This window comes from Homo sapiens, chromosome 6 (genome assembly GCF_000001405.40).
Source record: "Homo sapiens chromosome 6, GRCh38.p14 Primary Assembly".
NCBI classification, from domain to species: domain Eukaryota; kingdom Metazoa; phylum Chordata; class Mammalia; order Primates; family Hominidae; genus Homo; species Homo sapiens.
Genome location: NC_000006.12, coordinates 115,701,656 through 116,855,088, shown reverse-complemented (window position 1 = coordinate 116,855,088; position 1,153,433 = coordinate 115,701,656). Strand labels below are relative to the sequence as shown.

Here is a 1,153,433-nt window from a genome sequence, read left to right as displayed (position 1 = left end):
TTTTCTCCACAACCTCACTAGCATCTGTTGTTTTTTTGACTTTTTAATAACAGCCATTCAGCTGGTGTGAGATAATATCTTATTATAGTTTTGATTTGCATTTCTCTAATGAGCAGTGTTGAGCTTTTTTTCATATGTTCAATGGCCACATATGTCCTCTTTTAAGAAATGTCTGTTCATGTCCTTTGCCCACTTTTTAATGTGGTTGTTTGTGTTTTTCTTGTAAATTTGTTTAAGTACCTTGTGGATGCTAGATGTTAGACCTTTGTCTGATGGATATATTGTAAAAACTTTCTCCCATTCTGTAGGTTGTCTGTTCACTCTGATTGTAGTTTCTTTTGCTGTGCAGAAGCGCTTTAGTTCAATTAGGTCCCATTTGTCAATTTTGGCTTTTGTTGCTATTGCTTTTGGAGTTTTCATCATGAAATCTTTGCCCACGACTGTGTCCTGAATAGTATCACCTAGATTTTCCTCTAGGGTTTTTATAGTTTGGGGATTTACATTTAAGTCTGTAATCCATCTTGAGTTAATTTTTGTATAGTGTGTAAGGAAAGGGTCCAGTTTCAGTTTTCTCTATGTGGCTAGCCAGTTCTCCCAGCACCATTTATTAAATAGGGAATCCTTTCCCCATTTTTTGTTTTTGTCAAGTGTTGAAAATAAGATGGTTGTAGATGTGCAGTATTACTTCTGAGTTCTCTATTCTGTTCTATTGGTCTATGTGTCTGTTTTTTGTACCTGTACCATGCTGTTTTAATTACTGTGGCTTTGTAGTATAGTTTGAAGTTGAGGAGTGTGATGCCTCCAGCTTTTTTTTTTCTTTTGGCTTAGGTTTGTCTTGGTTATTCAGGCTCTTTTTTGGTTCCATATGAAATTCGAAATAGTTTCTTCTAATTCTGTGAAGAATGTCAATGGTAGTTTAATGGGAATAGCATTGACTCTATAAATTACTTTGGGCAGCATGGCCATTTTCACAATATTGATTCTTTCTATCCATGAGCATGGAATATTTTTCCCTTTGTTTGTGTCCACTCTGATTTCCTTGATTAGTGGTTTGGAGTTTTCCTTGAAGAGGTCCTTCACTTCTCTTGTTAGCTGCATTCCTAGGTATTTTATTCTCTTTTTAGCAATTGTGAATGGGAGTTCATTTATAATTTGGCTCTTTGTTTGTCTGTTGTTTGTGTGTAGGAATTCTAGTGATTTTTGCACATTGATTTTGTATCCTGAGAATTTGCTGAAGTGTTTATCAGCTTTAGAGGCCTTTGGGCTGAGACAATGGGGTTTTCCAGATATAGGATCATGTCATCTGCAAAAAACGGTAGTCTGACTTCCTGTCTTCCTATCTGAATATCCTTTATTTTGTTCTCTTGCCTGATTGCCCTGGCCAGAACTTGCAATACTATGTGGAATAGGAGTGGTGAGAGAGGGAATCCTTGTCTTGTGCCTGTATTCAAGGGGAATGTTTTCAGCTTTTATTGGCTGTGGGTTTGTCATATATGGCTCTTATTATTTTGAGGTATGTTCCTTCAATACCTAGTTTATTGAGAGTTTTTAACATAAGGGATGTTGATTTTTATTGAAGAACTTTTCTGCATCTATTGAAATAATCACGTGGTTTTTGTCTTTAGTTCTGTTTATGGGGTGAATCACATTTATTGATTTCGATATGTTGAACCAACCTTGCATCCTAAGGGGATAAAGCTTACTTGATCATGGTGGATAAGATTTTTGATGTGCTGCTGGATTCGGTTTGCTAGTATTTTATTGAGGATTTTTTTTTGAGATGGAGTCTCTGTCACCCAAGCTGGAGTGCAGTGGCATGATCTCAGCTCACTGCAACCTCTGCCTCCGAGGTTCAAGTGATTCTTCTGCCTCAGCCTCCTGAGTAGCTGGGATAATAGGTACTCACCACCATGCCTGGCTAATTTTTTTGTATTTTTGGTAGAAATGGGGTTTCACCATTTTGGCCAAGCTGGTCTTGAACTCCTGACCTCAAGAAATCCACATGCTTTGGTCTCCCAAAGTGCTTGGATTACAGATATGAGCCACTACACCCATCCTTTTTTGAGGATTTTTGCATCAATGTCCATCAGCGATGCTGGCCTGAAGTTTTATTTTATTGTTGTATTTCTGCCAGGTTTTGGTATCAGGATGATGCTTGCCTCACAGAATGAGTTATGGAGAAATTCCTCCTTTTCAGTTTTTTGGAATTGTTTCAGTAGAAATGATACCAGCTTTTCTTTGTACCTCTGGTAGAATTCAACTGTAAATCCATTTGGTCCTGTGCATTTTTTTCTTGGTAGGCTATTTATTACTGCCTCAATTTCAGAACTCATTATTCATCTATTCAGGGATTCAATTTATTCCTGGTTCAGTCTTGCAAGGGTGTGTGTGTCTAGGAATTTATCCATTTTTTTCTAGATTTTTTTTTTAGTTCATGTGCATCCCAGAGATTCTGGTATGTTATATCTTTGTTCTCATTAGTTTCAAATAACTTCTTGATTTATTCCTTAATTTTATTATTTACCCAAGTCATTCAGGAGCAGGTTGTTCAATTTTCATGTAGTTCTGTGGTTTTTAGTAAGCTTCTTAATCTTGAGTTCTAATTTGATTGCACTGTGGTCTGAGAGACTGTTGTGATTTCAGTTCTTTCAAATTTCTACAACACTCCTCAGCAGGAATGTTGTACTTCTGATTATGTGGTCAATTTTAGAGTAAGTGCCATGTGGCAATGAGAAGAATCTATGTTTTGTTGTTTTGGGATGGAGAATTCTGTAGATGTCTATCAGGTCCACTTGATCCAGAGCTGAATTCAGGTCCTGAATATCTTTGTTAATTTTCTGTCTCAGTGGTCTGTCTAATATTATCAGTGGGGTGTTAGAGTCTCCCACTATTATTGCATGTGAGTCTAAGTCTTTTTAAAGGTCTCTACAAACTTGCTTTATGAATCTGGGTGCTCCAGTATTGGGTGCATATTTATTTAGGATAGTTAGCTCTTCTTGTTGAATTGAACCCTTTGTCATTATGTAATGCCCTTCTTTGTCTTTTTTGATATTTGCTGATTTAACGTCTGTTTTGTCAGAAACTAGGCTTGCAACCCCTGCTTTTTGCTGTTTTCCATTTGCTTGGTAAATTTTCCTCCATCTCTTTATTTTGACCCTATGTGTGTCTTTGCATATGAGATGGATCTCTTGAAGACAACATACCAATGAGTCTTGGTTCTTTATCCAGTTTGCCATTTGGTGCCTTTTAATTGGGGCATTTTGCCCATTTACATTTAAGGTTAGTATTGTTATGTGTGGATTTATTCCTGTCATAATGATACTAACTTGTTATTTCAGCAATCATGTCTTACCACAGTGGAGCAGGAAAGAGAGAGCAAGTGGGGAACTGCCACATACTTTTAAACCATCATATCTCATGAGATCTCATTCACTATCACAAAAACAGCATAGGGGAAACTGCCCCATGATCCAATCAGCTCCCACCAGGTCCCTCTCCTAATGCATGGGGATTACAATTTGACATGAGAATTGGGTTGGGACACAGAGCAAACCATGTCATTCAGCCCCTGGCCCCTTTCAAATCTCATGTCCTTCTCACATTCCAAAATAATTTATGCCTTTGCAACAATCTCTCAAAGTCTTAGCTCATTCCAGCATTAACTCAAAAGTCCAAGTCCAAAGTCTCATAATAGACAAGGGAAGTCCCTTCTACCTATGAGCCTGTAAAATAAAAAACAAATTAGTTACTTCCAAGATACAATGAGGGTACAGGCATTGGATAAATTCTCTAAATCTTCTTTTCCAAACGGGAGAAATTGGCCAAAACAAAGGGGCTACAGGCCCCATGCAAGTCCAAAATCCAGCAGGGCAATCATTAAGTCTCAAAGCTCTGAAATAATATCCTTTAACTGCATGTCTCACATCCAGGGCATGTTGATGCAAGGGTTGGGCTTCCAATGCCTTGGGCAGCTCCACCCCTGTGGCTCTGCAGGGTACAGCCCTCACAGCTGCTTTCATGGGATGGCATTGAGTGCCTGCAGCTTTTCTAGGCACATGGTGCAAGCTGCTGGTGGATCTACCATTCTGGGATCTGGAGGATGGTGGCCCTTTTCTCACAGGTACACGAGGCAGTGTCCCAGTGGGGACTCTGTGTAGGGGCTCCAACCCCACATTTCTTCTCCTTATTGCCTTAGTAGAGGTTCTCCATGAGGGTTCTGTCTCTGCAGCAGACTTCCACCTGGACATCCAGGCATTTCCCTACATCTTCTAAAATCTAGGTGGAGGCTCCCAAACTCTTGCTTTTTCTGCACTTGCAGGCCCAACACCATATAGAAGTCACCAAGGCTTGGAGCTTGCACTTTCTGAAGCAACAGCCTGAGCTGTTCCTTGGCCCCTCATAGCCACAGCTGGAGCTGGAGCAGCTGGGACACAGAGCACCATGTGCCAAGGCTGCACAGAGCAGTAGGGCCATGGGCCTGGCCCACAAAACCAGTTTTTCCTCCTAAGGCCTCCAGGCCTGTGAGGGGAGGGGGTACCATGAAGATCTCTGAAGTGTTCTGAAGACATTTTCCCCCTTGTCTTGGTGATTAACTTTTGGCTCTTCTTTACTTATGCAAATTTCTGCAGCCAGCAGCTTTAATTTCTTTCCAGAAAATGGGTTTTCATATTCTACTACATGGTCAGGCTGCAAATTTTCCAAACTTTTATGCTTTCCTTTAAAACATAAGTTCCAATTTCAGTCCATCATTTTGTGAACCCATATAACTGTATGCTGTTAAAAATAGCCAGGTCACGCTTGAATGCTTTGCTGTTTAGTGTTTTCTTCCATCAGTATATTAGTCAGGGTTCTCCAGACGGAGAGAACTAATAGGATATATGTATATACGAACTAGAGTTTATTAAGGAGAATTGACTCACATGATCACATGGTGAAGTCCCACAATAGGCTGTCTGCAAGCTGAGGAGCAAGGAAGCCAGTAGTGGCTCAGTCCGAGTCCCAAAGCCTCAAAAGGAGGGAAGCCAACAGTGCAGCCTTCAGCCACAGACTGAGAGCCCCTGGCAAACCACTGGTGTCAGCCCAAGACTCCAAAGGCCAAAGAACCTGGAATCTGATGTTCAAAGGCAGGAGACATCCAGCATAAGAGAAAGATGAAAACTGGAAGACTCAGTAAGCCAGCTTATTCCACCTTCTTCCACCTGCTTTTTCTAGCCAAGCAGGCAGCCAGTTGGATAGTGCCCACCCACACTGAGAGTGGAGTCTTCCTCTCCCAGTCCACTGACTCAAATGTTAATTTCCTCTGGCAACACCCTCACAGACACACTCAGAAATAATACTTTGCATCCTTCAAACCCATCAAGTTGACACTTAATATTAACCATCACAGCCGGATACCCTAAATCATCCCTCTCAAGTTCAAAGTTCCACAGATCTAGTATAGGGGCAAAATGCCACCAGTCTCTTTGCTAAAGCATAGCAAGAGTGACCTTTATTCCAGTTCCCAATAAGTTCCTCATCTCCATCTGAGGCCACCTAAGCCTGGACTTCATTGTCCATATCACTATCAGCATTTTGGTCAAAGCCATTCAACAAGTCTCTAGAAATTTCTGAATTTTCCCATACTTTCCTGTCTTCTTTTGAGCCTTCCAAACTATTCCAACCTGTACCATTACCCAGCTCCAAAGCTGTTCCACATTTTCAGTTGCCTTTGTAGCAGTGCCCCACTCCCAGTACCAATTTTATGTATTAGTTCATTATCACACTGCTATAAAGAACTACCTGAGTCTAGGTAATTCATGAAGAAAAGAGGTTTAATTGACTCACAGTTCTGCAGGTTTAACAGGACGCATGACTGGGAGAAATTTCTAAGCCTCAGGAAACTTACAATCATGGCAAAGGGGAAGCAAGGCACATCTTGCCATGGCATAGAAGGAGAGAGAGAGCAAGGAGGGAACTACCACACACTTTTAAACCATCAGATCTTGTAAGAACTCTCGTTCTTGTAAGATCCAATCACCTCCTACCAGGTCTCTCCCATGACACGTGGGGATTACAATTTGACACAAGATTTGGGTGGGGACACAGAACCAAACCATATCACTTTCCAACTCATTTTATGACATCAGCATAACCCACCTGTCAAAAACTGACAAAGACATTACAAGAAAAGCAAATTACAGAATATCACTTATAAGCATAGATGCAAAATATCTCAACAAAATAGATTCAACAATATATTAAAAAGATAATACATTATGCAAAGGGGGTTATTCCAGGAAAGCAAGAATACCATAATTTTCTAAAATTAATCAATATAATGTATTACATTAATACAATAAAGAAAAATCAGCACCTCAATAAACATAGAAAAGGCATTTGACATAATTCACCAACCACTCATGTAAAAGCACTCAGCAGACTAGAAAAAGAAGGAAACTTAATTGGGCTCTGTGTCAGGCTGTTCTTGCACTGCTATAAAGACATACCAGAGACAGGGTAATTTATAAAGAAATTAGGTTTAATTGGCTCAAGGTTCTGCAGGCTTCACAGGAAGCATGGTGCTGGCATCTGCTCAGCTTCTAAAGAGGACTCAGGAAGCTTATAATCATGGTGGAAGACAAAGGGGGAGCAGGAATGTCACATGGCAAAAGCAGAAGCAAGAAGAGAGAGTGGAGCAGGGGGAGGTGCCACACTCTTTTAAATGACCAGGTCTTGCAAGAACTCACTATCACAAAGACAGCACCAAGACATGAGAGATCCATCCCAATGATCCAAACATCTCCCACCAGACCCCACATCCAGCATTGGGGATTACAATTAAGCATGAGATTTGGGTGGGGACAAATATTTAAACTATATCAGGCTCAAAAAGGAGAACTGTTACAAAATTAATGAATGAAAATAAGCTGAAACAATGCTTTGTCTATTGTCTCACTCCAAAAATTGGACTGGTGAAATTTATTCTTGCCTTTCAATTTGGGTTTACAAGCAGTCACAAAGATGATGATGTTGATGACAATGACAATAATGACAATGATGGTGACTGTATTTTGTTTAGAAAATTCTTTTGTTCTCAGGATTCAATGACTTGATTAGAATGTCTGGTCCAAATGAATACAGCAAAGAAGAAATTTCACATTTATAGAATTCAGGTGAGCTAAGGTTGAACATATTTTTCTCTAAAACTGAAGTAAACTTACTTCTCGAGGCCCCATATCTGCTCAGGAGTGATAATGCAACCTTATTAGTTCAAGGTAAATGCAGTTATTCAAATATTCAACAAATATTGCTGAGCACTTAGTATGTGTCAGGCACTTGGGATTCATTGAACAAAACAGAAAAAAATCTGGCCTTTGGGGAGCTGATATTTTAGCCAAGACAATTAGATAATATTATGAATGAATAAATTATACAACAGGTTAAAAGGACATGAATATGGAATAAAGTCAAAATTATACAGGATAAGTGGGATCAAGAGTGCTTGGGGGTGGGAATACCAGGAGGCCAGGATAATAGTGTTAATGAAGGTCATCAGTGTAGGCCTCGTTGAGAAGGTGATGTTTGAGCAAATACTGAAGGGAGGTGAAGGGGTTCACCAAGTGGCTATGTAGAAGCACAGAGTGCTAGAAAATGGAATATATTATTTCAAGTTACCAGTAGGTGGGGATGTTGAATAATATTTTTCTAGATTTTCACAAGCCTTGTTCCTAACAACAAGGAAAAAAATGTGGGCATGTGAGCAAACATCTGTCCTATTATATAATCTCTTTTTTAATAGAAAATTTTTTCAAATATAATAAATAACTTTTTAAATGTTTCAAAATAACTGTAAAAATGATTGGATTCAGCCTAGAATGTGAAATCTAGAACTTTTGGAGGGAGGTCCTCTCACCACACAGGGTCAACACTTCAGCGTTTTGCTTCTGAGCTGCTTAGGGGGCTTTAAATCTCATCTAAACTTTGGACTCAATGCTTTCAAAGTGAACTACAGATTACAAATGATGGATAAGTGCCTCACCCGCACACTTCAAGTATGAGGGAGAGGCTGATTCTACTTATTCTCCTACTATTAATAAAGTTATTAAGCAGCTACTGACGGATATCTGGTGCTAAAACAGGTGTTTTCCATACTAGGCCTCATTTAATCTTCATAGCAGCTCTAGGAGGTCAGCATTATCAACTATATTTTACAGATAAGGGAACTGACAAATTAAGTTACTTGACTGCGTTCATTTGACTAGTAAGTGATAAAGACAGAATTTGAGCCTAGCCTTGGCTAACTCATGTTTTGATGCTCATCTGCCTAATATCAAAATTCATTTTCTAAGTTTTAAAGGAAGAACTAACTTAAAAACGTGCATTGCTGGTTTAGCACTTTCTACTAAAGCTAAACATACCTCAATTTAAGGTATCCAATTGATGGCCAGCGTACATTTTGTCCTAGGAGTCAATTCTAACTCAGGAGCCTAGGGATCAAGTGAAACTAGCAAATATCTCCCTCAGTGCCAAAACTATAGCATTTGCTCACCCCTCTTGAAATGCAGCTTCAGTCTCATTGTGAAGTTTTGCTAGCATTTATGGAAGTTGCCAGTTTAGCAACAAAAGAACTATGTTTTCCTAACTTATCTGTGAAGTTATGTTCTTGGACAAGTCATTCTCACCTAAAGGTACACTGTTTTTCCCTGATGCTTTAGGGAATAACAATGGAAAGGAATCTGAAAAAACAAGATACAGAGTGCTAGAAAATATTTTTAATACATGTGTCTAATGAAGAACTTGCATCCAAAATTATAAAAGTCTCCTTTAAGTTGATGAGAAAAAGAGACAAACTCTGTTTTTAAGGTAAAAACACTTAGAAAAGGCACTTCATGAAAAATATTTCCAAATGGCTAATCAGCATTTAGAAAGTTGTTCAATACTTTGTTCACCAGTAAAATGCACATTAAGCTTATGAGACATCCACTAAAATGGCTAAAATGAAAAAGATGATGATACCAAGTATAAAAAGGAAAAGAAACAATTGGGACTCTCATACATTACTACAGAGACTGAAAATTTATACAACTATGTTGAAAACCAATTAGCACTTTCTACTGAAGCTAAACATACATTTACCTTTTGACCCATCAATTAAATTTTATCCCTTGAAAATATGTTGTAAAAATACACGTATATTTACCAAAATATATTACAAGAATATTCATAGGATGATTTTTTTAGTATCCCAATCTAGGAACAATCCAAATATCAGCCAATAGTAGAATGGATAAATTAATGTGATATATTTTTACAATGGAATTCTATACAGCACTGAAAAAAATTAATTACAGTTTATATGACAAAATGGATAAACCTCATAAGCATATTGCTAAGCAAAAGAAACCAAATGCTGTATGAGTCTATTTATATGTAATTTAAATCCAGATAAAACTCTATGTGATAAAAGTCAGAAGAGTAGCTATCCTTACTGGAAGGTAATGACTGGCAGTAGGCTTAGGGAGTCTTCTAGAGTGATGGCAATATTCTGTATCTTGATGTCAGTGTAGGTATACATATGCTTAATTTGTAAAAATTAATCAAGATGTTGTGCTGTTACCTGTACATATATCACACCACAATAAAAATAGTTAAATACATCCCCAGTTCAGCATAACATAGTAAAAATGGAAAATAAGATGAATGGAAAATATGAAGTGTAACCTGAGAGAAACACTGTTTAGCTACAAAGAAACCAGAAAGACTAATGATAAACTTATCTTCAATATGCAATTGATAGCTTTCACACCAACGAGTAAAAGTGAAAAAATAAAGAAAACTTTATCATTTCAGTATGAGGCAGTAAAGGAGGGTGGCAAGCAAAGGAAAAGAAGAGATGGAAGTAACTTCAAATGTAGTAGGAATCACACTACAGGTAAATGGATTAATTTACCTATTAAAATCAGAGAATTTTGAAATCAGGTAGATTTTTTTTAAAAAACTCTTAACTGTATGTGCTTACAAGACAATCCTAAAACAAAATGGAACACAAAAGTCAAAAAATTATGGAGTAATATATACCAGGTAAGTGCTAGCCAGAAGAAAGCTGGCAGTATAATTTTAGTATCAGACAAAATAGGATTTAAGACAAAACATGATACTAGGGATAAAATGAAAAACCCACGAAGAGAATGTAACTATCATAAACATGTATATGTACACCTAGTAATGTAGCTTGAAATATATACAGCAAAACTGGCCAAATTTCAAAATGACATTAACAAATCCCCATTAGTGGATAGCTTTATTTTAACATAGTTTTTATACATATGATATACCTGCATAAATGTAAAGAAACTGTAAGTGCACAGTTCAATTAATTTTCATTTATCAAATTCTGTACCTGGCACCCAGACTGAGAAACAGATCATCAGCATTCCAGAATCCCCTTGTTCCGTTTCCAGTTACTTGAACTCAAGGGTAAACATTATCTCAAATTCTAACACTATAGGATGATTTTGATTGCTTTTTAACTCTATATAAGTGGAATAATATACTAAGCATTCTTTTGTGTTTAGCTTCTTTTTTTCAGCATTATGTTTGGGAGCTGTATCCAATTGTTGCATCTAGATATAGTTAGTATGGGTGAATATACCAAAATTTGTGTTTACATTCTACTGTTGATGGACATTGCAGTTGTTTCTAGTTTTGCATCTCACAAATTGAGCTACTATAAAGATTATTATAAGTGCCTTTTGGTGAAGTTACATGTATATTTCTGTTGGGAGGCTTTCCTAGGAGTGAAATTTCTGGGTAATAGGTGTATGCATGTGTTTAACGTTAGTACATACTGGCAAACAGCTTTGTAATGTTGTAGTAATTTATATTTCCCCCAGGAGTGAATGATAAATCTGGCTGCTTTGAATCCTTACCAACAGTTTTTCTTTCTTTCTTTCTTTTCTTTTTCTTCCTTATTTTATTTTATTATTTTTTATTTTTTTGAGACAGAGTCTCCCTCTGTTGCCCCGGCTGGAGCGCAGTGGCACGATCTTGGTTCACTGCAACCTCCACCTCCTGGGTTCAAGCAATTCTCCCACCTCAGCCTCCTGAGTAACTGGGATTACAGGAGCCCGCCACCACATCTGGCTAATTTTTGTGTTTTTAGTAGAGACAGGGTTTCACCATGTTGGCCAGGCTTGTCTTGAACTCCTGACCTCAGGTGATCCACCCGCCTCAACCTCCCAAAGTGCTGGGATTACAGGTGTGAGCCACCATGCCTGGCCCCAGTACGTTTTCATTTTAACCATTCTGAATCAAGCACTGGTATTTGTTGTTTTAACTTTTATTTCAGTAAATGAAGTTGCACCTCTTTTCATACGTCTATTGGTTCTTTGAATATCCTTTTATGTGAAGTTTCTTTAAAGTCTTTTGTCTATTTTCCTACTGGGTTGAATGCTTTTTCCTTATGGATTTATAAGAGTTTTTTTAATGTTTATTCTAGATAGGAATACTTTGTAGGATATATCTAACCATGGGAGATTGATAGCTCAAGCAAAAGAGCAAAAACAGTAAGAATAAATAATATTTAGGAGCGTCATGATATGTATTTTTAAGACTGACAAATAGAGAATTTGCATCCTTTTTAAGCATACATAGGCTGTTTATAAAAATTGACCATGTCACAAAGAAAGTCTTAATAACAGCTTAAAAAAATCAGTATTATACAGTACTGATTTATACTTGTTATCAGTATATAATGAGATCAGATCATATTTTCTAGCTATTAAAATATAAATCAACAATAAAACACCAGTTTTTTTAAAATGCTCCCTTAGTGCCCTGTAATAAATGACTGGACTTGAAGCTACTTTGGAAATTAGGACTATAAAAGGTTTACCCATCATGATTATGGCTCTGTGAGAGGAAGCATGTGGGAAGACCAAAAGTAACTAGTGGAAAATCAGTGGCAGCACATCCATTTTCCAGGTTTAGGAAATGCTGCAGGCTATGTCTCTCTAGGCTAAATAAAGGCTGAGATGTGAGAGCGCTAGAGAAAATAAATAAATAAATAATCTGACCACTGTTCTTAATTCAACCCAGTGTTTCACATTTTATTCATACATAAAAATTCTTTTATCAAAGGACAACTATTAACATCTTAAGGAACAGTTTGGAAAAACTAACCTAGAGATTTTAATTCTTTGTCTCTTCCTCTTGTAGCTCACATAAAACGCTTTATTTGATTTTCCTGGTACCCAAACTAGGAAGTCATCAGAAGACTTTTGCTAGCATTCTGTCATTCTTTGACTCTGTAACTCATTAATGTTTTGTTTTTCTTATATCTCCTGGAGGATTTTTAAAGTGGAGTTAGGGGTTTTTTTTGCTTACTTTATGATCACGAGAAAATGCTTTCATCATCTTTTGTTTACTAAAGCAAAGTATAATGGTTATAAACTAACTATGAAAGTTAAATGTAAAAATACACTAAAAGATAGTAACAAAGTTCAAAAGTTGGAAAATGTTAATTATTACTCTTTTCCTGTTTTTTTCTTTACTGTCTTTGAAGACAAATGGGGGAAGCCTTTGATCATCTGTGTTTTCCAAAATACATATTTTCTGTTACTATTAGATAAACACAAAAACTGAACTATGAAGTTCAAACCAAATGTTTCAACCACATCTCATTAAAAGCAATGTTTACATACTTAGTAGGAGAAAAGAAAAACAATTTGCATTTTATCTTTTATCCTATTTTATCTTAGTATTCTAGGATAAATATATTAATAGTATAAAATATTGAGAAATAGTACACAGTTTTCTTGAAATTATGTCTACTTCAAATTTCAGTATATATAGCCAATTAATTTGACTTCCTGAATCTGCTCCAGAATCTTTAGTATATCTGTAGATGGAAATTAAGAAAGGAAAAAATATCTATAAATGTTAGAGCTGACAATTTTTCTAGTAATTTTGGCAGGATAGACACTTGATCTGAATAAAAGCAGAACTAAAGATTCATCCTTACCTTTTGTAAAGTGTAAATTTTATTTATCTCATAGAAAGGTACATCTTAGTAGAAAAGTGATTTATAAATCATAAGTGCTCATTTCTAGGGAGTTAACAATTTGAAATTCCTTGGACAGAATAAGTATTAAATATTGCTTTAAGTATCAGATATTATTTTTTCAAGATCAATTTGTTCTGCAAGTCTTTGTGGCACACCTACTAATGGCCAAACAGGGTGTTTGGCACTTGGAATTGTACTTGAATAAAAACTTCAAGGTATTCAAATTTAGTGGAAAACATAGATGGATGGCAAATTGATACAACAATATGCAACAGTTATTAACACATAACTGACTTCCACTTTTGGGAAGAAAGTGGCATAATATTTTTCAAGTGCTGAAAGAAAAGAACTGTCAAGTCAGAATCATCTACCAGTGAAAACATTTTTCAAGAATGAAAGGAAATTCAAGACATTCAGAATTGAAGGAAAACAGAATTTATCATAGCAGGCCTATCCTAACAAAATGACTGGAAGGAAATTCTCCAAATAGAAAGGAATGATTTAAAAAAGTGTTTTAAAGGAACCCAGGATTTGTTTTAATCAGATATGGTAAGACACACAGATACAGAAATGACTGTCATGAAGGAAGAAGTTTTTCATACTAACAGATTCCTAGAAACAGGAGGCTTGGCATGCTATGCAGGGCCGCAATGGGAAGTAATGCAGTCCATCAGTATGCAGAGGGAGATCGACTAGGGGTGAGCAGAACATGAGCTAGGAGCCTTTATTCTGGTTTCCAAGAGAAGGAACAGGAGATGATGGGTAAGCAGGTGTAGAATTGGCTAGTTTGCATAATTTCGGTGGGCTCTAGAAATTGGAACTATTGCTAGCTATCTGTTACCTGGCACTGGAATGATTAGGGCAGCCGGATAATGGCCCAGAGTGTGAGAGGCTGACAAAGTGCGTTGTTGGGGACATGGGCTCTGGTTTGGTTGGTTTGGATGTAAATGGTAAGTTTTTTACTATCGTTAGGAATTACCTAGCCCTGGGAGGGGCAGTCTCTCCAGGGTCAACAAGGCCCCAAGATACCAATGTACAAAAATCAGGATAAAAAATATATAATTAACACAAGAAGAAATCCTGAAACACCAGAAAAGAAGAGAGGACAATGGAGAGTAAAAATGTGGGTAAATAAAACACATCATCATTTTTCTCTTGAGTTCCCTAAATTACAATTGACAAATGAAGCAAAAATTATAACACAGGCTGCTGTAAAGTATACAAGCCCTGTGCATGTTTTGTTACATTTACACTAAGTACAGTCATGTATCATTTAACAACAGGAATATATTCTGAGAAATGCATCATTAGGTGATTGTATTGTGGTGTGAACATCATAGAGTATATTCAGACAAACCTAGATGGTATAGCCGACTATACACCTAGGCTATATTGTATAGCCTATTGCTCCTGAGCTACAATGCTGCAAACAATTGTAAGGCAATTGGAAGTATTTGTGTATCTAAAGATATCTAAAGATAGAAAAGGTACAGTGAAAATAATTTATTATAATATTAGGAGACTGCCACTGTCATATATGTAGTCCATTGTTGACAGAAGCATTATCTGTGCATGACTATACTTCATTTCTTGAACATGCAAAATAAGTAGTTAAGTCAGGGGACAATGTGTAAAAAGGCACAGCGAGTATGAAGCACCTTCAATGTGGCTTCAGAATAGGGAGGCAAGGGGAGATCATCAGGGGATAAGCTGGAGGAGGACTGGGGTCTAGGTTGTGAAGAGTCATGCATGAGTCACTGAGGAACTGAAAGTTAGGAGTTTTGTGGCTGAAGATGTCCAAGCAGTGGGTAATGAATCATGCAGAAGAAATACGTGCTGAAATTTGTATTTTAGGTTTATTTTGATGGGATGATACTAATAGCTTTATATGTGGTAACAATAACAATATAAACATTATTACTATACATTATGTTTTTAGGATCTAAATTTAATAAATTTCAGAAATATTTCAAATATTACAATATTAACCTGATAAATCCACAGTGACTCAGGCATCAGTCTGGAGGTGGCCATTTATATGACTAACAAATATTTAATTTATCCCCCACTACTTCACCAAAACTATTCTTGTCAAGGTTATCAATGCCCTGAACATTGCTAAATCCAGTGCTCAGTTTTTAGTCCTCATCTTATTTCACCTAAGCAGCATTGACAATATAGATCAATCCTCGAAACTCTTCTTTATCTCCTGAGCCTTCTCCTACCTCACCGGTCGCTTCTGCTCATTCTTCTGCCTTTTCTATCCTCTGACAATGGAGTGTTTCAGGAGTCAGACTTTGGAACTCATCTCTTTAACATCTTCACTAATAGTTGATGCGAAGATCTCTTCTAGTTCCATGGCCTTAACACCATATACATGATGATGATTTTTCATATTATATTTCTCACCCGAGCATCACTTCTGATCATTGCACTCATATATTCTATGGCCTTGACACCTTCATTTAAATATGAATTATAGATATTTCAAACTGAAAGATCCAACGTTGAAATTCCGGTATTTCTCACTCTAAATCTGCTACTCCTGCATTCTTATTCTTCCGAAGTAATTGCAACTTGGTGCTTCCAGTTGCTCAGAATGAAAATTTGTAGTCAACCTTGACTCCTCATTTTTTTCTTATGTCCCATGTGCATTATGTCAGCAAATCCCATTGGCTCCATTTTTTAAAATATATTCAGATTTTGCCTACTTCTCACTTCCTTTACTACTACCAGCCTTATCAGAGCCAACATCATCTTGCCTGAATTATTGCAAGAGTTACCAAGTAGCCTGCAATCTATTCTCAACAGAGACAAAGTAATCTTTAAAAATCTAAATCAGAATATATCATTCTACTAGTCAAAATCTTCCAGTGACTTCCAATTTCAGAGTAAAAACCAAAGTCCTGAAAAAGCCCTTATGATATGGCTGTCAGCTCTCTAATATTTCTCATACTATGCTCCCCTTGCTCCCTTTACTCCAAATCACCCATCCCTGTGCTATCCTGCTGGGATCCCTCTTCAGGCCGTTGCACTCATCTCTGCCTGGATCACTTTTACTTCCCACATCCACATGCTTCCTTCCCTCACCTTCTCTAAGTCTTTGCTTGCATATCTTCTTCTTCTTCTTTTTTTAAAAATATTTTTATTATACTTTAAGTTCCAGGGTACATGTGCACAACGTGCAGGTTTGTTACATATGTATACATGTGCCATGTTGGTGTGCCGCACCCATTAACACATCATTTACATTAGATATATCTCCTAATGCTATCCCTCCCCCCTCCTCCACCCCAGAACAGGCCCCAGTGTGTGATGTTCCCCTTCCTGTGTCCAAGTGTTCTCATTGTTCAATTCCCACCTATGAGTGAGAACATGAGGTGTTTGGTTTTTTGTCCTTGTGATAGTTTGCTGAGAATGATGGTTTTCAGCTTCATCCATGTCCCTACAAAGGACATGAACTCATCATTTTTTATGGCTGCATAGTATTCCATGGTGTATGTGTGCCACATTTTCTTAATCCAGTCTATCATTGTTGGACATTTGGCTTGGTTCCAAGTCTTTGCTATTGTGAATAATGCTGCAATAAACATACGTGTGCATGTGTCTTTATAGCAGCATGATTTATAATCCTTTGGGTATTTCTAGTTCTAGATCCCTGAGGAATCGCCACACTGTCTTCCACGATGGTTGAACTAGTTTACAGTCCCACCAACAGTGTAAAAGTGTTCCTATTTCTCCACATCCTCTCCAGCATCTGTTGTTTCCTGATTTTTTAATCATTGCCATTCTAACTGGTGTGAGATGGTATCTCTTTGTGGTTTTGATTTGCATTTCTTTGATGGCCAGTGATGATGAGCATTTTTTCATGTGCCTGTTGGCTGCATAAATGTCTTCTTTTGAGAAGTGTCTGTTCATATCCTTCGCGCACTTGTTGATGGGGTTTTTTTTTTCTTATAAATTTGTTTGAGTTCTTAACAAGGCCTTTACTGACCAACTTGCCTGACTAAAATTTCAACCCTACTCTAGAACTTCCTATGCCTTTCACTGCTTTATTATTTTTCAAAATCTTCTTAATACCTTCTAAGATATTACAAAACGTATATTTTTGTCATTGCCTGCCTTCTCTGTTATAATGTAAACTTTATGAGTTTTTTTCTACCCTATTTCGTTCACTTCTGTTTCTTCAGCACTAAGAACAATGCCTAACACATAGTAGACATTTAGTAAGTATTTGATGAATAAACGAAGTATCATAGGCGTGGTTTAATATGCCTCTTCAACAAGAAAAGAAAGCAACTATAGGCAAATGAAAAGTAACTTTGATCAACTGCCAGGTAATTATCTGAGGCTAATTTAGATAAAGTAAGCAATTCTCACTATAGAATTGCTGATATAAATGATCCAAGTTCTCTCTATACTTTCCTAAAGCATTGAATTACTACATAATCAGTTTACCTCTGACTGTACAAGAAATTTGATAATAGCACAAGAATATCCATGATTCAACCTCATTTCTTGTTTCCAACTTGCATTTTCTACTTTAACAATTTAAAGGATTATACACATTTATTTCTACAGTATTTGAGGACAAATCAATGGATTCAGTTAAACAAAACTACTGTTGATTGAAGAATCTAATCAACCAGAATTCTATACAGCAGTCCTAGGTAAATTTGTTATCTTTTTAAATTGGTTATCTGTACACTGTCTTTTCTAATCATAATAGAGAGGGTTTTCTATCTGTTTTTTTTTTTAAGAGTTCTATTATCTCTTCCTACAAGTAAGTTTTCGAAGGAAACTCTCGATGATTGTTGGTCAACTGAAGCAGCTACAGTATCATCAATAATTCACCAAGCTGGTCAAACCATAGTTGTCTGCGTTTGCTTAAGGGATTAAATCTGTTGATTGCCTAAAATCTCAGGGAAGAAGACCTGACATTGTTTCTCACACAATGTCCTATTGCCCACTCAAAATTGCCAACCTCTTATTTTTCCTTACATTAAGTAGACATCTATAATGGCATGTACTCCTTTTCCTGAACAATCTCTTACAATCTTTTCACTGATAGCCTATTCCTTATGAAAGAATTTCTGAATCTGTTGTCTAATTACTTTTCATTTGAGTTGGCCTGTTTCTTGCTACTGAACAGAATCTAAAGTGGCATGTGTAGCATGTATAAAAGGTTATTTATCCTTAAAACATAAACATGCCACACTCACAACATGAACTGTGAACCTGATGGATGATGGGATATGCCTGTTGAAAACAAATAACAAGTAAGTAGTGGGAAGTCTTTCGGGCTTACAATCAGGCAGGTGCTGACTATATTGTCTCATTAGCAGAGGAGAGCAAAGAATGGATAAATAGGAAAGCAGGTGTTACCGATTCTCCCAAACAAATCCTCATTCTGACATCACAAACTGAAGAAAACCAATGTGAACTTGGAGTTTCTGCTTTTAGCTTCTGAGTGTTCCTCACCAACATTCAGCTTTCAGTGCTGTTCCAGGTATTGCAGGTTTCCTAAAGCTACATCCACCCGGCTAAGAAAAGCAGTCTAAGCTGTAATCACTCATGTCTGTGCTATTTCAATGTACTCGTTCGTTCATCTAACAACTAGTTATTGAATGTCTACCATTCATAGGTTCTGTTTAAGATGCTGGATATATTTTAGTAAATATGTGCATATAATCTCTGTCCTTATAGAGCTTTAAAATAATGGAGGAGGTAGACAATACATAAAAAACTAACAATGATGGATATTGATAAATGCTGTGAAGAAAATGAGCACGTTTTCTGAGGAAAGTCACATTGAAGCCAAAATCAAACACAAGAAGGCTAAAAATACTCTGGTATTAAGATTTGCAGGATTAAAAAAAATATTTATGTGTCCTCAACTTTGAGTCCAACACGGTAATCTGGGTTTCTTGCCAATTTAAGCATTTGTTGTGTGTGGAATGTTCTATCACAGATTGTGGGGATCTAGGGGCACAGTTTGTGATTCCTGAAGAAAGTTTATTTTATATATCCTATATTATTTATTTACTACATAGAAAAGACAGCTAAGTTAGTTGTTGACTTGGACTATGTGTATATACATCAGAAAACTGATTAAAAAGTGAGAAATTCAATCAGCTAATTTTTGTATCAACGGCACTAAAGTAGTGATTTGGTGGATTTATTTTTCATTGAATTTATACTTTAGCTTGATATCAAAATGACTTTTAAGCTATGCAACTTGCTACAAAAAAGACTGAAACCTTTTGGTATTTTTTAATGACTACTGAAAATGCAGTTGCAATATGAGAGATTCAGTCAATACCCAAAAAGAAGATAAGGCAATGATTAAACACTAAGCTGAGTAACTGGTAGATACTTTGGGATTTGGGGGGTGAGAGGGTTGCTTGTTTTACAATTAGTGCTGAGTTGGATGAAAGAAGTAATTTTTATGACTAGTACTCAATATCGGGGCTAAGAGAGAGGATGACGGAATACCATGTTGCCATTCTATATGAGACAATGAAAGGCAGAGCTGGATAGTATCCTAAAAGATTAGAGCTCTTCCCTGAAGTGGGGGGCACATGTATGTGTATATATGTGTATATTAAATACATACAGTTGACCCTTGGACAATGCAGGGGTTAGAGGTGCTGCGCCTTCCCTGTACAAAGTACCCCAGAACTTAACTACTAATAGCCTGTTGTTGACTGGAAGCCTTACCAATAACCTAAGTAATCGATTAACACATATTTCATATGTTATATGTATTATGTGCTGTATTCTTACAATAAAATAAATAAACAAAATGGTATTAAGAAAATCATAAGGAAGAAAAAATATATTTCTGTTCATCAAGTGGAAATGAATCATCATAAAGGCCTTCATTCTTGTCGCCTTCACTCTGAGTAGGCTGAGAAGAAGGAGGAAAAGGAGGGGTTGGTCTTACTGTCTCAGGGGTAGCAGAGGCAGAAGAAAATTCATGTACCCATGTAGTTCAAACCCATGTTGTCCAAGGGTGAATTGTGTATATATATATATTTATATTTATATATGTATATATATTTATATTTATATATGTATATATATTTATATTTATATATGTATATATATCTTCAATTTACAACAAAGTATTTTAATAACAATTCATTTTTTGTATGATTGTTAGAAAATAATTTTTTGTTGCAGCACTATTCACAATAGCAAAGACATGGAATCAACCAAATGCCCATCAATGATAGACTGCATAAAGAAAATGTGGTACATATGGAATACTATGCAGCTGTAAAAAGGAACAAGGTAATGTTATTTGCAGAGGCATGGATGGAGCTGGAAGCCATTATCCTCAGCAAGCTAACACAGGAACAGGAAACCAAACACTGCATGTTCTCACTTATAAGTGGGAGCTAAACAATGAGAACACATGGGCACAGAGACGGGAACTACACACACTAGGGCCTATAGGGCATATCGGGGGAGGGGAGAGCATCAGGATAAATAGTTAATGCATGCTGGGCTTAATACCTAGGTGATGGGTTGATAGGTGCAGCAAACCACCATGGCACATGTTTACCTATGTAACAAACCTGCATGTCCTGCACACGTATCCTGGAATTTAAAATTAAATTAAATTTTTAAAAATAGAAAATAGCTTTGAAAAGTGAACACTTGGCCTCTTCTGTACTATTAAAACCTTATAGATTATTACTACTGCTTAACTTCACCAGAAAATTGCCATCTTCACTATTTTGTGGTAAGGTAAGCAGATCTGGCCTTAGGGTAGTGATCTAGCTGAGTTCTACAATTGGATGGATGACAAGTGATTTGTGGGCAATAATACATTGTTAACAATCTTTTCACTGATGGTATTAAATGGTGATGTGTATCAGGCACATGAAGTTGTTGGTGGGAGATTAATGAGGATTATCTGGGTTACAAACAGGTAACAACAAAGGCAGGATCATTATTTCAGAAAACATTCCTGTGTTTCCTGGGAAGCAGAGCTCAAATCTGTTCTAATAGATTTAACAGTGTTCTCATAAAACAGACAGTGATTCTTCACATTTCTGGGACTAAATGACCCTTTGATAATCTGATGAATAACTGAATGTTCTCCCCAGAAAAATCTATATACGCATGTTCACTCAAAACTTTTATACAATTTCAAAAGATTCACAGACTCTCATGAAGTCCATCCATAGACCTCCTAGGGTACCCTAAGTAAGATAAAATGCTGTATGTTGCCCATTAAAGAAAATTAATTACTTAATGTTAAAACTACATATTAAGTAAGAAATGCTAGGGGGGATTTCAATTACAGACCAGGGTACAGCAGGAGAAGAAAATGGAGCAGGATGAAGTAGAGTGTTGCAGAGATCAATGATAGTTCAATATTAAATAGTACAGTGATGGAATAATAAGCCAGCTGGGCAAGTACGGGGAAACAGGGAACCTGGTGAGGGAAAGGATACAAGAGGACCAAAATCTGACTTGGTTATTTTATGACCTTGTTAAGGACCAATCTTTCTCTTTTTTGCATATTTGAAATTCAGCTAAATGAAATAGCTTTCTTAGCTATGCATCCAGCGGTCCCCGTGGGGATTTAGGCTTTTGCTTGTAATTTTACCTCTAGAAGAGGTTTTATTGAACTCTTTATTTAAGGTGCAGTGATATCCCTCTAGCATTCAATACTTATTAAGCAATATGAATTGATATTTTTATTTTCTTGGGTAAATGATAATAGCAACAGACTGTAAAAGCTGCTGATCATATCTAGTGAGAACTATAGCTTGGATTCATTTTTCTGGGGCTCATCTATCTACTATGAGCTCATTGGTGATTTGTTAAGATGAACAAACTGAGCAATATATTTGTAATGTAATTAAATGCATACATATACAAGTAAATAATAACATTATAATAAGTAACATGTAATTGCAGACATTTAAAGAGTCTTCAAACTCATATATGTTTGTTAAACTTTCTGGACAACTGAAGTTGTCCTCATAAAAAAGCCTGCCATTTGAACTGTGAGATACACAAAGAAGTGTAAAACATGTATCTGAATCTTTAAAAAGCTTCAATCTAGTTGAAGAGGTAATAGTAAGCACGTGAAAAATTAGAAAATAATGGAAGGATTAAATAAGCTGGTAAGCTAGCAGCACAAGAGATGCCAGTTGAACGTGCCTAATCGTGGGATTCACGGCTCAGTGCTTATGGTTGTTTTTAAGGGTAAAATCTCTCCTGTTGTGACTTCTTGATAAGGAATTATTGAGAAAGAGAGGCACACCACAAGCAGAAAAAAAAATTCATTCAAATTTAATGTTGATGAAATAAAACGGAATTGGATAATTGTGTTTTGAATACCTGCTTGTTTTAGCTAAATATATTTTTGTTCATGCTGCCCTGAAAAACAAAAGGAAACTGAAGTAGTTTGACAATATGGAATGATGGGTCAGAAGTGATTCTTAAGTTCTGTTTATTTCCCCCCTAGGCTGTAGATATTGGCATCTACCCTTATAACATTGGTATTGGCTTCTTTCCTTCCAGAGGACACTCTCTGACCTGTTCCATCAGGCTGACTCCATGTGCAACGGCATAGTCAGGTGCCTGCCTAGTGTGGACCAAGGATCCTCCATGAGCCCCTGCCACACTCTACCTCCCTTGACCCCTCTTGCAGACAACTGAAATTCCATTGTTTTATATTTATTCCTTTAATCTTGAAGACATTTCTCTTTTAAATATCTTATTGCAGATGCAAATAGCACTGAAAATAATTTTGTAGTGTCATTGTTAAGATGAAACTCAATGAAGTATGAAAGATGGGTGTGCAATTGAGGAGGGTGAGTGGGAAGCTGGAATAACAGGAGGGAAAAATAAAATGTTAAAATAAAATAAGACATGTGTCAAACCTCACTCTCTTGAGGGCTTTCTTGAGTGCGAATGTGGTATTCCCTGCCCCTGCTCCCGGAGTATCATTTCCAGCCTGATCCCATCTTCACTGCAGCCTTTCATCACTGGGGAAGCCATCCCATCTTCAGTGCTACAAACTCACCATTTTAGAATAAAGTATCTTTAATCATTGATTGTATTTTCCTACTATGCTTGTCTAACCAGGATAATGGTATCTTTATGAGAATTACTTGGGGAGTGATACTTTCTTACTTCCCTCTAAGTTATTTTAACCAGATGCCCCTCCACGTAAGGCTAGTTAAAAAAAAAAAATAGAATCTTGAGATCAAAAGGAGCAATAAACTAGTACTGTCAGTAATTCATATCTCAAAAATTTTTAAGAGGTTTTACCCTTCAGAAATAGTTACTTAAGATAAAAATCATAATCTTTTGGAATAGAAGTAGTTATTGTTGTCATTTATAAGGATTTTTTAAATAGAAAAAAATGTAGCAACTGTACATTCTAAATTATGGCTAAAAGTTCTATCCCTAATAATAGAAACTACAAGAGTGACAATAATGTTTCCAGTGGAATTCTAAAGTAATTAACGTATTCTATATCTTCCTTCAAGTTTAACTTAACGACGGATTTGCATTCCAACATGACAACAACCAGCTAGTAGTACTATTATAAAAGTCATTTCTACCATGCATTTAATGCTTGAGAAAAATCTTTGAACAATGATTTAGCCAGCTGTAGAAAGCACTACAAATTTGGCTGGGTGCGATGGCTCATGCCTGTAATCCCAGCACTCTGGGAGGCCGAGGTGGGTGGATCACCTGAGGTCAGGAGTTTGAGACCAGCCTGGTCAACATGGTGAAACCCTGTCTCTACTAAAAATACAAAAAATTATCCGGGAGTGATGGCACACACTTGTAATCCCAGCTACTTGGGAAGGTGAGGCAGGAAAATAGCTTGAACCTAGGAGGTGGAGTTGCAGTGAAATGAGATCATGCCATTGCACTCCAGCCTGGGCAACAAGAGTGAAACTCCATCTCAAAAAAAAAGAAAAAAGAAAAAAAAGAAAGAAACCACTACAAATTTAGGAAATGATAACTTTCAGTTTAGTTTTGGGAAGGGAAAGAAGGGAAAGGAACTAATTATTCAGTGCGTACCAGAATACAGAAGCTTTGCAAATCAAACCAGCTTATCTCACAACATATTCATTAGATAGAGTATCTTAACTCTTTTATAGATGAGAAAATTATTTTTCAGAGAAGTTAAGTAACTCATTCAGTGTCACATAGCTAAGTAGTGGGCAGAGCAACCCAGGTCTATCCGATTCCAAAGTTTGGGCCCTTTCTGCCACATGATACTTCATTTTACAGCACAAAAGTCTTTTTAGATGTTTTGTTTTCCTACCTTCAGAGGCTCCTTTAAAGACATAGTTCTTCAAACTTAGATTATATTTATTAAAATTTAAAAAGTGCCTTATGTTTACATTTCATCAGATTACAAAGACCCTAAATATTGTTAAAATTGCAACCTAAAAGACATTATTGGCATACCTTTTGTCATTGATTTTTCAAATAAATGTCATCTGAACAATGTATCTTCAGAATCACTCTGAGTTGCTTAATACTTACTATAATTTTGCTGGGAATTATCTGGATTTCCCATTTTTTAGTTTAGTTTTCCCAAAATCATTTTTGAACTTGTAATTACATAAGACCTTTGAGGTTATCTGAGCAAAATAACTAAATTCATGAAAATATAAATCCATCCGATACCATACACACACATATATACCAATAAATAATAAGATTAAGATGAGTAAAATGTAATTGCTAAACATCTCAAGAGTCTTCAGACTCATGTATGTTTGTTAAACTTTCTGGGCAACTGAAGTTAACCGGTTTTCATTCTAATAGAAAATTCTGCCATTAGTAAAAATGGTAAGACTTAATAAAACATTTGAAGCTGCATGATGAGCTGTGACTTCTCCACTCCTCAGTTGTCATAACCCCATAGGACTATGGAATCTAATGCTAATTTGGATAATGAAAAAATGCCACAGTGGCCATTGTACTCTTTTATTTTTTGAAATTTCTTTAAATGTATCTGCCACTGCACTCCAGCCTGGGCAACAGAATGAGACTCTATCTCAAAAAAAAAAAAAAATGTATCTGCTACCCATCAAACAAACTGTATGTATTGGATTTGAAACTGCTTGCCCATGAGATATTCATTTTTAATAAAACATTTTTAAAAGACTGATTTTATTAAATACATTTTAAAACTTTAAACTTTTTCTTAATGGTGACTACATTATTGAGGTTTCTCTATCCTCTGTTAAATTCCAAAAGACACCCAACAAATTATGTTAGTTCAGAGAATCCTAAGTACTTAAGAATATGTAGCCTGAAATCAGTCCCAAATTTATTAAAATATAGCACCCACAATAGTGGAAATGTCAATGATCTATGAACAGACCTTTCTTGTTCAAAGCAAAATACTGTATCGGACAAGTTTCATCTTGTTTTTAGTTTTACCCATCTTCACAAAAGCTACATATTTCTAACACAGGGAAAGTGGAAGTGACAAATACCTAAATTTAACTGAATTTCATTTTTTAAACAGAACTTTTCAGGAAAAATAAAAGCAGGATGGTTTTTTCTAAATACCTGATAAACTATATTGAATTATTTGTGCCTTGAATGTGATACCTTTTTAAAATGCAGAACTGTCTATTTCTAAAGTGGAAAAACTTTTCCAAACTGCTTCTTCTTGAAAGTTCTACATTCTGCTTCAAAAGAAATGCCAACGTGACTCAGGGCCCTTGACATATCACTAGAGTAAAAAAGTACCATTACAGTGAAACTTGTGTTTATAATTCTATCAGCTTTTACATCACATGACTGCTATCACATTATCTCTAACACTGGAGTGTTAAAAAGCCTGTGTTCTTATTGGTGAAATAACTGTTTTGACTATCATCAAGTATCTGAATACTGAGTGTTTCTGGCCTTTGACACTGTCCTATACCTTATAAGGTGTTTACAGGTGAAATAGGAATCTTGCTGGCACTCCGTGCACTTAATGATTCCTAAGAACTCACATGAACTGAGCAAATGAGATAGAAACATGGCATTCTTAATTATACTAATTACCTGCTTTGTGATTATTCTTGCTACTTCACAGCCTTGCCAGACCCCTGATGACTTTGTGGCTGCCACTTCTCCGGGACATATCATAATTGGAGGTTTGTTTGCTATTCATGAAAAAATGTTGTCCTCAGAAGACTCTCCCAGACGACCACAAATCCAGGAGTGTGTTGGGTGAGTAAGTCTCAAAAAACACGTTTAGATTTCAAGATTGTCATGAGACTAGGACATATAAACTGTTAACTTGTATTAATATCTAAATCATTTAAAAAAATAAACTCATATGTATTTTTAAGTTGCATATGGTTAATCTTGCAATCCTTCTTTAAAAGAGAGCTATAACAGCCCTCTATGTATAATGAAACAACCTCCAAGTGCAGAGGATATGCATGCTTTTCATTAATATATTAATTTAGATTTTGCCTTTAAAAAACAATGCCTGAAGTCACTTGAAAAGACATTGTGGCCTATTTTTCACTACAAGCATACATAACCCACATGTATTTCTATCACACACATGTATTTTGTTTTAAACACAGATCTATTATTTAATGCTTTGTTTAAAATAGACTATAGTTGAATTTTTTCTTACTAACATTTTTTTTCAACACTGCATTCATTTCATTCCAGAAATAGTCTAACTCTTTCCTGATAAATTAAGACCCTCCTCAACTCAAAGTGCTCCTTCCTGCTGGATGAACACTTTGTGTCGTGAGAGCTTACCTATGAGAAAGACATTTCACTGGCACAGTATAATGTGGAAAAGTAAAGCTGGGTGGAAGGTGTTGCAAATGGATTTTCCTTAAGGAGAACAGGATATTCTAATTCTCATTTCAGTTTTGGGACAAGCTAATTTTGTAAACTTAGGTAGATCACTTAAACTCTGAGTTCCAATTTCACTGTTGTGTATATTTTCTCATCTGTAAAACAAAGGCCTGGATAACCTCTAAGGACACAGGCAGCATCAGCTGCTGTTGCTATGGAATGTGCTCTTCATGCTTCCTTCCAACTCTAAAATTCTCATTCTATTTTTATGTTTCTATGTCTAAGTTTAATCTTGTTTTTTCTCTTACCTTTCTTTCTTTATCAACGAAGTATTTCCCAAGGCCTCTAAGAATACTTTTAGATAAAATGTGATTCCCTGTCACACTAAGATTTCTTGGCATTCTCCCTAAAAGTTGGGCACTTTTAGCTATTGTCATCATAATCATTGATTAACAGGAATACCAGAGAATGGTAAAAAAAAAAGTTAATAATTAATGAAGATTTTCAGAGCACTATGTTGGCACACAAAGAATGACTGCAGAGTTGAGGCCCACAATTGCAGGCCAACAATTAAGGATGGAAAACACTAAATAGTTATTTGACCAAATAAGGAAATTTCCTATTTTAAAAAATCACTCCGTTGAAAATCTCTTACCTTTTTGTCACTCATCAAGAGAAATGGTACTCACTCAACATTGCACAACTACTTATTAATTGCCTACCTTACCTGTACCCTATTATAGGCACTGGCACACCAACATGAATACACCAAGGAGGTTCCAACTCTAATGGAGCTTACATGTGCTGGACTCCGAAAATATTATACAATTTAATGTCAGACAACCTATTCGTTTACCTTTTTCTCTTCTATGTTTCTCTTTTTTTAATTGATACGTATTAGTTTACATATTTATGAGGTACATGTGGTATTTTGTTATATGCTTAGAATGTGTAATGATCAAGTCAGGCTTTTTGAGGTGTCCACCACTTTGATTATTGTCACTTCTATATATTGGGAACAATTCAAGTCCTCTCTTCTAGCTACATTGAAATATCCAATACATTGTTGCTAACTAGAGTAACTGTGCTGTCAAACGATTGAACTTCTATCTTTTATCTAACTATATGTTTATACCCACTAACCTACCTCTCTTTATTCCCTCTCCTACCCACCCACCTTCCCATCCTCTAGTACTTTTATAATGTCAGCTCTCTACCTTTATGATATCAATGATTTTAGCTCCCACATATGAGTGAGAACATATGATATTCGTCTTTCTGTGCCTGAGTTGTTTCACTTAACATAATGGCCTCCAGTTTCATCCATGTTGCTGCAAATGATATGATTTTATTCTTTTTTTATGGCTGAGTACTATTCTGTTGTGTATATATATCACATTTTCTTTATCTATTCTTCTATTGATGGACACAAGTTGATTCTATATCTTTCCTATTGCAAATAGTGTTATGGTAAGCATGTGAGTGCAGGTATCCCTTTAGTATACTGATTTCCTTTTCTTTGAATAGATACCCAATAGTAGGATTACTGGACTACATTTATCATTTTTAGATTTTTGAGAAATATCCATACTCTTTCCCATAGGGGTTGTACTAATTTACATTTTCTCCAATAGTGTAGATGAGTTCCCTCTTCTGCATCTCCTTGCCAGCATCTGTTTTTGTTTTTGTTTTTGTTTTGTTTTTGTCTTTTTAGTAATAGCTATTCTAACTGGGGTAAGATAATATCTCATTGTGGTTTCAATTTGCATTTCTTTGATGATTAGTGATGCTGAGCATTTTTTATATACCAGTTGGCTATTTATATCTTCTTTTGAGAATCATCTGTTCATGTTCTTTGACCACTTGTTAATGAGATTTTGCTTTTTTATTGTTGAGTTGTTCAATTTCATGCATATTCTGGATATTAGTCTGTTGTTGGATGAATAGTCTGCAAATATCTTCTCCCAGTAAGTGGTTGTCTCTTCATTCTTGATGGTTTCCTTTCCTATATAGAGATTTTTATTTTAATATACTACCATTTGTCTATTTTTCTTTTAGTTGTCTGTGCTTTTGAGGTCTTACCCGCAAAATCTTTGCCTAGACTGATGTCCTTAAGTGTTTTCCCTATGTTTTCCTCTAATAGTTTTGTAATTTGGGATCTTATGTTTAAGTTCTTATCCACCTAGAGTTGATTTTTGTATACAGTGAGGGAAAGGAGTCCAGTTTTATTCTTCTGCATATGGATATCCAATTTTCCCTGTACGATTTATTGAAGTCCTTTCCCCTGAATAGGTTCTTGGCTCCTTTGTCAAAAATCTGTTGGCAATAAATATGTGGATTTACTTTTTAGTTGTCTATTCTGTTTCCCATGATCTATGTATCTATTTTTATACCATGCTGTTTTGGTTACTATAACCTTGTGATATAATTTTGTCAGGTAGTTTGATGCCTCCAGTTTGCTCAGGAGTGCTGTGGCTATTCTGGCTTTTTTGTTGTTGCTCCATATGAATTTTAGGATTTTTTTAAATATCTGTGAAAAATGATGTTGACATTTAATAGGGATTGCATTGACTCCATATGTTGGTTTGGGTATTATGGTCATTTTAACACTATTATTTTTTCTGATCCTTGAGCATGAGATGTCTCTCCATTTATTTGTGTTCTCTTCAATTACTTTCATCAGTGTTCCATAGTTTTGCTTGTAGAGATCTTTCACCTCCTTGGTTAAATTTATTCCTATGTATTTTTTGTAGCTATTGTAAATGGGATTGCTTTCTTGATTTCTTTTTCACCTGTTTCACTACCGGTGTACAAAAATCCTATTGATATTGTATCCTGCAACTTTACTGAATTTGTTTATAAGCTCTAAGAGGATTTTTGTGGAGTCTTTTGGTATTTCTAAATATAAGATAATATCAACTGCAAAGAGGGACAATTTGACTTCCTCTATTTCAATGTGTATGCCATTTGTTTCTTTCTCTTGCCTGATTGCTTTGGCCAGGACTTCCAATACTATGTTGAATAAGAGTGGTGAAAGTGGGCATCCTTGTCTTGCTCCACTTCTTAGAGAAAAGGCTTTCCACTTTCCCCAGTTGGTATGATGTTAACTATGGGTTTGTCATATATGGCCTTTATTAATTTGAAGTATGTTCCATCTGTGCCTAGTTTGTTGAGAGTTTTTATCATGAAAGGTGTTGTATTTTATCAAATACTTTTTCTACATCTATTGAGATGATCACATAGTTTTTGTCCTTCATCCTGTTGATGTGATGTATTACATTTATTGATTTGTATATGTTAAACTATCCTTGCATGGTTGATATTACACTTAATCATGGTGTATTATCTTTGTGACGCACTGTTGAATTCTGTTCACTAGTATTTTTTGAGGATTTTTGCATGTATGTTCATCAGAGATATTGGTCTATGGTTTTCTTTTTTCATTGTGTCCTTATCTGGTTTTGGCATTAGGGTAATGCTGGCCTCATAGAATGAGTTAGAGAGAATTCCATCCTCTTGAATTTTTTGGAGTAGTTTGAGGAAGATTACTATTATTTCTTCTTTATATATTTGGTAGAATTCAGCAGCAATCCATCTGGTCCTGAGCTATTATTTATTGGGGGCTTTTTATTACTGATTTAATCTTGCTATTTGTTATTGGTCTGCTCAGGTTTTCTATTTCTTCCTTATTTAATCTTGGTAGACTGTATGTTTCCAGGAATTTTCACATTTCCTCTAGGTTTTTCCATTTATTAGCATATAATTGTTCCTAATAGTCTCTGATAATCTTTTGTATTTCTGTGGTATCAGTTGTAATGTCTCCTTTTTCATCTCTGATTTTGTTTATTTGGGTCTTCTCTCTTCTTTTTTCAGTTAATCTAGCTAATGATTTATAAATTTTTTTTATCTTTTTGAAGAATCAACTTTTCATTTTATTGATCCTTTGTTTTTTTTAGTCTCTATTTCATTTAGCTCTGCTAGAACTTTATTATTTCTTTCCTTCTACTAATTTTGGGTTTTATGTTTTTTTGCTTTTCTAGTTCCTTAAGATACATTCTTAGGTTATTTGAAATCTTTCTTCTTTTTCGTTGTAGATGTTCATTGCTATATACTTCCTTCTTAGTACTGCTTTTGCTGTATCCCACTGGCTTTGGTATGTTATTGATATGGTTTGGATCTGTGTCTTTGCCCAAATCTCATATCAAATTATAATCCCTAATGTTGGAGATGGAGCCTGGTAGGAGGTGATTGGATCATGGGAGCAGTTTCTTATGAATGGCTTAGCACCATCCCCCTAGTGCTGTTCTTATGATACAGTTCTCATAAGATCTGGTTGTTTAAAAGTGTGTAGCATATCCCCTCCCTCTTTCTTCCTCCTAATCTGGCCATGTAAGGTGCCAGCTCCCTCTTTGCCTTCTGCCATAATTATAAGTTTCCTGAGGCCTCCCAAGTTGCTAAGCAGATGTTAGCATCATGCTTCCTGTACAGCCAAGAGATCCATGAGCCAATTAAACCTCTTTTCTTTATAAATTACTAAGTCTCAGGTATTTTTTATTCAATGCAAGAATGGGCTAATACAGAAACTTGGTACCAGAGAGGTGGGGCATTGCTATAAAGATATCTGAAAATGTGGAAGCAGCTCTGGAACTGGGTAATGGCCAGTGGTTGCAACAGTTTGGAGGGCTCCAAAGAAGACAGGAAGATGAAGGAAACTTTGGAACTTCCTAGAGACTTGTTAAATTGTTGTGACCAAAATGATGATGGTGATATATATGGACAATGGAGTTCAGGCTGAAGAGGTCTCAAATGGAGATGAGGAACTTATTAGGAACTGGAGTAAAGGTTATCTTTGCTATGCATTAGCAAAGAACTTGGTGGCATTGTGCCCCTGCCCAGGGATCTGTGGAACTTTGAACTTGAGAGTGATGATTTAGGGTATCTGGCAGAAGAAATTTCTAAGCAGCAAAGCAGTCAAGAATTTGCCTGGCTGCTTTTAATAGCCTAGCTCATATGTGTGAGCAAGGAAATGATGTAAAACTGGAACTTATATTTAAAACAGAAGGAGAGTGTAAAAGTTTGGAAAATTTGCAGCCCAGCCATGTGTTAGAAAAAACAAAACAAAAAACAAACAAACAAACAAAAATTTCTGGGGGAGGAATTGAAGCTGGCTGCAAAAATTTGCATTAAATAAAGAGAAGTTGAATGTTAATAGCCAAGACAATGAGAAGACTTCAAAGGAATTTCAGAGACCTCCATGGCAGCCCCTCCCATCACAGGCCCAGAGGTCTAGGAGGGAAGAATGATTTCTTTCTTTCTTTCTTTTTTTTTTTTTTTTTTAGAGACTAGTAATTGTTTCTTTTTTTTTATTATTATACTTTAAGTTTTAGGGTACATGTGCACATTGTACAGGTTAGTTACATTTGTATACCTGTGCCATGCTGGTGCGCTGCACCCACTAACTCGTCATCTAGCATTAGGTATATCTCCCAATGCTATCCCTCCCCCCTCCCCCAACCCACAACAGTTCCCAGAGTGTGATATTCCCCTTCCTGTGTCCATGTGATCTCATTGTTCAATTCCCACCTATAAGTGAGAATATGCGGTGTTTGGTTTTTTGTTCTTGCGATAGTTTACTGAGAATGATGATTTCCAATTTCATCCATGTCCCTACAAAGGACATGAACTCATCATTTTTTATGGCTGCATAGTATTCCATGGTGTATATGTGCCACATTTTCTTAATCCAGTCTATCATTGTTGGACATTTGGCTTGGTTCCAAGTCTTTGCTATTGTGAATAATGCCGCAATAAACATACGTGTGCATGTGTCTTTATAGCAGCATGATTTATAATCCTTTGGGTATATACCCAGTAATGGGATGGCTGGGTCAAATGGTATTTCTAGTTCTAGATCCCTGAGGAATCGCCACACTGACTTCCACAATGGTTGAACTAGTTTACAGTCCCACCAACAGTGTAAAAGTGTTCCTATTTCTCCACATCCTCTCCAGCACCTGTTGTTTCCTGACTTTTTAATGATTGCCATTCTAACTGGTGTGAGATGGTATCTCATTGTGGTTTTGATTTGCATTTCTCTGATGGCCAGTGATGATGAGCATTTTTTCATGTGTGTTTTGGCTGCATAAATGTCTTCTTTTGAGAAGTGTCTGTTCATGTCCTTCACCCACTTTTTGATGGGGTTGTTCGTTTTTTTCTTGTAAATTTGTTTGAGTTCATTGTAGATTCTGGATATTAGACCTTTGTCAGATGAGTAGGTTGTGAAAATTTTCTCCCATTTTGTAGGTTGCCTGTTCACTCTGATGGTAGTTTCTTTTGCTGTGCAGAAGCTCTTTACTTTAATTAGATCCCATTTGTCAATTTTGGCTTTTGTTGCCATTGCTTTTGGTGTTTTAGACATGAAGTCCTTGCCCATGCCTATGTCCTGAATGGTAATGCCTAGGTTTTCTTCTAGGGTTTTTATGGTTTTAGGTCTAACGTTTAAGTCTTTAATCCATGTTGAATTGATTTTTGTCTAAGGTGTAAGGAAGGGATCCAGTTTCAGCTTTCTACATATGGCTAGCCAGTTTTCCCAGCACCATTTATTAAATAGGGAATCCTTTCCCCATTGCTTGTTTTTCTCAGGTTTGTCAAAGATCAGATAGTTGTAGATATGTGACGTTATTTCTGAGGGCTCTGTTCTGTTCCATTGATCTATATCTCTGTTTTGGTACCGGTACCATGCTGTTTTGGTTACTGTCGCCTTGTAGTATAGTTTGAAGTCAGGTAGCGTGATGCCTCCAGCTTTGTTCTTTTGGCTTAGGATTGACTTGGCGATGCGGGCTCTTTTTTGGTTCCATATGAACTTTAAAGTAGTTTTTTGCAATTCTGTGAAGAAAGGCATTGGTAGCTTGATGGGGATGGCATTGAATCTGTAAATTACCTTGGGCAGTATGGCCATTTTCACAATATTGATTCTTCTTACCCATGAGCATGGAATGTTCTTCCATTTGTTTGTATCCTCTTTTATTTCCTTGAGCAGTGGTTTGTAGTTCTCCTTGAAGAGGTCCTTCACATCCCTTGGAAGTTGGATTCCTAGGTATTTTATTCTCTTTGAAGCAATTGTGAATGGGAGTTCACTCATGATTTGGCTCTCTGTTTGTCTGTTGTTGGTGTATAAGAATGCTTGTGATTTTTGTACATTGATTTTGTATCCTGAGACTTTGCTGAAGTTGCTTATCAGCTTAAGGAGATTTTGGGCTTAGACAATGGGGTTTTCTAGATATACAATCATGTCATCTGCAAACAGGGACAATTTGATTTCCTCTTTTCCTAATTGAATACCCTTTATTTCCTTCTCCTGCCTAATTGCCCTGGCCAGAACTTCCAACACTACGTTGAATAGGAGTGGTGAGAGAGGGCATCCCTGTCTTGTGCCAGTTTTCAAAGGGAATGCTTCCAGTTTTTGCCCATTCAGTATGATATTGGCTGTGGGTTTGTCATAGATAGCTCTTATTATTTTGAAATATGTCACATCAATACCTAATTTATTGAGAGTTTTTAGCATGAAGGGTTGTTGAATTTTGTCAAAGGCTTTTTCTGCATCTATTGAGATAATCATGTGGTTTTTGTCTTTGGCTCTGTTTATATGCTGGATTACATTTATTGATTTGCATATATTGAACCAGCCTTGCATCCCAGGGATGAAGCCCACTTGATCATGGTGGATAAGCTTTTTGATGTGCTGCTGGATTCGTTTTGCCAGTATTTTATTGAGGATTTTTGCATCCATGTTCATCAAGGATATTGGTCTAAAATTCTCTTTTTTGGTTGTGTCTCTGCCCAGCTTTGGTATCAGAATGATGCTGGCCTCATAAAATGAGTTAGGGAGGATTCCCTCTTTTTCTATTGATCGGAATAGTTTCAGAAGGAATGGTACCAGTTCCTCCTTTTACCTCTGCTAGAATTCAGCTGTGAATCCATCTGGTCCTGGACTCTTTTTGGTTGGTAAACTATTGATTATTGCCACAATTTCAGATCCTGTTATTGGTCTATTCAGAGATTCAACTTCTTCCTGGTTTAGTCTTGGGAGAGTGTATGTGTCAAGGAATTTATCCATTTCTTCTAGATTTTCTAGTTTATTTGCATGAGGTGTTTGTAGTATTCTCTGATGGTAGTTTGTATTTCTGTGGGATCGGTGGTGATATCCCTTTTATCATTTTTTATTGCATCTATTTGATTCTTCTCTCTTTTTTTCTTTATTAGTCTTGCTAGCGGTCTATCAATTTTGTTGATCCTTTCAAAAAACCAGCTCCTGGATTCATTAATTTTTTGAAGGGTTTTTTGTGTCTCTATTTCCTTCAGTTCTGCTCTGATTTTAGTTATTTCTTGCCTTCTGCTAGCTATTGAATGTGTTTGCTCTTGCTTTTCTAGTTCTTTTAATTGTGATGTTAGGGTGTCAATTTTGGATCTTTCCTGCTTTCTCTTGTGGGCATTTAGTGCTATAAATTTCCCTCTACACACTGCTTTGAATGTGTCCCAGAGACTCTGGTATGTTGTGTCTTTGTTCTTGTTGGTTTCAAAGAACATCTTTATTTCTGCCTTCATTTCATTATGTACCCAGTAGTCATTCAGGAGCAGGTTGTTCAGTTTCCATGTATTTGAGCGGTTTTGAGTGAGATTCTTAATCCTGAGTTCTAGTTTGATTGCACTGTGGTCTGAGAGATAGTTTGTTATAATCTCTCTTCTTTTACATTTGCTGAGGAGAGCTTTACTTCCAAGTATGTGGTCAATTTTGGAATAGGTGTGGTGTGGTGCTGAAAAAAATGTATATTCTGTTGATTTGGGGTGGAGAGTTCTGTAGATGTCTATTAGGTCCACTTGGTGCAGAGCTGAGTTCAATTCCTGGGTATCCTTGTTGACTTTCTGTCTCGTTGATCTGTCTAATGTTGACAGTGGGGTGTTAAAGTCTCCCATTATTAATGTGTGGGAGTCTAAGTCTCTTTGTAGGTCACTCAGGACTTGCTTTATGAATCTGGGTGCTCCTGTGTTGGGTGCATATATATTTAGGATAGTTAGCTCTTCTTGTTGAATGGATCCCTTTACCATTATGTAATGGCCTTCTTTGTCTCTTTTGATCTTTGTTGGTTTAGAGTCTGTTTTATCAGAGACTAGGATTGCAACCCCTGCCTTTTTTTGTTTTCCATTTGCTTGGTAGATCTTCGTCCATCCTTTTATTTTGAGCCTATGTGTGTCTCTGCACGTGAGATGGGTTTCCTGAATACAGCACACTGATGAGTCTTGACTCTTTATCCAATCTGCCAGTCTGTGTCTTTTAATTGGAGCATTTAGTCCATTTACATTTAAAGTTAATATTGTTATGTGTGAATTTGATCCTGTCATTATAATGATAGCTGGTTATTTTGTTCGTTAGTTGATGCAGTTTCTTCCTAGTCTCGATGGTCTTTACATTTTGGCATGATTTTGCAGCGGCTGGTACCCATTGTTCCCTTCCATGTTTAGCGCTTCCTTCAGGAGCTCTTTTAGGGCAGGCCTGGTGGTGACAAAATCTCTCAGCATTTGCTTGTCTGTAAAGTATTTTATTTCTCCTTTGCTTATGAAGCTTAGTTTGGCTGGATATGAAATTCTGGGTTGAAAATTCTTTTTTTTTTTTTTTTTTTTTTTTTTTTTTTTTTTTTTAGACGGAGTCTCGCTCTGTCGCCCAGGCTGGAGTGCAGTGGCGGGATCTCGGCTCACTGCAAGCTCCGCCTCCCGGGTTCACGCCATTCTCCTGCCTCAGCCTCCCAAGTAGCTGGGACTACAGGCGCCCGCCACTACGCCCGGCTAATTTTTTGTATTTTTAGTAGAGACAGGGTTTCACCGTGTTAGCCGGGATGGTCTCGATCTCCTGACCTCGTGATCCGCCCGCCTCGGCCTCCCAAAGTGCTGGGATTACAGGCGTGAGCCACCGCGCCCGGCCGAAAATTCTTTTCTTTAAGAATGTTGAATATTGGCCCCCACTCTCTTCTGGCTTGTAGGGTTTCTGCTGAGAGATCCGCTGTTAGTCTGATGGGCTTCCCTTTGAGGGTAACCCAACCTTTCTCTCTGGCTGCCCTTAACATTTTCTCCTTCATTTCAACTTTGGTGAATCTGACAATTACATGTCTTGGAGTTGCTCTTCTCGAGGAGTATCTTTGTGGCGTTCTCTGTATTTCCTGAATCTGAACATTGGCCTGCCTTGCTAGATTGGGGAAGTTCTCCTGGATAATATCCTGCAGAGTGTTTTCCAACTTGGTTCCATTCTCCCCATCACTTTCAGGTACACCAATCAGACGTAGATTTGGTCTTTTCACATAGTCCCATATTTCTTGGAGGCTTTGCTCATTTCTTTTTATTCTTTTTTCTCTAACCTTCCCTTCTCGCTTCATTTCATTCCTTTCATCTTCCATTGCTGATACCCTTTCTTCCAGTTGATCGCATCGGCTCCTGAGGCTTCTGCATTCTTCACGTAGTTCTCGAGCCTTGGCTTTCAGCTCCATCAGCTCCTTTAAGCACTTCTCTGTATTGGTTATTCTAGCTATACATTTGTCTAAATTTTTTTCAAAGTTTTCAACTTCTTTGCCTTTGGTTTGAATGTCCTCCCATAGCTCAGAGTAATTTGATCATCTGAAGCCTTCTTCTCTCAGCTCGTCATTCTCCATCCAGCTTTGTTCTGTTGCTGGTGAGGAACTGCGTTCCTTTGGAGGAGGAGAGGTGCTCTGCTTTTTAGAGTTTCCAGTTTTTCTGTTCTGTTTTTTCCCCATCTTTGTGGTTTTATCTACTTTTGGTCTTTGATGATGGTGATGTACAGATGGGTTTTTGGTGTGGATGTCCTTTCTGTTTGTTAGTTTTCCTTCTAACAGACAGGACCCTCAGCTGCAGGTCTGTTGGAATACGCTGCCGTGTGAGATGTCAGTGTGCCCCTGCTGGGGGGTGCCTCCCAGTTAGGCTGCTCGGGGGTCAGGGGTCAGGGACCCACTTGAGGAGGCAGTCTGCCCATTCTCAGATCTCCAGCTGCGTGCTGGGAGAACCACTGCTCTCTTCAAAGCTGTCAGACAGGGACATTTAAGTCTGCAGAGGTTACTGCTGTCTTTTTGTTTGTCTGTGCCCTGCCCCCAGAGGTGGAGCCTACAGAGGCAGGCAGGCCTCCTTGAGCTGTGGTGGGCTCCACCCAGTTCAAGCTTCCCGGCTGCTTTGTTTACCTAAGCGAGCCTGGGCAATGGCGGGCGCCCCTCCCCCAGCCTCGCTGCCACCTTGCAGTTTGATCTCAGACTGCTGTGCTAGCAATCAGTGAGATTCCGTGGGCGTAGGACCCTCTGAGCCAGGTGCGGGATATAATCTCGTAGTGCGCCGTTTTTTAAGCCTGTCAGAAAAGCGCAGTATTCGGGTGGGAGTGACCCGATTTTCCAGGTGCGTCCGTCTCCCCTTTCTTTGACTCGGAAAGGGAACTCCCTGACCCCTTGCGCTTCCCAAGTGAGGCAATGCCTCGCCCTGCTTCGGTTCGCGCACGGTGCGTGCACCCACTGACCTGCGCCCACTGTCTGGCACTCCCTAGTGAGATGAACCCGGTACCTCAGATGGAAATGCAGAAATCACCCGTCTTCTGCGTCGCTCATGCTGGGAGCTGTAGACCGGAGCTGTTCCTATTCGGCCATCTTGGCTCCTCCCTCAGAAGAATGATTTATTGAGCTGAGACCAGGGCCCTGCTGCTGCTTGTGTCCCAGCCACTTCAGCTTCAGCTTGTACCAGCATCCCCTGGGTGTCAGACATGGAGTTAAAAGAGATTATTTTGGAGCTTTAAGATGTAATGATTGCGCTGCTGGGTTTGGGATTTACATGGGCCTGTAGGCCCTTTCCTTTGGCCAATTTCTCCCTTTTCAAATAGGAGTATTTACCAAATGCCTGTACTCCCATTGTGTCTTAGAAGTAATTAACTTATTTTTTATTTTGCAGGCTCATAGGCAGAAGGGACTACTCAGATGAGACTTTGGACTTCGGACTTTTGAGTTAATGCTAGAATTAGTTAAGACACTGGGAGACTGGTGAGAAGGAATGATTGTATTCTGCAATGTGAGAAGGACATGAGATTTGGGAGGGAGCCAGGGATGGAATATAAAAGTGTGTTACATCTTCCCTCTCTCTTTCTTCCTTTTGCTCTGGCTATGTGAGGTGCTAACGCCCCCCTTTGCCTTCCACCTTGATTGTGTATGTCCTGAGACCTCCCAAGAAACTGAGCAGATGCCAGCATTATGCTTCCAGTACAGCCTGCAGGACCATGAGCCAATTAAACCTCTTTTCTTTACAAATTACCCAATCTCAGCTATTTTCTTATAGCAATGTGAGAAGGGACTAATACATTCATGTTTCCATTTTCATTTCTTTTAATAAGATTTTTTATTTCCATCTTAATTTCTTCATTAATCCAATGGTTATTCAGAAGCATGTGGTTTAATTTCTGCTGATTTGTATAGTTTCCAAAGTTCCTCTTGTTGTTATTTCTAATTTTAGTTCATTGCAGCCTGAGAATATATTTGATATAATTTTTATTTTTGTAAATTTGTTAAGACTTGTTTTATGGCCTAATATATGGCCTGATCTGGAGAATGTTCCATGCACTGAGAAGAATGTGTATTCTACAGTTGTTGGACAAAATGTTCTGTAAATGTCTGTTGGGTCCACTTGGTCTAAAGTTCAATTTAAGTCCTTTTCTTGAGATGAAGTCACACTCTGTTGCCCAGGCTGGAGTGCAGTGGTGCAATCTTGGCTCACTGCAACCTCCACTTCCTGGGTTCAAGCGATCCTTCCACCTCAGCCTCCTAAGTAGCTGGGATCACAGGTGTGTACCACCATGCCTAGCTAATTTTTGTATTTTTAGTAGAGTTGGGGTTTCATCATGTTGGCCAGGCTGCTCTTAAAGTCCTGACCTCAAGTGATCCACCTGCCTCAGCCTCCCAAAGTGCTGGGATTACAGGGGTGAGCTACCATGCCTGGTCGTAAGTTTGTTATATTTTTGCCAATTTTCTGTCTAGATGATCCACCTAATGCTCATTAGGGTGTCAAAGTTTTCCACTATTATTGTATTGCAGTCTCTTTCTTTTTAGATCTGGTAATTTTTGCTTTATGAATCTGGGTGCTTCAGTGTTGGTTGCATATAAATTTTAAATTATTTCCTCTTCCTGGAAAGATTCCTTATCATTATATAATGACCTTCTTTTACTTTTTCTACTATGTTTGGCTTACAGTGTGTTTTATCTGGTATAAATATAGCTACTTCTGCTCACTTTTGGTTTTTGTTTGCATGAGATATCTTTTTCTATCCCTTTACTTTCAGTCTATATGTGCTTTTATATGTAAAGTGCATTTCTTGTAAGTTGCATATAATTGGATCATGCTTTTTTTATTTATACAGCCAGTCTATATCTCTTTTTTTTCTTTTTTTAAATTATACTTTAATTTCTAGGGTACATGTGCACAACTTGCAGGTTTGATACTTAGGTATACATGAGCCATGTTGGTTTGCTGCACCCACGAACTCATCATTTACATTAAGTATTTCTCCTAATGCTATCCCTCCCCCATCCCCCCACCACATGACAAGCCCCAGTGTGTGATGTTCCCTGCCCTGTGTCCAAGTGATCTCATTGCTCAATTCCCACCTATGAGTGAGAACATGTGGTGTCTGGTTTTCTGTCCTTGTGACAGTTTGCTGAGAAGGATGGTTTCCAGCTTCATCCATGTCCCTACAAAGGACATGAACTCATCCTTTTTATGGCTGCATAGTACTCCATGGTGTATATGTGCCACATTTTTTTAATCCAGTCTATTATTGATGGACATTTGGGTTGGTTGCAAGTCTTTGCTATTGTGAATAGTGCCACAATAAACATATGTGTGCATGTGTCTTTATAGTAGCATGATTTATAATCCTTTGGGTATATACCCAGTAATGAGATTGCTAGGTCAAATGATAATTCCAGTTCTAGATCCTTGAGGAATCGCCACACTGTCTTCCACAATGGTTGAACCAATTTACACTCCCACCAGCAGTATAAAAGCATTCCTATTTCTCCACATCCTCTCCAGCATCTGTTGTTTCCTGACTTTTTAATGATCTCCATTCTAGCTGGTGTGAGATGGTATCTCACTGTGGTTTTGATTTGCTTTTCTCTGATGACCAGGAATGATGAGCATTTTTTCATGTGTCTGTTGGCTGCATACATGTCTTCTTTTGAGAAGTGTCTGTTCATATCCTTCACCCACTTTTTGAAGGGGTTGTTTTTTCTTGTAAATTTGTTTGAGTTCTTTGTAGATTCTAGATATTAGCCCTTTCTCAGGTGGGTAGATTGCAATAATTTTCTCCCATTCTGTAAGTTGCCTGTTCACTCTAATGGTAGTTTCTTTTGCCATGCAGAAGCTCGTTAGTTTAATTAGATCCCATTTGTCTATTTTGGCTTTTGTTGCCATTGCTTTTGGTGTTTTAGTCATGAAGTCCTTGCCCATGCCTATGTCCTGAATGGTACTGCCTAGGTTTTCTTCTAGGGTTTTTATGGTTTTAGGTATAACATTTAAGTCTTTAATCCATCTTGAATTAACTTTTGTATAAGGTGTAAGGAAGGGATCCGGTTTCAGCTTTCTGCATATGGCTAGCCAGCTTTCCCAGCACCATTTATTAAACAGGGAATCCCTTCCCTGTTTCTTATTTTTATCAGATTTATCAAAGATCAGATGATTGTAGATGTGTAGTATTATTCCTGAGGCCGCTGTTCTGTTCCATTGGTCTATATCTCCTTTTTGGTACCAGTACCATGCTGTTTTGGTTACTGTAGCCTTGTAGTATAGTTTGAAGTCAGGTAGCACAATGCCTCCAGCTTTGTTCTTTTTGCTTAGGATTATCTTGGCAATGTGGGCTCTTTTTTGGTTCCATATGAACTTTAAAGTAAGTTTTTCCAATTCTGTGAAGAAAGTCATTGGTAGCTTGATGGGGATGGCATTGAATCTATAAATTACCTTGGGTAGTATGGCCATTTTCATGATATTGATGCTTCTATCCATGAGCATGGAATATTCTTCCATTTGTTTGTGTCTTCTTTTATTTCATTGAGCAGTGGTTTGTAGTTCTCCTTGAAGAGGTCCTTCACATCCCTTGTAAGTTGGATTCCTAGGTATTTTATTATCTTTGAAGCAATTGTGAATGGGAGTTCACTCATGATTTGTCTCTCTGTTTGTCTGTTATTGGTGTATAGGAATGCTTGTGATTTTTGCACATTGATTTTGTATTCTGAGACTTTGCTGAAGTTGCTTATCAGCTTAAGGAGATTTTTGGCTGAGATGATGGGGTTTTCTAAACATACAGTCATGTCATCTGCCAACAGGGACAATTTAACTTCCTCATTTCCTAATTGAATACCGTTTATTTCTTTATCTTGCCTGATTGCCCTGGCCAGAACTTCCAACACTATGTTGAATAGGAGTGGTGAGAGAGGGCATCCTTGTCTTGTGCCAGTTTTCAAAGGGAATGCTTCCAGTTTTTGCCCATTTAGTATAATATTGACAGCCAGTCTATGTCTCTTAAGAGGGGAATTTAATCCTTTTAAATCCAAGGTTAATGTTGACATATGAGGCTTTGTTCCTGTCATGTTCTTGCTTACCGTTTGTTTTATATATTCTATGTTGTTTTCTTTTTCTCATTTTTTGTCATTGTGGTTTGGTAGATGAATATCTACAGTAGTATCATTTGAGTCCTTCCTCTTTTTTACCATTGTTTTACACTTTCTTGTGTTTTCACCATGATAAGCATCATCATTTCACTTCCAAGTATAGAACTCCCTTGAGCATTTTAGGGCCAGTCTAGTGGTGCTGAATTCCCTCCGCTTTTGCTTCTCTAGGAACAACTTTATTTCTCCTCTATTTATGAAGGATAAGTTTTCTGGATATAGTATCCTTGGCTGGCAGGGTTTTTTCCTCAACACTTTAAATATATCATCTCATTCTCTTCTGGCCTATAAGGTTTCTGCTGAGATATCCTCTGTTAGTATAATGGGATTTCCTTTAGAGGTGACTAAATTCTTTTCTCACTGTTTTTAGAATTCTCTCTTTGTCATTGACTTTAGACATTTTGACTATAATGTGCTGTGGAGAATTTGTGCATTGTATCTGTTTAGGGATTGCTGGGCCTCCTGTATCTGGATGTCTAAACCTCTTGCTGGATGTGGAAAGTTTTTATCTATTATTTTGTTATATATGTTTAACTATTTCAATATCTCTTTACCTTCTGGGATATCAATAATTTGTATATTTGGTCACTTCATGGTGTTCCATATACCATGAAGGCTTTGTTTAGCTTTTTTTAATTCTTTTTTTTTCCTTTATATTTTCATGGCTGGGTTATTTCAAAAGTTGAACCTGAACTGTCTTCAGGTTCAGAGGTTCTTTTGTCTGCTTGAACTAATCTATTGTTGAAGCTTTCAAATGTGTTATGTTGTTCATTCAATGAATTGTTCAGTTGCAGAATTTCTGTTTGATTCTTTTATGACATCTATGTCTTTGGTAAACTTCTCATTCATATCCTGAATTGTTTTTCAGATTTCTTTGTATTGTTTTTCAGAATTATCTTGTATCTCACTATCCTTCTTTAGAATCTAATTTGGATTCTTTTTCTGGAATTTCATTAATTGCTTTTTGATTGAGATCTGTTTCTGGAGAATTATTGTGTTCCTTTTTTAAAAAATTTATTTACATTTTTTTTCTTAAAGACCAGTATGATAGTATATCTTCCTTTAAAAGTGTCATTTTCCTGGCTTTTTCATGTTTCCTGTGTTCTTATGTTAATATATATACATCTGATGTTTCAGTTGCTTCTTCCAATTTTTAAAAATTTGTTTTTGTAGGGGGAGAATGTTTCCTAAGGATGAATAGATAGTGTTGGTTGGGCAGGGTCCTTTGGCTTTTATTCTGGTTGCAGTAGTAGTGTAGTTTCTTTGATTTTTTTGGCCATGACTGGCATAAGTGCCATCTGACATTTCCTCAGTGGCCTAGGTACAGTTATTAATGGGAGCTATGATGCAGTTTTGCTGGTGACTGGGATGCCAAGTAAGCCAGTCTCTGAGCCCAAGTGGTGTTAGCAATGGGCTAAGTATGCCCATCATTGTGTCCCAGGGCAGTATACACTGGCACCAGTGTTAGGTCAAACCAGGCCAATTCTTGGGCCTCCAGGTGCCTTACTCAAATACTGATAGTGGAAGCCATGGAACCAGCAGGTTGGTGATTTCTTGGGTTCTTGGGACACTTGTGTGGCATGCATGATGGCAACGGCAGTGACAGGATGACCCTCTAAGTCCTGAGTGGTGCTGGCTAATGTTGGTTGTGCCAATGATGAGCTGGGCTTACTTCTCTTTTTTAATTGAAATTGTAATGTTAAAATTAAAATTTTAATTAAATTAAAATTTCTTAATTAAATTTAAAATTTTAATAAAGAGGGATATTATTGTTCAGGGTTTTGATATACTTTCTTTTTAGTTCATTATGTTTTGATAAATTAAGCTATTTGAATATTACTATTTGTCATTGCAAGCCATGGTTCACAATGACAAATAGTAATCTTCAAATAGTTTAACTTACTAATATATTTTTATTATTATTTACTTTATTCTTTTAGGGAGGGGAGAAGAGTATCTGGCCAAGAAGCAACAAGTGCAAAATTGGAATGTCCAAAGAATAGCAAAAAATTTAATCTGGCTATATCAGTGAAGCAGAAGGAAACATAGTAAGAGATGCATTTGTAGAGATAGAACCATCTAAACATGGTTCACAATGACAAATAGTAATATTCAAATAGCTTAATTATCAAAACTTAATGAACTAAAAAGAAACTAGAATATCAAACCCTGAACAATAATATCCCCCTTTATTCATTTTAAAAATGTGTATTGAACCCTTATTATATATTAGGCACTATTTGTAATAACTTGTATATAGTGGTGGATGAAATAAACTTAACAGTAAATCTGTAATCAGACAACTCAGTGCTCTGGAATAATCACAAATCAAGATGTATAAAAAATGTACTCTGAATGTGGAAATAGCTATGTCTCAGAACTAAAATAAGACACTTTATCTAGGAGCAGGCTGTTAAGCTTTAACCAAAGCTGTTTAAATGTAATTCTTAAGAGTCTTATTTATCTGGTTTCCAATCACACAGACTAGAATCAGAAAACTAAAAGACAGGCTTATGAGTCTAAAAAGCAAGCATTTTGACAGCAATAAAATGCTGATCTCTAACTACAAAAAGGAACAAAAATCAAACACATCTTCATATTGCAGTGTTCAAAATGATCAAAAAATTCACCAAGAAAAGGTTAAATCCTGTAGCATAGACTCCTTTTAAGAAACTGTGGGTTCTTATATTACCCTTCATAAATATTATCATGAAAAATTGTTTTTAAATAAAATTTAGATCATTTAAGAGATAAGCTTCACTCATCCAGAAATTGCTATGAGGAGATGTAGGCAAAATGAGATACAGCCATGTCCATAGAAGAGTTATGTTCTGATTTCAAAAAATACTTGTTTCCCAACAGCTTTGAAATATCAGTTTTTCTTCAAACTCTTGCCATGATACACAGCATTGAGATGATCAACAATTCAACACTCTTACCTGGAGTCAAACTGGGGTATGAAATCTATGACACTTGTACAGAAGTCACAGTGGCAATGGCAGCCACTCTGAGGTTTCTTTCTAAATTCAACTGCTCCAGAGAAACTGTGGAGTTTAAGTGTGACTATTCCAGCTACATGCCAAGAGTTAAGGCTGTCATAGGTTCTGGGTACTCAGAAATAACTATGGCTGTCTCCAGGATGTTGAATTTACAGCTCATGCCACAGGTAGGTTTTGTGCTACCTCCAAACATTGCTTTTGATCACATTTGTTATTATGAAAGGATCAGGGAAACCTGAGGAAACTAGTTAGGGAGTCACTTTTACTTTAACTTTTCTTTCTCTTTAGTTAAAGAAAGGATGCACACCATTACAGAGAGTATAGTGAAAAAGTACTAAGGGAGTAATTACCCCTCAGTCTATCAGGTCTAGTATCTGAGAAAGCAGCAAGTGCAGAGTTGGAATGCCCAAAGAATAGCAAAAAGGCCAATCTGGCTAGATCAGCTGAAGCAAAAGGAAACATAGTAAGAGATGCTTTTGTAGAGACAGGCAAAGCCTGGGTCATGTAGCATCTTGTAAGCCCTGGGACGGTTTGCATGTTGTTCTGAATATGATGGGAAGGCTTTGAGCAAAGACTGTAGAACTATTTATTTCCCTGGAATGCAAGCCAATAACCAGAAAATAAGCAAAAAGATCTCTGAAAAAAAAAATCAGATATCACAGCACTGTGTACTAAGTTATTGAACATTACTCAGAGTCAATTAAGTCTCTTTGGCTTTCATTTTGAAATCACACTACTTTGTAACTCTCTACGTCACTGATTTCTAATCTTAAGGAAGAAGAGAAGCCAAAAGTTAGAAAAGAAAAAGGCTTATATTCAGATGATAAAGAAATGACCATCTGATAGAAGTGAGCAGACAGAAAATATATATAACATAATGAATGTGTATAAGAATTCAAAATATATAACATTTTGGAGGTAGAGTAAATAAATACATATACAAATAAAGACTATTAGCATTCCATTATATTATAGCCTAGTGACATCGGTAATAAAAAATTTAATCCAAAACGATTAAACAAAAAGAACTATTTATCAAATACATCAAAGATAAGGCTTTGGCTTAAAATTTCTAGACTATGTATGATACTAGTTAGGTGATACGTAAGGAAAGCAGACTTTTTTAACAACAACTGGCTAATGCAAAAATGCAATTTCTGTAATAGACGGCAGAAAAGGTAAGGGGACATTCTATGGGTAACACTAATTTTAAGAAAGCTCAGCTCTTAACAATGTGGCTGAGCATAGCAACATCAGGTACTTGGAAGGGAACTTAGGTTTACTGAAAGTCCACCATGTGCTCGCATCTATTTAAATTTTCTCCTTTAATCTTAGCAAGAATCTTATAACTTTACAGTAAAGAAACATTAAATAACGTTCCCAAATTTATTGGAGTTGGGATTCTAACAGTTTATCTGGTTCCCAAGCCTATTGTCTTTCCATCACACCACATGGCAGCTGTAAGTAGTTAAAAAAAAAAAAGAAGGAACGAAAGAAAAGAAAAAGAAAAAGAAATACTGAGCAAGTGACATGTTACTATTGCATCTATAGAAGGTAATAATTCACCAAAGCTATGAATCAGGCAAAACTTTGTGTACATTAAGTAGGTCTTCCAAAAATGCTGATATTTATTTGACTTCATCAGGAGTCAGAAAATCACAGCCTGCGGACCAAATGTGGTTCTCATGCTCTTGAGCTTTCAGGCTAAAAATAGTTTTTACATTTCTAAAAGGTTGTAACAAAAAAATAGATATGACAGAGACTATATATGACCAAAAAGCTTAAAATATTTTATATCTCGTTCTTTACAGGAAAATTTTGTTGACCCCTGGACAAGATGATTATTTGACTGATTAACTTTACCTAGAATAAAATTACCCAAATTATGAATTAGACAAGATTTTGCACACACTGATGTTCCAAACTGCATTTTGCTTATATGATGGACCGCATTTACCTCTAAGTATTTAAATAATATCCACCCTTGGCCCCTGGCCAAAGATATAAGATAAATATAGAAGAATATAGACGTGTAAATGGAAAATGAGATACAGCCTGAATTCTCAGAGGGCCTATACTAAACAAAATATGAAATAATTAGAAAGCCATGATTCTAAACCATCATCAGGGGCTAAGTAAGGAGAAGGATGAAAAAGACTAGAGAATTTAAGGAAAGTCATGAAAATTTACAGCAATCAAAGAAAGGAACACCTACTGTGAACAGTTACCTGGAGTTCATCAACACCATAACTAAAATATTCTGTCTATTTCCAGGTGGGTTATGAATCAACTGCAGAAATCCTGAGTGACAAAATTCGCTTTCCTTCATTTTTACGGACTGTGCCCAGTGACTTCCATCAAATTAAAGCAATGGCTCACCTGATTCAGAAATCTGGTTGGAACTGGATTGGCATCATAACCACAGATGATGACTATGGACGATTGGCTCTTAACACTTTTATAATTCAGGCTGAAGCAAATAACGTGTGCATAGCCTTCAAAGAGGTTCTTCCAGCCTTTCTTTCAGATAATACCATTGAAGTCAGAATCAATCGGACACTGAAGAAAATCATTTTAGAAGCCCAGGTTAATGTCATTGTGGTATTTCTGAGGCAATTCCATGTTTTTGATCTCTTCAATAAAGCCATTGAAATGAATATAAATAAGATGTGGATTGCTAGTGATAATTGGTCAACTGCCACCAAGATTACCACCATTCCTAATGTTAAAAAGATTGGCAAAGTTGTAGGGTTTGCCTTTAGAAGAGGGAATATATCCTCTTTCCATTCCTTTCTTCAAAATCTGCACTTGCTTCCCAGTGACAGTCACAAACTCTTACATGAATATGCCATGCATTTATCTGCCTGCGCATATGTCAAGGACACTGATTTGAGTCAATGCATATTCAATCATTCTCAAAGGACTTTGGCCTACAAGGCTAACAAGGCTATAGAAAGGAACTTCGTCATGAGAAATGACTTCCTCTGGGACTATGCTGAGCCAGGACTCATTCATAGTATTCAGCTTGCAGTGTTTGCCCTTGGTTATGCCATTCGGGATCTGTGTCAAGCTCGTGACTGTCAGAACCCCAACGCCTTTCAACCATGGGAGGTACTAACTCACACATCCAAGAAAAACTCTTCTACCATCATTTTCCCCATTTCCTCCCTTGTTTTAATTTGCAAAGATTTATATTAATTGCTCTTAATCCTATTCCTTTTATAAATAGACACTTTCAGTGTTTAAATAACCAGCATTTCTATCATAGTGCCTTACTCTTCAAGATAACAGAGTTGTGTTTTATCTTCACTTCCTACTCTGACCTACCAAAGTTGTATTCTTTTATTTCTCATGAAAATTCTTTTGATGTTGCTATTTTCCTTGAGTCATATAAATTATCGCTTTTAAATGCTCTTAAAAAACACAAGAGTTAGAGCAGACACGTTTAATAATCCTTTTGTTTTTTACTAAATATGATGGATGAGGAAACTAAAGCTGGGGAGTACCAGAAATACAACTGCAGTCTGGGTCTTCTGACTCCACCTTCCTTGCTTTTCACTGTCTTTGGTGGTTTATAATCCCAACACCTATAGTTAAGACTCTCAGTTAGGATGGAGGTAGAGTAAATAAATACATATACACATAAAGACTCTAATGGTCTTTATGTGTATATGTATACACGTAAAGGACTTGGACTCCAGTTTTCTTCAAAGGAATGTTGTTAGGTCAATTATGATATTCCAGGTTTAAAGAAACCAGCAATTGTGTGTAAAAGAGCTTTTTCCCTTTCTTCTCTTTGATTAGTTTGGGGAAACTTAAAATTTAATATGGCTTTAATTTAGTGAGAATTTTCCATTGTGCTTTCTCAAATGCCCTTGAACAAGGCATTGAAAAGTAAATTGCTTCTTTTAATAATGATGTTTTACTTATTAGAAATAAATGTCTCAATAATATGTATTCAAAGGCAAACTTGTATGTCCTGAGGCAGAATCATGTTACAAAATATATAAGTTTTAAATTTGTAAGAGAAAAGAAGGTAAAAGAAATGAGACAATTCTTCTGATCATACAAGTGGGTATCTAGAACAAGTTTTTTCTACTTTTGTCATTTTTTTTTTTACTTTAAACACCCAAAACTACCATATTCGAGGTCTGATATGACCAGTTAACATTTGGGAGGATCATGCAATGGTGGGAGGGTATTTTAAATTGCTCACTTTTAAACTACTTTTCACCTTATGAATACAAAGCCAAAAATCTAATAAGGAGGTAAAACTAGAGATTAGGACCTTTTCTCAATTGCAAACACTCTTTTAATATATATATAGTTATGTCTGATGACTTTAAGACACCTATATGAAAGCATTCTCTTTGTAGTATAAAACTTTAATGATGGTGGTAAAAACCATAAATTATCTTTTTTAGATCATCATTATTCACTATATTCCAAGTTCAGTACAATGTTTTCTAATATATTTCAAGGCTTTTGGCCTGGTGCACTGCAGAAAAACTGTTTTAATTTTTAAAATTAGACTACAGTAATAATACCACCACATAGAATTTTAGAAATAAGAGATTGAGAAAGAGAAATAGAGAACAGTTGTGGAGACAGATGACATAAAGTGGAGCGGGGGATGGTTATATAAAGAACCTCATAAGGACAAAGAAATGCAAATAGCAAGAGTTATTCACCCCCTGAAGATCTGGGGAAAAATAGAGAAAGTATTTTAAATTAGGAATAAGTCTCAAACACTTCAAGGATAAGATTTGAGAAGAAATTATCTAAGCAGAGTCTCCTAAAATGTTTTATTTAAACACTAGGAGCCTGGAGTCATTCTTTTTGCCCTCAGAGCCTGTTAATCTAGAAACAAACAGAAACAGATTAGAAAGGAAGAACAGGGGGATGACTTGCTCCTTTGATCAAGACGTGAGTGAGCCACATCAAGTCAGTGCTAGAGTCAGTAAGACAAACAATACAAAGAGTTATCCTTTTATAAAGAAATCTCTGTAGACTTAAACTTTAAAGATCAGCAACATTTAGGGTCCCTAGTCAATGATACATTCTTAAGGATTACTTTGTACCCTAGCAAAATTCACTAATATTTAAATAGCACTTTCTAAATGATTTTAGATGCAAATAATTTTAAAGGGGTTAATTTTTCCCAGTGTTTGAGGATAGCACTTATTTTGGCCCTATATGTGGTCATATTTGTGAGCCATACTCAGGGACACCACAGTCGTGCTTGTTTTACTTCAGCAGATTTTTAATGTTCCTCAGATGTGTGTGGAGGATACCACCTCCTTGCTGTGACTAGAGATTTCGGTTTTTTTGTTTGTTTGTTTTCCTTTACTTCTGATGATATATAAGGTAGTAAGTGATGTATGAGAAAAGAAAGAATGCCTAATAGTTGAACTTCTATTCATATATTTATTTAGCAAATGTTTGGTGTCTCAATGTTTCAGGCAGTGTGTTGAGTGGTGAAGATATTACGGAGAACAGGACAGAATTCCTTCCCTAAAGGAATTATCTGTCCATTGATATATACAATCAAACAAGTAAGGGGCTGATTACAATGAAGGATGGTACACTACAGTGTTTCACATAAACACAAGATGGCAGAGAAGTACATAAGTGAGACAGCTAATCCAGTATTAACAATTCAGAGAACATTCTCCAAAAAACATGACCTCTATGTGAATGCAAGGAAGGGTAGCAGTTAGCCAGAACAGAAATATTCCAGCAAAGTCCCAGAAAAGGGAGAAAAGAAAGCACAGCATCTTTAGGAAGCAGGAAATCATGGCATATGACTGGAGTCTTGCATGAGAGCTGTAATGGACTAACTGAATGAGTGAGTGAAAGACATATTATTAGAGCCTTGTCCATCAGGGCATCTCAAACTTTGATGTGCAGTTGACTTTCCTGGGAATCTTATTATCATGTTAATTCAGTGGTTCCACAGTGGGATTGAAAAGTCTACATTTTTAACAATGTCCCAGATGATGCTGATACTGCTAGTATAGAGACTCCCCCTTAAATGGAAATGTTGCAAACTATGTTCAAAGGTTTGAACTTGACAGAGGATAGGGCAGCTAATTAAAGACATTTTCAGGCAGAAGAGTGATATGATATTTTTTCCATCCAAGGTGAATTGATTAGAGGGACACAAGACTGAAGGAAGAAACACCAATTTGGTAAATCAGACATAAGATAAGAATGCCTACAGGTATGAAAATAAGGATGAAAAGATGTATATATGGATATTTAAGAGGGAGGATGAAGAATATTTGGAGATCAATTGGATGTAAATGATGACAGAGAGCATCAAAAATGTTGCAGATGATTCCAATATTGGACAACTGGTGTCATTTGTCAAGCTGGAAACATAGAGAAAAGTGGAGGTCTGGTGGGAGTAAGAAATATTTAGCATTCCATTTTGGAGATGTTGAATTTGATGAATTTATGAGACATGTATTGTAAGTGTAGCAAGGTAGTTGCATATTAGTCCAGAAGTCAAGAGAGACATGAGAGTAATTTTGGCATGGTAAGATAATAGTAACTAATAATTTTTAAAACATATGGTTCTAGGTACTGATATACACCACCTCTAATCTTTATAAAATATGGTAGGCCGACAGGACTCATCTTCCTTAAATTCCATCTTGAAGAAGTAGTAAGAAGAAGTGTTTCTAGTGACCAAGACTTGTCAGAGTTTAGAGATGGAGGGAACCTTAACAGTAAAGACCTGTCCCGTGGTGATTCACACAGTTAGCAATGAAACTGCTGCCCCAGCCTTAGATCAATGTGTTTTCTGCTTCACAAAAGAAGGTATCGTCTGGGCATCAGGACACAGAGGCAAGGATGTTTCCTCTGCTCTTCTCTAACTTAGCCATGAAGATACCTCTTTCCACAGTAACCTTACTTAATGAGGTAGAGCAAGCATCAGCACAGTTAGGACAATGAAAAACAATATCAACCATATCACTTTAATTGGTGTGATTCCTGGCCATGTGTGCTTAAAAACTAGGCATTATCATACACAGGTGAATAAGATAATAATTGAAATGCAAATCCCATTCTCTAAATTTTGTAGTGTCAATTGATAGTGAATTTCAGAGTCTCCATGAAAATTTTTTTAAATGATATGAAAAAGCAGTTAACAGCTTAATAACTGGAGTGGTAATGTTTAAGATTAACCTTACTTCAAAGCAAATGTTTTATTATATTTAATGAGTAATGAAAATACTGTTGTATTTGCTTCCACCCTGTTTCCTGTAAGAGCAAGCATAAAATTGTGGAAGTTTATTTACATTATACAATTTTATGATTATTTACAGAACAAATACATGTGAGAACTTTAGCCTATAAAGCCTAATTAAGCACAGGAAAAAAGAGGTAGAAATTATAGTTCAAACACTTGTGTGGAAGAGGATGTGCTCCCTAAAGAACTGAGTTACTGGGGTTTACATGTGTATATTGCTTAAGGAAAGAACAGAAGAAACAAACCAGTCAACAGATAGAAGTGAGAACATTGGAGGTAGGCCCTTGCATATTCTTTTATTTTTGTTCTCTCCTCTTTTTTTTCTTCCAGGCAATTGCTAGAATAAAATTTTGTTAGTGAATTCCACCATGTTAGATCTGATATCCTGCTTCTTTAAAGTAACACTAATTAATTGATATTCATTAAAAGAGCTAAGACATCTGTGGGGACATAAATACACACACGTAGACATTCTGCTAAAGTAACATTTCTCATTGATGTTACCATCATAGCTAATCTATTTACTTGAAAATATAACTTATTTTTTATATTCTATTGACAAAAAATTGAAACACTCATAAAAAGTTAACTCAAAAGAAATAGAATAGAATAATTGTCTTCAAATAGAATAATTTCTGCCTTATTCTATAGATTTTATACCCAACAAAAGCCACACAGAACCATAGATTTAGATAATAAATGGGCCATTATGAAAGCATTCAGAGAGGATATTTACTTGACATACTTATATATTAAGTTAATGGTGAAGCCAGAACAGCAGCCTGTTTCCCTACATTCCAGCCTATTGTTCTTCCACTACAGCACAACCTCAGTATGGCTATCCCATTTGTAAACAAAATATTTTTTGTCCTAACTCTATAGTATACAAGCTCTCACTGTGCAAATTAGGTAGCAAGACAGGTAATTTATCCTTATATTTCTTTCTTCTCAAGTTAAAAAATAAATCATTTTGTGAATTAGCTTAGAAATATAATTTAGAGATCACTTTACTACATACTCAATCATTGAAACAAACTTAAGAACCATTGGAGATAATCAGATAGAAAGTAATTGTACTTGCATTGATGAGAGATGGAACCAGAGTTAGATCCCAGGTGTCTATACCAGGGGACCCATTCTAAAATTCTGTAGGATAAACGAAGATACTTAGAAACAACCATCTATAGAAATTAACTTGCTTTCCCAAATTTATATAGCAAAAGTTAGGCAGAAATGAGGCTAGGACCCAAGTGAAATTCATTCTCAAATTGTTGCCAGATAGTTAAGAATTCTCCAACCAGTGATTTATAATCTTTTTTCCCTCATTTTTAAGTGATATGCTTTATAAGGCAGTGTTATCATTAGAATAATGGATACATTTGCAACATTTATATTAAGTGCTTATCTCTGTTTTTATTTTTTATAGTTACTTGGTGTGCTAAAAAATGTGACATTCACTGATGGATGGAATTCATTTCATTTTGATGCTCACGGGGATTTAAATACTGGATATGATGTTGTGCTCTGGAAGGAGATCAATGGACACATGACTGTCACTAAGATGGCAGAATATGACCTACAGAATGATGTCTTCATCATCCCAGATCAGGAAACAAAAAATGAGTTCAGGAATCTTAAGGTAACCTTGTTGTAGGCCGTTTTGTAGCACTCAAAGCAATTGGTACCTCAACTGCAAAAGTCCTTGGCCCCCACTCTTCATCATACTCATCTGGCCAAACACAATCCCTGTTAATCAAGTTTCTGCCTAATCAGTGTAGCTCCTATTTAGCTGAAGTTGGCAAAAGAGGAAAGAAAAAGAAAGAAAGAAAGAGAGAGAGAGAGGGAGGGAGGGAGGGAGAGAGAGAAAGAAAGAAGGAAAGAAGGAAGGAAGGAAGGAAAAAAGAAAGAAAGAAAGGGAGAGAGAGAAAGAGAGGAAGGAAGGGAGGGAGGGAGGGAGGAAGGAAGGAAGAGAGAGAGAAAGAAGGAAAGAGAGAAAGAAAGAAAGAAAAGAAAAGAGAGAGAGGGAGGGAGGGGAGGGGAGGGGAGACTGCTGACTAGTCTCATTTTAAATTCATGATCTCTAGCCTCCAGTGGGCTCTTAATGCTGCAGGGCAATCAGATTATTGCCCTAGTTCATGAACTCACCTTCCTAGATGGCTATTTTATGCCTTCTCTTCTCTCCTCTGAGATCAGTACATCTTTCCTGTTCTCATTTCAGTTAACTCTATTTTCTGTTCTAACAAAACTGAAACATCAGAAGAGAATTCCAGTGGCCACTGTCACATCTGTGCCAGTACCCCTGCCTTCCATCTGGCACTATAGACAGACTGTCTGTGCCCCTAGTCAAGGTCAGCTCCTCCACTTCACCTCTGGGTCCCAACCTCTTTCACTTATTCAAAGACATTACTTGGTAATTTTATACCCTCTCTCCTTTATTCTCAATCATTCTTTCTTCTACATTATACACATAATGAGATAAATAGGTCATTATTTCTCTCATCTTAAAACAAAGAACCTTTGTTGTTCCCCCAAGTCTTTCTTTGTATACTCTATTTCTCTTTACAGTAAAACTCCCTGAAACAGTTGAATACATTTAATGACCCCAATTTCTCTCCTCCTATACTCTTTTGAATCCTCTTCAATCCATCGAAATTGTTTCTGTCTAGCTCACCAAAGTTAATAAAGCCAAATATTAACATATATCACTTACCAGCTAATTATTCTCCCCTCAATGAAATATTTTATTTGTTTGCTTCCATGACACTACATTTCCTTGATTTTCTTCCTGTGTATCTTGCCACTAATTCTCTGTCTCCTTTGCTAGTTCCTCATCATTCACACTACCTCTAATCATTCAGGTGCCCAGGACTCAGAACTGCTCCTCTTTTTATCTACACCTTTCCTTAGTGATCTTATCCAGGTTTGGGGCTTTAAATGATATCATTATATGGGAGTCTGATGACTATTAGATTTTTATCTTCTGACTTCTAACCCAAATAAATATACAACTGCCTAGTTGACATCTCTACCTGGATGCGTAGCAGTCAACTTAAATCTCCAAAACAGAACTGATATTCTCTCCCAACCTACTCACCTCTCAATAAACAGCAACCCCCTTCTCCTAGTTGCTCATGAGAAAACCTGCTGGGATTCTTGTCACCTCTCTTTCGGTCACACTCCATAACCAATGAGTTTTACTTTCAAAATGTGTCCAGAAGCTGACCACTTTTTACTACCTACTCCACTGCTGTTACAATCACTTCTCACCCAGATTATTGTAGAAGGTTTTCTGCCTCCCCTCTTATTCCTTTGGTCTGTTTCTTTTTTTTTTTTTTTTTCCAAGATGGATTCTTGCTCTCTCATCCAGGCTAGTATGCAGTGGCGTGATCTCGGCTCACTGCAACTTCCGCCTCCCAGGTTCAAGCATTTTGCTGGTCTCAGCCTCCCGAGTAGCTGGGATTACAGGTGTGTACCACCATGCCCGGCTAATTTTTGTATTTTTAGTAGAGACGAGGTTTAACCATGTTGACCAGGCTAGTCTTGAACTCCTGACCCTGTGATCCACCTGCCTCGGCCTCCTAAAGTGCTGGAATTAGAGGCATAACCCACCGCGCCAGCCCCCTTCAGTCTGTTTTCAAAACAGAGACACAAGTGGTCCTGTAAAACATAGTGCTCTGCTCAGAATCCTTTGATGACATCCTATTTCTCTGAGAGTAAAAGCCATATCTTTAAAAATTCTACACAACCTACCCCCAGTACGAACCTGACCTTATCTCCCACCCTCCCCTTACTCTACAGCCCTCCTGCGATCCCACAGGCTTTTCAGTCTTCCATGCATGCTTCCCTTCTCATAGCCCAAGGACTTTGCCCCTGCTATTTCCTTTGCCTATAATAATTTTCTCTGATGTTCATGTGGTTAATTTTCTTATTCCTTTCTGTCTTTTCTAAAATGTCACCACCTCAGTGAGAGCTTCCCTGGACACTTATTTAAAAATTGCAACATCAACCTAGTAGTTCTTATTCACTGTCCTATCCTTATTTTTCTCCTTAACACTTATAACTTTCTGTCATTCTGTACATTTTGCTTATTTTAACTCTGTCAGTCTTGTCAACTAGAACTTAAGTTCGACGAGCTAAATATTTGTGTTTCATTCCCCACTGTGGCTTCAACAATTAGAACAGTGCCTAACATATAGATAGGCACTCAACAAATATTTGGTGAATGAAAGAATGAACACAGTAATGCTGTAAACCATTTTCCTTAATTTGATTTCCCCTGGCTGTAAAAGTTTTAGTAAAGCAAGATACTTCTTCCTTGAAAGACAGAAACGTAGCCATTCTTCTGTGTTCTCAAACTTTCACTGTCATCATCTTCATTTTCCTTACCATTATCCTCACAACTACATTACGAACCCAGCACTCTGCTAAACACTGTAACTCATACTGAAACTTTTAAAACATGCTCTGATTCATTTCCTTTTTGAATGCAGAGATGGTTATTATTTTTGCAAGAAACACTGTTGTTATCAATACTTATCTCCAGACTCTGTAGGGAATTCACTTAATGAAGAGAAGGTGACAGAATGACAGGTAATTATGTGAGGCTCTTAGTGACTAAATGGAAGAGGCTGACCACTACAAACAGAGAGACAAGTCTTCCTTTCTGATGGAGACACCTATAATTATTTCAAGGATACAGTAAAAACCAACAATATCTGAAATCATTTAGGTCAGATTTCCGGATTTGTCAATTTGCAGGCTAGTTAGGGTATTGACATTTCTGGTAAGTCACCAGAACTCATAGTCCAAAACATCAGATAATCCTAAATCAATTGAAATCTAAAGTAATTAGTACAAGATTTTAGACTGTCTTTGCTCTTGATCAGAGGGAGAGAGGGGACCCTAACAATGTCTGGCTTTATCTCGGAAATGTCCAACAATGATAGACTGGATTAAGAAAATGTGGCACATATACACAATGGAATACTATGCAGCCATAAAAAATGATGAGTTCATGTCCTTTGTAGGGACATGGATGAAATTGGAAATCATCATTCTCAGTAAACTATCGCAAGAACAAAAAACCAAACACCTCATATTCTCACTCATAGGTGGGAATTGAACAATGAGAACACATGGACACAGGAAGGGGAACATCACACTCTGGGGACTGTTGTGGGGTAGGGGGAGGCGGGAGGGATAGCACTGGGAGATATACCTAATGCTAGATGACGAGTTAGTGGGTGCAGCGCACCAGCATGGCACATATATACATATGTAACTAACCTGCACATCGTGCACATGTACCCTAAAACTTAAAGTATAATAATAATAAATAAATAAATAAAATCCTTTTGTGTCCTCTGAGCACCCTCCAGGAGAGTAGATACGTTAAAAGTTTGCCCTGGGGAATTCCCAAGGCATATATACTGCCTGCTGAAAACCCAGGTCAGCAATAACTGGAGAGAAGAAGAAAACCAGTGCTTGCAGACCCAGGGCCTACTGAATCTTTTCATTTCTCTCTCAGACAGATCATTTGCATCTTCCAGAGAAAGACTGGATAGCTTAGTACTTCAGTTGTGTTCCAGAGTAGGAAATTATGGATAAGAGAATCTTGAGAAAGACTCATTTAACCATTCTGCTCTGCTCCAAGGGTAAAAGTGACATGACAAAGCAGATTTCTCTCACAAGATATGCTGTGAGAAAGGGACTATGAATGGAGAATAACATAGCTGAAATGCAAAGAATTACCAGCTACGGTTCCATAAAAGTAGAACGCTGCAGTGATTCAAATTGTGACATGCAAATTATAACTTGAATTCTCAAGATTATTTAAATAGTATATATTTAGGCCTGTCTTTTAAATCTAATATTCTAATATTAAATTAGAGTATTAAATTTTAAATTTTATTTTAAACTCAAAATGTTTCTTTTTTTTTTATTTTTTGGAGTTAGACAGGACATGCTCCTTGACAGCATGATAAAAACTTTCTTTCAAAGATTATAAAAATCTAGCCATTTGCTATTTTCTTATCTAGTGGAACCCTTCATTCAACATGGGATTGAAACTTTCCAAACCGTCATTATTTTCTTTAGTTCTAGTACTACACATTTCTCCCTCTACTAGGGACTTTCTGAAAGGGCTAATTTCCATAATTTGCTTACAGAAGTTATTAATGCAACAAAAACTGTGTTCTTCGTAAAGCAGCTTCTCCATCTTAAAATCCTGTTTACATTTCCCACGATGGCAAAAAGATTCTATAATCCTATGAAAAAAGACCAAAATAGTATTTAGTAAATATATCTTTAAGTTAAGCCGAGGATAATCGATTAGGATAATTTTTTTTACAAATTTACTTGTGATTTTTTTTTTCACTTTTAATATAGCAAATTCAATCTAAATGCTCCAAGGAATGCAGTCCTGGGCAAATGAAGAAAACTACAAGAAGTCAACACATCTGTTGCTATGAATGTCAGAACTGTCCTGAAAATCATTACACTAATCAGACAGGTAATCACAGTCACTCCACATACACCTGAATCATTCCTCTTAGGCTTTTTTTTTCTTTGCATGAATTTTATTTTGGTTTGTTTTTCATTTGAAAAAATTTAAAAAGCTTCCCATGCTCCTGTGAAATTAAATTCCAGTGAAATTTCATTTTATCTTGGAATTTGCTCTATTATGTCAACAGGTGCACAGCAAATAAATAATAGAGATGTAAAAGTTACTTTACTTCCAAGGGAAAATGTTATCGCTTCGCTCATATTTTTTAAAGTATGCAACTCTTAAAGTGATGCAAGTTCTCTGTCAATTTTGTCCATGTATCCCTATACAGATGTGCTTGGCTTGTAACTGAGGTACAAAAAAAATACAAATAAGTAAATGTTGAATTAACTAAACATAATAGAAACCCAGAGGCACCCGGAGTTAAGAAACAGGTGTGCACATCCTGGCACTTTTATTATTTCTACCAGGAAACAAAAGTTAAACCTAAAAGAAACTTCTGTGAGACAAGGGACCAACTATCAACAGGGATGAGATGCTAGTAAATGACTGTTTGCCAACCCTATCTTTAAAAATTTCACAAAATGAAAGCAAAATACACAAATTAAAGTACAAGAGTGAGGTCAGCAGCCTTAGGAGCCTAAAAAGAAACTATGAGCACTTTCCCTGGAGTTAAGCCTAATTTAAAAGCATCAGATGTTGTTGTTTATTAGAGCATTCCCATTCATCTTGTAGAAAAGCTGAGAACTCCGGAACTGGAATAGTCCCCAAATGCCTATTCTTTTTGCTTACTGGCTTCAAGAAGAGAAGTATACCAATGAAAATATTCCAAGATTCATGTTCTGTTATGTGTCACACAAAAAATGCCATTTATTCCAACCTGAGAGTATCAAAACTTTATATGTATCTGCATTTTATTATCTCACATTTAAAATTTTCCCGTTCCTTGGTATGTTTAATAATGTTTATATTAGTGGAATTGAGCATTTAAATTATCAATAAATAAAAATGCTATACCACTGCCTAAAAAATTAGATAATTAGCGAGGGAGTTTTTCAGGCAACATGGTAACTAGCAACTACCTTCCAAGTGAGAGAAATAAAAACACCAAGGAGTATGTAACATTTATTTTCCATAAAGACGTACGGGACCCTTTAAAGGCTGTATCTGGGTTTTCTTTTGGTAACAGGGTAAGTCGCTTCCAAGAACAAATGGAGAAATGTAGAAGACTGAAGACAACTTGGAGGATAAGCTAGGAGTTAGGAAAGCCTAAAAGGATACCATCTGCTGTTCCTCTCTATCTCTCTAACACACAGCTCCCATACCTAGATGAGGCCATTAAATGTCCACTGGACGAATGAAATGACAGACACTAGCAACTGTGGTTACAGGGCAAACAGAAAAGAACAGATTTTTTAGGGGAATAGAGTTCGGAAAGAGGAGGAGGCTGGAAGGGTCATGAAGTTTATAAACAGAAATACAACCTTACTTTGAGGTTAATAAAGAAGAGAACACAAAATTTTAAAGAGTTGTACAGGCTGTGGGGTGTCATCAGATGAATGCCCTGACAGAGGCCCTTTGATTGCAGCTGAGACTCACCAACTTTGGGTGGCTGGAATGGGGAGCAAATGTAATATCACTTCTAGAGACAAAACTCTAAAATCAAGTATTTGTGCTGCCCTGCAGCCAGAATAAGCATAAATACTTTTCAAAGTTAACACTTACAGTGTGAGAGGCTCTGATTTACCCACTACTTGGAGAAAAAATAAACTTTAATTCTTCATCAATTGCCATCGATTACAATTTTGCATTATCTCACTTTTAGAAAGAGACTTCAAGCTTTCAGAGTGACCTAGCCATATTGCCTCTGCTTTTGAAAGACCTGCACCCTTATTCACGATAGCAACTCCCATACATTGAGGGTCTACTATGTGTAATGGTCTGTGTGAAGCATTTTACATTTATTATCTCATTAAGTACGGCATCACAATACGGCAGAGTCTTTTCATTTTATTATTTTTTGAGATATGGGAGATTCTGAAATAGGCTCAGAAAGTTCAGTTAGTTTGTTCAAGTTTACAGGAATTATAAGTGGAAGAGATAAGAAAAGCTACGTCTGATTCCAAAACCTTATTCTTAAGAGTGCTGGAACCATCATCTATAATAGCAAATGCATAAGAAGCTAGCATCTATTCTGAGTATATTCATTTCCTAAACATTCACAATCCAGCTGGCTTTTTTTCTTTCTCTATTTTCTCTTTCTTTTCCTTTTTCCTCACTTTTACCCTTTCTCTCTCACTTTCTTTGAGTTTTAGCATGTTTTATTTTAATAAGTAACCAATGTAACAATCATCTATATCTATTCTCTAGTCAGAACTATTAAAGAAGACGAATCTCATTTGTAGTATTGTGGACTATCACCTAGTTTAAATGTTGACAATGTAACTGCGTCTCCTCTGTCTTTTAGATATGCCTCACTGCCTTTTATGCAACAACAAAACTCACTGGGCCCCTGTTAGGAGCACTATGTGCTTTGAAAAGGAAGTGGAATATCTCAACTGGAATGACTCCTTGGCCATCCTACTCCTGATTCTCTCCCTACTGGGAATCATATTTGTTCTGGTTGTTGGCATAATATTTACAAGAAACCTGAACACACCTGTTGTGAAATCATCCGGGGGATTAAGAGTCTGCTATGTGATCCTTCTCTGTCATTTCCTCAATTTTGCCAGCACGAGCTTTTTCATTGGAGAACCACAAGACTTCACATGTAAAACCAGGCAGACAATGTTTGGAGTGAGCTTTACTCTTTGCATCTCCTGCATTTTGACGAAGTCTCTGAAAATTTTGCTAGCCTTCAGCTTTGATCCCAAATTACAGAAATTTCTGAAGTGCCTCTATAGACCGATCCTTATTATCTTCACTTGCACGGGCATCCAGGTTGTCATTTGCACACTCTGGCTAATCTTTGCAGCACCTACTGTAGAGGTGAATGTCTCCTTGCCCAGAGTCATCATCCTGGAGTGTGAGGAGGGATCCATACTTGCATTTGGCACCATGCTGGGCTACATTGCCATCCTGGCCTTCATTTGCTTCATATTTGCTTTCAAAGGCAAATATGAGAATTACAATGAAGCCAAATTCATTACATTTGGCATGCTCATTTACTTCATAGCTTGGATCACATTCATCCCTATCTATGCTACCACATTTGGCAAATATGTACCAGCTGTGGAGATTATTGTCATATTAATATCTAACTATGGAATCCTGTATTGCACATTCATCCCCAAATGCTATGTTATTATTTGTAAGCAAGAGATTAACACAAAGTCTGCCTTTCTCAAGATGATCTACAGTTATTCTTCCCATAGTGTGAGCAGCATTGCCCTGAGTCCTGCTTCACTGGACTCCATGAGCGGCAATGTCACAATGACCAATCCCAGCTCTAGTGGCAAGTCTGCAACCTGGCAGAAAAGCAAAGATCTTCAGGCACAAGCATTTGCACACATATGCAGGGAAAATGCCACAAGTGTATCTAAAACTTTGCCTCGAAAAAGAATGTCAAGTATATGAATAAGCCTTAGGAGATGCCACATTCCAGAATAAAATGTTTCCAGGGTCTTTGCATCTAAGATATAAATTTACTTTCCCAGCAAATATGTCATATATATTTCCTTGCCACCATCTTTACCAAGTTTTAGTTGAACAGTCACTCTGTTCAATCACCTATTTAACAAATAGAATTGAGCCTTCAGCCTGAAGCTCCCTTCATTTCCTACCTTTTTCATTGGTCTCCATCTTTACCTGCTTCCTCTTAGGCACATCGTTAAAGACTTCTCTTCTAATCAAAGTTGTCCCGTAATGTGTCATCCTTACTCCATTCCCGACACCCTCTTCTCAAATCTCTTTGGATTCTCCTCTCTTGAGCATTTTTACTTTTCTTCCACTGTTCAGTGTAGTTGAACAAGCACTTGAGCAATTACTATGAACCAGTTGATATGCTAAATAACAAGGTACAAAAGCAGCAAGGTGTCTTTGATGATCTCAAGGAGCTCAAAATCCAAGGAGAAACAGGCACATATCAACATCTTCAATCAGTGTGAGGAAGTCTATGATTATAATGTATATAGAGCATTACAGTGGTATAAAGAAATGGCACTCAACCACACTGGGAGAGGATGGGAAGGCTTAAGAGAAGACTTTAAATAAAGAGTATGATGTTTAGGTGAAACCCTGAAAGATGAGTAGGAGTTAGCTAATTAGAGAAAGCACAGAAAGGTATTCTAGATAAAGGAGGAAAGTGGGAGCAACAACAGAAAGTGCGACAAGAAGGTGCATTCAGGGAATTATCATTTTGGTATTACTGGAGAGGAGCCCTCTTCGGTATGTAGAGGTTAGGTCATGAGAGAATGCCACCCATTGGAGTTTCTTGCTAAGGAACATGGGTCTTTGTCCTGTGGGCAGTGGGTAGCCATTAAAGTGTCTGGCACAGAAGGGACAAGTAGCTCAAAGTCCCCAGAATGATCACTCTGATACGAGGTGGAGAATGGAGTCTAGTTAAGAGATGATTAGGATCTGTACCAGGGAATAGAAAGGGGGATATGTATGTGAATTCAAGCCATATAGAAGGTGGTAATTTATTTGAAGTGGTTGTTGAAGGATGAGTTACAGGCTTCTAGTCTGGTTTATTGAAAGGTGGTATGGAATATAGGAGGAGGAAGTGGCTTAGAATAGAAGATGGAATGTTGAATTTGAGATGCCTGGAAGAATTTTAAGATGTATCAAATATCCACATAAACATAAGACCGTGAGCTCAGGGGATGGTGGTCAGGGCTAGTGATAAGGATTTGGATGCCATGTTCACATTGCTCCCATCTGTATAAAACATAAATATACAAAATAACACTGTGCCAAATCTTTACTTTTTCCTTAGCTGTCACCCTCTTTCTTCCTCCATCTCACAATAGACTGCTTAGAGGAAGATTGTCATTTTTGACTTGTGACCTATTAGTTCTCAGTTCATTTAAAATCTGGCTTCTAGTTCACCTCTGATGAAATAGTTCACGGAAAGTTTACCTGTTACTCTTTATCTCTCAAATTTGATAATTATTTTTAAGTGTTTATCTCCCTTGAATCTTAATTACATTTCTGATCTAACTCTTCCTCATCAAAATTCCCCTTCCTGGTTCCCTCTATAATTTATAAAGCCTTCAATGAGTCAAACTCTTAAGTCTGATGCAAAGGCTTTTCTGGTTCTACTCTGATACCCTGGCCATTGCATTTTAACTCTTTGGCAGATTTGTCTTCCTCCACTTGACTATTAAATGTGAGTACTTCCCAGAGTTTCATCCTCAACCTACATCTGTTTTCCTGTAACACACTGTCTTGCTACAATATTACCCAGCTCTGTGTCTTAACTTTGACCCAAACGACTCCCCAAACCATATCTCTGGCCCAGGTCACTCTCCAACCAATCCGGCTGCTTGTTCCCTCTCACACTGCAAAGTCAATATGCATAAAATTTAACCCATATTTTCCTTCTCCTTCTCCTCCTCCTGTTTTTTATTTCTCAGTATGTAATAGTACCACTTTTGGGCTAGTTAGGCCCCTGGGATGCATCCTTGACTCTGCTGCCTGCTTCACTGTCCTACACCTTTAATTCATCACCTGTATTTATTTTCTAACACCTACATTTTCTCAAAACCTTGACATAATCTGTATCCCTGTCATCACTTCCTTAATCCTGGTCTTCATCACCTCTTTCATAGATTGTTGCAATAGCCTTCTCATTTGACTATGGCCTCAAATGTTTTACTCTAAATATAGAGAAGGTATGGATAAACCTTCTATTCACTTCCACTAGATCTCTTTCTATAGTAAAAATCCCTTCATGTTACTAAATTATTTAAAAATCTATAATAAGTCAAAATTCCTTATCTTGATACCCAGGCTCTTCAAGTCCAGCACCAACTTCTACTCCTTCCTGCCTAGTGAAGCATGCTTCAGAATTGGCAAACTGCTGTGATTGTTGGTGATTGTTCATCTCCATACTATGCTGTTTCAGGCCTCGGAGCCTGGGCTCTTCCCTCTGCCTTGATGTCCTCTCCACTTCTTGTGTTTCTGAAACACTCTAGCTAAATCCACTAGACACAACTCTAGTATCTCCTCTTCTATTAAGTGTTTTTTTCTGCTCCTGTTATAGCACATATTACATTTTATTGCATTTACCTGCTTTTATCTTAATTTGTTTTAACACTTATTGAGTCCCAATACATACCAGGCATAATTCTATGCACAGGGATTATCAAAAAGTTTTTTTTTTAAAAAAAGGCAAGTTCTCTGCCCTCAAAGAGTTTACATTCCAGTGTTTTCACCATTTTGCAGTGAGGAGTCAATTCTTTAGTAATAATTCTCTCAACTGCTCTTTCCTCTCTAGGACTACTACTGTCACCACAACTAATATCACCCCAATTCAGGCTCTTACAACTTCACATCTCTGCTGTTGAAATATCCCAAACTAGTTACCTACCTTACGATTTGCTGTCTAATACATAGAATACATCATTACAGAATCAATCTTTCTCAAATTCATTCCAATACTATCAAGCTCCTCTTTAGAAAAATTTAATAACTTCCCATTGTCCTTAGAATTAAGTTGAATTTTCCTGCCTTGCTAAGCAAGACTTCCTGCAGCCTTGCTTCAACACAAATTGAATGTTTTTTTAAAAAAAGATATTAATTTTAGTTTTTTGTTTATCCTAGATTTATTCATATACGATACAGTGATAATGTCTTGTAAAAATTGTTAAGGAGAGAAAATATTCTGATGTACATGAAAATGTTAAGAAATGATTATTCTGTTTGTGAATTCATTGACTCACTGGTCTGTTGATATCAAAACAATTTCTCCTATTGACATGAGAGCAAAGTTGCAGGATAGTTTTCATATTCTTAAGTGTAATCTCCCAAAACAAAAATCACAGCACTGCTGTGCCAATAGAACAATAAAGGAAATATTGTTTCATAAGAGTTGTCAGTTTTACTACAATTACATAACTTTCAACAATTATTCTGGAGGAAAAAAATCTTATTTAATCTAAGAAATTAAGTTTTAAATTCCTTGAAGCCAAAACTACATCCTTGTCATCATTTGAATAACACAAGTAAGAGAATGACTATTTTACTTTTTCTCTTTTTTTTTTTTTTTTTGAGACAAAGTCTTGCTTTTGTCACCCAGGCTGGAGCGCAATGGTGCAATCTTGGCTCACTGCAACCTCTGCCTCCCAAGTTCAAGCGATTCTCCTGCCTCAGCCTCCCAAGTAGCTGGGATTACAGGCACCTACCACCAAGCCTGGCTAATTTTTGTGTTTTTAGTAGAGACGGGGTTTCACCATGTTGGCCAGGCTGGTCTCGAACTTCTGACCTCAGATGATCCGCCCACCTCACCCTCCCAAAGTGCTGGGATTACAAGCATGAGCCACTGTGCCAAGCCTTTCTTTTAACTTTTGAGGCCCTTAAATTCAATTGGGTGAAAATTGAATAATTTCTAACTCTTTTTGGAATAAAGGGTTTCCTCCCCTTTTACTATAAAGGCTATACTTAAATATTATTTCTAAAATAAGAAAATAAAAATAAGTGAAAAAACTACATATCATTCCAACTAATCAGCAATCCTTCATTATATAAGTATTCAACCCTTTAAAATTTGTCTTGATAACTCCAAATTGTTATTTAGATAGAAACTTTTCCATTAGTCAAGACAAACTAATTTGGGGCAGGGTGGGGGGTAAAGTATTTAGAATGCAGTGTCAGACTGACTCATATAGTTATCCCCTTACCCTACAGGGTAAGGGACACACATAGTAAAACACTTTATTGCTAAAATGGAGAATGCACCATAGCCTTCATTGACAGGATGAAATGAGAAGCAGGTCAACTCGGATTGTGACGATCTCAAGAGCAAGATTCACCTATAATTGTTATGGTGTATCTGGATTTTGTACAAGGCCACACCAAAACTGGTACTCAATAAATATTGAATGAGTAACTTTTAACATTCTCATGAATATTCTTGAAATCTTGTTTAACACAGTAACTCAATGACTTTTCCCGACCTTCCGTCTGATATTAGAATCTCCACATCTCTTAAACTGTCTTTAATCTAAACCCTCAAATAGGCCCCTACTGCCATTGCCAGCAAAATAAGACTTACAGGAAGTTAGAGTGGAAAACAATTAATGCATAATCCTCAAAACGTGGGTGAAAGGAAGATGGAGCATAAGCTTATAGACAATTAAACACAGGAGTGAAAATAGAACTTCCTTTGTGACATAGAAAGGAAAGGAGTATCTCCACTCCATACTTTTTTTCACCTTCTTGCCAGTCTCTATGCAAAAGTAGAGCAGCCATCTTGGACCATGAGATGAAATCTGCAAGGTGAAAAGGACAGAGCAACAAGATGGAAGAGGACTTGATCCCCAACACTCTGGAGCTGCTTTTTCAGCCCTGCACCCCTTATGCTTAGAGCATATGGAACAAGAACAGCCTGATAAATTCACGTGTGGGCTTCCTGTCTATTTTAATGAGTGACCAAGCACAAAAACAATATGAAGAGTGGGAGAATCAACATATTAAGTAGATGCACTCACATTCAAGAGTCTCTTGTAGGAAAATCTCAAGTGATTGAAATTTCTTATATTTATAACTTCTCTTAATTTTTCTAGTAACCTGGAAGTACATTTGCAGACAAAATTAGATTATCAGAAAATGAAATGTTCAGACCTAAAAACAAATGAATCAAATTCACATTTTTACATATAGCCATTGTTTCACATCTGTAAATATGTGGACTTGATCTGTGTTTTAGCTTGCTAGACATAGAAGGGCATGACTAAAAAGTATAGAAGCCTAAATAAAGTATAATATCCAGTCTGTAAATATTTTCAACTTTATTTTTAACTGACAAAACTTATATATATTTATGGGATACAATGTGATATTTTGATGTATGTTTACAATGTGGAATGATTAAGTCAGGCTAATTAACAAACGTACATACTTATTATTGTGGTGAAAACCTTCAAAATCTATGCTTCAAGTAATTTCAAAATATACGATGTATTATTATTTATTATAGTCACCATTCTGTGCAATAAATTATTAAAGCTTATCTTCCTGTCTAACGGAAACTTTCTACCCTTTGATCAATATCTCCTCTTCCCCATCTACTCTTCCCCTCCCCAGCCTCTGAGAACTACCATTCTACTGTCTACTTCTATAAGGTCACCTTTTTTAGATACCACATGTAAATGACATCATGCAGTATTCCTGTGCCTGTTTATTTCACTTAGCAGTGAAATAAAATGAAACCAGATTCATCCATGTTGTCACAAACAACATGGTTTCCCCATTTGTAAGGCTGAATAGAATTCCTCTGTTCCCCAATTAACCACTAAGTCTGTGGTAGTATATTTCTCCTCTAAAGGGCTATCCATTGTAAATACCCCGACAGAAAACATGAGAGCAAAATTCTGGGAGTTACCAGTGTAAAACCAATGAAATTAGAAGAATTGCTATGTCCTTTCCTAAGACTAAATAGAAATGAGAGCAGCTAGTGAGACCCCTATGATGGTAAACAGAAAAGAAAAAGTGAAGTGTTGATAGTGTTAATTTGCTACATTTGCAGCCACCTATTTCCAAAATAGATTGAAATTAATTTTATAATAAGAAAACATATTTAATAAGGTTCTTAAAGATATTTACAATTAAATATATAATAGAACAAGGCCAATAATAATCATTGAAATCTAGGCCGGGTATAGTGGTTGCTCTCGTACAAAATTTGGCAGTGGACATCACAGAAGACAATAGAAGTGGACACCATAGCCCTCAACAGGTACAGCCTGAAATGATATTGGAAATTTTAGTCTAGGAGGCTTGTTTTCTGGTCTCGGCTCCTTCCATATCTGCTATGTAATTCTATAAGTTCCCTGCCCTCTTCACAATTCTTTTAGGAATCTCCCCACTCCATGTGTGACTGGAAAGGCTGTCAAATCAGAGTGGTAGAAAAGTGGCTCCGACTGAGCCATAAGAGTCTTTGTGGGTCCTTTCTGGCCTTGGAGGGAAGCAGAAAAACTCCTTCTGATTTAGGTTTGTGAATGATAGTGTTTCTGACAATCATCTTTCCTGCAAATGAAGGAAACCTGTTTGAGGCAGGAGATAATGAGGTAAAAGGAAAAGTGAAGCCGAGTAAAGTGATAGAGAGAAAAAGAGAGAGAGAGAATTACATGACCACCCTGATTTAGCTGTGCCTAAAGCTGAACTATCCTTAGACTTTTTAGCTATGAGAGCCAATACATGTTCCCTTTTATATTCAGCTTATTTTACTTGGATTTCTATGATTTGAAACTAAAGCATCATAACTATAAAACCCTTGTGCTTCACATCAATGGTTAACCTTTTCCCACCTGTAAAATGAAAAGCATGAACCAAATTATCTCAGATTTCCTTCTGAGTCTAAAATTTTACAGCTCTAGATTAATTGCGCATTGCTCTAGGACAGGGCTATTATCTTACCTGTTTTGATAGCCAGAATTTCTGGCAGTTAGTAGGGTCTGAATAACTATCTCTTGTATTAAATTTTTTTAAATGGTCTGTCCACTCTTTAAACCTAGCCTTTTGTAAAGCAATTACCTCTGCTATTTTTGCTTTCTTATTTCCCCTCTGTATCTCTAATAAAACACAGTGTCAAGCACATGTTCATGGGTTTCCCTTCCAGGCAAAGGGAGCTAAATAATGTTGGTGAGGCTGCACGCGGTGGCTCACGCCCATAATCTCAGCACTTTGGGAGGCCAAAGTGGTTGATTGCTTGAGCTCAGAAGTTGAAGACCAGCCTAGGCAGCATAAGGAAACTCTGTCTCTTCAAAAAAAAAATATTAGCCTGGCGTGGTTGCGCACGCCTGTCATCCCAGCTACTCAGGAGGCTGAGGTGAGAGGATCACCTGAGCCCAGGAGGTCGAGGCTGACATGAGCCGTGATCGTGCCACTGTGCCCCAGCTTGGGTGACAGAGTGAGACCCTGTCTCAAAATAGTAATAATAATAATAACAATAATAATAATGTTGGTAAAATGAGAAATACACATTGTACTATTGATCTGATACCGTGGTAAATATAATAATTCAAAAGAGTTATTTATTATTGATATAATCCAAGCTAGAGAGAAAAATTATTAATCATTCCATTTATAATTAACTTTAAGATTTGATATTTCTTGCTCTGTGGAAACAGGGAAAAAGTAAAAGGATTTATTGAATCAGTAGCTAAAAGAAGCATAAGCCAAGTTTTAGAAATTTAGTTCATACTTCTGCTAATGTTTATGTTTGGACCTCCTTTACTTTCAGGAGTAAAAGAGGTCCTCCTTTACTTTACCCTTTATATATACATACACACACACACAGAATATACATATATATACACACACACAATTATACATACACATAATATATATATAAATGAGTGTGCACATGCACACACACACACGCCATTTGCCCCTCCAGGACGGGGGAGAAAATAAGAAGTGCCTCACTAAGACACATGAGAAAGGATTCTTTTCCTTTCTCTAAGACACAACGTGTACTGTGCTTTGGTTGTTACCCTAATAACCTAGTGTATGACTCACCCAGAGTAGATTTTTCAAGATCCCAAGTGAGTGCTTGGAATGAAGTTCTAGCATAAGCTGAAAAGACAGAAGGTGGAAGTTAGATACATAACGAAGGTTCCAGTGGTGACATAGGGAAGAAAACTTGAGTATCCCATTGTCAGTGGGCATGGGCGAGATGAATTGCTATATAAAAGTAATGATTGTTCAAGAAGTCTCAGTATTTATATAGTATATATACTTACAAATCATACACACACACACACAAACTTCTATTATTTTCTGTTAACTTCCCTATAACCATATACAAGGAGTTTTGATGGGAAAAGTGAGGGAGAAAGGTTGGTCACAGAACTGTCTTTTCCTCTTAGTAAATAACCTCAGGCATGTTGGAAGGAGAAACGCCATACACACAGCCTTCTCTGAAGCTCCTTGCCAGGAAAACATCTGTATTTCCTTGTTCTTGGTATTACAGTTGTGCGATACTTTTAACTTCCCTAAGAAACTTTTCTTGCTATTACCGAAACTTAATAGAGTCTTAGTTTTTTACATGAAAAATGATAAAAATATCTATCCAGTCTAGCATATGAGGTTATTATAAAGATCAGAAGAGATGATGCACAATAAAGTACTTCAAAAGCTATAAATCACTGTTCAAAATATTATTACTATCCTCACCACTGTTAGTATTTGTTTTCACAACATCTTGTGAGGTGGGTAACTATTACTAAGGAGGAAATTAAGGAACAATAAGATTAATTGTCTTGCTTAAAGTTGTATCTCTATTTAGTGTCCAAGTTGAAGTGAATTCAGACACCCTGACTTGGCTCTAGGACACCATGTCATATACAATGAAAATCAAAAAAAGAAAAGATTTCCAGAATTTTATATGAACACTTTTCTTTCATACCTTTGACCTATGTTAAGAGAGAAACAGAGGGAAACAGAGAGAGATTACATAATTTTACAGGCATCCAAGTCAACCGATCAGGTTAGAATCATAAACCTCTTTTTCCATGAATCAATCAAAACAAGATATGGAACACGAGGAAAGGATAGGTTTTGCAGAGTGCCCAACAGTAAAGATACAGATATTCTTAGACCTTCAAAGTATGTTAAATTTACTAGTTTGGAAATAGGAATTGTTATGTACTATCAATGAAAAGATAATTCAGAACAATTTTTGGAAACCAATTTGTCTCCAGATATCTAGATTTGCTAATATCTATCACAATTAAAGAAAAATATAGGCTGAGCTCATGCCTGTAATCCCAGTGCCTTGGGAGGCTGAGGTGGGAGGATCACTCGAATCTAGGAGCTTGAGACCAGCCTAGGAAACATAGCAAGACCTTATCTCTACAAATGAATTAAAAAATTAGTCTAGTGCATGCCATGTAGTCCTAGTAACTCAGGAGGCTGAGGCAAGAGGATGGCTGGAGCCAGGCGTAGGAGACTGCAGTGAACCATGATCACGTCACCGTACTCCAGCCTGGACAACAGAGCAAGACCTTGTACATAAATAAATAAATAAATAAATAAATAAATAAAATAAAAAATAGTAAAAAACATAGTCTCTGACTTAGCAAATCCACTCTTAGAAATTTAGACCTCAGAAACAAATTCTCAACTACACAAAGATATATTTATTTACAGGAGATTTTTTGCAATAATTCTTAATATAAGATTTCAAAAATTTCAAACAACTTAAATATCTATAAAGAATCAATTATATAAGCTATGATACATTTTATTGAAAGACTGCTCAGCCATTTTAAAAAGTGAGGTAAGCTTATATGAATAGATATTAAAAGACCCCACCATGGATTGTGAATGAAGGAAATCAGTCGCAGAATAGCCAAGTTTTCACATGTATGATATATGTAAAGAGTGGAAAGACATGTATCTAACTGATAATACTGGTTTCCCTTAAAGAGTGAATGATTGGCCGGGTGTGGTGGCTCAGGCCTGTAATCCCAGCACTTTGGGAAGCCAAGATGGGTGGATTACCTGAGGTCAGGAGTTTGAGACCAGCCTGCCCAACATGGTGAGACCCCCATCTCTACTAAAAATACAAACAAAATTAGCCGGGCATGGTGGCATGTGCCTGTAATCCCAGCTACTCGGGAGGCTGAGGCAGGATAATCGCTTGAACCAGGGAGGCAGAGGTTGCAGTGAGCCGAGATTGCGCCATTGCACTCCAGCCTGGGGGACAAGAGAGAGACTTCATCTCAAAAAAAAAAGAAAGAGTGAAAGATTGAGTAGACTTTCTCTTTCTATATTTCATTTTTATTTCAATTTTCATTACAATGAACATGTTTTATTTCAGAATAAAAATGTAAATAAAATGTCATTTCTTAACCTGTCCATTTACTGATTTAGTGTGATCACAATTAAAATCATTTTTAAAAAATGCTTTATATAATGAAAATAGAAAAATACATGCTAAGGAATATTCTAAAAAATAATAAAGGTGGAAGAAATGTCAGGAAGCACAAGTCCCTCCAGATAAAGTAACAATAATTAGATGATGCATATTGATACAAAAATAAATATAAATAAAATGGGATTTTTAAAACCCAAATAAATTCATTTATGTTTTATATCTAAATGTCTGACAAAATAAGAATCACATGATTTCAGGAAATGAACATTACTTAATAAATAGAAAGGGGCATTTATACTACAATATGGAACAAATTGATTTAGATCTAAAATTTATACACCAAATCAACACCATGTGAATTATTTGGAAATAGAAATCCTAAAAGAACACTGGGTGTGGTGGCTTACGCCTATAAACCCAACACTTTGGGAGGCTGATGTGGGTGGATCAGCTGAGGTCAGGAGTTCGAGACCAGCCTAGCCTCTACCAAAAAGCACAAAAAAATTAGCGAGGTGTGATGGCACACAACTGTGGTCCAACTACTCTGGAGTCTGAGGTGGGAGGATCACTTAAGCCAGGAGGCGAAGGTTGCAGTGAGCCAAGATCACGCCACTGCACTCCAGTTTGGGTGACAGAAGGAAACCCTATTTAAAAAAAAAAAGAAGAAGAAGAAGAAAAAAGAAATGCCGAAAGAAAAAAAAAAAAGGAAAGCATTAGTTACACAAAATAAACAGATGCTGATATTCCCAGAATTTAAAGTATAAAGAAACATTATATTACTCAGATTTTTTCTTTTGAACTATTTCCTTAAGTCAATATCCTAGAGTAAAATTGTTGGCATTCACACACACACACACACACACACAGACATTTACATAGTTCTTTGCAGGTGTTGGGAATCCAAATCAAATTCAGGACACATGCTTTGACAAATATTAGAGTATTTATAGTCAGAATTAAACAAAATATCTGAACTCAAACCCACCCAGAACATCATCCATACTGTAATTAATTGCAACACATAAAATAAAAAACAACCTAAGTGTCCACCAAAGAAATAAAATAAACTTTATAACTCAATATTAAGATGCCATATACAAAGATAAAGATTATGCTGCAAAATTGAAATGTTTATGAAATAATAAGTGAAAATTTTAAAATGCTATGGGTGTTCTAGAACTCTCTATTAGGAATGATTATATGTGGGATAAAGAGGGAAAACAGAACTCTGTATAAATGTGGATAAAGATTCTAAAGAAGCATAGAGAAATAGAAAACAGTTTGTGTTCAGAATGTGGGAATATGAGATAATTTTATATTACCTATAATGTTATTTAACAATATATATTTTCAAACCCAATGGGGTCTATTGAAATGCACATAAGACAAGAATAAGATGTTCCTGGTCAACTTACAGCTGTATTGCCACTAATTACACTAGAAACGTAATAAATGTGAACTGGATGTCCTAAAAGCACAATCACTTTCTAATAAATGAAATGCCAGTTGCCATTGTCTGGAGGCTGAGAAAAATCATGAAAAAACACATGCCTGAAACCATGTATATTTTTAGTGAAAAGACTATCGTAGAATGTTATTAGATTAACTTTTGTGTGAGTGACTTTAAACTCTTAATTGGATTCCAGGCATGTCAGACATAGGCAAAATGGCTCTAATTGCCTCACTTTTCCTTCTGACGCTTGAGAATAGCCCATATTTAGGCTTTTTAACAACCAAAAGATAAAGAAAAAGGACAGAAAGAAAAATATATATATTTGAGCTACAGAATACAGACTGTGAGATAGTTGAGGGCAGTGGGAGGACGACTCTAGGAACTTAGAAAATTCCCCATTCTTCGGTTATTTGTAGAACAGTTTGAAGATACTGCTGCCACCTTGTGGCAATTACATTTTTACTTTTTATTTATAGACAGAATAGTGTAACTGGAACTAAGACCCTCATGGAATATTTGTAGAACAATTTCGTGATAAACACTAATATCGATGTTTCCGTTTATCATAACAGTGAGGAATACAGGCGACAAAACTAAAAAATATATTTTACGGCCGGGCGCGGCACTTTGGGAATCGCAGCACTTTGGGAATCGCAGCACTTTGGGAGGCCGAGGGGGGTGGATCACCAGAGGTCAGAAGTTCGAGACCAGCCTGCCCAAAGTGGCGAAACCCCATCTCTACTAAAATTACAAAAATTAGCCGGGCGCGGTGGCGGGTCTCTGTAGTACTAGCTACTCTGTAGGCTGAGGCAGGAGAATCGCTTGAACCCGGGAGGCAGAGGTTGCAGTGAGCCGAGATCACGCCATTGCACTCCAGCTTGGGAAACAAGAACGCAACTCCGTCTCAAACAAAAAAAAAAATAGTGGGCATAAGTAATTAAGACATGGTTTAGAAGAGAAGAATTTGGCTTTAAATTGATTATCAGAAAAAAAATACAACTTTTAATTGGCAGGTCAATAATCCCTCATTCCGAGCTTTCATACATATTGCTTCCTTAGGGAAAAGTGGTTATTTAAAAAAAAAAATTGTCCTTTAACCAGCCTGGCCAACATGCTGAAACCCCGTCTCTACTAAAAATACAAAAATTAGCGCTCCTGTATTCCCAGCTACTCGGTAGGCTGAGGCAGGATAATCCCTTGAGCCTGAGAGGCGGAGGTTGCAGTGAGCTGAAATTGCACCACTGCACTCCAGCCTGGAAGACAGAACAAGACCCTGTCTCAAAAAAAAAAAATTGTCCTTTCTTCCAAATATTCTAATTATAATGCATAAGAATAAAATCATCATTGCCGGGCGCGGTGGCTCGCGCCTGTAATCCCAACACTTTGGGAGGCCGAGGCGGGCAGATCACGAGGTCAGGAGATAGAGATCATCCTGGCTAAAGCCGTGAAAACCCGTCTCTACTAAAAATACAAAAAAAAAAAAAAATAGCCAGGCGTGGTGGCAGACGCCTGTAGTCCCAGCTACTCTGGAGGTTGAGGCAGGAGAATGGCATGAACCCAGGAGGCAGAGCTTGCAGTGAGCGGAGATTGCACCACTGCACTCCAGCCTGGGCGACAGAGCAAGACTCCATCTCAAAAAAAAAAAAATCATCATTAAATATTTTTTAACTTTTTCACTATTTATTCATTCATTAAACATTTTCCAGTGTTACAATATTCAACCCTTGGTACAAGCAACAAGAAAAATTATTTCAGCATTTCAAATATCTTTCATAATGTGCGTGTGTCCTGGCTCACTGGTGGTTACAATAAACACTAAATAAAAACATCATCTGATTTTCCCAGCTTAACTCTTTGTACTCAGCACTAAATTCAACTGTTTCTTTGCTGCTAAAGATATACTTGCATTTTCAACATATAAATGAAATAAAAATTACAATTTCAAAGTCTTTAAAACTCTTCATTAGAAATGTATGCATCATATAAAGTTAGTTTCCTGGAGCAAAGCCTCAGGTGCTCCATGCTGATCATAGCTGTGGCCTTCATGGAAGGAAATTATGTGAAACGCTAGAGCTTCAGAGCTAAATCAAACCCTGGTGTCTGACTTGTCTAACAAATCAAGCAGAAAAAAAAATCTCAACAAAAAGTGGGCAAAGGACTTGAATAGACAAGTCTCAAAAGAAGACATACAAATGGCCAACAAATATATGAAAAAATGCTCAATATCACTAGTTGTCAGGGAAATGCAAATTAAAACCACAATGAGATACCACCTTACTCCTGCAAGAATGGCCATAATTTAAAAAATCAAAAAATAATAAATGTTGGCATGGATATGGTGAAAAGTGAACACTTTACACTACTGGTGAGATTGTAAACTAGTACAACCACAATGGAAAACAGTATGGAGATTCCTTAAAGAACTAAAAGTAGAACTACCATTTGATCCAGCAATCCCACTACTGGGTATCTACCCAGAGGAAAAGAAGTCATTATATGGAAAAGATACTTGCACATACATGTTTATAGCAGAACAATTGGCAACTGCAAAAATATGGAACCGGCCTAAACGCCCATCAACAAACAATTGAATAAAGAAAATGTCATATATATATATATATATATATGGACACAAAGACATGAGAACGATATAATGGACTTTGGAAACTCAGGGGGAAGATTGGGAGGAGGTGATGGATAAAAGACTACACATTTGGTACAGCGTACACTGCTTGGGTGATGGGTGCACCAAAAATCTCAGAAATCACGACTAAAAAACTTTTCCATGTAACCAAAAAACCACCTGTTTCCCAAAAACTATTGAAATAAATTTTTTATCCAGGACCAGATGGATTCATAGCTGAATTCTACCAGAGGTACAAGGAGGAGCTGGTACCATTTCTTCTGAAAGTATTCCAATCAATAGAAAAAGAGGGAATCCTCCCTAACTCATTTTATGAGGCCAGCATCATCCTGATACCAAAGCCTGGCAGAGACACAACCAAAAAAGAGAATTTTAGACCAATATCCCTGATGAACATCGATGCAAAAATCCTCAATAAAATACTGGCAAACCAAATCCAGCAGCACATCAAAAAGCTTATCCACCATGATCAAGTGGGCTTCATCCCTGGGATGCAAGGCTGGTTCAACATACACAAATCAATAAAAGTAATCCAGCATATAAACAGAACCAAAGACAAAAACCACATGATTATCTCAATAAATGCAGAAAAAGCTTTTGACAAAATTCAACAACCTTCAGGCTAAAAACTCTCAATAAATTAGGTATTGATGGGACGTAGCTCAAAATAATAAGAGCTATCTATGACAAACCCACAGCCAATATCATACTGAATGGGAAAAAACTGGAAGCATTCCCTTTGAAAACTGGCACAAGACAGGGATGCCCTCTCTCACCACTCCTATTCAACATAGTGTTGGAAGTTCTGGCCAGGGCAATCAGGCAGAAGAAGGAAATAAAGGGTATTCAATTAGGAAAAGAGGAAGTCAAATTGTCCCTGTTTGCAGATGACATGATTGTATATCAAGAAAACCCCACTGTCTCAGCCCAAAATCACCTTAAGCTGATAGGTAACTTCAGCAAACTCTCAGGATACAAAATCAATGTGCAAAAATCACAAGCACTCTTATACAACAATAACAGACTAACAGAGAGCCAAATCATGAGTGAGCTCCCATTCACAATTGCTTCAAAGAGAATAAAATACTTAGGAATCCAACTTACAAGGGATGTGAAGGACCTCTTCAAGGAGAACTACAAACCACTGCTCAGTGAAATAAAAGAGGATACAAACAAATGGAAGAACATTCCATGCTCATGGGTAGGAAGAATCAATATCGTGAAAATGGCCATACTGCCCAATTTTTAGATTCAATTCCATCTCCATCAAGCTACCAATGACTTTCTTCACAGAATTGGAAAAAACTACTTTAAAGTTCATATGGAACCAAAAAAGAGCCTGCATTGCCAAGTCAATCCTAAGCCAAAAGAACAAAGCTGGAGGCATCATGCTACCTGACTTCAAACTATACTACAAGGCTACAGTAACCAAAACAGCATGGTACTGCTACCAAAACAGAGATATAGACCAATGGAACAGAGCAGAGCCATCAGAAATAATGCCACATATCTACAACTGTCTGATCTTTGACAAACCTGACAAAAACGAGAAATGGGGAAAGGATTCCCTATTTAATAAATGGTGCTGGGAAAACTGGCTAGCCCTATGTAGAAAGCTGAAACTGGATCCCTTCCTTACACCTTATACAAATATTAATTCAAGATGGATTAAAGACTTACATGTTAGACCTAAAACCATAAAAACCCTAGAAGAAAACCTAGGCAATACCATTCAGGACATAGGCATGGGCAAGGACTTCATGTCTAAAACACCAAAAGCAATGGCAACAAAAGCCAAAATTGACAAATAGGATCTAATTAAACTGAAGAGCTTCTGCACAGCAAAAGAAACTACCATCAGAGTGAACAGGCAACCTACAGAATGGGAGAAAATTTTTGCAATCTACTCATCTGACAAAGGGCTAGTATCCAGAATCTACAATGAATTCAAACAAATTTACAAGAAAAAAACAAACAACCCCATCACAAAGTGGGCGGAGGATGTGAACAGACACTTCTCAAAAGAAGACGTTTATGCAGCCAAAAGACACATGAAAAAATGCTCATCATCACTGGCCATCAGAGAAATGCAAATCAAAACCACAATGAGATACCATCTCACAACAATTAGAATGGCGATCATTAAAAAGTCAGGCAACAACAGGTGCTGGAGAGGATGTGGAAAAATAGGAACACTTTTACACTGTTGGTGGGACTGTAAACTAGTTCAAGCATTGTGGAAGACAGTGTGGCAATTCCTTAGGGATCTAGAACTAGAAATACCATTTGACCCAGCCATCCCATTACTGGGTATATACCCAAAGGAATATAAATCATGCTGCTATAAAGACATATGCACACGTATGTTTATTGTGGCACTATTCACAATAGCAAAGACTTGGAACCAACACAAATGCCCATCAGTGATAGACTGGATTAAGAAAATGTGGCACATATACACCATGGATGAAGCTGGAAACCATCATTCTCTGCAAATTATCGCAAGGACAAAAAACCAAACACTGCATGTTCTCACTCATAGGTGGGAATTGAACAATGAGAACACATGGACACAGGAAGGGGAACATGACACACTGGGGCCTGTTATGGGGTGGGGGGAGTGGGGAGGGATAGCATTAGGAGATATACCTAATGTTAAATGAAGAGTGAATGGGTGCAGCACACCAACATGGCACATGTATACATACGCAACAAACCTGCACTTTGTGCACATGTACCCTAAAACTTAAAGTATGATAAAAATAAAAAAGTAAATTAAAAAATTTTTTTAAAAATAAATTTTTAGAAAGGTAAAAAGAATAAATAAATATTTTAATTTAAATAAATAAGCTTCATAATATCTAGTATTGCACTGTTTTAGACATTTAATTTCTAAAAATGGAGATTATTCTTTTTTCCCCATTTGTGTGTAGGCAGGGTTAATGAAGATTGTTCCTATCATTAAAAATGACTAATGGATTCTAAAAGTACTAAAATGTTTAAAACCTGCAAAATATTTCATCCAAGCGGCAGAGAACAAATAGTCCACAGGATGGACTTTAAGGAATAACATGAGGATTAGTTGCAGGGGAGTTAAGAGAATAAAGTTACTTTATTATTGTGCTCTATCAAGTTCCACTTTTCATCTATAATGAATGCAATATTTTTATTCACTTCCATTCAGAAATTCCACTTCTAGGTAAATACCCCAAAACAAACTATTGCACATGTACCCAATGAGATTTGTCAAGAACACTCATTGAAACATCTTTTACAATAGTAAAAAATTGGAAAACAGAATAGGCAAGCAATATATTAAAATATAGGAGACTACAGAGCATGTAAAATGAACGTATTAGTGCAACAGTAGTAATATAGATACATATCATAGACATTGTTGAATAATGAAAACATTTGTTAGAAACATTTGTTGAGTAATGAAAACAATGTTAGAACATTGTGATCTCACCCCAGGGAAGCCTCCTAGTGATTGCTGAGGTTGAGGGAAGAAAACAAAACTGAACCTACTTGGCCCAGCCCCTTCTATGAATCTTGCTGCCTGCAAAGAGGAAGGACACATTCTGGTCTATTCCTTATGCCATTCATTTCATAAAGTAGACTCTGGCATGGTTGGGGGTCTGCCAGGTCCAGGTAGTCTAGGACTTGATGAGTCAGTCAATTTCATTCTAGGGCTCAGTACTAGGAAGGAAGTACTTGCCTGCAGATGCCATATCTTCCAATCAACTTTATGAATAATAAAGGTAAACTTTGCTTTCCTATTAGCAGACTATTCTTTCATATCTCAACTGCTTTAAAATTGGCAGGAAACAGAGGTGTCATTTATTGAGCCTCCTCACACAGCCTGATATTCTATAATTATTATAATAGCCATAGTATGTATTTAGTGACTAATACTGACTTTAACATTTTTAATGTATTTTATTATGTAATTTACATTTTAGTCTTTCCCTAAAATTTTATGTTTTTCTCCTTTGTGTACTCTTTGTACATTTTTGTGCATTTATACATTGTGATAGAGATTCATCTTGTACTTAATGCAACCAATTACTATATGAGGCAGGACATTTTTCACTTACATGTAGCTAAATTTATTTTATAAAAGCAATTATGATAGCATATATAAAAGTGACCTTACAATTCAATTTTTAAATAAAGCACTTACACAACTAGCAAGTGCTTCAAGCACTTATTTAAAGAGTCTCTTAGAGCAGTCCAGCTTTTTAGGAACTAGCTTTGAAGATTTTAGATGACTATTAGAAAAAAGTTGGAAACACTTCAAACTCAGAACATAATGGTAGTAATAGAAATAAAGATGCTGAAGTACATGAGTTTCCATCACCATCAAAATTTTTTGCATGATTTTAACAGAGCTTTATCATTGAATTAATACATCTCACTCTGTAGGTGCCATAAATTATTTCTCTTTAGAGTTATTATTTAGTCAAAGTAGACACTGACATTCCAAAAACAATTAAGTATATACTCAAGCAGGCAGCTGTTTTGATTTTTAAGGTTTGATTTTTGGATAGCATAGTATAGATAGATTTTGGTTAGATATGTACAGTGCTAGACCTCTGAGAGTAAATGTTTGACATTTTGCAGTTGAATGAAAGAAGAAAAGGAATGAGCAAAATATAATCACTGATTTTTAATTCCTAAAGCATTCTGTACCTTAGGTTATCCAGTTTCAATTTTGAAAAACTTCCCTAAATTTTGGTACTTTAACCCAACACAGAGGTCTTGTTAGAGAGCACTGATAATTAAATGATTTTTGGTAACAGTTCCTTGCCAATTATTTTTAACAAATTTTATGGTAAATTTTAGTTATCATGATGATAAATTATTGTTAGTATTTGTAGATGGTGGTATAGTAAGAAATATGCAAAAAAAAGCTTACACTGCAAATTGGAAATCAGTAAGAGTAGTCTCAAGTAAAAAGTTTGGAACAGGAAAAAAAATTATTTTGATGAGTTGATTTTTATCCCTGAATAGGCAGAATGTTCAAATATGTTGGTTTCCAATTTCGAAGAGAACATGGCCATATAATCCAAGAGAGAGACAAGTGGCTTAGAGCAGTTAAAGAGGAATTGTACCAATGCATGTAGGACAAGAGGTAGTTGTCTTAAGGTAATCTGAGGTGGCATCATTCGTGGTGATTATGAGAACAACCTTCTTTTACTGTAACTACTTAGGTAGGAAATTACATTGTATATCTATTACGAGTGTGATTAATTTTGCAAGACCATTTACATGTATGTTTATGAGGGGGTAGTATAGGATGAGGAGCTGGAGAAGCACTAGCAAGTCATCAGAAAATTCTATGCAGGCTGGGTGCGGTGGCTCACGCCTGTAATCCCAGCACTTTGGGAGGCTAAGGCGGGCAGATCACCTGAGGTCGGGAGTTCAAGACCAGCCTGATCAACATGGAGAAACCCCGTCTCTACTAAAAAAAAAAAAAAAAAAAAAACAAATTAGCCAGGTGTGGTGGCACATGCCTGTAATCCCAGCTACTTGGGAGGCTGAAGCAGGAGAATCGCTTGAACCTGGGAGGTGGAGGTTGCAGTGAGCCGAGATCGTGCCACTGCACTCCAGCCTGGGCAACAAGAGCAAGACTCCATCTCAAAAAAAAAAGAAAAAGAAAAAGAAAATTCTATCCAAGCATGCAGATTTGAACCATGTAGTCATTATTGTGGATTAAGGATGGAAAGCCTGTAGCAGATTCAATTTCTTGGAATGATAAAATGCTAACTTTGTCATGCAAAATTGTTACTCAGAGCTTAAGAGTTTGAAATTAATCATGGGGGCCAGAGGCTGCTTCACCATAAAGTGATTAGGCAATTGCACACAATCTAACATATATAAGACAGTCTTGATAGCTACTGAACTAGACTACATAACTAGACAAACATAAGCTTTCCACTAAAGAATGTGAGTGACATAGCCCTTGCAAATGGACACATGATTTTTGCTGTCCTGGAGGGGCAGTGAATAAACCGTTCGAATGTGCATGCATTTCAGATTTGCAACTTCTAAAGCAAAAGCTTTGTATTATTGAAAATATGAAAGGCTTTGAATAGTTCTTATCTGCAGGAGTAGTTAATCAAACCTCCTTTCTCCTGAATGTATTTCTCAGACTAAAACAATGGGACAAAAAGCAACTCGACCAACTCAGTCATCCCTAATGAGCACTGGTCACACATACAATTTTTACCCCAACCCTCCAAGCCAGAACTAAATCGTTATGTTAGTTGATAGCTGCTGTACATCACTATTAGTACCACAGAGTAATTAAATGTCACCTACCTTCCTGTGGTTAGTGACATTTTGTGTCTAGGGATATAACAAGGACAGAGAATTTGAATCAGACCATGCAAAGTATCAAAACAGAAGACTTTGGAAGAATCCTCCCAAAATCATTGTGATTTTTTTCAGGGCTGTTTTTTCTGTTTTGTATTGTTTTGTTTTGTTTTGTTTTGTTTTGTTTTGTTGAGACAGGGTCTCACTCTGTCACCCAGGCTAGAGCGGAGTGGTGCGATCTTGGCTCACTGCAACCTCTGCCTCCCAGGCCCAAGCAATCCTCCCACCTCAGCCTCCTGAGTAGCTGGGACTACAGGCATGCACCACCATGCCCGGCTTATTTTTTAATTTTGTGTAGAGACGAGGTCTCATTATATTGCCTAGGCTGGTCTGGAACTCCTGGGCTCAAGCAGTCCTCCTGCCTCAGCCTCTCAAAGTGTTGGGATTACAGGTGTGAGCCCCTATGCCTGGCCTCAGGGCTGCTTTTGTATTCTGTGGATAGAGATTTGAGAGCTAGGGTTAGAAAAAGAATATGGAAGAGCTTGGCACCATGAAAGTTTTGCATGATTACAACCATGTTTTAGAAAGCTCTCTGCAGGCTATGCAAAGGAAGGATTGGAGAAAGAATTAACCAGAACTGGGGAAAATACTTTGGAGGTCATTATAATAGGATGGTTGAGAGGTAATAAAAGACTGAACTACAAAAATAAAACTGGGAATCAAGAGGAGTAACATGAAAACCTGTAAGTAGAGCTCATTGATCTTCCTTGATATCTCATTTTGAGCAGAACTATAGGGTAAAGAGCCAGACCACCAAGGGCTGAGGTATAAACAGGAAAAGACAAAAACAGACACAGTTAAAAATATGCTTCTTTTTTGAGAGCTTTGTTGGAATGAGATCAGGCAATATCTGTCATCCATCCATTCCTTTATCCAATACATATTTGAGAATCTGCAAATGTGCTAGGTACTGTGCTATATCCTGACCATCATATAGTGATGCCCCAAGACCATCAGGGTTTCCCTGGTCATGGAGACTGCATTCCGAGACAGAGCATGTATGCAAACACACAGAGAATGGCAATTGCCAAGGAGAAAACAAGGTAATGAAATAGAGGGTGGGAGGAGGGGTGGGGCAACTTTTGCTAGGTTGGACAGGAAAGGCCTCTAGGAGGTGGTGACAGCTATACTGAGACCTAAAAAATGAGGAAGATGGCCGGGCGTGGTGGCTCACACCTGTAATCCCAGCACTTTGGGAGGCCGAGGCAGGCGGATCACGAGATCAAGAGATTTAGACCATCCTGGCCAACATAGTGAAACTCCATCTCTACTAAAAATACAAAACTTAGCTGGGCATGGTGGCACGCATCTGTAGCCCCAGCTGCTCAGAACGCTGACGCAGGAGAATTGCTTGAACCCAGGAGGCAGAGGTTGCAGTGAGCCGAGACTGCGCCACTGCACTCCAGTCTGGGCGACAAAGAGAGACTCTGTCTCAAAAAATAAAAAATAAAAATAAGTGAGGAAGAGGTGAGCATGTGAGCTGAAAGGCAATGCAAAGACCCTGACATGAGAGCAAGCTTTCCCTATTTGAGAAAGTCAAAGGAGATGCATGTGACTGGACCATATAGAAAAGAGACAGTGGCTGGAGTTGAGCTTGGAGAGGTAGGCAGGTCCAGATCATACAGGGCCCTGTAGACCCTGGTAAAGAGTTTCCATTTTATTCTAAGCACAATGTGCTTGGAACCACTGGAATGTTTTGCCAGGATAAACAGATGATTTGATTTATGGTTTGTTTTTTTTAAAAAAAAGATTACAACCAGAACAAGTTTTGATGTTATCATCAGCTCTGACCCTAAGAACCCAGGCCAAATTAAGACCTTTGGCATCCTCAGTGCTGAAAATGTTATGGCCTTCATCAACCCCTATGTAAATACATATTTAGAAAACAAGTGTGAGGACATTTTACAAATTTCTGGTGCTCCCGTGAGGATTTTGTTTGTTTGTTTTTTGTTTTTTTGTTGTTGTTGTTGTTTTAATTCCAAATTTCAGAATAATTTCAAAACGCTCCCTCATGTTTTCAGTGCCCTTCCTGTTGCTGGTGTCCTAAGCGTATGCTTAGTGCCTAATGAATAATCGGGCCCTCATTTGGACCACCCACTTAATAAGGTTACCCCAAGCACTGGAAACCCCTGTGAGCTGAGTCTAAACTGTCACTTTAGCACTTTCCTTACAGAAAGACTAGCAGGGGATTGAAAAACAAGTTAGTTAAGGTCCCGCTCAGGCCTTCCTTTGGGAGCGGGTCATTTCCTGATGAGGGAACCTCATCCCAGCCAGACTGAGAGCTCCTGGGGGCAGCTCTGCAGCTCTATCTTTGCATCCTCTGCTTTAGTCCAGCAAGAAGCACACAGCTTCCAACTAAGAAAAAAAAATTACCTACACTCTGCAGTGTTTATGGAATTACTTTATTTAAAATCTAGTCCTAGTTATAACAGTGTATCTTAAGTAACTACATTAGCTATAGAAAAGGAAAATGTGAGCCATTCTAATCAAAAACAAGGCTTGAAGGAAAAATACTGACAATCATATGTTCAAACAAACTGCAAATTACATGAATCTTTGAAATGAAAAATAACATAGAACACAGTGAGTAAACGAAAACTGCATGGATTAATAAGCTCTGTAATGAACAGAGATTTTTGTTTGGTTACCTGCTATAATCTCAGAAATAAAACAGTATCCAGCACATAGGAAGCACTCAGTCAATATTTGTTCAGTGAATAAATGTGCTGGCTAGGCGTGGTGGCTCACGCCTGTAACCCCAGCACTTTGGGAGGCATAGGCGGGCAGATCGCCTGAGGTCAGGAGTTCCAGACCGGCCTGGCCAACATGGTGAAACCCCGTCTCTACTAAAAAACTACAAAAATTAGCTGGGTGTGGTGGCAGGCACCTGTAATCCCATTACTTGGTAGGCTTAGGCAGGAGAATCGCTTGAACCCAGGAGGCAGAGGTTGCAGTGAGCCGAGATCGCACCACTGCACTCCAGCCTGGGCAACAGAGGGAAACTCCATCTCAAAAAATTAAATAAATAAAATAAAAATGTGCTGTCCTCATTAGAAAAAGAAATAAAGGAATATAATTACTGTATTATTATATTAAAAGTTTATTCAAATTTTTTTTTACTTGTTCTAATTATAGAACTGAAAAAAATCTCTAATGCAGCTGTAAGTAATTTATTTATGTAGACTACTGCCAAATAGTGATATTTTAATCCCATCAGGAATAGAGAACAGCAAATTGTTCTTTCTCTCATGACTTGAGCTTATTCTGTTGACCTGTAGTTCTGCAATACTGGAGAAGCTCGAAATAGAAAATCCTGTGTATATTTATGACATTTGATTCCCTCCAGGGAAATAAACTTATTTCCCTTGTTTAATATTTCTTAGTGAATTATTAACGATTGGTTGTTTCTCAGTGATGGCTTTCTCTAGCTCTATGGATACTCCCTCTCAGTGATGTGAAGACAAATAAAATACTAATAGAAAAAACCACATTTAAATAATGCAAGAATCTTCAAGTACCATAATGCTGGAGCAATATTAGCTATGGCAACATACTTTCTCAGGCAGGAATTCATTCAGTTGAGTTTTATAAACACTTATTTGGAGACCGCTATGTGGTAAGCAACATGATAGACACTGAAAGTATGAAGTTTAAAAGGACATAGAATGTCCTCAAGCATCTCAGTCTTTTCGTAAACTAGCCTAGGTGCAGACTATTCTGTTTTCGAAGACTTGTATTCATCTATTCATTTATTTAACAAATACTTATTAAATATCTACTAAGTGCCAATTTTTCAGCTATATCTTGGGAATATAATCACAACTCCTGAAGGTCAGGGAGCTCCTAGTTCCCCACAGGAGATTTCATAAATTAAAATGCCCTTGTGTTTTGGGACTAAAGAATGTGACGGGGAAAGAAATCATTATCTTCTGAAGTATTATTACACACCAGGCACATTTAGAAGGACATTGCTAACCATGGTTTCTAAATATCTTCTCACTCTACTCCTGCTTATTCTTTTTCACCTTGTTTTATTTTTCTTCATCTTCACCTGATGTCATCACTGCTCCATCCCCAGCTCTGAGAGGTAGCTGGCACGTAGCTGGTTACTGGTAGTCATTGCATGAATAAACCTAAAAGATAGGAATTCTGGTTTTACAAAAGAGACCAAGACTTATAACTTAAATGATTTACTGCTCATGATTGTGCAACTTTTAAGTCACAAATCCGGGATTTAAACCTAGGTGTGAAGGCAAAGCCCATGTTCCTTCTGCAAGCGCTCCTCTAAATGTATGTCTTCACAGAGCTATTAACCCCTCTTTTTTTGTTTAACACGGTTATGTAAAAAGAAAAAAAAACTGAGCTGGCAGTTACAGAAAAGTTATAGCTTTCAAGAGCCTGACAGTCTAGTTAGGAAGCAAAATATCTAGAAATCCAACAAGTGCAAAGCAGTGTCTAGATAAGGAGGGAAACTCACAGGCAGTAATAGCAGAGGAGGGTGAGCTCGGCCTGGTGCTGGGCTGATGAGCACTTTGACTTGGCAGGAGGTCTGTTGTCTGTGGAACAAGATAAGTAAATTGCTTGTACAACCCTTCTCTCCAATCATTGAATCTGAATCCCTGTTACCATTTAATGCCTGAAAATAGTAGATTCTTTTACCTTTTAGCATAGAGGAGATGGTGGAAGGTGACAGAAGAAAGGCACATTTTGAAGGGAGTGTGGAGAGTTTGTGGGCTAAGAGATGAAGAGGTAGGAAGCTGGCATGGCGGCTCATACGTGTAATCCCAGTGCTTTGGGAGGCAGAGCCCAGCTGATAGCTTGAGGCCAGGAGTTGGAGACCAGTCTGGACAACATAGTGAGATCCCATCTCTTAAAAAAAAAAAAAATAGCGGAGCGTGCTGGCGCACGACCAAAGCCCTAGCTACTCTGGAGGCTAAGGTGGGAGGACTACTTGAGTCCAGGAGTTCGACGTTACAATGAGCTATCAGCATGCCACTGCACTTTAGCCTGAGTGACAGAGCCAGAGACTGTCTCTGAAAAGAAGAAGAAAAGATAGAGAAAGGCACTTGGAGGAATTGAGATTGTTTTCCGTAGGAAAGAGAAAAGGTATGGGGGTGGGAGACGATGAGGTGAGGAGCTAACTTCAAGAAATCTCATCCAGAAGTTAGTGGAGTGCCCTTAACACTTAATTGGGAAATGTCTTCAGTTTCCTGCACTTGAAGGATTGTTGTCTCTTCCTGGAAGAGAGGATTTAGATTTATTCTCCTGGGGAACAAACGATGGAATCAAAGGCTAAAAGCCTGGCGGGAATACATTTCTACTCAATACAAAGAATTTAAAAGGAGCTACACGCACTGCCTCAGGCGGTGGTGAGCCTGTTTCAAACAGAGGCAGGCTGCTTCCTGAGGAACCAGCCCCTCGGGGCTTGACGCCCTGATCCCGGGTCGCTGGCCGGGGGCGGAGACGGGGATAGCGAGCTGAGTGTGCGAGCGCCAGGGGTTCCAGCTGCACGTCCCAGGCTCTCCAGCGCGCGGCAGGCCGGGGCGGGACGAGGAGAGCTGCGGGGACAACGCCTGTGGCTGGGTCCGGAGGTGCGGGTGCGGCGCGGGACAAGCGGGCAGCATGCTCAGGGCGGTCGGGAGCCTACTGCGCCTTGGCCGCGGGCTAACAGTCCGCTGCGGCCCCGGGGCGCCTCTCGAGGCCACGCGACGGCCCGCACCGGCTCTTCCGCCCCGGGGTCTCCCCTGCTACTCCAGCGGCGGGGCCCCCAGCAATTCTGGGCCCCAAGGTCACGGTGAGCCAGGGCTCCGACGGGGAGGTCCTGGGAGGGAGGAGGTTGCGGGAGGGCAGCGAGGGGCCGGCCCGGGAGTCGGCTTGAGGGCGCGCTGATCCTCTGTGCCGGTGCGTCAGTTCCCGCGTCCATCTGGGTTGCTTTCGCTGCAGGGGAGATTCACCGAGTCCCCACGCAGCGCAGGCCTTCGCAGTTCGACAAGAAAATCCTGCTGTGGACAGGGCGTTTCAAATCGATGGAGGAGATCCCGCCTCGGATCCCGTAAGTGTGGCGACCGCCGCGCGAAGGAGAGTCGGTCCCCGGCCGCAAGGGTGCGGGGTGACCCACCTTCCGACCGCGGCCACCTAGGAGCGAAAGCGGCCGCAGTGCCAACACTTCGCAATATCACCCACCACACACGGAGTTTACCCACACACACACCCCGCCTCCAGTGCGGTGTGTCAAGAGTCAATTAAGCTTACAGGGAGATTGCAGAAGGTGGGTGAAAACTGAGAGGTTCAGGGGACACTTCCAGCACCGCCCAGATTGCCGGTCCCCAGCAAGCTCCGAACTGGGAGGCAGTGGGGCTCTTGTGCCAAACAGGCCACGGTCCTCGCGAGCATCCGGATGGCTGCCGGGACGCCAGACCGCAATCCAGGCTTTGGCCGGGGGCGTCCCCCTACCCCACCCAAGGAAGGGGTTCTCTGATCTTGGCTTGCGGGGCGGCTGTGGCGGGGGGGTCTCTGGAAAAAAGACGCATCCATGCGGCCTCCTCTTCTGGGGCAGGAGACGCCTGGCGGACGTGTTTCTGCAGCCCTCTAGGCTCCGGGTTTACTCAGGGTGGGACGCGCGGGAGTGTCAGCACTGTGGGCCTCTTCAGCATGCTAAACCCACCAAGACAGATGATAAAACTCAAACTAATAACTCCCCCTCTAAGGTAATGTAACCTGTAAAATAAATGCTAATAATAAGTAAATGTAACCTGTAAAAAAATCTTTCCAAAGTTTCTGTTTCTGCCAAGCCCAAAAACCTTCGCAGCATTTTTACAAGGGATTGGGTAAAAAAGAGAGGGACGGAAACTAAAAATAAAATCAATCTACTACTTTTTAAGTTTATCTTTTAAAAATAAAAGACTAAAACCATAACGTGAAAGAAGGATTTTAGATATTCTGTATATTTGTACAATGTAATGAATGCCTATTAGAATGGATAATGGAAACTGGGCCTATATTTCTGTTTTTCACATGGTGCCTGCCATGTTATTGTTTATAAACAATTGCAGTTTATCAGTTACCAAAGCATCTCAGATAGCTAGGGGGTGGGGTGGGAGAACATGGCAGGAAATGTACACTCAGTAATGAATTCTGAAGCATTTTCGTTCTTTTATTGGAGCAAGTCACCAAATGAGAAATGGACATGGAATTTGAAATAACACTGCATTTGAATCCGTTTTCAGTATTTATTCAACTACAGAGGCACTTTCTAAGATTATTTTTCCTCGAGATCTATAGACTCCAAACTACAGACTTAGCTGAAAGCAAAAGTTAGCCTCAGAAAAGTCTTTATCATCATAAGCTCTGGTTATCAAATTTTAATTGATGCCTGAAAATTTAATACTATAAATGCCAAAGAAGTAAAAAAAAAAAAAAAAATTAAAATAAGTAAGCCACCACCCTCAATTGGTTTGAATTTTTATTTCTAGTGGCCTAACCAAGTAATCAAGAGTGTAAAGAACCAACATTATTGCATATTGTTTGTCAAGAAAACCTATGCCCAGTATTGCATTTAACATAGCTGTATTTGTGAACAGACTCATTTTACAGAAATAATGTAATTTCCCCAAGATCATAGTCAAAAGATGTATTATAAACAGGAGCATTTCACTAAGAACAGGATGCCTATAAAAAGCATTGCAGTTTTGCATTGGAAACATAAAAGTATTTGAGTATTTTTCATTTTATTATTTTTCTATAACTTTTTAAGCATTACTATTTAAGAGAGATATTCCTGTTAAGCTAAGTGTCACACTTACAATGTAAACAGCTTTTACCTTTTAATGGACATATAATGAACAAGTGACCTATAATTTTTGTATCATACACTAATTGTGTTTAATAATAACTGTACTTTGTCTTGTTTTTCTCAGTGCTAAACTAATTTGTTATAATAGATTAAAGCCAAATGGCTGGGTAAAAAAGATCAGAGCTTCTAGGTTCCATCTGGAACAAAAGTTAGCAGCAAATATAATCTAATAATTTCTCCATACTCACTAATTGGACCTGTTTGCAACTAACATCTTAAAACTTACATCACTCTGCCTAAAATCTAAAGAAAATAGGCTAGATAGGAGTTTTCTGTAGTCTTTTAACCAGTGGAAAATTTAAAAAGTTTTCTGTTTTTAAGAGAAAATGCAACTTTGTCTTTCTGGATTTTTTTTTTCAATGTAACTACACTCTATTTAAACTGCACATAGAGAGGAAAGAATACCAATGAATATATTATAATGAATGAAATTCTTTAAATATGCATATTTATAATCTGCCACTTCATATCATTGAAAATTGTTAAAGTTTATTTCAACGTAAAAGTCCCACAGGCATGATGCCTTTTGTATTACTACTTTGTAAGTAGTATTATTAAAATCTTGGACAACATGCATAAAACTATGAATGAATATTTAGAATTTAAGTATATCAAATTTCAGTATAATAATAACATTAAAATGAAGGTCTCTTTTATCTTTTTCCTCGGCAAATTATTGTGATTTTGATCACGTTTAACAAAAAATTATTGCAAAAGCCATGAAGGAAACATTTTTCTAACAGACATTCTCACAAGCTGGATAATAGTGTGTCTTTTGGGGGTAGCATGTGAAGGGACAAGAGATTGGGAGGCGAGTGAAAAAAACAAAATGATAAAAATGAGTTTTAAAAAAAAAACTGTTCAAATGGAAAACAAAGCCTACTTTACAAAGAGGCTAAATAATTGCAAGTCATCAACATACATATGCTTTAACTCTTCCTTTACCCCACTTAGTGAATAAAAACAATGGAGAGTCAAGTTAGCATCTCTAGTAGTTATATTTTGAGGAATTAGAAACTAATATTCTATACAGTGGTTTCATAATGGCTAACATTAATTTAAGATCTGAATAAATACTTGTTAATTTGAAATTGGTAAAAATAACTAGCTAGCATTTCAAAGTCTTTCACATGAAAATGTCACCAAATGCAGTTTGCATTCAGGGAATTTTTTGGAATGTTTACATGGCAAATTATCTATCATGCCTGTCAGAAAACCATATTACTTTTACATATTTAACAAAATACACATCTTTGTTTAGGCCAGAAATGATAGACACCGCAAGAAACAAAGCTCGAGTGAAAGCTTGTTACATAATGATTGGACTCACAATTATCGCCTGCTTTGCTGTGATAGTGTCAGCCAAAAGGGTGAGTATCTCCTTAAAAGGGCAAGTCAGTTAAAAGGGTAAGTACCTCTTTTTAAGTACCTCCCTAAAAGAGTATCTCACCAAAAGGGTGAGTACCTCCTTAGTCAGCCCAAAGGGTGAATTTTAAGAAATGTCATGGACATTGTTCTCGATTCAGGATTACTGCTGTTTTTTAATATAAGAACAATTTTGTCTTTGAGACTTGAAGTCATATATATATATATGTGTGTGTGTGTGTGTGTGTATATATAAGTATATATACAAGTATATATATAAGTATTTATATATGTATATATGTATATATAAGTATATATATAAGTATATATATAAGTGTATATATATGTATATATATGTGTATATATATATATAAAAAATACTGGAGATAAATTTGTTCATGGAAATTTGAGTCAACAAATTAACACTATATGGCCAGGAGGGACAAATGCTTGTTTTAACTTATAAACAAAACAATTTACACCGTGGTTAAAATCTGCAGAAGACGGAGAACTTTGTTGTTGAAAGTTATCCAGACTAGATCATTCATTAAATCAGGAACTCAATTAGCTATTGCACAGAAGTATGAACTAGTTAGAAATGCAGAGCTTGGAAGTGATTGCCAAGGTATTCTAGTTTGTCTGGATCCTTTATGTCAGCCCTTTCCTTGCCTTTCTCAATGTATGGTTTCTGTTTAATACCTCTAGTGAGAAATTAAGAGCTGACTACCCTCTAATTTTGTTTTCTGCCTCCCAAAATCCTTCCATCTACTGGTCACTTTTTACCACAAAGAGCAGCCCCACAAGTATTTTGACATTTCTAACACATACCTATGAGTATTTGCTTCTTCAGTTTTAACCACTCTAACAACTTCCTTCTACCTTTGAGCTGTCCTCTCAATACACTCCAGTTTTAACAGTGCCCCTCCTCATCGTGGCACCTGCAACTGAAGCCATTAGAGCTGGATTATAACATTTTTGGTTGTGAACACTGGGTTTCAATAGTGCATACGTATCATTCAGAATAGTTTGCTTGGCTCCATACATCCTCACTCTCTGGGCGTATTTAGCTAATTACCATTCTGCCCAATTCTGTGATTCTGTCCTTTACTCCTCAGGTGCCCAAGTGTGTCTGAGCCCACTAACTTCACACAGGGATTAGGACTTACAAGCCTACTGATATTATATAAATGTCCTTTCATTCCTATTAGCATGGAAAAAATCTATGCTTTGAAATTGTTCTCACCAAATGAGAAATTTTGAAATGTTTACTGGACTGAACACTCAAGCATGTAAATAAATAACTTTGATAATATTTTGTTTTTAACCTAACGTTAAATGACTGCCTGCCAAATTGATGATTCTCTAGTTTCTAGGAATATTTTGATGATTAGTGTATTGCCTCATCTACATCAAAAAGATAAACATTAATTAGACAATTTGTTTACTTAGAATCACCCTCTAATAATTTATTTATAATGGCACTTTAATGTTTTTAAATCATAATCACAAGTTTCCAAATGAGACATTAAGACCAATTAAACTTAATATATATTTTATCAGCAAGTTGGCATATTAGAGATCTACTGATGTCATCATTTTATTTTCAACACATATGATTTGAAGGAAAGGTTTTTTCATTTCCTGTTAAAATTCCATATTTCAAATATAATTCTATTATAAATCAATAGCCAGGGATTTTCTCTGTGTGAATCTGACACAAAAAGTAGCAACTGAGAATTGAGTTTTATGTGTAGCACCAGTTATTGCTCTGTTTCCTCTTCTCCAAAAGTGTGATAGCAAACACTGATTTTAAATCATTAATACACTAAATACTTTTGAGCACCTGAGACATGCCAGGCACTCTGCATGTAGTTATTAGAATATCATGGAATTAAAAGACAGGTATTTTGTAGTAGGGAAAATGGAGAGTGATCAAGTAAACACATAAACTAAAAAGATCTGAGGAATTCTTAGTGCAATGAAGGAAAGGAACAGGATGATAAAATAGTAACACCCCAGGAGAGGCCATTTTTGATGGAGTGGTCAGGGACGTCCTCTCTGAGGAGGATGAGAATAAGCTAGCCATGAGAAGACCGGGGGAAGGAAAGAACAGCATGTGCAAAGCTTAGAGGTGAGAAAGGGTCTGGTGTGTTAAGAAACAAAAAGGAGCTAGTGTGGATGGAGTATAATGAGCAAAGAGAAGATGGTATGAGACAGGGAGAGTCCAGATAGTGTCAGGCCTATGGATCACTGCAAATAGTTCAGGTTTTTAAAAATACATTGGGGATCCAGTGTAGAGTTTTAAGCAAGATAGTGACAAGATTTAAAAATTTTCACTCTCCTCTTTATTCAAAACCCAGTGAAAATAAAGATCAGGCCGGGCGCGGTGGCTCACGCCTGTAATCCCAGCACTTTGGGAGGCCGAGGCGGGCGGATCACAAGGTCAGGAAATCGAGATCATCCTGGCTAACACGGTGAAGCTCCGTCACTACTAAAAAAAAAAATACAAAAAAATTAGCCAGGCGTGGTGGCGGGCGCCTGCAGTCCCAGCTACTCGGGAGGCTACGCAGGAGAATGGCGTGAACCCAGGAGGTGGAGCTTGCAGTGATCCGAGATTGTGCCACTGCACTCCAGCCTGGGCGACAGAGACTCTGTCTCAAAAAATAAAAAAAAAAAAAAAAAGAAAGAAAGATTAGAAATAAGGATCCTACTTAAAATAGCAACAAACAAAAAAGGTAAGGCACGTAAGAATGAAATTAAAAATCATGCAATATCTATATAAAGGCAACTTTTAAACACTACCAGTGGCCACAAGAGAAGGTATAACCTAAGAAATTTTTATTTGGAATAGGAAGACTTGACATTTTAAAGAGAGCGAACTTCTCTAAGTCTATAAAGTTGACATGATTGCAATAAAAATAGCAATAGGATTTGTTTTGGAAGTAGACAAACTAAGTCTAAAATTTATATAGAAAAATAAGCAAAATACACAAGAAAATACTAAAAATAATAGTTCTAAGGGAGGACTAGCTCTAAAATATATTAAAACAAAACAACAACAATAATTAAAACTGCAGTACTGACATACAAATAGACAGGCAACTTAATAGAACTGAATTCAAATCACATAAATAACCCACTACATAGGGATTTAATATATGAAATAGTGACTCTGTATATGAGTGGAGAAAGATAAATTAGTCAAGAAATGATATTGGGACATTCCAACTATACTTTCTACATAAAATAAATTGCAGTTGGATATAAGATTTTCACATTAAATGTGAAGCCTTAAAATCACCAAAAGAATATATGAGGGAATTCTTTATAGTGGTTAGGTAGACATTTCTAAATATAGAACAAAACTGAGAAGCTATACAACAGAAAAGATAGATAAATTTAATCATATAAAGTTTAAAATTCTGCTTGGTAAAAAGTGCCATAAATAAAGTAAAAACACAAATGACAAACTAGGAAAAATACAAAATAGATCACAAACTAAGAGCTAATTTTCTTAAATTATAAGGAGCTCCACTAAATAAAACAGCAACAACCTTTTATTTTAAAAAATGGGTGAAAGATACAAAAAGGCAGAATTTGCAGAAAATAAAATGCACATGCCTCTTAAACACAGGAAAAGAAGTCTAGCCATCCAACTATTTCATGCTGTCTTTTCAGACCTTACACCTCCACAGTCCTCCCCATTGATGACCTTTCCTTCCACCTCACTGAGAGAATTGTAGCAGCCCAAGGAGCAGTTTCCAGTCTTATGACACATAATCCTGTATATTTTGCTTTTCTGCCTATTGTAAATGATTCTTGCTCCAATCTAGAAGCTCTTATTAATTGCGTGGATCCCATTCCATTTTGCCTTTTCAAGGTTTTCATTCCAGGAATTCTCAGGTTTATTTGCTCGTCATTAGTTGTTTTTCTTCTCTACTGTATCATTTTTTATCAAAATATAGAAATGTTTCTACTTCCCTCTTCAAAACCAAAAACAAAACTTCTTTTGGTATAGCTGCATTTCTCTATGGCAAACCTTTTCAGTAGACCTGTCTATATACACTGTCTCTGATTTCCTGTCTCATTCCGTCTGATCAGGCTCGTGCCTCAAACGCTCCATCAAACTGCTGTTATCAAGGTCACCAATGATACACTCATCTTCATTGACCTATCAGCATTTGACACAGTTGGTCTCCCCACCCCACCCCTTTTTTTTTTTTTTTTGGTGGAGGAGGACAGGGTCTCACTCTCACCCAGGCTGGAGTGCAGTGGCATGATCTTGGCTCCCTGCATCCTCTGCCTGCCAGGCTCAAGGGATTCTGCAGGCTCAGCCTCCTAAGTATCTGGGACCACAGGTGTCAATGACCATGCCGGGCTAATTTTTTTGTATTTTTTGTAGAAATGAGTTTTTGCCATGCCACCCAGGCTGGCCTCAAACTCCTAAACTCAAAGCGATCCTCCTGCCTTGGCCTCCCAAAGTGCTGGGATTACAGGCACGAGCCACTGCATGCATCCAATAAATTGTACTTTGTTTGTGAATGACACAAAAACATTTTCCCTAAAATTTTATTAACATGTATGACATATACCGTATTATATATTTAACATATTTTCATATAGTAACAATACAACTGAAATGCTTTATTATTATCTACAATTTTGCGATTTTATATTCATTATAATATTGTAACTGAAAATAAGACACTTATTGATACATAGATCCAGTAAAAGAAATACCTCTTTAGCTGTGATTACTAAATGGTGGTGCTAATACTTAATTTTATCCACCAACTATGCCAAAGCTTTTGTTGAAATATGCCCAGTAATTTCTTACCCTCCCTGATGTTCTTCAGCTATTTTATTCTTGCAAAATAATTGGAAGATATAGTAGTTTTGAATTTTGTGCCAAATGGATTCAAAACCCCATAAATTGTTTAGAGACTTTATTTAAGCTTACAAAATTATCCATATAAGTATTTAAAGACGCCATGTAATTTTCTGGCCAAAAAAGAAACCATTCTTATTTATTAATATCTATTCTAATGGTATTGAAATGAATGAAAACAGGCATACCTCAGAGATATTGTATGTTCAGTTCACAATAAAGTGAATATTAGAATAAACTGAGACACGCAAATTTTTTGGTTTCCCAATGCATATAAAAGTTATGTTTATAGTACACAATGAGTTGTAATCTTTTTGCTGGTGGAAGGTCTTGCTTTGATGTTGATGGCTGCTGACAGATCAGGATGGTGGTTGCTGAAGGTTGGGGTGGCTGTGGCAATTTCTTAAAATAAGATGACAATGAAGTTTGCCATATCAGTTGACTCTTTCTTTCATGAAAGATTTCCATGTAGCAGGCAATGCTGTTTGACAGCATTTTCCTCACAGTAGAACTTCTTTCAAAATTGGAGTCAGTTCTCTCAAACCCTACCACTACTTTATTAACTAAGTTTATGTAATATTCTAAATACTTTGTTCTAATTTCACCAATGTTCACAACATCTTCACCAGCAGTAGTTTCCATCTCAAGAAACCACTTTTTGCTATTTGTAAGAAGCAACTCATCTTGTGAAAGTTTTATCATGAGATTATAGCAATTCAATTTTGTTTTCAGGCTCCACTATGAATTCCAGTTCTGTTGCTATTCCACCACATCTGCAGTTACTTCCTCATACTTCCTCCACTGAAGGCTTGAACCCCTCAAAGTTATCTATGAGGATTGGAATCAGCTTCGTCCGAACTCCTATTAATATTGACCTCTTCCTATGATTCACAAATATTCTTAATGGCATCTAGAATGGTGACTCCTTTCCAGAAGGTTTTCAATTTACTTTGCTCAGATCCATCAGAGGAATCACTATCTATGGTAGCTATAGCCTTACAAAATGTGTTTCTTAAATAACAAGACTTGAAAGTTGAAATGACACCTTTTTCCATGGGCTGAAGAATGGATGTTGTGTTAGCAGTCATGAAAATATTAATCTCCTTGTAAATATCCATAAGAACTTTTGAGTGACCAGGTGCATTGTCACTGAGAAGTAATATTTTGAAAGGAATCTTTTTTTTTCTGAGAAGTAAGTCTCAACAGTGAGCTTAAAGTATTCAGAAAGCCATGTAAGCAGATATGCTGTCACCCAGGCTTCATTATTCCATTCGTGGCACAGGCAGAGTAGATTTACCATAATTCTTAAGAGCCCTAGGATTTTCAGAATGCTAATGAGTATTGGCTTCCACTTAAAGTCATCAGCTGCCAATAGCTCCTAACAAGAGAGTCAGCCTGTCTTTGAAGCTTTAAAACCAGGCATTGACTTCTCTCTATCTCTGAAAGTTCTAGATGGCATTTTCTTCCAAAATGAGGCTATTTTGTCTTCATTGAAAAACTGTATTTTAGCATAGACTTCATCAACAAAATTAGCTATAATAGATCTTCTAGATGACTTGCTGTAGCTTCTCTATTAGCACTTGCTGCTTCACCTTGCACTTTTGTTATGGAGACAGCTTCTTTCCTTCAGCCTCATGAACCAACCTCTGCTAGCTTCCAACTTGTCTTCTACTGCTTTCCCACCTCTCTCAGCCTTCACAGAACTGAAGACAGTTAGGGCCTTGCTCCATATTAGGCTTTGGCTTAAAGGAATGCTGTGGCTGGTTTGATCTTCTTTCCAGACCACTAAAACGTTTTTTATATCAGTAATAAGGCTGTTTCACTTTATTTAGGTGTTCACTGGAGTAGTACTTTTAATTTTCTTCAATAACTTTTCCTTTGCATTCACAACGTGGCACAAGAGGCCAAGCTTTTGACCTATCTTGGTTTTCAACATGCCTTTTTTCACTAAGCTTAATCATTTCTAGTTTTTTAAAGTGAGAGATGTACAACCCTTCCTTTTACTTGAACATGTAGAGGCCATTATAGGGTTATTAATTGGCCTAATTTCAATATTGTTGCATCTCAAGGAATAGGGAGGCCCAAAGAGAGGGAGAGAAATGGGAGACTGGCCAGTGGATGGAGTGGAGAATACATACAATGTTTATCAATTAAGTTAGCTGTCTTATATGGGCATACTTATGGCACCCTAAAATAAGTACAATAGTAACAACAGCAATCACTGATTACAGATTACCATAACAGATGTTATGAAAATGAAAAAGTTTGAAATATTGCAAAAATTAGCAAAATGTGACAGAGACACGAAGTGAGCACATGCTGTTGGAAAAATGGAGCCTATAGACTTGTTCCATGCAAGGTTGCCACAAACCTTCAATTTGAAAAAAACAAAAAAAGAAGAAGAAGAAAGAAAGAAAGTCACAATAAAGCAAAGCACAATAAAATGAGATGTGCCTTTATATTCTTCTGTATTATAGAACTGTCACAGGTTCCTCAAGATATCTCCAACTCCTGACATAGAGGAGGATTCTCTATTCCTCAACTCTTCTATTAAATGTTAGCAATTTTTCTTTTTAAAAAAAGATGAAATGTGTTCCTATTGCTTTCTTGACCTCAGTGGACATCGTAGTTCTTATCCTACTTTGAAGACTGTTTATTTAGACTCAGTTTGACACAACGTTTCAATGCTTGGGTGCTGATAAATCTCATTACATTTTGGGGAAGCAGTTGACAATTCTGCTTGATTAGCAAATATTTTCTTCTGCCGAATCAGTGCTGAATCAGTATCTTCCCTCCCTCAGATTCTGCTCAATCTGAGTTCAATCTACTGGAGCTGCTAAAACTATGTCTAGGTTGAGAATATCTGGATTATAAAGGAATTTGGTCTCCCTGCACTTCAAAGCCACTCCTCTACAGAAATTCTGGCACATAGTAGCCAGTCTCTCCATTCTTCAACCAAGAAAAGAATATTTTTGGCACATAGGGAAATAGTTAGTTATAAATGGATATATGAAAAACACTGGAATAGGCCAATGTGACATTTTTCACTTACCCTTTGTTGGAGAATGCAAACTAGCCATTGTCCTTCCATAAAAATCCTCAGAAGCTCTGAAGTGAGAGCATTGGGAATGAAAATCGTTTATCTTTTATGAAACGGTTTCTTCGCTTGGTTTCCGTGGTACCACACTCACGTAGGTTGTCTGTTGGCCACGTCTTCCAAGTTTACTCTGCCAGTTTCTCCTATTCTCCTGGACCTCATAACAGTGGAATCTCCCCATGGATCAGTCTTTAGTCTTTCCGTTCTCTAGCTACACTCACTCCCTTGGGGATCTTACCAAGTCTTCTGGATTTAAACACCTTCTATATTCCAAGGACTCTCAAATTTATATTTCAGCTAATGTCTTCCTTCTGCACTTCAAATTCATATAGTCAGTTGCTTACTTAACATTTCCCTTTGGATGTCTAATGGAATCTCAAACTTAACGTGTCAAAAGTTGAACTCTAGATCTTCCCCCAGACAACCCTGAGCCACCCTTTTCTGTACTGTTTTCCTCCTCTCAGTTGATGTCAACTCTATCTTTCTAGCTGCTCGTGGATAAGTCATCAGCAACCCCATTGGCTCCACTTTCAAAATACAGCCAAATTGGAGCACTCCTCAGTATCTCTCCTGAGATACCAATATACATCTATTGCCTGGTTCATTGCAATATCTTCTAAATGGTCCCACCACTGTCCCTCTTGCCTGTCTCCAATTCATTTTTCATTTTTAATAACAATGCATGTACCTTAAAGAAATTGTGGCAGATGGAGATGCAGAAAAGGTTAGCAAGTTCAGGTAAATTTGGGGAAGTAAAAAGGATAGAACTTTGTGGTGAATTCATTGTGGAAGCAGAAAAGAAAATGGAATAAAGAAGTGAAAAGGCCTGGGTTTTTTTGACTTTAGCAAGTAGGTGGGTGATGCTGCCATTTATTGAGATGTGTATGGCTAGGGAAAGACTGGTAGGCAGGGGGAACAAAATATGTCAACTCTCTATTTTGGCTATATTAAATGTGAGATGCACACTAGGTATCCTTCAATATATATTAAATGCTTATTTATTTTACTAAGGACTTTGTATGTCTCTCAGTTTGAGGACTTATAGCTTTCCTCACTTCTGAAAAAGTCTATGCTGTCATAACTTCAAATATGGCCTCTTTACCCATTCAGTCTGTTCTCTCTTCCCATTATTAACATATGTTAGAACTTCTAATTCTATTCCCTCCTGTGTATTTCTATCTCAAATACAAATTTTTCCAGTTTCCAGAGAGTCACAGTGAGATATATATACATATATGTATATATATATATATACGTGTATCTATATATATATATATATATATATTTCTTCCCCCCCACAGGCTGTAGAACGACATGAATCCTTAACAAGTTGGAACTTGGCAAAGAAAGCTAAGTGGCGTGAAGAAGCTGCATTGGCTGCACAGGCTAAAGCTAAATGATATTCTAAGTGACAAAGTGTTCACCTGAATACCATCCCTGTCATCAGCAACAGTAGAAGATGGGAAAAATAGAATATTTACCAAAATATCTGCCATGGTTTTATTTTGGTAACAAGAAGCACAATGTCTTTTTTATTTTTATTTTTTAGTAAACTTTTACTGAAGTATACCATGCATTCAAAAAGTGGACAAAACTGTATACAGTCTGATAGATATTTATGTCGTGAACACCTGTGTAACCACTGCCAAAGTGAAGATGTAGAATATTGGCAACACTTCACAGCCTCATTCCTGCCTTTTCTCAGCCATTACCTCCCAAACATAGCAGTTTTTCTGAGTTTCATCACCTTTGATTCATTTTGCCTGTTTTTGAACTTTATATAAATGGATTTATACATTATGCACTTGTGTGTGTGGATTATTTACCTGACAGTTATAAGGTTAATCCACAAATTGTGTGTACCATTAGTTCATCCATTGTCATTGCTGTATTCTGTTGTATAAACATACCACAATTTATTTTGATATTTGGCACAGTTTCTGGCCACTACATATAATGCTAAAATGAGCACATTGTATATGTCATTAAAATGAGGTTGAACTAATCATTAAGGGCTCATTAAAATCAAAACTAATTTTCAACCAAAATTTCACTGTATTTAGCAGCTGGGTAGTACCTCTGATTATTCTTTTTATAGTTTGTAACTAGGTGAAATAGGTTGAATTATTAATTCTAAAACCTATTCCTAAAATGGTAAAGTACTAAAACAGTAATTGTAACAGCAATTTTGAAAATGACAAAAATGTTAGAGAAAAAAAATGGTATACATTAATGATCGTCAAACTTGCTTAAGCCCTAAAATAACTTTTTAAAATTACATATCTCATCCCTGCACATTTTTAACTTCACATTTGTTATTTTTTAACCATAAATGTAAGTATTATAAAAGATATAACTTCTGGCATATTGTATAGTTCATGTGCTTTAAGTGTATTTTCCATCATAACCTTGAAGCCACATAATTAGCTCAATCAGTTTGTGGAGGATGTCTGCCTGTCCATTTTGAGGTACAAAGCCAGTTCTTATTGTCAAACTAATGAGCCAAATCAAACTTATACAGTCACAGATCATTTAATGATGGGGATACATTCTGAGAAATGCATTGTTAGGTGATTTTATCATTGTACAAACATGACAGAGTATACTTACATAAACCTAGATAGTATATATATTTTTATTTATATGTATTTTTCATATGGAAAACCAAACGTCCCAGCACCATTACTGAATTATCAGTCATGTCCCCTACTTGATCTGCAGTGCCAATACCAAGTGCCATATATCAGACTTCTATGTATGCTCCCTATGACCTTGGGGACCACTGTTGTATATGTGGTTCATTCATCTTACACCAAAATGTCATTATGTGGCACGTAACTATACTTTTTGTTAGAAAAAGGCTTACTTTGATTTGAAAATGAAAATGTTAATATATATTCCTGTGACAATAATCTCATTTTTGAATCCTAACTCTTAGATAGAGAAGGCATGAAGCATTGTTATGAGTCTGTGTCTTGGATGAACCAAGGCACTGCTGCTTTATTTTTTTTTTAATTTGTAAATTTATACACAATAGATGTACATAAATTCAGGGTACATGAGATAATTTGATATATTCTTATAAGGTGTAAAGATAAAATCAGTGTACTTATCTGTCACCTTAAATATTTGTCTTTATGCTAGAACCATTTGAATGATTCTCTTCTAGCTATTTTGAAATATACAATAGATCACTGTAAACTATAGTCACCCTACTGATCTATCTAACACTAGATCTTACTTCTTCTACCAAACCATATGTTTGTACCTGTTAATCAACTTATCTTCATTGCCCTCTCTCCACCACTCTCTCTGGCCTCTGGTAACCACCTGTCTATGCTCTGTCTTCGTGAGACCCACTGTGGCACTGGCTGCTTTCACATTTTGCACAGTGACTCCCTTTGTTTTGCTCTCATGGAACTCCCTCTCTGGAGCTATTAATTCTAAAATTATTCTTTGTCATCCAGAAGGTTTTTGTATCACAAAGCACAGCATGAGTAAGGTTCAGAATGAGAGTGAAGTGCTCTCTTTTTGCACAATAGTGTAAGGTTGGTTATGAGGAGAGGTGAGAAAGGAGAACCGTCAGACCACATTCTTGGGCATATACATTGTAGGAGGGAGTATATATGGGGTTAAAATAACTGGAAATCAATTATCTTAAAATTATACTACTCTTTAAAAGTCTTTTTATACCTTGAGGATTCCTGGAATATTCTAAATATTGAGATACTCAGAGAGAATATCTATAAGAATGAATATGATGATTTCCATTTCTGGTTACATAGAAGATGAGATGTCCAGAGAAAGTCTTCTAGTATTGGACTAAATAATCTGGACAAAATATTTTTTTAAACATCTTTTAAAATACTTGGTTAAACTGTTGGGAAAAGAAGGAAGATCCTTGTCATAGATAGTCATAGATAACAAAGTAAAAATCTAGAGTGTTAATAAGCATATCTGATGCTGCTATTTGCCATGGGCATATCCAGTTATCCTAAGTGGTTATATGCTGGAGAGAATAGTCAAAAACATGAGACCTGTAAAGGCTGAGAGAACATCAACACAAAGGCAGAATCCCAGAAAGGTTACACTATCCATATGGTTGAACTGGAGTTTGGTAGTGATGGGGTGCACATATCAGAGTTCTACCAGACAAATGGAACAATAGGAGATATAATGTCCTATTTCTCTGGTAGAATATATATCATATTCATCCTTATAAATATTCTCTTTGAGCTGTTCAATAATATTTAGAAATTTCAGGAATCTTGAAGGTGTAAAAAGACTTTTAAGGAGTAGCATATTTTTAAGATAATTGAAAGTGTGTGTATACTTACATGTACATATGTATGTATATGTAAAAGATAGAAAGATGATAGATAGATAGATAGATAGATAGATAGATAGACAGACAGACAGATAGATTATAGGAATTAGCTTACCTGATTGCAGGGGCTGGCAAATCAGAAACCTGTAGGGCAGGCCAGCAGGCTGAGAATTCTCTGGCAGAAGCTGAAGCTACAGTCCAAAGGCAACTTTTTTTCTTCCTCAGGGAAACCTCAGTTTTATTATTAAGGCCTTTCAACTGATTGGATGACACCTACCCAGATTATCAAAGATACCTCCTTTAATTAGACTTATCTGACTATAGATGCTTACCCAACTACAGAATACTTTCACAGCAACATTTAGATTCATGTTTAATTGGAAACTGGGTACGATAGCCTAGCCAAATTTACACATAAAACCAGTCATCACAGTGCTCCAGAGAGAGAGAGACAAAGAGAGGAGAAATTTACTTATCATCTTGAGATCTAAATGAACAGTAAGAGAGACAGAGTAAAAAAGAGAGAGAAACCTATCATGTTAATATCTTAAAAAAAGAAAAAATAGAGGAAAAAAATCTTTAAGAACACTTAACCATGTTTGTTATTACATGTTTTTTGAGACCAGATTTTATGCCATCTGTGTTAACCCCCCCACATAAGTCTACATCAAGTATTTGGTTAAAAGTGCTCACAGCAGAATTTACTGAGGATTTAATGGAAGTGTTCTAAAACTGGATTGTTGTAATGCACAACTGCACAAGTGGGTAAATTTACAAAGAAAAATGTACACATAAAATGGGTGAACTTTATGGTATATAAAAATTACAGTGGTATATAGAAATTATATGAAAATAAAACTGCTTTAAAAAGTGACCTGAACAACATACTATGTTTCCAAGGCTGGGATGTGGTAGGTATTCTTATATGTTGCTGTTCTGAATAGAAGATAGTATGACCCTTGCGGATGGAAATTGGACAGTTTCTAGCAAAACTGCATGTTTATGGACCTAACAGTTTACAGTGATTTTCACTGTCATACTATTTGCAGTAGCAAAGACTGAAAACAATTTAATTGTCCATCAGTAGAGGATTGATTGAATAAATAATGCTAGGTTCACACAATGGAGTACTGTGCAGATGTGGTAAGAAATGAAGAGCTCTGCATCCTGCTATGGAATGAGCTACAGAATAGAGTTAAGTGAGAAAAGTGCATTGGAGGAAAGCATATGTAGTATTCAGTAAACGGAGGGGAGCTGTAAATGTATTTATTATTATGTTAAAAAAACAATGGTAGTATAAACCAAGAAAAAGTTTTTAATGTTATATATAGAAGAAAGGAAGAAATAGGTGGAGGAGAGGCAGTGATAAAAGTGAAACTTTTCTGCATATAACTTGTTTTATCCTCTTGAACAATGTAAAGGTCATATATTAAATAAAATTGTTAAAAAAAGTGGTCAACTTTTTTAAAAACTCAAAACCAAAATCGAACAGATAAACCCGTGTATTAAATTGGTAGGATGGCCAGATGGAGAGTGAATATTTCAAGTGATTTAAAAATATTTCTAGTGGTATATACTCGATGTTTAAAAAAGATATCCCCTCCCCATCTCCCAGAAAACATTTTCAGTAAGCAAATTGTGATGATTAATTTTAGGTGTCTACTTGACTAGATTAAGGAATATGCAGATAGCTGTTATAACATTATTTCTGGGTGTATCTGTGAGGGTGTTTCTGGAAGAGATTGACATTTGAATTAGTGGGCTTTTAAAGAAAATGCACCCTCTGTGTAGACAGGAACCATCCAACCAGCTGAGGACTTAAAACAAAAAGGTAGAGGAAAGATGAATTCATTCTCTCTTCTGGAGCTGGCATATCCATCTTCTGTCATTCATTGGTCATCAGACCTCCAGGTTCTCTAGCTTTGGACTCTAAGACTTGCAGAAGCCCCGTGGATTCTAGGGCTTTCACCCTTACACTGAGAGTTATACCATCAGCTTTCCTGGTTCTGAGGCTTTCAGACTTGGACCAGGCCAGACTACCCACCTTCCTAGTTCTCCAGCTTGGAGATGGCCTATTGTGAGACTTCTCAGCTTCTATAATTGCATAAGCCAATTCCCCTAATAAATCCCTTCTCATGTGTCTATCTATTGTTATTAGTTCTCTCTGGAGAATCCTAATACACATACTATTAGTGATAATATTGGTATTGTTAATATGACAACCATACAAATATATATTACATATATAAAATGATACAGCAAGTGAGTTAAAAGGAAAAAACACACACACATTTTTTGGGCCAGGCGCAGTGACTCACACCTGTAATCCCAGCACTTTGAGGGGCCAAGGCAGGCGGATCACCTGAGGTCAGGAGTTCGAGACCAGCCTGGCCAACATCGTGAAACCCTGTCTCTACTAAAAATACAAAATATTAGCCGGGCATTGTGGCACATGCCTGTAATCCCAGCTACTCAGGAGGCTGAGGCAGGAGAATCGCTTGAACCGGGGAGGCGGAGGATGCAGTGAGCTGAGATTGTGCCATTGTACTCCAGCCTGGGCAACAAGAGGGATACTCTTGTCTCCAAAAAAAAAAAAAAAAAAAAAAATGCCAGGCGTGATGGCTCACACCTGTAATCCCAGCATTTTGGGAGGCCAAGGCGAGCAGATTACCTGAGGTTGGGAATTTGAGACCAGCCTGACCAATACAGAGAAACCCCTTCTCTACTAAAACTACAAAATTAGCCGGGCATGGTGGTGCATGCCTGTAATCCCAGCTACTCGGGAAGGTGAGGCAGGAGAATCGCTGGAACCCGGGAGGTGGAGGTTGTGGTGAGCCAAGATTGGTCCATTGCACTCCAGCCTGGGCAACAAAAGCGAAACTCCATCTCAAAAAAAAAACACAACAACACATTTTTCTTAGTTCTGTCCATTGATAGCAATGGACAACACAGTAGTAATATGCAGTCCTAGCGCCCAGATCTTGGTTTCTAACTACTATTTCATATTAAAAGAAACCCAGGGCTCCCTCCTGAGTTGGCTTATTCCAGGTCTGGTACATGAAATACACAGGATGGTCCTGGAACATCTGGCCATACAGAAAATAAGGAAGCTAATACAGCTTTGAGGCTATGTCCAAAGACCTCTAGAACCAACCTGACAACAGTGCCACCAGCCAAAAATAGGAACATCAGCAAGAATAGTAACTGGAAAAGGTTGAACCTCTTCAAACAGATTTAAATCTGTGAGTTCAAAATAATAAAACAAAAACAAGAAATCAGGTCACTGTTAGAGAAGGCCAGGGAATCACATTATTTTGAAAATAGTTAAAGGAAAGGAAGAACTGAAATTGTCTCTGTTGCTGATGATGTGATGTTATACATAGAAAGCCCTAAAGCCTCTTCCAAAAAAGCTGTTAAAACTGATAAAGGAATTCAGTAAAGTTGCAGGATACAAAACCAGCAGCATTTCTATAAACTAACTACAAATTATTCAAGGGAGAAATTAAGAAACAACTCCATGTACAATAGCACCAAAAAATACTGAAAGATAAATCAACCAGAGAGGTAAAAGATCTACATGCCAAAAACTATAAATAAAACATTGAGAAATGAAATTGAAGAAGACATAAATAAATGGAAAGATATCCTGTGTTCATGGATTGGAAGAATATTGTTAAAATGTCCATAACTATCCAAAACAATCTACAGATTCAATGCAATCCCTATCAAAAGTCTAATGACATTTTCCACAGAAATAGAAAAAGAAATTCTAAAATTGGTATGGAACCACAGAAGACTCCAGATAGCCAAAGCAATATTGTTTAAAAAGAATAATGCTGGAGGAATCACAATATCTGATTTCAAAATATATTACTAAGCTATAGTAATCAAAATAGCATGGTACTGGCATCAAAACAGACACAACAAGCAGTGGAAAAGAATAGAGAGCCCAGAAATAAACCCACATATCTATATGGTCAATTGATTTTTGACAAAGGTGTCAAGAACACCCAATGGAGAGAGTCTTTCAGTAAATGGTGTTGGAAAAACTGGACATCCACATGCAAAAGAATGAAATAAGACCTTCATCTCACACTATGTAGAAAAATCAACTTGAAATGGATTAAAAACTTAAACATAAGACCTGAGACTGTAAAACTAGTAGAATAAAACAGAGAAAAGCTCTATGACATTGGTATGGGCAATGATTTTTTGGATAAGAACTCCGAAGCACAAGCAACAAAAGAAAAAAGACAAATGTGATTACTTATGAGAGAGGAGATAAAAAGAGACTAGCTAGGCAGATAGTTAAGGCAAAAAGTTCTTGGCAGAACTTCCCTTCTAACAAAAAGCAGCCAAAGAAATCACTTTTTTACTAACAAAGAGCAGCCTGGAAGATCGGGCTGCAAACAGTGATAAGGAAGCTGGAAGCTTGCATGCGGGGAATGTCTGCAACTGCACCGGTAGAAAGGGGTACCTGGGGCCACGCATGTCCACCATGGGGGCTCCACCTCCCCCTTTTTTTTAGCACGTGCACAGTAGGAAAGCAATGTGGAGTCACTCAGGCAAAGGACCCCCAGCATAATAAAAGGTTGGGGTGGGGGATGCCAGAGATTCACATTCTATGCAGATAGCATACCTGGTCCTAACCAGTTTTTTGTGCCCTATGAGATAAGATACTGCCTCCCCACTAACTCACTTATAAAACCCTTGCATTTCACTGCTGAATGGCAACCCTTTTGTGACCGCTCTCTGCAACAAACAGTTGTTCTCTTTTGTCTATTAAACGTCTGCTTCTGCTCTGACCTCACCCTTGGCGTGTGTGCGTCCTTGATTTACTCGGCCATGAGACCAAGAACTTCAGATGCCACCCCAGGTAATGAGGCCATTTCACTTCAAACTAAAAAAAAAACTATCATAGCAAAGAAAACAATCAATAGAGTGAAGAGAAAGCCCATGGATTAGGAGAAAATATGTGCAAATTATATATGTGATACAGAGTTTCTATCCAAAATATATTAGAAACTCAACTCAATAGCAGGAAAAATAAATTACCCAATTAAAAAATGGACAAAGGACCTGATAGACACTTATCCAAAGAAGACATACAAATGGCCAATAGATATATGAAAAAAATGCTTAAAATCATTGATCATAGGGAAATACAAATTAAAATTATAATGATACATTACCTCACATCTGTCAGAATGGCTATTATCAAAAAGATGAAAGATAAGTATTGGTGAGGATGTGGAGAAAAGGCACCTTTTGTACACTGTTGGTAGAATGGAAATATAGCTATTATAGAAAAAAGTACAGACATTCGTCAAAAAATTTCAAATAGAATTACCATATAATCCAGCAATCCCACTTCTGGATATATATCCTAAGGACTTGAAATCAGTATGTCAAAGTGATATCTGCACTTGCATGTTCATTGCAGCATTATTCACAATGGCCATGATATGAAAGCAACCTAATTGCCCATCAAGGAGGAATGAATAAAGAAAATGTGGTAAAATGGAATACTATTCATCCAACAAAAAGAGGAAATTCTGCCATTTACAACATGACTGAATCTGGAGGACATTATGCTGGGTGAAATAAGCCAGGAACAAAAAGACAAAAACTGTGTGATCTCACTTATATGTAGAATCTAAACAACTCAAACTCATAGAAGTAGAGAGTAGAATGAAGGTTACCAGATTGGGGGATATGGAGGGGATGAGGAATGGGGAGACAGTCAAAGGGTACAAAGTTGTCAGTAACATATGGAATAGGTTTTAAAGATCCATTGCACAGCATGCTGACTATAGTTAGTAACCATGTATTGTGTATTTCAAAATTGCTAAAAGAGATTTTAGCCAGGCACGGTGGCTCACGCCTGTAATCCCAACACTTTGGGAGACTGAGGTGGGGTGGGCGGATTGCTTGAGGCCAGGAGTTCTAGACCAGCCTGGGCAATATGGCGAAACCCCATCTCTACTAAAAATACAAAAAACTAGCCGGGCATGGTGGTGCACGCCTGTCATCCCAGCTACTTGGGAGGCTGAGGCATGAGAATTGCTTGAACCTGGGTGATGGAGGTTGCAGTGAGCCAAGATCATGCCACTGCACTCCAGCCTGGGTGACGGAGTGAGACTCTATCTTGAGGAGGGAAAAAAAAAGAGTAGATTTTAAATGTTCTCATCATAAAAAAGGGTAAGTAAGGTGACAGATATGTTAATTAGCTTGATTTTTATCATGTCATGATGCAAATATATTTAAAAAACACAATATACCCCATAAATATATACCATTATTTCTCAATTTAAAATAAAAAATACATTCATGAAAGAAAAAAAGTCTAAACAAATGGAAAAGCAAAAAAAAATTTAAAACAATTACCATGTTAAACTAGTATTTCTGAATCTATAGTCACTGAGCTAACTACAATATCATCGTGATTAAATAAGATTAAAATCTTTTTAGTTTTTGAAATGTTGCTTATTATACTTTAAAAACGCATTTGTACAGCTGATTATTTAAAACTGGAATTAAATATCAATTAGTGGAGTTTGACATCTTTCAAAACATAGACTCTAGAGAGAACAATAAAAAGGGGTGCTTGTTCATTTAAAAAAAAAAAAAGGATTTTCCCCCTTTTAAAGTATAATTTCTATCCCAACAAAAAACTTAGTGGCAAATCCCCAACACTAGGACAGATTTGTCAGTTTTACGGGTACAACTGGAATACCCCTTCCTTACATAACAGAATATTATTCATATAAGTTGTCTTCAACTTTCACACAGAAAGTGTGATAGCTTTAAAAGAAATTTACCTTAATGTACGTGCTTCAAAATACAATATTGAAGGATTATCCTTTGAAAAATTTTAAATCCCACTCTAAGATGCAAGCAGGAATAGATGTATAGATGTTCACTTGAATACAGTAAGCTGTGACAATTACTGAGCTAGAAAGCCAATATTTTAAATTTTTATACCAATAGGATTTTCCTATTTGTTGAACTTTTTAAATTGGCGTCTTCTCTTCATGGTGTCTTAGGGCACAGTCAGAAATAAAATAAAGTAGGTAGGTTCAAGTAGTGCTTTCAAAGATGTGAGAGTTTTAAAACACACCAATATTTAACTCTTATTTTTGTGTGTCTTATTCTGTTAGGAGTATATAAAAAATAGGCTGTGGTTAGTACAACAGAAATCAGTATCAAATGAAGGAGAATTGTGTTATCTAATAGAGGGATTTCCAAAAATGACTTCTACTTTGGGTTAAATATGTTTATGTAAAAAAGAACTCTCTCTCCATAGTCAAGACTTTTAGATGTCTATTATCGGTAGAAACTTGTGGTTCTTTATACTCCTGTTTACATTTCATGAGGTAGTTCATACATGTATTTTCAAGTGTAATGGGTAATGGCCAGTGTATTTGTTAAAAACTATACATATCACATGTTTATGTAGGTACGAATGTATATTCTATATACACATGTGTATTCTAATATATTTCTGAGGCGATGTTAATGAATTACCACATGCACAGGAAAAATAATAACTGTCATCTGACCCATAAATCTGCATTTGTGTTTTAGTATGTGTATATAAAAAGTTATTTACCCAGTAATGTTATTTGACATCAAATTGCAACAAATAAAATTTCTTGGTGCTAGTGGTTTGCATGATAAACACAAGTTTTTTGTGTATTTATGACCAGCACTTGGATTGGGTGAAAAGATAGTTACCCCTGTGGTTCAAGAAGGGGGAAAATAAAAGACCTGATTGTTTCATAAAAAGCATAAAACATTAATACACAAAGTAGATTCTTTTATTCTGGAATTGTGACTGAAGGACAGTCATGGGGATTAAGAACAATGCTTTAAAAAAATCTTGCTTCCCTTCAGTTAAATCATTTCCTTAACTGTTTCCTGTCACCGCTTTTTTGTTGTTTTTTGTTTGTTTTTTAACAGTAAATCCCAGAACAAAGGTTTAATAATCTTCTTTTCCATCAGCTGACTGCTTTTTTGGATGGTAGGCATTCTCTGGTGCATTGGTACAGAAGACTTCACCATGGAAGCTCATGCTTGATCTTTCAATATGATCATGATATTTTTCCTCTTGGCATAATATGGCTGCTGTGTCCTCATCATTCAATGAAAAAGTCTGTCATTTCTACCACAAAGACCAAAGGGAAAATATTTTCAAATAAGTTTCAACTATTTTGTTAAAATTCACTTAACAAGTACTCTGAAAATGTCAACTATTGTTCTGTACTTTTAGCACATAAATGTACAAATTCTCATCTGAACCTTAAAAAAAAAGATGTAATTCTAAATTTCTATGCACAAAATAATGTAAAAAACATATAAAACACAAAAAAATCGTCAGAACTATATGGAAAATTCAAAATCCACCAATCATCTTGGGAGATTTTAACACACCTCTCTTAGAAACTGGCGAGTTAGAAACTGATGAATTAAGCAGACTAGTATGTAAAAGACATGAATCAATTAACAAAACACATTCTTTTCTTACACACATGGGCCATTTCACTAAAACCAACACATATCAGATCATAAAGCAAGTATCAACGAATTTCAAACTCATGTAATCACATCACAACTTAGAAGTTAGTGGCATATTTTTAAGGTCTGAAATTTAAAAGTACATTTCTTTTTTTTTTATTATACTTTAAGTTTCAGGGTACATGTGCACAATGTGCAGGTTAGTTACATATGTATACATGTGCCATGTTGGTGTGCTGCACCCATTAACTCGTCATTTAGCATTAGGTATATCTCCTAAAGCTATCCCTCCCCCCTCCCCCAACCCCACAACAGTCCCCAGAGTGTGATGTTCCCCTTCCTGTGTCCATGTGTTCTCATTGTTCAATTCCCACCTATGAGTGAGAAGATGCGGCATTTGGTTTTTTGTTCTTGCGATAGCTTACTGAGAAGGATGATTTCCAATTTCATCCATGTCCCTACAAAGGACATGAACTCATCATTTTTTATGGCTGCATAGTATTCCATGGTGTATATGTGCCACATTTTCTTAATCCAGTCTATCATTGTTGGACATTTGGGTTGATTCCAAGTCTTTGCTATCGTGAATAGTGCTGCAATAAACATATGTGTGCATGTGTCTTTATAGCAGCATGATTTATATTCCTTTGGGTATATACCCAGTAATGGGATGGCTGGGTCAAATGGTATTTCTAGTTCTAGATCACTGAGGAATCGCCAAACTGACTTCCACAATGCTTGAACTAGTTTACAGTCCCACCAACAGTGTAAAAGTGTTCCTATTTCTCCACATCCTCTCCAGCACCTGTTGTTTCCTGACTTTTTAATGATTGCCATTCTGACTGGTGTGAGATGGTATCTCATTGTGGTTTTGATTTGCATTTGTCTGATGGCCAGTGATGGTGAGCATTTTTTCATGTGTTTTTTGGCTGCATAAATGTCTTCTTTTGAGAAGTGTCTGTTCATGTCCTTCACCCACTTTTTGATGGGGTTGTTTTTTTCTTGTAAATTTGTTTGAGTTCATTGTAGATTCTGGATATTAGCCCTTTGTCAGATGAGTAGGTTGTGAAAATTTTCTCCCATTTTGTAGGTTGCCTGTTCACTCTGATGGTAGTTTCTTTTGCTGTGCAGAAGCTCTTTAGTTCAATTACATCCCATTTGTCAATTTTGGCTTTTGTTGCCATTGCTTTTGGTGTTTTAGACATGAAGTCCTTGCCCATCCCTATGTCCTGAATGGTAATGCCTAGGTTTTCTTCTAGGGTTTTTATGGTTTTTGGTCTAATGTTTAAGTCTTTAATCCATCTTGAATTAATTTTTGTATAAGGTGTAAGGAAGGGATACAGTTTCAGCTTTCTACATATGGCTAGCCAGTTTTCCCAGCACCATTTATTAAATAGGGAATCCTTTCCCCATTGCTTGTTTTTCTCAGGTTTGTCAAAGATCAGATAGTTGTAGATATGCGGCATTATTTCTGATGGCTCTGTTCTGTTCCATTGATCTATATCTGTTTTGGTACTGGTACCATGCTGTTTTGGTTACTGTCGCCTTATAGTATAGTTTGAAGTCAGGTAGCGTGATGCTTCCAGCTGTGTTCTTTTGGCTTAGGATTGACTTGGCGATGCGGGCTCTTTTTTGGTTCCATATGAACTTTAAAGTAGTTTTTTGCAATTCTGTGAAGAAAGGCATTGGTAGCTTGATGGGGATGGCATTGAATCTATAAATTACCTTGGGCAGTATGGCCATTTTCACGATATTGATTCTTCCTACCCATGAGCATGGAATGTTCTTCCATTTCTTTGTATCCTCTTTTATTTCATTGAGCAGTGGTTTGTAGTTCTCCTTGAAGAGGTCCTTCACGTCCCTTGTAAGTTGGATTCCTAAGTATTTTATTCTCTTTGAAGCAATTGTGAATGGGAGTTCACTCATGATTTGGCTGTTTGTCTGTTATTGGTGTATAAGAATTCTTGTGATTTTTGTACATTGATTTTGTATCCTGAGACTTTGCTGAAGTTGCTTATCAGCTTAAGGAGATTTTGGGCTTAGACAATGGGGTTTTCTAGATATACAATCATGTCATCTGCAAACAGGGACAATTTGATTTCCTCTTTTCCTAATTGAATACCCTTTATTTCCTTCTCCTGCCTAATTGCCCTGGCCAGAACTTCCAACACTATGTTGAATAGGAGTGGTGAGAGAGGGCATCCCTGTCTTGTGCCAGTTTTCAAAGGGAATGCTTCCAGTTTTTGCCCATTCAGTATGATATTGGCTGTGGGTTTGTCATAGATAGCTCTTATTATTTGGAGATACGTCCCATCAATACCTAATTTATTGAGAGTTTTTTAGCATGAAGCGTTGTTGAATTTTGTCGAAGGCCTTTTCTGCATTTGTTGAGATAATCATGTGTTTTTTGTCTTTGGTTCTGTTTATATGCTGGATTACATTTATTGATTTGCGTATATTGAACCAGCCTTGCATCCCAGGGATGAAGCCCACTTGATCATGGTGGATAAGCTTTTTGATGTGCTGCTGGATTCGGTTTGCCAGTATTTTATTGAGGATTTTTGCATCAATGTTCACCAAGGATATTGGTCTAAAATTCTCTTTTTTGGTTGTGTCTCTGCCCAGCTTTGGTATCAGGATGATGCTGGCCTCAGAAAATGAGTTAGGGAGGATTCCCTCTTTTTCTATTGATTGGAATAGTTTCAGAAGGAATGGTACCAGTTCCTCCTTGTACCTCTGGTAGAATTCAGCTGTGAATCCATCTGGTCCTGGACTCTTTTTGTTGGTAAGCTATTGATTATTGCCACAATTTCAGATCCTGTTATTGGTCTATTCAGAGATTCAACTTCTTCCTGGTTTAGTCTTGGGAGGGTTTATGTGTCGAGGAATTTATCCATTTCTTCTAGATTTTCTAGTATATTTGCGTAGAGGTGTTTATAGTATTCTCTGATGGTAGTTTGTATTTCTGTGGGATCGGTGGTGATATCCCCTTTATCATTTTTTATTGCGTCTATTTGATTCTTCTCTCTTTTCTTCTTTATTAGTCTTGCTAACGGTCTGTCAATTTTCATAGGTCACGAATAAATCATAATATAAACTTTAAAATACTTAGAGCTGAATAACTTGTGGAATGCAGCTGAAATGGTACTTCAAGGTAAATTTTTAGCCTTCCCAAATTAAACATTTAACAACCTTAAATGTTTAGGGAAATTAGGGAAAGACTTAAGAATAAATCCAAAGAGAATAAAAGATTGGAAATTCTAAAATTATGAGCAAAAACTAAGGAAATAAGTAAAAAGACTATAATCACTATAACTGAATTCAGCGAAAGTGATTGAGACAAAAAGGCACCAAGAAAACAATATGAAAAATGATCAAAGCCCACATTAAACAGAGATTTTAAAAAGAACATAGATTGGTATGCTAACTTCTGCTTTAAGCCAAACTAGAGTAATAGGGACCAGGACAAAAACATGAAACAACAGTTTCCAGACATTAGACATCAGATAATGAGGAACCGTGATCTATGAAACAGAGGAAACAAACTAGTTGAGCCCTATGACTGCTCTGTCTCTTACTGCCTAGAGTTTCACGATTGCAGGGCAAGGAAGGGAAATTCAGGTATAGCCACAAAGTCTCTGAGATGGGGAGAAAGAGTTAGGAAGCCAGGGAGGACAAAACTAGAGTTCACAAGGTAGAGTACCAAATGTGACAAAACTACACAGATTGCTCCAGATTATCTGCAGAGGATTCCCCTTTGAGTCTTCAGCCAAGTACTATTGACCACATGTGACTACTACCCAAGGCCTTCTAAAGAATCACCTGAAAGCACAAGGGGAAACAATTTTTGGAGCCCACAATGATCAGGAACAGTTTAAGTTCCACTAGCCAAAGTGAAAATCCCTTGTAATTCATAGGGTAATAGAGTACTCGGAATGGTACTGACTCAGCAGTAAAATAAACGTTGTTCTGTGCCTGCCTTACAAAGTTTAAAAGCAAGCCTTTAAAGGATCACATTTTTTCCCCTAGTAACTTGTGTTAAGAAGAACAAATATGGGAAATTCAATATCCAAACATGTAAACGCATGCAAATGAAAAATACAACTCATAATAAAAAAATCAATAAACAGAAACAGAGCAAGAAATGACAGAATTAGTAGCAAGGCCATTCAAACAGCTATTATACTTGCTGTGTTCAAGCCAGCAGAGGAAAGCTTGAGTATGATAAAAAAAATGGAAGATATAAAACAGATCCAAATTGAATTTTTAAAGATAAAATACACAATGTCTGACATAAAAAATACACTAATGGAATTAAGAGATTAGACACAGCAGAAGACAAGATTAGTGAACTTGAAGACGAAACAATGAAAACTATACAAAATGAAAAATAACCAAAAATGAGCAAAGCATTAATAAGCTGTGTGAGTATTTCAGGCAGACTAATATAAGCGGAATTGGAAATGAAAAAATGTTTAAATAATTGCTGTGTTTTCAAATTTGATGAAAACTATAAATCCATGGATCCTAGGAAGCTCAGCTAACTCCAAGAACAAGAATTGGTTGCTTTGGGGTGTAAAATATGCATTTAAAACTTTGTGTTACTCTCACGTGATTTAAAAAACATACTGTAGCCCTGCACTCCCTACTGAGCACTTGAAATATGGCTAGTGCCAGTAAAAAAGTGAACTTTTGCTTATGGTGATGGCAGCACATCTCTGAATTTATTAGAAAATCCTATTTTTATTGCTCAAAGAAGAAACTTTGTACCCAGTCACCTCCCATTTCCAACTTTCCCCAGTCCTAGATACTAATTTATTTCTGTTTCTATAGATTTGTCTATTCCGAACACTTCATATAAATGGAATCTGGTTTCTTTCACTTAGCCTAATGTTTTCAATGTTCATCCATGTTGTACCATATATCCATATTTCATTTTATTACTGAGTAATATCCCATTTTATGAATATAACATTTTATTTATCCATTGGCTGATGAACATTTGTTTCTACATTTTGACTATCATGAATTGATCCCTTTATCAAATGACCCTCTTTATCTCCAGCAATAAATATTCCTTGCTCTGAAATGCACCTTGATATGCATTATATGGCCACCCCAACTTACTTTTGATTTGTGATAGCATGGTATATCTTTTTTCCACCCTTTTCACCAATTTGCTTCTTGAAAACATTTTCTTAGAGGCAAAATACGGCCTTACTTTTTTATTAAAACTGATAACCTCTGCACTTTAATTGGCATGTTTAAATCATTAGTAATTACTGTGACTACTGATATAACTGAGTTTGATCTTTCTTGCTATTTGTTCCATCTTCATTTGTTTTTTCTCTTTTTCTGTCTAGTTTTGGATTAGCTATTTTTTATAATTCTATTTTTTCTCCTTTGTTAGTTTTAGAAAGTAAATGGATTTTTAACCAATAATAGCATCTGTCTTTGTTCTGTTAGGAAACAACAATCTTAAGAAAAAATGAAATGGACACATTTATATAAATGCAATTTTAAAATATTTTATTATTTTTAATATAGTGTTGTAACATTTCATAATATTGCATACTACTCAAAAGTTGGTTTATTTAGTAGGGTAAGAATATCTTCTCTTCTTACTCCCCAGTCAGAATTTAAAGATATACTATCCTTTTAGAGCTCTATTATATTGGCTCCTAAAATGTCACATTTCATAAAACAGTAATGCTATAAACTAAACTGAATAAAGGTTAAGAACAATTTGATTTCACAGTTTCGCAAGCAGCCAGTAGATTGCTGAATTGAGAACCATAACAAAAATTCACTAAGACTTTATATTTATTTTTCCATAATGCTCCTTCTTAAAAGAAGAAAAAATATAAAGGCAAAGGTAATATATGCTTCTTTTAGTCCCTTATCCAATAAATCAACCTTTAACTGCAAATAGGTTTTACAGTTACCAAATGATATGTTAGTTCTGTGCCAGCAGAATTTATTACTTTTTTGCTTTCTTGTTCTGGTGTTACCAGTAAGTTGACCAAATGACACTAAAATTTAAGGACACTATCACTTAAAACAACGTTTTGAAATAAAACACAGTAAAAAGACCACACCCAGTGAGTCAAGTGCTTATAAATATAAAACAAGCATAATTGCATAGATTAAATAGGAGAAATTCAGATTCAGACAAAATAAAACACCAAATTTAATTAAATAAATGAAAAGGACTCTTTCAAGTATTTTCTTGATATTTGCATTAATGCTACATGCATTCCTCTTTATAACACTTTTTTTCGGCATAGTTTCTCTTGGATTTAAATATAACAAATCTTAGAAAAGCAAGTTAAAAAAGTATTTTTCCTCCCACAAGGGCCAGTGAAGACTACTGAAAACACTTTTTGGAGCATTTTATTTATTTTTTTCTTTTCTTTCTTTCTTTTTTTTTTTTTTTCCTGGTCAGGGCTCTGCCTGATGAAATATTTTAAATGGTATACTTGAAAAGAGTAGCTATATTTTTGAAGAATTTTCATCACAAAGTTATTTGTTAGTCTTGATCCAATAAACTCTTAACAATAAGCCAAGCCAAGCCAAGCCAAGAGCTGGTCCCAACTGCTATACAGTGCTCTTTGCAATCAAATCTAAAATTAATTACCCAAGTAATATATTTAAGGAAATAAATAAAACTGTATTTAAATGCTTATGAAGTATAATCACAGTCTGTAGAGATATGTTTGTTTTACCGGCAAAATTTAAGTTTCCTTTCACAGGTCATTCTGTGTGCATGCATCAACACACACATATTTATTATTTCTCCTTCTATAAGAACTATCTTGTTTGAAAAATTTGGCTTAGAAATTTATTATAGTGACTACAGGGTCCTCAAAATAAAAGGAGGCACAGCTGGTTAGTTTATGAATCATGCTGCATTATCAATTTTAATTGACTAGAAAGAGTAGAATACCCTGTCACCTGATACTTAGAACCATCTGCACCACAAAAAGGTTAATCTGATAAATTCACCATCAATTTGGTAAGCTTTAATATAACTACCCTGTTTTTTGAATACAGATAATGCAAAAGAAAACCATTTTATACTCGGCTATATACCTTCCACTACGAAAAAAGGGGCACAGATACAATCTTCTACTTAATAATAAAAAAGGGCTGGCAGATGCACTCAGCATTACGAACACCATTTAAACCTGTATTTTACAGCTGTAGGTTTTAAGTATCTTGTCAAAAGCTTAGTTTCATGATATGTAATTTACAAAGTGACATATTCTTTAAAAGTACTCCTATATACATTTTCCTCTTGGAACGTGCCTCTGATTTCCAGCAGAAACATTACAAATACTATCATAAATGAAATCTTTTTTTAAAGAATAGACCATGAATCATATCAAAATTGCCTTAGTTCTCATCTTAAAAAGAGTTGTAAACTAAGTTTTAAGTAAGTATTCTAGGTATACAATTGGACACATAAATAGCCTACGTATAACTATAAATTAAAAGATTGAGTTCAACAGTAGTTGAACTGTGAGAGTAACACACACACATATATATGTATAAATATATATATAATTTTTCTATTGAAACCTTTCTTTCAAATTTTCCGTTTGAAGAGGTTTTTGCTGTTAAATCATAAAACATACATATTGATCAATCTGACATGAATGTAATCTATGATTCATAACAAGCAGCAGAATGACCCTCTGAGTATTACTAAAAGAAAAAAGTCTTATAGATTTGAACCATATTAAAGAACCTTTAGCAATTTTCATTATCATTTAGCATCCAAATGTTAAATGCATTTAATACAATTTAACACATAATAAGGTTATTTCTTCAGGGTAATTTTGTCATTCGAGTACCTAAACTTGTACTTGTACTTAAACTTAAACTAGTACTATTATACAGAAAATGAAACTTTTCAATTACTGCTCTGAAAAATCAGAGAAATAATTAGTTATTATTTTAGATATGCAGCACTACTTTAGATTCATGATGACATCTCTGTCATGATGCTCTTTAAAACAATGAGTGAAAAACAATAAAACACTATTTCAAAAATGGTAGCATATTTGGTTGAAATACAAAATATACTAATATACATAGCACTTATATGTTAAAAACAGAAATATTTAAACATTTTATAAAGTAATCTTTTTAATGTGTTCAACATGAAAAACAGCTTCTCCCTTCACAATTGCCACATTTTAATGGATTATCAGTATAATATTTCTTCTGTTTTATAAATAAATTTTATAGGTTTTCTGTTGCAATTTTTTGCAAAGTATAACCTACAGCACAGTGATATGTATAATTTAAGGTAATAAATATTTTCACATTCTAATTTAGCATTTGCATTATTTCATGCTTCTGAAGCTTTTTTGTTTTTATTTCTGCTTCAAGATAGAGGTAGATTTAGTAGAGATTAGATGTGTAAGACTTACTGCCAAAATGCAATTATCAATAGGTTTACTGCTAATGTGCAGTTTCCAAGAATGCTTGAAAAAATTCAGAATTACTAAGTAATGCTTCACCAAAATTCTCCTTTTCAAGCTTAAATTACTAAATAATTGCATATTCAATTATTCACAAATAGATACAAAAATCCAAACAATAGAAGATATAAATACAGGCACAACAACAAAACTAAAACAACAACAAACTACAATGAAAGGTTGCATCTGAATGGAAATTTTTGTTTCATTTTGCTTTCTAAAAGTGCATCAAATTCTCTTTACTGTTCTATGTAAAAAAACAAACATTCTTACATTGGCAACAAAGAGGAGTTACCTGAAGCTACCCTTTTTAGCCATAAATTTTTTTTCCTCCAGTAAGTTAAAGTTGAAATCCATCCATTGGTGCTTCCTGCTGCTGAAATATAAACTGTTGTTGGTTTTCATCCACCTGAGGTACAATGCTGGGGTCATCTTCTTCTACACCAAAGTAATGTTCAATCAGATCAAATGCCTTCTGGTAAATTTCCTGATTTTCATGGCTTTGCAAAAACTCAATTTTATCCAGACCTGTTATACAAAGTATATATATATATATATATATATATATATATATATATATATATATATAAACAAACTGTTACTACAATTTCAGTATATGTTTAAATCAAAATAATAAGTGAACATCATCTATCACCTCACTGGCAACGGGACTATTTTAATCTAACTGTTGCACATACCGATAGCCATCACTTACGATTTATACTTCAAGAATGAGAGTATGTAGCAGTGTCATACGAAGAAGGACCATAGGCCTGGGAGTAAGATCACAGACACCACCCTGCTAGGTGTGTGATCTTGGCCAGGTAAGTTTAGTTCTTCTGTTTCTCAACTGTAAAATGGCAGTTTTAGATTAACTCCACAGGTCCTTTCTAGAGTAATTAACAAAGCCCAAAAAGGGAAAGCAACAAAACAAATTAAATGAAGAAAATAAAACACGCTGAGCCAGAGAGTATCACTATGAAATAAATGTGTAAAATTTCCAAACCCATACAATAAAAAACATATGGCTGTTGTGCGGTTTAAAAGAATTACAATCTACAATTGAAACTGAAAGGCCTCATTTTGAAAAGATGAGAAGAATCTATAGCAATCGATTTTACTGCTTATCAGAAAAAGCTCTACACGTAAGTCTGGGTAGTGCTGAAAATACATTTCATTTAATTACAGATAAACGACTTCAATCAGATTATCACAGAAAAAAAAGCAGCAAAGCAGTCCTATCTATACACAATCACAGAATAGCTCAAACCCTAGTCTGACTCGGGGTCAAAATAATGACTGTAGTAAGACAATATTCTTAAATCAGTGACTAATATCTTGTATTCATGTAATGTCTTATCCAGTGATGTTATATAATTTGAAAGAAAGACAAAGTGATATCATGGGCTTTAAGAATCAAAAATAAAAGTCTGAATCACCCATACAATGTAAGAGGACTTAATACAGAAAAGTGAATATTTAATGCAAATAAAAGAAAATCAATTTAGATTCATGCCTTATCTAAAATAAATTCCATATGATTAAATGTTTTAAGAACCTAATTTTTAAAACTTGGCAAATAAAAAAATTAATTTTCATCAAATCTCTGTGGAGGCAATGACTTTGTAAACTTTGAAAGAATAGAAAATTAGACTGAGTTATTTAAACATAAATGAACATGGTATGTTTTATTAAAATAAAAGAATGTGTTCAATGGATGATCTGAAAAAAAATAGACCGAGGAAAAAGTCATATCAAAATAAACTACTATAAAATAAAATTCAAATTTTTACCAAAAAAAAAAGTCAAATAGATAACCAGACAAAGTACAATAAATATGCAATTTGGATAAGGACACAGACTAACTCATGAAAAATACATACTACTATCTATAGGAAATAAACCAAAAAATGTACATAAAAGCAACTTGGTGTACTATTTTACATCTGCTGAGTCCACAAAATAAACAAAACAAGTATGAGGTTGTAGAATAGATTCATACAATGCCAGTGACACTGTCAGCAACAGGCCTTTGGAAAGCAAAATGAGAAGACATCAAAAGCTTAAAAAGAAGTCAGTGCCCTAAGACTCAGCAACTGTATTCCTGAAAATTTATCCCCAGATATTAATTCCATAAAAGAAATAAACATATACACAGAAAGATGCTTATTTTGGTATACATAAAGTGATAAACTGGGAACAAACTAATGGTCAACAACAGGTTATGGTTAAACTTCCATTCAAATGGCTAAAACTTGACTCAATATGTAGCATTATGGCCAGACATGGTGGCTCATATCTGTAATTCCAGCACTTTGGGAGGTTGAGGTGGCTGGATCACTTGAGGCCAGGAGCTCGAGACCAGTCTAGCCAACATGGAGAGACCCCGTCTCTACTAAAAATACAAAAATCAGCCGGGCATGGTGGCATGCACCTGTAATCCCAGCTACTCAGGAAGCTGAGGCACATGAATTGCTTGAACATGGGAGGTGGAGGTTTCAGTGAGCCAAGACCACACCACCGCACTCCAGCCTGGGAGACGGAGTAAAACTGTGTCTCAAAAAAAAAAAAAAAAAAAATTACATATTTTTATATATATATAGTATATACATAACATTATGTGGCCATTATAATAAAAATTATGTAGAAATGTAAAATTTCTCCAAAATGTTAAAAAGTAGAACATAAAACTATACATACAATACAATTAAGTCAATGTAAAGTATTTGTGCATACAGACAATGTTAAAAAAAGGTAAATAATAAAAATAAATTGTTAGGGTAATAAAATTACGGGTGACATTTTAAAACTTAAAAAAATACATACTGCTTTTACAACAAAAAAATTGTAGGGAACTGGAAGGGGAAAGTATGACAGATATAAGAACTGACTATAATTGCAAATTTTTAACTGATTGCTTACCATATGCTTCTTCAATGAGAGCACAGTATGGATTAATGCCTATTCCATTCTGCTTAGATTCTTGTTCTCCAAGACGTAAAATATTTTCAAGTCCATTTAAAGCCACTTGGACTATTTTGGAGTCCATAACAGTCAAAAGATCACAAAGTGGTTTAATGCAGCCTAAAGCTACCAAATACCTTCAGATTAATATAAAAGAGAAGAAACAGGGAAAAAAAGATTTAAAAAGACTTAAGTACTGTTTGTAACAATGACACAAAAATATTTTTCATAGTGAAATGTTACATAAGCAATTAAGAAAAAGTATTCCTATACAAATGCAAACATTACACACATTTAAATTCTCACATAGGAAACTTAAAATTTTCTTTACTCACCTATTCTCTAATTTAACATAATTAGCAATAAATGGTCTTGCAAAGACTATAAAATACAGACACAAACTGGTACTTCGGCCTGTTTTTCATGGTGCTCATCTGAGCATTAAACGTAGGTTCGAAAGGTTGTTTTTTTTTTTTTTTAAAGGCAAGCCTACACACAGACACACACACACACACACACACACACACACACACACACACACGGAGGTCATATGGGGGTAGACAGAAATGGAAAGAAAGAAGAGACATCTAAATTAAACTTGAGAAAATTTCCCATAAAAACAATCACAGCTAATGTTCTGAAACATATACTGTGTTTCAGAAGGATAGAAGGCCTGTAGGAACAAAACAGGCTCTCTTGTGAATAATGTTCATAAATAATATTCACAAAAAAATTCTTTAATTTCTGAATGCATGTCCTTTTCTAGTTATTGGCTGGTTTTCTGTACTCTATAATGTAAATGAAGTAACTGATTTGTTCACTTGGCAAAAAGTCCATATTAAGTACAAAGGTTAAAAACATACTATGAAGCCAGGCTGTGTGCCTTCAAGTCCCAATTCCACCCCTTATTAGTTGTGTGACCTTGAGCAATTACTCTGTGTCTCAGTTTCCCCATCTTAAAAATGGGAATAATAATAGTACCAACTTCAGAGAGTAGTTGTAAGAACACAATAGACATTTAATAAAAGTTTCTGTCCCTCTTAAAAAAAAAAGATGTATATACCTTCACCAGAGCACTCATTTGCCCTATACTGTACTGTAATTGGTCAAAAATATCTGTTGAATGAATAACTGCCTCATAGTTAAGAGATTACAGGAGATAAAATACATGAAAGTACCAGACACATTGCTGGTGCTCAATAACTGAAATGACTTACTTAGCACAATAACTGGCAATAGTAGGCACTCAACTAGTGGTATGGATGCATAACTTAATCTGAGATCAAGAGGTCTTTTCCCAAATATGCAAACTTAATGAAATGATAAAAGTGGTTAGAAAAATAATTATCTCAGTTTGGATACTTAATCCATACTAATAAATTAAAGCAATAATATACAGAATAGATATAACCACAAAAATTAATTGAAAAAATACAACTATTTGCAGGTGAACAAACTTGCAGCCCAAATAAAATAAAAGTAACATCAACATTAAAAAAATACAAAATAGAACAAAGGAAGGGTCTTCATTTATTACTGCTTGTATCCATGACACAAAGTGGAAATACTGATGAAAGCAAAGAGATAGAATAGAAAATAAAAGGCAGAGACAGATGCTAGCAATATACAGCTATACAAATTTGAGAGAGCAAGATAATACTACAAATGAAGGCAATAAAAGACGACAATTTCACAATAGGTAGATTTCAAAATTATGTGATTTATAAAATAGCACTGTAGTTTGACTTGTTTTATAAATTGAAAAATAAATCAAATATGCATTAGAAAATATTTTCTAAGAAGTCTAGTTTCATGGAGGGATCCTCCGAACAAGACGATTCTGTAGAAGCTTTTAGTAGAGGTGTAAGTGAAACTTTGCTATGGGAGATAAAAAAGAGTGAAAGTACATGATAAAAGATTCAGGAATCAATACTGATAATAAAAATTATGATGATTACAAATAATAACAGTAGCTATTCTTAATTATCTATTAGTTATTAATAATATGTTTAGGCACTGTGCTGACACTTCAAAGACATAAATTTCACTTAACTATCAAGATACAGTCCCTCGGTTTCATCGGAGATTGGTTCCAAGACACCCTTCCTCTCAATACCAAAATCCACAGATGCTCAATTCCTTTATATAAAATGGCATAGTATTTGCATACAACCTATGCATATCTTTCCAAGTATTTGAAATTATCTTTAGATTACTTATAATACCTAAAACAATGTAATTGCTATGATGTTACTAATTGTTGTATTGTGTTTTTAAATTTGCATTATTTTGTAGTGTTGTACTGGCATTTTTTACTGTCTTTTTCTTTTTTAATATTTTTGACCTGCAGGTGGTTGAATCCACAGATGCAAAACCCAAGGATATGGAAGGCTGACTTACACTGCCATAACTATTCATTACTGGAACTCATTTTTTAAAATGAAGAAACTAGATTAGAGGGGTTAAATGACTTTGTCAAGACCACACAACTTTTACTGAAGGAGCAGGATTTGAAATCAGGCTGACTTAAAAGCCCATGCACCTATTATTTACATTGTCAGCAGAATAAATAAATTTAAAAAGCCTAGACTCAAAAAGCTAATATAAAAAAAAGGTAACTAGTATAGAAAAATAAAAGATACTATCCATAGGCAAGGCTAACAATCAATGAGGACCAGAACATCACCATATAAACAATGTCTATTTCAATTTTATTTAAAGTAAGTGGATATTCAAATTTATTAGCCATTTCTATATAATAAAGCTATATTTTTGTGATTAAAAAATATTTAATGCCCATGACAGTGTACTCTGCAAATTAACATAGACCGTTCCCGTTTGGATTTTTTAATCTCTGATTTTTCTTAAGCAGCCTATCAAGGAGAATGATGTTAATTACACGTTAAATGGGGAAAAAAAAATTGTGAATGAGTAACTGATATAATACATGCTGTCATTTCATATTATCAAACTGACTTAGAAATAATATTTTAGTTCCATCAGTAAATTAAAATATGTTTTATTTCAACTTTTGTCTCATTTACATGTAAAAAACAATTAAGAAGTTTATATCATACCTTATTTGCTCTGGAGTACCTCCTGATGTTGCATTAGTTATAGCCCAAGCTGCTTCTTTTCTGGTACGAAACTCTGCTTTCTGAAGAATCTCAATCAAAACAGGAAAAATATTTGCATCTATAACAGCCTGAGAGGGGGAAAAATATATAATCAGTACAAATACTGTTTCTAAAATATTACCAGTAAAAAAAATCTTGAAACTCAATGGCTTCAAAATGTCAAGGTTTTTGGAACCTTGACATTAAAATAAATTTTTAATTTCTATTCTGTCAGCAAACTTTTCAAATATTTTTCTTTTTACATAGGAAATTAGCTTTTTAAAGACTGGAGAATAGCAAAATATAAATTTTAGAGATGATAAAGCACAAGCCATGTGACTGATCAAAATGGATAAGTAATCACTGACACAAGAAGCTTGATAGAACCCTAATAAATCATTAAAAGCTTTGAGAGGAAGATTATTGCATAACTTATTTAAAACTAATGCAAAAAAATATCTTTCTAAAGACAAACCATTATGTGTCAGGCACTGTGCTAGACACACACACACACACACACACTTGATGTTCTTCACTAGAATACTACAAGTAAATGTTATTATTTTAGAGGAGGAAAGCCCATGTTCTTTAAAATACTTTTTCGGTATCTTTTTAAAAAGGAATCTTTTTTAGTAAAAGTGTTAACTTTTGTCCAAACTGGCTTCTTAGACCTTGCTGTTCTACTCTCAGATCTGAAGGGTAGTTACCTGAATCTGAGCTCTATTTCCAGCAGTGATGTTAGAAACAGTCCAGCAGGCTTCTTTTCTAATTGACTCCTTTGGGCTACTCAATAAATGTAAGAGACAGGGTAATGCAGAACAATTCAAAATTACCTAAAACAAGTTAGAAATGGAAACAAAAAGTTTTATAGTAAATAACCTATATGAAAATCTACTAATGAATTATTTAGATGTACAAAACCCATTCTAGAAAGTGAAATTAAGAAAGGAGAAATTCCTCCCAAAGTAAAACTTGCTGTCTTCTACACGTCTGCTATTGATAAACCTAGTCTCCTGCCACTATAAGGAACTGCCCTGTTCTCAACCCAATAAAATGAAAATCAGAGGTGTATCCTTCATATTTACAAATGTTCTCAGAGTTCAACTGATAAAACTGAAAAAAGATTTGGTGACCGAGGTCAGGATCCAACCTCTAGTTTTGCCAAATGAATTGGTGAAAAAAATACATATATCATACAGTCTGAGAAAATCCAATTCTACAACCATTAAAAACAGCATGTAGAATCAATTGGCTTCATAAAAATTTTTACTATCTTACTCTTCTTCTGTAAACAAGTATATTCTGCATTGTCCCTTTACATTCTTTATTCCATTGCAAGATTAATTATGTTCCTATATTCAAAATACTCCAATGATTTACATTAAATTCATCTGGTGAAGAAGTGTGGAGCAGTGCACTGGAAATCCAACTGAAAATTACAGTATATGTCTAGAATGGCATTTTCATTTCAAGAGCTATATTAAATGAATAACTGTCAATTACTAAAGAGCAACTATTTAATAACTATGATTAGTATCCAAATAGGCCTTTAAAAGGATAAAACTGAAAGAAAATATGTAGGTTAGAATAAAAAATACACTGTAAGGCGGTAAACAAAGGAGAATCTAACGTGTTAAATAATTTAAGTTTCTATCTTCAAGAAAGATTGTGCTGGACATACTGGCTCATGCCTGTAAGTCTAACGCTTTGAGAGGCCAAAGCAGGAGGATCACTTGAGCTCAGGAATTTGAGACCAACTTGGGCAACATAGCAAGACCCTGTCCCTAAAAAATAAATAAATAAATAAATTAGCCAGGTGTGGTGGTGCACACCTGCAGTCCCAACTACTTGGAAGGCTGAGGCGGGAGGACTGCTTGAGCCAGGAGGACTGCTTAAGCCAGGGAGGTAAAGGCTGCAGTGAGCCATGATCACACCACTGCACCCCAGCCTAGGAGAAAGAGCAATATCCTGTCTCTAACTAAACTAACTTACTAAATAAATAAAAAGATTGTAACCCAAATCTGGCTGGAGTCAATCTTGACAGCACATCTTCTTTGACATCTCACCATCCTCCAAGACACAGATACAGACACACACACAATTATGGTGATGCTAAAATCTTGATTAATATGTAATCAAGTTGTATGAAACATAAATTTTTTAAAGTCCTTTATGTTAACAATTTATGATACTCAAGTTTGAACTCACCTGTGTTTGAATATCATCACCAGTCACAATATTACCAACTGCCCTTAATGCAGGTGATACAACTTTATAATCATTGTGCCTAAAAATAATAAAAACATGAACCTAAATACTAGTAAGAATTTAAAATTTACACAGAAGTTACAAAAATACTACAAACTCCTGCGGGGTGTTCAGCCAAAGATCCCATTGAAGTTTTACTAATTATTCTGATAATCTTTATAACAAAGGATCTAATCCAGGATCGTTCATTACAGCCAGTTTTCATGTCTCTCCAGAATGATTTCTCAGTCTTCCCTTAATTTTCATGATTTTGCCATTTTTGAAGATCATAAGCCCATTATTTGGGTTTATCCAATGTTTTTCATGATTAAGACCCAGGTTATATACTTTGGCTGGGGGATATCGTAAGTGCTATAACCTTTTCATTATATCCCAATCTGTTTTTTCCCATTATATTGGTACTGAATTCTGGTCACTAATTATGATGATGTCTGCCAGACTTTTCCATTTTACCATTATTGTTTTCCCATTTATAATTAATATAATTAATATTTTGCAACAAAATACTTTGAGATAATGCAAAATCCCACTCCTTAACCTACTTTACCACTAGATTTTAGCATCTCTTGATGCTTATTATCTGAAGTATTGGTAATTATTAGTATTATTACCAGTGATGTATTTCTAATACTATCATTCTAACTACATGCTTTAGTGTGGACTTATGGGTTTCATATTTTATTCAATAAAATATACATTAATGCAATTTATTTCAAAGCACAAACTGTCCCAGGTTTGGATAGTGAGAACCCCTTCAAATAGGCTTCTGTGTTCTTTTGACATCTGTCCATTACTTGAGCACTCATTACTTCCTGCATTCATCTTACATTTTTCTCAGTCCCAGTCCTGAAACCAGTCATTTCTCCAACAATCTTGGTTCCTTTCAATGGAGAGTAGTGTTTAGAAACTTCGATTTGAACTTCAGTTTCCTCAGCTTATTAATGTAGAAGTGTTACTGTTCCCATGCCCTTCAAGAGGATGCACACACACATACCTACACACATGTATATATTTATTTCCATACCTAGCTATGTTAAGAGCCATGAGTTCACACTGATATTTCTAGTTCTAATCTAAAATAATTAAATTATTCAGGCTTTCTCCTCTTCTATATTTTTATCTCTATTCTCCGATAACAGGAAATAGCTTCTATTTTCCTAACCTCCCTATATCAGCCAATCTTTTACCTCAGCCAGACTGGTACCCCATGATGTGCTGGCTCCAAGTCCTGCTCCAGCCTGCTTATCTGCTCACCCCAGTGGGTGTCATTATCAAGTTGGGGCCCTGATCCCCCATGCTGAACCTGCATGCCCACCCTCCACTGATGCTATCCTCATGCTGGGACCCCCAACTCCTTATCAGACCTATCTTTGTGCCATCTACCTTGTTTGGGCCTACAATGGCTTCTCGACAAAAGAAGAAAGGAAGGAAGATAATACATTTTTTAAAGAGGGTAAGTAGATGAAGTTATGAAGTTACAACATCTTTTTAAAACAAGTTTTCTTCAACGTTTTTAACTTCTTTGTATAGAAAAGCTGTTCTTTTTAAGGAAAATAGCTATAACAGCCCAGCAAAGAGAAACATGTTATCTTTAATAGAGGTGAAATACTAAATGATTTTCACTACATGGACTTTTACTCAAATTAATTATTATAATGAATAATAAACTAGATTATTTGTTCTGTGAGAGGAGAAACTGTGTTCTATACTTCATTAATGTCTCACACAACACCTTAGCAGATAACAGGCATTCCATAAATACTTATTAAGTTTATCTAATTCATAAAGAGATCACATTAAACTAAGGAAATTCATTTACAAAATAATTAGTTCCAACTATAGGACATAAGTTCCAAATTTTAGGGTCAACTTTCTAGGATTATGGCTATTCTGTTAAGTGTTGGGTCAGTAGCTTTTTAATTTTCCCTGAAGACAGTGACTCTTGAGATATTTACAAAGCTATTACTTGAATTGCTAATTTTAATCTCAATCATACAATTATTAAGCATAAATTATTTATAGTTACATCAAAAGTTCCACCAATCTTCGACAGACTCCAGAATCAATGACTGCTTGAATTTTATCATTGGGTCCATCGGAGAGATAAGAAAGGGCCCAACACACGTCTGCTAACACATCTGGGTCACTGCTAAACAACAGTCGTGACAGGACATTTAAGCAAGGTGAAACCTGTAAGGGAAGAAAGAGCATATTTAAATTTTTTCTCTATTTAAAACCAAGTTTCCTTAGAAAAATATAGAAATTCATTTTAAAACAAAAATTTAATGTTATAAAAATACCAGAAAATTTATATTGTTTTAAAATTATAATCAGATGTATGAATATGAAGCTGATTATGACTACTATTATGTTATATTGAATAAGATATGTAGTTAAATTTGTTTTAAAAAATAGTAAAATATTTGAGATCTCTTGTCTGTGTCTAAATCACACACACCCCCACAAAAAAAGCATACCAAAACTGAGAAGTTCAAATGTTCCAGTTAAGTGTTTGATATGATGATCACAGAATATAATCTAACTTTAATGAGCCTCACTGTACTCATTACATGTACTTAACTGGAAATAAATCTAATAATCATTTGAGGAACTAAGGTACAGAAAGTACAAAAATAAATATATTTGTGAAGGGTACTCAAGTGGAAGTCATTAATAAACTATTACACTGATAAGAAGGCATGTAGCACCTAAGAACAGTGCCTGACATAGAGTAGGCACTCAAATGTTGGCTTTTTTTAAATTCCCATGATCACTATTGATGCTATGTTCCTTAAAGCTGTTTTTTTAAAATAAGCAACCTAACATATCCCTTAGTCTTTCTCCTCAGTTAAGAAGTATGTTAAGCTGGGCACGGTGGCTCATGCCTGTAATCTCAGCACTTTGGGAGGCCGAGGCGGGTAGATAACTTGAGGTCAGGAGTTCGAGACCAGCCTGACCAACATGGAGAAACCCGATCTCTACTAAAAAACAAAAAAAAAGAACTATGTTATATGTTATGTATCTCACAAATAAAAAGTGATGACATTTTTCTTAAATGTTCTAATATTTTAGATGACTTTTCTCTTTACCCCTATTTTAAAGAATATCAGTATATAAACGATCCTCTTCTGAAAGCAGTTACCATCTCTGCTGGGCCTGTCCTCTAAAGATGATTTTCAAGATTATCAGCATATAAACTATCCTCTTCTGAAAGCAGTTACCATCTCTGCTGGGCCTGTCCTCTAAAGATGATTTTCAAGATTATCAGAATATATACCACATTTTCTGGAAGTAGTTACCATCTAAAGATGACCCTAGGACTCATGTACACAAATCAGTTAGCTTACATAATAGGTATGTCTATCTGTTAGTGGGCAAATAAAATCAGCACAACTGGATCCTTCTCCAGCAATCAAGCTTCCACCCTTGCCAACCACCTCTTCCTTGAACAGAGAAATCAGGGTTTGTTTTTCGTTTTTTGTTTTGTTTTGTTTTTGAGACAGGGTCTCACTCTGTTGCCCAGGCTGGAGTGCAACCTCTGCTTCCTGGGCTCAAGCAATCCTCCAGCCTCAGCCTCCTGAGTAGCTGGGATCATAGGTGTGAGCCACCATGCCCAGCTAATTTTTGTACAGACAGGGTTTCACCATGTTGCCTAGGCTGGTCTAGAACTCCTGTGCTCAAAACAATCCACCCACCTCAACCTCCCAAAATGCTGGAATAACAGGCATGAGCCGCCACACCCAGCCAAATATCGGGTTTTTGAAGCAAATATAAAGTATGTTTAAAAAAATTAATATAGCTGACATATACCTTTTCGCTGAGTTAAAAAACAATGAACTAATACCTATTTCCAGTATTAAGTGAGCAAAGTAAAAACATTTCTGCCCCAGTATCTTCTCAGGAAAAAAAAAAAGAAACAGAAATACAAATTCCAACTTTGAAAAGGCCAGTAGACATTAATAATCCTGCCCACAATATATAAAGACAAAAGTGAATAAAGAAACAGTAACCGACTTAGAAGAGGGGAGAAAAGTGGAAGCTTAATGCCAGGAGAGGGAACTACCAATAAGAGGAAAGCTAATTTATCTCCCCACCATCAACTCCAAATGCTTAGAAATCAGAGGAACCAGGTATCACAGACAGCAGGGGAAACGGTGCTAAAGTAGAGGAAGAGGTTAAAAATCTGATAAGAAGCAGGATAGACTTTGGGTCCCTACTACAAAGGTAGGTGACTAGCATTCTCAATGCTACCAAAGACTGGAAGTTTATTTGAAGGAGAAACTGGACAACAAAATGTGAATCACAGAAACAGAACTTTGGGATATAAAGCACAGTGGAGGTTGAAATGAAGCACTAGACTAGAAAGTAGGAGATAAGTGTAAGTCTGCATACTGACTAGTGAAAACCTCTAGCTCTTTCCCAATACTCAGTTCCCAGATGTTTATTATTTGTATTTTTTATTTTTGAGACAGGGTCTTGCTCTGTTGCCCAAGCTCAAGGTGCAGTGGCATGATCACAGCTCACTGCTGTCTCAACCTCCCAGGATCAAGCAATCCTCCCCATCTCAGCCTCCTGAGTAGCTGGGAGTACAGGCATGTGCTACCACAGTCAGCTAATTTTTTAAATTTTTTTGTAGAGACAGGCTCTTACAATGTTGCCCAGGCTGGCCTCGAACCCCTGGGCTCAAACCATCCTCTCACCTCAGCCTCCCAAAGTGCTAGGATTACAGCATGAGACACAGTGCCCAGCTGCAGGATATGTAGTAGCCAGGTATGTTACCTACTCTATACCTCAACCCAATCTACCCATCTTCCAGCAAAAGAATGCAAAATCTGTCTCTAAAAAAACTGAATGGTCTCACAAAAGAGACTGAAATTTAGTGTTCCTCTAAGAAAATATGGTTTTGCTGCCCAATTATCCTACAATGAAGTCCATTTATACACTCATTTCCAATCAGTTTTTAGTTTCTTCCGAAATTTGTTCAAAAATCACCAGATAAATGAAGACAGCCTCCAACATTAAAGTGATTAAGACAAACCACAAACAAAACAAAAAAAGCACAAAGAAACAAAGATGCCAAAAAACAAACAAACAAATAACACTATAAATCCTTAGATATGACAATTTGCTGGGTCCATAAAAGAACAGAATTCTACATAAAGATGAGCAACCAGAGAGCAAGACAACTACTTATTGAAAAGATAAAATAGGATTGTAGAAATGAAAATTTCCGGCTTGGTGTGGTGGCTCATGCCTGTAATCCCAGCACTTTGGGAGGCTGAGATGGACAGATCATCACCTGAGGTCGGGAGCTTGAGCTGGCCAACCTGGCACCAGCCTGGCCAACATGGTGAAACTCCGTCTCTAATAAAATATAAAAATTAGCCAGGCATGGTGGCAGGTGTCTGTAATCCCAGCTACTTGGGGGGCTGAGGCAGGAGAATTGCTTGAACCCGGGAGGCAGAGGTTGCAGTGAGCTGAGATCGTACCACTGCACTCCAGCCTGGGCGACAGAGTGAAACTCCATCTCAAAAAAAGAAGAAAAAAAAAAGAAAATTTCAAAAAAAGTGAATGATTAAAAAACAAATCTCTCATATAAAATTACAGAAAATGTACTTAACAAACAAGTCTTAAGCCCCAAAATGTGATATTATTTCATAAGTTTGGAACACATAAGTAAACAACAGACAAAGTTTCCCTCAGGAGTTCACATTTTAGTGGAAGATTTTTAAAAATTAAAATACATAAATAAGGGCCAGGCATGGTGGCTCACACCTGTAATGCCAGCACTTTGGGAGGCCGAGGCAGGTAGCTTGCCTGAGGTCAGGAGTTCGAGACCAGCCTGACCAACATGGTGAAACCCTGTCTCTACTAAAAATACAAAAATTAGCTGGGCGAGGTAGCATGCGCCTGTAATCCCAGCTACTCAAGAGGCTGGGGCAGGAGAATAGCTTGAACCCGGGAGGCGGAGGTTGCAGTGAGCTGAGATCGTGCCACTGCACTCCAGCCTGGGTGACAGAGCGAGACTCCATCTCAAAAAAAAAAAAAAGAAAAAAAAAATTAAAAGACATAGAAAAACACATATATTATGTTAAAAGGTGATTTGAAAGAAACAGAGTAAAAATGAAGAAGGTCAGGTATACTCATGGGGTGAGGGCAGTTGTTACAGTAGGTAGACACGCTTAAGCAGGGCATGAGAGGGCTGCTCCCCCACCCACTAGGAATGTCAGGTGATGGTTTGGCAATTATCACATTACATCTTTAAAAGTGATAAATTGGCAGCCGGTGCCAGGAAGAGGCCATTTCCTGATGATCCTCACCTGCTGCACTAAAGTGTTAACTGAATGCAGGCACCAAGGAGATGCAACTTCTCAGGCATGTCCATTAAGAGACAAAATGACGGAGTATAACTTTCTGGCGGTGGGGGGGGCACACTATTGGAAAAGGGAAGAAAGCCTCAGATGGGCATGTATACAACTTCCTAAACACACTGCTCATGCTCACCTCCCAAGTGTAAGGAGGGCACTGGACATGGAGGCAGCGCACCCTTAAGGGAAGAATCATGGGAAAGGGGCCAGTCTATAAAGTCCTAGGATCAAGGTTAATTTAAACACGGCACTTCACCTCAGTGCCTGCTTGGGTCCCTTCCAAGCGTACTTTCCTTTCTTTCCTGTTCTAAAGCCTTTTAAATAAACTTCCACTCCTGCTCTGAAACTTGCCTTGGTCTCTTTTTCTACCTAATGCTCTCAGTTGAATTCTTTCTTCTGAGGATGCAAGAAATGAGGTTGCTGCAGACCCATATGGATTTGCCACCAGTAACTTGGATACCTTCCACCGGTACCACAGTGACAGATTACATTATTAAAAATAGTGGTAACAGTAGAGCTCATAAAAAAATGTGACTTCTAAGCAAACAAAGATGAGGGAATCAGTCAAGTAGCTACCTACAAGGAGACTGTTGTAAGACAGTGGTTGTCAAAGTGTGATCCATGGACCCCTGGGGGATTCCTAAAACCCTTTTGGGGGTATATGTGATGTCAAAACTATTTTCATAATAATACTAAGACATCATTCGTCTTTCTCATTTTGTTGACATTTGCACTAAAGGTACAAAAACACTGGCAGGTAAAACTGTTGGCATGTTAGCACAAATCACGGCAGTAGTATCAAAATGTACTACCTATCTTTGTATTCTTCACCTCGGTTAAAAGGGCAGTGGGTGGGGAAGAGCCAGTTTTATTTAAGAGTTAACGTGAATAGGCAGTAAAAATTACTACTTTTATTAAATCTCAACTCTTGAGTTTGTGTCTTTTGAATATCTTATGAAATGAAATGAAAAGTAAAAATGAGAAGGCATACTAGTTCATGCATTACCTTTGTGAATTAGAAATGTATTATTTTTTATCCCCAGAAACTTTATCACTAGATCTTTACCAAAGTTTAAACTTCTCTTAGTGCTAGAGTCATTGTGCCATTTTAGATACTAAATTCAAAAGAAGTACAATGGTATTCTAAAAATTTACCCCCTTTCTACCTTCCTAACAGCATCTTAAACAATACAACTAAACTGGGAATTAATTAATCATCTGTATTTCTAGAGGCAAAATATCAGTAGATAGGGAAACAGATATCCTAAGAGATAAAAGTTACAATGAAAAAGTACAAATGGTGAACATAAAGGAATTATTTAATCTTTTGGGGGACTTATTTTCCTATAAATGAGAGAGCTAGACTAGAAGATTTCTGAAATCAATTCCTTGATACATGTGGTTGCAGTGACTGCCTCTGGGCACAGGAATTTAAGGTGTGTGAGGAAAAGTACAAGGGACACTTCCTTTATATTGTAAAGCTTTTGAATACTGTATATGTGCAAACATTGGTCAATAAAGAAAATAATTACTAAACAAAAAGTGGAGTTCCTTAAACATCAAAAAGCTATTATATAGAAACTTAGGTTTATGGAAACAAATATTTTAATTTGTGTATTTTACTCATACCTTACTAAAGTTTGGAGGAGGGTTTTTGCCTCTACATAAATTTGAGAGGGCCCACACGGCATTTCTTGTTGTTGTGAGTCTGTTTGAATTTGTTAATAACCTGCCAAGAAAAAGAAAAAAAAGAATTATCACCTTACATTCATTTTTCCTCTTTAGCTATCATAATACAAAATTTCTCTCCAATATATTTTATAAGATATTCAAACTAGCAAAATAGGAAAAAAGAATCTAAAATTCATTATGTTTTCACAAGCTAAATAAGCATATTACAGTTCTATTTTCTAAAGTGAATCTACAATCTGAATTCTTAAAAGAATTCTTAAGAGAATGCCGTGGGAAATTTACTTATTTCTATATATATTAAAAAGAATACTAGATTAATTTTTCTTTTTCTTTTTTTTTTTGAGTCAGAGTCTCACTCTGTCACCCATGCTGGAGTGCAGTGGCACGATCTTGGCTCACTGCAACCTCTGCCCCCTGGGTCAAGCGATTCTCCTGCCGCAGCCTCCCAAGTAGCTGGGATTACAGGCGCCTGCCACCACGCCTGGATAATTTTTGTATTTTTAGTAGAGATAAGGTTTCACCATCTTGGCCAGGCTGGTCTTCAACTCCCGACCTCGTGATCCACCTGCCTCAGGCTCCCAAAGTGCTAGGATTACAGGCGTGAACCACCACTCCCGGCCAGATTAATTTCTTTAATCATGAAAATAATATATGAATTCAGAAAGCAAGGAATACAGTTTTAAATTATATAAAGATTACCTATTGACAAGAGAAGTTCTTTTGTTGTGTTTTTAACAGAGTATGTCTTAGTATTTTTTTACCTAGTTTGCAATGAACCTTGGTATCTACTGAGTACCTAAAATGAGAATTTTTCTTCTCAGCTCCTAAGGAGTTACTACTTATAGGTATTTTTTTCAAAGCATAACTTTATGTTTTAGTTATTTAAATAGGAGAGCCCCTAAAATAGTAGTAATTGAAACTTTTAGAGTTGTGGACCCCCTTGAGACCATAATGGATCCTTACCTTAGAAAAAAAGCACATACATCAAAATTTGGCATGCAATTTCAGGAGTTTGTTAACCTCCTAAGGACCTCCACAAACCTGCTAGAAGTACAAAGAACCTAGGTTAAAAAAATCCCTGTTTTAGAGTGACATATGCAAAAATGGTGCAGAATGGAACTCCAGGTGCTTGTCCCTCCCAGGAACACCAAGAAACTTGCAAACACTGTCAGAATCAAGTTTATTAGAACTCTGAAGATAGTCAAAAGTTTATGGCAACTAAGATAACTTTTAACCAGGAAAGGGCTGAAATGTAGTAGGAAAGCTTTGCGGCATTTTAACCTACTCTTACGCAACCCCCTCCCCAGCCTGGCAGCAACCTTTAAGACAGCAGCCTGAGTTCTCACTGTGGGTTCCTGGTTCTGGAAGGAGTAGAGCAGAACTTGTTTCCAAGAAATTGTGTTTGTCTGTTTTGACCTGTTTGGAGGTTCCCTGAAAAACTGATGCAAAGGGCTTGCCTTTGTTTTGCATAACTGGGAATTCTCTCAGGGTGGAAAAGTAGCTTTGTAAATAAAGAATGGTCCTCAAAAACATTAAAAGGCAAATGAATGAGATGTTGAAACCTCAACAAAAGATACAGTTGAGGCAAACAAGACACATGTTGAAAACCTGGCTGGAAAGGTGGGGAGTAAGATACTTGGGCTATGAGGGATGTGAAAAGCTCCCACATGTATCAGACAGTCTGAAGGCCCATGCACATGTCCAGGGCAGAGTCCACAATCAGAAAAAACATGAAGAGACCTACGCTTTTACTTCTAGTTTTCCTTTAGGCTTAGCACAAGCAGGGAGTAAAGTAGTGCTAAGTCATAGCTGTAATCAGCCTGACTAAGAATTGAAGAGGTGGCTCAATGCAGGGCCAATCTGTAAAAACCTGGAGACTTTTCTTTTTGTTTATTTTTGGCTCCAGATATTTAAAGCACTCTCTGCTGTCAAACCACTAGCTACCCACTGAGTTAAGGGAAAAGAGATTTCAGAGACCACGCATGACAAGGAATAGAGGCTTTATAAAATTAATTTTAAAAGTCCCCAAATAAATAACTACAACAAGCAGCAACATGAAAACCTGGAAGGAGAGGAGAATCTGATTTCCATAGTTAACCATAGTTACAATAATCAGTCCAGTTTTTCAACAAGAAATTATGAGGCATGCAAAGAAATTTTAAAAGTGTGGTCCATTAACAGTGAAATATATAAATTAAAAGAAATTTTCCCTGAGAAATCACAGACATTGGATTTACTATGCAAAGATTTTAAATTCATTGTCTAACATGTTCAAAAGAGCTAAAGGACCTATGCACAAAAAAACTAAAGAAAACTAGAAAAACAATGTCTCAACAAATAGAGAATCATCACTATGGAAACAGACATTATAAAAAGGAACTAAATAGGAATTATGAAGCTGTAAGTATAAAACTGAAATTAAAATTTCACTATAGGGGTTTGACAGCAGATTGAGCAGGGAGAAGAAAGAATCCACAACCCTAAGATAGGTTAATTGAAATTATTCAAACTGAGAAGCAGAAAGAAAAAGAATGACAAGAAATGAACACAGTCTAAGAAAGCTGTAAAATACCATCAAGCATACCAATATATGCATAATGGAAATCCAAGAAGAAAAGGAGCAAAAAGAATATCTGAAGAAATAATTACTGAAAACTTTTCAAACTTTATAAAAGAAATGAATCTACACATCCAAGAAGCTGAATAAACTCTAAGGATAAACTCAAAAAGACACATACCAAGACACAAGTAATCAAAAGACAAAGACAGAATCTTGAAAGCAAAAAGAGAGAAGTGACCCGTAGTGTAAAAAGATTCCTCATAAAGATCAATAGCCGATTTCTCATCAAAAATCATGAAGGACAGAGGCAATGGGATGACATATTTAAAGTGCTGCTCTCAACCAAGACTTCAATATCCAGCAAAACAATCCTTCCAAACAGAAGGAGAAAGTGAGATTCCCACATGAGCAAAAGCTGAGGAAAGGCATCACTAGCAGATTGGCTTTACAAGAATAGCTAAAGGGAATCCTTTATGCTGAAATGAAAGGGCCATAAACAATACCTCAAAACCATACAAAGAAATAAAGAATACTGCTAAAGATAGCTACATAGGTAACTCTAAGAGCTAGTATTATGGATTTTTTGGTTTGTAATTCCTCTTTTTTTCCCTACATGACTTAAAAGTAAAATGCAAAAAAAAAATCATTATAAATCTAGGGTAATGGGCACACAATGTATAATAATGCAATTTGTGGCAATAACAACTTAAGAAGGGTGAGACAGATATGTATAGGAGTAGTGTTTTTGTATAATTTTGAAGGTAAACTGCGAGTAATTCAATCAAGGTGGTTACAAGTTTAAAGTGTTAATTATACTCCTTAGGGTACATTAAAAAAAAACTTTTTAAAAAAATAGGAAAGGAAACAAGAAAGGAATCAATAGTATAAATTATTTTAAAAAAAAAGTGACATGTGGAAAACAAATAACAATGGCCAGGTGCTATGGCTCACACCTATAATCCCAGTGCCTTGGGAGGCCAATGCAGGAGAATCGCTTGAGGCCAGGAGTTTAAGACCAGCCTAGGCAACATAACGAGACTCTGTCTCTACAAAAGCTTAACTAATAGTAAAACGGCAAAAGTAAGTCCCCATTTATCAGTAGTTATATTAAATGTAAATGAATTAAACTCTCAAATTAAAAGTAGTAACTGGCAGAATATATTAAACAAAACAAAACAAAACCCATAAGTCTACGATGCTGTCTACAAATGACTCATTTTAGAATCAAAGACATAAATAGGTTGAAAGTGAAATAGAAAAAGATTTTCCATGCAAATAATACACTTGATCTTAGCCAAAAGGCCGAGAAGCGATTTTCCATGCAAATAATAACAGAGATCCGAATAGTTACACTAATGAGACAAACTAGACTGTAAGTCAAAAATTGTTTTCAGAGACAAAGAAGAACATCATATATTGATAAAAAGTCAATCTATCAGGAAGAAGTAACACATGGGTCAGATGTGGTGGCTCATGCTTGTAATCCCAGCACTTTGGGAGGCTAAGGTGGGTAGATCGCCTGAGGCCAAAAGTTCGAGACCAGTCTGACCAACATGGTGAGACCCATCTCTACTAAAGATACAAAAATTAGCTAGGCATGGTGGCACGTGTCTGTGGTCCCTGCTATTCAGGAGGCTGAGGCAGGAGAATCACTTAAACCTGGGGGCGGAGGTTCAATGAGCCGAGGCTGCACCACTGCACTCCAGCCTGGGCAACAGAGCAAGATTCTGTCTCAAAAAGAAAAAGAAGTATCACTTAAAAACTTACATGGTCTAGGCCTAGCGCAGTGGCTCACGCCTGTAATCCCAACACTTCGGGAGACCAAGGCAGGTGGCTCACGTGAGGCAGGGATTTGAGACCAGCCGGGCCAACGTGGCAAAACCTCATTTCTACTAAAAATACAAAAATTAGCTGGGCTTGGTGGCACATGCCGGTAATCCCAGCTACTCAGGAGGCTTTGGGAGACCAAGGCAGGCAGATCACTTGAGCTCTGATAAATTTTTGAAAAGTGAAATCATAAAAAGTATCTTCTCTGACAACAATGGAATGAAACTAAAAATACAGACAGAAAACTAGAAAATTCAGAACTATGAGTAGAGTAACATACTCTTAAATAACTAGTGAGTTAAAACACACACACACACACACACACACACATATGCAGAAAATACTTTGAGATAAATAAAAAAAAAAACACACCAAAACTTAAGGGATGTAGTGAAATTAATACTCAGAAAAAAATTTATAGTTGTTAACACCCCATATGAAAAAAAGATAACCTTCCACCTTCAGAAATTACAAAAATTAGAGTAAACAAAACTCATAGCTAGCAGGAGGAAGAAAATAAAGTTAAGACCAGAGATAAAATACAGAATAGAAAAACACTACAGAAAATCAACTAAACAAAAAGGCAGTTCTTTGACCCAAAAAAAAAAAAAAATCAACAAAAACAAGCCTTTATCTAGATGGACAAAAGGAAAAAGATTCATATTACTACAATTTGGCTGGGCGCGGTGGCTCACACCTGTAATCCCAGCACTTCAGGAGGCTGAGGCAAGCGGATCACCTGAGGTCAGGAGTTCAAGACCAGCCTGGCCAACATGGTGAAACCATGTCTCTACAAAAATGCAAAAATTAGCCAGGCATGGTGGCATGCACCTGTAATCCCAGCTACTTGGGAGGCGGAGGTGAAAGAATCGCTTGAACCCGGGAGGCAGAGTGTGCCGTGAGTCGAGATCATGCCATTACACTCCAGCCTGTGCAACAGAGCAAGACTCCAACTCAAAAAAAAAAAAAAAAAAATATATATATATATATATATAAAATAATATTACTACAATTAAGAATGAAAGTAGAGACATTACTATCAGCACTTCAACAAAAAAAAATTATATGAGAATATTATCATCAAAAGCCAAGAAAGATAAGCTGGAAGAAATGAAAAACCACTTAGAAACACAGAAACTACCAAACTGACTTAAGAATAGAAAATCTAAATAGAACTATAACAAGATATAGAATTCTAATCAAACACTTCCCAAAAAGGAAAAGTCCAGCACCAGATGGCTTCACTGGTGAATTCTACCAAACATTAATGAATAATTCTCAAACCCTTTCAAAAAATAAGAGAACACTTAAAATAATGGAAAGAATGTAACTGGATTATTTGTAACTCAAAGGATAAAAGCTTGAAGGCATAGATACTCCATTATGTGCTTATTTCACATTGAATGCCTGTATCAAAACACCGCGTGTACCCCATAAATAAACATATCTACTATGTAGCCGCAAAATTTTTTTTTTAAAAAAAGAGAACACTTCCTCATCAATTCTATGAGGATAGCATTACCCTGATACCAAAGACAAAGACATCAAAACAAAAGTTACAAAAGAAAAAATATTTCTTCGGAATATACATACAAAAATCCTCAACAAAATCCTAGGAAACTGAATCTAGCAGCTTATACTATGACCACATGGCATTTAACCAAGCAATGCAAGGAAGCTTCAAGATACAAATATCAATCAAAATAATAAACCATATTAATATAATGAATTTAAAAAAACAAGTTATCTCATTGGATGCAAAAAGTATTTAAAAGAGCTCAACATCCTTTTATGATAAAAACACTAAACAGGTCAGGCACAGTGACTCATGCCTGTAATCCCAGCACCTTGGGAGGTCGAGGCGGGCGGATCACGAGGTTAGGAGATGGAGACCATCCTGGCCAACATGGTGAAACCCTGTCTCTACTAAAAATACAAAAATTAGCTGGGCGTGGTAGTGCACGCTTGTAGTCCCAGCTACCTGGGAGGCTGAGGCAGGAGAATTGAACCCAGGAGGCAGAGGCTGCAGTGAGCCAAGATCATGCCACTGTACTCAAGCCTGGCGACAGAGCATGACTCCGTCTCGAAAAAAAAAAAAGAAATAGAAGGAAACTACCTCAACAGGATAAAGGGCATTTATCAAAAACCATAGCTAACATCAAACTGAATGGTGAAAGAGTTAGTTTTTACTCTGAGATAAGAAAGAAGACAAAGACACTCATTTTTGCCACTTCTAAATAACATTGTAATGGAAGCTCTATCCAAAGCAACTGTGCAACAAAAAGAATTCACACAGCCAACTTGGAAAGCAAGAAATGAAACTATCTTTTTTTAAAAAAAATTTAGAGATGGAGTCTTACCATGTTGCACAGGCTAGAGTGCAATGACTATTCACAAGCATTATTATAGTGCACTACAGCCTCAAATGATCTTGACCTCAAATTCGACTTCAAGACCAGCCTGGCCAATGTGATGAAACTCCATTTCTACCAAAAATACAAAAATCAGCCAGGCATGGTGGTGCACGCCTGTATTCCCAGCTACTTGGGAGAGTTGAGGCATGAGAACCGCTTGAACCCAGGAGGCTCCTGACCTCAAACGACCCTCCCTACTCAGCCTCCCAAGTATCTGAGACTACAGGCATGTGCCATTATGCTCAGCAATGAAACTAACATTATTGACAGATGACATGATCTAATATATGGAAATCCACAACAATCTACAAAAAAACTATTAGTGTTAATAAATTCAACAAAGTTGCAGGATGCAAGATCAACATACAGGCCAGGTGTGGTGGCTCACACTTGTAATCCCAGAGTTTTGGGAGGTCAAGGGGGGATGTATCACTTGAGGCCAGGAGTTCAAGACCAGCCTGGCCAACATGGTGAAACTCCGTCTCTACTAAAAATACAAAAATTAGCCAGGTATGGTTGTACACGACTGTAATCCCAGCTACTTGGGAGGCTGAGGCACGAGCATCGCTTGAACCTGGGAGGCACAGACTGCAGTAAGCCAAGATTATGCCACTGCACTCCAGCCTAGGTGACAGAGCAAGACCCTGTCTCAAATTAAATAAAAAAATAAATAATCAACACACAAAAATCAGTTAGTTGTATTTCTATACACTACCAAGGAACAAGTCAAAAAAGAAATTAAGAAAACAATTTCATTTACATTTGAATAAAAAAGAATAAAATACTTTGGAATACATTTAACCAAAGAGGTATACGACCTGTTTACTAAAATCTACAAAATGTTGTTAAAATTAAAGACCTTAATTAATTAAAAGATTTCCCAGGTTCATGAATTGGAAGCCTTAATATTATTAAGATGGCAATACTGCTCAAAGTGATCTACAGAGTAAATGAAACCCCTATCAAAATGACAATGACTTTTTTATAGAAATGAAAAAGTCAACTTACACCCACTAAGATGATCTAAATCAGAATAACAGATAATATGTGTTGGTGATGATATAGAGAAATTAGAACACTCATACATTGCTAGGACAATGTAAAATGGTACAGCTGCTGTGAAAAAGTTTGGTAGTCTCTAAAAAATTAAAGATAGAATTACCATATTACCAAATTCCACTCCTACGTATTTACATACCCACAAGAATTAAAAACCAGTACTGAGACAAAACCTTGTACATGAATGTTCATAGGAGCACTATTTACAGTAGTCAAAAGGTGGACACACCGAAGTGTCCATCTATTAATGAATGAACAAAATGTGGCACATGCATAAAATGGAATATAATTCAGCCATAAAAAGAACGAAATCCTGATACATTCACTATAATATGGATGAACCTTGAAAACAGTAAGCTAAAAGAAGCCAGACACAAAGGTAATATATTGTATGATTCCACTTATGTGATATATACAGTATACATAGAGAGAGAAAACAGATTTGTAGTTTCCAAGGCACAAGGTGATGGCAAAACGGGATGTGACTGCTTAATGGGTACTGGGTTTCTGTTTAAGGTGGTAAAAAAATTCTGGAACTAGATAGCAGTGATAGTTGTACAATGTTGTAAATCTACTTACTGCCACTAAATTGTATACTTTAAAATGGTTAAACTGGTTACATGTATTCTATTACACTAAAAAAAGTTTCTGTTCTAAAGGCTTTCCTAAAAATAGATGTTAGATTTCCCCAAAATACAACAGATTTAGAAATAAAATAGTTATACTGCTTTTGTATGCTAAGAGTTGACAATTTTTTCAGTAAATATTTTAGGGTTTGCAGGCCCTCCTTCTCGTTTTTATTACTCACCTATGCTGATGTAGCATGAAAGCAACCAAAGACATTAAGTAAATGAATAGGTGTGACTGTGTTCCGATAAAACTTAATTTACAAAAACGTGAAGCAAGCCAGATTTGACCTGAGAGATAAAGCTGGCCAACCCCTGTTGTATACTATTGTTCTTTTTTTGTATTAATGGGGTTATTATGAGAAAGTACAAATATGCTACATTATAAATTAAAGTTGAGTTAAATTACAGCAAAATTGTATCAGGATAGTTTATAGTAGTAAAAGATTTACATTTACTGAGAATCAAATGAATACTAATAAAATAAATTAAAATATCACTCAAACAGATAAAATGATACATTAATAAGTTTTACATTTACTTAAGCATTACTAAATGTGAATTACAATGTGAACAACAAATAATGCATAATCATTTTTTTTTTTTGAGACAGTCTCTCGCTCTGTCACCCAAGTTGGAGTGCAGTGGCGTGATCTTGGCTCACTGCAAGCTCCACCTCCTGGGTACAAGCCATCCTCCTGCCTCAGCCTCCCGAGTAGCTGGGACTACAGGCGCCTGCCACCACGCCTGGCTAATTTTTTGTATTTTTAGTAGAGATCGGGTTTCACCGTGTTAGCCAGGATGGTCTCGATCTCCTGACCTCATGACCCACCCAACTCGGCCTCCCCAAAGTGCTGGGATTACAGGCGTGAGCCACTGCGCCCGGCCTGCATAATCATTTTTTAAGCTGAAAATTTTTCCTTTTGCCCAACTCCAGAGAGAGTATCTAACTTAACTTCCTTTTAATTACTTTTCTTATTTTTTTAAATACTTTGAAACTTTCTAAGACGAAGTTTTATAATGAAACTCTGAAACTTTCCAACTTTTTAATACCCTTTTTGGAAATTATTATTATTATCTGAAATGGAGTTTCGCTCTTGTTGCCCAGGCTGGAGTGCAATGGCATGATCTCAGGTCACCACAACCTCCACCTCCTGGGTACAAGCGATTCTGCTGCCTCAGCCTCTTGAGTAGCTGGGATTACAAGCATGCACCACCACACTCAGCTAATTTTGTATTTTCAGTAGAGACGGGGTTTCTCCATGTTGGTCAGGCTGGTCTCGAACTCCTGACCTCAGGGGATCCACCCGCCTTGGCCTCCCAGGGTGCTGGGATTACAGGCGTGAGCCACCACGCCCAGCCTGAAATTGTTTTTATAACTATTACTACATAGCTGGGTACTGGTTATTCTTCCTTTGTTTTATTTTTTAGTTTGGTTTCAGCCATGGTTAAAAGACTCCTTAGGACATTTAAAGAGATTAGACCTAAGAAATGTTTACTACTTCATAAACCACTACCTACTTGAGATATTAACAAATAATAAAATGACATAGAGACAGAACAACAAAAACAAAAAGTGCTCAGTTAATTTATATACCACATAAATCAGGTGAGACAAGTCTCAAATTGAAACTTTAAGAGATGTTTTTAATAGTACAGACTTCAAAATGATTCATACTGAACTCTAAATCAGTACTTTCTTTTATAGCTCAGCTAAATTCTCAATTACTATGGACCATTAACTTTAAGCCCATAATAAATGAAATTATAGTGAGTAGTTCAGTGGTTTGTACACAGATCTTCGATTAATATTGGTTAAGTGAAACCATGCCAAGAAATAACTTCTGTCCACAGAAAGCTAGAGTAAAATGTTTTTTGAAAACTAGTGTCTAGAAATGTATTCTTCCTATTCAATTCCTCAGCTGGAGAGCATGGAAAACGCACCTCCATGCAGAAATGAAGAGTAAAATATTTACTTCTAGCCATCTCCTCGATTAGTATTTTTCTTCACTACCTGCCATTAGCATTTATCCTACATAAAGATCCTCTTAATCATAAACAATATGTATAAACCTGTATTTCAAAAAATTTTATGTCATTTCTATAAAGGACCTTACATTATAGGGTAATTTCTTTTTTAAAAAAATACGTAAAGTAGTAGAAGAAACTACTAGATAAATCACTTGAAGTAAAACTCTAATCCTGAAAGAAAAATCTCTATCTTAAAATCTTGGTTCTTTTAATAAAATTTAAAACATACTGACATCCTAAATATACTGTCTGTTCAAGTATTAAGGATTCCCTACTATAGCAATATGTAAATTTTATTGTATTATAAACTACTATATATCCTTGTTTTTGCAGAATAATTATTTTAGATCAGTAAGCATCAAGTAAGCAATGACCACTGTTACGTGTGGTTTAAGGGAACATAAAAGACAGAGATAACAATTTGAAAATTTCTCTTGGTTCTACCTGCTGTCAAGCTACTGCAGGCTTGATAACCATAAGACAAATTTACAAGTATGACTGAAGAACTTAATTATGTATGTAGAATATCATGGAGTATATAGTTTTTGATATATACTTAATTGTGATAAAGTACTTACTCTAAAAGAGGTGGAAGTATTTCACAATTCAAAACAAAATCTCTGCATTCTGCATTGTCACCAGCAATATTACCAAGTGCCCAAACAGCCTTAGGAAAAAAAAAAATTATCTTAAGACAATATTTTAAATTAGAGGCTTTCCTTTAGGAATGAGATTTTAGTACACAATGAACAAAGCAACAGTTTCTGATATGTTAAAAAAAAACAGTAGAAAAGAAAAACTTTTAAAATTCAATTTAATATTTTTATTCAAATTGAAAGATAGGACATTTAAAAAGTTTTCCAGCTGAACAAGGTGGCTCACGCGTGTAATCCCAGCACTTTGGCAAGCTGAGGTGGACAGATCGCTTGAGTCTAGGAGTTCAAAACCAGCCTGGGCAACATGGTAAAACTCTGTCTCTACTGAAAAATGACAAAAATTAGCTGGGTGTGGTGGCACGCACCTGTCATCTCAGCTACTTAGGAGGCTAAGGTGGCAGGATCACTTGAGCCCAGGAGGCAGAGGTTGCAAGGAGCCTTGCTCCACCTTGGGCAACAGAGCGAAACCCTGTCTCCAAAAAAAAAAAGTTTTCCTTGCATATTAGTGAAATATCTATACTGTTCAACAAAGAGCATAGTTTACTATGAATTTACATGGAGAGACAAAATACATCTATTTAGCAAATTTTCCAATTATAATCATGCACTGCATAACATTTTAGTCGATGACAGACTGCACATAAGATGGTAGTCTCATAATATTATAACACCATTATCTTTACTGTACCTTTTGCATGTGTAGATACACAAATACTTACCACTGTATATACAATTGTCTATAGTAGGTCGGGTGCAGTGGCTCATGCCTGTAATTCCAGCACTTTGGGAGGTGAGGTGGGCAGATCACTTGAGGTCAGGAGTTTGCGACCAGCCTGGCCAACATGGTGAAACCCCATCTCTACTAAAAATACAAAAACTAGCTGGGTGTGATTGCAGGTGCCTGTAATCCCAGCTATTCAGGAGGCTGAAGCATAAGAACTGCTTGAAACCCAGGAGGTGGTGGTTGCAGTGAGCTGAGATCATGTCACTGCACTGCAGCCTGAGTGACACAGCAAGACTCTGTCTCAAAAAAAAAAAAAATTGCCTACAGCATTTAGTACAGTAACATGCTGTATAGGTTTGTAGACTGGATGCAAAAGGCCATACTATAAACCATCCAGGTTTGTGTAAATAGACTCCATGGAATTTGCACAATGATGAAAATGTATTTCTCAGAACACATATTCATTTATTAAATTTCAATTAGGTAAGAAATTATGCAAATGCAAATTATCATTTTATTTTATTCTCACCATAAACTTTTCATGTTAGTACAAAAGTAGACATGTTACTTTTCAATTGGGAAAGTTTTATTTTAATGTTTAAAACATAAGTTAGTATTTTTAACATCTACTCTAGACCTAAGATTTTTTTGTTTGTTTTTAAGAAAAACCTTTAAACTAAAGATATTTTCTACCTTGTGGAATATAATATTCTGTTGGTGGAGATCTTAATTGGTATAATATTCTTGGAGTCTGACTTTGAAATACATAGTAAGAGCTTTAAAAATTTTATCTTTTGGCCGGGCGCGGTGGCTCACACCTGTAATCCCAGCACTTTGGGAGGCCTAGGTGGGCAGATCACCTGAAGTCAGGAGTTCGAAACCAGCCTGGCCAACATGGTGAAACACCATCTCTATTAGAAATATAAAAACTAGCCGGGCGTGGTGGCAGGCGCCTGTAATCCCAGCTACTCGGAAGGCTGAGGCAGGAGAATCGCTTGAACCTGGAAGGTGGAAGTTGCAGTGAGCCGAGATCGCGCCATTGCATTCCAGCGTGGGGGACGAGAGCAAGACTTCATCTCAAAAAAAAAAAAAAAATTTATCTTTTGACAGGGTACTCATTTTTCCTAGTAAAATAATCAAAAGGTACATAAAGAGTGATGACATATAATGATATTCATCACAATATTATTAACACCACCAATAAGCTAGAAATAATCCAAATGTACAACAATTGAACAGATGGCAAATTATGGTACATATCTGAGCAGATATTGAGTAATCAGTAAAATTTCCATGGAAGAATAATTACTGCCATAAAAAAAGGCTCCCAATATTAGTGTTAACTGAAAAAATATATATAAAATGAAATGATGAATAAAATGGGAGACAGAACAACAGATTTATGTACATAAAAATGATGCAAAAAAATGTTAAATGACTTGATTTTATTTAGATGGTACAATTATATGTAATTAAATTTTACCTCTTACAACAAAACTTTATTCATTAAGTTTATTAAAAAATGGTTCTATTCAAAGTAATGTGATATTCTTAAAACAAACAACAAAATAATCTACATATATGCAGAGAACAAGAAGTCAAACCAGTTCAGCTTTAAAACCCGGCTCTGCCATTCGTTGTGACTTTAGGTAAGTTACTAACTTTTGAGTCTCAGTATACACTTTTTTTTTGAAACAAATCTCGCTCTGTCGCCCAGGCTGGAGTGCAGTGGCATGATCTCGGCTCTCTGCAACCTCTGCCTCCCAGGCTCAAGGAATTCTTGTGCCTCAGCTTCTTGAGGAGCTGTGGCACCACGCCTGGCTAATTTTTGTATTTTTAGCAGAGCTGGGATTTTGCCATGTTGGCCAGGCTGGTCTCAAACTCCTGGCCTCAAGTGATCTGCTTGCCTCAGCTTTCCCAAGTGCTGAGAATACAGGCATGAGCCACCATGCCCAGCCTCAGTATGCACTTTTATAAACAGGAATAGTAATTCCTATGCTAGCTGTGATCACACTCACAGAGAACCCAGGATTATGTCTGGAACTGTTCATTCTTCCTCCCTTCTAACTTAACACCAAAACACTACTACAATTTAATGCAATATACAGCAATTAGAAACAAAAATGAATTACACATCGTAATTACAAATGGTACTTTCAAGAGAAAACTGAATTCTAGTACATACAACAATACAAATTAGAGACGTACCTGTTCCTGAACATCTTCATGTTCAGAATTAAGAAGTTTGATAAAAATCGGAACAGCCCCAGTTTCAATCACTACCTTGGTATGCAGAAAAGTTCCAGATGCTATATTTGTTAATGCCCATGCAGCTTCAAACTAAGAAGAAAAAAAAGGTAAAATAAATGAAAGAACCAAAGAATTGTCAGAAAGGCAAAGAAGGAAAGAGAGGGAGTAAAGACCTGCCAGGACAAGTGTGAAAGACTGACTTATATTAAGATTCATTGTGAAGTCAGATTTAAGGATAAAAACTCATAGAAAAAAAAGTAATTGTCATCAAAGATCACTGATTACAGAAAAGTATTCTTTAATATGGAAAAATAAGAACTGAGAAAAATATAATGAAAATATACAAAATCAACAATATATAAACACCTTTGAATTTATAATGCATAAAACTCCTGTTTATTATTACAGAGGCAAGCATTCTAAAGCAAGCAGTTTAAAAATAAATAAGAGACACTACTTATAACAACAGTATATTTAGGACACTTAGAATCATAAGAGGTACTTATTTCTCTACAGATCATGTAACCTCAACCTACTATTTAAGAAACAAAAAAATTAGAAGTTGAGAGATTAGGTATTTGTTCAACATCAAGCTTTCATTATTAACAGAGCCAGTGCTGGGACTTCTGATATTTTTTTTAAGCTGCAGAGTCTCTGAGAAGTTATCGTATCAACTCAATTAAAATCTGAATATACATATACATTATGGATTTAAAATAAAAGCAACTGAGAAAATTCAACCATGGCTCCAAAACAATGAACTAGTGAATTACTGAAAACAACCTACAAATCCACAGGCAAACTAAGCAGTGAATATAGTTTAAAAAATATTTCACATATTTGACATATAAAATTAACCATGAAAAAAATTTTTTTAATATTTCACATAAATAACTTTTCACGTAAACGTACACGTCATTATAAGTAACAAAAAATGTACCCAAAAGCATTACTGAAATATTAAAAAGTACAGTTACTTTTACGTGTAGGACTAAGAAAAATTTTAAAGGGAATTTATATTTAAAAATAATGGAGACCATAGTTCTAACCAATTGTAGATAATGAAATAAGCTAGTGGACAACTGAAAGGTTACTCTACAAACTTGTCACTAGTATCCCTAGAAGAAAGCCTTAGTGAAGACTGGTAAAGTCAGAAGCCTGCCAGCAACCAATTAAACATAAAACGAGTGATAAGCAAGTGACAACTGTGAAAACCTAGAGTGTGTGGCTACAATTTTAAAAAAAAGGTAAACTTTCCAGTTGAAAAAAGAAAATAGAGACAGAATGCCTATTCAACCTCCTTTCATTTTTAACTATCTGACAACAGTGCCAACACCTCTGATTTGTTAAAAGGAGCCAAAAACCTGGATATTCATTTGAAATCCCCCAATTTTTTAACATGTAATATCTAATTCACGCTTTAAAACATGTTCAGGCCAACAAAACTTGTTTGTAGGCCCCCAATTTAAGGCCTGTTAGATGGACCAATCATATTAACTAACATATTTCACAAGCACTTGGGTAACATGGCACAACATGTAGCTGTCCCAAGACCATACTGTTGAATTTCTATAGTTTTTAATTACAGTGATTAATAAATGCTCAACTTCTCAGTGTGTGTGTGTTTGTTTGTTTGTTTGTTTATTTATTTAGAGACAGGGCCCAGGCTGGAGTGCAGTGGTGTGATCACAGCTCACTATAACTTCAAACGTCTGGGCTCAAGTTATACTCTCACTTCAGCCTCCCAAGTAGATGAGACTACAGGTGCATGCCACCACACTCAGCTAATTTTTATTTTTTTGTAGAGATGAGGTCTCACTATTTTCCCAGGCTGGTCTCAAACGCCTGGGTTCAAGAGGTCCTCCCTCTTCAGCTTCCCAAAGTGCTGGGATTACAGGTGTGAGTCACCACGCCCAGCAAATCTTCCCACACTGTGCTGTCTACACACGCTATCCTCTAAACCTAGCATTAATTTTCCTCTTTTCAGTCTGCCAAACGCTCCTTCATCCTCAAGACTAGTCCTGCAACACTACCTTTGTGAAGTCTTAAACTTAAACTTCCCCTAAACAGAGTAAGTTGCTATGTTCTGTGTCCCCAGAGTACTTTGTTTATAGCTCTGTTAGAGCACTAAGGATATGATGTTACCACAGATCTTTTTTATGTCTGTCTTTCCCAGGAGAAAGTGAGGAATTTCTCTAGACAGGACAACATCTGAATTTTGGAACTACAATATCTTACATGATGCTTTGCTCAAACTAGCTCTCAATAATTTTATTTATTCACATTCAATCATTTCTTCTTTCATTCAATTGGAATTAAAAAGCCAAATAATAGGTATCAAGAGGTCTGGGTTTTAGTCTGGACTTAGGGCTTATATAAAGGAATGGAACCAGATTTCATGATCTCTAGTTCAAAATAATTGACAATAAAACTGTAACATGACTAAAGTAGCCTCTTAGAGACCCTTATTGTAAACATTCTCAACAATTTTTCACATTCACACATGCAATACATTCCTTTACTTACACCTAAAACGTGAGGATCTTTCTCAAATTATTCAGCTAAGTAGACCACTACTCTTAAGTTATAAATTCAACACGTAACAAGTAACAGTCCTCCATTATTGACAATAGCATTTATAAGTTAGGTGTATGTCTTGTGCAATTCCTGATACATAGATAAAATTCCAACCTGTACTCTGACTTAAGAATATGCATAGCAATGAATGTAGGGAAAACCAATCTTTTTTTAACATTAAAATATTCACAAACTTCAGTAAATTTCCATTAGTAGCAAATTATTTGGAAGACATCTTAAAATTGTAACTATATCATGGTTGAGAACCAATGTTCTTTATGACAAACTTACCTCTGGTCACATTTCTACTAGATAATACTAAATAATAATTTATTCTGTTTTGAAAAAAAGAACTAATCAGTCAGCTAACAGTGTTTTAAAAGGTAAAAGTTAGAACCCTGGCTAGCTAAGAATCAAAATAAATTTAACAATATTTTAGTCTGAAGTTTTCTAAAACAAAAAAGTTACTAAAGGTTAACAACTATAAATTGTTTATTAACATTAGTAATGATTTTATATACTTTTTCCAAAATTGCTTAATAAAATAACAATTCCTAGAAAAAAACTAGCACTGAAACCGTGTCCAAGACAAGATAGGCAGCACTACCTTTTCCTTTAATTACCAAGTATTCACTTAATGCTTACAATAGTCAATACTGCAGAAGTTGCTTTCACTAGAAACTTTAACATGTCATTTCTAGAGAAAAATTAAGAAAGAAAACTTTAGACTCACTTGTAAAGTGCAATTTTCATTTCTTTCAAGAAATTTCACAAATCTCTGTACAACTCCTGGTTTCTGTATAACTTGATCTATTGGTGGATTAGGTTCTAAAAATTTAAAAAGACTTCAGTTATTACAAAGACACAAAAAGAAAACAATCTAGTCCCTGTGTCCATTAACAGGGCACATAAAATAACTCTTTCCTAGGTTTCCCTGACCCAAGATTAAAACCCTTAGCTAGATGTAATTGAAGTCAAATTTTCTCCAGATTACAATGTTTTTTGTACATTTTGCAAATTCCGCTTTCTCATTCACTGCAAGAAATTTTAAAAATATTTCCTACATAAACATTTAAATTTCATAAATTGAAGGCTATTGAGCACACCTTTAAAACATTGATTATTTCTGTCTAAAACTCAAAATACCAACTGAGGAATTAAGTTTCCACTAATTCTTTATAGTACTACCCTCAATTTCTAAGCATATCTCCTTCATTATCAACCACAATTTACCTAATGTCTGTCAAACAAGATTCTTTTTTGTCCGTGAATTATTTTTTACAGAAATGTTAACGGACTGTCTACAATTACTGATAAATTTTCATGAAATGCAGACAGCTTTTGAGAATCATAAAATATCTAGGAAGCTTATATAAAATCCAGACAAAGACATTTCAGGTACTGGTCATCTAAGTATAAAGAACTCTTTCCTCTACCTTGGCTTCAGCAAAACGTACCCTCTACGGTTCTTCAGTAACTTCCCTATTGGTGTTCTTTTGGGATAGTCTTATTCCTGTTTATTCTCATCTTAGAAAATGTACCTATTTTTGTTAATGCAAGTACCAGATATTATTACTATTTGTGATAATTCACAGACCTTACAACCTTAACCGAATTCTCCTTTCCTAGATTTCAGACCATATTCCTAAGTGACTATAAGATGCATTTTTATTTTAACACCTTTTAAAATGTATTTTCACACTTCTTTCAAAATGCAGCATACCCAAAATCAAACTCATTATATCATCATGGTTATTCCTTCCCTTGCCCTGCATCCACCACCTAAATTGTATATTACTATGTTATCTATTCATGTAGTCATGAAAAAGAGCATACTCATTTCCACTTCTGATTCTTCCTTTTCTTCTTACTTCCTCTATTTGACTGTGTTACTGATCATAAAGAACTCATATATTAATGTTAACATACTGTGTTTGATGAGTAGGATGAATAAGCAAATGGTGGACATAAAACACCTGTACAAATCATTCTTTTTGATATAGAAAAATGTTTTCATTAAGTTTTAAGTCAGCTCAAATCCTAGAAACCTTGTTCTCAATTGTTAAGAAAGATTTACTTAGAAACAGACTTCCTTCTTCCTTTTCATTTTTCTACAAATTTGCTATTCTTCTAACTTGGACAAAATTTAGAAAATTTCTGCAGTTAGTAAAGTTATACCCATCAAGTTTTGTTTGGGTGTTCTAAATGAAAAGCCCCAATTCTTCAAGATGGAAAACTGAATTCCAGACCCTAACTTATACTGTTATAAAACATCAACAGGATAAAACAGTAAGTATTCTTAATCATTTTACCTTCCATCTTAAAAAAATCAAAACAAAATTATAGGGTTGCAATTATCACCTGCACTTTCTTGTTTTTCCTTTATTTCCAAAGCAAATCATAAATATATTATCCTATTTTGTTTTAAATTTAATGTACAGAAATTTTGTCTTGCTCTTTATGAAAGAGATGAGAGAGAAGGAAGAAAATATAGGGTTTTGTGGTTGGTAGGTAGGGCGAGGTGGTCATTGAGAATGTCAGCTATATATATTAAATATAGATATGATATGATATATACCCCCCCACACACACACATAAGAACCCAAATATAGTTTCTTCCCGGTGAATTAAAAGCAACACATTTATATTTATCTTCATCTAAAAGAAAGCAATTAAAGTGCACTTGGATTGTCAGCTTATCTAACAGGTATCATGAACTACTATTAGTATTATATTGACAGGATGATAGTCTACATAATCTTATAATGGTGATAAACTGCTACCGAGAAGACTTTTAGTCATTATGGCAATAAGTAGTATAGGGGGAATATCTCCTTCAGCACTGAAAACTAAGCAAGAGTCAGGCAAAAGAAAAAAGCTTTGGAGAACTTTCTACAAAACTGGGATTGAAGAAAAGGATGGTTTGTGATTTACATCCACAAGAGTGGCCACGAAAAGGAAATAAATAGAAGATGTAACAAAAGGTCACCGTCGCAGACTTAAGTCAGAGGAGTAAAAGCTGGAGCTAAGATAGGCTGTGCAGTACCCAGGGCATATTCATATCTTCCTAGTGTCTACAGTAAGAACACTAATTACAATAAAGAAATGCCTGCAAAAGAGGCAAAGTTTCCTGTTGTTTCTGCTTCCAGTTCTGGCCTCTAGATGCTTGCTTTCCCATATTTCCTACTTTGACAGATCAAATAAAAATACAGTAAATCTATTATTTTTCTAGGCCTGATAGATGTGGCAGGAACTCACATCAATCAGTGAAAGAAAACATCTATTAACTCCTTGCTGTATGTCCAACTGGGCAAGCATAATTCCATTACAAAGAAGAAACAGAGAACACAATTGTCTCTGTGAAAGATAGTACAGTTTAACGGAAACAGAATACCTTGAGGAATTAGAGTAAATGAGGACAAAGTCTTCTGATCAAAGAATTCGATACCCAGACAACTTGCTCAAAGATATCAGAAATATAGTATTTAGACATATAAAGGCTTAAAAAAATTGTACCAATGCAATTTTCCTAGAATGGGGGTAAGAAAGGGGTAGAAAATTCTTCAAGCAATGCTCTAATAAAAAATGAATCAAGATAAAGAATTCAATAATGAGGAAATGGTACAAAAACACTGGTGGCAAACTCTAAAACTCTTAAATCTAAAGAAATTCTGTTATCAGTATGACATGTATGTCAAAATAAAATCTTTAAGGAATATACTTAAAAAACAATTTAAAAATATTAATCTGACTCAGAAAATAATCCCAATTATAAAAACCAAAACTGTGAAGTATTGTGAGGAAGAAAGAAGCCATTCTTGATTGCAAAAAGGTTTCTTGACATTGCTAAGGTATGTGAGGAACAGAAAATGAAAGTTAAATTTATTTATGAATATAAATTACAGTAAGAAAGCAAAAGTGAAAGCCTTGTAATCTATGCTGACCTGATCACAAGATTACTTTCATTCTTCATGTGTCACTAAACTCTGTCTCCCTTAGGACAATAAGGCAGTTGAGCTAAGGGCGTTTTCAAAACCTTACCCATTCATATATACAATCCCATAAAATTAGAATTACGAGTTCAATAAATTCCATATATGAAACACAAGACAAAGATTTAAATTTTTATTTAAATGAATTCTTATTAACTCAATATAAAATTGGTCAAATAACACAAATAGGCAATTATGTACTATAAAGAACCAATAAATAAGGCAAAATATTCAACCTAATTACAAAAAAAAAGCCAAATAATGAATTACTATTATATAAGCATTTATTTTTTTCTTAAAGATAACTGCGAGGCCAAGCATGGTGGCTCACACCTGTAATCACAGAACTTTGGCAGGCAAACGTGGGAGGAGAGTTTGAGACCAGCCTGGGCAATATGACAAAACCCTGACTCTACTAAAAATTAGCTGGGCGTGGTGATGCATGCCTGTCGTCCTAGCTACTCAGGAAGCTGAAGTAGGAGAATCACCTGAGCCTGGAAAGCAGAGGCTATAGTGAGCTGTGATTCTGCTATTGCACTCCAGTCTGGGTGACGGGAGTGAGATGTTGTCTCAAAAAAAAAGAAAAAGAGAATTGTGAATGTTCATAAAAATAGTAAAATGAATGCTTGTACAAACTGAAGATGGGAGCATAAATTAATACAGTGTATTCCCTTTGACCCCCTACTTCACTTTTATGAATATATATTAAGGAAATTTATATTGCTTAACAATTATTGTAGCATTTTTATGGTAATCTAAAATTGAGAAAAATTTAAATGCCTGATTACATTATTTTGTGATTTTAAATGCCTGATTACATTATTTTATGCTCACACTCTATGATATGATACCATTTAAAAAATCATGTCTGATTGTATATCTAGAAAACCCCATCGTCTCAGCCCAAAATCTCCTTAAGCTGATAAGCAAATTCAGCAAACTCTCAGGATACAAAATCAATGTGCAAAAATCACAAGCATTCTTATACACCAATAACAGACAAACAGAGAGCCAAATCATGAGTGAACTCCCATTCACAATTGCTTCAAAGAGAATAAAATACCTAGGAATCCAACTTACAAGGGATGTGAAGGACCTCTTCAAGGAGAACTACAAACCACTGCTCAATGAAATAAAAGAGGATACAAACAAATGGAAGAACATTCCATGCTTATGGGTAGGAAGAATCAATATCATGAAAATGGCTATACTGCCCAAGATAATTTTTAGATTCAATGCCATCCCCATCAAGCTATTAATGACTTTCTTCACAGAATTGGAAAAAACTACTTTAAAGTTCATATGGAACCAAAAAAGAGCCCGCATTGCCAAGATAATCCTAAGCAAAAAGAACAAAACTGGAGGCATCATGCTACCTGATTTCAAACTATAACACAAGGTTACAGTAACTAAAACAGCATGGTACTGGTACCAAAACAGAGATATAGACCAATGGAACAGAACAGAGCCCTCAGAAATAATGCCACGTATCTACAACTATCTGATCTTTGACAAACCTGACAAAAACAAGAAATGGGGAAAGGATTCCCTATTTAATAAATGGTGCTGGGAAAACTGGCTAGCCATATGTAGAAAGCTGAAACTGGATCCCTTCCTTACACCTTATACAAAAATTAATTCAAGATGGATTAAAGACTTACATGTTAGACCTAAAACCATAAAAACCCTAGAAGAAAACCTAGGCAATACCATTCAGGACATAGGCATGGGCAAGGACTTCATGTCTAAAACACCAAAAGCAATGGCAACAAAAGCCAAAATTGACAAATGGGATCTAATTAAACTAAAGAGCTTCTGCACAGCAAAAGAAACGACCATCAGAGTGAACAGGCAACCTACAAAATGGGAGAAAATTTTTGCAATCTACTCATCTGACAAAGGACTAATATCCAGAATCTACAAAGAACTCAAACAAATTTACAAGAAAAAAACAAACAACCCCATCAACAAGTGGGCGAAGGATATGAACAGACACTTCCCAAAAGAAGACATTCATGCAGCCAAAAGACACATAAAAAAATGCTCATCATCACTGACCATCAGAGAAATGCAAATCAAAACCACAATGAGATACCATCTCACGCCAGTTAGAATGGCGATCATTAAAAAGTTAGGAAACAACAGGTGCTGGAGAGGATGTGGAGAAATAGGAACACTTTTACACTGTTGGTGGGACTGTAAACTAGTTCAACCATGGTGGAAGTCAGTGTGGTGATTCCTCAGGGATCTAGAACTAGAAATACCATTTGACCCAGCCATCCTATTACTGGGTATATACCCAAAGGATTATAAATCATGCTGCTGTAAAGACACATGCACACGTATGTTCATTGCGGCACTATTCACAATAGCAAAGACTTGGAGCCAACCCAAATGTCCAACAATGATAGACTGGATTAAGAAAATGTGGCACATATACACCATGGAACACTATGCAGCCATAAAAAAGGATGAGTTCATGTCCTTTGTAGGGACATGGATGAAGCTGGAAACCATCATTCTCAGAAAATTATTGCAAGGACAAAAAACCAAACACCGCATGTTCTCACTCATAGGTGGGAATTGAACAATGAGAACACATGGACACAGGAAGGGGAACATGACACACCGGGGCCTGTTGTGGGGTGGGAGGAGGGAGGAGGGATAGCATTAGGAGATATAACTAATGTTAAATGACGAGTTAATGGGTGCAGCACACCAACATGGCACACGTATACATATGTAATAAACCTGCACGTTGTGCACATGTACCCTAAAACTTAAAGTATAACAAAAAAATAAAAAATAAATAAATACAAATAAAAATAAAAAATCATGTCTGAAAAATATTTCTACAAGAATTAAAAAATATATATCTCTAACCTTATTTCTTGGCAGCAGGATTAATCTTTTTATATTTGCCTCTTTAACTGCTTTTATATTTTTACGATTTTTCTACAGTCAACATATGTTACTTTGGTAACATCATGTTCAAAAACGGATGTTACTTTACAATATATTTTGCAGAGAATATAACACCTGTGTCTAGCAAAGAAAGGTATTTTAAAATTTAAAAAAAAACAATAAAATAAACCTCTACTAAAAAATCGTGTAATATCAAATAAGCATACTGAAAATAATTCTTGCCTTTAGAAAGCAGCTTTCTAAATTTCTGTGTTGCTGTTAGCTGTTGATCAGCATTATTAGAAAAAATCATCTGAACCATATCTGTAGTAACAACTTCTTCCTAAAACACACACACAAAAATATAATTAACATTTACATATTTTACATGAATAATTTTGCATGCATAAATATTTGTTATACATACTATTGCTAAAATTATTGAGGTATAATTTGAAACATATTTTGGTAAAGTATACCTCTGGAATGGGTACAGTGGAACTAATATCTGGATCCTGTATAGGACTTTCAAGCATAGATTCATCATTTCTGGGCAAATAGACATTTCTGCGTTTGAACAACTGTAATAAAGAGAAATCAGTTTACACATTGAGCTTTCCATAAAACATTAAGTTGCCATAGAATTCCATGTTTTCATTTGAGTGGACAAAAGAAACCTATCAATTTTATAACTTAAAATTCTGAATATTTGAGTATTTCCCAATCATTATACTAGGAAGATCTAAGGTATTTATGAGAAGTCAAATTTCTGGGCTAGCTTTTGGCTGCACAGACTACTTCACGTCACTTTCAATCTCAGATCTTTTACCAACAGTAAGCGTGTAAGTGGAATACACATGGTCATTTTATAGCACTTAAAAAAGCACATATTTACACACTGGATTATGAGGTATCTAAGAATTTTTGCAAGAAAACTTAAAAAGCACATCTGTTGCATATGAAAGATAACATCTGATACATTAACAGATTTAGTATATCTGATTAACAAGGAATAGAAAACAAATCTTAGGAATGACAGTACTATGCTTATTAATTCAGGAGCAGATAAAAATGAAGCAGAAAAAAAGAAGAAAGAAACATGGTGAGTTCACTAAAGGAGATTTATAGGTACAGTTGGCCCTCCATATCTGTGAGTTCCACATTCCCAGATTCAACCAACCTCAGATCAAAAATAATAATAACAATAAAAAATAAGAAGCCAAGCATGGCAGCACGTGCCTCTGGTCTCAGCTACTTGAGAAGCTGAGGTGGGAGGGCTGCACAAGCCCAGGAATTGGAGGGCAACCTGGGCAACACAGCAAGACCCCATCTCTTAAAAATAAACAACAACAACAAAATACGAAAATAAAAAATAATACATATTTTATTTCACTTTATTTTATTTTTTGAGACGGAGTCTCGCTCTGTCTCCAGGACAGAGTGCAGTGGCACAATCTCGGCTCACTGCAACCTCCACCTCCTGGGTTCAAGCGATCCTCCTGCCTAAACCTCCTGAGTAGCTGGGATTATAGGCGTGCGCCACCATGCTCGGCTAATTTTTTTATTTTTAGTAGAGACGGGGTTTCACCATGTTGGTCAGGCTGGTCTCAAACTCCTGACCTCAGGTGACCCGCCCACCTAGGCCTCCCAAAGTGCTGGGATTATAGGCATAAGCCACTGAGCCCGACAATAATACATATTTTAAAACAACACAGTATAACAACTCAACTACACAGCATTTACACTGTATTAGATATTATAAGTAATCTGGAGATGACTCAAAATATACAAGAGGATGTGTGCAGGTAATATGCAAATACCATGCCATTTTACATAAAGGACCTGAGCATCAGTGAATTTTGATATCTGCAGAGGATCCTGGAACCAAGGGATAACTCTACATTTCCTAAATCAAAATTTGAGGAAAACAAAATCTGCTTATATTCTTTTTGACATCTAAATAAATATCGTTCTTCTTTTTTTTTTTTTTTTTGAGATGGAGTCTTACTCTGTCGCCCAGGCTGGAGTGCAGTGGCATCAACTCGGCTCACTGCAAACTCTGCCTCCCGAATTCACGCCATTCTCCTGCCTCAGCCTCCTGAGTAGCTGGGACAACAGGCGCCAGCCACCACGCATGTCTAATTTTTTTGAGATGGGGTTTCACCTTGTTAGCCAGGATGGTCTCAATCTCCTGACCTCGTGATCCGCCCGCCTCAGCCTCCCAAAGTGCTGGGATTAAAGGGGTGAGCCAGGGCTCCCAGCCTGTTCTTCTTTAATATGTAAACAATCTTCCTTCTAATCATTTATTCAACACAATTTTTTTAGTACCTACTATAATGTATGAAGGATTGTGTTAGACGCTGTAGATAGGGAGATGAGAAATCATTATCATATTTCTGAAATAGGCCTTGCCTATTACATGCCTGTAATCCTAGCACTTTGAGAGACAGAGGCAGGAATATTGCTTGAGGCGAGGAGTTCAATACCAGCCTGGGCAACATAGCAGGACCCCATCTCTACTTACAGAATACAATAGAATAGAATACAATAGAAGAGAATAGGCCTTTTCTACTTTCTTCACTGCTAGTCCTTTTCATACATCAGTTTTAATTCACATGTGTGAGAACCACATTATTTTACTTACTTACAAATACTTCTACATTTAAGTACATCTTGGAATAAAAAATGTTGAGATGTACTCTCTTAAACAATTTTATATTCTTTATGTCACATATGAAAAGTATAAACAGAGATCCAGCTAATAAGACAATGGGGGAACAGTATGAATAGCATGGGAAGATGACAATAATTTACTTACGGGCAAGAATTATGAAAACTACAAAGCAGCAAATAATATATAATTAATGTTTCTTTAAGGGGCAAATTTTACAATGACAAATGGAAGTGATCTAAATAGATGCAAGAGGAAAAATTTCCTAGCAGTAGGGTAAAAATATAATTAACACAACAGGTTTATCAATAAAACAGAAAATCCATTTCTCCCAGTGACTAAAGTAGCACAGAGTTCTGTTTCACAAATTTGCAATTATGATGCCTGGAGTCTAATAAATAATAGATTTAGCTATATTCAATTTCTTAAAACATTTCCATTTAAAATTATCCAATAATTAGCAAATAATTAAAATTTTAAAAAACAAAATTAAATAGCTAAAAACACCTACCTGTTCTTCTCTTTTTTGTTTTCTAAGCTGTATTCCTTCTTCTTCTCTTCGTCTACGCATCTCTTGAGGATTTAGGGCTTTATTCTTATAACTTTTCATTCTATAGTTATCTTTCCCTGGACTAGCCATGGCATCTTAAAGGAAGGAGAAAAGAAAACAGACACTGATAACTCACTCTCTCAAAACAACATGAGACACTTAATCTAGCAACTAAATTCAGGCTCACTGATTAACAGGTCAACAAAACCCATTCTGAAAATTATGTACAAAGAATACATTCCCTTAATTCCACATCAAGATTAGAGCAAAATGACCACATATTTTAGAAATAATATCTTAAACAAATAATTTTGGTCTAAACAAAGACAAAGTTTACCCTATCTTATTGATTCTAAGATGCAACAACCTTTCCTGTCTCCCTAGCCCCCACAGTGTTTTAACCTTTCTGAAACATAATTACTGTCAGGAAATAATCATGAATTATTTGGGTTAAAAAAAAAGTCTTCTAAATTACAGTTTCTGGCTAGATCAAGAAATAACCAGCTTTGAAGTATCTTATTTTTAATGAAATATGATATTAGGCTCCAGTAAGCACATCTCAAATATTTATTGGGGTCTGGCTTCTTTCACTTACTGAAGGCATTGCCTTAAGAGCTATGGCCACAAGGGTCAGGACTTGAATTATGACTACAATATCAGTTTTTAGTACTCCAGTATAATTAGTTCTTTTGAAATACTAAAATACATGTATACTTTATTTTTAAGTAGTTTTATTGCAAATGTATTTTAAAACATTAACATTTATATACCTATTTTATAAATACATAAAATATATGCAAATATATTTCATATTTGAATATATGTGCTAGTTTTACTTTTAGAAAGTGAATTATAAACTTTAACAATGTAACAGTATTGATATCTTGATATTATCTTATAGGAATATTAAAATACTGATATTATAACCTATTCTGGACTTACACATCACACACACACAAAATCTGCCTAAAGCAGGGTGCCAACTTCAGTTTAACAGTAGATAGTGAGTACCCAGTATGTTATTCTGTTAAATTCAGAGGACATATCCATGTCCAACCAGAGACAATGTTGTGACCAATTAGCTTATGAAGTAAACACAAGAGAAGGAGAGGCTGGCATCTGTCTGCCATCCCTGATATTGAAGAGACAGACTAATGAATTGGCAAATTTTATTGTAAGGAGTACACTAAAATACATGCTTTAAATCTTGAGAGAGCAGTGAAGATATGGCAACTAATTGTGCCTTAGGGACTTCTGAAAGCTTCATGGGTATCCTATTTTAAAGGAAAAACAGGAAAGAGAAATGGGGAGAATCAAGCATTTCAAGCAGAAGGAATATATGCAAAGGCAAAGTTTTTGAAGAAGCCTTGCATAACCAAGAACAGTAAGAGACTAAGTGTGTCCAAAATGAGGATGCATGGCAGAACATAAAGCTATAAAGGTAGGTTAGAGGACATATGGTTCCTATAATGCAGCTGTGAAATTTGGACTTGATCCTAAGGAATAGAATTAAACAAATTAAGGAAAAGGTTGTTTTTACATAGTTCAGAGAGAGAGATAGGAAAGATGCTGAAGGCGTGAACTAAACAAGTTACTACAATGAAAACATAGAAGACAAGTTGGATTCTAGAAATATTTCTGAAATTGATTCAGTAAAAATTAGAGGCCAAATGAATGTAACAGATATCTGGTGAGGAAGAAAAGGGAGTTGAGGATGACTCCATGGTTTTTAACTGAGCCATCTGAGTAGTATGGCAAGATAACATAAGACAGAGAATACGGATGGAGGATCAGAGTAGTGGTTGTTGTGTTTACATATCGGCTTGTTTCTGAGACAAGAATAATGAATTCCGTTATTTTAGGTTTATTTTTAAATTTATATTTAGTAAAAATCACTCTTTTCGTATACATTTCTATGAATTTAACAAATATACATGCATGTAACTATCACAATCAAGACACAGAACAGTTGTCACCCCCTAAAACTCCCTCAAGCTGCTCCTATTAGCCCTCCCTGACCCTTAACATCTGGTAAAAAGTTAATTCTCCATCCCTATAGTTCTGCCTTTTCCTGAATTTCAGAAAAGTGGATTCATACAGCATGTAGTCTTTTAAATCTGACTTCCCAGAAAAAGTATAAAATACCTCAAAATATAGCCAGCCAAGGAGGTGAAAGACCTCTAGAGTGAGAATTACAAAACGCTGCTAAAAGAAATCAGAGATGACACAAACGAATGGAAAAACATTCCATGCTTGTGGATAGGAAGAATCAATATCGTGAAAATGGACATACTGGCCAAAGCAATTTACAGATTCAACACTATTCCTATCAAATTGCCAATGACATTCTTCACAGAACTAGAAAAAACTATTTTCAAATTCATATGGAACCAAAAAAGAGACTGAATAGCCAAGGCAAACCTAAGCAAAAAGAACAAAGTTGGAGGCATCATATTACCTGACTTCAATCTGTACTACAGGGCTACAGTAACCAAAACAGCAGGGTACTGGTACAAAAACAGACACATAGACCAATGAAACAAAATAGCCCATAAATAAGGCCACACACCTACAACCATCTGATCTTTGACAAAACTGACAAAAGGAAGCAATTGGGAAAGGACTCCCTATTCAATAAATGGTGCTGGGATAACAGGCTAGCTACATGCAGAAGATTGAAACTGGACCCCTTCCATATACAAAATAACTCGAGATGGATTAAAGACTTAAATGTAAAACCCAAAACTATAAAAACTCTGGAAGACAACCTAGGCAATATCATTCTGGCCACAGGAATAGTCAGAGATTTCATCACGAAGGGGCTATTGCAACAAAAGCAAAAATTGACAAATGGGATCTAATTAAACTTAAGAGCTCCTGCACAGCAAAAGAATCTGTCAACAGAGTAAAAGACAACCTACAGAATGGGAGAAAATTGTTGCAAACTATGCATCTGATAAAGGTCTAATATCCAGCATCTATAAGAAACTTAAACAAATTTACAAGAAAAATACAAACAACCCCATTAAAAAGTGAGCAAAGGACATGAACAGACACTTTTCAAAGGACATACATGCAGCCAAGAAGCATATGAAAAAAAGGTTAACATCACTGATCATTAGAGAAATGCAAATCAAAACCAGAATAAAATACCATCTCACACCAGTCAGAATGGCTATTATTAAAAGGTCAAAATGAGCCAGGTATGGTGGCTCACACCTGTAATCCCAGCACTTCGGGAGGCAGAGGCGGGAGGCAGAGCCAGGAGGATTGCTTGAGCTCAGGAGTTCAAGACCAGCCTGGGCCACACAATGAGACCCTGTCTCAACAAAATATCAAAACATTACCCAGGCATGGTGGCACGTGACTATAGTCTCAGCTACTCAGAAGGCTGAGGTGGAAGAATCACTTAAGCCCAAAGGTCAAGGCTACATTGGCCATGACCACACCACTGCACTCCAGCCCGGGCAACAGTGAGACCATGTCTCAAAAAGGAAAAGAAAAAAAGTCAAAAAACAAATGTAAATTAGTTCAATCACTGTGGAAAGCAGTGTGGCAATTCCTCAAAGAGCTAAAAATAGAACTACCATTTGGCCCAGCAATTCCATTACTGGGTGTATATCCAGAGGGATATAAATCATTCTACCATAAAAACATGTGCACACAAATGTTCAGTGCAGCAGTTTTTACAATAGGAAAGACATGGAATCAACCTAAATGCCCATCAGTAACAGACTGGATAAAGAAAATGTGGTACATAAACACCATGAAATACTATGCAGCCACAAAAAAGAATGTGATCATGTCTTCTGTGGGAACATGAATGGAGCTAGAGGACATTATCCTTAGCAAACTAATGCAGGAAAAGAAAAACAAATACCACATGTTCTTACTTATAAGTGGGAGCTAAATGAGGAGAACACATGGACACAAAGAAGGGAACAACAGACACTGGGGGCCTACCGGAGGGTGGAGGGTAGGAGGAGGGAGAGATGCAGAAAAAATAACTATTGGGTACTAGGCTTAGTACCTGGGTGACAAAATAATCTGTACAACACCCATGACACGAGTTTACCTATACAACAAGCTTGCACATGTGCCCCTGAGCCTAAAGGTAAAATAAACAACAACAACAAAACCAACAAAATAAATCCGGCTTCTTTCATTTAGCACGGTATTTGAGTCGTCCACATTGTTGGCATCTATCAACTCTCCTTTCTTATTGCTGTTATTCCACTGTAGGGACAGATCACGGTTTATCAGTTTTCCAGTTAAAGAACATCTGGGTGGTTTCTAGTTTTTGGAGGTTATGAATAAATGTGCTACAGACATTTATGTAAAGGTGTTTGTGTAAACATAAGTTTTCATTTCACTCAGTAAATATCTAGGAGTAGAACTGACGGATAATACGGCAAGTTTATGTTTCACTTTATAAGAAACTGCCAAACTTCTTTCCAAAGTGAGTATTCCATCTTGCATTCCCATCAGTAATGTATGAGAGTTCCAGTTGCTTTGCATCCTGTCTCCATTTGATGATTTAAGGGGTTTTGTCGTTGCTGTTGCTAGTCATAGCCATTCTAATAAGTGTATAGTGACTCTGGTTTTAAACATGGTAAATGTGTAGTACTTGGTGCACATGTAGGAGGCTTTGATCTGTAGATGGTTGAAAATACGGATCAGAACTCAGGACAGGGATCTGGAGTGATCATTTGCTATCATGTAGAGCTACAGAAGAAGGATGACCAAAGGAGAAATCTTGGGGACCATCATATTTTAGCAGAAAAAGGCAAGAGCAAAAGAAACCAAAAAGAAGTAGGTCAGAGAAGTAGAAGAATAAGGAAGAAATTAAGAGTCCTGCAAAGGAAAGGAGTTCAAAAGATAAAGGAATATTTAAGTTGTAGTACCACTGAAAACAGGCCACTCGGTTTATTCATTCATTGATTCATCCAGAAAATAAAAGTGCCTGTAATAATCCAAGTACCATATCAGGCATCAGATTTGGTAATTATGTCACTGGTAAAGATAGTGAGACAAATCTCACTACTGGTGGAGCTCAAGGTAGAAGGGAAGGGGCTGAGGACTTGAGAATGATTGAAAAGAAATGCATGATTAATTTACCAAAATTCCTCCTTTAAAATATTTAATAGATTCAGCAATACTATGTGCACCTACAAATAGATATCATTAGAAACTGCTCAATATGGCCGGGCGGGGTAGCTCACACCTGTAAACCTAGCACTTTAGAAGGCCAAGGAGAGTCGATCGCTTGAGGTCAGGAGTTCAAGACCGGCCTGGCCAATATAGTGAAACCCTGTCTCTACTGAAAATACAAAAATCAGCTGGGCATGCTGGTAGAAGCCTGTAATCCCAGCTACTCTGGAGGCTGAGGCAGGAGAATTGCTTGAACTCGGGAGGCAGAGGTTGCAGTGAGCCAAGATCGCTCCAGCCTGGACTCCAGCCTGGGAGACAGAGCAAGACTCTGTCAAAAAAAAAAAAAAAAAAAAAAAAAAAAAAAAAAGGCCGGGCACGGTGGCTCACGCCTGTAATCCCAGCACTTTGGGAGGCCGAGGCAGGTGGATCACAAGGTCAGGAGATCGAGACCATTTTGGCTAACACAGTGAAACCCCATCTCTATTAAAAATACAAAAAATTAGCCGGGCGTGGTGGTGGGCACCTGTAGTCCCAGCTACTCAGGAGGCTGAGGCAGGAGACCCCGGGAGGGAGACTCCTGGCATGAACCCCGGGAGGCGGAACTTGCAGTGAGCCAAGATCATGCCACTGCACTCCAGCCTGGGCCACAGAGTGAGACTCCATCTCAAAAAAAAATAATAAATAAAAGAGGGAAACCGCTCAACATAACTTTACTAATAACAATGTTTGGTATTATTCTCTATTTTATATCTATAAAAAGCTAGACTCTTGAAAGGAAAAAATTAGAGATCAGAGTTCATTACAGTGCAAACTGACCACAGTATTAGTTGTTGAATTACGCTCAATATATATAAAATATTTAAGTAAAATAAAATGCTCATGGAAATAAAACTCTTAAAGTATTTATCACCTATATATGTAGCATATTCTAGGCCACTGGCTCTAAACGTTTTCAATCACACATCCTACATTCGTAAAATACATTTGTGCATTCATCCTCAATATATTTATTTCTATACATGCATTACTATTCTAATATACTACTCTAGCATAAAATTCACAAAAAACAGAAATTTTTAAGAATGAAAGTTTTAAAAGGTAAACAAATAGAAGTTCTAATATTTTCTTACCACATCTGACTGGATCACCTTGTGCCCCACCACGCACACATACAAAGGCGCTACTTATGAGACCATTAATCCAAGCAACCACATTGTAACTGTTCAGCATAAATTTTAGCCAAATAAAATACAGCACCAACAACTCAGATATCACTTGTTCCTTTTTCTTCAATAGTACTGACTTCCGGCTTCAGATTTAACACTGCATCCATCCTCACTGCAGTTGCTTTAAAGGGGACAATAAACCAAGGGAAATTATCTCTAAAGGGGCCCCATCCAATGGGATTGTTTCGTTCACTGAAAAATAAATTTAAAGGCTGCACTTCAAAGGCTGAGGTCTCATAAAAATTAAATATTTTTATTTAGAAATGTTATTCCAGCACTTTAAAGTTACAGAATAGAGGAATTTTTTTCATTCATAAGCTTTCAACGGCTCTTAGAAAAACCATGTTTAAGTTGGGCAAATAACTGGAATCTGAACTTATGATTTTCTTTAATATCAATCGACATTATTTCTTATGCCAGTAAAGCCTTCATTTCCATGGGGCTGGGCGCCTCATTAGTGAAAGTAAAAGACTGCACAAAGCGGGGGAAGTGCCAACTAGAGAGCCCTCACAACCAAACAAGCAGTACTTAGGTCGGAGGGAGAGAGTTGCTCCTGACCTACCAAGAAAACCACTTTTGTACAGAATATGAGTCATCATTATTGGGTGTTGTAATTGAGAGATAAATCATTAGTGTTTTTGTCTTTTTTAAAAAACATGTCTAAAAAGCTCAAAAGTAAATGCCAGTGTCATATTCTTTTGTTTGTTTTTTGAGACAGAGTCTCGCTCTGTCGCCCGGGCTGGAGTGCAATGGCGCTCTCGGCTCACTGCAAGCTCCGCCGCCCGGGTTCACACCGTTCTCCTGCTTCAGCCTCCCGAGTCGCTGGGACTACAGGCGCCCACCACCATGCCAGGCTAATTTTTCCTTTTTTTGTATTTTTGGTATTTTTTTTGTATTTATTATTTTGTATTTTATTTTGTATTTTTTGTATTTTTGGTAGAGACGAGGTTTCACCGTGTTAGCCAGGATGGTCTCGATCTCCTGACCTCGTGATCCGCCCGCCTCCGCCTCCCAAAGTGCTGGGATTACAGGCGTGAGCCACCGCGCCCGCCGCCAATGTCATATTCTTTAGACATATCACTGTCATTTCACAGCTTTCAAATACTTCCATCTCCTATGTATTATCGATGAAAACCTAAGTTTTCATCTTAGAACGGAGCTGCCCGACTATTAGAAGCGTGGAACCCAGGCTTGCCTTGTCGTCGGGAATGAGCACTAGAGGCACCTGCACGCAGGTGGAGGAGGGAGGCTGGCGGATGGAGAGGGCGAGGCTAGGAGGCCCTCGGGATGGAACCTGTCTCTTCTTTGGACACTGTGGAATTTCCATAAGCTGCTGGACACAGCTGATGGGTACCAGGTATGAGTGGCAACGTTTGGCAATTCCATTAACTGAAAAGAACTACCGAGAAACGGTGAGGCGGGGCGGCGAAGATGAGACCAGCTGCCCATCACTCCAGAGGACCTGCTGAAAGAATCTGAACTCACCACGCCTTCGCGTCCGCAAGGGAAAGGTCCGGCTGCCACGCCCCCGCGACCGCTGTCGCCCTGGGGAAAACACGAGAAACACCCGGCACCGCCAGGTTCCAGAGACCTTCGCAAAGTAAGGGGTAAATAAAAACCGTGGCCCCAGGAACTAGTAGTTCCCAAAGGGACCAAAACCGAGGCTCCCCCAACCTAGCCCGTGTTCACTCCAACTTACCCATTAATGTGGCACTCTCCGATGCCCTGATTTCCCAGTCCCCAGCGGCGACGTGTGTGGCGGGTAACAGAAGGGCCGCCACTCCGCCCCTGGCGTGAAGCGTAGCGACCCAGTTCGCAATCCAAGATGGCGGCCACCTGCGCCCCTTCTCCGAGACCCCGAGGCTCGGCTCCCAGAAGCCCTTGCACTCGACGCGGCGGCGGCGGCGGCGGCGGCGGCGGCGGCGGAGGAGGAGTGGTGGCCGCACATCCTAGCAGTGGGGCGTAGAGAAAGTGCGCGCCGCCGTCCCACCCACCGAAGGAGGAGCCTGTGCCTGCGACAAGCCCTGGATTTTAGTTGCGCTTGCGGTGGCCATGCTGTAGGTACTCTGCGGCCCGTAGACCTCCGTGTGTGCAAAGGGACGACCCCTCATTCATTCATTCTTCACGCGTGCGTGCATGCATACATTCTTAAGGATATAAACTGTGTCAAGTACCATTTTAGATACATTATTGGGGCTACAACAGTGCAAAAAAGTTGGTAAAAATCGCAGCCTTGTTAAGTGTACGGAGAAGCTCACGTTTTCTTCAGCTTCATTAACTTTTATATGCTCTGCTCGTTTTATTTCAAGCTTTTTGTCATTTATAATTTTATATTCTATAACATCTGCGGTTTTTTGTTTTTGTTTTTCTGTTTTTGGGGGGTTTTTTTTGAGACGGAGTCTGGCGCTGTCACCAGGCTGGAGTGCAGTGATGCGATCTCGGCTCACTGCAACCTCCGCCTCCCAGGTTCAAGCGATTCTCCTGCCTCAGCCTCCCAAGTAGCTGGGACTACAGGCATGCGCCACCACGCCCAGCTAATTTTTGTATTTTTAGTAGAGACCAGGTTTCACCGTGTTGGCCAGGATGGTCTTGATCTCTTGACCTCCTGATCCGCCCGCCTCAGCCTCCCAAAGTGTTGGGATTACAGGCATGAGCCACCACACCCAGCCACATGAGTGTATTTTTGACAGCAATGTAGTCACCAATAAACGAGTAACTTCAGTTAAAGTACTGTAGATTATAATACACAGCCCTGTAATCTACCCTGGAGTTCAACAAACGGTATTGAAAACAGACTGTGTTCCAGATGCAATAGGAAGAGAATAAATAAGATAAACAATACATAAATCCTGCCCAGAAGACGTTTGCAATTTTTTAAGAGGAAAAACATGAAGACAAATTGTTTTAAGATGTTTGCTATTTTCAATAGTTGAAAAATAAACAGGAGAGAAGGGATTATTTAACTGTGGGTATGTAGGGCTGAGAAAGGCACGCTTGACAAAGGAAACCTGGGCAGTGTTACCAGAAAGCGTTGCCAATCATGAGTCCATATAGTGAAGTGAAAGCAAGTTTATTAAAGAAGTAAAGAAACAAAAGAATGGCTACTCCATAGGCAGAGCAGTGGCTTGGGCTGCTGGACTGAGTATATAGTTTTTTTGTGTGTTGTTTGTTTGTTTTGACACGGAGTCTTGCTCTGTCGCCCAGGCTGGAGTGCAGTGGCGCCATCTCGGCTCACTGCAAGCTCCGCCTCCCGGGTTCACGCCATTCTCCTGCCTCAGCCTCCCGAGTAGCTGGAAATTTATTGTATTTTTAGTAGAGACAGGGTTTCACCGTGTTAGCCAGGATGGTCTCAATCTACTGACCTGGTGATCCTCCTGGCTCGGCCTCCCAAAGTGCTGGGATTACAGGCGTGAGCCACCGCGCCCAGCCAGTTATTTCTTAATTATATGTTAAACAAGGGGTGGATTATTCATGAGTTTTCAAGGAAGGGGGCAGGCAATTTTTGGAACTTAGGGTTCTACCCTCTTTTAGACTGTATGACTTCTGGATGTTGCCATGGCATTTGTAAACTGTCATGGTGCTGGTGGGAGTGTCTTTTAGCATGCTAATGCATTATAATTCACGTATAATGAGAAGTGAGGATGACCAGAGGTCACTTTTGTCTTCATCTTGGTTTTGGTGGGTTTGGCCTGTCTTCTTTACGACATCCTGTTTATCAGCAGGGTCTTTGTGACCTGTATCTTGCGTGGACCTCCAATCTTCTGTGACTAAGAATGCCTAACCTCCTGGGAATGCAGCTCAGTAGGTCTCAGCCTCGTTTTACCCAGCACCTGTTCAAGTTGGAGTCACTCTGGTTCAAACGCCTCTGACAACAGGACTATTGGAGTACTGATAGGAGTTTATTTGCCTTAATCACCTGGCCACCCTATCCCTTTCTTATTTCCTCCCTACTCCTCCGTCCTGGGAGACTGAATTCAAATAGACAATGGCCAGAGAATATATACAAATAGAACACTAACCTACAACCTTCAACAACCAGTCCAGGAAGGCAACCTACTATGTCCAGTAACCAGTCCAAGAAATCAGATTACTATATTTAGCAACCAGTCCAGGAAGCCAAGCAATAACCCTTGTAGCAATCTACCCCAAATGGCCAGGACGTGATTAATAACTTACAGCTTCTGTAAGTTTTGTCAGGGCTTCCAACTCAAGGCCAGCTAGAGAGAGCCAAATATCTACCCACCCCTAAATAATTACATAGGATGCCCTGCTTTTAGTTAGCCCACCTGCAGCTTCTCCATGCCAACAGCCTTGAATTGGCATACCTGAAGCTTTCCCTTTTTTCCACTCTAAAGCTTTCTCACTCCTCTGCCTGCCGTTGAGTCTCTGACAAATGCAAGTGATGATGGCTGACTCCCTTGCTATTGTAAGCTCCAAATAAATTTGGCTTTGCTTGTTCTCATTTAGATGGTCTGCACTTGTTTCTATACTCCTGAAGAAGATTCCTGCTATCTGGACATGCCTTCCCTCTGGATAGATATGGCAGAAGAGATGATAATGGTGTCTTTTAGACCTCTGCTCAGCAGGGTCTAGGTCCCGGCTTTTCATATCCAGGAAAGAACTGGAGGAATAGGATTGGTATCAAGATGCTGACTTCATTAGTTGTATGCAATGCCAACCACAGCAACTTCCTACCAAGACCTGACCTTCTATGGCATCTTTCCCAATCTGCCTGTCAAAATAAAATCCACTTCTCAGTGGTCCTTTTATCCCAAAAGCTGCTGCCTCAACAGTAGAGAGCGTATTGCCCTATTAGCTTACCTCCTCCACAAGCCATGATGGAAAAGAAAGGGTTCTAACCCATTGGCTCACCAATTTCTTTTTACTTAAGCAGATGCTATGGTCTGAATATGTTTGTCCCTCTCAAATTCATGTGTTGAAACCTAACCCTCAAAGTGATGGTACTAAGAAGTGGGGCCTTTGAGAGGTGATTACATCATGGGGATGGAGTTCTAATGATGGGATTAGTGCTCTTGTAAAACAAGGTCAAAGGAAATGCCTTGCCTATCCACTATGTGAGTGTAGAGGTACTGTCTATGAGGAAGCCGGCTATCATCAGACACTAAATTTGTCTGAGCCTTGATCTTGGACTTCTGGCCTCCAAAACTGTGAGGAATACAGATGATCCTCAACTTACAATGGGGTTATTTCCCAACAAACCCATCAGTAAGTTGAAAAATATTGTAAGTCAAAAATGCATTTAATACACCTAACCTATTGAGCCTTATAGCTTATCCTAGACTACTGTAAACATAGTCATAACACTTAGGCTACAATTGGGCAAAGTCATGTAACACAAAGCCTATGTCAGAATAAAGTTATAAAGAATTTTTGAATCAAAATTCAAAATTTGAAGTATGGTTTATTATTAATGTGTATCACTTTTGCACCATTGTAAAGTTGGAATGTCATAGGTCAAACCATCATAAGTCGGGGACTGTCTGTAAATGTTTACTGTTTATAAGTCAACCCATTTTTGGTATTTTTGTTATGGCAGCCCAAATGGAATAAGGAAGCAGGTAAGTTATCAAAGTAAGAACATACTTCTTCTGAGATCCTGTTGATCACTGCAAAATTAAAATTTGATATACTTAACTTTACAATGACAACATGAGATAGGGGACACTGAGGCACAGATGAATGTGTAAGTAAACTTTCCACTGTCACAGGGCTAGTAAGAAGTAGCTGTGATTCGTACCTAAGTAGTTTATCTTAATGAGAACTAGATTAAGACTCAAAGTTATCAGTAGCAGGATCATATAATTTGTGTTAACCAGGACATTTTTGATAGTGGAATGGGGTACTAATAGTAACTTTTTTGGGATGACTGTCCTGGGCAAACTGGGACACATGACCATCCTAATTGTTGAAGTTGTAAATTATTGTTAAATTTCCCTCACTTCTGTAGCACAAGTCATTCCACACAACAGCATGTATCCTTGCTGCTATCGATAGGTCTGATCCAGGATGTGGGGACAGAGTGACTTTATTTGAAATGCTAATCTGCCATTAGCATTTCTGACTAACCCCAAGTCCAGGAATGCTCCCAAAATGTCTAGTTGATGTATTACTCTTTAAGTAGGAACACCTATTCACCGTAAGTTTCCTCCAAAACAATCCTTGATGCTGCTACAGAAATCACAGGCTGTGACACCTGTAGCCACCTAAACATTCCTTCCAGAGTACGTATATTTTCCCTAAGATATAAGCCCTGGGTTTAGAGAGTTAGCCCTGGGTTTAGTGGTATGGAGATCTACCTGTCTTGCGGCCACCCAAGACCACGCTTCTGTCTGTAAGTTCCCCTAATAAATCACCCAAGACCAATTAACTTGATTTTTCTGCCTTTTTGGGTTCTTGGCTCCTTCAACATTTGGCAGTTGCTTTGCATATACAGCCCTTTCACGGAACACAGGGAAACAGACTGAGATTCAAGATTTGCCACCTGATATTTATTGCAGAGTGCTCTTTGGGAATAATAACAGGAGTGAGGAAGCAGGATTCTACAGAGAGATAAATTATGTTGCATTATTAGCAACAGAGACTTCAGACAATCTTATAGGAAGTGCAGAAGCTGGGATGGCCCTTCAGAATTGTCACTGTTGAGGCTAGAGGCTCATGTTTCTATCACTGAATCAAGAAGTCTTTGGATATCACTGAATCAAATCCAGAGAGGAGGGTTAATCTTGGGTGAGGCAGCAGCTCCCTTTGACCAGAGTGCAGTTTCTGAAGTGGAACTTGGCCTAGAGCCCTCATCATTGGGGGAAGAAAATCCTTTAGTCCTGAACCAGAACTTGGGCAGTGTACCAAAGGTTCTACCACACATACTTTTTCAGTTTTCCAAAGATAAAGAAATGAATGGCCTTCTTTCAGCTTCATGCCTCTTCTTTCTCATCCTCCTTATTTAGTCTTCCTCCTTTAAGCAACCTATAAATGTTGGCGCCAGGCCTCTTACTTTGCTGCATTGCCTCTCTAGGTGATACAACATACTCCTGTATTTTTAAAAGCCATCTACCTATAAACCACTTTCTCCCAAATTCAAATTTCCATCCCTGACCTCTTCCTGGAGGTCTAAACTCATATATCAAACCTCCATTTGGATGTCTGATGGGCATCTCAAATTTAATAAGCCAAAACAGATTTTTTTATTCTATCCCATTCCACTTTATTTCTTTCTCAGGCCTCTTTATCTCTGTAATGATACAACTACGCAGCCAGAAACTCCAGTTAAAAAACTTATGAATCATTCTTTACCTTGCCCTTACCAGTGCCTCCTGTCTTTCGCTTCTAGCTCCAAAATAGTCCACATCTACACCTAGTCCATCTCTACTGACACTTCTTCTAGCATTCCATCATTTATTTCATAAACTGCAGTAGTATCCTAATTAAGCAATCTGTATCTACCTTGACTCCTTTATAATCTATTCCCTGTCCAGAAGGTGTAGTAATTTACAATTAAATTTTTATTTATTGTAATCAAATAATACAAATATATCATTTAAAGGGTCCAATAATAAGTTTATCGTGAAAATTAACACTTCCCACCTGACCATCCCCAGATGCCGCTCCCCAGAAGCTACTATTTTCAACTTGTTTAGGTATTCTTATTGGTATCTCTTTTCTAATTAAATATTTTAAAATCATACACTGCTATTTCTTAATTTGTAAAGTCATAGACATTTTCTATTGTTATAGATGTAAAATGAGAATTTATTACTCATAACTGCACTAACCTCCCAACATACACATTTACACATACTTCCTGATCGCACATCCTCCAATATAGTTCTATCAAAATTATTTTGGTTAAATCAATATTTAAATTTTTATGTAAAAATTACATTCCTTGTATAGTTTTTTATTGTTCTAAAATTAATTGCCTGTTTTCTGTCATTATCATTTGCTTAATTTTCTAACTACTCATCACTAACTCATCTTCAAACACACTGCTGGAGATCTGTATTAGTTTCCTGTTGCTGCTCTAACCAATTACCACAAACTTGCTGACTTAAAATAACATAAATGTATTATCTTACACTTTTAGAGGTCAGAAGTCCAAAATGGGTCTCACTGGGCTAAAATCAAGGTGTCAGCAAAGTTGTGTTTCTTCTGGAGCCTATAGGGGAGAATCCATTTCCTTGCCTTTTCCAGTTCCTTGAAGCTACCTACATTCCTTGGCTTCTGGACCCCTTTCAGCAATTACATCTCTCTGACCTCTGTTTCTGTTATCGCATCTCCTTTTCTAAGACTGACCTTCCTATCTGTCTCCCTCTCATGAGGACCCTTGTGATTACATTGTGCCTACCTAGATAAACCCCTCTTGTCAAGATCCTTAATCACATCTACAAATTCCTTTTGCCATGAAAAGTAAGATATTCACAGGTTCTGTTAATAAGGAAATAGAATCTTTTAAAAAAATTTAATATTAGAGACGGGGGGGGCGGGTCTCACTATGTTGGCCAGGCTAGTCACCAACTCCTAGCCTTAAACAATCCTCCCACCTTGGCCTTTCAAAGTGCTGGGATTACACGTGTGAGCCACCATGCCTGGCCAGGACATAAACATCTTTGAGGGACACTATTCTGCTTAACAGAATATATTTCTCTCAGTATGGTCATAAACATGAAGTGATCTGTCAGTTGCCTCTTTCCTCCCTCCCTCCCTTTCTTTTTCTTCCTTTCTGCCTTCATTCCTGTCTGTTCTCTCTCATCTTGGTAGAGTTTTTTATGGAATTCCATACGTTCTACTTTCTTTTTTTCTTTTCTTTTCTTTTCTTTTCTTTTTTTTTTTTTTTTTTTTTTGAGATGGGGTCTCAATCTGTCACCCAGGCTAGAGTGCAGTGGTGTGATCTCGGATCACTGCAACCTCTGCCTTCTGGGCTCAAATGATCCTCCAACCTCAGCCTCCTCAGTAACTAGGACCACAGGCACACGTCACCACGTCCGGATAATTTTTTGTATTTTTGGTAGTGACGGGGTTTCACCATATTGCCCAGGCTGGTCTCAAACTCCTAAGCTCAAGCAATCCGCCTGCCTCGGCCTCCCAAAGTGCTAGGATTACAGGTGTGAGCCACCATGCCCGGCCCCATACCTTCCACTTTCTTTGCTTCTTCCCTCATTTTGGTGGGAGCTTCCTGGGAAATAATAAGAAATAATGTTTCAGGAGAAATTATTATTAAGTCATGAATTATCATGTCATTTCATTGATAACTAATTTTCCATTGTTTTTGTTGTTATTCCTCTCTGTATCTCTTATTAGTTGGATGTAGAATCCAATTTCTCATTTGATTATTTTCCTTTCCTGTTTTTCTATCCCTTGTTCTTTTTGTTCTGTTTTCTGAGAAATTTCTTGGGCTTTATCTTCCAGGCCTCTATTAATATGTGTATTTTAAAGTATGAAATATTTTTAATCCCAACAGCTATTTCCTATTTTGGATTTAGAGATTCAATACATTTTCTTATCTATCTGAGGATATTAATTGTGGTTTCCATTGAAATTTTTTTCTCTTTCTTTTTTTCTTCAGAGCTTACTTTTTAAACTATGATTATTGTTTAGCTCTCCATCTTACTTGCCATAGGCTGTACTCAAATGCCTGGAACCCTTGAGTATCTATTCATATTTAAGAATAAGACATTAAAGAAACCTTCTATACACTGTGCGTCAGTGGGGCTTGTTTATTCACCAATTGGCAGCCTTCCCACAGAGTGGTAAAATAGGGACCTGGCTGTATCATTGGATAACTTCCTAAAAGTTGACATCTGTTAGGTCTTTCTCTTGGGACAATTGATTTCTCTGGGGAGGAATTTTCCAACCTCCTGCCTTGGAGGCAGAAATCACATATCAAGATGTGATGGGGGAAAAGGAGCAAGAGGTTCATAATTTAGTATTTAGCCTTCCCTATTTCCCATTTTCAGTCCAGTGCCTTTACCCTAAGGATAGGGTCAAGCCTTTGAACCCCCAGGATAGGGTTCATAGCTGGTTTTTTTGGTTCGTTTTCTTCATGAACTAAATCTGTAGTCTTCTATCTGGAAGGGAAAGAGGAGTCTCATGGCAACCTAGCTGTATTAGAGTTCTTCAGAGAGACATAACCAATACTATATACGAGAGGCAATTTATTAGGGAATTGACACATGATCACAGAGGTGGAAGTCCCACAATAGGCCATCTTGCAAGCTAGAGCACCAGAGAAACTGGTAATGTGGCTCAGTCCCAGCAGCCTCAGAACCAGGGAAGCAGAGGGTTTGGCCCCCACTCTGAGGCTAAAAGCCCAAGAGTTCCTGGGAAGCCACTCGTGCGAATCCCAGTGTCTAAAAGATGAATATGGTGCAATCTGATGTCCAAAAGCAGGAAGGAAAAAGGTGTCTTGTTCCAGAAGGGAGAGAGCAAAGAGAGAGAATTCCCTCTCTTTCCTGTTTGCCCCAGCCTAGCCCTCAGCTGACTGTATGGTGCTTGCCACACTGAGGGTAGGTCTTCCTCTCTCAGTCCACTGACTCACAGGTCAATCTCCTCTGGAAACACCCTCACAGATACAGCTAGAAACAATGCTTCACCAGCCATCTAGGCATCCCTCAATTCAGTCAAGTTGGTAGTGACGGGGTTTCACCATATTGCCCAGGCTGGTCTCAAACTCCTGAGCTCAAGCAATCTGTCTGCCTCGGCTTCCCAAAGTGTAGGATTACAGGTGTGAGCCACCATGCCTGGCCCCATACCTTCCACTTTCTTTGCTTCTTCCCTCATTTGGCGGGAGCTTCCTGGGAAATAATAAGAAATAATGTTTCAGGAGAAATTAACCATCACACTGGTGATGGAGAAAATCTAGAGTTGGAGTTCTAACTGTTCCTTATTCAGACTTTCAGTAAAATGATCCTTTATTTAGTTCCAAATGTCACCATCATTTTTAGAAGTATCTTGTGTTTAATTTCTGGAATTTTCAGATTTCTGGGAAGGAGGAGTGTATTAAGATGGAGTAGGGACCCTACTTAGGGGCCCGTGGGCAACCCCCAAGCATGGAAATAAAGGAAAATATTGAGTTCCTTCAAGGAAAATTCCAGGAACCTAGCTAGCGCTGAGAAATAAATGAGCAATTTGATAAACAAAAAGGTAATAGTAGCTTAAAACATTGGCCCAAAAAAGTCAGGAGATGTTTTATTCCCTATAGAAACTTAAGATAACATTTTAACATATGTCCCTGGGTTGTTTTCCAGAAACCCAGATCCCCCACCAAACAGATCTACTGTCCAACATGATTTGACCCCTGATAATGGGAAACTGAAGACTAAATCCTGATCGCTGTTCTTTGTTCTGAATTTCTTCCTGAGGGGCCTGGAGGAGATCACACCCCTGAGCGAGAGCTAATATTCTTTTCTGCTGATCCCAAATTTTTAGACAAAGCTTTGCCTCCTTAGCAAATCAAACGTCAGAAAATCTTTGAATCCACCTGTAACCTGTGCCCCGAACCACTTCAAGATGTCCAGCCTTTTAAAATCAAACCAACGTATAGCTTCCGTGTATTGATTTATGACGTCGCCTGTAACCTCTGCCTCCTCACCTTTAAAAACTCTTACCTGTAAGCAATGTGGGAGTTCAGGTCTTAAGCATGAGCTACTCAATTCTCCTTCCTTGGTGCCCTACAATAAATGCCTCAACTTTCTCTTGCTGCTATCCCAGTGTCAGTGTTTGGCTGTGCTGTGCTGGGCAAGCAGACCCCAGCTGCTGTGCTGGGCAAGCAGAAACCCATACAAGTCAAGACAGTATGACTTGACTTGGTTTTTGTTGACATCGGTTCTGAGTTAAGTTCGTTATTAATCATTCATCTTTTTTTAGCTTTCAAAGTTTTGTAAAATCTCATTAGCTGTTAGTAGTATTATTTTTATTTTCCTGCTATCATTTTAATAGATTTTGAGAGGCAGAGAAATATAAATTTACATGTTTAATCTTCCATGTTTGTCCACAAATTTCCAGAACGATTTTTTTTTTTGAGACAGGTTCTCATTCTGTCGCCCAGATTGGAGTGCAATGGTGCCATTATGGCTCACTGCAGCCTCAACCTCCTGGGGCTCAGGTGATCCTCCCACCTCAGTCTCCCGAGTAGCTAGAATTACAGGCCACATCACCACGCCCAGCTAATTTTTGTATTTTTTTGGTTGAGACGGGTTTCTCCATGTTGCCCAGGCTGGTCTGGAATTCCTGGGCTCATGCGATCTGCCCGCCTCTGCCTCCCAAAGTGTTGGGATTACAGGCGTGAGCCACCGCGCCTAGCCAATTTTTAAAAACATACTATTTATCATCAGATAACATCACCCTCCTATTTAAATACCTCACTAGTTTTCTACCAGGTCCTACATGATTTGGCCCCTGTCTACAACCCTAACCTCATCTTGTAATCATTTTTCTCCTTACCACATTATGCTCTGGTCAAAAAGTGTTCTTTTTGCTCCAGCCTTAGGCCTTCGTTCTTGTTATTTTATCTGTCTGAAATGCTATTTCCCCTGTTGGTGTAAGGTTTGTTCATCAGCACACTCAACCCTTCATCAAGACCTTTTCTAAACATTCGTATCTCTATAATCCAGTTTTCTTTTCTTTCTTTCTTTCTTTTTTTTTTTTTTTTTTTGAGACTCAGTCTCAAAAATCTATTGCTCTGTCACTCAGGCTGGAGTGTAGTGGCACGATCTCAGCTCGCTGCAACCTACGCCTCCCGGGTTCAAGCAATTCTCCTGCCTCAGCCTCCCGAGTAGCTGGGATTACAGGCACCTGCCACCACGCCCAGCTAATTTTTGTATTTCTAGTAGAGACGGGCTTTCACCATGTTGGCCAGGCTGGTCTTGAACTCCTGACCTCAAATGATCTGCCCGCCTCGGCCTCCCAAAGTGCTGGGATTACATATGTGAGCCACTGAGCCTGGCCAATCCAGTTTTATTTTCTTCATAGCACTTATCATGATCAGTTAATTTACTTTTTATTTCCTCTACCTCACCAGCATGTAAGCCTCAAAAATCCTGAATTTTGTGTATTTTGATTACTGCTGCAGCTCCTGTTGCAAGCAAAACGCCTTTCTAATAGACACTCTTTAAATATTTGTTGAATGAAATAAAGCCTGAATGACAAGATATTTGTGATTTTGGGCTAACATGGTGGCTCACACTTTGGGAGGCCGAGATGGGAGGATCATTTGAGGCCAGGAGTTCGAGGCTGCGGTGAGCTATTTTAGCCACTGTGCTCTGGCCTGGGTGACAGAAAGAGTCCTCCTCTCTAAAAATACATACATACGGCCGGGCACGGTGGCTCACGCTTGTAATCCCAGCACTTTGGGAGGCCGAGGGGGGCGGATCACGAGGTCAGGAGATCGAGACCATCCGGGATAACACGGTGAAACCCCATCTCTACTAAAAATACAAAAAATTAGTCAGACGTGGTGGCGGGCGCCTGTAGTCCCAGCTACTTGGGAGGCTGAGGCAGGAGAATGGCGTGAACCCGGGAGGCGGAGCTTGCAGTGAGCAGAGATGGCACCACTGCACTCCAGCCTGGGCGACAGAGCAAGACTCCGTCTCAAAAAATATATATATATACATACATACATACATACAAACCAAGATATTTGTTATCTTGTAACCTTGAGGAAAGAACCTGGTATCCTTTACCTTCGGTGCATAGCTGGGAGCTTGATACCTAGCAGCATTATAAACCCTTTATTGATACTAAAATAGAGTGCTACTCAGCAGGCCCTAGTGTAGACTGCTATTTGCCCCAGGACCTGCCCTGTGAACTCATTCAGATTAAGTATGAATGACCTCAGAGCCCGGTTTTCTCTCCTAGCAATTGAGTGGCAGGAAACTCGATGGGAGAAGGAAAAACTCGGAAATGGGAGGAATGCAAAAATGACTACATCTCTCAGGAGATCGAGACCATCCTGGCTAACACGGTGAAACCCCGTCTCTACTAAAAATACAAAAAATTAGCCAGGCATGGTGGCGGGCGCCTGTAGTCCCAGCTACTCGGGAGGCTGAGGCAGGAGAATGGCGTGAACCCGGGAGGCGGAGCTTGCAGTGAGCCGAGATCGCGCACTGCCCTCCAGCCTGGGCAGCAGAGCGAGACTCCGTCTCAAAAAAAAAAAAAAAAAAAAAAGACTACATCTCCCAGAATGCACTGCATAGAGACCGGCGTGGAGCGGCGCATTCTGGGATTACTTCTTTTCCGTGGGAGTAAGGAAGTGCTTTTGAATGAGGTACTGAGGGCCAAGGTGTTGGAAGTTCCTAATTCTTTCCTCGGTTAACTGTGAAACTCTGCGTATTGGGAAGGCCTGGCCTCAGTCATCAGGCCAGGAGAGGTACTGGACGCCGCGCACGCACTCGTCTGCCAGCGAGGCCCAAAGGGGAAGCCTAGCGGAGCTCAGTGTGGCAGCTGCTGGCCTCTGGGCCGGTAAGAATTGATGGTCCCCTCCCTTATTCCCCAGGCCCAAAGCTTTGACCCAGTTAGTGCCTGCTAGTTTCGTGTGCCTGGCTTGTGCCTTTGGCGCGGAACGTTTGGGAGACTCGGCCTTGCGGTCTTCTGACCTCACCCACCACGTACCTAGCTTGGCACTGGGTCCTTCATGCCTCTCACTCGCTTCCTCTGAGGCACCTGGGTACTCTCTTGTCTCTTACCCGCTTAATCTGAGTCCATGTCCAAGTTCATCATTCTGTGTCTGACCGTGTCCCAGCCACCGGAAGAGAAGAAACTCCGGGTGTGACATTAATCCCACTGGGGGCTCGGGAGAACTGCCTTCTAAAATCAGAGACTGTATCCATTTGTCTGGAGAGAAATGAAAAAAATAAGGACAATGTAGGGAGGTATTTTAAAGGTAAATTTATTTAAATGAAGTGATAGTGTCATTACTTTTCCTGTTTGATTTTAAATAGTCTTTAGCTGAACGATGACCTGTAGTAGGAAGGTGGTGGCGAAGTGATTGCTTTTTTTAAAATTATTTTTTTAACACTTTTATGTCAGTAGTCAGTACTTTATTTGTCCATAAAATCCAAAAATAACTACCTTTGGATTTTACAGTAGTCTTTGACTGAACCTCAGAGAGATGAGATTCCTTACCCAAAATGATGAATCTGAAATTATTACCCAGTTCTCTTGACTCTGGAATAAGTGCTTTTTTCTACTATACCACTTCTGCTTTTATTCTTGGGGCTGAGAGTACAGGCTGTGGAGCACGACGGGGTTGGCATTTTGGCTTCCACCTTTTTCTGCTTGTGGTGACCTGTCTGAGCCAGAATTTCTTTATGTGTAGAGCGATAATAATAGTACTTAAATTACAATAATAGCACTTAAATAGCACTTGATACATGTAAGACTCTAAGTTTACAGTGTTAAACTCTACTTGTAAGATGTGTTTATTTACCTCCTCAATATAATCAGCTTCAGTATTCAGTATTTAGATATATCAGTTGATAAATAGGTTTCTTCTCTTCATTTTTTTCTTACCTGATTTATCTTACCTGGACAATTTTTTAAACGTTATTTTTTCTCCACCTTGGGCCAGAGACATTTTTTGAAATATTTTATTTTTAAAATTACTTGTATTCATTATTATTGCCTTTTTTTAAAAAAAAATAAATGAAATTTTGGTTGATATTTATAAATAAGTTTTTGTATTTGAGGAACAGTAAGTACATTGAAAACTTCTTCATCAAAATAATCCAGCGTTAAAGACCAAGTAATTGTCTCAAATCATTTTATGAAACACATTTTTTCTTCAAATCTTTGAAACCTAATGTTATGTTCTTTTCTAGCTACTTGTCAATACCATGCTTTCCTGTAATATTTGTGGTGAAACAGTAACCTCAGAACCAGACATGAAAGCTCACCTAATTGTTCACATGGAAAGTGAAATTATATGTCCATTTTGCAAGTTGTCAGGTGTGAATTATGATGAAATGTGTTTTCATATCGAAACAGCTCATTTTGAGCAGAATACACTTGAAAGAAACTTTGAGAGGATAAATACAGTACAATATGGAACTTCAGATAACAAGAAAGACAACACCCTACAGTGTGGAATGGAAGTTAATTCAAGTATTCTTTCAGGTTGTGCATCTAATCATCCAAAAAATTCAGCTCAAAACCTGACTAAAGATAGTACTTTAAAACATGAAGGCTTCTATTCAGAGAACTTAACTGAATCTAGAAAATTCCTGAAAAGTAGGGAAAAACAGTCCAGCCTGACCGAAATAAAAGGATCTGTTTATGAAACAACATACAGTCCTCCTGAATGTCCATTCTGTGGAAAAATAGAGGAGCACAGTGAAGATATGGAAACTCATGTGAAAACAAAGCATGCCAATCTTTTAGACATTCCATTGGAAGGTAAAGTTTTCATTTCATTATAAATTATAAGTTTACAGCCTCAATTTAATATGTGGTATTTTAAAAGTTGGTTTGTAAGTCAGCTTACTACAGATGTGTTTTGAAATCCATTTTATGTCTATAACATTTTTCATTTGCTGTTACTGAAATATAAAAGTACATTATGGAAAAGAATTTTAATGCAGATATAAAATGTTTCAGCTACATTGAGAGTAGTTTTGGAACTTTCTGTCTAGTTTCCAGAGGGTATTCTTTTTATTGTCACTAACCCAGTAGCATCTGGACTGTCCTGGACTCTCTGACTTTGCATTGAGTTCTATTTTGACTCCATTATTCTGTTATGATTGGAGAACAAACTCTCTGTGATATCAGTTCTTTTAAATTTGTTGAGGCCTGTTTTATGGCTCAAGACACGAGCTATCTTGGTCATGTTCTGTGGATACTTGGGAAAAAAAAGTGTATTCTGCTTTGTTGGGTGGAATGTTATATGTATGTCACTAGATCCTGTTGTTTATGTTCAGATTATTTATATCCTTGCTTGTTTTCTATAGTAGTACTGTCTAGTAGTTCTATCAATTTTTGAGAAGGGGTTGTTGAAATCCCTGATTATAATTGTAAATTTATCTATTTTTCCTTTCAGCTCTGTCAGGTTTTGTTTCATGTATTTTGAGACTCTATTGTTGGTGTGTACACATTTAGGATCTTATGTCTTTTTCTTATTGTTGAACTTTAAGAATTTGTGGAGCCAGGTGTTGTGGCTCATGCCTGTAATCCCAGCAAGTTGAGAGTCCGAGGTGGGCAGATCCCTTGAGTCCAGGAGTTCGAGACGATCCTGGGCAATGTGGCAAAAGCTCGTCTCTTCAAAAAAAAAAAAAAAAACCAAAAAACTAGCCAGGCCTAGTGGCTTGCGTCTGTAGCCCCAGCTATTTGGGAGGCTGAAATAGGAGGATCACCTGAGCCTGGGAAGTGGACGCTGCAGTGAGCCATGATCACACTACTGCACTCCGCACTCCACTCTGGGTGACTGAATAAGACCCTGTCTCCAAAAAAAAAAAAAAAAAAAAGAAAAATTTTTCTGTATTTTGGATACAAGTTCTTTTTTGGATGTGTATTTTGCAGATATTTTCTCTTAGTCTGTGGCTTGTCTTTTTATTCTTTTAACAGTGTCTTTCATGAAGTAGAAGTTTTTAATTTTAATGAAGTGCAACTTGACAATTTCTTCTTTCATGGATCATGCTTTTGGTGTGTCTAAAAACTCTTTGCCAACTTCTAGAAGTTTGATAGTTTTGTATTTTACATTTAGATCTGTGATACATTTGAATTACTCTATGTAAAAGGTATGAAGTCAGTGTCTACATTCTTTTTTAATGCATTTCTCTGATTATGAAATCAATCTTTTTTTGTATAGTTATTTTAATTTCCTCTATTATGAACTGCATATTACATTTTTTGTACACTTGAGTTACATGCATTTTTCAACTGTATATTGTCAAATATTTTTTGAGTTTTTTTCAGTTGCTTTTAAAATATATTTTCAATACTAATCCTTCAGCTGTATTCCATAAGATGTTGCTTATCCTTGAATTTTGTGCAGTATTTGAATTTTATTTTTGTTTTCTATGTATTGTCTAAAAAAGTATTCTTTACTCTGAATTCAAAAAGCTATTCTCATATATTCTAAAAACTTTAATGTTTTATATTTTCACTTTTTAAAATTTTTTCTGGATTGTGTGTGTGTGTGTGTGTGTGTGTGTCTGTACTTGTGTACATGTGTATATTTTGTGAACTTGGGATCTAATTTTTAGTTTTTCCCTGTACAGAAACCAGATATATCTCTGATTTATAATATGGTTTCTGTTTTTTATTACATTTTCATATCTGTGTGGGCCAGTTTCTGGTCTCTTACTTCTGCTGTATTTATCTATGTGACTTTTGTTCCCTTATTACACCACCACTTTAATAGCTATTTTGTAAAATGTCATCAACATCAGATAGGACAGTTTTTCCCTCGTTCTTCATTTTCATCATCAACTTAGACCTTCTCATTCTTTCTTTTCTTTGAGTTTTAAAGCCATATTATCAAGTTTCATAAAAACTCTGTTGTCATTTTGTTTTAAATTAGATCAAAGTACATCTCCCCATTAATTCAGGTCATCTTTTGTATCCTTTAATACAATTTTGTGTGTGTGTGTTTTTTTTTTTTTTGATGGACTTTTGCCCTGTCACCCAGGCTGGAGTGTAATGGCACGATCTCTGCTCACTGCAACCTCTGCCTCCCAGGTTCAAGCAATTCTCCTGTCTCAGCCTCCCAAGTAGCTGGGATTACCACTGCCCACCACCAGGCCCAGTTAATTTTTGTACTTTTAGTAGAGACAGGGTTTCGCCATGTTGGCCAGGCTGGTCTGGAACTCCTAACCTCAGATGATCCACCTACCTCAGCCCCCCAAAATGCTGGGATTACAGGCGTAAGCCACCGCGCCCAGGCTTGTGTTGTTTTTTCATTGCACATTTGTGTTAGCTTTATTTCTGTATAGTTTATATTTTCTGTTGCTTTTGTAAATTAGATTTTTTTCCCTCTCATCTAAGAAACTTTTGCAGTTTTATAGAAACACTATCAATTTTTATAGATAGTTGAGGTATCTAGTCTTATTCAACTATTACTAATATTATTTTATTTTATATTTTTTGAGACAAGGTCTTACTATGTCACCCAGGCTGGAGTTCAGTGGCATGATCATGGCTCACTGCAGCCTTGATCTCCTGGGCTCAAGTGGTTCTCCTGCCTCAGCCTCCCAAGGGGCTGGGACTACAGGCCTGCACCACCACGCCCAGCTAATTTTTTTTTTTTAATATTTAATAGAAATGAGGTCCTGCTATGTTACTCAGGCTGGTCTTGAACTCCTGTGCTCAAGCAGTCTTCCTTCCTCAGCCTCCCAAAGCATTAGGATTGCAGGTGGGAGCCACTGCGTCTGGCCTGTTAACGAATTTTAATAATTCTACATTAATTCCCTTGAGTATTCTAAGTAGATCATTTTATTATCTGCTAATAATGAAAATTTATGGACTGCTGCAAGGAAAAAAAACAAGTGTATTGAAAAATGCCTGACAATCCTTTGCTGACACAACATTTCCTGTAAGTTTCTCAGGACCAGTAAACTGGTGAATTTTGGTAGTCTTAGGAGTCTGAATGTTTAGTTGCGGTTAAAAAAGACCTGTTGTCATTAGAAGTACAGAAGTGAAATAGGTAAATAGCTAGATTTAACCAATGTTCAGTTATAGTAAATGGAACAGGTGGATTTGCAGGTGTTTTTAAGGGAATGATTATCATATAGAGAAGATATGTGGAATCTGGGCTGGAAAGTAAAGAAAAACATGAGGGGGGTAATGAATGACAGAAAAATAGGGTTTGTATATTCTATATAGGAGGTTTTAGTTAGGTCAAACACTTTTTAGAGTGGTAGAATTAAAAGAAGTGAGGTAGAAGGATAGGTGTTTGGGAGTGATATTTGAAATTGAGATTTCAGAGATTCACTTAGTGATAAATTAAGGGTATAATTTTTGTCATTCGGTTGGTAAATTAGGGTAAAGGAAAAGATTGTTGGAAATGAAGGCATAGAACTATTTCTATGGATATTGAAGTTGCTAAGAATGATCATAGTATAGGGGCTAGGAAAAGAAGGTTTTGATCCAGGTGTTAACATTTTTAGTAAATGAAAGGAGTGTCTAAGACTTCAGAAAATATTAGGCACTAAGAAAGGTAGATGATGCCATATTATGGTGACATGAGTTATTACAAAAATGGGGCTTAAAACAGGTTTGACAGTGGTGAAAGGGAGCAAAGGGGATGCCTCTTCTACTTCTAGGGCCCTGAATTGTGAAAGAAAAGTTGCCTGTGTGTTAGGGGGCTGTAGAGAAAATGGGGTGTCATGAACCAACCAGATTTTAGTTAAGTCAAGAAGGTGAAGTGAATATCCAGAGAAAGATTTTGTGTATAGAGAAGCTGACTGATGACCGATGGTATTTCTGAGGGCATTGTGGTAGGTATTGGGAGAATAGGAGGGGTAATAGCTTGGGTCAGATTAGCAGATGTCCTTCAGGTATTTAAAGATTGTTAAGACACTGCCACTGAACAATTAGATTGGATTCATTGACACAACAGTGTTGGTGGTTACATCAGCCCTAGATGACTCCATTGGATGATGATGGCTAACCTCTGAGGCTTAGTTTAGATTCTGGTGGTAAAAAATGTATACTGGGATATGAGGTGTAGTGTGGTCTAATGTTGAGGAAGGTTGGTTATCACTTAAAACTAGAAGGGGTGGAGGGATTGGCTTGCAGTAGTGTGATGATCAAAGCGATAAGCAAAGGCCTCCTTGGCATTGGCTCTGGCTCTAAGGCATTTTATGGTAGAGAACTGGCTGAAAGACTTCTCTTACATCCGCCAGCATTACTTATGGAAGCTGTATACCATTATTTCTTACTGCTGCTTTTGGAAATATTTTCTGAGTACTTAATACTTCATTTTCTCTTGAGCTTTGCCATTGAATTTTTTATTCCAATGATTACATCTTAATATTTTCATTTTCTTCATCTTTCTATTTTTTCTTAGTAACTTTCTGTCCTGGTTTCAAAGATTCAGTTCCCTCCTTTATTTCAGTGAGCATTTTGAACATACTTATTTTACAGTTTATTATGGATTACTGTAGCTCCATTTCTTCACAGGTAACTTTTTCAGTTTGTAGATTTCTTAGCTGTTTTTCTTGGCATTGCAGCCCCCAGTGAGTTTAGCAATTCAAATTTTAGTGTTCATCTGTTATGGGAGTTTTATATGATCCCTTCCCTGTGAAGCAGTTTCATGGTTCCTTCACACTGGCTGTTCACAGTCTCTGCTTTCAGACCAGGCCTTACATATACAGATTGCTCTATGCTTTCACTCTGTGTATATGCACAATTCTGGGTCCCTCTTCTATGTCCCTTATCTGCTAGGTCTTGGTCTTATAGAGGAACAATTTCTGTTTTTGGCAAGCTAGACCTGTCTGCCTGCAGTGCTATGTGATGGATGCAGCTCTTTAATCTCCTGCTCCTGTGTAGACAGTATTACCCCAATTCCCAGCTTTATGCTGGATGTTTAAGTTCAGCACCTTACCACTCTGTTGGGTGCTGAGAATTTAGTCCTAAAAACCCATATCCAGACTGGGCCCTACTTACCACTTTGGTTTTCCTTTCTGCTTCTCTTGTTTTGACTACAGATCTGAATATTTATTATTAATATTTCCTTTTTTTTTGGAGTGGTATGAGAGGTTTGTGCTATGCTCAGCCTTCTATCTCGACCCTAGAAGTAGAAAAATAGCTTTTAAATCCACTACAAAGAGCTTTTACTTATATAAGGTTAATAGGTGGTAGACAGTCTTTGACATGGGGTGAAAAAATCTAAAAGTTATAAAAATAAAACCAACTTGGCTGGGCATGGTGGCTCATGCCTGTAATCCCAGCACTTTGGGATGCTGAGGCAGAAGGATCACTTGAGTCCAGGAGTTTGAGACCAGCCTGGACGACATAGTGAGATCTCATCTCTAAAAAAAAAAAAATTAGCTGGGCGTGGTGGCGCATGCCTTTAGCCCCATCTACTTGGGAGGCTGAGATGGGAGGATTGCTGCAGTGAGCCGTGATGGTGCCACTGCACGCCAGCCTGGGCAACAGAGTGAGACCCTGTCTCAAAAAAAAAAAAAGCAAAGAAAAAAATTAAAATAAAAAAATAAAAACAACTTAATTATATCTCTGATACAGACTGTGATCAACCACTCTATGATTGTCCTATGTGTGGGCTCATATGTACAAATTACCATATTCTTCAGGAACATGTTGACTTGCATTTGGAAGAAAACAGCTTTCAGCAAGGTATGTTTATATGTTTGAAGATAAAAATATCATTTAATTTCTACTTTCTAGGACACATATCTAATTTTTAGATTTGTGATATGGAAAAAATATTTTAAAATACATCTTTTCCTTTAAAAGTGTTTTATTTACAAGTTGAGGCCATTTCTTTAGCAGCTAGAAGTATCTGAATATTGTATTTGGTCAGCGAAAATTGTTGAACTAGAAAACTGCCATATGGCACATAAAATTTTACAAATGAATGTGAACTATATAACCAAAACATCTTTCAGTGCATCTTGAGCTGCTTGAATAGCTTCTAAATGACTTACTGGTTTTATTGTGATTCTATAAAAGTTTTCCTTTCTCCCCTATGTTTTTTAATAGTGGCATTGTTTAAATAATCATTATGGTGGCTTAGAAGTGGAAAAATCCTATATGAATGTTAGAAGCCCACTGAACGAAAATAAAAAGTAGATCCCAAGAGAAACCAATTGTGTTTTACCCTATTTCAGTTTTTTAAGGTACGTAGATAGCTTCTGTTAAGGCAGAGGTCTTTAGTGTCCAGTATCAATGATCCTAGTACCAGTATCGGTGTTCATGGACAATGTTACTGCTCACTCACCCTAAGCCAAATATGAGATTATTGGGGCAAAGATGGAAAAGTTCCCTGCTCTGGTGGTTTCTGAATGTCTGCTAATTCTTACTCTTATTTATGATAGGCTTTGTATGAGCACGTATATTACAGTGTAAACCTATAGTGGGTAATAAGAAAAAGATATGGTCTAAGTAAATCACTGTAGATAACCTCAGGGGACACTAAACATTGAGTGTGACTTGTATATCCCCAAGAATGGAAGGGTGACCAAATAGGAAGATGTAGCAGCAGCTGAGAACTTTGAAAGGAAAGGAAGAATAGTCAGTGATATAATTAAACCATCAGGTCATGGGGTTAAGGAGACAAGATAGTGGCCAGAAGCCACTGACAAATGGATCTGGGGGACACCGAGTAGAGAAGATGCAGGATGAGATGTTGCAAAGTTTTACCATTTTTGGGGGCCAAACTGTAATTAAATTATTATCTAACACCTGCACTTTGTAAATGTGTATTTTTATGCTCTTTATTTTTTTTTTTTTCTCCCCTAGTATTTCTTTGAAAAATCAATCTGCCTTAGTTATGTTAAGGAGTATCAATGCAGGATGTTACTTAACGTTTTAAAATTCTGGTTTCCTCAGTAAATAATAATAACTACTTCATAAGATTGTTACAAAGATCAAATGATATAATTAATGAAAAGTGCTTGTCACAGCTTTAAACACTTAGTGAGGCTGGGCATGGTAGCTCACGCCTGTAATCTCAGCACTTTGGGAGGCCGAGGCTGGTGGATCACCTGAGGTTAGGAGTTTGAGACCAGCCTGACCAACATGGCGAAACTCCATCTCTACTAAAAATACAAAAATTAGCTGGGCATGGTGGCAGGCACCTGTAATCCCAGCTACTCAGGAGGCTGCAGCAGGAGAATCACTTGAACCTGGCAGGCAGAGGTTGCAGTGAGCTGAGATCGCACCATTGTACTCCAGCCTGGGCAATAAGAGCGAAACTCCGTCTCAAAAAACAAAAAACAGTGACTGTTAGTTGTCATTTAGATGGAGGTTATTCCTTACCAAAGCAGTTCTAAGTTTTGCTAAATTTGTACTCAGTTCCATATCATCACAGTCATGAATAAATGGCAAATAACAGCATTTACTCTATTTTAAAAACATATATTAAATAATAAATAATCTTTGATTGCAACAGTTATTTTATTCTGAACATTAACAATACCTAACAGGCATGGATAGAGTCCAGTGTTCTGGTGATCTACAATTGGCTCACCAGCTTCAGCAAGAAGAAGACAGAAAGAGGAGATCTGAAGAATCAAGACAAGAAATAGAAGAATTTCAGAAGCTGCAGGTACAAAGATTAATAACAATTATAATATTTTGATTTGGTAAAGTTATTTTTCAAATATGCTTTCCAGTGTATTATTTTTGTCCTTGTTATTATTCAAAAAAAATTTATACATGTTTGTAACAGACACCATTTATAAATATTCATTCTAGTGAGGCACAGGGGTAATCACTTCACATACAATATCTCAAAATCTTTGCAACATATTCATGAAGAAGTTACTTTAGGCCCTCCCACGCCCCCTTTTTTTTCAGATGAAGAAATGGAGACAGAGAATGGTTAAGTAATTTGCTCAGTGTCAGGCAGCTAATTAGTGATAAAGCTTGCATTCAAACCTGTGTAAGTTGATGGGACAAATTAGGAAACCAAGACTCAGAATTTAAGTGTTTGTATAGATGCTTGGAAGCGAAATTTATACTTAGAATTAATGTCTCCTGAGTCTTAAATTATTTTACAGATTGCAATTTCAAACATTTACAACTATTTTATGGGAAAATGCTTTTTTTAAATGATATTTGAGGCTTCATTTATCTTAGGTGGGTGGTTTTACCTGTTGGACTAAACTGGTAGCATCTGTTATATTTTTAATGCATTTAAAATTTTAATGTCTGTTTTTCCTTTTTTCAGTCCTAATTTGTAGACTGTAGTGTTATCTGTGCTAATAATGCTCATAGATTCATAGATTTTGTTGTTGTTGTTTGTTTGTTTGTTTGAGACGGAGTTTCACTCTTGTCGCCCAGGCTGGAATGCAATGGTGCAATCTTGGTTCACTGCAACCTCCGCCTTCTAGGGTCAAGTGATTCTCCTGCCTCAGCCTCCCAAGTAGCTGGGATTACAGGTGTGCACCACCATGCCTGGCTCATTTTTTTGTATTATTAGTAGAGACAGGGTTTCACCGTGTTGGCCAAACTGGTCTTGAACTCCTAAACTCAGGTGATCCACCTGCCTTGGCCTCCCAAAGTGCTGGGATTATAGGCATGAGCCACCGTGCCTGGCCTATTGCTTATAGTTTTTAAATGTTCTTTTTTTAGTGATGATAGGATAGTGCATACATAAAAAGGGTTTACAGTTGAATAGGTTTGAAAGTGTTCAGTTAAACAGGTTTGTATACTTTGGGACTTCTCAAAGCCTTTAATATACTAATGTGCATGTACATATCACAATTTCCCCAGACTTGTTTGACCTCTCTTTTTTTCTCAGACATCTCACATGAGTATTGTTGCTTAGAATGTGCTTTGGAAGACCTAATGTAGGATTTTTTTCTCACTGGTGACTCACAATACTTGCAAAATAGGAAAGAAAATTGGCTTTTCTTAAGACTTTTATGCCTTATGTAATTTAAAACATGATCAATACAAAAAGTTTCCAATATTTAAGGAGGTTATGTAATTTTGCAAGTTAGTTGTTTAGATCTCAGAAAATTTTTCTGTAGAAAAGTTTCCGTGAAAACTTTTCCATAGACAATTTTTCCATAGTTTTATACATACTATTTGAGATTTCTGTCCAGTGTACAAAACATAGTTCATTTACTGTGTAACATGACTGACTAAATGAATTATGGATTAAGTAGGCCTTTATGGACTAGACTGGGAACCAAATAACAAGGACTGACAAGTTTCCTTGAAAAAATCAGCAATGCATTCAGAACTCTTCTGCATCTCCCAATACCTGAGGTAGAAAGACAGGATCCTCTGCTTTCCCTACTACAGGAAAAGCAAGTCTCTTGCCCTGGAGATTGATTATAAAGAAGTGGTTGCTTATTAAGTCAATAATTTTTTTTTGTGTGTGTGTGTGTGTGTGTTATTAGTTTTTGTAAAAATCTTTAAGTTAACTTGTATAAAGTCTATAAACCAGAATGTTTCAACATGTTTCCAAATAAAATTTTAATAAGTTTCCATCCTCATAGAGTTACAGGGATGTAAAAATTAAGTCATTTATTTTTATGTTCAATAGAGACAATATGGTTTAGATAATTCTGGAGGATACAAACAACAACAACTACGAAATATGGAGATAGAAGTAAATAGGGGAAGAATGCCTCCATCTGAATTTCATAGGAGAAAAGCTGATATGATGGAATCATTAGCTCTTGGTTTTGACGATGGAAAAACAAAAACTTCCGGTGAGTATTTAAACATCAGAGTCATTGTTTTAATATTGCTTATACCACTGAAGTAATAATCAGAATCATTTTAATTTTGCTTAATTTTCATAATCTGTGCACAAATATTTTTTTAAAAATGTATTGTTTTAAAACTTCTGAATTATTTTTATGATAAATAATTCACTTAAAAATTTACTTTTATATTATGTTACTTGACATTTAAAAAGCTATGCTCTAGAGAGTGCTAAGAGAAATATAATGTGAGCCACATATATAATTTTAAATTTCCTGGCTCCACATTAACAAAAGTGAAAAGGAGGCTGGGCGCGGTGGCTCATGCCTGTAATCCCAGCACTTTGGGAGGCTGAGACAGGCGGATCACCTGAGGTCGGGAGTTCGAGACTAGCCTAACCAACATGGAGAAATCCCATCTCTACTAAAAAAAAATTACAAAATTAGCTGGGCGTGGTGGCACATGCCTGTAATCCCAGCTACTAGGGAGGCTGAGGCAGGAGAATCGCTTGAACCCGGGAGGCGGAGGTTGCGGTGAGCCGAGATTGCGCCATTGCACTCCAGCCTGGGCAACAAGAGCGAAACTCCATCTCAAAAAAAACAAAAAAAAAACAAAAAAAAGTGAAAAGGAACAGGGGAAGTTAATTTAAATAGTTTAAACCAGTGTATCCATGATATTATTATTTCAACATGTAATCAACATTAAAACTATTACTGAGACATTTTACATTGTTTATACATTCTTCAAAATCCATTGTGTATTTTCTACTTCACAGCACAACTCAATTGGGCAGCCACATTTCAAATTCTCGATAGCCACAAATGGCTATTGGCTATTTTATTGTTTGTACATTTTTAGACACTAACAACTCTATATACATTGTATCATTTAACTCAAAACATCCTCTCCTGTACTGTTATATATTCCAAATGAGGTCACTGTTGCTTAGAGAAGTTACAGTGACTTTGCCAAAGCAAGGTTACACAGCTGGTTATTCCTAATCAAATCTTCCTTGCCCCATAATATGGCTTTTTTCTGATGAGTATTAAAATTTTTTTCTTTGTATATATTAGTATATTAACAGACTTTTTATGGAAACAACTTTGTTACTGTCACCCAGATTTTTTGAATCTTAATGTTTTGCCATATTTACTTAAAAGTTTTTAAAGCTTCAACACCTTTGATAGGTATTCAAAGCCCTTTATGTACACTTTTTCTAATTCTAATTTGCCCTCCCCACAAGGGAACTATTATCCCAAGTTTGATATTTATCAGTCTCATACATGCTTTAGTACTCTTACCATGTATGTACATTTCCATAAAATATTTTGCAGGTGTTTATATATAAATGGGATACAACATGTATGCTATAAATTGTTTTGCTCAAATATATTGGTTCTTACAGTTCTACTTCATTCATTTTAGCTGCTGTGTAGTATTTCCTTGTATGAATTGTAGCTAACTTATCTTGTTTTCATATTGATAAACATTTAGATTGTTTCCAGTTTTCTACTCTTATAATTTATGAACATGTCTACTTCAGGAGTTTCTCTAGTATTACATCCAGAACTGGATGTAGCTAATTATAGCTAACTTATCTTGTTTTCATATTGATAAACATTTAGATTGCTTCCAGTTTTCTACTCTTATAATTTATGAACATGTCTACTTCAGGCGTTTCTCTAGTATTACATCCAGAACTGGAATGCTAAGTTAAAGGGCGTGCAAATCTTCAACGTTGTTAAGGTTATTATAGAATTGTTTTCCAAAGTGCTTGTAATCTACATTCACACCAGTGTATTTCACACATAGTATGGTGACACTTTTAAATTTTTGCTATTTAACAGGTTATGAGATGATACATGTTTTAATTTGCATTTTCTGGATTACTCCTGAGTTAGTTTCCTCTTGAACGAATTACCTGTTCTCTTCCTTTCTCTATTCTCTATTGAGTTGTTTGTTCTTACTGATTTATAGGAGACTGTTAAGTATTCAGAACACTATTCTTTCATTAGTTATATGAAATCCAAATATCTTTTTCAGGCCTGTGGTTTGTGTTTAAATGTTATATATAGTGCCTTTAATTAGACAGAAGTTTTGAATTTGAATGTAATCAAAGTTCTCAATCTTTCTATTTATTATTTGTGTCTTAAGTAACTCCCCCATCTTTAAGATCACAAATATATACCTTTATGTTTTCTTCAAATATTTATATTTTGCATTTCATATTTTGATTTTAAATCCACCCAGAATTTATTTGCATGTGTATGTTGGAGGGAGGAGGGAGAAGATAGGAATCTGATTATTTTCTCCTTGTTTATAACAGTCCTTATAGCAAGTACATATTATGCTTATTTATTTCACTACCATTTATTGAATCTGCATTTTCTCCACCTATTTGTGATACTATATATTATAGATTTTCATATATCCATGATTCTGTTTCTAAAGGCTGCCTTTATATTTCTTCAGGGGTCTCCATGTAAAAAAGTTCTCACTATAGCATAGAGCATCCTCCAGATGTGTGATATGATTCATTAGGATACAGGAAGAAAATATTAAATATGTCTGTAAAAAAGCACACTGTCCTGTAATATAGAAGTGATTTAGTGGCAGAGATTTTTATTTTTCGTTAATTATGCAAGTGTTAATTTAAGCAGCTATCATTTAAAGAGTCTTCACTTATATACTGCAATCTTGTTATAATTTTAACAACAGAATATAATTTAACTGAAGATAAATTTACTGTGGAAAATATCTAAAGACATTTAGGTGCTAAGGAATAAAAAGTATAAGGAAATTTCCCCCTAAAGCAGTTGCATGATGTTGCTAAGACAGTGTTGCTCTCCATCTGATATGTAACATATATACTAAAATGTACTAGAATGTTTATTACTTTCCTTTCTATTTTTTCTGTCCCCTACTCCACCTCATTCTTAAAGGGCTGCCTCAAATCTTGATCTCTTCATCAAAGTCTATGATATTAAAATCTACATTTAGCTTTCTTTCTCTGAATTCCTAGGGTACCCATTCATTCCATGCTACAACATTTAGTACTCAGTTATATACTATTTTAATTGTTGTTTTTCTTGAATTCAAGTCTTTCTAAGTTCTTTGGAAGTGGTTACAGTGATCAGTATTTCACCTTTTCATGGTGCAAGGCACAGCTACAACTATTGGTTCATTTAACTGTTTTTATTTATTGATCTTTTATTGTCTTTATTAAAGACAAAAACCCATTTTCTTCTAGGAAACCCTTCATTCAAGCAAAAAGAATTTAGTTATTGTCTTTGGTGCCACATGCTATGAGAAAGTTATGGGGCATATAATAAGATCTCCCTACCCATAGGCTTCACAGAGTCTGTAGAGTATGTAAATATACACAAAGAATTATAGTATTCTGTGACTGAATGTTGCTGGTACCTTGGGGACACAAAAATAGGGTAGAATCAGAAAAAGGGTCTATGAAGACAGTAGCATGTGAAGGATCTATAATTTTGAAACATAAGGAGAATATACTAAAAGCAGGAAAGGGGCCGAGTCAGATGTCCCTTGTCCTAACACCTTGTTTTTCCATATTATAGCACTTGTTATAGTTGGGGTCGATGACATTTTAAAGGATATTATCATATTTATCTTTTTGTACTTAGCATTTAGATAGTGCCAGGTGTATTAAAAAGTACTTAGCAAATACTGAATTTGAAAATTTAATAAAACTCTATGGGCCAAATTATGTTTAATGTGTTCAGTTAGGCCACAGCCAAAATTACAGCAAGAAGAGTAGTGTGAAATAAAGATAAGACAGTGGATAGCTTTCTGTAGACTTCATATAACATAGATTAGAACTATTCTAATTAGGTTTATAAGGCTATTAATAAGATTCCTAAACCTATTGTTCTGCCTTAAGAAAAGTTGTCTTCTGTTGTCTCAAACAAATTAATTAATCTCCCCAAATAGCAAAATGGAATATGTTACTAAAGGGTTGAAATTTAGCGTATTGGAGTATGAGATATGTTTATTATTCATGAAGTCAAGAGTTTTTAAATGAAAACATTTGTGTATTCTCATGCTTCGAAAATTGCAAAATCTGCAAAATAAAATCTTAAATTACAAAAAAATTAAAACTATTGGTAATAGGGAGCTATTAATATTTTTTGATTGGGAGCAAATTGATTAAGACTGAGTGATCTCCAGTAGTCTATACAATAAAATGGAGACACAAGAAGAACATTCATTCAACAGTTGTACTTTATGTGCTGGGCCCTGCAGATGCAGAAAATTTCAATGAACTGTAATAAATAATATGCTAGTGTTAGGAAACTTGGACTGTAGTAACAAGCAAGGACACAAACTAAGGTTATAGCAAGAAGAAGGTGAAGAAGATGGAATTAACAGGATTTAGGTATGGTGCGTGAAGGAGAGGTTGATATTAAAAATGTATGAGATAGCAATATAAAGGTGATAATGACTGCTTCTGAATCTCTTTTCTACTTTAGGAATTATTGAAGCACTTCATAGGTATTATCAGAATGCTGCCACAGATGTGAGACGGGTGTGGCTTTCTTCAGTGGTGGATCACTTTCATTCATCTTTAGGCGACAAAGGTTGGGGTTGTGGTTACAGAAATTTCCAAATGCTACTTTCATCATTATTACAAAATGATGCTTACAACGATTGCTTAAAAGGTATGTGAAATCTAGTACTCTGAACTTGTCATCTGATAAAATACATATGATATAGAATGATATAGCATACACAATTAATAGCTTTAACAGTTAGTGGATATTTATATAAGAAACCTGAATTCTGGTTAGAGGAAGAGAAAATGATAGAAGATGTCAGGAATAACTGTCTTAAAAACCGTAAAGTTCCCCGAGTACATAATACACTGCTAAATATTATTCAGTACTTTATTAACAGTCATGTAACATGTTTGCTTGTGTAATTTTAGGTATGTTGATTCCTTGCATTCCAAAAATTCAATCTATGATTGAAGATGCATGGAAGGAAGGTTTTGATCCTCAGGGGGCCTCTCAACTTAATAACAGGTTACAGGGAACAAAGGCCTGGATTGGAGCATGTGAAGTATATATACTCCTGACCTCCCTAAGGGTAAAGTATGTACCTTAAAACCTAAATAAATGTTATTTCCTTATCGGGGAGCTTTGTTTTGTAAAATTTTATTTTTTAGCAAAGAGATAGTTTAAAAATAAAATTAAGTAGCACTAAATTAAGTAGCAATGAAAATCAGCAGCCTATTCACTATCTTGTGCTCTTCTCTACCCTCAAGTTCTGTCTCTCAGAGGCAACTGTCACTTCCATTGTTTTTAAATGGTATGCTTTCATAGCTGTTTCTTGGTTTATGAGTTTCAGATAGTCTGTTTTAATATCTTATACCTGTTTACCTTCAATCCTTCTGATATGATTAAATCTTGGTTTTTATTAAAATCAGAGTTTACATCATTTTATAAAGTCAGATTTTATTATACAATTGTGTAAATATTGCTTGTTGCTGATTTTTTCTAAAATCATTTATAATTTTTCTTGAGTTAATAATTGTGTTTCCTTTTCTCTTTTACTATAATATGTGACGACATCATGGCCTCAAGTTTTTGCACTCTACCTGTCATGTAATCTGAGGCTCTCCTTATTCTCGGACACATCCTTCTTGAGCATTCTGTCCTCTTTGCTCCAATCTGGACTTTTTGCCTTCTAGATCTACAGCTATTGTCATGTAGCATTTTTTCACTGTTTTGTGTGTGTGTGTGTGTGTGTAGTCTCATTTTTAAAATGTATAACCTATTTATTTTCTGTGGAAGTTATTCCAACCTTCTCTTAGCCCATCATAATTTCACGATATTATGAAATTTCACCATGGGGTGTGGGGCTTTGATTCATTGTGTTGGGCATTTGTTTTTCTCTTTGAATCTGGAATTGTGAGTTGTCTAAGATCTTAGTTCCATCTAGGATAGTAGGTAAGAGCTTGAACTTTGGAGCGAGACTGCCTAACCTTGATTCATAGCTTTCCTACTTAATAGCTGAATGAATGAACTTGTCTGTACTTAGGTCTACTATTGATAAAAGAAGGTATTAATAGTAGTTAGACAATTAAATGGGATAATAAAGTACTTAGAACTGTGACTGGCATACAGCATGACTTCAGAGGTTAACTATTGTTGTTTGATAATTATAATGTCTCTGTTTTCTTTGTGGAACTATTGATAGTTGGCCACTGAACTAATCTTTTTTTTTTTTTTTTTTTTTTTGAGACGGAGTTTTTGCTGTGTTGCCCAGGCTGGAGTGCAGTGGCGTGATCTTGGCTCACTGCAAGCTCCGCCTCCTGGGTTCAAGCGATTCCCCTGCCTCAGCCTCCCTAGTAGCTGGGATTACAGGCTTCCGCTACCACGCCTGGCTAATTTTTGTATTTTTAGTGGAGACGAGGTTTCACCATGTTGGCCAGGCTGGTCTCAACTCTTGACCACAGGTGATCCACCCGCCTCGGCTTCCCGAAGTGCTAGGATTACAGGCTTGAGCCACGGCGCCCGGCCTGCTTCTTTACCTTCTAAGTTTATCATGTCTCTTTTTTAAAAATCTTTGCTTTTTCTCTATTTTCTAGATTTACTCAACTTTATCCCCCAATTACTGTATTGAAATTTTTATTTTACCCATTATGTTAAGGGGTAATTTCATAGCATCATTTTCTTTATGGTTGCAAAATTTCTTCCAATGTTTTCTTTCTATTGCCTGCATTTTGTTTGTTCGATATTAGTATTTTTTCATATCTGTTTGTTTTAGTCTTTTCTATTTTGAAGGCTTTCTTTTAATTTTGGAAATCCTTAGTTGTCCATTCAGAGAGTGAAGAATGAAACATTAAAAAGCTGATTAGAGTGCTGTAGGACTGCACAGAGCTTGCAGATTAGCAGACTTATTTAAAAGTCTTAGGTGGAAGGCGGAAGGTTACTATTTGGTTGGGGAACTCTCAAATATCGTTATATAGAGAGATCTTTTCCCAGAAGTTATCCAGAGAAGAGTTTTTCACTCTCTTACCTAGAGTTCCTACATTAGTGGAGGGGAGAGTTAAGGTGTGATTTGCCTTCTAAGCAAACTTTTAATTAATCTCATATTTTTAGCCTCACTGTTCTCAAACCTTATGCTTCTAAGCTTTCAGCCTCTCTCTGATTTTGAAACATACGGTCTCCATTTTCTTTTATTTACTTTTATATGTTCTCTGTGGTGCTTTCCATTTTCTGAAGATGTGAGCTCTTTTCCTGTCTATTCCCATTCTCTTTGTCCTTGGGTGTTTAAATCATTTTTTCCTTCAGTATTATGTCATTGGGTTTTTAAGAGGAAATAGAGATAGATGTCTGTGATCGTGTTTAATGGAATGTTTGCGTTAAGCTTTATGGCTTTATATTTTCTTTTATGTTTGTTTCTAAGTTATTTAACCAGTGTATCACATTCTTTTTACCACATTGATTGATTAGATTCAGAAATAAAAATATTTCTTTCATTAACATAGAAAAACTAATGTTGTGTGTATGTATAATAACTTTCTTGAATTATTTAAAGAACTATTTTAATGCCCTCTAAATTTATTCCTGCTTTTCTCCTTTTTCTTTTTGCCAATGTGTTCACACTTTGAGATTATTTATACTCTATCATGTTTTGAGTTTTAAAGTAATTTTTTTCTTTTTCTTTTTCTTTTTTTTTTTTTGAGACAGAGTCTGTCTCCAGTCTGTCACCCAGACCAGAGTGCAGTGGCGCGATCTTGGCTCACTGCAACCCCTGCCTCCCAGGCTTAAGTGATTCTTGTGCCTTTGCCTCCTGAGTAGCTGGGATTACAGGCATGTGCCACCATGCCTGGCTAATTTTTTTTTTTCTGCATTTTTAGTAGAGATGGGGTTTCGCCATGTTGTCCAGGCTGGTCTTGAACTCCTAGGCTCAAGCGATCCACCCGCCTTGGCCTCTCAAAGTACTGGGATCACAGGCGTGAGCCACTGCACCCAGCCGTAATTTTTGTCCAGCTTCTTTCTTGGTACCTTAAATAATTTAGAAAGCTTTTTTATTAATATATCCTGAGTGTGTTTAGTAGTTATTTACATGTCTTTCTGTTGCTCTCTCTATGAGTTATATCCTGTAGGGTACTGTTTAATTAGTATTCTAAATGTAAATATGCAAACTGCTAACCCCAAAACATTCTTTTTAAACGGTTTATCCAGAAGTTTATTTGAGCACTTAAAACCCAGTAACCAACTGTAAGTTACCAGCATTAAATTTGCTGAGGCTGAGGTTAGCAATTCGGATGTTTTAGAGATTTTATTGCCAAGAGAAACAAGAACAGGATATCTGTGCTGTAGTTTAAAGTGATGATAAAGCTATCAAATGCTTTTAGTTATACCCGACCTTTTAAAAACAGTTGTTGAGTAGTATAAACAGTGTTTCTGGTTAAAAAAATGTTTATTCAAGGGTGACTTCCTCTTGAAGGAAGAATACCACGGTGGTCCGGTGGCAAATAGGAGATAGATGTATAGATTGAGTACACACACATTTTTCTATGATTTACAAGTATTTTCTGTTATAGAGATTTGAGAGACCGACAGGAAAAGTATTTAGGATCTATTTTATATATACCAATGGCTACTGAGGAATTAAAATCAGAAATCAGCTTCTGATCATCAGGGTTAGAAACTAGAATAAAAGCTGTGAAAAAATTATGTGTAGATGACTTTTTAAAAATCAAGTATGGTCATTATTTACTATTCATGGAGATTTTATATATCAGAGAATGTTTGTAACCTTTAGGTTAGTCAGCAGACTTATTATGAAGTTATTTAAATAGTTAGCTAGTTAGAGGAATAGTTAAATAGTTAAATAGGGAGAATTGTTAAATAGTTATCCCCCACAAAAAGGAGTTTTTTAGATAAGTAATAAAAATTTATATTTACTTTTCTTCTTTTATAGGAAAGTAATGGCTAGAAACAGTTAGTTCTAAACTAAGAATTTGTTGTATTTGATAACTCCATCGATGAAAATATTTTAAAATGCCCTTTAAATGTGCATTTTGTCAATTTTTAATAGGTGTCATATTGTTGATTTTCACAAATCAACTGGTCCTTTGGGTACACACCCTCGCTTATTTGAATGGATATTGAACTATTATTCTTCAGAGGGAGAAGGGAGTCCAAAGGTAGTGTGTACATCTAAACCTCCTATCTATCTTCAGCATCAAGGTTAGTATTAATATAACTCATATTTGACAATGTTGTTTATAAGATAACAAATTGTTGCTTTCAGACAGGTTAAGGTTTTTTGTTTGTTTGTTTGTTTTTTTAGACAGAATCTCACTCTGTTGCTCAGGCTGGAGTGCAGTGGTGCAATCTTGGCTCGCTGCAACCTCCACCTTCCAGGTTCAAGTGATTCTCCTGCCTCAGCCTCCTGAGTAGCTGGGATTACAGGCGCCTGCCACCATACCTGGCTAATTTTTGTATTTTTAGTAGAAACGGGGTTTCACCATGTTGGCCAGGCTGGTCTGATAATAGCAGGGAGTATTATGACATTAATCTGTTTAATTTTTCAGAGCTCCTTTGACAGTACAATACTTTCTTAGGTAATTAAGATTGATATTTCTACAATACTTCATTGGGTAATTAAGACTGATATTCCTGACATCTTCAGGACCTTTTGCACTTCTTGTTTTCTGTGTTTAGTTCACTTGTCCTTCATTGTTCATCCCTTACCTTCTTGGGTCTTTACCCACATGTCACTTGAGTGAGGCCTTCCCTGACCTTACCTTACCTTAAAAGTAGAACTCAAGGCCAGGCATGGTAACTCATGCCTGTAATCCTAGCACTTTCAGAGGCCAAAGCAGGAGGATTGCTTGAGCCCAGCAGTTTGAGACCAGCCTGAGTGACATAGTGAGACCCTGTCTCTACAAAAACATAAGAAAATTAGCCAGGTGTGGTGGCACATGCCTGTAGTCCTAGCTACTCAGGAGGCTGAGGTGGGAGGGTCACTTGAGCCTTGGAGTTGGGGGCTATAGTGAGCCATGATTCTGCCACTGCACTCCAGCCTGGGCGGCGGAGTGAGGCTGTGTCAAAAACACGTACAACTCATCCCAGCATCCCACCGCTGGCATTTTCTTCACTTATTTACCTCATTTATAGAGTATCTCTTCCTATTAGAATATAAGTTCCAAGAACACAGGCACGTTTGTCTGTTTTGTTTGCTGTTATATACCTTCGTGCTTGGAGTAGTACCCGGCACATAGATACTTGGTAAATTATGAATGATGGTTTGGATTGACAGGAATAAACAGAAGTAAATGTTAGGAATTTCATTGTTTAGGAATATAAACTATAAGAGATTAAGCTCCCTCCACTGATATTCTAGCATTTATGGGTTTACTTTTGTTTACCTTTTGGAATCATGAGAGTTTTGTTCTAGAACAGTTTTTGTTCTTTCATTTGAGATAATTTGAATAAGAAGGATCAAAGGATTGGGAAAGGAAAAGTAAAATATTTGGCAGAATAAAAATGTTTTTTTTGGTAATGAAGCCTTTAGAAAACTAAAGTTAAATGAAAAAACTGAAGTAGAACTAAACTCTTACGTCTTAGGAGAACTTAGATACATATGTGTCAGAGTCTGACTGTATTTATATTCTAAACACACATATGATCACACAACATACATACAGAGACTATTTGTATAACTGTAAATAGATGTGACGTATGTATAACTTAAAAATCTTTTGATAGGTCACAGTCGAACTGTTATTGGAATTGAAGAGAAAAAAAACCGAACATTATGCTTACTAATACTTGATCCTGGATGTCCTTCTCGAGAAATGCAGAAATTATTAAAGCAAGACATAGAGGCTAGCAGTCTCAAGCAACTTCGGAAATCTATGGGAAATTTAAAACATAAGCAATACCAGATATTGGCAGTAGAGGGTGCTCTTTCTCTAGAGGAGAAACTTGTAAGTATCTAAATATTTATATGTGAAGTTTGAATGAGATGAACTTAAAAGTTTAAAACTTTTAGTTTAAAATCAGTGTTATCACTTTTTTCTTTTTTTTCTATTCTTTTTCTTTTTTTTTTTTTTTTTTGGAGACAGGGTCTCACTCTGTTGACCAGGCCTGAGTGCAGTGGCATGCAATCATGACTCACTACAGCCTTGACCTCCCAGGCTCAAGCGATCCTCCTGCCTCAGCCTCCCAAGTAGCTGGGACTACAGGCACATGCCACCACACCTGGCTAATTTTTGTATTTTTTGTAGAGACGGGGTTTCACCATGGTGCCCAGGCTGGTCTCAAACTCCTAGGCTCAAGCGATCTGCCCACCTCAGCCTCCCAAAGTGTTGGGATTACAGGCGTGAGCCACCGTGCCTAGCCCACTTTGTATTCCTTAGCACCTTATTCTGTTTCATTAACTTGGAAAAGCCATTTGGTTTTATATGTTTTTAATTTCTGGAATGAACATATTTATATTTGAAATGGTACTTTAATGACTTTTTATACTTAGAGCTTCATAAAAGTGTTTAATTTAATTTAATTTAATTTAATTTTTTTGCATTTTAAATATGTGCAGTTTACTGTATGTTAATTAAAACTTAATAAAGCTTTCAAAAGTACTTTTGTACAAATAATTATGATAGGCTACATCTTAAATGATGTTTTCATCAACCTTACAATTTAGCCTTGTAGGAGTGTCTGAATCCCTTGCAAAACAGTAGTCATTAAATGCCCGTTTCCTGTCTTGATATCATTCATGAGCTGATTTTTTCTTTTCACCTCCTCCTCCTCTTTCTTCTTCTTCTTCTTCTTTTTTTATTATTTATTATTATTATTATTATCATACTTTAAGTTTTAGGGTACATGTGCACAATGTGCAGGTTAGTTACATATGTATACATGTGCCATGATGGTGTGCTACACCCATTAAATCGTCATTTAGCATTAGGTATATTTCCTAATGCTATCCCTCCCCACTCCCCCCACCCCACAACAGTCCCCAGAGTGTGATGTTCCCCTTCCTGTGTCCATGTGTTCTCATTGTTCAATTCCCATCTATGAGTGAGAACATGCGGTGTTTGGTGTTTTGTTCTTGCGATAGTTTACTGAGAATGATGATTTCCAATTTCATCCATGTCCCTACAAAGGACATGAACTCATCATTTTTTATGGCTGCATAGTATTCCATGGTATATATGTGCCACATTTTCTTAATCCAGTCTATCACTGTTGGACATTTGGGTTGGTTCCAAGTCTTTGCTATTGTGAATAGTGCAGCAATAAACATACGTGTGCATGTGTCTTTATAGCAGCATGATTTATAGTCCTTTGGGTATATACCCAGTAATAGGATGGCTGGGTCAAATGGTATTTCTAGTTCTAGATCCCTGAGGAATCACCACACTGACTTCCACAATGGTTGAACTAGTTTATAGTCCCACCAATAGTGTAAAAGTGTTCCTATTTCTCCACATCCTCTCCAGCACCTGTTGTTTCCTGACTTTTTAATGATTGACATTCTAACTGGTGTGAGATGGTATCTCATTGTGGTTTTGATTTGCATTTCTCTGATGGCCAGTGATGATGAGCATTTTTTCATGAGTCTTTTGGCTGCATAAATGTCTTCTTTTGAGAAGTGTCTGTTCATATCGTTTGCCCACTTTTTCATGGGGTTGTTTGTTTTTTTCTTGTAAATTTGTTTGAGTTCATTGTAGATTCTGGATATTAGCCCTTTGTCAGATGAGTAGGTTGTGAAAATTTTCTCCTATTTTGTAGGTTGCCTGTTCACTCTGATGGTAGTTTCTCTTGCTGTGCAGAAGCTCTGTAGTTTAATTAGATCCCATTTGTCAATTTTGGCTTTTGTTGCCAATGCTTTTGGTGTTTTAGACATGAAGTCCTTGCCCATGCCTATGTGCTGAATGGTAATGCCTAGGTTTTCTTCTAGGGTTTTTATGGTTTTATGTCTAACATGTAAGTCTTTAATCCATCATGAATTAATTTTTGTATAAGGTGTAAGGAAGGGATCGAGTTTCAGCTTTCTACATATGGCCAGCCAGTTTTCCCAGCACCATTTATTAAATAGGAAATCCTTTCCCCATTGCTTGTTTTTCTCAGGTTTGTCAAAGATCAGATAGTTGTAGATATGCGGCATTATTTCTGAGGGCTCTGATCTGTTCCATTGATCTATATCTCTGTTTTGGTATCAGTACCATGCTGTTTTGGTTACTGTAACCTTGTAGTATAGTTTGAAGTCAGGTAGCGTGATGCCTCCAGATTTGTTCTTTTGGCTTAGGATTGACTTGGCGATGCGGGCTCTTTTTTGGTTCCATATGAACTTTAAAGTAGTTTTTTCCAATTCTGTGAAGAAAGTCATTGGTAGCTTGATGGGGATGGCATTGAATCTATAAATTACCTTGGGCAGTATGGCCATTTTCACGATATTGATTCTTCCTACCCATGAGCATAGAATGTTCTTCCATTTGTTTGTATCCTCTTTTATTTCATTGAGCGGTGGTTTGTAGTTCTCCTTGAAGAGGTCCTTCACGTCCCTTGTAAGTTGGATTCCTAAGTATTTTATTCTCTTTGAAGCAATTGTGAATGGGAGTTCACTCATGATTTGGCTCTCTGTTTGTCTGTTATTGGTGTATAAGAATGCTTGTGATTTTTGTACGTTGATTTTGTATCCTGAGACTTTGCTGAAGTTGCTTATCAACTTAAGGAGATTTTGGGCTGAGACAGTGGGGTTTTCTAGATGTACAATCATGTCATCTGCAAACAGGGACAATTTGACTTCCTCTTTTCCTAATTGAATACCCTTTATTTCCTTCTCCTGCCTAATTGCCCTGGCCAGAACTTCCAACATTATGTTGAATAGGAGTGGTGAGAGAGGGCATCCCTGTCTTGTGCCAGTTTTCAAAGGGAATGCTTCCAGTTTTTGCCCATTCAGTATGATATTGGCTGTGGGTTTGTCATAGATAGCTCTTATTATTTTGAGATACGTCCCATGAATACCTAATTTATTGAGAGTTTTTAGCATGAAGTGTTGTTGAATTTTGGCAAAGGCCTTTTCTGCATCTATTGAGATAATCATGTGGTTTTTGTCTTTGGTTCTGTTTATATTCTGGATTACATTTATTGATTTGCGTATATTGAACCAGCCTTGCATCCCAGGGATGAAGCTCACTTGATCATGGTGGATAAGGTTTTTGATGTGCTGCTGGATTCAGTTTGCCAGTATTTTATTGAGGATTTTTGCATCAATGTTCATCAAGGATATTGGTCTAAAATTCTCTTTTTTGGTTGTGTCTCTGCAAGGCTTTGGTATCAGGATGATGCTGGCCTCATAAAATGAGTTAGGGAGGATTCCCTCTTTTTCTATTGATCGGAATAGTTTCAGAAGGAATGTTACCAGTTCCTCCTTGTACCTCTGGTAGAATTCGGCTGTGAATCCATCTGGTCCTGGACTCTTTTTGGTTGGTAAGCTATTGATTATTGCCACAATTTCAGATCCTGTTATTGGTCTATTCAGAGATTCAACTTCTTCCTGATTTAGTCTTGGGAGAATGTATGTTTCGAGGAATTTATCCATTTCTTCTAGATTTTCTAGTTTATTTGCGTAGAGGTGTTTGTAGTATTCTCTGATGGTAGTTTGTATTTCTGTGGGATCGGTGGTGATATCCCCTTTATCATTTTTTATTGCGTCTGTTTGATTCTTCTTTTTTTCTTTATTAGTCTTGCTAGCGGTCTATCAATTTTGTTGATCCTTTCAAAAAACCGGCTCCTGAATTCATTAATTTTTTGAAGGGTTTTTTGTGTCTCTATTTCCTTCAGTTCTGCTCTGATTTTAGTTATTTCTTGCCTCCTGCTAGCTTTTGAATGTGTTTGCTCTTGCTTTTCTAGTTCTTTTAATTGTGATGTTAGGGTGTCAATTTTGGATCTTTTCTGCTTTCTCTTGTGGGCATTTAGTGCTATAAATTTCCCTCTACACACTGCTTTGAATGTGTCCCAGAGATTGTGTTATGTTGTGTCTTTGTTCTCGTTGGTTTCAAAGAGCATCTTTATTTCTGCCTTCATTTCGTTATGTACCCAGTAGTCATTCAGGAGCAGGTTGTTCAGTTTCCATGTAGTTGAGTGGTTTTGAGTGAGTTTCTTAATCCTGAGTTCTAGTTTGCTTGCACTGTGGTCTGAGAGACAGTTTGTTATAATTTCTGTTCTTTTACATTTGCTGAGGAGAGCTTTACTTCCAAGTATGTGGTCAATTTTGGAATAGGTGTGGTGTGGTGCTGAAAAAAAAGTATATTCTGCTGATTTGGGGTGGAGAGTTCTGTAGATGTCTATTAGGTCCGCTTGGTGCAGAGCTTAGTTCAATTCCTGGGTATTCTTGTTAACTTCCTGTCTCGTTGATCTGTCTAATGTTGACAGTGGGGTGTTAAAGTCTCCCATTATTATTGTGTGGGAGTCTAAGTCTCTTTGTAGGTCACTCAGGACTTGCTTTATGAATCTGGGTGCTCCTGTATTGGGTGCATATATATTTAGGATAGTTAGCTCTTCTTGTTGAATTGATCCCTTTACCATTATGTAATGGCCTCCTTTGTCTCTTTTGATCTTTGTTGATTTAAAGTCTGTTTTATCAGAGACTAGGATTGCAACCCCTGCCTTTTTTTCTTTTCCATTTGCTTGGTAGATCTTCCTCCATCCTTTTATTTTGAGCCTATGTGTGTCTCTGCACGTGAGATGGGTTTCCTGAATACAGCACACTGATGGGTCTTGACTCTTTATCCAATTTGCCAGTCTGTGTCTTTTAATTGGAGCATTTAGTCCATTTACATTTAAAGTTAATATTGTTGTGTGTGAATTTGATCCTGTCATTATGATGTTAGCTGGTTATTTTGCTTGTTAGTTGATGCAGTTTCTTCCTAGTCTCGATGGTCTTTACATTTTGGCATGATTTTGCAGTGGCTGGTACCGGTTGTGCCTTTCCATGTTTAGTGCTTCCTTCAGGATCTCTTTTAGGGCAGGCCTGGTGGTGACAAAATCTCTCAGCATTTGCTTGTCTGTAAAGTATTTTATTTCTCCTTCACTTGTGAAGCTTAGTTTGGCTGGATATGAAATTCTGGGTTGAAAATTCTTTTCTTTAAGAATGTTGAATATTGGCCCCCACTCTCTTCTGGCTTGTAGAGTTTCTGCTGAGAGATCCGCTGTTAGTCTGATGGGCTTCCCTTTGTGGGTAACCCGACCTTTCTTTCTGGCTGCCCTTAACATTTTTTCCTTCATTTCAGCTTTGGTAAATCTGACAATTATGTGTCTTGGAGTTGCTCTTCTCGAGGAGTATCTTTGTGGCATTCTCTGTATTTCCTGAATCTGACTGTTGGCCTCCCTTGCTAGATTGGGGAAGTTCTCCTGGATAATATCCTGCAGAGTGTTTTCCAACTTGGTTCCATTCTCCCCGTCACTTTCAGGTACACCAATCAGACGTAGATTTGGTCTTTTCACATAGTCCCATATTTCTTGGAGGCTTTGTTCATTTCTTTCTATTCTTTTTTCTCTAAACTTCCCTTCTCGCTTCATTTCATTCATTTCATCTTCCATCGCTGATACCCTTTCTTCCAGCTGATCACATTGGCTCCTGAGGCTTCTGCATTCTTCACGTAGTTCTCGAGCCTTGGCTTTCAGCTCCATCAGCTCCTTTAAGCACTTCTCTGTATTGGTTATTCTAGTTATACATTCGTCTAAATTTTTTTCAAAGTTTTTAACTTCTTTGCCTGTGGTTTGAATTTCATCCTGTAGCTCGGAGTAGTTTGATCGTCTGAAGCCTTCTTCTCTCAACTTGTCAAAGTCATTCTCCGTCCAGCTTTGTTCCGTTGCTGGTGAGGAACTGCGTTCCTTTGGAGGAGGAGAGGCACTCTGCTTTTTAGAGTTTCCAGTTTTTCTGCTCTGTTTTTTCCCCATCTTTGTGGTTTTATCTCCTGTTGGTCTTTGATGATGGTGATGTACAGATGGGTTTTTGGTGTGGATGTCCTTTCTGTTTGTTAGTTTTCCTTCTAACAGACAGGACCCTCAGCTGCAGGTCTGTTGGAGTTTGCTAGAGGTCCACTCCAGACCGTTTGCCTGGGTATCAGTAGCAGTGGCTGCAGAACAGCGGATTTTCGTGAACCGCGAATGCTGCTGTCTGATCGTTCCTCTGGAAGTTTTGTCTCAGAGGAGTACCCGGCCGTGTGAGGTGTCAGTCTGCCCCTACTGGGGGATGCCTCCCCGTTAGGCTGCTCAGGGGTCAGGGGTCAGGGACCCACTTGAGGAGGCAGTCTGCCCATTCTCAGATCTCCAGCTGTGTGCTGGGGGAACCACTGCTCTCCTCAAAGCTGTCAGACAGGGACATTTAAGTCTGCAGAGGTTACTGCTGTCTTTTTGTTTGTCTGTGCCCTGCCCCCAGAGGTGGAGCCTACAGAGGCAGGCAGGCCTCCTTGAGCTGTGGTGGGCTCCACCCAGTTCGAGCTTCCCGGCTGCTTTGTTTACCTAAGCGAGCCTGGGCAATGGCGGGCACCCCTCCCGCAGCCTTGCTGCCGCCTTGCAGTTTGATCTCAGACTGCTGTGCTAGCAATCAGGGAGACTCCGTGGGCGTAGGACCCTCCGAGCCAGGTGCAGGATATAATCTCCTGGTGCGCCGTTTCCTAAGCCTGTCGGAAAAGCGCAGTATTCGGGTGGGAGTGGCCCGATGTTCCAGGTGCCGCCTGTCACCCCTTTCCTTGACCAGGAAAGGGGACTCCCTGACCCCTTGCGCTTCCCGAGTGAGGCAATGCCTCGCCCTGCTTCATCTGGCGCATGGTGCGCTGCACCCACTGTCCTGCGCCCACTGTCTGGCACTCCCTAGTGAGATGAACCCGGTACCTCAGATGGAAATGCAGAAATCACCCGTCTTCTGCGTCACTCATGCTGGGAGCTGTAGACCGGAGCTGTTCCTATTCGGCCATCTTGGCTCCTCCTCCTCCAAAAGTGTTTAATTTTATAATATTTAATTTTTAATGTCAGGTGAGCGATGAATAATGTAAACATATAGTAAGAAAACCTAACTTAATCCAAGGAGACCTAACTCATATTGGCCTTATAATTGTGGTTTATTAAAATATGATTCTTGTGACTCCTAAGGCTCTATTTTATGCACTTGGGCTTATTGGATATTCACATTTCTAGAATTTAACTTCATTAGAATTTCCTCTTGTCTTTATTCCTTGCAGTTAAGTGATGAGCACAATATTCCAGAAAAATTCCTAGGAATTGAATCCTAGCTACTACACCATCAGGGGGGAACGTAATATTATAGAAAAATTCCTAGGAATTGAAAAATTTCCACTTGGTGTGAACTGAAGCTATATGATAGCACATCAAGTGTAGAAAATGCGTAAGCCCTAAATTAAGAAAAAAAAGCTCCAAAATACTTCACATTGATTTATTTCCCTCTAAAGAGAAAAGTGACTGAAGACTAGAGACAAACAGTTATGGAGAATAATGGGATCATGGGGGAAAGGACTGTAAGTTTTTGAAATAATAGAGCTAGAATAATCTTTTCAGTCTCATAACATGGGATACAAAGGCAAGGTTTTTTTTTTTTTTTTTTTGGAGACCGACTCTCACTCTGTCACCCAAGCTGGAGTGCAGTGGCTTGACCCCAGCCCACTGCAACCTCTGCCTCCCTCCCCAGTTCAAGTGATTCTCCTGCCTCAGTCTCCCAAGTAGTTGGGATTACAGGCGTGTGCCACCACGCCCAGCTAATTTTGTATATTTAGTAGAGATGGGGTTTCACCATGTTAGCCAGGCTGATGTTGAACTCCCAACTTCTGGTGATCCACCCGCCTTGGCCTACCAAAGTGCTGGGATTACAGGCGTGAGCCACCGTGCCCAGCCACATTAATTTTTTTAACCCTATCATTAATTTGTCTAGATAAAGTTAGGTTTGTTTCAATTATTGTAAAATACCAAGACACTTGCTCACCAGTGTACACATTCGAGAGCATAGGTGTGGTTAAGTATTACTGTGGAGTCTTGCTGAACATTTTAGTTGGCTGTTGTCTTTCTGGTTTTGGAAATGGAGTTGTTTGTGGGATTAGAATACTAAAAATGTGCTTTCTGCACTGTGCATTTGATGTTCTGGTTTTCTAAGTCATGGACAGTAGCTGTGCTTTAACTGTAAGAATCGTAACTTGGCTAACAATGTATAACACTGCCAGGTAGAAAAGGAATAATAATAATAAATATAATAAGATTTAATTATAATAGATTGAAATAACACTTGTCTAATGCTTATTCTGTACTATGGGCTATCTTATCCTAAGCACATTACATATGTTAACTAATTTAATCCACACAACAGCCCTATAAAGTAGACACCATTATTAATCTCCATTTTATAAAAGAGGATGCTGAGGCAGAGAGAAATTGTATTCCTAAGGTAGCACAACTGCTAAATAGAGAGTCAGGATTCCAATTTAGGCAGTTTGCATCTGGAGCCCTATATTGCCTCTTCTGTAAGGATACAAAACCTCATAGTCATGTTTGCTGAGCTTTTGTATGAACAATTTCACATTTCTTTTTGAAAAGATATTACATTTTGAAAAATGAAAAAAATTTAATCTTACTAATTTAATATAACTTTTTTTAGCATCTGTTTCTTATAGTTATTCTGTCCTTTTTAACAGTACTTTATACTGTAGGAATTCAGCCAATATTAATGTGCCAAGTGTTTTGCAGATCATCAGGTAAAAGTCTGCAGCTTTATTTAAAGGACAAAATAGTGATTTCACTTTTATTTCATATTAGCTTTTATAACTCATTTTTTAAAAGTATTTCTTCAAAGCAATAACTACAATTTTTTAAATTGTAGGATTAAAAACAAATATGATAGTTTATGGTATCCCAAAATATACATATTTATAACTGCATTTTATGTTTTGTTCTTCATATTTGTACTTATGATTAGTTCTGATCTTTTAATAATCATGCAACTATTATAGAAAGAGAGTGATTGGTTTTCAAAAATTTTTTTTAATCTTGGCCACTAGAGTCTTATAATTACCATAAGACATTTCTGCCATAGATATGTTTTGAGTGTCTACTAATTTCAGACTCTGTTCTAGATGTTGGAGCAATTGTTTAGGTGAAAGGATTTATTTTAGACAATATCACCTAATGCAGTTCAGTTAAATAGTAAATACAGATTTATGCAATAGCCATGTTCCTTAATTCTTTTTCACATTATGATATGCAGTTTTAAAGTTACCCCACTATATTCGTAAATTTTCCATCGTGTCATCCTTGTATTCTCAGCTTGATTTAACTTAATTTAGCTTGGTTTGATATGTCTTGATTTGGAACTCAGGTTGTGAAAATAGCACAAACATTGAAAATTTTTTTGAAGTGACGTTTTTAAGACTATAATGAGGGATATGCATAATGTTTATAAAGTTTCTCTGTGCACAGCCCTGTCTTCCTCTAGCCTCCTCTCTGTTTTTATTCATCTCTCTCTGACTTTGAGGCAGCATTTTACTTTTGACTCATTATTCCACAAAAAAGTGACATTTTCTATTTCATACTGTTTTGTCTTTATCTGGACTTTTCTTTGTTTATGCCTTGGCTGGAAAAATGTTTATTCCTAATTTCAGAAGTTTGAGATTGCAATTTTTCTTTAGGAATTTTCATTATTATCTTGAAAAAAAATTCCAGATTTTATTTTTTACATTAGAATGACAACACATATTCTAATTAATTGACTTATAGCTTAAAATTGTTTTTTAAAATTTCTTTTCAAGGCCAGGAGACAAGCTTCTCAAGTCTTTACAGCCGAGAAGATTCCTTGAAGAATCAAGCATTTAAGCATTTCAGTGATTGAGAACAATACTTTGTTTTCTAAATGTAGATATTGAACTCCTTAATACAATTATGAATCTGTGAATTCTCTTAAGTCTTAACATATAATTTAATTTCTAAAATGCCTGTGTTAATTGAATTATACCTATCATACTTCATTGTTTGGTAAATTATTTCAATAAAATGTCTTGTTTTTGCATTGTGGATTTTGTTTTTCTTATCTATGTTTCGGAAACCAGTTTTATTTTATAGCTGTAAGCTAATATGCATTGGGTCCTTACTTTTGTTAGGTACTCTTAGTATGTTACATATATTACTTAGTTTAATCTTCAGAATAGTTCTGTGAGACAAGTACTATTATTAGGCCCATGAAGAAGCAAGCTAAAGCCCTGAGAGGTTAGTAATTTGCCCAAGAAAAATCTTGATCCAGGGTATGAACCTAGGCTATCTCACTTCCAACCAAACTCTTACCATTAAACTATTTGGCTGTCTTCCGTTAGAGAACATATATAGTAAAATTTCTTCCTCACTGCTTAGAAATAATATTTAACAGGCATAGTTCTATAAAGAAGGATTTGCATTGATTAAGTGTTTATACTAACTATACAACTGTGATTTAGAGTCTTGTGTTTAATGTGTTCTGTAGAAAAGAAACTTTCCACTTCTTGTTGGACATGCCACATGTGGTTGCAACCAAGAATCCTGGCCAATGTAATTCATCAAAAAACTACCAGAAGCTCACAGTCCATGGGTAGAACTTAGCTGGAACCAAGCCAACTGTGGAAACTAGAATATGGTCTAATTTGTAGAAGGAACAATCTGGTTAGGAGCCCATAATTTAGATCCCAGAGAGGCTACATCTGATTGGCATGAGACTATTTAATGGGACAGAGGCAGTTCCTCAAAAGGAAATCAGGGTAGGTAATGAAATGGATATTAAGCAACACTAAAGAACATGTCTACTATGTCATGAAAAAATGAATAACAACCAACATGAATGAAGTTTTGTGAATTTTAGGTATGCCAACAAAGAATGAAAGTTGCACTTCAAGAATGAAATAGTATTGCCAATTTAATTCTGGAAACCATCTTTCCTAATGTTCTGTCCTTCAGACTGGTAACCAGTTTTCTTTTTTTTTTTTTTTGAAACATGGTCTTGCTCTGTCACGCAGGCTGGAGTGCAGTGGCACGATCATAGCTCACTTGACCTCCTGGGCTCAAGCGATCCTCCCACCTCAGCCACCAGGTGCAGTTTTCTACTTTATATCCCCTTGCAGTTATCCTGGGTTTTTTGTTTTTTTGTTTATTTGTTTTTGTTTTTGAGACGGAGTCTCATTTTGTTGCCCAGGCTGGAGTGCCAATGGCGCAATCTTGGCTCACTGCAGCCTCTACCTCCCAGGTTCAAGCAGTCCTCCTGCATCAGCCTCACGAGTAGCTGGGATTACAGGCATGCGCCATGACACTCGACTAATGTTTGTATTTTTAGTAGAGACGAGGTTTCGCCACGTTGGCCAGGCTAGTCTCGAACTCCTGACCTCAGGTGATCCACCCGCCTTGGCCTCCCAAAGTGCTGGGATTACAGGTGTGAGCCACTGTGTTACCTAGATAATGTGATAACCTCCTAACTGGTCTCCTTGTCTCAAATCTGGATTCTCTCTCATCCATCTACACTGTAGCCAAAATGTTCTCAAATACAAATATTTGTGTGACTTTCTAGTGTAATCCTCTTCACTGTTCATGGGTAAAATCCAGACTTCCACACACTCTAGCCCCTCTTTGCCTCTGCAGGCTCATCTCTCACCACTTCTTGCGGTTGAAATTTCATTCCTTTCAGCCAAAAGTCCTTTGCCAGGATGCAGCTGATGCCACCAAGAACCTTCTCCCATAGCACTCCACCTGGTGGCTCTTAGAAGTGCTTCCTGACTTGCTGAAATCTGAATTCAGTGCACCTTGTGTTTGACAACAGTGTTACTCCGGGTGCAGATCTGTGATCTGCAAACTGAAGGTCTGTGGCAAGGTAAGTACAGACATTGAGAACTGCTGTGTCATTTTATTTTTAAAAAACAACAGTAATGGATTGGAATTATTTTTTAACTTAGCAAAATTCCTTTACTGTAGAATTTGAGAAGCACTGTTCTGTGTTACCTGTAATATTTGTATCACAATACTTGCTAAATTGCGATTGATTTTACATTTCTATTTACCTTTTTATAGTTCTCTCTTCAATGAAAGCTCTATGATTTCAAGAGTAGTGCCTAGTTTTTAGTCATAGCCACAGGTATATCTGGTACATACAGGACTTAAAAATGCTTTTTTAGTGAGGGAAGATAATGTTTTAGAGAAGTAGTGCTAGAAAATATAAGTCAAGTCTCTGGCTATCTCCAGCTAACCATATCTGTGCAAAGCAAATCATTTTTCCCTAATCAGTTCAAATCAATTTCTGTAGGATGAAAGAGGAGTCTGAGAAGACTTTTTGAGAAGTAACAAAAGAGTTAAAAATTTACCAGCCTGGCTAACATAGTGAAACCCCGTCTCTACTAAAAATACAAAAAAAGCCAGGTGTAGTGGCGTGCACCTGTAGTCCCAGCTACTCAGGAGGCTGAGGCAGGAGAAACACTTGAACCCGGGAGGCAGAGGTGGCAGTGAGCCGAGATCACACTACTGCACTCTAGCCTGGTGACAGAGACTCCGTCTCAAAAAAAAAAAAAAAGAAAAAAAAAAATTGAGTGTTCCTACAGTTTTAAGCAGGTGACAGAATTATGATACTATCTCAAGCAGGAAAAATGAATATATATGCTATAAAGTGTTTGCACACAATATCACAGTCCACACCATAGGTAATTACAAAGGTTTAAGAATACATGCTGAGATCAGTTCTTACAAAGGTTAAGAATACATTACTCTAGTGACTATCAATATTTTTTGTCTTCATACCCCTTGACACTCTTTAAAAAGTATTGATGTTTCCAAGAATTTCCTGTGGGTTATATCTTCCAGTGTTTGTCGTATTACAAATTAAACCTGAGACCATTTATTTATTTATTTTAATTGTTTTACCTCACCTGGACCATGTGAAACCTGAGCCCTTTTAAAAACAGGAATGTACAAACACATATTCCATTATCCATAACCCTCAGAACAATTATGCAATTGCATGTTATTTAGCCTCTGGAAAATCCTGTGAGTATCTTTCAATAAAAATGCTAATATTTCTACCTATGAAATTTCAAGCTTGATTTTCAAGATTGAGATTTTGCAGTTGAATAATTTCTTACATGTGTATGTATATACACACATAACACAGAAAAGTGTAAAATTAGTCCCATATAAGGGGTGTGTGTGTATCAGTGTCACATAAAACCAGGCTAATTTTATGTTTATTAGTCATAATCATCTTCCTCATCTTCATCTTCCTCAGATTCTTCATTCTCAGCTGCGAGTAGAACTGCTTCTTGTGCAGCCCTGAAAGCCTGCTCCTCCTCCACACTAGGATCATCCATTTCTGTAATTTCTGGTCCACTGGGGTATTCTTGATAAACTGGTGGTGGAACTGGGGGTGTATAATTGTCTGGACTATACTTATGACCCCAGCCTATGTAGAAATTTTCAAACTTTCTATAAGTAAGAAAAAGAAGAAGAAAAAAAGATCATTATATAATTTCTCAGAAAAACTGACCCTTCTGTAATATTAAAGTGCTTAGAATATCATGGTCCTATAATTTAAAAAAGCAATACATGTAAAATGCTAGAAGTGAAATATTCCTCAATGATTCTTCTACCACAGGGAATTGTTTTCATCCAAACTGCCTAAGCTGGTTAAAAAAAAAAACCATGGGGCCAGATACTGTTAAAATGTACCCTACACCTAGACCACAAGCAAAAGCCTTTCTTCCTTCAATTATTTTCAGGGGAGGAAAAAAAAAAGTTACTACCTTCCACAAAGTTAGAAAGATATAAAAATAGCTAACTGTGCAAACTCCTGGTTGGGCAAGGAGTTGGGCTTGTGGTTAGAAACCTATGTGTTACTTTTTTTTAGGCATGACCATAGGCAATCACAAAGAGTTTACCTGGCACATCAGACTTGGAGTACAATGCACTGCTGTCTTTACGGGAAGTTGCAGTCAAGGACGCTGGCCCCTTTGGCTCGTCATGCTCTTCAATGTTTGCATTCCTAGACCAGGTGCTTCCGTTCCTAGGTCTCTTTATCTGAGGCCTTCAGCAGAGGCCTTTCCAGCCCCTCCTTTCTCTGCTCTCTGTGCTCAGCACTTTTTCACTTCTAGCCCTCTCATCCTCCTCTTGGTCTCCAGGTCTGTAAAACTGCAGGAGCCGTTTGAGGATTCCCTTGTCAATGAGATGACCCCAGCACCTCCACATCTATGATAGCCATATCTGTGCTGATCCACCTGACTCTCCAATAGAGGGCCATTCCATGGGGGAAAATGGAACAGGGGGATGTCAAAGCTTTCTCTTGTTTATACTATCACAGTAAATGATTAAAGGCTTAACTCTCATTTTTAGCTTGTTGCTTTAATGGCTACTCTAACACCTGGCCGCTCAGCTTTCTCTCCAGAAATGATCTGAGATTTAAACTAAACATTGCTTAGAAATACCTCCATTAATCTACTAAGTGAATAAGTCATTACCCAAATAATCAATGATGAAAAACCATATTTTATTTCAACAAATTGGATAATTAAGATGAAAGGGTAAAAGTCCAAATTACTACTTAATGTCCTGAATTTGATGTTTTATTGTGTATCACAGATGTTATTTTAATAAATTTTATGCCACACACACATAATATGCCAAAGATGAGTTAAAACGATAGTAGCAGCTGGGCATGGTGGCTCAAACATGTAATCCCAGCACTTTGGGATGCTGAGGCGGGGCGGATCATGAGATTAGGAGTTCAAGACCAGCCTGGCCAACATGGTGAAACCTTGTCTCTACTAAAAAAAAAAAAAAAAAAAAAAATACAAAAATTAGCTGGGCATAGTGGTGCATGCCTGTAATCCCAGCTACTGGGAAGGCTGAGGCAGGAGAATGGCTTGAACCCAGGAGGCGGAGGTTGCAGTGAGCCGAGATCATGCCACTGCACTCCAGCCTGGGTGACAGAGCAAGACTCTGTCTCAAAAAAAAAAAAAAAAAAAAAAACACGAAAAAAAAAACCAAAGAAACAACGATAGTAGCTTAACATTCTAGTGGTTATTTATAATTTCCAGAGCTTAACTAATCACAGAAATGGCTTTGTAAGTGGTCAGATACTTACTTGCCATTGGAGAAGGCATATGCTCCAGGCCAAAGGTTGGATTGAAGGACTGCAATAGCATATTGTGGAATGAGATTTGAGGATAACCGTGTTGTCCAGGGGGGTATATTCTGAATCTCTGGAACCCAAAGAGAAATGCAAAAGCTTAATTCCTAACTAGACAAGAATCTACTGTGTAAGCTATTTTTATAAATACACACACACACACATGCATGCACACACACAGATACACACATACTTGATACAGAAAGAAAAAACAGCAGCAACTTAACAAAATCAGGAGGGTACTTCATGAATGTTTTGGAACAATGGAATTTGAAATATACATCTCCATTTTTGCAAACAAGACAAGAAGTTTTATTAAGGGAAAGGAGGCTTATGTGGTAGAGTGAGTAATATTTGATGGCCCAATGAAAGGTACATCATTAATATGAATAAGATCAAGGGTTGCAAGCACAAATACTCCAAAACTGAAGGGAAAGAGACAAGAATATAGGAATGAGAGTAGAGTTTTTAAAAACCAGGACGAAGAATATTTATGCCATTTGTTTATGGTCTGCAGAATGCAAGACAAGAATAATAAAGGAGACAATTGTCAGCATTTCCAGAAAGCGCTACAGCCAACTTATGTTTCCTGTCTGCATGACTCCTTCAACCTCTGTCAGAGAACATTGATGTGGCCAGCTACATTCTTCACTCCCTATCATCCCAGAACATGAATGGGAAGAGGATGAGACCTTGGCTCCTGTCCAGTTTTTAGAGCTTTCCGACTCTCATATTTACTATATAATGCACACAGTATATTATATTGTTTGTGTGTCTGTGTGTGATAATAGTTACGTAAAATAACCTAAATCTTCAGAGATTGGTGTCAAAAGAGGAAGCCCCACTTCCTGTTCTATGTAGTCAGAATCGTCTTTTTCTTCATCTTCTTCCTCTTCTTCTTCCTCATTTTTTTGTATGGAGTTGAACCAATTACAGCGACCCTGGGAATGAATGTTGCAAGATTTAGTAGTCTAATGGGGACCTTAAAATTTCAGATTATTCATTTGAATTGATCAGGATGAAGTGTAACTCTGTGGGAATTTAATCAATTATTCATTCATTCATTCTACATACATTTTCCAAGTGCTATTTTGATCTAGGTTGTTTCAAGGAAAGGACCGTGCTATTTATTTTAAGAATTTGCCAAATTCTTGAAGTCACAGAATGTGTATTTTTAAATTATCACTTATATTTTAAAATTAGCAGAACCTTAGTGAAAAAGGTAAGAGTGTATTTTACTGGTTTGTGGTAAATAATTTATGTGAGAGAGCTAAAGCTATTATGATGATTATTATTAACAATAACATTTAAATGTGGTAAGATTATTTATGGAGGTTTAGGGTTTATAATGTCTCAGTTAGCTCTTATGTAGAGAAAGCTAAGAGTATCTCTTATCTAGATCAAAGTATAACGAAGATTTTCTACCTGCAGATGAGGTAATATAGCACAGGGGTTAAGTGGATGCACTGGGTCCACTCTGTGCAGCCTCACATCTGATTCTGTTCCTTATTAGTTATGTTCCTTTTGTCACATTTCCTAAACTCTCTTTCAATTTCCTCATCTGAAAATTAAGGATAATAATACTATGTCATGGGGTTGCTGTGAAGATTAAATCTTGTACACACGCACAAACACACACCCCAACACACACACACCTGGCACAATAGGTATTATATAACTGCTATACAGCACTGTTTCCTTGCTTTTTGTTTTTGTTACAATCCCTTATTGTTCTTGGCACAAAAGCTACATGTATTATAGAGATAAAATTAAAGAACTATTTTCAAAATTAATGTACCCATCTATATTAAACATATAAAAATTGAGTAATTTCAGAACACACAAATCTAAATCTGTACATCATCTGTCAAACGCTCCATAGAAGAATGTGTTTTATTTTCAAATAGAAAATAAAGTCTGTTTGGAGATCCCTGGGACCTTCAGTTATATAGACAATTATATAGACACTGGCAATTGTATATTACTCTGCATTTTTGGCTGTGTTTTTAATTATCTCTTTTCCTGCCTATTAAATAGAGTCCAAAGGCCTTTATTTTGTATGTCTTTGTGCATTATAGTGACCATTTAATGAATATTTGCCTAATTACCTGATAGATTGAGAAGTGCAAAGCTCCTACCTGAGAGAGAATATGCTGTACATGATGAACCCAATTGGATAGGGATTCTACTAGATCAATCACTTGGATGCCTTCAAAATCAGGGTTTTCCTCAAAGCTATTTCGCCCACCTTCTGCCTCTTCCTCCTCCTCTCCTTCCTCTTCACCAAACTGATAAAATCCTAGAGGACTGACGTGGGTTCCTGCTGAAATTCGGGCAATTTGTGCTCGTAAATAATTACTCTCATTTCCTGGGAAAGGTGGGTAGCTTATGATGGGAGCATCCAATCGCCCAGTGAAAAATTTCTTGATTTTTCTTGCAATAACAATTTGTGCAGGTATAACTGGTGGTAACTTCACCCATGGTCTTCCTGGTTCATTGCAAACAAAATAGACATATTTGTTGGCACCTGTTCTACTTTCTTCTTTTGGTATAGCCTGTGGGGCCTTGTAAAAGGACTTTGGTAATTCATCTTCCTCATCTTCATGAGCTTCACTTTCTCCATTGTCCCTCTCTTCAGCTACATCTTCCTCTTCCACTTCCTCTTCATCTTCCCCCTCACGAAATTCCACTTCAGCTACAATATAATTCATTTCCAGACCCAAGATCTTTCCCCAGAAGCGGCATCTTTGGATTGGGTGGGTATCAGTAAGCTGCTTGAGGGCAAGAAATATGCGGTATGTCTCATCTGTGCCCAAACCAACTCCAGCTTGTTCAAAATAAAAAGCTGACTCCATTACATTTGGAAGAGCGTTTTCTGCCTGGGGAAACAAATGCTGTGGTTAAAATTTATCAATAAGACAAATGCTTGCTTCCCTTGTCTTTTTCATGTATCTCGATATTCTACTTTCTCCACCACTTCTTTGACATTTCTCTCAAGATTTAGATCAAATTGGCTGGGTGCAGTGGTTCACGCCTGTAATCCAAGCACTTTGGGAGGCTAAGGCTGGTGGATCACCTGAGATCAGGAGTTCAAGACTGGCCAACATGGTGAGACCCCCGTCTCTACTACAAATACAAAAGTTAGCTGGACATGGTGGTGCGTGCCTGTAGTCCCAGCTACTTGGGAGGCTGAGCCAGGAGGATCACTTGAACCCGGGAGGCGGAAGTTGCAGTGAGCTATCACACCACTGCATTCCAGCCTAGGGAAAAGAGCAAGACTCCATCTCCAAAAAACAAACAAAAAGATTTAGGTCAAAGTATGATAATTCCTGAATTTCTGTTCTTCTCTCATTATTTATAAATGTAGCTTCTCTTGTATCTTATACTCATTAATGTATAATAGCTACCTTGTTTATGTGTATATTTTAGGTAGAGAAAGTTTAATAATTACTATGAATAATAAAAATTCAACATTCCTGTTTTATAAAAAATAAGTGACTCCCTTACTATCCTAAAAGAAGATGTAGAATAACTATGTACACATATATTTAGAACAAAATATGGTTTTCCATATGTCTATATTACTATATATCTTTAAAAATAATAAACATTTATTAAGTGCATGGTTTTATAGGATCACTAAAAATATAGTATCCTGTATAATGTAATGTATGGAATAAATAAAATGAACATGTAATAAAGTGCTCATGTCTATACTTGAAGACATAATGTAGTCAGATGCTCCTTCTACTTATAATAAATTATTTTGAATTTAAAATAATGAGAAAAATTAAAAAATTCCACAAAAGAAATACAGAGAAATGAATAAGCAGAGTCTTAAATGGACCATAGAAACACATTTGTGAAGGCTGGGCGTGGTGGCTCACGCCTGTAATCCCAGCACTTTGGGAGGCCGAGCCAGGTGGATCACAAGGTCAGTAGATCGAGACCATCCTGGCTAACATGGTGAAACCCCATCTCTACTAAAAATACAAAAAGTCAGCCGGGTGTGGTGGGGAGCACCTGTAGTCCCAGCTACTCGGGAGGCTGAGGCAGGAGAATGGCGTGATCCCAGGAGGTGGAGCTTGTAGTGAGCCGAGATCGCGCCACTGCACTACAGCCTGGGTGACGGTCTCAAAAAAAAGAAAAAGAAAAAGAAAAAAAGAAACACATTTGTGAAAAAGTAGGAAAGAACTTCAACTACAGGTCAAGATAACTTGCAAGAGAAACCTTGACCCTCAAGATGAAAAACTTGAGAGCTCTGCTGTTCTTACAAATGATATGCTCTTATAATTGTAGTGTCAAAATAAGTATAACGACTTTTGAAAATCCTCATCGCCTTGATGTAGGATTGCAAAAGTCTTTCCTTGACATTTGCTGTACCACTCACTCTTGATCCCACTTGGCCCTCTAGAACTATTTCATCTTAAGTCTCTTTAATTGCTCCCTTATTTCTTGAGCTCCAAATGTTGATGTTGTCAAAATATCCTTTTCACTTATCGCATCTCTCAACTCTTTATGCTTGGAAGAGTTCTCCACACCACTTCAAGTGATAAGTGGCTGTTTAAAGTTTCTCTAACTCTGACTTTTCTCCCATATTCTACACATATTTCTAGCCACTTCTGAGAAATTTCACTTGAGTATTCTAAAGATACCTCAGTTTAATATTTAATTCACATCTCAAAGTTTTCTCTTTTTTCTATGTACTCTTTCTTCGCCAGTGACATCTCAGTTTCTCACACCAGAAAGTTCGGTCATCCTTGCTTCCTCTGACTCCCTTGATCTTCAATATTTAAGTAGTTAGATTCCTATTGATTCTAGCACATAAAAATTTGTTGGCATTATTTCCTCCTCTTGTATTCAGTTATACTGTATTAGTCACCATCCTCACTACTTGTGCTATAGCAGAAGGCTTCTAACGTTCTCCTCTGGCCCCATTCTACCTTTCTTTTTTCATTATCTTTCATATTATGATCAGAGTTATCTTTCTAAACCAAAAGTCAGACCATGCTATTCTCTATTTAAAAACTTCTTACTGTTTACAAGAAAGAAGTTACTTATCAATGCACAAAGAACAGTCTGGCTTTAAGCACTCTGTTTGCTTCATTTCCATCACTCTCTCAAACCCACAATCGACTTTTCCAAACATTAAATAATCTTTCCTAATTATTTTATTGTTCCTTTTTCTAAGAATTTAATTTCTAAGAGTCTTCACCTGGTGAACTCCTGCTTATCCTTCATGGCCCAAATGAAATATTACCTCCACTAAAAAGCCTTGCCCAATGACCAATAGCAGAGTTAGTTGTTCCATTCTGTCATTTATCGTGTTGTCAAAAGAATATAATAACAATTGCTATTATTAAGTTCCTATTATAAGCCAAATCCTTTATATATACTACCTCTATCCCTCAGGGTTTAGCCACTTGATTATCCTTAAGCCACTTGATTATCCTTAAGGCTTGGAAAGTTTAGCCTCTTGCTCAAAATCACACAACTAGCAAGCTAGTTGAACTAGGATTCTAGCTCAGATCTGGCTACCTCCAAAGCCCATGTTTACTCCATCATATGAGGCTGTCTCTTTATTGCACTAATCAAATGGCTTTCCAGTCTTTTTTGCCTTTCTGTAAATTTTAAGCAACTTAAAGTCAGAAAAGCCTTTTTCCCATGTATATCTCAGTACTTGGTATGCAGTAGTCACATAGTGTATGAATAAATGGGTGAATGAATAAATGAATGCTGAAGACTAAGCAAACGAATTCTGGTGTGGTCAAAGGCAGGAATAAAAACGTGAACACTCTAAACATATAAGTCAGGGACAGGTTGGTCATATAGCTCATATTTCAATGCATCAGAGAGACCTGTCTCTCTATCTGTTCCTGCCTCTTTCTACTTTCTGAGGTGGAGCTTTTAATCTTCACCTGATGACTCAGCTGTTCCAGGCTTTAAAGTCAATCTTATCCCTTATTAGGAAGATGTATGGAATCTAGTTAAAGGGCCCAGGTCCCATGATCAAAACAGCTTATTTGTATTCTCACCCCATATCCTAGTTTTAGGATGCAAAGCCCTACCTTGTAATTCTGTGCCTATAAAGGGCACCCATTCTTACCCTGGAGTCTGAACTTTCTTTGATTAACTCCTGTATGAGAATGCCTGCCTATCTGCCTCATCTCCATATGCTGTTTGCTCCCAGACTCATCATCACTGGATATGGCTACATAACCAACTGCCACCTTGTTGAAACTGTCTAATGTCAACTCCTTGACACCTATCACCTGTTCCTTCTGTATGAGTACTACAGGTCTTACTGCATCAGTTAGGTCTCTCCTCATAGGCTGCTTAGCCTGGAGAAAGCATCTACTGTCTCCCTTATCTTTTCCCTGACAGAGTGCTGTTTTGAAAATACCTTATTCCAAACATCAAATTTGAAAGCATATAGACACATCTTAAATAATCTAGTGGTACTGAATATACGTTCAGCAGATGTGAACAAATTACAAGTATATGAGTATTTAGGAAACAGAATAGCCAATACTATTTTGAAACATTTGAAGTTAAAATTTCTGTGATGTATAAGATTTTATTCTCTAATTATAGCTTTTTTCAATCTCTGTCACCAACTTTTTCTCCAAATATTTTCAAAATTTTGTCTATGAAGATTTTAAAAAGTATTTTACTCCTCTCCTCTTGTATTACATCCCATTGATGTAATATACATAATATCAAGTCATAATATAAGGAGCTTGTCTTAGAAGAAAATACAAATGATATTAGAAGTGCTTCTAAATTTTCTAATAAACATGCAACTTGTTTTAAAACCTGATTTTAATTATCTAACATTTATTCATTATTCAACAAATCTTTAGCAAAAATAGCTATACATCCAGATCTGTACCAGGCACCTTGGAGAATATAAAATGTGAAGAAATCCTTTACTCTAATGTCAAGGAGCTTAGCATACAAACATATAACAATCTGTTATAGCTTGCAAAATACTAAAACACAGTATGAAAAAAACAAGAAATCCCTAATCAAGGAAATGAGTAGTGTGAAAAGAGTTTGACTAAAGAGGACTTGAAGAATTTTTAAAAAATAAGATGTAAATACTATGTAAGAAGCTATAAGGGCCAGGTGCAGTAGCTCACGCCTGTAATCCCAACATTCTGGGAGGCCAAGGTAGGCAGATCACTTGAGGTCAGGAGTTTGAGACCAGCTTGGCCAATACGGCGAAACCCCATCTCTACTAAAAATACAAAAATTAGCTGGGCATGGTGGCACGTGCCTGAAGTCCCAGCTACTCAGGAGAATTGCTTGACCCTGAGAGGCAGAGGCTGCAGTGAGCCAAGATCACGCCATTGTACTCCAAGCCTGGGAGCCTGTCTAAACAAAACAAAACAAAACAAAACAAAACAAGCTATAAAATACAGTTGGTATGAATTTAAAGCCACAGCCATTCGTCCCAAATAAAATCCTAAGGTTTATTATTAAAATTTGTAGTAGTGACTTACTATTTCATCTTCCAATTCTTGGTCAACTCCTTCCAAATGTCCCTGGAGAAAAAGAGCCTTTTGCTTTTCTGCTATTTCATATGTTGGAAGCAACTCATTCTCATTTTGTAGTGCATCAAATTTTTTACTAAAATGTGCCATCTTCACATCTTGGCTAATATTTTCAAAGATGTCAACAGCATTTTCAGGACGCTCATTTAATATCTTGGTCAACATATTAGAAAGATGATCATATCTATCCAAACAGAGAAAATTCCAGATAATATACATGTCAAGAGCATTTGAAGAAGCATTTTTCTTTGACATTTCTGGGGTCATTAGATAAATATAGACGTTAAATGAAAAAGAAAAAAACAAAATATATAGCTTAGGTCAATTAATAGGAAGTAGGCAATTATTGAACAACTATTTGCAGACTCAGTTTGTTTTTAAGGAACTTCAATAACTTGAAGTCTTCAGAGATTTTCAGAGGATAAACACTTAAGATAATTTCTACTATGCCAGAAATAACTTATCCTAGAGTTTTCCTTAGGAAATGATTCCAATATCATAAGGATGTTTAACTTATTAAAGAAAAACATTTTAGAGCACGATACGTATTCCACATCAGGTACATTTTCACATTTTATTTCTGAAATTACAATCTTTTGGTTATATATTTAAAAGTGATTAACATTATTTTTCACTTTTTATCATAACTTCTTTTCCATTCCCCTTCCCCTCCGCTCACCAAATCCAATTTGATTTCTAATCTTGTTGACTCTGTCTTTAAGATCTGTTCTCTTCCTTTCCATTTTATTTTTAAAGCCAATTTTCTACTTCAGTGCTTCTCAGACCATCTTGCATTTCATATTGTAACATCCACTTACACACAACAAAAAAAGCCATTAAATATTACTTACCTTTATTGAAATGTGATACACTCTAATATTTTGTTCTATTCCATTCGAAACACTGCCCTAGATTTTTATTTCACAACTGAATTAGTGAAATTGCCTCTATCCTCTCAGTAATTCATTACATTTTATATATAACTGCTAGTGTTTGCTTTTTCAAATACCAGAATTACAAAGTGAATTTTAAGAGGCCAAAATGTCTGTCAAAGTATCCTTGTGTCCTGTTAAAGTGCTCTTTTCTTGAGAAAAAAATCCTCTGTTCAATGTGGAAATTTGTATAAATTGCTTCTCTGGTGGATACGCATCGTATCTCTCCAACTTTGTTTCTAATTATTAGTTCAATTAGACGTTCTAATAAAAATTACTTTCATACATTTGCTAAGTTCTACCTGGGAGCTTTTGCTTGCTGTGAACCATATATATAATTTCTCTCAAAAAATAATTTAAAACTCCTTTCATTCTTAGGGACTTAGCACTTAAGTCATTCCCCAAAATCATCCTTCCCCAGTTCAGAGGAGTTCTTTCTGAGAACAATGATATGCTGCTCTGAAATTTTATACATATATATTTCCTATTCAGCAACTGCAGTACGTTCTTCACAGCCAAGCTTAGGATTTTATATAACTCCTCTCTTATTATAGTGAAACAAAATAAACAGTTGTTCAATAATTGTCTACTTTCTATTAATTGACCTAAGCTATATTTTTCGTTTTTTCTTTTTCATTTAACGTCTCTATTTATCTAATGACCTCAGAAATGTCAAAGAAAAATATGTATATTATATGGGAGATCAATGTAAAGGGCAGTTAAAATATTATACAGTATTTGAAGAATATAAAATTCCTTCCTCAAATAATTCTTGTAAATGAACAGAAATGTTTTGACTAGGAGTTTCTTTAAAACTTCATCAAGCTTCCTTAATATTCATGCACTGTTGGAATTCATGGAGAAGGCCGGGAGCAGTGGCTGCCTGTAATCCCGGCACTCTGGGAGCCTGAGGTGGGCGGACCACCTGAGGTCAGGAGTTTGAGACCAGCCTGGCCAACATGGTGAAACCCCGTCTCTATTAAAAAAACAAAAATTAGTCAGGTGTGGTGGCAGGCACCTGTAATTCTAGCTACTCGGGAGGCTGAGTCAGGAGAATCACTTGAACCCAGGAGGTGGAGGTTGCAGTAAGCCAAGATTGTGCCACTGCACTCCAGCATGGGTGACAACGTGAGACTCTGTCTCAAAAAGAAAAGAAAAAGAAAACTCATGGAGAAGACTCCAGACTAAAAACACTGTTGGTTATCGGGCAATAGCTGGATTAATAATGAAAGGGTTTGATTTGCTTCAGTAGCAGCTGTGGATGGCATCACATCAGGGACTCTCTGTCCAAATTTTCATTTTATTTTTCAGGTTTCAATATAATATATATATGTGCTTTATTCAAGTCCACACCTGAAAATGCCTTTGTGTCAAATTATGAAATATATGTATTAGGTTTTAATTTACAATTATAGTTTTTTCTATTAGAGAGGAGTAATAATTTATTTTTAAAAAAATGGAAGAAAAGGAGGAAGCAATTCTTTCCTATAGCCTGTTAGTTCAATGATGAAAAACCATTTTCAGATTCCATATTTCAGTCAAAGATTGTTTAAATTGCCATGAAAAATAGCTTTTATGGCTGTCAAATTAGATCTGCATATAAGAGATGGAGTTAAAGTAATCTTTTACTAAACAATTTTAAACTGTAGGCACTAAAGTACTTAGAGGATAACAGTGAATATTATGGAAGATATTCACTTATTACCTCAGAGACAGCATTTGGAAATAAAATTAAATTTAGATATGTAAGTAATATCAATTATAAAATAATTCAATAAAGAAAATTTTATGTTTTCACATTGTTTTAAATTGTTAGTGAACTCACAAGTATTTATAATGTGTTCCTTTGCAATTTTAGCAGTTTGTAAATTCAGGCTTGCTATCTAACATAGGGCATTATGACAAGAAGTTCATATCAGAAATTCAAGTAGAGTCCACTATGGAGTAGCAAATTACATTCTTGCAGCTTAAGTAAATTGTAGTTTAAAATATTAACTAATAGGCTGGGTGTGGTGGCTCACGCCTGTAATCCCAACACTTTGGGAGGCCGAGGCAGGCAGATCACGAAGTCAGGAGATCAAGACCATCCTGGCTAACACAGTGAAACCGTGTCTCTACCAAAAATACAAAAAAATTAGCCATGTGTGGTGGCAGGCGCCTGTAGTCCCAGCTACTTGGGAGGCTGAGGCAAGAGAATGGCGTGAACCTGGGAGGCAGAGCTTGTAGTGAGCCGAGATCGTGCTACTGAACTCCAGCCTGGGCGACAGAGTGAGATTCCATCTCAAAAGAAAAAAAAATTAACTAATAAATAATATTTCAAACTGATCTCACATTTCATGAGATTTCTCACATCATACATTAATTTTTTTATTCCTTAGACTTTAAAATTATATCTCATATATCTTAAAGCCTAGTAATAGCTGCAAATATTTGCCACATTGTAGATTCAGTAGGCATTTAATTAATATTTACTGATTAATCAGGAAGCACCCCAATAGATCATGGTGAGAACTTAGGAATTATGATTTATATACATTGGTTTTCATCCATAGTTTCTGACTCATAAGTCTCATACCGCTTCTCATTTATCCCCAAGATAGGCCTTAGAAACTAAAAGTATACTCTGTTTCTCCATGTCTGGCCATAATAAAATTCTCTAACCTACTTTGTCTGATTGATGGTCATAAGACCCCCATTTCAAAAGAGGTCCTGCCCCATATCAAGGAGGAAAGAATGCTCCACAGAGAGGCCAAGAAGAATCTGGTTAGGCCTTGCTGGGCTTCCCCACTCAGTCTATTAGCATTAGATTATACCCCTTTTCTACACAGTCACCAATCATACCTATCCAATAACATATCCATAAAAGGCCCAAGAGAACAGGTTTAGGGGAGCATCTGATAGCTGAACACATGGAGGTTGCTGGAGGGTGGCCTTCCCAGAAAGGGCAAGGAAACTTTGCACTCCTTCCCCAATACTTCTTCATATGCATCCTTTGTAATATCCTTTATAATAAACCAGTAATCATTAGTGTTTCCCTGAGTTCTGTGAGCCACTCTAGCAAATTAGTCAAACCAAAAGAGGGAGTTGTTGGATCCCTGGTTTATAGCTGGTTGGTCAGAAGCACAGGTTAATCAGCCTGGGGCTTGTAATTGGCATTGGAAGTGTGGGGCAGTCTTGTGGGATTGAGCCCTCAACCTGTGGGATCTGATGCTATCTCCAGGTGGATATGTCAGAATTGAATTGGAGGACACCTAGTTGGTGCCCACTGCAGAAGTGATTGCTTGCTTGTGGATAGGGAAACAGAACCCCAAACATTTTGTCACGGAAGTCTTCTGTGTTGAGGCTGGGCGCAGTGGCTTACGCCTGTAATCCCAGTTACTTGGGAGGCTGAGGTAGGAGAATCGCTTGAACCCAGGAGGCAGAGGCTGCAGTGAGCTGAGATGGCACCACTACACTCCAGCCTGGGCGACAGAGCTGGCTCCGTCTCAAAACAAAGACAAAACCAACAGCAACAACAAGAAGTCTTCTATGTTGGTTGTTGTAGAGTGAGAGAATAGAAAAAGCATTCATTTCTTCTTAATAGTTGCTAGCATTGTGCTACCACTAAGTATATAGTGGTATACAAAATTCAGAGTCCTTGCTCTCTGGGGGCCTCCAATCTAGTGGGAGAGTCAGATATTAAAATATAAGTCTGTCTCTCTGTATAAAAAATTATAAATGACATTAAATGCTATGAAGGAAAAGAATAAGCTTTTTAGTAGTGTTCCATGGAAGCTGAGTTCTGAAGAATGAGGAGCCAGCCAGCCAAAGACTTAGAAAAGAAGCCTTCTGGGCAGAGGGAACAGCCATGGGGCTAGAGCTTAGTGATGGAGGGAGAGGTAAGAGTCGGTAAGTGTTGTTAGCCACTGGAATCTTGAGCAAATTAGGTTCTCCATGACTTGGTCTCCTCATTTACAAAAACAAATGAGTTGTATTAGATGTTTTCCAAAAGCCCTTCTAGCCCTAAAATTCTACTGACCCTATCATTATGTAACTCTGGAAGCAAAAATCTATAGAAATCTATACATGTCATAAGTTCTAAAATTAAAGCTATAATGGGATGGGCAGAACATATGTAGACTATTGATCATCACATTTTAAGAGACTTGGATAAAATGGCATGTGTTCCAGGTAGCTTGTATAGTGACCAATTCTCCGAGTTTGCGAGGACTAAGGGGTTTCTTAGGATAAAGAACTTTCAGCGCTCAGCCAAACTGAGATGGTGGTCACCCTAGCACTGCCTGGGTTGGGAACTCAAAAGCCATGCAAGCAATAGCATCTACAGATGAGAGACGTGATTGCTTTCACTGGTAGACAATTATTTTTCACAAGCATCCTGGAGAGATGCTTGGACTTTATGGTCTTTATGGTCTTTTTCAAGCCCGAGATTCCATAATTCCTAAGTTTTATTTTGTTGTGTGCCTAGGGTCTTTAAAGAAGCTGGAGGAAAAGGACAAAAAAAAAAAAAGGTTAAGAAAAAGAAGGTACAAGAATCTCCATTAATGACCTGTTTTGAGTCATGTGATCCAGAGTTATGTCATTAACTCTCTTTTACTAACACAATCTTTCAAATATATTTTGATTCACCCACAGAAACACACTCTCACACAGAGATACTCACACACCCTCTTGCTTTGCCAAACATTTATCTTTTTTCCCTCTGAGACTTACAGATTAAAGCCCGAATTGCTGCTAGTCTTCAGCAGGTAAGCCTTAGCATTCTGAATGGTGATCTCAAGCATGCTGGGGGCCACTTCAGAGCCCCCAGGCGCCGGCTGCTGTAAATCATAGTCACTGTTTGAGTCTTCCTCCTGAAAAACGTCAAATCTCAGCTCTTTCTGTTTAGCGTTGTTATAGCTCACGTCCCTTCGTCCACACAGGTGGGGTTTGGGTTGCTGAGACTGTTGAAAGGTGTTTCCTTCTGACTGGCTTGTGTGATGAGGAGTTGATTCTCTTTTATCAGATGATTGTTCCAAAGGATCAGGATAAGGTGTCCCAGCTTCAGGAATCACACTCGTGGTCCTGTCCGACTGAGGTGGTGCCGCGAGGTCTTGTCTGGCCGGAGCCAGGGGAGAAGGAGAGGAAGAGGGCTCCCGCGGAGAGACAGGAGCAGGTGATGATGTTTCTGGTCCCGCGGGGCCACCCAGAGGCGTCTTGGCTCTAGACTGCGGGCTCCAAGGACGGCTGCTTCGGGACTGGCGTCCAGTTTCTGGCCCCTGCTTCGCCTCCAAGGGCTCAGACGACTCAGGCTCAGAATATTGGGGAGAAGCTGCTGTCTTTCCTTCCCATGGCCGCCTTGTTTCCCCTAGTTCTTCTTGGTTTTCTTTTTCTTGCTTCGGGGAGGTTGAGTCCTCCATGGAAGCAGTTCAAGAAAAAAAATGTTCTGGATGAAAGGGGCGTGAAAATATGGAAGAAGGCAACTCAGTTAAGTTACTTTGCCGCGGTCTCTTAAGCGATTTCTGGGTCCTGGTTGCTCTGTGAGTTGCTGCGTCCTATCTCCATAGCAACCCCAGGCCGGGTTCCTCTCAGAAAAACTCACCGCGCCTGTTGCCAGGATTCGAGGGCGGAGACTAAGAGAGAACGAGAGAGAGAGATGAAAATCCTAGCTTTGTGATTCGGTACAACCCCTGCCCCTCGTTCTATCGCAGCCAATCCGACCTAGACTCGACCAGTCTTGCTTGGAAACCGAGAACTCCAGATCCTGCGCCTTGAGCACAAAGTAGGAAGAATGGCGACCCCATGCGAGAGACCTTTAGGGGTCTGAGACTGATCCAAGTTGTGCTGTGAGGAGCGAGTCGTGCGTTAGTGGAGGGACAGTGTATTCATGAAGCGTGTGTGTGGAGGGTGTGTGTGTGTGAGAGAGAGAGAGAAGGAAGGAAGGAAAGAACGGAGGAAGGAAGGGAGGGAGGGAGAGAGGAGAGTGAGGGGTAGAGAGGGAGGAAGAGACTGACCTTGGTAATCTCGGAGGTGCAGGTAACAATGGGACCCCAGTGTGCTGACCAGGAGACCCCAAGCCTCACATTTAGCGTGCATCAGCTACAACCAACCAACTCTAAAGACTCGGAGAATAGACAAAGCAGTCCTGAGTTTTGTTCTTCCTGCTTATAAGGAATCTCCTGGTGATTAGGCAGAATATTATACTTGAGAAGGCAATGCAGAAAACCTATAAATAGGCAATTCATGGGTTACCCGTTTTCTAATAATTGAAATTCAAATTAACACTAAACTATATTGGCATAATATAATTTTTATTTGATAATGTAAATGTAAATGCATAATTTTGCAATGATTTAAGTTCAAGATTATGACTATTCATTTATAGTATACAGTCTCCAATATGAAGAAGGTATAGAAGATTGGACCATATCTGGACTTAACTATAAACCATATATTAATTAAAGTCTTTAATGTTAATTGTTTTGTATTTCTTTCTCTTTCTAAATATACCAACAAATACTTGGCATTTGACAGTTTACATTGATATAGCTTCTATTTAGCAAGATGTTGCTCTAAATTCTAACTTCATGGAAGAACATAATACTCCTCCATTCAGTGTGGTGAGGGAATCACAGACTAAAATAATTTGATAAAAACTGTGTGCACACACACAAAATGTTGAATATAACTTCTGCTGGTACAGAGACTCTTTAAAGTCAAATGTCTGGGATTTAGAATGCTTGGATTTCTAAAAACAGAACATTAAGATAAACTAGAACAATAAATTCTGGGGTTTTTTGGTAATTGGTGCAAGAGTTGAGGAAGTTAGCATTTTTTCCCCCTTAATTTCTCCCTTGCAGCTGGCAAGCTGTAATGGAGGCTTTTTTTTTCTTTGAAAGACAAGCCAGAGGGCCAGGTGTGGTAGCTCACACCTGTAATCCAAGCAGTTTGTCTTTTTTTCACCAGGTAATCCCAGCACTTTTGTGTTTTTTCTTTGAAAGACAAGCCAGAGGGCCAGGCAAGATGGCTCATGCCTGTAATCCCAGCACTTTGAGAGGCCACGGCAGGTGGATCAGTTGAGGTCAGGAATTTGAGACCAGCCTGGCCAACATGGTGAAACTGCATCTCTACAAAAATACAAAAATTAGCTGGGCATTATGGCGAGTGCCTGTAATCCCAGCTACTCCGGAGGCTGAGGCAGGAGAATTGCTTGAACCCAGGAGGCGGAGGTTGCAGTGAGCCAAGATCGTGCCACTGCACTCCAGCCTGGACGACAGCCTGTTATCCAGGCTGGAGTCAGAAAAGCCTGTGTCAAAAAAAAAAAAAAAAGAAAGAAAGAAAAAGAAAAGAAAAGAAAAAGAAAAAAGAAAAGAAAAGGAAAAAAGAAAAGAAAAGAAAAAAAGACAAGCCAGAGAAGGGTAGTAGGGCCAGGAGAAAGAACGCATGAAGGAACAGACATAGCTTGCTTATCTCTCCAGTTTAGGAGTGAAGAGCACCTGAAAGGAACAATGTAAGTGTCCGTTATTATTCCTGCTTCATTTTCAGTCCAGAGCTTTATCTTGACTTTGACTCTAGTAATCCTAAATTTGCTTCTTACTGTTCTTAAGATAAAGACTAAAGCTCTTAGCCTACTTATGTTCCCAGTTTTGTATTATGTGTCATATAATGCTGGCCTTATAAAATGGGTTGAGAAGTGTTTCCTCCTTTTCTGTTTTCTGGAATAGATTATATAGAACTGGTGTCATTTCTTTAAATGTTTAGTAAAATTTACAGTGAAACTGTATGAGTTTGGAAACTTCTATTTCAAGCGGTTTTTAAACTGCAAATTCAAACTTTTAAGTTGTTATAGGACTGTTCAGATGATCTCTTTCATCTTGGATGCATATTGGTAGTTTGCAATTTTAAAGGATTTTATGCATTTCATCCAAGTTGTTGAACTTATGTTTGCAGAGTTCTTTGCAGCATCCCCTTCTCATCCTTTTAATGTTTGTGGGGTCTGTAGTGATATCTCCTCTTCCATTCTTGATTTTGATAATTTGCCCTCTCTTTTTTTCTTTGTCTTATTGGAAGTCCATCAATCTTACTGGACACTGTTAAAATTAGCTTTGGGTTTTATTTATTTTCTCTATTATTTTTGTTTTCAATCTCATTGATTTCTCTTCTTATTTGTTTGCTCCTCTTTACTTTGTATTTATTTTGCTCTTCTTTTGCTAGTGTCTTGAAGTGGAAACTTGGATTATTTATTTGAGATTTCTTTTTTTTTTTTCTGATGTAAGTGTCTAGTGTTTGGTTGTTTTTGCTTTTGTTTGTTTGTTTTGTTTTGTTTTTGAGACACAGTCTCACTCTGTTGCCCAGGCTGGAGTGCGGTGGCACAATCCTGGTTCACCGCAACCTGCGCCTCCTGGGTTCAAGCAATTCTCCTGCCTCAGCCTCCTGAGTAGCTGGGATTACAGGCACCCACCATCACACCCAGCTAATTTCTGTATTTTCAGTAGAGATGAGGTTTCACCATGTTGGCCAAGCTGGTCTCGAACTTCTGACTTCCAGTGATCCACCCACCTCGGCCTCTCGAAGTTCTGGGAATTACAGGTGTGAGCCACCGTGCCTGGCCGTGTCTAGTGTTTTATATATTCCCTTTAAACATTCTTTTTTACATTTTTATTTTTATTTTAAGTTCTGGGGTACATGTGCAGGATGTGCAGGTTTGTTACATAGGTAAACATGTGCCATGGTGTTTTGCTGCACCTATCAACCCATTACCTAGGTATTAACCCCAGCATGCATTAGCTATTTTTCTTAATGCATGTGTTCTTATTGTTCAGTTCCCACTTATAGGTGAGAGCATGTGGTGTTTGGTTTTCTGTTACTGCATTAGTTTGCTGAGGGTAATTGCTTTCAGTTCCATCTATGTCCCTGCAAAGAACATGATCTCATTCCTTTTTATGGCTGCTTAGTATTCCATGATGTATATATGCCACATTTTCTTTATCCAGTCTATCACTGATGGGCATTTATGTTGATTCCATGTCTTTGCTATTGTGAATAGTGCTATAATGAACGTACACATATATCTTTGTAATAGAATGATTTATATTCCTTTGGGTATATACCCAGTAATGAGATTGCTGGGTCAAATGGTATTTCTGTTTCTAGATTTTTGAGGAATTGCCACACTGTCTTCCACAGTGGTTGAGCTAATTTATATTCCCACGTATAGTGTAAAAGCATTCCTATTTCTCTGCAACCTCACCAGCATCTGTTATTTCTTGACTTTTTAACAATCGCCATTCTGACTGGCATGAGATGGTATCTCATTGTGTTTTCGATTTGCATTTCTCTAAGGATCGGTGATGTTAAGCTTTTTTTCATATATTTGTTGGCCGCATTAATGTCTTCTTTTGAGAAGTGTCTGCCCTTTAAACATTCTTTCAGCTGTATCCAACAGATTTTGATATGTCATTTCCTTTTAATTCAGTCCAATATACACTATTTAAAATTTCCCTTAGACTTGCTCATCGAGCTGTGAATTATTTTTAAGTGTGTTATTTAATTTTCCAGAGTTTGGAGATTTTCTTTTTTTTTTGTGATTAATTTATACGTAATTCCATCATTGTCAGAGAATATACTTTGTATGATGTTATATTAAAGTTAAATTTCTGATTTTGGATTTATTTTCTGTGGCATTCACACAGCTTCTTAAATCTGTATATGTTTTTCACCAAATTTTAAAATGTTTCAGCCACTATTTTTTTAAAAAATGTGTTTCTATTCCACACTCATTCTTTTGTTTTTTGCCCCAGTGACATAAATGTTAGATCTTTTGTTGCCTTTCCACAGATCCCTGAGTTTCTGATCATTTTTTCATCTATTTTCCTTATGATGCTAAATTATATAACTTCTATTGACCTATCTTCAAGATCATTGGTTATTTCTTCTGTTTTCTGCTTTTGAGCCCATCTAGTGAGTTTTTAAAAATTTGTTACATTTTTCCATTGTGAAATTTTTAAAATTATTATTTATATCTTTAATTTCTTTGCTGAGGCTATTTTTCCATTTGTTTTAAAGGTGTTTATAATTGCTTCTTGGAGTATTTTTATGATGACTGCTTTAAAATCTTTGTTAGAGAATTCCAACATTTGTGCCATCCTGGTGTTAGCATTTGTTGTCATTTTTCACTCAAGTTGAGGATTCCTGGGTTTTTGGTATGACAAATACTTTTGGATTTTATCCTAGATATTTATATTTTTTGAGACTCTGGTTCCTACATAAATCTTCTGGGCAAAGTAAAGAGTACACAGAGGAGTCTAAATATGGTTGGAGGCAGTCAACCATATTTAGGAAAGTTAGGAAAGTTGTTTCCTAAACTTGTAACACATGTCCAATCCAATTTTGTGAGCTATAGTTTGAAAGTCAATTTAGTTTTCAAAACCTAAGAAATAAAATTCTGGTCTGCCTCTCTATGTGCTACTTAGAGGTCAATTTAAAATATGAGCCGTATTCACTCTGTAATTCAGTTCTCACAGCTTTTGTTGTGTTGATTCTTTTTGATTTTATGCATGAGTCACTTAGGATTTGCTTAGTAATTTATACACAGATTTAAAAAATTCACCCTCCAACCCCATTTAGACTCCTCTGTGTACTCTTTACCTCATTCTGTAATGGGGAGGGGATGGTGTGTGCAACCTCTTTGCAACTGTTCACTTAATGCAGAATGGGAAAGAGAGAAACAGGCGCTGCCTCTGCTCCTGTTAATGCAGGGTGGGGACGACTGACAGGACTCTACCTCACAGTCTTAAAAGGGCTCAGTGTGTGTGGTGGGGGATGGGATGCCACCTCTGTGCTCATGTAGCGTAGGGATGGTTAAACAGGCTGAAACACGTTGGCTCTGCAGTACCCAGTGTGCAGGAGGCAGAATGTGGCTTCTTCTTTGGGTTTGACTGTAGTAGAGTGGGTAGAGTACAAATAGATTTGGTTCTGTAGGGCCTTTGTATTCCTAGTCTTTGTCTAGGGAGAAAAGACCCTTCTTAAGGCTTTTCAAAGTCTGGGCATGTTGGAATTTTCAAGTGTAGATTTCTCTAGTGCCAGATTTGGATATATAAGATGGGAGGAAAAAACCCCAGAGAACTCACCACTGGGTTATTCCTAAAATTCTGTGATCTCTGGCCAGTCTTCCTTCTTTTCTTTACCTTTCGGAATCCTCTGATAGTTTATTTTACTTAGGGTTTTTAGTTGTAATTAATGGGAGTAATAGAATGGTATGTGCTTACTTTATCCTTTCATAATCAAGAGGCTAAAATCTTTTGAGAAATGAGAGGATTGACCTAGGAGTTGGTCATTAATTACAGTAAGAATAGATAATGAAGGCTGGGTGCTATGGCTTATGCTTATAATTTCTGTGCTTTGTGGGGCTGAGGTGGGAGGATCGCTTGAGCCTAGGAGTTTGAGACCAGCCTGGGCAACAGAAGGGGCCCCTGTCTGTACATAGTAAAAAAATTAGCCAAGCATGGTGGCACATGCCTGTAGTTCCAGCTACTCAGGAGGCTAGGGTGGGAGGATTGCTTGAGCCTAGGAGTTTGAGACCAGCCTGTGCAACAAAAGGGGACACTGTCTGTACAAAATTTAAAAATTAGCCAAGCCTGGTGGCATGTGCCTGTAGTTCCAGCTACTCAGGAGGCTAGAGTGGGAGGATCGCCTGAGCCTAGGAGTTCGAGCCTGCAGTGAGCTGTGAGAGTGCCACTGCACGTAAGCCTGGGCAACAGAATGACAGAGTGAGACCTTGTCTCAGGAAAAAGAGGAATAATAATAATAATAATAAAAATAAATAGATAATGGGCGATAGGGATAGATGACATGAAACTCAAAACTGAGTGTTTTTATGGAGGAGAGTGGGCTAATAATCTGAAAGGAGCAATAAGAAAAAAGGAAGGCGAAACCCCACTAGCGAGAAAGAAAATGGCCACGACTTGAAAGAGTTACAAGGGAAGCATTATCTTAGAAATGTTCATAGTAGCCTCTGAGGATCATTTGTATTTCTGTGGAATCTGTTGTAAAGCCATCTTTGTCATTTCTGATTGTGTTTTTTTGGATCTTTTTTTCTTTGTTAATCTAGCTAGCCATCTATTGATTATTTTTATTCTTTCAAAGAACCAACCTTTTCAGCTGGGCATGGTGGCGCACACCTGTAATCCCAGCACTTTGTGAGGCTGAGGCAGACGGATGGCTTGAGCTCAGGATTTTGAGACCAGCCTGGGCAACATGGTGAAACCCCATCTCCACCAAAAATAGAAAAAATTGCCAGGCATGGTGGCTCAGGCCTGTGGTCCCAGCTACTTGGGAGGCTGAGGGGGGAGGATTGCTTGAGCCTGAGAGGCAGAGGTTGCTGTGAGCTGTGATCACACCACTGTACTCCAGCCTGGGTGACAGAGCAATATCCTGTCTGAAAAAAAAATAAAAATAAAAATAAAAAAAAGAACCAACCTTTTGTTTAGTTGGGTTTTATTTAATTTTTTTTTTTAGGTCTCAATTTCATTTAGTTTTGCTCTGATTTTAATTATTTATTTTCATATGCTAGATTTGGGCTTACTTTGTTTTTGTTTTTCAAATTCATTTAGGTGTGATGTTAGGTTGTTGAGATCTTTCTATCATCTTGATGTAGGTGTTCAGCACTATACATTTTGCTCTCAACACTGCTTTTTCTGCATTCCAGAAATTTTGGTACTTTGTGTCACTATGTTCATTTGTTTTGAAGAATTTTTAAATTTCCACCTTTCATTGTTTACCCAAAAGTAATTCAGGAGCAAATTGTTTACCTTCTATCCTTGGAAAGTATTTGCATGGTTCTGAGAGTTCTTCTTGGTATTGATTTCTATTCCTATTCTACTGTGGTGCAAGAGGATACTTGATATGATTTCAATTTTTTTTTAATTTCTTGAGATTTGCTTTATGACTGAGCATGTGGTCAATTTTATAATATGTTCCATGTCTAGATGAGAAGAATGTATATTCTGTGGTTGTTGGGTGGAGTATTTTGTAGATATCAAATATTGACTTTAAGTCCAGAATTTCTTCATTAGTTTTCTGCCTCCATGATCTGTCTAATGCTGCAATGGGGTGTTCAAGTCCCTCCACTATTATTGTGTGGAGGGACTTCAAAAAAGGCTATCTAAGTCTTTTTTTGGATCTAGTAGTAATTGCTTTATACATCTGAGTGCTCTAATGATGGTTGTGTATATATTTAAAATTTTTTATTGCATTAAATCCTTCATCATTATGTATTTTCCTTTTGTCCTTTTATACTGTTTCTGGTTTAAAGTTTGTTTTATCTGATATAAGAATAGGGATCCTGGCCGGGTGCGGTGGCTCATGCCTGTAATCCTAGCACTTTGGGAGACTGAGGCAGGCAGATCACAAGGTCAGGAGTTTAAGACTAGCCTGGCCAGCATGGTGAAACCCTGTCTCTACTAAAAATACAAAAAATTAGCCGGGCATGGTGATGCACGCCTGTAGTCCCAGCTACTCGGGAGGCTAAGGCAGGAGAACTGCTTGAACCCCGGAGGCGGAGGTTGCAGTGAGCCGAGATGGTGCCACTGCACTCCAGCCTGGGCAACAGAGTGAGACTCTGTCTCAAAAAAAAAAAATAAATAAATAAAAAATAAAGAAAAGGGATCCTGCTTTTTTTTTTTTTTTGGTTTTCATTTGTGTGCTAGTTTCTTCATCCCTTTACCTTGAGCCTGTGAGTGTCATTCCATGTGAGATGGGTCTTGTGAAGACAGCAGAAGTTTGGATCTTGTTTTTCTTTTTTTGAGATGGAGTCTTGCTGTGTTGCCCAGGCTGGAGTGCAGTGGTGCGATCTCGGCTCACTGCAACCTCCGCCTCCCCCTGGGTTCAAGCAGTTCTCCTGCCTCAGACTCCCAAATAGCTGGGACTACAGGCACCCGCCATCACACTTGGCTAATTTGTTTGCATTTTTAGTAGAGATGGGGTTTCACTATATTGGCCGGGCTGGTCTCCAACTCCTGACCTCATGATCCGCCCAACTCCGCCTCCCAAAGTGCTGGGATAATAGGTGTGAACCACTGCGCCTGACCTGGATATTGTTTTCTAAATACAATTTGCTAGTCTGTGTCTTTTAAGTGGAGTGTTTTGAGTGTTTACATTGAAGGTTAGTACTTTTATGTGAGGTTATGGTGTTGTTAGCTGTTGCTTTGTAATCTCCATTGTGTGGTTGCTTTGTTGCATCTGTGGGCGTTGTACTTATATATGTTTTGGTGGTAGCAGATATTGTTCCTTCATTTCTGTGTTTAGAACTCTCAGCATCTCTTATATGGCTGGTCTGGTAGTAACAGATTCCGCTAGTGATTGCTTACCTGGGAAAGACTTTATTTTTGCTTCATTTATGAAGCTTAGTTTGGTGGAATATGAAATTTTTAGTTGGACTTTATTTTCTTTAAGATTGCTACAAACAGGCCCACAATCTCTTCCGACTTGTACAATTTCTGTTGTGAAGTCTGCTGTTAGACTGATGGACATCCCTTTATAGGTGATATGGCTCTTTTCTTTAGCTGCCTTTAAGTTTGTTTCTTTCATGTTCACTTTAGAAAATCTGATGACTATATGCTTTCAGGTTTGTCATCTTGTGTAATATCTCACAGGAGTTCTCTGAATTTTTTGTGTATTATTGAATTCTCTAGCAAGCTTGGGGAAATTTCATAGACTATATCCTTAAATATGTTTTCCAAGTTGCTTACATTGTCTTCTCTCTCATGAATGCCAGTGAATCACAAGATTGATTGTTTTACATAATTCCGTATTTCTTAAAGGCTTTGTTGATTTTTTTAAATATTTTTTCTTTATTTTTGTCTGACTGGGTTGACTTGAAGGAATGGTCTTTGAACTGAGAAATTCTTTTTTCTGCATGGTCTGGTCTGTTGTTAAGGCTTCCAACTGTAATTTGAAATTTCTGTCATAAATTTTTCAATTCCAGAAATTCTGCTTAGTTCTTTCTTAATAAACGTATGTCATCTTTCAAAACTTGGATCATTTTTCTAGGTTATTTTTGTTGGATTTAATTTTTCTCTTGAATCTGGTTGAGTTTTTTTGGCCATCCATATTCTGAATTCTATGTCTGTCATTTCTGACATTTCCTTTTTTAGGATCCATTGCTTGGGAGCTAGTGGGGTTCTTTGGAGGTGATAAAATGCTCTGGCTTTTTTATGTCCAGAGTTCTTGCACTAGTTTTTTCTCATCTGAAATAGCTGATTCTTCTCTCTTTTTTAATTTGCTATCATTTGGATGGATTTTCTTTATTTTTAAATCTTTGTCCCCTTAGGGATACAACAGTGGTGTATATGATGTCTGATCAATTGGCTTGATTTCTAGATGCTTTTAGGGTGCCAAGGCTCTGTATAGGTTCCTTGTTTGCAGTTAGGTTCATGCAGTGGCTTTCTAAGATGTTGCTTGTTGTAGCAATGTAATTTTGTTTCGTGATACAATTCAGGCTGCCTTCCAGTTGGTAGCACTTAATAGTGAGAGCCAGCAGATAGGCTCTTACTCACCGTAAGATAGGCTCTTACTCACCGTATTTGCCCGTTTTTACTTTAGTGCATCTGAAGCAGTGTTCTGGTGAGGAGTGGTGGAAGACAAGACATGACTCTCTCTCCAAATCCATTCCTTGGCCTTGCTGGTGTCCCTTTCAGCTACTGGCACTTAGACTCATGTTTCCTTTGTCCTAAAGGGGGCTTTGGCAAGCTGTGCTTTCTGTATTCCCTTAGGGGCAGTCAGCACCAAAGGGTAGTCACCAGGCAATCCATTACTACCTGGACCCACCAGTTCTCTGTGCTTGCCGAAGTCAGAGGGAACTATGGGGTTTTTCTGTGTGTGATCTGGTGATGCAGTTGTCAGAGGCTTTCAAACCAGAGTGACTCCATCTTGAATAGCGGCTGGGTAGAATAAGGCTGAGACCTACTGGGCTGTATTCCTAGGAGGCTAGACATTCTTAGTCACAGGATGAGATGGGAAGTCAGTACAAGGTACAGGTCACAAAGACTTTGCTGATAAAACAGGATGTGGTATAGCAACCGGTCAAAACCCACCAAAACCAAGATGGCGATGCAAGTGATCTCTGGTTGTCCTCATCGCTCCTTATACGCTAATTATAATGCATTATGCTAAAAGACACTATCACCAGCACCATAACAGTTTACAAAAACCATGACAATGTCTGGAAGTTACCTTATATAGTCTAAAGAGAGGAGGAGCTCTCAGTTCTGGAAAATCTCTGCTCCTTTCCCAGAAAACTCATAAATAATCCACCCCTTGTTTAGCATATAATCAAGAAATAACTAGAAGTATATTCAGTCGAGCAGCCCATGCCACCGCTCTGCCTATGAAGTACCCATTCTTTTATTCTCTTATTTTCTTAATTAACTATCTTTCACTTTGCTTTATGGACTCACACTGAATTCTTTCTTGTGAAAGTTTCAAGAACCTTCTCTTGGCGTCTGGCTTGGGACTGCTTTCCAGTAACAAAGTGGCTCAAGCATGGGGGATCCCCAGAAAGGGCAGTGGTATCACGGGTGTGGAACTTCTATGGCACCTGCAGTCTGTAGTTTTTCAGCCCAGTAGATGGCTGTTAAATATGCTCTTTACTGTTTATCCCAATTTTTTTTAAATTTATTTTCATAGGCTTTTGGGGCACAGGTGGTAATTGGTTAAGTTCTTTAGTGGTGATTTGTGAGATTTTGGAGCACTACCACCCAAGCAGTATACACTGGACCCAATTTGTAGACTTTTATCCCTCACCCCCTTCCCACCCTTTCCCCTGAGTCCCCAGAGTCTATTTTATCCTTCTTATGCCTTTGCATCATCAGAACTTAGCTCCCACTTATGAGTGAGATCATATGTTTGGTTTTCTGTTCCTGAGTTACATCACTTAGAATAATAGTCTCCAATTACGTCCAGGTTGCTGCGAATGCCATTAATTCATTCCTTTTTATGGCTGAGTAGTATTCCATTGTGTGTGTTTCTTTATCCACTTGTTGATTGATGGGCATTTGGGCTGGTTCCACATTTTGCAATTGCAAATTGTGCTGCTATAAACGTGAGTGTGCAAGTATCTTTTTTGTATGACTTCTTTTCCTCTGAGTAGATACCCAGTAGTGGGATTGCTGGATCAAATGGTATTTCTACTTTTAGTTATTTAAGGAATCTCCACATTGTTTTCCATGGTGGTTATACTAGTTTACATTCCCACCAGCAGTGTAGAAGTGTTCATTTTTTCAATACATCCATGCCAACATCTATTATTTTTTGATTTTTTGATTATGGCCATTCTTGTGGGAGTAAGATGGTATCTCATTGTGGTTTTCATTTGCATTTCCCTGATAATTAGTGATATTGAGGATTTTTTCATATGATTGTTGGCCATTTGTATATGGAGTCAAAGGAGATCATTTTGGGGCTTTAAGATTTGACTGCCCTACTGGATTTTGAACCTGTGTGGGGCCTATAGCCCCTTTGTTTTGGCCAATGTCTCCCATTTGGAATGGCTATATTTACCCAATTCCTATACCTCCACTATATGTAGGAAGTAACTAACTTCCTTTTGATTTTACAGGCTCATGGGTGGAAAGGACTTGCCTTGTCTCAGATGAGACTTTGGATTATAGACTTTTAAGTTAATGTTGAAATGAGTTAAGACTTTGGAGGACTGTTAGGAAGGGATGATTGGGTTTGAAATGTGAGGGCATGAGATTTGGGAGGGGCCAGGGGCAGAATGATATGGTTTGGCTGTGTCCCCACCCAAACCTCATCTTGAATTGTAACTCCCACAATTCCTACATGTTGTGGGAGGAAACTGGTTGGGGGTAATTGAATCATGGGGGCGGGACTTTCCCATGCTGTTCTCATGATAGTAAATATGTCTAACGAGATCTCTTTGCCTGCTGCCATCCATGTAAGACATGATTTGCTCCTCCTTGACTTCCACCATGATTGTGAGGCTTCCCCAGCCACGTGAAACTGTTTAAGTCCATTAAACCTCTTTCTTTTGTAAATCTCCCCTTCTTGGGTATGTCTTTACCAGCATCATGAGAATAGACTAATACACCTGGTCTTGATGAATCTTCCTATTTATTTTGATCCTCTAAATTCTCTCACTAATGTTTTACATTTTGTTGTGTAAAGATCTTGCATTTCTTTTGTTAAGTTTATTCTTACATGTTTTATTTTTTGGTGCTAAGTGCAAATTGCATTTTGTCTTAATTTGTTTTTATCATTATATAGAAATATAATATTCTTGTACCTCATGATCTTACTAAGATTTCTAGAATTGTTTTTGTAAACATCTTGAGAATACAATATTAAGTTTTTGAGAATAAAGAGAGTTTTATTCCTTCCTTTCTAAACTGGCTGCCTTTATTTTCTATTTATTTTATTTATTGCACTGGGTAAAACCTAATGTTAAATAAAAATGATAGGAATGATCCTTACCTTGTTCCCTACTTTGAGAGGAAAGCATTTAGTCTTTCTCTATTATGTGTGATGTTATCTGTAGGTTTTTTGTAGATCTTCTTTATCAGGTTTACAAAGTACCTTTCTATCTTAATTTGCTGAGAATTTTATATCAAAATTGAGTTTTGATTTGGTCAAGTAACTTTTCTTTGCCTAATATGATGCTATTATATTTTCTTCATTGTATTGTGTATTTCATAAAAGTAATTTTTGGATGTTTAGACCAACTTTGTATTCATGTGATTCATTGCACTTAATCATCCTGAATAATCCTTTAAATAGCTAGATTCCATTTGCTAATATTTTGTTAGCTATTTCATGAGGTATATTAGTGACATAGTTTGGCTGTGTCCCCATCCAAATCTCATCTTGAATTGTAGCTCCCATAATTCCCTTGTGTTGTGGGAGGGACCCAGGGAGAGATAATTGAATCGTGGGGGCAGTTTTCCCCAAACTGTTCTTGTGCTAGCAAATAAATCTCAAGAGATCTGTTGGTTTTATAAGGGGAAACCCCATTTGCTTGGCTCTCATTCTCTTCTCTTGTCTGCTGCCATGTGAGACGTGCCTTTCACCTTCCATCATGATTATGAGGCCTCGCCAGCCACGTGGAACTGTGAGTCCATTAAACCTATTTTTCTTTATAAATTACCCAGTCTCAGTAATGTCTTTATCAGCAGTGTGACAATGGACTAACACAGTAAATTGGTGCTGGTAGAGTGAGGTGCTGCTGTATAGGTATGTGCTCCCACACATTTCCAAGGCCCACCTAGAATCACTTTCTCTAGCAAGAGTTGGGGTCTATGGGCACTAGCCAAAGGCACTAGCTCAAGACTCATCCTTCCAAACTGTGCCCTTAGCTAGTTCTGATCTACTGCTCTGCTGCCACTGAGTCACCTTGGTGATTTAAATAATTTTATAAGATGTTTTAGTTTTGGCTCCCCCAGGAAATAGTCTAAGATTTACATGAAGATCAAGTACTCTTAGGAACAGTCTGTGAGGAAATCAAAGAAGCATGATTGGGCAGAGTGAAAAGTTGAACTACAATGTAGTTGCAACAGAGACAACAGGTAAATTTGAATAGGGAGCTAAGGAGCTGGGATACCCTTCAGAATTGTTCTAAATTGAGAACGTTTTGTTGCCACAGATGTGAATGCATGACAGCATTTATGCAGTTGTAGCTGAGGGAGGTACAGTCTGCATATCAAAATATTCTTTTATTTCTTTTCTTGAATTTATATATATATATATTTTTAAATAATGGCAAAAAGAAGGATTATACTTCTTCACTGTAAGTTAATTGTGTAGGGTAAGTGGAATAGGTGAAATGTGAAAGATAAGGGATTTATAGACAAAATCTCTTGAAAAACTTCCTTCCCTGGTAAGTGACCAATTTGGAACATGTTGATCAATTTTTCTAAGTTATTTATGTTAAGGAAGTATTATTATCCTAATTTTACAGATGAGGAAATTGAGAATCAGGGGTTCAAGAATTTTTTTCAAGCTTCCACAGTTAAAGAGCCTATTATTCCAATTCTCACCATTTTTTCACAAGTCCGATCAACGTATTATATATCTTCATACTAAGCAATGTGTCAAATATCAGTGATGAACTAAAATATTAAGATTTAAATATTAAATCTTCACTATCTTTTTTTCTCTTGTGCTCAAGCTCCCTGGGGCTGGCTCAAAGTGTGGAGGTTCATTATCAGTTGAGTGTCAATGTCAGAAAGAGAAAACCCCAACCCTCCTATATAAAAAGTACACATGCACAGAGATACTTCCTATCTCAAATAGAATCCCATAAAATTAGCTGATAGTAGCAAGGAAAGGAACAACACATTAAATGCATACCTTTGAAGATCTGCCTAACTCTCTCCTTTGACATTATTTTCATGGCTTTACCTTTTAAAAGGAAAATAATTATCTTGTAAACAACTTTAGTAACAGATCCTAGCTTCTTACAAGGAACTTTAGAGATTAATCCATCTGACATCTTAAAAACAAAATTTAAACATCAGAAAATGTATCCCAAATAATATCAAGAGTGATCAAGAAGGTTTCCAAAAAACTTTATCCCAAAAGTATAGGTGAAACATGTTCTAGATCTGTATTTTCAAAACAGCCTAAGTTCCATCATATAAACAAAACCACCATATATGGAGTATAATTCAATTTAATTTCATGATTCTACCACATTTAGATATGTTTTGACTGGATGTGACCAAAATCAATAACCTATTTTTCAATGTCTTGGGCATGTAGCAACAGCCCACATTCCAGTGATTTCCAGGTCCTTTTATCATACAGATAGTTCATTTAACCATGTTTGGGGCCAGCAATAACATGGCTTCATTTTATTCATCCATTGAGCACTATCATTTCAGCAATGAAGCCTCCCTTGCCTGAAACCCCATGTGGTTCAATTTACAGGCCTTTCTGCCTAATGGTCTTGGAGATGGAGGTCAGGGAACCTGAAAGCCTTCTTGATCTGCTGAGGACTATGGTGAGATGAGTGAGGCATTGGTCTCAGGTGCAAACTTTAAGGAGGCACTAAAACTCACTAATCAAAAGAAATAATATTTTAACACAATATTTATAAAAATCAAAATTAATGTAAAATCTGTGATGTACAAAATGAACATCAAAATGTTAAATAACACAAATTTTTCCTTTGCTTCAGGCTCCAATATGGCTCTGCACTGCACTGTTATTTAAATATGTGATTTAATAACCCTACCCACCTTTGCAATAATCTTGAACCTTGAATTTTCACTGGCATTTTTCCACCTTTTAATACTGGAGGGGATTAGGTGCATTCCCAACCCAACTCACTTCCTTTCTTCCGCACTGCAGATGCAGTGGCTTGAACTCCACATTCTGACCACACACACACACACACACACACACACACACACACTCACACACACATTTTTATCCCAGATTTCTACCCTTAGAGAGTCCCAAGGCCACTTCTTTGCTTCAGTATTGAAAGATCTTCTATGCAAAATTGTGTTTGAAGTAGAAAAGCCAGTTATCTTAATGTTTAGATGAATTAATTCAGGATCATTTTAATCCAGTATATTTAAGAAGTCTAGATGTTTTTATTTCTAGGGACATATTTAGCATAAGCATTCACACTAAGACCACTACCTGGGCTAGGTCACCTGCACACACAATTCATCTTGCCACCTGCACATGCAATTCATCTTTCCAATAAAAGTGTAGAAAATTTTTTTTTATCTTTTTTGTACAGTTTTAGCCGCAATAGTCTTGTGTCTTGAAAAACCTAAGTTTTGTTGGGATTTTATTTTTCTTTTCTTTTTGTTTTTTTCTCTTTAAATATTAATGCCATTTGGGAAGCATCTAATCAAAATAAACCATTTCTGAGTCTTTGAGCTCAGTATTCTATATTTTAAATCTGGTGCAAATTACAGGAATATAAGATTATGACTGTCTTTTTACCTTTTGAGTTAAGACCAACTAACATATCTGAGTTACCATATCTTTGGCAGTTTCAATGTCCTCTATATAACCTGTCCTCAACATTCTAACCTCATAACTTATTAATATCATTAAATAACTATTATTTTTGCCCCACTTCAGCCATCTCCTACCTCAAAGAACCACTCTTGAATTGTCATTATCTGAAAGAACTTCTCAGAAACCTAAGTCTCCCAGAATTCAAATTTTCTCTTTTCCTTATTTTCCATTAGGAATAATCTTTGATTTTAAAGAGATATGTAGCTTCCATTTCTCCCCACATAAATGCTTCCTTTGACTTATTTTTTCATCCAGCTTAAATCCCAAGATACAACAGTTTAAATATGTTCCCATGCATCTTCAACTTGATTTCATTTATTCATCCAATAAATTACTACATGAATAATTATTTCAGATTTCAATGATTATTTCATCCAATAATTATTTAGTATAGATTATCTACAAAGCAGTAAATATAAAGTCAAATAAAACACAGCTCCTGCCCTCCAACTGGTCATTTCAAGCACTTCTTTTGAGAAGACTCATTGGGCCATCCCAATCCCAGGTTAACTTAGATGTCCCTCCTTTGTGACCCTGGAGCATCCTGTAAGTTTTCATTCAATACTGTATTTATGTGCCCGGAAATATGAGAATACCTCAAGAAGACAGACTACATCTCTTGTCTCTTATCATCCCACTGGCTAGCATGTGCGCATAAGGTTTGGCTGAAAACAATTTGACTAAATGCAATTTGACCAAATGCATAAAGCAATCTGGCTAATAGGTAAATTTTAGGCAGAATGGTATTGTAAATAAATATTTGTTACTGGTTTTAAAATCTGTAAAATACTGGTATACTGGGGATAGAGTGTGTGTATGGCAATTTCCCAAAGCTTCGTGTATCTTTAAGTATTTTTATGCATATTTATATTTCTAAATTGGCAGAGGGACGCTCCTTTTGTCACATTTTCGTTTATCCCAACCTATATATCTGACAAATTGTCTATTTTAAAAATTACAGCGGCCAGGTGTGGTGGCTTATGCCTGTAATCCCTAGCACTTTGGGAGGCTGAGGCATGTGGATTGCTTGAGCTCAGGAGTTCAAGACCACCCTGAGCAATATGGCGAAACCTCACCTCTACAAAAAATACAAACAAGAATAATAATAATAATAATTAGCCAGGTGTGGTGGCGCATGCCTGTAGTCCCAGCTAATTTGGGGGCTAAGGTGGGAGGATGGCTTGAGCACAGGAGGTCAAGGCTGCAGTGAGCTGAGATCACGCTACTGCATTCCAGCCTGGGTGACAAAATGAGACCCTATCTCAAAAAAATAAAATAAAAGTTACAGTACGTTACAAAACAGTAGTACAAAAGGACTTATTCATGTATACACTCAACAAGTATTTACAGACTGCCTGCTCTCTGCTAGGCATTATTCTCATAGTAACAATAAACTGGGGAACAGACAGACAAGGTCCATCATCACGTGTACATTCTGGTGGATCCCACTTTTGAACAGAAATGACTAGAAAAGCCTCTGACTAGAAACTTATGCAACCAGATACCAATATCATACATCTTTAAGTTGAAGGATTTATACGTTTTCTAATGTACTTTTCCATTTTGATTTTCCTACATAAATGGGCACTGTCAAACAATAAGAAATAGGAAATAAATAGGAAACTGGCCATACTCAAACAACAAAAATGCTATTAAAAATCTGAGATTTAGGATTGTTGAAAGGTTTCTCTTTTAAATAAACCCAAATCAATTTTCAGTTCCATCCTTCTACTCAAAGGTGTATTTGAAGAACTGATATATTATCTTATAATAATAAAAGCAGGAATATCAGTGATCTGGCAATTTTATTGGTGTTTTTAAGGTATAGTTATAATAAGAAAAATTTTAATTTATAAATGACATTGATAAAATAGCAGGTGAATAATTTTTCAATAATATATGTGCTAGGAAGGGGTTAGTTTCCATAGAATATAAGCTTGATATATAATTGAAATGACCTTTGCTCCCATCCGACTTCCTTGGACTTCCACAATATGGCTCCAACATGACTTTCTAGTCCTATTTTCTGGTAGGCACCTAACAACTATTGTTCTCCAGGAAATCTGACTGAAAGAATTATAAATATAATTTAAATATATGTATATTATATATATATAATATAATATAAACAAATAAAACTAATTTGTCGAAAGCAATTTGGAAATTGGCCTAAAGCTACTGAGAGAACGGTGGCAAATATGACTTTGATTGAAATGCCAAGTTCATCAAAACTGTAATTTCCCAATCACTAATTTTGTTGTTGTGAAGTTTATTTTAGTATTGGTATAAGAGTGTATCATGAGGTAGCTTTGCAACCCTTAGTCTTTGGCAAATATTTTATTTTTACCTGTTTTTTTAAAAAAATTTAAACTTAAAACACCTTTTATGTTTCCAATTTATTTGCAGCCAATAATCCCATGATGCATTGTTCATTATGTAAAAATTGAAAACAATCTAAATATTCAACAGTAAAGGATTTTCAGAGCTAAATACCCTTCATCTTTATGCAGGGAGATGAAGAAGTCAAGAAAACTAATGGAGACTACTCTTTAAAGGAGAACAGCTGCAAAGGCAGAGATAGGCAATAGCTATAAGAGGAAGGTCTAGGAAGTATTTTTTATGATAAGTAAATATGTAGTAGAAATAGCCAAAAGGTGGAAGAACAAAACTAAATATAACAATTATTTAAAAATTCATCATGTTAATTATGTAAGGAAATTAAAAAGCTTTGGTGGACTGAGTAGAACCTCTTCTCTCTCTCTTTCTCTCTCTTTTTTACTTCAATTACTTAAAAACATCACCACTAGTCTCTCTTTTTCTCACTTGCTATCTCTCCCCTCCCCTCACCTCCTTTGCAGCAACCCACTGCTATCTTTCTCCTCACTTGGTTCAGTATTCCTGGAATATTTAGCTGCATGACAGGATGAAGATCCACAACTAAATACCATTTAGCATTGATGGTTCAGTACCGTGGACAGCAGCACTCATGTTGGGAATGGGCCTTACTGAAATCGCAGAGTGACTTTGTAAGTTTGGTATATCACAGAATAAATTTGTTGGCGTGGCTACAAATGGATAAGGTGCTGGCCAGAATATTAAAATTCATGGCCGAATTAATTTTTTTTTCTTCCCTTCATGGAGGGGAGGAAAAAAAAAATTAACATTATCACAAAGAAAGGCTGGCGCATAGTAGCACTCAAATACCTTAATTGAATGAACTTTTCACCTTAATGATAAAGAGTGGCTCAATATGTAGGCGTATTTGATGGCTCTTTTAAAGTGATCATTCCAAATCAATAACTGCAAAAGAAATTTGTGTATTTTTTTACTGTGCTGTCCATGGTGTCAATGAATATAAGGTTGTCAAAAGTTGAACTAAAAAATGAGGACTGAGTTGAGATTCAGTCACTAACACAGGATAATGCAAATTAGTTTTAGATGTAAAATTAAAAACATCATTGGCTATTTTTATGACAAAATTTTAAAAGTCCTTTCATGGCTTTGTCCAACAATTTAAATGACCCCATCATCCATCCTCTGACACAAGTAACTTAAGTGAAAGGTTACTTGAAACTTCACCAATGGAGGCCTGAAAATTTAACAATATACTTTTCTGGCAGCATTCTTTCATCTTTGTCACCCTGATACAGTTCCTAAACAGAAAACAAACTAATGCTACTCAAATTTACATGTTTACATAAACTCACATTTCATGTGTCATCTGTTCTGAAGAGTCTTTTTCTAAAATTAGTTCCTACAGTTCTTGAAGTGTGTGACTCTCATTTTGACACACAATCATACAATGGCTCCAACTTTTGCTGCCTGACTCGTATGTCCTCTGAAAGACAAACATTAAGAGCTATGTGAAGTAGTTCACTTACTTTTCTGTTACACTTCATTACACCTAAAAGGGCTGCCACACAAATACTGAACACTTACAAATCATCTTCTTTCTGGAATACAAGAGTGCATCTCTTTGCTTCTTGGCACATGTATCTCTGGAGTATGACAGTACGATCAGTGAACTTGTCCTTTAAATTGATGAGATGTTATTATCACTCCTCTTAGTTTTACCCCAACTGGGAAATGTTCACATAACCATTTAGACGTGTTGCCTTAGATCAGCATTTATCCAACTTTTTCCCTAAGGCATCCACCTCTGCTGGCAAAAGTGCATGAAGTAAAGCAGGATCAAGGAACATTATTCCAAGTTGTAGATGGCAAATACAACATTTCTTTGAACTCTCATGCTTTACTTTAAAATACATTAGAATTAATTTTGCACTCTATTCTATAATTCATTCATTCAACAAATATTAGGGACCTACTGCATGCCAGGCATTATTACAGGGATACAGTAATGAATAAACATATCTGTGTTTGTTTTTAACCTAGTGACATTTTAATACAACTGGCACGAGTAGAAAAACAAAAACTTTACCAAATCAAAGAGCAAAACCGATAATCCAAGATGGAACAATTATTGCTTCAAATACCACTCGTCATGCTATTGCAACCTGAGAGTATATTTGCACCCATTTGAGCAGCATAGTCTTGGGCTAATTCCCAGAATACAAAGCCAACAGTAAATATTTACTCTAGATGAAAATATTTGAGAATGTTATTAGAACTAACTAGGTTATTAGAAGACAACTAGGTTGTCTTCATTTTACCATTAGATTCTGCCTTTAGGTTCTGAAATGGCAAAGGTGGACATCCACTTTAATACCTGGAGAAATATATAAAATTTATTCTTAAAAATCACATGAAGTGGATGGGAGGTTATCATTCTTGACACTTCAAAGTTAAGTCTTGATTTCAGCACCACATTGCTAACAATTGCTTTTTATTTTTTTTAACCTTAATTGAGCAGCTTCTTCCAGGTTCTTATGTATCTGCTGATCAGCTTCAAAAAGATGGGAAAAGCAAAATCTCACATAGGACAAACTTTTGGATTTCTCTCTGCAAAGAAATGCTGAACATTCCTGTTGTTATTCCATTCTATTGGTCTGGGATCAAGGCTGACGTGAAGATTCCTTGAAAAGTATTAAACTCCTCAATGGTAATTTTATCTTAAATAATTTGCTTTTTGATTATAAGGTCTAACTCCAACAATAAATGAAGGCTTAATATTGCTGTTTGTGGGTATGTGGCATATGTATTTTTTACTGGAGGCAGCTCTTTATAATAGCTTTATGAATTTAAAATAGCACAACTGATTTCCTATTGGGGTTAAGAGTCAGTCCTCCAAAACTGTAGTGACTGAATAACTTGCATGAAGACTGGCTCTCCTACCTGGAGCCACCAAGTCAATCATCCCAAATTATTACAAAGGACTCTATGTGCACGGATGTTAATGTGTTTCTCTTGCAGACAATGTACGATCCCCAAAATTCAAACTCCTTCAGACTGGTTAATTAGAGAAGAGGTAAAGAAAATACCAAAATATATAGACTTCACGACTACAGGACAGTGGTTCTTAACCCAGATTGTGCATCAGAATAATCTGTAGAACCAGTATGAGATTTTGCTGTTTTAAAATTCAGACTGGGGATCAGTGTTCATAAATCTAACTTGAGAGGGGCCTAGGAATGCATACCTTTTAGAAACTCCACAAATGATTCTAATTTAAATACTGTAATTTAAATTTTAATTTAAATTCTAATTTAAATACTTTAAGACTGCTATGGTTTGGATATTTGTCCTCTCCAAATCCCACATTGAAATTTAATCCCCAGTGTGGTGGTGTTGGGAGATGGGGGCTGGTGGGGTGTTTGGGTTATAGCAGGTAGATCCCTCATAAATAGATTAATGCCTTCCTGTGGGGAGCAGGGGTGAGGGAGTTCCCACCAAAGCTAGTTTAAAAAAAAAAAAAAAGCCTGGCACTTCCACCCTCACTCTCTGGCCATGTGATCTCTACACACATAGTGCCTCTTCCCCTTCTACCATGAGTGGAAGCAGCGTGAGGCTCTCACCAGATGCAGATACCCAATCTTCAACTTTCTGGTCATCCAGAATTATGAGCCAAATAAACCTTTTTTTTTTTTTTGAGACGGAGTCTTGCTCTGTTGCCCAGGCTGGAGTGCAGTGGCGTGATCTCGGCTCACTGCAAGCTCCACCTCCCGGGTTCACGCCATTGTCCTGCCTCAGCCTCCCGAGTAGTTGGGACTACAGGTGCTCGCCACCACACCTGGCTAATTTTTTGTATTTTTAATAGAGACGGGGTTTCACCGTGTTAGCCAGGATGGTCTCAATCTCCTGACCTCGTGATCCACCTGCCTCAGCCTCCCAAAGTGCTGGGATTACAGGCGTGAGCCACCGCACCCGGCAAACCTTTTATAAATTACCCAGCCTCAGATATTCCTTTACGGCAATACAAAATGGACTAAAAGGAAGGCTAAACTTCATCTTACTTATGATCATAATATGGCCTCCTGGTTTTATCAAGACTTAAATTTAGTGTGCCTGGAGGCTAGAATCTGGATGGTTTAATGTGCTAGTCACCTCAGTTTTCTCACACTTCATACAATGCTTGAAATCCAGAAGTAGCCAAAGTCTCCAGCATAGAAATTCCAAGTTATTCCAATTTCCTGTGTATAAACTCATGTGCACAGCAGCAGCCTACCTTCGAGTCTTGGTGCTATAGGCAGGATCTCTCTCAAATACTAGGTGATTTTAAATACGTAACCTTGTGCTCAACAGTAAGAAGCCTTGAACATTTTATATTTGAAATTTTAAGGTCAGTTTATTAAGTTCAATGATGAAAGCTATCAGAAGAATATTCTCCTGAAAATAATTTTTTCTTAGAAAAAAAGAAAGGAAAATCATAACCCTCTGAGCATAGCCACAGATGCTGTGGCAGTCAAGCCTCTCTGCAGATGGGGACAGTCCATTAGTCAGCTGAGTCACTCTCTGGGTCAGCAGGATTATAGTCTGGATCATCTTCATCATCCTCCAGCTCCAAGTCATCCATTTCTTGGAACAAAGACTCATCTACCTCCACGTTGTTTCCAGCTGCAAAAGGCAACCAAAAAAAAAAAAAAATCTCCTTTAGTCTTATACTCAGAAATAGAAGATAAAACTCATTGGCACTACCAAACAGAAATCTCCAAATCTGCATATGAGGTAGGAGTGATGAAATCCCAAACTACAGTTATCAACAGTGATTTGCATTGGTCAGTAGAGACTCTGAAATTTTAAGAGCAACTTCATGTTCCTAGTTCATAGTCTAAAAATCCAGTTATTAAAAAAAGCTTACTAGAATTTATAATGTAGCATTTATATGTTGAAGACAAGGATAATATGTTCTCCTGGTTATAGAAAATTGATTATCACTGATCATGGGACCTGTATGAGGAGTTATCTCTTCCAGTAGTGGTAGATAAGCACATCGTTAAAGCTCAGCCATACTTGTTAATTAATTGATTTGATTTGATCTTCATTCTCACCCAGTTCCCCTTTTAGCCAATGGTATGCCTTCAGTTACAATGTCTAAAGCCTACAGGAAACAATACCCAGGCTCTGCATTAAACATCTTCACTCTTCAGTGTGTCTGAAGTAGGTAATACAATTAAGTCCTGGCCAAAGAATAACTGGCTCTGTCTAGGAGACATAGCAAAGGCATCATGGAGCAAATGAAGTCTGAAATATCTTCATGATAAATTTGAATCCACCAAGAAGAAAAGGAGCCAGGATGAAGCAATTTTAGGTAGAAGTATACACAAAGGCAGAGAGAAAATATAAGACCTTGAATAATTCTAACTGGAAGATGAAATTCCTGAGAAAAAATACCTGAAAGTAACGTAGATGAGGGCCAGATTTGAGAAAGATTGTGTAGGTCATTCTCTCCCTATAAGCAGTGGAAACCATCAAAGGATTTTAAGGAGAGAAATTGTATGATTAAATATGGGTTTTAGGAATACCATCTCATAGGGAGTGACTATAGAATAGGTAATGGCACTAGGAGGAGGAAGAGGTTTAGGGAAATAATTTAAGAAACTACCACAAAAATCCAGGTGAAAATGACAAAACATTGAAATCAGAAAAGGAAAAGGTATCAAAAACTTTAAAATGTTGCCTATCAGTAAAGGCCTAGCTTAGATTAGAAAGCATTTAGCAGTAAGCTATATCAATACTGCTTCTTAACCTTCTTCAGCAGGTAATCCAGAACAAGGCTGAAAGGCCAGAAGCTAAAGGATTCCCAACTGGCAAGACAGATACAACAAAAGGTTAATGAAGTACGGAACTCTAGAGTGCTATCAAAGGTGTGACTGAGTATGGAGCCCAGTTTAAGAAAACACATGTAGGCCATAAGCTCCCGAGGGGAGAGAACTGGCCCATACTGTACTCTTCTGTATCCTCAGTGGCCAGGACAGTGCAATCAATATTTCTGAATGAATCGATGATGGATAGATGGAAGAGTATAGGTGGTAGAAGAAAAGCACAAGGGACTAGATGCTCCAAATACAGCAAGAGTCATATGAAAGTCTGGTGAGAGGGGATGCTAGGAGTTAAACATGAGGTTTTTACAAGCTCCATGACAGTCCATAGAATAGTTTTCACAGATTTATGATACTAGAAATTTGAAGAAAACAGGTCACCTGAGTCACAATAACCTGGTTTACTAGTTGTGAGAGGCTGGTGTGATCATCATTGTCTACTTCTATCTTTGATATTGCTTAAGTTACCAAAAAATTTAAAATATATGTTGCTATAGAATTACAACATTAATTTCAAATGTATAAATTAGTCAACCACTAGAATTTATTCTCCAAAATGTATTTTTTAACAGCCTTGGGAGGAAAAATGTACAATAAATAAAGTTCAGTTTGATTTTCATGGTTCAAAATTAAAGAGACTACATTATATACATGTGGAATTCTTTTTTTTTTTTTTAATAGAGTCAGGGTCTCACTATGTTGCCCAGTCTGGTCTCAAACTCCTGGGCTCAAGCAATCCTCCTGCCTTGGCTTTCCAAAATGCTGGGATTACAGGTTTGAGCTACTGTGCCTGTCCCACATGTGGAATTCTACTATTATCTTACCATCCTCCAAGAACTGGATATCAGATGTGTCAAGATTATGATCTGTTTCAAATAGTTGTTTCCCTAAAAAAAAAAAAAAAGTATGTTTAATTCAAATGGCATAGTTTTTCTCCATTTTCACTACAATACTTAGAAAGCAAATTTGAAAACCTCTTTTTCTGTGAATTTCAATAAATTTCTGAATTTATTCAGTAGCTAAGTGGCATATGAAATGTATCTGCATTAAAATGGAACAAGTGAAAACCCAGTCTGCCTTGGGGTACTAGAAAAACAAATGGGTTTGACTCTACTACTTCTAAGACATGATCCTGAATGTCCTTCTATCACAGGATCTAGTAATTATAATACTTATATCAAAGATAAGCCATAAAAATTAATTACAAATTATGAGTGGAGAAACATCATCTGGTAGATATGTTTTCTCTTTTTGTCCTAGATGCCTATGTATATTATTTTCTTACAGAAATCTGACCAAATGATCCTCTTGCTATATAAAAAATGATACAGGAGGGTTTAGGAAGAACAGGAATGGCAGGGGAATCATACCACTTAATTTATTTTTTCCTGCTTGTTCTTCTTCTTTCATCCTTTTCTTTTTAATTTCCAAGAGTTCTGCATCAAACTTGGCTTTCCAATTTAAGAAATTCTCAATTGTAACTGGAGTACCATGGAATAATTGCTTAGGAAATAAAAAAAAAAAGTCACCAGATTAATGAAACAGCAGTTTAATAAATCCTAACAGTATCTTTTAAACATATCAATATAACCCCTTATAAGAAAAACAGAAAAATTAATGTTTGAATTTTTGAAATATTTAAACTGATTTCTGCCTGCACTGGCTACTCTCACTGGTTTTGGCAACATACTTTGGAGTAGTCCATTTTTTATTCTTATTACAAGAAACAAAGATAATATGCATTGTATTCACTGTATTTACCACCATAGCTATTCATTGTTAAGAAGAAAGTTGTTGCTGTCTGATATGGTTTGGCTGTGTCCCCACCCAAATCTCAACTTGAATTGTATCTCCCAGAATTCCCATGTGCTGTAGGAGGGACCCAGGGGGAGGTAACTGAATCATGGTGGCCTGTCTTTCCCATGCTATTCTCATGATAGTGAATAAATCTCACAAGATCTGATGGGTTTATCAGGGGTTTCTGCTTTTGCTTCTTCCTCATTTTTCTCTTGCCGCTGCCATGTAAGAAGTGCCTTTCACCTCCCACCATGATTCTGAGGCCTTCCCAGCTATGTGGAACTCTAAGTCCAATTAAACCCCTTTTTGTTCCCAGTTTTGGGTATGTCTTTATCAACAGCATGAAAACGAACTAATACACTGTCAAAACTGATATGTTTTGAATACACATCAATTTCTAATACTAAATCATTGCTTTATCACTTCATTTCAAAATATGAGGTTTTCTTTACATGTAGTAACTATTTAATTCACTGTAGTATAGGGGATTTATAATTCTAAACTCTATATCAAGCTTGTCCAACCCATAGCCTGAGAGCCACATGCAGCCCAGGACAGCTTTGAATGTGGCCCAACACAAATTCGTAAACTGTCTTAAAACATGTTTTTTTGCTGCAAATTTTTTTTAGCTCATCAGCTATTGTTAGTGTATTTTATGTATGGCCCAAGACAATTCTTCTTCTTCCAATGTGGCTCAGGGAAGCCAAAAAATTGGACACCCCTGGCTCTATATCATAGGTGAAATCTTTATACTTCTTGGTCTTATCTGCATGAGTTTTACTAACTTTTTACTGATTATCATTCATTACTCATGCTATGCCACCAACCAAATGAGGGACTTCTACAATTTTAGTGAAACTTTACTAAAATTTACTTTTATTTATTTTTGTGATTTCCAAAAAAAATACTGCTATTGATTAAAAAAAAACCCAACCAAGCAACTGAAAACTGATTTAAGAAATAATAAAAGAAAACAAGGCTTTTAAATATACCTTTTCAGCTTCTTCTGCTTCTTTTTCTTTTTGTTTCTTTTCTTCTTCTCTTCTAGTTTTTATCTGATCTACTATTTCATTTAATTTTTCTTGCACAGCTGTCACTAGAGTAAAAATCATCACCATACCAAGATTTTCTTCAGCCTGTGTAACACAAAAAGGTGATGAGGAATAACTCTCAGAAAAATAAAAGTCCATACATTTATAATAATTACTAATTTGGTTATATTCTATGTTCATACAGTTCAATAAAAGATCATTTAAGTAAGCATATATATAAATAATAATATCTTATTTAAAAAGTCGTGTAAATGTGCCATATCCAACCTGAAACAGATACTGTGTTTCAGCAAATTCTGTTTAATAATCATATAGGTAAAAATTCAGAAAACTGTTTCCTATAGTAACTAGTAACATCCTTTCTCCAGCATGTTTTCAGTATTTTAGTTCTTTCTATTTTAAGAGCTGTGACAATGAACTGCATTGAGGCCAGAGTGATTTCTAAAATAATATAATAATAAAGAATGTAAGAAATACTGTAGTTTATCTATATCAACCTTTTTTTCTTTAGATTTGAAATGGTTTAAAACCAAATATAAAAAAATCTCGAACTCATGAAAAGGATATAACTCAAAAGGCTATTAGGAAGTTGGTCATTTGAAGGCAGAAAAAAATAACAAGATAGGGTTCCAATGAAGAAGACAAAAATAATTTCAAAATATACTAGCCAGAATCTCAGTGCTAGAAGCAGAGATTACTAGGCATTTCTTTGACAGGGCTGGCCTCAGCAGCATCTGAGTAGGTATTGCATCTCCTGGGACCTCTATGAGTACTAGGCTTCAAGCTAGCTCCTACAATCAAATTCACTAGGGCTTCTCTGTGGTGTTTCTATGCTAACCATCCTAAATCTATGACTAAACAAACTTCTCTCCTGAGTGACAAACCCATATTAAAACTGACTATTTTGGGCAGTGACTTGATGTCCCACAGTCATCTCAACACACAACCATCATCTTCTCCTCAAAACCTATTCCTGGATTATGAATCTCCACAAATCACACCACCACCCACCCAGCCTGAACATCCCCATCCCATCATAAGCTCCATCACTGCTACTTACCTATTCCTAAACGTCATTTAAGTCTGTCCATCAACACTGTTATAAGCCTAGCCTGGAGTACCAACATTTTCAGCTTGGAATACAAGAAACTCCTAACTGGTCTTCTTAAAAGCTATGATCTTAAAACCTAACATCAACCTCCCCTGACCACTCAATATATACATACATACATAAACACACACACACACACACATACACACAGAGAGAGTCACAGAGAGAACTAATCAATTTATAAACTGAAGCACCACAAAACTGATCTAGTCAATGTCTTGCTTAAAACCCCTTCATAGCTTCGCAAACCAATCAGGACCAAATACATATTTTGTGAACATTTAGGAGACCCTTCAAAGAAGAAAGTAGCCCTTTAGTTACACCACTTATCACCACCAACTTCAAATCCTAAGTTCAATAAATGTTGTGTGACTAGAAGTTCTAGGAGAAACAATCAATCACTTGCTCTCTCTCACCTCAATATCCTTTAACAAGTTGGTTCCTCTACCCTGAAATTCTTCAACTCTATTTCCTGGCCAACTCTTCCTACAGCTCTCAGCTACTCCTGGAAGCTTCTACAGAACTTTGTCTATGTCAACCCATATAATCTTATATTTCATAAGATTCTGTCATAGTATTTTTCATACAGAATAATGATTTCCAATTTGCTAATCCACACTTCTCACCAGAGAAAAAAATCTGTGAGACCAGGGATGGTGTCTTTCTTGTTCACTCAACCTAATGCTTGACACATTTCAATAACAAAACTTTCATATCCAATAAAAGTAGGATATCTTTTAGAAAAGTTAAGTATTCCGATAGAAAAGCAAAAAAATAATCATTCACATGGAAACTGGATAACTCGGAAGTCATACTAGTTCCACATCACTAGTATTTTTAAAATGCAACTTATAATTACATTCCATTTTCACCTTGTCATCATTTTATGTCCAAGTGTAAATATCTGGTATTAGCAAATGTGAGAAAACAGATACCACAATGACTACAGTGAGATCATAAATTGGCACAACCTTTTTGAAGGCCAAATTAGCAATATGTATGAAATTATTAAGTATGCATTCCCTTTAATCCAGCAATCATACTTCCAGGAAACACTGAACTACCATACTTATCAGCAATTCATTCTTTTCATTTATTCAACAAACATTTGAGTGTCTATTATGTGCAAGGCACTAGGAGTACAAAAGAGAACCTGCTCTAAGGACTTACAAGTAGTGATATATAAGAATGTTGAAAGAATTATATACTAATTCTTGATTATTTGTTAATTATATATCAGGCAAAAATGAAAGACAACTGTAAACTGTTTTACAAAAAGATGAGTAATTATATATACATACAATGAAATTCTATATGATTACCAAACATAATGACTCATATATGTGTAACTGAAATGAAAAGATGCTCACATATATTATGTGCAAAAGAGAATATTATAAAACATTATGCATAAAATGATCAAACTTGGGTGGGAGGGGGGACTATGTATATAACCATAAGGAAAAAAAGTCTCACACTAGATCACATCAAAATGTTAATAGACAATTAATTATACATAGTTGGTACAATTAAAAATCATCTTTATTTTCTTCTTCTTCATGATTTTTTGTATCTTCTGAGTTTCTGCAATATGAATTTATTATTTTGATACTGGAAAATTATAACGATTATTTTTTGGAAAACAAAGGACAAATACTCCCTGATCACACCTGAGGGTCAGGCAGGTGTCAAATAAATCAAAACAGCCTTTTTGAAAAGAGACAGTTTGAGTACAAACAAAATACTAAAAACATGGAAAAATTCACTTAGACTGAATAATTTACATTAAGGTACGACTGACTGAATATAGCATAACCATCCCAGGTTCTCTGCAATGTTTTAAAAGATGTTCGAAGAGCTGGGCAAGGTAGTTCATGCCTGTAATCCCAGCACTCTGGGAGGCTGAGGCAGAAGGATCACTTGAGCCCAGGAGTTCAAGGCTGCATGAGCCATGATCATGTCACTGCCCTCCAGCCTGGGTGACAGAGCAAGACTCTGTCTCAAAAAAAATAAAAATATATAAAAAAAGATGTTAGAATTAGCATAACTTCATGCAAGGTAACAAGGTGAATAGGGCCCAACATCAGCAAAAATTCCTATCTGATATATCTTCTTTCACTCCTCATTGTACAACAGCTCCAGATATTTCTATAACATCAACATTATGGTGACCACTGATCTTTAGAATATGTAAGTCACATATAAGGTGGAGATATGTTTTCTGTCAATTCTTCTTAGAGTAAACAAATAAAGGTAGGACTTCTGACTTTAAGATGGTGGAGTAAGAATTTTACCCCCCTCCCTACTCTCTACTCTGAAGAACCCCATGAAAACTGTCTACCCAAGCATGAGTATATTTTAAATACCTGCCAAGCCCAGATTACAGGTAGCCTATCCCACAATAAAATTAATCCAGTAAAAACTTTTTTTAATATCCATTTTTATTTCCACACAAGCCTCCCCTCATAGAGGGGTCATAAGCCATTATTGTTGTCTGTAAGCTTTGGGAGGATGAGAGATGGGAGAAAAAAAATCAATTACCAGTCCTTTTCCCAGACTGCAGGCAACTAGCATGTAAAAGTCAGAGAGGGAAGAAGTTTTAATTTTTTTAAAAAGTTGAAAATTGTAGCTACATATGGGACTAGGCATTCTAAAAACCAAATCAAAACACTGTTTACAACTTAAAGTACCCGTTGGACTTTTTATCACTAATGACATGAGGGAAAAAGCCATGAGGCTGACTGAGTTTCAAGCAGGGGCACTGGGACAAATTCTATTACTCAAATTTTAAAGGGACAGTAGGAAACAAAAATAAAGATGCTCTGTGATTATGTAACATGAATTCCACTTGGTCAATGTTCTGTTTACACAATAGCATTTTCTAACTCTTGAAATTAATATGTAATATTTAAGGCCAATAAATGCTGCTACAAAACATAAAATTATTATTTCCTTACCTGTAATGCTAGTAATTTTAAAATGTCTGAGACATCATTATCTTCTAGATTTTCCTGGGAGAATATTTCATAAAGGGGAGCTTCATCTGGGTATTTTTCACTGTATGTAAACTTGAGGGTAGTCTGGACAGCTAAGACACAAGATAAGAGTTTGATGTGAATACCTTAAAAGTAAAGAGGTAGATATCTTTGCTGAATCAGTAGAAAGTAGCACAATAGATTTTCCTACAAAGAAAAAGGTTATTAAGAGACCAGATGGATAATCACTAATGTAAACAACACATATCACAAAGAGATACATGAAACAAATCATGGGAATACCAAAAATCACACTTACACGTGAAGCACATTTACCACTTATTGGTATTTTACCAGACTGCATGTCTGAGAAAGAGGGTGGATAAACGTCACTTTTTAAAAACCTTTCCTAAGATAAACAAAGGCACTGAATACAACATATTTTTAAAAAGACTACCGTATGCTCATTTTCAGCCTCTACCAGAGCCAGTTCCTACCTGCAGAAGATCTGGCTATAGCCCTCGAATCTATATTTGAATCCACACAATGTCAGCAGGGCTAATTAGTGGCTGGATGGCACCGTTTAGACCTCGAGAGTATAAAAGGTTATATGGGAAACTTTTAACCTAATTCATCTATATATTCTCACTCACTCTTTTAGTCTGTGTCAATTTACGGATCTCACACTTGTACGGAAGTAAAACTCTTATGGGCGTGTCAGTGCAAGGTGCCTCTCTGCAGCACAGGCCATTGAGTTCTCAATTCCACCAGGCAGTCTGCAACTAAGCAGTAGTGCTAAACATTTTCTGTTAAGACTTTTTATTACTCACAATGACCTTTTTCCCAGAGTGCCATCTTTTGTGTAACTCACATTTTATATTATTAAAATCTGATTTTGATGAAGCAATACAAATTTATACTGCTCTTCATGGACGGGGAAAAAAAGCACTTTAAAATTTGCAGGTTTGATATTTTATTTTTCATGTTATGATATTAACAAGGAATTTTATGAACCAAAAATTGCAAAAGATTAAGTGTTAGAGGTCAGTAAGAAACAGTATCTTCTGGCATTTTCCTTTCTTCTTTTATTAGCACATTTTTAGTTTTATTGGTGGAACAAGATTTTTTTTTCCATTTTATTTCTTCCCCCCAGCTTTCTTAAGGTATACTTGACAAATAAAAATTGTATATATTTAAGGTGTACAATGTGATGTTTTGATATACATATATATTGTGAAATGATTATCAGAACCAAGCTAATTAACATCACCTCATATCATTATGATTTGTGTGTGTGTGTGTGTGTATGTGGTGAGAACACTTAAGATCACCTCTTTCAGTAAATTTCAAGTATACAATACAGTATTATCTATAATTAATTATAGTCACTATGTTGTGCATTAGATCCCCAAACTTATTTCATCTTGTATAACTGAACCTTTGTACCCTTTGGCCAGCATCTCACCATTCCTACTACCTCCCAGACTTTAAACAATCAATGCATTAAAGAAGAAACTTAAAGGGAACTTTAAAAATATCTTGAGACAAAGGAAAATGGAACATGGCCAGGCGCTGGGGTTTATGCCTGTAATCTCAGTACTTTGGACAGCCAAGGTAGAAGGATCATTTGAAGTCAGAAGTTCAAGACCAGCCTGGGCAAGAGTGAGACCCCATCTCTACAAAAAGTTGAAAAATTGAGCTGGGAGTGGTAGCATGTGCCTGTAGTCCTTGCTATCTGGGAGGCTGAGGTGGGAGAACTGCTTGAGCCCAGGAGTTGGAGGCTGCAGTGAGCTAAGATAGCACCATGGAACTCTAGCCTGGGCAACAGAGTAAGATCCTTGTCTCTAAAAAATATTTAAAATTTTAAAAATTAAAAAAAAAAAAAAAGAAAATGGAAACACATCATACCAAAACTTATGGGTTGAAGCAAAAGCTGTTCTAAGAGGAAAGTTAATAGCAATAAATGCCTACAATCAAATAAAAATAAAGATCTGAAGAAACAATTTAACATGCCCCTCAAGGAACTAGAAAAAGAAAAAACTGGGTGTAAAATCAGCACAAGGAAGAAAATAATAAAGATCAGAGCAGAAATAAATGAAATACATCAGAAAAACAATAGAAAAGGTCTAACGAAACAGCTAGACTAGAAAAAAGGGAGAAGACGAAAATGAATAAAATCATACATGAAAGAAGATATTTTATAACTGATATCAGGGATGGGGAGATATCAGTTACAGGATAAAAGGTTTAAGACAGGATGAATAACTTCAGATCTATTGTAGTGCATTATTACTACAGCTAAGAATAATGTACTGTATACTTAAAAACTGCCAAGAGATTAGATATTAAATGTTCTTACCAAAAAAATTAAAAAGTAAATTAAAAAAATAAAGTTTATCATTGTGGCAAATTAGTTTCTTCCTCTTTTCTATGAATAGAGCTTTATACTGGATTTGCTTCATGTGCATTATATCCTGAGAATATTCTTTAACACTTAGTGTAAATAATTGCAAATTGATTTTCACCATGCAGGTATATTAAAATGCATTTAACCATTTAAATAACTAAGTTTAAAAAAAAAAAAAACTGATTCTACTATAAGTAAAAGGCATTCAGTAGAGAAAATTTAGGAATAAAATAATGGAAAAATAAAATAACAAATAATCCCATTATCAGGAAGAGATCGCTATTTCCATTTTGGTATATTTTAAGTATCTTAAAAATATTTCATAAAACTACATTATTTTTATCTGCATATATTTACATTTTAAACAAAATTTTATGTATAGATGGATAAAATTTTGCTTAAAATGTACATATTCATATATAAATATAAAATCTCAAAAATAACATGAGAATACTTCCAAGTCTTTATTCAATACAACCATACTTCCACTTTATAAGTATGTCACTGTTTATTAGTTAAGATAGAAACAATGACATTATAAACATCCTTGCATGTATTATTTTGTATTATGATACTGTGCTTAGAATAGATACCCATAAATACAGTAGTCATTGTATCAAAGAATATGAACATTTTCAAAGTCTCCTGCTTCATGATTCCAATAGTTCTCCTGAACATGTGTTTCGATTCATATTCCAAACAGCATAATGCTATCTTCCAATACTAATAATTTGCTGGATATATTATTTTAGCTTGCATTTTTAATTACCTGTGAGATCGTTCTTTTAATACTACCTTTAGAAATTGTATATCAATGCCCTTTGCCCACTTTTCTACTAGTTTGTTCACTAAAAAGGAGTTTTTGGGGAAAAAAAAGTACAATGCAGGATTTAGTTTCAAAGAAATAATTTTGAAAGTATGGTGGATAATGCACTGAGTACACCTATTTCATAGAGCTATTACTAGCTCCTAATAAAGCTATTATTCAGAATATGGGAGCTCTCACAAGAAATTTTTATATTTTATTTTTCATTTCAGCGTAATCTTAAAGAAAATTTTATTTGGATTATTTATCAATGAGCATCACCACACCATTTTGGAACCCATAATGGCATCATATGAAGCCCAAATCATGCCACTGGCTTATTTACAAAGGAAAATTTTAAATGGTTTGAAGAACAGTCAGTATAGTATTTATTTCATGCTTTAAAGCATTACAGAAAAATTTTTAGATACCAATCTGCAAAAGTATATTGGTTATCAATTTGGTAGTAAATAAATGTATTCAATATCCTTTTAAGTCAGATTTCAATAATGTGTGAATGCAAACCTCATTTTCAAGTATACTAGACAGATTTGGAGTTATCAAGTAATACCATAAAAGTTGGCTATTAATGACTGCTCCTGGCAGAATTTAGGTTTACTAGCTTCAAAGGGGGTAAAAAAATGTGTAGGGTTGTTAGTTCCAATTTACATAACCTTTTTATCAAATTACCATATCAACTAACGTGACTAAAAGTAGAAATAAACTTCAGATACCATTCCCCCAAACATCTCCAAATTTAATTTATTTAACTTTAATTTATTGGTTTTTATAGTTACGTTATTTCAAAAGAAAGAGACAGAAACATGCAGACAGACATATATCCAGCCCCATTTATAACACCAAATGTCCAGTGAACAATCTAAATGTTCAAAGAGAAAAACAGCCATGAAAAAATAATAGTCACTCAAAGGAACCACACAACCACTGAAATATGTTTGCACGTGAAGTATTGCTTTGAACAAAACAAAAGTTTCCTACCTTTTTTCATCTGCTGTATTATTAATATTACTATTTCACTTTTAAAAACTAAGCTTATTGTGCCAGACTATATTTCATTAATTTCCTCTCTATTTCCCTAGAAGTCATGTTCACACAGTAAATTCTGACTAGAAATATACAACATTCATAGCAGATTCGTAACAGCCCCTTAGCACCTCCACATGACAATATCCAGCATAATGCCTACAGAATGAGTGAAATTCCTGAGAAATTTAGAAAAACCACAAGTATTTTTTATAAGACTTACTTTCATCATTTTCTCCAGCCTCAGACGTCACAGTAATGGTGAAGCTGGGTGGATTTTCTGATAATACTGCAAGAAAATACACACAGAAGTTATTGAAATGCTTTCTAAGGCAGATGCTTTTCCTTATTAGCAAATTATCAGTACCCAGTCCTAGAAACTGGTCCCTAGGCTATATTTCCATTTCCACAAATACAGACTGAACAGAACACTGAAATGATAAAATTACCATCAACTTTCTATTTAAATGGAGGGTTGTCTTTAATCTGGAAAGAAATAACTATGGTAGATAACCCTCTTGGAGTTTTACCAAGTCAACTGAAAAAATGAGGTAGTTTACCGTTTATTTTAAAATCTCCACCTATACATGGAAAATTACATTCTTAAAAAATCCCAAAAATAATGGCAAAGAGTTTCATGTTTCTCACCTGAAACTACCCACTGATACTCATGTTTCACTGATTTTTATACTTATATATTGTGAGATATAACTCAGAATCTCCATGACAAACAGTAAATACCGATTTGTTAAAGTTTATGTCTTCTTGCTGTCATTCTCTACCACATCATCTCTAAAACCAAACTTTCTTTCACATATGCTTACTAAGCCTCTACCATCTTTCATAGAATTATAAAATGAATTAGCTATGAATGTAAACATCAGATTGCATGTAATTTACTAAGCAAGACAAGACACATAAATCAACATTTATATAAATAACAAAGCTTTGTATGTCATTTTATAGCCTATGTCTATCTAATACTCATCTCTGTTTATCATCTATTCCTCAACAAGAATGCTATAACAACTCTATGAGAGCTCCTAGATCAGTATCTGGCAGTATCTAGAAACTCAATTAATATTGCCCCAATAAAACAAGAACTAAATGAATAGAATGAAAGGAGGAAAAACAGTAACAAAGAAAACTTGTACTCAGAACCATTTGAAAAGTAAACAAGGAAACTTCAAGCTACCAGGGATGGCTGCTAAGCCTATGAGAAAAGCCTATGCCTCACTCCCTGTCCAGGAAGCACTGGTACTTGTCAAGGTTGGCAGCAGCTCTGCAGACTTTTTCAGAATGAAAGAGCAATGGATTACTGAAGAAGTAATCATGGGAACTATTCAACTTTTCCTACCTGGGAACTTTCTAAAGCCATCATAAATATATATTATCAACAGTATTTTCTGGCCGGGCACAGTGGCTCATGCCTGTAGTCCCAGCACTTTGGGAGGCCAAGGCGGGCGGATCACTTGAAGCCAGGAGTTCGAGACCAGCCTGGCCAACATGGTGAAACCTCATCACTACTAAAAACACAAAAAATAGCCAGGCGTGGTGGCGCATGCCTGTAATCCCAGCTACTCCAGAGGCTGAGGCACAAGAATCACTTGAACCTGGGAGGCAGAGGTTGCAGTGAGCCAAGATTGCGCCACTGCACTCCAGCCTGGACGACAGAGCAGGACTCTGTCTCAAAAAAAAGAAAACCCCAAAAACCAATTATTTTCAAGATAGATGTCTTCATTTTAATTGAATTTAAGGTACTTTAAGAAATGATGAACACCTGTGATTACTAGAAAAGTGTTAGATAAAAGACTCAGTAGATTCATATTTTAATAGGTTTTGGGTAGTCCAGCCCATGCTGAAAAAAGTTTCAGCCCACCAAAAGGTTATTATAATAGAGCCATAATATGGTTGGGCTTGTCTATATTTTACAAATATATGTAAAATATAGTTGATGTATTTCATTCTTATTTCCTTTCATGACCAACTTTAACATTTACAAGTCATGAAATGTAAACACTGCAACTATAGAAATAAGGGATCAGCCCAATGACATTCCAACTTATTACCACTTTCTATGACTCCCTGAGGCTATAGGTCAGGGGTAACCAATACTCAATTACAACAGGTAACATTTACTGAGCATCACTTTGTGCTTGTGCTATGCTATGCATTAACATGAAAATCCTGTACTTCTGGCACAAGACCATGATTTATACTATAATTCACTAAATTTTCAATGCCATCAAGTATGAGATATGCTTTACATACCACTAAGAAAGAAAAATAAGCTGCCAACTAAACCGACATGTAACTGATTATAAGAAAAGTTCATAAGAATTCAGAGATGTTAAGTGTAAAATATGTCTTAAAAACTATTAAATATACTATCACCCCAATTTTACAGATGTGGAAACTGAGATAGAGAGCTTTTAAATAATTTGTCCAAGGTTATCAGGTAGTAACTGAACAAACAGAATAAACTATATAGAGCATCATTTAAAAAGAAAACATATTTCCAGCTGAGAAATTCCAAGAAAGTCATTTGAGCTAGGCTGTCAATCATGGGTGGCACATTGGCAAGCAGACATGGAGAAGGGAAATGCACTTGAGGCACCATGGAAGCAAGGGCATAATGGTGGCAAAGCTAAAGATATATATAGGGAATAAGAAATTATTCCATTTGCTGAACTTATATGTGAGCGAAGAAAACTAGGTGAAAATACAGTTGAAAGTTTAGTTGCGCACAATCTTTTTTTTAGCAATAATATGATCAGAATTGTTCTCAAAACATAGGAAGACAAATCTAACAACAGCACATAAAATGAAAGGAGGGAGACGACTACAGGCAGTATGAAACTAGGTCACTATTGCAATCATCCAGGCAAAGGTAATAAGGTCCTGAACTAGGTCGGCAGCAATGGGAATAGCAGGAAATGGTGATGATGATATTTTAAGTTGGCAGGCTGCAGGCTGAGAATGTGATGCCACTAACAAAAATGAGTAGTAACAAAAAAATCAGACATGATATATTTTAAGGACACTTTAGGACTTTCAGTTAGAAGTGTTGAACATGCAATCAGAAATGGGCGAATGGTGGCAAAGAGAGCTGGGCTTTAATTCAATTTGGGATCATCTAGACAGAGGTGATAGCTAAAGCCATTAGACTAAATGAGATCATCAGAAATGTAACACAGAGAATAAAAGCCAACATAAGCTTTTTAAGGAATTCTCAATTTGGAAAACAAAGTAAGAGGAATAATAACAAACTCAAGAGATAACAGTGTTATGAAAATCAAGGGAAGTGAGTTTCAAGAGCATATGAAGAATTATTCTCCTCATTCTACCCCATCCTGCCCACTGTCTCTTGTCAGTTTCCTAGCAAGCAGATTTTATCACATTGTTACCTGCTTACAGCAGCAGTTCCCTATCCATATAAAGTGTGTTGGAATGAGTTCTGAGAAAGGGGTAGAATCACAAATAACACACTAAAAAATATGTGTAACTCAAAGTCTATTTTATTTGTGAAGCCACCCTACCTATTAGAATCTGAGTCTGATGTGGCAGTGTCTACAATATGCACTATATTGTCTGTGTGGGAATAAAGTGGGCAATGAACTATTGCCCTGTCAGATCACATCTAAGTCCCTGACAAGGCCCTCTGTGATGTGGTCCCTGCTTACTGGTCAAGTCTCATTTTCCATGACTCTCACTTCTCACTTCATGTTCTAGCAATACCCAAATCACTTGTCCTTTGAACATATTCTGATCCCTCAGAGTCCTGTTTCTGCATATGTGGGTCCCAGGCTGGAATACCCTTTCCCTAGTCTCATTTACTTGTTAACTTGTCATTACTCCTAAATTTTCTGAAACAACTCAGACCATCCCCTCTCCCTAAATTTATCTGATGTCTGTTTCCCCAAGCTGAGATCCTAAAAAAATGCATATAGTAACTATTTGGTAAATGAGGAAACCAAAAGATATGGGAATGTCAGCAAGAATATCAGTGAACTACCGGACCTGGGGAGCCAGATAGAACAGGGAGGAAAATGGACCAGAAAGAAACTGATGAACTATCAATCCATGAGAAATCATGAGACGCATGTTCAATACAAGCATGGGAACAAAAGAACTACAGGGTACAAAGGTTATGGGAAGGAGTAATTTTCAGAGGCCAAAATGTTAGAGATGGCATTTTCAAGGTGTGGCAACGCCCATGTGCAGCTAAAAAAAAGTGGAAATCAAAATCATTAGTTGAAAGAGACAAGAAATTATGAAGCCATATTAGTGGAAAAATCAACAACTAAGATGGTATTTCTAGTAAAGAGTATCATATGTTTGTTTTACAATTATAAGGTATAAGGTATTTTCACTTACATTATTTCTCATTAAACAGATACAGAGACTAATGCTTGGAGAGGCTAAGTGATTTGTCCAAGGACACTACATAAAGTTGCCACTATAGAGAAAAAAACGTGAAGCAAGTACGGCAAAGAAAAAAGATTTTGGGAAGTACTGCTAAAAGTCTCCCAATATCCACTCTTAAAGTTATGCCATTTTTAACTGAGCATACTGACTACCAGAATAAAGATTACATTTCCCAGTTTCATTTCCAGCTAGCTCTCACCAAATGACTAAGTTCCCACTAAAAAGATGGAAGTAGATATGCCCTCTGACAGTTTCCAGGAAATTTCCTTAAGAAACTGCCATCTCTTACTTCTCTGTTCTTCTTCCTTCCTTTATTCATCCTGCTTCCTGGAAATGGAATGTCACCATCTTGGCCACGAGTGTAAGACTACATCTTAGGGATGACAGAGAGCTACATTAGAAGATGTGTCCCTGAGGAATTCTTGAAATAGAGCTGCCACAACTCTCTTATATGTGCAAGAGCAAAATAAGTTTTTACCTTTTTAAAAACCAATGTTATTGGGGGTTTTCTGTCACAGATGAACCTAATCCTATTAAAATAAGTATTTTTTAAAAACAGAAAAAGGGATATTTCAAAGTTGGGCAGTAACTAAAATAGGGATGGGAAAGTTACTTAATTGGATTCACAAAAATAGATAATTCCTAAGTTCTGATAAAGGACTAATCCCATTACCATGCATTACTGTGAGTTAGGGTAAGTAGAAGAAAGATTAGTCTTCACTAAGGATGCCAGACTTCCACCACTGTAAGTAATTCAAAATACTTTTGAGGGCCAGGCATGGTGACTCACGCTTATAATCCTAGCACTTTGGGAGGCCGAAGTGGGTGGATCACTTGAGGCCAGGAGTTCAAGACCAGCCTGGGAACATAGTGAGACCCCAGTCTCTACCAAAAATACAAAAATTAGCCAGGCATGGTGGCACACCCTGTAATCCCAACTACTTGGGAAGGTGAGGCAGGAGAATTGCTTGAACCTGGGAGGTGGTGGTTGCAGTGACCCAAGATGGTGCCACTGTACTTTAGCCTGGGCAACAAAGGGAGACTCTCTCTCAAAAAAAAATTTTTTTGAGAAAAAGAGTAAAGCTGGGCCAGGTGCAATGGCTCACGCCTATAACCCCAGCACTTTGGGAGTTGGAGGCAGGAGACTCGCTTGAGGCCAAGAGTTTGAGACTAACCTGGGCAACAAAGCAAGACCTCTGCTGTTATAAAAAATGAAAAAATTAGCCAGGCATGGTACTGCGAGCCTGTAATCCCAGCTACTCTGGAGGCTGAGGTGGGAAGATCACTTGAGTAAAGAGGTCCATGGTTCCAGTGAGCTGATTGGGGCACTGCACTCCAGCCTGGGTGACAGAGTGAGACCTTGTCTCAAAAAAGGGAAGGGGAGGGGAGGGGAGGGAAGGGGAGGGGAGGTGGAAGGAAGGAAGGAAGGAGAGAGAAAGAAAAAAAGAAAGAAAGAAAAGGAAGGAAGGAAGGAAGAGAGAGAGAGAGAAAGAAAGAAAGAAAGAAAGTAAGTTGTTGGCCACAGAGGAAGGGCAGGAGAGATGTTAGGGGACAGATGGTGGTGAAAGTGACAGAATTAAAGATTTGTCAAAAACAGGGATAATAGAGGTAGCAGCTAAAAGGTACATTAAGAGATACACAAATTACCTTTAGTTTCCACAAAATACGAGAGAGCCCATATTAAAATAAGTACCTCTGGTTGTTAGGGAGTGTCTGACCTTTCAAAAAGTATGACTTAGAACAAACTGCTTTTACAGGACGACTTCTTACCTATCTCAAGATACAATTATAACTGTCAAATGTGAATGGCTGCTGCTTAGAGGTACTGACAAAGAAATACAGGATTATGTACTCCTCTTTGTAAGGCAAACAGAATTAAGGAAACTTGGCTTTTGGTTAACCTGATGCCAACAAATGCGTTTCAATAAAACTCCCCACAGCCAGAGATTTCAATACATAAATTGAAATAACCAAATTCTACTACCTTAGCAGGACCTTGTCAAGTGAAGCACTACTGAAGGAGAATGTGGTATCAGGAGAGTCCATTTATATTTTGGAAGACTAGTTGTTAGGAGGGTTGGATCAATGTGCAATCAAGCTACAGAATAGGCAAAAAGAAGAAATTGTATTATGATTTGTTATAATCACAACAAATGCAACACTGGACCAAAACTTCTTTGCAAATAGTCAAAGCAATTAATTCTGAGGTTAGGCTAAATCTATGTGCCTAGGTCTATAGGCTGGACTGTGTCTCTTCAGCATCCACATGGGGTCACGTGTACTTAACAAATGCTTCTTTGTCAAGCACTCAGTCATCCATTAAAAAAAAAAAGTATATCTATTTCCTTCATTAATAGTATTGAGCATTAACCAAATTCAATAATTAAATGTGATTCAAAATGAAGTTACAAAACTCCCATTTAGTGTTCCTTGGCCAACCGACACAAGCAAGATCTCTTTCTTAAACCTGGCATGAGAATACAAAAGTATGGAATCATAAATACAAAAGAAGGCTATAAAACAGAAAATCTTGCAAATCTCCAAGATTTTAAAAGATCAAACATGGAAACATTTTATTTCAAAGTCCTCTGCCTTTTCCCCAAGAGTTTTCATAAAGAACATGATCACTAGGAAGGCAAAGTTCCCTAAGAACTATAAATAAAGACACCTCATTTTAATTTATTTATTGCAAAGCTTGTAGAAATGTTGACAGGAGTTAGAGACAGATGGCTCATCTGATAATGCAGAATACCTGAATGCATCAAAAGATTCATAAATTGTCTTTTATTACCCTGGCTCAGAATCCTCAAGCACTTGGGCATCTGATAAGAATTTCACATAGCGAACTATACCAGAGCTGTCAGGGCCTAGTACAATTTGAAATACCCACAAGATTATTTCAGGGTTAAAAACAAAAAAAGATATCAGTTTTATAAATGCTTATATGCATAGGATTTAGCGAGGGATAGCTTATGTCCAAAGAAATGAAAAGAATAGCACATCCTGCTGTCTTGACTCTGCCTACAGTGTTCATACCTAGTATGTTTCCAAAGTACTGGAAATGACCAAACATGATTAAGAATATATCCAACAACTGACCCTATATTCTATTTTAGACATACACATATAAGCAAGGATAGAGAAGGGAGCCAGACTCCATACACACTCACCCAGTTAATGACACTCTCAAACCCCTCTTCACTCATCCCCTTAACATCCTCACAGCACAGATGTACTGCTGGTGAGAGAGAACATGAACAGGACTGGAGCTATACAGGGATAGCTGAGAGACATCTGCCTGTTGGCAAAGCAGAACAAAATTTGCTACCATTGCAAGCAGTGGTCAAAAGGTGAAGCCAAGAAAACTAAGCTAAACAATGAAAGGGAGAGGGGTTGGAATTTATAAGTTAAAGTAATATACCTTACACTATAAATTCTGACTATCAACGATAGGCAACACTCAAAGGAAAGGATGGGGAATGTAAATGCACACACCTAGGTTCTACTCACTCATATTGGCTTTATTTGACCGCTTCTCAAATCTCAGAGGAGCCATATTGATATAGTTATGTAGCATTTTTATAATCATCCGAAGCATGGCTTAATAGAGAAATCTCGTCCTCTAAATTATACCTAATGAACTTCTCATTATAATATTTTACATTAGCCCAACCTACCAAGTAATCTTCTGCTCTCTCAATCTCAGCTGGAGCTGAATCCCAAGTCCCATATGTCTGGAAAGTGAAAGAACAGGCAAGCGTTCTGGACGTATAACTCAGTACCAGCCCTGCCGCTAACTCGCTGGCGGACAGTACAGAGCAAGCCACTTAGCTTTCCTGAACCCCCATGACCTTGGCTTGGAGCAGGAGCCCCAGGATAGATGATGTTTAATCTCCCTTCCAATCTAACAACCTATGAATTTATAGCAGAACGGAAATTTGGGCCACATTATCCATTAGGCATTCTGCTGAATGCCAGATTTTTTTTTTTTTCATAAGAAAAGAAACCCGACAGACTTCAGGGACTATGCTACTCTCAAAACCGATTTGAGTAACTGAAAACAGCACTCTGAATCCTATAAACTAAAACAGCATCGTATGAAAAACAGTTTCTACCTTAATAAAGCTAAAAATGTGAAAACTAACATTCTTGCGGCTGTGGAAAAACGAATCGCACTTGGAGTATTTTTTCTCTTAATGTATTATAAATCTCAGGTTGCTGTAGGTTACACAGAAACCAAAGTAATCCCGACTCAATTTTCAGGCCTGACACCCTCCAACATCACCCGGACTTTTAGATTTCCGGGAACAAGCAGAGAAGGAGAAAAAGTCACTGGGTTGCTGGTAAGTGACTGAAGAACTTGAGGAGTGGAGGGCAAGGTGGCCGCGCGGCCTCAAGGTCCCCTTCTCCACCCCAACCTATGAGGCCCAGAGCTGCGGCAGCTCCTGCCCGTCCTACTCCACCTCGGGGCGGCTACAGGCTTGCGGCCGCGGGAGTCACCTGTGAAGGAGTCAGGGTAGATGGACTCCAGGGCCTCCAGCTCGTTGCGCTGCTCCTCGCCGTAATCTGTCATCGTGGCCCTTGCTCTTGCCCATAGATCGCCCAGACACCTAGGCGGCGCGCAGCAGCCCAGACAGCTGCCGCGCCGGGAGAGCGGGCGGCGGCCAGGCGGGCGCAGGCGCAGAGTCCCCGGCTGGAAGGCCCAGGGCCCAAAGCCAGACCCGGCTTGCTTAACTGCAGCTCCGCGCCGGCCTCCGCCTGCTCCCTACTTCCACGTTCGACTCGTTCTGCCTGGCCAGGGGGCACTGATTTGCTGCCTGTCCCACACTCGCTCGGGACTTGCTGGGACGGTGCGCGCGGTCTGGCATTCGCCAAGGACACCTACAGCCGGCTCCTGGGCTTTGCAGGGCCTGAGCCTTAGAAGCCTCTCAGCGCTGCATCCTCGCTCGATGAGTCTGGGCTGAAAGGCCGGCATCGCGCGTCAGTGAAGGATAGTGTCGCTGGTGGCCGGGCTGGGGCGAGGGGCGTCCGATGCCTTCACCTTTTCTGGTTTCCGGTTTGACGCCGTGGCGTAGGTGCTGCGGGCTTGCAACCTAGTGTGGACTGGTGGGGCTCAGGAGATTTCTGAGCTTCTCGAACTCCGTATTGCTTGGCGTCCTACGGGAGTTGGACGAGAGGCTGGGACCAGTGTAGATTCCACTGGGCAGGGGAGCAAAAGCTCTGCACTGCCTTGAATGAGTATGGAAGGGTCGGTCTAACTGCTTAATAAGTCGGGGTGGATCCAGGAGGGAGAAATAGACCGGAGGTCCGGCTTCTCGGTTCAGATCTTTAGGCTTAACTTCTGATTTTGTGAAATGAACGCAGCTGGACGTATGATAGATCTCAAGATGTCTGTGATTGTGTATTTGTGAATTGATGAAAGGAATGTAGATCTCAGTAATAACAATTATCATATGCAATGTAAAAATTGCAGTACCCCGAGAAATGTTGAGAACCTTTAATTTGGTAATACGACTTCCAAGAATAAACTTGAGCAAGTAGCATGCATCTGTGATCTCCAAAATCATTGCAGCAATTACAAAGAAAATTTTCAAAGAACCATGATGGCAAAAGCTAAGAAAATGGCTAAATAAACATGGTTAGCTTTATGAAAATGATATTAAAAACTATGGTAACAATAATAAAGGATCCCATGTTCCTTTATTATATTATTGCGCTAAGTCGAAAAATGGAAAATTTTAAGAAAATACTCAAAAGCTGTTGCCCACTTTTCTGTATTTTTCTTTGTTTTGATTTCTCTGTATTAAAGCTGGTTTCACTGGTATAGTGGGAGGAACACTTTTTAAATGAAAGATTCCTAATGATGAAGCCCCTGAAGCACCAGAAGGCACCTTGATCTTTTATTGAGGAGTGCTGCTTACCTATAGCAGAGGAACACTTTGATACTGATTCCGTGTTTACGGTATTAAGGGTTGATTTCAGGCGTTCTTTTAAACTTTAATGAAAAAGTGGAGTCTCCTAACTATGATGACAATCAAATAAAATACATAAAGTAACTTTGCAAGTATAAGTTGCTCATTTTTTTTGGATCGCCTCAGTTCAGAGGAATTATACTGATTTATTATGAGGAAAGAGCTGCCAGAGGAAACAGCTAGTGCATTAAGTCCTAAGTGGGGAGTCAAGGATGATTTTTGGCTGGAAGAACTGGAAAGACGAAGTTCTGTTGACCAAAATAAGTGAGGAAGACAGAATCAAATTTGGCAAGGAAGGTGGCATTACATCTTTAAATGACTCCTAGATGAAAGAAAATCAAGCAAAATTAAGTTTTTTTCTCCTAACAGAATAATAAAAACAACCTACCAAAAGAAATGAGATGCAGCAAAGCAACAAACATACAAGGTTTACGTTAGAAAAAGGTTACTTTTGGTTGCCAGTTGCAATCCAGTAAATGTACCTCTTTATTTTCATTCCTATTTCATTAACAAAATTTTTGGTAAAGCATCCTTTTCAAACCTTATGTATCACTGTAAATAAACCCTACATGCTTCAGAATGCTCAAGAGTGTTACTTTGATACTGGAGATGGCTCTTGTAATCAAGAAAACACTTCCGCAAATCTTTGTCACACCTACATAAGCATTATTAAGCATTTTTTAGTGGATCTCTAATTTCATTTTGACCATAACACATGCTTAACACAGCACAGCAAGTCCCTTAACTGAAATTGTGGAAAATTCTCATGAGGCAAATTGACTTTCTTTTAGTGTTTCATTTTTAATCGGTAGGTAGAGATGTTACAGACCAAGTGTTTTAAGCTCTGCAGGTAGGCAAATGGTGTGAGTCACTGATATGGTTTGGCTGTGTCCCCACCCAAATGTCATCTTGAATTGTAGTTCCCATAATCCCCACGTGTCCTGGGAGGGACCAGGTGGAGATAATTGAATCACAGGGCCGATTTTTCCCATCCTGTCCTTGTGATAGTTAGTTCTTATGAGATCTGATGGTTTTATAAGGGTCTTCCTTCTTCGCTGGGCACTCATTCTTCTTCCTGCAGCCATGTGAAAAAAAGGATGTGTTTGCTTCCTCTTCTGCCATGATTGTACGTTTCCTGAGGCCTTCTCATTCATGCAGAACTATGAGTCAATTAAAACTCTTTCCTTTATAAATTATCCAGTCTCAGTTATTCCTTCATAGCAGGGTGAGAACTGACTATTACAGCCATCATAGGATCTGGAACCAGAAGTGAGAAGCCCAGGCTTAGTCATTTGCAAGATACATAAGCTTATAATTCAGATGACATGAAATAATGTGTAAGCATGTTGTGTAAACTCCATATAAATATTATTTACTGGTAATTAAATTCATATACCATCTTGTAAAGCATTGCTATTCTCTGTTCATCTTTATTGCTAATGAAATTGTCCCTAAGAGATTCATCTTATTTGTATTCTTCTTAGTTTCTTCTGCAGGTAGTGCATATTAGCAGTTGCTGTTTACTAATGCTATCAGCCTTTAAAAATTATTTTGATGTTTATTTTTACTTTTCTGTGCCTGTGAGTTTTCTAGGCAATCACACTACTCTCAGAAGCTCAGTGTTGAGAATTCCCTATTTCATGCTTAATTTTAATTATCGAACAGTTCATGTGGCTAATGTTTCATTTACTCAGGTATCTCAAAGACTTTACCAGTCACAAGCACAAAGAGCCATATAAAATTTTAATTTTGTGTACTCTGAACAGAAATATCTTCAAGGGTAGTGAATCTCAGTAATACTTTCCAGCCTAACTCACTTCCCTGGCCTGCAGTCTACTGTGAGTCAACACAGAAGCCAGAGTGGTTCTGTTACAATGTAAACCAGTCCATATCACTCCTTTGCTCATAACTGCCCCATCCTCATCTCAGATTAAAACCATGTGTTTATAGTATAGGTCCTAGAGAATCTGGCTTCTTGATCCTCACCCTCACAGCTCTTCTTTCTCTGCCTTAGTCTGTTTTCTGGACTAAGCTTATAACAGAATACCTGAAACTGGGTAATTTTATTTCCTACAGTTCTGGAGTATTGGAATTCCAAGGTCATGGGGGACATTTGGTGAGACCTTCTTGCATGTGGGGACTCTGCAGAGTACTGAGGTAGCACAGGCCATCACATGGCGAGGGGGCTGAGTGTGCTCACTCAGGTCTCTCTTCTTATTCTACTCCACTACTCCAGCCATACTAGCCTCTTTGCTGTTCCTCAAGCATGCAAGGCAGGATTTCCTCGTAAGGTCTTTGCACTTGCTGTTCCCTCTGGAATGCCGTTCCTCCCATACCCATATGTGTCACCTCCTCCCTTCCTTCAAGTCTTTCCTCAAAGGTCACTTTCTAAATGGGGTTACCCCAACTCGACCACCCTACTTAAAATTACAACCACTCCTAGCACTACCTATCCCCTTTAACTCATTTTTCCCATGCTTCTTTAAAATTACACTATTTATTTATTATGTTTATACTCTTTCTCCCTGTAGTAGAATGTAAGTTCCATGAGGGTAGAAATTTTGTTTACTGTTGTATTTTGGCACATAAGGCAGTACCTAAACAGACTAGGCACTCAGAAAATATTAACTCTCTGAGTGAATGAATGAATCCAAAAGACTGGTAACATGGTACAATTCTAAAAACACTGGACCAGGGGATTATAAGGCTAGGTTATAGGTCTTTACAATGACTTTGTCATATTAATTTGGGTAAGAAACAATCTCTCTGGATCTAAGCTTCCCCATCTATAAAATGAAAGAGTTGGGTAAAACGATCTCTGAGATTCTCTGCAAATGTAAGAGCCTATGATTCCTCAAGATCATATTTATATTGGAGTCAATTTTGTATAGATTTCAAAGTTAGCAGTTAACTTCTCTGCCCCAAGGTGGCATGGCTAAAGGAGTAGTGATATGGTTTGGCTCTGAGTCCCCACCCAAATCTCATCTTGAATTGTAATCCCCATGTGCCAGGGGAAGGGTCTGGTGGGAGATGATTGAATCATGGGGGTGAAAATCCCCTTGCTGTTCTCATGATAGTTCTAACAACATCTGATGGATTAAAAGTGTGGCACTTCCTCCACCCCTCACCACTGTCTCTCTTGCCACCATGTAATACGTGCCTTGCTTCCCCTTTGTCTCCTGCCATGATTGTAAGTTTCCTGAAGCCTCCCAAGCCATGCAGAACTGTGAGTCAATTAAACCTATTTATGAATTACCCAGTCTCAGGTAGTTTTTTTATAGCAGTGTGAAAACGAACTCATACAAGTAGTATTTATGCATGGAGTTGTTTTTCTTCTAACAGCCTTGATGCTAATGTTCTTGAACCATATAACAGATAGGGGCCTCAATTCTGGGCAACAACAAAGCAGAGACAACGCTAGGTCTAAGTGAGCTACACTTCCAGCATTGCCTTGCATGTAAGAACAAAGTATAAGGTGGGAAGACAAGAAATAAAGTTTGTACATGTTCCTTTCCTCTTACCCTAGTAATAACCATTTTGATGTTCTTTGACTTTCCTCCTCTTCCTCCCTCTTTTCCTCTCCCTCTTCACCACTCTCCACAAACCCCTACCTTTGCTTTGGATGTGAAAAGGATTGAGGCATGGGGAGAAGAAAACAAAGGAGCAAAAGAGGTATAGAAGATAGGGTTAGTGAAATGCAATAGAAATGACTTTAAATGTATAGAAAGAAAACAGTTAAAATGAAAAATTTAAATGTAAGTCATCAATTCTCTGGCTTCCTTCAAGGAAATACAGTGAAGGGTTGAGTTGGGGTTACCCCTAAGGTAAGTAGTGTCTTGGTGGCAAAATTTTATTGTGCAGTCCCTGTCTCTATAAACAATCTTATTTAATTGTATTTACAAATGTATTTTTAAAACTCATGGGCCCTTGTAAGATATAATGACTTATTGATGAAGATTTGGAATAAATAATAGAAAATTACTGATGGCAGCTGGAGGTAGATAGGTTCCTAGGTGGGAAGGGGCAAGTCCCCAGTGAAACTCCATCTTCAAGCCAAGGACAGCCTGAAGCCTAGGGGCTGGGCTACCAGTTCCAGGTGAAGTCCCTAACCTGGAGTGAGATTTTCCTTGATACCTTTGGACCAATTAAGTGGCTCACCCATGGGCCAATCAGCATGCATTTCCTCCTGTCCATGGACCGATCAGCATGGTCTTCCTGCATTCTGAGCCCATAAAAGCCGCTGGACTGAGGCCGGCTTAGACACTCATGGCAACTACCTGCCTGCAGTTGGTAGCTGCACACTTTGGGTGTCCTCTTCGCTGGGCGCAGTTCGGTCACCCAATAAAGCTCTTCTCTGCCTTGCTTACCTTCCAGTTTTCTGCATAACCTCATTCTTTCTGGACGAAGGACAAGAACTCAGGACCTGCCGAACAGCGGGAGCAAAAGGAGCTGTAACACTTTTCTGGCCGGTTTGCTGAACTGCAGGCGGGAGCTAAAGGGGCTGTGACATGTTCCTGGCCTGCTTGCTGAGCTGTGGGCGGTGATATGCTCCCAGACTGCAGGAAGGAAGAGTGGCAACCCTTCTGGGGACCTAGATCTTGGGAGTCCCCAAGCCAGAGCTTTAACACTATAGTCCTCCCACCCTCTGCTAGTGCAGGGCGGCTGCCCCATATGACCGAAAGCAGCCGCAGGGCCAGGCCAGAGCGGGGTGTTGAGACTGAAAGACCTATACCACCAAGGGGCTGAAATACACTCCCTCAAACATGGCCCCCATCCCCGCTGCCCACACTGCAGATGACAAGAGGGAGAGAAGAGCTGTGGCCATTCTGGAAGCACAGACCTCGGGGCTCCCTGAGCCAGGGCTGTGACACATTGTAACACCCTCTTTGGAGCTCTGTGGTTCCTGGAATCTCTGAGTTTTTGGGTGCCACCGCGTTCCCCTCGTCCAGACACTCGTGTCTACAGTGGAAGCTGCTTGCGGTATGCCTGGTCCCGCCGCAGTCTCGCTCGGTGACGGTGCCAGGAGCTACCCGCCCCGCTGCGGCAGCTACCCACCCCGCTGCAGCAGCCGGCATGCTTGCTGTGTACAGTGGCCGGACCCCGTACTTGCTCGCTCACACACGCCTTGCCGCTCCGCGCCTGGTTCACTCTCCGCAGGCATAGGATCTGGGCCGGTAGCACAAGCGAGCACGGCCTGCTGGGCCAAGTGGGCTGAACGAGTCCAGCAGGAACAAGCAAAACTCAAGTAGAGGTACCACTGGCCACAGAGGTTTCCAGCTGGTAAAGCAGCACCTGAAGGAGCCTGTGACAATACATATACATTTCTTTTTGTTTAATCAGTTTGTCTGAAGATTCTCTATAGTGTCCAGGCACCATCTCTTTCTATTCAGGAAGAAGAGCCATCTCTTCATGTTCTTTATTGTCAAATGCACTACTGTCTAATTTCATATCTCTCACCATGATTTAGAAGAACAAAAAAAAAAAAAAAAAAAAAGCAGTGCTTCTACACACAATCCCGTGGCTCACTGTCATTTCTAGCAAAACAAAATCGTTCTTCTTGCCTCTGCAGTATCCCAATACCTTTTTTTGTAATGCTGGTCACATCATTACTCGTTAAGCTGCGTCATTCATCCTGCTGCTCCTGAATACTGGCTTCCAAAGTCTTTCTCAAAGAATGTTCTTTATTGATGACCACAAATGGAAATTTTACCCAAAGTATGCAGGAAAATGGGAATGGTTATTTTCCAGTCAGTTAAATTTACTACACATCTTCCAACTATGTCTTTTCTTGAATGCCTTAGGCCATAATCACTGCATTCCTAAAACGATGTCTCTTTTAATGTCGCTGCACCGCACCTTCTACACTTGGCCACCAAGTGGGAAGAAGGGAGAAGGTCCTAAGGGTGGTGCCAGATAAGCAGTTCCATTCCAGTGCAGGGAATGTCCTTGACCAGCCCAAGAGAGCACAGATTCACAACACTGATCTGAAGCCAGAAAGGGACAGCAATCTGTAAGGCCCCTCAAAAGCCATCAGAGAACTGGTAGTAGACACACCACCCCAGAGGACAGCCTGATCCGCGGCACACAGTGGAGACCACCCTGGGCCCAGTGCAGCGGCACACCAAGGAAAGGACCTGCTGCTGCCACCACCTCGCCGGCTCCAGGGCTGCAGGTGGGAGCTGGCACTTCCAGCTAGAACACCCCGGCATGCCATGCTGTGGGAAGAGGGTCGAAGAGTGTAGGGATGTGGGGAAGGGAAGAAACGGGTCCCCGCAGTCTGGTCTGGCTCAGGGCACCCCATGCCAATGAGCCCCAGACAATTTCCTAGAAGGAGCTCAAAACATCAGGCTCCCTGATGGCGCGCAGTACTGAATCGCATATTAAATTATTATTCTAGCTCTGCCAGTAATAACTTGGATGAATTTTGCTTTTTGCATTATCTTCCCCATGAAATATAAACCTGTCTCACAGGACAGCATAGGATCTATTAAATCATCATTGGACTAAAGATGCTTATTTTGTAGGCAGCTTTTCCAAATTCAAGTTATTTCAACATGAAAGAATGACGGCAGGCATAAACTTATCAATAATAGGTCACCTATTATCGACTTATGAAATTTGTGCAATCAATAAAACACCATGTAGATCCAGAGATTGATTGATTGTGCTTTCACATTTGCTTTCTCACATTTGAAATGCTAGCATATGTCTACATTATGAAATAATTTATAGTAAATAGTTCTGTTGATGCCACTAACTGACAACTACAGAAGAAAAATATATTTAAATGTTTATTTGCAGCTTAAGGTAAAACATCCACAAATGCCTATGAAGTTTATATTCAGCTCTTTCTGCACTTTAGCACACTGTAAAATATTAGAGCACATTGTATTTTATTCATAAAATATTATATTATAGATATATTTGTTTTCCAGGAGCAACAGTTTTGCCCAAGGCAGAGTGTCAGCACATATAGAATCAGGATGCTTGTGTTAGAAATGACCTAGAGGTCTTAATCCAGGGAGTCTCATTCAACAGGCTTGTGGGCTCATAAGCTCCTGAAGTGTATTGGCTTGTATATTAGCTTCCTATTGCCACTGTAACAAATTACCACAAATTTAGTGTTTAAAACACTGCAAATGTATTATTTTATAGTTCTGTAACTAAAAGAACAGTATGTAGTTACTACTTTTCTGGCACAGGTCAGACACAGCTCTGAGCAGGCTAAAAGCAAAGTGTCAGCAGAGCTGTGTTCCTTCTGGAGGCTCTTGGAGAGAGTCCATTTCCTGGCTTTTTCCAGTTTCTAGGGACTGCCCACATTCTTTAGCTCATGACCCCCTTATCTTCAAAGCCAGCAATGGCTGATAGAGTCTTTCTCAAGCTGCGTAACTCCGACATTTTTTGACACTCCTTTTCTGTTGTCACTTTGCCTTCTCTCTGACTCGGATTCCTCCTACAGTCCTTTTATAAGCACCCTTGTGATTACATTGGGCCCACCTAGAAAATCCAGGATTATATCTTCACATCTCAAAATCCTTACCTTGATCTATCTGCAAAGTCTCTTTTGCCATATTGAGTCACATTCACAGGTTCCAGGGATAAGCATATGGACATCCTCAGGGAGCCATTATTTAGCCTACCACGGTATTGAGAACTCTGAGGTATGTGAGCTGGTGTCTATGTGTATGTACTGGATATGTCCTCAGAACAGCTTCCCCAGAATGGCTCGTCAAAGGGGTCTGTGATTCAAAATGGTTTAATCAACCACCTTTGCAATTTAACCACCCTCTCCTTTCTCGTGGAGGGGAAAATTGAAGTCCCAGAGAGGCTGGCTTGTGCAAGACAACATAAATGATAGGAGATGGTGTTTTCCTGATCCCTGTTTTGACACTTCATAACTATGGCCTACTGAAAATAAATGGACAGATTACAGTAGTGCCATGCCCATGCCATGCATGAGAAAGAGAATACCTGATACTCCAGAGCAGGTTTGTTGTTAGTCTGCGGCTAATAGAATCAGTGCCACTGGCTGTTGGGGAGATCAGGTCCAATGTTATGCCCCAGTGAGAGTGGACAGGTCACTTTGCTAAGAAGCATAGTGCCTTGAAAGTGGGCCCTGATGTATGCAGGTATGATTTAGGTGGAAAGAGAGCGACTTACGTGATATGGCAACACACGGTCAGAGCCCAGGATGTTTCAGTTATTCATCGACAGAAGTATTAGGGATATCCTCCTAACACCTACAAGGCCTTGGAAGATTGATAACGTACCTCATTGCTGTATTCCAGCACAGTGCTGCAGAGTGCAGGGTCCAGGGGTGGATTCTGGCTTCAACCCTTACGTGACCCTTGGCACATTGCTTGATTTCTCTGTATCTCAATTACTTCTCTGTATCTCAGTTACTCAATGAATTAATAAAGAATTAATGTTATTTAATATCATTTCAGCAAGTTACTTTCTAATGGGTGACTATTTGTCACGTGTCCAAAGGTGTAACTAGGATAATTTGTTAAAAGTTACTGGCATACAGAGAGCACTACTTGTTTTTGCTACTACTACTGTCACCACAGATGGGTGCAGACACCTGTTTTGACCACTGGGTGGCAGCAGAGGAAACCATACTTGAAATCCATGCGTTTTGTTTTGTTCCTGAAGTTCTGGTATACTGAAATTACAGAAGCTTAATCATACTTGGTTGTTACTGCAGAAAAATAATCAGGTCAGGAATACTACAGTTTGCCTCTCTGGAAATACCATTTATTGCTCTTCGGTCCAGACGTCACATTTATGGATTTACGCCCCCCAGCTCAAGAAGCCAGTTGCGTAGCAGTCTACGCTCTTCAGCCTGCCAGTATCTGTTCTTTATTGACTGGTACTAAATTTCTGTAGACTCTATTTAGAAGTTAAAGTTGTATCTCCACACCTTATGTTTTCAAGATAGCAAATATCTACCTAGTCTTGCATTCAGAAGGCCTTTGGTTGGCCATGATACTTCAAACTTTTATAGGATTAATGTGATGTCCCTTTGTGATACAAACCAAATGCAAGAAAACAACTAGCAAAATCTCACTGTTGTTTATTACAATCATGCATTAGAATTTCTACAAAAAATGAATGGAAGACTGAGAACAGAGAAAAGAGACACAGAGAAGGACAGAGTATAAATGCGGTTCTACAATTCAGCTTTGGAAAACATAAAGAAAGCTGAGTAAAACACATTTACACATTGGTTTGTATTTGTCTCCTGGGAAGGTGGCAACTTAGGTCATGATGGGACCGTGGAGGAGCTAATGAAATTAAGAAAGGAGCAGGTTTATATATGTCAAGCTCCAGGGTTTGATGTGGTAGCCAAAAGCATTTGGTAGCAAAATATAAAGTAGTATTAGCACATAATTGACTTTAATTATATGTTTTATAATTACATAAATCCATTAAGCATAAAGGGGAGGGAGTACCATGTTCTTAATGAAAAAGTTTCATTTAACTAGCTGTGGAGCAAAAAAATGCTATAGACCATAGCCCCCCCCCCCCCCAAAATACTAAAAATTCCATTTATTTGATCTGAGATAGATAATGTACTGTAAGATGAAATCCCAGGGGTGTGTACTACCTTTTAAATGTTCACATAGATGCTATAAATCATTCTGAAGCCATGTAGAAGAGCCAACGAATACTTAGAATCCTTTGCCAGAAAGTTATAGGGGAAGATCATGATTAACTGGCTCAAAATATAAAATTTTTACATCATACACTAAAAGAGTTTGATGTAGAAGGGCTTCAGAAGCTAGTGGAAATAGTTTCCTGGTATTAGGGTATAAACAACTATTAATCTTCTTTCTGATGATGTAATGCTATAACTTCAAATATTCTTTGATTTTGTTGTTAACCGAAAATCTTATTGAAGAGTCTTTACTGTGGTATAGTTCCTGACAACTAATAAACTAATTCTGAGCATGGTTGAAAGTGTTCATTTAACTAGTATGTTCCAATACAGAAGAATATAAAAAATTATCAGTTATATAGGAACAGAATTTTAGAACTGGAGCAGACCTTAGGGAACAAAATGGATGTGACATTCCATATTTACACAGTTCATTTGTATCAGTGTGGAACTAGAACCCTAGTTGCCTTCCACAACATACTTCTATTTGTATTTTTAACATCCTTCATGTAATGTCATATCAGTACTGAGTGTAGAGTTAGTAGACAAACTGGAATGGCTTTCCTTGATGACTTGAAAAAGATCAGTACATTAACATTCTTTTAAAAGTGGAATGCCAGTAAATGTTTTCAGAGAAAGCTCAGATTCAGAGTTGGGGACATTTTCCTTCCAAGAGAAGCAACGTGGGTCTACTACCATTTCAGAAAGATGTATGCATATTGACCTGTATATATATATAAACATAAACATAAAAATCGTACTTGATGTAAAAGAGACCTTAAGCAGTTATTTAGTTCAGTTATTTTCTTCCAAGAGGTAAAATATTATCATCCCTTTTATTGTATAGATGAAAAAAATCCAGGGTCCAGAGAGATGGACTGATTTGTCCAAGGTCAAATGACAGATGAGTAATGGTGAGGGCAGGACAGTTCTCCTGTCCCAGCAAAGAGCTACAATATGCAGTCTCTTATTGAAGGACAAAACAAAACCTGAAAACATTTTGATTTCTTAAAAATTCATTTTCTGCTTCTTCCTATTAAGTTCAAGGACCCAGAACTTTATAGAAAATAAAACCTTCCATAATTGTGTAAAAGTAGATTACCAAGTAATTGATTGCATTTTAGATAGTATAGTCAAGTTCCTTGGTCTCCTTGAAAGTGAATCTTGAAAATTGGATTGACTATTGGCAGTTGGTCCACTGTCCAGTAAGCATTGTTTTGACTGAAGAAATAAATAGACAGAATGCCCTCAGACAACTTATTTTTGCTAATGAGCAAGTTGCTTCAGTGAACGTAGCAAAAATCAGGCACGAGTCACTATATATCACAGAAATAATCTAGATAAATTAGAAAATTGTCCAGATACTGTAGGCTGCATTTAGTAAAGCCAGGCAGAGCAACACCAAGCAGGAATTATCCTCTTTTGTAGTTACAGATAATGGATATACAAGTACAGACTGCAGTTTTGGTTTCACAAATGGATTTTGAGTGCAAAGGTGCAATTTGGTAATGAAAAGGTACAAATGGTATCTCTGGAGTAGAGCACAGTGGAGAAGCTTTCTAGAAGAAACTTTATATGTAGTGGCCATAAAAATGCTCCTAGTATGGAGGTGCTACAAATAACATGATACTAATAATGATAAATAATATATCATTGTCCCCAGGTTATAGTACAGTAACTCAAGAGCTTCCTGCATGGGCTTCTCCCTCACATGTTACTGGATTAGAAAGAGGTTTCTGTCCTGCTTCCCAAAAGGTCAGATATTTAGGTCTGAAGAAAGAGGGGGAGGCTGTGAAAAGTTCTGGACATTATATAAAGGTAGAAACTGATAAAACCAGAAAATAGAGGCAGGGAAAATGGTGAATAGAAGACATGGAATGCAAAAGAGAAAGAGAGAAAGTAACATTCATTAGCATCTATTTTTATGAAAGACACTGTGCTAAACACTTTGTATTATCATGTTTAATTCTCATAATAGCTCTAGGAGGTAGCTACAATGTGCAGATGACAAAATGGCACTCAGAAATATTAATTTTCACACAGCTACTAAGTAACAGAACTAAGATGCAAATTTCCATGTGACTTCACATTCCACTCTAGGCATTACCAGACCATTGGCAAAATTTCAAAATGAGAGATTGGCACAATTATCTAATAGATTGATTTTAGAAATAATATTTGAGATGGACTTACGTAAACAAATATCAGAGAGAAAGAAAAAGATGAAGAGATTACATTGAAATGGCCTGATCATAAAAGCCATAAAAGCCAAGTATCTGCTAAGCAACCTGACTCATGAAAGGTGCTGTAATCAAGGTTTTAATTCAATACCTCTTGATCTGTCTTCCTCATTATCCTCATCCACCCTATTTCCAAGGAAGCTATAGTGACCTTGCAAGTCATCACCCATGCATAAAAGAGTGGGTACTGAAATATCTTTCCAGTCCTGACAAGAAGGAATGCGGATGTGTTTGACGTCTTCACTCCCGGGAATGAAGCCAAATAGCTTCTTTATGCGATGCATCATGAGGAGCCGAGAGTGCTGCTCTGCTGCTTGTTCAAAGAGTTCTCTCTCATTCTGGAGGTGGCTGGTCCAGTAGCAATGTTGCAGAGAGGTGAGGGGAGAGCAGCACTTTGCCACACAGCAGGAGACTAAGGCAGCAATGGTTGCCAAGGTGATCAAAATCCAACCCAGCATCTTCACATCATTATTAAAAAGAAAAACAGGAAGTATCAATGCATCAAATATTCAAGCAACAGCCATGGGAGGGGGGATTCCTACAAACCTAAGAACTAAAATATGGACATAAAATTTGCTTTTCCCATCTTTAGTATATCAACAACGTGCTAATGATATGATTTGGAAATAGGTCTGATGGAGGGCATAGGCCCAGCCATTTCAACTTCGTTTTTGAGTTACAAAGAAATTTGACCAGTTAACTTGGAATGGATTCTAAGTACTGTCCTTGAAGTGACAGATGCTATAACCCACCAATTAACCTTACATATGATACATACCTTTCTTTGCTTTTAGTTCAACCTTACTTCTCAACTATCAGTTATAGGCCTATGCATTCTTTGGGTGTTTAATAAGTATTTGATAATGATGGTGATGAAAATGATATGATACATAATAATAGTAACCTTCTAAGGCATTTTCAATGATGTACCAACAGGTGTTCACTGATATTTTTTCCTGAATTGCACTTTCCTCTTATCTTTTGCAGCTAAAAAGCAAGTCAGTGAAGAGACTCATGTTTCTAAATGTATTATAAATAGCATAGTTGGCTGGGTGTGGTGGCTCATACTTGTAATCTCAGTACTTTGGGAGGTCAGGCAGGCGGATCACTTGAGGCCAGGAGTTTGAGAATAGCCTGGCCAACATGGTGAAACCCTATTTCTACTAAAAATACAAAAATTAGTCGGGCATGGTGGCACATGCCTGTAATTCTAGCTACTCGGGAGGCTGAGGCACGAGAACTTCTTGAACCCAGAAGGCAGAAGTTGCGCTGAACCCAGATCATGCCATAATAATGCTCAGGTGACAGAGAGAGACTCCATCTCAAAAAAAAAAAAAAAAAAAGATTAAAAATAAATGAATAGCATAGTCACTGTGCCATGTAGTAACATATTGTTTTCCTTTTCATTTCCCTTGTCCTCAAATAATCATTTGCTGACCAGTCTCATTATGTGTCTTTGAAACATACTTTAAAAGGAAAATGAACTAGTTTTTGAGACTATTTAGTGTCGGCTTTTAAAGATTGAATCAAATGGCTGTTTTCTATTCTTAGAATCCTTTTTTTCTTTTCATTTTACTGTTTTCAATATTTTGCACTTCTTATGTAAAGTGAGAGAGGTAAGTTCCACATATTTAGGGACGCTAGCAGTATGCAGCCACAGCTTGGGTAGTGAAGGCCTCTTCTGCATCTTGTGATTTACCAACAGGCCTGAAGTTTCCAGTGTGTGCACAGTGGGATAGTTGTACTCTACGGAGGCTAAAACCTACAAAGTGGTATTTATTACCATTTAACTAAACAGAGGCCAGCATGGCGGAGGAAAAGCCATCTCAGATGCCCATTAACCTATAAACAATCATTTACTGAGCTCCAGGTTGACCTTCCCCCATGTGTAATACATGTGCTTGGTTATGGGGAACTCAGATGTGAATAATTAAAGATGCATTCATTTTCTCTATAATTTTTAAGCCTAAAAAAGGAGACAAATGAGCAATCCAAGAAATATGGTACAATGGGATAGTTTTTGATATGAGTAATCAGAGCACCCGAGGAAGCACAATGGAATGAACTCACTTAAGGGAAAGGATTATCAGGGAATACTTCCCAGAGGAGATAATGCAAAAGCCTAAATTATTAAAAAGAAGTTCATCAAATGCAAGAAGGTAAAGAGAGTTCTAAGAAGGTAAAGGAAAATAGCATGAATAGTTGGCAGAACCTCAACACATTTGGACTCACATGCTCATAGGAGTCATGTAAAAGTGGTCAAGGGCCAGATGTTGAAGCCTTGCATGTTATGCCAAGAAAGTGGGTTTGTTCTTAGGCTAGTAGAAAATCACTGAAGGGCTTTATATGCAGTAGGGAAGGGATCTCATCATTCAATTTGCACTTAGAAAGATATTTTTGGCATATATCTAGAAGGCAGATTGACATGGAGTGAAGTTAATGTGAGGAAGATATTTTAGAATAGGGCATGGGCAAAGAAAAGATTTGAATTCAAGGTGATTTTGTGGTCAATTCACAAAAATCTAACTGAAAAATAATGTATATTCTTGAAATGTGACTGAGACAGTCACAGAAGATGGCCTAGTGAAATGGAAATAGCATGATCTTGGGATATCTTGATCCAGTTTATTAGCCCTGAATTATACAAGTTACATAAACTTTTTGAGCTTTGATTTACTTATCTGTAAAATGGGGTAGTAATATCAGTCTCTCAATATTATCAGGACTAAATTAAGATATGAAATATTTATACAGTATGTGATAAGTACATCAATAAATGTAAGCTTTGTTGTCACAAAACCAAACAATCTACTGGCAATGGTACTCAGAACTGTAAAACTGTCTTTTCACAGAAATCTGTGTATGCGTTTAATAACACATTTTGTTTTGACTTTAAGAAAATCTTACCAATGTGTGTTACATTTTAGCTTTTCTTAAGCAAGAAAATTATTTTAAGTTATAATTTTTCTATTGATTTTTTGAATTTTCACATATTTTTACATAGCTCCTCTGAGCATTAGGGCTAGTATTAAAAAAGTTAAGACAGAGCATATCTAATGGTATTTCTAACTTTTTAAAAACTGGGCCATATTGCAATAACTTGATATTCTGTGTCTTGATAGTAGCTTTTCCCAACGAAATAACTTTAGCATTTCTGAAATGTAATAACTCTAAGGTTACCAGTCAAAAAATATGCACGCCTTTGCAATAAGTAGTTTTAAAAAGCCATGTTTTTACTATATGATGATGATTTCAAAATGTGTTTTTTCCTCAGATCCCTTGGAGAAATTGATGACAGCAGTGTCACTCTTTCTACTGACAAAATGCACAATAGCACTTTTAAAATTCAACCTATAAATGTAGTAGGGTTCAGGCTTTCTTCCCACCCCACCTCACTTTCTGACATAAACCTATCCATAGACACCAAATTTAGAATCATAACTGGAGTTATTTTTCATCATAATTAAGCTTCTTATAATTTTAGATGAGATAGTAATATATAAGAATGCATATTTAAGAATATATATATACAGAAAATGGGATTTACTAATATAGCAATAATAATATTCATAACATCTAAAATCTATTGTTCTTAATATAGATTCTAGAAATCATATTAAACACTCCAGATATATTGGTAATGTATTCCCCACAGCAGCCCCATGTGGTAGGTGCCATGAATATCCCCATTTTACTCAAGGTTTTGCAGGTTAATAAGTGGCAAAGCAAGACTAAAACTCAGTTCTGCTGACTCCAAAGCCCAACATCCTAACTATATATATTTGCTCAGTAGAACTCACTTTGATGAACAGCATCTAGTATTGTGTTCTATAATCAGAGAATATAAGAAGCAGTAGGAATCTGAAATGTTTCCATTGACTGTAGTTCTATAGGATAACATAGCAGAGGGAAAAAAATTCTAAAAACTTACCTGTGACTGGTATCTGTGCAGAAGAGCTATTTCATCTCTTACTAGGATCACGTCAGAAGGAGCTGATCTGCAACATGGAAACCCAGCCAGGATCTCTTCTCGTTTGCTGGCACTGACATTATCAAACATTGGGTAATGGTCCACAGATGCAAATTCACTTGCTGCACATTCATAATACGTGCCTGTCAGCAGGGTCACCGCCAGCCAAGTTAAAGGAGCAATAACTGCCCTCCCAGTGATGCTGAAGAACCTAAGGCAAGCCAGCTTGCACTCTAGGGGGCTGATTCTCCTGTATGGAGGGGCACAGCTGCAGCAGTATTCACCGGTAATTGTCCACATTTGGCTTCTCAGAGCAAAGCCAGCAACGAGAAGGATCAAGGCAGGAATGACAAGAAAAGCAGAACCATAATAGAAATTTTTTCCAACCTGACAAGGACAGCTGAATGTAGAAGAGGAGAAGAGTTGTTGCCCACCAATAGTCAAGGCTGCAATTAAAGAATTGATAAATATTCCATTTCTCTGCAGAGAAGACACAATATTGTTGAGAGTTGGGCACATCTTGGGAAGCTGTTACACAAATCAGCTTGTGGCCCTTTCTGATCATTAGACTCCACCAGCTATAACCATTTTATGGGATCTTACTGGTTTAACTGGTTGTGTCAAGTGATCCAACATCCTTACATGTTTAAAGGATTCTAGCATCTTTCCTTGTGTACTTTGAAAACCCTGAGCTCAGATTGATTACAGCTGAAAGAAATTGAGGGAGAGCTCCTTTAGGTATGAGTGAAGGGGGGAGTTTCTTTTTTTTAACTATAATAAAAGGAGGGTGGCTTGCTTAGAAAGCAGACTGCCTCCATCTTTCTATGTGCTGCTTTGTATGACACAAAATGCTGAGCACCAGCAAATAGAGCATTGAAAGCAAAACAGAGACATTCTTAACCTTGTACTAGACTAGAATCTCGTCACCATAAAATTATAATAAAATGAATAATGGAAATTATTAAATACTAGAGCAATCCAAAATTTAGGGCTGGCTGGAATGTTCCTAAGGGTTCTGCTAGAAGAGCTCAAAAGATTTCCCCAAGGAAAGAACAAGGCTAGATGCCCCTAAAGCCAAATCACAACAAAATATTCTAACTTTGCATAAAAATTTTAAATCTGCTTGCATTGACAGAATATTGCTATATGCTGCTTAAAAATTTAAGTTGCAGATTTGTTTATATGTATCTTTTTGTTATATGAAAATGTGATATTTGTTTTGTTGTTGTTGTTGTTTTTGAGACGGAGTCTCGCTCTGTCGCCCAGGCTGGAGTGCAGTGGCGCGATCTCGGCTCACTGCAAGCTCCGCCTCCCGGGTTCACGCCATTCTCCTGCCTCAGCCTCGTGAGTAGCTGGGACTACAGGCGCCCGCCACCACGCCTGGCTAATTTTTTGTATTTTTAGTAGAGACAGGGTTTCACCGTGTAAGCCAAGATGGTCTCGATCTCCTGACCTTGTGATCCGCCCGCCTCGGCCTCCCAAAATGCTGGGATTACAGGTGTGAGACACCTCGCCCGGCCGATATTTGGTTTTTAATAAAGTTATATATCTATAAACAAAAAGTAAGATGTTTTCTGTGTGTATTTAACCAGTAAATATTTATTATAGAATTTCTATATAAAGGGCACTGAACTAGGCTTGACTGGGTTTATAAAAAGTGAATATGATATACATTTTCTCTTCTCAAATAAACTTTTAACTGGACATGGTTAAATACATAATTAGTGAAAGGAAATGTAGTACTGAGAAATTCACCCAAAATGCAGTACAGACAAAGAAATAAAATAATTATTTTTGAAAACAGTTAAGCAACTACACAATCTGTCTAGTAGGAGTTCTGGAAGAAAAAAGGAAGGAATAGACAGGCAATATTTGAAGAAGAAATAACTGAGAACTTTGCAGAATCAAAGAAAAGTTCTTATATCTGAAGAATGTTGGTAATTCTGAGCAATATAAAGAAAAATAAACGCACAACTAAACACAGAATAAAACTGCAGAATGTGAAAAAATAGATATTCTTTAAAACTACCAGAAAGAAAAAAACAGATAATCTACAAAAGAACGGCAATGACTGACAGCAGACTTCTCATCAATAACAATAAAGACCAGAAGATATTATCTTCAGAGTGCTTAGTACCAGCCAAACTATCATTCAAGATAGAGCAAAATAAAGACACATCAAGGCTAAGGGAATTTACCATCCACAGAACCTCATTAGGAGGATTACTAAAGGATATATTACAGCAAAAAGGAAAATGAGCCCCAAGGAAAGACACAGGAGCAAAAAATAATGATGGGCACAAGTATAATCTTTTAAAAGTCCATTCAATTCAGAAATAACTAATTTTTATTTCAAAATATACAACTAAAGCTATATATTATTATAATAAGATGTCACTACATATCTACTAAAATGTCTAAAATAAAGACTAGCCATACCAAATGTTGGCAAGGAGGCAGAGCAACTGAAATTCTCATACACTGATGGTGGGAATGTGAAATGGAGTAACCACTTTGGAAAATTGTTATTTTATTTAAAAGGTAGCCATACATCTGCCATATAACATAAGCGTGTGTCTCCTAGTTACCTACACAAGAGAAATGAAAGCACATGTCCACATGAAAACTTGCACATGAATGTCCATAGCAACCCTATTTAGAATAGCCAAAAGCTGGAAACAACCCAAATGTTCATCAACAAAGGAATGAATCAACAAAGTATTATACATTCATACAATGGAATACTACTCAGCAAAAAAAAAAGGATAAAACAATTGAAGTAATGGCAAAAACCACAATTACATTTGCACCAACCTGATATATATTAATACAATAACTTGAATGAATTCAGAAATAATTTTCCGGATGAAATAATTCAGGAAAAGGAGTACATAATGTATGATTCTTTTAATGTAAAATTCTAGGAAATGTAAATTAATCTATACCGACAGAAAATAGACCAGTGCTTGCCTAGGAAGTCTGGAAGTAGGGATAAGAAGAGAGGGATTACAAAGGAATATGAGAAATATCCCTTTGTAATTCTGGGGTTATATCAACTTGTGCCACGGAATTTTAATTTAGAGAGCTGACTGAGTGACAACACAAAGAGGCCAATGCCATTTAAATAATTTATTGCCACATAAGGTCACGGGGGTGCATCAGGTTTGGTCAGGGGACAGAAGGAAGCAGGGAAAGCCTAACTAGAGCCTTTATTGGGCACTCTGTGGAAAAGGCAAGGCAGGGCAGGGAAAACACTTAGGGTTGGCTAGCTTAAACAATTCTGATTGGCCTTGGGGCACAGAGGTTAGCCCTACGTGCCCGCGACCTGGCCATAGTTTATTTAGGGGAGGGTAAACATTGGCTTGGTGTATGAGAATTAGATAAGGAAGTGGTTCAGAGTATGGTCTCTGATCACAGGGCAGATGTAAGCAACTTGGCCATTATTTGACCTAGTAATTAATGGATGCCACATAGACAAATACAGAATCTGAGAAAATACAACTAGGACAGGGATGATGGAAATGTTAATTATATTGATTTATTTGGTGGCTTCAGGCGTATAAGTGTAATCACTAAAAGAATAGAAATCCAACGCATAGATAATTCAAAAAAGAGGAAATACAAAGAGAATATTGACAGGAAAGGAGAGAGTAAACAAGGGAAAGAGGATGGTAAAGAGAAAACAGAAAATAATGGTAGAAATGGGACTAAATACATCAATAATCACAACAAAAAATTTTTTTCAACAGCTAACAGTTACTGATACTAGGCACTGCTCTAAGAACTTTATGTTATTTAATTCCTACAATAACCCTATGATGAGATACTAATATTATCCTCAATGTTTTTATAGATGAGAGGACTAAGGTGTGGAGAGATTACCCAGGAAAATTACCCTGGCACTTCTGCCCATCACACACAGATGAGCGGAAGTGCCAGGACTGGGACTCAGGTGGTCTAACACATGCTTTTAACCACTGTTCCAGAACTAGATTAAACTTTACCTACAAAGTCACTGAAAAATAGAGTCATGCTGCTTACGAGTGACACTCTCAAAACTATACCACACACAATGCTTGAAAATAAAGGTACTGAAATATATATCAATGGGAACAATAATATTAATAGAAGGCAAAACTTAACTAAAAAGTGTCACAAGGAATAATTTTGGCAATTGTCAACTTGTAGTCTGTGATTGTATAACTTTGAAATATATAAAGCAATAACTGATCAAATTATAAAGAAAAATTTTTATAATTATGGATGTGTGTGTGTGTGTGTGTGTGTATATATATATATATATATATATATATATATATATATATATATATAATTTAAGATGGAGTTTTGCTCTTGTCGTCCAGTCTGGAGTGCAATGGCATGATCTCGGCTCACTGCAACCTCTGCCTGCCGGGTTGAAGCGATTCTCCTGCCTCAGCCTACCGAGTAGTTGGGATTACAGGCATGCACCACCATGCCCAGCTAAATTTTGTATTTTTAGTAGATACAGGGTTTCACCATGTTAGCCATGCTGGTCTCAAACTTCTGACCTCAGGTGATCCACCTACCTCGGCCTCCCAAAGTGCTGGGATTACAGGCGTGAGCCACCACGTCTGGCTGGAGAGATATTTTTAATATACTTTTATCAGAAATGAATCCATCAAATAAATATCAGAAAATATATAAAATATACAAAGAACAAACTTAGCAAGTTTTGTCTGAGAGTTTTATATATATAAATAATATATAATGTATTTACATTTCAAAACAGCTAGAAAAGAGGTCTTGAAATGTTCTCAACACATACAAATGATAAATACTCAAGATGATGGATACGCTAAATGCCCTAACTTGATCACTGTATATTCTATCCATGTACCTCATAATATCATGTATCAACACAAAAATTTAAAAAAGCAAAGCCTGAAGTGTATATAGTGACATGTTCAGTAAAGCTCAATAGTAAATGCCACATCTTTCCTTAGGCTTATACTTTTATTTTTATTTTTTACATATATGTACATTTTGAGACGGAGTCTCACTCTGTCACCCAGGATGGAGTGCAGTGGCACCATCTCAGCTACTGCAACCTCCACCTCCCAGGTTCAAGCGATTCTCTTGCCTCAGCCTCCCAAGCAGCTAGGATTACAGGTGCCCTCCACCACACCTGGCTAATTTTTTTGTATTTTTAGTAGAGATGGGGTTTTGCCATGTTGGCCAGGGTGGTCTCGAACTCCTGACCTCAGGTGATCCACCGACCTCGGTCTCCCAAAGTGTTGGGATTACAGACGTGAACCACCATGCCTGGCCTTCTTATGTTTAAAATTTTATATTTAAAAATGAACTTAATTAAAGTACAGATGGTCCCCACCTTACAATTGTGTGAAGGCAATACACATTCAGGAGAAACCCTACATCAAACATGCACACAACCATTCTGTTTTTTATTGTCAGTGCAGTATTCAATAAATTACATGAGATATTCAATACTTTATTATGAAATAGGCTTTCTGTTAGATGATTTTGCTCAACTGTAGGCTAATGTAAGTGTTCTGAGCATGTTAAGGTAGGCTAGCTTAAGCTATGCTGCTCGGTACATGAGGTATATTAAATGCACTCTGACTTCTGAATGGTTTGTCGGGATATAACCCTATCACAAGTTGAGGAGCATCTGTATAAGGGGAGTGAGGAAGTGGGGAAGGAAATTGTAGACCATTCTTTCAGGGAAGTATGTAGTAAAGGATGGAGCATAGATTGATTAGAAAACATTATTGGATTGTAAAATTCTTGCTGTAAAGGAGTTTGTAGATGATAAATTCCCAAGTTTTACTATTGCTTACTGTTGAAAGAACTAATCACTTCATCTGCAGTGCCAATGTGTAACTTGCTAATGACTGTGAATGATTACATTTATGAGTAATCAATTTTCTTAGTTCTTTTGTGATGCTATAATACTTCAGACTAGTATAAACACCAGAAATTTATTTTTTACAGTTCTGGAGGTTGGGAAGTACAAGATCAAGGTGCTGGCATTGTTTTTTGGCAAGGGCTCTTCTCTGCTTCCAAGATGGCACCTTGTTGCTATATCCTCACATAGCAGAAGAGCAACAAAAGTCTAAGCTATTTCCTTCCAGCCCTTTTATAAGGTGCTAATTCATTCATAAGGGCAGAGCCTTCATGACCTAATCGCTTCCCCAAAGGCCCCAACTCTTAAAACTACCACAATGGGCATTAAGTTTAAACACATAAATTTTAGGGACATTCAGACCTTTGCCTTCTCTGATAGTTTGCGGGTGATCATACAACCGACAGATCAGCGGATGTCATCCTCTATTAGCACCTTCCCAAGTGTCTACTCTGCTGCCCATGTATTCCCAAAGGACCAGCATAGGGGCATAGCTCAATTCACCATTTACTTGGGTTGGTTGACTGCAGTGCAGTTTTACCAGACTGAAGAATGTGTCTTTCTCCTAACCCCAGTTCCAGATTTAGTCCTAACAAGACTAAAGAACTCTTAGTAAAACAGGAAAAACTTTGCTTATGCATTATCTTGGAATAATTCTTTCCTAGTTGGCTGCCAGGGCAGACATTATAGATCATGTACCCGCTTGAAACATCATCTCTGTGCTTTCTTCTATTTAAGGGAGGAGTACATTTACATTAAAAAAGGAGTCTGGGGAACACAGGGCTCACTTGCATCCTAAGAGCTGCTGAAGACTAGCAGGTTTCATAGACTGAAAACCAGCAAACCAGTGTCCCCTGTGATGATGAGTACAGCTGTGGTCGTGAAGGTTGTGCTTTGTACAGTAGCACCTGGCAGGGGCTCTGCTCCTTCCTTAAGCTCGTGTCTTGACTGGAAGGTCAATGGAGCAGAGGGGAGCCATGTCAGTCTGAAGTAAAAGCCGGCTTTTTCTAATACATCCAATGACATCCCGAATTCTCCCGATGGCCATAATGTGACCATACCACAGCCATTAGAGTTTGGTGAAATTGATTCCAGTACCGCCATCACCTCGCAGCAAGCACACAGGCCCTTTGTAGGTTATTCTCTGGGGTATCTTACTCAGAACTAGGATTGCCCACAAATTGACCCAGCAACATGCTGTCCCTGCACCTTAGTAAGCTTTTTGAGTCTGCCTCTAAAATAGTTTGCTCTAACATAATTAGAGTGTGTGCGGTACAAAATAAATTTGACTTGGAATCATCAAAATTAGCCCAAATCCCTTCTTGTTGCCAACATCCAGATAACCTTGAATACATTTCTCAACCTCTCTACTTTTAGATTCTTATCCTGTAAAATGGCCATGATTACAGTACTATTTCACAGATTGTATCTGAATTAAAATGAGATGAAGAGAACGAAAACCATGTTGTAAACTGTAAATTTGATATACATATAAGTCGTTATTATTTGCTACTGAAAAACTCTCCACCCCATACCCCACAACTAAGTGAAATTAATTTTCCTGAGATCATAGTGTCATAGAACATATGCAGTGATGGAAATGCCTTAGGTATTGTAGAATTCCATTCAATTTATCCAACCACAAGAATAACCTATAGTAACTAGTTATTATATGGTGCATTTTAATGTGTTTTACGGTACGCCTCGTCTCTTTGGTTCTCACAATTATTCTGTGAGGTGAGTGATATTGTTGCCATTTTGCAAATGTGGAAACTGAGTCATAGAGCAATAAAATGGCTTGCCCAATGCCACACAGCCAGTAAATGGTAGGGCTGCAACAGCCTGAGCCTTCCAAATCCTCCTAGGTTCTTTCAACTACACCACACTTTTCGTCAAAGTATTCTTGAGTTTGTCACTTTATAGCAAGAATTTTCCAGAACAAATAGGACTAATGGACTCAAACTATAAGTAGAAGAAAATTACTTTCCTAAACTGAGTTTTCCGCTTCCATTTCTGGAAAGATTTTGATCCTACTCTGCACCCTGCAGTTGTCAAGGTGAAAGGATTTTTTTATTTGAACTTTAAGTATTTCTGCGTAAATAAAGAGAGCCTTCAATAGCTTACGTCTCAGGAGCTCTCAAAAGAAAGCTAAGGGCTTACTTTCTCTATCAGAATCATTATACATTATGATACTGTAGAGCGCCCATTTTGAACAACAGTTTTGTAAGAAAATATTGCCCATTCTATCACTCCTTAATGTTGTTGATTGCTGCTAATGAAAAGCAAAAAAGTTACCAGATATATTTGAATACTGTAATCACACAAGATAGGGATCTATGGTTTTGGGGACAGTGTGATAACCATTGGTGTAGTTGAGGGATCACGTTTTAACTCAGGATTTATTACCTACAGATTGCTGATCTTGTCTCTCTAATTCTTACAACAATCAATCCAAGACTGAATAATGCTAACATTTAGATCTATCTTGGATTGCGAAGGTTTCTGTTTCTGATTTTAAAACAATGTCTTGGCCTGAGAACAAAACACCACTCTTGAACTCCCTCGGGCTAAAGAATTTTTTGAGTTGCAGTGCTTCAGGTCTGACTTCACATTATCAGCTTTTATGGCTCTAGATTACAATTCATCCTTACAAATGAAGCAGTTATTTGATCCATGGCAAGTTACGTGGCTATAAGACAATCCTGTTGTTCATGGTTTTTTTCCCTCTTCAGCTCAGCAAAGAGCAAAAGCAGCAGAGTGCAGAAGCAGCACTCCTGTCTCAAAGCGAGGAAGAGCTTACAAAAACAAAACAAAAAGACATGGACTGATACACCTCTAAGAAACAGGCAAAAGAAGAGAAATTGAAGATCATATTCTTCATCTATCAAGCACTATGTCTCGCCCTGCACACCGAAGACCAGAATACCATAAAATAGTAAGATCTTTCTACAAAGAGATTTTTTCTACTTCAGAGAAAATGTTTTCTTGAGTGATTTCTGATTGATTTTAAAAACTGATGCTATAAGAATTTTTAGTGGAGGAAAGACAGTGTTCAGCGAAGTGAATCATAAATGACACATCTAGGAATAATTATGATTATCTCCTACATAAAGAATAATCAATTCTTTATACACACTTTAAGGTCTTCTTTTCTGACTAATTATATCAATATGAGTGTCAATTTTTTCACCTCTGACAGAAAATATGAAAATATTAGCAATTTTTTCTATTTCATACTTCAGGAAATGGGAACTTACATATATATGTATATGTATATATATGTATGTATGTATATATATATGTGTGTATATATATAGTTGATTATGTGTAAAACTGAATCGAAATAGGTCATCAAAAAAGGATTGCCTTTAAAAATGTTTCCTAGTCTTATTGTAGCTTGGTATGTAATATCATCCTTTCTATATATTCCAGGTTAAGAGTTATTTATAAACCTTATTTTTTTGCAGATTAGTTTTAAATAATATTCTTTAATACTCTCTTATAGTTTTAGTCACTCAGATACTACAGATACAAAAACTCACTGTTAACTTTAAAATTCTGTTAATTATGTCAGGAGACTGATGGGCATTTGATATAATTAAGTAATTTCAGACTTGGTGTTTAGAATTGTAGTGACTAACTAGCATACTTCAGTTTGAAATGCCTGCAGATACCTCCTCTGGCCTTCTGGGATCTTGATTTATTTTCCTGTGGGACTCTCAAGTGCTAAAAATATATGGTACATAGTTCATATTATACCGAAATCACTTGATTTTATAAAGCAGTTAAAATGTATTTTTATCCTGATACATTCATAACCTACTGAAATAGTTAATGATGTTCTTTCAGATATTCATATGATTATTTTTATTGTTTTAAAAACGATAAAGATAAACTTATGTTGACCTTTCCTGGCATCTGTGGTATGGATTTGAGACCCAATTGAACAGATAGTTCAAGGTACAGTCCTTGGCCATGAAGCAGAATAGAGAAAGCTGGCCTTTATGGGTACTGAACCAGAAACTCAGCTGGAAATAAAATAGATTTCAATATATAATAGTGCCCACCCATCAGGGACAGAGAAGAAATTCCACTATTTCAGTTTGGCCTTAATTATAAAGGGACACAATGTTGGGGCCATGGCATGTAGGTAGGGTATGATTTTTTCTACTTTTCTCTTTTTCAAATTCTTTTGTTTTACTGCTAGTCACAACAATCTCATCATTCTCTCTCTCTCTCTCTCTCTCTCTCTCTCTTCTTCACCTTTGCTTATCTTTATGCTGTAGCATTAGTACATGGCAGCACTTTGTCTTCTGCTGTGGCTCTTATATGTTGAGCAGACTTTTCATTGATAATTTACCAGCATTTCTTGTGATTTATTATTAGGTTCTTGGAAAAACCCTAAGCCAAACCTAAATTGTCTTAAGTTTTAGTTTTCATTTATAATTTACTCTAAAAATGGGACATATTTTGGAGAACTATAAGGAAATATCACATTCCCCTTTTTTCTCTAAGTAAAAAGAAAAGAAACTCACAAATTTGCTGCTACATTTGGGTTTATCCTGAAGGTCTCCTTGGCAGATCTGGGGGCCATTAGGGATTGTGCAGACGCCTGAGAAGTCTTATCCAATTCTTGCTTCCAACTGAAAACATGGATGGCATATATTTTAGAAAAACAGAAATTTATGTTAGAAATTAGTATTTTTAAAAAACTGTCCTCCATGAAAATACATTGCAAGTTATCATGTAAGCAAATGCATAGAAAGATGTTATCATGTTACGAAATTCATTTTATTTAACAGCTCTCTCTCCCCCACCTCACATCAATGTATCCAAATGTGAATATAATTTGTTTTCAAAAGTGCAAATTGTTGCAATAATAGGAGGAAGGAAAAAATGTACAGGTGACTTCTAAGGCTACTTCAAACCAGATTTTATAAACAAAAGAAATACAGTAGTATACTGTCATAACTTGCCTATAACCAGAAACTACCCCTTTTTCTCCAGAATAAAGATCTCTTTGTCCTTACCTATGGAGCTCTGGTTGCCCAGCTGTGTAAGGATTATGAGAAGGATGAAGATGTGAACCAATATTTAGATAAAATGTAAGTGGAAGTCCTTCATTCTTATTGAATGGCTGTTGTTTCTTACATCACCTGCATTCTTTCTGCCTCTAATGACTTCCTTTGCTTCATTTCACCAGCTGTTCTTCTGTCTCAATTAATCACATCTGAAAGCTGAACATAATTTCTTACAAGTGCCATTTGGGTTGATAGAATAAGATAATAGGAAGGATTTTTTTCCTACAAATATCAAGTGTGGGATGTTTTCTCTTTAGTTAGAAATCATTTCTTAAGTGACTTAAGAGTCGCTTATAAGCAAAAGATGTGGTAAAATTGAAATTATTCTATTAACAACATGAGGGAACATCAAATTTTATTCTTTTCAGAAGTCTTTTGTTCTAACACAACTGCTTCCAATATAAATATATGCTTACACAACCACAGACCATCTATTGAAAGATATACAAGAAACTCACAATGGTAGTTTCCTAAGGGGAAGATGGAGAAAATAGGAATTGTGAATTAAAGGGAGAGTTTATTTTAAGATAGCATTTTTATTGTTTGAATGTTTTTTAATCATTACTATGCTTTTCTTAAAAAACATATTAGGTAGAAAAACTCACTTCTTCCTTTTTAAATGAGACCCATTCTCTTTGTCTTTATTGTTGGAGATTCCTCCTGCACAAATTCCACCTTTTGATTTTCTCTGAGTAACTATGTGATCATCAGATGATTGCCAAACAATAAAACATCTGTCAATGGTTTTTGAGCTTTTTAATTATAAACTCTGAAGAGGACTCTAACAGAGGAAAGACTGGAAAATGTGTACTGGTTAGAAGATTTATCTAGGCAGATTGAAGGGGAAATTTAGCCTAACATTTTAGAGCTTTTTAAAAGGGTTCATTGTATTTTCAGTTGAAATACAGAAAAAGACAACATAAAGATTGAAAGTCTTTTTAAAAAACTCTCATTTTTCTTCTTTCTGTATGCATATTTTTTTCTTTTAAAAAAATTATAATTTATTTTTGTACACATGACTTTTTTTTGGAATTTCTACTTAATTAGTCAAGGGCATTCGCAAAGAAGAGAACTGCCCAACTGTCTACCTATAGATTTTTCAGTCACTTTGTTAGCTGAACTGTCTGTCTATAGCTGTGAGGAATGTTAAGGTTATTTTACGCTAGCTCACACTTAAACATCTGACATAGCATTTCCAGAAATTACTTCATTTTATTTGACTTATGTTAAACTTGCATTGTTTTGTGAAAAAGCTGTGAATAATAAAAAAGCTCACTTATTTGACTACAAAAATACCTTTGGTTAGCTAATTGAGTACACATTTAACAAATATGAAAGAAATATTAAAGAATAAATTTTTGAGAAGCTGCAGAAAGATCTTTCCTTAAGAAAAAAATTCACATTTAGATTTCCTTAATAGCTTCTGCTGAGAGCCTCTTACATTTTTAATTTATAAAATATCTACTTTGCAGAAACATACCCTTTGACCAAAGCAATATGTGTAGATATAGCACAGCTCATAACGTTTTGGCTTCTGACCACTGTTCCCAGTTGCTGAGCTGTGGATATGCAAAGTGAGAATTAGAAAACACTGGAAATATTTTTTAATCCTGATACAACTATTTCTGTAAAGTAGACATTTTGATTGTTAAAAGTCTTTGCAGTGAGAGCTTCTTGGCTGAAATTATAAACCATTTTTCTCCAAAGTCAAGGAAGCTAAACTGAATATTTCTATCCACTCAGAAATATAAATAGGATATCTCACAAGATTCATTGAATTCATAAGCACTCTCACATCAAATCCGTCTCCCTCCAACCACCTAGTCACCAAAGATTTCATCTCTTTTTAGAGCCTCTGGAGTAATCATTGCCTCTGAACACTGTGGTGTCTTGTTGGGCATTTTGTGGCTCCACTGGAAATCGTTTCACTTGTCTATGTAGATGTGGCTGTGAAATTAAAAGACCAATTTTGATAGAGGTTTGGCAAAAATAGTGTTCCGTTTGATTTCCACCTTGAAGGTCACATTTTCTCAGCTAGATTGCAAGTTCTTATAAGATAGAGATTCTGACCTTTCTTTGTATCCTTCTGGGAAATCTAGTCGTTTTTCAGTTTATCTTGTTGAAAGTGTGTGCTCAGCCAACTTAGCTACATATTCAGTGTGTGTATAATCACATCTCAATCGAAGGTTTTCAAGATTGTACTTCAGGCACTACTAGAGCTATTTTCTCGGGGTGGAGATAATACAATACCTTCCCCCAATCCCATAGTTTGTTTCCCTGGAATGAAAAATGAGTTTTCTGAACTTGGCTGTTTTTCACTTAGTAAACTTCAGAGTCTGAAGATGCCGAAACTCTCACTGGCAACAAAAATTTTTTCTGCTCTCTTCTTCCCCTCCTTCCAGAGCCCATCCTGGAAATGCCTGCCCTTCTACCCTGATAACAATGCTAAGAGAAGAGCGAGCATCCGGGTATCACACATGTAGCAGACGCTTTAGCTAGGATCTCATTTGATTTCCATCAATAGCTAATGATGAGAAAATTAGCTGCCACTGAGAAACATTAGGCTACAGAAACCAGCCTTCCTTAATTTTAATTTATATTGTCAACTTTGGGCAAGTCTTGATTCTAGGCAGACTCTTCTGCTTGCAGGAGACCAGTTAATATTTCCTCAGTGTGTTGCTCTCTGCTTTGTGGTCTGTGGGGCGAATAAGAAGCCCACAGCCAAAAGCCATTTGACTCGTCATATTTGGTTTGATTTGTGATTCACTTGCACAAGTGCTAAACACACAAATCGCTTCTTAAAAACTGACAGACTTCACTAATTTCTTAGAATTTTCAGACCACACTCTTTCCGTCATCCACAGGGGTTACGGCATTGGAACGCGGCTTGTGGAAGACTTTTTGGCTCGATCCTGCGTGGGAAGATGCCATAGTTATTCAGAAATTATAGACATAATTGCCCAGGTAACTATGTTTTTATCTCTGTCAATATGTTTTGAAAAATCTCTGATTCTTTTTGAGTATGGTGGTTTTCTGTTCAGATTGGACAGGTTCCATCTGCATTCATTGTTAGGTGCTGAGAAAGGAGATTCTGATTGAAAAGCATTTTATTTCAGCACAGAGATAAAGCTACTGTGAACTGAAAGATGCATTTAAGCAACTATAGATTTTCCTGACTACAGGAGTGTGTAGAGTATATGTCTCACAGTGGAAAAAGCATTTTCAGAAGGTAAACAGAAGGGGAGTGTAATAGGGCAACCTTAAAACATGCATGCCCCAAACCAGTTTCTTTACGATAATTTTCAGCACATGGAGGGAGATGGTTTTTGGTAGTATCAAAGAATATTGTTTAGTCATTCCCAGAGTATTGTTTTCCCAAGAGAAAAACAGAACTTCCTGTAAATATATTTGTTCTAAGAACTTTCATAGCCCTGATATGTAGGAGACAACTTGGAATCATCCAGGATTAGCTCACTTTTATTAGAAATTAAACCGGAAAATGCATCTTTAGCCAGCCTTTAAAAATCTTGGCCTATGGTTATTAATGTAGTGTTGTTAATTTGTGGGAGACTCAGAAGATACGCGTGTCTCCAGGTTTACAAAACTGATCAATTAAGTCAGTCTCATTTTTTTTTCTCTCCTAGTCCTTAATATTGTTATACATGACCAAACTGACTCTGTGCATGAATGGCTGTCATTCTATACCATCATGCTTTCTGAGCCTAAATGCAGTTTTACATACTCTTTGTCTTTCACTGTCACAGTAACCCTCTGAAATAGGCAGAATTGGAGTTACTATCCCCATTTTCCAGATAAGAAAATTAAGTTCCAGAAATAATATGATGAACAGTAAATAATAGTATATGTGGGGAAAAATTCTACATTAAAAATACAATCCAAATGAAAGATTTTTCCATTTACTCATATTATTACTGGTATTATTTCATGGCTAGTGAATAATGTGGTTGAAACTGTTATTCGAGTATCTTCCAACCTTAGCACAATGAGTTTATCATACCACTAACCAGGCTGGGGAAAAAAGTCCCTTTTTATATTGTCAGAATATAAGTAAGATCCCAAAACAGTAGTTTGAAAAATAAAATAAAACATTTTTTAATGAAACTAATTCTATAGGCAATACTACAAGAATACCAGCTGTTTTAATGGAAAGTAAATACTTGTAATATATAAATGTAGATGGTTGTGTTTTGTTGCATTTCTAGTTGGTAGCCCCCTAGGCTTTTTGATTAGTAAGACACAGTCTCTCTATAATGAGGATAGATTGGTTTGAGAATGACTCCCTCTTGATCTTTGCCAAAATTCATCCCATTAGCTTAGTGTGGGCAAATCACTTGAGCTCAGGAGATGGAGAGATCGAGACCAGCCTGGCCAACATGGTGAAATCCCACCTCTACAAAAAAATACAAAAATTAGCCGGGCGTGGTGGCACAGCTGTAGTCCCAACAACTCAGAAAGCTGAGAGGGGTGGATGGCTTGAGGCTGGGAGGTGAAGGTTACAGTGAGTCAAGATCATGCAACTGCACTCCAGCCTGGGTGACAGAGCAAGACCCTGTTTCAAAAAAAAAAAAAAAGAAAGAAAGATTTAAGACTTTGTCTTGCAAATTAATAAGGCGGTAGAGCATTGACCAATAATCTGAAAACTTATATAATGTGGAAAATAAAACCTGACTCCTGTATTTAAGGTTGTTTATTAGGCTTTGAACATTTGAAGAATAATTTCAAGGGCAATTTGGAGACTTCATTCTAAAGATATGTTAGCATAACTAGCAAAAAATTTCATTCCTCTGGATATGTTTGTATATGTATCTTTTGCCATTTATTAATGTATTCACTTATTTTTTTAAGAAGATGATTAACAGAACAAAAAATATCTGTTGAAAAAAGAGCAGTAACCAACTGGAAGTAGAGGCATATACAACCTCATTGCTGAGAAGCTGGAATTACATTCTGTCACACGATGTAGGGTCAGAGATTATCTGAAATATGCTCAATACCGTAAATGCCCTTGGCCCAGAGAATATTGGCTCATCCAGTTAGAATAGTGCAGTGACATGGGAGGATTCTCCAGTTTTTTCTTACTGTCTATTATTAGCGCTGAGGGCAACATCCAAATCACTGAAAAGCTTCTGAAGAGACTCAGAAGAGATAATTCCACATATTCATTTTAATCAGAAGAACATAAGGGAACAAAGCTTCTCTAGTAGAAAATAAAAATGGTAACTTTTAAAAATTATTATGATTAACTTCAAAATAGCTGCTAACAAATATCCCATATGAATCCTTCCCAGAGGTGGCTAAGAAGTCTCATGTAAAACTTTCTTGTTACCTGTGGTCCTCGACCAGGATATTCTCCATTCTCTATTAGCCACAGGAAAATTACAGAGCTGAAAGCCAAATTAAATATGCCAATAGGAAGTACATATTTATGTGGGGCCTAATGTAGGACTTCTTACTGGGTATTTACTCAATAAAAATTAGTTGAAAGAAAAGAAAAGAGGAAGGGAAGAGGGGAGGAAGGAGAAAGAAGGAATCAAAGCAGACTTTTGTTCAGGCCCCTTAGGAAGTTGCTTTTCTTCTGCAGGAGGTAGCCTGCGAATGCTCCTCACCTTGCCCAATGCATTTAAGGGCTCCTCGAGTCCCTTCCATGAGGAACTACTCGCTTTACCTTACAATGAAGTCTTCAATATGTGGAAATAGAACAAGAGTTCTTTCAATGCTCCAGATTAAAAAAGAAAAGGTTGAAGAGGAATCGAGTAAGAAATGTTCTATGGAGAGCATAGGAAAGAAAATGAATTCATATCTCAGCAGGAAAAGACCCATGAAAAAAACCCAGAATGTTCCCCATTTAGAAATTATATTCAGAAACCATATTCTGTCTTTAAAAGAGTAAAGAAGATTCTAACGAAATTTGACCTCCTAATGGTACACAATTTTCACCAAGTTAGAAACAAGTCTGCTTGATTCTCCCCTATTAGAAAAATGTACAACATCTGCTTTCCAAATATCCCTTCTCTAAGATTTTCATGTCTTATCAACCATTCTGATGAATTCCTTCCTGTGTCTTCTGTCCTCAGTGAACAGGAAAAAGATCCACTTCCACTCCTATGCAAGATTCTTTCTTGTCAATGAGGAGAATATTCATCACCTTCACCCTTCTCTAGTGTAAGACAACTGTCCCTGCTCTTTGCACCTTCCTTCAAAGGCCTGATTTCCTTCCTCTTGATCATTTTTACTTCTCCAACAAAATGTTCCTTTACTTGTAGCACTAATGTCACCCATTTCAGGAGCACTTTGACAAAGATGAAAGGTCAGACTTTAGTTATGGACCTGCCCACTGAAGCTTTGTTAAAAATTAGCAGCTTTCATCCAAACGTCGGGCCTGTGGCAGCATTATCTTATTAATCCTTGTAAACTCTCCTCAGAGGAGGCAGATGTCAAATGATACAGTCAGTTTTACAGAGAACTAGGCCAAGTTCAGAAGAAGTTTACTGTAGTCACATGCTGCTCCCAGAGCATGGCAGAGTCAAGAATAGAACCTAATGGCTGTAAAATTTGTTTGGCTCCCCTCTCAGACCACACACTTCTACCGAACACCATCATCATCCGTCTCAAGTACTGAGCACCTAGAGACCATGGCACCCATAAAACTCATGATCTCTGTCCTGTCTCCAGGGAAGGAAAGAGAGAGAAGGAATGCATTTGAAGAGAATTGACTAGATGAAGAAACCTATGCCCAGACAGGAGAAGTGATCCCTCCCTCTGAGTTAGTAAAAAGACTACATGTAGGAACAGGTTTCCTGAACTTACACTGCACTCAGCACGCCTCTGCCTTTGCGAGAGAAGGACTGTGTAACTTCAGGTATTCATAACATTCCCCTCTCTTGTTTCCCTCACTAGTTTTTTTCTTCAAAGAGGAGGTCGGTCTGTCATTAGGCCTCTGACAATGTCTTTTAACAAGTAGTAGACTTAAGTTGCGCCATCTAGTGGTCTGAAAAGAAATCCCATGATAATGGCCAAATCATTGAAGGCAAAAATCTTTAGTTGACCTTGCATTTTATATAAAAAAAAGATGCCAAGTTAATTATAAAGTCTCATTCCTACAACATTAAAATTCATCCATTTTTAAAACAGAATTTTATAATATACAACTTAACTTTTTGTAGTAGTTACTTCAAAGTACAACTACAAATATTAAATAAGACATACTAATTTATTTTGAACATTTGTAAGTCAACAGCATTATAACATGGTATTGAAAAACTTTAATAGCATTGATATTTTCTTTATAAAAGTTCAAAGTAACTCCTACCTATTACCTGTATTTCCCTTATAAGAACCTTGTGAAATAAAAAGAACATCTATCATCTATCATTAGCCCCATTTTACTGATAGAATAATTGAGACTTATCTGCTATCACCATGGACACATAGTAAGAAAAGCCAGCTTAGAATTTAATTCTTTTGACCTTATTCTAGTGTTTTTTCCACAAACTAATTGTTTAAAATATATCTTTAAAGATATTTTTCTACTATGGTAACTGTTCTGAGAAAAATTTTGCAGTTGGTCTAAATGAAAATGTGTAATATTCAGTAGAATTACCATAGCTGATTTTAGTTGTAATAATGAAATATTAGATAATTCAACTGTTACTTACAGACCTATATGTCTTTCTGTTTATTATAAGGGAAAGTAGAAAGTGCAATTGCACCTGTCTCTGGTCAAAGAGCCAAAAAACCTCCTTAGTTATACAAAATATATTTTAGGGTTTCCAAACACATTTATGATAAAATAGTTTCGTTATTAGGAGAAGCTAATTAGAGATAAACTTGATCATTTAAATCAAGATGATTATAAAGGCTAGGCTTGACAATAATTATAATAATGTTGCCTTTTGAAAGTAGTTTGGACACAAGGAGCTGTGATCCTCACCAGTAGATGAGCACTGGCCTAACCATGTCCAATGTAGTGGAGATTAAAAAGGAAGAGTCCACATCCTGCTGATCCACATTCCCACTGTGTGACTCCAAGCAAGTTGCTTAAGCTGTCCAAACTTTGGTTTCCATATTTGTCAGAAGAGACCTCTTTCAGCTGTCATTCTTCTGAATTTCAGGTGTTATTTTCACTAGCTATCATCTGCACATTGAATTATAATCATAAATAGCTGAGTGTGGTGAATGTAGCTTCCAAAGCCTCCTGCAGAGCATCCATCCATACCTTCTAGTTACTGACAATGTTTATAACTGCTCGGCCTTGCACAAATTATGTTTGTCAAAGTTGAGAAGCTTTTTGCTCTCAGGTCCATGTCAATATGATGATTACTCTGAGGGACGTGGGGGAATTTATCATTTTTCAGTGTAAATATCACATTACTTTGTTGTCACAGTAAGAAGGGATTTTTAAATACAGCATAAAAAGACTTAAAAAACTTGAAACCCCGATTTTTAGGTTTAAAAAATCAGCATCTAATATACTGTACTTGTTGGAAATTCTGGAAAGCAAAAGAAGAGAACTTTTCTTTTATAGTATAAATTGAAATTTTACCTTAATTAAATAATGTGAGCAATGATTTTGGGGGATGAGTAATAAAAAATCAAGGAAATGATCATAGGAAGCAATATGAATGAGGGTGCCTAAAGCAGGGAAGTAAATCTAAGTGGTGAATTTTGTAAGCATAAACTCTAGGACAAAAGATTTAGGCACATAATCCAGAGAGAAAACAGAATAGCAGGGGGAATTTTTTTCCCAGTGGGTGAATCATTTTTATTTCAATAAAATGTTCCATTTGAGATTAGAGTTGAGTGTACACAGAAAAATTTCAGCAAATCATACTAGTCATATTTTTTTTTCTTCTGCTTCTGATCTGAATGCACAAGACTGCTATGACTGAATCTATAGGACGAATGAAAATATTTCAAGCCAAAACTCCTGAGCTGCTTTAGAATGGAGACAGCATGAGGGCTATAGATTTCCAATCTCCAATACAGATTTGAAGCACTGATTTGACACTTCAACAAGGATGTCCAAATCTGATTTTATTAGACATTTTCAGAGGGGAGTCCCACAGCTTGGAAGGCGAGCCAGAGAGGTTTCAGTCAGGAGACAGGAATCACACAATCATTTCAAAATGAAAGGTTGAATATAAAACATTATTAGCTATTTATAGGGGATTAGCTACTGAGAAAGGGGAAAAAAAAAACGCACTACAGAATTTATGGGTGAGAGTTGAGTACCCAAAGGAGGAATCCTTTTTAGACAGAGTTCCACTTCTTAAGGCTGGGATTCAAATCTTGTTGGGGAAGGTATGATTACAGACTATGGATAGTGGAGAAGGCTGCTGTGTTGCTAGACTCAGACTGCCGGCAGGGAACAATGGGCTAAACCTTGCAATCAGGAAACTCACATTAGGGTGTAAGTGGGCTGATGGGGACAGTAAGAAAACTATAAGCTGGAAGTAGCAAGTTAGGAAGGAAAGGCCACTGGGTATTCTATGCCCTGCCAGTCACAATTCACAGCAGGAGCAAGCCAACAAAAGGCACGCTAGAGACAGAAGAAAAGCCCCTTCTTCCTGCAGTGTCCCTGCAGCACCTTCTTCTGGCCAAGGAGAAATGTCTGCATGATGGAGCTCTAGCGTTACAAGTAGGGCATTGAACAGCAGGTTTTAAGCTGAGAGGCAATAATCTGACAACCAGTACAGAAGGCATGAGCCGAGCCAACCTGATTGTTACTTACATTTCTATTGCCGTTTTAAATTTTGGTGGCCTCACGTTTGACCCTATCCTACCTGCTCTCTCACGCTGGAATTATTCTGGCCACTCAGTGCAACTCTAGCTGTCTGGTGGAAGGAAGAGGTGGCAAATGAAGCCACGTGTTTTTCTTGCTAGAGTGGTGTCAACTTCTTGCCACTGAAGACACAAAATAGGCTGAAGAGCACAATTTTCAGTGTGCAAACTTTTCTTCTGAAATAAAGACTTTTTGTTAAATACTGTGAAATTTGTTAAATACAACCACTACCTCTTTTTTCCTACAAATTTCTTCAACTTCTGCAACCAAATCTATGTTCGCTTTCTCAATCCCTCCAATGACTATAAATCTACTGTCTCTATTTGACTGCTGTTAGAAGTGCTGTTAAATGACACTGTGGCCAAGAACTCCAGAATATCACCCGCCAATAATTTATACTTTCTTCCGTGGAAGCCCAAGGTGGTGATATGCAAGGATAAATGGCAGACTGGCCCTTAAGCTACCACCCAGTGAAAGATGTAGCTGGGGGCTTAGACTTAAAGCCTGCCAGTGGGTCTCATAGGCTTTAAATTAACCAAGTTGACGTTCTGAAATGTTCATTAGATCTTTCTGTGCCAAAGGGAGATAATTAGTTTGCATTATGTGAAGCAAGAGTTGTAATGTTAAGATAAGTAAGCAAAAATGACAAAGCAACTTTGTAAAGGTAAGGGAACCCATGATTAACCTTACTTAACCTACCTTTATTATGAAAGCAGAGCAATGTAAGTCTGCATTTTAGTTTAATGTTTTAATCAGTTTGTGAGATTCAATTTTATCGTGTTTTGTGCCTGTTGATCTTCCAACGATTTGCTGTTGACCAGCTTATTTTGTACATAGTTCCAGTCTACATCTAAAGAAAGCAAAAATGTTTCACAAAAGTGGAAGTAATACAGTTTCCCAAAGTTATGATAATACTAGTAAATTTTGTTTAATTTGATTCTTTATTGTATTAGCCAGTGAAGTTGCCTTTCATTTACAATTTCATTTCCCCATCAGATCTGTAAGTTTTTCCAAAGGAGGGATCATTTATAGCATTCTTGGGATTTGGTTCACCAGGTAAATCCACACCTGTTGACATTTATTAAATACTGTTAAAGTGAACTTAGAAAATACTAGAAAAACCGGCCGGGCGCGGTGGCTCACGCCTGTAATTCCCTCTCTCAGGGAGGCAAGACGCGGAAGGATAGCTTGAGCCCAGGAGTTCGAGACCTGCCTGGGCAATATAGCGAGACCCCGTTCTCCAGAAAAAGGAAAAAAAAGACAAAAAAGAGAGAAAATACTAGAAGAACTTTTCACATCTACACCCTGTTGCTCCTCCTAGTCTGTCCAGAAGAGGGCAGTGCTCCACATTTGTCTTTAAATGAAAGACTCCTACCCTGTCTGCTCAATACTAACACTACATGCAGAAGCAGCCCTCTTATTTCAAGCAATTTTCATTACACTGAAAATCAGTGCTCTAAAAGTACCTGGTTGTTCACAATAACAAATCCACAGCAACAAGATTTAAACTGCGGTAGGATCCTGAACAGGACAATAACTGATTCTTATTAAATAATGACAGCGAACTCAACTTGGTAATTTTATTGAAACATTTGTTTTTTCCATTATTGTTTATTATATTATATTTTAAAATTAAATATAAATTAAATATAAATAAATTTTAATTATATTAAATTGTATATTTATTATTGTTTTTTCCATTATTTATTATATGAGTGTAGAAGGTTTCAGAAGAGGGATATTCATTCTGCTACTCTGAGGTCAACTGTGATTTAAAATGCAAATATTAAGTAGGTAACCAAATCATTACATAGTGCATTTCATATTATTATGGAAAATGCTTGAAAATTATCCTAAAATTCATCATGGAGCCAAATTGTGTTAGGTAGACTCCTTTAGGTTACCAGCATTTGGTTTATGTCAGACCTTTAGGGTTTATTGTAGAGATATTCTGGGACACGATAATCAGACCCCATGAAAGAACCAAAATGGGAAAATCCTTACAGTTTTAGTCTATCTTGAACCCTCAGCAGCAAGTCTTTGTGGTTCTCTACTTCAGTCCTGTGCCATTTTCATGACTCAACCCTTCTCTGCTTGTTCTGCTCTTATAATTACCTACTAATATCTTTCCATTTTTCTTTTCCTTCTCTCCACCTCACTGCTTCTGGTGTTTCACAGTTTTTGTTGCCTCATGGCTTCTGCTTACTCTCTTTTCTCTGGGTGTCATTTGCATTCTGCCCAATCACCCAAACTGTGACTTTCTCTATGTGTTTCATATTTAAAGTCCCAAAAAGAGAGTCTTTAACCTGTCCAGCCAATCACTAGCCCTGTGTTAAGTAGAGTTTCATGCTAGGTCACTTCCAGGGCTCTAGCCAAGCTATGAACTGACTGTCCAGGCTCACAATGCCCACCCTAATCCATTAACTGTGGCCAGAATGGCAGGATAATTAGATAGAACATGGTGATCATAGGGAGCCCCTCAGGAAGGGAATCTGGGTATGAAAAACATTCCAAGATTTTCCAAAACAGGGCAAAGTAATTGACAAATATCTTGTTCTTCTTGTCTAGGAAATTAGTAACATATATATATATATATATATATATATATATATATATATATATGAGTCTCACTTTATCTATGAACCTTCTGCTCACATTATTTATGTTACTGATGCTGGTGTTTGTTTTTCTTTGTTTCAGAGCTAGAATTTGGGGCACGTAACTAGTGTTGCAGACTCCATTTAGTATGCTAACTGTAAGGTATTGAAGTAGACAAAACTGTCTTTGTTATACATTTGCAGATAATAATAAAGAAAGCAAACACTTCAAAATAAAATGACTCTGCACTTGGAAGCAGTCAAGTGAAACCACATTGTTAATGCAAAGTAAATATTTTAGACCATTAGCAAGAGTGGGGCAGACATTATTCAGAACAGTGAGCTCAGAGGAACGCTTTGGTAGAAGGGAGATAACTAAATTCTCCAAAGAAAAATGATGTTGTGCTACAATAGGTAGTATTAGGTTTCCCTTTGAACTTCTTATAAAGGAACCAATTACAAAAGTTTGCTCTGGTCATCTAATCCTGTGGGGCTTTTTCTTTTGTTACTCTTTTTTCTAAGTCTTTTTCAGTCCTTTCTCTTGACATTCTGTGTGTTTTCTTTTTTCAAAGAATGTTAGCAGAGACAATCTGATTTTTAATGTGAATAGGAAAAGTGCCCAGATGAAATGAACTTAAACCAGGGCATTCAAGTCAGAGACAGTAACATATCTTAGGCTGTTTTTTCCTTTTTCTTAAAAAGGAGGGGGGGTGGTTTGTTCCTTATGCTTCTGTATTTTACTTACTTTGCTTTTTTTTTCTAATTATATTTGGCTTCCTTCATTTTCTAAATAACATGCATCTTAAAAACAAATACTTCTCTAAAAGTCACCATATTTCACAATTCTGGGTCTAAGTCTAGATGTAATGCACCCAGTATGATGCACAACACTTGAATTTTGCTGCCATCATAATGCTGTGCATAAAATGGGGAGGCATTTTTTTTCCTGTCCTCTGAATGTTCTTTCTTTTACTAGGATGAATATGTAAAACTCAGTTTTAGAGTTGCTTTCCATTCCTCAACCCTCTTCCGCACACACTCCTCTTACACACAACTTACTTTATGGTATAGGCTCAGAAATGCAGCCTGGGGGCCATAAAATAAAAGACCTGGAACCTGTTTATTTTCATTCAATCTCTGCCCTTCACTTGGTTAAAATCTCTCACTGATATTGTGGAGACTGATTTTTGCTGATGGTCCTCTCAAAAAGTGACTCATTCATGCTGCATTCACCTCATGAGGGTGGAAGGCACATCATTGCAACTGCCTACCTGTCAACCTCACCAGATGACATGTAACTTCTGCCTTGCAGGACATGGAGAGGGGGTTCTGTGCTCTCCACATAGACACTGAAGGCAGATACGAATGGTGGACAACTTCCACTCAGCTCCAATCTACTTTACCTCGAGCAGCACAGTGCTCTGTCTACCAAAAGCAGCCTGACAGGAAATCCCTAACTGTAGGGTGGGAAGCAGGAGGGTGCATGGAGGCTACCCCATATTTCCCTTCCATTAGACAGCCAACAGTTGTGACTCTGTTAGTTACAAAGATTCTAAAATTTTTTAATATCTCGCCACTGTCTTATCTTAGAATAACATGTAAATAGATATTTGAGAAATTAGCTGTTATTGTACATGCCTCCCACCCCAGCCAAAAGATTGAAGTAGGAAACCCAGGTATTGGAACGGAACAGAGTCCCCAGGGTCTAGTGAGATTTGCAACCCAGGCATTCCTTACCACGCACAGAGCTGAAGGGTTGCAGCAAAGCCAAGTGAAAGGCTCAGTTATTCACCTGAAGAGTCAGGACAAATGTGGAGAACACAGGTTCACAACAAACCAGGTAGAAACAGGAGACCCGGTCAGAGAGAGCAGTTCTCAGCACAGTGTAGGCAGGGGAGGACCCAAGGGTAAAACACCGTATATGCCTCATTCTCAACATTTTTCTAAGATTACTAATCCCTGTAATCCCTCAACAACTACAACAACAAAGGAAACTTATCAGATAAGCCTAAAAATAAAATCTTTCTTTGCTCGTCCTGTTTTTCAAAGGCTAACTCAAAACCTAATTGTAAGAGCCTATTGAATTGCTTTTCTTTTTTCCACTCTTTTCAACATACTATATTAAAATAAAATAAGTGGGAGCCCTTGGTAAACAGGAATTGAATTCCATGGAAGTCACAGCCCAACACAACACAACATTCCAGAGAAGGCTGGCATCACAGTTAGCTGAATGTCAGACCATTTTCCTATTTAGTAGCAGTTTTGAGTAGAGAAGGGAGCGGAAATCAATTAAAAGGAAAGAAAAATTCTTTGTGGTAATAAAATTCTCAATATTTAAAAAATGATGAATATTCACAGCAAAAACAATTTATAAATTATTTTAAGACATCTTACAATTTGGGCCAGAAATATGGCAGATAGATTATTAAAAACATGAAACTTGTTTAAACAAGCATAACCACTTAGGCTTGTTTCTCCCCACTGAATAGGCAAGAACTGCCTTATGTAATCACTCACCCATTTGGTCTATTCCGCTTTGTACCTCTGGGAGGGGTGAAAAAGGAAAAATGTAGGAAATTTTCTTTTGTGGAAAAGCATATGTGTACAGCCACAAGCTTTGTGGATTTTGAGACTGATTGGATCAAACCCAGAAGGCCACATCCACTGTTTATGGCAGAGTTCCAACATGAAGGCAAAGCACCTGCAGAGGAATTACCCTTAAACTTTTATTATGACTGCATTTGCATAATATTATTTTTTCTTTCATCACAGAGAAGAATCTCTTAGGGGTTGATTCTTAGTAAATTCTGCAAGTCACTAAATAACTTAGCACTGCCTCTCACCTTCCTTATGAATGTCCATCTTCCATTTTTGTTCATAATCAGGACTTACAAGAAATCTGGCTGCATGTAGATGTCATTTTTGCTCTATTACTAAAAATACTCTAAGGGAGAAGTTTTTTTAAATTTTACTTTATGTTCTGGGATACATGTGCTGAACGCGCAGGCTTCTTACATAGGTATACATGTGTCATGGTGGTTTGCTGCTCCTATCAACCTGTCATCTAGGTTTTAAGCCCTGCATGCATTAGGCATTGGTCCAAATGCTCTCCCTCCTAGGGGAGAAGTTTTGAATCTTCCGGGTATCCCAGCACATGAATATCTAGGCTGCTCTGCCTTTGCATTGAAGATTATTGGTTTTATTTCTGCTGTTTAAGTTATTTGGATGAAACTCATGTGAAACTGACTTATGAAACTGTAGGGAAGGCAAAACTTCACCTCTATCCTCTTAGGATTTTTTTTTAAAGTTGTCCTGAGAATTAAATTGACATGAGACAGATCAACAGAAAAAAAGCATACACATTTACTTAACACATAGCATGGGAATCTTTTTTTTTTTTTTTTTTTTGTTTTGAGACGGAGTCTCGCTCTGTCGCCCAGACTTGAGTGCAGTGGCTCGATGTCGGCTCACTGCAAGCTCCGCCTCCCCGGTTCACGCCATTCTCCTGCCTCAGCCTCCCGAGTAGCTGGGACCAGGCGCCCGCCACCAAGCCTGGCTAATTTTTTGTATTTTTAGTAGAGACGGGGTTTCAGCGTGTTAGCCAGGATGGTCTCGATCTCCTGACCTCGTGATTCGTCCGTCTCGGCCCCCCAAAGTGCTGGGATTACAGGCGTGAGCCACCGCGCCGGGCCGGGAATCTTTAATAAAGAAATGGAGACCCAAGGAGTTGAACACTTACCTACTGAATTGGACAAAGAATAGTAATTTGTGAAAAGGCAACTAAATTATTTGGGGAGGCAAGAAGACAAGAATTATTTTAATAAAATCTGTACAGAATCCTCTCAGCCTCAATTGTCCCTCCTTGATGTTAAGAGTGTTGCTTTCTTTCTAGTACAGGGAGGATATCCTTCACATGGGAATTTCTTCTCCTGCCTTTAAGAAACAGCAGGAAGGTCAGAGCAATCTTGTGACTGCTGCTTTTCAAGTGCCTATAACTCAAAATAATGAATATGTATGTCAAAGTGGCAATATTTTGGAGTGGCACATTCTTAAGTCCTTTAAAACAAACCTAAGTGGACTGAAAATAGCAATAGCTTTGCTATTTATTAATGTAACTATTTACAATAAAATTCTTTATTAAGAAAAAAAACCATGGAGTAAATACCCTGGGAAACAAAACTCTAAAGCAAGATCTGTCTGGGTCTAAGGATTCAGAGACACATCAGGAACACCAAATCCCAGGCCATCCCTGCCTGGTGTAATGTTTAGTTTGTGTCAGAAGTAAGATTTTGTTCAGACTTGCCGTGACCTCTCAGTGGTACTCCCGGGCAAGGGTTATCAATTCTAGCTCCTGCATAGACTCACCTGGAGCTTTCCAAAAAATCCTGACTTTCAGAACTTACTTTTGACCCAATAAATTGTGGTCTCTGGGAATAAGGCACAGGCATTAGAACTTTTTAAATGCTCTCCAAGTGATCCTAATTGGCCTCCACTGTTTAGAACAAGAGTTTCCTAACTTTGTTCTGTGGAACTCTAGGGTGATTCCTATAGAAGTGAGGCTGCAGGTTAAGGCTGCCACGCCTCCAGACCCTCCATCCAAATTCTTCTCCTAGTTACCTCTCTTTTTATGTCTTTTACATGCTTCAAATAAAATAAAAATCCATTTGGAAAAAAAGTGGAAAACACTAGAGAGATATGATCAAAGTGGAACAGTTTTGATTGAAACAAAGTCCATCTCACCTTTAGTTGGGACAACAAACTTGTCTATAGGGAAAGAGGTAGGGAAGGAGGCTGTGTTTTTGAGGACATTTCTCAAAATAAGGTGGAAATGGATCAGTTTGTAAGCATATATTTCTTTAATTGCTTGACTTCATGCATAGGGTCGGTGAAACCCACTCATAGTTAGCCAACTGTTTAAGGAAGTAACCCTTTTAAAAACACTGATTACTATCCCTCATGTTTCCTCCGTGACACAAATACCAACAAAACCCCTGGGAGAAATAATTGTGTTCTGTTGAAACCATCAGCAATTATTATGATTGCAGAAGCACATCTCTTTATGATAAAATATAGGCACAGAATGTTTTTACAATGCAACTAGTCACCATTTTATAGGTTATAAACTGCCGAATAATGCATATATCTTAAGGTACTGTTCTTAAGCAAAGTTACTTAATATCATGAGTTCTTACTTTGCTGACTTAATCCTATTTCTTGAAATGGCCCAGTGAATGTGATTAGGTGAAGTAATTAATTCATTTTCCCATTTTAATCTCAAGTTTTCATTGCAATTTAAAACTTGTGAAGATTTCTCTCTGGCATTGTTGTGGCTGTAGGTACAGGAAACCCAAAATTATAAAAAGATAGCTGGCCAGACAGAAAGGTGGACTCTAAAATATATAAAAATTAAAGTTTGGGGACTATTTGAAATCTTTTATAAACTTTCCACTGCTAAAAATTCCTTCTATATCAATTGTCATTTTTATCTAAGGAAATTTTTAAAAAAATAAAATGGAAAGTTTACTTCATTGATACAGTAGGAGCATAGTTTGAGCATAACTATCCTAAATATTTAGAAACCCAAGGTGAAAAGCTGTTCAGGATGGGAAAGAATCCAGGGGCCCAGACAGAGGCCAGGAAACTTGGAGATAGACCTCTATTCCCAAGAGGATATTAAGAATACAACTGGCTGGGAATTCACACACCACTGGCTGTAAGATTTAGGACAACAGAGTTGAGACTTTGAGATGTACTAATTCAACATCCTCATTTTACAAATGAGGGAACATACTTTGAAAAGTTATATGAACACTCAAGAATATACTAAAATGAGGCAGAATTTGTGTGATGGAAATTAGGATTAGACACATGTAGGTCCAAATTGATGTTCAATAACTTAACAGTGGCATAACCACCTTAGCCTTTTTGGACTCTAGCATTATTTATAAACATAGAAAAGGTAATACCTGCCTCCCAGTATGCTTGTGAAACTTAGATGAAACAAGAGCCAAGACTTCAAGTTAACTTAGTTTTTTAAATTAAATTAATGAAATTCCAATAGGAATATAGGAGTGGTTTAGTTTTAAATTCAAAACAATATAGTTTCTTGAAAATGATATAGCACAGAAAGGAAAATAAGTTGAAAATTTTCCAACTTTTTTATTGAAATATAAGAAAATGATTCTCCACAATGAAAGAGTAAACTTGTAGCAGGAAAAATCGTTCCAAAAAGACCTACCTGAAGGCCTATTTAACATTTTTGGACATGAAAGATAAAGAAACCAATGAGAATATAGGATAAAACATCTTGTTAGTAATAAAGAAAGAAATAGAGATGGCATCAGAAATCAGGCTGTGGCCACCTCAGCAATATTCAATGACAAAAGACAATGAAGTAATGCTTACAATACACTCATGTAGAGAAAGTATGAACCAGACAAGCTGTCCTTCAATTCGAGAACAGGCCAACAGGCTGAATATGTAAGAATTCAGAGAATAGCATTCCTGTGAGCCTTTGCTGAGAATGATACTAGAAGGTAAACTCCAGCTAAGCAGGGGGTGATTGACAAAACTTCAGCAAAATAACTGAGGTGACCATGTCATTTATTTTGTTGTGTACCTTATGAAATTTTTCAAACATATACAAATGTAAAGAGAATAATGTAATGAATTCCGTGTACCTACCATCCAGCTTCAATAGTTTCCATATTTTGCCAATCTTATTTCATCTTTCAGCTTTCTCCCTAAACTCTTTTTTCTAGAGTATTTTAAAGAAACTTCTAGACATCATGGCAGTTCACACATAAATATTTAAATATACATCTCTAACTGAAGAACTTTTTAAAAAACATAAATCGGCACACCATTACCACACATAGCAAAATTAATAATTCTCTAAAAATCATCTAATATTCATTCATATTTTCCTAAATATCTCAAAGATATCTTGTTACAGTTGGTTGTTGGAAACAGGATACAAATAAGGTCTATATAGCATATCTGGTTATTAAGTCACTTATATCTCCTTTATTCTCCTTTCTTAATACTGTTAATCTGTGGGGAGACTGAGTCATCTGTAAAATGGAATGTTCTGTTAGATCTAGATGTACCTGGTTGTTTTTTTGTGGTGCTAATTGCCTTGTTTTTTGTTGCTTATGTTTCCTATAAACTAGCAGTAATGTCTAAATACTTGATTAGGTTTAGCTTCTTAGGAAACAATATTTCACATGTGATACTATGTACTTATTCTTGCCTTGCATCATAAGGCACGTAGCATCTGCTTTGATTTTTAGTGATGCTAATATAGATGAGTGGCTTCAAATTGCATAGGTCTGACCCCATTCTGCTTTCACCTAATAGTTTAGAATTCATTATTTATTGTCTAGATCCATTTTGTCATCAAAGGTTGCAAAATGTTTACTTTCAAATTCTGAAAAGCCCTACAAACAATAAAAGAATTAGTAGAGAGATAAAATTAATAAGCATAAGACAATAGCTTTTCACGTACTCAGACAACAATCACTTAGAAAGATATAGTGGAAAAAAGAAACCATTTACAACAGGAACAAAGAAAACACCTACAAATAGAGTTTACAAGAAACATGTAAAACTTATGTGAAGTAAACTTTAAAATATTCCTAAAGGACAAAATATATCCTTGAATGAATAGAAAGGTATCCTTGAATGAATGGAAAGGCACCCCAAAATCTTGGACGGGCTGATGACCGATTCAGTAGATCTGGAGTGCAGGCCAGGATTCTGAGTTTCTTACAGCCTGCCTTCCCCAGAATAGCCTGCTCTGTGCTGTAGAGCAGTTATTTTCAAGATGTAGTCCCTAGACCAGCAGCATCAGTATCACCTGAGAACCTGTTAGAAATGCAGATTATCTTGCCTCACCCCAGACCTACTGAATCAGACACCCTGGGGGTGGAGTTCAGCAATCCACATTTTAATAAGCCCTCCAGATGATTTTTATATGGACTAAAGTTTGAGAACCACTGCCTTAGTGTTATCAAATTTAGCTTGAACTGGAATCAGCTAGGATCACGTTAAACTGCAGGCTTGACTCAACAGGTTTTAGATACTGTCTGATTCTGCATTTCTAACAAGCTTCATCGTGATACTGATGTTGACAGTCTGAAGATAACATTTTGAGAGACGACTAGAAGAACAATCTCTTTCCAGCTTACTGAAGGCCAGCCTAGTCTGAAACCCTCACTTGCTATTTTTTCGTAGATATTAATGACAAATAATAGTTTAATGTGTTACTCCTCCCAATAATATGTTTGTATTCCTTTCAAACAAAAATTAACCAAAAATAATTGAAAGTGAATCTCCAGCTTTGGTGGAGAGATTTTAGAGACCTACTTATCAGCATCTATCAAATCATGCTGTAGATGCTATACTGCTAACTGGAACCTAAAGAAAAAGAAAACATGATTGAAGAAAATGCTCTCTATGCATAGGGAGAATGTATAAATGTATAAATACAATTTGCCTGTAATTTTTGTCTTTTTATAAATTCTGATTTTCATGTTAGTGTTCAGGTTCTGTCGCTTCATATTGCCCCAAAATTCAGTGGCTTAAAGCCACAAACATTTATTTAAGCTCATGATTTTTGGGGTCATGGAGTTGGATAGGACATGGCAAGGACTTCTCTACAAAGCCTGCAGCCTCCACTGGAGTGGGTCAAATGTTTGGAGATGGCTGCAATGATTTGATTAGGGCCATAGATCTGGGGCCTTTTATTCTCACTGTTGGTTGGACTTCCTGGTTCTTCTCCATGTCGTGTACACTGGGGCCTGAATGTTTAAAATGGCTCCTTCATTCACATGCCTGACCCCTAAGCTAGAATATCTGAGACAATTGGAGCCATTGGGATCTCTCTCTCTCTCTCTTTTTATCTCTCTCTCTCTCCTCCCACTGGCTAGCTTGGGCCTCTTCAGAGCTTGGTAGTCCCTGAGTAATTGCAGTTCTTACATAGTGGCTTTTACCAGACTGTTGAGCATTGCAACATTGTAAGAGACCAAGGCATAAACTGTGATACTGCTTAACAATCTACCTCATGTCTGCCATATTTTATTGGTTCATAAGGTCAGATTCAAAGTGAGGATAACACGACTACATCTGCCAGAAGGAGCCATTGAACCATATTTAATTTATCACATGTGCTGGTTAATTTTAGATGTCAACTTGATTGGATTAAGGGGTAGCCAGATAGTTATTAAAGCATTATTTCTGGGTATGTATGTAGGGGTGTTTCCAAAAAAGATTGGCATTTGAATCAGTGGACTGAGTAAGGAAAATCTGCCCTCACCTAACCTGGGCAGGCACCATACAATCCATTGAGGGCCTGGGTAGGACAAAAAGGGAGAGGATGGGCAAATTTGCTCTCTGTCTCTCTCTCTCTCCCTCTCTCTCCACTCGAGTTGGGTCACCAATCTTTTCTCTGTCTCCTGGAGTTGGGTCACCAATATTCTCCTTATCTATTGGCCCTTGGAAATAAAAACTTCAGGTTCCTTTGCCTTTGGCTCTGGGATTTGTACCATCAACTCCCCTGGTTCTCAGGCCCTCAGACTGGGACTTGAGCCACCCTACACATTTCCCTGATTCTCCAGCTTACAGGTGGCACGTCATGGGCCTTCTCAGCCTTCATAATCACATGAGCCAATTTCCACAATAAATCCTCTTTCATATATATATACACACACAATATATATAGCACATATATTTTGTTATATATTTGTCATGTTTTGTTATATATAATATATATTCCCACAAGAAATCCCCTTTCATATATGTAGCATATATATATATACACGCATACACACACACACATGCACACACATATATATGTATGTATGTATATATACTGTTGTACTGTTGGTTCTGTTTCTCTGGAGAACCCTGACTAACATACCACTGTTATGTTTATTAAAATGAGAGACCCAGGTACATCAAAGATACTCCAAAATTGCTTAGCTAGAACCAATTTAAATTCATAAAAAAAAAAATGCTCACTGTAAAACTTCTGAAAGTTCATCCCAGCCCAAGAAAACCCATGGTATATTGGCAAATACATCATATTAGGATGTCTCTTTTTTCCTGGAGAGCCAGTTTTTAAATTTTTATCATACTCTACTGTTTGAAATCCAGATAACATTTCCAATATTTCAACCTCACAGCCCCTCACCACCTTCACTGACTCCCCATATAAAATCAGTAGTTCTTCACCATGACTGCACATTATAATCACTTAGAAAGCTTTTAAAAGAAATCTCAATGTTCAGGCCCTAACCCAGAAAAGTTACATCAGGTTCTCAGGAAATGGGTCCAGACATTGTGATTGTCAAAGGCCCCCAGGTGATTCCAATTTGCAGCCAACATCGAGAGCTACTGACAAACACAGATAGATGCTTTCCATCCAACCTCTCATGCCAACCTCTTAGCTTTTTCTTAATGATTTTGGGATCTAAAATCAGAGAAGTCCAAGCACTACCCACAAAGGAAATTAATATCCTCTGGCTTGTACAACAGGGGATATTTAAAATAAGAGAGAAAAATGAGAGGGAAATATTAGAAAATTAAGATAATTACCTTAGAGAATTCGGAACCACCAAAGTCTAAATAGAATAATATAGTTAATAGTTGAAGTACTTGAAATATATCATGTGAGAAGCGGTAGCAGTTTTCTGCTACCCAGTGACTTCTGGATTGCTTTAACCAGTTTTTAGAGTAAATCAGTGGATCATCAGGCTTTGAAACAACTAATTTGAATCAATAATGTCATCGTTTTCTCATTAAATGTATACATTTTTAGTGATGCTTTAAAGGTCTCAAGTAGAAAACCATACAAAAATTTTAAAAGTTGCTTTGGACACATATATTTTACAATACATTACTTTAAGGTATAATGCATAGAATTATGTAGTGATTTGTCTGCCATGCCTTATTTTTGTAATCTTTGTTACATACCTTTTTTTCTCCCACTTTATATTTGATATGAATAAGCTGAATGTATCCTAAAGCTGAATTAAGTGGTTGAGCCTGAAAAAAGGAAGGAACTGCACAGGAAAAACAAAAGAATCATATATATATGTGTACACAATTTATTCATGGGATAAATTGGACAGAATCAGCATTTTGTGCCATGAAATTTTTCCTTGAGTATATTCCTTGTATGGGAAAGCATCACATTCTTTTCAAGAGCATTCTCCAATCCTTTTCTCTTATGTAATAGGGTAGTGGTGGTAGGGAGAAGACCAGATCTTCAGGGAAAATTAGAAGTATTAAAAGGGAGTCAGCCTGGGCTTGGGTTGGCTCTAGCCCAAGGACCCTTCCATATGCTTCAAGTCTAGACCTAGAAGAGACTGTTATGGCAAACATTAGTATGACCATTGGGTGCCCTCTCTAGATATTCAAATCCAGGGTGCCAATGTCCCAGTTCGGCAGTGTAACCTCCTCTGGAGGATCACCCTTGGGCCACTGGAGACTCCTCACCTGGAGTTTTCTGGGGAATGCTCTCTCTTGGCTGCAATGGAAGCCCCAGAGCACACTTGGGATCAGGAGAAATCTGACATTCCAGAGCCCCCCCATAGGTCAAGCTGAGGCTGAAGTCCCAGAATTTCCTCTGGGATTGATTGAGACTCCACTTGTAACTGCATTCTTTCTTGTGTTTATCCTGCTAATATGTTTCTCCTAAGAGGATTTCCTTTTAATAAATCATGTATACACAGCTCCCTGTGTCAGGCGCAGCCTCTAGGGAGCACATCCAAAGACAACTAATGGTCCACACATTTTAAAGTCTCTGCTATCAAAGCCAGTTCATCCTGCTGCCTCTAGATACCCATTCCCTCAAGATACTCAAGAGCAGACACCAATTTGCTCTCCCTATCTTACTCCACTGCCTCCAGGACTATTTGTGGGACAGATAAGTTTTCTTGGACTTGTTTTATTCCTGAGTAAAGGACTGTTAAGGAATTTAGGAGTCAGGATGAGAACCTGTTAAGTGGCTTCTTCCAGAGGAGGAGGATGAGCTCTTCTGCTACTTACTAAGCTGCAGCAACAAGTACCCAGGCTGCTGGCTTCTTGCCAGTCAGCTTGGGTTTTCTTGAATGAGGCAGTCATTGTCATGAGCGTAAGTTTTTTGAGTGCAGAAAGTCCCTGGACTTGAGGGTGGCAGGAATATCCCCCAGATATGACTCCTCAATCCTCAGCTCCTTACAGCTAACCTACTTCTGTAGAACTTCTGTTTCAGCCTCTCACACACTGCAAAAGAGGCATCGGCATCGGCCAGTTCCTATATGTCTTTTTCCAGCTCAGAAGACACTTAAGGGCAGACAAACTTTAAGTCAAGAAAGATTAAGAAGGAGAACTCTTTGCTGAATTTTCTCTCCCTTTATTCTGAAAACTCTACCCCCTCACATCCCTAATCCCTGTTCTGTCCCTGCCACATACACACACAGACGTCTGACCCTGCACCTCCAAGTTCCCAAAGATATTGTACGTAGAAAAAACAAACCTTTTTTTATTGACATTCACACTCAACACTGAACACTCCTTGCCACCAACTGTGTGGGTTTTCTCCCACACTGGCCAATTCTCCAATACCAACTGGATATCATACAATTCAATTCTGGCATTAATCGGCATTAAGTGCAGATCCCCAGCAGGTTAAGAGCTCAGTCCCATAAGATCTCCCCCAACTTCAGACACCAGTCACAAGCAGTAGGTTCCAAAGTTACTCACATCTTCTATCTGACGTGGCTACAAAGCAGAGGTTCCCATGATTTCCTTCTCAGATTTCACCATTTGCTAGAGTAGCTCACAGAACTCAGGAAAGGGCTTTATTTACTATCATCAGTCTATTATAAAATAATATAACTCAGAAACAGCCAGATGGAGGCACAGGAACAGGTTTGGGGGAAGGGGCACGGAGCTTCCACGGCCCCTTTGGGCTCACCACTCCTCATGTATTGAGCAATGCAGAAGCTCTCTGAACCTTGTCCTTTAGATTTTTATGGGAAGCTTTATTCTTAGGCATGATTGATTAAATCATTATCCATTTGTGATCGACTCAACCTTCAGCCCCTCTTCCTTCCCCAAGGTCTGGGAGTGGGGCTGAAAGTTCCAACCCTCTAAACACATGGTTGGTTCCCGTGGCAACCAGACCCTATTCTGAGGCCATTCAGAAGCCCCTAACTATCAGTCATCTCATTCGCGTACTACCAGACACATCACTTGGGAGGTCCCAAAGGTTTTAGGAGCTCTGCACCAGGAATAGGAAGAAAGACCAAATACATATTTCTTCTTGTAAATGACAATAACATAGATATGTTCTGGGTCCTATACTTGTAGGATTCAGTTTGCCATCATGTTTCATGTTAATAAGAAGTTAATATTCAGCTTTCTCAAACTAAGAGACATAGACTACCACTGTAAGGTATGAGCCACAGCACAAAACATAGTTCTTTTTTAAAGCACAATTCTTCTCAGAGATTTAAGGAGAATTTATGTACATATATACATACACATATATATGTACATACTAACATGGATATAGTACATTGTAGAATGCAAGATTTGCATTATTTCTGATAAATGTAAGACTGCAATGCAGTTTTATGCCAGTACTGCTTTGGACAGTGTCCCCAGACCTTTAGCCAAGGTCAATTTACCCTACTATAGTCTGAATGTTTGTGTCTCCCCCAATTTCATATGTTGAAATCTTAACCCCCAAGCTGATAGTACTAAGAAGCAGAGCCTTGAGAAGTAATTGGGTCATGAAGGTGGAGCCTCCAGGAATGGGATTAGTGCCTTATAAAAATGCTCAAGGGAGCTTATTTGCACTTTCCACCATGGAAGGACACTGAGAAGTCAGCAAGCAGTTTGCAACCTGGAAAATTGCTCTCACCAGAACCTGAGCATGCTGGCAGCCTGACCTCGGACTTCCCAGCCTCCAGAACTGTGAGAAATAAATTTCTATTTTGTATAAGCCACCTATCTATGATATTTTGTTATAGTAGCCCAAACGCACTAAGACATACCCACGGCCTAGTAAGCACTGTGCCTAAGGACCATAATACTTGTAAGGGCCCACTAAAATGTTTTTAATTTCTTTTAAAATCAGAAGAAAATACATAAACTTTTAGGTTGAAGAAAATGCTAATATATTCACCTTTTATCAATGCAGTTATAAATATATATTTCTGTGTGTGTGTATATATATATATATATATATATATATATATATATATATATATATATATTTGTTACTACTATTTTGAATGTAGGAAATGGTTCGCAAAGGCAAAAGTACATAAAGCCCACAAAAATTATGATGCAGCCCTGCTTCCAGGGGAGTATTTTCAGTATACAGTGAAAACATGTGAAAAACTTTCAATTTTAGGTATCATATTCTTGCAACTTGTGATTTTTGAGAACTGAGATCTTCAGATCCTGAGGGAATGAATTCCACAATTTCATACATCCTTAAAAGTGTAGATTTGTAGGACAGAGACTCCTGCTGATCACACTGCAGGAGCCACTGTGTAGGGCAACCTATGTTAAGAGTAACTTGCTCACTCACAAGCCATTGCTTCTGCCCCTAAATTCTGCAACCAATATTTACAGAGACTGATGAGCCCTCTCACATGAGTCTGTCTGTTGAATGATAAAATCTTAGATCTTGGAGCAACATTTAGGCCTACTGAGCCCCTCTCCACCAATGCAAGAGCACCTTTGTCACCCCTCAGCATCAATTTGAGCACATCCTGATGTTCCACTTGAGAGCTTCAAAGCAGTTTCCTTTGTGTTATTGTCTTGTAAACATACTCCAAATGTAAGAAAATACAGAGACACACAGGTTGCTGGTGATACGTTAGGAGGATCACAGAATGAGCATGCCACTCAACACCATGAGTCATTGATGGTGGATGAGCTACATATTGTGGGCAGTACCCACAAGGACCATTGTCGTCTCATCATCCTCAGGGCTAAGTTGCAGACCATTGTCCACCACTCTGTGGAGGGTGCTATAGTGTTGCTGGCTTTGGTGGAAAGAATGCAGCTCTGAAGCAGCCTCCCAGGCAGCAAACGTAGGCATGGGAAAAGGATCTGGCCTCTTGTTTTCAAAAAAACATTTCAGGTTCCTCTCGCTCAGCTTGTTGGCATAGTCCAGAAATGTATTTTCCAACTGCTCCTTCTCCTTTTGTGCATATGTCTTCCAAAAACTCAGCTGAAGGTAGCTAACTTTAGATCGGCAGCGAGCATAACATGTGGTGAGCAGAGAGAAGAAAGACGCTGAACAAATCAGGCACCATCCTAGAATCTTAAGAAGAAAGAAATATTGAGTACACACGTGAAAGCAAAGCCATTTAGGGAGCTGGGGTATTATTGAGAAGTGTATAGCTAAATTATTACCACAGTCTTTGACATACCTCATTTGAAATCATTCATCTTAATTTTTAAACACTTTAAACTCACTTTTTGAATTTATTAGGTAAACTCAAAATAAAGTTAGGGTTTACCTAATCTCTATTCTCCTCCCCAACATTGCTGGTGCAAAGAAATAACCAGAAGGCAGGCAGATAGAAAAGAGTACAAAGTATAGATTACATAAGACTTACAGAAATCAAGCTCAAATAGTATTAGCTCTGATAGGAAAATATTCTGTGCATAAGTAAATGTGGTCATTTGAGTAAATGACCAGCTCTTCAGCCAGGCATTTTTAGGCATTGATAAATGTATATACATGGCTAGAGACTAATTTTTTTCTGTCATTACTTACTGTCCATGGAAAAGGGAGACAGACGATACAATCAGGAAGCTGAAGCTATAAGAATTTAAAGGCTGAGAAAAAATTAGGATCATTAAAACCTTGAAAATGATTTGTCTTGATTTTTGGTAATTAGAAAAAACAAACTCTTTCCTGAATATGAAATGGTTCAGCTTTTCTCCCCTGGATCTTAAAAGCAGAAGTTTAAATAGCTTAAATTATCTTCTAACTTTTTTGGCTCTAACTCTGTTTTCACAATTGAAATTAATTTTATGTTTGGAAAACTAACATCTTTTTCAAAGTGTCTCTTGACATTTAGTTTAAATGATCCTTAATATTCTTTAGCAGATGAGCCTATTTGAAAATAGAAATAATAATCTACAAATGAACCCATTCAGACCATAACAAAACCACAAATAAGCTTTAAATCAGTGGTTCCCAACCTTTGACTCAGATATAGAGTGTTTGTGAAGGGTCTCAACCTCTGCACCAATGCCAACTCTGGACTGGCACTACTCAGGTTTAAATCTAAACTTTCCCCTTACTATGCGTATTCTTTTTATCTCAGTTTCTTCACTTGTGAAACGAGGGTTACTCACCTTGAAGGGTAATTTGATGGACCTAATGAAATGATACTGGACACATGTATTCATTAAGTTTTAGCTAATATTATATGCTGCTATTCTTCAAATATATATACACTTATGTAAATGTGTTACTGAACTCATAATATCTTTCTGTACTTATAATTAATGAGTGAGGCACAACTACCATCAAGTGAAAGTCCCTGAATGGATTGTGGTTGGCTACCTTATATGTTCCTCCTTCCTTCATCGTCTGTCTTCCTCTTTTTCCACAGCTGAGGCTTCTGTACGCCATCTCATCTCAGTACCTGAGCCAGTTCCAGCTGAATTATAAACTATTCCATCAGCTTCAGGTCCCCTTCCCCCTTTCACATGACGTTTGCATTGACCGATGCTTTCCCTCAATTCACAGTACCCAGAGTCAAACTAGAGCTTGGTGGATGCTTCCATACCAGCCCTCAAAAGTGTCTTATTTTGCATATGTCCTCCCCCAAACCATGGCAGTTTTCCTCATTGACTTGGAACAAATACTGTGTACCAGAAGCTTTATGCCCATTTGTATCTATCATCTCTAAATCTTCCGACAACTCTCCAAAGTAAGTGATATTACCACTAACTATGAGAAAACTGGGACTCAAAGAGGTCGAACCACTAGTTCTAGGTCACATAGCTGGTGATTGGTAGCATCAGCATACAAACCCAACGCCAGACAATTCCAAGACTGAGCTCTTTCCACTACTCCATTCTATCTTCCTTAAGAATAGAGAGTCATCCAGCTAGATTTTTTATCTGCCCCACCCATGGATGAATGTTCTTTTCCGCCTCCAGGCACATGTACACCTATTGTTGGTCTGGACTATATGCTGCCTCCTGCCTATCTGAACCTCTGTAGTCAGCACCTGCTATTGATACAAGTTCTCTTGCCCACATTCCTTATGCATCTTCCCACAGGAATCAGCCCCAGGTCCTTCTCATTCTGATGAAGAATCAGCAGGTCAGTGTGCTCAGCCTAAGCTATGACATGATGTGCAAGATTTCCTTGTACCTGTGTTTAGAGAGGAGAAGCTCACACAATGATAAGTGTTTGGGCCTGCCACTGACTGAATGGAGCCTGGTGACTGAGGACATACACCATAAATCAATCATTCTGTCATAAGAGTTGTAAGTTATACCCTTCTTCAATAAAAGACACAAGACATTTGGGAGCCTGATATGTTTTATCTAAGATGTGCTTTATGCATTAAAGAAAAGATTTTGTTTTGGAGTATTTTTTGACTTATCAATTTATGAAGAGTATGACTTTACTGCCAACCAGCTTTGGAGTGTATGATTTTAAAAACAGATTTTGCCTTGATTTGTTGTTACCAAGGCAAATCCTTGTCGAAAAAGTAAAATAATGCTATTTCTGTGCCTTTATTCTGAAACAGATAGCATTCCTGACAATTTGTGGATCTGCTTATCAACTCTTACCACTTGTTTTGCTTTTGGGAATGCAATTCTTACTACCTATAAATGGGAAGTTAGTCCTTCCTAAGGCTGTACATCTGGATTTGTGTTCATGTGCCTGGAGGAATGACAGGCTACTTCCCTGCATCAATTAGGTAAAGATATGATTTCCTTCTGTTAAATAAAACAATGCCCAAATCTTGAGCTTCTGAAGTAATTAAGAACCCCTTTAGCTGTACAGCACAAAGAGTATAAAACATAATCTCCCTAGAGAGTACAGTCACTTTTTCACAGAAGGCTATTTAAAAACTGCTGATTCCTACCATACAAGGAAAATTCTTCTCAATCTTGACAATATTTATACACAGAGATAGCAGTTGCCAGAAATCATTCAAGAGAATCTCCACACTAATTATATTACATGCAACTTTGAAAAGTAATAACTCATTTCATTCAGCTACATTTTAATAGATGAATAATACATGTGTGTGTTTGAGAAAACAACTTGAATGTAAATAATTGATAGAAGGCAGTAATTTCTAATTACAGCTCTGCCATTAACACTCAATTTATGATTTAGTGTTAGGCATTATTTATTTACAGACCCAGAGAGACTGTTTTAAAGTACTTAAGTATTTATATGTGGACAATCCAGTGGATATTTTCTTTTCAGAACCGGAAAAGAGATAATCCAGTCAGCAACTTTATTGAGCCACCCAGCCTTTCAAAAGCTTTTCCTGAGATAGTCTCAATGCTGCATCATGTTTCAGTTTCCATTTAGTTTCAAAATATTCTGACAGGACACAGACAGCCCTGGCTGAAAGGAGCACAGAGAGAATACTTCGAGCTCATGCTGAGAGAAAAAGGCGAGTTTGTCTTTTCTTACCTGAGACTGGGCCTGAAGGGAGAGTTTCAGTTCTTCATTGACGGTAGGTAGCATGCTAGTTTTGCCACAAGATACTTTGTGAAGTTCTTCCCAGCACTCTTTGGGCTTACCCTTGCAAATCAGTTCCAGGAGTCCTGAACTTCTCGTCCCGCTCATGGCACATTCATAGAAAGTTCCATTGAGCAGAGCCACAGAAAGCCACATCACTGGAGCCACCAATGAGCTCAGAGTGATCTGGCCGAGGACGTAGAAGAAACGGCAGCTGTGGCCTCTGGGAAAGATTTTCCTGGGATTCACACAGCAGCCTGTGAAGAGTCTCCACGACCTATTGTTCAGAAAGAATCCCAGGATCAGTAACACCCAGGCAGGAGCAAAGAGGAAAACCAGCCCATAGGTCATATTCTCAGTGCTGCAGGGGCACTTAAAAGCCACAACAGAAAAGAGACGCTCACTTCCCACGGTCAGCAGAGCCATGAAGCTGTAGCCAATAACAGTTTTCTGATTAAGGAAGAATTTTAAAATGCCCTGAAAAGCATCCATGTTGGAGATGCACAGAGGGAAAATGCTGTGCCTTTGTTATTGGCAGAGCAGCTGTGGCAGTGGCCGAGGGTGGAGCTCTTTCTTCATCAGAAACAACAGTCCTTCTCAGACTGAATTGAGCCAGATAAGGAAACAATGTCATTCCTTAGGAATGAATATTTCTCAACATGTTTAGATAATGCCTCCTACTGGTGGAAATTGGGCTGTGATACTGCAGCCTAAATGCTGAGAATAAATTCAAAGTGCACGGGCTCCATTTTAACCTTCTTTCCATGTGGTTTGGATTGAAAATCAGAAAAGAAATTCTCACTCATACAAATAATAGTCTAGGAATTTTCCAGTGTAAGGAATCAACATTAACAGAAAGAGGTTTCAGCCGACAAATCAAATCTCCAAACCTAGAATTTTATGAATGTTTTTCTCTTCCTATGACTTGAGATTTGGAAGACAGGGATTTGCTGTCTTTTTTCATATATATAAAAACATATGAAAATTATATATATATATATATATCAATAGCTTTTGGAGCACAAGTGGGTTTTGGTTACATGGATGAAATATACATATAAATATACATATATATATATATACATATATATATGAGATTTTAGTGCACCCATCACCGGATATGTATGTGTACCCAATATGTATTTTTTTATCCCTCACCCCCTTCCCACTCTCCCTCTTTCTGAGTCTCCAAAGTCCATTATACCACTCCATATGCCTTTACGTACCCATAGCTTAATTTCCACTTATAAGTGAGAACTACAGTTTTTGGTTTTCTATTTCCGAGTTACTTCGCTTGGAATAACGCCTCTAGCTCCATCAAGTTGCTGCAAAAGACATTATTTCATTCTTTTTTATGACTGAGTAGTATTCCATGGTATATATACACCACAGTTTCTTTATCTATTCATCAGTTGATGGGTACTTAGATTGGTTTCATATCTTTGCAATTGTGAATTGTGTTGCAATAAATATACATGTGCAGGTGTTTTTTTTTAATATATAATGACTTCTTTTTCTTTGGATAGATACCCAGTAGTGGGATTGCTGGACTGAATAGTAGATCTACTTTTAGTACTTAAAGTTCTTTCTTTAAGAATGAAAGAAAGGTGCCGTGGTTCATGTCTGTAATCCTAGCATTTTGGGAGGTCGAGGCAGGTGGATTGCTTGAGCCAAGGAGTACGAGACCAGCCTAGGCAACATGGTGAATCTCCCTCTCTACAAAAAAATACCAAAAAAAAATTAGCCAGGCTCGGTGGCATGCACCTGTAGTCCCAGCTACTCAGGAGGCAGAGATGGGAGGATCGCTTGAGCCCAGGAGGCTGAGGTTGTGGTGAGCCAAATCATGCCACTGCATTCCAGTCTGGGTGACAGAGCAAGACCCTGTCTCATAAATAAATACATAGAAGGAAAGAAAGAAATCTCCATACTGTTTTTTATAGAGGTTGTACTAATTTACATTCCTACCAGCATTCTACAAGCATTCTGTTTTCACAAAATTCATACCAATATCTATTGTTATTGCCTTTTTAGTAATAGCCATTATTACTGGAATAAGGTGGTATCTCATTGTGGTTTTAGTTTACATTTCCCTAATGATTAGTATGTTGAGCATTTTTTCATATGTTTGTTGTCCATTTGTATATCTTCTTTTGAGAAATGTCTATTGATGTCATTTGCTCACTTTTTGATGGGATTATTTGTTTTCTTCTTGCTGATTTGTTTGAGTTCCTTATAGATACTGGATATTAGTCCTTTGTCAGATGCATAGTTTACAAATATCTTCTCCCATTTTGTGGGTTGCCTGTTTACTCTGATGTTTATTTCTTTTGCTGTGCAGAAGCTTTTTAGTTTAATTAGGTCCCATTTATTTATTTTTGGTTTTGTTGCATTTGCTTTTTGGGTCTTAGTCATAAATTCCTTGCCTAGGCCAATGTCCAGAAGAGTTTTTATTACGTTTTCTTCTAGAAATTTTATGGTTTCACATCTTAGATATAAGCGTTTGATCCATCTTGAGTTTATTTTTGTATATGGTGAGTGACAGGGATCCAGTTTCATTCCTGTACATGTTGCTATCCTGTTTTCCAAGCACCTTTTAATGGATACAGTGTCCTTTCCCCAGTTTATGTTTTTGTATGCTTTGTCAAAGATCAATTGGTTCTGAGTTCTCTATTCTGTTCCATTGGTCTATGTATCTACTTTTGTACCAGTGCTATGCTGTTTTGATAACTATACCTTTGTAGTATAATTTGAAGTCAGGTAATGTGATGCCTCCAGATTTATTCTTTTTACTTAGTATTGCTTTGGCTGTTGGGGCTCTTTTTTTGGTTCCATATAAATTTTAGGATTGTTTTTTCTAATTCTGTGAAAAATTATGTTGGTATTTTGATAGGAATTGCACTGAATCTGTAGATTGCTTTGGGAAGTATGGTTATTTTCACAATATTGATTCTTCCAATCCAGGAGCATGGCATATATTTCCCTGTGTTTGTGTCATCTATGACTTCTTTCAGCTGCATTTTATAGTTCTCCTTATAGAGATCTTCCACCTCTTCGATTAAGTATATTCATCGGTGGGTTTTTTTTTTTTTTTTTTTTTACAACTCTTATAAAAGGGATTGAGTTCTTGATTTGGCTCTCAGCTTGGTTGTTGTTGGTGTATAGCAGGGCTACTGATTTGGGTACATTAGTTTTGTAAACTAAGACTTTACTAAATTCATTTATCAAATCTAGTAGTCTTTTGGAGGAGTCTTTAGGTTTTTCTAGATATATGATTATCCTGACAAATGGAGATAGTTTGACTTCCTCTTTTCTAATTTGGATGCCCTTTATTTCTTTCTCTTGCCTGATTGCTATGGATGGGATTTCTATTAATAGCACTGTGTTGAATAGAAGTGGTGAAAGTAGGCATCCCTGTCTTGTTCCACTTCTTAGGGGAAATGCCTTCAACTTTCCCCCTTTCATTTTTTATCTTCCTAAACTGGCTAGTGTTAGAGATCAAATTTTAGGATTTGGGATATGTGCATTTTACATGGGAAAGTTTAGGGAGAGTTTGAGTTTTGAAGGAAAGTCAAAATGAGAAGAGTCCTCATCATTTCTTTCCTAGGCTTACTATAATAGTAACCTTTTGATTAGTATCTCAGCCCTTGACCTCATGCTCACTCCCATCCATAACCCTAAATCCATTCTCTATGCTGACAAGAAAAGGATCCTTCTAAAACTGAAATTGAATTCTGCATTAGCCAGTTCACACCTTTGGGGCTCACAACTGCTCACAAGTTGATAGATGTAGAGATTCCCTGAACCCCATCATGGTATTTTATGCTCATGACATGTTCCCACTACCTAGAATGTCTTTGTCACTTACCTCCAGACCCCTAGTCTTGTCTACCTGGCAAACATTCAGTCAATAGATGCCCATTCTATAATTTGTCTTGCAAATGGCTATTGAACTCCCACTGTGTGCCAGGTACTGTGCCAGACTGGCAGTGCTCAAGAAATTTCTGTTGAATAAATGAAGAATGAATAAGGAATCTCCTAGTCCTTCTGATTATAAGTAATTTAAGAAAATTGCTTCCATTTCTCTCCTACACAGCTCTTAATTTTAAAAATTAATTAATTTCTGCACTTGAAAGATGGCAACATATCAAGCTGACAAAATTTCATTAATAAACTTCAAAGTCCAGGCCTGTGTATTTTGTGAAAAGAAATTGCCTTGGACTAGGAGCCAAGGAATTAAGTTATAGCATGGTCTTGGCAGTGTCATTTGACTTCTCTGAACACCAGTTTACTTATTTTTGAAACTAAGGCCTTAAAAGACACAGTCTGCAAGATTTCTTCCATTTCCACATTGTAAAATTCTTCAAGCACTGTAAAACAGCAGATGTTTTTGCGAAGTTACTTTATAATTCATTTATGCGCCTCCCACCACTACCACTTGTTCCTTAGAGACTTGTCTTTGATAGTAGTGTAGTCCCCTGTTACCCACAGGGGATACCTGCAACCAAGACCCACAGGGGATACCTGCAACCAAGACCCCCAAACTGCAGACAGTACCAAACCCGTATATATTATGTTTTTTTTAAATCTGCCAACTGAGGCAGTTAACAAGTGACCCATGGGCAGGTCATAGCATAAACAGTGTGTAATACACTGAACAAAGGGATGATTCACGTTCTGGGCAGTATGGAGTACGGACAGTGAGAGGTTTCATCACACTGCTCAGAAGCACAATTTTAAACTTATGAATTATATACTTCTAGAATTTTCTATCTAACATTTTCAAATTATCTTGACCACAGGTAACTGAGACCACAGATAATGGCCAGCTACTCCAAAATTTTTCCCTTCACTTCCCAAAATGTATTCTTGGGTCTAATCTGCCCCTAGCATCCTCTGCTTTGACTGTCACCACACTGTTGTGGCAAATGTGTCCTGGGTCCCTTCTAGTCCAGGGTTTTATACTTTGCTAGTATCAGTGTGACAAATATCAGCTGATATGTTGATGATTAATAATATTTTAATTTCTTACTCCCCTAAAGGATATATATCTTTTAAAAAGATTTTGAAAATAATGATTTAATTTTTTACAAACCATATTATCTCCACAGAAAATTATCCTCTTACAATATTCTATACATTAAAAATAGTATTTATTTTTATTTACTTATTTATTTATTTTTATACTTTAAGTTCTAGGGTACATGTGCACAACGTGCAGGTTTGTTACATAGGTATACATGTGCCATGATGGTTTGGTGCACCAATCACCTCGACATTTACATTAGGTATTTCTCCTAAAGCTATCCCTCCCCCAGCCCCCCAGCCTGACAGGTCCCGGTGTGTGATGCTCCCCTACCTGTGTCCATGTGTTCTCATTGTTCAACTCCCACTTAGGAGTGAGAACGTACAGTGTTTGGTTCTCTGTCCTTATGATATCTTGTTGAGAATGACGGTTTCCAGCTTCATCCATGTCCCTGCAAATGACATGAACTCTTCCTTTTTTATGGCTGCATGGTATTCCCTGGTGTATATGTGCCACATTTTCTTTATCCAGTCTATCATTGATGGACGTTTGGGTTGGTTCCAAGTCTTTGCTATTGTGAATAGTGCCATAATAAACATACATGTGCATGTGTCTTTATAGTAGCATGATTTATAATCCTTTGCATATATACCCAGTAATGGGATCGCTGGGTCAAATGGTATTTCTAGTTCTAGATCATTGAGGAATTGCCACACTGTCTTCCAAAATTGTTGAACTAATTTACACTCCCACCAACAGTGTAAAAGTGTTCCTACTTCTCCACATCCTCTCCAGCATCTGTTGTTTCCTGACTTTTTGATGATCGCCATTCTAACTGGCAAGAGATGGTATTTCATTGTGGTTTTGATTTGCATTTCTCTGATGAACAGTGATGATGGGCATTTTTTCATGTCTGTTGGCTGCATAAATGTCTTTTTTTGACAAGTGTCTGTTCATATCCTTTGCCCACTTTTTGATGGGGTTGTTTTTTCCTTGTACATTTGTTTAAGTTCTTTGTAGACTCTGGATATTAACCCTTTGCCAGATGGGTAGATTGCAAAAATTTTCTCCCATTCTGTAGGTTGCCTGCTCAGTCTGATGATAGTTGCTTTTGCTGTGTTAGAAGCTCTTTAGTTTAATTAGATCCCGTTTGTTTATTTTGGCTTTTGTTGCCGTTGCTTTTGGTGTTTTAGTCATGAAGTCTTTGCCCATGCCTATGTCCTGAATGGTATTGCCTAGGTTTTCTTCTAGGATTTTCATGGTTTTAGGTTTTACATTTAAGTCTTTAATCCATCTTGAGTTAGTTTTTGTATAAGGTGTAAGGAAGGGATCCAGTTTCAGCTTTCTACATATGGCTAGCCAGTTTTCCCAACACATTTATTAAACAGGGAATCCTTTCCCTATTTCTTGTTTTTGTCAGGTTTGTCAAAGATCAGATGGTTGTAGAGGTGTGGTGTTATTTCTGAGGCCTCTGTTCTGTTCCATTGGTCTATATATCTGTTTTGGTACCAGTACCATGCTGTTTTGGTTACTGTAACCTTGTAGTATAGTTTGAAGTCAGGTAGCGTGATGCCTCCAGCTTTGTTCTTTTTGCTTAGGATTGTCTTGGCAATGCGGGCTCTTTTTTGGTTCCATATGAACTTTAGAGGAGTTTTTTCCAATTCTGTGAAGAAAGTCATTGGTAGCTTGATGGGGATGGCGTTGAATCTATAAATTACCTTGGGCAGTATGGCCATTTTCACGATATTGATTCTTTCTATCCATGAGCATGGAATGTTTTTCCTTTTGTTTGTGTCCTCTCTTATTTACTTGAGAAGTGGTTTGTAATTCTCCTTGAAGAGGTCCTTCACATCCCTTGTAAGATGGATTCCTAGGTATTTTATTCACTTTGTAGGATTTGTGAATGGGAGTTCACTCATGATTTGGCTCTCTGTTTGTCTGTTATTGGTGTGTAAGAATGCTTGTGATTTTTGCACATTGATTTTGTATGCTGAGACTTTGTTGAAGTTGCTTATCAGCTTAAGGAGATTTTGGGCTGAGACAATGGGGTTTTCTAAATATACAATCATGTCATCTGCAAACAGAGACAATTTGACTTCCTCTTTTCCTAATTGAATACTCTTTATTTCTTTCTCTTGCCTGATTGCCCTGGCCAGAACTTCCAATACTATGTTGAATAGGAGTGGTGAGAGAGGGCATCCTTGTCTTGTGCCGGTTTTCAAAGGGAATGCTTCCAGTTTTTGCCCATTCAATATGATATTGGCTGTGGGTTTGTCCTAAATAGCTCTTATTATTTTGAGATACATTCCATCAATACCTAGTTTATAGAGAGTTTTTAGCATGAAGGGCTGTTGAATTTTGTTGAAGGCCTTTTCTGCATCTATTGAGATAATCATGTGGCTTTTGTCTTTGGTTCTGTTTATGTGATGGATTGCATATGTTTAACCAGCCTTGCATCCCAGGGATGAAGCTGACTTGATGGTGGTGGATAAGCTTTTTGATGTGCTGCTGGGTTCGGTTTGCCAGTATCTTACTGAGGATTTTTGCATTAATGTTCATCAGGGATATTGGCCTAAAATTCTCTTTTTTGTTGTGTCTCTGCCAGGCTTTGGTATCAGGATGAGGCTGGCTTCATAAAATGAGTTAGGGAGGATTCCCTCTTTTTCTGTTGATTGGAATAGTTTCAGAAGGAATAATACCAGCTTCTTTTTGTACCTCTTGGTAGAATTTGGCTGTGAATCCGTCTGGTCCTGGACTTTTTTCGGTTGGTAGGCTATTAATTATTGCCTCAATTTCAGAACCTGTTATTAGTCTATTCAGAGATTCAACTGCTTCCTGGCTTAGTCTTGGGAGGGTGTATGTGTCCAGGAATTTATCCATTTCTTCTAGAGTTTCTAGTTTATTTGCGTAGAGGTGTTTATAGTATTCTCTGATGTTAGTTTGTATTTCTGTGGGATTGGTGGTGATATCCCCCTTTATCATTTTTTATTGTGTCTACTTGATGATTCTGTCTTTTCTTCTTTATTAGTCGTGCTAGCGGTAGATCTATTTTGTTGATCTTTTCAAAAAAACAGCTCCTGGATTCATTGATTTTTTGAAGGGTTTTTTTGTGTGTGTGTCTCTATCTCCTTCAGTTCCGCTCTGATCTTAGTTACTTCTTGTCTTCTACTAGCTTTCGAGTTTCTTTGCTCTTGCTTCTCTAGTTCTTTGAATTGTGATGTTAGGGTGTTAATTTTAGATCTTTCCTGCTTTGTCTTGCGGGCATTTAGTGCTATAAATTTCCCTCTACACACTGCTTTAAATGTGTCCCGGAGGTTCTCGTACATTGTGCCTTTTTTCTCATTGGTTTCTAAGAACATCTTTATTTCTGCCTTCATTTCGTTATTTACACAGTAGTCATTGGAGCAGATTTTTCAGCTTCCATGTAGTTGTGCGGTTTTGAGTGAGTTTTTTACTCCTGAGTTCTAATTTGATTGCACTGTGGTCTGAGAGACAGTTTGTTATAATTTCTGTTCTTTTACATTTGCTGAAGAGGGTTTTACTTCCAATTATGTGGTCAATGTTAGAATAAGTGCGATGTGGTGCTGAGAAGAATGTATTTCTGTTGATTTGAGGTGGAGAGTTCTATAGATGTCTATTAGGTCTACTTGGTCCAAAGCTGAGTTCAAGTCCTTGATATCCTTGTTAATTTTCTGTCTCGTTGATCTGTCTAATATTGACAGTGAGGTGTCAAAGTCTTCCATTATTATTGTGTGGGAGTCTAAGTCTCTTTGTAGGTCTCTAAGAACTTGCTTTATGAATCTGGATGCTCCTGTATTGGGTGCACATATATTTAGGATAGTTAGCTCTTCTTGTTGAATTGATCCCTTTACCATTATGTAATGGCCTTCTTTGTCTCTTTTGATCTTTGTTGGTTTAAAGTCTGTTTTATCAGAGATCAGGATGGCAACCCCTACTTTTTTTTTTCTTTCCATTTGCTTGGTAGATCTTCCTCCATCTCTTTATTTTGAGCCTCTGTGTGTCTTTGCACATGAGATGGGTCTCCTGAATACAGCACACTGATGGGTCTTGACTCTTCATCCAATTTGCCAGTCTGTGTCTTTTAATTGGGGCATTTAGCCCACTATATTTAAGGTTAATATTGTTATGTGTGAATTTGATCCTGTCATTATGATGCTAGCTGGTTATTTTGCCCAGTAGTTGATGCAGTTTCTTCATAGTGTCAATGGTCTTTAAATTTGGCATGTTTTTGCAGTGGCTGGTATCGGTTGTTCCTTTCCATGTTTAGTGCTTCCTTCAGGAGCTCTTGTAAGGCAGGCCTGGTGGTAACAAAATCTCTCAGCATTTGCTTGTCTGAAAAGGATTTTATTTCTCCTTCACTTATGAAGCTTCATTTGGCTGGATATGCAATTCTGTGTTGAAAATACTTTTCTTTAGGAATGTTGAATATTGGCCCCCACTCTCTTCTGGCTTGTAGTGTTTCTGCCAAGAAATCTGCTGTTAGTCTGATGGGCTTCCCTTTATGGGTAACCCAACCTTTCTCTCTGGCTGCTCTTAACATTTTTTCCTTCATTTCAACCTTGGTGAATCTGACAATTATGTGTCTTGGGGTTGATCTTCTTGAGGAGTATCTTTGTGGTGTTCTCTGTATTTCCTGAATTTGAATGCTGACCTGCCTTGCTAGGTTGGGGAAGTTCTCCTGGATAATATCCTGAAGAGTGTTTTCTAACTTGGTTCCATTCTCCCCGTCACTTTCAGGTACACTGATCAAATGTAGATTTGGTCTTTTCACATAGTCCCATATTTCTTGGAGGCTTTGTTCATTTCTTTTCACCCTTTTTTCTCTAATCTTGCCTTCTCACTTTATTTCATCAATTTGATCTTCAGTCACTGATATCCTTTTTTCCACTTGATCGAATCAGCTATTGAAGCTTGTGTATGCTTCATGAAGTTCTTGTACTGTGGTTTTCAGCTCCATCAGGTCATTTAAGCTCTTCTCTACACTGGTTATTCTAGTTAGCCATTCGTCTAACCTTTTTTCAAGGTTTTTACCTTCCTTGCAATGGATTAGAATGTGCTTCTTTAGCTCGGAGAAGTTTGTTATTACTGACCTCTGAAGCCTACTTCTGTCAACTTGTCAAATTCATTCTCTATCCAGTTTTGTTCCCTTGCTGGCAAAGAGTTGTGTTCTTTTGGAGGAGAAGAGGTGTTCTGGTTTTTGGAATTTTCAGCTTTTCTGCTCTGGTTTCTCCCCATGTTTGTGGTTTTATCTACCTTTGGTCTTTGATGTTGGTGACCTATGGATGGGGTTTGGTGTGGATGTCCTTTTTGTTGATGTTGATGCTATTCCTTTCTGTTCGTTAGTTTTCCTTCTAACAGACAGGCACCTCAGCTGCAGGTCTGTTGGAGTTTTCTGGAGGTCCACTCCAGACTCTGTTTGCCTGGGTATCACCAGCGGAGGCTGCAGAACAGCAGATAATTGCTGCCTGATCCTTCCTCTGGAAGCTTTGTCCCAGAGGGGCACCTGCCTGTATGAGGTGTCTGTCAGCTCCCACGGGGAGATGTCTCCCAGTCAGGCTACATGGGGGTCATGGACCCACTTGAGGAAGCAGTCTGTCTGTTATCGGAGCTCAAACACCATGCTGGAAGAACCACTGCTCTCTTCAGAGCTGTCAGGCAGGAACGTTTAAGTGTGCAGAAGTTTTCTGCTGACTTTTGTTCAGATATGCCCTGCCCCCAGAGGTGGAATCTAAGGAGGCAGTAGGCCTTGCTGTGCTGCGGTGGGCTCCACCCAGTTCAATCTTCCCTGCCTTTTTGTTTACACTGTGAGCATAGAACCGCCTACTCAAACCTCAGCAATGGCAGACACCCCTCCCCCCGCCAAGCTTCAGCATCTCAGGTCGATCTCAGGCTTCTGTGCTAGCAGTGAGCAAGGCTCCATGGGCGTGGGACCTGCTGAGCCAGTCACAGGCTCGGGAGGGAATCTCCTGTTCCTGCAGATGCGAAGACTGTGAGAAAAGCTCAGTATTTGGGCAGAAGTGTACAGTTCCTCCAAGTACAGTTACTCATGGCTTCCCTTGGCTAGGAAAGGGAAATTCCCTGATCCCTTGCACTTCCCACATGAGGCGATGCCCTGCCCTGCTTCGGCTCACTCTCCATGGGCCACACCCACTGTCCAACCAGTCCCAGTGAGATGAACCAGGTACCTCAGTTGGAAATGCAGAAATTACCCATCTTCTCCATTGATCTCACTGGGAGCTATAGACTAGAGCTGTTCCTATTTGACAATCTTGGAAGTGACTCACAAGTAAAAATATTTAAAAATTTCACATCATAGGATCAATAAATTGCAAAGCTAAGGGTGAAGCCGGACTTCCTGACTATAGACTCCATGTGCTTAACCATTGTGCTGCAATGCCTAGAACTGGGTATTTGTTTAGTCTGCTCATAGTTATTTGTTCTAGACCAAGTTTTAGTAATTTTGTTTTTTTCTTATCAGGTTGCTTTCAAGATGTACCTGGGAATTACACCAAGTGTGACCTGTAACAATTCAAGCAAAAATGAATTTTCCCTGATTCTAGAGAAGAATCCCCTGGTGGAGTTTGTGGAAGAGCTCCCTGCTGGGCGATCTTCTCTGTGCTACTGCAACTTGCTCTGTGGGATTATCAGAGGTGCCTTGGAAATGGTAAAGTTGAATAAGTGAAGAATGAATGAAGAATCTCTTAGTCCTTCTAAGGCTAAAATAAGATAACCAATATACATAATTCATTTTGCTGGGTATATTGGTTATCTAATGGTGTGTTACAAATTACCCCCAAAATGTAGCAGCTTAAAAAAACAAACGTTTATTATCTCACACAGTTTCTGAGGATCAGAAATCTGGGAGCAGCTTAGCTAAGTGGTTGTCATTCAGAGTCTTTCATGGCTTAATACACATGCAGTCAAGCTGCTGGCCAGGGCTGCAACCTCTGGCGACTTGACTGAGGCTGGAGAATCTACTTCCAAGCTCACTCACACAGCCCCAGTGCCTTGCTGGCAGTTGGCAGGAAGCTTCATGAAGTTCCTGGCCACATGGACCTCTTTGTAGATCTAATCACAACATGGCCACTTATGCTGCCAACCCTGGTGCCATGTAGGAGGGTGCTACCTGAGGGTGTGAATAACAGGAGGCAGGGATCATTGACCATTGTGGAGGCTGGATTTTACACCTGAATTATTCATTGGTTTAACTGAAACAGTTATTAGTATCTGCTAAGTGTCAGGCACTGAGTATACACAGATGAACAAGACATAGTTGCTGTCTTTAAAGAATCTTCTGTCTAATGGAAAAGTCAGATGTACAAAGAAGTATAATTAAGGCTATGAGAGGACGTGTGGCAGGAAAAACTTGTAGACTTCCTAAGGAAACTCTAAACTGGCTTTTGAAGGAAAAATAGGAGTTAGATAAAAGCCTTGGGTAAGAGGAGCAGGAGAAAAATAATCTAACAGGTAGAAGAATCAGCATGTCCAAAGGTACAAAAAGAGTGTTTCACTCAAGGAACAAAGAACTTGAATTAGTTCAGTATGACTGACATATAAATTGGGAGACAGATTGTCATGAGAAAGGAGGCTTAAATTCTTTACAGAAGCCTGATTTTAAGAAAAGGGATTCATATGACAAGCTTGGAAATTCAGATTTTTATATTGAAAGCAACAGAAATCAATATAGGTTTATAAACAGTAGAATAATATTTTGAAATTTGTGTTTTAGGAATTTCATTTCTTTATCAACCAAATGAAAGTATATCAGAGGGAACAATGCTGAAGGAAAGGATTAGGGCACTTTGGAAGTTATGATGGTAACCTCAGGTAAAACGAGAACAAAACCCTGACTGCAGGAATGGGGAGAGGAAGACCATTTGAACAACATCAAAAAGATGGAACAGGTTATGGACTAGGTTATGAACTGGCTGAAAGGAATGAAATTGAGAAAAAGATTCAAGAATGATTTGTAAGTTTCTGAGAAACCTGTAGAGATGGTTGTACTATTAAACCAAGAGGAACAAAACCAAGAGGAGTACATCTGGGCTTGGTAGAGACAAAGTGAGGAGTTCGATTTTGAGCCTGCTGGAGTTGAGGTGTTTAACACATGCAAGTGAGGCTATCCAGCAAGCAGTTGTTTATCCCTGTCTGGAGATCACAGAGAGACATGGATTGAAGAAGCATTAGAATAGGAAAAGAATGCCTAGGCAGAGTCTGTAGAGCAAGAATAAAAGGGAGTAACAGAACCATAGGAAGCAATAAAATATAATAAGTAGGTTAAACAGAGGGCACAAAGGCTGAAAAGGATACCAAGAAAAAGAAATCAGAGGTAGGAAAAGAAGGAGTCATAGAAACAAGAGAGGAGATCATTTCAAGAGGACAGACTGATTAATAAGAACAAGTACAGCAAAGAGTCTAAGTTAAACCGGACCTGAAAAATATTCACAACATTTAGGAACCAAAAGACCCAGAAGGGCCTTGGTAAAAGCTCCTTTGGGAAAGTGGAGGAAAAGAAGACAATCTGTCATAGATTGGTGAGCCAACAACAGCTTAAGAAGAGGTAACAGTCAACAAAGTCTCATTTTCCCAGAAGCTTAGCTATTAAGAATGGTGGAACCAGATAGCAACCAAAGTCTTGCCATGTATTGAGCTACCTAATAATGAGGCATGCATGTAATTTTAAATTATTTGTGATAATTAGGGGAAAATAGAATAACAAGTAATCCAAAAGCATAAAACAATAGAAATAATGTATTGTTCACACAGATTCTCCATGCGTCTACCCTAGCATCTTTTTAGACTTGTCCTGTAGTCGGTGGCCATGAGATCAAGGAAGAGGTGGGAAAGCATTATAAGTGTTTATGGGCAAAGGGAAAAACCATAAAACCAAGCCAATAATAGGATAAGAATGTCTTCCACTCTCATAAATAGCAGTTGATTATATTTGCTGAATGACAGCTGGTATCAGACCTCATGTGTCCCCAAATATCCAAATAGCTTCAACATTGTCTCCCTGTTAATTTAATTTATGTTCTGTTAAATTTTGACAAAGACTTAAAAAGTCTTATGGAAGAAAAAGTTGAGGATGAATGTTGCTTCTGTATTTCCAAGTGCAATCTACATCCTCTGTTAAATGGTAGGCATTGCAAGGCCGGGCCCAGTATGAGCCAGATAATTTGGTACACTAATGGTTTAACAAATTGAGGCTGGCTAGCTAAGGAATTCTTAGTGAGAGAGGGGACTGAGTTAGGTAAGATTCAATAAACATCAATTAATTGCCTGCTACATGTGGGCATTTTTCACATATTATTTGCTTTTACTAGGTGCTTTTACTTATTTATCTTATTTTTCCCAATAAATCAAAATAACTCTGAACAAATACACTATTGGGGGTAGGTCAGCAATATCATGCTGCTCTTATGTGGACACATTTTAATGAATAAAGAAGTAAGCCCTGCTTACTTCAGTGCCTGGGAAATGGGAAATACCTTACAGAGAAAAAGAAGGCCTGAGTATCAAATATTCATGTCTGTAAATTCAATCTTTAATTTTATATCTATAATTCATTTAATTGATATTATTCTCAAAGCTCTCAAAGCCATAAGTGACTGCTAAATGTTGTTAGGATAAGTGATTATGTTATTCAGCTAATGACAGAATGATTTATGGCAAATCTGTTTGAGAGCAATCATTTAAGAATCCATTTATTCTTGGAAATTCTGCTGGCTAAGCACAGTGGGTCAAGGCTATCCCCGAGCTGGGAATTTGTGTTCTTCTGAAGATGGATCCAGAGTTCAGCCTTGCACATTGAGCTAAGCTTGGCAGAGGCTGGGTGTCCCAGTCATCCTAGTTGGCCTGGACCACCCTCCTCTTTGCAGATTCACACCACAGAGCTGACACACAGCTGGACCATCTCCGGAGGACACTCAGTAAAGGGCCCTTTATCCACGAACAAGCTTTTTTAAAAATCATTTCTTAAGGAAAGTAAAGAAAGCTGAAAAAAGACTGAGAAAATTTAGTTTTTTGTTTTTTAATTGAATGACACAGGCCTGTTTTTTTCTTCTTTCCTAGGTTCATTTGGCGGCTGATGTTACATTCTTGCAAGACAGACTAAAAGGTGACAGTGTGACAGAAATAGGAATAACATTTCTAAAAAAGCGAGACGAGAAAAAATATAGAGGGAAAAAATGAAGACTAGCACGGAAAATGCCACGGGGCGGCTAGCTGAGTTAATGTTAGCTAAACATGTATAGACATAGAAATTTTGAATTGCTTCATAGCATGAGCTTTGAAAGGTTTATAAATCAGCCAGAAATTTGAAATGCAGGGCATGAAGGCTTAAAGGTTTTTTTTTCCTTTTGCTTATAAATCACGCATTTTCAATCTCATGTCCACAAAATTTCATATGCAAATAGCTCCTTACAAGATAGCAGGCAGGAATTCCACATCTTACACTATCCATCCTCAGAGAAGCTGTTCATTCCATTCACGTATGGTAATGGGAAAAAAAAGCAGCACAAATACAAACAGTTGTGTATTTGTCTCTTTGCTGAAAAAAAAAGAATGAAATGATATAGCATAGAGTTTCCTATATATAGACAGTAGTTTCTAGATACTGTATATTGCATTCCTTAAATAAATAATTCCATATTTCTAAAAAAATATGATTTGATTTTTCTCATGTATTAGCTTGGCTTATAGCTTTAGCCTTCTGACGCTACCCTTGATTTGTAATCACCAAGTCAAGCTATTTATTCAATGATAATTTTGAAACATTTATAAATAACATTTAATTTTAATTTATTTAGTTTTAATATAGCTGGCATCAACCAAATTCCTTCCTTTTCTCATGAAATATTGCTTGATGGTCAGGCCAGGAAACTTCTAAAATAAAGGATAAATAATATTCTTTGAAATTACTTTCTTACCCCAAAGCTTATTAATTCAGAATTTCTACTATCATTTTCATCCTCTAAAAAATCTTCCAAAGGATGTTTTCTTTGTGACCAGAACACATTTAAAATTCAAGTGTACCGAATTAAATACACAGTAATCTTCACCAGACCACTGGCACACAAGGGCGGCCTACAAGGCAGCCCAGAATCTACTGGGCTCTGCAGAGAGCCCAAATTGCAAGTACAAGTTATAATTAGTGTGATACCACCCTACGGAATTGGAGAAAATATTTGTAAACTATGTATCTGACACCCTTGTGCTATTAATAACCAGAATATATAAGGAGTTCAACCAACTCCATAGGAAAAAATTAAAATTAATAATCCAATTAAAGATGGGCAAAAGATCTGAATAGACATTTCTCAAAAGAAGACATACACATACAAATGGCAAACAGGTATATGAAAAGGTGCTCAACATCATTGGTCATCAGAGAAATGCAAATCAAAACTATAATGAGATATTATCTCACCCTAGTTAAAAATGGCTTTTATCCAAAACAGGCAATAGTGAATGCTTGCAAAGATGTGGAGAAGAGGGAACTCTGGTACACTGTTGGTGGGAATGTAAATTAGTATAACCACTATGGAGAACGGTTTGGAGGTTCCTCAAAAAACAAAAAATAGAATGATCATATGATCCAGCAATCCCACTGCTGGATATATACCCAAAATAAAGGAAATCAGTATATCAAAGAGATATCTGCACTCCCATGTTTACTGCAGAACTACTGACGATAGCTAAGATTTGGAAGAAATCTAAGTGTCCTTCAATAGATTAATGAAATAAAGAAAATATGGTACATATACACAATGGAGTACTATTCAGCCATAAAGAAGAATGAGATCCTGTCATTTGCAAAACATGGATGGAACTAGAGGTCATTATGTTCAATGAAATATGTCAGGACAGAAAGACAGACTTTGCATGTTCTCATTTATTTGTAGGAGCTAAAAATTAAAACAGTGGACTCATGGAGATATGGAGTAAAATGATGGATATCAGAGGCTGGGAAGGGTAGTTTCAAGAGGAGTGGAGATGGTTAATGGGTACAAAAATATAGTTAGATAGAATGAATAAGATCTGGGTCGGGCATGGTGGCACAAGCCTGTAATCTCTGCACTTTGGGATGCCAAAGTGGGAGGATTGCTTGAGCTCAGGAGTTTGAGACCAGCTTGGGTAACATAGACCCCTGTCTCTACAAAAAAAAAAAAAAAAAAAAAAAAATATATATATATATATATATGTATGTATAGTGCATACCTGTGGTCCCAGCTACTCAGGAGGCTGAAGTGGGAGGATTGATTAAGGCCAGGAGGTTGAGGCTGCAGTGAGCCATGATTGTGCCACTGCCCTCCAATCCGGGCAACAGAGTGAGACCCTGTCTTAAAAAAAAAATGTACAAGAATGAATAAGATCAAGTATTTGACAGTGCAACAGGGTAAGTACAGTTGATAATAATTTTTTGTACATTTAATAGTAATTAAGATAAAAATGGATTGTTTGTGACAGAAAAGATAAATGCTTGAGGTAATGGATACCCCATTTACCCGATGTGATTGTTATGTATTGTATGCCTGTATGAAAATATCTCATGTACCCCATAAATAAATATAGCTACTATGTACCCACAAAAAAATAAAAATTAAAAAATAATCAAAATAAATAAAACTGGTATAAGTGATATGTTCGTGATAGACGTCAATTAGGATTCAGGAGCCTGTTCTGAGTCCCTGTCCAGTTCTGTTTCTAGGGGCTTCAGCTGATCCTGAGTAGTGACTGATCCTGGGCAAGGCACATAATCTCTCTCTCTCTCTCTGTCTCTCTCTCTCTCTCTCTTTCCCCACCCCTTTAAAATCAGGATGCAATAAATGTCTAAAACTGTACCAATGGGTACAGTTTAAACGATATAAATGACCACTGAAATTCTACATTTTTGGACTTTAGAACACTGCAGGGAAATTGTTTGTTCTCCACTTAGTCAACTGTCTCTTAAAAAGGACATTGCAATAGGCATAAAGGAAATAGGGTCATTGGCACACAGCTGAGGCATCGATGGAAGAACCTTCAAACCTGCTCCACAGAAGACCAGGAATAGAATCTGGAAGAAGATATCTGACATTAGAAGGAGTATCACAATGTCATGTATTTTAAACTGATGCCTCCATAAGAATTCTTGCCTACACTCTATCCTAAAGCTTCTTTTTAGGATTTTTTCCATCTTCTGCTCAGTTGCCTCTTTCTCATTTATAATATATGCATTCCTCCCAGGAACCCAAGATATTCATGCCTAAGGCCCTCCCTCTTAAATTAGCACCCAACTAGCTATCCTGAAAATATTCCAGGCCTTGGGGTATTCTCCTACCTGTCTACACCTTCCTCTTCTTTCTCTCCTAACCCAACCATCAAAAGTCCCTTGGCCCAAAGTCTTTGTTCCCCACCCTGCTGAAGACAGCTTAATCTGGTATGCTCAGTGATGCTGGGTATAGGAACTGATGATGGCTTCAGGATGAGGCTTGTTCCCCATCCCTTGTTTTTCTCACCGTGGAAGGAGGGGAGCCTCTTGGCATTGAATATATTAGAATTATGAGAACCACCTATAGAATTTTATATTTTCTTATAGCCATATTAAATAATAAAAAGAAATAGGTGACATTAGTTTTAATAATATATCATTTATTTTAATTATCCAAAAATTTTTATTTCAACATAGTAATATAATAAATGTTATTATTATCTATCATAATAAATATAATTATTACTATTTTTGGTAGAGATGGAGGTCTTGCTTTGTTGCTCAGGCTGGTCTTAAATCCTGGCCTCAAGTGATCCTCCCACCTTGGCCTCCCAAAGTATTGGGATTATAGGAATGAGGTACCCATACCCAGCCAATATAAAAATTATTAACGAGACATTTTATATATTTTTTATACTAACTATTTGAACTCCCATGTGTATTTGACATTCTTAGCACATCTCAACTCATGGTAAATTTTCAAAGGCTGGAGTGAAATGTAGTTCTACCAAAATAACAAAGTTGTGTTTAGTGGTGTTTAATAGCCTCAATTTTTAAATCTAAATTAATTAAAATTAAACTGAATTTAAAATTCAGTCACACTAGTCACATTTTACATGTTTGATAGCTATGTGTGTCTAGTGGCTACTCTAATGGACGGCACTGGTCTAGAATTCCCAGTCAAAGTTTTGTTTTGTCTCCTTGACCTTTGACACAAAGAATGAATGGAGAGGATCCAGTACCATGGAGAGAAAGAGAGGAGATGGGTAGAAAAGAAAAAAATCAAAGAAAACCAGGGCAATAAGACTGTCAGAGACCCATGAAATGGTCTCTCTCCACCAACTGAGCGGTGACGCATAGAAACAATAGAGATTACACATCCTCCCCTGGGCTCCAAGTGTGTTTTCATCACCATTGTGTAAAGCTGGGTTTCTCTGATAAAGGGCTTGAGGAAGTTACACAGCATAACTACACAGCATAACTACAGGGTTATATAATATTTTTATTTTATATTATTTTATATTTTTATTTTATAAAAGCCTTTACTCTGAACCCAAAACCTTGATTAAAGCAGAGGTTTTTTTGTCACCTCAGCAAAGCAAAAGGGGAGGAAATGTTTGGGGCAGAGACGTAGCGCAATGCTCTTAAGTGACTACACCAGATATTGCCCAAGCTATTAACTGAGGAGGTCTCCTTTGGTTATCTATTCACTGTTTGCAGTTGCTAGGAATCAGAAATACCTCCCTCAGCGTCCTGCAGACTTACTTATTGTCTTCTCAAACCTCTCAGTTTCATTTATTAGCTGTTAGGAGCCTGGATCTGTTTAGCAGTTGGAATGAATGATGGTGAATAAGTGGAAAGTTTCCTCTTCTCCCTGTTTATGAGAGACAAAAGGAGAAATTTGGAAAATCAAATGCTTGAAGTAAGAGGACGATATTAAAACTTTTGTAACCAGAGACTACTTTAAGAAAAATCTGCTACTACTTTAACAAAGATCTGCTAAATGTTAACTAACACAGTAAATGCTAAGTGTCATTGTTAAGTGTCTCCCACTGGGCTGTAGACTCTGGGTGGTTGTAACACTTCAGTTTACTTCACCAGCTTTGGAAGTTAATATCTCTTCAGTAACACTGGAAGAGTCTGTGATGGATGCATCCTCCCAGCTCTGGAAACTTCATGTGACAAAAGACTCTGTATGCTTCTTATTAAGAGAGAAAGCCAAATTTTATTTACTCCACTTAGTTGCATATTCCTTGAAAAATCTGACCAGTGTCTGCATTTCTTCATCCTAATAAACCTTCCAGAACTTTAGCTGGACATAACCAGTGGTTGACCAGTAGGGTCTATGACAAACCACCAACAGACAGGAAGGGATATAGCAGGTATAATGTACCAGTGTGTGATCTCAGAAGGAAATGGTCAATTCTTATTCAGTTAGCAAGTGTCACCCTAACATTGAAAACAAGGCACAGCCACAATAATCATTAGCAAAATTTTATTTTCATTAGAAAGGAAGAGCTAAACAAAACAAATCAAAAGTTGGAGCCCCTTCACAAAAAAAAAAAAAGTCAAGAAATAGACCTTCTGGGGGTAATTCTTGTTCTCCCTTGAACCCAGGCTCTGTCTTTCCCAATTAAATCTTTATTTGTGTCCCAGGGATGAAGCCAACTTGATTGTGGTGGATAAGCATTTTGATGTGTTGCTGGATTTAGTTTGCCAGTATTTTATTGAGGATTTTTCTATCGATGTCTATCAGGGATATTGGCCTGGAATTTTCTTTTTTGTTGCATCTCTGCCAGGTTTTGGTATCAGGATGATGCTGGCCTTACAAAATAAGTTAGGGAGGATTCTCTCTTTTTCTATTGTTTGGAATAGTTTCAGAAGGAATGGTACCGGCTCCTCTTTTCATCTCAGGTAGAATTTGGCTGTGAATCCATCTGGTCCTGGACTTTTTTTGGTTGGTAGGCTATTAATTACTGCCTCAATTTCAAAACTTGTTATTGGTCTATTCAGGAATTCAACTTCTTCCTGTTTAGTCTTGGGAGGGTGTATATGTCCAGGAATTTATCCATTTCTTCTAGATTTTCCAGTTTATTTGTTGAAATCTTTTTCCAGTTGATTTGGGCTGGAGAGTTCTGTAGATGTCTATTAGGTCCACTTGGTCCAGAGCTGAGTTCAAGTCATGAATATCCTTGTAAATTTTCTTTCTTATTGATCTAATAGAGGTGTTTATAGTATTCTCTGATCATAGTTTGTATTTCTATGGGATCAGTGGTGATATCCCCCTTATCATTTTTTATTGTGTCTATTTGATTCTTCTCTCTTTTCTTTTTTATTAGTTTAACTAGTGATCTATCTATTTTGTTAATCTTTTCAAAAACCAGCTCCTGGATTCACTGATTTTTTTGAAGAGTCTTTCATGTCTCTGTCTCTGTCAGTTCTTCTCTGATCTTAGTTATTTCTTGTCTTCTGCTATCTTTTGAATTTATTTGCTCTTGCTTCTCTAATTATTTTAATTGTGATGTTTGGGTGTCAATTTCAGATCTTTCCTGCTTTCTGATGTGGGCATTTAGTTCTATAAATTTCCCTCGTGACACTGCTTTAGCTGTATCCCAGAGATTCTGGTATGTTGTCTCTTTGTTCTCATTGGTTTCAAATAACTTATTTATTTCTGCCTTAATTTCGTTATTTACCCAGTAGTCATTGAGGAGCAGGTTGTTCAATTTCCATGTAGTTGTCTGGTTTTGAGTGAGTTTCTTATTCCTGAGTTTTAATTTGATTGCACTGTGGTCTGAGAGACAGTTTGTTATGATTTCTGTTCTTTTGCATTTGCTGAGGAGGGTTTTACTTCCAATTATGTGGTCAATTTTAGAATAAGTGTGATGTGGTCCTGAGAAGAATGTATATTCTGTTGATTTGGGGTGGAGAGTTCTGTAGATGTCTATTAGGTCCGCTTGGTCCAGAGCTGAGGTCAAGTCCTGGATATCCTTGTTAATTTTCCTTTTGATCTGTCTAATATTGACAGTGGTGTATTAAAGTCTCCCATTATTATTGTGTGGGAGTCTAAGTCTCTTTGTAGGTCTCTAAGAACTTCTTTTATGAATCTGGGTGTTCCTGTACTGGGTGCATATATATTTAGGATAGTTAGCTCTTGTTGTTGCATTGGTCCCTTTACCATTATGTATTGCTCTTTTTTGTCTTTTTCTATCTTTGTTGGCTTAAAGTCTGTTTTATCAGAGACTAGGATTGCAACCCCTGCTTTTTTTTTTGCTTTCCATTTGCTTGGTAAATCTCCTTCCATCCCTTTATTTTGATCCTATGTATGTCTTCACACATGAGATAGGTCTCCTGAATACAACACACTGATGGGTCTTGACTCTTTATCCAATTTGCCTGTCTGTGTCTTTTACTTGGGGCATTTAGCCCATTTACATTTAAGGTCAATTAAATGTATGTGTTATGTGTGAATTTGATCCTGTCACCATGATGCTAGCTAGTTATTTTGCACATTAGTTGATGCGGTTTCTTCATAGTATCATTGGTCTTTATATTTTGGTGTGTTTTTCCAGTGGCTGGTACCGGTTTTTCCTTTCCATATTTAGTGCTTCCTTCAGGAGCTCTTGTAAGGCAGGCCTGGTGGTGACAAAATCCCTCAGCATTTGCTTCTCTGGAAAGGATTTTATTTCTCCTTCACAAGGCTGGTTCAACATATGCAAATCAATAAAGTAATCCATTACATAAATAGAACTAGTGACAAAAACCACATGATTATCTCAATAGATGCAGAAAAGGCCTTCGATATAATTCAACATCCCTTCATGCTAAAAACAATCAATAAACTGGGTATTGATGGAACACATCTCAAAATAATAAGAGCTATTTATGAGAAACCCATAGCCAATATCATACTGAATGGGCAAAAGCTGGAAGCATTCCCTTTGAAAACTGGCACAAGACAAGGATGCCCTCTCTCACCACTCCTATTCAACATAGTATTGGAAGTTCTGGCAAGAGCAATCAGGCAAGAGAAAGAAATTAAGGCTATTCAAATAGGAAGACATGAAGTCAAATTGTTTCTGTTTACAGATGACATGAATGTATATTTAGAAAATCCCATTGTCTCAGCCCGAAAACTCCTTAAGCTAATAAGCAACTACAGCAAAGTCTCAGGATACAAAATCAATGTGCAAAAATCACAAGCATTCCTATACACTAATAATAAATAAGCAGAGAGCCGAGTCATGAGTGAACTCTCATCCATAATTGCTACAAAGAGAATAAAATACCTAGGAATACAACTTACAAGGGACATGTATGACCTCTTCAAGGAGAACTACAAACCACTGCTCAAGGAAATAATAGACGACACACACAAAAAATGGAAAAAAATTCCATGCTCATGGAGAGGAAGAATCAATATTGTGAATGGCCATATTGCCCAAAATAATTTATATATTCAATACTATTCCCATCAAACTACTATTGACTTTCTTTGCAGAATTAGAAAAAACTACTTTAAATTTCATATGGAACCAAAAAAGAGCCCATATAGCCAAGACAATCCTAAGCAAAAAGAACAAAGCTGGAGGCATCATGCTACCTGACTTCAAACTATACTACAAGATTACAGTAACCAAAACAGCATGGTACTGGTACCAAAACAGATATATAGACCAATGGAACAGAACAGAGGCCTCAGAAATAACACCACACCTCTACAACCATCTGATCTTTGACAAACCTGACAAAAACAAGCAATAGGGAAAGGATTCCCTATTTAATAAATGGTGCTGGGAAAACTGGCTAGCCATATGCAGAAAACTGAAACTCGACCCCTTCCTTAAACCTTATACAAAAATTAACTCAAGATGGATGAAATACATAAATGTAAGACCTAAAACCATAAAAACCCTAGAAGAAAACCTAGGCAGTACCATTCAGGACATAGGCATGGGCAAAGACTTCATAACTAAAACACCAAAAGCAATTGCAACAAAAGTCAAAATTGACAAGTGGTATCTAATCAAACTAAAGAGTTTCTGCACAGCAAAAGAAACTATCATCAGAGTGAACAGGCAACCTACAGAATGGGAGAAAATTTTTGCAAACTATGCATTTGACAAATGGCTAATATCCAGAATCTACAAAGAACTTAAATTTACATGAAAAAAACCAATCTCATCAAAAAGTGGGCAAATGATATGTGCAGACACTTCTCAAAAGAAGACAATTATGTGGCCAACAAACATATGAAAAAAAGCTCATCATCATTGGTCATTAGAGAAATCCAAATCAAAACCACAGTAAGATACCATCTCACACCAGTTAGAACGGCGATCATTAAAAAGTCAGGAAACAACAGATGCTGGAGAGGATGTGGAGAAATAGGAACGCTTTTACACTGTCAGACGGATTTTAAATTAGTTCAACCATTGTGGAAGACAGTGTGTCAGTTCCTCAAGAATCTAGAACCAGAAATACCATTTGACCCAGCAATCCCATTACTGGGTATGTATCCAAAGGATTGTAAATCATTCTACTATAAAGACACATGCACACGTATGTTTATTGCAGCACTGTTTACTATAGCAAAGACTTGGAACCAACCCAAATGCCCACCAATGATTGACTGGATAAAAAAAAGTGGCACATATATACCATGGAATGTTATGCAGCCATAAAAAGAATGAGTTCATGTCCTTTGCAGGGACACTAACACAAGAACGGAAAACTAGACACTGCATGTTATCACTCATAAGTGGGAGTTGAACAGTGTGAACACATGGATACAGGGAGGGGAACATCACACTCCAGGGCCTGTTGCGGGGGTTGGAGGCAAGGGGAGGGAGAGCATTAGGACAAATACCTAAGGCATGTGGGGCTTAAAACCTAGATGACAGATTGATAGGTGCAGCAAACCCCCATAGCACATGTATAACTATGTAACAAACCTGCACATTCTGCACATGTATCCCAGAACTTAAAGTAAAATCTTAAAAAATCTTTATTTTTCTTCCTTCTGTTTCTTTTGTCATCCATTTTTTAGCAGCCCTGTGGCCACTACTGAATCTTCTTTTTTCTTCCATGGAATCTTCCTGGAATTCCTTACTTTCTCTTTTATTTCCTCTTCCATTTTCTTTTAATTATGCTTCATGTAATAGACATTTGTTAGCTTCCTATGTCTTCCCCTCTCCTAATTCAATGACATTTCTCCATAGGAGCCACCATTTAATTAAACAGCACATCTACTTCAGGTGGCTCATTCTCAGTTTAAAACCGCTTCCTTGCCATCCAGATCTAAGCCAGTCCACACATAGTATTGCCCAGACAACAATCAATAGTTCTGGCATGGTCCAATTACCGCAATTTTTACTCTATGGTTATGGAAAGAGGATCTCTCTCTCTCTGTCTCTCTCTCTCTGTCTCTCTCTCCACCCCACTGCCCCGCCACCCCGCTCCTCTCTTATTCTGTCTATCTGTGGAAATAGTTGGCTCTGGTTCCTGCTGACATAGGGAGGATGAGGAGGATGAATGAATTGAAGAGAAGAAAAGCCTGCCCTGCCTCTGGAATTTCAGTTACTCGCATCAGTAAATTTACTGTGTTATTAAGAGAATAGAGTCAGGTTTCTGTTACCTGCAATTAACAGGATCCAAACTAATTAATTTTCTGATTCTCTCATCTCTATTAATAGCAATGCAACAAAGTTCATTGTATGACAAATATGTGATAGGTCAGATAATCTGTAATGTATTTGAGAATACCAAAAAAAATTAATTACTTATTATTACATTTTCACATGGTTGAATGTTCAATGAAATAAAACTTGTATTTACATGGTTCTCCTCTTCACAAAAAGGAAATGTTCACAGGAGTAAGAGAATAGAAGGTTGTATTATGTTGTGCAGCTACTCAGCCCACAAGACCTAGAAAAGGGAGATTCCACAGGGAGAAGACACAGTTTTGAATTGGTGGTACCTCTCAAAATAAAACAGTCAAAAAATTTATACATTTCAGGCCCTCGCTACACCTATTTCCACTGGAATCCTAAATCACATCAGGAGTCACTAAGGATTCTAAATTCAGAACAATCCTCTCATTTCTGGAACCATTCAGTGATACAAATCTTTAAAGCCAGAAGACTGTATTTAGTGACTTGCTGTTCCTGTGTGTAGCGTGTGAATCACATAGATTTTGATGACGTGGAAAAGGAAATGTTAATTCCCAATGGATACCAAGCAATTCAAACACCTGGAAATGCTGATTTTTAAGATTTGCATTCAATTAACGTTTTTATCAGATGCCAGGCATATGTGGTACATCATTTAATTTTCAACAATCTGTGAGGCATTAAGTTTGTAGTGGGGGTAGCTGTGAAATTACAAAGAAAACAAACTTGCCAGTGCTTTAAGTGCATTAAGATGTGCAGCTGGTGAGTACAGGGAGTTGGCAACGGCTCCTGAGGATCTTGCTTAGGGGGCTGAGTGAGTGGAGGAACCACAGGAGAAGAAGTCAGCTAAAAAGAAGAAGCTAATAAGCTTGGAATACTTTGAGTTTGAGGTGCCTTTGAAACATCCAAACAATACCAGGAGCTCAGAAGAGAGGTCTGAACTGAAGATAGACTTCAGAGTCATCAGTGTATAAACAATAGTAACAGCAGTGGAGGTGGATGGTAAGATCTGAACAGAATATGGACCTGAGAAAATACAAGGGGCAAAGATAGAATCTTGAGAAATACTACCATTCAAGGGGCAATAAGAAAAGAAAAGTACAAGTCAGGCTGAACTTTCAGCCAGAGATGTAGAGGGGAGAAACTGGTGACACCAAAGCCAAATTTCAAGGAAAATAAAGGGGTCAGAGGTGTTAGATGGCCCAGAAAAGCAATCAAGTTAGGCCAGAAAAGGGATGTTGGAACTGGTGTAGAGGAGGTCTTTGCCTCTTAGCAATTTCAGGGCAGTGGCAGAGGCAGAGGCCTCGTTGAAGATAGAGGAGTCAATGGGTGGTGAGACCCTATGTGTAGATAATTCTGTTAAGGTACTTGACTGTAAATGGACACTGAGTGCAAGGTTGGGCTGTTTGCTCTTTTAATTTTAGTTTTTTTTTTTGTTGTTGTTGTTTTCCTTAAGAATTCAGACATTTGAAACATGAAAGAGAGGGAATAACTTGTGAGGAAGTGGGAGAAGGCAGGATAAAGATGACAGTAGAAAGATTTGACTCTGAACTGCATAAAGATTACCCTTTCTCCTGAGAAAGGCATGATGAAGTTGAAAGTGGGCAGATAAGGGAATTGGATTAGAGATGTTTGGGGAAGACGCTGATCAAGCTCATGACCGTTGGCCTTAATCTTCCCTATGAAACATGATTCAAGGTCTTTGTAGAGATGGAGGCGGACAGAGGCTGGACGAGGACACTTTGTGCTGTCCATACTCTCAGCACTTAACCCTTCAGAGTAAAAAATAACCCAGCCTTCAGAGTGCATGATCATGCAAATGCCTGGGAAGAAAATACACACGACCTTTACTTCCCTGTGCTCTAATGAATGATTCTTCACAATGGCACTAACATGGGGATAATAGCCTGCCCAGACATACTTACCTGAGATTCCACATAGATCATAAGTACAATTTCTTGTGTTCCAAGGAGATGGGTGATTTGATTGTAGGCCATCTTAGGGAACTTTTCCAAACAAGGAGCAGATTTGTGGCTACAAAATTTCCCCAAGTGCTCCCGTATCTAGAATGTGGAAATGTATACTGTTTTGAGCATTCTAAAAATGCTCATAATACATACAAATGACCACTGAAGAAAGCCATAGAAAGCCACATATTAGGACTACCAAGACTTGTATAATGATTGTCCCAAAGATGTCAAAGAAATGTGAAAAGCTGACAAATGCCACTATTGAAAAAAAATACCCCCAGATAAAGCATCACAAGAGTTGGAGCCAATAAGTAAATAGACCAGAGATGATTTTTACTGCTTTAGGGGTGCTTAAAAAATGAGATAAAGAAGAAAATTTCTACTCCCACTGGCAGTATTCTCCGACTGTCAGTGTTCCCCCCAGACAACCTGTGATTGTCTTGTGGCTGCCTAAAATGTTTAGACAGTCTGGAAGAACTTCATGTCAAAACAGTACATTTTTTCACACCCTAGACAGGAGAAAAAATGCCATTTTAAACCTTTCTGAACACCTGCTGGGTGGAGTCCCCCATGAAGATGTCAAATCAAAATGAATGAATGGAAGAAAAAGTCCCAATACTGGTTGCCCAAGTTTAGACAGCTCAAAGGACAATTCTTTATCAAGAATATCATGTTTCCAGACCTGGCAATTGATTATGACGGTACTTCTATGCATGAATTCAGCCAGGAGTCTTTTGGCAAAGATTTGCTCTCTATTATCTAAAGTTAAACATAATTAAGCTAAGTGTTGATAATATTCCTAGTAGCTACCTTTTATAGGCAGGAATATTTGTGGCAAATTTAGGTTGGAGACCGAAACAGAAACCATGTAATCTTGGTCAGTTCTTTCTAGTTCTGGGATGGCAGACTTTATAGGAAAAGCTATAAAGATAAAATTTTATGACCAAAGATGGTTCGAGATGATATAGAGTATTTAATATTTTTCAATTAATAAAATTATGAGGCCTGAAAGGTTGATTTGATGTCATGAGGAAAATCTTAGGGAAGAGCAAATTGAATAATTACTAGTATATGGAATTGCTTATTCTTAGAGAGACATGAGTGCTCTAGTTCCTGCTAGGTCTTCAGTGACCTTCATCATCTATCTCTCTTCCCTTTCCACTGGCTCCTTCTCATATGCCTGAAAGCATGCTCAAGTTTCTACCATTCTAGAAAGAATATTCCCTTGACAATTCTTTCCTAACAGTTCACCAGTGTCTCCCTCATCCTTTCACTGGCAAACTTTAAGAAAACATATTGTGGAAGAAGCATTACCAGTTTGGAAACTGGACAATCCTATGTTAAAATGCTTACCTTGCCACTGACTAGCCCAGTGGCCTTAAGCAAGTCTCCTTCCCTCAAGTAAAATGGCACAATACTATAATACTTCTTTGAAAGATTAGGTATTTAATGACTGGTACCCATTGTTCTCAGGCTTGTTGATTCTTCATTTGCTGACACATCCCAGTTGACTGCAATCTGGTTTCTAATCCCATATTCTACTGAAACTTGACTTACTGTCACTAATTACAGTAAAGTCAGCATTTTGTTCCTAGTCTGTTTTTATCTTTTTACAGTGCCTGACACTCCTGACTTCTCCTTCGTTGGTTCTTTCTTCTTGATAGGCTTCAGAGAAATGTCTCCACCTTGATTTTTCTCCTGTATTTCTGCTGGCTACTAATTCTAAATCTCTTTCAGTCTCCTATAATTCTTTAACCTTCCACAAATGGTGGTATGCACGTGGCTCTATGGCTGGCATTTTCTCAAGGTAGATGTTTTCCCTGGATAGACTTTACACAGAAAACTTCTCTTCTCTACCTTCTTCACCCATCTGCTGCTATTCCCTAATAGTCACTGCAACTACATGTCCCATAAGCATGTATTTGGTGTGCTCTAAACTAAACTCATTATTTCCTTTTCTCCCTGCTAAATCTCTGTTTTCTCCAAAATTTCATTTCCTAGTTAACGACCCCATTGTCAAAACTAAAACATTCTATTTATTTCTGACCCCTTTCTCTCTTACTATTTACATCCAATCTGTCACCAAATTCTTTTAATCCTACATCCTAAATTCATCTTGATTTTCCTTCGCCCCTTAGTTGAGGGCCTCATCTGTATTCTTGAAGTTACTTCTAAGTGGCTAGAAACCACTGGCGGTAATGGAAGTAACTGCCAGTTACTCCCACCTCCATTTCACTCTCCACACTAAAATCAAGTGATTTCCATAAAACACCAGTGAGATAGTGGTACATCCACACCAGAAACCTCTCAGAAGTGTTCCTGTCCATTTCCAGTTCATGCTATGCTCCTTATCCATCGCATGAAGTCCAACTGATCAACCTCCTGCATATGTCACCTACTCAATGAAAACTGTCCTTACTGGCTCATTTCCCCACCCCACTTCTGGACTGAGTGAGTTTCCCTCTAATCCCCAACTCCCTTAGTAACTCTCACATATCTCTACCCTATATGCTGAGTATTTTCCTGCAAGTCTTTATCCCCAGTTAGTCTGTGAGTTCTTTGGCAAAGAGCATATATTATTTGTCTTTGTACTCCCAGCACCTGGCACAATCCCTGACACTCAGTCAAATACTCTATGGTATTTTTATTATGCTACAAAATTGCAGAATGATTGAATAAATGAGATGATAATCTACATGTGTAGTTGCACTATTGTGGAAGATTATTCTCCATTTCATATTATACATTAGGTTTTCCACTGTTAATGTCAAACTTTTCATAAAAGGTTCTCTAACTTACCAATATAAAATGTATGAAATACACCTTTGAAATTACAGACTCATTTGGTCATGAGGACATCTAGAATATCTTGACTGGTCATGGACAAAACCACATGCCTTGTTTTGCTCAAGAAAGTGGGGATTAGGCTGAAGACCATAATTTTACTGCATATTTCCTGAGTTATGTGCTGTCCCCTTTATTTTCTGGTATGACTAGTGTCTTTGTGACAAATGGGGTAAATGTTCTTTATTCTACCTATCTTTTTGTTCCCTCAAGGATTCATTTTCCTCAAGAATCATGCTTTAAGATTAAAAGCCATATGGACTATAATAGAATGGAAGTGTGTACATAATCAAAGGAGTTTTTTTTACCCTCATAGTAGGTAAACTGAAGTCATCTTAAAATAACCACAATAAAAATGCTTATTATATCACAAAGGCTTGCTGAATAACTCCCCCTGACACCCCACCCCTAAATGTCCATTGAGTAAATTTCCTATTGTCAATATACACTGCCACTGCTTTAGTTTTGGTTTTTCTCACCACAGTAGTGGCTCTCTCTTCTTGCTCTTTCTGAAAACCAACTGCCACTTTGTTAATTATGTTAGGTATGATAATGGTAGTATGATTAGTTAGCATATTATTTTTAGAGATATACATTAAGTTGGAAAAAATACCATGTCTGTATTTTTCTTTAAAATAATTAACAGAAAAGATTAATCAAATGTGACAAAATGTGGTAGATGTATTTGTATTAACTAAACTAAAAATGAAAACAACCAAACATCTATCAATAGAAGACTGATTGAATGAACTATAATATATCCACACAGAATAGAGTGCTATATTGCTATTTTAAAAAGTAATGAGTAGCCAGGCATGGTAGTGCATGCCTGCAATCCCAGCACATTAGGAGGCTGAGGCAGGAGGATGACTTGAGCTCAGGAGTTCAAGACTACTTTCGGAAACAGGGAGACCCCCATCTCTACAAAACTGAAAAATTAGCTGGGCATGGTGGCACACACCTATGGTCACAGCTAATTGGGAGTCTGAGATGGGGGAATTGCTTGTGGCCAGGAGGTTGAGCCTACAGTGAGCTGTGATCACACCACTGCACTTCAGTCTGGGTGGCAGAATGAGACCCTGTCTCAAAAAAAAAAAAAATTAATGAGCAAAATCTTATTTGCTGCATGGCATGATGACCACTAGAATATATTAAGTTAAAAAAGGAGGTAGATAAAAATGTACATCATAAACTAACATTTATCTAAGAAGGAGGGATTTTATATATATTTTAAATGGAAGGCTAACTCAAAACATTTTTTAAAAGGTGCCATTTAAGGGAGAAAACAGGGTGGATGCAAATGCAATAAGGATAAAGGCCAGACTTCTCAAAATACACCTTGTTTATTGTGTAAAGTGATTTGCACACTTATTTGGATGTATATTGTGGTACAGAGAAAAGTAGTTATTACGTTGATGCTATTAGGACCTGGGATTTTGGCATGAGAAAAGGATTAAAAAGGTGAGTTTGTGTTCTGTACCACTGTGGGATGACTATAGCTAACAATAATGTATAGTTTCAAATAGCTAGAAGGAGGAATATTGAACATTCCCAATATAAAGAAATGATAAATGTTTGAGATGATGGAAATGCTAATTACCCTAATCTGATCACTATACATAATATGTATCAAAACTTCACTATGTACCCCATGACTATGTACAATTATTATTTGTTAATAAAAAATGAAATTTTAAAAAGTTTGCTGAAGTTAAGCTAAAAAGAAAAAACTTGTAGTGCAGAATTTGAATTCGAAACTGTCAGTATGAACTCTTAACAGTTTTATCCTTTAAAAATTCTACGTATGACAGGCCAGGTGCGGTGGCTCACGCCTGTAATCCCAGCACTTTGGGAGGCCGAGGCAGGCGGATCACGAGGTCAGGAGATTGAGACCATCCTGGCTAACACGGTGAAACCCAGTCTTTACTAAAAATACAAAAAATTAGTTGGGCATGGTGGCGGGCGCCTGTAGTCCCAGCTGCTCAGGAGGATGAGGCAGGAGAATGGCATGAACCCGGGAGGCGGATCTTGCAGTGAGCCGACATCGAGCCACTGCACTCCAGTCTGGGGGGGCGACAGAGTGAGAAGACTCCGTCTCAAAAAAAAAAAAAAAAATTCTACGTATGACAACCAAAGCACAGACAACAAATAAAAAAATAGATAAATTGAACTATATTAGGATTTAAAACTTCTGTGCATCAAAGGGCACAACCAACAAAATAAAATACAATCCACAGAATGGGAGAAAATATTTGCAAATCATATATCTGACAAGGAGTTTACATCCAAAATATTAAGGAACTGAGACAACTCAACATCAAAAACCAAAATGATTAAAAAATAGGCAATGGACTTGAACAGACATTTTTCCAACGATCTACAAATGGCCAATAAGCACATGAAAAGATGCTCAACATCACTAATGATTAGGGGAATGCACATCAAAACCACAATGAGAAAACAATTTACACACATTAGGGTGGCTACTATCAAAACACCAAAAAATAACAAGTGTTAGTGAGGATGTGGAGAAATTAAATTCTTGAGACTGTTGGTGGAAATAGAAAGTGGTTCAGCTGCAATGAAAAACATTATACTGGTTCCTCAAAAACTTAAAAAGAATCTCCATAAGATCCTGAAATTTTGCTCTGCTAACATGTCTCACAAAATTGAAAGCAGAGTCTCAAAGAGATATTTGTATACCCACGTTCATAGCGGCATTGTTTACAATCATCAAAATGTGGAAGCAACACAAGTGTCCTTCAATGGACGAATGGATAAACAAGATGTACACATACAATGAAATATTACTGTGCCTTAAAAAGGAAACTGACATGTGCTACAACATGGATGAATCTTGAGGATATTATGCTACGTAACACAAGGCAGTCACAAAAAGACAAATACTGTATGATTCTACTTAAATGCAGTACCTAGAAGTAGTCAAATCTACAGAGACAGAAAGAATGGCACTTTCCAGAGGTTGAGTAGAGTGTGGAGTGGGGAGCTATAATTTAATGAGTACACAATTTCAGTTTGCAAGATGAAAAGAGTTCTGGAGATAGACGTTGGTGACGGTTCCACAATAATGTGAATGTACTTAATACTACTGAAATGTACACTTAAAAATGGTTAAGATGATACGTTTCATGTTATGTGTATTTTACCACAATTAAAATTTTTTAATGAATCAAATGTCTACAAATAAAGGATTGATTAAACAAACAAAAAAGACATTTAAGGAGCATTTCAATTGTGCAATATATAAACTTTATTTAAATCCCAATTCAAACAAATACCTTTATGAGGTAAGCGGAACTTAAATTCTGGCAGGATATTTGATGTTGTTAAGTAACTCAGGAATGGAAAACCAAACATTGTATGTTCTCACTCATAAATGGAGGCTGGCTGGGCGCGGTGGCTCACACCTGTAATCCCAGCACTTTGGGAGGCCAAGGCGGGAAGATCACCTGAGGTCAGGAGTTTGAGACCAGCCTGACCAACATGGTGAAACCCCATCTCTACTAAAAATACAAAAATTAACCAGGCGTGGTGGCGGGCGCCTGTAATCCCAGCTATTCAGGAGGCTGAGGCAGGAGAATCGCTTGAACCCAGGAGGCAGAGGTTGTGGTGAGCCAAGATGGTGCCATTGCACTCCAGGCTGGGCAACAAAAGCGTGATTTCATCTAAAAAAAAAAAAAAAAAGTGAGAGCTAAGCTATGAGGACGCAAAGGCATAAGAATGATACAATGGACTTTGGGCTCTCGGGGGAAAAGGTAGGAGAGGGGTGAGGGATAAAAGACTACACGTTCGGTACAGTGTACACTGCTTGGGTGATGGGTGCACCAAAATCTCAGAAATCACCACTAAAGAACTTATTCATATAACCAAAGAGCATCTGTTCCCCAAAAACCTATTGAAATAATAAAAAAAAAGTCACTTTCCTAAAAAAAAGAAAAGAAAAAAAAGAAATCCTTGTTATTTCTTAGATATGATGGTGATATTGCAGTTTTTATATGGGTCCTTTCTTTAGAGATATATATTTGTATGTGTACAGATGAAATGATGTATTTGGAATGTGCCTCAAAAATCCGGTAATGGAGGGAAGTGTGGGAACATAGATAAAATTGGCAATGGGTTGATAATTGTTGAAACTGGTTCATGGGTACATAGAGCTTTATTGTCTTATTTTCTCACTTTTGTTTATTCTTGAAATTTTCCTCAATAAATACTATTTTTAAAATGTTAGTAATTGTCAAATCTTTGTTTATGGTGGTTCATTATACTACTCTATTTTTCTCTGTGTTTATATAGTAGTCATTATATAAAGTAAAAAAAAGTCCTTCATCGGAATGATCCATCTGTACCTGATGGTATCACCAGTTTCTTTACTGCCTCTCCATGGTCTCTCCAGCTAATTATCCTATGATGACAGATAAAGCCTTCTGTCACCTGCCCTCTGCCTTTCACTCCATCTCTTGCATCTGGTACTGGGTCAATGTTGAACTAGTTTGGTTCCTAAATACACAATACTGTTCATGCCTCTGTCCCTTTTCATATGCTGTTCCTTCTTCCTGAAATGCTCTTCCCCTTCTTTACGCCTGGTAAACAACCCATCTTGCAAAAACCTCTTCAGCGTTCAAGTTCTCTAAAACCTTCCCATATCACCCTTCTACTCCTTAACTAACTTGTTAATGTGTATCTTGCTTCATTCCATACATATCTGAGGCAGCTTCCAGGCAAATTACCACTCTACTATTTCTCTGACATGTACATTATATTAATCTTTGCACAAATCTCAAAGCGTTATAATTATTTCATTACAGGCTTTTCCTGCCCCCACTAAACTATAATTATGTAGTCAATATTTGATAAATATTTATTCAATCAAATTGGCTCCTGCTTTAAAATGTTTTAAGTGGCATTGTGAATAGAAGCAACGGTTAAAACAAAGAAAATCTTAATAACTAGAATTTTTTTCATACTATCAATCAGTAGAAGAAAAATAATCACCACCACAGCTGCTTAAAGTGGTCACTAGAGGTTTAGTTTCACCTCAAACACTAACAGATTCTTGTCGAAGATCATATTATTATGACTCCAGTCATAGGATTATTTTGAATCAGTTAAGAAAACATTGGAAGATCTTAAATGGAGATTAATGTCATGTAGATATGTGTCTTTCTGTGTATGCAATGACCATATTTGGGGGACCCCTTGAAGAGAATTAGGCACTGCAAAAGATGTAAAACCAGTAACACTGGTAACATTTACCGATTCTTTCCATACATTTTGGTGACTATTTAAGCAATTATCTTGCTTCTCTTTTCTTTTTTAACTTACTTTTAAAAATGTATTCATGCAAACAGTTTAAAGATCCAGAAAAGAGTTAATCATTTGCCTATACCTCTGCTCCCCTCCCTGACCTCCACCACTTCCACATCTGCTGCCACTTCCTGTTTCATAACAGCAACTCTTTCTACACTTGTAACCAATTCTTTTGGTATTTATTGCATTGTTGTACATAGCATGCTTATAGCCCTCTCTTGATTTTTCAGTTTGAGTCATTAGTTTTTTTTTGTTTTTTGAGATGGAGTCTCGCTCTGTCACCCAGGCTAGAGTGCAGTGGCACGATCTTGGCTCCCTGCAACCTCTGACTCCCTGGTTCAAGCGATTCTCCTGCCTCAGCCTCCTGAGTAGCTGGGATTACAGGCACGCGCCACCATGCCCAGCTAATTTTTGTATTTTTAGTAGAGATGGGGTTTCACCGTGTTGGCCAGGATGGTCTCAATCTCCTGACCTTGTGATCCGCCCGCCTCGGCCTCCCAAAGTGATGGGATTAAAGGCGTGAGCCACTGCGCCTGGCTGAGCCATTAGTTTTTATAATACTTCCGCATAAGAAAGATGAGGCTTTCTCACACACAACCTCCACCTCAACCACACACATACGGAAATTTCCTGATTATCAATCCTGCTACTATAGCAGGCTCTGAAAACATATCTCATCACTTTCAGTTTTTTCTATTCATTACGAATTACTCAGTCCAGCACACATCAAGGGAGGGAATTAATCTCTATCTTTATAGGAAGGAGTTTCACAGAATTTGTGGGCATGTTTAAAAATGACCACATTCTATCTAAAAGACGTCTCAGTGATTTTTCCAGTAAAACATTAAGGACTCATAGTTTTATTAAAATTTTAATTTTTTCCTCTCTAACTCTTGAGATATAGGGCTAATTGTATTACAGAGGAGCTGATTTTGCCATCAGGTAGTGTGCTTTCCTTTCACCATCAGCTTAAGGATTTCCTTTTCCTGTATCTTGCACGGGGCCCCTTGTTTCCTTGATCCCATTACTTCCCCTTCTTGGTGTACTCACTTTTCTGAAAGAGTGCATACTTTACTAACTTCCTGATAAAGAGTGAATAGGAAATAAAGTTTGTAAGCATATGATCATTCAGCTTCCAACTGTTTTTCAGAATTTCCATGCCATTTGATTCTTTATCCTTGCTCTGTTCTTTCTCTCTGGAAAACTTTAGGATTTTCTCCATATCCTCAGTGTTCCAAAATTGCACCATGATGCATCTCAATGTGCCTGTATGCTTCCTCTGTACTGATTAACTAATGGAATTCTTCAATCTAGAAATCCATGCTCCTCCATTTGAATTATTTCTTTGATAATTTCTTATCCTATTCTCTCCATTTTCCCTGCTTTCTCCTGGAATCTTACTAGTAGAATGTTAGATCTCCTAGACTGGGCTTCTAATTTTCTTTACTTTTGTTTCTTTTCTATCTGTTCATCTTAATCCTTTGCTTCCTGAGAGATTTCCTCAATTATATCTTCCAGACCTTCTATTACATTTGTAATTTCTATCATGTTGTTAATTTCCAAGAATTACTGCATTTTCTAAGCGTTTTAAAATAACATTCTATTCTTACTTTTTACATATAATGTCTGTTCTTATAACTCTAAAATCACTAATGGTAGTTTAAAAAATTTTTTCTTTAAAATGCATAGTTTCTGTTTCCTCCAAGTAATTGTCTTTCTGTTTGTTTTGGTCTCTGCCTTTCACACTTTTCTGAAATCTCTGGAGCTCCTTGGCTATCCACTTATATTGCATAAAATGTAAACTTTGATGGAGCTTGTAGATTATGGGCTTCCACATAGGATAAATTGGGCAATTTAAATGTGAATTTCAAAATGTGTCATTTTTTTGAAGTCACTTTTTTGGGGGCAGTCAAATTTCTGATGAAGACTCATCAGAAATGAGTCTTCTGATCCCTTTCCTGGAGAATATAGGCTTAATTTCAGCATTCTGCAAGCCAGGTGGGAAAGAGAATTGGGGAAATAAAATTTCAATATGTACATTTTAACTTAATTTCCTTTTGTTCAATATAGTGTCCCTGCCTTCAGTTATACCTATTATCTCTCAGTCCAGAAATATTTTTGAAAAACTATATCTAGAGCTTAAAGCTCCCATCTTCTGCTAGGGTAGGGAGAAGCAGTTGCTTGGCTGCATGGAACGGGACAGATATCTGAGGGACAATTTTCCTTAAAAAGGTTTTCAACCAATTCTGCTTTTAACTCCACCTCCAGCCCCATATCTAGAGGTGAATGGTGCTGCTAATTCCTGAGAATTTTACAGATTCCATGGTGTAAATCATATTGCTTATTTTTTTCCACTTCTGGCTTAGGTTTCAGATTTTTTTTCCTCGGGTCTATTAGACCAATTATCAGGTACCATCTATGTTTTTTGTTTGCTTGTTTTTTGTTTTTGTTTTTGTTTTTGTTTTGAGACAGGTCTCACTCCCGTCGCCCAGGCTGGAGTGCAGTGGGGAGATCACAACCTACCGCAGTCTCAACTTCTCAGGCTCAGGTGATTCTCCCAACCTGGACCCCCCCCCCGTAGCTGGGACTAGAGGTGTGCCCCATCATGCCTGGCTAATTTTTGTAGTTTTAGTAAGGCAGGGTTTCACCATGTTGGCTGGGCTAATCTCGAACTTCTGGGTTCAAGCGATCCACCCACCTTGGCTTCCCAAAGTGCTGGGATTTGTCTGAGCCACGGGGCCCGGCCACCATCTACTTTCTAGCTCTCCAAAATTGTGTTTGTTTTTGTTCCCCTTCTTGTTCTCTGCTTGCTTTATGCCACTGAAAAAGATCCCTTTACTTTTTTTTTTATTGTGGTAAAATGTATACTTTCAAATCAACAATTTTGAACAGAAGTACCTTTTCCAAATATTAGTCATTGCCAATGATAATATTTACCAAGCGCTATTTTTAATAAGTCTAAATTGTTAAATCTCAAATCGGAGGGGAAATATAGAGGATATGGAATAAAGGTGTAGATTTTTTCCCTTTTTTTTTTTTTTTTTTTTTTTTTTTGGAGACATAGTCTCGCTCTGTCACCCAGGCTGGAGTGCAGTGGCCTGATCTTGGCTCACTGCAACCTCTGCCTCCCGGGTTCAAGCGATTCTCCTACCTCAGCCTCCCATGTAGCTGGGACTATAGGGGCCTGCCACCATGCCCGGCTGATTTTTGTATTTTTAGTAGAGACAGGTTTTCACCATGTTGGCCAGGCTGGTCTTGAACTCCTGACCTTGTGATCCACCCACCTTGGCCTCCCAAAGTGCTGGGATCGCAGGTGTGAATCACGGCACCCGGCCTGGTGTAGATTTTAAGAAAATAAAACTGACAATTTTAAAGAGTGAGCTTTACCATACATCTGCAGGGAAAGTTAGGCAGCTTCTAGCTGGGATAAATGTGCTTGGCAGCCTGGAAAGACTGTGGAATTCTGTTGGTATGAACAGTGGCAAGCAGACTTAAAAGTTAAAGAATGTGGACTTGTTAAAGTTAGTCCTCTTAGATTATATATGAATTGAATAGGAACAGTTATTTCATCAAGAAATATTGAGCAGAGCTGGAAGTAGAGAAAGAAGTTAGGACTTTGATTTTTAAGTAGGAAATTGATTTTTAAGAGGAAAAACATCTGTTTTTGATTTTGTGCACTGCCCTCTCTTCAAGTGCTTTTAAGTATCTTTAAAGACGCCTAGATGCAAGAAGATCTAGTCTCCATGAAATAAACCATGTCTTAAGGAATCCCCTATGCATCCATCTACTTGCTTGGCCATTGAAATAAGTTGCCCTACAACTTGACCATATCTCAGATACGAGTTTATTTAAGTTGCCTTTTTTGAATTAGACTATGTGATTTAAGAATATCGTGAAGTAAATTAAACAACTGTTGGTGGCCATCTGCCTCTGATTATCTGAGGTACAATTTTCCAAACTGTGTGTTCTGGGAAACATCAATAACCCTTAAGTTGGTGAATACTATATGGAAAAAAACCCTGTTTTTGTTTTTTAAATTTTCTTGCTTTACTATATATAAGAAAAATATGAAATATATTTATATAATTTTATAGTGCTATATATAATCTGCCTTTATGAAATGGAATGCCATACAAAAAAGACCAAAAAATAACATTAGCAATCACCTGATTTATGAACACATGGATTTATGAACACTCTAACATGGTTTTGAGGTCTAGGAATGATAATGTATTTACCAAAATGCCACGTCTGGTTTCAGATTTATTGTCTATGGTTATATATCGTGTGTCTCAAAATTTCAAGAAATATTTGCAATACTTAAAAATGTTTTTCTTCTTAAAATAAAAACATATTTAATTTTCTCACATGTTTTTATCAGTTTTGTCGCTATTTTGTGGGAGTTACAAACAGATTTTAAAAAATCTTCAGAAGTTATAAAATCATGCTGGAAAGAGGAAACATACAGTTTTATCATAATACAAGGTTTATGGTCAAGTGTTATAGTAAGTTTGAGAGGTGAAGTCACAGGATTCAGAGGAGAAAGTTACTGTGGACTGATACAGTTGGGGCGCACACTGATGAGGAAGTATGATTTGAAATAGGACTTGGAAAATAGTGACAGCTGGAAGATTGTCCTTCTCAGTCTCTCACACTCTCACATGTCTTGCCATATGCCAAGACTGCAAAACTCTGACTGCTTTTTACCTAGGCCATGTCTTAGAGTTCTGTTTGCAGCAAGCAACTTAAAGAGATGAAGTAAAGTCTCCTTTTTGGAAAAAGAGCAGGTTTGATTATTAGTTCCTATAAAATGGCAGTTCCCCAAGCTCACTGTTCTCTCCAGTAATGCAACCTGCTGTGTGTGCAAATATCCATCTTAGCCATCTCTGTTGCCCCTGTAGGGCTTAGGGACAAGGGGAATCAATGCAAACATGATACTCATGCTGTTTGTGCTGTTGTGATTAATACAATTTTTGTCACTGGGCTAGACATTTCATCTCTTCTGCCAATTTTCATGATACAGTAATAGACTATTAGCTTGTAAATAGGGTAAAATAAAATCCCAGACCTGACACTGGGGTAATGAGAGATTAGTATGTTTTAGAAAGCACTGTTCAGTAGGAATGTAATGGAAGGGACCTTCACTGGGGGCTCTGGGTAGCCAGCAAGTTTATGAGGTTAGACTTTCAGTAGATTTGACTTTTCAGCCCAGATTATTGGAATCTAACTCATTCTCAAGCCTTAGCTAAAATATTTCCTCTTTAATGAAATTTATGTGAATATTCCTAGGCAGATCTGTATTCTGAAAACACTTTGCTTATTCTTTTATTATAGTTTAGTTTTTTATTCCAATTATGGCTAATTGTTTACGTATTTGCCTACTGATTCTTTGAGAGTAGAAGTAACATCTTATTTCTCTCCTTTTCTCTGATCCCTTTAGCCTACTGCCTTATAATAATAATAAATTTTGTTTATTGAGCATTTTCTAGGCATTATCTCATTTAATCCTCACAAAATCATCTGGGTAAATAATATGATTATTCCACATTTTACAAAAGCTGAAACTGAGATTTGGAGAGGCATTTGAAGTCACATCCTTAGTAGAGGCCAAGCCATAAACCCAGTGTTAACTGCCTCTAGTGTCTGAGCTCTGAATGATGGGATTATAAAGATTCCCACAAACAGTATCCTCTCTCAATACAATCAGCTCTCCATATCCATGGATTCAACCAACTAACTATAGGTCAAAAGTATTTGGAAAAAAATTTCGATAGTTGCAACTGTACTGAACATGTACAAACTTTTTTCTTGTCATTATTCCCTAAACAATAGAGTATAACAACTATTACATAGCATTTTCACTGTAGTAGGTATTAAGAATAATCTAAAGATGATTTAAAATACATAGGAGGATGTGCATAGGTTATATAAAAATGCTACACTATTTTATAGAAGGGACTTGAGTATCCATGGATTTGGTATCCATAGAGGGTCCAGGAACAAATCCCCCACAGATACTGAGGGATATTTCTTGAATGGTTGAAAGTAAATATATTAAGGAGTAGATGGTGACCCTGAGGGCATTAGTTAAATAGGGCCCAAAACTTGACAAGGAGGGTCACTGAAAAGTGAGTTGCAGAGTTTTAAAAGCAAACTGTGACTACTGAATATACAAGTTCATTTCTCACTGTTATCAATAATTTTATCAAACCAAGTTTCTCACGTACTATTCTCCTAGCAAAACAAACTATAAAAAAAAGTACTTAAAGTACCATAAGGAAACTCATGCACAACACGCATGCATGCCCATACACTTACCATCTGACTTTAATTCCACAGTAACACATGCTATTTGGTCTTAGGTATCTTTCCTTAGCTCAAGGGTTATGGTTACCTACATTCTAAAAGGGAGCATCACTTCTTGTCTTTTAAGTCAGTATGTTCTTATCTTCTGTTGATTATCCCAGAAAGTCCAATGGTCAGCTTCAGTCATCAGATCATTTAGGTGTTGTAGGGCAGGGGTCCCTAACCCCTGGGCCATGGGCTGGTATCGGTCCATGGCCTGTTAGGAACTGGGCCACACAGCAGGAGGTGAGTGACAAGCGAGCAAGTGAAGCTTCATCTGTATTTACAGCTGCTGCCCATTACTTGGATTACCGCCTGAGCTCCACCTCCTGTTAGATCGGCAGCATCTAGTGAGGGATCTAAGTTGCATGCTCCTTATGCGAATCTAATGCCTGATGATCTGTCATTGTCTCCCCTTACCCCCAGATGGGACTATCTAGTTGCAGGAAAACAAGCTCAGGGTTCCCACTGATTCTACATTATGGTGAGTTGTATAATTATTTCATTATTACAATGTAATAATAATAGAAATAAAGTGCACAAAAAATGTAATGCACTTGAATCGTCCTGAAACCACCCACCCCCACCCCTGTCTGTGGAAAAATCGTCTTCCAAGAAACCAGTCTCTAGTGCCAAAAAGGTTGGGGACTGCTGTTGTAGGGAATGTGTGAGGTAGTTGTTCAGCTCATTCAGAATAAAAGCCAGAGTGCTTACAGTGGTCCAAAGGCTTACATAATCTGTCCCCAACCCCTTTATCTCTCTGACTTCATGGCCTATTTCTGTCCCCTAATTCGCCATTCTCAGACCACCTTGATTAACCCTTCATCCCTTCAATCTTTGCTCAAAGGTCGTTTCTCATGAGGGCAACAGCTCTCCAATCTCCAGCCTTTCTAATGCTTCTTGGGGTGCTCTCCGTTTTCTTTTTTTCATAGTATTAATCTTCTCCTTACATACCCAATTATTTATTTTTTATTATTATTATTATTTATTGTGGCTGCTCTTTTTTCCTCCGCTTCCCCCTAGAATGTAAGCTCCATGAGGACAGAGCTTTGGTTTTGCTTCATTGACACATGCTAGAACATGCCCAGAATGTATCAGACACTCAATAAATATTTGTTGGTTTAAGTGAATGAAATAATAATGAAATCCTATGAATCAATAAGGAAAAGACAGACAAACTAAATATAGAAAATGGGCAAAAGGTTTGAATAGGCATTTCATAAAAAAGGATATCCAAATGGCTAGAAAAGAGATGTATAGATGCCTAAAGTCTGCAATGATTAGGGAAATGTCAGTTGAAACCACAATGAGAGATACCATTACATATTCCCCTGACAAAAAGTAAATAACTAGAAATACCAAATATTGCAGAAGTGAGAAGCAATGAGAATTCTTATAGTAGTATAAATGGATACAATCCTTTATATTTGACATGATATAACAAACTGGAATATGTGCATACTCTCATGCTACCACTTATTCCCAGAAATGCACTCTGAAGAAACACTTGCTCGTGTTTATCAGAGTACAAGTGCATGAATGTTCATACCAGCAGTGCTGATAAGAGCCAGAACTGGGAACAACCCAAATGTCCATCAGCAGTTCAATGGACTACATTATAGTATATTTGAACAATAAAATACCACACAGCAATCAAAATAAATAAATTGTCCTAGACATAATGTGGATTAATCTCTTAAAAACAAAAAGAATATCACAAAACAATTATTACAGCACGATTGTATTCATTTAAAGTTCAAAAACCAGCAAAACTAAGCATGGATAGTTTAGGAATGCACACTTAAGTGGTAAAACAGCAAAAAGAAAGAAATGATCACTTCTCACTTCTAGGTGGAAAGAGTTGGAAGTGTGAAAGGATGTATGAGGCAGGGGTTTCTGGGGTGCTGGAAATGTACATTTCCTTCCACTCTTCGGTGGTTACATAGATGTTTGCTTTGTAATAATTATTAAATTGTACATAAATGTTTCATATACTCTTCTCTGTGATTTATTTCTCATAATTTTTAAAATGGCAATAAATTGCCGGATCTTGTAGGATATTCCTTTCATTTGGAACTTCTTAATGTTCTAGTCCTTGTGGCAAATCATCTTGAAAGAATATACCCTTTTTTGATTTGGATCTTTTAAAAAATCATTTTATGTATGTATGTATTTATTTATTTAGAGACATGTCTTGCTCTACCACCCAGGCTGGAGTACAGTGGCACAATAATAGCTCACTGCTACCTCAAACTCCTGGGCTCAAGTGATCCACCCACCACAGCCTCCAGGGTAGCTGGTACTACAGGTGCACAGCACCACACCCAGATAATTTTTTTTTTTTTTTTTTTGGTAGAGATAAGATCTTGCTATGTTTCTCAGGCTGGTCTCAGAACTTCTGGTCTCAAGCAATTCTCCTGCCTTAGCTTCCCAGAGTGCTGGGATTACAGGCATGAGCCACTGTGCCAGCCCTGATTTCAGTCTTTTTCACTGGATAAGAATATAATATGATCAATTCCACAGTCCTTACATTGCAATTTACAAGAGATATTTCATAAGTATGTAATGAAGAGGAAGGGACAAAATTAAGTCAACTAAAGGCTTTGCTTTTGGGGTAGGCTTAGTGTGAGGTGTGCTAAACACTCAGTGGGAGTGCGCTGCTGTCAAAATAGGCCCTGGCTGCTGCTGCTGGGGCTGACTCAGAGAGGGAGGGTTTCTCCATCTTTTATCTTGGGGAGAATAATTTATTGTAGGCCACCTGGTAGATAAGATGCAGGATGTTGTGAAATTTAGAGTTCCAAGATGTTTTTCAGCCAGAGACATTTGAGTATTTGGCTAATTCTATTTTCAGATACTCCCCTTAGGACTTGCTTCTTTAGTCAGTTCATTGAGCATTGATATTTCTAGCCATGGCTTTGGATAAAGCAAGGAGACCATTCTTAATCTTATGCCTTGTTATTATCTTGCCAGTACTCGATACAACGTAGAATCATCTCTTATAACAATGTGGTTGTTTTTCAGCAAATATTAATAGCAGATTCTGCATCTGAATCTCTTTAAAGGTTAGGTGTTCAGGATAGCATAAAGCTGGGGGTGATGATGAAGAATCATTTGGTAAACCAGCAAATAAATACATACTGAGTGTAGAAATGCTTCTTCAGCCAATGATGCAGCCTGTTTGGGCCAGGCCCAGAGGAGTGGTGACTTCTGCCAAATAGCAGTGACCTTGTTCCCACCAAGAAATAACTTACTGTGTCTCAGTCTCACCATGTTTATTCAAAGTGGTCTTTCCTGTTAGTAGTTGCTGAGTTTCAAGATAAAACGTCAAATATTGAGGGTCACTAAGGAGATCTGTATCTCTTCTGCCCACAAAGTCACATGGGCTAGGAAGGGAAAAATCTGACCCAGTAATAAAAACAGCCAGTGGCCACATTAAACTACATCATCTAGGGAGGATCCGTACCCTACCTTTGGTTTTGCCTTTATTGACATGTAACTTTGGATTAATGATGTAACCTCTTTAACTTTCGATTCCCATTTGTAAATGTGAGTGAGGTGTTTCACGGGTAACCTGGAAACTTGTTAAAATGAAATGAAATAAAAGATGCAAAACTGCTTTTTTGACTGTAAAACTCTACACCAGGGTAAGGTTACTTTTTAAAAATTTCCAATTATACATTTAATATTTATTATTCATTACAACAACTCCAAAGATCAAAAGTGCATGAAATTAAAAAAAATTCCTGCACCAATCTTAGTCCTCAGAAGGGACCACATTTGATAATTTAGTGCTTACCTTTCTACACTTTATGAATGTGTGTGCATGTGTGTGGGGGCTGGTCGGTGGGGTTAACAAAAAAGGGATAATATCCTACTAACCAGTAAAATACTAAGTAGCAATTTTTTAAATGAGGTAAATTGTCAGATACTGACATGGAATAATTGTACTTTATGTGTAAAAGTTACAGAACAACACTTATGATAGAGTTTATGCAGACACAGAGTTTATACATGGCTACTTCTGAGAAGAATATATTGCAAAGGAATGAGGTAATTTTATTTTACTTCTCACCATTCTCTACCATTACAATTATTTTCTTAAGCATATATATTTTCACAATAATTATTAAGGACTGTGCAAGAGGAGGTGGAGCATAAATCAAAACAATGGAGACAATATGATACTACTGAAGATGCAAGTATAAGTGATAGAACATAAAAAAAGTTTTGAAAGGAAAGAATATACAAAAAGATATTGGAGGCTGGGCGCAGTGGCTCACATCTGTAATCCCAGCACTTTGAGGCTGAGGCAAGCAGATTGCTTGAGCCCAGGAGTTCGAGACCAGCCTGGGCAACATGGTGAAACCCCATTTCTACAAAAAGTACAAAAATTAGCTGGGCATGGTGGCACATGCCTGTGGTCCCAGTTACTCAGGAGGCTGGGGTGGGAGGATCACTTGAGTCAGGGAGGCAGAGTTTGCGGTGAGCCAAGATCTTGCCACTACACTCCAGCCTGGGTGACAGAGTGAGATCCTGTCTCAGACGAAAAAGGAAGCAGCAATTGGAAAATGAAATAAAGGAAGTAAAAATGAAACTAGGTATGATATGATTTTCAAAAGCATTCTTTTAGGGAATGAAAAAAAGCTGATCACGCTGTTTCTGCTGCCAACTTTCTTGTTACGCATGACTCTCAACAACAGGATATTCTGCCCTGTAGGTTAGTTCTTTTTAACGGCCTTATGCAGAAAAAGGTAAACAGAAATCAGCATAAGCTTCTGCCAAAAGAGGAAGAAGGGCTAAATATGACCAGTGCTCAATTATTTTATAGTTTAAAGTTTTTTTATCTCATATTTTAAAATTCAGAAAACAGCCACAAATTTGGGGAATGGGCAGGAATGACAAGCTAATGGAAGGCAAGGATCGCTGAAAAGTCCCGGCATTATAAAGTTACAGAATTTTATCCGTAGATATAATTGCTCTCACCGTCTTTAGAGACTTTCTATCAACAAATCCTGCCACATCTATGTACAAAGTCTACCTTGAATCTATCTACTTTTTCCATTTTGGTCCCCATCCACTCAGTTCAAGTTCACTCCCACCTATTTCCACTGTAGTGGCCTCCTGATTAGTCTCTCTCCTTCTACCCTGGCTCTCCTGCTTCCCATGTCATTCCTTTTCTCTCAAGGAAAGCAAACCATCTTCCTAAAATGCTCATATGATGAAAACCAAAATCCTTCTCATGGTTTCCAGGCACTGCACACTCAGTCCCTTGCTCATTTTTTTCAGTCGCCTTTCAGGTTTCCAACTCTGCTAACATCTTTTTCTCCCTAGTCTTTGCACATACTGTTCCTTCAGTAGGACTGAAATGCTCCTTCTTGCTACCCTACAGGATTCAGTTTTCAAAAAGTTTCCTCAAATCCCTTCTCCCCTAATCTAAATCAGGTCACAATTTGCATTTCTTTGTATGGTATTGGTTTTATCTGTATGACTGAAATGCTCCTTCTTGCTACCCTACAGGATTCAGTTTTTAAAAAGCTTCCCCAAATCCCTTCTCCCCTAATCTAAATCAGGTCACAATTTGCATTTATTTGTTTGGTATTGGTTTTATCTGACTTCCCAACTCTGTTGAAGCTGTGTAACAACTACTTGGAGGCTCATAAAACTATCCTCTCTACTTTTGTGTTTAGTTTATATTTACCATAACATATAAGCTTTAACACTTTTCCTCTGATCCTATAAACTAAAAACAACACTTGTTGCCTGCAATTCTCTTAACTACTTTTTCAAATTTCGTATTTTACAAAGTTTATTTTCCTTTTCATGATTAATTTATTATTGTAACCCTATTAGAGTCATAAAATGCTCTAATTTTTGAATGACCACAGCAGGCTCGACTAGAAGCCCAATGTGCCATCAATTGTGCTATAGAACCAGCTAGAATGCCGTAATTTTAAAGTTCCTAACAAGATGTTGTGGGCAAGAAAATGAACTTGAAATTAACATCAGATAACCTAACAGAAATGTCTGAAGTTCAATTGTTCTGCCACTGTTTTTGCTCCAAAAGTCTTTTATTTGAAAAGGACTCTAGAACAAGGATATAAGACTTCTTTTAGTTCTAGCTTTTACTTTGGATGAATCACTTTCTTTTTTTGTTTGTTTTAAATAATATTATAAAGAGGTTAAGCTCTATATTTTAATTTCAGATATAAAATTCCACAATTTGGAAGAAAAAAAGCACTCAAAAAATACCAATGTTTATTTTTTAATAAAGCAATAATTCAAAACAATTTTTTTTTCTACTCATTCAAAAGGTCATAACTCAGGAGTGCTGTTTATACCAGATGAATCTACAAAGCCAAGAACAGGAATCACCGTATCTCCTTCAGTAGACCTGATACTGTGAGTCTTCTCTTTTCTGTTGACATATTTGTGCAACATGCTGTAGTACTGGCCCTTCGGATTGAAAGTATACAGTGATGAAATTTGCTGCCACTCTTTCATGCTTGGAGTGTTATATTCTTTTGGATGCGAGCCCTCAAAGAAACATTTAATATTCTCTTTTGCCAATTCAGTTGCATGCTCTGTGGCTTTACTTTTAAGGATCTGCTGCTCCTGTTCCAAATAGATTTTCCAGAATTTCAGCTGCAGAAAACTAACTGGAGATAGGCATCGGGTGACAGATGTAAAAATCAGAAGAATGATGATAACAACTGCTATCAAGATCCAGCCCAACACCTTAAGAAAACACAACAAAATAGTAATTTAGTTACTTGGTTTTTTACAAGAAATTTAAAAATCCTCAGATAAAGTTTCAACTACTCGCCAGTTATGATGATGAACAAGCAACAGTTTTAGGTCTTAATTCCTTAAGAGTAAGGTGTCGCAGTAACCTCCCTAGCCCCCCAGTACAACTTCTCGTTTGGAAAGTCAACTGTAGTCCAAGTTATGCACTATGATTCTGCCCAGGGAGGAGCCCATACCATTCCCTTAGAACTCAAAATGTGGAATTTCTGCAAATCCTGGGAAAGAAGTGTTCATTTTAAAGAACCTCTGAGCTTTCTAAGTCCAGTGGTGGCTTTAGAGCCAGACAAACCCATTTTATTCTATAGACCCCTTTAATTCTAACAATTCTGCTTTCTATTGGCTGGGCAAACAACTTTACTTAGACTCAGTGAAGTCACTATATAGGGGAGATACGAAACTATTACTTGTAATGGCAAAACCGCAATTTTGCACCCAACAGAGCTGTTGTGAGACGTAAAAATAATGCAGGAGGTCAAGGGCCTAGCGCAGTATCTGGCACTGAGTAGGCGTGCCCACTCTCACTCCCACTTTCCACGATTCATGTACAGTGCCAGATACTACGGGAATGCGTTTTTCTCCTTTTCATTCGTTTTATTCAGATATTCTCTTGACGGCAAATTAGATGCAAGGAGCCATTCTAGATTTTCTTAGGGTACTGTATATCTGGAGAAAAGTCACCGATTTTTCCCTCACCCCAGCGGCCCTGAGAAAGCTCGGCCTCTCGGCTCCTCCCAAACGCCCCCAGCGCCAGCGGCAGACCTGCGACTGAGCCTTCAGATCCTTCAGGAGGTCCTGCACGTCCGACGCCTTGGCCTGGTTGCACGGCACCAGCGGCAGCTCCGCGGCGCAGCTGCGGTTGCGGCCGAGGCACAGGCGCTGCGCGAAGGCCGCGCTCCCGGTGGCCGCGCACTCGTAAAAGGCGCCCCCGAGCAGCGCCACGGCCACCCAGGTGAGGGGCGCGAGCGCGGCGGCCGCGCTGATTTGCGTGCACACCAGGGAGCCGCGCAGCGCCGATCCGCAACTCGCGCGGGCGCTGGAGCAGCATCCGGTGAGCAGGCGCCACGTGCGTGCGCTCAGCACGTAGCCCAGGAGGAAGAGCGCGAGCGCCGGCACCAGCAAGAAGACCAGGCCGTAGGGCAGGTTCCAGGCGGCGCTGCACGGGCACTGGAATGCCACGGCGGAGAAGATGCGCTCCCCGCCCGCCGTCAGCAGGGTCACCAGGCCGTAGCCCAAGGCGCTGTGGTGCTTGACGTGCAGGTCCAGCACCGCCCGAAACTTCTCCATGAGCCTCGTCCCCCGGGGCGTCGCGCACAGGCCCAGATCCTTCTGCCTCTTCGTTGTCCTGCTTGTCAAATGGTTTTGGTGGGATGGGGACCGGGGCTTTCCACTCTGCGAGAAGCAGCCTTTTTTTTTTTTTTTTTAAAGGGAAGAGGGCTTCTCAGACCTTCCTAAAGTTTCACTTTCTCATTTCAGCCACACCACCTCTGGTTAACAGAACCAGGCAAGCAAACACCCCCAGGACCTTGACTTCTCTGGCACCCACCCCATTCCAAAGGCAGAGGCACCAGTTATCTTCCTCCCCCAATTCAGGAACTCTGACAGAAGGTTGACCTTGTTCCTTTATTACCACCAATCTGACAACGAACCAGGAAACTAACCTTCTTGACCCACGGCCGCCAGTTGGAAAAACTGGGAAATACCAGATTTTCCTCTATTGCAGCCACCCTAGTTACTAAGCCAGATCACAGTAAAACCAAATAATTATCAAAAAACTGATTACTTACGGGAAACATTATTCAAGGACAAATTTCTGGTTCCTCTTCCATAAGCTAAATCAGCAAAGTCCAGCTCAAGTTCTGGTACTTCTATGATGGGCGGCACCCTTTCCATCTCCCTACCGGACAGAGCCACCAGCCTAGTTCACACTGACTCTTCTCTCCTCTGCCTGATCTCCTTCAGGACATTAGACCAAATATACTGTATTGATTTACTCGTCAATACAATGTTCTTTTCTTTCAGATATGTCATAACACTGTCAATGCCTGGAGGAGAGTAAAATTCTGACTCTGACCACCAAGCTGATCTGCACAGAAGGGGATACATGATTATTCAAAGAATGCTAGTTGAACCCAAAATTTCAAACTGCAGCTACATCTATCTAATGTTGTTTCCTCCACCTTCAGTTTTCTCAAGCAGCGTTGTTCTGACACAAACACTGTAACCACTTTTGTGATATTGAGCCTTACTCTGTGTGACTCCAGACTGAGCTGAGGTGTGCTTGAAAGAACATGGGCTTTGAAGTCAAGTGCATCTTGTCTGTGGTGTGTTTAACAAGTATGCCCCTCTGAGACACAGCATCCTTATTTGTAAAAGAAGGATAATAGTGCCCACTTTTCAAGATTACTGACATGAGTAGATTGAGTAGCATATGTAAAGTGCCTTTACATATAGGATATGTCTGTTAAATGAATGATCAGTGTGAGAGTTTTCCCCTTAAAATGCAATTTGGGGAATAGACAACAAATAATTACATTGTACATAACCTAAGAATCTTGATGAATACTGAATTTTGAATTTTAAACGAGGATCAATTCAGTGGATAGTATTAAGTGACTCAATGACTCTGCTACCTTAAGAGAATTGGTGTACACCTTAGCTGTCTGCTTCACCACAAGGAGAGTATCTGGATATGGAGCTTGGGTGGGCAGTTCACAATGAAATGGTTCTTATTGGTGCCCATCCACCAGGCTTGCCTTATTTTATCTGGAAAGAATAGGTAGCCCATGGAACCAAGTGAATTTTTAGAGAATGGACAAGAAATGTATTATTCTTTTCTTAGTCCAACTTGCCTTCTTAACTACTCCCTCTCCAACACCACCAGCAGGGTGCCTAGCGTAGTGCCAAAAGCTGTCATTCCATAGTGATGTGGTAAATAGACATCTTTTTTCTATGTGTTTAGGGGCCAGCCCCAGATGAGGGTCTTCATGGTCATGCAGGAAAGTTGGGGCCCTCTTCTCTGAGATTAGACCAGATACTGCTAGGCTTCCTGTCAACTTGCAGCAAAGTTGCGTGTTTGAAGCGAATCACTTCTGCTCTGACTGTTATCTTTGTAATTTGTCATCTCCCAAGATAAATTTCTTCCCCTGTGCCTTGAGTAACTCTCCTCTTACTGCTGGACTCTTCTTCACCTCTACCATAATACTCTAAGATGTGTCCTCTCTCGTCCACCCTTTCCCATATTCCATCATGCAGAAACATCACTATATCCACAACCTTTGTGCAGATGGCTTTATCCAAATCTCCCCTAACCGAAACCTAATAAAAATGCATCCTTCTGTCTTCTTGAGTGAGATTAATTTATTCTCCCACATCTCTCAAACCAAGAGGGATGGCTGGCATTTTCCTGGTTACCTGCTGATAGCCATACCAGGGTTTTACCACTGTGCTATAATAGTTTATCATCCACTGAGGCTCAATCTAATCAGCACCATCTCCTCCTTCACCTCATTCCTATGGTCTGTTTTCATTCCCTTCATTTTTTAAGACTCTAATGAAGTCCATCACCTTCTCTTCCCTGGCTTCTGTTATTTAGTCAAGGATTTGTTTGAAATATGTTTACTTACAGAAACTTTTATCTATCAGCCCCCTTCCCCAACTAGATTAATTCATTTGTTAACCAGTTATTAATTAGTTCATTTGTTCATTCAGTCATTCATTTAAATGTTTAATAAGTACTCAGAATATGTCAAGTACCTATCAAAAGTGCCTGGTATTGCTGGATACAACAAGGAAGAAGACACAGGTATCCTGCCGTCTTTGAACTTACAGTAGAGATGATATAGGAAATGGAGAGGAGGGGTCCTAAAGATTACGCACAGGATAAATTGGAGTTAGAGAGTGTCCTGAAAGAGCCTCTGTGAGAAACTGACATTTAATCTGAATGAGTCTGGAGTACAAAGGAGCTTGGTTAGAAAGAAGGCTAGAGTGATGGGAGCATTGAGAATGACAGGCAAGTTGGCACATCATGAGGCCAAAGCTGCAAGTGGAAGGTCAGGTTTAGGTGCTTCACAGACCAGAATATGTAGTCTGCAATTCTGCCTCTGAAACTTTCACAGACTGAGCTGCATCCTGACATATTGTCTTGTCAGCTTGTGTCTCTAAACACCACCTCCTGGGTTTGCTACTTCTGTGCTCTCCCAAACCCAACTCTCCCAGATGCAATGATCATTCAGAACTTAGTACAGGTTTCTATAATTGAGAGTCCAGGTTTTGCCTGCCAGCCTGAATGTTTCCCCAGCACTTGGTCTTGAGTCTAGTACCCTGCCATCCACTCCCACCACCACTGGATTGACTGGTTCTAGCTCTGGGTCTATTGAAGATTCCCAGCCCTCCATACCCAGGTCTGTTCTGAGAGGATATTGCTCAGAAGTTCAGCCCTTAGTGGAAATTGACTAACACCCTAATGGTGTGGAGAGGTAGACTAAATAATATTTTAAATGTCTTTACACTTTTGAAAGCCTGTGATTTGCTTCAGCTGTTAAGAAATGAGTAGTAGAATGTCATCGGTAAAGCCTGAGTCCTGTCCTCTTGCTCTCCTCCCTGGACAGTATGAGCTTCACCACTTGCTCCACCTTCTCCACCAACTACCATTCCCTGGGCTCTGTCCAGACACCCAGCTTCATCGCCCAGCTGGTCAGCAGTGCAGCCAGTGTCTATGCAGGCACCCAGGACTCTGGTTCCCGGATCTCTGTGTCCCGCTCCACCAGCTTCTGGGGCGGCATGGGATCCGGGGGCCTGGCTGCAGGGATGGCCAGGGGTCTGGCAGGGATAGCAGGCATCCAGAATGAGAAGGAGACCATGCAAAGCCTGAACGACTGTCTGGCCTCCTACCTGGACAGAGTGAGGAGCCTGGAGACCGAGAACTGGAAGCTGGAGAGCAAAATCCGGGAGCACCTGGGGAAGAAGGGACCCCAGGCCAGAGACTGGAGCCATTACTTCATGACCATCAGGACCTGAGGGCTCAGATCTTCACAAATACTGTGGACAATGCCCGCATCGTTCTGCAAATCAATGCCTGTTTTGCTGCTGATGACTTCAGTGTCAAGTATGAGACAGAGCTGCCCATGTGCCAGTCTGTGGAGAGCGACATCCATGGGGTCCACAAGGTCATTGATGACACCAATGTCACTCGGCTGCAGCTGGAGACAGAGATCGAGGCTCTCAAAAAGCAGCTGCTCTTCATGAAGAACCATGAAGAGGAAGTAAAGGCCTACAAGCCCAGACTGCCAGCTCTGGGCTGACCGTGGAGGTAGATGCCCCCAAATCTCAGGACCTTGCCAAGATCATGGAAGACATCTGGGCCCAATATGACGAGCTGGCTCGGAAGAACTAAGAGGAGCTGGACAAGTACTGGTCTCAGCAGATTGAGGTGAGCACCACAGTGGCCACCACTCAGTCCACCGAGGTTGGAGCTGCTGAGATGACGCTCACAGAGCTGAGATGTACAATCCATTCCTTGGAGATCGACCTGGACTCCATGAGAAATCTGAAGGCCGCTTGGAAAGCAGCCTGAGGGAGGTGGAGGCCTGCTATGCCCTGCAGATGGAACAGCTCAATGGGATCCTGCTGCACCTGGAGTCAGAGCTGGCACAGACCCAGGCAGAGGGACAGCACTAGGCCCAGCAGTACGAGGCCCTGCTGGACATCAAAGTCAAGCTGGAGACTCAGATTGCCACCTACCAATGCCTGCTGGAAGATGGCGAGGACTTCAATCTTGGTGATGCCCTGGACAACAGCAACTCCATGCAAACCATCCAAAAGACACCACCCGCCCAATAGTGGATGGCGAAGTGGTGTCTGAGACCAATGACACCAAAGTTCTGAGACATTAAGCCAGCAGAAGTAGGGGACCCTTCGAGGAGCAGGAGGCCAATAAAAAGTTCAGAGGTCAAAAATAAAAAATAAAAAGAAATGAGTAGTAGAGTCTCACATTAAGCACAGTGTAAAGCCAATGGTTATGGGTTCCCTTTGGTTTCCTTTAACTGTAGTACTTTTTCAGCACTATCATTTTCAATGTCAGGAATGGGTTTCAGAAACCACAGAACATTTCTTGGAAAAGGAACTTCTTGAAAGGAAATGCACATACACACTGTGAATCTGAAAGTGTCTTGCAATTGTCTTCATGTGTGCTAGTTCTCAAACATTGTTCTCTGCGGCTCTCATAAGAATACAGACTAATGGCATGACCCTGCTTGGAATATGACTGCTGGATTCTTATACAACATTAATCTTGGCCCCAAGACCCTCCAAAAAGAGTAAAATCAAATTAATATTCAAATATCTTAGGTAACATATGCAAGAAGAAATGCCAGATGCCAAATTAAAAAGTTAGTTTACAAAATCTGACACTCCTAGTCTTAAAGGGAATATCTTTCTGAATGTTAAAATTTGTGGATATATTGCTCATGTTAGATAACATATTTGAAAATCTGGAACATGCTGTTGTCTTCAGATATTTTAAACGTTTATAAAAGTTTTTTCCAATGGAAGTGTAAAGCAGAAGGAGGGAAAGATCAGACCCTTTCCTTGGCACAGAGATGTCATTTGTTAAATGGCAATCCCATGACATTTCAAAAAAGCCTTTTAAAGATTTTTATTCCTCTCTTAGTGTGAATTTCCTAAGCCTATCACAAAAGTTTAAGTACTTATTGATTAACACACTAATTTTTGTTCTTGCAGCAGATAGTTATTTTAACTCTGTTAAAAGAAAAAACATAGCCAAATTAAATCTAACAGAGTTTAATTGAGCAAAGAATGATTCATGAATCTGGTAGCCTCTTGAGCCAGAGTAGGCTCAGAGAGAATCCCGTGGAAGATTTATAGACAGAAAAAGGAAAGTGACGTACAGAAAATGGAAGTGAGGTATAGAAACAGCCTGATTGGTTACAGCTTGGCATTTACCTTCTTTGAACACAGTTTGAACAGTTGACCCCCTTTGATTGGCCAAAACTTGTTGACTGGCACAACAGTAGGTTACAGTCTGCTTACATTACAGAGAAACCTTTAGGCTGAACTTAAGATACGTAAGGAGGCTGCTTTAGGATAAATTTGATTTAACAACTTAGAGAAACTAGATATGGCCAAGTCTTTGTTGACATCATCGTTGCTACCATTGTTGTTGTCACCGCCATCATCAATATCATCTGATACACTGAGGCTATTAAAGGTCCTAGTTAGTTTTCCTTCTGTGCTTTTTACGACCTATGTCTATTAGCAGTTTTGGTGAAACAATGTTTTCTCATTGTCTTAGTCTTTCAGTCTGCTATAACAAAATACCTTAGACTAGGTAATTTATAAACAAAAAATTATTTCTCACAGTACTGAAGGCTGAGAAGTCCAAGATCAAGATGCTAGCAGATTTGGTGTCTGCTAAGAGCCTATTCCTCATAGATGGCAACTTTCCTGTGTCTTCACATGGTGGAAGAGACAAGGCACCTCCCTTCAACCTCTTTTATAAGGGCACTAATCCCATTCACAAGAGTGAAGCCCTCATGATTTAATCACCTCTCAACAGGCCTCACCTCTTAATACTATTGTATTGAATACTAAGTTCCAACATAGGATTTTTGTGGGGACACCAACATTAGACCATAGCACCCATCAAATCAAATTGTTATTTCAGAGGTGAGAGAGAGAGTTGGAGAGAGAGACAGAGAGACAGACATAGAAAGAGAGAGAGAGCCACAATATGTAGCTACAAATTTATATATCCACAATATACATCCGGAATATATCCACAAATTTTAACATTCAGAAATATACTCCCTTTGGGATTAGGAGTGTCAGATTTTGTAAATTAACTTGTTAATTTTGGCATCCAGCATTGCATCTTGCACGTGATACCTAAGATATTTGAATCTTAACTTGATTTTACTCTCTTTGGAGGGTCTTGGGGCCAAGATTAATGCTGTATTAGAATCTAGCAGTCACATTCCAAGCAGGGTCATGTCATTAGTCTGCATTCTTATGAGAGCTGCAGAGCACAATGTGTGATAATGTGTGATGGAGCTTTGTTGTCAATGGGCACTTATCGTCACAATCCCAGTTCTCCTGAACTCAAATTTCCTTTACTAATTTATGATATATGATCAAAGATATGAATTTCCAAAGAAAACAATAATAAATAACAAGATTAAAGAATAAGAATGAAGAAAATAAAAATAACAATAAAACAAAATTTTGAGTTCTTCAAATTATAGATGACACTATTATAAAATCTCAGAAATTTAAATGAACTCTGTGGAGAGCATAAACTGTCATGGAAGATCTTCCCAAAAAGAATGCATCACTTGAAACTTGCTACAGTGTCAAGTTGTAGAGTACTATTTAAATAAGTTATGTAGTATTGGTGCATAGAATACAAAGTAGATCCATACCATTGAGGTAGATCTGTATGTGCTGGTATGGATGAAAAGACATGGAAGACATACTAATTGGAAAATAAGCAAGAACATTTCATGCAATCCATTTGTATACAACAGAAAATTTACTTTTCAAGAAAGCAGAAGAATGGAATCATGTATTGAAAAGAACTGTGGCTATTGACAAATATAGCTCAGAACTGTGGCTATTGACAAATACAGCTTGCTGGAATCAAAGAGATAAGAAGCTTACTAAAATTTGGGAGAGATTTACAGTCAAAGGAATCACAAGCCCAAGTAGACCTATGGTCTTCTGACATTACATAAGAAGGACACGCACTAAGAGAATTACACAGTCCCCAAGACGAATATATGCCCATTAGTACATGGCAAAGGAAGATAACAGAAGACCCTCCAGAGAGTGGAATCCTGAAAATCAAGGAACATTTCTGTATACTCAAGGTAGGAACTTTTATGGCTTTTGCCAAGTGGTAATTTAGTAAGCTTCTTATTTCTTTGATTCCAGTAAACAGTATTTGCCAATATCCACCATTCTTTCCAAGACATGGTTCTCAGATATACTCTATCATTTTGCTTTCTTGCCCCATCCTCCGTGTCTCTCTCTCTCTCCCTCTCTGTCTCTCTGTCCCTCTTTCCCTGGTCCTCCTATCTATCCTACCTTCCTCTGTCTCTTCCTCCCTCTCTATCTAGCTCTTCATGTCTCTCTATCTTTATCTCTCTCTTGCCATTACTGGTATCCTGCATATACATGAGTCTATGATTTTCTGTGGAAAAGCCACAACTTTAATTTGATCTTTGCCGTGTGTATTTATCCAATTGAATACCTTAATTTTATCTGCCCTGAAATTCCTTAATCTATTGAAAGGCATTATCATAGGTAGAGACAACATACTTTTAATTTTACCTATCCACAGGTTATTTTAATGGGCTTCATCTTTCAAGGCTTTCTCAATTTCTGACTTAGTATTTGGAGTTTAAAACCTGTTAGAATTTGCAATTTTGCAAGGCCCCAATTTTCTGAAATAGTTCCATTCCTTCTCATATTTGTTAACAAAGCAACCAATTCTTTTCTTGAGTTAAAAAAGCCTTGTCAAAAAAAAAAAAATAGCTAGTAGTGGTAGGCGCGCAGGGCCAGAGATGCTGCAGACCTGCGACCCGGAGCAGTTCGGAGGCGGTGAATAATATCTCATCAAGTCTGCTATAAAAAATGGCCTCCAATAAAACTACATTGTGAAAAATGGGGAAAAAAAACAGAATGGGAAAAGTAAAAAGTTGAAGAGGCAGAGCCTGAAGAATTTGTGGTGGAAAAAGTACTAGATTGACGTGTAGTGAATGGGAAAGTGGAATATTTCCTGAAGTGGAAGGGATTTACAGATGCTGACAATACTTGGGAACCTGAAGAAAATTTAGATTGTCCAGAATTGATTGAAGCATTTCTTAGCTCTCAGAAAGCTGGCAAACAAAAAGATGGTAAAAAAGAAAATCTTTATCTGACAGTGAATCTGATGACAGCAAATCAAAGAAGAAAACAGATGCTGCTGACAAACCAAGAGGATTTGCCAGAGGTCTTGATCCTGAAAGAATAATTGGTGCCACAGACAGCAGTGGAGAATTGATGTTTCTCATGAAATGGAAAGATTCAGATGAGGCAGACTTGGTGCTGGCAAAAGAAGCAAGTATGAAGTGTCCTCAAATTGTAATTGCTTTTTATGAAGAGAGACTAACTTGGCATTCTTGTCCAGAAGATGAAGCTCAATAATTGTTCACATTGTTTTTTTATATATATTTATAATATATATAAAATTTGGGTCTTGGATTTTGATTTACTAGTGTGATGAAATAACTACATCCTAATGAAAATCAAGTTTGATATGTTCATTTTGAAAGTAGCGTTGGAAGAGTTGCTGGGGGGTTTTTTGAATCCATAGCACTGGTTACTTTGAACAAACAAAAGCTTTCTATAGTTGCTTCCTCTATCAGAAAAGAACATTTGATACCATGGTATATTATTTCCTCTTCATTAAAGAACAGCTTCTCTAAATGTTGGGGGAAATGTCCGTAGTCATTACTCAATCAAAACTTGTGTTCTCATAAGCCTAAGGACCATTCTAGATTTTTTACATGTTTTTTTTTTGTGTGTGTATCCATAAAATGCATATGTGAATTTTTTGTTTGTTTGTTTTTGAGCATTCACACAAACAAAAAAATCACAGGTAAGCCCATGTTTCTGAGATGCCATTATTCCGAGCAAAATAAGAGATAATCACTTCAAGTTAAATTGAAAATTTTCCTGAAGCCATGCATTTCAAGTGAAATAAGTAATTCTAAATAGGACAATTTAAATTGGATAATTTTAAATCATCTATAATTGCAGTGGTTTATTTGCAAAATTCCTAAAAGGAAAAATTTTATCACTGCCATCACAGCAGTTTTCCTCATCCAGATGAGGAAACTAGACAAATGCTAGTGTGTTTTAACTAGCTAAACAAAACTAAATTAAATGAACATTAAAAAATTTCCCTAGTGTGCCATTCCCTAACAAAATGTTGAAATCCCTGTTACTACATTGACTAAAAGGTAATGATGAATGGAATATGTAAGACTTGGCTCATAGAAACCTGATCAGATGGTTAGAGATGTTGGCAGTTTAGGACCTGCTGCTACAAATGTGTGAACAACCTTTTGTAATCTAACCTATTGACCTGCATGTTTTTTCTTTACCCCAACTCATTCCTTACATGTAGGCTCAATCTTCACTTTGCTTTACTGGTTCAGCAAAAGCCAGGAAGAACAACTTTGTAGTAATCAGAATGTTATTCAACTGTATATTGTTTACTTTATTGTAAATACTGGTGAACAGTGGTTAATAAATAATTTTATATTCCTTTAAAAAAATAGTAGTTGCTAACACACAGTAGACACATTATTTTCCAATCCTTTCCCTTAGAGTCTTATTTTCTTTAGCTACATAATCTTCCTCCAAGTTAATACAGAAGTTGGCTTTACCAACCACCACATAACAAGAATTGTCATCTATCTAGCCTCCATTATCAATTTCTATGCTGTCCACCACTGAACTGCGAAGCCCATGCCACATATTTTAGGGTTTTTAAATTAATAAAGCACCCTGCTTCAAATACCAATATCTGTTCAGAACTAGCCACAAGGTTTCACCGAACTGCAATGGAAAGAGGAAGTATGGTTCTTTCCCATGCCTTAAAGGCAGAGAACCTGACATGGACGAGTACAGGAAGTCTCCACCACATCTTCTATGACCAGTCTTTCTAAACAGTTCCCCATCCACCCCTTCACCTTTCTTAGCTGCATTTTTTCCTTATTACATGTAGGAGTTTTATCTTTCATTTGTTGCTTGTTAATTTTTGTTCGTCTCCTCCACTAGATTATACATTCCAAGAGGGCATGGATAACACCTGACTTAATCCTCTTTCAGTTACACAGGTCTTGGCATAGTGCCTAGGACTTTGTAGGTGTTCAGTACATATTTGTGGGAACAGTGAGTGAATCGATGAATGAATGAATGAGAAGCAGGCTTAGATTTTCTCTTCTCCTACTGCAGAGCCAGCACCATTCCTATTTTATTCAGCTTAGAATGTGAGCCCTTCTGCACAGGCCATGCCGGTCTGAGCACATCACACAGCTCAGAATAACGTAAGGAATCTTGAATTGCCAACCCTGTGGAAAACAGTAGGTAGCTTATCCACGGAGGAACAAGGCAACACCAGCAACAAACAAGGTCATGGGTTAGGTTCCAGGTGCAGCTGAAGGGCCACCTGGACACCTACTCCCATCCACTTTAATCAGAGTCACCAAGCCACAGCGGGGGATGGTGGAGGTGCAGGCCTGGGCAGAACAGGGACTGTCCCAGACTTCTTCCTGTTCTCCTTCCCACTCAGCTCAACTGCTTTTGTCTTGTTTACTCAGCACAGTTCTCTTCCCCACTAGCCCCACTCCCCATTGTCCACTATCTTTCCATACCCACACATAACTGAATTATTTATGGGAGGGATTTTTCTTTTTACTTTAACTGAGAAAGCAACCCAAGGGCAAGAATTTTTTTTTTATATTTTACTTTTAGATTTATTTTAAAAGTTAAAAAAAAAAAAGTTCACCTCCTATCTTGGAAGCAATGAACCAATCTTGAATAAGTTTCATTCACAGGTAGATTCAGAGCTTGACGATCTGTGACTCTACTTTGGCATGATACCTGACCTCCTCTGGTAGTGCCAGGCACCTGCAGTACTTACCTGATTAAGGTAATTTAAGTTTGGCTGCTAATAACACTCTCTGGCTCTCCTCCAGACTCCCTGACTATTCATCCAAGCCTCCTTCATAGGCTCTCCCTCCTCCTCCCAACCATTAATATTGGTACTCACTAAAATTGGGTACTTTCCACATACACACCCTGAATAATCTCCTCTTGGCACCACCACAGACTAGACATGTGACCTTAAGCAAGGTAGTAGATCTCTCTGTGCCTCAGTTATCTGTAATATGAAAATAATATTATCTGCCTCATTGGGTTGTTGTGAAAATTAAGAGTTGAAACATACAACATTCTTCTAATAGTGCCTGGCACATAGCAAATGCTCAAAAGTGTTGGTAATGATATTATTCTCTTTTCCTAGGGCTTCAACAACCAACTCTGTGTTAACATTTCCAAATATTCATCTCCCTTTCCTAAGTTCTACATGGGCATTTTTAACTGCCTAGAAGATATCTTCACTTATTTGTTTAGCAATCATTTCAAACATAATATAGAACTCAGCTTATGTTACAACTTATTTTTCCTGAATTTTGATGTCAGATAAGGATATTAATCTTTCAAGCTAGAAAACTCAGGGTCACTGGTGATGCCACTCCATTTCTTGTGCAGCTTAAGTCTGCTTCAGGTCCACCCCTCAGTGTGGACCTCTCCTCTCCAACCTCACTGAATGTGGTCCACATTCTCATTACATCACCTCACTGCAGTTTATGCCACTCAGTCCTGTCAGAGTTAACTTCCTGAAAAATGAATATGTCATTTGTTGTTGGTGGGGATGAAAAATGGTGCAGCCACTTTGGAAGGCAGTTTGGCAGTTTCTTACAATACTAAAATACTCTTACGATATGATCCAGCAATCATGCTCTTTGGTATCTATCCAATTGATACCAATTGATATTTCAATTGAGTTGAAAACTTATGCCCACACGAAAACTTGCAAATGGATGTTTATAGCAGCTTTACTTGTAATTGCCAAAAGTTAGAAGCAACCAAGATGTCCATCAGTAGGTGAATGGATAAATGGTAAATAAACTATCGCACATCCAGACAATGGAGTATTGTTCAATGCTAAAGAGAAATGAGCTATCAAGCCATGAAGAGACATGAAAGAAACAAATGCATATTACTAAGTGAAAGAAGCCAATCTGAAAAGGCTACATACTGTATAATTACAACTATTCTGGAAAAGGCAAAACTCTAAAGACAGTAAAATAATCAGTGTTTGCCTGAAGTTGTGGGGCAAGAGGAATCAACAAGCAGAACCTAGAGGATTTTCAGGGCAGTGAAACTAATCTGGATACTATAATGGTGGACAAATGTCATTACACATCTGTCCAAACATGTAGAATGTACATAAGAGTGAACCCTAATATAAACTGTGGACTTTGGGTGATTATCATGTGTCAATGTAGGTTTATCAGTTGCAACAAACATATCACTCTGGTGGGATGTGTTGATAATGGGGGAGGATATGAATGTGTGGGAGCAGGAGGTATGTGGGAAATCGCTATACCCTTCTCTGAATTTTGCTATGAACCTAAAACTGCACATAGGAAAATAAAATCTTTTAAAAAGTGAATTTGAGTATACCCTAGAGACTGTTATGCACCATGTGAATGGGATACAGAGTACAAAAGCTCATATTGTTCATAATTGCTATTTTTAAAAAGCTGGTATAAAAGAACTGGTAATAAACATAAAAACTGATCAAATAAACATAAGAATGATTTTAAAAACCAAAGAAAAATATACAACAGACAAGATAAACTGTGAAATAGTCAAACAAGAAAATACTATATAGCAAAGTAAATAAATAAATATCAACAAGGATGAATCTTTAAAACAAAACATTGAGCAATAAAACTTAAACACAAAGAATATGTTCAGTATTATTCCATTTATAAAAAGTTCAGAACTAGTCTAAATAGACTGTCTTTTCTGAGTATGTATACATAAGTGAAAAAACTAAGGAACAACAAAGAAGTGATTAAGAATCAGGACAGTGGTTATCATTTTTGGGGCTTCCATGACATATGACTGGGGAGGAGATGAAGGGTTTTCACAATGTTATATGTTACAGAGGTGTTTACAATTATGCTTTATACACTATATCTGTTTTAATGTTTTAGTATTTTTTCCTCATTAAGGATTATATTTCTTAATTTTTATGGCAAGAGAAAGACAGCAATCCAATTACATTATTTTCCAACTGAAAACCTCCAATACTTCCAGTTTTCCAGAGGACAACTTCCATATCCCTACATTGGCACAGAAGCTTGTCCCAGACTTGCTCCACACATCTCCACCCCACTTCATCCCATGCACCCCGGTTTCCAGCACCACTGACCCCCTTACTTTTCCTGTGCATACACATCACAGTCTTCCTCAATACCATGCCTTCTCACTTGTTTTTCTTTCTTCCTTAAATGACATTTCTGTTTTTCACCTGGCAAACTACTCTCTTCCTTTAATACTCAGTCTGATGTAACTTCTTCATTCAAGTCATCTTCAAAACCCCCAGAGTTAGCATTTCTATTTTTTTTGCTCTCACACCATTTAAAAAGAAATAACTGTGCAATAGTTCTTGACATGCCTATTGCAACATTCCTTTCCAGGGATCTGTCTCTCCTACTATGGTGGGAGCTCCCAGGGATCCAGGGCCTCTTCTCATTCATCATTGCTTCCCTCAGTAGAGTCAGCTGCTCTCTGACCACAACTCTCTTTCCACACACGAAGTAGACCTCACTACATTGTATATTATCTTTATCTACTTACAGAGCTGTCTCAAGCTATGTTGTGCAATTTTATGAGAATTAAAAATGAGATAGTATGAAAAACCCAGCACAGTGTTTAGAATATTTTAGTTTCAGTTACATTTTTTAAAAGGTTTTTTTAAAAAGTAGTGACTCAGAAATGTGCTAGAGGGTGCTGATTCACTGTTTTGTTATAGACGATGGTACTCAGGTTGTTAACATTTGACTTGCTCATCTAACCAGGAGCCAAAGAAATAATCAGATTTTTAGTAAGCAAAATATCAGCCATTTTTATTTAATAAATAAATTAATACATTTCAAGTGTTTGTGTCTATAGTTGACTTGAAATTATTTTGGGGAAGAATAAGACAACAACCAGATTGATGGCTGACGGCATGATGTTGCTTGTTTTAGTCCCTGTTTGTATATATCCCCCAATCCCCCAACCTAAGGTTTGTCCGACAAGCAGTGAAAACTCAAAGCAGGCAGTGTTGATTTTGGCAGTGCCCCAACTTTCCTTAAAGTAAAGAAATGCCAAACAAAGTGTTTCCTCAACTGTCAAATGGGAAGGCTGAACTAGATCATCTTTGGGGTCCCTTTCAATTCTAACATGCTATAATACATACTTCTAGTTCGTTAAAAAAAAGAAACAGGCATGACCTCTTTAAAAACCACACACATACATACATTCGACCAAGAACTGACAAAATTCAATGAAAAGTAAACCAAAAAAAATTTTAAATCTGCCTTAACAGAAAAAAAAAAAAAGAAGAAAAACCAAACTGGAGTTCCATTTATTCCTTCCATGTAAAGCTGGGTTTAAAAAAGCAATATGAGTGACAAATGATTGACTGCTTGAAAGATGTATTGATTGTGAGATATTTTCTAGTTTCTTCTGTATCTCCACATCTTCTGTTAATAATTATTCTAGCTAAATCTTCTCTTCTTTAGGAGAGGATGATAAAGTAGGTTTATGTTATATAAAGCATTGGTCAGCTGATTGAAAGCGTTTTACAATGACTCCATTCACTTCAACCACCTGAAAAACCACAAACATTTATGACAGTCTTAAAAGTCCAGGAAACAATACTAAATTAAGAGATGGAGACTGCAGATAAATATATTAGTAAATAATTTGCTTTTATGTTTATGAAGCTCAATCAAAGTGACTCACAGTTTGGGTGCAAGATGAGAGTAGACACAAAAAGCAGAAGTCTGGTTTTGCAACTGATTATTTTATGATGTCTGTAGGCTGTGCTGCAGGATCCTAAACTATGACAAATAGTTATAGTAATTTCTAAAATGTGAGGATGTTCAGTAGTCTTTTTTTTTTTTTTTTTTTTTGAGATAGGACCTGACTCTGTGCCCAGGCTGGAGTGCAGAGGCCTGATCTTGGCTCACTGCAACCTCTGCCTCCTGGGACTCAAGCAATCTTCCCACCTCAGCCTCCACAGCAGCTGGCACTACAGGCGTGCACCACCACACCCAGCTAATTTTTGTATTTTTAGAAGAGACAGGGTTTCACCATGTTGCCCAGGCTGGTCTTGAATTCCTGGGCTTAAGCTATCCGCCACCTCAGCCCCACAAAGTATGGGATTACAGGTGTGAGGTACATCACCTGGCCCAGTAGTCTATCTTTAACAAAGATAATCTACTTTGACAATTTTTTTGCTTGTTCACTTAAGTTTCATGAGATTAAAGGCAAACAATTATGGTGAAAGTTTAATAGTTTTGATGTAACTATGCTTATAACTCAGTATTTTTAATGATTATAATGTAGCATTTTGAGCACTCTAAATAATTAAAATTCAAGTTTAGACATTGTTTTATTTTGAGTTTTATGCTCTAATCCATAATTACTGTTGGCTGTATGTCTCTGGTCACAGTTCTTAGCCTCTCTGAACCTAGCTTCCTAATTTATAAGATGGGGCTGTAGCTATTATTTTCCTTACAGTATGCAGATGCGTACAAATTTCTTCAAACTTTGCTAGGCTTCAGTAAGACTGCTATTATCATTGCTATCTAGTAAGCTTTAGCATAATAATGGCGTAAACTTGGACTAGGCAATGTTTTTATGAATTTTAGCACATTTTATAAAATAAGCCTGCATGTGGGCTCATTGCATACCATTTAAGAAACAAAACTTCTTTTACAGAATTATATTCTTTCATTCCCTACTTCTTCCTCTGACATCCAAATAATTTTTTTAATTAAAAATGACCTATCTTCAGTAGTGAATTCACGAAGGTCCTCTCATCATCCATAAGACTCTTAAAACATGCACTAGGCAACAGGTGCCATGGTTGACTCTCCACGTGTGCAGGTGTCGCAGAAAAGCCAGCTGAATAACCAACCCTCCCAACCACACTGCTTGCCCACACCCTTGACACCCACACCACATTGTCCTATGTTCTCTAGGAAGTCTGCTTTGCTGGCATGGCTATGCTTTCTCGATTGCACAGTGTCATGAACTCACAAGGCATTCTTATGGGCAATGGCTGAAGTTTAGCAACAGTCTGCTGATTACTGGTGGTTTACAACATCTCACACAAATGGTGTGTTATTTTAAGTTGTGCTTTGGAATCTGGGCTCTCGATCCCACTTGGGACCACCCTGTGTTTAGCAATCATATAAGCAGCTGCTTGCTTACCTTGTTAACATCTGTCTTTCACATGTACCCTGTCCTGGAGATTGAATTTTAGGCCTCCACATAGCTCAGAGGTGACAGTGTTGAAACAGCTCTAGGATCTAGCTGGAGCATCTCTCAGGGCCACAGTTCACAGCTAACTGAGAGGTTAGTGATGTTAGCTCATTATAAGAACTATGTTCTATCTTATCTCATTCAGGCTGCTATAACAAAAACACCATAGACTAGGTGGCTTACAAACAACAGAAATTTATTTACCACAGTTCTGGGGACAGGGAAATCCAAGATCAAAGCACAACAGATGTGGTATCTGGTGAGGACTCACTTCCTGGTTTACAGATGGCCATCTTTTCACTGTAGCCTCACATGTTGGAAGGGACAAGGGACCTCTCTGGGGTATCTTTTATAAGGATACTACTCCCATTCACGAGGGCTCCACCTTCATAACCTAATCACTTTCCAAAGGCCCCACATCCTAATACTATCACATTAAGGATTAGGTTTCAACATATTAATTTTGAGAGGAGGCAAACATTCAGTCTGCAGCAAGCTCAATGTTAAGGTCTTCTGGGACCACAGTCTTCTGTACTCCATTCAGTCATTAATCCACCAATTTATTTATTCATTCAGGCAGTCAGTCAATTCATCAAGCATTTTTTGAATACCAAATTTTTCTGAATGCATTTTTTGAATGCCAGGCACTGTGTAAGAACCATGTATATACAACGAGCAAGAGACACAATCCCTGCCCTAAAGGATTGTAGTCCAGTGACTTTGTGTCTTCTAAGAGTGAGCCACCTAAGGGCAGTGTTCAGTAATAGCAATCAGTTTTCAGTTGTTATTGCAATTGATATTTCAACTGTGATAAAAAATTCTGTGAATTAATCTTTCAAAAGAATCACGTCTCCCTTTCATCAGTCCTTTTTGTATCAAAAAATACGGAGGTTTGAATATATAGAGTGCTCTAAGAATTCTCTTCAGAACTCTACTAAATGACCTGGATCCATTCTTTTGTCAGTAAAACAAATACCTTCAAGAGAGGAGTAAAGGAGTTTAGAAATCAAGATTATCAAGGAGACAATAAACAGAAATTCCTTTTATTTTACTGGAGGTCTCTGATCCTGGACAAAAATGGTAAACAGCAGAGACTGAAAAGTACAAAGTAAGGAAAACTGACAAGATGTTTGCTTTACACAGAAAGGTACTTCTAGTGTCCTGTTATTACCATTTCTTTGGAAGAAAAAGGAAGTGCCTAGACCATTGAAAACGTTTTTTTGTTCAGAAAAGAATTCCTAAATAAATACTAAACACACTTCTCATTATTTAATTTGGAATGTGCTGGGCTGACTGAATGTTTTTAGAAGCTCTTTTCTTAAGAAATTCTACTGAAATCATAGGGACATTCTTTGATAAAGACTTCCCCATAACAAATTTCTAGAGATATGCAGAAGGAGCAGCACTTTTACTTTTCTGATTTAGAAAGTACTCCAACTGCCTGCATTAATCACAATGCTTATATAATTGAAACTATTTCTTTTTTAAATTAAATGGAGTGAGGAAAAGAGACCCTCCTGCCCTGGAGCCTGGTCTACTTTTCCAGTCTAATTTTCTATCACCCGCCACTACATACACACCCTGTACTCCAGTTATACCATTCTATGTGAAGTCCCTGAACAAGGCAAGCTGAAAACACAAATGGCAGAAATATTTGAACAATTTCCTGGGCTTATTAAGGGATAGCCAGGGTGACGGCAGCAGAGCCATGGCAGGCAACCATGCTCTTCTTATATTAAATAAGACTCAGACATATATACCATTAGGGATCCTTGACTCATTATCTTTCTGATCAATACTTCCACAAAATATTCATTCCTTTGGCCACACATTTTGCCTGTGGGCTAGGAGTTAAACATTCCCTCTCCAGACTTATTCAAGGAGCTAATTGTCTTCTACCCAGACTATGGAAATGGTCTCCTAACCTCTTCCCCATTGGGTCCACTCTCTACACTGAAGCTAAAATTGCCTTTCTAAAATGCAAATCTGATTATTTAAAAAGAAAATTCTTTAATGGCTTGCCATTGCTTGCAGCGATTTCTAAGCAGAGGGTACCCCCTCCCTGCCCCACCTCACCCCAGGGAGTAAACATATGGAATATGGGGGGCATATCAGAGCCATCTCAGGGATTTTTCAAAGTTTCACATACACACAGGTATATGTGGCATCATCAACACCCCTCACCCATGTCCCTTTTGCTCCCATACACATTTCCTATCCCATGAAAATCGCTGCCATGCTTGTTGAGTGATGGGTGTTATGTTGTAGCCCTCAGTTATGCTGAGGCATAAAAATGGTTGAGCAGCCTCATGGCAGAATAAAGTCCAGATTCCTTAGCATGTCCTACAAAGTCCTGCACAATAGCCTCCCTGCTTGCCTTTTCAGTTTCATCTTCACCCATTCTCCATCACACACCCTGTGGGCCAACACCACCAGTCTGGAGAATTCCTGAACCAGGTTTGCTTTTTCGTACTTTTTTCTTTATTCTATTCCATTTACCCAGAATGCACTTCTCCTCTCACACAGCTAGTAAATTTCTGTTTAACCTTTAAGAAGGCACCAACAATTACATCTTCAGCCACAGCCTGCCCCTGGATTCCAGGCTGGTACATCTCCACTTGGATTTTTAGAAAGTATCTTAAACTTAACATGGCTAAAACAACCTCCTGGACCCGCTTCCTACTACTTATTCCTCCTGCAGTCAGCCACATCTCAGTTCATTGCAACTGACTCCCCAACTCATAATCCAAGTCTTTGCTGCAGTCTGTGAGAGCATGTATGATCTGATCCTATTCCTATCACCCTCCCCTCCCCCACTCTGCTCTAGCCACACTGGCCTCCTAGTCCTAAATACACCAAACACATACTGAGCTCAGGGCCTTCGAACTGCTGTTCTATCTGGAATGCTCCTCTCTCTTAGATGTCCCTGTGATTCATTCCCTTATTTCTTTCAAGTGTCTGATCATAAGTAATCACATCAGAAACCACTGTTTATGGGACAGTACCAATTCACCATCACCTTACATCCCCTCCCCTTGCTTTATTCTCCACAGTACTTACCACTACTTGACATCCTGCACTATTACTGTTATTATTTGCTCCCACTAGAACATAAACTATACAAGGGCCAGCTTTTATTATTCCTATTCTCTACCATATCTTCAGTTCCTAAAACAATACTTGGCATATAGTAGATGCTCTGTAAACATGTTATTGTCATTCGTTATTTGTTAACTCAACTGAAAAGTGCTGTGGGACTTCCATTTAAACATACTGCACTCAATATATAAATTTCCTTCAGTTCCTTCCTAAAACCCCATTAAATTAACAGCAAATAGATTTTCAAAATGACACAGAGAATGGAAGTGGAGACATCAATAAAGCCTAACCTGATCACCACATTTAAAATTATGGCCTCCTCTTCCCAGTCTCCTTACCCTGACTTTTCCTTCCATAGCACCTATTATCTTCCAATAAGTATAAAGAATGGGTAAGAGAGCTAAAGCTTCATTAGTAGGCAGTTTTAGACCTTATTGTAAACAAGTACACAATATATGTAACAGCCAAAAGAATTAGAAATTGGTTACTTCTGGGAAGTACAAACTAAGAATGAGAGGGGAAGGGACAGATAATTTATTGTTTTGTTTTTTAAATAAGGCTTCTAGTACTATACTTTTTCAATCATGTATGTTCATAATTTATGCCAAATAAAACTTCAATTAAAAAAATCCCAAAACCAAGAGGGAAACTGTATATGCAAGAAGAAAAGTCATAATGCAACTTTGTCTATTTTTATTCTTCACATAGTGACTATGTCTTGTTTAACAGAATTTGAACATATTAAAATAGATGACCAAATACTAAATATTTAGACTATGTAGTGGAACACATGATTTATATCAGTCATTTCTTGAAAACTTATGAGTACTTCATTGACATTACATGCATAAAGCAAATATCTAGCTGAAACATTGCTGAAAAAAAAATACGTCATTTTGCCAGTAAATTAAATAAACTGCAGAAAGAAACTACTTCTCAACATGAAAGTAAAGAGAAGAGAATCAAGGCAATGGGCTTTGCCACAGACAGGGAATACACAGCGAACAGGGAAAGGATCAGGCCCCCCTTGCTTGAGGCTTGCTTTCCTCATCTGTAGATTTAGGGGTCTCAATCAGGTCATCTCAAGTTCCCTAAACTTGCTTAAAAAGCATCAAACTTTGAGTTAGACCTTCAGACTTCCCTAACTCCTTTTTTCCTGAATTAAGCTATGACAAAGATGACCATATGTCCCAGTTCACCTAGTATAATCTCGATTTATATCTGTTGTCCTGGAATAACAATTAATTGCTCCTCCTTTAACTCTCAAAGGTATCTCCAGTCGGAAGATAAATTACATGCCCCTCATACCTATGACTATATTCATTTTAATCTTGGTTTAGATTTTTAAGAAAACACACTAATTTACTTTTAAGCCTACAAATATAGCATTTCATAGCTTGCTTTCTCTTAACACTTGGAGAAATTTCAGATTCTTTTGTGAGTGGTTTGTGAACTATCAAAAATTTTTTTAACTTGGCCGGGCATGATGACCTATGCCTCTAATCCCAGTACTTTGGAAGGCTGAGGCAGAAGAATCGCTTAAGATGGGAAGTTTGCGGCTGCAGTGAGCTACGATCACGCCACTACACTTCAGCCTGGGTGATGCAGAAAGGACCGTGTCTCTAGAAATAAAAATAATTTTTTAAAAACTGAGTAAGTCAAATGTAAATTTTCCTTTTCAAAAACAAATTATTCAGTATGCAAAACATTCTGTTAAGACATATTTTCTGATAACCTTAGAATACGTGGTACTTAAAAACTATGACTAAAATATTTGTGGAAGAATTCATTATCTTAGGTGATACATTTTAACAATTAAAATAGTTCCAGAACACGGTCTTCCACCTGACTTTGACGATTAAAACAATGTTGTCAAAAGAATGTTCTCTCTGAAAATTCTGGGTCTCATCCACCACCATAGGTCTCATCTACCATCAACTGAAATAAGCTAATCAGTTATAAACAAGGGAATATACTTAAAAAAAAAAAAAAGAGAGAAACACGGTCTCACTCTGTCTCCAAGGCTGGAGTGCAGTGGCACAGTCATAGCTCACTGCAGCACAGAACTCCTAAGCTCAGGCAATACTCCCACCTCAGCTTCCCAGGAATATACCACTTTTACTGCACTGACAAGCTCTGTATGCTAGTGATTCTCAAATTTTCTTTAAGGCTAGGACCAAGAGTCCTGCCAATCCCCTGAACAACAGCTCACATATTATCAAATGAACTTGAAACATTCCTGTCATAGTGAGCAGCATTGAAACAGATTCCATAACTGATTACTCAGTTTCAAGGGAGATTTAACATTGCTTTGTTTTCAAGTTACAAAAAGTTCCCTAGTTTTACTCAAATATGCACTATCCCTGATTAAAAAAAACATGTTTCATTATGAAGAGGGGTGATTTGTTTCAGCATTTTTTTTTTTCACTTAACCACTTAAGTCACTGCCTGAGGAAGTTTCTTTTTAAGGAAATAAATACCAGGTTCATTAGAAGAAAAAAAAAAAACACATAATTTTAATTCATTTTGTTTTAAAGATGCGTATTTTAAAAAGACTACTTTAAAATGAACTAATATGTTACACTGGATCATGCTGTGGCGACTAACGTATTGTCAAGCCTTAACCTAATGAAAACAAAAGAAAAGCGAGTTTGGCACTCACTTGCACTTTTCATCTCTGTTAGAAAGTATGTCTCAGTTTGGATCTGAGATCAGGTTTGCTTGGTAACCTCAAAGAATAATTTTCCTTTTTTTTTTCTTTCAAAATTTCCTTTTGATCATTTCAGACAGTTCATCCTTTTGAGTGAGAAAGAGTAAAAGAGAGGAATGTTGAGTGAGGTTAAGTAAATGGAGAATCTGTCACATAAAGCAAGTTTAAATCCTAGTAAGAGCATCCATGCAGGACAAACGGAAGCATTATTCTTTTGAAAACATTATTCTTTTAAACAGTGTGTAATGACATCCTCCCTAGAGACTTTCCATGAGAGGGGAAAAAAATTACTTCCTCAGAAGTCGTTTTCTAGATTCCAAGCATAATAAGTGAAGCACAGTTAAAAGTCAAACTTGTGTTTTCTTTATGCAAGAAGGTTCAAATTAGAACTGCAGAAAGGTACTTAAAAGTTTCTCTAGCTTGTCTTTTGGTTACATACTGGTATTGCTGTGAACTAAAAGAGCAAGTAAGAGGAAAGGTTACTGTTGTTACTTTACACCTATAAATCAGTGAGTGTGTCCTTACTGTAAAATTTGAGCTGAACATATTTTGTTTCAAAGGAGAAATATATGACTCAAATATGCTGAATGTATGATAATTTATTAAGTTCCTTTTAAGTATATCATTTTCTTATGCTCAAGTAGAAACTATGGATTATTTTTCTAGTATTCTATGCTGCTGTTACCTTCTGAGGAGTTGATTGAAAATTTTATGCTTTTAAAAGTTGGGTGCTACTTAAATATCAGAATTGGCTATTGTTTTAAATATTTAAAATATGCTTAAACAACAATTAAGGTTAATAAGCAGAGAAAATACTTCTTTTGATTCAAACACTACTTTATATATTTAATGAATACACGTCCAAATAAAGATCTCTCTTCAAAAATTTTGGAAAATGTTAATGCATTTTGAATATAATGGAACAAAGAAGAAGAATACTAGAGAAAATTCACAATTATGATGTTTATTTAGGAAAATAAACTTGAAGAAGGTTTTCTATTAAAAAAACATAAGAATCATATCCAAATTTTAGACTCTCCATCTTCTTTGGTATGAAAATCAACATTCATAATAGAAAATATTTTCTTTTGAAAGGTTTAGTTGTTATTGGGTCTATAACGGTTTTCCATATAAGGAAAATACAGTATTATCTGTAATCATCTCACTTATTGAACAACCAATGAATGCATGCAAGTAACCAAGCATATGTGTGCAGAGACCAGCATCAAGGAAATATTCATTCATAGATAAATGTTTTCTAATAAAATATATTTTAAGTTTTTAATGATCTTCTGCTATCATTTTTTGCCATGTTATCTGAATAGCCATCCAGATCTGTAGTAAAACATCCTGTTAGTTACATAACTCAAGAAGTACTTCCCCAAGGAAGCTCACACCATCATACCAGGACTTAGCAACATTTATCTTTCAACATGAGTATACCATTAAAATTTTTTTATATTTCTCAGAATTGTATTCTTCAGTCTTTTCCACAATATAGTATATGGAAATTGCTAATAGCATTAAATTAATATTAATAAAACCCAATTCTATCTAAACCTTTTTCTCATAAGAAAAAACATTACTTTAAAAAATAGACTTTTTGTTTCTTCTAAAAGTAGTACTATATGGACTGCTCAATTAGCAATGCCAAATACTTCCAAAAACACCATAGGACCACCAAGCTATTTCTATTGCTTTGATAATTTCTTTTCCTGCTCCAATTTCTCCACGTTCCTGCTTTCTTGTGTCAAAATATCTTCCCTTAATTTGTTAAAATGAATCTGAGGGAAAAAAATCTGATAATCTGGGGTAAAGAAATTTTTTTTTTTGCATAGACTCTTGTGATCACAAAATGACCAGGTAATTTATAGCTTCAGTGCTAACACTGTGATTGGGAACAAGAAGAGTACAACCATAATAAAATACAGCTATCTATGAGAAGAACTGCATAAAGACATCTTTGGCCATGTAGGCTCTGGGCCCTCTGGAAATAAGTCAGTTGCATTGCCAACATGACAAAGAAAATAGCAATGTTCAGAATCAGGAACAACCTGGTATAGGAAGCAGACAGTGATGGGGCCCTGCTGTGTGTAGTTGTCACCATCCGTGCCTGTCCAAACCGGCCTTTAATCAAGCCCCCATTTTTATGTTTCTCGTATGTTACATCTGCAAAATCTAAAAGGTCTTTCATTTCTTCATCTTCATCTATGGGTAGTTCTTTCTGTGCCAAAATCTGAGCTTTCTGTCTAATCTTTTTCTCATTGACTTCAATCTGTGCAAAAATATCAGGGACAGCATCCACAAATTTATAGCGTTTGCCTGCCCTTCGGTTTTTCTTTGACTTGCTTTGCTGCTGCTGTTGCTGTGATATGGCAAAAATCCTGTCAATGGCCTCCTCAGTCTGTCTCTTATCTGAAAATCTCAGCAGGCGTTCAGCAGTCTTCCTAAAGCTAGCTGTGTTCCGGACTCGGGACAGTATCTGCTTCTCCAGCAGCTGAAACACTGGTTTAAAATGCTGCAAGTTCTGTTCCACAATAGCAGCATAGTCCTTCACCTCAGGGACAATGCTGCTCTTGATGGCTGAATTCCGGTCAAACAGAATTTTGTGACGATCAGCAATGACCTGTGCAAAGGCAGACTGTCCTGTGGCCTCACCTGTCCACAGGTATGTGGCGTAGGCATGTTTGCTGGTGGCTATGAACACATCCAGTTGCTGAGAGTCTCCGTGGACAGTGAAGCTCTGAACATCTATAGATGGCCCTATGAAGAGGTAAGCTGCCCTGGTGATGGGACTTCGGAGGTGCATGGTGACATTCACATAGTTTGTCCCATTGTAGGGATAGCCCCGAGGATATGTCACTGAGGCAAAGGTTGCTTTCTCGCTGTAGCCAGTATCGTCCATCCAGTACATTTTATAGAGACCATCTCTCTGCCTGATGAAAGCCCCATGGACACCATCTACCACAGTCTCCTCAAAAGGAACATCCACATTATGGAAGAAGCTCGCTGCTGTCTCCAAGGGACTCTCCTCTCCCAGGTGTATTTGGTCTACAAGGAGAAGCAGCTGTGGATGTAGGAGGATGAGATTCCTCTGAACATTCTTCAGGTTGAGCTGGGGGTTATAAGCTCCCACACCTTCTCCTCGGATGAAAACCACCCCATTTTTCTCCTCTGCTGCAACCACCCTCCCCTGACAACTAGCTGCCAGGTCATGCTTGTATTTAGACCATTTTGATGAGCAGTCTTCTGTGACCTGACCCACCCAGGGAGAAAAGCAGCTCTTTGACACAGCTGGGGAAAACATCAAAACATTGTTGAAGAAGGTGTACTTTGGCCCGTACAGAGCCTCAGTAATGAAAGGCACACCATTGGGAGCAAAAGTAAATGAGTTTTGATCAGGATGTTCATGCCCTGCATTAAAATTTCTCCATCCTTTGATCCAATCTTTGTATTTGTTTCTGTGGACAATGTCATATATTGCACGTCCCCCCAGTTTTCCAGACTTGAAGGAAAGGAAAGATCTATTGATTTCTGCAGGTAGTGCACTTCCATAAGTCACGACACCCCAGTCTTCAAAATAATGCAGTGTAGGGGTGCCAAAGTCTGGAGGAGGAACCGATTTCAAGCTGCCATCATACCTGAAATTAATTTTGAAAAATTAAATGGTTTTCTGATGGCAGTGAAAATAACACATAACATGGTAATGTGGAAGATGCGACACACAAATGCTACCCAGAGCACTGGCAGTGCAGAGTATATTAGGGACAATTCTAAAAATATCCAAGGACAACCAGTATGCACAAAGGGAAACCCTTGGTGACTGGAAGAGGAATATTTCTTTATCATTTGTGATCCTTGGGTTTGGGCCCGAAATGATTTCTGCTCTAATCTCTACATGGACTATCTTCACTTGATGATGTCAGAGTGACCATTCAAACTACTGGGCCTCATGGATTTAAGCACTTCATCCAAATTTCTGGTTGAGGGGCTCCTCTTCTAGAAATGCCATGTTAGAATCTGGACTCTAACAAGCCTTGAGTTGTAATAAAGTATAGTTCTGCAGTAACTGATATTATTGAATGTTTGGTATTGAAAAGAGTTCTCCCTCAAGATTTTTTTCCTTGAAAAAATAAACTGAAATAGAGGAGAACTTCACATATTAGATAAAATGTATCACCAACACCACATCTCAGAATATAAATGGATGAAGTTTCAGCAAACTGTCTTATATTGAGGGATTTATAATTGTGCCTACTACTGACCAGCCAGGTCCAAAGGTTTGGTTTTGTTTTAATCTGCAGATGATGCCATGCTTCTTGGACAATAAATGACTTCTTATTTTCATTTATGATAAATGTTTATTATTAGCACTATGTACTTTTCCCTAAAGTAAATCAATCACCTAGAGTTAATCTTATTGGTGTTTGATATTGACTGTTTCATCTGTTGTTCTAGAGTCTCAGTTTCAAGACATCAGAAATTATATCTCTACTTAGGTCTAGTATAATGTTGGCTTAATTAATGTGATTTAAAAAGTGTAGATGTAAGCTGAATTGGCCATCTTACTCTCAGTTTTTGGTCAGTTTGCATATTGCTATAAAGGCAGATTTTTAAGTTAGACTTAGCATTAATCTGACCTATTAATCCTGTAGTTAGCTTTATAGAACTCTCTTCATTGAATATTTATGAGTAACTTATTTATGGGTTACACTATTAAGTAATTATGTCATACTCCTGAGAGAACTCAAGGATGGTTGCATCTTAATATGTTTAGTTTATCTATGAAAATAATCTTAAATTGTTGGTTAAACTATAGACACCATTTTACTAATATTTTTTCCTCCTTAATTTTTTTGTATTTTGAAAAAAAAGGATAAAGAGAAGCAAACCACAAGAAAGCTTGTTTTGGAGTTGAATGCAAATTTCAACAGCTTGAAAAGACATCAGGGATTAATGATTAATCAGTTCCCTGTAATTTTGATTTTAACTTATTGGATGCCAACAACATATTTGGCAATACTTTAAAAAGGAGACCCAAGCTTCTCTTTCTGGGCTTAAAAGATTAAGGCAAAAAAATTTATACGGTCCTTTTATTATCAAAGTGAAGCTGTCAAATACTGTCAAACACTTTTAAACACTTTTGAAAATTTAGTAACAGCTTTGCTATTAGAAGATTATAATGCTCCATTTACCAAAACAAAATATTTTACTACCTTTTTTTTGGTGTGATTATCAGAATAACCTAGTCTAAATTTTGTGTTTTGTTTTATATGCTTTCAAAAAATGATGTAAAATCAAAACATGCTTATTTATGAAATAGTGCAAGTGTAGGACAGCTCTAATATGAGAACCAAAAACTGAAAACAGTAATTAGATGTTAAACATAAAGAAATGTTTCTAACACTACCTATTAGGTACTATGCTCACTACCTGGGTATACTGCACATGTACCCCTGTATCTAAAAGTTGAAATTTTTTTTTAAAAAAGAAAAGTTTCTAAGAGTTTCAAAAACAGTGATATGAGTTGAATTGAAACTTCATATACTCAGGTGGCATGGAGAAAAGATTTAAAAAGTGTTTTAGTTTTTCTTTTTAAATGCAAAAAAACAAGTGCATAGCATGAATAGTACCCTTGGGTACCATTTCTCTTTAAAGCTAGCCCAATGTGTCATACCAGAGAAATTCTGTGTGCAGAGTGCACCAGCGCTGCCCTTTGGATGGTGTTCCTGGACCTTCCACCACACGGTTCCTTCTGATTTGGTCAGCTAGCCAGTTACCACTGCCATTACGCATGACAAATTTATCAAGGAACACTAATTGGCTTTCTGGACCATAAAACCAGTTGTAATTTGAGTCCGCAATAGCCACAGTCCTTTGAAACCCTAGGGAAATAAGTTGGAAAGAATTAAGATACTTTGAAAACTTCACACTCCTATATAGGTCTAAACAATGACTTTTCAAATCTAGTTGCAAATTAGAATTGTGTAATGGAAGGGATAAAATAAAAGAAAAATCACAATCCTCACATTTTATTCCAGACCAGTTAGTCAGAATCCCTCAAAAGGTCTTCCACATATGTTGTGTGCAAGCTTGTATTTATTATGTGGTAACCTGTCCTTGGTAACATTAGTGCTACACCTATTCCCTGCCTTCCTCATTTTCCAATGTTCATGCTATACGTGATTATATTTGCATATATACATGGGACATCCTCTTGTGCAGTTTGGGTTTCTGAACCTGGAATGAACACTAGCTCTCCCACAACTCAACATGCATTCTAGGCCAAGATAATAAAATAACATGCTTCAGTTTGGCTTCAATAAAGTGTAAGTTATACTATATACGAAGTTCAGGGGAGAGACTGAGTTTCTACAGGAAGAAAATTTAATTCCCGGAGTAGCTCCTGCCAGTATGTACTGCTGGAAGTTAAACGACAGAAAATGCAAGGATCATAAAGCCATATATCATTTTTGGAATAGGGAAGAAAAATAAAAGCAGGTAAGACTGGATATGCTCCACGTGTTCATGAAAAAAGAAGCAGCAAGATAGAAAACTCAGCCAGACAAAAAAATTGCTACTAGAGTATCAACTGTAGAAAAAAAAAAAAAGAGAGAAATGAAGTTGAAAACAGATTGCTTTAACATAGAACCTCTTCTAAAATGTTACCACAATTATATTTATGTAATTTACAGCTAATGTTTTTGTTCCTAATAATTTAGTAAATGATCTTGTAAGTATACCTTATTTTAAAATGATATTTTCTGAATCTTCTACTAGTCTGTGAATTCCTTGAAAGCAGGAGATGTGTTTTATTCCTCTTTGAATCCTCTGCCTACTACAGTGCCTGGCACACAGATGTTCAATAAAAGTTTGTTTAATTAACACAAACATATAAATGCTGCTCTTAGACATGTTCATACTGTCTTTTCCACTTTAGGAAGTAGCCACAGACACAGCTCACAGCAAACACAATTCCTGATGTAGTTAGCCTTTAGATCTCAGCTTAAATTACAAAGCACTGAAACCTCTTAAAGGTCCCTTGCTTCAGGTAGCCTTTGTTTACTAGGATGAATTGCAAAACAGGCCTCTCCTGCATGTCTAAGAAAAAGCAACAAAGCAGTATTTTTTTGAATGTAAGTCTAAACTAAATCTTAAAATGGTTCTTATGCTCTGCAATATTTTTGAATTAGTCCAATAATGGAGATTCTATTAATCTGTATGTATACTACCAGAGCCAAAAGATTTAAATACTATATTATTTGTTGTAGGTCTAGAATCACCATCTAAAAATTGCATTTCCTTGGGGAAGGGGGGGAATCTATCCTGATAAAATTTTCCTTTATAACTTGTTCTAACATCTTAGTCCTGTTTTAGAAATAAAAAAAGGTTACAAAGTTCTCTGGAAATGAATACATTATTAAATCATGTATATATTTTTTTTAGAGCTAGTTCTCTTAGAAGGCTAAATGACACAGCAATAAAGAAATTACAAGTTTTACAGCACTTTTTTTGTTTACTTTTCTATACTATTTACTTCAATAAAATATTACAATACTAAAGCTCCAACTTAAATGTGTAGGTGTAATCTTTCATTTTGAATCATGTCTGTATAGTTTGAAAGAAAAAACTGAAAACCAAAAATTAAAATAGGATTGATCAGGGATCACATATAAAGGAAAACTGACAGGTAATCACAAATGTTTATATTTTGCTTGCAATGATGAAGATGAGTTCGTATATTACTCAAGTTTGGATATATAAAAAAAAAGTATTGAGGGGCCTAGAAATTGTATTTAATCCATAACCCTCCAAACTTTATAATACCTAAATCATAAATACTCACATTAGCCTCCAAAATGTTCTGGCTATATGCAACTCTTGAATTCAATTTTTCTTTGATTAAAAAAATCTATTTAATTTCAATATGACAAACTCTAAGGACCTAATTTCTCTGCCTAGTCTAGCTCATTTTCATAATCAGAAAAAATTACAATAGTTTAATGTTTTCACACTTCTGACTCCTCACTATACCTGGCAGGATGGTTCTATACATAAATGCAAAGTGTTGTTTAAGCCACGGATGGCCAAAGTGGTTGATGTTGAAGTGCCTCTGGACGAGAAACATGTATTGGAAGAGTGATCTAGTGGTGTAGCTGCCATACGCAACTCCTTCATAGAGGGAGCCATCCGTCACCTCCCTGAGCAAGACCAGAGATTTCTCCATGATGGTCAGAACTTGTTTGGTCCATAAGTAGGCTTCTTGAAGATATCCTGAAGGATGAAAACACATGGAAGCAATGACTAAAGCCTGTGACAAAGCATAAACAAAAATATGGCCAATAAAACCCTCTGAGTTATCTAACTAGTTTATATTACAAATCGCGTTTTGTAAAACTCCAACTTGTCAGTGTATAAATAACATCTTGTAATCCAGGTTGTGACAGTCCATGATGTAAGTTAGGAAGTTCTTCCTGGCTAATATGGTGAAACACTGTCTCCACTAAAATTACAAAAAATTAGCCGGGTGTGGTGGCAGATGCCTGTAGTCCCAGCTACTTGGGGGGCTGAGGAAGGAGAATGGTGTGAACCCGGGAGGTGGAGCTTGCAGTGAGCGGAGATCGCGCCACTGCACTCCAGCCAGGGCGACAAAGCGAGACTCCGTCTCAAAAAAAAAAAAAGTTATTGACTCTATAAATGAAGAGAAACCCTTAAATGAGTATCAGTCACTTTCCAGTCTTTAATAAACTGTATCACATGTAAGATCACAAATGCATATAACTTTATGTTGGCAAGAGAGGATTTGTATATTAAGATTTTTATTCAGTGTTCCTAAAAATATAATACTTGAAAATATTTTTAAAAGTTTATCTCTTTGTGAAACTTGCATCATTATTTTATAGAATTTGTAATAGGCTGCACATATTATAAACGCTAAACGGACAGTCTTCAATTTGTATTGTCATTAGAAGGTAACCTCTTATCCTTTATGTGCTTTTCCACAGGATCTGAAAAGGCAGCACAGTGGGGCTGAGAAACCACTGGAAAGGCAAACTAATAATGAAAAATCAACTAGGAATCCTGAATCTGCCAAAAAATGAGCTACATGATTTTGTCCAAGCAATTCTTCCATCTGTCACATTTTAATCTCCCCACTGAAAATTAAGTCTATAACAAGTTATAAAACCTTTTAACTCAGAAATGCTAGCTTTCTAGAACTGTTGCACTTAGTTGACAATAACAACTCCTCATATTTCTTTTTTTTTTTTTTTTTTTGAGACGGAGTCTCGCTCTGTGGCCCAGACGGGAGTGCAGTGGCGCAATCTCGGCTCACTGCAAGCTCCGCCTCCCGGGTTCACGCCATTCTCCTGCCTCAGCCTCCCGAGTAGCTGGGACTGCAGGCGCCCGCCATCACGCCCGGCTAATTTTTTTTTTGTATTTTTAGTAGAGACGGGGTTTCACCGTGTTAGCCAGGATGGTCTCGATCTCCTGACCTCGTGATCCGCCCGCCTCGGCCTCCCAAAGTGCTGGGATTACAAGCGTGAGCCACCGCGCCCGGCCAACTCCTCATATTTCTATAACATTTATAACTTACACAGCACTGAACAGAATCTTAGTTAATCCTTTTAACAACCCAATTATGTATCATTGCCCCAAAACAGAAACGCTGACTTGTTCAAGACCTCTGGCACATGACTAAAAATGAACACAACTTTAATCTCAACCTAGGTCTTTAGATTTAAGGTTTTCCTTTAAAACACGCAACCCTTGAGAATAAAATTAAGCCCAATGCCTCCTGGTGTGGGTGTAGCCACATTGCTTTACTTCCACAAACATGTTGACCACGCTACCATGGCCTACTATGTGGCAGGTGTGGGGCTTCCAGAGGCCCAGATCTAACCAGCTCTGGGCCTAAATATAGGTCCCAGGCTAAGACTTGGCTCCTGACTAATGGGGGCAATGCAGCTGTCAGGCTTGGGTATGCAGAGGTGACTGATCATCATACCCTGGCCTCTTCTGCCACCCAGCATCATACCTGATATGTCAATATTCTGGATAGTTTTCAATTTCCATTCTCTACCATTCTGGTTTAAAATTCTAATTATCTTCATCCTTTTCCTGTGTGTCTTCCATCTCCCACCAGATACCAATGTGACTGATGCCTAAAATCAGATCACTGTTCCCAGGATACCACATTACCTAAATTTCCTTATTTGTTCCTTACAACAACCCTCTTCAGAAGACATGAGGCAATGTCTACCAAAATACTTTGTAAACTGCAACTCTCTGTGAATACAAGGTACTGATACTGTTAATTGAAGCTATACCCTGTATTTTTTTTCTGCCACCCGAATACCTTGCCTGGAATGTTTTTTAATTTCCCCTTAAGTTCTCCTATCCATCTTCAAAGTTACATGAAGAAAATTACTGAAAGAACACTGCTTTCTTGAATTCCAAGTTAATATACTCATTTTATATTTAACCATAACGCTTTTCATGGTATCTTTTATTTCACTCTCTGGGGTTACTGTAACTATGGTGTAATCATTTAAACATTTCACACCTGTCTTCTTTCCAACTGATTTCTACCTCCTTCTGTCTAGTCTTGTCATAAATGTGTGTACTTATGTGGGGGCTCTGGAAGAGTGTCTGCCAGGGCCACCATAACTTTAATCAGAAAATAAATGCATAGGAAAATTCCTGCCAGGGCAAAATGACATATTTTGATTCAATCCAAACCAGTATTTTGGGTCACTGCTTATTATTTGGAATAATGTTATTTACAAAGACTGAAGAAATAAACTCTACTCCTTCCCTTAAATAAATAAAAATTTATTTAAGGAAATAAAACTATAGTAGCTTAAATTTAAGACCTGAAGCAGAAATTTGGCTCACCTAAGGGATCCTTTCACCATTTCATGATGGTGTCTTTTCACAGGCCTGGGGCTTTATAAATGGTTTGTTAGTGGATTCTCACATTGTTTGCATTTTGATGTTTTAATTTTCTTTTCCTTTCTATTTTATTTATTTATTTCTTTAAGGCTGAGTCTCACTCTGTTGCCAAGGCTGGAGTGCAGTGGTGGGATCTTGGCTCACTGCAACCTCCGCCTCCCAGGTTCAAGTGATTCTCCTGCCTCAGCCTCCTGAGTAGCTGGGATTACAGGCACACGCCACAACGCCCAGCTAATTTTTGTATTTTTAGTAGAGACGGGATTTCCCCATGTTGGCCAGGCTGGCCTCGAACTCCTGTCCTCAAGTGATCCGCCCGCTTTGGCCTTCCAAAGTGCTGGGATTACAGGTGTGAGCCACCACGCCTGACCTGATGTTTTAATTTTCTTTAGGTTTTTGTGAGAGTAGGGGACAAGGGGAGCTAGCATGAAAATTCACTCTCATAATTAAATTTTGCTTAAGTTATTATAAATGGAATTCCCCTTCTGACAGAGATAACAAAATACAGCAGAAAGAGATTGAACTTTATGGATGGCCAGAAGTGGGTCCAAATCCCAGCTGCCTTATATGGTTGATGTGAGAATTGAATAAAATATGGAAAAAGACTTGCACATGTCATATACTCAGTTAATGTTAGTTTCTTTTCCTCTAAGACCTAATTAAAAGTGACGGTTGGTTGATGTGACAAGGGAGAAAGCTAGGTTTGGGTAAAATCCGATGCTGGATAATCAACAAAATGCTTAATAATTCTTATGGGGAGTATAATCGAGTTAAATTCTGTTAGATTTCCAATCTCCAATTATATATTTAATATTCTGATAATTCCCTGTGATCTCAGAGCTGCTTTTCTTAAACACAATCTTAATCAGTCATTTATAGATTTCTACAGAAGTTGTAATTTAGAGTTAAAAGAACAAAGAAAATGTATTATTGGCAATTATGCAATATGTTAAAGCAAAGTAGCTACACAATCCACAAAAATTGCTTCCAATTTGGATGTAAATAATCCAGTTTGGTTGTTTTAAATATTAAGAGGAAAAAATAGTAGTGGTGTTATGATTCACATCTGTGTGCTGGAAATCTTCATTTCAAATAACCAACCATGTGTTTAGCTTTTTAAAATTTCACTTATTCCAGGATGGCTGTCTTCACTGTCAAAATTCTCTGGAAAAAATGAATATTTATCACTGACCCTGAGCTGTGAGGATTTGTTCTGGGATCATCATAAGCCATAATTAGATAACATGCCGGCTAATATACTAGCAGAAAATAAGGAGGAGATGTCCCTCAATTAACTAAGTGATACTGTAGGGACTACTTCATTTCATGGGTTTAGTTAGGATCCAAGTATGAACATGTACTAAGAATGGTTATAAAAATGCTTTGCTCACAACATGGCAACTATGACTTCCGTCAGCTCAGGCATCACCTTGGCTGTGTCCACACCCACCTTGATTCATCAGGACTAGGCTTCCCGTGAGCAAAGCCATACAGTTGGTGGGCTGATGATTGTGCAGGTATTGAAATCCCCATCCTCTCCTGTATGAAGTTTCATACATATACCCTGAGGCATTGGCAATCACTTCAAGAAACTTCTCCTGTTGTGTCTTGCTCAGGTAGTTGTACAAGAAGTCATAAGCAGTGGCAAAACCAACCAGGGAGTGAGCAAGCGGGACCTCATCCCAAGGAGCATCTTTCACCAACCTGTAAAGGAAAATAAATCATGGAAATGAGTTCATCAGACTCACAGCTTTCACCACACTTCTAAAGTGTCTATTTCTCAGAACTAAAGGGCACACTTGAAGATATAATCCAAGGGCTTAATGACACACAACTGACTTCCCTCCACATTAGAAACAAGCGTAAAGTTTGTCTAAAATGTAAAAATTATATAGTAAACAGTTTTCTCTCTCAGGATTCTGGCAACATCGAGATGTTGAGAATTTTTACTTTTTTTACTCATGACAAGAAGTAGTAGAATATATTCAAAGAGATCTGAAGCATAGAACATGTGTTGGCAGGGCAAAATTCTCTGGAATACCCATTTAACCAGTGCTCACCCTACTCCTCCTTTTCACTTGAATAAGATGCTCTCAGTTCTATTCTTACGGCCACCTTGCTAAGACAGTTGAACATATGTATTGCCTCTTATTTCCCATAGCTGGTCAATGCGAAGGTACTGTGGTCCATAATCCATGATCTCTCAATCTGCACAGACCCACTTGGTCATCACCATGGTGGGAAGCGTGGCAAACGTGAGTGGGAGCTGATTCTAACTCAGAATTTTTACATCCCTCTTTCCCATAAACTGAACTGCACTGCCTTAAAGGTCCTTCAAATATCTTTCTAAGAAGTCTAAAAGTTGATCTTCTGTTAAGAATTACATTGTCCACTTTGGGAGGCCGAGACGGGCGGATCACGAGGTCAGGAGATCGAGACCATCTTGGCTAACACGGTGAAACCCCGTTTCTACTAAAAATACAAAAAATTAGCCGGGCGTGTTGGCGGGCGCCTGTAGTCCCAGCTACTTGGGAGGCTGAGGCAGGAGAATGGCATGAACCTGGGAGGCGGAGCTTGCAGTGAGCCGAGATCGCGCCACTGCACTCCAACCTGGGAGACACAGCGAGACTCCGTCTCAAAAAAAAAAATAAAATAAAATAAAAATAAATAAAATAAAATAAAAAAAAGAATTACATTGTCATTTTCCAGGAAGCCAAATTTCTGTTTGACTAGCTATATTATTCTGCAAATTAGTGTGTGGCTTGCATTAAGCAGGAAGCAAACAAAGGATCTTTCACAATCAGAATTCTAAGGAATTAACCAGAAAACCCTTCCCATCTGTTCAGGATGTATTTGAGTAATCTCCAAGTGAGGGAAACAAATCAAAAGTGTGCTGTACCTGTGGGAGGTAGAAGAAAGCAATTAGGGATGAAGCTAAAGCTTAACATTTCTATGCCATGAACCTCTTTTGGCAATCTAGTGAAGCCTTGACCTCTTTCTCAAAATGTTTTAAAATTCGTAAGACATAATATGTAAGGATACATGGAAATCTATTATTTTGAAATATAATTATCAATACACATATTTAAAAAATAATAATACAGGCTTTTTTAAATTAAGGCATGAAATACCAACATTTAATAGCAGGGATAATAACTACTATAATTTGTAAGTGGTAATAAGCATAATTTTTGAGATGTCTATAACAACTGTAATGTGGTAATGAAAATATCTGTGATACCTACCTGTAACTTTGTTACAGATCCTCCCAATACCATCAAGATTGGTTATCTCTACTCATGATTGGAAGAAATGTTGGATTTCAGTTAAAGTTAGTAAAAGTTAAGATGTATTAGTTCTCTCAAACAAACCTCATAGACCTCAGTTTACAAATACTTTAAAATGTTCTGAGAGACTACCTCTTCCAGATTATGTTTTTCCTTTAGAAGTTTATGCTAAAGAAATGGCCTAGGTGAGGCCTTCCCTGGTCACCCTATCAGAATTTCATCATCCTCCCAAAATAATATTTAATTCCCCTTTTCTTTTTTCCCTTTAGTAAATATATGTATGAATATGTCTATGTATATGTTTCCCCTCCTAGAATTTAAGTTCTACAAGGGCAGGACTTTTTTCTTCACTATTGTATTCGCAATTGGATCCCCAATCATAGAACAGTGTGGCACACAGCAGATGCTCAATAAATATTTTCAGAAAGAAGGAAAAAGTGAAGGAACAAACCTGTAACTCACTGTCAGCCACACTGCTGGCAGTGATTATGTGATCATTATGGAATCAGGAATTTGGAGAGATCCCTTTATATTTAGTAATAATTTCAGCATTTGGTTACCATTCGGTGTTTGGTGCTAAAAAGACTAGTGCTAAAAAGATTGATGAGTTTCTTAGCAATTTAGTAACAGACAAAGCTCCCTTGCTCTAGCCAGTCAGCTTGCCAGTGTGTGTACTGTTTGTAAACAGACTATGAGAGTGTGAATGAATTCTCTACTTCTAGGAGAAAAACAATTCATACTGCACACTCATTGCCAGGGAGTTGGGAATATCATCTTCACTGACTCATGGTGACTGGTGGGCCAGGCAGGGAAGCCAGGTCATTTGTTTCCCAACTTGTGTCATTGTACCATGTCATGATGCATCTATAAATGGCACTATATACACCGACCCATGATAAAGCTGATGTCAATGAATTGCTACCAGCCAGTAAACCCTCACATGTGTGATTAACCAATAAGCTTATTTTTATAGATAACCAGAACATTTGATATAATTCTCATCCTTCATGAAATGTTATGCAAATTTCTGTGAAAATGTCCAAGCCCCAACCTGCAGTTTGTTTATTTCAAACAGTTTCCAATTCAATGTAACACTGGCGCCCCAAAAGAAAAAAGTTTATGGCACCTTCAGGTCTGTCCCTATATCATTAGAAAAGCTGACCTGTAATAGCTGTATTTCTAAAAAGTTATCTAAATCTTTCACCAACACGATCTTACCCAGCCTTAGATACAAAGTGAAATAATGGAAGAGACTATATTTTACAGTCATAAAAACCAATGGAAATTTGCTCTTAGTTCATGGATGGCAGCTGAGAAACTATCTTATTCAATGTGATCCTGACCAGTAATAAATCAGTTCACTGTGAATGGTGGTGAAGTGGGAAATTATTTTTTAAAAAAACAGACAGACATTAATTTATGAATTGTGCTTCAACTTAAAATATATCCATGTGTACACAGATTCACCAATCTTTTGAAGGTGAGCCAAAACCTATTCTCTGAATATGGGTCTACAGATGGAGTTTCATTGTTCTTTCCTGCAAAGAACACACATAACACATCACCACAATTTCCAGCTTTGTTTTCTTTATTATATAGGAAGAAATTAAAGATACCTGTGAGGGAACGCAGAAGCCTTCTAGATTTTTATGAGTTTTTCCCTAATCTTCTACAAATCTCAATCACACTATATCATGACAGCAATTTTTTACAGTAAGTTATTCCAAAGCTTTTAGGTTGGTTCTAGAAATATTAGCTTTTTCTTTTTGAACTCACACTTTATCTATTGGTATTATTAAAACTGTCTCATTACAGGTATTAGGGAAACTGTATTACCTGGTTTGAGAACAAATACAGCTGACACTTGCTCAGCCGGTAACTCTACTGGGGGGAAAAGAAATAAATGTAAAGTAAAGGGCAACCTACAAGTCCTGACATTCAGCTACTGTGTTACACAAGGAATGGAAGCTGGGTTCACTGGCAAGTTAGTTAAGAGGAGGTTAACTGAGGAAATATTTACACTATTCCTCTTTTGTAAACTACAGTTTCACCCCTTAGAGCAGCTGTTCTCAAAGTAAGGCCCAGGGAGGGGCTTCCGAGACTATTACATTTTAGAGAATTCACAAATAAGAATCATTTTCATAATAACGTAAAGATGTTATATGTTGATATTTGCACTGATGGTACAAAAGCAGTATTAAGTAAAACTGCTGTAACCTTAGCAAGAATCCAAGCAGGGGCACTAAACTGCCCTAGTAGTCCTTGTATGATTTTGCACTGCCATGCACTCAGGTTTTTGTTGTTGTTGTTGTTTAATTTTTAAAGCCAATTTTATTTAAAAATGTCCTTGATGAAGTGGTAAAAGTGATTAATCTTTATAAAATCTCAACTCTTTGAGTATACATCTTTCTAATATCCTATGTGATTAAACGGAGTACCAAAGTACAAGAACGTTACAAACAAAAGAAGTCATGCACTGAGTTGAGAGCTGAGCTAGCTCGGTTTTTTCATGAAACATTTTTACATGACAGAATGATCAACTGACAAATTATAGTTATCTCAATTTGGGTGTTAGCACAGAAATATTCTTGAAAATAAACAAGGAAGGCCTGCCAGTTCAAGGAAAGCTGAAAGCCTTTGTTGCCAATGACAAACTTGGAGCTTTCAACTGGAAATAAGAATTTTGGAAAATTTGCATCCACTACCAAGAGCTTAAGAGCTTACCAATACTTAAAGATTTTTCTGATGAAATCAGTAAGAACATCAACAAACATGATTTTTATATTGTATAATTAAATGTGTCAACATTCGGTAGACTGAAATAACTCAGTGAACACACATGCAAAATAACAAAGGCATGATGTTATAAAACCATGCACCGATAAGACAGCCACTCCTAAGTGTAAAATATGCCAATGGATTTTAATGTAAAAGAGTATGAAGAGTTCATTAACATGGCTTCAGATTCTATACTGAAATTAATTTTTATGGAACCACTATCAGTCAAGTTTTAGTGTAGCGTCAAAGAAGAATATTCACAATTATTTGAAAAGATTATTAAAATACTCCTCCCTTGTCAATCACATATTCCTGTGAGGCTGGATTTTCTTCACATACTTCAACCAAAAAAACACATAGCAACAAATCAAGTGCAGAAGCAGACACATAAGATTTGCAAAGATGTAAAACAACACCTTCCTTCTATTTTTTGTTTTAAAAAAATATAGTTTGGCTGGGTACAGTGGCTTATGCCTGTAATCCTAGTGCTTTAGGAGGCCAAGGTAGGAGGATTGCCTGAGCCCAGGAGTTCCACATAGCAAAACTGTCTGTACACAAAATAATTTTTTAAAAATTAGCTGGGCCTGGTGGCATGCACCTGAAGTCCCAGCTTAGGAGGCTGAGGCAGCAAGATTGCTGGAGCCCAGAAGTTCAAAGCTGCAGTGAGCTATGACTGCACCACTGCACTCCAGGCTGGGTGACACAGTGAGACCCTGTACCTAAAAAAAAAAAAAAAAAAAAAAAAAAAATATATATATATATATATATATGTATATATAGTTATTTTTTCCTAAAATATGTTTATGTTAATATGAAATGAGCTTTGACAATATATAAATATGAGTAAATGAACAAATAAATGTTTCAAACTTCTCAGTTTTAATTTCTAATATGGTAAACTTTGATAGATACAGCCCAAATAAACAAAGCTGTTTGATGTCCTCATTAATTTTTAAGAGTACAAAGTGCTTCCAAGTCCAAAAAGTTTAAAAACTGATACTTTGAATATTTTCAAAGGTGAATTTATATGAAATAAATTAATCTGAACACAGGAAAGAGCTATTGATTTTCTGAGTGTAAGGGTGGAATGTTGGTGGGGAAAGGCATAGAGTTTGGTCATGATGTGCTGTGTCTATGAATTAAGTTGTGATTCTGAAAGGAAGAATGAGCCATAACTATTTTTCCAAAGTTGAGCAGTCTCATTAATCCAAATTTTTGTACCAATTTTAAAGGGATAGACTGCTTCTATTATCATAAATGCTTTTTAAAATATTATGTATGGAGTATAATAGTTGGCAATCGAAGAAGTCTGTATCACTAAAAAGGTGACAGTTTATTTGATTAAATAACCATTAAAAGGAACCCTAAAAACAATGTTGCTATCTATTTTTATTGGTATAGATTTGAACTGCAAGTGATTAAATGCTTCTATTTTTAAAATTTTCATATAGTTTTGATATAGACAGTCTATAGAAAATAACTGCCTGTGAAAAGATTAAAATTTAACATTGCAAGGTTCACAGAATATTATTTAAATTTGTATACTGTTGTCTTAGCCCAGGCTGCCATAACAAAATGCCATAGACTGGGTAGCTTAAACAACAGAAATTTATTTTTTACAAGTTCTGGAAGCTGAAGGTCTGACATCAGGGTGCCCGCATGGTCAGGTTTTGGTGAGAGCTCTGTTCCTGGCTTTTAGAAGGCCGCCGCCATCTTACTGTGTGCTCACCTGGCCTGTCCTAGATGTATGGTGTGGGGATAAGGCAAGCGTGAGAGAGAGTGCACAAGAGTACAAGCTCTCTGGCACCGCTTCTTATCAGGGCACTTATCCTATCATGAGAGCCCCACCTTTAGGACCTCCATCTAAATCTAATTCTCTCCTATAGGCCCTTTTCTCTAAATACTTCCACATAAGGGGTTAGGGCTTCAATATAAATTTTGAGGAGGGTCCCATTCAGTTCATAGCAACTGTCTATTTAATTTACACAAATACTGCTAAAATAAACACTTACAATAAAAAGAAATTAGGTCTTTGAAAACAAAGATGTGCCAAGAGATCACTCATACTTATTTAAATTAATCAACAGTATACAAGAAACAAATACTAGAAACAATAGAACTCATAATTCCCTTTATAATTAATCCTATTTCCTAGTACTTTTCAGAACCTAACAACTTTATAGCAGGCTTTTCCATATGTAGCTATGCTCCAAAGATCACAATTTGATCCACAGTATAGGCAAATCTACATATTTTTTAAAGTGTATTTAAATGAGACTTTATGATTTGTCAGACCTTTCCAACAAAGGAGGATAACTCCAATAAAATGATCCATCTTCTTTTTCTCATTTTCAGAATAACTATAGTTTTACCAACCTATAAAATATTTACTTCGTAAATTCATAAAGTAGAAGATTTGCGTTTAAAATCTGATTTTATACAGTAGATAGTTATGGAACTACAAATTTAAGTTAAAATGAAACAAGCTTTACAAAAATTATAAATTTACATTCAGAACACAACAGTGAACTCCTTAGAAATTGCAAACTCTAAAAGTACCAGGGTAGTGCACCACCAGCTTCCCATTTGCCAGCTTTGCTGCAGCTGTGTCTACTGTACATATGCCACACCTCTGTCCACGTGCACTTGGGCACACCATTAAAATAGGCCAGAATTAGGTCAACTCTATTTTAAAAATGTAAATTATTCTATTCATTCTAAAAGTCTCCTGAACACAGTAACTTGATAGAAAACCATTTAACTTTCAACCAAACACCTTTGTGTGTTTGGAAACAAACTCCAATAAGTTAAGACAGTCATGTATTACCACTCCTTTTAAAAACATGACTAATGCAGTAGTGATTCATCTTTTTTCCCTCCATTTTAAATGTGAAAACTAACCATGAATGTTAAATGTTAGTAATATGTTAAATTTGGTATGGAATTCCTATAAATGTAGCTAAAGGGAAGTGGATTTCTCACCTCTGAGGCCTCATCTGTAAAGCACATTGGGTCTTGGCAGACATCTGCCAAGAGGACCAGATTAAGCCTGAAAGATAGAGACTTGATCTAGGAGGCTCTGAGTGGGTAGTCAGCAGTCCAAGGGGAATGTTCAGCTAATCTCTGGCCTGGCTTGGCGTCCATATTCCAAGTGTTTGATCAGGTGGCTAAAGGTTAGCACTGGCATTGTGAAGCAAAATGCACAGGGAGGGAAAGGAGAGGGGAGTGTACTTCATATTAATTAAGCACATGTTATGTGCCCAAGCCTCTAAGTACATTGTGTCATTTCATCTTCTCAACTCAACATTAGGTATTCCGTCCCCATTTTATAGGTTGTGAAAAAGCAATTTGGATAGGAGATTACTTGTTCAGAGCCACACAGTTAAACAGTGAAGCTGAGAATGGAATCCAGAATTATCTGAATTATCTGAATCTAGAATGGTTTTGCCTTCTTAGTGAGGGGAAGAACGGCGCTTTCAAAGAATGTCACCAAGTTTGCAATAAGAACTGAGCCAGAACATGCCAGAGTCAGTGGCTCTACCAAAAGCTAGGCAGAAGGGTCCAAGGGTTCTAAGCCTTGCCATTTTCATGACAGCAAGACAGAGCAAGGCATGAGATCTGAGAAAAGGGGCACACATTAGAAGAAGAGATACTGCCATTCTGTGCTCATGTGGTTGCTCAGGGCCCACCCAAGGAACATGAGACACCAATCATGTAGATTTCCTGAACAACTCTTTCCCTCCCTGATGAGCCTGCACACCTAATGTACTACTCTAAGGTAGAGTTGGTCCAGGGGATGGTGGTTCTGGTTTGCATCTTCAGAACCTTGGGCCCCTTAAGGTAGTAACAAACACTCTCTTCGTGATCAAACCCTAGCCAGGCTCCTCTGTGCCTTCTTGGCTAGGCCTCAACCTCATTCCATGAAGAGTAAACACTAACAAGTTTCCAATACCTCAAGGTCATATCCCTGAGATGACCCTCTCCCTGTTGAAAGTGTCTGCCTAAGAAACTCAAGGCTTCCAGAAAAATTTTGTTTGTTCCTGTCAACATTTGAGGATAGGGTCTCTGTCTTTCAGTCTCTGTGGGAGGATAGAATTCTACCCTCGATAATTGCCACTTAGCAGATGTGTGATTAGCTGGCCTAATCACATGTACATTGACTACCCTTTGTAATTTTTCTCTTTCCTGGCTCTACTAAGCCCCTGCTTGCCCTCCTCCCTTTAAAATGCCTATTCACCTCTGTACAAATTGACGTTCAGTTCAGTTTATGCTGAACTCTTTTCCTACTGAAATACTTACTACTGATTAAAACTTATCCTTGCCACTTTAGTGTCCGGTATTGTTTACCTTTGACACTGGCCAGGGCTAGAGTACACAGAAATGGACAATGAGCTTTCCTTTTTCAATATCTACTTTGGGAACAAAACTACTTGCCCTTTCTGGAAACAATTGCTAGAAGGATGAACGGTATGACAGAATGGGAACTCATTGTATATTAAGACTTTTTCAGGGAAAATAACTTATTAGCTCTGAAATGTAAAAAACTATTTCCTCTTACAATCTATATTTCTATATTAATTAAATCACTGGATTTAATATAGCAGTACATTACCACTTAATTTCATTTTAATGCTGTGAATTCAATATCCCAAATATTAAATTCTAAAATATATAAAATTTAAGTCAACTTGGCCCCACTCAAGCAGAATACTGAGGAGTCAATTATGCCAAAGCAGACATTAAAAGAAACACATTTTACTCAAATGAAAAGTATTCTAGATGATTTGTAAATAAAAAGAATCGAAGTGTCGGAATATACCAAGTTAATTAAAATAAAATGTAGAGTAGTACTGTTAAATGGGAAAAGGCATTTCCATGTCATTATCTCAATGTTTACTTCCATGACATGAAGTGTTATTACCCAAATATCCAAGCATGCCACCCAAACATAATCTATTTAAATGGAATCAAACAACATTTATAATTGTAATCCCTTTTAACTGAGTAAGTATACTTTGCCCTAATATTCAACCTACAAAAGGTGAGAGGAAGAAACATGATAAGTAAAAATTATTCAAATTTAGGAACAAGACCTCTATTTTGGTAGAATGGCATAGCTTAAAGACTACGGTTAAAAATACACTTACATATCAAATTCTAATGACAAATTCTTAAAGAATCTATTATAATGGAGAAATTTTAAAACCTGGAAAGGCAATAGGAGGGAATAACCAGGTCTGCCTATATTGTTCATGAAAATTATAATTTAATGATATTTACCCATTTTAAAAAGGAGCTTGATATTTTAAATGCCTAACATGTTTTACAACTGTATGTGTAAAATATGTTTCAAAAAGTTCAGCTGGACAACTTTTTGATGTTATCACTCAGTCAATGTCTATGCAAGCATCCAGTGATCATGTGAGAAGCCATACAGACAACTGCCAGTTAGCAATTGTCAGTAGTCAGTATGATTTTAAGAAAAAAAAAAATAAACATGCAAGAATAGCCAGGATGATGGACAGTGGCCAGTCCTGTCAGAGAAGAAAATATAATATATAAATGTTGGCTTGGGCAAGAACTGAGCAGTTATAATAACTGTATGTAGTTGACACATTTATTTATCTTATAAAAATTTAATATAAATTTTATAACACACAACATCAAAAATATACCATCTATTTTAAATATAACATGACTCCGGAGGACAAGAAGTCTATAATGAAGAATAAAAATCTAAAGATTCTGAACACCAAGTATTTCCCAATGAAAAAGATTTAATCAAACTATCAACCTTATAGTGCAGTCAAAAAGCTACACACACACACACACACACACACACACACACACACACACACACACAGTGGCAATTAGCTGTTTAGAACCTGTGACAGGCAAAATAACAGTCCCCCAAGAAACTGTGCATACATTACCTTCCACTGGGGCAAAGGGACTTTGTAGATATGATTTAAAACCTTGTGATGGGAGATTATTCTAGATTACCCAGGTGGTCCCAATCTAGTCACACGGGTCCTTAAAAGCAAAGAACCTTTCTTGGCTGTAGTCGGAGAGAGATGTGACCATGGAGGAAGAATCAAAGAGATGCAAGGTTGCTAGCTTTGAAGGTGGAGGCAGGGAGCTACAAGCAAAGGAATATATGTGAACTCCAAAAGCTAGAAAAAGGCAAAGAAAAGTATTCTGCCCTAGAGCTTCCAGAATAAAATGTAGCCCTGCTAACACCTTGATTTTAGCCCTGTGTTACACTTCTACAAAACTGTAAGATCACTCTGTGCTGTTTTAGGCCACTGAGTATGTGGTAATTTGTTACAGCATTTGTATGCATTTTTAGGCAGTCAAGGACTACCAGAGATTTGTGGAAATCCCATAATAGGACAAAAGAGACCCAAATGAACAAACTCATTAATGCAGCTTGGGAGAAATTAAACCATGCAGGCAGAAAGAAATTTCAAGACAAAAGAAGCTCTTGAAATGGAAAACAAAATAGCAGGAAGGTAAGTGCAATAAAAGGGCTGGGGAGAAAAGTTGAAGAAACCTTGAAAATGCAAAAAAAGTAAGAAAATAAAATAGAAAACAGCAGAGGAAAAAAAAAAAAGAGGACTGGCCCAAGAGGTTAAACATGTGAAAAAGAAGAGAGGAAAAAAAAAAGAAAGAAAAAAGAAAAAAGGGGGAAGAAAAGGAGATCCAAATATATCAAGGAAAATTGCTAGAACTAAAGGGGATAAGTTTCCATATTGAAAGAATCCATGAAGTGCACAGTACACAGACTCATCTCAAAACAAGATACATCATCCCGTAATTTCAAAACACTAGTAACATAAAAAAGATCCTATATGCTTCAGAGTGGAATATCAGGTTTCATTCAAAGCATCAGGAATAGTGGGGTCAGACATCTCAACAGCAACACTAGACACTAGTATACAATAAAACAATGACTCCAAAACTCAGAGAGACAATTTCCAGACTATAATTTCATATCCAGCCAAGCTACCCTTTAAACTTGAGGGAAGAAAAAACATATACAGACATCCAAGGTCTCAAAATTTACCTCTCATAAATGCTTTCTCTGGAAGCCAGTGGAAAATATCTCCACCTAAATTAGGATGTATATCAAAAAGAAGACATGGCACAAGGAATCCAATTCAAGAGAAAAAGGAACAAAGATGGCTGTACAGCAGACCTGGCTGCAAGCAATCCACATCCTAGCATGTCAAAAAGATGCAGCATTACTTCTTCAAAAAGATGAATTATTTTTAAAAAATGTCTTATTAAGAATGTCTTGTTTGAATAGATAGAAAACTTACACAAGAGTGAGAGTCTGGCTGGTCACTAGAGATAACCATATAAAAAACTTACCAAATAAAACAAAAAGCTATTATGAATCCAAGAGAAAACAAAGAGTTGTACACACATTGAAAAGTCATTACAGTATACAATATAGTTCAGTTGTCAATAACTTTTGCCTTGTTAAAATATGCAAACAGGCTGGGCGTGGTGGCTCACACCTGTAATCCCAGCACTTTGGGAGGCCGAGGCAGGCGGATCACCTGAGGTCGGGAGTTCGAGACCAGCCTGACCAACATGCAGAAACCCCATCTCTACTAAAAATACAACATTAGCTGGGCGTGGTGGCACATGCCTGTAATCCCAGCTACTAGGGAGGCTGAGGCAGGAGAATCGCTTGAACCCAGGAGGTGGAGGTTGCGGTGAGCTGAGATCGGGCCATTGCACTCCATCCTGGGCAACAAGAGCGAAACTCCACCTAAAAAAAAAAATGAGCAAACACTTGATATTCCACTCATTAAAATTATGGCATATTTATAAAATAAAACAGATCTATATTGTAATGAAATAACTTATCTGTGTCAGAGTGAGAGAGAGATGATGCATTTGCAAGCCAAGAACACCAAAGATTGCCTACAACCACCAGAAGCTAGGAGAGCAGCTTAGGATGGTCTCTCCTTCAGAGAGCCTCCAGAAGGAATGAAGCCTATTGATATCTTGATTTCAGACTTCTAGCTTCCAGAACTGAGAGAGAATAAATTTCTGTTGGTTTAAGCCACCTAGTCTATGGTATTTTGTTACAGCAGCCCTAGCAACAAATACACCGACACTAAAAAACCTGACCGGCCATTGCTGCCACCTCGTACACTCCCCATCATCTTCCTGTCGCTGCCTGAACACTCAGTTACTCCCATTTACTTGAAAGAGCACTTGCCTAATATTCTGAGAACACGGCAGGCAAAAGGGCAAAGAATTACTTGAGGAATGAAGTTTCAAAATAATGAGGGACACTTTTTCACAATGGGAAAAACCGTAGTCAAATCACCAATTTTTGCTGCCCTCATGGTGGGAAAACATCAAATCCAAAGTGAGGTAGGCCTGGAGGAGCTAGCATACGTGAAATGATATTTTGCTGTCTCTTAGAGTACGGTTAATATATTTACCCACTATTTCTGCTTTTAATGTTTTATGAATAATTTTCTTTGATAATTTGATTTTTAAAGGTTTTGCTGAAATTATGCAGAGCTTCATAAAATCCAGAGGCCTTTTTAAAACAGTGAATGAACTGTGGCTGATTTTACTCTGGGTGCAGTAGGAAATAATGCTCTGCACAGTTTATTCCATTCAGCCCCGGAAACCTGACATATAATCATTAATCACAGGCCTGTACTGTTTCTTAATGAAATAAAGATGCTTCCCAATACATTTTGAGAATAAGCATTCTAAACACTAGAATTATAGAATAAAGAGGGCATCTTAAAGAGTGGAATGGTCTCCACAGTGGAGATGTCCAAGAAAGGATATTGGGTAGGGATTCTCTGGAAAAAATTTTGTATTTATCAGAATGCTAGGCAGGGCTTTCAAACTATAAATATACTGTGAAATGAATATAATGGGTTGCAATCAGCATATTTTTAACGGAATGAAATAGAAAATGAGGACAAGGCATAATTTAAATGCAAGGGCTATCTCATGAAACATTTATTTATATATTTATATATGTAAAGTTGAAGTTATGTGTGCATCAGCTTGTGCGTCCACTGCACTACTATTTACAACAGCAAAAACACAGAATCAACCTAGGTGCCCATCAATGGTGGATAAAGAAAATGTGGTACATATACATTATGGAATACTAGGCAGGCATAGAAAAGAATGAAATCACATCCGTCGCAGCAACATGGAGCTAGAGGCCATTATCCTAAGCAAAGTAATGCAGACACAGAAAACCAAATACCACAATACCGCATGTTCTCACTAGTAAGTGGGAGCTAAACATTGGGTACACATGGACATACAGGAACAAAAGACAGTGGGGACTACTAGATGGGGGAGGGAGGGAGGGAAACAAGGGTTGAGAAACTTCCTATTGAGTATTATGCTTACTACCTGGGTGTCAGGATAAATTGAATCCCAAATTGCAGCATCACACAATATACATACTATGGAACTGCACATGTACCCCCTAAATCTAAAAGTTGAAATAAAAATAAACAGTGTAATAAAATTAGAAACAAAAATAAAATTAAAAACTAGAAACAAATAAAAAAAGTTATGTCTGTACTGGGTTGTTTGTTACTGTAGGTCACAGTGAAAAAGTTTCAAAGCCACTGTCTTAGAGGGTAAATGTGATCCAAAATAAGCCACCCATCAGAGGCATGCTGCTGGCATGGAGGGCTGCTTCAGTGGGAGGAGCTGTGTTGAAATCCAGGCTGCCCAGGCACTTCCCAGCAGAGGGTCTGGAGCCAGGACTAAGACAAAATTCTCACTGTGAGATCATCAGGAGGAACCCAGGAGATCAGAGAAGTTCAGAATGTTCAAAGTAGAGGGCAGATGGTGTTGTATGAAGGGGGCAGGCATGAAGACACTAAATGGGCTCAGTCAATTCAGGAAGGAAAGCATAATTTGTCATGGTGTGGAAAAAAAAAAACAAGAAAAACATCCCTTGACCTCCAAAACAATTTTGTTTGTCTTTGAAGCCACTTACATTCAAGAGAAATAATGAAATAATGCCTGTGACAACACCCTGAACCCATAATATTTATTTTTTGTCCTGGGAATACAGTTTCAAAGAATATGTCTTTAAAAAGTAATTTGGCAGTACAGTGGATAAAAGTTAATTTAGAACTTTTCTTTGTGAATCATAAAAAATGTTGTGGGGTATAGTTATCTCCTATGTTGCCAAAAAAACAGAATAAATAAATTAAAATTATGAGCCAAACTTGTGAGCTAACTTCAATATGCCCCAGGCATTAAACACATTCCCCAGTTTTAGATCTAGAGTTACTGCTATACTGAAAATAAAAGTTGACCCCAAATGCTGAATGTAATCATATTGTCCCAACTTCTCTGACCAAGTTACAGGTTATAGTAGAAAAGCAGAAGGCAAAAGATTCAAACTGGTTTCAGTAATACTTTAAAATATTTCTCATATCAACAGGCTCTTGGAAAAAGGTAAAATAGTAAACTTCATGTGGTTTCTAGAAATTATGATTTAGAATGGGAAGATGCTGAAGTTAATATAAAATATTAGCAATACATACAGATTTTATTTATTCTTATCTCTTCATTTCCCAATTTTTTTCTTGTAATACTGAACTCACTGTAAATGAATCACAGATATGAACTAAAAATTGCTCACTAAGTTGTTACAAGCCCTAATAGCTATCTACACTTCATCAGGAACCTTTTTTCTTTTTCAACTTGAGAAGCAGCAGCACGACTCACTCAAGCTGATGCCCTCCTCCCAGAGTGCAGCCTGCACAATGTTTCTTTGGCTTCAGCTCCAGAAAGTGATTTGAGGACACCCACGTGGCTGCAGTGCTGTATCAGCACCTCGATTTCTCATTCTTCCAGCTATTCTTCATTTATTTATTGTAGCAGGATAATTTGAACTAAATACGATCTCCTTTGGACTTTCTGCATTTTTCTATCATCAACAGAAAGGATATATATTGTACCTGAAAGCATATTTCATATTGGATATATTTTTTTATGACTGAGACACACACACGCACAACACACACACACATACACACACCCATTCTTAAGTTACAGTGTACCACTGGCAAACAGGAAGCAGCTAAAAATAAAGCTTGAGAGATATAAATTGGATATCTCCTCTTGGGCCCACAGGCACTTCAATTCTGTATATCCAAATCCAAACCTTTATTATTTATAGCATTCCTCAATAGCTCCAAGTATTAGAAGCCCACTGAGAGATCCCACCATCCCATAAAGAAAATTCTTTGTCTCCTTTGGCCCTCAAATACAACTGTCAAGTCTTATGAATGCTAATTATTTATTACTGGAACTTGTCAATTATTTCCTATTCTAGGTTTTCATTTAGATAAACACCAAAGGCCTACTTGACTTCCTGGTTTGACATTGGCAATCTACTCCCACAACAAGATTCTTCTTCTTCTTTTTTTTTTTTTTTTTTTTTTTTTTTTTTTTTGAGACAGAGTCTCGCTCTGTCGCCCAGGCTGGAGTGCAGTGGAGCGATCTTGGCTCACTGTAAGCTCTGCCTCCTGGGTTCACGCCATTCTCCTGCCTCAGCCTCCCCAGTAGCTGGGACTACAGGCGTGTGTCACCACACCCAGCTAATTTTTTTGTATTTTTAGTAGAGACAGGGTTTCACCGTGTTAGCCATGATGGTCTCGATCTCCTGACCTTGTGATCCGCCTGCCTCTGCCTACCAAAGTGCTGAGATTACAGGCGTGAGCCACCACGCTCGGCCTGTAGATTTTTTTTGAAGCCTTAAAAGACATTTAAAAAATGAGCAAGATTAAATGATAATGCCTAGAGATGCACATTTGGATGAACTATAAGGGAACACAAGGACATGACGCCTGTAGGCACTGGGGCATCAGGGTAGTCTTTGTGGGAAGGGAGGGAACTGGGACTGGGATGTGGCCCATGAAGGGGCTTCAGGGAGTGACTGGCAAAGTCCTATTTCTTGACCTGTGTTGTACTTACCAGGGTGTTTGCGTCAAAATACTTTATCAGCTACACATTTATTCATATAATATTCTACTTTTATTTTTCAATGAAAAGGTTAACGTACATACATAAATCTGATCATGTCACTGCCCTGTTACACCTTTCAGTGGCTTCACAGTACTTGTAAAAAAAAGTCCAAGCTCCTTTATATAGTAGACAAGGCCTGGCAGCATCTGGCTCTCTACCCAAAGCCTCAACACTTGCTAGTTTCCTCCCTACACTAAATTTTCAGTTCCTCAAAAGCACTCTGCTTTCTTTTATCTCCAGGCCTTTGTACAGCAGCTACTTGTGCTTGAACAGTCAAGCACGGCTCCTTTTTCCCCTTCACGTGGCTGGTTCCTATCTGTCCTTCAGGACTCAGCAGGAAAGCCTTCCCTGACACTCCAATGTTGGGCAAAGTATTCCTAGATCTTCCCATTACACACTGTAGTTTCCCAGTCACAGCACTTATCCCACTACTAGTATTAATATGCTAATAGTATTAGTATTTATATCTTCCATAGACCAACAACTCCAGGCAAAAGAGATACATAACACGTCTTGAAATTTTTGTATCTCCAATGCCTAATAAAATACCCAGAACAGAGCAAGTATACAATAAACTTATATTGGCCGGGCGTGTTGGCTCACGCCTGTAATCCCAGCACTTTGGGAGGCCAAGGTGGGCGGATCATGAGGTCAGGAGATCGAGACCATCCTGGCTAACATGGTGAAACCCCGTCTCTACTAAAAAAATACAAAAAATTAGCCAGGCGTGGTGGTGGGCACCTGTAGTCCGAGCCTACTCGGGAGGCTGAGGCAGGAGAATGGCATGAACCCAGGAGGCGGAGCTTGCAGTGAGCCAAGATCACACCACTGCACTCCAGCCTGGGCGACAGAGCGAGACTCTGTCTCCAAAAAACAAAAAAACAAAAAAACAAATACAGTAAACTTATATAAAGTGAATATGTGCATACATTTATCGATAAATGAAAATTGCCTTTGGCATCAATTTATAAGAACACAAAATATAAGTGAAGTAATAAAGATAACAATAATAGTTAACACATTATGCTATGTACTGTTTCATTAACTAATCCTTCATAGTATGAAGTATATATCATATATATCCCCAAATTACAAATGAGGAAACTGAGCCACAGAGAAGTCAAGTAACATTCTCAAGGTCACACAGCTCATAAATGTAATTGGAACACTGGCAGACTGGCTCCACAGTCCTTGCTCTTAATTCCAACAAACTATCGCCTCCCCTTGCTTAACAGCACCGCCATTCATTTCAAAGACTGAAGCAGGTGGCTTTAAAGTGAATAAAAACAAAACTCTGTTGTAGTTACCTGATAAGGAGCACACATGGACATTACATGCATGTAAGAAGATGAACACCAAAATTCAAGGGATCAGGGAGGAGAGAAGGCCAGGTGCAGGAGGAATACTTCAAAGACCAGGTAATCTGAGATTCTCTGCTGAGCTATGCACCAAGATGTCAAATCCTGACATTCTTCCTACTGGCCTCCAAGTACGTCAAAGGTACAGTGTCTCTGTGATTACAGGCTGACAGACAAACGGCTGATGACAGGCACGTCTTCAGAGTGAAAGTGAGACCAGATAAGTAGGAGCAGCCACAGTACGCAGGGCACCAAATCAGTTTCAAAGTTGTATACAGATCCAGGACTTCTGCTCTCAGTAAGCTTAGACTCTCAATAAAAATAAGACAGATTATTCATTCATTCATCCATCCATTCATTCAATATAATTAATTAGTGTCTTTGTGGCAGGTATACCATATGTGGCTCTTGGAACCCCGAAAAATGCTGGGGCTACCCTCAATAAGCTTATGTGCCAGTAGAGGAGACAAATAAACCAAGAATTGCAGTGCAGGCAAAACAACCTATAACAGTTTTGCATGGGTTCCTTGGAACATATGAATCACACTGGAGGGTGGGTATAGAAGATGGAATCTGGAAATTTTCTAGAAAGAAGTTTCTTTGGAGCCGAATCTAGAAGATGTACACTCCTGGTCAGAAAACCAGGCAACCCAGTTATGACTGCAAACCAATGAATTAAATAAAAAGTAACTATAGGAATTGGGTTGGATGAGGGGCTAGAGAACATGTAATGGTGGAAGAAGTTAAGGTGGATCATACAGTCTGGATAGGGTTGGAGAGAAAGGTGGAAGACAAGGTATAAATCAGTCTGTAGGCAGAAAGGCCAGCTCAGGGCTGATCTGCAAACTCATTACTGCCCAAACTGAAGGCAGAGTTGAAAATACCAGTGCCACATGGTCCAACTGGACCACTGGGAAGACCACACATAAATACCTATCAGTGAAAAGCTTTAAAACAATAAAAATCACAAAATTCTAGAAAAAAATGTAAAAAATCTCTAAGCTCTGGATGGGTGAAAATAGATTGATCTTTTTTATTTATCAAAGGTACTTTTTCCTGAAGAGCTCACTTACATTCAAAAATGACAGAATCACCAATAGCAAAATGCATTCGTAGAGTGGCAAGAGTGAAGAACAGAGCAAGGGGAGGGAAGAGAAAAATGACTATGGGTAAATAATGAGCATAGTAGCAGCAGTGAAGCCACAGAACAAGAAGAAGTGGAAGACAGTGAATTTGTAAGAATGAGCAGATATGGCCAAGAGGTCCTAAAAGTTATAGTAATAACTATACACCAAGATACCTGCTAAGGTTATCTATGAGCCCTTGCAGTGTAATAGGGACAGAGAACTTTGAAAGTCATCTGTCCATACAGTTGGCAGTATCAACAAAGTGAGACAAATAAAGTAGATAGAAGAAATAGAGTGACACAAAAAGACATGTAAAAAAGTGAACCATCTTTTCTCTCCCACAAACCACTCTCTCCTCCCCATATTCTCCATCTCATTTGAGTATCAATATGCAACCAGTCACCCAGGGCCATCATTTATGCCTCCCTCTCCCTTACAATTTAAGTTTTAGTACATCTAAGAATCATATAGAGGACTTGTTAAAAATGCAGGTTCTGTGGCCTACTCCAAGAAGATATGATTCAGTGAGTCTGGGCGAAACCCAGGAATCTGTCTTTTTAAGGATACCCAATATGGTGAAAGACTCACACTTTAAGAAAGAGTGTCCTATATCTGATCAATCTCTGTGTAGATTTTCAGTCTTATATGTCTCTTAAATTTATACTTTCTTCTCCCCACCCTCACTGTTTTAACTGTGGTCTTCATTTCCCTCCTACACTAATATTATAAGCTTCTAACCGTTTCTTTTTTCCTGAGTCATTCCTTCCAAGCCATCCTAAACAGAAAGCTTTCTAAACCACAGGCTTATGTGGGATAAGCAATGATCTGGCCCCCGACTATGGTATCTCCTCCTGTGCTGTCCAGAACTCGCATGTTGACACTGGAAAGGAAAAGGAAAGATGGATGAGAGAGACTGTGGTAAGCATGACTGAAATGTGTTCCCTTAATGGACATGGCAGAAGGAGACAAAGAAGTAAAAAAGCCATTCTTAAGATACCTAAGGTAAAAGGAACTACCCAGCTTTATAAAGGACTCCATGAACATACTCATGTCATTATTACTCTCAAGTTATCATTAGCATGAACTTAATGTCAGCAAGACCCTACATCTTAAGTGGTGTTAGGCGTGAATATTTCATCCAAAAAATAAAGCCAACTTTTAAAAAGTGATTATGAAGTATCAATGAAAGAGAATACAGACATACATGCGGCACTTGCCAACTAACATTTTCCCTTATGATAATGAGGCAAGACATCCACAAAATTCAAACATCATGCTTGCCAGATTTTTATGTTAGAAAAATTTAAGACCCAGATTGTAAAGACTACATGAAACTTAATATATTCATGTTGCCTTTGTTCATATGGGGTGAGGGGCACTGATTTATACCCCAATTAAAGAGGGACGAGAACTCCTCTGGCCTTGAGCACAGTTCCCTCTGACAACTCTGAAAGCCCGCCCATGTTGCATTTAAAAAGGTATCAAATGACACTGAAAGGGCGGGAGGTAGGCGAGCAAGTGAGTCACCCATCGCAGAGATGACTTGAGGGTCATACCAATACTGAATCTTAGAGTCAATAAACATATCTTACAAAGAAAATTAACTTCGGATTTCCTTTCAATCATGTATGATTTATAACTGTCATAACATTTTTAAAGTTATTGTTAGAAAGAAGCATTATTAGAGTAACTTTATCTTCACCTGCATTTGAAATAGATGGGGAAGAGTTTAAATTAGTTGAGTCCTAACAATTTAGGTGAGCAGAACATCCTATTTAGGGTGTGACTGTGCACCACACAACTGTCCAATGGCACTGTAACTGGGCTGCTCAACTAATCTGTACACCTGCCTATGCCTCTCCCTCGGGTCCTCTTCATCTGCTTCCTCCCACCACAGGGCACCTGACCTTGATTCCTGCCCAAGAATCCATTTGTAACACTGATGGCAACAACCTGCTTAATAAACGGCATTCAAGAAGTGAATTCCCAATGGCTGTGTGTTTCTGTAAATTTTAAATAATTTGATCGTTGTAAAAAGCCTCATAAGTTATTTTACCCTTCTATAGTATTTTTAAGTCTCTGCAGCAGCATAAAAGGGAATAGCTTCCCTTAGGTCACAGAATGAAAAGAACAGAGAAAAAGAGAGGCAGAAAGAGTGAGGGGGAAGGGTAAGAGAAAGGGAAAAACATGAATGAGAAAAAGCCAGGGGAATTAGAGGCTGGGTTTTCTGACAGCCCAGCATTTGTCTCCACGAGTCCACTTTAATGGATTCCAGGTGCATTCTGGGCTAAGCCGCCCAGCCTTCCTCACTGTAAGGTCATGAGAAGAAAACCTGATCTTTTTACTCACAGGGCTGTGGCTCCACATGTTTGAGGCCCAGCTACATTCTCCCGGCTTTTGATTTTCAGTTTTAACTTGCAATTTTGAGAAGTGAAAAACCCGAGAAACAGCTGCAGAGAACTGCATTTGAAGCCCAGCAGGCAATGCTGAGCAAGGCAGGCACACTCCTCATTTTCATACGTACAGCAATGAAACTGGTTCATTTCAATATGCTAGAGACCTTTTTTCTCTCTTTATATTTTATAATTATATTTTATTTTTGCAAATACACCCTCGGATGACACCATCCAGAAGTTTGCAATCACAGGCAAGAATTTAATACTCAGTCTGTTGCAAAAAAAAAAAAAAAACACAATTACTTCTCTGTCCAAAAGTTCAACTTTCTTTGTTTCCCTCACCAGTTCTCCTGATTTCCTGTAGCTAACTGGCTCCAATGCAAGAGTGAAGTAATTTCTTTCCTCTGTGATTTATTTTCTGTCTGATGATAAGTAAGGAAAAATACTATAAAGAGAGAACTAAAGAGTCACAACAAATACTTTTCAAAAACACAACTCCAGAGTGACAACATAGCTAAAATGGAGTACTGTGTACCAAGAAACCTAGCGAGAATAAAGTTATATATTCGTAACTATTCCTGTGTAATAATAACAAACTTTTTAGTAAAACTATGTGCCAGGCACATAATGCTAAGAGCTTTATATGCATTACTTCATTCAATCCTTGGGATGACCTTGTGTGGGAGGAATAACCCATATTTTACAGATGAAGAACCAAGTTTACAGAGTGTAAGGAACCTGTCAAAGGACATGTGGCTAACACAATGGCAGAGCCAAGATGCAAGGACAGATCCAAAGACCACTGGGCCAGACCTGTTCCTCAGGGTTTACAAATTAAGACAAGGAGCCATGAAAAGCCTGCTGCTTGGAAATGGATGCTGTATAATTCTATGTTATCAACCAGGGCTTGAACAATAAGTGATCTCAGTTACAATCCTATCCTAAACCTCTTTTAAATGCATTCATCTTCCCATATTATTAAGTGAAATATGGTAAACTTAACTGCACCTTTCTTAAGTGATTCAGGATCTGTAATGTTTTCCAATAATTATTTGAGTACATTTTGTTTGTTTGTTTTTAGCTCCGGAAAATCACTAAGAATTTGCTGAGGAGTGTAATGTTAAGCTCATAGCAACCCATCTACCAAGAGCTTGGCTAAGATTCATAAGGTATAGGGAGGCTGCCTGGTGGACAGGCAGTCATTTCATTTTTCTACACATGCAAAATTCTACCAAAGGATTAAGCTAGATTAGGAAAAAAGTAGCCTGGGCTACCCCATATATCCATCCTTTTCACCACCCCCACTCCCTCCCTGATCAAGGTTTTAGTAAACTTTGCTTTGGAGATCCTCCATCGAGGGATACACATATGAGCAAAACAGGCATGGTCCCGCTCTCAGGTCAGTCTGGTGTAAAGAAATAACACTGTGCAATTCATCATACGTACACTGCAAGGATGAGAAGGCTGCGAGGGTTCTTCATAAAAGCCCTATGGGAAACTTCCTTCTGATCCTTGGGCCAAGAGAGTAGTCAGTTCTACAGAGTAACTGATCCCATAGTCACTGTAAACTTCAATATTGACTAAGCCTACTTTCTTTGCTACGAAAACCAACCAACCAACCAACCAAACCCCTCAGTGTCCACCTGTGGCCCACTCATGGTGCGTTTTAGATGCCTTTTAGCAACTGTCACATTCCTTGTCCAGTCAATGTCTCCAGTCTTTCCCCCCTCTTTTCTTTCTCAGCTACTTCTAATTTGAAGCACAATATTTTATGCTTCCTTAATCTTCTAGGGGAAAAGTTACAGTAGAACTTTATTGCTGATATTTTTTATTAAATTAAAATTATTAAATTTTATTAATTTAATAAAATTTATTAAATTAAAATTATTATTGCTGATATCTTTGCCATTGTAATTTTTAATAAAGAATATTTTGCCATTATATATTGGATTAAAATAATACCTTTTTAATTTTACTTTTAAAACTAAGTTCAGCACAAGCTCAAATTACTCTGTTACTTTTACTGTAATGAAGAATGTGTGTTCCTTAGCAAAAGGGAGAGAAACGGGGGAGAGCTTCTGAGATAGGATGCGAGCACCTCTGAAAAAGTAGATAAAGCATATAGATTAGTCTCATCATTCTGCGGTGCCCAGTCGTCTGGATACTCAGAGACACACACAATAAAAATGCATGCTGTTATTTTTCAATCACCATTATAATTATAAATCTATGAGATTCCCGTTCTACTTTGTAGGCTATTAGATGGACAGAGTACAATTGAATATTTTCCCTTTAACGTTTCTGCTTCAGAATTCTTAAGTGAATCTATAGAGGTGAACTTTAACCTCTTTATTTACTATTCAAATGAAATGAACCCCATTAATAAATTTGTATGCATGTATATCTCATAGGCACTTCTTTTTAATACCAGACAAATGACACATCATTGTTACTTTCCACTAAACCTTCTTCATTGGTGTTAACATTAGATTCTTGTATACATTTTAAAAAGGGCCCAGGGGAGCATCAATGAACGTTTTAATGGAAAAAGCCAAGGGGAAAATTTTATGAGTTAAACAGATGTTCTAGTTTTGAGAGCAATTAAGATTAGTAAAATCCTAAATGGATACTATTTCCTTGGAGCCTACATATACCAAATTATAAACCAAACAGGGTCTAATTACTAGGTAGGTAAAAGAACAGCATCAATAATTACCATTATTGTCATTATTCTCATTTACTGAGGGCTTACTATGAGACAAGAACTGTGCTAAGTACTTTACATTGATTATTGCACTTAATCTTCCTAGCAACCCTATAAGGTAGATAGGGTTGTTACTGCCACATTATACATCAGGACACTAATGCTCACGCAAATTAAGAAAATTAATCTGGAAAGTTAATTAAGAAAATTAACATAGCTGAAGAGTGAGGGAGCTGGGATTCAAAGGCAGTGTGACTCCAGAGTTGGTGCTTTTCTACCACACTAGGGTGCAGCATGATACAAATGTTTAAGTCATGAATGAAAACTAAGGAAACTCCTTATGAAATGATCCACACACTCAATTCTGAGCAGAGAAAATATCCTTAGCTTAGGCTTTAAGAACCCAATGTTTGTACCCTTTGCCATAGGTAAAAATTATAAAATTACTGGGCTATTTCTTCAACTTTGAATCCCCAGCACCCTAGCACAGTGCATGATACACAGTAGATGCTCAATAAACGTTTGTTGATCAAATGAATCAGTGAATGAACATAACTTAGTAACTGGCTTTCAAAAGAGTAAAAATGCTCTTCAAAGAAAATGGAAAATGCATTCAGCCTGATGAAGCTATTGTAGAAAGTTTTTTTTTTTTTACTTTCATAATATCAATTATTGATCTCTTTTGTAAGTAACAGCTAGTTTTTTGTTTTTGTTTTTTCTGAAATCAAATATAGGTGAATTATATCCTAAGTCAATGACAATACTCATTGTGTACTTCTTGGTACATAGTGAGAATATGATTTAATGGAGCAATTGAAACAGAGGTAGTTGAACTGTAAAATCACTGAACATTGTTTTAAATTATTACAGCACATAATTGTGTTGTAATTGTGTTCAACCACAAATCTAAATGAAAGTTTAAAAGTCTAAGGGTTGGGTGTGGTAGTTTTTAAGAAGTTAAAATTTCTGTGAAGTTATTAAACAACACAACTTAATAATAGTACCTGCCAAAACAAAATGTTCAAGTAGCTCAACTTTCTAAGCCAAGTTCACTTTTGCAACTAGAAACCAGATGTAAAGGTAAATTCTCAAGATTTTACCTTGAAGGTCAAGAGAAAGAAGTCAACTGTTCAGCTCTATTAAGTCAAAAATTGGCTTTTAGTTTACTAGATAATGGCCTAGAGTTATACCTATTTCTATCAATATTGCCATGAATAAAGTACTAGACCCCTAGTAAGTTTCTATACACCTCCAGTGATCAATAAATCTGGACTTGTGGAAACTATGTAAAAATTATAATATTTCTTTCAAGTTATTTATTTCTCTTTTCATAGAAGGAGTCTCATCCTAATGGCAGCATTCATTCATTGGTATTTATATACCCAAATATTTTACATTATAATGAGAAAACTGTACTAGTCTTGTACAATTCTCATGTTACTGTATTGTGCTAAACAATCTCCATCAAAAATGGTATTTCACAGTCCATTACTTTCTTGTGAGATTAAATACACGGTTCTCTACAGGCTCTATCTCTGGAACATTTACATCAATTTCTTAATTTGCCAAAATCTACTTATCTAAAACAAAAAGGACTTTAAAGTACCCTTCTAGATGACAAAGGTTTCTTTCTAAATAATGTAAATATGGTTGCTATTTTAAACTAATTGAACAAATCAATCAGTGAGTTACTGTAGCATTTGATAATGTAATCTGGTAATTCAAATATCAGATAAGTTTTCATACATCTTTTCTTTCTTGGTGTCAAGAATAGAATAAGATCAGTTAATGTCAGTCAAAGTCAGAAACAACTACATACATGGCTAAGCTTTGAAATAAATCAAATAAAAAATTCTTTTCAACCTACAATATTATAAACTTCAAAATGACTACATGTACTTAGCAACAGGCCTAAAATATCAGCTCTGATATGGATTTAATGCCAACTCTTGCATAATACTTTTCATTACAAAATTCCAGAAATTTATCGGAAAGCTTGCAAACCACCATCCTTCACCCCTGTGATATGTTAAGATGTAATTCATCATAGCATTAGGTGCATTCACTGATTTTTTTCTAAGCATTTAAAATGAGCTCTCTCTAGCCCTATGACAAGAGGCAGCTTATGTAATTTTTTAAAAAAATTTCATCAATCTGTAAATTCTTTTATTGCAATTGAACCATAAATGTGTATTTAAAAATTGCATGAGTAAAAACATCTGTAGAATCCCTTGTTTAATCAACTCATCCCATATCTGTTTGGAAGCATATGAAGCATTAATTATAAATTAATCAAATAAATTTAAGCTAATCGAAAAGACAGGAATTTGTTCTCAAATCTTAAACTTCGAAACTAAATTATTATGTAGTTAGAATTCCTCACACAATTACACAATAATGTTGGTTTTCCTACAGGTCTCAGAAATCTGCTGGTTATTGGAGGGGATGTGTTTATAAATTGCCAGTCAGTCCCATCCCATTCACATTTAGTTCCTTACGATCATAAAATGCAAGTAAGTCTTAATTACTTGAAATGTCTTGCTGCAAAATGTTTTAACTACTTGGGATCAATCAAACCTAACACCAGATGATAGTAATATATACATGCTGAATATGGAAGAAAGAATTCTCAGCAATCACGATGATACTCTTTACTCAATTCAGCAAATTATTTTTTCTTTAGATTAGGCTGCATCTAAATATTTTCCTTCTAACTTTAAACATGGAAGTTACTACATCTTTTGAAACTAAGGGCCATTCATAAGACTGGCAACACAAATAACAAATAACACCTCCCCCCACACACATACACAAAGAGGTACATGAAGATCTGGCCACTGAGATGTCATATGGATTTGTTTCTTTCTAATGCAGAGTTACCACAGTAAGAAGAACAAGACAAAAATCTACCAACTAGGCTGCGCTGCCATCCTCTCCATGTAGTCTTTGGCCATGTCTCGGGCTTCAATGTTCTCAGGATACAGCACACAGAACATTGCCAAGGCACCCAAGTTGTTTCCAAAAATTTCATTCCAGCGGGCACTGTAGTCCTTGGGATCCCAGGGAGGGAGGTATTCCAAGGGGCTGGACAGCATCGTGTGCACAGCCTCCGTGAGGCGGGCTGCAATGTGCTCGTGCGAGCTGGCAGCCCTGAGCTGCAGCTCCGCCACTTCTGCCCTGGAGAAGTACAGCATGGGATGGCTGTCGTAGTTGGCATTGGTGAAGGGAATCATAACTTCTGGGTTCTCGTCGGTGATGTAGGCTGACACAAAGCAAAGCAAATATATGAAAAACACACTGGGAGCCCCCCGTGTGTGAGTCCTCATCGTGGCATCAGATCTCCAAATCTCCAAGGCAGCCAAACCATCTTCGAAAGATCCTACGTGAGATAAAAAGGAAAAAAAGTGTCTGTCAGCCAAGGGAACATGGCACAGGTGTGGAAACATATAAGAGGTAGAAACCATATGTGAAAATAAAGCTTATGAATTTAGATTTTTAAAAATACAACAAAAAAATTTAATTAGGAAGAAAATTACTAAAGTTCTGATTTTATAGAGTTAAACATACTACATCAGAATTGTATTCATTATGGAAAACAGAATTTTGGACTAAGGGAAAATGTATAATATTTGTTCAAGTAAGGAAAAAATTATTCTTGGTATTCTTCTCACATAGTATCATGCAAAAAACATCACATGGTATATTTTTTTAGACATTAATACATAAACCACAATAACCAAAAGCTGGTAATGAACAATCATCTGGGAATCTGAGTAGACATTACAAAAAACCAGAAAATCCTGTATTTCTTACTACAGCCTCTTTCACTGTAACTTATCTCCTTTTCCTAACATTTCTGAACCAGGGATTAGGATCAATACATCTGTAAGCAGACAAAATATTATGAATAAGGTTAAATATCCTCTTTATGTGAGCAGAAGGTGGAAAGAGAGAAGACAAAGGCCATGTAAACATCTGCCAAGCCCGTGTATTTCCTGGGCTGACATCAGCAAGCATGTAGTGAAGACCAAACACAGTGCCACTGGGACCAGAAACTGACATGCCTTCATTCAGAGAATAAAATCCCAGAATTAAAAGGCTGAAATAACACGGGTGCATTTTCCCCTTATTATCTGAAACTACTGTCTACTTTTTCATTTGGCATATGGGATTTTGGTGTCATTCAGTAAGTGAGAAATGTAAACAAAGTTCACATATTTTCTTAACTACTTGATTTTTCTTCAAAGCCCCTTTTTTCAGTGGCAGATTTGTGCACTGGTTAAAAGAACATCTTTCAAATGTAGAAACACTAAAAAAAATAAAATAAAATCCCCAAAACCTCAGCCTAGTCAATGTCCCACATCTGGGATAAAGCAGGCAGAAAATCCCTCAGAGGAAAGTCAGGGAATTCTTAAAATTCTTAAGAGGGGAAAGGTTATAGAAAGCAGACCAGAAAAAGACAGTTTTATGTAAATAACGAACAGTGGTTTTCAATTATTAAAGGGAGAAACTGATGGTGGAAAATCAACCTCCCAAGCTGAACACAAACTGTTTTTCCAAGGAAAAACTGCCTCATCATATTTAGAAGAAGAAAAACTAATAATTTAACAGATATGGCAGATCAATCCACATTTTCAACTTGCTGTGTGTGTTTCCAAGAAAAAGGCAATGAGACATCATTTGAGGGTGCTACCTTATTCTGGAGTTTTTTATATTTCTACCTATATATGAAACTCGATGGCAGTGGTTTTGGTTTTGTAAAACATTTTACATTTATTTCAACAGCAGAACTTCTGATGAATAAAAAATTAATATAGCCATACTAAATAAAACATATGAAATAGAAATAACTCTTGGACTCTGCCAGTATTATGTCTAGCACCCAAAGTCTCAAGGCAGCTGGCAGGCTGGATCCTTCAAGGTCAGAGACCCAGCCAAAAGAAATAGTCTTCTGTGGTTATGCCTGAGGAGGGGTGTGGTCTCTGGCAGCACACAGAAATGGCTGGGTCTGAGGTAATGCTCAGTCCCCCCAGGGGCTTATTCCTTGCTCCATTTAGAGAACAATATACCGGCCAGGCACGGTGGCTCATGCCTGTAATCCCAGGACTTTGGGAGGCGGAGGCGGGCGGGCCCCTTGAGGTCAGGAGTTGAAGACCATCCTGGCCAAAATGGCGAAACCCCATCTCTACTAAAAATACAAAAATTAGCCAGGTGTGGTGGGGGGTGCCTGTATTCCCATCTACTCGGGAGGTTGAGGCAGGAATCGCTTGAACCTGGGAGGCGGAGGTTGCAGTGAGCCAAGATCCACCACTGCACTCCAGGCTGGGTGACAGAGAGAAACTCTATCTCAAAAAAAAAAAAAAAAAAAAGAAAGAAAGAGAATAATATACCGCTAACGATTAAAAAAAAATCCTGTATATATTAAGTCCCTAAAAGTCTAAGTCTGAATGCTCTCATCAATGCAATCAGCATTGTGGGGGTTTTAGACACTTTCTCCTTTAACTGAACCCCCATACACACACCCAACGTACATGCAGTGAAAGATCCCTCAACTACCAGCTTTTGAATGTGTGGGAGCTCAGGTGGATAGGGGAGTGGCTCCAGCTATGAGCATATGGGTAAGAAGGCATTAATACATGGAAACTAGAATTTTTCCATCTCACATTCTGTACAAACTTCCCCAAACGTGGGTAAGGTTAATTCATCATGTTCTTTGTCCTCCCCTATGCAACCACACTCCCACCCAGGCACAGAATCACTGTATATTCAGGACTGCTCCGAAGAGTCCCTCACACTGTGGGGCCTACATGCCTAACTCAGCAAAACTCACAATGTGACCCCTGCCACTTCTGCCACATTGCTTCCAGTTACGTAGGATATGTCTGAATATATTTAAACCAGAAAAGCTGATCCTGAAGCATAGAACCTCATTAAGATGTTGTTTTGGGAAGGATGCCATCTCAACATGCCAACTGTTATTGAAGGTTCTCTAGCTATTACTTTGAATTCGTGCAAGGGAGTCAGAGCAGCAAGGTTGTGCATTACTGTACATTTAAAATATTAATTTCCGTCAGAACACCACGTTAGCCAATGCAGAACCCATAGAGATTCTGCAGAACAATCATCTATGAAGACTGAGGAGAAAGAACCGTGGCATTCTCAATACCACAAATGGTGTACTACCTTCCCCATGCCCCACTCAGTGTGCTCAGCCCCCAGTGCTCTCCCAGCTATTAAGGCTTTTGTTGATTCACCCAAAGAGTTGATCTCTCTTGTATCTGGCACATACCTATATCACACCGGACTGTTTCGGTTGTTTACATGCAATGCCTCACAGAAGGTGAGAACCTTCTTCCTCTATGTATCATGGAGCTTAGCACTGAATCTGGCTTTTAAAAGGCAGCATGCTGGCTGTGCTGAACCAAATCCCTGGGCTTAGCTGTTGGTAGAGCAGACCTCATCAATAAAATAAGCATGGAGAAACTTTGTTCCCCCTTATTTGAAGCCAAGGAAAGTGTGGAACTTTCCAGAAAAAAAGTCCCTCTAGGAAACTAATGGGAGAAAACACGTATGAAGCCTAGAAACTTATGTAGCCTAAAAACTATCCACTAGTTTAAAAAGAAAAGAAATTAAATCTAACTAAAATCTAAACCAAACTTGTTTTAGGCTGATAACCTAAAAGAGGAAGTAATACCCACCCATCATTTTAAATCTGTCTAGAAAATTTCACTGAAAAATCTCTATTTCCAGTCATTGAGTTTTCTCTTTGACCTTCCACTCTAGACATTGTGTGTGCTCATTGTACAAAGAGAAGAGCCAAAATTAAATGAAAAGAGTGTTTCAAGATAATTTTAGGTGGACCAAAAATGGACAGGCTTTACGTTAATTTTACGTACTTATTTTAATGTGCATTATGAAAAACTATACCACATCAAACCTGAGATTTCTACAGATATGCAAAACTCCTGTTTAAAATATATTTAAATTTAAAAGTAAAAAAAAAGTAAATGGATATGGCAAAAATTGTTGAAGGTGGTACCTGAATAACTATAGTTTGAGAGATGCCAAAAATGCTTACCGAAACAAAGGGCATTAAAAGCTAATGAGTTTATGGGAATGGTCAGCCCCAACCCTCCCACTTTCTTTATTTTTTAGACGGAGTCTCGCTCTGTCGCCCAGGCTGGAGTGCAGTGGCCCGATCTCGGCTCACTGCAAGCTCTGCCTCCTGGGTTCACGCCATTCTCCTGCCTCAGCCTCCCCAGTAGCTGGGACTACAGGCACCCACCACCATGCCCAGCTAATATTTTGTATTTTTAGTAGAGATGGGGTTTCACCCTGTTAGCCAGGATGGTCTCGCTCTCTTGACCTCGTGATCCACCCGCCTCGGCCTCCCAAAGTGCTGGGATTACAGGCGTGCGCCACCGCGCCCAGCCAACCCTCCCACTTTCAACACTATGAAACAAACACAAACACACACACTATCTCAAAATGTGCCTTCTGTCCTGGAGAAATAAGTCTGAACTTCAAGATGTTTGTGCATGATCTCTCAAGCTATTCACCCCCTACTTCATTGTGTTTCAAAAACAGCAGAGCACTCCCAGGCCCTTTAAATCTTTAAGTTGCACTTCGCCCAGTTCAAGAGCATAGCATTTTCAACATGGCAAAATTACCAGCGACTCTCAGCAGCTGATGCTACTAATAAGTACTTTATCTACAACTCAATTCTCAGGCTGTTTCTGAATGATTCCATTGAGCATCATGTCCCCTGAAATTCTCTTTTTCCTCTTTTAACTCTACAACTTTCATGATCCACTTTTTCTTCCCATTCATTTGTCTTATGTCACACAACTTGGATAGTAAAACATTCTTAAATCTATGAGGTAGGAGGATCAGTTGAGGTCAGGAGTTTGAGACCAGCCTGGTCAACATAGTGAGACTCCATATCCACAAAAATAAAATAAAATAATAAAAAAATTAGCCAGATGTGGTGGCATGTGCCTGTAGTTCCAGCTACTCGGGAGGCTGAGGCAGGAGGATTGCTTGAGCTCAGGAGTTCGACGCTGCAGTGAGCTATAATTGTGCCACTGCACTCTAGCCTGGGTGACACAGTGAGACCTTGTCTTTAAAAAAAAAAAAAATCACGCTGTTACTGCTATAATTCAGATAGCAATTTGATCATCTCTCTGCCTGTATATATTCAGCAGTCCAAGTTTAGCATTACGTGTAGGCCAAGCCACGTGAATTATGAATTACAATTACCTTAAGCAGATCTTTATAAAGCAAAGATAGGCCCCAAATTATTTTGCTGTAATTCTGGTTCCAACAATCCACTGCAGCTATTATGATTCAGCAGTCACACAGAAAAACTTCGTTTCTGTGATCCTAAATGCTTTTCACATATTTGATCTTTTACTCTTCAATAACTTAATATAGCAAAATAGTATTATTTGTTCCACAATAAATTTCAGAGAAAGAACTAGAACTTGCACCTCCTAAATCCTAAGCCAAGATTCTTTCCTTTAACCAAACTAATTTGTGAGAATGTTCAATAACATTAAAAGTTCCATTTTTTTGCCATCCTTACACAAAGAAAGCACAGAAGAATATGCTGAGAAGAAAAAACTGAACACTAAACTAGTACATCAAGTTTCAAAAAAGATTTGGGTTTCAAATGATCTGGGACTGTTTATAGAATGAAACAAATGGTAGTACAAAAGTTCTTTCAATTCCACAGGCTTCAGAAAACAGAGAAAGTATAAGGATGGGAGAAAGAAATCACCCTGTAGAGAGTAAAACATGCCCCAAACTAAGATGGATTAAAAAACCCTCTTATAATATGTGCCAAATTTGAGGAACACAACATAATGATTAACAGTATGGGGCATGGAGTTGGGCAGACAAGAGCATAAATCTCAGCTCTGCTGCCTCCTAGCTTTGATCAACTGACGTCCACTCTCAAAACCTCCCTTCTGTCATCCACAAAATGAAATATGCTTCATGGGGTGATTAGACATGTGTGATGCACTTAGCATAGAACATGACATGAAGAGCTCAATAATATTTATAAAAAGGAAGATGTTTCAGACCTGCAAGATTATACTAACCTATTGATAAAATATTTTATTTGAAAGAAACTAAATCTTCATACTTTACAGGTAAAAATATAAGAACTATAGATGTTAACTGACTAGGGCCAGATCATACTGCTTATTAGAGACTTAGTTGAAATTGGAACACAATGCTTCTCACTCTTCAACACATCACTCATAGTAAGCTCATCACTCACTGGAAAGGAAAGTATACGACCCTTTAAATTTTTCAAGTGTTTGTTAGAGGTTTTGCCCCAAAGAAAAGAATAATAGATTAAATGAGCTATTAACTAAATTTTCTTCCTAGGGTCAGTAATTTAATTCTTCATATACAAAAGGCGACCACTTCTTTTTTCTCCTTTATTCTGTCAGGAGAAAGGCCTGCCGATCTAACAGCGACTGGGAAACACAGTCCCTGGCTGGAAAGCTGTTTCTTAGTAACACATTTATATTACGGAAGGAGTACATTAAAATTTAGGGGACACCTGCTGCCACTGCAAGGCGGATAGGTTAACCTCAGTACAGGGTCTGGTCCTGGCTCCATCACTGCCATCAGTATCTCAGCTGATCATCCTGGAGATGAGATGCTACTTAATGTTAGGCTTCCCTACCTCTCACATATGAAAAACCAGAATGTCAGCATATTCGTTTACCGTCAAGCAGATTGGGAAATATTTTCTGACTTCACAGGAAACCAACACAGGAAGTGAATTATTAGATAACTGTCTGGTGAACAAGTAAAGAATCAGAACAAAGGCAATGGGAAAGGCCCTGAACTTGGGGCAACTTGACCAGTTAAGATCGCTACCATAACTTCATTTGAAGGAGGCTGCTGAAATTGCCAGCAGCTGTCACAGATGTCCTTGGGGGTATCATTAAAGACAAAATTTTAAAAACTGAGTTGTAATCATATTTAGAAAACAAGAGTGAAATGTACATCCCCTATAGCTCCTGCCACCACACCCGCCAAGCTCAGCCTAAGAGCAGCTGCTCCAGTTTGCTCAACTTAATGGATGGGCCCCATAGTTAGTTACATGATTAGGAATAATCCCCCACACTAGAACCAGTGTGCCCATATCCATGGCAAGATTGAACAGGCAGACCCGACAAATGAATGTTCCTGACGTTGCACCCTCTCCCGTGGAAAACAGACAGATGTTGCCGAGGTTAGGCACTGTGACTCGCTTGCTCATGCTTCCATTTAAGTCCAAGTTCCCTCCTCCTTCAGGCCTCCATTGAAGTTTTAGGAAAACCCTGATTGCCTGAGAGCATTAGGATATACTAGACAGGGCTGCATTGCCTTCTCTGATCCATTTTAGGATTTAACTCTCAGAGAAACCTTCCAAGTGCTTTGGGGAACACCTTGCTGTGGTCTCACATACTATTTCACTGTTGCTACATATTTTAACTATAGTAATAAAATGCATATATTTTAAAAGGTCTCCTCACTTTTCTATTTCAGTTTTATTAAATGCATAATTAAAATAATTTTTTGAAGAATGTTTCCTCAATACCAAAGTAAAACCTTACATGTCCTTGGTAAATTTTTGTAGTGAAATAAATCTAACCTTATTCTTAAATATGTCAAATCCTAAGAAAACCTATGGCTTTGGTACTGCAGAATCGTTCCCTAAAATTATACTCCCTGATGTGTAAAGCCCGTGGACTCAGACAAAAAGGAAAATCTTAAAACTGAGAGCTCCTTTTTTTTTTTTTTTTTTTTAAGACGGAGTCTCGCTCTGTTGCCCAGGCTGGAGTGCAGTGGAGCAATCTTGGCTCACTGCAAGCTCCACCTCCTAGGTTCATGCCATTCTCCTGCCTCAGCCTCCCAAGCAGTGGGACTACAGGCACCCGCCACCACGCCCAGCTAATTTTTTGTATTTTTAGTAGAGACGGGGTTTCACCATGTTAGCCAGGATGGTCTCGATCTCCTGACCTCGTGATCCGCCCGCCTCAGCCTCCCTAAGTGCTGGGATTACAGGCGTGAGCCACAGTGCCTGGCCAAAACCGAGAGCTCTTAATCAAAATCAAGAATACTTTTGCTCCCTAAAAGGTAATTTCCAAACAAAAATCCACAATATGAAATGATAGTATATGGAACCTCCAAGAATTTGCACACGCTGCTGAAGGAGTAATTAGAAACCTGAGGCCACACAGCAAAACCACACCATGTATAATAACGGTGTTCACCACCTTAAAATACAACATTAAAAAAAAACTTTAGGTCAGGCTTTTATTAACTGCAGCTCTGTACAGTCAAAGAACATTTCTATCATTGTCCCCTGAAAGGTTTTCATGAAGACAGCACACTTTTTCATTATATAATGTGAAGCCCACTTTCTTTGTTATACCAGTGATGATAATTGTATAACTTCCTTATATTAGAATAATTCATGTAAAATATGTTTAAAGTGCTCACAAACATTTTCTGATGTCAAGTCTGAAGGGTTCCTCCCCCATCCACCAGAGACCACCTGAGTGAGAAATGTAGTGGCTATCTAACTAAATTCATAATTTAGTGGTAGAGGTTAGCCTGGTGCATGTTACTACTAAACTACAAACCATTAGTATCCAGCTTTTCAGAGATTGGTTATCATTTCATATGTAGAAAAAAAGTAAAATCTGTATTATTTTCATGGAGGCAAAGGGAAACGAGGGTAGAGATACGAGTGTACAAACGTCACTTATGAGAGTACTGGGGCATCTAATTTTGCTTACAGAAGGCCAAAAGAGAAAATGAAACGGTTACACTTTCTAAGATAAGCTATAAATAAATTCTAGCTTATCTAGCAGTCTAACAATTGAAGATCTTCTGATTAGTATTTCTTTATTACAATTTTAGTTGATTTTCTTAATGATGGTTTTAGAATACACTATTCTAAATTATTTTCAGAATTTTTTATTTTAATATTATTTTCAGAAGTTAATATTGAGCATAATTAAGTGTATTTTTTATGCTGAATCACTTAAAAAGTAGTAATTTTTGCCTGTTATGCTTTGCAGTGCATTGTGATCCAGTACTGGAATATCAATTCCTTACCCAAGTTGGGGATAAGAATTTCTTATAAATACCAATAAATTCTACTATGTATTGAAAAAGTATTAAATCCAGGAATTATGGGCCAGGCACAGTGGCTCATGCCTGTTATCCCAGCAGTTGGGAGGCTGAGGCAGTTGCAGCACTTGAGCCCAGGAGTTGGAGACCAGCCTGGGCAACATGGTGAAACCCTGTCTCTACAAAAAAATACAAAAATTATTTGGGTGTTGTGGCATGTACCTGGGGTCCCAGCTACTTGGGAGGCTGAGGTGGGAGGATCGCTTGAAGCTGGGTGGCAGAAGTTGCAGTGAGCCAAGATCACCCCACTGCACTCCAGTCTGGGTGACAGTCTCAAAAAAAAAATAATAAAATAAAATAAAATCCTGGAACTATGTTAGGCATTGAAAATACAAAGTGGGCAAGAAAATCTATACCTTCCCTAAATAACTATAAACAAAAATATAAGAAAATGATGTCTCTGAGGTTTTTTTTTTTAAAAAACTGTAGTACTGTATTACTCTGCCTGAAAATAAAGATGAATAGTCAGTCTCCCTTAGTCCAAAACAATTTATTTAACCTATTGAACTTGGCCACTAAAGAAAATTTGCAATATATTTTTAAAAACTTTCTCTAAAGAGTAAAAGATTTTCTGTAATGGTCTGAAGGACAAGCTATGGCTCTCTCAGCAATAGCTTTAACCATGAAAACACTTTTGTAGCATTACTGACTAAAAAATAAAGTATAGAAAAGAGGATGAATAAAAATAATGAAGCCAACAGCTAAATCTCAACCCTATACAGTTTCAAATAACAGTTAAACTAAACCACAAAATGCTCCTGAAAACCAAAGTAAAATTTTTCTTCCTGCAATACATTCCTGAAGGCAGACTGGTGAGATGGTTAAGAGGGCTGGCATGGGGTCACAGTTGTTTGTCACTGTATGACTTTGGACAAGCTATCTAAACCTATTTCTTCATTTAAAATAAAATGCTATTTGTCTCACTGACTGGTTGGGAGATTAAATGAGGTAGCACCTTTAAAGCCCTCACTTCATAGTAAGTGTTTAAAAAAAAAAAAGCTAGTTATCATTCACCTCAAAACACTATCAGTGTTTGAGGGTGCAAGCTGGAGCCACACTTCCTGGGTTTGAATCCTAGCATCATCACATCCTTACCTACGTTCCTGTTTCCTCCTCTGTAAAATGGATCAAATAATAGTACCTCCCTCATAGGGTTTCTGTGAAGCTTAAATTAGCTGATATACTTAAAGCATTAAAATGGTGCCTAGGATTTAGAAAGTGCTCAATAAATACTAGCAGCCATCATCATCTTCTCAATGAGAACATCGAGGTCAGTCCAACTGAGGGGAAGTGCACCATGACCCCAGGAGGAAACGCTCACAAAACTATCACTCAGAGAATGCTATTTTTAAAATATGTACAATGCATTGTTTATTCTCAACCTTGCAGTCTCTTCAGGAGACTAAAAATATCAAATATTTTGAGAAATATAGAATATTTGATGCCAAAAGTTTTCTTCTTCTTCCTGCTCAACTGCACATTTATAACTTTCAGCTAAATATTCCAAGTAACCAAACAGATCTGAGGAAAAAAGCAATTACCAATCTACTTCTTCATCAACCAAAGTCTATATACAGATAAAGCTAACTGATTCACCATACTAATAAAAACATGCTTACACAGTCACAAAAAATCCTAAATGCAGAAATATAAGTCCTGATGAAATGCAACAGATGAAAAAAATTACTTATAAACTTAAATATAATTTTTTAAAATTTTGATGTTTAATCAAAATACATTTTCCACTTTCCACAAATGCCAATGTATATTATCTTTCAACTGGCAATGTAACTCCTTGAATCTGTAAATTAAATATCTTTAATTCTGTATCACCAATTCTCCCCCTTTGATGTTTACATATGTGACTTCTTTTCTTACCAGTTGTGATAGTTTTGTGTCAACTTGACAGAATCACAGGGTACACAAGTATTTGGTCAAACATCATTTCTGGATGTGTCTATGAGGGTGTTTCCAGAAGAGACTAAACTGAGTAAAGCAGACTGTCCTCCCAATGTGGGTGGGCCCAAACAGAACAAAAAGAGAGGGAAGATTTTCTCTCGGCCTAACTGCTTGGGCTGGAACATTGGTCTTCTCCTGTCCTTTGCCTGGGATTTACACCAACAGTGGTCCTAGTTCTCAGGCCTTTATATTCAGGCTGGACCTATTCCACCTGTTTTCCTGGGTCTCCAGAGTGCAAATGGCAGATTGTGGGACCTCTCAGCCTCCAAATTACAAAAGCCCATTCCCATAATGGCCAATTCCCATAATCTAGCCAATTCTAGATATAGATAGATAAACAGATGTAGGTGTAGACATGGATCTACTGGTTCTGTTTCTCTGGAGAACCCTAATATACTAATTAAAGCTGCTCAGGCCAAGCCCTTTTTCAAATTCCCATTAGAAAAACCCAGTATCCCTTTCCTAGTACTCACTCTCCAGAATCTCCCCACCTAGGATAATACACCACACTCTTCCTCTTCCCTGACACTTTGGGAAATTAGTTTCTGGGATACCGTATTCTCCTGCTTCTCTTAATACCTCTGTGGAAAATCCTTCTTATGCTTTTTTCCCAGAAAATTTTTACTGCTTTTACTGTGCAAAGAACGTGTATTTCATTATCATATTTAATCCCCAAAATTATTTTATGGGTAATTTTGTTGGAAATAGATGAGGAAAGTGAGATTTAGAATGGTGAAATAACCTACCCAGCATTATTCAGTGAGTGGTCAGGTTTATTTTTGACTTCAGGTGTGTCTGAGTCACAGTCAAGATTTTAGCCATTATGCCTCACTTCCTTTCTCCCTGCAAGCTGCCTGCAGTGTCTCAATCCTGGGACTTCCCACAAGAATATGGCTGCATGGCTGCACGTGGTCATTTGCTCACTCCCACCTCCTTCCTCATAACCTGCCGTCTAAGGTGCTCATTTATACACCTAAAACTAAATTCTTCCAATCAGAACTTTCTTAACTTCTTCACTACATTTTCTCAAACCAATTATTTGGAAATCATCTTCATTTCTTCCCTATCCTTTTTCTTTCATTCCAATTTTCTCACCAAAGTCATGCTTTTTTTTCCTAAGTACTGTTTCATTACTCTGCAGTTTTTCAACAGATTCCTGAGACTATTCCAGAATTCAACATCAACCTCCAGGGTAACTTTCCTCCTTTTGACCTTTTTCCTGAACCCAATAAATATCACATATACTTGTGGGTTAGTTTCTCTGTTCCTCTAGCCCTTTGTCTGCAAACTCCTATGGGTGAGTCATGACACTGATTACAGATTTTCAGGGGAAGCGCCCCACAAAAAAAGTACTACTAACCTCACTTATGCAATCTAATCTGGTTCACTCATTTATGAATTTAGCTAAACCGTTCTTGACATTATGTGTATTTTTGGTATGTCCTTATATCATATCTTCTAGGATAAGATACTATAAGTTTACTCTCTAATAGTAATAATGCCTCTAAGAAGCACTAATACAATGTTCAAGGATCTACTATGTTAAATGGGAAAGGGTTATATTAGCAGACCTGAATTGCTCAAACCATACACATTCCCAAGAGAAGTCTTCAGGACTGGCCCTTTACCAGCTCATGAGAGACGAGCCCTTGGAATATTCTGCCTGATAAAGAGGTTTTTATACACTCGAGGCCTTGGGTTACATGGCAGTAACACTTTAGTTAACTAGATGACTCATGATAAACTCCTATCTTTGCTCTGGAGAGGCTGGAGTCTGAGTAGCTGAAGTCAGTCACATCTAACTACAATAAAAGCCCAGGACACCAAGGCTCAGGTGAGCTTCCCTGGCTAGCAACGCTTTGCATGTATTGGCACACATTGTTGTTTTGAGTACAACTTCAGTAGGAGTGGACACCTAGAAGCTTATGCCTGTTTTCTCCTGGGCTTTGCCCCATGTGCCTTTGCCCTTTGCTAAGTTTAATCTGTATCCTTTGGCTGTGTTAAATAAAGCATAACCAGATGATAACAAATGTTGTAAGTCCTTCTAGTGAATTGCCAAGGCTGATGGTGGTCTTGGGGACTGCTTCCCCATCCATATGCCCTTTATCTTCTTTTTAGTTAAATCATCTAAGTTCCTGTTAGAATTATGAGTAGCTTGCCATAATACTTTGTCCCATTATAAAAGAAAATGTGATACTTTCACCACATCTTTCTCTTTAGTCAACTTTTGCTATTTTTCTCTGACTTACACCCAGAAAAATGACTAAGAATGTTGCTGTTGAAGCAAAGGACAAAGCAGAATACACTGGACTGACACATTTTTTAAAAGGCTTTGGGAATATTCCAAAAATGAAACATACAGATGGTAAGCAAAGGGCTAAAAGGAAGTTCATTGGAAAGTAATTTATGGGCATTAAACCTGTAACTGCAGTACATCTGATTGAAATAAAAATTGTATATATTGGATGAGTATATATGGAGTGGTGCTTTTATTACTACACATGAAGTTCTTTTACATTCTTTACTTATATACAAGCATTCCTCATTTTTCCAGACTTCAAGTACTCATCAGTGATAAAATTTACTTTTTTTTTTTTTTTGCTGTCTTTAACATTTCCAAACATTTTTATATGTACTTATTTTGATTCTCACTTTTATCACACAGATGAAAACCTTTGAGTTCTTTGGCATTAAAATCCCAGCATACTTTTCAAATGTCCTCCTGTGAATCATAATCAACTCAGAATACCACAGACTTGGTTTGTAAAACAATGATACATAGATGTAGTTAACCCAAAGACGTAGGCACTGCCTTCTTAGACTTCCCCAACTCAGTTACTGGCAACTAATCCTGCCAGTAATTGGACTCAACCCCACCCCCTCCTTTTCTCCCTTCCCTATTTCACTCTCCATATCCAAACTATCAGCATATTCTGTTGGCTCTACTCCAAATCCGTCCAGAATCCAGCCACTTTTACCACCACCATACAGCCATACCATGTCTTGCCTGCGACAGCCTCCAAATTTGTCTACCTGCCTTCACTCTTACCTCCCTAAGATCATTCTCCACATAGAAGCCAGAGTGATCCTGTTCAATCCTAATTCAGAGTATGTCACCACTCTATTTAAAACACTCTAATGGCTTCCCACCTCATTCAGATAAGCATCAAACTCCTAAGCATTGCTCTCAAGGGGCTAAGCAGCCTGGCCATACTGCCTCTCTGCCTTCATGTCCGACTGTCCAGTCTCTCTCTGCTCCAGCCATGTTGGCCTCTATTATTCCTGTATACATGAGGTGAGCTCCCTCCTCAGCGCCTGCACATTTGTTCCCTCTGCCCCAAATGCCTACCCTAGGATATCCATGTGGCTTGCTCCCTCATCCCCTTTAAATTTTTGCTCAAATGTCACTCTCTCAGTGAGGTCTGCAATGACTACCTTATTTAAATGACATCATTACCAAGTCCAACCATTACCATTCTCTAATTCCCTCCTGGGTTTTATTTCTCTTCATGGCACTTATGACCTTCTAATCTACTATATAATTTACTTATTTATTTTGTGTGCTTGGCTCTCCCATCTAGAATGTAAGCTTCAGGAGGGCACTTTGCTTTCTGCTATATCTCCAGCACATAAAAGTGTACCTAGCACTTAGTAAACACTTAAAAAATATATATTAGTTGGATAAATTTAACTGCGTCAAGAGGTAAACTTTTAAATCCTCAGAGATAACTAAACATATAGTTATACAGCTACATAAATATAATTACATTAAAAGAAACAATAAAAATTTGTGTAGGAAGACAAATCATATGGAGATAAAATGTACTACAATGTTTGAACTCTAAAGGTTACTCTGAGTGATTATCACAGAGTTTACTGAGAGCCGTGATCACGGCCAGTGCCTTCCCAGCCTCCCCCAAGGCACAAAGCTCCCACTAAGTCCACCTCAGGCTGCTAGGTCTAGGTGACTTGCTTTACCCCCAACTTTCGCCATCCCATTATTAGCATGCCTAACTAACATGCCTCTAATCGCAGACCACTGCCTGAATGTCTCTCATTATTTCCTGACATTCCAAGGATAGATTTCATGAGTCCTCTATGGGTCTTTTTCTAAATGCCATCTCAAAATTTTCGGCCCATCTTGCATGGGATTAGGCACCTCACACTCTCCCTAGTCTATCCATGTCCAGACCAGCCAAGCCTTCCTTTCTGCTGAATGACTGTTTCTGTGCTGACTTTTATTTAGGTTGCTCTGTTTTGAAATTTAAAGTGATTCCCTCATGTCCCCATGTCTAATCACATGCCCAAGGATTGTAATTATTATTTAATGGTTTGGTATAAGGACTTGATTAGTGTTACTATTTGTAAATTTAAACAATCTTTCTGTACTATTAACTTTTATCTAGAGAATTCAAAAGAATACTCTGTAATTATTATTTCTTCTACATCTACACAATTGCTAGTATTTCCTGCTAAAAAAAACTTAATATGGTGTATATTTAAGTCTATGAAATGTTACCAGTCAGGAAATAATTTTTGAGGAAAAGTAAAGCTCTAGTAGACTGCTGGAGACTACATATATTATGTAGAACAAGAGAATAATTTCTGAATTGCTGGCCATGGATACACAGGACAAATAACATGCTGCTGCAGAAATATTCCAACTCAGTTCCACATCTGTAAATTGGGGATAGAAATATCTATCTCCCAGGACTGTAAGGAAGATGAATGATAATATGAGAAAGGTGCCCAGAGCAATGACTGGCATATGAAAGGTGCTTAATAGGTATGATTATTTAAAAAAATTAAAAACTCCGAGGGCCTGAAATATGGCCAGATATTTAATGCCCATGTCTGTGTGCATGCACAAGTTCATGAATGTTTAATGCGGAGTCTATATCCTTATCTAGGTGAGTAAGTTGTCCTTATTTCATTCTGTCTTAGCAAACTGCTCTCATAGTGTTAGCCCCATTCTTGGCATCTCCTAATCTAGGCATATACTTCTCTCTCGCTTGTATACTTCTCCACCCAAACTTTCATACCCACCCTACCCATTTTTACCCCATGTCTATTCACAGCCTGAGTCCCCCTAGCTACTTCTCTTTTGATCAAACCTAATGGAATTCCTGTTTGTCTATGCTGGAAAAAAAACTCCCTTTTGTAGTAAACTTATTTTTCAAACTCTCTTCTTATGTCTAGCCCTAAATGAATGCAGAAACTAGATGATCACCTGTCAGGTGATTCAGAATTTAAATAAGGTGGGGTTGGGGAACACCTAAGATCCTTCCAAATTACAGATTTTATGAAACAACTGAGTCTTTCAATAACAACTTGTCTCCAGTTGTGCTCTCCCATGCAGGCCAAATCTCACATCCTACCAATTCACAAGCAACATGGAGGCAGCCTCTTCAATTCCTGAGACAGCCTAGTTCTCTAAATGACTCTAGGTGTGACTCTCCTGGCACTTTTATCATTTGAAATCACCATTTGTCCATATACTCTTTTAAACCTTCACTGGTAATTTCTATCACTCTGGGGATATTTCTAACTTTCTCAGTGACTTAAGGAAACTTGATCCTATTTGTTCACTTACCTCAATTCCCACCATAAGCCTGGGGGTAGGGCGGGGAAAAATTTCTCTCTTGCCACACAGCTGCATACCTACTCACTTATCATCTCCAACTGACTCCTCAGTAAAATCCTTACCATTGACACTTCAAGAGTTTTTGCCCCTTTCCACAAGCATTCATTTCTTCCTTTGTCACCTATACATTTGGACAGTGACATATCACCCAAATTTAGAGAAGACAGAAACTATGTGGTATAAGCATAATGTCTCATTTATCTTAATATCCTTATCTCTAATCCTAGACAGAAATAAGTCACAGGGAATGTCATGCTGGAAAGAAGGAAGAAAACAAAATATCTTTTCAGGAAACAGGGGGCACAGCAAAATCCCAAAGCCCTTTATGGCAATGTCCATTAATGTGGCTACGTAGGGGAATGGTGTAGGCCCAGGCAGAAAGGAGACAGAAGAGACAACAAGTTCATTAACTGATTATCATATAAACCTACAGATTCCTCCTCTTTTCTACAATCCTTTTGGCATATCATGGCCATGTTATGGTAGGCTCGAAATATCTGACTTACAGTCTGTTAAAGGTTAAATTTTGTTCCACAAAAATTCATATGTTGAAGTCCTAACCCCCAAACCTCTAAATGGGACCTTATTTGGAAAGAGGGTCATGCAGATTTAATTAGTTAAGATGAGGTCATATTGGAATAGGGCAGACCCCTACTCCAATATGACCAGTGTCTTTATAAAGAGTGGAAATTTGGAGACACACACACACACACACACACACACACACACACAGAATGCCATGTGAAGATGAAAATAGAGATTGGAGTGAAGCATCTACAAGATGAGCATGCCAAAGATTGGTAGAAGCCACCAGAAACTTGGTAAAAGGCTTGGTACAGGTTCTCCTTCATAGCCTCAAAAGGAAACAGTCTGCTGACAGATTTTTAGATTTTAGACTTCTAGCCTCCACCACTGTAAGACAATAAACTATTGTTTAAGCCACCTTGTCTGCAGTACTTTGTTACAGCAGATAACTAATAGAGTCCTAGCTCTAGAATTTTCTCATTTCTAAAGTAAACATTGTAATTCTTACAGTATCTACACCAATGAACAATAAAGTGCCTTTATTGTGCTTGCCAAGTGCCAAGAACTACGCTACATATTTCACGTAGATTGACTTATTTAATCCTTACCACAGCCCCATAATGCAGTTACTTGTATAATTTGTATCTTCACCTTTTGAGGTGATAGAACCTGAGGCACAGAACAATTAAGCTACCCAAGGTCCCATAGAATGTGAAGAAGCCAAGACATAAATGCAGGCAGTCTGATCAAATTACCCAGGAAATAACTATCTTTACAAATCATAAAGTCACCATTTTCATATCATTTCCCTACTCAAGAGCCTGTATTTCCCTCAGCAAAATGAGCAACAGTCTTGTCCAAGAGCTTTCATAATCTAGCTCTGGCCTATCTTCTCAATCTCATCCCTCGTTTCCTCTCTACATAAACTCCCCCTTCAGACTTACCTGCCCATCATTGCTTGAGCATGACTCACATTTCATTCCTTTATTCCCTATGTTACTCTCTCTTATCTGCTCCACATCCAACGTGGTACTTTCCTCATTCAAAGAACACAACACTCTTTAATGAAGCCTTCTTGGCAACTCCATCCATAAGCAATCTCCCCTGGGAACCCATGTATGCATTGCTCAATATTCTTTGAGAATTCAGGGACGGTGCCAGCCATGAAGGTGCTTATATCATCTTATAAAATGATAGAATAAATATTTATACAAACACTAAAATAAAATGAAGTTTGCATAAGAATGACAAAGTACAACTGAAATTTACAGAAGAGCTGACACTTCTGGCTAAGGTGAAGAAGGAAGGATGCACTGAGGAGGTAGTATCTGAATTGGGCATTAAAAAAGGGTCGGTAAGAATGTGTACAGATTTCACTGTCTCTGCTATACACTTAGTACTAACTATGTGCATACTGAGTTATGTGAATATACATGTTATCTTCCTGTCTCACATTTATTATTTCAGTCCTCTCTGTATCCAAAAGGGATTTGATCACCAACTCAGGTATAAACTGCTGGGAGGCAGGGTCTGAGACTTCTTTGTCTTTCTTGTAGTGTCAAACACCCTTGTGGAAAATAATAAAGAATATACAAAGAAAGGAAGGAGAAAAAGAGAATGTCATCAATGGAGATAAGTGAATTCCCATGACTTTTCCCTGAAGTTCTCCTTGACCTGGCAGCTGCTCCATATCTGCTTGCTCCTCTTCTTGTGCCTTTGCTCTGCTGGCTGATCTGCTTGTAGTGCTTTCTCCTTTCCTCTTTTTTGTATAAAATCCTCTGAGACCCAATTCATTCCCCCTCTTCTGCCCTTGGAACCTCTTCCTTCCTGCAATCCTACTGCATTTATGTCCATTCGGCACCTAATTGTTCTCACAAAGTTTCATATTCAGTTATTCTTCTCCAACCAGATTTTATAGCTCCTCAAGGCTGGAAACTATGTTATATTTATTTTGCATGCCTTCCCCTCTTCCCTCCACCTAGACATCCCCTCAAACACAGAAGTACCTGGCAAATACTTACTCAATGACTAAATCCTTTCAGTATGTCTATCACTAAAGTAAAATATCCTTTCATCTGACTCTCCAAGTTCAAAAGTACATTGGGAAAAGTTATATATTAAAACATTCATTCCCAAGTAACACAGATTTATCTTTTCTAAAACTTGCAATCACTGAACCAAACATCAGTGGCTTCACCAACAAGAAAAAAAGGTGTAAGCACATAAAGAAGGATCTGTAATATAACCACCCTAGGATCTGTAATATAACCACCCTAACACCACTAACTCCACTTCCTTATGTGCAGGGTTTATGATTTTATGGCAATTTGTAGTCTAAATACTGCCATACATAACCTTTCTTAAGAAAGAGATATTGGAAGTGGTCCAACAATCTGAAATTTGCAAGATGAAATTTAACAAGTTGAGATGAAATTCAACTTTTAAAGTTACCACAGCAGACATTCAAATGACATTTCTTAATTTAAATTTTACACAGAATAATTCTATGCAAGCCACATGAAGTCTAAAAATTTTAATGGTGAATATCTTGGGACTGTAACAAAGCACATAGATAATGGGATGAATCCACCCTGAACAGTACTTGTTTCCTTAGAAAAAAAGGTGGATCTTAAATTTTCACAAAATAGTTTAAGAAGGAATAAACTGAACTTGCATAACAGCAACAGATCAATTCCTGTTTTGCTCCCTATTTCTCTTGGGTTCTCATTAAAACCAAAAGCTCTAACTTACGGAAGAATTAAAGTAAAGATAGAGGAGGAAGAGAACTAGGAGTAATCTGGAAACTAAAGGGGCCAGCAAAAGACATTCTTACCTAAGATAACTTTGGAGGTTTTCAATGTTCCCAAGAATCAGTTTCTTTTGAGAAAGGTAATTTTGAAAAGTATTTTGAAATTGCTTTAAAACTATAGTCTATAAGACTAACCTGAAACAGAACTCGAAATGCCTAAGACATTAACTTTGCTGAGCTCCATTTCTTGGCATCCTTCAAGCCCACTGACCCATTATCAGCTCAGAGTGCATTTTCCAACACCTTATGCTGCATCAAAATGATCTTGCTTTTAAGATACTTCTATCTTAATTTCAATAAGCCTAATCTTGATATTGAGAAAAAAACAGAACCACAGGCCTAAAACCATGGGATCAATTCTGCTGGAGATTGCATCTTCTTAACAAAATAAAATAAAGTTAGCATTCTATTTATAAAAACACCATTATTGTTTTTAACCATAAACACTGCAATAAGAAGCATGGTATGACAGAAGTTTCCAGGTTCTTTCCTACATGGGCAACACCCATATTTTAATCACATGACTGATGAATGCCCCCTACATTCATGCAACCACTGAGATCCTTTCCCTCTCACTACCAGTCTGGTTCTACCATAGAAAATGATGTAGAGAATGGTAAAAGACAAGACTTAAAAAAAACAAGGTTATCTAGAATAAAAAAGAAATGTGGGTGGGGACTTAAGGTACAGTAAGGTGGTGATGGATGTGTTAATTAATTTGATTGTGACAATCACTACATGATGCATATGAATATCAAATACTTAGGTTGTATACCTGGAATATAGATATTTATTAATTAAATGTTTCTTCAAAATTTTTAAAAATAAAAAAGAGAAATATGGAGGAAAAATGACCTGTTTGGGAGAAAACAGATTAAGCAGGGGATGGAGGAGTTTTGCAATGTTTACCTCAATGAAAGATTGATCTTATATATGATCAATATTTAACCAGTCAATAAATACTTTGTTCTTATAAAAATACCAAGTAGAAAATGTAAAGGCATCTTCTATGTAAAACATTAAAATATTTTCTTCTATATTCACATATTTAAATCATTTCTAATTTCTAAGATTTTCAACTTTAAATAAGCAGAAGTCATAAATTAGAGCCCCAGAAGATAAATTTAACATCCCTTCAAGGCAACCCCATTTAAACCTTTCTAAACAGAAAAGAATTCAAAGGCCTTTTTCAGAAATCCATCCTAAAGGATAAAAGCATTCAGAAAAACTTCCCTGTATTTACCATAAATCCTTCTTGATGCTTGCTTTAAGTTAATTTCCCCCTTCTTTTCTTCAGGGAAGATGGAAAACAGCTGTTCAACGTTCCCTTTCAGGCTACTTTTTTCCTTCCTGACAGGTCCCTACCCTCCTTGGGAGAAATGTAAACACTGCAGGTGATTCCAAAATCCAGTTGGCCCAAGTCTGATTACCCATGGGGTTGGTGAGCCTGCCCCCATTCATACCACCTGGAATGATATCATCAAACTGCAAAGGTCCCAGGAAAAGATTTTTCCCCAGAATTTGTGAAATTCTAGAAATTCATTGGATATAGTCTGTCCTCACATATATTAAAATGACAAAAATAGCACAGCTTCAAGAATAAAAGTTTAGTCAGAACTGTCTAGAAGGTAAACAAGGTTGTATTACAGCGGGTACCTTGGTCTTCATTACTGCTCTACACCGTGTTGGATATTGAGTGCACCTTGGTGTAAAGTATTTTTAAATGACCTACTGATTTTTATCATGAAATTCCTGAGTATTTGTCACTGAGGCAATTTTCTCAGTGACAGAAACTGTCATTTCTCATTTCTAAAACTGAAAAATTCTAGAAATCCCTTTCAGTACCCCAGTCTAAAGGACTACTCTATAAACAAGTGTCCATTTCTAGTCAGTTATTTCTTTAAATGAGCAATGTATATGGATTCACGACATCATCTGCAGATTACTGCATTTTACAAAAAAAAACTTACACAACACTAATGTTGCTACCTACTTCAGGAACTGCTAACAAACATCATTTTTCTTGCAACAGCCATTTGACAGCAACAATAAGGCTGATATATTGCCTTCGTACTTCATCAATAAAAACATTACAGACCCACAAGCTTGGTGAGCCTATTTCCTTTACAAATTCCTTTTTAAAAGTTAGGAAGTACTGATTCAACTTTGTTGCGGTATAATGTTTGTACGCATTAAATGCCTATTATTTAGTAGCTAAGTTTGTTATTGTTATGCATGATAAAAAATGCAAAGCCCTGACTTAAGCAACAAACACAACTTTAAAACTCTACGAATATTTCAAATGGAAAGATTTAAAGGACAGCTTCTTAAACTGACTGTATACCTATTCAATTTCTACTAAAAGAGCATGAATGCTAATTTATACACACACTGGGGATTTCTATATGATTATTCTGCTATCGTTCGCACTGAGAGGAGAGAAACTATTAAGTCTAGAAATAAAACTCAAAAGGTGGGGGTTGGCATGCAGACACATACATTCAGTTGCAAACTCTTTCTGACTCTGTCTTGGACAAAGCAGATGAACATAAATAATCTACAATGGATATGTCACATATATGTAATTGAAAGCCAACTGCCTATATGTCTTTTGTTATATTTTCTCTAACAAGACTACACTTACCTAATAGGTATAACTATTCCCAAATATAAAATGCCAAAGCAAATTATGCTTATTTGTCAGTATTGTTCATAGCTTCTACATATTACTGAAGGGCAAATTCTGTTCTTTCAGGACTTATTTACTAACATTTAATGATAACACTACCAAAATCATGTTTACAAAATATTCCAAGGGAGCTGAAGCAAACAGAAGGAAATCCAGTGGTAATCAGTACACATTAAATTTCATATGTTATTCTGAATTAAAGACTGAACAAACTACTCCATTCAAGAAATAAACAGATCGCCTCAATAATCTTTTCTTCTCTTTCCAAATTAAAATCATTCCCTTCTTCTTTGTGATCTCTAACAGGCTCTCTGAACACTTTTCCTCCAGCAGGTTTATACTCTTCTGGGCATCTGAAAGAGGATCTGGAATCCACACCCTCAACAGGCTGGAACTTGCCTACACATGGCAGAAGTAAGGAACACAATCAGTAAAGGTAAAAATCCTGAAGCCAGCTAATGAGAACTGAGCAATCGGCCCAGGGCTTTGCAGGAATTAGAAGTGGCCCCACAATGGAATCCTCAGAAGGCATGAGAAGAGATAGAGAGAAGTGGAAGAGGACGGGGCTGCGGAAAGGGGGTCTGTAAATAGCCAGTTACATTAGTCTAGGAAGCACATAAGCATTTTAGGGAGCTGATGGTTCATGAGGAGTAGTGAGTAGTAAAAGGGATAATAAAGTAGACAACAGGAAAATAAAATGTTAGAGTCTTTAATAATATGAATTTGGAGTCACAAGGGATAAAAGTAGGATTAAATGTGTAATTTAAGTTAATCTTCTATTTAAGGTATACCACTAATGACTTGAAAATGAAAGACAAGTCTTTTACCTTTAGTATTTCCATTTCCATACCCCTAAAATGAGGGTAAGACACTAGCTCTATATCACTGTCCATTTCTACTACACTAAAATATTAAAATATTTGAATTCTTTGAAAAAAAAGTTAAAAGTACTGGGCAATTTCAAAATGCAAGTATTTATGTAGATGTATGTTCAGGGATTTTCCTTTACGGCAATTCTCTAAATGCATATGAATTTATAAGTGAGAGTTTACTAATAGTAATGGTCCTGCTATCCTATGCACAATACCTTGTATTTCTCTTTCTAGTTTGATTCTTTTCTGCAAGACTTCAGCATCAACTAATCAAGCCACTCTTCTATACATAACTAGAAGTTGTGAAACACTAAAGTGAGATGATAGAAATTTGGGATACATTTATTTACCATACACATAAAAAAGACTTTGAGGCAGGATCTTGCTCTGTCGCCCAGGCTGGAGTGCAGTGGTGTGACCATAGCTCACTGCAGCCTCGAACTCCTGGGCTCAAGTGATCCTCCCATCTCAGCCTCCCAAGTAGCTAGGAAGAAAGATTTTTCTTTAAAGAAAAATTATTTCAATTAAACATACTATCCAATTAATGAACAGTTTAATTTTTAAAAGCATATTTCCTATTAGAATGGGGCATTAGAGTTGAGAAGACTTTGTGAAACATACATTCTTCATTATTGTTATCATCAAATGGTACATCGATCAGTACACCTCAAGAGTTTGGGATTTTAATCTCTACTTCCCATTCTAATTCACCATATGAATTTCATAGGAAAATAATTTTCCTTTTCAGTACTCTGGGCTTATATATAACTTGCCTCATTGCCATGTTGGGCACCAACTTGAGGTATAAAGAATTTTGCTGTGTCACCCAAACATTTGCTGGTAATTTGGTGCTCCCAGAGAGTTTTATTCTAGCAATCACTATAGGGGAAGATAACATAATCCCATGAGAAAACCTTAACATATTTGCTATGGTTTGAATAACTGCCACCTCTAAAACTCATGTTGAAACTTTACCTCCAATGTGGATGTGGCAGTATTGAAAGGTAGGACCTAGAGGCGATTGGGTCATGAGCCTCTACCCTCATGAATGATTAATCCATTCATGGATTAATAGGTTAATGGATTCATGGGTAATCACGGGAATGAGACTGATAGTTTCACAGGAAGAGAAACCTGAGCTAGCATGAACAACTCCCTCACCATGTGAGGTCCTGGATCACCTCGGAGCTCTGTAGAGTCCCCACCGGCAAGAAAGCCCTCCCCAGATGCAGCCCCTCAACCTCGGACTTGGGCTCCATAACTGTAAAAAATAAATTCCTTTTCTTCTTAAGCTACCCAGATTCAAGTATTCTGTTATAAACAATAGGAAATAGAGTAAGCATTTAAGAACTGTCCTATCCTCTTCTCAGGCACATTCTTTTAGTAGGGTTATGTCACTAAATCTCTTCAGGTGCCCTACCCACTCCTTCAAAATAGTAAAGATCCAGCCCCCTCAGCAAACAGAATAATAGTATCCACTATAATGAAGTTCCCTCTACCACAGATTCTGGCTCTCCTCAAAGGCCTGCCACAAACACATCCTAAGTCAGTAACAGTATTTCTCTTTTTTTATTTGGGGAAGGGGCAGTGGGGTGGTGAAAAAGGATAATATTTACTATATTTATGATTCAAGTATGCTAATGGTTATGTAATATTTAATATATGCTACAACCACAAAATGCTAGTCTTTTGGGAGTTTCTTCTGAAAGAGGATCTGGAATCCACACCCTCAACAGGTTGGAGCTTGCCTACACATGGCAGAAGTAAGCAACACAATCGGTAAAGGTAAAAATCCTTTGACAGTTTCAGGTTATGTAATATTTAATATATGCTACAACCACAAAATGCTAGTCTTTTGGGAGTTCCTTTTTGAAAACAAAGATTACCAATATACTAAAACTCAAATTTAAATATTTTTTCTTTTTTTCTCTACAATTATTTATTGAAATAATACTATTGAGTGAAAATCATGCAATTTCTTTCATGCAACACAGTGTGATCCAAGGCAAGTATAAATAAATACCAAAATATTGTATCACAAATAACATTAAGAAATGTATAAATATTTTATTGTTTAATCGCAAAATGCACTTTCATCAGTGATCTTAAAGCACCTTTTCAGAAATTAAAAAGAGACTATAACGAGGCACTGGGAAGCATCTGCGAAGTTAAGAGCTTCATCTCATGGATGACCACCAGGTCCTCTCAGGGCAGCACTGCGAGATATTGAACCGGACAGCCCATAAAATCTCATTGAAAGGAACTGTATTAGCTTGTTTCTGAACGAATTTCGTAAATACTAAAGCAGATGTACACACAAACATTAGTCACTAAGATGGTCCTGATCTCACATAGCAAACCTAGTTGATGTCTCACCCAGTGCTTTTTCAACAGGTCCCCAAGATCAGGAAGGACAGCCTCAATCTAGCAGTATTGAGAATGGAACCTAATAACCCCATCATGGCAACTGCCTGTACTGTTATCAAAGTATCTCTTGGTCAAAGTTTCTTTTCAGATGGAGTCTTCTTCTGTCGCTCAGGCTGGAGTGCAGTGGCACAATCTCGGCTCACTGCAACCTCCGCTTCCTGGGTTCAAAAGATTCTTCTGCCGCAGCCTCCCAAGTAGCTGGGACTACAGGCGCGCGACACCACGCCCAGCTAATTTATTTTTTGTTTTGTATTTTTAGTAGAGACCGGGTTTCACCATATTGGCCAGGCTGGTCTCGAACTCTTGACCTGGTGATCCACCTGCCTCGGCCTACCAAAGTGCTGGGATTACAGGCGTGAGCCACCGCACCCAGCCCTTTTTTTTTTTTTTAATTCCCCTTCACTTGGTGACTGTACTTTCAGTATTTTTTAAACTGTCAGAATGTACTTTTTAGGCCAGTGTTTTTATTTAACTAAAACTTCATAAAAACGGATACTGACGTCATATACTAGTCAATGAAAAATAACTCTTCCCAAGCTCAAACTTAGGAAGTGCTGCTTATTGATGTTTCTCAGGTTCTACATTAGCAGCTCCAAGAGAGCTAAGGCTGATCTCATATACCTGTGTATGTAACCTAGGTAACCAGCACTATCTTGCACTTTTTGCTGAACCCACACAGACGGGTCACTAGGTGATGGAGACATCAAATTCAATCTGTTATCTTCTCCATTTTTACTAGAACAGACCTTACCTACATACTTCAGAAAAGAACTTATATCTGTATCGTGACCGTCAAAGGAAGAGGTCACAATACAGAAATCTAAGTATTTGCATGAAACAAATACTCAGATAATCCTATATTTTATTTTCTTCCATGCACATTAGGTTTTTTGTGATCCCATTTAGTAATATAGTTAGAATACTCTATACAATATTGTTTATCACTATTTCACATAGAGATTATCATTGAGAATTTTGTTTTGTTTTGTTTTGAGCCTGTCGCCCAGGCTGGAGAGCAGTGGCGCAATCTCGGCTCACTGCAAGCTCCGCCTCCTGGGTTCACGCCATTCTCCTGCCTCAGCCTCCCGAGTAGCTGGGACTACAGGCGCCCGCCACCACGCCCGGCTAATTTTTTGTATTTTTAGTAGAGACGGGGTTTCACCGTGTTAGCCAGGATGGTCTCGATCTCCTGACCTCGTGATCCGCCTGCCTCGGCCTCCCAAAGTACTGGGATTACAGGCGTGAGCCACTGCGTCCGGCCGAGAAATTTTTTAAAAACTTGAGGGAATTACTTAAAGTTTAAATTCTATAATGTGAAAAATACTAAAAATATGTATAAGTGAGATCTTTCATGCATTTAATTAACAGTGCTAAACCATGACTTTCTAAACCATGACCAACGAAAAAATTTTTAAAAAGAACTTTATTACACGAAGATTCCTAGAACTAAAAGCGTCATTGCCTGACCTAAAGAATTTCAGGTAAGTGAGGTTCACCTCCTGATTTTAACCAAAGGCTTCGGTTTCCATCTGAATGCCAGCCGGCTTAAGAGGAGGCTGCTGCTTTAAAGGAGCGATATAAACGAAAAAGTTCTCAGGTCACAAACTTAGCTCAGATTCCAGCCCCGACAGATCTTGAGCCCATGTGGCATCGCTTTCAGAGCTTCCCAGTCTGTGAGTCAAGCCCCCGCCTCCTCCCCTCCCCGGGACTGCCTCGGGGATGAGGTTTACTAACAATTTCTCCGAGTGCCGGCGGAGCCCAGGAGCGCTGGAATCCAGCGTCTGGGAGAGGCTTGGGGAGCTCTTCCTCGGCTTCTGCAGCCGCAAAGTAGGGTTGCCAGCGCCAGGATCTGCACACAAGCCGCCGCCACCTCCCCTGCCCCCAAATGGCTGGGGTACGGAGGGAAAGGAGGACGCGAGGGTGTGCCACCCAACCCCGCAGAGTGAAGCCGAGGCCCCAAGGACCGTCGAGGAAATCGCGGCTGGGCCGGCCAGATCCGACGCACGGAATGCGATCTCCAGGTTCTCATCGTGTTCCCGGCTCGGTGCTCGGCGTTCAAGGGGGTGGGGAGGATCGAAAAGCTGCCCCTCGAGGCTGCTCCGCCGCCGGGGAAGCCCGTGGCTCAGGCTTCACGCGTCAGGCGCTCTCTCGGAGTCCAGCCGAGCCGGGCCCGGGCGCGCAACCCGCGGCGCTCCGCTCTCAGCCGGGGACGTGGCTCTCCGTCTCCCGCCCGCGCCGGGACAGCCCCGAAGGCTACCCGCCCGAAACTCCCGAAGAAAGTTGCGCCGCGCGCCCCAGCTCGTCCCTTGCGCGCCCCTCCACTTACCGCTCCCAGCCGAGGCTTCGTTCTCTCCGGCGTCGCCTCCGCAGCCTCCAGAGCCAGCTCCCGGTCCTCCTCACTCCAGGGCGCCCGGGCTCCCGGCCCCCTCCGAACCGAGCCCTCCGCGCCCCCGCCGCGCCATGCCCCGGGATGCGCTGCTGCAGCCTCGGGCGACGCTACTGAGAGCCGGGCCGGCGGGGGCGGGTAGGTGTGGGCGAAAGGGGCGGAGGGAGGGACGCGGCGGGCGCTGAGGCTCCGCTGGAGGGGGGAGGAAACCGCAACGTCACCAGAGCCAGAGGAGACGAGGATGAGGAGAGGGAAACGGGGACCCCCTCCCCCGGCCGAACCCCGACCGCAGGCCCGCCCCGCTTTCTCCCGCTCCTCCTCTCCCGGGACTCGCCGCTCGCAGCTGTGCTCGGCCTTCCACGCCACCCGGCCCGGACTCCACCCGCACCCCCGCCCGCCAGGCCTCTTTGGCTCTAACTTGTTCTAGTTTCTTAGGACTCAAACGCTTCGGGTTCGAGAATCACACCCAAAGGAAAGGTAACTTTTGGAGGCCCAGGGGGAGGAGCTGATGCTTCCATACTACTCTGCGAGAGGAAAGCGAGGAAGACGTTAAGACTCTTACTACCGGGACTGGTGCCCACTCCAGTCTGCCTCCTCCCGAATAGTTACTGCCTCTTTTCTCTCGAATTCGGTTTTACTCTCTTCTCAAAGAGAAGTTAGTGGGAGGGGGGACTTTGGGGCGGGGGTCACCTATAGAGAAGCAGTTCTCTTTTTTACTGTACCAACAAAATACACTAAATCCAAGCGCACCGAACCCTGCAAACGGAACAGATTTTAATCACAGAAGGTCAGGAGCAAAGCATTTAATGTAGGCAGCTCACAAACAGAAATTTATCTTACGCGGTGGGGGGGTGTGTGTGTGTGAGAGAGAGAGATCCCTCATGCACCCAAGTTCAGGTGGAGCATTTGCAACCTTGGTAGTCACAGCCTCCTGGAGAAGAGTCCTCCTGTTTTCCAAAAATCAGCCACTGCTCAAACACGCTCAGCCAGGTCCAACCAGGCCCCAAGGAGATGTGAGGTAGGATCAGGGCCATCACCTCAGGAATACTTTGCCCCTTCCACCTCCACCCAGTGTGTGCAAGTAACCTACCAGACCTAGATTGTACAGAAGTGAAAGATTTGTAGGATACTTACCCATTCATTAGAATGAGAGATATTTTACTGGGAGCAGTGCTTTTCTCCATGAGTTCTGAAGGGCACCTCCATCCAATTCCTCTATCCTCAGAGGTTCTCACTTCTATTTGGCCAAATAAGGAAAAAATGTGGATGTCTCAGTTTATGCTTCTCTTTTTCAGAAATTGCATTTAAGAGGAACTCCTTACAAACAGGTCAAGAGGAAGTGGTACTATTAAATTTTTTAAATGTTCACTCAGGTGAACCACTAATTTGCATAAACTTCTTGATGCTTTAGGGAAGGCCTGTCGAGGAGAGAAGAGGGCTCTGGAAACTGGAACTAATCTTTGGTTCAAATCCAAACTTTGCTTTTACTACTGTGGGCCTTGGAAAACTAACATCAGAACCTCAGTTTCCTCATCTATAGTGTAACAATATAATACCTTGTTTGAACAGTTATGGAGAGGATATAATAAAAATAGCTAATGTTTATTGAGAGTTTACTACACCATATCAGACGGTCACTGTGCTAAGAGATTTACATATACTAATTCAATTATTAGAATAAATTGTGAAAGTGTCTAGCTGTATTATGTAATCCGTAAGTGTTAATTTCCATTTATCTTCTCAAATTTGAAAGAGACTTTAGAAAAAACATCTGGTTTAATTTACGTAACCTCTCAGCAAGTAGTAGTCTAGTTCAGTGATTCTCCAACCTAGAACTTTAGAATCAGCAGGGGAGCTATAATAAATTCTTTCCAATGGGGACCCCCACGCAAGAACAACAAATCAGAATCTCTGAGGTTAGGGTCTAAGCATCAGCATCTGCATTTTAAAATCTCTTCCTAGATGATCACAATGTACAACCAGGATTGAGAATTCTTCAAAGGAGGTAGTACTGACTGTCATTTGCTCCCCTTTACCCTCACACCCCCCACAATTTTGCTTTTGAGTGACCTGCGAATTGGCCTCTGGATGACATTCACTTTGTGCAAAGCCCCCCCCGTCCCCCCGCCCCCGCCCACCCCATTACAGTAAGTCTCAACAGATCTGCTATTCTGCTCTCTGGAATCTACAGGATACACCTAGCCTTGATTCCACAGGAGAATACTTCAATTTACCTGGGTACATATTAACTCCATCAGCTTTTCTTCATCCATTAGGAAAGCTCTCAGGAGGAGATTTACTTTGCCAACATCTCTCTCAAACCCTGATGCCAAGAATTGAATTCAAGGTTTCACCCAAGTGACAAACTAGAAAGATGTTTAATGGCTTTGTTGTAATTACTGTATTTCCCTAAGTATATCCTTGGAGCTTCCATGGCAGCAATATTACCCAGCTGACTCCATATTACAATCTACCAAATAAAACCTTAAAGTGTTAAAAGTTTAGTTGGAGAATCACTGAACTAAACAACTACACTCAATGCAGTGTTCAGCACTTTACCTGTGATTCTACTGAATTTTATTGTGTTAAATTAGGCCTCTTAGCTTGTTGACATATTGGGTATCATTGATATAACTGAGTAATTCCACCTCTCAATTTCATGACCTCTGTAAATCCGGTCTGTATGCCATGCCATCATTTAAGTTCTCATTCTCAGGTACCTTCCTCTGCCAACCGACACTGGATTTGAATGCTACTGATGAACATTCTTATCAGTTGAGGACCCACATGTTACCTTGTCCTATTTTTGTCTGTTGTCCCAGGGTAGCAGCCTGTGTACATGGGTACGTGGCACTTTTGTAAGAATTAGAAAAAGGTATCCCCACTCTCACCTTAGCTGAAGGATTAGGAAAAAGTGACCCCTTACGCCTAGATGCAGCTCCAAACAGACAGCAGATGAGCTTTGTCTATTGGATGTCTTTGCTCTACTGTAATATTGTCAAAAAACAAAGGAAATGACTACTTAGTGAATTGTGGTTCATGTCTACAAAATTGTGTCTTCCTTTTCTAAGTATCCAGATGTCATTTTAATAATAGGTTTATTCATTTTGTTCAGTATCTGTGAAAAGTTTCTTGCCTCGGTTTCAGACTAAGGCAAAAACTGGAACTCCATCTGTCCACCTCCAGTTTTTTAGTGTTCATCTCCCTCTGCTGATTCTAGCTGAGAGTCCTTATTGGTAAACTCTCCTTGCTGAGATGGAAATTTACTAGGCAAGAAGAAGTTAAGCTTTAGACAGCTAGGACATATTTTCTTACAAGCTTCTTCACCTATCTTTTCAGTTAACTCTTTGAAAGCTTATTTTATCCCTTACATTTAATGGTTTATTTTTACATAATAGAGAAGACAAAAAAAAGGGAATTAGTTTTGTTTAGTCATCCATTTTATCTCAAGCAGAGGCATCCCTTCCATGTTCTTCTTGTCTGAACAAAACAAAATGTTATTTTTTGTTGTTGTCGTCCTTAGTTTATTCTTGGCTTTAGCCTAAAATAACAGAGTAACAATATTACAGGGCTGTTACAGGTATGCGGCTTCTGTTCTCCTCTTGAGTTTAATTCATTAAACTAAATTTTAATCTGCCTTTTATGTTTTACTAATCAGTCTGGTCCATGACTATACATCTGCTTCCATTCTTGAAATGCTTTTTGTTTTTCTTCCTCAGGCCAAAATTATTCTATTTGTAAAACTGCCTTACCCTGCACCTATAGATTCTCTCATCTTCAGATCACAGAAGAAGTAAGATCATTTTGGTTTGCTCAAGCCATACTGCCCTGTACTTGTACTTACTGATTCAGTGATAATCTCCTGAGCTTTCCCTTCCATTTCTGAGCATTCAGCCCTGGCCAGGCATCCTCCAGAGGCTTCTCCAAGCTTCCTTGCTCAGGCCTCCCTCCCTGCCTTTCTCAGCGCTGACATGATCTTCTCCATTACCAAGACTGCTCCGCTGCGACTGCTTCATCTCCAGATGACTCAAGCTTCGTGGGCTTAGTTTTCATCTTTAAAAAAAATGAAACATTGACCTACATTCTTAATAATAATTGAATTCCACCTCCACTGCAAGTCACAATTTGAGATTTCTGCAGGTACATACTTCCTGGCCTCACAATCTTCTAATAGGTCATGAAATGTACCAGGCACGTCCATACGTGTCTCCTTTTATCCTCACAGGCACTGACTGATGAGGAAACAGAGGCTCTGAAAGTTAAAGTGAATTTCCCAAACCATAAATGGTTCAGACCACATAACAATTATGTTTTCTGACATAAAATCTAGGATCCTTCCACTAAACCACTTGGCCTAGACTAACTTTTTGTGTCTAAAGCCTCATTTACAGTTTGCGTATCCTGGCCTCAGTTGAAAGCTATTCTCCATTCATTGACAATTGACTTTTGAAATGGATGATTTTATATCACCTCTTATTATAAACTACCTAAGGTGTCCTAAACACCTTCCAAATTATAATATTGTTCTCTGAAATTACAAAAATTACTGATATTTGTTACATGAATGAATGAAATTAGATGTTTATTCTTTTCCTTAGACTTAATAGACCAAAAGGAGTGTAACATTTAGTATTATAAGCTCCTTCATGGTAGAGACTCTTCTTCATTTCTATAGCCATTCCTCATATTTCCTGGCAGAGGGCACGTTTATTAAATTAGAATTCAATTTTCAGATTGTGGCTGTGTCCCAGTCTAGATACCATGGTGGATAATTTAATGTGTCCATCAAATAAGAGCAAGGACTTTGAAGTTGAACAAAACTAGGCTGAAATCTAGACTCTGTCACTAACTGTGTGACCTTAGGCAGGCAAGTCATTTAACATTGTTGAGTTCCACTTTCTCATCAGTAGGATTTTGATATGCAAACTTTTCTCATACAGTTTCTGGAAGGAGCAAACCAAACGTTGTATATAAAATACCTGCCAAGGAATGAGAACTCAGTAAGTAGGTGTTTATTGTCATAACTTAGAATGGTTCTAGGGGCTGTCAATGAGAGATACACCCTTTGGAATCAGTCTTGTGTGGACTGGAACATGCCTGGGCATTTTTCAGGCAGGATCTGAAGCAATTAAGGTGAGTGATACCCTACCTCTCAGAACCCTGCTAAAAGTAGTTGAGGTCATGCCAGTTTTTGCAATAGTTTGGAAATCAAGCCTTCTGTGCTCTTCAGGAGGAGATAAGGATTGTCGTGGCAGTATTCTATAATAGTAATTCTAACCCCTGGGTGCATATTAGCATCACTTGGGAGAACCCAAAACACACCAATGCCTAGTTGTACTCTTAGAAATTCTGATTTAATTCCTTCTAGGATGAAGTCCAGATACCCCATATGCTTTTAAAGGTACGAGATAGTTCCAATGTGCAGCCAGAGTTAGAACCAATGCTACGTAGTGGTGCTTCCCAAACTTTGCTGCACATTAGAACCATCTGGAGAGCTTTAAGAACTTCCGGCCACGTGCGGTGGCTCACGGCTGTGATCCCAGCACTTTGGGAGGCCGAGATGGGCAGATCACGAGGTCAGGAGATCGAGACCATCCTGGCTAACATGGTGAAACCCCGTCTCTACTAAATATACAAAAAATTAGCCAGGCGTGGTGGTGGGTGCTTGTAGTCCCAGCTACTTGGGAGGCTGAGGCAGGAGAATGGCGTGAACCCAGGAGGCGGAGCTTGCAGTGAGCCGATTGCACCACTGCACTCCAGCCTGGGCGATAGAGCAAGACTCCATCCCCCCCACAAAAAAAGAACTTCCGATGCCCCAGTTATAGTCTGTACCAACCAAATTAGAAAGTTTGAGGTGTTTAAAACTCTGTGATTCCAATGTACCAAAAGTTTGGAACCACTGTTTTATAGAGTGTTACTAAATAGGCTGGGTGAGGTGGCTCACACCTGTAATCCCAGCACTTTGGGAGGCCAATGCAGGCAAACTGCTTGAGCCCAGGAGTTCGAGATCAGCCTGGGCAACATGGCAAAACCCCATCTCTACTAAAAACACACACAAAAAATTAGCCGGGCATGGTGGCGCACACTGTAATCCCAGTTACTCAGGAGGCTGAGGCACGAGAATTGCTGGAACCCAAGAGGCAGAGGTTGCAGTGAGCCGAGATCACACCACTGCACTCCAGCCTGGGCAACAAGAGTGAAACTCGGTGTCAAAAAAAAAAAAAAAAAAAAAAGTGTTACTAAACAGGTACTTGAACCAAAGGAAGTATTAATTAGAGAATATGTTTATTTGCCACATTTCTTCTGGTTTATTAATTATATAAAATATTGTGAAGATTAGTTTTTATTAACTCAAGCTCACTAATGTATTTCTTTCTAAATACTTTTGTTGGATATGCAGTTTGGGAAAAATAATATTTGATGTCAATACTGGCTGAACTAGTGAAGTTGACTTCATATTGCAGTTAATGTTTCACTTCAAGTTTCTGCTGCCTGAGTATTACACATAGTGAATTCCAGTAAAACATTTAACAGCCAGGCCATTCAGACTTCTCCTTCTGCTCAGGCCTTTTCTTCTGCTGATGAGATTACCCGTGTCAGGCAAAGAAAATCTTGGCTATTTTGCATTTATAGTATCTTTTAGATGGGAAATAGTCGACAGTTTGCTGATGTTAAACTTAAGTATGTAGTCTAGTGACATGTTTCTATGTCCTTTCTCACCAAACTCCAAAGAATACACACTGGTTCTTTTTCCATGTTTTCTTTCATTTTTGATTTTTTAATAGTGACATTTTGATTTTGCCATTTTTACTCATCTTGGCCAAATGGAAACACTGCCATTTTAAAAAAATGTTAAAATAACAAAATAAAAACCCAACAACAGTTTAACAAACAAACAAAAAACACAGCATTCCTTAGAAGTATTTGTCATCTAAGTGAGAAAAGTATAAGGAAACTTGGAATAATTATATTCTAACCATTTTGTTTTACAAAGAAACCAAGGTTAACATAGATGGGGACTGTTACCAGTTTTTGCTGCTAATTAGTTAGAAGTGGAAGGAGAAGTCAAGCCTCCTGATTCCTAGCCAGATTTTCTTTTTCTCACTTCTCCTTGCTGAATCATTGGCCAAAAATGTACAACTAACTTCTCCTTTTGGGAAGTGCATATTTCATATTAACTCTGGCAATTTATGAAAAAATGTAGATTCATTTGCTCCATTAACAAAATATCAGTGCCTAAGAAGAAATAAGGTTGATTTTTGAAAGAAATCAAGTGCCTACTCAGAATGTGCAGGGGATGGCACCTTTCATTTAGCAGCGTTAAGCTTAATGTGTTGTTTTACTTATGATGTAATTTCTCCCCGATATATGAACAATGTAAGTTCACATCACTACATATGTAAAATCACTATCTAACTAAATGCCTGTCCTTGAGGTGAAATCTTTAATAAACTTTCACCCATCTTGAGTTATTTTTCCTCTGATTATACCTGGGAATTAAGGTATTTAAAAGTTCTAATAAATTTCCATCTTTTTATTGCATGAATCAATTTTCTGAATTTCCTGTTATTATACAAGAAGGCTGATACTTGATAGCAGTGCTTCTGTTCATGGTGGGCAGATTAATGTTGTGGTGTGAAGATCAGCTAAGTATCTATCATATATATATACACACACACACACAAAGCACACACATGTGTATATATATGTATATTTTAAAATCTCACTTTCTGATCAGTCATTAAACATGTGGCAAGTATCTATCATATAGACACACACACACAAGCACACACATATATGCATATATGTGTGTGTGTATATATATATTTAAATATCTCACTTTCTGATCAGTCATTAAACGTGGCAAAAAAAAGCAACTGTTACAAAGTAGAAATAGATATAGGATACAACAATCTTGGATTGTAGTATAATGGAAAAGTTACTTTAAATGAATCTGCCTGAAATTGACAAATTTTAATGTTGTCTGGGGGGAAATTAATGGGTTAATTCTGGAAACTGAAAGTTCTAGGTTCTAGGACTAAATTGACCCTAGAAGAAATTCTGTTTTTACTTCCCCTGTACATTTGGAAAAATCAGCAGTAGCATAAACCATGATAACTTGGGAAAATCACTTAACTTCTTTTGAGTCTTAGTGTCCTTAGCTATAAATAGAAGAAACCATTCTACTTCATTTGTTCTCAAGTATGGTTATACTTTAGGACCACCCAGGAAACTTTGGGAAAATAAATGATGCCCTGTACTACCTCCAGACAAATTAAAGCGAAATTTCTGGGGGATGTGGCCTAGGCTAGAGGTGCTCAAAAATATGGTCCATGGACCACTGCTATTAGCATCACTGATTCATTAGTCAGCCTGGGATGCCATGACAAAATACCATAGACTGGATGGCTAAAACAATAGAAATTTATTTCTCACGGTGCTGGAGGCTAGGAAGTTCAAGATCAAGGTGCTAACCAATTCTGTTTCTGATGAGGGTTCTCTTCCTTGCTTGCAGACAGTAGCCTATGTTCTCACGTGGCCTGCACATGGAGATAGAGTGATTTCTCTTTCTCCCTCTTATAAGGCACCACCCTTATGACCTCATTTTGCCTTTCTTTAATCCTAAAAGCTCTATTTCCAAATATGGTCACATTGGGGGTTGGGGCTTACATATGAATTTTGGGGAACAAAATTCAGTCCATAGCACTTGAGATCTTGAAAATTTTCAGACCAATCCCAGATCTACTTAATTAGATTCTCTAGGGGTGAGGGCCAGGAATCCATGTTTTAAAAAACTCTGCAGGTGATTCTTATGTACCTTTGAGTTTGAAGACCACTGGCCTAAGCCAATAGTTCTTAACACTTAGACTGTATATTGGAATCACTTAGGGAATTTATAAACCTTTGATACCTGGGGCCCTATCACAGAGATTCCAGTTTACCTGTTGCAGGATGCATAGTCTAAACAAGTTTTACAGCTTTTGAAAGTGAATCCCATCTGAGAACCACTGGTGCAGAATATCTCTGAGGGTCTTTACAGTCTAAAACGGTATATATTTTAATATAATGACATATACAAAATATGTATATAATACAATACATAGTCTAGATAATTTTCATCAGAAGGAGGATGATAGAATAGCTCTATTTTGTAGCTTCAGATACGACTCACGTTTGTTGTGAGTCCCTTTTCATTAATCAGTTGATGACATAATGCATTAAACAGGAACTTTTTGAGAAGTACTATTGTGATAGTACATTTGCTAAATATAAGCTTCTTTATTTTTCAGTAAAAATCAAGGATTTATTTGATGGTTAATGTGTTTCTACTGGATAAGACTAAATAAGAGTTTGGAGAGCAGCCAGAGGCTTATGAGATACACACACACACAAATTTTTCTTTCCAGAGATGGGGTCTTGCTCTGTTGCCCAGGCTGGAGTACAGTGGCAGGATCATAGCTCACTACAACCTCAAACTCCTGGGCTCAAGTGATACTCTCACCTTAGCCTCCTGAGCAGCTGGGACTGTAGATGTGCACCATCACACCCAGCTCTCTTGAGATATTTTAAAAGAATCTTACAAATTGTGAGTCCAGGAATAATTCTGGAAAACAATCTGATTATTTTGTAAATCTCAAAAAAGCTCATTAAGCCATATAAACTAAGAAGCTATGGGTATTTCTTGATGTTAAAACTTATATTCGGCCGGGTGCAGTGGCTCACACCTGTAATCCCAGCACTTTGGGAGGCTGAGGCAGGCAGATCACAAGGTCAGGAGTTTGACACCAGCCTGCCCAACATGGTGAAACCCCACCTCTACTAAAAGTAGAAAAAGTTACCCAGGCGTGGTGGCGTACACCTGTAATCGCAGCTACTGGGGAGGCTAAGGCAGAAGAATCGCCTGAACCCAGGAAGCGGAGGTTGTGGTCAGCCGAGATCACGCCACTCCAGCCTGGGCAACAGAGCGAGACTCCATCTCAAAAAAAACAAAAACAAAACAAAAAACTTCAGTTACATAATTTTAAAATCTCTTTTAATATTAGAATATAAATGGCTCTATGATAAAAATTATAGATGTCATTTTCCTCAAATTTTACAATAATAGCTGTAAAAAATGGCATCTTAAAAAATGTATCCCAAATCATCAGAACTCTGACCAGTGAATTTAATTGTCATGCAGTCAGCACAAATATTAGCACATAAAAGCAGAAAACTCAACTCATAGTTTTTCTTTTCTCCCCAAGGCATGCAAGGCATTAAAAAAAAATTAAAAATGTCAAATTCATCACAGAGGAATAAGTAACTGAAGAATCAAAATTAACTATCATCTTTAAAGTGCTGGGGCTTAATAGGAAAGTTATTAAAAGTGGTATTTGAGCATCTGACTTTATTAGAATTATGATGCGGCCAACGTGGCGACCTTTTCCAAATTTATGTACATATTAAGTATCCACACTAATGTTACAAAGGGACTGAGAGTTAACACTAAATTGGTAAATTCATTCAAATATTCATGCTCTATTTAAAGAGGGATAATGGTGTGACCTTTATTTTCAAGTCTTTTAAAAACTAGCTTTTGAATATTTTCCCCATGTTTCAATAAGTAAAATTACCAGGAAATTACAAATGAAATATTAAAATACATGTCAAGATATGACTTTTTTTCCAGATGCAGATGCAGATAAATATTCCTTACCTTTTTCAAAATTTTTAAAAATTTTAAGTTCCAGGGTACATGTGCAGGATGTGTTTTGTGACATAGGTAAATGTGTGCCATGGTGGTTTGCTGCACCTATCAACCCATCACCTAGGTATTAAGCCCAGCATCCATTAGCTGTGTTTCCTGATGCTCTCCCTCCCCTGTCACCCACAGGCCCCAGTGTGTGTTGTTCTCCTCCCTGTGTTCTTATCATTCAGCTCCTACTTATAAGTGAGAACATGCGGTGTTTGGTTTTCTGTTCCTGCGTTAGTTTGCTGAGGATAATGACTCCATCCATGACTCTGCAAAGGACATGATCTTGTTCCTTTTTATAGCTGCATAGTATTCCATGGTGTAATATACCTTCTCTTTAAGCAAGTTTTTAAGTAAAACAATTTTGTGGGGAATCATTTGAAAATAATGTTGCCATATGAACTGTGCTTTCTTTGGATGCTACTAAGAATGACTATGGCTTAACAAACTAACCTAAGAGATCTTGCCTCACAAGTCAACAGATGCCATTTGGTGAGTAAAATGAGCTACATCAACACTCAGAACGATAGATGAGCTAGCATATGCTTGAAAAGTAATGGAAGTATTATAGATTCCTAATTTGTAATAATATTGCAAAGCCTATCTGTTTCCACTTAACCATATTACCTGTCCTATACACTGTACTGAAATTAATGATCTGTATTACAGTTTTTATTCTGAGTGTGAAAGAATAATACTAACTTTTATTTATCCCTGATCTATCAGCTGTCGTTCTCTGAAATTTAAACCTAGACAAGAAGCTTCTGAATTTTACTAATATTAAAACAGTATTTGCTATATATAGGAAACAAAAGCTATATAACTACAGTAGCTGAACTAAAATTATAAATAGGAAGAAAAGTATATTTAAATTTGATCATAGATGGTTGACAACAATTACTAAAATCCTTAAGACTTATGATTACCCCCTTTTCTAATCTACCGTTAAAAAAATAATAGTATGGAGGTTTAGAAGGAGGAAGTTGTGAAAGATATCATAGAGGCAAACCTACAAATGCTTGTATAGTAAGTGTTCCCTATTTAGTCTAGCATGAAATCATAAGAATTGTTATGTACTCTAATAATCTATTTCTGAGAGTTCCCTTAAGGCAGATTTTCTTCAAACCTTTTCTTTAAACTAAAACTAATATGGATAGGCAGATGATAAATAGGAAGATAGACAATAAAGATATAGAAATATATATATATTAAAGTTTCAGAAGTCAATGTTTCTATTTTTTATTTCAGTCTATTTCATTAAAAAAGAAAGAGAATTTGATCAACCAAATAGATTTCAAGACCCACTAATAGATTGCAACTTGAAGCTTAAAAACATTGCACTGAGGTTACTGTGTATGTGTAGAGAGATACTGTTCATGTTTACTTTCAAAGTTTAAGGGTATAGACCTCTAAGAACTATGAAACTGAAATAATGACTTCTGAATGCTTTCTAACCTACATAAATCTGACTGATAAACACAATAAAGCATCAAGAAGATGGCTTGATGCTTTAGCCAAACAAAAGGCAAAAGTAGAGCCAACTTTGATTAAATTCAAACACCTTGTGGCATTTAGAGGCATGCTCATATTGGCAGGAGAAGGAAACTGTAGCAAATAGATAAGGTTTAAAGCAATACACTATCTTTGTTTGTCCAAGGACCACGTAGCTCTTCCAATAGGAAGATCATTTGTTTATGAGGCACAACAAGAAATTCTGCAGTAGTTGGAGTTGTAAGGCACCTGAGGTTCCCCACAGCCTAGAAGCTATCAGCTCATCAACGAAAAGGTCCACCTGGTTGATCTGGAGTCTTCAGTTCCTGCCACTGGGAAGGATACTTCCAAGAACTGCATTTTCTACCCTACACCTGGCATATTCCATCACCACTTTGTCTTAGATTTTTATTAATTAAAGAATAACTCTTCCCCTCAACAAAGCTCCATTTATAAATAATTGTATGGCACTAGTATTTATGCCAATGTAGGCTGCAGTCTGCTATTACAGATGGTAGTGATATTATATCTCCAAACATGACATTTTCATTTATTACTATTCACAAAGTGAATGTCATTGCCCTAGATCTCTATGATCAGAAACAGTCAGTAGCAGAAAAAACAAACAAACAAAAAAATCACCTACAAGTCATGTAGGAAAGAGACTCATGATCAGGAATTTTTGCTGCATTGGATACCAGGCTTTGAAGAAAGGCAAAGAAGACTTGCCTGCCTTCTTCCAGCAGCAAGGATTCAACTAGACAGTAAAGGACTGAAATTGAAAGTATTTCTGTGACCTGTTCTAAGAAATCATTAAAAAATCAGATTTATTCACATACTCTTATTTGCCTAGGGACATTTTAATTTATCAGTGACTTGGGTTAATTACTCCCTATAAATTCTATACTTGACAGATCAGCTTAAACTTGAGGCATTCAGAAGGAAATACATCAAAATGCAACAGACATGGGCCGGGCATTTCTATGCATCTGCACTGACTTTGAAAAATACACACACACGTGCGCACGCGGATTTTAATACATTTTGGGACATATATGCATGAATCTCAACTGGCTTGGAATCATTGGGGAAAGTAGATCCTTTGCACCCTTCAGAGCAGCAAATATTTCTGTGGTAGGGGAAGTAGTTTCTAAATATTTTGGATGCTTACCAATAACACTATTAAAGTTCTTACATATTTTATTAAAAGATGAGAAAGAAGAAAAACAATTTTTTGGCTTAAAATAACTGTTATATAAGCAAGGCTCTGCTGATGCCATGCAAAAAGATAACTTTTTTTTTTTTTTGAGATGGAGTCTCGCTCTGTCACCCAGGCTGGAGTGCAGTGGCGCGGTGTCGGCTCACTGCAAGCTCTGCCTCCTGGGTTCATGCCTTTCTCCTGCCTCAGCCTCCTGTGTAGCTGGGACCACAGGTGCCCACTACCATGCCCGGCTAATTTTTTGTATTTTTAGTAGAGACGGGGTTTCACCGTGTTAGCCAGGATGGTCTCGATCTCCTGACCTCGTCATCCACCCGCCTTGGCCTCCCAAAGTGCTGGGATTACAGGCTTGAGCCACCGTGCCCGGCTGATAACTTGTTTTTGTGGCTAAAGGGCATGAGCCAGGGAGGGGCTCACCACCCATCAACACTTGATCCTTCTAACTAGTACTGGAGAAGAAGAAACATTGTTCTCTGGATGCCAGAGAAAACCAGAATGTTAGTAAACATGCGGGTGGGAGAAATATTATTAGTGAATGTCACACTACTCAAATAAGTAGAATTTGTTTTTTGGAACCATATTTTGCAAAGATACTAAGGCCTCACTTAAACCATAGCTCCGTGTGGAGGCAAAACTAATAATGTGAGATGGTGAAAAGAGGAGGCATCTGCTTAAGGGCATGACTATGGTTCTGTAGTAATGAATTTGGACGCATTAGTTATGCAAACAGAATCTGGTGAGCAGAGACTACAGCAGGGGCTATGAGTGGTGAGGCTTTCTATGCCTCAGAATTCTAGGAATCCTAAAACACTCAGTGTGGCTACTGTCGCCAAAGACAAGCAGCACGGGAGGGAGAAGCTAGCATTGGATGGAAATCCAGAGTTGTGGGATTCGGGAATACCCTGGCTCTACCAACAACTCAGGTTACCAGAATAAGTCACTTTACCAATGGGGTACCTGTTTCGTCATTCGCAAAGTGAGATAATTGTTTCATCTACAAGATTCCTATAACTTTAAAATTTTATGACTCAAAGTTCCTGAGCTATGGAACCTATGCCTTCTAGATCAAAATTGTCCAGTAGAAATATAATGTAAGCCACTTATGTAACTTTAAATGCTTTATTGCCACATTAAAATATGTTTTTAAAAAGATGAAATTAGGTCTTATAATACTTTTATGTAACCCCCTATGTCCAAAACATTATGGTTTTAGTGTAAGTCTTTGAAATCTTGACTAGCTATGCATACTTCAAGTGGCCAATAGCCACATGTGCCTAGTGGCTACTGTCTACCATATTAGATATCATAGCTTTAGGCAGTTGTGTAAAGTTCACAGGATGGGAGCAGGAGCTACATTTCTCTTTGATGCTCTGAGCCATAGTTCCAAAAACTAGAACTATTTACCAAAATTACTGGAGGAACTTAAAAATGTCTGAGCCCACCCCATTACCTTGGCCATGGATCATGTCTTATATCTCTCTAGATAAATCGGAAGTGCAGCCTGTCCATACCAATCTACAGGACAGCGTTTAAAAGCCTCTTCACTCTGAGCTAACAGCCTTCATGCCATTCAGGGGTGGGTTGAATAAGGGAAGCAATAGTCATGTGGTTAGCATCCTCTTCAGGGATCCTCCAGATAGTTATTGGGCGAACTATGTTTTGTCTAGTATGTGAGCTGGAAGATTTCAACACTAATTCTATGACAGTGTAATTGTCTTGTTATTGAAGGCTATTTAACTTTTTCAAGTTAAAATGTGTTAAAGAACAATGAGCAAATGTAAAACAAAGGAGGTCAGATTGTACTTTGCCAGGATGTGTCCACTTGTTGCCTTGATGGAGCTGCAGCTGTAGTTATAGATCTGCTTTTGAGCCTGCTTAGTATTTGCATTGTAGACTGGTTGCTCACAATCTTCCTAGGACTGATTCTCACCTTTGAGTGTCTGCAATTTAGTATTAACAGATTAGTTGAGATAACATATCAAATTGAGCAGTCCCATAATGCTTTTATTTTACTGACATGAAAGAAGCGGGTATATGTATTGGAAAATTCGCTTTTAGACTTCTGAAATCATTTAAGCATGGACAAAGGAAGCTACTCTACTAGGGCACAAAACAGAAATTAGGCTAAATGAGCCCTAGCCAGCATTATCCTAAAAGGAAAGGAAATAGGAGTCTGTGGCCTAATTGGAGTAGAAGGCTTAAAAGTATCAGCTGAAAAACAATTGGTAAATAAGCAGTAACCTGAGGCTCTACAGTCTGGTCATACCTGAAGTGCTCAAATTAGAAGAATGTGAAGGTTTGAGGAAGGTACACAGAAATTGTGAGTCTCATATAATGCTGGGGGAAGTATAAATTGGTACAATACTTTGAGAGAGGATTCGGAGGACAAATATGTAACAAATCTTTAAAAGGTATGTAAATTTGCATCCAGCAATTCCACTCCTTAGAATATATGCACGTATGTGTGAAACTGTATGTATGCAAAGTTGTTCAACATGGTGTTGTTTAAATTAGCAAAATACTGAAAACAACTCAAGTGTCCAATAATAAAAATGCTTAAATGAATTACGCATATAGGTATGTGTGCCTTTATATATGTATGTGTCTATGTAAAAATGTGTAGTGTGTATTATATATGTGAATGAGTACAGTGAAATTGACACCAGTGTCAAATTTGGCGTATTTCCATGGAAAGCACATTTCATTAAAAAGCCAATTACAGATTGGCTTTTTATAAAACCTGTCACTATTTTATTATAAAACCTGTCACTATTTTATTATAAAAAGTAATGTAAAACATGTCACTATTTTATTATAAAAAGTAATGTAACCAAAAAATATAATTACAGGAAAAACTGTGGGAAAATAAACAGAAAATTATAATTTTTATATAGATGTTATAAGAATGCAAGTAATTTTCATTTCATTTACATAATTATGAACATGGATTTCATGTTTCTGCCCAGTGGGGTCTGTTTTCAGATTAGACCCATTCTGAAGATAAATCACCTCACCAAAAGCCAGAAAATACCATCCTTTCCTTAGATGGGAAAAGCAAGTTTCTTGAGCCCCTTCCCATTTTGACAGAGTTGTAACTGAAGTGCTTGTAAGGCCAGATTGTATGACAATTCCATGAGCTTCCTGGTTCCCTTACTGTACAAACCCTCCACCCACTCTCCCTTAAAATAACTCATGCCTTTTGAGACAGCATGAGGGGGTGACTCTGTTTCTTATACCAGAAAAAAGAGCCCGACTCAAGAACAATGACTGACCTCCAGAGCAGTTGTAAGGTCCACATGAGGTTATGTTGTCTAAGCTCCTAGTAGCACATAACACACAACAGGCTTTCAATAAATATTACTTACTGTTATCCCATCTCCTTAAAAATTTTAAAGGGATTTTGCTCATTAGAGTTATATAGTCTGGGTCAACATTTACTTAACAAATCTCTAATCCTTGCCTCATATATCAAGGACCTGAACTAATATTATTCTTTTTTTCTTTAAGAGAAAGACTATATTTCAGGAAATACTATATCCAAGTATTGCTGTAGATATAGGTGTACATTTGGAAGCCATCTGAAGTCTAGATTTTTGAAAGTGGTGTCATATCACTCTTTAAAAGTAGATAGGCATTATAATTCAGTATCTGAAGACTGCTTGCCTCTACTCTAAAATATTTTCTAAGAGTCTCAGTATATGACATAGGAGTATGTTTAGATTGATTATAAGATTTTTTTAAATTTAAAATAATTACCAAATTGTTTTACATCAGCCATTAAAGCTCACAAAAACCAAACATCTTTATAGACAATCTCTCATCAAATGAGAACAGTTATAAAATAAGCTAGATATCTGTCTGAATCCCCTTATGTGACAACAGTAAGTGTCCAATGGTTGGAGACAGTCAGATCTATGATCAAGTAACAGCTGTGCAATGTATTTGTTCCATAACCTTAAGCAAATTTACTTAGCCTCCCCAAATCTCAGTTTTCTGGGAATATCAATGCCTCATCTTTTGAGAGTATAAGGATGAGAGATAAAGAATGTAAAGTGTTGGACACAATGCTAGGAAGTGTAAATGCTCAATGGTAGCTAGTATTATTATGATTGAAACAAAGTTTATTTAAAGAACCTTACTGAGAAACCTTTATAAGATTTTTCTGGAAATTAAGAAGGCACTCATGAAGAAAGATATTTATTCCAAGTAACTATCTATCACATAAACAGATTTATTTGGAATACTACAAAGGAAAATATCCCTTAATTTTCCACCCAATATTACCTAACACACACATGCACAATTCCATCATGACTACTCCCCCTTAGCAGTCTTTTCATTTTTCCAGAGCAAAAGTAGGACATAAAGTTCCTTCTCATGAACCAGAAGTTAGAGGTCATCATCAGTTCATTTGGAAAAATATCCATCAGTGTTTATACACACACAGACCCACACACACAAACACACATTTACTCCTATGTATATTTTAACTATAAATTAGTAAAGACCTAGATTTTAATAGTTAGCTAACATAAATGAATGAGGTAGTGGGGAAGCCCAACCACTTATGACCACAAGACTCATATCTCTCTCTTACCCTATTAAGGGACTGTTATAAGTCCCTGATGGACTTGTCTGACAAACACATTCCACAGTCATACAAATCATTCATTCTGGAAGAGAGAAAGAGAGAGAGGAAGGAGGAGGGGGGAAGGAGAAAGAAACGAGGAAAGAAAGGAAGACTTCACGTGTGGGGCATGTACGTGGGGTGGGCTGGAAAGCTAGGTGAGTTTTGGAAAGCCTATTTTTTGCCCACCCAGAGCTTGCCCAGACTTGCCCTAAGGCTGTGTTGCAAAATGGGTAATGATTTCTCTGCCAGGTCTGTTATTGGAATGAGTAAACTCTCAGACCTAACATTTTTTTTTTCTTGGCCATCTTACTCCTTCAACACAAACATCTGAGGCTGTGGTGGTTTTAAAAAGCATCCCAAAGTTCCTGTTTTTTATTTCTCAATTTCTTGATGTTTACTATCCAGTTCAAGAGCTACTGACCTCTGCCTCACCCAGCACTAACCCTGTGGATTTTAAGTCCTTATGCTTGGAGAACCACTGCTCCAAGCACAACTAGCCTCCATTCAGAGTCTAGAAATTAGGATCAATAACCTATGCAAATTCAGCACCATATTGAGAGATTCTTCTGGAGCAGGTATTTTATCATTTGAGGAATCCTTGTGTTTGGAGAACCCTTGTGATCAAGAGAAAAAATGGTTCTGACCAGCCATTTTAGTTGAATTGATTCTTGGATGCAGGAACAGGATAAGTTAAGGTCTGAAAGGACTGGTTGTACCAAGGAGGCCATGAGTAGATAGATAATAGTTGACTAGCTCACACAAATATATGGAGAGTGGTGATTCTAAAAAAGTATAAACACTTAAAATCAAGAAATGTTATAGCTAGACATCTAATTGGTTCCTTTCATTTACATATTTACAGGCAGAATTGAGGTTCAGAGATATTAACTAACTTTTCCAAGGGTTTGAGCAGAGACTGAAATGAGCTTTGTTTACAGGCCAGTGTAACCAAGGAGGTTACACAAATTAATAAAGATTTAATATCGGGATTTAAATTTCCCATAAACTAAAGAGTACCACTGTGGGATAGAAGAACTGCAGTTACTAGAAAGGTGCATGATAAAATGTAAAAGACAACTCTCCAGGTTCTACCAAAGTTGGGATAAATATTCCTTAAGGCCTTTGTCACTATTCATAGTTCACCAGGGAGCTTTCTGATTATAAACTGAAATTCCTAAATTCTCTGAGTTTAGAATTGGAATACTCTGATGACAGAAAAGACTATTTTAATCAGCAAAGACTGCTTATTTGAACTAAGTTGATAAAGTTGAGTTTCTAAAATCACTTACTGAGGACTTTGAATTCATGAAAAACTATCCAAGATGGTCAATATCCCTTATTCTTTTTTTTCCTCTTTGCAGAACATTACTAAACATTTCCTATTATGTAGCTATTTTATAATGAGGTAAAAATAATAGTTATTAATAAATAACAAACATCACTATAATAGAGTGGAATAGAATGTAGTTGTGATATATTCAGCCAATAAAAATATATTATAATCAACTATAAAGATGGTTCCTAGGGATTTAAATGTTCATGTTACAACTTATTAGCATACTTCTTAAATAAAAAAATAAAAGTTTTAAGATGTGAAGAAGTATCAAGTTCATTTTTTACCTTCTACTATACTCAAAACAGACCCTTTGTTTTCTCTCACAGGTACCAGCAAGGGTTACTCTGTTGCTGCCCTGAGATCTTGGTATGAGACAGCCAAACCGAGTCAGATGACTGTTCTGTTAAAATAAGGGTTTCAAGACTGTAGATTCATGAGATGGGGATTCAGTGAAGGAAAACATTCCCATCTCTGTTACAGGAAAGTTATAATGGCGTTGAACTATTTGGAAGAAAAGAGAAAAGAAGACAAAGAAGCAATCTTGCTTAATCACAACAAATGTTCTATTAAACACTATGTAAAAACAAACTATAATAGCAATAATATTAGTCAATTTGGGAGCTTTTTAACAAATGAACATTCTTTTTTAAGACTGTAAGTTCTATGTAAAATAATATAATGCAGAACAGAGACTAGAATATTTCATAAAACAGAAGGACTTTCAGGACTTTTTTTTTTTTTCCAAAAGGAAGATATGCCAGGAAAATCTTTATACAATTAAATAGTCTATGTTCGTCATGTCTAAAGGCATGGAAAAGACCCAAAAGCTATTTTTTTTTATTACTTGGAGTCAGAGTATTTGGTACCGTACACGTTTAGTGAATATACTTGCATGGAACATAACTCATCTTTGAGAATATCATCATAGTGGTATGGACTTGCCTGACATTTAGAGAGTCATATACTTTTCTGTCCAAGGAATAGTCTTAAATATCAAAATTACCAAATGAGTACAAAACAATGTCTGCCTGACTGGGTTTTTTGTTCCCTCAAAGAATAGACAATTGTGTCAGTTGGACTTTTTTATGATTAATGGGGTAATGATGGTCCTGTTTAATACCTTTTCCTGAGATAATCTGGGTAGAAGCTCATGACCCTGCAAATTCTAAATTTAATTTTCAGTTTGGGTTACCCAGAATTCACTAGAGTAAGCTTTTGTGATACGAAAAGAAGAGATACAAGTTCTTTTCTCTGAAGAGTTCTCATATAATCATGCTTTTAAAAAAAGAATTTATTGCCACAGAAGTTAGAAGTAGAAGATTTCCACTCTATAGGGAAATAAGTCAGTCCTAGAATAATGTAGGCCCATACCCATTGATCTTCATACTCTTCCTCAACCATACCATCTTGGGCAGTTTTTATTAAGGCATACGAAATGGCCTGATCACTTTTCAGTTTTCTTACTATCCTGTTCTCTTATGAGATAAATCATTTTGACATAGAAAAAAGCAAGATATAAAATTTAAAAATGAAACTGGATTTGAGCTAATTAGCCTCTTAAAATTATAAGTTCAGATTCCTAAACACTATAAAAGGGAGTAGTACATTTAGGTATTTTTTTAAAAAGACTATGCATGTAAACATGAAATAATTAATATGTAAGTGATTCTTTTAAAGGTAGTAAGTGGTGAGCTTTTGGTTATGGCCAAGTGAGGAGACAAATTCTCTCTGTAAAAAGTAACTATAAAGCTGGATAAAATTGACAAAAACAATCATTTTAGCACTCTGAAAATCAACCAAAGGCATACAACCTGAGAAGTGTTTAGGCTTGAAAAACTGCTGAATATAAGAATAATGAGAACCTGTGGCATTCTAGCCTGAAGCTACTCACATATCTGCCCTCCCTTCCTCCTCACTTCAGTAAGGACAGAGGTTTTATAGAAGGAGGCCAGGCCATGAGGACAGGCAGCTTCTCTGTCACGATCCATGAGAGCTCACTCAATCTGGAGTGATGAGAAATGACCACTCCCAGCAGCATATTTGGTAAAAGTGCTGATCTCTGAGGTGGGTAAACAGGGAAAGCCAACTGCTCTACTAGTCTGAGGCTGTAGTCACAGTTGGAGAATACTTCTCTGGCTGTGTATATTTCCTGGAGAAGGCCCGAGCTAGTCACTCAATCCCGGCTACCCCTGAATTTGTTTGCATAAAAGAGATAAGAAAAGGTCCAGTGGTCAGTAAAAGCTGGAGCTTGAGTCAGCTTGAAAGCACCTGAACTCTGAGTGAGCTCCCCTACCACACAGAGATCCTTTGGCAAAAGACAGAAACTTCATTGGCTCAAGTGTTTCAGCACAACCTCTATCCAATCACTAAGCCATACTGGCATGGGAAAACCTTTAGGAATCCAGGTTTAGAGGTGTGTATGTATGTATATGGGTGTGTGTGTGTAGATATATGTATATATGTATACATATCCATTTTATATTAGTGTATATAAATATTGATATATATGTATATGTATGTGTATATATATATTTTGGTTATACTTTATGTTCTAGGGTACATGAGAACAACGTGCAGGTTTGTTACATATGTATACATGTGCCATGTTGGTTTGCTGCACCTGTTAACTCATCATTTACATTAGGTATATCTCCTAATGCTATCCCTCCCCCCTCCACCCACCCCACCCTGGTGTGTGATGTTCCCCACCCTGTGTCCAAGTGTTCTCATTGTTCAATTCCCACCTATGAGTGAGAACATGTGGTGTTTGGTTTTCTGTCCTTGAGATAGTTTGCTCAGAATGATGGTTTCCAGCTTCATCCATGTCCCTACAAAGGACATGAACTCATCCTTTTTTATGGCTGCATAGTATTCCATGGTGTATATGTGCCACATGTTCTTAATCCAGTCTATCATTGATGGACATTTGGGTTGGTTCCAAGTCTTTGCTATCGTGAATAATGCCGCAATAAACATACGTGTGCATGTGTCTTTATAGCAGCATGATTTATAATCCTTTGGGTATATACCCAGTAATGGGATGGCTGGGTCAAATGGTATTTCTAGTTCTAGATCCTTGAGGAATCGCCACACTGTCTTCCACAATGGTTGAACTACTTTACAGTCCCACTAACAGTGTAAAAGTATTCCTATTTCTCCACATCCTCTCCAGCACCTGTTGTTTCCTGACTTTTGGGGTTTTTTTTTTGTTTTTTTTTGTTTTTTTTGAGACGGAGTCTCACTCTGTCGCCCAGGCTAGAGTGCAGTGGCACGATCTCGGCTCACTTCAAGCTCCGTCTCCCAGGTTCACGCCATTCTCTTTCCTCAGCCTCCCGAGTAGCTGGGACTACAGGCGCCAGCCACCATGCCTGGCTAATTTTTTTAATTTTTAGTAGACACGGGGTTTCACCGTGTTAGCCAGGATGGTCTTGATCTCCTGACCTCACAATCCACCCGCTTTGGCCTCCCAAAGTGCTGGGATTACAGGCGTGAGCCACCGTGCCCAGCCTGTTTCTTGACTTTTTAATGATTGCCATTCTAACTGGTGTGAGATGGTATCTCATTGTGGTTTTGATTTGCATTTCTCTGATGGCCAGTGATGATGACCATTTTTTAATGTGTCCGTTGGGTGCAAAAATGTCTTCTTTTGAGAAGTGTCTGTTCACATCCTTCACCCACTTTTTGATGGGGTTGTTTGATTTATTTCTCATAAATTTGTTTAAGTTCTTTGTAGATTCTGGATATTAGCCCTTTGTCACATGGGTAGATTGTAAAAATTTTCTCCCATTGTGTAGGTTGCCTGTTAACTCTGATGGTAGTTTCTTTTGCTGTGCAGAAGCTCTTTAGTTTAATTAGATTCCATTTGTCAATTTTGGCTTTTGTTGCCATTGCTTTTGATGTTTTAGTCATGAAGTCCTTGCACATGCCTATGTCCTGAATGGTATTGCCTAGGTTTTCTTCTAGGGTTTTTATGGTTTTAGGTCTAACATTTAAGTCTTTAATCCATCTTGAATTAATTTTTGTATGCGGTGTAAGGAAGGGATCCAGTTTCAGCTTTCTACATATGGCTAGCCAGTTTTCCCAGAACCACTTAATTAAACAGGGAATCTTTTCTCCATTTCTTGTTTTTGTCAGGTTTGTCAAAGATCAGATGGTTGTAGATGTGTGGTATTATTTCTGAGGGCTCTGTTCTGTTCCATTGGTCTATATCTCTGTTTTGGTACCAGTACCATGCTGTTTTGGTACCAGTACCATGCTGTTTTGGTTACTGTAGCCTTGTAGTATAGTTTGAAGTCAGGTAGCATGATGCCTCCAGCTTTGTTCTTTTTGCTTAGGATTGTCTTGGCAATGCGGGCTCTTTTTTTGGTTCCATATGAACTTTAGAGGAGTTTTCTCCAATTCTGTGAAGAAAGTCATTGGTAGCTTGATGGGGATGGCACTGAATCTATAAATTACCTTGGACAGTATGGCCATTTTCAGGATATTGATTCCTCCTATCCATGAGCATGGAATGTTCTTCCATTTGTTTGTGTCCTCTTTTATTTAATTGAGCAGTGGTCTGTAGTTCTCCATAAGAAGTCCTTCACATCCCTTGTAAGTTGGATTCCTAGGTATTTTATTCTCTTTGAAGCAATTGTGAATGGGAGTTCACTCATGATTTTGCTCTCTGTTTGTCTGTTATTGGTGTATAGGAATGCTTGTGATTTTTGCATATTGATTTTGTATCCTGAGACTCTGCTGAAGTTGCTTATCAGCTTAAGGAGATTTTGGGCTGAGATGATGGGGTTTTCTAGATATATAACCATGTCATCTGCAAACAGGGACAATTTGACTTCCTCTTTTCCTAATCCAATACCCTTTATTTCTTTCTCCTGCCTGATTGCCCTGGCCAGAACTTCCAACACTATTTTGAATAGGAGTGGTAAGAGAGGGCGTCTCTGTCTTGTGCTAGTTTTCAAATGGAATGCTTCCAGTTTTTGCCCATTCAGTATGATATTGGCTGTGGGTTTGTCATAAATAGCTCTTATTATTTTGACATACATCCCATCAATACCTAGTTTATTGAAAGTTTTTAGCATGAGGCGCTGTTGAATTTTGTCAAAGGCCTTTTCTGCATCTATTGAGATAATCATGTGGTTTTTGTCTTTGGTTCTGTTTATATGCTGGATTACGTTTATTGATTTGTGTATGTTGAACCAGCCTTGTATCCCAGGGATGAAGCCCATTTGATCATGGTGGATAAGCTTTTTGATGTGCTGCTGGATTCGGTTTGCCAGTATTTTATTGAGGATTTTTGCATCGATGTTCATCAGGGATATTGGTCTAAAATTCTCTTTTTTTGTTGGGCCTCTGCCAGGCTTTGGTATCAGGATGATGCTGGCCTCATAAAATGAGTTAGGGAGGACTCCCACTTTTTCTATTGATTGGAATAGTTTCAGAAGGAATGGTACCAGCTCCTCCTTGTACCTCTGGTAGAATTCGGCTGTGAATCTGTCTGGTCCTGGACTTTTTTTGGTTGGTAGGCTATTAATTATTGCCTCAATTTCAGAGCCTGTTATTGATCTATTCAGGGATTCAACTTCTTCCTAGTTTAGTCTTGGGAGGGTGTATGTGTCCAGGAATTTATCCATTTCTTCTAGATTTTCTAGTTTATTTGCGTAGAGGTGTTTGTAGTATTCTCTGATGGTAGTTTGTATTTCTGTGGGATCGATGGTGATATCCCCTTTATCATTTTTTATTCCATCTATTTGATTCTTCTCTCTTTTCTTCTTTATTAGTCTTGCTAGCAGTCTATCAATTTTGTTGATCTTTTCGAAAAACCTGCTCCTGGATTCATTGATTTTTTGAAGGGTTTTCTGTGTCTCTATCTCCTTCAGTTCTGCTCTGATCTTAGTTATTTCCTGCCTTCTACTAGCTTTTGAATGTGTTTGCTCTTGCTTCTCTAGTTCTTTTAATTGTGATCTTAGGGTGTCAATTTTAGATCTTTCCTGCTTTCTCTTGTGGGCATTTAGTGCTATAAATTTCCCTCTACACACTGCTTTAAATGTGTCCCAGAGATTCTGGTATGTTGTGTCTTTGTTCTCGTTGGTTTCAAAGAACATCTTTATTTCTGCCTTCATTTCGTTATGTACCCAGTAGTCATTCAGGAGCAGGTTATTCAGTTTCCATGTAGTTGAGCAGTTTTAAGTGAGTTTCTTAATCCTGAGTTCTAGTTTGATTGCACTGTGGTCTGAGAGACAGTTTGTTATAATTTCCGTTCTTTTACATTTGCTGAGGAGTGCTTTACTTCCAACTATGTGGTCAATTTTGGAATAAGTGCAATACGGTGCTGAGAAGAATGTATATTCTGTTGATTTGGGGTGAAGAGCTCTGTAGATGTCTATTAGGTCCGCTTGGTGCAGAGCTGAGTTCAATTCCTGGATATCCTTGTTAACTTTCTATCTCATTGATCTGTCGAATGTTGACAGTGGGGTGTTGAAGTCTCCCATTATTATTGTGTGGGAGTCTAAGTCTCTTTGTAGGTCTCTAAGGGCTTGCTTTATGAATCTGGGTGCTCCTGTATTGGGTGCATATATATTTAGGTTAGCTCTTCTTGTTGAATTGATCCATTTACCATTATGTAATGGTCTTCTTTGTCTCTTTTGATTTTGTTGGTTTAAAGTCTGTTTTATCAGAGACTAGGATTGCAAACCCTGCTTTTCTGTCTTCCATTTGCTTGGTAGATTTTCCTCCATCCCTTTATTTTGAGCCTATGTGTGTCTCTGCACATGAGATGGGTCTCCTGAATACAGCACACTGATGGGTCTTGACTCTTTATCCAATTTGCCGGTCTGTGTCTTTTAATTGGAGCATTTAGCCCATTTACATTTAAGGTCAATATTGTTATGTGTGAATTTGATCCTGTCATTATGATGTTAGCTGGTTATTTTGCTCATTAGTTGATGCAGTTTCTTCCTAGCATTGATGATCTTTACAATTTGGCATGTGGCTGATATCGGTTGTTCCTTTCCATGGTTAGTGCTTCCTTCAGGAGCTCTTGTAAGGCAGGCCTGATGGTGACAAAATCTCTCAGCATTTGCTTGTCTGAAAGGATTTTATTTCTCCTTCACTTATGAAGCTTAGTTTGGCTGGATATGAAATTCTGGGTTGAAAATTCTTTTCTTTAAGAATGTTGAATATTGGCCCCCACTGTCTTCTGGCTTGTAGAGTTTCTGCCGAGAGATCCGCTGTTAGTCTGATGGGCTTCTCTTCGTAGGTAACCCAACCTTTCTCTCTGGCTGCCCTTAACATTTTTTCCTTCATTTCAACTTTGGTGAATTTGACAATTATGTGTCTTGGAGTTGCTCTTCAGGAGGAGTATCTTTGTGGCATTCTCCGTATTGCCTGAATTTGAATGTTGGCCTGCCTTGCTAGGTTGGGGAAGTTCTCCTGGATAATATCCTGAAGAGTGTTTTCTAACTTGGTTCCATTCTCCCTGTCACTTTCAGGTATGCCAATCAGATGTAGATTTGGTCTTTCCACATAGTCCCATATTTCTTGGAGGCTTTGTTCGTTTCTTTTTACTCTTTTTTCTCTAAACTTTTCTCACTTCATTTAATTCATTTGATCTTCAATCACTGATACCCTTTCTTCCACTTGATCAAATCGGCTACTGAAGCTTGTGCATGCATCACGTAGTTCTCATGCCATGGCTTTCAGCTCCATCAGGTCATTTAAGGTCTTCTCTACACTGTTTATTCTAGTTAGCCACTCATCTAATCTTTTTTCAAGGTTTTTAGCTTCTTTGTGATGGGTTCAAACACCCTCCTTTAGCTCAGAGAAGTTTGTTATTACCGATCGTCTGAAGCCTTCTTTTCTCAACTCATCAAAGTCATTCTCCATCCAGCTTTGTTCTGTTGCTGGCGAGGAACTGCATTCCTTTGGAGGAGAAGAGGCACTCTGATTTTTAGAATTTTCAGCTTTTCTGCTCTGGTTTCTCCCCATCTTTGTGGTTTTATCTACCCTTGGTCTTTGATGATGGTGATAGTGTGGATGTCCTTTCTGTTTGTTAGTTTTCCTTCTAACAGTCAGGACCCTCAGCTGCAGGTCTGTTGGAGTTTGCTAGAGGTCCACTCCAGACCCTGTTTGCCTGGGTATCACCAGTGGATGCTGCAGAACAGCAAATATTGCAGAATGGCCAATGTTGCTGCCTGATGCTTCCTCTGGAAGCTTTGTCGCAGAGGGGGACCTGGCTGTATGAGGTGTCAGTCAGCCACTACTGTGAGGTGTCTCCCATTTAGGCTACTTGGGGGTCAGGGACCCACTTGAGGAGGCAGTCTGTCCATTCTCAGATCACAAACTCCATGCCGGGAGAACCACTACTGTCTTCAGAGCTTTTGGACAGGGACGTTTAAGTCTGCAGAAGTTTCTGCTGCCTTTTGTTCAGCTATGCCCTGCCCACAGAGGTGGAGTCTACAGAGGCAGGTAGGCCTCCTTGACCTGCAGTGGGCTCTGCCCAGTTTGAGCTTCCTAGTGGCTTTGTTTACCTACTCAAGACTCAGCAATGGCAGACGCCCCTCCCGCAGCCTCACTGCCACCTTGCAGTTCAATCTCAGACTGCTGTGCTAGCAGTGAGTGAGGCTCCGTGGGCGTGGGACCCTCGGAGCCAGGCACAGGATATAATCTCCAGGAGTGCCATTTGCTAAGACCATTGGAAAAGCGCAGTATTAGGGTGGAAGTGTCCCGATTTTCCAGGTACCATCTGTCATGGCTTTCCTTGGCTAGGAAAGGGAATTCCCTGACCCCTTGCGCTTCCCAGGTAAGGCGATGCCCCGCCCTGCTCCGTGGGCTGCATCCACTGTCCAACAAGCCCCAGTGAGATGAACCTGCTACCTCAGTTGGAAATGCAGGAATCACCTGTCTTCTGCATCACTCATGCTGGGAGCTGTAGACTGGAGCTATTCCTATTTGGCCATCTTGGAACCTCTCCTGTATGTATATATTTTAACTGAGCAGAAATATCAGCATGTGCAAATGGCAGAGAAAAAGGTTTTTACAAATTTTGCCCAGGCAAGTTACTTAAAGAAACAAAAAATAGGCCAGGTGCGGTGGCTCATGCCTGTAATCCCAGCACTTTGGGAGGCTGAGGCGGGTAGATTACGAGGTCAGGAGTTTAAGACCAGCCTGGCCAACATGGTGAAACCCATCTCTACTAAACATACAAAAATTAGCCAGGTGTGGTGGCATGTGCCTGTAATCCCAGCTACTCAGGAGACTGAGGCAGGAGAATTACCTGAACCTGGGAGGCAGAGGCTTGCAGTGAGCCAAGACCGCGCCATTGCACTCTGGCTCTGGGCAAGAGAGCAAGACTCCATCTCGAAAAAAAAAAAAAAACAGCAACAATAATAGCCTTCATAAAGTTAAAAAAAATTAGAATCCAAACTTACTACAATATATTATCTAATATATCCACTTTCCAACAAAATAATTATAATATGTGCAAAAACCAAGATTACGTGACCCATATTCAGGAAAAAAAATAATTGAACAAAAATAGTCTCTGGTTGTCCCCAAATGCTAAACTTGTAGACAAAAAAATATTAAGCAGCTATTTTTAAAAGCAGCTATTTCACTCTATTTCATTCAAATAACTAAAATAAACCATGTTTTAAAAATTAACATATTGGAACCAAAAAAGAGCCCGCATTGCCAAGACAATCCTAAGCAAAAAGAACAAAGCTGGAGGTATCACACTATCTGACTTCAAACTATATTACAAGGCTACAGTAACCAAAACAGCATGGTACTGGTACCAAAACAGATATATAGACCAATGGTACAGGCAGAAGCCTCAGAAATAATAGCACACATCTACAACCATCTGATCTTTGACAAACCTGACAAAAATAAGAAATGGGGAAAGGATTCCCTGTTTCATAAATGGTTCTGGGAAAACTGGCTAGCCAAATGTAGAAAGCTGAAACTGGATGCCTTCCTTACACCTTATACAAAAATTAATTCAAGATGGATTAAAGACTTAAATGTTAGACCTGGAACCATAAAAACCCTAGAAGAAAACCTAGGCAATACCATTCAGGACACAGGCATGGGCAAGGACTTTATGACTAAAACACCAAAATGCAAATGGCAATGGCATTTTGCAACAAAAGCCAAAATTGACAAATGGGATCTAATTAAACTAAAGAGCTTCTGCACAGCAAAAGAAACTACCATCAGAGTGAACAGGCAACCTACAGAACGGGAGAAAATTTTTGCAATCTACCCATCTGACAAGGGCTAATATCCAGAATCTACAAAGAACTCAAACAAATTTACACGAAAAAAATTATCCCATCGAAAAGTGGGTGAAGGATATGAATAGACACTTCTCAAAAGAAGACATTTATGCAGCTGACACATTAAAAAATGGTCATCATCACTGGCCATCAGAGAAATGCAAATCAAATTCACAATGAGATACCATCTCATGTCAGTTAGAATGGCAATCATTAAAAAGTCAGGAAACAACAGATGCTGGAGAGGATGTGGAGAAACACGAACACTTTTACACTGTTGGGAGTGTAAATTAGTTCAACCATTGTGGAAGACAGTGTGGTGATTCCTCAAGGATCTAGAACTAGAAATACCATTTGACCAAGCAATCCCATTACTGGGTATATATGCAAAGGATTATAAATCATGCTACTATAAAGACACGTGCACACATATGTTTACTGCAGCACTATTCACAGTAGCAAAGCCTTGGAACCAACCCAAATGTCCATCATTGATAGACTGGATAAAGAAAATATGGCACATATACACCACGGAATACTATGCAGCCATAAAAAAGGATGAGTTCATGTCCTTTGTAGTGACATTGATGACGCTGGAAACCATCATTCTGAGCAAACTATCGCAAGGACAGAAAACCAAACACCACATGTTCTCACTCAAAGGTGGGAATTGAACAATGAGAACCCTTGGACACAGGGCGGGGAACATCACACACCAGGGCCTGTCAGGGGGTGGGGGCTGGGGGAGGGATAGCATTAGGAGAAATGCCTAATGTAAATGACAAGTTGATGGGTGCAGCAAACCAACATGACACATGTATACCTATGTATCAAACCTACACGTTGTGCTCATATACCCTAGAACTTAAAGTAGAATAATAATAATAAAAAAAATGACAGCAATGAATCAATAAACAGAAACTCTCAGGTGATAGAAATTAGAAAAAGGAACCAAATGCATATTCTGGATTTGAAAACTGAAGTGAAGAATTCACTAGAAGCCCTCAATAGCATATTCAAAATGGCAGAAGAAAGAATCAATGAACTTGACAGATGAGCAGAAATTATCCCAGCTGAAGAAAAGAGACCTGTGGGACATCAAGTATACCAATATACATATAATGAGAGCTCCAGAAGGAAACAAGAGAGAGAAGGAGACAGAAAAATATTTTTAAAAAGAATGACTGAAAACATACTAAATTTGACGAAAAACATTAATCTGCAGGTTCAAGAAGCTCAACAAACCACAAGCAGATAAACCTTCTGCCTGAAACTCTTCTCTCTGGCTCTCTGTGATTCTGTACTCTCATGAGTCCCCTCACACTACTTGACTGTTTCTTTACTTTGTTCCTTCCTCAATCCTTTTTCTCAGTGACTTTTAAAATCCCATGCAATTCATATCTTTGTATACTCCACACTCGCATATAGAAATTCCATCTATTTTCATAGTCCATCAGTAAAGAGACATTCAAAACTTATAATAGGGTTTCTATATTTCTATTGCCTGGTTAATAACCTCTTTGTGGATGTTTCACTAACATCCTAAATGCAGAATGGAGATTCTTCTTCTGTTCCATATTTCTATAATTTTATTAGCACCAGGAATGGGCAATAGACATCTCAAAACCTGTTACCTTTGACATTTCCTTCTTCCTCAACTATAAACTCAATTGCCAAGTCATACGAATTCCACTGACCATTGTCTCCCTCCTCTTCATTCCCACTGCTGCTTCACTAGTTCAGGCTTTCATTACTTGCTCACCCAGATTGATCCTACAGCAGTAACTGGATTTCATGACTCTGTTTTCTCCTCTTTTTAATTCATTCAAAACATAGTAGTCAGATTAATATTCCTAAAGCACAGCTCTGATCTTTTCACATTAAAACAACAACAAAAAGATATGATGGTTTTCCTTGGCTCATAAAATCTGAATTTCTTAGCAGAACATTGCTTTCCAAACTGTATTTACCAGTTCCCTTCATCAACCCCAAATTCCAATTGTGAAAAAAATTGGCTACTTTTTTCAATTCCACTGAAATAAACCATGAGATTAAAAAAAAAAAAGAAAGGAAGAAAAGTGGGGGGAATGTTATTACTTTTGGGTGGGTACATGTTCCCTGACAACTTGTAAATGTTCTAAGATTTAACATTATGTAAGTTTTTGGAAGCATAGAGTAGCCACATCAGCTATGGGAGATGAAAAGATCAGGACACATGGTCATGGAATATGATGAACAGACGGACAGGACTGGGGTGGAGGAGATCTCACCCTGCACTTTTTCAGCCAGTTACAGACAAGAAGACCAACTCATTTATCTGTTGAACAGGAGCATGTTACCAGTAAATGGATACAGATGAACAGAGCTTCTAGCACAGGGCGCATGAGACAAATAAGAGAAAGATTGGAGCAAACATTTCTGGGACACTGTTTGGCTATTTGGAGGCATAGAGGAACTTGTAGTTCCACATGGACCTGGGCAAAAATGTCTGGGCAAGCCCTCAGAGGTCCAGAGATTCTTGACAATGGAAAGCTGGAGAATTTTGATTAACTGTCATGAAGTTGCTTCGTTTTAATAAACATGCTGCTGACACCCTGTACAACACTTGACTGGAAAATGGAAAAAGCTTTCTATCACTTTACAACTTTGTAAATAGAATAAGCTGTGTGGATTTTGCACATTAGGTAACAAAAACTGCAGTTGCTGGTTGGGTGTGAGTCAAATTGCTTAGCTGAGCCTGCCACTCTCTCTGCGCCTAAGCCAAAGGTAATCTTTGGTTCTGTCTGTGAATTATAATGAACTCTAAATTCATGAGATCCACATTTAAAAAATTTCACTGTGAAAGGATGCATAGTAGGCTGGGCACAGTGGCTCACACCTGTAATCCCAGCACTTTGGGAGGCTGAGGCGGGTGGATCGCCTGATGTCAGGAGTTTGAGACCAGCCTAGGCAACATAGTGAAACCCCGTCTCTACTAAAAATACAAAAAATTATCTTGGCTTGGTGGCAGGCACCTGTATTCCCAGCTACTAGGGAGGCTGAGGCAGGATAATTGCTTGAACCCGGGAGGCAGAGGTTGCAGTGAGCCGAGATTGCACCACTGCACTCCAGCCTGGGCAACAAGAGCAAACCTCCGTCAAAAAAAAAAAAAAAAAAAAAAGAAAGAAGAAAGAAGGTAAGAAGAAAGAAAGAAAGAAAGAAAGAGAAAGAGACAGAAAGGAAGGCACAAAGAAAGGATGCAAAATGAAGGTTATTCGGAGTATCAAACATAGACATGAAGAATAACAAAGCTCCTGTTAGAGCAAAGAACTGATGAAGTTTATTCTCTGTGGTTGTTGTTCTTTCTCTTACCTGACAAAATCAAGGTAACTGCAAATTTCTTCTAGTTTCTGAAGTTATAGTCTTCATAATCATACCAAATTTCATAATGCCCCTCAAAACTGCTAAGGGTGTTACTGAATGCAGGAATAAAAAGTCTAAATAAATTAGAATAGAATGAACTTATAGTCAATGTCATCAGTGCCATTTTTTAAAAACAAAATTACACATTTTTGCTTACTAATAATGGTCATAAGAAGTATGTAAACTCATTTTACTGTAACATATCTGAACTCTGTCTTCATCAAAACATAATTTTTCTAAATCTTTTATTTGACCTCAAGACTCTTTGTAATCATCAGTAATATCAATGTTTTTCAATTTATCTGGATTAATGCCGCAATTAGAGTGTTTCTAGTTTTATTTTATTTATTCATTTATTTATTTTTTGAGATGGAGTCTTGCTCTGTCACCCAGGCTGGAGTGCAATGGTGTGATCTCGGCTCACTGCAAACTCTGCCTCCTGGATTAAAAAGCAACTCTCCTGCCACAGCCTTCTGAGTAGCTGGGATTACAGGCATCCACCACCACACCCGGCTAATTTTTGTAGTTTTAGTAGAGACGGTGTTTCACCATGTTGGTCAGGCTGGTCTCGAAATCCTGACCTCGTGATCCACCTGCCTCGGCCTCCCAAAGTGCTGGGATTATAGGCATGAGCCACCATGCCCAGCTATTTCTAATTTTAAATGACAAATAATGATACTGTAGTAAAAGTTAGCTAAAGCAAATCTCACACAAAGCAACTTTTCTTATATATATTTTCCTCATATATATGAGGTACTGTAGTATGGCAGTGAGGAGCCAGGGTTCTGGAGTCAGCTCTATATACGAGCTCTACCACTTATCAGCTATGTGATATTCAGCTAATATTCAATACTCTTTGTGCTTTGTGTTTCTTATGTGTAAAATAGGGATAATGATAGTAAAATGTACTTACAGCTCATGGGATTATTGCATTAAAAGAGATAAAATGTAAACACTGGCATTATTAATAAATCACTATGATTAACTATTCTCATTATAGTCATGCTGTTTTGTTGCTTTGAATCTATAGTCATGAAATGTAGCCTTACATATAGTGCTGACAATAAAATTATTATTTAATGATTCTTGAAAGCTGAATTTAGTAAGATTAATATTTTTTGCTACAAAGACTATGAACCTAGCCTAAAATACATAGTCAGATATTTTGAGCACAATATAATTGTACTAATAGAATTTGATGTTACCTTTTTTTTTTTTTTTTGAGATGGAGTTTTGCTCTTGTTGCCCAGGCTGGAGTGCAATGGCATGATCTCAGCTCATTGCAACCTCCGCCTCCCAGGTTCAAGCAATTCTCCTGCCTCAGCCTCCCGAGTAGCTGGGACTACAAGCATGCGCTACCATGCCTGGCTAATTTTGTATTTTCAGTAGAGACGGGTTTTCTGCATGTTGGTCAGGCTGGTCTTGAACTCCCAACCTTGGCTGATCCGCCTGCCTCGGCCTCCCAAAGTGCTGGGATTACAGGCGTGAGCCACTGCGCCCGGCCTACTTTTTTCTTTAAAACATGCAAGCAAATACATTAGACCATGTATCACTCAGGTAGGTGGCATTATAGTACTAATTTTTAAATAATACTGCCTTATCTTTAACACAACTCTTACAAATTATAACTGTTACATTCAGATGAGCAAGACTTTGGCTAAAATTAACTGTATCACATTATCTAGCATTCTGTAGGCTTGCAGACTAAATGCTAGATAACTATTTAGATTCTGTCTATGTCATCAAGAACTTTTTCAATAGGAGTGTATCTTCTGTTCATATACTGCAAGATATATATTTTAAATTCTTCTGTAAAACAGATTTACATTAAATGTAGTCAAAATAAAATTCTTCCTGGATTCCAAAGGAGTTGATATCTGACTACAAATGGACATCAGGGACATTCACATGCTGAACATAATTCTGAAAGAGATGTTTATGACTAAGTGCTGTTACAGTTTATGGGAATCCATTGTTTTGGACCAGCCTTCTGCACCAGACTCCCACAGACCAGACCAGACCAAAATAGTGTCACTCATGCAAAGTGCCTCATAATCAAACTGAACTTTAAGGAAGCTGATAGAGCCCCAAACAGAGCAGTTTTTCCTGAAAACAGGAGATTCACAGCAACTAGTCAAAGAGCTCAATCTTCCTAAGTCAGCATAATAAAGAGGTCTTCTCTGTTTTAACTCTTACAAGAAAAGTGACTTGTAGTAACTTATGCTATCAATGCACTTTTATTTATCGTTCTGTTGTCTTATTCCCACCTTACAAAAACCAACCATTCTATCATATCCAGTGGATCACTACTTCTGTTTCATAGAATGAAGTGTTGCCTGATTCTAGAATCACAAATAAAAGCCAATTAGATCTTCAAACTAAATTTGTTGTATTTTGTCTTTAACAGTACAATCAAACAAAGGAGAAGAAAATATCTTTTTTTAAAATTTAACTTTTAAGTTTAGGGGTACAAGTACAGTTTTGTTACATAGGTAAACATGTCATGGGGGTTTGTTGTACAGATTTTTTTGTCACCCAGGTATTAAGCCTAGTACTCATGAGTTATTTTTCCTAACACTCTCTCTCTTCCCACCCTCCACCCTTGCATAGACTCCAGTGTGTGTTGTTCCCCTCTTTGTGTCTATATGGTTTCATCATTTAGCTCCCACTTACAAGTGAGAACATGTGGTATTTAGCTTTCTCTTTCTGTGTTAGTTTGATAAGGATAATGGCCTCTAGCTCCATCCATGTCCCTGCAAAGGACATGATCTTGTCCCTTTTTATGGCTGCATAGTATTCCATGTTGTATATATACCACATTTTCTTTATCAAATCTATCACTGATGGGCATTTAGGTTGATTCCATGTCTTTGCTATTGTGAATAGTGCTGCAATGAACATACATGTGCATGTGTCTTTGTAACAGAGTGATTTACATTCCTTTGAGTATATATACAGTAATGAGGCCAATGGTATTTCTGTCTTTAGGTCTTTGAGGAATTGCCACACTGTCTTCCACAATGGTTGAACTAATTTACACTTCCACCAACAGTGGGAGGTTCCTTCTTTGCAACTTTGTCAGCATCTGTTATATTTTGACTTTTTAATAGCCATTCTGACTGGTGTGAGATGGTATTTCCTGTGGTTTTGATTTGCATTTCTGTAATGATCATTGATGTTGGGCTTTTTTTCATCATTGTTGGCTGCACTCATGTCTTTTGAAAAGTCTGTTCATATCCTTTGCCAACTTTTTAATGGTTTCTTTTTTCTTGTAAATTTGTTTAAGTTCCTCAAGATGGAGTAAAGACTTAAATGGAAAACTCAAAGCTATAAAAACTCTGGAAGATAACCTAGGCAATACCATTCTGGACGTAGGAATGGGCAAAGATTTCATGATGAAGATGCCAAAAGCAATTGCAATGAAGGCAAAAAAAATAAATAACAAATGGGATCTAGCAAGGAAACTATTAAGAGTGAGCAGACAACCTACAGAATGGGAGAAAATTTTCGAATACAGTATTTTTGGCAAAGAGAGCCTAATTCTCTGGATATAGTTTGTGAAATGTGGGCTTTGCGTGAATTAAGAGACCAACAGGGAGTAGAATTATTTGGGAATCACTTCAAATGGAAAAATAAGGTAGAATCCTTTATCTTTCAGAATATGATTTGACCTTAACTCTGCTAGAAGGTAGCAGAGTGATTTCAAGCTTTCTTTAAAAGGGTTGAAATGGGGACTTGCCTACTCTGAGTCAAAGCCTTGAGAATAAAATCTCATCTAGTCATTCAACAGACAATTGTGTGATATGCTGAAGATACAGAGACACAAAGATAAGAACTTGTCCTCAAGAATATTATAATCTAATGGTGGGAAACAAATGTGTAAATAGATTAGTACGACAATGTTCACTAAGTACAATACATTAAAATAAAGCATCTAGGAGAGAGATCAGTATAGCAAAGAGTCAAACTTCTTTCACATATTGCAATATTTTGGAGGGTTGTTTTTGAGAGGGGTTCTTGCTCTGTCACCCAGGCCGGAGTGGAGTGGTGCATTCATGGCTCACTGCAGCCTCGATCTCCTGGACTCAAGAATTGCAATATTTTGTAAACTGCATTGTCTTACCTCTGAGTAGGGAGCAAAAGGCATCAAGTAATGTAATTAAAGTGATATTTTTAAATTTAAAGAGAAATTTATAAATGTATAAGGAAAAACAGGATATATTTTTAAAGGATGCTTTTATAAACATGGTGAAAGAATATGTGGTTGAGAATGAGAAAGAGCTTGTTTAGATGGTGGCTCTTCCACTTAGTAGATTCATGGATTTATTAAAAATCTTTCTCTTTCTGAAGCCTCACTTTTCTCATCTGTAAAGTAGATATGTACATACCATAAAGATCAGTTGAGACATGCTATGGTTTGAAAATCCCCTCTAAAACTCATGTTGAAAATTAATTGCCAATGTAACGGTATTGGGAGATGGGGAGTTTACAAAGTGATTAAGTCATGGGGGCACTTTCTTCATGGATTGTCATTATCACAGAAGTGAGTTATCTCAGGAGTTTGGCCCTCTTTTTCTCTGTTTCATGCTCTCACTCTCTCTCACATTGTCTCACTATGTGATGCCTTCCATCATGTTATGATACAACAAGAATGCCCTCACCAAATATGGTCCCTCAACCTTGGACTTCCCAGCCTCCAGAACCATGAGCCAAATAAATCTCTTTTCTTTATAAATCACCAAGTCTATGGTACTCTGTTATGCAGCAGAAAATGGACTAAGACAAGACAAAAAATAGGTCAGTGCTTTCCACTGGGATGCATGAATTTATGTGAATATATGTAAATTCTATTCCGTTTTCATTGAAAATTTTATCCTGAGGAAGTACATTTACCAATTTTCACATTAGCAGTGAATAAGAATTCCTAGTGCTCTATATTTTCTCCCACAGTTGAGATTATCAGGATTCTTAAGTTTAGCTATTCTAAAGGAAGTCTGATGGTATATAACTGTGGTTTTAATTTGCATTTTCCTGATTACTAAAGAAATCAAAGACCTTTTCTTATACTTGCTGGCAATTGGGGTATCTATTTTTGTGAAATGCCTGAAGTCTTTTTGTCCATTTTTCATTGGATTTTTTTATATATTGATTTACTTTGTAGATGTACTTTATACCAGGCACAAGACTTGCATATGTAATATATTTTACCATGTAGCTTGACTTTTTACCAATTAAAGGTGTCTTTTCATAAACTGAGGCTCTTAATTTTAACTCTAAGTATCAGTCTTTTCCTTTACTGTAAGTACTTTTTTGTGTGTGTCCTGCTTAATATATAAACACTTAATTTATTTCAAATGTGTCTTTTTTCTAAACTCCAATTTGTTCCACTGATTTTTGTCTATTCTTACCCCAATACTGTACTATCCTAATTATCACAGACATAAGTATTAATATCCAGTAGAGCAACTCCTCTTACCTTTTCCCTCCTATTCAAGAGTGTCTTGTCTATACCTGTTTCTCTTAATTTTTTTTTCATATTTTAAAGAATTGAGTTTCAAACTCCTTTTCTCCCTGTGTCTCTCTTACACACACACACACACACAAACCAACTGGGATTTTGATTTGAATTTCTTTGGATCTAAAGCTCAGTTTCAGGAAAATTAACATTTTAAAAATGCTGAGTCTTCCAATATATAAATGTAGTACAAGTATTCATTGATTTGTCTTTTTTAATGTCTCTTGGGAATGTTTTATGTTTCTTTTACAACTGCTAAAATATTTATTTTTAGGTTTTAAATATTTTTGATCCTATTATGATTATTTTCAGTTTTATTTTCTGTTGTTGCTCATCATAGAAATGAAATTTTTAAAATCTACAAGTCGAGATTAGAATTGAGTTTAACAAGGTTGCTGGGATACAATTTTATTAAACTCAATTCTAAGAACTATCTGTAGAGTCTTTGAGTTTTTTTATATATATAGTCTTAGCAAATAATGGCAGTTTTACTTGTTCTTTTTCTTTTAGATGGAGTCTCACTCTGTTGCCAGGCTGGAGTGCAGTGATACCATCTTGGCCCACTGCAACCTCCGCCTCTCGGGTTCAAACAATTCTACTGCCTCAGCCTCCCAAGTAGGTGGGACTACAGGTGCGTGCCACCATGCCCAGCTAATTTTTGTATTTTTAGTAGAGACAGGGTTTCACCATGTTGGCCATGATGGTCTCGATTCCCTGACTTCGTGATCTGCTTGCCTCTGCCTCCCAAAGTGCTGGGACTACAGGCGTGAGCCACTGTGCCCGGCCTACTTGTTCTTTTCAATTCTTCTTCCTTACCACACTAATTAGGACTTTCAGTGGCAGGTAGCCTAGAAATGTTGGTAACTATTGATATGGTTTGGCTCTGTCCCCGCCCAGAACCTCATCTTGAATTGTAATCCGAATTGTAATCCCCATATATTGGGGGGTTACCTCGTGGGAGGTGATTAGATCATAGGGGCATTTCCCCCATGCTGTTCTCATGATAGTGAGTGACTTCTCATGAGATCTGATGGTTTTATAAGGGGCTTTTCCCCACTTCGCAGTGCACTTCTCCTTGCTGTCACCATGTGAAGAAGGATGTGTTTGCTTTCTCTTCCACCATGATTGTAAGTTTCATGAGGCCTCCCCAGCCCTGCAGAACTGTGAGTCAATTAAATCTCTTTCCTTTATAAATTACCCAGTCTTGGGTATTTCATCATAGCAGCAAGAGAATGAACTAATACAACTATTATCTTATTCCTGATCACAGAAAGAAAGTTTTCAGTATTTCTATGGTGTTTATTATTGGTGTTTTGTAGATACCCTGTATTTGATTAAAGAAGCTCTCTTCTATTCTTCGTTTGCCCAAAGATGTATTTTAATCATAAATAGATGCTTACTTTAACCAACTGCTTTTCTGCATCTAGTACAATTATCATATAATTTTTTCCTTTATTCTGTTAATGTCATAAATTCTCAGTTTTCTAATATTAAACTAACATTGCATAATTGCAACAAACTCAACTTGTGACATTTCATATATACATGTTGTATGGTTATCTAATATTAAGAATTTAAGCATATCTGTTCATGATTGAGGTTGCCTGCAATTTTTCCTCATCATTTAATGTTCATGTTCTTATATCAAAGTTGTGTTGACTTTATAAGCTAGGTTGGAGAACATCTTTGTTTTTCTGTTTTCTGAAAAGGCATAAAATCAGGGTATTTGCTAGACTGGAAGGTTTAAAATGAGTGATTCAGCTTTTTTGAGTCATAAGGAGATAGTCATAATTTCTATTTCATCATGTTGAGATTTATGCAGTTGTATTTTTTGTATTTTTCTTATCCTACTAAGCTTATAATAAAATAATCAAAACATCAAATATATTAACTAGAAATAGTTATTACCAAAATCGGTGGTAGTTGAGAGTTGTATTTAAGGGTAGCTCTTTCTATTTCTTGATTATTAAGAGTTCCCTTATTAAAATAAATTGCTTTTTGGCATAATTGTCAAAAACATATGTAATACCAAAAAGATTAAAAATGCATTTTGTTTTGAGTTAAAATGAATAGACGCATGCAGTGGCATAGCTAGGTACTTGATGCCTGAAAGGGACCATTTTTAATACGCCTTCCTCTGTATGATAAAAGTATTTTCAGTAATAATTTTGAAATGAAACAAATAATAATTATGTCCAGAAAAGAAATGCAGGCAGTGAAAGTTTTCATTTATTCAATTTTGACTATGTAATCATGCTAATAATAAATTAATAAAGTATATATTTTAGCTGAAAATGCAAAAAGTTAAGGTTTAATACTTTTTAAGTACATTAGTATGGGCCAGGCGCAGTGGCTCACGCCTGTAATCCCAGCACTTTGGGAGGCCGAGGCAGGTGGATCACCTGAGGTTGGGAGTTCAAGGCCAGCCTGGCCAATATGATGAAACCCCATCTCTACTAAAAATACAAAAAATCAGCTGGGCGTGATGGTAGGCGCCTGTAATCCCAGCTACCCGGGAGGCTGAGGCAGGACAATCACTTGAATCCGGAAGGCGGAGGTTGCATTGAGCTGAGATCGCGTCATTGCACTCCAGCCTGGGGACAGAGCAAGACTCCATCTCAAAGAAAAGAAAAGAAAAATATTTATACCTATATACTGGTTTGCCTCAGTGAAGAATAATCACTTTATGTTTTCTGACTTTGAGCATTAATTTTTGCAAATTTGTCAATGCTTTGTCAAATTAATCTTTATATAGTCATGGTCAGTAAAATCAGTGCGGTCAGATGTGTTGACATCACTCATAGTTGATTGAAGAACATTTTTTATTTTAATTTCAAAAAGTTTCACGTGAAATAACAGATATGGAAATAGTGATGAAATCTTTAAAATAAGAATACATTCATCAGATTCATACAAATCCCATTTCACAATAAATTCCAGAAATTATAGTACTACCCATATCCTTTTTTCTTTGGGATCAGTTCCAGCAGTTTTCAAATATTTCTGCTGTTGAAAAATTTCCACTAAAATAACTTCACCAGAAAATTCATCATAAATTTCTATCATATTTGGTAAAATTCTCCAAAGCTTGTAATGATTGTGAATTATTTGAGCTTGCTTCAGGCTCAGGTCACATCTCCAGTCCCTGTGGTACTATGTAAGCCTGTATTTAAACACAGACTAAAAATAAACAATTACAGCAGAGTGATTATAAAAATGAAACAGAACTTGACTGCTTATTCTTGAAATAAACAAGTATAGCTGAGTCCATGTGCATTTGAGAGTTAGAATTACTTCCACATAGAATGCAATGTTTATTAAATAATAAGTAATAATAAAAACGTAATATTCAGCTTACATTTGTTTTGTTAAATTTCAGCAACTGCAGCAGTTGTTTAGAACTTAGACCAACAAAAGTTTTTTTATTTTTCAAAGAGGAGTAGTATTGTTGATATTGCTTGGAACTGCCAGGCATAGTAAGCGGAACTGCCAGGCGTAGTAAGCAGAACTGGCTTTTATTATTATTTTATTTTTATTTCTTTTCAATTTTCTACACACAAAGCAGCCCTTATTGCCTGTACTAGGGGTGAACTACTCTCCTTATCCCATCCTTGGTATCCCATACCACTGACTGGATGAGAAAAATAGTGAAGCAAGCTGAAAGGGAACACTCACTTCCTTTTAAACAGCAGGCCAGATAGTCTTCTGGAATTAAGAGATTCCAAGTAATTATAAGAAGAATAAAGTGGTTTGTTGATTTATTTCTGGAAACTTTCACAAAAATAGATATTACATTCCTTCTTGCTCCTTTACTGGGCTTGCTTGAATCATTACAATGTGCGTCATTTTTTATTATCTGCTGATACTGGCAGTGGAGTACTAGAACTTACTTTGATGTAATGGAATGGATATACCAAGATTTTAAATTTTGGTCAGTCTTACAGACCTCTGCAGTGCCATTTGAGGTATTTCCTGGCTGTATCTGAAACTCTTCGCACCCCATCTCAAACTGAAGGGAGGCAAAATTGTTCTGCTCAATATGTGCACAGTCTCCTCGGTCCAGAAAGGAAACGTATGAGAAATTTGATTAAAATCTAAGTGACTCATAATGTGAATCTCAAAAGAGTGTAACAAATGTTAATTAGTTTTAAATTCCAACACCCTAAGAACTTATTGTATACATTGTAGTAAGTGAAATAACTGGAAAAAACAGCATTGAATCCTTTCACAATCAGACTCTCCCCTAACCAAAATGACTGTACCTTGTATGTTTTCTATGTTTCATTGACAAATTTGGTTGAAGGAACTAAACTACGTCTTTCTTAATAATCACAAAATAAACAGAAGAAATGCCCATTTGGTGCTTCCTGTTTGGTTCTGTTGATGGGCTAATGTTCCCTCCTGCTGTAGCAGTTGAGTATGTTTATATTCTTGACCCCTCTGCAGGGAAGCAGAAAAGAATCTGAACTCCGATGACTTGCTGTGCTTTTGGCTTTGATGTGCTCCTCTGGCCTCTGTGGCGGAAGCTCCATGTTAAGTAACAGACCTGAATTTACACTAAAAGTAGTGAAAATACCACAACAGCTAAAAGAAAGACTTTTAGCTGTTGTGTCTCTAAATTTACTTGTGTAAGAACACAGTTTTTGTAGTAACACACATAATGGTTTCAACTGCCCTCAAAATTAGGCAGGTAAAATATATCATAGAACATTTTCTAGAAAATATGTAGAATGGCCAATGAGGCAGAAAGCATAAACAAATAATGGGCTCACCGGAAACAAACAGAAATATTTACCAAGAGCAGTTTGGATTCAAGTATTATGGATAATACTTTAAAGTTTTGACCTCCAAATATCCTGTAATACCAGTGACTTCTATGTAACCCCTGGACTCCAGCTGTGGTTCTTTCAGCATATCATTTGCCCAAGATCTTGACAAGAAAATCCATCCTCCTCCAATTCCACCTTTTCTGAAACCCCAACATCATAGGTGGTGGAAAGGCAGTTGAGGGTTAAAGTTATGATTATCCAGGTCACATGTAGGAGCTCAGAAGTTTTTCCTAACGCTGTCCCTTAAACTCTCCACTTCCTTTACTTACTGTTCACCTTATGATGGAAGAGATGGAGAAATCAGTGAGATTTTATTTTAATTTTCTGCTAGGAAATAATCTCGTAAAGTCTTTGGCTCACTTCTTTTCTGTACCTCAAGGGTCAATAGTTTAGTCTCTCTGATGTGCTGTGTAACTAAGTAACTGAATAAAACAGAGTTTGTTCTGGAGCAGAATGGAGCTCTATAAGCTGGAGATTCCAATCCTCGACTTTTTCCTGTTTTTTCTCTCTTTACTGTATGCACTGTTAAGTATCTTTGGACCCCTTAATTTCCCTCTAGGAGAAAGCCATCCATTTCCGCTCGAGTTAGAAGGCTTCTACAGAAGGCCTGAATATTTGAAGATCATACAAATGACCCCAACAACAGCCTAATGGGTGAAGGTTAATAAATGTGAAGCAACATGAAAATCTAACTGCCTGCCTAATCATTTTGAAGAGTCTACTTACAGTTATATTTTTAACTTAGGCATTCCCTCTTTATAGATTGTTCTACTAGAATGAAGTAAGAAAAATATTTTACATTCTCATCTCTCTAGTAATTTTTCTGCTTCATTTTGCCCTTACATACTATTTCACCTATTTAGAGATTTTGATACATTTTGCTGTTCTTTCCATTAAGTCTTCACCTAAATTCATGCTTTGTACCTCAGCAGTTAAGTTTCAGGGAGTGCCTAATATCCTTACATTTGACAGATGAAGAGAGAACCTAACAGTTTTCTCGGCCAAGCAAGAGAGACACAGTGTAGGACTGTAGTGAGTCAGGATTTGGCTGCCTCAGTATCCATTCAGAAGACGCCGGTGGTGCCGCAGCATGGGATAAATGCACAAAACAGTGAAAAGAGACAAATGGTCCAACAGCATTATGTTGGCATCATTTAAATCTTATCAGCAAGATACCCTAAGGAGGTGAACTGGCACAAATATCACAGTAACTGCCAAAAAATTTCATCACTCTTGGCATAAGCAGCTCCTAAGATATTTGAAAGTTTTTTGGTGGGGGGTGGGGGAGTTAAAGAAAAAGCTGAAAAGAACCCTTGCCTCAGATTTTCCTTTCGTCTCTAGAGGCTATGACTCCTTAGGACTCCCGCCGTCCTCCCCTCTGAGCTCCTCTAGGATGAGGCCTGTCTTCTGGTTACTATAATTAAGGGAGGAGACCACCCCTCATATTGTCTTATGCCCAATTTCTGCCTCCAAAGAAAGAAAAAGATAAAACTAAAAGGCAGAAATGAAATCCACAAGCAGACAGCCCGGCGCCACACCCTGGGCCTGGTAGTTAAAGATCGACCCCTGACCTAATCGGTTATGTTATCTATAGATTACAGACATTGTATAGAAAAGCACTGTGAAAATCCCTGTCCTGTTTTGTTCCAATCTAATTACTGGTGCGTGCAGCCCCAGTCACATACCCCCTGCTTGCTCACTCGATCACGATCCTCTCATGTGCATCCCCTTAGAGTTGTGAGCCCTTAAAAGGGAGGAGAATTGCTCACTCAGGGAGCTCGGCTCTTGAGACAGGAGTCTTGCCGATGCCCCCGGCTGAACAAACCCCTTCCTTCTTTAACTTGGTGTCTGAGGAGTTTTGTCTGTGGCTCGTCCTGCTACATAGTGATAGGCCAGGAAAATATCTGAATGCTTGCTATAAGTCAGATAGCAAACTATACATGGGTTATGTATTTGAGAAGGTAGAAGTGGTCCTTACATGGAGGGCAGAAGACAATTCCACAGCATGCATTAGTATGGCAAACAGACGTTGTATAAACATCTTAACTTGGCAGGAGAACACCTACCTACTACTCCAGTTGCAACACAGGACATTAGGTTTTATTAAAAAAATGATGAAAGTTGCAAGAAATCTGGGGATGAAGGCAAGATAGAAGATAAAAACAAATCATTTTGTACAATTCCTCTAATCCAAAAGGGAAGGAGCTCATATGTTTCTGATGATACCTACCTCAAGAACTAAAGAGCTGATGGAACTTTGGAGATTATGTATCATGCAGTACTCATCCTGGAGTGCACATCACAACTTGTGGTGGACATTTTTCAAAAATCATGCATGGTTTCACCCCAGACATGGGGAAGAAACATCTGAAAGTGAGGTCTTGGGACTTAGAAAATTTAGGCAACCATGAGTCTCACTCGCCAGGGTTTTTCTTTTGCAGAAAATCCACCTTTTCCCAGTGACTTGTGGGTTTGGAGGCTTTGGTGTCTGAAGGACTCCTATGATGCCACCAGACATGATTCGGGGTTAGCAGCCACCTGGTTCCAGCCTTTCCAAGGAGGATTGTTTCCACCCTGGGTGAACCAGTTAAACTCTGCTGCTTCCCAAAACACACCTAACCCCAGAGTGGGTGGTATGTGTCCCTAGCTAATCTCCAACTGTTATGCAAAGGAGTCATTAGCACTCCTTATCAGTGCCTCATAGTACAAATATAAAATGGGATAAACTCAGAGAAAACTTAAAAGCACAGACATAGGAGAGTGCACACAGGCAGAAATGGACTGCATGCATCCCCAAAAGGGTGAAACTCTCCCCCTATAATATTCTACTCATTATAAGGAACAGAGAAGTGCAGTGAACATCAATGCAATGGAAAGAAGTAGTTGAAATGGAAGCCTGTTCTTTCCTTAAGCTAACTCAGGCTCCTCGAGCTACCAATGAGAGGGGATAATGAACTTCCGGGTCACCTGGGTTGTTCTACCATTGCTGTTTAACAAAGCCAGCTCTCTTTGTATTTTACATATACCCCTGCACACAACCCTCAGAATCTCATGTAGGTTCCAAAGCTACGTACGCTGCAACTATCCTATTCTAAAGCAATTGTGCTTTCCCTGTCCTTTGTGTTGATGAAGATCTAAAACTCATGGAGTCAATTCAAACAGCTACAAGGGGGTGGAGTTGGGATTTCACCTGTGACTATTTGACTTCCAAACTCATATTCTTGTCAATAATCTAAACTGCTGCCTTCCAGCAGGTTACTTGTCCTAAGCTATTAAAGCAAACTGGGAAAAATAGTCAAAATACCTTTGCTTTCCTGGATCTTGCCTGCTGTTGTATATATCTTGGAGTTAGGCCAAAAACTGAGGAAAATCTGCCCACCTGCCAATGGCAAGCTGATGAAGTAAGATATAAGTGAAGTCTAATAAAATGATGGTGAAATTAGCAGGAAAGCCTACTAGCAGACATAGCTTTGGGACTTGTGTTTCCCACATGTTAATACGAAGAAAGCCCCTTTGGAGCCTGGGGTGAGGGGTAAGAGGGGGACCTATTAACTGCTGAATTCAGATCTCACAGGTGGGCACTTCCTTTTCTCTTTTGTCCTCTTACCTTGCCTCTGAGGGTTGTTAATGAGTTGTGGTTTGACTATGTGGGGCAGGTTTGACTAGGGGGCCCAGAAAAAAAGAGAAGAGTTGGATAAATCAGCCATTAAAAATATATCCTGGCTGAAGAAGGATGGTAGAAGTGGAGGGAAGATAATGGAAGAGGGAATGAGAAGAAAGGTATCAGGAAAGATGCACATGATCAGGCTAATGACCTGTTTTCCCCTTATAGAAACCATATACAAAATTAACTATAACTTATTGCCAACTTAATTTTTTCTCTTGGTGTATATTTTATACCTGAAATGCTATTAAACATATTTCTTACTTTTCTGTTAGATTTAAATTTTCAAAACTTTCTTCAGAATATTTAAAAATCTTTGTGTTGTTCATTACAAATCAAATGACATGAAATTCCATTACCCTTAGAACTAAAATGAGTAAAATAGATCATAATAATATAAAGGTTTTTCCTGGACACACTTTTCGATAAGAACATTTAAAAGCACATTTGTAGACAAAGCACACTATAGCACCTGGCTGCTAAACGAATGTCCAAGAAGTAATTATTATCTGCCTTGCTGCCACTGAAAAGTTTTTTATTTTTCTGGCAAGTCAAATGTGAATCTCACTACTCAATAAAAAAATAGAAATCCAAATTAATTATTAGCTTAACAGTAGAAGAATCTAATAAGATTGAGTACAGTCGTGAAGAAACACAGTGAAAGATGTTCAGCTCTTATATTTCTCAGTATAGGATTTCTTACAAGGTAAATGACATGACATTGCTACAACTGAAAAAAATACATATTTTAAAGAAATCTGTTTAAAAGCTGGCTTACAACTGATGTGTAATTTTCACTTTACAAGGGAACTGGGAGAGAAATGTTTCCACTGACATCTTAAAGAATAACATTAACAAAACCAGACTTCAATTGTTGCAAATCTGGGATTCCATAATCACAGACCAGTAAAGCGCAAAATACTGTGAACCACTATCAGCTCTCTTTTCTGGAAGACCCTTATGCTCCCTGCATGGATAAATTATTTTCTGCAGGTGGTTAGGGGAGGACTTCCCACAGCCAGGAAGCAAAAAAATGCTCTCTACACTAACACTCCAACTTGCTCTACATGGAGTGCAGTGTCAAATCTGGGAAGTTACTCTTCTGAAACATTATTCTGCAGTCTCTTCTACCCTGCCACTTCTCTCTCTTCTCTCCATATTTAAACAGAAAATCTTGGTTGAGAGTCATTTACACATGCACATGGGCTGATTACATTTCAACAAATTGAAATCTCAGCTTCAATCACAGGTTTGCATTTAAATCTTATCACTGGTTGAGGAATGAAATACTTTTTCTTTATTTACTTTAAGCATCAACGAAATGATATATTTTAGGAAGAAGGCAATCAGAAACCTAAAAAATCACTCCAGGTTTATTCAACAGGTCCCAAAGGTAAATCTTATTTAATTGGGGTGGGGGGGCAGAAGTAATTTTGGGGATGGTGGGGAAGGAAAGGTTTGTCTAAAGACTCAGTGGCAGAGGCTCTGCTCCCTCTGGGAGGCTGGCTGAGGCCTACAGACCTTTGGGAACATCCAGGTCTTCATCTCTTTTATTTAACATCATATTCCACTTATTCTATTAAGGGAGGAGACCACCCCTCATATTGTCTTATGCCCAATTTCTGCCTCCAAAGAAAGAAAAAGTAAAAACTAAAAGGCAGAAATGAAATCCACAAGCAGACAGCCCGGCGCCACACCCTGGGCCTGGTAGTTAAAGATCGACCCCGACCTAATCGGTTATGTTATCTATAGATTACAGACATTGTATAGAAATGCACTGTGAAAATCCCTATCCTGTTTTGTTCTGATCTAATTACCAGTACATGTAGCTCCCAGTCACGTACCCCCTGCTTGCTCAATCAATCACGTCCCTCTCACACGCACCCCCTTAGAGTTGTGAGCCTTTAAAAGGGACAGGAATTGCTCACTTGGGGAGCTCGGCTCTTGAGACAGGAGTCTTGCTGATGCCCCCGGCCGAACAAACCCCTTCCTTCTTTAACTCGGTGTCTGAGGAGTTTTGTCTGTGGCTCGTCCTGCTACACTATCATGTGAAAAAATTGCGGCATGTTGATTGTCAGGTACTAGACGTACAGTAGTGAACAAAAAAGACAAAGTTCCTGCCCTTATGACACAGTATAGGGGAGAAGGCAGACACTACTTAAAGAACTGTAAATATTTGTTTGTTTATTTATTTTGAGATGGAGTCTCACACTGTCCACCCGGGCTGGAGTGCGGTGGCGCGATCTCGGCTCACTGCAACTTCCACCTCCCGGGTTCAATCGATTCTCCTGCCTCAGCCTCCCGAGTAGCTGGAATTACAGGCGCCGGCTAATTTTTTCTATTTTTAGTAGAGACGGGGTTTCACTATGTTTGCTGGGCTGGTCTCCAATGCCTGAACTCGTGATCCACCTGCTCGGCCTCCCAAAGTGCTGGGATTACAGGCATGAGCCACTGTGCCTGGCCAGGAACTGTAAATATAAGAAGAGTTTTTGTGGGCTGGGTGCAGTAGCTCATGCTTGTCAAATCTCGGTGCTTTGGGAGGCTGAGGCAAGAGGACTGCATGAGGCCAGGAGTTTTAGAACAGCCTGGCCAAGATAGCAAGACCCCCATCCCTACCAAAAAAAAAAAAAAATGAAAAATTAGCTACACATGGTGGCACACACCTTTAGTCCCAGCTACTCAAGAGGAGGATCACTTGAGCACAGGTGTTCAAGACTGCAGTGAGCTATGCTTACACAACTGCACTCCAGCCTGGGCAACAGGGTGAGACCTTGTCTCTAAAATAAATAAATAAACAAATAAGTAAATAAATAAGTAGGTTTTTTTAAATGAGTATTTGAAAGTGTGACCTGGGAAGCAATACCAGGAAGATGGAGCAGAGACAGAAGAGTTGCAGAACTGCTTTTCTAAGGAAGTCATGTTTCAGTGACCCATTCAACAATCTCACATAGCACAAGCAAGCCTGCTGACATGTGCAGCATGTCAGCTCTATCTCAATCTCTCCATCGCCTTAGTACACTCCTTCTTTGCCTTCTGTTAGGAGCTCAGTTGTGTATTCCTTAAAATACATATATTGAAATGCTAAGCCCTAGTACCTTAGAATGTTTAAGTGTAGTTGGATATAGGGCCTCTAAAGAGGTAATTAAGTTAAAATTAGGTCGTTAGGGTAGACCCTAATCCAATATCACTGGTGTCCTTATAAGAACAGAAAATTGGAACACAGGAAAGAGACATCAGGGATGTGCATGCACAGAGAAAAGGCCATGTGAAGAGGCAGCAATAGAGTGGCCACCTCAAGCAAAGGAGAGGAAACCAATGCTGCTGGTACCTTGATCTTGACTTCCAGCCTCCAGATGTGAGAAAATAAATTTTTGTTGTTTAATTCACTGAGTCTATGGTATTTTGTTATGGCAGCGCAAGCAAACTAATACACCTCCTTCCCTAAAGGAGGACTCCTTCACCTGCCCCAACCTGCACTGTTCTCTCCTTTGTTTTGTTCTCTCCAAAGCATAGTTTATATTTTCTGACTTATCTAGTATCTAATAAGTTCTTTATCTAGAAATACATCCTAGACTCTTGAAGGAGGATAAAAAAAAATTGACATATTCTTGCCAGAAAATCTCATTTTTACCAAAGGAGAAAACAAGATTCAGAAAGTCCCACAAGTAGAACTAAGCAGGAACACATTCTGATGTTGAGAGTAACCTTTGCAATAAAATATATACCTAGGAGGCATCTGGCTACGCATCCTCTTATATAAGCAATCCTGGTATTGGTCCCTTTCCTAACAGCTCTGCTGGTAAAGCTGTCTATTCTTTCTGTGAAATCTGGTAATGTAATCTTTGGGCACTAATCTAAAACCCATATTTGGCCAACAAACATTTCAGTGTTTGATTATGTGCTGGGTATTGTGCTGTGGTTGGTGAGTTAAACAGACACAGCTTATATCCTGAGAAAATGCATCAGGTGCTATGAGAACACATAAAAGGGGATCTTTTCCTAGAAAGTCAGGGACAGTTACCAAGAGTTAGTCCTGTTTAAACTGAGTTGTGAAGGTGGGGGTAGGATTCAGCTTATAGAATAGTGGGTAGACTGAACAGAAGTGCAAAGATGTGTAAACAGGAGGGAGAAGAACATATTTATGAAAACAACATGTTGGATGAGTTGACCAACATGACTGCAGTGAAGAAAGCGAAAAGGGAAGAATCAAAAGATGAAGTTTTGAAGGTGAGTGTCAGATCAACAGAGCCTCAAGGGCCATGTCAAAGATACATATTTACCCCAAAGGCCATAATAAGGCACTACAGTGTAGGATTTTAAGTAAGACCAGGATATGACCAGATTCTCATTTCACATTGTATTAGTTTTATGACATCCATTAGGGTTTTTCAACAAATACGTTCACTTCAGACCTCTTCTAAGTTGTACTTCCCTGCCTCTTCTTTCCATGTGAGATGTGACCATGTGATTTGCTTTGGTCAATGGAATGTAAGCAGAGGCTTCAAGGGCCAGTGTTAGATTCACCATATTTCCTCATTCCCTATAGCACAATAATTGGTAAACTTGAATAGCTTGGCTATATACACTTGTTAGCATGTGTCCCTGAATAACTACAAAAACAGAGTTCCCGTGCTTACAGTAAATATGTATAATTAGCTAAAAATAAGCTTTGGTTGTCTTATATCACTGAGCATTAAAGGTTGGTTTGTTACTACAGCATAACCTATCTACTCTGACTAATACAAGGGTGTATGTTAACTAATCTGTGAGAAATCCTCTAAGTAATTAGCCATGTTTATTCATCTATTCCCTATAATATTTATTTTTCAATGAACATCTTGAAAATAAATGGATAGTACTATGTCAAAGTGCTTAGAAAAAGTAAAGAAAGAATAAAGAATCTTAGAACTGAAGAGAGTTTAGAGATGACCTAGCCTATTCCCCTCAATTTCTAGAAGAGACTACTGAAGCATTTTTTTCAATGGTTTCATCCTAAACAGAAAAAGAGCGTTTTGGGCATTCTGTCCTCTATTTTAGTCATCTTTAAATCATATGTAAACATGTTAATACATATTTACTAGGTACACAGTTTTCTTAGACATTTCTGCTATGTGCTTTGTAGGATACGTTAGCATTATTATTGTTATTAATAAGCAAGTAGAAAAGAAGCTGATTTAATTCACTTTACTCTTTGGGTATTTCCTTCCAAAAAATATTTTTAAATTTCTCATTTTCTATTTACTTTTAACCCTTCATTTCTAAATTAGCCAGGTAATTTGATGCTGAAATTTAATTTCCTTCATTTTTAAAAAGACACGTATAGCTGAGAAACACAAACTGGAGCTTTGATATCAGTCAGATAGTTGTAAAGTTGCTAGTTTTGCCACTTACTAGTTGAGAGCCATGGGGCAAGTTAGTTTTAGTTTTGCTTTTTCAGTCTTCTTCTCTTTCTTTTTTTTTTTTCTTTTGAGATGGAATCTCACTCTGTTGCCCAGCCTGGAGCGCAGTGGTGCATCTCGGCTCACTGCAAGCTTGGCCCGGGTTCATGCCATTCTCCTGCCTCAGCCTCCCAAGTAGCTGGGACTACAGGCACCCACCACTATGCCTGGTTAATTTTTTGTATTTTTAGTAGAGACGGGGTTTCACTGTGTTAGCCAGGATGGTCTCGATCTCTTGACCTTGTGATCTGCCTGCCTTGGCCTCCCAAAGTGTTGGGATTACAGGGGTGAGCCACCACGACTGGCCCCTACTTTTCAAATGTGCATAATGACACCTAGCCCATTGGCTTGTTGTGAAGCATAATAATTATAATGCTACAAGAAATGAAATCATGAATGTCGAATGCCTCAGCATGTCATACAGCAAGTGCTCAATATATATTTGTCCACTCCTTGTTCGATCATAGAAAAACACTGAATAAAACTTGCTTTGATTAGGATAAAATGCTATTTTTATACTATTTGAGGTTTAAAAAACCCTCAAGTAGTTGTTCTGATTGTGTATAATTTCCAAGGAAATAATAAAGAACCAAACTGACCAATAATAGTAAATGACAATTATTCTTGTTTTCCTGATATCTGCTACCAGTTTCTACCACCTCTGAGCTTTGAGTGAACAACTATTATTTCAAGAGGTAGAAATAAAAAAGGACTTGTTCTGAGGTGAAAGCCCAAGTGACAAATTCACAACACTCATAAGCACAGAGTACATAAACCCAAACAATTGCACACTTTGTTTAGATACGGCAATACAATTCCTTTCATGGTCTATAATAACCAGTTGAATAAGTTTATGTTTCTCAATACTATGTGTATGTGTGTATTTGTATGTACATATACATGATACAAACAACACACACACCCCTTTTGTTTAGCATTAAACTTTTCGTAGAAGATTTAGAGACTAGCAGCATGGATTTTATGTTTTTAAATTACTAAGCATCCTTACTAAAAATTATCCACATGGGTTAGAGAGTTCAGCACAAGACTGATAATAACCAGGTTAAAGAATGTGTAAAGAGAAATTATTCTGGAAAGGACACATCTTGGACACATATCCAAGAGTAACTTCCCGGAATCTCTAGAACATCATGTCTAAATATGAGAATATTGGCCATAACAATATGCCTCCTAGATTTTGACTGCAGGGGGCAGAATTGGCTGAAAGCCCCAGCTGCTCTGTTCTGAAATCCACTGAGGTCCACATTCTCCCACAGGCTGCTCCCGGCCAATGACTGTACAACAGAAATACAAAGGCAGGCCCAATCCCATGAGATGAGTGACTCCTCTAATAGTTGGCTTTGGCTTGAGGATTCCCCAACAGCCTTGCTAAGTTTTCATGGAACTGAACAGCAGTCTGAAATGCTTACACCATTCTTCCCCTTCTCTTTCTATCTTTTCCTCAGGGTCAGACTTGCATTAAGGGCTCTTCCAGCCTCTCTGGGATCCCTTCACATTTTTTTTCTCACAGGAATTTACCCTACTAAATTTCTTGCACATTTAATGCTGAATCAGCATCTGCTTCTTGGATAATCCAGGCTAACATAAGCTCACAAAATTTCTAGTAGTAAATGAGCTAAGGTACCTGCACAGCACATTAAAAGTAGTAGTAGTAGCAGTAATAATAATAATAATAATAATAATAGTAGTAGTAGTAGTAGTAGAAGAAGAAATAAGCAAAAAGAAGAAGAAGCTTAATCAATTTCCAAGGCATTTGTTAAATATCTTCCTTTCTGTAATTAGTTTCAGGATAAGGAAGTCATCTACAGCACAACCAAATACCAATCTTTCTGGACTAGCTGTCATTTCAGGTCATTCCGCACCAAGTCCCATTATTGTCCTAGTAAAGGTTATTTCATGAGTTGAGGGGATAACGCTTTGACAAAATTATTTAAATCTTATTCATCTAGTATAATGTGGTTCATTAATTGAAAACTGGAACTAGCTCCCAAGGTCCAGTCCCAGGGTAGGTTTAGACTATCCACTTGTTAAATACCAATGTCTGAAAGGGAAGTATAGTCTTGAAATTATACTGTGGTTAAACAACTGATTTTAAATCATATAGATTATTATGAGTTTACTGCCAGTCTATAGTAAGGTCTGTAGATATCAGTCACAGGCCAGTCCTACTTAACATTTAGAATCAGCTGGAAAATCATTATAGAAAGATCCATGAACTCAACCATAAACCCAACCATGAATCAATGTCAGAAGGAAGCTCTGCTCCTACTATCTTCCATCTGCCCCTTTAAACAAAAGGTTCAATCTGAACTCCTTTTAGAATACATTTTAAAGATTTATAAAATTAAAGGTGTTATTGAGATAAACTTAAGCTATGTTTTTGAAGTTTATCTCAGTTTAGATGCAAACTAAGTTCACTTGGGAATTTTAGGACAAAATATTGTGACTCCAAACTCACTAAATTCCTTCAGAGTATGTAATGGGGAAGAGTAGGAAGCAGCAGGCATCTGTAGTTTTTTTTTAGACAGAATCTTGTTCTGTCACCCAGGCTGGAGTGCAGTGGTGCGATCTTTGCTGACTGCAACCTCTGCCTCCCGGGTACAAGCAATTCTACTGCCTCAGCTTCCTGAGTAGCTGGGATTACAGGCATGCATCACTAATTTTTGTATTTTTAGTATAGATGGGGTTTCACCATGTTGGTCAGGCTGGTCTCGAACTCCTGACCTCTTCATCTGCCTGCCTCGTCCTCCCAAAGTGCTGGGATTACAGGCGTGAGCCACCGTGCCCAGCCCGCATTTGTAGCTTTTAAAACATCACATACGATTCTCATGTGAAACAAGCATGATGAACCATGGCTTGGAAGCCATTGGTTGCCTAATTTTAGTCAGTATAACACGGTGCTTTAGAGTATGGGATCTGGAGATAAACAACCTGGGACCAATTCCCAACTCTGCCCCACTACTATCTTGGTGAACATTAATAAATTACTTAATCTATGTACTTCATTCATTCAACATCGATTTTGTAATTATTGCTTGCCAGGCTCTGTTTTAGAGGTATACCCTAGTAAATGAAACAAATGGAAATTCCTGCCCTTATGACATTTACATTCTAAAGCAAGGAGACTGACAAAATAACAAAAATATAAAGCATACAAAAGAATATATATATATATATATATCTCAGAAGGTGATGAGACAATAGGAGGGAAAAGCAGGACAGAGAGAATTGAGAGAGTATGTGTGTATTGATTTTTCACCCTCACAGAGTTCTGAAGATTTAACAAATTTTACATGCAAAGTACTTGGAGCAGTGCCTGGCACATAATGTTCAGTAAGTGTTAGTGGCTATTCCTTCATTGTACTGATGAAGAAACTGATTTCTAGAGAGATGGAGGAAGCTGCCCAAGCAACCCTAAGAGTTAGGAGGTGAATCAGGCCCAGGACTTCCCCCATTTCTCCCCACTCAACTTCCTCCTACAAGAATTTCACTCTGGGGCTGGAAGACAGATGGTAAAACAATGGGTTCAGAGCCTACCTCTGGACACAGATTCCTGTACCTGAATGTAGCTCTTGCTGGTGCCACACATCAGAAGCAAATATTGCTAAATGGAGCTTTTATTTAGCATCCCTGAGAGCGTGGATAAGTTAAAAGGCTAAAGAAACTCACTTTGCTTGTAGCTCCAGCCAACTCCTTAAACACCTTTCTAGAATGTTCACATAATGGGTTATCTACTGGTCTCCACTTATATCATGAATAAGTAAGCAATGGCTAAGGAAAAATGTAAAAGAAACTATAAAATAAATCTTTGACATAATTTAATATGTAATAATTTCCCTCAAAATAACACTATCTGATGAATAAAGCAAATCTGACCATTTCCCCAAATATATTTAGTCCAGAGCATTATTTTAAAGCATTTTAGAGCCAGATGAAACTTAGAAAACTTACAGGAGACCAGAAGTCAGGAAAGCAAAAATGAAGACATTTTCTTGAGAAAATATATTAATGGAATAACTTATCTGAGCCAAAGTCCTATGAGATGTCCAAACTATTCTTCTAACCCTTTATCAGAATGACTAATGTTTGTTTGGGTTACAAGATAACTATAAAGGTTAAAACCCATATGATGTGACTAACCTCAAACTTTTTCCCATGACCCTCAAGTAGAAGAAAAAAGAAAAACAGTTAATTAAGAATTAAGTCTGAGGCTGAGTAAAGGAAGGGGGAGCAATCAATTTAAACATGTTGCAAACCATACTAGAAATGATTTTTAAAAATATGATTTTCTCTATTTATAGTCCTGCCATATGATAACAAAGCAAAATCTCTTATCCTTATTGTGAAAGCACATGGACCAGAAAAGCAAAAGACAAAATATTAGATATTGGTTTAATATAAGAGACAGCACTGACAGAAAAAAAAATGGGGGAAAGGAAGCCATCAAGGCAGTGGCTGAGAGGCTTGAAAACAAAGATAAGTAAAATGTAAACCTGATGTAAGTTGGTTTTCTCTCTGAAAACAACAGAAAACAGCTATCTGCCTAGGTGGTTTAAGTTTACATATAATTCATTTCTCTATGAATTTTCTTTCTGATTCAGGACATAAGTTAGCAAGATTATTGGCATAGTGAGTCCTAAAACTCTTGTTACATTTAAATAGGCATAATAAATGACAATATGATAGGCATGTTCATGAACTTAAAACCAAAAAAGTTAAAATCTGTTCTTTATTCTTATATGAACCGATTCACCCAATGATTGTTAATCATGTGATTAAACATACATAGGAATTAATGCTGTAACTAAAATAAGAGAAAAAGAATGCCTGTTGAAGACTGAGCTTTTAAGATACAAAAATGAAAACAAAAGATCTATGTGTGACTCTAATGGTGATTCACTTAGTTTGTGGCTGGAGTTACTCCAGCTATGCTTGCAATTAATTTATAAAGGACTTATGCAAAAAGAATTTAATGATGCTTGCATTTATAGGTATTATGTAACCAATCATTATTACTAAATCAACAAAAACAAAGTTCTAATCAAATTTACCAAATGTTCCATAAACCCAGTTACAAAGCAAGTGATGGTTTTCTTCTGTTTGGCTTCATTTCAAAATTGTGTTGTAAAAGCAGAGTTTCTGTATTAGTTTCCTAAGGCTGCCATAATAAAATATCATAAACTGCATGGCTTAAAATAACAGGAATTTATTGTCTCACAGTTCTGGAAGCTAAAAGTTAGAATTCAAGGTATTGGCAGGGCCATGCTCCTTCTGAAGCCTACAGGGGATGTTCCTTCCTTGCCTCTTTCAGCTTCTGATAGACCCAGGCATTCCTTGGCTTAAGGAGCATAACTCCAATAGCAGCCTGAATCTTTACATGGCGTTCTTCCTGTTTAGCTCTGTCTTTACATGGGATCTTCTTATAAGGATACCAGTCATATTGGATTAGAGGCCCATCTCTCCAGTGTGACTTCATCTTAAGTAATTATATCTGCAGTGACTGTATCACCAACTAAGATCACATTCTGAGGTACTAGAGAAGACTTCTATATACATATATATTTGTATCCCTCACTCATTAATCTCTTGCCTTGCTCTATTTTTCTGCATGGTAGTTATCACCATCCCAAATTACATTTACTTATATGTAAATGTAAGGCAGGGACTTGGCAGTCTTATCTCCTACTGCATTCCCAGGGTCTACATATTTATATATAGAAATAAAAATAAAAATATATATATTTTACGCAACTCAATCCATAACAATGTGTAACTACTGTTTCACTTATATTATCTGTCTATAGAGAAAATAATAATATCTTTAAAACAATATTTTTTGAGAAAATAAGTCTTTCCATTACAGGCCCTAAGGATTTACAGACTGATGTTCCAGTTCCTATTTCCAGAGCTAAGTATATTATGGGTAACCATTAATTTCTTCTTAAGCCCTTATAGGTTTCTCCTTCAAGGTCTCCCTCCTATACCTGGACCTCTTCCACCAACTGCTCACTGCTGCAATGCTTTCCTGAAATGCTCCTTATGCTTCCTCACCATTAAATCCCTTCTGTTCTTCAAGGGCCAGCTGATGTCCTCCTTCAGGAAGCCTGCTCTGATCAATGACTGTGTCCACAGTGACTTAAAAGTAACTTATCTTCCTCTAAACCCTTGAGTGCTTGTGTCTGAATTATTTAACTGGCTACCATCTCACTGATATTTTTCAAAATATATTTATGGAGGTTATTTTTAAATTAAGTAGCACATTACATAACTCAAAGCTCAAAAAGCATAAAAAGTCATCCTGTCACCGCTGACTTCCATATTCACTGGACCTCCACACATCACCTAACACCCTTCTCAATCCACTCTTTTGCAAAATCATAGCTTGGACTAGATGACCTCTAAGGTCCCTATCTGCCTAAAAACACAAAGGTCCTAACACTGAGTTTTTAAAGATGAGGGGTAGCATATGGTGGTACTTCTACTCTCTTATACAAAAGAACCTAATTGGAAAACCAGATATATCTCTCTCTTTATTTCTCATTGTTTTTTTCAATCTTACTCCAGGCACTGTTGGAGGCCCTGGGAATGCAGCGGCAAATAAGACTGTCAAGTCCCTGCTTTACATTTACATATAAGTAAATGTAATTTTGGATGGTGATAACTATCATGCAGAAGAACAGAGCAAGCCAAGAGATTAGTGAATGAAAAGGGTAAAAGATACTTTAAACATTTGGAACATTCTCTGGGAGGTGCTATTTGAGAGAGACCTGAAAGATCTGGAGAAGAGCATTCCATACACAAGGAATCGCAAGTGCAAAGGCCCAGAGCAGGAAAGCAGAGGTTGGAGCACAATGTTCTGCAACAGGCCTTTTCACTTTATTTCAGAGCTAGTACATCTTGATCCTCTTCATTCTTTTTTATTGGTGCATTTTATTCTATTATATGTAGGCTTCATGATTTATTAATAGTCCTCTATTGAAGACATGTAGGTTGCTGCCAATTTTTTGTTGTTACAAGCAAAACGTTACACACAATGAAGAGTCAGCATAGCCTGGTGGAATCAAACAGAATCAGAACTGGAAACAACTCATTTTCTTTCTTTCCTTGTGTTATTCTTTATTTCTACTATATTTCACTGATTGTTCTGGGCATTAGAGATACAGAAGTGAAATAGGTGGTTCATCTTCCTGCCCTCAGGATGCTTATATTCTGGTGGGAGAGAAAGGCGATATGAAAACAAACATGTATATAAAGAGGATATAGCTTTGGATTGTGACAAATGCTGTAAAAAAAACTAAAGAAGGACAAGGTGTTCCTAGGACCTTGGGCAAAGCTGTGGGTGCTGTTTTAGATATGTTGGTCAAAGACAGCCTTTGAAGAGGTGGCATTTGAGCAAAATATGAATGATGTGAGAGCAAGCCATACAAAAGTCTGAGGAAGTACATTTCAGACAGAAGTGCAGCATGTGTGAAGAGCTGAGATGAGGAGGAGCATGGCACACTGGAAGCGCAGCAAGAAGGCAGAATGGTCAGAGCACACCTAGCCAGATATTAGGAAACAAGTTGAGGCTGGACACACAGGCAAGGCAGGGCCCAGAGACCCTGTGGCCACACAAGACATTCTGATTCATTATAAGTGTAATGGGAAACCATTAGGAAGGGCCTTTGAAAAAGAAAATTACATGTTCTCATTTTATGTTTAGAAAGCTTGCTCTGTCTGTATGCAGAGAGGAGACTATGAGGAGGATCAGTGGAACCAGGGATATGAGTCTTGCTGTAGACCAGGTGAGATTTGATGGTGGCATATACTAGGGTGGACATGATAAATATGCTGAAAAGTGTGTAGATTTGGGATATACTTTGAAGACAGAGCCAAAAGGAGTTGTTGGTAGACTGAACATAGAAAAAAAGGAAAAAGAGGGAAATGAAGGATGACTCCTTGGTTTTTTTCCTGAACTGAATGAATTGTGGAGCCGTGGACCAAGATGAGGAAAACTGGAGTAGGAGTACAGTGAGTGGTTACAGGGGAAGATGTCAAGAAGGACATAGTAAGAGTTGAAAACCTGTTAGGCATCTGGATGGAGATTATCGTGAATGGCTGGATAAGCAGAAGATATCACCAGCAACTGAAAAAAAAAAGAATTATTTTGCCTACCCAGGATTTATCAGTATATTTAAAAATCAATTGATTAGGTTCAACAACCTAAGGAGGGAGCATACACAGAGAAAAGCAGAGGACCACGGCCACACCCTTCCACATGTAGAGACTGAGAAAAAAAGGACTAAGTAAAAGAGATGAGAAATAGGGGGAACAAATAAAGAATGTAGGGTTCCAAAGTTACCTACAAGTCATAGGATCCAGACTTTGACCTGTGGCTTCCTCAACTGTAAAACAGTAATTTCCTGTAAGAATTTGTAGGGATTAAATAAGATTATATATGTGAGGTGCCTAGCAGAAAACCTGGCCACAATAAATATTCAGTAAACTCTAATAGTTGGCAAAATTTTGAATGTTCCTTATGTGCATGACTGCTATGGTTTAAATGCTTCTTTTTTTTTTCTTTCCAAAATTTATATGGAAACTTAATCCTCAATACAACAGTACTGGAAGATGAGGGCTTTGAGAAGTGATTGAGTCATGAGGACTTTGCCCTCATGAATTGGATTAGGTGCCCTTATAAAAGGGCTTGATAGAGGGAGTTTGCTCCCTTTTTGTCCTTCTGCCTTCTGCCATATGAAGACACAGCATTCCTCCCTTCAGGAGAACATGGTGTTCAAGGCACCATCTTGAACCATCTTGCGGTTCAAGGCCACGTCTTCACTGGACAATCAACCTGCTAGTGCCTTGATCTTGGACTTCCCAGCCTTCAGAACTGTTAGAAATAAGTATCTGCTCTTTATAAATTACCTAGTCTCAGATATTTTGTTGTAGCAGCACAAACAGACAATAACTATTGTGTTATTTTTATATTTGGGTTAATATAAGCAAAGATGAATAATTCATGTATAACTAAAAACAGATATATCTACTAATACATAAATACTATCCTCATCCATATATGAACAAAAGTTAATACCATCATAGTTAAACATATAAAGGAGCAATAATAGAACCCATGCTAGACAATAGATAATAGGCAATTGACCTTCTTCATTTTAGAGTGGTGTGTATGTATGTATGTATGTATGTATGTATGTGTATTCCAAATATATAATGACTAAGTTTTAAAAAATTATTTTCTAGACCATCTTGGAAGAAATCCACCTAAAAAGTAGAGTTGTGTGTATACAGGATGAGGGGGGAATAAAATGAGCACATTGAGTGCTATGTGTCATCTAGCACAACAGATGATTCTAATTTTCTTTAATTTGCTCCTCATAAAAACATCATGAGATAATAAGTTCAATTTACTAATGGCTGTTCTAAACAAAATAAAAACTTTTAGTAAAAGTAATAATCAATTAGAAATTTTAATTGATCTTATTTGTCCTCTTGATTTAAAAAACATTAACCATAAGAGCCACTATTTATTAGAATATCTATTATGAGTATCTATTATGCTCAAGGCACGGTAACTCATAATTTATATACCGTTTTTATTCATTTTCAAAAGAATGCAACAAGGCCGGGCACTGTGGCTCACACCTGTAATCCCAGCACAAAAAATTAGCTGGGCATGGTGGTGGGCGCCTGTAGTCCCAGCTACTTGGGAGGCTGAGGCAGGAGAATGGCATGAACCCGGGAGGCGGAGCTTGCAGTGAGCCGAGATCATGCCACTGCACTCCAGCCTGGGTGACAGAGTGAGACTCCATCTCAAAAAAAACCCCAAAAAACAAAAAAATGCAACAAAAGATGGGTGTTATTATCACCATTTTATAGAAGGTATACTTGAGGCTCAAGAGTTTATGTAAATTGCTTTAAAAATATAGCTAGTAAGTCACAAAACAAGAATGTGGGCACTGATCTTTCTCATTAAAAAGCCCTCATTCCACCTACTATGCCAGGCCATCGTCATAATACTTTGACATTTAACCTCCTGTTCAATATTCCTTATGTTTTCATTCATATTTATCAACAAATATTTTCTGTCTAAACAGCTCATATCAAAATATCTAAGAGTAAACAAGGTCACATCAAGTTCTATGTTACCTTATACATTTACGAGATTTACAAATCTCTTACAAGATTGAAGCCGAGCTTAAAAACAAAACAAAAACACTCCCAGAATTTCTGAGTCTAATGCTTACCAGGAAACAACTTGCCTCCAACTCTTACAACATACAATATAACAGGCAGTATTAGTTGAATAAATAGTAAGTGGAAGCAACCAGGTTGTCTAATAGTCAACAGGAGAAATAAATCCACTCCATGACATAGTTAACACAGAGCTATAGTAATATGTGGTTCAGGACATTCAAAATTAGGCCAGCTGGTTATCCAAAGAACACAGGATGGTGATGGTATACTCTGCAGTTACCATAAATTGTCACTGAATGTTCAAGGCCCTGTACAGAATGAAATAAAAAACAAAGAAAACAAGCAAAAGCAATCTCTGAGTTGATAGAGATGACTATTGAAAGAATTAGAACTAAGGAATATATTCACTGTTCACGCTTTTCCAGTAATTCCTCCTAATTTTACCTGAACTTGACTAAACAGTTCATATTTACATGACCCTCCAATTTTTAACTAGAAACATGTATTGCCCTTTGGAATTATCTTGTACACACTTCTTTCCTTGTGCAGCATGGGCTGCACAGTGTTTTGTTTTCAATAAAATATCTGCTGAAATGCCTCTGTGTAAGAGGGTAGAGAGGGGACTGTATAAAAAAATTATTTGTAATGAAAGATGAGTTGGAGTAAGGATAATAAACAGAGACCAAGATTCCTACCATTGTTTAACTTCGTACTACCTTTAGAGAAAGAATTAATCATAATTTATTAGTAACAGCATCTCATTTTTAAAAACTTCTCAATTATTATAAGCATACATTATTGTCTAGTTCATATCCATATAAAATGTATGAAGAAAAGGTTCTTTTCAGAATGTTTTCAACCAAATGCATTCAAAATTCTTTATTAAGATACACTCTTCAGGTCACTGAATCCATCACTGAAGACATAGGAACAGGCAAGTAGGAGCATATACAATGCATCGGCTTGACTAGAAACTAGCTGTCTGTCAACTGCTGAAATTATCTTGTCACAAATTCAAGAAAAGTAATGATCAATCCACACCCAAACAGTAAGGTTAATGAATGATTGGAGTGGTCAGGTTCAGATTATGCCATATTCATTCAGCAAGCCTGGACTTAAGGTCTCCATGGGTCAGGCAGTGAGTTAGGGACAGAAAGATGAAACACATAGCTGCTGTCCTCAGGACTCACATGCCTGTGTGAAAGATTCATCAACAACCCAATATAAGATAGAGTTCTAACTGCTATATTTTACCTCTGTGTAAAGTTGTATGAATACACAGAGGAGGTATATTAGTCTGCTCATGCTGCCCTAACAAAATAACATAGACTGAATAGATTAAAAAACAGAAATGTTTTTTGTATTTTCTCACAGTTCTGGATGCTGGGAAGTCCAAGATCAAGGTGCTAGTCAATTTGGCTCCTGGGGAGGGCTCCCTTTCTGGCTTGTAGATGGCAGCCTTCTTGTTGTATCTTCCCAAGGCAAAGAGAGCTCTTAGGGCACAAATCCCATCATTAGGGTCCTGCCCCCATAACTTCATCTAACCCTAATTCCTCCCAAAGGCCCCATCTCTAAAGAGTATCACATTGAGAGTTATGGCTTCAACATATAAATTTTGGGGGAACACAACATTCAGTTCACAAAAAGAGGGAAGAGTTGTATCTGCCTAGTGCTGTAGAGAAGGGTATTATAGAAGCAACATTTGAACTTGGTCTCAAAGCAGGCATAGGAGGTAACCAGTGGAAGAGCTGGGAGGGCTTACCTTATAGAGCAAACAGCAGGAACAAAAACACAGAAGGAGAAACAAACATAATCATTTCAGCATATATAGAGTAAGGAGTGCCTTAGAGAAAGCAAAAAGTGAGGCAGGAAAATTAGGATGAGACCTGATTGTAGAAACTCCCTGAGCATAATGTTTATGAGCTTAAAATTTCTTTTTATGGGCAGTGGGAAGTTTATGAAATTGTATGTGTATGTACCTGTGTGTGTATGTATGTTATAATAAAGTCTGTTGTTTGGATAACAGTTACATAAGTTCAATATCTAAAAATTGAGTTTTTAAAAGTTTCTATGTTGAAATAATTTTAAACTTATAGAAAGGTTGCAAGAATAGTACAAAGAACTTCTTTGTAGTTTTTATCCAGATTTACCAATCATTACTCTCTTGCCATATTTATTGTTCTCTTTTTACATATATATGCATATATCATTTATATACTGATATGGATGTGTATGTGTATCTATACACACATACACATACTCACATGTACATACATACATTTTTTTCTAAACTAGTTGAGAATGGGTTCACACATTAATCCCTTTATCTCTTAATAATTCAGTGTATATGTTACAGAAATAAAGATACTCTATGCCAGGCACGGTGGCTCACACTTGTAATCCCAGCACTTTGGGAGGCTGAAGTGGGTGGATCACCTGAGGTCAGGAGTTCAAGACCAGCCTGACCAACATAGTGAAACGCTGTCTCTACTAAAAATACAAAAATTAGCTGGCTGTGGTGGCACATGCTACACTGTAATCCCAGCTACTCAGGGGGCTAAAGCAGGAGAATCGCTTGAACCTGGGAGGCAGAGATTTCAGTGAGCCAAGATTACGCCATTGCACTCCAGCCTGGGCAACAAGAGCGAAACTCCAACTCAAAAAAACAAAAACAAAAAAAAGGATACTCTATAGCTACGGTATAATTATCAAACTCAGGACATTAACACTGATGTAATAATTTTATCTATTCCAATTTTGTCAATTGCCTTAATAGTGATCTGTATACTATGTCAATTGTTTTTCTTGTATAGGACCTAATCCAGGACCATGTATTGCATTTCACTTTCTTGCTTCTTTTGTCTCCTTCAATCTGGAACAGTTCCTGAGTCTTTATTTTATTTTTTGTTTCAGGAAACTAACCTTTTCTTTAATAGTGAGAACTTTTAAAGCAACAATATGTTTTAAAATCTTTATTACTGAAAAATAACTAAGGTCTTCAAGAAAGAAATGGATAGATGACAGAGAGTATTAAATAAGGGGCAGGGAGGAGCCTTGGGAGATCAAACCAGCTAAGATGCTACTGGGATGGGAGAGGATGGGAGAGAAGGGAGGACACTTATGTGGGAGACCCAACAGGATTTAGCGCAGGTTATGTGCAAAAAGAAAAAAAAAAAAAGGAAAGTTTGATTCTAATTTGGACCATTTAGTGGAGTGACAAGGACTACAGGATAAACAGCAGATTTTGTTTTTGTTTGATTCTAGGTTGAAGGAGATGACCAGTTTTGATTTTGAATGTTAAGTGGATCTGTGTACTAGGCAGCTGGAAAAAAGTCATGGAGCTCAAGTGAGATATCTAGGATAGAGATGGATTACCTAAAGGAGGATAAACCTAAACAGCTCAGCTTCTGCTTATCTTTGTATTTCCCAACTGAACACAGCAAATATTTAATAAAGATAGTAGAATGACAACCATCTCACAGTAGCCTAAGGAAAAGGCAAGGGGTAGCAGAGTTTCATTCTAGGCAGATGAGGGCTGGGGGGACTCTGGGGATTTCCCTGAAGAACTGAGGAACCCCTGAGTCAGTCAACCAGGGCAGCTCCTCCTCTGTGCTGGGAATCAGTCAAACAAGAATTAACAGGGCACCAGAAGCACACAGTGCTTTGTACCAGTGCCACAATCCCCCAACCAGAATTTCCAAACCCCAAAAGCTCTTCTAAGCAAAAAGCATTTTGGTATCTCATTTGGCAGCAAAACCTGACCTGAAATGATGTGAGGCTATTGATAGTTTACACATCCCACACACTGTAAATATTCAATGTTTCACTACATGGCTACTAATGTGTTTGATAATAAATGCTGCCTCAGAACCCACTGGGGATGGTAGTTTATTCACGGTAAATGCATTCTGGGATGGCACTCTATCTCCTGTCTAAAATCCAAAAAAATCTGAATTTCAAACTCATGTGACTAAAAATTTCAGATATGCAAAGGTATTTGAAAAGTGGGCTAAATACTTTGCAACCTAGACTGATTCCTTTAAATGAATATTTTGCTCATGAAAATGTGAGTGGCGCTCAAAGAAGCTTCCCCAGTCTTTGACACTTCGTATCTGGAACTACTAAGGAGACCTTCGTTTCCCCTCCTCTGACCCACTGTTTCTGTTTTTTTCTTTCTTTTTTTTTTTTTTTGAGACGGAGTCTTGCTCTGTCGCCCAGGCTGGAGTGCAGTGGTGCAACCTCGGTTCACTGCAGGCTCCACCTCATTCTCCTGCCTCAGCCTCCTGAGTAGCTGGGACTACGGGCGCCTGCCACCATGCCCGGCTAGTTTTTTTGTATTTTTAGTACAGACGGGGTTTCACCATATTAGCCAGGATGGTCTCGATCTCCTGACCTTGTGATCTGCCCACCTTGGCCTCCCAAAGTGCTGGGATTACAGGCATGAGCCACCGCACCGGGCCCCCACTGTTTCTTATTGCAGGATATTTGGCTCTTTGTTTCTGTCCCTAGGCAATCATTACAGGACTGGCTCACCATTCTGATCCAAAGTCTTCATTCTTCAGGATATGGTTTTTGCTATTTTATCTATGGCCCTTCTGAATTGTAACTGCTTTTTAAGAATAGGGCCTACCAGCATCCTTCCCCAACCAGCCCTCCCCTACCCCTATCGTCACCTGTCTCTTGCTTTCCTGCCCTGAGTTGTTGGGGGAAGGGGAAGTGGAAAAAGAAATCATGTTAGCCATTCAGCCATCCAGTTGGTCATTTGCTTGCTTCATTTATTCATTGAAGAAATATATATACCGATCATCTACAACATGCCAGATGTTGTAGATGCCTTTTCCTCAACTACACTATGTACTTGACATACAGTAATTAACAGACATATTTAGTGTCATCATTGAGCTTACAATCTAACCAGGGGAAAGGGTATTAAATATCTACAATTGTATTAAGTGCTGCAAATGGGGATTGCAGAGTGCAAGAAGAGTGTGTAAGGGGGCAGAAGGGGCCTAACTTTGTATAAAAATTCAAGAAGTCTTCCTGAAGGAAGTGACTTTTGAGTTGAAAAAGAGAAAGACGAGAAGGAGGTAGCGAGATAAAGAGGGTAAAGTTGAGGGGAGGGGTGGAGGTAAAGAGAAATTCAAGCAAAGCAAATAGCATAAAAAGAAGCCAAGGCAGGAAGGAACTTGTACTAAAGGCAGAAAAGAAAGATGTAACTGTGGCCAGAGAAGAGAAAGAGAGAGCACATTGGACGAATTGGATGAGATAAAAGAATGCTGATTTTGCATGGTACAGGTACCAAAACAGATATATATAGACCAGTGGAACAGAACAGAGGCCTCGGAAATAATACCACACATCTACAATCATCTGATCTTTGACAAACCTGACAAAAACAAGAAATGGAGACAGGATTCCCTATTTAATAAATGGTGTTGGGTAAACTGGCTAGCCATATGCAGAAAACTGCAACTGGACCCCTTCCTTACACCTTATACAAAAATTAATTCAAGATGGATTAAAGACTTAAACATAATACCTAAAACCATAAAAAACCCTAGAAGAAAACCTAGGCAATACCATTCAGGACATAGGCATGGGCAAAGACTTCATGACTAAAACACCAAAAGCAATTGCAACAAAAGCTAAAATAGACAAATAGGATCTAATTAAACTAAAGAACTATGCACAGCCAAAGAAACTATCATCAGAGTGAATAGGCAACCTACAAAATGAGAGAAAATGTTTGCAATCTATCCATCTGACAAAGGGCTAATATCCAGAATCTACAAGGAACTTAAATTAAACAAATTTACAAGAAAAAAACAAACAACCCCATCAAAAAGTGTGCAAAGGATATGAACAGACACTTCTCAAAAGAAGACATTTATGCAGCCAACAAACATATGAAAAAAAGCTCATCATCACTGGTCATTAGAGAAATGCAAATCAAAACCACAATGAGATACCACCTCACGCCAGCTAGAATGGCGATCATTAAAAAGTCAGGAAACAACAGATGCTGGAGAGGATGTGGAGAAATAGGAATACTTTTATACTGTTGGTGGAAGTGTAAATTAGTTCTACCATTGTGGAAGACAGTGTGGCGATTCCTCAAGGATCGAGAAACAGAAATACCATTTGACCCAGCAATCCCATTATTGGGTATATACCCAAAGGATTACAAATCATTCTACTATAAAGACACATGGACTCGTATGTTTATTGCAGCACTATTCTCAATAGCAAAGACTTGGAACCAACTCAAATGCCCATCAATGATAGACTGGATTAAGAAAATGTGGCACATATACATCATGGAATAATATGCAGCCATAAAAAAGGATGGCTTCATGTCCTTTGCAGGGACACGGATGAAGCTGGAAACCACCATTCTCCGCAAACTAACACAGGAATAGAAAACCAAACACCGCATGTTCTCACTCATAAGTGGGAGTTGAACAGTGATAACACATGGACACAGGGAGGGGAACATCACACACCGGAGCCTGCCAGAAGGTGGGGAGCTAGCGGAGGGAGAGCATTAGGAGAAATACCTAAAGCAGATGACGGGTTGATGGGTGTAGCAAACCACCATGGCATGTGTATACCTATGTAACAAACCTGCACGTTCTGCACATGTACCCCAGAACTTAAAGTATTAAAAAAAATGCTGGTTTTTATCCTAAGAGTACTACTCAGCCATTGAGGCGGTTTAAGTAAGGATGTGACATAATCAGATACTACTCAGCAGATCACTCTGGCTGTAGTGTGGAGAAGGCATTGGAAGATGAAGAGTGAGTGTAGGAAGAATCAATAAAATATAAAATGGTTCTTCCCTCTTAAGACACATACACATCTAATAGAAGAGATAATACAGAAGGATACCCAAGGAGCATGACTCTGAGCAGACGGAACCTCCCTGCTGTAGGGAGGATCATACAGCCTAGTTGCACATGGGTAAGGCCAAGGCTTTCAGGAAGTCCCCATCATCTCCGAGGAAGAGAAACAAAACTCTTTCCAGATGGGTCCTCAGCACTGCCCTTCACCTCTGAGGGAGAAGCCCCGAGGGAGGTTGTACACTTGCATGTGCATGAATGCCTATGTTTGTGTGCTCTCTGGATCTCTCTCTCTCTCTCTCCCTCCCTCCCTCCCTCACTGCTCTGTCCATATAACCACTCTAAAATCTTTCACCCTGACCACCTCAGAAGTCCAACCACTGTGCTACAACCAAAGAACTCTCTATCTCTTAGGACCTTCTTCCATGTTTTGTATATGAATAATATCTTATTGGGATAAAAAACACAGTAAGATGATTTCACCCCTAAGTTTGCTGTCTATAAATACTGATCATTTAAGCTCTTAAGATGGCCATGAAGTTTGCATTAAGAATCATAATCATATGTTATCATATATAAATGACTTCACTCAAATTGAGAAGAATTTATTCTGGCTTACTTCCACACTCCGAGACCTTTATGCTGCCTGCTGGCATTAGGAACACTGCTGGAATTCATTGTTGAACAGAACTTTCCCTGAACTGAAACTTTACACTAAAAAGCAGTGAAGAGAACTTGTTACCATTCATTTATTTTGGACTCAGATTCAAAGGGTGAAAGAAAGGGGGGAAGGACAATAGTTCTTTGACACTAGCACTGGTAACTTAGCAAAAGGCCAAAAATGTCCCCATTAGACTTGATTGCCTGAGGCAGAAGTCAGGAAAATAATTATGCCAAGTAGATCTTGAGCAGAAGGAGAAAGATAATATATGTCATGAAGCACATCAAGCCATTACCAAATATTATGCATAGTCCCTGTGAATTCTAAAAATTCCCAGCTCTTCAATACTGTGGAATTTTATCAACAAGCAGGATAAAATGATATATTCAGAAATTTAAGGAACTTGTGCATTTGAAGCGAGGCTTTTCTTCTTTCATTTTTGCATTTGTATGAAAATAATACTCAAATATGGAAGGAAATGAGTATTGTACTCATCAGAACTATTTAGTATTCCAAGAAATAGTAACAATCACCTAAAATGTACTATTTGAAACTTACTATTCGGACATGACTCTGTTAGTTCCTATTATTCCTCTAATTGTAACTTTGGGTTCTAAAGTACTATGGCAAACTCTGGAAGTACAAATTCAGTAGGTTGGGGCAAAAATAAAATCTCTTTCTGGAATATGTGAAGGTCTGTCTTTTCTTTATTCTCTTACTACTATATACATCTTCCTAAGAAAAGTTGACAGTTTTTCTGGACTGAGATTTATGAATAACTGCCAAATTTAAAAACGGTTTGAATAAAAGCAAATAATTGGCAGACCAACAGTTTATTAAAATTCCACAACTATATTTCCATCTAATGTTGCATGTTATCCTTGCCCACAGCCAGTCACTGCCAAAACACCAGCAATCTCAGAAAATAGTAAAATGTGTTAGGTAACATTCTTTTGGACCATATTGATTTTACTTTCTCAGTTTCAATTCACAGTACACTGTAGAATTAACCATTTCAACATTAATAACTGTTAAAGATGTGCCCTAAAAAGTTATCTTGGCCTCTTAGGTGACAAAATAAAAAGTTGTGAATAGTATTGTTCAAACTTTAGAGATTCTATGTGGTACAAGTTGAGTGCAGAGGAATGTCCATCATCTATCTCTATCTCTTTATCTATACCTATACCTACCTACCTACATACATACATATACACACACATATACATACATATATATGTATGTGTGTGTGTGTGTGTATGTGTATATATATATATATATATATATATATATATATATATATATATATATAAAAATAATTCAAGAAGCCTTTCAGGATGAGAATTTATTTACATTTCTAGTTCACCATACCTTTGGGGCACTTTCTTCCCTTATAGCTTTCTAAACTCATAATTAATTATAGATAACTTCTAATTGGCTCAAATTATTCTTAAAACCATTAAACAGAGAAAGTGCTCATTGTTCTTCAACATTCAGTCCTCTCTTTTTTCCCAAAATTTTAGGTAAGCACAAAACTACATTAACTAGAGACAAATTTCCCTCTGTTTCTCTTGCAAACCAAGTTTTGCCAGTGGCATGAGAGTGGACACAACTGTGCAATTTCTAGGTCACATCAGAAAACTGCTTGCTTTCACTTCCTCTTTTCCCATACTTATTACTTAATAATATTTAATGTACATTGGCTACTTTATGCAAATTGATAACATCCTGAGAATAGAAAAGTTAGTAAAAATTGTTTTCATGTTCAACTTGTTTCTAAACTAAGAGAGTTAAGTAAAATCACAAATAGCTAGAAACAAGGTAAAACAAGTATCATCATAGATATGCACACAATGCCTACGGGTTCAAAAGAACAAGATAATGTATCTAGCCTGAGGTATCCAAAACGATTTTTTATTTAGGAGTTAATTATTAAGAATTGTGTTAATGAATGGCTAGTGTAGAAGAGGATGGCTCCGTTTTCCATGTCCCACCTATCAGAATGCAGAAAAGTCAAAGGCTTTGTGTGAGTTTCAACACTGGAGCTGAGTTAGCTAACAGTATTACATGAACACTATATGTCAGATAATGTGTTTAATGCTTTATATGTTGAGTTTTCTATAGCTGCTGTAAAACATTATCACACACGTAGTGACTTTAAAGGGCACAAATTTATTATCTTACAGTTCTGGAAATGAGAAGTCTAAAATGTGTTTCATGGGGTTAAACTGAAGGTATCAGAAGGGCTACATTTCTTTCTGGAACCTCTAGAGGGTAATCCATTTCCTTGACCTTTCTAGCTTCTAGATGCTGCCCACATGCCTTGGCTAGTGGCCCCGTCCTCTGTCTTCAAAACTAACAATGGCTGGTTGAGTTCTTCACACACTGTGTCACTCTGATCTCTTCTGCCTCCCTTTTTTACTTTAAAGAACACTTGTGATTACATTGGGCTCACTTGACTAATCTAGGACAATATCCCTATCTCAAGGTCAGCTGATGAGAAACCGTAATTCCACCTGCAACCTTAATTCCCCCTTGCTATGTAACAGCATATTCACAGGTTATGAAGACTAGAACATGGACATCTTTCCTGGGGGGAGGGCATTATTCTGCCTACCACATGTGGATAGCCTCATTTAATCTTCACAACAGATTTATAGATTTGGTACTGGCATTAACTCTACAGATAAGCAATGAGGACACAGAAATGTTAATCAATTTGACTATAATCACCAAGTCAATAAATGACAATTCAGGAATTAAAACTCAAATATTTCTTACCCCAGGGCCTAAACTCTGACAGGGTGTCCAACAATCCTGGTTTGCTTGAGACTAGCCAGTTTTAACAATGAATTTCCAAGCCAGGAAAACACTAGTCCCAGGCAAACCATGATGGTTAGTCATTATGTCTGAACCTTTAACCCAAATCCTGGTAACAATAGTTTAACAAGATTTTATTAAGAGCCTAGTGATCATAGATCACAACTAAACTCCAGAGAGCTCTACTGCCATGGCAGACATCCCCTAACATGGCAAAGAGATGCTAGAGAAATGCCACCTCTTTCTAGAAATCACTTTTTCCTGGTTTGACAAAAGTGAATTTGCTGAAAATGGTCAAGATAATTTATCCTAAGAAGATTCATAAGCAGAACCTTGGAAGTAGATAAAAGAATGAATTTGAAGTGGAAATGCAGTTTTGTCTTCTTGTAGTATGTCTAACAAATCAAATAATCCCAAACCACTAACTATTATAGGTCCTCATTTTAGCCCCTGCTAATTAATTACTTAGAATTCACTAAAATTAGTGTTTCAGATTGCATTTCCCTAGAAGCTGATGTTGGGTCAGGAATTAGAGTGTAAGTTTCTTCTTTAGGAGGTGATCCTAGGAGGCACTCATGTGGAGGTAGGAAAAGGAGAAAGGAAGGAAGGAAACCAAGTACAAAGTGTGAGGATGAGCAGGTTACTGATGGGGGCCCGCTGGGACCTTTGAGAGATGGTGTAGAACATGAATTGGAGTTGTTCTCCACCCAAGAGGAGAGGAAGCTGGAATGTTCCTCCTCCAACTCCCATCTGACTTTAGCTAAGGACGGCTCCTAGGGTTGACTTTGGCTAAGGATGGCTCCTAGGGTATCAATTCCCTAGCATTCTGGCCTGGCAGTAGGAAGCCGTCAGCACACACTGAAACAGTGCATGCAAAGGGATATGGACAGAGCACCAACATCTCCACTATACTTTGCCTACCCAAATCATATTCTGAGTCTTACCACTTCTCACAGTGTCTACAGCTACAACCCTAGTTTAAGCCACTTTCCCTGGACCACTGCAGCAACTACTTCAGCAGCTTTCCTGCCTCAACTCTTCCTCCCTACCCAATCCCCACAAAACAGCGCAAATGATTTTTCCAAAGCATGAATTCAATTATGTCGAATCCACCCTACCAAAAATTCAAACAGATTCTCACTCTACCAAAAATTCACCCTACCCTCACCCTACCAAAAATCCAAACAGATTCTCATTGTAACTAGAATAAAATCCAGCTTCCTTATAGCCTTTAAAGCCTCACATGATCTGACCATCTTCATCTTTCTGACCTCATTTCCAAAATAAGGATGTTCACTACTCAGCCACACTACTCTTCTTTTTTGTTAACTAAACCTGTCTCAGGGTCTTTGCTCCTTTGTTCATTCCACTTATAATGTAATTCCTAGTGGATCTTTACATCTGACACCTTCTCACCACTCAGGTCTAACTTAAATATCACCTCCACACAAAACCTTAGCCCCAGTCACACTTTTAAATTACTTTATTTAGAGCATTTCTTGGGTCCTTCAAATTATCTTTTTATGTTTTCATATTTATTATCTTTCTCCTCGCATCAAAATATAAACTCCTAATAGGCAGGGATTTAGCATGTCTTGTTCAACCCCACAGTCCACCCTTCATATCCAAGGGTTCTACATCTACAGATTTAACCAACCATGAATTGAAAATATTTCAAGAAAATACGTAACAGTAAACAATAATACAAATTAAAAAATAATACAGTATAACATTGTTTACATATCATTTACATTGTATTAGATATGATGAATAATGTAGAGATGATTTGAAGTATAGGGTAGGATGTGTGTAGGTTATACACAAATACTACATCATTTTCTATCAAGGACTTCAGCATCCATGGATTTTGGTATCTGAGGGGGTACTGGAACCAATTCCCCTGGATACCAAGGGACAGCTATATATCCCCAGTATGTAGAATGTCACCAGGCACATTTTAGTGATTTCAGAAATATTTATTTAATGAAAAAATAGGTTTCCAAGATTGATGAGGTTGAATGAAAAGTGCTGTCTTTCATATTGTAAATATAATTCCAATATGCCTAGTTTATTATTGGTTTATGATAATCATAAAATGATGGTTTGCTAAGCAAAGGCAAAACTGATGAGATTATGGAAAAATTTTCCTCAGTGGAGTCCCAATTAATGAAGTTCTACTTTCAAAGAGGCTTCTATGATAATGTTATGCTTATTTTTGGAATGGAAATAAAATGACATCTTGCAATTTTCTTTTTCCCCTTAAATAAACCTACTTAAACTATAAATTAAGACTGTTCTCTTCCAGGGTTTAGTGATGCCTTGAAAAATAACTGAAACTAACAGTGTCAAAAAACATATCAGTCAATTTCCAGGAGACACATTATTGCTTTCTGAAAATCTAGACAGCTCTACTTTAAATATTTAAATTAAGGCTGTTTTATTTTATTTTCTGTATTGTGGTTTCTGCCTTGTCATTTCACATGTGGGCTAGTATAGTTGTTGGATCACATCTCATCTTACATAAAGACCTTGAAATTAAAAAATGTTTGGAAGGAAATATTTTAAATAGGAAATTTTAAATAGGAAAAAAAATCAATGGATGTAGTCAGGGTTTAATAGGATGACCACAGCAGAACATAATACTCCACAGCGAGTCTCAAAGTCCTTCAAATATAAGCCAAGCCACATTCAAGCCTTCCTTCCTCATCCACTCTCCCGCTCTCTCCCCACAACCCTCCACACCTTTGCCTAGGCTGTTCCCTGAACCTATCTCCTCCCATCTTCTCCTCTCCCACCTTTCTTCTGCCTTCAAGTCCTAGCACAAGTGTCCTTTCTTCTTCTAGGAAGCTCCTCCAACCGCCACAGCAATCAGTAGGTCTTTTTTTCTGTGTTCAGCTTGTACTTGGTAGAATATACCTAATATTCCTGTTTTCACACTGCAGTATGATTTATTTCCAAATCACCCTCCACCCCACCGTGGGCAGTCTCTCGAGGGCATGAACAGTGTCTTTTATCGTTAAATCCTCATCACTTATCATACTTACTATAGGAAGTGCTCAGTAAGGAGTTGGTGAGTAGTCTACTCATTTAACCACCTTTAGGGCTTTGAGATGGGGTGTTCTGCATATATCATTTTGCTTTCCACTGGTAATTGGTAATAAAGATGGGGTGAGAGGAAATTGGAGGAGAGACTTGTTATTCACATCTCCTCTTTTTCCTTATGTTCTTTCTGGCTTCGGGATGGGACCAGAGACTAGATGGTGAAACTCTGGGCTGAGGTTCTGATATGCTAAACCACTGGTAATGCCATGATTCAGGTACCCACTTGCAGGACTTTCCTGACATCTTCTCACTTCCCTTTACAAATACTTCCCCTATCTACCTTCATTCCAAGAGTTCTTGTGCCCACAAGCTTTAAGAACCATATTTATGGCTTTCCTATCTTCCCTGACCCTTCTATTAACCTGGCTTGACCTCAGAATTCAATCCAAGAAAGTTGGTTTACAGATTATTTAACTTACTTAAACTAATGTATGAATATAGGAGCATTTCTATTTTACAATGAATCTGTTACTGTCAATACAATTCTGATTACTAAACTACGTTTAACTTGAAAACTGTTTTTTGCTAATTCCAGCACCCTGCTTCTAAGTGTTCCATATAAAATCATTTTTGGCCAGGCACAGTGGCTCACTCCTATAATCCCAACACTTTGGGAGGCTGAACCAAAAGGATCCCTTGAGCCCAGGAGTTCAAGACCAGCCTGGGCAGCATAGCAAGACCTCATCTCTACAAAAAATTAAAAAATTAACTGGCATGGTGGCACATGCCTGTAGTCCTAGCTACTTGGGAAGCTGAGGTGGGAGGATTGCTTGAGCCCAGGAGGTCGAGGCTGCAGAGAACTGTGATCATGCCACTGCACTCCAGCCTGGGTGACAGAGTGAGACCTTGTCTCAAAAATAGAAAATAAAATAATAAATTTTTCTAAAAATAGACATATTTATTAACTATTAGCTAGTTACTAATTGTATATATATTTTAAAAACATACTTTAGACAAAAGAAATATTACCAAATAGATCACCAAGGTCACTTCTAGCTCTTTTTATTTCTTTTTGAGGCAACGTCTCATTCTGTCACCCAGGCTGGAGTGCAGTGGCGTGATCATAGCTCACTGCAGCCTTGATCTCCCTGGCTCAGGTGATCCTCCCAGTTCAGCCTCCAGACACCACCATGCCTGACTAATTTTTCTATTGTTAGTACAGCCAAAGTCTCGCTATGTTTCCTAGGCTGATCTTGAACTCCTGAGCTCAAGCAATCTTGTTGCCTTTGTCTCCGAAAGTGTTAAGATTATAGATGTGAGCTACCATGTCTGGCCTCTAGCTCATTTTAAAAGCAACCAATACTTCATAATAAAGAGGTACAACCCAGTAAATTAAGTTTTTGACTGAATTTCAGCTATTTTAAATCACTCTTCAAACAAATATTGGCCTCATCTTCCAGAATTAAGAAAAACAAACCATCATGGTGAAACCCTGTCTCTCCCAAAAGTACAAAAATTAGCTGGGCATGGTGGAGCACACCTGTAGTCCCAATTACTTGGGAGTCTGAGGCAGGAGAATAGCTTGAACCTGGGAGGCAGAGGTTGTAGTGAGCTGAGATCACGCCACTGCACTCGAGTCTGGTGACAGAGCAAGACTCCGTGTCAAAAAAAAAAAAGAAAAAAAGAAAAGGAAAAACCTTTAATTCACCTTGAACTCAATATCACATCTGAGCAAATGTTTTTGCTTCAGCTTTAAATACAAGCCCAATAACTTATTAAAGCAAATGTGTTCGTTTATGTTATTTTCTTCTTTGAATTCTGTAGTTAATTATATAAAGTTAAATTATCTCATCATTGTATGAGAGGGTTTTCTTTAATGTTTGTCTGAAAAATATTTTAAATCCAATGTGTAAAAGTCATTCCTAATGTCACCACCTCTCTTTAAAATTCTAAGAAGCAATAAGCTAAAGTCCCCTTCCCATCCTCATCCCCCAGAGATCACCACTGTTGGCAACTGGGTACACATCCTTTCTTAATATTTCTTGCATTTATATAGATACAAGGGTGTCAGCTAATATTTATTAAAATATAATTAGCATATACTTATTGGTCTGCAATGTTCTTTTACATCTTTCTAATTAACATGGATGCTTTTCCAGGTCACTACTTTGGATCCAATTTATTCCTTTTAAAGGTTACGTAATATTCAGTTGTATAAACATGCCATAATTTATCCAACCTTTCTTCTACTTACTGACATTCAGTTTGTTTTCTTTTTTTTTGTTTGTTTGCTTCCTCAACACTTCAGTGTAATAATCAGATCCTTACTCTGCTCCCAACAATGCTGCTCCCTACAAACATTCTTCCCTCAACCCTGCATCTCCTTGAACTTGTCATCCAGTCTTTCCCCTTTTCTATACTGACAATTATGAAAGAACTGGCCTCACACACTATCTATATGTTCATTTATCATTCATTTTTTCAACTCTGCAATTTTTCTGTCTTGCTACTTTTCTGAAATTGCTCTCACTAAAGACACCCATGCTGTATAGCTGCCGCCCAATTCGGAAACTTTTCTTCCCAGTCTTCATCTCACTCAATATGGCTGCATCCCTTGAACCTTAGCTTCCTGAAGTCCATTCTTCCCTTGCATACTGAAACAACACTCTTCTGGTTCTTTCCCTACCTCTAATGGCTATTTCTCAGTTTCCTCTACTTGTGCCACCTCATCTGTTTCTTTCACGTCAGTGTTCCTCAGAGCTCTATTTTTGGCCTTCCTTTCTTCTTCCTCTACTTGTCTTCCTGGTGTTCTCGTCCACTCTGATGATGTCAACTATCACCTAAACACTCAAGATTTCCAAGTCTAACTGTAAACCCCACTCTTCTCCTGCTCTACAAATACCCAAATCTATCTGATCTACAAATACCCAACATCTCCCTAGAGTCACATGAAACTCTCCTTGTCTGTAGCTGAACTGTTGATCTCTCCTCCCACTACAACCCGATCTTCTTCCTGTATTCCATAACTCAATCACATTTCCACCCATCCTTGTTACCCAAACTAAACAAATCAGTCTTCCTTAACTTCTTGTCTACTTTCATATCTAGTTTTTCAATTGGTTCTACAATTTATCTGACATATTCTGTTGTCAGTTACTACATTCCTAAAGATATCCTCATCTACCCTTGCCTGCATTTTTATAATACTTCACAACTGATATCCCAGCCTTTAATCATATAACCTTCACATCATTTTCCATATGGCAATTAATATTATTTTCTGACACTGTCCATGTCAATCCCCTGTTTAAAAGCCTCCAATATCCTCTAATACCCATAGGATTAACAAATATGTATATATATAATTATATTTAATATATCATAAACATATAATAATGTATAATAAAAAGCCTTTAACTATCAGATTCCATTTTACCTAACCATCACCCCCAACTAATCTCCCTATCTTTCAGTCATTTCCTCAAGCTGGCTGGACTTCTACTTGTATTTGAGTCTTTGTTCAGGGTATTTTAGTCAACCTGGAATTTTCACCCCCTCTCTCTTATTATAATTTTATTTTTCTTATTAGGACTCATCTCAAAATTATCACCTCTGAATTCTTACCAAGCTCTCTTATCAATATAGGAATACAAATTTCCTATTCTGTGCACCCAAAGCCCTTTGTCCACATCTCTCTTGCTGGAACAACACTCTCCTAGTATTATAATTATTGGTATCATCTGGTATTATAATTGTTTGTTTCATCTGGTATTATAATTATGTGTTTCTGTGTCTATCTTCTCCACAACACTGTGGTCCCTAATGAACAAAGTCCATGACTTTCAGATTTTTGTATGCCATCCCACAACTCTTGTGTCCTGCATAAACCTCAACAAATGTTTTGAATTTAGAGAGTTTGGAAAGAACAGACGAAGTGGTCTGGTCTCAAGTCTACGCCTCCAATCTTCTGTGCTACAGATGACATTGCAGAGCACAGTGGTGGCCAGAAAATTGAGCAAACTTAGAATGGGTGCTTTGTTTACTTTTTTGCATTCATAATGCAGTTCTAGGATCAGCATTCAATCAACAATTTCACTGAGGTTGGCTGGAAAAAGTTTCTCCCTTTGGGAGAGAAGTTAGCAGTTAAGAGGATTCCTTTCTGCTTTTGGAATTAGGGAAATATTTCCAATTATGAGAGACCACAAATGGGTAGATGATATACTAAGTGGGAAGGATGCAGATTGTCTCTTCTCAGGATGAGTTTTAAGGAATTATTTCCAAATAAGACTTCATGTATTTCCTGATAACAAACCTTGATTTTCAATAATTGCTCCTGAGTGTAGAACAGTACAAATTAATAAAATATTTATTTGCTAGAGCTCTTATATCCTTGAATTAATTAATCAGCAAGTGAAATCTCTGAACCCCAAGTCTGAGAATCTAGAAATACTGTTAATTTAGAAATATCAGCAGTAGCAGGAGATATTACTTTTAAAATGTGCCCCACATTTAGTAAATGCTTCCCCTGAGGGCACTTAACTCCTAAAAACCATATGTCCTGTTTAGATTAATATATTATAATTAAAGTTTCCATGGCTGTTTAAGCTAGCCATCAGTGTGGAATCATTCAATCAATGCAGCCAACACTGCCTAAGAATCTTCTAGGTGCTAGGCACTAATGATACAGATCCAAGAAAACGAAGTTATTAGAAAATAGGTGGCAGTAACCCTTGAGTTCCCCGGTTACTGTCAAAGATTTCAAGAAATCAGAAAAGCAACATGGCATAGTACAAAGAGCTTTGAAGCCAATAAACTGGGTTTATATCCATACTCCATTACTTATTAGTCATGTAACTTTAGGCAAGTCACCTGATATCTCTGGGATTTCTTAATCTTCACAACAGGGTGAATACTACCTATGTAATGGAGGGGTGAGGCAATTAAATAATATATGAAAAGCATTTAACACAGTATCTATTATGTAGTAAATATTCAATAAATATAAATATTTCTATTTATGATGATGAATGAAATATGGTATTTTTCAAATCAACCTGTCACATTTTTAAAACAGATGTGCATAGAATGGCTTGCTTACAAACCCAGTGAAGTTATAATATAGTCTCAGAGCCAAAGAACTCACAAGGCAGAGTTCTCAGCTAATGGATGAAGTGTTATGACAACCAAAGTATTAAGCTGGATACCATAATATGAACTTTTCATATTGAATCAATTTGTATGTGGAAAGTAGTAAATGACCTTGATGAATTTTGTTTTAAAACAAGAGGGCTGGTTTTCTTTACTTTTTATTATTTTTATTTTTTTTATCATGAAGGTCTAGTTGTTCTGAAAAGGTTCTTTGACCCTAGGACTATATTTCCATTTAAAAAAGAAATTTCTGATATTTTTGTATGATACATGAGCTCTGGAGTTTTAAATGAATGGCAACTAACAAAATGTTTAAAGGGTTTTAGCTGCAGATCTAAATACTACCTAAAAAATACACAGAAATATTTCCTTTGCATGAAATTGCTTAATCTTAGGATATTGAGATGCTTTCACATATAACAGTCATGTTTATTAAATGGCTTGACTGTGAATTTTTGGTATAGTAACAAACAAATCACTATGATTCATAGTGACTTTAAAAAATCTATGCAAGTATTTTCATTGTTTCATGTACATTATTTTTAAATTTTCTTTTAAATTATTATACCTTACCATTTTACCTTACTAAAAATACAGTAGGGGTTTGTCCCACCAAGTACACATTTTATTGGTTATTTAAATAACTAATTTAATTACACATATTTTTCAACTAACACTTCCTGAATTTGACCCATTTAGCTTCATTCCTCTCTCTGAAGGGTAATGGCTCAGATTTTTGTAACTTATTTTAAATATGTAAGTTTTATAGTGAAGCAACATAATATTTGGATTATCCTTTTTATGTTATGTGAGCCAGTGGATAAGTACTTCTACTTATATACTCCCAATTATAAACACACAAAATTTTTGCTCAAAAATGCTGCTAGTATGAATTTCAAAAGGTGTTTTTTTCCCTTAAGACTCTTATAAAATGTGTGCCTGCTACCTCTGTGGTATGGCATTTTAGTTCCAGCAACTACACCTTTTTCCACCACTTGAAGATGCTGTATGTCTAGAATAATGTTGTCCAACAAACTTCTTGCCATGATGAAATGTTGCATGAGATCCAATATAGCAGCCACTAGTCAGATGTTGCTAATAAGTACTTGAAATGTAATTAGTGTGACTGATGAACTGAATTTTTTACTTTACTTCATTTTAATTAATTTAAATCAAAATAGACACATATGGCTAGTGCCTATAGTATTGGACAGTGCAGGTCTTGAATGCATGTTGAAATAGCTGGAGCAGTGGACAAGTATGGTTACTATGTCCTCACGCCCCACTTCTTTCTCAAGCTATTCAATGCTCACCCATAGCAGAATATAAGTCAAGGCTCATTTCTTCCACTGACCACTCTAATCCACAGGGATTATATTCTTCTCTGAAATTCTATATAGTTAGCTGTGTACAGGAAATTGAAAATTTAGTGCCAGATTATACCTTGCACAATAGTCTAACTTTAATATGCCTAAGTTTTAGCATAATACAAATAATATTACCATCTTCTATTCATTGAAAGCTTATAGTACACTTTATATATATCTTATTTCATTTTCATAATAGGCTTGTGAAATATGTATTATAATCTCCATTTTACCTATGAGGAAATTGTGGCTCAGAAAGATGACTAGCTCCAGTCAAACAGCTAGTGAGTAGGAGAGCTGTAACTTGAAATCAGATTCATGACTGCGTAGGGACTTTGTAGGCAGGCTCCTATGAGATACGTAAACAATTTGAGTATTGGAGCCATCATAATAAACCTAAACTTGTCTGAGAAAAATACATTGTAACAATTACAGCTTAGTGGGAATAAAAGTTTGTGATTCAATTTAAATAAAAAAGTATTTAATTTATAGTGAAAGACCATCCCATAGTTCTTCCATCAGAGACTAGATACATCACTTTCTTAAAGACCAGTTGCTCCCTCTAGTGAGCATCAATAGGAATGACATGCCTAGCAGTATTTAAAAGTGACAATCTCAGCAGGAGCTGCACCTTCCTTAAGGATGTCTTGGAAGTTTGTAGATGTGAATTTTAGTAATTACAAAAAATGAGAGTTGCTACTTTTATTAGGTGGTGTCATGGATGCTAGATATCATACTATCCAAGGGAAGTCTCCCTCAACAAAAAATGCTCTCCTTCCCAGAGGGAAAACCTATTTATATTTATCTGAGCCTCGAATTTAACATTTTACATATAAACACTAAACATGTTTACACTGATTTAATGTGCAATAAACTTTCCAGGAAGGAAATTATGGTATTTCATCTAATTTGAGACATCAATTGTAAAACAAAGTATTATTTAAGTATCACCAAGAAAGGAAGACAAGGAGAAAAAACACTGCCAATTAAACTATGACATGATGCATTCTTATACATAATTATTTTATGTTTTTAAAAAGAACTCTTTTAGGCTTTAGACAGAAATAAAATATCATACTTGGAAATAAATGAAAGGAAAGGGAAAAGCAAAATAAATTGTTAAGGTATTCATAAAACTTCATATTCACAAAATTTACTGAAAGTTTGGCTCAGAGGTGTCAATATCCATATTTTTTTCCAAGCAATACTATCCTCTCTGCTATCAAGTGTTTTGATGATGCAATATTTCCTAGAACAGTGCTCAACTCTTCTGTCTAGAAGAGTTTTAATTCAAGCCAGGCATAAATTATTGTAAGTTTTGATGTCAGTACTTTTTTGAGTCTTTCAAAGAGATTAATGGAAAGTTTTAAGGCAACAAACAGCACATATTCTTTCTTCAGATGATCTTTAGTTTGTCCAGAAATTGGTAACAATAACCGGATACACACATGCTCAGGCAGTGATGATGGTAATGATGCAATGACTGACACATGGCTGACAGTGCTTGTAAGACACATCCTGATTTAAGAAATGTGAAATGTATTTCCTATAATGGAAGAAATACAGTAACATGTACCAAGGGGAGCTTTTCCTTTTTCTTTTATAGAACTTAACAAAGATTGGGTCACCATTTCAGAAAACCTCATCACCATGGTATTTGAATCACAGGTAAAACATACCCATATCAGTCTCCATCCATGGTGATTATATCAACAAGTATAACTTTCTAATCACTTTGCTATTTCTTACAGTGTAGGCAATGTTAATGTCCTTACATATCAAAATAGACAATATTATAAATTACTTTTATTTCTCTTTTATGATGTGATTATATTGATGTTTTTCTATTTACCTGTGTAGGCAGGTTATATTATCTATAAATTTCATTTAAGGAAAGTAAAGACTCTTTTAGAAGATATCTGTTATAAAAAGATGGCATTCAGTCTGATAGAGTTGAGAAAATACTGAATTTGGGGATCATCAATAACTGCTTCTCCTCTGAAAAGAAAGAAAATAATTGGGTACTTTCCTTACAAATATTATATTAATATGCTTGTGGATAGGGGAAAGAGGGAAGAGAGAAGAAAATTGTGTATCAAGTTAACATCAATGATGGTTACACATTTTAAGAAAGTGAGTTCACCTTCCATTCACAATTGCTTCAAAGAGAATAAAATACCTAGGAATCCAGCTTACAAGGGATGTGAAGGACCTCTTCAAGGAGAACTACAAACCACTGCTCAACGAAATAAAAGAGGACACAAACAAATGGAAGAACATTCCATGCTCATGGATAGAAAGAATCAATATCCTGAAAATGGCCATACTGCCCAAGGTAATTTATAGATTCAATGCTATCCCCATCAAGCTACCAATGACTTTCTTCACAGAATTGGATAAAACTCCTCTAAAGTTCATATGGAACCAAAAAAGAGCCCGCATTGCCAAGACAATCCTAAGCAAAAAGAACAAAGCTGGAGGCATCACACTACCTGACTTCAAACTATACTACAAGGCTACAGTAACCAAAACAGCATGGTACTGGTACCAAAACAGAGATATAGACCAATGGAACAGAACAGAGCCCTCAGAAATAATACCACACATCTACAACCATCTGATCTTTGACAAAGCTGAGAAAAACAAGAAATGGGAAAAGGATTCCCTATTGAATAACTGGTGTTGGGAAAACTGGCTAGCCATATGTAGAAAGCTGAAATTGGATCCCTTCCTTACACCGCATACAAAAATTAATTCAAGATGGATTAAAGACTTAAATGTTAGACCTAAAACCACAAAAACCCTAGAAGAAAACCTAGGCAATACCATTCAGGACATAGGCATGGGCAAGGATTTCATGACTAAAACACCAAAAGCAATGGCAACAAAAGCCAAAACTGACAAATGGGATCTAATTAAACTAAAGAACTTCTACACAGCAAAAGAAACTACCATCAGAGTGAATAGGCAACCTACAGAATGGGAGAAAATTTTTACAATCTACCCATCTGACAAAGGGCTAGTATCCAGAATCTACAAAGAACTTAAACAAATTTACAAGAAAAAATCAAACAACCCCATCAAAAAGTGGGCGAGGGATATGAACAGTCACTTCTCAAAAGAAGACATTTATACAGCCTACAGACACATGAAAAAATGCTCATCATCACTGGCCATCAGAGAAATGCAAATCAAAACCACAATGAGATACCATCTCATACCAGTTAGAATGGCGATCATTAAAAAGTCAGCAAACAACAGGTGCTGGAGACGATGTGGAGAAATAGGAACACTTTTACACTGTTGGTGGGACTCTAAAGTAGTTCAACCATTGTGGAAGTCAGTGTGGCGAGTCCTCAGGGATCTAGAACTAGAAATACCATTTGACCCAGCCATCCCATTACTGGGTATATACCCAAAGGATTATAAATCATGCTGCTATAAAGACACATGCACATGTATGTTTATTGCGGCATTATTCACAATAGCAAAGACTTGGAACCAACCCAAATGTCCATCAATGATAGACTGGATTAAGTAAACGTGGCACATATACACCATGGAATACTGTGCAGCCATAAAAAAGGATGAGGTCATGTCCTTTGTAGTGACATGGATGAAGCTGGAAATCATCATTCTGAGCAAACTATTGCAAGGACAGAAAACCAAACACTGCATATTATCACTCATAGGTGGGAATTGAACAATGAGAACACTTGGACACAGGGTGGGGAACATCACACACCGGGGCCTATCATGAGGTTGGGGGAGGGGGGAGGGGGGAGGGATAGCATTAGGAGATATACCTAATGTGTAAATGACGAGTTAATGGGTGCAGCACACCAACATGGCACAAGTATACATATGTAACAAACCTGCACATTGTGCACATGTACCCTAGAACTTAAAGTATAATAATAATAATAAAAAAAAGAAAGTGAGTTCACACTTGTTCAGAGAGTACAGGCTTTTGAGACAAACTTTCTGGGTTCGAATCATGGGTCTATTACTTTCTGTACCATTTTGGCCAAGTGACAGTCTCTCTTTGCCTCAGTTTCCTATTGAGTAACACGAAGGTCATAAATGCAATTACCTCATGGGGTTCTTATGACAACTAAAAGATGTGACACACTGGATGTTGTTTATAAAAGTGGCTGGTACATCAGGAGCAGTAAATAAGTGAAAGCTATCATTAATTATAATGATAAAACCTACCTTTCTGCAAAACAAAAATGTCTGAACTTCCGCTAAACTCCTTGCTACCTGAGAAATCATTCCCAAAGAATCTATGATTCCTTGATATTATGGAGAAAAACCTCAGGGTTTTTTGCAGATGTTTTCCCATAGAACTGTATTAGAAAAGATTCAACTATCTTTGGGGGTAGTGAAGTTTATTGTCAATTACAGAAATGCTCTGTCATGGACCAATTTATCCTATATTTTAAAGTGCAAAAAAGGTGATATATGAAGCATAGCCAAAATGTATTTCCTCTGCAAATAAAATATGCCAGTACAGATACACTGTTGTTTTTGTAAGATAATTTGAGGTTTATTTTATTCAAATGAACAAATATTGTTAAGAATCTACCCAAATCTAGCCGGGCGCAGTGGCTCATGCCTGTAATCCCAGCACTTTGGGAGGCTGAGGCGGGCGGATCACCTGAGGTCGGGAATTCGAGACCAGCCTGACCAACGTGGGGAAACCCCTTCTCTACTAAAAATACAAAAATTAGCCGTGTGTGGTGGCCAGTGTCTGTAGTCCCAGCTACACGGGAGGCTGAGGCAGGAGAATTGCTTGAACCTGGGAGGCAGAGGTTGCAGTGAGCCAAGATCATGCCACTGCACTCCAGCCTGGGCGACAGAGTGAGACTCCATAACAACAACAACAACAACAACAACAACAACAACAACAAAGAATCTACCCAAACCTGAGCCCCATGCTATGATGAATAAATGCAAAAGAAGCTGCAACTATGCTCCCATCCCATGAGATGATGCTGGAATGCTGGGATGATGAGACTGACACATATAAATCAACTAGTCCCTAAGAGGAGAAGCACAATTAAGTGCTAAACTGCATGGTGCAGCTCATAAAAGAGTTGCAGGAATTCAGGTGAGGAAGATTAAGGAGCCATAGGCTACTTAGGAAAGATGCACTCAGGAGAAGGGAGAAAGAATTTACCAGTTACTTTATGTATGACTTTGGTAAAGTTAGTTAGCCTCTCAGTGTTACTGTTTCCTCTTTTATGAAATTTGACACTTTAATGCATGTAAAATGCCTAGCACATTTTAAAGCAAGACAGGTTTTTGGTAAGTCTTAGAGAATGTGTAACATCTACCCAGAAAGAGAATTCCCAGATAGCAGGATAACCTGTGTCATGTAAAAGAAACAGGTATCCTTTTTAAGCCTTTTTAGATACAAAAAGGTGAACAAAAAATCCACAAGTAATAGTCCTACTATAATAAGTACAATATTCTGTGTTGAATAGCAACCACAGCTTTGCCTGTATGGCAAAATAACTCCCTGAGCACGTGAGCCTTGGTGCATGTTGACATTCCTAGAGAGTTCCTCCTTCCAAGCAAAGATTCTTTCTTTAAAAAAAAATAGGACATAAAGTATGCATATTTGCTTTTCCCTCTAAAATCCTTGCCCTTTACTGACCCTTCTCCTGAGCACTTGTCCGAAAGCAATCATAACCTGAGCTTTCCATCACCTACAAGGAATAGTTATAATCACAATCACTTCTCTAATGTAATTTTCTTCTAATACACAGAGAACATGAGATACATTACTTCTAATTTTAAATCACGTTCTCTATATATTCAAATATTCCTTATCACAGCTTTATACATGTTCGACAAGAAGAGAAGGAAGAGTTCCTTTAAAGAGTCTCAACGTTATTTGGGGGAAATTACATTCAGCAGAGTCCTGATTATACTTACATGATCCTAATTAGAGTTTTCCTAGCATTACTGGTAAGAGTGTTAATTACATTAATTACATAATGGCTTCTTTGACAAATAAAGCCATATATTCTAAGATTGGTCCAAGCCTGACACTCCTTTCTGCTTAAAAAAAAATAGGAGACATATTGGAATAATAGAAGTTTCCACTTTAGGCCGAATGAAATTATACCAGTTCAAAATAGAAGATGATTTCATGGCAATTAGAAACAGTCTTTGTGGAAAGTTCCAATATTCCTTTTTATTTACACCAAAAGTAATTCCAGCCATGCATCACAGGCTCCATCACTTGTAGAGAGAAATGCATTATATATTTCTGTAGACAGAAACGAAGTAAAGCCTGAAATGATTACCTTGACTTTTTCAGAAAGGAGAGAATTGGAAATACAGTGCTGGTAGTCCGAGGCTTTGATATGTAAACTCACCTAAATATGCTGGTCTTTTCAGAGTTCGTTTGTCATACAGTGTGACCACACAAACTTAAATTATTTGTAAAATAAAATTGTTTTCTCTGTGTTTTTCCTATCCTTTTAGAGCCTTTGAAACATATATAGAAATTCATTCTCCTGAGTAGGAAACTGTTACTATATAGAATAGAGCAGCCCTCTGGTTTGCCAGTGGCAGATAGGAAGGAGAGCAGAGTGACAACCCATATGCCCCTTACTTCTCTTCCGCAAGGAGCAAGTTGCAAGCAAGAGAAACTGTTTTCTGCTCATTTGCTCCTTTATTTAACATTTTAATAATCTATGGGATACTGTGTAAGGTAGTGTGCTAGGCACTCGATAAACAGAGGGAAACGAAACCATGATCATGTCCTCTTGCAGTTTACAGTCTCCTCAGATATCGTTTGTGGTATGTTTAGGCTTTAATTTTGTCTTTCTGTGCATTTGCCTAAGTATATTTCTGGTCTTGATATTGAAAGACAGATTCAAGCTGTAATACATCACAGCTGTTGGGCAGGAACTCACGGGAAGCCATGAGCAAGGTAGAAGGGGCTGCTATTAGAAACAACTTGAGGCACCCATAGATGCAACCAAACCTTAATCCAAGGTGTATTCATTTCATATTGCTTCTGTAACAAATTACCACAAATTTAATAGCTTAAAATGCACAAATTTATTTTCTTATAGTGCTGGAGTTTAGAGGTAATAACCTCAAGGTGTTGTCATTCCTTTGGAGGCTCTAGGATTGAATCTATTTCCTTACCTTTCAAGCTTCTAGAGGCTGCCTTTATTCCTACGATCCTGGCTCCTTCCTCCATCTTCAAAGCCAGCAACATAGCGATTTCCCTTTCCTCCCTCCCACACCTATTCTCCACCATTCCTTCCCTCTCTCTGTGCTTTCGTCCTCTTATCTTCTCTGACTGACCCTCCTGCCTCCTTCTTATAAGAAATTTGTAATTCCATAGGGCCCACCTGTATAATCCAGAATCATCTTCTCATCTCCAAATCTTTAACTTAATCATATCTGCGAAGTCCCTTTGGCCGCATAACTAAGACAGGTACATCTTTGAGGGCCATCAGGCTACTACCACACAAAGCAAATTAAGTAGAAAATAACGTTTGCCTCTTTTATACCTTGAGTCCACCAGCTGCATGTTGCCCTTTGCAAGTTTGTTTTCTACTTCAAGGCCATCTTAGTTGTCCATTTTAACTAGCCTTTCCTCACAAAATGGTGGTATGTGGCTCCCCCCACTGATATTTCTCTGAGGCCTTGTAGCTCTCTAAGACAGCACCAGTTTAACTCACAAGTCAACAAACTGGAACACTTCAACCAGAGACATTGACATCCCCCTCTAATGAACTCAGCTGATTGCTAAAGACAGATGCTTCGTTAGAGCCAAACATTCCTATCTTACATAACTAAATATGATAATAAATTAAGTTCTTGGGGCTGGAAATAGTTATAATTTCCTCTTTCTTGCAGTGAAAAGGCATGGAACATTTAGCAAACTGATCCTGGCTTAATTTCTACCGATACTATGCAGCACAAACTCTTATTTGATGCAGATTATAAATCGAAAATTAGCAATGAATACTATGCATCGCTTTAGTGGTAAGAGGCTGCTGAGTAGCTTTTTTTCCCCAGTAACCGTAGAGGCAAGAATTGATATTTTTATGTCACTTTTACTAAGAAGGGGGGAAACATTTTGCTATTAATCTTAAAGAGAAGTCTTTTGCTGCTAGTTACGTGGAGTAACAGGGAATAGATTTACCTTCCTGCCTCAAAAAAGTGAAGACCAGAAAAACATTTGTTTTCAGACACTGGAGAGCAGGCACTGTTACGGCTGTGATTTTACAACTGCTCCTACATGCTGGGAGCAGTCGCTAGATGCATCTCAAGGTGGGTCGTCCGCGCTTCCAGACTCAGCACAATCGACATTTATTTACGTAGGTAAAATTACTGTTGCTATGGGTAAATTCACAGAAATAAAGCCCAGAGAATCCGGTTGGCTGGCAGGGAGCGGCGGAACCAATCCCGGGCTCAGCAAGTTCTCGCGATACCGTGAGATCTCCAGTCCTGACGACACCGCCGCTGAAATGTTAGTGAGACTGTAGGGTGGGCGGTGCGAGCGGCGGTTAGCTCCCAGTTCGGCCTCTGAGGAAAACGGGCGTTCGCCTGCGGTTGGTCCGACTGTTAGCAACATGAGCGGCCTGGATGGGGTCAAGAGGACCACTCCCCTCCAAACCCACAGCATCATTATTTCTGACCAAGTCCCGAGCGACCAGGACGCACACCAGTACCTGAGGCTCCGCGACCAAAGCGAGGCGACACAGGTGATGGCGGAGCCGGGTGAGGGAGGCTCGGAGACCGTCGCGCTCCCGCCTCCACCGCCTTCAGAGGAGGGGGGCGTACCCCAGGATGCCGCGGGCCGTGGCGGTACTCCCCAGATCCGAGTTGTTGGGGGTCGCGGTCATGTGGCGATCAAAGCCGGGCAGGAAGAGGGCCAGCCTCCCGCCGAAGGCCTGGCAGCCGCTTCTGTGGTGATGGCAGCCGACCGCAGCCTGAAAAAGGGCGTTCAGGGTGGAGAGAAGGCCCTAGAAATCTGTGGCGCCCAGAGATCCGCGTCTGAGCTGACGGCGGGGGCGGAGGCTGAGGCGGAGGAGGTGAAGACAGGAAAGTGCGCCACCGTCTCAGCAGCCGTGGCTGAGAGGGAGAGCGCTGAGGTGGTGAAGGAAGGCCTGGCGGAGAAGGAGGTAATGGAGGAGCAGATGGAGGTAGAGGAGCAGCCGCCAGAAGGTGAAGAAATAGAAGTGGCGGAGGAGGATAGATTGGAGGAGGAGGCGAGGGAGGAAGAAGGGCCCTGGCCTTTGCATGAGGCTCTCCGCATGGACCCTCTGGAGGCCATCCAGCTGGAACTGGACACTGTGAATGCTCAGGCCGACAGGGCCTTCCAACAGCTGGAGCACAAGTTTGGGCGGATGCGTCGACACTACCTGGAGCGGAGGAACTACATCATTCAGAATATCCCGGGCTTCTGGATGACTGCTTTTCGAAACCACCCCCAGTTGTCCGCCATGATTAGGGGCCAAGATGCAGAGATGTTAAGGTACATAACCAATTTAGAGGTGAAGGAACTCAGACACCCTAGAACCGGTTGCAAGTTCAAGTTCTTCTTTAGAAGAAACCCCTACTTCAGAAACAAGCTGATTGTCAAGGAATATGAGGTAAGATCCTCCGGCCGAGTGGTGTCTCTTTCTACTCCAATTATATGGCGCAGGGGGCATGAACCCCAGTCCTTCATTCGCAGAAACCAAGACCTCATCTGCAGCTTCTTCACTTGGTTTTCAGACCACAGCCTTCCAGAGTCCGACAAAATTGCTGAGATTATTAAAGAGGATCTGTGGCCAAATCCACTGCAATACTACCTGTTGCGTGAAGGAGTCCGTAGAGCCCGACGTCGCCCGCTAAGGGAGCCTGTAGAGATCCCCAGGCCCTTTGGGTTCCAGTCTGGTTAACATTTGCCCTTGGGAATACTCCTGCACAAGGTCTCCTACCACCTTCTGCTGGACCTGTGCTTGGGCATCAGCAATGAGTATGCCTTCTATTGTGCTTTGTTTTTGCTGACTTTTCTGCACCCTGTTTCCTTTGGATATTCAGTTCTCTCAACCTCAAGATTGAGACGGTGGTGGGTATGCTTCTCCACTTCCATATGACCTTCATGCTGTTCTGGAATATCACATGCTACGAGGTCATCCTTCACACTACTTGTAAGCCAAGCAAATGATACTGTAGATTGTACTGCCTTTATCTGCACTGCTTGGACCCTGTTTATTCCCAGGGCCTCTGAACTGGTTGCTGTCACTTGGATTTCTAGCTTTGGGAGCCTGTTCCACCTACTCAGCTCTGCATTGAGCAGTATGGGCACATGCCCTGTGGACAGTTACTGGACGTTAATGAACTCAGAGGAGAAAAGCAGTGAGCCACTTGTTCTGTGTGATTTATGGTACTTCATTGCTCTTCCTTCACCTCTAGTCACTTTCTATTGCTACCTGCCCTACATTGGCTCCTGCCAAGGTCCCTCTCTCTCCCTGTTTTCCTTTTTTTTTTTTTTTTTTTTTTTTTTGAGACGGAGGACGGAGTCTTGCTCTGTCGCCCAGGTTGGAGTGCAGTGGCGCGATCTCGGCTCACTGCAACCTCCACCTCCCGGGTTCAAGCGATTCTCCTGCCTCAGCCTCCCGAGTAGCTGGGACTACAGGCGCGCGCCGCCACGCCCGGCTAATTTTTATATTTTTAGTAGAGACGGGGTTTCACCATGCTGGCCAGGCTGGTCTCGAACCCCGATCTCGTGATCCGCCCTCCTTAGCCTCCCAATCCTCTCTTAAAAAAGTGATAGCTCAGAAACATTTGTAAAAGCAAGGTTTTTATTTCATTTTGGCTCTGTCATTTTCAGAGGCAAAGAAGTTGGCCTGTAAAATAGAGTGCTAGAGCTCTTACGCCCCTCCCCTTCTTCCCAACTTCCTACTTCCTAGCCCTTTTATCAACTCCTAGAATAGTTAAAGAGAGACACATCTAGATGGGATGAAAGGTGCCCTAAGCAGGAGAAACTGAACAAAAGGCTAGAGGCATGGGCCAGGTAAAAATTGGGCCTAGAGTGAAGACTGTGCTGTCGTTAAGAGCTTTCGAGGAAGGAGTACTTACTCCCCAATGATGATGAATGGAAAAATACTTTTCAGGGAGAATTGAAGGGGTTAAAGTGTTAAATATGTTGCCTAGACAAGGGTTCTTTAAAGAAAGACAGCGCAACTTTGAATGCTTTCTTACTTGTTTTGTGACCTAATTTATGTGGAAGATTGTTATTTCATTAGGATTTAGTAAAATTTTTTTTTCTGATTCTAAACTTATTGTGAAAATTGAGCTGTACAGATATTCTTTTGATTTCAATTGGGAACATTTGGAAGAACAACAGTCTTACTTGCCTGTACAATATAGAGACATATGAATAGTCATAACAGTTTTCAACTTGTTCTTGTTTCTGTTAAACTATATTCCTAGAAACATAGTTTGAACAACTTGGTCTTTGTTAGGCTTGTCAAATTGCCTTCATGGAAAAATAATCTACAAAAGTATGGTTTAATTGATTGTCTTACATGATAATTTTCCCTGGTAACAACTTAGTAAGTGATATATCTTTTTTCCTAAATTGCTTAAATACTGTGAAATTGCTCTGACAAATTGGAAGTGTACCATTGGCATATTTGTCTTCCTTTTTATGCATGATGGTAAAATAAAAGCATGTTGTTCTGCTAGATTTCTTATTTTTCACCTTACCCATAAATGTAATGCTTGAATGAAGTTGTTCATATTAATTAAAAATTATGGAATCATTAAAGTCCTTTAATCCATTAAAGTTCTTAATGGATTAAAATCATTAAAGTTCTTAATGGATTAAAATCATTAAAGTCCTTAAATTGATGTTAACTAAAAATTACAGAATCATTAAAGTCCTTAAATGGACACAATAGACATTATCCCAAAGAGAAGAAAGCAGGGCACGGTATGTTTGGTACCTTCCAAGGTAGTTTGCCTTAAAACGTTAGCAGTTGCAACTGCTTACTCAATCACTTTTTTCCATGTAGTTTATGCAGCACAACCTCCCCTTCAGTTGCTCAAATCCTCCATTTCTGTCTCCATAAATTATATTCTCAGGTTATTCAGGCTCTTCTTTTTATTAACTTGTATGCAGGGAGTACCTATCATATGTGATGTACTCCTCTATTTTCATACTTTCTCATCTGTAAAAACTTCCTTTTTTTCTTTAAACTTCCTCACTGTTCTCTTCTGTCAAATCCTTCAAGGCCTGCCCTTGGTAATTCCTCTGCCAAAGTCTTTCTGTTCCCCATAGAGGAGATAAATGTTTCTTTATGCACTTAGTGTACTTTGGAGGGACCTCTGTTCTAGAAAATTAACATAATTATTCATTACAGTGAATTCCACAAATAGAGAAAAAGAGTAAGAAGATAAAGTCCATTCCCTTCTTTGGGGAACTGGGGAAGGACTGATAAGCAAACAAAGAATTAACAGAGTGATACAGTAAAATAAAATACAGAGATTATATTTTCATGTTTTTCCCATGTTCACTCTTTTCCTCTCAGTAGTTTGGAAACTTTGTGAAAGTGGAGATGCAGTGCATTTTACATGGTTCATTGCATCTAGCATTTTTTTTTTTTTTTTTTGAGATAGAGTCCCACTCTTGCCCAGGCTGGAGCGCAAGTGGCGCGATCTCGGCTCACTGCAACTTCCGCCTCCCGGTTTCAAGCAGTTCTCCAGCATCAGCCTCCCGAGTAGCTGGGACTACAGGCACGTGCTACCACGCCCGGCTAATTTTTTGTATTTTTAGTAGAGATGGGGTTTCACCATGTTAGCCAGGATGGTCTCCATCTCCTGACCTCGTGATCAGCCCACCTCAGCCTCCCAAAGTGCTGGGATTACAGGCGTGAGCCACCGCACCCAGCCCATCTAGCATAATGTTTTGCATAGTTGTCAGCAGATAAATATTGAATGACAAAACTCAGATGGAGGAAAAAGAACAAAATAACCTAGTTCTCAGAAAGATTTAATGAGCAAATGGGAAAATGTCAAAAAGATTTGCAATGCCATTCCTAAATAACTATTTCCCCTTTTAGTCATTAGAAAACGTCTAAACACTTTCAACATTAAATCTTTCACTTGCATTTTAACAGAGCACTACTTAATTTTGGGTTACCTTTTATATACTTTGTACATTTTAAGGTGATTATACTGGAGATAGAAGGGGGTTAGACTCTAGATGTGTGTTGTCCAATACAGTAACTTTTAGCCACCAGTGGCTATTGAGCACTTGAAATGTGGCTAGTCTGAATTGAGATCTATAAATATAAAATTCACACTGGATTTTGAAGACTCAGTATGGAAAGAAAAATGTTAAAATATCTCAATTTTTTTCATATTGATTGCATGTTGAAATATTTTTGACATTGTGTTAAAATATATTGAAAAATTAATTATCCTCATTTTGCCATTGTTTAATGTGGCTACTAGTAAATCTAAAATTACATAGGACAGCATGTCTCGACTTCCTGAGGAATATCTGAAAGCATATAAAATATCTGTAAAAATTAAACATGTTAATACTTTCTCCTCCTGAAGCTTCTTGTGACTAAGATAAGGGTTATCTTGCTTAAATTCAAGGCCAATGGGTAAAAAGAAGGTGAGTAAAATTTCTTTAATGAACTGTTCTTGAGTACTTAAGATGCACTGAATATTTTGCAAAATGTACTGTGCAACACTTTCTTGATATAGGCAGGGTAGATTTTGATGCCAAATTGACACAGTTATATTGGTTTAATTTTTAGTGACTTTTAAGACCAATATATGCATATTTTCTAAAGTAAAATGCTCTTTTTTTTTTTTTTGAGACAGAGTTTTGCTCTTGTTGCTCAGGCTGGAGTGCAATGGCACCATCTCGGCTCATGGCAAGCTTCCGCTCACCGCAACCTCTGCCTCCTGGGTTCAAGCGATTCTCCTGCCTCAGCCTCCCCAGTAGCTGGGATTATAGGCATGCGCCACCACGCCCGGCTAATTTTGTGTTTTTGGTAGAGAGATGGGGTTTCTCCATGTTGGTCACGCTGGTCTCAAACTCCCGACCTCAGGCGATGTGCCTGCCTCGGCCTCCCAAAATGCTGGGATTACAGGCGTGAGCCACTGTGCCCGGCCAAATGCTCTATTTTTAGTTTACAAATGTACATGATGTTCAGAAAATATTTTCAGTCGTATTTTAACAGTTGGCTAGCAACAGAAAAGGAAAATATCTGAGTCTAGCTCTGCATTAAGTCAGTTCAATGAACGCGTACTACTTGAAAAAGCAGCCGGGCAGGGTGGCTCACGCCTGAAATCCCAGCACTTTGGGAGGCCGAGGCGGCTGGATCACCTGAGGTCAGGAGTTCGAGACCAGCCTGGCCAACATGGTGAAACCCCGTCTCTACTAAAATTACAAAAATTAGCTGGGTGTGGTGGCAGGCGCCTGTAATTCCAGCTACTCGGGAGGCTGAGGCAGGAGAATCGCTTGAACCCAAGAGGTGGAGGCTGCAGTGAGCCAAGATTGAGCCATGGCACTCCAGCCTGGGGACAAGAGAGACTTCGTCTCAAAAAAAAAAAAAAACAAAAAAACATACTTTTTGAAAATTAGTGGTCTGTAATTGTAATCTTGCAGTAGTTGTTTATTGAATACTAGCATAAGTAAGGATTGAATGGGATAGTAAAGGTTGTCTTTGCCCTTGAGGAACTCAGGCTCATTGAGGGGGGTACCGTTCCTTGAATGTTTCCTTTTTTTCTGCAGCAAATACACACATTCAAAACATCTACTGCACACAAGCAAACTCAGAGAGGACCAGCCTGGCTGAGAGGAGTTGACCATCCCCCTCAGGACTGACTTCCTTTCCTTCAACATTATTATATAATTAAAGTCCTAGACTATATAGAAGTGACAGGTATGCTCTCTATGCATTTATTATTATGGGAGGTGTTTTACTTGGAAGCAGTACTTTCTCCATGTTAAGTGCTTTGAGCTCTGAAGGGCCATCTTAATCCATTCTCTCTGACCTCAGAGGTTGTCAAGACCTATAGAAGAGTTTCTATCAAGCCACATTAGGAAAAATGTGGATGTCTACTTTTTGGCTTCACTTTTTTTAGGATTTGTATTTAAGGTAATTTCTTTGAGAACAGGTAAAAGGAAATGGTTCAATTAAAAAGGAAAGGGTCATTTAAGTAAGTTACTAATTTTTGTGAACACCTATATGTCTTAGATATGACCTGATGGGCAGAGAAGGCATACTAGCTTTAAATTAGGATTAAATCCCGGTTTTACAATTACCATGTATTGCATTTCCCAAAATAAACTACTCTGAATCTTGGTTTCCTTATCCATAATGTAGGGATGATAAAACTTGCAGTATAAGCTAATGTTTTAGGATGCATTTGGAGACTGCATTATAAGGTTACAGAGAAGATAACAACAGAAACATTTGAGAGCTTACTTTGCGCCTGACACTGTGCTAAGAGATTTCAAGTATTAATATAGTTATAATATAGAGGTTAGACAGCAAGCATCATGTCTAGCATATAATATGCAATCAATTAAAATTTCCATTTGTCTTCCTCTCAATTTTAATTTCTCATTTAATTTACATTCAGACAAATAGTCATCTAGCTTCATGGTTCTCAAACCTGGCTGATCATTATATATAGCTTTGAGCTTTCAAAAAATACTGATGCCAAGACTCTACCCTGAACCAATTAAATTACAGCCTAAAGTGCAGCTGAGTTTGAGAATCATGGCTTACCTTTTCTTGAACTCCTTAAGTTAGGGAATACATACTCCCTTCCCAGTTTTGTCAAATTGATTCAAATTTGCCACCTTATAAACATCCAGCTATTGCAAAGAGCCTGGTATATCGTAGAGTTTCAGTATATCTATTTCATAGTTTCCCCCCTGTGGTCTTGCAGAATGGAATTAACCTGAATTCAACAAAAGAGGTCTTTAAAATTCATAACAGCAGGTGTCGTCTGTCTTTGAAATTCCCTTGCCAAAAAAGGAAATGATTTCTTAGTGATATGCTTTACTTCTGTTGATCACTATTTGCTCTTTTAAAGTGTCCAAAGATGTTTTAATAGATACTTGGTATTTGTTGTTTTCTTTAATAAAGTATAATTTACATGTAGCACAGGAATGGTCATAGCAGTTTTATTTATAACAGCCCCAAACTAGAAACAGCCCAAATGTTCACCAACAAGTGAGTGAATGAACAAATTATGGTATATTCATACAATGGAACACCACTCAACAATAAAGAGGAACAACCTATTGATCATCAACATGGATGAATCTCAGAGACATGTTAAGTGAAAGATGTCAAAGGAATATATATTATATGATTCCATGTATATGAAATTCACTAGCATAGAAAACTTTTTTATGGTGATAGAAATCCCAGGAATGGTAGCCTCAAGGTTGAGGGGAGTAACGGTAAAGCTTGAGGACATTTGCAGGGGTAATAGTGCTCCATATCTTGAGTTGGGTGATAACACAGGTGTATCCACTTTTCAAAACTTGTCCAAGTATATATTTAAGATTTATGCATTTTAGTGTAAGTAAATTATACCTCAATAAATAGATTTTAAAATATTATTGATAATTTAAAAAATAGAACTTCATTTGCCCATCTCCAGTCTTTTGGCTTCTCTTCCTTGGTGGTAAAAATTGCTGACTCTACTTACAAGATCTTATTTGTGAGTTCTTACTGTTGCATGATTTTATTTATAATTCTAATAATGAAATTCCTTTTTAAAAACTTATTTCTCTTTCAATTCCAGGCCAAAATTGACCTTTCTCAAGATTCTCTTAGTTTACAAACTGAGGTCTGTCATCCTCTGGTCATTGAAGTGAAGTCTGCTTAGGACATATTGTCCTGTAAATAGGATTGACATTCCCTGGGGCCCTCTCAAGAATCTCTCTGAGCTTCCTTTTCCATTTCTGACCATTTAGATGCTTACAAGATGCTTTTCTCTGACTTCTTCAGCTCCAACTGCTCCTTTCCATTACCCTAAAGCTGTGGATCATAAAGAGTGTTCTCCAGACCAGCAGTATCTGCACCACCTGGATCTTGTTAGAAATGCAGATTTTCGAACCCCACCCATGAGCTACTGAAACAGAACTCTGAAGGTGAGGCCTAGAAACCGGTTTTAACCAATGTGCCAAGTGATTCTAATGCCTGCTATCAATCATTTGGGAACCATTGTCCTAAACTCAGCTGCTGCTTCTGCTTCATCTCCAGTTGATTCAGTTTCCTTAATTGTTACCATTATAAAAACAAAATAAAGCAAAACAAGACATTTACCTATATTATTAATCACAAATAAGTTCCCTACCCTGTGGGGTCACAATTTGGGCTTTGGATATCTAATTCTGCATCAAGTACATATCTCTGTCTTCACAATCTCAACAAATTATTAGATATATCAGTAACTTCCATATATGCTCTCATTTTGTAGTTGCAGTGTCACTATCTCCATTTAATGGATAGGGAAATAGGGGCTCAGGAAAGAGAAGTGTATTATCCAAGACGAAGGTAACATGGGCTGCATTCAATTAGGGTTTCTCATTTCCAGCTAAGACACTTTGCACCATATTGAAGCAGCTTGTAACTAAATTTGCCATAAAAATATATCTAAAATCCTAATTAAGTTTGAATAGCTTGATCTTAGTTGAAAGTTATTCCTAATTCATTCACAAGTAGCTTTTAAAAGGGATATGTTTATGTTAAACAATAGAAGGTCTCCAAATCCTATCAGATAACTGTATCCTGTCTTTAAAAATGTAATTTTTTATATCTACTGCCTGAATTAAATTGCTTAGTTGTACTTTCCAGAGAAATAGAATGGACCAAAGCAGTTCAAATATTTTAATATTCTTCTGGAGTTTGGCTGCTGAGATGTAAAGAACTATTGATATCACTAGTAAATAAATAATGTATATTTATTGAGGTTTAGTCAATAGAGCGATTACTTATAAGAGGCATGTAGTACTTAATTATCATCCTCTTCACCAAACTCCAACTTAACCTTGGACAATACAATTAAGAGTTGTGTTCAGATGGCTTTAAAAACAGGTGCATGGTACAACATGCTCTTGTTGTTAACCATTTTGCTTAATGGCCAAACTTCTCTTGGGTCAGTTTTGATAACTCCTCTGCAATTTCATCAACAATGAGGGAAATGTAATTTCAAGGTGAGCATTGAGCACTGAGTATATTAGGCAAGAGTGGGGCTTGCTTATTTTTGGCCTTGCAGCTCCCAGAAATAGAATGTTTACAAGGTGTAATCATATTTCAGTACCTTGTTTTTCCAGAATTGTTTTCTTTTCCCAGAAATTTTTTACTCTCTATTTATTTGTATTTAGCTCTTCTTTACTAAAGTATAACTCTATCAGAGCAGAAGACTGTGTCTTCTTCATCTTTATATCTTACATTCTTAGCATGGTAGATGTTTAATTGGAATGTGATTTCAGAGAGTGGCTGTGTTCCAGTCTTGATCCAATATTGATGAACTGAATGTGTTAGTCTATTATAAGCAAAGATTTTCAGGTCAAACTTGGTTTGAAATACAGACTGTATGTTCCTCACAGAAAATGTGACTTTGAGCAACCAAGTCTGCTTAAAGTCAGCTATTAAAAGTATGTATTTCATGCATCTAGTTTTTTCTTAATATATTTTATAAAGTCTTTAAAGTGATATGTGGAAGAATGTGGTAAAGCACTTTAGTTAGAGCAAAAAGGGTTGTTTTCCCTATCAGCCCAAAATACCATATGTCTAGAATCATTAGGAATTAACTGTAACATAGTGGACAAGCATTATTACTATGTGCTAGTGTTTCATGACTTCCTCAGATTATTCAAATGGTATCCAATCTACTTGGTCCAATTCAACTCTTCTTTTCTTCCACAAACCTTTCACTTATTTTACATGGATGACTTTTGTTTCTCAACTTTTATACAATTACAGTTTCATAATAGAATTTGACATTGATTTTATACTGCCTACAATATTGTTTATTTAATGTAATTCTTAGCATAAAAATAATAAAAATGAGCAAGTCAGCTTCTATTTATTGAAAGCATATTGTGAAAAACACTTCACAGATATCTCATTTCACCTTCATGATAATTCTGTAAGTTGTTTTATTATATTCATTTTGTATATGAGTAAATTGTGGCTTAGAGAGCTGAAGTGACTTGCCTAAATTAAACAGCTAGTAAGTAACAGAACTGGGACTTGACGTCAGATCTGTTTGATTTCAAAGGGTGCATCTTTAACCAGCATACAAAGGTGTGGGGTCATTCAGGTCAGAGCCTTTGTCTCTGGTTTCTCTTAAGACTGGTGAAAGCAGGAGCATATGAGGTTTTTTTTTTTCTTTTTTTTTTTAAAGTATTATCACAGGCAGTGATCATAACTAGATAATTAGCCTGAGAAAATATTACTTTTGTAACAGTGATAGCCTAAATAAAATAGAAATGTGATTCCATTGTAATAATAAAGAGTACCAAACATATGTGAGAAACTATGCCACAGTTATTTTACTGAAATATGATCTATTTTTGCCAAGCTGATCTATATCAGCTTAAACTTGAACTTTGAGGGCAGACAAAACAGAATCGTACTATCATCCTAAAGACTACTTCCTCCCTCTAGTGACCAGGAATGGGAATATCACAGCTACAGGCATTTAGAAAACTTGATTCTCAATGTATATGCATACCTCCCTCTAGGGGATATTTGGGAAATTTTCAGTAGTAATTTTGGTTATTACGATGAATAGGGCTGCAGCTGGTATTCATTAAGGGCATTAGGGATGCTAGACATCGTGAATGTGAGGGATAGTGCCCTATATAAAATAATTTTCCAGCTCAAAACATTCATGTAGATGAAAAATTCATTATTTTTTAAGTCTAGAACATAGCAGTTCAGTCATGTTTCACTTAACAATGAGACATTCTGAGAAATGTGTCATTAGGCAATTTCATCATTGTGCAAACATCATACAATATACTTACACAAACCTAAATGCTATAGCCTACTACACATGTAGGCTCTATGGTATAGTCTATTGCTCCTAGGCTACAAGCCTGTGCAGCATATTACTGTACTGAATTCTATAAGCAATAGGAACACAATGGCAAGTATTTGTGTAACTAAACATATCTAACATATGTTGTGTAACTAACATATCTACATAGAAAAACTACTGTAAAAAGATGGCATAAAATATTTTAAAATGGTATACCTGTATAGGACACTTACCATTAATGGAGCCTGTAGGACTGGAAGTTGATCTGGGTGAGTCAGTGAGTGAGTGGTAAGCGCATGTGAAGGTCTAGGACATTACTGTACACTACTTGATACGGTTTGGCTCTGTGTCCCCACCCAAATCTCATCTCAAATTGTAATCCTTACATGTCAGAGGGGCCTGGTGGGAGGTGACTGAATCATGGGGGCAGACTTCCTCCTTACTGTTCTTTTTATAGTGAGCTCTCATGAGATCTGGGGGTTTAAAAGTATGTGGCTTGCTCTCTCTCTCTCTCTCTCAAGCTTTGTCATGGTTAGATGTGCCTTGCTTCCCCTTCACCTTCTGTCATGATTGTAAGTTTCCTGAGGGCTCCTCAGGCATACGGAACTGTCAGTCAATTAAACCTCTTTTCTTTATAAATTACCCAGTCTCAGGCAGTTCTTTATAGCAGTGTGAAAATGGACTAATATGCTATTGTACATTTTATAAACATTGTACACTTTGGGACACTAAGTTTATAAAAAAATTTTTCTTTCTCCAATAATAAATTAACCTTAGCTTACTGTAACTTTTTTACTTTATGTTTTAACTTTTTAAAACTTTTTGAGTCTTTTATAATGACACTTAGCTTAGAACACAAATATTGTACAGCTGTACAAAAATATTTATATCTTTAATTTATAAGCTTTTTTCTAATATTTTTTCTTTTTTTTCAACTTTTTAAACTTTTTTGTTAAAAATGAAGACACAAACACACACATTAGCCTAGGCATAGCCATGCTCCCGATTATCAATATCACTGTCTTCTACCTCAACATCTTGTCCCAATAGAAGGTCTTCAGAGGCAGTAACACATACTGAGTTGTCATCTTCTGTGATAAAAATGCCTTCTTCTGGAATACCACCTGAAGGATCTGCCTGAGGCTATTTTACAGTTAAGTTTTCTTTTTAATAAGTAGAAAGAGTATCCTCTACAATCACATATAGTATAGTAAATACATAAGCCAGTAACATAGTCATTTATGTTTTATCAAGTATTATGTACTGTACCTAATTGTATGTGCTATACTTTTATATGATTAGCAGTGTAGTAGGTTTGTTTATACCAGCATTACCACCAATACATGAGTAATGAGTTATACTATGACCTTATGAGGGCTACAGCATTACTCAGGCTGTGATGACACTAAGCCATAGGAAATTTTCAGCTCCATCATAATTTTACTGTTGGATATGTGATCCATCATTTGATGAAACATCATTATGTGGCACATGAGTATTTCACATATGAAAACAAAAAATTTGCACTTTTTAGATATGTGCTGTATTTTTACAAGGATTTATTTCATCTGCTCTAAAAGTATTGATTGTAAAATAAGCCATTAGTTAACACTAAGAAAGAAAGTAAGAAAAAGAAAGAAAATAACTTTCAATTAAACTCTGACACAAAGCTTTCTAATTCTTAGGATTTTTATTGTATACATATTGAAAGACCTTTTGATTTTAAAAATGTAGTTTTATCATATATCACTCATAGGTATATATACAAAGTAAATTATGAGTGAAATAAACTAGTTTCACTATTCTAATTATTTTCCCATTTATAATAGTAATCTTAATTACTATTCAAAATTCTTGAATAATTTTGATGATGACAACATATCTTAGTAGAATGTTCTACTACTAATAACAGTATGCTTCTGAGATTTTTTCCCCTAAGCCTCCAGTACTCATTCTGCAAGTTTTGATGCTGGCACTTTCTTGACTTTACCAGAAGATATCAACAGAATATTTTCAGGGAACAAATAAGGCTTATTTTCCTTCCTCAAATGGCTCTTAAAGAGTTTACTGATTGAAACGTCAAGAGGTTGCAGTTGTCCAATAATGTCGGCAAGACTAACAGCCAAGTTCACACCTCCTGGATGACTAGTATACCATGACTGCTGTTCTGCTGGTAGCAGTTGTAAGATGCCATTGATTATATCATGGATAGTCATTTCAGAGATGTTAAAGTGTGGAAAAAGAAACTGGGTTAAAAGGGGAGAAAGCTGGGAACCCTGCATGGGGCTACTGCACACCAGGACTCATTCCTGGCTTCCACTGGCTCCAAGGGAATGGGTGAGTTGAACTGGCAAGGAGCAACCTACTCTCACGCGGCCTCTGGAACCCTGGCAGAAGGGAACCCCTTGACCACCATGGACACTCAAGGTGGCAGAGAGAGCTAATTAGAGAAGGGGTAGGGGCAGCAAGCCATCTGATGCAGAACCCAGAGGGTTTGATGTGGGAGCATCTGTAGCAGAGCACAACTAGGGAAGGCTGTCCCCTCTAGGCTTGACTTGCTCACATAGGAGATGTTAACCCTAGGGGAACTGTCAGATCTGAACTCTGCAGAGTGGTCTTGTCCATCAGACTGGGCAGGTCTGACTTGAGCACCCCTTGATTTGCTGGCCTCTCCTGGGGCCCCAGCCTGGCCATTCCTGCTTGCAGGGTGGTCTCGGGTTCCCTGGGGGCCCACACCATACCTTCTGTGCTGGTGGACCATGCTTAACCAGCAGGGAGCTCCAGTGGGGTGGCCACTACAGCCATGTGCCAGCCTGCATGCTCTCTCCTCATAATGCAGCTTCCCCTGGGCTCACACCAACTCCCCACATCACTTTGCTAGCACGTCTGTATGGGCAGATTCTGCTTTCACTGCCCCACCAGCATGTGGGAGTGCTGTCTACTCCACTCCCCCTGCTGACTGCCATTGTAGACAGAGCCTTGGTGGGCACAGAGCCAGCCAGCCCAGTCCCTGCCAGCACCCCACCCTTGCACTAACACTACACAGAGAACAGCAGATCCTTCCCTGCCCTGAGCAATCACTCCTGCTTGCAGGGCACAGAAAAGGCACCCAGACCTGTGCCCATCAGTGACCCACCCCTGAGTCAACACCACCTCCAGCATGACTGTGCACACAGTCACCATCTGGGGCCACTCCTTCCACTCCCCACCCCTGCAGCTGCATTTCCTCTGCCACTGTGGTGAATGCCTGCTAGCATGGCGCCTGCTAGCATGGCACCTGCTAGCACTCTGCTGCAGCTGTTACTACCACTGCTGCTGGCACATGTGAACGAAGACAGATCCCCCTGTTGCTGCAATATGAAACACTTTGGCTGATACCACCCATCAAAGTGTAGTGAACAGTGGTCCGGGAGCACCTCAGTTCCCCCAACACAGTGAATTCCTAACCTTGAGGAGCCAGAAAACAAAGTCAGGGCCTAATATAAGTTCCCCCAGAATTACAGCTTGAAGTGTAGGACTTGGGAGCTGAGTGCTGGCCCCATAAAAATCTTCCAGAAACACAGCCAGTTGGCTGAGTCCACCTTACACCACAAATGCTCAAGTTCATCAAATATAATAGGATAAAAGAAAAACCATCCAAAGGTCAGCAACCTCAAAGATTGAAGGAACACAAGACCACAAAGATAAGAAAAAAATCAGCACAAGAACCCTGACAACTCAAAAAGCCAAAGTGCCTTATTTCCTCCAAAGGATGGGCTCACATCTCCAGTAAGGGTTCTGAACTGGGCTGAGATGGCTTAAATGACATTCAGAATATGGATAGGAATGAAGACCATTCAGCTACCAGAGTACATTGAAACCCAATCCAAGGAAGCTGAAAATAATGATAAAACAATGCAAGAGCTGACAGACAAAATAGCCAGTATAGAAAAGACTGTAGCCGATCTGATAGAGCTGAAAAACACACTACAAGAATTTCATAATGCAATCATGGGTATTAATAGTAGAATAGACCAAGCAGAGGAAACACTCTCAGAGATTGAAGACTGGCTAGTCAGACAAGAATAGAGAAAAAAGAATGAAAAGGAATGAGCAAAACCTCTGAGAAATATGGGATTATGTAAAGAGACCAAATCTACAACTCATTGGTGTCCCTTAAAGAGATGAGGAGAATGGAACCAACTGGGAAAACATATTTCAGGATATTATCCATGAGAACTTCCACAACCTAGTGAGAGAGGCCAACATTCAAATACAGGAAATAAAGGGAACCCCAGTAAGATACTTCACAAGATCATCCCCAAGACACATAATCATCATATTCTCCAAGGCTGAAATGAAAGAAAAATGTCAAAGGTGGCTAGAGAGAAAGGGCAGATTGCCTACAAAGGGAAGCCCCTCAGACTTATGGTGGACTTCTTAGTGGAAATCCTACAAGCCAGAAGACATTGAGGGCCAATGTTCAACATTCTTAAAAGAATTTTCCACCCAGAATTTCATATCCAGCCAAACTAAGCATCATAAGCAAAGGATAAATAAGATCCTTTTCAGACAAGCAAATGCCAAATTTGTTACCACCTGATCTGCTTTACAAGAGCCCCTGAAGGAAGCACTAAATGTGGAAAGGAAAGATCATTACTGACCACTACAAAAACACACTGAAGTACACAGATTAGGGACATTATAAAGCAACCACATAAACAAGTCTGCAAAATGACCAGCCAGCTTCATGATGACAGGATCAAATCCACACACGTCATTACTAACCTTGAATGTAAATGGCCTAAATGCCCCAATTAAAAGACACAGAATGGTAAGCTGGATAAAGAATCAAGACTTATTGGTATGCTGTCTTCAAGAGACCCATCTCACATGCAATGACATATATAGGCTCAAAATAAAGGGATGGAGAAAATTCACCAAGCAAATGGAAAACAGAAAAAAGCAAGGGTTGCAATCCTAGCTTCTGACAAAATAGGCTTTAAACCAACAAAGATAAAAAAAAAAAAGACAAAGAAGGGCATTACATAATGGCAAAACAGTATTCAGTTCAATAAGAAGACCTAACTATGCACCCAACACAGGAGCACCCAGATTCATAAAGCAAGTTCTTAGATCCCTTCAAAGAGACGTAGACTCCTACACATTAATAGCGGGAGACTTTAACACACCACTGACAATATTAGATTGTTGAGGCAGAAAATTAACAAAGATATTTAGGACCTGAACTCAGCACTGAATCAAATGAACCTGATAGACATCTACAGAACTCTCCACCCCAAAATAGCAGAATATACATTCTTCTCATTCCCACATGGCATATACTCTAAAATTGATCACATAATTGGAAGTAAAACACTCATCAGCAAATGCCAAAGAACTGAAATTATAACAAAAAATCTCTTGAACCACAGCAAAATCAAATTAGAAATCAAGACAAAGAAATTCACTCAAAACCATACAGTTACATGGAAATTGAATAACCTGCTCCTGAATGACTTTTGAGTAAATAATGAAATTAAGGCAAAAATCAAGAAGTTCTTTGAAACTAATCAGAATAAAGAGACAACATACCAGAATCTCTGGGACACAGCTAAGGCAATGTTAAGAAGGAAATTTATAGCACTAAATTCCCACATCAAAAAGTTAGAAAGATCTTAAGTTAAAAACCTAATATCACAACTAGAAGAAATAGAGAACCAGGAGCAAACAAATCCTAAAGCATGCAAAAGACATGAAATAACCAAATCAGGGCTGAACTGAAGGAGATTTAGACACACAAAAAATTTCAAAGATCAACGAATCCAGGAGCTGGTTTTCTGAAAACATTAATAAAACAGACCATTAGCTAGACTAATAAAGATAAAAAGAGAGAGGATTCAAATAAACACAATCAGAAGTGACAAGGAGGATATTACCACTGATCCTACAGAAATACAAACAACCATCAGAGAATATTATGAACACCTCTATGCTCATAAAGTAGAAAATCTGGAAGAAATGGATAAATTCCTGGATACATACAACCTCCTAAGACTTAACTAGGAAGAAACTGAATCCAGGAACAGACCAATATTGAGTTCTGAAATGTAATCAGTAATAAAAAGCCTACCAACCAAAACAACAACAACAACAACAACAGAAACCCCAGGACCAGACAGATTTACAGCTGAATTCTACCAGATGTACAAAGAAGAACTAGTATCATCCCTACTGAAATTATTCCAAAAAAAATGAAAAGGAGGGAATCCTCCCTAACTTATTCTATGAGGCCAACATCATCCTGATGCCAAAACCTGGCAGAGATACAACAGAAAGAGAAAATTTCAGGCCAATATCTTTGCTGAACATCAATGCAAAAGTCCTCCACAAACTACTAGCAAACCAAATCCAGCCGCACATCAAAAAGCTTATCCACCATGATCAAGCAGGCTTTATCCTTGGGATGTAAGGTTGGTTCAACAAACACAAATTAATGATGTGATTCATCACATAAACAGAACTAAAGACAAAAACCATATGATTATATCAATAGATGCAGAAAAGGCCTTCAATAAAATTCAACACTCCTTCATGTTAAAAACTCTCAAAGTAGGTATTGAAAGAACATACCTCAAAATAACAAGAGCCATCTATGACAAACCCACAGCCAACATCATAATGAATAGGCAAAAGCTGGACACATTCTTCTGGAAAAGCAGCACAACACAAGGATGCCTGCTCTTTCCACTCCTATTCAACACAGTATTGGAAGTCCTGGCCAGGGCAATCAGGCAAGAGAAAGAAAGAAAGTGCATCCAAAGAGAGGAAGTCAAACTATCCCGCTTTGCAGACTACATGATCCTGTATCTAGAAAACCCCATAGTCTCAGCCCTTAAGCTGATAACATCAGCAAAGTCTCAGGATACAAAATCAATGTGCAAATATCACTAGCATTCCTACACACCAAAAACAGTCAAGCTGAGGGCCAAATCAGGAAGGCAATCCCATTCACAATAGCCACACAAAAAAATAAAGTACCTCGGGAGGCTGAGGCAGGAGAGTGGCGTGAACCTGGGAGGCAGAGCTTGCGGTGAACTGATATCGCACCACTGCACTCCAGCCTAGGTGACAGAGTGAGACTCTGTCTCAACAAATAAATAAATAAATAAATAAAGTACCTAGGAATACACCTAACCACAGAGATTAAAGTTCTCTACAAGGATAACGACAAAACACTGCTCAAAGAAATCGGAGATGCATAAAGGAAAAACATTACACACTCATGAACAGGAAGAATCAATATTGTTATAATGGTCCTACTGCCCAAAGCAATTTATAGATTCAGTGCTATTCCTATTAAACTACCATTGACATTCTTCACAGAACTAGAAAAACTATTTTAAAACTCAAATGGAAGCCAAAAAGAGCCCAAATACCCAAGGCAATCCTAAACAAAAAGAACAAATCTTGAGGCATCACACTACCCAACTTCAAACAATAATACAGGGCTACAGTAACCAAAACAGCATGGTACTGATACAAATACAGACACGTAGACCAATGGAACAGAATACAGAACCCAGAAATAAGACTGCACACCTACAGGTATCTGATCTTCAACAAACCTGACAAAAACAAACAATGAGGAAAGGATTCCCTATTCAATAGATGGTACTGGGATAATTGGCTAATCATATGCAAAAGAGTGAAACTGGACCCCTTCCTTATACCATACACAAAAATTAAATCAAGATGAATTAAAGACTTAAATGTAAAACCCAAAACTATAAAAACCCTGGAAGACAACCTAGGAAATACCATTCTGGACATAGGAATGGACAAAGATTTCATGACAGAGACACCAAAAACAATTGCAACAAAAGCAAAAATTGACAAATGGTATCTAATTAAACTAAAGAGCTTCTGCACAGCAAAGAAAACCATCAGCAGAGTGAAAGGACAATCTACAGAATGGGAGAAAATTTTTTCAAACTATGCATGTGACAAAAGTCTAATATCCAGCATCTATAAGGAACTTAAATTCACAAGAAAAAACAAAGAACTCTATTAAAAAGTGGGCAAAGGACATGGACAGATATTTTTCTAAGAAAGACATACATGCAGCCAATATTCATGTGAAAAAAAAAGCTCAACATCACTGATTATTAGAGAAATGCAAACAAAACCACAATGAGATACTATCTCATACCAGTCAGAATGGCTATTATTAAAAAGTAAAAAACAGATGCTGGCGAGGTTGTGGAGAAGAAGGAATGCTTATACACTGTTGGTGGGAGTAGAAATTAGTTCATCCATTGTGGAATATAGTGTGGTGATTCTTCAGAGACCTCAAAACAGACAGATTGTTTGGCCAAGCAATCCCATTAATAGGTATTTACCCAAAGGAATATAAGTCATTCTATCATAAAGACACATGCATGTCTATATTCACTGCAGTGTTATTCACATAGCAAAGCCATGGAATCAACCTAAATGCTCATCAATGATAGGCTAGATAAAGAAAATGTGGTACATATACACCACAGAATACTATGCAGCCATAAAAAAGAATGAGATCATGTCCTTTGCAGGAACATGGATGGAGCTGTAGGCCATTATCTTTAGCAAACTAAAGCAGGAACAGGAAACCAAATACCACGAATTCTCTTATAGGTGGGAGCTAAATGATGAGAACACATGGACGAACAACACACACTGGGGTTTATCTAAGGATGGAGGGTTGGGAGAGGGAGAAGATAATGAAAAATAACTCATAGGTACTAAGTTTAATATCTGGGTGATGAAATAATCTATACAACAAACCCCAGTGACACGTTTACCTATATATCCTGCACATATACCCCTGAACTTAAATAAAATGTGGGGAAAAAAGATGTGTCTTATAATCAAAGAGATATAAATGTGAATTGAAGAAATTTTGTCCTTTTCCTCCAGAACTTTATCATAAAGCTGCTCAAAATTTCAGAAAATCTATCTCAGAAGAGCATTGCTGCTTATGTCTCTAGTACCATACACCTATATCGAGTTGCATCAGTAGTTTCATACACTGGTAAGTCTACAGGTATAACCATTTAACTAATTTATCATGCTGTAAAGTGCTGGCATGTCAAAGCATTTATATTTTAAAATAGATATTTTAAAAATTACTTTCCTTTTATTTTTCCTTTAAATTACAAGTAAGTTTGCTCTTCCTGTCTGTGCCAGGGTGGCGCATGGTCTACGTCGAGCAACAGAGACACTCAGGCTGTGTTCTCACGATGACTGAGTGGGAGACAGCAGCACCAGCAGTGGCAGAGACCCCAGACATCAAGCTCTTTGGGAAGTGGAGCACTGATGATGTGCACATCAGTGACATTTCCCTGCAGGATTACATTGCAGTGAAGGAGAAATATGCCAAGTACCTACCTCACAGTGCAGGGTGGTATGCCGCCAAATGCTTCCACAAAGCTCAGTGTCCCATTGTGGAGCGCCTTACTAACTCCATGATGATGCACGGCTGCAACAACGGCAAGAAGCTCATGACTGTGTGCATCGTCAAGCATGCCTTCGAGGTCATACACCTGCTCACAGGCGAGAACCCTCTGCAGGTCCTGGTGAACGCCATCATCAACAGTGGTCCCCGGGAGGACTCCACACGCATTGGGTGCGCCGGGACTGTGAGACGACAGGCTGTGGACGTGTCCCCACTTCGCCGTGTGAATCAGGCCATCTGGCTGCTGTGCACAGGTGCTCGTGAGGCTGCCTTCCGGAACATTAAGACCATTGCTGAGTGCCTGGCAGAGGAGCTCATCAATGCTGCCAAGGGCTCCTCCAACTCCTATGCCATTAAGAAGAAGGACGTGTGGCCTTCTTGGAGCATGTGGCCAAGTCCAACCGCTGATTTTCCCAGCTGTTGCCCAATAAACCTGTCTGCCCTTCAGGGCAGCCCTACCAAAAAAAGCAAAAAAATTACAACTAAGTTATTATAATGACTTTAAAAAATGTGCATGTTGATATACAATATGAATTTCAAGAAAGGAAAAGGGAGTTATAAAGCACGTTATAAAAAGAAATATCTGGCCAGGTCCGGTGGCTCACACCTGTAATCCCAGCTCTTTGAGAGGCCAAGGCGGGCAGATCACCTGAGGTTGGGAGTTTGAGGCCAGCCTGGCCAATATGGTGAAACCCTGTATCTACTAAAAAAAAAAAAATTAGCCGGGCATGGTGGCAGGTGCCTGTAATCCCAGCTACTTGGGAGACTGAGGTAGAACTGCTTGAACCCAGGAGGTGGAGGTTGCAGTGAGCCAAGATCTTGCCACTGCACTCCAGCCTGGCTGTGACAGAGCGAGACTCCATCTAAAAATAAAATAAAAGTAAAAAATAAATGTTATATCTGATGAGCTGAGAACTGTTAAGGCATTGAAACACAGAATCATGAATTCTTGTTTCTCTTTAGTAATTGGGCACTTCCTCAACAATTGTCACTAATTTTATGGATGGGGGCAGGCTATAGACTGAGTGTTTTTGTCCCCTCTAATATATTGAAACCTAATCCCCAATGTGAGAGTATTTGGAGCTGGGGTCCTCTGGGGGGCAATCGGTGCCCTATAAAAGAGACCTCTGGTTAGAGCCCTAATGAGATTAGTGCCACTATAAAAGAAACCCCAGAGAGATCCCTCACTCCTTTTTGCATGTGAGGACACAGCAAAACAAAACAAAACAAAACACAAAAAAACAACAAACTACAGTCTAAGAATCAGGATGTAGGCCCTCACCAGACACCAAATCTGTTGGTGCCTTGATCTTGGAATTCCCAGCCTTCAGAACTGTGAGAAGTAAGTTACTGTTTACAAGCCACCCACTCTATGGTATTTTGTTACAACAGCCTGAATGGACTAAGACAGGTAAAGGAAAAGAAGATAAAGAAGAAAGTTCAACATTAAATTGGGATGGTCATGTAGTCTTATTTCTAAGAAGGTGGCTTTTCATTTTATGGGTTGTGTAAGGTTGCAGAATACTATGGTGAATGAGTGCACAGGCTCTCCAGTCAGATTACCTCGTTCAGATTGTGGCTCTACCACTTGCTGTGTGATCTTGGATAAACCACTTTATTTCTCATTGCCTCAATTTCTTCTGAGGCATAGGGAAGGGGAGGTCATAATATCACCTCACAGGGTCCTTGTAAAAATTAAATGAGATACACATTTAAGCACATAAAAGTATATGGTATATAGAAAACACTAAATAATGAACCAGAAACTATATCATTCTGAAAAAGAAACTGCTGGTCAAAGATGTAACAATAGGGGATATTTCACAAATTTTCCAATCTTTATACTTTAGTAAAGTCATTCCTGTTTGACTGTATTAATTTATGTTTGAACTTCCATTAAATATCTTTTCTCCTTGCAAATAAAAATTACCTCATAGATTTTCATGGCATTTTCTATCGATATTTTCCCATAGAATCATAAGTCACTGATGTAGTTTTTTCTGCTTAGTAAGGTTTATTGCCAATTTCCAGTAGAATAGACTTTACTGTGTACAAAATATATATTATTCTAATGTGCAAAAAATGTAAAATATAACTCATAGCTACTATTATATATCCACCCACCTCAAAATGAAACACAAGGGTAGTCATACTATTCATTTTGGTAAAATTTTTTAAAATTTTTATTTAAATTTAAATTTTCACTTAAATAATCAAGATTCATTAAAACATTCTATGAGATAGTAACTGGACTATACTGTCGTAGATGCTACAGAAGCTGCTATGCAGTCATTATCTAGCTGGGATAAAACTGACCTTAATGAAACAACCAATAAAGTTAAAAAGTAGAGGATAAATAAGTACGGTCATTTGCTGCATAACATTTTGGTCAAAGATGAACTGCATATACAAGTGTGGGACCATACAATTGTAATACTCTATTTTTACTGTATCATTCTTATGTTTAGATACAAAAATGCTTACCATTATGTTACAAGTGCCTACAGTATTCAGTACAGCAACATGCTGTTCAGGTTTGTAGCCTAGGAGCAATATGATATACTATTTAGCTTAGGTGTATAGTAGGCTATTGCAGCTAGGTTTGATAGATGTACTGTATGATGTTTCCATAATGACAAAATCCCTGTCATTCAGTGAAACGTAACTGTACTAAGTTGGATAGTAAAAGTCATAAGGGCTATACAGAAATCAGAAGACTGTCAAAATGGCAAGTAATTAAGGAAGGAGGTAAAGTAATAAGGTGGGAGGAGGCAATCTGCCAATTAATACATATGTGACCATGGGCATGTTAACTGCTCTGTGCTCACTGGGTCTTTGTTTATAAAATCTAATGTATTTAAACTGCCTAGTACAATCTACATGAACTGAGTGTTAAAGAATGGCCAGGTGGTTATGAGTGAAAAATGATTCAGGTGACAGAACTAATACAGGCTAGAGATGGGAATGCTTTGAGTAGTAGAGATATAAATCTTTAAAAAACTTTGGCACACACAAAAAGAAAAAGAAGTTCACATGTAATTTTATACTTTTCTATAAATTTGTATAGTAGCAAACTTGTTTTTTCCTGCTGCATGGAAAAGTAACTTTCATTCAGTATTCCCTGCTTCTCTTCATCTTGACTCAGGTTATAATGGAAAAGTTACTCTTTCAACAGTGCAAAGGTTCTTTGGAAAAGAAACAGAGCAGTGTCAATAATTCAAAGTCACAAAGTCAATTATAGCACGCTGTTTATGTGTTTACAAAGACGATACCTCAATAGATTGATTTCACCCCACAAATAAAAAAAGAGCGTTTATTAAGACAAAGAGGAAAGAGGGAGAGAAAAATAATTGCTCTCTGCTGTGTGAATCTTGTTTGCATATTTCTTATGGGATAACTGATTAGCTGGCAGGCAGTAAAGAGGTCATTCTGGACACATTGTCCTTGGGTAGGCTGACTAGGCATACAAAAAATCCTGCAAGGCAGGCTGTTTCTCCGTATTGTCTGCCAGTGACCTTTCATCAGTACTTTATCTTAGTTGAACCAGAACTACACTCCTTCCCTCGCTAGAAGTCTCAGTATATATGATGTATTCCTCTAAGAGGAATCCTTTTTCTCTAAATCTGTACTTCTGAGCCTGTATTTGAAAGTGATCATAATCTGGGGGGCTTAAAATGGAGTTTCTTTTACAAAGAGTTATAATCATAACCGTTTATTTGAATATAAATTTGACATTAAACATAAATATGCAAAATTTAAATTTCCCTTTGGTCTTGCATTTTTCTAAGGATTAACACCATTATTCTCACACTCCAACAAACTAATATATTGTACTGATAATCACTATCAAATGAATTGTAAGAGCTAACTGACTCGAATAGACAATAACTAACCTTACTTTTAAAGTATTTTAAGAGACAGTAGCATAGATGCCTGCACATAGCTGATTATTGCTCCTGTGCTGCAGTGAATTACCACATGAACACATTTTGAAAAGATTTGTTAGCTTCATGTCCACAGGCATTATGAAGCAGGAACCACTTTTAGATTAAGATTGTAACCTGAGGAAAAGAACATATGCATCAGTTTAGAAATTAAAATCCCCTGAGATATTTCTTTCAGTAATGCTTAAAAGCCTAAATTTGTGCTCGTGTGCCAGTCACCTCTACGTAAGGAAAAACATTTTGCTACTCTTTGTTAAAAGTGAAGAGGAAATATTGTCCACTTGTTTTGTAGATGTTGGCCAAATTATATAAACTTTAAAATCTGTAAGACAAATTGAAATATTCCTTTATTATGTCTTGTTAGGATGAGAGAAGTTTGCCTTTCAGCTGCTCCTTAATTTTAAAAATAACAACACAGCAACACTTCTCTTTAAAATCAAACTCTGCTCATTTAAATTCTTTGGTAATAGCCATGAATCCACACCTTAAAAGAAGGAAGGCCTGTGAGTTCGTGAATCCACTTTCCTACTCAGGAGAAGCCCTATGAACTGACTTGAATAGACAGTAACTCACCTTAAAGTAAATATTTTCAGAAACAATAGGTTAGGTGCCTTAGAAATTCATTCAGAGGCTTAGAAATCCACATTAACACAGTTCTTACATGCTTGAGTCTGGTCTACATCCATTTACGTAAGTAAAACTCCCCTTCCAGACTGACGAAATTCTTTTTGTGACAAGAAGACAAAGGAATACGATGGATTGATAAGCGTAGTCAACCGCGCAGAGAGTTCTCGCGCGATGTTACGACGCTACCGCCCTGACATCACCAGTTGCCATGGTAGCACCGCCGAGAGTAAAGGAGGGGTGGTGCTAGACGTTTCGGGCAGAGCTCGGCCGCTGCGGAGGACAAGGAACTCTCCCTCTCCCACTAGTCTGACTTCTTCCAAAATGAGCGGCCTGGATGGGGGCAACAAGCTCCCTCTCGCCCAAACCGGCGGCCTGGCTGCTCCCGACCATGCCTCAGGAGATCCGGACCGAGACCAGTGCCAAGGGCTCCGTGAAGAAACCGAGGCGACACAGGTGATGGCGAACACAGGTGGGGGCAGCCTGGAGACCGTTGCGGAGGGGGGTGCATCCCAGGATCCTGTCGACTGTGGCCCCGCGCTCCGCGTCCCAGTTGCCGGGAGTCGCGGCGGTGCAGCGACCAAAGCCGGGCAGGAGGATGCTCCACCTTCTACGAAAGGTCTGGAAGCAGCCTCTGCCGCCGAGGCTGCTGACAGCAGCCAGAAAAATGGCTGTCAGCTTGGAGAGCCCCGTGGCCCTGCTGGGCAGAAGGCTCTAGAAGCCTGTGGCGCAGGGGGCTTGGGGTCTCAGATGATACCGGGGAAGAAGGCCAAGGAAGTGACGACTAAAAAACGCGCCATCTCGGCAGCAGTGGAAAAGGAGGGAGAAGCAGGGGCGGCGATGGAGGAAAAGAAGGTAGTGCAGAAGGAAAAAAAGGTGGCAGGAGGGGTGAAAGAGGAGACACGGCCCAGGGCCCCGAAGATCAATAACTGCATGGACTCACTGGAGGCCATCGATCAAGAGTTGTCAAACGTAAATGCCCAGGCTGACAGGGCCTTCCTTCAGCTTGAGCGCAAGTTTGGCCGCATGCGAAGGCTCCACATGCAGCGCAGAAGTTTCATTATCCAGAATATCCCAGGTTTCTGGGTTACTGCCTTTCGAAACCACCCCCAGCTGTCACCTATGATCAGTGGCCAAGATGAAGACATGCTGAGGTACATGATCAATTTGGAGGTGGAGGAGCTTAAACACCCCAGAGCAGGCTGCAAATTCAAGTTCATCTTTCAGGGCAACCCCTACTTCCGAAATGAGGGGCTTGTCAAGGAATATGAACGCAGATCCTCTGGCCGGGTGGTGTCTCTTTCCACTCCAATCCGCTGGCACCGAGGCCAAGACCCCCAGGCTCATATCCACAGAAACCGGGAAGGGAACACTATCCCTAGTTTCTTCAACTGGTTTTCAGACCACAGCCTTCTAGAATTCGACAGAATTGCAGAGATTATCAAAGGAGAACTGTGGCCCAATCCCCTACAATACTACCTGATGGGTGAAGGGCCCCGTAGAGGAATTCGAGGCCCACCAAGGCAGCCAGTGGAGAGCGCCAGATCCTTCAGGTTCCAGTCTGGCTAATCTCTGTCCTGTGAGAAGCTTCTGCACAAGTTTCCTTACCACCTCCTCTTGGACCTATGCTTGGCCAACAGCATGCAGTCTTCCATCTGCTTTCTCTTCATACTGTGGATTATCTTTTCCTTTGGTTCTAAATCTTCAGTAATCGGTTGCAAGATTGTTGGCTTACCTGCCTGTGCCATTCTTCCTCTGGGCCTTCATGCTTTTCTGCATTGTGTTAACATGTTTCAAGTGCATGGCCTTCTACGGCTTCTATGCCAAGCGTATGATACTATAGATATAGTGTACCATACTGCCTTTCTTTGCATGGCTTGGACCCTATCTGTGACCATGCTCTTCTCCCAATTTAAGTGGTTCTGTACCACAAAGAATCTTGATACATTTTCACAAATAACTGATTGGGCTTCATACTTTATGCTGGCTGTGTCCTGATACCCATGTACTTATGGTAAGCTATTTGGGTATTACCACTGCAAGACAAAACTGATATCTTAACCCGGCCATCAACCCAAATTGGACATTCCAGACTACCACCAACTGGATCCCAGCTGCCTTCCTGGGCTTGTGCCATCCACCCTACTGGTTATCTGATAGAACAAGCTGGTGGCTGATGGGTGACTGCTAGGCGTGACTGAGGTAATAGATGAAAAGTGTTCTATGTTATCACATTGGTTTTCCTGTACCTTTGGTTACTCTACGTCATGACCAGCTGCTGGTGAGTATGAAGCCTGTGCTATAGCCCACCCCTACTCACTCTCACCTTCTGGTTGAACTTTGCTTAGGCCACCATTGTCTGCCTCATCAGGAACTATCTGTAGACGTAGCTCCCAGGGAGCTCACAGCAACACCCCCTACCACCAGGATGGGCAGTAATATGTGACAGAGCCCAAAGCAAGGCTGGAACGCAGTCCCTTCCAGCTTAGTCTTTCTGACTCCTAGCCAACAAACCATCCTTAATGTGAGCAACTTCTTTAGGCATTTCCTCTTTTCCCCGCCTGCACCCACTCTGAACATGACAAAAGTTGCCAGAGTTGGGGCATTGAGGAAGAGATATTTCTGGAATGTGAGACTTGTTATGCCTCTGTCTCTTTCTCTCCCTCCTCCTCCCCTCTCCCTCCCCCTCTCCCTCCCATCCCTTTTCTTCCCTTTCACTCTGAAGCAGTTTTAGCTTATTAACAGAAAACAAAACTGGCAAAGCAGGCTTTTTGTTTAATTTGCTCTTTCCCTGATTGTGTTCAGAGAGAAAGGTTATGATTAAATGGGCTCCAGATCTCTTATTGCCCTTATTCCTCCACCCCACTTCTTTTAGCAAGGTCTGAAAGTTTCAAAGGGAGACCTATAGGTTAATTGTTTAGTTATAGGCAGTGTTAAATTAGGCAGATTTTGACATATTTATCTTTTTACCCCATCCATTCTACCAAAACCTGTGTATTTCTTGAGTTTTTAGTTTGAGAAGCTGGAAAGAGAGAGAAGGGCCTCACAGTGATGGGTTCAGGACGGGTCAAAGGCAAAGGCCTTTGTGATGTGAGCAAAGGCAACCAAAACTTAGCCTCACTCCACTTTTCTAAAGATGGAAATTCTTTTTTGGGCCTTGGACTGCTTCTAGGGTAGCATTTTGTAGGTCACTCTTCTCCTTTGTACTATTTTGTTTCTGCCCTGATGTCCCTTGGGTCTCCATCCTACTGCCTGGCTTTCTTGGCCCTCATTTCTCAGCTTCTGCATTTCCTTCCCTGCTCCTAACAAATGAAGAAGCAGGCTGCAGCCTGCATTGTGGAAGATCTCCAGCCTCCTTGTAGGGGATAAGGGGATGTGCAGCATCTGTGTGGATTTTCACGGACAAGTTCCAGTAGGTGGGACAGTGATGCCGTCAAGGCTTAGTTATGATCATGTGTGGTGATAAAGACCATCCACCATCACCCTTTTCCCCTTTGGTTTTGAAGGCCTTGCCCTAAGCTACCTGAGGGTTTAGGAGGTCTGAACACACACAGTGGAGAGGTTAATCTAGGTTGGGAAACTGAGTAAAAGTCCAGAGCAGGAATGAGCCTGCTGTGGCGTGGGTTTGGAAAGGCTCACAGGAAAGAACCTGCAGGATCAGGGGTGGGAGGGGAGGCCCCTGAGGTGCTCTCCAGGGAAGAGGGGCTGGGGTTTAAATAGCATGCTTGGAGGAAGATTTTCCTTCAATTTTTCCTAAGTCCTTGAATTCACCAGTAGATTTTTGTAAACAAAATGTAAGTCGATGTTTTCTCTCAATTATCCTAGGAGTGACCTTTATATGTGTGGAAGATTAATGGTATATGCTCCTTATGTCACTGTTTTTGAGTAAAATCCATTTCCTTTCTCTGTTTCAGCCTATGACAAAATTGATGTTTACAGGCCTGCTTTTTGCTTATAATTGACAACATGTGCAAAAATACCAAATTTGTGTCCTGTGCAGTATGAAGAATTCAGTGAATATTCATTAATGTATTAGCTTGTTTTGCTCTCTGTTCATATATGGCTCTATTCTTAGAAATATAATTTGAATGTGATCTTTCAATAGTCTGAATATTTTACAAATTATAGCTATGTCTTGTGAAAATAACCTCAAAAAGAAAAATACGACTCTGTTGTCTTACTTGATATTTCTTGCCCTAGTAATGTACTTGACATTTATGTTCCTAAGCAGTGTAAGTACCAGTAGAATTTCTCTGTCAAACTCAATGATCATTTAGTACTTTTGTCTTCTCCCATGTGCTTGAAGGAAAAATAAAGTGTCACTACCGTATTTCTTGTTTTCATCAAAAAATAAAAATAATTTAAAAAATTCTGTGTTGTCTAGGTTAATTTAAGGTTGGGAAATCATTAAAGTTATCAAATGATACCAGTAACTATCATCCTGAAAGTTTAAAAAAAAAAAAAAGGCAACAGCCACCAAACCTTCCAAGATTTTTCACCTGAAAAATGGTAAATGGGAGCCCAACTGCAACTGCATACTCATGAGCATTATTTTTTCTACATAACCAGTGCAGTTTTTGGTGGTAATTGAAGCACCATATAGTATCACTTAAAATACTGTTTTCAGTGGAAAACTTGTCTATGCAGCATCCTTGTTCATTACATTTATTATTAACTGTGCCTTCCGAGATCTAATAAGCTTAAGATAGACTTTTGGAAGAATTAATTATTGTGTATTCTGTCAGTGCTACTTAACATTCTTTTCTTACACCAATGTGTGGCTTTAAAAAGAATACCAAGAAAATATGAAATAAAATGTCTAGAGACAAATGATATCAGGTATCACAACTTTAATTACCGGTAATGATAGTTTTGCTGTATAGCAGCAATTACATGAAAGTTTATTGGATAAATACCTCTGCATTCTCTGCAGTAAGGAGGGCTTTGTGGATGCTACAAAATCTATGAAAATGAATTGCTAAGTATTTGTAGCCATCTAAGCAAAAATTTGACAAAAATGGCCCAAAATTTCTCATTTGAGTTAGAAACTTAATTAAACATACAGTTAAAATAGATGCTGACTCTTGGTGCAATTATTACTTGCAATTTCTTGCTGAGGTATTTTTTTCTAGGGCTAGAGAACTTTAAGTATTAGAGAGCTAGGTTTTCTTTTGCAAGCTCTACATCCATCTTAATCCTAAATTCCTCTAACAATGTTCATTTTACCTTTTCAGTTCAGTGATTGATTTCTGCATTGTCAGCCACCTGTTTCAAGCTTTATTATACCTTTTCTATGCCTGTTCTGGATGTAATCAGAAAATGTCATTTTTCCTACACTTGGTTTATTATCTGCTTTAGTCTAACCAATAGCATTCACTGTAATAGGCTGGCGCCACTTATTTGTTACAGATTAGCATGGTTTCTGTTCTGTTTAGCCTAATAAAATTAGTCATTAAATTACTCAATTAGGCATCTTACAGGTTTCACTTACCAACCAATTGGTTCACTGCTATAGCCCTGCTCCATTTCTTTGTATTGCTTTTCCTTCCTTAATTCTAGACCCCAATTATTCTTTATGTGGACCTCCAAACCAGTTAAGAAGTTCTCCCATCCTCTGGTCACCTAAGAAGTATCATTTTAGTTTCTCAGGCCATAATCCCTGTGAGTAGTGGTGACACTGCATAATTACCCTGGTCCTCACACAACACTTTCCTTGCGCTTCCATTTCTGGGCATTCAGTGCAAGCCAGACACTTATAAAAGGCTTCTCTGACCTTCTCATCAGGCCCTTCTCCCCATTACTCCTCGTGCTGCTGCTTTATCTCCAGTTAACTCAACGTCCTTAAATGTTTTCATCATTAACAAACAAAAACCAAAACAAACCCTTGCCTATATTTTTAATTACTGAGTCCCTGTCCTAGAGAATCACAATTTAAGACATGGATATTTGATCTTGTTTCAGTTACTTATTCCCTGGCTTCACAATCTCCTCAAAAGATCTGAGATATGTCAGGCACTTCGAAGTGCACATATTACTTTGATAATCCTTGTAACACAAGTTTTATTATTTCCATTTAAATAGTTGAGAAAACAGAGGTCCAGAAAGTAGAACTGCCTAAGATGCAAGTCTCACTGTTGAGTTTTCTGATTTCAAGCTAGCATAACTTCTACTCTATCACAGCTATCGTAATAAATTTGGCATACAAATGTTAACAAAAACCCTACTGACACATGACTATTCAGGCCTCAGTTGAAGGTTATGCTTATTCATGAATAGCCTTTGAGAAGGGTACATTTTATCACTTGATTTAATACAGGACTCCATACAGTTACAGATTGACACATTTGAATTTACTTATGTAACCTTGATGTTTGCTGCACATGAATGAAATTATCAGTTTGTTCCCTTCATCAAAGGCACTGAATATTTAATGTACCAAAAAGACATTAAACGTTATACTCATGGAATTTAGCTGCTAAGCATTGTAAGTAACCGCTGACATTTCTGTTAAGAGAATATTTATTTTTTAAGTGATTAAACTTGGTGATTGCTTTTAACACATTTAGATAGTAATTTATTCCTTTTCTTTATTAAACTTTGTTAAGCTTTATTCAACTTTGATCTTTACCAAGGAAACAACATGACCAAAGTACCAAAAAAAGTAAAATAAACTTGTTTTTTGAAAAGAGTCTGTGAACAGGTACATGGTACAACAAACTGATTGGCAAGCAGTCTATGTACTTTTCCAGTTGTCATTCTAAGTAATGACCCAACTTCTCTATAGGCCCAGATATACTATTTCCCACTAAGCTTACTCAAAGATGAGTTTTCATCACTCCTTCCCCATTTTGGTTACTTCAGCACCAGTGAGGGAAATTTACCAAGCAGTCAAGGTGAACATTAACCCAGAATATGAAGAAAGAGTAGGCCTGCTTACTGATGACCTTGACATGTGTGGCTTCCAAGAGGAACAGACTCATTATATGCTTTAGGACTCCTGATTCTTGGATCTCTATTTTACTTTCCTAGGTAAGTTTTATATTACAGATATTTAATATATTTGGCTAAATTATGAATTACTTAAAGATAGAGGCTGTGTCTTCAATGTTAATCCCTCTCATGTCCTAGCACGACATTATTGCTAAATTGAAGTGTGGTTTTGGGCTGAGAATTTGCCCTAGTCTAGATTCAATATTGGAAGACATTATGTATCAAGTAATTAAAAGTGTGATTTTGAGGATCAAACTTGGGTTCATGTATTGCTCTCTTACTAACAGTGTAACACAGAGCAAGCATTGTATTTAATCTCTCTGAATTTCAATTTTCCCATCTGTACAATTTAATAATTATATACATCTCATATGGTTGCTATAGAGAGTAAACAAGATAATGTACATGAAGTAGCCTAGTGAGGCTACTCATGACCACTGTTTTACTATTATTTCTGAGGATAGTTCTAGAGACCAACAAGAGACACCTTTCTGAATTCATTCTATGTGGACTGGACCATGCCCAGGGATTTTCAAGGGTGGCAATAAGACCATACTGGGTGAATTACTTGGTATGCCCTCATGGCTTTAATAAAAGCAGTCAAGTGTATTCCAGTCTTGCACCAATCTGGAACTAACTCTTATGATAGTCTTCTTGTACTCAAGAGGCTGAAAAGATGTAAGGGACTGTTACTCCAACACTGAAGATTTTAAAAAGCTATCCATGTATTTCCAACAGTCAGTGAAGGTTATTATATCTAGAGAGGCAGTTTGATTTTCCATTTTATGCTGATTTGTTATATAAAATAATTATATAAATTTATTTTCATTCAAACCAGTTCACTAAAAGTGTGTGTGTGTGTGTGTGTGTGTGTATTTAAAGTTATTTTTGGATATGAATATTGGTGGGGAAATAATACTTGATTTCAGTTTAGAGTTTAACAAACTCAGAAGTTGATTTTAGATTGTAATTCATGGTTCAGATAAAGTTTTTACTACCTCAGTATTCCAAATACCAGATTCTGACAAAACATTTGGTCACTGAGTCATTCAGATCTTTCCTCTGCTGATGCGATAAACAGTGGCCAGCAAAGAAAACCTCCGCTCGCTTACATCTATTTTTAGGTGTCCTTTAGATTATGAATGTTTGCCTGTATGCGAATATTACATGTCTTCTGTCCATTTATACAATTTTTTTGCTTCATATAACTTCTTTAATATTTTCTTTTTAATTTTTATGGATTTGGATTATTTTTAATCTTCATATCCATTGGCACTCTTTACAAAGAATGAAAATACAAATTTAAAAAGCCTAATTATAGTCTTTCTAATTACAGAAAAAAAACATTCATTAGAAGAAATACTGACTGCTAGAAAGGAAGGAAATTTAGAAATAAACTAAACTTTTCCTTTCATAAGATGGAAAAAACTGAAGCCAAATTTGGTGGTAACTTGTTCAGGGTCTTTAGGTGGAATGATAAAGGGAATACTAGAACTTCTGACAACTGAATTCTGCCTCCTGAACCCCCGCCACTACTCAAGTGGCCCAAAAAGTGCAGTTATTTCTTATTTTGGACTTCTCATTTTTCATATTAACAGTAGTTCATAAGCATTTAAAGATGTATTATTTGCCATTTACAGAGTAAACATGGATAAGGAAAGATAGCTTTATTTTTAAAAGAAATAAATTCTCTATTTAAAGCATACATGAGATAGTATCTTTCATTTAGTCCTAAGCTTGATTATTTATGCTCATTGTAATATTCCAGTGACATTCTGGACATAAATTTCAAGTATATCACCATATACTTATTGTTAAATATCAAACAAAGCTACTGACTGTGAGGGAAAAATTTCAGTGATTTTTTTTGTTTGTTTTTTTGTTACTTACCCTGAGATACTCATCCCACAGTATATCTGAGATTTAGCTGAACATTTACAAATTTTAACAAATTTTTTTTCTTTCCATTGCATGCATCGATATGCCAAATTCTGCACTTCAATCCAGGTAAAATAATGATAGTGTTTGTAAACCAGATAGTGAAAACCAGTGTGTTTTCTAATACTGCCCATGATAGACAGAGTGAAATCACAGCATAAACAGTAGCCAGGAACCTATACTGCAAACATTTGGCTTCAAGTATCTTGCAACAAATAGCTACTAATATGACCATACACGGCACATAGAACACCACAGTCCTGGATTGTAGCATGCCTGTAAAACCCATTAAAGCATTTTTTTCTCAAACTTTTTGTTCATTATTACCCTCCTTCCCAATTACAGAAATTAAATTCAAATTACATTAAATAGTTTTAACTACAAATTTCTTCCCAATGAGATAAATTAATACTAAGGAATAAGATTTTGTTGGATAGGATGATATTGGAAGTCCACAAGCCATATCTAATATTTTTTCACCCCAAGAACCAATTTTTGTCCCCAATTGAGAATGTAATGCTTAAAGTTGATTAAATAAATTAAATAGCCTTTAACATTATTAGAAAAAAACCTAGTGGGTAACAATGGAGGTTGAGATAGTTGACTTCTAGATCATCTTTTTTCCATACTTGCTGTATGAACAGAGAATAAGTCATGTCTTTTTATTTTCTTGTTTTGGAGAACACAGGAATAGCATAAAACCTCATAGCCTGCAAAAATCACTTAATCTCACTGGACTCAATGTTCTTGACTATTAATTGAAAGAACTGGTATAGATCAGTTGGTTTTCAATTCTGGTTGTACTTTCCTAGGGCATATAAAAGATAACAAAAGATAACAACGCTCAGCCATATTTACCCAGACCAATTAAGCCAAGTCTCTGGAGGATATGTTCTAGCCAGTGGGTCTCAAACTGTACTGTAAATCAGAATCACCTGACGGGCTTGTTAAACCAGATTGGTAGGCCTTACTCTCAGAGCTTCTGATTCAGCAGGTTTTGCGTGGGGCCTGCAAATATGCATTATCAAGTTCTCAGGTAATGCTATGCTATTAGTCTATGGATCACACTTTGAGAACCACTGGACTAGGCATATGTGTAAGAGTGACTGTGCGTGTGAGTGTGTGTCCCCAGGTGAATTCTAATCACAAAACTACTGTATAGAAAATATCAATAAGGTTCTAAGTTTTAGGATACTGAGATTTTAATATAATAAGAGTTGTTAAACATCAAGATGATTTATAGAAAGGAGACCTATGGACAAATATCAACTTATTGGTCAATAAAACTTGTTCCTTAAAGTCTTTTACAGTATTTTTTGAAAATTAACTTTTTTTTAACTGCATATATGGGTCTTCACTTCATTTTTCAGTAAAGACAACTTATTTGGATATCAGTGTCTCATCACTTGATAAGACCAGTGGAGGATTTGGATAGTAGCCAGCTGTTTTTGAATTGCTTGAAGAGAATCTTGTAAATTTGTAGTCCAGAGGTAATTCTGGGGAGGAAAAAAAAATTTAATTATTGCACAGGTCTCTGAATGCCTTTCATAAACAAATCAAAACTTGATATTCACTAATAAAACTTATTTTTTAGACGTAAAATTTTAATATTTCTTTTGCTCCTTCAGTAGGTCTGTGTGTAGCTATTATTATAAGGTTAAAAATGTGTATAAACCAACCACCATTGTAATACATATGGCTAATAAAGACAAACTTTTACAACAGCTATAAAAAAGGCTTCTAGGCATTTAAATGTGAATGAGATAACCATGTCTAACAGAATATCCACAAGTATAGAAACATTACTTGAATATAAAAAGGTTTTAAGAGGCAAAAGGGATGTACCAGGTTATTTTTCACTTCCTATCTCATTTAAAACAATTTAATTTTATTCTTTCTCCCATATTACAGAAAAGGTCTATCAAAGGTCACTTAGGATGAAGAGTTAGATATCTTTCTCTATGCAATTTATAATAATGTTTAAGTCAAATCACATTTAGAGATATCTCAAATCATCCCGAGCTCTATGTGAGTTTAATTTTAATACTCTGCACAGAAGTTAATACAAAAATATGAAAGCTTATCTGAATAAAAATTTAAAAAAAACTCCCAGGCCCTCCTCAGAGGATCATGTAAAACTGGTGAATGAGACCTAATAATCTTCTTCATAGTCACAGGATGAGGGTTACTAAGAATAATCTTCAAATGCTTAGCTAAATAAGAATTTTAATACATACAACATGGCAACTTTCTTCAATTTAAGGAAGAAGAATCGGAAGTTCAAAAAAATTAACTAGACTTCTAACTTCAACTGGAAAATCTGGATAAAATATAAACACGAGACTGAAGTGTCACCAGAGAGCTAAAGAGGCAACCAAGACTTGAGGCACAATTCTTGGGAAGGAGGAACCAGCGGAGAGAGGAGCTAACACTAAGCCTCAGCTTTTCTCCTCTGGTGCTGGAATTCTGGCTGGTGGTAAGGGCTACTACAAGCAGCAGAAAAACCAGTAGAGATTTTGACAGTCTTGCAGGGCTGCAGAGACAAAAATTGAGGGGCTAGGACCACTGTAAAGGAAGGGTCAGAGAACTGGACTCTGCTGGTTGTCTCCTCAAACCCTTTGCCAAATGCTGAAGGAAATTTGCAAACTAAGAATCCAAGCGGAAAGCATATGCCTCTATAAAGGAGAGTGGATGTTTTCTTTTTTAGGCATTTTCTTGGTATTGTGAAAATGGAAAGATTAAATTCTGACCTGAGAGAGGAGAGGGGACTTTGTGAGTATCTTAGACTGGCAGTTATATAGTTCTGAGAACTAGGAGTTTATAATTATGAAGTGATCTCTCTCATGCTAATCATTTTTCCCCTTAATATCTACTTTGTTTCATATTAATGCAGCCACTCTCTCTCTCTCTTTTTTTTTTTTTGGTTACTGTTAGCATGGTATTATTTCGTCCGTCTTTTGATATTTAAACTTTCAAACTTTCTGAATCCTTATGTCTCAGATATATCTCTTATAAACAACTTATAATTGGGTATTGTTATTTTTATTTTTTTATTTTTATTTTGAGACAAGAGTCTTGCTCTGTTGCCCAGGCTGGAGTGCAGTGGCGCAATCTCCGCCTCCCGGGTTCACGCCATTCTCCTACCTCAGCCTCCCACAGGCGCCCGCCACCATACCCGGCTAATTTTTTGTATTTTTTAGTAGAGATGGGGTTTCACCGTGTTAGCCAAGATGGTCTCGATCTCCTGACCTCGTGATCCGCCCGCCTCCGCCTCCCAAAGTGCAAGGATTACAAGGCGTTGAGCTACCGTGCCCTGCCGGGTATTGTTATTTTTTTAAAATTGGCTATTAATTGGAGTATTTGGTCACATACATTTAATGTAATTACTTCAGGTTTAAATTAAACATTTTACTAAATGCTTTCCATTTGTCTTGCTGATTCTTTGTTTTTTTTTTTTTTTGTTTTGTTTTTTTTTTTTTTTTGAGACGGAGTCTTGCTCTGTCACCCAGGCTGGAGTGCAGTGGCGCGATCTCGGCTCACTGCAAGCTCCGCCCCCCGGGTTCATGCCATTCTCCTGCCTCGGCCTCCTGAGTAGCTGGGACTACAGGCGCCCGCCACCACGCCTGGCTAATTTTTTGTATTTTTGGTAGAGACGGGGTTTCACCGTGTTAGCCAGGATGGTCTTGATCTCCTGACCTGGTGATCCTCCCGCCTCGGCCTCCCAAAGTGCTGGGATTACAGGCGTGAGCCACCGCACCCGGCCGTCTTGCTGATTCTTAATATTCTCTCATCTCCTTTGTTTTCTTTTAGATTCTTAAATTATTTTACATATTAGCTTGGTATATGTATATCATCACAATTCTCTTGAGAGTTATTTTTGAGATTACAACATGCATTTCTGACATCAATACTGAACATAGTCTTATCCTTAATTGTTTAATTCTAGCATGTTAGAACATGTTAATTTTTGCTGCCCCACTCTGGCATATATATGCCATTACTGTCAGGCATTTTAATTCTCTATGTAAATCCCATGGGACTTTAATTTTTATTGTTTCAAACAGTAAGCATTCATTTTTTATTCATATACTTACACCATATACTTATATACATTCTTCTTGCATCTCCAGTCTTCTGACATGAATTATTTTTAATTGTACCTGGAGAATAATAATCTTTATTTCCTTTAGTGCAGGTTTCTGGACATACATTTTCTCTATTATTCCCTGTCTAAAAATATTTTACTTTTTTTTTTTTTTTTTTGAGACAGTCTTGCTCTGTTACCCAGGCTGGAGTGCAGTGGTGTGATCTCAGCTCACTGCAACCTCTGCCTCCCAGGTTCAAGCAATTCTCCTGCCTCAACCTCCAGAGTAGCTGGGATTACAGGCACCTGCTACCACACCCGGCTAATTTTTGTACTTTTAGTAGAGACGGGGTTTCACCATGTTGGCCAGACTGGTCTCAAACTCCTGACTTCAGGTGATCCGCCCACCTCGGCCTCCCAAAGTGCTGGGATTACAGGCGTGAGCCACCACATCCGGCCAATATTTTACTTTTATTCTTTACAATGTTTAACTGGGTATATAATTCCATCAAGATTCACATCATTTTCTTTCAGCAATTTAAAGCTATCATTCTATTGTCTTTGACTCTCCTCTGTTTCTGATAAGTCAGATGTCAATCTGTTATTTAATCTATATTTATGCTCTTGATTGCTTTTAATATTTAATTATCTTTGGCATTTAGCAGTTAACTCTGAATTTATTTTTTCTTCATTTTGTTTCATTTCTTTGGGCTTCTTAAACCTTTGGCTTATTTTTTTCCCCATCATTTTCTCTCATCTCACTTATTCTCTCATCTCCTGGGACTCCAATCACAGATGCCCCTCAGTAACTGCAGGGGACCCCTGTGGATACCAAAGCCTGTGCATGCTCAAGTCAGAAAATGGCATAATATTTGCATTAAACCTACATACATCTTCCTGTATACTTTAATTCATCACTAGATTACTTAATATCCAATACAATGTAAATGCTATGTAAATAGTTATTATACTATATTTTTAAAAATTTGTAACATTTTAAATTGTTGTATTGTTTTATTATTTTTTTCCTCTGAATAATTTTTATCCACAATTGGTTGAATCCGAAAATGTGAAACCCAAGAATACAGAAGGAAGATAACATCATTCTAGGACTCAAATTATTTCTAAAAACAATTCACATAAAATTCAGTGCATATCTTACCTGAAATCTTACTCCTTCTCACTATATCTTTTATGTCTCAGCCTCTCTTCTGTATCTTTTATGATTTTTCTCTTACTGCTTCATTCCAAATATGTTCTTTTGACCTAATTTCCAGTGCACTGACTTTTCATCTGTGTCTAATTCGCTGTTAAATCCATCTGTTAAGTTCTTAATTTCATTTTTTAAATATTTAAATTCTACAATCTCCATTCTTTTTATACCACAGTTTATACAATAGTTTTTGTCTCTACCAAATTTCTCATTCCTTCCTTTTCTGTATTTGACTATAATTAACATGGTTATTTCTGTTAGTGTGGTCTCATATCTTTATGTGCCCGGCTATTTTTCATTATGCACTGAATTTTATATGAATTGTTTTTAGAAATAATTTGAGTCCTAGAATGATGTTATCTTCCTCAAAAGAGAATCTATATTTGTTTCTACCAGGTGTGCAGGGGCACTAATAATCTGAAATCTCCTCAATCCAATTTTAGGTATTTAGCTGATTTCAAGCTGAGTTTTAGTCCCTGTGAAAATGGAGATTTCTTCTCAATTCATCCTTATTCTAAAGTAAAGCCCTTCAAGGCCTCAACATAGATTGAGGGAGTTCACCAGACCCACCCTCCTTAGGCAGGCCCTCTCCTCCAGTTCCTATTCCTGTAGATTCATGAAGTTACTGAAAGGCCCACTCACCCTCTGTGGTGCCGCCTCCGGAATCAGCAAATACCCAGGGGGAAAAGCAGCCTCAAATGCCAGGTTCACCTTACTGGGCCTCCTCAGCAGCTTGTCCTGGTAACTCTTTCCCTAATTTTATAATATGCCTCCAAGCTGACTTAAAAAAAAAATTGTTGAGCTTTTGTAGTTGCCTCCCACAGAAGTGCTGGTCCTAATTACCTAGGTTCCATATCTAGAAGATTTTTCCCCAAAGATAAATCAATGTTGTGGCAACATTTCTTTTTCTTAAAGACAAGAATTCTAGTACTGGTCATTATTGTCTAGTAACAGGTGAAGCTTTATAGGTATTTTCCCCCTTACCTGCGATTGCTTCAATACTTGGAATTGCAATAGTGCTGTAAGTACTGATTCTCTTACAAGACCATGTATAAACCAAGGAGTCTTCTGTATTTTCCAGTCCCAAAACTGAATCAATAAAAAAAGAGCCCCATTTTTTAGATGAAGTATTTAAAGGTTTTGCTTTTGGTCCCTGAAACAAGAGAACAGAATAATTAAAATGGTGATTAACTAATGTTCAATCTCATAATTTTTTTGTCTATTAAGTAAATAAAAACTTTGAAACCCTGTAGGAATCTACAAATAGGCTTTGGGCCCACATTAAATTTTTGGAACAGGAATAATATTTCCTCCTTATTATGAAGTATCCTTTATTTTAAACACAAACTAGCTTTTTATATGGTCAATTGGTTATTATCTGAAAACTAGCCCAAACAAAGCAACCTAGAAAACATAATTTTTTCCCTATAATAAAAATAACTCTCTATTCTATTATGATGATGATGATGTCTAAAGGGTAGTTAAAAAACAACTTGGTCTAATTTTCATATTTAGTATTTATTTTTTAGAAAGGAATGAGGATGGAATTATTATTTATTGCTTTCAATACAAATGGAACATGAAGTCAATAAAATTAATACAAAGTTTCAAATTATTAGTCTCTTTTTTTTTTTTTTTTTTTTAACATGATGGTATTCAGCCTGACCAGGACAATTTTGGAGTCAAGTAGTATAAAGATACTTTAGCTTTCAAACATAAATATTTGTCTTTCAAGGAAAGAGCTGCAGGGAACCCTTACCTCATATTTTCCTTTCTTCTCTAGAGGCTCTGACTCCTCAGGCCTCTGACTCCTCGTGCCTTCATCCCCTCTGAGTTCTTCCAGGATGAGGACTGTCTCCCAATTACTATAGTGACGAGCTGGGAAAATATCTGAATGCATGCTGTCACCAAAATAAACAACCTGTAAGACAGATAGCAGATGCTGTTTGAGGCACAGAATTGTGAAAGTGGCATTTATTTCATATAAGGAAGAAGAAAATTTCTCAACAGGCATCAGAGTATGACAATCAAAAATTGCATAAACATCTTCACTTATTTGAATAATCTCACAGGTGACCATCAACTTGTCTCATTTGATTCACAGGGTGCCAGATTTGTCTTAAGAAGTTATACAACACATTCACAGGTGGAAGACAGCATAAGGTGAAATAAGTGATTTTATTCAATTTTCCTAAAGAAGTGAACCTATATGTTTACATAGATGTTTACAATTATTAATAAAATGGCCCCTGCAGTTGAAGAGCTGGTGAGGTATTAGAGACAACTTGTTATAGTGGATTAGAGATTATTAAAAGTGCAAATCACAACCACTTTTCAAGTTTCTGGGCCCAACCCCAGACTGGTTGAAACAGAATCTGTGAGAGTGGGGCTGGGCATGTTGAATCTGGAAAGTTCCCTAGGTAGTCTGAGGCAATGGAGTCTGAGGACTCCATTGATTGAGTCCATACCTCTCAATTTTCAGATGTGAAAACAGAGTTAAGGGATATGAGAATCAGCATCTGCAAGTCAGACTGCTCCATCCATTAACCCTCAGGAGTCCCCAGGAGACTGTGGCATGGTGACAGCCAATGGAGCAGGGCTCTGTTACCCCACGATCTCTCAGCTCACAGAAATTCTGGTAAATATTTTCTTAGAAGAAAGGGTTCTGCTGTTAGAAATGCACCAATGTCCAACATCAACAATGTGATCATTCTGTCAAAAACAAGTGTATCTTTAAGCTAGTCTGTAGCATAATTTCAGTTGTTTGTTTTATATATGGAAACTTTTTGGATAGATTGTTATCAGGATAACATTCCACAGGCATCCTACACACTCATACACCCCCTAAATCTGTGGTGCCCTGCTTGGAATCCTTGCTCCTCTCTATCACAGATAGACAGCCTGTCTACATTGACAAAGGAAAGGCTTATTTAAGCAGAAGAATTAAGAGGAGAGATTTGGCAGTTCACAACTGCTTATGTCTGCAAGTGGGCACTGAGGACTTCTCCTCAACTGGGAAATACCTTGGGTTCAGGTTTGCCAGTCATTTTCTTCAGAAGTTCATAGAGGTGGACAGCGTTCCCTTGGGAGTACCAGCCAGGTTTATCCAGAGATGGCAGTGCCTCCTGCTCCTCATCATTCTCTGAAAATACAGTTTGACAATCATATACTTTTTAATCAAGTGAGAGTAGCCAGTTGGGCAGACCACACTTAGGGCATGGCTACAGGACATGTACAAACAAGAACCTTGTGGGGAAAGGAGCTGACATTCAGTGGTACCTACATATTATAAGGCCCTTATAGGTATATACTTTTTAATCCCGTGGCCTTCTTAATTGGGGAAAATAAGGTTCAAGGAAGTTATTTTGCCCAGGATCTCAATGCTGGTAAGTGATTTATTCAGTGATTAGACAGACATCTGCTTGACATCATGCCTCTGCTTGACATCATGCCCCTACTGCTACAAAACGGTTTACCAAATAAATAACACAATGAAAGTCATTAGGTGTTAATTTTTTAGAATTGAGGGTGAGGAAGGTAAGTTTTTAATTAGTAGTCTATCAGATTCAGATGTAAATTTTGCACCCTTGGTGCCTCAAATGCTTTACCCTAGTACCAGCTTGGGGTGGGTGGGGAATGAAAGGACTATCTGATGCCAAAGCACAAGTTTGTGGACCATTCCAAGTTGTCCTCTCCCAGCACATTACCTTCCTACTCCTGTTAAAGCAGGGCTAGTGAAAGAGGTAAATGTCTTTGCCTCTCTGAATTTTGCCGGCTATTCTATTACTTGTACGTGAGCTGAAAAGCTGAAGAGAATCTGCCTACCAGCATGATGATTAAGGAAGATTGAGTAAGGTTTTATGAAATACATGATATATCTATCAGCAGAGACTTTGGTAGCTGTTGATACAGCTTTGCAAATTGTATGGAGAAAAATAACCTCTTTTTTCTCACATCAACTGTATGATTTCTGATTTTAAAAAGGTTTATTCCCCCCACTTTTTTGGTCCTCTTTGCTGTGCCACTAAGAAGAATCTTATGAGATACAATCCTATGCTGGATACAGAGGTTGTGTATACAGAAGCTTATATAATTAGAAGGGTCCTCTTTAAGAGAACAAATACAGAATTAATACAAAATTACCATAGTCCCTGCTAGGATTTGGAAGAGATAAATGAGGGGGTCTTAAAGCTTAAGCTTCATTGGCTTTATTGTAAATCAACCCTGGAGTAGGACAGGCAGAAAACAAAGGGTTTAGAAAGGAGGCAAAGATGGTTATGCCAGTCATTAAAAATACATCTCTGGCAATGTTAGTACCTTTAACTAAGATCTAATTTTCCCTAAAGATACTATATGTAAAAGTCACAGACAACAACATTAAATCTCTGCTTAGTTTATAACAAAAAACATCTTGAATCTGGTACTAGAGAATTTAAGATTTACAAATTAAAGTTTGATCATTATAACTGAAATGAAATATAATTTATTCATTCTACTACAAAAATGAGTCAAATAATGTCACAATAATAAAGTGCATTTCTGCATAACCTCAGATATTTTAAACAAAATTCTAAAACTACATTTATAGATAATTACAGCCAAATCACAGCAGCTAGCAGCTTATGTTCAATAAATATTTATGCCTATCTAGCTGCCATTTCAGCAGTCATTTAAAAATTCTTCTGCAAAATCAAATGAAAATCCCACTATTCTTTAAAGAAAGAATAGATAGGAAGCCAAAATCATGTACTAGCCTAACATTAAAAGGGTCTAAGAAGATTCAGCATATTCCTGGAGAAACACAGTAAAAAGTGATCACTTCTCATGTCTGTTTATTTACTGAAATGTCTTACTACGCAAATAATGTGAATTTGATGGCAATTGGAAATGAATAATTTACAGAAATACTTCTGAAAAGACTCACAGTTGATATGTAGATATCTACTTTGCAAGGATAACGGGAAGAGAATCTTTCTACTACTTATGAAAAATTTAAAAAAATCCATAGTATTATAACTTCTTAAATGTTGAGACTCAGTAATCTAATAGGAAGCAAAAAAAAAAAAAAAAAACCCAAATCAAGTCAAAACAAAAAATTCACTTTATACAAACATTACCTCCCCTCCCTGTTTCCAGCCCCTATACTGGAGGCTGCCTTAAGGAATAATTAATTTACAAGGGCAGCTGAGGCTGCGGGTTTTGGCAGAGCCTCCACAGCTAGGAAGCTGCAAGACTCAGAGAATTATTAATTCCTGCAGTAGAGAGCCTGTTCGGACTGTGAAAGCCGCAGAACTGAGGTGGAAGCTGTACAGTACAGAGGAACAAACTCAGGAAAGTTTCAAGCACAGTGTTTATAAACCCAAATAAACACTTTTTACATTATTTAGATAGTACACTGTACTTCTTTGTAAGGTCAATCAAAAATAGTTACCTAAATCTCTATTTTTACATAATATTTAAAAATGTAGGCTGGGTGTGGTGGCTCACACCTGTAATCCCAACACTTTGGGAGTCTGAGGCAGGCAGACTGCTTGAGTCCAGGAGTTCAAGACCAGCCTGGTCAGCATGGTGAAACCACAGTCTCTTCAAAAACTACACAAATTCACTGGGTATGGGGTTGCACACCTGTAGTCCCAGCTACTTGAGAGGCTGAGGTGGGAGGATAGCTTCAGCCCGGAGAAAGAGGTTTCAGTGAGCCGAGATCATGTCACCACACTCCCCACTGGGTGACAGAAGTAGACCCTGTCTAAAAACAAACAACCCCCACCCCAACCCAAAAAACAGTGTCCTGCAAAGAGTACAATGAGGATATTCATTTTAAAAAGTATAATTAAAAATATGTTAGAAGGGCCAGGCATGGTGGCTCACACCTGTAATCCCAGCACTTTGGGAGGCTGAGGCAGGTGGATCACGAGGTCAGGAGTTCAAGACCAGCCTGGCCAGAATGGTGAAACCCTGTGCCTACCAAAAATACAAAAAATTAGCCGGGCATGGTGGTGCGTGCCTGTAGTCCCAGCTACTCGGGAGGCTGAAGCAGGAGAATTGCTTGAACCCAGGAGGTGGCGATTGCAGACTGGACTTCAGCCTGGATGACAGAATGAGATTCCGTCTCAAAAAAAAAAAAAAAAAACAGTTATAAGATATAGAAAGATAAACGTTAGAAGATATAGAAAAAAATAAAGAAGACAAAGGGGATAGATGGTGATGATAATTTGCTTCCACAGTTTTAAAATGGGGATAATAACAATGCTTACCTCACAGAGTGGTTGTGTAAATAAATTAATACAGATAAAAATGGAGCACATGGAAAAGTGTCTGCCACAAAGTAAGTGTTTAAGAAGTCTTAGCTATAATCCCTTCAATTTACAGGTGAATAAACTGATATCTGAAAAAGTTAAGGAATCTGCCCAAAGTCACTGAAATGTTATAGTAAGAGCCAGGACAAGAATGCACTTTGCCTCCTTATTCCAAAGGATTTCAAATTGGGGCTAGAAGACAAAGTAAGATGATACTCCCAGAGAGCATTTCCGAATTTGGATTCCTGGACCTGAATGTGTCCCATGGTATTGCCACAAACAGGAAACAACTAAAGCACAGAATAAACCTTTATCTGGCATCCCTGAGGACACCCGCAAACGAACAATTCTCACTTAGGATGGAGCCTCAGCCAACCTCCTATGGCATCTTTATATAAGGCTCAAATTTAGTGCTGTTACAATCTTCCATATATATTGAAAACAGGTCAGCAATGAATGAAGAAAAGAAGGAGGGCTTTAGAATGCCCTTTGAACTGAATTTTATAGTTTATTATTTTCACAATGTCCCTCAAATTCACTGATAAAAAACTTTATTTGATAAAACAGCAAACCTGTATTACTTTCCTAAAATTCCACTGTCCCAGCTTTAATTAAAGCAATCTTAACAGTTAGGTAAAATGTATTAATTGAAAACATTTTTCTATAAAAATATATTATTAGGACAATTTTCTATACCAAAGTTCTACAAGATATACAAATTATTCCTCAAACCCTTTAACTTAATCACTAATAGATGTTTGGGTTATAAAATAACTACAAAGGAGAAAACTCATAGGAGAACAAAGCTCAAATCTTTTCTTTTAGCCTACAAACTACCAAAAAACTGACCTAATGAAGTTAAGAAACAAATGAAGGTTGGATAAAGAGATGGAGGAGCCATCAATTTAGGCAAATAAATAAAACTAAAGCTGTCTTGGAAACTGTAATTTATTCCTAAATATAGCTATGTCTTACTACAATGAAGTAAATCTTTTTATTTTCTTATTGTAAGAACATATGGACAAGACGAGTTTAAAAAACAGTAAAGTTTTTGACAGTATAATAGTTACAAAGTAGATATGGGACAATGATACAGTCAAGGCTAGACTGACAGCCTTGAATAAAGCTAAGCAAAACTTACCACAGAGAGCAGAATCTGTGAGAAGTTTTGTAGGCCAGAAGCACTAACCTCAACTCACAGAGACTGCTGCCTCCCCTAAACTCCCCAAGTGCTTGGTGTCACTACTTTATTAATGTTTAAAAATATGCATTTATGAGATTTTTTTCTGAATCAGTAATATATTTACATGTTTTTTAAGTCTTATTTTTGAACTCTATCTGGTATGCACTCACCTCTTCTCCTCTTTTATGCATATAAAAGCAAATACGAATATGAGTATATTCTTTTCCTCCATGTTTTTACACATTTGTTGAGACATAATCAACATACAATAAATGGAATATATTTAAAGCATACAATTTGATGAGTTTCAGCATATGTATATACTTGTTATGGCCTGAATTATGTTTCTCCCCAAATCATAAGTTAAAATAATAACCCCTAGTATATCAGAATGTGACTATTTAGAGATGGAGCCTTTAAAGGCTGGATTAAATTAAAATGAGACTCTCAGGGTGGACCTAATCCAATAGTCTCCTTTTAAGAAGATGAGATTAGGACACAGATAGACACAGAGGAAAGACTATGTGAAGACACAGGCAGAAAACAACCATCTACAAACCAAGAAGAGAGAGGCCTTAGAAGAAACCAATCCTGCTACAACCTGGTTTCAGACTTCACAGCCTGCAGAACTGCAAAGAAATAAAATACATCGTTCAAGCTATCTAGTTTGTGGTATTTTGTTACGGCAGCCCTAGCAAACTAATATAATACTAATAATTTTAAAACGCTTTTAAATGCTATTATTAGAATAATCTGCATGAGGCTCTGCAACTTGCTATTTTTAAACTATTTTATAGCTAGCACAGTGTAATCTACCTCCTTTTAAAATATGTGCATTTCATTCTATTTTACACATGTTCTATTATTTATTTATTAATAATAGTCCTCTATAGATAGACATGTGGGTTGTTGCCAATGTTTTTCTGTTACAAGTAAAAAGTTACAAACATGAGAGGATCTGCACAGCCTGGTGGAGTCAAACAGAATCTGAGCTAGAAATACAATTCATTTTCTTTCTCGTCTCATTCTTCATTTTTACTATATTTCACAGACTGTTTTAGTCAGTAGGGATATAGCAGTGAATGAGATGGCTCAAGTCTCTGCCCTAAACATCTCTTCCCTAAGGATGCTTATATTCTGGTGGCAATCTCTGACTTGTTAGAGGTTACTAAATAATGAATTATGATTAAAAATATATTTACAATTTTTATTTCTAGGATTCCTTTCTGTATATATGTAAATTTGACCAAACAGTTCATATTTACTTTTATAAATCCCTTCCTCAATTCTGGGCTAGACTTTTTTTTCTCCAGTTGTTCATTTTCATACATACTTTCTCTGTTTCTTGGCATGGACAGGTAAGACATTTTTCAAGTAAAATGTCTAGTAAAATGCTTGTGTTGAGGGCTATAACAGGACAATTATACTATTAAAGAAAAAGTGTGATTCTTACTCTTATCTACTTTGGTTTGGGGGGGGGATTTACCATTCATTCATAGTTCTTTTTTTTTTTTTTTTTTTTGAGACGGAGTTTCGCTCTTATTGCCCAGGCTGGAGTGCAATGGCGCTATCTCGGCTCACTGCAACCTCTGCCTCCTGGGTTCAAGCGATTTTCCTGCCTCAGCCTCTGAGTAGCTGGAATTACAGGCACCTGCCACCACGCCCAGCTAATTTTTTGTACTTTTAGTGGAGATGGGGTTGACTAGTTCGCTGATGGATTCAGCCTCCTTCATTCGGGGAGCTGTTAATGTTGTTGGAATTGTGCTAAAGACAGAAAGATTCCTGCAGACAGCTGCACCCCTCAGCACTAACATCCGCTGACAAAGTTCAGCAGACAATTTCCCAACTGTAGCCAAGTGAAAGCACTAAACAATACAGAGAAGGAAACAGCTCTGACTGGAGCTGCAGAAGGAAGGTATCGCAAAGGAGGTGTGATTTGTATGTCTGACCTTAAATAAGAGGTAGGAAGTCACCAGAGAGGAAAGGGAGAAGGCATTCTACATATATCTATGCCACTCAAAGTGTGATCTTCCAACCAGTAGCATCTGCTTCACCAGACAAGTTATTTAGAAATGCAGAATCTAAGGTTTCACCAGGGCCTCTGAATCAGAATCTCCATTTTAACAAGATCTCTAGGTGATTCACGTGTACATGAAAGTCTGAGAAACACTGATGTTGACAGAATAGCGAGAACAAAAACTTGATATAAGAATAAAAGGCAATCATTTCAGTAGGAGTAAAGGGTACTTTTATGGAGATAGAGTTAAGGAAGATGGAAAGGTAATTTAGGAACAAGACTGTACAATTAGCCTTAGGATGCTATATGGAATGGAAGCCAATGAGATATTGTGTGCATGTGATTAAATATATTTGTGCCTAAGTAAATAATAAAAAAAGATGTGGGAAATTTTAAAGAACTCAAAAATAGAAGTCTGTGCTAATGAAAAGTGAAGAGAGGTTGGGGAGGGGTTAGATGGCCTAGTGGAAAGGGAGAGGAGGACAAAGATGAGAGATTTCCCAGGTATATTAAGCAGGATTTAATGCATAGCACACTGGAGGTAAAAGGGTGAAGACAACGGAGGTTATTAGCTGGAGAATTCTAATGGATGGTTAAGTAAAGAATACACACAAGGTGACCGGCATGTTTGGTTGTTTTTGGTTTCTAGGCGGAAGGAGAATCTCAAGCTTGATATCAGAACACTGAGTGGAGCTGCCTAGTGTGGAGGAGGAACTGCGTATGAGACTCAGGAAAACAGGTCTCAGGGAAAGATTTGGGAGTCAGAGTCAGTGTATTGGTGACAGCTAAGGCCAAGGGACGAGACAGAGAGAGAGAGAGGAGAGACAGAGAGAGTTGGCTCATGATTCTCCCAATGGTGGGCAGGGGCAGGAACTGAGCTAGCAGCATTGGCGACACTGCGGTGAACAAGGCTGACACGTTCCCTCTCCAATGATAATTTAATCTTGCAAGTCAGAGATTCCCCCGTATCCCCACCCTCAGCACTGGCGAGGATCTGGTGACGCACTGCACGTGATAGAGAACAGAGGATGAAGATTTTGCTTGGAAGACGCTTCTCCCCTCCATACATCCTTAAGCACTGGCAGGAATCAGACTGGAGGGAGGAGCTCAGTCCTGACTGACACTGGCATCAGCATCTTTGCCCCTGTTACCATGACAACCGCTGACGTCAAACCTGTGCGACTCGCTAAGGCCATGCTGTGTTTCGTGATTGGCTCGCTGTGCCTTCCATCCCAGCCAGCTCAGTTGCATTAACTTTACTTTAACCATTTGGAGCAATGACTTAAATATTGTGCCATTTCACACAAGGGATGATGCGGGCAGTGGTGGGAATGTAGTGAGGACAAACCTGAGAAAACAGAAGGACAACTTAAAAGGGAGGGAAGAAATGAGGATGACTGATTTTTTAGGTTAGTGCAAAAGTAATTGTGGTTTTTGCTTACTAGCTTGGTTAAAGTCTGTGCTTGGAAAAGTAACTAAAATGTAATTATGGAATATGGGAAGAGGGGCATGCTAAAATGGGATGGGGATTTAATGAGCTGTTGCAAGCACATCAACTTTCCTGCCACCCTGGGGCTGTGGGATGTGAAGATTTTAGAAGACAGATAGAAATGGGCTTCTGAAGGTCAGAGAAATGTGAAGCCCAGAGACAAGGAAATGTCAACCATCAGTATATAGATGATAGTTAAAAGCTTCCCAGTGGTAGAGAGCTGAAGGACAACAGGAGAAGAAAGGAGAGCCAAATACAGAATGTTAGGGAATATCAACATTAAAAGAGAAAGGTAGCAGAAATGGAGGTAAAGCAGTTAGAGGTAGCTGACGAATCAGAATCAGAATCAGCAGCAGAATAGACACATAATAGAGAATGTAATGAAGTAGGGATTTTAAAGTATGTGCAGTATAATCCTGTAATTAGTAATAGTTCTCGCAATCTTTTTTGCATTCTAAATAGAAAAAAGTATTTTGGTTTAATTCTAAAAAATATTTCTTCCACTGAAATATTTTAAATCAGAGGCCTAGAAAACAAGGGCTGGAAAGAACCTTAGACATCTAGCCCTCCTGGATGTGATAAAAATGAGCTAAACTTTTCTTCTTTTTTTTTTTGAGTCGGAGTTTCACTCTTGTTGCCCAGGCTGGAGTGCAATGGCGCGATCTTGGCTCACCGCAACCTCTGCCTCCCAGGTTCAAGCGATTCTCCTGCCTCAGCCTCTCTAGTAGCTGGGATTACAGGCATGTGCCACCATGCCCGCCTGATTTTATATTTTTAGTAGAGACGAGGTTTCTCCATGTTGGTCAGGCTGGTCTTGAACTCCTGACCTCAGGTGATTCGTCCGCCTCAGCCTCCCAAAGTGGTGGGATTACAGGCGTGAGCCACCGCTCCCGGCCAAAATGAGGTAAATTTTTCTAAATATCTGTACAAAAAGCATGAAATCCTATATACGCTGAGATTGCTAAGCACTTTACAGTCTTCATTACAGAGACTGGTAGGACTTTTGGTCCTGCTTCATCAATCCAGATTTTTCATCTCTAAAACCACAGAAGAGAATGAAACACAGTAGACTGCTAGTTAAAATGAAATTTTTATCAGACTTTCTGGCTATATCCCGAAATGCACAGACAACAAAAGCAAAAATAGATAAATGAGATTACATAATACTAAAAAGCTACGCAACCACAAAGAAAACAGTCAACAAAGTGAAAACAATCTGTAGAATGGTAGAAAATATTTGCAAACCATACATCTGATAAGGGGTTAATATCCAAACTATAAAAGGAACTCATCTCAATAGTAAGGAAACAAATAACCCAATTAAAAAAATGAGCAAAGGACCTGAATAGACATTTCTCAAAAAGATATACAAATGTCTAGCAGTTATACGAAAAAGTGCTCAACATCACTAAGCATTGGGGAAATACAAATTAAAACCATAATGAGATATCACCTCATACCTATTAGAATGGCTGTTATCAAAAAGACAAAAGATAAGTGTTAAAGAGCATGTGGAGAAAAGGGAATCCTTGTACATTCTTGGTGGGATTGTAAATTAGTTTAGCCATTACGGAAAAAAGTGTGGAGGTTCTTCAAAATAATTAAAAACAGAACTACCATATGATCCAGCAACTCCAATACTGAGTATATATGCAAAATGTATGAAATTGGTATGTTGAGCTATCTGCACTCCCATGTTCATTACAGCATTATTCACAAAAGATATGAAATCAACCGAAATGTCCATTAGCAGATTAAAGGATAAAGAAAATATGGTATATATACATAATGGAATACTATTTGACCTTAACAAGAAAGAAATCCTGTCATTTGTGACAACATGGATGAACCTGGAGGACACAATGTTAAGCAAAATAAGCCAGGCACAGAAAGACAAATACCATATGATCTCACTTACATTTGGAATGTAAAAAAGCCAAACTCATAGAATCAGAAAGTAAAATGGTGGTTATGTGAGGCTAGGGGTAGGGGTATTAGGAGATGTTGGTCAAAGGACACAAAATTTCAGGTAGGAGGAATAAATCCATAAATCCAAGAAATATATTGTACAAAATGCAGAGTTAAAAATAATATATTGTATATTTGAAATTTACTAAGAGAATAGATTTTAAGTGTTCTTACCACACACACAAAAAATGATAATGTGAGGTAATACCTATTTAAATAGTATCATTTAGCCATTCTACAATCTATATATATATCAAAATACCATGTTGTACAACATAAATATATAATTTTTACTTGTCAATTAAAAAATAAATGAAATACAAATTAGAGAAAGTAGAAATTAAAAAACTAAGTGTTTATACAACCCAAAATGTAAAACAATTTTTTAAAATGGTATATTTATTATCAGGATGTGCTTATTTTTAAAGTTTAGATTCCTAATATTTCCATACCATAAATTCAATCAAAAAGACTTTCAAGTCTTTTGATGAGTATAATATTTAAAAATATATAGTTTGGATAAACATCATTATTATGTCAGCCCTCAAATCCAATTGTACTATACAACTAACAGAAAATACTGCACAGAAGTCTTAAGATAGGTACTTCTAAAGTAATCGTTTTTTAAAAACTCCACCCTTTTTCTCAGGATACTCTCAATTAAATAGAGAAAAACTACATAAAATGCTGTAAATTGTCAGCATATTTAATGCATTTATAATTTCCAACATGTTAAAAAAAACTTGGTATATTTTTAACGTGCAGTTTTCCATTAATTGTATCTTTGTGTGAAATTTTAATAAAAATCTTATGGAATGGCATAAATACTACTATGGGTATAAAAGGGGTATAGATTTTCTTGGAACAAAATATGCAAACCCCACAAAAATAAAAATAAAAACAAATATTTATTGGGTACTTACTTATATATTTAAATGTAAGTTTGTAAAGTAGGGAAAAACATTTAAATTTTTTTCTGGTTTAATTATAAGAATATTATTAGAATTCTTGATAACAGATTATTTCTTAATATCAAGGATTTTATTATATAAGACTTTAAACCAATATATAAAAACAACATCAACCTATTTCTTTGTACTAGACTAGGGTTTCTTAGCCTTGGCACTACTGAGATTTGGGGCTAGATAATTCTTCGTCGTTGGGGGGTGCTGTCCTGTGTGCTGTAGGCTGCTTAGCAGCACACCCAGCCTCCACCCCCCTCCAAAGTTGCGACAACCAAAAACGTCTCCAGACATTGCCAAATTTGCACTGAAGGGCAAAACTGCCACCGTTGAAAACCACTGCAGCAGATCATTCTCATCAGCACATATACATATTCCAGTATCTTCGATCTTAAAAAAATAAAATATGCCCTTAATCCTACACTGTCTTCTAGCTAAAACCTCAATTCTTTGACTGCCTTTAGAGCTAAAATTCTAGAAAGAGCTGCACATATACCCTGGTTCCATACCTCCAATGAACTACTCAAGATACTGCAATTTAGTTTCTATCCCACCACTCTATGGCAACTGTTCACTGAGGCACTAGTGATCTCCATCTTGTCCACCCCAGGGAAGATTTCTCCTTCCTCATTTCAGTGGACTTTTTCTGTAGCATTTGGACTAGCTGGCTACCCTTTCCTCTTTCCTCTGGCTTCTGAACACGTATTCTACTGTTTTCCCTACTATAATCTATCTGCTGCCACACTGCACTCTTTCTTCTCTATCTTTAATATTAGAGAATGTCAGGGCTTGGTCCAGGCCTTTTGCCTATCTACATTCTCTCAATATTTGGTTTCATATAATCCCCTGGCTTCAAATACCTATCTATGAGCTGATTACTCCCAATACATATCTTGAGCCTAGACTTGTTCCCTTGGACTCCAGGCATATTTATACAATTTCCTAATTGATAGTGACAGTTACATAACTCATAGGCATCTCAAAATTAACATGTTGAAAAATGAGTTCTTAACAGATATAACCCCTACTCCACACAACTTTATCCTCTGTATTTTTCCCCAAGTCTGTAAATGGTACCACCATCTACTCACTTGCTCATTTGAGGAAAAAGAAAAATCAACCACCTGGAAGTTATTTTTTATTACTCCTTTCTTTTTGTCTGCTGTTTCTTTAAGTATCACCGAGCCCTCTGTGTTTTCCAACTCCATAATGTATTTAAATGTATCTACCTCTCTCCATTTCCAGTACTGTCGCTCTGGACCAAACCACGACAGTTATCTTACTAGGGACGCTGCAGTTGCCAGGTCTTCTTCTTCCCATCCTTCCCCACACTCAAACCATTCCCCACCCAGCAGCCAAAGTAGTCTCTTATATCACTCTTCTGCCTCAAACAATGGAACAGCTTCAGGTTACTTGTGGAATAAAATTTAAACCCCTTTCCACCGCTTATGCGGGTGCCTGCCTCCCTAACTTCACCCCCTCCCACCCCATGACCATGTGCCAGAATGGCAGGTCTCTTCTCTGTTACTAGAATGTGACAAAACTACTCTCTTACTGGGCCTTGGCATTCATTTGATCCACTGCCAGGAACACTCTTCCTCTGCTCTTCTCAGCACTTGTCCCTTAGGGCTCGCCTTGCAAGTCACCCTACCTAACCTTTTTGGACAGAGCTTCCCTGGCCAGCCACTCTAAGGAGGCCTGCCCCATATACTGTACCTCATAAGGTGGTTATTAGCTTCATGACACGTGCTACAATCCATAAGCATCCCTTGCACTTGCTGATGTGCTCACATGTTCACACATCTGTCTGGTGCACAGAAAATGCCTTGGTGCTTGACACGTGCTACCATGAACCTCACTTAGATTTCACTGTTCATAAGCCCACCACTGAGTACTGAGCTACTATCAAATGCCTAGAACTGAATCAGGCTTTTGAATAGCAAAGTTCAAAGTAAATAATACTGTATTACCATATTAAATAAATGTATTAAATCCATCTGACTCACATGAACACTTTTTTGGGAAATTTTAAATTTTATTTCAAAGCAGGATAGTGTGTGGCCATGGGAAAGTAGAGAAATGTATATTAAATATCAGTCCAACCTGGCCCAGGTTGTTATATAATGCCAAGCATATGAATCAAAAGTAAAATTATAAATCATATATTATGGTGGACACTTATATATATTTTGCATATAATATGCATGTATGTTAATTTTATCATTCTGTTTAAAATACAGCTAGATTTCTAGGTAGATCTATAAATTTTATTTGTTAATAATCTTTTATACATTTATGTGCATTTGCAACCATTAAGTGTGTTTCAATTTCCAACCATCCTGGATTTATTTTAGATGTTCATCTCCTAAGAGAACTTCTGAATGGTCCTCAAATGTTAATATATCATTGAGCTTATTTGAAACTACTTAAATAGAAATAAAAGACACAACAGATATCAAAACACTGTCTTTCACTCCCCAAAAACTATAACTTCTCTATTCCGGATCAGGCTCTTCTTTTTATTCATTTATGTATTTATTCAAGAAGCTTTCAAGAACACCTACTATGAGTACCTCACTCTACTATCATTCTTTTTCATCTGCAAATCCCTTTCATTCCACCTCTCTCCCTATCAGTCTCTTCTACATGAATGACAATTCTAAATAACCTTTCAGGAAGGCCTTGCCTGTTCCCCAGAGAGAGGAATGTTTCATTTGTTATGATCCTCATGTGTTCCACAGGCGCTTTTGTTCTAGAAGATAACTTGACTGATTTATCACAAGTAATCCATCCTTCAAATATTTATCGAGGCATTTATTTAGGCCCTAAAAACTAAGGTGAAGTTCATGCCCTTCATTTTTAAAGTTGGGGAGAGACTGACATGCAAAGAAATAATTGTGATATAAAGCGGTAGCATAAAATTTAATACAAACATAGGTTTATTATCTTTTTTCTTCCCCATGAGAGGAAAGAAGACATGGCATTGCATGCAACACAGTGTTCTGCACAAGGTTGTTAGCCAACTGTATACAGGAAAAGAAAGAAACCAAATGTAACTTACCGAGTGTCCGGAAAGGTCTCTGACTTGGTAAGTGGGAGAAGAAACCAGGCTTCAATGCATTTGTAATCACAATGTCAAAAAGGTCTGTAAAATCATTCCTAAAAGCAACACAATTTTTCATAAGTTTATTTTAAGAATTAGAAAAGGTCCATATAAAACAGAACTTGATCTTTGCTTATCTATTTTACCACAGCATCATTCATCTTTTGACTAACTTTTACATGCTTTATATTTTTCTCACACACTTTAAGGTGAACATTCCACTGGAAATAGAAGGTGGGTGAGTACTAGTCTTCCTGACAACTCTTTGAAGTATAAACATAATCAGGAAAAAAAAGAGAGTAGCACATAGACTCTAGGTACCAAGCTGGCTTTGGTAGTGAACTCAATAGTTTCTAACAGCTGGAAATATTTGGAAAATCTATCTTCAAATTTGGGGGCCTGAAATTGGCTGGCTTTGTTAGCTTGAAGAGTTAACAATTTTGTGTGTTACATGGGTCCCACAGAAAGCAGCATTATAGCAAGTCATGGTCATCTTTCAGAGAGTGCTTCAAATGTGAAGAAGACACTTTATTTGACAATCAGTGTAGTCTTATAATGTGGTAACTTTTGTATGACAATAATTAATGATTTTAAATCTGTAGTTAGCATTATATTAAGGATTACTTTTGATGGCAAAGGCAAGGTAGCCCTTCTCCTGAAGGACTCACTATTACAATGGGGGAAACAGTATTTACCCAACATTCTAGAATACTTTTACAAATCCAAACAGCAATACATAGAAATTAAGATGAAGAAAGACTATGGTTATCTATGCTAATAAAAAAGGAATTAAAATCCAGATTGTTCATTTTAAAGCATGGGCCCACTACTAGGATAGCAAATGTCTCTATGAGAGGCACCTTCTAAGACATCCAGGACTTTAGCCTTAATTCACCCAAAAGATGCATTATTATGTATCAGCCTGTATATTATTCAGAAAGCAGGAATTCTACTCACAGATTCTAAGCATACCATAGAAGAAACTAAAGCCACACATGCTAAGGAACATGGAAATCATGATGCTAAAAGGGCTGGTGAAGGTAGGTTTTAAGGCTCAAACTTGCTCCATACTCATGGCAATTCGGTATTTGATGGAATTTGAGGAAACATTAGGGGAGACCTAATGACTCAGGTAGAATCTCGCTTTGACCATAGACATTTCCTGGTATTTCCCACAAGAATAAGTATTTACACACTGAAGTCTATCAACTATTCCTGTCTAATTCTCTACCTGTATTATGCTATTTAAATATCCCCTCATACCCACAAGGAATTACTGTACCATTTTTATGACGGCAAAATTGAAGCTTAAAGAGGTTATAAAACCTGCCCCAGGTAATACAGTAAACTGCAGAGCGGGGCTTGAAATCAAGTCTGTCTTACTTTAAAGTCTATGCAATTATACTGCCTTCATTCTCATGAATTCAATCCCATCATGGCTGTGTTAAACAGTAAAATACATGGCTCCGCACGGAAATGACTAAAGAGTGGCTGTACTCCAGGTATCTGTGGAGGAGTATAACCTACAACTCAGAGTCCCTCAATCATCGTCCAAAGATGAGAAACCAAATTCATGGAAAACTGAAGGATATACAGTTTACCACCTTCTAGAAAACCTAAAACCTGGACATTCGGTGAGCTATGAGCATACTGGTCCCCAATAACACTGCTTTGCTAAAATGTACTTGGTTGGGCTGCTGTCAGCAGAGATTGAGGTATGTCATGAGAAAAAAAATCAACTTGTCACTCAGCATTGTTTAAAATAATGATATGGTCATGGCTGACACTTTTAAAAAAGCCCTGGTCTAATTTGCTATCTGTATTTCATAAGACAATGAAAACTGAATGACTCATCACTCACCCAAGAATATATTCGCAGAGAAGTCTACAGTAATCACTGTGAGAACTGGTAATTAACAGAAGAATTTTCCCAGCATTCTTTAGCTGTCGAAGCCATTTTTTCACAGATTCAGGACAACTATGTAAATATCTGCCTGGATCTCTTTTTATTTCTGGAAAATATATTCCACAGTTTTCTGAAAAATAAAAATATCAATGAGGTTTTTCTTTTTAAACATTTTTTGACTAAATATATTCTCTAACAAGTTAATCTCTTTCAAATCTATAGATAAAACTAAAAGGATAAGAACAAGGTTTGACCGACCTAGCAATTATGCCAATACTACTTGCTTTTTAAGAATAGTTCTTTACTTGAAAACACAATATTGTTTGAAAATGTTAGTTGATAATATTCGCTGGCTATTTGACAAGAACTGATAAACTGTTAAAACAGGTAACACAAGAAACACAATATGATCAGCATTTTCAAATGCTGTAAGAGAAAACCTTACATTTGAAATATCAATTGTTACAAATACTCTTTTAATTATTCAATGAATATTTGCTGAATACAGACAAGAAACAAATCAACACTCAGATATTGCACCAGGATCACATCTTTTGCATAAATAGCCAAGAAGGGCGATGAGTTCCTCAGAGTCACAGTTTGCTATTTCAGATGGAATCTATACTAGGGGAGCCATTCTATAGCCTCTGAGAAGTGCTGAGATATCAAAATGGAAAAATCGGTGCAAAATAGGCCAGAACAGGCCAAAAGGCACTGTATTTGACAGGGAACAATGAATGACTCGCATCACTGAAGCGGGGTTGCTTGCTCTGCCCCTTTAGAGTGGCCACGGGGTCTGGCTGAGCTCCAGGGCAGATGGTGGCAGTGTTTCCAGATGTCCTGACCAGACTTACCCATAGTGCTTGACCCAATGCCTTTAAAGTTGTGGGTACTTAGCAGGCAATTGCAGATTTAGTTGAAATGTTACTAGATTCATAACACATACTGTTCTCAGAGCATGATAGAACTAGTAAGCAGATAAAAAGGATTCAAGATTTTACTTTCTCTAATTGTTAGGAAAAGGACACATGCATAGACAAAAAAAAAAAAAAAAAAAAAAAGGTTAAACAGCTTGTACTGAATGATAGAGTCTGCAATAGCTAGATATGGGATACATCCGTGACTCTCTCCAGTGTGAAACACTTGAAATACTTGGCAGTTATATTTCAAGAATATCAGGACATCAGGAAGAAGAGTTGTTTTTTTTTTTTTTTTTTTTTTTGAGACAGAGTCTCACTCTGTCACCAAGCTGGAGTGCAGTGGCATGATCTCTGGCTAACTGCAACCTCCGCCTCCCGGGTTCAAGTGATTCTCCTGCCTTAGCCTCCCTAGTAGCTGGGACTACAGGCGTGTGCCACCACGCCCAGCTAACTTCTGTATTTTTAGTAGAGACGGGGTTTCACCATGTTTGCCAGAATGGTCTAATGGTCTTGATCTCTTGACCTCACAATCCGCCCACTCTGCCTCCCAAAGTGCTGGGATTACAGGCATGAGCCACCATGCCTGGCCAGGAAGAAGAGTCTTTAAGTGAAACAAAAACGAACAAATAAAAACAAAAAACGGTAGCAAATATTGTGGTCTGCCTCCCCACATCCATCTCCCTCTTTGCTGGGGAGTGCTCTGATATTGTTTCGGGTTTCATCTTCCTCTGAGGGGGTCTGTGATGCTAGGAAGGGCAAGGGTCTCTATCAGTCTACACCTATCACAGTTATTCCCTCCTCCTGTCATTGAATTGTTTAGGAAGTGCTGGGGACCCAGGCATGGCAAATGAGACCTGAGGAGAACTTTGCTGCAGGATCCTGAAGTAATGTATACCACTGATAAAAATAAACCTATAAAGGGGGGAATATCCCCTCTTCTACTACTGGACTTTCCCATGATTATAAATTCTATGTAGAACTGCAGCGGTTATCATCAACACAAAGCACGAGTCTGATATACCAGAGATGGCGGAGTGGACATATGAAAGGAAACAAACCTGGGTCCCTGATGACATCACTGGGTTTCTGCTTTTGTTTCTGTTTTTGAGACAGGGTCTCGCTCTGTTGGCCAGACTGGAGTGCAGTGTGGCACGATCATGACTTACTGCAGCCTTAAACTCCTGGGCTCAAGTGATCCTCCCACCTCGGGCCTCTGAAAGTGCTGTGATTACAGGCATGAGCCACTGTGCCTGGCCACCACTGGATTTCTGATTAAGTCACTGACTAACTCTAACCACCACTGGAAGTACCATTCAACTTCTGGACAACCTCTGGTTGTGTAAAATAACTCAATTTAGTAATAGCTTAAACATTAAGGTTATTTATTATTTGCAACTTAAAGCATCATGATTCAGAAAATATATTGCATGAATATCATAACCAGACCAAAACTAACAAAAGAAATAATATTTTGCAATATGAGAATAATATTTAGAAGACCAAAAACAAAAACAAAGTTTTTGCTCTTTTTATATTTTGCCCTACAGGAACTTCTGTGTGTGAATCTCTAGGATCTATTTTTAACATGCCAGAGGCTATATAATAGCCCTTTAAAAAAATTAAAATATATTCTCTGTTTCCCAGGGAAGAGGAAGTACTAGTAAGAAAAGGTCAGTTTAAGAAACAGATGATAATAATAAATCTAAATGGCTAAGAATAGAGAAGTTTGATGAGTGGATGACTGCTAATTTCAGAGGCTGTGTCTCTCTCGTAACTTACTATACCTAAGGGAGTCAGATGTGAGATTATTTCACTTAGAAAAACAAAGCTTTTGTAGCAAGAAGAATTTTATGGGCTACGTAAGAAAAAAATTTATAGTGTGTAATGCTGAAAACATAGACTTGCTTTCAGAAAACTTGAGAAAAAATTATTTTTTCTTAGCTATATGTGCTTAGTGCCATCTAGTGATCAAAATATAAATTACCATTAAAAAGCTACTGTTAACATTTCCAAAGGAATAAAAATACAAGGCATACGCATTTAAATACAATATTTTAAATTTCTTACCTAGGTTAATTGCATTAGTATCTCAATTAATAATGTCTGATTCAAAAGAGTACCAATATAATAATTTAATCAGATAAAATTATTCTCTGAAGTCATAACAGAGATGTCCTTGTTTTGTTCATAAGCCAGACTGAAATGAACAAACTAAAAAAGACAAGCCCTGTACAAACACATACCCAATGGTAGATTATGAGTTGCTCTTACTACAAAAGATCACTGTCATGGAGAAAATATTTTTGCCCCCTTGTAACCTCCAATTATTAAAGGAATAGGAGACATAATTATACAAATAGAAACATCTTTTTATTGAAATAAGTCAAGGTATTAAATCAAATGAAGAGTTATGTTAAACATACTACAATGGATTATAATTGTCTATTAAATTATATCCCCCAAAGAAACTATAAACTTCTAAAGGCAAGAAATATATCTTTCTGCTTGGCATGGAGCAAGTATTCAACATATGAATACCTAAATTAGTGCAGGAGCAGACACAGGAACATTTATGTTTCCTTACATTCAAGGCAAGAGTATGATTAGTACCATATAGCCAAACTGAAGTGATAAAAATAATATTATTCATGTATGATTAAGGCAGCCTATGAAAAAAGTCATGTTTAATTATGATACTAATTAACACTGATTGAACAAAATGGAATTTAGACCTAAGATGGAAAGGAGTGGTATTGTTTGTTCTTAACTCACAAAGAAGCCTGTGTTTTCACTTAACCTCCAAAGGAATTCTATTTCACTGCCACTTTATGTAACTTATTTTCCTGGTTTTTCCACCACTCTTATATCCTTTGATGCTGATATTTTCTAGGTCCAGATGAGATTTAAAGGAAATTCTTTTAATAAGCTGATTCTAAGGAATAAAAGTTTAGCTCTCCTATGTTAAAAAAACTGGTTAATGTAGAGTGACAGAAATAATACCAAAGTGTTGCAACAGTCTGATATGCACATCAAATGGCCTGAATACACCAAACAGGATATAGGGACCTCTCGTGGTAAAAAAGTATAGTACAACCTGAATATTAAAAACAGTTTTTTTCAGTTTAACAGACAATTGTGCCACATCACTATTTCTATCATCACTGAATAAGCTTTTTCTTGTTAACTGTATCACTACTGTTTGCATGATTTTTGGCCAGAATTTTCAAAGCTGCTGTCCGAGGGGACTAGAGATGCCAGGATGCTAACACTTCCATGGTCAGCCTCCAAATAAGGTCTGTTGTTTCCATTGCAGAATATAATTTAGAAGAGATTTAAATATTTACAACCTTTACAAGTTATATAAGAGCACGCTAGTGAACAGCTAAAATGCCTAGCGATGAACTGTTTAAATGTACTTGCTGTAGAGATGATATAATTAATTTTCTTAAAAGAAGAAACTTCTTTGCTAAGAGACACTGAAATATTTGTTGGAGGATAAAAGAGATAAATTTATTTTGTTTATTTATAGGTGGCAAAAAATAAAATTAAAATGTATTAAAACAGATTTGCTGTTTATATAACAAAATATATGGTTTATATCTAATATTTTATAATTAAATAAATAAATCTAGAATATCTAGATTGTGTAAAGTGAAAATCTATATGCTAAACATAATACTTGGAAAGTCTCTCAAATAAAAGCTGGGAAATGAAGTACAGAATATGAGAGAAAAACATAATATACAAAATTTACATTTTAACAGTATCTGATTTCCAGATCTGTAATTTAATTTGCATATCCCGGCCCTACTCCAAAAATTCTGATTTAATTGTTTTGGGGTAGGGCCACAACATTGGTATTTTTTTTTTTAAAGCTTCCCAGGTAGTCCTAATGTGCTACCAGGATTAAGACTTGTTGACCTAAAATATAAAATATAAAATATAAAAACCAGAATTCTTACTATTATTTTCTGTGTATTTTGCCTGCTTCATTGGAAATCACAGGCTCTCAGAGGGCAGGGACTTTTGAATTTTATAGTATCTTTATTACCTAACATATAGCCTTGTACATGTTAGGTAATCAACAAATAATAACTGTTGCCAATTATCTTAAATGTCATTGTGGTTGATGATCTTTAAAGTGTTTACTCTTACACTATACCAATTAAGCATGGTACTCTAGATTTAGTTAAGTATTGTGAATACAGAATGATGGATTTCATTCCTCCTTTGAAAGGAGGATTCCTGGAAAAAGTGTATATTATGGAATTCTTTGAAAGAAAAATTATTCGAACAGTTTAAATGAGTATAGACAAGCCAAACAGACTCCTTTATCTCTCCAAAGCCATCAAACTGCCTGACTCTGTGCTGAATACAGTCTATAAATATGATTTTGGGTCGGCAGTATTTTAAAATTTTTGGATGTTAATGTCCTTGGACAGTATTACATATGTATTGTAATAGTTTACCCACAATCCCACCACGCCATATTGTCTGCACTTGGCCTAGTCAACTCCCCTGTTGCCATCAGTTTACAACCTATTTTTTCTCCTATGATATCAGAATGAATCATTCTAAAAGAACCTAGTTTCCTCTTTCCGACATGGTTACTGGACAGACAACGTAAATGTGGAGAGAGGTTTTTGAAGGTCTGCCTGGTTTTATTCAAAATATAACAAATCCTTTAATGAGGACGCTGACAGCTGGGAGGGTCAGCAGATGGATCTGATGACAGAATCACATACAATAATATCTGGACAGGCTGTAAAGTCGACAAGGTGACTCAGTGAGGTACAATTTCATAGGGAGAGATGAAATCTTACCAGGTTGAAAGCTCAGCCATACAGGCATAACATTGGAGGAGCTGTTGTTTGTCAGCAACTTCAAAATATAGAGCTTACAGTCAGCTTAGGCTCCACAGTATAGACAAAGTAAAATAAAAAGTTTGGAGACCATGTTTTGCAATTTATTTAGTTACTACTATGTACTTTTGATATCATGTTTCTGGAAAAATATTTCTGCTCCAGAAAGCTGGGTAAGAAGCATGTGTCCTCCTTTATAACCCTAGGCATCTTATCTTCATGTGCTCCGTATTATCCAATTAGGTGATTAGATTGTAGAGCTACATTAATATCAGTACAATGTTCAGAACCAGGAAAGCAATAATTTCCACTCTTTTAATCATTTTCAGACTAAACCTTGATAACTGGGTTCTATTCTGGATGACACTTTTCACAAGAAAGTGTGTCCAGAGAATGATGATGTTAACAATTCCTATGCCCCCCACCCTAGAGACCTCTGGTGGAGCCCCAGAGATACACACTGGCCAATCAGACATTTACAAACCTGTGAAACAGGCAGCTTCAAAGGACCGTTTAATCTTAGAGTTGCTTGAGTCTATGCCTCCATGGTGATGTCCAGCCAGATAACTCTTTTTTTTTTTATTATACTTTAAGTTTTAGGGTACATGTGCACAACACAGATAACTCTTTAGCCACAATGAACACCCATTTCCACAGTGTTTCTCCTCCTCTAAAATGTCTTTGCATTTTGAATATGATATTTCAAAAACAGACTTTTGGTAGAGTAGTGGGTCTCAAAATGAAGGTAAATTAGAATTATCCAGAATGCTTTCAAAAATACTCCTAGAGTTTCTGATTCAGTAGGTTTGGGGTGGGGCCTGAAGATGTGCATTTCTAACAATTTCTCAGGTCAACTGACAGTCCAAGAACCACACTTTGAGAATTACTTCAGTAGAATACCCCTATAAAACCAGACAGCTTTTTGAAAGCCTTTTTTCTCCTAGCAGAACATGGTCCTCACTATTTCGGCTAGAAGTGCAAAACCAGATTATGCATATTTAACGTTATCTGATAAAAATGCTCAAATCTGTGTCTGTGTTTAAAAACATTTTAAGTAAAAATCTTTTTAAGTAAAATAGAATTTATTTTTATTTCCTTTATAAGAAGGATATATATGAGAATAAAGACCTGATGAACTGTTTTATGTTTTTTCAGTGTACTATTTGACATTCACTTTCATTTCTGAGCCTTGAGAGCAATACTCTTGCATGTAAAGTAGAAAAAGCACACACTTTGGAGTCAAATGGCCTAAGTTTGAATCCTAAGTTTGTAAGTGGTTTGCCACTTACAGTATCAGGATTTTTGAGAAATTTACTTAAAAATTTTAATTCTTAATTTCTTCACCTATAAAATCTCATTAAATTATGGAGAAGAAAGCCAGGCACAGTGATGTGTGCCTATAGTCCCAGCTACTTGGGAAGGTGAGGCGGGAGGATCACTTGAGCCTAGCCTAGGCAACACAGAGATATCCCATCTCTTAAAAAACAAAAAAAAGTAGTGTGGGTAAAGTATCCATCTCATAGTGCTTGGCACAAAATCCCCAATAAGAATTCCCTTCCACCCCTTCTACTTACCTAGACACAACTCTTTCTGATCCTTTTGCAGGGAGCCTATCACTAGAGGTGAAATAGGCAGGATCCTGTGCCTGTTACAGCACTTCTCAAAGTAGCATTAGTTTTTAGTAGCTCATTATAATTGAAGGGGCATTTTCATGTTCTCCTACATGTGATCTACACATAGAACAGATGTTAAATTTATTGAATATAAAACATTATAGAAGATGTGAAGTGGATTGAGTTTCCAAGATGGACACAACAATATCTCCCACCTCATATGTCTAGAGTTGGAGTTAATTGTTCCATTCTTTTATATCTGGAGAGGTTATTTTACTGCTTTGACCAATAGAATGCAGTGCGAATGACCCTGTGTTAGTTCCAGGTGTAGCCCTTAAATGGCCTGGCAGCTTCGACTCCTTACCTGTTGGAAGTCATGTGCCATGTAAGATGTGCAACCAATCTGAGGCTACCTGAGATGCTGTGAGGAATAGGTTAGATGAAGAATTTGTGTTGTAGGTGCTCCAACTGCCAGCCCCAGCTGAGTGTTGAGCTAAAAGCTTCAACTGCAAGACATAGTGAGCCCCTTGGACATCCAGCCCAGTCATGCCTTCAGAAGACTACTGTCCCCACTGACATCTGACTGCAACCACAGGAGAGACCCCCACGTTTAGAAGCACCCAACTAAGCCCAGAATCCATAAGTGACATGATACTGAGTTTTGTGTGTTGGTATCCTATGGAGCAATAGATAATCTAAACAAGATGCTTTGGAATAAAGTCCCAATTTTAATTATTATCTCTATGCAATTCAAGATAAAATATTCACAAATCCTTTTAGAAACAGATGAAATAAAAGTAAACAGGCTCTAAATTGTTTTTCTTCACCTCCAAAAAATAACTCAAAGGTTTCTACTGCATATAAATTTACAAAATGTAAATACATGAAAAGCTTTTGTCAGCATAAATGTTTTAAACAGTTTAAAGAAATCCAAAATTAACAAGTATTTAAAGCAAATTCTACATACTTATCACTTCTCATCTAGTTCAAATATGAAATGCTTAGAAACTGAAAATAATAATCAATTGCTGAAATACAGAGTGATTATAGCAGTAAAAAATGAATATCCTGGGATGTTTGTTCCCCTGCCTCCCTGCCACCCATTAAATCTCAACTCAAAAACTTTGGATTTTTCTTAAAAAACTAGATTGGTATTCAAAGGAATATGCATTTTAAAGATCAAATTTTATCACAAGAGTGCACTGTTTCCTTAATTAATTTAGTTCAGATATCCTCAGTTTCTTCAGAAATATCTTTTCTTACTAATAAAGCCAAAAGTATGCAGAGTTGTATTTCACTTAGAAGCAATCCATTTCAGAACACACATAAAGATTATAATCACAAAGGATTACTTGTTCAATGTCCAGACAGTGTATTATATAAATAGGAAAGCCCTCTCTAGCCTCCTAGGTCTGTGCCACATCTATACCTTGCATAGACAGAGTAGTTAAGCAGCTATTTTAATGAGGCACTACTCTGTTTTTCACTATACTTTTCCACCTGTATTTGTATCAGTCATATCTTCTATATGCTTTCATAAAATATCACCTGGCTAGTTACTCCATGATAACAAAAGAAAAAGGAAAAAAGAACATACTAAAGTTTCAAATCAGTGAGATTTTAACTCTGATAATTGTTTTGACAGAGTTATTAACTTTTTAATAAAAAATTTGAAAAAGAATTGATAAAATAGTATTAGAATAATGAAATAATTTCTTTGATATAACAAACATAAATATATAGGATAGTCTATGTGTAATACTCTGCAACATTGCTTGAGGAGTAATAATGCCCTAAGCCTGGGTTCTTATCCTAAAATCCATACACAGGCCTCACTGCGTGAATGAAACCCCAATACTCTTTGCAACATTTTGTTCATCAGTGTGTTGTGTGTGTTGGGGGATCAGAGCAGGTGTAGGCTCTCTAGCTTTAATTAGATTCCTGAGGCTAGGGACATGAAGAACCACAGACTTAGATTCTCTTAGATTTGCACAGTACAACAAAGCAAACATTCCAATATCCCTCCCTTTGTTATAGTCGAGAAAAATCTTATAAAAATGTCTTAGAAAAAGGAAATTCTCTGTAATAGGTAGTACAGAATTTGTACACAGTTTGTCCAGGAATAAATATACTTCGTGGACTCTATATTTTTTACATGTAAATTATTCTAAGTCCAATACATTTATACTTATTTGGCATGGCTAATGAATGGCTGTTCTAGTTAAATTAATTTGTAGGTTAATTAAGAATAACCAAATATACAATATAAAAACATACATAAAATACAGTCAACTCTTACTGTTGAACCTATATGGAAAAAAGAACTATTTAAAGAGATTAAATTATTGCTTTTCTTATATATGATACACTTTTGCTAGAGAAAATTCATTGTATTGGGTTTTTTATTGCTGCACAACAAACCACCTCAAACATGATGGCTTAAAATAACAATGTATTATCATCTCCTGATTCTGAGGGTTGACTGAACTCAGCCAGGCATTTCTCACTTGGAGTTGTGCCCGGGGGTATGGAATCATCTAAGGGTTTCTTCACTCACTGTCTGGCACCTGGGCTGGGCTGGCTGGAACGGTGAGAGCTGGTGAAACAAACATCTCTCCACTTAGCTAGCTTGAGCTTTCTCTCTGCATTTGGGTCTCACAGTAGTTGGACTTCTTAAGTGGCGGTGGGTTTCCCCCAGAGCAAGTGTTTTAAGACAAGCAAAAGCTGCAAGGCTCCTTATGACCTAGTTTTAGGAATTTTACAGTAGCACTTCTGCTGAATTTTACTGATGATAGAGGTCCAGCTCATTTTCAAGGAGAAGAAAACAGAAAGGTGTGACTTCTGGGAGGCATGATTCATTAGAGAGCTATCTTTGTAGACTAGCTGCCAAACATACTAATACTTCTATGTGATTCCTGCCAGTATATTTTCTGTTCATATCTAACTCTGTGGGAATTTTAAGCATACCATATATAGTTTTTTTTACCTGTGTTTCTGTTCAGCATTGTATCTGAGGAATTTCCTATGGCATTAACATTTATTTTAAAACATTTCCATGGTTTTAACTTAATATCACTTTTAAAATAGATTATTTATAATAATTATCCTCATAATAACTGACATAATCTGAGTGCTTATTTTTGCCAAACACAGTTCCAAGACCTTTATAACTATTAATGGATTTAATCCTCATAATGACCCCAGGAACAGGTCCTATATGATTCCCGTTTTGCAACTGAAAATCCGAGATACAGAGAGGCTAAGGAACTTGCCCAAAGTCACACAGCTACCATGTGGCAGAATCGGAATTTGAATGCAGGCGGTCTGCTTTCGGAGCTTGTGCAATACTGCCCAGTTACAAGGCATTTGGGGACTCTATGGTAACTACAGGGTCACCACAAATCTTTACTCTTTTTTTTTTTCACATGGTACATTATTACATTTCAGGGGTTTGAGGTTGTTCAGAATTTTAATAAGTGAGAGTTCAGAATTTGGATAAATTTTGACAAATCAAATTAGCTTCTTTTTGAACCTTACATATAAATTTATTTAAAATCTTGCAATGTGGAAAGTCTTTTAAGCATGGCACTGAACTCAAAAGCCATAAAGGAAAATTGAAACACCAAATTAGATTTCTGCAGAGGAAAAAAGTATCCATCAATATGCATTCTAATTATATCTAGAATTAAAAGGAGCCTTAGAAATCACACCCTTCAACCTTGTCATATTAAAGATGATTAAGTAGCCACCACATATTTTGCTCAAAATTACGGTTAGTAACAAACTTGGGTATGGAATAGAGTCCTCAAGAATCCTAATCCACTAAACCTCATCATTTATGTGTCTAAATCTATATGTTTGAGATTTAACTTATTTGATGACCATTATCTGTTAAAGAAAAATAACTTGCGTTCAGAAGCAGAAATCAAATGCTTTAAATGGTATGCCTGTTTAGCTATATAATTATTGGATAATAATTATAAAATTCAATTCTGCTTTTCCTCAGGATTTCTGCAGAAGTTCTTTGTCACTGAACTGATATTGTCTCTGCTATTATCTGGAAACTCAGACCTTCCACTGAGATAGGAAAAAAAACCCCAAATAAACGTCTAAAATTAAGGCATAAATATTATCTCCCTTCCTGGAATACTCTGCCTTCCCTCTGCTGCCTGGTGAACCTTGGAAGCTTGTCACAAGGTTACCTTCTATGAGGAGCCCTCCCCAATACCCACTCTGCACATCAATGATGGCATTCATCATGTTACACTATAATCAACACTTGTAATAAGCATATTTATGTATTTTTCTTTCTTCTGAGACTCTGAGATCTTTTAAGAAAAGAACCATCTTAACATTCATGTTTATACTCCTAATATCAGGCAAGTACCAGAGGATTCCTAACTACAGAAGTAAGTGTGTGTGGGAAAAAGCTACCAGGCAAGACTTACCAGGTGACCATAAAGACCAGAGGTTGGCAAACCACAGCCCACAAGCTAAGAAAGGTGCTTACATCTTAAAATGGTAATGTAAGTATCAATATAATAGCCTTGATTTTGTCTCTTGGTGCCCAAAGCCTATAATATTTACTATCTGGCCCTTTAAGAAAAGGTTTGCTGAATCCTGATATGTAGTATTTAATAACTACGGGACAGTAACGTAATAAAAATACAATTAGTTATATATAATGCACTATTACTAGAAAGTACCAAAAGAATAATAAAATCATCAATTTAAGAGACTTTGTTTAAAGCCTATGCAGTCTCTGAGCAGAGTGAATATTACAAAATGATTTGTGATCAAACTAATGAAAGACAACATAAATACCTTTATGTATCTTTTAATCACAGTGGATCCCCAGCCATGATGTAACTGCCCTTCAATTACTCTCTGGCCTGGGTTCTCTATTAGTATATTCTATGAGCCAGATGATGGGTCTCTTTACTCTGCCATCTCTTTAAAACCTATCTATATGTGCCTTTGCTATTGCTTTTATGATTTTAGCACACTTTATTTTTAGTCTCTGAATAAGATGTTTTCAGGCTCACTTGGTCTGCTTGTTAAAAGAGCAATCGCAGGGTCACAGAAAGACACTACAAGCCTAGGGCTGAAAGCCACCACTGGTAATATTTTTCCTCATGAATGTCAAAGGAAGTTGAAAGATCCCAAAAATGCACATGATGACATGATGACATGATCAGAAAGAACTAAAGAGCTTGTAGCTTGAGATGAACGAATAAAGGCACTATTGCCTAAGTACAGCCTTACAAATTAACTGTGCAAGAAATAGGAATGTTTTCCTTGGTACAGCAAAACAAAGATGCCTCCAGGTAAAACCTGGGACAGGTTTTAGGGGCTAGCTTCAAAGAGATACACTGTAGCTTTCATTTCAAACGGTTTTAAAATGTATTTGTGAAGCATAAAACATTTTGGGAGGGTTTTGTTTTCAACAGAAGTCAGCCCACTGACATTATCCTTACTTGAAATCTTCCACCTCCTTCAGAAGAGAGAAGCTGGAAAAAATTAGGAGAACTAAAATGGGATGCCTCCGGGCAAAGCAGACTCAGAAATGTGGCAATGCTTATTCCTTTGAAAAAAGTTACAGTTGACTTCTCTAGCTTTGAGGCACAAAGAGATCAGAAAAAATAACAGGAACATAGAAATCATAAGCTAGATATTAGGGGTCATTAACTATCAATGTCTTAAGGAAATCTGCCCCACACTGAGGACTGAAGTGCTCAATTATTTAACAAACGAAAGACCTGGAATAGAACTTTCACTGTGTTTCTTCTAACCTGGTTTTTCTTCTGTAGTAGGTAGCCTAACAGAATGCCGAGACAACATTTCAGTATGTATACACTATGCTAAACTCAGCTCCCAAATCAATATAAATAACAAAAATAATCTGTGATGGGAACCCAGTCCTCATTCCATAATGATCAGTAATGAGGCACAGAGTAAAGAAAGCCTGGGGCGGCTCTTTATAGCCTCTGCAAGGAGTGGGCAGAGACTCAGGTAGAAATACAGTGGGAACCTGGGCACGAGGGGTTCACAGTTGAGTAATGGCTGGGTTCCCAGAATATTCTACTCTAAGCAGGGCTTTTAACCATCTAAATTCCTCTTTTTTCTTCTTTGGTCTTATTTTTGCCTTTTTCACACTGCCTGCTTCCAATCTAATGCAACAAGTTTATATATTTTGGGTATTTTTTAGAATTAACATATAATCATAATAAAATACAATCATATATACTTTTCAAACATAAAGATGAAAGACTTTTTAAACCAAAAATTAAGTAACTCTTTACCCGGTAAGCATGAAAAAAAATCTGAAAAATAAGGTTATAAACTTAGTCTTTACCTATATAATATGGACATATGTATCTATCATCTATCTAATTAAAGATTGTAAAGGATTTTTTTTGCTTTCTCTCTTTAGAATACATTAAGTCCACCATAAAAAAGAAAACATTTACTTCTATAGCTATAGACTCTATTGATCTTAAAAGGAAATGCAGGTACAGAAATATTTTTTCCCATGATTTCTTAAGACATATGATCCATTTATTGAGTGCATACCTTCAATCTTTCAGAATAAAGTGGAAGAAATCTGCTGTAGGCAGGGAATAGGTATAGTTATTAATGCAGAGATATCAGCTCCCAGAGGATCTGAATAAAACAATATTGTAATAATGAAACTATTTTCTAATAAAAAATTACATTCTTTTGACCTAGGAAAAAGTTTGTTAAGAAAGCATATGACATAAGTGATCAGACTATTTATTTTTAAAAGGAAAGATGTCAATATAAATCCAGAGAACTTTAAATTCTAGAATTACTCAATAAACAAGAAGAAAACATTTAAAATCCAATTTAAATGAGACAAATATTTTGCACACAATTATTTGGCAAATGTTAGCAATAAACACTAAATGCCCTATGTGTATTCAATGAAGAAAAATGTGAGTAAAGAGGAAACTGCACTAGACTTCGACCAATTAACAGTTTATCTAAAAACTATGGCAAAGAAAATGTTTTGCCCTCCAGATATAAAATCCATTTAAAACATCAAAAGGAACTTTATCTAAATGTCTCATGCCAGCAAATTAAATCATTATGGAGCAGGGTAGGAGGGATGGCAGAAAGAAATTCATAATTTGCAGGTGACTTCATTAAGAAACAGCTGTTGCTGTTGATGTAAGGAGAGTTGCTATTCCATTTCTACTGAAAAGCTTCAGAGCACAAAGTTCTGTACCAGAGTAGACACACAGATAAAAGTATATTACAGGATATGGTCTCCAGTGTTCCTGGGTGGTATGGACCCAAATCAGACAGTCTTGAGTCAAGTCTTAGTTGTGCAATTTCCTTGGGTAAGTGCTTTAGTCATTGAGAGACTGTTGGCTTATCTATAAAATGATCACAGTTATAACACTCACCCCATTAGGTAATTGTGTGAATTATATGCAATGATATATGTGAAACATTTAGCACAATGCTTTACACATAGTAAAAATTTTGTGTTAGAGCTATTTTTACTTTAACAAGTTCCTCTGGCCTAAGTACAGGCAGTTGATTAACCACGAAATGCTATGGGCCACACTGCATCATGGAATTGCCCTGCATGGGCCCAAAATGCAAGATTTCCCTTATCAAAATGCTACTTACCTTCAAAACATATTTTGAAACATATGCTATGAAAAAACCCTAAAAGTCCTACTGAGCAGGAGGCAGGGTGGTTCTACTTTTTGTTACTTCCAGGAAAAAACACTGGGCTAGATGGTCCAATGGTCTATTAGATCATTCTCAAAGGACTGAGCAGAGAAACTTGGGGTAGCTATTAGAACCTTGGGGACCACAAAACCTAATCTCATTGTGCAGATATGAAAATGAGGCCTAGAGAGGCTGACTTGCCTATCATCATGACATAATGAGGAAAACAGCAGGATGGAATGAAAATCTTGGTCTCTTTGATTTTTTCATTACACATTCCTTACTGTCATATCTACTAATCTTATTGTTTTATCCCCTTTATTAAGACATATTACAGCCTTGTTGTAAAGATGTAAATACAATTAGTGAAAAATTTAAAATGTACCCTTTTAATACAAAATCAGAATAAAGACGGAAACTACACAAACAGCTGGTTTATTCTTAAAGAAATGTATAAAATATCTGAACAGCCTTTTTTCCCCCCCAATTTATTCCACATATTTAAGGAATTTCCTTTGGGAAGACTAGGTCTAGCAAGATCAGATGCTCTGTATATCTGTGTAGAGACTGTGGGGCTCCAGAGGGAGAAGCTGCTGACTCAGTTAAGTTCCAACCTACCAGATAACAGGGAAATTATCTTTCTAAGGTTAAATGTTATTTTAAAATTATCTCGTAATTACTCAAGTAAGATATGTGAACACTTCCAAATTTCCAAATATATGTTCTAAATTTTGAAACATAAAAAAAAAGTCTGAAGTCTTCTCTAAATAGTACTCTCAGTTTCTGGTCCCTAGTATCATTGTTGTCATTTTAGTGTCACACCAAGCTTGTCCAGCCCAGCTTATTTTGTTGTTGTTCTATTTTGTTTTGTTTTAGGCTTTTAGCAGCCTGAAGACATGGTTTTTAGTTTCTGTCTGTAATGATAAGCAGAAAAGAGGGATGAGGAAGGGGTTTTACCGGCCTAACCAGAAACAGAAACTAAGAACCCATGAATGTATTATTTGCTTGGACACTTCTGCACTGTATACTTTTCAGATAAATTTCTACGGACTTGCATACACACATATGTAGTTCACATTTTGGTGTGTATCTTTCCAATAAGGTGTTATGGACTTACACACACATATACATGTATTTTCTAGTACACATTTTGTGCAATTTGCTTTCCTCACCCAAAAAAATGACTTCAAAATCTAGCCACGTACTTAAATCTAGCCATGTAATTATAACAAATAATTACTGAGCACCTACTACACACTATTCATTGTTCTACTTGTTGAAAACATGGACAAAGTTTTTTCTCTCATAGACCTTACATTCTAGAAACGCTTCATTCTTTTTAACCACAACATTGCAATCCAGCATATGAATACAACAGTACTTTGGTGATTTTTTTCATTATAAATTCTGGAGTAAACAACATTGTATCTGAGTCCATGTATACATATGAGTACTTCTTTAGGGCTTATAAATGTTAAACGGCTGGCTCATTGCATATCTGCGTTTCTAATCTTAATATTTACACTGAGTTTGCTTTCAGAATTGTTGGGGACAATAGTTTTTAACATTGTTAGCAGCATATATGTGTGTACACTTACCCCACACTCTCATCAGGTCATACTGTCAGATCTTAATTTTTGCTGATATACTAAGTGAAAGTGGACATCTCATTGTTTTACCTTGCATTTCCCTGATTACTAATTAGGTAGTGCATCTTTTTGAATCTTTCTCAGTCACTACCTCTCATCCCTTTTACATTTCTACATTCAAGGCTGAGAATGAAGTAATTACCAAAAAGCAATTTGTTGTATTCAACTGAGTAAATTGAGGGCTATTTATGAAGTTACTTTATTATAAAAATTCAACAAACACACTCTGAGAGCACTTGACAAACTCGGTGGTATTAACTCCTGAAGTGTTTCTTACCCCACCAAAAGCCTTCAGGCTCACAGCAGTGCATCGTCCTCTCCCTTACCCAGGTGTTTCACTGCAGGACCAAATTCCAAATTATACTGCCCAAAGTGAGCTGGGTCAGAGGCCACAGCCTTCGAGGGTTTTTTTTCAGCGGGTCTATGGAGAGCTGGGAATAGGTATATTTGATGATCACCGTGTGTGTGTCAGGGCATCTGTCGTCTAAAACTACTGGTGTTCTCTAAAAGGTAAATTATGATAATAATTATAGATATCAAGTGGCAAAAAATATTTCTGACAACATCAAGTACTGGTGAAGATATTGAGAATATAAGGTATCTGGAACTCACACTGTGCAAGTACTTTGAAAAATTATTTGGCAGTTCCTACTAAAACTGAACTCACAAATACACCCTATAATGTGGCAATTCTAATTCTAGGTGTAGCTCTAAGGGTAACATGTAAATAGGCATGAAAATCACATGTAAATGATGTTCATGAGGCATTATTTATAACAGTCCCCAATTAAATTAACTCACGTCTACCAAGGGTAGGATGAATAAATAAAATGTGGTGTAGTTATATTAATATAATGGCATATTGTACAGCAATGAAAATTAATGAATTACTGTGACATTCAGTAACAGGGAGACATTATAGGAGCATAATGTTGAGGAAGAGCCACTAGATGCAGGAAAATACATACTGCATAATTACATATATAAAATAAAAAATGAGACAAAATTAATCTGTGGTGTTAGGTGTCTCTCCAGGAAAGGGATGTTGGCTAGAAGGGAGCATGAAGAGAGCTTCTGGCGGACTGCAGGGCTCTATTAGCTGAAAATATGTTCACATTTAATAACAATGTATAGTAAAGTAATAATAAAGAACTGACATAATAGTTTCATGACCATGAAAATGAATCCAAGAAATAGAATAAAAACAAGTGTTAAATCAGAAATGAAAGACTCACATTAAATGAGAATCTAATACAATACTGTAAAACTGTTTAGTATAGAAAAGCAACCACTTGGTAATTTGGTTTGTTCAAATTTGCATTAAGTGACATTTTATATAACTTCACTATTTCCTGTGTCCTACCATAAAAATGTTTAATATCATAATCTGTGGGAAAAAATTTGTGTATTAAATTAAATTTAAAAAACCACTTGTATTAAGTGAAAAACCATGTTTGGAAAAGTAAAAGTTTATTATGAGACAGCCCCTCCCTCCCTTTTTGCATTACTACATTACCCCTAGTAATATTTGTTGCCTTTGTACTTTCCTCACTCCTTAAGATTTTCTAGTTAAGGAAATGTGAGGTAATTAAGAACTGTCACTTTTTCTGATTCTTTCCATAGAGCTTCTGAATTTACTTGCTCAAGTTAACAATAATAAAAATAGCTGTCATTGTCTTAATATTTTAATGTTTATCTGCAATGCATTTATGAAACTGTACACTGCAGTTCCCCCTTTCCTAGACTATAATCTCAGAATGCCATTCTTAACCTAACAAACATCATGTGACTGGATTTTCATATGACTCTGTAAATACCACTCAATCTAAACTTAGTGTCACTGAACTTTGCAGGCATCAAATTAACAGATTTGCATCTGTAAAAGAAAATAGCCTTTGTTTTTAGAATTAAAGAAATAAACCTATTGCCAATAATAATTTTCTAAAGGTTGAAACTCTTAAAGGTGGAATCAAGAACATATGGGATCATTGTTTCCTCGTTTCCCCTAAAAAAGAGTATGGCGAACAAAACTCAGTGAATTTTATTTTTTAGTGATGAGTTTAAGAACTTACAGCTTTAGATTTAAGTGGGCCAAAATTGAGAAGGAACTTTGTTCTGCTACTGATCTATGTATTCCAACCATGCTAAGCATAAGAAAAAAAGGTACTACAGAAATGTTTTCTCGAAAAGAATAGCCAAGTGTGTGCAAGGAAGGCCCAGAGCTAAGGTAGGGGAGCCTGCATCACATGGAGGATTCCTACACTGTCTAGACTGGTGCTCTAGCAGGTATGGGCCACACGTGGCTACTTCAAGTTAAATTAAGTAAAATTTAAGTCAGTTCCTGCAACTCCCTGCCACATTTCAAGTGCTCGGTAGCCACATGTGGTTAATGGCTACCACACTGGACAGCCTGGATATAGACTATTTCTTCACTCCAGGAAGTTCTATTGGTCAGCACTCCTCCAGGTGTAAATTAACTTTATTTCACAGTTCCTAAAATTATCAGCTGTAGGTGCATAAATCTACCAGTGTGGCATTTGGATCCAAATAATAAGCAAACATGATTTGGTCCAGAAATAGAGCATTTAAAAAAGTAGAGGCAATAATTATAATCATGAAACCATGCCAAGGCTTCAGTGCAGGCTAGAAGGGGAAATACTCTGCCCAGAATCAAGTGGCTTAGGCTGTACACCTGTGTTTCTTTCGGCTGCATGTCCTTGCCCATGACCTCACATGTCAGAAGTGGCCACATATTACCTTCCCGACTTCATGGGTGGGAAGGGATGTCAAACAAGCCTAAATAATAGTAAGCACATGTTGTTTGCCCTATTATCTTTATATTAACCAAGACTTTTAATATCATCAGTAAACCTGACTCTGGCAAATGCTCACCTCACTGAAGTTCTCAGAACTGAAAAGCATTACCGAGGCAGTCCCATAAGTCACTGGTCTCATTAGGGAAATTTGATTGGTCAATTCTTCTCCACCAACGGATTACAGAACACTACTCTATATACTGGAGTGATTCTAAATTCAATTTCTGTAACAAACTATGTTCAAATACATACCTTTATACAGTGCAATATGCCCAGAATGAATAAACAATACTGTTCACTGAAATAAAGGTGGTGGGAATGACTTCCAATTACACAGTTAGTTATAATGGCTACAGCCAAAAAGGCAAGAGTATCATAGAGGTAACTAATTGTAGTTACCTATATTAAACTTTTTTATCTGCTCATGTATTGTCCCTCCAAGATTTTACATGTGGTGACTCATTCTGAAGGATCCCCTTATCTCACCTTCTTATTCTGCACACATCTAGGTGCAGTACCTCTTGGGCAAGTTGGTACTTCACTCCTATTGGGCAAGTTAGTACTTCACTCCTACTGGGCAAGTTGGTGCTGTGGGGTGCTACCATAGTACCTTCCCGCTTTTTTCCATTCCTCTTGAGAACAAAGAAACTAAACAGAGAACCTTTCAGACCTTGGTTAGAAAAAAGCACTGGTAAGTTGTAAGGCAGCTGTATTTCTGAGTGGGTGGGGGAAGAAGAAGGGAGCATATGTGGATTTCCTCAGAAGAAAAAGTAAACATGGTCTGCCACAGGATTTATGCCAAGAAGGTGAAGAACTGTTATGTGATATCCTTCAGTTTCTTTAGCTGGGAACCTGAAACTGCTCCAAGCTAGTGGGAGAAGAGATGAAGTACGATCCATAAGGACATTAAATATCACCCAGAGAGAGAAGTTGAGGAATGACTTCATGAATAGACTTTTAAAACTAAGGGAATTATATACCAGAGCTCGATAATATCCTTCTGGATAAAATAACCATTACTTATAATAGTGTCTTACCTTTATTTAGCTATGCTTTTTAAAATAAAATTTTAATTTTAGTAGTTTTAGATGGACAGAAAAATTACAAAGATAGTCCAGAGTTCCCATACACCTCACACTCAATTTCCCTATCAATATCTTTCAATATTATGGTACATTTGTCACAATTAGTGAAGCAATACCAATACATTATTATTAACTAAAGTCCTCACTTCATTTAGATTTCCTTAATTTTTACCTAATGTCTCTTTTCTGTGCCAGGATCCCATCCAGGATACCATATTACGTTTACTGGTTATGTCTCCTTAGGTTACTCTTGACCGTGACATAGTTTCAGACCTCCCCTGTTTTTGGTAACTTTGACAGTTTTATGGAGTACTAGTTAGATATTTTGTAGAATGTCCTTCAATTGGGATTTGTCTGACTTTTTCATTAGACTGGGTTATGTGTTATTGGGTGGAAGACCATGGAGATAAAGTGCCACTCTCATGTTATATTAAGGGTATATACTATTAAGGGTCACTGTTGATGTTGACCTGGATGATTTGGCCAGGACAGTATTTGTCAGGTTGCCCCACTGCAAAGTTACTCTTCCCCCCCCACTTTCCATACTGTACTCTTTGTAAGGAAGTACAATGCACAGGCTACCCTTAAGGAGTAAAAATTCATGCTCTACCTTCTTGAAGGTAAAATGTGTGCATAAACTATTTTGGAAATATTTTGTGTGGTAGATTAGTCTCTTCTCCCCATTTATTTACTTGTTAATCACTTATTTATACCAGACTCATTGATGGTTATTTTATACTCTGGGTTATAATTCCATACTACTTTATTTATTTTGTTCTCAAATTGTTCCAGCATTAGCCATTGGGAGCTCTATCCTTTAATTCCTGTGTCCCTTTTACACACCTCCATCATTGTAATTTTTAAAAAGCATTTATTTACTTCTGGCACTACAAGATGCTCTAGGTCATCTTGTATATTTCCTGCCCCAGGCCTAAAGTCAGAGATTTCTCCAAGGAGCCCTGGCTTCTAATACTGGAGAATGGCGTTAGAAACTAAGATCTGAGTGCTAGGTGACTTCTTTGTTTTTTAAAGATGCTTTTGTACATACATATTTCTCTTTCCACAACATTGATGACAGATAGGTAAACTAAGGCTTAGAGTAGTTAAAGGATTTGCTCAGTGCCAAGGCTAATAATAGCAGTGTTGGAATAAAACTCAGTCTTCTAATGGTAGTTCCCTGTCCTTTGACTATCTAATGTCTTCTGGATGAGAACACAGCATCAAAGACCAGATTAACAACCTATAAGAAAAGGAAAAAGGCACTTCCAGAAGATAGTCCTTTCAGAAGGTAAAATTTAATAGGCGTAACTGACAAACTCTCTTGTCTATCTAGAAGAAACAACTGGAGAGTCTGTCTTTCATGGAAAGATATTTTTATACATTACGGCTTTTGACTGAGGGTGATTTAGCTCCCCTCACCCCCCAGGGACATTTGGCAATTTCTGGTGGGTGGAGGGTGCTGCTACTACCATCTAGTGGATAGAGGCCAGTGATCTTGCTAAACATTATATAATGCACAGAACAGCTCCTCCAACAAAGAATTACCCAGTTCAAGATGACAATAGTGCTAAGGTAGCTAAAGGAATAAATACTAGAAGATTCTTCATCTAATTTACACTGTTTATATTCTAACTGAATTAGTTTTCTATTGGTGGCTATGAGGGATCACCATGGAAGACTCTGTCTCATTCTGTGACCTCATGAGTTAGCCTATCAGAAGAAAAAGTCCCCACTTTGGTTAAGAAACATGGCTCTCAAATCAGATAAGAGACTCCTGTAGTCCTTTTTTTAAAAAAATATTGTTTAGAGACAGGATCTTCCCCTGTTGCCCAGGCTGGAGTGCAGTGGTGTGATCGTAGCTCATAGGTAACTTTGAACTCCTGGGCTCAAGCAATCCTGCCTCAGCCTCCCAAGCAGGTAGGACTGCAGGTGCACACCACCAGATCTGGCTATTTTTAAATTTTTTTTCTAGGGATGAGGTCTCATTATGCTGTCCAGGCTAGTCTTGAACTCCTGGCCTCAAGTGATTCTTCTGCCTCAGCCTCCCAAACTGCTGGTATTATAAGCATGAGTCACTATACCCAGCCACCTGTAGTTCTTATGTATGGGACGAATAGAAGAAGGCATGCTCTTTAAACAAGCTGCTTGAGTCAAGCAGGGCATGAGCACAGTTACATATAATGGTCCTGAAAAGGAAAGGCCTATCTCCATATAAGCCATCATTTACTGGCCACATTGACTGTTTTCTGTTTCAGGATCAAGCTGTGTGGAATAGTTACGTGGCTTTGAATGAATGGGTGAACCTTACCAAGTAGATGGCTGTTACCCAGAAACTGTTGTTCACTACTCAGTGACCTCAATTTGGAGAGGAAGTGAGTGACTGAATCCCTATTTGTTGATGTGGTGACCACCCAGCACTTTGACAGGAGAAATAACCCTTTTATTTACCAGGATCTCTCTTGGAAGATTTAGAAAAAGCTTGCTCACTCTTGGCACTAGCAAGCTGATGAAGGACATTTTCTGAGCAAAGCTAGGTGCCCTGGGGCCATAAATTGCCACTGCCCTCTATGACAAAATTCAGAGAGCTTTGGTGGCAGCCCTATCTGGGGTGAAGCTATTTGTGGAGCTCCTAATGAAGTAGACATGTGTATATAAAGTAGTCAATGCACTGGCATGTCTGGTACATGTAAACGCTTCTCAATGGTAGCAAACATAAAGAAGAAATGTTTACCTAGCGCTTTCAATCCATCAGTCCTTGTGCTAAGTTCTTTATACATTATCTCACTGAATCTGCATAACATCCTATGAGATAAATACCATTATCAAGTTTATTTTCACATGTGGAACTTAAAAGTAATTGTGTCAATTGGCCAATGCTAAACAATCAAAAAGTAGAGATGGTATTTGAATCTCTAACAGTCTAACTCCGACATTTGGGTGCCTTCATTACTGTATTATACTGTCTTCTATCTGCACTACAGCAACTAAAATTATTGTTATTAACCGCTGTACCTGGCTGTTTGTTCTTAAAACTTGGGTGGCAGAGGTAAAAGGTGGTGAAGGTCAAGAATGTTGATTCTTGACCGGGAAGATTCTTCCCAGTATCTTCCAATGATTCAATTCTGCTTAGCATTTTAAATCAGACAAGATGATAATCAGAGACCTAGCAGAGAATCAAGGACTTTTTGTGGATTTTGTAAAATGTTCAGTTATAAGTCTCAGTTGGCCACCAGTAAAGGGAATGGTGTCTACAAACTATGGATGGTATGTGGTTGAGGACAAAGCTGACATCGACATCATTAACCAGGCAAAGCAGATCCGTGGCCAGATGCCTATGAAGATTCATGCCTCTTCAGACCCTAGGTAGAGAGCAGAAGATAGTAGAGGTGAGGAGGGCAGCTGGCCCACTACAAATGGAGAAAGGAGGTGGGGGTGGACAGGAGATCCTGCTTCCCGTGACCCTCTGGCTCTGAGGCTATGGCTCTGATGGACACACACAGCTGTAGAAGAATGAGGAGCCCTCAGACACCAGGTCTGCCAGAAATGAAAGGAAAAAGAGCTGGTCAGATGCAACTAGATAGAACTCTGGAGAAAACATGGCTATTCCATTTGAGGATATCTCCAACACCAGAGTAGAAGAGGGGAGGAAAAGGAAGTATCTGCTTTCCCTGTCTAATGAAGAACGGTGCCTGGCTCATGGTAAGCACTATGTGAGTGTTAAAAACAGCATACACAAGGCTGCACAAGTAGAAGAGGAAAAGGTGGAGAGAGTGAGCCAGCATTCCCAACACCGCAGAGTTAAGAAGCAGCAAACACAACCCAGAAAAAGTCAGCAATGCTGGTGAAATGCTCATAAAATGTCATAGCAGACACAAAGAAACACTATTTTGTTTAGTGTAATGAAGCTACTCCTCCTGTTCCCCTGACCTCAACTTTCTATATACTATATATAATTTGATAAAATAACATCCAAATAGTTTGAGTATTTTTCTAATTGATATAATTTCTTTGTGCTATTAAAAACCAAATGGCAAAGAGAAAACTTTTTTTTCCCTAGATCAAACTAATCACTAATAATGGTTGATTTATAGTTTGGGGAAAAATTTAGAAAAGATTTAAATGCTATTAGGTAAAACTGGTTTAAATTTTGATTAACTGAACTCTTTCCCATTGTGTATATTTTGTTGCTGTAGTTAGAGCAATGCAAAAATTCAAAAACATTTAAGGATTTAAATGTACTTTTAGGAAATAACAAATGTGATATGGAAAATATAACTAATCTATCAGTTAAAAAATGGAATTCCTGAAGGTCATTGCTGGGTGATTTGAGGTTTAAGTCATCAAGGAAGTTAGATGCTTATGGAGTAGGAGTAATAAGGAAAGGACGACTGTCCTTTTGAGATACAATCTCACTCTTGTGGATAGCATGATGTCAGGAAATAACAGAATGTCAGGGATAACAGAATGTCAAGTTTAGCCCCTTAACAACCCGACAACACCAACCAATGAGTGTTACAATAGGTACTCAAACAAGTACTAGACAGATGGATGGAAGAATGAATAACTGACCAAAATGCTCATCATCAAATATGGTTAGAGGCAGGAATCTCTCTCCATCTCCACCTTCCCCCTTTCCAACTTGTGGCTTAAAATAGCTTTTTGGTCTCTTCTAAAGTTACTGTTAGAAAATAGCATCTCTTTGGTCTTCAGTCCCCACCCACAATCCCACCATCTGTTCTGTGCACATTAAATTTGCTTAATTGCTACTAGTTGCTATTGTTGATCTAAATCTGCCTACACTTCAATCTTAATGAATATATTTAGCTAACAAGAGAGTCTACCATATTCTAAAGATGTGCCTTTTCCAACCAAAAATTTAAAAGCTGTTCTGATAGCCAGCCATCTTTCTAACCCCTGATTATGTACATTTGAGGGAGGGAGCAGATAAATGATATGAAAGTAATCATTTCAAATACAATCATATATAAAGCAGAATATATGGATTATCATTGGAATCCCTGTATTGAACTATTCTTAAAAATGAATATTTTAGTAATGATTTGGTCACAATTTGGCCATGACCAACCTAATCTGGTAAACTACTATGACCTCTTGAATAAAAAAAAAGTTAATTTAATAAAAAAGTTAAGGTAAACTTAATAGAAAAATACAGAAAATGGTGTTTCCAAAAAAATTTCCAATGTTTGAGTCAATTAATATTCTCCTCTGTATAATTTTAATAGCGAAATTGTGATATAAAATATTGGTATCATGCAAGTTATTTTCTAAGCAGTAGATACACTGTTTCTCTTACTATCATATGCCTATATTATAACTTCAGTATGTTTTATTTTATAGAAATTAACCAGATTGACATTTCAGTGAACAAGAGAACTAACAATGAGATGATATAAAATATAATGTGACATAGGCTGATCCTAGGCTGGCAAGCAAAAACAATTCATGCTACCTAGAAGTCAAAGCAGAATATAGAGAGAGCGGTAGAGTATGGATGGCAGGAAGGTGAAGGTGAGGTAACTTTAGGTTTGAATAATCACTGTATATCTTCCAGATTTGGGGATGGCAAATATGCCACAGTATCCAACTATGACTTTTGGTTATCAGTACTTAGAAAAATATGCTTGTATCAAACTAATAATGTAAACCATAAAAATATTACAACAGTATGTAGAGTGTCTTATAATAGAAAAGAATAGGTTCTAGCTCCATACCTGCCCCACTTCAGCATTGTACCCAAAAGCCACTACCTTTAGTCATTTGTTTCTAACTCTTCTGATAATTTACATTCAAAACTCTAAATAATATAATTATACTTGTAGTTCTTAGTTCATAAGCCATAAACAACATCTACTGACTTCCCATTAAGAAATAAAGAGAATTCACATTATCCTTTATTATTCTTACCCCTCCCTCACAGTTGTTATAGTTTTATTCTTTTACTGGCCACTGCTAACTTTAAACAATATACTTCAGGTTCTATCTGTTCAATCAATTTTTAACTCCCCACAACATAAAATAGGCTATTAGTGATTCTCCCCTTCTCACCAATTCCCAGTCCCCTTCCACATCTTAGCCTCTGACTGCCATTTTTTTCCCGAAATTGTCAACTACCCTTTCTAGGCTTTGTTTCTAAGTTGTTCCTAAAAATTAAAGGTAAATAATCTGTTTACTCTGTTATGAATATAAATATTACTTGTTGTGAAAACAAGTAATGTGCTAGAATTGCATTTCTATTTTTAGAGTTCCATTTTTATAAACTCCGTCATTTGAAAGAACATGTTACTAGAATAAAGATCAAATAGATTTCCTTTTCTTAATTTTCACAACTGCTCAAAATCATGTCACATTTTTTGTACATTCTGATTGGACCATGACATCATTCTACAATTTCTTACTTTACCTGGAGTTCCTAATTGCTTTTACTTTATTTATTGTTGACCAAATATTCTTTTGTTGTTGTTGTTGTTGAGACAGGGTTTCACTCTGTTGCCCAGGCTGGAGTACAGTGGGGTGATCATGGATCCTGGGCTTAGGTGGTCCTCCCACCTCAGCCAACCTAGTAGCTGGGACCACAGATACATGCCACCACATCTGACTACTTTCTGTATTTTTTGTATTTTTTGCCATGCTGCCTAGGCTGGTTTCGAACAACTGGGCTCAAGTGATCTGCCTGTTTCGGCCTCCCAAAGTGCTAGGATTATAGGTGTGAGCCATTGTGCCTGGCCCAACTCCTCTTTTTTTATTTTTAACAGTATAATTATATGTTTAAGTCCAACAACAAAGATGAAAGATTCAAGGTTTATTACAGCAGAGTTAAAATTAAAGCACGCTTTGAAAATACTCTTGTTTTTAAATGCTTACACAAAGACAACCATTTGCTCATACTGTCCCTTAGCACAGAGATGAGACATATTCTGTGTATATTAGTGACTTTCAGTTTATGAAACATTGCTTGCATATATTATTTTATTCTCTCAATCCATAAATTAGGAAATATCTTCTCCATTTTACAAAGTAACTTAAAGTTAGAGAAACAGAGATTTAGCCAAGATCACACAGCAAGCAAGTTGCAAGTTCCAGATTTGAAATCAAGTTTTCATTTTTCAAACGTCAGTGTTCTTTGCTTCCACCACAGCTTTCTAACACACGGGCTCTTCCTGCCTTTTGTTTAAAAGTAAAACATCCTAATTTTTTATTTATAGGTTTTGTTATCACAGCACTCCTATAAGGAAAGCACAATATCTCCACTTCTTATTTATTACTGGATACTATGGGGCAAGATTTTAAAAAATAAACAGTGAAAAACTGGCAGAACTAAGAGTAAAACACAAATAAACTAAAAGGCCATTACACAAAGAGTTGCTAATAACAAACTGAATAGTCAAGAAAGGCCAAAAGTTCATAAGCATATTCTCAGGTAATATATGAGAGTCTGTAAGGCACGGAGCTATTCTGTACAGCTTTAGTAATGCTGCATTTACATAAAAAGGAAAAGTGATCCCAACAATACTCTGACAAACTAAGTATATCTCATACAAATAGCTTCTTGGCAACAATCCTGGCTTTTGACTTTAAGGTCAAGCCAAACCAGAGACCAGTCAGGACAACTGGGGTCTGCTGAAGATGCAACGTGAGAAAGCAGGGGAAGTTGAGACTAGAAAAGACACACCTTCCAATAGTAGGAGGCCAAAGAAGCAGGTTTCAGCTTAATACCAGGAGGAAATCGTAATAGAGGAAATGTGCACACAGAAATAAAGACAAAGTATTAGTACTCAGACCAGATAGATTCTGGTTAGTTGAAGTTTTACACTCTCTATACAGGTATAAGGCAAAACCTCAAAATTCAGTTACAAAGTTTTGAACTTCATATTGACTTTTTATAATATACAAAGTAAACATTCCTTAATGTACTTTAAGATTTGATTTTTGACTTTATATCAAAAGAAAATAGTTTAGGAAGTTTTGCTTTTTAAAAACAATACCTACTTAACAGAAACACAGAATCCAATTTGAGCAACATAAAATGTCCATTTCAAGTCTTTCATCTGTATATAGTTAAACCCTAGTACTAATTTTCTCTTTTTAAAATAATGGAGGGGAATATGTATAACCCTTTAAAGTAGAAATGGCATCTTAAAAGAATATTCGAGTATACCCAAAACGGAAATAATGCCTTTTCATTATTAATATTATCTGCTGATATTTATTGAGAGCTCCTCACTATGTATTAGGCACTGTGCTTAACATAACACATATATTATCTCACTCATAATACAACTTATCCCAATTTTAAGAGCAAACAGAGACTTACAGAGGTTAATTAACTGGCAAAATCACACAGTTAACTCTGAACTCACACCATTTCTTAAACATCACACAGACTACCACTCTCTCTAACCACCTAATTAAGTCCACATGACAAATTCTTAATCATGATATTAATGATTACCAAGTTTCACCTAAGTAATGGGCTAACGGGAGATTAACTGGATGAGTTTCATAAGCCTGCATCCTCATCCTCATGTTTGCTCGTAATTTCTACCTCATCTTTGTTCTGTCCAAAAAATCATGGCAATCAATGTAGCTTACAGGAAGCAGCAAAACTGATTTGATTTATCACTGATAATGCCTCCTGTTCCCTTGTTGGTGGGGACATTAATGAGCAATGAGAACCAGGCAGCCTTAAGGTTTGGGGAATACAAATATATAAATACTGTACATCAATATACACACTTTAAGGATTGAAGTATTAGGAGAAACACCTCATTAGATAGTAATCCTAGAAACTTATATAAACTACATTATTACACAAAAAAGACAATGTTATTGACTCTTTTTAGCAATGGATTTTCTTTACAGTTAGTTTAGACAGACTGTATTTTCCTACTGCACTACATTTCATATAATTGGTGGTATCACGTACCTTGAGGAGAAAAGATGTGGCTATTTTAAGGTATAATTTATTACATAAAAAGCTTTTTTGAGTTAGACAGTGATTGTTGAAGGCTATTTCATCTATCAGTAAATATTTATGAAGCACTTACTAAGTAGAAACCTCTTACACTGTAAAACATTTTTCCCTCCTCTTCTTTCCCGTGAATCTCCTCTCCTTCCCCTTCCAGAGAGAAATGGGGGCCATCACACAGTAAGTACAGTAGGGTTTCTTTTGTTTGTTTGTTTACTATGGTTAACATTTTTTAAAGACCTCAGATGCTCTTCCTTGTTTTGCATCTTGAAGCAACTTGTCCTTGGAGTTTGGGTCAGAGGTACAAATTCTTGCTAAACTACAAAGGAAGGGTAGGAGTTGTTTATTTCTCTTTCTTTATTTAGGATATCGACTTCCAGAGCTGAATAAGGTTACATGAGTAGAATCACACCCTACATTAAAAAAATTGGTTTCCACAGATATTTGCATTTAACTCAGGAGTTCAGAGACTCGGGTGTTGGCTGTAGTTCTAACAACAACTCACTGTGCAACTTCGGGGAAGTCACTTGAGGCCTCTGAGCCTCAGTTTCCTCACTTAAAATAAAGAGCTGGAGTTAATTTCTCAAGTCTTTTCCAGTTCTGGAATACCAGGATTTCCTTGTATTCATCCTTATAAACAGGGGTAACCACTAATGAGAGCCATGTAGAAGCACCACACAGAACCCATCCCAACGAAACTGAGAACCTGTCTCTGGCACCTTCTTGGATTACTGAAATCCAGCAGACCTGTCACTTGCCCCCTCAGCAGAACGATTCTTTCCAGACGTTTTACATACCACATGACTCTCACAGTTCAGTTGTCAAGAATCCAGAGACCACTACATTTTTGGCAGCTTTGCAGGTCTGAAGTCTTTCCTGTTTGATTTTATTGACGATCCAATAAAGCAGAGTTGTGTAAAAGTAGAGGCTTTCTGCATGGGGTGTTTACCCCCACAACCACTGTCATCTTTTCCCTCTCAATTTAATTTTAGCTGTGTAAAAAAGGGCAACTAATGTGATGGGAGGTGGGGGGATGCTTGTTTTGTTTTCTCCAGATACCACTGCCGCTAACTTCTGTAACCTATCTACTGTCTTCCTCACCTCTCATCCCTCATCCAAGTAACTATCCACATTTCCCCTCTGTTTCTAAGTCTACTAACAAAACAACTTATTTTGCTCTTTCAAAATAAGAAATATAAAAAATTGCTTCCTTTTATCATATGGTAATAATCTCATTTTTTAAGGAAAAAGACAGTATTTCATATATTGATAAAAGAAAAAATACATAGATAATTTAAAAAATACTGTTTTGGCTCAGGGAATGCTGACTTTCTAAGGTTGAGAAGTGTGGTGATGGGAAGAGGAGAAAATGAACATATGTTGACCAGCCACTATGTAACAGGTATGATATAGATATTACATCTTATGTAATATCCACTACAAGCTCTGTGATAGATATTGCTATTCCCATAAAGCTGAAAAAAGTATTGACAGTGATTCAGAGAGATGAAATAATCTGCCCACATTAAACTGAGCCACTGTACTTTCCATTATATCATTATTGTGCCACTACCTGAAAACTAGTAAAAGAACAACAAACATTTACTTCTTTATTGAAATCAGTTAAAAATCTTAAAAGGCAAAAACATACATATAGCATAGTATACAATAAGAGAATTATGTGCTTCCCCTGAACGGAAGCATTTAGCTGTAACTAAGTAACTGCTGTCTACCATTACTTCATTCTTTTCTAGTTCCTGCATATGAATGGATTTTTGTATCCATCTTCTATTAAGGATGCTGTTCTATTAAAATCATTTTTTTTTCATCCTCAGAACATTTCACCATGGCCAACTATAAATATTTACTCTCATTTGACAGGCAAGGGCCTTTTAAAAATAGAAAAACAGTCTGCATAACTGGTTTAAACTTTTGAACTTTATTTAATACACAAGAACTATAGAGAACCAGTAGTCTCAAGCACAACTCAATGTCATCCAATACTCATTCGTTTATATGTTCATTTGTGTCTTCTCCTCCTAAATATAAAAAGGTTCTAAATTGCTTGCAAAATATAGTTAGAAATGAGAGGGAGGTATATAAAGAATAAGTATCCCAAGCTAAAGAAAATCAGAATAAAATGTCAAGACTACGAAGACAAAAAATAAATGTAAATATACTGCAATACTGGAACTATATGTAAGTCTCAAATCGGGTTGTGAGCTTACTAGCCCTCAAAATGAGGGAAAAAATATACACATGCACAATCAATTACACAATTCTAAAGGTTTACAAGAGAAAAAAGTACCAGTTAATAAATAGAAGTAAAACTTTTATTACAATTTGTACCTAAAATAAATTTCTCAAGAGTGGTCAACTAAAAAAAAGAACAAAATTCAAGTAGGAAAGGTATTACTACTAAACATCTCATTTCAACTTGATTAAAATAATTATTAAAAAATCAATTGCAATGAGAAAACTGATAATGACTTTAACTGTGAATATACAAGGATACAACTTCTAGAATTTATAAAATCTGTTTTAAATACAGTGAAGTTCTAATGTGGGGCCAATGATAATGTTTTATTTATCCATTCCAATTATAAATTAAACTCCACTCTGCAAAATGGTAGTGAAGCTTAATTATAAATAAACAGATCCAAATTAAAAAACAGAGTATCAGCTATGAAATAGGCCTTCTCTCCTTAAATCAGAAGTTATACATAATCTTAAAAATTATAAAACATACACACACATAGAAAAGACAAAAAACATAAATCTGTGCTTTGGTTGAAATGTTATAAACATTCATGTAATTGCTAATCAGGTAAAAAAAAAAAAAGTAGAAAATTTCCAGGATACCAGAAGTCCTCTGATACCACCCTTGAAAGGTAATTGCTATCCTCATATCTATGGTACATCCTTACTTTTCTGGCTTTACTACCTAATTATGCTCTAGTGTAACCCATTTTAATATCTATTTTATAAATGCAACCATAGAATATGTATATCCTGTATTACTGGCTTTTTCTCTCTCATTTTCTGTTTTTAAGATTCATTCATGTTGTTCATAAAGCTTCATTTTCATTGATGAATAGAATGTCACTGTATGACACACTGCATAGCAACTGCACTATTGAGGGATATTTGGGCTGTCTCTAATTTGGTGTAATAGTGAATGCCACTAAGAACATTCTGGATGGTATATATTGCAGCCTAATATGGCTGTGTCATAGGGAATGCTCACTTTCAACTTTATAGGATAATACTCAACAATTTTCAAAACCAACTCAACAATTTACACTCCCACCAGCAGTTTAAGGGTTCTCTTTGCTTCACATCCTCACCAACCACTGAAATCACTAGATTCTTTAATTCCAACTATTCTGATGGATATCTAGTGGTACCTCATTGAACTTTAATTAGCACTCTCATGACTGTTAATAAGCATAAGCACATTTTCATGTTTATTGGCCATTTAGAGTTCCCTATTTGTAAACTGCCTGTCAAGACTTTTGTTCATTTTCTACTGGGTTGCTGTCTTCCTGTTACTGATTTATAGGTCTTTTTTACACTAGATAAAAGTCTTTTTATCATTATATGTATTCCAAATATCTTCTCTTCTATAACTTGCCCTTTCGTTCTTAGTAATTTTTTATGAAGAGAGACGTTTAATGTTTGTCAAATTTATTCACTTTTCCTTTACAATCAATCAATACTGTTTCTATCCTATTTAAGAAATATTTCATTATCTTTAAGCTATGAAGCTATTTTTCTCAGATTTTCTTCTGATAGCTTTACTGATTTGCCTTTCATATTTGTTTCTATAATCCATGTGAAATTGATTTTTGTCTAATATGTGAGTAGGGATCAAGTTTTATGAATTTCTACATAGATTTCCAACTCTCCAGGCACCCTTTATGACAGTCCTTTCCCCACTGCTCTGCTGTACCTGTTCTGTCATCAAGCATGTGTCTACAACTGCAAAGGTCTTTTCTGGCATCTCCGGTTCAGTGATCTTCTAGTTGTCAGTCTTTATACCAAAAGCACTCTGACCAAATTACTGTAACTTTAAAATAAGCCATGAATTATTTGCTAGTGTCTTGTAGGACAGACCCTCTTGCCCTGTTCTTCATGAGTGTCTTGGCTCTTCATGGCCCTTTTCATTTCCATATAAATTGTGGCATGAGCTTCAGTTTTCTATAAAGAAACTTGTTAAAATTTTGGTTGGACTTAACAAAAATACAACTAATGACCCTCACAGAGTCCACTTCGCTCCCCTGCTACCTTTCCTGGAGCAGGTGCTGGTAGCCACAGCTAAGAGACCTGAATACAGATCACATCACAGGACTCTGTGCAGACACTTCCCAGTACCAGATCAAAGCCCAGTAGCTCTGCTGGGTGGCTAGATTCAGAGGAGAAATAGCATCACTGCAGTCTGGCTCTCAGGGAGCCATTTCTAGGGGAAAGGGGAGAACACCACAACAAGGGAGCACCCTGTGGGACAAAAGAATCTGAACGGTAGCCCTTGAGTCCCGGATCTACCATCTGACATAGTTTACCCAAATGAGAAGGAACCAGAAAAACAATTCTGGTAATATGACAAACATGGTTAACACCCCCAAAAGATAACACTAGCTCACCAGCAATGGATCCAAACTAAGACTAAATCTCTGAATTGCCAGAAAAAGAATTTAGAAGATCAACTATTAAGTCAATCAAGGAGGCACAAGTCCAACTTAAAGAAATCAAAAAAATGATACAGGATACGAATGAAAAAATCTCCAGTGAAATACATGGCATAAATAAAAAAGCAATCACAATTTCTGGAAGTCAAGGACACACTTAGAGAAATGCAAAATGCACTGGAAACTCGCAGCAACAGAATCGAACAAGTAGAAGAAAAAGTCAGAGCTCGAAGACAAGGCTTTCAAATTAACTCAATCCAACAAAGACAAAGAAAAAAGAATTAAATAAAAATGAACAAAGCCTCCAATAAGTTTGGGATTATGTTAAATGACCAAACCTAAGAACAACTGGTGTTCCTGAGGAAGAAGAGAAATCTAAAAGTCTGGGAAACATGTTTGAGGGAATAATCGAGGACAACTTCCCCAGCCTTGCTAGAGATCTAGGCATCCAAATACAAGCAGCTCTGGGAAGAACACCTGGGAAATTCATCGCAAAAAGATCACCACCTAGGCACACAGTCACCAGGTTATCTAAAGTGAAGATGAAAAAAAAAAAAAATCTTAAGAGCTATGAGACAAAAGCATCAGGTAACTTTTAAAGGAAAACCTATCAGATTAACAGCAGATTTCTCAGCAGAAACCCTACAAGCTAGACAGCATTGGGGTCCTACCTTTGTTCTCCTTAAACAAAATAATTATCATATAAGAATTTTGTATCCAGTGAAACTAAGCTTCATAAATGAAGGGAAGACACAGTCTTTTTTAGACAAACAAATGCTGCGAGAATTTGCCATTACCAAAAGAGAACTACAAGAACCACTATAAGAAGCTCTAAATCTTGAAAGAAATCCTTGAAATACACCAAAATAGAACCTCCTTAAAGCATAAATCTCACAGGATCTATAAAACAACAATACAATGAAAAAAATCCAAGGTTTTCAGGAAACAACTTGCAGGATGAATAGAATAGTATGCTACATCTCAATACTAACGTTGAATGTAAAGGGCCTAAATGCTGCACTTAAAAGATACAGAATGACAGAATGGCTAAGAATTCACCAACCAAGTATCTGCTGTCTTCCAGAGACTCACCTGACACATAAGGACTCACACAAACTAAAGGTAAAGGGGTAGAAAAAAATATTCCATGCAAATGTATACCAAAAGCAAGCAGGCGTAGCTATTCTTACATCAGACAAAACAAACTTTAAAGCAACGGCAGTTAGAAAAGACAAAGTGGGACATTATATAAGGATAAAAGGACTAGTCCAACAGAAAAACATCACAATCTTAACTATATACGCACCCAACAGTAGAGCTCCCAAATTTATAAAACAGTTACTACTAGACTTAAGAAAAATGAGATCAACAGCAACACAATAATAGTGGGGGACTTCAATACTCCACTGACAGCATTAGACAGGCCATCAAGACAGAAAGACAACAAAGAAACAATGGACTTAAACTATACCCTAGAACAAATGGACTTAACAGATATTTTCAGAACTTTCTACCCAACAACTGCAGAATAGACATTCTTTTCATCAGCACATGGAACATTCTCCAAGACAGACCATATGATAGGCCACAAAGCAAGTCTTAACAAATTTAAGAAGACTGAAATTATATCAAGTACTCTCTTAGACCATAGTGGATAAAATTGGAAATCAACTCCAAAAGGAACCCTCAAAATCATGCAAATACATGGAAATTAAATAACTTGCTCCTGAATGATCTTTGGATCAACAATGAACTCAAGATGGAAATTTAAAAATTCTTTAAACTTAATGATAATAGTGACACAACCTATCAAAACCTCCAGAATACAGCAAAGGCAGTGCTAAGAGGGAAGTTCACAGCATCAAAAAGTCTGAAAGAGCACAAATAGACAATCTAAGGTCACACTCAAGGAGCTAGAGAAATAAGAACAAACCAAACCCAAACCCAGCAGAAGAAAAGAAATAATCAAGATCAGAGCAAAGCTAAAAATTGAAACAAAAAAAATTACAAAACATAATATAACAAAAAGCTGGTTTTTTGAAAAGATAAATTAGATTGATAGACCATTAGTGAGAATAACTAAGAAGAGAGAAGAACCAAATAAGCTCAATTAGAAATGAAACAGAAGATATTACAACTGATACTACATAAATATGAAAGATCATCCAAGGCTACTATGAACACCTCTATGGGCATAAACTAGAAAACCTAGAGGAGATGGATAAATTCCTGGAAATATACAACCCTCCTAGTTTAAACCAGGAAGAAACAGACACTCTGAACAGACCAATAACAAGCAGTGAGACTGAAATGGTAATTAAAAAGTTACCAACAAAAAAAGGCCAGGATCAGACGGATTCATAGCTGAATGCTATCAGACATTCAAAGAATTGGTACCAATCCAATTGACACTATTTCAAAAGATGGAATCCTCTCTAAATCATTCTATGAAGCCAGTATCACCCTAATACCAAAACCAGGAAAGGATATAACAAATAAAGAAAACTACAGGCTAGTATCCCTGATGAACATAAATGCAAAATCCTCAACAAAATATTAGCTAACTGAATCCAACAGCATGTCAAAAAGATTATCAATCATGATCAAGTGGGTTTCATATGAGGGACGCAGGGATAGTTTGACATATGCAAGTCAATAAATGTGATACACCACATAAACCGAATTAGAAACAAAAATCACATGATCATCTCAATAGATGCAGAAAAGGCAGCTGACAAGATCCAGCATCTCTTTATGATTAAAACCCTCAGCAAAACTGCCATAGAAGGGACATACCTCAAGGTAATAAAAACCATCTATGACAAACCCACAGTCAACATTAAACTGAACAGGGAAAAGTTGAAAACAATCCTCCTGAGAACTGGAAAAAGACAAAGATGCCCACTTTCACCACTTCTATTCAACATAATACTGGAAGTCCTAGCCACAGCAATCAGGCAAGAGAAAGAACTAAAGGGTATCCAAATTGGCAAAGAGGAAGTCAAACTGTTGCTTCTGCTGATGACATGATCATATACCTAGAAAACCCTAAAGACTCCTCAAAAAAGCTCCTAGAAATGGTAAATGAATTCAGCAAAGTTTCAGGATACAAAATTAATGTACAAAAATGAGTAGCCCTGCTATACACTAACAGTGACCAAGCTGAGAACAAATTAAGAACTCAACCCCTTTTATAAAAGCTGCAAAAAAAAAATAATAAAATAAAATACTTAGGAGTATACTTAACCAAGGAGGTGAAAGACTTCTACAAGGAAAACTACAAAACATTGCTGAAAGAAATCACAGATGACACAAACAGAAACACATCCCATGCTCCATATAACATGGGATATTATAAAAATCCCACAAAATATCCATATTTAAAAAATGACCATACTGCCAAAAGCAATATACAGATTCAATGCCATTCCCATCAAAATACTACCACCATTCTTCACAGAACTAGAAAAAAGTCCTAAAATTCATATGGCACCAAAAAAGAGCCTGCATAGCCAAAGCAAGACTAAGCAAAAAGAACAAATCTGGAGGCATCACATTACCCAACTTTGAACTATACTATAAGGCCATAATCACCAAAACAGCACAGTAATGGTATAAAAACGGGCACACAGACCAATGGAACAGAATAGAGAACCCAGAAATAAAGCCAAATACTTACAGCCTACTGATCTTCGACAAAGCAAACAAAAACATAAAGTGGAGAAAGGATACCCTATTCAACAAATGGTGCAGGGACAACTGACAAGCCACATGTAGAAGAACGAAATGGATCCTCATCTCTCATCTTATATAAAAATCAACTTAAGATGGATGAAAAACTTAAATCTAAGACCCAAAACCATAACAATTCTAGAAAAGCACAGTGGAAAAACCCTTCTAGACACTGGTTTAGGCAAAGACTTCATGATCAAGAACTCAAAAGCAAATTCAACAAAAGCAAAGATAAATAGATGGGACTTAATTATATACAGCAAAAAATACAATCAGCAGAGTAAACAGACAACCCACAGAGTGGGGAAAAAAATCTTTACAATCTATACATCCAACAAAGGAGTAATATCTAGACTCTACAAGGAACTCAAACATATCAGCAAGAAAAAAACAAACAATCACATCAAAAAGTGGGCTAAGGACATGAAGAGACAATTCTAAAAAGAAGATATACAAATGGACAACAAACATGTAACAAAATGCTCAACATCACTAGCGATCAGGGAAATGCAAACCAAAACCATAATGTGATACCACCTTACTCCTGCGACAATGGCCATAATCAAAAAATAAAAAAAAATAGGTGTTGGCGTGGATGTGGTGAAAAGGGAACACTTTTCCACTGTTGGTGGGTATGTAAACTAGTACAACCACTATGGAAAACAGTGTGGAGATTCCTTAAAAAATTAAAAGTAGATCTACCATTTGATCCAGCAATCCTGCTCCTGAGTATCTACCCAGAGGAAAAGAAGTCATTATACAAAACAGATACTTACACACACATTTATAGCAGCACAATTTGCAACTGCTAAAATGTGGAACCAGCCCAAATGTTCATCAATCAAAGAGTGGATAAAGAAAAAGAAAATGTGATACACACACACACACACACACACACACACACACTCTCCATGGAATACTACTCAGCCATAAAAAGAAATGAAATAATGGCATTTGTAGCAACCTGGATGAAATTGGAGGTTCTAGGTGAAGTAACTCAGGAATGGAAAACCAATGTTCTCACTCATAAGTGGCATCTAAGCTATGAAGACACAAAGGCATAAGAATAATACACTGGACTTTGGGGACGCGGAGGAAAGGGTGGGAGCGGGTGAGGGATAAAGGACTATACACTGGGTATAGTGTACACTGCTCAGGTGATGGGTGCACCAAAATCTCAGAAATCACCACCAAAGAACTTATTCATGTAACCACCATCAACTGTTTCCCAAAAACCTATTGAAATAGAAAACTGAATAAATAAAATTTTGGTTGGAATTGCACTGAATTTATATAATTAATTTGAAGAGATGGCACCTTTAAAATACTGTCTTCCACCAGGAACATAATATAGCTCCCATTTATTTAGGTCTTCAGTTATTTCTCTCAATCTTGTGCACTTTTTTTTTGCACAGAAAGCTTGCAATAGGTTTTGTTAATTTATCCCTAGGTACTTGCATTTTGTAAGTTTCCAATTGATTGTGTTGGGATCTGGATATACAACTGATTTTAATGTAATGAAAAAAAGTGGTGACAATAAGCCTCCTTGTCTTATTCTCAGTGTCAAAGAGAATACTTTAGCCAAGAGTGTGAAGCTTTGGAGATATCCTATAATGGGATTAAAGAAGTTCTTTTCTATTCCTAGTTTCCTATGGTTTTTATTATGAACAGATGCTGGGTTTTATTAATTGGGTTTTTCTGCATCCACTGAAATAATCATAAATTATTTGCTAATATCATAAATTAAACTGATAATTCCAATGTTAGTTTTGCAACTTTTTATATATTCTGAATTTGCTAATATTTCTGTAAGATTTCTGTAAGATCCTTTTGTATCTATATTACATTGTATTCTTATTATAGTAATTTACCTAATGTTTACTATATTTATTTATCTGATATTCCTAAGTTTAGTTTTTCATTCTTATGGAAATTTTCAGACACATGTAACAGTAGAGAGGTGAGTATAACAAACTGCTATACTCATCACTCGACTTCAATAATTATTAATCTTTTCATCTATATATGTATCTCGTGTACCTCTGTTAGGTTGTCTTAAAGTAAATTCAAGATACCATATGATTTCATCCCAAAATACCTTTAAGTATGTATATCTAAGTGATAAGAATTCTTATTAAGCTACATGACACCTGAAAAATATAACAATAATTCTTTACTATCATCATATATCAGTTAGTGTTGAAAATGTCACCAGCATCTCCCAAATAGTTTTTTAAAAATTGGTTTGGTTGACTGAAAATACACGACTCACAAATTGCAATTGGTTGATACATCACTTAAATGTCCTCTAACCTACAGTTCTCCTTCATTCTTTTTTCTTTCCATTTATTCACTGATGAAATTGGGTCATTTCCCCCATAGCACTTTCCTCATTCTGGATTCTGCTTATTGCCTTTCTACAGTGTCAACTAACTTGGTACTCTAGTTCCTATGAACTGGTAATTACAGAGGTTTAATACAATCTGGGTTTGATATTTTGGCAAGACAGTTTTATAGAGAATGTATTTCTTATTGCATCACATCATGAGGCACAAAATGGCTGAATGTTTCTTTCTTTGTGATAAGATTAAGCAATAAGTTCAGGTGTTATCAGTCTTCTCCATTCATGAAGTTTCACTTAAGTTTTAGCAGTTTTAGCAGTCATTAATGATCACTACCTAGGTCCATTATTTCATTAGGGATTATAAAGTGTGACATATCAATTCTATCATTCCATTTTCATTTTTTAAAAGCTGGAATTCTTCTATAAAGAGAAACTGTCCTGCACCAATGAGTTACCTTGCGTTAGAATTTGTAAAAGAGAAATAAGATAATTGTTTCATTCTTTCCTTTTATGATTTTCAGAGTTGGTTCTCTTGCATCCTCTAAACGTTGAAAAATGAGACACAACACACTTTTAAGAAAACATTTAAATAAAATGAATCTTTTACTTATATACTATCTCTGTAATTAAAATAATATATGCCCTTAATAATTTAAAATAAAAAATGTAAACACTTATCCTTTGGGGATAAATTCCTCTCAATTAGATCATTATAAATTCAACACAGTTATAGAGAACACCACGGTATTTTGCAATAAAAAACAAGATTTAATTGTAATAATAAACTTCTGGGTATTTTATGCAGCTAGAACTAAAATTATCCACATTATCTACACTGTTCTGAAATTCTAATAAATGTGAACTTGCTTCAGAGGGATCACTGGCTAACAAATCCTTTAGGATGAGAGTGATTTTCATGACATCAAGAATCTTTGGAGCATTATGTATATTCTTGTGCCTTTCCAAAAGAAATAAGATTACTCTAAGTTATCCTCAGTATGCCTGAACCAAACCAGGACATCAAAGATAGGTGTATGTCTCAATCAAACCAGAATCTTATAATTATTGAGTTCATCACTGAAGCTGATTTAGATTCCTGTCATCAAAGTGCCAAATGCTTGTTCAAAACCCGTTATTCTTTTTGATAACACTGGGAATGATGAAAACAATTTAATTTCAGTAGGTTAATTTTTAAAAAGGTCTTTGTGGTTTTGATTTGCGTTTCCCTGATCATTAGTGACGTTGAGCATTTTGTCATATGTTTGTTGGGCATTTGCATATCTTCTTTAGAGAATTGTCTATTCGGGTTCTTAGCCTACTTTTTGATAGGATTGTTTTTTTTCTGCTGATTTGTTTGAATTCCTTGTAGATTCTAGATATTAGTCCTTTGTCAGATGCATGAAAAGGAATGAATGCTAAAACCCCAATTCTCTGAAGAAAGTATTAACATCTGATCAGTATAAGAATGTAAATCCTCCTGCCATTATGCAGTTTTCAGAATTCTTCATTTTAATGTAATATTAATAAGATAAGGAGTATTTTCACATTAATAGTGAAAAATACACTGGAAGAATATCTACTATATGTTATTTAATATTTTTAAGCTAGAATTCTTCTATAAAGAGAAACAAATAAATTGGTATCCCCACCCTTACAATGACACTTCCTGAAGCTAAATATCTCTACTTATGTTAAATAAATAAGAAGAAAAAACAGCATGAACATATCGAATTTTACAAACTTACTTTGACTATTTTAGGGCCAAGAAATTACCATTTGTATAACTATGAAGATGAGGATAGAATAATCTTTTCTTTCTACTGTTCACTGTCTTTGTGCCTTCAGACTCATAAGGAAAGAAAAATTAGAGGGCTGGAAATGCATATCGAGTAAAAGAAATTTTGCTTAAAGCAAGAAGATTTTTATAAGGCAAACACTGAAATTGCAAATTTACTGGGAGTTGGGGGCTTTTTCTGGTTCTCACCTGTCAATTAATCCATGAGTTCCCCTCCCCTTCTGAGATGCTCACATTTTGGGAGGCATCAATCAAGAGGTTTTATTATTATAGGGAAACTGCTCTATATTTCTGGAAGTACAATAACATTTTGGACTATTCAGTAAAATTGCCTTTACCAAAACTATAGTTCTTTGCACTGACTTTGAAAAGTTCATTCTTCAGAGTAAAAGGTGGGAACACTTGGTAATTTGGCTTTCACATACCAGCTGACACTAGTTATGACTTCTTTAACAACAAATGACTGGAAGTCGGTTAGTTTTCTGCTTCATTGCAGTAATCTCTTTTAATAAACTGGTCCAGGTTTTGACCACTCAATTTAGAATTCTTATACCTGACCATAAAACATAGAGATGTTTACAGATTCTTTCTATCGCCTTTATGAATCAAGAAAGGCTGACTTCAAGTTAAAGAGTTCAGAAAGGTGTCCTAGGGCTTATGGCCATACCACCCTGAATGCGCCCAATGTCACCTGATCTCAGAAGCGAAGCAGGGTCGGGCCTGGTTAGTACTTGGATGGGAGAGAGGTCCCCTAGGTATGATCCTCAGCTTGTGGGTTTCAAGCAAACAAGAAGGGTTTCAAGCAAATTAACTTTCACTTAGATCACATAAATTTAGACCCAGTCCCACTAGTAAACACACACACACACACACACACACGCACGCACGCGCGCGCGCGCGCACACACACACACACACACACACACACACACACACACTTTCCTCTTTGTAAAGTTATGAAAGCTAGACATACAGGATAAAACAATTCCACAAAGTAAACTCCTTGATGCTGCAGTGAAAGGTAGTGGTATTTTTATACTATGAAACTAATCTCCAATCTCTAAGGAGTTAAATGTATTCTAGCAAAAGTACAGCAAAAAGTCCATTTCCTTTCCAACCTCCCTGCCCTTCCAGTAGGCATTTCAGAGCTGTTACCTAAAGCTTATCAGCAGAAAATAAACAAATGGGATGCTTTAATGCCCTTTCACGTGGTTATAATTTAGAATGTCAGAAAACATTTTAGAATATTATTATTTAATTACTTAGATTATTTAGTAATAAACTTTAAGAGAGCTGATGGTATTTTGATACATTATCTCTTATATCCACGAATTTTTAGATAAATTCCTTTAAGTAAAAAGTATAAGAGCACTGGAAAACACAGGGCTTGAATGCAACTGTTAATATTTTACTTCTAAATACATTTTATCATGTAATTTTATTTACTTAAACTATATTTTACATTTAGTACTTAGTGGCTTACATTTAAGTAGAAAATTTATATCATTAAAGAGAAGAAAGCTCATGAATATACTTTTACCCATTTTGCAATGAAACAGATGGAAGCCATTTCTAATATTTAGAGTGGTGAGTTTCAATCACAAAAATAATAAAGTCTAGATTTTATAGTGGTGCCTGTCTTTGGATATATTCTATCAAGTTTTTTCTTTAAAGTCTATAACGCCCATGAATAAAAACACAGTTAATTGAAAAGTATGTCATGAATGTTATAAACAGTCAAGGGAAATAGCAAAGAAACATAATCTATGAGACTAAACTTAATTATTTGTATTGAGAATTTGTTGGAAACGAAAAGCTCAAGTAACAAAAGACTTAATTTTTATAGTCGTATGCATCAATTCACTCTATGAGACACTAGTATTTATACTGAAACCGGTCCACATATTATAACAGAAACTATACTATAAATCAAAACTTCAGATTTTAGTTGTAGTTCTCTGGACATTTTGTAGCATATATGTGCCCTAGTCTTCAATTCAGTAAGATAAAGAACTGTATTAAAATTATATCTAAAGTTCTTATAAACTTTCTAAAATTACACGGGGCAAAAAAAGGGCCCCTTTCATATCTTGGTCCAGATGCTGCACTTGGAGAAGTGAGAAGATCACAGGACAGTCAGCCAGGCAAGAGGAAAATAGACTTGGGATGTATCTGTCCCTCTAGGGGGAACAACAAATCCTCCTAGCCCACAGTGCTTCGGTGCTACCTGCTTCCTCAGACTCTTCATGCTAATGAAACAAAAGGCTTAAGCAGCTGGAGGAAGGGCAGCAAGTCCAACAGGCACCATAAAGGACAATATGTGGTTGGGAAAAAGGTGGAAGAAAAACTCTATTATGGGCACAAGACTGCTTTGGGCCTAAGATCCTATACCAATACCAAGTAGATGGTACTGTGTTTGATATCTTTCATTATTTTTTGGAGAATTTCTACTGCTCTAAGAGGGGCAGAAAACTTCTGCTAATGTCAGCTGCAAGTAAAGGCAGTATTCAACTGTCACAGGGAGGAGAACCAGTAAAGCAGAAAATATCCCCAAGACCCTGGTGTACATGGCTTCTCTAAGGCTGAGACTGAGCCAGAACAGAGAACTATACCCTGCCTCCAGGCCCAACAGAAGCAAACCACATAATGCTAAGCAACAGCAGTCTTCTGCTAGGGGAAGAGCAAGAGTGTGGTGCTATACCCTCTCTGTGGTACATGCATGCAGGGACAGCTGAAACATTAGCTGGAGCAGTAATCCTGAGGAAAACTTAGCCAGCACAGCATCCCTAAGCACTAGGCAACAACACTCTAGCACTAGAAGAATTTGAAGCCTATGGTCTACCATAGGTAGCAAAACCCAAATCCAGCTAAGCTGCTGACTAGACTGATTCAACCTCACACAATTACAGCGTAGTAGAAGAGGCAAGTCCATTTTGAGGTGTAAATACTGTTTGCCTCAGTGCCTAATGTTCACACAATGTCCAGCATTCAATCAAAAATTATAAATCTCATATACAAAACAAACAAACAAACAAGAAGCCCCCAAACAACCCAGCGCTAAAAGACAAGTTAATCAATAGACACAGACTCACAGATGATTCATACATTGGAATTATCAGACAGGGACTTAAAAATGACTAAGATTGAACTGTTAAAGGATCTAGTGAAAAGGATAAACAACATTAATGGGTAGATAGGATATTTCAGTAGATCAATTAAAACTATGGAAATATTAAAAGTTTTAAAAGACAGTATCTGAGATGAGGAAGATTACTTTGGTGTGTTCATCAGCTTCTGACATAACTAAGGAAATATCACTGAACTTGAACAGTAGTCAATAGAATTTACCTAAACTGAAACACAAAGAGAAAAAAACTGTGTCGGGGGAGAAGGAACAGGGCATCCACAAACTGTAAGACATTATCAAATGGTCCAACATACTCATAATTGGGGTCCCAGAGAAAGAGGAGAGACAATGGAGCAGAAGAAATATTTGAAGAGATAATGACCAATAATTTTTCAAAAAATAATGAAGGATATCAAACACAGATCCAATAAGTTCAGTGAGATAAATACTCCGCCTACTTCAAAATCTACCACATCATAGTCAAACTATTAAAAAGGAAATATAAAAGGGAAATCATGAAGGTAGCTAGAGAGAAAAAATGTGAGTAATATAAAATAACTGCCTTTCTAAAACTAACCTATAGTGTCAGAAATCAGATCATTAGTTTTCTTGGGTGGGAGGTAGAGATGGGGAGGACTGCCTCCAAAGAAACTTCCTGGAAATGCTCTGTATCCTGATTGGAATGGCAATTATACAAATGTATATATGAGTCAGAATGCATCAAACTCTATACAAAATATACATATTTTATTGTATATAAATTATATCTCAAGAAAATTAAATTTCTGAAGTTAATAAGCCTAATTCCTTAATTTTTAAAACAATGAGTAGATAATCCTGTTCATGGAAATATTCTATATCCCTTACTAATGATTATTATGGTCATTCAATAACCTAATCCTTAAGAAAAGGAGACAAAATGGTTTATTATAAAACATGACTTTTTAGATGTATCTTTAATACTACAAGAAACCCTTGCTATCCTAAAATGGCTTATGTAGTGTTTGTAGGGAACTATTAATAATCCCATTAGGTTGAATTAGCCATGCTTTATGGTACCAGTGGATTGCAAAGCAAGTGGTAGAATTGTAGACTGAGTCCTTCAAAATGGAGTATGATGAAAGCAAAATACAAATTCAGAAAAGTTATGAGAGCTAGAAAGGAGAGAAAACAAGTACCTGTATAAAAATCGAAGATGTCTTTAAAAAATCTTATTGAAAATAGTAAAGGGAAAATGCCTGAATTCTCTATTCTACCTAATCTTCACACAAGTTTTTCTTTTTCATTACTTTTATCATGAAACAAAACACGAATAGGAAATATTTTATTCACTTAACATTGGCACTCTAAATTTTATATTCAGTGGTGAAAAATACATTTAATCTAGTTATGAGCATAATTTAAGTTGGTTATTTCATTAATCATGCATATCGTCTTTTCCTTCAGGAGTGAGGGGAAGAATTAACACTGCTGAACAGACCTATTAGTAAGGTCAAAATGGTATGTCTATGATATTTCTTACGGAAGATTTCCAAATAAGTATATTTTTTTCTACTTCAGGCAGGGGAATTTAACACCTACCCGTCACTCTTGAGAGTGGGCTGGACTTAGTGACTTGCTTTCAAAAAACGGAGTATGCAAAGGGGAATAAGAGTAACTTTACAGTAGAGAAACATGGCAAATGCTATGTTGGTCAGGTAATCAAGGTTAATATTAGCAGTGATGTCATGTTGACAGCATGTACCCCTCATATGATGTGATAAAACTAGTTCTTCACTTCTGTGAAGTGAACCACAACTGCAGTCTAGTCATGGAAAACCATCAGACAAAAGCCAAATGGAGGGGCATTTTATAAAATACGTGGCTAGCACTCCAAGTGAGAAATTGTCACAGACCAGAAAAGACTAATTGAATGTGATGATTAAATGCAATGTGGTATCCTGAATGGGATTATGGGACAGGAAAAGGACATTAGTATAAAAACTGGTAGAAGCTAAATGAAGTCTTGTGGTTAGTTAATAGGAATGTGCCAATGTTGGTTTCTTAGATGTGACAAAGGTACCATAATAATGTAAGATGTGAACATTAGGGTGATATTCAGGATCACTCTATATTGTCTTTATCATTTTTCTATACATTTAGGGATTATTCCAAAACAAAGTGTATAAGACAACCAAAAAAATAAATAAATAAATTACAAAAATAATATGTGCAGGAAAAGAGGAGCCCAAGGAAATTTTCTGAGCTGGGTCTGATTTTTACCACAGTCCACAGCTCCTCATACCCTGAGGAGCACACTCGCCCTCGCTCAGCTTTAGTGTTGCTGTTGCTCAAAGCGGGAACCCTCTACATGAAGTGAATGAAGCTCTCTGCTCTAAAGGGACTGACAGGCTGCCTACCTCTCTCATTACACCATTGGAGGATTCTGTTCTGCTGTCCAAAAATCACACAGCTGGAAGGAACCGTCAGTGTTTTCCCACCCCAGATGGGAGAAGGTATTTCAACTTCAGATTGTTAAAGAGTAAATGTTCTAATTTATTTTTTAATCATATTTTTCTAAGTTTTAAATTTTGCAACTCTTAAAAATAAAACGTGGAGCAGCTCCATGTGTATTTCAAGTTGAGTGGTAAGGAGTAGCCACTGACACAGTTATAGTTTACACTTTAGATGAACACTGCCAGGGGCTGTGGTTTAGACACATACAATGTTTTTAGCTATCATTTTTAGTATATTGTGTTTAATTTATCTCCATAATGGATCACCACAAATTTTGAACTTTAAAAGTTATAGAAGAACATAAAAATGACAATTCCATAGGTTCTCTCCAAAATAATATCTGTGAATTGTATTCCTCTGATCAAATTTCTTATGTAAAAAAATTAAGATATCTCAAGATATAAATATAATTTTATCCTAATTGGTTATCCACACCTGCAATGTGAAACTGTAGAAAAGTGCCTGCAAAAAGAATCCTGAAACATCCTATCTTACCTCATCATTTGGAAACCAAATAAAAACAAGGAGAGTAGATTTTCCTAAAGGTCAAATTTCAAGAATTCCAAACATCCAGATGTGAAAAGAGTTTTGACTATTTTTGATGCCTGAGTACATAAAGAAATATAATAAATACTTTAAAATTTCTCAGGAAATAATCTTTTCTTATGTAATTAAATAATATATGTTATCTGCTATACAGAGAAAACATAAACAATTTCCTTACAAAGTATATATGTTACTAAGGTGTGGCCTGGCGCGGTGGCTCACACCTGTAATCCCAGCACTTTGGGAGGCTGAAGTGGGTGGATCAGGGGGTCAGGAGATCGAGACCATCCTGGCCAACATGGTGAAACCCTGTCTCTACTCAAAATAGAAAAATTGGCTGGGCGTGGTGGCGTGCGCCTGTAGTCCTACCTACTCAGCAAGCTGAGGCAGGAGAATTGCCTGAACCCGGGAGGTAGAGGTTGCAGCGAGCCAAGATTGTGGCACTGCACTCCAGCCTGGGCAACAGAGCGAGACTCTATCTCAAAAAAAAAAAAAAAAAAAAAAGTTACTAAGGGGTTATACTAAAATGAACTTGACAATCCAATCTTTAATAATATACTTATCTAATATAACCTTAAACTTAAAACCACTTATTATATACTATGTAAAAGTGAAAAAAATAATTTTCAATCTTTCTATGAGGAAATCATGAGATTGTATCACTTAGGAAAGGGTTTACAAATTTACAACAGGTTAGGAAATGCTCAACTACTTCAGTCATCTTGACTTACAGATGGAAAAAACACTGAAACCATAGATGTGTGGATGGAAGTGAGAGTGTTTTCTCTACCTTCCTCTTAATCTTTCTACAACATAATTTCTCTTTTAAGATGTGGCGGCTGTCATACAGCTGGCTATCCATCAATAAAATCCTATCCACTAAGCAAAGCAGGTCAGAAAACTCTCTCACTCTCGGACTTAAACTTCCCTGTATATAGAAAACAAATTTAAAGACAACTGTTTAAGTACCTCTTTAATATCAAAACACTAAATTTACAAATTGCACATTTATGCAAATGGTTGTACCAAGGCTTCTCTCTGTACCCCAATTGCTCAACACAGCTCCACTGTTCTTACCATGGGAGAAAACCGTAAAAACTCAGTATTCTGGAATAATCTTTAAATTCAAAAGTAGAATAGAAACAGCAGAGAAAAGTATAGGGGATACCAAAGAGAGAATTCAGCCAAGTCAAATATAGAATACACTGTCTTCCTGCTTTTCCTACCTAAACCACATTATTGCCCTATTCTTAGTCCCCCCAAAAAGGTAGGCTCTCAAGTTATATGACATATGGTTTAAACAAGTCTTTTGTAAGTACCAGTCTGAAATCTGATTATTATTACGATGATAATAATCATCTTTACCACCACTAACACTTGCACAGCCTGGCTTTTTTTATAAAGTATATTCCAAATTTCTGACAAATAGATTACAAATGGCCTTTTAGAACAGTGTCTATTTATAATTCCTGGTCTCAAAATCCACAAAATAATGCTTTTCTAGTCAAAGCAAAAACCACATATTTATTTGATTTTATAATGTGTATTCTTCGTAAAATAATAATCTTGGCAATTAAAAAATAAGTTAAGTGATTAAAACATTAAAATATGTAAAAGGTAGTGGTGACAATAATATAAGTGGGTCATTTAACCTTACATATATTCATTTATTCAACAATCACTTATGGAACACCTACTATGGATCAAGTGCTATGTTGGGGATTTAAAAAAAAAAGATGACTTCTAAGGATATTACAGGCCAGTAAAAACAGAGAGATGTGTGAATCATTAAGTCCAATGAAGAGGCGTGGTAGGGTGGTAACAGGCTAAATAAAATGAGACCACAGAGGAGGAATGGGCAGGTCAAATACAGAATGAGGTTTGACAGGCTAGATGTCAGGAAAAGCCTTAAGGGAGGAGGTGACCTTAAGCTGCAGTTTGAAAGATAAGTTGGCCCTGACAGATAATGAGGATAGGCTACACGGCAGGTGGGAGTGAGAACTGCAAGATCTTCTAAGGTGATCAACTGAAGGTACTATGCAGTATTTTCAGTTGATTTCAGAGGTATTTCCTAGTACCAGCAAGCAAGCAGTTTGCTAAGGCTGAATTTTGGGGTAGGGAGGTACAGCAACAGCCAGGGCTATGTATGCTATGCTAAGAAACATGGCTTTATCCACAAACAGTTCTTAATAGTTTCTGAACATATACCCTATTTAGAATTTAAAAGTGACTAAAACAAACAAACCCAACAGCTAAGGTGCACTGATTACTTATTATGAGTCAGGTACTTTACGTACACTTCTGATTTAGTTATATATCCACAAAAGCCCTTAAACAGGAACCATTTCTATGAGAAAATGGTGGCTATGAACCTGGTACTTTCCCTGTTGGAAAAAATAAATGGTGGCTAGATAATCTGCCTACAAGCACACCAACTACGTGGCAGAATAGACTTCGAATTCAGTTTAACTTAAGTCTGTACTCTATGAACCCTTTCTTTTGAATTAAAAAAAAAGTACATATATACACCACAATTATCTTCTTAATCAGGTCACACCCCCCAATCACTGGTGGGGACACAAGATAATCTCCTTTCATTCCATATCATCCCCTAGCTATGACTCCTTTTGTCTCTCCACTTCACAGCAAAACCGACAGAATGTTTATATATAAAGACACTGGCCATATCCACTTCCTAATTTCCCCTTATCCTTCTAAACTTGTCTTCCTACTGAAGAAAAGAGGGATTAGCTATGGACAATGTCGCTTATGGCTCCATATTGCTAATCCCATGGCCAATTAACTGTCTTTCTATTACCCAATGGCTCAACAGGTGACTAATTCTCTTTGTTAGTTCTAGGAAACCCCTCTCCCCTATTTCTGTTGTTTTCCTTTCTTCCTTATCTACCTTTCTTCTCAACTCCTCTTCTGCCCTAAGAACTATAAATGCTGGATTATCACTTGCTCAATCTGAGTTTTTCTTCCTTTCATAAATATCATCTATACACACTTTCAATCAATAGGTTTTTATTGATAATCCTCTGAACTCCAAATGTCTGTCCAATTGTCCACACATCTCCTCTAGGACATCACATGGGTATCTCAAACCCAAGAGGTCCAAAATAGAACTCTTCATTCCTCATGTTTTATCCATTTGTTAAAATTTCTCAATAAAAAATAAAGCTTAGCAGATAGCAGGTACTACAGGCTACCCCATACCTAAAGAGCTCATGCAATGCTGCATATAGTTGATCAGTATGCAAAATGAATAGCTAAAATCCTCAAAAGGCTTGTTAAGATATATATTTTCCTACCATATAGTCTTTCATACAGAACTTACGGCACCTATCATGATATTCTGGCTAATCACTATGCTTACTGAACTTACAGAAGTGGCAATATAGTAAGCATAGACACAAAATATTGTAACAGTCATAAACTGGAAACTATAACATGTTTTCATTTTTTAAATGTTGTGGAAATTGGTCTCTTGCTTCTGACAGTGGAGAACTATGCCATTTGAACAAATTGTCTAACTGAGGATAACTAGAAAAGTTAAACAAACTTTAAAAAATACCTGCTTAACAGCACTGAAGAACCAAAATGTCAATGAAGATTTAAGAGGTCAAGTTGAGAAGCTGAGGAAAAGAGAAACCCAGAAAGCTGAGCTTGGAATCTGGGGCTTCTGCCTGGAATTAGCAGTAACACCAACTTCAAGAAAAGTAAAGGAGAGCCTAAGAAGTCGCAATCTTCAAGAGGCTTGGAGGACAAAAAATGGAGGCCAGTGCCTGCCAAGGTTAGGTAGAGGCTAATAAACTCTCCAGGGTTTATTAGAAGTTAATGAGCTCTCCAGGTTGACCCAAAAGGCTATACTACAGAAAGAAGTACGAACCAGATATAATACAGCTCTCAATGGCCTGAAGCACAACTTCACATCACCTCAATCTCTAAAAATTGATGACAGGTGATCCAGGAGTGCTAGAGCCCTAGCTGCCTGCCAGAAGCAAACATAAGTTCTCCCTGTAGAAAGTTATCCTAGACCTCAACATTTTTCTCTGTAGAAAAGTACTCTCTGTAGAAAGTAATCCAGACCTCAACATTTTTCTATAAAATTAAAAAAAACAATAGCTAGTATCAATAAAAAATTATCAGATACTCAAGGAGACAATATAATATAAAAACAAAACAAACAATCAAAAAAAGGGGGAAAATACACGACAGAACCAGATCCACAGCAGCTCCTATGGCATGAAGACAGACTGAACCAGATCCACAGAAGCTCCTATGGTATAAAGACAGACTTGAAAACTATAAATAATAAATTCAGGAAGCTCTAAAATAAAATCAAGATTTTGTCAGAGAATTGAAAAATAGAAAAAGAACTAAATGGAATTCTAGAACTGAAAAATACAGTAATCAAAATTAAAAGCTCAATGGATAGGTTTATAAGCAGATTAGACGCAACTGAAGAGAGAATTAGAAAAATGGTTAGAAATGAGATTAAAAGAAAACAGAACAAAAGGCAGACAAGAAAAGAGAGAAGGTGAAAGATCATAAATGATAGTAAAAATATCTTCTAAAATATGAATAACTGAAATCCCAGAAAGAGAGAAAAGAGAAAAGGAGCAGAACAATATTTTTAGAGATAATGGCTCAGAATTTTCCAAAACAAACCAATGGTGTTAAGTGAATATCTGAGAAGCCCTCCAAGGAGAATTTAAAAAAAAAAAAAAAAAAAGACACCAGGTACATCATAAATCGAAGATGAAAAACCAAAGACAAAGAGAAATTAGTAATCTCAGCAAAACAGATTATCCTTTAAAGAACAATTATACTGATAACTGAATTTTCAACATAAACAATAGAAACTAGACTATAGTGCAGAAAATAACCATTAACCTAGACCTCCATTAAAAATATTCTCTAAGAATGAAAGTGAAATAAAAAAATTTTCAGAAAATCAACATCCAATACACAGATATGATTGTTTAGCTCTAATGTTACACTTCATTTGAGCTAAACAATCATATCTATTCATAACAACTTGAGGGCTATGCAACGTAATTATCCAACAACGGTCATGGGCATTGACTTTTCTAGGAAAGCTCTACTTCCCAAGTCACTGAGCCGAAACATTGCCTATGAACAATTCAAACAAATTAAAAACTAACGAAGGGTAGAAGGGTAAGAAAAGAAGGAAGTAAAAAATGCCTGTCAATTTATAAAATATTGCAATTTTATCAAATGAAATCAGTACAAATAACTGGTATCAAAATGATGCATATTTTTTGCCTTAGAAAGTTCTATGTGGGCTGGGCACGGTGGCTCACACCTGTAATCCTAGCACTTTGGGAGGCCAAGGCAAGTGGATCACAAGGCCAGGAGATTGAGACCATCCTGGCTAACACGGTGAAACACTGTATCTACTAAAAATACAAAAAATTAGCCGGCAGTGGTGGCGCATGCCTGTAGTCCCAATTACTTGGGAGGCTGAGGCAGGAGAATCGCTGGAACCTGGGAGGCGGAAGTTGCAGTGAGCTGAGATTGTGCCACTGCACTCCAGCCTGGCGACAGAACAAGATTCTGTCTCAAAAAAAAAAAAAAAAAAAAAAAAATCTTCTATTTGAACTAATTTTACAAACACCTTTTAAGTACAAAGTATGTCACTTTTATATCTGATGCATTTGGTTGAACATATACAAATCATCAGTGATAAAAGATAATTCTACGGATATCACATGCTCTGAATAGTTTTAAGTGTGATTTAATTTTCTTGGGGGCAAAAATTTATAAACCATCTTTATAAGTCCTATAGTAGGCCTAATATGCAACTCTGTACAGAGTAGGCTCCCCAAAACAATTAATAAAGACAAGAAAGGAAGGCAAGATACTTCCTTGGCTCAATTCTTTGGCTCAATTCTGAATAACAAAAAATTATTCTCATTTCAAGGTCAGATTCCAGACATTTCAGAATTTCAGTCCTTTCGTCTTTAAATAGAAACCACTGTGATGAAGTTTACATCAGGGAACCATTTTTATCTCTTACATAATTTAAGTAACTACTAGATAAAAGATGAAAAGTCTCTGAAACTTTAGTAGAAATTTCTCATGGATTTAGATAAATAACTGAATTAACTTTTGAAATACACTACTGACTTGGTTTTAAGAGTGTTTTTTATCAGCATGTAGAAAAGGATGTCAGCAGTGAAAACCTCAAGGGAAATATCTGGGAAACTGGGTAAATGGAGATCGATGCCAGGAGTTTCTCACTCTCTGATGGCCCAACACTCAGCCTCTAGCAATTCATCACAATTACTAGTCAAATATCCACTATTCCCAATACCATTTACAGAAGACAAAATCCTTCTTCCATTGTGATTTCTTAGCACCTTTGTTGAAGATTGGTTGATCCATTCCTTTATGTTTTTAATTAGAACTGAATATCCAACCACCATGTATCAAAATTGTTGGTTAGGAGGAATCTGGATGGCTGACTAGGGATTTTGGATGTCAGTTATCCTCAGAGAGAAGATCAAAGACATAGATGAATGGTCATGATCTGAATGGAAAGCTTAGGGAAGATAGCCAGGATCTGTTGGAGACCCCACTGGTTGATGTGGGGTTGCAGAAAAGGAAAGCAGCAAGAGTCTCGCAGAGATTGACTCCCGAGAACCTCTGAATCCCGCCTGAAGGGTAGGTTGGGGTGCTTCTCTTCTCCCTTCACCCCTGCAATAAGCTGCTGACTGCCAAATTGTCAGGGAGCCTTTCTACCTTCATGACCCCAGGCAATGCTGTCAGTGCGGATTTAGGATCTTCCTGGGGACAGAGCACAGAGTGGCTAGTTTGTGCAGGTATCCCCTCACTCCCCTCAAGCCTGAGCTGAGAGGACAGACACCATACTGGTTGTGCATTCATTGTGGGCTACTACCCTGCATGGGGAATCTCAGCCCAAGTTGTTGCAATCACCAGTACCCTGCAAACATAGCCCAGAACCTGCTCTGACTTGACAACCACAGGGGACCAGCAGGTCCCTGGGGAGCTGTGGGATTTCCAGACATTCAGCCCTAAGCACAGGCTGCCCCTAGAAGAGGGGGAAGTGCGGCCCACTAAGAACCCCCTTGGGACAAAGGAAATGCAGGTACAAACTGATCACTGAATGGGGTGGTACTGGTGGTTGGTAACAGATGTAGAGGGGGGTCATCTCCTGCTCCCTCAGTCCACTGTTGTGGATGTAGGAGAGGCATTTTTCGAATTAACCCAGTCAGACAAAAATAGAAAAGAGAATTTTAAAAAATGAACAAATCCTTTTAAAAATACAGGACTATGTGAAGTCACCAAATCTATAATTTATAGGTATTCCTGAGAAAGAAGAAGAAAAAGTAAGCAATTTGGAAAACATATTGGTAGAAAGAATTCAGGAAAATTTCCCTGATCTTGTTAGAGATATAGAAATCCATGTGGAAGAAATCCAGAACACCAGTGAGATATGATATAAGGTGAACATCACCAAGGTATATAGTTATCAGACTATCCAAGGTCAATGCTAAAGAAAAAATCTTAAACGCCACTAGAAAAAAGGATCAAATCACCTATAAAGGAAATCCTATCAGACTAACAGCAGATTTCTTAGCAGAAACTGACAAGCCAGAAGAGACAGGGATCTAGTTTTAGACTTCTTAAAGAAAAATAATGCCAGCCAATAATTTTTTTTTTTTTTTTTTTTCTGAGACGGAGTCTCGCTCTGTCGCCTAGACTGAAGCGCAGTGGTGCAATCTCAGCTCACTGCAAGCTCCGCCTCCCAGGTTCACGCCATTCTCCTGCCCCAGCCTCCCGAGTAGCTGGGACCACAGGCACCCACCACCATGTCCGCTAATTTTTTGTATTTTATTTATTTATTTTTTTAGTAGAGACGGGGTTTCACCATGTTAGCCAGGATGGTCTCGATCTCCTGACCTTATGATCTGCCTGCCTCGGCCTCCCAAAGCGTGTATCTTTTTAAACTAAGCTTCATAAATGAAGCAGAAATAAAGTATTTCCCAAACAAACAAATGCTAAGGAAATTTGTCACCACTAGACCAGTACACCAAAAATGCTAAAAGGAAACAGAAAGATGATACTTGCTACCACAAAAGCACACGTAAGTACAAAGTTCACACATCCTATAAAATAATTACATAATTGAGGCTACAAAGCAACTAGCTAACAATATTAGGCAAGGAACAAAACCTCACATATGCATATTAACCTTGAACATAAATACTTGAAAGAGATAGATTAGCAAATTGGGTAAGAAAAACAAGATTCAACCATCTGCTGCCTAAAAGAGACCCACATAATGTATAAAGACATACACAAGCTCAAAGTAAAGGGGTGGAGAAAGATATATCATGCAAATGGGGAACAAAAAAGACCAGGGGTTGCTATTCTTATGTCAGATAAAATAGACTTTAAACCAACAAGAGTAAAAAAAGACAAAGAAGGGTATGATACATGATAAAGACTTCAACTCAATAAGAAGATTTAACTATCCTAAATATATACATTACCCAACACCAGAGCACCCAGATTTATAAAAGTACTACTACACCTAAGAAAATAAAATAAAAAGCCATACAATAATAGTGGGAAACTTCGACATCCCAGAGAAAACACCAAACAGATCACTGAAGGAGAAAACTATCAAAGAAACTTGACTTAAAACGGGCTCTGCCAAATGGATAGACACCTAAAGAACATTCCACCCAACAACCAAAGAATATACATTTTTCTCATCTGTGCATGGAACTTTCTTTAAAATTGACAATATGCTTGGTCACAAAGCACATTTCAATAGATTTTTAAAAATCAAAATAATATCAGGTATCCTCTCAGAATATAGCAGAATAAAATTAGAAATGAATGCTGAAAGGAACTCTCAAAACCACATACGTAAATGGAAACCAAACAACTTGCTCTTGAATGACTTTAACAAAATTGAGGCCGAAATAAAAAAGAATTGGAAATGAATATAGACATGTAACATATCAAATCTAGGATACAGCAAAAGCAGTGTTAAGAGGAAAGTTCATAGTACTAAATTCATAAATCAAAAAGATAGATCTCAAATTCGCAACCAAATGATGTACCTAACAAACTAGAAAAACAAGAACGAACCAAACCCAAAACTAGCAGAAGTAAAGAAATAAAGATCAGAGCAGAACTAAATACAATTGAGACTAAAATATCACACAAGGGATCAACAAAGCCAAAAGTTGGTTGTTTAAGAAGATAAACAAAAATTGATAGACTACTAACTAGATTAAACAAGAAAAAAAGAGGACTCAAATAAGCACAATCAGAAATGATAAAGATAACATTAAAATTGATACCACAGAAATACGAAACATCATCAGAAACTACTATGAACATCTCTATGCATACAAACTAGAAAACTTAGAGGAAACAAATAAATTTCCAGAAACATACAACCTCCCAGATTGAACCAGGGGGAAATTAAAATCCTGAACAGACCAATAACAACAAATTATAAAATTGAATCAGTAATAAAAGATCTACCAACCAAAACAAACAAACAACAACAAAAAAAAACCCAGGACCAGGGGAATTCACAGCCAAATTGCACCATATATACAAAGAAGAGCTGGTATCAATATTACTAATATATATATATATATATATATTTTTTTTTTTTTTTTGAGACGGAGTCTCGCTGTGTCTCCCAGGCTGGAGTGCAGTGGCACGATCTCGGCTCACTGCAAGCTCCACCTCCCGGGTTCACGCCATTCTCCTGCCTCAGCTTCCTGAGTAGCTGGGACTATAAGTGCCTGCCGCCACGCCTGGCTAATTTTTTGTATATTTAGTAGAGACGGGGTTTCACCATGTTAGCTAGGATGGTCTCGATCTCCTGACCTCGTGATCTGCCCGCCTTGGCCTCCCAAAGTGCTGGGATTACAGGCGCTCTGAGCCACTGTGCCCGGCCTAAAAATACATATTTTTTAAATTGAGGAGGAGGAATTCCTCCTAAACTCATTCTATGAAACTAGTATCATGCTAATAACAAGATCCAGCAAGGATAACACAAAAACAGAAAACTATGGGCCAATATCCCTGATGAACGTAGATGCAAAAGTCCTCAACAAAATACTAGCAAACTGAATCCAACAGCACATCAAAAAGATAATTCATCACGATCAAGTGGGTTTTATTCTGGGAACACAAGGATGGTTCAACATATGCAAATCAATAAATGTGATTCACCACATAAACAGAATTAAAAACAAAAATCACATGATCATCTCAATATGCAGAAAAAACATGCAATAAAATCCAACATCTCTTCATGATAAAAATTATAAATAAACTAGGCATTAAAGGAACATAACTGAAAATACTAAGAACCATATTTGACAAAGCCACAGCCAACATCATACTTACAGGGAAAAATTGAAAGCATTTCCTTTAAGAACTGGACCAAGACAAGGATGTGCACTTTCACCACTCCTATTCAACATAGTAATGGAAGTTCTAGCCAGAGCAATCAGGCAGGAGAAAGAAATTAAAGGCATCCAAATCGGAAAAGTGGAAGTCAAATTATCTCTATTCACTGAGGACATAATCTTACATTTAAAAAACCCAAATGATTCCTCCAAAAGACTCCTGGACCTAATCAATAACTTTGCTAAAGTCTCAGGATACAAAATTAACACACCATAATCAGTTGCATTTCTATACACCAACAATGGTCAAGCAGAAAACCAAATAAAAAACTCAATCTCATTTACAATAGCCATAAAAAAACATAGACTATCTAGGAATACATTTAAGATGGTGAAAATCCCATTTACAATAGCCATACAAAAACATAAACTATCTAGGAATACATTTAAGATGGTGAAATACAAAGGAGAATTATAAAACAATGAAACTGTAGATGACACAAACAGATGGAAAAACATCCCTTGCTCATGGGCAGGAAGAATCAATGTCATTAAAATGACTATACTGCCCAAAGCAATCTAGAAAGTCAATGCAACTTCCCATCAAATTACCAATGTTATATTTCACAGAATTAGAAAAAACAATTATAAAATTCATATGGAACCCATAAGAGCCTAAATAGCCAAAGCAATCCTAAGCAAAAAGAATAAACTTGCAAGCATTACATAACCTGACTTCAAACTACACTACAAGTCTAATGTAACCAAAACAGCATGCTACTGGTACAAAAATAGACACATAGATCAATGGAGCAGAATAGAGAACCCAGAAATAAAGCCACACACCTGATCTTCAACAAAGTCAACAAAAATAAACAATGGGGAAAGGATACCCTACTCAATAAATACTGCTGGGAAAGCTGGCTATCTATATACAGAAGAATAAAACTGGACCCCTATTTCTTTTTTTTTATCTGCTTTATATAATTTTATTTTTATCTACATTGTTATATCAATGCATCTTTATTATTATTTTTTATTATTATTATACTTTAAGTTTTAGGGTACATGTGCACAATGTGCAGGTTAGTTACATATGTATACATGTGCCATGCTGGTGCACTGTACCCACTAACTCGTCATCTAGCATTAGGTATATCTCCCAATGCTATCCCTCCCCCCTCCCCCCACCCCACAACAGTCCCCAGATTGTGATGTTCCCCTTCCTGTGTCCATGTGTTCTCATTGTTCAATTCCCACCTATGAGTGAGAACATGCGGTGTTTGGTTTTTTGTTCTTACGATAGTTTACTGAGAATGATGATTTCCAATTTCATCCATGTCCCTACAAAGGACATGAACTCATCATTTTTTATGGCTGCATAGTATTCCATGGTGTATATGTGCCACATTTTCTTAATCCAGTCTATCATTGTTGGACATCTGGGTTGGTTCCAAGTCTTTGCTATTGTGAATAATACCGCAATAAACATACGTGTGCATGTGTCTTTATAGCAGCATGATTTATAGTCCTTTGGGTATATACCCAGTAATGGGATGGCTGGTGGACCCCTATTTCTTACCATATACAAAAATTAACTGAAGATAGATTAAAGGCTTCAATGTAAGACCTCAAACTATAAATATTATACTAGAAGAAAATCTAGGGGAAACTCTTCTGGACACTGGCCTAGGCAAAGAATTTATGACGAAGACCTCAACAACAAATGCAACAAAACCAAAAGTAGACAAATGGGACTTAATTAAACTAAAGAGTTTTTCTGCACAGGACAAGAAATAACACAGCAAATAGACAATATACAGAATGAGAGAAAATATTTGCAAACTATGCATCTGACAGAAGGACTAATATCCAGAATCTGTAAAGAAGTTAAACAAATCAAAAAGAAAAAAAACCACAAAAATTCCATTAAAAAGTAGACAAACGGATATGAACAGACACTTCTCAAAATAAGACATACAAGTGACCAACAAACATATGGAAAATGCTCAACATCACTAATCATCAGAGAAATGCAAATTAAAACCACAGTGAGATGCCATCTCATACCAGTCAGAATAGCTATTATGAAAAAAGCCAATAGATAACAGATGTTGGAGAGGATGTGGAGAAAAGGAAATGTATATACACTGTTGGTGGAAATGTAAATTAGTTAAACACTTTTGGAAAACATTATGGGCATTTCTCAAATAACTAAAAGTAGAACTACCCTTTGATCCAGCAACCCCACCACTATGTATATACATAAAGGAAAATAAATCATTTTATCAAAAAGATACCTGTACTTATATGTTTATTGAGCACTATTCACAATAGCAAAGTCATGGAATTGACCTAAGTGTCCATCAAAAGTTGACTGGAATAAAAAAAATGTGGTATGTATACACTGTGGAATACTACACGGCCATAAAAAGTAATGAAATTGTGTCCTTTGCAACAACATGGATAGAGCTGGAGGCCATGATCTTAAGTGAAACAACTCAGAAACAAAAAAACAAATATCGCATGTTCTCACATATAAGTGAAGTACACATGGACATAAAGATGGAAATAATAGATATTGGGGACTCCAAAAGGTGGGGGCTGGGGGAAAGCACATGTTGAAAAGTTACTTACTTGGTACAGTGTTCACTATTTGGGTAATGGGTTCACTAGAAACCCAAAACTCACAATTATGCAATATACCCACGTTAACAAACCTGCACATATATCCCTTGAATTTAACAGAAAAGGGGAAAAAGATGACAGCAGTGTTGTGTGTGCTGCAGGGAGCATAAAGAAAATTACAGGCTATAGCTACATCATACAGATTCAGCAAGTTTGCAAATTATTCACATGACATCCAGAATACCCGACAGATATAATGGTGAAAAAAGTCTGCAACATTTAAGACATTCTATAATGCATGGTATACTTTAACTCAGAGGCAATAAAGAACAAAGGAATGGGTAGAAAATGAATAATCACATGTGTAAATTCTCAAATAATTAGGATAAAGCATGTGAATTAAAAAACAGAAATAATGACTTGAAAGTGTCTTTTTTCTCTTTATGGAAAAAGAAAGTTATGTTTCTCTGGTTTTTGATAAGAATAAACCTCATACGGTGAAATCAATTTTTAAAAGGAGTAATGCAGAATAAAAATCCATAAAACTACCAAAAAAAGTCACATAATTGTATATTTAAAAAAACCAAAACCAAAAACAAAACATTGATCCCAGAGCAATGGCATAAGAAGATATCCTTCTGTGGAATTCCATAACATTGCTAGTTAGTAAGTAGACAGGAAGTAATTTCCCTAATAAAATGTACATATCATTTAGATTTATTAATTAAAACTACTGAAGAACTTGTATTTGAGCTATTCTAATGCAAGCATTCATGCCAAGGTGTCATTCCATTCTTGCATTTACACATGGGATCAAATAAATGAAATTCCCCAATCCCCATCTGCGTCTCAAAAAAGTCACTGACTGCTGGAAAACAACAGATATTCTCTCCTGGAAATGAATCAGAAGGCAAACCATCATTCGGTAGCCAGCATATGATTCAGCAGAGCTTTGTATAAAAGTATAAAGTTCAAAAGCAACCCCCAAAAAGCTCGGGAAGTAGTGGACTGTTTTTACCCCTCCTGGGATCACCACTGACAGCATCCATGAAGTTCTGACAGAAGAACACACCAGGATGACAAAGTAGTGACTTTTAAAGAGCAGCCAACAACAAGCATATAGGGAATCTCTCAGCAAATACAGGTAGGAGAAATTCAAACGTGTGACAATAGGTTTATGTAACCAATAATGTGACTAGATGAAAAACAGGGCAAAAATACTGGCTGTGACTATTTAAATAATTTCTCTGAAGAGATAAAATGTATTTAAAGAAAATGATACTTCCTTCTGTGTCTCATAAGATTGCTAAGTTTTTATCTTCTTGTCTTCACTAAGCAAAGGTTAAATAAAAAGTAAATCATTTATAAACTCAATACTTTTTTTTTTCTGGATTTGAAGAGAAGCTTGAGTAGGAGATTTAAACAGAAGGAGGAAAGCATCCATGTAGATGCACAGGACTAACAAGAAAGCTATTGTTTGAAATGCCATGTATCTTCATCGAGGTAGCACACTAAACTACTCCCAGATCTACACTCACTTGTAATACTAAACATCTCCCAACAATGACAGATAACCAGTATTGTCAATGTAGATTTATTTGTAATAAAAACTGTAGTAATTTGAACTCATTATATTAATAGCTATTGAAACTAGAAAGTTCTTGTAGTTCAGAGAAATTGACTTTTTGAGAGCTGAAGCTGCCAATATGTGATGCTTTTTCTTTTTAAGAAGTGGAAATGTCAAATGATCAGAGGAAAAAACTGGAAAGGGAAGTACTGAAAGATTTAATTGGAAAATATGCTGTTCATTTTTCTGGATGTTCCTGTAACACGTTTGAGACATTTTATTTCTGTACTTCAATGATATTATTACTAGCCTAAAAGACGTACAATACAAGGGATGAGAGGCTTTCAGAAGGATCCTGAATAGGTGAGTCAGGTCAGCTGGGTGGTCTTATTATCAGTTTTTGATTTCCCCGTTAGAGTCTGTTTGAAGTGAAGTGCCTTTCATCTTTCCACCCACTCTCACCATTTCAACATTCTAATTTAGTTCAACTGTTTTTATTCTGTTTTGTTAAAAAATGAGCCCAAATTTGGGGAAGGCAGGGAGACACCCTCTCTTGTGGTTTCATGTAATTTTTTGTTATGGTCTACTGGAAAAGAACAACTTTAAAAAATGCAATTTCACATACACTTGATCCCCCATTGGACTCAAATCTCTTCAACAATTCATGTTAATATTTTTCTAATTTAAAAAACTATTTAGTTTTAAGACTTCACTGATTTTTGGCAGGCAGCTTTTTCAACATAGTTTCAACTCTTTGAACCTGTCCCCATAGCTCTTTTCCCACTGCCTGAGCTTCCAAGATAGCAGTGGCCAAAGACTGTAATAAGGTGGAAGTCCATACAGTTACTTGTCTAGGGTTCCACTAACCAAGTTACGTTGACAACTGACTGGTGCCACACAATCTGACATTTTTACAGAAACTCAGAGCACTGTAATTAACTCAAGAGATATGGGGGGGAATCCTCATTTTTAAACCAAATTAATAATGAAAACATGAGGTAGAGGGAAAAGGGGCAAATATCTGGGATACACATATTACCAAAGGTTAGTTTTGCTTTGTTTTCCATATTCTCATACCCAAATAATCCATGTAATTGCAGCCCAAGACCTGGTCTCCTCCCCTCCATGTCTATTTGGTGGAAGGGAGGCAGTGCTATGAAGTGAACGCACTTAGGCAAAGAGAAAAAAATATCCAAATAAACAAGCTATGATGAGGAAAATGCAGCAGGCCTTCTTGCCAGGGAGTGAGTGGCTGGTCAATGCACCAGGGGCTACTTACACAAGCTGGGCTCCTGAGGAGAACAAAAGGGGTTGTGGCAAGAGTTGTGATGTAATGGGGCCGTGGGGTGGCCTGGGGAGAGGACGTGAAGCACAAAATTATTGCTATCTGATCTCTACTTTCTTCATATCCATAGATATCTTGGATATTACTCTTAAGTGTACTTCTTATTCAAGATATGCTGAAATTTAAAAGCAAATATTATGAAAGTACAATAAGAATATCTGCAGTGTCATTCCATCTGACTTCTCTCCCCTATCTCTACATGACCAAAGTCATCTTTCAAGGAAACTCTAAATTACCATTGCCTCCACGAAGACTTCCTTATGCTTTCTTTCATATATCTGCAATTAGCACATGTAATCGGTCTCCTCTTCCCTTACTTTGCCCATGTCTTCCTTAAGACGCATTCCTTTTTACTTTGCACTATACACAGCATAGTAATCCCTTATGAGGCAGACTATAATAAGCTAAGTGAAAGCAAAGATAATGGAACACATTTTTTTCAACCTCAAAGTGCCTACATAGTATTAAACCAGCAAACTAACTAATAAACGAAACACAACTAGTTGAATGAGATCTACAACCTAAAAAAAATTTTTTTTAACTCCAAAAACAAAGTTCATTAGTTTTGCCGGAAAATTAGAGAAATGGGTTGCAGAGGAGGAAAAAACTACAGAAAGTGAAGAGCAAACACAAGAAAACAGGGACAAATGGCAAATATTTTACTTATTCCTCCCCAAAATAAAAGATGATGGGGAACAGGAGACTGAAGATATGCTTTCAAAGAAAATATGTATTATTGACCTTTACATAACTTCAAGATTTTTAAGTGATGGCATGATTAGGAAAGTATATTTGTGACTATCATAATGTTTTATTACAGGAGATAAAAGCTACTCTTGAACTTGATTCAAGTCAATGTAATTTTTTTCTAGCCCATTCCCAACCCTAAAGCCTTTAGGTAACTGAATACATTTGTCTCTTGTAAATTCTCCCATTGTTTTTTTGTATAAACACTACCTCCACTTCCATTTATATAAAAGATAGCATAAAATGTATAAGCTCTGTATCTGCTCTTTAAAAAACATATACCCTGGAAATGTTTCCATTTCAGTACACACACAACTTCCTCCCTCTTTTTTTTTTTTTTTTTTTTAAGGAGAAGTACATTATTTCTTTGTGTAGATGCAGTGTTGTTTATTCACCCAGTGCCCTTTAGATGGATACCAGCCTTGCTTCTAATCTTTTGCTTTTACAACCTATGTTGTAATGGAGTAACCTCACTCATATGTAATTTCATTGACCTGCAGAATACTGATAGGTAAATACACATGTGATTTTGGATGGATTCAAAGTCATTTTAAATTGTTTAGATTGTTTGCTTTAGTCAAACTTCTTAAACTGGATTCAGTACGTATTACATGATATTCTTAAAATACGATTTTAGGCCATGTTAATTCACAATGGTCCTCTAGAGCACCCAGAAAGTGGCCACTGAATTCCAAAAGAGATGTTTGTGTTGGCGAGTGACAAAAACCAAAAAATAAAAACCACTACTATAAAGTGCTAAATGAATTGGTCATTAATAATAAGAAAGATTATTATTTTTCTCAGATTATCCCAGATATCTGGAGCAGTCTGGAGACATTAGGAAACTATATAACATGTAACCATCACGACAGTTGTCTAACAATGCTTATAAGCACTAAACCCATGCAAACTACTTGTAACCTTAACTAATCCAAATGTAGAAATACTTCAAGGCCATATCATACTCAACCACATACTTTGCCATTGAAAGTAATGGCAAAAACCGCAATTACTTTTGCACCAGCCTAATATTAAAGTCTGTATACTCCCTGTCAAACCAAAGTTCTATTCTGTTATACCAGCCTCATTTCAAACCAGCACAGGGAGTAAAAGTTAAACAGAAAGAACAATGTGGTTGTATATGGTTATTTATGGTTTGTTTTTTAAACTCCTAAATGATGTTTTTTATTTTTATCTTATGAAGAAAAATGATATTAAAACAATTCATTATTTTTGCTTACCTACAAGGCATCATAGGCAAGTCAAAGAAAGTAACAAGATGCCTCTGCTAAGAGTTATTAATCCTGAGGCGTAAACAAATCAAACGGTGCTTTGTTTTTAGTTTGATGAGTGAAATAAAATAGAATGAATGAGAAATTATTTAATTCCATCATCAAAACCATCCAAATATTTCTCAGGGAGAACCTCTCCCTTTCATAATTAAATTAATCTGTAAGTTTACCAAATAAACACCATGAACTGTGTACTTTCAAACTGTTTTAAACACCACCTCACTGTTCTAGCATTTTTTAAAAAAGCAAATACAAAGTTTTGTGTATTTTTTTTTCATCAGCATTTGTTGGAAGACTTAAATTAAGGTTAACATAAAAATCACAGAGCAGGAACATTATCACCTGTAGCAAGGAGTATAATGTGTTTGGGTGAATCTGTTGTCAGGGGCCAGGTAAGAAAACAAGTAATAACAATGTCTCCTTCTGAGGGGAAACTGGGTGACCATGGACGGTGTTAGGATACAGGAACAGAAAGAAATCCCGGCCTCAGTGACAACATCTTTTAAGCTAGACGAAACCTACTCCAGCTATGTTGATGTTTTGTTAAAATATTGAATATATTTATCAACTATTTTTAAATTTCACACATTTTAATTAAGTGTTTACACTACAATTAAATAGCCAAAAGTAAAATCAATAGACTCTTATTGCTATTCTGAGGGGGAAAAAGTACACTACAAATCAATGCTGATTTGAGAGCCATGTTTTAACATCTCTTTGGTCAATCACTTCAATTAGCCCATCACCAGACTCTGTCTCAAAAAAAAAAAAAAAAAAGAAATCTTCCCTTTAGGCATGTATTGTACATTCTATTTTCAAAGATGAACCATGCATTTTCCAAATGCAATACATACAGCTTTACACTGCAATGGTACTTGAAAAATCTTTTGGCACGTAGTAAGATTTACTTTTCCTTTTGATGCTTATTTTGCCAAATTGCATTTCTGTACATGTATCTTCAATAAAATCCACAGAGAAGGTAAGGAAACAATACTCAGTTTATCAAAACTTAGTCCCACAAGACTATTCATATCATTGCATAAAACATAAAAATGAATATGACTAAACCAGTAAGAAAGTTACTAGACTGAACTCCAACTGTCTGTTGCCAGTGAAACTGCCAATATTTGACTGTTTTTGACAACAATAGCAATTTTATATGCAACTTTTCTATTTCTGAAGCCTAACTAGGTACCTAATAGAGGTAACTATATTCCTGAAGCCTAACTAAGTACCTAACAGAGGTACTTATGACCAATCCTCGACTCAAGGAGACTTAAAAATTAGAAAATGTTTATAACTAAAAATTAAATGAATAAATGGCATATTATCTTCTATTATTTTGAACTCCAGTGGAATAGAGACTCTATAAAACACTATGCTTAAAGATAACTGAATGTATCATCTGACAACAGATATTAGATCTAAAATCGAGCTAAATTCACCCTCAAGATGTTTGTGAAAAACTTTTAGAGCTGATGTTTATGGGCAGTCTGTGTAAGAACATGATGTGAAAATACTCTGATCTTTTATGTGTCTTATATAACATATCTTATAAATAGAGCTAAAATCAGACAAGGTTATAAGTTTTATGATTTAAAAAAATTCTTAATTCTAATAACCCTACTCAAAAATTATGTTGTATATTTGTAGTATGTGTGAATATGTATGTATATACATATATTTGTGTATATATTTTTATATTAATATATCAGGGATTTTATTAAATGTTATATATTAGCCTACCTCAAGTGATTAAGATTTTACTTCTTTTCAAAAAACAATGTAGTTCAGCCATTTAGTGGTAAAGTATAAAGCAATCATTCCTCTGTATTTTATTATACTATAAAAATAAGACAGCAGTATGGAGGAGGATTATAGGTTATTTAAATTTACTTTTCCTTTTCTCTGGCGACATCATAGAGCACAATCAAGAACTCAGAGGCAATATAACTATAGAAAATAAATAACTGGATTTAGCAATTTGGAGTTTCTGGTTGACCTTATCAAGAAAAATGGAATGGTGCCAAGAACTATATTAGAGTTGTAAAAGGAAACCTAAGTATGGAACATTCTAACCAAGAAGTATGGCTGTAAAAAGATGGAGGAAAAAAGAAGAGAAGATACAGTAGGGCTGAAGAAGGGTTCTCTTTTTGTTTTATAGCATTCAAAGTCTTCATTATGTTAAGGGGTTAAATAAAGACCTGGTAAAGAAAGCACAGAGGATGAAAGTCCCATGTGAGATAGAGGGGAATAAATCCAGTACACAGGAGTCAGACTGCCCTGGAGACCCCATCGTGCCTCATTCTCTGGCACGGTGGGGTAGATAATCACCATAATAGATGAGTTTAAAGCTAGAGGACACAGGAGTTCAAAAGTTGTTTTCTAATTTTTTTTTCTTATTTTTGAAACAAGAGGCAAGGGAATCTACCTCACGGTGAAAAGCAGAGGCCAGAAAGAAAGGAATGGGAGTTAAATGGTACGATAAGTTGAAGAATCAACTGTTGTGTGCACCTTTAAGGTGTTAAAACCTTAATCATTATTAAATGAAAAAAATTAAATGCACAGCTCCTGTATTTTCTAATCATATATTCTCATTTCAAATTCTAAATCTTCAAACTAGTTTAAGAAGTCAACCATACTGAAAGTATAATGAAAACGAAGGCACTGCATCCTGTGAAAATAGATTGTGACATACAAATCTCACTCCACCTCCTCCAAAATTTCCATTTCACCTTCTGCTTTGTAAGGAAGAATGTAGTGAAATCAACCAGGTTACTATAATCCTGCATCTTAGTCAATTAGCTTAGTCATTAGCTTAGTAAAATAAGTGTTTTCAATAAAGTTGGCATCAATACTCCCCAAATAACATGTTCTTATAAAACTTCAGAAGCCAAAATAAATGCATCAGTGTTTCAGAACAAAAGAATATTTGATGAGACAAAACTATCAGTTTATTAATATCTCAATAAACCAAGAAAAGAGTACAGTGAAGTATTTTGTTGTTGCTGCTTTTTTAAAAAAAGTTTATTTGCTGTGGTAGACTAAGCTGGTATTTATTATAGAAAAGCTAAAATGAACATACTTAATTCCCATTATAAGTGGGAAAGAGAAATATAAAATTATGGTTTCTAACATATTATCTATAAATGTAACCCTAAATCCAATATCACATTTGCCATTATTTGCATGTACTGCATTCTCGAGATAACTCTGTGAATTTTAAAAGCATACCAACAGGCCACATATATACATTACTTAATAGTCTTATATTAACGAATTTAAACAAGGAGCAGCATGTAAGTGCTCAATGTATTTCAAGTAAATAAATAAATGGATAGATAAAATTTTACTCTATAAATGCCCTTTAACTATACAATCACTTAGAGGGTATAAACCAAAAACAATATGAGTTGAAAACATAAAGAATCTTTCTTCCTGTACAATTTTGAGAAAAAATTAGTTAAGAAAAATATGTGGAGTAAAAATGCACTTGCATGTATGAATGTTATCAAAGATGGCTGATATGCTCATCACAGGCCCACATATTCTGATCTCAGAGTCTTTAAAATGTGGGGGTTTGGAAGATGGGATTTTATAAGTGATGGTGCAGGCACTGAAGTTGGCAGGAATATGGGCTAGATAGCTGCCCGGAAGCAAAAAGAAGGCTGAGCAGATGATACAAATTGCAATTAGGAGCTGCAAATTCTAATCCCTGAGCAAATTCACAAAAAAATAAAAACTCAGAGATGTCAAGATTTCTATCAATGAGATAACATTTTAAATGCCACAAAGAGTTGTTAATGTCATCTTATTCACTCACCTGTCAAAAAATCATAAAATATACAATCTGCCATGTTTTACTTATAAAATTTAAATGTCAATCATAGTACCTAAAATCAACCTATGTAATGGTTAAATATGAACAATGTATTTATTACACAAAATTTGATGTGACATTCTCAAATTCACATTTGATATTCACTAGATATATAAGACTCCAAGGTTCTCCAGCTTCCTTACCTTCAGATATTTTATTAGATTACGACCTTATATGACAGACAGCAATAATAGCAAACAACATCAAATAAAAACTAGCTTACAAAAATACTGCTAGACTAATGCTCCAATCTCTGAAAGTTAGGTAAAGTACCTAAAACTCACTCTTGTCCAGGGACTTCTATTTCCACTGCCCCATTCTAATTTAAAACCCCATTTTCAAGGCCAGGTGCAGTGACTCACGCCTGTAATCCCAGCGTTTTGGGAGGCCGAGGCAGGTGGATCACTTGAGGTCACACATTCGAGACCAGCCTGGCCAACATGGTAAAACCCTGTCTCTATTAAAAATAGAAAAATTAGTTGGGTGTGGTGGCGGGCACCTGTAGCCCCAGCTACTTGGGAGGTTGAGGCAGGAGAATTGCTTGAACCTGGGAGGTGGAGGTTGCAGTGAGCCAAGACATGCCACTGCATTCCTTCCTGGGTGACAGAGCAAGACTTTGTCTGAAAAAATAATAATTAAAAAGTTAAAATAAAAAAAAAACCATTTTCTTAACTGATCTGTCAGTGGCCATGGGCTCCCTCAGCATGCTCTCCATGTGAAAGCCATAGTAATGTTTTAAAAACATACATCTAATTGGTCACTCTTCTGTAAAAATTCCTTCAAGACTTGGCCTCTCATTGCCCTTGTCAAAGACTCGACTTTTTATCAGGGACTAGAAAACAACATGATCTAACTCCTATTCTCTAAACTTCAACACTTATGGCCCACAAGCCTTCTCTCAGCTCCTCAACAGTACTTTGGGGGGCAGATGTCAAAGGGAGACATCATAGGGAATAAAGGTACACCAATGTAGCAACACTTTCAACCTTACCTACCTGTGAGTGGGGGAACACTATGCTTTAGATAAAAAGCCGTTAAGTCCTAATGCTGGTTTGTTGTGCAAATCAAATTCCTTATCTCAATTTCCTCACCTCTAAAGAAGGGAGACTCATTAAAAAGATTTCTATTTGAATCTTCAAGCTGTCTGATTTCATAACTCTTTCACCACTTATTTTATGTGGAGATCCCAGATTCAAAAGTTCTACCCCAATCTCTAAACTGATTTGGTGCATCAACACTAAGTTCAAATATTGCCTTTTTAATTCAGTGTCTCCACCAGGCATTTGGGCTTTTTTGGAAAAACAATTTCTCCAATAAAGTCTAGATACCCTTTCGACAGTCATCCTTTGGTTCACCTTTGTTAAAAGCATTATGTACTTCACTATTCAAATACCATTCTGTTTTGAAAGCTCTGTCTCAGACTCAAGTTACTTATCCTACTAAAGTAGCCTTTGAATAGGTTAGTGTTCTCTTAGTACTGGCAGGGAAATAATTTAGAAAATCATAATCCTAAAAATGCAGAGCCAGTTTGGTAAAGACACACTGTCTATTTGATTTCCTGTCATACGTACTGGAAGAATAAGTTAGTATACAGAAATAGCTTATAATATTCTGAAATTTTGCAGTGATGAAAACATATACTTAAGCTATTATTTTAAAAATTCTTAATTTAAAATTCTGGAAGTCACCTAGTAACTTAAATTGTGTCAAACAGCTAATAATATCATCCACACCTTCAAATTCTGTACCAAATGTATAATTACTCCAAAATGTCCTGCCAGGCAAAATATATTCTGAGAACTTTGTTGACTTACTGTCCACTTGAATTTATCCATGAATTATGCACCTGTCTTATTGTAAAGAAAGAAAATTTAAAAAACACATGGAATGGGCTAAAAATCCAAACATCAAGGAAAGTCTACAAAGAATTGTCAATTCTCATCACTTAAATGTTTAGTATATTTCTAGAGATTAAAAACAAAAGACTGGCTTCTTGGAATAAGCTGTAACTTATAAATTGGTATCATGTAATACATGTATTTTAAAAACGTTTCTTTGGCTAGACCCTTATTTTCCCTGTTATGCTTTACTTTTGACTTATAGAAATGACTTACCTGTAACCCACTCAAAATATGGGTTTAAAAAGTCAGTACACTCACATATATCTGAATAATAAACAGTATTTTGCTCAATTACTTATCTCTCATAGAGAAAGACAAAAAATTTCTCAAAAAACCATTTTAATTATTAATGACGTTGTTATATAAACCATCCAACTTTAGTCATTTCTTAACCAAAAAAAACCTGATGTTCTAAAAAAATACATATAATAAACTGTTATCATAGTAATACTTCTATTAATTAACATGTTCACATTCTGAGTACAATGAAAATCAACATCCACAGTGACGATCCTAAGGCACTGCAAGATTGGGTAGTACCAGCAAAGGAATATAAATTAACTGTAATTTTAGGATCACAGTTGTCTATCACTGTATTCAAATGTTCCAAAAAGTAGACAATCTTTGGATGGCATGTATGGTAAATTGCAATGAAAACAAATGCTACAATATTTTCTATTTTGCTTTTTGTCTTTTTGTAAGGATTTTTAAAAATATGATGTGTTTTGGAATAGATAATGCTTGGTACAACATTCAAAATGTAAAGGCTGGCATACAATGAAAAATAATTCTCCCTCCCACCCCTGTCCCCAACTTACTCAATTTGCCTCTCAAGATGCAAGCACTATTACTAGTTTGTCTATCCTTATACAAGGAATATGAGATATTCTGTGTTACATACATATCAATTATGTATCTTACACAAATGCTGTATACCATCTACTCTATTCTATACACTTCTTTTTCTACTAAATATATTCTGGATGTCTTTTCATAGTCCACAACAAGGTGCCTCCAACCCCCCCCACCTTTTTTTTTTTTGAGACAGAGTCTCGCTCTGTCGCCAGGCTGGAGTGCAGTGGCGCGATCTCAGCTCCCTGCAACCTCCGCCTCCCAGGTTCAAGCGATTCCCATGCCTGCCTCCACCTTTTTAATGACTGCTAATGTAGCTAGTTCTTATGAATGAATATTTGAGCAGTTCCTTCTTCTGCTATTACAAACAATGGTATAATCAATAACCCTGTATATACATCATTTGCACACATGCAACCGTATCTGTAATATAAATTCTTAGAGATATAATTCTTGGGTGAATGTGCATTTAACATTTTTAAAGTTTATATAAAGTCTTGTAACAGTTTCTATTTGCAATTTCTCATTACAAATAAAACTAAATCTTTGCATAGGTTTAAGGCCATTTATAATTCTTTATCCATTATTCAACTGGGTTATTGTTTTGCTTTAAATACTTTTTAAAATGAACTTTTTATAACTTCTTATATATTAGGACTATAGCTCCATTACATGAGTTGGAAATTTTTCTCCCAGTTTGTCATTTATCTTTTTATTTTTTTTTTCTTTTTTGAGATGTAGTCTCGCTCTGTTGCCCAGGTTGGAGTGCAATGGCAGGATCTCAGTTCACTGCAACCTCTGCCTCCCGGGTTCAAGCAATTTCCCTGCCTCAGACTCCCAGGTAGCTGGGATTACAGGTAGATGCCACCACGCCCAGCTACTTTTTGTATTTTTAGTAGAGTCGGGATTTCACCATGTTGGCCAGGCTGATCTCAAACACCTGACCTCAAGGTGATCTGCCCACCGTGGCCTCCCAAAGTGCTAGGATTACAGGTGTGAGCCACCATGCCTGGTCCCAGTTTGTCATTTATCTTTAACTTTACTTGTATTTTTCTTTATATGCAGTTTTTTTTTAATATTGTCAGATTCATACATCTTTTCTTTTATAGTTCTGGGTTTGAGGTCGTACTTCAAAGGCTTTCTGACTACATGATTAAAAATATATATATATATTTTATATTATTTTATACATATATAAAATATTCCCCTACCTTTTCTACTGGTAGTTTTATAATTTATTTTTTAATCCATAGACCTTTGATCTCTGTGGAATTTATTTAGGTATTAGGTGTGAGGTAGGGCACAACTGTATTTTTTCAGATGGCTATCCATAGGCCAAACACCACTTATTGAATAATCTGTCTTCCACTGATCTGAAATGCTATCTTTTTCATACATTAAATTTCCCAGTCTTTTTGGGTCTATTTCTGAACTTTCTATTCAGTTTGAATACCATGACACTTAAACAATGTAGATCAAAAAGATTTATAGCATACTTAAGTTTAAGAAACATAAGTTATAACATAACTATAGGAAACTGTAAGATACAGATAAAGTAAGTATTTTCCCTAGATTTATTCCTATTTAATTCATTTAACAATAATTTATTTAACCTTCTCTTCCCCCTGGCACATACTTTCTTTTGTTAAGGCGAAAGTTCCAAGTGGCCAGCTAAGAATTTCTCTGGCTTTAATCCAAAGGGATTTCTTTCCCCCATTTTGAGTAAAGCAACTCCAGTTATTTACTTATTGTCATGGAGCTTCTGAGAAATTCCTTCTTACCCCTTTTATCTGAAGTTGGGAGGTCAGAGTATGATAAAGTCTATTTAGCAAGCTGTCTAAAAATCACAGGTTGACGCCACCTACTCAAAAAGTACATAGCCACCTTTGTTCTGAAGCCTAGATAACTTTTGATTTGCTTGATTCCCTTTTAACCACACAATGGACTTAAATCTCAGGTTATCTATATTCCTTTATCATATCCCCAGGGACTCTTCCTGCCTCAAACTGCCCACCACACCCACCACACAAAGCATGAAAGTTTTTTTTCATTAGTATTAACTGTAACCATAATCAACAAGTCAGGCTGTGGGACACATGGCTGGTAACCGTGCATATGTTAACTGTGATAGGAAAACGAGGAGGACATCCTTTTACTTCTGTGGTGCTTTCCAGAAGTAAGTAAGGAAAGATTTCTGCCTGGCACAGTGCTCTGTACAAACACTAGACTGCATACCAAATTGAAAGAGTTACCAAAGACAAAACAGGTGTTTGCTGCTCTCAAATACCATCACATAAATGTTAAAACAAGTTCAGAAAGTATCAAAAATTTGGTTTCATTAGTTCACAATTTTGAGCTATATTACTGCTAAAAATAAAATAGTAAATTAAAAACTAAATAAAAAATGAATTGGTAAGTATCTGGAAATGAAAAATAAATTCAAAAAATGAAACAAACTATTTTTTATTTTATAGGATGGAAGATACAAATTTGATTTTCAGATCACTGGGGATACTTTAAAGAAAACTCTAAAATGTTAAGAGTAGATTATGTAACATTAGTAAAAAAACAAATATTAGGTAAGAGGTGAAGGGAAAACAATCTCAAGAATAATCCATAAGATGACAATAGCAGGACAGGAGTTCTAATGAAATAATACAGGACCCACTTTAATCTCTTAAATAAGTATGAAACTTGTAGATATATCCTGAAGCAAGGATGTGGCCAATCTTCTTACTAAGAGATAATAAAGAACAGAAAAAGTTTTGCATTTTGAAAATCAGCATTTCTTCTTACCATCAATTTAATGTTGATTTTTTTTTAGCATTTCATAGAGTTACTGAACTCAGATCTTATGCTCTGACAAAACGTATGATAAGGGAAACACTGTTGCCCATTCTTTTTATCATATCACACCTTTCTAAACAAATTCTTTTGGGGACATTTAATAGTTAGCTGTTATCAGTTGTCCTCTGTTGAGGACAACTGTCCAACTTCTCACTGCAGAGTGAGGAGGAGAGTTTAAAGAAGCTTTCAATCTATTATAATGCTTCAAGACAGAAACCAGAAGTTCTTATGTCCTATAACTTTGCTGATATATTAGATTTAAAAGGCATTCCATTTCTCATGTATCAATCTGATGTACGAATCAAATCTATAATTGGTACATAATACATTCTCTAATTGAACCCTTTTCCCTCAGATCACTTCTTCACTGCTGGCAACTAGCACATTTTAGAACAAATCCAGTAACTTTCAACGCCATCAGCCTAAGATCCCCTGTTTGAAAACGTCTGTTTTTGAACTATGTGCCAAACAGAGCTCTCATTCTCCTATCATGCATATTTGTGGCTGGGATGTGGTGAACTAACTCACAGTTGTCAGGGACAAATACCATTGGCTCACCACTCCTGGTTTACTTCCTGCTATCCCACCCACTCCCCTTAGGGAACATGTTACTGGTGTGAAGTCTAACAAACAGTTGTCCCAAAGTCTGGTGTGGATTACAAATAAAATCTAAGAGTCCGTTTACTAACTCATTAAAAATCAAGGTTAATTTAAATACACCCAAATATTTGAATTCTAAACTTAGAGTCATATATTTAAAGTAATATAGAAAACCAGGAGAAACTCATGAAAGTTGGTGTTCTCCTTTTACACTTTTTTTTTTTTTTGAGACGGAGTCTCGCTCTGTCATCAGGCTGGAGTGCAGTGGCACAACATCAGCTCACTGCAACCTCTGCCTCCTGGGTTCAAGAGATTCCCCTGCCTCAGTCTCCCAAGTAGCTGGGACTACAGGCGTGCACCATCACGCCCAGCTAATTTTTTGTATTTTAGTAGAGACAGGGTTTCACCATGTTGGCCAGGATGGTCTTGATCTCCTGACTTCATGATCCGCCCGCCTCGGCCTCCCAAAGTGCTGGGATACAGGCGTGAGCCACTGTGCCTGGCCTCCTTTTACACTTTAATGTTGTAAGAAGAATATGTTTGTTTTCATACTGTCTGTTATAAAAAGGATTCCAATTACATAAATCCCCAGAATATCCAAATATCTGACTGCAGAATACCCGACACCACCAATACATGAACTCTGAATATCCTCATTATAAAAATATAAAAATGATTGTATTTATTTGGCAATGTGTGTGAAAAATCATAATGATAAAGCTCCTAATCTTTCTAAGTTTTTTCTCAAGTTATAAAAAGGTTTAAGACATTCTACTCACATCAGTTCTTTATTATAAAGCATTACAAATATTTTGGTAATTGTTACAGATTAAAATCTAACAGAGAAAACACAACACAACCAAACACTACTACAAACTTGACAATGTTGCAATAAATGACAGTCCTAATTTTTCTTGATTTGATTATAATAAAATGAATTACTATAGCTAATTTTGTTGACTGAATAACTTACTTCCTAGGCTTATCCATAAAACAATCACTTATCTTTAAAATTATATATCAAACACCCAAAATGCAAAACAAAAAAGTAATGCAACAAAATATTAAATTAACAGCAATAAAAAATGGCACACTCTCATTCCTTAACTATAGCTAACAAGGACAGTGTGACTTGGAAATTTTCATAGGATTAAAAAAAGTTTTAAGTAGTAGAACAAATTCAACCTGAACAAAAACAATTAAAGAGGTGGGAAAGGCCGGGCACAGTGGCTCAAGCCTGTAATCCCAGCAATTTGGGAGGCCCAGGAGGGCAGATCACAAGGTTAAGAGATCAAGACCATCCTGGCCAACATGGTGAAACACCGTCTCTACTAAAGATACAAAAAAAATTAGCTGGGTATGGTGATGCATGCCTATAATCCCAGCTACTTGAGAGGTTGAGGCAGGAGAATTGCTTGAACCTGGGAGTTGGAGGTTGCAATGAGCCAAAATCGCGCCACTGCACTCCAGTCTGGCGACAGAGCAAGACTCTGTCTCAAAAATAAAAACAAAAACAAAAGAGGTGAGAAAATGTAGTACTATCTCTTTTAATATTATCTATGTTTCTAAAAATTCCTTTAGTGTTTATCTATGCCAGAGGCAAATTTATCAGGCATTTTAATATTATTTCTAAATATTATTCAAAATAACAAAATCCGGTCTCCAGGAATTTCCTAGTAAGAGCAAAAGGACAGAACCATAGTCTTCTTCCAAATAAGACACAAACCATAATGTCTATAATTTTATCCATCAAATTTTCCCACCATGAAACACAGAGAATAGTTAATCCAGATTTTTGGATTTTGCTTTGGAATTTGTTTGATTTCCATGTATTCAGACTGACATATATGTGAAGCAACTGGGACAGATGTAATGAAGGCATCAGAACACGAAAATAACTTTTAGAACTGATAAATACAGAACCTTACATCTTCAGTCTGAGCCAGACAGTTCACAAGAAACAAAAAGAAACAAGAAAAGCAGTCCCAAATTCTATTTTTCAAGGTTGGAAGAACACTATTAATATATTTCACTGCTTCCTGCTTATCTCAGCCACTGCCATCGACTGCTTTAAGCTATCATTCTATCAAGATGCCCAGCTCGCTGAAGACATTCCTGACTCTAAGGAAAAAACACAGTTTTTACCACACACTGTAAATTAAGTACCTTATTTTCCTGTATATGTTTATTTTCAGATGCTAACAAATTTCAACCAAATAATCAGAAGTAAGTTTATAAATTCATTTAACATGTTTTAGGAGTGAAACATGAGTTTAAGAGTAGAACTAGCATTGATGATATATAAAATAATTAAATGTAAAAAATGAAACCTGAAAGAGGTGCTTTCAAGTTTATGTGGTTTTTATGTTATTAATTTTTTTTTACAACTTGAAATCTCTACTACATTTTCCTAAGTATATGCCAAATAAATTGAAAAAAAAAGCAAAAATAGAATTTAATCAAATAGTTTATGGTGTTTTGTCTTTTACAATTAAATTACTAAATTTGGTCCCACAACTTCTGAAAAATAAAATGGAACAACTGTGAACTATACTAATATTAGTTTCATATATTAGAAAGAGTATCCATTTAGTTCCTACAAAAAAGTAGTTTTGTAAATATCAAAGGAATAGGATCCTAATATCAATTCCATTTGTTACCATGTACAAATCAGCTATTAAATGAAACTCAGAAGTAACAAATCTTTTTTTTGAGTTTTCATCTAAGTAACTTTGTCAAAATTTTCCTGAAACAGGAATTCCTATATATTTTCTAGACTAGGAACATCTCACATTTACAGTGTGTGTGTGTGTGTGTGTGTGTGTGTGTGTGTGTGTGTGTTTTCTTTTTGGCAGAAAATCTTTTACTGAAATAAGACTCTATGTAAGGATTTTCAGTAATTAAATGCTTATCATAATCCTCAACTGGAAACATTCTCCTGCTGGAAACCAAAACAAAAAAAAAAAACAAAAGAAGAAAATGTGGCACTAGTTATTATCACATAAGAAGCAAAGTAACTTTTTCTTGAATTCAAATGTTGAATATAAACTTCTGTTAATGATTTACACAGAACCTTTGCAAGTAAACCTAGAATCAGAAATTCTATTAAAAGAATGGTCAACTAATTCCATTAGAAAAAGGAAGGTCATCAAAAAAAATTAATGAAACATTCTCTACCATCATTCACAAGGGTGCCACGTTTTTTCTTGAATATACAATGACTTGGAGTCCCACTGGAAAGTTGGGAAAAGAACAATGTAAGTAATTTATTGAATCTCAATGAATTATTTTGAACAATGGAGTCTTTCTTAGATAGAAGTTAACTGCAGATAACACATAAGATGCCCTAGAGAGAGTGAACATGTCACAAACTGGAAGTATCTGCAACACATATAACTAACGAAAATAAATATCAAAAATATGTAAGAATACTAAAAAAACCACCACCACCAAAAAAAAAAAATCTGATAAAAAGTAGGCAAAGGTACAATCAGGTATTTGAGAGAGGAGTAAACACAAATGGCCAATCAACATATAAAAATAATGCTCACCATCATTCGAATCAGTATCATACAAATACAATAAAATGAGACAGCATTTTACAACCACTGGTTGGCAAACCTTGAAGTTTAAATGACACCAAGTGGGTGTACCCTTATACCCTGCTGGTAAAAACATGAAACAATTTAGAAAATAATTTGGAATTAGCCAGTGAAGCAGAAAAATATACATAGTTAATATACCACTCCTAGGTATACTTCCTAGAAAGATTCTTTTGCATGCAGCCAGGAAACATGTACAAGAAGTTTCAGAGCAGTATTATTTTGGATAGCTAAATATCCATCACAGATAAAAAAATTCTGATAAACTCACACCATTGTAAACTACAGAGCAGTGAAAAATGAATAAACAGCCCCACACATCAGTATGGACAAATCTCAAAAACACAATGTTACATCAAAAAAGTAAGTTGCAGAAGCAGATACATACAGTGTAATTCCTTTTAAATATATAATTTAAAAACATGCAAGAAAAACATTATTGTGGATGGGATGTGGAGTGGTATACTTTCTAGAAGGACAGAGGGAATAAGACTCAGCATAATTAACTACATGAGGAAACACAGGGAATGCCATCAGGGAGATGGCATAGGGGTTTCAAAAAGAATGCTAATGTTAAGTTTCTTTTGCTGGGTAGCAGATACACATACATGTGTTCATTGAATTAATATCCCTCACCTTTAGCATAAAAGAATGATATATACTATACACATATCCAAGTTTTCCCAATTTTAAATATTGAAAAAAATGGGTACCTGTTCTTGAAAATTGTGGAAACCAGGAATGTAAGGCAGAAAAGAGAGGTGTGATGTGCCCAGAAGAGCAAAGGTGGTGCTCCCACTCTGAGAAAGTATATTAGCTAAGTGATGTGTAACTGCTACCACGGCATTTCAGCTAGTTTGTAAGGGATGGAACATAAGCATAAGTTGATGGCTTTAGGTAACAATGAAAGGAAATTAAACAGAAGAGGAATACTTGAAAATACCTGAGAGCATGCACTGGTGGAAAAATGCCAAAGTAGCCTTTGAAATTGGTGTCCATAGGAGGGCGGCATTCAACTCTCCGCTCTGCCACCTACTGGCTTTATGAACCTGTGGAATTCCTCAACACCTTGGGCTTCAGTTTCCTTACAAAATAACAGTGGTAATATCTATCACGTAAGTCTCTTCTGGATCAAATAAGAAAAGCAAAACACCTGACACATGGAAGACTCTCAATAAACACAAGTCCAATCTGAACACAAAGTTGAATCAGACCTAACTATCATGAGAATCATAGAATGTTATTTTTAAAATGAGGGACAGAAGACTCAAGTGCTGTACTAGGTCTCAAAGACACAACTTTTATACAAATGGCCCTCACATTGAAGATGTCTTAATATTAATATTTATAATGCCTTTTAAGCAAAAAACTGTCAAATTCCTATTTCTCTCCTTACTCCCATGACAAGAAAGATCTAAAGAACCATAGCTCATAACATGACCCACATGTGTAATTTGCAAATCAAAAAACTAGATCGTAAAGTGCCATAAAGTAAAACAACCAAATTTTAAAAACTGGAAGGGCTCTTTACTGTCTTATAAAATGTTTTTTAATATTCCAATACACTTATTAACACTGCAAGTAAAATGCATTTTAAATGCAGTTCAATATCATTACACTGTAGTATACAATGTGTATTAAAATGTACAAGAATTTTGTGGTATCGACACTGAAAGTTAAAAAAAGTATACAAATAGGTGGATTTCAAATACAATTGTTCTCAATATTGCTTTGGAGTCAGCTTTAGACTGTATTATTCAAAATATAATAATTGTATTATCCAAATTCTACACAAGAGTTTAATCATCATTTGTACCAAATAACACAGAATTTATTCTTTAAGTTAATTACCCACAAATTGTTACTAGTAGACTGAGAGACTTCTTTCCCCCAAAAAATCCACACTTTGATAAGGTCAGTTACTTCCCATGGGCTCCAAAACTCTTAACATTTTCCCCCAATATTCTTCTACTAGAATTTTTGCCAAATAACTCTTTATCCTTTTTTCTGTATTTTTAATAGTTGTGCTATAAATCATAAGAATACATCTTTTTTTGTAGTTGCACTATTTTATCAGTCATTTTCTAAATCATGTATGATCAAAATATCATTTACTAAATTAATCTGAAAAAGTTCTACTCTGCTGCAATTATACAAATCCTACTGGTCACAAAACTAATAATGCAATTATAAACTAACACTTACCAATGTGAGAAATCAAGATTTATGGGGAAATCAAACCAAAAGCAAGACTGAAAAAATATTCACTATCTATTCTTACTCTCTCAATATCATAGTTGTAATCAAGAGCATTCCCCTGCCATATTTAACTCATGCTAAATATACAATTCTATACAAATATAAATACTACAAAATGAAGTTCTACATGTACCCCATTAGTAAGGATTCATATATTAGTAATAATTCAAAAGTCTCCCAAAATATTGAGAAGTTTTTAGTCATACTATTCTGCCTTTTAATCATTATAACAAGCCATGATGTCCTAAAAAATAAGCATGTTTGACACTTCTTCGAAATAAAAACAAATATATCGACATTCGCACTATTTGCTTTTCAATTAGCTTCGTTTTTAATTAGCAAATTCTGAACTAGCCCATTTTAGAACTGAAACAACATAGCTCTTTCAATTGTAAAGAATTAAAAACAGTGTTCACCAATTTGAGATGGTTTGGAAAGCAGACGTAGTGGGATTACACTTTCACACAAATCTTAACAAGGAATAGCCAACACAGTAGTTCCTAGTTAAGTAGTGCTATTCTTGGAATTATACTGTTTCTCATAAATCCTAAAGAAATATATCCACAGAAAACAGTCGCTTTACCATGGTGATCTTGGCTAGGATGCTTAACCTCTAGGCCTCAAATTCTTTATCTCTAAAGATGAGAATAATAATAGTACCTACTTCACGGGGCTGCTATGACAAGTAAATGAAATAATATATGCAAAGTTGTTAGAATTAGATCTAGCACATAAGATCTTAAAATGTCAGCTATTGAGCTGGACATTTTCTTTCTTTTCTTTTTTTTTGAGCAGAGTCTCACTCTGTCACCCAGGCGGGAGTGCAGTGGTGTGATCTTGGCTCACTGCAACCTCTGCCTCCCAAGTTCAAGCGATTCTCCTGCCAAGCCTCCTGTGTAGCTTGGATTACAGACACACACCACCACGCCTGGCTAATTTTGTATTTTTGGTAGAGATGGGGTTTCACCATGTTGGTCAGGCTGGTCTCGAACTCTTGACCTTGTGATTCGTCTGCCTCGGCCTCCCAAAATGCTGGGATTACAGGCATAAGCCAGTGCGTCCGGCCAAGCTGGGCATTTTCTAATAGATTCTCACAACTCTAAAAGATAACTGGTTTTCCATATAAACAGGTACGTATTGCACACATGCATTTTATAAAAGATATCTTGGTTCAGTAAATAATAGCATTTGTCTAAGTGTCTGTTGATGGCTGAAGGGATAAAGAAAATGTGGGACTTTTGTTTCCCACTACTGAGGCACGGGGATCCAGTGTTCCAACCCAGTGGGAAAACGCAGCCTTTGACTAAAGAGGAGACCCATGTAATGTTTGAGGAGACTGTGAAATACATTAGGGAGAATCTCTAGCTGCCAGCTGAGAGGCTCAATGGCACCTACTGTTCTCGGCTGCACAAAGGCCAGGTGTACTACGTGAGTGAGAAGATTCTGAAGCTGGCACTGATATCTGATTTCCCTGTGACCTGCTTCAGAAAATTCACCAAAACCTACAAGTTTCAGTTGAACATCACAGCTCTGGATTACCCTGCACCCTATGCCAAGTATAAAGTGTGGATAAAACCTGGAGCACAGCAGTCCTTTCTATATGGAGACGATATGTTGAAATCTGGTCTGAGTCAAATCATGAAAAATACTTCTCCTGGCCAGGAAGTGGTGGTGGCAGACATCCCTTTGGGTTTTGGGGTGGCAGCCACATCTACGCAAGACTGCAGAAAAGGAGACCCCACCGATTTGTGGTATTTCATCAAGCAAACACTGGTGAATATGTGTGGCATGAAGAGACGGTGACTTAAAATGAAGTCACTGCAAGGACTTAACAGTGGTGTGGAAAGGCCCAGCTTTGTTTCCTGTGTTTGTGTGTATTCCACCATCGGGTTGAATTTTGTCAACACTATGACCTCTTCAGGTCTTCTTAGTTTATATACTATCCATCACGACAAACACAGGCTGGATTCTTCTTGTACAGAAATGGCTCAAAATTGGGGTTTCAGATTTTTGCATTTGTGACTAAATATTCTGTTTCGTATCTGAATCTGAGGGCTTCTTGTTCTGAGTAACAGATTCCAAACCGTTGGAACTAAGGCCAAGAATAGCTTATTGTTATCTGTGATAACACTTTGTTTTCCAAACTCATGATAACAGCATATGGATTTTTATCTGTTTATTAATATGAAAGATAGATACTGCCATATCAGAACAGTAAGTCACATCTGAGATTTCACAAATGAAATTTGACTCAAATAATAACAGCAATTTATAGTAAGTGTTATGTGGTGTGGAAGAAAAACTTGGGTTCAAACCCCAGTTCTGCCGCCTACCAGCTAAATGACCTTGGATGAGTCATTCCACTTAATAAGCTTCATTTTCTTCTTTTAAAAAAAACCCCACAAAACTTAAAAAAAATAGCTATAACCATCTACCTAAGAATGGTTTTTAGAATTAGAAGAATCATGATTATAAAGCATGTAACACAGTGCCTGGGAAATGACAGGTGTCAGCCCCCTTGTCCTTTAAAAAAAAAAGTGTGCATATTACATACATACACACCAACATGTAATATTATTCAGCCTTAAAAAAGAAGAAAATCCTGCTATTTTTGACAACATGGATGAACCTAGAACACAATATGCTAAGTGAAATACACCAGACACAGAAGGACAAATACTGCATGATCTCACTCATACGTGTAACCTAAAAAAGTCAAAATTCATAGAAGCAGGGAGTAGAATGGTGGCTGCCAAGGGCTGCAGAGTGGAGGGTCACAGGGAGATGTTTTTCAAGTGGCACAAAGTTTCAGTTACGTAGGATGAATAAGTTCATGAAATCTAATGTACAGCATGGTGACTATAGTTCGAGATACTGTATCATATACTTAAAATACGCTAAAAGAGTAGGTATTTAAGTGTTCTCACCAATGTAATGGATATGTTAATTAGCTTGATTGTGGTAACCATTTAGCAATGTGTGTGTATGTGTGTATATATATATATATATATATATATATATATATATATATCTGAAAATATATTGTATACCATAAATATATATACTTTTAATTTATCACTTATAACTCAATAAAGCCAGAAAAAAAATTTTTTAAGCTGAGTATTTGTGAAACTATGACCAGGGATGGGTATGTTGATCCACAGTTTAGAGTACTGCCAGCAGCATATATATCAGGAAAAAAAAATGTTTGTTAGTTGAATTAAAGTCCAATGAGTCTAGAGTAAATATTAAATATAGCTCGTGCAAAATGCTTTTGGTAATAGAAGTTATATTGTTCATCAAGTAATGAAATGGAATATTACCTAAGATTTTAATGAGAAAAAAGTTAATTTTGTCCAAGCATAACTTTGCTGAATAACAAGCAGAACTGAGGGCTCTACCAATATTATCTAGAGAACTCACATGGAGTTGTTAAATAAAAAGGTGGGGGGGGCGGTTATGGATGCTACAGAAAAAAAATGAAATATCATTTTCTAGTACTTACTTGGATTAGTATCTCTTTCAGCTCTAATATTCGTATTTTAATGATATTGATGCAATTCTCCAATTTTCATTTTATAAACTTGAATGTTCTAAAATATTTATCTAATACTCACAACCCAAATAATAACATCTTCCCCCTTTAAGGGTCATATATGTATTTCCATTCAAGAGAAGATGCTAACAGGTAGGCTGAGCAGGGAAAGAACTAATAAATGATATCAGTAGTCTGTGAGCCCATTTTTATTTCCTGGCATATAATATATTTTTAATACATTGAAGAGTTGAATAAATCAATGTATCAATAAGTAAATGGGGTACAGATGAGTAAAAGATAATGGGAAAGTGAAGCATAGCTATGTCTAAAAAGTTATTTGTTGCTCTGAAACTTCATAGTTCAGGTTTCTGAGATATTTAAAGAAATCTCTCTAAACTCCCAAGATTCTGGGCTCTTCTCCTTTTTCTTTCCATCTCAGGCCCAACCTGAACCTACCCTCTTACATCTATATCCTCCTACCATGCCTACTTTCAGAAAAACTGTCTTTGAAAAATCTCTGAAATTCTAACTTATTAGCCAGCCAGTAGAACAATTTAAGGTACACACTTACTAGAACAGCAACCACGGTTATTTTCTTTTGTGAAAACTACTTTGGGAAGAAGTTGTTAATACTAGGACCTCTACAAGAATTCCAAGTTATTATTTTAAGGTAAGGAAAGGTTTGGAAAGACTCAGGTCCAAACCAGCACCATGCGAATGGCCCTATCCCTGGGCATCCACAAGCATGAGGCAAACCATCCACCTCAATAAACATGGAAATCTGATGTCCTGACGCTCTTAGTTCCTTCATTCAGGGACATTTATAAGGTCTATGCCTTATAACAGGCACTACTTGTATAGAGTGGATTTTCAATAATAAATAACCCATAGTCCTTGAATTACGTTCAGGAAAGAGTATAAAGTATGAGAAAACACCATTTCATGATTTGGAAGATAGATTCACACAGACACTAAAGAAGTCAGAGGCCATAAGAGGCTTTGGTGTCTGGCGTTTATCTCCATGAGTCTACAGCAGGAAGTAGCTCCTGCTCCAGATTCCTAGAACCCAACCTGGCAACTGGTATACATAGAGGGTCAGAAAAAGTCTGACAATTATTTGAGAAGACTGTCTAATATCAGAGATATTTACCTCTTTGACACCAGTATGGTCATCATCACCAATCACAATTGTGGAGCATTCCCAAGCACTGTTTTGCCACTTATGTGTCATTTCACTTTCCAAAGATCCTAACATATAAAATTAAGAGAAAGTAGGGGAAGATGACAGCATGTCTAAACTTCCGCCTGATTAGCATCATAAGTGGCAAGAGTTATTTTTGACTCATAAGTTATTAAAGATAGTAAGAATTTCAGCACTAATAAGATCACTGGGGGAAAAAAACCACTATTAATGGTTATTATATCTCTATAGTATATACATTTTATTTTCTATTTGTTACATTTTTCCCAAATAGCAATTACCTTTAAAATATGAAAGAAAGCAGGCAAAGAGGAAACCAGGGTGCAAAAAGGCCAGGTGATCTGGTCAGCATTACTGGTGGGCAAGAGGCAGGAACCAGGGATGGCAGGAAGACTCACTTAGCATCTTTGCACTATTAGGGAAGAGGTCTGTGGGTGAGGTAACACAATTATTTGATCAATGGCTAAACAGACAAGGGCCCAGCATTACTGGGATGTATTTTCATTGTTAGTATGATTAAGTTAAATAGCTGCATAAGTATCCGTTTTGACGATGGGTTTCTTGGTGGTCTGTGTTGCCACACAGACCCTACAGGTACTCAGGTGCCCTATAGGTACTTAATATTCTACAGGTACTCGTGTACCCTACAAGTACTTTACTTTGTACACTATAGATGGTGACTGTGGAGTTGTTCTCAAGTACGATGGCAAACAGAGGAACAAAGAGATCTAAATAAAAAGTGTTACCCTGTGACTTCTCTAATTAACACTTTAATTTGCTATAATTTCTCCTTCCAACTTAGCAGAAACTGCATGTGAAAGCTGAAGTTGTAAACAGAGTAGGAACTAACATGTGTGAATGGTTGAGAACCCATTGGGTAGCCAAGATCCCTGAAGATCTTAGGTCAAGGGGCCAAGACATTCTATATTTTTAACTCAGCTGGGTTACTATGGAAAGCAGGTGATGTCATTAAGCACTTGGCGCACGAAACTATGAGCTCTTCAAGTAATGTAGCAATTTGTGTATAACGGAAAACAGAATATAAAGCCCTTGTTAAAACTTTGTAAATGACTCTCAGTTTTTCTTGACCTGATCTGACGTTTCAGGGGTTTTTCATAAACACCTGTTTTTATGCATGAATTTCTCTTTTCAAACTCTCAGCAGGTATCTAACCACTAAAGCACATTAGACTATTTACACAAATAGATCATTTTTAGCTTCTGGGCTCTATAATGGCACCTAAGAATGTTCTTTTAAAATTTTTTCAAGAGGAATGAGGTACAGCAAGGTGGTGGTGGAAGGTGCCCTGACTAAACTTCTCGGCACTTTTCCCATTTCTACCCTAAAAGGATGAAGGATTAGAAGAACAGGAAAGTCAGTATCCTGCCAGAACAGGGGGTGAACACATTAGCCCAGTCGCTGGTGTTTTCCCTCAGTGGGCTCTCTCGCCAACAGCTTGTCACATCAGAAATGTAACTCAGTTAAACATTAGGCCAGGGGATGTGCATAATAAACTAGTTTCCTTGTCTGAAAAATAAAATGATTGATGTGGATGAACTTTCCTGCCCCTTACAGCTGAGTCTATGAAAGAACAATAATATTCTGAATAAAGACATATGTACCTTAAAAGAAAGTTTTACATGAAAAAAAAAACTCATAAGCAAATTAAAAAGACAAATAAACTGGGAAAAATATGTGAAAACTATATCACAGAACAGAGGTTTAAGTTATAGAACATGTACAGGAAAAGTAGGCTAGAGAAATGGTCTAAGCTATATGAAAAGATACTCAACCATGCTTTCAGTAAGAAGAATGAAAACTACAACTAGACTGAGATTCCAATTTTCACCTCTAAGGTGGACAAAAATTAAAAAGTTCAACAAAATCTAAACAACATATCCTGTTGGTGATGCTGAGGGGAAACAAGGCCATGAATCCCCATTCTATGACTCTCTCCCAAAGACATTCAGGCTACATATACACCCACACACAAAGTTATTCACTATAAAGTATTTGTGTTAAAGACATGGAATCAACCTAAATACCCATCAATGATAGACTGGATAAAGAAAATGTGGTACATATACCCCATGGAATACTATGCAGCCATAAAAAACAATAAGATAATGTCCTTTGCAGAAACACATGTGGTGCTGGAGGCCATTATCCTTAGCAAACTAATACAGGAACAGAACACCAAATACTGCATGTTCTCACTTATAAGTAGGAGCTAAATGATAAGAAACCATGGACACATAGAGAGGAACAACACACACTGGGGTCTTTCAGAGGGTGGAGGGTAGAAGGAGGAAGAGGATTAGGAAAAATAACTAATGGATACTAGGGTTAATACCTGGGTGATGAAATAAACTGTACAATAAAGCCCCATGACACAAGTTTACCTATGTAACACACCTGCACTTGTACCCCTGAATTTAAAAGTTAAAAAAAAGTATTTGTATTGGCAAAAGACAGGAAATAACACAGATGTCCACCTATAGGGCAATGGTTGAAAAAACTATGGTGCATCTATACAATGGAGTACCATGAAGCTGTAAAAAGGAATGCAGACCATCTTTACACAATGTTCTGCAATGATCTCCAATATAAACTGTTATCTATAATAAAGCTGCAGTTCAGGTCAAGAAAAACTGAGTCATTTACAAAATAAAGTATGTACACTGTGATGCCATTTACTTAAGAAGTTGGGAGGGATATAAATGAATAATACATTTTTTAATAAAAAGGATAAATCAAAACAATGTTTTAAAAATAGTTACATACAGAAGGAAGGTGAAACACAGGGTGGATAGGTCAGTAACAGAGGCTACCCTTCTCTGAATATTCCTTGTTTTATAAATTTGACTTCAGAAATATACAATGTTTGCTGGAGCTGGCTTATATTGGCTCTTGGTGAATGTTCAGGTATTTTGTGATCGGGTTTTCTGGAAACTGACCATACCACGGAGATCAGCAAACACATCTCCTTCACCCTCAGGTTGGTTGTTAAACATATATCCGAACACCAGAGAAAACATATGTACTTTATGAAAGTATAAAACAAATTAAATTTAAAAAGAGCATTCATAAAAATTGAAAGCAAAATGAAACAAACCTAACAGTGAATTGAGTGGGCAGTATTACCACATTGAATCAACTGTGTCATGTGACTTTACAGCACAGTAATGCAGCTCTAGTGAAAATACCAAAAGAATTGCAAACATAATCAAACGGCTTATATTTTTTTTCAATATTCTGGTACGAATATTGGTATTTTTATTTTGAGAAATTGTGAGTATCATGGAATAAACAAATGAATAACTATATTACTGGCATGAGTACTAGGGTTTTTAGCATGGGACCAAGCAGCTACAGATACAAGATTGAGGTCATTAAGTAAACACCTGTGGTCCTGAATGTGCATTGGCTACATCAGTAAAATGTTATCATATATCTTATATTTAATGAACACCCTGTGCATACGTTTCTTAGCTGTTCACTAGATAGAATGACCAACCCAGAAGCAATGTGCATCCCTAGGACCCAGACATCCAGGCACTCAGACTGTGGTTTCTATTTCCCACAAAAGAAACTAAGAGTCTGTGGAGAAATGTCTTATTGTAGATCTGGGCCACGAAAGGTACAAAACATTAGAAGGAAAGAAGCTATAAAAAAAACTACTGGGATCATGGTCAAAAGAACTCAGGAGCCAACTGGTAGAGGAGAGGCTCTCACTGGCCAAAAATGGGGAAAAAATTCTGAACAATAGTAAGATTAATAAGTGCCACGGACTGAAACACATACAATACATTATAAACTGAATGTTTATAATGATAAACACACACACTTTCCTCACTACACCTGTGGAGGATGCTGGGAGCAGCTTATTGTTCTAAATGCTGGTAAAGGCATTTCTCCTGCTTTTTCTATACACACTGTACTTCAGGGTAATCAAATAGTTGATGAAGGGGTGTTTTTCTTTATAGAGAATATCCTAGCTAATAAATAAAATACAAATGATAAAATCAGAATATCATCATTTTATAACCTATAATAAAATATTGACTGTAGGCAATTACCAATGTCCAGTAACACCAAAGAGACACCAGCAATTAAGGGCTTCCTAACAGAAGTATATCATACCACTCTCTGTAAAGGGTTCTTGCCAAAAAATGTATTTGTGTGTGCTGTATCTGTGTGTGAGTGAATGTGTGTATCTCAAACCTGAAATCAGATGAAAACTCTAGATTTAACTACCAATCTCCACAGTAGCAAGTTAAGTGACAACAAATTCTAGATCACAGGAAATTGCATGAGACAGATGACACGGCTTTTCAACAAATAAACTGCAAGGGAGTAAAAAGTGACACAAGACACCTAGAGTAACAGGTTTAGTCCATTTTACACTACTATAACAGAATGCCACAGACGGGGTAATTTATGATGAACAGAGCTTTATTCGGCACACAGTTCTGAAGGCTAGGAAGTCCAAGAGGATGGCACCGGTATCTGGAGAGAGCGTTCATGCTGTAGTATCGCATGGCAGAAGGCAGAAGGGCAAAAGAGGGCAAAAGTGTGCAAGAGAGCAAAAGGGGGCCGAGCTTGCTTCTATATAAAGCCCACTCTCACAACAACTAACCCATTCCCACAATAACATTAATCCATTTATGAGGGCATAGTCCTCGCAACCTCATCACCTCTTAAAGATCCCACTTGCCAAAACTGTTACATTAAGAATTAAGTTTCCAACACATGAACTTTGGGGGATACATTCAAACCATGACAACAGGGATATATGAATCAACCTAATTTCAACAAACAATTTATCAATCAATAAAAAATATATGTGGATATGTATGTATGTGTTTCTATATAATATAGACATGTGTATACATATGTTTGTGTATATACATGTCTATATATGTATGTGAACTACAGGATTTGATGATATTAAGAAATGGCTGATTTTTTAATACGATGATGACATTGTTTTAAAGAAAAAAGACTCCTTCTCTTCTGGAAAAATATACCAAAATATTCACAGGTAAATTGGTACAATATATGGGATTTACTTCAAAATTTGAAGGAGTGGTGAATGAAAAGAGAATTGAGTGACAGCGAGTTGAGATCAGTTTGAATGACAGGCATATAGGCATTTATTGTAACTATTCTCACTACTATAAAAGACAAGTTTTCTGTAAAAAAGTTTAAAAAGCATATGAACACAAATAACAAAAACCAATGTAACTAATATTAACAAGGTGGTAATAGAACACTGATATCAGACTATACATTCTAACTTAGGAGGCCATCATGATCACCTGAGGAGCTTCATGAAAATATAGTCTTTGAACCACCACTATTTTAATGAACCTCAAAGGCTGAAGGAATTGTGCATTTCCCTCAGGACAGCAGGAGTGGGGAAAAGAGGCTGAGAACCACTGTGTAAACACTTTAAGGGTATAGAATATATATTATTCACCCAGTATTTATCTTAATGTCTAACACTTAAGAAGCACTTAAGAAACATAAGGTGAATTAATTAACGATCCACAGATGTACAAATGAATAGGCAAGCTTAATAGTAGCTAACTGCCAGATGTGAAAAAAATCATTATTCATATTTGATATTTAAAAAAATTACTCAGGTTATAGAGTTTAAAGAGTATGGCTCTCTGTTTTGAGTGGAATGGGTTTCCTTCATAAAGCCACAGACTAGTCACTTCAAACAGCTACAAGTAAACACCCAGAGTAAAAATAGTTTTAAATACACAATTGGGTGGGGTGTGGCTAGAAAATATTCTGATTCTACAATCTGTTTTGGACAAGACAGTGCTTCTTATGTGACTAACAAAGCAAACAGCAGTCAGATTCCTTGTGCTGAAATAAGTACACTATTTGCAAAAAGGGTTGAATGTCCAAGGCTTATTCAATAAGGACACCACATTTTCCAAAACTAAAGGGGAGTATAGAATGACAAATACCCACATATATTTACATATCCCTAAAAGAAGACATACAACCTCCTGGTATGGATTTTTTTGTGTCTCTAATAAGTACTAACTGGAGCCAAGTCTACCATCTGACCATGGAGAACAGCAGAATACCTCAAGCACAGGAATAATCTAATTTTAAAACTGGGAGGAGCTTAGAAACCACCTAGTCCAAACTTTTCATTGTGTTGATAAAAAACAGACACCCAGAGAGGTTAAAGTGAAAGGCTCTGAAAATTGTTGCAATAGCCACAGATGAACAAATGGTATACACAGGGGCATAGCACTATGTATTAAGAGCTGAGAATTAGTCTTCTGAACGTTCACGAGTGATAACTAACAGGGTATCAGTCTCAATTATAAGCAAATAGCAGTATGTGTGTGCATGTGTATCACCATATATACACACAAAATATTAAAATATATATTTTAATAATTCCTTTCAAAACAAATTCAACCTAGCATTCAAAAGCATCCATAAAGTTACCTCACCTACTTTTTCAAAATTGTGTCCAAATGGGCCATAAGCCAAAAGGCAGGTGTTTTCTCTCACTTATCTTTTGTAGTCTCCTACAGATGTAGCAGAGTACATATTATAATTACAAAAGCTATTCCATATATAATTTCCAAATGATGAATTATAAACTTTCCTATTTTGTTATTCTAAACTGCTATAAGAAACATATTTTATATGTATCTATGAGTATTATACAGAGATATATACAACAATGTAAATTTTTTTAATATGGCAATCAACAAAATGCTTACAAGCAAGAGGAGAGAGGCAATGAGATGCCTTATCCATTTACATTTCCATAAAGGGCTATACAAGGCTTTGTTTAAAATACAGAAAATTGCTTGAAGGGGAGAGAAAGGGAAAAGAAAAAGGACAAATCTTTAGTTCATTCACTGGTCAAACTTTCAATTATTTCAATTATTGATTAGTCCTGAATCCATACTACTTTAATTCTGTGGAGGTAGAAAAATGATGTGTCTATGCCTGTGTATGGAATTGTCCTCCTCAACCAGTTCACCTGCATAGTCAATTTGATTTTGATTCAAAACGATGAAATTAAATAAGATGAAAAATTTGGACTCTCAACTTCCCACCTTTATTAGATTTTTTAGGATCCTAAAAACTGATTTTAAAGGCTTCCTAATATTGTTAAACAGAGTCTAACTACCAAAATTGACAACAATAGTGTTTACTTCCACCTTTGAGGGAAAGTGTTTCTAATTGGGATGATTCCTAACTGCAAGTTAAGCCAATAATATTTTTTTTAAGCTGAAAGCAAAGTTTGAAAATTTTTTTCTCCTGAAATAAACACAGCAATCTTATGTAAATTAACATAATATGAGATTATCAAATTAAGGGGTTTTTGCAAACTCTACTGCAACTCTAAAGTAAACCCAAATTTAAGCAAGAAAATCTGAAGTCATTTACTGAATATAGCGTAGTGTTGTGAATAAGGGATCTAAATCCTAAAAGCCTAAAAGTAATTAAGAATTGGGGTCAGCTATTTTCACAAAAATTTATGAATATTAATAGACACATTGATAACTTTATGTAATAACTCAATAATTTAGATGATGGTCTAAATCCAGTACCCCCTTCAAGGAATTTTATCCGCTTTTATGTACTACCACATATTATATAATATCAACCAATTAACATAAGAATGTGCTTTTCAAAAATAAAAAGGGGGTATCATCATTCCACCGTGAACCAGCCTGAACACTAGAGTATTAATTAATAAAATAGAATCACAGACAAAGACGGTCCTTGGTTAAAACTATTAATATATATTTAAGACAATGGGTTTATTTTTAAATAAGAAAACAAGGAAAAGGAGAGCCCAGCCCGATCTTGTGTGCCTACCCAATAGAACTTTCCACCATAATTAGTGCTTACCAACTTTGAGGGGAGGAGCTTAAGCTCAGGGTAACCTCATGTAGTAAGGGAAAAACAGTATAAATACCACTGAACAGCTCTTGAGAGGCACCTTCTGCACTGCTCATCTGGGCAGAGGAAGCTTCAGAAAGCTGCCAAGGCACCATCTCCAGGAACTCCCAGCACGCAGGTAAGCGTACGCTTACTGGTGGACTTCCATGTTAACTTGCTTGGAAAGAAACTTTAAAGATTTAAATACTTGAGTTTTCTCAAGTATTAGAAGTATTAAAGTGATTTAAAAAATGGGTTTCTACTAAAATGCACTCCAAAAGTTCTTTTTGCATCAGTCTGTGGATGATAGTCCCAATAAAACCATATTGTAAAAATTTGCCCTAATCCGAATTTCAGTGTATTTTGAAACTATTAGATATTTCAGGCTATGTCAAAGATCCTAGATTATTTAATACAGACATCCAATCCTAATTTCTGTTTCTTTTCCTTTAGGTAAATCATTTTATTTTCACTTGATTACCTGAGTATAGCTTCCAAAAATAACTAAGACATATATTCACATAACTAAAAAATGATCTCTCATTTATTTATGGCACATATTAAAAATATATAGGATAGGTTAAAAAAGTAGATAACTGTATAAAGAACTCATCTGTGAAACATGAGAATAAAAAAATAGGTTAATAACAATGCTGTATAAAGTTATTCTTTTCTGTTTTTCAGAATCCATCTGAGAATATGCTGCCACAAATACCCTTTTTGCTGCTAGTATCCTTGAACTTGGTTCATGGAGTGTTTTACGCTGAACGATACCAAATGCCCACAGGCATAAAAGGCCCACTACCCAACACCAAGACACAGTTCTTCATTCCCTACACCATAAAGAGTAAAGGTAAATTGAATTGTATATTTTGTTCTATTAACAAGTTGCTTGTTGCTTTCTATAATCTTAATAATCTCTTTAACAAAATGCATTTAACTTTGGTGTTACTTTCCAACTTCTGAATTAGCCCAAATTATTACAACAAAGTGATCTGTGAAAAAAGTAGAACAAGAATATCCAATAAGTGTAGTAGAAAGGATATACTTGAAAATATAGTTGAAAGATATACCTGCAAAAAATCAGAACTTTTGTGTGTACAAATTTTTTTCTCAGATGCTGCTTTTGCACAAATAACTGCATGTAATCCAGAAATCTTGATCTAATCAAAACTAATCAAGTTTAAAAATTTTAAGCTAAAAATAACTGCCAATTGTATAAAGAAGGTAGCTGGTTTATTTAGCTAAATATTAAACATTTACTTTTAAAACTAATTCAACTAGCCCACAAACAGATATAAAACCGAGTCTTATCAAAAAAATCTGATGGCCTCCCCCCCAACAATGAACAAATGTAATTATGAGAATTGCCAAGCAGGCAAATGAAACTGCAATTCTCATAATTACTTATACATTTTGAATATAGTTTAGCGGTAAAATGCAGAGACTTAACTGTAATGCATAAGCTGTGTGACCTGAGGTAAGTTACTTGTCCTCCCATGCCTTAGTTTCCTCATTTGTAAAATAAGGAGCAGCTATCTCAAGGGCTGCTGCGAAGTTTAAATGAATTAATACCTGTAAAGTGCTTTAAGTGTTGCTATTACTTCTACTACTACTTCTGTTACTCCTAGTTTTATTTCTACTACTTTTAGCTACTAATATAGCCTTCAATAAGTTAACTTTCTTCTTGAATCTGTTGCTTACCTGTCCAGTTTTCTTGGTTACTCTTTGAAGATTACTGAGATAATATATGTAAAGCACTAAGGTTCTCAAAGGAGGGCAACTTCTAGGCCTCATATTCACTAATTTTATTTAACAGCAACTGACACGACCGCCTATAAAATATCTACAGAATAATATAAACTGACTGTAGGCTTCAAACTCCCTTTCCATAATTTTTTAATTATATATTTTATACTGTAAATAAAGCTAAGGATATTTGTTATAAAGTTTAAATATTATGCTTTTGGGAACAACCATTTTGAGCAATGAAACTTATAGAATTGTCTTTTTAAGAAGAAAGATGGAATTTAAAATATTTCACAAAAGGAAACTTAATATTTGAAAATAAATGCACAGGTATACAACAGATACTTTTGAATGTCTCAAAATATAAATAAAAATTTTAAAATTTAAAGGCTAGTAAAGAAAAAAATAAAAGACAAAGCAACCTTCCGCTTTACTTGAAGCAACAAACACAATTTGAAATGCTATGACAAACAGCACTGGATTCAATAGTTTCCATGATCACAAAAATCAGACTTTTTAACACCTTAATAAGAGCATAACAAAGTCTTGAATTAAAAAGAAAATGCACTATTTTAGAAGGTTAAAAATACTTTGATCTTCTCTTAATATACACCATTATCTTGGCTACTTTTGCAGAACAAATGAAAATATCTTAACAAATGAAAAGTTCAGAAGCTGTATTTAAACTACTAAATCCACCTTAGTCTCTTTTTAGATAGACACTCAACTACACTATCATCCATTGGCAGACATTAATGCACCATAACAAACACAAAAGCCCACAGTCTATACAAGTAAGACATTAAGTTGAAACAGGAATTCAAAGAGTTATTACATAATTCCTAGGCATATCCATCCAACACAGGTTAAAAAAGAGTTCTGTCAAAACATACTAAATTATGCTGCAGAGGATTCCACAGCTGGTGGGCAGATGCACGTGCCACATTCTGACACAACCAATCACGATTTCAGTTTGTGGCATTTAAAAAACTTAATAGAAGGAAGTAGTCGTTTTACCTTGAGGATTGTGCCACCCTAATCTTGAATGAAGAAAATTTTTTCAGATGACAACCTACAAACAGGGGCTGTCCCCCAAGCATTCAATAGAAGCCAAATTCTTTCTCGCACTGAGAAGTTGAGACCCATTAGGACAACATTCCAAGTGACAAAGTTCGCCCTGTCACTGGAGTTCCAGTCTCGGATGACGCCCAATGCACTCATTTCCATTGACTTGTTTCTCCTTTTTAATAGTAAAACAGATTTCCAATCAGACTAAGACAATTATTTTTAGTGTGAACATGACCCTTATAATCAGATTCTAAAGCAAAGCTCAATCTAACATAGTTGGCATTTTAAAAAATCCACTATTTTATTCCTCCAACCCATTAAAAAATTCCTTATTTATTCCTCTATTTGCAATATATCAATATCCACTTATACATAATATAATCATGTATGTACACTACAATCAATGAAATATTTAATATACGGAAATCTTTTACATAAATTTTTCTCACAGTCTTTTTCCTGATGTCATTTTCTGAAAATCCATGGGGAAAGCTCTATGTATTTATATTAATCAATGTTTTCAAATTGAAATATAACTCTAATTAGTAAAAAAAAATCTAAATCTGAAACAATTATTTTCCTATTTCGGCATATCTATTTTAATGATTCGCTCTGCATTTATATACACCAAATGTTTTCCAAATCTCAGAAACATCTGTACCCTGTGCTTTCCCCATACTTGTGGCCCAGCCGCATTTTTCACATCACAGGCACTATGATTTTTAGTTTAAGTTTAGTTTATCAGGTCAAGTGAACTCACAGCTCTATGAAATCAAACACTATATATTTGTATTTAGGTAAGAACTTTAATACTATTTTATGTACCTCACCTATTATGTCTAATTCTCTAGTTCTTTGTTTCAATTTTAAGTCAATAATGGAGAGTATAAGAGCTCAGAGTATATTCTGAGGTAAAAGTAAATCAACCAAAATCTAACCTGTGTTCAGCAGAGGCATGGCAGATGTAAATCAGAATTAATTCTGTTTCTCTTTTATGTCTGACAGGGTAGCTTTGGGAGGGAAAATTTTTATAGTTCTTAAACATTTTCTCACTTATTCTGCACTGTCTTTTTCTGCCTTTTCTGTACATGATTTTCCCAAAATAAATGTACTAAATTTACCTCCACTGCACTTATTCTAGAGGAATTCTTCAATCCTAGCTCATTTTCATGAATCACTGTCATGGGATAAAAGTATTATGGTAGCCATGGTTTTGTGAAACCATCTTCTCCAGCAGAATTTTTTAAAACAGTATAAAACATATAATCTAAAACCATTTCAGACTGTTCTGTCTACATGGAATAAATGATGCTGAAATATCGTGTCCCAATTCATAGTTTGAAAGGCAATGATTCTCTTTAATGTCACTAACCATCCCCTTCTATGGGTGGGTGTGTTGGGTGTGTCTTTTAGGTATAGCAGTAAGAGGAGAGCAAGGTACTCCTGGTCCACCAGGCCCTGCTGGACCTCGAGGGCACCCAGGTCCTTCTGGACCACCAGGAAAACCAGGCTACGGAAGTCCTGGACTCCAAGGAGAGCCAGGGTTGCCAGGACCACCGGGACCATCAGCTGTAGGGAAACCAGGTGTGCCAGGACTCCCAGGAAAACCAGGAGAGAGAGGACCATATGGACCAAAAGGAGATGTTGGACCAGCTGGCCTACCAGGACCCCGGGGCCCACCAGGACCACCTGGAATCCCTGGACCGGCTGGAATTTCTGTGCCAGGAAAACCTGGACAACAGGGACCCACAGGAGCCCCAGGACCCAGGGGCTTTCCTGGAGAAAAGGGTGCACCAGGAGTCCCTGGTATGAATGGACAGAAAGGGGAAATGGGATATGGTGCTCCTGGTCGTCCAGGTGAGAGGGGTCTTCCAGGCCCTCAGGGTCCCACAGGACCATCTGGCCCTCCTGGAGTGGGAAAAAGAGGTGAAAATGGGGTTCCAGGACAGCCAGGCATCAAAGGTGATAGAGGTTTTCCGGGAGAAATGGGACCAATTGGCCCACCAGGTCCCCAAGGCCCTCCTGGGGAACGAGGGCCAGAAGGCATTGGAAAGCCAGGAGCTGCTGGAGCCCCAGGCCAGCCAGGGATTCCAGGAACAAAAGGTCTCCCTGGGGCTCCAGGAATAGCTGGGCCCCCAGGGCCTCCTGGCTTTGGGAAACCAGGCTTGCCAGGCCTGAAGGGAGAAAGAGGACCTGCTGGCCTTCCTGGGGGTCCAGGTGCCAAAGGGGAACAAGGGCCAGCAGGTCTTCCTGGGAAGCCAGGTCTGACTGGACCCCCTGGGAATATGGGACCCCAAGGACCAAAAGGCATCCCGGGTAGCCATGGTCTCCCAGGCCCTAAAGGTGAGACAGGGCCAGCTGGGCCTGCAGGATACCCTGGGGCTAAGGGTGAAAGGGGTTCCCCTGGGTCAGATGGAAAACCAGGGTACCCAGGAAAACCAGGTCTCGATGGTCCTAAGGGTAACCCAGGGTTACCAGGTCCAAAAGGTGATCCTGGAGTTGGAGGACCTCCTGGTCTCCCAGGCCCTGTGGGCCCAGCAGGAGCAAAGGGAATGCCCGGACACAATGGAGAGGCTGGCCCAAGAGGTGCCCCTGGAATACCAGGTACTAGAGGCCCTATTGGGCCACCAGGCATTCCAGGATTCCCTGGGTCTAAAGGGGATCCAGGAAGTCCCGGTCCTCCTGGCCCAGCTGGCATAGCAACTAAGGGCCTCAATGGACCCACCGGGCCACCAGGGCCTCCAGGTCCAAGAGGCCACTCTGGAGAGCCTGGTCTTCCAGGGCCCCCTGGGCCTCCAGGCCCACCAGGTCAAGCAGTCATGCCTGAGGGTTTTATAAAGGCAGGCCAAAGGCCCAGTCTTTCTGGGACCCCTCTTGTTAGTGCCAACCAGGGGGTAACAGGAATGCCTGTGTCTGCTTTTACTGTTATTCTCTCCAAAGCTTACCCAGCAATAGGAACTCCCATACCATTTGATAAAATTTTGTATAACAGGCAACAGCATTATGACCCAAGGACTGGAATCTTTACTTGTCAGATACCAGGAATATACTATTTTTCATACCACGTGCATGTGAAAGGGACTCATGTTTGGGTAGGCCTGTATAAGAATGGCACCCCTGTAATGTACACCTATGATGAATACACCAAAGGCTACCTGGATCAGGCTTCAGGGAGTGCCATCATCGATCTCACAGAAAATGACCAGGTGTGGCTCCAGCTTCCCAATGCCGAGTCAAATGGCCTATACTCCTCTGAGTATGTCCACTCCTCTTTCTCAGGATTCCTAGTGGCTCCAATGTGAGTACACACAGAGCTAATCTAAATCTTGTGCTAGAAAAAGCATTCTCTAACTCTACCCCACCCTACAAAATGCATATGGAGGTAGGCTGAAAAGAATGTAATTTTTATTTTCTGAAATACAGATTTGAGCTATCAGACCAACAAACCTTCCCCCTGAAAAGTGAGCAGCAACGTAAAAACGTATGTGAAGCCTCTCTTGAATTTCTAGTTAGCAATCTTAAGGCTCTTTAAGGTTTTCTCCAATATTAAAAAATATCACCAAAGAAGTCCTGCTATGTTAAAAACAAACAACAAAAAACAAACAACAAAAAAAAAATTAAAAAAAAAAACAGAAATAGAGCTCTAAGTTATGTGAAATTTGATTTGAGAAACTCGGCATTTCCTTTTTAAAAAAGCCTGTTTCTAACTATGAATATGAGAACTTCTAGGAAACATCCAGGAGGTATCATATAACTTTGTAGAACTTAAATACTTGAATATTCAAATTTAAAAGACACTGTATCCCCTAAAATATTTCTGATGGTGCACTACTCTGAGGCCTGTATGGCCCCTTTCATCAATATCTATTCAAATATACAGGTGCATATATACTTGTTAAAGCTCTTATATAAAAAAGCCCCAAAATATTGAAGTTCATCTGAAATGCAAGGTGCTTTCATCAATGAACCTTTTCAAACTTTTCTATGATTGCAGAGAAGCTTTTTATATACCCAGCATAACTTGGAAACAGGTATCTGACCTATTCTTATTTAGTTAACACAAGTGTGATTAATTTGATTTCTTTAATTCCTTATTGAATCTTATGTGATATGATTTTCTGGATTTACAGAACATTAGCACATGTACCTTGTGCCTCCCATTCAAGTGAAGTTATAATTTACACTGAGGGTTTCAAAATTCGACTAGAAGTGGAGATATATTATTTATTTATGCACTGTACTGTATTTTTATATTGCTGTTTAAAACTTTTAAGCTGTGCCTCACTTATTAAAGCACAAAATGTTTTACCTACTCCTTATTTACGACGCAATAAAATAACATCAATAGATTTTTAGGCTGAATTAATTTGAAAGCAGCAATTTGCTGTTCTCAACCATTCTTTCAAGGCTTTTCATTGTTCAAAGTTAATAAAAAAGTAGGACAATAAAGTGATGGGTGGCTTTTACAGTTGTCATGGATATGTCCCTATATTGGTGATGCATCTTTATTCCCACAGACCCAACCACTCATTGTTGACTGTGAAGAGGTACCCACAAAACCACATGCAATCTGAGTCAGGGTCAAGGGCTGATGACTAGGGATAGAAAAATGACAAAATCACCCCAAAGTTGTAATTTTCTCCTGGGAGGGAAAGAAGCAGGTGACAGAGAAATATGCAGTTTGAACAAATATTCTGCAGTTACTATTTATTGTCTTGACATGTTTTTGGTTATAATATTTAAAATTGTTTTGATGGCTTGAATTACATTTTAAAAAGGCAAGCAATTTTTTTGTCAATCACAAGGCAACATTTTTTCCAAGCTGAAAAATACTACTCTTAAGAATCCATCATCCTATTAGTTTAATCAGGACAATGTGGCTCAAGTCACTGAGGTAACATACTATAAAGGCATCTATTTATTCCTTAGAAGCAATCTTGTGTAATCCAAGCAAAGCTGTGATTGGAAAGGTAAAACTCTGGGCTCAAGATTGGTGATATCTCTGCCCTCACTCTGGGTCAGCCAGTTTTGTTCCTTAAGCAACAAGAACAAAATTTCTGCCGGCAGACATTTTGCCCACCTGTCTATAACTACTACACTAATGGTTACAAGTCACCAACCCTTATGCCCAGGCCATGAAAAAGCAAAACTGGACTTCAATTCTAGGGAACTCACAGAATGACCCTCGTGGCAGGCGTGGTAAAGGAGAGTGTAACAGCACAGCTTGGAATATGGGCAATTATAGCCATGAAAGAAGCACAAATAAAAGGACTTCTGAAAATGTAGTCAGAACCAACTTTATAATAATATTTAAGCTTAAATTAAATCCTAAGTAAGATACACAGCAAAGTACCTACTTTTCAGCTAATTCACTAGACAAACATAGCTTAACAAACACGTATTAGAAGGCCCCTCTTCACAATACTTACCCTTAAAAGCTGACATTTTATAATTGTGTTGTATAGCAGCAACTATATCCTTCCAAAAATCAAATGTTTTTTGACCATTGTTCAGCTGAAAAAATAATTCCAAATGAAACAAACACAATAATTCAGTTTTTAAGCATAGTGAAAAATGCTGGCAAACAATTACAATGCAGACAGTCCCTGACTTAAGATGGTTAGACTTACAATTTTTTTATTTTATAATGGTACAAAAGTGATGAAGATTCAGTAGAAACTTAACTTCAAGTACCCATACAACAATTGTTTTTCACTTTCAGTACAGTATTCAATAAATTACATGAGCTATTCAATACTTTATTATAAAATAGGCTTTCTTTTGATGACTTTGCCCAACAGTAGGATAATGGAAGTGTTCTGAGTATGTTTAAGATAAGCTAGGCTAAGCTATGATGTTCAGTAAACTAGGTGTATTAAATGGATTTATAGTATTTTTGACTTAACGATGGGTTTATCAGGAAAAAACCCCATCATAAGTTAGGGAGCATCTGTATTACTATATTCTGATATAAGTTTATATTTTACAAAACATAATAAAGTTATCATTCTTCTAAATGTAATTTTAAAAAGAAATCTTCCATGAAAATCACTGCTACATATACACATACATATCACTAAATTTTAATATAGCTCATATAGCCCAAATAAAATAAAAATTTCCACTCGTTATAAAGTCTAAAAATTATAGAATATTTTTAAACACAGCAAATTCATAGTGTTATATAATTTCTGGGATATCAGAATGTGTTATATAACATACTATGGCATCAATGGGACTAAGAAGACTGACGCCCTAAAACCCCAAAAGCTAGTTACTTTAGAATTCAGTGCACACTTAACCTGAATTTCGATATGAAAGAGCTGCAAGTCTCAACAGAAGAGATGAATGAGGTTCCAAATCCGAACTGTAAATTGTTTTCATTAAGTTTTTTTAAATCAGAAAGCAAATAAACATTACATTAAAATATACAACCCTATGATCCTTTGCTTCCTTGAAAATGTTAACCAGTGACCTATCTAAACAAAGACAGACTACTAGATATTTATATCTAATTATACAAACTCCAAAATATTTAAAGACTGATACACTTTCCTTGTAGTAACTACCGAATGAGAAACTGACTCCATCTTGTGTTATTAAGATTTCTACAAACATACCCAAACTATTGCTCAATGGAAACTTTCACAACACATAAATGTAATTCTGATTCACAAATAAAGCATTACCTGGGTTCTATTATCAAAATGATAGTAATTATTATTATTATTTTGAGACGCAGTCTTGCTATGTCGCCCAGGCTAGAGTGCAGTGGCGTGATCTCGGCTCACTGCAACATCTGCCTCCCGGGTTTAAGCAATTCTCCTGCCTCAGCCTCCCTAGTAGCTGGGACTACAGGTGCACGCCACCACACCCAGCTAATTTTTGTATTTTTATTAGAGACAAGGTTTCACCATATTGGCCAGGCTGGTCTCGAACTCCTGACTTCGTGATCCGCCTGTTTTGGCCTCCTAAGGTGCTGGGATTACAGGCGTAAGCCACTGCACCTGGCCCCAAAAGTAGTTATTTTTAAAAGACATGCATAAAGGAAAGTGATTCTGACATATAAATCTGTTTGATGTTCATAGGTCTTAAGTCCTAAGGATAAACTAGTATAACCAGAGATCTATTTAATCTTGATATACAGTACAAAAGAAAAAATTTATATTCATTAAATGATGTTCAAAATGGTGAATTTTTAAATTTCATCCGATTTTTCTATTTTATATTATTTAGAATGCTTAAAGACACGCTGAATTTTCTTAATCACCTCTAACTTTTTTATTTTGCTAATGAAACTATTTATTTTGCTAAAAAAAATGTTTTGTCCAGATCCAAGTTCTGTATTTCTTTTCTTTTTCTAAACTTTTGCCCCCTCTGCTGGAGAATAGGTTTATTTTTCCTGAGAGAAAAAAAAAAGGTCACTGCTATTTAATTTTCCAAAAATATTTGAACCAAATTCACCATGTTTTTCTTTCCCAGTCAGCTCTGAAACCACAAAGAAGAAACTAAGCAAAATCACAACTCAGAAGCAATATATAATTAGGTCCTCCAATTTATGACTGACTACATATCATAGTTTTAAAAAATGAGTCCCCACTTACTTTTGTTAAATAGTCCACCACCCTGGCACACAGAAGAGCTCCTGGCAGGTCAAAGTAGTTGTCGTAAAAGTAATACTTTCCTAAAAAAGAACAAAATTTTAAACTGGGAACAACATAATGCTGCATGCATGTGAAATACACAGGAATATGGCTGAAGAGACACTAGATTTTGTTTAATTATCTGAAGAAGCCTCCATTCCAATTCAAAGTGGCACCATTATTGGCTGTCATTGTCTTTTAAGAAAGATTTAAGCTCTGAGGGCACCACAAGAAAGTTAAAAGATGATATCTAGAAGTTAAGCATTGTATTCGAAGATATTTTAGTCATCTTAAAGAATGTAAAAACTAAAAAGAGTATATGCAAAAAATAAAATAGAATATGAAAAAGCCATATGATGTTATCTATGTCACTGAATTTCAAAACAATCAATTTACCTAACCCTGGAGTACCATGAAGCGCTCTATACAATAGTGCTTTTTCAGATTGGTTGGCTGACCCCTCCTAGAGTACTGTATTCTATTTTTATGCCATTTAATTTCAGTATAATGTGAAAAAAACTGGGGTGATAAGTAGAATATAATCATGCCATGTGAAGACACAGTGTGCTTAAAAACTGTAGAGTATAGGACAGGTATATTCCAAGATTTCGTGGAAGAGAGGGATTTGGTTTATTCTGTATGACTTTAGGGTAGAATTACATTTGAGCCCTTCTTTGGCACATGTGACTTTTGGATCTGCTGTCCCTGAACAGACACTTTTGATGACCCATGTCACATCCCCTTGGCCTGCGTCTGATTGCAGCCACTGCTATGCTAATAGCACCATCCCACCTTGGCAAAACTGTGTCGATTCTCTTTCTCCCAAAGGCTCTGGAGCCCATGTGGCAAACTTCACATTTAGAACAGGTTCAGGAACCAGTAAAAGAATGCCCTGCTTCCTGTTCCATGGACAGACAACTCTAGGAGGTATTCTCTGCGCTTCTCCTTGGAAGTCCCAATGGAGTCCAGCAACCATTGTTCCTTCCATGTCTTATCCTCTCATTCCTTCACTCCTGACTACTGGGATCAGGAGTAACCACTCTGCTTTTGAGGGAACCCAACCTCATACAGTTCCCTAGAGAACGCTTGATACAAAGAAGAGTCAAACAGAACCAATAGGTAAAGCCAGATTTTACATTAATAATAAGGTGCTTGAATACATCATTATAATCACCTGATTTTGACTCCCCCCCCCTCCCCCCAATTTGCAAGCTATGTATATGAGGTTATGGAACACACTTGTCTTGTTCTTTAGCGTTGACTGGGCACAGTGTTCAGCATATTCTAAGCACTCAATAGACGTTTGCTGAATGAATGAATGAGTAATCCAATAAGCAAATAGATTACTTTGGAATGCAGAAGTATTATAAGGAAATTAGAAGAAAACCATATGCAGAAGCCAGGGTTCTGTTCCTCTGAATATTGTTTTCTGCCTCTTACTTCTTCCTGTAAATTTATTTTAAAATGTATAAAAAAAAAATCAAAGTTTTCTGTTAGTTCACAAAATGGCTGTGCCAGTTTGTGTCCATTCTCTCAGTTAAAAATATTTTGGTTGATATAGTCTTCCTGTTTTTCATTTTTTCACAGCTTGAATTGTTAGGGGAACCTCTCAGGCTGTTTTTAATTCCTAAGAAAGGTTAGGATGGCTTTGCCAGTGTGAAGAACCAGTGATCTGGAAAAAAAGGAAGATGATATGCCATGTGCTTTTCTGCCTCTGCTTTGCTATGCTGTAGGACTGTATGACACTCCAGGACTCCCAAGACTTAGGACAGTGGGCAAAGCTTCCCAAGGTTCATTAATCTGCACTTTGTCATATCGCTTGGCCTGACACTAGACTGACCCAACTTCATGGTCAGCTGTCTCAGGCACTGTTGGAGCAGGAAGCATCCCAGCATTGCCAGTTACATACCCTTGCTTTTCTCCTCCCATTCTTCTTCCTTTGTGGGTACTAATAGATGAAATTCAGTCTAAGAGTTGAACTATTGATTTTGAGTAAGGGCTGAGTTCTAATTAAATAATTCAGGGGGAACCTAATGAGAAGAGCTCATTGGTTTTCACCCACAATGCAAGAGGCTAAGGTCATTTGACTGTTGAACTTGGGCTGAATGTCCGCTGTGTGGACACAAGGGCTTGTTCAGCCTTGAGCTGTTAACTGGGCCAGGCTGCTTGCAATGCCTCACCCAACACCCAAACTCTGACACTACACCACATGAAAGCTTCAACGTCCACCTCTGTATAGAAGAGACAGCTCATTGCTAATGAAGTGATTAGTGAGCCCAGTTCAACAAAACAAGCCTCTGAATCAAGATCAAGTCCTATAACCATTAAGTTTTACACAGAGAAAAACTGCTCCCCAAGAAACTACTACCAACCCTACTCCCTTTGTCTTAGTGGCCATGGTAGAATGGCAAATGAAGGACTGAGGGGAAAGGAACAATTTATGTTAACAAAGGTTCTCACTTCTGCAAAGGTGGTATTATCTCCACTCAAAGATGAGAAAACTGATGCTAAGAGTGACTTAGTACCAGAGACACTTTATCCAGCAAATAACAGAGCTAATATGATCCAGGACTGTTTGGCACTAAGCCCCTTGTGATTTCCACTAGACCAAGCTGTTTCTGCATAATCTACCATTTGGGGAAGATAAGTTCAAAGGGATTTGCTCTCTGGAGATCAGCTGGCAAGGAACACTGTTCTTATGTTAGGTCAACAACCTGAAAAGAGATTATCAAACAAGTTGTCATCAAACATCTCTACATCCCTCAGTGCTTTAAATTTCCTAAATGTACTGATAGGGCATGTACTTTACAATTCTGTTCTTAACTCTGAGGATTAATATACTTAAAGGTAGAAGAAAGCTACAAATATAAAATCAACTGGAGTTCCTGAAAATAAAGGACTTATTTGGCAATATTTACCAAAATTTTAAACCTGTATATCTTTAGAGCAAGTATACTTCTAGGAGTTTATCCTAGATATATGTATGAAAGTGCAAAATATACATTCATGAAAACATCACCACAGGCTTGTTTGTAATGGTGAAACACCAGATACAACATAAATGTCCATTGCTAGGAGCCTGATTAAATATATCACGATACAGGCACTGAATTGCAGAGCATCCCAGCATTTAGAAGAACTAAGTGTACCTAGTGTGTGTGTGCTGATGCCAGAATCTCTAAGATGTAAATTGAAAAGAGCAAGGTAAATACATAATTCCTTTTGTATACCTTTAAAAAATAGGACAGGAGTTGAAGACAATTACTCTTCCTTCTATTCATTTCTATAATATTTAAATTTTCTAACCATGTGCTGAGATTAATATTTAACGTAAACAAACTTTAATTGGGCTGTGGTATCACAGGCCATTTTTTTCCTTCTTCCATACTTCTCTACATTTAAAAAAACTCATATTATTTTTTAAAGGCATTAGCTCTCCCTCATTTTGCAAAAACAATGGGCCTCTATTATGTGTCACAACCTGACCACTGGGTACCTGGATGGGAAACACTTCCCTAACTAACCCAAGTAGGTACAGATAAACTCCCAGGACCATTCTCAGAAGGCTCCTGACCAAGTAAGTGCCAGATGAAGCTACTGATTCCAAGAGGTGGCGCTCTCTAGTGGGCGAAACAGTGGGTAAACAGATGTGTCTTACTGAGTGAATGCTCTTTTAGCAGCTGGGTACTTTATTCTTTAAAATACTCTGGATTCTTAATAAATTTCAGAGTGAAACACTCAGCTATGTGCCTGGCTTTTCCAGGAGAAAGGAAGAGCCTGTTTACACCTGCCAACATCTGGAGAGACAACAGCAGTTCTCGACCATCATTTGAGTAAGAGGCTTTCCTCCCATCTGACTTGATAGGTATACAAAGGCATTCTATATCTAACCCCAGTGTGAAATCTTAGTTTCTCCTATCAACTAATTTTATCAAGAGCACTCATACTTCCTGACATTTTCAGCTCGCTATAAAAACAAACAAGCAAACAAAACAGAACTCTCAAAAGATAGCAAATATAACAAAGCAAACACAATAGGAACAAGGAGTAACTGCAACTATTTTCAGGTTACTATATTCTCTGAAGGAGAAAAGGTGCAATTCAATACTGTAGTGTGGGAGAAAACTGCAAAATGGTCAAAAAAATTGGAACAAATAAAAAAACTAATAATTAGGATTTTTAATAAGGTCTATTTATAAAAACATTTAACTATTCCCTATTAATTATGCACATCTATGTCTATAAATCATTTCTGAAAAATCATTTCATGTTTACCCATGGTGAAACTCTTTAAAGGCAGTAGAAAATAAAAATAGTTAAAATCATCTGGAAAACAGGAAAATAAGAGACAAAGGCAGATGATACTAAACTGGCAGTAAGGAAGATAATCATAGAAAATAGGAGTGGTAGGTAATGTGAATGCCTGGAGGAATCAGAGATGGAGAAAGAAAAGTAAGGATTGAGGACAAAACAAAACTGATAAATACAGGACAACTAAGGATTGTATTATTCCTAAGTGCTAATCTTTAAACCAGAACAAGTACAGGTAAAAGGAGTGCCAATAAAATCTTCTGTGAACAGTATTTTGAACCATCTGCCAAACAGAAGTCAAATACACTTGGAAAAAATACATCCTATTGCTATAAAGCTGAAGCTGCTCCCTTTGGCATCCTGCCCAGCAGGGGAAAGGGGGGTCTTCTTTGTCCTGACATCAAAGGTTTAGGGTACAAAACAAACAGGGAGCGGATGGTGGAGCTGCCTCATTTGAGTCATACCTGAGCGGCAAGCCATTCCAGTGTCCGACAAGAAGTGCTTCCACTCTTTCTTGCCATATGCCTCTGCCAGCACCTCTGGAGTCATCATCTTGGTGCCATGGCTTGCCCTGATTTTGAGAGAGGAGGCACATTGCTCATTAATGGTTCCTTGAATGCCCCTTCCTCTATCATTGTGACTGTTGATCCCTGTTGCCACTGGAGCTAACAAAAACATATGTATTTTTTCTGTTTTCAACTGGGTGCCTCCCTGTTTAGGATTCTGTAAAGCATTTCTGTGGGCAGCTGTAGCACTTACCCGCTTTAATCCATCAAGTAGCAGGTGATTAGGAGATACTCACTCTGAGGTCAACACTGGATAAGATACCACCCTTTTTTAGAGAAGTTGTCGTTTAACTACACAAATAAGATGAACATACCTGGAGCAATTAGAAAACAACTGTGTGGATTAGTGGGAAGCTGGTTCTGGCAGCACTGGAGAAAGAGCAGTAGGTACCAGAGTCAAAGCATGAGTCCATCGGGCCCATAGGAGGCACAGGAAGCACCTGGCACCCACAGGTGGATCATTGTGAGCACGCAGGACTGTGAAGACAAGATGAGGAGCAACCTGCCCACTCAAGGACACAGCATGGCTAAAACCAAATAGGGAAATCGAAGAGAAATGTGGAAAAACAGAGCAACATGACAAGAAAGTAGGTATTTTCTGTGCTCGAAATACTGCTTTTGTCCAGTTAAGAGAATCCTATGCTACAGAGAAATATGGTAGTTCCCCCTTATCCAGTTTTGCTCTCCCACAGTTTCAGTTACCTGTGGTCAACCTGGGTTGAAAAATACTAAGGGCATAATTCCAGAAACAAACAATTCGTAAGTTTTAAACTGCATAGCATTCTGAGTTCTATTGTTATATTTTATATTTTCTTACTATATCTATTAAACCTTATCATTGGAAAAGACATAGTACACATAGGGATATGTACTATCCATGATTTCAAGGAACCACTGGGGGTTTTGGAAGCTAACCTCCGAGGATAAGGAGGGACTACTGTAGTTGAAATGTTAATGTAGTTCATTATAGGAACTAGTTGAAATGTTAATGTAGTTTATTATGAGAAATTATAATGATTGAGAGTATTATTCTCTTGGTATTATAATGTGGCAACAAAATAATATGAAGGAAAAAAGAAATAAAATAAGAAAAGCAAATGGGGGAAAATCACAAATGGGCTCCTTTTTATAAAGGGGTTAACATTTTAGAAAGCTATATGTAAAGATCAAAGAATCCTGAATGGGAAATATGATCAGAAAAGGAATCTACTACACTGGTTGAAAGAAAGCATCAAGGAGGTATGCTAATAAATTCAGGAGAAACTAAAGGTTAGCCAGGACTTGGATGGAGAGAGACAGACCTTGTAGGAGGGGTACTGGGACAAGGACAGACAGATAGAACAAAGAGAGAAAGAAACAAAATTGTAGAAAGCTTTTCATTCTTTTAACTGTGGTTGAAGATAGCCAAGAACACTGTGAGAATCTGACAGAAGAGTTAAAGGTCATAGACAAAGCTGCATTTACACATACCCTATCTCTCAATGCCTGAGAAATAAACATGGAAACAAACTACAAAATACCAAAGGTGGGGCTACACCTGCTCTAGGTAGATGCACCTTAGGGGAAGGTCGGGGGAAAGTGTGAAGGGAGTTTGCATCATGCAAAAAGAATGATGCAACAAAAGAGAGTACATATCAGGGGTCTGGGAGTTCTCTCCTTTGATTCTGATCCTGTTTGTGTATGTAATAAATGGTATAGCTTCATAGCCATGTTGACTTGCCTGTACTATTAGTACTGGAGAAAAAACAGATGCTCCCTCCCTGGTGCCCTGTGAGAGACAGAGCAGTGACAGCAGCTGCTTCTGGACTGCTTGTCATACCCTTAGCAACCGTTGAGAGGCTGGGCCCACTCAGAGAGGAGAGAAGTAAAGAAAGTCAGCCTGGAGTGTGGGAGGAGGAAGAGGTTGATGAGACTTGGAACAGTCCAGAAAAACTTCCAAAAGGAGCTAGGACACAACATGATCCCTGCATGACAGGGCCAAATTTGGATAAATGAAGAAAGAGAGGGTGGTGGGTATAGACCACCAACCCCTACCCAATACCCATTCTTTCTTTCTTAACAAAAAGAATCCCAATTTTATTTTAGGCAGCCACACAGTCAGCTAAAACAGTAAAATTCCTGGGCTCTTTTGCCAGAAGGAGTGGTCAATGAGACGTAGCAGGTTATAAACTTTCTATTGTATGTCCTACAAATATTTCTAATGATGTAAACTTAAAGGAACTAGACCTTTAAATCTAATGCTCACAAATTCATATTTAAATGGCTTAAACAATTCATACAAAGACATGTAGACAGACAATCTGTCATCTGATTAATTAAAATAATCATATTTAACCCATACTGTAAGGGTCATATGCCACTCAGTAATAAAGTGTCTCAGAGAAGGTAAAGTTTAGACTTCACAACTAAGTTTTATTACCTGAGAACAGTGCCATTATTTGCAAGTTTAAGGAAGTTCCCATCTTCTAGATCCAATGCCAAACCTTTGCAACTGAAATAGGAAAGTTTGATTATTAATCAATTCCTATATTTAGCTAACCTAAGAAATAACAACCTATATTTTCCAAACATCATAATGCTAAAAAGGGATTCTGCCACCCAGGGGAATGATATGTTAATCACACAATTAAGAATATCTAAGAACTGTAAAATTAAATATCTATCACTGAGCAGGTATAAAAGGAAAATTGTTATATAGGTAAACAAGGACAGCATATTTAGTTTGTAAAATCTTTAGGCTTTTCAAAAGATAAATCTAAAACTCAAAAGAGAAAAAAAGAACCTGAACATCATCCCATGACTTTGTTAAAATGTACAAATGTTTTCCACTAAATAAAACACACATACACACACACACACACACATTTATATTCTACAAGTTAAGCACTTAGCCAGTCTTTCCTACACTCTAGAATTCGTCTCAATTTAGGTCAGGTTACAAGAACTTGCCATCTGGACAAGGCATATCATTGAAAACCACTATGGCCAGGCGCGGTGGCTCATGCCTGTAATCCCAGCACTTTGGGAGGCCGAGACGGGCGGATCACGAGGTCAGGAGATCGAGACCATCCTGGCTAACACGGTGAAACCCCATCTCTATTAAAAATACAAAAAATTAGCCGGGCGTAGTGGCGGGCGCCTGTAGTCCCAGCTACTCAGGAGGCTGAGGCAGGAGAATGGCATGAACCCGGGAGGCAGAGCTTGCAGTGAGCCGAGATCGCGCCACTGCACTCCAGCCTGGGCGACAGAGCCAGACTCTGTCTCAAAAATAAAATAAAATAAAATAAAATAAAATAAAATAAAATAAAATAAAAAGAAAACCACTAAAAGAAAGTCAAATACTGTTTTAGCTCCTTTACTGTAAAAGACTTGTGGGATTTGGGGAGAAAGGTGAGTACAGATTCATTATTATGAATAATAAAAGCAAAGTGGTATAATGGCTACCAAATACCAAGGGAATTAAACAAAAAATGACAGGGTACTTTAGAAGGATTATTTACTTTTGTTCAGGGTAAAACTTCCAGAGTCAGTAATTTCATATAGTAACATGTTACTGTTTCTTCCTTTTACAAAAATGTTACATCAAAAAAGACTAACAAAATATCAAAAGAATGCATACTAGATCAACATAATGTAGGTATTTTTCATGTGGTTTAGTATTGTTATTGATTCTCACTCTGTAGCCCAGGCTGGAATGCAGTGGCATGATCAGCGGCTCACAGCAGCCTGGACCTCCTGGGTTCAGGCAATCCTCCCACCTTAGTCTCTCCAGTAGCTGGAAATACAAGCACGTGCCACCTCACCTGGCTAATTATTTTTTATTTTTTGCAGAGTTGGGGTTTCGTCATGTTGCCCAGGCTGGTCTCCAACTCCTAGACTCAAGCAATCTGCCCACCTCAGCCTCCCAAAGTGCTGGGATTACAGAATTGCCACCACGCCTGCCTGGCCTGATTTTAAACTGAACAATTTAAAGTGGCTTAGGATATTTGTTTGTTTTGTTATCTAAATGAGGAAGACAAACGAAGCTTTGGGAAGCTGAGAGTCCTAACCCAGGAAGGGAATTCCCAGTAAGAGTCTTAGGAATGTCGAACTAAATGACAGAAAAGCAATTGTCCTAATTCAGACTTACTCAAAATGTGATGATTCCTCCTTTTCTCTTATAGTTCTTAAAAGATAGTAAACCAAACCTTTTTCTTAAAGATGCAAATTTTAGAAACAGTTCTTACTAACCTCTGAAACTATTATGACAAACTTAAACTATATGAAAATATCCAAATTAGTCACATAAACTCTTAGCTTATTTTCACATTTAATTAGGCAAGTCTAAACTTGTTTAAAGTAGAAAACACTTTAATTCATTAAATACAAAACTTTTAATATAGAAGGCATTTGTCCTTTGACTCAATCTCACATTTCACATTCCATCTTCTTAGAAGAGAAAGCATTACAGTTTTATCAGTAACAATTAGAACCACAGGAAATGTACAGACTTAAAAAAAAAAAAAAAAAAAGAACTTACCAGAAATCCCAATCCTCTGGGGTCACATTGAGCAATTCCTTATCGTACCCTTTCTCCTTAACTAGGAACTGGGCAAAGCTATTATAAATGAGCTGCAAATAAGGGGAAGAAAAACAGATTAAATATAACACCCACTATTCATTCTTAATGTCACAGACCTAAAACCCTAATGGAATTGCTGATGGGGGCAGGTAGGAGGAAGGAAATATCTGTAATTGTGAAGTTCTGCAGTATAATTCTCCTTCACAAGCAATTTATCATCCCCTGCATGCCCCAGGTAGCTGTCCCATTCAAAATTATACCGTCAGCATACAATTATACAACCAAAGACAATTATTAACCCTACTCCTGAATTCTAATGGGTTGGAGATCATAATTTAAGACTTGACAAAGCTTTTTAAACTTATTTAATACATCACTAAGATGATAAAGATGATGACCACTCTATCCATCCATCCTTGGTCCATTCTGGCCAGAAAGGCCCCATGTCAGGGAAATACATATGGGGACCAGGAAGGTGATCTAAACAAGTCATGATGCCTCTATCAGATACAGGTAATCACTCTTGTTTCTCCACACACACATACACAAAAACCATTAAAAAAAAAAAATCTAAAGACAAAGGACAAAGAAAGCCTCTGGAAGCAAGTACAATAATTACAATAATAAATACTCTGTTGATTGCTGACAGATCTTATTTCTCAACAACAAAAAATGCTAGGTTTTTGAGTAAAATATCTGGTTTTTAAGTGCTGGCTAACTTTAAAAGAACTGTACATACCAAACAAAAAGTGCACAAAAGGTAGATGGTCCAACCTTATTCTACCTCGAAGTGTTCTTTGGCCAGTGTTGGGTAAACTTGAGCCTGAGCAGAACAGTTGTCTGAGTCAACCTGCACAGTGTCCAAAAGGACACACTGAACAATCTGACCCTTCTTCTACAGATATTAACCCACAACAGGTTTCGATAACATGTCATACTTTTAGGGAGAAGAGGGAGGCAGAGGAGCAGGGGAAATCTCTCCTGGGTAGTGAGGTTTACACTGATACTTAGATGCAGCAGTTCGCTGGGTGAATGCAGAGGGAATGGGGGGCAACTCAGGTTCAGAAACTGAGGGGCCTGCACACAGCTGGAGTAGGGGTGTCGGGGTCTGAGTGTCAGGATATGAGCATGGAGAAAGCAAAGGCTCCTTGTGAAATGTCAAATCGAGTTGCTCCCTGTCATAAAGCTAATTAAAATCACTACACATGTACTTCCATCCAGTGCAATGTGACCTTATCCAGGTCAACTGTTAATTGAACCACATTATGTTAACACTATATATCAACAGTTCTTAACCCTGGTGGTGATTCAGAACCATAGGTGACACTTCTTAAAACTACCCAGAGCTTCCAAGCATACAGGGTAGAGAGGGCCCTCTCTGAAGCACAGAGAACACTGAAAATCACTGACCTGCATGTTTTACAGATTTTTATTCAATCATTAAAAGGAAAAAAGCAACAAAAAATACACTGAGTCACCCTGTGGTACAAAGTACTATGGACAATAAAAAGTCCACATCACGATCCTGCTTATAAGAAACCAGTGCTGCAGGGCTAACAGATGTAAAATGCTTAGAGCAGAGCCTGGCACACCAGCAAATCCAATTTAAGTATTTGCTATTATTATGTTGTATGCTGCTAAAAACAAAACAAAACAAAACAAAAAAACAGAAAACAAAAACACTGCCCTGACAGGTAGCGCTTGCCCATCTCCACGGTGTAAATATTCCCACCATGGCCTGTTTCAAGTCACCAACAGCAGTTTACCTGCTTGCACAATTCCTGAATAGTTAACAATTGGCTTTCACAAGCCCCTAAGAGCCAGCTATTGTACACCTTAGATTTGCCTCTCATTGAGGCACTTTTGAGTTTCTCCAGTTATTCAAGTGATTAGTCTAAGATATGGGCATGTAATTCTAAAACACTTGAATTCTCCTGGAAGAAAGGAGCCCTTTCCATCAGAGACGCCAACAGGGACAGCAACAGCTGTGTTCCTTACCTTGTGGAGGAGATTTTTCTGTAACAGGAGAGAAGGGGGCCAATGGACAAGGAAAAGAAGCAGAGAAAAGCAGTGTGAAGAAAAGCAGGGGCATCTGTACTCTGAAACCCCTGGTCTAGGCAGAAGGCTTCTTGCAGTTTGTCCTTAGAGTACGCTGAGTCTCTCTAGAAGCCTTCATGGCACAGGGCTCTCCATGACATTCCTCCCCCAGCCTTAGCTATCACCACCTCACAGTCTCTCAGGAGTAATAATAATACACGTTCTACTGCAGTTGCCAATTGGTACCCTGTGGTCCATATGCAGCCTACAAATTATGTTTGGTTCCCACTTAAGGTTGCCAGATAAAATTTAAAAATGCCTAGGTAAATGTGACTTTCAAATAAAAAACAAATAATTTTTTTTTAGTATAAGCATGCAATATTTGGGACCCCACTCTCCCACTCACACATCTACGTTAACTGACTGGTATCAGACTTCTGAGTCTGCAACCTTAGAGAGGAGAAACCATGTGTCATCCTCTCTTCTAGAATGCCTTTCCTGAGGCCTCATGTGAGGGGGACACACTCAGTTCTGTGTTTGCACAACTCTGTGCAGTTGTTAAATGCCTACAAAACTGAAAGGAGACGCACTCACAGCTCTCCATGATGCAGCCCCCACTGACTTCTCCACCATCTTCTCCTGCAACTTGCCACCTTTTGCTTGCACCCAGCAGTTCCCGGTGCTGTTGCTCACCTCGAGGTTCTGACCTTTACTCTAACTCCTCTGGGTGAAGCACTCCTCTCCACCTCCTCACCTGCCAGCTCCCGGCCTTTCCTCTGTGTTTTCGGGCACCATACAGACAGCAAGGTGGGAAGAAGCAGAAATCCACAGCCGGACTACCTCGCTTAGTTGCCCTGGATACACTTTCCTTCTGTGCCCCGTTGCTTGATGCTCTCTTAACAGTGACTAAATCACTGTTAAGTGATTAAACAGTGGTGATAATATCTACCTCACAGGGACGTTGTAAGGATTAAATCCATTCATATAAGCAGCATGCTTATTAGAATCATGGCTGTATCATATTCTGTTATTAAAATACCTATTATCTATTCAGTCTATTTATTGAGTCCAGTATGTGCCCAGCACTAAGCTCGGCACACAGAACACACAAGAAACTGTCACAGATACTGATGGAGTCATCACGCTGGGCTCTAGGGGAAGTCCAACAAGTAAACAGGAAGTGTTAATATCATGCAGCATGTGCTATGAGGAATGAAGGGTTTTGTGGAAAACTGAAGGTGGGCTTAGAATGGAAGGGCAAACTTTAAGGGCCAAAAAGACTTCCTAAGGGGAACGATGTTTAAGATGAGGCCTGATGGGATGAAGAGCTTCTGTGCAGAGCAAAGAGGCCCTCCAGGCACTGTTGGCAGCGTGAAGCAAGACCCAGGTCATACTACCCACCACAAGGGACCAAGACTAACTCTTCAGCATTTTTGCCTACTGTGTAAGGCTGCCTGGAGGCCTGCGTGTTGATCTCTGTATCCTCAGCTCTAGCATGGTGCTCAGCACACTGTGGGACTTAAAATAAAAAAGATTTCCACACCAAACATGATCCAAAACTCAATAGGTTACTGTTTTCAAGCTTTAAACATCACTTATTCTCCAGGTTTGCAGTAAAAAAACCTCTTGTCTTTGAGAATCTTATATTCTGAAATTTTATGATCACCTATGGACAACACTAGCTCTAACATGACAGTGGTTTAACAATATTACCTCCAAATGAAGGTAACTAAAGAGGAGACACACAAAACTGTGAACCAGGAAGGATTCGAAAGACACAGAGGGAAGGAAAACATGTATCAAAGACCTAGGGGAAGCAGTGGCCAAAGAATCAAGCAGTAAAAAAGCCTTCTTAATTCTCAATGTGACTAAGGAAACCAGACCTGTAAGGTAAGAAAGCAGGAAAGTGTAACAGCAGAAAAAGGACATTTAAAAAAAAATTTAGCATCTGGGCATAGAAAACACACGAGAAATTCGGGCAGCCACTCTTTTTTGACCTTTAACGTGTACCTGAACTGGTGGGTGCAGGAACTGGCGGGTGCCCATAATGGGGCACAACCCTGGCTGATGTCTGCACCAGTGATCTAGAGTTCTACCCATAAACTGTGAGGTTTCCAAATAGTTTGGGTGGTAACCATAAAAGCAAACACTTGTCTTTGCCAAGGTACTATTCTAAGCATTATACATCTCTTACTCATTTAATCCTTGCAACAATCTTGTGAGGTAAATCCAATTATTAGCTCCATTTTACAGATGGGGAAACTGAGAAGCAGCACAGGTTAAGTAACTTCCTCGAAGTCACAGAGCTAGTAACAGTGGAGCTGGTGTCCTAAGCTAGGCAGTCTGGCTGAGGAGTCCTCGCTTTCACCACTGTACTCATAACCAGCTCTTTTTCTGTCTGGATGCTTAGATCTTGGACTAAAAAAATCTGGTAACTTTTCAAAATTAGTTTCCTTGGGAATTGGGAAACCAAAGGAATAGTGGAGGGAGGGCAATTAATTTGAGTGTACAGGTCTGGAAGCATGCATACTCCATGTCCCCCTCCCTCAGGGCACAGTGAGGACCCAAACTTCGCAGACTGTTGGTAGGACTGGAATGTATTCAAAGTGCACGGAGCACGTAGTCGATGCGCAATAAATATGTATTTTCTTCTCTTGATAGAAGGTAAAACTAGGGCTAAGATCTTAATGACTTTTCAACTAGTGTTCCTTTCAATACACTACACTATATACTACGCATCTCTCCCAGATTGCAGTTTAAACACTGATGGGTGGTTGATCGTGCAAACAGAAAAATGCAGCCAAAAAAAATGCAAGTACCAAATCAAGTGGCTGTGTCCACAATCAGCTGGTGTCCAGAAAGACATGCAGAGAAAGTTCCACGACGTGAGATCTTCAAGGACAGCCCTAGTCCCCCTGACCCCGCCCCTCCTCGGCCCTAGAAATCACCGATTCCCCAGCCCGGTCTTGCGCAGTTTGCCCCTCCTTCGTTCTTCCCTATCCCTCTCAACATTAGCTAATGGCTGAGGTAAATGTGCCGGTCCCCACGGCACCGGCGCGGAGCGGAGGCTGCACACTTCCGCCCCTTCTCGCCGCTGGAGGCCGCGCTCTGCGGCAAGACTCGGCCGCCGCAGGCCCCGGGCAGCGTCCGCCGTTGCCCAAACCTGGAGGAAACTCAAGCCCCAGCCGCCATGGAGGTTGCGCGCAGTGCGCCCCGGAGCCCGCGCCACTCACCGGGGCGCTCTCGGGCAGGTTGTAGCGACACAGAGTGTGGTCCAGGTCGAATCCGACCACGTCGCAGGCGGCCAGGGAGAAGTGCTGAGCCATGGCTGCGCGGGGAGCACCAGGGAGCGCCTCGGCCGCGAAGGGTGCAAGGAGCTGGCTGGCGGGACGCTGCGGGACAGGACCGGGCCGGACGCGGCGGGGCGGGGCTGCGGCTGCCAGGGCACACGGCGCGGCAGCCTCTCCCGCCTCCCGCGCCCTCGAGCACCGCCCCTCGATACGCTTAGCCCCCGCCCCTCGCGCGGCGGGCGTCCTGCGCCGCCCGGAGTCAGGTAGTCAGCTCGCGTCCTCCTGGTACCCCAATGCCGGCGACTCCTGATCTGTTCCGCAAGCCTAGGAGCCCAGAAGGCAGTAGGGGTCCAGGAGCGGTGCCGCTGCTGCACAGCTGAGACCTGTAGGCACGTAGCCTTTCCCGAGGGCTACCACAAAATTAACCGGGACACTCCATCGCCTCAGGGCGCCTCGGAAACCAGGAGATCATGAGGTTAGACCTGACCTTTTACCCCTGTGTGAGGAATAGTAAGATCATAGAAAAAATTCATCCGCTAATATCCCTCTGACCCAGTTAGCCTACAATTTGGAAGGTCTTTTCACCCACGTGATCTTTGATAGTGGTTTAAACCAAAAACTTTATATTCCTTGGTTTCCTAAGTGGTTAAGTGGAAGACAGACCTTTCACTATTTCATACCCTGGAGTGCGTTAGAAAATAAATGTATCAGACATCGTGAAGAACCATTTTGCAAGATGATACTTGTTATGGAAACCAATATTGGTTATTACTTGATAATCCTATTTTGTTATTGTAATGAATTTTTTATGAAAGGGCATCAGAAACTTCATAGAAATATATAGAGCATACTACAAAAAACTTTTGCAAACCGGGTTTAAGGTTTATAGAGCACAAAATGTTTTGAGTGACATTTGCTTAATTCTCTCAAGAACTGTATAACTACTACCATTTTAGATGCAGAGAAAGTTAATCCATTACATACAATGTATGCCTTAGGGCATTTAATTCTCTTCCTGATTTCCGGATGTGAAGGACTAGCACTTTGAGATCTTTATTACATAGTACCTCATTTTAAAAAGAAAATACAAATCTATTATGTTTACACTGCTTCAGTTCTCAATTTAAAGGAACAATGTGTCTAATGGGACAAATCAATAGTCGTGACATAATGAAAATATAATTGATTGAGAACTGCATTTAACCCTTTCAAATACTAATCCTTCTGAGGCTAATAGACCAATCAGAGGATTAATTTAGTGCAATAGATAGTACAATTGAGTAGGAGGACACTTATACCTAGTAGACCCATTTGAATAAAATTGATAACTTGTTCCATTATAACACTTAAAAGCCCCAAACAAATCTCTCTGGAATAGGAAAAGTAAAGAATCTTCAAGAAGATTAAGCTGTTCACTGATGAGTCCAACAATCATGTTTTCAATGTCTGTGAACCAAAAGAGAAAAGGCTGGATTGTTGGAGAGGCTGGAAAAAGCTTGTTGGCCCTGGAGCATTGACCTTGGCATTCTCCTCTGCACCTTGCAATAGAATGCTACCAAAGTCAAACTTCCAGGTGCATGCCACATTGAAGGGCACATGTTTCCTTGGGGAATATCTTGTTTCATGTGGGAGTAGGTGCTTTAGGTACTTTAGGGACTTCCCTTAGTAATACAAATGTACTAGTACATTCATTGTAAGAGGGAAGAGTATAAAAGGATTGTTTTTTGTTGACTTAGCAAAAACTTCTCCTTACAAAACCTCTTGAGTGTGCTGAATTGTGAACAGGAAATTGACTTGGGGTAAGGGGAGAGAGGGAACCAGGGCACTCTTAAAGAGAAAAAGACCCCTGGGTCGATAACCAAGTGGTCCTGGGACTGGATCTGGCTATTACATGCACATCAACAATCTTATGTACTTGCTGATTAACAAATTATATATATTCTGCATGTTTGCACAAACAGTTCTTGTGCTAGAGAGTCCACATCATTTAAACTTTGTGGGAGAATTTTGCAAATGATCCAATCCTAGAGGCTTGTACTCTTTCTTGAGCCCCACTCACCTTTCCTTTGTACCTCAAACCTCAGTCTGACTCTTCCAGAAATATAGGGGATGGTTCCCTTCTCTTCTCCCATTCCCTACATAACCCTGAGTTTAAATACAAACACTCAGTTTAATTGTTTCATAAGGCTTATTTTTGGATAAAGATATTTCATTTTCCCTGCACATTAAACTTTTATCACACTTACTGATAAAATGCCACAGCTCTTGTATTATCAACTACAAGTTCAGTCTTCTACTTAGATACCAATTAATTTCTGTTTCTTTGAGTATCATGGACTGAATTTTGTCCCCCACTCATTCATGTGTTGAAGACCTAACCCACAATGTGTTTATATTTGACATAGGGCCTTTAAGGAAGTAATTAATGTTAAATAAGGCCATAAGGGTGGAGCCCTAATCCAACAGGATTAGCATTCTTGTAAGAAGAGGAAGGGGCACCAGAGTTTTCAAGCACACAAGAAAGGCCATGTGAGGAGCCACAAAACCACGGCTGTCTGCCTGGCGTCGTGGCACACACCTGTAATCCCAGCACTTTGGGAGGCCAAAGTAGGCAGATCGCTTGAGGTAAGGAGTTCAAGACCAGCTTGGGCAACATAGCGAGACCCATCTCTAGAAAAAATACAAAAATTAGCAGGGTATGGTGGCAGGCACCTATAGTCCTAGCTGTTGTAGGGGCTGGGGTGGGAGGATCGCTTGAACCTGGGAGGCAGAGGTTGCAGTGGGCTGGAATCAGGCCATCGCACTCCAGCCTGGGTGACAGAGAGAGACCCTGTCTTTTAAAAAAAAAAAAAAAAAAAAAAAAAAAGCTGTCTGTAAGCCAAGGAGAGTGGCTTCACCAGAAACCAACCCTGACAGCGCCTTGATCTTGGACTTTGAGCCTCCAGAACTGTGAGAAAATAATTTTTTGTTGTCTAAACCCCATTGTGTGGTATTCTGTTAAGGCACGCTGAGCCAACTAAGGCAGTTAATAAGGATAATTGACTCAAATCAGTGTTGTGTTAAATGTAGGAAATATTTGCCATTTGAAAGGTCTGTAAAGGACATGAACTTGGGTTTATGTTATTTGTTGACTTCTTGAAGTTGGGTACTTTTGCTTATGTGTAACATTAATACCATGCTGTGAAGTTTTAGAGTTTTTTTGTTTTTAGTATTTCATGTACTGTTTTTTCTTATACTTATGAGTTATGTAATAATTTAGAAATATTCAGAAACAGGAAGTTATATTACAGCCGATTTTCTAGAATTAAATTTCATTATTACAATTGATCTGCTTTTAATTGAGGTGGTACTATAATTTAGCAATTTTAACCTTAGGTGTGACTTGTGATTAGCTAGCTTAAGCTTTAGACTCTATAATATCTCAATAACTGATCTTTTGTGAATTTATAATACTTTATTTTAACATCTATATTGTAAATATGATTTGCCATACATTTTTGGGAAGGAGGGAAATGGCCTGTTTCTTTTTTCATTAGTTTAAAATATGCTTTTCTAAATATTCCTAATTAAACATTGTATGTTCAACTTTTTGTATAACCTAAGCCAATCTACATATCTTCTGTGGCACATATAATTCTTTAAGGGGTAAGAAAAAAGTTCATTTACTAAATTGGAAAAAAATAGGAAAAATATGAATTTCTAAAAATAAAACTCTATGGCACTTAAATATTAGACATTTAGCTACATAGAACCAAATACTTATTTGTAATATTATGCTGAGGCCTTTAGATGGCAGTAGTCCTGCATGAGGAATATTTTTTATTTTTTTTTAGTAATCTTAAAATCTTTACATTTCTTAATAAAAAATACTTCATTTTCTACTCTCTTGATTTTCTACTCTGTTCTTACCACAAGAAGAAGAAGCCTACTTAGAAATTTCACTGTGGTTTTTTGGTGTGTGAATTTATTTTCGATGATGGAGAGGGAGGACGTAATGGGACAAAGTCCTTTTGTGTCCGTAGTTGGTTCCTTCCAGGGGGTTCTTGGTCTCACTGACTTTAAGAATGAAGCCGTGGACCTTTGTGGTGAGTGTTACAGCTCTTAAAGGTGGCATGGACCCAAAGAGTGAGCAGAAGCAAGATTTATTGTGAAGAGCGAAAGAACAAAGCTTCCACAGCATGGAAGAGGACCTGAGTGGGTTGCCGCTGCTGGCTGGAGTGGACAGCTTTTATTCCCTTATTTGTCCCTGCACACGTCCTGCTGATTGGTCCATTTTACAGAGCGCTGATTGGTCCATTTTATAGAGTGCTGATTGGTCCATTTTACAGAGTGCTGATTGGTGCATTTACAATCCTTTAGCTAGACACAGAGTGCTCATTGGTGCATTTTTGCAGAGTGCTGATTGGCACATTTACAATCCTTTAGGTAGACACAGAGTGCTGATTGGTGCGTTTTTACAGAGTGCTGATTGGCGTGTTTACAGTCTTTTAGCTAGACACAGAGTGCTGATTGGTGTGTTTTTACAGAGTGCTGATTAGTGCATTTACAATCCTTTAGTTAGACACAGAGTATTGATTGGTACATTTACAATCCTTTAGCTAGACACAAAAAATCCCCACTCGACCCACAAAGTACAGCTGGCTTCACCTCTCAATCTCTCCTCTAAACAGGACACCCCAACTGCTGTTGGGAATTGGGCGATGACCATTCTAGCTACTTCCTGTGGGATAGGGGCAAAGAAGGGGCCCTACAGTTGTACTGTCCTCTAGAGGGGAACTCTTTAGGCCAGTCAAAGGGCCAGTGGGTTTGTCCACGGGTCCTCGGTAGAAGTTGTTAGTTGAGCTCATTTGTGGTTCCATTTGTAAGACCATCTGTAGCTTGATGGCCGTGATCCTAGAGGAACCAAATTTGACAAGGAGGTTAAAAATAAAGGGCCTGAAGGCGAGTAATGGCAAGATGGCTGTCATGGGACCTAGAAAGGGGAGAAGTCATGTCACCCAATTCCAGAGGTTGGTATAAGAGTTTGAAAGGCATTGTCTGATATCAGAAGCCTTTTCCTATAAATGCTGGGCGGCATCTCATACTGTCCCTGACTGGTTAGTGTAAAAGCAACACTCTTCCCCTAAGAAGCTGCAAAGTCCTCCTTTCTCAGCAGTGAAGAGGTCTAGGCCTTGGCAGTTTTGGAGAGTCACTGCTGCCAAAGAGTCTATTTGGGATTGTAGTTACTATCCTTACTGGATAGATTTTGTTATTTCTTGCAAATTGTTTGAGAAATCCTTTGAGAGTGTGTGGTAGTAGGATCATGAAGTAGATAAACCTGCTATTCTGCTTCCTGTAGCAGTGGCCATTTCTAACCCTATAAGTAGGGGTATTAGTTGCATGACCCTGCACTGATGGACTTGAGCTTTGAGGGGCACTGATAGGGTATGATGTCCATAAGATTAGACGTTAGGATAATACATGTTACACTGTTAACTTTTAGCAAACTTTACTTTTGTTGAAAACCTTGTAAGTTTGGGATTTTAATTTTTCTTTGCTATTAATAAAACCTCTTTCAGTCCATATTAACTTAGAATTGATATAGATGGCTCCTTCCTGATTCTGTAAATACTTTAAGGTTTGGCTGAGTGCAAGCAACTCCCATGTTTGAGCAGACCAATTATTAGGCAATTTTCCTAACTCTGCTTCTATAAAGAGTTCCCTTATCACTTACTGAATACCCATGGTGTCGTTTTCCCTTAATCACCTAGGAGGAACCATCTATTGTCCTGTCTTGAAGGGAGTTCTTCCTAGGTCTGGTTGGACCTTTGGATGGTAATTAATTAAGATTTAGATCCCCTGTTAGGAAACCTGCTGGATTAAGGATTTTTGATAGAAAGGCTACGGGTTGTCAGTGGCCTCAGTATTTTCGGCCTATGCCCTTGTTTACACTGACAACAAGGTAGTATTGGAGTGTTATAGGGTTATAGAGAAGACCTTCAATTATCAATTATAGGTTTTAAATTTACCCTGGCTTTTAAAGGAATATGGTACGCTGTTTTTTCTTTACTACTTCCATCTCTCTTTCTTTCTCTTTGACTTCTTTGTCTCTTTCTCTCTTTCTTACTCCCTGTCTATCTCTTCCTCTCTTTGACTTTCTGTCTCTCTTTCTCTCTGATTCCCTCTTTGTCTCTGTCTCTTCCCCTCTCTTCTTCTCTTTCTCTGACTTTCTGTCTCTTTCTCTCTTTCCTTTCTGCTGGTCTTTCCCTGTCTCTGCCAGATGCTTATGCTGCTGTTCTCCCCTCTCCTTCCCCTTTTGACGGCTTTGGTAGTGTAAGACTGCCACCTCTTTGGGTTTTTGCACTGCGTGCAATAACTCCATGGTTTCCTTGTGATATTTAATGGAAGTTCCCCTAAAGGTTAGGAACTCCCTTTTTTTCCATATTGCAGCGTGAGCATGTAGGATTAGATAAGCATACTTACTATCTGTAGCAAAGTCTACCAATTACAACTGAGAAGGTGGGAGAAATACCTGGTTACAGGCCGTCCCAGGATTCCTTGGATGGTAATGGACCTTGAGGCAGCTGTCCGGGACAGGACACTGAGAAAGCCACGCCAGTGTCCAGGAGGAAGTCAATTTTCTGGCCCTTAATGGTTAAATGTACCCGGGGCTCAGTGAGGGTTATGACATGAGCTGGCGCTTGCCCCGGGCACCCTCAGTCCTGTTATTGGATCATCTTGTTGGGGGATTCTGGTCCAGAGAACCTTTGTCCCCTGGGGCAGTGCACCTTCCAGTGATTGCCTCGGCATAGTGGACATGAGCGAGGGGGCAGCTTGTTTCTTGTTGGACAGTATTTTTAAGGTATCCTTGAAAACCACACTTGTAACAAGCCCTACTGGGTGACTGGCCTGCTTCATTTTCTGTCCTTTCTGAAACACCAAGGTTTGTTTGTCTGAGGGCCATGACTAAGGCTGCGGCCTTTCTCTTATCTTGCTTTTCCTTTTCAGCCTGTTCCTTTTGGTCCCTATTATAGAACACTGAGGTTGCCAGGTTTAATAATGCCTCCAGATTTTGTTCAGGGCCCAGGGCTCACTTTAGCTTTCTCCTGATATCTGTGGCTGATTGGGTAATAAACTTATTTTTTAGGATCAATTGAACCTCAAGTGAGTCAGGTGACAGGGGAGTGTATTTTCTTAAGGCCTCCCATAGCCACTTGAGGAAGGCAGGATTTTCTTCCTTTCCCTGAGTTATGGTGGACATCATTGCATAATTCATTTTTCCTAATTCTCCTTAGTCCTTCTAGAACACAGGTCAACAAATGTTTGCAACTCCAGTCCCCATGATCTGAGTCAAGGTCCCAGTGGGGATCCATACTGGGGATGGCTTGCTGACCAGTAGGGAATTTGTCCCTTTCTTCAGCTGTCATTCTGTCATTTACTTGACTAAGATACCAGGTATCTCCAAACTCTCGGACTGCAGCTAAAGCATTCTTTTCATTAAAGGCCAGGGTTTGATCTAACAATAGCATGACATCTTTCCAAGTGAGATCAAAGGTTTGCCCTAGACCCTGTAGGACATCTATGTACCTATCAGGATCATCTGAAAACTTCCCCAGGTCTACCTTGATCTGCTTTAAATCAGAGAGGGAGAAGGGGACATGTACCTGGGTTGGGCCAAATTCCCCTCCCCCTACAGCTTGAAGGGGACATAACTGATAGCCCGGGGGTTTTTTTGGTCTCTTGGAGATTTCTTTGCTTATTTCCTTCTGGGCAGGGGAGATTGGAGGAGGCTTATCATTAATAGGAAGGGGAGCTATAGGGAGGCTAGGCTATGGGGGTAAGCTGAGAGGTCCTCCTGTGGGATGTAAATTGCAAGCTTTGCATAGTTGTGGATTCACCTTCAATGAAAAGAAAGCTTGGACATAAGGTATTTCACTCCGTTTGCCTTCCCTCTTACAGCAAAGGTCAAGCTGCAGGATAGTATTGTTATTTATACCTCCCTCAGGTGGCCATTTTTCCCTATCAGAGAGAGAATATTGGGACCAGGCAATAGTGCAGAAAAAAATGAGCTGCCTCTTTTTCAGGGTTTGTGGGTCAAATTGGTCCCAATGGCTTAGGATGCATTTCAAGGATGAGCCTGTTGATGACTGAGTGTTTCCCATGTGAAAGAAAAATCTGCCCATGATTTTGGTTTGTTTGTTTTCCTGCTGCTACCCAAGAACTCGCAACGGTCCCCAGACCCTGCTGATCGGAATAGTTGCACTCACCGACGCAGCAGCAGAAACCCTTCTTGCTCAAGAACCCACAACGGTCCCTGGACCCTGTTGATCAGAATAGTTGTGCTCACTGACGCAGCAGCAGAAACACTAGTTTTCCTCCTACACCACAGGGAGGACCGAGGAAGGTCGGATTTAGTGGCCCTTACTGATGCTTTCTTGAAAACCTGCACCTTTGCCTGTCCTCCTAGACCACAAAGAGGACCGAGAAAAATTGGATTTAGTGGCTCTTACCGATGCATTCTCAAAAACCTGTTAGAGTCCTAAGCATTCTCCTGTTAGTATTGGGACCTTACCACTGTCCTATAAAGATGTTATGCCCCAAAAATGAAGTGGAGGGCCATACCCTGAGGGAGGGAAGGGATCTCCAGGGTTGGAAGAGTGACGCCTTTTGTCCTACTTCTCATCATATGGATAGGAAGGATATCATTTCTGAGACTCCCCATATCCTAGCTTCAGGAATAGCTTTTGTTAGGCCTTCTAGTCTGAGGGGAGATCCTAAAATTCCAGATAGTCCCCACCCGACAGGGCTTTGGGCAAAAATTATGCCTCTGATTGGTAAGCCCAGGTGCCTAAAGAAGGTAACAGAGTCCTGAAGTTTATACTAGAAATCATTCTTATAGGAGAAACTAGAAAAGCACCAGAGACAGGGAGTGGTTTTTAGAAGTGGGACTAGCCTCGGAGAATGGAGGTAAGAGGAAGCTTGTCTGACTGGCATTAGGACCCAAGAGGCGAGGGTCAGGCTAGATAGGATAGATGGGCAAGTTTCGCTTGGGTGACATGACTTTGAAAGTTCCACACATGGCTACAGGGTCAACCAACTTTTTGTCTGGACCCCAGAGCTGAATGGCTTTCCTCTCCGTCGACCCTCGGCTCAGCCCAGAAGTACAGGAAAAGTGGAAGCTGGTTCCAGGCAAACCAATGCTCCCAACTCCAAAGAGCCGGGGGTTGTCAGAGAGCCCTTTCCCAGAAACCCTGACACCCCTGTCTTCAGTCTGACGGCCACACTAGTCTCTTTTAACTGGCCAACAGTTGCCTGGTGTTTAGCCCCCGAATTCTAAGGAAAAATAGGACAGAATAGCAAGCGAAAGGGGTCCGATGGTACTCACTGCTTGGTGATAGGCAATAGTCCCTTCATGGTTGCCAAAATGTGTCTGGAGTTGGTTCCTTCCGGTGGGTTCTTGGTCTCACTGACTTCAAGAATGAAGCCTCGGACCTTCGCGGTGAGTGTTAGAGCTCTTAAAGGTGGCGCAGACCCAAAGAGCGAGCAGAAGCAAGATTTATTGTGAAGAGCGAAAGAACAAAGCTTCCACAGCATGGAAGGGGACCCAAGCAGGCTGCCGCTGCTGGCTGGGGTGGCCAGCTTTTATTCCCTTATTTGTCCCCACCCATGTCCTGCTGATTGGTCCATTTTACAGAGTGCTGATAGTGCATTTACAATCCTTTAGCTAGACACAGAGCTCTGATTGCTGTGTTTTTACAGAGTGCTGATTGGTGCATTTACAATCCTTTAGCTAGACACAGAGTGCTGATTGGTACATTTACAATCCTTTAGCTAGACACAAAAAATCTCCAAGTCCCCACATGACCCAGGAAGTCCAACTGGCTTCACCTCTCACTTTTGTAGGAAACTTCTTACAAAGATTGTGTCTAGATTTTAAAAAATGTTTAGAATATGAAATGAATTCCTCTTGGATAGATATTAAGTGGCAGGATTACAATTTTAAAAAAATCTCAAATGGTAGAGCAATGAAATGAAATTTAATTAAATGTTAAGTTTTGCTTTAAGGTTCAAATAATCAACTTTAATGATATATGATAGGGAATGTTGATTTGCCAGCAGCTGAGATGGAAATACAATATGGATAAACTCAAGGTAAGCTCAGCTAGTTCCAGGTTAAACTTAATGTCTCTTTGACTGTCACTTTATAATACCTCTCTTTGACTTTGGCTGTTCTTTTGGGGGTGTGGGGCTTCTAAATTGCAGAAGGGCTAACATACTATTGAGAGGTCTGGGGAGAGAATTTTGATCCTTGGTTAATGGCATCCATATGCATGGCTTTTCCTGGACTAGACCATCCCTGGTGATTTTAGGTTGCCTCTAGACACATTGTCTGTAACCACCACTGCTGTATAAACTTTAAAACACTTCAGTTACAGTGTTGTCTAAAACATGTTTAGTTTTGACTCAAACCATGCGGCCATTTCAGGCCTGCCTCTCCACACTCAGCCAACCTCTGTATTTATCTTGCAATCACAGGAAACCTTTGGTTTTGGAACCACAGAAAAAGAAGATGTATGTACTATGATGGGGGAAGGTGAGGTCACCACCTCAGACCCTGTCTCTAGATGTGACCCACTGTTCCTATTCTAATCACTGTCCCGTATCATCACATTACACCCTGCAAAGCTGTTTTCTCTCAGAATTCTAAATGCAAATCAGGACCTAGTTTTCTCTGCTTTGGGACCCCCAAACTCATGTTGGGGGTGCTGTTGTTTCCTGTGCAAGGGATTTAACCTTGCAGTGGAACAGAGTGTAGGACCCATGACACGACTCATTATCATGCTCTTCATCCTGTTTATCTGAGACTAACATTCACAGATAAAATACAAAATGCCCAATTAAATTTGAATGCCCCAAATTTTGTGGAACTTCTTAATGCTAAAAAATTATTTGTTTATCTGAAATTCAAATTTATCTGAAATTCAAATTTAAATTGATATTCTATATTTTTATTTGCTAAATCTGGCATTGTGAGACAGGGACTCAATATCCTTTTGCAACAAACTTTTTGGAAACATTTTTGTAATTAGTATTTTTTTTTTCCTTCAGAAGTAAAGTCAAATGTGCCTTGGGGTTTGTTATAGGCGGAAATGTGTCCGTCCAAAAGTCATATTTTAAAGCTCTAACCCTCAGTATTTCAGAATGTGATGATACTTGGTGATAGGGCCTTTGAAGAGGTGATTAAGTTAACATGAGGCTTTAAGGTGGGCCCAGATCCAATCTGTCTGTTGTCCTTATAAGAAGAGAAAATTAGACACATAAAGATACAGCAGAGATGCACAAACAAAGAGTGTGTGAGGACACAGTGAGAAAGAAAAGTCATGTGAAGCCACAGTGAGAAGGCAGCCGTCTACAAGACAAAACAGGCCTCAGAAGAAACCAAGCCTGCTGACACCTTGATCTTGGACTTCCAGCCTCCAGAACTGTAAGAAATACATGTCCGTTATTCAAGCCACCCAATCTGTGGCATATTGTTATGGCAGCCCTAGCAAACTAATACAGCATTCAAGACTATTTATTTACTATTAGAGTCTAGAGTTCATTTTGGGAAACAAAACTAAGAATTGTCTCTCTTTTCTGCTCTAGAAGATCTTCCTTTTAGGGCTGGGCTGAGAAAACTATTGCTGCTTTCTGAGTGGGGGGAAATTTGAAGCAAAGATATCTCAGTCAATATCTTAATGTTATGCAGCATGAGCAAAATCTATAAACAAAGATATAATGGAAGCATTTAAGCCAAGCCTTTTTATCTAGGGATTGGTGTCTCTGAGGGATTATGGGAAATTTGTGAGATAGTTTTGGAGTGTGGTCAGCATTTTGATGGTAATAGCAGTATAAATAATATGTAAGAAGACTGAAATGGTTCTTACACTCATGTCTGTCCTTTCCTCTTTTGCCTCATGTATTGATTCCAATTTTTCAAATATCTAGGTGAGTTAAATTTTTGATTATTTAAGGGTATGCCAAATATGAACATATTTCAGGAATCCCTTATAAACTGTGATCCAGTCAATGTGGGGCTCCCCATGGCTCAGTCTTAAGTGCATAACTTCTTTGTCTTCAGACCTCTTGGGCACCTTTCAGTCAGTTAACTCAGAAAGTGTTTACTTTCATGACTTAACTGACTGAAAGCATCCAAGGAGAGCTAATCATATTAAAAAACCAATCAATCATTCATTCATAAATTATTATTGAATTTGTCAGACATTGTCCCTGGCTTTGCTTGCTCTGAGCACCAGAATCACATCTGCAATATTAGCTAGACTTGAGAAATTGAACTACGACCATACATAAGAAGAAACCTTGAACCAGGGATGTTAGCAAGGTGCTAAATATTTTAGCTGAAAATGACATAGTACATATCACATACTCTGTAGTGTACAATTATATGTGTGTACATATGCAACAAAATATAAATGTTATTTGGTGAGATTATGACATTTGTTTTCAACTTCCTTGCCCTTAAGAAATCAGAGGAAATGTTTTTGGGGTAAGAGAATGCTCTTAGGTCAGGCTTTCTCTTCTTCCAGGGTTAGCTTGTTTTATAGTTCTTGTCCTATACCATTGTGCACTGAGGTATTGAGTTCTCATGTCTGTTTTTTTTATTACTATTTGCAGAAAATTTATAATTTCTCAAAAGTTACTTTACTGCATCTTTCTCATGGATGGGTTGCCCTAAAAGCAGAGCCTGTGACAAGGACTTGGCTGCAGGTGGTATGTTAGGAGATGATCCCAGGAATAAACAGTAAATTAATGGAGAGAGAGTAAGCCAGTAACAATACCAAAAAGCAACATCAAGATCACTGTTGTAGGCAACGGTGGTTCAATTCTGCTGGCATGTCCCATGAAACACAGAGGATACTTCCTGGAATTGTCCACTGGAAGGAGGAGAGGCTGAGTGTTTACCCGCTGGCTCCTGTTGTCATGATTGAGGGTTATCCACTCACCAACTTTCAGGCCGTGCTTGTACTTGGGCTCCTATGGCCTCAGAGAAGGCCCTTGGGCACAAAGGAGAAAGACCTTGCAGAGCTCTGTTGAGGTGGGTCATTGCTAGTGTGCTGTAAGTCTGTACTTACATGAAAATGAGCATGTATGAGCTGTGGTTGAAATCAAAAGTGGGCTAAGGGGATGTGAAACAGAGTACCAGTGCCATCTGCTACAGTGGCCATTCTTGTAAAAGCTCATTCACTTCAGTATAGTCCACAAAATTTATTCCAATCTATAAGAATTAGGCTGGGAATGGTGTCTCCATCTGTTGGCCAGTCTGTCTCTAACCCCCTGTTCCTTCTGTATCTTCTCTTTCTGTTCCATCTGTGGGCTACTCTGTATTCTCTGCCCCAAGGCAAAGTAATACAACTCAGTGGAAATTACCATAAATAGTTTAGTGCTTTCCAAACGTGTTCGTGTCATGACTCACATAGAAAATGGTGAAGTTTATTTAGCATGCTGGAACACACAGAAAAAGCTGGTCCAGTTAGGTGGGGCAGCTTAGGCTTTGGGGTTACTCTAGGGTGCAGAGGGCAGGGCTGATCAATATTGTAGCATAAATATAACCTGGTATGTGTTGGGTACATTGGTTGAAATATTTTATTGAATAAACTTCTATTTTTTTCTTTTTAAATGCTAGTAAACTCTTGGCTTCTTACTTCTCAGTTCAGTTTAGCAAATGTTTATTGAGAATATACTGCGTGCCAGGCACTATGGTAGCTACCATAAAAATATAGACAAAGTAAGTACCTTGCCTAGAGGGCCCTGCGGTTTAGAGAAAGAGATGGCACATAACCTGATAACTACAATAAAACAATGTGTATAAAATAAAGAGGAGACGTTATTTTGGCAATGCTTCTTTCATTCATGCTGCGCGCTCTGCTCAAAATATTTTTTCTCCCTTGATTTCCTGACTTCCATTCCCATGCAGGATATCTCCCACATTACCTTTAGAAACGACATCAAGTATTTTGTCTAGCTGCAGGAACCTGAAGTTATCTTTACATCTTTTTGTGGTATTATAACCTGTTTTCATGTCAGTCTTCTCCTCCAGCTCTAAGTTATTTCAGATGGGGACTTCGTCTTGTTCACTTTTGTGTCTCAGTGCCTAGCACACAACCTGGCACATAATATCCATTGAATGAATGAATGAATTCCCATTTATTCATTTTCATCTTTTCAGTTGTGAAGTTATCAATGGCTGCAAAGAAGCTTTTATTCAGAGGCCATAGGCACCCATATTTCACTGAAACTCTGAATCCCATGTCCTTAGTAATCAATTAATCACAGATTTAGAATAAAGATTTCAGTTGCTTGGAGCCAATTTCAGGAAATGTTCTGACAACCATTAATTTTTCGTTCTGTCAAATACTAGTATCAGTGCATGAGCTACTACTTTTAATTTGACCTTTGGTAGACCATTTCCCACACCAAGAACTGATGGGCAGACTATATAAATAATTACAGCATAAAGACAGCCTAAGCTAACATTTTAGGAAACTGAGAATGAGCTTACCCAGCAGCACTTACTTTTTAAATAGTACATCACATAGAAAAATACTTATTTTAGGAACTTAGGTTTATGGATTTTATCATGAGATTCATAGTGTTCCCTTAGTTCCTATTAATAGATTTTTATCTATATTGAGATAATACTACCTACTAAATTCTCTTCATTGTGACTTTTGACTGTTGGAAAATAGTACTTTTTGTCCCCTGCGACTTGTTTTTAAAGCTGTATTTTTAAAATGTCATTTGGAAATACAAACAATTAGCCGGGCATGGTGGTGGGTACCTGTAGTCCAAGCTACTCGGGAGGCTGAGGCAGGAGAATGGCGTGAACTCGGGAGGCGGAGCTTACAGTGAGCAGAGATCATGCCACTGCACTCCAGCCTGGGCGACAGTGTGAGACTCTGTCTCAAAAAAAAAAAAAAGTCATTTGGACATTCAAACGGTAATGAGAATGGTTGAATAAATGCTGCTTACAGCTTACAATGGAAGTGTCAATGTATGTGTAATTTATTGTTACTACTATTCTCTTCTGGAAATTAGCCAGGTAATTGTTATATAAACAAAAACATGTCCATTTTCTTTCTTCCTTTTCATCTCAAAATCTGAGAGTACTCCAAGGAGAATACAAAAGTGCTACAGAATCTCCGTGTTCATATGTAACCTTCTCTGTACCATCTCTCCCTCTCTCTCTGTGGCATGCACACACACACACACACACCCACACACACACGGCCTGTGCATGTGGTGCATGTGGTGATGGGGGGATTTGTCAGTGGGTAGAGAAATAGAAAACATTCTTGAGCTCCTTCTAATATGCCAGACATTGTATTAAGAACAGTAGATAATTACCTCACTCATCGTAACAGCATGGAAATAGGTAAATGCACACTCATTTTACAAATATAATTCAAATTCCAATGTTTGTGACAAGAAGTTCAACACTTTTGCTTTCTTACTTGAACCTTTTCTTTAGACTAAGTCATTTATGCATAATACATATGTGTTATGAAACAACAAAAAAGAGAAGCAAATAGATTTAAAATGAAAATCCCCTTTCACTACTTCACACATTTATCATCATTATTATTCCCAGAAGTAACTGCTGATAGCAGTTGAGTGAATGTCCTTAAAGATCTATTCCAACACACAAAATACAGATATGTATGCGGTATGTACCAACCTATCCTAGTCATCCCTCAACTCCCCACACTTCCCATTTCTTTAAAATTTTAGCTCCTACTTCATTGTATTTTTTCCATCCTACTTATTTCTTAATTTTTAATGATTCTAATACTCTAGGCTCTCAATTCCTTTAACTTCTGTGATGTTCTTGTCACCCACACAACCTCAGCCACGCTTTCACACATCCTTCATAATTTCAAAGCAGGCATACCACTCTCTTAACTGCCCCCTTCTATCTTTCCCACTCATGTTCTCAAGTATCCTACCCCAACAATCCTTAGAGGCCACTGGTATCTAAAATCTAATGAACCCCACTTCCTTTTCACTGTGTCCTTCACTGCCATTATCTTATCACTTCTTTTTGCAAAGCTATGAATATTCATAGAGAATCATTATAATCACTTCATTGATATATCCTAATTTGATATTCCTCTCTCACCTCTTTGTATTCCTAGAAAAAACCACAATCAAAATTAGGCATAATTATTCCTTTCCCTGTATCCATGCCCCTTACAATACAACTTTGCAACACTTCTCATCAAGGCAAAGAATCTGTTTCTCTCCATCTTAAATATGATCTAGCTTTGTGACCTGTTTTGGCCAATAACATCAAGTGGAAAGTGACATCTTGCCTGTTCTGAGTCTGAGTCACAAGAGGCCATGAGGAATTCCACAGTATTTTGGGAATTCTGCTACAGCTATTTGAATAAGGCTGAACTAGACTGCTAGGAGATGATTATTACAGTCACCCCAGTCATCACAGCCTGTAATCACTGATCTGCCAGACATGTGAGCAAAGCCATCTGAAAACAGTCAGTCCCCAGCTGAACTGTGAACCGACTGCAGACCATGAATGAGTCCAGCCATGATCATCCAAGCCTGGTCCAGATCAATATGACTACCAACTGACCTTAGACTCCTGAGTAATAATAAATACTATTTTAAACCACCGAGTTTTGGGGTTACTTGTGTAGCAATACTTATACACATTGGTTATCTTCTTTTGGTTAACAGATGTATAAGTTTGACTCTTTTTATTGTCTGCATTCACACTTGAGCAACTGATCCTGCCTAAAGAAAATATATATAACCATTCGATGAGTAGTTAGTGCTAGTGGGTAATCATATTTTATTGCCTTGGTGCATTTGCTTTGCTGGTATCCTAGCAATTATTTCATATTTTTCCTTTCATCAAACTGCTACCACCTTCACCCTCATCTTCACTCTCAGATATTGACCGAACTTTTATTTTTCTGTGAATATATAAGCAGTCAAAAAAGCTTCCTTAGGGCTAAGCACTGTGGCTCATGCCTGTAATCCCAGTGCTTTGGGAGGCCAAGGTGGGACAATCACTTGAGTCTAGGAATTTGAGACCAGCCTGGGCAACATAATGAGGCCTCATCTATCCAAAAAAAAAAAAAAATTAGCTGGGCATGGTGGCTCCCACATACTCAGGAGGCTGATGTGGGAGGATCACTCCAGCCCAGTAGTTTGAGTTTGCAGTAAACTATGATTGTTACTATAGGCAGTGGTTCTTATCTTGTGGTTCCTAGCAGTAGTACCTGGGAACTTGTTAGAAACAAATTTTTGGGTCCCACTCGAGAAATACTGAATCAGAAACTCTGGAGGTCGGGCCCAGCAATCTGTACTTTAATAAAACCTCTAGATGATTCCAATGTATATTAGAATTTGAGAATCATTGCTATAAATTATCTGCATTTTTAGGTAAAGCTAACCCTTCACTTAGGCACTAGACTTATGCATCCTCTCAAAAATACTGCTTCCCCCCTCCTCTGATGATATTTTTTATTTCCGCTAAATCATTCTCACCATCATACAAACATGCTGTTAATTTTCTCATCTTAAAACAAAACAAAGCTTTTTTTTTCCCATGCAAACTTGCTTCTCTGCTCCCCTTTGATGAAAACTGATTGAAATAGTTGTTTGTCTCACTGTTTGCAATCTGTTTTCGCTCCCATTCTCTCTTAAGCACATGAAGGTGAACTTTGCCCTTCAATATTCCACAAAAACTGTAGAGTCACTGACGTTATTTATTTGCTAAACCCAATGGTCAATCCTCAGTATTATTTTATTTTATTTTATCCATGACCGTCATTTGACAGAGTTGATCTCTCCCTCCTTGGTAAACGCCTTTGGGCTTATAGGAACCCTACTCCTTCTTCATTGACTGATCCTTCTCAGTCTCCTTTGCTGGTTCTTCCTCATCTTCTTGATGTCTAAACTTCTGCGTTCCTTGAACTTCCTCATCTTCTTGATGTCTTGATGGTTCCTTGTCTTCTTGATGTCTAAACATCTCTGTTCCTTTCCCTCCCCTTCCTTCTGCCTCCTATTTTCTCTTCTTTAAATCTGATCTGATGACTTAAAAGATATATCTATACTTTGAAAACTCCAACATTTTTATTCCTTGCCTTGACCTCTCTTCTGAATTTAGGTTTATAGATCTAGTTGTCCACTTGACATCTCCATTTGGAGATCTAATAGACCTCTTAAGCTCTACTGTCTAAAAGTGACCTAATTTTTCCTCCAAAACCTGCTGTATCCATAGTCTTTCCTGAGCTAGTTAATAGAAACTCTATGTTTTCCAGTTTGTCAGACAAAAATGCTTGGAGCCATTCTTTATTCCTTTCTTGCTCTTACATCTCACATCTAATTCATGATCAAATGCTGCACCTCCACTTTAAACATATATCCAGAATCTAGCCATTTCTAACTTCACTGCTTGGATCCAGGTGGTTACACTGCTTCACTGCTACCACCTGGATCCAAGTCACCACCATTTCCAGCCTGGAATATTGCAATAGCCCCTAACTGGTCCTCCTACTTCTACCCTCATCCCTCTCCATCCCAATTCTGTCCTTAGCCCAAGGCAGAGAGCTTCTTTAAGCATAAAATAGATTTTGCCTTCTGTTTATATCCTTCCAGTGGCTTTTAGCCTCACTCAGAATCGAGTCTAAGGTCATCATGGTGCAACAAGGTGTACACTGTCAGGTCTCTGTTACCCTTTCTTATCTCTTACTATATCTTTTCTCTCACTCTGCTACAATCAAACCAGCCTTCTTTCTATTCCTCAAATATGCGGTACAAGCTCCCCCTTCAGAGATCTTTCAGCGGTTTATCACTCTGCCTAGAATGCTCTTTTCCTAGATATCTGTGTAACTTCTTTATATTTTTGCTTAAATTATACCCTCTTGGGTGATTAGATTTCAAATTTCCCACACACCATTTATCTTTGCTGTGCTCTCCCTTAGTACTTAACCATCTTCTAATAGAGCATGTTATTGATTTATTATGATTATTGTTTATTATTATTCTCTCCCCTCCCACTATAATGTAAATCTCCATGAGGACAGAAATTTTTCTTTTTGGTGTGTGCCTATGCTGAAGTTCCAGCATCTAGAACAGCATATGATGCATAATAGGGATTCAATTAAAACACTTGATTAATGTGTAGATATTTGCTGTTTTCTCTTAATAATATCAGTTGACCCATAACAAGTGCTCAGTAAGTGTAACCATTATTATTATTATTGTTATCTTTTATGTCTGTGGAATATATATATATATATATTTTTATATGGAGTTGCACTCTGCTGCCTAGGTTGGAGTGCAGTGGCATGGTCTCGGGTCACAGCAACCTCTGCCTCCCAGGCTCAAGCAATTCTCCTGCCTCAGCCTCCTGAGTAGCTAGGATTACAGGCACCCACAACCACACCCGGCTAATTTTTGTATTTTTATTAGAGACAGGGTTTTCACCATGTTGGCCAGGCTGGTCTGAAACTCCTGACCTCAGGTGATCCGCCCACCTTGGCCTCCCAAAGTGCTGGGATTACAGGCGTGAGCCACTGCACCTGGCCTATAGAATCATTTTTTACAAGTGGAATTATGGGATCAAACAGAATGTATATCATAAATAGTGACAAATTGCTCTCCAAAACGATGGTACTGATTTGCACCTCCACAAAAAGTGTTTGAAGATATCTGGTATGGTTTGGCTGTGTCTCCACTGAAATCTCATCTTGAACTGTTGCTCCCATAATCCCTGCATGTTGTGGGAGGCACCCAGTGGAAGGTAATTGAATCATGGGGGCAGGTTTTTCCTATGCTGTTCTCGAGATAGTGAATAAGTCTCTTGAGATCTGATGGTTTTATAAAAGGGCAGTTTCCCTGCAATGCTGTCTTGTCTGCCACCATGTAGGACATGACTTTGCTCCTCCTTTGCCTTCCACCTTGATTGTGAGGCCTCCCCAGCCATGCTGAACAGTGAGTCAATTAAACCTCTTTCCTTTATAAATTACCCAGTCTTGGGTATGTCTTTATTAGCAGCATGAGAACAGACTAATACAACATCTATTTTCTCACATCCATATCAAAATGGATATTATCAATATTTATATTTTTTGTCAATCAAGGGCAAACAATAGATCTCATTGTAGTGTTAATTTGCATTTCTCTCATTATTAATGACTTTGAGCATATGCTATATGCTTAGAAGTCCTTCTATGTTTCTTTGCCTATGAATTGTCTGTTCATATCTCTTGCTCATTTTCTTATGGGTTATTTCTTTTTTCTCTAACGTGTGGAAAGTTTTCATATGGTATAAATATTAATCCATTGTCTATTTTCTAGACTGCAATTATTTTCAACTTTGTGTTGTAGCTTTCCTTGTGGTATTATATAAATGTGGTATGTTATAGAAGTTTAACATTTTTGCGTAGGCAAATCTGCCAGATGTTGGGTTCAAGGCTTCTGGGTTTCATACTTAAAAAGGCTTTTTTGGCCCAGTGCAATGGCTCACGCCTGTAATCCTAGCACTTTGGGAGTCTGAGGTGGGTGGATCATGAGGTCAGGAGATTGAGACCATCCTGGCTAACATGGTGAAACCCCATCTCTACTAAAAATACAAAAATTAGCCAGGTGTGGTGGCAGGTGCCTGTAGTCCCAGCTACTCAGGAGGTTGAGGCAGGATAATTGCTTGAACCTGGGATTCGGAGGTTGCAGTGAGCCGCAATCATGCCACTGTACTCCAACCTGGTGACCATCTCAAAAACAAACAAACAAACAAAAAGGCTTTTTCTCTACCTAGATTTTAAAAACATTTTTCTTATATTTTCTTCTAATGTTTTATGCTATCGTTGCATTATACTTTTAATCTAACTCAAATACTTTTATTATAAAAAAAGTACATATTCACATTACTATTTTTAACGGATAGTCAATTGGGTCAATATACCCTTTATTTAATAGGTCTTCTTTTTCTCATTGATTACATTTTAATTATTCATTTTGAGCTGAGGTAGGGTAAAGGTAACATAAGATACTATTTTCATAATCTTAGAATAAGAAGAGAGTTGTTATGGCCAAGGAGAGTGGCTCACACCTGTAATCCCAGCAGTTTGGAAGGCTGAGGCAGAATTGTTTGAACTCAGGAGTTTGAGACCAGCCTGGGCAACATAGTAAGACCCTGTCTCTACAAAAAATTAAAAAATTAGCATGTGTCTGTAGTCCCATCTGCTCAGGGCACACAGTGGGAGGGTCATTTTAGCCCAGAAGGTCAAGGCTGCAGTGAGCCATGACCGTGCCACTGCACTCCAGCTTGGGTGACAGAGCAAGATTCTGTCTCAAAAAAGAAGAGATTTATTAAACAATATAATAAATATTATCCATAAAAAACATTTTAAATGTACCTACAATGAAATTAAGTTTTCTTTTTATTAAAAGACACAACTAAGATAGTGAAGAAGTAAGCCTCAAAGAAGAAATGTGTGTTTTCAACATGCATAACTGATAAAGAGCCCTTATCCAGAAAGAACTCTGAAAAAAAAAACAAAAAACCCAATGCAGAAATAGGCAAAAGACCTGAATCAAAGAAGAGGACATATAAATAGAATACAAATTAAGATGCCCAATATCACTGGAAACCAGAAAAATGAAGATTAAGATCTTCAGGGAACTATTACTATAATCCATCAGATTGGCAAAAATTAAAAGTCTGATAATTCAAGTCAGGCAAAGATGTGGAGCAAGAGGAACTCTTATGAATAATCTCTTTGGTAATATCTAGTATAGATGCCTATAATCTACTACTCAGCAATTTCACCGCTAGAGAGAGAAATGTGCACATTGCGCTCCAGAAAATGTGTGCATGTAGATTTATAGCATTGTTCAAAATGGCCCCAAACCGCAAATAACCCAAAAGTGCATCCCAACAGAATACACAGTTATAGAATATCCACACAAAGTTACAATACACAGCAATGAAAAGGAATGGACTTTTGATATGTTACAAACTAGATGAATCTTAATGTCATAATGCTAAGCAAAAGGGGCCAGAGACAACAGAACGGTAACTGTATGAACAAAAATGTAGGCAAAATTAAACTATGCTTTTAGGGATGGTTAATTCTGTTGTGAAACAATAAAAAAATGAAAGGAAGTTGAATTCTGTAAAAGTCAGGAAAGTGTTTGGCACTGGGAGAGGTAGACAGAGCTATGATCCAGACGGTCCTGCAGGGGGCTTTTAGTGTGTCAATAATGTTTTGTTTCTTTATCTGTGTTATAATACATGAGCACGCATCTGACAACTTGTTAAGCTATATGTTTAAGTTTATGCACTCTTCTGTATGTTAGCTCTATCTCACAATTTTGAAAATTTAACAAAACAAGGTATTTATTTCACATGGGGTGTTTTGAGAATTAAAACAACTAACACTACCCCTGACCCCATTAAAACAAACAAACCAACCCCTTAACATACATTAGCTATTAGGAGTCTATGTGTCCATCCCAAGCTCTTTAGGGACCTCAGATATCTAATAACTGGACACTAGGCTAGTTAGACTCATTTTCCCAGATTGGTCAAGGGACATTAGAAGAAAAACAGGACTGTTCCCAGGAGACTATTGTATTGTCTTTAGTCCTAGTAATAAAAAACAATATTATCCAACAAGTTAAACACCTCTAACAAATCCTCCCACGTTCATAACTGCTGTCCAGAAGTTGGGACACTACTCCTGAGTAAAGAAGTCATTTTGTTCATTTTCATTTTCAAATGTTTATTTATTTATTTATGAAATGGAGTTTTGCTCTTGTTGCCCAGGCTGGAGTGCAATGGTGCGATCTCAGCTCACTGCAACCTTCGCTTCCCAGGTTCAAGCAATTCTCCTGCCTCAGCCTCCAGAGTAGCTGGGATTACAGCCACCTGCTACCATGCCCTGCTAATTTTTGTGTTTTTAGTAGAGATGGGGTTTCACCATGTTGGCCAGGCTGGTCTTGAACTTCTGACCTCACGTGATCTGCCTGCCTTGGCCTCCCAAAGTGCTGGGATTACAGGCATGAGCCACTGCACCTGGCCAATTTTCAGATGTTTAGACTGTCTTGTAAGACATGTCAACATCCAGTTGCATAACTGCTGTATAGTATTAGTTGATCTGGCAGGGTTGGAACAAATAAAGGAGTCTGGTCATAGGCATGATGACATCGAGATCTATAATAAAGCAAAGGAGAGTCTCCATTTTCTCTGAAAGAAAGAAGCACAAGCTTTCTCCAGTACCTAGATAGTCCCTGGAATTTAGGAAATATTCAAAAAACTGTTCAATGAGTAAGGTAATGTACACATGAATATGTGATCAAGAAAGAAATTAAGGGTAATTACAGTTTAAATAAATCAGAGGAGAGAAGCCATATTTTAGAGAAAGATCACACTGAATTAGCACCGTGCATGTATCTGCAAGGATCAAATTACAAATTTGAATGAGTTGGGTGGGGAGCTATAGGATTTAAAGTCCACTTTACCTGAGGAGCAGCTGAAGTCAACTGTAATTTTTGTGAAAGGAAAAGCAACCCTGGGCCCATCAAGGTGGGGAAGGGCTGGTGTCTTAGGGTGCATTTTCACAGGCACAGCTAAGCCCTATGTGAAATATTCCTTCCACAACATCATAAAGGAATGAAGCCTTCGGCATTGGATGCATTGGGAACTAATTCCTGCTTGGTTCTTGATGTGTGACTTCAGTAAATAACCTAAAGCCTCTGTTTTTCTATTTTGTTATAAAGCTGACTGACAGTAACTACATTACAGGTAAAAACATGTAAAATGGAGTTTGTAATGTACCTCTATTTCTATATGAATTACTTCATTAATCTAAATGTGGTAGGAACTTACAACTTTTTGATTTTCATTTCTTTCATCTTTTGGATAGTCAATCTGATATATGAATACTTCGGAATTATCTTTGGGCAACTGAAAATGTTTATGAATTGGGAGATGGATTTTTCAAGATAATGCAGATAGAGTACAATAAAAATAATCTATAACGTTATCACCCTTCTTTCCTTGATCTGGTAAACACCTTTCTTGGACAAGTTCAGATTCAAACTGATAGCAAAGTGAAAGGCATTGTTACTATTATTATTTTAACTTAGAGAATCAGTGCATAGGGCACTCATGGAACAACAGAAGTATAAACACCGCCTGGGTCTGCATGGCCATTTGTGCAGCCAGCTCACTGCACCACCTTAGTCAAAGAAAAACACATGAGAATTGGTTGGAAATGTGTGACCCTTGAGCAGTTAAGCTCACTTATCAGCTTTCATCCTCAAAATAAGTGCAACAATGATATTAGACATGTCTGTCATTGACCAATCAGGAACAATTCAGCAAGGTGTTTATAAGCTATTTCATACCCTTTGCTTCCTTATCATTGCTATACTTTTACAAGGGCTGAAATGGATGAAAAAAATAATAATTTCTCATTTGTTATAAAAAGATAGCAAAAATCTAATGGTGAAATCATTTTTAAAATCAAGAAAATGACTCAATAGTTGAAATTAAAATATGTGAAATACAAAAGGAAGTGTGGTCCAATAGAAAAGGATACTTTCAAATAATTTAAAGAAAATAAATCATTTTGAACTTTGCTGTTTAGTATTTTATATTTGCATAAATAAATTTGATATACATTGCATATATATGACATCCATCATAACATACTGTAAGAAAAAAATGAATAATTTCCTTTAAATAATTTCAGAAAAATCTTTTATCATCTGGCAATCATCATATAAACTTTTGGTGAGAGTTCTCATACAGAAACAGATATGCAAGACACTTAGAAAATGGACATTTATAAACGAAGTGACTCAATTTAAAATACTTAAAACAAGAAGAGCACTAAGAAAACAATAATGAAGATGAGGATGAGAAATTCTGTGTTGCAGAAGGAATTTCCAGGAAGAAGTCAATGTCAAGGTATGCAAGGAATCAATGTTAAGGAGAGTTGATATGTGCCAAAATTTTACATTTATCATCTCATTAAATTTTTGTGTTCTACAGTCTACAGGCCCTGCAGATCTCATCCCTCTATCTTTCATTGTCACCTCTTGTCACTCTCCTCACTTTGTTCAGTCCAGCCTTAACAGCCTTCTTTGAGCACCTGTAAAGTGTAGGGCTCAGAATTTATGCCACTTGCCAAGGTCACACAGCTAGCAAAGGACCGTAATATCATCCTGGTATTATTTCATCCCTTTACTCCTTAATTGTGGGTGGTGGTGGGGCACTTTTTTATTGTTAAAAACAGAGCCAAAGACTGAGGTCTAGGTCTCTAGGGAAAGGAGGGCACAAAAGAACCCCAATGAAGAGCGTTAATTTCTCACCTGAGTTTAAAAGTGGGCCTTTGATCCTTTGACTGAAACAATCATCTTAAAATGAAAAGTCTTTGTACCAACTTCTGGGAGGAAAAAAAGTTCCAGGTTTTTTTTTTTTTTTTTTCCCCCAGCTCTTAAGCTTACATTTGCATAATCACACCAAAATCAAAAATACTATTAGCTTTTTTGGGGGCTTACTTTGTGTCAAAATTTTCGTAAGCCTTTTATACCTATTAACTCATATAATCTTCACAATGATCCATATGGTGTAGATACTATAATTATCCCTATTTTTGCAGATGAGGACTTGGGCATAAGAAGTTTAAAAAGAAATACTTACTCACAGTCACATAAATAGAAAGTAATTATAGAGAAGCCAAAGCCTGGGACCTAGCATAGAATCTGTTCATGATTCACAGTGGAGAAAGAGTGGATGGTGACATGTAAGAACTGGTTTCTCTTCCAAAAGGAGAGAAGAGTTCAACAAGCAAGTGGGAAAAAGAGAATCAGAGGGGCCTTGGTGAGAGCTGAAAACCCCCTTGGATGATTGAAATGACCCTAATCTCTGCCCTTCTCCTTCTCTCTGAGCACTCACAAGGGAGGGGGAATCGGATAGGTCCCAGAGCAGTATATATTGCTGCCTGGCTTCCCAGATTGTAACCCTAGGAGGCCATAATGTCAAGGCATAAAGTCAAAGGGAACACAGCATGGCACAACAGAGGGACAGGCATGACATAGAAAACTAAGGGCAGCCCCTCAGATTCTCTTGTGCCCTGGTATGGCACTGGAGAGCATTAGGAAGTTTTTCACATCCCTTCATAGGGCTGTGATGTAGGTTGGCTGAGGGCCACAGATGAGAAGTGGACCTGGGATGGTACAAAGGGAATTAGACTCCTCCCGTCTGACTTCTATGCAAAGAAATAATCTCAAGACAAGTTTTTGGTATAGGCTTTGATATATATGGATGGTCCTACCTCATGGCAGTTTCAATATTGTTAGTGAAATTTTGCTATCTATGAAAATGTAGCCATAACTCACTAAAATATATTTTTAAATAAATAATTTAAAAGTGTTTGCTCAAATTTAATTTTGCCCCATGTATATCTGATTACTCGAAGAAATAAGACAACTGGTTACGTTAGTTTCATCAGTTACATAAAATGAAGAAGCATGGCATATTTCATTACCCAGAAGAAGGGTGACCAACCATTTGGGTTTGCCTGGGACTTCCTCAGTTTTAAAACTGAAAGTCCAGCAGAGCTGGAGACCCTCAGTCCCTGGTAACCAGTATGCCATGTACAAATCTCAAGCTTCCTAACATTAAAAGCATGTACACAAAGGTGTTAGTCATTATGAGGACAGATGAGTCACCCCCAGTCTCCTGGTTTTAGCTTTAGGATATAACAGTATTATTTCTTAAGCTCTAAGTCAGACCTGTGGAGGACTTCTTGACCCAGGTCATTGAATTGTGGATTTGAAGATTTTCTTAATCTTTTCTAAGTGAAATACCTAACTCTGAGACACCAAGAGCTAAGATAGAAAGAGCGTCTGCAGTAGCTTTGCTGATCATGCAGGGGTAATTTAGAAGCAGGTGCTCTTGGCTCCTTTGTGTCAATGTGGTGGGCAGAGGACAGGATAAGTTAACTTGCTCACAGCTTCCTTCACCCTGGCAGCAGCCAGGAGCCAGAATTTGGAACTCTCGTGTCAGCTCTTATTAATTCCCCCAGCAGTCTTTGGCATTATAGTCAAACATCATTTCAAGCTCTCAGTCTGTCAACTCTGGATAATTCTTTGCTATCTCTTTGCTGTTATGGGAATTGATTAATACTTATGAGCACATTTTAATGGAAAAATGGAGTGTAAGTATTATTGCATGAACTGAAAAATAGTTTCCTACATAATATGTACAAGGAAAATAAGTCATGGGCTGTAGAGGCTTCTTGCGAGAGTTTTAAGTGGCGATCACTTACCTGCTGCTTCCCTATTCATTTTTAATATGTTTAGTGCTTTTGTTATTTAATGTTCTCAACAATAATTTCTGCTAAATTAATTTTATTATTGTTGTTACATATTGATGCATTTTGTTTGCTGTTAAGTTCAATACATTTCTTTGTTTCCAGTTAGAATTTGTAAATCACTGACTGATTTTCTCCACTGAAATTTTTCTGGTGTACTAGGGAGATGTTTAATTACTTAATAATTGCTGAAACTCATCACTTAAGAAAATAAATATTTCTCTAGTCAAGGTCATTGCACATCAAATTTCTGTTACATGAATTAGTGCTCCATTCTTGAATTTCTAAGTATAAAATTAGAAGTATTCTTGGCAGAGCTGATAAGACACATTTTGAAGTCCAAGACAGAGAAAATAAAGTTACTTAGAGCATAGAGAATCTGAATAAAGAAATTGAGTGTATCAAGCAGATCATCTCCTCACCTTGATATACCAGTGTGACCCTTTCTTCTTCTTACCAAAATTCTGCAATACTAACTCATAATTAAAATCAGGGTACAGTGGAGACATATTGATACATTCTTCTGGTGCCAGTCTTCTCTTTCAATATTTTAAATGTCACACATACACATAAAAAATTTTTAAAATTACATAACAAACTTCCTCATGGCAAACACATTACATTTTCTAGCATCCATTTCAGAGGGATATTTTATTTTCCAGGGAGCACCCTAAGCCTTTTGCTAATCTTACCAGCAGTTTACTTACTATTTCTTTGGATGTTTTTCTTCCCTGTTATACTTTCCACAGATATCTCACCTTATCTAGGTTATCAGTTAGTATGGGTTAGGTTAAACTCCTACAGGATAACAACCCTTAATTCTCTGAGGCCTAAAACAACAAAGGTTATTTTTCAATTAGGTTATATGTACCTATCAGGTCAGTGGAAGCTCTTCCATGTTTTGCTTAGCCAACAATGCAGGCTAATAGATCACCCCTCATCTGGAACATTGTCATCATGGTAGGGGAAGGAAACACGTGTAACTGCACATTTCCTCTGAAAGGTATCTTGTGTGTGTGTGTGTGTGTGTGTGTGTGTGTGTGTTTATTTAACCTGGAAGTGATGTAATCAGTTCTAACATTTCATCACTCAAAGCAAATCATATGTCTTTGCTTATCTTCAAAGGGTTAGGAAAGTACAATTCTGCCATATTTTAGAAGATGAGAACTGGAAATATCTTTGAACAGCAATAATGAATACCACATCAAGTCATTTTGGTTAATATTTTTATTTAGAAAGAATGACATTTTTTACCCCATCCTCAGATTCAGGACTCAATCACTCAACATATATTTATTTAAGAATCAATTTTTTCAATGTTTTTTTCCAAGCTCTGTGGATGATACAAAGATGAAACAAGTATAGATCTAAAGACTCTTGTGTATAATAGAGTGCAATAGTCCTCTTATAGTACCTGATACTTCTGCTTCATAGCTTTAGCAGGATGGTTATAATTATTTCTACAACTATTTGTCTAATGCTATCTAATGCTCTAGTAGTTTCACAAATTCTATTTAGGTTACAGGCTGTACCTCTTTTCATGACTACATCCTCAACAGCAAATACCCTGCCTGATATCTAGCAGGGGATGTTCAACAATTATGTGTTGAGTAAATTATAAAAGAAGAAAACTACTATGGTAGTCAGAGAGGGAGACAATCTTTCCAAACAAATGTATGCTTCTTTAGATTTGTACCTCCTTTTGCACTGACAATATTTATCTGGTCACATTTTTGTTTGCAATGTGAGAGACTCTCCTTGTATAGGAGAGACTAGGCTTATTTTATTTAATTTTATATCCCCAAGCACTAGCCTAGTGCCTGACACACAGGAGCTCAATAAATATTTGTTGAATCAGTGAAGCAAAGGAGGTAAGCCTCAAGGACTACTGAAATAAATAATTTTTAATAGGCAGGCACACCAGAGTGTGCTTCCTTTAATTGGTCTATTAATGACATGTGGTTTAATCTTTTTTTAAAGCACTGACAGACTAGCTGATAAGTGTTTTTGTCATCAAACAAATTCTGATTGCATCTGATACGAACTGGGCAATGAAATTTCAGCAGATGACCTCCAGTGGCTGAAGATGGCACATTTGCTGGAGGCAAAAGTGGAGAATGATGAGGTTTTTCACATTCTGTAAATGTAGGGCTAGGTTTGTTGAGTGGATTTGTAACTCAATTCGTATATTTTCTTTGATATTCTGAAATTTCTATTGACTGTGAAGGTGTGAAAATGTGTACAGTCAACCAGTAGCGAATACCTTCCTTTGTGAAGATGAGTAGAGCACATATTACAGACTTTCTGTGCTAAAGTGAACCAAATGCATACATATCATTATGTACATAGGCAACAAGGTATGACTTGTGGTTTAACTTTGAGGAAAAGCAAACTGCCTTGTAATAGGCTTTTATTATATACTGACCATGTTTACTTTGATGATTCACCAGGAAATAATAAGCCCCTAAGACTCAGTTACTTTTCCAAAATGAGCTACTCTTATCTTCCAAGGCCCAAGGCACCAATTACTTGTGTGCCATAGATGACAATATGCATTATAAGTTTAACAGATTTTCAATAAAAACATTGCTAAAACATCATTATTATGAACTTAGTTATTAAAGTACCAGGTACTTAAAAATGTCCAATATCAAAATAAAAAATGCCAAGTATACTTCTTATGTATCAAGAGACAAAAAAAGGCCTAGCAGGACAAGAAATTCTTGAAGCTCTATCCAATTTCTTGGCATAGACATAGGAAAAATCTAAATCTGGAAACTTTGGCATAAGAATTGTTTTCTTTGTTTCTATAAAAGACCATGTATATATAAGTAAGAAACGGTGCATTTGTTGTTGCTGTTGTTGCTAATGACTAAAAGTTTTACAACATGGGTGATAGAAATTAACCTATTACATATGTCTTTTAATTGGAAAATACTGATTGGATATATGACTTTTTTTTCTTCTTCTTGCATTAGGATTTTGTTAATACTATTGAGATTTTGCAAAAGCTGCATCATAAATGCAGCATTCCAAGAAAGGAAAGCCCATGGTTCAGGTTATATGATTTGTGGACATCATAATTCAAAGGACGCAAAATAAATTGTTGTTAGCACAAGATAAACCTAGACTGAGAATCAGGAGCCTGGGATCCCAGTCCTGGAATCTTGTATGGGTCACATTCTATGTAAAAATGTTCTTTGGCCACATACTTTTCTTCTTCCACTCACTGAGTTCTTTACCCATGCAGCCCCCCAACCCTGCCACCTATGCTAGCCAAGAATTGTCCAGAATCTGCTTTTGACTGGAGTTTTTGAGAAGAAGCAGCTGTGTGGTAAAGAGAAGATTCTCTTGTACAGGGTTGGTTATTTCTGATTTTATCTTCACTAATAGCTGTGACCTAAAGCAAGTCACTTTAGCAGGTTTTTTTTTTTTTTTTTAAATAATGGGCTGTTTCCTTCATTCTAAAATGAGATAATTAGATAAGTTGGTCTTTAAAATATTTTTTCAAAGTGAAAAATCCAAGGGATTAGATGATCATGCTTTCAAACGTGGGTGATAGTGAGGATTTGCTGATGTCTCTCACTCAGAGAACCAAGCTATAAATTGAGTCACTAAATTCCTGCCGCACAAACTGTGGTCCTAAGATCAGCAGTATGGACATCACCTGGGAGCTTGTTAAAAAGGCAGACTGTCAGACTTCACTCCAGATCTACTGAATTAGAATCCAAGTTTTTACAGGATCCCTGGGTGGTTTGTGATGCTTTGTGTCAAAGGTGAGAGAGACAGGAGGAAGCCCAAATCCCCAAGGAATTTCCCCTGACCATCTGCAGGTCTCACCAGCCTGAATCCTTTTTGTTTTCCCCTGCTCTAGTGCAGAATGACATTCATATTCATCCTTTTTTGTTTGATCTACGAAACTAAGCAGAATTAATCCACTTTTATACCTGGATAAGACCTTCTAGGAAAACCAAGTGAGATTGATTTTTAGTTTTTAAACTGGTTAGAACTCTTAGCCTCAAGTGATCTTCCCAACTCAGCCCCCTCAAGTATTGGGATTGCAGGTGTGAGCCACCATGCCTGGCCAAATGAAAGCTTTAAAAATATTTTTTTCACAGTAATATTGAATAATATAAATATTTTCATAGGAGTTAACTGCAAGAGAGGCATGACTCTGTTCATCTTACTTTGCACATAGAGTTTGGAATTAGCCAAGAAACTTGAAGATGAACAGTAAGAACTATGCCGTCATACTACATATCCTCATGTTCAGTCAGCCCAGCCACAAATTTTGTATCCCAAACTTGGTGAAATATCAAAAGAGAAGTTCTTGAGAAAAAAGTCCTCAGAGACTTCAGGTGCTTCTATTTTCTGTTATTTTGGGGAAATTTGATAGTGTCTAACAGATTAGAGAGGCTCTGTGGCATTGCTAAAATAATGTTGCTGCTAGGTAGATGTGAATCTTGATTGATGAATTATCTGCTTAATAGGCAAGAACAAATCACCTGGGTAAACCATGGATAACTATATTTTAGGAAAGGCTTATCAGCTGCTTCTGGGAGATTGCATATACAAGAATATTCAGTCTTTTTGGAAAGCAAGTTCTCTAATCCCATTTGCGGATATTGCTAGATCATTTTTTTCAGTATCTTACTGAAATCTAGATATACTGTGCCTATTTTGTGTCTTTGACAGTGCCAAAGAATGAAACAAAAAGCTTTAAAAAGTTTTTTTTTTTTTAAACCTGAATTGATATACTTGCAAGTAAGGGAACTCAGATCAGTAAAGAAATTCACTGAGTAGCTATAGTTTATTGAGGGTAAAATTCATGGATTTTCAAATATAGAAATAGGGTTTCATGATTATGCTCTGTAAGTATTGAAAACACACCTTCTGTTTAGGAGAGAATGAGTCCAGCATCCCATGTTGGCTGGATGTTTAATGTAGTCCGTCATCATTGGTCAGGAAAACTGCTACAGTTATGGATATTAAGGACATGGCATGCCAACACACCTCAAAATTCATGTTCTTCAACGGTTTCAGCTGGTTAGATAGAACCAGTTGTAAAATACAGCATTTGGTTTTGATGTCTTCTAAGTTCCGAAGTAATTAAACAATTTTTTATTTACAATAGTAATTCTATATGAAAAAGGAAATTGAGGTTAATTCGGCATCTTTTTTTTTTCTTTTTAAGCCCATATTAGCTTCTAATAGTCATTGCTTTTCTTTAAATTCCAAGACTCACTCACATATGTCTGGTCTTCTTTTTCCAGTCTGAGGATTATACTCTTTGGCCAAGAAAACTGGAATAAATTTAGAATTAAGTTGTTACCATCTGCTGCAAATATTAAAGGCCATCTTTTCATCATCATCATGATCATCATCATTGTTTTCCTCTGATTATAACTAAAGAGCTCCATATTTCATTTCCTTTCATTTTAACGGATTCTTGTCATTTCCCCTAGTGTCAGGCTAGTGTTTGGTCCTACAAGAGATGACTAAAAGAGGAATTGGTGAAGGTTAAGATGAAAGAGATGGAGAATCCCAAGGTACCAAGCTGTATTATAGCCAAAGGAAGTATCTAAATTTTGTCTGGAAGAGAATAAAAGATTAAGCTGATGCCAAGACTCAAGTCCAAGGGATAAGATGAAATTGTTTGCGGTCTGCTTATTTAATGGCATCATGGAAGACAGCTGAAGCCTGAAAAAGTTTCCATTAAACCTCAGAATAACATAAATCCCATCATCAGCCTCTCAGCAGTAGTAGCCAGACATTATCATTCAGCCTTTGGTATAAAATAATCTTTAGAGATATTTCACTTTGTTCTATTATAGAAAACAATGACAACAACAACAAGACTCTTGCAATTAGTATAAGTGGCCCCAACTTTCCTTCTAGAAATAGGAATTTTCCACTGAAATAGCAGTGTCTTTGTATCTACTGCATTTGTAGTGATATTATTTTATCAATAAAAATGTTTTTTGTTATTTTTACCATTATGTAATGATTATTGGTTGATTGCCTATAACAGGTTAAGCTCTAGGGACATAGCAGTGAAGAGGGTAGATGAAGCCGCCATCTCACTGGAACATTTTCTAGTAGAGGAGACTGTACTCAGTAGGCAAATAAATAGAAGACGTAAATACAGAGTGTGATGAGTGCTGCAAAAAATAAATAAATAAATAAATAAATGAAAATAAAAATAAAAATAGTGACATGCTGTAATAGTTCCTTTGGGCTGCTGTAATAAAGTACCAAAGACTGAGTGGCCTAAAGCAACAGCACTCTATTCTTCCATAGTTCTGAAGGCTAGAAGTCTGAAATCAAGTTGTCAGCAGTGCCATGCTCTATAGCTAGCCTCTTTTAGCTGCTGGTGTTTGCTGGTATTCCTTGGCCTGCAGATGCATTACTCTGTTCACATGGCTGGGCTTCTCTCTGTGTATCTTTGCTTGGTGTTGTTTCTGTGCCTGTCTGTGTCCAAATTTTCCCTTTTTATGAGGACACCTGTCATACTGGATTAGGGCTCACCCTGATGAATTCATTTTAACTTGATTACCTCTGTAAAGACCGTATTTCCAAATAAGGTCACGTTCTGAAGTGCTGAGGGTTAGGATTTCAACATATCCTTTTGGAGGACACAATTCAACCCATGAGACATGCTAAGAGAGAAGCTAGGTTGGGTAGTTTTGCTACTTTAGACAGAGTGGTTAGGGGTAACCTTTTTAATGATACATTATTTAGGTTGAGAACAGAAAGATCCATCCAAATGAAGAATCTGGACAAGAATGTTGTTGATTAGAAGAATAGTGAGAAAGAATCCATGGTCAGAAAAAAGGGCTTGGCTGTTGCCGTGGTGAACAGAAAGGTGGCCACTGTGGCTGGCCCATAGAGAGCCAGAAGAGTGGTGCCAGATGGAGGGAAGGGACAGGCTGGAGACAGCCCCAGCAGAGCCTTATTTCTGAAGATAAGGAATTTGGAATTCATAAGTGCAATGGGAAGCTATTGAAAAACACAGGTCTGATTGATATTATACAAAGATTATTTTGGCTGCCATTTGGAGAATAAGTTGCTGTATTAGTCAGGGTTCTCTAGAGGGACAGAACTAATAGGATACACACACACATACACACACACACACACATATATATATATAAAGGGGAGTTTATTAAGTATTAACTTACATGATCACAAGTTCCCACAATAGGCTGCCTGCAAGCTTGAGGAACAAGGAGAGCCAGTCCGAGTCTCAAAACTGAAGAATCTGGAGTCTGATGTTCGAGGCAGGAAGCATCCAGCACAGGAGAAAGATGTAGGCTGGGAGGCTAGGCCAGTCTCGCTTTTTCATGTTTTTCTGCCTGCTTTTTATTTGCTGGCAGCCGATTAGGTGATGCCGAACAGATTAAGGGTGGGTCTGCCTTCCCCAGCCCACTGATTCAAATGTTGATCTCCTTTGGCAACACCCTCATAGACACACCCAGGATCAATACTTTGCATCCTTCAATCCAATCAAGTTGACACTCAATATTAAACATCACAATTGCAATCGAACAAGAGTGAAAGTAGGGAGACTTCCTATGCATAGGACAGATTCTAGATTTTCCTTGTGATACAGAGAAATATAAGACATAAACTTGTCTTCAAAGACAGGGCAATATGCTTGGGGAAACAACACAATTACATATAAGCAGATATTAGACTACATAAGATATAATAAACTGTGTTCTAGGAGAATGACATTCATTAGATTTCACTCAACATATATTTATTGAGTGTCCATTAAGTGTTAGGCATTGTGTCAATATAGGAACAAAAGAACACTACATTAAGTACATAAAGAGATCAGAATCACACATGGAATAAATGACAAAAATGGGTATAGGTTATGCTGGGAGGGCACAAATGAGAGAGTGGTCAATTCTGTCTAATGAAGTAGTTGGGAAAGAATTAATAAAGACAGAGACATTTTATTCGATTCTTAAAAGATAGACAAGAACCCATATTTATCTGGCAAATAAGTTGGAAGATGGTTAATGTAGGAAAAGGGAGAGAAGTTGGGGTCATCACATCAGGCAAAAGAAGGGGATTGAGCAAAGGTCAACAGGTATGCAGAAGAAGTGCACATTTGCAGATTATATGGGTTCACAGCAAGAGTTTGGAGGAAGACTATGTGGTGGAGAGTTTTGTTTTTATTTTTTATGGCTCCCTAGGCCATAATCCTCTTTTCTATGTGTGGGGGAATATGTTACTGTGTGAGTTGGGGAGACAGAGTCCAATTTTCCTTTATGATAGCTCTCTCTAAGCCCTAGTGCTGAGGCCTAGCAGGGTTTGGGGATCATTAATTCGTCCTGGTATAAAACTGAATAGCTGTTGGATTTTCTGTAGCAGTATTCAGCATACCAGGTATAGGAGCATGGTTCAATTCATTTAATATTGTGTATATTAGGAGTGGGGATTGTGGGAGCTAGAAAATTCAAGGAAGACAGAAGTGATTTTTGGCTGGAATGGTTAAGGAAGGTCTAAGGAGGTGAGGGATTTTTATTCAGATCTTGAAATGCAGGCAGGAGTAAGTAGACTTACTGGGAGGGGAAGTTAGCAGTGGAAGGAATACTGAGTAAAAGAATGGCAAAGGATACAGGATCAGATGTGGGAACAGATGAGGCATATGGGAGATCTAATAAACCAGTCTGGCTAACATAAAGCCATAATGGAGGGGGTGTTGAAAGGGTACATCTGATAAAGTTTGGATAAAGTACAAATTCCTTAGCCTTGAATTCCAAGTCATATCTTCCAAGCAATGAGGATCTGTTGAAGGTTATTGTGTAGGAGAGTGATTAAGATTAATGTGGTGGCAATTTGCTATAAGGATGAGAAGAAAATTGACTCCAGGCAGGAAAACTGGGTTAGGAGGCTGGCAAAGGAATCTAACATTCAGGGAGCAATAAGAGAGGAAAGGAAGGGACTGAGAAGCAATAGACAGAATGTATTCCCTCCTCTGTGCTCCTGGCTCTTTTCACACTATAGAACTTTCACTCTCAATCATGAATATTCACATAAATGTTTATCTCTCCCCAATTGTTTCTTCCTGCTTCCATTTCCTCCCCATTTTTATCTCTGTCTCTCCCACACTGTTTCTTTTTCTTTATTTCTGTGTTAATTATTTAATTCATCAAATATTTATTATTTACATAATGGACATTGTACAAGACACTAAAGGTTCAGAGAAGGGAATTCAGTTCTCCTTGGAAAACCAAAGAGGGGCTCAACCACAAACCAAGTAGAAGTTTCTGCCAGAATTTAGGGGTGCATAGAGGCCTTTCATCTATATTCATGCATCGCCTGAACCCAACCTAGAAAAATGACAAGGAAGTCATCAGGGGAGCAGGTAGAGGAGGATGCAGAGGTGCAGCAGGGAACTGCTGGTCATTTGGCGAACTATGTCACAGGACCTGTGTGCAGGAGTGATGAACCATGATTGGAGAAGTTAGCAGGGCCTTGTGTATCATGCTGAAGAACTAAGGTTTATTCCAAATGTGTTGGAGGTTCTTCCAGAATTTTACATAGAAGAATAATATCAGATATTTTTAGAGTCAGCAAAACTGAGGATTTATACTCTCAGGCTCTGGAGTCAGATTGAGAACAGAGTGTTACTCAGGGTTAGCCACTTGGTGGCCGTGTGACCTTGGACAAATTACCTAGCCTTTCAGCCTCAGTTTCTTCTCTAAAATACTTTTTTTAAAAAAAAATACTACCTTCTTTGTAGGCATTGTTTTTTATTTGGTGAGAATTAAATGATATGTTATTTGTAACATTCTCTTATTTTTACCTGATATTGACAAATTATTATTGTATATTTTATGGGGTACAAAGTAATGCTGTGATACATGTATACAGTGTAGAATTATTGACTCAAGCTAATTAACATATCCACAGTCTCGAATGGAATACTTATCATTTATTCCTCCTGTCTAACTGAAACATTGTACCCTTCAACCAACATCTCCCCATTCCCCTGATTCCCCAGCTTCCGGTAACCACCATTCTGCTCTCTGCTTCTATGTGTTGGATTTTTTTTTTTTTTAGCTTCCACATATAAGTCAGAACATGCAGTATTTGCCTCCATGTCTGGTTTATTTCATTAGCATAAAGTCCTTCAGGTTCATTCATGTTGTCACAAATGACAAGATTCCCTGCTTCTTTGAGGCTGAATAGGTTTCTAATGTGTATATATACCATATTTTCTTGTCCATTCATCAATTGATGAACACTCAGATTGATTCCATAACTTGACTGTTTTGAATAGTGCTGCAATAAACATAGGAGTTCAATATCTCTCAGACTTCCTGATTTCAAATCTTTTGGATACATACCCTGGAGTAGAATTCCTGGATGTTATTTCTAACATTCTTAGTACAGTGCCTGGCACATAGAAAGCTTTCCAAACAGATAGCTACTCTTACTAGTAATGACTAGGAATGACTTATCACCTCAGTCATTGTTACTATTATAAAAACTACTCTATAAACTATTATGAACACCACTCATCTTGGTGTGCAAGATGAGCCAGAGATGGGAATAAGCTGGAGGAAGGGAGATCAGTTAGGAGGCCTCTGGAATAATCTAGGAAAGAATATTCTGTTTTCTGTCTGGTGCCCAGCTGTCGCTCAGAAGGAGCTTTAAAAAAAGTTTGTGGAATAAATGAAAAGGAAGACTGAGCAGAATTCAGTGATTGATTAGCTCAAAGAAACCAGGGAGCAAACGAAAGATAACTGCAAGACTTGGAGATTGAGTGACTGGAGAATTCTGGTACTATGGACACAAAGAAACCTTCTCTCTTTCCACCCCTCAGCTCTGCGTTCTCAGGCCATTGCTCACCTGACATCTTTGGATGGTTGGCCGCTTTTTGAATTTCACTCACTTGCTCAATGACTGTGGTGTGCAGGTCTGCTGCTTTGTCTTTTTCCAGAATGCCTTGTCATAACTATAGTAAAGGTATATCTGAATTTAGAACCCCGACAATTCAAAAATCTAAAACCCCACTTACAAATTGGGTTTGAATACATCTCTCAGGTTGCTTCCAAATCTTTCTTTCTTTTCTTTTCTTTTTTTTTTTTTCATTTTTAGATCATGTAGATGTCTCAGGGAAGACTTCAGCATCTGTGCCTCTGTTGGGGCATTAATAGAATCCTATGCTTTTACATCCATTATTGTATTTGGAACAAAATATCCTTTATGGTCATTTGGTATTATATATTTTCTGTTTTGTATATAATATGAAATTACATATACAGTCTATTTTAGGTCTCATATCATTATAAAACAAAACAACAACAGCAACAACAAAAATTTGGCTCAGCTTTTGGCTTTTATACTTCTGTCAACTTGTTATTTGTACTCTGACTCCAAAGACAATTGGAGAAACTTGGGAGCATAACACAAGATTTTATTTTAACCAATTGATCTGTCCACTGCTATGGACTGATTTTTGCACAAAGTAATAGCAGGTTGGGCTGATGCCATGGTTCTCTGATTTTCTTTTTCTTTTCTTTTCTTTTCTTTCTTTCTTTCTTTCCTTCTTTCTTTCTTTTCTTTCTTTTTCTTTCTTTTCTTTCTTCTTTCTTTCTTTCTTCCTTTCTTTCTTCCTTTTTCTTGAGTTTGATTATTCTGATTACTAAATGCCTTGCAATTTGAAAAAGAACAGAAGTTATGAGCTTGTACTAGGAATAGGTTAGCCAGGTTCAAGGGTCTCACAACATTTAGAAAGATTGTTTTTAAGAAAGAAATAAAAAAAAAGTCTTATAGAGAGATCAGTGACACTTCATAAACAAGTTTGCAATGCTGTCTACTAGTATAAATGACCGTACGTTGATCTGCCAGACTCATTGCCCGGCTGTTTTTGCCAGGGCACATATTTGTGAGACAGCTGCTCCGAACTAGGGAAGGTCAAGCAAAAACCACTGCCTGTCTAGAGATGGCTGTCCTGATGTCAGTCTCATTAGTTCCTGAGTTCTTGCCAAGTTAGTAAGAACTAGCATAGATCTGGAGGTCAAAGTTTAGCAGAAAGAGCCCCCACAGCAGTGTGCAAAGAGCTCTTTTTCTGTTCTACTCTTTTTTTCTCTACTGGTCACCTAGTTGGTGTGTAGCGTGTGTGTGTGTGTGTGTGTGTGTGTGTGTGTGTTTCCCAAATAGTACTTGAAGGATAGGAAATTAAATGTCTGTGGGAAAAAGCAACATTTTGGGTTCTCAGCATTTTAGTCAGCTGCTTTCTTACTTTTCCAGACTGTGACTATTCTTTGAAGCTATTAAAATCTATTCTTGGTAATGAGAAAAGGGAGTGACTTGATGGTTCTTTTCCAATTGCTCTGTGTCTGACAAGAAATACCTAAATACTTTAATTTGCCTTTTTAAATTTCCCCTAGTGGTGGCAAAACAATTCTACTCCTATTTGTCAGGGAAAAAAATCTCTGCCGTGAATTTCAGTGCTGGGAACATAACAAGACAAAAAGCTACCTGGGCTAGCCTGTTTCTCCAGGATGAAACAAAAGGAATATAGATTTTAGCGGCTGCTTTAACAGTTTGGTAAAGGATCTGGTCTATCTTGGGTGTGGGAGATGGGAGGGGTAAAGAGGTCAGAATACCATTTAGATCACAGACAGAAAGAAACCAGGAAGTAAGGGGAAATTATTACAGTCTGTTCATAGCTCAGAATGTTAAAGGCAACAGCCTCTGCTGGTTGGTTATTCATTAGCAAAAAGGAGAGAGCCGTCCAGATCCGGACTGGTCGAAAGACAGGAACAGACTTGAAACAGGGGGAGAGCTCCTGGCGAAAGCAAGACGTGGAGGTTTTACCAGGGGTTAGTAGCTTCCTCTTGCTAACTTTTTATTGGGACAAAAGGCAAGATGGCACCATTCTGTTCTCAGATATTTGTCTAAATAAAGCCCTTTTAATTTTATTTTATTTTTGTTGTGGGATTCTTAAGCAGATAAGAAGAAAAGACACCTTCCTAGTGAGCAGCTGCCCAGCTCCTGCTCAGTTTTGCCTCGGGGTAGCACCTCCAGCCACAGAAAGCAAGCCGGTAAGTCTCTCCAGGTAGGACTTGCTGCAACCCAGCTGCTGGACTGATCTGAAACGGGACTTTGCATACTCTCCGAAGTATGGTGAGTTGGTGCTGACTTCAAAGTTGCCTGGTGAAGGAAGATAAGGTGGATCGCAGAGACTAAGGGGAGAGGGAGAAGCCCTGCTCCTCTTCTCCCCACCAAGGCACAATGAGCAACATCTGTCAGAGGCTCTGGGAGTACCTAGAACCCTATCTCCCCTGTTTGTCCACGGAGGCAGACAAGTCAACCGTGATTGAAAATCCAGGGGCCCTTTGCTCTCCCCAGTCACAGAGGCATGGCCACTACTTTGTGGCTTTGTTTGATTACCAGGCTCGGACTGCTGAGGACTTGAGCTTCCGAGCAGGTGACAAACTTCAAGTTCTGGACACTTTGCATGAGGGCTGGTGGTTTGCCAGACACTTGGAGAAAAGACGAGATGGCTCCAGTCAGCAACTACAAGGCTATATTCCTTCTAACTACGTGGCTGAGGACAGAAGCCTACAGGCAGAGCCGTGAGTAGTACAAACTTATACTTAATTTCTGAACTCTCTGAGGGCTGGGTAATGAGTTTTCCTTTCTACTTCTCTACAACCCCCTAATGTCCAAAGAGTTGCCTAAAAAGTATGAGGAAGTACTGGCAAGAAACCACTAATTGAAACACACCTCCCCCGCTAAGTGAGTGTGAAACTGGCCAGTAATTGTTGTTGAGATGACTTCAATTACAGTATGTACATCCACAGGTCCAGGGTGTATTTTCAAAATAAACAAATGATGTGTTTAATACTGTACCTTCTCTTTGGCTGTAAAATAACTCATGCCTCACTTTAGCAATAAAATTGCATTTTGTTTGAAGGTAAATTATAAGACTTCCCTTAATGATATTCTCAAATCTAAACTTCAGATTCTTTTTTTTAAAAAAAACTTTTGAAACATTCCAGGGTAATATATCAACTCTAGCCCTAGCTCTAATCCTAATCCCTTTCATTCTGATGGGAATATACAGGGCTAATGTAGAAGACAACACTTAGAAGATACTAATGTTCTCAGTGACATCATGATATAGATTTTTTTTTAATTCCCAGATCCTGAGATATGCTACCCAAATTATGATATCTTTTGGTTTTTATTATGATTAGAAACTGGCCAGCTACAGACATTTGGTAAATTTTGATAGGAAAAAGGACAACATCTCCTTGAAGAGGAGATAAAGACTTTATCCTGGTATTTGAATGAAATATGAATTATATTGCAACAAAAGAGGAAAGTTTTTATGTACTTATTCACCCATCCATCCATCCATCCATCCATCCACCTACCACCCCTCCAAGTGCCAGGCATAGACAGTAGTGGGCCTGGTGAGTTGGGGAGGGTAAAGGAGATTATTCTAGTAGTGACTGAATACAAAGTGGATAAAACATAGTCTTGACAATGGATACTTGGGGTCTGGTGGGTTGGGAAGCAAATGGAGACTGTCATTGGCCCTGATCTCATTGCTTCCTGAATCCAGTGAAACCTTAGACTGGGAATGTCTTTCAAAAAATGTACTCATTTTTTTTTTTTTTTTTTTTTGAGACGGAGTCTCGCTCTGTCCCCCAGGCTGGAGTGCAGTGGCGCGATCTCGGCTCACTGCAAGCTCCGCCTCCCGGGTTCACGCCATTCTCCTGCCTCAGCCTTCCAAGTAGCTGGGACTACAGGCGCCTGCCACCACGCCCGGCTAATTTTTTTGTATTTTTAGTAGAGACGGGGTTTCACCGTGTTAGCCGGGATGGTCTCGATCTCCTGACCTCGTGATCCGCCCGCCTCGGCCTCCCAAAGTGCTGGGATTACAGGCGTGAGCCACCGCGCCCGGCCAAAATGGACTCATTTTATAGAATGGTTTCTTAATAGGGAAACCATTGGAGATTCTCTTATGTTCTCATGTAAGTGTTTCTTATTTTTATGTGAGCGTCCCTTACTGGTCCAGGGAATAAGATAATAATAAATAGCCATAGAGCATTGTTTCTGCTTTCCAAACTCATACATCACATATGAAGGGAGGTTTGACGAGTTTTGAGTTTTGAGATTCTTTTCAACACCAAGAACCTATAAATGTTTAGAAGGGTCTTAATTTATGCTTAAATAGAAATGAATTGAAATATACTTTTAATGAATGGAATTGATCAGTTATCAAGTGGGAAAATCACCTGTGTGAACATTTGCTTTCTGTGATAATCTACAGGAAATATCTTTATATATTGGATACACTTATGTGCATTTATCTGTTTTCACTACTTTATGATTTCTATGTCCTGTATGGCATTATGCATATTTTATATTTGGCATAACATGTATATTATAATAATAATATATTAATGTTTCATGCCTTGAATTCATAATCTGTTAGTTTTAAATATATTCAACTCATATAACTACTTAGGACCTCAATTTCCTCATCTGCAACTCTCTGGGGTTGCCATGACCAATGGATTTCCTGACTATCTGGGAACAGGAGCTCTTATGTTCGTATGTAGTGGTTCAGTTACATTCATGCTTGACTGTATTAGAAATGCTGAAGAAAGCAAATTAACTGAAACAAGTCAAGCAATCCGAAGGTATCATATTCTGGGTAAAAGGCTTGAGAGCAGTGTTCTTATTAATTTAGATTTTCTTTGCCTACAAACACAAAATAAGGCAACTAAATTATTATGGCTATTTTTGATTCTCAGAGTCATTTGTAGCCAATAATATTTTTTCCCTCTGCACATTACCTTGACCTTTCTTCTTGGAATTGGTTCTCAGCAGCATTCCTACCTGTCAGTACCATTCTAGATCTCTGTAGTTAGCTTTCCTTGGGATCTTCACATCCACTGGAATAAAAACCATGATGCCCAGAAAATGCTGCCACTCTGCCTCCTGGCTGGAACAGGCTACTTGTTTTCTTTTAAGTGCACACCATGGTCTTCACCTGTGAACCTGGCTTACTTCTGAAGTTTCTTGTCACCGTAAGGCAAAATTGCTTCAATACTCTTAGTGCAAGTAGCTGTAGCTTCTAGAATTCCCCTCCATCTCAAATAGAAGCGATTTTTACTGAACAGCCTTCTGCGTGAGTGTGTCCAAGTGGCTCACACAGTACTTTAACACTTGAAGAATTATATAAAAACAACTTATTTTAATATTTTTTCTTCAGTGAGTTTTTTCAAAAGTCTATTTTTTTCTCCTGAATGCTGTGAAAATTAACGTAATTTTTTAAAATCATGAGCTCAGTAAGTTGACTTAAGGAAAGATTATTGTTTATATCCACATGTATGGGATGAGTAGGCAATGGGAAACCAATGAAAGCTGTCATCTAATTCCTAATTAGACCAGTTTAATGCAACGTATGTTAGTATTTGTGTTTTTATGTCTTTACTTTTGATGTGCATCTGTAAGAAGAAACTGCAAATACTTCTGGAGTTATTGGTGCCAGGGAAAATTAGTTTAAGGCTTTAGTTTGCAGTTTGTTTGTTTTCTTTTATACTTGGAAGTAGAGATGTTGAAAAACAAACTATTGTTTAAAAAGCCCAATTTACTAATTCTTATCCCACTTAGAAATGCTTTTCACCTTTACTGAATATCTTCCACTAAGTGATATAATAAACCAATTCTTGAAGATTTATTTTGTCTTTATGAAGAATCATTAGATTTATCTTATCTTCGACTTGAATTTATTCCTAGCTCATTTTAGAGATGAGTCTTTTTCTTCAACATCTTCAATGTGAAATCCCTCGAAAACCTTGCCCTTAGGGTCTTATTAATCAGAACTTTCTTTAATATTTTATTTATGGTGTTTTTAAAGATATAAAGTTCACATAAAAATAATGATGTGGAAATAACATATAAATATTAGAACCAAAAGTAATGGCTTTAAATTTCATTGCTTTAATTGTAAAAAATTCAAGTATTGCAAAATATTGATAAAAAGCAATATGATCAGCAATAATATTAGACGTAGCATCATTTATCTGCAAAGAGTTTAAAAAGTTTTTTTGCTTAGGGAGGATCACCTGTGTCCAGGAGTTCAAGAACAGGCTGAGCAACATAGTGAGACCCAGTCTCTACAAAAAAATTAAAAAATTTGCTAGGCATGGTGGCACAAACCTGTAGTCCCAGCTACTCGAGAGAGTGAGGCTGGGGCAGGAAGACTGCTTAAACCTGGGAGGTTGAGGCTGCAGCAAGCTATGGTTGTGCCACTGCACTCCAGGCTGGGTGACAGAGCCAGACCCTATCTCGAATCCCCACCAACCAAAAAAAAAAAAAAAAACCAAATGAACAATTTTTTGCTTAATTGTTAAAGTGTACCTTAGGTGTTGTCTAACATACTTTTGTGTTAAATTGAACTAGGGTCAGAGATGAGATCAGTTTAATCTCCCAGAAAGGGGATTGGTAGGAGGGGAATGGGGTGGACATAATCACATAAGCCAGCCACTGATGATTTCTGCTTCGCCAACTTGACCACGCAAGCCAAGGGCAGCAGTTGAGATAGCTGATTTGACTCCCCTTTGCATGTTAAGTTTAAGTTATGATAACAACAATGAAATGTGCTGCTGAACTTCTGACTCCATACACTTCTCAAAGACATAAATGAAGATTCTATTAAGAAAATTAGATCACTACAATCATCTCTAAAGTTTATTGTTTATTAAGCTCCACATTTTTCTAGGTCATATTCTTGTGTATCTTCTTACTTGTGAATCAGTAATTTTGTCTTAAGTCCATTCTATAGGCCTGGTATGGTGCTAAGTGAATGACTCAGCAAAGGCAGAGGAATTAGTATTTGCTTTGTTATATATATATAATTTGGCTTTATGTTAAGAAATATTTCCACACTTATGTGTGAAACAATAAAGGCCATAAAGTTTATTTCTGTCTCCTAAATTTGAGCATGGCATACCTTTGTGGGTAGGAGGGCTAGAGGAGCCACCCATACTGACCTACGATGGTGTCTTTGTATCTCTTGTTAGCACTTTAGCAGGGGAAGAAGCAAAGTACTGGATTTTGTAGAAAGTTTTTCTTCTCCTCTTATTACTGTGAAAGGTAGATAATTTCCAATTCCTCATCTATTCATCATTTCAGTGGCTTCCTTGAAAAAGAAAGCAAGAATAAATATTTGTAACTTGTAGTTTTGTTGGTAGTTTATGATTATGGTATAAAAATGTTAGAATGTTCTGAAGTATAAAAGTAATGGGATTTTTCTCCATGTATTTAGGCCATATTTTCCTGCTTGTGCTGCTCTTTAGTGTGTCAGACTAGAGTTCTTTGAAGATTTTATCTAACCTATGATGATTGCCATTGTCGAGCTTGAAAGCAGCATGGTGAAACAAAGTGGTATATTCTTGGAAAGATTCTTATATCACCTATATCACCGTTTTAAAATAGAGTGAGGCTTTGCTATTTTGTCATTTGAATGCTGTGGAATTTAATAATTATTGAATACAAATTGTACATAGTGTGCCTAATCATTTTCAACTTAAATGTCAGCAGATTTTTTTCTTAGCTGGGATATGAGACCAGCTTTTGCATCTTAATTATAGGTATAGAAACAATGTGGTTTAAAAATTAACATTACCCTTAATACATTTTAAAAGTCATCAGAATATTCATAATCCACTCTGACATAATAGATGTTATCTACTTTGAGAAGTTTGAATTATTAAAAGTCACCAGTGTGCGATCAGTTCCACAATTGTTCTTTATCTAGATCATTTATTTTGTTCCCTTTGTGTAAGTTGTCAGGGAAGACTAAATGCCCATGTGTCAAAATGAAAATAATACCTAGTAATAAATGCCTGAAAATAATGCCTGGCATTTCTGGGTTCTCTCCTCTAAGACAAAGTATACTTACTATAATTTTAGAAATGAAATAAAAAGGTATTTATATATATAAATAACACTATATTTATAAAATATAGTATTATACTATATTATACTATATAATATATAATATATAGTATAATATTATAATAGTATAATATACTATTATATATTATATATATTATATTATATATAATATAGTATAAATAATATATAATATACTATATAAATAATACTATATTTATAAAAAATACACTATAAATATACATATGGTTGTTTATCAAGTGTTTTGGATTAATCAAGATAAAAATTTTAGCACAAATCATTTAAGTCAACCAAAAGCATATTTAAATGCCATGAGATTAATTAGCGTTACTGTCCCCATCCTTTATTTTTCACCATATGTTATTTATGATGATGTAAAATAAGAATATGACAAATACGTTTTTAAAATAATTTATCAAAAAATTTCATCTCAGGTATAATATTATTTGACTTCATGTTAATATAATTGTACTGTTTATGTTAATATAACTAACTCAATTTGTTATATAATAAATTTTTACATAAATTGCCACTATTTTTAAGAAAAATAATTAACTACTAAATTAGAATATATTTCATAAAAATAATAGCAAAATCATAGATGTGAAGAAAAGAGCAACCAATTCAACTATGTTAAAATCCCAGTTGAAGTTTAATTAATACCTGTGTCAAGTAATTAATAGCAGTAAAGCTTGATTACATGCATCTCAAAGTACCTTTGAGAACCAGTGAAGTGACATAGTATGGCATCATTAAAATGAGTTAGGAGTCTTTTCTAGGAAAAGTAGCAACATTGATAATACTTTAAAATTTCCAATTGCAATATGTCATTCAGAATCACTCTTTAGTAAAAGTATTGATTATTTTTGCTTTTCAGGTTTTCTACAAATTACTAACAATGGGAAAAATCTTATGTGAGTGAAATAAATCATTAACTACTGAGCTCCAGTCTTAAAGATTAGAACCCAAATTTTAACTTGATCAAATTTATTCTTTGAAAAGAAAATGTTCTATTGGATTCAAATTGGTTTACTTTTGTTCAAATGAATTAATTTAATTCCATGGTTTGTCTCTGCAGATACATCCTAGTGTTGCTTTTTGATGAATAGAAGTCAAGAATCTCACCAAACTGAGATTGTCAAAGTAGACACAACCTTCTATACAGTAAAGCAGGACTAAATTCTTTTAGCAGCTACTATATGCTGTGCACTTTCATTGTTCTTGAGGTTACCAAAAGAGGAAAAACCAACAAAACTTTGCCTCAATTAATTCTTGTTGCAGCTCAGAAAATTCCCTTCAGATTTTCTAACTACCAATACAATAGTGAGAACCTATATGGGCAATATAAATAAGAGCAGCCTTTGGGTTCTTCTGGTGAATGTTTCAACTAGATCCAAACATTAGTGTATGGAGTTTTACTGAAATATAATGCTGGTTACCCTTTTTGACCTAGCCTATGGTATGCCTAAGAACATAAAATATAGGCTCAGATGATCTAGATTTGAATTTGACTCTGTAATGTCTTAGCTGTGTGAGCCTGAGCAAATTACTTGACCCCTCTGCCTCAGTTTCTCATCTGTTAAATAGGAATCACAGTGACACCTATCTTATAGGATCATTATGTGACATAAATGAGACTGTGCAGAAAGGGTGCACTGCAGAGAACCTGACACATAGTAAGGTTTAATAAATATTATGTTTCATTTAGTTGGCAGCTCCTCTTTTACTTCTGTCTAAATGGATCATACTTTACACCCCCACTCTAGTCTGAGCTCACAATATTCTTTCCCTGTAACAGGTGTCCTGGACATTGAGTGTCTTTCAGTCTTCGACCGTCTGCACTCTCCCTCACCTGCAGCCTTGGTCTTCAGATGGGCTATTCTCTCTGCCTATAACCCTCTCCTTCCTCTTTTTTTCCTGACCAGCTTAACTTATCCTTCAAGTCTCACCCTATTTGTTCCTCCTTCCCCAAGCCTTTCCTGACATACTAGACTACATGAGGTGTTCCTGCCTAGAGTTGTTAGCACCCTTTGTCTTTACTGCTAATTTATTTTCTGCAGTGCTGTAAACTATGGATGTGGGTAGTGGAAAGGTGAGCCATTGCTCCTCCCAGAGCTTAGTATGATACCTGTGAATAATAAGCACTGATTGGGTAGATGAATAACTAAATGAATGATTGCTTATCTACAAATCTCAGGTCTTTTAAAGAGCAGCCCACAGAGACACCTCTTCTTTAATTGTTCCTCTCTGAATTGCATTTTTACCTACCAGAAAATTCTACATTAAAGGCATAAGCTATTTTTTATTCATTTCTCAATGAAATTGCTCATGCCTTAATATTTGGTTAGACTCACAGTCATAAAAGCATAATTCCCAGGTTCTCAGAAATTAGTTGCTCTAATCCACCTCTGGGGAGAAAATACTTAAGAGTCGTAGACCAATTCAAATATTCTTTGTAATGTAGACTGAATATCAAGTCAGGAACAGACTGTAAATCTCATTGAAATGGCGTCTAAAAATCACATATACACATATTAAACCATACTATGGTTATATTTAAAGTAGAGGATTTACTGGCCAGAGCTTTTAAATGGAGAGCAAATCTAGATCCAATTTACAAAATTAATGTTGTGGGGCCAGACTTGTAATTTCAGTTTTTATGCTCAATATACATAATTTCTAATTATTATGTGTATGAAATATTTTTCAGCTTACATAAGCTGAAAGTCTGACTCTTCACTGAATATTAATAGATTTTTACTGTACATTCTAACATTACCAAAAAATAATTTTATCTTCTTTTTACTAGTTTTCTCACTAATTAACTACTAATTTCTCTGCAGCATTCTCTGACTCCCATTTTAAATATGGGTTCTTAGCTCTTCTTAGCATTGAAAGGATTGAGCCAGTTTCCCTAGGGAAGGTAGTTATATAGATTAATAGCAGTTTTAACGATATTGCAGGGTTCCTTACAGATATTTTCCTAAAGCCTGCAACTTTAGTATTAGTTTATATGGCTGTTCCCTTGAAGATTAATGTAACAGAAGAAATTTGCTAAAATGCATAGATGCAAATGTAGATCATATACTCTGGATCACTTACTTTATTGCTTATTTGGATAAATTCAGATACTGTCATAGACTGTCCCTTGTGTAATATCTTTCTGTCATGATGCAATTTTTTTCTACAAAGTTTTTTAGTTGAATATTTTTCTATTTACCAATTGAGTCGATTGAATGTCAGATTCTTTAATGTTTTTATTAACGTATTTTTAATATTCAGATGGTGCATTTTATAGTGCCTTTAAATTCAGACTAAATTCTCAATCAAATACTTTTTTCATGATTTCCGTGCCTTTTTATGGGTAAAATAAAAATGCAATTCAGTAAATTAATAGGAACGTTTGAACTTTATACTAGGTATCTTACTTGAAAGACATTTAGAATACTATTTCTTAGTAAATATTCCTGTTAACACAAATGTTGTATACCACATTGGCAGCATGATTTGGAAGATTCAGAAGATCCCACTTTAAGGTTCCTCTGAAAGGCCAGTATTGTTGATAGCTATAAGGTAATTGTAATGCTATTTTGATCTCACATATATCTTTTTACCATTTCTGAATAATAATTAATTCTGACATACGAAGACACCACCCTGCAACTTCCAGCATTGTACTGCCTGCAAAGTCACTGCTAGAGAATAATTTCTGGATACTCCTAGTTGCACTTTTGAGAAGCAGGATTCAGGACACTTTCTCCAATGTCTTTTCACCATTTCTGGTCATTGAAGAAAATAGTTTCTATGAGATTCAGTTATCCATTCAACAAACTTTTTGTATGTATTTGCTCTATTAAAGACACTGTTTTTGTGTAGTGGGAGATATGAAAATTAATAAGACAATACTCTTCTCCAGAGAATTTTACAGTTTCAGGAGGTAAGATTAGTAAACCAAGAATGTTGTGACAATGCCCTTTGTCAAAAGCACATCAGGAACACATCTGTAGTGTTTTATTATTCATTGCAGGGAAGGAGAACACACATGGTGAAGAGTAGAGCGCTTCAGTAAGAGGGTGTTAGACAGGGCCCACTATTAGATCTAGGGATGTGACTTTGGGGAGATTTTAAGGAAGCAGGCGTTGCTCTGTTTTGGATATTGTTAAGAAATGGGAATAACTGTGTAATTAGGTATTTAATAAATCTTATTGAGAAAGATGGAAGATTAGTTTGGGAATAAAGCTAGAATTGGTTAAGAAACATCAGTCACTCAGGTTAGCCAAGATAAGTAGATGTTTGGTCATTTTTTAGGATGGACAATATCCATGTTTTTGTGGGTGTTGAGACTTGATTATGGAATGATCTGATCTTGTTTTTGTCTTGATCCATCATAGTCACAGTGTAGCCTCGTCTGAAGTTGATGTTTTGTGAGATTATTTATGTTCAACAGAAGACAGCAAGGTCTAGCCGTTAAGTGCCAGTCCAGGTCCAGGATATCAAGAGTTAATTTTCATTTCCTCAGTTAGCATAGACAGATGCTGATAAATGCCATAAGCGTGTCAAAAACTGTCTGCCATGTAGTGTGCATGTAAAAAACAATGTTCAACTCATGAATGAAGACACAAATAGTTGGAAGAATGAGTGCAGAGATAGAAGAGATCAGTCCTGATTTGGGGGAAATCATACCTTCCTTTCAGGGTTCAGCTCATATGACCCTTTTCCTAAAAGTTTTCTAACCTTCATAGAAAGAATTCTTAATTTATTTTGTTTTCCCATGATTTTGTATTTATTGTTAGTAGAGCAATGGTCAGGGATAACTGACATTTACTGAGAGCATACCATTATGTCACTTACCATACAAATAACTTAACTTGCATTGTCTTATATTATTATCCTATGAGACAGATGCTTTTATTACCCCCATTTGCAGATGAGGAGACTGAAGCTGAAAGAGTTTAAGTAAACTGCTTACGTCCACACAACTAGTAAATGATGGAAGTGAGATTTATCTGCCTCCAGCTTGCTCTCAGAGCCTGTACTTTTATCATATAACAGCTAGCTATAAAACTTTTGTCTTATGAGGCTGTAAAGTCTTTGATTGCCTGGAAAACTATGCAAGACTCTTTGTGCCCCAGAGAATTTATAATCTCAGAAAGTGAGACTATCTATTTTCTCCTGAGATTGTAAATTTCCTGGAGCAGAAAGACTGTCTTATTTAGTTTTACTCAATGCTTACCAAGCTGAATTTCTAAAAGCCTAGAGAGATGAACAATTCAGTACAATTCCTTGAATAATATACAGGAGGGAAAGTAAAAGTGTATTCGGGGAATGGCAAGTTGTAGAGTTTAGCTGAAGCATTCATGGAGAAGAGCAATGGGAAACAAATCTGGAAAAATAGCCAGGAACAAGTTTTGGAAAAGAGCATGTATGATAGTTTAAAGAGTGGGTTTTATCTAATGGGAAATAGAAATAGATAGAAGGCAGGGCTTTGAAAAGACTACGAGGAGGTAGGAATGGATTAGAGAAGAGATAAGCTAGTTATAGAGAAGTATAGTGAAATTATATTTCAAAGGTCCATGGCTTGAGGTTATAAGGGCTTAATTTTAATTTGTGGTACTGTTAAAAAAAAAAAAGAAGTGCAGGGATGTGAACAATCCCAAGAATAAGGATCAAGAAGACTTAAGGGGAAGGAAAATAACATTTTTGAATACATTCAATGCGCTAAGCATACAAAACTAATTTAATCCTTCTAATAGCTCTGCAAGGCAAATTTTCTTATCACTATTTTTAGGGTAAGGAAATTAATGGTAAAATTTAAGTAAATTCATATATTCTTATTTGGTAAATGGTAGAAGTAAAACTACAAATTAGATGTAGAAGAGGAGAGGAGAAAGAGACTGACACAAAAAATATGTAATTTGGGGGCTCAGCATGGTGGCTCATGCCTGTGATCCCAGTACTTTTGGAGGTTGAGGTGGGAAGATCACTTGAGCCCAGGAGTTTGAGACCAGCCTGGGCAACATGGCGAGACTCCATCTCTAAAAAAAAATACAAAAATTACCTGGGCCTGGTGGCACTTGCCTGTAATCCCAGCTACTCAGGAGGCTGAGGTGGGAGGATTGCTTTAGCTGGGAGGTCAAGGTTACCGTGAGCTGGCATCTCACCACTGCACTACAGCCTAGGTGAAAGGGCAAGACCCTGTCTCAAAACAACAAAAAATGTAACTTGGGACCAGGTGAAACATTAAGATAAATACATGTGTCATATGGTAATTTTTATTGAAGCAGACAAGGAAGGAATGGTTGAAACAGAGAGGAAGATAATACATTCAATTTTAGTTCATGTCGAAATTGAAGCCCCAGTAGAACATCTCAGTGAAAATGTCCAAAGGAAATTTAGAAACACAAAAGTCAAGGCAAAGAGCCAACTCTATTCTGTAAAAATGGATTTTGAAGCATTCACACCAAGGTATTATAGATGTCACAGTAATATAAGAACTGCAGAATATTTTAAACTTCACAAGGATTCTAAGAATCAAACAATGAGAGTCTAACAGGAGCAATGAGGCAAAGATCAAGTCTTTAGATTTAAATAGCTGTAGTTTAGGTGAATAAGTGGTGTGTAAGTTGTAGTAACTGTCCCATCTTTTTGTGCTTCCTTGCATCTGCATTCTTGGGGTAGTCTCCTCCCACACTCATTCTTGGCTTTGCCAAATCACGGGCTTTGGCCAATGGGACAGTTGCAAATGTGACAAAAGTGGAGACTTAAAAAGCACTTGCACATTGGAGTTTTCTTTCTTAGTTCTCTTGGAGTCCTGCAACTGCCATAAAAATCCTAAGCTAACCTCCAGGAGGAAGTGAGACTATGTGAAGAGATGTCCTACTGGCCCAGCTGACTCATCAGCTGACTGAGCAAGCCCAGCTAAGATCAGCAGATACTATCCCAAAGTGGTAACCTTCAGACTCATGAGCTAATTAAATAGTTGTGATGGAACAAAGCCTAACAATCCCAGCTACTTGGGAGACTGAGGCAGAAGAATCACTTGAATCCGGAAGCTGGATTAGCTAGGCATGGTGGCACATGGTTGTAATACCAGCTACTTGGGAGACTGAGGCAGGAGAATCACTTGAATCTGGAAGGTGGAGATTGAGCCACTGCACTCCAGCCTGGGCAACAGAGCAAGACTCCATCTCAATTAAAAAAAAAAAAAAGAGGAAGTGGAACACAGCTGCCTCCATCTCTGGGTAGAGTCTGCAGTTTCCTAAAAAAACTACAGATGTCTGGTTGTGATTTATCAAAGGCTTGACCCTTTCTACGGCATCAGATTTGGTAAGTATTCAGTATCCCCTGGTGGGTTAGATATTTGGAGGTTGGAGTAGAGTGAGGCTAGTTTGAAGGTTCATCTTTAGCTCCATGGATTTGGCCTTCCCAAATTTATTAGAAAAATTCATCAGTTTTTGTCATGGGTGACCTCTCACATTTTGAGGTCATGTTGTGGGAAGAATGAGTTCAGTCCTAGGTCTTAAAGTAGAGGCAGCAAATATATATATATGTATATAAATATATATACATACATATATATATGTAACTCATGAAGAAGTTTGTGAAGGAAACTTCACAATACAGATACAGGCAGTAGATTATGGGGGCATCAGGACCACAACTTGGAAATGCTGAGTCAGGGGTACTTGAATATTTAATTATAAACCTTGAATCTACATTTTTAATACCTTTCCCTCCGTCTGGTATACTAGTAGTACTATTTTAAAAAAGAAAAAGAATGTACTCAGATCTATCTATTCAAGGAATGTTTATTCTTCTTCTTATTATTATACTTTAAGTTCTGGGATACATGTGCAGAATGTGCAGGTTTGTTTCATAGGTATACACGTGCCATGGTTGTTTGCTGCACCCATTAACCCATCACCTACCTTAGGTATTTCTCTTAATGCTATCCCTCCCCTAGCCCCCTACCCCCCTGCAGGCCCTGGTGTGTGATGTTCCCCTCACTGTGTCCACATGTTCTCATTGTTCAATTCCCACTTTTGAGTGAGAACATGCAGTGTTTGGTTTTCTGTTCTTGTGTTAGTTTGCTGAGAAAGATGGTTTCCAGCTTCATCCTTGTCCCTGCAAAGGATATGAACTCATCCTTTTTTATGGCTGCATAGTATTCCATGGTGTATATGTGCTACATTTTCTTTATCCAGTCTATCACTGATGGGCATTTGGGTTGGTTCCAAGTCTTTGCTGTTGTGAACAGTGCTGCAATAAACATATGTGTGCATGTGTCTTTATAGTAGAATGATTTATAATCCTTTGGGGATATACCCAGTAATGGGATTGCTGGGTCAAATGCTATTTCTGGATCTAGATCCTTGAGGAATCACCACATTGTCTTCCACAATGGTTGAACTAATGTAGACTCCCACCAACGGTGTAAAGCATTCCTATTTCTCCAGCATCTATTGTTTCCTGACTTTTTAATGATCACCATTCTAACTGACATGAGATGGTATCTCATCATGGTTTTGATTTGCATTTCTCTAATTACCAGTGATGATGAGCTTTTTTTCATATGTTTGTTGGTTGCATAAATGTCTTCTTTTGAGAAGTGTCTGTTCATATCCTTTACCCACTTTTTGATGGGGTTGTTTGTTTTTTTCTTGTAAATTTGTTTAAGTTCCTTGTAGATTCTGGATATTAGCCCTTTGTCAGATGGATAGATTGCAAACATTTTCTCCCATTCTCTAGGTTGCCTGTTTACTCTGATGATAGTTTCTTTTGCTGTGCAGAAGCTCTTTAGTTTAATTAGATCCCATTTGTCAATTTTGACTTTTGTTGCCATTGCTTTTGGTGTTTTAGTCATGAAGTCTTTGCCCATGCCTATGTCCTGAATGATATTGCCTAGGTTTTCTTTTAGTCTTGAAGTCTTTGCCCATGCCTATGTCCTGAATGGTATTGAGTAGGTTGTCTTCTAGGGTTTTTATGATTTTAGGTCTTACGTTTAAGTCTTTAATGCATCTTGAGTTAATTTTTGTATAAGTTGTAAGGAAGGGGTCCAGTTTCAGTTTTCTGCATATGGCTAGCCAGTTTTCCCAACACCATTTATTCAATAGGGAATCCTTTCCCCATTTCTTGTTTTTGTCAGGTTTGTTAAAGATCAGATGTTTGTAGATGTGTGGCATTATTTCTGAGGCCTCTGTTCTGTTCCATTGGTCTATATATCTGTTTTGGTAGCAGTACCATGCTGTTTTGGTTACTGTTGCCTTGTAGTATAGTTTGAAGTCAGGTGGCATGATGCCTCCAGCTTTGTTCTTTTTGCTTAGGATTGTCTTGGCTATGTGGGCTCTTTTTTGGTTCCATATGAAATTTAAATTAGTTTTTTTCTAATTCTGAGAAGAAAGTCAGTGGTAGCTTGATGGGGATAGCATTGAATCTATAAATTACTTTGGGCAGTATGGCCATTTTCACGATATTGATTCTTTCTATCCATAAGCATGGAATGTTTTTCCATTTGTTTGTGTCCTCTCTTATTTCCTTGAGCAGTGGTTTGTAGTTCTCCTTGAAGAGGTCCTTCACATCCCTTGTAAGTTGTATTCCTAGGTATTTTATTCTCTTTGTAGCAATTGTGAATGAGAGTTCACTCATGATTTGGCTCTCTGTTTGTCTGTTATTGGTGTATAGGAATGCTTGTGAATTTTGCACATTGATTTTGTATTGACACTTTGCTGAAGTTGCTTATCAGCTTAAGGAAATTTTGGGCTGAGACAGTGGGGTTTTCTAAATACACAATCATGTCATCTGCAAACAGAGACAATTTGACTTCCTCTCTTCCTATTTGAATACTCTTTATTTCTTTCTCTTGCCTGATTGCCTTGGCCAGAACTTTCAATACCATGTTGAATAGGATTGGTGAGAGAGATCATCCTTGTCTTGTGCCAATTTTCAAAGGGAATGCTTCCAGCTTTTGCCCGTTCAGTATGATATTGGCTGTGGGTTTGTCATAAATCGCTCTTATTATTTTGAGATACATTTCATCAATACCTAATTTATTGTGATTTTTTAGCATGAAGGGGTGTTGAATTTTATTGAAGGACTTTTCTGCATATATTGAGATAATCATGTAGTTTTTGTCATTGGTTCTGTTTATGTGATGGATTATGCTTATTGTTTTGCATATGTTGAGTAAGCCTTGCATCCGAAGGATGAAACCGACTTGATTATGGTGGATAACTTTTTATATGTTGCTGGATTCAGTTTGCCAGTATTTTATTGAGGATTTTCGCATTGATGTTAATCAGGGATATTGGCCTGAAATTTTCTTTTTTTATTGTGTCTCTGCCAGAGTTTGGTCACAGGATGATGCTGGCCTCATAAAATGAGTTAGGGAGCAGTGCCTCTTTTTCTATTGTTTGGAATAGTTTCAGAAGGAATGGTACCAGCTTCTCTTTGTACCTCTGGTAGAATTCAGCTGTGAATCCGTCTGGTCCTGGGTTTTCTTTGGTTGGAAGGCTGTTAATTACTGCCACAATTTCGGAACTTGTTATTGGTCTATTCAGGCATTCAACTTCTTTCTGGTTTCGACTTGGGAGGGTGTATGTTTCCAGGAATTTATCCATTTCTTCTGGATTTTCTAGTTTATTTGTGTAGAGGTGTTTATAGTATTCTCTGAGGGCATTTTGTACTTCTGTGGGATCAGTGGTGATATCCCCTTTATCACTTTTCATGTCTAATTGATTCTTCTCTCTTTTCTTCTTTATTAGTCTGTCTAGCGGTCTATCTATTTTGTTAATCTTTTCAATAAACCACTTCCTGGATTCATTGATTTTTTGAAGGGTTTTTCATGTCTCTATCTCCTTCAGTTCTACTTGGATCTCAGTTATTTCTTGTCTTCTGCTAGCTTTTGAATTTGTTTGCTCTTGCGTCTCTAATACTTTTAATTGCAATGTTAGGGTGTCAATTTTAGATCTTTCCCGCTTCCTTCTGTGGGCATTTAGTGCTATAAATTTCCCTCTAAACTCTGGGTTAGCTGTGTCCCAGAGATTCTGGTATGTTATGTCTTTGTTCTCGTTGGTTTCAAAGAACTTATTTATTTCTGCCTTAATTTCATTATTTACTCAGTAGTCATTCAGGAGCAGGTTGTTCAGTTTCCATGTAGTTGTGAGGTTTTGAGTAAGTTTCTTAATCCTGAGTTCTAATTTGATTGCACTGTGGTCTGATAGACTGTTTGTTATGATTTCCATTCTTTTGCATTTGTTAAGGAGTGTTTTACTTCCAATTATGTGATCACTTTTAGAATAAGTGCAATGTGGTGCTGAGAAGAATGTACATCTATTGATTCAGGGTGGAGAGTTGTGTAGATGTTTATTAGGTCCGCTTGGTCAAGAGATGAGTTCAAGTCCTGAATACCCTTATTAATTTTCTGTCTCATTTTGGTCTGTCTAATATTAACAGTGGGTGTTAAAGTCTCCCACTATTATTGTGTGAGAGTCTAAGTCTGTTTGTAGGTCTCTAAGAACTTGCTTTATGAATCTGGGTGCTCTTATATTGGGTGCATACATATTTAGAATTGTTAGCTTTTCTTGTTGCATTGATCCCTTTACCATTATGTAATGCCCTTCTTTGTCTTTTTTGATTTTTATTGGTTTAAAGTCTGTCTTATCAGAGACTAGGATTGCAACCCTGCTTTTTTTTTTGCTTTCCATTTACTTGGTAAATATTCCCCCATTCCTTTGTTTTGAGCCTGTATGTGTCTTTGCACGTGAGATGGATCTCCTGAATACAGCACATCAATGAGTCTTTACTCTTTATCTAATTTGCCAGTCTGTGTCTTTTAGTTGCAGCATTTAGCCCATTTACATTTAAGGTTAATATTGTTGTGTGTGAATTTAATCCTGTCATTATGATGCTAGCTGGTTATTTTGCCCATTAGTTGATGTAGTTTCTTCACAGTGTCGATGGTCTTTACAATTTGGTATGTTTTTGCAGTGTCTGAAACCCGTTTTTCCTGTCCATATTTAGTACTTCCTTCAGGAGCTCTTGTAAGGCAGGCCTGGTGATGACAAAATCTCTCAGCATTTGCTTGTCTGTAAAGGATTTTATTGCTCCTTTGCTTGTGAAGCTTAGTTTGTCTGGATATAAAATTTTGGGTTGAAAATTATTTTCTTTAGGAATGTTGAATATTGTCCCCCACTCTATTCTGGCATGTGGGGTTTTTGCAGAGAGATCTGCTGCTAGTCTAGTGGGCCTCCCTTTGCTGGCAGGCAGGAATGTATAAGTCTGCTGAAGCTGTGCCCATACCTGCCCCTTCCCCCAGGTGTTCTGTCCTAGGGAGATGGGAATTTTATCTATAAGCCCCTGATTGGGGCTGCTGCCTTTGTTTCAGAGATGCCCTGCCCAGAGAGGAGGAAGCTACAGAGGCCATCTGGCTACAGCGGCTTTGCAGTGCTGTGGTGGGCTCTGCCTAGTTCGAACTTCCTGGTGGCTTTGTTTACACTGTGAGGGAAAAACCGCCTACTCAAGCCTCAGTAATGGTGGATGCCCCTTCCCTGACCAAGCTCTAGTGTCCCAGGTAGACTTCAGACTGCTGTGCTGGCAGTAAGAATTTCATGTCAGTGGATCTTAGCTTGCTGGGCTCCGTGGGGGTGCGATCTGCTGAGCTAGACCACTGGGATCCCTGGCTTTCAGCCCCCTTTCCAGGTGAGTGAACGGTTCTGTCTCGCTGGTGATCCAGGCACCACTGGGGTATGAAAAAGACTCCTACAGCTAGCTTGGTGTCTGCCCAAACGGCTGCCCAGTTTTGTGCTTCAAACCCAGGGCCCTGGTGGCATTGGCACCCAAGGGAATCTCCTCGTCTGTGGGTTTCTGAGACTGTGGGAAAAGAGTAGTATCTGGGCTGGAGTGCACCGTTCCTCACGGCATAGTCCCTTACGGCTTCCCTTGGCTAGGGTAAGGAGTTCCCTGACCCCTTGAGCTTCCTGGGTGAGGCGACGCCTCATTCTTCTGCTTGCCCTCTGTGGGCTGCACCAACTGTCTAAACAGTCCCAATGAGATGATCCGGGTACCTCAGTTGGAAATGCAGAAATCACCCACCTTCTGTGTTGATCTTGCTGGGAGCTGCAGACCGGAGCTGTTCCTATTCAGCCATCTTGCGCACGACTTAATCCAAGATGCTTCAAGGAATCTTTTATACACAAGAACAACACATGATCCTCTTTGCACTTTCCTAGAAGACAGATAGGGAATGAATTAAGAAGCCCTGGTTTTCTTTTCTGGTATACAGTGGTTATAGAGTATTCCTCTGTTTAGCCTTAGGCTGTTATAATCCAGAGAATACAGTGACATTTCAGATAAAAACAATAAAAAAGCAACTCAATACCTTGCATTTGTGTTATGCAATAGTTTATAGCAAAACAGACAGGTACTGGTTTTGATGATGAATCACTTTGAACTCTGTGCTATCTTTTATCAAAGTCTAACTCAGGGAAGCGATAGTTGAGGAAAATGGAAAGACATGCTATTGATTTAGTAGGTCCCGGGAAAATGATAGAAAACAAAATTATTACATAGTAATTAGTGGAGACCAAAGAATCCCAATAGATAATTTTTCACTTTTGAAAATTTTGGTGCTTAAGGAAATTTCTACCATCTTTTAAAGCATGAATCTCCATTATCCAAAATTTTTAGTATTATAAAATATTCTAGTTTATCAATTTTATCTTAAAATATATTTTATAAATACAAAATAATATATGTAACTTTCAGGTAGGTTCTAAAGCATAATAATTAATGAACATCCATATAACCAGCTAGCCCAAGACTTAGACTATTACTAGTAATGAGCCTATGAATTCTTCCCGTTTCCATTGTCAGAGTAAATCTTTTTTCCCAGAAGATGTTGATACCACCTAAATTTCTAATAGCAAATGCTGGAATCAATTCAAATATCTATTAATGGGTGAGGAATAATTTATGGCTTATTTATTGAATAAAATATGCAAGATTAAAATAATGAATTGAGTGATGTATAATAACGGGTGCAATTTGGTAGCATAATATTGGGTGAAAAAAGTTTCAAGAGACTACATGTAACATAATTCTATTTTTATAAAGCCCACAAATAAGGAAAACCAAATAATATATTGTTTGCAAATGTATGTTAGTAAACTATAAAATATAGTAAGAGAATTATAAATGGATTGCTATTAGATTTACTTATTTGAGTATTATAGATTTTATACTTCCATAGGATATTATTAGAAGAAATTATTAGAAGTTATTTATGCCATGAAAAATAAAGGTAGCTAGTATGCTGGCCATAAGGTCAAATATAGACATTGTGATTACACATATGTAGTTTTACCTTCTTTACATAAAGTCATTTACATATGACTTTCCCTTCTTTACACAATTATTTTCACTAAATTATCCCTTAATATTATGCTCTTAAATAAGAAAGACATTAAAACAGATTTTGCAGTTTCTGCTGTCATTATTCACTATGACTTTTAAGACTTCCCCCATGTGCATTCTAATGACAAGAATCCTTAATATGTAGATCATGGACTTCTAGAGGTTCCAAGGATAGGCTTGAAACAGTTCATGAATCTTTGAAAATGTCTATAAAATTTCTTTGATTTTCTTTTTCCTTTTTTTTTTTTTTTTTAGTGCCAGGTGTTTATTCCCTCACACGTGGGTGGTTCACATACACAGCACACACAGGCGCGGGCACCGTGGGAGAGGGCAGCACTCATGGCTTCCGAGGGGAGGATCTTGGCCTCAGGGTGTAAGAAGGAAGAGGATGGTTTCTCTCCTTCCCTCATTAGGGCCTAGGGGACCCAGCAGCAAATCCTGCCCCTTCCACCTCTCAGCCAAGGAGAAGCCACCTTGGTGACGTCTAGTTCCAACGATTATACTAAGTGGAGAAGGGAGTGGCCTGGTCCCAACCATTACAGGGTGAAGATATAAACAGTAAAGGAAGGTACAGTTTGGATGAGGCCGCAAGAGGGGGCAGATGACACCATCAGAAACATGTGCAGGGGAGGGGCAGTTACTGGGCTTCTGGGCTGCTTAGTCCCTGGCTTGGCAGGAAGGGTAGGGAAGATGGATGGGGCTCATTGTTTGGCATTGATGATGTCCACGAATTAGGGCTTGAGGGAAGCATCACCCACGAGGAAGCCATCCACTTCAGGCTGGCTGGCCAGCTCCTTGCAGGTTGCCCCCATCACAGAGCCTCCATAAATGGATACGGGTGCTCTGAGCCACCACATCAGAGATGTTGGACACCATTCTCAGAACTTCTCGTGTACTTCCTGGGCCTTCTGGGGTGTTGCAGTCTTGCTGGTACCAATGGCCCACACAGGCTCGCAGGCCAGGACGACCTTGCTCCAGTCCTTCACGTTATCTGCGATGACCTCTTTCTTCTCGAAAACAAACTTCTCAGTGATGCCACTTCCCTTTCAGCTAGCTTCTCCCCAGTGCAAGCGATTACTCTGAGTCCCTTTGCCAGAGCATGGGCCACTTTCTGCCCAATCAGCTTATCTGACTCCCCAAAGACATGCCTACTCTCTGAGTGCCCCAGGACCCTCGATTGGCTTTGCAGTCTTTGATCATGCCAGGGCTGATCTCCCAAGTAAAGGCCCCGTTAGTTACTTTGTAGCAGTTCTGCGCAGCCACAGCAATCTTGGGCTCTAGCTTCTGGGGCAAAGTCGGTATAGGCAGTGGGGAGAGTGCAAACCACCTCAGTGTTGGCCGGCACCTTGGCCGCCTTCAGAGTGCGGATGAGCTCCCCCAGGCTCTTCTTCCGTCGGTTCATCTTCCAGTTCCCCCCAACGAACTTCCTGGAGGTCGCCATGGCGCTGGAGCTGAGGTGCTGAAGGTCAGCGTCAGCCTTCAGTGATTTTCTAGGTTGGGGATTATAGGTTTTATGATATTCTAAAAGGTATCATGTTAAAAAAAATGTAAGAACCTGTGTTGTGAGATTAGTATGGGCAAAAGCTTAAGGTTCATTTCTCTTGAAAAGTTGAATTGCTTCCTCACAGCAGATACTAAAAATTTATTACACATCATGGTTTTCTTTATTTTTAGCCACTAGGAAGCTCAGAGTCCAGCTAATGCTTATTCATAATAACCATATTTGTCTTTAAGTCTGGCTTATTTTCTTCCTTCTCACACTCTCTTTTTTTGAATTCTTTTAAATTGTTATTCTATAGAACATATGTGGAGTTTTATAGGCATCTGCTATTTTAGCCTACTCTAATACATGAATAATAATGATCAGTCTTGACATGTTTTACATTTTAGAACCTTAAATTATAAAGAAAAAATTTTTTATATCTTAATCTATATACTAATTAAAAAATACATTTTTAAATTGCCTTTCTGAGCTTGGTTGGAAGACTCATTGTAAACCAAACATGACAGGCTGTTTGACAGAATTGTAATTAATGAATGTTGGCCAGAAACCTCCTCTAGCTACTTCCTTACCTGGCTCCCATTTTGCTTCTGTGGCTCTCATGCTGATTGGTGCTGTCTCCCCTGCCTCTTACCTTGTTTATCCCGTTGCTTTTCAATTCTAACTGTGCACATCTTTGCTGGAGAATTTGACACAAGCTCCCTGTGCTTTCCCCTCATTTGCGGGTTTGTACACATGTGTAGGATTCATTCTGTTTTCCTCCAAATCTGCAAAGCAAGGCAGGAAAGTGTCTTCAGTTGGGCCTTTCTTCACTCTACCTGAATGAGACCCAGGTGCAGTAGAGGAGAAATATGAGGTGTAGAGAAAACAATCAAAAGAAAAAGAGGAGACACATTAGTTTAAAATGTGGGTAAAAAAGGCAGGTGAATTTTTAATAAACATTAGAAAAGAAGATGTTTATTAAACAAATGATCCCAAAGGCAAAAATAAAAGAAATAAGCTAATGTTTAAGGAAAACAAGTAAAGTGAGAATGTGTGAGAAACGATAGAGAATAAGAAGGGATTTACGAGTAGACAGATAATAGTATGCAGTAGCTGAGGGAAGGCTGGATGTGGATATTGTGCTCAGTATGGAAATAAGTCAGACAAATATGGGCATGCCAGAAAGTTCATGATTCTGTGCTTATATTATTTTAATTATATTTTTAAAGTCCCTGGAGCTTTTGCTCCTTTACCATTGGGTCTGTAGTGTAGAAAATGAAATTCTAATCATTGTCATTGAAAGTGAATTAAGCCCATTTCTTCCCTCATTCTACTTTCTTTATATCAACCAAATTATCTATTACACTTTGGTGTTGTTTATCTTTCTTAATGTAAAAAGAAAGCAATGCACAAAAATACGAACACCTGTTGTACAGGCAGTGGAACCAAGTAAGAGACTTCAGGGACCTAAAATTAAATTTGTTAAAGCAACTTAATAGTAATATAAAAAATCTTTTATATTTGCTAATGGGAAATTGGCTGTACAGGCATTTTAAAGGTGGTAAAACCAAAGGCTTCTGTAGGGTATTAGAGTAAGTTAACAGCTTTGCTTGGCTGAGTGATTCAGAAAGTCTACAAAGAAAGCAGTGATACATTTGGGTGTGCCTGACATTCTCCATTAGGACAAACATGAAATATGTGTTATTTGCTGACTTAATATTCAAAGAAATACTATGTTAATAATACTAAAAGTAACTTTTTTTCTCTTGGCATGCTCACATGTAGAATATGAAATTGCTTTTTGAGGAGTTAAAGGAATACATAATTGAACTTGGATTAGAGAAGGTTCATATGTTTCTGCACAGTTCCAATGTTGACATAGGACAGTGCTCATTTAATTTGCTCAACATATCTGTACATTTAATTTACAGTTAAGTACATTGATATCTATGTTGTAACGTTATTTTACTTATTTAATGAATAAAGTATTATTTTTTTCCTTTTCAAAAGAATATTACCACCTTGTTTGACTTTGAAAGTCACTTCCCAGAAGCTAATTTTCTCAAAAGCAAGGGAAGACTATCTCTCAGGAATCTTTGCTCAACAGTTTTGGGATGATATAAAGGATTTTGTTTTACCATTTCTATTGCATCATTGTACACTGACAGGTCATTGAGCACACTTGGGTGATTCAATTTTGTACAGAGGGTATTATGAGAAAAATGATCCCAAATTATTTTTCAAACTCATGTTTTCTGTTATCAATGTAACATTATATTTTACCAACTTTTGTTTGCTGTAATTTTGTACCATGTATAGAAATAGGGGTATAAGTAATGAATGTTTTAGTTTGATCCAGCAGTAAGTAAGTATATTTGCTGAGGGCAACCCAAGTAATTGGCTCACTGCATTCCTGAAGCTTATCTTATCAAACAGATATCAGACACTGCTGAAAGATGGAGGTGGAGGGAACTATCCCTGTTACTCGAAGATTTGTCATAGAAAGAGGCTTTGTCTAAGCAAAGAAGGAAACTCTGTCATTTCTTCTTAAGTTGCTGATCTAGTTTAAGAAGCAAAGTATATTTGCTGAAACTTATTTTTAAAAAAAGTGCAGGCAGCTCTCCCACTGCTTGTTCCTTTTCTGTCCAGACATTTTTCCTAGAATGGAAAACTGAAATTAAATCACTTTTAATGGAACTTAGAGGTAATGGTGATTGAGAAAGAGAGCCAGATGAAGAGAAAGAAAATAGATAGCATTACAGGATGGAGGAAAAGAAGGATAAGAATAGGGAGAAGGTAATACTTAAATTTCTATTATAAAAGGAAAGTAGCAAGTGTCAAACAATCTCTCTCTACTGTAAATAGAAACCATAGAAACAGATATTCACCTGCTCGCTATTTATTTACGGGTAGTTGTTGCAACAACTGAGTACTTGTTAGCCAGCAATGTTGAAAAAAAAGTGAGTGCAGTAGTGATTAAGGAAAACGTTTAAGAATTAATTCTACTAATAAGCCAATGAGTTGATAGTTTGATTTTAAGGAATAGCTACATACAGCGTATGACAATTTTCCTTGCTTCTTCATTTTTTGATTTGGGCATTGGTTATATTTAATCCAAATTTACTAGCTGTCATGTGCTAATACTTTGCTAGTGAGTTATATTAGCAGACTATAACTTTGAAACAGAATTTTCATTCAATGTTATTACGTAGAGAGTTTCTGAATGTGTGTTTTTGATGGATATGTAGATGTGAGTAATGGTTGTAGTTATATTGGAAAAGAATAAGACTGTTAGAAATGTTATAATGTGGATGATCCTTAAGCATCCTGTGAGGTCAACTGAAATTGGATATTTGTGTACTGATTTCTTAGAACAATTTTTGACCTCTCTTGAGGTCACCACTATAACTTAAATTCTCATTAGTAAAGAATTAAATCATTTGTCAGGACTAAGTTCTTCTTGGAAGGCCAAGCAGCAGCAAACAAAATCAGTATTCTTAACTCTTAAAAACAACGCTTGACTCTACTTCCCCTCTGATTACTGCACACGAATCTCTACTATATAGCAAAACTCTGAAAAAGTTGCCTATACTCAGGGTCCTATTTTTTTCTTCTCTCTCTGATCCCCCACACCACAATTTTAAAATTTTTATTATAAAAAAGTTCAAACATATAAAAAGGATAGAGAACAGTACCACTAGGTACCATTACTCAACTTCAACAATTCTCAACATATGGCAATCTTATCTCATCCTTATATTAATATTTCTTCTTCCCACCCAATTTCCATCCACTATGGTGTTATTTTGAAGCAAATCCTAGGCATCATATAATTCTATCTGTAAATAATTTTGTAAGTATATCTAAAATACATGAAATACTCTTAATGAACAAACATAATTATAAAATAATCTCTCCTAAAAAATAAAATAACCCTAATATTACCAAGTATCCAGGGTAAAACTTCTCACAGTTTTATAGTTTGTTTTTTATGGTTTATTTGAATCCAGATTTTTGTGGGTATGTCTTGTGGTTGCTTGTGAGTCCACATAAAGTCCATTTGTTATAATTGATTTGTCTCTTTTAATCTTGTTTAATATGGATCTTCTCTCTGCGTTAGTTTCCTTGCAATTTATTTCCTTTGCCTGTGGAATTTCCCACAATCTGAATTTTGCTGACTCATTCTCTCTTGAACACACTGCAGTTAGACTATTCTTCTTACTACTCTGGGAAGCTGCTCTTATCAAAAGTCACCAAGGAAATTCCATATCGTAATACTTGTTGGTCAGCTCTTAGTCCTCATTTTAGTTATCTACATTATTTTTGATACATAATAATTATACATATTTATGGTGTACATGTGATATTTTGATTCATGCATACAATATATAATGATCAAGTCGGGGTAATTGGGATATCCATCACCTCAAACACTGATCAATTCTCCGTGTTGGGAGCATTCCAAATTCTCTCTTCTAGGTATTTTGAAATATGCAATTACTGTTAAGTATAGACATCATGCTGTACTATTAAACATTATAACTTATTCCTTCTGTCTAACTGTATGTTTTTACCCAGTAAACAACCTCTGTTCATCCCATGAATGCAGGAGCATTCATCCCATGACCTGGCCCCGCAAAGGTTACCCCAGCTCTGTCAACAGCAAATATCCTCCATTTGCTCAGGCCGAATACCTTGGAATCGTTCTGATTTCCATTTTCTTTTCATACCTCATTTCCAGACACATTGCTTTGCCTCTTCCTTCAGCAGTGTCCACAAATGAACCATCTCTCACCAGCTCCTGTCCCCATCTGGTCCAACCTACCTTGAACTTTCAATCTGGCTTAGAGTGATAGTTTCCTAACTGGCCTCTGTGATGTAACCCTTACCTTAAATACAGTCTATGCTCAACCCAGCAGGCAGAGTGACCCCATTAAAATGCCAAAAAATTAAAATTACTTCTCTGTTCAAAATCCTCCAGCAGTTTTCTCTCTGACTTAGAGTTGACTTCTGAGTCTCCTTGCAGGGCCTTTCAAGGCCCTAATTATCTCTCATTTACACCATCACTTCTCTGACTTAATTCCTCATTTCTTTTTCCTTGGCTTCTTCCACTTCTGCCACAGGACTTTTATGAGGCAGAAAAGTAGACACCTAGTTGAAAAATGATTTTATAAAATTTGTTTAGAGCCTAGATTTTAAAATTTATTGTTCAATAAATTTGTACAAAATAAAGAGAAAAATAACTGGCTCAATTAGAATTTAAAAGCTGAAGAACTGGTCTCATAGATGTAATACCTTGCTCTATCCTGAACCACTGATCTATGGGCTTAGGACAAATTATCCCTAAGTAATTTATTTTTATATTAAAGGGAAAGTGTCTTTTTTGGTCCATGTATGTGTACATTTATCCTGAGGATATTGGTAAACATAGCCAGTTTTAAAGTCTATTGATATTGTGGTAATGACTATTATTCTTACTTAGATATTTGAATTGAAATGTAACCTTTTAATTAGCTTGTGCTGATGTTTCATCCTGCCTGGCAGTTCAAATTGATCTTATTAATAACTGGCTGCCTGTGATCCATCATAGAGTCTGGAGAACACAGTCTTTCTTGCTCAAGTATGCTGAGTGCAAGAAGGGACAATCTGAGAGGTGAAAATAGTCTCTAGTATTTCTAAAAATGACAACAAAAGGCTACGTTATTAATAAACAGATTTCTAGATTTCAGTCCTAGGCATTTCACAACCCTTGATTGCATTTGCTTTTCTCTTATTTCCATAATTTAAAAATTTTTATTTTTATTTTTTTGCTTATCACAGGCATGAATTCCATTATTTATGTCTGCAAAGAAGAATTTTTTTAATGAATTGAATGCAATATATACACACCCCAAAAAAGCTGTAAACATGGAAAAACAATGTGAATCAATTCTGCGGTGCTATTACATAAAATTACTCTCTGCATCTCAAAGATGTTTCTCCCTCCCTCAAGAAATTAAACATGGCCATGAAATATAAATGAATATGTATTTGCAGTAATGCTACTTGACATTTTAGTTGTAATTAACAGAACTTCCAATATTAACCAACATTAATTAACAATGTAAAGTGTTTAAACATGGATTGTAATAACAATGCTGAGTGGATTATGCACATTCATCAATACACCACATGTTTGTTAAAGATTTCTCTTCAAATTCTGTATTATTAAGCAAACTTATTAAACCTGCCATGTGAATCTTGATTTTTTTTCTCTATACTTATTCTGTAATGATCACTCCTTCCTTAGGATATCGTGGTGTTGGGGATAGGCTGCATGTTTGCCTCTTTTTATCTTAAATGTCAATCTTTTCTCATTTACATGTAAGAGAACATTGTAAGAAAAGCATCTCTTTTTTCTCATGTGTTGCAGATAATGTTTTTCAGTTTTAGCTTGCCTTTTGACTTTTATTATGTTTTTTTGCTACACAAAATTTTAAAAATATTTCTATAATATTGCCTATTAGTCTTTCACTTTATGATTTTTACCTGTGTTGATCTTCTCAGAAAAAATTTATTGTCTTCCATGTGCTCCATATGTGGATGAATCTGAGAAATGATACACAGTTCCTGACCCTGTAGGCCTTAGAATACAATGAGGGATTCATTTTATTAGGAAGGAACCTTATGTTGGAAATTTTTCTACAGCTTCCTCTTGTGTATATTTTGGATATGAATTTAGTTATAATGTCAGAATTATGGTGACAGTCTGTTAGAATGAAGTAATGAGAAATAATTGTAAGTCTGGGAAAATCTTTTAGGAATTTAAAAATATCTGAGAGTTTGGGACAGTTTTCATGTGAATGATCATATTGTTTCTCAAAATAAATTTTATTCCTAATCTGCTGTTTCATATTTCATAGATAAATTGGTTAAAGATAACCAAGACATGGTGTATTTTTATAACACTTTCATCTTTTAAGAAACAAATTGAAAGAAACCTAACTGAATCTATTTCTAGCTGATCTTGATGTAATTTTGATGTCAGACTTGGGGTCACATGGCTTTGTGGGAGTCCATGGACTCTAATTCTGATTGGCTTAGATGTACACAGATCCATTGAGTTGATTTCTTACTCCAAATTGGGGTGATGTGGAGTTTGGAACATAAATTAAAAGTATTGTTGTGAATGTGTACTCATTTCTCTGCCATCCAAATTGTTCAATATCCACTTTAAATCTAACTTCCTGCATTACATCTCTTCTCAACCATTAGAGCTAGATGTGATTTTCCTCCTCTCTGAAATTCACTGAAGTATTTTTGGCACAAAGTAATATGTTATGTTATAATGACATTTTTGAATGTTACTAAAATATATTTTTCAGGTGATATATGTATAACAAATTTATTATACAAAAGTAAAATATCTTAGTTTTCATGTGCTTATGTTTTCTGCATGAAAGTAATCAGTGTACATATTCCACTTTTTTACTTCTATGCATTTTAAGGTGCTACCAAGTCTTCAGCTTAATTTTTCTAATTTTCATATTTCTGTCAGTGAATTAATCATAATTTAACCCTCATCTTAACAGTTAGCATTTAGACTTTCTTACACTTTTTATTTTTCTAATGTTTGAATAGCATAGCAACAAATTTCTTCCCATATAAAGATTTTTCCATGTTTTGCACGATTTTTTTAAGGATAGAGTCCAAGAATCTGAGTTACTGAGCCAAACAATGAATGATTTAAGGCTCTTACTGCTTATTGCCAAATATGTTTGTAAAGGATCCTACTGACTGCACAGCTTAAGGGCTTAGTCCCACAGGAGTGTCCTCTACTGCAGATACCAGCTACAATCCCCAGGTTGTGACCTTTGCTTCTGACCAACTAGCTATAAATTGGGTGCTTCCCATGACCCACTCTTGGGGTTTGATTAGTTTGCTCAAATGGCTCACAGAACTCAGGGAAACACGTTTACCAATGTATTCCAAAGGATATTGTAAAGGATACAGATGAACAGCCTGATGAAAGAGATTCACAGGGTGAGGTATGGGGAAAGCAATGAAGGGTTTCCACACCCTCCCCAAATGCACTACCCTCCAGACACATCCACATGTTCTTTTTTATGGAGGGTTTATCACGTGGGTATGATCAATTATTAGATCTCCAGCTCTTCCCTCCTCATGGCTTGTTCTTTCTGGTGACCAGCCCTGATTCAGAAGCCCACCATGTGTTACCCCATTAGAACAAAAGATGCTCCTATCACCCAGGAAATTCCAAAGGATTAGGAGCTTTGTGCCAGAGAGCTCCTAAAACTCTTATCATTTTCTGAGTGATAGGAGCGCTAGGTGCATATTTTATTTTAATATTTGGGAAATGATTTTGGCTGAGTTCTCGGATTCCCCAAAGTAAGTTGGCAAAACCACGAGTGGTCAGGCACACTGGACCAAGGGAATTAGCATTTTATGGGACACCTGAGGGATCATCCTCTCTCCCTTACCTCTGTCCCTGACTAAGGATCAAAAAGAAATTGAGAGGGTCTGAATTGTGGAGTGGCTGGCTCATTATAATCTCAAACTCTGTTCTACTATGAGGCCAGGAAAACACCTGTTTCAGATACCAACTCTGTACCACACAAATATGGATTATACCTTCTTCCGAGGGGTCTGTGGTTCATAAATAAAAACTGATCATTGTAGGCCATGAAGAAATTCAATTTCAAAGAGTAAGAATTTATACAGTACTTTCTGAGATGGCTAGAAAATAAATAGGATCTGGAATTAATAAAGTTAAACTAAAACAAACAAAAATACAAAATAATTGGAAAAAATTTTCCTTAAAAATCAGGTTAAAAAAGGGATTAAGGGCACAATATCAGAGTATTTTGATTTTTAGATAGATGATGATGAATGAAAGGACCTTCAGATGGAAAAGGGGTGACTGATAGATCTGGATTTGCATTCTAGCACTGTGGCTTGCTAATTTGACCTCAGAAAAGGCTTAAAACATCTCAGTTTCCTTGTGTAGGAAGTGATTGTAAGAGTGCTTCCCTTATAGGGTTGTTCTGTAGAATAGATGAATAGTTAATGTAAATAATTTGCACGGTGCCTGGCCCTTACTTTATGCAATAGAACAATACTGAATTAAATTGATGATTTAGGAAGCTTTTATTCTGAAGAGCAAAGAGAGAATAAAAAAATGAAAGTGAATTTGGTATGACTCACTACTACACAAGCAGTACCTAAATAGGTAGGTGCTCAATAAATATGTATAAAATAAATAAGAGATTATTGAACTTAAACCTTAAGGCTGTAGTATCTCTCATAGCACTTAATCCATTGCATCATCATTATCTGAGCATGATTTTAGGCCCTGGGGTTACAGCAGTGTACAAAACAGACAAAAATCCCTATTCTCAAGTTGTTTAATTCTAGTGGGGAGGCAGAAAATAAACAAAACAAAGAAGTAAGTTATAGACTATATTAGAAGATGAGAAGCATTTTTGAGAAAATTAGAAGGAGAAATAAGCAGTGTGAGATGAGTGGTGTCACTATTTTAAATGGGATAGTTAGGGAAGATCTCACAGAGGTGGTGAATTGAAGGATCTAGTGAAGAGCGTTCCAGGCAGAGGAAAGAGAAGGTGAAAAGTCCCTGAGGAAGGAGCTTGCTAACTGTGCCCAGGAACATGGAGGAGCTTGGTGTGGCTGGAGCAGAGTGAGCAAAACAGAATGGCAGGTCCCACATCTCAACTGTCTGCTCAGTGAGGGCAGGAACTGGAAGTTTCCTCTTTCCTTCCAATGACAACATAAGGCTAAGCATTGTAGGATTCATGACATAAATGTTCTCTGCCTAAATATATTGATAAGTGAATTACTGAATGATATGAGTTGAAGTATGTCCCCCCAAAGTCTTTATGTGGAAGTCCCCAACCGCCTTTACCCTCAGAATGTGACCTGATTTGGAATAGAGACATTGCAGATCTAGTTAGTTAGGAGGAGACCATACGGGCATAGGATGGAGCCCTAATATGTACTTATATAAAGGGGAAATTTGGAGACTCAGACATACACACAGGAAGAATGCTATGTGAATGTGAGGCAGAGATTGGAGTGATGTATCTACAAATTAAGGGATGCCAAAGACTGCCAACAAAACACCAGAAGCTAGGAGAGAGCCATGGAACAGATTTTCCCTCACTGACCGCAGAAGGAGCTAACATGCTGACATGTTGGCCTCAGACTTGTAACCTTGAGAGCTGTAGGAAGAAGATACATTCCTGCTAAGCTAACCCATTTGTAGTGCTTTGTTACAGCAGTGCTAGCTGACTAACACACTGAATGAATGTTTTCTTTTGATGGAGTCCACACCCTATGTTAAGAAAAAAACATCCAGTTTTTAAATAATCAAAAGACTGAAATTTTATTAGATAAAAATGCAATTAGTCAAGGAACATATGTAGAAAATTTAAATTTATTAGTATAGGAAATTTTTAAAAATAAATTGTGATTTCCTGTCAGAAAAAATACTGATGGTACTGAGTAGTGATAAGGGTTTTGTGACAGTATAACCAGTTAACATCAAAACTGAGTTAAATTGCAGAAAACCCAGTTGGTGTCTGCTGGTGAAATGCTTGGTGTGTGGGGAAAACCTCCTACACATCTGGTATCAGAAGTGGTGTATTTTATTGAGTGTTGACTGTGCAGTAAAAGGAGTCAGTTTCTACCTACCATATAGGCACTTATTATGAGCATTTTAATGACTCAGTTTTCTTTTCCTGTAGATACTGGATAGCTTCTCCTCTGAACCCTGACTTTGTCTCTGAACAGTTCCTCCCTTCCCTTTGGCCAGCATCTCTGACTGTCCTGTCCACTCCTATATATCAGCCTTTTTTTTTTTAAACTCAAAGCTCATGTTTCATTTTGCATTTTTCTTTTAATGTCTTTTATAATGATTTTTCTAATCATATTATTTTTTCTTCTTTAAGCCCTTTTATAATTTTTGTTTATTGAATCTGTTGTAGACCTATAGGACTGGATTACAAATGTTCTTCTTTCCCTTTTACTTTTGAATAGTTCTTACTTTATGCTATTTTTATTTATCCTATTTTGTGCGTATTAACTATTTGTGAATTATGAATTATCAGTTATAATGACCTTTTATAATTTGATGATTTTAGAAAAACTCCAAACTCCAATTTTTCTAAATTTACATTGTTGTGCCTAGTTTTTAAAAAGTTAAATTGAAAAAAATTTATCTGACACTGTACTTTGATAATTTCTGTATCTTTTCACCTTTGGTGACTTGATAAGAAATATACACTCAGATTCGATTTTTTAAACCAGTCTTAAATTCTATGACTTGATGGGAGCATTTAGGCCACTTATATTCACTATTATAAGTATTTTCTTCTGTCAACCTATTTGACAGTTTAAAAAATTATGCTGTCTTGTCTCTTTTCTGTTAAGGCTGTTTATTTGCGACTATGTTTTTGTTTTGTTCTAGTAGTATGATGGGAGGAAGTTATTTCATGTTAAAGAATAGCAGTTTGAACATTGTTGGATGATTTAAATATGCTCTCTCATTAGCCCTCAAAATCACTTTGTGAAGTAATTAGTAACAATTACTTTGAATTCATCTAACAGTTTTCTAACACATCTAACACATCATTCCTAATGCATTTAACAGTTTAGGATGGCCCACAGGCAACTCTTTAAGACCTGATCCTATTCCTGCAGGAACATGACAAGTTATACATAAAGCAATAGCCAATACTTCAGAGATTTATTATAAATTCCTTATCATCTCTTCCCTACTTTATACCTTATTCCATGCCCAATTTTGACACATCTTTCTCCACTATTCAGTTTGCCCCGTTTTGGTATTCAGCTGATGATTTCTTCAGGTGTTGGTTACTGGCATCATTCACTGATGCTACATTTCCTTCCTTCTGGTAAATTCTTTGTAGAATTAGTAAGTCACCTTTTGGCTTCTCAAAGCCTTTTGTTGTGAACAAAGCAACCAGCTCTCTCTAACTTGGATCCCAAAGAATTTGGCTCCTTGAAAGACATCTTATCCACATCCCTGACATTTTATCATCAGTTAAAAAAAAAACAAAACCTAATGGTGGGTGGGCAGGTGGGTGTGTTACACGTGTCTTTCCTTCCTTCCTTCCTTCCTTCCTTCCTTCCTTCTTTCCTCCCTTCCCCCCTCCCTCCCTCCCTCCTTCCTTCCTTCCTTCCTTCCTGGTTCAACTTATGTTTTTCTATTATGAATCATACTTTTGGTGTCACGTCTAGGAACTCTTTGCCTAGCCGGAGATCCTGAAGGGTTTTGCCTTGCTTTTTACATTAGTACAATTTGATTAGAGAATTATTTGCTGCACACTTCTCAACTGAAATCAGAAGTCTTGATTCTAAAGTTCAAAACTATGTAAATGAATAAATGGATGACAGACTTAGCCATAGCGTATATAGCTAGAGTCTTTCCTTTTAAAAAATATTTTTATGGCTTTTAGCATTATAGAAACACAAAGTTCCTCTTCTATGGGTACTGTCATGAAGGAGGGAGGAGTATGGAAAGATAAGGCCCCTGTTCTCTGTGCTTTATTGAGTTATTGGTAGATTACTCTAGAGTTATTGGTAGATTACTTTTATAGAGTTATTGGTAGAATCCAATTGAAATGTCAAGGAGATATTAAGGTGCTGAATTTTTTTCCATTCAATTCTACTTTACTCTTTGCAATAACCCTGTGAAGAATGTACTATTATTACCCCCTTTTTAACTCAGATGAGTTTCCTCATCTCAGTTTAACTCAGATGAGGAAACTGAGGCCAGAGGCCATGCAACATATGGAATATACTCCTTTACAGTGAGTAAATGGCAAACTTTGGATTCAACATAAACAGAGAACTATAGCTTGTTTTCCCAACAGTATTTATTATTCTGTATTGTGGAACCAATGACAGATAACTCATATTATTAACAGAGGATTATAACACACACATATTAGTAATAGGAAGGACATTGGTAAGAAGTAGGCTATAACAAATAAAGATATAACCACATATGTTGGGTGCTTTTAGGTCTTCTAATAAGTCTAGTTTTGTAAAAGGTCAAAATGACAAGAATGTGGTTTCAAGCTTTATCATATCTGGAAAAGAGTTGTTTAATTTGAAAACATATTTATGGTCTAGGTATAAGTTCATGATGATTTCACCATCAGTGGCAGGAATTTCCTTTTACTGCTGAAATTCAATAGAATATTTCATAGTCAAATACAGAGTAGATTCCATATATAGATTTTAAGATAAAGTTTTAGTCATTTTTTGAATAAAGTGAAAGCAAACAATACATTTTTGTTTACTTTTCAATCTGAATATATCTTTTCCAAAAACCTCAGCTAATTGGGAGCATAACTTTTCATAACAAATATTGCCAATTAGATATTTACTTTCTGGATTCCAGAATTAGAGCTTCATCCAGCTGGTCCTCTGCAATGTGTGGCTATGTCTACACCTTTCTAAACAAAGAAGCAATGGCAGTCTATGTGGTATCTTTTGACAGATCTTCTGGGGCCTCACTAATTCTAATTTCGTCCTTTCATGGGGCCTGCAATTCTTTCTATTCTTTGCTTTAAAGCCCTCTCTCCAGAAGACCTTTTTTAAAAAGGTAAGACATTTATGCAGCCAAAAAACACATGAAAAAATGCTCACCATCACTGGCCATCAGAGAAATGCAAATCAAAACCACAATGAGATATCATCTCACACCAGTTAGAATGGCAATCATTAAAAAGTCAGGAAACAACAGGTGCTGGAGAGGATGTGGAGAAATAGGAACACTTTTATACTGTTGGTGGGACTGTAAACTAGTTCAACCATTGTGGAAGTCAGTGTGGTGATTCCTCAGGGATCTAGAACTGGAAATACCATTTGACCCAGCCATCCCATTACTGGGTATATACCCAAAGGACTATAAATCATGCTGCTATAAAGACACATGCACACGTATGTTTATTGTGGCACTGTTCACAATAGCAAAGACTTGGAACCGACCCAAATGTCCAACAATGATAGACTGGATTAAGAAAATGTGGCACATATACACCATGGAATACTATGCAGCCATAAAAAATGATGAGTTCATGTCCTTTGTAGGGACATGGATGAAGTTGGAAATCATCATTCTCAGTAAACTATCGCAAGAACAAAAAACCAAACACCGCATATTCTCACTCATAGGTGGGAATTGAACAATGAGAACACATGGACACAAGAAGGGGAACATCACATTCTGGGGACTGTTGTGGGGTGTGGGGAGGGGGGAGGGATAGCATTGGGAGATATACCTAATGCTAGATGACGAGTTAGTGGGTGCAGCGCACCAGCATGTCACATGTATACATATGTAACTAACCTGCACATTGTGCACATGTACCCTAAAACTTAAAGTATAATAATAATAATTAAAAAAATGAAAGAAAAAGGAAAAAATAAGTAAATAAATAAATAAAAACATAAGTATCTTATCAGGAAAGCAGATATTCTCCCCAAGTAACTCACGTCATTTCCATACCCTCCTTGATGGTAAGGAAGCAGGAGCCAGGAAAGTTATATTCACATGGGTCAGTCTAATGTGTGTGTGTGTGTGTGTGTGTGTGTGTGTGTGTGTGTGTGTAAGTTCTCAGGATTCTATAGCAGCAGACACAAACTGTATGAAAAGATTTCTGTGATCAAAGTTTTCAGTGGAATATTTTTTTTTCAAAAGCCAACTAGTTATTTTCAAGTGTAACTAAGAAAATGTTAGGGCTATAAAATTAAATGTAGCTTTGAAAAATTATTCTTTCTTACGTACAGTTTACACACAGTAAAATAACAGATTTTAAGCTTACATTTCAATGGAATTTGATAAATGTATATCAAATAACACAACAATAATGATGTAGAACATTTCTTGGTTATATAGATGAGAGGTTTGTATGTTGCCCAGGCTGGCTTCGAACGCCTAAACCTCGCCTCCTTATGCACCAGGACAACAGGTCTGAGCCACCGCTGCTCCCAATGTAGAACATTTCTATTACCTCAGGAAATTCCATATCCCTTTCCAGATACTCTCCCTTTCCCTGCCCCTGTAATTCCATCACCATAGCTTAGTTTTGCCTATGCTGGCACTTCATATAAATGCAATCATATATCTACTTTTCTGTGTCTTGCTTCTTTGGCTTGACATAATGGTTTTGAGGCTCAATCATATTGTTGTATGTATCATTAGTTTGCTGATTTTTGATTCTGAGTACCAGTTGACTATATTGTAATTTGTTTCTCCATTCTGTTGTTGATGAACATTTTGGCTGCTTCCCATTTTTGTCTATTACAAACAAAACTCATATTAACATTTTTGTGCAAGTCTACTTGTGGCCATATGCTTTCATTTTTCTTAAGTAAATACCCAAGAGTGGAATTGCTGCATCATAGAGTCAATGTATGTTTAACTTTATAAGATATTGCCAAATATTTCTCCAAAGGCCTTGTACTATTTTGACTTTACATATGAGAGATGCTCCACATCTTTGCCAATATTTGGTATTGTTAGTTTTTTTGTTAGCTATTCTATTTGTTATGAATTGCCATCTCACGTTGGTTTTAATTTGCATTTCCTTGATGACTAATGATGTTGAGCACATTTTCCTGTGCTTATTAGCCAACTTCATATTTCCTTTTGTGAAGTGTCTCTTTAAGTCTTCTGCCCATTTAAAAATTCAACATCTGGACATACTTGGAGTTCGTTTTTGTTGACTGCTTTTTTGCCTGAGTATGGGTTACTCTTCAGTTTCTTTGCTATGCTGCTATTTCTGTGATTGGATATAGGACATTGTTGTAGCTACTCTAGATTCTGTCACATTCTTTGAAAATTATTATTTTTTTGTTTTATTAGATAATTAAGTTGCCTGAATCTAACTGCAGACTTTGTCTGCATCCGTGTATATAAAACTGCTTGTAGCTCTTGTCTGTTCTTAGTTTACCATTGAGTATGATGTTAGGTGAAGGGTTTATATTGTTGCCCCTTTTCAGAATGAGAAAGTTTTCTTCTATTTCAACTTTGCTAAGTGTTTTTGTTTTTAAATCATGAATAGATGTTGACTTTTTCAAAAAGATTTTTCTGCATCTATTGAGCGGCTGATTATATAGTTTTTCTTTTTCAATTCATCAACATGGTCAATTACAACTGATTTTCAAATAACCTTCTAAATGGGATAAATCCCATTTGGTTGTGATATATTTTTGATGAATTTGATTTACCAGTATATTTTAAGGGGTTGCAAATCAGTGTTCATAAGAGATATTCATCTGTAGTTTCCTTTTCTTGGAAAAAGATGATTCTCTATGATTTTGGTATCAGGGTAACTTTGTGTCATAAAACAAATTGGAAAACATTTTTTATTTCTGTATTTTCTGAAAGAGTTTATGTGTAAAACTGACATTATTTCTTCCTTAAATTTTGGTAGAATTCACTTGTGAAGCCCTGAGGGCATGGAGTTTTCTCTGTGCGAAGGTTTTAAATTATGAATGTAATTTCTTTAAAAAATATAGGGTTATTAATATTTTCTGTTTCTTCTTGTGTTATTTTGGGTACTTTATATGTATTGGGGAACCTGTCGATTTCATCTTAGTTGTCAAATTTATTGTCCTATGGTTGTTAACATTTTTTTTATTAATTTAATATATGTGAGAATCTGTGATGGTCTCCTCTTTAATTGCTGATATTGATAAATTATTTTTGATTTTTTTCTTGAACAATCTTGTTAGAGCCTTATGACTTTTATTAATCTTCCCAAAAATATCAATTTTTGTCTTTGTGCATTCTTCCCATGGTTTGGTTTTCCTTTGACCATTTTTTACTGTTGTCTTTACTATTTCTTTCCTTCTATGTCTTCTAGGTTTAATTTGTTCTTTTTTCAAAACATGGATTGAAAGGGAATATATGGCTTTGAAAAAGCAATAGAAAGATTTGCATTAGGGCATGCTAAGAAAATTTATGCAGATTTCTTAATCATCTTATTTTTGTTATTAAGAGATTTTAAAGTGACATGACCTTTGCTGTAAATTTAATTTTAGTTAATTACATACAATGGGCATGAAGACTGCAGGCAGCATAAAGAAATCATAAGGCAGAAAATCCTTGTTCTCTGCTTGTCAAGTCAAACTCCTACTAATAGCACTGTAATTTGAAGGTGGAAGTATAGTTATGTATTCCAGGCAATTATACTGTATCACTCTTTTTACTCATAACCTTTGAATGATCAACCATTATAGGTGAAATTTTGTCTGCACCATTTGACATATTGATCATATATGTCAATTATGAAACGTTTCCTCATGATACATTTCTCTTAAAATATATTTCTCCAATTATCTGACATCAAAATGATGTATGGCGTGCTTAGGAAGCTTATATTTTGTGACCCTTCTTTTCTTTTTATACTGGTCTACGTTTGTGTTTTTCCAACTGTAATGTAAACTTGTAAGCAAGCATGGTCTTTTTTTTTTTTATTCTTTCAGTGCATAATAGGCCTCCATAAATATTTATTTTTTCAATATATTTTTAAAATGTTTCTCAGCATTTAAAACATTTATAATTCATCTTTTTAGTTTCTAAAGAACAGAAAGAACTTGATTTTAAAAGTTAATGGATCATAAAAATATTACATTTCAAAGCAAACATGAAACCACTGAACTTTTATTAGTCCTTTTTTTTACTTCAATTTCCCAACTGAGGTTTAGAAACCAACCACAGTTTAGAAATCTGTATTCATATCAAAAGTAAACCACAAGAAATACAATTAGAAAAATTATAATTGTTGCAGCTGGATGTTGGGTAAAGTGGTTATACTATTGTCTCTACTTTGGAATATATTTGAAAAGTTTTATGAGGCAAAGTTAAAAAATGCCTATTATAAGCACATGTATGGAAACTCAAGGAGTTGGAAAAATTGTGTCTTGTCATTGCGATTTACTGTTTACAAAAATAGTTCTGAACACAGGTGAATCTAGAGAGCCTATAGAATATGTAATTTGGAGAGGTAGCTCTCTTAAGGAAAAATGATACAAAATGATGTTTGCAGAATTTGTTGAGAAAAGGAATATTGGCCCAGTGCAGTGGCTCACGTCTGTAATCCCAACACTTTGGGAAGCTGAGGTGGGTGGATCACCTGAGGTCAGGAGTTCAAACCAGCCTGGCCAACATGGTGAAACCCCATCTCTACTAAAAATACAAAATTAGCTGGATGTGGTGGCGTGTGCCTGTAATCCTAGCTACTCGGGAGGCTGAGGCAGGAGAATCACTTGAACCCAGGAGGTGGAGGTTGCAGTGAGCCAAGATCATGCCATTGCACTCAAGCCTGGGCGTCCGAGCAAAACTCCAAAAAAAAACAAAAAACAAAAAAAAGGAATATTGATCTAGGACAAAAGAAGAGATCACTTTAAATTATTTAGAGAATAATAAAATATTAATGAGCTGTCTTTTATAAATTTTTTTATGGTAGTCTTTGTCTTCATTCTCTTTGGCTCTTCATGTCACAATGATTTTGTAATACTGTTTTCTATAGATGGAATAAATCATAATTTGGTTTTACTTTTGAAATGTTTGATCAATTTTTTTGTTGTTGATAGTTTAGAAAAGTTTCTTTAAGATCATAATTTATTATTGGTAATAGCTGCACATTTAGGATTGCAAATAAATATTTATTTGAATCTCATTTTGCTTTCTGTTTTCAAATTTTAATCCTTATGCAACCAAGCCTACCTCTAAATAACAAATAGGAGTTAATGTTTAACTTCATAAACAGATATTCTGTTATTCTACAGGAACATTTTTAGAACCTGAAGTTTGGGTCTTAATAAGTCATAACTATTGGCTATTTCTGACCCACTCTGTAGAGTGGTATTATTATTTGAGGACAAGTCCATACTCCCCACTTTCTATTCTGCACAATTTTAGTGAAGTCACATGTAACTGCTTTGCACATCTGCCAACACACTGGCTCTGCTTATTATTTCTGCATGACAAATCATGCAATTTCTCTCATTTCTAGTTCCCTTTTCCACAAAGTGGGGATTTTGAAGCACTTGCTCTGACTATCCCCAAGAGTTGCCTTGAGAATAAGTGCCATATTCTAGGTGATGGCACTCAATTATAAAGTGGAATCCAAATGTTATTCTTTACATGATTGTTATAATTGTCATCGTCGTCATAGGATTGTGATCATCTGATTGGCTATGAGGTTATTCATTACTGGTAAAAGTGGACTTGTTCTTTTGCTCTCTGTACCAAATCTTCAGTATATTCTCTCTATATTCTTGTCCTACGTTTTGAAATTATTTGGTCAGCTTTTTAACTTTCAAGTGGAAGACTCACATCCTCAAATAATCATCTGTTTATTCATTCAACAGTATGAATGCAAGTTTATTTAATACCATGTGTTGTGCTAGGCTCTTGGAATTTCAGTGATAAGTAAAAGATAAGGTTTCCACTCTCTTGAGCTTACATGTGTAATGGGAAGTAGGAATTAATCAAATAATACCAAAAACAAAGTAAGCTAAGGAAAGAGCTATGAAGGAAAGGAACAAGGTGCTCAGACTCATTTGATCTGTAGAGGAAGGCTTTCCTACCACAAGCCCCTTGCCTTGCCATCCAAAGAATGCACTGGAGATAAGTCAGAGGGGAGCTGGCTTGTGCAATGAATCTATTATCATTCACCTTCAGAGAAATATGCTCCTCAAGCTTACTTGAAGCTCTAATTCTAAGGCTTTAGGATGTTCCTTTACTGTGCCCTCTTTCCAACAGCAGGTCTCTTCAAATCTATAAGATTTTAAAATCCTTTCCTGGGTCACAGTGAACAGGTCAGATTTTATTATGCTCTGAGTATTTCAATGATTAAAAAAAAATTATCCCAGGCAAAGAGCATGGTGGAAATGTCTTTGTATCACTAAAATTCTGGAATAAAATTTTATTTAATTGCAATATGCTTACTAGTAAGGCAGTCATTGAGGCAGGGAATATTTCAGTTTCTCAAAACACATATTTGTATATAAATAGTTTACATGCTATTTACAAATAATATTTCCATTGTGTATTATTAGAGTATATCCTCTTATGAAAACACTTTGTAAGAGAGCAAACATTTTAGTCTACTTCAAGACACTTATAATTTTAATAAACTGAATTATTTAAAACACAAATATAACTGGAAGGACTCTGCCTTTCACCCTTACCCCAGGGTATAGGCTTGTTCTGGACAGCGAGAGGATGCATAATTCTGTTGCTACCATCTGCTATGGATAATGGTGTGAGAAGAGCTTTGCCTAAGGATTTGATGTGCTAAAGAAAATTCTGTTTTCAAAGCTCTGGCTGTTTGTGCTGCTGAGAATAAAGACATGGAATAGATGGGCCTTAATTGAGCAGAACAATTTAAGAAGTGCTGGGGTATACAGAGGGAGACCCAGAATCTAGTTTGGAGTAAGGGTTGGGTAGGAAATCAAACTGCTTTGCATACAGAAACATGGAGAATTTTGTTGTAAAATCCCTGGCACAGAGAAAGGAGGAAGAGGAGTGGTTCCTCAGCAACCTATTAGGGGGCCCTAGACATAAGGGAAAAAGTTTTGGGAAATTCCCTCTTCAGCAGAAAGGACATTAAATTTCAATGAACAGAAATTTCTGGTATCTGTTTGAACTTGTTTTCTGCTCTGTATTGTACTTAAAGCTTTGCTCTTCACAAATTTTATACAGCATTTGGATTGAATTTGTAATGTTTTGTAAGGGTTGAAAATAAAGAAGTGGGGTCCAGTGTGAGGCAGTGTGAGGCAGAGTGGACTGGAGAGAAAAAGGTGCAAGGTGGGCTATGGCAGGATGACTCAGGATTTAGGAGAAGATGTTAAGAGAAAGTCCCCCTCTTCTAGAAACAGCTGTGTTTTTCAAATTGTAGTACCTTGGTTACCTGCCTCTGAATTGCCTGTGGCACTTGGGAACCTACAGCATCCTGAGCTCTACCTCCGACCTTCTTAGACTATTTGCCTTGTACACACTTCCTGGGACAGTCTTCAGAAACTGGAGTTTGAGAACTGAGGCCCTAGAGAAGGTTAATCCTTAGGTAGTGATAAAAGAAAAACCTCGACAAATTAAACTTAGCAGAGTTTAACTGGGCAAAGAACTGTTGGCAAATCAGGCAGTCTCCTGAGCCAGAGTGTGCTCAGACAGAGTCCAGCTGGTGGAAAGGGACTTATGGAGAGAAAAAGAAAAGCGATGTAGAAAAATTGAAAAGAGGTACAGAAACAGCTGGATTGGTTACAGCTCGGTGTTTGCCTTATTTTGAACAGGGTTTGAACAGTTGGCCACCTTTGGTTGCTCAAAACTTGGTGATTGGCACAAGAGTAGGTTACAGTCTGTTTGCACATCCATTTAGGTTGCAGTTCACTGTGTACAGAGAAACCTTTAGGCTGAACTTAAAACGTGTAAGGAGACAGCTTTCTGCTTGATTTAACAGTAACACGGGTGTGTGTTGGGAGGTAGGGAGGTGGGGGCTCTTTCTTCTCTCAGTCTGCCTTTTTCCACAACAGTTCTGAGGAGTAAGCTTGTAATGTATTTGTGCAACTGCTTCTTTCTGTAATTCTAAGCAGGAGCAAGCAGTAAACTAATTTTCAGATTTCAGAAAAGTCCATCAGTGCAGGCAGAGCCTTCCTTTTGTTTCCTGACAAATAGTTTGTTGACACTGAAAACAAAAGATGTGTTTTCTGGCACTGTTTCAGGCTTTCTTTTTGAGAACAAGCTGCTCTGTGGATGTGTTCAGTTTCTACTATTTCAAAGTCCAGTGGGTGGCATTTACATGGGTTTTAAACTATCTTTAGTTATTAACATTGGTGTTATTATTGGTAATTATTCATGATAGTAATGCTTAGTGAGTATCTGGGTATACAGGGCTAAATTATTAAAAAGAAAGAAAGAAAGAAAGAATGAAGGAAGAAAGAAAGAGAACGTGTGTGCTTGTTCTGACCTGTAGCAGACCAGGTCTCACACCTTGACTCCCTGGGGGCACCTGCTTCATTTTAATCCCCCCAAAGCAGTAAAACTAGTACATATCTGTACATCCATGTTGGTATCTGCAGCTACACACACACACACAAACACACACACACATCCATCCACTCATTCACATATATGTGTGTGTGTCTCTGTGTCATGTATGGATTAAGATTAGACAGTATAGTTTTTAAAATTATTTTTTATTGGTACATAAAAGATGTACATATTCTCTGGGTACATGTGATAATTTGATACATTAATATAATCTGAATTGGAATATCCATTACCTTAACTATTTCTCTTTTCTTCATGCTAGGAACATTCAAATAAGGAACAGTAGATTAATGTTAACTATAGTCAACCTACTATAGAGATTGTGCTCTGCTGTACTTTGGCCTCCTTTAGCCACAGCTGGAGCTGGAGCAGCTGAGACATAGGGCACCAAGTCCAGAAGGTGCACAGAGCAGCAGGACCCTGTACCCAGCCCATGAGACCATTTTTCTCTTTTAGGCCTCTGGACCTGTGATGGGAGGGGCTGCCATGAAGATCTCTGGCATGCCTTGGAGACATTTTCTTCATTGTCTTGGCTATTAACATTTGGCCCCTGGTCACTTAAGCAAATTTCTGCAACTGGGTTGAATTGCTCCCCAGAAAATGGGCTTTTCTTTTCTACCACATGATCAGGCTGCAAATTTTCCAAACTTTTATGCTCTGCTTCCCTGATAAATAAAAGTTCCAGTTTCAGATAATCTCTTGGTGAATGCATATGACTGACTGCTTTCAGAATCAGCCAGGTCACATCTTGGATGCTTCACTGCTTAGAAATCTCTTCTGCTAGATACCCTAAATCATCTCTGTCAAGTTCACAATTCCACAGATCACTAGGGCAGGGACAAAATGCCACCAGTCTCTTTGCCAAAGCATAGCATGAGTGACCTTTACTCCAGTTCCCAATAACTTCCTCATTTCTATCTGAGACCAACTGAGCCTGGAATTCATTGTCCATATTACTATCAGCATTTTGATCAAAACTGTTCAACAAGTGTCTAGGAAGTTCCAAACTTTCCTACATATTCCTGTCTTCTTCTGAGCCCTCCAAACTGTCCAACATCTGCCTGTTACCTAGTTCCAAAGTTGCTTCCACATTTTCAGTTTTTCTTTATAGCAGTGCCCCACTCTACTGCTATCAATTTTCTGTATTAGTCCGTTCTCACACAGCTATAAAGATATTACCTGAGACTGGATAATTTATGAAGAAAAGAGGTTTAATTGTCTCACAGTTCTGGATGGCTGGGGAAGACTCGGGAAACTTACAATCATGGTGGAAGGGGAAGCAAGGCACATCTTACATGGTGGCAGGAGAGAGAGAGTTCAGAGAAACTGCCACTTTTAAACCATCAGCTCTTGTGAGAACTCACTACCATGAGAACGGCATGGGAAGAAACACCCTCATGATCCAGTCATCTCCCACCAGGTCCCTTCCCCAACACATGGGGATTATAATTAGAGAGAGATTTGGGTGGGGACACAGAGCCAAACCATATCAATAAGTAAATTTTGAATAAAAAATGAATAAGTGATTTTCAAGGTGGTAGGTTGTGGTTGTGGCCTTGGCACCAGCTCGTGTAAATACAGAAGAAACACTTGGCCTTATTGAAAGAGTTGGTTAGTTTCTTTCACAGGCATTTCTGAGAATTTAATAAAACAATGGATTATCTCCCCGGAAAAAAATGCATGTACTCATTAAAACACCTTTGCCTGTAGATCCTTATGAAAATTTCTTTTCACCTCTAAAGTTTGGACCAAGTCTCTTTTTTGTTTCTAGTCATGGAAGAATTCCTCTTTGCTTTCACCCTCCACATCTCCATCTCATATTTGTTTGTGAAACAATTTTTAAAGAACAAGTCACATTTTTTCCCTCATATTGCTGGTGAGCTCAGGGCTTAAAACTCCTTTTGTGTTAAATATTAAATGGAGTATCTTAAAACTCTCCTTTGTAGTTTTCAAATTTACCAAAGATCTACTTCTTCCATGGAGTTAGTTTCCACATGGAATTATCTGTAAACATCAAAGGCCCATATTTCTTGGGTTTTTTTTTTTTCCCTGACCACTGCTGTTCATTAAACCAATCTGCTCACAAATACCTTTTTGGTTTCTTCACTTGTGCACATACCCTTGTCTTTCATTTTTTTAGATTTCTGTATCTCTTTCAAATCCTTTCAAAGTATATTTTTTTAAAAGAACACTTCCATCCTCCTTATAGCCTATGGTTAATTTCCTACTACACACTGTTGATGATTAAATGATTTTTAAATTCCTGTTTCATCACTTTCTTTTTTGATTTGTTACTTAAAGTGGTCTTTTATCTCTCCCTTGATACTCTAAGATTTTCAAAGGAAAAGTTATATACCCTTCTTTTGCTTTATCTTTTCTCCATATTGTTAGTATAAAATTAATGTTTCTAATGTATTTCAGCACATAGAAAATGATATGATTAGTACCTTGTAGGTAATGAAGTTAAGATACCTTCAAGATGTTTACAATATTTTATTTGAGATAAGAGATTTAATGAAGCTCAGTGACATCATAGTGCATCACTGAGTGTTAAAATGATAAGCCCCAGGGCTGAAGCTTAGACATAAGCCTCTAGTTTTGCTGGTGTCTTTTCTGATGGTGTGTGTGTGTGCTATAGCAGTCATAAAATATTTTGAATATCACCTCTAGTATAGGAAAAGGGAAGAAAGATGCTCCCTCTTTTTTACTTTTTGCAAGAGAAACCTGGATCCAGGGAATACAGAGCAGGCTGCACTTGACATTATTGACCCTTCTTGAATGGTTTACACACAATGACTACTAGCTGACTAAACTCAAATTTGGTATTTGAGTTGGGACTTGAGTTTGGTCTTTGGTCTTTGGGACTGTCATTTCTGAAATTAGTGTCCTGTATAACCATATAGTGTCCCATGTAAGAAGTATAGTACTGCCCCAAAGCTTATTCGTATAGAGAATAGGAATGAACATTTGTGGTATTTTATAAAATAAGGCATTTTCCTAGGCATCATAAGATCAAGTGCATTTACTTTCTTTGGATGTGACAAAGATAGAAATTAATGATTAAAGCTTTCAACTCTAACCCATCCATATTCTTCTAGTTTCTGGGACAAACATTATCACAAATGTTGTACAAAATCAAAGCAGATGCATTAAAATTTACATTTTTATTTCAGGCTTGATGATTGGAAATGTCATTATATAGGCACACATTTTGTTTTTTATTTTAAAAGAGAAATCAATATTAGCTGTCTTTTCCTCTTCCCCAAATAGAGGATAGTTTTGAAACAAAAAAAGTGCCCTGAGATTGAATATTTATATGAACTTTGTTGTATTCTTTGTAAACTTCTTGTGAGGAATTGCATACTTTTGATTACCAGACTCAGGGAAGTGGATTCAGACTATAACAAGATTCTTTTATAAATAGTCACCTCCCCCAGTGAAGAAAGCACAAATGAGTTCACCTGACTTCCCCTCTAAAGAAATTCCTTCAAAATTTCTCATTTATGATGACTATAAAGGTGAATAACAGCAACAAAAAAGCTTTATCAAATGACCCAAGCAAAGGATTTCTATGTGACTGCAAGTCCTACCTCTGATACTTAATTTGACATTGTCACTTTATCACAAATTTTTTACATGTGTACAGCCCTGATATGCTTGTGTTTTAAAGGACAGAAAAATCAATTTCATTTTTGATCTTTACATTCACATGAAAGTGTTCTCTTTGGGGGAAAAGAGAGAGGTCAGATTGAAATCTGTGGTCTAAGGCCAATTAACATTAGAAACTGTGTTGCAACTGGTCCATAGCAGATAAGCCTTCTCCCATAAACACTTTATACTGCAAGCTATGTGGCAAGCTCAAATAAAAGATTACACAAAAACACAGGCATTATCTAAAGTTCAATGTTCAGTATAAACCAGAAGACTATATAAAATGCCCAAATTGAAGTACAATGTATTAATGTTTCATCAACAAGTATTTATTTAACAGCTCCACAGGGCATGTGGCCAGTGCTTCATGCCACAGATATGTGAAGTTATCAGACTCTGTCCTTATGCTGGGGAGGTCTGTAGCTTCAAGTGTAAACAAAGAATAATCTAAACAAGAATTTAAAATGCATCGCTAGCTTTTGTATGCTACATATCAAAACAGAGGAGTAGTCACTGAATACTGTAGGAATTCTGAGCAGTCAAGTTTTAGTATTGCCAGTATAAGTAGTGATAGCAGTGTGAATTTAGCTAGAACAGAGGGCTGATATAGGGAGGATAAAGTTGAAGAAGTGGCTTGTGTCCAGATGGTGGAAGGCCTGAATTTCCAGGTTAATAGAGGTTTTACTCCATAAGCAAAATACCCCTTATTTATGTGTATGTGGGGAGATGATAAATCTAGTGGTGGTGGTGTGAGCAAGGGGGAGAGTCTGAGATAAATGCATGTAAAGCTTGTAGCAACAGTGCCTGCCTCCTTTTATGTGATCAGTAAATATAAATTGTTAATGTTAAAGAGAACAGGCAGTAAAATATTTCCATAATCCAAGAGGCGATGTTGAATTAGACAAGGGTTATGGTGAGGGAAATGGAAAGGAAGGAATGAATAACAAAATAATTGCGAGCATTATTTTTTTTCTTTGTCCTTATCATTCCATGTGAGTGGGAAAGAGTAGCAGGGCTAACTTCCTGGGAACCAAGGGGATACTGAGCCGAAGAAGGTTTTGTGGAAAGGGAGGGAAATAATTACCTTGACAGGAAGAACTCTCACAGAGATTTTCTTCATAGTGTTGTGGAAACACAGGTAGATGCAGGTGAGTCATACCGAACCATAATAGTTCAAGGGGCATGAATCAAGCCTTTCATTTAGATACCATAAATGACTAAATGTGGTTATGAGTGTGCCCTGCAAATTGAAGGTGTTTTGCCAATGTGGGTGACAGCGATGCCTGCCAAGTCACATTCATGAGGACAATAGGTGTTTTACCCATTATAACATGTGTAACTGTGATGAAAACATGAAAGACACTGCTAACCCTGAGCTCCCACAGGGAAATCATCCTAGCTTACTTTCCCTATGACTGGTTAGGCCAAGTTGATCGACCCAGTTTCCTTTCTGCATTTTCTGGAAGGATGTTTTTTTTTTTTCCTGGAACTAGTCTTAAGAGTTTATTTTTTTAGGATCTGTCTATAGTACTTGAAGGCTGACTGCCTTGGTCTTAAGGAGACATTATAAAAAGAAGTCATATGTTAACTTTTGTAAATCCTAGCCATCAGTTGCTGGGCATGAGTTTTCTCTTTAAAAAGTGTAAGAGGCAATTATCTTCATCTGATAAGAATTATGAGTTACCTAGGAACCTAGTTTGTACACGTCAGTGAGGCACAATAAGATTCTATTAGATGAAATGACAAAACCTTAATTGAGGTAACACATCTATTTACATGTTGATTTCCCTAAATTTTGATTAATATTTAAGATATTTATCTTATGTAAATGTTGATATTCATTTATACTGCAATTTTTTTTTTTAAGGCTCACTGCCTTTTTCATAAAATAAAGCACGTCCAGTTAATCACAGGACAGCTCTCCTTTCCCTTTTTGGATTAGTAAAATGGCCTACTGCCACCTGGTGGCAGCATGTCCTAGTCCAGAACAGCAGGCAGGACAGAAGAGTCACTTGGGATGAAACTGTTAATACAAACAAAGAAATAAGGTCATGCTCACATATTCACTCGTGTCCCAGCATGACCTCAAATCCAACATGCCTAAAACAAAATTGATAATATCTGCCTTCAATTAATTATCTTAAAATCTCTACTATTTATTGAGCATGAATGTGTCGAGACATAAAGCACTTTACATGCAGCATTCTTCTTAATCTTGAAACAAGGCTATAAGGAAATTATTATTATTCTCACTTACAAATGAGGAGATTGAGGCATAGAGAGGTTAAATAACTTCCTAATGAGATGCTGTCACTCTTAACTGTTATTATACTCTGCCTTCTGACATGTTGCAGGACATATTGTCCTTTAGTCATTCAGATTTGAAATCCTGGTGTCACATCGTCTCTTCCATCTGTTTCGCTGCTCATTCATAATCACTTGTTTTATATTCCTTTGGGATTTTTTCCTGTATCTATCAATTCTAAGTGCCAAAGTTTCTAGTCCAGACCTTTACAACATGTAAATTTTTGTAGCATGTTCCTGATTGACCTCTTTTAATTTTTTATATTTAAATACATTTTAAAGTAATCTACAACTACATGTTATTATAAACATCCAAATTATAGAGAAGAATGCAGAGTAAAAAGTGAAACTCCTCTGTCATTACTTTCATATTCTCTCACTAATCTCCAGGAAAGTAAGCACATATAATTTTTAGTTTGTGAATTTTTTTTTTTTTCGAGACAGAATCTCACTCTGTTGCCCAGGCGATGGCATGATCTCGGCTCACTGCAACCTCCGCCTCCTTGGTTCAAGCGATTCTCCTGCCTCAGCCTCCCGAGTAGCTGGGACTACAGGTGCCCACCACGCCTGGCTATTTTTGTATTTTTAGTAGAGATGGGGTTTCACCGTGTTAGCCAGGATGGTCTTGATCTCCTGACCTTGTGATCCACCCACCTCGGCCTCCCAAAGTGCTGGGATTACAGGAGTGAGCCACCATGCCCGGCCAGTTTGTTGATTTTTTAAAATATAAATAAACCTATAACACTCCTAATATTTGTAATTTACCCTTTTTTATACAACAATGTCCTGCAGACACATTTTATACAACAATGTCCTGCAGACACAGAAAATAACACAATCTTTCTGTGTTAATGTTACAGAATTTACATACGGTAGACACTTGATAATTTACATAATTATAGACTTAAATTACATACTATTTTCATCTAAAACAGAAATTATATTTTTTGTTTGTTTTTATCAAATTGAAGCATTTGTTTCTTCCAGCATTTCTTTTCATATCATGAGTTTAATCTTCTTCTTGGTTATTGTTAATAAAGATATCTTTCATGGCATGGTATGTCAATAAAGATTATTTTTTAAAATATCAATAAACTGTGTGTGTGTGAGTAGTTGTGGTATTATTTTACTGGATACTTTTTTGCATGTAAGTGCCAAACTCAAACATTCTCAGCTGCCTTGTACAAATTTCTAATTGGTTTACTATTTTTATACATCAGTAGTTCTCAAATTTAATGTACATTAGATTCAGCTGGGGGACTTAATAAACCCCAGATTGTTGGGCCCACCCCCAGAGTTTATGATTTGGTAGGTATGAAGTGAAACCCAAGAATTTCCATTTCTAACAAGTATTAGCCTAAAGCTGTCTCCTTGCATATTTTAAGTTCAGCTTAAAGGTTTCTCCGTGCATAGTAAACTATAACCTTACTGGATGTATGAACAGACAGTAACCTACTCTTGTGCCAATCACTGAGTTTGGCCAATCAAAGGGGGCCAACTCTTCAAACCTTGTTCAAAATAAGGCAAACATCAAGCTGTAACCAGTCCGGCTGTTTCTGTCTCTCACTTCTGTTTTTTTTTGTTAGTCACTTTCCTTTTGCTGTCCATAAATCTTCCACCAAGTGGCTGCACTGGACTCTCTGAGCATACTCTGGCTTGGGAGGCTGCCTAATTTGTGAATCATTCTTTGCTCAATTAAACTCTGTTACATTTGATTTGTCTAAGGTTTTTCTTTTAACACAAGTTTTCATGTGATGCGATGCTCCTGATCTAGGGACCACACTTGGAGGATCACTGATCCGTATGACTCTCTTGTGATGCTTTATACTCCTAGGATATCTTGATCCCTTCTCAGCACTCTCTGTCTACTGCACGTAAGAACTGTAGCTTAAAGAGAGAGCTGAAAATGGCTGTGGTGGACATCCGGGCCTGGGGTGTGTGCCCTTCCAGAATGGGGCCAGCAGAGGCTCTAAAAGGCAGACTTGATCAGAATGACAGTCCTGCCAATGGTTCAAACCTCAAATTAAGAAACAGTTTTCACACATGCAAAGGGTAGAACAAGCTATTGTTTATCCATCAGTCTCCACAGCAGCACTTGCCCTAGAGACTGCAGTCCACAGCAATTGCATCACCTTTGAGTATGAAGGACGATGTTATAAATGCCACTACATGCAGAAAACATTTTTAAACTTATATTCTTCACTTCCTGATCAGAGCTCAGCTAAGTAAAATTCTAGGAATTAAGTGAATTGATGCATTCAGTCAAATATTATATTTATTTCATTGTTACTATGGATTCAATTCTAGTGTGATTTGCTTTGTAAAGTAATTGTACCAATCTATTATACAAAAGTCCAAAATTGTTGAAACAAAGGAGGATTAAAAAAATTTGCTATAGGGTTTTTCTACAAATGTAGTAAAATTGCTTTATCTTTAACCATTTGATTTATAAAAACTGCCTGCTTATATATATATTGGACAGAGGAAACACATCATTTATAGACTTGATTAGCCAAAATACAAATGTAACATATGTACATAAAACTTATGTAATGGAGTATTTAGTTTTGAGAATGATATATAGGAGACATAATAATAATTCTGGAGAACTTAATCTGCTAGATACATTGTAATTCTTGTAAAGGCTTACATATTTATATTTTGTTTAAACCTTTTATTTTTATTTTTGCACCATCATCCCTTCATTTTTTTCAAATAAAAACATACTTAGAAGTAAATTATATATTTTCTAAATACATGCATTAAAATTTATGTGCCCCAACTTTCAAATGCTGTATTGTTTCTGAACATATATGCATTACTGTCACCTCTAGAAAGTTATTGAAACCATTAAATTGCCTGGATGGTTGAAGATTAGAAACATTATAGTGTATTAATAGGACAATGCCATTCTGAGTGATCTTTGGAGTATGATACTTTATATACTAATTCAGCTTTACAACCTGAAGGTAGAAACCAATTATATGGGACAAAAACCGCTTTGGTATATTATTTCTTATCTAAGACACTGTTAAAATGCTCAAATTTTACTAGTTTAAAATAAGAAATGAGGACCAAAATACATGGTGTTCTTTATCCTAAATTCCCTTTGCCTGGTGCAAAAATAATGGTTCATATTTTATCTGAGTGTTCCCAACTCATCCTCTTCACATTACACTTCAAGGTACTGTGGCATGCGAAATAGAAGTTTGGCTCAATTTCAGACTCAACCATCACCTCTCCATGCGGTCTCAAGTTAATAAACTTCCCTGGGCCTGAGTTTCCTCATCTGTAAACTAAGAGCATGTGAGAGTGCTCATAAAACATTATTTGAAAAGACTGGAGAGCAAGCATGAGTGAGTAGTGTCCATTGAAGGGTTTGTCCCAATAACTCACTGGAGAGTGTTCATGCCTTTCAGTCTGTGAGCTAGCAAAGATGGAGAGCAATGAACTAATGAAAGAGATATTTAGATGAATATGTTGCTTAAACATTTTAGTGTTGATGCATAATCAATGCACTTTGAATCAGGAAAATGCATTGAGTTGATTAAGATATTTCATCCATATTGCTTCTTTGCTTGAAATATTTCTGTGAAAAAGTATTGCCAGTTCTGGAAATAGAGTTAAAAGAATGCTTGAGTACTTTATTAGCTTTCACTAAACATGCATGTATTCATAAAAATTAGGTACAGTTTTCTAACGTGTTTTCTTAAACTTTATACAAATGCTACTACAATGGTATATATCATTCTTTTCATTCTTTAACTTACTCTAATCCTTGAACAATTTATTTTTAAAAATTTAATTTATTTTATGAGAGATGGAATCTTTCTATGTCACCCAGGCTGAAGTGCAGTGGCTATTCACAGGTGCGATCATAGTGCACTACAGCCTTGAACTCCTGGGCTCAAGTGATCCTCCTGCCTCAGTCTCCTGAGTTCCTGTGACTATAGGTGCATACCACCATGCCCAGTCATTGTTTTAATTTCTACATAGTATTTCATTTTATATCTACAACTGTTTGTTTATCTTTTCTCCTGTGATGGACATTTAGGTTGTTTCCAAATTTTCAATGCCAGGATTCTTTAGTGGATGTTCTTGTAGTGTATCTTCTTGAGCTCATACAGCATGTAGTCTAGAAGTGAAATTGAGTAGTACACAAATATTCAGCTTTACCAGATAGTGCCAAATTGCTCTTAAATTAGTTGTACCAAATCGTACTACCACTAGTACTGTATAAAAGCTCATTTCACATTTTCCTCAATACCTAATAATGTTAGCATTTTAAATTGTAATGTGAAAGTATAAAATAGTATTTCATTGTGGTTTTATATGTAATATTACTAATACCAGCACATGTAGAGGCCGTGTTCCTGTCATTTTTATTAATTATTTGGGGTTTCTTTTTATGTGAACTGCCCAATTATATCCAGGCATCATCATATCCTATGCCAATTTTTCTACTGTGTTGTCTTTCTCTTATCGATTATAGGTCTCAACATAATGTGAATACTAATCCTATTTTGGGTTATATACTTTGCAAATATTTTTTCCAGGTTTTTGGCTTATATTCAAATTTTATTTCATGGTGACCTTGTTGGTGTAGAAGATTTTAACTGTGATGTAATAAATATTATCAATCTTTTCCCTAAGGTTTGTATGTCTTTTTGTTTTTGTCTTGCTAAAGAAAACTTCCCTAGTCCAATGTCCTTAGGAAGTTTTGAAGTTTGCCTTTTACAGTAGGCCTTTAATCTATGTGAAATTATTGTGTATGCTGTAGGTAGCATCAGTTTTTTTCCCATATGGATTATTAATGATAACAGTGTTATTTATTGAGTCATCCATTCTTTCATCACTAATTTGTATATTTAGGTATCAGTTTTTTACTATGTTCAAGTATTCTATTGACTTGTTTCTGCAATAATCAAAAACATGCATTTCTGTTTTTCTGTGAATTCATTACATGGCCACTTTGGAAGGTTTCCATGACTTCCATGGTTTCAGTTACATAAACAATAGTCCATGGACATCAATTTGCTCCTGATACTGACTCAATGCAGCAGTCATTAGTGTAGTCTACCAAATGTTTCCAATTTTCTACCTTCTGGGAAATGGTGGGATTGGCTGTTTCTACTCTCTTTACATTTAGACATGACTATAAGACTTACTGCCAGTGGGTTCATTCCTGAGTAGAATCTTTAAATAGAAGCTCTAGGAACCAGCCTGCGATTCGCCACATTTTCCAATCCTGGCTCAGCAATCATGGAAGCATGGAGATAGAAACTCCCTGAGTGAGACTGACATCGAGCAGAGCTCCAGATGACCTTGAGTACCTTAATAGACCTGGAGCTGAGTGAAACCAGTTGTCTTAAACCACTGAGATTTTTGGAGTTGTTCATTACTCCAAGATGACCTGGCATATCCTGACAGATACAGTTAATGTACTGTAATTTACAATTTGATAATTGGGGAAATGATAAACGAACACCCTGCATTTGTTAGAAGGTAATATTTATATGTTAATGTCTCTCTTTTCAATTCCTTCCCCCAACTGCCTTACAATTGTGTCATTGTTAGGGCACTCACATTCTCTAATACCCATTACCTGTCAATCAAATTCAAGTTAAATTTTGATAGCACACATTTTTTTTTTTCTCCCAGCCTGTATTTCTTCCCTTAAGCCTGCATTTCTTCTCTTGGAGTGTTTACATTTTTAAAGAAGTTACCTGAAAAGATCAATGTTTTACCTAAAATCTTTAATGATGATGACCATTTTTATGGCCCTACAGTGAGGGGTCATTTGTGAAAAGCAGGAATTCTCAGCTTCCTCTTATTAGAACACATTGGTTTCTACTAACATGATATACATTTGACAGTGGCTTTGATATTAATGATCCATAATTCCTTGTTGATGATGATTGCATTCATGAACTTGTGTGTTCAGTATCTGACTCTTATATTTCTGGAATGGTAAAGATAAGAGGGGAAAAGATAAGAAGTGGAGGTATTACTAAAAGGATATTTCCTGGGCAGATGTATCTTTTTCAGATAATCTCTCCACTGCTTAAATGTTCCTTTATATTAATAAATTCCTCCTAGATATGCAAAATAATCTCATCTTATGGCAGGGTTGGACAGTGGTGGAGGTGGGAAAAGAAAGGAACTAATATCCAGAGAACTATATTTTTAATCCTTCGTACTTTAACATAAAGTACATGGATCCTTTGATTGGAATATTTGCCTCCTAACAGCTCAGAGGTGTTAGGGGAAGCAGTGGATGGTTGGATGGAGATGATGAGTCATTTTAGAGCCTGGGACATGGCAGACATACATGGCAGGCAGACACTGGGGCTTTGGCTTTGATAGAGGGAAGGCTCAGGACCTCTCAGACAGAACACAGCTGTGAGAAGTGATGTGGTAGTGGGCATAATCAAATTCCTGCTTTGTAGGTAAAAAAAAATAAATGTTGGTGTGGGTTACAGGCATTCTGAAAAATCATCTCAAGTGTCAGAAGCTACCATTTATACCTGTAATAGTTTTACTAAAGAATACCAAACATTTTTGATATTAGAATACTATCTTGCCAGGCTTTTTCCTCCTTAAAAAATGAATGTTAATTGGTTACTTAACATTTACATATCTCTCTTTTTAGGTGGTTCTTTGGAGCAATCGGAAGATCAGATGCAGAGAAACAACTATTATATTCAGAAAACAAGACCGGTTCCTTTCTAATCAGAGAAAGTGAAAGCCAAAAAGGAGAATTCTCTCTTTCAGGTAAGGGTATTGTTTTGTGTCATTCAATATGAGCTTGAGAGTCTGCAGTCATGAGCTTTCTGTGTGAACATGGACACGATCATTTAAAATTTGCCTTATTTCTTATCTTTACAGTAGCACCAAAATTAATACTAAACTACTTAAGAGTAATATAAAAATTAGCCAAAAAGATACTGTCTATGGCTAGAAGTCTCTATAAACAGTTTCAAATATATATGCTCTAGATATGAAATGGAGAACATGGATCTGCTGACAGTTTCTAACTTTTGCATTATCTAGGATTCTTTTAGGGAAATGATAAGGAAGAAACAAAAACTCTACTGTTGTCAAAATTATCATGCTACAATATAATTTTTTTCTTCTTCTGGCATTTCAATTCTCTTTGCTGGTTAAACATAAAACGAATTGAAATGATTAATGCAAATATATGTGATTAACCCCATAATATGTAAAATTTGGTCAAATGTAGTTTTTCACTTAAGGATCAAGTACGTGTTTACACTGCCCCAGGAGAAAAGAAGCACAGGGGACCTGAAAATGTACTCAGTAGTTACAGGTACCTAAATATATGTCTTTGCTTTGAAAAAGCTATATTTTTAGGTATATTGCCAGGTTGCAGAATATCTTTTCTTGAAGACCCTACACTAAGTCATCTCTAAATATGAGGCTTTCTCTCTTCTTGTCCCGTTCTGTTCTCTGTGTTGTCAAGGTCTGTCATTTGTGTTATCATCCCCTTTAAATACGTATTATTCTGTTTCTCCAATTAGATGTGAACCTTGTGGAGGGAGAGGCTTTGCTTCCCTCTATTCCTGTTTCCCTGCAATAAATGCTGATTAAACATGATGCCCATTTGCCTCATTGTGTCTGCCTGACTCACTGAGCTGGAAATCAGGGCAGCCGTCATGATGCCGCATGAAAGCAGGCCATAATTCCACATATATTGGGAACTTTGATCTGACCTGAACTCTGGCCAGGCTGTCTGTATTTGGTACACATTATCCTTCTCCACACCTGGTAGTCCCAAATATCAGGGCAGATGGGTTGGAGCTGGAGAGAAGCAAGGGCAGTGGTTTTGAGGCAGGTGTTGCCGAGGGTCCGTACTTCAGGTCCTGACTATGCTGACACTGAGACAATGTGGTACTCCAGAACCACATGGATTCAACTTCACTACTACCTAATCCATGGATAAGAGGTTAGAGTATGCTAGTTCTGACAGTTACTCTTGAAATGTGATTGTGTGTGATGTGTCAATTACCATTTTTTTGTTTTTTTGAGACGGAGTGTCGCTCTATGGCTAGGCTGGAGTGCAGTGGCTCACTGCAACTTCCGCCTCCCGGGTTTAAGCGATTCTCCTGCATCAGGCTACCAAGTAGCTGGGACTACAGGCGCGTGCCACTATGCCTGGCTAGTTTTTATATTTTCAGTTGGGACGGGATTTCACCATGTTGGCCAGGATGGTCTCGATCTCCTGGCCTCGTGATCCACCGCCCTTGGCCTCCCAAAGTGCTGGGATTACAGGCGTGAGTCACCATGCCTGGCCTGTCACTTACCTTAAATGTTGTTTATACCCAAGGTGATAATCAAAATATCTAATGACTGATATGGGATGGGCATTAGCCACTCAGAAAAGATGCTCCACCAGGCTGGGACTTCACACCAGTCCACATCTGTATATCCAAGTGATATAAGTGAATATTTCATATAGCAATGTTTTTTTCTCATTATGAAAGAAACATAAAAAACTTTTCTATAAGCAAACAGCTTAAAGAAGAATAATCTAGAATAAGACTTTCGAAAGATGCATTTTAAATATCGAAATACTTTTCCTGTCAGGATTTTTAAAAATTCTTGACCTATAAGTATATTTTTATGCACATATACATATACATACATACTTATACCCCCATACACAGAAAACACAATTTTTGTTTTGAAAAATTCTGTTCTGAAAATGAATTTTCAGAAGAGATTCTGCATCAAACATTAGCTTGTAAATAATGAAATACTTGTGTGTGTGTGTATGTTTTGTAAACAAAATTCTCCAAAAAGGAATTCGAAAGAAGAGACTTTATTCCAGTGACATTTGCAGACCCAGAAGATGCAGCCTTCTGTGTAAAACAAAGATGCATTCCAGAGAACAAAGGGAGGGTTATGATTTCATAGAAAAGTTACTACCCAGGTTCCCAGTCAGTTTCATTTATGCAAATGAGGGATTCAAACTTGCTTAGTTCTGAGTGGTCAATACAGCTGAACCTTGATTGTTTGTCAAAGTTGAGTCCTGATTGGTTGATACAGCTGAGTCATGATTGGCCAAGGCAAGTAAGTTCTGAAAGTCCCAAAGTTAAAGAGGTGTGGATTTTCAGGAAACTCAGAGTATGTGTGTGACCTCTATCAGCAAATGGACCCTTGGTTCTATTTTAAATTTAGGACCAGTTAGCCACTTGGGATCCATCTTGAAGACTGGCTCTTTCAGGTTAACTTTTGTTAATAGTGTATATATCTATAAATCTATCTATATCTAGATAAATATACACACATGTGTACAGACATATGTATATACATATGTGTGTGCATGCATGTATGCATGTATGTGTATAACATGGATCCAAGCTCCATTTTTCTTTTCTTTTTTTTTTTTTCAGACAGAGTCTCACTCTGCCGACCAGGCTGGAGTGCAGTGGCGCCATGTCGGCTCACTGCAACCTCTCCCTTCTGGGTTCAAGCAATTCTCCTCCCTCAGCCTCCCCAGTAGCTGGGAATACAGGCATGTGCCACCACATCTGGCTAATTTTTGTATTTTTAGTAGGGACGGGGTTTCACCGTGTTAGCCTGGATGGTCTCAATCTCCTGACCTCGTGATCCATCCTCCCTGGCCTCCTAAAGTGCTGGGATTACAGGCGTGAACCACCACGCCCGGCCCAAGCTCCATATTTCTTATTTCTGTCTTGCAGTATCTTGTGAACATTTTTGCATGCCCTTTAATATTCTTCTATTACTTTTAGAAGTTGCATGGGTATATCATCATTTATTTGACTTATTGTATATTTTGTACATTTTAATTATTTTGCTGCTATAAAATATGATACAGTGGACATCCTTACAGATAAATAGTTGAATATTTGAGTATTTTCATGGTAATATATTCAGAGGAAGAAAAATCTTTTTGAAATCTTTATGCTTAATAAGAAGAGTTATAAGAGAATTCCTTGTTTAAATACATCCCTGATTGTTTATTTGTCTTTGGCAATAAGTGTCAAATTAGGTGGCAGCTATTTAGTCAAAAGTGAGATCAAATGTTTTTAGATTAGCGTTAAAAATATAGAAGAATGAGGCAGGGTGTGGTGGCTCATGCCTGTAAGTAATCCCAGCACTTTGGGAGGCCGAGCTGGGTGGATCACTTGGGGCCAGAAGTTCAAGACTAGCCTGGCCAACATGGTGAAACCCTGTCTCTACTAAAAATATAAAAATTAATGGGGCATGGTGGTGCACACCTGTAATTCCAGCTACTAGGGAGGCTGAGGCACGAGAATTGCTTGAACCTGGGAGGTGGAGATTGCAGTGAGCAGAGGTCACGCCATTGTACTCCATCCTGGGTGACAGAGCGAGACTCCGTCTCAAAAAAAAAAAAAAAAAAAAAAAAAAAAAAAAAAAAAGAAAGAATGATATTTTCATGAGGAAAACAAACTTAAAGTAGAATTACCTGAATTATATCTTTGAATAATGGCCAGGCTACAGTGACTGTTCAGAATACTCTCTAAGTAGAATGTTATGGAACAAAACAGCTTTACAGGCTTAGAAAAAAATTACAAGGATATTGGCTGTTATGTGCTGTGAATACTCTGGAGCTTGCTTATGGATTTAGGAAGCTCTGCAGGCCTTGCTTAGAGACCAGCATATCATTATGATTTCTTTTCAATGAAGTCAAACAATTTAGTCTTTTAAACAAATTATCTGATTGCTATGTATTCACTGGGGGACAAAGTAAATGCATACCATTATGTTCTACTGAAAGAAAATTTTTCCTATTAGCCAGAGGGAAGGCTATACAGGAGAAAAATGGAAAGGAAAGAAAAAGGACTTTCAATATATCCACATTAAAACAAACAACCCAATTGCTGACTGTTGATTACTGCTAAGGATCTTCAGATATACCACTCTAGATTTATTTCTTAGTGCAGTTGTCTTCTTAATCAGTCTGAATTGATGGTCTTCAATTTTGCTGACTGCTGTGCTGCTAAAGGAAGGCAAAAAATATCCCTTTTCTATCTCTTTCTTTCCCACTTGAGTTTCCTTAGAAGTATTGTCTTTATTCCTTGAGCAACAATGGCTTGGAGCTGTCAGAAAAGAGCTTCATGAGGGTGCATGATTTATTGATGCTGAGTGGGCTGAGAAGTAGCAGCCCAAGGTTGGGTGGGTGCTAATTGGGTTGTTGTGATCCCTGCACGGCTGTCTGCTCTTGTGAGGTCTGAGTAGATCTGAAAAGAGAGTTAGGGCCACGACACCTCTCATAATGGCAAGACACTAATTAGCTGTGAATTACAGCAGCGCTTTTGAATATTACATATTATATGTGGTAGCCAGAGAATCTGTCTTCATTAGATGCATGACAGATAGTTTTAGTGACCTTACTCTTATTTGTCATTGGTAGTGAATTGTTTTTCTGATGAAAAATACCAAATTCTAACTGCATGTCAACTGGTTTGGCTATTTCTTGACTTCAATCAATTACTTTAAAGGAAACTATTATTGTTATTACCATTAATATTAATTTACTGGTTGGTATTCTATAAGCATTAGTATTATTTATTGTTTAAAGTACACTTAAAAAATGCACTTTAGGGTCTAAAATTGAGCTGCAGCTGAGTTTTTCAGAGGAGATTCTGCATTGAATACTGTGATTTTACTTGAGACAACTCTGCACGTAAAAGCCTACAGAGTAGTAGAGCTTTCACATTTTTCGTCAGTGAAACCTGTTCAGCACCAAGCAATAATATATTGAAGATAATTGAAAAGTGACTACATTGAGGCCATAAGGCAAAAGAGCTCATCAATAATATTCAAGGTGATGCATCTAGGAGTTGACATATACTTATACCTTTGTTTATTTCTTCAACGGCATTCAGTATGCCCACTGTGTGCCAGGCCCTCTAGTAAGTGAAAGGCAGCCAAGACCAGCAAGGCACAGTCCCTGAACTCAGTCTAGAGAAGAATTACAATACAGTTATTTTGTTGTGAGACAAGAGAGGGCAGGGGCCAAATCTCTGAGGGGAGTCAGGGAAGGTATCAATTTGTGTTTTAAGGTGGCAGTGTGTAAATTATTATTTCTGGCAAAGACAAATGCACAGAGTTGTGAGTTTTTCTGGTGTTTTGTGGAATGATTGGAAGGGTGGAGGATAGTGCAGGTGTGTGGGTGCATGTGGGGAGTGGATGAAGGCGAGGAGGGATGGTAGAAAATAAGTGTGGAAAGGAAAGTTGGAACTAGACTATTCACGACCTTGTATATCACACTGAGGAATTTGGACCTTGTTCTACAGAGCAAAGTTTTAGGCAGAAAGTAATTGGTGTAATCTGTCTGTTAGATGTTACCTTTGATGTTGAGAATGGATGAGAGATTTGTAGGCAATAGTCCGGGGGGATATGAGAGGAACACACACGGTGGAATCACTAGTTGCTGTTTGAAATTATAGGTGCAAGATGAGCAGAGTCCATCAGCATTCTGCAGACAGAAGCAACAGATCCCAAGCTCAGCTGGCTGCACTGTCTCTGCTCTAGCAGAGGGCATCCCCAGAAGCATAGGGCCCCTCTGTTGCTCTTCTCTTTTATGAGCAAGTATGGGAGTCGCCCAAGGACTGGGGATAAAGACTGCTTTGGTGCTAAGCAGTCTGAGTTTAGTTATCAGTTATTTGCAAGGTTCTTTGGAAAGCCCAGCACCTATGAGCTTGAAGTGCTGTGGGAAATGGCAGCTTCTTTTGCTCAGAAGAGGAAATCACTTGGCCTGTGGGAAGCTGAGTTCAGATGCAGTCCCTATGGGGTGACAGTGGGACAGGCCTAGTGAACCCTTTGCTTTGCAATCCAGAAAGAGTTCCCAGGATTCTTTTCTACACAGTCTCCTTTCTCCATAAATGAGAGCTTGAACCAGGACAGAGTTATGAGGAACAAAGAGAAAAGAATAGAGGTGAGAAATATCTAGAAGATAAAACTGACAGGAACTGGTGACTAATCAGAAATGGGGCAAAATAAGGGAGAATGAGATTCTAGGATGGATGTCAGATCTCTGACATGAGGGATTGGGGGATAGTGGTAGCTTTGGCTAAATGAGGTATTAAGGAGGAGATGATTTACGGAGAGATGGGAGGAAACCAAGGGAAATAATCTCAGAGGTGCTTGAGACACATATGAGTGAACATACAAATAGCCATTCTCCTTTTTTTTTTTTGGTCAGGGAGACTTGTTTGTGCTGATTTTGAGCAGAGTACTTTCTATGATAAAATTTCCTCACAGTGAACTTGGAGTTCCCATGGAGTATGCAGGACTTTTATAATAGTAGTTTGTGATCACTGTGAAGTCACTTCTTGAGAATATAATAGGCCTCTCTAGTGGCATAGTTTAATGGAAAAATAAGCATATTAGAATTTTCAGAACGAAATACATGTTTTGCTCTTCAAAGTAATTGACTATGATTGTACAAAGTATTGCACAAATGGTAGAACTGCCTTTTTAGAAAGAATACTACTTTATGTGATAATTATTTGATATCCCTTAGCTGGGGTAATTATGTGTTCATTAAGGGCAGCTTTGATACTTGGAAGTAGGCAGAATTATCCAAAGCAACTTTCTGAATAATATGGATGATTAACTTGAATGATACTCTGGATTTGTAACTTTGTAAATATTTCTGCATGCCTTGTAATTAATTCTAAAGGCAATTCAAAAAGTAATGAGAACAGTAACAGCTTCCTTAGGAAAGTTGTGTCTCCTTTCTTGTTGACCTTGTGTGTATCCTTCATGTTGAACTTACAAATTAAAAGACTTATTTAAATTTGAGTGGCTTTTTCATTGTAGGTAAAAATATGCATCTCAAACTAGATTTTAAACTCCTTCAGTAGAAGAACATGTTTTTATTGCTTCTATTTCATGCTTCTTCTCTATCTTCATAGTTTACAGTAGAGTTTTGTAAAATCAGTAGCCACACAAACACCTCTTTACATTGTAGTCTACAACGTGCAGAGATAATCAAGGACATTGTCACTGCCTTAAACCTTAGAAGTCTGGGCCATGTAGGATTACAAATAATCCTCCTATCTGCTGTGTTTCAGACTTATTTTAGAAAGACAATTTCACACCTTGACAGGTCAGTTTTTTCCAGGTAATAAGACTTTTGTAGAGGAAACACAATCAGAAGGACATATCACTTGTTAGTATGACCCTCTATGTCTCTGCCAGGCACAGAGTTCGTCCTAAACTCACTTTATACAGACCCTTCAGCTACCATGATTCTGTTCAAACTTTTGAGATCTTCAGAGTCATTCGAATGTGACTCAGTCCAATCACAAAATGTTCTAAGTTTCATCATCAGTCCCTTGAGCCATTCATTCATTCTTCATTCAAAATTAATGCGAACATTGTGGCCACTAGTGTTTGTCAGTAATTGTATTACCATTAACTACAGATGTAAAGACAATTGTATGTCCCAAGAAGAGACACATATTAAATGACTGGAAAAACAAAAAAAATATTGCTCCTTGAATTTATTATGCAATGAAACTTCTATGGATTCTGGGAGCATTTTGATATTGGTTAAAGATGTTTTGCTTTTTAAAAAGTGCACATGCTGCAGAAAGAGAATGTTATGTTAATAACTCCAGTATCTCATATAAAATGTATTAAATTTTAAACATGTTGGTGCCATCTTAGAAAATGCCTTTTAATTAAAGTCATAATTTAGTTTTGTTCAGCTAAATTGCAAATATCATTGCCTATAATTGCAAGTGACTTTTTCTGTGAGTTATGGTATGTACTGCCTTTTCTGAACATTACCAATGATAAGTTATATTTCAAATGTTTTAAATACTCTATAAAGTTAAATTAACATTTTATTATGTGCACGTGTGTCTGTGTTTGCATCTGTACACACACATATACATGCAGATGCACAGGCAAAGAACCTTTTCCTCTAGGGCACTGGTTCATGAAGAATCTTTTATCTTACTGAAAATTCATAACTAACATTTCTAGAAATATTCTTTACAAGGCTTGTTTTCTTTTTTTTCCCTCTTTTGTTTGTCTGTGAACCCCTCATATTGACTTGTCTTAATTTTCTTTTCTTCTTTTGCTTACCTTGGTTTGTTAAAAAGATTTTTTGTATTGATATTTTCAGCAATTTGGAGGAAAACATAACAAAGAAATAATGCCTATTATTACCCTTTGGATGCTGCTTTATAATAATCAATTTCAGATATTAAATAAATAAGTAGGAAGTTGATAAGTCATGTGAGAAATTGCTATATTTTTGTAATTCATGATATATTCTACCCCCTTGATTTTTTCATTTTATTAACAGCTGAAGTAAATTGATCCTTTATTTACATTTTGTACTTTCAGATTAAGATAGTGGCTGGAGTTAGCATCCTCCTACTTCCTATTCAACTATTCAAAACATACATAAGAGATGCAGAATCATAGTAGCTCTATAAACTAAGTCTATCAACCAATGATTTCTTAGAATCTGGGTAGATACTCTCACACCTTCAGTGTGAATGTAGGTTGAGATGTTGTTAAGTGGCTGGAATAGATTTTGACCTACGCATCAGATCAGTGCTAGTCAAGTTGAAGATAGGAGGATGCTTTCACTCATGCTGAGTGTGTGCCCCTGTTTTAGAGAGGCAAGATGTGCAGTTAGTGGAAAACCAGGCAGCTTCTGCTCTCCTAAGTGGAACGAACTCAGTGATCTGGCCCTTCCCTAGGCACCACATAGCTCCCTTCATTTCTATTTACAGATTTGTTGTCTGGTGTGGGCTTTCTTCCTGGTTTGCAGATGGCCACCTTCTTATTGTATCCTCACATGGGAGAGAAAGAGAGAGGGCTTTGGTCTCTTTTTCTTCTTATAAGGGCATTAATCCCATTATGGAGGCTCCACCCCTCATGTTCTCATTTAAATTTAATCGCCTCCCAAAGGCTTCACCTCCAAACACCATCACATTGAGATTTAAGCCTTCAATATATAAATTTTGAGAAAGGGACACAATTGCAATTGCAGGTCATAACAATTGCAAAGTATTAAATTCTGTTTCTTATTGTCAGTGGCCATGCCAGTAAAGTAGGGGAAGATCCACTCTTTTTCTGGCAAAATCATAGGGATTGAATATTTGTTAGACATTGCTAATATGTTTAGAGACTTAATGCATTTGCAGCCCTGCTGTGTGTGAGTTAACAGAAGAAAGTGTAGACTCATCCAAATGCATAGCGAGGAGGACAGGCACATGTTTTTCTAAGTACCAGGTTTCTTTTCATTCAAAGATGAGTATAATGACAAAAAAAAGGCGGGGGGGGGGGAGGTTGTGAGATTCTGGATACCCAATAACAAAATTTCCCAACTTATCTTCTAGGACCCCAATTCTTTGATAAGCCAATAGTGTTTCACTGGAAAGAGGGGGTTCAGCAGTTACGTGCACTTGAAAGTACCCCATGTTACATTATCTCTGCCTTGACTTGACAAAGCATACTAAAGTCTCTGATAAGTCTTATGGCAAAGAAATAGAACTTTTTCAACCCTGAATATCTCAAACTACTTGGTCATAGAACCATTAAGTTTTCTATAAAACATGGTTTGGGAAAAAGAATACTATAAGAGATGACAATAACGTGAAGATAGAAAACTCCTACATTTGAGACATAATTCACTGAAAGGAACAGTAGATAAATTTTGAAATCATTTGATTTGAAATCTCAGAATACAAGAAAGCACAAATTCTATGAAATTAAGCATAAAAAGCAGCATGAAAAGGCAATTGATGAGAGATATCACTTAGTGATATAAAGAGCATACTTGAGATGCTCTTTGGGGAGAAAGAATAATAGATTAAAGTTTGTGAGGACAGATGATGCACAAAGAGGAGACATTTCTTTGAAATTTATTAGAATAATTAAATGCAAGCAATAGTTAAATATGTAGCATAAGAAAGCTTTCCTCAGTTCTTTTTTATTTTTCAAGAAAGCATGCTTACATTTGCCCTTAATTTTTTTATTTGTATAAATTTATGGGGTATAAGTATAGTTTTGTTATATGAATATATTGTGTAGTGGTGAAGTCAGGCCAAGCCCTCTTTTATATTAATGTTTAAATTCGTGTTGGCAGATTGAAAATACAGTGTTTCAAGCAAAATAAGTGAAAACATTTATACCTAGGGCATCTTTTCAAGATATTATAATATCAAGGAAAAATGAAAAAAATTCTGTGAACATCCAGGGAAAAAATAAGTTAATCACAAAAGAATGAGAATTGAGTTGGCTTCAGAATTCTTCACAGCATTACGTATCAAAACTCAATAAAAACATATAAAATCTTTCTTATTTTTCTCATAACTTATTTAAAAAGTTGATAAGTATACATTTTGCCTGACTGTTGATAAAGTTGATAACTGCATACTTCCACCTAAAATTACTAAATGTTAACACCTTGTGACATTTACTTTCTCCCTCTCTCTCGCCTTTATTTGTATATCTACATACATCCGTGTATAGGTTGTAGATATCATGTCACCTCAACTTTAAAAATTTTAGCATTAGTATTTATGTCTTATGAATAAGGACACTCTCCTACATTATTACATTTCCATTATTAAACCTAGAAAATTTCAGATGGATACAACAATATTATTTATTAGAGTTCATACTCGAATCTCTCCCAATGTCCTTTCTGGTTCTCTATTTATTTGCTTTTTGATATAATAGATAGAAGTTTATGCATTGCTTTGGTATTGTATCTCATTCTCTTTTATTTAGAAGAGTCAAAAGCCTTCAATAGCTCTCCTTTACAAACCTCATACATTCCTATTTACCTTGACATTTAAGCCCTTCATAGCCTTGCTAAAAGCCATTTCTTGTCTAATCGTTTGTATTACTTTAAGTTAAACTATGCTATGCTATGACATAAGCTATTGCACGATTAAGACTTGCACTTCCCATCTTCTAAACCTTTCTCTTTACTTTCTTTGAGCAAGGTACTCAAGACATAGCATGGTGTTTTGCATGTTGAAGTGTTTTCTTTATAACTGTTTTCTTATAAAGGTTGAATTGTTTTAATAAGAATGGTACTGTTTTTTTTCCTGGCCTCAATTTGTCTTTATATAGAAAAGAAATTTTCAAAACTATTTGGAGAAACACTTTGAACTATTTTTAACCATTCATTTAATCATTGATTCATACATTTACTCATTTATCATAGCACTTTCATTTGTGTTTACTATGTGACATAATTATGTAAGCAAATAAATAGGTCACACTATGACAAGCATAATAATCAAGTTATATGCAAAGTGATTTAAGACCCAGAAAAGAGAGCAATTACTTCTTTTGAAGGGATTTATAAGGGAGGGCATTACAGGAGATGAGACAACAAACACCATTATGCTTAGTAGAGAGTAAAAGCAAATGGAAAATAGTGGCACAGAATTTGTTTTTCTGTTAAGACAATGTTTATTATTAAGAACCTTTCTTACTTTGAAAGAGCAAAGGATGAATGAAATGAAAAAGTTATTTCTTTGAAAGGATAAACAAAATAGACTATTAGCTAGGTTAACTAAAAGAAAGAAACAAAAAGAGAGAGAGAAGATTCAAAGAAGCACAGTCAGAAATGATAAAGTGACATTATGACTGGGAAATAAAATTTTTGGGAAATAAAATTCCCAAAATAGACCAATAATGAATACTGAAACTGAATCAGTAATAAAAAAATCTACCACCAACAACAAAAATCCCAGGACCAGACAGATTCACAGCTAAGTTATACTAGACATACAAAGAAGAGCTAGCATCAATCTTACTGCAGCTATTCAAAAAAATTGAGGAGGAGGGATTCCTCTCTAACTCATTCTACAAAATCATTATCATCCTGATACAAAAATCTGGCAAGGATAACAAAAAAATAATACTGTAGGCTAATATCCCTGATGAACATGGATACAAAAATCCTCAACAAAATACTAGCAAACTGAATTCAACAGTATACCAAAAAGATAATTCATCATGATCAAGTGGGTTTTATTTCAGGAATAAATGGAGGATGATTCAACATATGCAAATTGATCAATGTAACTCACCACATAAACAGAATTAAAAACAAAAATTATGCAACCATCTCAATAGATGAAGCAAAAACATTCAATAAAATCCAACATCCCTTCATAATAAAAACTGAACAAACTATGCATCAAAGGAACATAACTCAAAATAATAAGAGCCTTAGATGATAAACCCACAGCCAACATCATACTGAATGGGAAAAAGTTGAAAGCATTCTTTCTAAGAACTGGAACAAAACAAGGATGTCCACTCTCACCACTCCTATTCAATATAGTACTGGAAATTGTAGCCAGAGCAATCAGACAAGAAAAAGAAATAAAAGTCATTTAAATTGGAAAAGTGGATTTCAAATTGTCTGTCTTCACCGATGACGTGATCTTACACCTAGAAAACCTGAAAGATTTCTCCAAAAGACTCCTAGACTTGATAAATAACTTCAGTAAAGTTTCCAGATACAAAATTAACATATAAAAATTAGTTGCATCTTTATACACAAACAGCAGTCAACCTGAGAACCAATCAAGAACTCAGTCTTATTTGCAATAGCCACAACAAAGGTAAAATACCTAGGAATGCATTTAGCCAAGATGGTGAAAGACCTCTACAAGGACAACTATAAAACACTGATGAAAGAAACTGTAGATGACACAAACAAATGGAAAAACATCCCATGCTCATGGATAGGAAGAATAATATCATTAAAATGACTATACTGCCCAAGGCAATCTACAAATTCAATGCAGTTTCTATCAAATTACCAATGTCATATTTCACAGAATTAGAAAAAAAATTCTAAAATTCACATGGCACCAAAAAAGAGCACAAATAGCCAAAGCAATCCTAAGCAAAAGGAACAAAGTTGGAGGCATCACATTACCCAACTTCATGCTACATTACAAGGCTATAATAAGTACAACAGAATGGTAATGGTACAAAAGTAGGCATACGGATCAATAGAACAGAATAGATAACCCAAGAATAAAGCCACATAGCCAAAACCAACTGATCTTCAACAAAAGTTGACAAATTCAACAATAACGAAAGGACACCCTATGCAATATATTGTGCTGGGAAAATTGTGTAGCCGTATGCAGAAGAATGAAACTGGACCCCTCTCTCTAAATACAAAAATTAACCCAAGATGGATTAAAGACTTAAATGTGATGCTTGAACCTATAAAAGTCCTATAGGAAAACCTAGGAAAATATCTTTCAGACATTGACCTAGGCAAATAATTTATTATTAAGATCTCAAAAGGAAATGCAACACAAACAAAAATAGACAAGTGGGACTTAATTAAACTAAAGAGCTTCTGCACAGCAAAAGAAACAATCAACAGAGTAAACAGGCAGCCTACAGAATGGGAGAAAATATTTACAAATTATGCATTCAGCAAAGGAGTAATGTCCAGAGTCTATAAAGAACTCAAACCAATCAACAAGAAAATAACAACTCCATTAAAAAGTAAGTTGAGGACAGGAACAGACATTCCTCAAAAGACACAGAAGCAACCAACAAACATGAAATACTCAACGTTGCTAATCCTCAGAGAAGTGAAAATTAAAACCATAATGAGATACCATCCTACACCATTCAGAATGGCTACTATTAAAACATCAAGAAATAACAGATATTGGTGAGGATGTGGAGAAAAGGGAATGCTTGTGCACTGGTAGTGGGAATGTAAATTAGTATAACTCCTATGGAAAACAGTGTGGACATTTCTCAAAGAACTGAAAATAGACCTACTATTTGACTGAGCAATCCCACTACTGGGTATTTACACAAAGTGAAAGAAATGGTTATCCCAAAAAGACACCTGCACCTGTATGTTTATTTGCAGCAGTATGCACAATAGCAAGGTCATGTGGTATCAACATAAGTGTCAATCAATGGTTGAATAAAGAAAATGTGGTATGTATTTTCCATGGAATACTATACTAAGAAAGAATGAAATCATGTTCTCTGCAGCAACATGGATGGAACTGGAGGGCATTATCCTTAGTGAAATAACTCAAAAACAGAAAACCAATTATCACATGTTCTCACTTACAAGTGGAAGTTAAACCATGGGTACATGAACATAAAAATGGAAATAATAGACACTGGGGACTCAACAAAGGGGTAGGATGGGAAGGGAGTGAGAGTTTAAAAATGTATCTATTTAGGTACAAAGCTTACTATTTGGGTGATGGGTTCACTAGGAGCCCAAACTTCACCATTATGCAATATATTAATATAACAAACCTGCATATGTACCCCCTGAATCTAAAATAAAATAGATAAATAAAAGAATTGGAAATTGTTTTCTGTGATGCACTTTTGAACCATTTAGCAAATAAAAAGATCTGTAAATTGTTAGTCTATTACCACCATTATGCTTGAATAACTAACAAAGCTACTGGATTGTATATATTATCAATTTGGCCATGATAAATCCAATATGGATAATATTTTTGGATAGCTAGAAAGTGCCAGAACTGAGATTGACTGGTCTCTCTGCTTCTCAGACCGAGATATCATGTAGACATAATGATCTCAAATTGAAAAAAAATGATCTCAAACATTTGAGAAGACCTGGTGCGGGTTTTGGATTGAACAGGAAATTAAAGCTCTTTGGCCCTGGTGATGAAAGTCAGTCAGAAAGAGGGCATCCAGTTCCTCTTTCTTTTCACTGGGCTTGAGAAATTAAGTTCAGTTTGTATTTCAGGTAAATAACAACTAAATAAATGTTTGAATCTTAAGGCTGCCTGATTCTTAAATCAAATAAGATATGTAAGAAATTTACTTTTGTTATTCCAAGTGACAAAAATATGTTATTGAAAAAATAATGTGAAATGAAGTCCAAGTAGTGTATCGCGTATACAAACAGGACACTATGATGTTGAGTGCTACTCAACTCTTCCCTCCATACTCTTAATTTACATCTGTGGGCCACTGGAGGGCTTTCACTCAAACATGTGCTCCTTCTTGTGGCATGTCAGAAGTAACACGCCATCATGTAGACAAAACATAGAAGGTTTTTGTTAACTTTGTTTGTTTTTAGTTTTCATGACCCATTAATTCATAAAAAGAAGAATATCTGATTTTAGTTGAAAACAAATGTACAATTTAAAAGCATTTTTAGTAATTTATGCTATATGAAACCACTTCCATACAGTAGCAGTTTTGCTTTATGAACGTCAAAAAATTGACCAAAGCTTAATTTTTCTTAATGGTTTAGGCACCTAGTTTTTATATGGTGATAGTTACACAAAATGTGTTCATGATATAAAAATGAATGAAATAAACACAATCCAATTTAATAAGTTATTGTTTCTAATTTTAAACCATGTATCTAAAATGATATATGCACATTAGCTGCTTTATAACTATTTATCAGCATCCTGTCAATCATGAAGTCATTTATAATGCATTTTAGAAACATGCCTTGCATTATATTATTAGAAAATTTGGCACAGAAACTGCAATCTGAGAAACTATTTTGTTGTCTTAAAAGCCTATGCATTGCTGGAATTTTATTTTCCTATTTGTTTCAGCAGAGCAGGGACTTTCTTTCAATCCCCTCTCTCTGCAGAGCTATCTCTTTACCACCTGCAGATGTTTGTAAAAAAGGTTTTGTGAAAAGTAAAGTAAGTAGGAAGCACAAGCATAAAAGAAGGAAAAATAAGCAAAAATTATACTTTCATTTTTACATAATTATAGTGAACAGCACTTTCTATATATCTGTTGTATGTATAGTCCCGAACAAAGAGATGATCCATGCCTTAAAGAACTTGTGATTCATTTACAAACCCATCCATTCATTCATCAAATATTTATTTAATGCCTACTAAGTGCCAGTAAGTATTCAGAGGGCTGGACTAAATGGCAAGCGATACAGTTCCTGCATTGTGAAGCATATGTTCTAATTGGCAGTAGAGGGGTAATGCCAACTAAATGAAAAGAGACACCCGTATAGGAAAGATATTAATTTGTTGTGTTACTCTGGTTTTTATAAGATAAGCAAATGGTCAAAATAAAGGAAAACACTTAATTTTATGTGTATAATAATAACGAGTTAGAGTAGAAATGAGGATTGCTTTCTTATGTCTTCAATTTGTAAGAAATCTGAAAGCAGAATTTTATGCTAAGATTATCTTGATTGGAAGGATAAGGTCATCAGAGCTCCAAATGGGTTCTCCCATTAAGAGTATTGCAGTTTATGATAACGAACTCTGCAGCCAGGGTGCTTGGGTTTGGGTTCTTTCTATTACTAGAACTGTGGCTTTAGGCAAGTCACTTAGCCTCTCCATGCCTCAGCTTCCTTTTCAGTAAAATGGAGATAAAACATAGTACCTACCTCTTGGTGGTGGTGTTTGGATTAAATGAGTTAATGCATGAAAACTGCTTAGAACATAGCCTGGCACATAGCGAGCAAAATCAGTATTTGCTATTGTCATTAGCACTCAAGCCTGAGCAATAAAGAACCTTCATAGAGCTTGTCCCATGATTGTAGCTTGGCATCCATGGCCTATGAAGAGATTGAGATGCTATTATAATTGCCTGTGGGAAGGAAGAAAGAAGGTACTGGGTTTGTTCTTTTCTCTCCGGAATTTGTGATGTAGCTTCAGCATTTTGTTTTGTTTGTTTGGATAATTTAGTTTGCAAAAAAATAAGAATTAGGCAAATTAATGGAGCTGCTATCAGGGGTAGAAGGGATGCCCACAGAGCAGAATCCCAGTGTCAACACACATTACTCGATGTATAACCCACCACATTTCCCTGGATGTGCCTTGTCACAATAATGAGTCTCTAGAATTTTCAGATTTCATCTAAATGTTTGTGGTTCAGTTTTCTCTTTCAGAAAGTAGAGATCATAATTTTTCTCCACCACGTTTGAATGTTATGATAACTTTATTTCTGTAAACCTTCTTGCTAGAATCTTAGAAGTAGAGAACTTGAACTGAAGAGATCACCTCTTTAAAACACTGTTTTCATAACTGAAGGAATTAAAGGCTAGATAGAGTGTTACTCATCCGTGCTAACATGACTAGATGTGAGCAGATAGCTCTAAAACAGGATCTGTTGATATTTTTTAAACATTATACAGAAGTCACAGTGCTTTCTTTGAAATGTCCTGTATTAATCACTTTTACCCATAAATCTCAGTGGTTTAATCAAGCTATATAATGGCTGCTGGTTTGGTCATGGCTCGACTGGGCTCTGTCTAAGGTAGACAGGCCTAGGGTAATCTCCATGTACCTTTCATTCTGGAACTCAGGCTAAAGGAGCTGCTGCTATGTGAGTCATGGGTTTCTCATGGCGGAGAGCAGAAGACTAAGAAGAAGCAAACCAAATTATTTAAAGCTTCTGTGAAGACAGCTGTTTGTCATGGTTGCCCCTACTCAATTCACCAAAGCAAGTCATTTGGCCACATCCTGAGTAAGTGGGATGGAGAAGAATGTTGCATCTAATTGAGAGTCATGGCAAAGGCTAGGAGAGAATGAATAATTAACCCCATGTTTCACATAAATAGTCCCAGACATAAATTTGTACACATATTAATGGTATAAAAATAGCCTCAAATAACTGTTCCCCCCCAACCAAAAGGCAACATCACTGTATTGAAAAGTTGTCTACTATAAAATATATGTATAATATAAGCACTCAGCATTCTAATCATAATGATTTTGCTGCTTGTTGGGAGAAAGTATTGATACTTTCCTCTTTATCTTTTTTCTTTATCTCAAAATCACTCCAGATTGGAACAGAAGCTCTGGGCATCCACTGCGTGAGCCTCAGTTTCATCATCTATAAAATAGTTGTAGCATCAGTCCTGTCTACGTTATTGGTTGATGAGAATAATATCTACAGAGTGCTTCCCTTGTGCTAGACACTGTCCTGAACATTTCTACATGTTTTAGCATATTTATTTGAAGTAGGTACTATTATTACCACCAATTTACAGTGGAAGTAACTGCGTCATGGAGTAGCTGTCCAAGGTCACACAGCTAGAAAGTAAAGAATCTGAGGTTTATAGCCAGGCTATCTGACTCAGAACTTATGTGGACATCCACCCCATTGTACAATAAAAAAGAATATGTGAAAATTCTTTGCAAACTCTAGTACAGAAATATAAGATTGAGATCTCATTCATCATTCCTTTTAAAAATAAACATTGTAGCATTTAAATATTTAAACACATTACTAAAAATTGTAGTTGCAGTGTTTTGCCCTCACCGCTGTCTCTATCCTTGTCTTATATCTTAGTCCCTGAAAGGAAAAGTAACCACCCAAAGAGAGCTCATGAAAGGGCCGGGCTTAGTGATGCTATTTGTGTGGGGTTTTGGAAACAAGTAATAGTAGTTACTATGCATGGAACGCTCACCCTGATTTAGGTGTATTTATTATAATCTTCACCATGATCCTGCAGGGAGTGTTCTTTTTGGCTTTACAGTGAGGAAACTGAGGCTTAGAGAAGATGAATTAATTGATTTGCATGTAAGTAGCAGATCTCATTTCCAATCCAGCTCTCTGTGAGACCATGCTCAGGCTCTTCCCCACCATGCTGCCTTTCAAGTACAAGGCTCAGGATGATGTCATTGTAATTGTCAGATGGTATTCCACCCACAAGGATGTGCTTATTGAAGCTTTCTTGAATTGTGATAGAAAAATGCTCCATGAGCTCTCTAAATTAAGATCTCCAAATGAAGATCTCTAAATTATCACCAAATCGGCACATCGAAACAAATTTGTTTCAAAAGTTCACAACAGAAGTGGATACTGATCATGTGATTCAAAGTCTAATTCAGAAGCTATTGGAGTTTTTTTTTTTTTTTTAATCTCCCCTTAGACTTTGTGTGAATGGCAGAGGGAAACAGGTATAGGATATTTCAACTGAGATTTCAGGAAAAAAAGAAACAAAACAAAAAACAAGAGGAATAAACATCAAAACTCATGGAACAGGCCATGTTCTGCTTGGGACTTACTTCTGTAGATTCATTATTAGTGCATCCATTTGTTTATCTACATATCCATCAAACATGTGCTGAGAACTCTTATTGAGCCAATAGGTTGCAGAGCACAGACATCAAACTATTTGGATTTCAGTCTCAGCTCCATCACTTAATAGTTGAGTGGTCTTGAACAGACTGTTTAAGCCATCTCAGCTTCACTTTCCCATATCAGGACTGATGTGAGAATTCACTGAGATAATGTGTGTGAAGGTCTTGGCACCATGTTTGACATACAATAAGAGCTCAATAAGTGTTAGTCATGATGATGATGATAATGATAATGCTGATTTGAAAATTTCGTGCTAAGTACTAGGATAATAAAGAAGACATGGTCTCTACAATCAAAGGGCTCAAAGTCCAGTAGGAGAAGTACAGGGTAAATATATAAGCAATGATGTGGAATGAATTCAATAACAGAGGTAGATACACAGTGGATGCTAAGGACGAAGTGAGCTACTCTGCTCGCTTACACTGGGCGGTTTCATAAAGGAGGAGATGCCTGAGCTGGGCCTTGAAAAATGAATTACCCTGTAATATGTAAATAGAATGATATTCTACCTTAACAGTTTGTGAAAATGCACAGAGATAGAAAACACCATAGTACATTCAGGGAGCAATAAATAAGCATTTAAACCTTGAGGATAAGATGCAGTGGAGAATTCTGTTATGGGGTCTGAACTTTAGGCAGTAGGGAAACACTTGAAGAGCTTTAAAGGGGACAGTAACAAGGTCAGATTTGCATTTTAGAAAGATGATGTTGGTGACTGGAAGATGGACAGTGAGGCTGGAGACATGGAAAACAGACTATGAGCTACTGAAACACTCTAGGCAGAGAAACAGCAAGGTGGTGGCAGTGCAGAGGACAAATTGATAGCGTATAATGCCCAGCCAGAATTAAGAAGGCAGGAAGAGAGGAATCCAGCTTTCATGTCTGGGTTTCAGAATAGCAGTGCCATTCATTGAGAGAGAGGAGTCAAGATGGGGAGGACACTTGGGGAATAAGATAATGTGAATTGAAATTTTGGTTTGTATCTGTAAGACTGAGGAAAATAGAGTCATGGTATTAGATGGAGAAAAATACTGTAAGAAGGTAATGCGCAACCTAGTATTTCCCTTTAAGAGGTGTCAGTCATAGAATAGACTTTATCCAAAGCATTATCATCTTGTTAAACAGTAGCTCCAAGGTTACTTGCTTTTGGAGCTGTGAGCAGTGCCTTGTGATAGCTGCCTAAAAGTGCTTGCTGGTTGACAATAGAGGGAGATATGTAGGGATTAAGAGTGTGGGCTTCAGAATCTCACTACCTGGTTTTGAACCATAGCACTCATAGATATTTGCTCTGTATCCTGGGACAAATTACTTGATCTCTTCATAAACTAGTTTTCTCCACTGTAAACCCCATCAGGTTGTTATGAGGATTAGACAAAATATTACATAAAAAAGCACTTAGCACAGTGCTTGCTTAGGTCAGGTGCTCAATACAAATTCAACAGATTTTTTTTTTTTTTTGAGATAGAGTCTCACTCTATTGCCCAGGCTGGAGTGCAGTGGTGCAATCCTGGCTCACTGCAACCTTGTCCTCCCATGTTCAAGCAATTCTTGTGCCTCAGCCTCCCTAGTAGCTGGGATTAGAGGTGTGTGCCACCATGCCTGGCTAAATTTTGTATTTTTAGTAGAGATGGGTTTTCACCATATTGGCTAGGCTGGTCTCAAACTCCTAACCTCAAGTGATCCACCCGCTTCAGCCTCCCAAAGTGCTGCGATTACAGGCATGAACCACCCCACCAAGCCTCTATAGCTTTTATTATTACTCATAAAGAATGCTATGTTTTGCACTGAAAGATGGAGCTGTTGGCCCATCTTTCATTGGAATGTGTACTTTGAGCTGTTTTTCTAGGAATAGTGATGGATAGGACTGAGTAATTCACAGTTGTTCACCTGGTTCACTCCTGAATGAGTAAGGGTCATTAGGAAGATGATTAGCCAGCCTTCAAAGTGCAGGCTGTAACTAAGGGGTGGTTTGTCTTTATGTGAAGTGTTTACTTGTATGTTACCTGACCTACATTTGCACCAAACAATGACAAATAAAAGTAAACATAGTCTACCCTCTTTAATTGTATTAGTCAGGATTCTCTAGAGAAACAGAACTAGTAAAGTATATATATGTGGAAATTTATTATGGGAATTGGCTCACAAAATTGTGGAGGCTGAGAGGTCCCATGATCTGCCATCTACAAAGTAGAAACCCAGAAAGGCTGGCAATGGTATAATTATTCAGTCAGAGGCCTCTGAAGGCCTGAGAAGTGGGAGAGCTAATGGTATGAGTCTTAGAACTCAAAGGCTTGAGAACCAGGAGCTGTGATGTACAAGTGCAGGAAAAGATGGACATCCAGGAGAGAGAGTGAAGTTGCCCATCCTACCTTTTTTGTTCTATTCAGGGCCTCAGTGGATTGTAGGATGCTGGCCCACATTGATGAGGGAAGATCTTCTTTACTAATTCAAATGCTAATCTCTTCTGGAGACATCTTCACAGATACTCCCAGAAATAACACTTTACTAGCTATCAAGGCATTTCTTAGCTCAGTCAATTTGACACATAAAAGTAACCATCACAGTAACCTTTGTCTAATCCTTGTTTGAAATAAACAGCATGGGTCCTCATTAAATATGATGAAATTTCCAAGAAATAGAGCTATCTGCTTGTAGAAATGAGAATTAATAATTATCAAATTACCAATAGTTTTCTTGCATATGTAGAAACAAGGTGAAAAAATGAAATACAGTAATCTGCTATGAAAATAAATTAGCTAATACAAAAAATACTCCTTTGTATTTCCAAAGGAGATAAAAATTGATTTCAAGGTATTTTAATTACCGTTTGTTACCTTTCTGTATGACTTTCATGTTTACCCTGTTCAACATGTCTACTAATTGCTGAAATTGGGTGGGGAAAAAGAGAAGAGGAATTGAGTCCTGAGATTTTCCCTCATTATGGGGAAGGCTTTTTGAGAGTTTTAGGAGAGTTTTGAGAGAGAAGGGAAAGATTTCCCTCAGAAAGCTTTGGAACATATAACATCCTACTGAGAAAATAATAAGTTCTTACCTTTTTTTCTTTGATCAAGAAATAGGAAATTAGTGGTTAAATGTTTCTATTGTTTCTACTATCACTCATATGGCTAGACTTAGATTCCAGCTCTGAAAACAACTAACGGTGTACTTCAGACCTCTAGATTTTGTTTTTCTCATCAGTAAAAGAAAAAAAATTAAACCATCTTTAAAATTTCTGATAGTTCACATATCATATTCTCTTTTCTCCATTTCTTTTTCATTAATAGAATAAGAGAAGTTGTGAAGAATGTCTAGTCTACTACTGTATTGTCTTTGCTGAGGAATCTCTCATAATTCGAAGCTTCAAAGCTCCCATAAACAAAAATCCTGGAGAATCAGCCTATTTTATTGTTGGGCAGTTCAGTTCTTTAGTAATTCTTTCTTATGTTTAGTAAGTGTGCCGTGTCATTTGATTATCTTTTCATTTGTGCATGTATTTCCATATATCTCCAAAAGGTTTTAAGTCAGCATATAATGCTGAAACATAATATAAAATATAGCTAAACATAAAAAAGACAAAATCAATGAAAAAGAACAGAGATATAGATCATGCTGAGTCTCTAACAGAAGATAATTATCACAGTTTAGAAATCAGTTTAGCCAGGGGTTCTCTGGCAGGTAAGGCAAAAAGGGAAACACATTGTGCTTCTCACTGGCTTATGTATAAGAGGAGACACATTATAATTTTAAGCATTAAGTTCAAAGAGAAATGAGTTCATGAGTTCTTTATGGAAAGAATATCAAGTATCATACCAGACAGTGTCTTCAGCAAAATGTGCAGACATTGTCTTTAAGTTGTTAATTCTCATACTGCTTTTCTAAAAAAGCTGGAAGCATTATGTGTATGTTTTTATTTTAAAGGCAGTATAACTTTATTACAGTTGGTTTGGAAAGCAGAGGGAGTAAAACATCCACAAATCTGCCAATCTAACACAATTATTTTCATGTTGGCAAATTTAATCATCTTTGCCCATATACAATTATGGTTTCCACAAGGAACCTCAGCTGGATTCCTTTAGTAGTACAGGGCTCTAGGACACGTGAGCTGCCAGATGTATCCTCATGTTTCCGTATGATATTCTCTTAATTTTGTATCCTACCATTTCACTTAATACATTTTACATATTTTTCTTGCTGCTAGATAATTTTTACAATTACATAATTTTTAAAAACGACTCTGAATTTTCAGATTTGCTACAATTTAACAGTCATTTAATCCTAGAAAAATGCTCTAGTGAACATTCTTTGCAAATTGCTTTTCCTCTTCTGGGTGGTGAACTGTGTTGTTGTAGTTTCCCATACAAATACCTTTATTGAATTCCCTGTTGGTAACTGGTCCGTCTTAATGGACATTATAAGAGTCAGTTCTTTGCAATATATTAGTGTATTTACTATTAAGAATGTTAATGATGATATTGCTCATTGTATTTTCTGTGTTTTCCTTATGAGGACATAATGTGAGAAATTTCTCTCTCATTTTAATATCAGAAATATAGTCATGCATGACTTAACAACCAGGATATGTTCTGAGAAATGTGCCATTAGGTGAGTCCATTGTGTGGACATTACCAAGTGTACTCACACAAACCTAGGTGCTATAGCCTACTACACACTTAAGCTCTGTGGTATAGCCTATTGCTCCTAGGCTACAAACCTGTACAGCATGTCCCTAAACTGAATACTGTAAGCAACTGTAACACAATAGTATTTGTGTATTTATATCTAAACATATAAGCGACACAGTAACAACATGGTTTAAAATATTAGAAATGTTACACCTGTATAAGCAACTAACCATGAATGTAACTTGCAGGACTCAAGTTGCAGGACCCTGGGTGTGTCAGTGAAGGCCTGTGATGTCAATGTGAAGGCCTGTGATGTTATTGTACTTTATGATAAATATTGTACAGTTAGACTACATCAGATTTATAAAAAATATTTTTCTTTTTTCAATGGTAAATGAACTTTAGCTTACTATAACTTTTTACATTATACATTTTTTAATTTTAAAAAATATTTTGACTCTTTTGTAATAACAGTGTAAAACAAACACATTTTACAGCTCTACAAAAATATTCTCTTGTTGTGTCTTTATAAGCTTTTTTCTATTTTAAAATTCTTCTATTTTTTACTTTTTAAACTTTTTTTGTCAAAAACAAAGGCATAAACACACACACGACCTTTGGACTAGTCAGGGTCAGGATCATCAATATCACTATCTCCCACATCCACACCTTGTTCTACTGGAAGGTCTTTAGGGGCAATAACACCCATGGAGCTGTCCTCTCCTATGATAAAAGTGCTTTCTTCTGGAATGCTCCTGAAGAACCTGCCTGAGGCTGTTTTATAGTTAAATATGTTTTTATAAGTAGAAAGAGTATACTCTCTGTCTGTTTTGCATGTATTTTTTTTTTTTTTTGAGACAGAGTCTCACTCTGTTGTCCACGCTAGAGTACAGTGGTGTGATCATGGCTCACTGCAGCCTTGACCTCCCTGGGCTCAGATGATCCTTCCACTTCATCCTCCCGAGTAGCTGGGACTATAGGCATGTGCCACCACACTCAGATAATTTTGTTCATTTTTTGTAAAGATAAGGTCTCACTGTGTTGCCCAGGCTGGTAGGGTACACTCTCAAATAATAACAAAAAATATAGCATAGTAAATACATAAACCAGTAACATAGTCATTAATTATTGTTATCATATATTATGTATTGTACACAACAAACATGTAATAATGCATTGTGCTACAAGTGGTAGCACAATGAGGTCACTAGGCAATAGCATTTTTCAGCTCCACTATAATCTTATGGAACCACCATCATTTATGCAGGCTGTTGTTGACTGAAACATCTTTATTTGGCACATGACTGTAGTTGTGTGTGTGTATGTGTTTTTATTAATAGTTTATTAATATTTTCTTCATGGAATTAGGTAACTGAATGTGTTTACTTCTTTACTGTGAGCGCTAGAAAGGCACAGTGCCAAATCTGGCTCACATCGCTTGAACATGGATTGGCATCTGAAGATATCTATGTAAAGCATAATAGGCAAGTTCCTGGAGTCATCGTCCTTTTCTTTACCTTTTGTCTTATTTCCTTCATCTACTTATTTTAAATTTTATTATATTTTGAGGCATTTTATAATTTATGCAAACCTTCAGACATTTTTAGAACAAGGTAGGGATATAACTAAATAAATGCATGTAAATATTTAGATTATTTCCTTAGAGTAAGTTTTGAAAAGTAGATACACTGGGTCTCATGTCTCATTATATCTTTACCCAGTGAAAGATTTTCTGTAGGAAACTGGGATAATATAATCCAAGTATGTTAATTCCTGGTGATTTATTGCAGATATAATACCAAGTGAGGAGTTAGAGTCCCAAGAGGAATAAAGAATCAAGTTATTTCTCTGAGCATTTCTCTGCAATATGAGATGCTGTAAATGCTGTTTTCATGGGAAATTGTACTTTTCATGGGAAATTGTAATTTTCAATTAAATTAGCTGGCAAAATATTGAATGTTACAATTATATATTGTTAATTAAAAAGATACTCATCTGCTTTACATACCGGATATATAAACAATAAAATTGACATACTGTACTGAACACCTAATAGCCAGTTTTGATAAGGAGTTGGTTTATTCCCATAAGGGATTGGACTATTGGGGTCTTTAGAATAAGACTAATTTTTCTCAAAAATGTGATCAGCATTTGAACCAATGTATGGTTCAGGCTCACAATTTCTATGCTATGCCATATGGAAGAGATAGTTAATTTTTGCCTACAAAAGTTGTTGATTATTGCCTCTAACTATAAAGTAACCTCAGCTGGGCTTCTTGACCAGTAACAACCCTGATAGACCCTAGGACCTGGCACCTATTAGATGTATCCTCAAAAAGCTCTTTTGGTAAGCTTTCTTGAGTCAACTAATATAGACACTTCCTTAATGGATCATGATCTAATTCAGTCTACAGTTTAACAGTAAAACTTACTGACCAATGTCTGCAGCACACAGAATTTTCATGGTTGGGAGCCAAGCGCCCTTTGAGACCCATAGGTTGAGTTGTATGCATAAAATGAATCAGCTGTGTTTGTTCTCTTTGGTCTTAGTGGATATTTTTCCCCAGGAAAGGAGAGAACAACTCTTCTACGTGATGGCACTTTAATAATTTAGACAGATGTACTTTCTTCTCTCAAAATAATTCATGCTGGAATCCTACTCTATTTGCTGTAGAAGAGAATTCAGTGTAACATTAGCATGTGTCTTGAACTGTGTTTTAATGGGAGATACAACATAACAAATCAATTAATGTTATTCACTTATTGGTGTAGAGCTATCTTAGCATGATTTCTGAGGCAGTGGTATAGGGAGAATCATCATGGTTGTCTTTGTAATGGTTTTGAAAAGTATAAACAAATCTAAAAACAAACGAAATAAACAGGAGTTTACAAGTGCAGGAGTTTTTGCACACAGAATTAATAGCAATTTCTTAGCTTAATATGCTTGGTAGCCACTATGTTAAGTTGCCATTACTCTGTAAGGAGTAGAAAATATTACTTTGGAACTGCCTCTCTTTTGTTGACAATGCTATTTGACAATACTGATATTGTGATACAGTATTCACACATTGTACATTAGAAATATCTATCATCCTTTGTGAACAATGACACTCAAACTATCCCTGTGGGAGTATATAGATAAGATCATTATTCTCATTTTCTAGATAAGGAAACTGAAATGAAATTCCTTGCCTAAGGTCAGAGAACAAATCACTGGCAGAATAAGATTAGGGGAGTGAGTTCTTGATTTTCATTCCTTTGCTCAATCAATGAAGTCATATTGTTTTACTCAGTATGGGAAGAGATTATTATCAGTCAGTAGGAATAAGGCTATGCCCAGATGATGCCAGAAGACCAGCTGAAAAACAAAAATCTGCACAATCAACCATTTGTTTTTCTGTAAAACACCAAACTAATTGTTATACCAATGTTTTTCACTGAGCCGACTTGACGTCTTTGTGTCTTGCAGACACAGCCTCTGACTTTATGTTTATGTTATATTCCAAACTTAGTTTCTGGAATTTCTGTCTTTTAAAAATCTAATTTTGGAATATCCTGAATTTCATAATAGTTTAATATGTTCTGAATAATATGTTACCTGTGTGGGGTAGAATTGGGGCAGAGTTCTTTGAAAGTGCTTTATGATAAAATCTCACAGTATTCTTTTATATAGTGGCAGAGAAACCCTTTTCTACCTCAAAGGCTCCAAGGTGAAAATTACTGAAGTTTTATGAAAGGACTGCAAAATAAGACCTTACCATGTTAGAAGAAAGCTGGGCTTCTATATCTGTCACCAACTATATATTACATAAATGCACTTGGGTTTGGCAAATAGGACGGAAATCATCAGACCCCAACTAGATCTCATAGATCCTCTCCCGAACCAGTTACTCTGGATGTGAGGGTTGCCAAATAATCAGGTGACCGGTGGTATAGTCCATATAGAAGTTAACGTGCAGAATAACTGAGTTCTTTCAACATGCAACCAACATTTATTGTATTCCTGATACATACTTACCCACGTCTCCACAATATGTCCTAATTCTTCGACATGTTCTGCTAGATTCATCAGTTGACAGGTGAAACATTTCTCCCTAGGTCAAACAACATGTAAACTCAGGATCTTTGATCTTTTAGCTGAGTTCAATCATAATGCCAGCAACTTTATTGATGGATGATTCCAGTTTATTTTAGTTAATCTTATATATTTTTTGCAGCTGAACTACTAAAATACTTAACTAGTATGAACTCATAGTATTTCACAAAAAGAATGGCACAAGCATTCACTTATAGTCTGTAGGAAATGGAATAGGCTCAGTTCAATAATAAAGATCACAAGCCAGGAAAGGAATAGAAAATTCATTTCTCTCTGGTTCTGAGACACCTGAATTCAACCTTCATTAAGAACGACAATTTGCAAGCATATGAACTCACCACTAACAGATGAAAATACTTTTAAAAAACAGTTCGTATTCTGTATTTGATTATTTATGAATATATGCAATATTAAAAGTGCCTTCATCCTGGCTACAATGTATTGAATTTTCCTGATGTAGCTTTTGTTGTCTTATTTTTAAATAATACATATCTTCCAGTTTTGTTGAGATTGAAAACTTGAAGGAACCATATATAAATGCTCATGATGCCAGTAAGAGATGAAAAAAAAATTCTGCATTATATTTTAAAAATCAAGAAATTAGATATTGACTTGAATGACTATTCTCTAGTAGTGTTTATATCCTGAGGTTGGTTTTTTTTATTTTTGCCATTTTAAAATAAGATTGCAGGGAAGTCTTGTAAGTCCCGAAAGTATTGCCATAATTACCTATTTAATATTGCAGCAGACATCTCAGAAATTTATATTTCACTTAAAATACAAGAGTTAGTGATATCATTCATTCATTTAGTAGATGTTTATATTAGTGATTACTCTGAGCCAACCTCTATTTATTGGATGAAGACAGCAGAGCCCCTGCCCTCACAGAGATAATTCTACTGTGATAAATAGTATCACAATTAAACAGGTTTATGTGATAGAAAGGAGGAGCTCGAGTGGATAGAGAAGGCTGGCTCTGAGGATTTAAATTGAGAGGAAAGGAAGGGGCCAGATTCTAGAAGATTCACAGGAAAAGCATTCAAATGGGGTTCAAAAGCTCCAAGGTAAGAATTACTAAAGTTTTATGAAAGGACTACGCAAACAGATCAGAATTTAGGGAGAGAAAGCAATGGTCTTCAGAAATCTTTGAATGCTAAGATGGAAACATTTGGAAATTTGGAGATTTTTTTAAAAAGCCTACTCTTTTATTTTAATAATAAAGAAATCAAGGCCCATGAGACTGACATGTTTTTGGTTATATACTAATTAAATTTTAACCTGGGTCTGCCATTTCCTAGTCTGTTGCTTTTTCCGTTAAGCAAAATACCTCTCTTTGTGCTTGAAAACTCTAGGTGCTATTGCCAAGCATTGGGTTTTACAGTTGAAAATTTAAACCTGCATCATAAAGATCTGGCAAATATTTATTTAGGCTTTCTTTATATAATCGGTAGCAATCTCCAAAGCCATATTTATCACTGTGATTTGCATCTCTTATTAAGAAAATCACAAAGCACACTTTAACCCCTCTGCCATCTATTTACTTTAGTCTCTAGCTTGGAGACTATTAGATCTTTTGTGGTGCACTATGAAGGAATTTGTAAGTTTGTGTTTAATTTCCACGTAGTCCATTTCAATTTGGAACTAGTAGATAGTTCATCTTGTTTATATAAGGGAAATTCTTTTTATTGCTTCCCATCATTTCCAATTACAGACCTATTGGCTTGCTAGACATCTCAGCTTTAATTTATGGACTTCTCTTTTTGATAGATGTCAAGGCTTGAACATGTAGGCCAAGAATTTATGTAAATAGCAAGTATATTTTATATTTAGATATCCTTCTACTTCTTATATTTTTATAACTTTGTGGAGAAATGAATTGGGACTAACATGATATTGTTTACAGCTGTCTTTGACTTTTTGTTGGCTTTTTTTTTTTTTTCTGAGACTGTGTCTCGCTCTGTTGCCCAGGCTGAATTGCAGTGGCACAATCTTGGCTCACTGCAACCTCTGCCTCCCGGGTTCAAGCAATTCTCCTGCCTCAGCCTCCTGAGTAGCTGGGATTACAGGCACATGCCAACACACCCGGCTAATTTTTTCTATTTTTAGTAGAGATGGGGTTTTGCCATATTGGCCAGGCTGGTCTTGAACTCCTGTCCTCAAGTGATCTGCCCACCTTGGCCTCCCAAAGTGCTGGGATTACAGGCATGAGCCACCATGCCCAGCCCTTTGTTGGCTTTTTTTAAAAATTTTTAAACATTATACTTTAAGTTCTGGGATACATGTGTAGCATGTGCAGATTTGTTACATAAGTATACGCGTGCCATGGTGGTTTGCTGCACCCATCAACCATCATCTACATTCGGTATTTCTCCTAATGCTATCCCACCCTTAATCCCACATCCCCCAACAGGCCCCAGTGTGTGATGCTCCCCTCCCTGTGTCCATGTGTTCTCATTGTTCAACTCCCATTTATGAGTGAGAACATGCGGTGTTTGGTTTTCTGTTCTTGTGTTATTTTGCTGAGAATGATGGTTTCCAGCTTCAGGAATATATTATGAGCTAAGCTCTATATCCTGATAGAAGTCCTCTATTTGATGATTATTATATAGGGCAATTAACACTGGCCTAAGAGTCATAGCCAGTAGGAATGGTAGCTTGACAAATCAGAGTGCAAGGATGTGTTCCAGATACACAAAAAAGTTTAAGAAAATGATATTGCTCTTGAAGGAACTAAATGGACTCTTGCCTTTTGTATTTTAATGTAAAGGAAAACATTAAAATTAATGAATGATATCACTGCTGAAAGTAACACATTTTCCTGAACACAGATGACATAATATTATTGTCGTGAACTGGAGGTGTGTCTTCTTAGACATTTAGATCTGCTGTGTGAAATCTGCTGGTTATAGAGCGTCTTAGAGTCACAAGGCCCCAAGTTGAATCCTGGCAGTGCCATCTACTGACTTTTATGAGTAGTAAAATGGACCTAATAACTACCTTATATGACTGTTAAAAGATTACAACAAAATAATGTAAAATCATGCTTAGCATGGTGTTTGGGTCAATACATGTGAATATAACAATGTTAAAATGGAGTTTTTGATTGAGGTTATTAAGACACAATAGAAGTAGAAGTTCAAAGTCAGATCTCCATACTCACAGTTGACAAAGGAATTGGTCAAAGATAGGTATGGCTGTTCTTGGATCTCTCAGCTTGTTAATAATTTAGAAAGGATACAAGGAGTGGAATGGAGGAAGAATTTGCTGATGGCATTTTGCTTTTGAAGAAAGCTGTTGGCACACTATGGAACCCCCTTTATTCCTGGGCTAATGAATGGGACCCCAAACCTAGTGAGAGGGTGCTTCAGGAAGGCCACTCTGAGAGCTAACTCTCCACCCTCTGCAGTTGGGAGGATAGAACACAGGTGCCTGACTCAGGTTGAGAAGGTGAAAGCATCCTGTGGAAGTAGGATAGAGGTAACTTAGGGCACCAGCTTCTCTCTCCTCCTAGTAATTGTCAGGGCAAGGGATGTGTAAATATTATCTCAGGACCATAAGTGGGTCTCCTAATGAGCAAAAGTGCCATGGCACTGTAGATGGACAGTCTGGAGGAGTTTTGGGTTTTGCCCAGGAAAGCTTCTGCTGGAGGATAAGAGGAGACCTATAAGGGAGAATGTGGTGGGAGAACTGCCCAGGAAACAGAAGCTGAGAGGCAATTGGGTGCAGGCATCCTAGAAATGTCTGCATCTTAGCAGCTGCAGTGAGGGTTCCTTTAGAGACAGGGAAGCCCCAAAGGGCCTGCATGAGTGTCCCAGAGAGGAGTCAGCTTCAGTTTCTGCCAGCAGGCTCGGAGTGGGAAGTTGACTGAGTGTGGCCTTCTCCTTCTTTACTCCCTCTTCTCTCTGCTCTTAGTCTGGATGCTCAGAGCCCAGCTGGGAAGGAAAAGTGGAGGAGCAGCTATAGTAGAGAAACAGAGAGGAAGGCACCCATACCATGTTTCCACTGCTGCCTTTTGCCTGAAGCGGGCCAGACCGAGCTGGGGAAGGAGAGAAGATTCGACATCTGATCACGTAGCAGTAGAGTGTTTTGGTTATCATCTGGGACTGGGCATCTAGGCTTGAATTGAGACACTGTTTGTGATTTTAAGTGGAAGTAAGACTGTCTAATACCTAAAAGTGGGCAGAAAAACTTTGCTGGAGCTTTCATCTAGGGACAGGGGAGTGTTATTCTCACAGACTACAAATTAAAGACCACTGGGAAGAACATGAAAGGTGTAGGCTTTAATTATTAGTTGTGCTTTTCTGTGTATTGTTTGCATTATTGTGGTTGATGCTGTGTTAGAAAGGTTACCTTCAAATTCAGTGTTGTACACCTAAAGTCTTGATTTTTGTTTGATATTTCCTTGCATTTTTCTGGCTTATAGCAAATACTCCTATAGTGCAAGTCAACTCAGTTATTTAGGAGGGCATTTTGTAGCCAGGTTTCTCACAGTGCTTACTAGAAAACTTATTTGCTTAAAGTTAATATTCTACGTGTATGTTACTGAGAATTTTTATACCCAGGGTGAAAATTAGGTAACATTTACTTTAATAACCTTCCATACTGAAATAATACAGCATGAACCATAATATAGCAGTTTGGAGACTCGATTCCCCATTTGTTCATAAAGAGAAGCAAAACACTGACATTTTAAAAGTATTCTTTTAAATTGAAGTGTGATACACATAATAAAAGTACACAATTCATAAAAATTTAGTTTGGTGAGTACAAAGTGAATTCATCCAGGTAACCAGCACCAAGTTAAGAAACAGAATAAGGTTAACGTCCCAGTCACTGACCCCTCATATCAATAGTTTTGCTTGTTTTTGATATTTATTTATTTACTTATTTTAGAGACAGTCTTGTTCTGTTGCCCAGGCTGGACTTGAGTATAGTGGCACAATCGATCATAACTCTCTGCAGCCTTGACCTTCTGGGCTGAAGTGATCCTCCTGCCTCAGCTTCCCAAGTAGCTGTGACTACAGGTGTGTGCCACCAATCCTGGCTAATTTAAAAACAATTATTATTATTATTTTTTGTTGAGACAGGGTCTGCCACCATTGCGTAGACTGGCTTGCAGACCTAGCCTCAAGCAATTCTTCCATCTCAACCTCCCCAGATGCTGTGACTAAAGGCGTGAGCCACCACGCCCAGCTTAGCCTTGCTTTTTAATAATGAGACTATATATTTGAGTTTGCGAGATTCATTCACTTTGTTATGTGTAGCTGCAGTTTTTGTTTATTTACAAATTTGCATTCCACTAGATGACAATTTTTTAGCTAATTCAATTGTTTTTTAGTTGATAAACATTTGGATAGTTCTATTTATGTGTTGATGAACATTTGGATTGTTTCCAGGTTTGAACCCTTACAAATCAGGCAACTAAAAACATTCTTAAACACATGTTTTGGTGAATATATTGTGCACTTTTATTGATTTTATGCTTAGGAGTGGAATTACTGTATGACATGTATGACTGTGTTCAACTCTAGTAGATAAGGAAAAACAGTTTTCCAGAGTGGTGGTAAAAATTACTCTTCCATCAACTGTGTGTGGGAAGTCACTCCACTTCCTTGTTAATACTTTTTTCATTTTAGCTTTTCTGGTGTGTGCCAATTCCTGTTTTTGAAAAAAAAAAAAATTCCTAGCTATTGGCATGCCCTCAGTAAACCTCCATATGGGAAGTGGGATGTCTTCTTTCCTATCATAAGAGCATTGCACCAGCCTGACTAATCATTGAAGCATAAAGTTATATATTTAGCAAGGAATGCAGAATAGCATTCTGGTGATAAATGCTGCCCAATACTTATCAACAACTTTGCTAAGTGAAAGCATAGGTATAAAGTGCATTAGTCAATATTTTGAATGTAAGTGCAGAAATCCCTATTCAAAATAGTTTAACCAAAAAGGTAATTAATTGACTCTTGTAGCTGAAAAGCCAGGCTTGGCTGGCTCCTGGGATTAAGCTTCACTTTCCAAATCAAGACTGCCTCCCACTGGGCTGCTTCTCTTCTCAGGCAAGCTTGCTTCCTGTCTGGAGGCCAGGATTCTGTCAATAGCTCCAAACTCCCATCAGTAAACCAAAACCAAAACAACAGCCACAGCAACAAAACTCTTCCTGTCTTTCTGGAACTATTAAGTCCCGGAATTGGGGTTCCTTGGTTCTTATTGCACTAATTATGTCTTCTTCGGCTCCAGGTGGCTACCAGGTCCCTCTGGACCACACGCTTTCAGAGAAACAACAATTCTCTGAGGAAAACTGGGGGTGCTGTTAACAGAAGAAGGGTCAATGGTAGGTGGGCGGCAACAGTAACAAAATAGCCACTGCAAGCCAGACTAGGTCAAAGTAACACGGTTTAGTTATTCCTGTAGGTCCTACAGGACTTACCCTTGGATGAAGCAATACTGCTAGAACGTTGCATGTGTGGACTGCATCATTTTAGGCTCTGTGGAATTGCTTTTATTGAACTGTGTTAGGGCATTCTGTTACCAGTCTGCATTGAGGTACAATATAATGAACAGTCCTGTGGAATTTCATGCATTATTGTAAGACGGTATTGAGCACACTGTTTATTTCCAAAGCCACATTATAGGATTTCATGGGAGAAATTTCTCCCTGGTCTCTGCACCAGGAAGAGTCAAACTGTTTCTAAAAACCTTTCATGATTTTATCTTATGGATACTGTGATTCCTCAAAATGGTAAGGTGTCCTTCTTTGCATTGCTAGAGTGATAGAGTCAATTTTATGGCTTGTTTTAATCAAGTATACTAGGCTTTGAAGCATGGATTCTTTTAGTGCTAGCCTCACCCCTTTATTTTTCTATTTCCTTCAGTATTGTTTCCCAGTTCTCACACTCTCTCTTTTGTTCTATATCCTTTGTAAACTTTCTTAAATCTTTTCTGAGACAAAGTTGAGAAACACATATAATTTTATATAGATTTCATTTTATGCATTGAAAATGTCACCACAAAGTAAATAAATCTGCTTGGTTTTAGCAAGAAGTTTATTAACAGGAATTATTTTGGGTTCCAGTTTTAGATGGAGCAGTTGTAAAACACTACAGAATTAAAAGACTGGATGAAGGGGGATTTTTTCTCACGCGAAGAAGAATCTTTTCAACACTGAACGAATTTGTGAGCCACTACACCAAGACAAGTGACGGCCTGTGTGTCAAGCTGGGGAAACCATGCTTAAAGGTGAAAATGCTTTCAAGCTGTGTTTTTTTATTGAAGTTAACTTTTTTCCTTCAGATATCTGAGTATTTTTCATGGAATATCAGTTCAGGAAAAAAATTGTCATTTTATTACCTCAGGCGGGTATAGGCAAACCATGGCCTATGAGCTCACACTGACGTATGCTTGTTTTTGTAAATAAGTTTTATTTGCACAGATGCTCATTCATATATGAGTTTTCTTTGGATTCTTTTGTGCCATAACAGCAGAGTTTAGAAGGTGCAACGGAGACCATAGGGCAGGTGGTAAACTAGAATATGAGTTCTAGGAAGGCAGGGGTCTTGCTTGTTTTGTTTATAGAAAAGAACCTAGTCAATTCTTAAAACAATTTTACTTACTAAATGAATGAGTAACTAAATGAATGAACAAATAAAGAAATGAAAAAATGAGTTTGAAAAATATAAAACATTTAATTATGCAAAAATAGGTGATACATATAATAAAACTATAGCCAAAGAATTTGGGAAGGATTTGTGGGTGAGAGGGAACTTCAGCTGGGCCTTGAAACTGAGAGGATTTAGCTAGGCGAAGAGGTAGGGAGAAGTCATTCCAGACCTGAGTGAGGATGGCATTAGGTATGGGATCAGACAGGTAGACAACGAGGTGCCTGACTTCCCAAGATCTGGAAGATCAATTTGAAGAGTTAACAAATGCAGATTCTCCCACCATACTTTTTGTTTTTGAAGTAATTATAATACAGTTTACAATATTTTGTTTTAAGAAGTTTTATTTAAAAGTACCTAGACTATTATTTTCAACAAAATAATATTAAATCTACTTTTTTTTTTTTAACAATTGCTCTTATTATTCTATGAAACAGATCCAGGTCCCAGCTCCATTTGATTTGTCGTATAAAACCGTGGACCAATGGGAGATAGACCGCAACTCCATACAGCTTCTGAAGCGATTGGGATCTGGTCAGTTTGGCGAAGTATGGGAAGGTCTGTGGAACAATACCACTCCAGTAGCAGTGAAAACATTAAAACCAGGTGCGAGAACAATAAAGGTTAAATGGCATATGTTGATTTTTATGAGCTCAATTTAACACTGTAAATATCTAAGAGGTCATAGGGTGGCTAATACTGGCAGCAAGCAGGTGTTGTGGTCATTGTCTCTAGCCCAGGTGACCCCAACCTATGGATAAGGCATTAAAATATAAAAACAAGAACACACTTCCTGGTTCAGCTGAGTCTTAAAATATCGCTGATTGAAGAGTCTGACAACTCATCTCTTCTCTGAATTAGGATTCAGTCTTCCAATGTCCTTCTTCCCATTTTGTTCCTAGCCTTAGTTAAAAGATATTGACTTAGCTGAAAATATTTAAAAAATCAGAAGGAATCTTGATACTATTCAGGGAACAACTATTTTTAAAAGTATTAATTTTGTATGGTTAAAAGGCAAAATGGTCCATCTAAAGAAACTTGTATTTGAAAATGTAGGAACTTTTTTTCCCTTCCATCTTCCTTTTTCCTGTGATGGCAAGTAAAATTATACTGAAATCAGTATTTATTCAGCCAGGCTTTATTCCCTCCATTTTAAAGAGGGACTAAGTAACTTTCCAAATATTTCTGGTCATATGATCTTGAGCAAATTTTTGAACTCTATGCTTCAGTTTTGTCATTTGTAAAATAGAGATAATAATAAGGCCAACAGAGAAGATAAATTAGGTCATTAGTGGACATGCTTTGTATAGTGCCTGGTTCACAGTAAGTGATGGATAAAAACTATTATTATAATAAGGAAAAAGTCAGTAAATGGCATAGCTGGGATTTGAACTCACATTTATTACTATTGCCTCACGCTCCATGGAAGTGACAGTCTATAAAAGTGCAACATTGCTATAGTAGCCTCATATATACCTTTATAACAGAGGTAAGAATAATCAACATAGGCTAGATTGTAGTTTTCTGGGAGACCTGCATTATTTACCTAGCCCAGAATTCTTAGAGGTTTGGTAAACCTCCTGGTGGCAGAACTTGAGCTCTTGGGATTTGTTGGCTAGCAGCATAGGGTAACACCATGGTTCCCAAACTGTGTGCCAAGGCTCATGGGGGCACCATGGTGAATTCACAAGAGTGCTGTGGAATACTTAAAAGTTTTGAAGTCAACATCCTGAATATTGTACAAGCTGCTACCTTGAAGTAGTTCATAGTTTCAACTTTAGAACAACATTCCTTTTGTTGACATCATATCTTTGTGAAGCTGGGTTTTTGATAGTTGCTATGGTCAAATGCAAAATCCACACAAAAATCAATATGGACCAGAAAATGGGGGTAGCAGTGCTTCATCTGATTCTAAGATTGGAGAAATTGTGCAGTGTCCCAGGGATGCATATATCACTTTAGTAAGCACTTGTAGTTAAGAATTAAGTGAAGAATTATGTTTTCCTTTCAATTTACCTGTGTTACTTTTTCAAATGGCTATTAAATTGTTAAGATAAATACTTCTTTTTTTTTTAAGTATTTCTTTTTTTTTTTAATTTTTTTTTTATTATACTTTAAGTTTTAGGGTACATGTGCACATTGTGCAGGTTAGTTACATATGTATACATGTGCCATGCTGGTGCGCTGCACCCACTAACGTGTCATCTAGCATTAGGTATATCTCCCAATGCTATCCCTCCCCCCTCCCCCGACCCCACCACAGTCCCCAGAGTGTGATATTCCCCTTCCTGTGTCCATGTGATCTCATTGTTCAATTCCCACCTATGAGTGAGAATATGCGGTGTTTGGTTTTTTGTTCTTGCGATAGTTTACTGAGAATGATGGTTTCCAATTTCATCCATGTCCCTACAAAGGACATGAACTCATCATTTTTTATGGCTGCATAGTATTCCATGGTGTATATGTGCCACATTTTCTTAATCCAGTCTATCATTGTTGGACATTTGGGTTGGTTCCAAGTCTTTGCTATTGTGAATAATGCCGCAATAAACATACGTGTGCATGTGTCTTTATAGCAGCATGATTTATAGTCATTTGGGTATATACCCAGTAATGGGATGGCTGGGTCAAATGGTATTTCTAGTTCTAGATCCCTGAGGAATCGCCACACTGACTTCCACAATGGTTGAACTAGTTTACAGTCCCACCAACAGTGTAAAAGTGTTCCTATTTCTCCACATCCTCTCCAGCACCTGTTGTTTCCTGACTTTTTAATGATTGCCATTCTAACTGGTGTGAGATGATATCTCATAGTGGTTTTGATTTGCATTTCTCTGATGGCCAGTGATGATGAGCATTTTTTCATGTGTTTTTTGGCTGCATAAATGTCTTCTTTTGAGAAGTGTCTGTTCATGTCCTTCGCCCACTTTTTGATGGGGTTGTTTGTTTTCTTCTTGTAAATTTGTTTGAGTTCATTATAGATTCTGGATATTAGCCCTTTGTCAGATGAGTAGGTTGCGAAAATTTTCTCCCATGTTGTAGGTTGCCTGTTCACTCTGATGGTAGTTTCTTTTGCTGTGCAGAAGCTCTTTAGTTTAATTAGATCCCATTTGTCAATTTTGGCTTTTGTTGCCATTGCTTTTGATGTTTTGGACATGAAGTCCTTGCCCACGCCTATGTCCTGAATGGTAATGCCTAGGTTTTCTTCTAGGGTTTTTATGGTTTTAGGTCTAGCGTTTAAATCTTTAATCCATCTTGAATTGATTTTTGTATAAGGTGTAAGGAAGGGATCCAGTTTCAGCTTTCTACATATGGCTAGCCAGTTTTCCCAGCACCATTTATTAAATAGGGAATCCTTTCCCCATTGCTTGTTTTTCTCAGGTTTGTCAAAGATCAGATAGTTGTAGATATGCGGCATTATTTCTGAGGGCTCTGTTCTGTTCCATTGATCTATATCTCTGTTTTGGTACCAGTACCATGCTGTTTTGGTTACTGTAGCCTTGTAGTATAGTTTGAAGTCAGGTAGTGTGATGCCTCCAGCTTTGTTCTTTTGGCTTAGGATTGACTTGGTGATGCGGGCTCTTTTTTGGTTCCATATGAACTTTAAAGTAGTTTTTTCCAATTCTGTGAAGAAAGTCATTGGTAGCTTGATGGGGATGGCATTGAATCTGTAAATTACCTTGGGCAGTATGGCCATTTTCACGATATTGATTCTTCCTACCCATGAGCATGGAATGTTCTTCCATTTGTTTGTGTCCTCTTTTATTTCCTTGAGCAGTGGTTTGTAGTTCTCCTTGAAGAGGTCCTTCACATCCCTTGTAAGTTGGATTCCTAGGTATTTTATTCTCTTTGAAGCAATTGTGAATGGGAGTTCACTCATGATTTGGCTCTCTGCTTGTCTGTTGTTGGTGTATAAGAATGCTTGTGATTTTTGTACATTGATTTTGTATCCTGAGACTTTGCTGAAGTTGCTTATCAGCTTAAGGAGATTTTGGGCTGAGACAATGGGGTTTTCTAGATAAACAATCATGTCGTCTGCAAACAGGGACAATTTGACTTCCTCTTTTCCTAATTGAATACCCTTTATTTCCTTCTCCTGCCTGATTGCCCTGGCCAGAACTTCCAACACTATGTTGAATAGGAGTGGTGAGAGAGGGCATCCCTGTCTTGTGCCAGTTTTCAAAGGTAATGCTTCCAGTTTTTGCCCATTCAGTATGATATTGGCTGTGGGTTTGTCATAGATAGCTCTTATTATTTTGAAATACGTCCCATCAATACCTAATTTATTGAGAGTTTTTAGCATGAAGGGTTGTTGAATTTTGTCAAAGGCTTTTTCTGCATCTATTGAGATAATCATGTGGTTTTTGTCTTTGGCTCTGTTTATATGCTGGATTACATTTATTGATTTGCGTATATTGAACCAGCCTTGCATCCCAGGGATGAAGCCCACTTGATCATGGTGGATAAGCTTTTTGATGTGCTGCTGGATTCGGTTTGCCAGTATTTTATTGAGGATTTTTGCATCAATATTCATCAAGGATATTGGTCTAAAATTCTCTTTTTTGGTTGTGTCTCTGCCTGGCTTTGGTATCAGAATGATGCTGGCCTCATAAAATGAGTTAGGGAGGATTCCCTCTTTTTCTATTGATTGGAATAGTTTCAGAAGGAATGGTACCAGTTCCTCCTTGTACCTCTGGTAGAATTCGGCTGTGAATCCATCTGGTCCTGGACTCTTTTTGGTTGGTAAACTATTGATTATTGCCACAATTTCAGAGCCTGTTATTGGTCTATTCAGAGATTCAACTTCTTCCTGGTTTAGTCTTGGGAGAGTGTATGTGTTGAGGAATTTATCCATTTCTTCTAGATTTTCTAGTTTATTTGCGTAGAGGTGTTTGTAGTATTCTCTGATGGTAGTTTGTATTTCTGTGGGATCGGTGGTGATATCCCCTTTATCATTTTTTATTGTGTCTATTTGATTCTTCTCTCTTTTTTTCTTTATTAGTCTTGCTAGCGGTCTATCAATTTTGTTGATCCTTTCAAAGAACCAGCTCCTGGATTCATTGATTTTTTGAAGGTTTTTTTGTGTCTCTATCTCCTTCAGTTCTGCTCTGATTTTAGTTATTTCTTGCCTTCTGCTAGCTTTTGAATGTGTTTGCTCTTGCTTTTCTAGTTCTTTTAATTGTGATGTTAGGGTGTCAATTTTGGATCTTTCCTGCTTTCTCTTGTGGGCATTTAGTGCTATAAATTTCCCTCTACACACTGCTTTGAATGCGTCCCAGAGATTCTGGTATGTGGTGTCTTTGTTCTCGTTGGTTTCAAAGAACATCTTTATTTCTGCCTTCATTTCGTTATGTACCCAGTAGTCATTCAGGAGCAGGTTGTTCAGTTTCCATGTAGTTGAGCGGCTTTGAGTGAGATTCTTAATCCTGAGTTCTAGTTTGATTGCACTGTGGTCTGAGAGATAGTTTGTTATAATTTCTGTTCTTTTACATTTGCTGAGGAGAGCTTTACTTCCAACTATGTGGTCAATTTTGGAATAGGTGTGGTGTGGTGCTGAAAAAAATGTATATTCTGTTGATTTGGGGTGGAGAGTTCTGTAGATGTCTATTAGGTCCGCTTGGTGCAGAGCTGAGTTCAATTCCTGGGTATCCTTGTTGACTTTCTGTCTCATGGATCTGTCTAATGTTGACAGTGGGGTGTTAAAGTCTCCCATTATTAATGTGTGGGAGTCTAAGTCTCTTTGTAGGTCACTCAGGACTTGCTTTATGAATCTGGGTGCTCCTGTATTGGGTGCATAAATATTTAGGATAGTTAGCCTCTCTTGTTGAATTGATCCCTTTACCATTATGTAATGGCCTTCTTTGTCTCTTTTGATCTTTGTTGGTTTAAAGTCTGTTTTATCAGAGACTAGGATTGCAACCCCTGCCTTTTTTTGTTTTCCATTGGCTTGGTAGATCTTCCTCCATCCTTTTATTTTGAGCCTATGTGTGTCTCTGCACGTGAGATGGGTTTCCTGAATACAGCACACTGATGGGTCTTGACTTTTTATCCAACTTGCCAGTCTGTGTCTTTTAATTGCAGAATTTACTCCATTTATATTTAAAGTTAATATTGTTATGTGTGAATTTGATCCTGTCATTATGATGTTAGCTGGTGATTTTGCTCGTTAGTTGATGCAGTTTCTTCCTAGTCTCGATGGTCTTTACATTTTGGCATGATTTTGCAGCGGCTGGTACCGGTTGTTCCTTTCCATGTTTAGCGCTTCCTTCAGGAGCTCTTTTAGGGCAGGCCTGGTGGTGACAAAATCTCTCAGCATTTGCTTGTCTATAAAGTATTTTATTTCTCCTTCACTTATGAAGCTTAGTTTGGCTGGATATGAAATTCTGGGTTGAAAATTCTTTTCTTTAAGAATGTTGAATATTGGCCCCCAGTCTCTTCTGGCTTGTAGGGTTTCTGCCGAGAGATCCGCTGTTAGTCTGATGGGCTTTCCTTTGAGGGTAACCCGACCTTTCTCTCTGGCTGCCCTTCACATTTTTTCCTTCATTTCAACTTTGGTGAATCTGACAATTATGTGTCTTGGAGTTGCTCTTCTCGAGGAGTATCTTTGTGGCGTTCTCTGTATTTCCTGAATCTGAACGTTGGCCTGCCTTGCTAGATTGGGGAAGTTCTCCTGGATAATATCCTGCAGAGTGTTTTCCAACTTGGTTCCATTCTCCACATCACTTTTAGGTACACCAATCAGACGTAGATTTGGTCTTTTCACATAGTCCCATATTTCTTGGAGGCTTTGCTCATTTCTTTTTATTCTTTTTTCTCTAAACTTCCCTTCTTGCTTCATTTCATTCATTTCATCTTCCATTGCTGATACCCTTTCTTCCAGTTGATCGCATCGGCTTCTGAGGCTTCTGCATTCTTCACGTAGTTCTCGAGCCTTGGTTTTCAGCTCCATCAGCTCCTTTAAGCACTTCTCTGTATTGGTTATTCTAGTTATACATTCTTCTAAATTTTTTTCAAAGTTTTCAACTTCTTTGCCTTTGGTTTGAATGTCCTCCCGTAGCTCAGAGTAATTTGATCGTCTGAAGCCTTCTTCTCTCAGCTCGTCAAAATCATTCTCCATCCAGCTTTGTTCCGTTGCTGGTGAGGAACTGCGTTCCTTTGGAGGAGGAGAGGCGCTCTGCGTTTTAGAGTTTCCAGTTTTTCTGTTCTGTTTTTTCCCCATCTTTGTGGTTTTATCTACTTTTGGTCTTTGATGATGGTGATGTACAGATGGGTTTTCGGTGTAGATGTCCTTTCTGGTTGTTAGTTTTCCTTCTAACAGACAGGACCCTCAGCTGCAGGTCTGTTGGAATACCCTGCCGTGTGAGGTGTCAGTGTGCCCCTGCTGGGGGGTGCCTCCCAGTTAGGCTGCTCGGTGGTCAGGGGTCAGGGACCCACTTGAGGAGGCAGTCTGCCCGTTCTCAGATCTCCAGCTGCGTGCTGGGAGAACCACTGCTCTCTTCAAAGCTGTCAGACAGGGACACTTAAGTCTGCAGAGGTTACTGCTGTCTTTTTGTTTGTCTGTGCCCTGCCCCCAGAGGTGGAGCCTACAGAGGCAGGCAGGCCTCCTTGAGCTGTGGTGGGCTCCACCCAGTTCGAGCTTCCGGGCTGCTTTGTTTACCTAAGCAAGCCTGGGCAATGGCGGGCGCCCTTCCCCCAGCCTCGCTGCCGCCTTGCAGTTTGATCTCAGACTGCTGTGCTAGCAATCAGCGAGATTCCGTGGGCGTAGGACCCTCTGAGCCAGGTGTGGGATATAGTCTAGTGGTGCGCCGTTTTTTAAGCCGGTCTGAAAAGCGCAATATTCGGGTGGGAGTGACCCGATTTTCCAGGTGCGTCCGTCACCCCTTTCTTTGACTCGGAAAGGGAACTCCCTGACCCCTTGCGCTTCCCAGGTGAGGCAATGCCTCGCCCTGCTTCGGCTCGCGCACGGTGCGCGCACACACTGGCCTGCGCCCACTGTCTGGCACTCCCTAGTGAGATGAACCCGGTACCTCAGATGGAAATGCAGAAATCACCCGTCTTCTGCGTCGCTCACGCTGGGAGCTGTAGACAGGAGCTGTTCCTATTCGGCCATCTTGGCTCCTCCCCTAGATAAATACTTCTTAACTTGTTTGGATCTAACCCAGTAATCAAAATAACTGTTAGTTTTTTTTTTTATTTTCACTTAGAGACATCATGAAAAAAGTTATGGAGACACTAAGGGTTCCACGAACTGAAAACACTGGGATCCTCTGGTGTAACAAGTGAATAGTGTCAAATTCGATATAAGATAAATCTGTGTTTAAACCTGGCTCTGCCCTCTGTGACTTCAGACAATTTTTAACCTTTTGGAATCTTCTCATCTGGAAGTGGGAATCATAATAGTTCCTAATTTCTAGGGTTTTATGAGGACAAATGGAGTCAATATACGTAAAGTATATGCAGCAAGTTCTTAATAAATGTTAGCCTCCATGGGGCTGCTGACAGATGTGTCCACTGAAGTGCAAATTTACTAGTGCAGGAATTCAGTTTCAGCATTTTCATCTGGCAGATGAAGCAAGAGACAGGCACTTTAAAGTGGCCAGATGCTATGTGAGTGCTCCAGGTGAGGACATTCTATTCTAGCACCTGAGATTTTCACAATCACTGTGTATATGCTTTTAAACCCTAATCTTGTTAATAAATGGTGGCTGAACTTTATTGTCCAATCTAATAATTCTTTTCTAAGAAGAGGCAGCTAGCTAGCCTTCCTAACGTTGTTCTCTAAGGAAGCCCTTTGGGAAGTCAAAAGACAACAAAAAAGTCAGATTTCTCATGTTAAAAAAAAACCACGATAGTTTTCTCTCCAACAGGAATAATTATTATTGATTTACAGTGTAATAGCCACAAACAGCTTTAGTGATTGGTTAAATGTCTTCACTTCACTGGGGCCATTAATCAATATGAGCGGCTATTTATTGCTGAGCAGGCTACTACGCAATAAAGATGAGCCTGAAATGAACTCCCACAGTAGCTTTGACAGGCAAAAATTAATATTTAATGTTACATTACTAGCTGAGTTGAGATTGGGTTTCCTTTACTCTGCAGCTGGGGAGCTATAACCAGCATGGCCATGAAGGAGTGCTCTGAAACAGTCTTCACCTGCAGAGGCTTCTGACCTACTGTGATTTCAGTTCTTGTGCATAGTCTGATTTGGGAATGAGTTTGAGTGTCCTGTATTGCTTGAATCTGATAGCCACACAACATAGAAATTTCATTAACATAAATATATATTGTATATATAATTTTCTTTTTCCTTTCTCTTTCTTTCTTTCTTTCTTTTTCTTTCTTTCTTTCTTTCTTTTTCTTTCTTTCTCTCTCTCCTTCCCCCCCCTCTTTCTTTCTTTCTTTCTTTCTTTCTTTCTTTCTTTCTTTCTTTCTTTCTTTCTTTCTTTCTTCTTTCTTTCTTTCTTTCTTTCTTTCTTTCTTTCTTTCTTTCTTTCTTTCTTTCTTTCTTTTCTTTCTTTCCTTTTTTGAGACAGAGTCTCACTCTATTTCCCAGGCTGGAGTGCAATGGTGTGATCTCAGCTCACTGTAACCTCCACCTCCTGGGTTCAAGTGATTCTTCTGCCTCAGCCTCCCGAGTAGCTGGGATTACAGGCACCTGACACCATGCCTGGCTAATTTTTATATTTTTAGTAGAGACATGGTTTCACCATGTTGGCCAGGCTGGTCTCTTAACTCCTGACCTCAAGTTATCCGCCTGCCTTGGCCTCCCAAAGTTCTGGGATCACAGGCTTGAGCCACCATGCCCAGCCTAATTTTCTGTATGGTTATCATAATTACTGCTATCATTGGAAGCTTCTTTTTTGGGGGGGGTGGTAGTGGGGGGATTCCCCACTATATTATATTTGACCATAGGCCAAACTAGTTGTAACAATTAAGAACAAAGTCCCTTATTATGATTTAGGTGTCTCTTATTCTCAGCTCCATTTTGTGACTATGATTCCAAATTTTAATCCTATTTGACTGTGTGGAGTAAACCAGTGGTAGAGATGGAATTGATGGAGCTCAGAAACATGTAACGGAAAAGAGAATCGGCCATTTTCTCCTATTCTCTCTCTTTAAGTCCTTGTCCTTTTTCTTCCTTAGCCTGTGAAATATACTTACAGCTGGTCTGTTTGGTTTTTCCAAGACTATGCATATCAATGATAATATAAATAATGATCAACAGTCATTGAATACATACGTGCAGGCATTGCTATTATCTTGGTAATGATCTTACAATGTCAGTAAATTATTAGGCATGTTTTACAGATGAAGAAACTGAAGTTTAGAGAGGTTTGATAACTTGCTCAAGATCACACAGGGCACTAGTGGCAGAGAGTTGAGATTTGTCTAGAATGCAGAGTCTGATTAGTCCAGTTCTGAACTTCTGGGTTCTCAAAGGGGAGACTGCTCAAATGTTTTATGTGAAATGATGTGCAGGTCACATGTAACTAACTCAACTTCACATTAATAAACAAGTCATAGTTTTGCCTTAGAATGTCAAAGCTTATCCATGTCTGGGTTTAAATATCAGTTGTAAAGTCTTCAACATCGAGAGGATGATGAATGTAGTAGTCTCTTTGAGCATCAATGGAAACCATATTTGCATTATTCATAGTGAATACTAAGATGTGAAATGACAGTATTCCTTTAATTACAGTAATGCCTCTGAAACATCATATTCTAAAAGAAAAGATTTTAAAATTACTGATGAAATGTAAACTCCAGATAATCTTCCTCCTCTTAGATTTTATTTGATGTCAACTACTTGACACCTTGCATGATGAGTCAGAGTGGATCCATTAAAATACGATTTAATTGCAGACAAGTCTTCTAAATAGGCCTTAATATTGTCTCTCCTCCATTTGGCCATGCTATTAAGGCTCTGACTGTGGAAGCAGATAGTACAGGAGAAAATATTAAATATCAGTTTCGAGTTGAACATATAAAACATGTGAAAAAAACCCCATTAACTTTTGGGGATGGTCTTGGATGTTTTCCACTTGGTCTACACACTATGTTCCTACAGAATTAAAGACAAAAGTATGGCAGAATGTCACTGTTTTAGGATTTTTGTCCAGCTGTTCCCACAGTGGGCACCAAGGACAGGGCAGGTATCAGTCTCTGGTTGCAGTAATTAAATATTCAGTGACCTTCAGCGCTCGTGTTCATAGAATGTTTTCCTTTTGTGTTAAGATGCCTTGTTTTATCAGTTAGATTGTCAGTCTCTCCTTTTTCCTTCATTTTTCATGTAGATCTGAATCAACCTCTCTTCACCTACAGGTCATAACATATAAACCGTATACTCCTGATGCACCAACACATCCAGTTACTAGGTTGCTCTGGCTGAACTGATTCTCTTTTTGATAACTCTGAAGATTTGTGATACTGAGGCTCTTACTCTACTGAGAAGCAGGAGGCAATCTTGATGATTCCCACCAGGCTGCTGTGAGGATAGGAATGCCTCAATAACATAAAGTGATTTCTCCCTCTTCTTGTTTCAGGTTCAATGGATCCAAATGACTTCCTGAGGGAGGCACAGATAATGAAGAACCTAAGACATCCAAAGCTTATCCAGCTTTATGCTGTTTGCACTTTAGAAGATCCAATTTATATTATTACAGAGTTGATGAGACATGGAAGTCTGCAAGAATATCTCCAAAGTAAGCTAAAGACTTAATACAAGGAAAAAAAGAGGAATTTAATTTAGCTAGTCCCATAAGTGTCAATTTAGCAAGCCTTCTGTAACCGAAAGGATATTTACTATGTGTATGTCTGTGAGAATGAATGTCTTAACACTGAATGGCTCAACTACTATTTAATAGGTTATATATTGTATATTCAAAAGGTGGAAAATATTTATGCAGTGGAAGAGAAAATTATTCACAACAGATATATTAGGGTAATTGAATGTAACGTGGGAAATTAAAGAATGGATGTTTAGCATGATGCTTTGCATGATGCTTTATTTCCTACACTAATTGAACATTATCAGTTATGGACCAATATTTTCTATGGCACATAGAATTCGGGGACATGGAATACATTTGGGGAAAAAGGGAGGGAAGTATCCTATGTTTATTTTATTTGCTGGTATTTGACAACATTGTACTTGTTGCTGTTTAAAATACTTCCACTGCTAGGCAACATAAGAATTGTCAGACAAAAAAGCAGAAATATGCTATTACTTTATTTCTCTGTTTGCTTCCTGTAGTCAGAGAAGACTGAAGGGCATTATGAAATTTTGATGTTTATTACAAATGGATAATTTAGTAAACAACAATACAGTATAATGAGCATTAAAATGAGATGTTCAAAGAAGGTGAGATCAAGTATTGACAATAATTCGAGCTTGAAAAGGAGACTTCCATAATTTCTTGAAATGTCAGGGTGGAATGATAGAATGTTTAGAGGTAAAGGGAGGTGAGAATGATGAAACAAAGATTTCAGAAAGATAAGAATATCCTCTGATTTCAGGATGACTTATGAAGCTGGTAACATTAAGCTACAAAACAAGATAAGAATAACAAAGAACATAATAAGGCCTGTTGAATGCTGTTAAAAACAGAAATATACTCAGCTTCCTTGCAGAAAAATATTGAATTTAACATCATCAGAATATGTTACCCACCATAGAAAGATTAAACTCAGCTATTAAATAACCCCTTTTGCCTTATTCCCAGGACAAAGTGCAGAAGTGGTCTTGGGTCATAGCTAACAAAAAATGCTTTATAAAGGTCCTTAATAATATTCACATAATTACATCTAATGGCCTATTCCCCATCCTCAGATCTATCGACAGCATTTAATTCAATAGATGCTTTCTTTTCCTGGAAACATTTCCTTCATTTGGCTTTCAGGACACTTCACTCAATGGCATTTCCTCCTTCCTTTCTTGGTGGTTCTTTTCAACCTATGGGATTTCCTTCATTCCCAGACCCTTCAATATCTTGGAGTTCTCCAAGACTGTTCACAACGTCACTAGTTCCCTTATTAATTTCATCTAATCTCATTGTTTAATTTTTTATGTCCTGACAATTCTCCAAATTTTATTCCCCCTTTACTTGAGAATCATACCCAACTGCCTTCTTAACTTCTCCACTTGAATCTTGTATCAGTCTGCATAATGTAAATATGCTGCAATAACTAACAGTCTCCAAATCCTCGAGGGCTTAACACACATGTTTATTTCTTATCCATGCTACATTGCAAAATAGGTTGGCTGGTGGCTCAGTTCTTTTGATCACCCTGGCAGAGAAAGGGGATGAGACTAATCTCACCCTGATTCTTAAAGCTTCTGACCAGAAGTGACAGAAGTAATTCTGTTCCCTTTCCATTTGGACAAATCAAGTCAAAGAGGATAGGGAAGTACAATTCTCTAAAGTACTTGAAAGGAGGAAAAAAATCATTGTTTGTGAACAGCCCTAATTTCTACTATAGTAGAAATGTCTATTAGACATCTCAAGATGACATGCCCCAAACTGATCTCCCTGTATTCTCCCCAGTAATCTGCTACTCTTGCAGTCTTTCCTTCTTTGACCATAGCAACTCAGGCCTAATACCTTGGCATCATCTCTACTTTTCATGTCCCATCTCTAACCTGCTAGCAAAATCTCATTGGCTGGCCTTCAAAATATATAGAGGATTTTACCTCTCCTCAATGCTCCTACCCTGATCCAGGCTGCCACCTGAATTCTGCAGTAGCTCCCGGCTGGTCTTCATCTTCTGCTTCTTGTCTCCTTCAGTTTCTTCTTAACATAACAGCTAGAGAGATACAGTTAAAATGTAAATCAGAGCATGTGTAACTCATGAAGTCCTGCATGGCCTGGCTCTCTATTCCCTCTCGGATCTCATCTTCTACAACTTCTCCTTGCTCAGTCTTCGTCAGCCACACTAGCCCTCTTTACTATTTGTCCTACCATCCAGGCATGCTTTTGCCTCACTCGTTATTTCCTCTGCCTGAATTTTTTTGTTGTTCTGACATTTATCCACATGCTCACTTCTCATTTCCTCAAAATCTCTACTTACATGTTTCCATCTTGGTGAGTGTTTCACTGGTCACCCTCTGAATTTTAAAATTTAATCTCTTTCTACTGACTCTTAAAGTATTCCTCTTCCCTTGCTTTTTATTTTATCTTCTTGGCTGTTAAGCATCTTATACTGTGTATCTTATTTATTTGGCTTATTTTTAGTATCCTCTGAATATAACTCCACACAGGCAGATAGTGTTTTCTTTGTTTCAGAGTTAGAACAGTGTCTGGCACATAAGAAAGTATGGGCTAATTAGGTATTGAATAAATAGATTAAGTTGGGACCATCCTGAACCTAACAAGATTGGGACTTGGAGTCAAGCTTGTTTTGAGACTCTTGGTATTAGCTTGAAAAGATCAACTTGGTACATGGCTAACACCTTTGACATTGAGGATTTTTGTGGCTTGGTGATGTGGTTTACTTAGGGCTAAGTATGAACCCTATCAGCTTCAGGGTTAGGCCATTAGGGTCAAGTTTATCGGTGCCTTCATTTGTGAGGATGATGATTAGTAGCCAGGAGGAGTAATGAACAAATGCTCACTGCAGATAGCCCCTTCCCCAGTCAAGAGGGTTCACATTCAATAAAGTGGCCTTGGGCCGGGCGCGGTGGCTCACGCCTGTAATCCCAGCACTTTGGGAGGCCGAGGCGGGCGGATCACGAGGTCAGGAGATCGAGACCATCCCGGCTAAAACGGTGAAACCCCGTCTCTACTAAAAATACAAAAAATTAGCCGGGCGTAGTGGCGGGCGCCTGTAGTCCCAGCTACTTGGGAGGCTGAGGCAGGAGAATGGCGTGAACCCAGGAGGCGGAGCTTGCAGTGAGCCGAGATCCCGCCACTGCACTCCAGCCTGGGCGACAGAGCGAGACTCCGTCTCAAAAAAAAAAAAAAAAAAAAAAAAAAATGGCCTTAAAATGGATGTACCACTCTTAAGTAGCCCATCATGATAAATATTATTAAGATGAAAGATTCTTTTTTTTTCTTTTTTTAAAAAATTTTTTATTTTATTATTATTATACTTTAAGTTTTAGGGTACATGTGCACAATGTGCAGGTTAGTTACTTATGTATACATGTGCCATGCTGGTGTGCTGCATCCATTAACTCGTCATTTAGCGTTAGGTATATCTCCCAATGCTATCCCTCCCCCCTCCCCCCACCCCACCACAGTCCCCAGAGTGTGATGTTCCCCTTCTTGTGTCCATGTGTTCTCATTGTTCAATTCCCACCTATGAGTAAGAACATGCGGTGTTTGGTTTTTTGTCCTTGCGATGGTTTACTGAGAATGATGATTTCTAATTTCATCCATGTCCCTGCAAAGGACATGAACTCATCATTTTTTATGGCTGCATAGTATTCCATGGTGTATATGTGCCACATTTTCTTAATCCAGTCTATCATTGTTGGACATTTGGGTTGGTTCCAAGTCTTTGCTATTGTGAATAGTGCCGCAATAAACATACATGTGCATGTGTCTTTATAGCAGCATGATTTATAGTCCTTTGGGTATATACCCAGTAATGGGATGGCTGGGTCAAATGGTATTTCTAGTTCTAGATCCCTGAGGAATCACCACACTGACTTCCACAATGGTTGAACTAGTTTACAGTCCCACCAAGAGTGTAAAAGTGTTCCTATTTCTCCACATCCTCTCCAGCACCTGTTGTTTCCTGACTTTTTAATGATTGCCATTCTAACTGGTGTGAGATGGTATTTCATTGTGGTTTTGATTTGCATTTCTCTGATGGCCAGTGATGGTGCGCATTTTTTTAGACCTAAAACCATAAAAACCCTGGAAGAAAACCTAGGCATTACCATTCAGGACATAGGCATGGGCAACATGTCTAAAACACCAAAAGCAATGGCAACAAAAGACAAAATTGACAAATGGGATCTAATTAAACTAAAGAGCTTCTGCATAGCAAAAGAAACTACCATCAGAGTGAACAAGCAACCTACAAAATGGGAGAAAATTTTCGCAACCTACTCATCTGACAAAGGGCTAATATCCAGAATCTATAATGAACTCAAACAAATTTACAAGAAAAAAACAAACAACCCCACCAAAAAGTGGGCGAAGGACATGAACAGACACTTCTCAAAAGAAGACATTTATGCAGCCAAAAAACCTTGAGTAAAACATTACTCAAGATTCTTGAGTAATGGAATATAATTGAAAATATTTTCTTACTGCAAATGTAAATCATCATAGGTTTGTGAACTTTTACATCAGTTTTGACCTCTGTTGGTTGTATTAAAAGTATGTGTTGATGTTTACTTAGGCAGTACTGAGGCTACTGCACCCTTCAAAGTAGGAAATGTGTGTCACTCAATTTCCTCCAGTATTATGCCTGTCAGTGCAAACCTTTTTCTATCCATTGTAATAGGATTAGATGTCATATGTGATAGTTGAAATAACATACATATTTTTTCTATATAACCTTTTTTGTAGTTTCTCAGCTTAGCTGGATAATTTTTGTAATACATTTCTCCAAAATGAGAAAGATCTGTAAAAAAACTTTAGTATTGAGGGTAATTAATGACAGATAGATCTTATTACAATTTAAAGAGGATAAATATCTCCATTTTTAAAAAGTTTAGTTTGGCTTGTTTTTCCCCCAGTAAATACTTATAGAACATCTATTATAGGTCACACAACTTGTTACCTATTCCTTTGAGTAAAAGGAATTCCTATGAAATGGGGAAGAATAATTGCAATACTTACTTCATATAGTTGTTCAGAGTATTAAATTAGGTGATTGACTGGAAATAAACTATATGAGGTAGTGATAGGAGAGGATCATGTATATACTTTTTTTCTTTAAAAAACACTGTAGTACCTTGTGACAGGCAATTTCTAAGTCTTTTATAAATATTAACTTCATTCATTTTGTTTTCAATTTTTTTTATTTTTTAAGATTATACTTAAATTCTGGGATACAGGTGTAGAACATGCAGTTCTGTTACATAGGTATACACATGCAATGGTGCTTTGCTGCTCCCATCAACCTGTCATCTACATTAGGTATTTCTCCTAATGCTGTCCCTCCCTTTGCTCAACACCCCCTGACAGGCCCTGGTGTGTGATGTTCCCCTCCCTGTGCCCATGTGTTCTTACTGTTCAACTCTCACTTATGAGTGAGAACATGCAGTGTTTGGTTTTCTGTTCTTGTGTTAGTTTGCTGAGAATGATGGTTTCCAGCTTCATCCATGTTCCTGCAAAGGACATGAACTCATTCCTTTTTATGGCTGCATAGTGTTCCATGGTGTATATGTGCCACATTTTCTTTATCCAGTCCAACATTGATGGGCATCTGGGTTGGTTCCAAGTCTTTGCTATTGTGAATAGTGCCACAATAAACATGCATGTGCATGTGTCTTTATAGTAGAATGATTTATAATCCTTTGGGTATATACCCAGCAATGGGATTGCTGGGTCAAATGGTATTTTCTAGTTCTAGATCCTTGAGGAATCGCCACACTGTCCTCCACAATGGTTGAACTAATTTACACTCCCACCAACAGTGTAAAAGCATTCCTCTTTCTCCACATCCTCTCCAGCATCTGTTGTTTCCTGACTTTTTAATGATCCCATTCTAACTGACATGACATGCTATCTCATTGTGGTTTTGGTTTGGATTTCTCTAGTGATGATGAGCTTTTTTTCATATATTTGTTGACTGCATGAATGTCTTCTTTTGAAAAGTGTCTGTTCATATCCTTTGCCCACTTTTTGATGGTTTTTATTTCTTGTAAATTTGTTTAAGTTCCCTGTAGATTCTTGGTATTAGCCCTTTGTCAGATGGATAGATTGCAAAAATTTTCTCCCATTCTGAATGTTCCCTGTTCACTCTGATGATGGTTTCTTTTGCTGTGCAGGAGCTCTTTTGTTTAATTAGATCCCATTTCTCAATTTGGGCTTTTGTTGCCATTGCTTTTGGTGTTTTAGTCATGAAGTCTTTGCCCATGCCTATGTCCTGAATGGTATTGCCTAGGTTTTCTTCTAGGGTTTTTATGGTTTTAGTTCTTATGTTTAAATCTTTAATCCGTCTTGAGTTAATTTTTGTACAAGGTGTAAGGAAGGGGTCCCATTTCAGTTTTCTGCATATGGCTAGCCAGTTTTCCCAACAACATTTATTTAATAGGGAATCCTTTCCCCATTGGTTGTTTTTGTAAGGTTTGTCAAAGATCAGATGGTTGTAGATGTGTGGTGTTATTTCTGAGGCCTCTGTTCTGTTCCGTTGGTCTAGATATCTGTTTTGGTACCACTACCATGCTGTTTTGTTTACTGTAGCATTGTAGTATAGTTTGAAGTCAGGTAGCATGATGCCTCCAGCTTTGTTATTTTTGCTTAGGATTGTCTTGGCTATACGGGCTCTTTTTTGGTTCCATATGAAATTTAAAGAAGTTTTTTCTGAATCATGAAGAAAGTCAGTGGTAGCTTGATGAGAATAGCATTGAATCTTTAAATTACTTTGGGCAGTATGGCCATTTTCACAATATTGATTCTTTCTATCTGTGAGCATGGAATATTTTTCCATTTGTCTGTGTCCTCTCTTATTTCCTTGAGCAGTGGTTTGTAGTTCTCTTTAAAGAGGTCCTTAACACTCAGTAAACTAGGTATGGACAGAACATATGTCAAAATAAAAAAAGCTATTTATGAAAAACCCACAGCCAATATCATACTGACTGGACAAAAGCTGGAAGCATTCCCTTTGAAAACTGGCACAAGACAAGGATGCCCTCTCTCACCACTCCTATTCCACATAGTATTGGAAGTTCTGGCCAGGACAATCAGGCAAGAGAAAGAAATAAAGGTATTCAAATAGGAAGAGAGGAAGTCATATTATCGCTATTTGTAGATGACATGATTGTATATTTAGAAAACCCCATTGTCTCAGCCCAAAAACTCCTTAAGCTGATAAACAACTTCAGCAAAGTTTCAGGATACAAAATCAATGTGCAAAAATCACAAGCATTCCTATACACCAATAATAGAAAAACAGAGAGCCAAATCATGAGCAAACTCCCTTTTGCAGTTGCTACAAAGTGAATAAAATACCTAGGAATACAACTTACAAGGAAACTTCCTTCATTTTTCTAACCACATTATGAGGTAAGTATTATTAGTCCTACTTCACAGTTGAAGAAACAGGTATGTAGAGATTAGGTAACTCATCCAAGGCAGAAGTTTGGCTTCATAGTTCATGTTTTTAACTATATTCATAGCACTGATGTTATCTTCCTAACATCAATCTGTATTAGTTTTCTATTGCTGCACAAAAGATTAAAAGATTATCATTGCTCCTATCTAATCAAGATAAAACATGGAACTTGCTAAGCTAGAGATACATATGAATTACCTACGTGGAAACGACTGAAGGAAGACAAGCTATGGGTCTGGAACTCAGGGGAGAATATGCAGCAAGAGATATAGATTTAACAATCATAAGTTATAAGTGGGAGTTAAAACAGTAAAAGTGGGTGAGATTGCTAGGAAATGACAGAGAAACACCAATATTGAGGGTGGGCAGAGGAAGATAAACCTACAAGAAAACTGAAGAATCAGCCAGAAGAATATGAGAAGAAAACCACTGGAGAAACTTGTAAAACTTAGTGGCTTAAAGCAGCAAATGTTTATTATCTCACAGTTTCTGTGGTTAGGAATCCAGGTGTAGCTTAGCTGGGTCTCCTGGTTCAGGTCCTCTTATAAGGCTGCAGTCAGGGTGTTGGCAAGTACCCAGTCATCTGAAGGCTCTGATGGAGGTAGATCCACTTTTAAACTCACTCATTTGACTCCTGGCAGGTGTCGCTTCCTCCTGGGCTGTTGGACTGAGGAAATCAGTTCCTTTCTGGTTGTTGGCTGCAAGATGCCCTTTGCTCCTTGCTAGAGGGACCTTTCCACTGGGCAGCTTGCAACATAGCAGCTTGCTTTATTAGAGTGAGCAAGCGAGAGAACAACAGGGTGGAGATTATCTGTAAGGCAAAGTCACAGCCTCTTATAATTTAATCTTGGAAGTGATATCCCACCTACTTCTGCCATATTCTGTTGTTAAACATGAGTCACTAGGTCCAGGCCACAATTAGTAGAAGAGGCTTTCACAAGGGCTTGAATATCAGGAGGTACTGGTAACTGGGAGCCATTTTAGAAGATACCACATAGCTCACGGTTAGTAACCACCTTGTCTTAATTTCCATACATTTCCTTTCTTATTGAGTGAATTTGATATCAAAAGGCCTAGCTATTTTGGCTATCATAGCAGCAATGTTTTGCCATTATGCTGCATACTATTTATTTTCATGCTTACATCTTGTTTTAGACTGAATAATGTCAGCTGCTATAATATAGAATTCAAAACTCTCTATGACTTAATACAAAACAATAGACTTTTTTTTTGATATGGGCCAGACTGCTCTGCTAGGTGGCTTTCTCTAAAGGGTAATACAGGGATTTAGACTCATGTGGCTCTACCATTTTGAAATGCATCCCTCTAGCCATAAAGATGTGGGAGATTTTAAGAGCCAGGCTTGTAAGTGATGTTCATCGTTTTTGCACACATTGCATTGCCCAGAACTAGTGACAGGGCTCAACTCTAAGGGAAGATGGAAAATGTAATCTTCTGTGCGTGCTCAGGGAAAAAAGAAAGGACAAAAGGATTGGCAAGGAGTTAATTTCACCTCACATCTTATTGAGATATGCTACTTGCCTTAAAAAAGTAAATATATATGTGTACACACACACACACACACACACACACACACACACACTGTTTAAGTCTTTCCCTTAAAAAATTCTTTTGACTCTATTTATTTCATTTTTTATTAAAAATATCATATATATAGAAAACACATAATTATACAATATTGTTTAACATGTAATTATAAAGCAAACAAATAAGCAACCATTCAGTCACTGCCCAGATCAAGCATTAGAATGTGGCCAGCACCCTAGAAACCCCCTGAATACTTTGTCAATTACAACCCCACACTATCCCAAATTTTATGATAACTGCTTTCCCATTACTTTATGTTTACCTCTACCAGAACCTTCTTGTCTTCCTTCTTGATTAGGATTTTGGAATTTGCCACCACCTCCTTCTGTCCCCATGCCCTCCACTCATATTTAGCCCTCAAATCCTTATACCTGATCTCCAGTCAAACTGCTCTTCCTATCCCCAAAATCACCAGGGACTCCCTTATTATATTCGACAAATGTCTTAGTCCTTTTCTTCATGGACTTACTTGTAGAATTTGACTATGATGGCATTTTCTGTTTCTCAAAACCTTTGACTTGTTACAAGTTTCTCCAGTGGTTTTCTTCTCATATTCTTCTGGCTGATTCTTCACGGTTTTCTTGTAGGTTTATCTTCCTCTGCCCACCCTCAATATTGGTGTTTCTCTGTCATTTCCTAGCAATCTCACCCACTTTTACTGTTTTAACTCCCACTTGTAACTTATGATCGTTAAATCTATATCTCTTGCTGCATATTCTCCCCTGAGTTCCAGACCCATAGCTTGTCTTCCTTCAGTCATTTCCACATAGGTAATTCATGTGTATCTCTAGCTTAGCAAGTTCCATGTTTTATCTTGATTAGATAGGAGCAATGATAATAATAGATAGGATTTATTGAGTTCTTTCTAGGTGCCAGGCACTGCTTTAAGTGCTTTACATGAATTAATTCATTTTAATTCTCATTTTAACAACGAATACCATAAAGTAGTTACTATTATCATTGTACAGATGAGGAAACTGAGGCATAGGAATGTTAAGCTGCTTGCCCAAGGTCACAAAGAAATATCAGGCATATCCTTGATTTAAAGTCTGGCCCTCTAGCTTCAAACCAGGTTTCCTGGCCCCTGTAATGTATATAGCTGCCTCTCAAGTCAGGGCTTGTGTCTAAGCTTTTGACCATGAGTCTAATGGAATTTATGTAGTATTCAGCTTATTGAGACGGGGATATATAAGAGTAATATTAGTTTGAGTTGATGTGAGATTCTTTTAATTCTCCAGACATCTAAAAACATCTGTCAACAGTATGGCAGCTAAATCCTATCCAGGGATGACTCACCCCATTTCAAAGTAGAAGGAGTCAGTATTATTTTGTGTACAAATATAAAATAGGTAAGTCAAATACAAATACAAATGAGTCAGTCACCACAAAATAATGCTGACCCCCCTCTACTAACAACAATCAAACTGATTGTACTATATAAATTTTTTATACTTAGTTATAAAGAATTAGTAGTGGGAGAAACTTTGCCTATTGAAGGTATGTGCATGTCTGGAGAGATGAGCAACCTATTCTAAGAATAACAGACTAAGGCAGAGAAATAAAATAATGTATCAAGCTTGGTGGTACAAATGTAATATTCATACTTTATAACTATGGATAGACCTTTCATTTGTGTTAGTGGGCTAGTTTTTAAAAACAACATGATGGAAGAATGAGAATTTTTCATTGGCTCAGCCATAAAAGTTAGTATTGTTTTATAGGCTCAATGACTAAAACAAATTATGCAGTGCTTGAAAGAAATTCAGTAGCAGTTGAGTAATAATTTCCATGAAGAAATTAGTCAGTGACATGTGGTATTGAAATCATGTGAACAAAAAGCTCAACAGCACTTATCAGTAGACAAATGCAAATCAAAACCACAATGAGATACCATCTCTCACCAGCCAGAATGGCCATTATTAAAAAGTAAAAAAATAACAGATGCTGGCAAGGTTGTGGAGAGAAAGGAACACTTGTACACTGTTCGTAGGAGTGTACATTAGTTCAACCATTGTGGAAGACAGTGCAGCCATTCCTCAAATATCTCAAAACAGACCTACCATTTGACCAGCAATCCCATTACTGGATATATAACCAAAGGAATATAAATTATTTTATTATAAAGACACATGCACATGTATGTTTCTTGCAGCACCATTCACAATAGCAAAGACATGGAATTAACCTAAATGCCCATCAATGGTAGAATGGATAAAGAAAATGTGGTATGTATACACCATGGAATACTATGCAGCCATAAAAAATGAAATCATGTCCTTTGCAGCAACATGGATGGAGCTGGAGGCCATTATCCTTAGCAAACTAATGCAGGAACAGAAAAGCAAATACCACATGTTCTCACTTATAAGTGGGAGCTATGTTCACCCACATAGAGGGGAACAACATATACTGGGTCCTATGAGAGGGTGAAGGTAGGGAGGAAGGAAAGGATCAGGAAAAATAACTAATGGGTACTAGGCTTAATACCTAGGTGATGAAATAATCTGTGCAATAACCCCCCCATGACACAAGTTTACCTATATAACAAACCTGGAAATGTACCCCTGAACTTAAAATAAAAGATAAATAAATTTTTTAAAAAAGAAAAAAGGCAGAATAGCCAGACTCTCAGATAATTGCAGCCACGTTTGGATCATGTGATGACTTGTTACTTGTAATACTCATTCAAGGAAGAGAGGGCCTTGCCTTATTAACCTTTCACAGCAAATTAAGTTGTATTAATGATAAATATATATATTTTGCTCAACAGATCAGTGCCATTGTACTTAATCTCACTGATAGCTCATACATTCAAAATTCTCAGAATTCACTTTCATAGTTCAAATGTTCTCTAAGGTAACTTTCTTACTTTTCTCTTATTACTTAGATGACACTGGATCAAAAATCCATCTGACTCAACAGGTAGACATGGCGGCACAGGTTGCCTCTGGAATGGCCTATCTGGAGTCTCGGAACTACATTCACAGAGATCTGGCTGCCAGAAATGTCCTCGTTGGTGAACATAATATCTACAAAGTAGCAGATTTTGGACTTGCCAGAGTTTTTAAGGTGGATTTAGTTTTGTTTTAATTAGTTTTTGTAATAGGTCAAAAGTCTAACAGTTAGTAGACCAATAGATATACTGTTATTCTTTAAAACAATGTTTCTCCAAGTTCTGTAGTCCATAAACTACTTCAGTAGTCCAAAGCCTTACAAACTACCTGCACCTTCCTATTTCTTAATCAAGGAGAAACAAAATAAAGAAAACAATGACCAACCAGATTGGAAAGTATGTACTTAAGTTTATAGTTGAATTAATGATCTATTTTTCAGTTAGTACCAGTCACCTCTGTTTGCCTCTATTTCCTTTACAAAAGCAGTACACTTTGTGCAGTGTTAACCTAAACCACTATTACTCACTGTATGCCAGATTAATTTGCATGCTGCCAGAATTCTTCAGCAATCATTGGCTTTTTGATTTCCCCATTTTTACCTCAGTCTGAAAGATACTATATAGGAGATATAATATTAGGTGCTTTTCTCTTAAATTAATTTTACATTTCCACATTGTACCCTAAAAATATGGACATAGGGCATAAAACAACAAATAAATGATTCCCTTTTAATCTTCATGAATTCATCATTTTTTTCTTTTTGTAAATTAATTAGTACCCCAGTGAGTTTATATATTAATTTAAAACACTTGGATCCTACTTTTCATTATTAGCAAGTGGTTACATGGTAATTATCAAAGTCAGTGGCTTTTCAATATCATCAGTAAATCAAACAATAGACTTTGCTTCCTTTTTTTTTTTTTTTTTTTGCTCAAGACCAGATGTGAAGCCAGAATCATCATGTATTAATTCTCCAAATGTAGTAGAATGTTTCTTTCAGTGCTATTCTTGGCACATAGTAGGCTCTTAAATAATATTTTATTAATGACTTCCCACATATTTTTCAGTCTTGTATGCAAGATTCAGAATTTGCTACTGTAATTGTCAGTTGAACTAAGCTCATTTTGAATCTTTTCTCTCTAAATTTTGAAGTGAAGCAGATTATAGATGAATGAGGTTAGCAAAAAAAAAAAAATTGCTTTAACTCGGCCTGATTCCTTAATACATGAACAGGTAGATAATGAAGACATCTATGAATCTAGACACGAAATAAAGCTGCCGGTGAAGTGGACTGCGCCCGAAGCCATTCGTAGTAATAAATTCAGCATTAAGTCCGATGTATGGTCATTTGGAATCCTTCTTTATGAAATCATTACTTATGGCAAAATGCCTTACAGTGGTGAGTAATTAATTCTGAAGTGGACCTTTCTGCTGCATGTCACTTACTTAGGTGTGATTTTAACTGCTTTGCCCAGACTTAGAGGGCAGAGTTATGAGGCTGACCATACCATACCTGCGGGAGCTTGATAGATAAAATTTGATGATGATAATTTGCATTAATGAGGTGGTTTATTGCTTCCCTCTCCTTTGCTAGTGAATTGCAGTCTTATAGACATCACTTGCTGCAGGATTTAGTTTAATCTGTGTAACCTGAGAAGGGGATGGCAGACCTTAAATCTTTGCCAAAGAAATTGACTTACTTAGTAACCTAGAGTATAAATGGCTATAAGTTTAAGACTCTGACCTTTAACTTGTTTTTTTTGTTGTTGTTGGTTTCGTTCTGTATTTTCAAGGTATGACAGGTGCCCAGGTAATCCAGATGTTGGCTCAAAACTATAGACTTCCGCAACCATCCAACTGTCCACAGCAATTTTACAACATCATGTTGGAGTGCTGGAATGCAGAGCCTAAGGAACGACCTACATTTGAGACACTGCGTTGGAAACTTGAAGACTATTTTGAAACAGACTCTTCATATTCAGATGCAAATAACTTCATAAGATGAACACTGGAGAAGAATATCAAATAATAAAGTAGCAAAACAAATTCAAATAATCCATTCCAAAATACAATGTTATCAACCAACTGCACAATCAGTTTATCCTGACATATTCAAGTGATAGGATAAAGTTGGCCATGTATTATGAAAAAGATTATTTGTGCATTTTATTGACTGGGCAACACTGCAGGACAGTCAAGGTGATATATAATTTCCTCACTGCCTGGTAAAATTAAGCACACTAAACCAAGTTATTTTTCTTTTTAAGAGATACTTACATTTCCATTTATTGTTTGAAATGTCGATCAAGAGAATCAACAGATGATAGTCCAATTTTTACTCAGTGACTGTTGTAGCATTTTCCTGTTTACTGATTAGAGTGGTTATTCATTATTCCTCAGATTGCTGAATCCCATCAGGCTGTTATTATGAAGGAATTTGATTGCTTTGCTGCACAGCAGGACCTGTGCTTTGAGATTTTTTTTTCTCTTTTAAAATATCCTGTAACTACAATGATGGTAAAGCCATGTTAAATGACTTGATTGTACTTGGAGTAATTGCACATTTTTTTCTATGCATAAAAAAATGATGCAGCTGTTGAGAAAACGAAGTCTTTTTCATTTTGCAGAAGGAAATGATGGAATTTTTCTGTACTTCAGTATGTGTCAACTGAGAGTCATATACATTAGTTTTAATCTCTTAATATTGAGAATCAGGTTGCAAAACGGATGAGTTATTATCTATGGAAATGTGAGAAATGTCTAATAGCCCATAAAGTCTGAGAAATAGGTATCAAAATAGTTTAGGAAAATGAGAGGAGAACAGTAGGATTGCTGTGGCCTAGACTTCTGAGTAATTAATAAAGAAAAAGAAGTACCCTTTGGCCTACAGATCAGAGTTTTATTTATTTTTTATTTTTTACTTTTTATTATAGTTTAAGTTCTGGGGTGCATGTGCAGAATGTGCAGTTTTGTTACATAGGTGTACAAGTGCCATGGTGGTTTGCTGCACCCATCAACCCGTCGTCTACATTAGGCATTTCTCCTAGTGCTGTTCCTCCCCTAGCCCTCCATCCCCTGACAGGCCCCAGTATGTGATGTTCCCCTCCTTGTGTCCATATGTTCTCATTGTTCAGCTCCCACTTATGAGTGAGAACATGCTGTGTTTGGTTTTTTGTTCTTGTGTTAGTTTGTTAAGAATGATGGTTTCCAGCTTTATCCATGTCCCTGTGAAGGACATGAACTCATCCTTTTTTATGGCTGCATAGTATTCCATAGTGTCTATGTGCCACATTTTCTTTATCCAGTCTATCGTTGATGGGCATTTGGGTTGGTTCCAAGTCTTTGCTATTGTGAATAGTGCCACAATAAACATGCATGTGTCTTTATAGCAGAATGATTTATAAGCCTTTAGGTACATACCCAGTAATGGGATCGCTGAGTCAAATGGTATTTCTAGTTCTAGATCCTTGAGGAATTGCTACACTGTCCTCCACAATGGTTGAACTAATTTATACTCCCACCAACAGAGTAAAAGTGTAAATGTGTTCCTATTTCTCCACATCCTCTTTGGCATCCAAAACAGCATCCTGTTGTTTCCTGACTTTTTAATGATCACCATTCTAACTGGTGTGAGATGGTATCTCATTGTGGTTTTGATTTGGATTTCTCTAATGATCAGATGATGAGCTTTTTTTCATATGTCTGTTGGCTGCATAAATATCTTCTTTTGAAATGTGTCTGTTCAAATCCTTCGCCCACTTTTTGATGGGGTTGTTTGTTTTTTTCTTTTAAATTTGTTTATGTTCCTTGTAGATTCTTGGTATTAGCCCTTTGTCAGATGGATAGCTTGCAAAAATTTTCTCCCATTCTGTAGGTTGCCTGTTCACTCTGATGATAGTTTCTTTTGCTGTCTAGAAGCTCTTTAGTTTAATTAGATCCCATTTCTCAATTTGGGCTTTTGTTGCCATTGGTTTTTGTGTTTTAGTCATGATGTCTTTTCCAATGCCTATGTCCTGAATGGTGTTGCCTAGGTTTTCTTCTAGGGTTTTTATGGTTTTAGGTCTTACATTTAAGTCTTTAATCCATCTTGAGTTAATTTTTGTATAGGTGTAAGGAAGGGGTCCAGTTTCAGTTTTCTGCATATGGCTAGCTAGTTTTCCCAACACCATTTATTAAATAGGGAATCCTTTCCCCATTGGTTGTTTTTGTAAGGTTTGTCAAAGATCAGATGGTTGTAGATGTGTGGTGTTATTTCTGAGGCCTCTGTTCTGTTCTGTTGGTCTAGATATCTGTTTTGGTACCACTACCATGCTGTTTTGTTTACTGTAGCCTTGTAGTATAGTTTGAAGTCAGGTAGCATGATGCCTATAACTTTGTTCTTTTTGCTTAGAATTGTCTTGGCTATGCGGGCTCTTTTTTGATTCCATATGAAGTTTAAAGTAGTTTTTTCCAATTCTGTGAAGAAAGTCAATGGTAGTTTGATGGGGATAGCACTGAATATATAAATTGCCTTGGGCAATATGGCCATTTTCACGATATTGATTCTTCCTATCCATGAGCATGGAATGTTTTTCCATTTATTTGTGTCCTCTCTTATTTCCTTGAGCAGTGGTTTGTAGTTCTCCTTGAAGAGGTCCTTTGCATCCCTTGTAAGTTGTAATCCTAGATATTTCATTCTCTTTGTAGCAATTGTGAATGGGAGTTCACTCATGATTTGGCTCTCTGTTTGTTATTGGTGTATAGGAATGTGTGTGATTTTTGCACATTGATTTTGTATCCTGAGACTTTGCTGAAGTTGCTTATCAGCTTAAGGAGATTTTGGGCTGAGATGGTGGGGTTCCCTATATATACAATTCATATCATCTGCAAACAGAGACAATTTTACTTCCTGTTTTCCTATTTGAATACCCTTTATTTCTTTCTCTTGCCTGATTGCCCTGGCCAGAACTTTCAATACTATTTTGAACAGGAGTGGTGAGAGGGGGCATCCTTGTCTTGTGCCAGCTTTCAAAGGGAATGCTTCCAGGTTTACCCATTCAGTATGATATTGGCTGTGGTTTTGTCTTAAATCTGTCATTTTTTTTGAGCTACGTTCCATCAATACCTAGTTTATTGAGAGTTTTTAGTATGAAGGGGTGTTGAATTTTATCAAATTTTCTGCATCTATTGAGATCATCATGTGGTTTTTGTCATTGGTTCTGTTTATGTGATGGATTGTGTTTATTGATTTGCGTATGTTGAACCAGCCTTGTGTCTCAGGGATGAAGCCAACTTGATCGTGGTGGATAAGCTTTTTGATGTGCTGCTGCACTCAGTTTGCCAGTATTTTATTGAGGATTTTTGCATGGATGTTCGTCAGGGATACTGGCCTGAAATTTTCTCTCTTTTTTTTTTTTTGTTGTGTCTCTGCCAGGTTTTGGTTTCAGGATGATGCTGGCCTCATAAAATGAGTTAGGGAGGAGTCCCTCTTTTCCTATTGTTTGGAATAGTTTCAGAAAGAATAGTACTAGCTTTGTACCTCTTTGTACCTCTGGTAGAATTCGGCTGTGAATCTATCTGGTCCTGGACTTTTTTTGGTTGGTAGGCTATTAATTACTGCCTCAATTTCAGAACTTGTTATTGGTCTATTTAGGGATTCATCTTCTTCCTGGTTTAGACTTGGGAGGGTGTATGTTTGCAGGAATTTACCCATTTCTTCTAGATTTTCTAGTTTATTTGCTTAGAGGTATTTATAGTAATCTCTGATGGTATTTTGTATTTCTGTGGGATCAGTGGTGATCTCCGCTTTATCATTTTTTATTGTGTCTATTTGATTCTGCTCTCTTTTCTTCTTTATTAGTCTGGCTAGCATTCTATTTTGTTGATCTTTTCAAAAAATCAGATCCTGGATTCATTGATTTTTTGAAAGGTTTTTCATGTCTCTATCACCTTCAGTTCTGTTCTGATCTTAGTTATTTCTTGTCTTCTGCTAGCTTTTGAATTTGTTTGCTCTTGCTTCTCTAGTACTTTTAATTGTGATATTAGGGTATAGATTTTAGTTCTTTCCTGATTCCTCTTGTGGGCAGTTGGTGCTATAAATTTCCCTCTACACACTGCTTTAAATGTGTCCCAGAGATTCTGGTATGTTGTGTTTTTGTTCTCATTGGTTTCAATGAACAACTTTATTTCTACCTTAATTTTATTATTTACCCAGTAGTCATTCAGGAGCAGGTTGTTCAGTTTCCAAGTAGTTGTTAGGTTTTCTGTCAGTTTTAATCCTGAGTTCTAATTTGATTGCACTGTGGTCTTAGAGACTGTTTGTTATGACTTCCGTTCTTTTGCATTTGCTGAGGAGTGTTTTACTTCCAATTATGTGATCACTTTTAGAATAAGTGCGATGAGGTGCTGAGAAGAATGTATATTCTGTTGATTTGGGGTAGAGAATTCTGTAGATGTCTGTTAGGTCCACTTGGTCCAGAGCTGAGTTCAAGTTCTGAATATCTTTGTTAATTTTCTGTCTCATTTATCTGTCTAATATTGACAGCAGGCTGTTAAAATTTCCCACTATTATTGTGTGGGAGTCTAAGTCTCTTTGTAGTTCTCTAAGAACTTGCTTTATGAATCTGGGTGCTTCTGTATTGGGTGTATATATATTTAGGATAGTTAGCTATTCTTGTTGCATTGATCTGTTTACCATTATGTAATGCCCTTCTTTGTCTCTTTTGATCTTTGTTGATTTAAAGTCTGTTTTATCAGAGACTAGGATTGCAACCCCTGCTTTTTTTTTCTGCTTTCCGTTTGCTTCGTAAATATTCCTCCATCCCTTTATCTTGAGCCTGTGTGTCTCTTTGCATGTGAGATGGGTCTCCTGAATACAGCACACTGATGGGTCTTGAGTCTTTATCCAATTTGCCATTCTGTCTTTTACTTGGGGCATTCAGCCTGTTTACATTTAAGGTTAGTATTGTTATGTGTGAATTTGATTCTGTCATATGATGCTAGCTGGTTATTTTGCCCGAAAGTTGATGCAGGTTCTTCGTATCCTCGATGATCTTTACAATTTGGTATGTTTTTGCAGTGGCTGGTATTGATTGTTCCTCTCTATGTTTAGTGCTTCCTTCAGGAGCTCTTTTAGGGCAGGCCTGGTGGTAACAAAATCTCTCAGCATTTGCTTGTCTGTAAAGGATTTTATTTCTCCTTCGCTTATGAAACTGAGTTTGGTTGGATATGAAATTCTGGGTTGAAAATTCTTTTCTTTAAGAATGTTGAATATTGGCCCCTACTCTATTCTGGCTTGTAAGGTGTCTGCAGAGAGATCCTCTGTTAGTCTGATGGGCTTCCCTTTGTGGCTAACCTGACCTTTCTCTCTGGCTGCCCTTAACATTTTTTCCTTCATTTCAACCTTGGTGAATATGACGATTATATGTCTTGGGGTTGCTCTGCTCGAGGAGTATCTTTGTGGCGTTCTCTGTATTTCCTTAATTTGAATGTTGACCTGTCTTGCTAGGTTGGGGATGTTCTCCTGGATAATATCCTGAGGAGTGTTTTCCAACTTGGTTCCATTCTCCCCGTCACTTTCAGGTACACCAATCAAACGTAGACTTGGTGTTTTCACATAATCCCATATTTCTTGGAGGCTTTGTTAGTTCCTTTTCACTCTTTTTTCTCTAATCTTGTCTTCTCCTTTATTTCATTAAGTTGATCTTCAATCTTTGATATCCTTTCTTGTGCTTTATCGACTTGGCTATTGATAATTGTGTATGCTTCATGAAGTTCTCATGCTGTATTTTTCAGCTCCATCAGGTCATTTATGTGCTTCTCTATACTTGTTATTCTAGTTAGCAATTCCTCTAATCTTTTTACAGTGTTCTTAACTTCCTTGCATTGGGTTAGAACATGCTCCTTTAGCTTGGAGGAGTTTGTTATTACCCACCTTCTGAGGCCTACTTCTATCCATCCGTCAAACTCATTCTCCATCCAGTTTTATTCCCTTGCTGGCAAGGAGTTGTGATCCTTTGGAGGAGAAGAGGCATTCTGTTTTTTTGAATTTTCAGCTGTTTTGCGCTGGTTTCTCCTCATCTTCCTGGATTTATCTACTTTTGGTCTTTGATCCTGCTGATGTTCGGATGGGGTCTCTGAGTGGACATACTATTCCTTTCTGTTTGTTAGTTTTCCTTCTAAGAGTTAGTGCCCTCTGCTGCAGGTCTGCTGGAGTTTGCTGGAGGTCCACTCCAGATGCTGTTTGCCTTGGTGTCACGAGTGGAGGCTGCAGAACAGCAAAGATTGCTGCCTGTTCTTTCCTCTGGAAGCTTCGTCCCAGAGGGGCACCCACTGGATGCCAGCCAGAGCTCTCCTGTATGAGGTGTCTGTTGGCCCCTACTGGGAGATATCTCCCAATCAGGATAAACGAGGGTCAGGGACCCACTTGAGGAGGCAGTCTGACTCTTACCAGAGCTCGAGCACTGTGCTGGGAAATCCACTACTCTCTTCAGAGCTGTCCGGCAGAGATATTTAAGTCTGCTGAAGCTGCTCCCATATCCACCCCTTCCCACAGGTGCTCTGTCCCAGGGAGATGGGGTTTTATCTATTAGTCCCTGACTGCCTTTTTTTTAGAGTTGCCCTGCCCAGAGAGGAGGAATCTAGAGAGGCAGTCTGGCCAGAGTGGCCTTGCTGAGCTGAGGTGGTGGGCTCTACCCAATTCGAACTCCCAGGCAGCTTTGTTTAGACTGTGAGGGTAAAATGCCTACTCAAGCTTCAGCAATGGCAGACGGCCCTCCTCCCTCCAAGCTCGAGTGTCCCAGGTCGACCTCAGACTGCTGTGCTTGCAATGAGGATTTCAAGCCAGTGAATCTTAGCTTGCTGGGCTCCGTGGGGGTGGGACCCGCCAAGCTAGACCACTTGGCTCCCTGGCTTCAGCCCCCCTTCCAGGGGAGTGAATGGTTCTGCCTTGCTGGCATTCCAGGCACCACTGGGGTATGGAAAATAAAACTCCTGCAGCTAGTTCAGTGTCTGCCCAAATGGCTGCCCAGTTTTGTGCTTGACACCCAGGGCCCCAGTGGCGTAGGCACCGGAGGGAATCTCCTGGTCTGCAGGTTTCAAAGACCATGGGAAAAGTGCAGTATCTGGGCTGGAGTGCACCGTTCCTCAGGTACAGTCCCTCATGGCTTCCCTTGGGTAGAGGAGGTAGTTCCCTGACCCCTTGTGCTTCCTGGGTGAGGTGACACCCCACCCTGTTTCAGCTGGCCCTCCATGGGCTGCACCCACTGTCCAACCAGTCCCACTGATATGAACTGGGTACCTCAGTTGGAAATGCAGAAATCACCCGCCTTCTGCGTTGATCTCACTGGGAGCTGCAGACCAGAGCTGTTCCTATTTGGCCATCTTGCCAGCAATCAGACCAGAGTTTTAAATGGACTACAAAATAGGTCAAACTCTATTTCAGAACTAGAGGCTAGGAATAATGTCCAAACTTGGTTATGAAAGTTTTTTTTTTTTTTTGGTCTGGTAGGATAAGAGGGTTTTTACTCATCTTAAGTTTGAATTAAACTTTGTAACAAAGTTATTGTTTTTTTAAACAATGCATGTATCAAATTATCTGTCTCATTAGATAACTAGGTAGACTTTTCCAAGATGGTTTCAAAATCAAATATATATTCAAAGATCTTCCAGTGTAAAGCAATAGGAATGAAACAAGCCATGAGAAAGCAGAATATTTTGAGTATATTCTCATGCCTTTCTTTAAAGGAGAAGCGCCTATCTAAACAGTTACAGAAACCCAAATTCAAAGTAGATTAAACAAGAAGTAAATTTGTAAACTCTTTTAACTGGGAGACAGGAAGTAGGGAGGGCTCCAGGCACAATATCATTAGCAGTTCAATGTGAACGAAGACCCATGTCCTTTCCAAGCCTCCCTCTGCCATCAGCATTGCCCTCCTTCCCAGGGTCACAGATGGCTATCAATGGCAAAACTGGGGTTCCGCGTTCTCTTCTCCTCATCTGGCAAGAGAAAATGGGAAATCTCTATCCCAAGCTTGGATTAAAAATTATTTTCATTTTTGTGTTCCAGCAAACTTGGGTCCTATGCCCAGCCATGGACCAAAAATAGGCTTAATGTGAATGTTATGTGCTGATTGGATTAAAATAAGTTCTGACTCTGAATCTGGGAATGTGGTCACCTTCCTCAGAGACAAGTTGAGAGGTTGGCTTATCTGAATAAAAGCAGAGAATATGAGATGCTGGAGAGGTGTTCATTAAGGAGAACATTCCCTGAGGTGAATTAACGGTTAGAATTATCTATCTCTGTATTTATCTATCCACCCATCTATCATCATCATCACCTCATCTCCCTCCTTTCTCTCTCTCTAAATATATACATGCGGGTATGTTGAGTGTGTATATATTTATTTTTTTGTGTGTTTATATGGTGTGTGTGTGTGTGTATTCCAGGCAGATGTGTGCATATATACCCAAACTTTCCTGATGACCTTGAAATTAAATGGGTCATGTGAAGCTAAAGATTATAGAACCCCTTGATTCCTTTATAAACAGTATTTCTAAGATAAGATCAACACTAATCTTTCAAATTAGTTGACTGTGTATAGAACAACTTGTTTATTTAAAGTCATCTAGTCTAATGCAATCAAGGAGTAAATTATAAATAACCAGTTAGCATAAATGGAAAGAAAATAGTTCCTTTTCTTTGAATTCATTTCATGTTTAATTTTTCTTGCGCACATATAGAAATGAATAGAAATATTCCCATTTCAATATGCAAATTCAGCCACTATATAGTTTGTTTCTTTTTGGTAGCTAATAATAATAAATTTTTAAGTAAGATCTGATTTTGAAATATGAAAAGAAGTTTATCCTTTCCTGTTTTAATACCACCTGATACCCGTTTAACTTACTGTGTTTGATTCTTGGGGACATTTATGTTCAAGGTTCTGTCAAAGCAATCTATTATTCTTGTTTTTACCTGATGGATCATGGAGAAAAATAATGGATTCAGTTATGAGAAACAGTAATAGATTTTTTTAACTGCCATAAATTTCTCTCCCTGTATTAAATAAAAGGATCAGGAAAAGATAAGTTGAATTTTCCTACAATGAGCCAGCTCTTCTTAAATTTACCTCCCATAAATTGTAGCAAAGCACTTTTCATATAATGTTTTATTTATGTAATTCAGTTATTTGGAGATGGTGGTGAGGGATGTGAGTACATCATTTCATGTTGTATTTCAAATCTCTTTTGACAGAAACCCTAAGAATTTGCAATAAAGAAAATTCAATGTTCCATTAAGTTTTTCTTTTTCTTTTTTTTTAAAAAGAGGGTAAGGAAGGAAATAAGGGAATAGATTTAAGTTACCTAAGGTCAAAAGAGGCACAGGGTAGACTCTGAATAGTTGTGGAACCTGAATATTTTGTCATCAAAAACAAAGTTAAAGTCAGAGTGACCAGGAATCTGCAAACTGGCTGTGGGAATGGGTTGACTTAAAAGACAGACAAAGAACTAGCCTGTGGGGTAACATCAGGCTAGGCTCACCCTCAGCTTCTACCCACAATATCTGTATGATGACCATGTGGATCTAATGAACCAGGAGGGGCCCAAACTCTTCCGACTCTGTGGAGGCCTAAAGGAAACTGTTGCCATTGGAAGGATGCCATACCACTACCCAGCTGGAGCTTCCTGAAGGAAGCAGAGCCCAGCTGGTGTTCCATGGTTTGTTAAGCATATGCCATACCTACAATCACTTTTTTCATGGTCTGGTTGAGCATATGATTTCTGAACCAAATAGCCTTTCTGGTATTGTGTCATTGGTGACTCATTATGATTCTTTAAAAAGACACATTATGTGAGCTAGAATGGTGATGATTTGGGTACCTTATTCAAATTGCATCATCATTTAATTCAAGAGAAAGGCCATTCTTAAAGTAAAAGTAAATGAGGTTTGTACACCTGGGTATTGGAATTGCCAGTGGGCTGATCTGACAATGTTTGATTCTTGTTTTTTCTGGAATTATTATGTAGAAGATTCAGTCTATAATCTTCAACATGATGCAAATATTCAGTGTCATAGGATCAAAAAAATGCTGGAAAGTATCTAAAAATCTTTTAAATTCATATCTTAATTTTCAGTGTTATCCTCTTACTGCCTACATTCCCCCACTAAACTCTTAGATTTTTCTCTGCTTTTGTTAAGAAAGTGATGTTAGTAGGCCTCTCAAGTTATTTATGAAATTTAGAAATATACTGGAGAACAAAGTAGTATATAAACCCTGAATTTCAAAAGCCTTAACAAGTTTAGCTTCAATCTACATTCAGATGACACTATCTACAGAGATGTTATAAGATTAAATTACAAGAAAAGAGATGCCCAATTATTTCCATTTACTCTTCTTGCCTAGGTAGTTAATTTATCTATTATTCATTTGAAGCAACAGACGTCAATGTAACATCTTTTTCATTTTCATGGAGAATAATCAGCTTTTCCAGAAAAGGGTGCTATATCTCAAACACACCTCAAGTGTCCAGTTGGAAGTATTACCATGCAGAGGATTCAAGTCATATTACCTAATAACCAGAAGTTGTATGTTGGGAAAAAGTGGTTAAAAGCAACTAAAACTGCCCTGTTTGGAAGAAACTAAATATTGCTTTATAATGATTTTCTGATATTTTAGAATAGAGGCTTCAATTATACTATTTGTGAAAAAGAAAACTGCTTGGTATTAACCAAGTTACATTTAATTTTTATGGTCCACAAAATTTCAGAGTAGAAATATATCATAGCTTTTAATCAATTTTCAAAATCTATATTTAATTATTGATTCAAAAAATAAGAAATAAAATCAATTAGCCAGATTTGTATACTTTAAAGCTACCACAGTGAGATTTTTCTCTTAAAAACATGCATGTTTTTATATTGTATTCTTTAATATTTATATTGTACAGTTACATGTGACACATATTACATATGACTAATTTATATGTAGCAACAGGGATTAAAGAAGACCTCTTTTAATTGTACCACTTGTTATAATGCTATTATTTACCCAGATTCAAATGTAACTACTTACAATTTTTAAACATTTTTATTTCTGTATTCTTTAAAATATTAAGGCAATGGTTTTTCTTGAAATTATATTTTGCCCTATGTATTCTATTTTTATTCACACTGGATTTATTATGATAATTATATCAAAGTGATTATTTTTACCCTGACTTTTAAAAGTCAACTGTTTCAGAAGTCAAGTTGATTGTGGATCTAAAATATAAATTCAATGTGTTCATAGCACGTGAAATGTCTCCTCAGTTGACTATGTTAAGAGTTTGCATTTGTATGATGAAGAAAGTAAGTCTGTGAATCCAGGGGATATGATCTTGCTGATGCCATTTACTGCAGATCATCTGCTTCATGTCACCTTTCTCAGAGTCCCAGGCTAATGGAGAAACCTCCAGCTTAGACGTTGTTGGTTGCTGTGGCAGTAGGAACGAAAGCTCTAGCGGATCTCATGTTGGCAGTTCCATCCTTGGGCCCAAAAGATACACGTCTCTTGTGCTCCCACTCATTGGCCACAATTACGTGGCTTCACCCAGACACAAGGAATGATGGATATACAATCTTACCATGTACCCAGACATAGAGCTCTCCAGAAATACTCACTAAGTAGCACTAAAGGCTGTTGCACTGTGATAAAACAAACTCTAAGTGAAGCTGAGTGGTGGAAGGTCACAAGTACTCAGTTATCCATTTCTTCTTCATTAATTATTATATTTATTCATTCAGCATATATTGATTGCTTACTAAGTAGAAGTATTGAACTAAATGTTTGGATATAATTGTTAACAGAGAAATACACCCTGTTTTTCTCTAAGCTTACTATCAGGGGAGACCAACTGGGCATGTGAATCTTAGCTCACAAACCTACATGCACACTTTTTACCTTCTTGTTTTCCTCCTAAGAATTAAATTATCGTCTAAGGATCCATTCTCACTTTCCTCCTTAGTAGCAGAACCAGCTGAAAGATCACACTGCCCTCCCTCTTTTGCAGCTAGAGGTTGCGAAAGATATGTAAGAGAAAGTTGGTTTGCAGGACTTCTAGGAAGACTTTGTATGGTAAACAGCTGGCATGGGCCGTTCTTTGTCTTTTTCTCCTTTGTTAAGTCTTAAGCCTTAACCCTGGCAGCCATCTTAGATCATGAGGAACACTTAGAGATGGAAGTCACTTCTTTTTTTTTTTTTTTTTTGTTTTTGAGACGAAGTCTCGCTCTGTCACCCAGGCTGGAGTGCAATAGCAGGATCTCAGCTCACTGCAACCTCTGCCTCCTGATTTCAAGTGATTCTCCTGCCTCAACCTCCCAAGTAGTTGGGATTACAGGCGCACGCCACCACACCCTGCTAATTTTTTTGTATTTTAGTAGTGACGGGGTTTCACCATGTTGTCCAGGCTGATCTCGAACTCCTGAGCTCAGGCAATCCACCCGCCTTGGCCCCCCAAAGTGCTGGGATTACAGGCGTGAGACACCGTGCCCGGCCCGGAAGTCACTTCTAAGTAGGGTGTGGGTCATTGATGAAAGGGAAGTTGCCATGCCATCCTTGGATTGCTGACCTCAGGAATTCTAGTATTGGAGGGCTGAAATGCTATGCTATTTAAGAAACTGTGATGTCTAATCTCTATTTCTAGAGACTGGCACACCCAATTTCTGAATAACACATTATCTACTTAAAATCTTAATTCTGCCAGGTATTGGAAAATAAATGTTATTTCTAGCATTTTTCCCTAAGTGCTATGTGCCTTTAGCATGTTAAGGCTTTGGGGCAGGAGGAATTGTCTGGTGCCAGTATCATGTCATTACCTGTCTATGTGACTATCTGCTGAGATGTCTTCTCTCCCAATTGAAGTGAATGTGGCCTCAACTCTTTCTAATCCATTTCTATATCCTTATGTAGTCCAAAGGAAGAATTCAACCCCTCTGCCTAAATGCTCCCACAACCAGGAGCTCTTCTCCCCTCTACCATGCCATATGTGAGAAAGTACTTGGAAGCTTTCCTCCTCTCAGTCTCTACTCGGGAATGAACATAGGTACCCTCTGCTCTCAGATTCCCCCACCTCACCCAGAAGTCCTCCCATTCTTCCTCTTCACATTGTAGAGCAGGGCTTACCAAACTGTGAATGTTCCTTTAACTCCATTCTTCCCTTTGCACTTGAATCTTTAGTCTTTTATGATGCTGAACTTAGGTGGGGTGGACCAGAAGACTGATAAATTCATTTCAAAAGCCTTGGATTTTAAAACTCTAACGACAAGAATTTGACTTGTGTTTTCCTATTTTTCAACCGTAATAATCCTCCCTTTAGATGATAGAGCCTCATAGTCTAGTAGTCCAAAGTGGGAGGACTAAAGCATAACAGAAAATACCTGGGAAAAACATTAGCTAATATCTTAAAATAGTATCCTGCAACATATGGAAGTTAAACAAAAGTCACACAAAAAGTACTTAAGTAGGTTATGCTGAGTATTATAGAGGAGAAATGTGGGATGCTGTGGGAGTGAATAACAAATACTCCTAACTGGTCCTGGGGGTTGGGGAAAAATGAAGAAAGTGGTGTTTACCTGTGGTCTTAAGGATGAAAAGCTTATTAAGTACCTCTAGTCTGAAGGTATGCATGGCAAAGACATAGACCCAGTTTGATGGGAGTGTGGGAGTGAGGGGGAAAGTACTCACATTAAGGATGGCCAGGCATGTCCAGTCCCAATCATAGAGGTTCGTATAGTTGAGATTAATAATCAGAATCTTAATCCCACTGGGCAGTCACTGAAAACCTTGAAATTGTTAATATTGAGAGGTGACAGTGTGCTGGCAGCCCTCACAGCCCTCGCTTGCTCTCAGCGCCTCCTCGGCCTTGGCGCCCACTCTGGCCGTGCTTGAGGAGCCCTTCAGCCCGCCACTGCACTGTGGGAGCCCCTTCCTGGGCTGGCCGAGGCCAGAGCCGGCTCCCTCAGCTTGCGGGGAGGCGTGGAGGGAGAGGCACGGGCGGGAACTGGGGCTGCGCGTGGCGCTTGCGGGCCACCACGAGTTCCGGGTGGGCGTGGGCTCGGTGGGCCCCACACTCCGAGCTGCCAGCCGGCCCCGCCCACCCCGGGCAGTGAGGGGCTTAGCACCTGGGCCAGCAGCTGCTGTGCTCGACTTCTCGCTGGGCCTTAGCTGCCTCCCTGCGGGACAGGGCTGGGTACCTGCAGCCTGCCATGCTTGAGCCTCCCCTCCCCGCCGTGGGCTCCTGTGCTGCCGGAGCCTCCTAGAGGAGCGCCGCCCCCTGCTCCAGGGCGCCCAGTCCCATTGACCACCCAAGGGCTGAGGAGTGCGGGTGCAGGGCACAGGACTGGCAGGCAGCTCCACCTGCAGCCCTGGTGCGGGATCCGCATGGTGAAGCCAGCTGGGCTCCTGAGTCTGGGGGGGACTTGGAGAACCTTTATGTGTAGCAAAGGGATTGTAAATACACCAATTGGCACTCTGTATTTAGCTCAAGGTTTGTAAACACACCAATCAGCACCCTGTGTCTAGCTCAGGGTTTGTGAATGCACCAATGGACACTCTGTATCTAGCTACTCTGGTGGGGACTTGGAAAACCTTTATGTCTAGCTAAGGGATTGTAAATACACCAATCGGCACTCTGTATCTAGCTCAAGGTTTGTAAACACACCAATCAGCACCCTGTGTCTAGCTCAGGGTTTGTGAATGCACCAATGGACACTCTGTATCTAGCTACTCTGGTGGGGACTTGGAGAACCTTTGTGGGGACACTCTGTATCCAGCTTATCTAGTGGGGATGTGGAGAACTTTTGTGTCTAGCTCAGGGATTGTAAACGCACCAATCAGCACCCTGTCAAAACGGACCAATCAGCTCTGTAAAACAGACCAATCGGCTCTCTGTAAAATGGACCAGTCAGCAGGATGTGGGTGGGGCCAGATAAGAGAATAAAAGCAGGCTGCTGGAGCCAGCAGTGCCAACCCACTTGGGTCCCCTTCCACACTGTGGTGGCTTTGTTCTTTCGCTCTTTGCAATAAATCTTGCAGCTGCTTACTCTTTGGGTCCACACTGCCTTTATGAGCTGTAACACCCACCACGAAGGTCTGCAGCTTCACTCCTGAAGCCAGTGACACCACGAACCCACAGGGAGGAACGGACAACTCCAGACGCGCCACCTTAAAAGCTGTAACACACACCGCGAAGGTCCGCAGCTTCACTCCTGAGCCAGCGAGACCACGAACCCACCAGAAGGAAGAAACTCCGAACACATCCGAACATCAGAAGGAACAAACTCCAGACATGCGGACGTGCTGCCTTTAAGAACTGTAACACTCACCGCGGGGGTCCGTGGCTTCATTCTTCAAGTCAGTGAGACCAAGAACCCACCAATTCCGGACACAATATGACCTAATTTGGACCTTAAAATATTATTTTATTTAAAGTATGGCTTCGATGAGGATAAGAATGGATATGGAGAGATAATTTAGGAGGATGGATTGTCTGGGAGAGAGGTAATAGTGGGTCAGCTTAGTGGAAGGCAGGAGATAATGAAAACAATGATGCACGTGAGACATTTGGAGGTGGAAATAGCAGAACTTGCCAACTGTTTGGCTATGTGGGCCAGGAAGAATTATGTATCAAGGATGTCCTCCAGGAGTAATTAAAATATGGGACTACAGAAAGGAAGCTGGTGGGTAGTGGTGATCATAGGAGCTTGTTAGTTAATCAGTTTAAGATGTCATGAAACATTTAATTTGAGATGTTAACTAAAGACTGCTGTTAGCTTTTGGCAACGTGGAGGCCCTAAAGAAGAGCATCTTCACCTGACAAGTGGGATCAACAGTAGACTGCAGTGGGTTGAGGCACAAGTGAGAGATATGAGGTTGGGGGCAACATTTATTGGACTGACAACTTTTTCCAACATGGAGCTGTGAAGGTGAGAGGAGACATAACTAACTGTGGATTTGAAATTCAGAGAATGTGTGTGTGTGTGTGTTTGTGTTTCTAAAAATGGGAGAGACTAGGTCTCATTTGAATGCTCTATAAATGATTGCCAGAGGTTATTTTGGCCAAAATAGAATACATAGAATAATGTACGAACGATTGGTGACTCAAATCTGAAAGAATAACTAACTGCTATCTTGCTTATTGAATTTGTATGGATTGCATAATATAGGCCTTCTTTGTTAAACAAAATTTCTTTGCCTTAGGGGAATTTAAGCCTGGAATATAGTAAAAACGTATTTTGAACGAATACATCTCCTATTCCAGGACTAACCATATAAGAGTTTCATGGTGACATTTTCTTACCTGTTTCCCAAACATTAATCTAGTTTGCTAATATTCTGAGAGTAAGCAGTTTGCTTTTCTTTAGAAATATGTTTTATCTAGACTAGAGAAAGAGGTAAAAAAAGAAAAAATTCAACTAAATCCAAGTAAAATATCTTTTCATTTTTCTTGAATGTGGATGTTAGGTCTAATTGAAACAATATGGCTTATTGCAGATGAAGTATGAAATCAATTGGAATATGTTAAAACAGTGTCAAAGAGGTAACAAGAAGCTGAAGTTTTAATGTGTCAGAGAGAAGATATTTGAATCATCCCAAATAATGCAATTATAAGAAAAAATAAAAGGGAAAAGGAAGGAAAAACAAAACAAAGAAAAGCAAGGCTATTTTAAGAAAACATATCATCAAAGTCTTTGGAGAAATGTTTCTTCTTTTATCTGGTTAATTGGCTTATGAATAATGCAGAAGTGTTCTTATTTGGCTTTAACATATCCTTAGTTCAAACCCTAAGTTTTGGGGGCTGAGTCAGACAGAAGTGATCTTGCAATAAAATCTTCCTTGGGCATTATCTTCATCAATCTATTTTCATAGAACTGCAGAATTTTAGAACTGATAGGAACCTTGGAGATCATGTAGTCAGGCTATCAGAAGCTCTTTCCTCTTATGGAATGAAACTCGGAAACAAAAATAATAACAAGCAAGGGATATTTAGTAATTCAAGGGGCATTTTTCTTCAAATGAGTCTGCTTCATAGACTCTCTAAATCCTAAAGAAATGGCATAAATAAGGTTGTCTCGAGTTGTTTTTTCCCTGTATTTTAGAGAAACTTATGGTGCCTAATTTAGAGAATTGCAAAGATAAAATTCAAGATTTGATTTTATGGCTGCACATTACAAATATTATTGTAAAACATGTATGATGTGCAATGTTGTGCAAATGGGGATGGGTACCAACATCAAGTAATAGCAAAAATTAGAGCAACAGATAAATTAATTTCAGGAGTTCTCAAGCTGATCAGCAGATGGGGGCCCAGATTGCTGCCAAACACTTTATGATTAGAAGAAAAAAGAAAAGGACTTTAGAAATAATCTAAAATTCTGATATCATATTCAGTGCATTAAAAAATACTGAAAATGTGCTCCCTTAATTTTAAGTACCTATGCTCAGATCTGCAATGAAGGCATTGATTATAGATTACAACACAGTGCCCTACATTTTAGAAAAAATGCAAAATTACACAGTTCATGACTCACCAAACTCTAATTATCAAAATAACTGAGTATTCCTCACCAAAACAGAGTTAATAGCATATAGCCCTCATGGATTTTCCTTTTTTACTATAGAGATTCTAATATTTCAGTTCTTATTTTTATATGTGTTTTTATGATGCATATTGAAGATCTTCCCACATGCCCAATTATATTTCAAATGCGTTGAAATGCTCTTTATATATCTTTGCTCTCTTTCTTTGCTTATTCACTCTTTTAACAAAGAAATATGAATAGACCTCTGTGAAATTAATTTTTTTAAATTACAGGCATTTGAATTATTATTAACACAAAAAGTAAAACATTTTTAATACTAACTCAAAACTGACAACTAATCATAGTTCAATTTTTTCAATCATAGGAGTCTTAAATTATTACACCAGTGAAAAACTGCACAATTTTTTTCCCGCTGTGCTTTAGAACTTTTACATCAGGAAACAGTGAAAATGATATGTTGTTTGTGGCATTAACTCTACTTAATTTGGAACCTTAGAATAATTTTATTTTCTTCCATTAAACCCTTAATGCATTTCAGCATAAAATTTAAGTATATTAATATGTCAAATATTGATTTTGTGTTAACACTTTAAGACTGTCTAAATTCCATAGATACTTTTTGGTGGATCTGAAAACTAGTTGATCTGTACTTTATTATCTACTCAATATTAGGATTATAAATCAATGTGTCCAATAAAGAAGAATTATGTCCTTCAGGTTCATTCTATCCTGATAAACAAATTTCTAATGAGATGAAGATGTAGAAAAATTTCTGTACTTTTTCTGCACAAATGATACAATTATATTTTCTCACATTTTTGACATTGCTTGGTTAAATTCTGGCAGTCTCATGTCCATGTGTCCTGATAGCAAGAAGATTTTAAGAAAGAAAAGTACTACTTGGTTAATGCTGGAAAAAATGTCAATGGAAAGTTGACTTCATATCTGGTTTGTCTTATTTTTTCTGGGGGTAAAAATAGATGCAAATATGTGGAATGTTAGAATCCCAATATGGTTCTGAGACACTGCTGGGCAAAGAAAGTTTTGGTTTTGGGCCTATTTAGGAGAACATTTGATTTACCTACAGAGTAAGCTTTCAGTAACACTTTTATAACTACTAAGTAGTTGCAGGGGAATATGAAGGCAGCAGAAAAGGAAAGGGTGAATGTTCTCTGAGGAATTGAGGAATTTTCTGCTTTCTGACTTCTGCAGGGATTGTTCCATTTTCTCTACTTCATTCTTTCCTGTGTTTGGCATAGGGTAGAAATGGGATCCCATGGAAAAAAAGAAGAAAGGGAACCTGGAAGAAAAAAAAACGTAGCTAAGCAGAGATGGTGAGGTCGTGAGAGAAAACTCATTCTTCCCTCTTGAGACTACATAGTTAGATTTACAGCATCTATTTCAGTCTTAGCCAAAGATTTACTGACAGGCCTTTGTCAAATCATATCACTTAATTTTATAAGCATTTTTTTCTCTTGGTAAAATATTGTTGTTAGTATTTATGAATTGCAATGAGGATTTCATGAACATAAAGCTATGAATATTTCATGAAGGTCTTGAGATATTTGGATCTAAGTATGTGTTATCAAATATAGCCAACTCTCAAATACCACTTAGTGGGTTATGTGTGAGGAACTTAGTTCTGCACTGATATTCCCTTGCCACATAGCATATTTTTGAGCTGTCTCCTTTCACAAGTTCGTCAGTGTGTAGTTAAGAAAAGCAATGTAATTTAATTTTAGTCTGGGCAGTAAATCTCCTGCTGTGAAGGTTGAGATATAAGGAGGTGGGTGAGTGCTGGTGGTGGAAATGCTTTGGGCTTTCATTCACTCTTCAATCCAACACTTATTGAGCATCTGCTCTGTGCTAGGGACTGGGTAGCATTGGGAATAAAAATATGAATAACAGAAGAAGACAGTGTGGTTAAGTGGTTAAGCTTTGGAGCTAGATTTATTGGATTTAAATTCTAAGTTTGAATTAGGAGTTGTTGGTTTTGGTCAGGTCACCTAATCTTGTTTACTTGTTTTTTTGTTTTGTTTTGTTTTAATCTGCAAAATGGGGATTTACCTAGACCACAGAACTGTTTTGAGAATTAAGTAAGAAACACACTTTGAGCAATGTCTGGCACAGGGCTATGTACTCAAAACATATTAGCTTTAAACATTCAGCTTCTGTCCTCCAAGACTATCATCTATGGGAACATGGATGAATAACCAATGACTACAATATAGTGTAAGTGCTATTACCCAGACATACATGGACCACTATGAGGGCTCAGGAGACACAATGAAATCAGATTGGAGGGTTGGTCCAAGTTGGAAGAAGAAATCACCACCAGATTTTGAAGGGAATTGAATTTTAAGCCAAGGACTTGTATTCTATCTAGCCTGAAAAATAATTGGCACACACATATAGGCTTCCAGTTTGAGTTTCAAGTTTATGGGACTTATCCTAGAAACTTTAATTAGGGTTTTCAACCAGACCCCTCTTTTAGGACATGAAATAACTTGACCCTTTAAGTTCATCAGAGATTCTGTTTAGTTTGTAGGCATCTGTTTAAATTTAAAAAGTTAGTTTTCAGTTAAGTCTACTTTTAATCTATCTTCATTTGCCATATTTCTCAAAATACTGTAACCATTCTTTGCATTTTATTCCTATTTTAAAATTTTAGTCTCTAGAGAATTTTGAAATTTCTTGGTTCTCATAAAATAACATTTATTTGCCTCACATTTTCTTCAAGTTTGGCATATATAATGGAAGAGAAACACCAGTGTAGGGAAGACAACTCCAAGGTAGTAAACGTAGCACATAAAAGTGAGTTTTGGTAGAGAGAACTCAGTGTGTGAAGAAGGAGGCTTACTCCATGACTCTCTGATCTGGAGGTGACTAATCAGGCTCTCTCATTTTTAAAAATTTATAAAATATGGGTATCACAGGGAATAATTAATATAGGAATGCCCAGCACACAGAAGGTTTCGGAACAATCTGAGTTGAATTCCAGTTCATGCTCATACACAGAACTCACTTGTAGTTTAAAATGATCTCTTTCTCCTAGAGGTAGTTGGCCTCACATCACATAAGATCAACTCTTAGCAGAGTGCCTGGCATGAAGTAGGCAACCAGTACATATTATTTTCTTGAATAAATAAAAAAGAGGACAATCCAAACCTTCACAACTAAAAACACAGTTTCTGGCTTCTTGGCAGATGGCAAGAGAAACATTTTCTTAAAGGGATACTGGAGATGGTGTGGTTTGCCTATATCCAGATCAGCTGGTGGCCAAATGGCGAAACTTTCTGCCTCTGGAGAAGACATCCGTAGAACTGGTGCCATGAATGAATGTGATGAATGCAACTTGAGAGCCAAGTCAAAAGACATTCTCCATTAGTCATCTATTCACAACTCTGGTTCCATAGATAATCAAGTGGAGCTGAATCTTTCCTTGAAAGCTTTCTGCAGAGAAGCACATGAGAGAGCTCCCAATTCACTAATTAGAATACCTGTTTCCAGAATAAATAAAAACAAGTGGATTAAATTCATTTTCCTTTTGGGCTAAAGTTTATAAGGATTCTTTATCTTCACTTCTGTCTCTCAATGTGAAATCAAAGAAAAAATTACCTAGGGTCGGGATCATAAGAGACTGAATTTAGGATGAAGATGGGATCATCTCACTTACCTAACTAGATAAAAGAAGAACATTGTTGTCTCAATTTCCAATCATGCGAAGAACAAAAATTCACAAATTTTCCTAAAATACGCATGAAGCCTGATATAGTTAGTATCAGTTTTTAGGGCTTGTGACTTAAAAATGTGAGGAGGCTTGGATGTCAGGAAAGAATTGCTCTGTTAAATCTTAAACTGAGCAGGTTCCATGTTATGGGAAGGTTCTATAAGGAGGGCTTCCTGAACCATAAAGGAAAATTTTAGGTCAAACAAATTTATTATTATAATCGAAATTCAGCTATACTCAGGCTGTCTTCACTCAAGGTTCCAGTATGATTCGCTATTTACTAATTTTCTCCATTCTCGAGATGAGTGTTTTAGATCAAGTTAAAGTGATTATTCATTCGTTCATTCATTCATTCATTCATTTTAATTCAGCAGCTATTTATTGAGTGCATATTATGTGCCAGATATTATCTAGCCCCTAGGGATAATGGGCCTAGAAAGATCGACTAAGTCTCGGCCCCACATTCTAAGGATAATTCACTCTGACCCAGTATTTCTGCCTGAATGCTGCAGTTTTTGTAACCAAAAGGGCAATATTATGGGGATATAAAGGTAAAATGGTGCTAAAGTTCTTCTCATTATGTCATTAATCTTCAGAGCATTAAAATACTCTCTAATTGTCTGCCAGCACTGCTGTATGGTTGAGGTTTTTCTTAAACCAAATTCCAAGGGCTTGATGATTCTTTGAAATCATTCTCAATTTCCCCGGACGTGGATAATAGAGAACTGACAAGCCTATTTCCTTGATAAATAAAAATTATCAGATTTATTTTCATCCTAGAAAATTTCTAGAGACGTTTCAAATAGAACTCATATGAAATAATCTGAGTGCCTAAGTTTAGATAGTTTTATAAAAAATGAAATGTTTCGGGCTTTAGTTATCACAGTTTATGTTAGAGAGCTATGATGGGGCACTGTTGGCAATGTTAGGTCTTATAAAAGAGCAACTGTGAAAATATAAATCCTAGTAATGCCTGGACAAGCATTTCACTCAGTTCTGTGAGGGTCCACCTGATTTTTGTCAATTGCAGTGTTTCTGTATGTGTATCACAACCACCACCACCACCATCACCACCACCATTACCACCGCCACTAACAACAAAAACAACACAGTCTCTGTCCTCTTTGAAACATCTCATCAACAGACCACAGCTTCAAAGAGCCTAATGAGACCTGTTGTTTACCAAGACACTTAGATCTTATCTTGGGTTGTAGATTGCCAAAGGTTTGCAAACATTCTGAGTAACTCTATATAGATATTATAGTTTCTGTAGGGAATGTTCTCTATAAGTAAAATTTGCTTAGAATGGCTCAGTGTGTAGCCTACTCCATCTCCAAATATGGAAACTATCTACTTAAAATCTGCAAGTTTGAAACTGACCTCCCTTTTTCATCTGTTATATTTTTCATGATTTTTCACTCTTCTGCTTTTCTGACTTATCTGAGAAGGCAGGACATTTTGACATCTGCTTAGTTCACTTTTTCTAAGTCTTATCTACTTCATCTTTTCTAAGTTTGTCTTAAAATTCCTGAGGGTAATTTGCTTAGAGATATGGTGACTGTAATCAATTGACAAATTTTATTTTAATTTTTAAAAGACAGTAGTAGAAATCAATTGACTTTTTCCTCTTTTTTATTATATTCATCTTTTTTTTCCTACCAGTAGACTATCAAAGGCAGAACTCTACATTTTAAATAGGTCAGATGAACACCATAAGCCTCAAAAGGAATGGGAAATTTGTCTCAATCAAAATGTGGGAAAGGAAAATTGCTTATTAAAAATATTTACTATTAAAATTTTAGCCCATGGAAAATAGTGATGGAAAAGTGTAGTGACCCTCAACAAATGTCATATTTTTCTCTTAAACTTCCATTTTTTCTCATTCCCTAGATAAGGGCATTTAAAAATAGTTGCTTCTTGATTTCTTGTTCATATCTAATCACACTTTGGCTAGAGTTCTTGTCTATTCCTTCAGTGTTAACTCTCATGTACACATAGATTTAAAAACCACAAGTATTCATTGAGTGCTGTGCTGGTCATTCTCTGCTTGCTGCAAATCCTTCTTTGCCGTGCTTTGTGCCATGGGCGGATGACTTCTACAGCTGTATCACTCATCTCCCTTGTTCTCTGGTATTGGGTTAGACTTGGACAATAGAAGGATGGGGGGAAAGTGAGTTGGGGTGATTATTTCTCCTCTCATCTCCTCACTGTTGAACTGAGATCCTGGTTTCAGCTCTTGTCGTTGGCCCCTTTTCTCCCACTCCAGAGCTCAGGTAACATCACTTCCTCCTCCTGCTATTTTTACCTACAGTCAATGACACCTTCCATCTGTTGCTTCTGTGTGTGGCTTTCTATCCCTTTTAAGTCCCTTATTCCTGCACACCCTTCTGATTTTAACAGAGGCAACTTCTCATTGGGTATCAGGAACCATATTAAGTGCCAGAGATTCAGTGGTGAACCAACTAGAGAAACTGTGAAAATATAAATCCTAGTAATGCCTGGACAAGCATTTCACTCAGTTCTGTGAGGGTCCACCTGAGTTTTTGTCAATTGCAGTGTTTCTGTATGTGTATCACCACCACCACCACCACCATTAACACCACCACTAACAACAAAACTTTTTGTCTTTTGGTGCTCACATCCTAGTATGGTATCCCAGTTTGTGGGAATAGTAAACTAATAAACTAAAAACAACAATTACCATTGGGGCAAGATTTCTGATAACAATGGGGTGGTATAAAGACAAACCGATGTGGGAATTTTGAATCTGAGCTAATTTAGACATGGAAATGTTTCTGTTGGTGTAGCAAGGGAGATAAGGCCTGAATAATGAAAAATAATCTAGCCATTTGAAGGACAGGAGAAAAAAATTAGCAAATACAAAGGGCTTGATCCAGGAAAGAGGTTGATGATACTCAAATCTATATTGTAGTTGAAAACCTCATATTTAAATTATCTTCTTACACCTGAAACTGTCTATGATAATGTATTTACACATTGGCAAAGACTTAGATGATGCTTAGGACATCCCAGATACTGTTCTTAGTACTTTATATTATCTCATTTAATCTTCGTTAAAATTTGAAAAACAGATGCTATTTTCTCCTCTCTATGGAGGAGGAAACTACGTACAAAGAAGATATGTCCTTCTGCCATCTAAGACCAGGCATATCCATGGACAATTTGTTTCTAATATTTCTATCAATGGAATCTTCATTATCTCAATCATACAAAGTAGAAACTTTGATATTACACTTGATCATTTTTCTTGCATTCTGTCAGGCATGAATCCTTATTACTTGCTCCTTCAGAACATCTATGCTATGTGTCACTGTCTCCATTCTCACCAGTAATGCCCTAATGTAAACCCATTACCTCCCACCTGGATCATTGGATTACATAAGGTAGCACTGGTATGGTTTGGCTGTGTCACCACCCAAATCTCATCTTGAATTTCCACATGTTGTGGGAAGGACCTGGTGGGAGATAATGTAATCATGGGAGCAAGTCTTTCCCCTACTGTTCTCATGATAGTGAATAAGTCTCATGAGATCTAATGGTTTTAAAAAGAGGCATTCTCCTGCACAAGCTCTCTCATTTTTTGCCTGCTGCTATCCACGTAAGATGGGACTTGCTCCTCCTTGCCTTCTGCCATGATTGTGAGGTTTCCCCAGTCACGTGGAACTGTAAGTCCAGTTAAACCTCTTTCTTTTGTAAATAGCTCAGTCTCAGATGTGTCTTTATCAGCAGTGTGAAAATGGACTAATATAATTACATAAGGTAGCACCCTCCCATCATCTCTCGTACTTCAGAAGGGGAGAGTCTGAAGAAGCTGCCAAATTATTTTTATCTAGAAAATGAATTCATCACATTATTTCCCTTTGCAAAAATCACCAAAGTTTCACAATTCCAACAAAAGGAAGCATCATAAAAATGCTTTGTAATTTAGCTTTGAGTTCTCTTTATCCTTTATCTCTTGTTTTTTCAATGTGAGTCTTCTGTCCCTGATTTCTGATTACTCTACAATTTTCTGCACATGGATGAGTTAGAAATTCTGTGTGTACCTTTGCCTTCAAGTATGAATTAGGTGAACACAATTGTGGGGGAAAACATGTTAACTTAGGAGTCTATTAATACTTGGAAGATTTAATTAATAGGCTTTGCAAAGTAATTATGCACCTGTGACTGAGAACACATTTATAAGTTTGAGAATTGACTCCCTCTTCTCACCTTTGCCATGCTGATTAAATAACAGCAAGGTAGAGTGGTGTTTTAACTGGTGTGTGTGTGTGTGTGTGTGTGTGTGTGTGTAATTATCTATCAAAATTTTATTTTCTTTACTCAGTGGCCCCTCAGCTAACATGACTGTTGAATTTAACTATGAGAAACATATTTAAGGAAATTAAATTCATTCATTTAGTGTATATTTGTTGAGCCATTGTTATATGAAAATCCTACTTAAGAGCCATGTGGAGTAAAAGAATATAATATGCTTTTTTTGCCTAATGGAACTTTAGAACTTCGTTTTCCACCAGAGGGCAAAATGAAGCTTATATAAGTTTACCTGGGAGGTTACTGGTGAGTACTGGAAGGAAGTATTAGAGGATCCCAGGTATCTAGGTGGGTAGAAACCACGTGTTAATTTATTCAGCACTTGGATTTCACTACTTTTGTAATGGAATTTGAATTTATTTCTCTTTAGCCCAAAGTTGCTCTCTGGCTCAGCGCTTAATCTTCACTTATGCCTCTTAGCATTAAGGAACAGTCAATATTTGCCTGAAATTAAGGACTGAGAAATCAATGTTTTTAAAAGTGCTTAGTAACCAGTGTCCTTGGGTATTTACTCACTTTCAGAATCACTTCTATTCCAATCAATGCAAAAGCTCTAGAATTTATTGTTCTGCCTCAAGATCAAGCCCCCTTTCCCCAACACTACATGTTCCTGTGTCTGCATAATTCAGTCTAGAATAATGCCACAGGAGTTCCAGTAAGACAGTCTGTGGTGTCCTTTTGTCACTCTCTGCATCTCAGGGTAGCCAGGGAATAGGAAGAAGGGATCTTGATATTTCAGATCCTTTAAAACTCATTAAGGTGGCTATGTGCACTTCGATTTCAGTTCCCCTTGAAAGACTCCCCATTATATAAGTTGTGTATATGTCTCTTCGTTTTTCTCATTGTCTCAAAGATAATAACTATAGGAACACACACACATTTACACATGCACAAACCTCTCAAAGACCAACATCAACTCTAATTAACAATACAGCTTCAACTGGGAGATGCCGGATTCAGATGGTGCAGAGGCCAGTCAAGAAACTCAAGTGAGTGCAGGGCACAGTATCACAGAGCAGGGTGAGGATGGTGGCAACCTCTACCTTCTCCACCTTTCTGTTACTACATAGCAATGAGTCTCCCCTGCTGTAATATTTGAATTATGGCAAGAGGAGCCAGAAATCCATATTTTAAAAATGAAAATAAATGAATTTTAAAAGACTTAATGATTAATTTCATGTGTCAACTTGAGTGGGCCATGGAGTACCCAGACATTTGGTCAAATATTATTCTGGGTGTGTCTTTGAGGGTATTTTTGGATGAGATTAGCATTTAAGTCAATAGACTGAGAAAAGCAGATCATCCACCTAATGTGGGTGGGCCTCATCCAATCAATTGAAGACTTGAACAAATAGGCTGAGTAAAAGGGAACTCCTCCTGCCTGACTACTTGAGCTGGAACATTAATCTTCTTTCATTATATATATGTATATAATAAAAAATATATAAAACTATGTATATATAGTTTTAATGTTCTTTGTTTTGGAACATTAATCTTTTTCTGCCTTTGAAATCAAAGAAAAAATCCACTTTTGGGTTTTGAGCCTACTGGTTTTCAGACTGGAACTTACACCATCAGCTATTCTGACTTTCAGGCCTTCAGACCCATACTGAAACTATACCATTGGCTTTCCAGGGTCTCCTGCTTGCTGACTGCAGATCTTTGGACTTTTTAACCTTTATAATTGAGCAAGGAAATTCCTTATAATAAGTATATGGTCCATTACTAGATCATATACTTGTCAGTGACTGCTCTCCTCACAACATGAAGGCTTACTGGAGCTAGTAAATTCTTAGACCAGGGGCCTCTTCCTCCCTGGCCCCCACTGAAGGTGGTATTGGGGAAACTGGGAATGGTGGGGATGGTAGTCTCATTATTCCAGTTAGGTAAGTAAAGAGACTCTATTTTTAAACAAACCAAATCAAATACATTCAAAGGGATGTTCACTTTCAAGGTAGTCTCCTTAAAAAAACTATACTTATTTTAATAAACATGCTGACATTATTCAGATAATATTTTTAATTTCTTTTTGCAGAATTGCCTTAAAACAGTTTCACAGGAAAATTAATCTACACTGCAAATTGCTCTCTGTTTTTTACTAAAAACATTAGTCAAATTAAACTTTTACTTTTTCAAATAACTTTTGGCTTAAATGTGAATTTAAATATACTCTTTAATGAAAAACTATTTTCTACCACTAAGATTACATAAAAGGATGCATTAGAGACAGATTTTTAAAATATTTTGAGCAATGGCCATACTCTGGAATAAATGCATATTATGCAAAGACAATTGCTTTGAAGGGGTCATGTGGAGGTAGTTTTGGAGAATTTGTTTAGAACTCAGTCTTGTTTACCTTAAAGCAGGGGCCACAAAATCAAAAGCTCTCACTGAGTGTATTGGTTTGGGAGGAAGGCAACAGGAAGTAAGCTAAGTCTGTCAAGATCAGGCATCCACTACTTAGCAACAATCAGAGGTTGTCTGCGAGGCATCTGGGCCTTGTGTTGCAAAATTGTTGATGTTTCAACATCCGTGGAGGAGCAGGGGAGACTTGTGAGTTGAGGGTGATTGGTACCATTGGTGGTCATGTGGTATCCAGAACAGGAGGGAAGGAAGTGGAAACCTTGAGTACAGACCTGCATTTGAGAAATTTTCCTGTGAAAGAAAGAAAATAAATTAAGAAGTTAGCAGAGTCCAGTGGAATTTAAGGTGGATGTAAAGGGAAAGGGAAGTATTCTGAGGATAGCCTATGAATGATATGAATAGAGAGGGAAAGTGGAGGTGTTGTGGAAAGCAGGACTAACTGAGGGAACATGCAACCAGCAAACGTTGAAGGGATGAAATCAAAGGTATAAGAAGAAGGATCTCCTCCTCTGGGAAAGAGATTTATTCTGGCAGAAAAAGAAGATCAATTATTTGGATAAAAATGGAAAACATACTTATCAAATTTGTATATGCCACCAATCTGTGAGGAGCAGCTAATATGATTGATAATAGAGTCAAGATTCAAGAAGTCATGTTGGAATGTGAGAATGATGAATTGAAACAAACAAAAATGAAGTTTAGTGGTAATACATGCAAAATTTCTCCTTTATACCAAAATCAATCATTTAAAGTAAAGAATGGAGGAGAAATAACTTCATTCTATTTCATGTGGAAAAGAGTAGCATTTTCTTGTAAAAGCTTGCATATTAATGATGCCAGCAGGGTAACACGATTGCTTTAAAGCTAATGCAACCCTATGTTTAATTGGGAGACTATGGGGCTGCAGCAATAGCCGAAAATTGGGATACTAATTTAATAAACTATGATGCAACCTCATAATGAAATAACCTGCTGTTATTAAAGAATGAACGAGAAAGCTCTTTATGTACTAATTGGGAAAGATTTTCAAGCTATATTGTTAAGCACACAAAAAATGAAGGTGCACAATAGTATATACAGAAAGTTACCTTTCATTTATTTAAAATGGGGGAAATAAAATATATGCATTTGTTAATTCTTTATTTGCATAAAGAGATCCCAAAATAATAAAAATGAGTTTAAAATATTAGGTTATCCATAGCAGGCAGAGTGGAAATAATGTAGACAGGGTCAGGGATAGGAATAAGTTTTCTCAGTGCATCCTGTTTAATTTTATTTTGACTATTTGAATGTATTATCAAATTTAATAAATATTTGTTTAAATGGGATGGATGAGGTGAGGGGTTGGAATTTATAAGTGAGAAGGGAAAACCGAGGAAAACTATCCAAAATTATAAAATTTTCAATGGCAAGGTTTATTCTTTACTTATTCTTTTCTATGGTATCTACAATTACACTGTTCATGTAGGAGACTATTAATCAAATATTTGCTAATCAAATGAACAAATGAATGAATTACTACATGAGATGATATTTGTCCTCAAATGTATGAATGACTTGCCAAAGAGGAAGAGCCTTGTTTTTAGTTCTATGCGATCAAAGTTGTACCAATGAATGATAGTTACAGGAGGAAAAAAATGAGTTTGTTCTTTCAGCAAGCATTTTTGAGGGACTGTTTTGTAGCAGGCACTGCGAATGTCAAGTGGAATAAGACATGGCTTATGCTTTCAAGAAGGTTACAGTTTAGAATCGGGGTGTCAGGTGCATAGATGATCACAACAAACTGAAATGGGAGAGTAAAACACTAGGGATAGGCACAGAAAGTTTGGGGAGTGCTGAGCAAACCTTAGATAAGGGTGTAGGAGTGGGTTTGGGCTGATGGGTTTGCTGGCTAATCTTTGATTAGGCTTCTGAACCTTCACCTATGCTTACCTGTGGACTTCCTTGTAAAATGCAGGTTTGGCAAGGAACTCTGCTAAAGTAGTTTACCAAGAACCTCCAACCCTTAATCACCATCCATATCTGATTGAGTTCCTCATCCTCTACCATCCACCGGTGATGTCTGACCACCCTGTCTTAGTTTTAGAATGTGGTTAAGTTGGTTTAGCCAGAATCCCCCTTACCCTTGGTGTTTCTTCTTAATAATTTTCTATTACTGACCCCTATCCTGTTCCTTGGCTATAAATTCCCACTTACCCAAGCTGTATTCGAAGTTGAGCCCAATCGCTCCCTCACTGCAAGACCCCTTTGCAGTGGTCTCTATACCTATAGCAGTGGTCCTGAGTAAAATCTTCCTTACTGTACTTTAACAAATACTATTGAACAATTTTTTTGGGGGTGGTCATGGTTGGCTTCCTGGAGAGTTCCATGCCTGAGACCAATCTTAAAATAAGCAAGGAAGGAAAGGGGAGACAGGAGGGATAAGCCAGAGGGAGGGACAGCAAGAGCAGAGTCTTGGGGAGAAAAGAGGAGAGTGGGTTGTGAGGGGCATCAGGAAATTTGTCTTGGTGGAGCATTAGCAGGATATGTGACAAGAAAGGCACAACACCAACCTTGAGCTCAGTATAAGGAAGAGGTTTATAGCTGTCTGCCTGAGCTAAAGAGGGAATGGTGCTTAGTGGAAGTTTGCATGTTCAAGCCCAGGCAGGCTACATGACCACTTGTTAGTGCTGTGGAAAAGAGAGCATGCCCTCAGAATTTTAAACAGAAACTGTCTTTTATAAGAACCATATTGCAGGAAGAAAGGAGGATGAGACCCTTACACCTGAGTTGCCTGACAGATGGAAATTGCAGGTTTTCTCTCTTGCAAGTGCTACTTAAGATTACCTCCCCCATTGCCTAGTGGTTGGCAGGGGAGGAGAGGCATTGTGACATTCAGGGAAAGGAGAGGAGACCTCATGGTACTGAGCAGTGGGGGAAGCACTGAAGTGAATAAACTTGAAAAAGACTATTTGAAAAGGGTGCTGATAACATATATTTGAAAAGGGCCTTGTAACCAGTAATGCATTAAGCAGTAATCCTTTTGTGGAAGCTTGAAGTTTCTCTAAGGATGGTCATTTTGAGCTATCTTACTATAGAGGGGGTTGATATTTTTTTCCTTTGGTAAGGGCAGTAAAGAGAAGGAACCTAAACAGTATAAAGAATTGTACCAGATGGTCATTTATGATACTCTGTAGCCCTACACTTAGTAATTGTGAAAGATTGTTGTCAAAACCTGCCTTAGGACTGTATAGTTTCATATCACCCCTAGAGAAAGAATTTCTTTGGGAAGAAGAAAGGTTTTTTGTTTACCTTTCCTCCCTAGGATTAATACAGGGGCTTACTATCTAGTAGGAACATTAAATAAGTACTTTTTATGAATGAATGTGGTAGAGGAGCACTCAGTTCTCTGGTGTGTCTGATCTGTGCACTCAGAGTTCTATGATTCAAGTACCTTCCATGAATCTTAATACACAACACACACACACACACACACACACACACACTTTTACAAATGCAAGAGCAGAGGAACAGCAAAGTTAGGTAACTTGCCTGAGATCACAGAGCTAGTCAGTGTTGAAACACACAAGTCTTTCTAACTCACAAATTCATGGTTTTAGACTACTGCATTGAGAGATTTGTGTGGCTTGTTTTATTATTCGGTCTCTTTCCATATAAAATATAAAGATATATACATATAAATGAATTTAAATTTTTCATATATCTATATTATATATATGTGTATATATATATATATATATATATATATATATATATATGAATTTAAAAATTTCTGAAAGCTACCCAGAGAAAATAAGGTGGCATTTGTTTCTCTCCTTAAATTTAGCCGCTAGGTCCTGATGCTTGTTAAGAAGAAATTTCAGGGTAGCAGCCTACATTTCCCATGGGAAGCCCATGTCTGCTTTAGAGAGTTGTTCTATAATTTGGAGAACGAGTAGAGGCTGACAGTGTAGCGAGAAGGGTACAATCAGCTTCCTGACATGGGAAGAAAGCCCGTGAACGGGTCATCTCCCTGGAGGCCCTAGGAGCCAACTATGACACAGAGCTAACAACTTCCAGAGGGAGTTGGGCCAGGCTTTCTTCTCCAGATGGCTCATTGCAGGATGGAAGGCCCCACGGTGGGGGGCCTGTGGAAGGGGCTGTCCTGGAGGCAGGAACAAGCGATAACAATGAGGAAGCCTTCTGATACCAACTGGGGCACGCTATCCCTGAAAAAGAAGGAACCAAACTACTGTCGCCTCACCATAGGGAGCTGCCTCTCACACTGCTCAGCTGGGTTCACCCTGGCACTCCTTTTGATATGAATAATTATAAACACACTATGTACGATCTTGCATATGTTCCATTCTTTGGCAAAAGCCATTATACTAATTACCAGCATTTTGAGGGTGTGTCAAACACTTGAAGTGAATTTTTTTTTTATCTCATAAGAGAAGCTGCAACACTGTACATATGATTCTGTATTAATGAGTTACCAAGAATATAATTTAAAATTTTTGGCTGTTTTCCTCTTATGTATGATATTTCCTCCCTACCTACCTGAGCATTTATGCTTGCAAATTCTGCAGTAAATGTAACCTTGTACCCATGATTTCTTGAACTTCTCTTGCAAACAAGAAGCAAAAGCAAAGATAAGAACCACAAAGTTGATTTCCCATTACATAGCTATGATTTTCTTTTAAAATAATTATTTATCTATTTCAAATCAGTGTACTTGGGATATCCATCACCTTATATATTTGTCTTTATGCTAGAAACATTTGAACTACTCTCTTCTAGCTATTTTGAGATACACAATAAATTATTGTGAACTATGGTCACCCTATTGGTCTTCAAACACTAGGTCTTATTTTTTCTATCAAACTGTATATTTGTACCCATTAATCAACCTTTCCACACAATTTTCTGTTTTTCTCTTATGTATCTTCCTTATACCAACAAAATGTACGAGAACATTACTTTTCAAGAACACTTATTGTAGTTTTTCTAAAATTGTGATATGACAGCATTCAGGTTTGTGTGTGTGTGTATGCCACTAACCTCAAAGGCCGTATGCAATTGCTAAGGCATTAAAGTTAACCACATTTGGAAACCGCTATTTGACTCATCATTTCATTATTGCTAATTTGTTAAATTGCTATAACATTGCATACTTTTAAAACAGCTTTTAACACAGAAGTTATTTGTTCATTAAAATAATTAGCCCCCTTTTATAGCTAAATTTTACTCGAGGAGGTTAAGTGACTTGCAAGTGGGCAGGTGGTGGGTTAAGGATTATTAGCTGGCCTCTGATGTTTAGTCTAGGGTTTTGGCCGTTGTGTTAATTTGCCTCTCTAAAGGAAAAAAAATTATCTCAGTTACTAGGAATCCCAACACAAGCCACCTTCCTGTCTCTCTCCAGCTGCTTCATGTACTGCTGTTTAAAATAGCCAGGAGAAGAGCAATAGGTGCATCCAGTGGGGAGGAGGGGTACATGGGTATCTGGAGGGGTCAGTCCTTGACTGATATCTTTGTCCCCTAGTGTTTGGTCACTGCTGTTCAGTTGGAAGCATAATTTCCTTCAAATATTGTTCATTTGGTTATTGTAGAAGTGACAAGGATAAAGGGAAGCTGAAAGTTCAAACAACCTACCTCCTAGATGAATTGGGGATGTGTCAAGACAAGTTTACTCAACCCTTCCGGAATTTTCTGGGCCTCATATACCATCTTCTCTTTTATAATCTCTGCCTCCTCTCCACATTCTCTTCTCTCTTTCTCTTTAGTTCTATATACCTTTCTCTCCTTCACCTGTTTAGTGAGTCTCTCACTTTTTCCCTTTCTTTCCAGTCTTTCTGTGGTACTCAAGGTATATGTCATTTGTTCTTGGTAGAACAAAGAATCTGGGTCCTTGTTTAAAATGTAGTGAAGTAGCCAATAGCTTAGTGGCCACAATATGTCATGTCATATTTGTCTGTGTCAAATCACGATGGCCATTAGTACCTCTTCCTTTTACCAACAGCCTGTTTAACTAGACTGGGCAATGGTAGTCAACACTTATCTAACTCTGTCTGCACTGGCCTCTCCACTTCTATTTCTATATCTTCATCTCTGTGTCCATATACCCATGTTTCTCTCTTTTTTTCTCTTTCAAAATGGAAAAGAAAAAATTATCAGTTATATTTTGATTGTACACATCCAAATAAAAGTTATTTTCTTAATTCTCCTAAGAGCTTGTAAAATAAGAGTCACACATAATGACACCAATAAGCAATATGTAGAAATTCAAAACATAATATTTAATAAGAAAATTGGAAACTATTACAGCCAGACTGGGGAGGCTGAGAGATGTCTGATTCCCATTAAAGAAAATTCATCTCAGGAGATCCTAATTACAAATGTCCAGATACCTGGTAGTCACTGAACTGGAAAATTTGCCCCCTTTTAACAAATTTCCTGTTCAAGTTTCTAGAAATTTTTCATAAAATATAAGTGATACTTGTTATTAAAATCAGTTATAAATTCTGTAGATAGTAATATGACTTTTTCTTTTTTCCTGTAGCACTGCTATGAACTAAATGTTTGTGTCCCCCCAAATTCATATGTAGAAGTTTAATCACCAGTGTGATGGTCCCACCCTCCCGTTAAGAGGTAATTAGGTCATGATGGTGGAGCATAAGTGGATTGAATAAGGACTTGAAAAGTGCAGCTAAAGTGTGAGAGAGCTGGATGGCAAGGAGAACCTTGAAAAAATTAGAGTTGCTTAGTTTTGTCAGCCAAGCTGGAGGGGAAATAGTTAAAGGAAACATAAAGGAAAGAAATAAGTGTCATTCATGAAATTCCAATCCCAAGTACAAGGGACTGTCTATTTTAACCCGTTAGAGGTAAGTTTCATGTAAATGTAAGGATGTAATATAAAGATGTCAGTGGCATCTATTTAGAACTTATTGCCCCAACAAGCACATGGGCGCTAACACCAAATCTCAGAAGTCTAGGACTGAACAGAGGAATCCTCTTGGCACAGCATTAGGGTGGGGTTCAGCAGGAGCTACGAGGTGAAATTATGTTATAGATGAATGAGTCTTACATTACTTCAAGGAGCTACTGGCAGAGACAATACAGAAAGAATTATGAGAACTGAGGTTGAGAAACAAGACTGTAGCCCCAAGACAGAACTGGGAAGGAGTGAGGGGAAAAATGGAGAGACAGAGAGGCAAGGAAAGGATGCTGGGAGGCCTATCCCAGGATCTTGGGCCTAAGGCAATTACTTAACTGCTGCTAGAATATGATGTAAGAATAAAAGAGAGGATTAGCTGTCAATTCAAATATTGGTTTATAGATGATCATATTATTCCTGCACTGGAGTCAAATTATTCTTAAGGCTTGGACAAGGCTGAACACATAGGCATGCAGTATATGGCCCGAACTCTAGTTCTTGGAGTGCCATTGTATCAGGAAACCAAATCCTGGAAAGACATAGAAAACTGACTCCAGTGTGAAACACATAGCCTATCTGCATCTATAATTTGTGAACACTTCTGGTTATTTATGCTTATTAAAGCAGTGAGAAGATATGAAATATAAATAACTCCACAGAAAGTCTAAATAAGTCATTTTTTGAACCATAATAAGTAATTTAAGGAAGCTTAAGCTATTCGAAGTATATCAGTTACATTTTATTAGTTGATTTCTGTGGAACAATCACATCTCCCATGAACCTATCTTGGTGTGACTCTCAGAAAAAGGTACAAAAATGGAGGAACCATGAATCTAATCTAGTTTATCAATTTTAGTTACATGCGCTTGTAAAAATTGCAAGAAAAAAATTTCACTGTAGGGTGTTAGCATTTAGAATCATAATAATTTCTAACCTACTTATTTGTAATTTGACTTTCTCCTTTGGCTTACTTTTTATATAAGGAGAATTTGAAGAATCGCATTGCCCTGCTGCCAATTTTTATACCAATGTGGCAGAACATTTGTCTACAAAATTATCTCACCACATCTTGCTGTTTATTTCAATGAATGCCCTGATTTTGCAAATTTTGTAGACAATATTCTAAAGAAAGATATTTTGACATTAATAAAACTTTTCTTTGAGAAATTATAACACGGCTGAGCTATATTTTAAAAATCCCAAATGCTGTGTATATATGTATAGATTGTTTGTATAGAAATGGGACTAGGGGCCAATGGATTCACACTCAGAGCATTATGGTATGTTTACTGCAACAAATGTGTTCTCATTAAAGATGAGGACTTCTTGGAACTTCAGTGCCTACATCCAAAAAATGATTCTGGTTTCTAGGGGTGATTATTTGGTGGAGGACATATTCTGTGGCAGGTGGTCTTTTGTCAATATCCTTCATGATGGTCTACATGAAATTAAGGCTGGCCCTGCCTATAAACCAGTACTGAGAGAAATCTTTTTTTTTTTTTTTTGCTACCTAAGGAAACTAACACTTTTTATCCTGTATCCTCTCTAGTCACAATGAATAAACACATTAATTCATTGTGTACAAAGGACATGCAGCTCAATTATTTTCTAGGGGCATAAATTAAATGCTGAGCACAGTTTAGGCAGCAGGGCATCTTTCTTGAAAGAGTAGAGAAAAGCTGTGGATGCTTCTAATCCTGCCTGTTAGTATAGTGAACAAATCAAGTTTAATCCGTTTCAGTGTTGGGCTTTAAATTTTCATGTTTTCTTCCTGTTTTTCAGTGGAAGCTGGCATGCAGACCAGCCATAGTGCTTGTTTGTTTTTATCTGAACAAATGTCTCCATTCCCACCAAAGGGCTTGTGTATTTTTTACCCTTTCTTTTCCAAACGACCTGTCAAAACTCAGAAATGTCATGTTAATGTTTTATGGACAGACCATCCCAGCTGCTTCGGGAAACGGCAGCACCACTTCAATAATTTACATTGCATTTCTGCTTCACTTTTTCTTGTATCTGTAAATTTTCAGCAGTGAGAAACCAAACGGCAATAGGGTTTCTAGGCAGCGTATCTGTATCTAGAGCTTTGTCCACTGCTAATCCTGTTCCCTGCCCTCCTCCCTAAATGAAAGAGTCAAACAATTTCCATCTTCAAGTGCTAGTGGGAGCCATCAATCTATTCTCACACGGGAGCTGTGTTTCATGTTGTGGTTGAACTTTCACATTTGTTTTTACCTATTGTATTTATTGACTGTACTCCATAATTAGCAACCTATTTTATATTTACTTATTCACTAAGAATTCTGTTTATAAATGTCTTGGCTTCTTACCTCAATGAAAATATTCTGGCTAAGAATTGAATTCATACTTCTTTTGTGTCACTTTAATATAATCATATGAAATCTGGCACAGACTATAAAATCTGACAAGACTCTTAAGTTCTTGTCAAGTTTTAAAAATGTGATAATGAACAAAGTTTGCCTTTTGTTTAATATATGGTGTGGTGGGAAGAGAGGCTTGGCAGTCAGAAGGCCTAGAATTGAGGCTCAGTTTTCCCTTGGCCTTTTTTGGAATTATAGTCAAGGAATTCTTTTTTCTCATCTTGAGGCAGGATTTCTAGTACTTGTCTAGTACTTTATCTCACAGGGCCATTGTGAAGACAAAATGAGATATTGTATGTAGATGTTTCATCAATAGACAATCTTTAGCCTGATCCTCTTAGTCTGTAAATGACTTTAACACATTTTGTTTGAGTTTTAACACATTTTGCCTCTACATCAACGTTTTGAGGCTTTCGTGCTCTGAATCAGCAAAGGTCCAAGTGGCAGTGCCTACTCGAAGCAACACAACCTCTTGACTTCTGGAAGTGTTAAGCAAAGGTGTTCAGCCAGGAAAAGTGCAGATTGGTGCAATCCTATGTCAGAGAATGTGAAAGGGGTTTGTGTAACAGAAAATCATTTCTGGGCCGGGCGCAGTGGCTCACGCATATAATCCTAGCAGATTGAGAGGCCAAGGCGGGTGGATTGCCTGAGCTCAAGTGTTCGAGACCAACTTGGGCAACTTGGTGAAACCCCATCTCTACTAAGATACAAAAAATTAGCCAGGCGTGGCAGTGTGTGCATGTAGTCCCAGCTACTCTGAGATGAGATCATGCTACTGCACTCCAACCTGGGTGATAGAGCGAGACTCCGTCTCAAAAAAAAAAAAAAAAAAGATTATTTCTGTTGGTTCTCATCTAATAAAAAGGTGCCCTAAACAAAGGCCTGATCTTTTTCTAAACTCTCATTGTGAGAATGTAAAATATACATAATTTATCAAAGAACCTTAAGCTTACAGAGATTTTCATAAAAATGTTTTAAATAAAAGAGCATGTACTTTCTTTAGGGATCAATTTCTAGGACAAGTCCACTTTATGCATAATCTAGCACCTTGGAATTTATAAAACAATTATCCAGCACCCATCAAGAGGGGTATATTTTTCACCTTGAAAGTGGATATTTAGAATTTATGTGTAAATTATTTTTAGATATTGTACTAAGTCCCTGTAATGGAAATTGTTGAAGAATTTGAATGCAATATAATATATTGAGTCATGTTTAATTGACCTGAATCTAAATGGCTTGTATATAATAGAATCTCAGAGATTTCCCAAATTTATATCTCATATTCTATTGTTTCCCTTATCAGATGGGTTATTGCCTTGATATAAGAATGCTAAGTAGTGAGTTTTAACTTACATACATCTTGGGTTTATTGTCTGCCTTATATTATAGTTGTTTCTAGGCTTATCTCTCTTTTGATGCAAGGGACTCAATCATGTTTTCATAAGCCACATAATTACTTGAACATACTAGTTGCTCAAGAGATGCTAATAGAAGGAGTGAATAAGTAATTATATATTGTCTTGAGAGAACAATTTTTCCCAAATGATTTCATGAAGTTTTCATTTCAGCTATTGGCTATGACATAACTTAATGATCCAAAGTCTTTGGCCTGTTCAGTGTGACTTCATGGAGCAACTAATGTTATGTCTGTGGGCATCAGTTTATCACCTGTGGAAAGTGAAGATGCTGACATGAACAACTCCCAAATATCATAAGCTGATCTTTGTGCCTTCTTATCATGCAACTCAATCCAAGCTCTCTGATTCTATATGCTTTTACTCCCACCTGGAATCTCTCATGTGCATTAACAGACGCACACAATCATGTGAAATTAATGTGTCTAATTTCCCTAGAATTTCCTCTCTCTTTTGAAGCAGAAATTAGGTGGAAGCAAGTGTGTGTGTGTGTGTGTGTGTGTGTAAGTAGAAATGGAAAAAACATTTGTAAAAATAGACATTCTTTATCTGTATGTGGACTGATTTCTTCTTCTTTAACCAGAGAAAAGGAAATTTAGTTTATAGAACCAGAAATGGATGATTTGCAGAGCTCAGGAGAATTCTCCTACTGCTTGCAAATTAGGACGTTGGGAGAGGGAGACTCAAAGCATCTTAGAGAAGAGAATAGAAGGGAAGCTATACACAATTTGGGGGAGGATATTCTTAAATACCACAGTCTTTATTCCAAGAAAATGACTTTTATCAGCCTAACCTAAATAATGTTAGTAAGTAGAAGCAAGTGCCATGACTTGACTTAACATGTTTGTGTGGAAACTGTAATTATATATGAAGTTTAATATTTTTCACTGATGGTTATTCTTTACCCATATAGCCCATGGTGATGTTTTACAGCACCACCCTCCTTCCCACATTATGGTGGAGAGGGATGGATCCCTGGCAGGCAACACAAGGATGTTTACCCTACAGTGTGTGGGTGCCAAGCCTCTTGTGCTGCAGAGTTCCAACTGTTCACTATCAATTTTGATCTTGGCTTAAAGAAGGACCACCCTCTGTCTGCTACTTGCAGACAAAAATGAACCGCTTACCACTGCTGCACGTCATCAGCCAGCAGATGCTAACACTCTCTGTAACAGGATAACAGGAATGCATCATAAAAATAATTTAATGTACTAACTAGCTTTGGAAAATAGCTGATTATTTGATTTTCTATATTGTGATTTATTAAAGAAACAAGCAAACAAGACAATTCTCCTTTCCAGAGGGAAGTAAAATGGATACAGTTACCACATTGAGTATCTGTTATACTTAAAAAAATCAAACCTGAAAGAATATTAATGGTCATGATTACATACAGTTGGACATAAATCTTAGGTATTGAGGGCTTCTTGAATGCTAAAATATGTGGTATGACATCCCTCTTTTGGAGGAAGCTGGGCACTAAGAAATGTGCTATGTTTTTGGCAGGAAGTCACTGGCTCCATCACTGAGTGGTTCTTTGGTCCCAGCTGCAGGTTGATTGATGGCATCACATCGAAGAACACTCTGGGGGGAGCTGTTTATCCCCATCTTCCATCTGGAGCTGCTGGGATAGAGTTCACTGTGATGATGGCTACTGAATGAGCTGCACTGGCAGGACCTCTGTGACAAGGAAGGATTGCGGCTAGGGAGCCAGGCCCGAATCAAAGGATGTCAAGGAAATGAATGGAGCTAAGCAGGAAACAGCCAACTCTTCTCAAACATGATGGGGCAGCAATTCAAAAAGAAAGATGGTGCACAGCTTTTAAAACTACAAAATGGGAGAATATTATGTTCCTTTGTTCTTTCACTTACAGAGGTTACTTTATAGATATGTGTTTCAGATCAAATAAACATGCTGCTAACAACTGAAATATAATGACTCTGTTGACTGCTATGTACCGTTTAAAATATGTTTAATCACATTAGATTATAAGCCTCTTTTAGGGAAGGTATCCAATATTTATCTGGGCACATCAATAACCAGTACAAGAGAAGCATTCTTGATCCACAGGTCCTCTAGGAATCTGCAGTTACTATGTGTTTAGAAAATGGCAGAACAGAAAAGTCGCGCACACACGTGCAGACACACACACACACACACACACACACACACACACACACACACTCCCTTTTAATGGGGGACAGTATAGAAAAGTCCATAAACATAACACAGAAAAGCACCTGCAAAGAATGGACAAATGTAAGCATGCATCCCACCAACCACAGACATAGCTGGAATAAGTGCCAAGTACTGCAGGGGTAGGAGGCTTCATGAGAAGTGAGGGCATGTCTGGGATCACAGCCAGTGACAGAGTGTCTAGAAAACCTCTGTGGAAGAGAGTTGTAGGCAGATCTTGAAGGGAGACATGTAATTTTCTGGGATTTTTTGTTTGTTTGTTTGTTTTTTGTTTTTACTCTGCTGCTTATGGTGATGAATTACCACTTTGGCAGTGTAGTTTTGTGCAATGTTATTGTAAAGCTTTTATTATTTATAATAAAATCCATTTCAAAAACTACACTAATAGTTATACAGCATGAGATGCAAAATATCCCAGAGATAAAAATGGAAGAGTTCTCTAAGAAGGGTGACTATTCAGGCTAGTTTCTGAGTTGGGTTAGAACTGGGGCCATTCTGGCTGGTGGGTTAAAATTTGTGAGCATTATTTGTAATTTGACAGAAAGGATAACTGCAGTGATGAGATAAAAGGATCATTGAGGAAGGTGAAGTTAGCTGTTTTATTGCTTCAGGAGGTTTGACGGAGGGAAAAGTGAAATAGAGAGAACACACATGAGGCATCTGCACACCTTGTTTCTAACATAAGCAAGGAAAAGACCAACCTGAGAGAATATATTTATTAGTCAACATAATTCTGTCATGAACGTCTTGTTCATTTTGCTGTATGGAGTTCACAGATTGATTCTGTGACTCTCACTTTTCTGGTTATGGGTAGGTATTATTACTACACTACCCTGTTTTTACACACAGTTAATATAATGTTTTTATTTTTGGCAATAAAATCTATTTATTAAACTACGCTGACTAGATTAAAAAGGTGCTTTTTGGAATCAGAATTGCATTGTGTATTCTTTTGCTTTATAGACAATATTTATTTAAGGTCTGAGCTGACAGACACTGAGATTCTTATTAACTGAGGCAAACACCAAAGGCTTGGAATGATTAACACTTGGAATCAGGAGAAAGCACTAACTAGGCACCTAATTTGTGCCCACTGCTTTATATTTGCTTTTTCTTTAATGTCCCCACAACAATAGGGATTAAAATGATATAAGGATATAGGGACTAAAATAGATTAAACAACTTGCTCAAAGTTATGTAGTTAATGAAAGAATGAACAGGGATTTGAACTCAGCTCTAAGCGGGATCCCACTGTCTTAGTTCATTTAGCATTGCTATACAGAAATATCTGAGGCTGAGTAATTTATAAAGACAAGTGGTTTATGTGGCTCACAGTTCTGCAGGCTATACATGAAGCATGGTGCTGACATCTGTTCAGCTTCTGGTGAGGACCTCAGGCGGCTTCTGCTCATGGGGGAAAGCAAAGTGTGTGTGAAGATCACACGGCAAAAGAGGAAGCGAGAGAGAAGTGAGGTGCCAGGCTTTTTTTTCACCAACTAGCTCTTGCAGCAACTAATAGAGTGAAAGTCACTCTTGTGCCACACCCAGGGAGGACATTAATCTATTAATGAAGGATCTGCCTCCATGACCCAAACACCACCCACTAGGCCCCACCTCCAACATTAGGGATCCAATTTCAGCATGAGATTTTGAAGGGACACACACCCAAACAGTATCACCCATCCTTTTTTCATTACTCAGTTTTGCTTAGATTTTCATGGAGCTGATTATCTAGATGTCAAGTTGCTCAATTTTTTGACGTCCTATCAGCTTTGTGTTAGCAACCCATCCCAGGGAAAATAAAAAAAACGTGAAGCATAAAATTTATCAATCTTTTTACTTAGTATAGCTCTTATAAAAAGTTTTGCTGAAGAAGAAATTGAATCAAATGCCAAAAATTAGAAGCCTCATTAATAACTATGATTTTAATTTTTAAAATTCTCCCTCTGATGTAGAGCATTGGGACTCAAAAGCAGGTGTCATTGTGTAAAACCTGTGCATCAAAAGTCAACATATTAAGGGAATGGCATTTTAAAAATTCTGTCTTATGCTATTGTAAACTGTGATTGGCACAGTTTTATAAACCACATATATTAATTTATTAAATATTCTAAAGTATTTAGTTCACATTACAATGTTTTTTTAAAAAGAAATTTTCTTTATTAAATGAGCTGCTGTCCCAGTTAACAATTAACTTCTGGAAAATATTTTAAAATATCATTTTAAGTCGAGAAGACCACTGCCATTAATGGATAAGTTTAATTTGGGGTCTATGTAGTCTTTTGGGGGTCAGGTATTTTGGGCTGAATTTCACACCTCAAAATACATGTTCATGTTCTCAGCCTTGGCACCTGCTCATGCCTTTATTTGGAAATAGGGTTTTTACACATGTAATCAAATTAAGATGAGGCCACACTGGATTAGGGTGGGCCTTAATCTAATGACTGATGTTCTTATCAGGAAAGGGAAATTTGGACAAAGACACACTTAGAGGAGAATGCCATATGAAGATGATGACAGAAATTAGATGATGGGTCTCCAGGCCAAGGGATGTCAAGAATTGCCAGCAACCACCAGAAGCTATAAGAGAAGCATGGAACAGATTCTCCCTGAAAGCTTCAAGTAGAACCCAATCCTGTTGACATCATGATTTAAGACTTCTAGCCCTAGAAGTGTGAGAGAATACATTTCTGTTATTTCATGCCACCCAGCATGTGGTACTTTGTTCTGGCAGCCCTAGGAAACAAATACCAATACAAAAAATAATCAACCACAGAAAGTACATCTTTCTCTTCTAGTGGGAATTTCTTTTCTTCCAGGTTACACGTTTTCCCTGTGGATACTGATAGACTCCTAAAAGACAACAACTGAACAATATATGTATATTCCTTAAAAAAATTTTTTTGAAGGCAAACATTTTCAAGTATAAAGTCACATCAAATTTCATGGTTCTGAGTCTAACTGGAATACATTTTTATTTAGTAATGGCAAAGAAAGATTTCTGGTTCAAGATCAAAGGATTTGAACAATTCCTATAGATTCTTGGGCTTCCAATGACATCTTCACAATAATATGCAGCAGATGTGCTGCTGTTATGAACCAATGTGTCATCATCCTATCTCCGAGAAAAAAAAAAAACAAAAAAAACACAGGACTGTGTTTGGGAAAGGGGGGATGGGCAAGGACTAGCAAGGAGACACACTCATTTTGAAAAGTTTCTGGGTGCCTGCACTAAACTAGCTTCACTCTCATTTTGTCACTAATAACTGGGAGAAAAACCCTTTCACTTTAATATTTGTTAAAGAAAAAACTACTAGATAAAACTCAAGATACCTATTAAAAAGGAGAAACTCATCAAACATTAAAAAAAATACCAATTGGGTACTATACACTTGGTGCTTTTGCATAAGTAAGTGATCTTGTAAATCCTTTAGTACACTCTGAGGTAAAACAATCACGGATTATTTCCCCTATATTTTTCAGCCAAGGAAACAGCATCAAGGATGATTTTTTTTTACTCCATCAACGCCACACAACTTGTCATTTGCAGAGTTATGATCCAAACCTCTAAATCAAGTCTTCTGACTCAAGAGGAATAACCAGTTGCCTCTCATGCTAAACTGCACTGCACTAACAGTGGGCAGAACTTCTGCCCACTAATCTGGAATATGAAATATATTATGAAACACATCCAGGTTAAAATAAAACTCAGTAAAAGGGATGCAAAAATTGTTTCCTTCTTGGGAACGAGAAAATTGATATTGAAGAGTCAAATCCGGTTTTGGTAATTCAGACATCTATTTGTATTAAGTTGACCAATTTACAAAAAAATAGTTTTGAAATCCTGAACCTATATTCACTAAGAAAAGTAGAAATGACGACAGACATTTAAAATGAACAGACATGCAGTGGGTTTTGATATTAATCTGCAGTTTTTACTTGGGAAGGGGCTGCCGATAATGCTTCATTCATGCTGATAGCTTTGTAGCTGGTCCTGTGGGATCCTGCACAGTGTGCCCCAGAGAAATCTCGTTCTGAGAGTGTGGTCTGCGCTGCTCCAGAACGCTTTGCTAAATATCTGCGTTAAGTTTTTCAATGGCCCAAACTATAGACAATTAAGTTCTGGGTCTTAACCCATTGACTCCCACAATGATGGCATAATATTGGACTTGCTCATGGATCATGTCGCAAATTGTGTAGGAACATGTTCACAAATGGCCTTCAATCCGCTATCTGAGATAGAACTATTTATAGACCCTTATTTCTTTTTAGCTTGTTGGTGTATTCTCTAATCTACCGACCAAAGAAAACTCATCTGGAATTTTTGCTGTAGCAAAGATGTATTGACAAAGGAAAGATATCTTCCTTTTATTCTTTCTCTTTCTTATGCAGCCTTTTTGATTTAGCGGTGTTTATAACAAACTTTTCCTTGCTTTTACTTTAAATGTGTCTCTGCAGGAGGGATACTTCTGGTCATGGCAGTCAAGTTGTATTGTCAAAACCATCTCTGGGGACTCTGAGTGGGTCGTTACAGCTGAGGAGGAGTCTTCTTTTGCCATTCTGAGGTCAGTTTGCTTTTGTATATTTTTTATGATTCTAAGTTCATCTTAGATACTCAATTTCTGCTTTTTAATTCAGTCTTCATTGAGAACATATTAACCATTAAGTTATGTTTTTCTTATGAAATGTGCAAATTCTCAAAATGCCATATATTATAATTGAGGATAAAGTGGAAACTAAGAGCAATTTTTTCCTCCTCAAAATTACAGCATGGAGACTACCCACTAGAGGGTGTCATTGAGCTATTATGGTATGAAATGACCTGCTCCCACAGAGGGTTTGTTTCCTGGCAATTTTGCATCTTGAGTGGATAATGTGGATTGTCTAGTGGGTAAGGGAGAAAGCAGTGATGCTTCACAGATTCCTAAGGTTCTATGTGTCCAAATGGATAAAAAGAAAGAAAGAATATGTATGTATATAAATTTGATAAACACAACATAAATCGTTGCTCACAAACAGGCACACATAAGTACACCTTAAAACAAAACTCCACAATGACCTAAAGATTACTGCCTTTAGCAGAAATATTATTTTTTTCCAGCATTCAATAAAGTGAAGACCTATAGTGCTGCTTTTGGTCACACAGATTAGTGTGTTTTTTTAACCGGAAGATTCATGGGACAAAACATTTCCCTTAGCTTTACTGGGTTTTACTTGCCATTACCCCTGAATATGAGATTGGGCTAAACATTCCAATCTAGATGAACCACAGTGTAAAATCAGATCAACACCCACAGGACTCCAAGATACCTACAAGCATTACCATTTGCTCTTTAAATGTTCACATTTAAGATGCTGGTTTGTTATTCTTTTGATCTTTGGGGGTTGTTAACTTTATAATATTTCAGCGTGTCAATACAATTTTGTAGTTGCTAGCCTGAGCCCTTTTAAATATTTTAGCATGCATCTTTTCATTAGGTTTTCAAATAAAATCAAATCAGTGGTGTCCTTCTTAATGTTGAAAGACTGTCATTAAAAAATAATCCAAGTTCTTTTACCTTTGTTTATAAAGGTTATTTTCAAATTCTTTATCAATTAAATTTTCTAATGTTCCATTTCCGTATTGTCCATTTCTTGGCTTGAGCTGTCATAGCAAATTAATTAATGGCACAGTCTTTCTGATTGGTTATTGTACATTTTATTTAAGAAACTCAGAAGTATTTAATTGGCCTGGAATGTGGCCATTTGAATCAAGCTGTTCAGGTGCATGCCTTTGCTTGTTCCTACTTTCACCATGAAGAGACATCTATTAAATACCAAGTTTGACCTTAGAGAAAATAGTGAAATTGATGTCCCTCAATTATCCCTTCAGTTAGTTTCAAGTGTTTAGAATTTTCCTATCTTCCCTGGCTTTCAAGGAACTCTCTTTTATAATTCCTTTCTCTTAAATCCTCTTAACTATTACCACTCACAGGTTAGTAATAGTTTTAATTAACTTCTTATTGAAGATTACTTAAAATAATGTTCTCTCTTGTCTATGGCTTTAGTTACCATATATATTCTGATTAGTCTTATATATACCAATTCAATATACCAGTTCAGTGATTCTCAAATATTTTTTTCTTAGTAACTCTTTACACTTCTAAAAACTATTGAGAACACATCAAGAGTTTTTAATTATGTGGTCATATCTATTGATACTTATTGCATTAAATATAGAAAGGTTCTAGAACATTTACTAATTAATTTAAAAGATCCACTACTTATCCATTAAAGTAATAGATCCATTACTTACCAATGTAAAAGTACTAATATTACCTACTAACATAAGTAATATGTTTTTAATGAAAAATAACTATGTTCCCAAACTAAAAAAATTAGTGACAAAAATGACACTGTTTTGCATTTTTGCAACTCTCTTATGCCTGGCTTTATAGAAGACAGGTAGATTCTCATCTGCCTCTGCATTCAATCTGTTGTGATATTCTGTTTTGGTTGAAGTATATAAAGACAATTTGGCCTCACACAGATATATAGTTGGTAAGAGAGGTGTATTAGTCTTTTCATGTGACTATGAATATTCTTCTTTGATACTATACCAAATATCAATGAGGTAGTTTCAAAAAAAGCAATTGCAAGGTAGAATCCAAAACTGTAGTAAATAACTTCTCATACTTTATTGCATTAAAATCCACTGGTCTACCTTGCACTTTGAATGGATCTTTTACCCAGGCATGATATTACAACATCGCGTATTTGTTATTTGGAAAAATATTGATTTCTTGGGTTACACATTTTCCAAATGTTGATAGTTTTTATTATACAACATCAAAACAAACCAACCAATCACATTTGAAACATCATCGCCTATCTTCTCAGGAAAGCCTTAAAGTGTTTGAAAGCTGCCAGGCTCCCAGTAGTAGATGCTACTGCCTATACGTGTGCTAAGGCACCAGTAGTATTATCCACCATTGTTTTCACATCGTCAGTGCAAATACCAACAGAACAAAAAAAGGCAAATATGTTCACGTCTTAGTGATGTTATTTAAATAGTTTTGACCTCATGAGTTTCTCAAAAGGGTATCAGGGAATACTCCCGGTCTGTGCACCACACTTTAAAAAGTCCTGTACTAATTAAAAACCTTTCTTGAACCCTAGATCAATATATTCAGTGGTCTACTAGGTGTGCTATAGGCACTGTCAACTCAAGAATCTTGACTGGATAATAGTCACATTTCTTTCCTTCCTCCAAGCTGCTTCTCTTTCGTATTTCATCTCAGACACCTTCATTTTCTAAGCCACTCAAGTCAGAAACCTGTGAGTCACTCCTGAGTTTTATTTACCCTTGACCTCTTTTGACTAATTACTAAGTTCAATCTCTTAAATATACTTCTTCCTGCCCAGCTTTGTCAAGATTGAGTTCAAGTTCAGTATCTCCGACAACTGCCTGTAACTAGTCTTCCCCATCACTCCCTTGCCCAAATCTCCCTCTTTTATTCACAATGCACATGCCTTCTAGATTTAGTTTATAAAGAACAATTCTAGATAATGCAAAAGTAGAATTAGAGCCTCTATGACATACAGCCCTGGCCTCATTTCCTTCCTCTGTCACTTCTCCAGCTGAGTGACCTTGGCAAGTCGCTCAGGCTGTCTGTGCTAGAGTATCTTCATTGTAAAATAATTTTTAATTAAAAAATATTTACTGCATTTGGCTGTAAATATAGACGGATCACGCAGCCTGGCATTTAGCAAGTTCTTAATATATGTTTATCATTGTTTTTGGTCAATTATCTCCCTGCAAACCCTCACCATTTTATTATAAGCATTAGCTGATGTGTTAGAATTATTGTCTTTAACTTATTCTTCATTTTATTCTCAGGGCATATCAGAATATCTGAAACATAGTTAATACTTAATGAAACATAGTTGAATACAGAAAAGATATGGATTATCTATAAATGCAGACTTTCTTAGTTTTATTACTGTTCACATTTCTAAGTCATGTGTCTTAATTCTTGAAGATTCTACTAATTATCAGGCAAAAATATACCATAATAGTTTAACATATATTGCCCTAAAAGAATTAGTTTGTGAACATGTTGCCCTCAGTTGGCAACATATCTAAGACCATTAGAAAAAAACACGTTTCTTCTGATGTCCTAAAAGAGCAGCAGTTTTAACTTACCTGTGGGTAAAATTGATGAACAGTGAGGAAATTCCCCAAAATTCCTAAAAGTATTCACAGTATTCTGTGAATGTCACCTATGCATTTTTTTGGTGGTGGGGTTATGGAGAGGATCTATGTCTTTTATCAGATTCTCAAAAGAGGTCTGTGACCCAGACAAGCAACAACCACCGTTATAGAAGATGTCAGGGAATATAGGACCAGGTTCCAGATTGCCTAGGGAACATAGTACTATAATACCAGATTGTCAGGTTCCATGACAGATTCAGTCAGATGTATTTTCCAGTGGGGAAGATTTTTAGAACATGCCAAATCACACAATAAAGGCAATTGTCCCAGACTTAGGATTGAACTTTCAAAATAAATTATCTGAAGTCCATGACCTTAAACCCAAGTACCTGACCCCTGCACAAGAGCCAATAAATAACATCATTAACTCACAGTGCCGACTATATTCATGTTTCTTCCATGTCCCTTTGGGCTTGTCGCCCGCTCTGCTGTGGCTTACACAGAGCCTGTGATGATCACAGCCCTGGGTTTAGTTTCTTTGGTGTAAATCTCCTGAATTTTTCTTTCATTTTTTACATGTTCTCAATGTGGTGTCTTTTATTTTTTATTTTTAGAATAGAAATCCAAATAGCTCTAAAAACAGAACATCGTGGCTTCTCTTTTTTAAAAAGCCCGAGCAGAGAAAAAAGCCATTCTTTGACCTTATGACATCTTTTGAAAACATGTTTGTTACTAGAATTTTTTATCATGCTCCCTTTGAACTTTAAATTGACTATATGGAGATTTTAACTAAAACTCAGTAAAATATTGGAAGATTCACTTGGATGAAGTATAGTGTCTAAATATAAGATCATAGCCAGACAGTACAGGAATAGGTAAAGGAACAGGTAAAGAAAGGAAGTGAGGGGAATGCCAGAACTATCCAGAATAGAAGTTTTAACTGGCTTTTTTTGATCTGAAATTCCGCATGTTATTTTTGTAAGTACGAGACAATGTTAGGGTCTGGGATTCAGTCCCCTCTTTATAGGCCACCATACATCCCCAACTGTCCAGGAAAATCTCATTTTACACCCATTGCCCAAGAATCTTACTAGTTCCTCTTTCACTCTCAGAAGTATCTCAGTTTGGGCAACAAATTATATGGACCTGCTCTTTGCCACTAACAATGTTATACGTGAGTCCATTAATGCCTCTGGAATTAGGTAAATATACAGTACTGATTAAAATCAAAGAAGCAAAGTGAGCTATTCAGATGGCCAGGCATTATGCTCTTTTTATAGAAGGATAAACTCATAGCCTATGGGAAAAGGCCACATATTGTGTTGCTGGAAAGATTCAATATTATATCTGCAACATGAAGCATGCCTGTGTAGAATAATCTGACCTCATCATTCAGTGTATTCTTGGTGGACAGCCCGTAGCTCAGTGGTCTGTGCAAAGGATAATGATCAAGATCTTATCAGTAGAAAATGGAGAAATGCCTCAAAGGATACTACGGTCATTTTTTCACCCTGTGATTTTTTTTTATTACTCCATGTGTGCAAGTTTGCCTAATTAACCCACAAGGGCTGAACCTGTGATAAGTGAGTGGGACCACAGATGACACCTGATGCTTGGGGCCATCTGATTGATAAGAAATGTGTTTTAATCTGAATTCCTGACTGATCATTTTTTCCATTTTTAGCTTTCACAATAAAAAGTAGAACTCTCTTTTTAAATTTATCAAAATGGAAGTACAGCCAAACACTTTAAAGATAATATGTCTTTGAATAATGCTGTGAAAGAAGTTAATGAAAACAGCAGTCTTTGTCTAGTTTGATACCTTCTCTCCAACCCTTACTGGTCCTTAATGAATTCTGGTCCTCTCCCTCTTCTCCATTTATGGTTTCAAAGAGACACATGTTGGGCTTTTCTCTCTCTCAATTGCTTACTTATTAAAATCTTCTGGTGTATGTGTGACCTATATTTGTGAATGTCCTTAGATCATGTCTCACTGTGATGACACTCATCCTTCAGCCACATGAGTCAGGCATATGGGTGAGTAAGAAGGTTGTGGTTACTGCTTTGCTGGAAACACTTTCTTAGACTCACTTTATTTTTTTGCCATGAAACTAGAAACAAAATTGATACTTCATTTCAAAGAAACTCTACCTACCTCTCAGAATTTTCACTGCAAGTTTTCTTTCTTTCTTCCTTTTTTGAAGAGAGAAATATCTTCCCACTCTTTGTTTTCTTTTTTTAACTTCACTGTCACTGGAGTTCACATACATTGAAATTTAAGTTCTTTGCAATAATCTTAGTCACTGACTGTTTTCAGAAACAAACTACTTTTTGACACAGAGCTTCTGGTTATAGGAACAAGATTTTTAAAATAAATAACTTTAAAAATTGCTTGACTTAAATGTGTTTTAAGCAGATTTCATACTGTTTTCATGATAGATACTTTGTTTTCTTGAGTTATTCTGTCCATACTTCACAGTCTATGAATAGCTAGAATATATTTCTTTCCTTTCTTCTGCTTTTGTTCCACTTATTCATCTTAGTCCGTAATGGCTATAAAACCTGTGATTTAGCATTTTTCACGTATCCAAAAGTGTTTCAGGAATAGAAGGAGTAGAAGAAAAGAATAAATAAACGTGGGAAATATGGAGTGATACTAATTAACATGTGTTGCTTTAATGAAGGGCTGGCTAATGCACACTGAGAAACTCTAAGAAGTGGGGATTATTGCACAGTATTCCCTAGTATATTTGCTCGTGGGAATAGTATCCACTGGACATTTCTTTGGCTTTAAATATTTCATGGGAGCAGTGGCCCATGGAAGAGATTTAAGGAAGTGCTATTCTTGTCCTATTGAATGAAGACAGGTGTGGTTGCACATGTATGAATACCTCTGCAAGTATCAACATGCGGCAATGTGTGTCCATGAATGTGTATGTCTATCTGCGATTAAGGCCTGGCTGCGGGAGGCACTATTCTATCAACACTCTATCTGTATGTATGGATTGATGCCTGCATGGGGGATGTGCTGTGTCCGGAATTCGTGGGTCGGTCTCACTGACTTCAAGAATGAAGCCGCAGACCCTCGCGGTGAGTGTTACAGTTCTTAAAGGCGGCGTGTCCAGTCCAGAGTTTGTTCCTTCTGATGCTCCAATGTGTTTGGAGTTTCTTCCTTCTGGTGGGTTCGTGGTCTCGCTGGCTCAGGAGTGAAGCTGCAGAGCTTCACGGTGAGTGTTACAGCTGTTAAGGCAGCGCGTCTGGAGTTGTTTGTTCCTCCCGGTGGGTTCGTGGTCTCGCTGGTTTCAGGAGTGAAGCTGCAGACCTTCCCAGTGCGTGTTACAGCTCATAAAGGCAGTGTGGACCCAAAGAGTGAGCAGCAGCAAGATTTATTGCAAAGAGCGAAAGAACAAAGCTTGCACAGTATGGAAGGGGATGGACCGGGTTGCCACTGCTGGCTGGGGCAGCCTGCTTTTATTCTCTTATCTGGCCCCACCCACATCCTGCTGATTGGTCCATTTTACCGAGAACCCAGTGGTCTGTTTTGACAGGGCGCTGATTGGTGCATTTACAATCCCTGAGCTAGACAGAAAAGTTCTCCACGTCCCCACTAGATTAGCTAGATACAGAGTGTGGACACAAAGGTTCTCCAAGTCCCCACCAGAGCAGCTAGATACAGTGTCCATTGGTGCATTCACAAACCCTGAGCTAGACGCAGGGTGCTGATTGGTGTGTTTACAAACCTTGAGCTAGATACAGAGTGCAGATTGGTGTATTGACAATCCCCTAGCTAGACATAAAGATTCTCCAAGTCCCCACCAGAGTCAGGAACCCAGCTGGCTTCACTCAGTGGATCCTGCACTGGGGCCGCAGGTGGAGCTGCCTGCCAGTCCTGCGCTGTGCGCCTGGACTCCTCAGCCGTTGGGTGGTCAATGGGACTGGGAGCAGGGGGCGGCGCTCGAAGGGGAGGCTTGGGCCGCACAGGAGCCCATGGAGGGGGAGGCTCAGGCATGGTGGGCTGCAGGTCCCGAGCCCTGCCCCGCGGGAAGGCAGCTAAGGCCCGGCGAGAAATTGAGCACAGCAGCTGCTGACCCAGGTGCTAAACCCCTCACTGCCCGGGCGGCGGGGCCTGCACCCGCTGGGAGTGCGGGCCGGCCAAGCCCACGCCCACCCGGAACTCCAGCTGGCCCGCAAGCGCTGCGCGCAGCCCCGGTTCCCACTCGCGCCTCTCCCTCCACACCTCTCTGCAAGCTGAGGGAGCCAGCTCCGGCCTTGGCCACCCCAGAAAGGGGCTCCCACAGTGCAGCGGTGGGCTGAAGGTCTCCTCAGGTGCCGCCAAAGTGGGAGCCCAGGCAGAGGAGGCGCCGAGAGCAAGCGACGGCTACGAGGACGGCCAGCACGCTGTCACCTCTCAGTGCCACTCCATGGATGAGTGTGCAGGTAGGTGTATATGAATATACTTTATGTCAGTAGTTCCTGTGTAAGACAAGGTGAGAATCAGTTTTCAGCATGATTGGTTTCAGGCTAGCACAAGATGGTGATTGGCTTTAAGCCAAGATTACTGTTTCCTTACCAAATTACATACACAGATCTGCTGGTATAAAGAACTTACATTTTAAAAATTGTGAGAAAGTTAACTGTGAGCTTAAAGTAAAAATTGGAGCTGCTGATGAACGAACCATGAGTAATTGAGGTGCCAGGGGCTCCAGTATCATGGGTAATTGTAGGTTCATTGCTTAATGTATGTGAAATTTGTGTGGAGTAGGACAGAATTATTTCTGTTTGTGTATTCTCTTTTGCTTGTATTGGGCAATGACACACCAATTATCATCGTTCAAATCACTTAGTGCTCCAATTACCATTTACTCCAAAGTGTGTGCTTTTGATTTCAGCACCTAAGATCAGAGAGGATAACTCGGAAAATTATGTTTGGCTAATGGCTAAGAGCTCCCCTACTCTCTTTTGATAACGATGCCGCCCTCATGGTATGCTTTTGTCCATGAATAAAAATACAGAATTTCTTCTAAGAGGGAAGCAAGGAAGTTATTTGATATAAGGGCTTCCAATGCCTTATCCCTGGTGAAATCTCAGTGTCCGCCTGTATTTATAACTCCTTCGGGTCTGTGACAGATTATATAATCACAACTGACTCTCAAGAGGACTGCTTCTTAGATTATCACCATTTTAAAAGCAGATCCGTGTCACAAAGGAAGCAGAGTTAAAGTGATCTGAGTGGAAGCTGACAGGTTGTGAAGGTGAATTAGCCACTCTGGTGTCAGTGGGTGCAAATCACTGCAGGGGGCGGTGACCGTTGGCAGGAAAGGTCTCTTCTGGGTTAGCTCCTGGGCCAATTAGATATTAATGGCGGCAGAGAACTATTCTTTTGGTGGCCTAAGAGTCCCGCTGAGGAGTGTCAGTAGAACTGCAAAGATGAGCATTTTGTCATGATATGGAAACAATAGTTACTTTATAAGCTTCTCCTTATACAGTACACTACAAAAGCACACATAAGCTAGCCCATTAGTGAAAGTTTTAGTTTCCTAAAGACTTTTGCCTTCATTAAATACAAAATGTTTCAGCTTTTTGTTGTATCTTTATATGTTTTCCTTCTTTTACCATTAGTCTATCCTGTAACATGCAATTCAGATATGCCGGTGAAAGAATGGCTTTATGGTAAGATTCTGGTTTTGAACTATATTTGTCCACTGAGCCACTCAGAAAATTGAAAATGCCTTCTAGAAAATGAAGTGTGCTCAAATCATAAAGAAATAATGTAAATGTGATTAAAATATACCTAATCCGCATAAAAATCATACATTATAAAGGGAAGATCAATTATTTTATTTTAGTAAATTAATGTCTTATGGTATTATCCAAATAAAATAATAATTATGATAGCATAAACAAATTCCACCACAAAATACTATATTTAAATTAAAACTTGTGATGTTTGCCATTCAGTAACATCAGTTAGAAATCCTTGGAAGTTTGTTTGCAGGGACAGCAAGGGAGCAAATATTTTAATCTCTGATTTCTATTGAATATCTTTTACTTTTGCATCATCTTGGCACTAAGTGTCCAACAAAAGGAATATGACAAGCACATTAATCTGACAAGGAGTAAGTAGATCAATGTATAGAACTGAGATTATTTTGCATGTTAAATGGAACCATAAAGAGGATGATGCTTAGGCCAGAGGAATGAATCAACACAAACACTATTGGGTAAATATATTCAATCTTTTTAGTAAGCTTGGGATATATTGTTTAAAAGGCATCTCTAAATCTTTGAAATTAACTATCCATCAATATAGGCACTCTCTTCTAATACAACTCAATTGTAGTAGTCCCAGGAAAACTCAAGTTATTAAAAACTGCATTATAAAAAATAATTATTTCAATGAGAAAAAGAGGAAAAAGGCTAAGTTCTATAATGTGATAATATGAAGGTATTGTTTTCTGTTAGAAATGTCAATAAATTTCTAAAGCGTCTTTAAATAGTTGTAAGTGCAAAGCTTTGAGACTTAAACATCAAGGAGCAAATCCAGCTTTTGATCACATCAATTTCTGCTCAAGAGTTATAGGTAACTGCTATTCATTTTTAGTACTTGTATCACTCATTGTTGGGAGAAACAAAACATGTCACCTTAAATTCAGCAGCCCCATTGCAGCAGAACAATTTTTTAACTAGCCCCATTCTTAGTGGAATTGCATTCTAATATGTTGTGGTTAGCGTAATGCAAAACGTCCCTAATTAATATCTTCTGCTATAGTCAGTTCTTGTTAAGAAAATTTAAGCTGACAGAGACATTATTAATTTTTTTTTGAGGGAGAAGCGTTCATGATAGACAACATGTGGTAAGTCAGATCATTCCAGAAGGTACATCAGGACTTGGCAAAGACCATCAAAGAAATTCCCAGTTTAGGCTCAGAAAACTGAAAATTTATGTGTTCTGGAAGTGGGGTCGCGATTTGTGTAAATTATACGATTATATTTCCTTTCACCTAGAAGCAGGAAAGAGAACAACAAACCTCCTTTTGCGTCTTCTAGCAAATGTTCTCATTGTGTCTTGTGCACTCATCTTACTCATTTCTGCTCTGGTTTGGTCTTTACCTTTGAGGGGAGGGCATGTGAACATGTCTACAGCTTGGTAAGAGGCATCCACAGACCATGAAGAGAAACATGAAAGCAAATACAGGATAACTAAGACATTGAGAAGTGAAATAGAGAAGAATAGGTCTGGAAAGAGAGAAAACAAAAACAAAACACAACCAAGTTGTCATTTCCTTTACATATTGTGGTGAAGAAACTGGGGAACTCTTGTGTTCAATTCGTTACTTGCTATGTATCAGTAACTATTCCTTTTTTTGTATGTTTGACAATTTTATCCTGATCTTTCTGACTTATTTGTTGCTGGAGGCTGCCCAACTCACTCTGTGCTGGTCAGCACACAGCCTGCTGCTGCTGTCACTTGCTTGTCATCTTCATACACAGTGCCATGAGCATTCACATCTTGTCAGTCATGTCATTACTCTGTACCTGTCAGCATTAAAGGTGTCACCTTCTTGACAGACACTTTTAGAAATTGGTTAACATTTCACTTCTGCTTTAAACCAAATAAAAGCATCCCTTTGGACCAAGTAGAAAAAAATTAGTTAAGAGGAAACCGGGAAAATGAAGATGGCTGGAAACAAAATTTTGCTATTACATGTTTAGAGTTATTGAAACCAAACTGGATAGATAAAAAGTGACTCCAACATAATGGACCCAAATTAAGTCTCTGAGAAGTATTCAAATACATTTCCATAGAAATTACCATCTTGTGTATCTATATTCTACTCCATACAATCAGGTCATATGTTCCCTTCGAAAGCATTTATATTTTTTATTTATCCAGAAGAAAAAGAATTAAGTATTAACAATGATTGCCTCGGGTTGGTAAAATTATGGGTAATTTTGTTGTTACTTTTATTTTCTTAAGTTTCGAATTTTCTACTCTATAAGCATTAAAAGAATACTGTTCTGTGATTATAGACGTAATCTTTGTAGTCATAGGAAATTTTACTAAGAAATGAAAGTGATATAGCAGCATATATACAGTCCACTGTCAATGTCACATTCTTGTCATCCACACATGCAGTACCATGGGTGTTCATGTCTCCTCAGCAATGTCACTATCACTACTCTATGCTTTTGGCTAGGGTAGAGGGTGGCAGCAGTAAACTGTTTTGTAAATGGCTTGAATCTCTTGAATCTTTTTGTCAAAGATCATGCATTATCCATCTCCATAATATTTGTAGAAGACTATCAGTTTTTCCACCTACATAATTTGCTATTCACTGGACTGTGATGTTCAGGCAATAATTATTTTATCTTTACTTTCAATACCTTCAGCATCTAAGATATATGGAAAAATAGTTAAATTATTGAATGAATGAATTTAACGTGCTTGAATTACTTTGTAATTACAGTATAGGATTTTGGCAGTCTGGTGTACTTTTACAGAAAGAATCTGTATTCTTGAACTAATAGAATTCACAGATTTTATAATATTGCCACAAAATGTAATCACCTCCTGGATATTATATGTTTTTCTTACATATTTATTGTCTGTCTCTTTCTCTTCTACCCTCACTAGAAGTCAACTTCTAAGAAGGCAGAAACATAATCTGTTTATGTGATAATTCTGTAGTTCCTGTGCCTCAAATGACATCTAGCCCAATGTAGGTACTCACTATATATATATATTTATTTTTTTTTGAGACAGAGTCTTGCTCTGTCGCCCAGGCCGGAGTGCAGCGGCGCAATCCCGGCTCACTGCAACCTCCACCTCCCGGGCCCAAGCAATTTTCATGCCTCAGCCTCCTGAGCAGCTGGAGCTACAGGCGCATGCTACCATGCCCAGCTAATTTTTTTTGTATTTTAGTAGAGATAGGGTTTCACCGTGTTGCCCAGTCCGGTCGTGAACTCCTGAGCTCAGGCAATCCGCCTGCCTCAGACTCCCAAAGTGCTGGGATTACAGGCATGAGCCTAAATAATTGTTAGATGAATGAATATAATATCTTTTTATAAATTTATAAATGTAAGGAATGTTTATGTGAAAATAATTAGCAAATACAAATCACCTACAATTATTCAGAGATAATCATTATTAAACATTTATTATATTTTCTCCCAAGATGTTTCTATGCATGCAATACAAAAATGCAATTATATGTATTTTAATGTAAGCTGATTTTCCCCATTTTTGGTGTGAGAAGAACATCATCAGTTGTAATGGCTTCTTAATATTTTTCTTTTTTTTTTTTTTTTTCAAAATTTGTGACATAAGCTTGTACTTTGTGGAAAGAGCAGAGACTTTGGAATCAGCCTAGGTTTGAATTCTGGCTCTTCTGTTTATCACCTGTGTAATCTTGGATATGTCCCCAACACGTTTGTGCTTTTGAAGCAGTGTAGGAGAAGAGATGAGAAAAGAATAGCAAAGAAACCAAGAAGGGAAAGAAGACAGATCCCTAAAAAGGGGGCAGAAGGAACCCGCATGCCACCCGCTGGGTTCTGATGCTACACTCAGCTCTCTCAGTGCAGAATGTCTTCCTCCTTTGAATTGAGCTGCCAAAGGTACCATACCATCACAAGGGAGATGGGAATGTTTTATCCCGTCTCAAAACCTTTTCTGCCCTCAGCTCTCATGGCCAATAATAAACACATCACAGATAAAAATTTAAACACAATAATCTTTTTTGATGGAGTGGTATGTGCAGAGGCTTCGGCATCAATATCTCACTACACGAGCCTCATGCTGAGATGAAGAAATGTTAGTGTCAGCCAAGAGTGATTTACAGTATCCTCCAAAATACCATTTCGTTTTACACCAGTTTGTTTTCTGCCTTAATTATTTAGGTTTTTAAAATACTTCATAAGGTTATTATAAGTTATTTCATTTGTCAAGGGCTTAATCACTTCCTACATATCTTCTCTTTTTCTCCTTTCTTTTATCATTTATGACCCCATATGTGTTTAGAATCTATTTTTCTGGGGCATTTTTAGTAGGTAATTTATTAAGAAACTTGTGCAAACTTCCTAGTAGCCATAGTTGATAGTGGTGACTTTCATGGTGAGTTTTTTTTTTTTTTTAGAAGTTCAACCCTTCACCCTTGCCCAATTCCCAAAATATCATTCACCTACCTTTGCCATTCTGATTTATAGTCCTCTCTGAACTTTCATTCTATGGGAAAAACATTATATTAATCAAATATTTGCCATTACCTACTTGGTGCCAGTATATATTTTAAGGCTAATATGTGCATGATTCATCAGGAAACAGGTTATTAAAGTGGGGCCTCACTGAGGTTCTTTTGTGATTAAGGTGTTAGCTGATGACAGGTTCTCAAAATATTTTGTACAGAGGATTTTAGAGTAAAATCTCACTTGCCAATGTTTCGGAGAGATTGAAAGTTTTTTCCTTGAGAGAACCCTGGCTTTTCCAGGAGAGGCCAGGTGCTTAGGCCCGAAGAGATCACTGTTTTATTTGAGAGAAAAAAGATCCAACTCTCAGACTTTCACAATGGAAACTTTCTCTGTCAGCCTCTTTGTTTTGGTTTTATTCTCAGGAAGGAAAGCTTCTTCCCAAGAGATGGCCAAATGGCAAATGGCCACCAGTAGCTCCTGGTTTATATCCTACCAGCTTGGTGATCTCAGCGGAAAGAAGACTTTTTCTCCAAAAGCTCTGAAAACAGTTTTGAACTTGAGTCCTTTTGGTGCAGCCTGAGTTACATTTCTATGGCATGAGTGGAGTGATACACACACACACACACACACGCGCACATGCACACTCCTTCTCACACACACACACACACACACACACACACACACGCACGCAGAGAGAGAGAGAGAGAGAGAGAGATTTTCCCTGGTCAAAGAGAAGGCTCATGACTCAAACTGGGCCAACCAGTTTCTTTCCTGGGAATTTATATCTTCTGTGGGGACACACAACACAAATGTGCAAAGTGATTGGGGATGATTCATCCTGGATAATGGTAGCCTAAAAATGGCCCTTTTGTTTCTGTGTGCTAAGAGCCAAGGGCTGCTTGGTTACAGCCTTCTGCTATCCTCTGCGCAATTATACTAAGAGAAAACAGAGCATTTTCATATTTAGATACCTGGCAGCCTTCCTTCACAACAAAATAATTTGGAAAAATCCAGCCATCATGCTTGAAGTAAGAGAGAAAAAGAGCTTCCTAAATTTCAGTAGACATGCTGACAGAATTTTTTCAAGCCTGATTGCTTTTAGGACTTCGGACCCAGACAGGATGGCTAGTATTATGTTTCAGGGTTGGATTTAGAACATTTGTATCAAATTCAAACCAATATTTATTTGATTAAAAATTATGTAATTATTAAGAATTGTGAGAAAAAGCTTTATATTGATAAATTTAAAATATTTTCTCTGAAACTGAATTAAACCAATTATGTAAAAATAATGTGATAATGTGATATAGTATAATTCATTGCAATATAATTGTATTTCTGAATCTCTCGTTTCAAACTGACTGATATGGAAGATAAATACCAACTCAGTTTGCTATCGTAATATTAACATACAACCAAACCCATCTGAGAGGTTCACTACAAAAAAGATGATGCATAAGAGAAAAATAGCCCTGAATGGGAGGTTGTTACATTCCCTGTTGCAGAAGAACAGTATGACACAAAATACAAGGTAAAAGTCAAGACAACCAGTTCTCTTGCAAAGGAAAGACCAAATTATTCTATGGCATTTCTAAATTTATTTTTCGGTCTGATTGCTTCTTTCTGGGTTATTAATGAACCATCAAACAGAGCACAGAAATCACTGCATACTCAGGTGTCTTATATTCTATTGTCAGCTAAGGAGGAGGGTTTGATATGCTTTCTCCAATGGCACTGGAAAAGATGAAGCCAATCCCATGACCTTTTTGTAGTCTCTTATGTCTGACACACACAGATCTATTCAAACACTTTTATAAATTACTTCAATAACTTACAGCAAAAGTTACATATATAATATTTATTATTCTGCTTATAAAGCAGGACTTTGTGTTTTATTTTTAGTTTAGTTTAACATTATTTGAGCATCTCCTATGGGCTAGGCATTGTGCTAAAAGCTGGGATGGCAAGATATAGAAGATGTCCCTGTATTTTGGTTCATAGTCTGGCAAGGAAGATAGATGAAGTAGGAGATAAATCTGGTGTAGTGGGATGAGGGTGGTAATGATAGTGGCAAAGTTTTTGAGTGCCTAATGCCACCAAGCTGGTAGGTAATACGGCCAGGAGTCAAACGCAGTGTGACCAATTCTGCAGTCCATTCTCTCAGCTACTGTGATAATCAAGCAGGGAAGGTGCTATGGATATGTATGGGAGAACAGAGGAGTGGCATCTACCCAGCCTGTAGGGTCTGGGAAGACTTTTTTGTTCAGTTCCCCAAACTTAGGATAATTAGGAATTAGCCAAGCACAAGTGAGAGAAAGGCTTTTTAAGGCAGGTGAAAGAGCCTAAGGAGATAAAAAATATATGATGAGTCTGGTGTGAAGCACCAGCAAAAATTTAGTAAATTAGAAACCTAATATGTAATGGCCCTGATTTCTGCAAAAACAAAAAGCAACACCCCCAAACAAACCAAAGCCAAAACTTAAAATTTGTGGGAAACACTGTTATGGGTTAAGAGGAGTATTGATAGTTTTACAGCAAGGGGGTAATGCTTTCAGATGCCTATTTTAGAAGGTGTAGTGAGACAAATGGGTTTGAGGTAAATTTGAGGCAAATAAACCATTTAGAAAATTCCTGCAGTAGTCTAGATAGGAAGTGATGGTATAAAAATGTTGATGAGGGAATGGAAGAAGGAATCAAGAGATATTTCAGAGTTAGAACTGATAAGCTTTATAAAGGTGTCATATGATAGAGTCAGACAGGCTAGGTTTAAAAATTGATTCTGCCACTTGTTAGTAGGTGACCTTGGTCCAGTTGCTTAACCTCTCTGGTTTTCAGTATCTTAATCTGTCAAATGGGGGTAATAACAGAACCTACCTCATTGGGTTGCTGTGAGGATTAAATGCAAATGTGTGGAAAATATTTAGAAGGATGTCTGCCATGTATTATTATTTCTGATTAGATGTGAGTGATAGGCACTCATTGGAGATTTGGTATATGGTGCTACAACCATTTGAGATAGAGAATACAGAAAAAGGAGCTGGCTGGGGAGGAAAATTTATTATTTTAGTATTATATTTATTGGACTTGATGTGCTTGACTTGCGTTCTCAGGTTAAGATGTGTAGTAGGCAGTTGCAGGTATTGGCTGGGAACTCAGAAGTGGCTTGTGAGAAGCAGATGCAGATCTGGGAGTGGTTAGTATTTCTACACAGATGCCACTGGAAGCCATAGATATTGATGAGATTGTCCATAGAGAGCACTGAAGTCAGAAGAAAGGAGAATGAAGAGCAAGACCTAAGAAAATCAGCAATTAAACTGTAGGAAGAAAAGCTGATGGAAGAATGGAGGCAGGGCCAGGAGAGATTGGTGTCTTCGTGTGGAACTAGAGACACCTGATAACCCTTAGATCACCTAAATCTCACTTTTCTTCTAGAGGGAATGAGGGAAAAAAAGCGTAAATCTCTGAGCAGATGTGGCTGATAGGACAGAAACGTTTCATTTTCAGAAAGTTCTACAGACATGAGGGTGAGCAAAATTCCCATTTTTTTCATCTACCCCATGATTTAACCCCACTTTCTGTTTTCCATTCTCTGCCTCACTTCTCTTCTTTCTGGTAGGTAGTTTCTAGTTTCACCATGTACTTTTTTCATAGCGGCATTAAGAACTAACAAAACTGTTGAGATATAGATGAATCGCAGCTTTGCGTGAATAAAGATAATATTTTCTGTTTATTTCCAATGTTCAAGACTTTGTCAACCTCATTTAATGCAAAGACACATGGTCATTCTGATTCTGTAAGAATCTAGCTTTCTGCAATGACTCATGATTCGTTTACTAGGTGGTAAAAAAGCTCCCACGTCTTTATTTTATATGCCCTTTGCAGCATAGATAAAAAACGGAAGCAACAAACTTCTCCACTGCCTCTCAGGATAAATTCTTTCTCTTACAGATCTTCCCTCCATGGTTTAGGATTGCAAACTTTCTTATCTATTTGAAAAGTTAGAACAATGACCAGTTTGTCTCATCTTGATTTTTCATGTCTTGTGGATTACTTAGATAAATGAACAAATAGAAATGGTTTGGTCATGTGCTCCATGGCGCAAATTATACATAAAACATATAATGGAATGGGACATGTTCCTATTAGTAAATACTCTCACTTCCATAGAGTTTGAGTTCATTGTTTTATTTGTGTCACTAAACTGAATCTTTTGACTTCAACTCAAAAACGTTTGATTTAGTTTTCATATTGATTGAAATGCTATGAAAGCTGTCTGCAATCTCTGTGAAAAGAGCATTTTAATATAAGGTAAATGTCATCTTTGAGTCTAAACTGTTTTTCTTCTTTGTTAGGTTTTATTTTTGAAAAGGAGTAAGCCATAAAACAAGAAAATATCTGGGAAAAACTGTAACAGCACTTTCAGAAAAAGGATTCTTTTCACGATATAAAAACATTTTTCTTTTGTGAGAACTATTGAATCCCTGTGCTTTTCTCTTGATTATATATGCTTTCAACTTGTGATGTAAACTTCAAAATATAAGATTGTCAGATGCTCTTTCTTGTTTACCATCACTGAGCAACTACCACAAATAGTGCTTGTCATCTTTGAGAGACTAGTGTGTGTACTTACACTATAATTACCAAGAATTTGGCTCCTGCAGTTTTTCTACAATTATGGTTTGTTTTTCCACAGTGAGAAAAATGAGCCCATAACAAAAGACTAAAGACTGAGCAGTATTAAAAGTAGCTTCTACTTGTAAAATGCTGAAGCTGTCTATAACTTCAGATTCCTGAATGTTATGAAAAATCCATTATCTCAGATATCTATTTTTACTTTATTTCTTTCACTTAATATAGTTCAATTATATGCTTTATTTGATATTATAAATAAATGTTTAAAAATATAAATAAGAGCTGTTTCCCCACAGCTTTTTAAAATTCAGAGTTTAGATTTTTTTGGGCTTATTTGGATAATTTCTTTCTTTGACAAAACAAATTTTTTGTGTTAGAAAAATAATTATAATACTGCCAAAGAAACCAGTTGGTAATCATATGATATCATTATAGTCAAATTATCAATAAAAAAGAACCATTTATATGTTCACATATAAATAGAGAAAATTATTAAAAATTACATGCTTATTTCTAGTTCAGTGGTAAAAGCAGGCAGGGAGAGTGGAATATGTTTTCTTCATAGACAATAAAAATCTTGCTACATCTTCTTTACATAAAAAGACAAGAGCAGCTTATTAACCAAATGCTAATTTAATTCTTTTGATAAATAAGATTCTTAAAATTTTTTGAGAACCAAAGTTTCTAAAAAAGAACGTTTTGTGGTCTGTTGAATTTAAAGTAACTTTGGTGATACTTGTAAGTACAGTGAGTGCAAAAGGGCAAATGAAAGAGTTTCTGTCATTTTAAACCTTATTCTATCTGAATATGCTGTTTATTGCAAAGAAAGAGTTTTGGTACTGCCATGTTTCGCCTGTAACAGTGAGTAAATAGATCATGCTGTAAATAAATTACCCATAGGACCCTTGGTTTAGGAATAGGAACTAATCAAGATGCTAAAATATTGTGAAAGCTAGGCACGCAGAAGACTTTGGCTGCCTTAACAACAATCAAAGGCACCATCAATTCCAAACATGAGTTCAATCGTATTATGCAAGTCTCATTAACAGCAACTGTCGTCCGATATTTCATCCAGGTTTCATCCTCAAATATACTACTATTAACTGTGGCATATTTCATTTTAATATTACCACTACCTACTCTCACTGTAGATGAAAAGTTATTCTTTCTTGAACATTCATTTAATACTATGATTTACCAGTTTTACTATTCTAAATTCATTTTTAAATGGTTATTTCACAAATATTTCTGTTGATTAAGGTCACTTTCCCCATGGATACATACTATACATCATAACTGGATAAGATCTGCATTATGAAATTCCCTCCACTTAACAGCTCTTCAAATTTATTGGCTAAATGTCATGACCATTTTTAGGGCTATAAAGTAATTTCAATTTAATGTTCCCCATCTTTGTGCACTATTTTTAGGGTTAGATATTATAGAGTTGCTCAGGAGAGAGCACAAGTTTAGAAGATGTAAAAGAAATATATTTACCAATTCCCTCATCTGAATAGCTTGGCATTAAGATTTTTCCAAGATCTCGCTGGTAACAGCTCAATAATCATCACTGATGAATTGGGCAGTAATTCCACCCCAGGGTCTAGTTTCATCAGCTGTCATAGGTTAAACAGAATGGAACTGGCCACAGTCAATAAGGCTGGCAAACACCCTCAAGGTCCTAACTAAAATGTTGTTATTGATTCTGTAGGTGGCTCATCTTTCTACGGTTCAATATCTTTAACTAGCATTCCAGTTTAATAGTTTTAGATAACACATCTTTTCTTGGCTATTTTACTCTAGGTAAAAGGACAACCTATTAACATTATAATTTAATATGGATGCATTGGTACAATCCTGAAACAATTAGATGTAAAAGGAAATATCCTAATGGTTTGCATATGTGCTGTATGCTTGTTTGATTCCTTTCCTCTTTTTTATTCCCTTATAGTGTGACTATAACTGGCATGATTGTTTTCTTTTTGTTGAGTTGACCATTTGATGGAATTCTCCTTCTCTTTGAATTTTGGCTGTACTTATGATCTCTAACATAAATGGAATTCTAGAGAAGGTAGGAAATTTTTAGTTCACTTAGTCTGCAACTCCACACCCTAAGCAAGAATTCCCTCTATAACATTTTGGAAAATGTTATTTGGGCTCTATTTAATCCTTTCAGTAAGGTGGTCTTCATTTCTTCACAGGGCAGCCAATTTTGTACGTATGCATTCTTTCTTATTATGAGCCAAGTTCCTCTCCTGTATTCTCCCCCTCTCCTACTGCCAGCCCATTGCTCCTTGTTTGGTGCTCTACCACACATGCAAAATGTGTTTACTTCTTCTCCCATGTGACAGCTGTTTCAGTGATTTGGGATTAGCTTTATTGAAGACTTTTTATAATCAAGACATCAACACAACAATTCTTTTAACCATTCTTCTCACTTTCTGGTTATCAATATTTAAGAATCCAGGTTATTTTCAAAATGATTACAGGGTAGCTCTCATACTTATTAATCTTGTCCATAAATAGTTTAAAAACACTCTACTTTTTAGTAAAGTTCTCAAAGGCAGTCTCCACGTCTTGTCTTTCTTGAAATTCGTCTGAGGGTCTAGCACAGTTTGTGTGTTTTACACAGAAGTAAGTTCAAAATAAATACTTTTTTTAAAAAAAAGAAATGATGTAAACAATATTACTAAAATAGAATTGATAACTTTTAAAATCAATGAGTTGTCTAAAGCAGGGGTCCACACCTCCCAGGCCATGGACTGGTTAAGAACCAGGCTGCACCAGCAGAAGGTGAGCAGCAGGCAAGAGAGCAAAGCTTCATCTGTATTTACAGCTGCTCCCCATCACTCACCTTACAGCCTGAGTTCCATCTCCTGTCAGATCAGCGACAGCATTAGATTCTAATTGGAGTACAAACCCTATTGTGAACTGTGCATGCAAGGGATCTAGGTTGCATGCTTCTTATGAGAATCTAATGCCTAATCATCTTTCATTGTTTCCCATCACCTCAGATGGGACCATCTAGTTGCAGGAAAACAAGGTCAGGGCTCCCACTGATTCTACATTATGGTGAGTTGTATAGTAATTTCATTACATGTTACAATGTAATAATATTAGAAATAAAGTGCACAATAAATGTAATACACTCGAATCATCCCAAAACCACCACCACCCCAAGGAAAAGTTGTCTTTCACGAAATCAGTCCCTGATGCTAGAAAGGATGGGGACGGCTGGTCTAAAGCAACTGGTTGTTTTGACATCTACTCTGATATATCCTCACAGTATATTCATAGGCTTAGAGAGTTGGAAGAGAACTTGGAAATGTATCTAGTCCAGGTCTGTTATAACTGGAACCTGACATTCACTGGAAGCCTTGTTTTTATAGAGGACCATTGAATCCCTATGGATTTAAGTGGATCTTTCTCTTTGCCCTTCTTCACTGGGTTTATAATTTTAGAAGAACAAGGATCAAACTGCATTGAAGTTGTTATGATTCTGTGTCTTCTGTTATTTTTATAGCTTGAAGTAATTTGTTTATATTATCATGCCTTATCCTCCTTTTCTGATGCAGAAACTGAGGCACATGCAGGGTTAGACTAAGTACCCAACTTCAAACAACTATTAAGGGGCAAAGATGGGTCACTCAGGATTTATTATCTTTGCATTCCCAACATGACATAACACTTGTCTTTCAATATATGTTTGTTATCTCATAAGGTAGTCTCCCAATAATTGAAGAAAAAATATGTTTGTTTGTTTTTAAAGTGAATTAAAGTTGTAGTTGTATTACAGCTATTTATGTACTGAGCCTAAAGGCCAAATAGTTCTATAAAACATATAATGTACAAGTAGTTAGTTTGTCACCTGTTCTTCTGTATCCTTAATCTATAATTTACAAGGACAACATGCTTATTTTGTTATATTTGAATTTTTGGTTTGACTTCTTATTATGGAAGATAAGGATTTAGCTTTCTTTCTTTTCACCACATATGTGTATTCACTTCCCCTACCTCATCTCCCTTGTATAGGTGTATCACAACTTTTATTAATTCATACTCAGTAGAATTATGTAATAAATTCATTACTGTATTATGGCAATATAAACTTTTTTTTTTTTTTTTTTTTTTTTTACAACTGAGCCACATATTACACTAGGGTTACATTTACTATCCTACAAAACACTTTTGTTTTTCCAGAAGTCAGTAATTTCCTTCCACATAAAAAATGCTCAGCTTGGTTTTCTGGGTACCACCATTTCATCCTCAAATTCTATGGTAGAACTGAAGGTCCCTACAAATACCACCAATTATCCAGATGATCATTTCTTTTTTTTCTAAGAAATATTCTGTCAGAATCTTGTTTACTCTTGTTCCAGTTTGGACTGGTTTCTATTGAGGCTTGCAACACGGATGCCATGTAGCAATGTCCATCTGTTATCATGTGGGACTCTCATATCTTCTCTCTTGTGTTGAAACTCCTGATTCTTGCATCCCATGTTTTATTTTTTTATTATTTTACTCTTTCCTTTTGTTGGAGCAGTTCTTCCACTAGATTCCTTAGAAAGGATGCATGGGAAGTACATTTTTCAAATTGATTATTTGAAAATATTTTGTTCTCCCCTTTTCTACTTGATGATAGGTTATATATTACATTTTAAATTGGAAGAAATTTTAGAAATTAGATTTTTGAAGGTATTCCTCTATTGCTTATTAGCTTCTACAATTGTCATTGAGAAACAGTATCCTTGTCTTGTAAACTCATTTCCTCCCCTCTGGAAGTATTTAGAAGCTTCTTTTTGTCCCCATTGCTATGAAATTTTAGGAAAATGTATTTTAGTGTTATCCCATTTCATCCATTATACTGGGAATTTGATAGGCATAGTACTCAATTCAGTAAAGTTAATTTTTTTGGATAATTTTCTTTATTAAGTTTTCTTTCATCTTTGTTTCTTGAACTCCTATTAATTGCGTGTTTGATTTCTTAACTTAATCCTCTAGTTTCTTATGTTTGTTCTTTCTTCTTTGTGAGATTTCCTTATCTTTAATTTGTATAATTCATTTTAAAAAATTGTTTTATTTTTAATTTTTAAGAGTTCTTTCGTGTTCTCTGAATGTTTATCTTTGATATACTTATGTTTTTGTTTTATGAATGAAATATTTTCTATTATCTCTCTGAGGTTATTCTTATAGTTTTAAAAATAGTTTTATTTTCTTCCTTGGAATTTCTCCTGTTTCTTTGAATTTTTTTCCTATTTTATTTATTTATTTTTTGAGATGGAGTCTTTCTCTTGTTGCCCAGACTCTGGAGTGCAATGGCATGATCTCGGCTCACCGCAACCTCTACCTCCCTCTACCTCCCGCGTTCAAGCTATTCTCCTGCCTCAGCCTCCAGAATAGCTGGGATTACAGGCATGAGCCGCCACACCCGGCTAATTCTGTACTTTTAGTAGAGAGGGGGTTTCTCCATGTTGGTCAGGCTGGTCTTGAACTCCCGACCTCAGGTGATCCACCCAACTCGGCCTCCCAAAGTGCTGGGATTACAGGCATAAGCCACCACACCTGGCCCTTATGTGTTTTTTTAAAACTTGTTCAACTTTAAATTTCTCCAAATTGCTGATGAGCTTGGCTATCGCTTTATTTTTAAGATTATAGTGCTGAGAAGCTGATTTGTACAATTATGTGGGTAGGGCTGCCCATTGGTAGACTTTCCTGTAAGATGAGTGATCCAAATGAGACTTTTTTTTGTGTGTGTGGTTTCCTAGAGGATCAGAATTTGTGTGGCTTTTCTCCTGGGTTTGTTCTTTTCCTTAGAGAGAAATCTTCCACTCATCTGACAGGGTGTATGAGGCTTCTCACTGTTTGATGTCTCACTTTCCTTAATCCACCTGTGTTTAGTATAATATCTTCAGTATAGCTGAGGATGGTACCTTTAACACAAAAATCTCTTTCCAGAGAGAAAATGCAAATCATCAGGGAGGGTAGAAAGAGAGGTAGTCACATAAACATGAAAAATGGAGGATTCTTGTGGTCTAATTGCTTCTTATTGTAGACTTCCAGTCAATTTGGTCTAGACCCATTTTGCAACCACTGTCTGAGGTAACTGCTGCTTTTCACTTCATCCGTTCTGCAGCTCTGTGGTGTGAATCAAGTGGCCAGGTCACAATGCTTTGAGTGAGGAAAAATGGGGAGGAGTCTGTTCTAGGCCCAGAGAATTGCTTCTGTAATACAACATCAAATATTCTTTTTATATATTTTATTGACCTCATAATATTATTTCTCTATTATATCATTTAAGCAGACACTTGTTACTGAGTATTTACTTGGCTTCAAGTTTTTCTTCATTATAAACAGTACTGTAATAAACATCTTTTTACATATAACTTTGAGCATTGTTTGATGGTTTTTTGAGCATAAGTTCCTACAAGTGGAAAATCTAGGTTAATGGCTACGAAACATTTTAAAGCCTGTGGTAATGAAATGAATGGGATGAAGTGAGTTTTTCTTCCTTCTAGGTGCCCTTTCACTTCTTATCTTGAACAGGGATCTGAGTTGTTCAGAGAGGCGAGAGAAAGTGAAGTAGGTAAAATTATATTCATAAATATTTTAAAGGGGACTTTTGGAAAATGGGAGTCTTCTTGCTGCATCATTTCTTATGTTCCTCTAGAGAAGCTTTCAGGTGAGGCAAGAGTGAATTCTACTGAGGAATTTTGATACAACTAACGGTATCCTATTTTTTAATTGAAGTCTTTATTTGGAATTAGAAGCTCCGATAAACTCACTTCTTTCAAATAACACAGATGAACCAGCACCAAACTTTTTATTTCTTTAAAATTACTTGCTGATTTCAACTGAAAGTAGATGATAATTGTTTATTGCCACAATTGGTATTCTCAACTAAACTGACTTTTATGAAGTGAAATATTATTTGAACAAGTTTAGTTTTAAAAACTATATGGAAAAATTGTCCCTAATTTAAAAATGTTTTTTTAGGTATAAGTACCTGGACAATTACTGTACCTGGCCAAGTAGTCTTGGTACTGTTTGTGGAGGTATGTTCGACTGATCAAGTCTTTGATATACAGCATACCTGGAGCTTCTGCCTAGATTCAGAAATCACTTACTTTCATCAAGGAATATTTTAAAAATTCCCTAGGGTCAAAGGGCTTAGATTTAAACTTGTGAAAAAGAAAAAAAAATGAGTAGTTGCTGAGTTGGTAGAGATGGAGGTGTTTCATGTACATGAAAATATCATAACTGACTTACTTGGTGAGGTTGAATTCTTGGAGGCCTCTGGAAATTTACACCAAAAAAGATAACATGTGGTAAAAAATACAATTAAATAAAACAATAAATGTGGATTTAGTGTGTGTTGTATCATATCATGAAGTAATGCTGCAACTTAAGCAAAGTGATTGTAGCAGCATCGTTTGCTTAGAATAAACTTGTTTAAAAGTACATGTAGAGAATATGCTGGCATTTGTGATGCATAAATAGAATGTTCCCTACAACATCATAATATCACATATAAAAAATGTTCTTTATCAGATGGCCTTCACTATTACAGACTTTGCCTGTATTTTTCCCCCTTTTCATTCTAAATTGGTTTTGACATTCTGCCTCTCAGGGACAACTCTGGGTAGCTGTCAAAGTGGACAATTCCTTCTATGATAACCAAATCTAAATAGAGACAAAAACAAACCCTTCAATATCCTGATGGATTAATGCTTCTTGGAGATGGTTCCTTCAATAATTGATTATTTGCTACAGTTTGACCATATGTATTGGGGACAGCATGTCTGTTGCCATAACAAACTAATTGAGCAATTCAGTTGACGTGGCTTCTGGTTCCTGCAGGTTGGTGAACTTCAGGCATGTCCGCTGAGCACAACTGTCCTCTTAGAACAATATGTCTGGGAATTTTGAGACTTTTCCAATTCCCTTCACCTGTGACCCACTTTATGGATTTTAGACGTGGGTGAATCTGATCCCAGAAGGGACAGCTCACTTCAGTACCCTGTCCCGTAGGCAAAGGGAGTAGACCATCCATTACCCTCTCCTTCTCATTCTTAGGTTAATGACTACATTAAGTATTAAACGGGTTTCCGTCTCTAGAGTGCCCATGTAAGTGATTTTACATTAGCTCATCCACTTTTGGCACTGTCCTTTCTTTGATTTCTGATAAAGCATGTTGCTTCTGTGTAACATAACTCAGAGGAAATCATGATTGATTTGACAACCATTAATGTGATGCTTAATATTAACCTTCATCTTTAGAGATGGAGTAGGGTGGTGAAGGAGGAGCAGAGGGAAAAGAAAGAAGAGTCAGGGAGGAAAATGTGTCTTAGACGTTTTTAAGGCAACAGGGACCAAATTATCTCAATGACCTACTACAAAAAATTTAACACTTTTCCTCTCTTTTTTTCCCTTTTATTTTCTTTGAATCATCTCAGGATTTCTGATTGCTTAGATACTGGTTCTAATCTCCCTACCACAGCTCACAGAGCTGCACTGAGAGGGAAAGTTTCATTTTGAAGCACAAATATCTTGGGAATAAAATCTGCTACAACTTTTCAAAAAGGGTTAGAGTTTCACCTTTAACTAGTTTATAGTTTAACATTTAAGGAGAACAGGTAATGTAGTGGAGGCTGCAAGAAGAGCAGAATTCAGATATAATCTCTAGCCATTGAGATTGTTACCAGAGTAGACAGACAGACAAGACCCACAGAAGGCAGGGAGTGGAGGTGGAGGAAGCATCAAGGAAGGTGGTTCCTTATGCGACTGTAGCTGAGGGAGTTTGAGGCATCTGTCAGCAGCTGTTTTCAGAGGCTTCAGCCAGTAAAAGAAAGGTTTCTCTGAGACTTTTATTCCAAGAGAAAGCTAGTCTTAAAAAAAATCTAGCTCCTTTTTTATATGTGTGCAAGCATAGTCACCCATACCTCTTTTGGCTATTCTTTTAGGAATAGGACTAGATTTATATATATTTTTTGTTTCCTCTAGTGGACAGAGAAGAAATCCCTGGGTAACGGTAGAAGTCTGTGTTTTTTTGCAGCTCATTCTCTGCAATGTGGCAAAAGTCCATTCTCACTCTAAGGTGTCAGAAAGAGAGTAACAGTGATTTGGGTCTTTATGACAAATTTATCCTTTCTCACTTCTCAGAGACAGTCTGATACATCTTTTAACAGGGTTGGGAAGATGCAGCATGGGTCCAGCAACGTTCCATGCTATCCTTCTCTTTATTAGGGCTTGATTATTCAATGAACTAGGTGTGGATATAAACTTTTCTTGCATTTGTATAAATATTACTCCCTAAAGAGACAATATATTTAAAATGTTACTTAAGTATTGTATATATGTATATGTAATATACATATATCACATAGCTTTTAACTAACTCAACTTCCCCCATTTAGCCCATGAGGAAAGTGTTATCTTTATTGGTAAAGTGATCATCAAAGGCTTCCCAGCTGGTAGTAGACAGTTGAGGAGGATCCAACCTCAAGACCCCAGTTATTGCAACACAGTCCTGGAGATGAACACAGGTGATTTAACATAGCAGGGAAGAGAAAATGCAGTCAAGGGCCAGCTAGCCAACTTCCAGCTTGTTAAGGAAAATGTTATAGATATTCTAGTAGAACATATAGAACCAGACTGCATTTTGTAAAAAGCTATATTATGAAAAATCTAGCATTTGGTGCACGGGCTGGGAAAATCAAGCAATAGGATTTAAAAAGAAAACATTTGACACACAGATCCCTAGCTGAAAATTCAAGGTATCTAATTTACTTCCTTCTCTTCCCAGGAGTTTTAATTGTTTGCATATCAACAAATAAGTCTGTAGTGAAACTCAAGTTTATCCGAATGAATTAATTAGAATTGTGTACAGCAATTAATGACTATGGGCAAGACCTTAACAATGTGATCACCATCAACAGCTTTAGATCTTAAGAAATCTTTCTGTGAGCTGTAGGAGTTCAAAAGCTACAGAAAGCATCCAGCAGTGTCAAAATGTTGGGTTTTATGTCATTAGATCAGTTTCTCAAAAACAGTATTACTGACACTCTGGGCTGGCTAATTCTTTTCTTGTAGGAGGACTATCTTATGCATTTGTAGGGTGTTTGGCAGCAACCCTGGCCTCTACTCACTAGATGCCGGTAACACCTCCGTCCCTCTTGTAACAATAAAAAATATCCCCACATATTGCCCCTAGAAGCAGGAGTGAGAAAAAATATTCCCCAGTTGAGAACAAACACATTAGATGATAAATTCATTTCAGAATCAAACCACATGATCTATTTATTCTAGACCATAGGAATCTGAGTCTGTTTCTTTCAAACAGGAGATAGCACCTGAAGTGAATGAGTATGTACGTATGCATGTGTGAAATAAGGCAAGCTAATCAGGCACTTTCTAAATCAATCAAATGAAAGACAAGAAGAAAAAGGGATAAAGAAGATCACTGGGCCAGTCAGGATCTGATTAGGAAATTAGAAACCACAGAGGAATAAGTGCAGGGAATTGCTACACTGGTGATGTGTTGAGCTGAGTTATATAAGAAACTTCAAGTAATCCCAGAAATTAGCAACAACTATTACTTATGCTAGAGTGACAAAGGAGGGGACACTACTACCTGATATTCCAAGGCCAAGATCACTCCAAAAGAGGCTGGGAGTAGGATGGACCTCTCTGGTGGGAATTAGAACCATGTAGGAGGCATAAACGTGCCCCAGGCAGAAGGAGGGGAAGAAATACCCTGGTTTTTCCCTTCAATTTGTTGCGGCATCTCTCCATTTCAAGAGCTAGTCTTCTACTTCCATGCCCCAGGTTATATAGAGTTCTGCAAAGAAATTTGGAAATGGATCTATGTGCAAACAGTCCTAGGACTGGTAGTAGATGTGTTCTAACCTGTTCAGAAGAGTGTCCTATTTCCTAGAGAACTAGAACCTGGGGGCATAAAGTTATCTAGCTTTATGTCTAAAATGTGACACATTTTCTAGTTCTTCAATGATTTTCTCCTGTACACTCACAGTACATGAGGCACAAATGCCTCAAGTGTCAAGTGGGTGAGGGTGCTTATCTTAGGGCAATACCTGAGGACTTTTATACTGATACTGATTTAAGATCAAAAACCACAGTAGTGAATTGCTTACCACTCTGGAGCCCTTATCATGTGCCAGATTCTATGTTAATGTGTTAAAGCATAATTTAATTGTAACATTCCAAATAGTTGTATGATGTGAGCACCATTATTATCTCTATTATAGAGACAAGAAAACCAAAGTGGAGAGAAGTTAAGCAAACTGCTTAAGGTCATATAACTAGTAAGTAGAGGAGCATGATTTGAATTCAGTTCTCTCAAAATCTTGGCCCTGTGCTACACTGCCATTTTATGGGAAGAAGAATAAGAAGAAAAGGATGATGATGATAAATGATAATGACTATATCTACCCTTTGTTAGAAATCTACAGCGGGCCTAGTATGCTTTTAGTGCCTTTACGTTTATTATTGTTAACTCATTGAATTCATTCAATGGCCCATTTTACAGATGAGGAAACACAGGCACAGAGGTTCAGTAGTCCAAGATCACAGAGCTGTTAGGTGATAGAGCTGGGTTTTAAACCTAAGAAGTTTTGGCTTTAGTCCTGTGCTTTTAACCATCAAGTGATACATGGTATTGTGTGCACATGATTTATCTATCCATTGTTCCATTTCAACCGGCTCCATTCAATGCCAGGCACTTTCCTAGGCCTTGAACCATGAAGATGACAATGACACAAGTGGGAAACTTATCATTCAGTGGAACTTATCATTTAGTGGAATGCTTACAAATGCATAAACAACTGACGATGATTTCATGTGACAGGTACTGTAAGATAAGGTCAACCTTGAGAAAAATGAAGACAGAAAGGAAGATTGGGAATTTTCTCTGCATGAGATGGAAAATGGCAGCTCCACAAACAAGAGCTCCATAAGAAAGCCAACTCATAAGATATATTTTCACTGCAGAAGTTGTACAGTTGTAAAGTAGGAGACAAGAAAGAAAGTGGAAATGGCTAGAGGGTGGGGGTCTAGCTACAGAGGAAGGAGGGCAGAATAGACAAGATCCAGATCAAGAAAGGTCTTACATGATCTAGTAGGGAGCTGGGAGACTTTCCTTTTATAGTGCCTTTAAAATTCTTTAGGGAATGTGCTGATTTATTCTACATTCTCATCTTCTACCAGCTATTAAATTATATTCTCTGAAGTCTTTAAGTGCACTGCACATTGTTGGAGAAAATGAATGAAGTCTTTCTCTGACCATACTTTGTTGTAGCTGTTTTGGAAGTGACATGTGAAAGCTCAGAGCACAGTCCAGCTGGCACTTAGGAGGCTCTGGTGACCTGAATTTGGAGAAGGCCTGACCTACAGCAGCAAAAGCCCTTATGGAAAGATTGCTGCGAGTGAGCTGCTGAAATGTCACTCTAGCCTCACTCCCTGCTTCATCGCTGTCCAGTTATTTCCCAAATGGCTTTCTTTGGTGGTTGGTTTCAGATTGAATATTCAGGCCCAATAGACAAAGTGGAAACCTAAAATTTGTGATTGAAATGCATTGTTGGAATTTTAGCCTGAAGATGTCACAGTTTTCATTTTTAAAATATGCATAACATAGAAAGGTAATTAAATTCCCCCATCATGAATGCTGCGCTTGGCTCAGCATTTGAGGAGGAGCTGCCCTGGGCAATGTAGCCTCTGCTTTGTCCACTGGGCATTTGTGTGACTTCTCTAGCTTTCCAAGCCCTGTGGGGACTTGGATAGATGGGAAAGTGGGGGAGGCAACCTCTGCTTGAATGAGATTTTAACTGGATGTCATTGGCTCATTTTTGACAAGTAGAACAATCTAAAGAGCACTATTACTTCTTTTGCAAACTGTAATTCTTTTGTTCCTTGGTGACTGATAATAATATCATGAATTAGAGTGAAATATTAGTATTAAAATAGTAGAGAGTACCAGTGGAAGTCAGTCAGAATAATGTGTATTTGAGTGTCTCAGCTCTCCTGCTTTTCTGTTGTATTACCACTGGAAAATCATTTAATCTGTTAAATCTGTAAATTTTAGTTTTCTAATCTGTAAAATAATTCCTGTTTCCTGCCATTGGTTTGAGGAGTAAATGATTTTATGCATATGACAATGATTTGTGAACTATGAAACATGTATTTCTATTAACAAATTGGCAAGATCAATAGTCTGTTAGCAGTATTTTCATCACATTATGACTTGTGAGCATAATATTTTGAAAGTAGCAAATGCATTCATTAGCAGTGGGTCCTTTTTCATAAGAAAAATTTTTCTAATAGCCTGCCCTTTGTTTGTAACCATGGTCCAGAGTTGGCCAAATCGCAGAGAGTATAGAAACTGATATTGAACTCCATTAATCTCACCCTGTCAGACAAATGATGTGGGAGTACCTTGTAAGACTCTGCATCTGAAAAAGGATAATATCTACTGGAGGGTAGTTTTCAAAATTAAGGAAATTAATTCTTGCAAAACCTTTAGCATAATATATGAAACAAAGTATTCAATGAATGTTAGCATCTATTTTTATTATCATTATTACAATGCCCACAATCTGCAGGCAAATATAAGAAATGTTTAATTTCTTCCTGGGCATAGTGGTGAACCACTAAGGGATTTTAAGGCACTTTTGAGTCAGTAGTTTGTATCTTGAAAATCACCTTTATTTTGCGCAGCACAGGGTACAATTACTATCTGAACACCATGTCTCAAAAAACTGCTATACTTTGTTTTTTGTAGAAAATAATGTGACTTTGTAAATCTAGTGTAAAAAATAACTTCATGAAGATAATTCATATGTTAAATAATGAATGGAAGCTGACAATTTATAAAAGTCCTATGAGGAATTTTTAGAAGCTGTTCATAAATTTTTTGATAAATAATCTTCTGCCAACTTATTTGAGCATGTTGAGCTTTTTATTGCAAAATCAATCCATATTTAATATAGAAAGATTAGAAAGAAAAATTAGCAAAGAGAAGGAAATTTAAAATCTCTCTTCATCTCACCACTCAGAGACAATCATTGCTGATATTTCAGCGAATAAAATTTTTTGGTTCAAATTTTCAAAATTGCACTTACATGAATTGGGCATATGTCCTTAGCATTTAACTATGAGAAGATAAAAGGCATGCCATGAGAACTTTATTTCAATATCAAAAGAAATATGATTAGAATTTAAAAAATCTAAATTCAATCCAGAATTCCTTTTGTAGCCGTATTTAAATATGTAATTCAGATAAGAATGTTAGAACTCTTTTGTGGATTGCTTTTCAAACCTGGAATAACAACTTTTCTGCTTTACCTTCTTTGCATCATAAGCAATAAATCACAAATTGCCACCTCTGTATATAGGGCTTTCTAAATTATCCTGAAGGGAGAACTATTCAAAGAGTGATTTAAAAGAGGAGAGTATATATGAGTTAAATACGTTTCATAAAATGATTCACAGAACACATATTTAGGAATTCTTGAATATTATTTTGAATATATTTTGTCTCTATCTTGTTTGTTGGTTTTATACCTGAACTCTTCCAAATTGCTGAGCATTAGTATTAACATGCCTGGTCTCATAACTTACTCTTTACTCTTTGTTTGATACTATAGACATTGGAAGAAAATGGGCTAGAGTATCCTAATGTAATGGTTGGGGAAATATATTTTAGGAATTATGGAAAGTCACACAACTATGCTGTCTTGTAAATTAATGATGCCATTCTCTTCCCCTAAACTGTAAAACTCAGTTAAAAGTAAATCAAACATGCTTTCCTCAAGCACCCAGATATAATCAATTATTATGGCATTAGTGTAAGAAAGAGATAGTTATATTTATAGACAGATTCTATGAAAGAGGAGAGAAGTGGAATACAACTAATTCCTTCAGCACAAATTACCATTAGTATTTTTGAAACTATTTTTTCAATTGAATTTAATCCCCAGAAACAATAAGGTAGGATTCCTTTTTTTCCCATTTATCCTTTGCATATGGTCATAGGATCATAGAGAGGATGAACATTAACAACCTGCCATTCCAGTTTAACTCTTATCAAAGGATAATAGAGGATGACACATTAAAACTCTTCTCACTTAACTGGGCAGCAGCAGTGCACTGGCTTGCTCAGCTTGTTATGTCAGAGAAAAATTGCACTGGACAAGTGAAACAGGCATGGAGGACTTTGTTTAAGACTATTACAACAGGGTTCAAGACTTTCAAGATGAAAGAGATTGAACTGAACTCCACTGAAACAAAAGTTCTGAGAATTTCTAAGTGCTGGGATAAGCCAGTGAAAAAGCACCGGAGGATACTACCAGAGAGGTTGGTCCATGTATTAGGCCATCTGTTTGCTAATTGGTGCTTATTAAAGTTAGGTTTCTACCCTTTTATTGAGATTAGGAGATAGGAATACTATGTTTCTTGATGATTACATTTCAAAGGAAAGGCTGCCCGGTCCTTGAGAAAGACCCTTCTGGGTTGTAAACTGGCAAGAGGCTGTGAGATTTCATCTCAAAGGAGCAGAAAAATAATTTACAATAGCAAGTTTTCTCAAGTACATGCTCTAAAAGGGAGGTCAGGGACATGCAGTTAGGAAGAAACCTGTATAAAGTTTAGTCAAGCTGAGGGAAAAATTTTAAGATCCCCTTGGCCATCATCAGAGCCACATATTCAGGAAGGTTCCCTAGCAGTCACGTAATGTTCTTCCCATACTCCTAGCTCTTTTTGGATTTCATTGATAAATATGGCATGAGGTGGGTGTGGGTTTTCCAGAGGCGATGACTTACGTGTCTTGGATCTGTATACATATACATATATGTGAATATGTATTATATATATAAATAAATATACATATAGATTTTGTGCTTGTATATGTGTCTCTATTTCTGTCTTTATTTGTCCATAAGGGGTATGCCTGGACTAGAAGTCTGTCTTAGGAAGAGAGCTTTCTGCCCTGGTATAAGAGCAACTCTGTGTAAATTAAATGCTAATTCTTATCTGAAACATTTAGTGTTGAAACCTTTAATTTTCTGTATTATTATAATTATTGCAAAGTCTACTTTTTAAAACTTTTAGGATGATAAATGATCTTACAATAAATTTATTTTAACAATAATTTTATTGAACACAAGACAACTGGAAAGAAGCAGGTGGTATAGCATGTAGACATTTTAAATTTTATTTATCAAGTAATGTAATACAAGGCCTGGGACATACATTTGGGAAGAGAAAGTGACAAAGCATTAGGAGCACACAGAAGGAGGAATGCTTAATTCTGATTGTGGTTGAAGAGAAAGGCATTAAGGAGTTGAAGAGGAGGGATGGGGTAGTGTTTGGGGTAGAAGGTCTTGAAGAATGACAGGATTTTAAAAGTGTGAAAAAGGAAAAAGGGCCATCCCGGTAGAACTTGCTTATAGGCAAGAGTAAATGGAATGAATTTGAGTAAGGGTATTCAAGGGATGGATTAAAACTGAGTTTGGCAGTGATACTTTTCAAGGCCTATTATAGACTGAATATTTTTGTCTCCCAAAATTCATATGGGGAAACCCAGTCTCTGATGTAATGGTATTTGTATGGGGAGCTTTTGTGAGGAGGAGGTTATTAGGTCATGAGGACAGAGTTCTCATGAATGGGATTAGTATCTGTATTAGTCCATTCTCACGCTGCTATAAAGAACTGCCTGAGACTGGGTAATTTATAAAGGAAAGAGGTTTAATTGACTCACAGTTCAGCATGGCTGGGGAGGCCTCAGGAAACTTACAATCGTGGCAGAAGTCAAAGGAGAAGCAGGCACCTCATTCACAGGGTGGCAGGCTGGAGTAAGTAAAAGCAGGGGAAATGCCAGACACTTATAAAACCATCAGATCTTGTGAGACTCACTCAGTATCATGAGGACAGCTTGGGGGAAACTGCCCCTATGATCTGATTACGTCCACCTGGTCCCTCCCTTGAAAATGGGGATTATGGGGATCACAATTCAAGATGAGATTTTGGGTGGGAACACAGCCAAGCCATATCAGTATCTTTGTAAAAGAGGCTCCAAAGAGGCCCCTTTCTCCTTCCACCATATGAGTCCACAGCTAGAAAGCACCATCTATGAGTTAGGAAACAGGCTCTCACCAGACACTGAATCAGCTGGCAACTTGATGTTGGATTTTCCAGCCTGTAGAACATTGAGAAATAAATTTATGTTGCTTATAAGCCAGGCAACTTATGGTGTTCTGTTATAGGAGCTTAAATACAATAAGACAGGGTCAGATCAGAAATAGCCTTCTACGCTATGTTAAGGAATTCTAATTTCATCTCTTTAAAGAATAAGAAATAATTAATTTTTTTTTTGAGACAGTTTCGCTCTTGTTGCCCAGGCTGGAGTGCAATGGTGCAATCTTGGCTCACTGCAACCTCTGCCTCCCGGTTTCAAGTGATTCTCCTGCCTCAGCCGCCTAAATAGCTGGGCTTACAGGCATGTGCCATGATGCCCGGCTAATTTTGTATTTTTAGTAGAGATGGGGTATTTCCACGTTGGTCAGGCTGGTCTCGAAATCCCGACCTCAGGTGATTCACCCGCCTCAGCCTCCCAAAGTGCTGGGATTACAGACTTGAGCCACTGTGCCCGGCTTATATGTTCTAAAAATTGAAAATAACAGCAGTCCATTTTCAAAAACTGATGCCTGGACTTGTGGATTCCTGGAAAGTGAGTAGAGAGTTTTGACAGTGGGCACAATGAGGAAGCTATGAGTGTATTGTGCTGAGGACAGCACAGATCTTGGAAGATCTAGACATAACAGTCAACAAGTATTGACCGAATGTAGAAATGCAAGAAAAATTAAATTGGGTATAGGAAATTAATAAAACAGACAAGTGAGAAAAAAAAAGCTCAGGTGTGTTTTGCCAGAACTACTGAGATGATGGTGATATAATCATTACACAAATTTAACCAAGAGTTTGTAACATGCTATGGAACCTTGGAGGAAGTAGCAACTCCCTCTGCCTGAGGGAATCAAGGAGGATTCAGTACGGAGGAGGGCACATGTGGCCAAGGCAAGTGAAGGAGTGGGCACAAAGGTGATAAAGCAGAATGAGAAGACAGGTGATAGGAGTACAGGGTTTGTTGTCAGAAGTGGTCAAAGATAGCCTGGAGCAGAGCTGTATTTCCATGCAAAAGAGCTTTGTTTTAATTCTTTAACAAGTTGTTATTATTATTTACTATTTGCTTAACTGAATTAAACCTATTAATTTACTAAATGTCATTAGTAAAATCTCATAGTGAGGGAGAAATTCTCCAAATAGCTGTGTTAGCACATAATAGTCAACATTGCTACCTACTCCGCTACCCTATAACTCTAGTTGACAAGAAAGTAATTGACTTTTTTTTTTTTTTTTTATAAATTATACTTTAAGTTCTGGGATACACATGCAGAACGTGCATGTTTGTTACATAGGTAAATATGTGCCATGGTGGTTTGCTGCACCCATCAAGCTGTCATCTACATCAGGTATTTCTCCTAATGCTATCCCTCCTCTAGCCTCCCACCCACCAACAAGCCCCGATGTGTGATGTTCCCCTCCAGTTGTCCATGTGTTCTCATTGTTCAACCCCTACTTGTGGTTTTCTGTTCCTGTGTTAGTTTGCTGAGAATGATGGTGTCCAGCTTCATCCAAATCCCTGCAAAGGACATTAATTCATCATTTTTCATGGCTGCATAGTATTCCATCATGTGTATATGTGCCACATTTTCTTTATCCAGTGTATCATTGATGGGCATTTGGGTTGGTTCCAAGTGTTTGCTATTGTGAATGGTGGCGCAATAAACATATGTGTGCATGTGCCTTTATAGCAGAATGATTTCTAATCCTTTGGGTATATACCCAGTAGTGGGATTGCTGGGTCAAATGGTATTTCTGGTTCTAGATCCTTGAGGAATTACCACACTGTCTTCCACAGTGGTTGAACTAATTTACACTTCCATCAACGTGTAAAAGCGTTCCTATTTCTTCACATCCTCTCCAGCATCTGTTGTTTCCTGACTTTTTAATGATCGCCATTCTAACTGGTGTGAGATGGTATCTCATTGTGGTTTTGATTTGCATTTCTCTAATGACCAGTGATGATGAGCTTTTTTTCATATATGCCACGTATGTCTTCTTTTGCGAAGTGTCTGCTCATGTGCTTCACCCACTTTTTGATGGGGTTGTTTTTTTTCTTGTAAATTTGTTTAAGTCCTTTGTTGATTCTGGATATTAGTCCTTTGTCAGATGGATAGATTGCAAAAATTTTCTCCCATTCTTTAGGTTGCCTGTTCACTCAGATGATAGTTTCTTTTGCTGTGCAGAAGTTCTTTAGTTTAATTACATCCCATTTGTCAATCTTGGCTTTTGTTGCCATTGCTTTTGGTGTTTTAGTCATGAAGTCTTTGCCCATGCCTATGTCCTGAATGGTATTGCCTAGGTTTTCTTCTAGGGTTTTTATGGTTTTAGGTCTTATGTTTAAGTCTTTAATCCATCTTGAGTTAATTTTTGTATAAGGTGTAAGGAAGGGGTCCAGTTTCAGTTTTCTGCATATGGCTAGCCAGTTTTCCCAACACCATTTATTAAATAGGGAATCCTTTTCCCATTGCTTACTTGTGTCAGGTTTGTCAAAGATCAGATGGCTGTAGATGTGTGGCATTATTTCTGAGGCCTCTGTTCTGTTCCATTGATCTATATCTCTGTTTTGTTACCAGTACCATGCTATTTTGGTTACTGTAGCCTTTTAGTATAGTTTGAAGTCAGGTATTGTGATGCCTCCAGCTTTGTTCTTTTTGCTTAGGGTTGTCTTGGCTATGCGGGCTCTTTTTTGGTTCCATATGACATTTAAAGTAGTTTTTTCTGATGCTGTGAAGAAAGTCAGTGGTAGCTTAATGGGGATAGCATTGAATCTATAAATTACTTTGGGCAGTATGGCCATTCTCGTGATATTTATTCTTCCTATCCATGAGCATGGACTGTTTTTCCATTTGTTTGTGTCCTCTCTTATTTCCTTGAGCAGTGGTTTGTAGTTCTCCTTGAAGAGATCCTTCACATCCCTTGTAAGGTGTATTCCTAGGCATTTTATTTTCTTTGTAGCAATTGTGAATGGGAGTTCACTCATTATTTGGCTCTCTGTCTATTATTGTTGGGTAAGAATGTTTGTGAGGTTTGCCCATTGATTTTTTATCCTGAGACTTTGCTGAAGTGGCTTATCAGATAAGGAGATTTTGGGCTGAGATGATGGGGTTTCCTAAGTATACAATCATGTCATCTGCAAACGAGACAATTTAACTTCCTCTCTTCCTATTTGAATACACTTTATTTCTTTCTGTTGCCTGATTGCCCTGGCAAGAACTTCCAATACTATTTTGAATGGGAGTGATGAGAGAGGTCATCTTTGTCTTGTGCCAGTTTTCAAAGCAAATGCTTCCAGCTTTTGCCCATTCGGTATGATATTGGCTGTGGGTTTGTCATAAATAGCTCTTATTATTTTGAGATACATTCTATCAATACCTAGTTTGTTGAGAGTTTTTAGCAGCAGGAAGGGGTGTTGAATTGTATCAAAGGACTTTTCAGCATCTACTGAGATAATCATGTGGTTTTTGTCATTGGTTTTGTTTATGTGAAGGATTATGTTTATTGATTTGCTGTTGAACCAGCCTTGCATACCAGGGATGAAGCCAACTTGATCATGGTGGATAAGCTTTTTGATGTGCTGCTGGACTTGGTTTGCCAGTATTTTATTGAGGATTTTTGCCTCGGTGTTAATCAGGGATATTGGCCTGAGATTTTCTTTTCTTGTTGTGTCTCTGCCAGGTTTTGGTCTCAGGATGATGCTGGCCTCATAAAATGAGTTAGGGAGGAATCCCTCTTTTTCTACTGTTTGGAATAGTTTCAGATAGAATGGTACCAGCTCCTCTTTGCACATGAGGTAGAATTCAGCTGTGAATGTGTCTGGTCCTAGGCTTTTTTTTTGATTGGTAGGCTATTAATTACTGCCTCAATTTCAGAACTTGTTGTTGGTCTATTCAGGGATTCGACTTCTTCCTGGTTTCATCTTGGGGGTGTGTATGTATCCAGGGATTTATCCATTTCTTCTAGATTTCCTAGTTTATTTGCATAGAGGTGTTTATAGTATTCTCTGATGGTAGTTCATATTTCTGTGGGATCAGTTGTGATATCCCCTTTATCATTTTTTACTGTGTCTATTTGATTCTTCTCTCTTTTCTTCTTTATTAGTCTGGCTAGCAGTCTATCTATTCGTTAATCTTATCAAAAAACCAGCTCCTGGATTCATTGATATTTTGAAGGGTTTTTTTGTGTCTCTATCTCCTTCAGTTATGCTCTGATCTTAGTTATTTCTTGTCTTCTGCTAGCTTTTGAATTTGTTTGCTCTTAGTCCTCTAGTTCTTTTAACTGTGATGTTAGGGTGTTGATTTTAGATCTTTCCTGCTTTCTCCTATGGGCATTCAGTTGTATAAATTTCCATCTAAACCCTGCTTTAGCTGTGTCCCAGAGATTCTGGTACATTGTGTGTTTGTTCTCATTGGATTCAAAGAACTTATTTATTTCTTCCTTCATTTTGTTATTTACCCAGTAGTCATTCAGAAGCAGGTTGTTCAGTTTCCATGTAGTGGTGTAGTTTTGAGTGAGTTTCTTAATCCTGAGTTCTAATTTGATTACACTGTGGTCTGAGAGACTGTTTGTTATGATTTCTGTTCTTTTGCATTTGTTGAGGAGTGTTTTACTTCCAATTATGTGGTCACTTTTAGAATAAGTGTTATGAGGTGCTGAGAAGAATGTATATTCTGTTGATTTGGTGTGGAGAGTTCAGTAGATGTCTATTAGTGTGTCTGAAATTGGTGGGTTCTTGGTCTCACTGACTTCAAGAATGAAGCCATGGACCCTCGTGGTGAGTGTTACAGTTGTTAAAGATGGTGTGTCCGGAATTTTTTCCTACTGATGTTTGGACATGTTCGGAGTTTCTTCCTTCTGGTGGGTTCATGGTCTCACTGGCTTTAGGAGTGAAATTGCAGACCTTTTCAGTGAGTGTTACAGTTCTTAAGGTGGTGCATCTGGAGTTTTTCGTTCCTCCCGTCTGGAGTTGTTCATTCCTCTCGGTGGGTTCGTGGTCTTGCTGGCCTCAGGAGTGAAGCTGCAGCCCTCCGTGGTGGGTGTTACAGCTCATAAAGGTGGTGCAGACCCAAAGAGTGAGCAGCAGCAAGATTTATTGCAAAGAGCAAAAGAACAAAACTTCCACAGTGTGGAAGGGGACCCGAACGGGCTGCCACTGCTGGCTCGGGCAGCCTGCTTTTATTCCCTTATCTGATCCCACCCACATCCTGCTGATTGGTCCATTTTACAGAGAGCTGACTGGTCCGTTTTACAGAGAGCTGATTGGTCCGTTTTGACAGGGTACTGATTGGTGCATTTACAAACCTTGAGCCAGACACAGAGTGCTGATTGGTGCATTTACAATCCTTTAGCTAGACACAAAAGTTCTTCAAGTCCCCACTAGATTAGCTAGACACAGAGCACTGATTGGTGCATTTACAAACCTTGAGCTAGACACAGGGTGCTGATTGGTGTGTTTACAAACCTTGAGCTAGACACAGAGTGCTGATTGGCGCATTTACAATACTCCAGCTAGACATAAAAGTTCTCCACGTCCCCACTAGATAAGCTAGACACACAGCACTGATTGGTGTGTTTACCAACCTTGAGCTACACAGAGGGTGCTGATTGGTGCATTTACAATCCTTTCGCTAGACATACAAATTCTGCAAGTCCCCACCCAATTCAGGAGCCCAGCTGGCTTTGCCTAGTGGATCCCATGCCAGAGCCATGGGTGGAGCTGCTCACCAGTCCCGTGCCGTGCGCCCGCACTCCTCAGTCCTTGGGTGGTCGATGGGACTGGGCACCACAGAGCAGGGGGCAGTGTCAGTCGGGGAGGTTCGGGCCACGCGGAAGCCCACGGTGGGGGTTGGGGAGAGGCTCCGGCATGACCGGCTGCAGGTCCTGAGCCCAGCCCTGCGGAGAGGCAGCTAAGGCCCGGTGAGAATTCGAGCACGGTGCTGGCAGGCCAGCACTGCTGGGGGACCTGGCGCACCCTCTGCAGCTGCTGGCCCAGGTGCTAAGCCCCTCACAGCCCAGGTTGGCGGCGCTGGACAGCCGCTCCGACGGCAGGGCCCGCCAAGCCCGCGCCCACCTGGAACTCATGCTGGCCCGCAGACCCACGCACAGCTGGGGTTCCTGCCCGTGCCTCTCCCTCCACACCTCCCTGCAAACAGAGGGAGCCAGCTCCGGCCTTGGCCAGCCCAGAGAGGGGCTCCCACAGTACAACGGCAGGCTGAAGGGCTCCTCAAGTGCGGCCAGAGTGGATGCTGAGGCCGAGGTGGCACCAAGAATGAGCGAGGGCTGCTAGCATGTTGTCACCTCTCATTAGGTCTACTTGGTCCAGAGCTGAGTTCAAGTCCTGAGTATCCTTGTAAATTTTCTTTGTCATTGATCTGTCTGATGTTGACAGTGGGGTGTTAAAGTCCCCCACTGTTATTGTGTGAGACTCTAAGTCTTTTTGTAGTTTCTATGCACGACAGTAGGGTGTTAAAGTCTCCCACTGTTATTGTGTGGAAGTCTATGTCTCTTTGTAGTCTCTATGCACTTGCTTTATGAATCTTGGTGCTCCTGGGTGCACATATATTTAGGATAGTTAGCTCTTCTTTGAATTGATTCCTTTACCATTATGTAATTCCCTTCTTTGTTTTTTTGATCTTTGTTGATTTAAAGTCTGTTTTATCAGAGACTAGGATTGCAACTATTGCTTTTATTTGCTTTCCATTTGCTTGGTAAATATTCCTCCATCCCTTTATTTTGAACCTATGTGTGTCTTTGCAAGTGAGATGGTCTCTTGAATACAGCACACTGATGTGTCTTGACTCTTTATCCAATTTGTCAGTCTGTGTCTTTTAATTAGGGTATTTAGCCCGCTTACATTTAAGGTTAATATTATGTGTGAATTTGATCCTGTCATTATGATGCTAGCTGGTTATTTTGCCCATTAGTTGATGCAGTTTCTTCATAGTGTCAATGGTCTTTACAAGATGGTATGTTTTTGCAGTGGCTGGTACACTTTTTTCCTTTCCATATTTAGTGTTTCCTTCAGGAGCTCTTGTAAGGCAGGCCTGGTCATGACATAACGTCTCAGCATTTGCTTGTTTGTAAAGGATTTTATTTCTCCTTCACTTATGAATCTTAGTTTGGCTGGAGATGAAATTCTGTGTTGAAAATTCTTTTCTTTAAGAATGTTGAATATTGGACCTCACTCTCTTCTGGCTCGTACAGTTCCTACAGAGAGATCCACTGTTAGTCTGATGGGCTTCCCTTTGTGGGTAACCTGACCTTTCTCTCTGGCTGCCCTTAACATTTTTTCCTTCATTTCAACCTTTTTGAATCTGACAATTATGTGTCTTGAGGTTGCTATTCTTGAGGAGTATTTTTTTGGTGTTCTCTGTGTTTCCTGAATTTGAATGCAGGCCTATCTTCCTAGGTTGGGGAAGTTCTCTAGGATAAACACTCTGAAAAGTGTTTTCCAATATGGTTCCATTCTCCTAATCACTTTCAGGTTCACCAATCCAATGTAGGTTTGGTCTTTTCACATAGTCCCATATTTCTTGGAGGCTTTGTTCCTTCCTTTTCATCCTTTTTTCTCTAATCTTGTCTTCATGCTTTATTTCATTAAGTTGATCTTCAGTCTCTGATATCCTTTCTTCCCATTGATTGATTCAGCTATTGATAATTGTGTGTGCTTCGTGAAATTCTCATGCTGTGTTTTTCAGCTCCATCAGGTCATTTATTTGCTTCTCTATACTGGTTATTCTAGTTAGCAATTCCTCTAACCTTTTTACAAGGTTCTTAGCTTCCCTGCATCGGGTTAGAACATGCTTCTTTAGCTCAAAGGAGTTTGTTATTACCCACCTTCTAAAGCCTACGTCTGTCAATTTGTCAAACTAATTTTTCTTCCAGTTTTGTTTCCTTGTTGGTGAAGAGTTGTGATCCTTTGGAGGAGAAGAGGCGTTCTGGTTTTTGAAATTTTCGGCCTTTCTGTGCTGGTTTTTCATCATCTATGTAGATTTATCTACCTCAGTCTTTGGTCTTTGATGTTGGTGAGCTTCAGATGGGTTTTCTCTGTTGACGTCCTTTTTGTTGATGCTGATGCTGGTCCTTTTTATTTGTTAGTTTTCCTTCTAACTGTCATGGTCCTCTGCTGCAGGTCTGCTGGAGTTTGCCGAAGGTCCACTCCAGACCTCGTTTGCCTGGGTATCACCGCAGAAACTGCAAAACAGCAAAGACTGCTGCCTCTTCCTTCCTCTGGAAGCTTTGTCCCAGAGGGGCACCCACCAGATACCAGCTGAAGCTCTCCTGTATGAGGTGTCTGTCGACCCCTGCTGGGAGGTGTCTACCAGTCAGGAGGCACAGGGGTCAGGGACCCACTTGAGGAGGCAGTTTGTCCCTTAGGAGAGCTCGAGTGCTGTGCTTGGAGAGCCGCTGCTCTCTTCAGAGCCTGCAGGCAGGAACGTTTAAGTCTGCCGAAGCTGTGCCCACAGGTACCCCTTCCCCCAGGTGCTCTGTTCCAGGGAGATGGGAGTTTTACCTATAAGCCCCTGACTGGGACTGCTGCCTTTCTTTCAGAGATACCCTGCCCAGAGAGGAGGAATCTAGAGAGGCAGTCTGGCTACAGTGGTTCTGTGGAGCTGTGGTGGGCTCCACCCAGTCTGAACTTCCTGGAGGCTTTGTTTATATTGTGAGGGGAAAACTGCCTACTCAAGTCTCAGTAATGGTGGATGCCCCTCCCCAAGCTAAGCTTGAGAGTCCCAGGTCGACTTCAGACTCCTTTGCTGGCAGCGAGAATTTCAAGCCAGTGAATCTTAGCTTGCTGGGCTCCATGGGGGTGGGATCCACTGAGCTAGACCACTTGGCTCCCTCACTTCAGTCCCCTTTCCAGGGGAGTGAATGGTTGTGTCTTGCTGGCATTCCAGGTGCCACTGGGGTATGAAAAAAAAGTTCTGCAGGTATCTCGGTGTCTCCCCAAATGGCTGTCCAGTTTTGTGCTTGAAACCCAGGGCCCTGGTGATGTAGGGACTTGAGGGAATCCCCTGTTCTGCAGGTTGTGAAAACCATGGGAAAAGCGTAGTATCTGGGACAGAATGCACAGTTCCTCATGGCAAGGTCCTTCAAGGCTTCCCTTGGCTGGGGGGGAGTTTCCTGACTTTTTGTGCTTCTCCATTGAGGCAACGCCTTACCCTGCTATGGCTCACCCTCTGTGGGCTGTACCTACTTTCTAACCAGTCCCAGTGAGATGCGCTGAATACCTCAGTTGGAAATGCAGAAATCACCCGCCTTCTGCATTGATCTCTCTGGGAGCTACAGACCAGAGTTGTTCCTGTTTGGCTATCTTGCCAGCCTCTGTTGAAACGTTCCGACTTCTTCTTTTTTTTTTTTTTTTATTTTAAGGCATCATTGTGCATAGTTTTCATTGTAGAGTTATTGGTTTCTCAATCATTTGTGAACCTTATGATGTTGTCTCATTTGACATATGAATAGTAACACTTTTAACTACTTTGGTTTCTCTAAACCATTTTCTTCTACCTTCTTTCTAGAAGCAAATGTCATGACTCTGAAGACAGCTTTGCAGAATTACTGTACTGATACTCTTACCCTATTTCCAGTATTACTTATGCAAGAAATGAGCACACTGAACTTCTCAATCTCCATAGAATCTTTTGGCATTGGCCAAACATCTCACATTATGAATTTAGAAAGAAACAGGTGGGAACCTTTACTCAAAAAGTGCTCTTCCAGATTGATTTTTTGGGGTGTGTGAATGAACAGTTACTTTTGTTCAGGTAAAACTTCTCAAAGGGCCGCACGGTAGAGGATTCACCACGAGGCTGTTAAAAGTATTTTATGTTAGCCTGCCTCTAGAATAAAACTAATCAAATTGATTTACATTGCTCTACTAATTCAAAACTTGAATGTATTTGTTTTTGGGTGTTCTCCTCTCCTTAGTCATTTGTTCTTCAAGAAAAATAGAAAAAATGTCTAAATTTTAAATTATACCCAACATGTTATTTTGGATGGAGGTAAATGTAAAGTAAAAAGGCAGACCACATGAACTGCAGGGAATCCTTATGGTTGCAGGGTTTGTATCCCGTCTGGACATACCCTGGCTCCTTGGCAGGAGGCTTATGAGTACATGGACTCTGAAGGGGAAGGCCTCCTATAGTTGTGTGCACACCCTCCTAAGGAAGAATAAGAGGCTTTCACATGTGGTTTACATCTGCAAGTTAATTTTAACATCACTTCTTGAAACTTCAGGGCATCTTCACTAACCAATATTATTAAATAATCTGTTTCTAAATCTAATGTTCAATCCAGGACTTACACCTTTGAAAACACTGAGACATTTCTGCTACTGCAACTGCTTGATACTGCTATGTACCATCTAGCTTCTCAGTGTGACTGCTTCCTCATCCCTCCTCCAATTACCTACTCTCTTCTCTCTTCTCTGATGTTCCAGACCTTCAAGATGATCTCACTAATATTCACCCCATCTAGTCTTATTCTCTACAGCCACTAGTTCTTGTGATTCTTTGTCATGGACTGACTCCTCATGTAATCCATTCTTTCATCAGATAGCCTGATATAGAAATCCCATACATTCTGTAAGAAGAACTTGTTTAGATAAATTACTTTTGTTCAACAATGATAGTATTAGAAAGCCAGCAATTATGAAATGATTTAACCTGGAGTCCTTGAAATCATATGATTGTATTTAACTGGATGCTGAGAATATTCTGGGACATACCTCTTAATGACTAATTCTTCTTCTTGGATGAGGGATTTAAAATCACCCATTTGCTATAGCTCTGACTTTTAAAAAAGAAATTTTGTTACTTCCAAAGCTTCTAATTACTTCCAATTCTTATGAAAATTTAGTCTCACAGGAAACAAACATGGATATGCTTTTCTGATTGCAGATAATATAGGAGAAATAAGTTCTAAACTATACACCATGTGTGATAAAATGTTTTTCTCCTGATCTTAATCTTGCTTCATAATTAATTCACACACACACACACACAAACACACACATACACACAGATGGAGAAATATCTAGATATCTACTTTCATGACACACATATGGACACTTTTTTTTTCTTCTTAAACTGTTATTTTAAGTTCAGGGGTACCTGTGCAGGATGTGCAGATTTGTTACATAGGTAAATGTGTGCCATGGTGGTTTGCTGCACAGATCATCCCATCACCTAGGTATTAAGCCCAGAATCCATTAGCTATTCTTCCTGATGCTCTCCCTCCCCCTGCCCCACCCTACGATAGGACCCCGTGTGTGCTGTTTCCCCTAGTGGGTCCATGTGTTCTCATCATTCAGCTCTTGCTTATAAATGAGAACATGCGATGTTTGGTTTTCTGTTTCTGTATTAGTTTGCTGAGGATAATGGCTTCCAGCTTCATCCATGTCCCTGCAAAGACATGACCTCATTCCTTTTGGACACTTTTAAAGTAGCTTAGTTTAATTTTTTCTGTAATTTCTATATGAGATGTTCTATGGTTTTTCTGGACACTCAGACTTTGCAGACTTCTACTGAAATAAAAGATGTAATATTAATTCACCTTTATTTGGCAATATCTTCTTAGTAACCTGTCTTCTTCTATTGCTTTAGGTACAGTCATTGAAAATGGTTTATGCTAGTTTACATAGTTAAATGGTTTCAGAGTATGTAGACAAGCACTTATTCTCTGGGAATACGTGCAAATGCTCTATGCAAAGCAGCATTATTATCTAGTGTCAAAATTATGGCTTCATGAATTTTTAAGACTTTTAAACATCTTTTCACTATCCTATGTTTGTTCTCTTTTATTTTGTTCCATTAGTTTCCTCACAGCAATTATTAATAAACTCCTAGAAAGAGAATATGTGTTCTTAGAACATAGGAAGGAAAAACAGGCTTGGAAGACAGTCTCCCTCTTCCCAGCTAGTCTATGAATGGGACAAAAAGAACTCTGAAACTCTGACAGTGGATTTGGTGTGCATAGCTTTAAAAGGTGCAAAGAAGCAGGTTGGGTTCATAAGTGTGTCTTTTCACAGTGGCTGGACTAATTGACATTCCCACCACCAAGTGTCCCCTTTTCTCTGCAAACTCATCAGCATCTGTTATTTTTTCACTTTTTTTTTTTTGAGACGGAGTCTCACTCTGTTGCCCAGGCTGGAGTGCAGTGGCACGATCTTGGTTGCAACCTCCACCTCCCGGGTTCACGCCATTCTCCTGCCTCAGCCTCCCAAGTAGCTGGGACTACAGTCACCCGCCACCATGCCCAGCTAATTTCTTCTTTTTTTTTTTTTTTTTTTTTTTTTGTATTTTTAGTAGAGACTGGATTTCACCGTGTTGCCCAGGCTGGTCTTGAACTCCTGACATCAAGCGATCCACCCGCCTTGGCCTCCCAAAGTGCTGGGATTACAGGCATGAGCCACCGTGCCTGGCTTTTTATTTTGACTTTTTAATAGTAGCCATTCTGACTGGTATGAGATGGTATCTTCATTGTGGTTTTGATTTGCATTTTCCCAATGATTAATTATATTGAGCATTTTCTCGTATGCTTATTGACTGCATGTATGTCTTCTTTTGAGAAGTGTCTGATCATGTACTTTGCCCACTTTGGGTGTTGTTCATTTTTTGCTTGTTGATTTATTTACATTCCTTATAGATGCTGGATATTAGACCTTTGTCTGATGGATAGATTGCAAACATATTTTCCCATTCTGTCGGTTGTGTCTTCATGCTGATGAAAGTTTCTTTTGCTGTGCAGAAGCTGTTTAGTTTAATTAGGTCTCACTTGCCAATTTCTGGGTTTGTTGCAATTGCTTTTAGAGTCTTTGTCATGAAGTCTTTGCCAGAATGGTATTTCCTAGGATATGTATGCACGTCCAGAATGGTATTTCCTAGGCTTTCCTTTAGGGTTTTTATAGTTTTATATTTTACATTTCAGTCTTTAATTAATCTTGAGTTGATTTTTGTATATGGTGAAAGTTAGGGGTCACATTTCAGTCTGCTGCATATGGCTAGCCAGTTTTCTCAGCATCATTTATTGAATAGGGAGTCCTTTCCTCACTGCTTGTTATTGTTAGTTTATACACCATTTTTTTTTTCTGTGCATCAGGGAGACCCACAGGTAGCAAATCATGTTTGGATGCAAACATGAAACAGTACAAAACAAGAGTCTCCATGCAAATGGGAACTAAACATATACCCAGGCCAGTAGAGATGTCAATTTGCAGGTGTCAGATATTAGCAGACTCTTGAGCAGAATTTGGATAGAAAAGGATGAGGAAGGCAGCACCATTACAAACACATTTAAATCTTCTTAGCATACAAGGAAGGTCACTATTACAAGTTTAGAGGCACAAAGGATGAAATACAGTTTAAATCCCTAAATTTGGCTTATGATGGTTCACTTCTCAGAGTTAGGGAGAAGGTGCAGTTAATCTGTGAGGGTTATCAGAGAAGAACCAAAGTAGCTCTAGGTGGAACTGAAAGTGAATTTTAGATCTTTTCACATTCTCACACAAAGTGATATTTCTTAGTTGCAAAATCTTAAGTTTTCCTAGGACCTAAGAATGAATGTAAACTTGAAATTAGGGAAACATAATTTATCTTGATGAACATATGAGTCATTTCTTCAGACTTAATAGATGTTGGTTTTTTCTCATTACACCTATAAACCTCTAATTCCGTATAAGGTTTTCCACTATGGAGTGTCCTGTCCACATCCTCCCAGCTGTCTGCCTTCATTAGGCTGACTCAGAGGCAGGTCCTCCTCTGTTTTTCTCCTCTCTGCTCTCATGAAATTTTCTGCTTTATGGGACTTTTTAATGCTATTTGACCACTTTCTAAAGTATACTCGCTGAAGCTGTATATTAGTAGGTGCTATACAAAGAACATTTTTCATCAAATACACTTGGTGATTTGTAGGTTAATGATAGTTCCTTGCTGCATATTGTTTCAGAAACTTTAATTCGCTATTGTCATTGTGAATCTCTAAGATACAGTATTGACCATTTTCAACTCTCATTCTCAGGATGGGATCACATTTTGTGGGCAGGAGTAATATCTGAGACACTGGTGTTCTCTAGAACAAACATTAAATAATGTTCCATATTGCAAGCATCTTTTATTTCCTTTAGTAGTTCATATGAGTTATTTTGAAGATCAGGAGCATCTCTTACTCATTTTTCTTTTCCCCAAACTGAATACAAGTACTTAATTATAGAACAACTTCGTATTTTTTGATTGAATTATTGAAAATTAATTCACAGTGAAAGAGGATACCTGAGAGGAACTTTGGGGATGAAAACTATTAACACTTTAATTTGAAAAATAAATATTTATTTATACATATGGTATAGTTACCTTCACTTCACTTTCTTTCATTTATGGACTCAGTGAACATTCATTAAGCCCTTCATAAGTTCCATGTCTCTAGATCAACCCTGACCTTTAAAGATAAATAAGATAAAACATCTGTTTCTGAGGAATAGTTGCAAAGAAGAGCTTATTACTTTTCTAGAAAGGATATTTTCTTGTCAAAAATTAATAACAAACAAAAATTTCATTATTTGTTTAGAGTTTTTTTTTTTAGTTTGCAAAAACGAGTCTCTCAATCTCATATCTTTCATGAAGAGTAAGAAAGTTTTAAGTACATCAGTTTTCCTGTTGATCATTGTTATATCACTTTATCTTTCTGTGAAGTCAATTAAAATCAAAGGAAGACTTTTTCTCCATTGATCTGGTATGTACTGCTGATTCCACAGAAAGTATCTATGCTCTAAATCCTATGCTCTTATATGGAATAATTTATAAATTTATTTCAACTCCTATTCTCAATTATTAATAATAGAATCTGTATGGATGGGAATAGTCTTCAATTTTAAGTGCAGCAAATGATTACTTTATTCCAGTTTGTTATGTTTTAAACACATATATAAATGACTTGGTTGCATTTTAGATGAATTGGATCCATGCCCTTCTGCTAGGGAAAGCTGAAGAAAATAAGTTTGTTTTATAATGATTATATTATTTATGTGTTTATTTTACAAGTGTTTATTGAGTAATTAATATTACAAGGTACTGCAGAAAAATTCACAGTTAAAAAATATATAACTTTCAAGCACCTCACATTTTATTGAGAGATAGCAACCAGTAAAATAAAATGACATTACTTTAAAATACAAAGCAATAAAGGAGGTGTGGGCAGAGTGTGGTGAAAGCACAAAGGCGGAATAATGAGGAGTTTGTAAGGAAAAGAAGACTTCATGGAGTTGTTAGCATTTAGCATTTTTAAAGACATGAAAACTTGCTGTGTGGCCTATGCTGGTCTTGAACTCCTGGCCTCATGTAATCCTCTTGCCTCAGCCTTTAGAATTGTTGGGATTACAGATGTGAGCCACTATGCTAGTTTAGATTTTAAATTAAAAGTAGAAATTTTCAGTGACAACGAAGTATATGAAAAGGTGCTCAACATTATTGAGCATCAGAAAGATGCAAATTAAAACTACAATGAGATATCATCTTACCCTAGTTAAAGTGACTTTTATTCAAAAATACAGGCAATAACAAATGCTGGTGAGAATGTGGAGAGAACGGAACCCTTGTAAACTGTTGGTGGGAATGTAAATTAGCACAACCACTATGGAGATGGTTTCCTTTAAAAATAGAACTACCATGTGATCCAGCAATCCCACTGCAAGGCGTATGCACAAAGAAAGGAAATCAGTATATTGGAGAGGTAGTTGCACTCCCATGTATATTGCAGCAGTATTCACAATAGCTAAGAATTTTAACCAATCTCACTGTCCATCAACAAATACATGGATAAAGAAAATGTGGCAAATATACACAATGGAGTACTATTCAGCCATAAAAAAGAATGAGATCCTTTCATTTGCAAGAATATGTATGGAACTAGGGGTCATTATGTTAAGTGAACTAAGCCTGGAACAGAAACACAAACTTCACATGTTCTCTCTTTTTTTTTTTTTTTTCAGAGTCATAGTCTCACTCTGTCGCCCAGGCTGGAGTGCAGTGGTGCGATCTTGGCTCACTGCAAGTTCGGCCTCCTGGGTTGACACCATTCTCTTGCCTCAGCCTCTTGAGTAGCTGGGACTACAGGTGCCTGCCACCACTCCCAGCTAATTTTTTGTATTTTTAGTAGAGACGGGGTTTCATCGTGTTAGCCAGGATGGTCTCGATCTCCTGACCTCATGATCTGCCCGCCTCAGCCTCCCAGAGTGTTGGGATTACAGGCGTGAGCCACCGCGCCCTGCCCACATGTTCTCATTTATTTATGGGAGCTAAAAATTTAAAACAATTCAGCTCATGGATATAGAGAGTAGAATGATGATTATCAGAGCTGAGATGGGTAGGTGGGGGGAACCGGTGGGGCAAAGTGGGGATGATTAATGGATACAAAAAAAGAATGAATAATATCTAGTATTTGATGGCACATCAGGGTGACTACAGTCAACAATAATTTATTCTATATTTAAAAATAACTAAAAGAGTATATATAACTGGATTGTTTGTAACCCAAAGATAAATGCTTGAGGTGATGGATACCCCGTTTACCCTTATATGATTATTGTGTATCACATACCTGTATCAAAATATCTCATGTACCCCATAAATATATACACCTACTATGCACCCACAAAAATTTTTAATAAAAAGTAGAAATTTTCCTACAAAGGAAAGAAAAGGAAAGACATTTTAAATAGAGGGACTGGAATATGACCAAAGCCTGAGTTATATGGCACGGAAAACTGTACTATGAGATTGAATAGGCATGTCAAAAACTGATTGTGAAAACCCATATGTAGCATGATAATGCATTTTGGACAGAGTAAAAAGAAGTCAAAGGAGGATGATATGCAGGAAATTAACAAGATCATATTTATATTTAGAAAGATCTTCTGATTGTTGGGTTGCCGTATTGTTACCACAGTAAGAGATAGTATCTGAGATCTCAGTCAAGGCAATGAAAATGAAAAGGAAAGAATAAAAAATTTTGAGATAGGGCCTGAAGTTTGATTGAGTATGATGGTTGTGGAAAGGTAAGAATAAAAGAAAACTAGTGCATTTCTACTTTGGGCAAAGGTGATAACATTAACCCACATTGTAAATGCAGAAATGAGAAGAAGGAACAGAGATTTTTTTTCTTTGTGTATTCATTAATTGGTTTTGAAGGTGGGTGGAATGAATAAACCTGTTGTTGGTCAAGTGTATGAGATAACTAGAATGATCATGTAAATTAAAAGCAAAGCAACAAAGTGTGGAAAACTGATGGTTGGAGTTTAAGACATGTGCAAAGAATGTCTGAACTGAAACATGAATATTTGTGGAAATAGGAAAAAGAAGACAATAGTATTCCAGAAGCTGAAAAAAGGAGAAAGTTTCAAAGATAACAAGAAGATGTAGTAGCAGATGTTAGTGTGAAGTCTGAAAATACGTCATTGCAGTTTTTAGTCAAGTGATCATTGGGGATATTTGCAGGGCAATTTCAGTGAACTGGAGGAAATGAAAGATAAAATGGGATGGGGCATAAATGGAATTGAGAAGGTAGATACACTGAAGTAGCCTACTTCTTCAAGAGGGGTTTTAGTAAATAAAAGGGAAAGAAGGAAGAAAATTGAAGGAGTTATTGGGGCATGGGGAGAGCTTGTTTTTTTCCCTCATATAGTGGAAAATTAAGTTTGTTTCTGGGCACAGAAAAAGGACCTGGAAAGAATTCAAAATCAAATCAATCTGTTGGCTTATCAGAGTTAGAAAGAAGAGCTCAACATCTCCTAAAAGTTGCTTTTTACAGCTCTCTTCTAGTATTCAAATGGAAAATAATACATAAACCTATTCAGCATGTTAATATTTTCAGCAGTGTGGATAAATATTCTGCTGTGCTCAGATTTGGAATAGTAAGCAGATGTTCATCAGGAAGAAAATATAAGCCCATTCATTGGTCTGGACTACAAGGGAAGGACCAGAGGAACCTGGAAACTATGGAAACTGAGGTGTGACTGAACTTATTTCAGAGGGACAAATAACTTCACTGTAGGGTGAGGAAGGATGTAGAGACTAGAATTGCAAAGCAAAACTGACAAGAATAAACTGGTTTACATATATATTTATAAAATAGTAGACTACTCTTTAATATGATTGACATCTAAACGTATTTTAATCAATAGCACAAGATATCTGCCCTTTTAATAGATAGTTGAATCTTCAATTACCTGTTACTCAGCTCTTGTTGAAAGTGGATTTGATACAGTAGATATTTGAGAGAGAGAGCATTAAAACAGGGTTCTCAACTGATGCTGATTTTGCCCCACTAGGGGAAATTTGGCAATGTCTGGAGACAGTTTCAGTTGTCATACCTTGAGTTGGAGGCTGCTCCCAGTATCAAGTTGATAAGAGGATAGGGATACTGCTAAATATACACAGGACAGCCTCTTTCACCCTGCTCCAAACAATGAATTATTAGGCCCCAAATGTCAATAGTACTGAAATTGATCATAGTTATTGTTCTTCTAGGTTCTCTAACTTCTTTCTTGTATCAAGTTAGATTATGATAAAGTACCTACTCTAAGTAAGCTTAGCCATTAATGAATTTTTAAAAATTAGTGTACTTTTTTTTAGGTTTACAGAAAGATAGAGTGGAAAGTACAGAGATTTCCCATATGTCTCCTCAATTCCCTGTACCTCTCACCCCCAACTAATTTCCCCTACCCTCAACATTTGGTATTACTGTGGTCTATTTGTTACAATTGATGAACCACAAACAATACACTATCATTAACTAAAGTCCATAGTTTACATTATAGTTCACTGTTTGTGGCGTACATTGTATTGGTTTTGACAAATGTATAATGACTTGTATTCACTATTACAGTATCATACACAATAGTTTCACTGGCCTAAAAATCCCCTGTGCTCCACCTATTTATTCTTCCTCGCTCCCACTCCCACTCCCCTCGTGAAACCCTGATCTTTTGTTTCCATAGTTTTGCTTTTCCCTGAAGTCATGTAGTTGAAACTTTAAACCATGTAGCTTTTTAAGATGGGCTTCCTTCACTTTGTACTATACATGTAAGGTTCCTTGGTGTCTTTTTGTGACTTGATAGCTAATTTATTTTTATTTATAAACAGTATTCCTTTATATGAATGCACTACAGTTTATTCATTCACACAGGTGTATTGAAGGACATTTTGGTTCCTCTAAGTCTTGGCAATGATAAATAAAGCTGTTACAAACATTTGTGTTCATGCTCTTGTGTGGAAGTTCTCAGCTTATTTGGGTAAATATCAAAGAACGTGATTGCTAGATCATATGGTAACAGTATGTTTAGTTTTTTAAGAAACTACCAAACTGTTTTCCAAAGTGGCCATACCATTTTGCATTCCCACCAGCAATGAATGAGAGTTCCTATTGCTTTCCATCCTCATCAGCATTTGGCGATATCAGTGTTTTGAATTTTAACCATTCTAACAGATGTGTAGTGGTATCACATTATTGTTTTAATTTGCAGTTTCCTGGTGTCATATGATGTTGAGTATCTTTTCAAATGCTTATTTCCTTTCCTATCCTACCTTATGTCCTATATCTTCTTCGGTGAGGTGTCTATTCAGATCTTTTCCTATTTTAAAAACCAGGTTGTTCATTTCCTTATTGTTCGGTTTTAATAGTTCTTTGTATATTTTAGATCCTAGGTTTTTTTTTAATTAGTTTGTATTTTGGAAATATTTTCTCTTCAGTGTGTGGCTTGTTTTTTCATTCTTTTAACCAAAGTTTGTAATTTTAATGAAGTCAGACTTTTTTTTCTTTCATGGGCAGAGCAGAAGTTCATAATTTTTTTCTTCCATGGGTAGAGCAGTAGTTTGTAATTTTAATGAAGTCAAACATTTTTTTTCTTTCATGGGTTGTGCTTTTGGTTTTTACCTAAGAAGTCATTGCCAAACCTGAGGTTTTTAATCTAGTGGATTTTGTTGTCTTTTGTCAAAAGCCAATACATAGAATTACCATCTGAAGTATGTTTCTTCAACTTCTGCAAGCCAGGTGTTGAAACAATGTCTTAAAATTTTATTCATTTTTAAAAATAAGAAATCACCCTGTAGATTCCTGTTATAATTTAATTCTGGGGAAATATTTGCTTCTCAGGTGTCTGTTTAGGCTTTCCTTTATTTATCAATATAATTTAGGTTATCTGTTACTGAGAAATTCTAAATCTATAACTTTTTGTTTTGACTTCCCAATGACAGTAATTATTTCATTCTTATTTTCATATACAACCTTTTCTTCATTTCTCTATAGTTACTCTTGGTTTCTTTTTTTTCACTGTTTTAATGTAGCCATCTATAAGAAATGTTTTTAAGTTATTTAAATTATTTCTGAAAGGATCGGAGCATAATATTACTTATACATAAATAGAATAGTATTAATAGCATAGCATCCCCAAATATAACACTTACTATTTTTCTCTAACTATATGGTACCCTGGAAATGACTGCATAAATCAGGTTAATTGTTTTAACCAGAATACCCAATTTTAGGTCAGAAAAAATGGTCGAACAATAGATTTTAAAACAGTGTAGCTCTATTTTAATCAATAGCTTATTGCAACTGCCTGACTGGAGACCTAGGTCATATTTGCCTGTCAGAATGTATGATAGATGAGTGCTGTTGTGATGGATCTGAAGCCGGGAAATCTTACCCTGTGATGAAGGGATTTGAGACTCCTTTTGAGGACTCACTAAAGGAAGCAATTTATGTTATTTGTCTGTTGTATACGCTACAAAGAGAAAGTATTCTCTAAGAGCTTCAAAATATGTATGTTTTTGGTTAAATATACTTATTTCTTTCCCTTGCTCGGACAGCTCTGAATGGGGAAGATAGTGACAGAGAGAAAATAAGTAAGGAATTTTAACCAATATCCTAAGTTCTACAATAGGGCTAAGCAAGGGTGCTAGCACACCTTTTGCTAGAAGCTTGAGATGTAAGAAAAGGTCTATGAAAAGATCTAATTCCTATACAGAACTAACAATCTGCTAAGGAGATGGAAAATTATAATAAAATGTGAAGATTACTATTATGTAAGAAAAAGAGAGAAGAGGAAATGCTGGAAACCATAAAATAAAAGAGTACATGCGATTTCATAACAATGTGCTGAAAAAGAAGCATCAAGGCTTTAGGTTAAAGGCAAAAGAAAATTTCCTGAGAGTGAAAGCTGTTAACATTTCACGTGCATGGAGGGAATTTGTTAAAGCATCCTGGCTGCAAAGTCTTCTAAAATCAGAAGGATTGTCACATGTCTGAGAGGATAAGTGTGGACCTGCCTGCAAGCTGAGGGATGGATTGCATGACCTCTTAAGAGCCCTGCAGGGCCAAGAGTCTCTGATTCTATTAGAGAATTTAAAAGTGGAAGATTCATCTTGTGTATTAGAAGTTACATTAAAAATGTTAAATCTGCCACCGAGCGATAATCAGTGAAATATTTCATGCTCTGTGAGGCAAGAGCAACCTTGAGGCTCTTTGTGAGCCTGAAGACATGGAATGATACCTTACTCAAGAGTCGGATGCACAGCTCCGGGGTCGTTCAGACTAGTTAGAGAGATAATAGTTTCTGCCTCGGAAGCTGAAAATTTGACATTCAAATGGCAATTTGCTATTTGTGCTGTTCTGGGTCATTCATCAACATCAGTGGCATTGATATTTCTGCATAATAGCCTTGCATGATATAGCATCACTGTGTCTTCCATGATGATTTTTTTGTTTGGATCGTAGCTCATGAGTTCCACATTGTTTGATCTGGAGGCTAACTTAATAACGTACTGGATATGTGGCCTTTCACTTGTTTAGGTGTTTCTGCCCTGGACAGTATGAATACTTACATAGCAAAAAAGGTGTTAAAGTACTTTCATATAATGTCACCCCATTATTGGATATATGGGGCAGGGATATTTACCAGGGGCAAGGCAGGAACTTGGACAGTCAAGAAAGGCCTGCCAGGAGCTCCATTAGAAGAACCAGAAGTTATATCCTGAAGAATGATCAGGACTGGAATGTGGTGGCCACTACAGGCTCACATAGATAGGTTTATTCTGAGGAAACCAGTCAAGGCAGGAGAGGTTGTAGGCAGGTAGTAGAGTAGTTGTCTGGGAGAGTTCAGGCACAGGAAGGTAGCTGCCAGGGGATAAGTCACAGAACAGCAAACTTTGAGGCAGGAAAAAGGGCCACTTTCTCTCTCCTTGGCTGAGGCAGCCCAGAGTTTAAACTTAGTGATAGGCCGTTGGGGGCCAGAGCCTACAGGTAATTGAGGGAATATATGCTCTCAGGGTCAGGCTGTGATAATAAGAGTGACCACTGGGAGCAGCAAACTTGGGCAAAAAGCCAGCTCTGTTGTTTGCTACCTATGTGTCCTCAGCCAAATAAATTGACCTCTTAGACTTACAGTTTTCACATCTGCAAAGTAGGGAGAATACAACTCGCTTCATTTGGTTGCTATGATAAAACAAAAGTATAGCGCATATCATATTGTAAGTGCTCAATGAGTGGTAACTGTACATATACACACAGACACATACACACACGTTTAATAACATAGTACATCAGTAAAAGCATAAAATGTAAAGTCAATGAGTTATAGTTTGAGACCAATGTATGGCATATCTTGCCCTGGCAGGTTACTTTAGAATCTGAATTTCAGCTCTGTTTTATGTTAGAATAAGATAATAATTTAAATTGCAGAGTTGGCATAAGGATTGGGCCAATATGAGTAAAGGGACTGGTGTAGTGGCTGATAAGTAGTAGGTGTTCAATAAAATACACTGTTGCTTCTGATGTTATTGTTATTATTGTTAAGTGACCGTGAGAGGAACTGTTAGACTCTGTCCATTGGAATCATGGAGTTGACTGAGTGCCAGAGTTACCATTTTTGAATATGCAGTGTTGTAGCAAAGCAATGCTAAACTGCAGGCCTGATGAATTTGCTCGGAAAGAGTTTGTCCTGTGAGGCCACAGAAGCTTCATTTGTGTTATCACCACTTAGGAAAAGCAGGACACTTATGCCCAAAGTGTCTTTATAGCAAAGCCCCCTCATAGCGTGCAACTATGGCAAACCGCCAAATTGCAGTGGTCTTTCTAGGCTTCTCCTAAGAGTTTTAATTAAAATGTTTTTTCTGGTGATATATATATATATATATATATATATATATATATATTTTCTAGTGACATATACATATATACATATTTATATATATGTAGCATGCTTGATAAAAAGTATAAAGAAATAATACATAATCTCCAGTCATATCACACCAACAAAAAATTATCACCATTTAGATGCATGTATCCTTACAATTTTTCTAATCATATATGCCAGAAATATCATAAAGTTCTATATTCTACATGAATTTTCAACTTCTAATAAATCATGAATATTTTCCATGTTAATAAATAATCTTTTATAATTTTTAATAATTGTACAATATTTCATTGTATGCTTATAATAGAATTTAAATTCTTCATGTTAGAATATTAGTATTTTCTAATTCACAATTTTCACTTGTAGATGTATCCTTTTTGCAAATCTCTCATCAGTACTGTAAAATACAGAATTATTCTGAGGTGAAATTCTATTTAATCATGTTCAGATAATCACTAGTAAAATATTTTTATTCTATTCACACACACGCACACTCACACACTGAAAAATATTGTAAGAAATGAGCTTAGAAAAGCTCTGTAAGCAGAATGCCATTTGTTTGATGGTCCCTGAATTCCATGCTGGGTGAGCAAAATTCCCTTGGATCACCTTGCACTGCAGAAACCAGAACACATCACAATGTCACAATTTGGTGAATATAGCACATTCAAATCCTAAAAAAGTAGATTCGTTCCAGCACAGTGTTTTCATTATTGTTCTCCAGTTGGAATAGACTGCATGGTAGATCTTGCCCGCTGAAAAACAACAAACTCAGAAGTTGTGATTAGGGGCAGGCCATCCCCTGAGTTATTCATGGTTGCCTTTGGCCAAAGAATCAGAGGTTTCCCCTACAAAGATTAGATACCCAGAATCCCTGTTTTTTAGAAACTTCTTTATCAGATTATTATTGCTGCTGTCACAAATTACCACAAGCTTAGTGTCTAAAAATGATCCATATTTATTTGATTTTTTTATTTTTTAATTTTTTTTAGTATTTATTGATCATTCTTGGGTGTTTCTCGGAGAGGGGGATTTGGCAGGGTCAGAGGACAATAGTGGAGGGAAGGTCAGCAGATAAACAAGTGAACAAGGGTCTCTGGTTTTCCTAGGCAGAGGGCCCTGCCGCCTTCCGCCGTGTTTGTGTCCCTGGGTACCTGAGATTAGGGAGTGGTGATGACTCTTAAGGAGCATGCTGCCTTCAAACATCTGTTTAACAAAGCACATCTTGCACCGCCCTTAATCCATTTAACCCTGAGTGGACACAGCACATGTTTCAGAGAGCACGGGGTTGGGGGTAAGGTTATAGATTAACAGCATCCCAAGGCAGAAGAATTTTTCTTAGTACAGAACAAAATGGAGTCTCCTATGTCTACTTCTTTCTACACAGACACAGCAACAATCTGGTTTCTCTATCTTTTCCCCACATTTCCCCCTTTTCTATTCGACAAAACTGCCATCGTCATCATGGCCCGTTCTCAATGAGCTGTTGGGTACACCTCCCAGACAGGGTGGCGGCCGGACAGAGGGGCTCCTCACTTCCCAGAAGGGGCGGCTGGGCAGAGGCGCCCCCCACCTCCCAGACGGGGCGGCTGGCCGGGCGGGGGCTGCCCCCCACCTCCCTCCCGGACAGGGCGGCATGATCCATATTTATTATCTTACATTTCTGGAGACCAGAAAACCAAAATCTGTCTCACTAGGCTAAAGCCAAGGTGTCAGCCTGGCTGGTTCTTTCTGGTGGCCCTGGGGAGAATCCATTTTTCACCTTTGCCGTTTCTAGAAGTGGCCTGCATTCTTGGTCGTAGCCCTTTCTGCATTTTCAAAGCCAGCAGCATGGCATCATCACATCTTTTTCCTCTGACACTCCTCTTTCCTTTTTACCAGGACTCTTATGGTTACACTGAGCCTAGCTGAATAATCCAGGATACTCACAAGATCCTGTCCTTAGCCATATTGGCAAAGTTTCTTAACATATTCCCAGGTTCTGGGGATTTGAACCTGGACATTGTTGAGGGGCCAGTACTCTGACTAGCACACCTCTTCTCCTTTGTACCCATTTCGTGAACACATGCTCAATGGACATTTAAATTTTTCCAGTAAGGTGAGAACATCTTTAATTAAAGAGCAAATAGGAATTATGTCATTAAAGCACAGTTTAAACTGAGAGTCATTTTACCCTCTATGATACTTCTTAAGTAAAAGAGAACATGTTCTCATAGCTCTCCTGTCCTCTTAGGAATGAAGGTGCTTTCTGTCTGAGCCTGAAGTATATCCTTTGACTGTAGGCCAAAGTGATTTTTTTGCATGCAAATGAACCCCAACTCAGTAGCTTCTTTGTCATCTGAACACAGTAATTTCCAATCTTTGGGTTCCTCCCCTCTCACAGCTCCTGTGTTTGTGGACACTCAGATGTCAACATCTCCTCTGCTTTAAGTTGCTGCTTCTTTTAAAACCCTGTCAACATTCTGTGGCACAGCAGCTATATTAATTAACTGGTTTCTTCTTGTTTCTTAACCCGAAATTGTCTCTAAAATCTTCTAGCATGCCCAGAATGACCACAGCTTTTCTACATTGCTGAGGATTTTGCTAGTCTGAGGTTTATTCATAGGTTTTGATGTGGTTTTTGGTGAGAGCATTTCCAAGAAGTCTCCCAAATGTTATAATGGCCACTATTGACAGAACACCTGCTCTGGGACAAGCAGTTTACATGGCTGTTAGGTGATGGAATTCTCGTCATCTCACTGCAGGAGCAATATCATTTTACATTGATATCATTCTATGAATCAGTCAACTGAGGCCCAGAGAGATTAAAATGAGCTTGAAAGTCTTGAAGATCACACAGACTGTGTTAGGAGTGGGCTCGCTGTGATTCTGAACTCCATGCTGTCTTCACTAAACCACAACTCTTCTGTTGTCCACACAGATGTTTGTCCCCTCCAAACCCTCATTTTACTTCTAGGCTGTACCACATTTTGGCCCTTTTGAGAGGTGACAGCGTGCTGGCAGTCCTCAGAGCCCTCGCTTGCTCTCAGCACCTCCCCTGCCTGGGCTCCCACTTTGGTGGCATTTGAGGAGCCCTTCAGTCCTCCACTGCACTGTGGGAGCCCCTTTCTGGGCTGGCCAAGGCCGGAGCCCACTCCCTCAGCTTGCAGGGAGGTGTGGAGGGAGAGGCATGAGCGGGAACCGGGGCTGTGTGCGGCACTTGCGGGCCAGCTGGAGTTCCGGGTGGGCATGGGCTTGGTGGGCCCCGCACTCGGAGCAGCCAGCCAGCCCTGCTGGCCCCGGGGAATGGGGGACTTAGCACCCGGGCCAGTGGCTGCGGAGGGTGTACTGAGTCCCCCAGCAGTGCCGGCCCACCGGCGCTGTGCTCGATTTCTCGACGGGCCTTAGCTGCCTTCCCGCGGAGCAGGGCTTGGGACCTGCAGCCCGCCATGCCTGAGCCTCCCACCCACTCCATGGGCTCCTGTGCGGCTCGAGCCTCCCCGACGAGTGCCACCCCCTGCTCCACGGTGCCCAGTCCCATCGACCACCCAAGGGCTGAGGAATGCGAGCGCACGGCGCAGGACTGGCAGGGAGCTCCACCTGCAACCCGGGTGCAGGATCCACTAGGTGAAGCCAGCTGGGCTCCTGAGTCTGGTGGGGACGTGGAGAGTCTTTATATCTAGCTCAGGGATTGTAAATACACCAATCAGCACCCTGTGTTTAGCTCAAGGTTTGTGAGTGCACCAGTCGACACTCTATCTAGCTGCTCTGGTGAGGACGTGGAGAACCTTTATGTCTAGCTCAAGGATTGTAAATACACCAATCGGCACTCTGTATCTAGCTCAAGGTTTGTAAACACACCAATCAGCACCCTGTGTTTAGCTCAAGGTTTGTGAGTGCACCAATCGACACTCTGTATCTAGCTGCTCTGGTGAGGACGTGGAGAGTCTTTATGTCTAGCTCAGGGATTGTAAATACACCAACTGGCACTCTGTATCTAGCTCAAGGTTTGTAAATACACCAATCAGCACCCTGTGTTTAGCTCAAGGTTTGTGAATGCACCAATCGACACTCTGTATCTAGCTGCTCTGGTGAGGACGTGGAGAGTCTTTATGTCTAGCTCAGGGATTGTAAATACACCAATCAGCACCCTGTGTTTAGCTCAAGGTTTGTGAGTGCACCAATCGACACTCTGTATCTAGCTGCTCTGGTGGGGCCTTGGAGAACCTGTGTGTGGAAACTCTGTATCTAACTAATCTGATGGGGACGTGGAGAACCTTTGTATTTAGCTCCGGGATTGTAAATGCACCAATCAGCGCCCTGACAAAACAGGCCACTGGGCTCTACCCATCAGCAGGATGTGGGTGGGGCCAGATAAGAGAATAAAAGCAGGCTGCCCGAGCCAGCATTGGCAACCCGCTCGGGTCCCCTTCCACACTGTGGAAGCTTTGTTCTTTTGCTCTTTGCAATAAATCTTGCTACTGCTCACTCTTTGGGTCCACGCTGCTTTTATGAGCTGTAACACTCACCGCGAAGATCTGCAGCTTCACTCCTGAGCCCAGCAAGACCACGAGCCCAAAGGGAGGAACGACCAACTCCAGACGCCCTGCCTTAAGAGCTGTAACACTCACTGCGAAGGTCTGCAGCTTCACTCCTGAGCCAGCGAGACCATGAACCCACCAGAAGGAAGAAACTCCGAACACATCTGAACATCAGAAGGGACAGACTCCAGACACGCCACCTTAAGAGCTGTAACACTCACCGCGAGGGTCCACGGCTTCATTCTTGAAGTCAGTAAGACCAAGAACCCACCAATTCCGGACACACTTTGATCTCAGATGTGCATATTATCTGTTCACTTTTCATTCTGTGTTAAACTGTAAGTCTGTGGTGGTCAGGAGCCTGTTTTATGCTTCTTTTGTACAGACTGTACTAGATGCTGTACTATAAAGACTATGTACTCCATAAATACTGAGTGGTTATTAAAACTGTAACTTCTGATAAAACTCCAATACTCTAAGAAATAAGCATTTTCCTGCTCTTGGATATACTATGGAGATATTTCAACATACATTAAAACTTCCAGGACAAATTTATGCCAGCCCTCTCTTCCCTTTATGTGTTGGCTGTATAGCCAAACCACACAGAGTAAACATTATCTTACTCAAACTTCACTTGGCTGCTGTGAGTGAGCAGATGTAGAAATTCGTTATGAACTGTCAATGCTCTCACAGTGCACTCCATAAAGGCTAGTGCTCAAGATAATAACAATGTTTTATTATTAAAGAAGTTTGGGGTGAGTTAATTTTAAGAAACAACAGGGAAGTGCAAAAAGGCTGCATTACAAGCAAGGATTTTGGATAAGTCTCTCTTATTTCCCAAGAGATTTAAAGCAAGGCATTTAGTCTTTCTAATTTCAGAGTGCTCATTTATAACACAGATATTCTCTCTTTATTAAGGAGGTAAAAATAAGAATACCTGAAGCTACATATAGGCTTCTTAGTAGAAAAGTGTTATAAATTTCAAAGTCTTATTATCATTATTAAAGTGATACCCAAAACTGCCATAATATGAGGAAAATGTTAAACTTGATCTTATTTCTGGGAATGCTACATTAAATCTTCCTAGAATTTGCAGGGAGCAGTTTAGGGAAGCTGATGGATAAGATGTAAAAGGAATGAACTGGACCCTCAGCCCAGACCTCCATCAACCCCATGAGGTGTCTGCACCACAAATAGAGCTGTCACTAACAGGGTCCTACCATTAAATCTTTACAACCTGCAAATTTATAGCTCTGTCAGTGAGGCGCAGCCTTAGCCACATACACCAATGGAATATGGAAGAAAAATAATTGGTACTGTTGTCAGTAGTTGGCAGAAAATGTGAACTTGGCAAACAGTTCTTTCTTAGGGTGACTAGGAAAGGCCTGCAGACTTGCTTCTATCTGCTGGTTTACTGTCAAATTGAAAATTCTAGCATAAAGTATCTTATATGGATGTGCAATGGTCATTTCAGAGCTTGAGTCTAGGTTGGTTGGCTTTAAAATCTACATCAGATTTTATAGTTCTTTTTGCAATTTTGAGCTGAATATTTGAGAAAGCTAGTAAAATGATGCAAATATGTGCTTCCTGGTTTCTTCCACGACTTACATTGTTCCTATGCTTACACACATATGCAAATTTAACAGTTTCAGTGAAAACAAACATGTAAACAAATATTCCTGGGTTGTCAGCTTGCCAGACAGAGTTTTAAAATCCTTTGGGTTCTGGTTATAAAGAAGTTGTGGACTTGAATTTTGGGATCTTACCTTTGATTGTTTCTATTCTAAGATTAGGCAAACTCCCAGCTGTCTCAGCAAATTGACTGTTATCAGAGTAATTGACAGACATTTTTAAGACTTGTTTTCTCTTTATAATTTTCAAATTGCTTAAGTTTCTTAGTGGTAGCAGGTTGGATAAACTGGGTACATGAGATTTCTTACTAGGAAAAGTATTAGGTAGGGTTTGATAAAAGAGCAAAACCTCTTTGAGTGATATAGAAAAGAATTTATCATAGGGAGTAGACATTAAGCAATTGTGTGAGTAGGTAAAGAATTTCATGAAAGGAAGGCTATTGTCTCTGCATGTGATGTGGCCTAAAGTGGCTGTGGGCCTGCAGGGCTGATGGTCAGATGGAAAAGCTGAGTGTGAAGATGAGGAGGGCAAGGACATGCTGGATGCCCATGAGGAGGGTAAAGACAGACTTGAAACTTAGTGATACAGGTGACCACTAAGAAAAGCTGCCATCCTTCACCAGATACATAGAACTTGGAGAAGTCGATGAGGTCTGGCAGGAGCTGGAGGAGCTGCCCCACGCCATCTGGGTGAACTATCAGATCATAACAATGTGGAGGTGTTGCAGTGGGACCTCACACCCTCCACAAACTGCAGAACATAATGGCTATTGCTCTCCTCCTCACATTTCTCTTGTTACCAAGCTACCACACAAGGAGTGAGATTCGAGGTAATATAGCTCCAGCTTATCTCAGTTGACACAGTCAAAACCACCACAGGGAATTTCCAAGATATCATGGACTGATGACTAAGATCATCAAATAGTCAGAATGCGTTGCATGCTAGACACCATATTAGGTCTCTCAGAGAGAGCAGTGAACAAACAGACCTGATCTCTGCCATTAGGGAACTGACAGTCTTGTGGAGGAGACAGATAATGCATGAACCATAAGCAAAAACACCAAATGTTATGTGCACCAAGGGAACTAAAAGAGTGCTGTGATAGAGAATAATAGAGGGGTGATTATTCTGGAGGATAAATTAGGTGGGGCAAGAGTCAAAATTTGGGGAACAGAAAGGAGGCTATTGCTGGGACTATGTCAGAAAAGGTGGTGACTTGGATTAAATCAGTGTCATTGAAAATAGGATGAAGTGGAAAGCTCTGTGTATATTTCAGAAGAAGAAACAACAGCATTTTCTATTGGATGCGGAAGGCAAGGGGAATAAAAATTCAAGGACGATCTCCAGGTCTTTGGCCTGAGGTTATTATGTGGGAAGTTCAGAAGAAGATTGGTTTGGAGAGGTGGAATTAAGCTTTAAGTTTTGTACATGATAGTTTAAAGACATTTAAGTGGAAATGTGATATATGATTGTCTATAAATTCTGAAGCTCAGAGATAAAAATTTGGGAGTTAACCTTACCGAGGTAGAATTTAAGGCCCTGGTAGTAAATATGATTGTGTAGGAAGGCAGACATAGAAAAATAGAGGATCCTGCATAGAGCTCCAAGTAACTCTGCTTTTTAGAGAATGAACAAACAAGGAGGATCCAGTGTGTAAAAAAAAAAAAAAAAAAAAAGAGAGGATTAGTGAAGTAGAAAGAAAATAAGTAGAGTGTAGTGTTATAAAAAAAAAAAAGGGTGAGTTAGACCAGAGGTAAGTTTCCAACCATTTCGAACTGAAGAATTTTTTATACTCCTGGAAATTATGGAAATACTAAGAAGCTTTTGTTTATATGGGTTATATCTAATCAACATTTATCATATGAGAAATTAAAAGTGATAAAAATTTAAAATATGTATTTATTAATTTAAAAATAGCAAAAATTTTATATCAACATAAAGACATACTTTTATAAAATTAACTTTATTCATCAACACAAAATATTGAAAATAGTGACATTGTTTTATATTTTTGCAAATCTCCTTAATTTCTGACTTAATAGAAGACATCCAGATTCTCATGTCTTTCTGCATTCAATCTGGTGTGCTCCATTGTTTTTGGTTGAAACATAAGAAGAAAATCTGGCAAGCCTCTTTGAAAATAAGGTTAGAAAAGGGAGTAGTATTTTAATAGACTTTTAAGATAATTGTGGATATTCTTTTATACTGTACCCAAACTTGGTAAGTGACAATTCCTTAACAATTAATTGCAATATGGTATCTGAAACCATAGCCATAAGCTTTTAATACTCAAATACTAAAAATAGACTTTATTTCATGAACCCATAGAAAGGTTATGGGTACCTCAGGGACTCCTGGACCACATTTTGAGACTAGCTGCTTAGACAATGATAGAAAAATATTCACTGGATTTGGCAACTTGGTGGCTATTTGGTGACTTTGGTAAGAGCAGTATTGATGAAATGATAGAGACAAAATAAAGACTGGAATGAATGAAATGAGGTAAGGAAGTATAGATTTCATTAGAGATTATTCTCCACAGACATTTATTTGTTAAAAGAAACAGAGTATTAGGACATTAGCTCAAAAAGAGATGTGACTAAAAATTTTTGCTTTGCTGTGTTTTGTTTTTAAAATACAACCACATATTTGCATGTTGATGGAAATGTTTGAGAAGACTGGAAGAGATAGCTGGTGTAGGAGAAAAAGATAATTCCAGAGACAAAGCCCTTATGAAGACATGAGGGGATCATATTTGATAACATGGATTTGCCTTTAATAAAAGGACCTAAGAAGAAGAGAGTGGGTTCAGATGCAGGTAGACTTGTGGTTGTGGTTTTAAATGGCTTTTATTTTCTCAGTGAAGTATGAAGTGATAGTACCAGTTAGCTGGAACTTACCAACTAGAATTGCTTGTCTTCTGTGTCTTACTATCTGAAGCTTAATGCCTTAAATTAGTAATAAAGACAAAGAAAACAAATTCAACTGGCAAATCACTTCACATTTCTGGCTTCCAATTTCCAAATCTTAAAAGGGTTAGAATAGATGATTTGAAGTTTTCAGTCAACTATTAAGTCCTTTGAATTTAAGGAAAAAACATTGGAAAAAGATAGAGTGGAAGGTCAAATTTAGAAAAAAATAGCTCAACAAACATTTATCCTGCTTATGTATCACATTATAAAGATGTTTAGAAATCGATAATACACATCACTAGCAAGCATACACTGACATTTTGAATGTGCCACTGAGAATGGTTCAGTGCTTATGGAAATGTGTTAATAGCTATTAAAAACCCTAAAATTACTCACTATCTTTGACTCTGTTCTGAAAATTTATACTAAGAAAATAATTTTAAATATGGGCAATGCATTATTCAGCACTGTGTTAGGATATTTAGTGTACTATTTTGAAAAAATTAGAAACAGACTAAGTTTATTTCTGATGGAAACTATGGTATCCCTGGTAAATAGAAAGCAATGTCTACAAACAATATTGTTTATTATAGTATTGTTCATGAAAATAAGACCATTACAGAAAATATTTGAGATAGTAAATTGAAAAGGCAAGGTGAAAAATTAGACAATAAGATTTCAACCACATATAAAGCAAGACCAATATATACATAGAAAACAAAAGACCAAAAAAAAAAAAAAAAAAACACCTCAGAATATCCAAAGTGCTTATATTTGTTAAGGGAAGCTAGAGATTATCTTTCTACTCTTCTGCACTTTTAAATTTTCCTTAATGAGATGATGGCTGTAAAAGCAAATATTAAATGGTATTTAAAACAAAAGAAAATGGAAGCTATTTTAAAACACTGTGTGTCTGTTCTGCAGTCAGAAGCAGAAGGTCTTCTAGGTAGGAAAAGGCCTTTATTCTTTACCAGGGATTTAAGGTGATTCACCCTAGTTGACAGGTGGCAATTACATATTATTTCTCTTTGAGAGTTCAGATAAATACTCCTCCTTCCATTTAAAAGCAATTCATTGCAAACTCAACACGTCCTGTGTAATTGAGCAGGTATAATTAATAAAAAGCAGAGTGGACTTGGGAAATTGGAATGTGTGCTCCATTTAAAGACCTTCAAACAGATTTCCTTTTTTTCCCCAAAACACAACACAGTTCACATAAAATAAATCTGACATGCAAGCGGCTTTTGACTTGCCAGTTTACAGTCATAGATCTAGAATTCCCTATTTCTGTTGTTGGCTATTTAAATGGTTCCAGGATCTTTTATAGAAGATGAAAACTCTGATAAGCCCACACAGCCCACGTATATGTCGGAAGGTTATCAAATGTTTCTATTCTTTTGGATTGGAAGAAAAAAGTTAAACCCATATTACATTGAGTTCCTTGTTATGTCTTTCCATTGGAATTCAGGTTGGGGTCAAATAGAAAGGGCTAGCAACAGGATTCTGATTCAAAATTGTGCTTTTCTTCAAGGAACCCAGATTTTATGCTTGGGGAGTTAATTTGCTTTATTATTTGGAATCAAACTCTGCTCTGTGCCCCTGGGCTGGATAATTATTCTTTTAGAGAGAATTAGTCTTCTGATGACACATTAAGAGGTTCTTTTAGAAAAAAATACATTTTAAACATTGGACTAAGTCCCAGGATATTTGAAATTAGTGTAAGTAATGGTTGGAATGTCCCCAAATGATGGCTGTAAATGACACCCAGGGTGACAGGCTCAATGGAGGCAGAGACTTAATGGGCACAGAGACTGATACCCTCTAGAAGCAGAATGCCATGCTGAAGGATTAAACAGCCAGTGGCTAACCGGCTGGATGCTACCATTTGAGATTTATTTTGGCTATTCTAAGATGATTTCCTCAAAATCAACATTGGCGTTTCAAAAAGTGCTTCCAGGGGGTTGACTTACAATGATATTACACTCTTGACCAAAACATTTTAGATTAATGCTGGTTAGAAATACACTTACTTGACATTATTCCTTGTGTGTGTGTGTACGTGTGTGTGTGTGTGTGTTTGTGTGTGTGTACTTTCTTCCCTGAGGGGTAGATGCTGTGATACTAAGTATTATTGCTAGATCTATGAACATGAGTTCTATGTTAATGGAATCCTTGATGGGTTGCAAGACTGCTTGTGAAGAATGTAGATAAGAAAAGTCCTAAACTATTCTTATGTTGAGGGGTGTTTTTCAAACATTAGGAAGTATTGTATTATTATATAATTTTTTTAGCATTTCGTATTAAGTGCCAAATATTAACTTGTGAGCTAGCAAGTGATGACTGGGTAAAACCATGATAAATATATTCTGCTAAAAATATGATGTCAAAATGGGACCCCAAAGGAAGCAATAATTCATACAAACACTGTATAACCCCTTTTATTCTTAGGTTTGCTAAAAAACTATCCTTCTCTGTTCCTCAGAATAACTCCTTTCTTCCCATTTACTCATTGTGAATATTCATTCCCCAAGGCTTTAGCCATCATTCTGCTCTATTTCCTTCTCTGTCTATCTGCTCAGTTAATGCTGCTAACTTTCCATTATAAAAGGGTAAATAGTCATAACCTAATGTTCTGAGACTCTGGTGCCATACCTAAGGGAAAAATGGAGAGGTGATGGATTTTCTGTGAAAGTCATAACCTTTGTGCACTTGCTTATATTCTCTGAAAGATTTTTTTTTCTAATATGCATATAGTTCAAACAAGTGCATAAATATATATTTATAAATTCTAAATGGATCTAAGGGTACATATTAGGATATAGGGAAGGGGCCTGAGAGATTGCTAATTCTAGATTTAATTGAATCTCTTATGCTAGTCTTATAAATTTTTTGTAATAGTTCTTCATTCATATTTATTTTATAGGATAATTTGGCTCAATAAATATTTTCTACATCCAGCAAAAATTTAAATGGACTTAGAGAATCATATTTTCTACTTCTTCATGTCTTTTGGTGCTATATTGAGAATATTGTGAGTTTTAAGAAATGAGGGTATAATTAGTAAATCAATACTTCCTGAACACTTCACTAGGTGCTAACTTGGAGGAGTGATAAGGGAGAAAGACAGGAAAGAATGGCAATGACATCTGTGGTATCCTTTGAGTAATTCAAAGCTAAAAACTTACAGGTACAAAGTTGCATCTATGAATGCAGATGAAATTCAGAATTGAGGGGTCAGTGAGATCTTTTGGAGATGAAAATTTGATCTGTTATTCCCTTTTTATAAATCACAGGAATATGTTCCCATAAGTGATCAGGAATATCCCAATTTTTTATTTGACTTATGAGGTCCTTAATAATCAGCTATTTCCTTATGTATGCAGTCTAATTGTGTCATCCAATTCTTAATTTGCTCTAAGGTGAGTGAATTAAAAGCCATGGGAGAAATGAAAGTTATTGGCTCAGCAGATCACAGAAGGCTTCCTCTTAGGTAGTATTTATTTATAACCTCTTTCTTTCTCTCTCTTTCTTTCTCTCTCTCTCTCTCTTTCTTTCCCTCCTCCCTCCCTCCCTCCCTCCCTTCTTTCTTTCTTTTCTCTTTCTTTCTTTCTTTCTTTCTTTCTTTTTCTTTCTTTCTTTCTTTCTTTCTTTCTTCCTTCCTTCCTTCCTTCCTTCCTTCCTTCCTTCCTTCTTTCTCTCTCTTTCTTTCTTTCTCTTTCTTCTTTCTTTCTTTCTTTCTTTTCCTTCCTTCCTTCCTTCCTTCCTTCCTTCCTTCCTTCCTTCCTTCCTTCCTTCTTTCTTTTTCTTTCTCTCTTTCTCCCTTTCTTTTCTTTTCTTTCTTCCTTCACAGGGTCTTGCTCTGTCACCTAGGGTGCAGTGCAGTGCTGTGATCATAACTCACTGGAGCCTTCACCTGCTGAGTTCAAGCTCATCCTCCTGCCTCAGCCTCCTGAGTAACTGGGACTACAGGCATGTGCCACCAGACTCAGCTAATTTTTAAATTTTTTTGTAGAGATGAGGTCTCTTTATTTTGCCCAGGCTGGTTTCAAACTCCTGGGATGAAGTGATCACTCTTCCAAAGTGTTGAGATTACAGGTGTGACCATGCCCAGCCCATTTATAACTTTTCCACTTAAAGAAAAAGGAAAAGCATACAAACCAAATAAATTTTCTTAATGAGGGTATGACTTCAAAATTCAGTTACTAGAAGTAGATAAGGTCACACTTGGCATTTAAACACACTTGCAATTTTACCTATACCAAAGAATTCTCTCAGCTATCCAGGATCATAAAACAACATCATTCTACCCTGTCCTAAGGAGAACTGGGTTGCTAAGTTCGAATTGAGATAGTGGATAAGCTTCTGTTAATAGGATTTTTGTCTGTGTCTGAGTCTGATTAAATTTCCAGGGTCGTTAGTCAACTGAGTCCTGGAGAGGGGATTGGAACTGGGGAAGAGGTATTTGAAAAAGGACTGTGTGACTGAGGCCTGACATGAATAGACCTGAGAAATTGCTGGAGAGAACATAGAGAACACCAATAATGGGTTAGGTTTGTTTGTCTGCATAAACAGTCTAGACTTAGAGTCAGAAATTACATTTTGTTCTAAGAATGTGAAAGCTTTTCTACCCCAGCAGTAAATAAAATTTTAAAACTACATAAATACTTAACACTACATGCTACATAACTTTTTCCTTAATGTTTTCTAATAGTGATAATAATAATAGCTAATATTGAATGCTTACTATGTGTCAGGCCCTGTTTACATTCTTTATGTGGATTAACACATTACGCAGCACAACTCTATGATGTGGTTATTATTCCACCTTTACAGTTGAAGAAACTTAGACAGGTGAAGTAACTTATTTAAGCAGCAAGCAGTGAAACAGGATTTCAATCCAGATGGGCTAGCCAAAGACTATACTCTTAGCTATGACACCAAACCCCTTTAGTACAACAAATGCTGTCTTTCATTATAAATCAGTGTTCATTTACTTATTTATATTAGAATTAGAGAGCATTTAGAATGGAAGTAAATTCAAAGAAAATCTAATTTGGTTCTTTATTTTACAGATGAGGGAACTGAAGTGTTGAGAATGGAGGGGTGTTTGTTTATTTGACATTACAGTGAACTGGTAGAAGTATGCTGGAATTCACTACTTTAAGCCTTTGCTGTTGTACTATATCTAAATACTGTATCCTGAACATTGTTTTGCCAGGGCTAAAAGAAAAAATCTCAAAGTCCTGATTCTAGTGACTATTTTATTTTATGAATGTGTGTGTGTGTTTGCACATATATGTACAACTGACCCTTGAATAACATGGATTTGAACTGTGCAGGTCAATTTATATGCATAGTTTCTTCTCCTTTGCCATCCCCAAGAGCAAGACCAACCCCTCTTCTTCCTCCTCCTCTTACTCAACGTGAAGATAAAAGGATAAGGCATTTATGATGATCCACTTCCACTTAGCAAATAGTATACTTTCTCTTCCCTATGATTTTCATAACATTTTATTTTCTCTAATTCACTTTATTATAAGAATACAGTGTATGATACATACAACATGAAATACGTGTTAATCTGCTGTTTATGTTATCTGTAAAGCCTCTGGTCAACAGTAGGCTATTAGTAGTTAAGTTTCTGGGGAGTCAAAACTTATATGTGGATTTTTGGCTGCGTAGGGGTTGGGGACCGGCACTGACTCCCAAGTTGTTCAAGGGTCAAATGTGTATGTACACACACATGTGTATGTGAAAATTCATGTATGCACACACACGCAGTATTATATATTCATTAAGACATGTAGATACACATACATTAAAATATGGATTTTTTTCTAGAAGTCATTATGCAAGAAAAATACTTGCACATGCATGTTTATAGCAGCACAATTCGCAACTTCAAAAATTTGGAACCTACCAAATGCCCATCAATCAACGAGAAGATAAAGAACATGTGGTATATATATACCATGGAATACTACTTAGCCATATAAAGGAATGAAATAATGGCATTTGCAGCAACCTGGATGGAATTGGAGACAATTATTCTAAGTGAAGTAACATGGAAAACCAAACATCGTATGTTCTAACTCACAAGTGGGAGCTAAGCTATGAGGATGCAAAGGCATAAGAATGATACTATGGACTTTGGGGACTCAGGGGAAAGGGTGGGAAGAGGGTGAGGGATAAAAGACTACACATTGGGTACAGTGTGCACTTCTTGGATGATAGGTGCACCACAATCTCAGAAACCACCACTAAAGAACTTATTCAAGTAACAAAACACCACCTGTTCTCCAAAAACCTATTGAATTAAAAAAATTAATAAAATATATCTATTTTTCTTAAGGCACTTGTTTTTAAGGTAGAAGAATGCCTTAGCACTTTCTAATCCCTCCACCCAGCCCTCTCTCCAGAAGCCCAAGCATTCATGCTGTCACCAGTCTTCTGAATGTCATTGACGACCATTCTGAGACTCTATATCTTCAGTAAAGGGACTCTGTATCTTCAGTAGCCTCAGGCCTATTCAATCATGTGTGTTTTCTTGGAACTGATGGAATTAAAAAACTGAATGACACATTATTTTCCTTTTATTTTAGTGGTTTGTACCCTGCTTTGCTGCCTAGCACATTTTTAGTGAAACATAAATGATCAATGAGTATATATGGGATTATCTGCTTTTAGATCTTTCACATATTAGAAGACAAAATAAAAACTTATTTTTGTTTTCATTCTGGCAATGGAAAATCTATTTTTTTTTGGGCACTATTATTCTTTCTCCAGCCTACTGCAAACATCTTTACGTTTTTAGTGATATCTTTATATGATAGAAGGTCCCCACTTCTCTCTGTATTTAGGTGTCAATCCCTTGAAAATTACTTTACTCTCTTGTCTCTCTTTCCTACTATCTGACTAGGTTAGTCAAACTTTGACCATGGTTAAACTCACTAACTAATCTGCAACCAGGAGAAAGAACTACCAATCCTGCTGATTGTTTTTTATCTAAGATCATGAATGCAAATCTCAAAGGGCACTGAAATTCACCTGTATTTGCAGTTTGCTTGCCTAACACATTTTGGCTCTTCTACTCCCTACAAAGTCCACATTACACATCCATTCAAAGGTCTTATATGCCTTGTGTCTCACATCTGTGAAAAAATAGAAACAATCAGACTTAAACAAACTTTCTCGTCTTCTCACCGCCAGATTTACCAGTCAGCCTACACCTGAACCTTCAACTTCTGCCTTTTTATTATTACAATGCTCCCACCAAAGGCCAATCCCTTTGTGTTCTGCCTTCCCATTCTCTTTTATTTTATTTTTTATTTTTTCAAATTTCAATAGCTTTTGGGGTACAAGTGGTTTTTGGTTACATGGATAAATTATATTTTGGTGAATTCTGAGAGTTTAGTGTACCTGTTACCCAAGTAGTGTACGTTGTACTTAATGTGTAGCTTCTTATCCCTGGCCCTTCTCCCACCCTTCTTCTTCTGAGTCTCTAAAGTTCATAATATCACTCTGTATGCTTTGTCTACTCACAGCCTAGCTCCCACTTAGAAATGGGAATACAGTTTTTGGTTTTTCACTCCTGTGTTACTTAGAATAATGGCCTCCAGCCATTCAAGTTGCTGCAAAAGACATTATTTTGTTCCTTTTAATGGCTGAGTAGTATTCCATGGCGTATATAGACAACATTTTCTTTATCCACTCAGTAAATGGGCATTTAGATTGGTTTCCACATCTTTGCAATTGTGAATTGTTCTGCTATAAACGTATGTGTGAAAGTGTCTTTTTCATATAATGACATCTTTTCCTTCGGGTAGACACTTAGTAGTGGGATTTCTTGATCCAATGGTAGATCTACTTTTTGTGCTTTAAAATGTCACCATACTATATAAAATAAAAATGAAGCAGGCTTAAAAAAGAAAAAAGAAATCTCCATATTGTTTTCCATAGCAGTTGTACTAATTTACATTTCACCAGTAGTGAATAAGTGTTCCCTTTTCCCCGCATCCACATCAATATGTATTTTTTTTGACTTTATAATAATGGGCATTCTTGCGGGAGTAAGGTGATATCCCATTATGGTTTTAATTTGCATTTCCCTGATGATTAATGAAGTTGAGTATTTTTTCATAAGTTTGTTGGCCATTTATATATCTTCTTTTTGAGAAGTGCCTATTCATGTCCTTTGCCCACTTTGTAATGGAATTATTTGTTTTTTTCCTGGTAATTTGTTTGCATTTCTTATAGATTCTGGATACTAGTCCTTTGTCAGATGCATAGTTTGCAAATATTTTTTCCCATTCTATGGGTTGTCTGTTTACTCTGTCGGTTATTTATTTTTCTAAGCAGAAGCATTTTAGTTCAATTAGGTCCTATTTATTTTTGTTTTTTACTCATGAATTCTTTGCCCAGGCTGATGCCTAGAAGAGTTTTTCCAATGTTATCTTCTAGAATTTGTATGGTTTCAGGTCTTAGATTTACATCTTTGATCCATCTTGAGTTGATTTTTGTATGTAGTGAGCGATAGGGATCCAGTTTCATTCTTCTACATGTGGCTTGCCAGTTTTCCCCGCACCATGTAGTAAGTAGGGTGTCCTTTCCCCAATTTATGCTTTTGTATGCTTTGTCAAAGATCAGTTGGCTGTATGTATTTGACTTTATTTCTGGGTTCTCTGTGTTCCATTGGTCCATGTGCCTATTTTTATACTACTATCATGCTGTTTTGGTAACTACAGCCTTCTAGTATAATTCGAAGTTCGCTAATGTGATGCCTCCAGATTTGTACTTTTTGCTTAGGATTACTTTGACTATTCAGGCTGTTTTATGGTTCCATATAAATTTTAGGGTGGTTTTTCTAATTCCATGAAAAATGATGTGTATTTTGATGGGAATTGCACTGAGTCTGTAGATTGCTTTGGACAGTATGGTCATTTCCATGATATTGATTCTTCCAATCCAGGATAATGGATGTATTTTCATTTGTTTGTGTCATCTATGATTTATTTCAGCAGTGTTTTGTACCTCTTATAGAGATCTTTCTGCCTTCCCATTCGACGTCATCTTCTCAAGGACTTTACTGCTGTAATTATTGTGTAGTCCTTTAGTATCATCAATTGCTAGATAATTCCCATTGGCTTGTGTACTAGTTAGCAGTTCTACAGGAAGAAGATGGCACATTTAATGGGCTCATTTGAGAAAAGTTTAATAAAGGAACTATTTACCCAGGGCAGATAAAGTGTAGTTGGGACATCATGAGAAACAGTCCAGTGCCAGGGAAGGAAGGCTCCGCCACCCGTCCATACCCACTTTTTTTTTAATCTCCTAAGCCTGAAAGGTGAAGGAAATGAGTAATTTCCTGCTGGAGTCAGGGATATCTGTATGGAGAAAGCTCCTGAAAGCAGTCCTGCCCTCTGGTTGAGGAGAGGGGCAAGCCAACCCTCCACAGCCTCATAGGGAGGGACGGAAGTGGGGAGATAAAAATCCTCTTTTCGCCTTCCCTCCAGGATCTCTTGCTCATTTTCCCCACTGGCTGAACTCAAGGAACAGAAAAGACAAGAAAACACATCAAGTAAGTAGAGGATATGGAGAGCACATCAGGAAAGCCAATCAGTGTCAAAGCAAGAACTGTACTGGACCAAGTTAGACAGGCAAGGAAGACTTTACTCAATGCTGCTGCAACTGGGGAGTGAGGCCAGAATTCAATGTCACCAAAACAAAGAGTAGTGGGATTTCTTTTTTCTTTTCTTTTCTTTTTTTTTTTTTTTTTTTTTTTGAGACAGAGTCTTGCTCTGTCGCCCAGGCTGGAGTGCAGCGGTGCGATCTCGGCTCACTGCAAGCTCGGCCTTCTGGGTTCACACCATTCTCCTGCCACAGCCTCCCAAGTAGCTGGGACTACAGGTGCCCGCCACCACGCCCAGCTAATTTTTTTGTATTTTTAGTAGAGACGGGGTTTCACTGTGTTAGCCAGGATGGTCTCGATCTCCTGACCTCATGATCTGCCCGCCTCAGCCTCCCAAAGTGCTGGGATTACAGGCGTGAGCCACTGCGCTTGGCCAGAGCAGTGGGATTTCTAAAGGCTGGGGTGTGCTAGTGGAAAAGTACTGGAAGATGTTAGGGGGACGCTATAGGCCATCTGTGTTTGCTAATAAACTTCACTTATCTTCATGACAAGAGGTAGCTTTGCAACTTGGAGCAAGGGGCCTGCTGAAGCTCAGCTACTACCCTCCCACTGAAACTGGGAGACAAGCGGTGCTATCTTCCCTGATGATTACATTTTAAAGAGATGGCTTCTGGGTTCTTCAGAAAGACACTCTTGGGTTGGGAAAGTGGCAAGAGGCCTTTAAAAAGATTTACATTTCAAAAAGACAGAGAAAGAATTTACAATTAAATATTATTTAAAATAAATGCTTTAAGAAAAGAAATGTCAGGGGTCTAGCGTCAGGAAGAAGCCTGTCTGAAATTTAATTAAGCTGAGGGCATTTAGCATCTTGGTCACCAGGTAACATCAGCATAGCGTATGCTAAAACAAATAAAACAAAACAAAAATGTCTTTCCTGAAGCTACTCTTCTAAGCTCTGCTTATCTTTAAAGCAAAACTTGTTGAATAAATTAACTCTCCTTCTTTCTCCAATCCTTTGCAATCATTATTCTACCTCCAATATTCTCCTATGACTGATCACTATGTTGCCAAATTCTAGTGGTCAATTTCCTTGTCCTTGTCTTACTTGATTTCAGCGGCATCCCATGGAGTTAACCATTTCCTTCTTGAAACTCTTTCCTTGGTTTCTGCTTTTTTTTTCTTTTCTTTTTTTTTTGTCCATGTCATTACATGCTCCTTCTCAGATACTGTTGGCTCCTCCTCCCTGATGTCTAATACTGAGTGAACCAGGGCTTGGTCTTGGCCCCTTTCCTTCTTATTTATTTATTTATTTTTAATTAATTAATTAATAATTATTATTTTTTGAGATGGAGCTTCTCTTTTGTTGCCCAGGCTGGAGTGCAATGGCACGACCTTGGCTCACTGCAACCTCTGCCTTCCTGGTTCAAGCGATTCTCCTACCTCAGCCTCCAGAGTAGCTGGGATTACAGGGGCCTGCCACCACACCCAGCTAATTTTTTTGTATGTTTAGTAGAGATGGGATTTCACCACGTTGGCCAGGCTGGTCTCGAACTCCTGACCTCAGGTGATCCACCCCCCTTCAGCCTTCCAAAGTGCTGGGATTATAGGCGTGAGCCACTGTGCCTGGCCTTCTTTTTTATTTTTAAACCACACATTTAAAAAATAATCATCCTGCTCCATTATTTTACCATCCTTATGCTAATGACTCCTGTACTAGTTTTAACATCTTTCTACAAATACAGAATCCTATATTCAACGTCCTGCTTCTCATTGAATGTCTAAAAGTCACTAGAAGCTCACTTGTCCTAAAACATAACTCTGTTTCCCTTCCCTTAACCCACACTTGTTTCTCCCCAATTCTTCCATCTCAGTAAATAGCAGTATTACCTATCTAATTGCTTAAGTCAAAAATCTATGAAGTCTGCACTTCTTTTTCCCTTACTTCCCACATTCAAGTTATTAGCATGTAAAACTGATTCTACCTGCAAAACATATTCCCTCTACTTCTATCACATCATCCAACCCATCATTACCCTTCCCTGCAATACTTAATCTCTGTTTGCATTTCTGCCTCTGCATAATTTATTCTCCACAGAGTCAGCAGAGATCTTTTAAAAACAGATGTCACTATACTTAGAGTAGATACAAACTCCTTCATGCCCTGTAAAGCCCCACAGGAAATGATCTCTGCCTGTCTTGGATTTCGTGTCTCAGTAACCTACCCTTGCCCACTGACCCTTGCCACGTTGGCCTTCTCTCTGTTCTTGAAATTCTTTCTCTTGATCTTTTCATGGTTGGTATTTTTTTTTTTTTTGGCAATTCAAGTTTTAACTTATATGTCCTTAGAGAAGATTTTCCTGATCTCAATCTAAGGTGGCCCCTGCAGCTCTATTACATGCCTCTAATTGTTTGCAGAACATTTATTATTCTCTAACACGGCCTTGTTTATTTTTTGATATCTGCCTCATCCTGCCAGAATAATAAAATTGGATCCTTCCTGTTTTCCACTGCACTTGGAACATGGGCTAGCTTATAATAGTTACTATATAAAAATGTGTTGAATTAGTGTTAATTGAGTAGTGAAGCCTACATGTTCAAGAAGACTCAATTTTCTGACAGTGTCTAGATTTGAGACTAAGTCTGTTTCTAAAATCTGCCATCACTTTTTTTTGATTGGCAGCAAATCAGGCTATGTTATGGTTAATTGTATGGGTCAACCTGAATAGGTGAAAGGGTACACAGCTGGTAAAACATTATTTCTGGGTGGGTCTGTGAGGATGTTTCCAGAATAGATTAGGACTTGCATTGGAAGACTAGGGAAGGAAGATCGCCCTTACCAATTTGAGTAGGTATCATCTAATCCACCGAGGACCTGAATAGAACAAAAAGGCAGAAAAGGGGCAAATGTACTGTCTTCCTTGACCTAGAACATCATCTTCCCCTGTTCCAGGACATCAGTGTTCCTGATTCGCAGGCTTTTGGATTTGGACTGAGACTTAATACCATTAGCTTCCTTGGTTCTCTGGCCTTCAGACTGAATTACACCATTGGCTTTCCTGGGTCTTTAGTTTGCAGACAGCAGATCCTGGGACTTCCTAGCCTCCAAAATTACATGAGCCAATCCATGATAGCAAATTCTCTCTCTCTCTCTCTCTGTCTCTCCTCTGTCCATTTGTCTTATCTACCTATCTATTTCCTATTGGTTTTGTTTCTCTAGAGAACCCTAATAGTAATACACTGTATTTCAATTAGAGAAAAAAATTAAATGATTAACCAACAAAAAGAATTGCCAGATTGATGGACTGTTTCATGTGACACAGAATTTCCTGTTTGTAAGGTTTTATGGTAATGGTCTTTTCTTTAATGATACATTACATAGATATAAATATGTATAAGGGGTTAGGCCATGAGATTTATGTGAGTACTATGTTAATTCATTATCTGTAGTATTTCAAACATAGAAATAAATAGTTATAAAACCACTGAATGGTAAACATGTATTTTAAGTGACTAGGATACAATAAGCTAATATTGGTAAGATTTTTTTTTTTTGAGACGGAGTCTCGCTCTGTCACCCGGGCTGGAGTGCAGTGGCGTGATCTCGGCTCACTGCAAGCTCTGCCTGGGTTCAACGCCATTCTCCTGCCTCAGCCTCCTGAGTAGCTGGGACTTCAGGTGCCCGCCACCATGCCCGGCTAATTTTTTTGTATTTTTAGTAGAGATGGGATTTCACCATGTTAGCCAGGATGGTCTCGATCTCCTGACCTCGTGATCTGCCCGCCTCAGCCTCCCAAAGTGCTGGGATTACAGGCATGATCCACTGCACCCGGCCTAATATTGGTAAGATTTAATTACGTTGAACAAATAATTAAAAATTATTTTACATATTTTGAGATCATTGAGGAGGAATATCCCAGAACTTATTTATTCTTTCTGGCTTGATTCTTGATTACATAAAATTGTCTAGTAAATATTATCAATATGAGAGTGTTATCATAATAACATATCCTCTTCCATATTGGTGAATAAGATTTTATATCTATTTTGTAACATTTTCTGATTACAAATATATGTGTCCAGTAGTAATATTAACCTTGATTCTTGATAAGCAACAGTAATTCACATAGTGATAAATACCAAAATATTTTACAACTATAAATTGACCACATGAACAGTTAGTTTCTACCAAGTAGAAGACAGGGTTTGTGAAAATCTGAGTGGGCAAACAATTGGTATGGCAAGTGTAAGTGTGCAGGGATAAAGTACATTTGAAATACTCAAGTCTAGCATTGATTAGGACAATTCAGTCTAGAGGCTGCAAATGGGTATTCCATAAATTATACTACGTCAGCATAATTGTTTTTACTTGATTTATACAATACTTTTAAAACCTATAGATCTCAACTGAAAATCCTGATTTTTATCTTCTCTCAAAAACTGTCCTTCAGTGTGAGCCTTCACTGCCACATGGCAATAATCAGCTGAACAGAAGAGTTTCTGGTTCACTCTGCAACACTCCCTAATGTTCAATACTTTCTCAGCTTTTTGCTTCACACGTTTATATTTCCTGCATGGGCTCTGTACATATTATATTGCCAAGTCTGTGAGGTCAAGTTGATAGTCAGTCAAGTAATGCCTAATATGTATGGGGGATATATCAAATTGTTTTACCTGTCTTAATTTAACAAAAATTATATATATTTTGCATGAAATGTACAGTTGGTGGATTAAATCAAAAGTTAATAAAAAATTTGAGGTACTTAAGTATAAAATAGTGTTATTAATTTTGTATTTTTTCTGGAATCAGCATATTTTTATGTTAAATGGTATTCACTTAATTCTTTTACATAAAATTATCTAGCAAATATTATCAATATGAGAGTGTTATAGTAACACATCCTATTCCATATTGGTGAATAAAATTTTATATTTATTTTGTAACATTTTCTGATTACAAATATATGTTTATAGTAGAAAAAATTATACATAGAAAAATTACCCATAATCCAATTATATTATGATCATCAGTGCTATATGTGTGTGTATGTGTATAGCCAAGTATGTATAGGAACTGTATATTTATATTGTATAGATTTTTTAAAGCAAAACTAAAATTTGAAATTTAGACTGAAAATTAATGTAAAACAAAATTTAAAGTTAACATTTTGAATAGTAGTTTTTCTACTTTATAACATATTGTCAACAATTTCCCATGTCACTAAATTGAATGGACATTTCTGAGAGTGGAAATAGGCTTTTATTTTTTATTTATTTATTTTTTTGAGATGGAGTTTTGCTCGTTACCCAGGCTGAAGTGCAGTGGTGTGATATCGGCTTGCTGCAACTTCTGCCTCCCGGGTTCAAGCAATTCTCCTGCCTCAGCCTCCTGAGTAGCTGGGATTACAGGTTTGCGCCACCATGCCAGGCTAATTTTGTATTTTTAGTAGGGATGGGGTTTCACCACATTGGTCAGGCTGGTCTCAAACTCCTAACCTCAGATGATCTGCCCGCCTCGGCCTCCCAAAGTGCTGGTATTACAGGTGTGAGCCACCACGCCCAGCCAGGTTTTCATTTTAATACAGATTAAAAAAAAAGGATTTTTCATTGAATTTTAAAACTAATCTTGTTAGAACCAACTAGTTTTGCTCAGTTAATTTGAAAGGGGAAAGATCTATAAACAAAGCAAAAAGTAAAAATTAATAAATAAATGTTTATTATAAAAAGAAAGATTTATTTTCTTCAATTTTATATTCTTTACTAAGTTTCTGATTTGATTTGGCCTCATACTTCAGACTTAGAGATATTTTTACCATATGAAAGGCAAGACATGCTATTCTAAGAAAACTGCTTCTAAGATCTGAAAAACCCTTATTTTTTAGTATTCTGTTTTGATAAAAATAGAACAGTAATTGAAAATGAATAATTCAAAGAAATAATGTTATCTTTTGCTAAATGGGAATTTCTTTCTTCTTTCATTTGATTAAGCATAAGAACCAGTCAGTGGGATTTGAAGGAATGTTTAATTATTTTGTGCATGTTTGGAACTAAATATGGGCCCATTTATATTTCATAGGACTGAAATTCACAGCTCCACTTTGTTTATTACGAATAATGGTGCCAACTATGAAATTAATGACTTTTATTCAGTATATCCGATAAAACCTATGTGAAATTCCATTTCTAACCAAACTTAATAAGCTTTTTATTTTTTATAATTTTATTTCACAGATGAGAAAACGGATTCAGAGAAGCAAATAACTTGACCCAGTATAGTAATATGATAAGTTAGCAAGAGGTTGAGGATCAGAACTTATTGCCGTTTATTTTCCTTAACCACTGAATTCATCATGTTCCCAGATGCTCATCTTGCCTGCTTTACTAAATTCAAAGAATGGACAGGCCACTTCTTTTCCAAATTGGCATTCTATGAGCTTTTTATTCTATTAAACTGTTTCATTTTTCCATTCATTTTCTTCAAGTGCTATGGTTTTGACCTGACTTTACATACCTGTAAAGCATAATATCATCAGAATCCAATATTTTGGATTATTTTCTTGGTTAACTATACAAAGATTGGGCTATTAAAAATAAAAATAAAGATAAATTTATTTATATACTAAGAAACAGTCATCTACTTTAAAAGCAGAAAAATAACTTCTTATCCTTGCTTTTTTATTTTCCATTTTTAATGCAAATAATTTTAAAATACTGAATATTACAACTAACAATACCTATTTAAAGCAAATAGGATGGAGAGCATACAACAATAATTTTTTTCTTTGCAAATCAGTGGTTCTAGGGACATTATACTTAGGAAAAGTATTGTACAATAACAAGCATAAATTACCATCTCAGATATAGGATAATTTAAGTGCACATTTCTGTCTATTTACACCCCAAACAATATGTCAGGCAATGCAGACATTTCTCTATTTAAAAATGGTCATTTTTCACGATCCTATCATTTATTATCTGAGATCATAGTAAAACATATTTTAACAGAATAGGTCAAGTTGCAGCCATCAGACTATTAGTGATTTTCTAGAAGTCATTCTTCACAGCTTCCTTTCCCTGTTCCACATCCCCGTTTCCTGCTCTTGTCCCCATTTTCAGCAGCTGTGTTACTTACTTATTTATTATGTTTATATCAAAAGTTCAGTGATCCCGATTGAGCATTAGAAAGTAAATCACAGCTGAGGTCCGGAAGGGCTACCTATAAAGTGCAAGGTACCATTTTAACTTTCCCACACAATAGGTTATTTTGTCATTGGCATTACCGTGCTCCCAAGCCTTAGCAACAAAGCTAAAATAACTCCATTTGTTTTAGCCACCTTCTGACTGTTGAACTGTAGCACAATTTTCCTTTTGTTTCCTTCTAATGCTTAAAAAAAATAAAGTTATTTAAGTATAGCTCTGTGATTCTTCTTATCTCTAAAGGTCATCTGCTCTGGCCAGAAAGGTTTCTAGGCGATGAGAAATTGATTTACCCAGAAACAGGGAACCTCATTTTTAACTTTTCCTAATGGCCTTCACGAGGGAATTAGAACATCCTCCTCAGAAAGGTTGACATACTCTGGCATAGATGGGGGCGAGCTGCACTATAAACATGTTAGTGTCTTGACTATGAATTGCTTGCCACCTAGATGAATGCTCGTCACACTGTCCGGGAGACACTTGTCACAGCCTTGCGAAGACCTGCTTATCATTCATGTGGTCACTTCCATTACCTCTGCTCAGACTGTGCTGACCTGCTATTAGTGACTCTAATTTAATTTCCCTCACCAGTGTCATGGGTTATTTCTTCCATTACTTGAGAGATTTAATTTACAGGGTAAACTCCATCACATAAGAGAAGAAATTTTTCATGACAGTAGGAACAAGTACCTTTTGAAGATTAAGATGATGCTGGCTATTTATCTCGGTCATCTCAGTAGCTGGCAGTTGAAACTTCATCAAATGGTAATATATTCATATATTGATGGTGTCTCTGACAGGTATTAAGCATTGTATGTTTTACTGATTTTATGGAGTCACTTTTTGGTGCTGTTCATTCAGAGAATCTTGACAGGTACAGTATGATTTCTGGAAACCAGAGAAAGAATAAAAGAATATTCTTTCCCTCTTGTTCCCCTATGGACTTCAGAATTCAACTTCCCTAGATTTTATTAAATTAGACTATTTCAAAAGAACAATAGTGGGAAAAATGTCTCAATTGTTGAAGATCAGACTAAAGTCTTAAAAGGTGTTGTTTTCCTGGTTCTTAGATTTGATTTGAAGAAATGCCTGAAAGAGCTCCCTTTAAAGTACAAATAATGAAGGCAGAGCTATGGCACAGCACTGTGGACTATGAAGAAGTTAAAGTATATTTATTATTTATTTTTCTATTTTTGATCACTAATTGCCAGAATATTTAAATATTTTCACTCACTTTTTTTTTTTTTTTTTTTCGAAACCGAGTCTTGCTCTGTCACCCAGGCTGGAGTGCAGTGGCGTGATCTCGGCTCACTGCAAGCTATATCTCCCGGGTTCACACAATTCTCCTACCTCACCCTCCTGAGTAGCTGGGACTACAGGTGCCCACGACCACGCCTGGCTAATTTTTTGTATTTTTAGTAGAGATGGGGTTTCACCATGTTAGCCAGGATGGTCTCAATCTCCTGACCTCGTGATCTGCCCGCCTTGGCCTCCCAAAGTGCTGGGATTACAGGCATGAGCCACCACGCCCGGCCTTCACTCACTTCTTTCCTCAATTATCAATTTTACGATTTAATTATCAATTAAGACCTTGTCTAAATGATTTATTCTTTTCTCTAACTTGGCTTATAAACACTCAACAGTATTTACAAATGATCATCACTGTCCTTGGTTTTAGTTTAGCCCCCAAATGGCTGGTGCCCTGTGAACTTTAATACAGAAAAAAAATCAAACAAACCAATCTTCATGTTTCTGTGAGTATAGATGTTGAGAGATAAATGAATGTCTACACATCTAATTTTTCCCATATTGGTTGTTGGCTTTATTGTCCAGGCCCCAAACTTGGGCTTATCCTCAACTCTTCTCTTTTGCTCATACCCTAGATCTAATCCTTCAGGAAATTCTCTGCCTTTAAAATTTATGCAGAATATGAGCACCTCTCTCAAACATGATTTCTCTAAGGGCCAGTATGCTGGACTTCACTGGATAACAAGAGATGAGTGTGGGGAGGGAGGCAATAAGAGGGGTGAGGATGCTAAAGTCTGTTTTAAAATTTTAGTTTTAAGAAAGGAGAAAGGAATTCTCTTTAAGTCCTTTTATTTTTCAATCCTGATCTCAACTCTTCCATATTCTCCTCTAAGGGATGAATAATGATTAGTTTAAATCAGTTATGATAATTTCAATCCCCATTTTTAGTTGTTGCTGTGAGGTGGCCATGCATCTTCATTCTGACCAATGAGACAAACAAACTGTGTTGGGGGAACGTCATCCTCAAATTACAAAGAGAAAGCCTTCCCCCATCACTTCCTTCCTGCTTGGAACTAACATGGTATTTGAAGCTAGGACCAACACACTGTGGAAAGGTAAAAGCACGAGATGTCAAGCCAATATGAGAGAGGCAGAAAGAGCCGGAGTCTTGCTGATATTACTGAGTGACTGAATCTGCAGACTGCCTACTTCTGCAATCTATCTAGTTAAATAGATAATAGAAGAAGCCACAGTTCATTTGGCCTAGTCTGCTACCTGTTGCCAAAACCATTTCAAATTGATGTATGCCCATGTAATTTTGCCATGGATTTCCTAGCATCATGCTCCACCCATAGGTAAATGAGTCCATTCTTTTTACTTGGAATCTTGTGCACTCAATTTGTCTAAACCATTACTGAAAAGTGCATCATTGGTTACTGTGTCTTGTGCCCTAGACGAACTTAGACCAGATCTTTTAGACTTAGTGCTTTTCACTTTTCCTGAATCACAGGTTAGGGTTTTGTTTAGTGTGTTACAAGACCAGGTCTTCAGCTGTTTTCTGTCTCTGATTCACCAGCATGTACTGTTATGACCCACCTGAATGTCCGAAGTAGTTCTTTGATTTATGGTTGTATTTTATTTCTCCTAAATGAGATAATATATGTGAATATTTTTAGTCAATTATTAAGAACTAAATGTATGTAGTACTACTATTGCTGTTGTTACTAGCCTCATTTTTATTATTACTATTTGTTATTTTGTTTCTTCTTCTACACAATGGCCTCTAAAACCAAGGACACAGAATTCTGACTAGTATTTTAGTGTCCTGGTCAATGTAGGGGTTCCAATGAGGTGTTTCTCATATGTTAGAAATATGAAAAACATGACTGCCTTCTGACAGTTTATTTGAAAAATTAATGCTGGATAGACCAGAACATGGAAGCATAGAGAATAACCAAGACTATAAGATGTAACCCGACTGTATTATTAACATATATAAAGAAAAAGTTATCCATGGAAGTCATGAGAGTGCTTGCTCTGCCAAGGAAACACAGATACAAGAGAGTTACAGAGTAAAACCTTGCCCGGGGCTCTTTGGACCATCCAAGGAAGAGTAAATTAACTCTTAGACATTTAATATTTTAGCACATCAAACTTTCTTGGATTCTGTAATTCCCTTTTCTTCAGGGAGTCCCCAGCTCTCATAAAAGGATTTTCGAGCTACTTTGACAAAGCCAGTTACTTCCTTAGGAAGCATTCTAAATGGGTTTTATGATTATACAGATCTAACTTCTTCTTGGTGGTTGAGTTGTTTCTTAGAGTATGATTCCTTAACAACTTTCAGGAACAATACACTTTTTATTCTTCTACTTGGGGAGAAAGAGAGTTGATCTTTGGGATGATAGAGTGGACTGTACCTTGAGAGAACTGGATTTCATTCTGAAATTGGGCACGTAGAGTCACTGACCCTCAAACATTTGAGAAATTGCGGAACTTCTGAATAGCGACAATTTTAATAAACCCATCACTTAGTTATATACCTATAGCTAGAATTTGTAGACTTTTAAGATGTTTAATATTGTTGCAACATGTAATTTTTGCTAATTCTTTTCTATTAATGTGTGTACAATATATTATTTAAAATGAATAATTCATTGTGGGTTTGTTTGATTAATTCTTCTGTGCACTCCTTTGTCCTTGGAAACCCAGAGGAGTAAAATATTACATCTGCTCTTGGGCTTGTCCATGAATGAGTAGATCTAAATGCCTGGTTGGGCAGTGATTAATCAGATCCAGCCTGCCTTGGAACAGCTGTGTCCAGGACATGTCCCCCTGGAGTTAGTCAGAAGTGTAATTTACCTCTAGGGATGGCATATGTCTCAATTTATTTTAAAATTTAGCCCAGTGATTTTTTAAAGCTTTCAAATGCAGGTGACATTTTGGTAAAAAACCAGACTTGCGGTCAAAGATCAAGGTTCTAGGTCTGTCTTGCCCCACTGATTAACAGATTGACCTTTGGGAAATCACTTGTTAGCCCCACATTATACTCTAGGATACAGTTTAATACTTTCTTCCTTAATTATCTTGCCATATTGTCAGGAACAGCAAATAAAACAATGTGTGTGTGTGTGTATACACACATATACATATATACACACATATATAGAAAGAGAGAGGAAGCTTTGAAATAGTTAAAATGTTTTACTTTTCTAATAATAAGATTCATTATTATCATCATATAAGCACTGGGCTATAATTTTCACAGCGTATCCTCATGTGCAAATTATAAATTTTTGTTTTCCTATGCCTAAACAATGTTACTGTGAGTTCTCATTTCATATGATGGAATAACACTTGCTCTATGATCGCCTGAGGAAATTCCAACATTTTAAAATTTGTCTTAGTAATTTCTAATTTAACTCAGAGAATTAGAATTTCTTCTTTCCTTTTTCCCCTCCTTAAACATTCTGCCATGCAAAACTGTGTTGATGGGTAAGGATAGGGCGTCTGGTTTATGGGTACCCTTTGCCTGCTCTGGGTAAATATCTTGGTATTAAATATACCAAGATATTTAATCATCTTATCTTATTCTTCTTTTTCTAGTGGTTTGCACAGGGGCCCTGTACCTCTGTCGGTGCTTACACTGACAGTTGACACCAAGTTCCACTGCAATGTCTCTTTGTACCTACTATGAGACCTTTGCTTTTGTCAGTGCTCAGTGTCACTTCTCTGCTATTCTTGGCCATGTAGGGAGCAGGACTTCTCCCTAGGTAGCCCTTTCTTTCCTTCCATCCATACTAGGGACTCTGAGGAGATTGCCATCCTATAAGAAATTAAGATAGAAAGGAGAAAATTGGTTTTTTTTGTACTGTTGATTTCTCAAACTCACCCAAGGGTTCAGCTGCCTCCCTGTGCTTCCACCTCCACATTTTGTCCTGGGGGACCTGTCAAGGTACAGCTCTGTCCCTTCTCTTATTAACCAACTCCATTTTTTAAAATCTTTCTCTTCTGCTATTAACAAATATCTAGTAGAGTAACAAATTGGGAAGGGAAGTGGCTACTGATTACGACAGATCATATACCATTCACATCTTCCTATCTTAAGCCTGGACTGCGGCATTTTGAACTCAACAGTCAAGAATTTGTAGTCTCCCTATGTTAGTTTTTCCACTGTGATTTCTCTATTAGTGCTGGGCAAGTGAGCACTTGGTAAAAGTGAAGAAACTCAATGAACAAGGTAAGCAGGGGTGCAAAACACACTCATTATAATCTGTCATACAAATTCATGTTTTCCCAATTTCCTTCTGACAAAAAAATCTCATAACATTCCACAAAAATAATGATTTCCAAAAAAGATGGAAGCTTTAATGTGAACATTTGGCATTTGGATCTCCAAAATACTTTAAAAATATTCCTGGAAGTATAAATTTTACATATGACATATACCATGGTAATTTAATTCTATCTTAATAGATTTTAATGAGCTGTACTTTTCTAGTATCCTTACAAAACTGTTTGTTGGGTGACTGCTATTCTTTAAGGAAGTATGCATCCTTACAAAATAAAGTGGTATATCATTTAGCAGTGGATGAAAGATCCCTGAAAAGTGCTTATGGATCTCATTGAGGTATTGTGGGTTTCAATTAATGCCAATCACTTGCTTGCATACTAGGGGGGCTTAATGAACAGTAAATGATTACCTTCACTTATTTGGGGAAATATGAAATGGAGGTGAGGATGTAAATTAATTTTAAAAATTCTTAGAATTAATAGATTATGTTTTTACTTGTACCATATTTGTAGAAAAAGAAAGATCTTGAAAAAGAAGGATCCAAATTATTTCTCTGTCCCTTTGAAATGTGTGTAAATCTTCTTCCAGCCTTTTGCCAGTTTTACAGCTAAAGGATGTCTTTCTCAAGGAGCTGGGAACCATCCCTTTGAAATATAAACACGGGAGGAGACAGTACCACTTTCTACCAAGATCCTACTTGATATCATATTTATAGAAAAAGAGAGATCTGATTTTACTTGATATCATATTTGTAGAAAAAGAAAGATCTTGAGGAATAAGAAAAAGAGGAAATAGGTCAAAGAGATTTCAAGAAATATTAAATATCAAACAATTTTTAGTTGGAACGCCATTTTTATGAGTTGGCCTTTATATATATATATGTATATATTTTTTTCTTCAATTTTTATTTTAAGTTCGGGGGCACATATGCAGGATGTGCAGGTTTGTTACATATGTAAACACGTGCCATGGTGGTTTGCTGCAAAGATCAAACCATCACCTAGGTATTAAGCCAGCATCCATTAGCTATTCTTTCTGATGCTCTCCCTCCTCCATTCCCACCCAACAGGCCCCAGTGTGTGTTGTCCCCCAACCATCTGTCCACATGTTCTCATCATTCAGCTTCCACTTATAAGTGAGAACATGTGGTGTTTCGTTTTCTGTTCCTGCATTAGTTTACTGAGGATAATGGCTTCCAGCTCCATCTGTGTCCTTGCAAAGGACATCATCTCGTATCTTATTATGACTGCATAGTATTCCATAGTGTGTATGTACCACATTTTCTTTATCCAGTCAATCTTGATGAGCATTTAGGTTGATTCCATGTCTTTGCTATTGTGAATAGTGCTGCAATGAATGTATCTTTATAATACAATAATTTATATTCCTTTGGGTATGTATACTGTAATGGGATTGCTGGGTCAAATGGTATTTCTGCTTCTAGGTCTTTGAGGAATCACCACACTGTCTTCCACAAGGGTCGAAATAACTTACATTCCCACCAGCAGTAAAGTGTTTCTTTTTCTCTGCAACCTCGCCAGCATCTGTTGTTTCTTGACTTTTTAATAATGACCCTTCTGATTTGTGTGAGATGGTATCTCATTGTGGTTTTGATTTGCATTTCTCTAATGATCAGTGATGTTAAGCTTTTTTTCATATATTTGTTGGCAGCATGAATGTCTTCTTTTGAGAAGTGACTCTTTATGTCCGTTGCCCAACTTTTTAATGAGTTTGTTTGTTTTTATTTTCGTGTAAATTTGTTTAAGTTTTTTGTAGACTCTGGATATTAGACCTTTGTCAGATGGATGGATTGCAAAAATTTTCTCCCATTCTGTAGGTTGTCTGTTCACTCTGATGATAGCTTCTTTTGCTGTGCAGAAGCTCTTTAATTTAACTAGAACCCATTTGTCAAGTTTTGCTTTTGTTGCTATTGATTTTGGCATTTCTTTCATAAAATTTTCACCCTTGCCTGTTTACTCAATGGTATTGCCTAGCCTTTCTTCTAGGGTTTTTATAGTTTTGGGTTTTACATTTAAGTCTTTAATCCATCTAGAGTTAATTTTTGTATGAGATGTAAGGAAGAGGTTCAGCTTCAATTTTCCCCATATGGCTAGCCAGTTCTCCCAGCACCATTTATTAAATAGACAATTATTTCCCCATTGCTTGCAACAGATATATTTACAAATATATTTTGATTTTGTATAGCAGTTATTTTGTGAATGAAACAGTGGCCTTGATCCTTGAAGTCAGTCTATTCAGAGCAGGAGGCAAGAAATTAAAAGTAAACAAAAGAAAACAAAGAAAAACCCTCCCACAAAATATAATGGTGTAAGTGCTGTAATCAGATTATGACCATGTAGTATCAGAATTCTGTAGGGGTAACACTAAAAGATCAATCTCTTTAAAAAATTGCATTATACCCTTATTAATTTTTAGACTCCAGTAATAATATGAAAATATATCACAATGTCTTCATACTGACAAAATTTAACTCACTAACACTTTGCAATTACCATCAACCAAACCCCCTTCAATTAAGAGCATCAAAGTTTCACATTATGCTGTCAGCAATGTACCCATGAGAGATGATGGTAGCATAATAACTCTTTAAAAATATTAGTTTATGTGTATACCATTTCTTAGAATAGGAATTCTGACAGGTAAGATGTGCTGTTACTTTGAAAAACAAAACAAAACTGCTCTGAAAAATTTAGCTGATGTGGCCCATCTATGTTGGCCTTTTCCCGTGATTAGTAGGTTACTAAATCAGAATCTCAGAGGCCCAGCCCAGTCTAATCCAGACTATCCTAGCCCAGGCTAGGTATTTTATGCAAATACCTATTAAAGACATTATTATCAGTTGCATGCCCTGTTTTTCTTAGCTTTCTCCTAGTATAAACATGGCTGGCTACTAGAAACATAACCATCTAACAACATAACATAGCATCTCTCTAGTAGCCCTTAGTCAGTCTTACTTGAGCTTCCTAAATCTCAATCTTTGCTTTTCCTAAAGCTGAAGCTGCTGGTATCGCTTTTGCATCAACGTGGGTGGTATCCTTGGTATGGGTCCCTGGATTTCTGTCCTTAAGTCAGGGTGAATGGTAAAGCAGCATATGGACAATAAAACTCTGGCTTGCCAATACTTGACCCCAATATTTAACAAACTAAAAATCGACTGACACCCTTCTTAGGATGGTTTATCTCTTAGTGATCACTGAAAAGAAGGCTTCACCAATTCTTCACATAGTCTTCCTTCTCTGAGCAATGATTTCCTTTCAGAGCTCCTGCTTGTAAAACAATAATGACGACTGCCTGCCACATTTAGAAAAACCCAGATTGTTGTATTATGTGGCTGCCGTAGTTATAATTGCCATAAAACAAATGTATTATTTAAACAATAAGAAAATCAGGTCCAGAGGCCCAGAACAAGAAAGAGCTGTTATTTTGTAATAAATTTTTAATTTTAGATTGTCTCAGAATTACAGAATAATAATGAAGACTGTAGAAAGAGTTCCCATAACCCTATAGTGATTTCCTCTGTTGTTATCAGCTTATGTTAGTCTAATAACTAACATTGTTATAAATAATGAGCCAATCTTGATAAATCATTATTAATTAAAATCTGTACTTTATTCAGTAGATTTTACCCAAGTTTCTTGATATCCATTTTCTTAAATAATTTACTTCAGATAACTTTCAATTGTAGATTATTTCTCTGTCCCTTTGAAATGTGCATAAATCTTCTTCCAGCCTTTTGCCAGTTTTACAGCTCAGGGATGTCTTTCTTAAGGAGCTGGGAACCATCTCTTTGAAATATGAACATGGGAGGAGATAGCACCCCTTTCTGCCTGTCTCCATGGAAGGGTAGGAGCCTAGTTTCAGTGGGCTTCAATTAGTAAACACAGATGGCTTAATAACAGAGAAAAACATTTGCAAACTCAGAAATGTCTCAATGTGCACAATTCATCCCAGTCATTAACCTCACCCTAATGTTTTCCATTACTCTTCCACTAGCTCATTCAGTGCTTAAAAACCCAACAGACTTTTCTTTCAATGGAGGTAAGTTTAATCTTTCTCTCTTATTGCAATAGAGTTGAATAGAGTCTTTCCGCCTGTTTTAACTTCGTCCAAGGTAGTTTTTCACTTTGAAGACATTTTCTCAGATGGATATTCCTTTTTTTAGATGCCCTTGAAACTTTTGAGAAGTTCTAGTCAGGTATTTCGTAGAATGTCTCTCAATTGGGATTTGTCTGATGTTGTTCTTATAACTCGACTAGTGTTGCACATTTTTGGGAAAATGCCACAGACGTCAAGTACCATTTTTATCACATCATATCAAAGGTAGATAATATCAACATGACTTATCACCGACGACGTTTAGTTGATTACCTGGCTGAGGTCACTCTTTTCAGGTCTCCTGCCTCATTTTATACTGGACCCACTATGTGCAGCTCACACGTAGGGGGAGTAATATACCTCCCTTCTTTGGGAGTAGAGTATCTACATACATTATGTGGAGTCCTTCTGCATGAGAAAAATGGATTTATTCTCTCCTCCATTTATTAACTTAGTCAATCTGTATTATATTTGTATGGATATATGGATATTTCTTTTATATTTTGTGTTATCTAATGCTACTTTATCTATTTTGTTGCTCAGCCACTGGGAGTTTCTTCAGTTGGTTTCTGTGTCACTTTGACATACCCCCATCTTTGTTAATTAATTTATTTATTTTTGAGTACTTACTTCTGACAGAACAAGATGCTCTGGGCTCCTTGTATGTATTTTCTGCCTCTGTCCTGGATTCAGCTATTTCTCTAAGGAACACTAATTCCTTTTATTTGAGAATGGTATCAGAAATAAATATCTGGGCATTTGGTGTGCTAGTTTCTATTGGAGTAGCCTTGGTTCCTCTCAACACACAGGGTAAGAAAATATATGTATATACTAACATTTGTATACACATATCTATAAATATTTTTATATGTAATCATCTATGCCTGTAATAAACTAAAAAAAAGCTATCATAAACTAAATCAGTTCATACTGATATCTCAAACTCTAATTGGTTAGCACATTGATTTTTCTAGCCTACTCCTTTGGCTTATCTATAAATTCTCACTCCAACAGTGAAAAACCTGGCTCCAACCATTTGCCTTCTATTTACTTAGTTGTTCAATTTTAATATAGATGTATAGCAGTATCAGAACTTTTAGCTGTTAATTGCCAATTTCTATGGGAAATAAATTGATCATCTAGAGTTCAGTGCTTATGCACACTTTCTTTTGTCTTTAGTTTTACAGAACCCACTCATTTCCAAAGTTACTTAAGTCAGCACTCTCCTCCATTTGCTTTTCATTGAAGTTGTTTCAAACATTTGTAATAGAGTCAGATTGTTTTATACATTATACATTCTATCCTGGAATTCCCTTGCCTTCTAAATGATTTTTTTTTAAAATTGCATGCATTGTTTCACTCTTTGTGACTATTGATTTTAGATCTTCATCCTTTTTAAATATATGTATTCAATGCTATAAACTTCCATCTAAGCATTGCCTTTTTTGCATCCCACTAATTTTGATAAGTTGTGTTCTCATGTTAATTTAATTCAAAATATTTTAAATTTTTCTGGAGATTTCTTCTTTTACCCTTGGGTTATTTGAAAGTGTGTTGTTTAATTTCCCGATATGTGAGAATTGCCTATTTACATATCTGTTATTGATTTCTAGTTTAATTTCAGTGAGAATGAACATGCTTTATATAATTTCTATTCCTTTAAATTTGTTAAGGTGTGTTCTGTGGCCCAGAATCTGGTCTACCTTGATGAAAGCTCCATGTGAGCTTGAGAAGATATGTATTCTACAGGTGTTGATGGAGTAGTATATAAATATCAGTTAAATCAAACTGATTGGTAGTACTGTTCAGGCCAACTGTACCCGTAGTGATCTTCTGCCTGCTATATATATCAATTACTAAAAGACAGGTGCTGAATTCTACAAAATAATACTGTATTTGTCTATTTTTCCTTTTGATTCTATCAGTTTTTGCCTCAGATTTATGATGCTCTGTTGTTAGGTGCATACACATTTAGGATTATTATGTTTTCTTGGAGACTTCACTCCTTTATCATTATTTAATGTGCCTCTTTACACCTTATAACTTTTCTTGTTCTGAAGTCTGCTTTATGTGAAATTAAAATAGCTACTCCAGCTTTTATTTGATTAGTGTCAGTATGGCATTTCTTTCTCTATATCTTAACTTTTAACTTAACTGTCTCTCTCTATAGTGTGGGTTTCTTGTAAATAACATATGTTTGGTGTATTTCTGTTAACCACTCTGGCACTGTCTGCCCTTTAGTTGGTTTCCTTAGATCATTCACATTTAAAGTGATTTACTGATATAGTTGGATTAATACTTACCATATTTGTAACTTTTCTATTCATTGCATTTTTTCTTTGTCCTCCAGATTTAATTGAGAATTTTATGTGATTGCTTTTTCTATCTTTCTTAACATATCTATTAGGCTTTTTTATTTTTTATTTTTAGTAGTTGCCCTAGAATTTACAATATACATTGTTAAGTATTCTAAGTCCATCTTCAAATAACATTATACCACTTAATTAAGTGTAGGTGTCTTATAACAGATTATTCCAAATTCCTCTCTCCTATCTATATGAGATTGTTGTCATCACCCAATACATTGTTACTATTATTATTTTTTAAATTGTCTTAATTTATTAAAATATAAAAAATGAGAGAATTTTTACCTCTTTAATTCCTTTTCCAGTGTTCTTCTTTTCCTTATGTAGATAGATGTTTCTCATTTATATCATTTTGTTTCTGCCTGAAGAACTTCTTTAACGTTTCTGGCAGAACAAGTCTGTTGGCAATAAATTCTCAGTTTTTGTTTGTCTGATTGTTTCTTTGTTTCTTCTTCATTTTTGATGAATAATTTATCTGGATATATCATTCTAGGTCAGTGGGGTTTTTTTCCTCTTATTTTTACACTTAAATAGTTCACTCCCTTCTTACTTGCATGGTTTCTGAAAAAAAAAAAAAAAAAAAAAAAGTCCTCCAAAATTTCTACTCTTGTTCCTCTATAGGTAAGATATTTTTCTCTTCTGACATTTTCCAAGATTTTTTGTGTTTGGTTTTCTGAACGCTGAAGATTATACCCCTATGTGCAATTCTTTTTGATATTTATACTACTTGTTTTTCTCTGAGTTTTCTGTATTTGTGATTTGATATTTTTATTAACCTTAGAAATCTCTTGGCAATTACCATCACAAATCTTTCTTCTGCTTTTTTCTGTTTTCTCATCTGGCATTCCAATTACGCATATCTTACACCTTTTGAAATTATACCTGAGTTTTTAGATGTTTTCTTCTGTTTTTTATTATTTTTTCTTTGCATTTCAGTAAAAGATGTTTCTGTTGATGGATCCTTAAGTTGACTGACTTTCCTGTGTTGAATCTACCAGTGAGTCCATTGAAGACATTGTTTTTTCATTTCTGTTACAGTAATATTGATTTCTTGTCTTTATTTTTATTTTTTTCTGAGAGTTTTCATCTCTCTGCTTATATTATCCATCTATTTTTACATGTTTTCTATTATGTTTCTTATTAGATTAACATATTAATCACAGTTATTTTAAGTTCCCTGTTTAATAATTATATTGCATTATATATCTGAGTTATGACTGCTTCGTCTCTTCAGGCTGTGTATTTTCCTGCTTTTTGGCATCCCTTGGAATTTTTTGTTGAATGCTGAATGTGTTGTATCAAGAATAAAAACTGCTATAAGTAGTTCTTTAGTGTGAGGATTTATGCTAATCTGTTATGAGTTGGGCTATTTTAAATATGTACTGAAGCTTAGGTGCCAAAGTCTTCAAATTTCTTTAGTGTCCTTGTTTTTGTCTCTCTTCTTGACTTTGGGCTTCCCTAAATATTCCTGCTCAGAGAGAGTCTGGGTCTTGCAGATCTTTCAGCTATACACAGTTATTATTCTCAAACCTCGTTGGTGTGGGGGTAAGGTGTGGCCAGCGTGGCGAGGAGACATTCTATCATCTTTTGACTAAATGTCCCTATTTTAGTGGGGCTGTGTCTCAGGGATGTGACCTTTTACTGTTGAATCTCCAATGGTATCACTTTTCCCCCTCTGTCCCTTATTCCCTTAATTGGTTGCAGCATTCTCTATCTATTTTCTTGAAACGTTGACCCCTGTTGGGTATGTTTTTCTCCCTTTAGGTGAGACAAGAAAGAGAAGGCTGCAGTAGGAGGTATGCCTTTCCCTAATATGGGATAAATCTCTGGTCAATTCTTTTCTCTTGGAGACTAGGCCTTTGTTATGGAGAACATGCTGGGTGTGTTTCATCATGATTACTTTTTCATTCCTCCTGCTAGAGTTATGAGGTTGATTTTTTGGATCTTTACTATAAGAACCTGTTGGAATTCTTGAAGGTAATAGCCATGAAAAGTATAGAGGTTTCCATTGAGACTGTGACATCCAGGAGTTCAGCCTCCAGCAATTGACCAAAATTACCATTTAAGTGTTTGGACCAGTTTATGGCTGCAGCGGTTTTGGCTCCATGTAACAGATCTCAGATGTGACTCTGTAGATGTCCCCATTTCTACAGATTTGGGGGTGGCAATTGTTCTGCAGTCTTAATTCTCTAATGAGTCCAAGAAAAGTAATTGATTTTTAGTTTATCCAGCTGCTGCTTCTTGTAACCATGGGAGTGATGACTTCCAAACTCTTTACATGTCAGAACTGAAACTGGGAGTCCAAGGATTATTTTTGTGTAAATGTCTTGACCAGTAAAGTTCAAGGTGAGACAGATAACTCATTCTTTCAGATATTTCTTATATCTGTAGCTCCAAAAGTTTATTAAGTGGCATCTTTCTCCTTCTACACTTACTCTAAGAAGTAGAGTTAAGAAAAAACGTCTTAACTCTGCAACAGGGAAGATTTGGGGAACAAAGAAGCTAAATCACTTGCCAAAGGTGATATAAAAGCATCACAGCAAACATAGGTACAGTACTTAACAAATATGTCAAGTGTTCCAGTTTTTTGACCCAGATTTGAGCTCTTTCTTTACTCCAACTAGGAGGGAAAAAAATGGCTCTATATTTCACTCTGTAAGTGAGAGGTAGGAACTTCTGGGCTAAGTGATCCTCCAACACCTGTGATAACTTTGACACACATAGCACCACTCATTCTAGCACATCATTTTTGCCCATATTCAAAGAACAAATGACCCAGTGCTTCTCGACTACTCCAGAAAAGCACAACAGTGAAATCTCTTAAAGCAAGGTCTTTATACATCAGGGATTTGATGAACATGTCTGTATGAAAACAGAGCTAGAAGCTTTACAATATGTATGCAGTAATACACACTGTGCATCTTACACATCGTCTAATTTCTGGAGATAGCACTTATGCATTGATTTAGGAAATTAAGTGTACAAAGTGAAGGACAAGAACCAAGCAACTTGTTTGAGGGGCAGGACAGTGTGTCTGTAGCACTGTTTTGCCATTGAAAGAGGCCATGTCAAGGTAGTTTGCAGCTCACAAGCCAAACCTGGTTTCCTAAGTCACACAGCGTTCTCCACTTAGCAAGGCTCAGCCCACTGGTCCCAAAAGTAAGATAGGGAATGTGATTTCTATTGTGATGCTGACCCAGCAGGGTGAAAAAGTGCTGACAGCACACAGCCTTGGAGCCTTAGGCAGAAGAGCAGCTTACTTGACAAGGTTCAGCAATCTAAAGTGATATGCAGGACTTGTCCTGTCTCAGCTGCTACCAGCCACAGTACAGAGTGTCAGCAAAAACAAAGGCAGATGAATCTCTTTATTTTCTATTGCTATCTTGGAAGATCCTATTAACTGCAGTCAGCTGTTGTACTAATTCTTTTAAACAGTAAGTAAAGAATATCATTAATTTATTAAAAAACCATTCCCAATTGGCAAAAAGGTGAAACAGGAGTGTGATGAGTGACATCTTTTGATTAAGAATGATTATCCAGGGAGAAAAAGGCCTTGAGTCATACATGTTATAAGTTCTGGAAAAAGTTTTTTTCAAGGAAGGCTAAATTATTAAGTAAAGAGCAAATATATATGCAAAGAAAATAAACTACTGAGAAAAAGTCATAGAAGCTGAAAATTATAGAGTGCTTTTGTATTGAATATGAAAAAAATCCATGATATGGTGACTGAAATAAAAATATAGGAGAATGCCAGGGGTAAATAATTTAAAGTATAGAGGGAATACACACACACACTCTTAGAAAAATAAAACTCATGCCCATCATTTGCTTGTTTTTTTTCCCCAGTATTCTCTGGGCAGGATGAATCTGAAGATTCATTACTCTTATAAAAACAATTATTGAATTCCTACTGTGGAAAAGGCCCTGGGGAAAGAAGTTTTATGAGTCAGTGTAAAATATCCTCTCTGCCGTAAAGATAATCCTGTCTATTTGGGATGCCATGGCTACCAAATCTGCAAATCAGAAAGCATTCAGGTTGAAATTTGTTGCCAGATGAGCAGCAGAGGCATGTGCAACAGGAAGCAGAAATTTGGTGGTGTGCAGGAAAAGATTTGACAAGTGGCTATTTTTTTTTTTTTTTTAGGTGGAGTCTCACTATGTCGCCCAGGCTGGAGTGCAATGGCACGATCTTGTAGGTTAGTCTTTATTTGTAGTATTTGCTTATTTTGGTGGTATAAATACTCCCACTGTGGCTAATTTCAAGCTGCTAATGTGATGTTGACTATCTATAAAAATCCCCCAAAATCTGCAATCAGCTGTGCAAAGCTATACAGGATTACTCTAGCAGGCCGCTGGATCAGTCATTTGAGCAGTTCTAGCTAAGAAATGCATTTTAAAGAAAATGGAAATTAGGTTGTATGTTAAAGGGAAGATAATATAAAAGTAGGTTTTGAGGTGGGGTGAAGGCTTATTAATTCCAGATAGAGAACTGGTCATGAGCCCAGACCAGACTTGGAAATGAATGTGAACAGAACAGAATGACAGGTCTGAAGAAAGGGATCTAATATAGGTGTACAGAGTGGGAAAGAAATAACCACACTCCAGATAGTGATACAAGACAAAGGTGGTGTTTTTGCTCTTTGTAATGATGTAGACTATTGAAAGTTTTAGTTGGGTCTAAGACAAGATTATAAGGTAGCAAATTATAAAGATTAGGCTAGAAGAGAGTTAATTGAAGGAGTGAATTGAGACCATAAGTAGGCTCCCCAGGAAGCATATTCTGAGATAGAGCATGCAGGTCACTTACTGGGAAGTGCTCTCAGAATCAATACCTGTTGGGAGAATGAAGAAAACAGGTTTGGGCAAGGATAGCAGTTGAACTGTAAGGCAGTCACAACAAAGACCTCTGTCAATCCTCTGGGAACTTGAGCTGGGATGACCCTGTTACCAAATGTCTCAAATTGGGGTGAGGACAGTTGGTCTTTTTATTCTGACAGCCACAGGTTATTTGATGTGAGCTGCTCCCAGAAGAATGTGACCTTCGGAGGCATTGTTCTTTAGTCAAGTACAAGTCCCAGAGAGGGACTAGCTGAGACCTGCAGACTACCAACACCCCAGGCAGCTGGGGGAATTAATTCTGCAGTCTTGAAATAGCAGATCTGGGTTGCACATCCTAGTACTACATATCTTTTTCTTAAAATACAGGTAAATTAATGAGAAACTTGTACAAGGTAGAAATGGAATTGGAAAGAAAGATACACCAGTGAGATACATTTCTAGGGCAGATTTTTATTACAATATTAATTTTTCACTTTTACAAGTTCTATTTTGTTCAAAGTAATTTTCACACTCTCTTGGTTGCTCATTTTATGATTCTGTTTTTATTTCTATTCATTATATTTTTAAACATTATGTTCCCTATCTGATATTTCAAATATCCGAAGTACTTAGTGCATGAATCTGTTGTTTATTGTTTCCCCATAGTCTCACTAATGATGGGTTATTTCATTGTGTGTTTGGTGATATTTGATGATGACGCCATGTTTACTTGAATATAATCACTGGGAACCTGGGGGCTGTTACAGAGATACCTTCCTCAGAGAGGATTTGCAATTGATCTCATCTGGTAGCCAGGTGCTCTCTGAATCTGAGGTTCTTTCCAGGAATCGAGATCAGTGCAGGTCTCTCAGGTTCAGCTACCTTTACTTGTACATTTTGACAGTGCTAGTCTTCTGTTTTGTCCAGTGTTCATTGCTATCTGGTCTCCAATCTCTTCTATGATTCAGATTAGTGTGATTTTGTTTTGTTTTGTTTCTTTTTTTTTCTTTTGAAGTGGGTAGGGATAGGAGTTTTGCTCACTTTTGGGAAATCCACTGATACCCTAAAGAATGTACTGTATGGAGGAAGTACTTGTTCTAAAGTATGAGGGTATAATGAACTATCTAGTCTATCATCCTCCTGGAAGCCAACATAGTTGGAGACATTGTCTGAGGAAGATGAAGCCTTGAAACAGGAGTTTCCAATTTCTGGATTAGAGTACTGAAATCACGATGAACTGAAATGGAAGTCGGGAGAGAAGGTCTTTTTTGAATTGTTTCAGAGGAAGGTAATGAGCTCTAATATCTTCCACTATATTCTATATATGCTATATAAAAGTTTAAATACTCCAGTGTGAACCAATGCTAAATTTATATGCAAAAGTATTTCAAATGAAAGCTAGCACAGCTTTCAGGGCAATTTGATAACCTACAAATAGTGCAAATAGATTTAATTTTAGAGTTTTTAATCATTATTTGGGGTAAGACAGCATTATATTTAGTAAGAAACACTTGAAAGAAATTTGTGATATTTCAGTGCATTGGATGTTAAAAATGTGATCAGCTGTGAATAGAAGTGGCTTAAATTAGCCAACATTAGCTACTTACATGAAGAAAGATATAAATAAAATTTCAAAATGAGACACATGTCAGAATATTTTGTATCTTATATAGGGTACTCCCAAATAAAGCAAGTTGACTTAATTTACATGAGGTGAAAGTTTAATTTTATAAACCAATTATTTGTTTAGTTATATATTAATTTGGGTCACTTTATAATATGTTTTAATATTTTTTAGGATAAAGTCTCCTCTTTCCCATTTGATTTTATTTTCCAGATTGTTTTTCTTGGCTATTATTTTTAAATTTCACATAAACTTTAGAATAAATTTGTTTAGGTTTTCCCCTCCGAAATCTTGTATTTTTGTTATTGTATTAAATTTATGAATTAACTTGGGGTGATTTATATCTTTATTATGTTTTCCTACCTGGGAACATGATATGACATGAGTTTTTCATTGATTAAATATTAGTTTATGTGTTTCAGGAGGGCTTACTACTTTGTCGTTGTTGTGTAATAGGTCTTCTGGCCAGTATAATGCTAAATTATTGTGATGGTAGTGGGCATCTTACTTTATTCCCAATTTTTCAATTTTTATAGGGAATACATCTGAGGAGCATAACTATTGTGACTGGGCTGGAATTTTTATTTATAGTTTCCTTAATACAAAGTCTAAGTTATTTTGGCTATGATACACCAACTCAGTAAAGTTTTATCCTTAGATGAAAATGATATATTTACATAATTTTATAAAAATATATGTATCTGTAAAATACTTTATAAAATAACAATAGAAATGGTAAAATAATAAAAATAATGGAATGCAACTTAATATTTACCTGGGGTATTCAAATTGTCTTTATAAACTTTGTTGAGTCTAAGGTAAAAGACATTGCATTTTGCAATGGTCCTTATTTCTCCAAATTCACTTAACATGCTACTTACATATTTTAACCATAAATATCCCCATGACGCATATATAATAGAGATTTGAAGAATGTGGCAGATCATAGTTTCTAGAAAGGTAACAATAAAATCTCCCTTTCTCATGCTATTACACAATGTGCCCCCACCCCTCCCTCATCAAAAGGTGGCGAATTTGTTTCCCATTGAATCTGGGTGGGCTTGTATTTGCTTTGATCAATAGATACTGGAAAAGTAATACCCTGTGACTTCTGATGTTAGGTCATAAAAGGCATTGCAGCTCCTGTCTTACTCATTGGAACACTTGTGCTTGGAGTCCCTAGCCACCATGTAAGGAGTCTGACTATTTTGAGGTTGCCATCATGTGAAGAAGTCTAGCCACACAGAAGGGCCATAGAGAGGTGCTCCACTAGGCAGTCTTAGTCTTCAAGTCACCCAACCCAAGCACCAGACATCTTAAGATGATTGCAGGTCCCAGCCACCAAGCTGTTTCTAGGCTTTGAATCTTTCTACCTAGGCCTCAGGGATCATGGAGCACAGACAAGCCATTCCCCACTGTGTCTAGCCCGAATTCCTGACCCACTGGAGTCCATGAACGTGGAGAATGTTGAACTTTACTGAGACCTGTTTTTCTGGAAAACGATGGCAAACAAATATTTCCACCCCTTTATGGTCTGAGAAATAGCTTACTGCAAATAACCATCCTTCCCCATGTGATGCAGATATGACTTATGGATGCTTCTCTTGTTGACCTATGACCAGGCCGGACATAGCCTCCAAATTCCCATTCTTTGTTTCATAAATGATTACCTGAACTGTTTTGTCAGTGTTAACTCAGAAATTAAACACTATAGGTGGGATTATTTTATCATAAAAATGTCTTCACTCAGATGTTTACTGGATGATGTTTTGAATAAGGTCTTTTTAGAAATTCATTAGAGTAAGGGAAATATTTCATGTTATATTCAAAATTACTTAGTTTCACTATAGTTGAGAATGGTATTGATTAATTTTGTCTAGGTTCATCTAAAGTGTTATCAATTAAATAAGGATAACATGAAATAAATTGTGTAATTAGTATGTAACAGAAACTTGACTTCTAACACTATTGATACATATTAAGCTAAAGAAGAAATACACTAATTAAGCATCGATTGTGCACCAGGTCTTTCATACCCATTACCTCATTTAACCCACAAAGCAATCCTGAGAAAATGTTTTTAATTACATTTTTATGGGTGATAAGATGCTCTTTCTCACGATAATTTAATTCATCCTTTGAAACTTTAATTCTCTGTAAAATAAAACCCAATCCTTCACGTAATAAATGAAGACAAAATCAATACTATGGAAATGAGAAAACATTTCCTTAATGTTTTCATGGCAAAGATAAGACATAACTTGATCTCATCTGCCTACATTTCTCTGGGTAACAACTAAAATTTTAGGAAGAGACAGGATTGTGGTACACACATACTTAGCTAGGTAGAGAAGAAGCGATAAGGAGTTCTAATCTGCTTTGTGCACTCATTAGTGTGATGGCCTTTGGCAAATTTTCTGTCCTCTTTGAGTTTCAGTTAGGCTGGGAGCTACCAGTTGAGTATTTGTCCCCCACAAAACTAATGCTGAAATTTAATTCCCACTGTGGCAGTATTGAGACATAGGGCCTTTAAGAGGAGATTGGATCATGACATGATTGATTTATCCATTCATGGATTAATGGGTTATCGGGGGAGGGGAGCTGGTGGCTTTATAGGAGGAAGAGAGACCTGAGCTAGCACCTTGGCATGCTCAGCCTCTTTGCCACATGATGCACTGCACCCCTACCAGCAAGAAGTTTCTCACCAGTTGTGTCCCCTTGACCTGGGACTTCTCAACCTCCATAAATACAAGAAATGAATTCCTTTTTTTTAAATAAATTACCCAGTTTCAGAGATTCTGTTATGAGCAATGGAAAACTGACTAAGATATTGTGTCCAGCTAGAAAATGGAAATGTGAATTCCTGACTACATACAATTCCTGAATATTTTAAGATTAAAATTAGACATGAGCTAAGTAGTTCTTGGAAACTGAAGTTTCCAAGTGCTCTATGAAAGCAATGCACTTAAAATTAGAACTTCGCAAAACCAATGCATGTAGAATCAGAACATGTTCATGTATATTATCTCACTTGACCCTCACTTCCAAACCAAATTGGTTGATATGATCCATCTGCTTGCAATGTTTCTCAGCTATGAATACAGAAATCTTACCCAGACTTTAAGACTCCTCAAATACCATTTAACCCAAACTTTCCCTAATCCTAATAATTGCGTGCAATTATTCCTTCCTTAAAAACACAAACAGACAAACAAAAACTTCCATGGTATTCTGCACCTTTTTTTATGACATTGTTAACATTTAGAGTTTTCTTTTCTACAAGTCGTTTCCCACTTCCAGGCTGCAAGCTCCTGGGTTGTAAAGACTGTTTATTTACAGAAGTTCCTGTACCCTGTCCTTTGGAGAGAGTGGGAAGCTCAATATGTATTTTTTGTCAATTGAATTCTATAAAACTGTATTAATATTAATAATCTTTCTCTGAGATATTGTGATAAAAACAACTTTTGATTTTGCACATAAAAATGTAGGGTAAATAATAAAATGAAGGTTAGTAAGCTTCTATGTCTAATTTATCACTGTTGTGAATAATCTCAATTAATTTGATTACATCCATAGTCCTTGACATGTTATAGTTTTTCATGTCCTTGTTAGTGAAGTTTCATCTATGCAAAGTAATTTTAAGGGTACCCTATAATCTCAGGGTGTATGAGAAATATTACTCTTTAAAGAAGATCTAAATTAAATAGATTCCTTGATATCAGTAGTATATTTTGCGCAGTTTCTATTATAGTATCTTTAGGATTATTCTCATCAAAAGAAGTGGTTAAATTCTTTTTTTTCTTGGAAGGTCTTGACAGCCTTGGGTGCCACTGGTGGATACTCTGTGGTGTGTTCTCAAACAATGTTAATTTCTTCAGCATCCAGTCAGCGTGAATTACCTGAGGACTGAATACACAACCTAGCTTTTTTTTTTTTTTTTTTTTTTTTTTTTTTGAGATGGAGTTTCGCTCTGTGGCCAGGCTGGAGTGCAGTGGCGCGATCTTGGCTCACAGCAGCCTTTGCCTCCTGGGTTCTAGCTATTCTCCTGCCCCAACCTCCTGAGTAGCTGAAACCTAGATCTTTTGATATGACTCTCATTCTTTTTATCTTTTATTTTCAGATAGAAAACTTAGAAGAAAATTAAATACATTACAATTTTAGTTGCTAATTAGATGCTGATAATAATAGAGCCTTTTTTTTTTTAATGATTGAAACTTTTTCCTCCACTGATGGCTGAGGTCTGAGGTCTCTTAACCTGTATTTAACCTAACTGATTTGTGCAGGACATGACTGACTTGTTGGCATGATGTGTCATATAACATTTTTTATGAAACTAATATAACTACAGTCCACCCACCCTGTGGTATGTGATATTTGTATATGACATTATATATATGTTTATACGCTATTAGGAACTCAGAAGGAATTCAATATTAAATATATTTTTTTCCTAAAAACGTATGTATGGGAATTATCAGGTAAAAAAATAAAGAGGGGTTGGTTATTTTATTATCCTATGTGAGTTCCTCTATGGCAATAAAAGTAGAAGTTATTTTGTAACGTGTGGAAGGATGCAAAAGCGCACATGTTACAGAGTATAGTAACACCTTCTACTGTTAGGTAAGACAATTTAGATGTTTCATTTACCCAACAAACATATGTTGAGTCCCCATCATGTTCCAGATACTATGCAGTTTTCTGGGGACACAACACTGAACAAAACAGATGTAGTTCTTCCCCTCATGGAGCCTATAATGTAGTTGGGCATTAGTTTCTTCATGAAAGTGATAATTTTTGCAATTTAAGAAGAAATAAACTGCAATCTTTCATCTCTTATGATAGTATGTAAGTTCCATGAGGGCAGAATCTTTGCTTTTTGATCACTGACTTATCCCAAGTGCCTAGAACAGTGTTTGACACACATTAGTTTCTCAATAAATATTTGTTGAATGATAGATAAATAAGTACTATCAACAAATGCTTCATTTGTTTAAATTTCTCTTATGTGTTCAGCATCTTATGGGACCACACAGATGTCACTGGGTGGGGGTGGGAGGTTGGTACAATTTTATCACATGAACAGTAGGAAATTATATTTTCTTGACTTGAGCTCTCATCTGCATAAGCCAAACCTTCCAGTGTCCCTCAAAATTTTCCTCATCTTTTGGAAATTCCTCAGAGTATTTCTCAACATGGACAAGTGTACAGTTACCACCCACATCTGGCTGATTTTTCCCTTCAGGTCCCAGTTCTGCTCGTCAGCATCTTCCAGCAATGAAGCTGCTGGAGGTGCTCATCATTGACCTCACTGCTGGGTAATGGGTCTCCATCAGGACAGTGATGTGGTTTGTGCCAAGCACACCATCTCTTTCTGTTTCTGAAATGCATTCTCATTTTCCCCAATCTGTTTCACCCCAGGAACTCTGAAGTGATGCTGCTTATGCTCTGTGTCTCTGAACCCCCTTTTAAGAAGAACATCTGCAAGCAGTTCTCTCTCCACAGAGCTCTAACATAAGTTGCTAAGTCTGGGAGAAGGCACAGATAGTCCTTGCTGCTCTCTCGCATTCTTTTTCTTCCTTATGTAGACTGATACTCAGAAATGGTGGACTCAGCATGGCCCAAGCTTAAGCCTCCACTATAGAACTAATTTGGTAGCAACATGAGATTCAAAGACTAAAGAAATTGTGCAGTACTGCAACACTAGAACATGACAGGGAACTCTGTTGTTCCCATCATAGAGATAGCAGCTTCGACTCTAAATCCTGTTATTAGATCTGAACATCTCAAAACAAATTTTTTTTTCCTAACTGTAGAAAACTAAGCATTCATATCCTCAAATAAGCAAACTACCTTCATGGATGAAGATAATGTAAACAGGAGCATACATTTGTAGATTCTAGCTGCATGTTATTCTATTAAAAGTTAGGTTGAATAAAACTGGTAAGAATTTATTAGGCATTTACTTGTGCCTGGCACTGTTGATCATAAAGGTAGAAGATAAAGTTTTTGTTAAGCCGAAAATTTGCGTCTTTTTTTTGGAAAAGGGAGAACTCCCAAATTAAAAGCAGATATTAGTAGATTGTACAGCTACATATGTGGTATGATTTTTGAGTTTTTAAGAAGATTCTCTGAACCTCTCAATTCCTTACTCTGTATGCTTATCCAGGAAACTGTATTAGGAGAGATGCATTTTTTATTTTTCAGTCAGTTCAATGCAAGGAATGATCACATTCAACTTTTCCTTAAAGGAGGTTTTCATGGGTTTGTCACAAAGAGGGCTGGAGCAATTACCATCAGCACACAGGTTTTCTGAAAAGATGAAGGGGAGGAGAAGGGTAAAGTTGAGTAGGTTGATGGCAAGCTGTGGTTACCACACAAATTCAGTAAAAATTATTTCAATAAGGATTATATCTAAACCATACAAACATTAAATCAAGAATTAACATCATGAAATAGAGGCCCTACTGAACCAGAAACCAAAAGACCTTAGAATAAAAATATTTTATTTCTGACTTTGATCCTTATTGGCTATGTGATCTTGGACAAGTCATTGAAACTTTGTAGGCTTTCTCATTCTTATGTGTAAAATGAGGAGGCCTCCTAGTCCAGTTCTAAATCCTTGTGATTCAAATGGCTGGGTTGTGTGGACAGACCTGGAGAAAAAGCAGTGTTGGTTGGAACTGTAAGTTTTGTGGGGAAGATAAGTCTAGAGTTGGACCATCAATTTAGTCAGGAACTAAATTGTTGGAAAGAGAAGGGGAAGGAATTCTAGTAAGAAGGACATGAAGGCTAGAATAAAATGCAAATTGTGGATCTCAAAAAAAGCGAGCCGACTGACAGAAGGTCAGATTGGTTGTAAGAACCTCATGTACTAAATTTCCTAGAATGATCTTTGTGGTTCCAATCACAATTAGTCTTCTGCAGTTGTGTCGTGAAATATTAAATCCCTATTTTCTTTGCTATTGCTCCTATGTGCCAGGTCTTTAATTCCTTTAAAATGCTCAGCCTACCTGTAAATTTGTTTCAATTACAAATATCTTGATTATTATTATTCTAGTTTCAGTGACTGAGGCATTCTTTCTCCTGTACAAAGCCAAGGATCTTTAATAGCTTCTCACTTTTTTGCAGCAAGGAATCTTAACTTGGGAAGGGACTTTGGGTCACATTGTATTCTGTGCATGTATATTTTTCTCCTCTTTCCTAGGTCAGGCTACGTTTTTCTCATCTCTTCTCTCATAATATCCTTCCATACCTCTATTGTTTTGCTGATATTTATATATCTACCTATGTGTCTTCTCACCAAACTCTTGAGCTTCTTCAGAACAGATTTGTTTGTTTAAATCTGTAGATTTAACATAGTGAACAGCACATTGACACATGTGGGTGAATGAATAAGTTACCTGTTGCTAAGCTATATGCCCCATGTTTGAATAGAAAATGTGATCTTGATGTTGGGAATTGAAGGAACTTTTGAACCCAGGTATATTTTAATACAATCCTGCCTTCTAGTTATTTCCTTAATATTCTTTGGAATCCAGCTAAATCTCTTAGTGACTGAGAAAAATGTGAAGCTCTATTAGTAAAGAGAAAATATTCAGACCTAAAAGACCTCAAATAGAAGATCAATAGGCTATGAAGGCAATTATCTAATTCATCTGGGTCACCCTCACCTTTATTGCTAGAACTGGCTTTATTTCAATGCAGCCATAAAACTGGTGGGTTATTAGCAAGAAAACAGGCAAGCAGTTCTTCCACTATAGCTATAGTTAAGAACAATTATGTTATTAAATTCATGGATACCAAAGAGATTAATAGACTTTTCAAGGAGTTTTATGGACGATTATATATGAATGATAACTGCACTATGTGTTAAGGGAAAAGCCCATATATCTGCATTTCCTTAAATGTGAACAAATTTTGGAAGGAAAAGAAACCTTCTTGAATAAAGCTATTCTTCCTACTTGAAACTGCCAAAGTCCTAAAAAAGATTAGGTAAGGTCAGAATGCAGCCAGCTCCATTAATACTTTGCATTAAAGGTTTCATTAATCTTTTATAGATTGTATGATAATAAGACTATTTTATCTCAAATGATCCTGGCCTGGATTTTGCTTGACACGTGTTTTATTAAGTGCTCTTATCTGCCGTCTTAATAATACAGAGCTAGTATTAAAAGTTTTTGTTAAATCACATTTTTCCATGCAATTCCCCATTTGCTGAAGTTGAAAGTGTTTTATCGTTACTTTATTAATATGTGCTGTCTTTCTCTGCTGGAGATGTATAGATAGTATTTCTCTTTCTATTATCCTAGCATGTCCTCCTACTGTGCATTATTTCTGCTTGTTTCTTCCCAAGACAGTGTCTAGTAGAGGCAGGTTGAAGACTTTTTTTGTTGGGTGTGGGGAGCTACTCAACACTGATTACTCACCTAAAGGAAAATTAAGGGAATCATAGAATCCATAGAGAATTGTCTAAAAAAGAAATATACTGTTACCCATTTTACAAAGTGATAAAAAATTTTAAATTTTTCATGTATAGGCTTTATGTTTTTGAAAACAAATTGGATTTTTTTTGGAAGGCACATTTTGTAAACTGTAAATAGGGTAAAAGTATTAATACAGTCAGTGGGGCAGTTTGAGTGGTTTTGAGTGATTGTTGTATTTAAGACTTCACCTCCCTATAGGGTAGAATCATCAGCTTTTAAGGGAGTGTTTAGGTCCCAAGGAACTGATTCACTTTTCAAATTCAAAAGATTGATCTTATAAACCATTATGACTATTAATTTGTAATATGTGATATAACATTACTGAGCAGAATATGAAGAAATACGTAATAATGCACATTGTCTAGAATATTGCATGAAATAATATATATAAAACACCTTAGTAGAATCCTTGACATTTAAAGAGTACGTAAGAAATGTTAGCTGCTTCTGAAGTAACAAGGTGCCTAGGGAAAGGACTTTAATATCATGAGGTTGTGTTTGAGGTGAGTACCTATTTTGAGGAATCCATGAAGGACCCTGTTCTAATTCAGGTCACAAATCACCACAATATGAAGGACAATTAAAAACACTGTTGATATAGTGCCTTTAAAATTACAGAATATTTTCACGTATATTAACACTGTTCTGATGATAAGAATATCATGTAAATTAGCTACTCAATATCTCTCTTTTGGGCAGTGTTATATAAACATTGATAAAATTTTTGCTCCCAATTCTCATCATTGCAACATACAAGGAAATATTTCTGTGTTTTTTTGTTCTTTTTTATTTCTTACTTTCTGTGAAATTGTTAGAGTGTTGGAAATTTTATTCTCAGTAGTAAATTATTTTCAATTTCAAATAATGTGTTACTTTTGGGAACTTTTCTATTGATGGCCAAACATATTCATGGGCCATGCATTCTTTTTTGCTTCAGTCATATGTAGAAACACCACCTAATTTTCCGAGCCCCTTTCCTTTCTCCCGACCTTCTCTTTAGATTGGGGATAAAAGTTTGCTTTTGGTTCAGAACTCTTTCATCATTCCTCCAGAAAACACTTATTTACCACCTATCTGCCTCTGGACAATCCAGAAGCAAGAAAAATAAAACATTTATACCTTACAGATACAGCCATGCCCAATCTCTGCACCAGAGGAAAACAACAGTGCCTGATTTTATATTAGGAGCTCCATCTTCATTAGCAAAGTGAGTTTTGAAGAAGTCAGTTGTTGTATGTCACTACCCCTTGCTCTCTTCTGAAAATAGGTGGGATATACCTGTTTAATCTTCCCCTCATATAATAGACTATCTGCTCAGGCTTCTTATTCCATTTGGATGTAAGGATGTATACTGACTCCCTTTCATCCAATTCCTGCTATCAATTTTATTTCCTCTTTAAGGAAATGGGTCTGGAACTTTCCTGACTCATACGTTGGCCACCTGCCTGAAGCTGATAACTGACTCCAAAAGCTCTACTGCACAACCCTGTCTCACATCAGATCCAGCAACCATTGGTGCCAGCCCATACTGGGACAAGGTTCACCTAGCATTTTTAAAACTTATCAATATGAACTGCTGCTCCTTTATAAAGAGGATCCATCCTATTCCATTTTCCTAAATCCTGTCTAACCTGGCCCATGCAAGCTTTAGACTCTACATTGCTAGGGCCCTGGGGAAGCTTTGTTGTATGCTGTCTGCTGACCTAGGACAATAGCACTCATGTTCTCCAAGTTTTTCTTTTCATTTATGCATAACTCTCTACCTCACTGTCACACAGAATCTGTGCTATCGACTAACTGGAAGACACCATATTTTCTTCAACATCAGCTTGCTTTCTTCTATTAACTAAATTTTTCGTGCTAGCTCTGCTAGCTCTGGTATGTGATTTTACTCTGAGAAATGAAATTTCAATTCAATCTGGTGTAATGTTTATTGTCATGTTTTAAACAGAGACTCTTAGGAAATTTTCCCTTATACCACTTTCTCTAAGCAATGTGACAGAAACATAATCAGAGTAGATAATCATTATAAAATTATGTTTCCCTACAAATGCAAATAAAGCCTTTTCAAATTTCAAGATCTTTTCTGGTTAACCCTATTTAAGACTAGATAGTTTAAGGAAACTGTTGCAATTATATATCTAAGTCTCAAATTTTAAGAGATTAATTGCTCATTTAATCTCAAAGCTTCTAAGTGAAATAAAACCCTTGGGTAGAACAAGCTAATCATACAATTCTAAAAGATTGTAAAATGTAGAGCACATAATAATTATTCAAGCTGTTTTTTCATGAGCCAAATTCCAAGGCCCAGCCTGGGATTCTGAGCCAGCAGCTCAGAGCGGGACCCTAGAATCTGCCTATTTTACAAGTACCTCTGGAGACCTGATGCAGAAGGTTCTGGAAACCTCACTTATAGAAACTGTGCCCAAGAGTGTGTGGATGGTAGAGGAAGAGAAAGCAAGACAATCTTTGCTCTGGGGCAGACTGTTTGAGAGGGAGTGGAATGTTTTCAGAGGTCAGTTCTCTGGCCGGCTCTCACGTTCTCTGGTCTGAGTCTCAGGGAAAGTGGAAATGAAAGATGGCTTTCACATTCTGTATTTGGAGAAAATTTTGCCCTGCAGCTTAACATTTGGGATAATTGTGACAGAGTGTGGCATAAAGTCATTTGAAGGGTGAGGAGGGAGTGTTTCTCCCCTTATCAGTGGGCTGGTTTCTGTGTCTTAGGATACTGGCACAGTGTGACATCAGCACCAGCAGCAGGAGGGCCACTGAAAAGTGACTTTGCTGAGGCGTGTTCTCTTTTTCTGATTGCCAGAGCAGAAAGAGTAGAAAGAGTCCAACACTATGTTGAGGATTGAAAGTATTTAATGGTTTCCAGAAGTGTTGTGAAGATTTCCTTGACAGGGAAGGGAGGAGCATGAGTTTGGGGGCCCACAACTGGATGAGTTAGAGTTGGACAAACGTTATGCACACCTTAGCCTATTGAGCATTGTGTTTTCTAAGACTATATATATCACTTCCACAATGGCATGCTTTTAGACTAACTCAAATTAGGGCAGCATGCATTTGAAGCTGTGAGAATGTTAGCATTTTTTAGCACATTTGTGACAACAATTTCTATATACAAAGTGATTTTCTCACCTAGCTTAGGTGATTCCTACAGATGCTTTATAATAGATGTAACATAAATGTTAGGAAAATTCAAATCCTTTACACCTTTACCTAATTCATTCAGATATTTATATGATTATAACATTGAATAAACCCAAAGCTATGTGTATTAGTCTGTTTTCACACTGCCAATAAAGACATACCCAAGACTGGGAAGAAAAAGAGGTTTAATGGACTTACAGTTCCACTTGGCTAGGGAGGGCTCACAATCATGGCAGAAGACGAAAGGTACTTCTTACATGGCAGTGGCAAGAGAAAGAATGAAAGCCAAGTGAAACAGGATTCCCCTTATCAACTATCAGATCTCATGAGACTTATTCACTACCACAAGAACACTAGGGGAGAAACTGCCCCCATGATTCGATTATCTCCCTCCGGGTCCCTCCCACAACATGTGGGAATTATGGGAGTACAATTCAAGATGAGATTTGGGTTGGGCCACAGAGCCAAACCATATCATTATGTAGATTGAGTTTGTTTTTTACAAATAACTGACTTAGGTCTATGTGTGGACATGGCTTCTTTGCCCTCTGTTGTCATTCTGTGGCTGTACATCTCTTCTGCTAGAATGTAGTGGGGAAGCAGTTGTCATATCATTTCCCTTAAATCTGTGCTTCTCAAAGTGCACTCTGTAGACCACCTCATCACAATTCCCAAGGAAGCTTCTTAAGTATGGGAATTCCTGGGATCTGTCACATTTCTGGATGAGATTCTCTGGGGATAAGGGTGGGAATTTACGCTTTTAATATTCTACCAACTGAATCATGCATCCTAAAGTTGAGAAAAATAATCTCAAATGAAAATCAGGTGGAAATAAAATAAAAATCTCTAATGCTTATATATCATCTTATGCTTCCTAAAGTACTTTCACATGTACAAATGCATTTAATCCTCATGATATACGAGTGTGGTAGGTAGTATCATCTCCATTTCACTGATGATGAAACTTATCAGTGATTGGTGGACTGCCTAGCCCAAAGTAGTAACCAAAATCTTTCTCAAATTTTCTCTGAATCTTAGGGAAAAACAATTTCTTTATTCATTGTTTCATTATTTATTTTTAAATTCATCCATCCATTCGTCCACTCACCCACCCATCCTTTCCTTTATCTGTCTACCTATCCACTTCTTCAATAAGTATTCACTGAAGATGTACCATGTACCATGTGTCAGGAAATCTGTCATGTGCTACAGGTACAAAGATAAATATGATTCAACCTCATCTTCAAGGAGTTTATAGTCTAGATAATGATGGAGTGTAGTGATACAGGTGGAGTTGAAAACAAATAAGGACAAAAAAATAAAGTCTAATTGCTTGCTTCATTGAGTGTGTTAGTGGGGGACACTGTATGGTCTAATGGAGTCTGTTTTTCACCACTCCCTCTTCTTGTCCCTGCCCCCATCGTGTGTAAGTGCTGGGATCTTCCCCTTTTGTATCACTGTCACCTCTTTAGATATGGAAGGACATCCTCATTACAAGGACCTGAGGAGTATATCCTGGGCTTCAATTTATCAGATGTGGCCAGACATAAATAAAGCTTATTATTGCTGGACAATCCTCAGGCAACTTGCTATTGGCTGACCTTCCTGGATGACAATGACAAGAGAAGCAATCATTGCTTCTTAGCACAGGTGACATCTGGCTACTGTATGTACTGCAGGTCCTGAATCAGCTATTGCATGATTCCCTGTTGCTAGTAGTAGCTAGTTTCACCAGGCAGAGAACCTGCAGCCTCTCCATGCCAACTCTTCTGCCTCCTTCATGTGCTCTCTGTTCTCTCTACCACCTGCGTCTGGTGAAGTCAATTATTTCCTTTAGATGCAGATCATCTTCTATTTTCCCCAATCTATTAAACTAGGTCAGGCCATGGAGTCTTGCTGGCATTTGCAGATGGGCAAGAATATTGTCTTGTTCTTGAAGTAGCAAGGAAGCAAGCTGATTTTACATTTATAATTCAACCTTATTAGTTAAATTAAGAAAGTAAACTTTGTACTATTTCTTTTTAACCTTAAAATATATACAAAACAAGTTCCCCTAGGTTTTTTTTTTTTTTGTCAAAAAAGATACATCTTTTCTGAATGTGGCACAAGTGCTAGACAGAATGATGATGATGGAAGTAGTTTCAAAGAAATTAAGACCACACAAATTCGTACTATGTCTATGTGGAAGTATAATCGCTCATATAGAATTAGTTTTGTAACTAAATTTGGTAGCAAAGTGATAAACCACTAAGTATTATATGTGGAGTGGTACTGGCTGATGAAGAAATGAAACTTCCAGAACTGAAATGGCATTTACATATAAAATAAGTTGAAAAGCAGAATTCCTTGAAAAAGAAGAGATTGAATAAAAAGCCAACAGAATCAAATGTCACGTGTAAACAGTTTCATATGTCACATGTAAGCAGTGATTTGTGGGCTTCTTTTAAAGTATACTCTTATATTTGGAAGAATACAAGACCAGTGAAGGATGTTTGCTTGCAGATGTTGGCACATCTATAGCAAAGAAGGTAGTTCAAGTACTACTTTCCAAGGACACCATAAATCAATATATTCAAGACCTTGCTAATAATATGGAAAGCCAACACATAGAACAAATAAAGCTGTCAAATATGTTACCAAAACTTCATTATTTCACAGTTATTGCTAATATGGCAATTCTTTTACTATATATGCAATGTAAACATTATGGTGATATGAAGAAATAATTCTTTTTTCTACTTATTGCTAATAAATCAACTAGCTCTGAAATGTATAAAACAAAGTTGAATTGCATTGTTAGCAAATCTATTTTGAAGTTTAAGTTTTATGGGGAAATGTATTCTGATAGAAGAGCTGAAATGTCATGAAAACATCCTGGAATAGTTACTCACACTAAAGAGCTTTGCTGGAATATAAATCAATGTGATGCTTCCTTTATCAAGAAAGTCTTACTATAAACAAGAAAAAGTCTTTACTATAAACAAGATTGCCAGGTGCACCTATAAACCCAGCATTTTGAGAGGCCAAGGTAGGTGGATGGCTTGAGCCCAGGAGTTTGAGACAAGCCTGGGTGATATAGGGAGGCCCCATCTCTACGAAAAAATTTTAAAATTAGCCATGTGTGGTGGAGTGCACCTGAAGTCTCGCTACTTGGGAGGCTAAAGTGGGAGGATCACTTGAGCCTGGGAGGTGGAGGTTGCAGTGAGCTGAGGTTGTGTTACTGCACTCCAGCCTGGGCAACAGAGCCAGACCCTGTTTAAAATAGACAAAAACAAAAACAAAAACAAAAAACCAACAGCCGAACTAAATAGTTTGCTTAGTGACATAATAAAAAGTGCACTAAATTAGATACCATTTCTTTATTATGTGATAATATGAAAGTCAGTCATAGCCAACTGTTATTGAATGCTGAGGTGCTATGGTTATCAAGGGGAAAAGTTATTTCAAGAATGTACGACTACAAAGTAAACTTCTAGTGATTCTGCTAAGTTAACTGTGTTTTCGACTTTAAAATAATTTTAATTTGGCATTTGGACTTGCTTATTTTTCTGATGTATCTTGTAATTTTAATGATTTTGATACTTAAATGCAAGGAAAGAAGGCAACTTTTTAAAATGGCAGATAAGATTGAAGAGCAAATATGAAAATTTAGAAACTAACAGAAACAGTTTCTACAGATCATTACAACATATTCCAGCTTTCAATGGTATAAATAATGATCTTGATATTGCACATCTATGAAAAGTTATAACTAAAAACCTTACAAATTTGATAAGACAATTTGAATTATCTTTTTCTTTTTTCTATTTTTTTTGAGACGGAGACTCACTCAGTCTGTTTCCCAGGCTGGACTGCAGTGGCACAATCTTGGCTCACTGCAACCTCTGCCTCCTGGGTTCAAGCGGTTCTGCCTCAGCCTCCCGAGTAGATGAGATTATAGGTGTGCACCAACATGCCAGGTGGTGGCATGGTGTATTTTTAGTAGAGAAGGGGTTTCACCATGTTGGCCAGCTGGTCTCGAACTCCTGACCTCAATTGTTCTGCCCATCTTGGCCTCCCAAAGTACTGGAATTACAGGACTGAGCCACTGCACCTGGGCTGAATTTTATTTTTCTTCAAAAGAAGAACAACACATAAAAATTACAAACCCAGAATCCAATTTTTTCACTAAAAGATAATTCAAATTAAACCTTGCTGCTATAAAGACATATGCACATGTATGTTTCTTGCGGCACTATTCACAATAGCAAAGACTTAGAACCAACCCAAATGTCCAACAATGATAGTCTGGATTAAGAAAACGTGGCACATATACACCATGGAATACTGTGCAGCCATAAAAAATGATGAGTTCATGTCCTTTGTGGGGACATGGATGAAGCTGGAAACCATTATTCTCAGCAAACTGTCACAAGGACAAAAAATCAAACACCACATGTTCTCACTCATAGGTGGGAATTGAACAGTGAGAACACATGGACACAGGAAGGGGAACATCACACACCGGGGCCTGTTGTGGGGAGAGGGGAGGGGGGAGGGATAGCATTAGGAGGTATACCTAATGTTAAATGACGAGTTAATGGGTGCAGCACAGCAACATGGCACATGTATACATATGTAACAAACCTGCATGTTGTGCACATGTACCCTAAAACTTAAAGTATAATAACAAAAACAAACCTTAACTTTATAGGATAAATTATTGGGACTGGCTACAATGAAGCATTGATGATGAATTTTGTAAACACAATACTTCTTTATTTTGAATAAGAGTTAAAAATAAAGACTTGCTTTATTCAGACTTGCTTTAAAATCTCTTCCCAATATGTTTATTAATATTCCTCTAAAATGCTGGTTTCTCTACTCTGAGAGCTATTAAAACAAATCATAGGAACAATTTAGAAATACATTAGCCCCTACAGTAGCACTGATGTTAATCCAACTTAGGTAGGTAAACATTCAAGGATCAAACTCATTCACATTTGAAACTTTAAAGATTGATTAGCAAAGTGTTTATTCGAATTGTGCATATAGGCATTTACTATGAGGAATCACTGTTTCACATGTGACTTTTTATGTAGTTACAACTGTGAAGTGCAACATTTTCTGAGTGTGATAGTGAGCTACATTATTTGCCTGTAGGATTACTTTCAATCAATGCATCAGTTTTATTTTCTCTATGTTGTATTTCTTCTTATTATGTTTATTGAAATGTAATGTCTGTTGAGTTTAATAATAAAAATACATGTGGATTTTGTTCTGTATATATTTTAGATTTTATTTTTCTAATAAGTTATGTATATTTATTTATAAAACTATTGGTATGTGACAGATTTCAAAACTCATTAGAGTGAGTTATTCACATCAGATAGTTTGAGAAGCACAGAGAAGGCAAAGAAAACGACCACAGAAAAGGACAACAGAAAAATTAGCAAATAGGCAATTTACAGAAAAAGAAACCAAAATTCTAACCCACATCGAAAGAGATACTCCAACTTACTAATAATCAGTGGAATGCAAATTAAAATAATCATTGAATATACTTTATATGTATTATAGTGGCAGAAGTCAGAAAGCTAAATTATACCAGTTGATGGCAATGATATGAGGATACAGGAACCTTTATATACTGCCAGTGGAAATATGGACTGGGTACAGCTATTCTAGAAAGCAATTTCATACCACTTAGTAAACTGTTTACATACACATTGACTCTGCAGTTCTGTTCCTGAATAAAAATCCCAAAGAAATTGCCACATTGGTTTATAACGAAGACATTTCCTATATTTTGTCTCAGATTCTATTGCCCTCGTGGGTGTCCAGGGCCTCTGGTCACTGTCCTGCACCAACAACTTCCCTTGCAACTTATGTGGGATTTATACCCATGACTGCAGTAAATGATTCTGTAGGCCTTCTTAGTTCAGCCATCAGAGGTCACCAGGATTTCCGAGTCTTCCCACTACTGCAGGGCTCAGAGGGAGGTTCATTTCCAATTAACTGATTTAGTAGATTGGTTGCCTTTTACCCCAGTACCTACTCTTTCCCCTTTCCCCATAGGCAACATTTCCCATGTACTTAATATCCATTTATTGTCTGTATTTATGTTCCTGTACAATCTGTATTGTTTTAAATATCTATAATTAAGTAGCAAATTACTAATCCAGGGGATCTCAAGGCTCTGTCCTGAATCTCAGGAAGCTTCTTAGGCTGTAATGGAAATCCTGAATCCTTCATCCTTTGACAAGTTATCTCCTCTATTTAGCCTCTAAAATTATTCTCCAATCTCTGATCTTAATTAAGCAATTTAATCTTTGGTAATTTAATCCCCACTTTCCCCTAATTTGTTAACATATTTCTGTTTCTTAACCTCTCCTTTCATGTTTATATGAACTTCTAAAACTATGTGTTGATACAAAACTACCATTCTTAAGGATCTTTGTAACATGTAACATACATAAAATGCACAGAAAGACAAATCCCACATGATCTCACTCATACATAGAATCTAAAAATTTGATCTCACAAAAGTCGAGAGTAGAATTGTGGTTACCGGAGTCTGGGGTAAGAAAGAGGATATGGGGAGATTTTGGTCAAAGGATATATAACTACAGTTATATAGGAGGACTATTAAAACAAATGTTCAGAATAGGCAAATAGACACAGAAAGTAGAGAAGTGATTGCCTGGGGCCAGGGAAGGAAGGGAAGAATGCGTGAGTTGAGAGTCATTGGGAATAACTACTAATGGTTATGAAGTTTCCTTTTTGGGTGATCAAGATGTTCTAAATTCAATTGTGGTGATGGATGCAGAACTCTGTGAATACCATTGGATTGTACATGGTAAATGTCTTTATTACATGATATGGGAATTATATGTCAATAAAGTTGTTAAAAATAATAATATAGTGAATATGTTAGTAATTGCCAACAAAAACTGAAAATTAAAAAAAAACTAAAATAGGAAAAAAGGTGGTTTCAAGTTCAATATACAAAAATCATCTGCCTTTCCATATACCAGCAAGTAAAGAAAAATAGAAAAGGAAAAATTTAAACAATATCATTTTTAAAAGGATTTAAAAAGACAAAAAATATGAATACATTTAACATTCTGTTCTCTGGGGGAATATATAGTATACATAATATATATTATTTATATTTATATATTTATTATTTATACATATATAATGGCGATTTGCTCTATAGCAAAATAGTAGCATAGTTAAGGCACATATAACTGGAGAGAAGATTATGTTAAAACATTCTGTAGTCAATATACATACGTGAAATACTTGGAGCAATAATGTAACTGCAAAGGCAAAACTGACCTTACTAGTTGTTCCAATTCTGCCATTGGAATTCAGCATCCTTTTAGCTTTTCCTTTCCTTCAGTGTCATCTGTGCTCTGTGCTACTCATCCTCTGGTCTTATTTTTCATTGATATTTCCTCTTATATGGCTCAGAACACACAAAAGAAGATTAGTGGCTTTTTAAGGTCCCTCTCTGCCCTAAGATTCTATGAGTCTGTGATTGCTATGTATCGGTGAATAACAACTGGAATAAAGTTGGTTTACAAGAAAAAACAACTCAGAAGAACACAACAGATAAAAAAAGCTTTTTCATGCTGAAATGACTCCAAGTCACCAGAGACTGTAGCAAATCATTTTGGAGAAAATGACTTAGAGAAAAAAGTCAAAGGAATTGTATTGTTCAGTTCAAAAAAAATATTGTTCAATTTTTTCAGTGTTTAGTTAGCAAAGTTGGTATGGGAACAAACATCAAGAAAAATTAGTAAATGCCTTGTCCACTTCTCTTTTTTGAAAACTCTTTTTCTTTATTTTTTTAGTGTGAATTTTTCTTTTTCATCAACAGACTCCATGAAATTATGCTGCAAATTTATGTAAATAGGTCTTATATCTAATGAAAAATATTCCAATGCTTTGTGCTAGTAGATTCTATCACAGAAAAACCACTAGCACCCAGGTTGAGTTATATAATGTGATGTGTTAAAATGCAAGTAATGTCTTTCTCCAATACGTTGTTTCTCTGCTATTCTTTCCTTTTAGTTTTTGTTTTTATTTTCAAAAAGCATCTTTTCCCTAAATGGACTCTGATATCACATCAGTGTGAAGAAATAGTGCATATCCTGTTGATGGAAGGCTATTCTTATGCCAGCCTGTTGGGAAATACCCTCTGACCTGTCACTCTTCTCTGTAAAACTGAGACTAATTTAAAGATAAATTGTCCAGAGTTACTGTGAAGCAGAAGCAAAGATAAAGTTAATGGGAATGTGATTCGATTTATAAAAATCTGATTTACCCACAACTTTTCAGTCGCACATTTATAACATCAAATGAGGAACATCTGTACTAAAGGAAACAACAAATTCTTTTGAGCTTTCATTATGAAAAGAAATCAAATTGTGAGGAAAGACAAGATATATAGGCAATTACTCAATATCAACATGGCTGACATGTTCAACTATAGCTGGTTAGAAAAAATAATTAAATTCCTTGAACCATAAGCTTGTTCTCTTTTTTTATCTCAATACTGACTGAGGGAAATAGAATAGTGATTGGTATATTGTGAAGTAAGACAGGAACATCATGCATTTTAAAAGAGCTATGATGGTGAGTGTTATACTTGACTATTTGATAACAGCCTCTTAAACAGAGACAGTTTATAAGCATCCTGTGCTCTCTTGCAATTTGCAGATTCCCTCCAGTTACTTGTAATCATTTGACTTTCTTGCAAATAGGTTGAGATAGAAGTGACTTCTGGGCCAACACATTTACAAACAGGTGTAAGCTCTCTACTCTCTACCTTTCTCTGTCACAGTGGAATCTTCATCTGCCAGGATTGCTGAAAGAGTACATGGAACTGAAGCTTCACTGACCTGCACTGATGTGTGGATGAATCAGAAATAAACCCTTTTTTGGTATTAAGCCACTTAAGTTTGGGGGTTAATTTGCTACTGTAGCATAAACCAATGTGTATTGATGAATATGACTTCATAGATGTTGCTAATTTAGTTTTCAGACTAATTTTATTGCTCTACCATCTTTTCAAGCATTTCATTTTACTCTTTGAAAACAGAAATGTCTTAGGGAGGTAAAGTGAGTAGAAGATAAATTCTCATTGTTCCTAAATTTTCACTCCATTTTAAAGCTTTTGTTTTTGTTCTAGAAATGGTTTAATAGGATCATATTCAATACCACTACATATAGGTAAAAACATGAAGGCTTGTGCTAGGGCACTACTTTTACCAGTACTTTCATCAATTGACTATTTTATATCTATAGGTAGAAACATCTTTCAATCAAATCAGTCCATGTGCTCCAGGGTTGATATTAAATTTACAAAACAGATATATACACAAATGCTTAAAATGATCTGACAGTTTATAAACAGGCACTAGGTTGTTAACTTCAAGCCAAGTGAGAGAATATATAGTCCTGCTAAGTTTTTTTTTCAAATGCTCTAGGAAGCATACATACTGTTCAAATGTGAATTTTTATTCTGCTCTTGATAGGTGCTAGAATTTAGGAAGTGATCGTAAACACAACATTTATTATGAAAGGCAAATTTTTACACAATAATTTCAAATGCAGATGCAATGTGCTTGCATTTGCTAATGTTAGGTTGCAAATTGTGCATTTAATTCATTAATTAACAAATACTTAATGAAATTATCAAGATTATTATTGTTTGAAATTATCATTAAATTATTATCAGGGATTTATGTGCAATGATTCTTTCAATTCCACAGCAGCCATATGAGAGATTTACTGTCATTAGCTCTAATATCAAATGAGCTTGAGAAGCAGTAGAAGGAGTAGTAACTTGCTTGAGGCCACGTGGCTAGGGAGAGATGTAGTCAGGCTCTGAATACAGGATGCCTAGTTCCAGAGTCTTCCCTCTCAAGCCCTACATTTTACTAAATCTATTACTACTTGTACTAAATCTACTACTACTTGTTAGTATTGTGTTAAGCACTTCATGGATGATATTTCAATTATATCACTGTAACTATAAGGTATGTATTAATATCTTAATTTTTAAAGGTAAGAATACAGGAAAGAAAATAAATGTTGAGTAAATGGACCAAAATCCCACTGCAAATCAGTGATGCTGGGATTTGACTCCAGACCATGCTTAAAGAGAAATAAGTTTGATTTCCAAATGATGGGGTAAACAAAACAATGGTTCTAAAAAATAGACACATGATACAGTGCAAGATCCTGTACAAATGATAAATGTGGCAAAGCCTCCATGGCCCTCTAATATAAAACAGAATAGTCTTCATTCACTTTTTTAGTAGGGTTGTTAGATTTAGGAAACACAAACAAACACATACACACACACAGGACTGTCAGTTAAATTTGAATTTTGGATAAACAATTAATTTTTTAAATATTGATAGAGACAGGAGGCAGAGAAACTTTAGACAGACAGGGGTGGGTCCCTGGCAAAACCTCACCTTCAAACTGAAAAGCCTGAAAACAGCGGCCCAAAGTGAGAACTTCTATCCTTGTGTGCCTGCTGTCTCCTGATTGATTCTTTCTGAATGATGTCATTTTACCAGTTGATTTTTGCCTTTTCCAAAACTACCTGTGACCCACCCTTATCCCATCCTGTGCCTATAAAGACCCCAGACTCAGCCAGTAGAGAGAAGTGGCTGGACATCAGGGAGAGGTGACTTGACTTGAGAGACAGCAGCTGGACATTGGAAAGTGGCAACTTCACTTTAGAAGAGAGAGACAGAAAGGTGGCTCGACTTCAGGAAAGAGTGACCTGCCCTTTCTATCTCATCTCCAGCTCTCCTCTCTGCTGAGAGCCACTTTCATTGCCCAATAAAATTCTCCGCACTCACCATCTTTCAATTCATCCATGTTACCTCATTCCTCTTGGGCACTGGACAAGAATTTGGGATGCACAAAGTGCAGGTACCCAGAACAACTGTCACACTGGCCCTTTTGCCCTCTCTGGTGGAGGACAGCTGCCCCACATGATGAGGAGGCAAAGGGCCCACTGAGCTGATAACACATGCTGTCTGTGGATGGTGGAACTAAGAGAGCATTGTAACACACCCTCTGGGGTCATGGGGTTGCAGGCACCCCGTTGGGATGCTGCTGTGAGGCCGGCACGGAGTTTGCTCCTGCCAGCACCAAAGTGGCCGACCGGTTCCTGTACTCACTCACTCAAGTTCCCAGGCTCGTTTGCTTGCGTGCTCCCTCTCATGAGGGGTTGAACAGGGCAGGCTGAGTATACTGGGCACCCCTATCATAATTCCCATGAAGGGGTCAAGAAAATGCCCTGCATCAGTATAATTATGTCCTATGCAATATTTGAGACATAATTACACTAAAAAAATCATTGTTTATCTGAAATTTATATGTAACTGAGTCCACTGTATTTTATTTGGCAATCCTATTTTCTAGATGGTTCCTCATGTGTACTTTTATTTCATACATATTTACCACACTCAAGGCACAACTCCTTTTTGTTGTATCTTTGGAGTAAAGGCAGTATAAAAATCTATGGTCCATTATTGCTATTTATTTACCTAGAATTGGCTGGGGAGATGGGATGAGATAGTTTCTAATCCTTCTTCCAGCATATGGGATACATAAACATGGGCAGTCATAGAAATTGAAATCATTTTTTGCATCAATCTCTAGTAACAATGTGCCAGCTTATCCTGCTTATAAATGTAGGCACATATGCTCATAGAGCAAAAAGTCACATGTTTACCACTATTTCACACACGTGAACTTGAAAGATAATACTAACCTTCTTAAAGTCACACACATACTAACAATAGATATTGCTGGATTAGGCTTCTGATAATTGAATTGTTGTTTTGTTAACATCACTCAAGAATTTATTTATATATTAGATTCTAAGAACATCTCTCAGTTTGAATATAAATTACTGTGTAAATCTTAACTGTGTCATCGTATGTTCATCCCTTCATAACAAATCACAAAGTAGTTTGAATATGAAAATACTTCAAAGATTTGATTAAAATTAGTACATTATCATTGTTTTATCATTTTTATCCATTTAAAAACCTTCTCTACTTATTCTCTATTTCTTCCTCTCTTGGGTTGGGGGCTATGGAGAGCAGTAATTGCTATGTAACAAACAACAACCTCTAGTAACAAAATGTCTGTTCTAGGGTGAAATGTCTGCTAAATGAACATTAAATATAATTAGAGACTTGTAGTTGCTTTGGAAAAATTTTCTAAGATGTACTTTACCCCTCTCTGTTGAGTATTAAAATCATCTGAATGACCCCAGGACTTAGTTCAGTCATTTCCAATTTCCATTCGTTCTGTCTCATCTTCTCTGAAGTTCCTTGTTAAAGTGTGAAAATAACTTGTAGTGTTTTTCATCTTCGGTGGAATGATTAAACTCACGTATATTGACACAAAATTTGTAAAAAGAAATATACTGTGTAAATGTGAATTTTTAAATAATAACAATACATAAAGAAAAAAGGACCAAGCATTTTTCATTGCAGAAATAGGATAGGGAAGGACTGAAGTAATCATTTGATTTCAGCAAATCACATCTCACTCTGTTCGTCATCTTGGCTCCATCCAAGAGGTCTGAGGGCTGGGAGGGACTAATAGTAGAGTTCCTACTTATCTGTATAATATCAAAAATTCATAAATTTTAAGTCTTGTGATCTTTCCCCTATCTTTTTTTTCTGGAGTTTTCTTGAGGAATTGTGAAACGGACTGAGTTGAAATCAGAACCATGGAAAGTTGATTATTTACTTATTAAAAAAACTGAAAATAAGATTTCTTTTAAAATAAAATGCAGGATAAAATGTATCTAATGAAATACATTTTTGTTTGAATATTGCAATGGTGTACTTTATCTGTACATTGTTGGTATTTCCTTATAGCAATGACTGAGTTTGTTAAGAAAGAGTTTCATGTTACTGTCTGGCTTGCTTAATTCAGAGGAAAAAGCCCCCAGGACAGTGTTTGAAAACATTTCCCAATAAAAAGGCAGACATTCCTAGTAGATACAGTGTTTAGTCATCTTCAATAGGAAAGAGTGTCCTACATTCCTCACTTTACTAATTCTAGGAAAGTTACCCTGGAAGGAGGTTAAATTGCATGGCTATACATCTCCATCAATATCTTTATCATCTGTATATAGATTTTGCCATACTCATGTAGGTTTATGTACAACTTTCAAACTCTGAAGGTATTCCTAACATTAAGGAAGGAGTGCAATAAGTCATCCTCATTATTACTTAGGAGATCTCCTTTTCTACTTGTATGATCCAGTTAGTGGGCTTCATTGTAGCACTCCAGAGAATGACAGAATTCAGGAAATTCAATTCCAGATGCATGGACTCAGAGTAATCTTTTCAAGTCAGAGTACATTGGTACCTGGGGAAACATCACATGAAATCATGTGCACTGGATAGCTTTTATGGAGCTCATTATCAAATGGGAACATTAGGCAGGAATCTGGCAGAGAAAATGTAATCAGGATTTATAATTAAGTGAGAACAGAATTTATAAACTTGATTATAATTGTAGGGCTTCTAGGCCCTTTTCCAAATATCAACCACATGCACTGCAAATATAAAATAAGAATTTGTATACTAAGAATTATTTATCATGATTTCAGTAGCAGTCCTGGAAGCTTTGGCAGATTTAATCTCAGACTAAAAAAAATTTGCAATCCTTCCAAAGAAAGTTTGGTTAAAGGATATTTCTGGTAGATCCAGTCTAGAAGTATTTAAAATAATTGACATAATTCAAAATAACTACTGAAGCTGAAATTCATTGCTTCTTTTTAAAAATTGAAACTGTTAGTACTGCCATCTTTAGATGAAAGAATCTTTGACAGATAGTCCCAGAGCAAAAGTTCGCATATTTTACAGGCACCTCTTTTCCTGGTAGAACTAAAAATAGTTTTTTCATGCCCTTTAATTTGTTTCACTGCTGATTCTCTTAGGAGTTTGCAAACAATATGGTTTTCTGGAACTGGCAGCCAAGGGGCTGTAGGCATTTCAGCTGCTGAGAACAACAGTTAAGTGTAGTAGTCACTGGCTGCTGTAGAAGCAAAGGCCTAGAATTAGGGTGACTCATTGCTCAATGATAAAATTTATATAACCTCTAGCCAACAAGATGAAGGAAAGTATAATGCATAATAGTTCAGAGTTGGGTTTTATACCTAGACTAATTTGGATGTATAACCTGGCTATGTTACTTACTAGCTATGAGAACATGGCATTGTTATACTAAACCTAAGACTCAGAGTCCTCATGTTTTAAAGGGGGGCTAATAGAGCCAAATTTTTATGACATTCAAAAGTAATATGTAAAACATATTCCTGATACATAGAGGATGCTCAAATAATGTAATCTATTTTCATTTTTATTATTTTACTGAAAAGTTCTTAGCTGAGTTTTTAGTCATCTATATAACCGTGCATTCTTTTAAAGGATATTACAATTCTTCTCTGACTGCACATAGTATATATGTGTACCTGCTTGTTAAGATATATAAGTAGGGACTAGGGTTTTATAATGGGGATAGAAAAATAAGTACATATATTAATTATAGTACTATTTCAATGTTAAATATAGGAAACACTTTAAAGACTTGAGATCCCTGATTTTGGTTGTAAATAAAAATCAAAGTTATTGACCACCTCAAAGTACCTTGATTTTATGGGCCTTAAAATCTGTTGAGTGGGGCAGAAGGTACTCACTTATGGAAAGCTGGGCCAGGAAAAGACAGTGCATTACTGATGGCCAAAAGGGTAACCCAGAATGAGAGCTGCATGACCAAAGATGAAGCAACCTGGACTAGAGGAACCTGGAGGCGTGCACACAGCAGCTGTGTGGTGAGCCTTCCTGAACTTAGGTCTCTTTTGGGAAATGTGGGTAATCATGTGGAAATCAGGCCTCACAGAGCTCTCACAGAGAACCACCTACCCACAACAGTGAACTAAGTAGGACATTCATTGTAGGAATCAATAATATAACTGATCATGAAAATCTAAATAAACTTAGTGGAGAATGAACAAAAACTGATCCACCTTCCCTCCAAAAAGGAATGGGCAATTATTCATTAAAAAAGATTCTTTAAGGCTTCTCTTGGTAATCTGATAGAATAATTTTTGAAAAAGAGCTCTGGCTGCTCCTATTGCAGCTGGCAGGGCAGAGCCAATAGGGATCCCTGTGCAGGGCTGCAGGAGCTGCGATCCCAGCAGGAAGACGCTGGCAGGGATAGTGCTGTGGGTTTTGCTATCTGTCACAGTTTACCGATAGGATCCTTTTTACCAAACAGATAAAATTTCATGGTGTATGAGTTTTTTGTTTGGTTTTGTACCTTTCCTAGGAATTTAATGTTAAACATATAAAACACATTGTTGCGTTTTTGGTTTTCCCTTCTTATACTTCTAGGGTTTTAATGATCCCTATCTATTAAAATGGTAACACATACATACACACGTATATGGAAGATACATACTAAGAATAATTTATTAGACAGATATGTGAATGTGAGGATGGCAGCAGTAATAAAAAAGAGCTGCTGAAGTTTTGTTTAATCTGTGTTGGAGCCTGAGGAATCTGTCCTTTGAGTTCTTTCTGGAAAATTCTGTCTTATTCAATGCTATATTTTGGCACCTAACATAGGCCTTGAAACATGGCAAGTACTCAATAACATAGTGACAATAATGAAAATGCATTCTGATATGGTGAGCCACACATAAATAATAAAATAATAATTAACATTCACTGAATGCTGACTATAGATTGGGTACTATTTCAAATAACATGCATATATTATTTCATTTTCCCCTGAGAAAACCTTTATAAGGTAGTCAGATTTTGACCACACTTAAATTATTAAGTAACTGAGTCACAGAGTGGCTAATTAACTTGGTTATAGAAATGTAATTAAGACGTGACAGAGTAAGATGGGAATTCAGCCGGATCTACCAGAAAGCCCTGGATTTAACCAGGCAAGCCTTGCCACTCTCAGAGAGTAAAGGGATCGGATTAGTGAATCTGTTGATGCTGAGAAAGGGCTTATTCCTATAGCTGTAATTCTCTGAAATAAATCCAGGTAAGAGTCCAAATATAAAAAGGACAATTTTTAAAATTATCATATACGGTTCTTTTATAAAACAGAGTTATGCTTACTATTGTTACTGAAGAGTCAAATTTTGAAATATTTTGTTTAGCATCGGACAAAATACACTTCAATACACTATGTAGGCTATTTATTCTTTGAAATAAAATGCTTTTTACTTTAATCTGCCTGAAATTTGTGTTGCTTATATTAATAATATCTTTTCCTCAGTGTGTATATGGCATGAGTATGAGTGTGAGTGAGTGTATTAGTGTATTTGTATTAATACCTTTTCTAAAAGAAATACAGAACCACAGATTCCTCTTTAGATGGCATTAAACTTCAAAGAACAATAAAATAGGAAAAGTGGAAGTAGGAATTTGTGCATGTTATTCTGCTTTGGTTGCTAACTTTTTAATTGACTCTTTAGAGATGGATAGTTATAACATGAGAGGCTTGTCATTATTCTTTTCTCTGTGTTTTCTGATGTAAACAGAAGTGAAATTGCAAGACAGTCTATTTCAGGCTTCAAACAGAAGAACCAGTACAGCAGTAAAAGGTATATGATTCTTCCGTCAATCAGATGAGTATGTATAGCATTTTCTCTTCCATGCAGTCCCACCGCTGAACTAGTCGAAGGCCAGTTTAATGACCTCTCACCCTACGTGGACCAATGGCTTGAAATTGATGCCAGATTTTCTTTCTCCACTGGATTAGCATGGCATCTTATTCATGTTTTGTATGCCATGAAGTAATTCTACTCTGTATGATACACACCCTTGTGTTTCTTGCTTATTCCCTCTGCTTTTGCTCACTGCGCTTTTGTCACACTGGTCTTCTTTCTATTCCTTAAACATGCCAGGTCTGTGCCTGACTTAGGGCCTTTATTTTGCCTATTTCTTTTTTTTTTGTTTTGTTTTGAGACAGAGTCTTGCTCTGTCGCCCAGGCTGGAGTGCGGTGGCGCGATCTCGGCTCACTGCAAGCTACGCCTCCCAGGTTCACACTATTCTCCTGCCTCAGCCTCCAGAGTAGCTGGGACTACAGGCACCTGCCACCGCGCCCGGCTAATTTTTTGTATTTTTTAGTAGAGACGGGGTTTCACCGTGGTCTCAATCTCTTGCCTGACCTCGTGATCCGCCCGCCTCGGCCTCCCAAAGTGCTGGGATTAAAGGCGTGAGCCACCGCGCCCGGCCTATTTTGCCTATTTCTTGTGCCTGGTATGCTTTCACCCTTACCTTTGCTTGCTCAGCTTCTTCTTGTCATTCAGATGCCACCTTAAATGTAATTGGTTCTGAGAGGCCTTCCCTGACCATCTGTATTAGGGCACTCCAAAGAAACAGAACCAATACAATATATAGATAGGCAGATATATGAGATGGGGTTTATTAGGGGAATTGGCTCATGATTATGAAGGCTGAGAAGTTCCAAGGTAGGCCGTCTACAAGCTGGAGAACCACAGAGGCCGGTAGTGTGACTCAGTCCAAATCCAAAGGCCTCAGAACCAGGGAAGCCAAGGCTGAAAACTTGAGACCTGGGGCAAGTCACGTAATCCAGAGGCTGAAGATCCTACGGTTCTGATATTCAAGGCCAAGAGAAGGATGTCCCTACAGTTCTGATACTCAAGGCCAAGAGAAGGATGTCCCAGATCCAGGAAAGAGAAAGTGAATTCACCTTTCCCCTGCTTTTTTGTTCCATCTGGGCCCTCGCACAATTGGATCGTGACCACCCACATTAAAGGCAGATATTCCCTACTCAATCCACCAACTCACATGCCAATCTCATGTGGACACAATAAAAAATAATGCTTTACCAGCTATCTAGTTATCCCTTAATCTAGTCACATTGACACTTAAAATTAACCAGAACACCATCCAAACTCAAGTATGCACCCACTAACTCCCATCTTACCTTAAGTTATCTTCACAAGTAACACTTTCTGATATTTTAAAATTTATATTATTTATATGTGTATTTGTTCATTTATCCTTCATTGCCTCCACTAGAATGTAAATGAGCAAATATATAAATAATATAAATTTTAAAATATGAGAAAGTGTTACCTGTGAAGATAATTTAAACAAGGTAAGGTGAACCTTATCTATCTTGTTCACCATAGTACCACAGGCCCAGCACATGTCACAGAGTTGGCCCTTGATACCCACGTATGAAATGTTGATAGAATGAAGAATGAATGTGTATTGAATTGAGTTGTTTTGGAAGGCATCCTTTGCAGCTCCAACCCTTTAAACTATGGATCTTGGTTTATAAAGGAATATGTGGATTTGGGTGTTTCTTTTGGCAAGTACTGATCAGCCTACTGAGTGATGCCACAGCTGGAGGGTAATAGTTTGCCTTATGCCAGATTGAAGTGTTTCATATAATCCTCACCTGATCCACCCGTAATTCTTGGCATGTGGAGTGTAGAGTGAGGAAGTAGTGATATCAGAATTTATATTTACCAACTACCATGCACTAGTATAATATTCTATGGAAATTATACTGATAAACAGCCTGATTCAAAATTCTCTTAATCCACCTTTCTAGAAATATAAACGCAAACAAGCAAGCAAGAAAAATAAAAACAACAACAACATAAACCTTACTACCAAGTTCCTGATATTGAAAAGTCTATAGTCATAATTTTCTAGTTGTAAATGTTATTCAATCAATAATGTGATCTAAAAGCTATCCTCAGTAAGAGTTGATTAAAATGAAGCTCTGTGCAAGGTAGAATTTGAAGTAGACTTTGCCACTGCTATTAGTCCTGTGATTATGTTGTTTTACATGCCAAAAGGGATTTTGCAGATACATAGTCAGAGGACCTTAAGAAAGAGGGATTATTGAAGTGGGCCTAATCTGATCACATGAGCCCTTTAATGGCATAGTGGTGGTAGCAGAAGTTAGAGAGATCCAAAGTGTATATAGGACTTGCCCCATTGTGGCTTTGAAGATAAGAGCGTAAGAAGGAATTTTGGTGACCTCTAAAAAGAGAGACCAGTCCTCAGCAAGAAAATGGGATCTCAGTCCTACAGCCACAAGGAACTGGATGCCAATTATCTGTTCCTCATATCATACTGATTGCAATTTCTTTGGATATATATCCAGTAATGGGATGGCTGGATAATATGATAGGTATAATTTTTGAGGAAACTCCATACTGTGACACCACACAACGGCTGTACCAATCTAGATTCTTACTAACAATGTGTAAGTGTTCTCTTTTCTCCATATCATTGCCAACACTTATCTTTTGTCTTTTTGATAATAGCCATCCTAACAGCTGTGAGGTGATATCTCATGGTGGTTTTAATTTGCATTTTTCTGATAGGGATATTGAACATCTTTTCATATACCTGTTGATCATTTGTATGTCTTCTTTTGAGAAATGTTTATTCAGGTCCTTTGCCCATTTTAAATTGGATTATTTGTTTTCTTGTTATTGAGTTGCTTTTGTTTCTGATATATGTAGGATAATAACCCCTTATCAGATGTATGGCTCGCAATTTTTTCTCCCATTCTGTAGGTTGTCTCTTCAGTCTTCTGGCTATGCAAAAGCTTTTTAGTTTGACACATTCTCACTTCTCTATTTTTGCTTTTGTTGCTTATGTTTTGGGGTTCATATAAAAAAAATCATTTCCCAGACTGTTGTCATAGGCTTTTTCCCCTTCGTTTTATTCTAGTAGTTTTATAGTTCCAGCTCTCATGTTTAAGTCCTCAATCCATTTTCATTTGGTTAATTTATGGTGTGTGATAAGGGTTTAATTTCATTTTTCTTCATGTAGATATCCAGTTTCCCCAACATCATTTATTGAAAAGGCAATTCTTTATCATTGTATGTTCTTGGCATTTCTGTCAAAAATCAATTGACTGTAAATGCATAGTTTATTTCTGGGTTCTCTATTCTGTTCCGTTGTTCTATGTGTGTAAGCCAGGCACAGAAAGACAATCATCAGCCATGCTGTTTTGAATATTATATGTCTGTAGTATAATTTTTAGTCAGGTAGTTTGTTCTTTTTGCTCAGGATCACTTTGGCTTTTTGAGCTCATTTGTAGGTCCATACAAATTTTAAGATTGTTTTTCTATCTTTGTGAAAAATTTCCTGGAATTTTGATAAGGATAGCATTGAATCTGTAGATTGCTTTGGCCAGTATGGACACTTTAACTATATGAATTCTTTCAATATATAACATAGAATATCTTTCCATTTATTTGTGTCTTCTTCAATTTCTTTCCTCAATGTTTTGTATTTTTTGGTGTACAGGTTTTTCACTTCCTTGGTTAAGTTTATTCCTAAGAATTCTATACATTTTTTGTATCTATTGTTAATGGAATTTTAAAAATTTCTTTTTTGAATAGTTTCTTGTTAGTATATAGAAATGCTACTGATTTTTGTATGTTGATTTTGTGTCCTGCAACTTTACTGAATTTCTTTTATTAGTCCTGACAGTTTTTTGGTGGAGTGTTTAGGGTTTTCTCTCCATAAGATTATGTCATCTGCAAGCAGGGACAATTTAACCTTTCTCTTTGGAATTCATAAACCTTTTATTTCTTTCTATTGCCTAGGTTATCTGCCTGGGACTTTTAGTGCTATGTTGAATAGAAATGGTGAGATTGGGCATCCTTATCCTTGTCTTGTTTCTTAGAGGAAAATCTTTCCATTTCTCACTGTTGAGTATGATGCTAGCTGTGGGTTTGCCACGTATGACCTTTACTATGTTGAGATACAGTCCTACTATACCTAATTTGTTAAGGTTTTTTCTTTTTTTATCATGGAAGGATGGCAAATTTTGTCAAATGCTTTTTTCCTGCATCTATTGAGATAATCATATAGTTTTTATCTTTTATTCTGTTAATGTGGCATATCACATTTATAGATTGTCATATGTTAATCCATCCTTTCATTCTGGGATAAATCCCACTTGATCATGATGAATGATCTCCCAGCAACAATTTTTACGTCATCCCTTTTCTCCTGTTCTATCTGTTGCCCATGTCTACTTCTACTTCCAACCTCTCCTCAAAGTGTCCTAGCTCTTTATCAGTGTTTACCTCATGTTCTCCTTTCCTCTGTCTTTCTTCCTGATTCTCCATTCAAGCAACAGATAACCTTAGTGGAGCATGGGAAGGGAGAAGAGACTTGAAGCAGGGCAAATCAGAATCCTCTTTAGTAGCAGAAATTTACTCTAAGGCTGGGAGATTTTATTTGTTCTTAATTTTTAATTCCATCACAGATGTTTACCAATAGTACCCAATCCAATAAAGGAAAACCAAAAAGTAACTTTCAGACTCTTTGTGTAAAATTTTAGAGCAAGGAGGCATAATATTTCTAAACCTGTGGCCACAGGTAGTATTCCTTGGGAGCAGGACGTTTATTAAAGATTGCTATGTGGCTGTGAAAGTGAAGAAAAGGAAGAAGAATTGGCTGGGGAGAAGTCGTACCATGATCACTCCCTATAATTGCATTAGCTGACCCTATGAGGAGCTCTGGAGCTGACCGTGATGGTCTTTTAGAGCTTTCTGTAGGGCTAAAGGAGCAGGATTTCTGCATTCCTGCACTGATGTGTGAATGTCAGTCATTGCTGAAAGAAGATTTAACTTTAAACAAGGCAGCTTTCTTCAGCTAAGGCAATCTTTAAAGAGAACTAATGATTGAATATCATCTTCTGTTAGCATTCCCAGTAGCTGGAGGAACAAGTTCTTCTTTCCTAAAGAGGGATCTGGGCTGTGCATCAGTGCATGCACTACATGCTATGTCATTTGTCTACCAGAGATGTACTCAGAAAATATGTTATTAACTGCCACTTGCATGGGATCTCAACAGAGCTTTATTATGGGATACTCTAGAGAACTCAGACTGTCAAGGGAAATTTGTGGAACAGCTTACCTCTGCTGATATAGAGTAGCATACAAGAGGCTACTTCAAGGTTGGAATGGGGAAATTAGCAAGTTAGGGATATAAATAAATGTGGCCTGGGTCTGAAGTTCAGGGACTTAAAAGCCATTAAGGAGCACTACTTCTGCAGCTGGAAAGGTCACAGAAGATAGAGGGTAATGGCTCTAATATTGGAGAATGTTCTTTCTTTCATGGCTTCTCAGGTGATTCCTGTGTTTTCACAGCAATTTCCCATTTAAAAAAAGCAAGGATTTGTGTTCAGGAGAGGTGTCTATTTGTCATCACCATTAACTGGAGTAGTGGGTGCTGAATAATAAATATATCCTCCTCTGCCTTATCCCACTTCCCTGAAAGATTTGTTTAGAAGATCGAATGACTTTCATTGTTTGAAAAATTGTGTGCCCTAGAATATTGAGTGAAAGAGGTCTAAATGTTTTCTCACAGAGCTATCAGAACACACGCCACAATTAATGGTTCTGTTAACCGATTTCCTTGTTCAATTATGAGCTGCACTGGGGCAGAGAGCAGGTCTCTGTTATTCTCCGTCTGTACTGACCACCATTCCAAGCAGAAAATAGATTCTTGCCAATGTTTGTTGAATGATTACATGAGTTAATAAGTGAATAAACAGATATTCTATAGTGTTGCTATGGTCTAATTGTTTTTTTCATGAAAATTTAAAATTATTTTACTAGCTGGATCCCAGCTGCCTGCACAGCAGACACACCTATATTAGAGCTTAATACCATAATAGACCATGTCTGTTGTGTATATAATTTAGTTGGGAGTGGAGTATCTTTCCTTAAAGACCATCTGCATATTTTAAGAGCAGGAGTAGCTTGTGTAGTTTAAGCCTCCAGACTCTAATTCAATTAGGTACCAGAGTGAAAGGTGCTGTAATGGGAATCTAATCAGGCCATCAATATTGATAAAAGTGGTAATCAGTCAGCACAGCCACATCAGCCTGAGGAACAGAAAGTGCGTGTGTTCGACATTTATTTAACAGGAAGGCCATCATGTTGCAGTAGCACATGTAGGCCGTAGCTCTGGGGACCACAGTAAAAAAGGAAATTTGAATGTGAAAATGGAAAGACCAAATTCTTCAGGAAAGGACTGGCAGCAAATATAAACTAGACAAAAATGAATACCCATATGTAAGTAGCATTGGAATTCTTGAGACTAGAGTGATGGTAGTGTGGTGGCTCTGTAACTTCTTGAGAAAAGATTGATAGGTCTTTAGAAAAGGATGTAGACACATGACTATGACACATAGAGAAGTTCCTTCTGCTGAGAAGGTGGTCCTTCCTTTAGAAACTATTTTCCAAGGAGCATAAAATATGTTAGGGGCTTATTTCTTTCTCTCCCACTTTATACTACACTGATGAGATGCTGTTAGTATTTGTCTATATATTTCTAAATAACATGCTTATTGTATTAGCCATTTTCACACTGCAGTAAAGAACTACCTGAGACTGGGCAATTTATAAAGAAAAGAGATTTAATTGAGTTACAGTTCTACATGGCTGGGGAGGCCTCATAAAACTTACAATCATGGCAGAAGGTGAAGGGGAAGCAAGGAATGTCTTACATTGCAGCAGTAGAGAGAGAGAGCCGGGGGGAACTGCCAAACAATTTTAAACCATCAGACCTCGTGAGAACTCACTCACTATCATGAGAACAGCATGATGGAAACAGCCCCATGATCCAATCGCCTCCTACCAAGTCCCTCCCTTGGCACATGGGGATTACATTTTGAGATGAGATTTGGGAGGGGACACAGAGCCAAACCATATCACTTATATTCCTTCCCTCTGGCCCTCCACCCGCTGTTAAAGTTTTAGCTCCTATCTACTTACTTTCAGCTATAGAAGATGAGGAGTTAACCCTTTCTCACTTTTCTGGCCCATCACACACATGTATACACACTTACATGTGTATACACACTTATTGTACATGTATACATGTATACAAGCATACATGTATACACACTTATTGTAATTTTGGTTAGAATAATACACAATGTTTATGTTATTTCAGTTATGTTACAAAATTCACAATTAAGCCAAAAGTAACTACTCAGTGGCAAAAACTGTAATTGCTTTTGCACCAACCTAATAGTACACTATGAAAACTTCCTTTCCTGCCCGTATTATGGCCCCACCATCTCCTCACCATGATAGTATTTGTTAAGTTTTTCTTTCATCTACCAATTTTCTTTGCAACTGTTAAAAATCTCCTGCCAACATATTCAAACACATTAAGTATCCTATCAATTGCATTTTCTTGAAAGTGTTTTCACCTGGGACTTGTGACTTGCTGCAGATTGGCCAATTGGTTCCCAGTCTGCTGAAGAGTTATCTTGCAATTTTTCTTAATATTTTGCCTTCCTTCTTGGCTTAATCTCCATTTCCCGGATTTCATGTCTTACTCTTCCTAGGTTCACTTTCTCGGTTTACTTCCTCATTTTGATAGATCACGTCCTCTAGTAACTTCCTAAGAACAGATATATGGGAGATGAATTTTTAGAGAACTTGAATATTTGAAAATGTCTTTATTTTAACCTTGGTGTTAATTGTTGATTTGGTTGGATTTGTATATTGGAAATAATTTTTATTCAGATTGCTGTTGAAAAGTCTCATAATAATCTGATTTTTCATTCTTTGCATAAAACCTGTTTTACTTTCTCTAGAAGCATGTCATCTGATCTTTTCCATAAAGTTATGAAATATCATGATGATGTGCATTGGTATAAATTGCTTTTTGTTTTTTAGACAGGGTCTTGCTCTGTTGTTCAGGCTGGCATGCAGTGGCACAATCTTGGCTCACTGCAGACTCAACCTCCTGGGCTCAAGTGATCCTCCCACCTCTGCCTCCCAAGTAATGGGGAATACAGGTGTGTGCCACAACACCTGGCTATGTGGTTTTTTTTGTTTTGTTTTGTTTTGTTTTGTTTTGTTGTTTTGTTTTTAGTTTTTGTAGAGACAGGGTCTTGCTATGTTGCCCAGGCTGGTCTTGAACTCTTGGGCTCAAGTGATCCACCCACTTAGGCCTCCCAAAGTGCTGGGATTAAAGGTGTGAGCAATTACACCTGGCCTGAATCCATTTTTAACCATGGTGCTGGGCTCTTGGCAGGCCTTTCCAATAAGGCAACTTGGATCCTCATTTCTGAGAAAATTTCTTGAAATGGTTATTTGAAGACTTGCTTCCCTTCATTTTCTTTGTTCTTTCCTTTTGAAACTCTTTGTATCTGGATGTTGGTCTTCCTGGAGTGATCCATTAATTTTATTGTGTTTTCTCTATTTCTATCTTTTTGTTATACATTCTTTATCTTCTAAATGTTCTGTTAAGATTTTATTTTCATTTTTGCTGTCATATTTTGCATTTCCAAGAGCTCTTTTTGTTCTCTAAGTACCATTTCCCCTTTCTAAAATAGATTTCACTTCTTTCTTCACAAGTGTAATGCCTTTTCTTATTCCTTTCTAGCTAACATGGATAATATTTTCAAATTTTTTTAAATCTGTATAGTTTCTGTTTCCTTCATGTTGCTGTGTCTGTTCTTTTATTCTTTTGGTTATCATCATTCATATTAGATGTTTCCTCATATATGTGGTGGTTTCTGCTTCATATTTAAAAATCGGACAATAACAATTGGATTGAAGCCTTGTGCATGTGAATGGGCCTCCTTAATTGTGGTCCTCACTTTATCGTGATCAGGCTGACCCTTGCGTTAAGTAACTCAGCAACCCCAAATGTTAATTTCTTTCAGTGTTTTCTCTTGGACTGCTCAGATTTCCAAAACAAGTCTTTTCCAGCTTCTTGACTGGAGAGTTTATATCTGGTTGCAGCATTCTGAGAGCCTTAGACAGAACCTTCCTCCTTCCCCAAATTGAACTATATCTGTGGTTGGTGTTCGGCCAAACTAAGGCTTTCTTTTACCTTTCCAGAAAATACAACTCCAAACTTCTGCCAGGGTTAGAGAGTGACAGTGGCTTGCATTTGTGTGGAGGCTTGTTTTTCAGACTTTCAACCAGACCTTGTTTTAGCTTCATCTTTATTTTGGCATCCCAGGATACCTGGAACCACCAATTACTGAGACTTCATGTTCTGAAATAGTTTTTCTCCTTAGCTTTTCTGACTAGTGACTTGGGATTTTTTTTTTTAATCTCAGGTTTTCAATGCCAGTTACCACTCATCCATCTGCTTTTCAGTTTTCAAAACTCTTCGGCTCTTATATCTTTTTCCTTTCACTTTGCCCCAGTAGGTTTATGCCTTTTAAAAAAATTGACTTGCAGTCATTTTAGAGCTAAATCTCTGTAGTCAATACACATATTTAGCAATAAGTTTTCAGCTATTTTACTACATCTTGTTATAAGTTATTTGTAAAACTACAGCTAAGGTAACTTCTGAACAAAATTTATAATCCATGATGATGTTAGAGATCACTGAGGAAATAAATGAATTCCTCTTTGATTTTATTACTCTACAGACAAGGGAAAGAGAATAAAAATGACTTTATATTTATCCTATGATACACCATACTTGTATTTCTGTTGCTGATACATTCTTTTTTTAGTGAAATAAAATATCTAAGTCTCACCTACTAGCCACATTAGAACTCTTCAAGACTATCTTGGATGGGGTCCATGTCAGGGGAGTTGGTGCTTGGAATTGAGTCTTAGAGGCTGCAAATTAAGGTAAAGTATTTTAATTTAGGTAGCTAGCATCAAAGGAAAATAAGAGAAAGGGTGAACATGGGAGCTAAAATTCTTATTAAACATTAAGGGTCAAAATCAGTTAAGCTAAAAGCTAACTTTAAGTCCATGGGTAGAAAACTAGTCTGGGAATATATCAAAAATGCTTTAAGTCATATTATAAAGTTTAAATGTTGGATATAGACAAAGGGGACATTTTAAAAATAGGGTCAATTTTTAGTGACATTTAGAATATGGAACTAAATTTCCAAGGGTCATTCAGAAAACCCTGGCCAAAAAGCTTAGTATCAGGAACCAGGCAGATCTCAAGCCTTATAGAAACAAAAAGATTGTTGTGGATGAATTTGCAGAGTTTGATATTCTCTTAGTATTGGCTGTTGGATGCACAGGAGGGTTTGCTTTAAAAGCATACAGGAAGACATATTATCACTTCTCAGCTGCTTCGCAATGCTTATCTGAATGAGAACAGGTTCATGATGTCTCTTTAGGGCACTCTTGAACATAAAATGTATTTAGACCTTAGCACCACAGTTGGTAGAGATAGAAAAGGAACACAAGGCTCGTAGAACAAGGGCAGGAGAAACCTATCCTGGCTCTGAAGGGTAGCCTTTAAGGGACTGTTGAGCTATACCATGCACAATTCATTTATGTATTTACTCATTAATTCTTTCAGTGAATACTTATTTATTCATCTCTACCTGCCAGACACTATACTAGATACTGGAGATGCAGTAGTGAGCAAGATGTACTCTTCTTTCTTTGAAGACCTTATACTCTTTCAAAGAACTCAGATGCAGATCAAGCAAGTATTACACTGGAGATTCAATCAGCAGATAGGAGAATAATAAACAAAGTCCAGGGAGGAAGTGATATTTAAAATGACACAAGCTGGTGGCAGCATCATGGACTAAGAGATCATTCCATTCACATCAGAATGGATGCTCAGAAAATAGGCTCATTTACTCAATTCTTCATCCCTTCACATTTACTTACTGAACATCTTACAGTGTACCAGGCACTATGCTAGGGATCAGCATATCAAAGATAGGCTGTTTAGTAAGATATACCTGAGATAATATGGTTCTGCCCCCAAAGAGCATGCAGGAACATAAATAAACAATTATAATATAGTGTGAGAAGTGCTCCAATAGAGTTACTACAGGCTGCATGTGAATATTTAGGAGTGACCCTTAAACTAAACCTTGGAAGTCAGGGAAGATTTCTTGGAGGAAATGGGATTTATGCTGATACCTGAATGATGCAAAGTTCTGAAGAATGTTTCCCTCCACCCAAGATGGGGTGCTACCAGAGTCAGAAGGGAATACAAATTCTGGCCAGAAAATGGTAGGTGTTCATGTGCAGTTTCAATCGTGGTGAAAACTGAGGTCAATGTAGGAAAATTGATGCAAATAGGTGACATCAAGCATGTTACTTTTCTTTTCTGTGCCTCAGTTTCCTCATTTACAAAATGAGAACTATAATGGAATCTCTTCTATGTGGTTATGGTGAGGATCAAAGAAATGATATATGTAAAACACTTAGAACAGTAGCTGGGTCTTATAAGTACTCAATAAATTTTAGTTAATTATTATTACTAGTAATATCAACTGGCTCCAAAACATGTGAGGTAAGGAAAACCTATGCCTCAAAGATTCTGTGGATGCCCAGAGGTTGTTCCTGGAATGCTGGGTGCCAGAGCCAGGGTAGTAAGAGTAATACTAGATCTTCTAAGGTTGCAAGCTAACATGACTCATATTTTGTTTCCTTCAGGATTGGCTTATAACAGAAAATGGAGGCTCAGTATGACAACATTAACCAAGAAAAACATACCAGTGTGTCTTAGTCCGCTCAGGATACTATAACAAAGTATTATAGACTGGGTGGCTTAACAACAAGTATTTATTTTTGATGGTTTTATAGGCTGAGAAGTCCAAGGTCAAAGAGTCAGCAGATGTATTAGTCTTTTCTCACACTGCTAATAAAGATACACCCAAGAATGGGTAATTTATAAAGGAAAGAGGTTTAAATGACTCGTAGTTCCACAAGGCTGGGGAGGCCTCACAATCATGGTGGAAGGCAAAGGAGGAGCAAAGAGATGTCTTACATGGTGACAGGCAAGAGAGCTTGTGCAGGGGAACTCTCATTTATAAAACCATTATATCCCTTGAGACTTATTCACTACCATGAGAAGAGTATGGGGGAAACCACCCCCATGATACAATTATCTCCACCTGATCCCTCCCTTGACATGTGGGGATTATTACAATTCAAGGTAAGATTTGGGTGGGGACATAGCCAAACCATATGAGCAGAGTTTGTTCTTGGTGAGGGCCCTCTTTTGGCTTGCAAACAGCCACCTTCTTGCTGTGTCCTCACCTGGTGTCTCTTCTTATAGGGGCATTAATCTTCTCTTGGGGGCTCCACTCTAATGATGTCATCTAAAAACCTAATTACATTCCAAAGGCCCCACCACCTAATACCATCATATTGAGGGTTTGAGCTTCAATATATGAATTTGGGGTGACAAAAATATTTAGCCCATAACAGAATACCATTGTGGGCCAGGTACCATTTTTGTTGTTGGGATACATTGAAAAAAAGATGTGCAGAGCTATCCCTGAGAAAGCCAAATTATATTTTATATTTCCAGGTCAGGGAATGGGGCTGATGAAATACTCATTGACAAATAAATATATAAAAGGGAGCATAGGTATCTTAATGTGGAGTAATGGGAAAGGGAACTCTGCTCAGCTAGAGTGCTCTATGCCAGGGAAAAAGAGCATTGCAGACGGAAGAAGGAATGATTGTGCCAAAGATCCTCAGATGGTTAGTGGTTATTCATGATAGTAGGAGGTGAGGAAGGAAGACATGGGCCTCAGAAATTTAGTTTTTGTAGCATTGTTCAAATGTTGATTGGATGTCCCTTTTAGAAGATAAATTAAATGCTTATGTAGATTACCTTTGCAAACCATACGACATGTTCTGCTCTACTGGAACTCCACAGAATATACCTGTCTCATGCCTCAGAACTTTGACAAGTGGTGCTCTCTCTGGGATACTCCTTTCTTGTCTGCCATACAGTCTGATATTTTGTCCAAGACTTAATTCATGTATTTCTTGACAATTTTTTTTTTACCTAGACCTATACTAGATAATTTAGGATGGTAAATATACAAGTAACACCAATTCTCTGCTTCCAAAAGCATACAGTCTAGTTAGAGAACAATATAGGGCACATTACTAAAAAGAGCAATGGAAATTTGGGCAAGAGGATTCTGAAATTTCCCTTCTTCTACTCCTTTTCCTAACAGTAATGTAGCCACTTGGTTAATGTGGCCCTGGCAATGTAGTATAGTTCCCCGAAAGAAAATGAAACTTTTGTTACCCAAGATACACTTTAACTTACACCTTTCAAACTTTCATAAACAGAACATGAGGCTTTATAGACTTCTTAGGCAGTACAGTGCAAATAAATCTGTTATATGCTCTTATCATTTCAATATAATGACTAAAAGACCGGGTCCAGCCAGGAGTGGTGGCTCATCCCTATAATCCCAGCACTTTGGGACATCAAGGTAGGAGGAATACTTGAGGCCAGGAGTTCAAGACTAGCCTGGGCAATGCAACAAGTCTCCATCTCTGCAAAAAGAAAATTTTAAAAAGTAATATAAAAAACCAGGTCCAGAAAAGGTAACACTGAGTAAGGGTATTTTGTGAAAATTCTAAGTGTTTAAACAGGCATTTGATGAGACTTTTGGAAAACAACTACAACAAAGGAAAAATCTATGTAAATGGTGTCAGCCCAGCCTGTTTGAAAACTGTAAAAATAAGTCTGGTCTATATCAAAGTGATGTCAAAGGAGTTGCTTGGGGGACTTTGATAAACTCTGCTTTCCCCATAACCTTAACCCTAACCCTAACCCAATTCCAAAATATACATTTGCAGTAATGTGCTTATTAGAGTAAGTCCTGCTTCAAATCATATCCCCAGCTTCCAACTAAATAGCTGTCCATAAACTTTTTAAATAGAAATTCTGGAGCTGACACTGAGTCTGCATAGCATAAAACTTATGAAAGAATTTGTCTCAGCAGAAAGCTCTGCAGCGTTTCCTGATGGCGAGGATTCAAAAACCAACTTAGGTTTTGATGGATAAATTTAGTTTGGTTCGGAAACAAATGTCTTCTAGAAAGTCTGCTTACTGCTTGAAAGTTGTATTTATTGCCATTTTATTGTTTTTTTGTTAACCCCATACTTTATGTAAGACCTTTGTTTTGCCAAACAAGTTTTGCTGACCGTGGTACTTTTTAGTCGTATATTATAACTTTGACAATAGAGGAACAATTACTAAATTTCCAACTTTTTCCAGATAATTTAGGAAGTAGGTAGGTGCAGATTTACAAGTATAGAGTGGCCATTTAGAACAGCTTGTGCATAATTGATATGGCAGTTGACCCCCAGACCTCTCCTTTGAGTCTTACTCAATAATTCTATCCTTTTGTCAAAGCATTAGTAAACAATATAGAATAATTTAAAATGGAGGACAAATAAGTGAGTTTACCTTGTACCCAACACAGCAAATAACTTGAAGAAATGTCTTAGGTATTTTGGTTTTCATGAAGAACCTCTGAAGCTGTGTGGCTCACTAGGGATTCTCCCTCTCAATCACTGACCACCCCCTTATCTCTCCCACACCCCTCAGGGTTCAGTACAGTTATTTCTCTATTTTTCTGCTTATGGATAGACTCTTCTATCCTAGGAAATCCAGGCAAATCCTGTAGTGGCAGACACTTAGCCTACCTTTGTAGTTTGACACCTCCCCTACCTGGTTACCTACGGGTGTATGGTAGCTGCTTGAACTCTGAAGGCCTGGTGGTGAGTCAAGGCCATGGTACCCAACCAGGGAACAGATGTTCCTTTGACATCACTTTGATATAGACCATGCTTCTTTTTATAGTTTTCAAACAGGCCAGGCTAACATCATTTACATAGCTTCCCAGAGAATATGAAACTATCAAGGGAAACAATCCCATGGCACACACACAGTAGACAAAGGGCCAGAAAATTAGCTAAAAAGCAGCCTAGAGATGGGAGGCAGCATGGATCTCTAGAGTCATCCTGCTGCCACCCAGGAGTGCCCCCATATGTAAGTCTTAATAAATTCATCCACTTGTCCAGCTGGACTTGTCTGCATTATTCTTCGGACTCTCAGAAACTTCCTATTTTGGGAGTTGGGAAGGATATTACAGTCCCAAGGTTTTCGTGTTACAACCTGGAGTGTAGAAAATTTTTTCCATAAAGCTCTTTGCAATGGAATTAAGTCAAACCAGATGCTAGGATGGTTATTGATGAGCTGTTCATAGGTAGAATTTGAACTAGAAAGAAATCTAGAGAGAAGTTGGAACTCTCATCAGACAGGCAACTAGTGTGTTTGCAAATCTTACTTTGGTATCTTTATAGAACATCCAGAGCAATGGAGACTATCCGATCTTAGTGAGAGTCCCTATTTATTACTCTAGCCAAACTTTATACAGTCTTTTTTTGCATGCTTTTGGTTTTGCATTTTAATAAAACTGTTCATATGAACTTTTGAGCTGAATGCAGTTTTCCTAAGGAATGAAGTGAGTGTTTCTTCGCCTCATTAGGAGTATCAAGTTTGAGCCCAGTATAGAACATCAGAAAATTGAAGCTGAAGAAAAGAACCCAAGGGGTACATAAGGGGGCGGGGGGTGAATTTTATCCCTTTTCCATTGTGATCCAACTTCTCAGATCCAAAAGAGTAGACGTGTTAAATAATATTTCAAGAAACAAAATAAGACTCACTTTTAAAGGTTCTAAATTTGGCTTTTTTTTTTCCCCACAAGACTTTCCTTTTTGATTGTCCTGCTTTGATTGTTATTTATTGAATTACTTTTAGCAATTTCCATTTATCTACTCTCTGTGCTTTTTTTTGGTGCATTACTTAAATAGCTCTGAAATTATAACATATTGTGCTGAAAGAAAATGGCAATTTACATTTGCCCACAAAATGACCATAAATTCCAAGGACAATAAATCGCTGTAATTATCTGAAATTCAGGAATGTAGAAGTTCAACAACGGAGACTTTTCTGTAACATAGATAGTTTTTTATTATACAGATATCCTTAATGCTAACATCAATTTGGAGATGAAGCTATCTATGAGAATATAGTGTTTGCATGCTTTTACTATCTTTAAGCCTATGGCATTAATTTATAAGAAGACAGAGTAGTTTCATCTGCTTAAGGAATGGGCAAGGAAGGAAATACTAATAAGTAGCATGAGTCATGTTACTAATTTCATATTATCTTTATTAGTTTTTGTGTTTAAGAAGTTTTGCCTAATGACATTTTAGAATTCAAAATTATTGAAGAAACTTTATCTGACCTTTCTTTTTTATGTCAACATTAGCAGTTCAATAAAAGAAATCAACATATGCCGAGGTTCTGGCAATATTACCATTTTCCTATTTCATTTTCTTTATTATTAACAAATACCTAACAAGTTTATGTTACTTGTGACCTTGAAATAGTTTTAGGTGCAGCACTTGGAATTCACAGGCTATCAGCTAGAATCTATGGAAGTGTATTGCTTTGTTGCTTCTTCAATTTCCATTTCTAATAAAGGACAAGTAGCCAATCTAATATTTGGAAATTGAAGCATTTTCCAAATGTTCACAGAGGGTGTTAATTGGTTGGATATCATAAGTGAAGTGGTGACCAAATTATGGCTCAGAGGTAAAAAAGAAAAAAAAATCCTCATTACTTTGCATGTTTGACCTTGACAGGCTGTTTTTACTCCATGATCTATGACAAGAATAATAGTATTTCACTTACGTTTCCTCAGATTCTCACAGCGAGGTTAGTGGAAATTTTAAACAATTTGAAGTCAGCAGATACAGGTTACACTCCTGACAGCAAACTTTTCTAAATGATCATTGAGTAGATGAATCCCAGCGATTTCATTTTTAGATCAGAAATAAAACATGGAAATCCTTGCAGAGCTTTAGTGAAAATCTAAGGCCATAGAAATATTTTAAATCTCCAGAGTATTATAATACACAAAGGGTGCTTGACATGGTTTGGCTCTGTGTCCCCACCCAAATCTCACCTTGAATTGTAATAATCCCCATCTGTCAAGGGTGGGACCAGGTGGAGGTAGTTGGATCATGGGAGTTTCCCCCATGCTGTTCCTGTGATAATGAGTAAGTCTCACAAGATCTGATTATTTTATAAGCATCTGGCATTTCCCCTGTTGGCACTTCTCCTTTCTGCCACTTTGTGAAGAAGGTGCCTTGCTTCTCCTTCACCTTCCACCATTATTGTAAGTTTCCTGAGGCCTCCCAAGCCATGCTGAACTGTGAGTCAATTAAACCTCTTTCCTTTATAAATTAACCAGTCTTGGACAGTTGTTTATAGCAGCATGAAAAAGGATTAATACATTGCTATTCTGTGTATGTGCTGACTGTATGAATATTTCTATTAACCAGTTTACTCAATTCAAACAAGTCATCAAATTTTAAAGTATGATAAAGCACTATCATTTCTTGAGCATAAAAGGCACTATACTAGGCACATGGCACGCAAGCTTTGTCTTTAAAATAATATGATTATACATATTACAATTAAAAATCAAAAGACAAAAGTATGTAGAGAGGTAACTAGAAGCTCTTTGTTACAAAAAGCTTTCTATTTATAGAAAGCTATGACTATTCTATTTTTGTGATGAACTCTAATTTTTTTTTTTTTTTTGAAATGGAGTCTTGCTCTGTCACCCAGGCTGGAGTGCAATGGTGCCATTTGAAACCTCCGCCTCCCAAGTTGAAACAATTCTCCCACCTCATCCTCCCGAGTAGCTGGGACTACAGGCATGCACCACCATGCCCCGCTAATTTTTGTATTTTTAGTAGAGACGGTGTTTCACCACGTTGGCCAGCCTGCTCTCGAACGCCTGACCTCAAGCAGTCCGCCCGTCTCGGCCTCCCAAAGTGCTGAGATTACAGGCGTGAGCCACCACGCCCAGCCACTAATGTATTTTTAATTGAGGTAAAAATGAATATTGTAAAGCTCACAAATCAGTGTATAACTTGAAATTTTACATATATACATATACCATGTAAACACCAAAAATCACTTTTCAGAATGGTGCCTTATATTTTTCCTAAGTTCCTGTTCTCACCTCCTTCTGCAAAATCCGATACAGTGACTCCTTCACCACTGATTTGTTTTGCTTATTTTTGACTCACAAATGTGATATGAACTCCTTTGTATCTGACTTCTTTTTTTTTTTAATTATACTTTAAGTTCTAGGGTACATGTGCACAATGTGCAGGTTTGTTACATATATATACATGTGCCATGTTGGTGTAATGCACCCATTAACTCATCATTTACATTAGGTATATCTCCTAATGCTATCCCTACCCGCCCCCCGCCAACCCCACAACAGGCCTCGGTGTGTGATGTTCACCTTCCTGTGTCCAAGTGTTCTCATTGTTCAATTCCCACCTGTGAGTGAGAACATGCAGTGTTTGGTTTTTTGTCCTTACAATAGTTTACTGAGAATGATGGTTTCCAGCTTCATCCATGTCCCTACAAAGGACATGGACTCATCCTTTTTTATGGCTGCATAGTATTCCATGGTGTATGTGTGCCACATTTTCTTAATCCAGTCTGTCATTGATGGACATTTCGTTTGGTTCCAAGTCTTTGCTATTGTGAATAGTGCCGCAATAAGCATACATGTGCATGTGTCTTTATAGCAGCATGATTTATAATCCTTTAGGTGTATACCCAGTAATGGGATGGCTGGGTCAAATGGTATTTCTAGTTCTAGACCCTTGAGGAATTGCCACACTGTCTTCCACAATGGTTGAACTAGTTTACAGTGCCACCAACAGTGTAAAAGTTTTGCTATTTCTCCACATCCTCTCCGGCACCTCTTGTTTCCTGACTTTTTAATGATCGCCGTTCTAACTGGTGTGAGATGGTATCTCATTGTGGTTTTGATTTGCATTTCTCTGATGGCCAGTGATGATGAGCATTTTTTCATGTGTCTGTTGGCTGCATAAATGTCTTCTTTTGAGAAGTGTCTGTTCATATCCTTTGCCCACTTGTTGATGGAGTTGTTTGTTTTTTTCTTGTAAATTTGTTTGAGTTCTTTGTAGATTCTGGATATTAGCCCTTTGTCAGATGAGTAGACTGCAAAAATTTTCTCCCATTCTGTAGGTTGCCTGTTCACTCTGATGGTAGTTTCTTTTGCTGTGCAGAAGCTCTTTAGTTTAATTAGATCCCATTTGTCAATTTTGTCTTTTGTTGCCATTGCTTTTGGTGTTTTAGTAATGAAGTACTTGCCCATGCCTATGTCCTGAATGGTATTGCCTAGGTTTTCTTCTAGGGTTTTTATGGATTTAGGTCTAACATTTAAGTCTTTAATCCATCTTGAATTAATTTTTGTGTAAGGTGTAAGGAAGGGATCCAGTTTCAGCTTTCTACAAATGGCTAGCCAGTTTTCATGCACCATTTATTAAATAGGGAATCCTTTCTCCTTTTCTTGTTTTTGTCAGGTTTGTCAAAGATCAGATGGTTGTAGATATATGGTATTATTTCTGAGTGCTCTATTCTTTTCCATTGGTCTGTATCTCTGTTTTGGTACCAGTACCATGCTGTTTTGGTTACTGTAGCCTTGTAGGATAGTTTGAAGTCAGGTTGTTTGATGCCTCCAGCTTTGTTCTTTTGGCTTAGGATTGACTTGGCAATGCGGGCTGTTTTTTGGTTCCATATGAACTTTAAAGTAGTTTTTTCCAAATCTGTGAAGAAAGTCATTGGTAGCTTGATGGGTATGGCATTGAATCTGTAAATTACCTTGGGCAGTATGGCCATTTTCACGATATTGATCCTTTTTATCCATGAGCATGGAATGTTATTCCATTTGTTTGTGTCCTCTTTTATTTCGGTGAGCAGTGGTTTGTAGTTCTTCTTGAAGAGGTCCTTCACATCCCGTATAAGTTGGATTCCTAGGTATTTTATTCTCTTTGAAGCAATTGTGAATGGGAGTTCAGCCATGATTTGGCTCTCTGTCCATTATTGGTGTATAAGAATGCTTGTGATTTTTGCACATTGATTTTGTCTCCTGAGACTTTGCTGAAGTTGCTTACCAGCTTGAGGAGATTTTGGGCTGAGACGATGGGGTTTTCTATATATACAATCATGTCATCTGCAAACAGGGACAGTTTGACTTCCTCTTTTCCTAATTGAATATCCTTTATTTCTTTCTCCTGCCTGATTGCCCTGGCCAGAAATTCCAACACTATGTTGAATAGGAGTGGTGAGAGAGGGCATCCCTGTCCTGTGCCAGTTTTCAAAGGGAATGCTTCCAGTTTTTGCCCATTCAGTATGATATTGGCTGTGGGTTTGTCATAAATAGCTCTTATTATTTTGAGATATGTCCCATCAATACCTAATTTATTGAGAGTTTTTAGCATGAAGGGTTGTTGAATTTTGTCAAAGGCCTTTTCTGCATCTATTGAGATAATCATGTGGTTTTTGTCTTTGGTTCTGTTTATATGCTGGATTACATTTATTGATTTTCATATGTTGAACCAGTCTTGCATCCCAGGGATGAAGCCCACTTGCTCATGGTGGATAAGCTTTTTGATGTGCTGCTGGATTTGGTTTGCCACTATTTTATTGAGGATTTTTGCATCAATGTTCATCAAGGATATTCGTCTAAAATTCTCCTTTTTTGTTGTGTCTCTGCCAGGCTTTGGTATCAGGATGATGCTGGCTTCATAAAATGATTTAGGGAGGATTCCTTCCTTTTCTGTTGATTGGGATAATTTCAGAAGGAATGGTACCAGCTCCTCCTTGTACCTCTGGTAGAATTCGGCTGTGAATCCATCTGGTCCTGGACTTTTTTTGGTTGGTAGGCTCTTAATTATTGCCTCAATTTCAGAGCCTGTTATTGTTCTATTCAGAGATTCAACTTCTTCCTGGTTTAGTCTTGGGAGGGTGTATGTGTCAAGGAATTTAACCATTTCTTCTAGATTTTCTAGTTTATTTGCATAGAGATGTTTATAGTATTCTCTGATGGTAGTTTGTATTTCTGTGGGATCAGTGGTGATATCCCCTTTATCATTTTTTATTGCGTCTATTGGATTCTTCTCACTTTTCTTCTTTATTAGTCTTGCTAGCGGTCTATCAATTTTGTTGATCCTTTCAAAAAATCAGCTCCTGGATTCATTGTTTTTTGAAGGGTTTTTTGTGTCTCTCTCTCCTTCAGTTTTGCTCTGATCTTACTTATCTCTTGCCTTCTGCTAGCTTTTGAATGTATTTGCTCTTGCTTTTCTAGTTCTTTTAATTGTGATGTTAGGGTGTCAATTTTGGATCTTTCCTGCTTTCTCTTGTGGGCATTTAGTGCTATAAATTTCCCTCTACACACTGCTTTAGATGTGTCCCAGAGATTCTGGTATGTTGTGTCTTTGTTCTCATTGGTTTCAAAGAACATCTTTATTTCTGCCTTCATTTCGTTATGTACCCCGTAGTCATTCAGGAGCAGGTTGTTCAGTTTCCATGTAGTTGAGCAGTTTTGAGTGAGATTCTGAATCCTGAGTTCTAGTTTGATTGCACTGTGGTCTGAGAGACAGTTTGTTATAATTTCTGTTCTTTTGCATTTGCTGAGGAGTGCTTTACTTCCAACTATGTGGTCAATTTGGAATAAGTGCGGTGTGGTGCTGAAAATAATGTATATTCTGTTGATTTGGGGTTGAGAGTTCTTTAGATGTCTATTAGGTCCGCTTGGTGCAGAGCTGAGTTCAATTCCTGGATATCCTTTTTAACTTTCTGTCTCATTGATCTAATGTTGACAGTGGAGTGTTAAAGTCTCCCATTATTATTGTGTGGGAGTCTAAGTCTCTTTGTAGGTCTCTAAGGGCTTGCTTTATGAATCTGGGTGCTCCTATATTGGGTGCATATATATTTAGGATAGTTAGCTCTTCTTGTTGAATTGATCCCTTTACCATTATGTAATGACCTTCTTTGTCTCTTTTGATCTTTGTTGGTTTAAAGTCTGTTTTATCAGAGACTAGGATTGCAACCCTTGCCTTTTTTGTTTTCCATTTCCTTGGTAGATCTTCCTCTATCGCTTTATTTTGAGCCTATGTGTGTCTCTGCACGTGAGATGGGTTTCCTGAATACAGCACACTGATGGGTCTTGACTCTTTATCCAATTTGCCAGTCTGTGTCTTTTAATTGGAGCATTTAGCCCATTTACATTTAAGGTTAATATTGTTATGTGTGAATTTGATCCTGTCATTGTGATGTTAGCTGGTTATTTTCCTTTTTAGTTGATGCAGTTTCTTCCTAGCATCAATGGTCTTTACAATTTGGCATATTTTTGCAATGACTGGTACCGGTTGTTCCTTTCCATGTTTAGTGCTTCCTTCAGGAGCTCTTGTAGGGCAGGCCTGGTGGTGACAAAATCTCTCAGCATTTGCTTGTCTGTAAAGGATTTTATTTCTCCTTCACTTATGAAACTTAGTTTGGTTGGATATGAAATTCTGGGTTGAAAATTCTTTTCTTTAAGAATGTTGAATATTGGCCGCCACTCTTTTCTGGCTTGTAGAGTTTCTGCTGAGAGTTCTGCTGTTAGTCTGATTGGCTTCCCTTTGTGGGTAACCCGACCTTTCTCTCTGGCTGCCCTTAACATTTTTTCCTTCATTTCAACTTCGGTGAATCTGACAATTATGTGTCTTGGAGTTGCTCTTCTCGAGGAGTATCTTTGTGGTGTTCTCTGTATTTCCTGAATCTGAATGTTTGCCTGCATTGCTAGGTTGGGGAAGTTCTCCTGGATAATATCCTGCAGAGTGTTTTCCAACTTGGTTCCATTCTCGCCGTCACTTTCAGGCACACCAATCAGATGCAGATTTCATCTTTTCACATAGTCCCATATTTCTTGGAGGCTTTGTTCGTTTCTTTATACTATTTTTTCTCTAAACTTCTCTTCTCACTTCATTTCATTCATTTGATCTTCACTCACTGATACTGTTTCTTCCAGTTGATCGAATCGGCTACTGAAGGTTGCGCATTCATCACGTAGTTCTTGTGCCATGGTTTTCAGCTCCAGATCATTCATTAGTTTGTGTTTTTTTAAATGCTGTATAGTGTACCATTTTATAAAGACACCAGGATTTGTTTATATTCTCTCTTGTTTATGGACTTCTAGGTTGTTTCCAGGTTTTGGTTGTTATGAATAAAGCTTCTATAAACATCCTGGTGCTCACATTTTGATGGACATATGCATTCATTTTTTCTAGAGAATTATGCTTTTTAATCTAAATAAATTTTGGAAAATTCTATCTTAAATTCTATTTAATATTATTACTCTTGCCTATTTCTCATCCTACTTGTTTTCTTCTTCTGGAACTTCTACAGTCACGTTGGAATACTACCTTTATCTCCACATCCTTTTCTTTTTCTCTTATGTTTTTCATTTCTTTGTCCTTCTGCATATCTTTTCTGAGAGAATTCCCTGCTTTAAATTTTCAGATCTCTTAATTAAATCTTTAACTGTGTAAAATCTACTGTTTAGCCTATATCTATTAAATTCTTATATCAGTAATTATGTTCTAAGTTTTTAAGTACTCTTCTATTTTTTTTCAATGCAGCTTTTTCTTCTGTTTTTTTTTTTTTTTTTCCAATGATTGTACCGTCTTCTTAAATACCTCTGAAACGGTTTTTCTGGTCTTAATATTTCCTTTTTTTCTGTATTAATATTTTGCTTATGATTTCATTTTTCTATTTAAGATTTATTTGTCTCTTTCATGTTACATATCTTCAAATGTCTATTGATTCTTATTATTTGCATTTGTAGATGAGGATCTTTGCTGATCAAAATTATTGGCCTGGATGCCTTTTCTCTATCCAATTGAACAATGGTGTCTCTTGGCAGTAAATGTGAATATAGAATTGGATTATAGTAGCTATAACTCAAGTAGTTGAATATGTGTTGTGTGTGTGTGTGTGTTTGTGTTTTTGTGTGTATTGGGTTAAGAAGGGGCACATGACCAGATTATGAAACTTCTTTGACTTCTGAGCTGGCAGTCCTTGTCTTTGGGGCTAATTACAAGCTACCTGGGAGCACTTTCATTTCTTTCTGGCACCACTGCCTACTTTACTAATATTCAGTTGCAGAATTTCCAGTTTGAAAGCTATTGCGTGATTATATCCTCAGGGTAGAACCAATAGTGAACTGCTCTGTTCTTCAACTAATTACCTGGCAAAAGGCCCATTGACCATTCCTTTTCATAATCACTCTGCTTTAATCATGCTGCAGGTTATTCTTGGGTTCTGTTATCAGGATTCATTTGTAAGAGGTCCTGTTCTTTTACTGTATGGCTTTGCTCTTTTCTTGCCTTGCTTGGGTTTTCTTGTCCTGCTGTCATTTGCTTTGTATTTTCTACAAAGTTGACTATTCTGATCAATTGGTGACACCCTCCCAGACATTCAGCATTGCCAGAAATTTTTTTGCATTTGTGTTGTACCATTTGAATGGAATCTGAGATTGAGGAGAAATACTTGACCCTACTTACTTATTTTGAACCAGATATCTCTTGTAGGTTATTTCCAATATTTTCACCCATGATACAACCTCAGAAATATTAAATAGCCTACCAAAACTTATGTAGCTGTTATATACAGAAGTCTGATTGATTTTAAAATCCAAGTTATTTTCAGTACCTCCACCTTATTTTAAACTAGAGAAACAAATGCCCAAAGGGTCAGGTCAGTGTGCTATTAATTTAGGATTTTAAATATTATTTATCTCTTCTTTTCAGTAACTTTGTGTTTGATGCTAGACTTATTAAAATAAAAAATAATTATAGATAATGCATCTGAGAGCATGAGTGAATTAGTGTATTCAATAGTGGTTTGATCATTAGAGGAAAAATACTAATTTAAAGCTCTACATTCTATTCTTTAAGCCCATTTTTCATTTTTGTAATAATATAAAGTTTATTTCCCATTACGTATAATTTAAAGATGTAATTCTATCTTTGGATAGAGGAAGGAGAGAGGAATCTTATTGTGCTAATAGTTTTTCATGAAGTTTTCCATTTAAAATTGTAATGTTAGAATATTGAAAATAGGACTTATTAATATTTAAGTATAAGAAGAAATTAGTTGTTTATATAAAATAGCACTGCTTTTGACTAATAATTATTTTTTAAAAAAATTACGGTAATTGGAATGCTAATTGGTAGTTTTATTTAAGCTTTGAATATTCCTCACATTTTTCTTTGAGCAGAAGACCCTACAGTTGAAAGAACTAATCACATCAAATATAAGTTTTAGTATATTCAAATAATAAAATTTTGATTTTAAGTTAGAATATTAAAGTTATATTAGACTTATATTACCTGGCGCACCGATATTGTAATAAAAATGTAACATTGGTTAACTTAATGTAACTTGAGAAAAGAACAAAGAGGCAAATGCGCTTTACATTAGGAAAGCTAAACTCTGGCTTTTCAAAGGACATGGATTACAAGAGGATAATGTCACTGTAGTGCATTGGAGCTTCCTTTTTAAAGTAATACTGTTCACAATGTCAGTTTCTGGTGATCACCAGTGGTAGCAGTAATTACAGTGAGGGGTATTACTGACAATGAGACAAAGATGTGTAAGACTACAGCTTTTTTTTTTTTAATGCTATACCTGGATTCTGAGTTAAATCTTTTTTTTCTCCCTCCTGAATTTGATATGATGACACTATTGAACAGGACATTTTTCCATGACAGTTTGAGCCGTTATTAATAAAATATCTGTTACACAATAGCTGAATACATTTAATTAAAGTTGATGCAATGAAAATAATAGAAAAAGGTAAGACTTTCCCCTGATGAGTCATTAATGAGTGATGGTAATCAGCATGGATTAAGCCAAAAAGAAAATAATTCCAGGAGATGAGCTTGATGGCCCTTCCTCAGTACGTCTTTGTTTCCTTATAATAAAATTTTAGTAGGAAATGCTAAATTATGCATCTTTCTCTTAATAACCAGTGACATTAACTCAGTATATCATAATCTTCTCCATTGTCTGACACATCTTGATGCAGATTAGCATATCTCTGACCTCCTTTCATCTCTCTATTGGCTCTACTAGGAAAACTCTGAAAATATGTCTTTCTGCGTCTGAAACAACCAACTATGGATTCTCAAGCCCTCCACCTTTTAATCTCCACAGTTAATATATCTACAAGGTATTATTTTCACTCAAAGGTCAAGAAAGTATATATGGAACAATTAATGAGTACATATTATTAAATTATCTGTTCCTAATGATTATTCTATTAGCTGGAAAATGATTGTGGTAATTATAAGCAGAGCAGATATATGAGCTCATAAAAATTGTGTAGATTTAAATTTTCACTCATGGTCTCTCTCATAAAAAATTCCAAATGATGATTGAGTATATTTCATTTTCTATGTTATTAGCATTTAGCAACTGTTTTGCATAGATATTGAGAAATCAAAATTGACTCACAGTTCAGGAAAGTTGAATTCTCCAAAGCATACAGTGATGACCCATATAATGAGTTCTTGGAGTTTGATGTTAAACGGACATTGCTATTAACTCTGAAGCAAAGAGAATGAACTTAGAATTAAAGGAAAATGCTGTGTTGGGAGATAAATAAAAAGGCAAGGAATTAATCCACATTTTAAAAGACATCTTAAATATTATAAAATGATTTACATTTAACTTTCTTTCTTATTTTTTTTTCTGTCATGCACACACATGACAAACTACTATGGAACCACTATAGAACTCTACTGGATGTAAACAGAAAGTAGGGTGTTACACTGTTACACTGTTACTCCTTGTATACACTTGAGGGACATAATCATTAAAATAATTAAAAAGCACCATTTTATGAGACTGAAACCATGCTCCACTAGTGAATAGAGCTCAGGTCACTCCACCAGGTAAAGAACCATGACCAACTGAGGTACTCACTGAAGACAAAGGGTATACAAAATGGGATCACAGAAGAAGGCAGTTGTAAATACCAGCTACCACCATGTGGCCATTTACAGAAACAAGGATTGTAACTTATTTCTTCTTTATTTTGTTATGAATATTGTGTGTGCATGAGTATGTATGCATATAGCAAATTGCTTTGTTATCTTCTTCCTCTTATTCCCTTATCATGTAACATAAAATGTATTGACTTGATATCATAGTATTTAAGTATTGTTAATTTTACATCATAGTATTTAAGTTGCAGAATATCAAGGAGAAGAGTAAACATCATTTAAGAACTTCACCTCCTCTTCTGAGAAGAAATTAGTGTATTTCTGGTTGTATGTAGAATAGTTGTATTATGTTAGGTTGAATTATCTTGTTATTATCTTTTTTTTTGGAGATTAAGTATGATTTAAGGAAATGTGTGAGTGCCAATTTGACAAGGGGTGGTAAATTTGTGATGTGTCAGTTTGACTGGGGTACAGGGTGATGAGATATTTGGTTAAATGCTATTCTGGGTGTATCTATTAGGGTGTTCCTGGATGGCATTAACACCTGCATCAGTAGACTGAGTAAGGCAGATTGCCCTTATCAATATGGGTGGGCCTCATCAATCCATTGGAGGCCCAAATAGAACAAAAGATAGAGTAAGAGAGAATTTTCTGTCTACCTGACTTTTCTTTTAAGCTAGGACATCCATCTTCTCCCATACTTGGACTGAACTTACACCACTGGTTCTCAAGGTTTCAGTCTCAAACTTGAACTACACCCTTGGTTATTCCAGGTCTCCAGCTTACCAACTGCAGATCCTGGGACTTCTCAGCCTTTATAACTTTCAATATTGCTCCTTTAGGCTTGTATGAGTCAGTTCCTTAAAATAAATCTCGTGTGTGTGTGTGTGTGTGTGTGTGTGTGTGTGCGCGTGCGTGCGTGTCTTCTATTCCTTTTGTTTATTTGGAGAAACCAGACTGATAGTGGGTGAAAAAAATTTGACTTGTCTCTTGATTATGCTAGCCAGAGAACAGTTATGATTTCTTTCATTTCATGGCTTTCATTTTTTAAAGGAATACAGTCTTCAAATATATTAAAAAATATCAATTGGACAGGAGATGCTTCTAATATTTTGTGGTTGGTAAGTCTATTTTTTGTGCTTTCCATGGCAATATCACATTTGTCTGCATGTACCTTGCATGACTTAGATATCAAATGGCCAATTGCAGCAGTTCCACTTTGGCCCATCATGATAAATATTAGCAAAGAAGAATTTAGTGGCATAAATGTGTGAAGTGCAGCACAGATATGTGTATTAGTCTGTTCTCATGCTGCTATAAAGAAATACATAAGACTAGGTAATTTATAAAGGAAAGAGGTGTAATTGACTTACAGTTCTACATGGCTGGGTAGGCCACAGAAGACTTACAATCATAGTGGAAGGCAAAAGAAAAACAGGTACCTTCTACACAGGGTGGCAGGACAGAGTGAGTGCAAGCAAGGGAAATGCCAGACACTTATAAAACCAGATCTCATGAGACTCATTCACTATTATGAGAACAGCATGTGGAAAACTGCCTCATGATCCAATTACCTCCCCCTGGTCCCACCCTTGACACATGGGGATTATGGGGATTATAGTTCAAGAAGAGATTTTGGGTGGGGTCGCAGCCAAACCATATCATTCTGCCCCTGGCCCCTCCCAAATCTCATGCCCCTGTCACATTTCAAAACCAATCATGCCTTCCCAACAGTCTCCCAAAGTCTTAACTCATTCCAGCATTAACTCTAAAGTCCAATTCCAAAGTCTCACCTGAGCCAAGGTAAGTCCCTTCTGCCTATGAGCCTGTAAAATAAAAATCAAGTTAGTTACTTCCTAGATACAATGGTGGCACAGGAATCAGGTAAATACACCCATTCCAAATGGGAGAAATGGGCCAAAAGGAAGGGGTTACATGCCCCATGCAAGCCTGAAATCCAGCAAGGCAGTCAGCTCTTAAAGCTGTAAAATGACCTCCTGTAACTCCATGTCTCACATCTGGGTCACACTGATGTAAGAGATGCGCTCCAACAGCCCTGGGCTCCTCTAACCCTGTGGCTTCAAAGGATACAGTCCCCCTCCTGGCTGTTTTCATGGGCTGGCATTGAATGTCTGTGGCTTTTTCAAGCTCATGGTGCAAGCTGCAGTGGATCTACCATTGTGGGGTCTGGAGAATGTAGGTCCTCTTTGCACAGTTCCACTAGGCAGTGCAAAGGCTCTGTGTAGGGCTCCAACCCCACATTTCCCTTCCACACTGCACTAGTGGAGGTTCTCCATGAGGTCTCCACCCCTGCAGCAAACTTCTGCCTGTACATCCAGGCAGAATCATATATACATATATCCAGGCAAATGCATACATATGCATTTCCATACCTCCTCTGAAATCTAGGCAGAGGTTCTAAAACCTCAGTCCTTGACCTCTGTGCACCCACAGTCTTAACACCACATGGAAGCTGCCAAGGTTTGAGGCTTGCACACTCTGAAGCCATGGCCGGAGCTGTACCTTGGCCCCGTTTAGTCATGGCTGGAGCTGGAGCAGCTGGGGCACAGGTCACCATGTCCCCAGGCTGCACAGAGCAGAGAGGCCCTGGACACCGCCCAGGAAACCATTTTTCCCTCCTAGGCCTCTGGGCCTGTGATGAGAAGGGCTGCCTTGAAGGGCTGCCTTGAAGACATTTTCCCCATTGTCTTAGTGATTAACATTTCGTTCCTTGTTACGTATGCAAATTTTTGTAGTTGGCTTAAACTTCTCTTCAGAAACTGGGTTTTTCGTTTCTATCACATCGTCAGTCTGCAAATTTTTTAAACTTTTATATTCTGGTTTCTCTTGAATGCTTTGTCATTTAAAAATTTCTTCCACCAGATACCCTAAATCATCTGTCTCAATTTCAATGTTCCACAGATCTCTAGGGCAGGGGCAAAATGCTGCCAGTCTCTTTGCTAAAACATAGCAAGAGTCGCCTTTGCTCCAATTCCCAAGAAGTGTCTTATCTCCATCTGAGACCACCTCAGCTGGGAATTCATTGTCCATATCACTATCAGCATTTTGGTCAAAACCATTCAACAAGTCTCTTGGAAGTTCCAAACTTTCCCACATCATTCTGTCTTCTTCTGAGCCCTCCAAACCGTTCTGACCTCTTCCTGTTACCCAGTTCCAAAGTTGCTTCTATGTTTTCAGGTATCTTTACAGCAGCCCCCCAACTACCAAGGTATCAATTTACTGTATTAGCTCATTCTCATGCTGCTATGAAGAAATACTAGAGACTGAGTAATTTATAAAGGAAAGAGGTTTAATTGACTCACAGTTCCACACGGCTGGAGAGACCTCAGCAAACTTACAATCATGGCAGAAGGCAAAGGAGAAGCAGGCACCTTCCTCACAGGGTGACAGGACAGAGTAAGTACAAGCAAAGGAGATGCCAGATGCTTATAAAACCATCATATCTCATGATACTCACTCACTATCACAAGAAAAGCATGGGAAAACTGCCTCCATGATTCAATTACCTCCACCTGGTCCCACCCTTGACATGTGGGGATTATGGGAATTATAACTCATGATGAGATTTCAGGCAGGGACACAGCCAAACCGTATCAATATGTTAATATGCACAATATGTTTGGGTTGTCTTAGTTAAGTCTGAATGGAGATATTAACACATATTGCTTCATTATAAACTCAGCAGGATTGCTTCAATTTGTTTAACATGAAAAGATGAGCTGAAGGTTAGTCTAGCTGACTGTACAAAGAGCTGGACTGAAAAGATCTGAATTCACCATCTGGCTTTGTCTATTACTGTTCTAGCCTCTTCTTTTTTCGTTGTCAAAATACTTAACTGCTGAGGTTCAGTTTAATCCTCTTAGATGTCTCATTCCCAAATTTGTTTGGCACATTTATGGTCATATTTTATAGTATAAGGTGACTCATGTATAAGATAAAAAAGATCATAATACTTTAATATATGGGAAATTTAGAAAATGTTCACAATACTTTCTCCGAAAACAAGCCCCTATGTTTCAGGGGCTTTTGAATAGCCCCTTTCATCTGCTCTACCACAATTCTCCACCTGTGCTGACCCAGTAGGAAGGACTAGTGTCAGGCTCTTTTCCTTCTCATTCAGTGTCTTGTTCTGCTATTACTTAGATTAGGCACCACTGACAAATTGAGGTCACCTGAGATAACACTGAATCACTGTCGGTAGAACAAAACTATAATTATTGCAGTAGTAGTTTGATATAAAATCAGAAAGCCTTTGAATTTTGAAATATAGTCAATACATTTCTGTTCAGTATGGTTCTTGATTAAAGTTTTGCATCTACTTTCCATAGGAACATAAAAAATTCGGTGAGTTATGGTGAGTTGCCTAGAATTTTATGAATCTTTCAAATATTTTCTGAATAAAAATGAATTCTAGTTTTTTCCTGTTATGTTCCTGCAAGAAACAGATTCTAGCTAATGCTTTGATGGGACCAATTCTGCAAAGAACAATATGTTCATCAGTCATGATACTGCAATAGCTACTTTCTAGAGGAACAATAAGATTTTCCTTATTTTATTTGTTATTAACTCATATTGATAGCTTGTGATCAGTATGAAACCCTTAGTGTCACTGTCTTCTATTATCAGCTATCTACCATAAGGTGCAAGTCACTTTGTATGATTTGATCAACCAGAGAGCTTGGTCAGGGAGATCTTGTAACACATCAACTTCTAATGGAAAGAGTACAGCATAATATGGAATCTGCAATAACAGATGGCCCAAGGCATCAGCTTTCAACATTGCTCTTCTAGGCTTGTAGATAAGCATATAGTTGAGTGCACTGAACTAATCAAGACCCAAGAGCAGCATATGTGCTGTCATAATTAACTGGAAAAAGGTAGTACATTATTTCAGACCTTTGCACATGCTATAAAGCTTTGCTTCTCATAGTGTGGCCCTCAGACCAGCAGTATGCAACCCCGGAGAGTTTGCTGAGAATGCTGATTCTTAGGCCTGACCCCAGATACTAAATTGAAATCTGCATTTTATCAAGGTCCCTAGGTAATTTGTATAATCACTAAAGTTTGAAAACACTGCTCTAAATTTGTGGCAGATGGTGCAATCAGAATAGGGTTTTTAGCCTTCCTTGTATGTCATTTTAATTTATTGTTCTATTTTCTTCTCTAGCTCGATTTTTGTTTCAATAACAATGGATCTGCAGACCTTCCTCCCACAATATATAGATGGCTTAATTTATTTGACGTTAAAGCTTGCTTCCTAAAAACCTTTCTTATCAAGATTTTCACAACACTTAAGTCATATTGTGGTAGAGTCTAAACCAGCTCTTAACAGAATCTTTGGTCTTTAGAAAAGTCAGAGTAACGAGTGTCCAACACTTTGATGCCATTGTTCTACTAATCCACTTCAACATTTGGCATTGACCTCTGCAGCTTAGACAAATTGGGGACTCTTTTGTGGAGCTTTACATAGGTTCTGCACACCTGAGAAGACATGTACTAATTGGGACAAATTTCCACCTATGTCACACGTTATACTTTTTATATTGGCAATGTGCAGTTAAGTGGTATCTGCCCAAACTACATATATCCACCCTGTGTACTAATGTATACAGTTAAATATAAGCCAGGCGATCCAGAAGAACTTCCTAATATATTTTCACATGCAGGTTGTATGTGGAGGGAAGGGATGGATGTGAAATATCAGCAGTTTTGACATGGGTGACTTCCTGACACTTGAAGAATGGAGAGAGCTAGAGAAGGAGCTGTGAGGTGGGGGTGGGGATTGCATTTTTTATTCTTGAGTAGACTCTGGCTGCCTGAAAGGGGAGCAGTACCATACAGATAGAGTTCTATGGCCTTGGGGGAAGGAATTTTGGAGCATCACCCTGTCATAGATCAATGACTTAATGCATCAGGATGGATGACCGTTAACTAATGGATTGTAGCTCAGTCATTGCTGATTGTGGTGGTTTGAAGAAATTTGCCATAATTGCAATATTTGTATATTTCTAAAGGCTGAAGAGAATTACTGATGTCTGAAGACAACATGATATTCCAAGTTGAAGGTGTCTTTGCCTGTTGGGTAGAAAGCCAGTGATTCTCTGTTTCATTTAATGTATTTCTATTCAGAGAGGGAAAAGGAAGAACAAATCTCCTTTAAGACTAATTTTTCCATTTGGAGATGCTTCTACATATCACTGATGTCCCCACCCACTATCCCCCATCAGGCAGCATAAACTGTTTGCAAGTACTGGCTAATTTGGATGAGGTAATTAATTGTAGATGGCAATTGTGTGTTGGCAAGTCTTCTAAAAACATGAGAACTCTTAATTACCTCAAAGGGTAATGTCTATGCTGTCACTGGTCAAATGTTTTTTCTAATACTCTTAAAGGGTATGGAACAAAATATCACTGAACAAGATGTGGACACAAATCTAGTAAAGACTTGTTATCCCCTGTATTAATTTCCTGTGGCTGCTGTAAGAAATCATAAAAACTTAGTGCCTTAAAACAACAGAAATTTATTATCTCACAGTTCCGGAAGCCAGAGTCTGAAGTCAAGGTTTTGGCAAGACTGTGCTACCTCCAAGGCTCCAGGAGAGAATTGGCTCCTTTTCTCTTCCAGTGTCTGGTGGCTGCCTCAGTGTTGCTGAACTATGGCCTCATCACTCCAATCTCTGCCTCCATGGTCACATTGCTTCCTGCTCTTCTCTGTCAAAACTACCCCCATCTGTCTTTTATAAGGATACATGTGATTGCACTTAAGTCCTACTTATATACTTCAGGGTGGATGATACCTCCTCTCAAAATCCGTACCTCAATTGCATCTTTTACCTTAGAAGTTAATATTCACTCTTTTGCTAAATATGGTAACATGTAAAGATTCCGTGGTTACGGCATGGATATATCTTTTTGAGGGCCATTATTTAACCCCATACATCCCACTCCCAGTTCTGCTAAGAAACCTTAGATAATTACAAACATTTTTTTTGGATGCAGGGGTGGGGGGTGCATCAGTTTCCATAAGTAGAGAATAAACAATCAGTCATATCACCAAACCTTTCACTGTTTTGACTTAAAGATTATGTCCTGGCACCAAGATCCTTGGACAGACAAGAAATCACTAGGAACAGCCTCTACATTAGGAAGACAGAAGTTGCACTGACCTATTGACCTGGGAGAAGTCATCATTCAGAGAAACTAAGTATCCCAACAAGTTATTACCAGCATGTTGACACTCACATGGAACTATATTAGGAGTTTTCTGAGGAAACAAGTCTAGCCATCAGTTATGGCCTGCTTGATAATGTAGTTTGATATTTTACTTATAAACTTAATATTTACCACTGAAGTGATATATTATGCATAAGTTAAAGGACTCTGTCTAGAGGTTTTCTTGCAGGTGAGGTCTGATATGCCCTTCCCAAATGTCTTTGGCTAATTTGGATATTATGAATTAGGGTGAGTGGCTTTCTTAGTGGATTATATTTTCCATATGGATCCCAGATGGGTGAAGTGTTAGAGCTGCACATGCTCTGTCCAACAGACCACCCTTGTGTGCACTGAAACCGTAGCTGATGGAGAGATATATGCCCTCTGGGATAGCAAAAGTGCTACCTTTGGGAAGGAGAAAGTGTGGCTAGGAGCTTTGAGCCATCTCTTGAGTTGTCATCAAAATGTAACTGACTCATGTTTCCTTACTGCTTGTGTCATTGCTCCATATGGTGAAGGAGAGAATGGAGAGGGGGTGCTGGAGAACACTGTGGGATAATTCACAGCTGCATGGTAGGAATACATCATAAGAGATGTCTCCAATATCAGGATAACTCTGAATTCTAAATGCATGAAATTATCACAATTTAAAAGTGAACGACATGAGGTAGTGCTGTGGAATGCTTCTGCCTTAGGAGAAACATGCAGAGGGAACTGTATTAGATTTTGAACTTTTGGAGAAGGAACAGAAGCCAGAGTAAATGAGAGATACATATTCCTCTGACCCAAGAAGGTGAAGCAGGTTCAAGCAAAATACATTGCCTGTACCTAATGCATTCAGCCACATTATTAATCCCCAAAACAGCATCCTTAGAAATGACTCACCCAAATTTCATTTCTTTCTGTCAAAGTAGACATTCATAATATGAGTATCACTAGTAAGAGGTCACTTTACGTGTTACATTAGAGCATTTTCCATCCAGAACAGAAAGCACCACTGTAGGTGTTCTGGGAAAACTTCTCATTTATGAACAATTTGCTCACATCCAGATTTATAAAATTTTCTTTTCAAGTCTACACTAAACAAATAATGAAATTGGAGAGTATGTTGTTACAGTAAATTATTTCATTTAACAAAAATTACCACCAAAGCATCTGAGAGATTTGCCAGAACTGTTAAACTTGGGAGGGGTTGCAGAGTGTAATGATTATCCAATAGATGAACTAAGTATATGCATGTGCTATTAGCCATGTGGAAATACCAAAGTAATTTTTGGAAAAAAATCATATTTTATATTTGAAAAGGGTCAAAATAATAATGAAAACTAAGATTGAATTGAACTATATGGTGTGCTTATCACTTTTATTTTGACTTATAAATGGGTACTCCCATAATCTTTGTAGTACTTAGGTCTTTTGAAGATCTAATTATAAGCCTTTTCTGGATACTATGTTCAGAAATCAAGATGCAACTGAGAATGGGCTATGATGGGGGGGTCTTGAGTCATGCCTACAGTACTACTATAGTATATTACTAGTTCCCTTTTTGTTTATTGATCTTCAGGATGGATCCAAAGACACTCATTGGCCAATAGAAGAAAGCTAGAATGGATAGTTTTAACAGTTATTTAGTTAAAATAAGATGCAAAGTAAAAATGGTGGATAGGAGGCAGGACTAACTTGCAGCTCCTACTTGGATGGACAGAGCACTAAGTAGAGACCCATATTGTGAACTTTTGCCAGGAAAGACAAGAGAATCCACAGACCCTCTGAAGCAGATAGATTACCGCTCCAGGCTCTGTGGGACAGCGAGGAATTGTGAGTCAGCTTGCTGTCTCAGCTGGGAGGCTGGTAGCCTGGGGCAAGTTCTCAGCCCTGCTAACCAGCTGCCTGGAAATAAACTCGATGCTGTTGGTGGGGCATGGTTGTAGTGGCTGGGGGATGGCATGGGGGTTGGGTGAGGTCTGCGGCTGCTGGCTTTCTCCCACTTCCCTGGTGACCTGGGTGACACACAGCAGAGGCAGCCATAATCCCCCTGGGAACACAACTCCATTGGCCTGGGAACCACACTCCCATCCCCCACAGCAGCCACAGCAAGCCTCGCCCAAAAAGAGTCTGAGCTCAGACATCCCTAACCCTGCCCGACCTGATGGTCTTCATCTACCCTCTCTGGTAGCCAAAGACAAAGCCCCACCTACCACCAGATCCTCCCTATGCTACTGCAGGCGATGCACTCTTGTAGGTGCCACCTCCTGGTGGAGGCCAACCAACACAAAACTAGTGCACTTAACAAAAATACAACCAAGTGAAACAAGAAAAGTTCCCTTGTCCCCCTCACAGAATGTGCGGCAGGGGGAGTGGCTCACTTCTTCAGTGTCCCGCTGCTCAAACCTCTAGGGGAGCATATAGACGGGCAGGTTGCGGGGCTGTGTACCCACGGCAGTTTCTAGGGGTGGATGTTTACAGCTCCTGAAGCCTCAGTGGGCATGTGTTACAGGGTGCTCTTTTAGTTTTGCTGTCTATAGGCAGCTTGTGTTAACCGGCTCAATTAGACCCTCTAGCTTGTCGCAAGGACAGAGGGCTTTCTATATCCCAGGTTCTTGCCTTGGTGTACCAGAAGAATTGGATCACACCTGGGCTTGGAGAATGAGTCCAAGGTTTTATTGAGTGGAGGTAGCTCTTAGCAGATGGGGGAAGCCAAAAGGGGGATGGAGTGGGAAGGTTTTCCCCTGAAGTCAGGCTGCTCAGCAGCCTGGGCTCTCCTCCAACTTCTCCAACCAACCTCTGCATCATTCTGCCAGTTTGTGGCCTGCTGGTGTGCCAGTGCCTGCTGATATGCTTCTCTGGATGTCCATCCACCCATGTGTTCCTCCTCTCATGTGCTTCTCTTGATGTCCAGCTGCTTCTGTCTCTGCCTTGCTAGGGTCTTGGGTATTTATAGGAACAGGATGGAAGCATGGAAGGCCAGGATAGTCTTAGGAAATGCAACATTTGGGCAGGAAATGCCTGTCCTCACCTAGGTCCATGGGGATACAGCCCTAGCCAGGGACCATGCCCTCCTTTACCCAGCACTTCTCTTCCCCATTTCTGTATCATTTAAAGGGACCACACTCTTCCCTTCCCAGCACTTCTGTATCACAAGGACCCTCACAGAGTCCACTTCATTCTCTTGCTATCTCCACCAGAGAAGGTGCTGGTATTCACTGCTGAGAGATCTGAAGATGGATCACATCACAGGACTCTCGGCAGACACTCCCCAGTAACAGCCTAGAGCCTGGTACCTTTACTGGGTGGCTAGATCCAGAAGAGAAATAACAATCACTGCAGTTCAGCTCTCAGGAAGCCCCATCCCTAGGGGAAAGGGGAGAGAACTACATCATGAGAGCACCCTGTGGGACAAAATAATCTGAACAGCAACCCTTGAGTCCTGGATCTTCCCTCTGACATAGTCTACCCAAATGAGAAGGAACCAGAAAAACAATTCTGGTAACATGATAGAAGAAGGTTCTTTAACACCCCCAAAAGATCACACTAGCTCATCAGCGATGGATCCAAACGAAGAAAAAAATCTCTGAATTGCCAGAAAAAGAATTTAGAAGGTCAATTATTAAGCCAATCAAGGAGGTACCAGAGAAAGGTGAAGTCCAACTTAAAGAAATCAAAGAAATGACACAGGATATGAATGGAAAAATCTCCAGTGAAATAGATACCATCAATAAAAACAATGACAACTTCTGGAAATCAAGTACACACTTAGAGAATTGCAAAATGCACTGGAAAGTCTCAGCAATAGAATCAAGTTGAAGTTAAGTAGAAGAAAAGACTTCAGAGCTCAATGATAAGGCTTTCAAATTAATCCAATCTGACAAACAAAGAAAAAAAATTTAAAAAATGAACCAAGCCTCCAAGAAGTTTGGGATTACATTTAACAACTAAACCTAAGAATAATTGGTGTTCCCAAGGAAGAAGAAAAATTAAAAAGTTTGGAAAACCTATTTGAGAAAATAATTGAAGAAAACTTCCCTGGCTTTGCTAATGATCTAGACATCCAAATACAAAAAGTTCAAAGAACACCTGGGAAATTCATCACAAAAAGATTACCGCCTAGGCACATAGTCATCAGATTATCTAAAGACAAGATGAAGGGAAGAATCTTAAGAGCTGTGAGACAAAAGCATCAGGTAATCTATAAAGGAAAACCTATAAGATTAACAGCGCATTTCTCAGCAGAAATCCTACAAGCTAGAAGGAATTGGGGTCCTATCTTTAGCCTCCTTAAATGAAACAATTATCAGCCAGGAATTTTGGATCCAGTGAAAGTAAGCTTCATAAATGAAGGAAAGATACAGTTTTTTTTCAGGCAAACAAATGCTGAGAGAATTTACCACTACCAAGCCAGCACTACAAGAACCGCTAAAAGGAACTCTAAATTTTGAAACAAATCCTTGAAATACACCAAAATAGAATATCCCTAAAGCATAACCTCATAGGACCTATAAAACAGCAACATGGTAAAAAAAAATCCCAAGGTATTCAGGCAACAAATAGGATGATGAATAAAAGAGTACCTCACATCTCAATACTAACATCGAATGTAAATGGCCTAAATGCTCCACTTAAAAGATAGAGAATGGCAGAATGGTTAAGAATTCACCAACCAAGTTCTGCTGTCTTCAGGAGACTCACCTTACACATAAGGACTCACATAAACTTAAGGTAAAGGGATGGAAAAAGATATCCCATGCAAATGGACACCAAAAGTGAGCAGGAGTAGCTATTCTTATATCAGACAAAACAAACTTTAAAGCAATAGCTGTTAAAACAGATGAAGAGAAACATTGTATAATGATAAAAGGACTAGTCCAACAGGAAAATATCACAATCCTAAATATATATGCATCTAACACTGGAACTCCCAAATTTATAAAGTAATTACTGCTAGACCTAAGAAATGAGACAGCAACACAGTAATAGGGGGGAAACTTCAATATTCCACTCACAACACTAGACAGGTAATCAAGATGGGAAGTCAACAAAGAAACAATCTGGACTTAAACTATACCCTAGAACAAATGGACTTAATAAATATTAACAAAACATTCTATGCCATAACTGCAGAACATACATTCTATTCATCAGCACATGGAACATTCTCCAAAATAGACCATATGATAGGCCACAAAACAAGCCTTAACAAATTTAAGAAAATGAAATTTATTTCAAGTATTTTTCTAAGACCACAGTGGAATAAAATTGGAAATCAACTTCAAAAGGAACCCTCAAAACCATGGATATGGAAATTAAATAACCTGCTCCTGAATAATTGTTGTGTCAACAATGAAATCAACATGGAAATTAAAAAATTCTTTGAACTGAACAATAGTAGTGACACAATCTATCAAAACCTCTGGGATATAGCAAAGATGGTGCTAAAAGGAAGTTGATAGCATTAAATGCCTACATCAAAAAGTCTGGAAGAGCACAAATAGACAATCTAAGGTCACACCTCAAGGAGCTAGAGACACAAGAACAAACCACACCCAAACCCAGTGGATGAAAATAAATAATCAAGATCAGAGAAGAACTAAATGAAATTGAAACAAAAAAATACAAAAGATAAATAAAATAAAATCTGTTTTTTTGAAAAGATAAAAAAAATTGATAGACCATTAGTAAAAATAACGAAGAAAAGAAGAGAGAAGATCCAAATAAGCTCAATTAGAAACAAAATGGGAGATATTACAACCAATACTACAGAAATACAAAAGATCATTCAAGGCTAATATGAACACCTTTATGCACATTAGCTAGAAAACCTAGAGTAGAGGGATAAATTCCTGGAAATATACAACCCTCCTAGATTAAACCAGGAAGAAACAGAGGCTCTGAGCAGACCAATAACAGGCAGTGAGATTGAAATGGTAATTTAAAAGTTACATACAAAAAAAGTCAAGGACTAGGCACATTCACAGATGAATTCTATCAGATACTCAAAGAAGAATTGATATCAATCTTATTGACATTATTCCAAAAGATACAGAAAGAGTGAATCCTCCCTAAATCATTCTGTGAAGCCTGTATCGCCCTAATTCCAAAACCAGGAAAGGACATAATGGAAAAAGAAAACTACAGACCAATGTCCCTGATGAAAATACATGCAAAAATCCTCAACAAAGTATTACCTAACTGAATCCAACAGCATATCAAAAAAGATAATCCACCATGATCAAGTGGGTTTTATACCAGGGATGCAGAGATGGTTTAACATCCACAAGTCAATAAATGTGATATACCACATAAACAGAATTAAAAACAAAAATCACATGATCATCTCAATAGATGCAGAGAAAGCGTTTGACAAAATCCAGCATCACTATATTATTAAAAACCCCATCAAACTCAACATAGAAGGGACATAACTTAAGGTAATAAAAGCCATCTATGACAAACCCACTGCCAACATCATCCTGAATGGGGAAAAGTTAAAAGTATTCCCCCTGACAACTGGAACAAGACATAAATGCCCACTTTTACCACTTCTATTCAACATAACACTGGAAGTCCTAGCCTGAGCAATCAGACAAAAGAAAGAAATAAAAGGCATCCAAATCATTAAAAAGAAAGTCAAACTGTCACTGTTTGCAGATGACATAATCCTATATCTAGAAAACCCTAAATACTCATTCAAAAAGCTCCTAGAACTGGTAAATGAGTTCAGCAAAGTTTCAGGATACAAAATTTATGTACACAAATCAGTAGCCCTGCTATACACAAACAGCAACCAAGCTGAGAATCAAATCAAGAACTCAACTCCTTTTACAAGAGCTGAAAAAAAAAATACATAGGAATATATTTAACCTAGGAGGTGAGAGACGTTTACGAGGAAAGCTACAAAACACTGCTGAAAGAAATCATAGATGACACAAATAAATGGAAACACATCACATGCTCATGAATGGGTAGAAACAATATTGTGAAAATGCTCATGCTGCCAAAAGTAATCTACAAATTCAATGTAATTCCCATCAAAATTCCACCGTCATTCTTCACAGAACTGGAAAAAAACAATCCTAAAATTCATATGGAACCAAAAAAGAGCCTGCATAGCCAAAGCAATACTAAGCAAAAAGAACAAATCTGGAGGCTTTACATTACCTGACTTCAAACTATATTATGAGGCCATAGTCACCAAAACTGCATGGTAGTATTAAAAACAAAACAAAACAAAACAAAACAAAAATACAAGCATACAGACCAATGGAACAGAGTAGAGAACCCAGAAATAACGCTGAATACTTACAATCAACTTATCTTTGACAAAGCAAACAAAAGCATAAAGTGGGGAAAGAACACCCAATTCAATAAATGGTGCTGGGATAATTGGTAAGCCACATGTGGAGGAATGAAACTGGATCCTCACCTCTCACCTTATACAAAAATCAACTCAACATGGATCAAAGACTTAAATCTAAGACCTGAAACCATAAAAATTCTAGAAGATGACATTGAAAAAAATGCTTCTAGACATTGGCTTAGACAAAGAGTTTATGACCAGGAACCCAAAAGCAAACATAACAAAAACAAAGATAAATAGATGGGACTTAATTAAACTAAAAAGCTTCTGCACAGCAAAAGAAATAATCAACAAATAGACAACACACAGAGTGGGAGAAAATCTTGCAATCTATACATCCAATAAAGGACTGATATCAAGAATCTACAAGGAACTCAAACAAATTAGTGAGAAAATAAAAAGAATCCCATTAAAAAGTGGACTAAGGACATGAATGGACAATTCGCAAAAGAAGACATACAAATGGCCAACAAACATAAGAAAAAAATGCTCAACATCACTAATTATCAGGCAAATGCAAATCAAAACCACAATGTGATACCACTTCACTCTTGCAAGAAAGGTCATAATCAGAAAATAAAAAATAAAAAAAAATTAATGTTGGGGTGAATGTGGTGAAAAGGGAACACTTTTACACTGTTGGTGGAAATGTAAACAGGTATAACCACTGTGTAAAACAGTGTGGAGATTCCTTATAGAACTAAAAGTAGATCTACCATTTGATCCAGGAACCCAATCCTAGGTATCTACCCAGAGGAAAAGAAATCATTATATGAAAAATATACTTCCACATGTATGTTTACAGCAGCACAAATTGCAATAGCAAAAATATGGAACCAGCCCAAATGCCCATCTATCAAAAAGTGGATAAAGAAATTGTGCTACACACACATGCACACACACACACACATACACACACACACATGTATATCATGGAATGCTACTCAGCCATAAAGAGAAATGAAATAATGGCATTCGCAGCAACCTGGATAGAATTGAAGACCATTATTCTAAGTGAAGTAACTCAGGAATGGAAAACCAAACATCACATGCTCTCATTCATAAGTGGGAGCTAAGCCATGAGGATGCAAAGAATGATAGAGTGAACTTTGGGGACTTGGGGGAAAGGGTGAAAGGGGGTGAGGGATAAAAATCTACACATTGGGTATAATGTACGTCGGGTAATGGGTGCACCAATATCTCAGAAATCACTACTACATAACTTATTCATGTAACCAAACACAACCTGTTTCCCAAAAACCTATTGAAACAAACAAAAAAAATTAAACACATGTTGTAACAGAGCAGTCTGTAGACGTAATTTTTAAATCTGGAAGATTTGAGAATTGTGGTATGATAAACAGTGTTTTACAGATTCAATTTCCCCCAAATAGACTTTTCAAAAGTGACTAACTTTTGGACTAGCCCAATTATTAAAGGCTAACAAACCCTGATGATGTTAGAAGTTTGGAATAGTGCGTGCACTGGTGCAGCCTGGAGGTAAGCAAAGGGCAGTCAGACTCCATGTACTTGGCTAATACATTAACTAGAGAAAGCAGCCCCATTGTTTCAAGTGCCACTATGTCTCAGCCAGTAATAAACAAATAAAACTAAAAAAAAAAGAAAAAGCAATATCCAAGTCACTCAGTAATACCTTTGGATGCTTACCACAGGAAGGTCAGCCTAATGCTATCTATGTACCAGCAAAGGCACCTTAACTCCAATAACAGACAAGGAGCTGCAGCTCAGAGATGAGTGCTTAGTGCAAAATTAGGTTATTTTTTGGTAGATATAAACTAGTGGACCAGAGTAGAGGACTCTAGTGGTGAAATAGTTAAGATCCTTACTAGTTAATAATGTGAAGTAGGTTTCCAGAACTGAAGCTGTTGAGGTAATAGATCTCAAACACTGTTCATAAATTAGAGAACTGGTGGTGGAGGTGGTCGTGATGGTGGAGGTAACAGTGGGAGCAGTAGTCTTCTGTCTCAGCTAATGCATTGTTGCCTCCTCAAAGTGACAGCCATGACTGGATGAGCTGCCACACATAATGGAGAGTGTTAGGAGTGATTGTTATCTGGAGGAGGTAGCAAGGTCTAACAACACAATGAGGTGGAGAGCCAATAAAGCTATAATTTTGAATAGTTTACAAAGAGGGATGAATGTTTCTTTAAAAAAGAGCGCATTTGTTGTCAAAGATGGTACAAATGGGGCAACTCTCCCCAAAGGATGCAAGGAATTCCACCCATTATTAAGGCTGACAACATGCCAGAGAAGATGCTTTCCATGTAGTTAATACTTCCTAGGGTGTGAATTGCTGTAGTACTCTCCAGGGTGGGCAATCTTCATTGAGAATGGATCCAGGGTAATTGTATAAAAAGGACTGCTTTTCATGAAAAGCTGAGATAAGTGTTGAGCAACGTGTCAGTTAGAGTTCTTTAGCAGCAAGTAACAAAAAACAACTCTTGTTTTTCTGTTAAATGAATTAATTTTATTAAAAATAGCTTCCATTTCTGAAGGAAAAGCTTAAAATCCAGGCCACAGAAGGATCAGGAATCAGGAAGCTCTGGAGATCTAGGGAGGAGAAACTGATGAACATTCTTTTTAGGGTTCTTCCAGTAAAATGAGTGAAGTTCAGCTGTTTTCCAGCTTGTGACATTATATGACAAATGCTCAAAGTGTTCCATGTCTGATTGCTCCACCTGGGGCTTAGGTGTTCTGTTTGTTTAGGAGAGGGAAGGGCACTGTACTGAGATATCAGTAGACATCTTGCAAGAGGAGAGGAGTTTCTCCCCAATGGAAAATAGCGAAGTAATGTTGCCAATACCAGAGGTAATACTGAAGAGAAAAAACAATGGACATGCCCTGTAGCCCAGACCTCATCCATACCTATTCAGAACATCCATAAAAAACATAAAAAATGCCCCATCAATAGAACTATTTTATCTAAAATAAAAACATATCTATCTTGCCTTTTCCAACTGCCTAGAGTGTTTATTTAACTTCAGTTTCACAATTTTCAAATGACGAAAATTTGGTTCTGGCCAGATCACTTTCCTGTCTTGATGTCGTGCAACCTATGGATGTTAGATAAACCGACCACCAACAAGGATTTGTACAATAAGAAAGAAAAGTTACACACACACACACACACACACACACACACACACACACACTGCATAACAAAGCAAGCAAAAAAAATAGAGGCCCTCTTTTTGCAACAAGTCATAAAGCTGCTGCTGAATCTGTGGCTTTCCTCCTTCATTGCATGCTCAAAATTCTTGTTTTCTCATAGCATCTTTAGGATTCTTTACCCCATGTTGTCACAATGTATGTCTTCAACCCTGAGGGTTCTGGACCATTGGTTATCTTACCTTGGAAGATTACTGTGTCTTCTATGATACTTATATAAAGAAATGCCAAGGGACTGCAAATTTCCATTCAGTTTCCCTCTATCTGCAGTAGAAGTCCTATTTTCTTTTTAAAATTAGGGTGATTACCCTAGGAAACCTTGTAATTCATATTCTTCCTCCTCTCTGTTTTTTCTATTTGTCTAGTGGCATGAAAAAAATGGCAATTGGCCAAATGGCAGTTTGAAGAATGCAAGTGAGTGGAACGATGATGAATCTCGGGTGAAAGCAATTTTCTATTTGGTACCAAGACTTCTACACACCAGTTAAACTTCGAGTAACTGGCATGGAAAGAAAAACAAATGTGAGGGTTATTATGTAACAACTTGAAAAGGGTCTTTTCCACCTCTTCCCCTTGCTTCTTAGCCCCATACAATCTGGTTATGAGACAAACAGCAACATTTATTGATCACAGATTTGCACATTATCCTAAAAGTCTCCCTGCTGGCCTCATTGCTATAGCTTATGGTAATAATGCTAATAAACTAAAAAAGCAACAACAGGGGATTCTTGGGGAATGAACTAATTGCCTTAATTTTTATTATAAATAAGTTTCTTGGTTAAAGGCCATGATGTTTAAGATATCTTGAGGGTTTGTAAGGTGTAGAGGAAACCCACAGATGAGAAGTCAAGAGTACAAGTTCCATTGTTCCATTACAGAATGTGTATGTTCCAGTGAACACAAATTGCTACTCTTTTAATTACAGAAAAGGTACAGTATACTAAGTCAATGGACACTGTGTGGACTTCTCAAAATATACTGTGTGGAGGCTGGCTCATGGCCGCTTACTGCTTCTGGAATATTTGTTTGTCAGAAGTAAAGTCAGGTCAGCCTCAGTAAAGTCAGTGTTGCTAAGCCCATGCCAAGCTACTATCACACACATAGCCACTGTTTTTATGAGACCCTTGAGAAAATCCTACGTCACCTGGAAACAGGGATGGGATACAATCCAGAGACAGGCTATCTTTCCCACCTTGCTGTTTAAGGGCCTTTTCAGCAGTGAGGGACTTTTGGTTTTATATACCTTCACATGGGATACAAATATATCAAACTCTGGGTCCATTGTAAGAGGCTCACCTATAAATTCGTTCTTCAAGTATTATCATCAACCCTCCAATCATGCTGCTTTGTCCACTGATTTTCAAAGAATCTCCAGAGTGAGAAATTTACCCTGCCAAATTGAACTTCTGCTTGGTTCCAGCATTTTGTTGAGAATCACCTTTCCCTGTTAATTCCTGTAGAGTACCCTCCCTGAGGCCACAGATATTGTTAAGGGGAATGAAAGTGTGTCTAGAGTACAGTTGCTAAGAGTGGGAACCACTTGCTCTTGCATTTTGTTAGGCCTTCAGAGCCTCCTCAGACCTGCCTCATATATATCTGGACTTGTTCAACTGAATGATAATGCAGAACTGATAGCACTTAATTTATGGATGACTCAAATGCATGATCACCGAGCAATCCATGGTGGCCTGTGTTCAGTACCCGTCAGACTCTAGGGAAAGTCAAGAACTGTTTTCCAGAAGAAATAGGTATTTGCCAAGGGGGACATTGTTTCATTCTAAAACTCAAGAGGCCTATGCTGTAATTCTTTTCTCAGAGCTTAATATAAGTGCCATAAATAATTCCATTCTACACGACATTTTCAGCACCATAATATCTGCTATGTCAAAAAAGGTGGCAGCATAGACAAATAGGCTATGTTTCTACACAGGGTGTAAACAGGTCATAGGAGAACTTCCAAATGTGATTTACATTCCTTTCAAATTCTGAATGAGCATGGTCTTCTGATTTATTATTTATTTGTTTCCAGTAGGAAGTGAATGGTGAATGGTGCGGGACTTGATTTTATTTTAAAGACATTCTTCTGGAGCTGATTGTATTCATTTTCTATTGCTGCTATAATACATTAACATACATTTAATGGCTTAAAACAACACAAATATATTATTTTACAGTTGTGTAGGTCAGAAATCCAACACAGGTCTCACTGAGCTAAAACCAAGGTATCAGCAGGGCTGTATTCCTTTCTGGAGACCCTAGGTGAGAATTTTCTTCCTCGCCCATTCTCGCTTCTAAAGGCTGCCTGCATTTCTTGGCTCTTGACCCACTTCTTCATCTTCAAAGCCAACAACATCAAATCCCTGGGAAGCTTTTCTATCATCACATCTCTCTCTTTCTAACACAGCCAGAAAAGCTCACTGCTTTTAAGGACTCTTGTGATTACATGGGACCTGCTAAGATATCCTGGAGTATCTTTCTGTCTAAAGGTTCATACTCTTAATGACATCTGCAAAATCCCTTTTGCCATAGAAAATAACATATTCACAGGTTCCAGGAATTAGATTATAGCTATTCTGAGGGGTTGGGAGTATTATTCTGCCTATGTTATTGATTAATCCTGACAGTGGTGCCTTGAAGAGATAATCCATAATATCCAGAAGTCAGATACCCAGAAGCTGTCTGGTTCCTGTTTATTTGAAAGCTATTGTTCAGCTATTCCTTCAGTTTTTTGAGTTACCATCCAGCATTCAATAAATTTTTTACAAATTAAATTAATGACTTAGTTTTGCTTGCCTACCTGATATGGTTTGGTTCTGTGTCCCCACCCCAAATCTCATCTTGAATTGTAATCCCCACGTGTCAAGGGAGGGAGGTGATTGAATCATGGATGTGGTCTCCCCATGCTGTTCTTGTGAGAGTGAGTTCTCATGAGATCTGGTGGTTTTATAAGTGTTTAGAAGTTCCTCCATTGTTCTTCTTTTTCCCCTGCTGCCTTGTGAAGAAAGTGCCTGCTTCCCCTTTCACCATGATTTTAAGTTTCCTGAGGCTTCCCCAGCCATGCAAAATGGTGAGTCAATTAAACCTCTTTCCTTTATAAATTACCCAGTCTTAGGCATTTCTTTATAGCAGTGTGAAAATGGGGTAATATACTACCTAAGAAATTTATGTCATGAATTGGAAAGGGATGCTGCACTTGAAGAAGGGGCAGTTCTCCATTAAGACAAGTTGGCAAAGTTTATAAAGCAGGCCAGAGCAGATGAGGAGCTGGGATTCACTATAGTTGTTGACATGTTAACAAACAGAGTGAGACTGAATTATGTGCTATTGGGAGTTAATGACCTTTGACTTAGCTGGGAGGTGGCTATAACCAGAGACTGACTCAAAGCAGGAGTACAGCAGTTTCAGTTTGGTATACATGGGGAATTGAGAATCAAGATGGCATCTTCTGGAATGGTAAGCTTTATGGCAGCTTTAAAGATGTAAAAATGGAGGTTATAGATTTGTCTGATGCAAAAATAAAGTTGTTCAGAAATTCCTGTCAAAGACAAGGGGCAGAGCAAGACCTCAAGGGAAATGAGAGCTAACATAAAGCAAATAAGGAGCAAATTTCAGATCAATTGTCAGGTCAGGGTATAGGGCTGGACTTTGACTACAGAGGGCAGAAATTGCCCCACAGGGCATAGCAGTGACAGGTAAGAACATCTCCTTACTCTACACATATACACAGAAGTGTATACAGTCCCTGAGACACAAAGCTTCAACTTTAGGCTGAAAATTTGTATATCGTTTCAAAATATGCTGCTATTTGTCTGGGCCCAGTGGCTCACGCCCCTAATCTCAGCACTTTGGGAGGCCGAGGTGGACGGATCACTTGAGGTAAGGAATTTGAGACCAGCCTGGCCAACATGGTGAAACCCTGTCTCTACTAAAAATACAAAAATTAGCCGGGCATAGTGGTAGGTGCCTGTAATTCCATCTACTCAGAAGACTGAGGCAAAAAATTCACTTGAACCTGGAAGGCAGAGATTACAGTGAGCTGAGATTGCGCCACTGCACTCCAGCCTGGGCGACAGAGTGAGACTCCATATCCAAAAAAAAAAAAAAAAAAAGTGGAATATCTGGGGGAAAGATTCTTAATGGACCAATCGGCTCTCTGTAAAATGGACCAATGAGCAGGATGTGGGTGGGGCCAGATAAGGGAATAAAAGCAGGCTGCCCGAGCCAGCAGTGGCAACCTGGTCAGGTCTTCTACACTGTGGAAGCTCTGTTCTTTTGCTCTTTGCAATAAATCTTGCTGCTGCTCACTCTTTGGGCCTGCACTGCGTTTATGAGCTGTAACATCCACTGGGAATGTCTGCAGCTTCACTCCTGAGGCCAGCGAGACCACGAACCCACTGGGAGGAGGAATGAACAACTCCGTAGGGAGGAACGAACAACCCCAGACGCGCCACCTTAAGAGCTGTAACACTCAACGCGAAGGTCTGCAGCTTCACACCTGAAGCTAGTGAGACCACGAAGCCACCAGAAGGAAGAAACTCCAAACAGGTCCGAACATCAAAAGGAACAAACTCCGGACACACCGTCTTTAAGAACTGTAACACTCACCGCGAGGGTCCACGGCTTCATTCTTGAAGTCAGTGAGACCAAGAACCCACCAATTCCGGACATAATATCACGTTCCCCTAGCACTCTGGTAGGTGCTTTTTATCAAAGTAGTTAATGAGAATGATATCCATAAGTACTTGGTTTATTTGAGTAGCATCTTTTACTACATAGCTACACAATTTTAGCTGGCAGAGCAATTCATTCTGTACACAACAAAATGACATGCTGCAGATATTCTTTTTTCTAAGTTGTTGATTTTATCATGTTTTAGCTTCTAGATTAGACTGCCTCTACTCTTAACTATCTGCTTGATCTGAGTAGGTCCCATAGCTTTTTGGGGTCTTATTCTTTACATCTGTAAACATAAATGCCGATTAAATGTGCTCAGCAAATCATTTCCTCAGTAGATATTTATCTAGCATCATGGTTAGAGATGCAAAGACAAAAACACTTTCTCCACCCCCATGATTCAGACAAATAAGAATTTAATTTAAAAAGTGTGATGAATTTCTACATAAAGGCATATGAAGGGAGCTACGGAGGTATGGGTAGAGGATGGAGGAGTGAAAAGGATGGAAAAGATGGGCTGTCCCTAGAGGTCTTCAGCATGTGTGGCACCATATGAGTCCAGTGGATGCAGGAGTGAGTAGGGTAGAGTTGGCAACGTATTGGGAAGCCTAGGGGCCAGCAAGAGCTTGGTGCCGTCTGGGAAGAGCAAGTGCTCCGGTGTGGGTGCAGCCTAACCATGAGAAAGTGAGAGTTGCTGCTAGATGAGAACTTGAAAACCAGCCTAGAAAAGCTGTTCATTTAACCATCCCCGCTTACCCAGAACGCACAGCGCAAACATACACAAGTTCTAACCTCTGGAAGCCAACAAACTCCACAAATCTATATAGAGATGTCTCCGTGGCTTCACCTACTTGGTTCTGTTCAAAGGTTCACTCTTCATGGAGGCCTACCTCACCGTTGCATATAATTAAATTATTTATCTAATTGATAATCAAAACTGTCATCTTGCCTTCCTGACATTATCAATTCCTCTTATTCACCTCTGTTTCTTTTCTTTTTTCTCCCATAGTACCTGTCATATTCTAAAATTGCCGTGGAATTTACCTCTTTACCATGTCCCCTGTTTGCTCAGTCTCTCCCCAGCTGGAATAAAAAACTCTGTAAAGACATGATCTCTTTCTTCTGATTTTCTCTATAGCAGTAGCTGGCACATAGGTGCTCAATAAATATTTATTAAATGAACAAACTACACAAAAGTTCAAACTTAAAGGCCATGAAGTATTTATAGAACCGATATATGAGAACAGCAGGATAAGAGATGTGGAAGTAGATACACACTGAATTTGGAACTGTGATTGAGCAGGGAAATGTAGAAGAATAGTGGGAGATGGAAAGGGCCTGGTGCTTAAGAATTGGGACTTCACCTAAGTCCTTGTGGTTATGGGTAAGAAAGCATCTAAGTAAACATTTAAAATTAGGCTTCCAGTAAAAATAATTACAGAACTGTGTGCTTAATCTGAATTCTCAGGTAGCAACACCAACGGTGAGACCCTTCCACAGTGCTGGAAATAATATAATCTTCTTGCAAAGTTAGAGCAAAAGAAAAGAGACATACATGAGACGATAAAAATGTGACCCAGTTGATGCTAGAAAAACAAAACAGGGTATTTTGGAGGAAAGATCTAGACACATAAAATCATCTTAGGAAAAAAAGTAAAAAAAAAAATGCAAAAAAAGAGAACATAATTGAACAAAGAAGAAAAAGGTTTTAGGGAATGCAGACATTGATGGACAGTGTAACAGTAAATTAGACATTTAGGGAAAAGGTTGGAAAGTGTTTGACATTCACGGTATGACAAAACCTGTCAGGCAAATTTGATTAAAATATTTTGAAGGCCATTTTATTATCTTTTGTCCATATTTTTTCTACTATACTCACTAGAAAAAAAAGTCACTTTCTTTGCTCTGTATGTTATTGGAATTATAAAACCCTGGGGTGACAAAACTCATTACCCCCAACCCTTTCACTTATTCAGCACAACACAAGCTTAACATTGGCAACATGTACAGAAGATTCCCTTACTAATTATAACTACGCTGTGAGCTGGAAAGAGCTGGGATGATAATCCAGTAGATTGGTTATTAACCCAGAATTCATAAACTAAATGGAACAATGACCTTCTAAAATGTTGTGGAACATTTTGTATATGTGTATTTTTCTGAAGGGAGGGTCCACACTTTCCATTACTGGCTTAAGAATCCATGACACGCAATACATTAGTCACTTCTAGAATGACCAACTGTTCTTGCTTTCCTGGGACTGAGGGGTTTCCTCAGAGGCTTTCAGTTTTAAAACTCGGAACATCCTGGGCACACCAGGACAAGTAGGTCATCCTAATCACTGCTGTAATCCTTTTATATATGTGGAAACTTAAACCCAGAGGGTTGGCACAAATGTTCAAGTATTCAAAAGTTACTGAAAAGCTGAGGCCTAATTTCAGGGTTCCTCTCTTTTCCATATAAATAGATAATTCACAGGTTATAGTCTTTGCCTCTCTATAGCTATGCCATTTCTTCCTCTAAACTATCGAATGTGAAGCAGTTACCGTGGAAAAAAATATAAGTTCTACTTTTCTTTATATAATTTCTCTCTATAAGAACATATATGTGCTCTATATGCTCTCTGTATAAATACAGAACTACAGGTATGTAAGGAGAAAACTGGTATAAATTGATAGACATAGGGAAATACAGCCTGAAAAGAAAGTTTTAGCAAGGTTCTAATCATGTTTTCTCTTTCAAATTCAGCTGCCTAAAAGCTGGTTTATTGCAATGTTAGTCACAGATGAACTAGGAAATGGATCCTCCACTTTGCTATTAAAGGATAGTTAAATGCCTACTTTGACTAGATTTCTTTGCAGAAATGTACTTTCAACTAACATGTAAGTTTTAGAGCAAGTTTGAGCACTGTGTAATTTATTGCTATTGATGGACTCATCTACGATGGCATCCTCTAAATCATGTTTAATGGGATATAGTCTACGTTTTTCAACATGTGTTTTTTTTTTATTCATAGGCTGTATCATGATAAATATTAGAGTAGTAGTTTGGTTGTTAGGCTGACATGCATATGACAGTACTGAGGTTTCAATTATCCACTTGCATCAATCAATCTTTTAGTTTTCAGCACTGTTGCCTGCAGTAATGTCACAGCTTTTCTGTCAGACAGAAGAACTTTGCGGGAAATGTTATTCATTACAGCTGCAAAGCTGTCACTGTGCCTGGCATGGCTTGTTAATGACAACATTTATTTCAAAAGAACCATGTTTCGCTTTGTTGCAGGAGAGTTGACTTTGAGATCGTAAAGTATAATGAAATGCCAAGAAGATGAAGTGAACAAAGTTTTCCAAAAATATACTAAAGTGAGCCAAATCTGTTTTAAAAAAAGAAGAATATATTTGCATTCCTATTTTTATGCCCTTACTTGCGTTTGCAAATGAGCACCCTTGGAAACTGAAGAGCTGTGTTTGGGTGGTTACAGAGAGATCCAAAGATTTTTCTTCACCTCTGTTGAAATCAGATTTCAGGTGTACAATAAATTAATTGACCAGGCTTGGATGAAACACAGAAAATGTTTAGTAACATATTTTCTTCCGAAAACCTTTGTGAAGGCTGCACAATGATTAATAGCAGTGCATAATGATTCATGAAAACAAAGATTCTTACTAATTTATGTGTGCTATTTTTTAAAAGTGTGTGAGAAAAGGGATATGAATAGCTATGTGAGGGACAGAAAAAAATAGAGGGCTATAACTCAGTTTAAACTAAGAAAGTTAATTTTTAGTTTTATCAATGGATAGACTGACAAATAAGTTGCTTAGAAGTAAAAACGGCACTGCTGGTCATGAAGCTTCTGTTCGGCAGGCAGATTGAAAAAAAAGTCATAGTTCTTTGTATCTCCTCCTATCCAGGGATGGGAGGTGAAGGCTATTTCTTCAGCCCTTGAATCTGAGCTGGCCTTGTCACTTGTTTGACCAATGGAATAGGAGAAGCAAGGTTGCACTGGTTTCAAGTCTGGGACCCAGAAGGCCTTGCACATTTCCTCTGTCTTTCATGAAGCCCAGCCACAAACCTAAGGGCTGACCTGCTGGAGATCCCATGTGTATTTGAGATAAGCTGTAGTGTCAGCTGCTGGTCTTAGACCCACAGCCCCATCATCCTGACACCTGAACATAGAGGCATGAGTGAACCAGCGAAATCAACATTCAGAGCAGAACTGCCAACCCACAAATTCATGAGTTAAACAAATGCTGATTGTTGAAAACCACTAAATTTTGGAATGGTTTGTTATTTTAGCTTCTTTATTTGGGAGATGAGTGTATTAAAACAAATGATCTTTCAGTTTGTTTCAAGATCTATCTTTCATCAGTCACGTGAATCAAGGTGAAAGACTATAAAAGAAGATCAAGTATGACATAAACATTCATTACGTTTTTGTAAAAAGTTAAAATATCAATATGCATATAAGTGCTTTTGTCTATCCCATCTATTTTTCCTGATTTTTCTATGTATACTTCTCCATCATACCTAGTTTCCGGAAACCTTTATTGGCTTCTCTATACTTACAGCATAAATTCTAAGTTCTTTAGCAGGACATGTTTGGACCCACCAGAATACTAGTTTCTTTCTGAATAGGCCAAGGTTTGCCATTTCTTATTGGCTTCGTATGCTTTTACCTTGTTTTTAGGTATGCCTTTTTCCTCTTCTTTACCTGGTGAACAGCTCCTCACTCTTTAAAGCTCACTTGAAATGTCTTGTTCTCTGTGAAGTCCCTCCTAACTGTCCCAGTCAGAGATATTGTAACATTAACATTTTTATTATAACTTCTACTGCATTGGATCATAAGTTTTTTTATTAATATGGTTGTGTTTTCTCTTAGAACATGAGATCTTGGGAACCTTGAACTATTACAGAAGACAGATAATAACCACACTATCCTAGCAAAAACATACACATCTTAATCACATGAAAAAAAGAAGGAATAATTGATTTCTAAGCTCAGTATAGACAAAATTCATTCACCACTTTTTTTTTTCCCAATGATCTCACTGGTCTGCCTTAAGTACATTAGTGAAGCTAAATACTAGGAAAAAAATAAGAATATCTTAAAGAAGCAGCTCATCCAGCATAAATAGGTGATTCCCCAGGTTTTTAAACACCAGATATTCTTCCTATTAATAGAAAAATACAAAAGACTATAGGAAATTTAAGGTAGCAGCCTCATTGGTAGTAATGACTTTGTACCCGCATATAGGCTACCTTGAAGCTGTTTAAAGTCAGAAAATTTGTCATCTTCTAAAAGCTTGAGCTACTGAAACTCTGGAAGCTTCCCTTGCAAAAAAATGGACAAGCTGCATAATTGTTGTTTGCTAATTTTCCTGGGAGAAAAACATGAACTCACTTTGTCTAGACATGCTGATTATAATCCATCAAGCAATGATTAAAGAGTAATACTCTTCTTCATTATACAGAATGTTAAAGAGACCCTTGAATAACAATCAGAATTCTTGAAACACAGAACATAACGGGTCACAGCCCATAATATAGTTTCTGTGAAACAAAGGCTTTATAAGCACATCTAGGCAGAAGAACAATGATGAGAAATTCTCCATTCTTGAGAAAAAGATAATGAAGCAACAATCATGAACAATCATGCAAGAACCTGGTTCCAATAATTTAAAATTGGATAACATACAATCCAATCTTGAGAATAATTTAAATGTAACTATTTCAAGTAAAACCTCAATATATAAAGTATAACCTTACCTGGATTAACCATGACATTAAGTCCAGCACTGATATTATGGGTTCCATACTAACATACAGATTTTTATGTAATCATTATTTCATCTTTGATTCTATTTGTATGTCTTTTACATATGTATTTCTTTGCTCTTTTCTGTGGGGTTTTACTCTCTTTAGAGGACAGAGTATTTCTTCTTGGCCTTTTGTTGTTACCACAGCTGAGTAAATGTCTGTTCAATTCTAGTCAATAATTTATTGGTTGATAAAGGAATGAATGTTGGAGAAAATAAATGATCAGTTTCTATTAGTCCTCACTCACATAATTTATCATTTCATGAAGTTCATCTGCCCCCTAAAACTTGCTCAAATAATTTCTCTCCTATAACAGTCTTCTCACATGTCTTGCCATATTGATCAAACTCAGTCTCCTCAACTCATAACATTAACCCTCTATGAGTCTTCTTTGGCCATTAATTTTGTGCCAAAGATGATGTATTCCCATATTGATTGTATTTTCTTTCACCATTAACTTTCTGAGTATTTATCTCTTCTTTGTTTTCATAGTTTGGGAACTTTTGGAGTGTAGGGAATGTTTTATTTATTTATTATTTATAGTGCCTTCCTCAAGTTCTCTTATATGCTGTAAGTTGTGCTAAAAAATTTATTGATTCTTAAAATAATTACTAATAACTGATGTATCAATTTTTCACTAACATTTTATAAACTTGGCTATGTATACCTCTGCCAGCCCCTTCAGAATTGTCACACTCTCCTCATCTTTGTGAGAGTAGGTTTAAAATGATTATTACAGGATGAAAAATGCTCTCTCCCCACTAGATTAGCTGGTATATGTTTAGGAGATCTAAAAAAAGTCAAAGTAATGAACATATAGGTTAAATTATGAATAGAAAGCAGGATTTTCAAAATATTTAACATATTTTAGTGAATGATACATCAGACTAATACTCTCAGTGATATCAGGAGTAACACTTAGGTTAAATAATCTGTTCATTATCTCTGGATACATCCAAGAGTCTGTTGGCCAATTCCATTGCCTCATTTTTGAGCTTCTCTCATTGTAAGACAAGGGATGCAGTCAGGGTCTGACTAAATGACAGTTATCAACTGTCACCAGACCATTTGAAAGTGAAATACACTCTCTGCGAACTGTCAGTGCCAGACGCAATGGAAAATCACTTTACAGATTGCTCACAAATTGCATTAATATAGCTACTGAAGAGCTTCAATAAGTTACACTAATTGGGTGGGGGCCAGTCTAAAAAGTCAGACACCTAAGGCCCTTAGGAATTCTTTATAAGAAATACAATTTCTTAACTTTTAGGTTTCTAGAGTTGCACAAACTTGATTAAAGAAAGGTTTCAGCAGGCATCAGCTGTGATGAGAAAATGAATGATTTATTAGCATATTCATCGTGTGTTTATAAACAAATGGAGAAATGAAGCTGGAGGAATGACCAATATGATAGAATCAGAAATTTAAATGACCTTCAACAGGCTGAAATAGTGAGTTAGTATAGTAAAATAAAATTATTTCAGGTAAATCTGTAGTTTTCTATATAAGCTTCTTGAAAAAGGCCCCAGATAATTGACATTTAGAGGTTGGGTAAGTCACAGCTGAACAGTAACATTATTAAAAAATAAATAGAAACACAGACAGACCAAAGACAAAAAAAAAAGATAACACACACACACACCTTAAGGGTTTTTAATAAACCAGAAGCTTAATATGAATGAATAATATCCTTCAAAATAAGATAATAAGTTGTGTTAAGGTAATACTATCTTCTTTAATGCAGAAGTAATAGACTTCTCAGCACTGTTAAGACCTTGAAACTACAGTATTGTCTCAAGTTTTGAATAGCACAGAGTAGAAAAGATACATTGGCAGATGAGTTCAGGCCCAGAGGAAAATGACTGGACAGTGAGAAAGCCAGAAATCATGGCTTACGATGCGGAAAATGGGGACATTTTAGTGTAGGTCAGAATAAATTTAGGACTGACTTTAATATCTTGAACTCTCACATTAAAGAGTTGATCAGATATCTTATCTTTGTCTCCATAGAACCGTACAAATGAGTAAACGAAATGAGAGCCAGATACCAGTGCAATGTAAATAACTTTCTAACACTTTGTGCCATTTGAAATTGCAATAGAATGCCTTGGGGTGTGGGTGGTGGGTAGCGAATTGTCAGTGATTGGAGTAATTATATAGCATCAATTCTCAAAATAATATAGAAGACTTCTAGCTATGAACTTAGATCTTTTCCAACCATAAGTTGCAGTTATTATCACATTCCCTTAATTTTTATTTATTAATAAAACTATATTTATCTATCAGACACGTCTCCATCATTGTATGTTTACACTGATCTTAAAAAAAAGAAATTCCATCTTTCCCTTCTTACCCTGTCCTGATTTGCCTGTTTGCAGGCTCTCTGCATCTTCACTCCCTCCTGGCCTGAGGGTGAGCCCCGTAAGCCGTTTAGAACAGGCCTTACTAATAGCACCTCTTTCTGAGTATGATGCAGGTTAATTTAACAAAGCATAGAAAGCCCATTTCAGACTTCACTAGCAAGCTGTTTTTCAATCCAGCTTTACTCATAATCTCCTTATTTTATTATTCAGCTACTATTGAGTAGGAGAATGGCAGAATGATTGAGTGCGGACTTTGGATCTAGAATGGCTGGATTTAAACTCCTGTGACCTTGGGCAACTGACTTAACATCTGTGTACTTCTGGTTTTATTTTTGTTCTTTTCACCTGTAAACTGGGCATAATAGAAGTACTTCTCTCATAAGTTGTGATTATAAAATGAGTTAATTTATGTAAATTATATTGAATCATCTTGTCACATGCTAAGTGTTAACTATTATTAGTATTATTTTGAACTCAAAAATTCAGATTTCAGTAGGAGAAACAGTTACAGATAGAAATAAAAGAGCTGTAGCTCTGTTTTGGATATGGTGTGGGAGGCCAGAGTTAGTTCACAGAGAAGGTAATACATCGTTTTAAATTCCGAGTAGGAGTTTTTCAGACAAAGTGGGGTTAGGGAATGTGCATTCCTCCTACATAGGGTGGAAAGTATGGGCAAAGGCATGGAATGCAAAAGAATAGGACAAGCTCAAGGTAAGAGCACAGGGCAGGAATTGACAGGGACAGGAGATGACACTGCAGGCCCAGCAGTGCCAGGCCCTGGAGGGCTTGCTGTACTTGCTTTTAGGGAAATTGGTCCCTGACTGCCCCAGCGGTGCAGAGCAAAGTAAGATAGAACAGAAGTTGGCAAGCTTTTTCTGTAAAAAACCAAAAAAAACAAAAAAGCAAAAAGAAAAAAAAACCCAAAACAAACAAACAAAAAAACAGATAGTATTACTTTAGGCTGTTCAGACCCCTTAGGGCTTTTCTGTGAATTTTTAAAAAATCCATTAAAATGTAAAAATTATTCTTAGTTCAAAGGCTACACATAAAAAGGTAGTGGGGTGCTGGAGGATTGCTTGAGTCCATAAGTCTGAGTCCAGCCTGGGCAACATATGGTTGAGACCCTGTATCTTTTTTTTTTTCTTTTTTTTTTTTTTTGGCAGTGGGCCAGATTTACTGACCCCTGATCTAGACCTTAGATTCTACACAACATCTCCACCCTTAAAAAACTTGGCTGGAGCAAAATGTGCATGTCAGGAAATGCCTTGAACTGGACCACAGGTCAGGCAATATTGACACTAGCAATCAAGTCTCTGAAGGATTTTATGCAGGGAGAACAATGCTGTAGTTCTATTTGAGAAAGAACACTCTGATTGCAGCATCAAAGATGGAATAGATGACAAATGACTAAGGTGGCCTATTAAAGGCTGGATGATGCCACCAAGCAGTTCAAGATCAGTACCCTCAGCATTTTGATGAATGAAGACTGGGAGGTGTGAGGAGCTATGCAGATAAATCCTCTTTCTTCTGTGTATTACTCTGAGGAAAATTTTTAATTTGTCTGTAGAGAAAACTGATGTCTGTCTTCCCTGTTAATAAGGCCTTCCATTTTTTAATTTAGCAGTACTTTAATCCTTGCTCAGCTCTAAAAAGCCCATGGTATGGCACTAGTGGGTGAAGAATCTGTAAAGAAATGTGAGAAAACAGGTCAGCAGGGATGGAGAAGTAAGAGAACATGTATGGGAGTCATAAGAGAGAATTTCAGTGGGGAGTGATCAGTGGTGACAAGAACCACAAAGCTCTTGTCAGGCAGTCAGGCCTTGGGAGGCCAGTGATAATCTTGCTGGAGCAGTTTCCTTGGTGAGATGGGGATAATCACATTGCAAGAGGGAATGGGAAGTGAGGAAATAGACATGGACTGTATGTGGATTTGTATTTATAAAACCTGACATTGAAGGAAAGGAAAGACAATGTGCCATAAGCTCAAGGAAATGGAGCTTAGAGTTAGGTTTTTCTTTGGAGTTTTTAATGTAGAAGTGTTTATATATAAGGAGCAAAACTACGGAAATCATACAACCATTTTTTTTAACCTATCAGTGATCATTGTATCTCAAAATATAACATTTTGTTCTCACTCTACCCCTGAGTTTTGGCATTTCTTGTCACCTTTAACTTGATTTATTTTTCACTTTTTAATATTCAGTCTACATATTTGCAAGTATATTATTTATTTCATGTCCCTTACCTCTCAAATGTAAGGTACCTTGGGGCAAGGATTCTTACTTGTTTGTCGATTTTGTTTATTCTCAACACCTGGAAGAGCACCTGGCTCACAAGAGTACACAGTATTATTTTTGTGGAGTGAGTAAATCTGACACATGTAAGATGCACTATTCTGGCACTTATACTGACTTTTGAAAATGTTTAACATGTTAAAAAGATATAAGGTAAACCAATTCTATTTTTTAGATAGAAATAACTAGTACGAAAGTCTAAGATTTTAAATAGATACAAGATTTTTTCAGGTAACCCTGACCCTCAGAATTCTAAAAAAATGAAGGCCAGGCTGTAGTGACATCAGCAAAATGGCAGAATAGGACTTTCCATTGCTGGTCCCCTCACAGAACCATCAATTTTAACAACTATCCATGCACAAAAATACCTTCACAAGAGCTGAGGCATCCAGGTGAGAGATTGTAGCACTTAGGTGTATTATAGAAATTTTTTAAAAGATATATTGAAGGATGGAAAGGATAGTTTCACATTGTGGAAAGGGCAGTTTCACATTCCTCCTCCCCTAAACCTAGTTAGCACAGTACAGAGAGATAGACACTCTGAGTTTGGGAAGGAGAGAGAAGCGAGCATCTGACTTTGCTGTGGACCCCAGAACCAGGCCTACCCTTTGAAACCTGGTTCCAGACTGGCCCCCACAACCCCAGGCTCCAGACTGGCACCTTCAGATGCAGGCCTGTTCTGATGCCACATCTCATGGTGGGCCCTGTGTACTTCAAGCCTGCCCCAGGCTTGAGGCAGGCCTTGCAGTCTGAGTCCCCAGTTAGGCACCCTTGGTTCCAGGCTCCAGATCAGCTTCAGCACCAGGTAAGCCCCTACAGTGCCAAGATCTAATCTGACCCCCACAAAGACCTAGGCTCTAGCCGAGATTGTCCGACCAGCCTTATTTTGTTGTTGTTCTGTTTTGTTTTGTTTTAAACTTTTAGCAGCACGAAGCCATAGTTTTTAGTTTGTCTCTAGTGATAAACAGAAAAGAGACATGAGGAAAGGGCTTTGCTGGCCCAACCAGTAACAGAAACTAAGAACCCATGACTGTATTCTCTCCCCTGGACGCCCCTGCTAGGCCTTCCCCTGCAGATGCAGTAGAAAGCTACATCCCCCAAAACCCCTGGAGTTTGAGGTTTCGACTGAGGATCCAAGAGTTTGGGATTCTGGAGTTTGGACCCAGGACTCAGGCTCACCCAAGGCTCCAGACTGAACCCAGAATCCAGGACAGCCTCTGTGACAACATACTCTGAGTCTACCCTAACACCAGTCCAGAGCCCAGCCCCAGCTGCCAAAGTCTTCAGGCCCACCTCAGGCTCCAGACCAGCTCAACACCATGTGATTTCCTCTAGCCCCAAACTCCAGCTGTAATCTGGCCCCTGTGGATGCACACTCTAGGCCCACCTAGTGCTAGGTTGGCGCCTGTAGCCCCAGGCTCCAGGCAAGTTCCTGTGGTTCCATGCTCCAGCAGATCCAGGTTTCAGGCCTGTACCAATAGACCCTGGCATTGAGCCAGCCCCTAAAAACCCAGACTCCAGTATCACCCCCATGGTCCTGAGCTCCAGGTTAACACTTACAGAGCCAGCCTCTAGTCTGGCCTTCATGAATTCAGGATCAAGGCCTACTCCAGTGCTAGTTTGGCCCCTATGGATCTGGGCTCTAAGACCATCCCTGCAGACCCAGTGGACAGATCCACACCAGCAGACTCCGGATCCAGGGAGGCTCCTGTCTCCACAGGAGCCATCCTGGCAGACTCAAACTCTAAAACTCCAGGAGTGTCTGGTGGAAATAGGCTATAGGCCCAACCCTGAAGACCCAGGCATCAGGCAAGACCCAGTGGACTCAGACACTAGGCCTGCCCATTTGCTGATTCAGACACCAGGTCAACCTACCCAAGGACTCCAGTATCAAGCCTGTCTGCAGGTTCTGCCACAATGTCCGCCCAGAATCTCTGGATAAGCTGACTTTTCTTGCTGAAGCAAGTCTGTTAAGACTTGAATAGGTGCCTATATCAAATGTGCAGACATCAACACATGACTATACGGATCACTAAAAATCAGGGAAACATGACACCACCAAAGGAACACAATAAAGCATGGATAACTATATTTGGCCATTCTGACAATGCTTTAGAGAAATACGAGAGACTGGGTAATTTATAAAGAAAAGAGCCTTAATTGACTCATGGTTCTATAGGCTGCATAAGAAGCATAGTGGCTTCTGCTTTTGGGGAGGCCTCAGGAAGCTTCCAATCACGGTAGAAGGCAAAGGGAGAATGAGACATCTCACATGGCAGAAACAGGATCAGGAGAGAGTGAGAGAGAGGGTGGAGGTGTCACACACTTTTAAGTGACCAGATCTCATGAGAACTTACTAACAATGGTGAGGACAGTACCAAGAGGGATGGTGCTAAATGATTCATGAGAAACTGCCCCCATGATCCAATCACCTCCCACCAGGCCTAACTTCCAACATTGAGAATTACAACTGGACATGAGATTAGGGCAGGGACACAGGTCTAAACCATATCAGTGACCAATTCTAAAAAAATGAAGATCTATGAGCTGCCTGATAAAATTCAAAACAATCATCTTTAAAAAGCTAAAGCAAGGCTGGGCGCAGTGGCTCATGCTTGTAATCCCAGAACTTTAAGAGGCCAAGGCAGGTGGATCGCCTGAGGTCAGGAGTTCAAGACCAGCCTGGCCAACATGGCAAAATTCCATCTCTACTAAAAATACGAAAATCAGCCAGGTGTAGTGGTGGGCGCCTGTAATCCCAGCTTCTTGGGAGGCTGAGGCAAGAGAATCACTTGAATCCAGGAGGTGGAGGTTGCAGTGAGCTGAGATTGTGCCACTGCACTGTACTCCAGCCTGGGTGACAGAGGGAGACTGTCTGAAAAATAAAATAAAAAATTAATAAAAAATAAAATAAAGAGCTAAAGCAGCTGCAGGAGAACACAGATAGATACTACATGATATCAGGAAAACAATGCACAAACAAGATGCAAAGTTGAACAAAGAAATAGCAACCATAAAGAAGCAAAAAGAAATTCTGGAGCTAAAAATCTCAATGGCTAAACTGAAACATTCCATAGAGAGCTTCAACAACAGGCTTAATCAAGCAAAAGTAAAAAGAATCAATGAACTTGAAGAGAGGTTACTTGAATTTTTTCAATTAGAGAAGCATAAAAAAGTAAATAAAAAAGGGTGAAGAAAGCTTATTGGACTTACGGGGCACCATCAAGCAACCAACAGACACATTATGGGAGCCACTGAGGGAGCAAAGAGAAGAATAAAAAGAAGGAAATATTTTTGTCATTAAATAAACAATGACAGAAAAATTTTCACATCTGAAGAGGGAAATGAATACCAATATTCCTGAATCCCAAGGACCCCAAAAAGATTAAATATAAACAGTTCTTTTCTGAGATACATTATAATGGAATTCTTTAAAATCAAAGACAAAAGGAGAATTTTGAAAGCAGCAAGAGAACAGCAATTCACCATATACAAGGGAATTATCATAAGACTGTATAAATAGATTTGCCAGCAGAAATTTTTTTACAGGCCAGGAGAGTGTAGTATGATGACTTTAAATTACTAAAGAAAAAAATTTGCCAACTCATAAGTGGGAGCTAAATAACATGTATATGTGGATATAGAGGGTGGAATGATAGACAATGGAGACTTGGAAGGGTGACAAAGTAGGATGAAGACTCAAGAGGTTACTTAATGGGTACCATGTACATTAACAAAATTGCACTGATATCTCATAAATTTATATATATTTAAAAGGAAAAAAAGCCATGCCAATCAAGAATACTATGCCC

General features: G+C 37.5%; 16 protein-coding genes, 5 long non-coding RNA genes and 7 pseudogenes across 94 annotated transcripts, besides 61 other annotated features; 16 read left to right on the top strand and 12 right to left on the bottom strand.

Moving 5' to 3' along the window:
* The first annotated feature begins 25,848 nt into the window (after window positions 1-25,848).
* GPRC6A (G protein-coupled receptor class C group 6 member A) lies at window positions 25,849-63,004 on the top strand. 5 transcript variants are annotated; one of them, XM_017010475.2, is made up of 7 exons: window positions 25,849-25,994; window positions 26,133-26,269; window positions 45,472-45,775; window positions 47,883-48,719; window positions 54,293-54,505; window positions 59,254-59,377; window positions 61,839-63,004. In XM_017010475.2, the coding sequence occupies exons 2-7, from the start codon at window positions 26,217-26,219 to the stop codon at window positions 62,945-62,947; spliced, it is 2,640 nt and encodes an 879-aa protein (XP_016865964.1). In that variant the 5' UTR covers window positions 25,849-25,994; window positions 26,133-26,216; the 3' UTR covers window positions 62,948-63,004. The 5 variants fall into 5 exon arrangements, with proteins under 5 accessions (XP_016865964.1, NP_683766.2, XP_016865965.1 ...); NM_148963.4 differs by lacking the exon at window positions 25,849-25,994 and having other exon boundaries at window positions 26,006-26,269; XM_017010476.2 differs by lacking the exons at window positions 25,849-25,994; window positions 61,839-63,004 and adding an exon at window positions 60,561-60,873 and having other exon boundaries at window positions 26,006-26,269.
* Window positions 63,005-87,068: 24,064 nt separating this feature from the next.
* LOC105377963 (uncharacterized) lies at window positions 87,069-88,721 on the bottom strand. Its single transcript, XR_942910.3, has 3 exons — window positions 88,550-88,721; window positions 88,368-88,446; window positions 87,069-88,023 (listed from the first exon to the last, which is right to left on the bottom strand). It is a non-coding gene; the product is annotated as an uncharacterized LOC105377963 (long non-coding RNA).
* Window positions 88,722-89,369: 648 nt separating this feature from the next.
* Window positions 89,370-102,892, top strand: FAM162B (family with sequence similarity 162 member B). Its single transcript, NM_001085480.3, has 4 exons — window positions 89,370-89,684; window positions 89,834-89,942; window positions 93,004-93,112; window positions 102,394-102,892. The coding sequence occupies exons 1-4, from the start codon at window positions 89,513-89,515 to the stop codon at window positions 102,490-102,492; spliced, it is 489 nt and encodes a 162-aa protein (NP_001078949.1). The 5' UTR covers window positions 89,370-89,512; the 3' UTR covers window positions 102,493-102,892.
* Window positions 89,835-90,349: an enhancer, noted in NCBI's record as "H3K4me1 hESC enhancer chr6:117085903-117086417 (GRCh37/hg19 assembly coordinates)". NCBI's record gives its function as "activates a minimal SCP1, AML or CMV promoter by ChIP-STARR-seq in primed H9 embryonic stem cells {active_cell/tissue: H9 hESC(primed)}" and the evidence as "EXISTENCE:reporter gene assay evidence [ECO:0000049][PMID:30033119]".
* Window positions 101,921-102,090: an enhancer, noted in NCBI's record as "experimental_88226 CRE fragment used in MPRA reporter constructs". NCBI's record gives its function as "activates a minimal promoter by MPRAs in K562 erythroleukemia cells, with activity observed for both the introgressed and non-introgressed 6:117074247 variant alleles {active_cell/tissue: K562}" and the evidence as "EXISTENCE:reporter gene assay evidence [ECO:0000049][PMID:34662402]".
* Window positions 102,893-113,221: 10,329 nt separating the features above from the next.
* Window positions 113,222-173,878, bottom strand: KPNA5 (karyopherin subunit alpha 5). 11 transcript variants are annotated; one of them, NM_001366304.1, is made up of 16 exons: window positions 173,751-173,878; window positions 173,537-173,596; window positions 165,636-165,769; window positions 162,933-163,034; window positions 162,697-162,796; window positions 156,291-156,385; window positions 152,939-153,070; window positions 149,929-150,017; window positions 138,771-138,870; window positions 132,800-132,963; window positions 130,714-130,792; window positions 129,213-129,338; window positions 128,467-128,594; window positions 125,348-125,526; window positions 122,721-122,953; window positions 113,222-113,583 (listed from the first exon to the last, which is right to left on the bottom strand). In NM_001366304.1, the coding sequence occupies exons 1-15, from the start codon at window positions 173,752-173,754 to the stop codon at window positions 122,766-122,768; spliced, it is 1,680 nt and encodes a 559-aa protein (NP_001353233.1). In that variant the 5' UTR covers window positions 173,755-173,878; the 3' UTR covers window positions 113,222-113,583; window positions 122,721-122,765. The 11 variants fall into 11 exon arrangements, with proteins under 11 accessions (NP_001353233.1, NP_001353236.1, NP_001353234.1 ...); NM_001366307.2 differs by having other exon boundaries at window positions 113,222-122,953; window positions 173,537-173,642; NM_001366305.2 differs by having other exon boundaries at window positions 113,222-122,953.
* Window positions 142,629-142,707, bottom strand: LOC124901560 (uncharacterized; annotated as a pseudogene).
* Window positions 172,316-173,297: an enhancer, noted in NCBI's record as "NANOG-H3K27ac-H3K4me1 hESC enhancer chr6:117002955-117003936 (GRCh37/hg19 assembly coordinates)". NCBI's record gives its function as "activates a minimal SCP1, AML or CMV promoter by ChIP-STARR-seq in naive H9 embryonic stem cells {active_cell/tissue: H9 hESC(naive)}" and the evidence as "EXISTENCE:reporter gene assay evidence [ECO:0000049][PMID:30033119]".
* Window positions 173,298-174,281: an enhancer, noted in NCBI's record as "NANOG-H3K27ac-H3K4me1 hESC enhancer chr6:117001971-117002954 (GRCh37/hg19 assembly coordinates)". NCBI's record gives its function as "activates a minimal SCP1, AML or CMV promoter by ChIP-STARR-seq in naive H9 embryonic stem cells {active_cell/tissue: H9 hESC(naive)}" and the evidence as "EXISTENCE:reporter gene assay evidence [ECO:0000049][PMID:30033119]".
* Window positions 186,299-186,488: an enhancer, noted in NCBI's record as "active region_24999". NCBI's record gives its function as "activates an Ori minimal core promoter by ATAC-STARR-seq in GM12878 lymphoblastoid cells {active_cell/tissue: GM12878}" and the evidence as "EXISTENCE:reporter gene assay evidence [ECO:0000049][PMID:35858748]".
* On the top strand, window positions 186,323-219,471 carry ZUP1 (zinc finger containing ubiquitin peptidase 1). Of its 8 annotated transcripts, NR_154589.2 has the most exons (11): window positions 186,323-186,523; window positions 187,882-188,455; window positions 194,243-194,353; window positions 194,720-194,856; window positions 196,165-196,286; window positions 198,237-198,405; window positions 202,897-203,085; window positions 203,352-203,512; window positions 207,479-207,630; window positions 209,155-209,375; window positions 219,210-219,471. NR_154589.2 is itself a non-coding variant. In NM_001361190.2 (10 exons), exons 2-10 carry the CDS (start codon window positions 188,401-188,403, stop codon window positions 219,255-219,257), a joined length of 1,233 nt encoding a protein of 410 aa, NP_001348119.1. In that variant the 5' UTR covers window positions 186,323-186,523; window positions 188,177-188,400; the 3' UTR covers window positions 219,258-219,471. The 8 variants fall into 8 exon arrangements, 4 of the variants coding, with proteins under 4 accessions (NP_001348119.1, NP_659499.2, NP_001348118.1 ...); NR_154586.2 differs by lacking the exon at window positions 194,720-194,856 and having other exon boundaries at window positions 203,449-203,517; NR_154588.2 differs by lacking the exon at window positions 194,720-194,856.
* Window positions 187,250-187,399: a silencer, noted in NCBI's record as "silent region_17497". NCBI's record gives its function as "represses an Ori minimal core promoter by ATAC-STARR-seq in GM12878 lymphoblastoid cells {active_cell/tissue: GM12878}" and the evidence as "EXISTENCE:reporter gene assay evidence [ECO:0000049][PMID:35858748]".
* On the top strand, window positions 220,826-226,630 carry LOC124901386 (uncharacterized). Its single transcript, XR_007059721.1, has 2 exons — window positions 220,826-221,284; window positions 225,099-226,630. It is a non-coding gene; the product is annotated as an uncharacterized LOC124901386 (long non-coding RNA).
* On the bottom strand, window positions 222,104-238,610 carry RSPH4A (radial spoke head component 4A). Of its 7 annotated transcripts, none has more exons than XR_007059261.1 (7): window positions 237,780-238,610; window positions 232,087-232,321; window positions 226,720-227,460; window positions 225,387-225,522; window positions 224,537-224,654; window positions 223,335-223,584; window positions 222,104-222,882 (listed from the first exon to the last, which is right to left on the bottom strand). XR_007059261.1 is itself a non-coding variant. In NM_001010892.3 (6 exons), the coding sequence occupies exons 1-6, from the start codon at window positions 238,463-238,465 to the stop codon at window positions 222,648-222,650; spliced, it is 2,151 nt and encodes a 716-aa protein (NP_001010892.1). In that variant the 5' UTR covers window positions 238,466-238,610; the 3' UTR covers window positions 222,104-222,647. The 7 variants fall into 7 exon arrangements, 3 of the variants coding, with proteins under 3 accessions (NP_001010892.1, XP_047274681.1, NP_001155136.1); XR_007059262.1 differs by having other exon boundaries at window positions 225,427-225,522; XR_007059263.1 differs by lacking the exon at window positions 225,387-225,522.
* Window positions 238,291-238,410: an enhancer, noted in NCBI's record as "active region_24998". NCBI's record gives its function as "activates an Ori minimal core promoter by ATAC-STARR-seq in GM12878 lymphoblastoid cells {active_cell/tissue: GM12878}" and the evidence as "EXISTENCE:reporter gene assay evidence [ECO:0000049][PMID:35858748]".
* Window positions 238,461-238,560: an enhancer, noted in NCBI's record as "active region_24997". NCBI's record gives its function as "activates an Ori minimal core promoter by ATAC-STARR-seq in GM12878 lymphoblastoid cells {active_cell/tissue: GM12878}" and the evidence as "EXISTENCE:reporter gene assay evidence [ECO:0000049][PMID:35858748]".
* On the bottom strand, window positions 257,414-283,585 carry RWDD1 (RWD domain containing 1). Of its 4 annotated transcripts, none has more exons than XM_047418863.1 (9): window positions 283,434-283,585; window positions 282,611-282,667; window positions 280,918-281,031; window positions 274,729-274,794; window positions 270,232-270,362; window positions 266,104-266,247; window positions 264,685-264,817; window positions 264,139-264,201; window positions 257,414-262,109 (listed from the first exon to the last, which is right to left on the bottom strand). In XM_047418863.1, exons 6-9 carry the CDS (start codon window positions 266,227-266,229, stop codon window positions 261,988-261,990), a joined length of 444 nt encoding a protein of 147 aa, XP_047274819.1. In that variant the 5' UTR covers window positions 266,230-266,247; window positions 270,232-270,362; window positions 274,729-274,794; window positions 280,918-281,031; window positions 282,611-282,667; window positions 283,434-283,585; the 3' UTR covers window positions 257,414-261,987. The 4 variants fall into 4 exon arrangements, with proteins under 4 accessions (XP_047274819.1, NP_057188.2, NP_001007465.1 ...); NM_016104.4 differs by lacking the exon at window positions 282,611-282,667 and adding an exon at window positions 282,104-282,231; NM_001007464.3 differs by lacking the exon at window positions 282,611-282,667.
* Window positions 257,916-258,216: a silencer, noted in NCBI's record as "silencer 2 fragment used in repoter construct". NCBI's record gives its function as "represses an SCP1 promoter by reporter assays in K562 erythroleukemia cells {active_cell/tissue: K562}" and the evidence as "EXISTENCE:reporter gene assay evidence [ECO:0000049][PMID:32103011]".
* Window positions 257,966-258,166: a silencer, noted in NCBI's record as "peak6052 fragment used in MPRA reporter construct". NCBI's record gives its function as "represses an SCP1 promoter by STARR-seq MPRAs in K562 erythroleukemia cells {active_cell/tissue: K562}" and the evidence as "EXISTENCE:reporter gene assay evidence [ECO:0000049][PMID:32103011]".
* Window positions 283,331-283,430: an enhancer, noted in NCBI's record as "active region_24996". NCBI's record gives its function as "activates an Ori minimal core promoter by ATAC-STARR-seq in GM12878 lymphoblastoid cells {active_cell/tissue: GM12878}" and the evidence as "EXISTENCE:reporter gene assay evidence [ECO:0000049][PMID:35858748]".
* Window positions 283,531-283,610: a silencer, noted in NCBI's record as "silent region_17496". NCBI's record gives its function as "represses an Ori minimal core promoter by ATAC-STARR-seq in GM12878 lymphoblastoid cells {active_cell/tissue: GM12878}" and the evidence as "EXISTENCE:reporter gene assay evidence [ECO:0000049][PMID:35858748]".
* Window positions 283,651-283,980: an enhancer, noted in NCBI's record as "active region_24995". NCBI's record gives its function as "activates an Ori minimal core promoter by ATAC-STARR-seq in GM12878 lymphoblastoid cells {active_cell/tissue: GM12878}" and the evidence as "EXISTENCE:reporter gene assay evidence [ECO:0000049][PMID:35858748]".
* Window positions 284,011-284,190: an enhancer, noted in NCBI's record as "active region_24994". NCBI's record gives its function as "activates an Ori minimal core promoter by ATAC-STARR-seq in GM12878 lymphoblastoid cells {active_cell/tissue: GM12878}" and the evidence as "EXISTENCE:reporter gene assay evidence [ECO:0000049][PMID:35858748]".
* CALHM4 (calcium homeostasis modulator family member 4) lies at window positions 293,962-326,046 on the bottom strand. 13 transcript variants are annotated; one of them, XM_011535562.3, is made up of 6 exons: window positions 325,899-326,046; window positions 322,264-322,414; window positions 318,591-318,771; window positions 311,217-311,324; window positions 300,738-300,849; window positions 293,962-297,264 (listed from the first exon to the last, which is right to left on the bottom strand). In XM_011535562.3, exons 4-6 carry the CDS (start codon window positions 311,273-311,275, stop codon window positions 296,878-296,880), a joined length of 558 nt encoding a protein of 185 aa, XP_011533864.1. In that variant the 5' UTR covers window positions 311,276-311,324; window positions 318,591-318,771; window positions 322,264-322,414; window positions 325,899-326,046; the 3' UTR covers window positions 293,962-296,877. The 13 variants fall into 13 exon arrangements, with proteins under 13 accessions (XP_011533864.1, XP_011533862.1, XP_016865879.1 ...); XM_011535560.3 differs by lacking the exon at window positions 318,591-318,771; XM_017010390.2 differs by lacking the exons at window positions 318,591-318,771; window positions 322,264-322,414 and adding an exon at window positions 313,243-313,321.
* On the top strand, window positions 309,405-360,100 carry TRAPPC3L (trafficking protein particle complex subunit 3L). Its single transcript, NM_001139444.3, has 5 exons — window positions 309,405-309,616; window positions 311,689-311,786; window positions 314,627-314,726; window positions 354,423-354,608; window positions 358,016-360,100. The coding sequence occupies exons 1-5, from the start codon at window positions 309,575-309,577 to the stop codon at window positions 358,133-358,135; spliced, it is 546 nt and encodes a 181-aa protein (NP_001132916.1). The 5' UTR covers window positions 309,405-309,574; the 3' UTR covers window positions 358,136-360,100.
* Window positions 328,057-328,257: a silencer, noted in NCBI's record as "peak6051 fragment used in MPRA reporter construct". NCBI's record gives its function as "represses an SCP1 promoter by STARR-seq MPRAs in K562 erythroleukemia cells {active_cell/tissue: K562}" and the evidence as "EXISTENCE:reporter gene assay evidence [ECO:0000049][PMID:32103011]".
* CALHM5 (calcium homeostasis modulator family member 5) lies at window positions 330,301-343,450 on the bottom strand. The gene is made up of 2 exons (NM_153711.5): window positions 342,853-343,450; window positions 330,301-339,489 (listed from the first exon to the last, which is right to left on the bottom strand). Exons 1-2 carry the CDS (start codon window positions 343,390-343,392, stop codon window positions 339,100-339,102), a joined length of 930 nt encoding a protein of 309 aa, NP_714922.1. The 5' UTR covers window positions 343,393-343,450; the 3' UTR covers window positions 330,301-339,099.
* Window positions 343,158-343,739: an enhancer, noted in NCBI's record as "OCT4-H3K27ac hESC enhancer chr6:116832513-116833094 (GRCh37/hg19 assembly coordinates)". NCBI's record gives its function as "activates a minimal SCP1, AML or CMV promoter by ChIP-STARR-seq in primed H9 embryonic stem cells {active_cell/tissue: H9 hESC(primed)}" and the evidence as "EXISTENCE:reporter gene assay evidence [ECO:0000049][PMID:30033119]".
* A 31,217-nt stretch (window positions 360,101-391,317) lies between the features above and the next one.
* On the bottom strand, window positions 391,318-393,714 carry CALHM6 (calcium homeostasis modulator family member 6). 3 transcript variants are annotated; one of them, NM_001010919.3, is made up of 3 exons: window positions 393,660-393,714; window positions 392,635-393,217; window positions 391,318-391,806 (listed from the first exon to the last, which is right to left on the bottom strand). In NM_001010919.3, the coding sequence occupies exons 2-3, from the start codon at window positions 393,157-393,159 to the stop codon at window positions 391,384-391,386; spliced, it is 948 nt and encodes a 315-aa protein (NP_001010919.1). In that variant the 5' UTR covers window positions 393,160-393,217; window positions 393,660-393,714; the 3' UTR covers window positions 391,318-391,383. The 3 variants fall into 3 exon arrangements, with proteins under 3 accessions (NP_001010919.1, NP_001263389.1, XP_011534147.1); NM_001276460.2 differs by lacking the exon at window positions 392,635-393,217; XM_011535845.4 differs by lacking the exon at window positions 393,660-393,714 and having other exon boundaries at window positions 392,569-393,231.
* CALHM6-AS1 (CALHM6 antisense RNA 1) lies at window positions 391,385-394,611 on the top strand. The gene is made up of 2 exons (NR_174951.1): window positions 391,385-391,470; window positions 393,895-394,611. It is a non-coding gene; the product is annotated as a CALHM6 antisense RNA 1 (long non-coding RNA).
* Window positions 392,649-392,728: a silencer, noted in NCBI's record as "silent region_17495". NCBI's record gives its function as "represses an Ori minimal core promoter by ATAC-STARR-seq in GM12878 lymphoblastoid cells {active_cell/tissue: GM12878}" and the evidence as "EXISTENCE:reporter gene assay evidence [ECO:0000049][PMID:35858748]".
* Window positions 393,109-393,188: an enhancer, noted in NCBI's record as "active region_24993". NCBI's record gives its function as "activates an Ori minimal core promoter by ATAC-STARR-seq in GM12878 lymphoblastoid cells {active_cell/tissue: GM12878}" and the evidence as "EXISTENCE:reporter gene assay evidence [ECO:0000049][PMID:35858748]".
* Window positions 393,199-393,308: an enhancer, noted in NCBI's record as "active region_24992". NCBI's record gives its function as "activates an Ori minimal core promoter by ATAC-STARR-seq in GM12878 lymphoblastoid cells {active_cell/tissue: GM12878}" and the evidence as "EXISTENCE:reporter gene assay evidence [ECO:0000049][PMID:35858748]".
* Window positions 396,434-397,825, top strand: KRT18P22 (keratin 18 pseudogene 22; annotated as a pseudogene).
* On the top strand, window positions 401,434-402,272 carry CBX3P9 (CBX3 pseudogene 9; annotated as a pseudogene).
* On the bottom strand, window positions 410,228-600,918 carry DSE (dermatan sulfate epimerase). Of its 17 annotated transcripts, none has more exons than NM_001374520.1 (7): window positions 600,706-600,918; window positions 596,122-596,643; window positions 455,423-455,891; window positions 428,262-428,515; window positions 424,032-424,172; window positions 421,539-421,746; window positions 410,228-419,502 (listed from the first exon to the last, which is right to left on the bottom strand). In NM_001374520.1, the coding sequence occupies exons 6-7, from the start codon at window positions 421,655-421,657 to the stop codon at window positions 417,744-417,746; spliced, it is 1,878 nt and encodes a 625-aa protein (NP_001361449.1). In that variant the 5' UTR covers window positions 421,658-421,746; window positions 424,032-424,172; window positions 428,262-428,515; window positions 455,423-455,891; window positions 596,122-596,643; window positions 600,706-600,918; the 3' UTR covers window positions 410,228-417,743. The 17 variants fall into 17 exon arrangements, 12 of the variants coding, with proteins under 12 accessions (NP_001361449.1, NP_001309866.1, NP_001309869.1 ...); NM_001322937.2 differs by having other exon boundaries at window positions 423,896-424,135; NM_001322940.2 differs by having other exon boundaries at window positions 423,896-424,135; window positions 455,427-455,891.
* Window positions 448,796-449,005: a silencer, noted in NCBI's record as "silent region_17494". NCBI's record gives its function as "represses an Ori minimal core promoter by ATAC-STARR-seq in GM12878 lymphoblastoid cells {active_cell/tissue: GM12878}" and the evidence as "EXISTENCE:reporter gene assay evidence [ECO:0000049][PMID:35858748]".
* Window positions 449,969-450,018: an enhancer, noted in NCBI's record as "active region_24991". NCBI's record gives its function as "activates an Ori minimal core promoter by ATAC-STARR-seq in GM12878 lymphoblastoid cells {active_cell/tissue: GM12878}" and the evidence as "EXISTENCE:reporter gene assay evidence [ECO:0000049][PMID:35858748]".
* Window positions 455,137-455,637: an enhancer, noted in NCBI's record as "H3K4me1 hESC enhancer chr6:116720615-116721115 (GRCh37/hg19 assembly coordinates)". NCBI's record gives its function as "activates a minimal SCP1, AML or CMV promoter by ChIP-STARR-seq in primed H9 embryonic stem cells {active_cell/tissue: H9 hESC(primed)}" and the evidence as "EXISTENCE:reporter gene assay evidence [ECO:0000049][PMID:30033119]".
* Window positions 455,638-456,138: an enhancer, noted in NCBI's record as "H3K4me1 hESC enhancer chr6:116720114-116720614 (GRCh37/hg19 assembly coordinates)". NCBI's record gives its function as "activates a minimal SCP1, AML or CMV promoter by ChIP-STARR-seq in primed H9 embryonic stem cells {active_cell/tissue: H9 hESC(primed)}" and the evidence as "EXISTENCE:reporter gene assay evidence [ECO:0000049][PMID:30033119]".
* Window positions 464,260-464,419: an enhancer, noted in NCBI's record as "active region_24990". NCBI's record gives its function as "activates an Ori minimal core promoter by ATAC-STARR-seq in GM12878 lymphoblastoid cells {active_cell/tissue: GM12878}" and the evidence as "EXISTENCE:reporter gene assay evidence [ECO:0000049][PMID:35858748]".
* Window positions 465,706-465,805: an enhancer, noted in NCBI's record as "active region_24989". NCBI's record gives its function as "activates an Ori minimal core promoter by ATAC-STARR-seq in GM12878 lymphoblastoid cells {active_cell/tissue: GM12878}" and the evidence as "EXISTENCE:reporter gene assay evidence [ECO:0000049][PMID:35858748]".
* Window positions 465,836-465,885: an enhancer, noted in NCBI's record as "active region_24988". NCBI's record gives its function as "activates an Ori minimal core promoter by ATAC-STARR-seq in GM12878 lymphoblastoid cells {active_cell/tissue: GM12878}" and the evidence as "EXISTENCE:reporter gene assay evidence [ECO:0000049][PMID:35858748]".
* Window positions 468,369-468,663: a silencer, noted in NCBI's record as "tiled region #1381; HepG2 Repressive non-DNase unmatched - State 23:Low". NCBI's record gives its function as "represses a minimal TATA promoter and a strong SV40 promoter by Sharpr-MPRA in HepG2 cells {active_cell/tissue: HepG2}" and the evidence as "EXISTENCE:reporter gene assay evidence [ECO:0000049][PMID:27701403]".
* Window positions 468,408-468,477: a silencer, noted in NCBI's record as "silent region_17493". NCBI's record gives its function as "represses an Ori minimal core promoter by ATAC-STARR-seq in GM12878 lymphoblastoid cells {active_cell/tissue: GM12878}" and the evidence as "EXISTENCE:reporter gene assay evidence [ECO:0000049][PMID:35858748]".
* Window positions 483,271-483,771: an enhancer, noted in NCBI's record as "H3K27ac hESC enhancer chr6:116692481-116692981 (GRCh37/hg19 assembly coordinates)". NCBI's record gives its function as "activates a minimal SCP1, AML or CMV promoter by ChIP-STARR-seq in primed H9 embryonic stem cells {active_cell/tissue: H9 hESC(primed)}" and the evidence as "EXISTENCE:reporter gene assay evidence [ECO:0000049][PMID:30033119]".
* Window positions 483,370-487,664, top strand: LOC100287467 (uncharacterized). Its single transcript, NR_148944.1, has one exon. It is a non-coding gene; the product is annotated as an uncharacterized LOC100287467 (long non-coding RNA).
* Window positions 483,769-484,063: a silencer, noted in NCBI's record as "tiled region #2122; HepG2 Repressive DNase matched - State 4:PromP, and K562 Repressive non-DNase unmatched - State 4:PromP". NCBI's record gives its function as "represses a minimal TATA promoter and a strong SV40 promoter by Sharpr-MPRA in HepG2 and K562 cells {active_cell/tissue: HepG2 | K562}" and the evidence as "EXISTENCE:reporter gene assay evidence [ECO:0000049][PMID:27701403]".
* Window positions 483,769-484,355: a biological region, named in NCBI's record as "Sharpr-MPRA regulatory region 2122".
* Window positions 483,826-484,355: a silencer, noted in NCBI's record as "silent region_17492". NCBI's record gives its function as "represses an Ori minimal core promoter by ATAC-STARR-seq in GM12878 lymphoblastoid cells {active_cell/tissue: GM12878}" and the evidence as "EXISTENCE:reporter gene assay evidence [ECO:0000049][PMID:35858748]".
* Window positions 485,286-485,335: an enhancer, noted in NCBI's record as "active region_24987". NCBI's record gives its function as "activates an Ori minimal core promoter by ATAC-STARR-seq in GM12878 lymphoblastoid cells {active_cell/tissue: GM12878}" and the evidence as "EXISTENCE:reporter gene assay evidence [ECO:0000049][PMID:35858748]".
* Window positions 502,252-502,361: an enhancer, noted in NCBI's record as "active region_24986". NCBI's record gives its function as "activates an Ori minimal core promoter by ATAC-STARR-seq in GM12878 lymphoblastoid cells {active_cell/tissue: GM12878}" and the evidence as "EXISTENCE:reporter gene assay evidence [ECO:0000049][PMID:35858748]".
* Window positions 529,226-529,727: an enhancer, noted in NCBI's record as "H3K4me1 hESC enhancer chr6:116646525-116647026 (GRCh37/hg19 assembly coordinates)". NCBI's record gives its function as "activates a minimal SCP1, AML or CMV promoter by ChIP-STARR-seq in primed H9 embryonic stem cells {active_cell/tissue: H9 hESC(primed)}" and the evidence as "EXISTENCE:reporter gene assay evidence [ECO:0000049][PMID:30033119]".
* Window positions 530,750-531,317: an enhancer, noted in NCBI's record as "OCT4-NANOG hESC enhancer chr6:116644935-116645502 (GRCh37/hg19 assembly coordinates)". NCBI's record gives its function as "activates a minimal SCP1, AML or CMV promoter by ChIP-STARR-seq in primed H9 embryonic stem cells {active_cell/tissue: H9 hESC(primed)}" and the evidence as "EXISTENCE:reporter gene assay evidence [ECO:0000049][PMID:30033119]".
* Window positions 549,540-549,709: an enhancer, noted in NCBI's record as "experimental_88171 CRE fragment used in MPRA reporter constructs". NCBI's record gives its function as "activates a minimal promoter by MPRAs in K562 erythroleukemia cells, with activity observed for both the introgressed and non-introgressed 6:116626628 variant alleles {active_cell/tissue: K562}" and the evidence as "EXISTENCE:reporter gene assay evidence [ECO:0000049][PMID:34662402]".
* On the top strand, window positions 575,159-580,231 carry TSPYL1 (TSPY like 1). Its single transcript, NM_003309.4, has one exon. The coding sequence runs from the start codon at window positions 575,259-575,261 to the stop codon at window positions 576,570-576,572; it is 1,314 nt and encodes a 437-aa protein (NP_003300.1). The 5' UTR covers window positions 575,159-575,258; the 3' UTR covers window positions 576,573-580,231.
* Window positions 575,166-575,225: an enhancer, noted in NCBI's record as "active region_24985". NCBI's record gives its function as "activates an Ori minimal core promoter by ATAC-STARR-seq in GM12878 lymphoblastoid cells {active_cell/tissue: GM12878}" and the evidence as "EXISTENCE:reporter gene assay evidence [ECO:0000049][PMID:35858748]".
* Window positions 575,456-575,725: an enhancer, noted in NCBI's record as "active region_24984". NCBI's record gives its function as "activates an Ori minimal core promoter by ATAC-STARR-seq in GM12878 lymphoblastoid cells {active_cell/tissue: GM12878}" and the evidence as "EXISTENCE:reporter gene assay evidence [ECO:0000049][PMID:35858748]".
* Window positions 575,746-575,795: an enhancer, noted in NCBI's record as "active region_24983". NCBI's record gives its function as "activates an Ori minimal core promoter by ATAC-STARR-seq in GM12878 lymphoblastoid cells {active_cell/tissue: GM12878}" and the evidence as "EXISTENCE:reporter gene assay evidence [ECO:0000049][PMID:35858748]".
* Window positions 583,462-583,963: an enhancer, noted in NCBI's record as "NANOG hESC enhancer chr6:116592289-116592790 (GRCh37/hg19 assembly coordinates)". NCBI's record gives its function as "activates a minimal SCP1, AML or CMV promoter by ChIP-STARR-seq in naive H9 embryonic stem cells {active_cell/tissue: H9 hESC(naive)}" and the evidence as "EXISTENCE:reporter gene assay evidence [ECO:0000049][PMID:30033119]".
* RPS5P1 (RPS5 pseudogene 1) lies at window positions 595,902-596,644 on the bottom strand (annotated as a pseudogene).
* On the top strand, window positions 595,902-596,644 carry LOC100287430 (ribosomal protein S5 pseudogene; annotated as a pseudogene).
* Window positions 600,643-600,872: an enhancer, noted in NCBI's record as "active region_24982". NCBI's record gives its function as "activates an Ori minimal core promoter by ATAC-STARR-seq in GM12878 lymphoblastoid cells {active_cell/tissue: GM12878}" and the evidence as "EXISTENCE:reporter gene assay evidence [ECO:0000049][PMID:35858748]".
* On the top strand, window positions 601,014-605,125 carry TSPYL4 (TSPY like 4). Its single transcript, NM_021648.5, has one exon. The coding sequence runs from the start codon at window positions 601,081-601,083 to the stop codon at window positions 602,323-602,325; it is 1,245 nt and encodes a 414-aa protein (NP_067680.3). The 5' UTR covers window positions 601,014-601,080; the 3' UTR covers window positions 602,326-605,125.
* Window positions 601,283-601,442: an enhancer, noted in NCBI's record as "active region_24981". NCBI's record gives its function as "activates an Ori minimal core promoter by ATAC-STARR-seq in GM12878 lymphoblastoid cells {active_cell/tissue: GM12878}" and the evidence as "EXISTENCE:reporter gene assay evidence [ECO:0000049][PMID:35858748]".
* Window positions 605,592-754,236, bottom strand: NT5DC1 (5'-nucleotidase domain containing 1). 2 transcript variants are annotated; one of them, NM_152729.3, is made up of 12 exons: window positions 754,066-754,236; window positions 748,754-748,845; window positions 746,654-746,725; window positions 744,133-744,239; window positions 739,319-739,398; window positions 737,144-737,228; window positions 633,861-634,035; window positions 631,958-632,055; window positions 618,005-618,123; window positions 616,741-616,902; window positions 615,966-616,134; window positions 605,592-611,180 (listed from the first exon to the last, which is right to left on the bottom strand). In NM_152729.3, exons 1-12 carry the CDS (start codon window positions 754,156-754,158, stop codon window positions 611,065-611,067), a joined length of 1,368 nt encoding a protein of 455 aa, NP_689942.2. In that variant the 5' UTR covers window positions 754,159-754,236; the 3' UTR covers window positions 605,592-611,064. The 2 variants fall into 2 exon arrangements, with proteins under 2 accessions (NP_689942.2, XP_006715441.1); XM_006715378.4 differs by lacking the exons at window positions 605,592-611,180; window positions 615,966-616,134; window positions 616,741-616,902 and adding an exon at window positions 616,940-617,630.
* COL10A1 (collagen type X alpha 1 chain) lies at window positions 637,945-736,180 on the top strand. 4 transcript variants are annotated; one of them, NM_001424107.1, is made up of 3 exons: window positions 637,945-638,118; window positions 729,582-729,750; window positions 733,128-736,180. In NM_001424107.1, the coding sequence occupies exons 2-3, from the start codon at window positions 729,597-729,599 to the stop codon at window positions 735,014-735,016; spliced, it is 2,043 nt and encodes a 680-aa protein (NP_001411036.1). In that variant the 5' UTR covers window positions 637,945-638,118; window positions 729,582-729,596; the 3' UTR covers window positions 735,017-736,180. The 4 variants fall into 4 exon arrangements, with proteins under 4 accessions (NP_001411036.1, XP_011533735.1, NP_001411035.1 ...); XM_011535433.4 differs by lacking the exon at window positions 637,945-638,118 and adding an exon at window positions 645,755-645,826; NM_001424106.1 differs by lacking the exon at window positions 637,945-638,118 and adding an exon at window positions 696,317-696,475.
* Window positions 702,256-702,456: a silencer, noted in NCBI's record as "peak6050 fragment used in MPRA reporter construct". NCBI's record gives its function as "represses an SCP1 promoter by STARR-seq MPRAs in K562 erythroleukemia cells {active_cell/tissue: K562}" and the evidence as "EXISTENCE:reporter gene assay evidence [ECO:0000049][PMID:32103011]".
* Window positions 708,992-709,161: an enhancer, noted in NCBI's record as "experimental_88113 CRE fragment used in MPRA reporter constructs". NCBI's record gives its function as "activates a minimal promoter by MPRAs in K562 erythroleukemia cells, with activity observed for both the introgressed and non-introgressed 6:116467176 variant alleles {active_cell/tissue: K562}" and the evidence as "EXISTENCE:reporter gene assay evidence [ECO:0000049][PMID:34662402]".
* On the top strand, window positions 717,457-718,228 carry NIP7P3 (NIP7 pseudogene 3; annotated as a pseudogene).
* Window positions 726,629-726,923: a silencer, noted in NCBI's record as "tiled region #2872; K562 Repressive non-DNase unmatched - State 24:Quies". NCBI's record gives its function as "represses a minimal TATA promoter and a strong SV40 promoter by Sharpr-MPRA in K562 cells {active_cell/tissue: K562}" and the evidence as "EXISTENCE:reporter gene assay evidence [ECO:0000049][PMID:27701403]".
* Window positions 730,213-730,382: an enhancer, noted in NCBI's record as "experimental_88070 CRE fragment used in MPRA reporter constructs". NCBI's record gives its function as "activates a minimal promoter by MPRAs in K562 erythroleukemia cells, with activity observed for both the introgressed and non-introgressed 6:116445955 variant alleles {active_cell/tissue: K562}" and the evidence as "EXISTENCE:reporter gene assay evidence [ECO:0000049][PMID:34662402]".
* Window positions 747,763-747,932: an enhancer, noted in NCBI's record as "experimental_88050 CRE fragment used in MPRA reporter constructs". NCBI's record gives its function as "activates a minimal promoter by MPRAs in K562 erythroleukemia cells, with activity observed for the non-introgressed 6:116428405 variant allele {active_cell/tissue: K562}" and the evidence as "EXISTENCE:reporter gene assay evidence [ECO:0000049][PMID:34662402]".
* Window positions 751,994-752,063: an enhancer, noted in NCBI's record as "active region_24980". NCBI's record gives its function as "activates an Ori minimal core promoter by ATAC-STARR-seq in GM12878 lymphoblastoid cells {active_cell/tissue: GM12878}" and the evidence as "EXISTENCE:reporter gene assay evidence [ECO:0000049][PMID:35858748]".
* Window positions 753,533-754,053: an enhancer, noted in NCBI's record as "H3K27ac hESC enhancer chr6:116422199-116422719 (GRCh37/hg19 assembly coordinates)". NCBI's record gives its function as "activates a minimal SCP1, AML or CMV promoter by ChIP-STARR-seq in primed H9 embryonic stem cells {active_cell/tissue: H9 hESC(primed)}" and the evidence as "EXISTENCE:reporter gene assay evidence [ECO:0000049][PMID:30033119]".
* Window positions 754,054-754,576: an enhancer, noted in NCBI's record as "H3K27ac hESC enhancer chr6:116421676-116422198 (GRCh37/hg19 assembly coordinates)". NCBI's record gives its function as "activates a minimal SCP1, AML or CMV promoter by ChIP-STARR-seq in primed H9 embryonic stem cells {active_cell/tissue: H9 hESC(primed)}" and the evidence as "EXISTENCE:reporter gene assay evidence [ECO:0000049][PMID:30033119]".
* Window positions 754,161-754,420: a silencer, noted in NCBI's record as "silent region_17491". NCBI's record gives its function as "represses an Ori minimal core promoter by ATAC-STARR-seq in GM12878 lymphoblastoid cells {active_cell/tissue: GM12878}" and the evidence as "EXISTENCE:reporter gene assay evidence [ECO:0000049][PMID:35858748]".
* FRK (fyn related Src family tyrosine kinase) lies at window positions 754,364-923,940 on the top strand. 9 transcript variants are annotated; one of them, XM_011535655.3, is made up of 9 exons: window positions 754,364-754,597; window positions 794,495-795,121; window positions 851,091-851,212; window positions 886,350-886,513; window positions 887,370-887,538; window positions 898,479-898,637; window positions 910,664-910,845; window positions 911,904-912,069; window positions 912,464-923,940. In XM_011535655.3, exons 2-9 carry the CDS (start codon window positions 794,778-794,780, stop codon window positions 912,673-912,675), a joined length of 1,518 nt encoding a protein of 505 aa, XP_011533957.1. In that variant the 5' UTR covers window positions 754,364-754,597; window positions 794,495-794,777; the 3' UTR covers window positions 912,676-923,940. The 9 variants fall into 9 exon arrangements, with proteins under 9 accessions (XP_011533957.1, XP_011533956.1, XP_011533958.1 ...); XM_011535654.3 differs by having other exon boundaries at window positions 794,492-795,121; XM_047418554.1 differs by lacking the exon at window positions 754,364-754,597 and adding an exon at window positions 778,887-779,104.
* Window positions 763,698-763,943: a silencer, noted in NCBI's record as "fragment chr6:116412309-116412554 (GRCh37/hg19 assembly coordinates)". NCBI's record gives its function as "represses an EF-1alpha promoter that drives an FKBP-Casp9 reporter gene in an ReSE screen in HepG2 liver carcinoma cells {active_cell/tissue: HepG2}" and the evidence as "EXISTENCE:reporter gene assay evidence [ECO:0000049][PMID:32094911]".
* Window positions 764,553-764,762: an enhancer, noted in NCBI's record as "active region_24979". NCBI's record gives its function as "activates an Ori minimal core promoter by ATAC-STARR-seq in GM12878 lymphoblastoid cells {active_cell/tissue: GM12878}" and the evidence as "EXISTENCE:reporter gene assay evidence [ECO:0000049][PMID:35858748]".
* Window positions 766,136-766,305: an enhancer, noted in NCBI's record as "experimental_88040 CRE fragment used in MPRA reporter constructs". NCBI's record gives its function as "activates a minimal promoter by MPRAs in K562 erythroleukemia cells, with activity observed for the non-introgressed 6:116410032 variant allele {active_cell/tissue: K562}" and the evidence as "EXISTENCE:reporter gene assay evidence [ECO:0000049][PMID:34662402]".
* Window positions 767,363-767,412: an enhancer, noted in NCBI's record as "active region_24978". NCBI's record gives its function as "activates an Ori minimal core promoter by ATAC-STARR-seq in GM12878 lymphoblastoid cells {active_cell/tissue: GM12878}" and the evidence as "EXISTENCE:reporter gene assay evidence [ECO:0000049][PMID:35858748]".
* Window positions 767,423-767,602: an enhancer, noted in NCBI's record as "active region_24977". NCBI's record gives its function as "activates an Ori minimal core promoter by ATAC-STARR-seq in GM12878 lymphoblastoid cells {active_cell/tissue: GM12878}" and the evidence as "EXISTENCE:reporter gene assay evidence [ECO:0000049][PMID:35858748]".
* TPI1P3 (triosephosphate isomerase 1 pseudogene 3) lies at window positions 815,145-816,358 on the bottom strand (annotated as a pseudogene). The gene has a single exon (NR_027338.1). The product of NR_027338.1 is annotated as a triosephosphate isomerase 1 pseudogene 3 (transcript).
* Window positions 846,006-846,285: an enhancer, noted in NCBI's record as "active region_24976". NCBI's record gives its function as "activates an Ori minimal core promoter by ATAC-STARR-seq in GM12878 lymphoblastoid cells {active_cell/tissue: GM12878}" and the evidence as "EXISTENCE:reporter gene assay evidence [ECO:0000049][PMID:35858748]".
* Window positions 923,941-927,650: 3,710 nt separating the features above from the next.
* On the top strand, window positions 927,651-953,294 carry LOC124901385 (uncharacterized). The gene is made up of 2 exons (XR_007059720.1): window positions 927,651-928,611; window positions 952,870-953,294. It is a non-coding gene; the product is annotated as an uncharacterized LOC124901385 (long non-coding RNA).
* Window positions 940,544-941,045: an enhancer, noted in NCBI's record as "NANOG hESC enhancer chr6:116235207-116235708 (GRCh37/hg19 assembly coordinates)". NCBI's record gives its function as "activates a minimal SCP1, AML or CMV promoter by ChIP-STARR-seq in primed H9 embryonic stem cells {active_cell/tissue: H9 hESC(primed)}" and the evidence as "EXISTENCE:reporter gene assay evidence [ECO:0000049][PMID:30033119]".
* Window positions 965,187-965,904: an enhancer, noted in NCBI's record as "H3K27ac-H3K4me1 hESC enhancer chr6:116210349-116211066 (GRCh37/hg19 assembly coordinates)". NCBI's record gives its function as "activates a minimal SCP1, AML or CMV promoter by ChIP-STARR-seq in naive H9 embryonic stem cells {active_cell/tissue: H9 hESC(naive)}" and the evidence as "EXISTENCE:reporter gene assay evidence [ECO:0000049][PMID:30033119]".
* Window positions 1,125,931-1,126,432: an enhancer, noted in NCBI's record as "H3K4me1 hESC enhancer chr6:116049821-116050322 (GRCh37/hg19 assembly coordinates)". NCBI's record gives its function as "activates a minimal SCP1, AML or CMV promoter by ChIP-STARR-seq in naive H9 embryonic stem cells {active_cell/tissue: H9 hESC(naive)}" and the evidence as "EXISTENCE:reporter gene assay evidence [ECO:0000049][PMID:30033119]".

Coding starts and splice junctions, on each gene's coding strand:
- NT5DC1 (NM_152729.3), bottom strand. CDS start 754,158: ATGGCTCAGCACTTCTCCCTGGCCGCCTGCGACGTGGTCGGATTCGAC. Junction 634,036..737,143: donor TAAAATGTCAGCTTTTAAGG/GTAAGTATTGTG, acceptor TTTATTTTTCAG/AAAACTGTGGAATATATTTT. Junction 616,903..618,004: donor CTGGCAAACCTGAACCCAAG/GTATTTCCCAGT, acceptor TCTGTCTTACAG/GTTGTTTATTTTGGTGACAG.
- FAM162B (NM_001085480.3), top strand. CDS start 89,513: ATGCTCAGGGCGGTCGGGAGCCTACTGCGCCTTGGCCGCGGGCTAACA. Junction 89,943..93,003: donor GAGATCCCGCCTCGGATCCC/GTAAGTGTGGCG, acceptor ATCTTTGTTTAG/GCCAGAAATGATAGACACCG. Junction 93,113..102,393: donor TGATAGTGTCAGCCAAAAGG/GTGAGTATCTCC, acceptor TCCCCCCCACAG/GCTGTAGAACGACATGAATC.
- TSPYL1 (NM_003309.4), top strand. CDS start 575,259: ATGAGCGGCCTGGATGGGGTCAAGAGGACCACTCCCCTCCAAACCCAC.
- RWDD1 (NM_015952.4), bottom strand. CDS start 283,506: ATGACAGATTACGGCGAGGAGCAGCGCAACGAGCTGGAGGCCCTGGAG. Junction 264,202..264,684: donor AGGAAAAAATAAATTAAGTG/GTATGATTCCCC, acceptor TTTTTTTTTTAG/GGAAACAACTATTTGAAACA. Junction 262,110..264,138: donor TATCCAGTTCTTGGAGGATG/GTAAGATAATAG, acceptor TGCCTTTTGCAG/CTGGAAACAACGTGGAGGTA.
- FRK (XM_011535655.3), top strand. CDS start 794,778: ATGAGCAACATCTGTCAGAGGCTCTGGGAGTACCTAGAACCCTATCTC. Junction 887,539..898,478: donor AGTGAAAACATTAAAACCAG/GTGCGAGAACAA, acceptor TTCTTGTTTCAG/GTTCAATGGATCCAAATGAC. Junction 912,070..912,463: donor TGGCAAAATGCCTTACAGTG/GTGAGTAATTAA, acceptor TGTATTTTCAAG/GTATGACAGGTGCCCAGGTA.
- TRAPPC3L (NM_001139444.3), top strand. CDS start 309,575: ATGTCTCGCCCTGCACACCGAAGACCAGAATACCATAAAATA. Junction 309,617..311,688: donor GACCAGAATACCATAAAATA/GTAAGATCTTTC, acceptor CTTTTTCTCCAG/AATAAAGATCTCTTTGTCCT. Junction 314,727..354,422: donor TTATAGACATAATTGCCCAG/GTAACTATGTTT, acceptor TTTTCTTATCAG/GTTGCTTTCAAGATGTACCT.
- ZUP1 (NM_145062.3), top strand. CDS start 187,897: ATGCTTTCCTGTAATATTTGTGGTGAAACAGTAACCTCAGAACCAGAC. Junction 203,086..203,351: donor TTACAACGATTGCTTAAAAG/GTATGTGAAATC, acceptor GTGTAATTTTAG/GTATGTTGATTCCTTGCATT. Junction 203,518..207,478: donor CTGACCTCCCTAAGGGTAAA/GTATGTACCTTA, acceptor AATTTTTAATAG/GTGTCATATTGTTGATTTTC.
- KPNA5 (NM_001366305.2), bottom strand. Junction 163,035..165,635: donor AACAAAAAAGAGAAGAACAG/GTAGGTGTTTTT, acceptor TCTTTATTACAG/TTGTTCAAACGCAGAAATGT. Junction 128,595..129,212: donor GAAATAGAGCTCAGATTCAG/GTAACTACCCTT, acceptor TCCCCCTCTCAG/GCTGTTATAGATGCAAATAT.
- RSPH4A (NM_001010892.3), bottom strand. CDS start 238,465: ATGGAGGACTCAACCTCCCCGAAGCAAGAAAAAGAAAACCAAGAAGAA. Junction 227,461..232,086: donor AAGAATTGGAAGATGAAATA/GTAAGTCACTAC, acceptor TTGTTTCCCCAG/GCAGAAAACGCTCTTCCAAA. Junction 224,655..225,386: donor ACCAATCTCTGAAGATTTAG/GTTATTTTACGT, acceptor TTTGGGTTCCAG/AGATTCAGAATATACCCCCC.
- DSE (NM_001322939.2), bottom strand. Junction 424,136..428,261: donor CCTAGTCCTGATGAATCAAG/GTGGGTGTGGAC, acceptor TTCATCCTTCAG/GATATCTTCAAGAAGCCTAC. Junction 419,503..421,538: donor CTGCACACAGAATTTCTCTG/GTATGACACATT, acceptor AATTAATTTCAG/GTATGATGGCAGCTTGAAAT.
- COL10A1 (NM_001424107.1), top strand. CDS start 729,597: ATGCTGCCACAAATACCCTTTTTGCTGCTAGTATCCTTGAACTTGGTT. Junction 729,751..733,127: donor CTACACCATAAAGAGTAAAG/GTAAATTGAATT, acceptor TGTGTCTTTTAG/GTATAGCAGTAAGAGGAGAG.
- CALHM5 (NM_153711.5), bottom strand. CDS start 343,392: ATGGATGCTTTTCAGGGCATTTTAAAATTCTTCCTTAATCAGAAAACT. Junction 339,490..342,852: donor CCCTTCAGGCCCAGTCTCAG/GTAAGAAAAGAC, acceptor TTTCTTCTTAAG/ATTCTAGGATGGTGCCTGAT.
- TSPYL4 (NM_021648.5), top strand. CDS start 601,081: ATGAGCGGCCTGGATGGGGGCAACAAGCTCCCTCTCGCCCAAACCGGC.
- CALHM4 (NM_001366078.2), bottom strand. CDS start 301,295: ATGTGCCCAACTCTCAACAATATTGTGTCTTCTCTGCAGAGAAATGGA. Junction 297,265..300,737: donor TGCACAGATACCAGTCACAG/GTAAGTTTTTAG, acceptor AATGATGTGAAG/ATGCTGGGTTGGATTTTGAT.
- CALHM6 (XM_011535845.4), bottom strand. CDS start 393,159: ATGGAGAAGTTTCGGGCGGTGCTGGACCTGCACGTCAAGCACCACAGC. Junction 391,807..392,568: donor GCTTTCTCAGGGCCGCTGGG/GTGAGGGAAAAA, acceptor TGTTTTCTTAAG/GTGTTGGGCTGGATCTTGAT.
- GPRC6A (NM_148963.4), top strand. CDS start 26,076: ATGGCATTCTTAATTATACTAATTACCTGCTTTGTGATTATTCTTGCT. Junction 45,776..47,882: donor ATTTACAGCTCATGCCACAG/GTAGGTTTTGTG, acceptor GTCTATTTCCAG/GTGGGTTATGAATCAACTGC. Junction 54,506..59,253: donor ATGAGTTCAGGAATCTTAAG/GTAACCTTGTTG, acceptor CTTTTAATATAG/CAAATTCAATCTAAATGCTC.